General features: G+C 42.2%; 1 protein-coding gene across 1 annotated transcript; it reads right to left on the minus strand.

Moving 5' to 3' along the window:
• Positions 1 to 3,135: 3,135 nt before the first annotated feature.
• LOC126272263 (zwei Ig domain protein zig-8-like) lies at positions 3,136 to 971,556 on the minus strand. The gene is made up of 6 exons (XM_049974998.1): positions 971,084 to 971,556; positions 472,084 to 472,268; positions 276,334 to 276,544; positions 185,325 to 185,452; positions 106,388 to 106,556; positions 3,136 to 7,524 (listed from the first exon to the last, which is right to left on the minus strand). Exons 1-6 carry the CDS (start codon positions 971,154 to 971,156, stop codon positions 7,412 to 7,414), a joined length of 879 nt encoding a protein of 292 aa, XP_049830955.1. The 5' UTR covers positions 971,157 to 971,556; the 3' UTR covers positions 3,136 to 7,411.
• Positions 971,557 to 1,153,433: the final 181,877 nt, after the last annotated feature.

Consider the following 1,153,433-nt stretch of genomic DNA (forward strand, 5'->3'; position numbering starts at 1 on the left):
TAAGTCGCAGTGTATCACACTTTCTTTATATTGTTCGCGACGACAAATCGTCAAGGCCTGCCATGAGACCTATCAGCATGTAACCGGACTGTCACTCTTGCGGTTAATTTCCAATAAACAAGACAGATAAGAATTTTTCCGATTGTTTAATGCATTAGGAATCTCTGGATTGTTACAAGAGCAAGCTGTTTTATCTTTACAACAACAAAGTGTCTAATGACGAACTTAAAGGACACAGAAAAGCATACGAACCACATCTGCGTAACAGTGGTTTGAAAAAAAAAAGATGTAATCATAGGGATAACTGCTTGCTTCAAAGTAAATACAGACGCTCGCCCAGCATGCGAAATGGTTCAAATGGCTCTGAGCACTATGGGACTTATCTTCTGAGGTCATCAGTACCCTAGAACTTAGAACTGCTTAAACCTAACTAACCTAATGACATCACACACACCAATGCCCGAGGCACGATTCGAACCTGAGTCCATAGCGGTCGCGCTGTTCCAGACTGTTGCACCTAGAACCGCTCGGCCACCTAGGCCGGCTCAAGCATGCAGGTCGCACTGTTGTATCCGACTACGAATGGCTCCTGTGCAATGCACTCAGTACGTTTCGAGTGTCAGTTGTGGTCAGAAGAATGTTCAGTGTATTGAAATTGTATTATGTCGAAGAGAAAATGGACAAATTGTCACTGCTGGCATGTGCCAACCAAGCGAGCCGAAGTGTTTGATGTATCGAGACGCAGCGCATTGAGGATTTATGTCGCATCAGTGAAAGCGGTCACAACGCGGACAGAAGTGTGCGTTGAGTGGTCGTGAAGGACGGGCACTGAAGAGGATTGCGACGAAAAATAAGGGTATGATAACTGCAAAAATCACTGCAGGACTGAAAGTCGCACTCGCGAACCCTGTCAGAACTAAACCAGACTTAAGGGAGCTGCACAATAAGGAAAGGCAGGGCGAGCTAGAATTCTAGATCCACTCATCAGTAAATGTGTTGTCGAAGCAATAAAACGTGGACAGTGGGAAACGGAAGAATATCGTTTGGTCGGATGGGTTTTTCTTCACACCGTTTCCAGCATCAGGCCGAGTTTACGTCCCAAGCGTGAAAAATGGTCGATGTTCGATGATGATTTGGGTAGCCTTGAGTCCCATAGGTACTCTGCAAGGTAGCATTAATGACAAAGATTATGCGACCATTTTGGCTGACCAAATCCGTCTCAGGATACTATTTGTGTTCCCAATGGTGAAGCTGTTTTCTAAGATGCCCCTCGCGTCATCGAAAACTGGCTTTGTGATCACAATGATGAATTATAGCATCTCCCCCGATTACAAGGGTCGTCAGATCCAAGTATCATTGGCGTACTTTCTGGATACGTGATCGCAAACCCTCTACACCATTGTTACTTGAATCTTGCCACTATTTCCACAGGGGCAAATGTATACAATTCCTTGTCAAACCACACGGAGTCTATATTTATACATTTGAAGGCGACAGGAAGATGCTTTGAAAGCCATCAGTTTTCCTACACCGCATTAGGCATCCGTTGTGTTATGGTTTGGTGTTTCCAAAGTTTTGTCCTACCCCTACACGTATTTTCTTGCACTTCATCGAGTAGGCAGAACGTTCGCGCGACTTCCCTACTTTTCCAACAGTGATTCACGGTGCTGGTACCTTGCCACCAATTGATCGAGTTCCAGACATGGTTCACCAATACCACAGAAAATATATCTATTTCCACTTAAAAACAACGAAGTCTATGTCATATGATTGTAAAAATTACTTCCGTGCGTTTCAAAATCTTGTCACGGTGTCCAATATAGCTTACGAAAAACTGGACCTCGACGCATTTACTCGTTCTCTATATATTTGGGGTGGACCAGCGTAGAAGCCTCACCACGTACATGTGTAATTGAATTTATTGGTAAAATATGGCAGACGAGCAAAATGTTAAAAAAAGAATTTTCGCTTAAATCCAAGCTATGACTCTGTAATATATCGTAGGGTTTCCAATAACATCATGGCTATGAAACTCAGATATGAATACAAAAACATTTTTGAAGTCTCTTGTAGATAGTGTTCAGCCAGTTTAACTGCCATAGTGTTTCTCTCTTGACATACCTGTAACAGTCCACAGTGCTTACATTTGATGACGTAAACACCAGTTTTGTTGTAACGGATTGATATTATATGAAAAACGGATAACGCCTTCGTTGTTTGTTACCGCCATAAAGAAGAAACATTGATATTCATAGGTTTTCAGCAGCATGTGGTATCGAGCACAATTTTCTTTTGTACAGCAGATAGTGGGGTTTTGGGCATCATACACAAGTATTACAGTTCTTTTCGTAGGAAATTTTGTAATACTGTTTCAGCTATAGTCCTATTTCTGCTATCGTCTATGATTATGACTGAAAATATACGTCAGTTAATGGAATAGTCTGCGATGGGTGCATGCGGCAGCTTTATTAGTGTTAAGTGATGATTGTCTGTTAATATTGAATTACTGCATGGAGTTATGTTTCTTTTGAGACCTTTTCTTCAGTTCACCTACCCTGTGAAGTCTGTAAGTGGCAACTGCCATTGTGTTTGGGATTTTAGAAACGTAAGCTATATTTTAATATTATCTGAATCATAATTTTCGAAGTACTCCACCTGAAAATGGCTACTCGACCGTAATTCTAACAGTATACTTCATGATTAAATGGTTTTGCAGTCAAACTTGATGGTGAATTCTTTCCAATAATTGTACATGAACGTGAACCACAGGCAAGGACAGCTAATCACCAGTTACAAAATCTGAAGTAGTTTTAAACATAAACTACCCCAGAATAATGTATAAAAATATCATACTCATGATTGCTTTATCAGCCTATTACTATTCACATGAAACTTGTGAAATCTGTTCGTAAATAACAGATTAGTACTAACATAAATTGGAGTTTCCTGTTATCAGAACGGTGACATTTCGGTGATTAAGGGAATTCAGTTCACTTATCTCAAATGGTAAATAGAGATGTGGAATGCGAAAAGATTAATGCGTTACTTACCTGATACTGCTTTCTCGTCTGCATTACGTAGTTATAATGAGATTTCTGAGGAAGACAACTTGGAATAATATCAGTTAAAGGTCAATTCGTTTCTTGAAGTTTATTAAACAATTCTAATTTCAATAATAGTTATATACATTATTTGGTACTCTTATTCTTTGTTTTAAACTTTGTAAGAACTAATGTAACCATTATTACATAGTAATTAACATTTTTTTCTTTGACCGCCACGGTTTATTTCGCGTAACAGTCAGTAATGAATCGTATTAAAACAAATTTATGTACAGTCAAGAATAGTTTACGCACCGCTGTTACAAAAATATATATTGACTGTCCAGCAGCAGAACTTCATTCTGGTTATTGAAACACTCGATTTTCGCCACACAAGCGTTTGGAGAAACTCTTTGGATTTGCACAAATATATTATTTCTCCATAATATACAGTAGCACGTCTCACAAACGTTTCGGCACACAAAAGGAATACTTCAACAGGAGTGATCAGCTGATGAAGGTGCTTAATTTACATTTTCCGAACTTCTTTATTCCATTCCTTCCACAAATAACTCTTTCTGTGGTTTTATATTTAGATGAAAAGTCTGATGCAATGCTTTTGTAACAAACACGACACTTAAATGACCGGTGTTCGAAACCCGATTCCTGATGAAGCTTCTTCTTTGGAATGATTTCATATTGTGTAGTTCGTATAAAAAAGTACTTAAAAGAAAGTTCCATTAGTTCCGTGGCGTGGTACTGCGTAGCCTTGACAGGAAACGCTGACGTCCAGGACGCGGGGAAAAATGGGAGGTCGTAGCTCGTTGCCTCAATCATTATACTGTAGGGAACGTTAGTATTCTGACCAGGAGCTGTTAGAACGGTACAAATGCGTACATGCAGCATAGATTTTCTCGCAGCTGTTCTCATCATGACCGATCTGCTTTACTCATTTCTACGTTCAGATAAAAACAAAGATATCCTAAGTTAAATGACACCAAGGAGAGTTGCTTGCGAGCGGTTGTAGGACCGAAGGAGACTTATTCTAATTTTCATCCAAGTAATTTCAAAATAACATGCAGGTAACAGAAAGAGTATTACGGAAGACAGTATTTTACGGTTTCTTCATGAAAGCTTTTGCGTGTATGTCGTAGAAAGTGCAATTTCTTCCTCCACAAATTTACGTTTGTTAATATTTTCCCACTAAGGTATATGGAACATGGAAGCGATCTAAACATTCTGCCTTTCCTCTTCGTGATATTTCGGTTATCTGGTGAACATTAAAGCGTGAGTTCCTAATCTTCCCTATGCGTAATTTTTATGCATAATTCGGCCTAGATGAATTAAGAATGGTACCGTTACATGATTCCTCGGTACATTTTGGGTTTGTCCCATAATACAGTGCTGTACTTAAGAACACTGTTACCAAAATGAGAAATGTTGAGTAGATAACACGTCTAATTTTGTGGTTGATTTTGTTCTTATTTTCAGGATCCAAATGTGGTAAAAGAGGAAACAAAGTAGTGGAATAACACAATATAACATTTCTTAAGCAGTCTACACACAATTAATTATACAGGTCAATCTGATCGTCAGCTCACGTCAGAAAATAATTTCCTTGATTTTTTACCCCTGTTCGTTACGAAAATTTGCATAACTCTTTATTCCGAGAAGTTATTTCAGTATGAGCCAGTTTAAAACACATATATCTACATGTTTGTCTTGGAGAAAACATGATCAATTAATATTTGCTGTCTGCTGATGTATGATAAAACAACCAGCCTTGAAAAGAATTAAATATTTATTTTTAGATACTAAAAGGTGTTTTCGGAGTTTCAAAATGCAATTTTAAACGGTTTTACAGCCGTTGCCAGTTGACCCTACATACGACGGGCCTTTTTTGATAAAGTGAAGGAAGAATGGTCTATAATTGACGTTTTGTTGACGGAGGAGTCTATAGAGACGATATACAAACTAGATTCTGACAAGGACTGGAAAGGAAATGAGTCTTATCCCTTCCTACGGAGCACGTAAGGCAAGCCCTATGAGCAGAGTAAAGTAACAAAACGAATTTTACATACGAGATTGAGACCGCAGGTGCCATAACAAAGAAATGTAGTTGGTGAGGTCTTTTGTTCACAGCAGTCATATCGCACTACTACATATACCAGGTAATTCATTTTACTCAGCAGCCTGTCGGAAGCTAATAATGAACGTGAACAGACAAGTAAATTGGATATTACGATCCTGAAAAGCGAATCGGATAATACTCGTCAATAAAGAACGTGTAGCTGGACACACAATTGAATTGTCTCATGTGCGCTGTGTTTGCTTCATCAGGTCCTCACTGTATACGTGCGATATTGCCAGTGTATACGCGCTCCATTATCCATCCTCAAAACAGTTCTCGAATACCTTCTGCATTCTTTATTGTCGCCTCTTGAACGGACTATCTCGCACTATAAACAACATGAGGTACCCTGTAGCACATATGTAAAACTGAAGTAATTCCTCTCCTTATCCTCGAAATACTTCTATCATGACCCTCACGTCCATCATACAGTGAAGCGAATACTAACTTGCTCCCAAATGAAGCTGCCTTCTCTTTTCCTCTTTCAGGTAGATATGCCATTTTATTTTCCCTCTCGTCTTTCTCTCTTATGTACGAAGTCGTTTCCTTTTCTCTCACCCACTATGTGTTTCTCACAAGATATTGCCATTTCTGTTAGTTCTCATTTAATAAGCTTTGGCTCCATTATTGCTAACGTAAACTTTTGTGTTAGATTCTGCAGAAAATAATCGGTCTGTATCATAAACACGAAAATAAAAATTGGTTCGTTGTAAGACAGTTCTTTGGAGGCCTTACGTAGGAAGGAGAAACAAATTAATAGTAAATTAAAAAAGTAAAGGAAAAGTACGAATTCGCATAGCCATATTGCACACGCAGGTAGTGGAGGATCTGCAACATAACCACTTTCCATGCTGTGTAGTGTCAATTACTTTCCTACTCTGATAAAGGGATAAGTATTTTGGAACGGCTGAATGCGGATTCGAAACATGTCCCCCTAATATGAACGTTCAGTGACTCCTCCTGAACATGAATCCATTTCCTTGACCACCCCTTCGCGTTATTCGGTTTCTGACAGTTCTGCAGTAGCCGAAAATTGATAGACAGCATGCTTCTAAAAAGAAAAAGCCTAACAATATTAGTTTCGCATTCATATAAATAACACAGCAACAGTGCTCGCTACAAGCTTTCCGTCGAGTTTTGTCTCTCATCCAAGGTAATCAAAGCCCGTTTCAGGACATGACACAACTAGGATTCAGTTGACAAACAGATAAATCGCTCCTGATAACCGATATTTCTACTCCAAACACATCATGAACCAACGCCTCTAAATTTCAAAAAAGTATTTTCCTGGTTCCTGTTTATGAATTAATATTTTTCTACCAAATGTATCCCCTTTGGTCCACATTTCCGTTTAAAAAAATTACATTTAATTATACCTCTATTTATTCTTTATTTTTACCTATTTCCAAGAATTATTTACTGTAAACAGAAGTGTTACTGGGAACATAAATGATCCGGAACGAAAATACGTTTTCGTATCGTTTTTTAGTCATATGAAACGTAGATGCGAACCACTTCTCTTGTATTATGCAATTTATAAATTTCATAATTTGTTTAGTCTGTGTTTGATTCCCACGTTGGCACTAAGTCCACAGTTTGATATTTAGTGCTCCGGGAAGGTTTAAAGCAAAATGAAGAAATAATGTAACGAGAACGTGTCACTATCCTATTACGCTCGTCTATCTCTTTCACTGCACTCAGCTCCACGAAATCATTGCACCTACTGCCAAGAAGTACGAGTGTTCAACCTTAGGAGTAGCTGTCCGTGTATTTTGTTGTGCATTATAATGGAAAAGAATAGAATAAATTCTGTGAGGGTAGTGCGCTGGAATCATCGCTACACAGTTATTTTCATTAATTTCTTGTTTCGGAAATGCACCACAAACGCAGGTGCTATTTGTTCGCATGTGAGGAGCAGATGGCAACGAAAGATAACTTGGGCTGAATAAAGAAGAGGCACGAGCTACCTCCTCCACGTGAGACGTTAACGCAAAAGTGCTCCTGGTGTCACATGCCTGTTGCCAAACTCGTCGGTTGCACTGCCTCTGTGACGCGAGGTGCTCTGTCGGTCGAGTGCGATCCCAGGCAGGCCCGCCGGCAGTAGCAGAGCTGTAACCACGCCACAGACGCGCCCCCTGTCCGAGTTCCCCAGTCTCCCACCAGTGCAGCACGGCACCACCACCAACAGCACCAGCAGCACCAGTAGCAGCGCACCACCGCCTCAGGGCGCCGCGCCGCATCACCTGGTGCTCAGTACCGCCGCCGCAGCCGCCAGCAGGGACGCAGCCACCGCGACGAGGGACAGGCACCGCGGCGCCGAAGCGCCCGTCTGCATCGCCTCGGGACGCTCCCCTACAACAGCGGAATGGAAAATACGTGTTCACTAACGGTGCATGACACTGGCTACAACGGACCTATTCAACCCTTCATTTAGGAGGTGTGGTCTCCCAGAATATGCAAGAATTTTCGCACCCGCTCTCCAAGGCAAATTCTCTCGAAATACACTACTGGCCATTAAAATTGCTACACCACAAAGGTAACGTGCTACAGACACGAATTTTAACCGATAAGAAGAAGATGCTGTCATTCGCAAACGATTAGCTTTTCAGAGCATTCACACACGGTTGCCGCCGATGGCGACACCTACAACGTGCTGACATGAGGGAAGTTTCCAAGCGATTTCTCATAAACTAACAGCAGTTACAGGCGTTGCCTGGTAAAACAATACTGTGATGTCTCGTGTAAGGAAGAGAAATGCGTACCAACACGTATCACACTTTGATAAATGTGGGATTGTAGCCTATCGCGATTGCTGCTCGCGTTGGTCGAGATCCAATGACTGTGGGCAGAATATGGCATCGGTGGGTTCTGGAGTGTGATACGGAACTCCTTGATGGATCCCAACGGCCTCGTATCACTAGCACTCGAGAAGACAGGCATCTTATCCGCATGGCTGTAACGGACCGTGCAGACACATGTCGATCCCTGAGTCAACAGATGGGGACGTTTGCAAGACAACAACCATCTGTGGAAACAGTTCGATGACGTTTGGAGCAGCATGGACTATCAGCTCGGAGACCATAGCTGCGGCTACCCTTGACGCTGCATTACACACAGGAGCGCCTGCGACGGTGTACTCAGCGACGAACATGGGTGCACGAATTTTTTCGGATGAATACGGGTTCTGTTTACAGCATTATGATGGTCATGACAGTGTTTGGCGACACCGAGGTGAACGCACAATGGAAGCGTGTATTTGTCATCGTTATACTGGGGTATCACCTGGCATGATTGTATGGGTTGCCATTGGTTACATGTCTCGGTCACCTCTTGTTCTCATTGACGGCACTTTGAACAGTGGATATTACATTTCAGATGTGTTACGACCTGTGGCTCTACCCTTCATTAGATCCCTGCGAAAACCTAGGTTTCAGCAGGATAATGCACGACCACATGTTGCAGGTCCTATACGACCCTTTCTGGGTGCAGAAAATGTTCGACTACGGTCCTGGCCAGCACATTCTCCAGATCTCTCACCAATTGAAAACGTCTAGTCAATGGTGGCGAACAACAGACTCATCACAATAAGCCAGTCACTACTCTTGATGAACTGTGGTATCGTGTTGAAGCTGCATGGGCAGCTGTACCTGTACACGCCATCCAAGCTCTGTTTGACTCAATCCATCCAGGTTGCTATTAAGGCCAGAGATGGTTGTTCTGGGTGTTGTTTTCTCAGGATCTATACATCCAAACTGCGTAAAAATGTAATCAGATGTCAAATTTAGTACAATATATCTGACCAATGAATTACCGTCTACCAATTCTTCTAGGTGCAGAAATTTTAATGGCCACTAGTGTACTTTTATACCTCCCTAATCTAATTAATCCCCAACACTACAATGTTTCTATTTCGGTTGCGTTATAGCCTTCTTTGTTCTTGATAAGTGTTGTCCACTCATATTGGGTTCTCTTAGGCTGCGTCTCATGAAGTACATACCTGATTTCTTAAGTTAGCACAAAATGTCTCAATGGAATAGGGCAATTTCAGATATCCTAAGTCTGATGAGAAAATGTTTGAATAATCAACGAAAGGATAACGTTCTACGAGACGGGGCGTGGAATGTCAGAAGCTTGAACGTGGTAGAGAAACTAGAAAATCTGAAAAGGGAAATGCAAGGGCTCAATCTAGATATAGTAGGGGTCAGTGAAGTGAAGTGGAAGGAAGACAAGGATTTCTGGTCAGATGCGTATCGGGTAATATCAACAGCAGTAGAAAATGGTATAACAGATGCAGGATTCGTTACGAATAGGAAGGTAGGGCAGAGGGTCTGTTACTGTGAACAGTTCAGTGACGGGGTTGTTCTAATCAGAATCGACAGCAGACCAACACCGACAACGATAGTTCAGGTATACATGCCGAGGTTGCAAGCTGAAGATGAACAGACAGAGAAAGTGTATGAGGATATTGAAGGGTAATGCAGTATGTGAAGGGGGACGAAAATCTAATAGTCATGGGCGACTGGAATGCAGTTGTAGGGGAAGGAGTAGAAGAAAAGGTTACAGGAGAATATGGGCTTGGGACAAGGAATGAAAGAGGAGAAAGACTAATTGACTTCTGTAACAAGTTTCAGCTAGTAATAGCGAATACCCAGTTCAAGAATCACAAGAGGAGGAGGTATACTTGAAAAAGGCCGGGAGATATGGGAAGACATTAGTCAGGAAGAATCAATACGCTAAGAAGTGGGATACGGGAGTTCTGAGGAATGACGAGATACGTTTGAAGTTCTCTAATGCTATAGAAACAGCAATAAGTAATAGCGCAGTGGGCATCACAATTGAAGAGGAATGGACGTCTCTAAAAACGGTCATCACAGAAGTTGGGAAGAAAAACATAGGTACAAAGAAGGTAGCAACGAAGAAACCATGGCTAACAGAAGAAATACTTCATTTGATTGATGAAAGGAGGAAGTACAAACATGTTCCGGGAAAATAAGGAATACAGAAATACAAGTCGCTGAGGAATGAAATAAATAGCAAGTGCAGGGAAGCTAAGACGAAATGGCTGCAGCAAAAATGTGAAGACACGGAAAAAGAAATGATTGTCGGAAGGACAGACTCATCATACAGGAAAGTCAAAACAACCTTTGGTGACATTAAAAGCAACGGCGGTAACATTAAGAGGGCAACGGGAATTCCACTGTTAAATGCAGAGGAGAGAGGAGATAGGTGGAAAGAATATATTGAAAGTCTCTATGATGGTGAAGATTTGTCTGATGTGATAGAAGAAGAAACAGGAGTCGATTTAAAAGAGATAGGGGATCCAGTATTAGAATCGGAATTTAAAAGAGCTTTGAAGAACTTACGGTCAAATAAGGCAGAATGGATAGATAATATTCCATCAGAATTTCTAAAATCATTATGGGAAATGGCAACAAAACGACTATTAAAGTTGGTGTGTAGAATATATGAGTCTGGCGACATACCATCTGACTTTCGGAAAGGCATCATCCACACATTTCCGAAGACGGCAAGAGATGTCAAGTGCTAGAATTATCGCACAATCAGCTTAACAGCTCATGCATCGAAGCTGCTTACAAGAATAATATACAGAAGAATGGAAAAGAAAAATGAGAATGCGCTAGGTGACGATCAGTTTGGCTTTAGGAAAAGTAAAGGCACGAAAGAGGCAATTCTGACGTTACGGCTAATAATGGAAGCAAGGCTAAAGAAAAATCGAGACTCGTTCATAGGATTTGTCGAGCTGGAAAAAGTGTTCGACAATATAAAATGGTGCAAGCTGATCAAGATTCTGAAAAAAGTAGGAGTAAGCTATAGGGAGAGACGGGTCATATACAATATGTACCACAACCAAGAGGGAACAATAAGAGTGGACGTATTAAGAAGGGAGTAAGACAAGGCTTTAGCCTTTCGCCCCTACTCTTTAATCTGTACATCGAGGAAGCAGTGATGGAAATAAAAGAAAGTTTCACTAGTGGAATTAAAATACAAGGTGAAAGGATATCAATGATACGATTCGCTGATGACATTGCTATTCTGAGCTAAAGTGAAGAAGAATTAAATGATCTGCTGAACGGAATGAACAGTCTAATGAGTACACAGTATGGTTTGAGAGTAAATCGGAGAAAGACGAAGGTAATGAGAAATAGTAGAAATGAGAACAGCGAGAAACTTAACATCAGGATTGATGGTCACGAAGTCAATGAAGTTAATGAACTCGGCTACCTAGGCAGTAAAAAGACCAATGAAGGACGGAGCAAGGAGGACTTCAAAAGCAGACTCGCTATGGCAAAAAATGCATTTCTGGGCAAGAGAAGTCTACTAATATCAAATACCGGCCTTAATTTGAGGGAGAAATTTCTGAGGATGTACTTCTGCAGTACGGTTTTGTATGGTAGTGAAACATGGACTGTGGGAAAACCGGAACAGAAGTAAATCGAAGCATTTGAGATGTGGTGCTATAGAAGAATATTGAAAATTAGGTGGACTGATAAGGTAAAGAATGAGGAGGTTCTACGCAGAATCGGAGAGGAAAGGAATATGTGCAAAACACTGATAAGGAGAAGGGACAGGATGATAGGACATCTGCTAAGACATGAGGGAATGACTTCCATGGTACTAGAGGGAGCTGTAGAGGACAAAAACCGTAGAGGAAGACAGAGACTGGAATAAGTCAAGCAAATAATTGAGGACGTAGGTAGCAAGTGCTACTCTGAGATGAAGAGGTTAGCACAGGAAAGGAATTCGTGGCGGGTGGCATCAAACCAGTCAGTAGACTGATGAGTCAGTGAGTCAGAGGATCATCGAAAGGCTGAACTTGAGTACAGGGGTGATGCAGGAACAGGATGATAAGCACTTTCCCGGTTCTCTAATACAATAATTAGCGTTACTTAAAGTCAAGTATGTGGTAAAGAGAAATATATATCGCAGCATTCAATGTCAATTTCGGAAATTTCCTTGTTGTTCCTATCGAGTGTAAATTTTGTGTGCAATTTTGATCCCTGGCATTTAGTTTTGTGTGAAAGTTGACTAGCTACAGAGTCCTTATAATTTTTCAGAATTTGAAACTAAGTTCTATAGCACTTCGTTTATGTATACTATTTAAATAACCACACGAACGTACGTTATTATCTGTGACTTACGGTAAAATACTGCAGGCTTTATTTAGTGCAATGAAACAAAACGGGAGGTATTTAAACAACACGAAAATAATTGTAAAAATAAATGTTTTATAAATAAAATCAAAATTTTTCAATGATCTATGCTTTAAAACGTGGCCAAAGCAAAGTTGTCCCAGGGACCCCATTTGTAGTATATGTTACAGAAAAGCCACCCTCTGAGTTGAGGGTTAGTACAGCTACTAGTTGCTGTCTGAGTGTATTGAAGTTCACTAGGCTGTTTTGACGTTCTGCTTGACTATAGAAGCGAGACATTGGAAAAATCGAGGCACGTCCATAGGACTGTTAACTTCAGTTCCTCATCCAAGGGCGTTAACAACAGCCTAAGAGAAGGTGATTCTTTACCTCGCAAATATTACGGCCACCCCAAAATCAACATAATTAGACAGTAACAAAAGTAAGTGGTCCACAAAAAAAGTAAACGTCATGAAGCATTTTTTGAGCAGATAATTCAGCCGTTAATATTTAGATCAACAATGAATTATAGAGATGCACTTGCTCGTGCATTGCCCAAATACTTAGCTTCGTTGTTGTGAATTCTGCAGGTAAATGTATAGAAGATATCCACAATACATACGATTCTCTTAGTAGGTTGAAAACTTTAAAATTTAACTCCTCTGATTTACTGGTGATGTCTGATGTCGTCTCCTTGTTTACTACAGTACCTATTGTTGATTCTTAATCATTGATTAGCAGCAAGTCTGAGGAAAACATAACCGCACAATTAAAGCTTGGGCTACCTTCGCTTATTTTTTGTTTCATAACCAAAACTTCGATAAGATTGATGCTGTCATCGAGAGTTCTTGCATCCATGGTAGCTTACTTATTGATATTGAGTTAAGGACGAAAAACATTCTAATCTGAAGTCATAAACACCGAAATGTTCTGGGCACAATCGATGACACAGTCATAGCCAATTCACCAGTAAGGACACATACATGGTCTTCTAAGTAGTTCTAAGGGGACAGATGACCACAGATGTTCAGTCCCATAATACTCAGAGTCATTTGAATCTTACTTTTCTTGGGTATCTTAACTTCATTGATGAAAATAGCACATGGAATGTGAAAGAAATGGCTGACTAACGCTTTTCGATGTATGATTTGTAAGTCAAAAGAGTGGGTTTTCAGGGCATTGCGTTTTACGTAAGCCTATACCAGTCTATAGTTGCATGCTTCTAGCTGCCACAATCCTTCGCATCCTATGAGCCTAATTAAAATAGATGTATGTAAAACCCATGTAGCGTCAGTTACTGACAGCCTTCAGGGTGATCTGGTAGACTAGGACGAGATACTGAATAAAAACGGGGTTACAAATCCTCAAATTAAGAGCACAGTGCAGGAGAAAATACAACAGAATGAAGAGCAGGATGAAACAGATGGACAGTCATTCACCGTTTTACCATATGTGGGAACTGTTTCTTGAAAACGTGTCAGGTTAATGAAGAAGTATAAGATGGATGTGATGTTCGCACCGGCAAAGATGGCAGATATTCTGAGATCTGTGAAAGGTAATCAGCGTTTACTAAAGGCCGGTACATACGAAATTGTTTGTCAGTGTGGTTAAATTTAAATAGGATATAAAATACGCCCCCTCCAAGAACGCTGCATCGAACAATAGTGACCCATCCGCCTTTAAGAGCCCGATGAATATGCAGTGGTTGAAAATTATTTTGACTTTTTCCTGCCCTGCTCGGATACTGACAACAGCATCATCCTCTTCGGATTTAGTGGTCGACGAAGCCGTGGTAGAATAACTGGCACATGCCCTACTTAGTGGGGACAAAGATTTCTAACTTGTCAAATCACGGAAACCACTCTTTAAACGGGTGCTTTCACAGGACGTATGTTTCGATTCTTCACCACCAGGCGTTCCAACACATGTCATCTATTTTAACAACCAACCACATAATTGGTAAACACTGTGAATTTACTGACTCTTCTATTGTATGTATGTATATATGTATTAATCCGTGGATATTAAACTGGGGACCTAGAAACGACGGAGGGACTTCCTGCGGCCGTAGACCTCAGTGTTTCACAACCCCACAATTAGCCACAGTATTCCACCCACCCCACTGCCACCCCACACCGAACTCAGGGTTACTATGCAGTTCAGCCCCCAGTGGGCCCCTCTGGGAACGTCTCTTATCAGACGATTGTAAATCTAAATGTTTGCGTGGTAGAGTAACTATAGTGCACGCGTGAGTGGAAACAGTGTTTACACAGCAATCCCTGACGCAGTGTAACTGAGGTGGAATAAGAGGAACAGCCCACATTCACCGAGGTAGATGGAATACCACCTTAAAAAACCATCCACAGGCTGGCCGGCACGCAGGACCACAACTCTAATGCCCCAGGCGGTTTCGTGCTGGGGATTGGCACGCCTTCCAACTCAGGAAGCAGAGCGTTAGACCGAGTGGCTAGCTGGGTGGGTGACTCTGCTTTGTATTACTCTTAGACGCATTAAGTCTGATGTACGAATGACACTCTTGTTGCTGACAGTCTTATCTCTGATGCACGCGTGTTTCCTCCAAAGTAAAGCGGTTTAAATTCTGCCACCCATTCACATGGAAGATGACTGAAGAAGAAATTATACTATTCCGGATGGACATCCGAAAGCTTATGGAATATGGTGCAAGATTTTCGAAATGTTCAGGAAAGCAGGTAAAAGTTATAGGGAAAGACGGTTAATCTACTTGATGATGAAGAAGGACGAGGAATAACAAAAAAGGGAAAACCAAGGAACAAGCACTCAGACGACAAAGGAAAGAAGGATGGAACGCAAGCATGGCTTAGGGTTAGGTGGAGAGAGAAGAGGGGGAAGGTGGATGCCCTGGTTATAAAATCGAACTTTACCTTTTTAAAGCAACATCCCAGAACGTAGCTCAAGTCATTTAGAGAAATATGGAAAACCTAAATCTGGATTGTTAGAAGTGGATTTGAAACATTGTCCTTCACAATACGAGTTCACCACATTCGGCTGAATGAAATAGGGTATACTGCAACGATGCAGGGGCCAAGCTTGTTACTATACAACCTATGGGCTTACATCAATGGAGAAATGATGGAAATAAAAATGAAATTCTTAGGAGTGGGATAAATTTCAAAGTAAGATGATATGAATTATAGAATTCGTTGTCATATTCCTGTCTTCAGTGAAAGTGAGGAGCATCTTTTGAACAGATTCAGCTGTCTAATGAGCACACACAATGGATGGAGACAAAACCGAAATGAGACGTAAGTAATGAAGACTAGCAGAAATGGGTTTAGTACTGTTGTAAGTAAGCTGTTTAGGTTTTTTTATTGGTAACGCCGCCGCCACGTAGTGCTATGTATAAAAATCACTGGCTGTGCCATGCGCAGTCTGTGTTTAGTTTGCATTGTTGTCTGCCATTGTAGTGTTGGGCAGCGGCAGCTGGATGCTAACAGCGCGTAGCGTTGCACAGTTGGAGGTGAGCCGCCAGCAGTGGTGCACGTGGGGAGAGAGATGGCGGAGTTTTGTAATTTGTAAGACTGGATGTCATGAACTATCATATATATTTTGACTGTTAAGGTAAATACACTGTTTGTTCTCTATTAAAATCTTTCATTTGCTAACTATACCTATCAGTAGTTAGTGCCTTCCATAGTTAGAATCTTTTATTTAGCTGGCAGTAGTGGTGATCGCTGTATATCAGTAGTTCGAGTAACGAAGATTTTTTGTGAGGTAAGTGATTTGTGAAAGGTATAGGTTAATGTTAGTCAGGCCCATTCTTTTGTAGGGATTATTGAAAGTCAGATTGCGTTGCGCTAAAAATATTATGTGTCAGATTAAGCACAGTCGTGTATAAATTGTTCTAAGGGGACGTTTCATATGTCGACCCTTAGCCAAGGATACCTCACTGGAATCTTCTGATTTTTTTCTTGTAGTTTGTGTAATTAATGTAGATTTTGTTTATTGCTAGCGCGTAATTTTAGAGAGAACCTCCTTTGTAGTTGTAGTCTTTCATTGTTATACAGTACAACAGTTGTGGCATGCATGTAGAGTTGCACCAAGTATTTCGCAGCTGCGCTTGCAATTAACTAGATATTATTTTCAGTGATATGTTAATGTGTTCTCTTATTTTTGCTTTTCAAATTGTGCTTTTTTTGTGTTGTCGTGTGAAATATTGTGACAATAATGGAGTGTGAAAAACGTAATACTAGGCTCCAAAGTAAACTGAGAAATGACAGTGAAGACGAAAGCAGTGTGTTAACGTCACCATGTAATGAATTCAATAATGTTCAAAGTAGTAATTTGGTAATAGCGCATAGGGAAATGGAGCGAGTTGCAAATAATGGTGTAGGCAGTGAAACAATTAGTGAACAGGGAAGCATTATCGATCGATCGGTCGGCAACAGCTCGCCTCAGGATTCCGAAATGACAGGTCACAATCTTGCAAATACTGTAGAATCAGATTTAGCGTCCTCACCGTTTTCTCAAATAAGTCAAGACACACTTTCTGTTTTTCAAAATGCGAATATTGCCGGTTCAAATGCATTGCCGAATAGGACTAAGGAACATGTTTCAGACACCAGTGCATTGTTATTACAATTAATGCAACAAATGGGACAAAAGCTTCAAAAGTTAGACACAATGGAACATAATCTTCAAAAGTTAGACACAATGGAACAAAATCAGAGACGAACACAGCAAAAGCTTCAAAAGTTAGACACAATGGAACAAAATCTTCAAAAGTTAGACACCACGCTTGAACAAACACGTGAAGATTTAACTAATGAGTTACATAACATTGAATCGAAATGTCAAAAAATCTGTAATGACGTAAAAACACAAATTTGTGAGCATTTTCAACCTATTTTTTCGCGGCATGAAAATGCATTACAGAATCACGAAGCAGCCATAAAAGAACTGCAAACTATTGTTCATGAAAATCATGAGAACTTGCAAGCTAAAATTGACTCAGTTGCATGTACCAATTCGGTTACGCAACTTGCAAAAACTCAAGCGAACTTAAAGGACACAGTAGATACTCTGAAAATTGGTTCAGAAAGACACACAGAAGAAATAATTTCACTGAAGGATAAAGTAGCCGAACTTTCAGATCAGTTCACTAACTTATCTACGAAGGTAGATGATGATCTGAATGACACAAAACCTGTAGCCTTCACTGACACTGAAGAGTATGAACAAATTAGGAAATTCAAACAGAATCAAAATCAAATCAACACACAGTACAAAAGAGAAATGCGGGAAGTACAAGATCAGTTGGCTCAAGTAATACAAGAATTACATATTTTAGAGGACACTCGCGCCCCAATATGGGAAGAGGGACATAGCAATACAGAACAACCACAAAATAATAACACAGGGCATTTCGGAAATCATGAAAGTAATTGGCAAAGTACACCGAATTTTGAGATGGAACCGCCGAAACGACGTAACAATGACCGATATGCGACCCGCCGACACGATGATTTTGACTATAAGCTGTTCATTACTACACGTAAATTCAAAACATTTAAGAATTCTGGCAACGACATTCATCCACAAGCGTGGCTCCATCAATTCTCTCATTGTTTTCCTCCCAACTGGTCACTAGAGCACAGATTGGAATTTATGTGTGGCTATTTAGAGAATGAACCAGCTGTAAGAATGCGATCGGTCATTCACGATTGCCACAGTGAAGGAGAATTTTACCATGCCTTCCTCTCAGCATATTGGTCCCAAGCCACACAAGACCGAGTAAAACATAGCATCATAATGATGAAACATTTCGAACAATCTGAATTTTCCAGTCTTGTCAAACATTTTGAAGACATGTTACATAAAAATCAGTATCTTTCAAACCCATACAGCCCCACAGAACTCATCTACATTTGCTTAATCAAACTGCCTGAACATTTACGGCATATTATTTTGGCAGGCCGTTGCAAAGACGACATTGAAGCTTTTCAGAGACTCTTACAAGAATTAGAAATTGACACAGACAGTCGCGGGATGCGAAAACAGGAAAACAATCACTACAGGTCACATCCGTCGCAATTCCACGATGAAAGAAACAATAACTGGACACGACAAGGCCATTCTCACAACACAAATCGTGACCAAAACAGACACCACCCATATGACAACCACTCGCAGAGTAATAGTTACAGGGAAAGATCGCATTTCCGTAGTAATGAATATCACAGACACAATCAGAGAAACAGAAAATACGGGAAACAAAATAATTATTACAAAGGGAGACGGAATAACTTAAGACGCAACGGTCCAGCGCGCAGTTACGATTCAGGGAGAAATTCTTCACCACGTGACCGACAAGAAATGAATTACGGAAATTACCGACATGACGACAGACGATATGATCGTAACGACAGGCCTGAATTGCATCAGAACTGGCGGGATTCAAACAGAGCAGGGCCCTCTTGGCAAGGTGAATTTGTAGAAGTTAGGTCTCCTAATCCCAATAACGACGCGTGCCAACAAAGAAACAGACAATGACTCCCACCGGAGGCAGCCGCGTGCGCCGGTGGGCTCAGAGAAAAATAACATAAGCTAACCTTGAGCAAAATTCCAGTGTTCCTTACTGACGTAACCACATAATAATTGCTTTTCAGTTGACAGTCTGCGTACTAGGAGGAGTAAAGGTTTACACCACATTTTACATGTAAAACCGTTTATTAAGAAATAATCTGCTTTTTAAGTTTGTCTTTGCCATAAAACATTTCACTTAACATTTCTAGTATATTTTGTCACACTGAGAAACTGTTAACATGCAACAATGTTTTAAAGTTAATTATCCAGTCTAGAACCAAGAGAACTTATTTAAACAGAAATTACGAATGCATTGTTATAGTGAACAGACATCACAGTGTTATTGTGCGTGTACATTCTTGCTTGTTAGTTGCACGATTATGTAACGACTATAAGGCTCACATACTTAGAACATTTACCAGTATTGCTAATGAGATTTTAATGCAATATTTTGGTTCACTTGAAAATAAATTCTGGAGTTAAAGTACTTTCTGTGAGATACCAGATGACTCAGTGGTTAGTTTATGTGACAGCTACACGATTTTATCACGACGCTACTAATGAGTGACAATTTACAATGTTGCTTTTGCAGTTTATCTGTTTTATATCTGCACAGTTTTTCTGAATTTTTCTGGAAAGTAAAACATGTTTTAGTAGTAACGTTTGTAGTATAGCTACAATGAGACAGACTTTTCTGTAGCACAACAATACTTACAGTACAGTACTTAGTTCATCACGGCAATAAGCGTAATAACTAAGATATCTATACGCAAAGCATTTCAATTTCCTTTATCATGAGGTAAGTACATTGACTTCTGCAGAACTTAACTTTCGGAGGACAATAGCTACGACACTTCCACAGAGATTGTCTTACAGCAAGACGCACATTTAGCGCTACAGGACACGCATTAAACTATTTATTTTTCAACATATTTGAATTACAAAGAAAGTTTTCCATGATACATTTCATTCCATTGCTGTAATCTGTAACACCTGAGGATATAATTACATTAATCGGGGGTACACGCCTACTTTGTGTACCATGTGTTTGGCAAGCACAAGGAGCCCTAGCTAGTATGGTATTTGTTTATACAACTTTACACATCGGTACCATATTTCTCTAACACATAAATTACACAGCTATCTGATCATTTAACTGAGAGAGACAAACATTTACTTTACTACATCAGTGACAGATGTTTACGTAATTACACCATTGGATAACTTCACACTTACGAAGTTGTATTTTGTGAACTGTTCATATTTTTTCGGAACCATTGTGATACTATGAGAACTTTGAATGACATATTTGGTATGGGATCACGATTTTTAAAGTACGTTTGAGGCAGATGACACTTTTGACATGAGCAGAGAATTTTTTTTTAGGTTATGAAATTATTGGAGGAAGCTACGGAGATTTTGAGAATTTGACTGTGGTGTTATGACGTCATTATTACGACGACGATGTGAATTATGCTGCTGAAGTATGCTTAAGCTGATGCTATATGAGTTATTTGGTTATGCTACGTATCTGTTATGATGACATATTGAAGAAGTGTCGACGAATATACATATGTGTAATAAGGTAAGGAATAATGAGTAGTGGTTAGGGACTCTGGTTTGTGAAAAAGGATGTTGGAAACCAAGAATCATACTTTAAGAGTTATGAAATGTGTGTATACGTGTGAATGTATCACAAGGCCGCCAAAAATTTTTGGACACTGTTATATTAATAGAATTTTGTTTCTACAGATGTGTAACGCAAATTCTTGACCTGTGAAATTTTTTACATGAGACTGCCACTGCAGCGGAAACTGGTGTCGTAAATATTTCGTTAAGACAGTTAAGTGACCACCTGCACGTAATGGGTCGTGGGCACCCAGCTGCGCGACAACCACCTGACAAAAGAAAGCCACTAGTGCGTGCCTTTCAGAGGCACAGGTAAAAAAAAAGGCCATTATCCTCTCTATTGACATTCCTTTGTAGAAAGCACCGCAAATACGACACGCTCATTACTGAGAAAGATACTTACATCTGACACCTGATTATTACAAACGTCTTTCTACGAATGTTGAGAGAATTCTACTAACTTATAAAATGTCACATGACTATTGAATGATATTTTTATGCTTTGTCCATAGTTGCTTATTTCATTTGATATCTGTTTTCCAGCTGTGTTGCAGCTTTGGTTTTATAAAATTAAATGCATTTGCTAATGTGAACACTTTCTGTCGACAGATCTATTAAATAATAATTTTATGATCCACATTCTTCAAAAAAAAAAAGGAGCACTTGGACAGGAAAGAACAATAAGAAGGGACTAGTAACAGGAACTGTATACATAATTTTCTTGGTAATTTATTTAATAGAATAAGTTGTGGTGCATCACTTTAATTACATAGACATTAAGATGTGATTATAACTTTCCCTTATCTGCATTGTTGTCCTTAGTATACTATTTTTTCTGCTTGTCGGTTTTTTTCATGTTTAGATATAAGTTATTACATTTACTGCTGATTGCTTTGCATTTTTTTGGGTCATTGCTGTTTGTATTAATTGTTTTGTGCTGCTGCATTGCCTCGTCCCTTAGTTAAGCATCTGAGCTCAGTAGATTTAAGTTAGCATAAGAGGGGGTAGCCTATATAAGAGAATGAGTTGCGATGAATTTGAAGAAATGCACTGAGAGGTTATATGAGAAAAGTACAGAAAGCATGTACAGATAGGACTTTTTGGAAATAATGAAGAACGAATGGAGATCTCCAAAAAATAAAGAAAGTTTTGTTTGCAAGATATTGCAGTAAAACAAACCCTGTCCTTTCCCTTTCTATTATTCCGCTATGTGTTTGTGTACTCTTGTATATTTGTGTTCTTCCTGTCTTTATGTGTTTAGCTAATAATATTTACATTGTAGAATTTTTCTGATGGTTAGACATTATTTATTCTCTTTTATTTTAATTCTAATGTGTGAAGTTGATGTTTCAATAATTATTCTGATCTTTTATGTATGTACTTATGTCATAATTTTTGCAACACCTATGAATTTGTTATTTCGATTCTTTTGTAAAGCCTGTACTACTGCAAATGTTCTCTGTATTGTTATGTTATTTAAAGATGTATTTTGTACCTTTGCTATTGTATTTTCATGTTATAAAATTGTAATTGACACCAGGTCATCAAATTAAGTAACTTGTAAATTACATTCCACTGCACACGTTTCTGTTGGTCATAGTAAATGGATAATATGTGAGAAGTAGGGACTGATAGTGTTTGCACATGTGTTAATAATTCAGCAAGGGACTGGATAACAGCATTGCTGGTTCTAAGGACATTTCAAAAAAAAAATTTGTGAGTGCACAAGTGGTGGTTATGGACTTGCTATATTATTCGCAAGACTCTTCAATGGTGATTGTGCGCCTGCGCAGTCAAACAGATGGCTGCTGGCCATCTCTACAAGGACTACAGTGGGTCTACACCTTTGAAGACCCACCAATACGATTATTTCTACAAGGTCTACAGTGGTTCTGCATCTCTGGTGGCCCACCAATACCGTAATCTCTACCAGGACTACAGTGGGTCTGCTCTGAGATGACCTACGTACCAATATTCTTCAAAACTTTGACTGACTCTGCTGTGGGTTTGCTCTGTTGTGCCCCATTACCTGTCTGCATGTCAAGAGTCAGCACTGTCTTTCCGTTGGAAGGACAACACTACTTCTTCAAGACTGCATGGAAATCCACTACTTCCGTGTGCATTTCCTTTTACTACTCAGACTTTGAGAAAAACACTGCAATTTTACTTTGATGAATGATTAGGACTGTCTTTATGGACTGTGAGAAAATTTTAGCTTTTGACCAACACTGTATCGATAAGTGTGTGCGTTTCATTTCTTTGTCATTGTAATTATGAAAAAATTTTTCAAATCTGTACTGGCCATTGCCCAAAACAATTTGTAAATTTTTTTGTGGGGAGCATGGGGGCTATGTAAGTAAGCTGTTAAGGTTTTTTTATTGGTAACGCCGCCGCCACGTAGCGCTCTGTATAAAAATCACTGGCTGTGCCATGCGCAGTCTGTGTTTAGTTTGCATTGTTGTCTGCCATTGTAGTGTTGGGCAGCGGCAGCTGGATGCTAACAGCGCGTAGCGTTGCACAGTTGGAGGTGAGCCGCCAGCAGTGGTGCACGTGGGGAGAGAGATGGCGGAGTTTTGTAATTTGTAAGACTGGATGTCATGAACTATCATATATATTTTGACTATTAAGGTAAATACACTGTTTGTTCTCTATTAAAATCTTTCATTTGCTAACTATACCTATCAGTAGTTAGTGCCTTCCGTAGTTAGAATCTTTTATTTAGCTGGCAGTAGTGGTGCTCGCTGTATTGCAGTAGTTCGAGTAACGAAGATTTTTTGTGAGGTAAGTGATTTGTGAAAGGTATAGGTTAATGTTAGTCAGGGTCATTCTTTTGTAGGGATTATTGAAAGTCATATTGCGTTGCGATAAAAATATTGTGTGTCAGATTAAGCACAGTCGTGTATAAATTGTTCTAAGGGGACGTTTCACTGTCTATCATCAAAACTGGTGAACATGAAGTAGATGAAGAGATGGAATTCTGCCACCGTGGGAGCAAACAGAATACAGTAAGCTGTGTAGCACGGGCAAAGAGGGCATTCCTGAGGAAAAGTAGTCTACCTGTATCAAATACCGTCCTTAATTTGAGGAAAAGATTTCATGTATGTGCATAGCATGCCATTATTTGGAAATAAGGCCCGCCCGCTTAGCTGCGTGTGTGCTGTGTCAAAACGCACGGGGTACGTTTGCCCTAACTGGTGCTGAGCGTCCTGCGTGATGAATCAGTGATAACACCTGGCAGTCACGTGTATGATATGGTAAAACCAAAATCAAATTGTGTTCTAGATGATATGAGAGCGTCTACGGAACAGCAGGTGGCGAGCATGTGCAACTGCGCCATATCGCCCTCGCTGCGTCCACAGATGCCGCCTGAGCGTGGCGCAGGAGCCGGCCGCTATTGCGAAGAATCGACAGCTTCGATGATTATTACATTAATTGTTAAAAGTCGGCGTGGCCTTGCGTGTTTGTTCGTTTTAAATGGTTCCTATTGTACAACGAAAAGGGTTAGTTAGTTCCCGGATAGACCTCTCACCGAGCAAGTGGTGGTAGTGGTGAATATCAGGTCTGGTCTTATAGCGTTAAACTGCGTGGTGTAGTGAGGCTACTCAGTTGACACCTACGTTTTGGGAGAGTGCACGGAATTTTCTCGATTTTAGTTGTGGGAACAGATTCGTTCGTAAAATTTGCTGGGGTGAGACCCGCGTGAGCCTGATTTAATTGTGAGATTGATTTGTTAGGTGCTGAGTTTTGTGGAATCGGTGTGACCGATATCCCGTCTGCATTTTATGTTGAGTGGTCGCGACGCGCCCGGAGGTAATTGGGTTGCTTGTCGTTTTTCTGGAGGTGGTTTGGTTATTGTGCGTGTGTGTATCGAGAAGGGAAGCCTCGAACAAGTGTTGGTAGTTGTATTTTCAAGACCACTAGCTTGCAGCAGACAGCTTATTGGCTCATAGAACGACGAACTGTTTCACTATGTGGTGATAGTGTGCACGTATCACTGAGTAGACAAGCGATAGTGAATTGAAGGGACCATTTAACAAGCTACACGTTGCTAAACCAAAACATGATTCATCAAGGTGACTAGTGGAAGATTTAAATGTTAGGAAACTTAGAGGGTCGCGTGTGGTGAACGACTGAAGAGGTCAAGATTTGCTTTTAAATTGTAACTTAAGGTTAGTTGAAAAGTGGCGTTGACATTTAGGATTTTTGTTTGATTTTTTTATGACTTGTTTCTGTATTGTGGGGACAGATAATATATTTGCTGGCACTCGTTCACTGATAATAACCAACGTGTATTGAGATACCTAGAAGAAAAATAAATCCAATTTTTTTGGGGTTAAAGGAAACTTCCCAGTCTATTTAATTTGCATCTAGTGTGAATATAACTATGCCATTTTTGGAAGTATAAAAGAGTGTAATTCAGAGATATTGATACACTGGAGTCGATATCACGAAGAAAGTGGTGTTCTTTAAAAGTGTTTGGTAAAAGGTTCTTGAAGGAATGAAATTATAAAGTAGCTACTGAAAGTAGATATTCTCTGTATTAATGAAAAGGTTTCAATTAAGGGAAAAAGTTTTCTAAATGATTAAGTTTAATTGAAGTAATAGAATTATTTACGGAAAGGCAGAAGATTATGCTACTAACAAAGATTCGTTATTCTGTGACGCATGCAGCGTCTCATCACTTACATATTATCGCTGCGTCGTGTTGGAAGAATATTTAAGGGAGAATTAAAAACGTTTTAATTCATAACAGTAGTGATGGAAGTGTCCACAAACAGAGTAATCATTACAAGACGGTAGACGGATTGGTATTTTAGTACAAGTAGTAATATAGTTCCGAGTTTATGTCAGAGAGTATATACTGCGTTGTGAGCTCGTTGCGAAAGATAACAATTGCTAGTTGGATGTCGCATTTATCATCACGCTAGATAATCAGGTACCGAAATTAAAGTAATTTGTTGCTCTGACGAGATCAGTATCGTAAACAAAGAGAGTGGTTCATTAAATAGGCCCATTTATTCACTACTGTTTAACTTCAATAATCATTGGTGTGTGAATATTAAGTGGTTATTATATCGTGGCTTGGTACGATTTCGGCGTCGTGTCTAGGCAGGGGTGTTTTCCCATTATTTGGCAGTCAGGCCGTTTGCATGGTCAGCGGTTGAGGTGACTGCAATATTAATTGTACTAAGGCTGATTTCGTGTCCGATTAGTTCATTGGCAGTGTGATTGCGGCGCGGGCTCAATTCTTGTCGTCATCAGAGGCTCCCCTCCAACTGGAATCTTCTGCAAATAGATAGCTTTCTGCAGTCTTAACATCTATATAAAAAGAAGAAACTGTACCTAATTAAAGGTGTGGTGGTCGCTTGGTGGCCTAAGTACTTTGCTCAACAGGATACTCTGCAATAACGGCATAGAGACGTTGGTACAGTACGATCCATTGTCGTTGTCAATCGATCTTGGGTACTGTCAGTCACAGACCAGTACACTCGGTCTAACGCACTCCTTCCTGAGTGGAAAGGTGTGCCGGTATTTGGATTGAAGCAGCCCGGCGGATGGTGTCGAGATCCGGTGGGCCGGTCAGCCTGTGGATGGTTTTTAAGGCGGTTTTCCATCTACCTCGATAAATGCGGGCTGGTTCCCCTTATTACACCCCAGTTACACTGTGTGGGCGACTGCTGCTCAAATGCAGTATCCAAGTGAGCGTACGCCATAATTACTCAACCACGCACACGTTTGGGGTTCAGTACCCTTTGTTAGAAAGACCCGTGGTCCAGGGGTAGCGTCTTTGTTTCATAAGCAAAACGTCTTAGGTCCCGGGTTCGACCCCCGCCACTGCCTAAAGTTTTATAAATAACCAGCCTTGGCGGCCGAAGACTTCCGCCATAAGAAGTCAGACTCATTCTGCCATCGGCCTTGTCAAAGAGGGCGGAGGAGCGGATAGAGGTTTAGGGCACTCTCTTGCCTGAGGTTGGAAAACTGCCCCTAAAGGCGGAAGAATCAGCAATGATCAACGACATGAGGATGCAGAAGGCAATGGAAACCACTGCATTAAAGACACGTAACGTGTATCCACAGGACATGTGGCCTGTAGTTGAAGAAGTGTCATGATGATCTCTCCATTGGCAAAATATTCCGGAATAGTCCCCTATTCGGATAGCCGGGAGGGGACTGCCAAGGGGGAGGTTACCATGAGAAAAATATTGAATAATCAACGAAAGGATAATGTTCTACGAGTCGGGGCGTGGAATGTCAGAAGCTTGAACGTGGTAAGGAAACTAGAAAATCTGAAAAGGGAAATGCAAAGGCTCAGTCAAGATATGGTAGGGGTCAGTGAAGTGAAATGGAAGGAAGACAAGGATTTCTGGTCAGATGCGTATCGGGTAATATCAACAGCAGCAGAAAATGGTATAACAGGTGTAGGATTTGTTATGAATAGGAAGGTAGGGCAGAGGGTGTGTTACTGTGAACAGTTCAGTGACCAGGTTGTTCTAATCATAATCGACAGCAGACCAACACCGACAACGAAAGTTCAGGTATACATGCCGACGTCGCAAGCTGAAGATGAACAGATAGAGAAAGTTTATGAGGAAATTGAAAGGGTAATGCAGTATGTAAAGGGGGACGAAAATCTAATAGTCATGGGTGATTGAAATGCAGTTGTAGGGGAAGGGGCAGAAGAAAAGGTTACAGGAGAGTTTGGATAAGGAATGAAAGAGAAGAAAGAGTAATTGAGTTCTGTAACACGTTTCAGCTAGTAATAGCGAATACCCTATTCAAGAATCACAAGAGGAGGAGGTATACTTGGAAAAGGCCGGGAGATACGGGAAGATTTCAATTAGATTACATCATGGTCAGACACAGATTCCGAATCAGATACTGGATTGTAAGGCGTACCCAGTAGCAGATATAGACACAGATCATAATATAGTAGTGATGAAGAGTAGGTTGAAGTTCAAGACATTAGTCAGGAAGAATCAAGACGCAAAGAAGTGGGTAACAGAAGTTCTAAGGAATGACGAGGTACGTTTGAAGTTCTCTAACGCTACAGATACAGCAATAAGTAATAGCGCAGTGGGCAACACAATTGAAGAAGAATGGACGTCTCTAAAAACGGTCATCACAGAAGTTGGGAAGGAAAACATAGGTACAAAGAAGGTAGCAACGAAGAAACCATGGCTAACAGAAGAAATACTTCATTTGACTGATGAAAGGAGGAAGTAAAAACATGTTCTGCGAAAATCAGGAATACAGAAATACAAGTCGCTGAGGAATGAAATAAATAGCAAGTGCAGGGAAGCTAAGACGAAATGGCTGCAGCAAAAATGTGAAGACACCGAAAAAGAAATGATTGTCGGAAGGACAGACTCATCATACAGGAAAGTCAAAACAACCTTTGGAGACATTAAAAGCAACGGCGGTAACATTAAGAGGGCAACGGGAATTCCACTGTTAAATGCAGAGGAGAGAGGAGATAGGTGGAAAGAATATATTGAAATTCTCTATGAGGGTGAAGATTTGTCTGATGTGATAGAAGAAGAAACAGGAGTCGATTTAAAAGAGATAGCGGTCCAGTATTAGAATCGGAATTTAAAACTGCTTCTGAGGACTTACGGTCAAGTAAGGCAGAAGGGATAGATAACATTCCATCAGAATTTCTAAAATCATTAGGGAAAGTGGCAACAAAACGGCTATTCACGTTGATGTGCAGAATATATGAGTTTGGCGAATTACCACCTGACTTTCGGAAAAGCATCATCCACACAATTCCGAAGACGGCAAGAGCTGACAAGTGCGAGAATTATCGCACAATCAGTTTAACAACTCATGCATCGAAGCTGCTCACAAGAATAATATACAGAAGAGTGGAAAAGAAAAGTGAGAATGCGCTAGGTGACGATCAGTTTGGCTTTAGGAAACGTAAAGGCACGAGTGAGGCTAATGAGGCTAATGATGGAAGCAAGGCTAAAGAAAAATCAAGACTCGTTCATAGGATTTGTCGACCAGGAAAAAGTGTTCGACAATATAAAATGGTGCAAGCTGATCGAGATTCTGAAAAAAGTAGGGGTAAGCTATAGGGAGATACGGGTCATATACAATATGTACAACAACCAAGAGGGAATAATAAGAGTGGACGATTAAGAACGATGTGCTCGTATTAAGAAGGGTCTAAGACAAGGCTGTAGCCTTTCACCCCTACTCTTCAATCTGTACATCGAGGAAGCAATGCCCGCATCTTGTGGTCGTGCGGTAGTGTTCTCGCTTCCCACGCCGGGGTTCCCGGGTTCGATTCCCGGCGGAGTCAGGGATTTTCTCTGTCTTGTGATGGCTGGGTGTTGTGTGATGTCCTTAGGTTAGCTAGGTTAAAGTAGTTCTAAGTTATAGTGGACTGATGACCTAAGACGTTAAGTCCCATACTGCTCAGAGCCATAGTGCTCAGAGCCATTTGAGGAAGCAATGGTGGAAATAAAAGAAAGTTTCAGGAGTGGAATTAAAATACCAGGTGAAATTATATAAATGATATAATTCGCTGATGACATTGCTGTCCTGAGTGAAAGTGAAGAAGAATTAAATGATCTGCTGAACGGAATGAACAGTCTAATTAGTACACAGTATGGTTTGAGAATAAATCGGAGAAAGACGAAGGTAATGAGAAGAAGTAGAAATGAGAACAGCGAGAAACTTAACATCAGGATAGATGGTCACGAAGTCAATGAAGTTAAGGAATTCGGCTACCTAGGCAGTAAAATAACCAATGACAGACGTAGCAAGGAGGACATCAAAAGCAGACTCGCTATGGCAAAAAAGGCATATCTGGCCAAGAGAAGTCTACTAATATCAAATAACGGCCTTAATTTGAGGAAGAAATTTCTGTGGATGTACGTCTGGAGTACAGCATTGTATGGTAGTGAAACATGGACTGTGGGAAAACCGGAACAGAAGAGAATCGAAGCATTTGAGATGTGGTGCTATAGACGAATGTTGAAAATTAGGTGGACTGATGAGGAGGTTCTACGCAGAATCGGAGAGGAAAGGAATATGTGCAAAACACTGATAAGGAGAAGGGACAGGATGATAGGACATCTGCTAAGACATGAGGGAATGACTTCTATGGTAATAGAGGGATGTGTAGAGGGCAGGAACTGTAGAGGAAGAGAGAGATTGGAATACGTCAAGCAAATAATTGAGGACGTGGGTTGCAAGTGCTACTCTGAGATGAAGAGGTTAGCACAGGGGAGGAATTCGTGGCGGGCCGCATCAAACCAGTCAGTAGACTGATGACAAAAAAAAAACCATGGGTTCGGTGTGGGCTTTCGGTAGGTTGGGTGAACTGCTGTGACCTGTTGTGGGGTTGTGAACCACTGAGAGCTACGGCAGGACAAAGCCTCTCCGCGGTTTCTAAATCCCGGTTTAATACTCAATAATACACAATTGGAAATTAAAAATGGTTCAAATGGCTCTGAGCACTATGGGACTTAGAACTAATGAAACCTAACAAACCTAAGGACATCACACAACACCCAGTCATCACGCAACTGGAAGTACTCGTAAATAATAGACTGTGGGAAAGCCAGAAAAGAAGAAATTCGAAGCGCCTGAGATATGGTGCTATAGAATTGGACAAAAAATTTGGTGAACTTATAAAATGACACGTGAGCAGAAACTAAGCACATTCGGTGAGGAAATGGATTTGTGGAAAATACGGGCAAGTAAATGGAAGGTAGGAGATGGACCTTGCCGTTGGTGGGGAGGCTTGCGTGCCTCAGCGATACAGATGGCCGTACCGTAGGTGCAACCACAACGGAGGGGTATCTGTTGAGAGGCCAGACAAACGTGTGGTTCCTGAAGAGGGGCAGCAGCCTTTTCAGTAGTTGCAGGGGCAACAGTCTGGATGATTGACTGATCTGGCCTTGCAACATTAACCAAAACGGCCTTGCTGTGCTGGTACTGCGAACGGCTGAAAGCAAGGGGAAACTACAGCCGTAATTTTTCCCGAGGACATGCAGCTTTACTGTATGATTAAATGATGATGGCATCCTCTTGGGTAAAATATTCCGGAGGTAAAATAGTCCCCCATTCGGATCTCCGGGCGGGGACTACTCAGGAGGATGTCGTTATCAGGAGAAAGAAAACTGGCGTTCTACGGATCGGAGCGTGGAATGTCAGATCCCTTAATCGGGCAGGTAGGTTAGAAAATTTAAAAAGGGAAATGGATAGGTTAAAGTTAGATATAGTGGGAATTAGTGAAGTTCGGTGGCAGGAGGAACAAGACTTCTGGTCAGGTGACTACAGGGTTATAAACACAAAATCAAATAGGGGTAATGCAGGAGTAGGTTTAATAATGAATAGGAAAATAGGAATGCGGGTAAGCTACTACAAACAGCATAGTGAACGCATTATTGTGGCCAAGATAGATACGAAGCCCACACCTACTACAGTAGTACAAGTTTATATGCCAACTAGCTCTGCAGATGATGAAGAAATTGAAGAAATGTACGATGAAATAAAAGAAATTATTCAGATAGTGAAGGGAGACGAAAATTTAATAGTAATGGGTGACTGGAATTCGAGTGTAGGAAAAGGGAGAGAAGGAAACATAGTAGGTGAATATGGATTGGGGCTAAGAAATGAAAGAGGAAGCCGCCTAGTAGAATTTTGCACAGAGCACAACTTAATCATAGCTAACACTTGGTTTAAGAATCATGAAAGAAGGTTGTATACGTGGAAGAACCCTGGAGATACTAAAAGGTATCAGATAGATTATATAATGGTAAGACAGAGATTTAGGAACCAGGTTTTAAGTTGTAAGACATTTCCAGGGGCAGATGTGGACTCTGACCACAATCTATTGGTTATGACCTGTAGATTAAAACTGAAGAAACTGCAAAAATGTGAGAAATTAAGGAGATGGGACCTGGATAAACTGAAAGAACCAGAGGTTGTACAGAGTTTCAGAGAGAGCATAAGGGAACAATTGACAGGAATAGGGGAAAGAAATACAGTAGAAGAAGAATGGGTAGCTCTGAGGGATGTAGTAGTGAAGGCAGCAGAGGATAAAGTTGGTAAGAAGATGAGGGCTGCTAGAAATCCTTGGGTAACAGAAGAAATATTGAATTTAATTGATGAAAGGAGAAAATATAAAAATGCAGTAAATGAAGCAGGCAAAAAGAAATACAAACGTCTCAAAAATGAGATTGACAGGAAGTGCAAAATGGCTAAACAGGGATGGCTAGAGGACAAATGTAAGGATGTAGAAGCTTATCTCACTAGGGGTAAGATAGATACTGCCTACAGGAAAATTAAAGAGACCTTTGGAGAGAAGAGAACCACGTGTATGAATATCAAGAGCTCAGATGGCAGCCCAGTTCTAAGTAAAGAAGGGAAGGCAGAAAGGTGGAAGGAGTATATAGAAGGTTTATACAAGGGCGATGTACTTGAGGACAATATTATGGAAATAGAAGAGGATGTAGATGAAGACGAAATGGGAGATACGATACTGCGTGAAGAGTTTGACAGAGCACTGAAAGACCTGAGTCGAAACAAGGCCCCCGGAGTAGACAACATTCCATTAGAACTACTGACGGCCTTGGGAGAGCCAGTCCTGACAAAACTCTACCAGCTGGTGAGCAAGATGTATGAGACAGGCGAAACACCCTCAGACTTCAAGAAGAATATAATAATTCCAATCCCAAAGAAAGCAGGTGCTGAGAGATGTGAAAATTACCGAACTATCAGTTTAATAAGCCACGGCTGCAAAATACTAACGCGAATTCTTTACAGACGAATGGAAAAACTGGTAGATGCAGACCTCGGGGAGGATCAGTTTGGATTCCGTCGAAATGTTGGAACACGTGAGGCAATACTGACCTTACGACTTATCTTAGAAGAAAGATTAAGAAAAGGCAAACCTACGTTTCTAGCATTTGTAGACTTAGAGAAAGCTTTTGACAATGTTGACTGGAATACTCTTTGTCAAATTCTAAAGGTGGCAGGGGTAAAATACAGGGAGCGAAAGGCTATTTATAATTTGTACAGAAACCAGATGGCAGTAATAAGAGTTGAGGGGCATGAAAGAGAAGCAGTGGTTGGGAAAGGAGTGAGACAGGGTTGTAGCCTCTCCCCGATGTTATTCAATCTGTATATTGAGCAAGCAGTAAAGGAAACAAAAGAAAAATTTGGAGTAGGTATTAAAATTCATGGAGCCGAAGTAAAAACTTTGAGGTTCGCCGATGACATTGTAATTTTGTCAGAGACGGCAAAGGACTTGGAAGAGCAGTTGAACGGAATGGACAGTGTCTTGAAAGGAGGATATAAGATGAACATCAACAAAAGCAAAACAAGGATAATGGAATGTAGTCGAATTAAGTCGGGTGATGCTGAGGGAATTAGATTAGGAAATGAGACACTTAAAGTAGTAAAGGAGTTTTGCTATTTAGGAAGTAAAATAACTGATGATGGTCGAAGTAGAGAGGATATAAAATGTAGACTGGCAATGGCAAGGAAAGCGTTTGTGAAGAAGAGAAATTTGTTAACATCGAATATAGATTTATGTATCAGGAAGTCGTTTCTGAAAGTATTTGTTTGGAGTGTAGCCATGTATGGAAGTGAAACATGGACGATAACTAGTTTGGACAAGAAGAGAATAGAAGCTTTCGAAATGTGGTGCTATAGAAGAATACTGAAGATAAGGTGGATAGATCACGTAACTAATGAGGAGGTATTGAATAGGATTGGGGAGAAGAGAAGTTTGTGGCACAACTTGACTAGAAGAAGGGATCGGTTGGTAGGACATGTTTTGAGGCATCAAGGGATCACAAATTTAGCATTGGAGGGCAGCGTGAAGGGTAAAAATCGTAGAGGGAGACCGAGAGATGAGTACACTAAGCAGATTCAGAAGGATGTAGGTTGCAGTAGGTACTGGGAGATGAAGCAGCTTGCACAGGATAGAGTAGCATGGAGAGATGCATCAAACCAGTCTCAGGACTGAAGACAACAACAACAACAACAACAACAAATGGGACCTGGTGGTAAAACATCATAGAAGAACATACACTAGCCTTGAAGGAGTTGCAGTGGTTAAAAGCTGTAGAGAAAAACAAATATTGGTGCATACATCCAAAAAACGACTGAGGGCATTGGATGTAAATGCTGCTGTCAGAAGAAGAGGGTGACAAGGTAGACGAATTCGAGGGGAGTCGCAGCGTACAATTCAAAGGATTAATGTCGACTTTGACCGATGGAATCAGACGTATTTGATGCAACAATCTAATACATTGTTGTTTTTAGTCTACAGTCATAGTTTTATTTTGTCAAGTAACTAACTCTTTATGTACTAAGTATCATCATCACGTCACTACCTGGAACGCAGTAGTCGAGTCGATAACGAGTGTGTCGACTGAACACCAGATGTTGGCTTGAAAGTGGTACTTCATATCGAAACCGGTAGCTATATGACAAAATAAAAATGTGGGGTAATAGTAGCTTAAAATAAATGCAAATGTTATCAAAATCTGTCTACTTAGATTTTAATAACTTGGAAAACGAACGGTTTGACGGATATTTTATTAATTTCGTTTGTACCTATTGACTCAGTCTTTCATAGTCCAGGTTTACGGATCTCATATCGATACCTCTTTTCCTTGAAAGTCTGATTCATTTAATGGGCGGCGTCCTGTATTATAAATTATATGGGAAACTGGAACTTCTCCCAGCACGAGTCAATCGTAGATATCACAGAGTCCAGAATGGAAAGGAAACTTCCGGTACCGGCTGTCTATAAGATTTTCGCGTGGATCGAATGACCCAGCCTCTTGATGTGAGTCTGCTGCAGCATTGTGGAACGAAAGTCTTCCTGCATGAAGACGCAATTGTCGAATGACCAAACCAGCGGTGTCTGCAACAGGACTCATAAAGCTGTAAAGTTGTCTGTCGTTTACAAATATCATGAAAATAACAGTTCAGTTAGCCTAAATTGAGCCGCGTGGGATTAGCCGAGCGGTCTGAGGCGCTGCAGTCAAGGACTGTGCGGCTGGTCCCGGAGGAGGTTCGGTTCCTCCTTCGGGCATGGGTGTGTGTGTTTTTCCTTAGGATAATTTAGGTTAAGTGGTGTGTAAGCTTAGGGACTGATGACCTAAGCAGTTAAGTCCATAAGATTTCACACACATTTAAACATTTTTTGAACCTTAATTGAGAGTAATTGCCCTCGAAACAGCGCCTATCCTCTCTTAAGATAAAGGTATGGATTATTTTTGTTACGAAGTTCAGTCCTGTCGCCTCTCTGTTTCACCAATCCCTATGCTCGTGAATATTTTCGGTTTTTTAACAAAGCATTTTCGAAATCAGAGAACACGGCATCAACGTGCATATCCCTATTTTCTATCTACTGTTCCGGAACGCGGTCATTGCTTGTGGAATCTTTATTTACTCCTCTGAAGGCCGTTTGAAACACTAAATGACACACTACAGTGCAACGATTAAGTAAACGGTCAAAGAGAAACATTCTAAGTAGGTTCCTGAAACCACAAAAAGGCAGACTAACCAACTTGTATCACATTATTGGCCAAAAAATGACGACGTACTTCTGGAGAATATATTTAATACGACAAGAGGCCAACAGTCTTCAGTGTACTTGTCTATGAAGTATAATGGTTAAGTCGAATAAGCCCTAAAACATTTAGTGGACGTTCGATGTATCGAAATGAGATTTTGTGCAAATGATCGCAGAGGGACATATAATTATGTCATGTTTTTAATACTTTTAGATCTCTTCAAAAAGTGGTCAAATGGCTCTGAGCACTATGGGACTTAACATCTGAGGTCATCAGTCCCCTATAACTTAGAACTACTTAAATCCTAAGGACATCACACACGTCCATGCCTGAGACAGGATTCGAACCTGTGACTGTAGCGGTCGCGCGCTTCTGGACTGAAGCGCCTAGAACCGCTCGGTCACACCGGCCGGCTTTAGATCTCTCATGGAGATACTGTAGGATTTCTTAATCAACGAAGTACTTTTACTACGACGTTCGAAATCTCTTGTAAACGCTATCTCAGTGATCTAATGCGTCTTTATGTTGGCCCTGTAAATTTGTGCAAGAAGTTTTGGAGATGCGCTAAAATTGGGAGATAAGGCGTCTTTAATCTGGATGTCCGGTATGAACACCTCCAATATGGCAGATTCAGTAGTTACATTTAACCTCTCAGATTTTAGTCTGCATCACAGGGCGAGAAAACAAAGCATCCAGTATCGCGACCTGCCATTTCTCTAACACCGCTTCCTTCCTGCAGACATATAGGGCGATCGAGCGCGCGCGCGCATGTGTGTGTGTGTGTGTGTGTGTGTGTGAGAGAGAGAGAGAGAGAGAGAGAGAGAGAGAGAGAGAGAGAGTAGCGCTTCAGGGTAATACAACAGTAAATGTAAGGTATATCGACGCTGAGTAGAGTCCAAGCCCAAAAAGGTGGCCAGTAGACCCATGTCGACAGGGCACGCATTGGGAGAGCAATAGTGGTGAGGGCTATGGGCAGGCGCAGCAGGGCAATCACCGAGCGCTGGAGGGGAGGTACCGTTCTGAACTGAAGTCTACATTCGTATTTTATGTAAGTAATAAGTAGAGCACATCCATGGCCACACTTGTATGGTGACCATTTAAAAAGACCTAAAGAGAATTTCCCTGAAAAATCACCGAACGCAGCGATTTATATTCGACTGGCTAGTTAACAATTTGCAACTTTCACAAAAGCGAATTGAGTGGCAAATTTTGAGTGAAACCTACACATTTCTCTTATTGCAACACAGAAATTGGCTTCTCTTGCTAAAACACACAAAATTTTGCACAGTGTCATCTCACTAACATGTTGTGCAGAAGCACTTGCGACAGAATTCCGAAACTGTGCTTTATTAAGTTTATTAAGTAAGGAACTGAGGTAAAACAAGGGCAGTAGCTTATAAAAATCCACATAATCGGTACAGAAGTAAATGTACAAAGTTTTCACCTCTGCAGTTCCAAATCACATAGCATTTCTTGTTTCATCAGCTATCGATGGTACTTAAAAATTACATTATGTCATCGAAAATTTTGTAGTTAATGTAATAACGTGGCAGTCAATGAAGTTTTGCAAAGTAACCATTTGGCAGAATACTCTCTTCTTGGCATACTATCATTTTCCGAAGTCTCATCTTACACTGTTTATGAAATACGAAGAAAGAAATTGATATTTCACTCTGGCCTTATCGCTGCAGATCGTGATCGCAAATGAGTGTTCTATTGCAGATCATCTTTCTCGAGATTGGTGATAGATAGGGACATCCACCCAAAGTCAAAGGAAAATTCAATATGTCAGGTAAATTTTGTACGCAGCAACATATTATGTTATAGGAACTAAACGCTAAATCGTAGAGATATTATTTTTCATTGCAAATGATTTCAAATTTCGCTCAGTGTTTACTTCCATGCAAATATCACGATAACAATGACCATTAACGAAGCGATTGGCAAATCATCATAAAGATCACATGTAAAGCTATGAATAAGGCAAAAATGGAATAGTTTTATCGAATAGTTTGTGTAAATTCGTTTGAGAAATATGGCAAGCGGTGCGCCTTGATTTTGCGATCGACGACCTGCCGACATGGGGCAAACACTTTTTCGACCTCCCTTCCGAGAAAACAAATGAGCTCGCCGTGCAGTCTGGACGAAAGCTGGTCACTGCGCACCAACTCTACCTGTGAAAAAAGTACCAACACTGGGAAGAAGTGTCAGACACTTAGCGTAATGGATGGACATTATCTTACAGTAACTGCTTGATAGATCATAACCAGTGATGATCTAAACAGTAAAAGAATCATATCTAAACAGATGAAAAGGTTTGTTGCGGACATGAAAATATGTAAAGCGATGAAAAACGATATATAATTAAGAAATAACAGAATTTAGCAATCCGCATGGCACAGGATGGCCGACACGAGGAAGGTACCATAAATTGGCTCTGGCGCACAATAGGCCCAGACATCTGAGGTCATCAGCCACCTAGAACTTAGAATTACTTAAACCTAACTAACCTAATGACATCACACACATCCATGCCCGAGGCAGTATTCGAACCTGAGACCGTAGCGGTCGCGGGGTTCCAGACTGAAGCGCCTAGAACCGCTCGGCCACAACGTCCGGCTGAGGGTACCACAAATACGTATATGCATTTGACGAAATTGTACCTAAAAAGTACCCCTAGTTATAATGGACGTTTATATATCCAGTTGACAAACATGTACTGGACAAATATGTACGTGAAGTGTAAGATTGGAGCACGAAAAAACCATGTGGGAATAGGTACAGGGATCACAACTTCAGTTATAAAGCTCTTATTTTTAAATCACGACTAGTTTCGGGCTAACAAATGACCATCAGTTGCAATTACTGAAAACAAACAAGAGAAGTGCGTGAAAAATAATATTTACATACTCTTGTGTGCGTGTACACATGGGAGTAAAATGTGGAGCAGGGGAAACCTAGTAACGAGGTAAACTGAAGAACATGAAATGATACGCTGTCGAGTAGTGATAAAAATTAAGCCGACAAATCATAAAAGGAAATGAATAAGTAATAAAGGGAATACGTGGGGGAGGGACACGTAAAATAATTATACAGAGAAATACAGGCAAGAATAATGCCTGATAAAGTAGTGAAAGGATACTGTTAATGCGATGATGAAAGTACCACAGAGAGGAATAACTACAGGAAGACAAAAGAGGGAACTTGCAAAACGGATTAAGAGAGAAGTTAATTGTATTAAGAATGAATAATTCAGCAGTAGGTAGGAAAATATGGAGGATGCCCTCAAAACAGAATCATGCCTATACAATTAGTTTTTGACATTAAGAGAGTTGAACGCAGTCAGTGTTAAGCATGAATAGTAAAACAAGCAATTGAAGTACCATGCTTAAATAGTAACATAAGATGCATCGTTTTTAAGCCCATATTTTTTCGGATTTTCATCGTCTTTGATGGTACTTCATTCAGGCCAGTCGCTTTACACAATAATTCAACCGAAATTTCCATGATTCAATAAGAAAAACGGCGTTTCGGTTTCTCTTCCTATGTTTGTGAGACCTTGGCGTCGTCGTGGCACTATCCTTGCAATTACAGTAACAATAAAACTTTGTGCGGTTAACGTTGTAACACGGAAGCACCACACTAGAATTGGACCAAATTAGATACATGATTTGGGCGTATCTCCAGTCTACAGGTATAAATGAGTACAAGAATTATCCGAGGGATGGCTTTAAAAAAAATACAATAAACTCGTCAACTTGATTAAAAATAACTGACAATTCGATTTTCTAGTAGAAAGTTCGTATCAGTGTGTAAGAATGAGCGCTGGGAAATTTCCTTAATGTGTCTCCTACAGAAAGATTCAATGGGCGATCGAAAAAGTTTCCATTCGAAGGCCGTACATTCCAGAAACGGTTTGCCAACCAGGCAAAATCGCACGAAGCACTGACGCAATCGTTCCACCTACGCATCAGGTTGACGATACCAGATTGTTAAGACACCGTGTACTGGTGAGTGAAGAATTTCGTAAGTGCCCGCTGTACAACCTCGTCCGACAGCTATCGTCGGCGCTTCAAGGACTGTTTTAGGCAAGTACGTCTGTTACCACAAGCCCTTCCGAAAGACAAAAATGCCACATTAATGCCTTGCATACTTACAGCTGCTTATACAGGGTGGTCCATTGATCGTGGCCGGGCCAAATACCTCACGAAATAAGCATCCAACGAAAAACGTTCTAAGAACGAAACTTGTCTATCTTGCAGGGGGAAACCAGATGGCGCTATGCTTGGACCGCTAGATGGCGCTGCCATAGGTAAACGGATATGAACTGCGTTTTTATAAATAGAAATAACAAACTTTTATTACATATTCGTGTAGTACGTAAAGAAATATGAATGTTTTAGTTGGACCAATTTTTTCGCTTCGTGATAGATGGCACTGTAATGGTTACAAACATATGGTTCACAATTTTAGATTACAATACAGGCCGTAGGTACGTTTGAACATTTTACTTTGGTTGTTCCAGTGTGACATATGTACCTTTGCGAACTTATCATTTCTGAGAACGCATGCTGCTACAGGGTGATGACCTGTAAATGTTACATTAATGCAATAAATGCTCAAAATGATGTCCGTCAACCTCAATGCATTTGGCAATACGTACAACGATATTCCTCTCAACAGGGAGTAGTCCGCTTTCCGTAATGATTGCACATGAATTGACAATGCACTGACGCATGTTGTCAGGCGTTCTCGGCGGATCACGATAGCCAATATCCTTCAACTTTCCTCACAGAAAGAAATCCGGGGACGTCAGAACCGGTGAACGTGCGAGCCATGGTACGGTGCTTCGACGACCAATCCACCTGTCATGAAATATGCTATTCAATACCACGTCAACCGCACTCGAGCTATGTGCTGGACATCCATCATGTTGGATGTACATCGTCATTCGGTCATGCAGTGAAGCATCTTGTAGCATCATTGGTAGAACATTACGTAGTAAATCTGCTTACATTGTACCTTTTAGAATGCCATCAATAAAATGGGAGCCGATTATCCTTTTTCTCGTAATGCCGCACCATACATTGACCCGCCAAGGTCGCTGATGTTCCACTTGTCACAGCCATCGTAGGTTTTCCGTTGCCCAATAGTGCATATTATGCCGGTTTACGTTACCGCTGTTGGTGAATGACGCTTCGTCGCTAAATAGAAAGCGTGCAAAAAATCTGTCATCGTCCCGTAATTTCTCTTTTGCCCAGTGGCACAACTGTACACGACGTTCAAAGTCGTCGCCATGCAATTCCTGGTGCATAAGAATATGGCACGAATGGAACCTATGTTGATGCAGCATTCTCAGCAGCGACGTTTTTGAGATTCCCGATTCTCGCGCAATTTGTGTGCTACTGATGGGCGGATTAGACGCGACAGCAGCTAAAACACCTTCTTGGACATCATCATTTGTTGCAGTTCGTGGTTGAAATTTCACATGTGGCGGAACATTTCCTGTTTCCTTAAATAATGTAACTATCCGTCGAACGGTCTGGAAACTTACATGATGGCGTTCAGGGTACCGAACAGCATACGTATCACACGCCCGCTGGGCATTTTGATCGCAATAGCCATACATCAACATGATATCGACGTTTTCCGCAATTGGTAAACGGTTCAATTTAACACGGGTAATGTATCACGAAACAAATACCGTCCACACTGGCGGAATGTTACGTAATACCACGTACTTATACGTTTGTGACTATTACAGCGCCATCTATCACAAAGAGAAAAAAGTGGTCCAACTAAAACATTCATATTTCTTTATGTACTACAGGTATATGTAATTAAAAATGGGGGTTCCTATTTAAAAGAACAACGCAGATGATATCTGTTTGGCCCATGGCAGCGCCATCTAGCGGGCCAACAATAGCGCCATCTGGTTTGGAACCCTTCAAGCTAGACGAGTTTCTTTCTTTGTAGTTTTTTCGTTAGATGCTTATTTTGTGAGATATTTGGCCCGGTCACTATCATCGGACCACACTGTATACAAGCATCGCTGTCGTCCTACGATGCATATACGACGCAGCAACAGCCTCAAACGGAATGTATTAGATCGTCCCTTACGTAACGCCAAAGGCAACGAACGTAAACAAATATGAAAGACTATAATATTCACAGCCTTGTCTGACAGGGAAGGAGAATTTCACAAAACCGCTGAATATTTTTAGGTGACGTAGAATGATGACTGACTTATTGGAAATACCCTTACGCCTTCACAGGAAAATGTAGTGACTGAAGACAAGTTACTTCCGTCCCTTACTATAAACAGTTTTGATAAGCCCTACTGTCCAAGTATGAATGGGACAGGAAACGCGTTAAAACGTACTTTGCTTTAGGGAAAGTGTTCAATGTTACGGTGCCGTAGTGAGTACAGATGTAGAAGCTGATGATTGTAATCTTTAGAAAAGAGCGCTTTGTTCCGTAAATGCCAATAAAGCTCTCCAGGAAGCGAGTCGGCTCTCTGCCCTTTGATTCCCTGATAATCGACTGTTCGTTATGCCGTCGCTATGGCTACTGAAAGAGCGTTCGCCATCGGGACGATTCGGAGAGCCGACCTCGTCTGCGTGCCGGCTCTTTGTGATTTCCTGCCTTAATTAGAACCGGGGGCGGCGATGCTATTAAAACTGCCATTGGGATCGAGCGCGCCGGTACGTCCAACCGCTCTGTAACATTCCGGGAGAGAGACGGTTCAGCTGGCACGGTGAACTTCTGCCGTTTTCAAACAAGCGTCCTGTTTAGACTGCATCACGAGCGTGATGTTGCATTTTAAATGGAAGGTATCCTTCTAATGCGTAATCTTATTACAGTTATATCAGTTTATTCGCTCCTCGTCTCTTTACTGAATTAGCTGTTTCTTGTTCTCAGGAGACCTAAATGGGTACAACACCTAACTTGCCATTACAATTAGTACTCATCTCCATTCCTGTTCCTCTCGCAAATAGTGAGAGAATGTGCACTGTGCAGCAGTTTTATGCTTAATCCGTAGAGTAACGTTGTAATTCATGGGTTTATAAATTATTTAAATACTTCGTAATATAATGAATACAATAACTCGTTTAACATACATGTAAAATGAGATGTTTGTGCCTAGGCAGCAGTGTTATGCATGCATGGTATCTGAATGCATCGGAAGGCGTTAGCAAGCAAGAACACGATTTAATTATCGAAAACTTTAAATTAGTAGTTAACCCTTCAAGATTTTGTTTACACAAAAAGAACGAATGCATCGAGGTTAGGGAAAGCTGAAAGGCTGTTGTTTATACGACAGGAACGTTTAGCGACAGATCAACTTATTAGTTGCTGGTTTGATTCGTTGAATGTTTTGGTACATCTTAATGGAATACCAGTCAATTACTAACAATTCGTATGAAAGGTAAATAGCGTTTATATTCTATTCCCTCGAATGAACTAGCTACTTAATTCGAACACGATAATCGTTTGTTGATTATATGCAATTGTAAACAGAAAATTTCGGCGCCTTGAGATTGACTCCTTTTTTACTTATGCCTGGTAGTGTACAACGTACACCCTGCTCGGTTTATTCTTTCTGGTAAATAAAGTATTACCATAATTAGTTGGTAACTAATTTGTGCCTAATAAGTTACAGAAGACTTCTACGTAACAGCGTCTCCCTCCAACGTATTCTACACTAAAATGTTTGGGTTGCAAAAATTATCTATGCCTTTGTGCTCGGCTGTTACTAGCATACTGTAAAAGATACACCTAATCCCCGCTTTAACTTTTTCCAGAACTTCGTTACTACTGTTTGCGAGAGGAGGTGACCGATATCCGTCAGAACTGTCAAAAGACACGTGATTAGTTCGAACTGAGAGTCTACCCCCCCCCCCCCCCCCCCAACCCCAACAAATGAATGCGTAAACCAGTTTGCTTACATTTAGTGACTCTGCTACGTAAAAACCATTTGTCAGTGGCTATAATGTAATAAAGTGAGCAGTAAGGTCAACCAATACAATATCGATAAACAAGCAGAAGACAGACCGCTGTCCTAATTCCCTTCAGCCTGCCCCCCCACCCTCCCAACCTCCTCCAACAAACACATAGATAGGAAACTTTGCAAACCCAGATCGCTACTTGCTCTGCAACATAGACAAAGTCATCGCAAAATATATTTCTTTGATTAGTTTGAAGAAAGCCACTATGTAACGGATACTTGGTTTCCAGTCACCAACAACTGAATCATTGAAGATGAAAGCTTCCAGGGTATTATGCCACATTTTGTTCTACTTCTTTTACACGACTGACGCTTCGATACCTCTGCTGCATCCTTTTCTTGATGATTTTTTGACGTTCGTTGTCACTTGACTGTTTAGCTAATCATGAACACCAGAAGATCATGAATAAGATTCCAGCATAGGGGTCTAAACATCGCCCGTATGTAAGAAACAGAACACGATGCAGCTTTACCTAGAAGATTGCACCTTTTGCATCTACACTCCTGGAAATGGAAAAGAGAACACATTGACACCGGTGTGTCAGACCCGCCATACTTGCTCCGGACACTGCGAGAGGGCTGTACAAGCAATGGTCACACGCATGGCACAGCGGACACACCAGGAACCGCGGTGTTGGCCGTCGAATGGCGCTAGCTGCGCAGCATTTGTGCACCGCCGCCGTCAGTGTCAGCCAGTTTGACGTGGCATACGGAGCTCCATCGCAGTCTTTAACACTGGTAGCATGCCGCGACAGCGTGGACGTGAACCGTATGTCCAGTTGACGGACTTTGAACGAGGGCGTATAGTGGGCATGCGGGAGGCCGGGTGGACGTACCACCGAATTGCTCAACACGTGGGGCGTGAGGTCTCCACAGTACATCGATGTTGTCGCCAGTGGTCGGCGGAAGGTGCACGTGCCCGTCGACCTGGGACCGGCCCGCAGCGACGCACGGATGCACGCCAAGACCGTAGGATCCTACGCAGTGCCGTAGCGGACCGCACCGCCACTTCCCAGCAAATTAGGGACACTGTTGCTCCTGGGCTATCGGCGAGGACCATTCGCCACTGTCTCCATGAAGCTGGGCTACGGTCCCGCACACCGTTAAGCCGTCCTCCGCTCACGCCCCAACATCGTGCAGCCCGCCTCCAGTGGTGTCGCGACAGGCGTGAATGGAGGGACGAATGGAGACGTGTCGTCTTCAGCGGTGAGAGTCGCTTCTGCCTTGGTGCCAATGATGGTCGTATGCGTGTTTGGCGCCGTGCAGGTGAGCGCCACAATCAGGACTGCATACGACCGAGGCACACAGGGACAACACCCGGCATCATGGTGTGGGGAGCGATCTCCTACACTGGCCGTACACCTCTAGTGATCGTCGAGGGGACACTGAATAGTGCACGGTACATCCAAACCGTCATCGAACCCATCGTTCTACCATTCCTAGACCGGCAAGGGAACTTGCTGTTCCAACAGGACAATGCACGTCCGCATGTGTCCCGTGCCACACAACGTGCTCTAGAAGGTGTAAGTCAACTACCCTGGCCAGCAAGATCTCCGGATCTGTCCCCCATTGAGCATGTTTGGGACTGGATGAAGCGTCGTCTCACGCAGTCTGCACGTCCAGCACGAACGCTGGTCCAAATGAGGCGCCAGGTGGAAATGGCATGGCAAGCCGTTCCACAGGACTACATCCAGCATCTCTACGATCGTCTCCATGGTAGAACAGCAGCCTGTATTGCTGCGAAAGGTGGATGTACGCTGTACTAGTGCCGACATTGTGCATGCTCTGTTGCCTGTGTCTATGTGCCTGTGGTTCTGTCAGTGTGATGTATCTGACCCCTTCCTGGGACAATGAATTCACGGTGTTCTTATTTCAATTTCCAGGAGTGTATATCCAGGTACATACTTTGCAAGCAACGGTATAGTGTATGCTGGAGTTACATTGGGCCACTAGTGGTCAACTCATTTCCCTTTTCTCCCCCAAACAGAAAGAAAAGAAACGACTGTCCATCTGCCTCCGTAAGAGCCCCAGTATCTTTTGCCTTGTTGTTCATGGTCTTCATGGTCTTCGTTGGTGGCAGTAGAATTGTTCGCAGTGAGCTTCTCTAAATTTCCTCAATAGCATTTTGCGAAAAATAAAATCTTGTTCGTTTTTTGAGGGATTTCCATGTGAGTTCACAAAGCATCTGCACAGTACTCGGTTGCAGACTGGACCTACTAGTAACGGATCGGGGATACGCCTCTGAAACGCCGCGATGTCTTCCTTTAATCCGATCTGCTTCTGTAGCGGTGTTGGGGTGGGGTGAGGGGTGGAGTGGAGGGATGGGTTTGGAGGGTATCTATATCTACATCCATACTCCGCAAGCCACCTGACGGTGTGAGGCGGAGGGTACCCTGAGTACCTCTATCGGTTCTCCCTTCTATTGCAGTCTCGTATTGTTCGTGGAAAGAAGAATTGTCGGTACGCTTCTGTGTGGCCTCTAATCTGTCTGATTTTATCCTCATGGTCTCTTCGCGAGATATACGTAGGAGGGAGCAATATACTGCCTGACTCTTCGGTGAAGGTATGTTCTCGAAACTTTAACAAAAGCCCATATCGAGCTACTGAGCGTCTCTCCTGCAGAGTCTTCCTCTGGAGTTTATCTATCATCTCCGTAACGCTTTGGCGATTACTAAATGATCCTGTAACGAAGAGCGCTGGTCTCCGTTGGATCTTCTCTATCTCTTCTATCAACCCTGTCTGGTACGGATCCCACACTGCTGAGCAGTATTCAAGCAGTGGGCGAACAAGCGTACTGTAACCTACTTCCTTTGTTTTTGGATTGCATTTCCTTAGGATTCTTCCAATGAATCTCAGTCTGGCATCTGCTTTACCGACGATCAACTTTATATGATCATTCCATTTTAAATCACTCCTAACGCGTACTCCCAGATAATTTATGGAATTAACTGCTTCCAGTTGCTGACCTGCTATTTTGTAGCTAAATGATAAGGGATCTATCTCTCTATGTATTCGCAGCACATTACACTTGTCTACATTAAGATTCCATTGCCATTCCGTGCACCATGCGTCAATTCGCTGCAGATCCTACTGCATTTCAGTACAATTTTCCATTGTTGCAACCTCTCGATACACTACACCATCATCTGCAAAAAGCCTCAGTGAACTTCAGATGTCATCCACCAGGTCATTTATATATATTGTGAATAGCAACGGTCCTATGACACTCCCTTGCGGTACACCTGAAATCACTCTTACTTCGGAAGACTTCTCTCCATTGAGAATGACATGCTGCGTTCTGTTATCTAGGAACTCCTCAATCCAATCACACAATTGGTCTGATAGCCCGTATGCTCTTACTTTGTTCATTAAACGACTGTGGGGAGCTGTGTCAAACGACTTGCGGAAGTCAAGAAACACGGCATCTACCTGTGAACCCGTGTCTATGGCCCTCTGAGTCTCGTGGACGAATAGCGCTAGCTGGGTTTCACACAACCGTCTTTTTCGAAACCCATGCTGATTCCTACAGAGTAGATTTCTAGTCTCCAGAAAAGACATTATACTCGAACATAATACGTGTTCCAAAATTCTACAACTGATCGACGTTAGAGATATAGGTCTATAGTTCTGCACATTTGTTCGACGTCCCTTCTTGAAAACGGGGATGACCTGTGCCCTTTTCCAATTTTTTGGAACGCTTCGCTCTTCTAGAGACCTACGGTACACCGCAGCAAGAAGGGGGGCAAGTTCCTTCGCGTACACTGTGTAAAATCGAACTGGTATCCCATCAGGACCAGCGGCCTTTCCTCTTTTGAGCGATTTTAATTGTTTCTCTATCCCTCTGTCGTCTATTTCGATATCTACCATATGTGCGACAATCTAGAGAAGGAACTGCAGTGCAGTCTTCCTCTGTGAAACAGCTTTGGAAAGAGACATTTAGTATTTCGGCATTTAGTCTGTCATCTTCTGTTTCAGTACCATTTTGGTCACAGAGTGTCTGGACATTTTGTTTTGCTCCACTTACCGCTTTGACATAGGACCAAAATTTCTTGGGATTTTCTGCCATGTCAGTAGATAGAGCTTTACTTTCGAATTCATTGAACGCCTCTCGCATAGCCCTCCTCACACTACATTTCGCTTCTCGTAATTTTTGTTTGTCTGCAAGGCTTTGGCTATGTTTATGTTTGCTGTGAAGTTCCCTTTGCTTCCGCAGCAGTTTTCTAACTCGGTTGTTGTACCACGGTGGCTCTATTCCATCTCTTACGATCTTGCTTGGCACATATTCATCTAACGCATATTATACGATGGTTTTCAACTTTGTCCACTGATCCTCAACACTATCTGTACTTGAGAAAAAAATTTTTTGTGTTGAGCCATCAGCTACTTTGTAATCTGCTTTTTATCACTTTTGCTAGACAGAAAACTCTTCCTACCTTTTTTAATATTTCTATTTACAGCTGAAATCATTGATGCAGTAACCGCTTTATGATCGCTGATTCCCTGTTCTGTGTTAACTGTTTCAAATAGGTCGGGTCTGTTTGTCACCAGAAGGTCTAATATGTTATCGCCACGAGTCGGTTCTCTGTTTAACTGCTCAAGATAGTTTTCAGATAGAGCACTTAAAAAAATTTCACTGGATTCTTTGTCCCTGCCACCCGTCATGAACGTTTAAGTCTCCCAGTCTAAATCCGGCAAGTCAAAATCTCCACCCAGGACTATAACATGATGGGCAAATCGACACGAAATATTTTCCAAATTATTCTTTAAGTGCTCAACCACAACAGCTGCTGAGCCCAGGGGCCTATAGAGACATCCAATTACCTTGTCTGAGCCTGATTTAATCGTGACCTTCAGCCAAATCATTTCACAATTCGGATCTCCGTCAATTTCCTTCGATACTATTGCACTTCTTATCGCTATAAACACGCCTCCTTCACTGTCCAGCCTGTCTCTGCGGTATACATTCCAATCTGAGTTTAGGATTTCATTACTGCTTACGTCTGGTTTCAGCCAACTTTCATTCCATAGTACTATATGGGCGTTGTGACCGTTTATTAATGAGAGCAGTTCTGGGACCTTTCTATAGACGCTCCTGCAGTTTACTATTAGCACATTAATATTGTTATTCCCTGTTGCATTTTTCCTACTCCTGCCTTGCCGCGTCTCAGGAGGCGTCTTGTCGGGCCTAGGGAGGGAATTCTCTAACCTAAAAAAACCCCATGTGCACTCCACACGTACTCCGCTACCCTCGTAGCCGCTTCCGGCGTGTAGTGCACGCCTGACCTATTCAGGGGGACACTACATTTCTCCACCCGATAGAAATTTGCATCCCAGCTCTCCGCAGAATCGTCTGAGCCTCTGGTTTAAGCCTTCGACTCGGCTCCAAACCAGAGGACCGCGATCGGTTCTGGGAACGATACTACAAATAGTTAGCTCTGATTCCACCCCTCCAGCGAGGCTTTCCGCCTTCACCAACTCCGCCAACCGCCTGTACGAACTGAGGATGACCTCTGAACCCAGACGGCAGGAGTCATTGGTGCCGACATGAGCAACAATTTGCAGTCGTGTGCACCAAGTGCTGTCTATCTCCGCCGGTAGGGCCTCCTCCACATCTCGGATGAGACCCCCGGAAATCAGACAGAGTGAACACTGGTCTTCTTTCCCGACCTTTCCGCTATTTCCCTAATGGGCTCCATCACCCGCCTAATGTTGGAGCTCCCAATAACTAATAAACCACTCCCCCCATGTGCCTGCTCGGACCTTGCTGAAGGAGCAGCCACATGTCCACTCACAGGCAGAGCGGGCGATGCCACACGGCCAGCCTCCACAATTACCTTCCACCCGGTGCGCCGCGAACGTCGCTGAACCCTCCACTCCCCTTGGGGAGAGGGTGGCCCAACCGCACCCGGTACTCCCGAAGATGTCTCGTCAGCAGGGACAATGGGTGAAGCAAGTAACACCTGGGGTGTACCTTGCGACGCACCAGACTCCCCACTGCCGCTACACTCCGAGGCAGCAGCCTGATGACGGCTGACCGCGGCCATCAACACGCTCAGCGGTTCGCGAAGAGTGGCCAGCTCCTCCTGCGTCCGTACACAGCAGTCACACATCCTATCCATCCTAAGTAATCAATTTACTGAAGAGGCTTAAAAGACTGCTAATTCACTAAAGGTGGCTGATTATTGACTAAACTGTGATTGCTAACCACTTCTTGTAGAAAACAATGAAAATAGCACTACCTGTCTCTGGACTGTATTCAAAACAAACACTAGCACTACTGACACTATGGTTGACTGATGGGACTCTCTCTGACTGTATACAAAACAAACACGAAATCTATAGAACACTATTAGTAGCACTCGACAGTTAAAGCTTCCTAAAAGCCAAAACACACGGAAGAAGAAGTGAGAAGTAAGAAAAATACAGTTAATACTTAAATTAACGTAGCTCGCTGCACAGCAGAAGTGAAGCGGACGGCGGTTAGGGCGACACTGGGCACACGAGTAGTACTTTAGAATGGGACACACTAGTGTTGTATACGTGGTCTGGTTTATAGATCAGCTGTACTCTCCTAGAAATCTGCCAACAAACCGAAGTCAATCACTCGCCTTCTCAATTATTGCCTATATGTGCTCGTTCCGTTACAAGGCGTTTTCAATTGCTGGACCTAGATATTTAATTGATATCACCGTATCAAGCAGCACACTTAGTAATTCTGTATTAGAATAGTGTGGGATGCTTTTTTCTGACTCATCTGAAATAACTTCCGTTTTACTACATTAGAGCAAAAAGCTGCCATTTATCAAAACAAATAGAAACTTACCATACGATTCGATTTTGCAGTGCATGAGTTATTTAGAATTACGGTGCAAGGTTCCTTCGGACATTCATGTATAATTCGAAACAGCAAGGACACCGCAACATCGTGTTTATCCTCTGACTTTCAAGCAAAATGTCTGCCCTATAGAGGAACATACATAACGGATGTACAAGTACAGATTGTGGATAGCTGTAGATGACATCTAGATGTTGTTGGTTCGGGCCTTGGGTCATGCACGGGCGACCGCTTGCTAAAAGCGGGAGATACCGGTTTGAATCCTGCTCCGGGACATAGTTTCATTGTCGTTATTCCATAATACATATTATGGTTGTCCGTATTCGCAACTACGAATGTATTTCATGTATAAATAGAAACTTGGTCTAAGTCACCCTGTATCCTCCTACGTCACTCAGTGACTACTGCAGCATGCAGACTTACGCAAAGGAATTACTGATATACCTTGCAAATTTGTTATATTTATTGCGGAGTAGCTGAATATTTGTTAATAAGAAAAACGGTAAAGTTAAAGGTAAAGTTAAACGCCACTTCGAACTGAACCTCCACGACTTCAAATTTCATGATGATGGCCAAGAAACTTGTTATCTTTTGAGCAATGCCTCTAAAATAAATAAATAAAAAATGATACCTGGCGATCGTTACAAAACCAGATTAATCGGTAACGAATTTTTATGTGATTACTCAAGATGTGATGTGGCACGTTTATGTAAGGTTAGCACAATCCTGTGTAAAATAGTCGATCAAATTGTATATCATGATATGTCGGCGATATAACTAAATAATTTCTCAGCCATCCAACCACGTCAAGTGGTTAAATGATCACAAAGTTTCGACCACATCTTCGTCGGACATTGACAAGTGATAGCTGAATTCCTTGTGACTGTCTTTCATTCTCTACGTTGATGGAGTTGCTTGGGTAACGAGCCATGCTAGAGTAAGGAATTTCTCAGCCAAATACCACAAGTACTGACAGTGGGGATTTTGGACTGGTTTTCCTGTTAAGGAATTTGCCCTACAGCCGTATTAGTCCTAAACTGGGTGGTGGGCGGATGGGACGGTGGTGAGGGGGGAGGGAGGGGAAAGGGGCAACTGGGCACTTGGACATCCACTGAAATCGAATGCCTAGAGTTTTTATTCATTACTGAATTCTCATGAGCTGCTAGATTTTTGTGAGAATTCCTAAGGGACTGCACTGCTCAGCTCATCGGTACCTGGACTTACACACTACTCAAAATACCTTATGTTAAGAACAACACACATACACGTGCCCAAGGGAGGATTCGAACCTCCGGCGGGAGGGGCTGCTGGATTTCCCGTGATTCCAGTACTACAATGGATTTAGCAATTTCTGTATAACATAATTTTAGAGTCTTTCCTCTCACTCTGGTTACATTTCTGCGGACATCCATTCTCAGAATCAAGGAATGCTGAAAATTGTTGGTTAGGACCGTTTGTAATTTAATCTGAGGACAATACAGTCAAGGGAAAATGAAAGCCTGAAGTAAGTTAAGGTTTATATGCTTGCGTGTATACAATGTGATGACCTGCTCAACATGTGCAGCGAGCTGCCTTGTAGTAGCAGACCTCTCACCCTTAAGCATACTTGTTACAGGCTGTAACGTCGGCCATAGAATCTAATGTTGTCGTCCCCCGACTATCGCGAGCGACCTTTCATTTCACGATTATCGTGTTAAATGCTGTTCTCAGCTGCTAGCCGCCCTCTTTATTGAGATATCTTCAGGTGTTTTGACCTCTACAGCTTCGTTCATTTAGCTATTACAGAAAAACGCCAGTTTCCATGGCGGTAGAGGTGTTGCAGAACGCAGGTGATGGTCACTTACCGTGTTACGCAGTATTGCGTAGTTGCGCTCGGTCCTCCTGAGATAATACTGTCCATTCTGACAGGATATTTCGTGAACACCAGTATTTCCTGCGGCCTACATTAACTTTAACCAGCCATGTGGGCTGCATAGTTTTAGTTGGGGTCGTGAAAAGTGCCTTGACGCTACATCTCATCGGAAGCCGGGTATATGAAACGATTTTCGTAGATGGTTCGAATTTTCTGCCAATTTTTCGCCAAAAGCGCTCTGTAGATTCATCATGTGGAAGCCGTCGGGCAAGCGTAGAGCGGAACTGAGACTACATTACATGTTATTTTACTGGAAATAACACTCGGACGACCTCAAAATCAGCTTACTGCAACTTGTAATGCGTTTGCAATGCTCTGTGGTGTTTGGATATGGGAGGAAGAATTATATAACAGCAACTCGTATTCTTAAATAGTCTTGCGTAACAGCCATCACCACCGCAGCTCAACTCATTGTCGCCTACAGACCATGTACTACTTCATTTGATTTGTAAAAAAGCATCAATCAGTATCTCCTTTATTGTGATACAATACATTTGTAGAATTTAATATTCAAGTGTTCCGACACAGTTATTGACCTTAGGCACGTAACGTAAGCTAGCGTCATATTCCTAACTCCAAAAATTACACTAGTGGCCATTAAAATTGCTACACCAAAAATAAATGGAAACGCGTATTCATTGGACGAATAGATTATACTAGAACTGACATATGAATACATCTTCAAGCAATTTGGGTGCATAGATCCTGAGAAATCAGAAGCCAGAACAACCACCTCTGGCCGTAATAACGGCCTTGATACATCTGGACATTGAGTCAAACAGAGCTTGGATGGCGTGTACAGGTACAGCTGCACATGCAGCTTCAACACGATACCACAGTTCATCGAGAGTAGTGACTGGCGTATTGTGACGAGCCACTTATTAGGCCAACATTGAACAGACGTTTACAATTGGTGAGAGATCTGGAGAATGTGCTGGCCAGGGCAGCAGTCGAACATTTTCTGTATCCAGAAAGGCGCGTACATAACCTGCAACATGCAGTCGTGCATTATCCTGCTAATAATAATGGCGTGTCACGAGGGCCTCCCGTCTGGTAGACCGCCCGCCTGGTGCAAGTCTTTCGATTTGACGACACTTCGGCGACTTAGGCGTCGATGGGGATATTATCCTGCTGAAATGTAGGGTTTTGCAGGGATCGAATGAAGGGTAAAGCCACGGGTTGCAACAGATTTAATATGTAACGTCCACTGTTCAAAGTGCCGTCAGTGCGAACAAGAGGTGCCCGAGACGTGTAACCAATGGCACCCCATACCATCACGCCGGGTGATACGCCAGTACGGCGATGACTCATACATGTGCGTTCACCGCGATGTCGCCAAACACGGATGCGACCATGGTGATGCTGTAAACATAACCCAGATTCATCGGAAAACACGTCGTTTTCCCGTTCGTGCACTCAGGTTCGTCGTTGAGTACACAATCGCATGCCCTCCTGTCTGTGATGCAGTGTCAAGGGTAACCGCAGCCATGGTCTCCGAGCTGATAGTCCATGCTGCTGCAAACGTCGTCGAACTGTTCGTGCAGATGGTTGTTGTCTTGCAAACGTCCCGCATTTCTTAAACTGCATAATCTGAACGGAATATTTGCTTTTCAAAGAAAAGAAATACTGAGCTATTCCTTTATATATTTTAGATATTGTGAAGTAAGTGATTGAAAAAGTGGTTGAATATTATGTAATAAATTTCTGCTTTAAGAGTGTTCCATATAGGAGTTATCACATGTTAATATGTTGACAGGGACCTAATGCTATAGAAGTCGATTTTCGCATTGCATGGAGAGATAATCTTTAGGTGACAGATATTTCAGTTAGAAAATATTATTATGAGGGAGAGATATACAAATTTGTAAATATCTCATTTCAAAGAACTCGACAGAAACTGTCGAAAAAGACCGATTCTGTCAATAAGTGGGTTAATGATAGAATGTTCAATTTTATCAAACGAGTCTCATAAGTTTAAAATAATTAATCATTCTTTAACTTTCCTAGTACTTTCGTCCTGAGATACGTGCCAGTAATTGCTGTAGGTTCGTGTAATTACAACTGACTATAACGAATTTTCTGTCTCATACACACCTCTACTATATTACTTGAAAGGCATCATCATCAAGCCCAACATCCTCAAAAACATCCATAACAACATACAAAACATAAAAAAATGAAAGGTTATATCCTAGTGCTGTGCAAAACAAATTTCATATGGCTCTAACAGTGAAACAATAAAACCTGGAGGGCAGTTTCTACGATATTTCCTACTGATGAAGCCTTTCAAACAATAAACACATAACGTGTACGGCACGAAAAATTAGTATTATTCAGTTCTGAAACTAGCGTCGTAACTAACAACGTATTATGTACATATATTTCAAAATTATCTGTTTGATTTGGATTAGAGAACTTATTTTGCCTGTCAAAAACTAATTAGAACTGTTAAATGCATCCGTGTTCAGGAACTGCTCTCGAATCTGTATTCTCTCGTATAAAAAAGTTATGTTTTGGAGACAAATGGCTTAAAATTACTTAAAACAGATTAGCTACACGAACACTGTCATAAATCCATGTAGATACGTAACATTAACTTGCTATCATAGTTCTGTAGTAAAGGGATATTACAACAAATGCAGTATTGTAGCAACTATTCGTTATTTGCACATGCCAAAGACGAAGCGATTATTCTGTTTGCCCCATATATGTCGGGCACTTATAGTTGCTATGAAATTTTCGTAACCTCAAATTCTAATAATTCCACATTGTTCGTAATACGTAAAATCTTCTGAAGCTGTATGCTATTCCTACCGGCATCTTTGTTTCGCGTTAGTTGATACTGTTGATAGAGGAAGTAATGCGTTTCGTCAGTGAATTGTGTAACCTTCTTTGTGGATAATTTTGAGTTGCTAATAGTTAAGTGGTATGTTTAGAACATAATAATTCAGGAAGAGCCGGACATTTGTCTAAAACCCTAACGTAAACTACTTAAAATCACGTTATGGGTGCCGGATAACTAAACCGACGACATTTACGTGGTGGACACATCCAATCTACACTCCTGGAAATGGAAAAAAGAACACATTGACACCGGTGTGTCAGACCCACCATACTTGCTCCGGACACTGCGAGATGGTTGTACAAGCAATGATCACACGCACGGCACAGCAGACACACCAGGACCATTCGCAACCGTCTCCACGAAGCTCGGCTACGGTCCCGCACACCGTTAGGCCGTCTTCCGCTCACGCCCCAACATCGTGCAGCCCGCCTCCAGTGGTGTCGCGACAGGCGTGAATGGAGGGACGAATGGAGACGTGTCGTCTTCAGCGATGAGAGTCACTTCTGCCTTGGTGCCAATGATGGTCGTATGCGTGTTTGGCGCCGTGCAGGTGAGCGCCACAATCAGGACTGCATACGACCGAGGCACACAGGGCCAACACCCGGCATCATGGTTTGGGGAGCGATCTCCTACACTGGCCGTACACCTCTGGTGATCGTCGAGGAGACACTGAATAGTGCACGGTACATCCAAACCGTCATCGAACCCATCGTTCTACCATTCCTAGACCGGCAAGGGAACTTGCTGTTCCAACAGGACAATGCACGTCCGCATGTATCCCGTGCCACCCAACGTGCTCTAGAAGGTGTAAGTCAACTACCCTGGCCAACAAGATCACCGGATCTGTCCCCCATTGAGCATGTTTGGGACTGGATGAAGCGTCGTCTCACGCGGTCTGCAAGTCCAGCACGAACGCTGGTCCAACTGAGGCGCCAGGTGGAAATGGCATGGCAAGCCGTTCCACAGGACTACATCCAGCATCTCTACGATCGTCTCCATGGGAGAATAGCAGCCTGCATTGCTACGAAAGGTGGATATACACTGTACTAGTGCCGACATTGTGCATGCTCTGTTGCCTGTGTCTATGTGCCTGTGGTTCTGTCAGTGTGATCATGTGATGTATCTGACCCCAGGAATGTGTCAATAAAGTTTCCCCTTCCTGGGACAATGAATTCACGGTGTTCTTATTTCAATTTCCAGGAGTGTAGATATGGATCATCACCGTGCCTAACAAATCGGCGCCAAAAGCTTGAAACGTTAGTAAAAGTCAAGGAAAATTCCAAAAAAATGGTATTAAAATGGTTTCTTCAGTGCAAGCACGGTAAATGTTTACAACGAGAATAGGCAAACGAAAGCATTTGTGAAGCAATGTTTTACAATTTTTCGTAGTTAGTGTAATTTCAACCACTGGCTACAGAATTATAAGAAAAAATCACGACTCTTCGGTACCAACATTCCAACATATGGCTATGACTTATAATAATGCGAAATGTGATTTCCACTGCTATTTGTAGGGATACAATTATTTTTATTTCGTTTATTTAGTCTTCCACAATAAGCTTACAACCATCATGAATATAACATGTTATTCGTTCCTCTTGTAAGCCAGAATTAATTGTGTCTTTCTGGGCGATCAACTGACCATGTGTTACCATTTATTCGATTTTCGTCTCGGAAAGTCGAAAATCATTACAGCTGTTCTAAAAACGACACGGTTTCTCCATTTTCCTATTTTATGCTCATTTCGTCCGCATATCTTTCCGTGTGCATGACCATGTTTAGAGTCAAAGATATTGAAGATGCGTTGGGTCCCTTTCGAATCGTCAGTTATTCGTACATGACTATCAAAATGAACTCGTTTATGAATGGTGTTCGTAGTTTTATCAGTTTTAGAATTTGTTATTTCAGTACTCTAACATACATTCCAGAGTTGTTATAGGGATCTCGTTTACTGCGTAAGCTCTTTCTTCCTTTTGTTTCTAATGACCTGGTAAAACCTCTCAGCGAGACAGAGGGGGTAAGACACTAGGATTCATATAGACATCCGGTTTTATGACACTTGTAATGACAAATTTTGTAAATCATTTCTTGTTGTCAATATCTCTTGTTCACTGGAAACCTATTTCTATTTATATGTCTCTTCCTGTAATTCATCTGATCAGATATCTGAAGTTATTCAAGAGTTTCTTATTTTTTTACCGTGTCTGGTGTTAACATCGTCGTATTGTGCTTAACATTTGACATTACTTACTGCGTACATTATGTGTACAACTTTCGGGTAATACTTTGCTACAGTGTAGCTGCAACTAAGAACTTATAAATTAATTTGTTCGTTGAATTTACAATTGCTGCACCTCTGCGTCTATCTTCCGAAAGGGGTTTGTTAAAATTTACGTTATGTATGACCTAGATACGATTAAATATGTCAGCACAAGTATAATGTACATAGCTTATGCTCTTCAAATTATTAAGTGAAATTCTTTCATAATAAAAACCGTCTTGGTTGCTAAATTATTTAATATCTATGACGCTTTTGAACAGTCATCTGGTGGTAGAAACGTACTCCGAGATGTAACGCATCCGCCATAGAGCCATATAAAATGAAAAATGGACCGAACATTAAATGGATGTCTAATCCATGCGTCCGAGAAACATATAAAATGCAAAGTGGACGTTAATAACACTAACTGACTCTGTCATAGCAGTGTAAAATAGGGCCACGTGTAAGAAATAAACGCGATATGAGCCTCACACAGCACAATGTCCGTTTGAAGTGAACACAAATAGTACTGCGACCAGTACATGAAACTGTATTTTATGCGCGCAGTGTGAGGGAAAGAAATCGTATAATGCAAGCAGTATTGATTTTTCATGTATCAAATCTATTGATACCGCTTCCAAAAGGATAAACATCAGATGATTGTACACAGAAAAATATAGGTGACAAATATTTTAAACAGGCATCAATAATGAGATACAGTAAACTAATAGTGCAAGTGCCATTACAGTCATAAAAAGGAGTTCATTCCTGAACGATTTATAATGTGATTATTGTAATCTTTTTATGGGATATTTGCAGTGGAAATATTAGAGAAATAATAAAAGGAAGAATATAGGGGGTTGACTGATTTAGTTAACAGCAAATAGTTAGCAACACATTGAGTAAACAAAGGTTCTATTTGTTTATTCAGCGGTTTATTTTTCCCTGGCGCATTAGTTAAATATTTCAAAATTTGGGGCAGATGGTGGTATAGTGCATATGGTATCCAGAACATGGTATAGTGAATCAGCAATGAATTTAATTCGATAAGGAGCTTTGATCATTACCTCTAACGCTGAGAAGTAAAGGCATCTTTTTACGAAGGCAATCACTTTGCATGGTATTGATAAAAGAGACATACAGCAGACCTAGATGTTTTGGTCTGAGACTTACTTCCAGCATTTTCTGTTCGCCCCTGCCTCTAAAAGGTCAAGAGGTGTATGAAAACTAGTTTTTCAGCATCGTTGATGTATGCACCGGGCTTCTAACTTTCCCTCTCCGAACCTCTAAAAAATTATTTACGCTTCACGGAATTGCAGCTAAGCCTTTCATTACCCATTATCGTTGTGGATAGACGACGAGGTTCACTGTTCCTGCACTGTTGTTAGATCAACCTCGAACTAAGGTTTCCTAGAATCGGTTATAATTAGATTTTAAATTCAACTCAGATTTTACATCGCGACTGCTTACGCGAAAGGCACTGAACACAACAATTTTGCGGATAACAATTTTCGTACCTGTGCCTTACTTCTAATTCTCTTTTCACCAAGAAGAGAGATAGGTCATGTCGTATTCATCTGCGAAATTGTAGAACGCTGGCGTTCCGACACCTACGCTGAGACCATCCTTCGGGTAAACATTTGTATTCAAGAACCCAGGGACACCACACGAATCCTAAGAGTCATCTCTCGAAACGTCAAGTACTCTAGAATTGTGAAGAGGAAAATGGTGCGGCAAACATTTTTATCTTCTTTTAACAATCACATAGGCTGGTACCCGTGGTCTAGGGGTAGCGTCTTTGACTCATAATCAAAACGTCTTCGTTCCCGGGTTTGATCCCCGCCAATGCTTAAATTTTGATAAATAATCAGCATTGGCGGCCGAAGACTTCCGGCATGAGAAGTCAGCCTCATTCTACCAACGGCCTTGTCAAAGATGGCGGAGGAGTGGATAGAGGTTCAGGGCACTCTCTTGTCCTAGGGGTGGGAAATTGCCCCTAAAGGCGGAAGAATCAGCAATGATCAACGACATGAGGATGCAGAAGGCAATGGAAACCACTGCATTAAAGACACGTAACGTGTATCCAGAGGATTTGTCGACCTGGAAAAAGCGTTCGACAATATAAAATAGTGCAAGCTGTTCGAGATTTTGAAAAAAGTTGGGGTAAGCTATAGGGAGAGACGGGTCATATACAATATGTACAACAACCAAGAGGGAATAATAAGAGTGGACGATCAAGAACGAAGTGCTCGTATTAAGATGGGTGTAAGACAAGACTGTAGCCTTTCGCCCCTACTCTTCAATCTGTACATCGAGGAAGCAATGATGGAAATAAAAGAAAGGTTCAGGAATAGAATTAAAATACAAGGTGAAAGGATATCAATGATACGATTCGCTGATGACATTGCTATCCTGAGTGAAAGTGAAGAAGAATTAAATGATCTGCTGAACGGAATGAACAGTCTAATGAGTACACAGTATGGTTTGAGACTAAATCGGAGAAAGACGAAGGTAATGAGAAGTAGTAGAAATGAGAACAGCGAGGAACTTAACATCAGGATTGATGGTCACGAAGTCAACGAAGTTAAGGAATTCAGCTACCTAGGCAGTAAAATAGCCAATGACGGACGGAGCAAGGAGGACATCAAAAGCAGACTCGCTATGGCAAAAAAGGCATTTCTGGCCAAGAGAAGTCTACTAATATCAAATACCGGCCTTAATTTGAGGAAGATATTTCTGAAGTTGTACGTCCGGAGTACAGCATTGTATAGTAGTGAAACATGGACTGTGGGAAAACCAGAACAGAAGAGAATCGAAGCATTTGAGATGTGGTGCAATAGACGAATGTTAAAAATTAGGTGGACTGATAAGGTAAGGAATGAGGAGGCTCTACGCAGAATCGTAGAGGAAAGGAATATGTGGAAAACACTGATAAGAAGAAGGGACAGGATGATAGGACATCTACTAAGACATAAGGGAATGACTTCCATGGTACTAGAGGGAGCTGTAGAGGGCAAAAACTGTAGAGGAAGACAGAGATTGGAATACGTCAAGCAAATAATTGAGGACGTAGGTTGCAAGTGCTACTCTGAGATGAAGAGGTTAGCACAGGGGAGGAATTCGTGGCTGCCGCATCAAACCAGTCAGTAGACTGATGATAAAAAAGCACAGTAATACAATAAAACATATTCTTTTTGTAAATAGTTTCTATTTTATTAGAGGTTAGATGTTACAGCATTTACTGACAGCAGTTCACTCCAACGATTTTAACAAGTAATATTCTTCGGTCGTGGAGGGAATACTGAGAGGCAGGAACTGTTGATGACATGCCTCGCTCAGGCCTCTCAAGGGCTCCTATTGCCGTGGATGACCGCTACCTACGGATTCTGGCTCGGAGGAACACTGGCAGCAACGCTACCATGTTGAATAATGTCTCTCGTGCAGCAACAAGACGTTGTGTTACGTCTCAAACTGGGCACAATGGGCTACATGATGTACAGCTTCACTCCCGACGTCCATGGCGAGATCCACCTTTGCAACCACGACAGCGTGCAGCGCGGACACATGGGCCCAACAGTATGTGTAATGGACCGTTGGAAATAGGCATCACGTTCTCTTCATCGATGACTGTCGCATATGCGTTCAGCCAGAAAATCATCGGAGACGTGTTTGATGGCAACCTGGTCAAGCTGAAGGACTTAGACACACTGTCCAATGACTGCAGCAAGGTAGAGGTTCCCTGCAGTTTTGGATTGGGATTATGTTGGACCGATGTACGCCACTGGTGGTCATGGAAGGCACCGTAATGGCTGTACGTTACGTAAATTCCAGTCTTCAACCGATAGTGCAACCATATCGGCAGCATATTGGCTATGCATTCGTCTTCTTGGATGACAATTCGTTCCTCCATCACGCACATCTTTCGAATGACTTCTTTCAGATAACGACGTCGCTCCACTAGAGTGTCCAGCATGTTCTCCTGTCATGAACCATATCGAACATGCCTGGGATGGATTGAAAAATGATGTTTATGGACGATGTGAGCACCTACCACTCTGAGGGATCTACGCCGAATCGCCGTTCAGGAGTGGGGCAATCTGCACTAACAGCGCCTTGATGAACTTGTGGATAGTATGCCGCGACGAATACAGGCATGCATCAACGCAAGAGGACGTGCTACTGGGAATTAGAGGTAAAGGTGTGTACATTAGTCTGGGCCACTACCTCCCGATTTACAGAGGCACGACATGTGTAATGTGTGGCTTTCATGAGCAAGGAAAAGACTAGAATCATGCTGATTTGATCTCTACTCCAGTTCTCTGTACAGGTTCTGGATCTCTCGGAATCGTGGTGACGCAAAACTTTTTTTTATCTTTGTAATTGTTCTCTTTGTTCACAGTGTAATTCAAGATCATCGAGCAGACAAAAAACTTGATTCAGCTTAAAGTAAGAAGTAATTGCAGTGACTGCAATGTGTCTTACAACCGTTGGCTGATTGTTTCGTGGGAACAGACCAAACAGCGAGGTCATCGGTCTCATAGTTTAGGAATGGATGGGGAAAGACGTCCGCCGTGCCCATTCTTATATTATTTTTTTTCTTTTTTGATGGGAAACGAATCAGGTCATGGGGTGGTGGACGCAAGGCGGCCACAAAGTCTCCTTCTTCCCATGGTACAAGGGATGCAATGGTTTTATTAGTTTTAATGTTTATTTCCATTTGTTTGTAGTTAGTTACTTGGTTTTTACACTACAGGCCATTAAAATTGCTACACCAAGAACAAGTGCAGATGGTAAACGAGTATTCATTGGACAAATATATTGTACTAGAACTGACATGTGATTACATTTTCACACAATATGGGTGCTTAGATCCTGAAAAATCAGTATCCAGAACAACCACCCCTGGCCGTAATAAAGTCACCTGGGCATTGAGTCAAACAGGGCTTAGATGGCGTGTACAGTTACAGCTTCCCATGAAGCTTCAACACGATATCAAAGTTCATCAAGAGTAGTGACTGGCGTATTATGACGAGCCAGTTGTCCGGCACCCATTGACCAGACGTTTTCAACTGGTGAGAGATCTGGAGAATGTTCTGGCCAAGTCAGCAGTCGAACATTTTCTGTATCCAGAAAGGCCCGTATAGGAACTGCAACATGCCGTCGTGCTCTATCCTGCTGAAATGTAGGGTTCGGCAGAGATCGATTAAAGGGTAGAGACACTGGTCGTAACGAATCTGAAATGTAACGTCCACTTTTCAATGTGCCGTCAATGCGAACAAGAGGTTACCGAGATGTGTAACCAATGGCACCCCATACCATCACACCAGGTGGTACGCCAGTGTAGCTATGATGAATACACGCTTCCAATGTGGGTTCACCGCAATGTCGCCAACACGGATGCGGCATCATGATGCCGTAAACAGAACCTGGATTCATTCGAAAAAATGACGTTTTGCGGTTCGTGCAACCAGGTTCCTCGTTGAGTACACCATCTCAGGCGCTCCTGTCTGTGATGCATTGTAAAGGGTAACCTCAGCAATGGTCTCCGAGCTGATAGTCCATGCTGCTGCAAACGTCGTGGAACAGTTCGTGCAGATGGTTGTTGTCTTGAAACGTCCCCATCTGTTGACTCAGGGATCGAGACGTGGCTGCACGATCCGTCACAGCCATGCGGATAAGATGCCTGTCATCTCGACTGCTAGTGATACGAGGCCGTTGGGATCCAGCACGGCGCTCCGTATTACCCTCCTGAACCTAAAGATTCCATATTCTGCTAACAGTCATTGGATCTCGACGAACGCTAGCAGCAATGTCACGATACGATAAAGCGCAATCGCGACAGCCTAAAATCAGACCTTTATCAAAGTCTGAAACGTGATGGCACGCATTTCTCCTCCTTACACGAGGCATCACAACAACGTTTCACGGGCAACGCCGGTCAATTGCTGTTTGTGCATGAGAAATTGTTTGGAAACTTTCCTCATGTCAGCACGTTGTAGGTGTCGTCACCGGCGTCAACCTTGTGTGAATGCTCTGAAAAGCTAATCATTTGCAAATGACAGCATCTTCTTTCTCTTGGCAAAATTTTGCGTCTGTAGCACGTTATGTTCGTGGTGGAGATATTTTAATGTTTTAATGTTTTTTAAGCAATAAGTAACTGAAACAAATAAGGACACTCGTTGCGTGGAACTGGTGACGCACATAACTGAAAACATACGCATTATTGCAGCAAAGTGCAAAATAAAAATGAGCAAAGTGTCAGGATAAGGAAACCATTAAAAAAACCTAAGGGTGGAATCCGTACTGGCAATAACCGTTATTATATCTTGCACCTGCTGGGAAAGGGAAACTGCACAGGGGACCATAGGAGGAAATGGGATCACGCCGAAACACTCCATCGTCTTAACATCCAGGTATGACTTCTCGCATTTACCATGGTAGATCCCACTTCCTACCGCGTAGTGTTCTGTCATCGTCTTATAACTTTAGCTTGTCTTTACCGTGATCTTCGAACTGCTTGGAGCGTCGTGGAACGCACTCCACATATAATTGGAAAAATATTGTCGATAAGAAACTTCCTGGTAGATTAAAACTGTGTGCCGGACCTGGACTCGAGCTCGGGACCTTTGTCTTTTTCGGGCAAGTGCTCTACCATCTGAGCTACCCAAGCATAACTCACGCCCCGTCCCCACAGCTTTTTAATCTGCCGGTAAGTTTCATATCGGAGTACACTCCGATGCACAGTGAAAATCTTGTTCTGGAAACATCCTCCTGGGTATGGCAAAGCCATGTCCCCGCCAAGACCTTTCTTCGAGTAGTGCTAGTTCTGCACGGTTCGCAGGAGAACTTCTGTGAACTTTCTAAAGTACGGGACAAGGTACTGGTGGAAGTATAACTGTGAGGACGGAACGACACAATTTTAATCTCCCAGGAAGTTTCATATTAGCGCACACTCCGCTGCAGAGTGAATATCTCATTCTGGATATTGTCGATACTTTGGGTTACCGAGGATCTTGCAATGTCGTTCCTGCAAATAGTTCCATAAGTGTAAAGTGTTCTTACTGCCGTCTTGAAACAAATAATGCACTGCATGTTCACGAAGCCACGTCACTGTATTAGTTTTCGTACTCGGGTAACACTTCTCATCCTCGAAAAATGTAGCCTTTGGTTCGATATGATTCGGCGTCACTCGAAGGAAGTACGCTGACATTTGCTTCACGCAGTGCCACACTGCCGTAGATTCGCCACAGCTAAGACTGCGATCATCGGTGTCTTGAACAACACAGTTCGTGCACACGGGTGGGTCAGCAGTATGGATCACATGTAGCCTTAATTTGGTCATCTGCTTACCGTTGACAGTGGTATGCCCCATCGCTGTGACGGCAATGTCCAGTGTTACGTGGTGAATCGTCCTCCACACTACTCGCCAGTTGACGTTCGAGTGCTTCCTATCCACGATGTTATCGGGTCGTCCAAGCTGCAGGACACGATAAATTGTCCGTGCCGTCGCCAGTCAAGTCGCTGGTAAGGCGAGTTGAACGTAACTGAGTTCAAAGTAAAAGACACTGATGTAGAAAGGTGACGAGGGGACGTGGCGCATGGCACAGGTGGCAACAGGGGGACGGCACTACTTCTTCTAACAACAAACTCGTCAGACTGTCCCGACAGCGGTGCCATAGTTTGACTAACGTGCTCACAAATCGCTCTGTCACGAACGTGATAAAGGCCAAGCCCTCTGAGATCTGCGGAAAGGGTGAGAGTCTCACGTTTGGTCTTAAAAAGCATACCTGAACTCACGAAGGACATAACCGCCACCAGTGTACGGTGAGCACCGATATATGTATTATCTGGGTGGAATGGGTGACGCTAAATGTTTGTTGACATACTGGGTGCGTTGGGAATGTCCAGTGCTGGTACGCGGTTGTTGGTCATCCCAGTCCGAACATTTCGTAAAAGCCATCGAATGTTGTAAGCAGCGCTTCGTCGTATATCGTCTGTTAAATCAATGCCCATTCATTTCAAAATATCTCTGTTCTGTAAGGGGGTTACGTGTTCCTCAGGCTGTTTCGTTTGTGCATCGCTCAACTGCGCGGTTAGCAGATCCCGTACAAATTTTCAGCTTCTGCTCAGTCCAAACTGGCCACTTTCCAGAACCATGATGAAATGATGAGGACAACACAAACACCCAGTCATCTGGAGACAGGTGAAAATCCCTGGCCCCGCTGGGAATCGAACCCGGGGCCTAGTGCTCGGGAAGCGAAAACGTGACCGCGAGGTAAGGCAGTCCCACGCAGACGATCATTGTCACTGACTTTGCCACGATGACACGACTGCTAGTGGCCATGCTATATGTGGATATGCAATTCACTGCGCTGGCGGTGTCGTCGCTCTTGCGCATAACGACTACCAGGTCATCAGCGTATGCCAGCACACGGCCTGCTCCTCAACAGCTATGGGAAGGGAAGGTTAGCAAAGCTTATAGGTGACAGAATTGGTGGGGTTGGTGGGATCACTAATGCGAAACTACCTGCTGTAGTGGGTGTTAGAGCTGCACGTTTTTTAGATTGAAGTCAGCTGTTAGGTATTCCTGCTTAAGGGAAGTCTCTCTAACAAAGGAACCACTTTTGACAAAGCTTAGGTATCCGAGTAATGAGGGAATTAGTATATTTCATCAAAATATACAAGGTATTAGAGTTAGTGAATTGCTTATAGATGTTGACTTTGAAATTATCGGTGTATCTGAACACTTCTTAAATAAGTAGATAATTCAGAGGCTTCCTTTACCAGGATACAGGTTGGCTGGCAACTTTTCGAGGAGTTCTTTGCGGTGTGGAGGTGCAGCCATGTATGTGAAAAACGGAATCCCATTTGAGTCAATTGCTGTTTCAAAGTACTGCACTGAGAAGGTGTTTGAATGTTGTGCAGATGTGGTTAAATTTAATGGAGCTAAACTTCTAACTGTTGTTATTTATAGATTCCCAGACTCTGACTTGACAACATTTTTTCTAAAGCTAGAGGACGTTCTTGGTTCACTTTATAGGAAATACAAAATGTTAGTTATACGTGGTGACTTCAATATTAATTGTATAAGTGATTGTGCAAGGAAGAGGATGCTGGTAGAACTTCTTAATTCATATAATCTTATGCAAACCGTATTCTTTCCAACGAGAGTGCAAGGAAACAGTAGAACAACCATAGACAACATTTTTGTTCATTCCTCATTACTAGAAGGGCATTCTGTTAGCAAAAAGGTGAATGGCCTTTCAGATCATGATGCACAAATTTTAACTCTAAAGGATTTTTGTGCTGCAACACGTGTTAAATATAGTCATCAGCTGTTTAGAAAAGCTGATCCAGTTGCTGTAGAGACCTTTGTAAACCTTATCAAGAAACAATACTGGCGAGATGTTTATAGCGCTGATACAGTAAACGATAAATATAATGCTTTGCTCAAGACTTTTCTTGTGCTCTTTAAAAGATGCTTTCCCTTAGAACGTTCAAAACAGGGTACTAGCACAAACAGGCGGCCTGGGTGGCTGACTAGAGGGATAAGAATATCTTGTAGAACAAAGTTGCAATTATATCAATACGTTAGAAACAGTCAGAATCTAAATGCAGCAGCCTATTACAAACAGTATTGTAAGGTGCTTAAAAATGTTACTAGGAAGGCAAAAAGTATGTGGTATGCAGATAGAATAGCTAAGTCTCAGGATAAAATGAAAACCATATGGTCAGTCGTAAAGGAAGTGGCTGGTCTGCAGAGACAGGTCGAGGATATAGAATCAGTGCGTAGTGGGAATGTCCGTGTTACTGATAAGTCGCATATATGTACAGTATTTAATAATCACTTTCTAAATATAGCAGGTGAACTAAATAGAAACCTAGTCCCAACAGGGAATTATATAGCGCTCTTAGAAAAAGTGTTTCGAGACTGTTACCTGAAATGCTCCTCCATGGTACTTACAAGAGGGAGATTGAGTTAATAATGAAATAACTGAAGACCAACAACTCTCATGGATATAGCAGAACACTGAAGTATTGTTCTATGTATGTTAGCCCAGTGCTTAGCCATTTATGTAACTTTTACTTTAGGAGTGGTCGGTTTCCTGAGCGATTAAAGTACTCAGTAGTGAAGCCACTTTATAAAAAGTGAGACAGGGATAATATTGACAATTATAGACCTATTTCTATACCATCGGTGTTTGTTAAAGTTATCGAGAAGGTTGTATATACAAGGTTACTGGAGCATTTAAACTCACATAATTTTCTGTCAAATGTACAGTTTGGTTTTAGAAATGGTTTAACAACTGAAAAGGCTATATTCTCTTTTCTCTATAAGGTTTTGGGCGGATTAAATAAAAGGTTGCGAAAGCTAGGTGTTTTCTTTGATTTAACGAAGGCTTTTGACTGTGTTGACCACAAAATATTACTGCAGAAGTTGGGCCATTGTGGAGTAAGGGGAGTAGCTCACAATTGATTCGCCTCTTACTTTAAGAACAGAAAGCAGAAGGTAATTCTCCGCAATAATGAGAGTGGTAGTGATGTTCAGTTCCAATGGGGCACTGTTAAGTGGGGCATTCCCCAAGTTTCGGTGCTGGGGCCACTGCTGTTTCTTATTTATATAAATGATATGCCTTCTAGTATTACTGGTGATTCAAAAATATTTCTGTTGGTGATGACACCAACTTGGTAGTGAAGGATCATGTGTGTAATATTGAAACAGTATCAAATAATGTAGTTCATGAAATACGTTCATGGCTTGTGGAAAATAATTTAATATTAAATCACAGTGAGACTCAATTTTTACAGTTTCTAACTCACAATTCAACAAGGGCCGATATTTTTATCAGACAGAATAGGCATATTATAAGCGAGACGGAACAGTTCAAGTTCCTAGGCGTTCGGATAGATAGTAAGCTGTTGTGGAAAGCCCATGTCCAGGATCTTGTTCAGAAACTAAATGCTGCTTTATTTACCATTAGAACAGTATCTGAAATAAGTGACACTTCGACACGAAAAGTAGTCTACTTCGCATATTTTCATACGCTTATGTTGTATAGTATTATTTTTTGGGGAAATTCTTCTGATTCAAAAAGGGTATTTTTGGCTCAAAAACGGGCTGTTCGAGCTATATGTGGTGTAAGTTCGAGAATGTCTTGTCGACCCCTATTCAATAGTATGGTAATTTTGACATTGCCATCACAGTATATATTTTCTTTAATGTCGTTTGTTGTTAGCAATGTTAGCCTATTCCCAAGAGTTAGCAGGTTTCAATCAGTTAATACTAGGCAGAAATCCAATCTGCATGTGGAATGCACTTCCTTGACTCTTGTGCAGAAAGGAGTGCAGTATTCTGCTGCATCCATTTTCAATAAGCTACAACAAGAACTCAAAAATCTTAGCAGTAGCCCAAACTCTTTTAAGTCTAAACTGAAGAGTTTCCTCACGGCTCACTCCTTCTATTCTGTCGAGGAGCTCCTGGAAGATCTAAAAAATTAAGCAAATTCCAGTGTTACATTGTTGATTTTCTTTATTTAAACTTACTTGTCACCCGAATATGTTTTTTTTATATTTTATTTTATCTCTTTATAATATCTTTGGCACAGTCCGCATACGATTGGTTCCATAGCGTAAAGTAAAGTGGACAGAGGGCAGCCTTGACTTATCGATCGATAAATAGCGAAGGCCTACGTAGGTCTGCCGTTGACGATCCCCTTGGATGTCACGCCATGTAGTAGCCGCATCACGACATTGACAAATGGCTATGGATATCGCATATGTTGAAGGACCGCTTGAAAACTGACGTGGTTCACGCTATCGAAAGCTTAACTGAAATCGATTGCCGCCAGCGCACCCTTCGAATGACAAGCCGTCGCCGATGAGATCAAGTCACGATAATCGCTGAGTGCTGTTTGAATATTATTATCGCCTCCTAATGACGTTTGATCAGGTGAGATAACGTGTTGTAAGGTCTGGTATATCCGCGCCGTCAACAGGCGAGAAAAGTTCTTAAAGTCGCAATTCAATGGCCTCAGCGGGCGGTAGTCCTGCATCCGTGAGCCACCGGACGGTTTGTGAATAGGGATAATTATCCATTCTACGAAGGCCAGAGGGAGCGTCGCATTTGGGGATAATAGTTCACAACAGGTGTACGTCCATCGGGTGTTTAATACGTATTGAAAAGTCCTGTAAACTTCTAATGGGAGTCCATCAGGAGCCGGAGACTTGTTTACAGCTTCTTTTCTAATGGCGTCGATCACTTCTTCTTCCGTAATTTCATCCATCAAAGCCGCTTCCATTGCCAGGGTTATAGTGACGTAAATCATCTGAGAGACGTCCTCCAGTGCTGTCGAATCAGGAGCCTGAGCTCCATAGATCTGGGAATAATGATCGTAGAACGCTGTGCTTATGTCTTGTTGCGTCGTGAGGCGACGACCGTCCTCCCTGCCAATGAAGCATATCAGCGCTCTTTGGCGTCGTTTATGTTCACGAAGTACGTGGAACATTGACGGGCGTTCGCTCGCTATCCTAGCCTGCATCCTCGAGTGGATGATCACCCCCTCTAAGTCTGAGCCTTAGCACAGTAGACTGCCGTTTGTTATTCCGGAGACGGCGACATAGCATAACAGTGTCGCATTACCCTGAAATAAAAATCGAGTGTATATGTACGCCAAGCACCATGCTCGCGACCGTAGTTTAACTACGTTCGCCTCAGTGGCGGTTTGGCGCAGTCCAACCAGTAGCAGATCGTTGTGCGACATAGATGGAGGCGGTTTTCACACAAATACCAGGTATCGTCAACGGCTTGGTGGGTATGACGGGTGAGCGACGTTTAATTTCCACGGGCTGCGGCTTTTCCATACTTGTTGCGCCGTAAGCTGAGTGGCCCGAGATAGCTGCAAGCCACAGTTCAGCATCCTGTGTCCCAGCGACAAGAGAGTCTGAGACATATATCCGGTTGATGATACTGGATGAGTGGCTCGTGAAGTGTGTGAATCCCGGTCAAGGGTAGTGAAGATATTTCCAAGTGTCCACCATCTGCAGGTCTCGGATTAGCGTTTCGAATACGAGGCACGTAGAACGGTAGTTGGTCTCTGGGTGCCAGTACGCAATTGTAGTCATCTCCAAACACCAGATAGTCGTGGCGGCCTTCGAACAGCTCAGAGATTAATGAACGTTCCCGACGTTTGTTCATCCCGGATGGTGCGTAGATATTGATAAGGCGGACACCCAATACTGTGAGTGCTGTTCCTCTTTCCCCGGGCATAAAGATGATATCGTCCGCCACTGTCCCTTCCCAAACATGTGCAGCGACGCCGCTGCCTGTGGGGGAAGCTGGAGAGGTGCATGTGCCATAACCGTACATCCCTGGGAAGTCGCCGACGTACACCTCTTGAAGAACTATATCAATGGAAGCAGAATTCAGCATATCCTGAAACAAGGATAACAAAGCGCGCGTCTCTTTAGTATTGACGTTTATAGTTGCAACACGATAAGTTTGAAGTCTACACACTTGTAAGGGGTGTATTCCCCTGCGTGTCGTCCAGCTCGATGGGCTAGGAGTTTTCCTAACAGTTGTCCGCCAAGTCGCCGTGAAACACGATCGGCTGTGGGTGGCTGTTGGTGACTGGTGCGGCACTCGACGCAGATTCCTTCGGCGCTACTGGCTGGTGATCGGCAGCGGCTTTCTCCATGTGATCCTGCTGGTATGTGGGATCAGAGTGACTGAAGCCATCACCATGGAGATCGGTTGTATGCGATGTTACTGCGGCCTCTGTACCGCCGGATTGTCTACAGTCCATGTCAGACGTTCGCTGCAAGCACTTCGATGGAGCACGCCGCCGTCTCTTGTGTTTCCGCGGGGAAAGCTGTTTACGGACGTGTGTTTCAGTATCCGAATGTGGGATACTGTGGGTTTGTGATTTCAGCTGCTCCGGTGCCTGGAAAAGAAGCCGCTGTCTGCACAGCCCGTGGGTCAATGTTCATCACGCAATTCGTACTTTCTTGCAAGGTCGGTCGGTGATTGTCCTCAGGAGGGGGCGCCGTAGTCGTGGCTGCATCTGGTACTGCAGAATCCATTGTGACCTCGCTATCTGGGGCACCTATCGGACGAATGTGGTCGGCATCGGGAAGGGTGGCCGCCCGTGCAATCCCGGCATAATTGAGAAGAAGGGTCGTCACCGTAGAGGGAGTCATAGATTCACTTGTCGGTAATGAGCAAACTGTCGTCGGAGGCAATCTGACATGACGTGTCCTGCTTGGCCCTAACCGGAGCAATTGCGTGGCTTGCCGTCATACATAAAGGTCGCCCTACAGCCGCCGATGACCATATAGGATGGTATATGTTTTGACAATTCAATTTTGATCTGTCGTACCCCGTTAAGAACCCGATACGTTGTAAATGTGTAAATGTGGTCCATTTTTCGGTCATGTGGCTAGAAGGCCGCCGTGACTACGTCCGGTGGTACTTCGAACGGGAGTTCGAGGACTCGTGTTATACGGAGGGCAGGCCCCGCGTGATCGATAGAGTCTGCCCCAATATGACCACCAGAATGTTTGAATTTAAGAACGTTCGTATGTGCCCGCACGATTCTGTTGCACACCTCGTAACTTACTAACTTGTAGTACACAACACTGCTCGTGACAGAGAGATGGATACCAATTATGTCCTGCGAATCCATTTTAACGTCGTCACGCAGAAAACGCTCCACTTCAAAAGCTCGCGGACTTGTATCTTCGGGTTGAAAGCTGATCTTGATGGTGCTTTGTCTGTACGAATGCGCCATATTACGTCGGTAGTGATGGACTCTAAATAGCGGAGACGAAGTAGTAAGCAACTACGGACAATCGGGACCGCGCGGACGGGACGTAAACAGGACGTCCTCACCGCAGCACTACGGGAAACAGACTGATCCCTTTCAAAGGAACCATTTGCCTGAAGTGATTTAGAGAAACTACGGGGAACCTAAATCAGGATGGCCGGACATGGGATTGAACCGTTGTCCTCCAGAATGTGAGTCCACTGTGCTAACCACTGTGTCAAATGCAAATGGTTCAAATGGCTCTGAGCACCATGGGACTTAACATCTGTGGTCATCAGTCCCCTAGAACTTAGAACTACTTAAGCCTAAGGACATTACACACATCCATGCCCGAGGCAGGATTTGAACGTGCGACCGTAGCGGTCACGCGGTTCCTGAATGTATCGCCTAGAACCGCACAGCCGCACAGGCCGCAACCACTGTGTCACCTCGCTTAGTCCTTCCAGCTGTTCCGACATATATTGCACCAACAGATGGTAGAATCAGATTTGTTTATAATAAGGACCATGCGATAAGTGCTTCCTAAAATCAGAAACTGTACTACAATCTGACAAATTGCCAAAATCTCTATCTGTAAACGTTTTGAAGTGAAGCCTCACTAACAGTGAAACGATCACAAACTAAAGATTGTGGAAGCGACGACAGTGAAAGATATCCATATGTTGTTGCAACGAATATTATCGGATTACTCTTAATGAGAGTTTCCTTATTCAAAAGGTTCTCGTAATACGGAAGTCGTGTGACTATTAACGCTTGCAGTAAAATTCATTGTGCTGCAATGGCCACATAGAAATGAACCGTTGAAAGACAGTTCAGTGAACTCGACCAAATTATTCCCAAGCTGCTTGTACATAACATGAATTGTCGTACCTTAATCTACTTCCATCAATCTTTACTTCTTCCCTAATTTCGATTCCACAGCCTTTATGAACTGTCTGACGATTGAGTCACGTGGATTGTAAGGCAACGAGTAGTGGTGACACGTCACAGTAAAGTTCACATCGATCCGGGGAACGTTTTTATATTTATTCGAGTTACGGACGACAATATTTTACACCAAAATTTAATTTCGGTATATGTCGACCGGAGCACCAACAGTTGTTCACTCACGAAGCCTTTGTCACGCTGGTGACGTGTTCGGCAAGTTATTTCGTACTACATGAAAAAGTGCCTTTTGGAAAGATCGGAGCACGCTTAAAGTTTAAATATTCTCCAATTATTAGAGTAACAGCTGAACGACGGTTTTAACTTTTAGTTTAAAAAATTATTGAAAGGAACTGCAGTTTTAAAAATACCGTCGATGGTAAGTTATTTATTCCTCTTAGCACCTGAACATTCACCGAAGTTAATTAACTTCTACTAAAATTTATGCTTTTAGCTAACACTTGGTTTAAGTATCATGAAGGAAGGTTGTATACATGGAAGAACCCTGGAGATACTAATAAAGTATCAGATTATATAATGGTAAGAAAGGGATTTAGGAACCAGGTTCTAAATTGTAAGACATTTCCAGGGGCAGATGTGGACTCTGACCACAATCTATTGGGTATGAACTGTAGATTAAAACTGAAGAAATTGCAAAAAGGTGGGAAATAAAGGAGATGGGACCTGGATAAACTGAAAGAACCAGATGTTGTACAGAGTTTCAGGGAGAGCATAAGGGTACAATTGACAGGATTGCGGGAAAGAAATACAGTAGAAGAAGAATGGGTAGCTTTGAGGGATGAAGTAGTGAAGGCAGCAGAGGATCAAGTAGGTAAAAAGACGAGGACTAGAAGAAATCCTTCGGTAACAGAAGAAATATTGAAATTAATTGATGAAAGGAGAAAATATAAAAATGCAGTAAATGAAGCAGGCAAAAAAGAATACAAACGTCTCAAAAATGAGATCGACAGGAAGTGCAAAATGGCTAAGCAGGGATGGCTAGAGGACAAATCTAAGGATGTAGAGGTTTTATCTCACTAGCGGTAAGATAGATACTGCCTACAGGAAAATTAAAGAGACCTTTGGAGAAAAGAGAACCACTTGTATGAATATCAAGAGCTCAGATGGAAACCCAGTTACAAGCAAAGAAGGGAAAGCAGAAAAGTGGAAGGAGTATATAGAGGGTCTATACAAGGGTGATATACTTGAGGACAATATTAAGGAAATGGAAGAGGATGTAGGTGAAGATGAAATGGGAGATACGATACTGTGTGAAGAGTTTGACAGAGCACTGAAAGACCTGAGTCGAAACAAGGCCCCCGGAGTAGACAACATTCCATTGGAACTACTGACGGCCTTGGGAGAGCCAGTCCTGACAAAACTCTACCGTGTGGTGTATGAAACAGGTGAATCCCAAATCCAAAGAAGGCAGGTGTTGACAGATGTGAAAATTACCGATTTAACAGTTTAATAAGTCACAGCTGCAAAATACTAACACGAATTCTTTACAGACGAATGGAAAAACTAGTAGAAGCTGACCTCGGGGAACATCAGTTTGGATTCCGTAGAAATAATGGAACACGTGAGGCAATACTGGCCTTACGACTTATCTTAGAAGAAAGATTAAGGAAGGGCAAACCTACGTTTCTAGCATTTGTAGACTTAGAGAAAGCTTTTGAAAATGTTGACTGGAATACTCTCTTTCAAATTCTAAAGGTGGCAGGGGTAAAATGCTGGGAGCGAAGGGCTGTTTGCAATTTGTACAGAAGCCAGATGGCAGTTATAAGAGTCGAGGAACATGAAAGGGAAGCAGTGGTTCGGGAAGGAGTAAGACAGGGTTGCAGCCTATCCCCTATGTTATTCAATCTGTATATTGAGGAAGCAGTAAAGGAAACAAAAGAAAAGTTCGGAGTAGGTATTAAAATCCATGGAGAAGAAATAAAAACTTTGAGGTTCGTCGATGACATTGCAATTCTGTCAGAGACAGCAAAGGACTTGGAAGAGCAGTTGAATGGTATAGACAGTGTCTTGAAAGGAGGATACAAGATGAACATCAACAAAAGCAAAACGAAGATAATTGAATGTAGTCGAATTAAGTCGGGTGACACTGAGGGAATTAGATTAGGAAATGAGACACTTAAAGTAGTACAGGAGTTTTGCTATTTGGGGTGCAAAATAACTGATGATGGTCTAAGTAGAGAGGATATCAAATGTAGATTGGCAATGGCAAGGAAAGCGTTTCTGAAGAAGAGAAATTTGTTAACATCAAGTATAGATTTAAGCGTCAGGAAGTCATTTCTGAAAGTATTTGTATGGACTGTAGCCATGTATGGAAGTGAAACATGGACGATCAATAGTTTGGACAAGAAGAGAATAGAAGCTTTCGAAATGTGGTGCTACAGAAGAATGCTGAAAATTAGATGGGTAGATCACATAACTAATGGGAAGTATTGAATAGGATTAGGGAGAAGAGAAGTTTGTGGCACAGCTTGACCAGAAGAAGGGATCGGTTGGTAGGACATGTTCTGAGGAATCAAGGGATCACCAATTTAGTATTGGAGGGCAGCGTGGAGGGTAAAAATCGTAGAGGGAGACCAAGAGATGAACATACTAATCAGATTCAGAGGGATGTAGGTTGCAGTAGGTACTGGGAGATGAAGAAGCTTGCACAGGATAGAGTAGCATGGAGAGCTGCATCAAACCAGTCTCAGGACTGAAGACGACAACAACAACACATTAATCTATAGGCTAAATAGACAGATGTGGTAGGAAATAGACAGAATAACGTGCACGTGTACCTAACATAATGTAGACTCCACAGTTGCAAAGACAACCTAATCAACCCCTTGTTCCGAACAGAGGTCCAGTGGATTTTACACAACACCTCACACAATAGCTGTTCCACTTCTTTGAGGGATGAGAAACAGTATCGGGAATGTTATTACATTACGCTGTAGACAATAGTGGCTTCATAATTTTCAGATCCGGTTACGGTAGAGGAAATGAGAATGTTTCATTTCATTCGCAAGAATGGAAAAATTACAGTCAGGACTGTGAACTGCCGTTTGGTGCTCTTCGCACGTGAAAACGTCCTGTGTGATAAAAGTTAAACATTTTCGACAATTTGTACTCGAGGTAATTTCATCCTTGTTTTAATTTACATGATATGCACAAGATTCCTTCAGTCCTGTAGCTATTGCTGATAATGATGGTAACATGACTGCTCAGTTTTTCGGGGCAAAGAAGTTGAGAACTTGGTTCACAGATGGGTAGCAAGGTCGTGACCCCAAACGATGGTGTTAGTGACAACGTGGTCGATCCACAAGCAATAGACACCGAGAAGTGGCCATCTATCATTGGACAAATTTGTCGACGTTTTTTCTAGACGTAAATTGTCTTCTTTTAACGCATGTTGACATGAATCCATTTTTAGATATAGAAGACGAGGATTTTACATCGCAACATCGGATGATGTGTCTTCTGCTTTCCCATGTGGTAACTGTTGTAGTTAATGATAAAACTAAAATAGTTTCAATAATTTGCCATAGCACGTAGTCTCTGTTCAGCATGATAGAGGACAATACAAAACCACGATGATCGATGCATAATGACTGCTTAGGACGCCTCCAGTCGCATTGTAGCAGAATGGGATAACAAATTTTCCAGGTAAGGAAAAAACTAGATGCGAAAATGAGTTTCCGCTGCGATGTCCATATTAATCCTTTCTTTCGTACCTAAGTGTAGGCCTTTTAGGTCACTGTGAGAGTGAGTCGTGTGTGTGTTTGTGAAGCTACGGGATGAGGTCCGCTGCCTCTGGAGAAGGCGCAGCTGCGCCCGCTGCCGGTTCGCCGCTGGGATTTGATTCAGTGGCGAATTTGCGCCACCGGTGTGTTCCCAAAGTGCGTAAGTACAAGACAAATGGCGGCAATTTGATAAATGTTCCCGTATCTGGCACGGTAATTCCTGCCGGTATTCACAAGAGAGAAAGACAGAATGAAACATGCACAAACTACACCTAGAGGGCGGCCAAAGTAAAAACTGGCTCTGATAGTGCTTATATGGCTGACAAGGCAGAAGATACATCAGTTAATGCTAAGGACAGCTGCTTTTTACAAAAGCTAGAGGAAATGGCTGCCGTTAACGACGGTAGCAAACATCACTCTTAAGATCATTTTACGCATTTTTTAAGTAAAAAACCAGAGGAGATTACACGACCTCGAAGAAATACCTTCGCAGAGCACGAGGCGGCTGGTGTGAGATCTGAACGCTACATATTCCAACCTAGATAAAAATTTCGGCATTCGGACCGTGCTTTTAAACTGATAATATTCTCTAACGTAGTGATTAGGTTCAAAAAATGGCTCTGAGCACTATGGGACTCAACTGGTGTGGTCATCAGTGCCCTAGAACTTAGAACTACTTAAACCTAACTAACCTAAGGAAATCACACACATCCATGCTCGAGGCAGGATTCGAACCTGCGACCGTAGCATTTGCACGGTTCCGGACTGCGCGCCTAGAACCGCGAGACCACCGCGGCCGGCGTAGTAATTAGTGATATTTAAAAAAAAATGCTTTGACGAATATGGCTGCACTGTTAATTAAATGTCAGTTTTTGACAACAAAAACGTGGTATTAAAACGTGCACCAAACATAGAAACTAAAATATGTCGCAAATATCGAACCCACTACAGTAAAAAGAAACCCGACTCACAAGTTACAGAAAGATATAATGAACCTGCATGTATATTACATGAGCTGCAGCTCCCACCAATTTGAAACATGTCGTTTAGATGAAAAATGCGTTCAGAGCTTCGGCTTGCGTTATTTAATATCTGCTTAATAACCGATACTGTCAGCATCGTACAGCTGGCCTTTCTTTTCGTCGATGTCGCAACACGATCATTTTAACGAAATTACATCAATTAACTGACTATCAACTGGTTCTTTGCACGACCACTAGGGGGAGCCGAAGGAGGAAGAGGAGATCAGTATCTAATGTACAGTTGACCAAAAGCTCATTAGAGACAGACCACAAGGTCAGATTAGAGAAGGGCGGAAAGGAACTCGGCTGTGCCCTTCTGTAGGAACCATCCTGACGTTTTCCTGAAGCGATTTAGGTCGTTGGTATTTTTGGGGAAGGAGACCAGACAGCGAGGTCATCGGTCTCATCGGGTTATAGAAGGAACGGGGAAGGATGTCGGCCGTGCCCTTTGAAAGGAACCATCCCGGCATTTGCCTGGAGCGATTTAGGGAAATCACTGAAAACTTAAATGAGATTGTTCGGTCGCATGTTCGAATCGTCGTCCTCACGAATACGAGTCCGGTAAGCATACTACTGGGCTACTGCACTCGGTACGCACAACTGGAAATACTTTTTATTCGCATAAATACATCTGTCTGCCGTTTTCAGGCACTAACGTTTTACTTCGGATAAAAAAAAAAAACAATCGAAATGACAAGGAGACGAAGCACGTGCTTTGAGACTGTTTACCATACCCAAATCATGTTACGAAGAGATATCTTGTGCAGAATAGTAGTTTAATTGATACTATGGCCCTCTGTGATACTATCCGATACTATACGTAACTAACAGGACCTATGCACTAAGTGCGGTTTTACGTTATTTTATCATTTATGACACGCTTTACAAGAATGAATCTTAATAAAAAGTCTATGTGACGAATATTTTAAACCTTTAAAAAACTTTAAGTTCTAAAAAATTCTCCTTGGTCTAGTCCTTTAAGATAAAAAGGCGGCCGAGCGCTTCTATGCGTTACAGTCTGGAACCGCGCGACTTCTACGGTCGCAGGTTCGAATCCTGCCACGGGTATGACTGTGTGTGATGTCCTTAGGTTAGTAAGGTTTAAGTAGTTCTAAGTTCTAGGGGATTGATGACCTTAGAAGATAAGTCCCACAGTGCTCAGAGCCACTTGAACCATAACAAAAAATGCACAGTACATGGCAGACACATCGAGGCTTGGTCTCAAAGTTCTCGTTTTCTTCTTGGTCTTCAACCAGTATTTTCACGAGGTCGGCATGTTGATGATTATATTTGCCAATATTTGTGATAGTGGGTAGCCGGATAGCATTCCTGTCGCCACCCATGTCCCTCCATTCGCGGAATTTGTGTCTGCACTGAACGAAATGACGCAGTGGTTACCAAACTGGACTTTGATTCGCGAGAACGACGGTTGAAATTTTTCGCCTGGCCACCCGGACTTACGTTTACCGTGATTTCCCTAAAATGCTTAAGGCAAATTCAAGGATGGTTCCTTTGAAAGTGTGCGGCCGATTTCCTTACTCATCTTTCCATAATCTGAGTTTGTACTCCGTCTTTTATATTACCTTCGTCGAGGGAACGTTAAGCACTGTGCCTAGCGTCACTACATGTGAATAGTGTGTGAACATTGTCGATATATTTGTTAATAGTGTAACACGCGGTTTGTGGTTACAAGCCCGGTATTCAGCTACTCACATGTGGTAAACCGCCTAAGATGCACGTTAAGTGTGGCCAGCACATGGGTTCCCGTCGTTTATCGTCTGGCGGATTCCATTCACGTCCGGCGCGCCTCACCAAAGCCGGAAGCGACTTGATACCGCGCGTCAGCCATCCCGACGGGTTGAATATTTATCTGAATATCATCGCCGAAACAAGTTTGCAAGTGTTCTTTCATTTTTCGACTGACAATTAACATATCTTGCGACTGATGTAACGCTGTTAACATTTCTCCTCTTATAGACTGTTAATTTTTTTATAAGTACTACATCCATTGTCCTTAGCTGTCTTTTTGACGTGTTCTATTTTATCCTTATCTGCGAACATTTTCCTCGCTGCTTCTATCAGAGCCAATTTAATTTCTTTTTTGTGCAGTGTATTTTCCATTTGACAGGCTCTTCTCATAGCACGGCGTTCGCACAGTCACTTATTCAGCCGTGTTCTAAAGCACTTACATTTTCTTACGTCTTGTTTTCTCCTCGTTTTCCTCTTCAGCATTGTACTCGATGTGCTTATTTACAATGCACTTTTATTGATTACTGACTACGGTGAAGTCCATTGTTTTAATATTTCTTTGCCTGCACCGATATTCTTCCTTACTCCAGGCACCGCAAAAGGGCACAATTCTAACTGACACACCTACTTGTATCTGGCTTTCCCTAATCCTGATATCAGAGAGTGGGTATGATCTTCTTTTCACTTGTGTTCATTACTTCCCTCAATTGCTTTTCTTGTACGTAACCCAGAGTCAGTACTAAGTGTTCTGCCCTCTCTAGACACATGCTTTTTATCTGTCTTTAGGGGCTACGGCGTCTCTTGATCACTGATCTACATTCCTATTCATTCTCTTCTTTCTTTACTTCTTCAACATAAACGTGTGAGAACTGAACCTAACGTCCTTCTTAAGAATGACTTTAGGTCATTCTCTGGTGATGTTAACGCCATAAAATTTTTCTGGGTGTAATGCCACGTTAAATTACTAAATAACTATCACTGGATGCAACAGGAAGCGGAAACCAACCGCAGATAACATTTACATTAACTAACGGACTCTGGCCGCGGAAACTCACGCAAATATGAGACCCCCATACTCAATCTTTGTCTTTCAGATACATCGATAACGGCATCTATGTATTAATCTTATTCCTTAAGGAATTTTAGACCTATGCTTTTACATTACTTTCTCCGGAACGTTTTATACCCACAAATCCTATGAAGATGACCTCATTTGGTTGTAATAAAACAGTAAATTGTAATATGCAACGGCAAATTTCCATCTCTTATCTACGAGAATTTTAATGTTTCGTATGATATATTAGGTACTTCGGGAACGATAGCTGCCATAAAAAAAGGAGTAATAATTTATGTCTCTACAACGTTTGAATTTTAACACCAGCGCATAATGGTGCGTAGATTTATAAACGGAGAAACTAAGAGAGAGTGGAAAACAATAATCGTTCTCAATCATAGTTCTCCTCAGACGGGAACGTGAAACTCTCACGGGCGTGGCCACAAAATACCTTAGTTTGACTGGAAGAATCACATGTCGTCAACTAATGATATTTACTGACAGCAGTTCACTCCAACGATTTTAACAAGTAATATTCTTCGGTCGTGGAGGGAATACTGAGAGGCAGGAACTGTTGATGACATGCCTCGCTCAGGCCTCTCAAGGGCTCCTATTGCCGTGGATGACCGCTACCTACGGATTCTGGCTCGGAGGAACACTGGCAGCAACGCTACCATGTTGAATAATGTCTCTCGTGCAGCAACAAGACGTTGTGTTACGTCTCAAACTGGGCACAATGGGCTACATGATGTACAGCTTCACTCCCGACGTCCATGGCGAGATCCACCTTTGCAACCACGACAGCGTGCAGCGCGGACACATGGGCCCAACAGTATGTGTAATGGACCGTTGGAAATAGGCATCACGTTCTCTTCATCGATGACTGTCGCATATGCGTTCAGCCAGAAAATCATCGGAGACGTGTTTGATGGCAACCTGGTCAAGCTGAAGGACTTAGACACACTGTCCAATGACTGCAGCAAGGTAGAGGTTCCCTGCAGTTTTGGATTGGGATTATGTTGGACCGATGTACGCCACTGGTGGTCATGGAAGGCACCGTAATGGCTGTACGTTACGTAAATTCCAGTCTTCAACCGATAGTGCAACCATATCGGCAGCATATTGGCTATGCATTCGTCTTCTTGGATGACAATTCGTTCCTCCATCACGCACATCTTTCGAATGACTTCTTTCAGATAACGACGTCGCTCCACTAGAGTGTCCAGCATGTTCTCCTGTCATGAACCATATCGAACATGCCTGGGATGGATTGAAAAATGATGTTTATGGACGATGTGAGCACCTACCACTCTGAGGGATCTACGCCGAATCGCCGTTCAGGAGTGGGGCAATCTGCACTAACAGCGCCTTGATGAACTTGTGGATAGTATGCCGCGACGAATACAGGCATGCATCAACGCAAGAGGACGTGCTACTGGGAATTAGAGGTAAAGGTGTGTACATTAGTCTGGGCCACTACCTCCCGATTTACAGAGGCACGACATGTGTAATGTGTGGCTTTCATGAGCAAGGAAAAGACTAGAATCATGCTGATTTGATCTCTACTCCAGTTCTCTGTACAGGTTCTGGATCTCTCGGAATCGTGGTGACGCAAAACTTTTTTTTATCTTTGTAATTGTTCTCTTTGTTCACAGTGTAATTCAAGATCATCGAGCAGACAAAAAACTTGATTCAGCTTAAAGTAAGAAGTAATTGCAGTGACTGCAATGTGTCTTACAACCGTTGGCTGATTGTTTCGTGGGAACAGACCAAACAGCGAGGTCATCGGTCTCATAGTTTAGGAATGGATGGGGAAAGACGTCCGCCGTGCCCATTCTTATATTATTTTTTTTCTTTTTTGATGGGAAACGAATCAGGTCATGGGGTGGTGGACGCAAGGCGGCCACAAAGTCTCCTTCTTCCCATGGTACAAGGGATGCAATGGTTTTATTAGTTTTAATGTTTATTTCCATTTGTTTGTAGTTAGTTACTTGGTTTTTACACTACAGGCCATTAAAATTGCTACACCAAGAACAAGTGCAGATGGTAAACGAGTATTCATTGGACAAATATATTGTACTAGAACTGACATGTGATTACATTTTCACACAATATGGGTGCTTAGATCCTGAAAAATCAGTATCCAGAACAACCACCCCTGGCCGTAATAAAGTCACCTGGGCATTGAGTCAAACAGGGCTTAGATGGCGTGTACAGTTACAGCTTCCCATGAAGCTTCAACACGATATCAAAGTTCATCAAGAGTAGTGACTGGCGTATTATGACGAGCCAGTTGTCCGGCACCCATTGACCAGACGTTTTCAACTGGTGAGAGATCTGGAGAATGTTCTGGCCAAGTCAGCAGTCGAACATTTTCTGTATCCAGAAAGGCCCGTATAGGAACTGCAACATGCCGTCGTGCTCTATCCTGCTGAAATGTAGGGTTCGGCAGAGATCGATTAAAGGGTAGAGACACTGGTCGTAACGAATCTGAAATGTAACGTCCACTTTTCAATGTGCCGTCAATGCGAACAAGAGGTTACCGAGATGTGTAACCAATGGCACCCCATACCATCACACCAGGTGGTACGCCAGTGTAGCTATGATGAATACACGCTTCCAATGTGGGTTCACCGCAATGTCGCCAACACGGATGCGGCATCATGATGCCGTAAACAGAACCTGGATTCATTCGAAAAAATGACGTTTTGCGGTTCGTGCAACCAGGTTCCTCGTTGAGTACACCATCTCAGGCGCTCCTGTCTGTGATGCATTGTAAAGGGTAACCTCAGCAATGGTCTCCGAGCTGATAGTCCATGCTGCTGCAAACGTCGTGGAACAGTTCGTGCAGATGGTTGTTGTCTTGAAACGTCCCCATCTGTTGACTCAGGGATCGAGACGTGGCTGCACGATCCGTCACAGCCATGCGGATAAGATGCCTGTCATCTCGACTGCTAGTGATACGAGGCCGTTGGGATCCAGCACGGCGCTCCGTATTACCCTCCTGAACCTAAAGATTCCATATTCTGCTAACAGTCATTGGATCTCGACGAACGCTAGCAGCAATGTCACGATACGATAAAGCGCAATCGCGACAGCCTAAAATCAGACCTTTATCAAAGTCTGAAACGTGATGGCACGCATTTCTCCTCCTTACACGAGGCATCACAACAACGTTTCACGGGCAACGCCGGTCAATTGCTGTTTGTGCATGAGAAATTGTTTGGAAACTTTCCTCATGTCAGCACGTTGTAGGTGTCGTCACCGGCGTCAACCTTGTGTGAATGCTCTGAAAAGCTAATCATTTGCAAATGACAGCATCTTCTTTCTCTTGGCAAAATTTTGCGTCTGTAGCACGTTATGTTCGTGGTGGAGATATTTTAATGTTTTAATGTTTTTTAAGCAATAAGTAACTGAAACAAATAAGGACACTCGTTGCGTGGAACTGGTGACGCACATAACTGAAAACATACGCATTATTGCAGCAAAGTGCAAAATAAAAATGAGCAAAGTGTCAGGATAAGGAAACCATTAAAAAAACCTAAGGGTGGAATCCGTACTGGCAATAACCGTTATTATATCTTGCACCTGCTGGGAAAGGGAAACTGCACAGGGGACCATAGGAGGAAATGGGATCACGCCGAAACACTCCATCGTCTTAACATCCAGGTATGACTTCTCGCATTTACCATGGTAGATCCCACTTCCTACCGCGTAGTGTTCTGTCATCGTCTTATAACTTTAGCTTGTCTTTACCGTGATCTTCGAACTGCTTGGAGCGTCGTGGAACGCACTCCACATATAATTGGAAAAATATTGTCGATAAGAAACTTCCTGGTAGATTAAAACTGTGTGCCGGACCTGGACTCGAGCTCGGGACCTTTGTCTTTTTCGGGCAAGTGCTCTACCATCTGAGCTACCCAAGCATAACTCACGCCCCGTCCCCACAGCTTTTTAATCTGCCGGTAAGTTTCATATCGGAGTACACTCCGATGCACAGTGAAAATCTTGTTCTGGAAACATCCTCCTGGGTATGGCAAAGCCATGTCCCCGCCAAGACCTTTCTTCGAGTAGTGCTAGTTCTGCACGGTTCGCAGGAGAACTTCTGTGAACTTTCTAAAGTACGGGACAAGGTACTGGTGGAAGTATAACTGTGAGGACGGAACGACACAATTTTAATCTCCCAGGAAGTTTCATATTAGCGCACACTCCGCTGCAGAGTGAATATCTCATTCTGGATATTGTCGATACTTTGGGTTACCGAGGATCTTGCAATGTCGTTCCTGCAAATAGTTCCATAAGTGTAAAGTGTTCTTACTGCCGTCTTGAAACAAATAATGCACTGCATGTTCACGAAGCCACGTCACTGTATTAGTTTTCGTACTCGGGTAACACTTCTCATCCTCGAAAAATGTAGCCTTTGGTTCGATATGATTCGGCGTCACTCGAAGGAAGTACGCTGACATTTGCTTCACGCAGTGCCACACTGCCGTAGATTCGCCACAGCTAAGACTGCGATCATCGGTGTCTTGAACAACACAGTTCGTGCACACGGGTGGGTCAGCAGTATGGATCACATGTAGCCTTAATTTGGTCATCTGCTTACCGTTGACAGTGGTATGCCCCATCGCTGTGACGGCAATGTCCAGTGTTACGTGGTGAATCGTCCTCCACACTACTCGCCAGTTGACGTTCGAGTGCTTCCTATCCACGATGTTATCGGGTCGTCCAAGCTGCAGGACACGATAAATTGTCCGTGCCGTCGCCAGTCAAGTCGCTGGTAAGGCGAGTTGAACGTAACTGAGTTCAAAGTAAAAGACACTGATGTAGAAAGGTGACGAGGGGACGTGGCGCATGGCACAGGTGGCAACAGGGGGACGGCACTACTTCTTCTAACAACAAACTCGTCAGACTGTCCCGACAGCGGTGCCATAGTTTGACTAACGTCCTCACAAATCGCTCTGTCACGAACGTGATAAAGGCCAAGCCCTCTGAGATCTGCGGAAAGGGTGAGAGTCTCACGTTTGGTCTTAAAAAGCATACCTGAACTCACGAAGGACATAACCGCCACCAGTGTACGGTGAGCACCGATATATGTATTATCTGGGTGGAATGGGTGACGCTAAATGTTTGTTGACATACTGGGTGCGTTGGGAATGTCCAGTGCTGGTACGCGGTTGTTGGTCATCCCAGTCCGAACATTTCGTAAAAGCCATCGAATGTTGTAAGCAGCGCTTCGTCGTATATCGTCTGTTAAATCAATGCCCATTCATTTCAAAATATCTCTGTTCTGTAAGGGGGTTACGTGTTCCTCAGGCTGTTTCGTTTGTGCATCGCTCAACTGCGCGGTTAGCAGATCCCGTACAAATTTTCAGCTTCTGCTCAGTCCAAACTGGCCACTTTCCAGAACCATGATGAAATGATGAGGACAACACAAACACCCAGTCATCTGGAGACAGGTGAAAATCCCTGGCCCCGCTGGGAATCGAACCCGGGGCCTAGTGCTCGGGAAGCGAAAACGTGACCGCGAGGTAAGGCAGTCCCACGCAGACGATCATTGTCACTGACTTTGCCACGATGACACGACTGCTAGTGGCCATGCTATATGTGGATATGCAATTCACTGCGCTGGCGGTGTCGTCGCTCTTGCGCATAACGACTACCAGGTCATCAGCGTATGCCAGCACACGGCCTGCTCCTCAACAGCTATGGGAAGGGAAGGTTAGCAAAGCTTATAGGTGACAGAATTGGTGGGGTTGGTGGGATCACTAATGCGAAACTACCTGCTGTAGTGGGTGTTAGAGCTGCACGTTTTTTAGATTGAAGTCAGCTGTTAGGTATTCCTGCTTAAGGGAAGTCTCTCTAACAAAGGAACCACTTTTGACAAAGCTTAGGTATCCGAGTAATGAGGGAATTAGTATATTTCATCAAAATATACAAGGTATTAGAGTTAGTGAATTGCTTATAGATGTTGACTTTGAAATTATCGGTGTATCTGAACACTTCTTAAATAAGTAGATAATTCAGAGGCTTCCTTTACCAGGATACAGGTTGGCTGGCAACTTTTCGAGGAGTTCTTTGCGGTGTGGAGGTGCAGCCATGTATGTGAAAAACGGAATCCCATTTGAGTCAATTGCTGTTTCAAAGTACTGCACTGAGAAGGTGTTTGAATGTTGTGCAGATGTGGTTAAATTTAATGGAGCTAAACTTCTAACTGTTGTTATTTATAGATTCCCAGACTCTGACTTGACAACATTTTTTCTAAAGCTAGAGGACGTTCTTGGTTCACTTTATAGGAAATACAAAATGTTAGTTATACGTGGTGACTTCAATATTAATTGTATAAGTGATTGTGCAAGGAAGAGGATGCTGGTAGAACTTCTTAATTCATATAATCTTATGCAAACCGTATTCTTTCCAACGAGAGTGCAAGGAAACAGTAGAACAACCATAGACAACATTTTTGTTCATTCCTCATTACTAGAAGGGCATTCTGTTAGCAAAAAGGTGAATGGCCTTTCAGATCATGATGCACAAATTTTAACTCTAAAGGATTTTTGTGCTGCAACACGTGTTAAATATAGTCATCAGCTGTTTAGAAAAGCTGATCCAGTTGCTGTAGAGACCTTTGTAAACCTTATCAAGAAACAATACTGGCGAGATGTTTATAGCGCTGATACAGTAAACGATAAATATAATGCTTTGCTCAAGACTTTTCTTGTGCTCTTTAAAAGATGCTTTCCCTTAGAACGTTCAAAACAGGGTACTAGCACAAACAGGCGGCCTGGGTGGCTGACTAGAGGGATAAGAATATCTTGTAGAACAAAGTTGCAATTATATCAATACGTTAGAAACAGTCAGAATCTAAATGCAGCAGCCTATTACAAACAGTATTGTAAGGTGCTTAAAAATGTTACTAGGAAGGCAAAAAGTATGTGGTATGCAGATAGAATAGCTAAGTCTCAGGATAAAATGAAAACCATATGGTCAGTCGTAAAGGAAGTGGCTGGTCTGCAGAGACAGGTCGAGGATATAGAATCAGTGCGTAGTGGGAATGTCCGTGTTACTGATAAGTCGCATATATGTACAGTATTTAATAATCACTTTCTAAATATAGCAGGTGAACTAAATAGAAACCTAGTCCCAACAGGGAATTATATAGCGCTCTTAGAAAAAGTGTTTCGAGACTGTTACCTGAAATGCTCCTCCATGGTACTTACAAGAGGGAGATTGAGTTAATAATGAAATAACTGAAGACCAACAACTCTCATGGATATAGCAGAACACTGAAGTATTGTTCTATGTATGTTAGCCCAGTGCTTAGCCATTTATGTAACTTTTACTTTAGGAGTGGTCGGTTTCCTGAGCGATTAAAGTACTCAGTAGTGAAGCCACTTTATAAAAAGTGAGACAGGGATAATATTGACAATTATAGACCTATTTCTATACCATCGGTGTTTGTTAAAGTTATCGAGAAGGTTGTATATACAAGGTTACTGGAGCATTTAAACTCACATAATTTTCTGTCAAATGTACAGTTTGGTTTTAGAAATGGTTTAACAACTGAAAAGGCTATATTCTCTTTTCTCTATAAGGTTTTGGGCGGATTAAATAAAAGGTTGCGAAAGCTAGGTGTTTTCTTTGATTTAACGAAGGCTTTTGACTGTGTTGACCACAAAATATTACTGCAGAAGTTGGGCCATTGTGGAGTAAGGGGAGTAGCTCACAATTGATTCGCCTCTTACTTTAAGAACAGAAAGCAGAAGGTAATTCTCCGCAATAATGAGAGTGGTAGTGATGTTCAGTTCCAATGGGGCACTGTTAAGTGGGGCATTCCCCAAGTTTCGGTGCTGGGGCCACTGCTGTTTCTTATTTATATAAATGATATGCCTTCTAGTATTACTGGTGATTCAAAAATATTTCTGTTGGTGATGACACCAACTTGGTAGTGAAGGATCATGTGTGTAATATTGAAACAGTATCAAATAATGTAGTTCATGAAATACGTTCATGGCTTGTGGAAAATAATTTAATATTAAATCACAGTGAGACTCAATTTTTACAGTTTCTAACTCACAATTCAACAAGGGCCGATATTTTTATCAGACAGAATAGGCATATTATAAGCGAGACGGAACAGTTCAAGTTCCTAGGCGTTCGGATAGATAGTAAGCTGTTGTGGAAAGCCCATGTCCAGGATCTTGTTCAGAAACTAAATGCTGCTTTATTTACCATTAGAACAGTATCTGAAATAAGTGACACTTCGACACGAAAAGTAGTCTACTTCGCATATTTTCATACGCTTATGTTGTATAGTATTATTTTTTGGGGAAATTCTTCTGATTCAAAAAGGGTATTTTTGGCTCAAAAACGGGCTGTTCGAGCTATATGTGGTGTAAGTTCGAGAATGTCTTGTCGACCCCTATTCAATAGTATGGTAATTTTGACATTGCCATCACAGTATATATTTTCTTTAATGTCGTTTGTTGTTAGCAATGTTAGCCTATTCCCAAGAGTTAGCAGGTTTCAATCAGTTAATACTAGGCAGAAATCCAATCTGCATGTGGAATGCACTTCCTTGACTCTTGTGCAGAAAGGAGTGCAGTATTCTGCTGCATCCATTTTCAATAAGCTACAACAAGAACTCAAAAATCTTAGCAGTAGCCCAAACTCTTTTAAGTCTAAACTGAAGAGTTTCCTCACGGCTCACTCCTTCTATTCTGTCGAGGAGCTCCTGGAAGATCTAAAAAATTAAGCAAATTCCAGTGTTACATTGTTGATTTTCTTTATTTAAACTTACTTGTCACCCGAATATGTTTTTTTTATATTTTATTTTATCTCTTTATAATATCTTTGGCACAGTCCGCATACGATTGGTTCCATAGCGTAAAGTAAAGTGGACAGAGGGCAGCCTTGACTTATCGATCGATAAATAGCGAAGGCCTACGTAGGTCTGCCGTTGACGATCCCCTTGGATGTCACGCCATGTAGTAGCCGCATCACGACATTGACAAATGGCTATGGATATCGCATATGTTGAAGGACCGCTTGAAAACTGACGTGGTTCACGCTATCGAAAGCTTAACTGAAATCGATTGCCGCCAGCGCACCCTTCGAATGACAAGCCGTCGCCGATGAGATCAAGTCACGATAATCGCTGAGTGCTGTTTGAATATTATTATCGCCTCCTAATGACGTTTGATCAGGTGAGATAACGTGTTGTAAGGTCTGGTATATCCGCGCCGTCAACAGGCGAGAAAAGTTCTTAAAGTCGCAATTCAATGGCCTCAGCGGGCGGTAGTCCTGCATCCGTGAGCCACCGGACGGTTTGTGAATAGGGATAATTATCCATTCTACGAAGGCCAGAGGGAGCGTCGCATTTGGGGATAATAGTTCACAACAGGTGTACGTCCATCGGGTGTTTAATACGTATTGAAAAGTCCTGTAAACTTCTAATGGGAGTCCATCAGGAGCCGGAGACTTGTTTACAGCTTCTTTTCTAATGGCGTCGATCACTTCTTCTTCCGTAATTTCATCCATCAAAGCCGCTTCCATTGCCAGGGTTATAGTGACGTAAATCATCTGAGAGACGTCCTCCAGTGCTGTCGAATCAGGAGCCTGAGCTCCATAGATCTGGGAATAATGATCGTAGAACGCTGTGCTTATGTCTTGTTGCGTCGTGAGGCGACGACCGTCCTCCCTGCCAATGAAGCATATCAGCGCTCTTTGGCGTCGTTTATGTTCACGAAGTACGTGGAACATTGACGGGCGTTCGCTCGCTATCCTAGCCTGCATCCTCGAGTGGATGATCACCCCCTCTAAGTCTGAGCCTTAGCACAGTAGACTGCCGTTTGTTATTCCGGAGACGGCGACATAGCATAACAGTGTCGCATTACCCTGAAATAAAAATCGAGTGTATATGTACGCCAAGCACCATGCTCGCGACCGTAGTTTAACTACGTTCGCCTCAGTGGCGGTTTGGCGCAGTCCAACCAGTAGCAGATCGTTGTGCGACATAGATGGAGGCGGTTTTCACACAAATACCAGGTATCGTCAACGGCTTGGTGGGTATGACGGGTGAGCGACGTTTAATTTCCACGGGCTGCGGCTTTTCCATACTTGTTGCGCCGTAAGCTGAGTGGCCCGAGATAGCTGCAAGCCACAGTTCAGCATCCTGTGTCCCAGCGACAAGAGAGTCTGATACATATATCCGGTCGATGATACTGGATGAGTGGCTCGTGAAGTGTGTGAATCCCGGTCAAGGGTAGTGAAGATATTTCCAAGTGTCCACCATCTGCAGGTCTCGGATTAGCGTTTCGAATACGAGGCACGTAGAACGGTAGTTGGTCTCTGGGTGCCAGTACGCAATTGTAGTCATCTCCAAACACCAGATAGTCGTGGCGGCCTTCGAACAGCTCAGAGATTAATGAACGTTCCCGACGTTTGTTCATCCCGGATGGTGCGTAGATATTGATAAGGCGGACACCCAATACTGTGAGTGCTGTTCCTCTTTCCCCGGGCATAAAGATGATATCGTCCGCCACTGTCCCTTCCCAAACATGTGCAGCGACGCCGCTGCCTGTGGGGGAAGCTGGAGAGGTGCATGTGCCATAACCGTACATCCCTGGGAAGTCGCCGACGTACACCTCTTGAAGAACTATATCAATGGAAGCAGAATTCAGCATATCCTGAAACAAGGATAACAAAGCGCGCGTCTCTTTAGTATTGACGTTTATAGTTGCAACACGATAAGTTTGAAGTCTACACACTTGTAAGGGGTGTATTCCCCTGCGTGTCGTCCAGCTCGATGGGCTAGGAGTTTTCCTAACAGTTGTCCGCCAAGTCGCCGTGAAACACGATCGGCTGTGGGTGGCTGTTGGTGACTGGTGCGGCACTCGACGCAGATTCCTTCGGCGCTACTGGCTGGTGATCGGCAGCGGCTTTCTCCATGTGATCCTGCTGGTATGTGGGATCAGAGTGACTGAAGCCATCACCATGGAGATCGGTTGTATGCGATGTTACTGCGGCCTCTGTACCGCCGGATTGTCTACAGTCCATGTCAGACGTTCGCTGCAAGCACTTCGATGGAGCACGCCGCCGTCTCTTGTGTTTCCGCGGGGAAAGCTGTTTACGGACGTGTGTTTCAGTATCCGAATGTGGGATACTGTGGGTTTGTGATTTCAGCTGCTCCGGTGCCTGGAAAAGAAGCCGCTGTCTGCACAGCCCGTGGGTCAATGTTCATCACGCAATTCGTACTTTCTTGCAAGGTCGGTCGGTGATTGTCCTCAGGAGGGGGCGCCGTAGTCGTGGCTGCATCTGGTACTGCAGAATCCATTGTGACCTCGCTATCTGGGGCACCTATCGGACGAATGTGGTCGGCATCGGGAAGGGTGGCCGCCCGTGCAATCCCGGCATAATTGAGAAGAAGGGTCGTCACCGTAGAGGGAGTCATAGATTCACTTGTCGGTAATGAGCAAACTGTCGTCGGAGGCAATCTGACATGACGTGTCCTGCTTGGCCCTAACCGGAGCAATTGCGTGGCTTGCCGTCATACATAAAGGTCGCCCTACAGCCGCCGATGACCATATAGGATGGTATATGTTTTGACAATTCAATTTTGATCTGTCGTACCCCGTTAAGAACCCGATACGTTGTAAATGTGTAAATGTGGTCCATTTTTCGGTCATGTGGCTAGAAGGCCGCCGTGACTACGTCCGGTGGTACTTCGAACGGGAGTTCGAGGACTCGTGTTATACGGAGGGCAGGCCCCGCGTGATCGATAGAGTCTGCCCCAATATGACCACCAGAATGTTTGAATTTAAGAACGTTCGTATGTGCCCGCACGATTCTGTTGCACACCTCGTAACTTACTAACTTGTAGTACACAACACTGCTCGTGACAGAGAGATGGATACCAATTATGTCCTGCGAATCCATTTTAACGTCGTCACGCAGAAAACGCTCCACTTCAAAAGCTCGCGGACTTGTATCTTCGGGTTGAAAGCTGATCTTGATGGTGCTTTGTCTGTACGAATGCGCCATATTACGTCGGTAGTGATGGACTCTAAATAGCGGAGACGAAGTAGTAAGCAACTACGGACAATCGGGACCGCGCGGACGGGACGTAAACAGGACGTCCTCACCGCAGCACTACGGGAAACAGACTGATCCCTTTCAAAGGAACCATTTGCCTGAAGTGATTTAGAGAAACTACGGGGAACCTAAATCAGGATGGCCGGACATGGGATTGAACCGTTGTCCTCCAGAATGTGAGTCCACTGTGCTAACCACTGTGTCAAATGCAAATGGTTCAAATGGCTCTGAGCACCATGGGACTTAACATCTGTGGTCATCAGTCCCCTAGAACTTAGAACTACTTAAGCCTAAGGACATTACACACATCCATGCCCGAGGCAGGATTTGAACGTGCGACCGTAGCGGTCACGCGGTTCCTGAATGTATCGCCTAGAACCGCACAGCCGCACAGGCCGCAACCACTGTGTCACCTCGCTTAGTCCTTCCAGCTGTTCCGACATATATTGCACCAACAGATGGTAGAATCAGATTTGTTTATAATAAGGACCATGCGATAAGTGCTTCCTAAAATCAGAAACTGTACTACAATCTGACAAATTGCCAAAATCTCTATCTGTAAACGTTTTGAAGTGAAGCCTCACTAACAGTGAAACGATCACAAACTAAAGATTGTGGAAGCGACGACAGTGAAAGATATCCATATGTTGTTGCAACGAATATTATCGGATTACTCTTAATGAGAGTTTCCTTATTCAAAAGGTTCTCGTAATACGGAAGTCGTGTGACTATTAACGCTTGCAGTAAAATTCATTGTGCTGCAATGGCCACATAGAAATGAACCGTTGAAAGACAGTTCAGTGAACTCGACCAAATTATTCCCAAGCTGCTTGTACATAACATGAATTGTCGTACCTTAATCTACTTCCATCAATCTTTACTTCTTCCCTAATTTCGATTCCACAGCCTTTATGAACTGTCTGACGATTGAGTCACGTGGATTGTAAGGCAACGAGTAGTGGTGACACGTCACAGTAAAGTTCACATCGATCCGGGGAACGTTTTTATATTTATTCGAGTTACGGACGACAATATTTTACACCAAAATTTAATTTCGGTATATGTCGACCGGAGCACCAACAGTTGTTCACTCACGAAGCCTTTGTCACGCTGGTGACGTGTTCGGCAAGTTATTTCGTACTACATGAAAAAGTGCCTTTTGGAAAGATCGGAGCACGCTTAAAGTTTAAATATTCTCCAATTATTAGAGTAACAGCTGAACGACGGTTTTAACTTTTAGTTTAAAAAATTATTGAAAGGAACTGCAGTTTTAAAAATACCGTCGATGGTAAGTTATTTATTCCTCTTAGCACCTGAACATTCACCGAAGTTAATTAACTTCTACTAAAATTTATGCTTTTAGCTAACACTTGGTTTAAGTATCATGAAGGAAGGTTGTATACATGGAAGAACCCTGGAGATACTAATAAAGTATCAGATTATATAATGGTAAGAAAGGGATTTAGGAACCAGGTTCTAAATTGTAAGACATTTCCAGGGGCAGATGTGGACTCTGACCACAATCTATTGGGTATGAACTGTAGATTAAAACTGAAGAAATTGCAAAAAGGTGGGAAATAAAGGAGATGGGACCTGGATAAACTGAAAGAACCAGATGTTGTACAGAGTTTCAGGGAGAGCATAAGGGTACAATTGACAGGATTGCGGGAAAGAAATACAGTAGAAGAAGAATGGGTAGCTTTGAGGGATGAAGTAGTGAAGGCAGCAGAGGATCAAGTAGGTAAAAAGACGAGGACTAGAAGAAATCCTTCGGTAACAGAAGAAATATTGAAATTAATTGATGAAAGGAGAAAATATAAAAATGCAGTAAATGAAGCAGGCAAAAAAGAATACAAACGTCTCAAAAATGAGATCGACAGGAAGTGCAAAATGGCTAAGCAGGGATGGCTAGAGGACAAATCTAAGGATGTAGAGGTTTTATCTCACTAGCGGTAAGATAGATACTGCCTACAGGAAAATTAAAGAGACCTTTGGAGAAAAGAGAACCACTTGTATGAATATCAAGAGCTCAGATGGAAACCCAGTTACAAGCAAAGAAGGGAAAGCAGAAAAGTGGAAGGAGTATATAGAGGGTCTATACAAGGGTGATATACTTGAGGACAATATTAAGGAAATGGAAGAGGATGTAGGTGAAGATGAAATGGGAGATACGATACTGTGTGAAGAGTTTGACAGAGCACTGAAAGACCTGAGTCGAAACAAGGCCCCCGGAGTAGACAACATTCCATTGGAACTACTGACGGCCTTGGGAGAGCCAGTCCTGACAAAACTCTACCGTGTGGTGTATGAAACAGGTGAATCCCAAATCCAAAGAAGGCAGGTGTTGACAGATGTGAAAATTACCGATTTAACAGTTTAATAAGTCACAGCTGCAAAATACTAACACGAATTCTTTACAGACGAATGGAAAAACTAGTAGAAGCTGACCTCGGGGAACATCAGTTTGGATTCCGTAGAAATAATGGAACACGTGAGGCAATACTGGCCTTACGACTTATCTTAGAAGAAAGATTAAGGAAGGGCAAACCTACGTTTCTAGCATTTGTAGACTTAGAGAAAGCTTTTGAAAATGTTGACTGGAATACTCTCTTTCAAATTCTAAAGGTGGCAGGGGTAAAATGCTGGGAGCGAAGGGCTGTTTGCAATTTGTACAGAAGCCAGATGGCAGTTATAAGAGTCGAGGAACATGAAAGGGAAGCAGTGGTTCGGGAAGGAGTAAGACAGGGTTGCAGCCTATCCCCTATGTTATTCAATCTGTATATTGAGGAAGCAGTAAAGGAAACAAAAGAAAAGTTCGGAGTAGGTATTAAAATCCATGGAGAAGAAATAAAAACTTTGAGGTTCGTCGATGACATTGCAATTCTGTCAGAGACAGCAAAGGACTTGGAAGAGCAGTTGAATGGTATAGACAGTGTCTTGAAAGGAGGATACAAGATGAACATCAACAAAAGCAAAACGAAGATAATTGAATGTAGTCGAATTAAGTCGGGTGACACTGAGGGAATTAGATTAGGAAATGAGACACTTAAAGTAGTACAGGAGTTTTGCTATTTGGGGTGCAAAATAACTGATGATGGTCTAAGTAGAGAGGATATCAAATGTAGATTGGCAATGGCAAGGAAAGCGTTTCTGAAGAAGAGAAATTTGTTAACATCAAGTATAGATTTAAGCGTCAGGAAGTCATTTCTGAAAGTATTTGTATGGACTGTAGCCATGTATGGAAGTGAAACATGGACGATCAATAGTTTGGACAAGAAGAGAATAGAAGCTTTCGAAATGTGGTGCTACAGAAGAATGCTGAAAATTAGATGGGTAGATCACATAACTAATGGGAAGTATTGAATAGGATTAGGGAGAAGAGAAGTTTGTGGCACAGCTTGACCAGAAGAAGGGATCGGTTGGTAGGACATGTTCTGAGGAATCAAGGGATCACCAATTTAGTATTGGAGGGCAGCGTGGAGGGTAAAAATCGTAGAGGGAGACCAAGAGATGAACATACTAATCAGATTCAGAGGGATGTAGGTTGCAGTAGGTACTGGGAGATGAAGAAGCTTGCACAGGATAGAGTAGCATGGAGAGCTGCATCAAACCAGTCTCAGGACTGAAGACGACAACAACAACACATTAATCTATAGGCTAAATAGACAGATGTGGTAGGAAATAGACAGAATAACGTGCACGTGTACCTAACATAATGTAGACTCCACAGTTGCAAAGACAACCTAATCAACCCCTTGTTCCGAACAGAGGTCCAGTGGATTTTACACAACACCTCACACAATAGCTGTTCCACTTCTTTGAGGGATGAGAAACAGTATCGGGAATGTTATTACATTACGCTGTAGACAATAGTGGCTTCATAATTTTCAGATCCGGTTACGGTAGAGGAAATGAGAATGTTTCATTTCATTCGCAAGAATGGAAAAATTACAGTCAGGACTGTGAACTGCCGTTTGGTGCTCTTCGCACGTGAAAACGTCCTGTGTGATAAAAGTTAAACATTTTCGACAATTTGTACTCGAGGTAATTTCATCCTTGTTTTAATTTACATGATATGCACAAGATTCCTTCAGTCCTGTAGCTATTGCTGATAATGATGGTAACATGACTGCTCAGTTTTTCGGGGCAAAGAAGTTGAGAACTTGGTTCACAGATGGGTAGCAAGGTCGTGACCCCAAACGATGGTGTTAGTGACAACGTGGTCGATCCACAAGCAATAGACACCGAGAAGTGGCCATCTATCATTGGACAAATTTGTCGACGTTTTTTCTAGACGTAAATTGTCTTCTTTTAACGCATGTTGACATGAATCCATTTTTAGATATAGAAGACGAGGATTTTACATCGCAACATCGGATGATGTGTCTTCTGCTTTCCCATGTGGTAACTGTTGTAGTTAATGATAAAACTAAAATAGTTTCAATAATTTGCCATAGCACGTAGTCTCTGTTCAGCATGATAGAGGACAATACAAAACCACGATGATCGATGCATAATGACTGCTTAGGACGCCTCCAGTCGCATTGTAGCAGAATGGGATAACAAATTTTCCAGGTAAGGAAAAAACTAGATGCGAAAATGAGTTTCCGCTGCGATGTCCATATTAATCCTTTCTTTCGTACCTAAGTGTAGGCCTTTTAGGTCACTGTGAGAGTGAGTCGTGTGTGTGTTTGTGAAGCTACGGGATGAGGTCCGCTGCCTCTGGAGAAGGCGCAGCTGCGCCCGCTGCCGGTTCGCCGCTGGGATTTGATTCAGTGGCGAATTTGCGCCACCGGTGTGTTCCCAAAGTGCGTAAGTACAAGACAAATGGCGGCAATTTGATAAATGTTCCCGTATCTGGCACGGTAATTCCTGCCGGTATTCACAAGAGAGAAAGACAGAATGAAACATGCACAAACTACACCTAGAGGGCGGCCAAAGTAAAAACTGGCTCTGATAGTGCTTATATGGCTGACAAGGCAGAAGATACATCAGTTAATGCTAAGGACAGCTGCTTTTTACAAAAGCTAGAGGAAATGGCTGCCGTTAACGACGGTAGCAAACATCACTCTTAAGATCATTTTACGCATTTTTTAAGTAAAAAACCAGAGGAGATTACACGACCTCGAAGAAATACCTTCGCAGAGCACGAGGCGGCTGGTGTGAGATCTGAACGCTACATATTCCAACCTAGATAAAAATTTCGGCATTCGGACCGTGCTTTTAAACTGATAATATTCTCTAACGTAGTGATTAGGTTCAAAAAATGGCTCTGAGCACTATGGGACTCAACTGGTGTGGTCATCAGTGCCCTAGAACTTAGAACTACTTAAACCTAACTAACCTAAGGAAATCACACACATCCATGCTCGAGGCAGGATTCGAACCTGCGACCGTAGCATTTGCACGGTTCCGGACTGCGCGCCTAGAACCGCGAGACCACCGCGGCCGGCGTAGTAATTAGTGATATTTAAAAAAAAATGCTTTGACGAATATGGCTGCACTGTTAATTAAATGTCAGTTTTTGACAACAAAAACGTGGTATTAAAACGTGCACCAAACATAGAAACTAAAATATGTCGCAAATATCGAACCCACTACAGTAAAAAGAAACCCGACTCACAAGTTACAGAAAGATATAATGAACCTGCATGTATATTACATGAGCTGCAGCTCCCACCAATTTGAAACATGTCGTTTAGATGAAAAATGCGTTCAGAGCTTCGGCTTGCGTTATTTAATATCTGCTTAATAACCGATACTGTCAGCATCGTACAGCTGGCCTTTCTTTTCGTCGATGTCGCAACACGATCATTTTAACGAAATTACATCAATTAACTGACTATCAACTGGTTCTTTGCACGACCACTAGGGGGAGCCGAAGGAGGAAGAGGAGATCAGTATCTAATGTACAGTTGACCAAAAGCTCATTAGAGACAGACCACAAGGTCAGATTAGAGAAGGGCGGAAAGGAACTCGGCTGTGCCCTTCTGTAGGAACCATCCTGACGTTTTCCTGAAGCGATTTAGGTCGTTGGTATTTTTGGGGAAGGAGACCAGACAGCGAGGTCATCGGTCTCATCGGGTTATAGAAGGAACGGGGAAGGATGTCGGCCGTGCCCTTTGAAAGGAACCATCCCGGCATTTGCCTGGAGCGATTTAGGGAAATCACTGAAAACTTAAATGAGATTGTTCGGTCGCATGTTCGAATCGTCGTCCTCACGAATACGAGTCCGGTAAGCATACTACTGGGCTACTGCACTCGGTACGCACAACTGGAAATACTTTTTATTCGCATAAATACATCTGTCTGCCGTTTTCAGGCACTAACGTTTTACTTCGGATAAAAAAAAAAAACAATCGAAATGACAAGGAGACGAAGCACGTGCTTTGAGACTGTTTACCATACCCAAATCATGTTACGAAGAGATATCTTGTGCAGAATAGTAGTTTAATTGATACTATGGCCCTCTGTGATACTATCCGATACTATACGTAACTAACAGGACCTATGCACTAAGTGCGGTTTTACGTTATTTTATCATTTATGACACGCTTTACAAGAATGAATCTTAATAAAAAGTCTATGTGACGAATATTTTAAACCTTTAAAAAACTTTAAGTTCTAAAAAATTCTCCTTGGTCTAGTCCTTTAAGATAAAAAGGCGGCCGAGCGCTTCTATGCGTTACAGTCTGGAACCGCGCGACTTCTACGGTCGCAGGTTCGAATCCTGCCACGGGTATGACTGTGTGTGATGTCCTTAGGTTAGTAAGGTTTAAGTAGTTCTAAGTTCTAGGGGATTGATGACCTTAGAAGATAAGTCCCACAGTGCTCAGAGCCACTTGAACCATAACAAAAAATGCACAGTACATGGCAGACACATCGAGGCTTGGTCTCAAAGTTCTCGTTTTCTTCTTGGTCTTCAACCAGTATTTTCACGAGGTCGGCATGTTGATGATTATATTTGCCAATATTTGTGATAGTGGGTAGCCGGATAGCATTCCTGTCGCCACCCATGTCCCTCCATTCGCGGAATTTGTGTCTGCACTGAACGAAATGACGCAGTGGTTACCAAACTGGACTTTGATTCGCGAGAACGACGGTTGAAATTTTTCGCCTGGCCACCCGGACTTACGTTTACCGTGATTTCCCTAAAATGCTTAAGGCAAATTCAAGGATGGTTCCTTTGAAAGTGTGCGGCCGATTTCCTTACTCATCTTTCCATAATCTGAGTTTGTACTCCGTCTTTTATATTACCTTCGTCGAGGGAACGTTAAGCACTGTGCCTAGCGTCACTACATGTGAATAGTGTGTGAACATTGTCGATATATTTGTTAATAGTGTAACACGCGGTTTGTGGTTACAAGCCCGGTATTCAGCTACTCACATGTGGTAAACCGCCTAAGATGCACGTTAAGTGTGGCCAGCACATGGGTTCCCGTCGTTTATCGTCTGGCGGATTCCATTCACGTCCGGCGCGCCTCACCAAAGCCGGAAGCGACTTGATACCGCGCGTCAGCCATCCCGACGGGTTGAATATTTATCTGAATATCATCGCCGAAACAAGTTTGCAAGTGTTCTTTCATTTTTCGACTGACAATTAACATATCTTGCGACTGATGTAACGCTGTTAACATTTCTCCTCTTATAGACTGTTAATTTTTTTATAAGTACTACATCCATTGTCCTTAGCTGTCTTTTTGACGTGTTCTATTTTATCCTTATCTGCGAACATTTTCCTCGCTGCTTCTATCAGAGCCAATTTAATTTCTTTTTTGTGCAGTGTATTTTCCATTTGACAGGCTCTTCTCATAGCACGGCGTTCGCACAGTCACTTATTCAGCCGTGTTCTAAAGCACTTACATTTTCTTACGTCTTGTTTTCTCCTCGTTTTCCTCTTCAGCATTGTACTCGATGTGCTTATTTACAATGCACTTTTATTGATTACTGACTACGGTGAAGTCCATTGTTTTAATATTTCTTTGCCTGCACCGATATTCTTCCTTACTCCAGGCACCGCAAAAGGGCACAATTCTAACTGACACACCTACTTGTATCTGGCTTTCCCTAATCCTGATATCAGAGAGTGGGTATGATCTTCTTTTCACTTGTGTTCATTACTTCCCTCAATTGCTTTTCTTGTACGTAACCCAGAGTCAGTACTAAGTGTTCTGCCCTCTCTAGACACATGCTTTTTATCTGTCTTTAGGGGCTACGGCGTCTCTTGATCACTGATCTACATTCCTATTCATTCTCTTCTTTCTTTACTTCTTCAACATAAACGTGTGAGAACTGAACCTAACGTCCTTCTTAAGAATGACTTTAGGTCATTCTCTGGTGATGTTAACGCCATAAAATTTTTCTGGGTGTAATGCCACGTTAAATTACTAAATAACTATCACTGGATGCAACAGGAAGCGGAAACCAACCGCAGATAACATTTACATTAACTAACGGACTCTGGCCGCGGAAACTCACGCAAATATGAGACCCCCATACTCAATCTTTGTCTTTCAGATACATCGATAACGGCATCTATGTATTAATCTTATTCCTTAAGGAATTTTAGACCTATGCTTTTACATTACTTTCTCCGGAACGTTTTATACCCACAAATCCTATGAAGATGACCTCATTTGGTTGTAATAAAACAGTAAATTGTAATATGCAACGGCAAATTTCCATCTCTTATCTACGAGAATTTTAATGTTTCGTATGATATATTAGGTACTTCGGGAACGATAGCTGCCATAAAAAAAGGAGTAATAATTTATGTCTCTACAACGTTTGAATTTTAACACCAGCGCATAATGGTGCGTAGATTTATAAACGGAGAAACTAAGAGAGAGTGGAAAACAATAATCGTTCTCAATCATAGTTCTCCTCAGACGGGAACGTGAAACTCTCACGGGCGTGGCCACAAAATACCTTAGTTTGACTGGAAGAATCACATGTCGTCAACTAATGATTATTTTGGTTAAAGATTATTCTTTGGCCTCTCTTGCCAAATGTGGCAGTTTTTGAATGATGACTGGACAGATGTTTCCACGTAGTAGATGCTCCATATTATGAAAAGTACACTACAATTTTCCTATTACATACTCCTCATGTGGTACCATGAACAACTAAGTGTTTCGGAGTACAATTTATTCATAGACTGCCGTTGTAACTTATGTAATTGTTTTCGAAGGGATTCAGACAATAAGGGATTTTATTTCGGAAAAGAATAGCATCTACTGAAATTTACACGTCACATCAAGAAAAATCTGCTTTCTGTTAAAGTTGTAAACATCTGACTCTCACATTAATAGAACAGTGGGTTTTATGTTCTGTGGGTGAAAATGGTAATCTTCTCACGTGGAAAAGCGGTTTTTAAATATTAAGGTGTCATCTCTCACTTCAAACTATTCTTAAAGGCAGAATGGAAATGTTAAACGAATAATGTATTCACTGAAGAACATTATAACATCCAAATGGCATATAGCTTGGAAAGAGTTATTGAATGATTTTTACAAGTACTGTGTGGGTGCAAAGACGCAGATTCGTAAGTCATGCGTCAGAAAATTAACTCTGACTACTCAGTATATGTTCCATAATTTTCTGAGAATTGGAACTTTCTTATAAATTAAGATAGCGAAAGGAAAATGTTGAGTGTCTGAACTATATGAAGCCCCAAAATGGGACATTAATATCGAAAAACACAGAGCAAATTAAAATTTCAAGGGAATTTGCAAACGAGAAGTGAGAACCTAGCAGTCGTTGCGTGTCTATCAAGATTAAATGTAGCACCGTAAGCTGACGTTTGTTCCCAGGTTCGAGAAATTGCAGCTCAGCGAGAGAAGACGGAGACCATAGGAGAGAATCAAATGCACGACTTGTCCTTTCGGGCTTATAATCGCGGATGTTACTGCACTCCACATTTAACGTAAGATTTTATCTGTCCATAATGGCCTCGTCGTCGACTGAACCTTACCTCGTAGTAGCCAAACTTTTTTGCTGTTAATTTTGACACGGTTTTCTTTGAAAGTATGATGTACTACAATTATTCGATGCGTGGGAATGGGATAAAGGGTTAGCCTTATGTTGCTTCGCTCTTTATAATTTAATATGAAATAATAAATCTAAAAATAATCAGTAATAAAAATGTATCGATGTGGAAATCTGGAATTTGTTCTAGTTCACCATCAATTTTTTTCTTTGTGTAGAATTTTACCTTTGTAGATTATTCCCAACGTAAGCCTACCGACTACCTGCGAAACAAACAAAAAAATGAAATTGGTAAACCAAAACGAACCGAAGCATGTCACGGGAAAACGCTGCCGTTTTCATACGTGTGCCTCATTGTTCTGGGTCACTAGTCCTAGCTTTCCGTAGAGGTACGTTCAGACCACTCTTTGGCCGCCTTGTGCCTTTCCTGTGTAAAAACACATGACAGTGGGTTAAAAACCAGTAGCGACTTGTCTAACGAAGAATATGTCTACATAAAAACATCTTACATATGACAACGTCGCCTTTGTTTAATAAATTCTTGACTGTGGTGCCGACGATAACGGAGATGCATAAAAATGGTTTTCCTTTAAGTAAACATCTTATATCATCATCAGGACTGGGACATATTGTCTGTTCTATTTCTTTAAAAAATGGCCAGGCAATCTTTTCATTGTCCTTCCTAAAGACTTTTTATCTCCAGGGTTATACGATTTTATAGCTTTAATGATACTTGCATCTGCAGTGCGGTCTTGTTCTTCCCATCTTATCTGATATTCTTTTATTGCTCTAACTACGTTTTTCATTTTCGGTTTAGTTCGAGTGCCATCATTTCCCATTCTCTCCATAGAGGTTTATCAAACCACGTACCGAGGGAAATACTAGCTTTCTCCTCTCATTTCTATTCTTAATGATCCAGTTTTGACACTGATGGAGTAGATCGGGTGTAGCCATATTCCTACAGAGCTTGTGTAATCTCTGTGGAATGTTCCCCCAAAGTTTTGTGTCCTGAACCACAAAAATAGTTAATTACAGCTAACTGATTTTATGTTTTTCCTCCCTGTGAAATACTGCATCCTCAGTATTGAAGTATATTAATTTTCTCCATGATCTGCTTGTTAATTTAACTCTTAAAATGTATATGACGGAGTTTTTAAACTGCCACTGATTCTGAGTTCGTAATGGAGATATTCAGAGTGGATCCTCTGGCTACGTTTCTTAAAAATCTTCTTGTAGAACGTTTCAATCCTACTAACAATCATTCGGTCGTCCGCCAGAAGTGGATTTAGTGTCTTAAAATCCACATTATTAATATTAAAATGTTACACTGTCTCTACCTCAGCTTCAGTTATGTGTTCAATACATGTATTAAAAAGAATGGGGTGAAATGAGGCACCTTCGTCTAATTCCTTGGTTCATCTCAGTCATATCAGGTATGATTTACGCTCTCTCTACTGGTGTTTTGTTATCTATATATAACTCCGTATAGTTCTAACAAGATCAGATGGGATCCCTCTATTTTTTAAAATATTCCACATTTTGTTTGTTTCTGCTTTATCAAAAGCTGCTTGGTAGTGAGTGAAGGGAAGAAATGTTAGTAAATTGAATCCAAGGTGTTTTTCTATTAGTTGTATCAAAGTGAAAATCAGTCTACTCTTCCTTTGACTGAACCATATCGATAAGGCAGTTTCAGCGATTGGAGATGGTCTGTTTTTTAAAGTTCTGACAAACAATTTACGACATGTATTTAAAAGACTACTTCCTCTGTCAGCCTATGTATCTCCTTCCCTGCAAATTGAACATATTTTGACTTAATCCCACTTTTCAGGTGTACAATCATTGTTCCAGAACTTACTCGTAAAATCGTGTACTCTTATTTTTGCTATATTCTGCGCAGTTTTTGTCTGTTCTGTATAGATTGTATCACGCTCTGGAGTTTCTTATTGAACATTCTTCCAATGTTATGAAGCTACAACCAAAATAACGAGTGTGTCTAGCAAATCTTTCCTGATTGTTTTACGGTACTGTTTTGTAGAGTTTTCCACGTCTTGTTTTTAAGGTTTCCGTTAATTTTTCTACGTAATTTCCTGAATTTATTAAGCTTAAGTTGTATATCTTTGCTGAAGCCGCATGCCAGCTCACATCCTAAGTTATTGAAGTGGTTTAGTTGCTCTAAGATTCTATGATGTATCACTATTTTGGTTATAATGCACTCCTTCCCCAAGAAGGCCATTGTCTTGGTCTCTCCTGTTGGGATTTCCAGTAAGTAAATACCTTCCTGGTGATTACTAAATGTGGTATTGATCTAGATCTCAACGGACAAATGACTAATCAGATACCAGCTAACAAAGTAGTACGAAATGGCTGCTAAGGCTCCCCAATTCACATACATGAAATAATCGGTAGATGGAAAACAGAATTTCAGAAAGGTGTACGCTGAGATAGGAACTCTTTTAAATGACTTACTATAGCCTATGCTGAAGACGCAGTGATCAAATCGGATAATGAGGACGAAGTTCCGAAAAGACTTGTACTGATCTTACTTGTTTCATGTTGTTATGTGCATATGTGAAATTTATACTTCTCCGAAGAGTGGTTTGAAGCAGATCTCCTTTTTACTCTATCCTGGAGACTGCATCCTTCTGAATCTGCATGCTGTATTCATCCCTTGGCTTTCCTATACGATTTTTACCGCCCACACACTTCCAATACCAAATCGCTGACCCCTCGGCATCTCAGAATGTTTCCTGTCCACCGATTCCTTCTTTTGGTCAAGTTGAGCCAAAAACTTCTTGTCTCTTATTTTATTCGGTACCTCCTCACTAATTAAGTGATCTACCCAGCTAATCTTCAACATTCTTCTGAAGCACCACACTCGAATGCTTCTATTCTCTTTTTGCTTAACTGTTTATCGTCCATGTTTCACTTCAATACATGATTGCACTTCAGACAAATACTTTCAAGAAGTACTTCCTACAACTTAAATCGATATTCGATGTTCACAAATTTCTGTTCTTCCGAAATATTTTTCTTTTCACTGCCAGTTTACGTTTTATATCGTCTCTACTTCAACCATCACCAGTTATTTTGCTGCACAAATAGCAAAACTCGTCTACTTATTTAAGTATCTTGATTCCTAGTCTTATTTCCTTAGCGTCACCTGGTTTAATTCGCCTACATTCAATTATCTTTGTTGTGCTTGTACCAAATCGGTGACCCCGCGGTATCTCAGAATGTGTCCTGTCCATCGATCTCTTCTTTTTTATCCAAAAATTTCTTGTCTCTCTAATTTTATTTGGTACCTCCTCTTTAATTAACTGATCTACCCACCTAATGTTCAACATTCTTTTGTAGCACGACATTTCGAAAGCTTCTATTCTCTTTTTGCTTAACTGTTTATCTTCCTCGTTTCCCTTCCATACATGGTTATACTCCAGACAAATACTTTCAGGAAGTACTTCCTACTACTTAAGTCGATATTCTGTGTTCACAGATTTCTATTCTTCCGAAATACTTTTCTCGTCACTGTCGATCTACATTTTATTTCGTCTCTACTTCAGCCATCATCAGCTATTTTGCTGCGCAAATAACAAAACTCGTCTACTTCTTTAAGTGTCTTGATTTGTAGTCTAATTTTCTTAGCATCACCTGATTTATTCGCCGACATTCCATTATCTTTGTTGTGCTTTTGTTGATGTTCATCTTACATTCTACTTCCAAGACAGTGTCGATTCCCTTCAACTGCAGCCCCTTTCTGACTGTCGTTTACTGGCAGTTAAATGCACCAACTGAATAAGATAGGGTATAGGCTAAAACCATATCTTACACGTTTTCAACCACTGCTTATCTTTCATGCCCCTCAACTCTTATTCCTGCCATCTGGTTTCCGTATAGTCTTTAGCTCCCTTTCTATTTCCCCTGTTACTTTAAGAGAAATTCGAGCCTGGGCAGAATTATTTGTAGGGATGCAGCGTCACTGAAGAACTGCACGACGAATGTCGTTTGTGAGGCCTCGGGAGCAGAGCGCTTGCGCTGAGAGGTATGCACGTGCAGACCGGCCGCACTCACCGTCGAGCACGTGCACGGTGACGGTGGCGACGTCCGCGTTGCTGGGCCGGCACGTGTAGTGGCCCGAGTCGGAGGGCCGCGCCTTCTGCAGCAGCAGCCGCGACGTCGTCTGCTCGCCCTTGTCCGTCACCACGCTGACACCGCCGCGCTCGCTGTCGTAGCTGATCACCTGCCGACAGTCACGCACACATGTACACTAAAACGCCGAAGAAACTAGTAGAGGAATGCGTATTCAAGTACAGAGATTTGGAAACAGTCACAATACGGCGCTGCGGTCGGCAACGCCTGCGTAAGACAACAAGTGTATGGCGCAGTTTTTAGATGGGTTACTGCTGCTACAATGGCAGGCTACCAAGATTTAAGTAAGGTTGAGTTGTGTTATAGTTGGCGCATGACAGATGCGGAACAGCATCACCGAGGTAGCGATGAAGTCCGTCAGCTTTTCTGTACGACCATTTCAGGAGTGTACCGCGAATATCAGAAAGCCGGCAAAACAACAAATCTCCGACGTAACTGCGGCTCGAAAAAGATCCTGCAGGAATGGGACCAACGACGACTGAAGATAATCGTTCAACGTAACAGAAAAGCAACCCTTCCGCAAACTACTGCAGATTTCGATAATGAGACATAAACAAGTGTCAGCGTACGAACCATTCAACGAAACATTATCGATATGGGGTTTCGGAGCTGACTGTACCCTAGACGACTACACGACTCAAAGCTTTACGCCTCGCCTCGGCCATCAACACTAACGTTGGACTGTTGATGGTTGGAAACATGTTGCCTCGTCGAACGAGTCTCGTTTCAAATTGTTTCGAGCTGATGGACATGTACGGGTTGAAATGTCTCTGGTGGATTTGTTACTTACGTGACATCCAAAGATAAATCCACGTACGAAGCGACAGAGCTCAACTGACCCATTCTGCTCTTACTGCTCCTCTACAATGAACGCTATACTCCCCACTTCCTGTTATACTGCCAGTTGTGCTTCCCGCGACATGTAGTACTAGCTTTCTCACTGCAGGCGTATTTTCAACTACGTTTGATAAGATATTGCATTCTCAGTCGATATATTACTCCTTGCGAGGCCTGGGGGCCATCCTCTCAGCTAGTTTGGACTCCAGAGACAGTTACCATTATGGAAGTGACAAAGGAATTTCTCCAGCGTGGAGAGGATGTTTTAGTCCTATTACAGTCCAGAACGCGTTGTTGTCGGGGTCCACCACAATGGCCTACAAACAAATGCCTATCCCATGGCAGACTGTTTCAGATAAATGTCTGAATAGAGTGACGGAAACAGAGGAGTTACTCGGGAATGTGCCTGCTTTCTGCAGCATAATAGTTCAGCTAAAATCTGAGCAGATGAAAATTTTCAGGATCGCCAAATCAAGGCACTTGTCCGAAGCGCTGAGGTGTTAAGGAACCAGGTCGTCGCCTCTGTAAGATTGAGGCGGCATTTTAAGAATGTCGCGCGTATGAAGTAGGGAGTGAATGATCCCCAGTTATAGGTAATTTTCTTTTACCACTGCTGCGCTTGAAAGCGATCAAATGACCGCCGCCGTGAGTGGAAGGGGAATTGTTAAATATATCGGTTTTATAAGCCAGTGTTTCAGTTTAGTAATCCTTCATCTGATCGTTGGGCAGACATCATACACTCCTGGAAATTGAAATAAGAACACCGTGAATTCATTGTCCCAGGAAGCGGAAACTTTATTGACACATTCCTGGGGTCAGATACATCACATGATCACACAGACAGAACCACAGGCACATAGACACAGGCAACAGAGCATTCACAATGTCGGCAATGGTACAGTGTATATGCACCTTTCGCAGCAATGCAGGCTGCTATTCTCCCATGGAGACGATCGTAGAGATGCTGGATGTAGTCCTGTAGAACGGCTTGCCATGCCATTTCCACCTGGCGCCTCAGTTGGACGCGCATTGTCCTGTTGGAACAGCAAGTTCCCTTGCCGGTCTAGGAATGACGGTTTGGATGTACCGTGCACTGTTCAGTGTCCTCTCGACGATCACCAGAGGTGTACGGCCAGTGTAGTAGATCACTCCCCACACCATGATGCCGGGTGTTGGCCCTGTGTGCCTCGGTCGTATGCAGTCCTGATTGTGGCGCTCACCTGCACGGCGCCAAACACGCATACGACCATCATTGGCACCAAGGCAGAAGCGACTCTCATCGTTGAAGACGACACGTCTCCATTCGTCCCTCCATTCACGCCTGTCGCGACACCACTGGAGGCGGGCTGCACGATGTTGGGGCGTGAGCGGAAGACGGCCTAACGGTGTGCAGGACCGTAGCCCAGCTTCATGGAGATGGTTGCGAATGGTCCTCGCCGATACCCCAGGAGCAACAGTGTCCCTAATTTGCTGGGAAGTGGCGGTTCGGTCCCCTAGGGCACTGCGTAGGATCCTACGGTCTTGGCGTGCATCCGTGCGTCGCTGCGGTCCGGTCCCAGGTCGACGGGCACGTGCACCTTCCGCCGACCACTGGCGACAACATCGATGTACTGTGGAGACCTCACGCCCCACGTGTTGAGCAATTCGGCAGTACTTCCACCCGACCTCCCGCATGCCCACTATACGCCCTCGCTCAAAGTCCGTCAATTGCACATACGGTTCACGTCCACGCTGTCGCGGCATGCTACCAGTGTTAAAGACTGCGATGGAGCTCCGTATGCCACGGCAAACTGGCTGACACTGACGGCGGCGGTGCACAAATGCTGCACAGCTAGCGCCATTCGACGGCCAACACCGCGGTTCCTGGTGTGTCCGCTGTGTCGTGCGTGTGATCATTGCTTGTACAGCCCTCTCACAGTGTCCGGAGCAAGTAAGGTGGATCTGACACACCGGTGTCAATGTGTTCTTTTTTCCATTTCCAGGAGTGTATAACACAGTGTGCAACATTTAGCTGGTTGGAGGTGATATTAAATGAACGAATTAGAATTAGCGATGAGCACGTACCTAATTTGTAGCCACGGTTACATTAATATGGTGTTTTCGCGTGTCTTTTGTCCCAGCTTTGGCTTTAAAGTATTTTGTTTTTGAGATAATATTATCGCTGGGAGTTGGTAGAATCCTACAGGAGCTGTTCCAATGGCCGTTTGCGGTGTACGTTTTTCAGTAGAGTTGTATCTGTCTTTCTAACGTGATATGTTTCTCACAGAGGGTTTATTGTATTAGTGGTACAGAATAAGTGACAATTTTGATGCTGTCTCACGGGAAACATCAATGTTGTAGATAGTTATTTGGACAGTTGCGAAGTGTAACTTTGGTCTGCAGTTACCGTTTCCGAGTAAGTCTGCGGAAAAAAATATGCCACTTAACTCGTCTGACACGCAGCTAATCGGTAAGGGCAACAATGCATTCTTCCCATAAACCATCAAGGTTTGCGTCACACGGTTCAGCAATTCCTACGGACTTACAGAACGCTGGCCCGCCGAAATTCGCGTTGTGTGGACTAGGCCTGTTATTTCATATGCAGGTCACGTGACATTTCCTGCTCCGCCAGTCGTTCCCATCATAATACGGCGGACAAGCAGTATTTGTTTATAACGATAGTTGGAAATAATAACCCAAAATGTGTTTGCGGAAGGTTGTTGAGGCCATTTGCTCTTGGTAAGCCGTTTGCAGAAGGAAAGACGGTGGAGACCTAGAAAACACGTAAACTGGGTGCACCGTTTGCCACAGAAAAGAAATACCAATGGGGAGTTCATCAAGTTGCACAAGGACTAAAGTAAATATCAGACGAATTTTTTTTGATTACTCCAGAATGTCAGTACTCTCCATCGACGAAGCACATTCGAAATTTAGAATAACAGTAACTGGAAGGACAATAAACTTGTGCTCATGTATAGACACTGAAGGGAAGCAACTGGAGCGATCACATCAGCTTTTGAAGTATTTTAGTATCATCAAGATCGGTACCATTCTCTAGAACTAACCAACCAATCTAAAGAGTTATGGAAAGACTTTTTCCATTGAGATATAGGACAATAATTTATTATTGAGTTCCCGTTATTACCATACGTCGTCAAGTGCACGTAGCTTTTCAAGGATCTAGAAAGAAGATGTGTCCATTTTTGAGGCTGCTTCATTAAATGCCGTAATTCATTTAAATTGCAATTAGCTAATTTCGACCCCTTGGATGTCACCAAGTGACATCAAAAACTATCTGTGTTAAATGCTTACAGCACTTAATGATCTACACAGTAGAGTTTTTCTTTCAATAGTGCTGCGTGAATGATGAGCACTTCAGGATGTGACATAAGCCGTACTGTCACTGCATACTGTTCGTTGTTGGGCGGTGCCCTTTTTATAGTTCCACAAAACCATCAAGTCACCTTCAAATGTATTCATATCGTTGGTGCCCTGCTTATTTCTGTAAAGACTTTTCTCCACTGGCATATGTATTGCTATGCCATCCTCCTAAACTGGATCAACAACTCCTTGCAGTGATAAAAGCGCTGTCCTCTTTCTGGTACCGAGCGCCGTGGAATTTGAATCATGGACGTTGAAGACCCATAGAGGCCTCTACACCATCGCGCCGTAAGCTGTGGCGGCGCGCGCCCCTTGGCCCGCTTTTAGTGTGAGGTCGCCACAGTGGAACAAGTGGTTCCAGTGGCCAATAGTGGCGCCCCTATAGCGTTCTTAAGCGCCTGCCTCTCGCTCAGCCAGCCTGGAATCCATCCTAACCCGGCGCATCCACCAGCATCTCCGCCAGCACCACCTCCTTCCAGTTACCCAGTGTGGCTTTCGGCTGTCCTCTTCCGATGACCTCCTCTCCGAACAGCTTAATTCCCGTCGCTCCGCTATCTTCCTCTCCCTTGACCTTGAACGAGCCTATGACCGCGTGTTGTATCTCGGTCTCCTCTTCAAGCTCCAAACCTTCGTCCTTCCTATCAACTACGTCCGCTGGCCGCGGTGTCCGTGCGGTTCTGGCGCTGCAGTCCGGAACCGCGGGGCTGCTACGGTCGCAGGTTCGAATCCTACGTCAGGCATGGGTGTGTGTGATGTCCTTAGGTTAGTTAGGTTTAAGTAGTTCTTAGTTCTAGGGGCTTATGACCTAAGATGTTGAGTCCCATAGTGCTCAGAGCCATTTGCACCATTTTTTATCAACTACGTCCATCTGATCGGCTCCTTTCTTTCCCAACGTCCTTCCTACGTCACGATCCATAACAGGGATTCCTACATATTTTTCCCCTGCTCCGGTGTGCTCCAAGGTTCCGTCCTCTCCCCTCGTCTGTACCTTTTGTATATGGCGGACATGCCGCCGCCTTCACCCCCAATCCACCTTATTCAGTATGCCGATGACACCACCTTCCTTGCCCTTGCCCCCACCCTGCAGCGCTCCCAACACCTTCTCCAATCCCATCTTGACCGGTTCACTACTTGGTGCAACCAGTGGTTGCTTAAGGTCAATTCTTCCAAAACCCAGGTGATCATTGTAGGCGAAACCACCATTTCCTTCCACCTCCTCAATTTCTATATCACCATCTATTGCCCTCCTGTCGTCCTCATCCCCACCCTTAAGTACCTTGGCGTTACCCTCGACCGTCGCCTCTCCTGGACCCCCCATCTCCAGACAATCTAAGCCAAGGCACGCTCCCAGCTCCGTCTCCTCAAGCTCCTTTCTGGCCGTACATGGGGTCTGGACCCCTCCTCCATTCTCCACACCTATAAATCTCTCATCCGCCCTATCCTCTGCTACGCCCATCCTGCCTGGATCTCCGCCCATCCTACCTTTTACAAATCCCTTCAAATCCTTGAATGCCATGCTCTCCTCCTCACCTATCATATCCATCGCCCCTCCCCAACACGGATCCTCTACGATCTTATTCCGTTCCCCCACCTCCCCCTCTTCCTTGAACGGATAAGGATGCTATACACCTCCTGTAATACTCAATCCCCCGCACCCGCTTGTCTCTCACACCCTCTCCAACCCCCATCTACTGCCACACCTGTATTTCCATGTCCCATCTACTCTCCATCTCTCCATCCTCCTTACCCTCTGCCAAGGTGTCTTCCGCCAGCTCCCCCTCCCTGTGATGCCCTCCTCTCCTCCATCCACCCCTCCTACAAACTTTGATCCTCACTCCCTCTTCCTGTGTTTGTTCCTATGGGCACCCTCTCTCCCTTCACTCCCCCTTCCCACCCTCCTCCCTTTCTCCCCACTCCTCCCCTGGGCTTCCCCTACCCCCATACCTCCCTTCCTCCTACCGTCTCCTCTGCCATTGGCATCTTTGTTCTCACCTCTTGCCCCTCCCCCCACCCCCTTCTTCCACCTCTCGGGAGGTCCCCAGACTCGCAAATGGTAAGTGGACATTCGCACACCGGAGATCATCGCCTTCAGTTTCTCGTGTGGCTGTGGCTGAAGAGCAGCGTAGTATGCTGGTACCAGCCCACCCTATGTAAAGGTGTTTAAATAACAATAAAGGAAAAAAGAGGCTCAGCCAGCCAGTCTAATCTCGTGTACGTCGATTGACAACTCGCCTCGCGTTAGACAGTTTACTTCCTTGTTCTGTGTACGAGTGGACGTGTTTGTTTCCTTGTGATTCCTTCGTTCGATTTTGTTGCATTCGTTCTGTCCTTCGTTGGTCGTGTCCGTCCTCTCCCGTCGTGGTGTTGTTCGCGGGCCTCTCCGCGGGTCCCGCCGCGCTTTCCGTCATTGCTACCCCGTGACCGTCCCGGTCGCAGTTACAACTAACTTGTACATCTTTTTTCACATATAGGAACGAAAAAGAGTCTTTGGGCGATCAATCAAATGAATATAGTCCATTAGACAATAATTCCATGTTCCCCTTCGTCAAATAATTGTCTGACGTCCTGTGCTGGCCTTATCACGATGAGAAAAGATGCAATGTTTTCAGTCGTTTTTCTTGATTTCATCTATGTTTTGTGGCAAACGCGGTATTGGATACCGTTCAAAGATTAACTGGTGTCCTGAGCTCCAAAGCTGTGTTTACAGCAAGTCCAAGATAACTAATTCAGCAACGAACCCTTGCCTTACATGTGCTTCGTGTAGGAACGAGCTTGGTTGGTTTTAGTTCGTCTTCGAACTCTTAGACAGTTGATTGCAGCTTATTTTCTGCCTCCTACATCTGCATTAATGTTTCATCTCCTGTTATGATGTTGTGTACAATACTTGTATTTCGTTAGTCGAGTCAAATTTCTTCAACAGTTTTGGACGATCCTGTTTTCGAGCTTTCACATCCAATTTACCCATTTATTTTAAGCGGCAACAATGATAAACAAGGTTCACAGCGAAAGCGAGAAGATTGGGGGTGACAAGCGGCAAGAACGGGGGTGATGGACAGATTGACCTGGGGGGGAGGGAGGTAGTGGGGAAGAAGTGGACGTACACAAGGGGAAGGAGAAGGTGGACAGAGACGGGGCGAGGAGAAGCTGGAGTGGGAAAGTGGGAGAAAAAGATGAACAGAGAGGAGGGTGAGGAGATGACGCACAGATAGAGCGACGAGGAAACGGACAAAGATAAGTGGAAGGACGAGATAGGAGGTGGTAAGTGTGCCATCACCACAAGTATTTAGCAATTCTGAAGCACTGTCAGATTCGGTAGTTGCGAACACTGATGGAAACTTAATACTGTGCCACATCCCTGACCCTCCCGCTGCCGTTACACTATAACTCTCTGCGGAATGTCGTGTCTAAACATTTCGTTCCACGTTTTTGTAACGACTGTGTTTACGAGAAGCATAATATGCGTACATAATAATGTCTATTACGTGTTTTTTCTTTTTGCTGTGTTTGGTGCTGTACCGAAAGACATTTGGAAATGACCACAAACAATACCGGACAGTGATGTCATATACGTATATAGACTGCATGCTGCAATACAGGTCATCTTCCGTAACAGAATATCACAGCCTACGAAAGTATTTTAGTTCTTCCTTCATTCAGAAATTACGTCAAGGCTGTCGACCCACGCATGAATAAATGAACTCTTATTAAGTTAACAGATTACAAAAAGCTTAAAAATGACTCAACGAAAATTTACAAGTGAAATTTCCAGTTTTTTCGCAACACATTTTCCTTTTAACTATCACTTCAAAAAACCCTTCTCGACCAATTACAGAGGTGTTGCTTTTTTACCAATAACAAATGACAAATTATTTCAAAATAATACTAAAATCACGTCTCATCATCGCCATCTGCTGGTAGTTTGTAAAATTCGACTCTCACACAACTCGCCGCAGATTGATCAACACACTGTTGTCCAGGGCAGATAATTCTGGATGCGGCGACCGTTCTCAAATAGTGGTATTCACAGCACATCCTTGGCACGGTGACACGTGCAAGACCCTCTGCCCTCAAACCATATTAGTTGGGTACCCACTTTCTGGAAGGATCAAATGCGCTGGCGCCGCCGTCTTGCCACTCTGTGACATTATTCTGTCGACGACGTGTGCCGTCTCGCCGGCCGCGGTGGTCTCGCGGTTCTAGGCGCGCAGTCCGGTAACGTGCGACTGCTACGGTCGCAGGTTCGAACCCTGCCTCGGGCATGGATGCGTGTGATGTCCTTAGGTTAGTTAGGTTTAAGTAGTTCTAAATTCTAGGGGACTGATGACTACAGCAGTTGAGTCCCATAGTGCTCAGAGCCATTTGAACCATTTTTGTGCCGTCTCTGACACCATCTACAGCCATACTCCGCAAAGCACCAGTGCAACGCAGAGGATGCCTTTCCATATATCAGTTATTAGGGTTTCTTCTCGTTCCATTCAGGATTGGAACACGAGATGAACTATTATTTGAGTGCCTCTGTGCTGTAATTATTCTAATCTTATCCTCACGATCCCTACGTGAGCGATACGTAGGAGTTGTGGTATATTCTTAGAGTAATTGTTTTAGGACGGTTCTTGAAACTCCATTAGTAGACTTTTTCATGATACTTTTTCTTAAACAGTCTGCCATTTCAGTTTCTTCACTAGCACCGTAACGCACACCCCAGTCAAAGGGAAGACGGCTTAAAGAAAGCCCAAGTGAAGACGTTACATTAAAGGAACATCATTTCTCAGTAATAAAAAACGTTATATTTTTGTAAGAGTATTGTGTTAACATTTTTGTTGCCTTGATCGTGATCGCATCGGAGTTATATTGGATTACTAGTTCCGACAAGACTAAGATGCCTCCTTCAAACCCACAGTGCACATGTTATGAAATCATGCTGTGCGACAAACTGCACATTTCTTTTCATACCTTGGTAATGTATCAATAAACGAAAGAGTGTAGAACACTAAAAACACAGACAGATGCGGCACTTCCTGATGTGGGACAACTATGTGACTCTGTATTTCCATGATGACAGGGCAAAAATTTTTAATCTTCTGCTTCCTGCTGATTCATAGAGCGTGTTACAAAGTATGAGAGCAAAGCATATTTCGTAACCTATACCATGTGAATCTGAAATGGCCGCTTAGTGCGACCGAACTAGTAATCCCATGTATGAAAATGCGATCAAGGAAAGAAAAACAAGTTTTCTTTCGCTGAATTCATGGATATCTCCCCAGTCATGTAGACTACAGGCCATTAAAATTGCTACACCACTAAGATGACGTGCTACAGACGCAAATTTTAACCGACAGGAAGAAGGTGCTGTGATATGCAACTGATTAGCTTTTCACAGCATCCACACAAGGTTTGCGCCGGTGGCGACACCTACAACGTGCTGACATGAGGAAAGTTTCCAAACGGATTTCTCATACACAAACAGCAGTTGACAGGCGTTGCCTGGTAAAACATTGCTGTCATGCCTCGTGTAAGGAGGAGAAATGCGTACCATCACGTTTCCGATTTTGAAAAAGGTCGGAATGTAGCTTATCCCGATTGCGGTTTATTGTATCGCGACATTACTACTCGCATTGGTCGAGATCCAATAACTGTTAGCAAAATATGGAATCCGTGGGTTCAGGAGGGTAATACGGAACGCCGTGCTGGATCCCAACGGCCTCGTATCACTAGCAGTCGAGATGACAGACATCTTATCTGCATGGCCGCAATGGATCGTGCAGCCACAGTTTTTCGGATGTATACGGGTTCTGTTTACAGCATCATGATGGTCGCATCCGTGTTTGGCAGCACATTGGAAGCGTGTATTCGTCATCGCGTGATGGTATGGGGTGCCACTGGTTACACGTCTCGGTAACCTCTTGTTCGCATTGACGGCACTTTGAACAGTGGACGTTACATTTCAGATGTGTTACGACCCGTGGCTCTACCCTTCATTCTATCCCTGCGAAACCCTACATTTCATCAGGGTAATGCGCGACCGCATGTTGCATGACCTGTATGGGCCTTTTTGGATATAGAAAATGTCCGACTGCTGCCCTGGCCAGCATATTCTCCAGATCTCTCACCAATGGAAAACGTCTGTCAATGGTGGCCGAGCAACTGGCTTGTCACAATACGCCAGTCACTAGTCTTGATGAACTGTGGCATCGTGTGGAAGCTTCATGGGCAGCTGTACCTGTACACGCCATCCAAGCTCTGTTTGACTCAATGCCCATGCGTATCAAGGCCGTTATTACGGCCAGAGGTTGTTGTTCTGGGTACATATTTCTCGTATCTATGCACTCAAATAGAGTGAAAATGTAATCACATAACGGTTCTAGTATATTTGTCCAATGAATACCTGTACATCATCTGCATTTCTTCTCGGTGTAGCAATTTTCATGGCCAGTAGTGTATTTACAATAAGGCAGAGTGTATGTGTGTATTGGCCTGCTTTATCGACCGGCCTTGCGTAGTGACCTCAATGTCAGGGGCAAATAATTAATTTTTATGCCCCTGAGGTGTTGCCTGCCCTTGATAATAAGATAGTATATGGAAGTAGTATCGGACAGCTTCATTGGACTGTACTGCATGGGCTACATCTGCCAATGAGAGTGGCTAGGGACAGGTTGTGGTGGATGGTGGAATGGGAGAGGGGGTGTCGGATGGACAGAGCAAGGAGGAGGAGCAAATGGACAGATATGGGGACAGGGGAGTTAGATTCGACATGTGGAAGATATGAATGGATAGTAGGCAGCTGGAAAAGGGAGAGATTTAAGAAGAGATGAGTAAAAGTGTAATATAAGTAGAGGAAGGGGGAGGATAATATGGTCAGAGAGAAGGACTGGAAGAAGTGGACAAAACGAAGGGGAGGGGAGATGCCGGTAGAGGTAGAACGAGGAGGTGGAGGAGATGAATAGAAGTGAGAGAGTGAGGGAAGAAAAATGGAAGAGGAGATGTATCCAGCATGTGTCTAACAGTGGAAGGCTGTATTAATTGCAGATGGATCGCATCGTGTGATCAAGATGAGTAAAATGCCTTCACACAGAGGGCTTTGGTGACTACTGGGTATCTGTACACGGATGCTACCAGAAACAATACACTATGTGAAAGGGTTGGAACTGTTCGACTGGCTCCGACAGATAGCTGAAATCTGGGCAAATATTATAGGCAAACGGTCACCATGAAAACATTAGTGGAGACACAGTTGAGACCTCAAGTAGCCTTGCATCCTTCATCTCTGATATCATAACACTAACCACACAGACTTGTATGATGTAGAGCCAGAAATCAACTGGGATACTGAGTGGCATTATGTAGTGTTAAAGATTGGATCATACTTTTGGTTTCGAAGGCCACATCGACGTAAGCATTCCCATGGATACTGTAGTCACAGCGTGTGTATCTAATGCATGTAAGAACATAACAGATTTGACAGAGAATAAGTGGCACGAATGGTAAACACTGGCGTCTTGTATTTCACGATTAGCAGTCATGCAAGTCCACTGACAAATGCCTAGAGGAGTGCATGGATCCCAGACTAGCGTGATCAGTACCCCATGTATCATCCACAGACTCCAGTGAGAAGTCTTCGTGAAGATTAAAAGCATGTATTTCAGCCATGTCAGAAGATTTATGAAGATGATATTCCAATGGTGTACTTCAATGCCACAACGAGTACAACAATAGTGGTGTTGATGATGAACATTAATTCTGAATAAAATGAAGGTTTCAGTGTTTATTGTAGCAACGCTGTTTTCAAATCTTCACTAACCAATCTAAAATCGACGAAGTGCTCTTTTGAACTGTTTTCCAGTTCCTCCTTTGTGTGCTGCTTCGTTGTGGCCTCACAAATTTAGGTAATATCCTTTTGGTATACACAAGAGAAATCGTGAAGCAAACAGTGTTTCATTAGTCTTAATTAGTCTGAAGGCGGTCAGGCATGTCCGATATGAGGATGCGCCGTTTACACAGATATTTGCCTAACTTCCCTGCTGGGTTCCTACGCGTGCCGTTTATAACGCGAGTGTCGGCTGAATCAACAGGCGGCTCGTCGGTGCCTGTGTGCAGCTGATGAGCTGCGAACGGCAAAATGATCCCTTTGCGTGCGCTTACACTGACGTGAAAATGTTAAAAAAATGGAGAAGACAGAGGTGAGCTGCTGCAGCAATGAAGTGGCGTGTCATGTCGTTCCCACAACGGTGTTTCAGTATTCCCTACAAATTAATATGTGTCTGCAGTATGATAGAATGGTGTTTGCAAAAGTTCACCTACGGTTTCATTCATATTGATGAGAGATTTGCATACTCCATGAATAATTAAACAGTAGCTATAAAATAGCTCGCCGAGGAGGGCTCTAGCGCTGCCCCCGCCAGGTGCGTCCGAGAGGTGCCGTGTATCTCAGCAAATGACCATTCGCATAAATTAAAAGCCTCCCCGCAGACCAACTTTCGCGACTTACACGCTAGCTGAAAGGATCAAAAGGAATGGACTATCGTTGTTGTGGACTGTGCTGCTGTTGATTAATTCGTTTGCAATACAGTGGAACCTAAATGTTAAGGGAAATCCCAAATGCTGAAGCATTTCTGGAAAGCTGAATTATTGTAAGGATGACGGCAGTGGCCAGGGTGGCTAAAGAGGACAGTTGTTTTATTCTTTTAGAGATTACTGCAGACTAATGACGAACACTTAAAACTATTACCAGAGACTTCTTTCGCATTGTGGTGATAGTTGCTCGTGCTGCTCTGCACGTAAATATATTTGTTTTCTATACGTCTGATGTAAGTAAATGACAAATTAATTTGCATATATTAAAAATATACATACGCAGAGTGAAGCGACGGATGACGGATGAAAATTTGTACCTAGACTGCGATTCGAACCCCGATCTTCTGTTCAGTAGAAAGATGCGCTAACCACCACACCAACCTGGCACACTGGCTTTGCACAATTGCATAGGCTATTCTAGCAGCTCGCTCTTCAGTCCAAATTGACATTCATGCCTCAGGCCACTTGGCCTTCGCCCTTAAACTGAAAGAGTATTGCAGAGGCTATTCGCGAGTAGAACAGGGTTTGAGGACTCAGTTAGTGGTACAAAAGTGCGACACACCATTAGGTGGCTTGCGGAGTATGATGTAGGTGTAGATGTAGATGCAGAGACTATTCAACTGTGTTCGAATGGCATCTCACCATCAAACTGCGAATCCTGCCTGAATCCCGGGCACAGGGCTTTAATGAAATCAAACCGTTAGGTGCTAGAGACATTTATAACTCTCAACATGTATGATGAATATATGCTGACCGAAGCGGCGGATGAAGATTTATACGAAGGATGATGTTTGAGACTCGAAATGGTGTTTGGAGCCACATAATTTCAATGAAAAAATTGTAGGTTGTGACATTTAGTTGTTACAATACCGAAGAAGGGTTATATTTTCGCCTTGGAAATCACGTATAATTTTGTATTCAGACAACATTTTACCTCGCCTGAAAGGGCGAAGTGGCGCACTAACGAGTTACAAAAAAATGGCTCTGAGCTCTATGGGATTTAACATCTGTGGTCATCAGTCCCCTAGAACTTAAAACTTCTTAAACCTAACTAACCCAAGGACATCACACACATCCATGCCTGAAGCAGGATTCGAACCTGCTACCGTAGCTGGCGCGCGGTTCCGGACTGAGCGCCTAGAACTCGCGAGTTTGCCCAAACATATTTTTAAAGTATATTTACCTTCCTCCAAGACAGTTGAATTGATAATAAGACAGTAGTATTTCATAAAATAAGCATGGTAACGCAATAGCGTATTAACAGCTTGGTGGAGAGGTAAGTTCTATTATTTCGTGATGTGTTTTAAAATTCTGCCGAGTATTTAAAAATTCACTGCAATGATCATGGGATTCCAAATAGTGTATTAACAACATGAGGAGAGGTCCGTTCACTTATTTACTGATGTGTGTTAAAGTGCTATCTAATTACTTTAAAAACTCACTACAACTATCGTGAAATTTCGGATAGTACAGTAACAACATGGTGGCGAGGTGAATTCTTTTATTTACTAATGTGTCTTACAACGCCGTCAAATTATTTAAAAATCTCTACAACGGTTATGGGATTCCATAGCTATGTAACTGATATTGCATGCTGTAAGAAAAGACCCATCTTTGATTGATGTAAATGAGACAGCGACACAGCCGTCCTATTTAGCGGTAACTCCAAGACACTCTGCCTCCGCCAGAATTAAAATTAGACCAACAATAACAACAAAAATCAAAAGCGAAAGAAGTGGCAAGGAAACAATAATAACGTTGGGCCCGTACATAACTGAACTGTTGAAAGATAAATTGCAGAAAGCAATCCAGATTAACAAGAGAAGAAGCAAGCCACTAGAAACGTTCGTAAAGAATGCTTAAATGCACAACACCAAAGCACAGATGCAACAGCTAAAGGATCCAGTGAGGAGCCAGGAACAGTTTTTTGGAGAGTTCACTGAAGAAGACGAGGATACTGAATGTTTGTATTGTATTGAAACCATCTCCAACTCTAACGACAATGAGGGCTAGGGTAGATGCTCTAATTGCACGATGAATATGCTGGTTGTGGTAAGTTGACATGTTTATGCGTAAATATTGTATTAATACTTGACATTTGAATCTGCTTTGACTCTGAAAAGATGACGAGTTTCATTGCGTAACTTATAAACTGAATCTTTTGCATAATTTTGTAAATTACTATCATATTATGATTTTTTTTCTAAAACTGAAATACATTTCATTCCACTAACGTGTAGCTCCTTCATTTTACAATCTCTTGCTGTTCACACTGACCCAACATTTTCCCTGCATGTTATATTTCTTCCCTGTTTGTGGCCACTTTGTCCTACATACTGGGCAAAGTCGCCATTATGCAGACTTCCATTTAACCGCACTTTTCTACTGCAAAAAGAGAAGAGAAGAGTTAGACCCTGTATAATTTATAGAAATGTATTTCATGAGCTTATTTTCGAAATGAGGTGAGAGAAAACAACATTCCCCTTATGTTGGTCACTATAGCCAGCTTACTGCTTCATGAAATGTAGATAACATGTAGAAGCACAAGTAAAATATGGAACAGACTATCAAGAACTTAAATTCGAGTTTACGATAATTTTAAAATTTACAATAGAAATTTATAGAAATTTGTGATGTATATGTAACCTCAATACGTGGTAACGATAGAACATGTTTATATTCACCAGCAAAGCGCATTAAGCACGTATAAATTGGAAGGCACTGAAATGAAACTTCAAACATTGACCGACTGTGTAGTACTACTCATTGATAATAAAATGAATGTTTAAAAAAAACTATTTGTCGTTGTCAGTAAGACAGTGCATCATGTTCGGCCTGAAATTTTGGAATACCTTGATGGATGCAACCACTGTATCCTCTTCCAAGAGACGGAGGTCAAAAAGTAACGTAACAGGTTTTGGGTATCCTGAATGCAGCCATGGGATGGAGCTGATGACCTAGTTGGTCCTGCACAAGTTGAGGACATATGAGGGTCATATTGTGGCCAAGTGAGTTGATCACAATCAAAACAATGTTAGCAATAATACGAGCGACCCTGTCCAAGATTCTTACAGAAAATGTCCTCACCACTTGACGTCATCCTGGAGACAATGGTGAATTAGAGTGGACTCGTGATCCATTGTTCAAGATGATAGCACAACATCAACCAGTATTCCGTACTTCATCACTGCTGCAAGGGAGAGAGAGAGAGAGTGGTCCAGCATGGGTTGAACAAGAGAAGGTATCATATAGTGGAGAAGCTACTGGACTCAAGACCAACATCGAAGAAGGGATTAAAAGCAAACATTGCTAGAGAATGCCCAGAAATCTGGAACAGGGTGAAACTAGGTGAGAGTACCAATTATTTCCTAACTCAAAGGAAAAACAAGAATGCCATATATGTAGCTGTCGAAGAGAGCAATACACTCTCTGTCCAAATACTAAAAATGTGCCATACAGCCGTGAACTTAGAGTAAACGGCACCCCAAACAGCATCATCTGTGAATCTGCCAATAGACAAGGTGTTAGAGACAGATACAACAACATCTTAGGTAATAGCAAATCAATAGCACAATTAGGAATGAGGTGGTGAGGTGCAAACTGAACTTTCTTGAAGTAAACACATCATATTACGAAGTACAATGCTACATAGCCGAGAAACAGGCTAGGAGCTATACACCTTGGGAATGAGGCGCAAGAAGGCAGAGCACACGACGACATCGTCATTGCGAAAGAGTCAGGACGTGGCAGCCATATCACAGCACCTGGGACAGCAACGTGGCACAGCCTGTGTGAATTCTGAGGTACCGAATTATGCCTTAACGAATCTGGAGAAAACAATCTAACAAAATGCGCATAACAAATTCTGCTTCTGAGACCAAGTTCAGTAGTGTGGTGTCTTGATGCGTAATGTATTGTATTTTTGTTCAGTGTACTGTAGAATTGCAAAATGTATGATGTAACAATGGCTTGCAGTACTATAGTGGAGTCGCATGTAGGTTTTCTATTTGGGACTAGAATATATCTCTCTGCCATGCAGCCAAAGCGTAGAATGTGAAAATTACTACTTTAAACCTAATAACTCCTCCTCTTTCTTTTTCTCTTGCTCTCGATTTATCTTCCTTCCTATTTATTTTACTTTCGTTAAGCAGCATAATTCTGAGACATACTAACACATTATTTGCAACATTGCGCCTGATTTAGTATCTTCAAAACAGACTAAAGTAAAAAAAATGTATAAACAAATAAATAGCTCCATGCAGCAAGTATGACCCATCCCAGACATAATCGTTTGTGTTGTGATGTAAGCAGCATCCTATTCACGTGTTGGCAAGTTAATAATCAGTCTTCTATTGGTCTCCAATTAAGGGAGTTGAATTACATCGCGTGTCGTACTGAGACCGTCTCCAGTTCCCGAATTTCAAATGCGCGTATGAGGGTATTACAATTTTCTTGGTATGGAATAGACTAATAGAGCAGTCCTGAGTTAGTATGGTGATTAATTTTCTTCCAGAATTGTGATAATTTGTGTGGTGTCGCTCATGTTCTCATATAGTGCACTACTGGGCTAGTGCCACATAGAAATGCCCACACTTCTGAAAATGGCACAATTTGGCTGTTGCCCATAGGCAAACCAAAAATGACACGTTTTCGAAACGTTTTCAAACGTTCGTAACGCTATTTTCTTCCACTACGTGGATGCTATATAGGGTGCAAATTTTAAGTTGACGAACCAGAATAACTCGAAAAATAAGCTTCACACGACAAAAATGTGTAGAATCCAAAGTGTATTACTTTCTAGGGGGACATCTGCTGTTGCTAAAATTAGACCGCCACCCCAGCCCCCTTGGGGTAGGGTAAGAGGCAACATTAAAACTTCAAACTTCGCCCTAACCGCCGTCTGCTTCACGTCTGCTGTGCAGCGAGCTACCTTAATTTAAGTATTATCTGTATTATTCTTACTTGTCACTTCTTCTTCTGCGTGTTTTTGCTTTTAGGAAGCTTTAATAGTAGAGTGCTATTAAGTGTTCCATAGATCTCGTGTTTGTTTTGAATACAGTCAGAGAGAGTCCCTTTAGTCAGCCATAGTGCCAGTAGTGTCAGTGTCGCCCTAACCGCCGTCTGCTGTGCAGCGAGCTACCTTAATTTAAGTATTATCTGTATTTTTCTTACTTGTCACTTCTTCTTCCGCGTGTTTTTGCTTTTAGGAAGCTTTAATAGTAGAGTGCTATTAAGTGTTCATAGATCTCGTGTTTGTTTTGAATACAGTCAGAGAGAGTCCCTTTAGTCAGCCATAGTGCCAGTAGTGTCAGTGTCGCCCTAACCGCCGTCTGCTTCACGTCTGCTGTGCAGCGAGCTACCTTAATTTAAGTATTATCTGTATTTTTCTTACTTGTCACTTCTTCTTCTGCGTGTTTTTTGCTTTTAGGAAGCTTTAATAGTAGAGTGCTATTAAGTGTTCCATAGATCTCGTGTGTGTTTCGAATACAGTCAGAGAGTCCCTTTAGTCAGCCATAGTGCTCGTAGTGCTAGTGTTGTTTTCAATACCGTCCAGAGACAGGTAGTGCTATTTTCCTTGTTTCTACAAGAAGTGGTTAGCAATCACAGTTTAGTCAATAATCAACCGCCTTTAGTGAATTAGCAGTCTAGTTAAAAGCTGATTAACACTCTATAGTAAATTGATTTCTTAGGATGGCTAGGATGTGTGGCTGCTGTGTACGGACGCAGGAGGAGCTGGCCACTCTTCGCGAACAGCTGAGCGTGTTGATGGCCGCGGTCAGCCGTCTTCAGGCTGCTGCCTCGGAGTGTAGCGGCAGTGGGGAGTCTGGTGCGTCGCATGGTGCACCCCAGGTGTTAGATGCTTCACCCACTGTCCCTGCTGTCGAGACATCTTCGCGGGTACCGGGCGCGGTTGGGCCACCCTCTCCCCAAGGGGAGTGGCGGGTTCAGTGGCGTTCGCGGCGCACGAGGCGGAGGGTCAATGTGGAGGCTGGCCGTGTGGCATCGCCCGCTCTGCCTGTGAGTGGACATGTGGCTGCTCCTTCAGCAAGGTCCGAGCAGGCACACGGGGGGAGGGGTTTATTAGTTATTGGGAGCTCCAACGTTAGGCGGGTGATGGAGCCCCTTAGGGAAATAGCAGAAAGGTCAGGGAAGAAGGCCAGTGTTCACTCTGTCTGCTTGCCGGGGGGTCTCATCCGAGATGTGGAGGAGGCCCTACCGGCGGCGATAGAGAGCACTGGGTGCACCCGACTGCAAATTGTTGCTCATGTCGGCACCAATGACTCTTGCCGTCTGGGTTCAGAGGTCATCCTCAGTTCGTACAGGCGGTTGGCGGAGTTGGTGAAGGTGGAAAGCCTCGCTCGCGGGGTGGAATCAGAGCTAACTATTTGTAGTATCGTTCCGAGAACCGATCGCGGTCCTCTGGTTTGGAGCCGAGTGGAAGGCTTAAACCAGAGGCTCAGACGATTCTGCGGAGAGCTGGGGTGCAAATTTCTCGACCTCCGCTATCGGGTGGAGAAATGTAGGGTCCCCCTGAATAGGTCAGGCGTGCACTACACGCCGGAAGCGGCTACGAGGGTAGCGGAGTACGTGTGGAGTGCACATGGGGTTTTTTTAGGTTAGAGAATTCCCTCCCTAGGCCCGACAAGACGCCTCCTGAGACGCGGCAAGGCAGGAGTAGGCAAAATGCAACAAGGAATAACAATATTAATGTGCTAATAGTAAACTGCAGAAGCGTCTATAGAAAGGTCCCAGAACTGCTCTCATTAATAAACGGTCACAACGCCCATATAGTACTAGGAACAGAAAGTTGGCTGAAACCAGACGTAAACAGTAATGAAATCCTAAACTCTGATTGGAATGTATACCGCAGAGATAGGCTGGACAGTGAAGGGGGAGGCGTGTTTATAGCGATAAGAAGTGCAATAGTATCGAAGGAAATTGACGGAGATTCGAATTGTGAAATGATTTGGGTGAAGGTCACGGTTAAAGCAGGCTCAGACATGGTAATTGGATGTCTCTATAGGCCCCCGGGCTCAGCAGCTGTTGTGGCTCAGCACCTGAAGAATAATTTGGAAAATATTTCGAGTAGATTTCCCCACCATGTTATAGTTCTGGGTGGAGATTTTAATTTGCCGGATATAGACTGGGAGACTCAAACGTTCATAACGGGTGGCAGGGACAAAGAATCCAGTGAAATATTTTTAAGTGCTTTATCTGAAAACTACCTTGAGCAGTTAAACAGAAAACCGACTCGTGGCGATAATATATTAGACCTTCTGGTGACAAACAGACCCGAACTATTTGAATCAGTTAATGCAGAACAGGGAATCAGCGATCATAAAGCGGTTACTGCGTCGATGATTTCAGCCGTAAATAGAAATATTAAAAAAGGTAGGAAGATTTTTCTGTTTAGCAAAAGTGACAAAAAGCAGATTACAGAGTACCTGACGGCTCAACACAAAAGTTTTGTCTCAAGTGCAGATAGTGTTGAGGATCAGTGGACAAAGTTCAAAACCATGGTACAATATGCGTTAGATGAGTATGTGCCAAGCAAGATCGTAAGAGATGGAAAAGAGCCACCGTGGTACAACAACCGAGTTAGAAAACTGCTGCGGAAGCAAAGGGAACTTCACAGCAAACATAAACATAGCCAAAGCCTTGCAGACAAACAAGAATTACGCGAAGCGAAATGTAGTGTGAGGAGGGCTATGCGAGAGGCTTTCAATGAATTCTAAAGTAACGTTCTATGTACTGACTTGGCAGAAAATCCTAAAAAATTTTGGTCCTATGTCAAAGCGGTAGGTGGATCAAAACAAAATGTCCAGACACTCTGTGACCAAAATGGTACTGAAACAGAGGATGACAGACTAAAGGCCGAATTACTAAATGTCTTCTTCCAAAGCTGTTTCACAGAGGAAGACTGCACTGTGCTTCCTTCTCTAGATTGTCGCACAGTTGACAAAATGGTAGATATCGAAGTAGACGACAGAGGGATAGAGAAACAATTAAAATCGCTCAAAAGAGGAAAGGCCGCTGGTCCTGATGGGATACCAGTTCGATTTTACACAGAGTACGCGAAGGAACTTGCCCCCCTTCTTGCAGCGGTGTACCGTAGGTCTCTAGAAGAGCGAAGCGTTCCAAAGGATTGGAAAAGGGCACAGGTCATCCCCGTTCTCAAGAAGGGACGTCGAACAGATGTGCAGAACTATAGACCTATATCTCTAACGTCGATCAGTTGTAGAATTTTGGAACACGTATTATGTTCGAGTATAATGTCTTTTCTGGAGACTAGAAATCTACTCTGTAGGAATCAGCATGGGTTCCGAAAAAGACGATCGTGTGAAACCCAGCTCGCGCTATTCGTCCACGAGACTCAGAGGGCCTTAGACACGGGTTCACAGGTAGATGCCGTGTTTCTTGACTTCCGCAAGGCGTTTGACACAGTTCCCCATAGTCGTTTAATGAACAAAGTAAGAGCATACGGACTATCAGATCAATTGTGTGATTGGATTGAGGAGTTCCTAGATAACAGAACGCAGCACGTCATTCTCAATGGAGAGAAGTCTTCCGAAGTAAGAGTGATTTCAGGTGTGCCGCAGGGAAGTGTCATAGGACCGTTGCTATTCACAATATACATAAATGACCTGGTGGATGACATCGGAAGTTCACTGAGGCTTTTTGCAGATGATGCTGTGGTGTATCGAGAGGTTGCAACAATGGAAAATTGTACTGAAATGCAGGAGGATCTGCAGCGAATTGACGCATGGTGCACGGAATGGCAATTGAATCTCAATGTAGCGAAGTGTAATGTGATGCAAATACATAGAAAGATAGGTCCCTTATCATTTAGCTACAAAATAGCAGGTCAGCAACTGGAAGCAGTTAATTCCATAAATTATCTGGGAGTACGCATTAGGAGTGATTTAAAATGGAATGATCATATAAAGTTGATCGTCGGTAAAGCAGATGCCAGACTGAGATTCATTGGAAGAATCCTAAGGAAATGCAATCCGACAACAAAGGAAGTAGGTTACAGTACGCTTGTTCGCCCAATGCTTGACTACTGCGCAGCAGTGTGGGATCCGCACCAGGTAGGGTTGATAGAAGAGATAGAGAAGATCCAACGGAGAGCAGCGCGCTTCGTTACAGGATCATTTAGTAATTGCGAAAGCGTTACGGAGATGATAGATAAACTCCAGTGGAAGACTCTGCAGGAGAGACGCTCAGAAGCTCGGTACGGGCTTTTGTTGAAGTTTCGAGAACATACCTTCACCGAAGAGTCAAGCAGTATATTGCTCCCTCCTACGTATATCTCGCGAAGAGACCATGAGGATAAAATCAGAGAGATTAGAGCCCACACAGAAGCATACCGACAATCCTTCTTTCCACGTACAATACGAGACTGGAATAGAAGGGAGAACCGATAGAGGTACTCAGGGTACCCTCCGCCACACACCGTCAGGTGGCTTGCGGAGTACGGATGTAGATGTAGATGTAGATGTAGAACCCCAATTTTTATTGCAGAATCAGATTCCACATAAAAAAGTACGTACATTTTGTCTTAAACATTTGTTTTGATCCTTGGTATTTGGCGCTGTAATTCTAAAAAATTCATGTCCTCATTTTTGTGTGGAAAATGGTCATGGGTAAATAAGAAGTAGGATGTTTGGTTAGTTAGTTAACTAGTTAGATGATCTGTTTGATGATTAAAAGTTCTGTGGCCTCATGATCACGAAACAAACAAAACACATCCGAACCAGCTGAAGAAATTAATAGTGTGTTTGGATCAACTTCTGTAAAATTCTAATTCCTCTCTCTCAAACCACACCCTTTGAGGAGGCAGAGAGAGTGTTTTAGTTTTAACGAATCAAAATTTACGAACAAAGTAAGTACTTTTTTATTTACCTGTAACCATTTCCCACGCAAAAATGAGAACATGGATTTTCTTGAATTACAGCGCCAACCACCTAGAATCAAAGCAAATGTTTAAGACAAACTGTACGTAGTTTTTTATGTAGAATCCGATTCCACAATAAAAAGGAGGGTTTCAATTTGAAATTTTAAAGTTGCCTCTCGCCCCAGCCCCAGGGTGCTGGGGTGGCGGTCTAAATTTAGCACCAGTAGATGTCCCCCTATAAAATAAACCACTTTGGATTCTATTCATTTTTTTCTTGTGGAGCTAATTTTTCGGTTTATTCTGGTTTGTCAACTTAAAATTTACACTCTGTATAACTTTATCTGCCTGTAACTGACTTCATTTGCTTATCGTCTAGTAATTTTTAATGTTTTGATTGATACATACGATATGTCAGTCACTCCAAATATATATATGTCAATTTGGACGTTAAAGTCGGCGAGTTGAAACTGAATCACATCTGTCAGCTTCGGACTAGTTAACTTGTTTCTGTTGCTGTAGAAAGTATTATGATGTCGGTTTGCTAACTCAACGCAAAATCTCCTCCTTTTTCGACCGTGATTCTGCAGTCTTTGACATCCTTACACTCTGTAAGGCTGTCAAAAAGGCTTCGGATGTATTCTCCTATGTGCCTTCCGATGGCCATTTACGAATGTGACACATGTAAAATGCACATAAAATCGGAGCAGAAAATCAATATTTTGCACCAACGATGGTTGAGAATAATTCTGAAGATCAGTTTTCGGTTCGCGTTTGGAAAGGTGAAATGCTGAGGAGTCGTCCAAACAGTCTGCACAAAACCATTGAAAGAAAGCTGACGCTTGCGAAACAAACTCTGTCTGTGAAAGTGAACGATAACTACGTCTTCACATTGTCCATTGTCGTATGTATCTGTGCGGCACTACCTTCACATTGCACCATTTTTTGTAGGTGGGTAACAGTACTTCCGATAGCAGCTTTTGTGGGACCCCTAGCAAATGCATGCACTACTTGTATAAAGCCTTTTTCAGCTCAAGAAAGGAATGAGGAGGCTGTTCCAGGTAGCAAGAAATTATTCCAAGAGGCGCATCAGGTTTGAAGAATGGGGCATCAAAAAATGCTGCATCTTATATCTTGAGATTTCGAGACTACTGCTCTACACGTACAATTCTTTGTGACGCGATGTTAGTCCACTTTACGTGCCCTGTGTGGTCAAATATTGCCAGATGCATCTACTAAATCTGCCGAAGGGATATATTTGAGATTCCTAAATGCGATATTCTCAAATTCGTGCCATCACAATCCACAGGGTAAGACATGAACTTCTGAGTGCTCGCTAAAACGTATTCTACGCAGTAACACTGTTCTGCCTGAAGGCCTCTCTTCCGGAGATGTTTGATGTATCGTAACTGTTTCTGGCTGACATCATATCAAAAAACATTCGTTACGTCAGGCAAAGATTAAAACAGCCTCCAGTTGCGGTCTGTATGTAAATGGTGTCAGGACGACTTTTTGGTTATACCAAACGTCTTCTAAGTACTTTTGTGATTTTCTGTCTATCGGAAGAATCCTATAGATACAGAGATGAACGCTTTGTTTCTGTCTTTATATAAATGATAGTTGAATATTTTAAACGATCTCTAACTAATTGCTTGACTGGTTTGTGAAAACATACTTCAGAACGTATATGCCAACTCAGTTTGATAGTAAAATGTTTCAGAATTTATATTTAAACATAGTTTCTTTTGCTTTTAGCTCGCAGCTAGTTTGAAGCAACACTCCACACTAGACTATCTTGCACCAAAAGCTTCTTTTTCTGAATAACTACTGTAGTCAGCATTGAGATCACTTGAACCTGTTTACTGTTTACAAGCCTCCTTCTCACTGTATAGTTTCTCTCTCTCTCTCTCTCTCTCTCTCTCTCTCTCTCTCTCTCTCTCTCTCTCTCTTCCCACCCATACATTCCACCACTGCCAAATTAATTATACTTAGTACCCAAAAATCTAACCCCGTTTCTAATCAAACTAAGGCAATAATTCCTCTCCATACTTCGATTCAGAACCCTTACATTAATTACGCGATTTATCCATCCAATCTTCAACATTTTTCTGTAGCATCACATTTTAAAAGTTTCTGTTCTCTTCTTATTTGTACTTCTTAACTTCCTGATTCCTCTTCAATGGCTATAGCAGAGAAAGTCATTTTCAGAAAGGACTTCCTATCATTTAATTTTGTATATGATGTTAACGCATTTAGATGACAAGATACATTTCTTGATCTTGCTCGTCAACATTTTGTATCCTCTTTTTTCTGTTGTCAAAAGTTATTATGTTATTCAAATAATTTACCTCTGCTACTACTTTTAGTCACTCATTTCCAAATCTAATTCCCTCAAAATCAGTAGATTTAATTAGATAACATTCCATTATTCTTGCTTTCTCCTGTTAACGCTGATCTTATAGGCTCTTTTCAAGACACTATTTTGTATCCTCTTTTTTTCTGTTGTCAAAAGTTATTATGTTATTCAAATAATTTACCTCTGCTACTACTTTTAGTCACTCATTTCCAAATCTAATTCCCTCAAAATCAGTAGATTTAATTAGATAACATTCCATTATTCTTGCTTTCTCCTGTTAACGCTGATCTTATAGGCTCTTTTCAAGACACTATCTATTGCGTTTAATTCCTAGTTTAAGCCCTTTGGCGCCTGTGCAGAATTACATTGAGTTTCTTTCGCTCTGAATTTTAATTGCCTTTCCTAATGTTTCACTCATTTCCTTCACATCTTACCCAATCTTCTGATTGAATAACATTTGTTATAGGCTACAGCTCCGATCCACTCTCTTCTCAATTGCTATTTCCTTTCCACGTCCTTGAGCTCTTACAGCTGCGGTCTGATTTTTGTAGAAGCTGTGGACAATAATTCTCGCCCTGTGTTTTATCTGTCTGAAATCATTTCTAAAACTATAGAGACTTCAAACGCAGGTTTCTCTTTCTTAAGTCTGTCCTGTAAGAGACACCATGAAGTCAGTATAACCTCGTGCGTGTCTTCTTTTTATTAATGCAAAATCAACCCAAGAGTGTTCGGTTGTTACTGTTGTAATGTCTGTTATTTACTCTTATCTGATTATTTTCTGCAAAACGACATTACCAGAGAACTTTAAAAACATAATTAAAATCAATGTTTGTCTCGCGGAATAGAGCGAAATATCAGTTGGAACGTAATGCACAAAATTACCAGTCACCAGAAGTAATCTGTACTTTTACTACTGAAATAATAAACGGTTTTTTAAGTGCTCTGTATGTCACAATAATTTGGTTCTTATCTATGTGATGTAGCTGTTATGGTGCTTTTAATCTAGATTGGCTTATAAAAAGTAAGAGAAAGAGCAACACGTAAAAAACGTAAAGCAAGTTTCTGGCTTTCCGGGAAGGTTGCCCTGAAATATAAGAAAAATATGAGATATTTTTAAAATAATGTATTGATTTATTCTCAGACAGTCAAATGAGTTCGTGAATTATTTTTATGATGCGGGTTATGGCATAGTACAGTTCTTAATGCCAATATAGTTACAAACGCTTAATGTGACATCTATTCTAACTGTAAATAGATGAAGACAAGACGTGGTACTCTTCTCAGCATTGACAAGGAGTTTGGTTGCTATGGCGAAGAGCATTGCCAACGTGGCCCTCAGTCTTCATAGACCTGTGACGTCAAGAGCATTCTTCATAAAAAGTCTCAGACGGAAACTTCCGTAGATCATCGAGTTCTTTCACACAGAAAGGGCGTTTACGGAGCTGTTCATAGCCAAACTATAATTTATGTATATTTTCATGAGTAGGATTTGCGATACACCGAGCCTTTGCAGTGTTTGTGTTACCGTCAGTGGTTTTGTCTGTGTCACTGGTAGGATAAAATTCGTAAGCCTTTAAGGCACAAAACTAACAGTTAACTTCACGACTCCTATCTTTATAGTATACATTTATTCCTATAATGAAACCACGCTATAGATGAATCATTTTATTTATATAGCTTCATGAATCGTTAACTACACCAAAATTTATAAAGCAATATCTTGCTTGACAAATGCCTCTTGATGTGCTACATTTTCTGTGTAGGGTACGCTATTTAGATCACGCCAGTGACTGTGTCCGAAACCAAATTCTAAGTTATTTTTTTCCGTGTGACGAACTCCAAAAACCAATTTAAACAACAGGAAAGAAGCCATATCGCTGTCGAGATGCAATATCGACAGCAGAATATTCAGATCTTTCATACTAAAGAATATGCTCATTTAAAAGAGTGTTGATTAAGATCCGTGAAAGCGTCCTTCAAAAAGTCTCGAATATTCGAAAGGTATCGTCTACTTTCAATTTGCTTTGTTTACTTTTCTAGCGTTTTAGTGACATTTGGGGCGATATTTAGATCGTTCAGGGCAGTTTACCACAATTAGTTTCGCAACTATTCAGTCAGATGACTAATGGATCCTCAGATGGTGTAAATAGGAAACTGGCAAATCGTGAGGTAATCAACTTTGTTGATATGACAGTGTATGTTGGGTTTCTTACAATTCCAAAATGGAATAAAAAGAAAAAAATACAATTTTCCTGCTTATGGGGTGCAACAGTTCGGGATGGGACGTTCCGATGTATGGTATAATGGTATTAGCGCAAATCGACATTATGTACCTAAAATTCCGAAATTGAGACAAAATATTAACACTGCGATCAGTAAAAGGGTTCCGGCACAAGACCACTAGCAAGCATAAATATTAGGTAGTTGTGTCTTGTTTCATATTCTGTAAAAGAACATTTCTGAGTATTCTCTAGGAAGGGTAAAATGCCCCCGAAGAGGGATATTTAAATCTTATTTTATACTAAATTAATCGATGTCCTAAAATGGCAATTACAGTGTTTCGTAAAATGAATACAGCAAATTGCTTTGGGTATTAGCAATGTCGAGTCCTCTGATAGGACTGCTTAACGTTCGGCTGTATCGCCGCACACACAGCTCGAGCATTCGGTATTTATAGGTCCAATGGCTGTGCAGCTGCCACTGCGACACTGGGTCGATACCGGAAATTAGCGTTCCCACCGGAAATCGAGTCTGCGACGGCTGCATGTGAAACCTTGCATCTGAGCTAAAATGCTGTTGGGACCCAAGAACGCAGCAGCACGGTTCTAAGGCAGTGTCTATGGACATACAGAAGCGTGGCCCACTCTCAACTTACTTTTAATCTGCAGACTGATATGGAAAGCTATTACTACAACTCGCCAGATAAGGGACGGAGTTTGGCCTGGCCCTTTGCTAGCGGAGTATCATAATTGTACAACTATGTACGTAGCATGGAAGCGATTATACGTTAGTGAGACCTTTGAACGGACATTATCCAGTGCATGTTGTACTCCAGTAAACTGATCAAAAGCATCCGAACGCCACTATGAGATACGGGACTGACCACCACATGACATGAAAGGCGTACACGCCCGTACTGAAAAAGGCGGTTAATACTGAGTTGGTAATACTGAGTAGTCAGTATAGAAACAGTAATAGGCGAATGGATCGTTCAGAGGAGCTCAGTGACCTCTAACAAAGATTAGTCTCTGGATGTCATCTGAATAACAACTCCACCACTGATATTTCTGTGTCGTGATGGTAACGACACCGTTCCGCGTCTGCCAACTGCGCAAAGTTGAATTTCGCGACGATATCACCCTCTGCAGCAGCGAGGCATTCGAGACCGTACCTTTCTTGGTGTCGATGCTATGATCAACGCCGCATGGTCAACAGCTTTACCTCTGCTAACACTTGAAAGTCTTCCCGGATCTGGCGCGATCCTCCTGCGCGTGACTTTAATAAGAATGTCAGCAGCCCAGAAGGAACCCGGGGAAGACTACTTTTAGCTTCTCAAACAGGTGCTGAAGGAAATCTTCGTGTTTGTAATTGTATAAATTAATGTTCAGCCTGTGAAGGGTCAGGTTACCGGAGCTGTTGTACGTTGTCTGTTGTTGGCTGGTGTGCCTGCTAAGTTCAATTAATTTTTTTATAAAATGTGTTCCTGGTAAAGTGGTTGTCGCGCCTAACCACAGAATTCTATCTGTTGTGCTTGTCATAGCGCCAGTCGTATATCATTCACATTAATATTTTAAAATACTTAGCAAAAAGTTAATTGGCTGTAATCACCGAATTGAAATGTTAAGACTTCGTTAAGTTGGCCGATGGGTCTAACCACTGAATTGAAACTGCTTCTTGTTAAACTCAGTTTTAAAATTTTTTTGATAAAGTGTCCGCAGTGCCTAAATGTTACAGATCCGTTTCATTCAATTGCGACCGCTGGGGGGATTAATGTTTGTTAAAATCTTTAGGTTGTAATTAAAGTGGTTAGGAATAAGAAAGTTTATCTGCAGTTTCTCCACTCTCCTGTCACCTCTATACAGCAGCCAAAGTTGACTGTTGGCCGTGTGATTCTGAAGTCAAACGGGAAGGAACAACCACGGGTAGCCCAAACAGGACTGTTTTCTCCGGGATATTGCAGTGCCTGTGTTATTCTGATTACGATGCACTGCCATTACAAAACATATCAAATGAATTCGCAATTGCGCATAAGAACGGCCCTCAGTTGTAGAATGGAATAACGACAACGAAAATTTCTGCTGGACTGGAACACGAACGCGGATTGGTCACTTATACGAGTAACACGCCGTGACCTTACCATGTGGCTGTGCACGCACAACTTACGGCCCGACGCAAACCTTCATATGTCGTCAACCACACGTCACTTTCGGATCTCTTTCCAGTTCCTTTTATTAATGAGATTGAGCAAACAACACAGCGACGAGACGACAGTCAATGGAAAGTCCGCAGTGGGCTATAGCACGAGACGACCTTTATTATTCTGGTTATATCGCCGACGACGAACGGCATTCCTTTATCCATTTGTGTAAAAGAAAACAAAACAAAAAAAATGATGAAATGGTCAAGGTGACCATCTACGGAACTGTTGCCTCCGATTCGATTGCCACTCCTGCCAGCACTCTTCTTCATTTTATTTTATTCCTCATGTTATTAAACAGTTAACTACAAAATTAAAATATATAAAAATAAAAGGAAAAAAGAAAGACACGAAAAAGCGGTTCTAAAAATGGTATGGTGACTGCTTGCTACTCGTATAAGTGACAAATCCGGGTTTGAGTCCCATTCTGGCACAAATTTTCTTTGTCGTCATTCTATTTTATAGCTGATGGTAGTCATAATTTCCAATTGCGAATTCATTTGATGTATTTTCTCTATTTCGGCTCTTGAGGCAGAATGGTCTATCGGCATTCAGATATCTCACTGGAAGTGTCTCCCGCAGAGTTGAAGCTGTCATATAGATGAAGACCGGACACATCCTACGTTAATGTCCGATAATAGATGTCGAGATATAATGGGAAATCAAAAAATTTCACTTCTAAAGCTGTACGGTACTGAATCGGTATGATAATCAGGTAAAATTGCCGTCAGCATTGAATCAATCATTCCAACGACGCGCCACATTGAAGATAACCGTTTAGTTTAACATCGTCTCCTGCTGCATGAAGATGCTTATAACTAACTACCTGCTGCCCATCGTTGTCAGAAAAGAATCGTTGACGAAGGCATGATATGCGCGTGGGCAGAGATCAGGACTATATGGTGGGTGTTCGTGCCTCCCACTTGAGTTGACGTAGGTCCCGCTTTAGGACATTTGTGATAAGTGGACGTTACCACCATGAAGCAGCTGTTCGCAATGTTGCAATTTTCCTGGACGTTTCGCCTTTACTGCACGCCTTTAGTGCACGTCCAACGTTTGACAGCACCGTTCTCCAGTGATGAAGATACCTGGTTTCTCCAAATTAATAAGCAATGGGCCCCACTAATCAAAGAACAGCGTGATTACCACCCTTGTAGCACATGATGGCTCTTGAATTTCTTAGGCAGGTTGTTTTCGAGCGACACGTGGCCCTACACACGTTCTTCATTCTCCGATGGATATCTGCCGGTGTTTTACATTTGGTAACCAAGAGAAAAATAGCATTACGTTTGACCTTTCTTGGTAAAAATGTCACCATAGTTCATGTTCGCGCATTTATCGCACGCACTTTGGAACGACACGATTGTCACACTAATCTCTGGCGTAATTGTCGGTGCTTATACATCCGCATCGGAGTCGCGCTATATTGCACATCCGCTGCAGCAACAATGCCCTTACAGGGAAACCTTATGATCGTGTAGTGGTTTTACGTGAAGAGGGCTATCAAGCACTATTCTTTATTTCCTCCTTACATAATCAAATTGGCATATTACTACCTTTGGACTCATGGCTTTAGTAATCTAGGAAAGCTAGGTTTTATCGGTTACTAACAAGCCGATCTAGACGGTTATAAATGTTTCGTGGTTTACATGCCGGAGGTCATCTGTCTAATGGAACATAAAACGTGATAATCAAAAAATTACACTTGTAGCCACTTAAGTGGTCGTCCGTTTGCGATCTTGGTGTGCATATTCCAGCCTTCCTCGCCTTGCTTCGGTCACGGTTTTCGATAGCAACATTTTTCCAAGCACGGTATACTTTAGCCACGATGAGAAACGAACTGTTTACAAAATTAGACGTTTCGGAAATGTTTCCACACTTCCCCAGGAAGGCAATGATCGTGTCCTTTTGGACGTCAGATCAATCGCTTCGTTATCGCATATCGACAATGACTGCACTGTATTCCTCTTCCCCCCCCTCCCCCGCCACCCCCACGACATCCTTTATATCTCCTCAATTGCTAGTGCTGCCACTTGTCATCTGTGAATAGTTAGCTCGCGTTGACGTCGCGCGTCAACGGCGGTCGCATTAATGGGACTGGACCGTGTATCATAAATCACCCTCATTCATTTCCTTACCTGAGTAAACACTGCATGTATCTCCACCCCTCCCACTTTCTTTGAACCCTGTGATTTGCACTTCGCTCCCTTTCTCCGTTTGCCTATGCTCCGATAACTCCCTGGGCTGTACCTTTTGTTAGGATGTAAACTTCCCTGTTCAATGTCACCCGCAAAACTGAGCCCCAAAACTCCATTATACCCCCCATCCTTGAGATGTTTGTGTTGCTGCCGCGCCTTTGTCACCACGCCCCAGCTCCCTTACATCTGCACGCGGATCATAGACTGTGCAGCTGGTCTCGCCGGTGGTTCGAGTCCTCTCTCGGGCAAGGGTGTGTGTGTTTGTCGTTAGGAGGGGGGGGGGGGGGGGTTGTTGGGTTGTTTGGGGAAGGCGACCAGACAGCGAGGTCATCAGTCTCATCGGAGTAGGGAAGAATGGGAAAGGAAGTCGGCCGTGCCCTTTCAGAGGAACCATCCCAGCATTTGCCTGGAGTGATTTAGGAAAATCACGGAAAACCTAAATCAGGACGGCCGGACGCGGGATTGAACCGTCGTCCTCCCGAATGAGAGTCCAATGTCTAACCACTATGCCACCTCGCTCGGTGTCGTTAGAATAATTTAGATTAAGTAGTGTGTAAGCTTAGGGACTGACGACCTTAGCAGTTAAGTCCCATAAGATTTCACACACATTTGAACATTTTCCCTTACATCTCCGCACTGAGTCTTCACCGATGTTAATTCCGCGTCATCCCCTTCCCTAGCATCTACTCACTGTCTCGAGTAAAATATCTACCAACACTTTTACGAGTGAAGGCTTTACCTTACCGTTACCCGTAGGGCCAGCAATCCTGCCGCATCCTACCACCTGTAAGACATGATAGTCTCCAATTCTTCCTCATTCTACTTTCTCCAATGCCATTGGCATCGAATCTCCCGAGTTCAAAGTGTTTTCTAGGCCCAGAGCACCTTCATTCTTGCAGATAAATAGTCCGCATACATGGGTACTGCCTGACCATTGCCCCTAAGAGACTAATATCAGTTTGGGCCATATGTGGACGATTTTTAAGATTGCACTAAATTTCACACTCCCAGTAACTCCCCCTCCTGCTCAGTTAGGATCCTATGCTGTTACTCGTGTTTCCTGCACTTTTTATGTATGTCTACTATTCTTTTGTTTCTGTCCCTGTCCTTAATTTATTTCATTTACTTCGTGGTGGTCGTACATTTCTTAGTGTGCCTCCAGATTCTCCAAGGCAATGTGCTAATTCTACGGGCATATCAGGAAGACTTTAGTCGTCCTCTCCTCATTTCATTTGCTAATTCATTAGTATGAATTCGTTCCACATACCTTTTCGTTTTCCAAATGTCTTCCTCCGCTGAAGATCCCAATATGTTCCTTCTAACTTTTCATCTTATTTTCTCATCGCGTCGGTATCGGTTTTCATGATGTGGATTAGACAATGACCTGGCTGGTTCAAATGTCTCTGAGCACTATGGGACTTAACATCGGGGGTCATCAGTCCCCTAGAACTTAGAACTACTTAAACCTAACTAACCTAAGGACATCACACATATCCATGCCCAAGGCAGGATTCGAACCTGCGACCGTAGCGGTCTCGCGGTTCCAGACTGTAGCGCCTAGAACGACTTGGCCACTCCGGCCGGCAGACAATCGGCTGGATTAGTGCTTAAGGCAACATCACTGTGGTATAGGTCCTCAATCTAGTATTGATGGATATTGATTTAATTTTGTGTGTTTCTTGATCTTGAAGTGGAATTCTGATTTCCCCAACCTATTTTATTAGCTTCTTCGTCTTGTCAGTTTGGCTTTTCCACTCGCAGAGATATCTGAATTTTTCCACTTCGTTAATTATGTTCTAAATATTGAGAAAAGTAGGGGTAAGCTGTAGAGAGAGACGTGTAATATACTGTATGTACAACAGCCAAGGGGGAATAATAAGACTGGATGACCAAGAACGAAGTTCTCAGATTAGAAAAAGTGTAAGGCAGGGATGTAGTCTTTCGCTCCTACTGTTCTTTCTGTGCACCGAAGAAGCAATGACGGAAATGAAAGAAAGGTCCAGGATTGGAATTAAAATTGACGGTGAAAGGATATCAGTGATACGATTTGCTGATAACATATTGTGAATGAAACTCAAGAACAATTATGTGATCTCCTGAATGGAATGAACAATCTAATGATTACAGAATATGGACTGAGGGTACATGGAAGAAAGACGAAAGAAGTGGTACGTAACAGAAATGAGAACAGCGAGAAACCTCATGGTCGCGAAGTAGATGTAGTTAAGGAACTTTATTACCTAGACAGAAAAATAAGCGACGATGGACAGAGAAATAGGATAAAAAAGCAGACTAGCACAGGTGGAAACACAAGCGGCCAAAGACACTGGTAGCTAGGGCATAGCCACCTGTGGTAAACTAATACACGCAAACAGCGACAAACGTAGGTAAGCCCCTGCACATCAGTAATACTGACTGGCAACTACCAGCTGCTACTAGAGCCGACCAACAGGCCACAGCAGGGACACCGACCGAGCTCGCCCACAGGCGCACAAACAAACTGCCAACATTCCCTCACACTGTGTCCCCAGTATATGACCTATCGGACACAAGATCGATAACAAACCTAACTGTTGCAGGTTGCTGACGCTGAACGAGGACTCCGTACCAGCACCCAGCGCCAGCCGCCGAGCAGCACAAACGCACAACGCCAAGGTATCGACAAGCATGATACCCACTACTAACAAAGCCTATCCTTGCACAACCTATCGCAGGCAGCAAGAAAACCGCTACTGCTCTTACCACCCGACGTAACTATCGCAGAGGTTTTTTTTCCCTTGGCTCTTGCCCTGGCACTGTTTTTCCTCTGCCTTAAAACCGCTACCCTTTGTCAGATTTCGACCTATCTATCTCCAGATGAGCGCGTATTAATGGTTAATCCGAACCAGACGTACGCAAACATCGCAGTACCCACATCCTGCGACACCTCACTCTAGTGAATACTTACCCTTATGCAGAGATGGCAGTAGACCTTTTGTGTTGGCCATCATGCCGGTGTGGGCGTGGAGGGGCTCCACCTCTTAAAAAAGAAAGAAAAAAAGGAAAAGGGCCTTCCTGCTGGCCAAGATAAGTCTACTAGTATCCAACACAGGCTTTAATTTGAGGATGAAATTTCAGAGACAGTACGTATGACGCACAGCATTGTATGGTAGTGAAACGTGTACTGTGGGAAAACCGGAACAGAAGAGAAAAAAGCATTTGAGATGTGGTGCTACAGACGAATGTTGAAGAGGTGGACTGACAAGATTGAAATGGCTCTGAGCACTATGGGACTTCTGTGGTCATCAGTCCCCTTCAACTTAGAACTACTTAAACCTAAGTAACCTAAGGACATCACACTCATCCATGCCCGAGGGAGGATTCCAACCTGCGACCGTAGCGGTCACGCGGTTGCAAACTGAAAGCCTAGAAACGCACGGCCACACCGGCCGCCTGGACTGACAAGGTAAGGAATGAGGAGGTGCTGCACAGAATCGGAAAGGAAAGTAATATATGGAAAACACTTACCAGAAGGAAGGACTGGATGCTAGGACATTTGTTAAGACATCAGAAAATGACTTCCATGGTACTAGAGGGAGCTGTTGAGGGTAAAAATTGTTGAGGAAGACAGAGATTGGAATAAATCGAGCAAATAAAGTTACCAAATGCTACTCGAGATGAAGAGGTCAGCAAAGGAGAAGAATTCACGGCGGACCGCGTCAAATCAGTCATGAGATTTGACTAAAAAAAAAAGAAATCGACGATGTGGCTTTTCGTGCGGATTTCACTCTGCAGTTAATGGTATCTTTTGAATCTGCGATCATATATTTTGCAGCTCCTTCCTTGTGTAACGAACGTACAATCCATATCTCAGTCATGCGGTATTTTATCCTCTCTTCAGATGCGAATAATGATTTCTAGTAATGCTCTCTGTAATTTTTTTACCTACACATTTTTTGATTTCAGTCGATATTTGTTGTCCTATCGCCTTGTCGTTTTGGAGCTCCCTAATGGCTATTGACGCTAAATGTTAATTAGTTTTTGGTATCTCTTCTGGCCCTCCGTAGTTCAATAGCTCTACGAAGAAGTGAACTAATATTTTGCATTTAGGTTTATTATTTCCTACTACTATGCCACTTTTCTGAAATATTTCTTGTTTATTTATAGACGCAATCACATGTTTATCACACAGTATAAGGCGGAGGAGAGTGCCATCACCTGAAGTAGAGAACTACACTCGTCGTTCTGCCCGTGGCGTCATTGTCGTACCAATGGACCACGGCATAAACAGGCAATAGCCGGAAATACAGCGCTGTCGGGCGTCAGAAATACACTCCACAAGGTGCTACTACTACTACTTTCATCTATAGCAATGTTTTTTCCTTGATCTAAAATGTTATTTTACTGATTCAACGATCTGATCTGTAATCTTAAATTTTATGAACAATGGACCTAAATATTAATAGCAAATTTGTATATTTTAGGCTTTTGAAAAATTAAGACTATCTCATACAGGACACGCGCATCTAACGCAAAGAGGGTGAACAAAATCTAACACAATTTTTATATCTATATAAAACCGGAGTTTTACATTTTATAGGTAGTTTGACAACGCATGAACCAGTGTTCAGTGTATGCCGCCTTTAGGTATGAACTACATGTATTTCGCATAAATTCAGTTAGATTACTAATAGACGTTGTTAAATATTGCACTTATTTTTAGGTTGTAATATAAATTTTCTTTTCTATTGTTTTAGAATCTGGAGATGGTCACTGTACGGCCGTAACCGGTAATGACTGTGCCATAAACATATGATTGCGTCTATAGATGAACAAAAAAAATTTTTAAAACAATAACTCACGCACTCCATAGATAAAATGTCGCTTTTTCCCTACCACTTTTTTCTCTGAAATTTAGTCTCTTCTGGTAAGTCTCGCCTTTCTGCATTTTAATACTCTACATGGAGCCCTTAATCTATCCTTTCTAAAATATACTTCTAAATCACCTAGCACAGGAGGGCTTCAAATAAGGGAGATGTGAAAGTATGAACACCGTTTGCTCCTTCGGGTCACGTTACAGTCTGTCGAATGATGTTGAACAGTTCATAGTGATTTCACGCTGCGTACCAGAGCATAAAGTTTCGTCGCGCTAGACTCAAAAGGAGTCAGGTCACGTTCATTAAGGCTACAGCACCGCGTTGAGAAAGGGTGTGTGGTCCAGGTGTTGTTGGCAGTGTAAAATGTTATCAAGAGTATCGTTTTGTTGCACATCGCAGTGGAAACTGTCGTTTCCGACCGCGAAATGTGTGTGAATGAACGCCCTAAGGGAACTGGTGGGTCCACTGACGCTCCATGCGCCTCCTCTTGAGGTCTTTTCCCGTCGATTCCGAGTAGAGGTGTATCTGAAAGTTTTCCTCGCGATATTAACACCGTTCCGACCTCCATCGCAGAGCCGTTAAGAGAAAGAAGGAGATGTAGTTAAAGGTTGTTTGACGATCTTCGTTCGCAACGTTTAACACGTTCACAGTGGCTTTGGGCAGAAATATGGTGCAATTTGATACTAATGTGACCTCATTAACCTTCCTTGCACCTCAGAGGAACGTCTGAGCTCTGGTCTTTCTTTCACTGTATTGAAACCTTGCTGTATTAAGCGTCACCAAGCCCAAGAGTGACACTGCAGGGGCACCTTTGAGAAGAGAAACATACTCGATTAAAACAACAGGGGAAATGACAGGGTTTGAAAAAAAGAGTTCCTTTAATTCTTTTTCGTAGTGCGTTTATATTAACAGAAGGAAACATGAGCGGAATATTTTAGGAACTCCTGCTGCAGCGAATAGAAGCCTCACTGTAACCTGACTGGCCATATAGGCAGAAACAAAACGCAGTTAATTTCTCACGGTTCTGTTCCTCGGTATTACTTGATTAATCCGGAATGTTTGCCCTATGACTGGCACCAACGATCGATTAAACGACATGTATGTTGGTCCTAATGTGGACATTACTCGTTTTGTCAAATGTGCAAACAGGACTGTTTGAGTACCGTAAGTTATCAGAGTGCAGTTCCAGTGCTGAATGTGGTTTCTGCCCATCTGTTGATCAGGGAATTCGATAAACTTTGTTCAATCAACATTGCACACCTCTTCGCTTCATGAAGGTGCAAATCCTCTTTGCGGAAACATGTGATTTACTCTAAATACAGAATGTTAGTAAGCTCTGTTAATGAAACTGCGCTCGGAGCGTGCTATTCACTTCCGACTGCTATGCACATCACCAGGCTTGAATTGTTTGAAAACCAAATAATTACTACGTGGCACGCGCGGGAGCAACAAATCATTCTCTTTCTCGTACTGAATGTCGTGCATGTAAGTAAACCAGGAGACTAAATCTTGTCCGTGACTTCATTGTTTATATGATCAATGATTTGATTCGTCTATTGCATTTACAATAAATTCACGGTGTATGTTCAGCACCATTCTCCAAGGCGAGGGCAACTAAACCGTTGACTCGAGATGTCTCTTACCTCGAAGAGAGCCGACTTCTTTACGTAGCCCGTGAGGGCCGTGGAAGTATTGGTGGATCACATTCGTTTGCATTCATTGACATTCTAGGGCGTTTTTCCCCTAACATCTACACTCCTGGAAATTGAAATAAGAACACCGTGAATTCATTGTCCCAGGAAGGGGAAACTTTATTGACACATTCCTGGGGTCAGATACATCACATGATCACACTGACAGAACCACAGGCACATAGACACAGGCAACAGAGCATGCACAATGTCGGCACTAGTACAGTGTATATCCACCTTTCGCAGCAATGCAGGCTGCTATTCTCCCATGGAGACGATCGTAGAGATGCTGGATGTAGTCCTATGGAATGGCTTGCCATGCCATTTCCACCTGGAGCCTCAGTTGGACCAGCATTCGAGTTGGACGTGCAGACCGCGTGAGACGACGCTTCATCCAGTCCCAAACATGCTCAATGGGGGACAGATCCGGAGATCTTGCTGGCCAGGGTAGTTGACTTACACCTTCTAGAGCACGTTGGGTGGCACGGGATACATGCGGACGTGCATTGTCCTGTGGGAACATCAAGTTCCCTTGCCGGTCTAGGAATGGTAGAACGATGGGTTCGATGACTGTTTGGATGTACCGTGCACTATTCAGTGTCCCCTCGACGATCACCAGAGGTGTACGGCCAGTGTAGGAGATCGCTCCCCACACCATGATGCCGGGTGTTGGCCTTGTGTGCCTCGGTCGTATGCAGTCCTGATTGTGGCGCTCATCTGCACGGCGCCAAACACGCATACGACCATCATTGGCACCAAGGCAGAAGCGACCCTCATCGCTGAAGACGACACGTCTCCATTCGTTCCTCCATTCACGCCTGTCGTGACACCACTGGAGGCGGGCTGCACGATGTTGGGGTGTGAGCGGAAGACGGCCTAACGGTGTGCGGGACCGTAGCCCAGCTTCATGGAGACGGTTGCGAATGGTCCTCGCCGATACCCCAGGAGCAACAGTGTCCCTAATTTGCTGGGAAGTGGCGGTGTGGTCCCCTACGGCACTGCGTAGGATCCTACGGTCTTGGCGTGCCTCTGTGCGTCGCTGCGGTCCGGTCCCAGGTCGACGGGCACGTGCACCTTCCGCCGACCACTGGCGACAACATCGATGTACTGTGGAGACCTCACGCCCCACGTGTTGAGCATTTCGGCGGTACATCCACCCGGCCTCCCGCATGCCCACTATACGCCCTCGCTCAAAGTCCGTCAACTGCACATACGGTTCACGTCCACGCTGTCGCGGCATGCTACCAGTGTTAAAGACTGCGATGGAGCTCCGTATGCCACGGCAAACTGGCTGACACTGACGGCGGCGGTGCACAAATGCTGCGCAGCTAGCGCCATTCGACTGCCAACACCGCGGTTCCTGGTGTGTCTGCTGTGCCGTGCGTGTGATCATTTCTTGTACAGCCCCCTCGCAGTGTCCGGAGCAAGTATGGTAGGTCTGACACACCGGTGTCAATGTGTTCTTTTTTCCATTTCCAGGAGTGTATATTTTGTGTTGCTTTTATTATTACGTCGAATTGCTCTCTATAGCATTCAGACCGAAGGTGCCAATAGTTTCAACCTTGGATCACAGATGCCAAAGAACGGTCGTAACGTCATTACATTGAAACCATATCCATTTGCCCCTTAGCAGATTCGGTCTGCAGTCGGTTTATGTTACCAATATTATCTGTTTTGTTATAGCAGTATTTTTAGTAAAGGACTTTTTTAGAACGGTGAAGTCTTGATCAACTTCTGGTAACAACGAAACATACGGGAAGGGAAGATACTTCATTCCATAGGTAAGGTACTTTCAAAACAAAAATGTTCGAGATCATATCAATAACTACAAAATGAAGCTGAAACCCATTATAGTTATCAACCAGGAGCGAAAGGTCTTGTGTTTAATATTTACCTTTTTGTATAAATCAATTAGCTGGAGATGAGAGTCGCCATTTCTGCTTTTCAGAAAAGTGTTCAAAGATTAGTGAATTATTTACTCCATGATTTTTCTTTCTTCTGTCCGCCTCATGACCTTAAAAAATTTCTTTCTTACGTTATGGCATCACTGTTAGCCGTAACCAGTGAATTAGTTCTTGAACCCTTGCTTAGAAGATAATTTCAAGGCAAACGGACACAATAATCTATGGAGTGGACATTTTTCGCCTTTTGACACAAGGAGACTGAATCGAGATGATGTATCATCGATATTTGCTTTTCCCCATGCATTTTGTACATAAAAAAGATAAAATTTTCTAACGTATACTTTGGTTACATCTACAACAACCTTTAACTAAACTTCAGCTTGAGTGCAAGGCCCCTGTAGCAGACTGTAACGTGTATACTTGTAGATGGTAGCAGAAAAATATTAATTTATGTCCACAATCATTGTAGAAAATATGATTAGCACGATGATGCTTTATCTTTCGTGGTCACAGGAAGGGCTTGTATTATCACCACAGTCCTTTGCGCATATTTTTGTTGGTTTCATTGCTGTAAATCTAAGGATTTTTCTGAATGTCTTAGGCGCAGGCCGAGAGAAATTTTTCAAATAAAAGATATTTATTTTTCAGTGATATCTGACCAGGTAAAACAATTGTCCTTGTACTCCCACACAACTTGCATTACTTACTTTTCATTTTATCTGACATGTAACTAAATGTTTCTCAATGTTCCTCTTTTTCTAATTTATTCTTCTCTATATACTGACATTGTTTCAGTAAAAGCGCTGAATTTAGTAAACGTCACGAAACTAACAGTTATTTAGTGTGTAAACCTAGTGTGACTACCTTAATGATTGTAATTTTCTATAACGTCATGAAAAGAGAATACATATTTATTTCAAGCATTCGTCAGAGTAACAACTGATCCGTGCCAAACTGTATTATGCCGTACATTCTTGTGGAAGAGGTGGTAATGCACAAAGTGTAACATAAATGTGGATATCACCAAAGAAGTGATTCTGGTGTTGTTTGCGCAGAAACTACTGTATGTATAATGTTTCGTTGTTTGATTGTAACTATTTCACCTCACCTCTTATGAAAACTGTGTAAAACATATAATTATGTGTGGGCCTACGATATACAGAGTATCGGTCTACAATCGTAATGATTAAGTCATCCAGAAATGATAGACAGATACATTTTAATGTCATTTCATTAGTCTGATTGTCTTATGGATTGAATTTGCGTGGTGTATGTTTCTTCACCCTGGGACACAGTACAACAGGTCCATATACATTCCCTCAGAAGACTTTTGGTTTACGGAAAAGTGACTAGATTGTTTTCTCCTCAAAGTGTTCCATAAAATGGTTGATACCAAAGGGAAGAGAGGACTAAGAATGGTATCATCGTAAATTAGCTTAAATATTTACTTTTGAATAAAGTGGACGAAATTTGAGGAAACTTAATTCGAGGTAAGCACACGACACAACACTGCTGTTACAACACGTGTAAAATTACTGTTGATGAGTAACAAAGAATTCCAAGAGAAATTTTAGACGACATCTAAATTTACTAATAAGTCCGATTCACTGAGTCATAGCGACTTTAGTCTTTTAAAAAGTTGATACAATTGCGACTTGATGAGAACATTTTCCCTGAAATGGTGTCAGTAACGGAGCACGATGTGTAGTTAAGTAAGAAGATTTTTAGGTGAAGATATAACCTGTGTGGAACAGAACTGTACGATCTCTCCTTTTTCCTTCTGGAAGAAAAGAAGAATTTAACAACGTTGACGTTTTCATTTCAGCTAAATCTGTAGAGTCGTTACTAGTCTTACGGTTCGTTGGTTAATTGTAAAGGATGTTAATCTTCAGATTGTAGATACTAGGTGGCAACAGAACAGTTCTGTTATTCTTATCTGCTATGTCCGTCTCTGTGAGCCAATATTACATGTTAGTAGTTCAATATATTTATTTCTGTAGCGAAAAATATTACGGTCACAGTTGCGTGTTTACCAAAAATTTTTATAACAATTACATCTTAGCTACGTATACCACTGTACCTTTGAGTGAAATTCATAACAGTGGGTCATAATTGTCATCTTTCCTTTAATTGGGTACCTCTGTGAGTAACATGGCTAAATCAGTTTTTTTCTAAGTTGATGTTTAGATTGATAATTACAGTATTGACTATAAAGACTCTAGTTATGACGTTATCTAGCGACGAAAATTCCCATGAAACAGTTAATTTATTACAGGTACAAACTCATCCATCTCCCCTGCATGGTGACTAAAAAGGTTAACTCCAAAGCCAAGCTACTAACAGCGTCCTTTAAAGCAGCATATATACTTACACAAATCCTCTAGCTGAAGGGGCACAGCCGTAAATAACACGGTGTACCAGATACTGTACGATATCTGCAGTAATAATCACTGTATAAAACCGAACGTAAATACGCACGTACAGCACATGCAAACAGTTTTGAGACCCCACAATCATTTTTAAAATGCAGAAAAGAAAGCTTTCAAGAGCCTTACGTTGTCCCGTACTGGTACCTGGCATAAAATAAAATCCTTTAAGGTAGAAGTATGTAAAGAATACGCCTGAGAGATGTTATAGTGATAATTGCGTAAAGATACAATATCGGCTACACTAGCAGGTCTTGGAGCGCCTTCAGACAAGTTGTCTTGAAGTGGCTTGATACCTCATTAACCTGAAAGTACCTGTATAGCGCTTAATAAGTTTACATTTAAAACTTAATAAAGTGTTTTTTACCTGTTTAATAAGACCGAGAGTTTATCACAAGTGACCGTACCAGTTTTAAGCAATGTGTGCCAGATTGCATGGGCCAATTTCTAATTTCAGTTGCAGAAACGTACCACTTCATCTCTTAGTTGCAATCATGCCAATTTCAGTATTTCAATTACAGCTTTCTGCTATACAGTATAGAGTGGAAATAATAGTTCAATTATCACCTGACTCTGGCTTTTAAGATGCTACTTGTTTTCCTTCATAAAAAATTGTCTTATATTTTCTTCCTGCTCAACAATAATTCTAGAAAACGTATTCGGCCTCTAGTGCAACTAGGCTGCACATTTAATCTCCGCTTTTCCTCCTTCTGAAACTTTCTGGGACGCAGTAATTTCCCCAGCGACCTCGTTCTTTAAGCAACGTAACCTGGAAGACTGCTTTCTTTACCGCCATTTTTGGTCGATAACATTGAAGACATAGTCATAATGATTGTGGTAGCCTTGTCATTTCGGTTGAGTGACTTTAAAAGAGTCGTAGTCAGCATCATGTAAATAGTAAATTAACTCTCTCCTCTCTCTACCTCTCTTTGTATATCTCACTCTTTCTCTCTTTCTCTCTCTCTCTCTCTCTCTCTCTCTCTCTCTCTCTCTCTCACTGACACACACACACAAACACACACACACACACACACACACACACAAACACACACACACACACACACACACACACACACACACACACACCCGCTGAGGCAGGTAAACAAGCTGATTGTAGTAGCACGGTGGCTTGAATGATAGGCCAGACAGCTTATGACCAGAGTTGGTTAGTGAGTTATAAGAAATTGCTATAATTGTAAAGTAGTCGTGATCTACAACTACAAACTGTGCCTCCTTTTCCAGCATGTCGTTTAGATTTTTACACTCACGAAGGATTTATACGATGCTAAAAGCCTCTCCACAGTTAGTATGTCGCGAGAGTGAAATGATATCACTAAATAGGCATAATTTTCTAATCATTTGGAGAGTCTACTGCTAGATGTTGAGTAGAACTATTTGAGTCAATGTTAATTAATTTTAAATTATTTTCAATGTAAGAATACAGGGAGTACTAAAGAAAGTCACGATCGTTTTCATTCAGGAGGAAGAAAGAAACAGAAGGTTACCTACATTTGGAATTGGTATATAAGGCATCTTCTACTAGCCTCAATGTAACTGCTTATTTAGGATATAATTAGCTTCGAGCGCCTAACTCTATTTTCAAATATTACGCGTATTACAGGATGTGCAGCCTTAAATGAATTAAAGTAAAATTTAACATGTAACATCTCTCTCTAAGCGGTACGTGTGAACTTTTCCACTGTACTTCACCTTGTTATCAGATAACAGACCCGTAGTTGTATAATTCAGCCGCCAAACAGTCCAAAATTTATGAATCAGTGTTGGATTTTCAGCGAAAAACATTATAGATAAAATTGAGCTGCTACGGAAACGAAACCCCTGCATCGTTTCCACACACACTATACTTGACCCACAGCTACACTTCATTCTGTTAATGAACAAGCTTACTCAGCAAGTAACACAATCGCATGTACAATCTTATTTTCTTTGAGTCATCAGTCTTCTGACTGGTTTGATGAATTCCGTCACGAATTCTTCTCCTGTGCTAACTTCTTCATCTAAAAGTAGCACCTGCAACCTACATCTTCAGTTACTTGCTGAATGTACTCCAAGCTCTGCATTCCTCAACAGTTTCTGCCTTCTACAGCTCCCTCTAGTACCATGGTACCATGGAAGTCATTCCCTAACGTCTTCACAGATGCCCTGTCATCCTGTCCCTTCTCCTTGTCTAAATTCTTTCCTCACCGATTCAGCGCAGTATCTCCTCATTGATTACCATATCAGTCCATCTGTTTTCAACATTCGTCTGTAACACCACATCTCAACTGCTTCGAATCTCTTCAGTTCCGGTTTTTCCACAGTCCTTGTTTCACTGTCATACAATTCTGTGCCCCAAATATTCATTTTCAGACTATCTTTCTCAAATTAAGACCTATGTGTGATACTCTTGGCGAGGAATGCTCTTTTTGCCACTGCTTTTTTTCTTTTGATGTCCCCCTTGCTCTGTCCGTCATTATTTTGCTGCTTAGGTAGTAAGATTTCTTAACTTAATCTACTTATTGAACATTAACTCTGGTGTTAAGTTTTCGCTGTTCCCATTTCGGCTACTTCTCACTACTTTCGTCTTTGTTTGATTTACTCGGAATCCATATTAAGTACTCATTAGACTGTTCATTCCGTTAAGCAGATCATGTAATTCTTCTTCACTTTCACTCAGGATAGCAAAGTCATCAGCGAGTCGCATTATTGACATCCTATCACGTTCAGTTTTAATGCCGCTCCTGAAGCTTTCTTTTATTTCCACCGTTGCTTCTTCGACGTACATTTTGAACAGTAGGGGCGAAAGACCATATCCCTGTCTTACACCCTTTTTAATCCTGTCACTTCGTCCTTGGACGTCAACTCTTATTAGTCCTTCTTGGCTCTTGAACATATTGAACATTGCCTGTCCCTCCCTATAGCTTACCCCTATTGTTCTCAGGATTTTTACTATCGTGCGCCACTTTACTTTGTCGAAAGCCTTTCTCAAGGTCGACAACCCTATGAACGTGATTTGGTTTTTCTTTTGTCTTGTTTCAGCTATCAACCGCAGCGTCTGAATTTCCTCTTTGCTGCCTTCACTGTTCCTAAACTCAAACTTATCATCACCTATCTCATCCTAAAGATAATAAAAAATAATTAAACCTTAAACCCAAATAAGAAATAACCTTTATAACACGAAAAATTCCATAACTACCTAACTTCAACAAAACACCAGCAAGAATTATTCTACCTGATATAGATTTTCCTCTCTATTATCCTTTCAGAAGCTTGGATCCATGGTCTGTTAAGCTGATTGTGCAGTAATTCTCGCACTTGTCAGTTCTTGCAGTCGTCGGAATTGTGTGGATGACATTTTTCGGTAAGTCAGGTCGCCTGATTCACACATTTTACACAGCAACCTGAATACTCGTTTTGTTGTCACTTTTCTCAATGATTTTAGAAATTCTGATGGAATGTTATCTATCCCTTTTGCCTCATTTGATCTTAAGTCATCCAAAGCTCATTTAAATTCTGATTCTTTTACTGGTCCCCCATCTCTTCTAAATCGACCCTAGTTTCTTCTTCTGTCACATCAGACAAAGTTTCCCGCCCATAGAGGCCGTCAGTGTAAGCTTTCCACCTATCCGCTTCCTCCTCTGCGTTTAAAAATTAAATTACAGTCGCACTCTTAATGTTACGACCTCTGCTGTTAATTTATTGAATGTTGCTTTGATTTTCCTATATGGTGGGTCAGTTCTTCCGACAATCATTTCTTCTCATTTTTCACGCCGCTTTTTCGTCTCAGCTTCTCTGGACTTACTGTTTATATCAATCTTCAGCGGCTTCAGCGGCTTGTATTCCTGTATTCGTGAATATCCGTCAACATTTTTGTACTTCCTTCTTTTATCGATCGACTTAAGTACGTATTTCTTCTACTACCCATGGTTTGTTCGCTGCTGATTTCTTTGTAGCTATGTTTTCCTTTCCAACTTCTGTGATTCCTCTTTTTAGAGGTATCCTTTCCTCTTCAACTGTACTGCCTACTGAGCTATTGTTTATTGCTGCATCTATAGCGTTAGATATCTTCAAACGTATATCGTAATTTCCTATTATTTGCGTATTGATTATTCGTGACTAATTTCTTAAGCTTCATCCCACTCTTCATTAGTACTACATTGTCTATATCTGCTCCTGGCTATGTGTTAGAGTCCGGTATCTGATTTCACAACTTCTACCTGACCATGATGTAATGTCACTGAAATCTCCCCTTATGACCCGGCTTTTTCTGAGTATACACTGTCCTGCTGTGATTCTTGAACAGTGTTTCCACTGTTACTAGCTGAAATTTATTTCTGAACTCAGTTGGTTTTTCTCCTGTCTCATTCTCTGTCCCTGACCCATATTCTCCTGTAACTCTAAGAAAAAGAAACTACGCACGAAGCAGTTGGCCGATTGGGACGCAAATTGTTGAATGACATGTACATGTATAGAAAAAGAAATGTTCCCCATTTCAGAAAAATGGTTTATGTATTTCAGAGAAAATGGTTCACTCACTGAGCAAGTTAGTTACGCATTGGTCCTCCTCTGGCCCAAGAAATTAGTCGGCTTGCCATAGATTGACTGAGTTGTTGAATGCCCTCCTGAGAGGAACCGTGCCAAATTCTGTTCAATTGGTGCGTTTGATCGTCAAAATATCCAGCTGGCAGTAGGGCCCCAACCATGAAATTCTAAAGGTTCTGCACTGCGAAGAGAGTCAGCGATCTTGCTGGCCACGCTAGGGTTTTGAAATCACGAAGACAAACAGAAGAAACTCTCGCCGCTTGCGGTGGTTGGGAGGGGGGGGGGGGGTCGTATCTTTCTTAAATGTAAATCCAGGAACGACTTGTCTTGAAGGGCAACAATGAGGTGCGTATAATGTCGTCGACTTGTCGGTGTGCTGTAATGGTGACGTGGACGGAAACCACATAGGTCCTCCTAAGAACAGAAAAGGTACCATAGACCATCACTCTTGGTTGTCGGTTCGTATGGCGGGCTACAGACAGGATGGCTTTCCACTGGTGTTCGAGGCGTCTCCAGACACGTCTTCGTCTTCGAATCTCACTGAACGGAGTAGAATTGTCTTCAGCGATGCGTCCAGTTTTGAAGTGATCCCGGATGGTCAGCGAGAGAGCTGGATTTCTTCCCAATTGTGGGCAGGGCCCTAGAACCGGCTCGAGATCTTAACGGTCTTGTACGCCGACAGAATTCGAAACGATATCTCTGAGTTAGACATCCAACAACTGTATCAGTACCAGGCCGAATTATTGCTTGCAAATAGGGGCCAGAGGTCACCGAACACACTATTAAGTTGCTCAGTTTGTGAATTTCTTGAATAAATTATCAATTTTTTTTAAAATTGTAGTCAGTCGTCATGTGTTAATACACTACAGGCCATTAACATTCCTACACCAAGAAGAAATGCAGATGATATACGGGTATTCATTCGGCAAATATATATTACTAGAACTGACATGTGATTACATTTTAACGCAATTTGGGTGCAAAGATCCTAAGAAATCAGTACTCAGAACAATAACTTCTGGCTTAATAACGGCCTTGATACGCCTGGGCATTGAGTCAAACAGAGCTTCGATGGCGTTTACAGGTACAGTTGCCCATGCAGCTTCAACGCAATACCGCAGTTCATCAAGAGTAGTGACTGGCGTATTGTGACAAGCCAGTTGCTCGGCCAAGTTGACCAGACGTTTTCTGTTGGTAACAGATCTGGTGAATGTGTTAGCCAGGGCAGCAGTCGAACATTTTCTGTATCCAGGAAGGCCCGTACAAGACCTGCAACATGGGGTCGCGCATTATCCTGCTGAAATGTATGGTTTCGAACGGGTCGAATGAAATTTAACGTCCACTGTTCAAAGAGCCGTCAATGCGAACAAAAGGTGACAGAGACTTGTATCCAATGGCACCCCATACTATCACGCCGGGTAATACGGCAGTATGGCGATGACGAATGCACGCTTCCAATGTGCGTTCACCATGATGTCGCGAAACACGGATGCGACCACCATGATGCTGTAAACAGAACCTGGATTCATCCGAAAAAATGACGTTTTGCCATTCGTGCACCCTGGCTCGTCGTTGAGTACACCAACGTAGGCGCTCCTGTCTGTGATGCAGCATCAAGGGTAATCGCAGCCATGGTCTCCGAGCAGATAGTCCACGCTGCTCCAAACGTCGTCCCACTGTTCGTGCAGATGGTTGTGTTGCAAACGTCCCCATCTGTTGGCTCAGGGATCGAGACGTAGCTGCACGATCCGTTACAGCCATGAGGATAAGGTGCCTGTCAGCTCGACTGCTAGTGATACGAGGCCGTTGGGATCAAGGACGGCGTTCTGTATTACCCACAGATTCCATATTCTGCTAACAGTCATTGGATCTCGACCAAGGCGAGCAGCAATGTCGCGATACGATAGACCGCAATCGCGATAGGCTACAATTCGACCTTTATCAAAGTCGGAAACGTGATGGTACGCATTTTTCCTCCTTAAACGAGGCATCACAACAACATTTCACCAGGCAACGCCGGTCAACTGCTGTCTGTGTAGGAGAAAACGGTTGGAAACTTTCCTCATGTTAGCACGTTGTAGGTGTCTCCACCGGCGCCAACCTTGTGTGAATGCTCTGAAAAGCTACTCATTTGCATTTCACTGCATCTTCTTCCTGTCGGTAGCACGTCATCTTCGTGGTATAGCAATTTTAATAGCCAGTAGTGCATAAGCCTGTAAATTACATCTACCAACTTTCGTCCTATTCGGATAATTCCTTCGTGATGAGATGCTTTTTTTTTCTTTTTTTATCTAGAGTGTACATCAGTGCTTATCAAATTATAGTTTGGTAAGCGGTTTGGTGTTGTGGGAGTTAGAGCTGCACCTTTTTTTAGATTGAAGTCAGCTGATAGGTATTCCTGCTTAAGGGAAGTCTCTCTAACAAAGGAACCACTTTTGGAAGCTTAGGTATCCGAGTATTGAGGGAATTAGTATATTTCATTAAAATATACAAGGTATTAGAGATAAAGTTAGTGAATTGCTTATAGATGTTGACCCTGAAATTGTTGGTATATCTGAACACTTCTTAAATAAGGAGATAATTCATAGGTTTCCTTTGCCCGGATACAGGTTGGCTGGCACCTTTTCTAGGAGCTATTTGCGGTGTGGGGAGTAGCCATGTATGTGAAAAACGGCATCCCATTTGAGTCAATTGATGTTTCAAAATACTGCACTTAAAAGGTGTTTGAATGTTGTGCAGGTGTGGCTAAATTTAATGGAGCTAAACTTCTAACTGTTGTTATTTATAGATCCCCAGACTCTGGTTTCACAACATTTTTGCTAAAGCTAGAGGAGGTTCTTGCTTCACTTTATAGGGAATACAAAAAGTTAGTTATATGTGGTGACTTCAATATTAATTGTATAAGTGATTGTGCAAGGAAGAGAATGCTGGTAGACCTCCTTAATTCATATAATCTTATGCAAACCGTATTCTTTCCAACGAGAGTGCAAGGGAACGGTAGAACAACCATAGACAACATTTTTGTTTATTCCTCATTACTAGAAGGGCATTCTGTTACAAAAAGGTGAATGGCGTTTCAGATCATGATGCACAAATTTTAAGTCTAAAAGATTTTTGTGCTGCAACACGTGTTAAATATAGTCATCAGCTGTTCAGGATAGCTGACCCAGTTGCTGTAGAGACCTTTGTAAACCTTATCAAGGAACAAGAGTGGCAAAATGCTTATAGCGCTGATACAGTAAACGATAAATATAATGCTTTTCTCAAGACTTTTCTTGTGCTCTTTAAAAGTTGCTTTCCCTTAGAACTTTCAAAACAGGGTACTAGCACAAACAGGCAGCCTGGGTGGCTGACTAGAGGGACAAGAATATCTTGTAGAACAAAGTCGCAATTATATCAAAACGCTAGAAATAGTCAGAATCTAAAAGCAGCAGCCCATTACAAACAGTATTGTAAGGTGCTTAAAACTGTTATTCGGAAGGCAAAAAGTATGTGGTATGCAGATAGAATAGCTAAGTCTCAGGATAAAATTAAAACCAAATGGTCAGTCGTAAAGGAAGTGGCTGGTCTGCAGAGGCAGGTCGAGGATATAGAATCGTGCGTAGTGGGAATGTCCATGTTACTGATAACTCGCATATATGTACAGTATTTAATAATCACTTTCTGAATATACCAGGTGAACTAAATAGAAACCTAGTCCCAACACGGAATTACATAGCGCTCTTAGAAATAAATGTTCCGATACTATTACCTGAAATGCTCCTCCATAATACTGACAAGAGGGAGATTGAGTTAATAATTAAATCACTAAAGACTAAGAACTCTCATGGATATGACGGGGTATCTAGCAGAATACTGAAGTGTTGTTCTATGTATGTTAGCCCAGTGCTTAGCCATATCTGTAACTTTTCCTTTAGGAGTGGTCGGTTTCCTGAACGATTAAAGTACTCGGTAGTGAAGCCACTTTAAAAAAAGGGAGACAGGGATAACATTGACAATTATATACCTATTTCTATGCCATCGGTGTTTGCTAAAGTTACCGAGAAGGTTGTATTTACAAGGTTACTGGAGCACTGAAATTCACATAATTTGCTGCCAAATGTTCCGTTTGGTTTTAGAAATGGTTTAACAAATAGAAATGCTATATTCTCTTGTCTCTGTGAGGTTTTGGACGGATTAAATAAAAGGTTGCGAACGCTAGGTGTTTTCTTTGATTTAACGAAGGCTTTTGACTGTGTTGACCACAAAATATTACTGCACAAGTTGGACCATTATGGAGTAAGGGGAGTAGCTTATAATTGGTTCGCCTCTTACTTTAAGAACAGAAAGCAGAAGGTATTCTCCGCAATATTGAGAGTGGTACTGATGTTCAGTCCCAATGGAGCACTTTTAAGTGGGGCGTTCCCCAAGGGTCGGTGCTGGGGCCCACTGCTGTTTCTTATTTATATAAATGATATGCCTTCTAGTATTACTGGTGATTCAAAAATATTTCTGTTTGCTGATGACACCAACTTGGTAGTGAAGGATCTTGTGTGTAATATTGAAACAGTATCAAATAATGTAGTTCATGAAATACGTTCATGGCTTGTGGAAAATAATTTGATATTAAATCACAGTAAGACTCAATTTTTACAGTTTGTAACTCACATTTCAACAAGGGCCGATATTTTTATCAGACAGAATAGGCATATTATAAGCGAGACGGAACAGTTCAAGTTCCTAGGCGTTCGGATAGATAGTAAGCTGTTGTGGAAAGCCCATGTCCAGGATCTTGTTCAGAAACTAAATGCTGCTTTATTTACCATTAGAACAGTATCTGAAATAAGTGACACTTCGACACGAAAAGTAGTCTACTTCGCATATTTTCATACGCTTATGTTGTATAGTATTATTTTTTGGGGAAATTCTTCTGATTCAAAAAGGGTATTTTTGGCTCAAAAACGGACTGTTAGAGCTATATGTGGTGTAAGTTCGAGAACCTCTTGTCGACCCCTTTTCAATAGTCTGGGAATTCTGAAATTGTCCTAACAATATATATTTTTCGTTAATGTCCTTTGTTGTTACAATATAAGCCTATTCCCAAGAGTTAGCAGCTTCCACTCAGTTAATACTAGGCAGAAATCCAATCTGCATGTGGAATGCACATCCTTGACTCTTGTGCAGAAAGGAGTTCAGTATTCTGCTGCATCCATTTTCAATAAGCTACCACAAGAACTCAAAAGTCTTAGCAGTAGCCCAAACTCTTTTAAGTCTAAACTGAAGAGTTTCCTCATGGCTCACTCCTTCTATTCTGTCGAGGAGCTCCGCGAAGAGCTGAAAAATTAAGCTAATTCCAGTGTTACATTGTTGATTTTCTTTATTTAAACTTACGACTTGTCACCTGAATATGTTTTTTTATATTTCATTTTATCTGTTTCTAATAACGTGTTATAATTTCATGTATTGACTCGTTCCATGACCATGGAGACTTCTCCTTAATTTGGTCCCACGGAACAATAAATAAATAAATAAATAAATAAATAAAAACCTCTGGATAGGAACACATAAAGATAATGCTCATATTTGTCTCCTAAGCATTTCAGTCGGCTCTTTTTGCACTTATATGTATTTGATGCAATGAGTGTATCAAATTCAGACAAGATTTTACTACTGAGACGTCGTTATTTATTTACATAGAAATAGTTGCTTAGCGATAGGAGAACTGAGAGCCCTGTATCCTCATAGCAGACCCCATGCTTAACCCATTACTCCACGTCATTCGGCCAGTGAACAAGTGCAGATAAGTTCTGTTTTTCTTGTGATACTTTTTTTAGATCTATTATCGGTAATTTAAATGGTGTACAATCCGTTAGCTGTATGTATGGAACCTATTTGTGAGGTGATGAATTATTTCTTTACTCGCAATAGTAAATCTGTTTATAAGCAATACATTTATGTTTAGCGTTAGCAAACAATGAAAAGCAATACCATTATTTATACAAATGCAGGAATGTAACTAATTGTTTTCTTGGCCAAGAAATGTTTTTATTTTGGACGATGACTAAATTGATGGCAGTTATTCTTAACAAAATTATCAATCTACTCTGAAGTGTGAACTAAAACAACTAATCAAGTACTAAGATGTACTATAATTTGGGCGTCTTAACCTCATTTTCCTGATTAAGTTATTGTTCTGAACCATACAATCACACGAAAACTTCTCCTCATGAATGTCAGGGGAATGTACTGCACATTGCCTGGTTAGGTAGTTGCCGCAGTTTATCTGAGAACTGTACTGTTGCTTGTGTTTATCGATGTCAAGGTAGGAACGGACCAGGCATTTAGAAGCCATGGCGCTACTTGTTCATGACTGTTTATGCTAACTACGAAAGTGCTGAGCGACCTTATCACAGAGTAAATATCTCATTTATATAATGACAGCAACGTCCACCACGACAAGACGTTATCGAACTTTCTTCTCGACGCTGACGTTTTACTTAACTCACTTTGAGTGCATCTACCTGAAACCACATACAGACTAGTCACATTATTGAGACCACTGCCTACGTTCGACGTCAACATGCAATAACCACTCACAGACGACAAGTGGCCACATTAGCAGGGGGGATGTATGAAGCGTGTCGGAGGGCGCTGAAAACAAAATGGTTCAAATGGTTGTGACCACTATGGGACCTAACATCTGAGGTCATCAGTCCCCTAGAACTTAGAACTACTTAAACCTAGCTAACCTAAGAACATCACACACGTCCATGCCCGAGGCAGGATTCGAACCTGCGACCGTAGCGGTAGCGCGATTCCAGACTGAAGGGCACTGAAAACAGAGCAGTCGTTATCGTAATGCGGAAACGGAGCGATTTGTGTGGCCATTGTCGTTGGCTTTCGGATCAAGGGTGCGTGTATTTCCGAAACGGCTAAGTTTGTAAACCGTTCCCGTGCCGCTGTGGTTAAATATGCCTCGCACGGCAAAATGACGCTATCGAAAACTGGCGCTGTGCGCGCTCGAATAGATGTGTAACTGTTGAGTAACTGACAGCGCACACGAACCAATGAGCTACCAACAGTGTCTCCCCAACAACTATTTAGCAAACGCTGCTGCGTATGGGAGTCCGCAGAAAGTGCCTGGTTCATGCTCCCATTAGCGCTGTTCACTGACATTTGCACGTCAATGACGTACACACAGTGCAGACAGGTGGCCTTTTCTGATGACTCGCGTTTTATGCTTCATCGGACATGTGGCCGTAGGCGTGCATGACGTGAAACGCCAGAAAGCAAATAGCCTTATAAAATCGCCGGCTGGATTCAAGCCGGAGGAAGGAGGGTTACGGTCTGTGCAATACTTTTGTGGCAATCCCTGACTGATAATGTCATTGTGAAATGCACAGTAGATTAAGTACGCATTTAAACTCATGCTCATAAATTAAGGATAATGCTGATACATCGTGAAACAACGCTCTGGTGGGCGGTTCGCGGGTTTAAATCACCTCCGGGTACGACCATGCGGTGCATTTGACCTGCGGGCGTCGCACGGTGGCGATGGCAGCAGTCCACAAACGCAGAGTATGGTGCAGCGAGTAAGGATGCAGACATTTTCAGACGTGCTAATGGTACTGTGTGTTGAAAATGGCTCAAAGAACGCGTATTGATGACGTTATAAGGCGTAGAATACTAGGGTGACTGGAGGCTGGTAAAACACAGCAGGTTGTAGCACGGGCCCTCCGTGTGCCACAACGTGTGATCTCAAGATTATGTCAACGATTCCGGCAGACAGGAAATGTGCCCTTGCGCTACAGTACAGGACGTCCACAGTGTACAACACCACAAGAAGACCGATATCTCACCATCAGTGCCCTCAGATGGCCATGGAGTATTGCAGGTAGCCTAGCTCTGGACGTTATTGCAGCAGCTGGAACTGTTGTCTCCAGGAACACAGTCTACAGAGGACTGAACATGAAGCAAAGCAAGCGCTGTATCATGTATAAGATACAGAGGCGAGCGAGTGCACGGGACTTACCCTAGTTCACTGCTAGTAGCGTCACGTCATCGTAACGCGCCTGCATATAGTATTGCACCACATTTAACATAAAAGTAAAAATTAAGATTTGTGTGTAAAACTTTGTTAAAGTATAGTTCTATGTAATAATGTTTCAGGTAACAAATCTTAATGTTATAAAATTAGTAGTTTACGTAAAATTCACGTTTTGAAAGAAAAATAGGAGGCGCTAAATAATGACGCTAGGAAGCCAAAATTTGGTGAGAAGGTGCAGTAAGAAGTCATTAATGAGTGGTGCTGGTTTCCAAAACCATAAAACTAAAATTGACTCCAGAATCCGCGTTTTTCGGAAAAATCAGAGGCGCGAAATAATAGAGCTACAATATTGAAAATTGGTAGGATGCTTCAGTTCACCCTAATAATAATAATGGAAATACCACAATCAGTTACCTCTTCTAGTTTTTTTAGTAATTTAGTAAAAACTACTTTTGTGAGTAAAATGTACATAAGCATTATAGATTAAGTACTTTAAATTTTAATGATAAAACAAATTCTTTAAGACCAATGATCAGATAGGACAATTAACAAAGCTACACCAAGTTTTAGTCTTGTAGCATAATTAACAGCTGATACAAGTCTTGATAAAGCTATGGTTCAGAGGTAACAATCTACCGTTAGTTCCATTGTAAAAATTCTAGAGAGTAAAGTTTTAATTTTAGCGGGCTGAGATTTTCTACGTGCTTCTGTACTGCTCAGATGTATGTATACAAAAATTGAGAAGTTTGTAAAGCTATTATTAAATGTGATATTTAAGATTATGTGCCTGAGATAGCGATCATTTGGAGGCTGCAGGCATCTGCATAGGAACGGAAAGAACAGATGCTCTCTTGGCGGTACGGGCCGGAGCTATATAAAAAGAGCGGCAGAGGCAGTAGTAAGCTCACTCCGCATTAGACCAACGCCTAGTCCACGCGAGCTTAACGTCCGATCGCGCCTCGCCTCGGGTGACGTCATAGCGGGCTGTGACATGCGCGTACTTAGCAATGTAAACGGACATTGAAAATCGCGAGGACTGTACACCGTCCTGGATCGTTTAGACTTCGGTAACAAACTGTTATTGTGCCGTCCGTGTGAAGTATAATTCCGCGTTGCAAGTGGTGACTAACTCCACTTTTAAGGCGAGCATTAATCTTTTTTTTTAACATTATTGCGAACTATTAATAGAGCACCGTTAGTTAGAGTAATGAACTATTCGGGAGGAACTTGCTGTAGAAGTCGCCTCTGAACTATTAAACGATTGGCTGAATTAACAATATTTAATGTCTTTAGCATTTTCAGAAGTTTCGAGTAATTTGTGTGAGCCTTTAAGATAATAAAATCTTGTTTGGAACTTTAAATTTTATTGAAGCAGCCCTAATCCCGTGAAGAACTATGGATATTTTTCGTTTAGCTGGGCTGTACAGGAATGTGGCCGTGCAGACTGGGAACTAAGGTCAGTAAGTTTCCCTTCGCTTTCTGACTGGCCACCAAATTAGTTGCAAGGCTCGCGTGATTTAAGGTGGCAATGTTCAACTTTCATTCAACATTAAACAACGACTTCTTCGCCGTCCCACATATGTTGCATCGGCAATAGTCTGTTACGTGAAATGAACATTCAAACAACTCATTCGACAACTTCTTCGCCGCCCCACATATGGTGCTTATCGGCCGGGAAAACTGAATTAAAAGCAAATAAAAGTGCTCGATGTGTGAAAGCGATTGGTATAAATTAACGAACTCGGTAGGCAATAACAGGACACTGAATTGAACTAGTGTGGGAACAGTGTTACCAGTAAAGGCGGGTGTAGTGTATAAACAATAAGTGTCTACAACTGTACGTTGGTTAATGACGATGGTGAGGAAGGCGACGATGCTGGATCGCGGCTGCCGACGGCGCTGAGACTAAAGGAAGACGGTGCGTCATCGCGGAGCTGCGCTGATCTGCGAGACAGCTGCCGGCTGCGCCGAGCGGTCAACGGTGCCTTGCTGCCCCCCCCTGGAGCTATTGCAGTAGGCGATTCCTGTGGCGGTACTCGACGCTACAGCTGCTGCTGCTGCCTTCAATACGTCGCGACGCGTCGCATCACGATTGCTGGTACACCGCGACGACATCATTCGTCGAAATCAAGCATTTAAGTTAAGTCAAAGACTTTTAAAATATTTATTAACTGCTGCTAACAAACTAAAAGATATGGAAAGTAGTGTACATTTCAGAAGGGAACCGGTCTCTGACCAAGAATCCTCAGGATCAGGAATTGAGTTTAATGAGGATGGTTCCATTAATCCCTCAAATATTGAACTAGAACGTAATTTGTCACCAGTAAATTATGACTTTAATTTAAATGAGAGTGCAGGGATGCAATCAATAAGTGAAATAGAAGTCAAAAGGGAGCCAGTAGAGTTGCTAACTTTGTCAGGTAGGGAAACTGAGCTCAATATATCTCCAGCTCAGTCAAGTGAAGAGATACAAAGTATCAAGGTAGAAGCTCCGGATTGGATGCAAATACTGTTTGCCAAACTCGAATCAAACCAAAATAAAATTGAGGCTAAAATTGAGGATAGTAATAAAGAACTAAAAGAAGAACTGCAATCAAAATGGAATAGTTTGAATTATAAGATAGATGCTATTCATCATGACATTCAAGTAAAAGTAGGGCAACAGTTAACTAAAATGCATAGTACTTTCAAATGTGAAATAGATCAAATTCAAAAAAATTATCAAGAGGCAGATGAACTTTTGGAAGTGAGGTTGTCCGAAAGATTGAGCAACGAGTCCAAACTTTGCTCTGACAAAGTTAAAGAGGTACAAATTAAAGTAGATACTTGTCAGAAAAACATTGAGAAAGTAAAAGAAACCTGTACCGAAATTCGTGGTGCAGTGGAACAAAGATGTTCTGCCACGATAGAAGCAGTAGAGTCACAAGTAGAGGAATTAAATACTAACATTGCTAACCTAGAAAATAGAGTAACCTCTGTTAATTCTAGTCATTCTACTGTACAGCATGTGACTTCAGTTGACGCCGCTTTTATAGGGTGTCGACAGTTTTTGCGCTTTGATCCTGATAAGTACATTCACCCTCTTGAATTTTGGAATGACTTTGAGGATGTTCTCCCCAACACTTGGTCAGAAAAAGAAAAAAATTTCATTTATAAGAAGTCATTTGTCAGGTGATGCTTTGCGATGGTCAGCGGATGTAATGATCAAATGTAAAACTTTATCTGAATTTAAGTCTGCATTTCTCAACGAATACTGGTCACATAACAAACAAAATGATGTGTTAAGGGAATTCTGGAGTGGTAAGAAGTTTTTCCCAGGGCGTGAATCAGTAAAGGATTTCGCAAGGAAGTGGGTTTCAAGACTGTCACATTTGACAGAAAAGATGAAGCCAGATATGATCATTATGGGTTTAGAAGGTAAGCTGCCGTGGTACTGGCAGAAGAGGATCATTTCCGCCCCTAGAGATAATATAGACAAATTTATTGAATATCTGGAAAGAGTGGAAAGAGTAGCTGCTGCTGAGGAGCAGGTGCAGCAGAATAACAAATCTTCTAACAATCACGTACAAAATAATGGAAACGTGAACGTTAGAAATATGGAAGTTAGGCACACCAAAACAAACTATCGAAACCAAAGCCGTGGCAGAGGAAGAGGGGGTAGATACTCACCACGCTTTCGTAACAACTACTATGACGAAAGTGGAGAAGTAAATACTATGCCATTAAGACAAGAAGGGAGTCATGATGCTACTATATCTAGTGGTGTCACAGATGAACACAACAGGCCGCGTGTGGGAAACTAAATCCCGTCTATGAGGAAACTGGTGCTCACCAGGCGGTAACAGTAACACAGCCAGTAACGGAAACACAGACAATCAGCCAACATACACAGACAGACAACATGGATGACGAAATAAATACAGATAATACCAGTGATGTGTTAAGCCACTCTCACAAAATAGTGGATAGTATTTTGGATACACTAGAAAAATGGGTCAAGGAAGAACAGGAACTCAAGGTAGATAATGGGGAAGAAATAGATAATGGGTTTGAGTCTGATGGGAATAATGATGAAGTAAAAGCTTACATCTTCGATGAAAATGGCAATCTAAAAGCTGAAGTAGAAGTAGCAGAAGTAGAATCAGTACTGCAAAACTTTAGAGAGGAGGAAATGATGAATGAAGGGGGTAGAAATAGTAACGAGGTGAAAGAATCTAGTAGCTGTGTAAACGTGCCACAAATGGTTGAAGGTGACGACATTCTTATGAACAGCAATATTGCGCAGGGACGCAGTTGCTCAGAGGTAGAGGATAGTTTGGCTGATGTGCAGCAAACAAAAGTAGAAAAAGTCGTCAGATGCTTCGATTTAAAGTTAGTGGACAGATTAGAGAAAGCAGCTAAGATTATAGAGCATGATGAGCCCCAGGATGTAAATGTAAATGTAATTGCAACTGATCAGAATTACTTTAGCTGGAAGAACATAGAACGAGATTTATTAGACGAGGTGTGTGAGCAACCTGTTCAATGTAAAATAACTCACCCTGTTATCAAAGTAAACATATCAGGAGTCACTGTGCGTTGTCTGCTTGACAGTGGCAGTGAAGCAAGTGCTTTACCACAAACATTTTTTGATACCATACCCAATAAAGAGAAGTTAACAGTTATGAAAGTAAGTGGCTTAAAGATTATAGGTGCTACTGGAAAAGTCTCTAGACCAGTTCAACACGAAGCTTTGATACCCATTGGTATAAATGACGTAGTAATAGATCATCCTTGTTTGATTGTGCTAGGCTTAAGTGTTGATATGTTGATTGGTACTGATTTCTTATCAAAGTACCAGGGAAAGATCAATTTTGATCAGAACAACTTAATTTTAACTTTACTTGACTCTAAAGTGATAAGAGAGTCTTTTATAGGAAGTCATATAGGCGGTAGTAATGAAACTTGGGAACTGCCTATTAGAGTAATAAAGAATAAAGGATACTTGCAGGAAAATTTGGTTTTCAGTGAGAATGAGGAAAGTGCTAAGGATGAGAAGAAAGCACAGGCCAGGGCAAATATACGCAAAAGAGCTTTAGATAGGAAAAAGAGGCATGATGCAAGGGCTTCCCCCACTAGTTTTAAAATTGGTGAGCTAGTGCTGGTCAAAACAAAAGAAAAATCAAAGAAAATTTCTGCAGAAACTAAAAAGTTTATGCATGTATATCATGGACCATTTAGAATAGTAAGTAAACCTCATGCAAATGCCTATCGTTTGGAATATCCAAAGAGTAAGAAAGAACTAGGTCTAAGAAATATTGTGGATCTAAAGGAATTTAAAATTAACAGTAATTAATTACTGTAGGGAGTCTGCCACTCTTTGGCGGATACACGGTTTGGCGTACCGTGCAGTCCCAGCTGGGTGAAACTTTATTTCCTTTTCAAGTTTCATTCCCTTCTTCTGGTCTATCATAACAGGTAAGAATCACATATGTCTTCATGTTGTATATATGCTATTAGGTTTTAAGTATTCTTAGTAAGGATCTACCTAGTGAATGGCAAAACAAAGGTCTGAGTACCAATAAGAGGCAAACATGGCTAAATAAATAAATTAAAATATTTCATGTAATTGTAAAGGGTTAGAAACTACAACTAAGAGAGACACTTTGCAGTATACGAAGTACGGTATGAATATGAATAATCCATGAGATTATGCAGAAGGTAGTATGTTGCTAGAAATAAGGTTGTCTGAAGGAAAACAGCAATGGCGTTTTAGAATTAAATAAATGGAGATGTGTGGAAGTGGTGTGAGGATCGCACCAAATATATAGAAACAGGACGTCAATAGGCTGACAAAAGGAAAAGGGAGAAAGAAGTGGAGAAATGAAGAATTTTTGAATCTGGAAGAAAAGGGAGAAAATGAATAAGGTGAAGAAGTGAAGTAAGTAAATTGAAGTAAATGATGTAGGATTAAAGAATAATTCCCTCACGTCTCGTGAAATGGTGAAAAACGCTAAATCTTGCTTGAGGCAAATAAATAGTTAAACAGACAACAGAAACACACAAATATTGGAAAATGCAGAAATTTGGAATCGGTATACTGAAAATAACTAATTTCTTTAGTAATTCATACAATAAAGCAAAGTGCTGGTCAGCAAATGACTTCTTTGATGAACTAATCCATACGATAATTAAGCCAGAGTACATTAAAACTAAAAGGTTACTCAATTTTCTAAGTTGAAGCAAGATCTTAATATATTAATTTGCTAAAAGAATTTTCACTATTTAGGAACCTAAAAGATTATTTATGAAAGAAGAAAGTAGGAGCTATTGTATCAGATACGACTTAGTGCTAAATGTCTTTCTGACAACTTCACAATTAGTAAAATAGTGCCAGAATATAAACTATAAAATGTACTTTGTCCTACCTTAGATATAAGTTGAAAACAGGAACTTAGACCGTATTGTCTGTTTCTCAGGGACATGCAGGCTGCATGAATGACTGACAACAAGCGGTAGGGAGATTGGAAGTAGAGACGCAAACCACAGTGAATACAATTTCCTCCCACAATTTTGTCAATCAGTGAAATTAAATGAGTGTTACAATAGGACACCCACCACAGTGCCGAGTATTATAGTAAAAGAAAAATGTGAGTGCGTTGCAGTGATAAAAGTCGTGTGTATTTTCTTTTTCAGGAAGAGACTGATTTTAAAGAAAAAAAATAACTATTTTGTAACCATTGAAAAATTTATATTTCCATGTAAATGTATGTAAATAATTTGTGAATGTCTTCTGTACTAGGTTTTCTATGTGTATATGAGTATGGTTATTTTGTGTATGTAGTAATAAGGAATTTCCTAAGAAGAAGAAACTTAAGTTGAAAGAGGTATACTAAAGTAATCCATCGCTTGTTTGTTCTTTTACAAATTTAATTTTGTTCAAAAATAGATCTTCACGAAAATTAAAAAGGGGGTGATGAAGCAAAGCAAGCGCTGTATCATGTATAAGATACAGAGGCGAGCGAGTGCACGGGACTTACCCTAGTTCACTGCTAGTAGCGTCACGTCATCGTAACGCGCCTGCATATAGTATTGCACCACATTTAACATAAAAGTAAAAATTAAGATTTGTGTGTAAAACTTTGTTAAAGTATAGTTCTATGTAATAATGTTTCAGGTAACAAATCTTAATGTTATAAAATTAGTAGTTTACGTAAAATTCACGTTTTGAAAGAAAAATAGGAGGCGCTAAATAATGACGCTAGGAAGCCAAAATTTGGTGAGAAGGTGCAGTAAGAAGTCATTAATGAGTGGTGCTGGTTTCCAAAACCATAAAACTAAAATTGACTCCAGAATCCGCGTTTTTCGGAAAAATCAGAGGCGCGAAATAATAGAGCTACAATATTGAAAATTGGTAGGATGCTTCAGTTCACCCTAATAATAATAATGGAAATACCACAATCAGTTACCTCTTCTAGTTTTTTTAGTAATTTAGTAAAAACTACTTTTGTGAGTAAAATGTACATAAGCATTATAGATTAAGTACTTTAAATTTTAATGATAAAACAAATTCTTTAAGACCAATGATCAGATAGGACAATTAACAAAGCTACACCAAGTTTTAGTCTTGTAGCATAATTAACAGCTGATACAAGTCTTGATAAAGCTATGGTTCAGAGGTAACAATCTACCGTTAGTTCCATTGTAAAAATTCTAGAGAGTAAAGTTTTAATTTTAGCGGGCTGAGATTTTCTACGTGCTTCTGTACTGCTCAGATGTATGTATACAAAAATTGAGAAGTTTGTAAAGCTATTATTAAATGTGATATTTAAGATTATGTGCCTGAGATAGCGATCATTTGGAGGCTGCAGGCATCTGCATAGGAACGGAAAGAACAGATGCTCTCTTGGCGGTACGGGCCGGAGCTATATAAAAAGAGCGGCAGAGGCAGTAGTAAGCTCACTCCGCATTAGACCAACGCCTAGTCCACGCGAGCTTAACGTCCGATCGCGCCTCGCCTCGGGTGACGTCATAGCGGGCTGTGACATGCGCGTACTTAGCAATGTAAACGGACATTGAAAATCGCGAGGACTGTACACCGTCCTGGTTCGTTTAGACTTCGGTAACAAACTGTTATTGTGCCGTCCGTGTGAAGTATAATTCCGCGTGGCAAGTGGTGACTAACTCCATTTTTAAGGCGAGCATTAATCTTTTTTTTTAACATTATTGCGAACTATTAATAGAGCACCGTTAGTTAGAGTAATGAACTATTCGGGAGGAACTTGCTGTAGAAGTCGCCTCTGAACTATTAAACGATTGGCTGAATTAACAATATTTAATGTCTTTAGCATTTTCAGAAGTTTCGAGTAATTTGTGTGAGCCTTTAAGATAATAAAATCTTGTTTGGAACTTTAAATTTTATTGAAGCAGCCCTAATCCCGTGAAGAACTATGGATATTTTTCGTTTAGCTGGGCTGTACAGGAATGTGGCCGTGCAGACTGGGAACTAAGGTCAGTAAGTTTCCCTTCGCTTTCTGACTGGCCACCAAATTAGTTGCCAGGCTCGCATGATTTAAGGTGGCAATGTTCAACTTTCATTCAACATTAAACAAGGACTTCTTCGCCGTCCCACATATGTTGCATCGGCAATAGTCTGTTACATGAAATGAACATTCAAACAACTCATTCGACAACTTCTTCGCCGCCCCACAAACAGACATTGTTTATTTGCCTGGAGACCTGTAAGGTGCATTCCACTGACCCCTGGTCACAAGAGAGCCCTTAAGGCCTAGTGTCAAGAACAAAGTACATGGTCATTGGAACAGTGGTCCCAGGTTATATTCGCGGACGAGTCCAGGTATAGTATCAACAGTGATTCTCGCCGGGTTTTCATCTGGTGTGAACCACGAACCAGATACCAACCCCTTAATCTCCTTGAAAGGGCCAGTATGGAGGTCGTGCTTTGATGGTGTGAGGTGGGATTATGATTGGTGCACTTACACCCCTCTATGTCTTTGACAGAGGAACTGTAACAGGTCAGGTGTATCGGTACGTTAGTTTGCATCAGTATGTCCGTCTGTTCAGGGGTGTAGTGGGTCCCACCTTCCTCCTGATGGATGGTAACGCACGGCCTCACCGAGATGCCATCGTGGAGGAGTACCTTGAAACAGAAGATATCATGCGAATGGAGTGTTCTCAAGACCTAAACCCCATCGAGCACGTCTTGGATGCTCTCGGTCGTCGTATCGCTGCACGTCTTCAATCACCTACGACACTTCAGGAACTCCGACAGGCAGTGATGTAATAATGGGAGACCATACCACAGCAGTTGCTCGCCCGAGTGATCCAGACTACGCCAACCCGTTGTACGGCCTGTGTACGTGTGAATGCTAATCATATCCGACACTTATGTCGGGGTACATGCTCAGGAAACAGTGGCGTTTTGTAGTACATTTGTTTCGGGTGGTTTTCGCCACTTATTACGAAAACCTTGGATTACAGACCGGTGTCGGGTGTGTTCCCTATGTGCCTATGCTATCAGCGCCAGTTCTATGTAGTGCCACCTTGTGTGGCACCACATTCTGCAATTATCCTTAATTTATGAGCATGAGTGTATCCTTGGAGATGATGTCGATCCAGGATGCCGTTTGGTACTCCATGGCACGATATCATCTACCAGCAGGAAAGCACAACGTATCACAGAGCTCGCAGTGTACGTGCGTGGTTCGAAGCGCTACAGGATGAGTTTTGGTACTCTTCTTGCCACCTAACTCTCCGTATTCCAATAAAATCGAGAATCTATGCGACCACCTAGATCGGGCTGTTCGCGCCATGGCTCCTCAACTGAGACACCTAGTGTATGAGGTCACGGCACTGGAGTCGGAAATGTAGCACATTCCTGTCGCTACCGACCAGAACCTTTCTAACTTCTTCCTGCACGTCTCGCAACGGTCCGCGCTGCAAAGGTGGTTATACAGACTTTTGACAGGTGGTCACATTAAAGTGACTGGCCACTGTACATTTAGCACTCCGATGTCTTTCAAGGGATCAGCAAATTGCTGTATTGTGTGGAATTGAAAATTATATGACTCTGGGCACAATACATATCTCAACATTTGGTAAGAGAACTATCTTTAATAGTGTTTATGGAAGCACACAAGACACCATACGAAAATTAGTGAAACATCGTCTAGATTGCAGAACTATGTCGGTAACTGAGGTCTATTGACTCTTCTGAATCTCGTTAACTTTAGCTGATGGTTCTATGCAGGAGATGGAGTAAGACTAGACCGAAACCAGTCATTTTAAATAAAACAAGTTTTGCGATCTAGACTGTTTATCACTAATTCGATATAGGTTAGCAGATCACTGTTCTCCAGACACGGTGCCATATCTTTTGAAACAAGATACTGTCAGGTGCCTCGGAGAAGTGACAACAGTTTCTTTCAGAACGGCAATCAACAACAGATACCCCTTTTTAAAGGCATGAGGGAACAACTCGCTTGCAGGTCGGGGTGGCCGAGCGGTCATAGGCGCTCTGGAACCGCGCGACCGCTACGGTCGTAGGTTCAAATCCTGCCTCAGGCATATATGTGTGTGATTTCCTTATGTTAGTGAGGTTTAAGTAGTTCTAAGTTCTAGGGGACTGATGACCTCAGAAGTTATGTCCCACAGTGCTCAGAGCCATTTGAACCATTTGGAAACTCGTTTGGAAGCGAAGTTGGATGTCGTGACGTGAGTATCGCTTCCCGACAAAGAACTGTGCATGTCAGCCAACTGGTTTGCTGAAGCTGGACTTGGAAATGACTCGGGCTGTTGGTGTTGGCGCGAGATGGCGCGGCTGTTATGGGCTGCAGCGGGCAGCTAACGCGCCGCCAGCACGCCAGAGAGTCGCAAGTGCAGACCAGGACCCCAGAGCGAGTTCGCCGAAAAGAGGGGAAGGCAATAAGAACGTCTTCCTGGCGAGTTGCCCACCCTGCGGGCACGTGCTGCCCGTCCGCTTGCATCGCTTGCCCCACTAGTGGCCTCGACTACAGTCTGTCTTTTCTTCCAAGTAGTTCCCCGAAATGAACTCGTAACGTATCTATCGACCGCTGACGTCTCCAAGTGCAGGTATATGATGGACGGAGCGAAAGTTGCAGTCGAGTGACGCTGCACAACTTTGTATAACTCGTCATCTGATACGCTGCCAGTATCGCCATATGAAATGCACCTGTTTTTTAATTTACGTAAAAGTCTGTGAACAGAAGTTAGAATAATAACAAAAAATATCAGCGAGATCACAGAAGTATTTTGCATCTAATGCTGGTAACCTACTTAAGTCATTACAAACATTAAGAGCCAAATGTGGTTGGACACGTAGAATAGTATGTTTATCCGCCCATAGTATGAGTGCCATTACATTTTATTGTAACACTAGCTGGCAAAACCCTTGTTACTAGGGTATTCTTTTGGCCGATTTCCTATTAGAAATGAAAAGAAAAAAACACTCCATAGTGTACTACTAAAAAAAAGCTCATCTAATCATGAAGACACCTTTGAAATCATGAAACAAACAAACCAAGAAATCTGCAAAACATAAAAATGTATTAGTACAGTATCCAAATACTGAACCATGAATCCAGACACTTTCTACACCATGGGCGCAGCTGCTTTGTGTCTCTTTAACGCGATTTCGTAAATGACTCTATGGCAATGCTTCTTCAGAGTTCTATAGATGGCTATCATATTCACCTACACCGTGTGCTCTTCGCTGTAGAAAGCTGTCAAAATCTCTGCCAGGGTCTAGAATTTCGTTGAGTGCAGGGGTGTCTTACTAGTAGATTATAAATATGTATAAAGACTTCATGCAAAATACGGCATCTTCTCCTGTATCTCGGTGTTTATGACGTCGCATATCTTGTACTATGTCTCCTACAGCGATATATCTGTGTAGTTACAGTCAGCAGTATATGTGGATACTGTCAGCAAAATATGTTGCGAACAGAGCTAGTAGCAAAGAAGTAATAAATTTAAACGTCGTGCATTATATCGCAGTTCTTCTCGTATCTCCTGATCTATGTTCAGATAGTGATATAATTTCGTTTATGCATTCAGCGGCATATATGGACGCGTTATGCAAAACTTGTTGCGATTAATTATCAAAAAAGAAGTAACGAATTTAAGCGTCATGCACAGTGAGACTTCTTATATTACGACACATCTCCTAAACTAGGTGCGGTACCATCATTTTCTGTAGTAGGTGAATTTAGCGACATATGTGCACAATTCTTGCGAAATTTATTTCAATACAGTTCAGTAGAACAGAAGTAATACATTTGAAAGTCATCAATCATGCGGCTGTTTCTCATGCGTCTCATATTTTTTGACGCCATATCTCCTTCACTGTGATAGATAGATGATTTTACCTCTACAGCAGTCTTTGCTTGACGCCAAGTGTTTGATTGAAATCGGACTAGTAATTCAGGAGGAGATGTGAAACATACTCTCTCACTCTCTGTCTCTCCCTCTCTCTCTTTCTCCCTCTCTCTCTCTCTCTCTCTCTCTCTCTCTCTCTCTCTCTCTCTCTCACACACACACACACACACACACACACACACACACACACACACACTTACACATATACACACACATTTTAATAATAGAATACGTTACAGTTTTTCGCCAATAAGACAACGTCAGGAAGGTATTGTCACACCTTTTTCTGGTGTAAATGCATATTTCATCTTGTAATAGACGCATTTCACATCAATAACGTAATTTTCTCTTTCTTGTACATTTACAACGACTAGAGAGAAAAGGTGTTTTGGTTTTGTATTCCAGCATTTACCTTCATACAAACCGACGAAACTCATGTTGCGTCAACGGGCTCTTCCCTGAAGTGTGGAGGATATTTTTTGCTATGTTTTGTCATTTTCCAAGCTTTTCTTCTGACAGCGTTTACTCAGAGACCTTTTAGAGTTGGTCTGATGGGAAATCTAAAGTGAAATGACAACAAAAAATCGAAAATGTAAGAGGATATTCGGCTGAACGAGTTCACTAAAGGATTGAATGTGGTTCCTGTACACTTTGGACTACAATCAGAATGAATCGAACACCCTTGAATGACACAAGCTGGTATGTTTTATAAAAATACCTGCACCAGAAGCTAATGTTTGGGGCAACTAAAACGGTCGGCGCCGGCTTTAAGTCTGTGATCTCATGACAACACTCCTTATTATACCACTATGGTGGTGAACGTTGGTGTCCCACAAACATCCATTTCTAGACTGGCAATACAATATATAGTATAACTGAAGTCACTGAAGACAGCACTTTAGAATTGCAATATTGACAGCGAGCACAAAGGTCGTATAAACAGCTGTGTGTTTATTGATCAAACTGTTGTAGGAATTGGGTATCCACAGATATAACAACGTTAAGTTTTGAGTTTTCACATAATGGTCAATACATGCGTCAAGTTAGTTTTTCGTACAGCATACAGAATATACAAGGAATGGCCAAGTTTTAATGTAAACGTAACTAGAAACATCCTGCGTACTTTTGTTTTAGTACTGTATGTAGATCTCAGTAATTACATCACTGCTCGTCTTATCTGAAACATTGGCTGTGTTTAGATAGTTTACATATTATTATTAAGCAGTTCAATAAATGTAGTTTTGATAGACATAGCTTAATGATGTGTTTTAATTATTTTTAATCATCTTCGGCTTTTCTTTGAACAGTACTCTCTTTACGAAAGTGATCCCATAGGTAACACGTGTATTTGTCATTGATAACATATGTTTCTATTAATGTGAGTGTATGCGGCAGAGGTCTATCTTCTTGAAAAATGATGTTGGGTTGCAAGTCTGGGATCTGAGGGTACACAGACTGCTCCAACGTATCCAGGTAAACTGACCCATTCAGTGATTCAATGTTTGTTCTGCAAAGAAGAACGGTCCAACAATCCTGTAGTGCATTGGCTCGCAACAGAAGTTTACTTTAGGGCTATCACGAACATGTACAGTGACAGTGTGCGGATTTTGCGAACCCCAAATCCGAACAAAATCCTCATTAACCCTTCCCAGCCTAGATTAGATTAGATTAATACTTGTTCCATAGATCATGAATACGACACTTCGTAATGATGTTGAACGTGTCAGGTTAATGAAAGATGTCTGTAGAAGATATTACATTACACAACATATTGCATGACACTAATGTTTAAGTTAGTTTTTCTTTCGCTCCCTTAATTTATATCTCAAACTTCAGCCAATGAGTAGAAGGAGTTGTCATCTAGAAATTCTTTTAATTTATTTTTGAATGTTGGTTGACTATCTTTCAGGCTTTTGATGCTGTTTCGTAGGTGACCAAAGACTTTTGTGGCAGCATAATTTACCCCTTTCTGTGCCAAAGTCAGATTTAACCCTGCAAAGTAAAGATCATCCTTTCTTCTGGTGTTATAGCTATGCGCACTGGTATTACGTTTGAACTGGGTTTGATTATTAACAACAAATTTCATAAGTGAATATATATACTGTGAGGTTACTGTGAGGATACCTAGATCCTTAAATAGATGTCTGCAAGAAGACTGTGGGTGGGCTCCAGCAATTATTCTGATTACATGTTTTTGAGCAATGAATACTTTTCCACTCAACGATGAATTACCCTAGAATATGATGCCATACGAAAGCAGAGAATGAAAGTAGGCCTAGTAAGCTAATTTACTGAGATTCGTATCACCAAAATTTGCAATAACCCTAATAGCATACGTAGCTGAACTCAGACGTTTCAGCAGACCATCAATGGACACAACTAAAAATTTTGAAAATTTTACCTTAGCTACAGACTTCTGCTCAAAGTCTATATTTATTACTCGAGTTGTGCCATTTACTGTATGGAACTGTACATACTGTGTTTTATCAAAATTTAACTGGAGTCCGTTTGCTGAGAATGTCTTAATAATTTTGTGGAAAACATCATTTACAATTACATCACTTAGTTCTTGGTTTTTGGATGTTATTACTATACTTGTATCATCAGCAAAAGAACTAACTTTACATCTTCATCAATATGGAATGGTAAGTCGTTAATGTATATCAAGAACAGTAAAGGACCTAAGACCGAACCCTGTGGGACCCCGCACTTGATAGCACCCCAGTTTGAGGAATCAGCTGTTGTTTTAACATTACATGAACCACTTATTTCCACTTTCTGCTTTCTTCCTGTTAAGTATGAATTAAACCTTTTGTGCTCTGCCCCCCTCAAACCATAATGATTTAGCTTATCTAAAAGAATTCCATGATTTACACAATCAAAGGCCCTTCAGAGGTCACAAAAAATTCCAATGAGTGAAAAATGGGTGATGTCCAGTTATTCAGAGCATTTAATATTTGATCAGTGAAAGCGTATACAGCATTTTCTGTTGAAAAGCCTGTCTGAAAACCAAACTGACATTTTATTAGTACTTTCTTTTTACATCCGTTACAATACGCTGCAGTATATACGCAGTAAATTGTTGTAGGCGTGGTTTGTCGTTCGGCGTCAGATGTTGTAGAATTTCATCTTTGTAAGCACACATGTGAGGACACTGGTGAACTACACGATGCAATGTTAATCGATATAGATTAAGTTGCCTCGATGCTGGAGGAACTGACTTACGTGTACTTCTGAGAAACGTTTGTTTGATGTTATCCAGTGTCTCTTCTAAAATTACGTAACGTGCACCGCCAGAACGTTTCAGAACAGTTCCTGTTCCTGAAACTTCCTGTACAATTCCTTAATTGTCTTGACATCGGGTGGATCTCATCCATACACACGAAGATAATTCCTTTGCACAGTAATCGGCGATTTTGTTTCTGCAAACCACACTACTGCTTGCGCGTGCTGCTATGAAGTCGCCATTTGCACTTCATGCGACCATGCTGCAATCTAGCGACGATATTAGGCAGTTCTGTTGCGAGAATACAAATTCTTTGGGATGCTCTACAATGTGGTGCATTTTTCATTGTCTTATGTATTGTGGTTTTTCTCTCCTGGATCCTTGAAAGTTTGAATGGGACACCTGAATGGGACAACTTTTTGAGATGAAGAAAGAGTTTTGGTGGAGGGACAACATCTTTTAGGGATGGCTAGCACCAAAACAGAAATCATGTAAATGAAGCATGCAGAGCCGTCAGCTGTTCTGTCACTGTGACAGATGAGTTTAAACATACAGGTCGTCAATCACCTTCTGACAGCAGTTTGGAAACTCTTCATAATGACTCCAAACTCTTCCAGTTTCCTTATGATGTAACTGTATTTTCTTTAAAATCATCCACTGTGTGTGATGTGTTATGGTAGCTGCAGTAACAATGTGACTTATACCATGCGACATCTAGTTTTCTGTGAAAAGCAATGGATCAGAACATGTTAATGCCAGTTTAGAATCTGACACAGACCTCGAAGTCGTGGCAAAAAAAAGTATGGCAGTGTACAAAGCGTGTTACAGCAGTAAAAAGAGAGTGTATCATACAACGATACAGGGTCACAGGGAGTGTCTCTTTGACTTACCTGTATAGTATAGTTTGTGGGTTACAGTCATCCTCCTACAGTACAGGTACTGCAACCTTACACTGGTCCATGCAGTGGATCAGCAGCTGTATACTTAAAAGACTCACCACATCTTCTCGATGCCAGCATGCAGACAGTCTTTGTTTTCCATAGTTGAGGGGAAAGGGATGCAGTAAAAATCTTATCGTGATCTCTATCAAATGAAGTTAGTGGAGTTGTTGTAGTTCGTAATTTTTCTCTGTTGGATTGTACTGACTAATGAAGGTAGCATGCTTGCCTGATAATTGTGAATGGCCCTGAATGTCGCGGATCTGTTTCGGGTTGCGGTACTTATATGTAGTTTTGGGGCACACCACAATGCAGTAGCAAACTCCTGGTCCTTTCCCCAGTTCCCATTCCCTCATGTTGGAAGAGCAGGCTTCGTTTATCGCTGACTTTACATGTCATACCCTGTTGTCGGAACTACAACCACATGTTCCCATTTCCAGCAAATGGTCAAAACATGGTCTTGTCGCAATAACTCAGGCAACTCTGTTTCTATCCGGATTTCAGAAGGTGGTAAATACTTCTCTGTCAGACTTCAGCTCAGTTCCTACTTAAATTAGAACGATCTCAAGCGCAAAGCTGCAGAAATGTCAGCAGTTGCATGAGTCACAAAGACTATCTAAAATTTTACTGTAGCTAATAGGTTCGTAAGAGGTAATTCGTTCCAGAATGTGAGAGTGCGAGAAATATGATTCACTAGTGGCTGTAATCATTAAAGGAATTCTCCGTGTGGTCCGATTCAGGTATGTGGTTGAATGGAAAGACTTGATTCCAAATCCCAGACCTCATTTCTACTGGAGAGCATAACACTAGAGATCTGGTGAGCTATTGTACATAACCTCCATCAGCACACCATCTACTGTTTGTGATCCTTCTCAAACTTCGCTTATAACCCAGTGGCATTGAAACAGAATTCATTACAGTTACTGGAGAAACATCTAGCGGCAGCATGAGAGAGTTGCAAATACTGATTTCATACCATGTTCCTCATCCAAATCACCTTCGAAATTCAGCGATTTTATCACTAGATTGGATCGCCAGCTACGTGTAACCACACTGTTGGTTTCATAAAATACACTCCAGCGATCACCATCTGCATTCAGTGGGACTTAACATCTATGGTCATCAGGCCCCTAGAACTTAGAACTACTTAAACCTAACTAACCTAAGGACAGCACACAACACGCAGTCATCACGAGGCAGAGAAAATCCCTGACCCCGTGTAGTATCAAGACGCTTGTAATGGTAATATGGTCTTTGCGATCGTGTTTCTTTAACGTATCGGGGTTGGTACGACGATTATGCCTCTCTTTTAAAGACACAGTGATACCACTATCAAGAAAAACTTATGAGACGTGTACATCAATTGCTTATATTCGGTCAGTATTATTTCGTATTGCCGGCAATCTGTTATTGTACAAGTATTATACTTAGTAGTAGGGGATGCATGATAGTTTCATCTTGAGCATCAGGGTTATAAAGTATGTGTGTGTTTCGACTTCTACAAAGGAAATTACTATATCCTATTGAGACCATTATCGTATCATTTAATAGTGAGTTCATAAAATATGTATATGACTGGTTTCCTAGGATGATTCTGTCTGCGATGGTGACCTGTGGCGGGAATGATTCACGTTTCCGATTAACCGTAGGAGCTGTCCGAATGAAGAGGCCTGTTGGGATGCAGGAATGTAGCTGACCTAACCATGTCGTTCTCTAGATGGCGAATAGAGAACTAAAACTTAGTTCAGTTGTTCAAATGTGTGAGAATTTCTAAGGTACCAAACTGCTGAGGTCATCGGTCCCTAGACTTACACACTACTCAGCGTAACTCAAACTTATTTATTCTAAAAGCAACAGACACACTTATTCCCGAGGGAGGAGTCGAACCGCCAGTGGGAGGTGCCGTGCTATCCATGACATAGCACCTCAAACTGCGTGGCCGCTATGCACAGCAGTATATACTTACCAAGTGCGTGGGAATTTGAGAAGATTCTATATGGACGGGTGTTTGCGCTCGACCATTGTTCCCTCCAATGTAATTTGTCCGAGTGACTGTTTCAGCATATTTACCACTTTTATTTGGTTGAGAGAACATCGATTATAGTGTGTGCATCTAGCAGGTGAAAGACAGGGGAAAGAAACTTTTGCTGGTTCTCTAGAAATGAGACAAACATTAATCGACTATGTAAATTATGAGGATCATTTCCAATCTGCTATATCACTGACATTGGTATTTGCGAGTGGAAATATCAGTTTTCTCTATTTTCTTCGATTTCTCACATAAAGTCCTTTGCAGGCGGGAGAAGTTTCTAGATGCACACCGGTTTACAGCACGCTCCACCTCACTAAAGTTTCGGGTTCCTAGAAAAATAATTTCCAGTCTGTGTCTTCGAAATTAAACAGTGCAAACCATCGGTAGCATACTGCTATATACTTTATATCGAAAAGTAGCGCGAAATTTGTATGATATTCTGAGAAAACGTGTGAAAATAGATGTGCTCTTGTAATCCCATAGTCTGGAGATTGGTGTAGACACAAGCAAGCAAGCAGTTCAGGACCAGAAACGGTGACACCTTTTTGCGAGGTGGACCGACCCAGCCTTTGTACAACAGTTCAGAGAATGACTCTGCTCTGCTGAGGGCGCTCTGGTCACTGGTCGGAAGCTGTTGTGACATCTGATTGAAGGTTGCGGGAAAATGTCTAGTGCTGCAAGAAGTACATATGGTGCAGTCTGTATTCACAATGGATGTACGAGTGTCTGACGGTCGATAGCTATATGGAAGATGCAAAAGGGCTTCTTTTGTATGGTACAGGGTACGAGTTGTATGTTTACTACATCGACATGGTAAGTGGTAATATATTGCCGGGTTGGAGATCGGTTTCACGCTCTAATATTCAGTCTTCTGTTCTTAGTAGCAGAGCAGTGCAATTGAGTCCTACGGTGAATGTGCTGTCTGTCTTTGCAGTATATGTACGAGTGTCTGACGGTCAATATCTGTATGAAAGATGCAATTGCGGCGATTTCGTATGTTGCATGGCACGAATTATATGTTTACTACATCGACAAGGTACGTGGTGATATTTTGTCACGTTGGAGATCTTTTTCACGCTCTAATATTCAAGCTTCAGTTTTCAGAGGCAAAGCAGTGTAATTAAGATTCTTTTTGTATTTGATGAACTGTAGGCCACTTTTGCATGGTTTAACTGGTTGGTTGTTTTTGGGGAAGGAGACCAGACAGCGAGGTCATCGGTCTCATCGGATTAGGGAAGGACGGGAAAGGAAGTCAGCTGTGCCCTTTGGAAGAAACCATACTGGCATTTGCCTGGAGCGATTTAGGGAAATCACGGAAAACCTAAATCAAGATGGTCGGACGCGGGATTGAACCGTCGTCCTCCTGAATGCGAGTCCAGTGGCTAACCACTGCGCCACCTCGCTCGGTTATGGTTTAACTGTCAGTGCAATATGGCGATCTGTGCTATCTAATTTTGTCGCTGAAAGTTTCATCTGCAGAAAGAAAAAGGTGGACAGTGTTTCGACACCGGCAACATCAGTAATTTGGCTAGTAAATTCAGTAAGAGCCGATCATAATGCTCCATTCATTTATAAGACATCCATTGTACCAGGGCTTAGGAGCTTCTATATAATGGTGAAAACGTTTACATTTCAGAGATGTTTGTGGAAAGCAGCACTTAATGATATCCTGGAAGGGTAAAATATGATGGACGGAGAGTACTTGCATGTAGGTGTCAGTCACAGTAAACAAGTGTGCAGCCGGAGGCGTCTCATGTCCCATTCGGAGTGCTAGAAACAATGCACGCTGTGCTATTCTGGGAAGCACTGGAATAGTGTGACCTGTGACGTCAATGTAGCACTGAGAACCTTTTAGCTTAGTCTGCAAGGATGAGTTGCTGAGCAATTAGGTCTTCAATGGAATGCAGTTAGAGTGACATCATGCCAGCAGCGGTGAACGCATGTGCGTCCTGAGGGTGACTTGGCTCTCATTTACAGTGACATCTCATGTCAGTATAGCAACCATATACCCAAAAATAGATGCAACTTTCATCCGTTTGCTGTAGGCAGCAGTGGTGCTAGAGTGATGGCTGGAGCTACGGCGCTGGCTTAGATCCGGCTGCCAATGCGTCTGTGCGGTGTCAGCATGTATACACATTGGAACAGTTTGCTGATACGTCGTCATTGACAACAGTTCGAAAACAATTTATATGTGGACTGAGTGTTCGTGCACTACATTATTTTCGGTTGTTTAAGTGTTGTGAGCATGGTGACAGATAGTTGTATATGCATTGTTTATGTGACTGACGAGTAGTCTGCAGGTCTGTAGGCGATGTACTACGTTATCTGGACAGTTTAGGATTACTGAGCGTGTCTGCAGAGCGTTTTACATGTGTTACTTTGATGACTTACGTGTTGTTTCAGTGTCTGCACATCAGTGAACTACATTATTTCCGTAATTTACGAGTTGTTTGCATGTTTCAGCATCAGTTTACCGCATTATATAGATAAATTACGAGTAGTCTGTAAGTCTGTAGGGTACGTATTGTGACCCCAAACATGCCAGAGTGAGTGTTTTGTATCAGTGTAATAAATAAACTACATGAAACCGATACCTAAGTAAATTGTTCCAAAATAAATAAAGTACAGTCCTTCCTCTCTCCAGCAGCGCAGAACAGCCTGAGTCCTTTTCCCGCTATTTCCCCCACCCAAGACCACCATGGGACCACAGCACGCACTGTTGGCAGCACTGTGCACTACATTAGTTGGACTCCAGACCTCATGGTGAACACGCTGGATAGAGCTACAGCCTCAAATTGTTTAAATATTCACTGCATGCAAAATAAGGACTTATGCCACTCCTATTCAGTAGCCCAGCACAGGCAGAGTCCTTTTCCTACCAATTCCTAGGTAGAAGTGGCGGTCGGATGACTTATGTTCGTGGAGATAGCCCAAGTGACCTATTTTCCTGCCATTTTCTTAGGTTAGTGTTGGTAGCCGTGGTGTGTTGCATTGTCCTACAGGAATTTGTACCTACCACCACTTTCTGAGGGATGGGAGGGAGTGTTGGGAGGAGAGGGTGTTAGGTTAGTAGAGGTAGCCCAATAGACCTATCTTCTCTCCATTCTCTGAGTTTAGTGGAAGTAGCCGTGGTGTGTTTTATTTTACAGCAAGAATTTTAACTTCCTGCCATTTCCTGGGGGAGGGGATGTAGAAGAGTGGGATTGGAGGGGGTAAGGTTGCTGGAGACAGCCCAATTGACCTATCTTCAAGCCAAAATTTGAACTTTAAACCATGACGTCACTGTGATTTTGCCATACCTAGCGTTGCCATCTTCTATTCAACATCTTGAATAAATTTGGCAACAATGAATATTGGGGCCATACGAACTTTGCCCCACTATTGTCCTTAATTCTGATCTTAAATTTGTCCCTTATCTCGTATATGCTCGATTCTTAAAATGTAGGAAAAATTTTGAAATTATATTGTAATTCTCTGCACCACATAAATATTTAAAAATTAAAATGTGATCACTACACTAGTTACAGTTGTTGGTGGAACTATTCTTAGATCTGCGAACAAGCACGAGATACAGGAAGTTGCCTTGGGAAAAATTGTTTTCAGAGCAATGTTCCAACTTAAAATTTTCGAAGGAAAAACGTAAACGCAAAGGTAATTACGTGCCACTCACAATAAAAATGTCTCCATATAACGCACGAAATGAGAATTAGATATAATTAACTACGATGTGAATGAGATCTACATGCAAACACAGTGTCGAAAAATTATAAAGAAAGGGAAGAAAAACTGGATGTTCCAGTAATAAACGTATCATGCAATAACTTGCAGTAATAAAAAATCACGTTCAATGAAAAATTTGTTTGTGGCAGCACAACAGTAATGAGACTAGTTCTACAAATGTGGGGATAAACGAATCAAACAAATACATAATAAACAGTAAAACATCAAGTTTATAGTTAAAAGCTGCGACATTATCCAAAAGAAGGAAAATGACATCGCTAATAAAATAGCAGTATTATGTGAAACATAAAAAGGTAATCGTTAAATCACGTAATTTGTTCATAGCAAAATAAAATGCTTGTGGGTCCAGTAGGACTAGCTTAACTGTTATCCATTCACAGGTATAAGGTAGATTAACGCTTCATGCATTTGCGCGAGACGAGGCAAAAGTTGTTAGAATACCATGATGGGCTGTGCAAATATAACAGTTAAATATATAGACTAATAAAACGAATAAAAGCTAATATAATTACATTTGCGTGTACAAAGTACAATGCATGATAAAAATACTTGACGAAGACATCTAATTACATAAAAAACACAGAAAACAGGAATTTACATAATTACTAGTTACAAGAAAATTACATGTAGTATGTGACAGAGCAATATGGCATGTTACTGCAACATGTTAAAAGATAATTTTGCTGCCGGCATATCTTAATACAAAATAAAATTAACAACTACAGCAACAAGGCGGGTGTTACAGATGAGGTACCACCGCAAGTGATTTGAAGACAGTCCAGTTTATAGTCGAAACATGCTGACATTTTTACCATGAATGGTAAATTATTACCTTTGTATTTCTATTGTCCCTTCCAACATTTAAACATGTCATTACTGTGTAAAGAAATGTATCCTAAGCCGACTTCCTGCTTTTTGAGCTTGTTCGTAGGTCTGGTGATGACTGTATTGTCTACGAAAACTGGTCTAGTCACCATATATTAATTTTTATATTTCTACGCGATCTGGAGAATTAAATGATTTTTGAATAAAGATTTTCTAAATTTTAGTAAATACGTAGAATCTCATTCTCCTTCCCTGAAGTTTTCAGACATAACTCACTTACGATGCACCTCAGAACTTTCATCTGTTCTTAGTTTATCTCGTTCCATAGTTTGTGATCAGTAGAATATTCATTCCACTCACCAGACATAATTTCTCCTCACTTCCAGAAGAAATCGCAATGTTATCAGCGAATCTTTTCATTGACTTCCTCCAATACAGAATTTTTAGTCCACTGTTGAAACTTTCTTTTATATATGTCTATACTTATTCTATATAATATCTCATGCACTTTTTCTTGGGGCGATTTTGTCTTGGTCCTCCATTCGTAATGGTAAACTGATATACTGCACTGCAGGCTAAATATTGTAAATCATTCTCTAGTCATGAGAGTTAGGAGTCTCACCTCATCGTGGTGATACCAGAAGATGAACGCAGGCGGCTCAGGCGAGTACCTGATGGTACACGTGAGGTTGATGGTGCTGCCCTTATTCACGTACAGGTCTGGACCGCCGAGGATGGTCGCAGTGGGAACTGAAAAAGACAAATGCAACCTTCAGACTTGTGTTAGGTAAAGCTTCCGAGCTAATGAGAGAAAACTTTGGAGAGAATCACGGCGCTCAAAAGACAGAATTCCAGAATGTGATCAAAATGTATCCTTCATTATATGTGTGAAGAACTCCATGACTCTTTTCGACACATTTTTTTGTTTGTGTACGTCGCTAATTTTAGATTGCGCTAGTAATACTCCTTGGAGCTAAAATAGACTGAATAAACATAAGAAGTTCTTCGTTGCGGTAAGTGCAATATAAAAAGAATAGAAAGTGCTATAGAACTTGCCGTATGGTTATCGTTACGTGGTGTACCATAAATGACTGAGTCACTAAAACTCTTGTGGGTTCTATGATGCTGCTATTACTGAAAGAAACAAGCAAGCATTCGATAAGGGCACCACTGTATGCAAAATTACACAGTAAAATTATCGTGTAGAAACAGAAACGCAACAAAAGTATTGGTACTTTAATTTAACGAATTGAAAAGGGTTCAATAACTAATAATGATAAAATATGGTGAAGAGTATATGCGACGATAAAACAATTATTCCAATGAGCTAGCTGATAGTTCATAATGGAAAGGTGAACAACAAGAAAATACGAAGTAATTTAACGAACAGAATACAACCAATATTTTTAAATCGATTCGTTATTTGGTGATGTTCACCGTTCCGTTACAAGTTATTGTCCTGTTCATTTCAACAATAATATTATCTTCTCACATACACTCCCCGAATTTAATTAGTATTAGCTATGCAGCTCCTTCGCTTCCTGTAAGTCAAATCGTCACCATTGGTTCAGATGTTTTACCGTTTTAACACGATAATTTAGTTTTCGTAATTGTGCATAACGTGGTGCCCAGTAGCAGACGTACGTTTCTCACAATCTTCAGTAACAACATCACAGCACACACAATAGTTTTAATGATAAAGTACTTGACTGCATATCACGTGAGGAGCTGCAAGGCAACGATAGTTGTATATGTTCTATGACACTTTCCTATCTTTATAAATCGTGCTTGTCGTATGTAGGTAGGACCTTTTATGAATAATATATATTTCTTCTTTCCGTTTTAGCTCTGAACATAATTACTAGCACAACCAAACCCGGTGATAGCATTCCCTTAGTCTGTAATCCTGATACTTAAAAAATCTTGTACTGCAAATCAAAGTCGCTTTTCAACATATTTCACTATGTCAAGACTTACAATAATTACTGTTGTTTAATGACACCTAGTATAATTATCAATAACGCTGCAATATTGATTATTCAAATAAATGAGTTTTACATTATTTCGTTTGTACACAGACAGATGACTTAACATTCAAAGACAATGACTAAGTTAATACACAGGTGGGCATCAAGGTGCTTCACAGCAAGTAACACCTGACAAACTTAAAAAGGACATGAAGTATTGAGATGTCGAAGTTTAAGAACAATGGCATCGCAGCTCAATCGAAGTGTATATTTTATTTTATGCAGTTATGATATTAGTAGTCAAAGTGATTTCTATGGTTATCCCTGCCTACCACTGGGTGAATGCCCCATCCATATTTGTCCTGCAATGCTACCCGGTGTACTGTTACATGAATGCCACAACTATACTCATATTTTTCCATGCGGCGCATCTCTCAGCCACACGTATAGGTACCCACAACGTAGATGCATGTTTGCTAGTGTCATATGCCAGCTGCCTATCACGTCGATTTTTGTGTGTTCTTGAAATCCAGCAGATACCTTTCTAGAATCACCTTGACTCTAATCTATTCTAGGGAAAAAATATAAAAATTGTCAACCTCTGAAATTTCTAACTCTCGTAGTCTGACGTCACGATGTAAAGACACCATCAAATATATCATTTTACTAACGCCATTCGTTATGTAGACGATGTAGTCACAGACAAGTGGAAAGGCACGATCTTCTTCATATTACAGAAAAAAAGCGTCAGAGATAAAAAAACAGTGTGCTACCTTACATGATGTGTTCATAAGCACATTACAAAATAGCAGGAAGGAAGAGAAAGAAACCATTGTTATTTTCTTACAACGGTGACAGTATAAAATTTAGCTTTCAGGTATTTTGAATTCACGAGGTAATCGCAAGAAGGTATTTTAAATACCTCCGATAATCCCTGTTATCCGGACACAAATTTGGTGAAATTTCAGATTCTTTCATATACATTTTAATCTGCTTTAAAAACGCAACAGACATACATACAGTCACACTCACACATATACAATCACACACACATACACAGACACACACACACACACACACACAATGTTAAGGCTACGTGTTCAGTAGGTCGTTGGTCTGCCTTTGTTATTCTTCCTGCTTAGCATGCATTCGACATCACCCTGGCATGTCTCCGTAGGTATGTGGCCCCAGACGTCTACGCATGGGTCACGCATTCCCGTAAATGAGGGACTGTGGTGGTGCATGGACGCGGAATTAGCGCCCAAGAACGTCGAATGGTCTCCGATCACAAGAATTTAGTCGTCAAGTTGCATTCGCTATCAGGCTATTTCTGACAGCTCTTTAGTGTGGTGCTGTTCATCTATTATCATCTCACATTATTAAATTACTATGTGTCTCTGCTACAGATCTGAATATGGTTCAGAAATATGTTAGTAACATTCGAGCGTAATGAATTGTATACATAGGACAGAATTACCGCGTTTCAGATGTTCTGTCATAATAGTTAAATGGGAATTAGGCTTCTACATTCACATCTCTGAGAACATAATTAAAATCCCCCTGCGCTGGGAAATACAGTGTTTCTTTCTTTGCCCTTACACTATTCACATTTTCTCTGAAGAAGATGCCTAAGGAAATGAACAGTACTATCGAAGAAGATATATTCGGTACGCTATGTACAACATAAAACATAAAAAATTATTATCTTTTATCTTCACTTGCTTTCTGGGAGTCACAGTGCTTGTTCGGGAGACAGAGAACACCACTCTTGTGTATAAACTGGTCAGAAGAAATGAGTGTTTACGTTGAGCCATTCTTGATAATATTACGAGCAAAGAAGTTAAATACAGCTCCGCTGTTAACATCGATGCTCTTCTATTTTCACTCGGGGTTACACGAAAACCGAATACGTTTCGACATCATTTATTATTACTGCTTTTATTTGGCCTTTAGAAGGAAAAAGAGGGCCGCATTTGTCAAGTATCTTAGTTGGCATGCAGAGCCGGTAAAGTCAATGAATATTCATGCTAGAGCGTCGGGCTCGGAAATGGTATTTTTGCGCGGCTCAGGAAAAGTTGACCTGTTGTCAAAGCCACACAAGGTAAATAAAATGGCGAAGGAAGGCAGCTAGACCTTTTACTTTCTACAAGGTTTTAGATAAAGAACTTACGGCAGATACACTAACGGACCAAAAAATAAGATACTGTAAATTTCATGTTTCGTGCTTCAGCTATAGATGAACGATCAGTATAGCTTCGGTAAATGAGCTACCATATATTTACATAACATACACAATGTGTGCCAAACATCCTAACTTTTTTTCAGCTGGCTGCTGAGGGTGAATGACCGCCAGTTAAAAAACACAACCAGAGCGGGCAGTGTTGCTGTGGTCGGAGGTGCTACAAAATACGATAAGCTGTAGTTAAAGTAAGTATGTAAAATTGTCGTGTCTGTCCGTTCGTCTGCTTGAACAAACTTCTCCGAAATAAGTACGCAAATTTTCGTGGGATTTTCCTAGGTAACATGAGCATGGCTTCAGGTATCGGTTTAGTTCTTCAAAATTGGATCACGGAAAAATGAGATATAGTGATTCAAAGTTTTGCTAAAACCGTCTTGACTACTAGAGTAATTTTCGTGAGGTTGTAGCAGTGAACTTGCGTAAACAGAATGAGATTTTCACACTGCAGCGGAGTGTGCGCTGGTATGAAACTTCCTGGAAGATTAAAACTTTGTGCCGGATCGAAATTCGAACTCGTGACCTTTGCCTTTCGCGGGAAAGTGCTATGCTATCTGAGCTACCCAAGCACGAGTCACGCCCCGTCCTCACAGTTCTACTTCTATCAGTACCTCGTCTCCTATCTTCCAAACCTTACAGAAGCTCTCCTGTGAAACTTGCAGAACTAGCACTCCTGAAAGAAAGGATATTGTAGAGACATGGCGTAGCCACAGCCTGGGGGATGTTTTCACAATGTGATTTTCACTCTGTAGCCGAGTGTGCCCTGATGTGAAACTTCTTAGCAGATTAAAATTGTGTGCCGGATCGAGACTCGAACTCGGGACCTTTTTTGCCATTCGCGGGCAAGTGCTCTACCATCTTAGCTATCCACGCATGACTTATGCCCCGTCCTCACATTCTCATTCTGGAAACATCCCCCAGGCAGTGGCTAAGCAATGTCTCCGCAATATCCTTTCTTTCAGGAGAGCTAGTTGTGCAAGGTTCGCAGGAGAACTTCTGTAATGTTTGGAAGGTAGGAGACGAGGTGCTGGCAGAAGCAAAGCTTTGAGGAAGGGGGGTGAGTCGTGCTTGGGTAGCTCAATTGGTAGAGCACTTGCCAGCGAAAGGCAAAGGTCCCCAGTTCGAGTTTCGGTCCGGCACACAGTTTTAATCTATCAGAAAGTTTCAACTTGTGTATAGGTAGGGTCGCCATACACGCTTGTTTTCGTCAACTTCGGATTACGGGAAAAGAAGACATCGTAATTTAGATATTTATCTAAAACCTCTGTCTGAACACCCTAATCTCTTTCATAGAGTTTCAACAGGTAACTTGAGCATAGCTTGAGGCACAGTTTAAGCTTCATTTCATCAAAGTTTGGTGCACGATAGAAACAGATATCGTAATTCGAAGTCTTAAACATAACAATATTATAAATGCGAAAGTAACTCTGTCTGTTACCTTTTCACAAGTAGCCCGCTGAGACGTCACTCAGCAGCAGAATCTAAGTTGGACAGTTTCGGGTATTGCAAGTAAATCAGACTGTATATTCTGGAGTGATATGAAATGCATCCGCGGTATCATTGTGACTTGAGAGACTGACTACTTTCTCTCACTTTGTTTCGCAGCTCATACTTCTGTTCCATAATGTACGAACAAAGCTTTCATGGCAGCAAAACGTAGCCAATTGCTTCTCTGGAGTGCACGATTTTCCCACATATTGTCTTTTAAATAAACTCTTACATTTAGATGCAACAGGCTCCACGGCCGTGATAAAATTCATGAAAGATAAGAGTTTCCTGCATCGATCGACATTGATTTACAATGTATTTTTATTTAGCGAACTATGATGTTTCGGCTTTGTAGACATTTTCAAGCATTTCACACGTATCAGAAAGAAAATGTAATTAGAATGCTAATTTTTTATAGCGGTCAGACTAAAGGCAGAAAAGGAAGAGCACTTAAAGTGTTTAACCTGTTAAATGTCTTTCGTTAGGTTCATATTATTTTTCATGGGAAGTCCTTGGTTTACTTGAGAGTAGCTACGGAGCCAAGAATGTCGTTGTACCCAAAAAACCTACAAAGCAATAACAGGTAATGAATTAAAATTATATCTTTCAAGCTGTCTTCATATGGTTGTTCACAGTTGGCCCATAACTGTCGCCCAGCAAATGCTATTTATTCTTCGTAGACTCCAACCCGAAAGATTTGTTGTGGCTGCACACCGGAAACTTAATGGAACAAAGACCTACATAATTAGTTCCATCATCTCTGTTTGAATGGGGCTGCACGACTATTCTTTGATTCTTTCTTTTTTTTTTTAAATTCAGGCAGTGACATAATTTCGGACAGGCAGGGGTTAATGTCGCTTCGATTTTGTTTCCTGTGGCGTTATTCTCGTCAGATATGCACCCATATCATAGAATCAAGGTGACTGAATGACCCAGCTGCAGACCTTATTTGGATATCTAGAGTTAATATCAAGTAAAGCACTCGGGCCAATACTGAGTAACATCCTTATCATTACACGTTAGTTGATCTGGGCTGAATGTCAACCCTGTGCTCGCTCCCAGGAACTCTGAAAGAACTCTGACGTCCGAACAAGAAAAATAAGAATCAATAGATAAACAGGAAACTGAGATGCGTGCATTAATATCTCACTACATATTATTATGAATGCGAAACATCACGAACGCAAGCAAATTAATATTTGCATTGAAAGAACCATAACACAACTGAAGACTAACTGCAAGTACTACTAAACCTGTTCCTCATGCTTCTCCGCTCAGCCCCTTTAGTGATTCTATACGTGCGGCGCAAGAGGCTTGGATGCATGTCTGCTATACTTGTAACAACACACCTAATTCCCACAGAACCCACAAGTCCCGCTTGGTGAACCCGTTTGCACACCAGGCGATAGCAATCGTTTTTCAGAAGGTGCTTTTTGGTGTTATCGGTGAACAACAAGTACTACGGTAAACCTCAACCATTAATCGTGGCGCAGTTTTAAATTAGGCCGTTTGTCACTGTCTTCATTCGACAACGTGTACTGTTCTGTTTTGGGTAACCCAGAAATTCAAGCGCGAAACGAATAACATACATTGTGGATCACCGTATATATATATATATATATATATATATATATATATATATATATATATATATATATATATATAAAACCATGTATAACATACACGATGGAAATGTTTCCAGAGTACCAATTAATGTTACCATTCCGTATTCAGTATGTTCCAGATAATTATGAAGTGTTCGTAAACTATACTTCATAAACAGCAGCATAATAGTGGTTAAAAACAATCTTATAATACTTTAATAGTTAAAAACAAAAAGGAATCATATTATGAGATCATTTGTCGTATCACAAAAACACTAGTCGGATAATAGTAAGGAGTGAATAGCAAACAAAAGGGCTTTGCCGGCTACCTCTATCTTCGAACAACATTGCGCTTTCTGATGGAACAGAAACATGAGATAATATCGCCACAAGTAGCGATTTTACAAATATAAAAGAAGAAGAAGATTTTAGTAACAGATATTACATACGAATATTAACGCGAAGATTGTACGATGTAAGAAATCAAAGTGTTCTAAAGAAGACTATTTGTATAGGAGAGTTAGATAGAAAAATGCGCTCGGTTTTGGGTGTAGAGAGTTATCAGTAAGTATCTCACTTTAGTTAAGATTAGCATAAGGTTTTATTCTACGATAATTTTTCAAAGCAAACTCAGAATTTCAGCGTCGGCCTGTTCGACTACCTTCAACAGACAAAAACACAATAAAATACTCTCAAACATCCGGCAATACACGAGTGTCCACAAGCTTTCGTTTGTGTGCTCATCTGCTAGTGTCTAGTGACGACAGTCCGTAGTTGCTGCTTCCATCCCTACACAGTCGAACTACTGCCTGTGACGTCACGGATACCCATCCTAGCATCGTATATGATAATTTTTCTCATTATGTGCCTGCCGCAATCGCTTCAACTTTTCCATGAACATAAGCCACTTTCTCTTCTGGGGGTTTCATCACATATCGCATCTCATATTAGTCTCGGACACAATTTTTCCGTCTAGAAAGGTCACGTTGAATGCGAATCCAGTTTTGAAGAAAACATTCTGTTACCAGTGATTTCTCGAGATATTGTGGACGGAAACACCAATCGTGTTCTGTACGGTCATACTGTGGCATTCTGTGGCTCCATGAGTGGAAAGCTATCTCGTTCCTGAAGAGTCATGTCATCGAATCTGTTTTGAAGCCTTTATCAGAAACATGAGGACTATTAAGCATGATCTAGGCCTCAGAAATCCCAGGATATACAAAATACCGGGTCGCTGGGTCGGTGCTATGCAGGACACATTGTGTGTGCGCTTTATTGAAAAGGAAAGTATAGGACATGAGGGATGTTTCCTCCTACCTTGTCCCGAGAAATCAGCAACACTCTGCTCTGCTCTGTAAAACGGACACCGTATTGCATTCGACAACACAGCTACCACTGAGCACAGAAATGGTTTCAAGGATGGCGTAATAAAAGAAGAGATAGAGGTGAAGATACTCACTAACACCCTCAATAAAGACGGTGCGCTGCAGCTAAGCACAGCTTGGTACCCGGCCATCTGGAGATTGAAGCTGGCGAGACGTGCAAGCAACGATAACATTACCGTATATGACGCTGGAATGGGCTCCAGTGATGTAGCAGGCAGTAGGCACAGCTATTGCTTAACGTGCAGCGACCTACCTCGCGAGGCAGGAAACTAAACCAGACACGTACGTAAATGCGAGAGTTTTATTTACGACCGTTGGTTCGGTACGCTATCCAGCTTTAGGTTGGTTTTTACGAGGTTCTCCTCGCTCGACGAGGCAAACGGTGGACTGTTTCCCAATCTACGCAAAAGAATACACGACAAAAAATCACTGAAAATGTGATAGCATACAGCGCTAAGTTTAGACGATTCCAAGACAGACAGCAGCTCACGACTTCTGTCATAGTGGTCTAGAGGCAGCGTCTTTGGCTAGAAATAAAGAAATCCTTGGTTTCGTGTTCGAGCCCTGCCACTTCTCAAATGCTAAATAAAAATCATTACTAGCGTCCAGCGTACACTTCAGGCGTAAGAAGTCACCCTCATTCTCTGAAGGGCCTTATCAAAGACTACAGAAGAACGCATAGGGGTTTTGGGTACCATCTGCCGTTGGTGGGAAACTGCATCTAAGAATCAGCAGTTGTCAACTTCATGGGCATGATGAAGACAACGGAAACCACTGAATTAAACGTACTTAATGCCTTTCTCCTGAACAGATGTCGTGTGATTCAGAAATTGTTGTAACGCTGTCTTAATTGCAAAAGATTTTTGATTAGTTCTCCATTCGAATTTCTGAGAAGGGGATTGCTAAAGGAGAGGTGAACAGTGAAAAAAGACTTAATGAGCAACGGAAGCGTAAGATAGCACGAGTCGGAGATAGGAATGTCAGAAATCTGTTGTTCGTAGGAAAGCTGCAAAACCTGAATAAGATGATGTAAAAACTCAGATCAGTTAGAGTGGGATCTAGTCAAGTCAAATAAGAAGACGAAAAGATTCTTGTCAGATGAATACACGATAATATTAAAAGCGACAGAAACTGGTATAATGGGATTAGAATGGAAAGGTACATCGTAATTGAAAACAAATCAACGCCGACAACAATGGTTCTGGTATATTTGCCGATGTTACAGGCTGATGATGAGTAGGTATGGAGGGTATCTGAGGTCATTCAATGAGCAGTTCAGTATATCAGCGCTATAATAATTTAATAATCTTATAACCTAAGGATTGAAATACTTTGGACTTTTGTAGGGGAAGTAACTGAAGAAGGTATCACGGGAGACTATGGCCTCGCTAGCAGGAAAGCGAGAGGGGAAAGACTAGTATGGCATTGCAGTAAATCTCAGAGGGTTACAGCGAAAATACTTGTTTAAAAATCATAAGTGCTTTGTAGGTTTGGAAAAGGCTTTGATACATGGCACTATTCCAGCTGGATTATATCACCGTGAGGCAGAGATTTCGAAATCAGATATTGCATTGTAATGTGTACTTAGCAGTAGGTACCGACTGCAATTAAGTAATGATGCAGACTGTTCCGAGGCTTAAGAGAATTGTCAGACAGAAGTAACATGGGATAAAGCGTAGTTGAGAATTATTGAGTAATGCTGTAGGTATAGTGAATACAAAAGTAGGTCGTGCATATATAAAAAGGGCAATCACAGAAACTTGAAAGACAATTGGGTACAGGGAAGATATCAGTGAAGAACCCGTGGAAAACAGATGAAATACTTGGGTTGAGGGACGAAGGAAGTGAGTAGAAAACCGGACAGCAGAATACAAGACTAAAGTAGTTTGTCACTTAAGAGTGATATAAAAAAGAAATACTGGCGTGTTAAGGGGAAATCGTTGCAGGAAAAATGTAACCGACAGGAAGAAGGAGCTGTGATATGCAAAAGATAAGCTTTACAGAGCATTCACACAAGATTGACGCCGGTGACGACACCTACAACGTGCTGACATAAGGAAAGTTTCCAACCGATTCCTCATACACAAACAGCAGTTGACCGGCGTTGCCTGGTGATGCCTCGTGGAAGGAGGAGAAATGCGTACCATCAAGTTTCCGATTTTGATAAAGGTCGGATAGTAATTTGTCGCGATTGCGGTTTATCTTATAGCGACATTACTGCTCGCGTTGGTCGAGATCCAATGACTGTTAGCAGGATATGGAATCGGTGGGTTCAGGAGGGTAATACCGAACGCCGTGCTGGATCTCAACGGCCACGTATCAATAGCAGTCGAGATGACAGGCATCTTAACGGCATGGCTGTAACAGATCGTGCAGCCACGTCTCGATCCCTGAGTCAAAAGATGGGGACGTTTGCAAGACAACAACCATCTGAAAGAACAGTTCGACGACGTTTGCAGCAGTATGAACTACCAGCTCGGAGACCATGGCTGCGGTTACCCTTGACGCTGCATCACAGACAGGAGCGCGTGCGATGGTGTACTCAACGACTAACGTGGGTGCACAAATGGCAAAACGTCATATTTCGGATGACTCCAGGTTCTATTTACAGCATCATGATGGTCGCATATGTGTTTGGCCACATCATGGTGAACGCACATTGGAAGGGTGTATTCGTCGTCGCCATACTGACGATATCACCCAGCGTGATGGCCTTTGGTTACACGTCTCGGTCACCTCTTCTTCGCACTGACGGCACTTTGAACAGTGGATGTTACATTCCAGATGTGTTACGACCCGTGGCTCTACCCTTCATTCGATCCCTGCGAAACCCTACATTTCAGCAGGATAATGCACGACCGCATGTTGCAGGTCCTGTACGGGTCTTTCTGGTTACAGAAAATGTTCGACTGCTGCCCTATCCAGCACATTCTCCTGATCTCTCACCAATTCAAAACGTCTGGTCAATGGTGGCCGAGCAACTGGCTCGCCACAATACGCCAGTCACTACTCTTGATGAATTGAGGCATCGTGTTGAAGCTGTATGGGCAGCTGTACCTGTACACGCCATCCAAGCTCTGTTTGACTCAATGCCCAAGCGCATCAATGCCGTTATTACGGCCAGAGGTGGTTGTCCTGGGTTCTGATTTCTGAGGATCGATGCACCGAAATTGCGTGAAAATGTAATCATATGTGAGTTCTAGTATAATATATTTCTCCAATGAATACCCATTAATCATCTGCATTTCTTCTCGGTGTAGCAATTTTAATGGCTAGTAGTATATATATGTATATTACTGACTAATTTATCTCTTCCTGAGAAAATGAATTTTTGTGCCGTAAGACTGAATTACCGCATGTCAGAGTGAAGTAAAGCAAGAAAACTATATGAAACCTTCACTCTTCCTTTCCACCAGGTGCAATATCTTCACGGATTCAGTATGTTATTCCACATTTGACAGCGTTGGTGGTACAGTGTGTGTAAAAGCCCTTCCTGTCCCTCCTTTCCCCCTCGCCCATCAATTCTTGTACTTCATATGTCTGAATCTAGTGTTATGCATGTGAATGTATGAGACCATTTCCCAAATATTTGCGAATCGCGTAAGTGAGACTGGGCGGGGGTACCGTCCCGGAAATGGGAAACCGCCTGCATTCGGGCTGATCGGCACTCAGAACCTTGTCGTTAATCATCCAGGTGGATTCGATCCGGAGTCAGCACCCCTCCCTGCATCCTGATGCTGTGTGCTAATGCGCGCGGCAGTCCGGCTCGGTAAGTGGAGTAAGTTAAATAAGCGAATCAACCTTCTATTTATACATTCTGAAAGTGAAGACTACTATCGACATTATTTGTAGTCGCGGGTTCACTTGCTCTCTCACATGAGAGAAGTTGCCATATATCTTATTGTGTTTAGATTCCAAGTTGGTTAGCTTCTTACAGACAGCATACTAAAATTGTACAGACAGTTCATGTGCACTACATTTACAAGAATAGAACACAAACAAACGGTCCAAATAAAATTGTACTCAAAACAAATGAGAGTTACAACACAAACTTAGAAACACAGTGTTCGTTGAGAATGGTTTGTAAAAATTAGTATCTACACTCCTGGAAATGGAAAAAAGAACACATTGACACCGGTGTGTCAGACCCACCATACTTGCCCCGGACACTGCGAGAGGGCTGTACGCCAAGACCGTAGGATCCTACGCAGTGCCGTAGAGGACCGCACCGCCACTTCCCAGCAAATTAGGGACACTGTTGCTCCTGGGGTATCGGCGAGGACCATTCGCAACCGTCTCCATTAAGCTGGGCTACGGTCCCGCACACCGTTAGGCCGTCTTCCGCTCACGCCCCAACATCGTGCAGCCCGCCTCCAGTGGTGTCGCGACAGGCGTGAATGGAGGGACGAATGGAGACGTGTCGTCTTCAGCGATGAGAGTCGCTTCTGCCTTGGTGCCAATGATGGTCGTATGCGTGTTTGGCGCCGTGCAGATGAGCGCCAAAATCAGGACTGCATACGACCGAGGCACACAGGGCCAACACCCGGCATCATGGTGTGGAGAGCGATCTCCTACACTGGCCGTACACCTCTGGTGATCGTCGAGGGGACACTGAATAGTACACGGTACATCCAAACCGTCATCGAACCCATCGTTCTACCATTCCTAGACCGGCAAGGGAACTTGCTGTTCCAACAGGACAATGCACGTCCGCATGTATCCCGTGCCACCCAACGTGCTCTAGAAGGTGTACGTCAACTACCCTGGCCAGCAAGATCTCCGGATCTGTCCCCCATTGAGCATGTTTGGGACTGGATGAAGCGTCGTCTCACGCGGTCTGCACGTCCAGCACGAACGCTGGTCCAACTGAGGCGCCAGGTGGAAATGGCTTGGCAAGCCGTTCCACAGGACTACAAGCAGGATCTCTACGATCGTCTCCATGGGAGAATAGCAGCCTGCATTGCTGCGAAAGGTGGATATACACTGTACTAGTGCCGACATTGTGCATGCTCTGTTGCCTGTTTCTATGTGCCTGTGGTTCTGTCAGTGTGATCATGTGATGTATCTGACCCCAGGAATGTGTCAATAAAGTTTCCCCTTCCTGGGACAATGAATTCACGGTGTTCTTATTTCAATTTCCAGGAGTGTATTTTACAAACAGCTCTGAGTATTAAATTGCTACATATCCAGATTTGTTTGCTACACTAATTCCACATGAACTTGACGAGAGTGCAAACACTACATTATGTTCACATTCCTCCCCTTTAACGGTTGTGTGAGGACCGTCAGGCAGAATTTGATGGGTGTTAGCAATTCCAAACCGTCCAAATCCTGCACTCAATAGGTTAATTATTTATCGCCATCGGAAGTTGGCCGCTCATACTGCGTTTCGCACGTTAATCTCTCGCGTATCCTGTTGAGCTTAGCGCTGTCGTCGCCGTCAATTTATTGCGGGTCACTGGGCGCCAAGTATCACGCGCTAATGACTCGCGTCTCGCGTGACCCTCCCCAAACCATAATTACTGGGATAATTACCCGTCTATAAACCACTCATATCGCTCAGACTATAGCTACAAAGGACGGATTAAACACAGGGACACTTGTAAAGCTTCCACGTCTTTTCATTTCGTGGTTAATACTCTGTGCTATTGAATACTAGCACTTCCCAACACAACACGTAGGACGTATTTGTCCGAGCTCGACGGAGGATAAGCAAGGACTATGTAGTTAGAGATGAATTAGATATGTAAATTGTTACAGCTGACACAGGAGCATGCAGGATAAATGTGACGTACCTTCGTATTACTGGTGACAGATCTGGGGATGTTGCTGGCCACAGAAGTACATGAACATTACACTGATGTTTCATCGAGGTATGTACCATATGTGAAATAGTATTACACTGCTGATACTGTCACATGAGAGCTAACACAGGAGCATGCACCACATCTCTGATGTACCGTTGTGCCATCAGAGTTCACTTAATCATTACAAGCTGTGGTCCTGGCGTCATAATCATCGCTCCCCACATCATGACACAAAGAATAATATCGTTATGTCTTTCCTAGACACTGGAAGAATGGTCATCCAGTGTAGGGCAGAAACGAGATACATCACTGCATAGGGCGACATCATTTATCTGCAGTCGTTCCTTCCCTGTCACCGTCACGGCATCACTCCAAACGCTGATGTTTCTGCCGTGGTGTTAATGACAGCCTAAGCATGGGATGACAGTGCCCTAGTCCACCTGATGCTAGTCTCTAGGGTGAATGGAATGTTGCGGTGAGTCCATTACTCGTTGCCGTACGGCAGGTGTGGGTGTAAACGGATTACGGTGTGCTTGGCGCACAGCATAGCGATACAGCCCTCTGGCGGTCACACGCTGTTGGCTGGAACCTTGACGGTTAGTGTACCATCTCTCACGTTCTCATAACGTCCAACACCGGGCCACTGTCACATCCACGTGCTGTGTAACATCTGCAACCTTAATCACACCCTTGATGATGTATATGTGTACGAAGTTATCAGAGATGTGAATTGCATGAAATATATGCATTTGAAATGCAAATACAAAATGCAAAACACCTGTTTATATTTTGAATGTGAAATACTTTTTTCTCAAAAAGGGCTTTCTGTTATATTTGAATTACTTAAAATACAGATATTTTGTATTCGTAAAATGCAAAAAGCTTCTCTTGAACGTTTTATGTCATGCTTCTGAATAACGCTTCGTTTAAAGAGAAGTAGTTCCACGACTGATACAGATGGCGTAATAAGCACCACATTTGTACTTGTCAACTGAATATGATCAATATCTTAACTGTCAATAAAGTGAGTAAGACTTGGGTACAAGTTATACCTTTACGATTAACAATTATTTAATGTACAATGTTCCTAAATCTTCTGATAACGCCAAAGGAATGAATGAGGGAGCGAGCTCACAAACATTACATTTAACATACTCAGGAGATATTTTATAAGGCCGTATCTCCAAGTAATTCAAACAAAAAAGTTTAAGATGCAACTATCTCACAAGGTGTAGCAATTTGGAATCCTTGTTCAAGGTTTTTCAAAGCTTACTAAACCTGTTTAGAATCAACTAGATAATCCCCTACTTACCAATGAACAACGCTATGGAATTCATACTATAATTGCACTTAGGATCTACTCTTAGTCACGGACATTCTAAATATAACCTCAAATAACTTGGATTACTAGCTCTTACAGTATTTGAAATACAGTTTCGTAATGAATATATAAGTTGCTCAAACTCTATATCCGACGGCATCAGAATGTTGTAAGGCGACAATGATACCTGTTAGGGATGTCGTCTGGTGGAATGAGAATGCAAAGACTGCTAAGCTACTTGCAGATGGATAAACCTATGTACTGTGGTGTGCAGATAGAAGTTATTAAAGAATGTCATAATAGACGTTTCCAGTGATTTTATAAATTAGATGAACCACAAATAAAGGACAGTATACTAGCTTCCATATCTTGCCCTTTTTTTAAACTAAAATGGCTGCCGGAGGCACTGTTTATTTCAAAAACGCAGAAGATGAAAAAGAAGAAAAAAATGGTAAGAACTTGCTACATTCTGATAAACAACAGTTTTAATCTGATTATATGTTTGTTGAGGACTCGAATCTTCTGTAGCTGGTGACAGTGGCAACACTAATGTAAATCTGGAAACAATACAATAGTCAAAAGGTAATAGTTAGGTTCATTGAACAAATAAAAATTTGTAATTTTATTTTCTTAATTATAGTACTCATGCGCCAAGTTATGCTCCTATTGAACGATCGTTTGCCTTTGGGGGAATAACAATGACGCCACATAAGCGGAATATTAACAATGGAATATTTGGACAATTACTATTGTTAAGATCAGTGAAATAATAATCTTGTGTATGAAATGTAAATGGACGAGCAGCAGTGAGAAAAAAATCTACAGCTCTTTGGTAACCGACGGATCCCATAAGACGGCACATTGGGACATCTGCATCGCCTGTTACGTGAAACACGCACTTTCCGTGCAAGTATGCATGATAGAGGCTCGAATCAAAGAGTGCGAACTCACGAAATGGAAGACGATATTCTGCAATATGCTGAAGACACACCATATACCACTATTGCGTACATCCTTGCCATCAGCATAGCCTTCTCATGAAGATGTTGCATCACCAGCAGCTTCAGCGTTTCCATCTTCAGCACGTGGTAGGTTGCACTTGCACGTGAGGATTTTCCCCACCGTGCGCAGTTCACACAATGGTTCCTACAAAAGAGTGCCCATTGTTCTCTATTTCCAGCAAATGTCCTGTAACCGCCGAGGCTTTGTTTACTCATGAAGGCTGTTCCACAGATTGCATGTTTGAGAACATATGAATTCAGGAGTCACTCGACCTCGTGCTCATCAACAGCGATTCGGTGTTAACATATGAATCGGCATTCTCGGTGATGTGTTGACCATACATTCTTCCATTCCCCCTCAATGGAAGAAGACGTCACATCTTAGTGGAACATGTGTTGCCAGATATGCTAAAGGATGTGCCTCTGGAAGTTAGATAAAACATGTACTTCCAGCACAATGGTGAGCCAGCCCATTTAAGCAGTTCTGTCAGGAATCATTTGAGGGTGACCTTTAGGATGTGATGGCTCAGCCGAGGTAGAGCTGTGGCCTGGCCATCTAGGTCACCTGACCTGACTTGTCTGGATTTCTTCCTCAGGGGGCATGTGAAGCAGCTGGTCTATGCAACCGTTGCGTATACAGATATAGACCTTGTTGCTAGAATTGCCGTTGTTACTGACACCACTGTGGGCATACTGGGAATCTTAAAACAGTCAGTGGTCAGACTATACTGAGTGTGTAAAGGCCAATGATTGTGTAGTGAAGGAGTTCCTGTGAATGCAGTTCTGCAATTTTCATGATAAATTAACTTCTGTGTAAATCGCCCCTAGCATCAGAAACTGTCCAATTGTTTCAATGGCTCTATGGGACTAAACTTCTAAGGTCAGCAGTTCACTAGAACTTAGAACCACTTAAACCTATCTAACCTAAGGACTTCACACACATCCATGCCTCAGGCAGGATTCGAACCTGCGACCGTAGCTGTCGCGTGGCTCCATACTATTGCGCCTAGAACCGCCCGTCAGTATGTACCATAATTAAATATAATTATTTCAATGTTCTTGTAGTATCACGTATCGATGTTACTCCACAGGTGTCAAAGTCGACAAAAGAATTCCAGAATGAGATTTTCACTTCGCAGCGGAGTGTGCGCTGATATGAAACTTCCTGGCAGATTAAAACTGTGGGCCCGACCGAGACTCGAACTCGGGACCTTTGTCTTTCGCGGGCAAGTTATCTACCAACTGAGCTACCGAAGCACGACTCACGCCCGGTACTCACAGCTTTACTTCTGCCAGTATCCGTCTCCGACCTTCCAAACTTTACAGAAGCTCTTCTGCGAAACATGCAGAACTAGCACTCCTGAAAGAAAGGATACTGTGGAGACATGGCTTAGCCACAGCCTGGGGGATGTTTCCAGAATGAGATTTTCACTCTGCAGCGGAGTGTGCGCTGATATGAAACTTCCTGGCAGATTAAAACTGTGTGCCCGACCGAGACTCGAACTCGGGACCTTTGCCTTTCGCGGGAAAGTGCTCTACCAACTGAGCTACCGAAGCACGACTCATATCAGCGCACACTCCGCTGCAGAGTGAAAATCTCATTCTGGAAACATCCCCCAGGCTGTGGCTAAGCCATGTCTCCACAGTATCCTTTCTTTCAGGACTGCTAGTTCTGCATGTTTCGCAGAATATCTTCTGTAAAGTTTGGAAGGTAGGAGACGGATACTGGCAGAAGTAAAGCTGTGAGTACCGGGCGTGAGTCGTGCTTCGGTAGCTCAGTTGGTAGAGCACTTGCCCGCGAAAGGCAAATGTCCCGAGTTCGAGTCTCGGTCGGACACACAGTCTTAATCTGCCAGGAGGTTTCATATCAGCGCACACTCCGCTGCAGAGTGAAAATCTCATTCTGGAAACATCCCCCAGGCTGTGGCTAAGCCATGTCTCCACAGTATCCTTTCTTTCAGGACTGCTAGTTCTGCATGTTTCGCAGAAGAGCTTCTGTAAAGTTTGGAAGGTAGGAGACGGATACTGGCAGAAGTAAAGCTGTGAGTACCGGTCGTGAGTCGTGCTTCGGTAGCTCAGTTGGTAGAGCACTTGCCTGCGAAAGGCAAAGGTCCCGAGTTCGAGTCTCGGTCGGGCACACAGTTTTAATCTGCCAGGAAGTTTCAATGGAATTCCAACTGCTGGATGGAGCGGCCGTGCTGTTCTAGGCGCTACAATCTGGAGCCGAGCGACCGCTGCGGTCTGAGGTTCGAATCCTGCCTTGGGCATGGATGTGTGAGATGTCCTTAGGTAAGTTAGGTTTAATTAGTTCTAAGTTCTAGGCGACTTAGGAAGTTAAGTCACATAGTGCTCAGAGCCATGTGAACCATCTGAATTCCAATTATCCGTCAGACGCTGATAGCGGTGGTGCGGAGTCCAACAGACTCAATGGGGCACCAGCTCCATACCATGAGCGCCCTCTGGGATCGCGAAAAAGAATGGCCAGCAGGAGCCACAGAGCGCACTTGCACTCAGAGCCACTTCGGTACATGATGGCACGCAGAGGCCCAACTAATCGTGGGTCTGACACCATCATTAACGCTTTAATTGAGAGCCCTTCTTCCTTGTTGACATTGAGAGGTGCAGTATTTGTAGTGAATCTTCACATGCTTGGAGAGATACACCTTCTGTGTAGTGAATTAACTTGTTCGCCAATCATTACATCATCTGTCCAGCTTTATTACGATGGCAGATATTGCACTGCTCTCTACCCCAACTTTACTTACTGTTGTGTACTAAGTCCTACACCACAGTTCTCTACTTCCTGTGTTAATTTAAATGAAAAGTTTGGAACACCCTGTGTAAGTAGAACACCAAGCCAGCTTTCGCAGTTTCTTCAATCAATATTTTGCACTCTCTACAGACACAAACCACGTACGAATTTAATAACGAATTTAATAATGTATTCTTCCTATTGTACTGTCCACACGAAATAAGTAAATTTTTTTTAGTTGCTCTTCTTCCAGGAGTGGTTCCATTATGGTCAGACATGTGGATGTTATCCTCACCATGTTACGAGCTGCGTTCAAAAGGTTTAACAATCAGATATAGGTTCCAGGGTCAAATCAGTACCAGTAAAAATACGTACATAATTATAATCATAGAAATCAAATCCTGACAATCGGTGGCCAGGTAACATGGTTCAAATGGCGCTGATCACTATGGGACTTAAAGTCTGAGGCCATCAGTCCCGTACAACGTGGAACTACTGAAACCCAACGAACCTAAGGACATCACACACGTCCATGCCCGAGGCAGGATTCGAACCTGCGACCGTAGTGGTAGCGCGGCTCCAGACTGTAGCCCCTAGAACCACTCGGCCACTCCGGCCGGCGGCCAGGTAATATGTCATTCATCCAGCAAAAGTCAGGCCACAGTGGAAAATTATGCTAGGTTAAAGCAAAATGACAGATTTATAGCTTAAAAGACAAAATATACCTACGACGATCCGTCGTTTTCATACTGTTAGGTGGCTTATTTATTCCTGCAATACACATGTTAGGAACAGTGCGCCATTGGAGCTGCTGCCAAACACCCATACCGGCCATACCAATTGCAGTAAAACGAGGGCTGGAGGGGTGGGAGAGAGGATGGTTGCAGAACAGTCAGCTGCCTTTAAGCGCCGGGATGGAGTGGAGTCGAGTGGAGTGGAGCGTAGGCGGCGAAGGGCAGGGCGGGGAGGGGTGTTTAGGCTGCGGCCTGCGGATGAAGCGCGCCCAGACACGCCCGCCGGAATATTCATGAGGGCTGCGGCAGCGGCAGCGGCCGCCGAGCGCCAAGTGGGATAAAGAGTAGCGAGCAGCGAGCAGCGAGTGGTGTGTGGCGGGTGGCCCGCCTTCAGGTCGCCTCACGCCGTCCCATCCCGTATTGGACCAGCAGTCCTCCTGCTCTAAAGCTACTTATGAATTTTTAACAGTTTTATGAATACGAGCGCCCGCACCGCGTGCTGCGGATACGCTTTGTATATGCAAGAAGACGAGAGACGCGGCAGAGCCGCAACCCTGGCTCACACAATACTGTTCCTCGTGTTAAACGGTAAACAATCGAAAGCTTTTAAAACTCTCACGCAATGTCGCAATGTGTTATTATACTTTACGTTTCTACATGTTATGTAGCTCAGGATGGTGGGGATGGGATTCTACGGCGAGATTATGACTATGAGGGTAATTGGTGTAATGAGGACTTAATTATTTTGACATCAGTCACTTCGGTATTGTCCGTAAACAATGAACGTGCTATCAGTCTCTAGGTCAAGCGGTCAGCGGTGTATGGCTAACACGAATTTCTTTGAGTTATATGAATGCGAAATGGTAAATATGTTATTTCATCTAAAGTGAAAGAGCAGCTTTCATGGGTAAGTGAAGAGTCGGATGGACATATCTACTTCTCGAGACCTTACCTGGATTGGACAGAGTGATTGGTTCAGGATCAGCTCAGCAATATACACTGTGGACTGGAAGCAGCTTAAATGTTTTTATAAAATTGGCTTTCCCTTGTGAATGGTGGGTCCTGTTACAGGCAGTTTGAACCTCTTTGTGTGTTAGAGACAGAAAAGTGTTCAAAATCTCCTCCTCATATAACGTCTAAATTTGGTAACAGAAATATCAACCTCCTGACATAGGCGGCATATTCCCACTAAATAATCTCTTGCAGAATAATTTTCTGGGATAACGGAACGCATAGAAAGAAAGCACTGATTTCTCAAAAGCGTGCAACAAGAATAATATATGTTGTTCATCCACAGACTTCATGTAGATACCTCTTCATGGCGCTGGGCATTTTAACTGCGCTTTCACAATACATATGTTCGCTAATGAGATCAGTCATAAGTAATCCGTCACAATTTGAAAGGAACAGTGATATCCGTACACACAACACTAGAGGGAAAAATTATGTTTATAGTGCATTGTTAAAGGAGTCAGTGCCCGTAAAGGAGATTTTTTATTGGCTTTTGGAACATGCCCACACAACCACTTCAATAATGGAATGTCAATTACGACGATTATAAAGTAAGTACAACACAACACCCAGTCCCCGGGCGGAGAAAATCTCCTACCTGCCTGGAAATCGAGCCCAGGCCCCATTGGCTAACAATCTGGCTCTCTGTTCGCACACCTGCCTAGGAAGAATAAGAGGGGAAGGGAGTTCAAGTATTAAATCTGATATATAACCATATCTCCTGGACAACTCCTTTGATTCCATTGACTAATTTCTGCTAAAAATCAGGTAGCAATTAATATATAATAAGTAAAATGAGAAAAAGAATAAGCGTATTTGCATGAGTGGGACAAAAAATAATAATGTGTTCATTAATGCTTGCAGCTCACCACAGCAGAATCTGCATTCACCTGCCACATAAGCCTCTTCTCCCCTGTGGCCTTGATTCGACAGGCATATTTAATTAGTGTAAACGTTTACAGAACCCAGGGATGGCAGATTTGTCATGTGCAGAGGCTCTTGTAGGGCTTAAACTCATGTATTACTGATATCCACGTTTTCCACTACCGCGTCCGTCGTGATACGCCTGCCTTAGAGCACAAAAGCACTTCTCTTGATATTCCGAGTTCCTCAATGAGCAATGGTCTTCTACATCGTTCCTTGTCATTCAGGTTTGTAATACCACAATGGTAGCATCTACTCTCCACTTCATTACTGTGTCATATGGTGATGCATTGTTGCTGCACACTTCCACTAGTTCAGTACAAATCGTTGCAACAACATTCCGCTTAAAATTCAGAAAGTGTATTACCGCTCGATGCTCCAATTATTAAGATGCCATGTCACTTCGTTTTGGTTCCTCTCACAACATCCTACATTGCAGTCGCAAAAGGACTTAAGTGCATACCAGAACTGCAGACATGAATGCGCATGTTAATAAATAATTATGTAATTATTGTTAGCAACGGTAAATAAAACTTTAAGTTTATCCCTCGCAAGTGTGGTCAAATCATCCATGATCTTCTGAGATTTTTGGGGCATTAGAAATCGTAGGTACTATTTTGATTCAATATAACCCTTGAGATGGTTTTGTCTGCCTCTTATCCAACAGCTTCAAATGTTAAGATTCTCTGTGCTCGTCTGGTGCTCTTTGTGAGTGCCAAAACGTTGTCTTTATAGACAGCTGTTCGTGTGAGCAAAGATGAAACTCAGAGGAAACAAAATGTGGGCTATATGGTGGGTGACCAAACACCTCTCATCGAAAACGTTGCACCAGTGTCTTCATTGCGCCTGCAGTAATCGGGCCAAGAACTGAAGAAAGAAGTGCCTGGGCGTTACGTAATGTGGGCTGAATAAAATCATGCGAAATCTCTCAGCGGACACTAACACTTGGCGGAAGACTTTATTTACATCTTTATGTACTCAACTCTCAGAACTGAAAGTAGTGGGCATATTAAGAAACTGCATAGCACATCTGTACAAAGCTCCATGGGATTTTCACTGCTGTTTCTATTTCGCCACCGATAAGACCTTAATAAATGGATAGGTCTCGAGTTTACATTACTTCTTCCTCCATTGTGAAATGCGTTGAGTAGATCCTAGATACGTTGCAGTAAAATTCGTTGAATAATAATTTTCGTCCTTCGTTGATAAATCGGTAGTTATTTACTTTAACAAAGTATTTATTTATTTTTAGAAAGAATCATTTTACAGAAATTGAGCATTGTCCATCAATATAATGTTTTGTATACCAGAAAAACTTGATGTGAGGAAACTGACTGGTACTGCAAACCGATAAATCCCTTAATAAATCTGTTTTCAACGATATGAGTGTTTATTTACTGGCTGGATAGTTAAATATAAGTGTGTGTTAAGAAGGTGTAAGGCAAGAAGGAGGTGTTGAAAGCTTAAACGGTATTTTAACTTGCTCAACAAAGCAGTTGTCACTGAGTCGAAAGTGGAAGAGGTAGATTTTAGCAGTGAAATGTGCGAAAGTGTTGAAATCACGTGGCTCTCCCTGGAAAATATAAAAAAAAATTGCAGTAATAGTTTCACACAGTGGTCGGTCACTTCATATTGGCGACACTAAACACTTGGTTTGATGCTGCATTTATACAAAGACATTGATTGGAGAAATTAGAGAAAATCCTTTCCTTCTCCGTCATGAACTAATCCTAGCTTGTGATCCATCTGTAATAACCCCGCTCTCGACTGGACCCTACACTTTTAAGTTCTTCCTCCGAAATCACGTGTGCCATCATGTAAAGTGTAGGCCGTGGCCCATCGGTCGGGCAAACATTGTCTGCTCGACTTAGCAATTTCAGCTAACATGGGACAGTTGTGTGAATCAGTGCGAACTCTGAAGTAGCTATCGTATGTGGCTGCTGTTGACTGACGATCTTCAAGTCTGATACTGAACGTTTACGTAACTTACTCAATCTATTCTGCTACTATTCCTCATCAGTGAGAAACGAACACAAACAAACCTGTTCACCTTTGTAATTACTGCAATGTCTCAAAAACATTCACCTCTTCCCTGCCACCTACAATCTAATGTGAATCCATGTGGCAGAAAGTTAAGTCATTGTAAATTAAATAACTCCACACTAAATTACCGTAGCAAAGCTATTGCTGTTCTCATGAAAGGATGTACAGCAACTTGTAGTATTCTAGATAAATAAGAAGAATACTGTTTGCTGCATTTCACATTTTCAATAACTTTCATCAGCAATTATGTGTCTGATATTCACTGATTCAGTTTTCCCGGATCTACAAATAGTTTTTCTGGCTCTCGGTAACAGTTTGAAAAGCCGGGGGGAAGGAAGATCATATGAGTACATCTCATTAATATATCTGTCCATATAGATTAGCTGTTTCTCTGAAATTTTTTTCTTCCTAAAAACAGATATTCTCTCACCCTGAGGCTGTAATTTAACGGAACATTTCACAATGTTTACGTGCTCATGATAAACAGTATATTATCTTCAGTACTGGTGACATCATTTTGGTCAGAATTCATTATTACTAACCCTATTTCATTATGTTTGAACAAATATGTTATTGCTGTGTAGATTTTTTTAAGAGTCATAGCGACTTTTAATTTCTTAATCTGTTGTAGTGGTCTTCAGTCCGAATATCACTTTGATGCAGCTCTCCACGCTATTCTATGTTTTTGGTCAATTCTTGTCTCCCCACTTCTATTCACTACTTCCTCATTAGTTACATAATCGAGCCATCTAGTCTTCAGCATTCTGGTGTAGCACCACATTTCGAAACCTCCTATCCTCTTTTTATGTGAACTGTTTAACCCGTGTTTCGCTTCCATACACTACTACGCTTTAGACAAGTACCTACAGAAAAGACTTTCTAAGACTTTAACCTATATTCGATGATGACAAATTTCTCTCCTTCAGAAATATTTTCCTTGCTATCGCCAATCTACATTTTATATCCTCTCCTCTTCGGCCATCATCAGTTACTTTCCTATCCTAATAGCAAAACTACTACTTTAAGTGTCTCGTTAGTATCTGGTTCGCTACGCATCATCCGATGTAATTCGAGTATATTCCATTACCCTTGTTTTGCCTTTGTTGATGTTCATCTTATATTCCCCTTCCAAGATACTGTCATTCCGTCCAAATGCTCTTCCAAATCTATTGCTGACTCTGACAGAGTCTTCTCCCCGAAACGTTATTCCAATTCCAAAATTTTCTTACATTTCCTTCACTGCTTGTGCAATGTACACCTTGAATAACATCGGGGCAGGATAAAAACCGGTCTCACTGTCTTTTTAACCACTGCCCCCTTTTCACGCCCCTCCACTGACATAACTGCCATCTGGTTGTAAATACCCTTTCGACCCCTGTATTGTACTTCTACTAGCTTCAGAATTTCAAAGACTTTATTCCAGTGAATATTATCAAAGGCTTTCTCTAAATCTACAAATGCTGTACATGCCGGCTCGCCTTATTTTAATCATAGAGAAGTCGTAGTGTCAGTATTGTCTCGTGTGTTCCTATATTTCTTTGGAATTCAAACTCATCCACCCCGAGGTCGGCTTCTGCCAGTTTCCCCATCCTTCTGTAAAGAATTCGTGTTGGTATTTAGGAACCATGTCACATTAAACTGGTAGTTCGGTAATATTCACTCCTGTCAGTAACTACTGTCTTTGGAACTGAAATTACCGCATTCTTCTTAAAGTAAGATGGTATTCCACGTGTCTCATACACCTTGCACAATAGATAGAAGAGATCTGCGATTGCTGGCTCTAACAGCGCTATTAGTAACATTGACGGAATGTCGTCTACCTCGGGGAATTGTTTCGACTTAGATCTTTCAGAAGTTTGTCAGATTCTGCTCGCAGTATCATATCTCGCACCCATTTTGATATACGTCCACTCCCCTTTCTATAATAACACTTTCAGGTTCTCCTCCCTTGTATAGACTCTCTATACACTCCCTCCTTTCGGATTTCTGTTACCATTACTTGATTTAATTACACTACATTCCATTATTCTTGTTTTGCTTCTGTTGATGTTCGTCTCATATACTCCTTTCAAAACACTGTCCATTCCGTTCAACTGCTCTTCGAAATCCAGGTAAATCACTTTAGCTCTTGACATTCATACAACCGCTTCTCTTCTGCTCAATGCTTCTTTTATTTTCCTGCAGGTTTTTTTTGGTGAAAAGTAATTCTTGGTCCTTAAATTTTCCTATAGTCATTCCTAATTTCTAATATTGAACTTCCTGTCAGTCGCATTTTTTTCACGTTTTCATTAGTTTTCGCCTGGTTAATTTCCTGCATTTTTAAATTTTCTCGTTTCATGAATGAAATTCAGTATCTCTAGTGTCATCCAAGGATTTTTACAAGGTCTTGTCTCTCCACCTATCTGTGCCTCTGCTGCCGCCGGCCGTTGTGGCCGTGCGGTTCTAGCCGCTTCAGTCTGGAACCGCGTGACAGCTACGGTCGCAGGTTCGAATCCTGCCTCGGTCATGGATGCGTGTGGTGTCCTTAGGTTTCTTAGGTTTAAGCAGTTCTGAGTCCTTCTATGTTCTAGGGTACTGATGACCACAGATGTTAAGTCCCATAGTGCTCAGAGCCATTTGAACCATTTGAACATCTGGTACCTTCACTATTTCATCTGCCGTCTGAGGTGGCCGAGCGGTTCTAGGCGCTTCAGTCTGAAACCGTGCGACCACTACGGTCGCAGGTTCGAATCCTGCCTCGGGCATGGATGTGTGTGATGTGCGTTGGTTGGTTAGGTTTAAGTAGTTCTAAGTCCTTCTAAGTTCCAGGGGCGTGATGACCTCAGAAGTTAAGTCCCATAGTGCTGAGATTTCATCTCTTAAAGCTACCTATTCGTCTGCTATTGTATTAATTTATCCTCTTCTAGTCATCTGCTGCCTAACGCTCCATCTGAAAATCTTAGCAAATTCTGATTCTTTCAACTTATCGAGGTCCCGTCGCCTTCACTTACTATCTTTTTTTCAATTTCTTTAGCTTTATTCTACAATTCATACCCAATAATTGTGGTCAAAATCCACATCTACGTTTGCAAATGTTACATTGTCACGAATTTCTATCATGTGACAATCTCTTCATCTCAGAGTAGAAATTGCAATTTAGATCCTCAATTATTTGCTAGATGTATTCCAGTCTTTGTCTTCGTCTACAGTTTCTGCCCTCTACATATACTTCCAGTACCATGGAGGTTATTCCCTGATGTCTTAACTGGTGTCCCATCATCCTGTCCCTCCTCCTTCTCAGTGTTTTCCACATATTCCTTTACTCTTCGATTCTGGGCAGAGCCTCCTCATTCCTTACCTAATTTGTCTATCTAATTTTCAACATTTGTCTGTAGCATTACATTTCAAATGCTTAAATTCTCTTCTGCTTCAGTTTTCCCACAGTCCCTGTTTCACTACTATATAATGTTGTGCTCCAGATGTATTTACATGCTCAGAAATTTGTTCCTCAATTTAAGGCATATTTTTGATACTAGCAGACTTCTATTCGCAGGTAATTCCCTTTTTGCCAGCGTTAGTCATTTATGACGACCTTCTTGCTCCGTCCCTCATTGGTTAGTTTGCTTCCTAGGTAGTAGAAATCCTTAACTTTATCAACTTCGTGACCATCAATCCTGATATTAAGTTTTTCGCTGCTCTCATTTCTGCTACTTCTCATTACCTTCATCTTTCTTCGATTTACTCTCATCGGGTATTATGTAATCCTTAGATTGTTTATTCCATTCAGCAGATCATGTAATACTTCTTTACTTTCACTCAGGTTAGCAATGGCATCAGCGAATCATATCATTAACATCAATTCACCTTGAATTTCAGTTGGAGTCCTGAATCTTTCTTTTAGTTCCATCATTGCTTCTTCAATGTACACATTGAACACTGGGGGCGAAAGACTTCATCTCTGTCTTACACATTTTTAACTCGAGCACTACGTTATTGGTCTTCCTCTTTTATTATTCCCTCTTGGCTCTTGTACATACTGTATATTACCTTCGCTCTCTACAGCTTACCGCTATTTTTATCAGAATTTCGAGCATTTTGCACCGTTTTACATTGTCGAACGCTTTTCCAGGACGACAAATTCTATGAACGTATCTTGATTTTTCTTTTCTTCAGTCTTGGCTCCATTATCAATGGCAACGTCGTAATTGCCTCTCCGTGCCTTTACCTTCCTGAAAGCCAGGCTGATGATCATCTTACACATCTTCAGTTGTCTTTTTCCATTCTTCTGTATATTATTCTTTTAACCAACTTGCATTCATGGGCTGTTAAGCTGATTCTGCAATAATTATCACACTTTTCGGCTCTTACAGTCTTCGTTAATGTGTGGATGATATTTTTTCCGAAGTCAGATGCTATGTCGCCAGAGTCATACATTCTATACACCAAAGTGAATAGCTGTTTTGTTGAAACTTCCCCTCCCCTCCCCCCTGAACTAAGAAGTTTTGATGGAATGTTGTCTATCCCCTCTGCCTTATTTGGTCTTAAGTCTTCCAAGGTTCTGTTAAACGCATATTCTAATTCGTGGTCCCCTATCTCTTCTATATCAACTCCTGTTTCTTCGAAAACAGTAATATCAGAAAATTGAGTCCGCCTTGTTGAAAAACACCTTGTTATTCGCTTATTTCTTTATTCTCCCAAACTAGTCTCGCCGACAAATATCAACATCATCCGTGGGGTTACTTTAATGTAAAACATGCAGAAAATAGCGTGGTTATACAAACAAAGTAGCACATTATTACATTTTTAGTATTCGTTTTTTGAAATATAGTTTTCTATGGATACTTTGATACTGCCTTATTTATTGTATGTTACAGCATGTTTTAAGCAAATATTTTTTTTGTTAGCGTTTTCTACTTAGCGAACATCACGTCATCTGCAACCGCATGAGCGGCTGTTAGTGAGCAAAATACTAAAAGGTGAACTTAGTACGTCAGCAATATATACTTGGGGTTGTGGTAGTGTTGTGGAAACCAGTTATTTGGTGTGTACTGAACTGTTACTTAGCTATTCGTGTACTCAAGTTCCTTGGATGGTAAAAGCAGATACATATCATCCTAAGAACGTGAGTTCGTGGCACCTAGAATATTATTCTAGAGAAGCTGCACGGTCATCAATGGTATCTGTTCTTTCTACAACAGTTACTATCTTCATATACAGTTAAATGGGTACCCGGCCATTGACCTTCGTCTGTGCGAACGCGCACAGGTTTCCGAACTCTTACGGGAATCGTCACCTTAGTGTGCGCGGGTGATGAGTATATGGGCAAATATCTATTAGGAACATTGAGTACGTAGATTGTGGACAGTTGGGAATGTGGGTCTCACGGGAAGCGTGCAAGGGATCAGTCCCTACAGTCGCGCTATTCATCTGTGTCCCCGCTGGCTCAGCTGGCACGGTAGTTCAGCGTGTTCGGTCAGAGGGCTTAGCTACCCACTGTAATAAAATACGGAGTGAACAGATCAACGAAAAACCTGAACGAATCTCATCGGACGTCCGCCACAAACAAAATCAACCAGCAATATAGACCAAAATGAGACTGGTCAGAGAGCTGGTTGGCCTCTTCACTAAAAAACTAAGTGAAAGGATCAACGACGAACTTGAGCGGATGTCATGTGAGTTCCGCAACGACCAAACACAACGATCAACAAGAAAATGGAAAATAAGAAAGATGTATAGAGCGTCTGCCATGTAAGCAGGAGATCCCGCGTTCGAGTCCCGGCTGGGGCACACATTTTAAGCTGTCCACATTGAAGTATATCAGCAAAATCTGTCAGCAGCTGAGTGTTTCAATTAATTATCATTTATTGTAAAGAAACAGCACGGTCATCAATGGTATTTGTTTCTTCGAGAACAGTTACTATCCCCGTGAATACTTTTTACCTAGTGTGTCGATGACCGAGCAGCATACATAGCACACGCCCGTCGTTGTGCATTTTGATCGATATAGCCATACAGCAACACGATATCGACCATTTCCGCAATTAGTAGACCGTCCATTTTAACACGGGCAATGTATCACGAAACAAATACCGTCAGCATTGGCGAAATGTTACGTGATAACATGTACTTATACGTTTGTGACTAATACAGGGCCATCTATCACAAAGCGAAAAAAGTGGTCCAACTAAACCGTTCATATTTCTTTACGTACTACAGAATATGTAATAAAAATGGGGGTCCCTATTTTAAAAAAACGCAGTTGATATCCGTTTGAGAAATATACTGTTGTGTTTATATGTTATAAGGATATACTTTTTTAAGAGACTCTTTTCTTGCTTAATTTTATAGACTTTCCGAAGGCAAACTACGTATGTGAATTTATTAAATAAATAAAAGAGTACTCAGAATAAAATGAAAACGATAGCGTCTTTAAAGTCCTCTTTAACAACTCGGATCCCACTCCCCGTCCCCTTTGATAAAATCCTGATTACTTCGTTGTATGGCACCCCTTGCATCGTTACATTTTCTTCCAAACGGCAGTAAAGTAGTTCGGGGCAGGTTTCAACCCCTGCAGTTTGAAGCCCTACAAACTGCTTGCTTGTTAAACGTACTGAAGCGGATAAAGGGGACTGAACTCTCCTACATGATAAGCTTAGTTGCCTGTGCAAATTTCCCAAGGTAATCCAACAGTGTTGTAAGTCTTCTAATCATTTACAGATGTCTACTGCGTTCGCCCTCGCTCTATCGTTGGAGGTAGCACAAAGGTTGCTTCAATCCCCCATCAACACCAGCCTCAGCAGTTCAGTATATACTCGTGGTTACTGGAACGAGATGTTGTCAAGGCAGTTGCGATATCAATCATCACATCTCCTTCAATGAAACACAGCTACTGGAATTCCCTTATCTGTATCATTTCCACAGATAGACAGAACGCGGCATTTGAGTCTATATCCATGTGACCTAATGGCTTATTACTTATCTTCTGCTATCTGCGGCAAGAGGGTAAGCAGTATGTCATTTAGACTCTTTTTGTATGAGGATAAGGAAAGTCGACATGCACCCTGCACTTCATTGTATACGTTTACATTACCCGGACCTGTTCTTGATTGAAAACACCCTAATGTGACGGTTCAAATTTTCTGCATATCTTCCTTACCATAAGTTTTATGGCTGTCTCCTAGAATAAAAACAATAGATCTAAGTTTTGCATTTACTTTACTTCAAACTAATCATGTAATACTGTTACCCTTAATATTACCTAATATTATGACTCTAAGTATATATAAAATATTGTCGATGCTAGTTGTGACATAGAAATCACATGCCTTGGTGTGCAATCGCAAAGCTCACTTTTAGTATACCATACCTAGTCTGAACTTTTCCTAATGCGACCTAGGAATTGATATTAATTCGTGAATTCCTCTAATAACACAGAGTGGATCAAAATCAATTATCAATTTATGCTGTGCGTCCAGTGGGGAGAATATTTCTGAAAGGAAAGTGAAATTTTGATCCTATACTCAACGGCAGAAACTACACCGGTACATGCTTGTAAAAGGTAAACTCACCTAAAATGGCACAACCTTATAGTGTTGTAGAATATAGTGATTCTTTAGAAAACCGAAACAGCCTTATGTGTAAGTTACAATTCGTCCTAGTTTTTGGCTTCATCCATATAGAGGATACGCTATAACAGTCCAGTCCATAGAGCAAAATTATGGGAAAATATCGTATACTTACAAAATTTTGTATGGTGGCAGGGAGGAATGCCATGAACAACATGCTAAAAATCCTGATCGTTGGAGTATGAGCGTTGGTGTGAGATTAGAATGGGGTGTGCTGGAGAGCGTTTAAAAGTCACTTTTCTACTTTGTTTTTCAACATCTCGAAAATCGCCGCTCTCGGCACAAATGTTTCGCACAACAGTATTAAACTGTGAAAAGTGGCAATTGACCGTAAGTAATAAAAAGGGTGAGGCCATCCACATTTGTGCTAAAAGGAATCCGTTAAATTTCGGTTACACGATAAATCAATCAAATCTGAAGACCATAAATTCATCTAAATACCTGCGAATTACAATTACGAGCAACTTCAACTGGGAAGAACACAAAGAAAATGTTGTTGAGAAGGCGAGCGAAATACTGCATTTTAGTGGTGGACGAGTTACACGATGCAACAGATCTACGAAAGACGCTCACTACACTACGTTTGTTCATCCTCTTTTGGAGTACTGCTGCATGGTGTGGGATCCTTACCAGATAGGATTAACGAGATACGTTGAGAAGAATGAAAGAAGGGTAGCACGTTTTATATTATCTAGAAATAAGGGGAGAGATTGTCATAGAAATGATACAGAATATGGGGTGGGATATCATTAAAACAAAGCCGTTTCTTGTTGCGGGGGGAGATCGTCTATTGAAATCTCGAACTTTCGCCTCCGAATGCGAAAATATTTTGCTGACTCCGACCTACATAGGAAGAAGAGATCGTCACAATAAAATAAGGGAAATAAGAGCTCGCACGGAAAGATATAGTGTTCGTTCATTTCGCGCGCTCTTCAAGAGTGGAATAATTGAGAATTAGTATGAAAGTGGTTCAATGAACCCGGAGCCAAGGACTTAAGTGTGATTTGCAGAGTAGCTATGTAGTTCTAGATGTAGATATGTCGTACGAAAAAAGTCCCGTTCATTTTTTCTCAAGTTTTTCGGCGTTGCGTGGAATGAAAAAGGCTCTTATTACTAAAAACCGAATTTAATAGTATATAATTGATGTTTACTGTTACATGAAATAGGTAAAAATATTGAATGTGCCACTTCTAATTACATTACAGTCTTATTAGGGGGTGAAGCAACGTGGAGCGAGGTAGCGGGTGGTGTACAGAAGTTCAAGGGAATTTACGTAGCCAAATTGTGCTTCCCTCATTCATAGGTTTGCAAATTGAAGAGGGAGCAAGTGATTTCGCAATCTGTCTACCCAACAACGTAAAAAAAAGCAAATACAGTTTCGCCAAGCTATAACGAAACACTACAGCGCGCATTCGTGAGCCACTGGCGATGCACTGCGCAGACGTGCTTGGGGGATGTTTATTTTCCACAAAGTGCACTGCCACTGTTTGAAAAACAAGAAACGCTATGGACAGAACCTACGAATATACGTACATCCCTGCACGCTGTTTTACAATTCGAAATGGAAACTGATCCTTAGTCATTCGGTACGGTCTCTGTATTGTTCTTCCTGGAATGTCAACTTCCCCCACAAAGAGCGCCGCTCGCTTTTCACTTTGTAGACAGACTGTACCTCTCCAGAATTTATTATACAGTTCTCTTCAGTGAGCGCATACAATTCCACTAAGATCATATAAAAATAGTTACGTTATATTTAGTTTATTATATGTATTTCCAGTTTATATGTAAAATATGTTCCTGTGAACAAGTGTGTAGTTTGTAAGTGTTGTGTTGTCAGTGACCTTTGCTGTACTGTAGGGGGAGGTACTGGATTCGTAAATGTAACAACTTTCTGATGTCTGTCATTAAAAACACATTGTGAAAACATGTAATGGTGTTCGACCAGAGATATATTGGACTTCACCATTAAGTGTGTTACAGATAGACTGCGTAAATCTCTTTGATACAGGAACTACAGGCACGTACGTAGTTGGCTGCAATGAGTAGTGCCACCTACCATACATCCGCAGTGTACCTTACAAGCTAGGTGCGAATGTGTCTGATGGACTGGGACTGATAATATTTAAGTCATAAACAGTAATCTGATGCACTGTACTGCATGACTTACACTGAGATATCTGCAGTTCCATGACACTTACGTGACCCTTGATATGCTTGGGCTATCAGGACAGAGATGATTATGTTGTGGAGAGGAGCAAAATAAATTGCTGTCAGTAATATTGAACAAACAAACTTCATTCATAAACACGCAATATTACAACAAAGATGCCAAACACTCAAAACTTTAATCGACCTCATTTGATTCACTTTAGATCGACTAAAGGCCACACTTAAAATCCAAGACACATGGTCTAAGCAAGAAACTGAAGTACAAGGTTCTTCTGGAGGTTTCACCTAAGAATATTTTCTGAATCTGCAATCTAAACAGACTGAACACTTTAACAATTTAAGTTTAATGGAGCTTGGCTGGAGGCTGCATATTAAGCAATAAGAAGAGTTTCAATCAAAAGGCAGAAGGTCTTATCTTACAACATTTCATGCAAAATTCAGCTGAAGGCCCCATACAAAAGCATAACAATCTTATGCCTTAAGGGCGGGACAAGAACATTAATTTAAGCCTCAAATGCATGATTTTTTATTCCAAATCTGTAAAAATTACCAGGATTAATTTATAGTGCCTACATTACGAAAAAATATAGAAAAATCTCTTTAATTAAATTAACAAAGCATTATTGTCGACAATCGGTATAGCCACAGAAACAGAACTAATTTCAAATCTATCGTAAAGACACTCGAATTAACTGTCTATACCATATCTACTTACTTTTCAAAATAAAAAAGTAATTTTCAAACCCAAAAGCAGACCACAAACACCAAAAGAACGTCTCTACTTTCCTCCGAAACATACGCGCGGCATTACATCCACACAGCTGATTGGCGATCTGGTTCAGTTCATCCTGCCACTTACGATCGCTATGAAGAACTGTACCCGTGGTCTAGAGGGAGCGTCTTCGGTTCATGAACAAAACGTCTTAGGTCCCGGGTTCGATCCCGCCACTGCCTATATTTTGATAAATAATCAGCATTCGCGGACGAAGACTTCCGGCATAAGAAGTCAGCCTCATTCTGCCAACGGCCTTGTCAAAGAGGTCGGAGAAGCGGGTCCAGGTTCAGGGCACTATCTTGTCCTAGGGGTGGGAAATTGCCCCTAGAGGCGGATGAATCAGCAATGATCAACGACATGAGGATGCAGAAGGCTATGGAAACCACTGCATTAAAGACACGTAACGTGTATCCACAGGACATGTGGCCTGTACTTGAAGAAGTGTCATGATGATCTCTCCATTGGCAAAAGATTCCGGTATAGTCCCCCATTCGGATCTCCGTGAGGGGACTGCCAAGGGGGAGGTTACCATGAGAAAAAGATTGAATAATCAACGAAAGGATAATGTTCTAAGAGTCGGGGCGTGGAATTTCAGAAGCTTGAACGTAGTAGGGAAGCTAGAAAATCTGAAAAGGGAAATGCAAAGGCTCAATCTAGATATAGTAGGGGTCAGTGAAGAGAAGTGGAAGACAAGGATTTCGGGTCAGATGAGTATCGGGTAATATTAACAGCAGCAGAAAATGGTATAACAGTTGCAGGATTCGTTATGAATAGGAAGGTAGGGCAGACTGTGTGTTACTGTGAACAGTTCAGTGACCGGGTTGTTCTAATTAGAATCGACAGCAGACCAACAACGACAACGATAGTTCAGGTATACATGCCGACGTCGCAAGCTGAAGATGAACAGATAGAGAAAGTGTATGAGGATATTGAAAGGGTAATGCAGTATGTAAAGGGGGACGAAAATCTAATAGTCATGGGCGACTGGAATGCAGTTGTAGGGCAAGGAGTACAATAAAAGGTTACAGGAGAATATGGCCTTGGGACAAGGAATGAAAGAGGAGAAAAACTAATTGAGTTCTGTAACACGTTTCAGCTAGTAATAGCGAATACCCTGTTCAAGAATCACAAGAGAAGGAGGTATACTTGGAAAAGGCCGGGAGATACGGGAAGATTTCAATTAGATTACATCATGGTCAGACAGAGATTCCGAAATCAGATACTGGATTGTAAGGCGTACCCAGGAGCAGATATAGACTCAGATCACAATATAGTAGTGATGAAGAGTAGGCTGAAGTTCAAGACATCAGTCAGGAAGAATCAATACGCTAAGAAGTGGGATACTGAAGTTCTAAGGAATGACGAGATACATTTGAAGTTCTCTAACGCTATAGATACAGCAATAAGGAATAGCGCAGTAGGCAACACAATTGAAGGGGAATGGACGTCTCTAAAAAGGGGCATCACAAAAGTTGGGAAGGAAAATATAGGTACAAAGAAGGTAGCTGCGAAGAAACCATGGGTAACAGAAGAAATACTTCAGTTGATTGATGAAAGGAGGAAGTACAAACATGTTCCGGGAAAATCAGGAATACAGAAATACAAGTCGCTGAGGAATGAAATAAATAGGAAGCGCAGGGAAGCTAAGGCGAAATGGCTGCAGGAAAAATGTGAAGACATCGAAAAGGATATGATTGTCGAAAGGACAGACTCAACATACAGGAAAGTCAAAATAACCTTTGGTGACATTAAAAGCAATGGTGGTAACATTAAGAGTGCAACGGGAATTCCACTGTTACATGCAGAAGAGAGAGCAGATAGGTGGAAAGAATACATTGAAAGCATCTATGAGGCTGACGACTAGTCTGATGTGATAGAAGAAGAAACATGAGCCGATTTAGAAGAGATAGGGGCTCCAGTCTTAGAATCGGAATTTAAAGGAGCTTTGGAAGACTTACGGTCAAATAAGGCAGAAGGGATAGATAACATTCCATCAGAATTTCTAAAATCATTAGGGGCAGTGGCAACAAAACGACTATTCACATTGGTGTGTAGAATATATGAGTCTGGCGACATACCTTCTGACATTCGGAAAAGCATCATCCACACAATTCCGAAGACGGCAAGTGCTGACAAGTGCGAGAATTATCGCAGAATCAGCTTAACAGCTCATGCATCGAAGCTGCATACAAGAATAATATACAGAAGAATGGAAAAGAAAATTGAGAATGCGCTAGGTGACGATCAGTTTGGCTTTAGGCAAAGTAAAGGCACGAGAGAGGCAATTCCGACGTTACGATTAATAATGGAAGCAAGGCTGAAGAAAAATCAAGACACATTCATAGGATTTGTCGACCTGGAAAAAGCGTTCGACAATATAAAATGGTGCAAGCTGTTCGAGATTCTGAAAAAAGTAGGGGTAAGCTATAGGGAGAGACGGGTCATATACAATATGTACAACAACCAAGATTTAATAATAAGAGTGGACGATCAAGAACGAAGTGCTCGTATTAAGAAGGGGGTAAGACAAGGCTGTAGCCTATCGCCCCTACTCTTCAATCTGTACATTGAGAAAGCAATGATGGAAATAAAAGAAAGGTTCAGGAGTGGAATTAAAATACAAGGTGAAAGGATATCAATGATGCGATTCGCTGATGACATTGCTATACTGAGTGAAAGTGAAGAAGAATTAAATGATCTGCTGAACGGAATGAACAGTCTAATGAGTACACAGTATGGTTTGAGAGTAAATCGGAGAAAGACAAAGGTAACGAGAAGTAGTTGAAATGAGAACAGCGAGAAACTTAACATCTGGATTGATGGTCACGAAGTCAATGAAGTTAAGGAATTCTGCTACCTAGGTAGTAAAATAACCAATGACGGACGGAGCAAGGAGGACATCAAAAGCAGACTCGCTATGGCCAAAAAGGCATTTCTGGCCAAGAAAAGTCTACTAATATGAAATACCGGCCTTAATTTTAGGAAGAAATTTCTGAGGATGTACGCCTGGAGTACAGCATTGTATGGTAGTGAAATATGGACTGTGGGGAAACCGGAACAGAAGAGAATTGTAGCATTTGAGATGTGGTGCTATAGACGAATGTTGAAAATTAGGTGGACTGATAAGGTAAGGAATGAGGAGGTTCTCCGCAGAATCGGAGAGGAAAGGAATATGTGGTAAACAATGATAAGGAGAAGGGACAGGATGATAGGACATCTGCTAAGACATGAGGGAGTGACTTCCATGGTACTAGAGGGAGCTGTAGAGGGCAAAAACTGTAGAGGAAGACAGAGATTGGAATACGTCAAGCAAATAATTGAGGACGTAGAGTGCAAGTGCTACTCTGAGATGAAGAGGTCAGCACAGGAAAAGAATTCGTTGCGGGCCGCATCCAACCAGTCAGTAGACTGATGACAAAGAAAAATGAAGAACTACTAGCAGCTTAGCAGCAGCAGTAGAGTGTATGTACTTAACTACATAAACAATTGTGTTACAAAATGCTGCTCAGTGTAGGACACATAGAAGAAACGGTAATAGTAGAAGAGGGGTTTTCGGGCGCACGACAGCAAGGTCTTCAGCGCCCGTTCAGTAACATAGTGAGACGGGTGTCAAGAAAAATCCCAGAACAGGAATATAAAACGAAACAGTAAACAATCGTTGAAAAACATGTGCTCACCCATACCGAAGCGTGGGATGAAGTAGGGCGTCAGCAGTAAAACATGGACAACACAGGAAGAATTTGGTAGAGGGAGCTACAACATTGTAGCAGATTTAAGTGGCTGGCTGTCCGCAAGGAAAAAGGGGGAGGAGTCAGCCGCTCTGCAATACACTAAAACCTCCAGCCTAAAAGTTTAGGCCAGCGTCCAGACACATCACGAAGCTTAAGAACCCTAGATACACACGTCTCATCATTAGCTACAAAAGAAGGCAGATCCCCATCAACTTGTGCTTCTGCCCGTGCATCACGGAATAAAATGCACTGTTTTAAAACGTGCTGGACAAAGTTGTGCATACCACAAGCATCACAAAACGGAGGATCCTTCTGCCGTAATAAAAAGCTATGTGTGAGAGGACAGTGCCCGATCCGAAGACGTGTAAGGACCACCTCCTCCCGCCTGAGCAACCGGCAGGAGGAACGCCACGGCCGAGTGGTTGACTTTATCAACCGCAGTTTATTGGCCGTCACTGCCAGCCATTCGTCCTTCCACAACTCCATGCACTTCCTGTGGAGTGCAGCGATGACTGACTGCAAGGGAATAGGACACTGGACCACATCCTGCTCTCTGCACGCCTCTTTGGCAACCCGATCGATCGGTTCATTGCCTCATATGCCGACATGACCAGGCACCCAGCAGAAGGATACTTCTGCACGTCGCCGTTGGAGCAAGTACAGTTGGTCATGTATCAGCTGGACCATCTCCTCAGTCGGGTACAGGTTCTGCAGTGATTGTAAGGCACTAAGAGAATCGGATCAGAGAAGAAATCGGATCGCCCCGAAAACGATTCATCTGCTCCAGTGCCTTCAGGATCGCGTGGAGCTCCGCTGCGAAAACGGTATATTCAGCAGGGAGGCAAATCCGTGTAACTTGATCAGGGAACACTACAGAACAGCCAAGGAAATTCTCCTGTTTGGAGCCATCAGTGTAAACGACAGTGAAACCGTGATGCGCATCTAAAATGTTAAAAAACAGAGATTGGAATGTAAAATCTGTTGTGCGATCTTTCTTAAAATTAGTCAAATCTAAAATAAGTTTGGGTCTCCGGAGGAGCCAAGGTGGAGATCTGCTCCAACCGCGATTCAAAACACGAAGACCAACCACAGACATCGCAGCGAGGCAATCCTGCGCGCGAATCCCATAGGGCAGCGTCGCATGTTGCCGGTTATGAAATAACTGTGCCAGAGGAGGCTGAGCAACGGTATGGTATGTAGGGGTGTATGGTGTGGACAAAGTTTTATACGCCTGGCGCACTGTAAGTAGCCGTCGCCGCATAGGAAGTAGCGGTTCACCAGCCTCTGCACAGAGGCTTGGTATGGGGCTAGTTCGGAATGCCCCAGTGGCCAACCGAAGCCCTTCATGGTGCACAACGTCCCACATCTTTAAGTATGAAGGCCTCGCAGACCCATACACCGTGCACCCATAATCGAGTCGAGATGGCACAAACGCCCTGTAAAACTGGAGCAGACAAGTCCTGTCTGCTCCCCATGTACTGTGGCTAACACATTTTAAAATACTTAAAGCGATGAGGTAATCACGTGAGCTTCGAGTCAAAAATGAGCCAAAGAAACCTCACCGTGTCTTTCAACTAAGAATAGTGTCCCTCATCCGCAACTCAGGAAAGGTTAAAATCGAACGAGAACGTTTAAAAAGAACACATACAGACTTCTCGGTGGAAAACTTAAAACCACTCTTCCGCGAGTCAGTAGCTGTTCAGCTACAATATGCATTAAAGGGTTAAGAGAAATTAAAACTCGGCTGATGGCCACACATCAACCAAATAACTAAAACCCAAACAGGGATATTACTGTCAAACATACAAGAAATCGCGCTCAGAAGTTGCCACGGATCGGCCTGGCATTGTAACGCTAACGCCCGTGTAGATGAGACAGGCAGTCTGTCCTACGACTTCTTAATCTGAAGGCAACCTAACCGACAGGCAGGCGACCCTCCAATCAGCAAAACCTGTTTCTCTTCACGCAACCAGAAAAACGACTACAAGATATCAATACAACGACACACAGAATATTGGCGCCCACGACACCTCAGCTGTCGAACTACCCTCCTTGCTGGACAGCAAGAACACAACGAGGAAAATACACTGCCGAAAACTACGTCAACGAACAGGAAAGGCAACCGGAACGTCAACGTCCCTACGGCATAAGATACCGCTGGTCAACTTCAGTAACAGGGAAGAAATTAAGTTAAGTTAAACTCCACAGGAAGACGGTTGGAATTTTAGCCGACTTGAAAACACACAAGTTGTTGCTCGCGGGAATGCCCGAAAAGCGAGAACCAGGATCAAACGAAGAAATGTAAACAGTTGAGGCCCGATAGTAGGTTATGTGAGGACTCAACTTTCCTGTCGAAGATCGGTGGGTGGCGAACTTCATAGCACTCGCAAGCAGCACCTCTCACTCCAAACGCGAGTGCACTTCGCCAGCGGCCCCGGCCAAAGTACTCGCGTCAGAGACTTCCTTGGTGCTCCTCGTCATCCGACCGACAGCCCAGGCCCCGGAAACAGTGAAAGGACTAAATATACGTCGACCGATGAGACGACCAACCAACGGTCGTGTCGCTCCAATCACCGTCCGTCGGACAGTTGATGTGTGTCGCCAGCGGTCGGCGAGCACTGGCTGTCCGCGCCTCACCGGCACTCAGTCCCCGACTTCAATGTTGCTGTGTCCCAACTGCTCTGCTGGTCCGTCTCCAGTTGACTGACAAACACACGACGACCCGGAAATACTGTTGGTCGCTCCACAGCTGGTACGACAGTGCTGCTGCTGCCGCTCACGGGCAAGTAAGGCAGGATGTTAGTGACGCCAGTGAATGGAATGAGAAAACGAGGCGGCAGTACCGTAAGACGACAAACAGTAAATGTCATAAACACGAGACGAGCACGGCTCATCCCTATTCTGTTTCAGTAGGAGCAAATTTAAGCCACTGGGCCTCTTATGAGAGTCGGTTATGTGGTGACACACTATATACACCCCCTCTCCCCCCCCCCCCCCCCCCCCCTCAGAAGCTGTGAAAAGTATTCGATTCAACAACGGACTCACATTAACCACCAGTCTACGAGTAGAAAGCCTGCATAACCACTCTGCAGAGCGATCCGCTATGAAACGTACGGGAAGACAGTCAGTGAGGTTCTGGAAGATACCGGCTCCACAGCTGTGTCCGACTGCGCTAGGTTTGTCGATTGAGAACCCATGTCGCGAACAGCCCGATCGACGTGGAGCCATACTCGCGGTTGGGTTTTGATCTGGATAGTTTGATGACCATCCGGTTAGTTTGGTCGCCACGGTGTACAGTAAACAAATCCGAATGCTCTTCAAACCATGCAAGTACACTGCAAGCGGTGTGACACATTGCATTGACCTGCTGGTAGATGCCAGCGTCCCGAGGAAAAAGGAAACTGCATACGTACTTGCGTTGGTCCATTGTGCCTTCGGGAATGACGACGTCACCCAGGGAATGTCACGAAAGGAAAAGCCACATCACAACGCTCCGGCCTCCAGCGTTTATGTTTGCTTCCAGTCCTTACAGTCAACAACAGCGACCGATATGATGAAGTAAAGAAAGGTGATTCATCCGAAAAGGCCATCTATTGTCACTCAGTGGACATCAAGTTGTGGTAATGGCATGTAAATGCTAGCCTTCGACGCCGATTCATAGCATTCAGCATGGGTGAATGCTGCTGTGGAGGCCGATATACAGCAACGTTCACTGAACGCTCGTTGAGCAGACACTGTTGATAGCACCATGGTTCGTCTGGATGAGCAGTTGCTCAAGAGTTGCACCCATCTGCACATATTTCCGCAGCCGTCATTCACCACTAATATATGTAGCACCATAGTTGCAACATAGTATCCCCGTCACCGGCTTTAGATGGCGCCATTTTTCCATATTTACAAACTTGACCTTTTCGGAAATGCTTTCACCCTTGCCCCGAAGGCCAATGCTCAATCCCTTTAGGACGTCAGATAAATCACTCCGTTTCTGCGTTACGACAACCGCTGAACTGTTTCTGCGTCCCGGCGGACACATTTTATTTGCTCTCAACTGCTCTTGCTGTCTCCAGCCACCTTTAAGCGGTTACTGCACATGACGTCGAACATGTGCTGTGGTCACATTAATGTGACTCGACCGTATATAAACCAGTGTATACGCGGATTGAATTTTAAAGTGCCCACCGCCCCCTTTCTCCTAGGACGGTTTCTATATGTATGTTCACATTAAAATCAGGAACTACCGTAGTAATATCAAATTGCGTGCATATGGAGTATCGTCTCAGTTGTGTGACTGGATTCGTGATTTCCTCTCAGAGAGGTCACAGTTCGTAGTGATAGACGGTAAATCATAGAGTAGAACAAAAGTGATACTGGCGTTCCGCAAGGTAGTGTCAGAGACCCTCTGCTAATTCTGATTTACATAAATGATCTAGACAATAATCTGAGCAGCCCCCTTGGATTGTTTGCAGATGACACTGTAATTTACGGTCTTTTAAAATCATCGGAGGATCATTTCCAGTTATAAAATGATCTATAGAGAATTTCTATATGGTGCGAAAAGGAGCAATTGGCACTAAACGCCGGCCGGAGTGGCCGTGCGGTTCTAGGCGCTACAGTCTGGAACCAAGCGACCGCTACGGTCGCAGGTTCGAATCCTGCCTCGGGCATGGATGTGTGTGATGTCCTTAGGTTAGTTAGGTTTACGTAGTTCTAAGTTCTAGGGGACTGATGACCACAGATGTTAAGTCCCATAGTGCTCAGAGACATTTTTTTATCTATTTACGAAATTTCGGTCAACAGCTTTCTCTTCCGAATACAAAAATATTTTGTTGACACCCATCTACGTAGGGAGTAATGATCATCATAATAAAATAAGAGAAATCGGAGCTCGAACGGAAAGATTAAGGTGTTCCTTATTCCCACGCGCCTTTCGAGAGTAGAATGGTAGAGAAGTACTATGAAAATGGTTCAATTAACCCTCTGCCAGGCACTTAAGTGTGAATTGCGGAGTATCCATGTAGATGTAGATAGACTGATTCACGAGGGACGTTTGTGTGTATAATTTATTACAGAGTAGGAATGATGATTATGTAGTTCAGATTTTAATGTCTGTTTACCTTATAATTCGTGTTCTGACTGATGTTTCGTGGCAATGATGTGAGGTATGAGTTGGTCAGTTAAAAAGGCGGCTGCATCTCGGGGGAAAAGCAGTAAATTAACAGCGAGCATATAATAAATTAAAGTCTCCCACAACGTATCTCTCTTTACTTGTGAAGGCTAATCTCAGAAACTGCTTTGTAGGGATTTTAATATGGTTTTAATTAATATACAGATTCATGAGGAAGTTTTCTTTTAATTTATTACGGCTACCTCGAACAAATCACCTGGCTGTTGATAATAGTGCTACCAGCGTGAAACGTGGTGAAGTCGTTAGTTCTATACACACGGTTTGCAAAGAAACATTGACCGACTCTAGGGACAGGTTCCTCGTACAGAAATACATAAAAATAATATGCCGTAAATGTGGGCTGTTGAATGCTTACTTTAGGAGGTCACAGCGCTTGTACACTTTTCTTTAACAGGGAACTTTTTAATTGCATTCGAAATAAATTATATATTCCTTCACCCTGTATCGAATCTATACACATTACATTAGCGATGGCAATGTATAGGTAATCTTAAAAATACAAAAACGCAACACGAGTATGACAATTTTATTTTCCTTCTCTAATTGAATCACATCAAGTTCTTTCTGACACGTGGAGAAAATTCTTTTCCTTAACAGTCTCCCTTTAATGGTGCCCCTCTCTTTAGCATAAAACTAGCCAGCCATCATATTAGTATTTCACATTTCCTCGTATCTCCTTTCAACCTCCTTGATACTCTGGTGGTACGGTGTTCTACACAGGCATCACCAAAGTAATAAGGGAAAAAAAATTAATAATGGCTGTGAGCACAATGGGACTTAACATCTGAGGTCCTCAGCCCCTAGACTTAGAACTACTTAAACCTAACTAACCTAAGGACATCAAACACATCCATGTCCGAGGCAGGATCCGAACATGCAACCGTAGCATCAGCGTGGTTCCGGACTCAAGCGCCTAGAACCGCTCGGCCACATTGGTTGGTGAACAAATTAATTAGCGAATGTAGAAAATAAAGTTCCACCATCTAGGGCGGCGGGTGGAATTTTAATTAAGAGTATTCGTTGCCGTTTTTACAAGCTCCCGAAAACTATTTTTTGCAGTCAACCAGAAAAAGGTGGAGAACGTACCGACCATAATATCCAGTCTGCAAGTTTACAGTCTTCTTGTACTCAATGAAAGGAACTGTTCCTAATAGCTATTCACCCAGTAGGATTAGCAGCTGTGATTATAAAAGTTTTGAGGTCGAACTGATTAATATGCTCAGTAAAAATCTAATACGAATATTTTCTTTCAGTGAGCAGAAGACGAATGTTGACTTTCAAACTGGAAATCATGGTCGGTATGTTTTCCACTGATTTCTGGCTGACCGCAAAAATATTTTCAGGCGCTTGTAATAACTGCGACGTATATTCTTAATTAAAATTCCACCCTTCGCTTCACATATGGTGCAACTGCATGGAAACTGAATAGTGAAAGTGATCGGTACAATACAGGAAAGTCGGAAGGCGCTAACAGGACACCGAAGTTTAATATGCCGAAACTAATGCGGGAACAGTGTTAAGATTTGCTCGTGAGTGTGGAAACTAAAGTGTGAATGTTAGCCACAATAACCCTGATCGTGAAGGAAGGAGAGAAGAAGACGACACTATGTCGCGGCTGCCATTGGCGCTAAGGTTAGAAGAAGACGGTGCGACATCAAGGAGCTACATGGACCTACTATTTGCCGGCTGGAGTGGCTTAGCGGTTCTAGGCGCTACAGTCTGGAACCGCGCTACCACTACGGTCGCAGGTTCGAATCCTGCCTCGGGCATGGCTGTGTGTGATATCCTTAGGTTAGTTAGGTATGTAGTTCTACGTTCTACGGGACTGATGACCTTAGAAGTTAAGCCACATAGTGCTCAGAGCCATTTGAACCATTTTTTGACCTACCATATACCTGCGAGCTAATGTGAGAGGTCACCGATGCCCAGCCCGCCTGGAGCTACACCAGTAACTCACCGCCACAGCTCGTATTGCCTGTATTACCTCGCGACGCATCCCATCATTTTTGCAGGTTCACAGCACCGGCATTACTCATCGATGTCAAGCCATTAAGGTAAGTCCAGAAAACGTAAAGTATTTGTTAACTGTTTCTAACAGACTATTAAAAATGGAATGTGCAGATAAGAATAACATGAAAGTTAAGATGGACCCATTCTCTGATGATGAATCTACAGAATTATGAACTGAAATTAATGAGGAGGGTTCTGTCAAAGTGATAAATCCTGCATCGGAAGTAAAGTTCATTGTTACAGCAAAGTTAGACCCATTTTCTGATAACGAAGTAATTGAAGTTGAGGCCAGAAAGGAAAAAGTAGAATTAGCAAAATGGTCAGATAATGAAACTGACTTCAATATTTATGAAATTCAGTGAAGCCAAGGAGTGCTAGAAACTCATTTATAACCTGTTGAAATACAAAGTGCTTGATAGAAGCACCAAATGGAATTTCGTTGCTATTTTCTAAACTGCACTGAACAATGGGATTGAATCTAGTAGTAAAGAACTAAAGGATAGACATAATGAACTGAACAGTAAGAAGGAATCTAATAGCAAACAGTTAAACATTAAGACTGAATCTATTAGTAAAGAGCTTAAGAGTGAAATGACCTCAACTGTAATGAATTAAAGTGTATAATTTATTCTAATGACAAAGACCTGTAAGTCAAAGTAGGGCAACAGATAAATAGAAAAGTTCGAAAGACATCAAAAACGCAGATGAACTTACGGAAGACAGGTTGTCAGAAATAGTAGGCAATGAATCGAAACTTTGCTCTAACCAAATTGGAAAAGTAACTACTGAAACAAATGTTTGTCAAGAAGATATTAAGAAAGTAAAGTCTGACTGTGTGAAATTTTGTGAGAATATTGATAAAAGATTTTCTGACAGACTGGAACCAGTAACATTTCAAGTAGGAGGTCTAAATACTAGTATTACTAACATTCAAAATAGAGTAGCCTCTGGCAGCTCTTGCAATACCACCGAACAGCATTTTGCCTCAGTTGACGCCGCTCTCATTTGATGTCGTCAGTTTCGACATGTTGTTGCAGACAAACAATTTCACCCATTTAGAGTGGCAAATGCATGGTCAGAGCGAGAGAAAATTTCTTTTATTAGAACTCATTTGTCGGAAGGTGCCTCATGATGATCAGCTGACGTAATGATTACGTGCAATACTCTTCCTAAATTTAAAACTCCATTTCTTGTGGATTACTGGTGACACAACAAAGAAAAACGATGTTTTGAGAGAGTTTTGGAGTGGTAAAAAGTTTGCTCCATATCGTGAGTCAGTAAAGGGGTTGTCTAGAATGAGGGTTTCACGGTTGTCACATCTGAAAGAAAAGGTGACGCCAGAAATCATAATCATGAGACCAGAAAATAAGCTGCCATGAAATGAACCATTTCCGTACCTAGAGCTAATGTCGATAGGTTCATTGAGTACCTGGAGCGAGTATGAACAGTAGCTGTTGTTGAGGAGCAGAAGAAAAAAAATAGGTCTTCTAACATTCATGTAAACAGCTCAAATAATGACAATGGGAACGTAAATGTTAGAAGTATGGAGGTTCCGAACACACGACCAAATTATTGTGGTCAAGGCAGTAGTAGACGAAGAGCAGGTGGGCAGCCACCGCGCTTTCGCCATAGTTATTATGGTGAAAGCAGTAACGTAAATAATGTGCCGTTGAGAGAAGACGGAGCGCAGAATGCTACCCTGATTCTGTATCGAATGAACACAACAGGCAGCGTGTGATAAATTAAGTTCTGTCTTTGAGGAAACTGGCACTCACAAGGCACAAACTGTAACACAGCCAGCAACGAAAACACATACCACAGTCAGGCATCAGAGGTCAACCGATAACAGGGATGATGAAATAGGAACAGACAGTACCAGCTATGTGCTAAACCACTGGCTTTGTAGCCAGAATTTTGGACACATTAGAAAAATGTGTCAAGCGGAAGAATGAAAACGCTACAGATAATGGGGAGGAAAACAAATTAACGGGTTTCAATCTGATAAGGACGAAGATGAAATAAAGGTTAACTTCTTCGACTTTATGACAATCTTACGATAGAGGAAGTAAAGTCAGTTTTGCCAACGTTTTGAAGAGGAGGAGTTGATGGATGAAGGGGGCAGCTATATTTTTGAGGTCAAGGAATCAGTTATCAACTTGTTACAAACAGTAAAAGCAGACGATAATGTTATAGATTTGCAATGGTGCGTACAGCGCTGTTCCTCAGAGGTACAGAGTAGTTTTGCTGATGTCCAGCAATCGAAAGTAGAGGAAGTAATCAAATGCTTTGACTCAAAATTGGCGGACAGGTTGGAAAAGGCAGCTGAGAATGTACAGATTGGTAACGCTGTGAATCTGAATGTAAATGTACCTCCTAGTGAACAAAATTACTTTAACTGGAAACACATTGAAACGGATTTATTAGAAGACTTTTATGAAGAACCTGTTCAAACTAGAATAACTCATTATAAAAACTAATATCTCAGGAGTAACAGTGCTTTGTCTTCTTGATAGCGGCAGCGAAATAAGGGCTTTGTACCGATCGTTCTTTGATTCTATTCCTAATAATAGTAAATATACTGTCATGAAAGTAATTGGTTTAAGAACAATAGATGCTAGAGGAAAAGTTTCTTTACCAGTAAGGTCTAAAGCTTTGATACAAGTTGGTATAGGTGATATAACAATACACTATCCTTGTTTACTAGTACTTGGTTTAAGCGTTGAGATGTTAATTGGCACAGATCTCTTAACAAAAATCTAGAAAGCATTGTACGTGACCAAAACCACTTAGTACTAACCTTACTTGATTCTAGGATAATAGGATTCCTAGGAAATTATGGAAGCAGTAATAATGAAGCATGGGAACAGCTTATTAGAGTAAATAAAAATAAGGAATACTTGCAGGAAGATACACAATACAGCAATAATTTGCAAGATACTAATGCGGAAGAGAGCTATGTTGAGGAAGAAGCAGAGGCTCAAGAAGAGTCAACAAATCAGATTTATCATAAAAGAGCTTTCTATATATATAAAAAAAAAGACGGCACGACACAAAACCTTCCCCCCTCTAATTTTAGCATTAGTGAACTATTGTCAGTCAAAACTAAAGAATAATCTAAGAAAATTTCAACACAAACAAAGAAGTTTATCAAGGTCCATTCAAGATAACTGGTAAGCCTCATGCAAACGCACTTCGCATGGAATACCCGAAAAGTAAGAAACAACCAAATCTGGGAAACACTGTAGATCTGAAGCGTTTTAAGAGTAACAGTAACTAGGTCGGCCGGTGTGGTCCTGCAGGTCTAGGCGCTTCAGTTTGGAACCGCGTGACCGCTACAGTCGCAGGTTCGAATCCTGCCTCAGGAATGGATGTGTGTGATGTCCTTAGGTTAGATAGGTTTACGTAGTTCTAAGTTCTAGGGGACTGATGACCAGAGATGTTAAGTTCCATAGTGCTCAGAGCCATTTGAACAATTTTAACAGTAACTAGATTCTGTATGGAGTCTGCCACTCTTCGGCGGATACAGAATTTGGTGTACTGTGCGATCCCAACTGGATGAAACTTCATTTCCTTCTTTCATGTTTCATTTTCTTCTTCTGTACTATCTATACTAGATTCTGTAGGAAGTCTGCCGCTTTTGGCGGATACGCAATTGGTGTACCGTGGGGTTTCAGCTGCACGAAACTTTATTTTCCTTTCAAGTTTCATTATCTTTTTATGTCCTATCAAAATAAGTAAAGAATATATGTCTTCATGTTGTACTAGTTGCGAATGATTTTCCTTGAAAGTGAAACGTCCCAGCGAGCGCCACTACTGCCTGCTAAATAAAAGATTCAAACTACTGAAGGCACTAACTACTGATAGGCATAGTTAGCAAATGAAAGATTTTAATACAGAACCAACAATGTATTTACCTTAAGAGTCATAATATATATATAGCAGTTCATGACATCCAGTCTTACAAATTTCAAAACTCCGTCATCTCTCTTCCCACGTCCATCACTGCTGGCGGCTCACCTCCAACTGCGCAACGCTACGCACTGTTAACAGCCAACAGCCCAACACTACAATGGCAGACAACAATGCAAACCCTCCATAGACTGCACACAGCACAGCCAGTGATTTTCATACAGAGCGCTATGTGACGTTACCAATAAAAAACCTAAACAGCCTACTTACAAAAGTAAGAATGATTCCCGAACATGACTATCCCCGAATGATGACTTACAAGAGAATATGAGAGATAGTTTGCAGTAGTAAATTCTAAAATTAACAGTGGGTAACTTTTCAGTCCGAATAATGGAGAATAATGGTTATAATGAGTAAATAATAAAAGGATTATTAACAGAAAGATACAGATACTTTGTCACAGAGAAGTCACTGAAGCTCGAAATTTCTAAAATGTGAAGTAATAAACTCTGTGTCAATCAATAATTTTCAATTGGCAGTAAGGTTGTCTGAAGGTAAGGGAGAATAATAATATGGTCCACTAGAGCCAAGCCAAAGCGCTTTGATATTAGTTAAAGACTCTACTCACCCAACTATCAATCTGTCCTCGTCATTCAAACGGATAACGTTAGTGCTAGGCAGCTACTACACGTGTTCGGTAAAAGTAAAAAGTGAATTCGGGAGGACTGCACATCGTCCTTTATCGCTTAGATTTCATTGAAGTAACTTTATGTACGGCACCCGTAATGTTAACAAAACCATGTTGCAAGTGGTGAGAATAATATCCACCTTTGTAGCGAGCAATTAACTGTGATGATTAGAAGTAAGAGCAATAGAACATTTTACTTGGAACTTACCGTAGAGATCGCCTCTGAACTGCTGATGTTGCTGCTATATTGGGATATCACTGTTATTATCAGGAATACTATTATGTGTGAACGTGTGAACAATTACTGTATATATTAATCAGTTAAAACTCAAAACTTTTATTTATAGTCATAGCTCCTGATCCCACAGATTAAACAGCGAGTACGAACATTTGTCTTCAGTGAGAACTAGAAGAATGAGGACTAGCAGGCAGGAAATCATGTTTACTATGTTCTCCATCGCTTTCTGGCTGACCAGAAAACAGTTTTCAGGCTCCTGTAAAAAACGTTGAGGGTCTAAGTTATTATTTAATCCACCATCCCAAACGCTCTCATGTTACATCCAGACTTGATGAAATCCAGCAGCATTGTCGTAACTATAGCTTTATAATATGGATATTTGCTTGTTGCCCAAAAAAATTTCCATTAGTTTTTTGAACGAAACCTGAGCCCTCTATTGCACTGGCTTCATTATGCTTTCAAACAAATTGCCTGTCACTAAATGTGTTGTCAGCGGGTCCATAAGGATAGCTGTTTTACGTTCCTCACAAAATACTTTGAAAAATCTCCTAACCACCTACGGGAAGCAGCCTCCATCTTCTGGTAGTGGTTTAATGAACTGCTTCATCAATCCAAGTTTGATGTGAATGAAAGTGAATAATGTCTTTCTTGTATGATTAACTGGCTCATCTTTTACACTGACAGTGCTCAAGAGCAATAAGGGCAAACAAAATAAAAATTTCGAAGAACGAAATGCGTAAGATAAAAACTTCCTTATGGTTCTAAGTGAGGTAATAGTGAAACCTGCAGCATGTGATCAGATGAGAGGAAGCGCAGATGTCAACAAAAAACGTGAAGAACTGTAAGAATCATTTATTAGGTAAAAAAATGAGGTGAACTCTTTCTATACAAATAACGCATATTAAAACAAACCTATCATTCTAAATCCCACTAATGGTGCCTTAAAGTAAAACGGCGAAATCTTTCTGGAAGAATTACAATGCATTGCAACAAGAACCGGCGGTTTTTACAAAACGAGTGTTTTTGTTCTCGCTGAGGATGATGCCACGCAAACGAATGTGTTACGACGTAATGCATTTGGGTTATTCAAACCCACAGAAGAACTCATTACTAAGATACCGCAAAGCTACATTTAACAGCACATTTATAACCTCACAGAACAATAGTATCTCAAAACTGAACTACGTTACCCGGCTAAATAGCGCTTGAGAAGTATGGCCAACTACTGCACCTTATTAAAGGAATTTTTTTACTTACTTGGAATAAAATTTCTCTCAATGGAAATTGTGTTTAAATGAAAAATGAGTGTCTTTGATATGTGAAAATCTGTGCACCATAGAAAAAAATATATATTGGAAATCAGACCAAAAAATGTTAACTGCGAAAATTACGTACAAATCAAAATTCCCATTTCATTATGTTATTCTTACTATTAGTAAAATCCTAGTACGGTAAAACTAATGGTGGCAGCATATTGCACTACGGGGGAATAGAGAAGACAAGATAAAATGTGACATCTCAGAAATCAATTGAAAGTTGTAAACACGGTAACTGCCATCTCATGCTAGACATGTATGTGAAACACTAACTGAACAAAAATTTTGTAAAAACTTTTATTAGTTAAGTTGGTTTCCTACTTCTGCTTTAAGCAGACAAAAATACCTCTGAGTGAAATGACGATATCGTCCTGTGAGATCGGATGTATCCTTCTGAAACACCTTGTATTATTATTACGCATAGGACATGTACACTTAGGTGATAAATGTCGTGAGATACATTTCGTGTCGTACCTGCTTTTGCCCAACGTAGTGCAATACATCTGGCCCATGGCACGATGCATTTCCATCTTTGTTCAATAACATAAAATTCCATGAATGGCTGCAAATGGTCTCCAAGCGTAAGCGTTTGCAGTTAATGTACGGTTCAGTTGGACCAGAGGGTCCAGTCTATTCCGTGTAACTACAGACCACACAATTATTGACCCACCACCATACTGCACCGTGTCCTACGAGTCCGGCTCCGGCAGCTGAGTGGTCAGCGTGACGGAATGTCAATCCTCAGGTCCCGGGTTCGATTCCCGGCTGGGTCTTAGATTTTCTCCGCTCAGAGACTGGGTGTTGTGTTGTCCTAATCATCATCATTTCATCCCCATCGACGTGCAGGTCGCCTAAGTGGTGTCGCCTGCAACAGGCGAACGGGGTACCCGACGGGAGGCCCTAGACACACGACATTTCATTCCAGTGTCCTACGACCATGGCTTCGCTGGGTTCATGCCACATTCTAACCTTTCCATCAGACCTTACCAACTGAAAATGGGATTCATCTGAGAATATTATCACAAGGACAGATGCGCTGTTAGCTAAAGCACTTGCATCGGTCGTCTGCTGTCATAGCCCATTATAGCCAAGTTTAGCACTACTCTCCTAAAGGGTACGTTCGTCGTATGTCCCATTACTGATTTCTGCAGTTATTTCATGGAGTGTTGGTTATGTGTTAGCACTGGCCACTCAACGTACTCACTGCAACTCTAGCTCTCTAAGTAAAGGCAGACGGCCTCTGCGTTGCCTGCGTCTGGTAATGCTAGAAATTTGGTATTCGCAGCACACACTTCTGACTCTGAGGATCGCGGAATATTGAATTCTCTAATAATTTCAGAAATGGTATGTCGCATGTGGCAGTCCGGAGTGGCCGTGCGGTTTTAGGCGCTACATTCTGGAACGGCGAGACCGCTACGGTCGCAGGTTCGAATCCTGCCTCGGGCATGGATGTGTGTGATGTCCTTAGGTTAGTTAGGTTTAAGTAGTTCTAAGTTCTAGGGGACTGATGACCTCAGAAGTTGAGTCCCAATAGTTGCTCAGAGCCATTTGAACCACTTTTGTCCCATGTGCCTTGATCCACTTGCCGTTTCGCGTTCAGTCTATTAATTACCGTTGTGTAGCCAGAATCACGTCGTTTACCTTTTCATGTAAACCACCTGGGCACGAATGATAGCACACTGGTAGTGTACTGCACTCTTACACCTTGTACTCGTGTACACGACTCTACTGCCATTTGTGCAACTGGATATGGATGTTTCATGCCTTTTGTCACCTCATTGTACATTGCTAACGGTAACTCTTGACTTGCCAGCTGAAGTAAATGCATAAATAATGAACAGGAATCGAAGACATGACAGCGATATGTTCGACGGCATGACTTAACGAACGCGGCCACAACCGCTGTGGGGTTGCACCACGCCGCTGCCCGATTTAAAATCTCGCCGGCTGGATTGCAGCAATGGCCCTGGAGAGGGAAGAGGGGGGGGGGGGGGGGTTAGCGTTGGGATGGTGGCGGTGGTAGGGGTGGGTGCAGCGATAGCCCGACCGTCCGTCACGGCCTCCATTAACGACAGCGGCGGACGCCGGTGTCGGCGATTTATGCCCACCATGCGTCACCCGCCCAAAGCCGCGGCCCTTCGCGAAATATTGCCACTGCCGCCGGTGCCGCAGCCGCTGAAGAAGTCAATTCCGCGTTGCGCTACGAGGCGGCAGCGGGTTCGATGCCTGATTGACGTCAGAAGTGAAAAAAGTACACTCAGTAGTGAAAAGCCCAAGCGACGCAAATCAGTCGACGGTGTGGCGTCGATAGTTACGATTCCACAAAGTAGGAGCACGCTCTCGTAAGTTGGCACTACGAGATAAGACTAACTACGTCGGCCACAGCGCCGTCTTGATTTTGCCCATTTCATCAAGAGCAGACGGCCTGGAAATATCGCTTTTGCTACCGAGTGAGTTAGTTTTATATTGAGACTTTGTATTAGTAACGTTCAGTAAAGGTTTGGACAGCAACGAGTATTTTTTAGTTTAGATATTATACAGAAAAGTCATCCTAACTTAATATAACGAGACATGGACTACAGCTTCACACCTACGTGCTCATCCTAGCCAATACAATTCACATTTACTTGGGTTTTTGATTTCATTAAAAGTGTTAAAGTTACATGCAGTACCGAAGTGATCCACCTCGCCTGCTCCTACTCGCTTCCTTCACTCTCGGCCTATATTTCAGAAGCTGTTCACAGCAGCAGACTAGCGCACCGCCTATCCAGGCGGGATAGAAAAAACGGCAACTGAAGACTGTGCAGTGTATTTGTCTCTGTACAGTTCCTCACACCCCTGTTTCAAATCGACGGCGACATTAGTCACAACAAACCGCCGAACGCACCGTACGGCTCTGCGGAGGCTCGGGACGTCCATCCGTCAGTCTTGCGTCATGTGCGGCAGTTTACGCGTGTGGAAACGTTGTCTGTGCGATAAAATGTGACCAGCTGTCAGAATTCTTAATGACCACGTTTTACAGCGCAGACCGCTGCAAAAAGGGCAGACTGTGTGTCAATGAGGTTACGCAAAATGCGGACAAGGATGTGGAAACATACCGACTCCACTGCCATGATTAGCTGCGCTTGGTTTCTCGATTGTGTATTCACTGAAATTACAGGCTGATTCTCTACTGGTCTTAAATCCGGGGAATCTGTTGGCATGTGAGTACGGTAAACGCATCCTCGTGCTCTTCGAACCAAACACCTACACTCGAGCTGTGTGACAAGTTGCATAATCGTGCTAGTAGATGCCGTCGTGACATGGAAAAGCAAACTGCATATAGCGGTGGATATGGTCCTGACGGATAGATACTCGTGTTGATCCATCGTGCCAGAATGACGAGATCATCCAGGAAATGCCAGACCATAACGCTATTTTCTCCGGCCCACACTTTCCCGGCGAAAGTTGTAGGGCCTTGCACGTTAACGGCCATCGTGCGATGGAGCTTAGGACGTGCTTCATCTGCAAAGGCCATCTGTCGTTGCTCAGAGAACTTCCAGCTCCGGTGCTGGAGTGCAAATTCCAGGCTCTGTCGCCGGTGAACAGCAGTCTGCATGGAAGCAAGGACCAGGCGCCTACGGTGGAGACCCATATACAGCAACGTTCACTGAACGACCGTTTGGGAGGCACTTGGTATCTGCTTGGTTCATTTATGATGTTTGTCCAGACACATCTCCATAACCGTCGTTTTTTTTTTCACTGTTATCTTGGGTTCTGGGTAACTAAGGGTAGAACGCCGAGATCGAGCGGACTCTAACGTTTCAGCTAATGTAAACCGCCATTGGAGACGTCTGTACAACAGTAGAGTGAACTCCCCTCATGTCATGATGGAAAAAAAGCTAAAGATGGGTAGTGCATGATATTGTAAGGCACCCAGAAAAGTTACTCCACGTGTGCACCGGAGACAAAGTGATGTGGTGCGGTCATAGAATTGGTTCCAGTTGAGAGGTAGTGTTGAGCCAGTCCACATTTGACAAATGCATAATATGGTCGATATACAGGGTGTTACAAAAAGGCACGGCCACACTTTCAGCAAACATTCCTCACACACAAATAAAGAAAAGCTGTTATGTGGACATGTATCCGGAAACGATTAATTTCCATGTTAGAGCTCATTTAATTTCGTCAGTATGTACTGTACTTCCTCGATTCACCGCCAGTTGGCCCAATTGACGTAAGGTAATGTTGACTTTGGTGCTTGTGTTGACATGCGACTCATTGCTCTACAATACTAGCATCAACGTAGCATCAACAGGTTAGTGTTCATCACGAACATGGTTTTGCAGTCAGTGCAATGTTTACGAATGCGGAATTGGTAGATGAACATTTGATGTATGGATTAGCATGGGGCAATATCAGTGGCGCGGTACGTTTGTATCGAGACAGATTTCCAGAACGAAGGTGTCCCGACAGGAAGACGTTCGAAGCAATTGATAGGCGTCTTAGGGAGCACGGAACATTCCAGCCTATGACTCGCGACTGGGGAAAACCTAGGACGACGAGGACACCTGCAATGGACGAGGCAATTCTTCGTGCAGTTGACGATAACCTTAATGTCATCGTCAGAGAAGTTGCTGCTGTGCAAGGTAACGTTGACCACGTCACTGTATGGAGAGTGCTACGGGAGAACCAGTTGTTTCCGTACCATGTACAGCGTGTGCAGGCACTATCAGCAGCTGATGGGCCTCCACGGGTACACTTCTGCGAATGGTTCATCCAACAACGTGTCAGTCCTCATTTCAGTGCAAATGTTCTCTTTACGGATGAGGCTTCATTCCAACGCGATCAAATTGTAAATTTTCACAATCAACATCTGTGGGCTGACGAGAATCCGCAAGCATCAACACACATTTTCTGTGAACGTTTGGGCAGGCATTGTTGGTGATGTCTTGATTGGGAACCATGTTCTTCCACTTATGCTCAATGGGGCACGTTATCCTGACTTCATACGGGATACTCTACCTGTGGTGCTAGAACATGTGCCTTTACAAGTACGACACAACATGTGGTTCATTCACGATGGAGCTCCTGCACATTACAGTCGAAGTGTTCGTACGCTTCTCAACAACAGATTCGGTGACCGATGGATTGGTAGAGGCGGACCAATTCCATGGCCTCCACGCTCTCCAGACCTCAACCCTCTTGACTTTCATTTATGGGGGCATTTGAAAGGTCTCGTCTACGCAACCTCGGTACCAAATGTAGAGACTCTTCGTGCTCTTCTGGTGTATGGCTGTGATACAATATGTCATTCTCCAGGGCTGCATTAGCGCATCAGAGATTCCATATGACGGAGGGTGGATGCATGTATCCTCGCTAACGGAGGACATTTTGAACATTTCCCGTAACAAAGTGTTTGAAGTGACGCTGGTACGTTCTGTTGCTGCGTTTCCATTCCATGATTAATGTGATTTGAAGAGAAGTAATAAAATGAGCCCTAACATGGAAAGTAAGCGTTTCCGGACACATGTCCGCATAACATATTTTCTTTCTTTGTGTGTGAGGAATATTTCCTGAAAGTTTGTCCGTACCTTTTTGTAACAACCTGTATACGACTCTTCAGTCAAAGGAACTTCTGGCTCAGTGCTCCAAAACAGAATTCGGCATTTGAAGAAAGTACAGGAAGTCATCTATCGCAGCAGAATGTTAGAAGACGATTACATGATCCACATGTCCATTCCCGATGACCGTGAAGGCACATCGTTGCACACAACAGCATCAGCTCCACTATACTTGGCAAGAGATCATTCATAATGGACGGCTCAGATGTCGCTAACTGTAAAACTTGGATCTGTTTCACTGTGACAATCACCTAAGATATGTCATCAGACAACCCAGTAATATCAAACGGTTTCAATACAGTGCCTGACACGCGCCTCTGGAAAAATACGCTCCTGGAAATGGAAAAAAGAACACATTGACACCGGTGTGTCAGACCCACCATACTTGCTCCGGACACTGCGAGAGGGCTGTACAAGCAGTGATCACACGCACGGCACAGCGGACACACCAGGAACCGCGGTGTTGGCCGTCGAATGGCGCTAGCTGCGCAGCATTTGTGCACCGCCGCTGTCAGTGTCAGCCAGTTTGCCGTGGCATACGGAGCTCCATCGCAGTCTTTAACACTGGTAGCATGCCGCGACAGCGTGGACGTGAACCGTATGTGCAGTTGACGGATTTTGAGCGAGGGCGTATAGTGGGCATGCGGGCGGCCGGGTGGACGTACCGCCGAATTGCTCAACACGTGGGGCGTGAGGTCTCCACAGTACATCGATGTTGTCGCCAGTGGTCGGCGGAAGGTGCACGTGCCCGTTGACCTGGGACCGGACCGCAGCGACCCACGGATGCACGCCAAGACCGTAGGATCCTAGGCAGTGCCGTAGGGGACCGCACCGCCACTTCCCAGCAAATTAGGGACACTGTTGCTCCTGGGGTATGGGCGAAGACCATTCGCAACCGTATCCATGAAGCTGGGCTACGGTCCCGCACACCGTTAGGCCGTCTTCCGCTCACGCCCCAACATCGTGCAGCCCGCCTCCAGTGGTGTCGCGACAGGCGTGAATGGAGGGACGAATGGAGACGTGTCGTCTTCAGCGATGAGAGTCGCTTCTGCCTCGGTGCCAATTATGGTCGTATACGTGTTTGCGCCGTGCAGGTGAGCGCTACAATCAGGACTGCATACGACCGAGGCACACAGGGCCAACACCCGGCATCGTGGTGTGGGGAGAAATCTCCTACACTTGCCGTACACCTCTGGTGATCGTCGAGGGGACACTGAATAGTGCACGGTACATCCAAACCGTCATCGAACCCATCGTTCTACCATTCCTAGACCGGCAAGGGAACTTGCTGTTCCAACAGGACAATGCACGTCCGCATGTATCCCGTGCCACCCGTCGTGCTCTAGAAGGTGTAAGTCAACTATCCTGGCCAGCAAGATCTCCGGATCTGTCCCCCGTTGAGCATGTTTGGGACTGGATGAAGCGTCGTCTCACGCGGTCTGCACGTCCAGCACGAACGCTGGTCCAACTGGGGCGCCAGGTGGAAATGGCATGGCAAGCCGTTCCACAGGACTACATCCAGCATCTCTACGATCGTCTCCATGGGAGAATAGCAGCCTGCATTGCTGCGAAAGGTGGATATACACTGTACTAGTGCCGACATTGTGCATGCTCTGTTGCCTGTTTCTATGTGCCTGTGGTTCTGTCAGTGATCATATGATGTATCTGACCCCAGGAATGTGTCAATAAAGTTTCCCCTTCCTGGGGCAATGAATTCACGGTGTTCTTATTTCAATTTCCAGGAGTGTAGGCAGAGTATAGACGCATTCCAGTCTGCCATAAAGATCAGTATAAAGCACCCATCCGACGGAAAACCAGCAAATCACCAAAATTTCAAAAACTCTACATAACAATAAGCTGATAATATCATGCTACGACTGGGTACCAAGCATAGGACAGAACTATAGCTATTGCTTATACATCCAATTTAACATTTTATGCGATTGTTAGGAGAAAGAAGAAGGACAAGTAAAAATTAATTTCTTTTTGTCACGTTGCTTGCCCAAGTACAGCAAAATCAATCGCTTTATACAAAGCCATCTGAAACTAAAGTTGCTCCTACATACAAGTGCCCCCGCTTTATTACGTCATGCAGATACTAAAATATAGAAAGCGGTTTATGATTTGATGAGAGATGGTAAAATATATTTATGATACATGGTGCACCAACTCTGTAACTGGTTACATAAATTCACTTATCCTCATGTGTAGTCTCCCCACTATCAGATGAGTTTGTTTCCGTATTTTATGTTTCTATACAATACTTTCTATCGTGTCGATATTCTTTAGCTACGAGTAAAGGATGTATTTGGATACCGTAAAATAATTGTGACTGTACGAAGTCATTACTCTGTGATTTATCTGCAGACATGTTATTTTTAATGTTTGTCTAAAACTATGGTCCAATAAGCCCAACAAAAGCAAAAAAGAAATCGTACGGAAGCACTGGTTAACTTATAAAACTATCCATTGACATTTCACCCCCATTTACAGGAGAAACCTTCACAGATGACAACTGAGTTTGTTTTATACATAAGTCACAATTTCTCGCCAGGAAGTTTAAACTTAGACTCCATCACATTGTTTGAAATAAATACTCTGAGTGCAGTTACCTTCTGTCATGAAGTATCCGATGTTGGTCATGAAGAATGTACGGGGTTTCGCCGTTGTAAGGAAAACTTTGTGCCATCTCGTTCAGCTGAATTCGGAATGTAGGCTTGCTGGTGTATTTTATCCCCGTCCTTCGTACCAGCCGGAACACTTGGTGGGGCCTCATCGAATTTCAGATGAATTTCATCGGAATGACGGGCCACGACCCGCATCACTCAAGCCCGTTGTGTGGGCTCGCAGAGGTCTGGCTGCCAGGAGCTAATGTATAGCCTTTCTGCACGGAAACGTGTCGTGATCAAAGAAGAAGCAAAAAGTGCGCTAAGTGCACGAGAGGGGTGCCATCGCACTGTCAGAACTACAGGGCTGAAAGAACAGGCATTAAATCTGTGTTACTCCGCAACCTACACATGTGACACGTAGGTCAGACTGAAAAAAATGAAACTATCCGCTGATACAGAAAGGTCGCGCAAAAACATGGAAACACCGCAGTAAAGAAATGCTTGAGTACAAATGCTTATGCTAACCAATCCTGCACGTTGCGCAGTTCAATGTGACCATGAACGTGGCAGGCCGTTGTGGCCGAGGAGTTGTAGGCGCTTCAGTCTGCAACCGCTCGACCGCTACGGTCGCCGGTTCGAATCCTGCCTCGGGCATGGATATGTGTGATGTGCTTAGGTTATATAGGATTGAGTAGTTCTAAGTTATAGGAGACTGATGACCTCAGACGTTAAGTCCCATAGTGCTCAGAGTCATTTGAACCATCTGAACCATGAACGGCACTTGCACAATACCCAAAATAAGTTACGAGTTTCAGTCGTGTTCAGAACAGCGTACTGTGTTGTTGGAGTACATAATGCCGGGGATATGTAATTCCAATGTAGATATATTTTTAGTGCTCGTATGGTGTGCTCTTCCGTTGTCACGGGAGACAATCTCTTTAGTGTTCCAAGGGGATTTACACCATGTACCGACAAAACATAAAAATGTAATCGGCTGTCTCGACGCGGACGGGCGCGTGTGCTGAGCAATCCTGCTAGAAGGTCACATAATAGATTGTGATGAAAAAAGAAGACGACGACAGCTGCAAAACTCACGATCCCTATCACCTGTGTACGGAGGAGACCACCCAAGAGGGATTATTGCCGCCAAAGTTTACTAAATAATTTTTTTCCATTCATAATGTACGGCCGTAGCCGGCTTGGGCATACTGTAGTGGAAGGTGCTTGCCGGAAGACGGTGGTCGGCTCATTACTGCCACGTGCTCCTCGGTCAGGCTCTAGTCCCACAGGTGGGTTGCGCTGACGAGGGTACGCTACTAGCAAGGCGCGTTGGCTGAATCAACCCTCCAATCAAAGACTAGTCGTGTGATCACATGGTAACGCGGCGAGGGCGGCTTGGAAACAGCTCCGCACCCTCTTAGCTTCAGACCTCGGCCCCGAATAGTCGCTCCTCTAGCCTCTGCCTCCCTCCTCAAACTTCCTGATGAACAGACGGCAACCCTTCTTGGGGCTGCTCAACCCTACTAAGGCACCCATATACCATCTTTACAAGAATAAATAGGCTCCATTCAATCTCAGTTACTTTTAATTATTTCAAAGGCCACGATTTTCCGCGCCTGACATCTATCCTGACGAACACACCACCAAAACAACAAGAAGGGAGCTTCATAAGCTGGAATTTGTAGGGCGAGCTGGAATTATGAAAGCACTCATCGCTGATGTAAATACCCGTAATAGAAAACAGTGAGGCCGAAGCCACAAAGCCGACACTAAAGTACAATGGAAGGAAATGATTTGCCCGGATTAGTCGTGTATCCCACTTTTCCAACTTGTGGACGTGTTTGTATCCCAAGAGGGAAATATGGCCAGGAGCTTAGGGACCATTTGGGCAACCATTTCGTGATGCACCACGGGCCACATGGTTACTCTGCAACATTGCATTCCTGCCTAACGATATGTGCCCATTCTGAATGATCAGGTCCATCTCATGATACAACATTTGTTATCAAATAGGAATGCTGTGCTCCGAGACGACAAGGCCCCCGTTCACACAACCCGAATGGCCAATGACGGCTTTTGTGAACGCAAGGACGAAATGTCACTTCTACCCTGGCTACCAGTGACCAACTCTCAAAATTATTAAACCCTTGTTTTCTATACTTCGCAGAGAAGGAACAGTGGTCGATACCCACCCGCATCATCGTTACCTGAATGGTTCAAATGGCTCTGAGCACTATCGGACTTAACATCTTAGGTCATCAGTCCCCTAGAACTTAGAACTACTTAAACCTAACCAACCTAAGGACATCACACAACACCCAGCCATCACGAGGAAGAGAAAATCCCTGACCCCGCCGGGAATCGAACCCGGGAACCCGGGCGTAGGAAGCGAGAATGCTACCGCACGACCACGAGATGCGGGCATCGTTACCTGAAATTGCCACTATTTTTGTGGTGTGCGTACTGTAAGACCTTCAGTACACACACCATCAGATTATTTGACTTGTCGCTCTAACGAAATAGGCGAGTGGCAGCAATATGTCTCGTGGTCTTATCGTGGCATGTTTATCTTCTGCCGTTAATTCAGACGATAGAAACGCCACTTGCACGCTTAGAGTAGCAGATTGACGGTGACCAACTTTAAACAGAGCTTGATTAACTTTCACACACGTTTAATAATATAATAAAAATCATAGACATTACGTAACTTGATTCTGGATGCTGTTTACAATGGTCAATCTGAAGTTCCGTTGGCCTTGGTACGTTAATCTTATTCTCACATATTTCTGATACTTGACAAAGTGTCTATACATTTCTCTTCATGGCTATTTACAGGAATATGATAATCTTATTAGGCACAGACTGGAATTTGACTACAGACTAATGCAGACTGACTAATCGGAGGTCGGTACACTTGTTATAATACCGCGCGCGTTCAGGTATCACTGCGCGAGTGTGATCCGCAAGGAGAAAAGGTTCTACGTTAGCAGCAGTCTCATTGACTGCGTTACATATTAATACGCGGATCAGCGGAAGCAGAATTTGATTAGTCTCTAAGACAGCGCCATCTCGTAGTTTGGGGACGGACGAGCGCTGCGCCTGCGCTCTTTTGCTTAGCGGGGCGCGCTCTATTGGGAAAGTTGTGTACGCACTTGCTACGCAGAACTATGTACACAACAATTTTAAACGAAGAGTAGTTTAAGATTCCACTGAAAACCAAACAGGAATTGTATTTAACCATCCCGATACGAGTGGAGGCTGTTTTGAATGCCTGTGAGTTTCCTACATCATATTACGCACGGTAATGTGTTGTGTTTTTGATGTTTCCATATTTATTTCCAACCGCTTTATATCATGTCCTGTTAACAGTATCAAATAGTGGGGATATGTTCGGTGCTTAGAATCTACTTCTATGACGATAGTGGGCTGAAAGAGTCAATAGAAATCGCTTTATGCACCAAGTTTGGTATATTTCTTAGTATTCTCTAGAGGAAATAATTCTGCGGTTGTTAGACTCTTTTTTTTTCTTGGCAGTTCTCCCGCACTTCAAAGATAGCCTTTTTTTCGTTTTGTTCACGGTTCCCTCTCCTTGGACCATCCGTTAGTTATCCAAAGGGAAGGAAGTCGTGTGCACCACCAGTTTGTGATTCGTGAAAACTATGATCTGTGTCTTCTTGTAACTTAATTGTTTGTATACAGCGTATTCTAACTCAGGCACTGGCAGTCAACCCAATATTTTCTTAAATGGTCTTGGAGAACCACCTAAAAGCCATACTCAAGTTTGTTTATGTAACAGATTGACGTGTGAATTCGAACGTGTCGGATTTACTTCCATATCATGAAGGCTAGCCCGTTGCGCGATAAGCTCTACGAGCTGCTCCGTGTGGTATTTTTTCTATATCTAAAATATATTAAACTGGCGTCGAAATGTTTTACAGAAGGCACACTGGTGTATCGTCTGAAGGTACCGTGGCAAAATGTCGACACGTCACACAGGAATACGGATAAATTATATAGCGCAAGCGAAATATGCCATGAACCCTATGAGGAACTTTCCCTGAGTGTATGGCATATTCACATGACGGTATAACATGAACTGCTGGCTTGCTACAATTAATCGAGTTGGTAATATGTGGATTGGAGTCTCTGGGCCTGAAATGTTCTTATTTACATTCAATCGCGGGAAAGGAACTTTCAGGTGCTGAAGATTGATGTTCTGTATGTACGCTTCCAGCGAACGTGGTAAGATATTATCACACGGCAGAAGGAACATACGGCGAGTCTTAGCACACGTCGATGACGCACTGTTTCTTTAGTGTCATCTGTCTTTCGACTGGTTCAGTGCTGCCCTGCGACATATTTCGTGCTATTAGTTTCTTCTCTACATCCTCTATAATCCGCCACCCTCCATAATCTGCTTTGCGTGTAGTAGCCCACCCCCACTATTTTACTTCTCTATTGTTCCTCCTTCCAGCACCAACTTCACTATTCCCATCAGATACCTCAGCAGTCTCTTCTTCCGTTAAGTGTCTTTAACAGAGTTCCATAAGCTCTCATTATTTTTAGAACATCTAGTATTTAACTATTTCCTTAATTTTTCAACATTTTTAGAATGAACCATATTTGGAATGCGTTCTGCAGTTGTCATTTCAACTTTAGCTCTTTTATTGGCAGAACCTTTCTCCCATCCCAATCCGTGTGTCATTTGTTACTTCTTTCCGCTATTTTAGTTACTAGCGGCAGTGATATTTCACTTCCCTTCCACGCTCATAAACGAATATAATATTATTTAATAACTTAGGACAAGGAATATATTACTGATCACCAAGTTGAAAAGGAGGAGTAGTAAATTTCCAATTATGTGGTGCAGTCCGTACATCGAACTTATGATTTGATTTCTTTGGAATTTTGAAGCTAGTGGAGCACTAAAATTCCGGGGCGTAGGGAGTGAAACTGAACCATGTCTGCTATTGTTCCGGAATGCAATAGAAAAACTGGGGGACAGTGGAATGGGCCGAAGCTGTATCTTGTGGAGGGGCCTACGAGACATCTGGAATCTTCTAGAAAGTTTGGGTATGGATACACTTCGGCATCAAAAAATTTAAGGATCTGTTTGAGTGAAGAAATACTCCTTGGTCGCAGAAGAATGTATTTTTCGTGTCCCTGAAATGGGAGGATACACAAAATAAACAAACTGCTTCATTAATAAATGTACCTACTAAAACTCTCGTGACAGTTGATCCGAATGTTGATGCCAACAACCGTATTTTAAACGTTTGTCTGGAAAGCTTACGAAACCTATCGGACGTCACAGGTGGGGAAAAATTTGCAAATAGATATTTTGGCAAAAACGTAACGACTTCAGCCGAAAGCACGTCGAGGGCCGGTGTCGGTCGAACGTCTCTCGTGCCATAAGCTGTTGTAGTAGTCTGTCGGATGCTGCCAAGAGAAATATATACAATAGTGTGGTAGTGACTTGGACTGGTGGATGAAAGTTTTATTTCGAATGGTGACATTAATCACAGACATGAGCGTGGTTGTATCATAAAAACAGAGTTTACGTCGCTCCACTACGTCATAGCATACCACCGTAATGGGAAGTAGGGCCGTGCCAGCAATCCTGTTGCTGACTAAAAGCATAACAGAAACTGCTACCCATTGCGGCTTGTGAATCACAACCAGTTTTTATTTTTCGGTCTAGGGTTTTGCTTGAACTATTAAACTATATAAATCTCTTCAAACTGAACAACTATAACATTTACTTTATTAATATTATATTGAAGTCTTCTTCCCTCGCTCTACATTTAGTAGAACCAAACTTGGGGACGTACTTAGTTGTCATCTGTGAAAAAATGAATTCCCGTCAAAACTAAAAGCTAAATAAACTTTTATGGGGTGCCTAGCTATCCGGAAGATGGTGTTCCGATCGGCAGCGAGATATGGCCATAGTGTATCATCAAACAAGGTAAGAGAACATAAAGAGAGACATCACGGCGGTATGAAGACCTTTACATTTCACTGAAACGTGTTTCCGTAACTATTCACGGTCTAACTTAACGGAAAAACGGAAACGTACTGGCATGCTATATAACATTAAGGTGTATTAAATACTAAAATCAAGAAAATATTTACTTTTTGTCGAAATAAAGATCCAGCGAAAGCACGAGCGCCTCACTTGCGACGAACACTCGCTCTCAGCTGACCAGAAGCGCTATAAGGCGGATTGTTGGAGAGCCACAGTAAATGGCCATATCCTCCCTACGGCTATACATCCTTGTTTTATACCAGTTCCAGGAAGATTAAAATTCTGTGTAGGAGCAGGACTCGAGGCCGCAACGTTGCCATCCGTGAGCAACACTGATATCGGCTGGGTTATCCAGACACGTGTCAAGAGCACGCCTCCTACTAACAGCTTTGCTTGTGTAAGTACATCTGTCCTATGCTCTAAACCTTACAGAAGTTCTCCTGCACTGCTTTCGCGACATGCGCTCGTTACAGAAAGGATATTGCAGAGGAATTTCTTGGTCATTACCTAGGGCATTGGGGCAACAATAAATCTTTCACTCTGAAGCGGAGTGCGCGCCTTGTTTAAACATTTTTAAGGATTAAAACCGTGCCGGCTGAATGTCGGACCAGGTACCTTGCATTTCTGCCAGAGGTGCCAGTGCCGCATTGAATGCGGGATAGCTTATGTTATGTTTGGATGTGATGATGTAATGTGTGTGTGTGGGCGGGGGGTGGGGGGGGGGGGGGGGACGCGTCGGAATGTTTCAGTCGGTAAAAGAATGGTACGCAAGTTTAGAGATAGTGTCTAAGTCCGACACAAAATTGTAACTTGCCAGAATGATTCGAAACACCGCACATTCCTTTGAATACTGAAATATTTTGTATGCAATTTAAAAGTAGTTCTAATCCTCTGCTTCTGATCTAGTTTATGGAGATATTCCTGATCAATAAGGCGAAAGCTGGAATTGGATATTCCATCGCATACAATGCAAATGGGAATCTCCTTCATCAAAATCCTAGATCGCAAATATTTGTCTGAAAATAGCGCCCTCGCCACCACTATTATGAGGGGGAATTACGTCATTATGATCATAGCCGCCTACCGCTGTGACCGAATGGTTCTAGACGCGTCAGTCCGAAAGCGCGCTGCTGCTACGGTCGCAGGTTCGAAGCCTGCCTTGGGCATGGATGTGTGTGATGTCCTTTGGTTAGTTAGGTTTAAATAGCTCTAAATTCTCGGGGACTGATGCCCTCAGTTGTTAAGTACCATAGTGCTCAGAGTCATTTGAACCATTTTGTTTGCGATTGCCTGCTAGACTGTGACCGTACGGAGGCGTTCATGTCTTCAGCGGAAGCAAATCGAGGGTCACAAAGGGTATTCCTTCAGGGAATATGACAATCGCCCGTAGAGAGATTGGCACTGTATGGAGTAAGGGCTTCCCAGTGAAACTTCTGCAGCTTAGTCGAAACAACAGACATGCCAACAGCCAGAAAGTTATGATACCTCTTCCTTTATTGCAAGGGCTCGCTGACATTCTGGAACACGGCACCACAATTAACGCATAGCGGTATGCGGACACTTTCCAAAAATATAAAAGTGCTATCAATTCAAAGGAACCAGGAATGTTGAAGCGCGGGATCACTGTGTCGTAGGATAATTCATGCTCACAACCTGTCAACGATATTAAGATTACGCTGCAGAAGTTTCGCTGGGACACCCTTACACATCCTGCGTAGAGTCCCTATCCCTCCTCAAGCCGTTTCCGCATTTTTGTTGCCCTGAACAAAGCCATTCGTGGTCTAGATTAGCTTCGGACGAAGAGACGCACGGCAGGGTGCAATTGTGGTTGTGTAGACTTTTGAAATATTAAACCGCTTTCTTAAATTTTTCCAGCTGTCTCATTTTAATTAGACTGTCTCTTAAATGTAACGTTAATTTATCTGGTAGGTGATTATTCTGCATAGAAAATTGTCAAGGCTGATGGTGCACAATTTGTTGTAAGATACAGAAGCATTCATGTGCTTTCTAGCAAAGTTAGGTGCTGAAGAGATCAAAAGTCATCAGCGGCCACATGTCGAGTTAATGATGCGTCCATCCGGTTGTAGCAAGTGGTCGAATTTTCTGTGCGGTCGTTGAGTGATCCCTACCGCCTGCATACTTCTCCATCAGCATTCAAGTAGTTATTACCGTTTCTTTAACAGTTCTCGTCGATCGACTGATTAATGTTCTTTACATATACGTACTTCAACCTTACGCTCTTTACTTCTCAGCTACAGTGTTCCCATTTTCACCCCTGAGTGCGACAACTATCTTTCAGAAATCCAACGCCTTGGTCATGATGACGATAAGGAATTCGACGGCTGGGACAAGGCCGTAACGATTGAGGTAATTTTACGGACCCAGTCAAGTTACTGCTTTTTTCTACTGGAGGAGGCACTCTGGTAAGCGGCGTCTGAGGTTACAAAACTACGGACAGACGCTCTCTCAGCCCCATTTACTGCATTATTTGTCGGAGTCACATCGTCGCTAGTAGGAATACGGGATTTGACGCCATTTCGAAACATTTATGTTAGCTTCCTTCATCTCGCGAGCAATCATTGCACATTTGGCCTGCCTTAGTCAAAATGTTTCACAGTAGAGCACTCGTGGCAGCTTCGTCCATGATTAAGATGCAGATACCAGATTTGCACTACGAGTAACCATCATTACGGTTCCACTGTGTTAGAACAGTAAACGCTCTCGTCCTAGATGTGTGCTCGAATTAGGTGACTTTTCATGGGTAACTGCTTTCCTTCCCGATTCTCAGTCCGCAAGACCCATCTCTCTTTCCAGTTATCAATCACTCTAGGAACTGGAGGGGTCACCGCTGGTTTTCGTTTGATTTAGTATGTATTGTACATACACTTGACTTGACCTACAGCATGATGGCAGTTAGTATTATAGCCCAGAACTTTAGGTTGGCTAAATCCCATTTTTTGTGCCAAGTGTATTTCGCAATTATTTGTTGTTTGCAGAAAATGTACACTGGAAGGTGAAAAAACATTGGTATACGTAGGAAACATCAGAATGGGACCGAAATCGGTAGATGTGCTGTACATGTACAGATAATCAAATTATTAGAATTTGAGAAAAATATTGATATGTTTTTGAAGGGAAAGAGCTCAACAATTTGGTACGTCAATAACGCGGCCGTCGACCTCAGAAGCTTGTGCAAGCAGTTATTCGGCTTGACATTGATCAGCAGTTTTCTTGGATGCCCATCTGAGATATATCACGCCAAATTCTGTCCAATTGTCGCGCTACATCATCAGATGCGCGAGCTTGTTGGGGGGGCCCTATAATGCTCCAAACCTTCTTAACTAGGGAGAGATCCGACAACATCGCTGGCCCAGATGGACCTTGACGAGCACGAAGGCAAGAGGCAGGCACCGTCGTTGTGCACGGGTGGGCGTTATTTTGCTGAAATGTAAGCCAAGGATAGCTTGTCATGGAGAACAACAATCAACAATAGAATATCGTCGATGGACCACTGTGCTTAACCTTTTAAATATGCGAGCTTCTTTCGGCACCTTACAGTCACGCGTGGGTTCTAGAAATACTAAGACAGTGTTAAGACATGTTTATACATAATTGTTTGATATAACTAGCGTATTTGAATATTTACATAGCAAAAGATATATTTATTATTCAAAACGTTTATTGTGCTTATAACAATGGCTTAGCATATTATTCTAAACGTTTATTGTGCTTATAACAATGTCTTAACAGAAATGTTAAGTCATTTACAAAATCATGTCTATTGCGTTTTATATTTTGATAGCTGAGATAAAATGACATAAAAGTCAGCTCAATAATTAACCTCTAATTAAACTCTATGTTTTTTTAAGAGAATAGGAACATAACATGAAATTAAAATCATGTAAGAAATAACTAATAAGAAGAAAAAATAACAGCACAGTATTATATGTCTACAAAATCATCCGTTTTCTTTTGGTTCTCAAGACGAAAAATAATTCATTGTCTTTGAATGAAGCTTAAAAATAACTTTTCTGCAAGTTTTCTTATTAGAGAGCTCTTATTATCTTTCTGCCTCGGGCAAATATAACACTTCGCCTTTTTAGAAGCACTAGGATCGAACTTATCTGAATTATACACTGATAAACTTTGTTCTCTGGCCAGCAATTTGCACATTATTTTCCGTATTTCTTTAGCCATATTTGGGCTATTTTCTAATGTGTTGCAAACGTAAGGCTGTACAATACTCATTGCAATGGGAGTTATGAACTCTTCATGTCTTATTTTTTAATTTTTTTTATTTGGATTAGAACCGAATCAAAGAATATATCCGTTAGCAAGCGAAATATTCAGTATAGCAGCGGAGATAGCGTTCGACCAACTTCTTCTTCTACGTGAACAAGAGTAATTTCATCATTTCAACTCCTCCTTTAGCGCTATTGTTGAGTTATATATTTAGAAATTTCTTCGATTTTTGATTTACGGGCACCTCAAAATGCATAGAAAATAGTAAATGTACACTTTTACACTGCTTGAAGCGAATGACTCCAAGGTTTGCTAGTACAAATGCAAATAATGATGATTCAGGGTTCGTCTTTTATTAATCAAAAGCTCACGAGCAATTTCCCGTTTGCTTTTTCTTCGTACGGACCCCATGTGTGATAGTCCTCTGTTTATTAATTCATCTACTAACTCAACAGATATAAACCAACTGTCTCCAATGATGTTTCTATTCGTTGCATAAAAGGGCTCTGCAAGCTTTAGCATATCCTCCGTTGGTACTGCGAAATGGATGTTGCTTGGCGCAAGCGGTTTCCAGAGTGTAGAAACGCATTATATCAGTAATGAGTTTTCTCAGTAAAAATACATTGTATTTTCAGGCCATATTTTCCAGGTTTACTTTCGACAAACATTCTGAATGAGCATCTTCCTCGTAGTTTTACCATTTTTTCTTCAACACGTAAATATTCGGAACAAGAATAGTTCGCGCTACGCTGTTGAAGAACTTACCAAAAATATCTCGTATAAATGCAAGTTTAGCTGTAGAGTTTCTTTCTTCCTGTGTACTGATGTCGTCGAAGGTTACATAGAAATGAATGAATAAAAATATGTTTATTCCTATTACACCTCGAGAAATATCACTATCAGTGAAATCAGTTGCCCGTAGCGATCTAACATCTTCATGAATTGACTTGAATATTTAAACATGCAGAAGCAATCCAAGATAAGCTCGCAATTCACAGAAAATCAAAGTTTTTAGCGTAATACGGCCGTAATAAAGAAGGTGAATGTTTTTCCTCAAGTTTTTGTTCGTATACTGCACAATAGTCTCAATCACTCCCAACTCTCTAATGCGCTCTCATACAATAGAGTGCCCTCTTGTACGAGATGAATGTGGGACAGATTTATTCAATTTACACCTGTCTTCCTGCAAAAGTAGTTCCCTGGAAATTCTTTTTCTTCCTCTCACTGAAGAAGAGCGTTCACGTCACTCGATCTCTGCACCAGAAGTTGTTCACTGTGTATTGAATCATGATCGCTAATGCCATCAACTTCTTGTTCTTCTGTGTTATTTCTCTCTATGTCTTCACTTTCTGTTCTGAGTCAGTTGCTTCTTCTAACAGTCGTAAGATATCCTCAAAACGGAGAAATACTGAAACAAAACCAAATTACTGTGTTAGCACGTTGTAAATAAAGCAAGCGTGAAGTCTACAGAAAGCCCAACAATGTGAAATAAGTACTTACTGTTGCGAGAGCGTGGAGCACATCCACCTGTCGCAAGCCTCCGTGGCATGCTGAGAATACCTAAGAAGGCAGGCCTGTAGAGCACTAACAACAGAAATTATAAACAAAATATGTAGTTAGATGATAAGGGTGCCGCAGATGAAAAGTAAAGGGGTCCTGCTATGAAAAGAAATGGCAATAACGCCATTATTCATGGTTGTCGGACCGCATCGTGGGCGATAGTCACATTCGTGCCCCACCGCTGTCCAGGTCGTCTCCGGACATGTCGTCGGCTTTGAATCTCACTGAGCAGAAATTTCTTTAGTGATGTATCCTGCTTCTAAATGAGACCCGATAACCAGAGAAGACGTAAGACCGTTTAGACCATTATGGGGAGGGCCCTTCGAGTAGCTCCGGATTTTGACGATCTAATTCTACAGTTGGAGCGATAACTCTTAACACGAAAAATGTGAAGAAACCCAAAAAGAAATGATTGTCGGAAGGACTCACTCAGCATTCAGGAAACTCAAAGCAACCTTAGATGAAATTAAAACAAGTATGATAATGTGAAGAGGGCAACGGGGATTACAGAGGAGAGAGCGGATAAGTGGAAAGAGTTTATTGAAGGCCTCAGTGAGGGGTAAGATTTGTTTAATGCGATAGAAGAAGAAACAGGATTCGATTTAGAAGAGATAGGGGATCCAATATTAGAACCAGAATTTGAGAGAGCTTTGGAGGTCTTCAGATCAAATAAGGCAGAAGGGATGCATAACATTCCACCAGAATTCCTAAAATCATTGGGATAAATGGTAACAAAATGACTATTCACGTTCGTTTGTAGAATGTAGAAGTACTGACTAAATACCATCTGACTCCCAGAAAAATTTTGTCCACACAATACCGAAGACTAAAAGAGTTCGCAACAGCGAGAATTATCGCACATACAGCTTAACAGCTCATGCATGCTTACAAGTATAATACATGGAAGAATTGAGAAGAAAATTGAGGGTGTATTTTATGACGATCAGTTTGGCTTTATGAAAGGTAAGGCACCAGAGAAGCGATTCAGACGTAGCGGCTGATAATGGAAGCAGGATGAAAGAAAAATCAAGACACATACATAGATTTGTCGACCTGGAAAAAAGTGTTCGATGTTCGATGTTCAGTAAGACGATCGAAGAAGCAATGATAAAAAAGAAAGATTCAGGGGTCGAATCAACGAAAAAGGACATCAATGATACGATTTTCTGAAGACATTGCTATCCAGAGTGAAAGTGAAGAAGAACCACAGGATCTGCTGAATGGAATGAGCTATGTAATGAGTACAGAATACGGATTGAGGGTAAATCGAAGAAAGACGAAAGTAATGAGAGGTAGCAGAAATGAGAATAGAGAGAAACTTACCTTCAGGATTGATGGTCACGAAGTAGGTGAGGCTAAGGAATTCTGCTACCTGGGCAGCAAAATAACCAATGACGGACGGAGCAAGGAGGACATCAAAAGCAGACTAGCACATCAATAGCAACTAGCACTGGCGAAACGGCATACCTGGCCGAGAGAAGTCTACTAGTATCAAACATTGGCCTTGATTTGAGGAACACATTGCTAAAAATGTACGTTTGGAACACAGCATTGCATGGATACGAAACATCGACTGTTGAAAAAGTAGAAAAGATGAGAATCGTAGCATTGGAGATGTTGTACTACAGATGAATGTCGAAAATTAGGGGATCTGATAAGGTAAGGAACAGGGAGATTCTGTGCAGAATCAAAAAGGAACGGAATATGTGAGAGACACTGACAAGGAGAAGGGACATCAGGGAATAACTTCCATGGCACTAAAAGGAACTGTAGAGGGCAAAAACAGTAAAGAAAGACAGAGATTATATTGCGTCCAGCAAGTAACTGAGGAGGTGGGCTGCAACTCCTACTTTGAGATGAACAGGTTGGCCCAGAAGAGAAATTCGTGGCGGGCAACTTCAAACCAGTCAGAAGACTCATAGCTGAAGAAAAGTCTAGTAATCAGTGCCAAGCCGAATAGGCGCTTGCGTAAGTGCAGAGTTGTACCAACGTGTTATTGACATGCTCGATTTGTGAAGCTCTTGCTCTTGAGTAAATCATCCAATTTTTCTGAAATTGATGACTTATGTTTGTCTGCATGTACATCACATCTTCCGATTTCTGTTCCTTTAGGATAAATACTTCGCTGTTCGTCGATTGTTTTCTTTTATAGTGTATTGTATATGCTTTAATTACAATTTTCTTTCTGTTACTGGTCAGTAACTCCCCCCTATCCTCTTCATTAATCAATTCATTTATGTCGGCAGAAGTGTTTCCTTGCATATGTAATCTTGTATGAGATATCTACGGTCATGTGAATAGAAGATTAGCAGCTCGTTATTATATTCGGGTAGGAGAAACGCTGACAGGCTGATTCTCTCATTTACCTCACACCGAACAACTACCGACTTAGCAACCCCATCTATGTTCTATGTAGGGGTCTCACAACTCAGTACACTTTTTTCTGTGTGACCATTGGTATTATTAGCAATAATTGTTATTGTTGTTATTATTAATATTATTATTGTGATTTTAACTTTTGTTGGGCCAAATTGTTTCTGTCTATAGAATCAAATGCAAAAGATAAAAGGGAATTAGATCGTGAACTGATAATACGTAATTTGTTTCACTGATGTTAAATAAAATTCTTCCTTTTTGCCCTGAGCTAAACAGTGTCACTGAAAGCATCACGACGGAAAACGTTTTACTCTGTTAATAGCGAGACCACCGCAGACCAGTTTTGATCGGCCGTGTTTTGTTTAAATTAGGAGCATTATTCAGTTTTAAAATGTCGGATCGACCAAATAAATTAATGTTACCCCTCGAGGATATCGTTTTATGCGTTTCTAACGATACAATTATGGAAACATTTGTCATAATTTAATGGCCCGGTCGGAACCGCGCTTTCAGCGGCGACGCGATACGACCAGTGAGGTCCGCTGACGCAAAGCGCTCAGCTCACTCGAGGCACTGGGCTAACAGCACAGCTTCCCTGCGCCCGTTTCATAAACTGCGATTTTCTTTTTCTCCTTTCTTTCATTTCTGCTCTCTGGTTGTGCTTGATCTTGTGTTGATCATTCTCTTGCACAAAAGCATATGAAATTCGCTGAAACTAAGCCGTCTGCTTGAATAATTAAGATACATTTTAAGCTTCATTTGCCTAGAGATTCATATGGACGATGTGTTCTCATTTCATACATGTGTGGGTAAACACAACAAATTGTTCCCGTAGCTGATAATACAATTGCGGTGGATTTCGTGTACATTCAGCGGGTCGTGTAATTATTCATGAAGTTTAACTTAAACTGTAGTGTACTACAAGCTAGGAACTGGATCTACTTGACAATGTATAAAGCTATTGCGTAATGTGGATGAAATTATACTTGGAACTAGATAATATTTCACATAAGGTATGAACTTTCATCGCTATATGCATCAATAATTTTGACCAACTTTCGGTGATGGTCACGAACTACTGATAGCTGCGTGCGTTACTGATAATTTTACGTTTTTACAAAATTATATAAAAAGGTTTTTGGATAGAAATTCTGAGAAACGAAAATCCTTTTTTTTCTAACTTTTGGTACCTTCCAACAGCAGCAGCCAAAGGCATCGATATCCAGGGGCAAGGGAGGTCTGACGCCCCTCCGTAGCTCTTAGAGAAAGGAAAAAAAAACTAATTATAGTCATTTCTTCTTATTCAAGAAAATGACAGTTTTACGTAGCTGTTTAACAGGACCGTATATGAAACTACACTCCTGGAAATGGAAAAAAGAACACATTGACACCGGTGTGTCAGACCCACCATACTTGCTCCGGACACTGCGAGAGGGCTGTACAAGCAATAATCACACGCACGGCACAGCGGACACACCAGGAATCGGGGTGTTGGCCGTCGAATGGCGCTAGCTGCGCAGCATTTGTGCACCGCCGCCGTCAGTGTCAGCCAGTTTGCCGTGGCATACGGAGGTCCACCGCAGTCTTTAACACTGGCAGCCTGCCGCGACAGCGTGGACGTCAACCGTATGTGGAGTTGACGGACTTTCAGCGAGGGCGTATAGTAGGTATGCGGGAGGCCGGGTGGACGTACCGCCGAATTGCTCAACACGTGGGGCGTGAGGTCTCCACAGTACATCCATGTTGTCGCCAGCGGTCGGCGGAAGGTGCACGTGCTCGTCGACCTGGGACCGGACCGCAGCGACGCACGGATGCACGCCAAGACCGTAGGATCCTACGCAGTGCCGTAGGGGACCGCACCGCCACTTCCCAGCAAATTGGGAACACTGTTGCTCCTGGGCTATCGGCGAGGACCATTCGCCACTGTCTCCATGAAGCTGGGCTACGGTCCCGCACACCGTTAGGCCGTCTTCCGCTCACGCCCCAACATCGTGCAGCCCGCCTCCAGTGGTGTCGCGACAGGCGTGAATGGAGGGACGAATGGAGACGTGTCGTCTTCAGTGATGAGAGTCGCTTCTGCCTTGGTGCCAATGATGGTCGTATGCGTGTTTGGCGCCGTGCAGGTGAGCGCCACAATCAGGGCTGCATACGACCGAGGCACACAGGGCCAACACCCGGCATCTCCTACACTGGCCGTACACTTCTGGTGATCGTCGAGGGGCCACTGAATAGTGCACGGTACATCCAAACCGTCATCGAACCCATCGTTCTACCATTCCTAGACCGGCAAGGGAACTTGCTGTTCCAACAGGTCAATGCACGTCCGCATGTATCCCGTGCCACCCAACGTGCTCTAGAAGGTGTAAGTCAACTATCCTGGCCAGCAAGATCTCCGGATCTGTCCCCCATTGAGCATGTTTGGGACTGGATGAAGCGTCGTCTCACGCGGTCTGCACGTCCAGCACGAACGCTGGTGCAACTGAGGCGCCAGGTGGAAATGGCATGGCAAGCCGTTCCAAAGGACTACATCTAGCATCTCTACGATCGTCTCCATGGGAGAATAGCAGCCTGCATTGCTGCGAAAGGTGGATACACACTGTACTAGTGCCGGCATTGTGCATGCTCTGTTGCCTGTGTCTATGTGCCTGTGGTTCTGTCAGTGTGATCGTGTGATGTATCTGACCCCAAGAATGTGTCAATTAAGTTTCCGCTTCCTGGGACAATGAATTCACGGTGTTCTTATTTCAATTTCCAGGAGTGTATTTTATGGCTACTTATAAGCCGTGATTCCTCTTCCGAGACAAAAAATACTCCATTCTCCTAGGTTTTGCTCCCACGCCTCCCCCTTTCCAAGCCTACAAATTATCCTCTGGGTGGACTTAACCGCAACCAGTGTTAACTGCATAGAAATCCGAAACATTCTTGAAGAAGTCTGTTCGTCAGTCGAATCTGAGATGTTGGACGCACTTCGAAAACACCAAGGAGCTTTAAATAAATACCACCTACAGCCACAACTACGCCAAGGACTGTAATAAGTTGATTAGGAGAATTAATTGCTGATGATGCAGCCAAAGTCAGAGCCACAATATCTTTCATATCAGTCGTACATTGTTTTGTGTAGAAGGTTATACTGCTGATGATTTGCTGTTGCTTTTGTCCAACACAACAATCAAGTTTACGATGTGTATCTGCACCTTATGGTACATGACGTATCCGGGTGCCGTGTTGTATCAGGTGTGTGTATTGCAAAGACGAAATGTGTGTTATTGCAAACAAATAGTTAAAGAAATGTAACGCGGTGCACAGACACAAGCAGATTGCAGGTAAGTCACTGGAAACACGACTGTCCATTATGTATCTGGGAGTATGCGTACGGAGTAATTTTAGGTGGAACCATCACATAAAGCTAGTCGCAGGTGAGGCAGAACCCTTTTTTTTCTTTTCTCTTTTATTTTTATTTGATTGGTTTGACGGGTGGCGCCGCGGCTTCTGCTTCTCTTTATCTAGGAGTAGCACTTGCAACGTACATCCTCAGTTATTTGCTGGATGTATCCCAATCTCTGTATTCCTGTATAGCGTTTGCTGTCTACAGCTCCCTCTAGTATCACGGAAGTTATTCCCTGGTAGCTCCGTGGTACAGTGAAATGGGACACCCTGTCCTTTCTTCTTGTCAGTGCTTTGGATGTATTCCTTTCCATGCCGATTCTGCGGAAATCCTCCTTATCCCTTACCTTAGCAGTGCACTAATTTTCAACATTCTTGTGTAGTATTTCATCTCAAATGCTTCTGTTCTCTTATGTTTCGATTTTTCCAACGTCCATGTCTGACTACTATAACATGCTGTGCTCTGAACGTACCACCTCAGCAAATTTCTTACTCATATTGAGACCTATGTTTGATACTAGCAGATTTCTCTTGGCCATCATAAGTAAATTTTGTCCAATCATAAAGCAGGTAACTTGAAAAAACCGACCAATACCTGAGTATGACTTGTCAGTAGAGCATAGCACAATTAGAGAAACCAGAGAGAAGCCAAGGAAGAGAAGGGAATTTAACTAAAGATTGATTTAGTATGCGCGAAAGAGTCATGGACATATCTAGCCAACTCCAGCGCCAGACCCAACAAGAGATGCGTTCTGCGTGACCTTGTGGATCATTGTTAAAATTCTGGTAGTTTACGTTCGTACAAGATGCAACCAAGATGTTGCTCCCTTCCACGGAAACCCTGCGAAATGAGCGTGACAGTAAAAACAGAGATATTTGAGGTCAGGGAAGCCTAGTAATGAACTTAATTCTTTTGGACTGTTCTCGACGGGGTTAGAAAATTTGGTAAATGAAAACGGTGCTTCATTTATCCTTCACCATAAGATCACCTTTAAGATATAAATGCTGATGTAGAAGAAAGAAGCGTGCCAAGATTGATGCAATCAAAACGTCTGCTCTTCGCTTCTGATGATAACTTCCTAGTTCCTGCAGGTTGTCACATGCGTTCACTCCATATGTCACAGCGACGGAAATTTGAATCTTACCCAGAACACTGGCACAAAATATACATCTACATCCATACTCCGCAAGCCACCTTACGGTGTGTGGCGGAGTGTACCTTGAGTACCTCTATCGGTTCTCCCTTCTATTCCTGTCTCGTATTAATCTTGGAAAGAAGGATTGTCGGTAAGTCTCTGTGGGGGCTCTAATCTCTCTGATTTATCCTCATGGTTCTTCACGAGATATACGTAGGAGATGATCAGGAACCGTGTGCTATAATTTCTTCTTTCCTTGTCGGCCAGATATATTACTAAGAGGACTGTGAGCGGTTACCATTCCATCGAACGGCAAAAGAACAACTATTGCTTAATACACGCTGTGAAAGCGAAACTGTGCGATAATACACACCCGTTAATCCCTCACATTTCAGACAGACAACTGGCTATTTTCGTATCTGATAATATCAAAGTAACAGGCAGTTCAGGTCATTAGAATTACAGCCTTAGGAACTGTTATCAGAGCAATTCGTGTCTATCATCTTTGAAGCCTCAACCAACGGTCGTGCGAACCTGCTTTTCTATAAACATCCACTAGACTTAGAGGACAGTAATTACCGGAGGCCAGGTGGGTGCTAATTTCCTTGACTGACGGAACGCTTTCGATAAAACTCTGCACTGTCACCTACTGAACAAAATACGGGCATAAATCAGGCCAGCTTTATAACTGTGTTAAGGAAATCCTTGGAAGCAGAACACATCATGTCTTTCTTAACGGAGGGGAAACTTCAATCATCTAAGTAGGTTCAGGTTAACCCAGGGAAGCACTAAATTACCGTTACTTCCACTATGTATGTAAATGAAGAAATGGGAAACTTCGGAGGCTACATGCGGAAGATTCTTCTCTAGGACTGATAGTTGGTTCTCAACATAAACAAATTTACTATACGTTGCGTAAACAGCCTTAAATCTCCATCATTCTAAGACACACGATTGCTGAACTGTCATTGCAAGATGCTTCTTCAATTAAATATCTGTGATCATTTATGCAGTATTTAAAACGGTATGACCCACAAACCAAATGATAAGAAAGATAGATGTCAGAATGAGGTACATTGGTGAAATCCTCTGTAAATATAGTCCACACACAAAGGAAGCAGTTTACGAAATCCTCGTCAATTGTTACAGGAGCATTTCGCACCAATCTTCGACCCTTACCAGATGAATTAAATAAGTGAAATAAAGATCGAAAGAGACACAACATGTTCGTTTAAGAAATAGTAGAGCAGAAATACACATATACATTTTTATAGCGTGTTATGTATTGTATGTTTATATAGTATAACTGGTTAAGTTCCCAACACTATCTGGGCGCTTCATTAATTGTTGGTGGTGGGAAGCTCCAACATCCAAGATGGGGGATGGCAGAGAATTGAGAAGTTAAAAACTGCCGACAGTGGGAAATTTAAAAATCAAAATGGCAAATGGCGGAGAGTACAAAAAATGTAAGATGATAGGATATTCAAAATATGCAAAATGGTTAGAAACTTAAAAATTCTAGATGGTGGAATTGTCCGTTTTACTTTGTATGCTAACCCCCGTTAACCTTCAGATGCAGCCAATGAACGTAAGACTGAGACTCCAAGCTCAAAGATGTGAATTATTTCGGAAAGTTACATACGAAAGTGAAAGATATTTTCCTCTCAATTACACACACATACTTACATCTGCATTTCGTCACCATAGTATTAAATAACTATTCCCTTAAACAGATACTTGCATATGAATTGAAGACACACACACACACACACACACACGCACACACACACACACACACACACACACACACACACACACACACACACACACACACATTCTCACTCACACACCCATGCACGATAGCTACATAGAATAGCGCCATGTTAAGAAAAATGTAGCCAACTACGTTTTCATTCTTGACTACTCAAAAACTAATTATGGGCTTTACGTTCCTGTTGCTTATTGTCATCAACAGATGACCGTGTTTATAATTTCATCTATGCACTGCACTTGGTGTAAGGTACAATCCACCCCTAGATTAAATACATATACGGATAAATTGAACAGTAAGTGTTAGAATGGTAGTTAGACATGTAGACGTGTTGATATTTCAATCCTGTGCTGTGTTATACAACATACTGTCTTCATCATAAGGTTTTAGCAAGACTTTGAATAACGTTTCATCACTAATTCGGGTGGGGAAGCGGGGGGGGGGGGGGGGGTAAGTGAAATTAATTTATTACGAGGTAATGTAGTGCGCACTGAACTCTTTAATATTGTTTTTTAAACAGCCGTAGTAGAGGTTAAACACAAAAAAATTATAGAGAACGGCTACAATATTTACCTATGGTAACTATGGCGCCTAGACAGAGAGAGAGAGAGACTGTAATGTGTACATAATATGAATGCATAAACCGTGCAACCAGGTGAAGTAAAATTTCAGAATGGAAATCAAATTTTGCAAAGAACTGTACAACAATGAACCGTAAAATAGCCCCCATTTCCTCATTGCTAAACTATTGCCTTTGAGCATTTCGGCACTTCTAGCATAGTTAGTACCATGGAGGAGGAAGCCGCCCACCATAAAACTACAGGAAGGTGACTTAATTTACAGTCTCTGAGCACCCGCTTAGTCCACTAATGCCATAGTTAAAATCTTATTATCCTTCCATACCACCTGTAAGATAGACCATCCCTAAGTATATATCGAAAGAATAACTATATCGAGATGAGATTTTCACCAAGTTGTTGCCGGGATGGTTCCTTTGAAAGGGCACGGCCGACTTCCTTCCCCGTCCTTCCCTAATCCGATGAGACCGATGACCTCGCTGTCTGGTCCCTCCTCGAAAACAACCCAACCAAGTTGTTGCGGACAATATGGGAAATTTCCTCATGAGCGCAAGTTATTTTATTGTTTATAGTTCCCGAATTACGAAACTAATCTTCTTTTTTCTAACGGACTTCTGATGCGACATTCTAAAAAACCTTCTAACAGGACGTCAGTGACGCAACATGTGTGGGACTTGATCAAATAGTATCACGATAATAGCGCTGCTAAGCAGTATTCCGCAGTCAGGAGAAGAGGTTCCACATATGTCTGCCATGTTATACGAAAGTAAACGAAGATGTAACTCATCTGTTCCAAAAAATGGCTCTGAGCACTATGCGACTCAACTGCTGTGGTCATCAGTTCCCTAGAACTTAGAACTACTTTAACCTAACGAACCTAACGACATCACACACATCCATGCCCGAGGCAGGATTCGAACCTGCGACCGTAGCAGTCGCACGTTTCCGGACTGCGCGCCTAGAACCGCGAGACCATCGCGGCCGGCTAACTCATCTGTGGTTGCTGTGTTTATCCAATCGGTTGAAGCCCATCAGTATATGTTCTATTATTGGAGCGATCACACAACATCGTCATACAGCTAGTGAAATGTTCTCTACGTATATTACAGCAGAAGGAGTGACTGTCTATAATGACGAATGGTCGCAAAGTAATACAGCATTAGAGCGGTTGTATGCTGAAGAGTGTCACGATCGTGCCAAGGACTCACGATATGTCTTTTCAAACATTATAAAAAAGTTCTGGAAACTGGATGTGATACTGTACAATACAAATGTCATGAAGACGCATGTCGGAAGTGCGAGTGGGACAAACAGAATGAGTGTTCTGCGAACACTACATTCCATTGTATTTCTCCCTCTTCACATTTCGATGCACCTACAGCTTCATTGGAATGACTTCGAAAATTGATTAAAATTTTCCGAATGTTATCTCCGAGAGGCGCAAATTGATGCGGCGTATCTACGAATGGTCTCGTTCAAGTAAAAAGTATTATTTTCAAATCAAGGGCAAGTCAGTCTCCGCAGCAAAGAAATGGATAAATACAGAGCTGTTGGTCTACCAACGTGGTGCGTGTTTTTCGAGACCCGCATTATTGGTTCCTATTTTATTGGTGGGAATATAAATACGCTCGAGAGTCACAAGTTTCTAAGATACGCTGCTACCGTGGTTACTGGACGCCTGTCAACACTGAAGGAGTGTAGACCGGAGCTGCAGAGTGTTTGTCTCGCGGCAGTGTAGTGCCTCCTGTGTTGCCGAGTAGTACCACAAACAGGGACCGCAATCGGCTGAAAGTGCCATCAATCTCGTCCAAGAGACCACAACCCTACTGTGGGCTACCGCATCCATTTTGCAAATGAGTATATATCGTACCCTACGCCGTCCATTCCGAACCAGCAGAGAATTTCAGAAGAGCTGTGTACGCAGGACTCTTTCGTTATCTTGCTACTGTCGTGTGAATTGGACACTGGTTATTGATTAGCGAGACCAAGTAATTATGGCGCCACTGCAATAAGCCGTAAGCATGGCGGCGACGAAGATAAATGGCCGAAAGCTGCCGTTGTGCTGGTCGAAGCCGCAGCCAAGAACCCCAAACAAGAAGCTGCTACGTTGATGAATGTCGACACACGACAACAAGAGGTTTCAATTCAAGCGTTAACGTCGTGTTAGCCATTAATCTTCGGAGGTACACCTCCTGGCTGAATACTAGTAACTCAAGTCCGTGGTGGCGTTATTCAGTCTCCGCTGTCCTTAACAGTTAGTTGGTAGTCATAGCGGTAGGAAATTAAGTTCAACTACTGACTCTGGAATGTCGCTACCATCCGACACTTCGTGGATGCGAAGTTCTGTTGCGAAAATTCAAGATTGAGCAAAATGTTTCTGGGTCTGAATTTTCTTAATAGAGCGTCGATTTTCAGCTAGAGCTACGATCTACCGTAACTGGAGGAGGTTAATACTGTAGTGCAGCTTTACTACTTCATGTCTAGAATATCAGCCCAGTGCACCCACTGAAGTGAAAACTCAAGGCAGGAAACTAACTAAATTTTCGATCTTTAATACAAAGCAGAAGAGTTGCTACAGATGTAATTCAAGTTAACGTTGATGTACATTTCATCACATATTACACAATTACTTCTTTCATAACTGTTCCATGATATTCTTCCTGGTTGGTTTTTTATACGAAAGCAGTTTTGGTCTGTTTGGTAGATTTAGTAGTTTAAGCAAGTTACTAAGAACAGTCCACTGCCATTGTAAGGAAATTTCAGCTTATTACCTGATGTGTGAACATAGGTCTTTAACCATGTACACAATTTAGCAAATATTTTAACTAGCTGGTGTACGTTATTTCGTTTTAATATAAAATTTTTACTTCCACGGCTAATAGTACCCCGTCTAGCAGATTCGTTTTCTAATTATTTTCAAAGTCATATCATTCATCACCAAAACCTTTCAGTTTGTACTCACAGTGTATAATTTACTCCGAATATCATTAACATCTAATTACTACATCTTACGTTTCTCATTATTCTCTCCCACCAGTCCCTCTCACAGTATTTCATCGGACTAAACATTAGTAATCCACTTAAAAAAAAGCGCTTTAGATGATAAGGAACAGCTTCTAGGCGATCATGTGACTCTATACAGCTGACGCAAGGCATGAAGTGATTTTTTTTTCTTTTTTTTTCCAAATGGCTCTGAGCACTATGGGACTTAACTTCTGAGGCCATCAGTCCCCTGGAACATAGAACTACTGAAACGTAACTAACCTAAGGACGTCACACACATCCATTCCAGAGGCAGGATTCGAACCTGTGACCGTAGGAGTCGCGAGGTTCCAGACTGAAGCACCTGAACCGCACGGTCACACCCGGCGGCATGAAGTGGTGTATATTGCGTGTATGTGTCAGCCTCTTGTAAGGAATCAGTGTATTAAAATGGGTCACCATGAAGGCGTTTCCCAGCTGAAGGACTGAAGCTTGTCTTCGTGTTTGGACTTGAATAAGACCACACCGTAAATGAGGTTGCTCGATTAGTTGGTGCATCTCCACGAAATGTTCGACGTATCTGCGAATAATGGTACGCCACTCGCAATCACGCAACATGGCCTAAGAAAAGTAGTCGTGAGAACATCCGAACCGAAAGGACACAGAACTGTATATCGCCCTGTCAGTGACGGTTCCAGACCAATAGTATTTGCTACCGTCAGTGAACGCAGGTCCATGTCAAGAGCCTGTGAATGAACATTACGTAGGGAACTGCATGCAATATTCCCTTATTTGGAGTCGGATACCGCAAAAAAGGCCAATTCTCATTGTGTACGTCTTCAATAGCCAAAGGACTAGGAACTGAACAGTAACTACCTAGAGGCGACTGGAGTGGTCCAATGGGACACGAGTTGCCTCTTTTTCAAATGATGCAAGGATTCAAGAGCAGCGACGCCACAATTAGGTGTTTCATCCACAGAGTGTGGAAGGTGCACGTCAGGAATTTCTCGAACACCAACAGAGAGTGGTCCTGGGACTGTGGTTTGCCCAACGTTAACAATGGTCTCTGGAGCAGCACAAGGTCGCCTTTTCAACTGTCTCTGCGGCATCACGATGGACGTATTTTTGTGTGGAGGCTCCGAGGACAACGAACGTTGCCGAATTTGGTGCGTCATAGTCATACGCTACTATCATCTATTGTGATAGAATGAGTACAGCAACTTTCAAAACACTGTCACCTATGATGTCTTTGTTGGTAATTTCGTCGTCAGCCGTTACATTTATGAAGAGCTAATGCTTGTGGATGTGTCCAATCTTCGAGATCTCTATGTTGTTATCTTTTCATGAATATAACGCAAGATCTCACTCCGCCGTGATGTCCTCACCTCACCCCTTCGACTGTTTTTCTGGCCTTCACGTCCTCAAACCTCTCACCTTCCTCGAACATTAGAAGATTGAAAACGAAAAACGTTCTAACTGCAAAATACGACCCTAGTCAGAAGTATGTGAAGACCTGTTTTACATCAATGATTTGCGTCCGAAAAAATTGAGGAGCTATTCTGATGGTATAGAATTATACTCTTCAGCTCATCACCACAAAAGGTAATGAGACGAACTAGGTTTTTAATTATACAAATAGTGCCGATACTAGTTTCCAACCGAGATGTTCATCTTCAGACACCTGTTCACTTAATATAATATTAGTTGTTTCTTTTTTTTGTTTAAACAACAAGGGTAAACGAAATGAGTCTAAAACAAACGAGAATAGCCTTCCGAAGATGAAGCTGTCGGTTCGCAAACGTTAACGGCGCTATTTGGGCAAGTAAATAGAATTGTTAATTGCGGCTACTGACAGTTTTCGTCTTTGCAAAAACTAAATATTAATTTGAACACTGCCACGGTCTCAAAAATGTCTGTTTTCAACTATTTAACGTGAAGAAGATTTTTGTTGTAAGTACCACTAATAAACGGGTGCTACATTTAAAACCACTTACATTTGGAACTCTGCATGGAAGTAAACCCTGGCAGAAAGATCATGTGCCTTCAACCGAGGCGTGTTTGAAAGCTTTTCTCGATGGGTTGGCTCCTGGTTCGAGTCTAGGGACACGCAAGAGAGTACCGAGAACACGACATCACTGATAATGCAATTTGGTAATAAACGCAACTTGTAACGTTTCCCATTTGCACACTTTATTGTGAGGAACTTAAAGACATAGAACTTAAGCAGGATGGATTGACGTACCACAAATGTCACGCAAGTTCATTTCATCTCGATGAGCAACTCGATTACAGTCATTGTTGTTGCCAGAGGCGATAGCTCGGTATTCTAAATTTCACATCCTGGGTACCCCCACGTAACCTACAATTTAATTTTGTTGAAAGGTATGTTGAGCGTATATATACACAGCTATGGACATTGAGCCATGGTGCTATTGAGTTAGTAGACTATTCTGTCTGGCATCACTAGCTCAAAGGTAATATAGACTATCCCTCTTGCTGTCCCATTGCCAATATTTAAGAGCAAGAGTTGGCATCCGTGGGTTGTGTCCTTAGAAGAACTTTGGGTTCGCTGACCCTGGAGAGGGAGGCACGAAGTCACGAAGTTTGGGGATTGGCGGTAGCGTCGCGACTAAAGTTGGTCACGAGGTCCGAGCGGCCGAATCCACGTGTTGCGCAAAGGGGGCCTGCGCAGAGCAAAGATACCGGAGGACTTCACCGTGGTCATCGTCGAATACAGACAGCAAGCCGACATCTCGTCGGTTGGTTGGCAGCATTCGTGTCAGACGATTGCTGGTGGCCTGGCTGTCCTCTTCTACCTGGCTTTCATGTGCAACACTCAGTAACAGCCGCGAAGCACCGTGTATCTATAGAACTGCTAGCTGTTAAACGGGAGTAACAATCTGTAGTCCTTGTGGTGATTTGTGTCATTATATACCTGCTTTCCTAATTATATTCTGGTTTGTACCCGACCCTCAGACTTTTAATCCGTCGGCTCTTTGGTCGTAAATATAGGCCATGGTATTGTACTAAGACACTAGTTGTCGTTTGAAAATTTGTTCCGCTATTATATTGCCTATCCTTTCTGGTTTATACCAAATCATTAACGTTCTACTGAATCAGCTCCTAGTCGTAAACACAGCGGCAGAAATGTACTAAGGCACAGGTTGTCGTTAAAGAAAACAGGGATCTTGAGGTTAGATGTTAACCGGTTCAATTTTTGATTGTAATTGCATTAGTTATAACGTGTTGTACTAAGCTGTGCGTTGCTGTCTTTGAAGAATCTGGATATTATTGGTGTATTTTTAACTGGATCTTGTGGTTCCGCCGAGTGAGGTATCATGTAATAAGTGTTGAGAAGTATGTTTTTAGACGTTCTTTCAGAGCGATCTTAATAACTGACAATGAGTTTAACTTGAAATATGTTAACAGCCATCTGTCATCACGGCTTTAGTCAAAATAAGATTGTCAAAAGGGATGGGTTGGGATTCAGTCAAACCTTAGTTGACGATTAAAATCAAGAAGTTGCTTGCTTTGAAGTAAGCCTTATCATTGTCACATTGTTTCCTAACCTGTATAACCTTTAAGCAAGGTGCGCATCTGAACCCCGAACGTCTCGACAAATAGATTTCAAATTAAAAGTTACGTCATGTGGTTTGAGTAACTGAATCACTCTTGTCATCAGTGGTACTTATATAGTTTTCATTTGTTTCAGAAGGGTAATGTAATGAGAGAAACTGTGTCCAGCGCGGTAGTAAACTTCGCTCTTTCACCCGATAACGGACGGGTGGCACGTCCAGCCGTCTTGTAATCATTGTAACATTGTTTTCTGTTTTGATTTCTCTTCAAAAAGCTTATTCATTTTACAAATTTATTCATTTTGTGAAAAACAAATTATAGTTATTTATTGTTAAATAAACAGGTTGTGTGAAAAGAAATTTATATTGGTGGTTCCTTCCTTCCACGTTCCTTAATTCAGGTGAGTACCACGTATCAGAAATTAATACCAAAAATCTAAAAGAAGATCAAGACACTATTTTATATGACTATCTTAATTCACCTACTAAAGTTAAAGAATGTAGACATTAAAGTCGACCATCTTCGTTAAATTCTGTTTCTACACAGCTTCCTCGCTAGGAATTTTCTTTGCCATTGTAACTGATTCATTGATAGACTTCTGCGTATTCACAGATGATTTCTCTACACGAGTGTATACACCGATAAATGACATTATTACCATCACCCACCGCGGCGTTGGATGCCGCCTTCTGGCGTTGGGTGCACATGACGCGGTAACAAAACTAAATAATCGGATCAGACACGGACGGTGATCACCCAATTGAAGGTGTGCACTGGAAATGTGAAATCCGTAGAAATAAGCGACTTTGACACAGGGCAGATAGTTATTACGCAGAGGCTGTGAATGAGCATCTCGAAAATGGCGAAGCTATCGAATGTTCAAGAGCTACTGTCGTGAGCTTGTGCGGCAAGAGATAGGACACTACGCGCTAAACTGTTGGTCGTCCACGACTCTTCGCGGAACGTGGGGTTCGGAGACTTGTCTGCTCTGTAAAGTAGAGCAGATGATGATCTGTGGCACCTCTGCCGATAAAGCACAGTGCTCGTGCAGTAGGACGTGTTTCGGAGCACCAAGTTCATCACACATTGTTAAACATGGTGCTCCACAGCAGACCACCCCACTACGTGTTCACATGTCGTCCGTTACCACTGCAGTGATCTCCAGACCATCGGGACCCAACCGCCGACAATGGGTGCGCATCGGCTCTTTGGGTGAGTCAGAGTTTTGCTACAGTCATCGAGGTGAACGGTGGCTCGAAACATGCAACGCGCTACGGACGTAGGCTCGTGGGAGCTGTGTTAAGCTATGTGAGAGATTCTCCTGCGCTTGCGTGAGGCCTGTGGTAGTAATCAAAGATACGCTGATAGCTGCGAACCACCTGCATTTCTTCATGCCTGATGTGCTCCCCTACGGCAACGTCATCTTTGATTAGTATAATTGTCTATGTCTCGGAGGCAGAACCGTGCTACAGTGGTGCGGTTATAGTGAACTCACATTGATGTTCGGCAACAAAATTCGCCTGGTGTAAATCCTATGCAACCCACCTCAGTCGCTATCGGAGCCTTCACCGAGTACGCAAATCAGCAGTCCATTACTTACGCGAATTACATGAACTGCGGGTAGACATGTGAAGCCACATGCTCTTACAAACCTACCAACAAACATTCTGATTCCTGATACGCAGAATCAGTGCTATATTTTATTCCAAAGACATACAGCCTTGCTATTAAGGAGGTGGTCATAATGTTTGGCTCATCATTGTACGCTTATGGTCTTTAAGGCGAAGGTGGCTTAGCCAGTATCTAGCTGGACCGTCGTCGCCAAACGTGGCTTGCCTGTTCTGAAGGAATACTAGGTGCTGTACTTCAGTCTGTTCTGTATTAAATGCTCTGAACTTGAGTCGTGTTTTGCTAGAGTACGGTGAAGTGAGCTACCAATTGAGGCTGTATTGTACTACATTGAGAAAGATGGAGAGCGATAACTAAACGTCGCTTATGGTTTGTATCGAGGACATGGTACTGAGAATTATTCTCTATACGCCGACTCCAAAATACAAGTTAATATGTATGCATATTTTACGAATCGGCGAGCTGTACTGAACCACTATGCTTGCTTAACCCATGTTAGATGAGCCGCAGAGTAACACCTGCTATTACGGTCAGTGTGGGGCGGATTCCTCGTGGTTAGGTGTCTTGTCTGATTCGCAACTGGGTACAGCAAGCCCATATTTCATTCACCAAACAGGCTACGTGTGTTTACATGATTTTCAAATGTACGTTGAAGAACTGATCTTTGTATGACGGTACTGAGGGCATTACGTAGATAATGTAACATTAATTTGACTGTTCTCTGTAAAATCCTTCCGCATTTGGAATCAGATAAAAACACTGAGTGTACAAAAAAAATTCACGTCTTTATTCCCTAACTCGTTCTTTTTATCCATTTCATGAAAACTCAAGAGGCATGCACTAAAGCCTTATGCAAAATGTAATTACGGAAATTTTCTTCTGTTTCAACTCGAGCAATAGTTCAACTGATACCACCTACAGTCCGAAAAAAATATATTCAAAAATTAAACATTTATTAGCATTAGTAAGTCACTTTTTCGTCCATAGTTCCAGGGTAACAGGTGTTTCATCTTCTCTTTATATGTGTAACAACGTTACATTACTAGGTTATTACAATCAACAGTAGATGACTCCAGATGCCAGGAGAATTTCTGCTGTTTTACGTATATGTGTCTTTGATGAATCACTCCTGAAGACAGACAGATCGCATATTGGTATTTAGATTATTGGCTACGCATACCAAGGATCTTTAATTACGGCAACTTCAAGAGGAAACTAAATGTCCACTGCTACTAGGGAAGATATAACAAATTTACGCCATACAACGTACTTTTCCTAATATTATGTCGCCTATCCCCGTGTTATTTAATCTGTGTATTATGCAAGCAGTAAAGGAAACAAAAGAAAAATTCGTATTAGGAATTAAAATCCATGAATAAGAAATAAAAACTTTCAGGTTCGCCTATGACATTGTAATTCTGTCAGAGACAGCAAGGGAACTGGAAGAGCAGCAGAACGGAATGGACAGTGTCTTGAAAGGAGGATATAAGTTGAACATCAAGAGAAGGAAAACGAGGATAATGGAATGTAACCGAATTAAATCGGGTAATGCTGCGGGAATTAGATTAGGAAATGAGACACTTAAAGGAGTAAAGGAGTTTTGCTATTTTGGGAGCAAAATAACTGATGATGGTCGAAGTAGAGAGGATATAAAATGTAGACTGACAATGCAAGGAAAGCTTTTCTGAAGAAGAGAAATTTGTTAACATCGAGTATAGATTTATGTTCCAAGAAGTCGTTTCTGAAAACGGAGTGTAGCCATGTACGGAAGTGATACGTGGACGAAAAATAATTTGGACAAGAAGAGAATTGAAGCTTCCGAAATGTGGTGCTACAGAAGAACGCTGAAGATTAGATGGGTGGATCACATAACTAATGAGGAGGTATTGAATAGAACTGGGGAGAAGAGGATTTTGTGGCTCAACTTAACAAGAAGAAGGGACCGGTTGGTAGACATCTTCAGAGGCATCAAGGGATCACAAATTTAGTATATGAGGGTAAAAATCGTAGAGGCAGACCAAGAGATGAATACACTAAGCAGATTCAGAAGAATGTAGGTTGCAGTAGGTACTGGGAGATGAAGAAGCTTGCACAGGATAGAGTAGCATGGAGAGCTGCAACAAACCAGTCTCTGGACTGAAGACTAGAACAACATGTAGTTTTCTTTGACTGTTACCCTTCCAGAAGTTGACCCCCATGCCGAGCAGTGCTGATAGAAGGAGCGGGTGCAGGGTAACTTCGGCTGCGGCCGCGTGTACTCACCGACAATGTTGAGCGTGACGGCGAGGCTGCGCACGGGCTGCGTGCTGACCTGGCACTCGTAGACGCCGGCGTCGCGGCGCTGCGCCCACTTGATGTGCAGCGTCCACTCGTCCAGGTCGCGGTGGTGCGACGCCTGGAAGCGCTGGTCGCTCGTGTACGTGTACGAGCCCACCGTCAGGATGTGCAGGTCCCGGTGCCGCACCCACGATACCTGCACAGAAGGCAACCTCACTTCATTACCTCTGGCGCACACGACGCCAGATAATTTACCCCAGTTGCTGAATAACACTACACCTTTTGTCCGCCCCTGGTAGCTGAGTGGTCAGTGCGAAGGACTGTCATACCTAACGGCCTGGGTTCGATTCCCTGCTGGGTCGGAGATTTTCTCCGCTCAGGGATTGGGCGTTGTGTTGTCCTTATCATCGTCATTTCAACCCCGTCTACACGCAAGTCGCCGAGGTGGCGTCAAATAGAAAGGCTCGCACCAGGTGAACGGTCTATCCGACGGGAGGCCCTAGCCACACGACATTTCCATTACTACACCTTTTTAACATATACAGCTGTATGATACGGGAAACTAAAGCCTTTCACATTCATAGTAAATTAAACTTGTATAAAACAGCAGATAGATGTTAACTGATCATTTGTCCATAACCAGTTTTGGTACTTTGAAGCAGCATCTTCAGGTGGTTCTACATAGAAACGAAAGCATTCTTGTAACCTGTACATATTTTTAAAAAAATTATTAAGGGTGAAGTGAGTCGACGTGTCGCTTTTATAACGACTCGAACTCTGTGGAAACTGTTTCAACGAGGTGTCCGAATGTCTGTGGAAGAATGGGAATAGCATTCTTTTTCAAGAGTCGAAACCAGCGTTAGACGCTGGAGACCGGAGCGCATTCGACGATCTAACTCATCCCAAAGGTCTCCCACTGGCTTCAGGATGTTACTTTCGGCAGGCCAGTCTGTTTCTGGAATGTTATTCTTCACAAAACGTTGTCTCACAGATGATGCTTTGTGATACAGTGGAGTGTCAACCTGATATAATCATCGTCTCCGTTTCCTCTATACCACACAGCACACAATGCTCTAAAACGTGTTCATATCCTTCTACATTTAACGTCTTCTTGAGCGCAATAATGGAACTTCTGCGTGACCAAGCGGATAAGTCCTCCTACCGAACCACCACCTACTTCGTACATCACAATCTCAGCTATTCCTGCTACTGTTTGCCACACTGGAGATCTTCGCAATAGCAGTCGGCAACCATCTGGGCAGCTCATGGTACACGTGCAGCCCCCACGGCCCCTGCAAGCCTTAAGAACCACGAACTCGTCCTGCCGCAGTAACGGCACTAGCGTTAACAGAGGTCGCCACTTCCAAGGAAGTATTTGCGTCCGCCACACGCGTTACCAGTAAGCAGTGCAGTAAGTCACAGAATGAAGGCTTTCTCGACCGGATGTTTCAGCTGCTGAGAATTTTTCCGGGTTGTATGGCCGTGGTCCATGGAACTCTTCAATCCCTGAGTCTTGCCGGCACAGCACAACCAGGAGCACCTCCGAAGATGCCCAACGTAGCCTTGGACGGAACTTTAGGGATTGAAGAGTTCCATGGACCACGGCCATACAACCCTGAAATATTCTCAGCAGCAGTGCCGTGAGTATTCCGCCGCGGAAATTATAAAGGTCGGCGCCAGATCTGTACGGATCAGTTCTTTCGGCTACTAGACCCTCTACTGTCTTCTGGGATGGTGCTAACTGTCCCATCTTCTCAGGACACTCTCGAAGTCTATCATAGGGACCGACGCCACCATATTGAGAATCCGTCGTTGTTTCGCCTGGTGCAGTCAGACTGCATCCAGGATAGACTTTTCTGTTCTCATGCTGGTGCTATTAACGACAGCTTCATCAGACATTTTCATACAAGTGTGTTTGTCTATAAAGATCCTAACTGTGCTACTTTGGCAGACTCTGGAACCAACATACTGTCAAGTCTTCATACCTGTGGGACACTGTAATTGTTGTTTTTTTTTTTTTTACTCTCGTCGAAACAGACCTTTCTTTCCTTAATCAATAAACTTTTGTAAGATTGGATAAATGTTTCCCATGTGTCGGTACGATTGATGCACACTATTGGCACTTGTCAACGAATTCACCTAACCCACAGCATCTCGCCTGTTAGCCACAGTTTATGGTCTGCTTGATTACTCCAAAAAACTTGTTTACAGTCATCCAATGTCCAGATGCGTCCCTCTTTTCAGCATCTCAAGCATCATTCAGCATTGCATAGGGAAATGTGTGGCTGAAGTGGAGTTGCTAGCCCAGTGTACCCCATTCTCTTTAATTTACTACGCACAATTTGTTAGCTAGACTCCTTCTAGTACTTTGAAACTCACTAGTGATTCCTTCCACTGAGCTCATGCGATATTCTACGACTGGACTACGTAATGCTCGACGGTCTGAATCCGTCAGTGCATTAGTCTCCCTGGTATTGACCTAGGTGGGATGACTTCACAGTCACAGCACCAATAGTCGGACACATTCATAAGGATTGAAATATTCCTCTTAGATTTGTTACTCGGGTGATATGCACTGACTAGTCCATGTTCGAAGTCAGTGAGTTCAGCTGGCCGTTCCACTGTAACATTACCACCCTACTACTGATACAACTGTCCGCCTCCTTTTGTACTGGCGGGACCGCGTCTCATGACATCTATTTGTCTATTCTGAATGACATAGTGTCCAGATACGTTTGATCAAACTGTGAAAGTGCGAATACATCAAGACGTTCCTTTTAGGCCTTAGGCTGCGTACAAGCAGTATTAACCTTTCGAGGTTTGGTCGTCGTGAAGAAACGTAGGTTTTGAAAGTGGTTTTAGTTTCAAATGAATTTTATTCAAGATATGCTTCTTGCCAAGCTGAATCTATTCGATCCTTTTGGAAGAGCGAATATAGTGAAGTGTCTAAACTCCGCAGGTTGTCGTGTTTTAAATGAGTCTGGGTAAATGAACTTGAATAAAACCGTAAACTGCTGTTAATTGATAATTTATTTACGACCGGTTCGTCTTCGTTGAAGTAGCATCTTCAGATGGTTCTAAGTAGAAAGGAAAGCATCCTTATAATTGATACATTTAAAAATTTAATTAAGGACAGCCGTTAAAAGTAAAACCTAAATGATAAGTACTTACAGTAGTGTAATATAGATTACCACAACGAGACAATCCGAACGTTCTTAGTCACAAAATTCAGCCCCCTGAAAATGGAATGTAATGAACAAATAAGAACGGGAAGAGCATTGGAGCGAATAGTGCAGGGGGTGAGGAACAATGGCGAAAAGAACAGTAGTTAATGTGATAAATACGATGTAAAAGGAAACACAATAAACATAAGTAACTTAGGCGGACGCTCTCCTGAAATTCTTTTAGGGGAGCGTCTGTCTAAGATATTAACCCATTAATCAGCCCCGTTACTACAAAGATAAAAAACCCCAGGGAAAAATGTTATGCAAGATTAGAAATCGGGAAGCAAGAAGATAATTGGTGTATACTGCCTAGTTCTCAAATACAGGGTGTCTAGGAAACCTGCTTCTCGGATCGACAGACAACAATTCAAGAAAATAGTATTAAAGAGTTTTTTACGAATTGAATCAAAGGCAGTACTTAACTTTGATAATAACACAAAGGTGTTGCAAGCAAATTGCGACATGCAAATACAAAATCTCTTCAGTATAAACAATTCCTAACTCGCTGGTCTTAAAGTGACTAATTTTGATGCTGCTGTAGAAGTGGTCACGACCAGTGTGGAGCGGCACTTATGTTTTCGCCTAGAGGCCGCTGCTGTTGCATTGTCGTCCTAGAGAGGGGTCGGTCAGCATGCTGACGTCTTCATCACGACCCTCTCTGTTCTATCGTTGCCGACTGGCTTTCTGCCGTTTGACTTTACGTCGTAACTAAAATTAAACTGTTGGACCTGCGTGAGTGCTAACTGGCGTCCGGGTACTTTTCATCTAGTAGTGTAAACCGGAAAGCACACAGAACGGTTAGATTAGCTTCAATAAGTACAATCGGGCTTCTCAGAGGATTCAGAAACAGCGTTCCCCCGTGCCAAGGAGACAGCACTGTCAGTATTACCTCGAAAGGGAAAGGTAACTCGAGGAGTCAAAGGAAGGTTTTCTTGGAGAGCCGCTACGATAACATTTCACTGAAGGCAGTTAAGCTTTTTACCCAAGACTTAAGTCTTAAGCACCGTTATTGTTTTAATACTCATAGAAGTAACTCACCACAATATTATTCACATGACAACGAACGTATTGTCTACCGCCCACATCTGAACCCTGCTCTTGCACAGTGAAGCTAAAATTAGTGTCCTTTAAGCCATTCGCCAAGTATGAATCTCTGTGCGATGGATTTTCATTGTGTTGATAAGAATTTTATTACTGCAGACTGATGCGTTTTCTGTGAGGTAACATATTTGAGCAGGCTGAAACCGATCGCATCTGATGAAATGCAAGACTGTGGAACAAATTAGTAACTACCACTTGATAACAAGAACATGATCCATAGTAGAATTTCCAAAGAAACAGCGAATGCCGTACAATATGCACAAAATAAATCATAGGACTGTCGATAGCTGGGTAAAGAAACCCCTCCGACTGTCATAACAGTAATTTTGAAGACTCAAAAGACTACCTCAGCAAAATCATGTCGATCGACCCTTCACAAAAGGGCAAAGAAAAGTTTCTTGTGCTTAAAGGCTGTCAGTAAAACGAAATATAGTACCTAAGAAGTGTATAAAACAATATCGGAAATTAGTGGTAGTAAAATAATAACATAAAAGCCAAACTCCGTTATCTAATGTTACTTTAGGAAAGGGAATCTAGGAGGACTGCTCCAGTTTCTCACACAACAGAACAGTAAGTGTTACAAAAATTGACTAGCAAGGGGACGCTCTTTAGAACGGGCGTGCAAAATTATGTTTCAAGAATATGAATAATTTCGTTTGTACAAGGAAACGCTTTCCGTCTAATCTGGGCGTTGCGTGAACGATCTGATGAGCAGTATTAGTTTGGGCCTACTGCAGCTAGGAAACGCGGTTGGTGGCTATTAGGAGTGACACCCTGTATATTAGTTAGATTGGTGAGATAGAAAATGCTACTCCGTTTTGATGCGACGACCCATTAATTAACATTTACGCAACTAAAAGCCTTGTAGCTTTCGTCCAATTTTTCCATAGGCTACCTTACCCCTGAGCAACATTTTCCAGACCTCGGCTTCTTTCGGGTGGTTCTCTAAAGATATCTTATCAGTTTTACAACATTACTTTCGTTAGTAAGATATTCAGAGGGGCAATAACTGCGAAGATCATATGTTCGCATCTAGCTGGTAGTAGATGATCTGTGTCTGAATCTAAGAAGACAGAATCTGCATTTACTGTACGCAAAATAGCGCCAATGAATAAAACAGGCTATGACACACAGAGAAACATTGAAAGCTACATGGTAGACAAATTTGTGCTTTGGATGACAGCGAGGTATGGGAAGAGCTCACAATGATTGTATAACAGTATAATAACTAAACCACAAAAGCAGACTCAATAGCGAACAGAATCCCTGCCGACAAATAAAAGCTGAACAAAACCAAATCAAGACAAAAGACAGATAAATAAGAGGTATTATTCAAGTTCTTAAAAAATATACGGATATTTAGGCCCTGCTGACGAATTAAACAGGGACCACATCAAATGAAGAGCAAAAAATGTTAAATGAGAGAAGTTCGAAAAATAATTTTATACGTCATCTAAGATTGCTTCGCCGACGACGATCACAAGATGATGTAAGCATTCCACCGTCGGGCTGCCACAATCGGAACTTGTCGATCACGTAATTAAAGAGCTATACTTTTGATTAAGGAACAGATGCCTTCCGTGGTGGTTTTAACTATATATTCAGCATTGAATATGAAGACACAAGCGACATCAGAACTGCGGAAAAATAACAATCGACATAATTCCAAAGATACAAGAGCAGTTAAGTACGAGACTATCGCTCGGCCACCCCGGCCAGCCAAAATGGAGAATAAGACTGGAAGATCAAGAACGAAGTTCTCTAATAAATAAGGATGTAATACAGGGATGGAGTCTTTCGCCAGTATTATTCAATCTATTCATAAAAAAATCAACGACGGAAATAAAGAAAAGGACCAAAAGAGGAATTAAAACTCCAGGTGAAAGGTTACGAATGATAACATTCGCTGATGCCTCTGTCAAACAGAAGAAGGATTACAGGGTCTGTTGAATGGAATGAACAGCCGAATGTGTACAGAATAAAGACTGATGGTAAATAGGCGAAAGACGAAAGTAAATAGATGTAACAGAACTGAAAATGACAACACGTTTAACATCAAAATTGTCGATCAGAAAGTTAAGGGGTTCTGCAACCCAGGAAGCCAGGTAGCCGATGACGGACGAAGCAGGTCGGACATGAAAAGCATACTGGCAGAATAGAAGAGGGCATTCCCGGGTAAATCAAACATGACCTTCATTGAATGAAAAAAATTATGAGAATGTGCCTTTGGAGGGCATCATGGACTGGGGGAAAACCGGAACAGATGAGAATCGAGATGTGGTGCTACAGAAGATTGTTGAAAATTACGTGTACAGGTAAGGTAAGAGATGATGAGATTTTCCGCAGAATGGGGTAGGAGTGTACAAATTGAAAATACTGACAAGTAGGAGTGGAAATGTTCAAATGTGTGTTGATTCCTAAGGAACCAAACTGCCAAGGTCATCTGTCCCCAGGATTACACACTGAGGGAGGACTCGAACCTCCAGCAGGAGGGACCGCACAATCCATGACATCGCGCCTGAAACCGAGCGTCCACTCCACGTGGCAAGTAGGAGTAACAGAACATCTTTCAAGAAACCAGGGAATTATTTCACTATAGTAAAGGGTGCTCTAGGTTAAAGATTATACGTAAGGACAGAGGCAGAAATACGTCCTAGAAACAACAAATGTTAAAGGGCGCAAATGCTTCTCTGAGATTCAGACGTTGGTACAGGCATCGAATTCATTATGGGCCTCATCAAAATAGTCAAAAAAAAATAAGAAGGAGAAAGGAAAAGACGGAAGATTTGGCTAAAATTCTGTTAGGTGCTCCAGAGGTCGCTGAATCAGCTGAGTGGAACAGTATGTACACCTGATAAGGACGGCATGCTATTTTACAACCAATCCTGTATGTCTGCGCCGCAGCAGTCCGTTATCGAAAGCCGCAGAATGTTATTTTCCAGCTGGTATCCAAGAACAGTGGCATCCCACTATATATAAGAAGAAAACTGATGTAAACACTGCATCACGTTTTCTACCGCGTTTGGATGAGTCTCATTGTATTTCGCTTCACGCGTACTTAATGGAAGCAAAACACTCTCGGTACGGTCAAGAAGATTAATAAGGATACGTCTTATAGCGAGCTTTATACACTTATCGACTGAGGGATAATATGGAACAGCAGTTTAACAGGTTTAACTTGGAGAGGACTGGCTATCCAGCTGGTCCAACTAACCTGTACCGGTAGGAACAGCAGCAGTTACTACGTAAAACGAGACGAGACTACAAGAAAAACAACGTTGCTTCGAATGTCACTTAATTTTTGAAGATAATGAAGTAACAATCGATAAAACTCTTACAATACAGCACTCTCCTTGGGGGACCATATGGGAAGTATAAAATGCCCTCATTCTTAGCTAACACAGTGTCGTCATGAAAAGCATATTAAACATAGGGTAACTGTTTCGCACGAGATATGTGTTATGCAAAAGCTTGTTGCTGGGATTTCACCGTATAGTTAAATATTGAAGCCACTGAAGGTATTACTGACATACAGTCGTCAGGTAATCTCTGAATTCCTTCCATATCCGAATTCGAAAAATACATTTCATTGCTGGAACTGTCATCTGCTACACTGATCGACGAGTCAATCAATAGCAGAATCCATAGCTATCGAAGCGCCATATTTTTTCTCCTCATCTTTCATTACGTGCCTTTCTGTATCCCATCAGCGTTCAATACTGAAGTGTGACAAAGCTTCGTGCTTTATTTCCAGTACGTCTGCCAGTTTAAATATATTTCTGTTTCTCGTGACAAATCCCTTAACATGGTTCCAGGTCAGCTCTGTTGGGTTCATGTAGTAGTGGTACGGTGGCAACAGAAAAAATGCAACATTTCTGTGTGTGAGCTCAGTGCTGTGAAAATCACTGTTGCCCATGTTTCCATAACGCTTATCACTCTGGGTCGTGTGAGCCCACATACAGCACTGGACATAGTCCCTATAAAGCGCATTTCATTTGTCATTTTTCTCCTAAAAAGTTCCGTTGTTGTGCTTTCTTAATTTAAAAGAACCTTATAAACAATCTTTTCTGAAATATCAATAATTATGAATGTATATTAATAGTGGAAATTGACATTTTGCATGTAATGTGCAATTAGCCACAAAACATAAAATTTCCATTAAAATGATGATTAGATACTTGTTAATAAGTATATATTTGATGAATTTTAAATTTAAGAGATGTAGTTATCCCAGATTGAACGAAAGAAGTGGGATTGGAGACCATGCTCAATCGATTATACTATGTTACCATTCTACAGCGATACCAATTCAATTATAGATCCCATATTGGAAAATACCCAAGGAATTACAAATGCAACACCTCGGAAATGTTCAAGGCAGGTGTTTTTGCTGTAAATTTGTGGAAAACATTAGAACAAGCTGCTTCAAGCCACTTTTTCACCGTGTTTGACTACGGAGCACGAAGCAGTGTCAGCGATTTTCACATTACGTGTTAATGACGCGACAATCAGAGAAAAACAGTACCGGGACTGCGACAGTACACGATTTATGAAAAAAAAACTACACAGCTAAAATATGTTCAAGAAAAATGTTGATGGCTGTTAACACATTAGAATATGTTAATATTTCATTTACCGTAAGATAATAATAAGATATCTAATATACAAACAGCACGTATCTCCAAGAGCGTAACAAAACCAGCATACGTGTGCCACGGCTGCTGATCAGTCATCGCGTTTGTGTTTGTTTACATCAGATACATTCTTGTGATGAAATAAGTGTACTAGTCGTAATCTGTTGGACACAGCCCTACACGGAAAGCATTAATTTATAGACAATATTTCTAGCTAATGTTTGGGTTTTTGCCAAATGAAGCTTCTTCTACTTGTCCCTCCCAGATAGCGATACGCATTAGCAAGTCGCTTCCGGCATACGGGGAGACGCCTGCTCCAGGTGTAATCCTCATGGTGGCCAGAACGGATGTGGATCTTAGGCGATCTCCCAAACACTAGTAGATGAATACCTATCTGGTATCCACGTTCCTCCTCAGCTACACGATTCACAGAGATTTCGAAAACGTTCGCACGCTTTCACATAATTGTAAGTACGAATGAGGAGTGATACCATTTTTCATGATTTTTGAAAATGATTCCAAAAAAGCTGACATATCACCAAAGGTCGTCACTAGATGTTCCATTACCATTAAGTGACTAATTTTGGCTACCTATTAGCTTTTGTTTTCACAATGTGGTATAATTAAATTTTTATTGAGACGTATGAGTCTCATAAAGTCTGACTGACAGGGAAGGCACCGGCCAGCCACTTCCTGAAACTGGCCAAGTCCAGGTTCTTGTAAACATAAGGCCGGAGAAAAAAGAGGCAGAAAACGTTGACCTTCATTAATCTGTTTATCATAATAGTCTGTATTATTTCGTCCACAATGTGTGCTTACGTTCCACGTGAATCGGTCAAAACTGCGTATTACACGGTATCGTTTATTCAGTGACATTTGACTCAGTGATAATTACATTTCTTAACCAGCAAATGTCAATGGTAACCAAATGGAGAGTTTTACAGATAAACCATCTATATATCTGTTATAATTGTAAACATATTTTCATTTCGTTTGAGCCATTCAAAATGAGGCACTTAGTAACATCTTTTAGGTTGTCGCGTCGTTCTGTTCCTCCTCGTCTTCCATTTTTCTTTTTCTTCGTCTTCTTCTACAGTTTCTTCATCATCCTCGTCACTACGAGCCGTTTACGTAAGTGAAGAAGAAGAAGAAGAAGAAGAAGAAGAAGAAGAAGACGAGAAAGACAATAACGACGCGCACTGAACATTGACCTCGGTCTAATACCGCGCAAAAGTATACAGGATGATTTCATGATAATGTTACAGGGATGATGGAGAAGAGAAAATGTCTGATTTTAAGTTAAGAAACCATCGTTCAGTTAAGACATAGTCGAAATGTAAAGCGTAAATCTGATATCTGTGACAGTGGACATCTTCTACGGCAAGTTCTTTGCTTTCCTTGCTTTGAGAGGAAATGGTGTGCACAAAAACAAGGAAAACACGTCCAACACACATCGGCTCTAAAGTGGACATCTTTAGAAAAATGAGCACTTGTACATCTTTGCTAGTGTGAACACAGCTACGGAACAAGTGGTCATACTTCTCAGGAAAGGTGTGGCCTTAAGAATCTGCGTTTAGTGGACTTTGTTTTCTTCCTAACTAGCTTCTCCCCAAATATGATAAGTAAGCCTGTGCTGAGTACTTGTTCAGTAGACGCGTTTCAGAACAGTAATGATGAACAAGTACTCTTAGCTCATAACGTATGCATTTTAGAACCCACGTTTAAGGGACTATTTTTCTCTTGTTTTGGTCCACGTTATCTCTTGCTAAAACGCGGGAAACACAGAGATTGCAGTACAAGACGTTAACAGCAGGAGGTATCACAACAATTTCCGCTTATAACTTTCGAGCCCGTCGTTTCCTAACCAGAATCTCTTACTGAGACTCATACATTTACTTTTGTTCGAAGTAATTTCGGAATTGCAGACGGTTGTCGTAAACTTCACGATATTTCGACTCGACACCAGCCAGTCATCCTCAGATTAGCCATAAAAGACTTCAGTATTCGATGTTTTACCCGAAAATGACTGGCAGGTGTTCAGTCGAAACATTGTGGAGCGAGCTTACGACGAACGGCTGCATTCCCGTAATCTCTTCGAACATTTAATTCGTCGGGAAAATTTTAAATTTCAAACTCCTCTCCATCATCCTTCATCACTGAATTCCTCTATAGAAGTTTTTCGTGCTTTATTAATATGTACATGCCCGCCAACGAATACTCAATCTTATCATTTGCTGTGAGAATCGTTTCATGATGATGAAAGGTTTGTGTAACTGTCATCGTATTCCTGAGATGGAACTACAGTTATTGCTGATTCTTTGGTCCTCGCAAGCCGATACGCAGAACCCTGCCGCTTTCATTTGAGGACGATTATACCCGTGAATCATGATGCGGTGCACGCACCGTTTGTGTGCAGCTGCATGCAACAGTAGGAACAATTTCCGGTGCTGAGCACACGACGAGCGCTTTATTCTTACCAGCAGAACCTCAGAGGGAAACATGCTTCGACTGCAGTGCAGTGCAGTGAATGACGGTATAATGACGCTTTTTCGAAACACAAGTATAGAAAAATTGTTTCTATGTCGGTCTGCTCTGAGATGATTTGATGACGGGAAGGGAAACGCTCATCTCATACTCTGAGATCAAAGACAATCGGGAACGGGATTGGAAAGAATGGAGAGGGGAGAGGCTCTAGAAGCAGGTAATTATCGAGGTTCTTCTATAGGAACGTCATTGTTTCTTGGCTGCAGCGAAAGCGTGTACCAGACTTACAGTCTCTGCTCAAAGCAACTGCATAGCTGAAGCACCCTTTGTTCCATTTTTTTACTCCTAATGGGCGAAGGGCTGTGTTGGGACATTATCATATTTTGGTGACTGTACCACGTTTTTAAGTTTGGTTCGTAGTAGACACTAATAAGAAGTAAGCGAACCTTAGTGAAGAAATTTCCCTACTTTTTATCCCCATGGCATATGGAAAAATAATGTACTCTTTTCCATTGAACTTTCTGTTGTGTATATTATTGCTTCTGGATCTCAAATTTTCTTACGTACAGTATGGGAAAAATTTACCCACTTCTACAATCAGCACGAAAAGTGACAATCCTTCAGTTAACGATACAATTCTTAAATTTTAGAAATAAGTGTTGAGGTGCAGTACGGCATTTTATTGATATTTTTGCTACCTTAATTTGAGATAGCAAAAGAAGTAAGATTAGAGATCCATGCCGTATGAACAAAGAGGCCTTTAGAAAAATGCCAAAATCCCAAATTGTAGAAAGATAGGGAAGGAATTCAGTAGTGCCATTTTTATCTCAGTTCTACCGGTATTGGTCTTAAGCGATTTTGGGAAATCATGGAAAACTTATATCTGGTTCGCATGCCGGGGCTTTGAACCACTGACCTCAAAAACAAAAAACTCACCTGTCATTCATTACCATCGGTCTCAACACTCGGTGACGTATCTGCAGGCCGAGAAGTATCTCATTCCACAGTAGTAAGATTTACACATTCACCACAAGCATCTCTTATAGCCGAATGAATATCCAATGATTTTCACACTTGTTTCATTGAACATGTTCACGGAAACTGAGAATCTCCTTTCTACATCGGCACAGCCATCCATAACTGCAAATCCAGTCTTTACAATGTTCGTAACAGTACAGTATTTGTTTTCTATTGTGACTTCCCATAAACAAATATATAATATTTAATATATGATTTACTTATCATTTTTATTTTGTGAAATTTACGATTTATCTTGAGATTTGCCAGATGTCTTTATGTTTTCAGTGACTCCTCATCACTTAGATAACATTTCCAATTTGGACATCAAGTGCACAAGTTTGTTAACGACGTTATTCGCTCGGAGCCTTCTGAACAGCATCTTCTAAAATTTCAATGCATTTGTCTCACAAAACTATTTTATCCGCCACAAACGTTCTTTCCTCATATCACATAAATCTTTTTTTTTTTTTAAAGAAAACGTTATGGTATAAAACTGACTAGCGACAAAAGTTGAGAAATACAGGCTGAAACTAACCCATTTCGATAATACTGACGTTTGTCGCTTTTACTGGAAATTTTCCATTGCAGCGTAAGGACTATGTTATCCACAGAAAAGAGTAAAATCCCATCGCTTTTCATTTTCTACGATCTGTTGTTTATTTTATTGTCATTAATTTCTGCGCCAGTAGCTGGAATCTCGTTTCTTCGTAATCCCGACGTGCACAGAGATATTAGCGAATGTACTCAATACTGGTGTTTAAATATTAATGTCTGCCCGTAGAATGTTAATAACGGGCTAATTTCGTCGTAATAACGCTACCGCAACCCGCTGCGTTAGCTCTGTACACATAATTATTAAAGTTTAATGGATAGTGAAATTAGATTAAAATTTGTTCGTAAACATCCAAGACAAACAAAGATGCCGGAAAGCATATATTTTTGTTATGAGTAATATTTATGTGGTTTGCTTTAATATTAACGCAAAATTTTGTCGGTTTAGAATTCACTGAATTAGCCAGTGTAAAATATCCATTGAAGATGAGGATAAAACGTACATCACGAGTGTACAGTAAAAAAGGAGTAAATAAGAATAGATCTGTGTACCGGATGTCACATACAGTTTTAGAAACAGCGGAGTTTGTACCTCTCATGGATATAAGATGAAAAACTAAATCCTTGACTCCGCTGAAGCGTTACGTATTTGATTCATTAAGACTGCGGCGCAATCAAAATACAATAACCTCTTTACAAGTGCCTAAAACAGTTACCAACTGGTCAAGAGTCCTTTGCTTAATTTACAACAAACAGATAGTCAAGGTATTAGTAGCAATGAAAGCTAAATGGAAATGCCGAATGTAAAAGAACAAGCTTAGTTAATGCTGCTTTGCTCGTGTAGACTGTATGGCCTGCAAAGACTCTTTTTGTTAATCTTTAACCGAATTTTTATGTTGTTCACAAGTTTTCATTCTAATTAAGGCCGCCTTTGAAGCATGGTATTTTCCGAGAGCAATTGTTACAAAAAAGCGGTTCTGCTAGCTTGTGTCCTAGGTTTCTGTTAATCATGGCTTTCGCACTCTTATGTGGTATTGCAAAATAAAGTTTCATTCGCTATAATATATTTCTTTATATCCAGCCCAGAAGTGAATTACCAACTGTTATAAATTTAGTTTCTTTGGATATAATAAAATGTTTGCTTAAAAATTTTTATCCCTCAGGTTTGAAATTCTAAAAACAGTGGAACAAGAATTTTTTTTTCTATCAGAGAAGCCAAATACAAAATTCCATAGATTTAGCTTTCAAAAGATTTTTATAATGAAATTAATTCATAAAACTTTTCACCCCCTTATTCTCACCTTAGGAGTGGAATTTCAAACACACCCTTCTTAAACGACGGTTATAGTTTGAGATTAACACGATATCCACGATTCAAGTTTCTATATTTAGCATTCTTGACCCCTCCTTAGAACTTTAATTTCCAAAAACAATGAAACATGTATTTTTTTCATTTGTAACCAAGAACACTAATACCAATTTTCAAAGATTTAACCTTAAAAATGTTTTCACAATGAAATGTTTTCTTTAAACCTTTTACCCCTATTTCACCCCGTTAGAGAATCTGCTTACATCTACATCTACGTGATTACTCTGCTATTCACAATAAAGTTCCTGGCAGAGGGTTCAATGAACCACCTTCAAGCGGTCTCTCTACCGTTCTACTCTCGGACGGCACGCGGGAAAAATGAGCACTAAAATTTTTCTTTGTGAGACCTGATTTCTCTTATTTTATGGTGATGATCATTTCTTTCTATGTAGGTGAGAGCCAAAAGAATGTTTTCGCAATCGGAGGAGAAAACAGGTGATTGAACTTTCATGAGAAGATCCCGTCGTAACGAAAAACGCCTTTGTCTTAATGACTGCCACTCCAATTTACTTATCATATCTGTGACACTGTCTCTCCTAATTCGCGATAATACAAAACGAGCTGCCCTTCTTTATACTTTTTCGATGTCATCCGTCAGTCCCACCGGATGCGGATCCCACACCGCACAGCAATACTCCAAAATAAGACGGACAAGCGTGATGTAAGGAGTCTCCTTAGTAGACCTGTTGCACCTTCTAAGTGTTCTGCAAATGAATCGAAGTCTTTGGTCTGCTCTACCCACAATATTATCTATGTGATCGTTCCAATTTAGGTTATTTGTAATTGTAATACCTAAGTATTTAGCTGAATTTACAGCCTTCAGATTTGTGTGGCTCATAGCGTAACAGAAATTTATGTGATTTCCTTTACTTACTCATGTGAATAACTTCACACTTTTCTTTATTCAGGGTCAACTGCCACTTATGGCACCATAAAGATATCTTATCTAAATCATTTTGCAAGTCGTTTTAATCGTCTGATGACTTTGCAAGACGGTAAATGACAGCATCATCTGCAAACAATCTAAGACGGCTACTCATATGGTCTCCTTTGTCGTTAATATAGATCAGGAGCTATTGAGGGCCTATAACACTTCCTTGGGGACCGCCGGATATTACTTCTGTTTTACTCGATGCCTTTCCGTCTATTACCAGAACTGCAACCTTTCTGACGGGAAATCACGAATCCAGTCGCACAACTGAGGCGATACTCCGTAGGCACGCATTTTGGTTAGAAGATTCTTGTGAGGAACGGAGTCGAAAGCTTTCTGGAAACCTAACAAACGGAATCAATTTGACATCCCCTGTCAATAGCACTCCTTACTTTATAAGTATGAAGAGCTACTTGTGTTTCACAAGTATGATATTTTCTGAATCCGTGGTATGTGTCGATAAATCGCTTATAAGAGCAGTGAAACACAAATATTTTTTTTTATTTGTGACTAAGATGCCAAACACAGATTTTTACAGATTTAGCTTAAAAAATTTTTGCATCATGAAATAATTCCAGAACAATTTTCGTCCCACATTTCACCTCGCCCTTCCACTCAGGGCCAGAATTTCAAAATTACTTCAATACTTATTGTTTTTATTTGGAACCGAGGAGTGAAATACCAGTTATCACAGATATGGCTTTAAAAATACTTCTTAGTTCTTTAATAACCATTCATTTTGTAAAATAACTTTCACCCACTATTTCACCACTTCTTCTTTCTTTCTTTTAGTGTTCAACCGTGAGGTTGATTTGCAGCAGAGCGTCATTCCTTTCTTCTGTTTGCCTTCCTTTTCATTTCTACGTATGTGTTACATCCAACGTCATTCATTAACTGTTGCATGTATGACATCTTGTCGCCCCCGCCGATTTCTTCCCTCAATAGCTCCGTCCGCTATTGTTCCAGTGATGCTGTTTTATCGTAGGATGTACCCTATAAGTTTGTCTCTTCTTGTTTGGATGTGTCTCCGCAGAGATATGGTTTCCTATAGTCTTCTTAGCACATTTTCATTAGTTATTTTGATCTTCATCACCCTTCAATAGCACTACATCACTACATCTCCAGGGCCTCTCGCCAGTGTCTCTGTTTCACATCCGTATATGGCCACACTCCAAACGAAAGCTTTCATGATACGTTTCCTTATTTCCAGACTGATGTTGGTGACTAAGTTACTCTTTCGATTAAATCCAATTTTGGCCTTCTGTATTCTGCTTGCTATTCCTATCCAGCTTCTGCCATCCCTTGTGATATTGCTTTAAAAAACTGGCTCTGAGCACTATGGGGCTTAACTGCTGTGGTCATTAGTCCCCTAGAACTTAGAACTACTTAAACTAACTAACCTAAGGACATCACACACATTCATGCCCGAGGCAGGATTCGAACCTGTGACCGTAGCGGTCGCGCGGTTCAAGACTGTAGCGCCTAGAACCGCTCGGCCACCCAGGCCGGCGATATTGCTTCCCATGTTAGTATATTCCTCTATCATCTCCAGCTCCTCTCTTTCAATTCTCATACCCAGAGGTTCATATTCTGTTTCTGTACTGCATACCATCACTTTAGGCATATTCTTGTTTATTCTCACTCCATATTGATTGCATAGAATCCTTTCCATTGCTCTGAGGTCTTCCTCTAGACCTTCTTTTGTGTCTGTGGCTATAGCAATATCATCTGCATAACGTAGCATATCTATCTTCTGTCCGTTAATTCTGATCCGCATTTCAGTATTTTCTCAAACTTGGTCTGGATATAAGCATTGAACATAAGCGGAGAGAGAGCACATATTTGTCTTACCCCTTTTCTAATATTTGCTTCTTGTTCTTCATCACTGCCACCTCATTGTTATAGAAACTGAGTATCACTCAGCACTCTGAACATCTCTTGCCAGATAACGTTATCAAATGCCTTTTTCTGGTCTACAAAGGTAATATAAGTTGGTTTATTTTTCTGTAATTGCTTTTGGATAAGGAGCCTCAGTGTCAGAATCGCTCCTCTTGTTCACAAATTGCGACTCCTTCTAAACTTTTCATACTAATTAAGGCCGTCTGTGAAGCATTGTCTTTTCGAGTGCACTATTGTGGTTAAATTTACAAGTTACTGGAACATGTATTTCGGCATTCGTGACCAAGAAACTAAATACCACTTTTCGTAGGTCTTGCCTCTAAACTGTCTTAATAGCGACGTGTTTTCAAAACAACCGTTTATCCGATATATCACTCCCTTAGGCAATATATTTCAAAAAATCCCTTCTTAAACGACACGTACAGTGTAAGATCAACACCTATTCACCCTTCTACTCCGGTCCTCAACGGTTTCGGGGGGTGGGGGGGCGATGATGACTCAGTGAATCAGTCAGTCGATGAAGATGTCCTGCCAGTAACATGAACAGTAACATGAAACATGATAACTTATGAATTTTTGGTCCAGTAGATATCTTTCTTTCCATAGTCGTATGCTAAATACTGCCCTTTCATCACATTAAATGATTATCCAAAGAGAGGAAGCTGAGTCTGACTGCAATAAACCAGTCTGAGGACAAGAAAAGGTAGAAACGTTTCTACCAGTTGTTCCTGTCTGTGAAACACTACATTAGTTTGAAGACATAGACTTGATGTTAGATAACATCTTTTCATGCCTTAGTATCCCTATCAGAAAAAGAAACAGATGAAGCAAATATGTTCAGTACAACTGTTCTCACTTCCAATCTGTTTCTCGACTTCCCCATTGTCATGTTATGTTTCTCGTATAGATACATATTTTGCTACTTTTTTCGAGGAAAAGGAAGAACGCTGATGGGATGATATTTTCTCACGTTTAAGATGTGGAGTGGAAATGTATGATAACTGGAGTTCTAAACCTACCGTAGGCTATCGTAGATTATATTAAATTCCCATAAAAACGTGAAGCGGTGAACCGTCTGGAAACAGATTGAAGGCGTGTAAATGGCTGGTAACCGACGTTACATTTTTGTGTTGTTAGTTATCCTCATGACTGTTACTTAAAAGTAAACAGCATTTATAGTGAAATTGAAATTCTCGATGTGTAATAGTTCATTTATAAAGTGAAAAAAGGGGGACGTTGTTGTAAATATAAAGAAAACAATACACATTTGCCTTCTAGCGCTGGAAAACGCAATTTTCTGACCAAAAGATAAAAGAAATAAACGCAAAACAAAATATATATGTAAAACATGTTTCGGTTATTCACAAACAATTTTCGCATTTATTAATAATAACAGAAAATTGCTACCTGTGATCATGATGAAGAACGTTCTTTTGAGTACAATATAACAACATTAATGACTCATATTTTTGTGCTTCTGCTTGTAAATGGAACTTCCTTTGAAGTAATTGCTTTGGTTACATAAAGATGCGGAAGTTACGCTATCAACTAATTTTATTATTTATGAGATGCATTTTATATTTTATAAGCGATGAAGTATACAATGGATTGATACGTAATGAAAAAAAAAAAAAAAAAGGTAAGTCTTCGACTTCCAATTTTTCTCTTACAAATTCATTTACGTTCGTTTACCTACCAATGCTACCAGTAATCTACCATTTACTGCGTCATTTATATAGTATACCAAAACCACCGAACCGTAGCTTTGGAAGAGTGCAACTCTATTCATAAACTTTCTCTCGCAATTTCTGACAAAGCGAGGCAAAACAGGTTATAACATCCCCATTTCCAAGCAGTGAACTACCGAGTATTTTTATTCGATGCTGTACAAAAATTAATGTACAGAGAGAAGCACTGTGTTGATTTGGAATGAAAGAAATTCTCTATTTGACAATGCGGTTTCTTTTCCATGAAACGGAATCCAGCCAATCTTGTTTGGTGACAAGGTTCGTCCGCCACAGGGACGTTTATAAGACCGTCTGTCGGTTGCTCTGCCAAGTTTTTTCATTAAACTGTTGTCCGTGGAGCTTATGAGTTTAAATTCCCTATAAAACTTGAAATACCGAGAGGAAAATTAAAAAAAAATATACAAAAAAAGGGTTGAAACTCTTCGCTCAAATATTGATATTTGCTTTCCTCATTACACAGGCAAGCAGTCAGTTTAATCATCCTGCAGCGACTGAACATTGCTTCCTGGCTGCGGTATTATTATCAACGTACTTCATCAGATACTTGCAGTGGAATGTTGTAAGGAAAATCTAATTGCAACTTCCTGTTTTAGCTAGGAATACATGTAATTAATATTCTGACGAAGTTTTTAAAAGTTCTAGTTTGCTTCTTTGGGAAAATCCTCGAAAATGTGCAGGCAAATCACGACGAACATTTTCGCTAGAAATATTTAAAATTCTCAAATGTGTTGTGGGATGAATCTACTTTATCTGTTATCCTCAGAACGAATGTTTTACCTACTCTCGTAATATCCGCATCCCATTCTACAATACTTGCAAACAACTTCGACTTAAATTACATAAATTAACGGTAACGAACATCTACAGAAGTACTACATATCATCAACTCGACGAATGGCTACCAATACTGTTTTTCAGTGTTTATAATATTAGAGGTGGGGAGGGCGAATAACAGTTCCATTATCAGTGGCTTTCATACAGACATCCTTGCAGCAACTTTTCACGTTTTGTGTTCATTTCAGCACAACGGTTGCTTCATACATCGTCAAAAATCAACCTTACATATACATACCAAGATTATGCCTTTCTATTATTTACTTCCAATATCCATCAACGACGTCTGTAGCAATATGTGCTCAACCATTACATCTGTTAGCCTCGTACATTTCTTTATAGAACACTTTCTTCCATTGTCTCCCTGCAGGTCCTCAGTGTTAATTAACGAATCCATCTCATATGCAAAACTCACCCCTAGCTTCACCGAATACTCAGACTGTTGTAGCGCCGAAAATTTTTTTTCCCTGCTCTGTGCCACACTACACATACTTGCGCTGCCTAGGAGACAAGTATAGCAATATTATTAATGGTGTTAATTTCTTATTTACTATGTTGTCCGAAGTATTTGGTACAGCACTAAATATGGAACTTACTTCTTAACAACAATGTTTTCAGCCGTAACTGGTTCGCTCCTAGCGTGACGCAGATTCGGTGTTGACAGGTTCCCTTACCTTCGGGATGTCATTCCGATAATTTCCCGTATTATGTTGTTGTGTTTTTTTTTTTTTTTTTTTTTGAGTGTTGAAAGCGCCGCGAGAGAAGCTGTACTTTTGTTGCGTGCTACGGAAATGGATCAGAAGAATTCATAGCAACATTATGCGTCAAGTTTTGTGTTAAACTTGGGGAAATCCGCGAGTGTCATCTTTGAAAATTTGAAAAAGGGCAATGAGGAACATTATTTACCAAGTTTTCATTGGCACAGATAATTTTTCGAAGGCCGAAAAAGCATCGAAGATGAAAGTCGTTCAGGGAGACCTTCAACCTCAAAAACCAACGAACGTGTGCATGCTCTTGTGGGATAGGACCGACTTTTAACAGTAAGGATGATGGGTGACCTGTTAAACACTTCCGCCATACATCGAATTTTAGTTGAAGGTCTGCACGTGTGAAAAGTATGTGCCAAAACTGTGCTGAAAAACCTCACAAGTTAGCTGAAGGAGACTCGAAGAAACGTGTATGTTGATTTTCTTAAGGGGATTGTCAGTGACCCTGAATGCTCCAGTCGTGTGGTCACATTTAATGAATCCTGAAGTTTTGAGTATGAAGTTGAGACAAGCCAGCAAAGTGGGGAGTAGCACACTAAGACATATGTTTGACCGGAAAAAAGCTCGAATGGACAAATTGAACATCAAAACAATGCTCATCTGCCTTTGTGACAGTAGGGGTATCGTGCATAAAGAATTTATTTCTCCAACAGAGTCAACCAAGTGTTTTACACAGATGTCCTTGAAATACTCGGGTGAAATGAGAGAGACCAGACATTGCAGACAAGTGAATGCTGCATCATGGCAGCGTCCCATATCACAAGGCCACTGACATCACGGAAATTTTTATCTCAAAGGGCATTTCCGTCTTTCCACAGCCGCCCCAACTCACCTGCTCTGAGTCCTTGTGTCTTTTTACTTTTCCTGAAATTGAAGAAGTGTTAAAAGGATGTCATTTTGTGACTGGACATGTGGCCGACATGTTGAAGGGCCTGCCAGTTCAGCGATCTACATCTACATCCATACTCCGCAATTCACGTGACGGTGTGTGGCCGAGGGTACTTAGAGTACCTCTAACGGTTCTTCCTTCTATTCCAGTCTCGTATTGTTCGTGGAAAGAAAGATTGTCGGAATGCCTCTGTGTGAGTTCTAATCGCTCTGATTTTATCCTCATGGTCTCTTCGCGAGATATACGTAGGAGGGAGCAATATACTGCTTGACTCCTTGGTGATGGTACGTTCTCCAAACTTCAACAAAAGCCCATACCGAGCTACTGAGCGTCTCTCTTGCAGAGCCTTCCACCGGAGTTTATCTATCATCTCTGTAAAGCTTTCGTGATTACTAAATGATCCTGTAACGAAGCGCGCTGCTCTCCATTGGATCTCCTCTATCTCTTCTATCAACCCTATCTGGTAAGGATCCAACACTGGTGAGCAATATTCAAGCAATGGGCGAAGAAGCGTACTGTAACCTGCTTCCTTTGTTTTCGGATTGCATTTCCTTAGTATTCTTCCAATGAATCTCAATCTGGCATCTGCTTTACCGACGATTAATTTTATGTGGTCATTCCATTTTAAATCACTCCTAATGCCTACTCCCAGATAATTTGTGGAATTAACTGCTTCCATTTGCTGCTATATTGCAGCTAAACGATAAAAGATCGCCGGCCGATGTGGCCGAGCGGTTGTAGGCGCTTCAGTCTGAAACCGTGCGACCACTACGGTCGCAGGTTCGAATCCTGCCTCGGGCTAGGATATGTGTGATGTCCTTAGGTTAGTAAGGTTTAAGTAATTCTAAGTTCTAAGGGACTGATGACCTCAGATGTTAGGTACCATAGTGGTCAGAGCCATTTGAACCATTTGGTAACGGATCTTTCTTTCTATGTATTCGCAGCACATTACATTTGTCTACATTGAGATTCAGTTGCCATTACCTGCATCATGCGTCAATTCGTTGCAGATCGTCCTGCTTTTCAATACAATCTTCCATTGTTACAAAGTCTCGATATACTACATCATCATCCGCATAAAGCATCAGTGAACTTCCGATGTTATCCACAATGCCATTTAGATATACTGTGAATAGCAACGGTCCTAAAACACTCCCCTGCGGAACACCGGAAATCACTCTTACTACGGAAGACTTCTCTCCGTTGAGAATGACATGCTGCGTTATGTTATCTAGGAACTCTTCTATCCAATCACACAATTGGTCTGATAATCCATACGCTCTTACTTTGTTGTGCTACTGAGACTGGGAACAACGATTTCCCGGTGTGTAGCTAATGAGGAGAACTACTATGAAGGGGACAATGCTGATGTTCGAAAAAAATAAAAACTTTAGTAGATTAAAAATCAACCTCATAACCTTTCTCACACATCTAATAACTCCTGCCCTCATCGATGCTGTATTATTAGGAAAGATATAAATCCTCCAAACTTCTCCCCACTTACGAGACTCCATAAATTGGGTGTGACGGAAATCAGTTTACATATCTTATCACAGCTGTCTTCATCCAATGCAGTGGACGAAATTATGAAGTACAAGTATACCTGGCGTAGCAAAATTTGTGCCTACCTTGGGCAACTTTCTTTCTTTTATTCTGATTCGTAGCCTGTCTCTAGTTTTAAATGAAATTTAGATATCTTCGCTTGAATAAATAGAACATACAACACTGTTTTCAATAGAATGAAGACCTTAAAGGTGGCTAAACTTGTAAGTGAAGACGTCGAGTGTGTGTGGTGCTATGTGACTAGACGTTGGGTACAAGACAAGAAGGCGTGCCCGACCGCATCAAACAAATCAGACCGGTGTCTCCGCTCCGCCCTTCCCCCACCTCCCCTCAACACAAATAACTCGACATAGTAAATTTCTAACAAATCTGCGAGAATTAAAAAATTTTTGAAACAAAATAGTGGATGAACTGTAGGTGACAATATGTCCTCAATTCTCAAGGAATGAAAGAGACAAGACAACTCACAGAGGAATGATTATTGTTAAGAACGAGTGGCCATTCAAGTTACCCATTGTCCTGTGTACGTCCAGAGAAACGTAATTACTACGCACTGGAGACAAGTTCCAGAATGGCTCATGCAAGTACTTGTGAGCTCTACTTTCTCAGTACAGTCTAGTGAACAGCAGATTGCTACTTCCGATAACTACAGAAGAACTTAGGGCATTGTCCGACTTCCTAAATCCAGTGTTGCAGACAGTTCTTTATATGACATTGGAGGTTGTGGCATTAATCAGACTGTCAGTGGCTACAAGCTGGTTGTTTGTGTTGTGATCTATTTTACCAGTTAATTTTTAGTCTTCACACCAAGTTCATATGTTTTTAAGATCTGATTACGTATTACTAACCTTTCTGATAGATAACAGTCACTCTTGCAAATGGAATATCTGAAATGATTTGTCATCGATGCATCGTCTTTCGTGATCTACCTCTTGCTCTTCTACTCCTTATTGGTGCTATGGATATTTTATTTAGCAAGTTCTAGATATTTGCCCCCCCCCCTCCATGAACCTTGGACCTTGCCGTTGGTGGGGAGGTTTGCGTGCCTGAACGATACGGATAGCCGTACCGTAGGTGCAACCACAACAGAGGGGAATCTGTTGAGAGGCCAGGCAAACGTGTGGTTCCTGAAGAGGGGCAGCAACTTTTCAGTAGTTACAGGGGCAACAATCTGGATGATTGACTGATCTGGCCTTGTAACACTAACCAAAACGACCTTGCTGTCCTGGTACTGCGAACGGCTGAAAGAAAGGGGAAACAGCAGCCGTAATTTTTCCCGAGGGCATGCAGCTTTACTGTATGGTTAAATGATGATGGCGTCCTCTTGGGTGAAATATTCAGGAAGTAAAATAGTCCCCCATTCGGATCTCCGATCGGGGACTACTCAAGAGGACGTCGTTATCAGGAGAAAGAAAACTGGCGTTCTACGGATCGGAGCGTGGAATGTCAGATCCCTTAATCGGGCAGGTAGGTTAGAAAATTTAAAAAGGGAAATGGATAGGTTAAAGTTAGATATAGTGGGAATTAGTGAAGTTCGGTGGCAGGAGGAACACGACTTTTGGTCAGGAGAATACAGGGTTATAAATACAAAAGCAAATAGGGGCAATGCAGGTGTAGGTTTAATAATGAATAAAAAAAATAGGAGTGCTGGTAAGCTTCTACCAACAGCATAGTGAACGCATTATTGTGGCCACGATTGACACGAAGCCCACGCCTAGTACAGTAGTACAAGTTTATATGACAACTAGCTCTCCAGATTACGAAGAAATTGATGAAATGTATGTTGAGATAAAAGAAATTATTCAGGTAGGGAAGGGAGATGAAAATTTAATAGTCATGGGTGACTGCAATTCGTCAGTAGGAATAGGGAGAGAAGGAAACATAGTATGTGAACATGGATTGGGGCTAAGAAATGAAAGAGGAAGCCGTCTGGTAGAATTTTGCGCAGAGCATAATTTAATCATAGATAATACTTGGTTCAAGAATCATGAAAGAAAGTTGTATACATAGAAGAACCCTGGAGATACTAAAAGGTATCAGATAGATTATATAATGGTAAGACAGAAATTTAGGAACCAGGTTTTAAATTGGAAGACATTTCCAGGGCAGATATGGTCTCTGACCACAATCTATTGGTTATGAACTGTAGATTAAAACTGAAGAAACTGCAAAAAGGTGGGAATTCAAGGAGATGGGACATGGATAAACTGAAAGAACCATAGGTTGTACAGAGTTTCAGGGAGAGCATAAGGGAACAATTGACAAGATTGGGGGAAAGAAATACAGTAAAAGAAGAATGGGTAGCTTTGAGGGATGAAATAGTGAAGGCAGCAGAGGACCAAATAGGTAAAAAGACGAGGGATAGTAGAAACCCTTGGGTAAGAGAAGAAATGTTGATGAAAGGAGAAAATATAAAAACGCCGTAAATGAAGCAAGCAAAAAGGAATACAAACGTCTCGAAAATGAGATCGACAGGAAGTGCAAAACGGCTAAGCAGGGATGGCTAGAGGACAAATGTAAGGATGTAAAGGCTTATCTCACTAGGGGTTAAATAGATACAGCTTACAGGAAAATTAAAGAGACCTTTGGAGAAAAGAGAACCACTTGCATGAATATCAAGAGCTTAGATGGAAACCCAGTTCTAACCAAAGAAGGGAAAGCAGAAAGGTGGAAGGAGTATATAGAGGGTCTAAACCAGGGCGACGTACATGAGGACAATATTATGGAAATGGAAGAGCATGTAGATGAATATGAAATGAGAGATATGATACTGCGTAAAGAGTTTGACAGAGCACTGAAAGACCTGAGTCGAAACAAGGCCCGTGGAGTAGACAACATTCTATTAGAACAACTGACAGCCTAGGGAGAGCCAGTCCTGACGAAACTCTACCATCTGGTGAGCAAGATGTATGAGACAGGCGAAATATCCTCAGACTTCAAGAAGAATATAATAATTTCAATCCCAAAAAAAGCGAGTGTTGACAGATGTGGAAATTACCGAACTATCAGCTTAATAAGTCACAGCTATAGAATAGAAACGCGAATTCTTTACAGACGAATGGAAAAACTGATAGAAGGCGACCTCGGGGAAGATCAGTTTGGATTCCGTAGAAATATTGGAACACGTGAGGCAATACTGACCCTACGACTTATCTCAGAAGAAAGATTAAGGAAAGACAAACCTACGTTTCTAGCATTTGTAGACATAGAGAAAGCTTTTGACAGTGTTGATTGGAGCTTTTGACAATATTGATTAGAATACTCTCTTTCAAATTCTGAAGGTGGCAGGGGTAAAATACAGGGAGCGAAAGGCTATTTACAATTTGTACGGAAAGCAGATGGCAGTTATAATAGTCGAGGGACACGAAAGGGAAGCAGTGGCTGGGAAGGGAGTGAGACAGGTTTGTAGCCTATCCCCGACGTTTTTCAATCTGTATATTGAGCAAGCAATAAAGGAAACAAAAGAAAAGTTCGGAGTAGGTATTAAAATCCAAGGAGAAGAAATAAAAACTTTGAGGTTCGCCGATGACATTGTAATTCTGTCATAGATAGCAAAGGACTTTTAAGAGCAGTTGAACGGAATGGACAGTGTCTTGAAGGAAGGTATAAGACGAACATCAACAAAAGCAAAACGAGGATCATGGAATGTAGTCGAATTAAGTCATGTGATGCTGAGGGAATTAGATTAGGAAATGAGACACTTAAAGTAGTAAAGGAGGTTTGTTATTTGGGGAGCAAAATAAAGTAGAAAGGATATAAAACGTAGACTGGCAATGGCAAGGAAAGCGTTTCTGAAGAAGAAAAATTTGTTAACATCGAGTATGGATTTAAATATCAGGAAGTCGGTTCTGGAAGTATTTGTATGGAGTGTAGCCATGTATGGAAGTGAAGCGTGGACGATAAATAGTTTAGACAAGAAGAGAATAGAAGCTTTCGAAATGTGGTGCTACAGAAGAATGCTGAAGATTAGGGGTAGATCACATAACTAATGAGGGGGTATTGAATAGAATTGGGGAGAAGAGGAGCTTGTGGCACAACTTTACTAGAAGAAGGGATCGGTTGGTAGTACATTTTCTGAGACATCGAGGGATCACCAATTTAGTATTGGAGGGCAGCGTGGAGGGTGAAAATCGTAGAGGGAGACCAAGAGATGAATACACTAAGCAGATTCAGAAGGATGTAGGCTGCAGTAGGTACTGGGAGATTAAGAATCTGGCACAGGATAGAGTAGCATGGAGAGCTGCATCAAACCCCAGGGGGAACAGTTCGTCGCCGTTTATTTCGGGTTGGTGTCCGTGCGCATCGTTCACTTGTCTGCACACGTTTGACGAATGTGAAGAAATATGTTCTCTGACATTGGTGTATGGAACGACCGTCACTGGGGACAGAAAAGGCATCAGGTAGTGTTTTAGGATGAATTCAGATTCTGTTTGTTTGAATATGAAGACCTCATTTTGGTTCGCCGCAGTGAGAGGGAGCGGCATCAGAGTGACTGAATTCACACGAGACACAAGGCACCAACTCGAGGCGTTATGGTGCGGGCGGCTGTTGGATGCAACCACAAATCGCATCTGGTGCCTGTTCAGGCCACTGTGACTAGTGTGACATAAGTGAATGACATCCTGCGGTCCACTGCCATACCCTTCCTGCACAGGTGTCATTTTTGAGCAAGACAATGGACGACAAATGTTGCTGCTTCAACACGTGTCTTACTGGTGTCACAGGATATCAGCTTTTTGCCCTGGCCCGCCAGACCACCAGAATTGTCGCCATTCGAATGTGTGTGGGATGTGGGTGCAGCCCTGGCACCTAATGCCAACCACCACAGATCCACTTTGGCACCAGGTAAACCCTGCACGCATAGGTACAAGAGGTCATTGAAGCCTTAGTCGCGTCGATGCGATCACGAATTGCGGACCCTGTACTTGCACATACTGAACGGGGGTGGTAGAAATGCTGTCTAGAACTTCCTAATATACATGTCCTACGTCTAGTCCTACAAAGTGTTCTGTTTTTTTTTCTGAATATGAGTGTATGAATGAAATCGGATCACGTTAATTTTCATCTCTGGTTAAGATTTTGTCTAAAATGGGAGAATATTTTCAGGGAAATTTCACTGAGGTCATATTATCTATGTAATATATAATTCGTTAAGTTCAAAAGGATTGGGATGGTTTTAGGTCATCCATAAAGTACCTGTGCCGTGTGCTCCTGCGATTTGATTGTTCCGGTGTAGTGCGTTCGACCTCTTTCGATTCGCTTTGCGGTGAGTGCGTTGGTGCGGCCTCTGGGATTCCGTGCGGGAAGCCGAGAGGGAGTCTCGGGCAAAGTGAGAGGGAGACGAGCTGGCCTACGCGGAGCGACGCCGGAAGATCGCTGAAGTCGCGTCGGCAAGTGGTGTGAGTGTGGAAGTTGCATTGGCGTCGGCTGAGCAGCGGAACTGGAGGTGCTGCACTGACTCGCTGTCGTTCGTTCTGTTTACGAGTTCAACCTTCCTCACGCTGTGGCTACAGGCTGGTGTTATTCTGGCCATTACCTTATTAGCGGCATTTGGATTAATATTGTTGAGGTGAGCTGTTAGTTTGGAGCATCTTCATCTGGTGGAATTACAGCGAGACTTCTTCCAGTCGTATTCTGGCTGGCGCTGTTGAGCAGTAACTGTTTCCACGTCGCGTATCGAAATTCTGACTTGTGCCCTGGTTGATTTACGTATGAACTGGAATGCCTATTTCAGCATGTTTGCTTAAATTGTTGATGAAGTGTTTCACAATACCCTTACTTGAGTGTCTTTAAATGCATTTCAGTTTGTTACTGAACTTGTGGGGCACCCAAATTGTCACGCTAGTCAAGTGAAGTTTAAGTCTACTTGACACCAGTGTTTACTTGTTGGATTAAAATTAATTCGATCTTAACCACAGCTAGGAATAATTCAAGGCTAATTGTAAGTGTTGTTTGTGTTTATTTTTTTGCCCTTTTCTCTTGTTCACTACTGTTGAGTGTTAAACTGCTTTTGAAACCCCTTTGACGCCATTTCACGGTGTGGTTTTAGAAAGAGCTCTTTGGGTACTGTCGTTAACGGCTCCTGTTCCAACGAGGTTTCTGGCCCACACATCTGTCGCACGCCAGGGCTTTAGTGCCAACCGCCAACAGTACAGTAACTTGTATCAATCCTTTTCGAATCACCGTCTGGCCTACGACTATCGATGCCTCGTTCATGGACGTGTGTGATGTCCTTAGGTTAGTTAGGTTTAAGTAGTTCTAAGTTCTAGGGGACTAATGACCACAGCAGTCCCATAGTGCTCAGAGCCATTTGAACCATTTTAATCAGTGGTAGGGTACTCGTCATTCTGGACCAGCATGTATATGGCAGTAATTGTATTGTCTTGGTAAATCGGTGTGCTATGTAAGGTTATAGCGCAAGCGCCATTGTGGGTAATATTTACCATTTAACTATATGAGTTGGTTCTGTGAATTATTGTGGCACACAAGGTCACGTAAGACAGTGCTGTTGTGGGCAGATATTGCTATACGTCTGTGATATTATTTTCTGTAAACAATTGTGCGCATTAGGTTAAGTAGTACATAAATACAGTGATCAGTTTGGTGATTTTCATGGTTTCGTAATAACATTTTACAAGCATTATAATTTTGAGATAGGTTTAAATCTCATATTTGCAGATTGTTTGATGTTAGATAACTTGTTGATGATTCATCTTAAATCAGCTGATATACATTTAAACTGAACAAGTTACATGTCAATATGTTGTTACCAATACCTTGCATGAATTTTTATTGCGTAATAAATTAAATTTTATATTCTATCCTCACTTTGTTGCTCAGCCTTCCACTCCATCAGCCCCTGTCTCTTACTCACAACCATATCAGTACCCTTGACCACACAAAAGAAACTGGCAGTGTGTAAATGTAGATGAAGACTGTTAAGAGAAGCTGTGGTAGTAATCGCTTAGAAAAGATTTAGTGCGATTGACGGACTGTACTTTATGAATCAAGGACAAGGGAAATGATGTATTGCAAAGGCAGCGGTTTGAATTCCGTTGGGCACAGACGCGGAGAGCAAACGCAGGCGTGCGATGTAGCGTGGTAAGGCGTCCTTTCAACTGGCGGTGGCAGAGCAGTGTGTACAGCCGTTGTGTGGGCCACTGGCGGTGTGGTCAGCGCTCGCACAAAGGCGCGGCCAGAGTTTTCTGGGACGGCGGTCCTTCCTGTGGCCGGAGCACAATGCCGCCCCATGAGCAATGCAGATGAGGAGCCGCTGCTCGGGGCGGAACACACTGCAGGCGCCAGAGGTGCCCACCACGGCTGCTTCTAGGCCCCAACTTCTCAACCTGCCACACGCTGTGTGGCGAAGGATACTGGGGTACCATTTTCACTACGTGACTGGCGCGTCTATACCAGCCAGGTTCCTTTCAAAGTATGCTTATGCAATAGCTCCATATTTAGCAACCATATACAACCGCTCTCTCGGCGAAATTTTCGTAACTAAAGACCGGAAAGTGCCACACTTCACACCAACAGCCAAGAAAGGAAATACGAGGAATCTGCTGAATACCAAACTCGTACCGCCAACTTCGATTGGCAGTAGGATTTTGCAACATACCGGGTGATCAGACCCACCATACTTGCTCCGGACACTGCGAGAGGGCAGTACATGCAATGATCACACGCATGGCACAGCGGACACACCAGGAACCACGGAGTTGGCCGTCGAATGGCGCTAGCTGCGCAGCATTTGTGCACCGCCGCCGTCAGTGTCAGCCAGTTTGCCGTGGCATACGGAGCTCCATCGCAGTCTTTAACACTGGTACCATGCCGCGACAGCGTGGACGTGAACCGTATGTGCAATTGACGGACTTTGAGCGAGGGCGTATAGTGGGCATGCGGGAGGCCGGGTGGACGTACCGCCGAATTGCTCAACACGTGGGGCGTGAGGTCTCCACAGAACATCGATATTGTCGCCAGTGGTCGGCGGAAGGTGCACGTGCCCGTCGACCTGGGACCGGACCGCAGCGACGCACGGATGCACGCCAAGACCGTAGGATCCTACGCAGTGCCGTAGGGGACCGCACCGCCACTTCTCAGCAAATTAGGGACACTGTTGCTCCTGGGGTACCGGCGAGGACCATTCGCAACCGTCTCCATGAAGCTGGGCAACGGTCCCGCACACCGTTAGGCCGTCTTCCGCTCACGCCCCAACATCGTGCAGCCCGCCTCCAGTGGTGTCGCGACAGGCGTGAATGGAGGGACGAATGGAGACGTGTCGTCTTCAGCGATGAGAGTCGCTTGTGCCTTGGTGCCAATGATGGTCGTATGCGTATTTGGCGCCGTGCAGGTGAGCGCCACACTAAGGAGTGCGTACAACCGAGGCACACACAGACAACACCCGGCATCATGGTGTGGGGAGCGATCTCCTACACTGGCCGTACACCTCTGGTGATCGTCGAGGGGACACTGAATAGTGCGCGGTACATCCAAACAGTCATCGAACCCATCGTTCTACCATTCCTAGACCGGCAAGGGAACTTGCTGTTACAACAGGACAATGCACGTCCGCATGTATCCCGTGCCACCCAACGTGCTCTAGAAGGTGTAAGTCAACTACCCTGGCCAGCAAGATCTCCGGATCTGTCCCCCATTGAGCATGTTTGGGACTGGATGAAGCGTCGTCTCACGCGTTCTGCACGTCCAGCACGAACGCTGGTCCAACTGAGGCGCCAGGTGGAAATGGCATGGAAAGCCGTTCTACAGGACTACATCCAGCATCTCTACGATCGTCTCCATGGGAGAATAGCAGCCTGCATTGCTGCGAAAGGTGGATATACACTGTACTAGTTCCGACATTGTGCATGCTCTGTTGCCTGTGTCTATGTGCCTTTGGTTCTGTCAGTGTGATCATGTGATGTATCTTACCCCAGGAATGTGTCAATAAAGTTTCCCCTTCCTTTGACAATGCATTCGCGGTGTTCTTATTTCAATTTCCAGGGGTGTATTTTAAAAAAAAAATGATACAAATACTTTTGTAAAAAAAACTTTTATTTTCTGATTCTACACACTTTTACCTATTTTTCTACATAGTTGCCTTGTTTATTTAAGCACTTGTCATACCGTACAACTATTTAATTCTCTCTTCAAAGAGTTCGGCCGCTTGCTCCGACAGCCAAGAGTTCACATCCGGGTTCCCTTCATCGTCGTCAGTGAAGTGCTGCCCGCCAAGAAGGTGTTTCAGGTACCGGAAAAGGTGAAAATCGCCAAGAGCAAGGTCGGGGCTGTATGGTGTATGGTCCAAAACTTCCCAGCCAAAAGAATCAATCAAACCCCGTGGCTTTTGAGAGGTATGAGGCCTAGCGTTATCGTGCAGGAGCCAAACTCATTTTGTCAGCATGCCGCGCCTTTTGTTTTGAATTGCTCTGCGGAGCTTCTTTAGAGTTGAATGTCGTTTCTCGTGGCATAAAGTCCACTAGCAAAACACCGCGCCGGTCTCAGAACACATTTGCCGTAATCTTGCGCTTTGACAGCGTGTTTGGCTTAGACCCTTACGGGTGAGGTTGTGTGTCGCCATTCCATCGATTTGTCGCTTGCTTTCGGGAGTGATATGGGATACCCATGTTTCATCTACAGTGATAATTTACTCAACATGTCATCCCCTTCTTCCTCGTAACGAATCAAAAATCCAATGAAGTGGCAAATCTTCCCTTTGTGAGGAGTCTGGGTACCCACCGAGAACACAGTTTCTTGAAGGTTACGTTTTCAGACACAATTTTGTACAAAACCGATCATGAAACTTGTGGAAATTCCAAAGAAAGAGTGGAAATTATGAATCTTCTGTCCTCACGAATCTTTGTTTCGACTGCAGCCACCAAATCATCAGTGATCACAGAGGGCCGACCTGAGCGCTCTTCGTCATGGACGTTTTGACGGCCATTTTTAAACTCTCTAACCCATTGACGCACTTTACCTTTATTCATTGGATTCAAGCCATAAACTTCTGTTAACTGACGATGAATTTCTGCAGCTGATAGGCCTCTCGCGGTCAAAAAACGTATCACTGACCGTATCTCACACGCGGCGGGCGATTCAACAATCGTAAACATTATAAAGTAGCACAGCGATGCGTACACGTCAGCTACAGAGCTGCAACTTGCATCAGTGTGAATGGGAAGGATGCCGGCCAGTGGCGCGGTGGCTTGTTGGGACGACCGCGCGAACTACGGGACTATACGCGCGAACGGCCCTTACTTAAAAAACAACCCTCGTAGTATGGTTTCTGTGCTTAAAATTCACTTTTGTGTACATTGGCCTTCGCGCCAGTGGCCCTACTTTCTTTTAATGTCTCGTCTGCTTATTCGGCGATTCGTGCGCTGGGCGTTAAAGACCGTACAGAGCGCTGTTATGACCGACTCTTCGTGCGACAAGTATGAGTAACTTCAACACTTTTTAAAAAATACTTGCAGTTCACTTTAGCAGTTAAAATTTGGCCAGTCAGTTTATTACGGTGTACTCTTCCTGTGTTAAAAATTTCAGAGTAACTTTCCACTTGTCGGACTGGACCATTCCCGTATCAGGATGTTTTAAAAGGCGTCCGGTGTTCAGGAGGCATTAAACGACGATCCACTACCAACGATAGAGATCCAGCGTGCGGCCATCTTGCGACAGAACAAGTGGAAGTAAAAGATTTAGCAGACGCATTATTTACACGAGAAAACAGGCACTAGTTCCAAACTCCTGTGAATTCGTCCACGTATAAAGACAGCAATACCACGCACATGCGCAGTTGGGGTACCTGGAGTGTGCTTTCAGCTTCTTGTTGCTTATGGCTTGCAGTTAATGGTCACATCTGTGGTCTATAGCTTGCTTCAGGTTTTCATATTAGGGCTTTTGTGCATTTTTCATTGAGTAAGTTAACATAAATGTAGTAACTAAAGAAAAGAAATATCGCTGATAGACTTTCTCATATGCAAGCTGAATTCTTTTTACTGATTGCATTCTATTCTAGAAATCGAATCCAATAACGTCATTCTTTTGGTCTTTCTACTCTCATTCTAAAGGCTACAGACGCTTCCAGGGCAATAACCGCACAAACAAGAGCAAAGAGCTGTAGATGAACATATGCATGTACAAACAAGTATTGTCATTTATAACGAACAGTTGAGTCCATAAATACAGAATAATAATAATGCAATTGCTGTGATAGCTACATAAGGGAAGAGCAATTACTTCATAAATAGGAACCCTAAGCTCTCAGATGTTTCTAATTTAAACTAAAGGATTTCAACAAGTCACATATACCCTTAGAGTAGTGCGTATTATTGCCGTCTACATATACTTTTCAAACGTGTGTTCGGGGTAAGAAAATCCTACTTGTATCACTTTGGTCTATCGTATATCGGGCGAACGTAAATCGTCTTCAATTCCAAACACGTACACTTGGGGAACTTCTGCGGGGCTGGCGATGTGGCCCAGCGGTTCTAGACGCCTGAGCCCGGAACCGCGGTGCTGCTATCGTCATAGGTTCGAATCCTGTCTCGGGCGTGGATGCGTCTCTGGTGTCCTTAGGTTAGTTAGGTTTAAGTAGTTCTAAGTATAGGGGACTGATGACCTCAGATGTTAAGTCCCAAAGTGCTTCCGTTTCAACTTCTGCTGAATGTACAGTGTAATAAGGGATTTTACACCTCTCATGCCGTGTAATCGCGCCTGGGTGATGGGCATTTGTCTGCCTCAGAGATTAGTAGTCACTTACTCGTCTGCAATGGTAGTGCATCCTGCGGTGGAATCCGTAAGCTAAGTCACCCGAGCTCTGACGAGGCTCAACTGCTGCGGTAGTTTTACAGAAGAATCAATTTGAGGGCAGAAGACAGTGACACACTCACTTTCTGCTTGCTGCCGTGACTCTACCTCGTGGTACAATCGCATTGTCCTGTAGTAATGGACTGGGCGTATTAGACCGACTGCGTTCTTGGTTTAATATGGCTGCTGGCTCGCATAATTCCTCTGCAATTAAGTGCTTGTAAGTTACGTGGCTTTCAGATTGTACAGCATTACATCTCTTTCTACGATATTTTTTGCAGTCGAGTTTAACGTGAGAAATGTAAAGTTATGGCTGCTGGCTCGCATGCTTCCTCTGCAATTAAGTGCTTGTAAGTTACGTGGCTTTCAGATTGTACAGCATTACATCTCTTTCTACAATACCTTTTGCAGTCGAGTTTAACGTGAGAAATGTAAAGTTTTTGCTCGTACTTTCAACTAATCAGAACACTTGGGATGAATATCCTATTTTATTTCAGTCCTACAGACTCTGAAGTGGGTTTTCTCAGCGTTCTTCCACTCATCACGCTATAACTCCGGTGTTAATGTTGACATAGGGTGTTTTCTTTGTGTCTAGTTTCGTGCAGAAACAGCCGAGTTGCAAGAATCCTTTGTTATTTAACTGATAACTAATTTGGGGTAACCTGAACTCATTTTCAAATCACCCAGAACGAGAAAAAAGTATTTTCTGAAATATAATACAAATCATTTCACCGTTATAAACATGGGTACAATAAAACTAGCCATGAACAATGAAGGAACAGTCCGGAGTATAATGTAAAGGCCATGTTCTGGTCATTTTTGATGAAGCATAACGCCGCCTTATGACAGTGTGACAGTCATAATTCCTACATTTATTAACTATATTCTGTATCGATATCACTTAATACATTTAATTACCCTTTTAAAATACGCGTAGATTGTACTCCATTTTGTAGTAAACATACGTTGAGTCTGCAGAACATGTTTGCAGTTATGAGACTCAATACATCGACTGTGCTTTTCCTTACAACAGCAGCAGTGTTGTTATTTAATTGTTCCAATGCTCTCGTGTTATTGCTCTTCACCTTCTCCTTAACACGGTCCCACAGGAAAGAAAGGTGTTGAATTGAGATCTGGTGAATATGGGGTCCACGGATTTTTAAAGGGTAATGGATCATTGAAGAAATCACGAAGCATCGTCACGTCGTGGTTTCATTCGAGGTATCACACGTTGCAGCCTCTTAAACCAGTATTAACCTATTTTTCACGTCAATGATGGCCGTAAATTGATTTACGTTTGATTTAACAGCTGTGGTAAGATATACTGGTCCAAGAATTCGCTCCGTAGATAAGACACACCACACAAAATACTTTTGCGTGTGAAGTTGCGTCTCATGCAGTATGTGAACATTACTGGCAGTCAAAATGCGAGTGTTCCCGCTGTCGTCATATACATATAAGTGAACTATATGCTTCATCACTGAAACATTTTTTGTGTATCTTTTTATTCGAATCGTTGAGAATGAATTTCTTAAACCACTGACAACAGGCGACATGATTTTAGAAATCCAAAGGACTCGGTTCTTAAACTACTCGAAATCGGTTTGGCTGCAATGTCTGATGTTTACTGGCTCTCTGGTAGGTTGAATAAGATGCTCCAAGCTGTTGAGACAAACGACGAAACAGAAACTACTGATTACGCTCCGTAAAATCGAGATATTACATTAACTCTTCCTGTTTCACGAAAGCGTTTACAATTTCATAAACTGTCAAAATACGGTTTGTAAATTTTTACCTCGTTCTTAGCTTCCAACAACGCGGCTTCTGCTTTTGCTTGAGCATCATGGTGGGTTCAGTAGCCGCCAGCCAACAGCAGCGACCCTGGGGTGTGTGTGTAGAGTGGGGGAATGATGCATTACTACTCAGCATTTGCCAAAATCATCGCTATGAACTGAATCTAACATTCAATTAGACAGAGATATCATTACTCCATTTAAAGTAAACTGCATAAATATTTACATTTTTGTCTTTCTGTATCACGCTATAGAACCTGTCATTGCATGTTGTTGTCACCTTGGAAAACCTCTTTCACTTACTAAATAAGCCACTTACAAAATGCATCGCTTTCGTTAGATCTACAGTGTCTCTTCAATCAATCCATCCTGATGGTTGGACCAGACCGAAGAACAGACTCAAGAATCAGTAGAACGACTGTTCCACAAGTAATTCTTTCATGAATGAGTTCATTTCCTTGGAATAGTTAGAATGAACTTTTGCATGGCAACCGTCTTTCCTGTAAACAGATTTAGATTACCAATCCTATCTAGACTTCATGGAAGAAAATTCTGGTACCGGCTGCAATCTGGAACTGGGATAAATCTATTGACGACAAGTAAAAATTTGTGTCTGATCGAGACTGTAACCAGCATTACCCGTCTGCCGTGAGCAGGTGCCTTAACCACTTCGGCTATACGTGTCCAGCTAAACCCATACGTCGCGCACTACAAACGTAGTGTCTCCTGTTCACTACGCTCGTTATTCGCAGCCTCACCTGGTTACCGCAAGAGGTCGAACGAACAGTGCATCTGCACTGAAGATATGCGTATTCGACGCCAGGGCGCATATATTTTTATGTTCGGTTCTGTTCTTTCGGACATGCTGGAAAGATAAGTCACTACTCTTGATCCTGCAGCATGGCATGCAGGAAATCTGGCTTCCAGTCCCAGTTCGGAACAATTCTTCCCTTGTCATCGATGGATTTGTTTCAATGCCCGACTGCCGCTGGTGTCGGAATTTCTCGTCCGTCATGTATACATACAGCTGCGGTATCGTGAGTGGGTTACTTATAAAGTCCAATTTAGATCGCTCAGGAGGATTACACCTTGGTAATTTACGGTTGTTGCTATTCATGGCGATTAATACCAAAAGTACAAGAGGCGATCAAAAAATTTCCGTTTAATTGCTCTGCTGCAGCTTATGAAACACAGCACGATTCCAATTGGGGTAAACAAGCGAAGATATGGAAGCAATGGATTTGTGTGAACTTTGAACAAAAACTTCTTGATCACCCTCTATGGAATCTAAGAGTGCCGGACTTCTTCGCCTATTTATTCTTTACATTTATTTACATTCACCGCCAACTTCTTGTACCTAGGCGAATTGTCGATCCCTTGCAGTTCTTCCTACATTTCGTTACAGTCCTCTAGCATTACCAGTTTCATACATACAACGGCTTCGCCTGCGAAAAGCTTCACGATACTTGTCATCTTTTGCACATGATTCTTTAATTTACTACAAACTGTAGCCTCTTTGCTTGGGGAGTTTACCAAATTACTTTATCTTTAGCTTTTGTTTCATTACGAAAGACATATTTTATTCTGTCTGCTTCGGAGTACTGATTTCAGTTGAAGCTCTAGTCCAATAATTCCCCCGTGGGTAGTCGGCAGGCTCGTATTCTGATCGTTAATGTGTGGTGTGGAGCTCGGTTCTTTGTCTTCCGTAAGCAATAGACGACGGTGTCCATCTGACTACCGATGTGTATCGTCTTGAGGATCCTGTATAGGATAGTTGTACAATATTTCGTTCTGCAGTCTACGCTGATATCCATGCAGTGTCATTAAGCTCTCCAAATGTATCATAATGCGTAGAGGTGGAGCACAAGCGCGTCATGAATGTTCTACACCCATGCTTTGGCAGTTGAGTTCGTCGAGTTATGAGAGCCGCTCCATTCATCCCCACTGCCTACCATCACGGTATGAGGTCTGACAATGGTCAAAAAGTAACTGAAACCGGTTACCACAGCGAAACGTTTTTTGAGGTAGAAACTGTTTGTGTTCATTTTTATGGTTGCACGTGATATTGTAATGCACGATGTGGAACAAGTAAAACAATGCTGTAAGCAATGAAATTTAAATTTCGTGTAGTAGGCGTGCTAACTGGATCACAAGTTGTGTAGCTTTGCCGCTTTTCTGATCCAGTTACCATGCCCTCTGCCTTAAATTTCAACTTCAGCGTTTACATAATTATTTCACGAGTCTTATAATGCACGTGGTATGTAGAAGAGTACATGGTTTCACAGCAGGTCATGGAACTGGTCTAACAAGGCTTTATACTACTGAGTGGGTTAAAACAACCCACAATGCTCGTAAGTGACTACATGTCGAAATTTCACGAGTCTTATAATGCACGTGGTATGTAGAAGAGTACATGATTTCACAGCAGGTCATGCAACTGGTCTAACAAAGCTTTATACTACTGAGTGGGTTAAAACAACCCACAATGCTCGTAAATGACTACATGTCGAAATTGCAATAGCAGTAAATGACGTTTTAACAACCAAAAGCAGAAAGATTTCCTTTCAAAATTTCCAAAGTAAACAAATTCACCGCCTGCAGTGAAACCATAACCACAACTCCCAAGGAAGGATCTTCGGGAGGAAGAGTAAATCTGATAGAGGCCTTTCTGAAAATGGACTTTTAGTGATAGAAAAAAATTAAATCCTGCGATCGCAAGCTATGGATCAAATGCAGTGTATCAATTTGCGAAAAAACACAATAATGAGTCTGACGATAATTCATTAGTGACGACACAAACAACGTTTACCAATACTCAGGAATACTGAGTGTTGAATACACACTTGTTAGACTCTGCTGAAAGCTAAGTAGGATGTGGCCTGTGAATCGCGAGTGTTGTTCAGAGTTACGTAATTTTTTTCGCGATATCATGGTCGCATTTGAATTTAAAAATCATTTGTTCATAAATATACTATTGCAGTTAGTACATTGGTCACTTTTAAGTGGAGCACTACAAACAATTTGTGATTCAGCACACGAAAAATTTATCATACATACATGTATGTCAATGAAGAACATAAACTGAAAGCAAGTTAAAATATAACTGAAAAAAGGGGGACGCAAATGAAGGTAACGTAACAGTACCAGGACCACCACGGCGACTACGAAGATAATGAAATACAAACTGTTACCACCCAGATAAGGCGTGCATACGCGGAAACTCATTATGAAAACAATTCAGTTCAGTACGCGCAGTAATCACGATTAAGTTGGGTAGCTATTTAATGTGTCATATGTAGCGTGCTGATTAAGCAATCAACACGGACAGAGCTGCGCTCGCAGTGGCACCGTATCGGGTGGCACAGATATTTTGTTATACATTCGCATATAAATGGAGAATCGGTTGGCTACAGCATGCGCCGGTCGAATGCGAATGAGAGCCACTACACGCCCCTATACAATGTCTGTTATATTTCATTACAGATTCCTCCATTTCATCCCATTCGTTCCCGCTACAACATTTGATCCTAAAACGTCGTATTTTGCTAAAATTACGTGAAATGTTTCTAATGTTGAGAGCATTTATGTGTAGTGTTTCTGTTTAGATTGGTAATTCTCATAGATAAGCAGTATTGACCTACAGATAGCAACAGTTCGCTTGAACAATTCGTTTTTAGGACAAGAGTAAGGTAAAATTGTGAATGACCAGATACCATTCTCCTGGCCTAATTCTTTTTGTTTGTATGAAGTGCGGGAAGATTAGTTTAATAATAGTCACAATTTATTACCAGGATTCCGAGAGTTAACATCTTTGGAAAATTTTATCTTTATGGAGCGTTAATGGTTGAAAGGGCTCTAAGCACAATGAGACTTAACATCTGAGGTCATCAGTCCCCTAGACTTAGAATTACTTAAACCTAACCTAAGGACATCACACACACCCATGCCCGAGGCAGGACGCGAACCTGTGACCGTAGCAGCAGCGCGGTTTCGGACTGAAGTGCCTAGAACTGCTCGGCCACACTGGCCGGCTAGCGTTAATGGCGCTAGTTGTGTAGTCTCAACTCTTTCATAGAGCAGTATCAGATAATTTGTTTTATCACAGAACCTCTCATCAAGATAACGTTGACAAAGTCCTGGTGAAGATGTAGCGTGGCCCCTGAGACCTCCTCCCGCCTTCCGTGCAAAATCTTTTTCATAGGATTATCACATATTCAGTGGGAGCGCGGATGTCTCTGGAACGCAAAGAGCATTGCTAACGCCTCTGTTCACAAGACGCAGCCAGGCGAGAAATGAGATATCTCACGTCACTCCGCCAAGGAATTATATGTTTTATTTTCTGCTCCCGACGTCCCAACTCCTATGAATCCAATTTTAAGCAAGCAGCGCGAGCTATCTCATACGGATCACATACGGTATTCTGTCACTGTCGTGCAGTAGCTTAGCACGTCTTCAAAGACGTGAATCCTGACTGTGACGAACGCATCTGTGCCCTATGGGAATAATGCTAGTGATAATTGGATATAAGGCCCGAAATATGTGATTCAAATGGAAAATGGGGCTACTCTGTGTTTCAAGAGATCTGTATTTCCTGATAATTTCTGGTAGGCAGCTTTCAAAAAATTGCAATATACTTGTGGCAGTGATTCTCAACGGCATTTCAAATTTCCGAATATATCAACTTAAAATGCGAATACGTATAATTTTACCTCTATTAGCAATACAACTGTTGCACTTAAATATTTTCAACATGTCACTTATTACACAAAAAGCCGGCCGGTGTGGCCTTGCGGTTCTAGGAGCTTCAGTCTGGAATCGAGTTACCGCTATGGTCGCAGGTTCGAATCCTGCCTCGGGCATGGATGTGTGTGATGTCGTTAGGTTAGTTATGTTTAAGCAGTTCTAAGTTATAGGGGACTATTGACCACAGATGTTACGTCCCATAGCGCTCAGAGCCATTTGAACCATATTACATAAAAGAGTCTGAAATTTAACTTACATAAACTGCACACAAATATGATTTGTCTACCACTTGAAATACTTGAAATATTTACACTAACAAACGTATTCATCAGCTCAACGAATGACTTCTACGAAGCTTTAGGACCTGTTACGAAATAATGGTGTTGTATTTCTATAGGTCCTTTCTACTTTGAAAAAGTGTGACGGATTATATGGGATGTAGTACGACAGGAAAGTGATGCCGCGACCATTAAAGGTATTTTATTTCAGTTGTTATATTTTCATATTTACATTAGTTTCCAGTCAAAGACCTCCAAAGAGCCATGTTTTGAAATACTGTTTTGTTTCTTCACTATACAGTGCCACAAGTTAACCGAAAGTCCTAACACAAGTCACACATGTCGTATTGTTGTTGTTGCTGTTGTTGTCTTCAGTCCTGAGACTGGTTTGATGCAGCTCTCCATGCTACTCTATCCTGTGCAAGCTTCTTCATCTCCCAGTACCTACTGCAACCTACATCCTTCTGAATCTGTTTAGTGTATTCATCTCTTGGTCCCCCTCTACGATTTTTACCCTCCACGCTGCCCTCCAATACTAAATTTGTGATCCCTCGATGTCTCAGAACATGTCCTACCAACCGATCCCTTCTTCTAGTCAAGTTGTGCCACAAGCTCCTTATCTCCCCAATTCTACTCAATACCTCCCCATTAGATGTCGTATTATAAAATGTAAATTCACCTGGTGATGGAGGCTTATACCTTTGAAATGTATAGTGGACATAAATAAACAGTGGCCGATAAATCTAAACTTGTTGTCTCATTCGAGATCCTAATAAATTGCCAAAATACGTGTTTTTATTGTAGCTTCTACGAAAAATGTCGATGTAACTGCTGCTATGTTTCGTTGACTTCAATCATTACCTTATATTTCTATGGTAAATGCATATACCGTTACCACCGGAAACGTGTTAACATCGACATCAAATAAAAATAACTATATTCGGAGTAATTGACTAGATAACTCTTGTGTGCCACTGAATTAGCAGTACGATTTCTGTTCATCTTAAATTCAAGTCACTTAGTAAACTACGGATTTCTCTGTTAATCAAAAATTCTGGTTTCTATCCACTGTTGATAGTCGTATGTGGCGGCCAATGGCTTTCCATACTTTCTCCCAACAGTCGGGTATATATACTGGAACAGTTGACAGACTTTCAAAGTACGTATCTGTACTTGGTACTGGAAACAGCTATTAAAATATGGGCAATCCAGCAATTATCAACAGCATTAATGATACAAATCGCGTATCCACGAAACATAAAATTTTCTAAACTTTTCTCATGACGTATTCTTCAGTACGAAAGCATGGCTTAAAATTGAATTCCAGGCTGCAGCTTACGCTGGAAGTAATTATCTGTAGGAGGATGAAACAGGTAAAATAAAGTACAACTGAGTGTTGAGCATAAAAGAAGTGTTTTGGTAAAACAAGAGAATGCAGTTCAGAATTTTTCCTCATTTACGATGACAAAGTGAAGTATATATAGGTCAGTTATTTCAGGTCAGATTACTATAAGGTGGTAACTACAGTATTAGGAATGTCAAATAGCACTGAAATTACTATCAACAGGAAGACAGGAAACGAAAAAAGGAGTGGAACAGTCGTTCTTCAGAAGAAAGATAAGAACCCAGAACAAAACAAGAGCGGGTGGGTTTATCCAGCAGAAGCTAATTTTAAGGAACTAGGTTGTTTCAGGAAATTTAGAGATTTGTAAGGTGTGTGAAGGGTAATGTTCAAATGTGTGAATTCCTAGGGGACCAAACTGCTCAGGTCATCGGTCCCTAGATTTACACATTACTGAAACTAACTTATGCTAAGAACAACACACACAACCATGCCCAAGGGAGGACTCGAACCTCCGGCGGTAGCGGCCGCGCTGTCCGTGACATGGCGCCTCAGGCAGCATGGCCACTGCGCGCGGCTCTGAAGGGTAATTATAATTTGGCATTAGCGATTCAATTTTCTTCAGCGTTAAAGGGTCAGAGATATTTTTACACCGGAGTATTGTGAAGTTATAAATACTCTCGTTTCTAATTGAAAACTCTCCGGAATTCCAATCCCATATTAAGCATGAAACATCTATAAAGGTGTATTATACGCGTTATGAAAGACATAATACAAATATCTTTTTTTAATTGTACAGTAACTATTTAAAACAGATACTTATTCCAAATATGAATATCCGAACGTATTACACTTCCATAATTACATGCTTCCTATTATAATCGCATGTATTATCTGTGTTAAGTACTTGTTTATGCACAGCGATATTCTATAATACGAAAACATAATACGCGAAGTAGATGTTCAATGTCGTATCACTTACTCATACGATGTCGTTGTTAGAGACATAGAGTTTTGGACTATAGGAGATTAGACAGTGTAATATGGAAAACTTAATGATGACTAACATGTTAAAAGGATAGCAACTCTAGCAATTGAAAAAGAATTCATTGTTTCTGTCCCCCCATAATATCGCCCTCCATGGCAGTTAAATGGGCCACTGCATACAGCGTCTTCCTGACATCACTGCTTAACCGGTATAAATATGGGAATATGAATGGTACCTCACCCCTCTGCAATGGATACTCTTAGTTAGCGTCAGTACGTCGGCACTCATATGCCAAATAACTTGTCAACTTATGCTGTTAAGATCACGAATAAAAAATACTGAAAATTTATGGAGAGAAAATGTCAGCGTTACGTTAATGCTGAGGACATTTGTAAAACATTTGTGAACATTTCTATATGTATTAATTGACGATAGAAAGACTGCATTTTATTGGCAGAACACTTAGAAGATACTATACATCCACTAAAGAGACTGCCTACACTAGGATTACCCGTCCACCACCAAAGCGCTGCTGAGCGGTGTGGGATCGTTAACAGACAGGACTGACGATGACACAGAAAAAGTTAAAAGAAGCGCTGTTCGTTTTGTACCATCGCGATATAGGGGAAATAGTGTAACGGATACTTACGAGAGATACGGTGACGATCGTCAAAGCAAAAGCGTTAATCGTTACGGCTAGACCTTCTCAAGAAATTTCAATCACCAACTTCGTCCTTCCAATGCTAAAATATATCGTTGACACTCACCTACATAATGAGAAACTATCTCATTACTATCTCATTTATCAAGGTGAAATCTGAGTTTCAATTTTTCCCGTGTACTATTAAAAAGAGGTTCAAATGGGTCTGAGCACTATGGGACTCAACTGCTGTGGTCATTAGTCCCCTAGAACTTAGAACTACTTAAGCCTAACTAACCTAAGGACATCACACACATCCATGCCCGAGGCAGGATTCGAACCAGCGACCGTAGCTGTCGCACGGTTCCGGACAGCGCGCCTAGAACCGCGAGACCACCGTGGCCGGCATTAAAAAGAGGAACGCTAGAGAAATACTATAAAAATAGTTTGATAAACCGTCTGCCAGGTACTTCAGTGTGAATTATGGAGTATTCATGAAGATGTAGATGTAGATAATTCTGCTGCCAGACTATGAAATACAGATGTTTTAGTAATAATGCTTCGATCTTCATATAGTTGCATTACCATCTCTAGTTGCTGAGTTATTAGGTAGTAAATCTTTGCTGCACCATCAATTCTTTCCTGTGACACACAGACATTCAGATAAAAGTTAAGCAGGTGATCCTTTAACTTTACTGGAAACGAAAAGGAACTTCCGATTAAAGAGAAAAAATGTAATGCGTGGCAGCTTTTTTGGGAGTGACTGAAATGTCATATATACAAAATTAAGAAATCCAATACGTGGATATAAATCGGACAATCACAAAATCATTTAATTTCATAAATTTTACTTGTTTTCACTGAACAGATAGTGTTATAGATATCGTATTTGAAATGGCTGCTACGCCAGTTGAATGACTACAGTGAAGACTCCATAATATGGTTCATGGCCTCATTTGTACAGGGAGTGACAGTTTTTTGAACAAAGAGCTACCACACCGATGGATCGGTGGAACGTATGCTGATCAGACGCTCTTGCCCTGGCAAAAATGTTCCGCAGACCTAAGACCAGGTGATTTCTTTTTGTGGCGGTACGTTTAAGTTCAAGTCTCTCTTCCTTCTTCATCACCGAACGTAAGGGATCTAGGAACCTGAAGAAACACATGCGAGCCTCTATTGTCAACACCATCGCTGACAAGTTGGGCCGTAAGTGGAAAGACACGGACTATAGCGTGTATGTCCATCGATGGACAAATGCTGCAAATATTCCGTTTTTGTAATTTGAGTTAACTACATTAATTACTTTAGGATTACATAAAATACTTTTTGACCTAAGTCACAAAATCATACAAGGGAACTTTGTTTCTAACCATCGATCGGTCGCCAAATTAATACTAAACCGAAAATCCTAATTTCTAAGTCGGAGAGGAGACTATGTAGATAATTAGGTGCAGATAAATACTACAAATAATGAATTTTTAGTTTTCACTGTCGTTTCTCTTTCACGACCGATGGTAGGCTGAGAAAAAAGACTCCTATAAAACTCCACATTTTATTACGATTTTTTAAATACTGACATATTTTACAAGCTGTTCATTCAAACTCTAACACTAGGAAGGTTACCAAAAGCGAAACTTTATTTATTGTGCGTATAGATGGAGCAATACATGATTAAATTCGCAAGTGGTTTGCGGTATAAGGCGCAGTCAACGGAAAGCCAAAGACCCACAAATCGGGGATATCTTCACACTTGATAAGACATTTAACCCACTGGGGCAGAACGTAGTCGGATGCTGGCCAATCAGCAACAGCATCCATGCTCCATTTTCCCTTCCGACAAAAGTCGACGTCCCCGCATGTATTTCTTCGGGTCTCCAAAGATGTAAAAATGACTCAGTGAAAGATCCGAGCTTTACGGAGGATGTTGCACTGATTCCCAACCAAACAGCAGAAGCGCAGCCTTTGTCCGATTGACAGTGTGGCGGCAGGCGTTATAGTGCAACGGAATGATTCCGTCCAACAGTACTCCGGGGGAGGCAAAAGTTAGGTACATTCTGCATCGCCAAAGATATCCAACGCTGTTCGCTCAAGTTCCGATAAGGTCATGACGTCTTTCATGGGGTTTCGAATGCCGAGTGGTTTGATGCAAATGAGAGCTTAACTCTTACTTTTTTATGGTCACGCTTCATCTATGAGGATTTTAACAAATGGTAGTTTAGTTGGTAAAGTTTTCGCGGATGCACCTCTACAGGGTGTCCCAGAAATGTTATGACAATCTTCGATCGGTTGAGAAACAAATCGAGGATAGAATACCTTATCCAGAAACGCTATCCAATGACGCCTGCCATTAGCCCACCACTGCGGCAGCATAAGTGACTTTGTACGAAGACGGATCGTTTGCGGAACGTCTCGCCATGTTGCTTATTCTTGATTGATCGCGACTGATTGCCGCATTCGCCAGTGGAGAAAATGGTGTTAGCAGAAGCTCTTGTCTCCTACTAATACGATGCTCTCTTGCCTCGGTGGATGACTGTTTGTTTTCCTCCTGTGTATCGAAAAACTTCCAGCATATAGATGGTTCCAGGAGAAAACTAAACTGCAGGCGGAAACGTGTGTCCAAAACCGTCATCTGCAAAGGGAACGTAGCATCGCATTCAAGTGAGACAAGGCCTGTCCATGCATCAGATAGCTGCATATTCTCCACTGGTGATTGTGGAAATCAATCGCGATCACTGTCTACTAAACAACATTGTTAGATGACCACAACGGTCGGCCAGCGTACAGTGTCACATTGCTGACGAAAGGGTGGTCTAGTGATTTGTACCTCAAGACACACTGTAAAATACCTCGAAGTTAGTCGCAACCTTTCTGGGACAGCCTGTGTACGTGCTCTTTGAAAGGATCCGAGTTCTTCCCTCCCTCTATTGTTACAGGCTGTGTAATCTGGGAGTGCTACTGTCGCAATGGCGCCTCTGCAGCAGACAGCGGAATTTGTTTTGTGGTTTCACTGGCCGCGATCGCCTATTAATCGGCGACTGTTTAGAAGTGCGTATGTTCGAGACCCACCAGTTGTGAAGAGCATCAAAACAAGTCATAAATGTTTAAGAGACTGTCAGTGGTGGTAACAAGCCAATAAAAAGCACACCTGGAATGAAGACACCTTTAACAATATACGTACAGTAATACAAAGCAATCCACGGAAAGCGGAGACTCGTGTTTCCAGAGAAACAAGCATACCTCTGAGCGCTGTGATGAAGATTTTACAAAAAGACTGCATTTACGTGCATACTAGGTTCAACTAAGGCAATCTTTGAAGCCAGATGATAGACCCAGACATACTAAGATTCGCAGGATAGTGCTGGAACGAATCTGGACAATGGCAAGCTTAACACGAGATGGTACATCGATACAGTTGGTGGTTATTTATTCGCCAGTTGTTGAATGAAACTTTTCCGGGTAGAAATCGTCCAATATCATTACTCACGTTCACCAGACACAGCACCTCTTGATTAACTTTGTGGAATTACGATAATGGTGAAATGTTCAGAGCAATTGTTCCAAATGTGAAAACATACTGTACTAATACGAGAAGCTGTACATACGGTGACGGAAGCTATGTTAGCAAAGACACGGAGAGAATTTTGAGCGTCACCTAACGGACTACGGGCAACAAGGATATGCAGAAGTTTATGCGAGGGAAATACGAGTTAAGCTGCTGTTTCCAAAAATCCGCCTAGCAATGTCTCCCATATTTCCTTGGGAAAAATATCTTCGTCGGGTTGCGTGTGATCTGGTGACAGTGAACGTGTCATAAGTCCATGTGTATTATAAAAATGTATATGCTCTCGTACGTTTGTTTTACTTAACCTCCTAAGCCCCTGAACAGATTTCAGCCAAACGGTACACACATCGCTTACTATGTGGAAAGATGTACGGCTGGGTTAAGAACCCCCTACCTCGGAAAGGGATGGGGACCGGGGTGAGATAGAATGGTAACTGACGGCGCGCAAATAATTTCAACTATTACTTGAGAATAAGAACACTTAGTGACTTGCGACAAATTTTACACATAATTTCAAACGTTAATGAAAATTCTTCTCTCTAACATCCCTTACAAAATGCAGAAAAAATTAAAGTTTATAGCTTATTACATTTTCGCAGTTCATATTTCTTATTGCTTTACTACGAACTCTACTTGCAACACATTTTGCATATTCCCTTACACCATTATATGGAAATGCATAATTATAGTGGTACATAGTTCAGAAGATATGACGTAATAAACATTGAGATGCATTTAAAAAAGCCTTTCTTAAAACGGAGAGAAAATTTTCAAGATTATACTCATCCACTGTTTGATAATGAGAGTCCTTGGTGAATTCATACAAATTTTAATTATAATTTCAAACCTTTGCTAAAGTGTTTCTCGCTTACATGGTTAATGACATATGTTTAGCACATAAATTCATTCGGCAAGTAATCATAAGTTTAAAGAAGTTTTATACATGGGGGTTCAGTTTCTTAAGGACTCTGGGGTTTAGCGGATTACTTAAAATTTGTTACGACGCATTATGGTGCTAAGAACAACCTACATGCCGTAGGGGTGGGAATGAAAACGGGGTGACGTCGAAGCATAACTGAAGAACTTCTGAAAAATTTCAACCAAATTTGCTAGTTATATGATTTATTATTTCTATGAAAATACTAATAGAAGAATATTCCTCACTACTACCCACGTGTTTTACAACCTAAGAAGTAGTTGCATACCATATATAAATTTAATAATATTTATGTAGTCGTATGGCGAGAAATGCAGACAATGCGACATACCATATGCGTGTTCAACATACTTCACATATACGTATATTCAACGTCTTCTCCTAAAGCACTGAATATGTTTCGCTAGACATAATACTCAATTTCTAGAAAGAAGCACTGTGGAGATAAAAACCAACAATCTCCCATTAGGGTAGAGGTGGGGGTGATAGTGAAGGTAGGAAAGTGGAGATGGAGCAAGAGGAGGGAGAGGGTAAGAGGAGGCGGACCGACAGAGGGGGGGGGGGGGGGGGGGTTATACGAGTGTGAAAGGGATGGTCAGAGAAGAACGAGATGGATATAAGGGGAGCAGAAGATGGATAAAGAGAGGAAGGAGAGGAGGACATGGACAGAGAGGGTTAATGGTAGGAGAGGAGAATACGAAAAGTACAGAATAGGGGGATGGACAGACAAAGGGAGGTGGGGAGAGAGAGAGGGGGGGGGGGGAGGAGGGGAGGAATTGATATAAAACTGGAATAAATAAATACGCGAGGATGCCCGGTTTTTCAGCTAGTTTACAAACAAAGGAAGGCGCTTACCTGTTTATCGTCAGCTAACATGGGGCCGACGTGGGCAGGTTGTACGTCTACCACTATTTCCTGCGCAAACTGCGCACAGCAATCTGCGCGAAGCTGTGCCACGAGTCGTCACTCTGCGGGCGACCCTAATTAATATTTCCTGGCCTGACAGTTCCGCAGCCCTGCTCGCAGCGCAGCAGTTGCAAATTCCCCAGAACTGCTGTCAACACGCCGGCGACCGCGGAGTAACAACAGGCGCCGCGCCGGTGCTCGCAACACGATGACCGCCGAGCGCCGCTGCCACAGGATTACTCCAGCAGGCGCACTGCCGTTCTGGCCGCACTCTAGAGCTCTGGCAGTCCGTGCCGACTCGCAAGTGCTGTATTGCGTGTAGTAATTACTTTTCGCAATGTACGTACAGCGATAAACCTTTCAAATCTTTTCCCTTTTTATTGTTCTAGTCACCCACCCATTGCATTACCCATCCATAAGACGCCTCTGGAGTGAAAGGATCTGCCGGTAGCTAACACTAATGGTGTAACTGTATTTGATAATATCAACAACAACAAAATACACTCCTGGAAATTGAAATAAGAACACCGTGAATTCATTGTCCCAGGAAGGGGAAACTTTATTGACACATTCCTGGGGTCAGATACATCACATGATCACACTGACAGAACCACAGGCACATAGACACTGGCAACAGAGCATGCACAATGTCGCCACTAGTACAGTGTATATCCACCTTTCGCAGCAATGCAGGCTGCTATTCTCCCATGGAGACGATCGTAGAGATGCTGGATGTAGTCCTGTGGAACGGCATGCCATGCCATTTCCACCTGGTGCCTCAGTTGGACCACCGTTCGTGCTAGACGTGCAGACCGCGTGAGACGACGCTTCATCCAGTCCCAAACATGCTCAATGGGGGACAGATCCGGAGATCATGCTGGCCAGGGTAGTTGACTTACACCTTCTAGAGCACGTTGGGTGGCACGGGATACATGCGGACGTGCATTGTCCTGTTGGAACAGCAAGTTCCCTTGCCGGTCTAGGAATGGTAGAACGATGGGTTCGATGACGGTTTGGATGTACCGTGCACTATTCAGTGTCCTCTCGACGATCACCAGAGGTGTACGGCCAGTGTAGGAGATCGCTCCCCACACCATGATGCCGGGTGTTGTCTCTGTGTGCCTCGGTCGTACGCACTCCTTAGTGTGGCGCTCACCTGCACGGCGCCAAATACGCATACGACCATCATTGGCACCAAGGCAGAAGCGACTCTCATCGCTGAAGACGACACGTCTCCATTCGTCCCACTATTCACGGTTGTCGCGACACCACTGGAAGCGGGCTGCACGATGTTGGGGCGTGAGCGGAAGACGGCCTAACGGTGTGCGGGACCGTAGCCCAGCTTCATGGAGACGTTTGCGAATGGTCCTCGCCGATACCCCAGGAGCAACAGTGTCCCTAATTTGCTGGGAAGTGCCGGTGCGGTCCCCTACGGCACTGCGTAGGATCCTACGGTCTTGGCGTGCATCCGTGCGTCGCTGCGGTCGGTCCCAGGTCGACGGGCACGTGCAACTTCCTTCGACCACTGGCGACAACATCGATGTACTGTGCAGCCTCACGCACCACGTGTTGAGCAATTCGTACGTCCACCCGGCCTCCAGCATGCCCACTATACGCCCTCGCTCAAAGTCCGTCAACTGGACATACGGTTCACGTCCACGCTGTCGCGGCATGCTACCAGTGTTAAAGACTGCGATGGAGCTCCGTATGCCACGGCAAACTGGCAGCCACTGACGGCGGCGGTGCACAAATGCTGCGCAGCTAGCGCCATTCGACGGCCAACACCGCGGTTCCTGGTGTGTCCGCTGTGCCGTGCGTGTGATCATTGCTTCTACAGCCCTCTCGCAGTGTCCGGAGCAAGTATGGTGGGTCTGACACACCGGTGTCAATGTGTTCTTTTTTCCATTTCCAGGAGTGTATATTTACTTGTCGCACTCGATCACAACCTTGATTTACACAAGTGGCATCCCCTAATCACAAATTTGAAACTGGAAGCCAGGTGTAACATCCAAAGAAGGCTGATCGGTGCTGGTGGAGCTCTCAACCACAAACTCTTAATAACGAGAGCATTAGCAGCCTGCTACTCTGTAGAAGAAAAAGTATGGCGTATCTGTCACGGGTTCATCCAACCGACAGTAGCTTAGAATTCACTTAACGACTCGTCATGGCTTACCACTGGAAGGCTAGGCCCTATATCATTTATTGTTGTCTGCGGCTAACACCGTTCGACAAGATTTATCTTCTGTCCTCAATTTACCTCCCAGATGCCCGTCATAAGTTTACTGCTACAGTGAGAACAGCAGATGTGGTCACTAAGAGTAACCATGCACGAAATGATTATTTGCCTGCCATCCAGAGATAGAGACCAAAGGAAAGATTCATGAAAACTAGCAACATTTTGTAGAGTGACGGTATCCAAAGGAGGAAGTGAAAGTGTGGAAATGTGTAAATGATTCTGTTGTCCTCAACAATCTAAAAATCACTTTCCTACCAAGAAAAACGGGCTACATGGCATGTTCTCCATCGCTTACGCTCCAAAATTTGAAGATCAGGTATCTTAAAAATATGGCCCTACGTACTATGGGACTTGACATCTGAGGTCATCAGTCCTCTAGACATAGAACTACTTAAACCTAACTAACTTAAGGCCATCGCACATATCCATGCCCGAGGCAGGATTCGAATCTGCGACCGTAGCAGTAGCGCGATTCGGGACTGAAGCGCCTAGAACCGCTCAGCCACAACGGTCGGCAGTCAGGTTTCTCTGCGAGATTTTAGGAATACTGTAAAAGAATATTTTTTCTTTTAATTCACCGAAACGAAAATAACATAACAGTATCATTAGCTGAATGCATGTAAGTAAACAAAATGAAATGTTTGCTCTCATTAGCAGTGACCCTTCTGATGAATTCAGAGCAAACGAAATACAATATGGGTATTTATGTCACACTGGTTCGTCATTTTCCTTTCTTGCTGAATATGTGTTGTTTTTAACTTCGAAATGTACCTGTACTGTGAAAGCGTCTGTCGTTATCAGAACAGCGTTCCGCGTATTTTTGAATTGTATTTTGTCGGAGCTAAGTGACTTCGACGTTGCTAAAATTGTTGCTGCTTGGCGGCCGGGGTGACCGAGTGGTTCTAGGTGCTACAGTGTTGAACCGCGGGACCGCTACGTTGCCGTTGGTAGTGACTCAGAAGTTAAGTCTCGTGTGTTACATCCTTCCGTAATCAAAGTAGCAGAACTGCTTTGCTTTTCAACAGGCACTGTATTGAAGATTTATACCGCATATACTTAAACTATATAACACAACACGAACGAAAGTGTTCGTTATGTGATTATGGCATACCGTTATTGGAGAGAACTGTGACGAAAAATAAGGGGAAAAAGTCATTCCAGAAATTAAAGTAGCTCTCTTGAACCCTGTCAGCACCATAACAATGGGAAGGAACTCTATAATCAAGGAATTTCAAGGGGAGCTGGAATTCCAGAACCACTCGTCAGTGATCCAGACGTCCTAACAGTAAAACGTGGCGCCGAAGACAAACAATTTGGGTTTGGAGCAATGGAAGGAAGTCAGTTGGCTAGATGAGTTTGGTTTTACACTATTCTAACTTGATTTGGGCAGTCATATGTAGTATTCAGTATGCCTCCACGTTCTAATTAGTGCCAAAGTTCATGTGACCATTTTTGCACATCAGGTCAACCCCACAGAACAATGTTTATTCCCCAATGGCGATGATGTGTTCCAAGACAACAAGGATCTTGTTCAAACAGCACGCATCATCCAGAACTGACTTTGTCAGCATGAGGATGAACTTTCCCATCTGAACTTGGCCACCACAGTCACTAAATCTCAATATTGTGGTCTACGTCGGAGAGAATATGGACTTCCACCATCGTTAACTGACCCTGGAGTTACTTTAAAGGACGTGTGGTGTAAGGATGTCTTGAAAACAATTCTGTGCCTGTATTTATCTTCAGCTAAAGTGCACTTCATTTGGCCCACTTTTGGTCATCCACCTTCTAATCTTCAATGCACCACTACACATACAAGTTTACTGTAGATTACTTTTTATGTTTCTGCTATATCCTTTCAGCGTTTCTTTGTGCTGATGTTTTTGACAGCAAAAGGGGAAAGAGAAACATAATTCCTTAGGACTCTGTTTCCTTATTATAACTACTCTGACGGGTGTGAAACTTAAAACCTGTTGTTTACGGTATCGCTTCTGAATATTGGAAAGAAAAGGCACGACGCACTATAAAGAATTTATACTCGTTACAAAGAATGTCAGCTCTCTTTAGATGTAGACATTTGAAGGATAGTACCCTCAATAAAGTGAACAACAGGACAGAACCTACCTAGAAACAGAGCTATATCCATCCCAGGCAAGACATATCGTTCATTCCCTTCTTTTTTCATGTCGAGCGTTTGATTTCCTTTATGCAGTCCGGACGATTTCATGTATTTCTAGAGAACCAACCCACAATGCCCTGAATTATTTATTAAGTTTATTCTAATGTATTTAGGGTTTGCCTTTAGTACCACTGAAGCTATTCCATGATGGCATTACTCATGTCGCAAAATTTCAGCTCTTCAACTAGTATTTTTGTTGTCTTTTTTGAGTCATCAATCTTTCCGATGGTTTGATGGGGCACCCCATGAATTGCTGTCCTGTGTCATCCTCTTGATCTCAGAGCAGCACTAGCAACCTCTTTCCTCAATTATTTGCTGGATGTATTCCAATCTCTGTCTTCCTCTACAGTTTTTACCACATACAGCTGCCTGTGGTACCATAAAAGTTATTCCGTCGTGTCTTAACAGAAGTCCATTCATCCGGTCCGTCTTGTCAATATTTTCCACATATACCTCTCCTTGACGACTCTGCCGAAAACCTCAACATTTCTTTCGCTATCATTCCATCTAATTTTCAAAATTCTTCTGTAGCACAACATGTCAACTCTTTTCGTTTTTCTTCGCTCCGCTTTTCCAAAGACCATGCCTCACGCCATACAATGCTGGACGTACATTCTCAGAAATTTATTCCTTAAATTATGGCCTACGTTCGATATTAATAGACTTCTCATGGCAAGATATGCCCTTTTTGGCAGTGCTGGTCTTCTTTTTATGTCCAGTTTGCTCCGTCCGTCATTAGTTATTTCGGTACCTAGATACCTACATCATCTACATGATCACTGACTGTGATGTTAAGTTTCTCGCTGTTCTAATTTCTGCTTCTTCTCATTATTTTCCTCTTTCTTTCTATTTACTTTCAAACTATATACTGGACTCATTAGACTGTTCATTCCATTCGACTGATCCTGTAATTATTCCAGCGAATCTTGAAATTGATGTCCTTTCGTCTTGAATTTTAATTCCAATCTTGCACGTTACTTTTATTTTCGTTATTGCTTCTTCGACTTATGGATTCAACATTAGGGACCAAAGACTACATCCTTGTCTTACAAACCTTTCATCCGTGCACTTCAACCTTGCTCTTCCACTCTTATTGTTTCCTTTCGATTCTCGTACATGTTGTATATTACCAATTTTTCCTTACAGCTTACCCCAGTATTTCTCAGAATTTGGAACATCCATCCTGCACCAATTCCCTTGGTTGAAAGCTTCTTGCAGGCTAACAAATCCTATGAACGTTTCTTGAGTTTTTTTCACTCTTTCTTCCATTACCAACCCCAACGTGACAACTGTCTTTCGGGTGCTTTACCTTTACTAAAGCCAAACTGATCTTCATCCAACCGATCCTGATTTCCCTTTTCCATTCTTCTGTATATTATTCTTGTCACTAACTTGGATGCGTTAGCTGTTTTGTTGATTGTCCGATAATTGTTGCACTTGTCAGCTCTTAGAATCTTCGGAATTGTGTGAATGATGTTTTTTTTCCATAAGTCCGCTAATACCGCCAGTCTCATCCATTGTACACACCCATGTTAATATTCGATCTCTTGACACATCCTGCAAGTATTTTAGAAACTGCCATCTAATATTATCTATCCTTTCCGTCTTATTTTATTTTAGGTTTTCCAGACATCCTCTAAATTCTAGTTCTAATAGTGACTCCCCTATTTCTTCTATATCGACTCCTGTTTCTTTTTCTGTCACGTTATCAGGAACACTATATGATCAACAGTATAAGGACACCTGGCTGAAAGTTATTTACAAATTTGTAGCGCCCTCAATCGGTGATGCTGGAATTCAATATGGTGTTGGCCCACTCTTAGCCCTGATGACGGCTTCCGCTCTTGCGGGCATACGCTCAATCAGGTGCTGGAAGGTCCCATGGGGAATGGCAGACAATTCTTCACGGAGTGCTACACAGAGGAGAGGTATCGATGTCGTCGGTGAGGCCTGCCACGAAATCGGCGTTCTATAGGATCCAGTTCAAGACTCTCTGCAGGTCAGTCCATTGCAGGGTTGTTACTGTGGTGTAACCACTCCGCCACAGACTGTGAAAAGATTGATCGTGTTGAAAGATGCAATCAACACCCCCGAATTCCTCTTCAACAGTGGGAAGGAAGAAGGTGCTTCAAACATCAATGTAGGCCTGTGCCGTGATAGTGCCTCGCAGAACAACAAGGGGTGCAAGCTCACTCCATGAAAAAACCGACCACACCATAGCACCACCGCCTCGGAGTTTTACTGTTGACTCTATACTCGCTGGCAGATGAAGTTCAGCAGACATTTGACATACCCACACCCTGCCATCGTATCGCCGTATTGTGTACCATGATTCGTCACTCCACACAACGTTTTTCCACGGTTCATTAGTCCAATGTTTACGCTCCTTACACCAAGCGAAACGTCGTTTGGCATTTACCGGCGTGATGTGTGGCTTATGAGCAGTCGCTCGACCATAGAATCCCAAGTTTTCTCACCTCCCGCCTAACTATCATAGTACTTGCAATGGATCCTGATGCAGTTTGGAATTCCTATGTGTTGGTCTGGATAGATGTCTGCCTATTAAACATTACGACCCTTTTCAAATGTCGGCGGTCTCTATCAGTCAAAAGACGAGGTCGGTCGGTAAGATTTTGTACTGTATGTGTCCCATCACGTTTCATTTCACTATCACATCGGAGACAGTGGACCTAGGGGGTGTGGAAATCTCGCGTATAGACGTATGACTCAAATGGTTCAAATGGCTCCAATATGGGACTTAACTTCTGATGTCATCAGCCCCCTAGAACTTAGAACTACTTAAACCTAACTAACCTAAGGACACACCTATGCCCGAGGCAGGATTCGAACCTGCGACCGTAGCGGTAGCGCTGTTCCCGGCTGTAGCGCCTAGAACCGTTCGGCCACTCGCCCGCACGTATGACTCAAGTGACACCCAATCACCTGACTACGTTAGAAGTCCGTGAGCTCCGCGGATCACTCCATTCTGCTCTCTCACGATGCCTAATAACTACTGAGAAAGCTGATAAGGAGTACCTGGAACTAGGTGGCAGCACAATGCACCTGTTATGAAAACCGTATGTTGTTCGGAGTGTCCGGATACTTTTGATCACATAGTGTAAGTCCTCTCTTCATAGAGTCCCTCGGTGTACTCTTTCTGTCCACCTGCTCTCTCCACTGGATTTAACATTGGAATTACAATTCAACTCTTGATGTTACCGAACTCGCTTTTAATTTCACCAATTTTTCTTTTTGTTTATGCTGAGTCAGTTTTTACGACGATTATCTCCTTTCCGGTTTCTTCCTGCAACCATTTCGCCTTAGCTTTCCTACACATCCGATTTATTTCGTTCCTGAATTTGCCTGCACATTCTTGTACCTCCTTCTTTGGTCAATCGGCTGAAGAATTTCTTGTGTTATCCATGGTTTCTTCGTAGTTACCTTTCTTTTATTTATATTTCTCTTTTCAATTTCTTTCATTTATCTTTATAGAGGCATCAATTCCTCTTCAGCTGAGCAGCCCACTTTGCTATTCACTATCGCAGTATCTACAGCCTGAGAGAACATCAAGCATCTCTTCATTTCTTCTTGTTTCGGGTGTTTCGGTACACTGTTTTTTGTGCACTGATTCTTGCTGACAAATCTTTTACATTTCAGCCTACTCTTTATTATTACGAAATTGTTATATGTGTGTGACTGGGTAAGCCTTACAATCGAATACCAGGTTTCGGAATCTCTGCCCGACATGATGTCATCTAAGTCTAATCTTCGTGCACTTCCCTGCCTTTTGCAAGTATACCTCCTCCTCAGGCGATTCTTGAACAGAATACTTGCTTTAACTGCCGGATATTAACTGCAGAACTCAATTAGGCTTTCTTCGCTGTCGTTAGTACACCAAGTCCATTTAACACCTCAACCCTTTCTTCTACTCCTTCCCCTACAACCGCATTCCAATCCCAAATGACTATTACATTTTCATGTCCCTTTACGAATGAATAATTAGAGGCGCCATGTCACTGATTGCGCGGTCTCTCCCTCCGAAGGTACGAGTCCTCCCTCGCGCATGGGTGTGTGTTGTTCTTAGCAGAAGTTAGTTTAAGTAGTGTGTAAGTCTAGGGACCGTTGACCTCAGCAGTTTGGTCCCATAGGAATTAACACACATTTGAACATTTGAACATCAATATCTTCATGTACTCCTTCTATCTGTTTTTCTTCTGCCCTTCGACGTCACCATGTATACACGAACTGTCGTTGTCGGTGTTGGTTTGCTGTCAATTCTAACTAGAACAATCCCATAACTGAACTGTATGCAGTAATCAAGACTCTGCCCTGTCGTCCTGTCCATATCGAATCCTGCTACTGTTGATATTACCCTAAACTCACCTGACCAGAAATCCTTGTCTTCCATTTCGCTTCACTTACCACCACTATGTCTTGATTAAGCCGTACATTTCTCTTTTCAGATTTTCTAGCTTCATTACGACGTTCAAACTTCTATCATTCCAGGCTCCGTCTCGTAGAACGTTATCGTTTCGTTAGTTGGTCAGTCTACTTCTCACTGTCACTTCCAACTTGGAAGTTAGCTCCCGGAGATCAAAAAGAGGGACTAATTTGAATCTTCTGTCAATGTAGAGATCTTCATGACACTTTTTCAAATTGAAACCCCATTTCCTGTGGATACGAATTTCGTATCTTTAATGCAGTGGTTTCCTTTACCTTTTTCATCCTTATACCGTTGATCATTGCTGACTCATTTGCGTTTTAGGAGCAGTTTCCCACGCCAAGGGCAAGAGAGTGCCCTGAACCATTGTCCGTTCCTCCGCACTCTTTGACAAGGCCTTTCTCAGAATGAGGGTGACTTCTTATGCCGGAAGTCTTCTGCTGCCATTGTTCGTGATTTTTATTTAAAATAGAAGCAGTGTAAAAGTTACTATCGGAGACTGTAGACGTTTTGATAACTGATCAAAGATGCTAGCCCTGCCGAACCACCTAACTATTTGTGTGGTCTCACAAATGTAGGCTTCCCCACTGTGGCAAGATAGTCTGTACCCTGCAGCCCTCCAGAAAACTTAAACCAACCTTTACTGAAAGGGTAGGAGCACATGTCTTTCTAGGAAGCAGAGAGATTATTTATAGTTGTCGTAGGACTGTGCCTATTTTCGACGAAACGCATGAGAGGATCGGCCTGGAATTTAAAATCTCTTCTCTTATTGGTCGTTGGTCACGTCTCTTTCTCGTCAAACCTGTGGTGATGTGATGTGGAGTACATCCATTACTTTTGAACGCTGAATATTGGCGATCAATCCACACTGAAAGGCTGGCTCTATCAGATGGGTAGTGGCTAGACGCTTTCATATGTAAGTCCGTATTTATGGGCCTAAAGCCGTAACGACCTCTTGCCGTTTGACTAAAACATCTACAAATTATTTTCAGAAAAGTAACAAACACTTCGGTATTAAGAATGTAAAATAATCTAACAGCTCACGTAGATAAGATACTTGTGGTGTATTCAAGTTAATGTGTATGATGTTTAGACAGAAGAAATGCAATCGTACCTTAGAATGAATATCATTCCATATAATCCAAAAAAAATGCAAGGACAGATAAATGAGGAAACAAATGCACCATTATCTAGACAGCTCATGCTCATACAGAAGAAGGAAAGCGAACATCTGTTAGATTACCCTCAAGTTGATTTAAAAAAAGGTAAGACTACCAGAGAGTCAGGTCGGACGTCACGTGGGACAATGCGAGGTTGATGTAAGAAAAATTGATGAAATTTCTTAGGATCTGACGACCTATAAAAAATCCTTGACATTTCCAAGATGTACAAGATAACTGAAATGCTCGGAAAAGTATGTCTAAGCTATAAAGGAAGATGGAATATGCATTGTTCAAGAACCAAGAGAAAAAAATTATGACTGAAAACTGGAAGAGAAGGTGTAAGATTCCGTCTTTATATTGACAGGGAAATGTAGTAAACAAAATAAAGATTCGGGTACAGAGTTCAAAATCAGGATGTTGGCTATAAGATTCGATAGTGACATAGTTATCCTCGTAAATTTTAGGAAGAAATGCTGTTGAATAGAATAAACTGTTGCATAAGATAAGCGCCTGTAGAATCGACGAGTGAAGGAATATGGGGGTATTAATTCCTCGTGGAAGGTGCGTGGAACAAGATCAGAACACTCGCCTTTCCCAAGCAAGTAAGCCAGCCACAGTCAAACTTTGTTTCCCCACAGGAGATTTTATGGATTATTCCTCCACTCAACCTTGGCCAGAACGATATCCTTCTTGGATCGAATTATTAAGCAATTCGTGGAAATACATACCGTGGAAGATTTTTTTAATCGTGGTGGCTGCTTCAAGTTCAATAAGGTTTGAGATTTATTTAATGTCTTCAGAAATTGAAAAAAAATGTTAAGGCCTGACGAAAATCTCACGGCAGTTAATTTTATTATTTTGATATGTGAATTTTAACTCCTTGGAGATCCAATTTGACGGTGTGCAGAGAAACCAATAATACCTATGATCCTGCATTTAGCAGTTCTTGACAGGGAGCGTTAAATCTGACTGAGCTCATGTTTCAGTAATCTACGTAAATTCGCCTTTGCGTCAATTTTTACTGTAAGCTAAGCAACGTGTAACAGCAGTCTCTAGTATAAAACCTGAGGATTGGTGGATGGTTCCCGACTGATATAGCGCGGCAAGATGTCGATGTCATCTGGTTGTAATACGGTAACCCAGTAGAATGCTCATTGCTCCCAAAAATCTTCAAGAATTGTAAAACGAAAAAATGTCTTAATAGCATAATTGCCAGAAGCAATATTAGTGTGACATCCGGTAGGGAATCTGAGACTAAAATGGGCGCTGCAAAGATCAGTACAGTAATGATTACCACTGCTTACGAAAGGAAGTATTACAAAATCAAGCGAGATGAATGAAGATTTATTTTAAAAAAAATGAAAATTTGTTGAAAGACTTAGATTTGTTGCAACTTGGTAAGATGTCGTGTATCCCTCAATGCTATATTGTTATAATGCTTGGTTTCCGTATAAAGTGGGTGCTACGGCAGAAACTGAACAAACTTAGAGATTCTCAGATATCGTCATAGCTTGTCGGTTCTGCCGACCCGATATGTATACGAAACTGATATCTAAATTATTTTTCCTTATTTAATTTCACGTGACTATAAACATTAGGTTACAATTACTAGTGCACAAGCCCTAATTCGTGTCTAATTCCGACTTGGAACGTAGTATGCGAAATACGTCGTAACTGTTGATTTGAAGAAAGCTGTAAGTGAAGACGTAATACTATATCTTTCTTAATTACAGAGAATAAGAAATCACTCGTTTTTATATAGTAAAAATAAAACCAGTGACTACCGCCCGGAAACGTAGGAGAAGAAGTATACATCTCTTTCACTCGCCAGATTCTCCGAATCGACATTTATGTCGCCCTTCATTACGCAGGAATGTTTGAAAGAAAGGCGGAGCTATTCTCGGAACACTCGCTTGGGCAAACTAAGTGAGCCGGCATTCGAGAAAAAACATTCAAGAGTACTGCTGCCTCCCCCTTACACCTGACGCAGGAAAGAGAAGAAAGATATGAGGGATTAGAGTGCACACTGATGAATATTGAATTTCTCCATCGTTCTTCATGCGAATTGAATTGGTCGGAAAACAGCTGATATTGGTAAAACGAACTCTGCGCTATACGCTGTACAGAGCTTTCTTATTCGCTGTAGTAAAGAAAGATACAGTATTACGTCTTCACTCACAGCTTTCGCCAAATAAACAGTTATGACGCATTTCGCATACTACGTTCCAGGTAGGACTTAGACACAAGTTATGGCTTGTGCACTAGTAATTGTAACATAAACGGTGTTTATACTCCCGTGAAATCAAATAATTAGTTTCCATGCCACAAAATATATATTCTTCTTTAGCAAACACATTTCAATTAACGACTGCGGACATGGAAGCTAGTGGTGATATTGTAAATTGTTCAAAAGACAGGAGGTACACATGTGCCCTCTGGGAGACTGCACTCGTCACCTAGGGATGACATCTATGTTTAGTAATATATGTCTTAGGTCACGGGTTCGATATGTGCCACTCCTTAAACATTGCATAAAAATCTTCATTAATTGTGATCACAGATATCTAACCATCCCAGTTCTAATTATGGCCTTGTTAAAGAGGGAAGAGGAACTAACACTTTCAGGACAACCTCTTGCCTTTGGTTTTGGAAACTGATTCTAAAAGGGAAGGAATCAGCAACGGTAACGGCAAAGGATGCAGAAAGCAATGGAAACCACTTCATTAAGAACGTGCAAAATGTATCCATAGAAAATTTAAAAAGTTTCATAATGATCTCTCCATTATTAAAATGTTTCTGATTGTTCCTTCATTCGATCTAAAGTTATTTGATACTAAAGTGAAAATAGTCCATCCTCCTCTGCAGAGTGAAAATGCTGGGTGATCAAAAAGTCAGTATAAATTTGAAAACTGAATAAATCACGGGATAATGTAGATAGAGAGGTACAAATTGACACACATGCTTGGAATGACATGGGGTTTTATTAGAACAAAAAAAAATACAAAAGTACAAAAATGTCCGACAGCTGGCACTTCATCTGATCAGAATAGCAATAATTAGCATAACTAAGACAAAGCAAAGATGATGTTCTTTACAGGAAGGATCGGTTGGTAGGACATGTTCTGAGGCATCAAGGGATCACGAATTCAGTATTGGAGGGCAGCTTGGTGGGTAAAAATCGTAGAAGGACACCAAGAGGTGAATACACTAAGCAGATTGAAGAGGATGTAGGTTGCAGTAGGTACTGGGAGATGAAGAAGCTTGCACAGGATAGAGTAGCATGGAGAGCTGCATCAAACCAGTCTCAGGACTGAAGACCACAACAACAAAAGCTGTAGTCGAGGAATAATGTTGTGAACAGCACTGTTGAGTTCACTGTCATCGATCATCCTGCGTAGGGTCCCAACTTGTGCCTCCAACAACAAAATCAAACATTCTACAGTGACGATATCAGCAGACTCGGCTCTCATTACGAGTAATGTGTTCGTTGCCACGAACACTATACTGTGAAATAAATATGTAGACGTGAAGAAAAATACATAGAGTGTTGGTATAGTTTCTTTTATTTAAAAATCTATAAGAATTTTCATACCAAAAATTCTGAGGCATTACTTTTCGGTACGCTATCGTAAAATTGTGAAATCTGATCAATTGGGTCTGAAACGCCCTATATCTGTCGGGAAAAGATATGTGGCTATCAAGTTAGGTCGGTGAATTTCGAAAGCTACACAGACGGTCCCTGTGAGCGGCCCTTCCCTTGACTGGTTTCACTGTGTTAACGCACGCATTCACGCGAGTGAGTAGTCGATTTCCCGATCGATCCTGCCGCGCCACAATAGCATCGCAATCTGCCCGTCCTTCACGCCTCTATTGCTCGCGCGTCCTCTCACCGGCTCTTCGCTTTCCCATTACAACCGCATCCTTGTCGTTCCCGCCAGCACAATTTCCACTCTCCCCGATTGGTCGCACGCCAGAAGGGCGCCGAATCCTATTGGTCGTCATTATGACCACAGACCACGGCGAGCATTATCATCGATAATGGAATACTAATTATTGTTATTGTTATTGTAATGGGAGGCGGCGCATGGACAGAAAGCCATTCCGATTTTAATGAGTTTAACTGCTGATCGCTTTAACGACACACCTTTGTTTGACTCGGGCATGCTTCTCCCGGTCGTCTGTTAACAAAAGCTAGATCGTTTTGAAAGGTGCGGTAATAGCTGAAGGAAATGAAAAGAAAGGACAGTTGACGTAGTTCCTCGCACTCGTGCTTTTCTTCTGACCTTCGTCTGAGTTTCGTCCTCTACGTAAGCACCCATTCGAGTAATTCGACACTTCATTAAAACCCGCTGACGGAGCAACCTCCATCTGTTTATATCTTTCTCTTTTTTTTGACTCGCTATATTTTCTTTGCTTTTATACATCCCCAAATACTATTATTCGAAGTCATAATCCCGTACGCAAGCTAAATGTGTTTTTGTAATACAGAACTCCAACTTCGCTTTAGTTTTCTTTTCGCGCCGTCTGTTTTGTTAAATGTAGCTTGAGAGTAAAACACCACGTTTCAAAACCGCGAACAGCTGTTGCTGGTGAAATCTTTATCATCTGTCTTTTTCGATCATCTGATCACCTTCAGGTACGATAAGTTACTTACAGCAGGCGTATGGCAAAGCTGTTACTGTGGCCTCGAACCATATTCATCCTGCGCTACTATCACTAATAGTAAACAGCAGTATAAGTGAACTACAAAACCGAGTGCTGTAGTTATCATAAGAGTTGAAATGGAGAAACTTGTATGTAGCTAATATAACATTGGTTAAGAGAATTATAAAAGAACAAGCTATCTCTGTTTATAAATAATTTAACTGTACCCAAAAAGTTGACAAAATGATATAATACCATGGTACTGTGATGTTCACCGTATCACCGCAATAAATGAGACAAATTCTCAGGGAACTGATCGAATATGAGTGGCAGTAAGAAATGTTTTACAAGATGATTCTTGCAAAGAAGAAAACAACAACCGACCACTGTTAACAATAATATTTACTTACACAAGTAGCACCATTACCGGTTTCGAAACGACAACTCCAGACGCCTGTTCACGTTCACAGCATCCATATTATGTTAGTTATCATTAACGTTAGTTGTTGGCTGTTTTCTCCAATACATAATGTAAACAACACTAAATGTAACCGAGCGAGGAGGCGCAGTGGTTAACACACTGGACTCGCATTCGGGAGGACGACGGTTCAATCCCGTCTCCGGCCATCCTGATTTAGGTTTCCCGTGATTTTCCTAAATCGCTTCAGGCAAATGCCGGGATGGTTCCTTTGAAAGGGCACGGCCGATTTCCTTCCCAATCCTTCCCTAACCCGAGCTTGCGCTCCGTCTCTAATGACCTCGTTGTCGACGAGACGTTAAACACTAACCACCACCACCACCACTAAATGTAATTTAAACGTGAAAGGCTGTCTGAAGATGAACTTTCGTTTTGAATCCGGTAAGGCGCTATTTGTGTAAAGAAGTAGTATTATTAACACTGGCTTGTTGTTTCCTTTCCTTTTTTTCAGAATCAAATTTTATGTAATACCCAAACACGGTCTCAAAAGTTAGTTTCTGACAAAACAGTAGTAAGGAAGCTTTCCTTCCAAGTCTCACAAAAAAGGAGTCACGAAGTTTTTTGTGTGTCATAATACAAGTACAGGAATACAGCATTAAGTTTTTGCTAGTACAACTTAAGTACAAAATTCCTTATTCACAGTTTGGCTACTGGGTCAATCTAGCAACATGCAGCAGAGTGACGAGTTTCCGTCTTCCTGTGTACGCAGAGTGCGCTTGACACAGTGCATGCAGTATTTTACTGTTGACTTAATACTGCATTTTCCTAATGACGGATTATTTTTTGTTTCACAACACTGTAAGAACGCTACGAAACAGACCGCCGCAAACAATATTATGATGCCTGAAGATGATCAGATGATCGAAATGGGCATTTCATTAAGATTTATTAACCTGCAACTCTTTACGGTTTTCAAACGCGCGTTTCTAGAAGTTTCTAAGTACTGTGAAGACACAAACTGCAGAAAATACATTGCCTGATCAAACTTGCGCGGAATCGACTACTAGATGTCATGAGAGGAGGAGTCGCAAGTATAAAAGTACGTGAGGAGATCTGCGTATCCATTAGAGAAGCATTAACAGTAGAATCGGTCGATCAAGAGAACTCAGTGGCTTCGAACGGGGAGTAATCATGAGTAACAAATCAATCAGGGACATTTCATACCTTCCAAAGCCGTCCGAGGCATCTGCTGCTGAAGTGATTGTGAAATGGAAGTGCGAAGGAGCAGCCACAGTTGAAGCACGGCCAGTTAGACATCATGCACTGACGTAAATCACACTGGAATATTAGTGACTGGAATAAATCGCTATAAATCAGTGGAAGATATCACTAGTGGTTTCCACGACGCTGCAATCAGTTCAGCTGTGACGCTGCGTCAGAAGTAAAATATGGTGATGAGGATGATGATGCTTCATATGTAGGGCGCTCAACTGCGTAGTCATCAGCGCAAATACAAAGTACCAATTTTAAACGGCGAATTTTTTTTCGCAATCCAATACAGCCACTATCAGAAATGATGATGATGATGATGAGTATGAAATGATGAGTGCAACACCAACGCTCAGTCCCCGGGCAGAGAAAAATCCCCAAACCGACCGGCAATCGAACCCGGGACCCCGGGTAGGAACGCAGGAGTAAAAGCAGTGGGGTGCATTGCTCGAGCAGCTTCACATAAGCCACACATTTCTCTACCCAATGCTGAGTGAAACTTCAGATGCTGCTCAGAGTTGACGCATCTGGACCGTGAATAACTGGATAATAGTGAGTTGTATTCATATCGGGTCTCCGGCCGGAACGTCTTGTTATCTGGACACATTATTTCGGCGGTCCACCTGGCCGCCATCCTCAGGTGAATAGGTCATCACACTATCTCGCCGGAACTGAAATCAAACACGCTGGAGCGGTTTATTTGTACACCGATCGTGGGTCCACCGCGTGTGTGCGAGAATAACTGCCCTCTAGCAACAGTGCACCGCTGGTGAAAGCTGGCGGAAATGATAAATCGATATCAAACACTATTGACAGTTTCCAGAATGAGATTTTCACTCTACAACGGAGTGTGCGCTGATATGAAACTTCCTGGCAGATTAAAACTGTGTGCCCGACAGAGGCTCGAACTCGGGACCTTTGCCTTTCGCGGCCAAGTGCTCTACCAACTGAGCTACCGAAGCACGACTCAGGCCCAGTACTCACAGCTTTACTTCTGCCAGTATCCGTCTCCTACCTTCCAAACTTTACAGAAGCTCTTCTGCGAACCTTGCAGAACTAGCACTCCTGAAAGAAAGGATATAGCGGAGACATGGCTTAGCCACAGCCTGGGGGATGTTTCCAGAATGAGATTTTCACTCTGCAGCGGAGTGTGCGCTGATATGAAACTTCCTGGCAGATTAAAACTATGTGCCCGCCCGAGACTCGTACTCGGGACCTTTGTCTTTCACGGGCAAGTGCTCTACCATCTGAGCTACCGAAGCACGACTCACGCCCGGTACTCACAGCTTTACTTCTGCCAGTATCCGTCTCCTACCTTCCAAACTTTACAGAAGCTCTTCCGCGAACCCTGCAGAACTAGCACCCCTGAAAGAAAGGATATAGCGGAGACATGGCTTAGCCACAACCTGGAGGATGTTTCCAGAATGAGATTTTCACTCTGCAGCGGAGTGTGCGCTGATATGAAACTTCCTGGCAGATTAAAACTGTGTGCCCGACCGAGACTCGAACCGCCAGGAAGTTTCATATCAGCGCACACTCCGTTGCAGAGTGAAAATCTCATTCTGGAAACATCCTCCAGGTTGTGGCTAAGCCATGTCTCCGCTATATCCTTTCTTTCAGGGGTGCTAGTTCTGCAGGGTTCGCGGAAGAGCTTCTGTAAAGTTTGGAAGGTAGGAGACGAGGTACTGGCAGAAGTAAAGCTGTGGGTACCGGGCGTGAGTCGTGCTTCGGTAGCTCAGATGGTAGAGCACTTGCCCGCCGAAGGCAAAGGTCCCGAGTTCGAGTCTCGGTCGGGCACACAGTTTTAATCTGCCAGGAAGTTTCACTATTGACAGTTTTTGAAGACCGTTGTTTCTTAATGTCAAAAAGAACAGTTCTCCAACTCTTACTTAAGGGATACCCCTTATCTCTGTTTAAAATATTCTCAGATAACCGGATTTCAGTGGCTTCTTTCACTACACTCAGGGGCAACCACTTGTGTCTCATCGTACAACATTTTATGCCCTTCCGTAAGATAATGTTCTGCCACCGTAGATTTTTCTGGCTGACATAAACGCATTTGGCGATGAAGTTCCAAAAGACGATCCTGGACAGCACGAATTGTTTGTCCAGTATAGGTTTTCCCGCAGTAGCAGGGAATCTTGCAACCTCCGGGCTTTCTCATACCTAAATCATCCTTCGCTGAGCCCAACAGGTTTCTGGTCTTAGGTGGTGGACGGAATACACTTTTAATAATAAATTTCCTTAAAATTCTACCTATTTTTCAAGATATGTTCCCCGCAAAATGTAGGAATGCCACTGATTTGCTTGTACTTTCCGTTGGTTCCCGCTAAAGTCGAGTCTGCAGAGCACAACGGATGTGATTGTCAGTACAACCATTCTGCTAGAACACAGCTTTTAGATGGTCCATTTCTTGTGTCAAGCTCTTTGCATCTGAGATGGTATAAGCTCTTTTTATCGGTGTACGTAGGAACCTGTTGCGTTGGTACGACGGCTGAGAACTTTATGCATGAAGATATCAGTATGTAGGAGTGGGATTACGATAAACACGGTGTACTAATGCCCCATCATCCCTCCTGGAGACCAGGACATCTAAAAACGGAAGTTTTCCATCCTTTTCAACTTCCATCGTGAAGATGGCAGTTGTTTTCGCACATGTTCGATGGACCCACGGTCGGTGTATAAAGGAGCCGCCGCGGCGTGTTTGATTTCAGTGCGACGGCCTACTCACATAAGTGGCCAAGCTGTTCTAGACGCTACAGTATGAAGCCGCGCGACCGCTGCGGTATCAGGTTCGAATCCTGCCTCGGGAATGGATGTGTGTGATGTCCTTAGGTTAGTTAGGTTTCAGTAGATCTAAGATCTAGGGGACTGATGACCTCAGAAGCTAAGTCCCATAGTGCTCAGAGCCATTTGAATCTACTCACCTAAGGATGGCGGCCATGTGGACAGCTGAAATATAGTGTCCAGATGACGAGATGTTCCGGCTAGAGACCCGATATGAATACAAAGAATTATTACGCCAGGAAAGCTTGTGGAAACTTGTGAGGGGAAGATTGAATTAGGCGACAAATCATAGCAGTCTTATGGAAAGTTTCTTATTAGGTGAATGCCTAGAAACGTTACCTCTGATAATTTGCAGTGCGAGTTTCGGAGCAATTTTTGCTGATGTACGGAGGTGCATTTCATGCTTAGGATGCGGTTCCCTTCTTGTGATTACGGAAACGCTATATGTGGAGGAATATGAAAATATTTTTTAGCATTGTGTACTGCATACAGTAGAGAAACTGTTCGGAAACGATTATTGCTTCTGTCAGCATGATAATGCGCCCTGTAGTAAAGCAACATACGTCAGGCAACGGTCTGTGAACTCCTCACGGAGTTTTGGCCTGAACCCAACGTAGCACCTTTGAGATGAATTAGAACTTGGACTCCGCTCCTGAACCTGCGTCCTGCTTCAGCACCGTGTCTGGTTCTGGCGCTTGGGGGAGTAAGAGCTGCCATTCACCAACAGACATTAGAAGTGTCACCAGTAGAGTTCAAGCCGTCATATAGGCGTCTTAATGCCCACTATTAGAAGAGCGGATATTTTTTATCAGAGTGTATTGTTACGTATTTCAAGGAGTAAATTTCTTTCAAATAGTGTTAGTGTGGCATTCATTGTTCTCTCGAAACTTTCATATTCTCTCTACTAATTGATAATAGTTATGCTCTTCTTTTTCTTGTGACTTTGTCTTGCATCGGGGTACTGTACTGCCGGCATGCTTGTGGGTGGATTTGGCATGGTTACCTTAAGAGGTGGTCAGATGCCGTCTTGTCGGCATACTTTTGCCTCCGCGGGAACGGAATATGTACAGTTCAACTGCCTGTGTGTAGGGTATTCATACGGAAGAGAGTGAATTCTAGACGTTTTCGAATCGTCTAACACAGGTGAGACTTATGTACCAGCACGGTATTCACCGACTAGGAAGTGGGAAACCACCTAAAACCAACATCACGGCTGGTCGGCAAACCTACGGTGGTCGTTAATCAGCCGGGCGGAACCGGTTCAATGCCGGCGCAGCTCTCACTACCTCAAGCGGCGCTTTAACACACTTTCTGGTAATAAAACATACTATCCTTATATTAATTAAATTTTACTATAATTTCTGTGCTATTATTGTGCCGGGATGCAATTTTGTAATTAATTTCAACATGTAACGACATGAAAAACCACAATAGATCCAAACAAAACAGTAAATAAATAAGCAAATCTGATAATGTAGGTTATCCGTCTTGAGCTGACTGCAATCTAATTAAAAAGAATTACACCAGACGCATTTCGCTTTTATTTACAACGCATGTTCTGTGGTTATTCTGTAAATTGGATAGGTACGTTTGTTTCTCATTCTGCACTGCCAGAGTGTTTATGCCTATTCGTTTGTTTTCGTTCACCATGTGAGTATTGGCAACCTATGAAACGATTGTGTGTGTGTGTGTGTGTGTGTGTGTGTGTGTGTGTGAGAGAGAGAGAGAGAGAGAGAGAGAGAGAGAGAGAGAGAACGAAAACAAACAAATAGGCATAAACACCTTGGCAGTGCAGAATTAAAAAAAAAAACTGTTCAGAAAATTAATTATATATAGTGCAGCGCAGGAAATATTGCAGAATACCAAAACTAGCAAGTGCAGATGTGAAATGAGACCGGTCAACACCAACCAGTGCTAGCAAGAAGGGGAGGAGCAGATTATGTAAGGAAACACCGTGAGTAGCTTGCAAACCAACTTATAAAAAAACGCTGTTTTTAACCTTAATTAAAAAAAGGTACAAACGTACTTATCCAATTTACAGAATAACCACGGAACATGCTTTGTAAATAAAAGCAAAATGCGTCTGGTGTAATTCTTTTCAATTAGATTGCAGTCAGCTCAAGACGGATAACCTATGGTAACAGATGTTAAAAGCTGCTGCGGAAGATGGCCACGACGACCAACGTATAAATAAGAAAATACTGTGAAACATAGCTATGTGTCACAATGATTAGTCTAGACCTTTTAAAAACTGTGAAGCTCTTTCTAGTGCCAGGAATTTGTATGTCAGGACAAAAATTAACATTTCTGGAACATAAAACGAGCGATTACGTTACGCTACGGGGCAGAATTAGGAAACAAATTTTCATTTTCTTGAGGGCGGTTGCTGACATCGTAAACGTTATGAAACGTTCCTTCCTCCCGCGTGATGCCGTCGTCCACCATCAGCGCACGCAATCTCACTACGCGAAGCTATCATCCCACCATCGGCAAAGAAACATTTTTATCAGCGAGCCTAAATCTATTTCCTTGACCCATTTATTCAGAACATCGTTTTTGTAGGGGTCGTCGACCCCACTTTCATCTTCAGGTCAATTAATATAATCTCTACCACTACAACTGAGCCCTGCTACTTAAATCTATTCATAACGTTACTACATTGGCGCTTAGGGTGTGTGGCTATGTGTACTTCTGTTACAACCATCTTTTGCCTTCATCTCTTTATCCACCCGCGAGTGGTGTTTGTAGGACGGACGAGTGTCGTTCAATCCTCGTATGAGTAGATGCTTCTACGACTATCTCGTCTTCGTTATTTCGGAAACTATGAGACGGAGGTAACAGGAACTTCCTCGACTCTTCTTCCAACGTAATTCATCGGAATTTAAACAGTAATCCTCTTTGTGAAAGTAAAACCTGGTATCTTGCAGCTACTGCCGAAGGAGTTTGCTGAGTATCTTTCTAATGCTCTCGCGCTTACTATAATATGCTTTGACGAAACCGGCGTTAGTCGTTGGATCTTCCCTTTCTATTATTCTCATCAGGTAAGAGTCGAAGACTAACGAACAGTATTCAAGAATCTGTTGAAGAAGTGTTTTGTTTCCCACATTTCCCTGAGATTCTTCTGATTAATGTCAGTCTGCAATATGCTTTTCGTTCTAGTCGTCATTCCGCTTTATGTCGTTACATCAGAGTTAATAATACATGGGTATGACAAAGATATGGAAACACCGTAGGAAATGGATGTTTTAACATAAATGCAGATGCTAGCCTAGTCTGGAAGCTGTGCTTTTGTATTTGGCTCCCAACGGCAACTGAGCAATGTTCTGAATACGTTGGAGCAGTCAACCGTGGTCAGAAGAGCGTTATGGACACTGTTTTGGAGCTAAGTAATTCGAACTTCGGAAAATTGTTGGGGTTCGTATGATGGATGCACCCGTAACTAAGGGAGCCGAAGTGTTCGGTGTTTCAAGAGGTATCGCATCGACGATTTATATCGCACGGCCGGCCGTGGTGGTCTAGCGGTTCTAGGCACGCAGTCGGGCATGGGGACTCATGACCACAGATTTTAAGTTCCATGGTGCTCAGAGCCATTTCAACCATTTTATACCGCACGCAGGAACAGTTGATAAACGTCATCCGCTCAGTAACAATTTGGCCAAAACTGTGTTGATAGATTGTGACGGACGGTCACTAAAGACGATTCTGACGAAAAATAAGGACAACGGGTGTAGAAGCCACTGCAGATTTTATGTCTGACTCGTTAGGTCTCTCATATACAAAGCAACTCGAAGGTAGTTTCAGAAGCGTGGAATTGCAAACAAGCTGTATTTCCGTGCGGTCGAAGCCATTAAAGGTGGACTATTGAATAATGGAACAATGTCATTTGGACGGAAAGCCTCGTTTCACATTGTTTGCAACATCTGTTCGAGAATGAAACATGGGTGGGTAGTGGGGGAGGGGACTTTATTTAAGCAGCCACGTCGTGTTCTGCATTACTGTCAAAAGTATTTGATCATTTTGGCTGATCAGGTTCGTCCAATGGTACAATGTTTCTTCGCCAATGGCGAAGTTCGAACTGAGCACCGATGACCCTGAGAGGACATGTCTGGAGACGCTCCAGACACTGGAGTGATACTAACATGACCGTCGCCTGCCATATGACCCGACAACCAGGACTGATCGCCTGGGATTCCATTTCTTTTCACAACTGGATCCTTTGGTTGTTATCCGCTGCAACCTTAAAGCTCAACGGTACATTGACGATATTCTACGCACCGTTTCATTGCCCTTCATGGTAAACCTTCCTAGCATCATATGTCAACAAGATAACGCCCGTCTGCACACGGGGAAAGTTTCTGATATCTGACTTCGAGCATTCCAAACCTTACGTTTTCCAGCAAGGTCGCCGGATTGTTGCCGAATTGAGAAGGTTTAGGGCGTTAAGGTCAGAGGCATCCAACCAGCTGGGTATTATGATGATCTAACGCTTCATCTGGACAGAATTTAGCACGATATCCCTCAGAATGACATCCTAAAACTCTGTCAATTAATGTCAAGCGTTTCCATAAAGGTCAAAGGTGGGCTGACGCGTTGCTGACTTGCTCAATTTGTGACGCTCTTTCTCTTGAACGAATCATCCATTTCATCTGAAGTTTTAATCATTTGTTAGTCTGTACTTGTAAATGACATCCTTTCGGATAATTACATCGCGGTGCGCCGGTACCTTCTTTCCTTTTTGAGTTTATATTTTAAATAATGCCTGTCCTAAAAGACTTGGAGTACTCTGGAAATTACCATTAGATCAGTCGATTTCGTCTAGGTAACCACAGTTTGCTGAGTTCTGTTTTCTAGAAATGACAAATATGGTCAGATCGTACTTCATTCACTAAACAACAGCGAGGCAATGTACTGAATGCCTTCCGGAAGTCGAGAACTCAGCACTAACCTATGCATCATTGTCTACGGTTTTCTGGATGCATTGACTGAACAGCGCGGGTTGTAATTCGCAAGTCCTCAGGTTACAGAATCCACGTTGATTTTTATAGACGGGATTTTCGTTCTACAAAAATCGACATAATGCGTGAGCATAAAACCTCTACCACAGTTCTACAATAGATTGTAGTTAGTGATATAGGCCCGTTATCATGTGCCTGAGTGTGTCTAACTCGACTCAGGTTAGAGTTAAGAACTGTGCCGTACCTGTTAAGCAGCACCTGTGTGCAGTCAATCTCCCTGCGTATAACAAACTGACCTTGTGTATGGAAATGAGTATGGTTTTCGGGAACATCGATGATGCGAAACAACTACGAGCGTCACATAGGCTATCTACAGTGGTAAGGACTCTTGATTCAGTACCATGCCGACAGATTGAAAAAAAGTCGATATGGATTATTTCATTAGGTTGTTGACTGACAGGAAGGACGGAATACGGTGTCTGGTATGTAGGATCGTCTACAGACTCTGAGGGGAGAGGTAAGACGACTGTTAATGTCGTACGTTAATGTCCCAATGGATAGTATTACGTAGCTTCAATTTCTGGCATTTCTTAACATAAAGAAATACAAAGTTATGCCCTAAACGGACTGTAAAATAGTGATAGACTTTGATTTCCGTATTACGGAAGCACAACTAGAATCAGCCACGTCATGCAGATATTTGGGGTTCACAGTGTGTTGAGAAATGTTGTGGAACGATCGTACAGGCTCTGTTGTACCAGGATGCAATTCATTGACATCTTTACGCGAGGAATGCTCTTTCTACCTGTACTGGTCTACTTAGCACAGTGAAGAATTATTTTGCTTCTAAGGTAAGAAAATAAAACAACCTCTTTCATTTGGTCCACTTCTTTGACCCCCATCTTCATATATCTGTTGCTAATCTCATTTTAGCTCATTCACTGAGCAACGTTACCGAGAAGTAAAGAAGCAGGAAGTAGACGCTGTTATTTTATTTAGACTTAATCGCTCATGTTCGTGCAAAAATGATACACAAATCTAGATGAATTAACGAACTACTGAGAACTGACAATAAATTCAGCTTCATTGGGGCTACTATTTTTCGTAAAGGAAAGCAATATGGGTTGTATAGATGTGTGCATGTACACCAAACTTTATCTGGGACAGGAAGGTACAATCTAAAACATTACGCAACTGATAATACTTGAAAAGTAAGTCCGCAGCTCGTGGTCGTGCGGTAGGGTTCTCGCTTCCCGCGCCCGGGTTCCTAGGTTCGATTCCCGGCGTTGTCAGAGATTTTCTCTGCCTCGTGATGACTGGATGTTATGTGATGTTCTTAGGTTAGTAAAGTTTAAGTAGTTCTAAGTTCTAGGGGACTGATGACCATAGATGTTAAGTCCCACATTGCTCAGAGCCTTTGGAAAATATATGAACCATCTAGTCTGGCTAAACTTTATTATATCCAGTGACAAAAGAAGGCAGTGCAGACAAACGAAAATGAGTATTTCTGCTTTCTACTTGCTGAAGTTAACGGAATAAAAGTTAATAAACAAATCATATGCAGCGAATTTCTAGACATTATAAAATTTCTATTAAATTTAAAAGCGTACGACCGAATAGCTCGAAACATTGAAAGTTTAAATATATTTTTGTGTGTTGCGAAAATAACAAGCACACCAAATTAATCAGAGGATTCTAGTCTTACAATTTAATCTATATTTGCGACTGAGGTCCTAGCGTGGTACAAACATTCTTGTGAAGAATTAGGCATTATGGGTTAACTTAGGCGACTCTTGCCTCTCACGTCGCGGTGTTACATTGCTAGGATGGAAACGAAGTTAAGGGCACTTTATTGTTGAGAGCGAGGAATTAGTCACGTTAATCTTAGTTCGGGTTAATGAGATGGTAAAAGAGGAAACAGTGCTACTTCCTGAACTATTCAAATGATTAGGAGAGCCGGTACATTAACAAGTACATGTCCTATTTATGTGGGTAGTAACAACGTGCCGGCCGCGGTGGTCTCGCGGTTCTAGGCGCGCAGTCCGGAACCGTGCGACTGCTACGGTCGCAGGTTCGAATCCTGCCTCGGGCATGGATGTGTGTGATGTCCTTAGGTTAGTTAGGTTTAAGTAGTTCTAAGTTCTAGGGGACTGATGACCACAGCAGTTGAGTCCCATAGTGCTCAGAGCCATTTGAACCATTTTTAGTAACAACGTGTTGTGCTTACACTTTTCTTAACTCCGGGGCGGATGGAATAGATTATTACTGGAAACTAGGGCAATTAATACTGATATACTCCACAAATTTTCGATTGTTGTTATGCACCTCGATCAACGACAACAGGACACGCTATGGTCGAGGGTTCGAATCCTGCCTCGAGCATGGATGTGTGTGATGTTCTTAGGTCAGTTAGGTTTAAGTGGTTTTAAGTTATAGGGGACTGATAACCTCAGAAGTCAAGTCCCACAGTGCTCAGAGCCATTTGAACCATTTGAACAACAGGACAATAAAAATGGTTGCTTGGTTTCCTGACTGAAAGGTGATCTTTCATTCATTCTTCATAACTGTTCGTGATAACTGCAATAACTAAAACGATGTACACAATAGAAACTTAATATGTTGCATACAAACACACAAACTGTTCGGGTTAATAATGATTATAAGACCCGAAAGGATGTGTGTATGCATACAAAATATTAGGGTAAAACAATAGTTCCTTGCCTTGAGGTAAGATTTTTTGTCAGGTTTGCTGAACAACATCGGCGGCACTGTTACACCCAGTCGTCATGTTATATTCACTTTTAGATGTTCTTTGGTACTGGATGTTATGCCGCAGACAGTGACATGAAACTTTCAAATTCTCAACTATTTACTTTAAATTCTTGTCTTAATTGTAAAGATGTAGTGTGGCAGCGATCGTTGCTTAGAAAGCAAAAACCCATTGAGGAGATAAACGTCCTATCGATTATCCTGAACCTTACAGAATAATTTAGCAAGATTATTTTGTTCCTTTGTGTTAATGTGCTTGGAGTATCCTTAAGATACACAGAATCTGTGCTAATAATGAGACAGAAAAGAAGGAAATCCAAGAATTCCACAGGCAGGCGGTACAAAGTTACTATATATACGACGATCAGAATAAAAAATAACAGTATGAAAGAGAGAACATATATAAATCAGTAAGTGATTTCTTGTGGACTCAACGCATCGATTCTCTTCTTTTCGGTTTGTCTGTCAGTCCTTGATTCGTTACCATACAATCCTACGCTCCGCAAGTTTATTCACAGAAATTATTTCCTCAAGTTAAGGCCTGCGTTTGATATTAGTAAGAATGTAGGGTCCTATTTGCCTGTGTTGTTTTACTTCTTACATCCAGCATGTGTTATTATCCTTGCAAACAGATGTTAAGTTTCTCGTTAATCTCTTTGATTTACTCACAGTCCATGCACTGTACCCAATATTATGTCTTGTAATTCCTTCTCGCCTCCACTGAGGAGGATAATGTCATCAACAAGCATTATCATTGATTTCCTTTCACCCTGTGTGTTAATTCCATTCCTGTGCCTTTCCTTCCGCCACTACTTATTTGATCTAATCAGCCGAGTGTGCGATAATTTAAGTCTTAATAGTCTTTCCTCTCTTCGAGATTTGGTCCAAGACTATCTTCTGAATAACCGTTGGCATATCTCAAGTCCCATAGATTGTACCCACCACAACGTCTAGTTTGCCACCGTCCCAAACGAATTTTGAATTGTAGAAGGTATTTACAGTCAGTGTGTCGCTCTGGACGCTCAGATTTCCACGGCTGCTTATGGCACGCAACATACCAATGACGCGACTTGCATGCTACAGAACCAGAGTTAACTGGACATTCACCGGCATAGTGTGGTGTCAGCGATTTGTCTCAATTTTATTTGTACCGTTCACATTGCCCACACCGTGTCCACACACGCCTTACTGAAAGGTGGAAGCAACGAGTCTCGAGACCCATATCTCTCCAGTTATTGGGAGAATGGATTGAGGAGATGTTGGATATGAGGACTGATTTCTTAATTGATGAACGTAGGCTGAACGCTCGTCATCATATGTCGAGAATGGTATACCCCGCTGTCATGATCATAAAGACCGCGGTACCAAATACCATATTTCTGCAGAATAATGCAAGCACTCACATTGCAGTTTACACCACAAACGCCTTGGGGATTTTTCCGTCATAGAGTACGTCTAGGGTGCGATGGGAAGACGTACACTTTCACACAACCATAAACCTTCATCAATCGATACAGTGTGTATTTCAGGCACGAAAATGAATTCCTCATGGTAAGCTTTGGACGCTGGTTGCAAGTCTGGTGCAAGTAATACGAGATCGTATTATGGCCCTTTCATTTACACCTCACAGTGATGCTGAAAATCGACTTAAGTTTCGAACTGAAAAAAAAAAAAATCGTTTAACACACGTCACATGACAAAAATTTTCACGGAGTTTGATAAATACTGCACTAGCGCTTCATGACTTAACACTTTCCACTTCCTGTCACTGTACTTGATTTGTACAACTTCTTTTGTAAGGCATTTCTCTTCAACTGGACTGCGTATTGTGGCATTTATTACGGAGCAACTACAGACTTGGAAAACTATAAACCCGTATCATCATTCCTAAGTACATCATGTTCCCACTTTCTTGCACACTAATTTTTCTCCACGACTCTCTTAAGCTTGAATCTAATCTTCTATGTAGTACTGATACTGAAGTTTTTTCGAGTCTTAGCGTCAACTGTAGGGAAAGCGATGTTGGGGGCGCCGTTGATGATCGTGATGGCAACGCCATGCAGATTACCCCACTGTAGCAATTTAAGTTAGATTTCATTGCTGATCGAGAATCTTCTCCACACTACAGAATTCAGAGGTCCTTTACTTATACCAGTACGTATGCATACCACACGCAACAGAGCACGGAGATTATCATGAGTGTAGGAATAACGACACTGGACGCTAAAAGCAAGGACTGGCGAGATGACGATCATTTTGATACATGCCGATTTCATGGTGTAAATACGTCATGGAACAAATGAGGGCAAAAATGGGGCAACAGCCAAGTCGAAATAGGAGTTTATTGCGTGCTCGAGCAGTTTACATAGAACAGAAAGGGTCCCTGGATCCATCTGCCGTCATGCTTTCTGAGGAGTCCCACTCTTCAAGAAGGGTCGTCGAGCAGATGCGCAAAACTCTAGACCTATATCTCTGACGTCGATCTGTTGTAGAAATTTAGAACATGGTTTTTGCTCGCGTATCATGTCGTTTCTGGAAACCCAGAATCTACTCTGTAGGAATCAACATGGATTCCGGAAACAGCGATCGTGTGAGACCCAACTCGCTTTATTTGTTCATGAGACCCAGAAAATATTAGATACAGGCTCCCAGGTAGATGCTATTTTCCTTGACTTCCGGAAGGCGTTCGATACAGTTCCGCACTGTCGCCTGATAAACAAAGTAAGAGCCTACGGAATATCAGACCAGCTGTATGGCTGGACTGAAGAGTTTTTAGCAAACAGAACACAGCATGTTGTTCTCAATGGAGAGACGTCTACATACGTTAAGGTGACCTCTGGCGTGCCAAAGCGGAGTGTTATGGGACCATTGCATTTCACAATATACATAAATGACCTGGTGGTTAGTGTCGGAAGTTCCATGTGCTTTTCGCGGATGATGCTGTAGTATTCAGAAAAGTTGCAGCATTAGAAAATTGTTGCGAAATGCAGGAAGATCTGCAGCGGATAGGCACTTGGTGCAGGGAGTGGCAAATGACCCTTAACATATACAAATGTAATGTATTGCGAATACATAGAAAGAAGGATCCTTTATTGTTTGATTATATGATAGCGGAATAAACACTGGTAGCAGTTCTGTAAAATATCTGGGAGTATGCGTGCGGAACGATTTGAAATGGAATAAGCATGTAAAATTAAATGTTGGTAAGGCGGGTACCAGGTTGAGATTCATTGGGAGAGTCCTTAGAAAATGTAGTCCATCAACAAAGGAGGTGGCTTACAAAACACTCGTTCGACCTATAGTTGAGTATTGCTCACCAGTATGGGATCCGTACCATATCGGGTAGACGGAGGAGGTTTCGTCACAGGGTTATTTGGTACTCGTGATAGCGTTAAGGAGATGTTTAGAAAACTCAAGTGGTAGACTCTGCAAGAGAGGAGATCACGAATGTAAAATCAGAGAGATTCGAGCGCGCACGGAGGCTTTCCGGCAGTCGTTCTTCCCGCGAACCATACGAGACTGGAACAGGAAAGGGAGGTAATGACAAAAGGGTTCAAATGGCTCTGAGCCATTAACTTCTGACGTCATCAGTCGCCTACAACTTAGAACTAATTAAACCTAACTGACCTAAGGACATCACACACATCCATTCCCGAGGCAGGATTCGAACCTGCGACCGTAGCGGTCGCTCGGTTTCAGACTGTAGCACCTAGAACCGCACGGCCACTCCGGCCGGCTAGGTAATGACAGTGGCACGTAAAGTGCCCTCCGCCACACACCGTTGGGTGTCTTGCGGTGTATAAATGTAGATAAGGGAAGTCACAATCATATGCACGACCGCCCCGCATGCGACCTACAAGTTTTTCAATACCATGTACTACATAGACGCTCGGCAATCGTGACAGAATTGCCTGAGGGAAGTTCAACGGGTTGATAACGCTGTGAGATCAGAATTATCCGGACACTCCTAAAAACATACGTTTTTCATATTAGGTGCATTGTGCTACCACCTATTGCCAGGTACTCCATATCAGCGGCCTTAGTACTCATTAGACATCGTGAGAGAGCCGAATGGAGCGCTCCGCGGTTCTCACGGACTTTAAATGTGATCAGGTGCTTGGGTGTCACCTGTGTCATACGTCTGTAGGCGAGATTTCCACACTACTAAACATTCCTAAGTACACTGTTTCCGATGTGATAGTGAAGTGGAAACGTGAAGTGACACGGGCAGCACAAAAGTGTACAGGCCGACCTCGTCTGTTGACTGACACAGACCGCCGACGTTTCAAGAGGACCGTAATGTGTAATAGGAAGACGCTATCCAGACCATCATACAGGAATTCCAAACTGCATCAGATCCGCTGCAAGTGCTTTGACAGTTAGGCGGGAGGTGAGAAAACGTGGGTTTCGTGATCGGGCGGCTACTCATAAGCCACACATCACGCCGGTAAATGCCAGACGACTCCTCGCTTGGTGTAAGGAGCGTAAGCATAGGACGAATGAACAGTGGGAAAACGTTGTGTGGAGAGACGAATCACTGTACATAATTTGCCGATCCGATGGCAGGGCGTTAGTATGGTGAAAGCCCGGTGAACGTCATGTGTGAACGTGTGCAGTGCCAACAGTAAAATTCGGAGGTGGTGATGTTATGGTGTGGTCGTGTTTTTCGTAGAGGAGGCTAACACCCCTTGTTGTTTAGCGTGGCGCTATCATAGCACAAGCCCACACTGATGTTTTAAGCACCTTAGTGCTTCCACTGTTGAAGAACAGTTCAGGGATGGTGACTGCATCTGCCAACACTATCGAGCACCTGTTCATAATTCACGGTTTGTGGCGGAGAGCTTACACGACAATAATCTCCCTGTAATAGACTGACCTGTACAGAGTCCTGACATGAATCATATAGAACACCTGTGGAATGTTTTGGAATGCCGATTTCGTGCTAGGCATCACCGACCTACGTCGATACCTGTCCTTAGTGCAGCACTCCATGAAGAATGGGCTGCCATTCCCCAAAGAAGCCTCCAGCACCTGGTGGATGTATGCCTGCGAGAGTGGTAGCTGTCATCAAAGCTTAGTGTGGGCCAACACAATATAGAATTTCAGCATTACCTATGGAGGGCGCCATGAACTTGTAAGTCATTTTCAGCCAGGCTACCGGATACTTTTTTTCGCATAGTGTAGGTGTTCATGGTGTGAGTCATCCTAGGAGATCACGGCTTGACCGAGTCACAATTCGAGATTGATTTCGGCGGTTGAGCAGTCATGAGTAAACACATTCGGGGTGCTCTAGATAGCGATGTAAATATTTACTGAAACATCGTAAAACAGATATTCGACAAAATACGTTGATGCTGTAGGAGAGTCAGGTGTAAAATATCGATTTTTTCGATATACAGGGTCTCCCGTTTAACTTGACCACTCTAAATAACTTTTTGCCCAGATGCACATTCCAAAATGTTTCAATCAAATGTTCTTTAGCTGTAATGGTTGCACCAATCAGCATGATGACCTTCGTTGTAGCTTTGTTTTTTTACAAAGATATGAAAAACGGTATTGCATACTATTACTCATCAATATATCTGACATCGTCAGCGATCATAAGCAGATAATTCAGTGCAAAATTATAAAAATTTTAAAACTTTCTATGAAACGATTCAAATTTTCAAAATTATCTATGTATTGTCTCAGTCTCATTTAACGTGGTTTTAACACAGACTTGGTAGCTTAACTGTCATCTCTATGTATAAATGCACTCACAGTGTACAGTATCGTTTCATCATCCCTAACATTCTTGTTTTATGTTTAAAATGAACCTATGGCTGGCTCATTTCTTCAAACTCTTCATACTTATTCTAAATCTTTAAGTAAAGCCATGATATCTGTCATAGAAACTGACACAGAAAACCTGGGTCGTTTAAAATTCTTTTGCATTGAAACGTGCCTATAGTGAGTAACTGCAAGCAGATATTGTCACGTACACTGTACTGTAAGTCAAAAGTAAAACATAAAACTTATATACAATACCCTCACACGCAATAACCTGTCCAAAAAATAAATATATGTACATTCCATGTGTTACGCAGCATGACGATGTGGTATATAAACGCGTGTCTTTCTTTTAGCCTAAGTACAGTATACGTGACAATACTCCGCTTACAGTTACTGCCTAAAGGAAATAATAACACTGACGTTTCAGTCTATAACAATTTTACGAGGCTGTATTTCTTTGTTTCAATTGGTGTCACATATAGCGAGTTTGTACACAGCAAATTTTATCTTTAGATATGAAATATGGATGTTATGGATGATGCAACGTTCTTGTACACTGCGGCTGCATTTACAGTACTACGTGTGATCTGAAGATGGTAGTTAAGGTACTGAAATTGATTAACGCATTGTAAAAAAAATTAAAAATTAAAAGGAAGTTACTAGCCCCAAGATAGTGCATACAAAATTTTGAAGAGTTTAAAACATATTATAGGAAGTTTTTCAAGACTCTTCAAGGATACTATAATGAGTTTAGATTTAAATAATAAGCTGAAGAACATTTCTAAATTTCGGCAACATAAACTTTAAAGTTAATACATGATACAAGAATAAAAATAACACTCCCAACAGTGATCTATTTTTGTTTTACTGAAGGCAACCTGTTTCCGTTAAAGGATCCAAAGCACATGAGGAGCCAGTGGTCAAATACCCAACGGTATTAGACAGATAATGCGTTCTGAAATCTTGTTCTGATTGGCTCATTAGAAACGAAACCATAAACCCACATTACAATGAAAATAAGAAGCTATTTAGTCGGCCACTCTTTTATGCAAGAATTATTACAGAGGTTTTTAATTACTCTATAACTTAAAAAAACACATAGAGCAGGAAGAAAATGGTTTAAAAGACTTGTCTAACATGATAGGTCGATGGCATACCTCCTGAAGCATTCCGGAAGTTTCAAATAGGCACACTCTCAGTTGAAAATTGAATGTTCATTCTGGAACCATTCACCCTGGCCAAGACCAAGTAACGTACCCAGAATGTCCTTTTTTTCAAGAGTAAGAGTCCCGCCAGATATCCTAGAGAACTTTGTTGAAGTTTGAACGGCAGGAGATGAAGTACTGGTGGAATACAGCTGACATGCGGGGAGCCGGGCATCATGCTTGTATAGCTCAGTCAGTAGAGCACTTTGCCGCGAGAGCAACGGTCCCAGTTTGGAGTCACGGCTTTAATCCACCGGGACTTTTCTGTGATTTATACATTTAGTACCCAGCAAAAGAATACTCATGATAAAATTACAAAACCAAAATAAATCGCTGAAAAGAATCGATAACCTCTATCGACGGAACATACCAGATATCGATATCAGTGGGTGAATATTGATATTATTTCTACAAAAAAATTTTATATATCTGTTACATCGCTAGATTATTGTCATTACTTGTGGACTCGACGATCCGACACTTCTATCAGGATGAAAGGTTACTGCTCCACTATTCTGTGTCTGCAACTTTATGCTCATGACTGCATGTTTAGAAAGATGAATAAGACAGTCACATGGCTTAGAGGCATAAGTTAAGACCAGTAAGGTAGAAAAGGGCCCAGGGAAAGATTTAACTAATACATTGTATAAGGGGGTGAGCATTCATTTCCTAATCAGACTATCTATAATTACAGTTATTGAAGGGTAATTTTCAGCGGTACTTAGGAATGACGAATTTCTGGTAACGGCGGGGTGAAGTATACGTGAACACTCACCTCTGAAGCGATTCCATTATTTCCTCTCCTCCTGCGTAACCAGCAGGTAAACTGCAGGAGATCTGGACGAAACGGAGAACTTGCCGACCGCTAACAACCCGTGATAGTAATGGCGCAATTTAACTTGGGTCATTGTAGCCGCTTCCACGCAACCCGTGGTGGCTATGTTATTCTCCAGCGGGGGGAAGGCATTTGGTCAGAAGTCTGCTTCATTTGTCAGATTCACATCCTTTAATCTCTAAGAAGTAGCATTTGAGCGAGTTAAATTGTTATCAAGACTCGTAAGAAGCGTTAATTTAGTACGGGACCATTATTGTTAACGTTTCTATGAACTACAGTGACTGTACTTTTATAACTGCTAATAATATTTTGGAACCAGTGAAGTAAAATTCTGACTCTTGAATGTAGACGTCTACATGTTTCCAAAAAAAGATAATACGCTGAGTGTAATTACCCTAAAAACCGCAATGGAAAATCCAAGGAAAAACAGTTCGAGGCGCTGGAAACGTTCTGGAGGAATACTGATACATGCCGCTCGCGGCTACACCCAAAATAATTCTTGTCTAGTTGGTGCTCGGCTCATCGAGCATTCACGGCTGTCGACATAATCCCAGACACTCTCTAATAAGATCGGGTGTTCTACACAAATAAACCCTGGACGCCAATTGACTGGAGAAGTCAGCAAGCAACTTTTTATGATAGTATAACCAACCTATGGATAGTATCATATCCAAGCAAACGAACAAAAAATGTTGCTCCTAATAATTTAAGTACACTCCATGGACACAATTGTGACTGGGGAGAAATCACATACGAGGTTCCCAAACGCTCAAAGTCAGCCATTGTTCCACATATAAAAACGATCTTCCGTGTAATTTATAACTAGCAGAAAAAATTCATTTTGCATATGACACTACCACTGTAATCAATCCTAGAATACATACAGAAACAAAAGAAATGGTGAACAATGTTCCTAAAAGTATCATTGACTGGTTTTATGAGAGAGGCCTCTGACTAGATTTTAAAAAGGCATATCTAGGGGTATTGCACCGACGATAAGTGGATCACATGGTAAGGAAATAATAAATAGAGTGGAAAATTTAACATTCTTAGCTGTCCGTTATTAACATTTTTTGGTTAATAATACCGTGTACGACACTAAATGTATTTTACTGTTTATTTATTTACTAGTTGGTGACATTATGTCGCTTCTTCCATCATCAGATCAGGCTCGTGACGCAAATATCTGTGGTAATTTATCGTTGCAGCTGACACTAAGCATAGTTTAATTAGTTAAGAGTTTTGAATCTGATGATCACGTGTACCAAAATATATCACTAATGCAAAACATACAGATAACACATTAAACGAACTAGGCAGAATTATTTGTCGAAAAGCCTGTTAATAAAAAGGAAAAAAGTGAAAGATAGTTTGAGTTATGTCTTGTATTTCCAGCACAGAGTTTGTTGAAAATGTGCCAGATGTTTCCACAAAACTTCACGGAGTCTAGATAATGTGGTAATGTGTAGAAAGCTAGGTTTTACTGTATTGGTAGCACGTTCCAATTGTCAGTTGTTTTAAATCTATCTCCAAATACAGCTTGTTCCTTTTCTTCATTGAATTTCATTGTTTATCTGTGCAGTTTGCGATTCTTTCAGTGAATATAATTTGTCAATTCATCCACAAAAGATGTCAGATATGTTGTCTTAGTTAAAAAACGCAACAATGTTTAAAAATTAGTAATTCTTTCAAAAAGTATTGTCACTCCATGTAGGTTTCAATTGACATGTTGTGTTGTTGCTTGTAACGTGTTACGTGCAAATGCCAAAAACTTTATAAATTGTGGAGAACTGTCTTATAGGTCTAGCTATTTAAATTATTGTATGCTATTTATGGCAGAGAACAGTAGTTATTTAACAACCGACATCACTGTCCAACAGAAACACTTCTTTTTACATACATAACACATTAATAATTAGAAACAGATAATTTCATGAATTTAAGGAATGGTGGCTAATAAGGTAAGTTTGAAATTTATGTTTCTAATCTGTAAGGATTTGCCTTCTCTTGCTTATATTTTTGGGGTACCTAGACCTTTCCAACAGAATGTAGAAACCACTCTGAAAACTATGCAAAGATACTATTTGTTAATAGTATCCCATAGCATTGATAAATCATGGAAATTAAATAATGCAACACATGTAGATGATGAATTCATCATTAATTGTACCACCAGCAACAATCAGAGACGTTTCCCCCGTACAAGACCTTGTTTAATTGCAACAGTTATATAATCGTATTTGGTTAGCTTGTCAGGTCAGTGTTCCATAAATCATTTGTACGATTCTTTTGCCAAAATAATGGGGAGGGAGTCAGTTTACAGGAAATTAATGTGTGATTAGTTTTAGCATTAATGAACATTAATGAGGACACTATTCATAAGTCCTACTCATACAGCTACATATTACTTTTCCCTTTTCAAATGGTTAACTGTTTTTAATGAGGAATTCGTCAATAGGTTGGAAGGAGTTGGCCAGGAGATATGAGTTGGAGCTGAATTTAAAACTTGCTTTGCTATCTGTCAGGCAATTTACCTTACAGAGCAAATCATCAAAGATTTTGTTATTTTGCAAATCGTCAAAGATTTTTGTTTACACAAACTGAACACATGTCTAAGCCACTGAGAGCTTAAATAATAGGCAACAAAGGGCACTTCCCCCTAGTGTTGTGTGAATGCATATCATTGTTCTTCTGAAACTGTCGTATGTTATTAATGATGAACTAAAATTGAGAATATAGTGTATGGTGATAGAGCTGTTATATACCTAGTTCTTTGAAGTTACACCTACGTGATGTCTATTCGTGAACACTATATATCATTCATCCTGCTCACATCTGCACATTCAATACATTGTTTACAATCAATGAGTTACCCAAGATAATTACTCCATGAGACATTATTGAGTGGAAATACAGGAAATATATCAAAATATTGATGCCTTTGATTCCAAGATTAGTAGATACATAAGAGCAAACTTAACTGACTTTAAATGTTGAGTTAAACGCTTCTCCCAGATAACATTTTCGTTAATATACACCACAAATTTTGGAGCATTGCACCCTATTTACAGAATCGTGCTCATAGGCTGCGCCACTTGTTTGTATGTATATTGGTTGTACAAATCTGAATATAGTACGTTTTTTTAAGTTTTAGGAAGGGTCCATTTTTTGTCAACCATTTTGTAATTCTTTGAAAAATATCATTCACCACCTCCTCTGTTGCTGCCTCTAGTATCATCTGAAATTCTGCTTACTGAATGTTAATTGGAAGGTCATTCATTTGTATAAGGAATAGGATAAGTCTCAAAATAGAATTTCCTTGTGATTTCTCCCCAGCCACTTATATTTTCCACCCGTCCAAAATGGTCTGAGTTATTTAGTACCATTTTTTGCAATTTGTTTGTTAAGTATGATTCATACCAGCTGTGTGTGAAGATATCAGTTCCATAAAAGTTCAGTTTTCTAAGAGAGTAACATAATCCACACAATAAAAGGCCATGGAATGATCACATAAACAGCAGCTGACGATAATCTATTATTTAATGCCTGAAGTAGATAATAAGTTAATGTATGAACAGCATCTTCAGTCGAGCAGCATTTCTACAATCCTAACTGTGATATGCTACAAAAATGTATTAATTCCTCTGAAATGTGAGACTATTCTTTTTCGACTACTTTAGAAAAAGATATCAGCTAGGAAACTGGAAGGTAACTGTTTGTGTTATAACCTTTCTTATGAATAGATTTAAGAGTTGCATATTCTAATCTCTCCTGAAAAATTCCCTGTGTCAGTGATGCATTGTACACATCACTGAGGACATAACTTATTAAGCTGGAACCGCCTTTAAGGATTCTGTTTGAAATTCTATCAACTCCACAAGAACTCTGGTTTGATTGAATTTTTATAATTCTGTCAATTCGAGTCAAGGGTGTTGCTGTTAATTCTAGTTGCTTCATAATTTCTGGAATGACTTTCAAAATATATTCTCTTGCTTCTTCAAATGAACCATTTAATCCTGTTTCTGCTGCTACAATTAGAAACTAATTGGTGAAACTACTTCCATCTCGTGAATTATCAGTCACAAAATTGACATTTTATTTAATTGTTATGATGCCTTGTATGCTGAATGGCTGTCCTGTCTCCCACAATAATATCTGATAAAGTTTTAAACTTGTTGCTTTTATTACTTATTTCTGTCAGGACATGCACACTTCTGTACATTTCAATGGTTGTCCTTATAACTGTACATTATATTTTGTTGCACTCAACTAACTCACATTTTAACATACACTGTCCTTCATGTAAATTTCCACCTGGCTCTGTCAAGATATTTTCATTGCCTTAGTTATCCACAGCTTACTTATTCCTTTTAATGGATCTTGTAGATAATTTTTTGGAAAGCAACTTTCAAATATTGACACAAATTTACTTTGGAATTAATTGAATCCTGACACTATCTTCTCTGGCTAGCAGTTCCTTATCTGATAAAGTCCCTTTTAACCCACACTTAAAATATTATACGCTGTTTTCACTAATAAACTTTACTAGTTAGTTTGAAACTGCTACAGGATTTTAAAGTGCCACATTATTTATTTACATTAACTGTGTATCCTGGTCAGCTAGTATATTAGCAATATGTACACATTAACTTTTTCAGTCTGAGTACTGTCTCCCACCTGACAGGTAAACAAATAATTCATCACAAACATCTGAAAGTTTTCTAGGGGGCTACAGTAGACTTTTACAATTATCAAGAAATACTGTGTAACATCAATTTACAAGATAACTTCTCTAGGTTCTGATCAACAAAAAACTATTGATTTTAATATTTTTGTGTCCAATATTCGTTGCATGGTACCATTTTCCATGTTAACTCTACAAATAAGTAATTTAACTTTATAATTTTTGGTATTTTCCTCTGTCCTTGTGGTTATGTGGTGTTCAGAGAAGGAAATGACATTTAATGCTTAAGAAATTTCCACATTTTCTAGGTACATCGCGTTTTTAACTCTCTAATGTTGTTCTGAAGAAAAAAATTAATTTTATTTTTGTGGAAGGTGTTACATATTGTATGATGTTGTTTGTTTCTATAATGTCTGTCTGCAACCAGTCTATTAACTGAAATGGGTAACATGGACCTTAGCAATCACAGGTATTTTGTCTCGTTTGCTTGTAGTCCCCCTCTTACACTATCTGCAACATGGTCAGCGAGTCTCTCCTTCCCTCTCCTATTCTAGTGCAGGACATGACTAGGATACTCCCATCTCCCAATTGTAGCAACAGGCGTGATTCGGATAGGAGAATTCGGATAGGAGAATTCGGATATGAGACTTTGTTTCAGTCAAAAACATTTCGCTCAGCTCTTTGTTCACACCGTTAACAGCTGCGTATACACAGGAAAGGCCATGTCGCTGTAAAACCTCTACAAACACCCCACGAGTTCCTGCATCTATTTAATCCAAGTCATCGTTAACGATGTATTTAAATTTGCTAGCCAGTCTGTTTCCTGCTCCTCCTACTATAAGTATCTTATCCTGTGTATCACGATCTCTGCCCAAGGCCCCTATGTTCTCCGTCAACTGTCTTAGTTTGGCGGTAGGTTTCAACATCCTTGAGATTGGTATTTCAACACTTAGCTTTTGCTAAAGCAATTGAGCTACACTTCTACCATGACTGCTCCCTATCAGGAAGATTCCTCTTTTCTTTGTCTTTTTACGTGACCTTTATGCGGATCTACCATTAAAGTCGTTCCCAAGAGTCTCTTACACTATACTAAACTCACAAATTGGTCAAATCTCTTCTCCTACTTCAGCTACCAAGTGAGGCAAATTGCCAGCTGCAGCCTGCAATGTAATTTTTAAGGTTCTCCTCTTTTGTTTGCCTTTTACTTGTCACCTTCTTCCATCTCTTATTTTTCTCTTCAGACATTTTTTATTCCCAATTCGCCATTACTAATTCTGAATGGAGGTCAAAAACCTTCACCTTTGTTCCACGAGTTCCTTTTCTAGAGTACGAAATCCTAACCGCATGGAAGAACCTCATATGACTCAAATTTGGCCGACGCACTGATTCTTCCAGAGTAACATACTAACCTCAGTCCTGACATGCTTCGCCCATTCCAATTACCCCAGTGCAACATCCATATTTGTTACATATGACGCTACTCTTGCAGTAAACTGGAACGCAATACAACTAAACTATAGTAATCAGTAAAAACTTATCTTTTGTTGAACTGTGTAGGAAATTTTTAGTTGCGAGGCAGCAGCAGAATAACATGCCAGAAGTTCGATGAACATAGGTAGTACAAGATACGAACTCAACGAAAATTAAAAAGCAAGATATTTTCTAATCTTAAACCGACGCTGTCAGAAAATCACGGAGAGCACTGTTAAGATTTCATACAACACGTAAAAATTACATGGCGCGCGGATGTAATCACTAGCTTGTAAACGCACTACCGATATTCACTGGACGTAGGTTTTAAATCACGGAAGACATGAAACGAACGAAAACTCTAAAAAACACGATACTGATGAAAACAGTATTAATCACACACTATCACACCCCCCCCCCCCTCTCCATGAACCGTGTACCTTGCGTTGGTGGGGAGGCTTGCGTGCCACAGCTACACAAATGGGCGTACCGTAGGTGCAACCACAACAGAGGGGTATCTGCTGAGAGGCCAGACAAACGTCTGGTACCTGCAGAGGGCCAGCAGCCTTTCCAGTAGTTGCAGGGGCAACAGTCTGGATGGTTGACTGATCTGGACTTGCAACACTAACCAAAACTGCCTTGCTGTGCTGCTACTGCGAACGTCTGAAAGCAAAGGGAAACTACAGCCGCAATCTTTCCCGATAGCATGAAGCTTTACTGTATGGTTAAATGATGATGGCGTCCTCATGGGTAAAATATTCCGGAGGTAAAATAGTCCCCCATTCGGATCTCCGTGGGGGGCTAATCAGGAGGACGTCGTTATCAGGAGAAAGAAAACTGGTGTTCTACGAATCGGAGCGTGGAATGTCAGATCCCTTAATCGGGCAGGTAGGTTAGAAAATTTAAAAAGGGAAATCGATAGGTTAAAGTTAGATATAGTGGGGATTAGTGAAGTTCGCTGGCAGGAGGAACACCAATTTTGGTCAATTGACTACAGGGTTATAAATACAAAATCAAATTGGGGTAATGCTGGAGCTGGTTTAATAATGAATAAAAAAAACAAGAGTGATGGTAAGCTACTACAAACAGCATAGTGAACGCATTATTGTGGCCACGATAGATATGGAACCCACGCCTACTACAGTAGTACAAGTTTTTATGCCAACTAGTTCTGCAGATAATGAACAAATTGATGAAATATATGATGAGACAAATGAAATTTTTCAGGTAGTGGAGGAAGACGAAAATTTAATAGTCATGGGTGACTGAAATTCGAGAGTAGGAAAAGAGAGAGAAGGAAACATAGTAGGTGAATATGGATTGGGGGTAAGACATGAAAGAGGAAGCCGTCTGTAGAATTTATCACAGAGCATAACTTAATGGCTCGGAGCACTATGGGGCTTAATATCTGAGGTCATCAGTCCTCTAGAACTTAGAACAAATAAACCTAACTAACCTAAGTACATCACACACAGCCATGCCCGAGGCAAGATTCGAACCTGCGACAGTAGCACTCGCGAGGTTCCGGACTGAAACACCTAGAACTGCTTGGCCACCGTGGGCGGCATTAACTTAATGATAGCTAACACTTGGTTCAGGAATAATAACAGAAGGTTGTATACATGGAGGAATCCTCGAGATACTAGAAGGTATCAGATAGATTATGTTATGCTAAGACAGAGATTTAGGAACCAGGTTTTAAATTGTAAGACATTTACAGGGGCATATGTCAACTCTGACCACAATCTATTGGTTATGAACTGTAGATTAAAACTGTAGAAACTGTAAAAGGTGGGAATTTAAGGAGATGGGACCTGGATAAACTGACTAAACCAGAGGTTGAACAGAGTTTCAAGGAGAGCGTAAGGGAACAATTTACAGGAATCGGGGAAAGAAATACAGTAGAAGAAGACTGAGTAGCTCTGAGAAACGAAGTAATGAAGGCAGCAGAGGATCAAGTAGGTAAAACACGAGGGCTAGTAGAAATCCTTGGGTAACACAAGAATTATTGAATTGACGAAAGCAGAAAATGTAAAAATGTAGTAAACGAAGCAAAAAGGCAAAAAGGAATACAAACGTTTCAAAAATGAGATCGACAGGAAGTGCAAAATGGCTAAGCAGGGACCGATAGAGGACAAATGTAAGGATTTAGCGGTTTATCTCATAAGAGGTAAGATAGATACTGCCTACAGGAAAATTAAAGAGACATTTGGAGAAAAGAAAACCACTTGTATGAATATCAAAAGCTCAGATGGAAACCCAGTTCTAAGGAAAGAAGGGAAAGAAGAAAGGTGGAAGGAGTATATAGAGGGTCTATAAAAGGGCGATGTACTTGAGGACAATATTATGGAAATGGACATGTAGATGAAGATGAAATGGAAAATATAATACTGCATGAAGAGTTTGACAGAGCACTGAAAGACCTGAGTCGAAACAAGGCCCCGGAAGTAGACAACATTCCATTAGAACTACTGACGGCCTTTGGAGAGCCAGTCCGGACAAAACTCTACCATCTGGTGAGCAAGATGTATGATACAGGCGAAATACCCACAGACTTCAAGAAGAATATAATAATTCCAATCCCAAAGAAAGCAGGTGAGGGCAGATGTGAAAATTACCGAACTATCAGTTTAATAAGTCACAGCTGCAAAATACCAACCCGAAATCTTTACAGACGAATGGAAAAACTGGTAGAAGCCGACCTCGTGGAAGATCAGTTTGGTTTCCGTAGATATGTTGGAACACATGAGGCAATACTGACCTTTGACTTTTGTTAGAAAAAAACGTTTGTAGACTTATAGAAAGCTTTTGACAATGTTGACTAGAATACTTTCTTTCAATTTCTAAAGGTGGCAGGGGTAAAATACATGGAGTGAAAGGCTATTTACAATTTGTACAGAAACCAGATGGCCGTTGTAAGAGTCGAGGGGCAAGGTAGGGAAGCAGTGGTTGCAAAGGGAGTAAGACAGGGCTATAGCCTCTCCCCAATGTTACTCAATCTGCATACTGAGCAAGCAGTAAAGGAAACAAATGAGAAATTCGGAGTAGGTATTAAAATCCATGGAGAAGAAATAAAAATTTTGAGTTTCGCCGATGACATTGTAATTATGTCAGAGACAGCACAGGACTTGGAAGAGCAGTTGAACGGAATGGACAGTGTCTTGAAAGGAGGATATAAGGTGAACATCTACAAAAACGAGGGTAATGGAATGTAGTCGAATTATGTCGGCTGATGCTGAGGGAATTCGATTAGTAAATGAGACACTTAAAGTAGTAAAGGAGTTTTGCTATTTGGGGAGCGAAATAACAGATGATGGTCGAAGTAGAGAGGATATAAATGTAGACTGGCAATGGCAAGAAAAGCGTTACTGTAGAAGAGAAATTTGTTAACATCGAATATAGATTTAAGTGTCAGTAAGTCGTTTCTTAAAGTATTTGTATGGAGTGTAGCCATGTATGGAAGTGATACATGGACGATGAATAGTTTGGACGAGAAGAGAATAGAAGCTTTCGAAATGTGGTGCTACAGAAGAATGTTGAAGATTAGTTGGGTAGATCACATAACTAATGAGGAGGTATTGAAAAGAATCGGGGAGAAGACGAGCATGTGGCCCAACATGACAATAAAAAGGGACCGATTGGTAGAACATGTTCTGAGGCATCAAGGGATCACGAATTTAGCATTGGAGGGCAGCATGGAGGGTAAAAATTGTAGAGGGAGACCAAGAGATGAATTCACTAAGCAAATTCAGAAGGATCTAGGTTGCAGAATTTACTGGGAGCTGAAGAAGCTTGCACACATTAGCATGGAGAGCTGCATCAAACCAGTCTCAGGACACAAGACCACAACAACAACATCAGGAAAACTTGGACAGCACTCTAACGTGTAGAAAGCAACTCCTAACGCTCCGCGACTGCTGTTGTTTACGTCCGAGCGCTTGAGTGCAACGGCCCTTAAGACTGCCAATTACCAACCGAATGGTAACTGAGAAGAACGACTGTTCGTAAACCTCCGTAAGACCTGTAACATCTCAAATTTTCTAACCGTTCTTATGAATCGAAAAGTATACCAGAATAAGTAATGGGTTGTCAGACTCTTCTTGGAAAATATGCTATCACAACTGCCATACTAAACCTCTCCGTGATGCACAACACTTAGTACAGTGCCTTCAAATGGAGTACGTTGATAACCTCAGGTACGTCTCTCTCCAGCTAAACGATCCCGCTACTATATGCGTTGCTCTTTGATGTATGTTTTGTATCTCTTCCATTAATCTAACTTTGTAAGTCTCTCAGACTGCTGAACACTATTCAAGAATTCCCTGATTATGTCGTTTATTTTGTGGATGCAGTACACTGCTCTTAAAAACTTAAGAAAGAGTCGTATAAAGTACCATAACAAATGAAAAACAGGATGGAGGTGTGGAAGCTTGAGGTCACGAACTCGAGGTCAATCTGAATACAGCTCCACATGGGGCTTGCCCTGTGACGCCACTCAAGTAAAGAAACGTGAAAGGACTGTGTTTCAAGTTGTGGTGCACTGTGGTGCTGTTATTCATTACACCGTGTCCCGGTGACCACATATGGATGACTTCATACGGGAAAGAACTATCAGGAAACTGGAACGAAGACGAAGTGTCACAAGTGCTGTTCAGAAGTTTGGTATTGCTCGCAGCATTGAATCAGGTGCAATGGGAGCGTTTCGAAACACAGTCATTGTTGTCAGAAGGAGAGGAGAGGTGGGACATAGTGAACCACAGCAGCAGATGATAGAAATATCGTGCAACAGGAAAAAAGGTTTCTCGTTATACAGCGGATGCCACTGCAAATTCAGCAAACAGGAATGCAAGGCACTCACTTTCGCGCTCCACAGTGGCTGGGCGACTGCATGAGTTTGTTCTCTTTGCCCGACAACGAGTACGTTCTTTTCAACGTCAAGAAACTTCACCAACAGCCGTATACTGTACGTGTGATATCGATAGCTACGGTGCCGCGGCTTATGTGCCAGTTAACTTGCCACTGCGACGGACAGCGATGACAGTGACCTCTAGAAGGCGCAGTTCTGCTATACGAGCACCACGGTAGATTCTGCCCATTTTATCAGGTGCAGCCAGCCAGGAAACTTGGCTTCAACTTTTCTCTACATACGACGAATCTAAGACTTCGCATCTGTACAAAGTTATGTATTCTTTCTGGCACCAGTAAACCACCTTTACTCACTACAGTACCGACGTAATTTTCCTTCTCCTGCTCCTATGAAGGCAACGGCCTTGCAGCAGTGGTTACACCGGTTCCTGTGTTATCACCGAAGTTAAACGCTGCCGGGAATGGTCGGCACTTGGATTGGTGGCCATCCAGGCCTCCATGCGCTGTTGCCAGTTTTCGGGGTGCACTCAGCCTCGTGATGCCAATTGAGAAGCTACTCGACCGAAGAATGCCTTCATCACGATAGGGAGAGCGGTGTGCTGATCCCACGCCCCTCCTATCCGCATCCTCCCCTGAGGATGAGACGGCGGTCGGATGATCCCGGTAGGCCACTCGTGGCCTGATGACGGAATGATTTTGTGCTTCTACCCACTCGCCGCCTTCCAGGCGGGATACGAAAGTACGATATTTTATTTTATTCTGAAAGCAAACAGTTTCGGCAATTCATTTTGCCATCTTCAGACCCCATTCGCTTTATCTAAATATGGGGCCTGAAGATGGCGAAATGAATTGCCGAATCTGGTTGCTTTCAAAATAAAACAAAATAGCTTACTGTATACGGCTGTTGGTGAAGTTTATTGAAACTGAAACGTACTTACGAGCTGAGTACAACATAGAACGAGTATGTTCTGTTTCGTTGAGTGCCCCTGTATCGGTGGAACCGTCTGCGATTACCAAGAGCACGCTGACTGGACCAAGGAGCAGTGGGATCGCGTGCTCCTCTGGAATGAGGACACGCTGACTCGGAGTGGTGATTCTGGATGTACTCTCATATAGCGAGATGTGGCACACATCATGGACCTGGGTACATTGTCGAACATGATCGTTTTGGTGATCCAGCTGTTATGTTGTGGGGAGTTATAATGTTGTATGGGTGTACTAGTCTCAAATTGCTTTAACGCGGAACTCAATGGTCAATGTTATTATGGAACTGCAGTCCTTCACAATGTGCATCTTTTCAAGGGTCCATTCGACGCTGCCTTCATTTTTACGGATGACAATCCGTGACCCCATGGAGCAGCGAAAATACAGGAGCTCTTGGAACGAGAGGTTATTCGGCGAATGGTCGCAGGTTCGAATCCTGCCTCGGGCATGGATGTGTGTGATGTCCTTAGGTTAGTTAGGTTTAAGTAGTTCTACGTTCTATGGGACTGACGACTTCTAAAGTTAAGTCCCATAGTGCTCAGAGCCAATTGAATCATTTTATTCGGCGAATAACCTACTTTGCCCGCGCCCTCGTCTTCAATCCCACAAAAATGTATGGGATGCGTTGGGTCAAATACTACAGCACAGCCGATGAACGTCCAGCACTTGACGACCACAATGACGAGGAATGGAACGTCCTAACACAAGAACTCCTTACCAATCTTGTGGCCAGCATTAAAGCGCTTTAAAGATCATGCATGTTGATTACACACCCTATTAAAAAACATGTTCTACCTTTTTTATTGTCCAAGAGACCATCATGAATCAGCGTGACCTCAATGTAATTAAAGTTGAAACGAATGAGCCCTCAGTCACAATTTTTAGTGTTATTAATCAGGTTTCTTCACTTCTATGTGTGCCTTCATCAGAATTTAAATCTTTAAAGTGGTCCATAACATAATTACAAATTAATGGGAAAAGAAAATTTTTATAGAAATATGTACGTACTGACTAAAAATACAATACAGAGACATTTAGCATACAGCTTTTTTAACATCATCAGAAATCAGATATTTAATAATAGGTCTAAAGAACTGGGGACCTTTCTTACAAGTAGCGAAATTAATATAGGTTTTCGCACAAGTATTGACTAGTCCCTTTTTGTCACACTCTTATTAAACTGAATGGCCATCCTTGTACTTAATAGTTTCTTCTTCAGACATTTATGTTTAGAGGCAGCCATGTTAAAAACTTCTCAATCTTATTACTGTCTTTGAATAAAAGTGTCAGTCCTGTCGTCTTATATGCGTATTTCTTGGAGTTACTTCTGTACTATGCTGTAGCAGTTCTTTCTTTCAATGACACAAGTTTCATGGGGCTACTACTCGGCAGTCATGTGGAAGCTACTTTCGTCCTAACGTTTTACACACCTGTGTACATTTTCATAAGATCATCATAATCATTCTCACCCTAAAACCTCTTTTCCTTCTATTTATTTTATGTTGTCATTCCACTTTCGGACGCCCTGGATTCTTACTTCTAAGTAACTGATTACTGTTTTCATTTAAATGCCTGCAGGCTTGGACATACAGACATGTCAAATATTTTATTTTTACACCTCACACATGTAAACGAGTTCCGTCTCTCGTTCTGAAGACTGCATCATCGACCAAATAATAATTGAAAGTCCCACTTAATTCAGTGCAATTGGTTTTAATACAAACACCGCAGTCATCTCATACGCATGAAAGATCGTCGTAGATTACGAGAGTATGCAGGAGGTGGTCACCCTTCCTGCAAGGTGTGCAGAAACTTCGGTTAAAAAAGATTTGTTGTAAAGGCGACTGCGCCTACTCATCGTCACCGATTTCCTCCAAATACGGCCAGCGTTAGAAGAAACAAAAGTGCTGACACAGGCACGAGCAAATTCACATAGCGTTGTTTCAAGGTAGTGGTTGGCGCAGCGTAAACACTACGCAGGGTACTGAATATAGACCCTGAACGGATAACTATTTTTTTTCATATTCAGTTTCTGTGTTATTTTCAATAAAATAACCCGAAATAATTCTGAATATATCGTATTTATTCAGTTTTCATAAAAGACATGAAAAGGAAAGGTCAAAGGCGAATTTGGGATTGCAAATAAATTTCTAGGAACTTCGTATACAATATTAGATGCTATTATTGTTTTACCGTTGATGAAGTATACTTGCTACGGTCCTATTCATCGTAAATCAAAAAGGGAAGCTGTTAACGTCTCAGGATCTTGGGCACGTTATAAAAGCCACATTTTACAACTACATGGTTGTCTTAAAGTTTATACGGAAATCAAAATTGCTTTGCATTATTAAAAGGTTCTCTGTCATTGCACAGTTTGGCGGCAAACCACACATAATGCATCATTTTGCAGAATATTGGCCAAAATTGCTGGCGATATACAGTGATCTCATTCTGACGCAGTCTTCTCAGAATGTGATTTCTTTTTGTGTCTCGACGAGATAACAGCATTTTTAAGGGTTTTCGGTTATGTTTCTTACCTAAAAACAAAAAGTAGAAAATTTATTGTATACCGAAACTTTTATTTGCCTTTCTTTTCACTGCTTTTATGAAAGTGTTAATAAACTCAGTGCATGGGACATTTTTTCGGCTTATTTGCAGTGGAAGTAACGTGAAAAGTGAAAATAAAAAAGCCGTTCTCGGGTAAGGAATCCATCATACAACCCTCAGTATTAGCATTCAACACTTACTCTGCTGCGTCAACCGCTGCCTTAACCTACTCTATCTCGAATGGCTCATGCCTCACACGACCCTTGTCAAAATACTGTTTCAACTAAATTCTTGGCCATCTGCAACTCTCCCTTTCGTTACTTTTATTTCTTGACAACCTCTGCATACACCTTAAAGTTGGACAAAATCACTGATGACGAGTTGGCGCGGTCCCCTTGTTAGGAAGAATGTTATCTGACGCGGCACACTGTTAAGGGAACAAAGTGTTAACTTGTTCGAATGAAATCAGGTTCTCGGACTTTCTTACTCCTTAACATTATTATTTGGTATACGGACAAAACATGCAGTATTGCAAGCACCAACAGTCACAGCGTTTTCATCACAAAGTTACTAATTACACCAAAATCTTTCCTTCAATTACGAACGTACAACATGCGTTGTTCGCACCTAGATCACTAACTACATAATATTTCTTCAGCAAAGACTGAGTACAGGCCGTCTCTTCCAAACCAGCTCTGTTGCCAGTCTACGATTACTTGCACTACAAACCGGTTCGCGACGTTCCTTCTTGTAAGTTAGTAGAAGATGAAAATGTCGTAACGATGGTCGCTAACGAGGAAAGTTAGAGCGATGCACTCCCATATTCTCATTAGCGGAGAAAAGCCGTGCTACGTTACGTTACGTTACGTGAGCCACCAGAGACAGCTATGGACAGGCGCCGCTATGGGCGGCTACCAACACCATTTGGGGGCTTCGGGCGCAGCATTAGCTGGGGAGAGCGCGGCGCTGGCGCCATTACAGCGGAGCCTGGCGCCAGATCCGATTACAGCGGCGACTCTTTTGCTTGTCTTTGGGATTGCGCGAGTGAACTTACCCCTCCAGCAGACCAGAAACAAAACACCGCCGGCCTCGCCCCCCACATCGACCGCTGCTGGGACCTGGCTCGTCAGCTAAGCGCGCGGGGGTGGTGCACTGACTTTTCTACGAAAAATTTACGGAATTGAGGAAGAGCAGTGAGACGACACTTCTGCAAGGGTCGTTAATTGATGTCAAAGACGTGAAAAGTGCTGAAATGGCCAGAGAAGAGGGAAGTGACTTGTAAAATAACTTTGTGATTAAATATCGATCTCTCTTCCTTCATTAGCCAAAATTCCACACGTTTCGAATAACTGCCTAATTGAGTTAGAAAATATTTCTTTAACACAGTCGATGCCCATATCCTGGCACCACAAGGGATCTTCCTTCACAGATTGTATTTTTCCAATACTATTTCTCTCCTTACAAAACTTCACACCAGGCTTCCGACAAACCGCACTGAAAAGTGTTCAAAACACCAATCATAAATTGGTGCAGAGGTGGCCGCGAAGATAAACACTAGGTAAGAACTCCTATCGAGACCTGAATTGTTTCCTCGCTGCAGCCATAAACAAGTAAAAACTAAATCACCATTTCTGCCTTACGTTGTGGGGATAACAGCTATAGAAATACGCAGAGTAACTACAAATTACTAAATATTTCAGTTGATACTCGTGGCAGCAATGTCTGTTAATATTGTCATCAACATTGATAATACTGGGATACCTGTTGTGGTTTACCGGATGAAAACAATTAGTGCATTGTTTTTTTATCTTCAGTAAATGTCTGAAGATGGCCTTGTAAGCCTAAACCGGTTAGCAATAAAAGTAATATTGTAGAACAAAAGCAAACTGGTGCTTTTCATTAATTATAATGTTGTTCTACCAAGAGCCGACGGAAGATTCTGTTAATATGCAAATATAATTAAAAATTTGAATAAATAGTAAATGTAAATTATATTTTGTGTCACCACTGGTTTGAGGTCTTAGGGTATTAACAAGAGATTGTGAACTGTTTAACATAAAATGAATCCTGTTACTACTCACACCGTGTCTCGTTACACAAGATATATTTTACGTAAGTAGAGCTGGAAGTCATTCACAGCAACAATGTGAGGCACCATATCGGAGCTGCTGTAATGTACTCGTCTATTTCGTGTCTGGATATAACTGTTCAGTAGAGTACGTTTACGAAAGATAATGCTCGTGCAAACATGTTTAGGGAAGTGTGAAGCACCTATGACGAATTTCATATCGCTGGAGTAGGTTCACTGTACACGTCGAACTGGTCCCTCATATAACTATCCTCTAAACCTCAATACCAAATAGCCTGGCATTTTACGGACTTTTCTCTTTCAGTCAGTAGAGTTGTGACTGGCCTAATGGGGCCTGACACGAGTTCCTCTATTGTGCTAACTGCTTCGTTTTAGAGCAGAACTTGCACTTAACGTCTTCAATTATTTTCTGGATGTATTCCAGTCTTTGTCTTCCCCTAAACTTTTTGCCTTCTACAGCTTCCTCTAGTACCTTATAGGTTATTCCCTCACACCTTCCCACGTGTCCTATCATCCTGACCCTCCTTCGTGTCAGTGTTTTCGGTATATTCTTTTGTTCCCCTAATCTGCAGAGAACTTCCTCATTCCTTCTCAGTCCAACAGATTTGGCTGTGCATTTCCTCTTCGCCTAAGCTAGTCTGCTTTTTATGTCCTTCTTGCTTCGTCCACCAAGGGTTATTTTACTTTCAAGGTAAAGAAATTGCATAATTTCTTCTACTTCCCTATTATCAACATTGATGTTAGGTTTCTCGTTATTCTTATTTAAGCTTCTTCTCATTACTTTTTATGTTTCCTTTTTTTTTAATTTGCTCTCAATCAATATTCTATGGTCATTAAACTGGTCATTCTGTTTAACAGATCCTGTAACCATTTTTACTATTTCACTCAGTGTAACAATGTGATCAGCGAATCTTCTAATTGATATTCTTGCACCCTGAATTTTAACCCCAATCTTGCACTTTTCTTTTATTTGTGTCATCGCTTCTTCGATGTACAGATTGAACAGTAATGGCAGAGGACGGCACCCTTGTCATACACCTATTTTAACTCGAGACCTTGGTATATGATCTTTCAATCTTATTATTTCCTCTCGGTTCATGTAATTACGGCATATCGTCCCCCTTTCCCTGTAGCTTAGTCCTATTTTTCTCGGAATTTATAACATCTTGCACCATTTCCCACTGACGACAAATTCTATGAGTATATCTTGATTTTCCTTCAGTCGTGCTTCCATTATCAAGCACAAGATCAGAGCTGCCTCTCTCTATGGTGCCCATACGTTTCCTAAAGCCAAAATGATCTTCATTTAGCAGATTCTCAGTTTTCTTTTCCGTTCTTCTTTATATTACTCTCGTCAGCATCTTGGAAGCATGAGACGTTAAGCTGATTGTCACATAGTTTGTACTATCTTTGGAATTGTGTGGATGAAATTTTTCTGAAAGCCTGGTAGGTCGCCGATCTCATAGGTTCTATACAATCACTTAAATATTCGTTTGGTTGCCATTTTAGAAATCCCGATGTAATGTTATGTATCCCTTCTGCTTTATTTGTTCTCTAGTCTTAGATAGCTCTTTTAAATCCTTACTGATGCACTATATCCTCCATGACTTCCTTATCGACTTCAGTTTCTTCTTGTGTCAAGCAGTCAGACAAGTTCACCTATTCGCTCTTAGCTATGCGTTTAGCAGTGGAATCCCGGCTGCACTCGTGATGTTACCAACCTTGCTTTTAATTTCACTATACGTTTCAGATTTCTGAAATTTGCAATTGAGTTACTGGATTGATCCGGATGACGATTTCTTGTCTCTATATTTCGGCTGAGAACAATTCAGCCATATTGAGGTGAGTGTTTTTACACTGGAAATTCTTCTTTCACATCGCTAACCTTATGTAAGAAATTGGGGCGGAGACAAATGCACAAAGGCAATCACTACATCAGCGTCCCCCGTCGAGATTCGCTTCATCTTCGAATCTTGCTCAGTTTGTGGTAAGATGTCGACTTAATCTGGCTGCAAACCCGAAATTTCATAGAATATTCACTTACGGTTGTTCTGAATTTTCTATACGCTGAAACAGTCCTGCCGATAATCATTTCTGTTCCGATTTCTTCACATTTTGCAGCTGTCGTTCCGCCTAGGCAACCCTTCACTTAATATTTATTTCATTCCTAACCGATTTATGCTGCTGTACTGTCTATTCTGGACGTTTTTATATTTTTACATCCGTAAAAACAGACACCATGCATTCATATAACTGATACGCCTAGTTGGGCAATGGATTAAAATTCTCCAGTGCACATGCACAAGTACGTCCGACCTCCTGCGGTAATCTCAGAGTAGCGAGCATGGAGGTGATTGAGAGGGACTGAGGATAGATGGCGCTCAGTGGGTCAGCCGTGAGGTGTACCAAAAGGCTACGCGTATTTGAGCTGAACACTGTGGCCCGGGTGGCGCAATAGTTATCGTGGTTGCCTTGTAACAGGCGATTTCGGGTTCGAATCCCTGTCCGGCACACATTTTCACTCGTCGCCACTGACAGCGCTTAATATCGCTATGTAGATGACATACTAACCTCTTTCCTTCCCTCCTCCTCCCCCCCCCCCCCTCCTCCTTCAGGTTAATCATATTTTTCTTCTTCCTACGATCGTCAACCAATTAAAGTATTTGTTGTATTGGCGAAGATCCTGTCTCAGTTACTTTCCCTGTATCTACGACTTACTGTCGAGCATCCGTAATTGCCCATTTTAGAGACATTTACCATTCTTCTACTGCCTAGTAGTATTCCATGTGTAGTATTCACATCCTTAGCCAACTTCAAACACGGTTCATCATTTCCCTGTGCTTCAGGATCGCACATCCTTCAACGTTGATTCTTCCGAACGCTTTTATCAAATATCAGATTGCTCTTCATCGTTACTAAATTATGATTTTAGTCCATATCCCCTCTTGGGTACGCCGTATAATCCAATATCTGATTTCTGCCTGACCATAATGCAATCCAGCTGGAATCATCCCGTATCTCCGTGTCTTTAAAAGTATAACTCCTTCTTCTGTGATTCTTGAACATAGTAACCGCTATTACTAGGTGAAATTTATTGAAGAACTTAATTAGTCTTTCTCCTCTCTCCTTCATACTGGCAGACCCACATTCTCGGTAACACTTTCTTCCGTTCTTTCTGTTTTTAACCGCATTCCAGTCCCCCACCAATATTAGATTTTCATCTCCTCTACAGTCAGCCCCGGTAGCTGAGTGATAGAGGGCACGGTAACTCAGCGTGTTCGGTCAGAGGGTTAGCCGCTTTTTGTAATAAAAAAACTGAGTTAATAGATCAATAACGAACTGAAACGGGTGTCTTGCGACGTCCGCACCGAACATGCTTGCGACATCGGCATGTGCATATGAACTGTCGTTGTCGGTGATGGTTTTCCATCGATTCCGATGAGAACAACACTATCACAGAACTGTGCACAGTAACTCATTCTTTGCCCCATTTTCTTATACAGATGTAATACTAGTCCCGTTACACCATTTTATGTTGCTCTGATACTGCTGCGTATTTGTCTAACCAGATACATTTATGTCCTTTTCATTTCACGCCACTGACCCCCACGGTACCAAGACTGGGCCTTTGCATTTCTCTTTTCAGACTTTCAAGCTTTCCTACTACATTCAAACTCCTCACATTTCCTGCTGCGACAAGTAGAACGTTATAATTTCGTTGGTAATTCTTTTTCTCGTCTCACCTCCCCTTGGCAGACTCCCACCTCCTCCTCATCCTAATACCTCGATCCGAATGGGCTCTAAGCACTGTGAGACTTAACATCTGAGGACATCCGTCCCCTAGACATAGAAACTATTTACACCTAAATTACAAAGGACATCACACACATCCGTGCACGAGGCAGGATTCTAACCTGCGACCGTAGCAGCAGCAGCGTGGTTCAGGACTGAAGCCGCTAGAATCACCCGGCCACAGCGGCCGGTTAGATCCGAATGGGGGCTAGTTAATTGCCTTCCGTATCCACATGCTGTTGATCACTGCTGTTTCTAACCGCCATTTAGTAACAGTTTCCCATTTCATGAGCAAGAAAGTACACTGACCATCTGTCTGCTCCGCCCTTGGCAGATCGAGGATGACTTGTTACGCCGGATGACTTCGACCGTATCTCATGGTGATTTAATCAGTGGTTGTTTTCGAACCGAGGACAATAATTTTTAGTTAGTAGTCGAAATGGCTACTCCTACACCACGAGTCAATAATAGTGCTTACACCCCACCGCTTAAAGAACTGGTGCCTTAAGACACAGGGAATTTGTTTTAACTGGAGGCAACTAAATAACGACTTGCCGTAGCAAATAAATTCTCTAGGTGAAAAGTTGATATTAGTAACGTGTACACCTGTCTGTGGTACAACTGGCCACCCCCTAACCACCCTTCCTCCGTGGATGAGGTCAAAATTTCGTATTCGGATTACGTGTAAAAAACGATTTAGCAAACCGCTGTTAGCCATTGTGGTATGTGGTGCTGTAATCGAGAATTACCAAGCGACCAGTTCTTGCAGTTAAGAACCGACGCATTTGATTCAACAATTCCTTTACAGTTTGAAAGTAAACCTTTGTGCTCTAACGGTTGATACAAGTATGTATGTTCGAAGTGTACTTTAGTGTCGCAAATATGTTTGCACATTTCAGTACGGTTAGCCATTTCAATGCCTGGTTAGAAACTATGTTTAGCAGGTTCTCGAATAAAGACGAAAAAATAATGGTTTTCTGTTCCCATCGAGATGAGCAGGCGCTTTACCTGAGTACAGTGGTTATGGAGTGTCTTTCTCAGGTAGTCGCGTAGCGGCCAGGAAGAGTTACGGCGGCTGGACAGAAACACAGACCGAATTTAGTCACCGCAATGGCAAGATCCGTCGAGGGTCATCCAAATCAAGCATTCCGTTTGTCTTGGGACTCGTCACAATCAACCCCAACTATCGTACCGTAGAGGTTGCTTATATGCCAGAAATGTCAATGTCTAGCCATATTAATTGCACAGCACAATCATATTTGCGACCTTCAATGAACGTTGAAATATCAGTATCAACGGTTAGCACGTAAAAGTCGATTGCAGTGCTATTCATCAAGAAAGAGAAACAATGATTCTGTAAACCGTACATATTTCCTGGTGTAGAATTCGTATATTCAAAAAATGGGAGACTCCTACTTGAAAATACCAACTTGACCCTATCCACGAAGGAGGGGTGGTTAGGAGGTAGTCAGCTTTAGCACAAACAGATGTCCCCTTCAGTAATATTAAGTTTTCAGGTGGAACATGTTTTTCGTACTATGTGTCGCTTCCGAGATTTTTAGTTGTCTACAGTTAAAACAAACAACATATGTACACAGGGTGTTTCTCCTGAGAGTCCTTGGGCGCGTTTTGTGTGGTGTTTGGGCAGCTATCTTCAATGTCGTTTTTGCATTGTTTGAATGGATTCTGCACAAACAAACACAGCTCATTAAGTATTTCCTGTGACGTCCACTGCCAGCTGGAAGTATCGGTTTGTTTCCCATTACAAACAAAATCAAAATGGAGTGCACCATGTCCATTCGATAAAGATGTCGGAAATTAGTCTAGTACTAAATTCGTTTTGTCGATATATATTAACAGGAATGGTAAATTATGAAGAATAACAGGCACTCAAGCAGCGACTGAGTAGCACTGCCGCAAGGAACGTAGCGTGCTACATGAGAGGGGTAAATACGGCAACGAAAGGGTGGCGAAAAAATGCTTTCTTTTTTTCATGATGTGTTTATTAACAATTGGTCAGAACTGCTGTACGGATGTTTGGCGACTATTTTCGAACCACTTGGTTCAGTCAAGCTTGAGAATGAACTTGTTGGTTCGAATCTAGTCGCCAAAGAGCTGTTCTGCAACTGTGATGTACTGTTAATAAACACTTAAAGACTCATTAAAAAGTTTGCTTCTCCTGTAGTCAACAAAATGTCGAAGGTGAAAAAAGCAAATAAGGTAACGAAGAGGTTTCGAAAAAATGGTTTCGTTTTTTCGTGATGTGTTTATTAACAATTGGTCAGAGCTATTGTACGTATGTTTGGCAACTATTTTCGAACCAGATGGTTCAGGCAGGCTTGAGGGTGAACTTGCTGGTTCGAAACTAGTCGCCAAAGAGCTGTTCTGCAACTGTGACGTACCGTTAATAGTTAATAAACCATTTATGGCTCATTAAAGAGTTTTCTTCTTCTATAGTCAACAATATATCTAAGAACATCTGAGAAGGAAAGTGGTTTTTCCGAAGATCAGCGTTTCTTGAATGGCTGTATGACCAAGGAGCGGGTTCCTACCCTCGAGGAATTGACCGATTTATAGGGCTTTCAACCACTGGTTACAGAGACTTTACCACTATGTTGAAAATTAGGGTCGTGTATCTATCTCACTTCTAAATTTCGTGCACGATTACTTGGCCCACAGCAATAATGTGTAAGTTACTTTTTAAAATTCCTTGCAATACAAAATACGAGGAAACTCAATGAACTCTTTGCGACATCGTTCTTTCTTAATCTTCGTATTCGCTGCTACACCCATATTGAATCACAGCCACATTATCACTCTCTCATCGAGACCATCACCACTTTATGTTAACCAGGGATACACACTTTGAATACCAGGAAAGATAATTACTATGTACTTTTCTAGAGAATTAATTCCAGATTAAAATTTATTAATAGCAAATTACTGCAAATACTACGGTCTATTGGTAGCATCTTCCCTGACATTGTTCAGGATTAATGTTGGAGTAGTGGGGAAAACGCAAGCTTTTTACAACAGTCTGAAATACAGTGCGAAGCATCGCAGCTTGCCTCCACTACCTGTCTTATAATTTTGAAGATTTTGCGACGTGCAAGTGGAAAATTAAAATAGTGGAGGTCGAAACCTGGAGAAAAGACAATGTCACAAAGTACCTGCAACCTGCTTCACGTTGCTTAAATTAGGAGAGCATTCATTTGTCAACTAAATAATGAAGGAGCAACAATTAACAACAGATAGCAGCTTCACATAATTGCCTGATGATAGGTTTCAGGTAGTTATGTCCTGTCGTCAGTATAAACTGTTGCTATGCAGACATAAATGGTTCGTTTGTTTTGCAGTTTCAGTTCCATTTTTTTAAAGTTGCCAGCTGGCGTTTTGCCAGAAAATTTGCATACTCGGAACGAGAGCGCCTGAGGGTAGTAGAAGGGACTGTGTTAACGACCGGTCATTGCTCCAGCTAGGATAACGGATCTATTTCAAAGTGAAATCGATTCTTGGTGAACGAAATTTCCATAGCAACTTATAGCTGGACTTTTGATCGTTAGAGCAGATCGCAGGACGCTTCCGTGCCGCCATCTGTCCGCCTACAAATGAGATATCTACGCCGCCAAATATCCATAAAATGTAAGGTCGTTTGCCTTTTCCGTGACTGACTGTGCAGTTTCAGAAACAACATTCATATTATCCCCGCAGGGGGCAATTCAGTTTACAAGTATTCTTGAAATACGAATCTTCTGAGACTGACAGAAAAGAGTGTTGTTCAAGGATAAAATAACACTATTACGTGATAATTACAGACACAATTGACACATAAGTGGCCATTACTTTTCTTTCACCTTCAATTAATATACGCTGCATTGGCGTCAATCGAATGTTTAATTAATATTACTTGTAATAACTGTCCTGTCTTATATCACGCCAATTTTTAGCATTATTCATTGTTATTTTGTTTTGTTTTCGTATCTACATCTACATCTACATCCATACTCCGCAAGCCACCTGACGGTGTATGACGGAGGGTACCTTGAGTACCTCTATCGGTTCTCCCTTCTATTCCAGTCTCGTATTGTTCGTGGAAAGAAGGTTTGTCGGTATGCCTCTGTGTGGGCTATAATCTCTCTGATTTTATCATCATGGTCTCTTCGCGATATATACTTAGGAGGGAGCAATATACTGCTTGACACCTCGGTGAAGGTATGTTCTCAAAACTTCCACAAAAGCCCGTACCGAGATACTGAGTGTATCTCCTGCAGAGTCTTCCACTGGAGTTTATCTATCATCTCCGTAACGCTTTCGCGATTACTAAATGATCTTGTAACGAAGCGCGCTGCTCTCCGTTCGATCTTCTCTATCTCTTCCATCCACCCTATCTAGTATGGATCCCATACTGCAGAGAAGTATTCAAGCAGTGGGTGAACAAGCGTACTGTAACCTACTTCCTTTGTTTTCGGATTGCATTTCCTTAGTATTCCTCCAATGAATCTCAGTCTGGTATCTGCTCCACCGCCGATCAACCCTGTATGATCATTCCATTTTAAAATACTCCTAATGCGTACTCCCAGATAATTTATGGGATTAACTACTTCCAGTTGCTGACCTGCTATACTGTAGCTAAATGATATGGGATCTTTCTTTCTATGTATTCGCAGCACATTACACTTGTCTACATTGAGATTCAATTGCCATTCCCTGCACCATGCGTCAAATCACTGCAGATCCTCCTGCATTTCAGTACACTTTTCCATTGTTACAACCTCTCGATATACCACAGCATCATCCGCAAAAATCCTCAGTGAACTTCCGATGTCATCCACAAGGTCATTTATGTATATTGTGAATAGCAACGGTCCTACGATACTCCCCTGCGGTACACCTGAAATCACTCTTACTTCGGAAGACTTCTCTCCATTGAGAATGATATGACTAGTAGTCAACAATCTACATCTACACTTACATGGATACTTTGCAAATCACACTTAAAGACCAGGCAGAGAGTTCATCTAGTCGCCAACACAGTAATTCTCTATTATGCTAAACTCGATTAGCGCACTGATAAAACGAAGCTCTGATATCCCTTACTCTATTATGATGATCGCTTCTCCCTATGTAGATCGGCGCCAACAAAATATTTTCGCATTCGGAGGATGTAGTTCGTGTTTGAAATTTCTTAAAAAAGATATAGCCGCAACGAAAAACGTCGTTGTTTTAATCATGTTCACATAGAATCCTGTATCAAGTCAGTGACACTATCTCCCCTGTTTCGCGACAATACAAGACGTGCTGTCCTTCTTTGAACTTCTTCGATGTACTCCGTTAATCTTATCTGGTAAGGACCTAACACTGTTGCAATATGTCACACGGTTCTGCCCACTCAGGGATCGGTTGCAATGAACAAGCCAACGGATTGGGCAGGACGGGAGCAAAGACGCCAGTCATTGGACCAGGTCCTGTCCTGAAAATCACCAAGGCTTATGATAAAACTAGAACTACGTAACTGTTTCAGAGGACAGCACACAGAATACTGGACAAAGGTCTGTAAACAAAAACTTGGTAAGGTAATGATGTGAAAGCCGTGTTTTAAAAGAAACTTTGTAATCCTGGGTTCGAACACGTAAGAGATAAAACTTCATCACATCTAATCTTGAAATGCACAGCATTGGAGAGCAAGTGACACAGCATTTTCGGGGCCACTAGACCTACAGAAATGGTGTCTAACAACGAACTTGCACTATTTAAGAGCATTGGTTGGCTTTACTAATACAGGGAGCTAAACTCGGTTTCGGTGCGGTTAGTAGCGGGTTAGACCAAAGCTCTTTTAGCTTCTCTGCTAAAATCAAATCAAATGAAATCAAGGATCCCACACCGCGTACCAGTACTCTAAAAGAGGACGTGCAAGTATAGATTCAGGCGTTCTCTTTAGAAGATGTGTTACATTTTCTGAGTATCCTCCTAATAAAGCGTAGTCTTTAGTTTGCCTTACCCTCAACACTTTTTTATTTCATCTTTCCACTTTAAGTTGTTCGTAATTGTAATTCCTAGGTATTTAGCTGAATTTACGGCCTTTATATTTGATTGATTTATTTGTAATTAAAGTTTAACGGATTCTTTTCAGCGCTCATGTTGATGACATTAGACATTTCATTATTTATGGTCAATTGCCAATTTTCGCACCATACAGGTATCTTTTCTACATCGTCTTGTAATTTGTTTTTATCATCTGATGACTTTACTAGCCGACGAACAACAGCATCATCTTCAAACAACATAAGACAGCTGCTCAGATTGTCTCCTAAATCATCACATAGATAAGGAACAGCAGAGGGTCTATAACACTAGCTTTGGTATTACGTCTGCCACAGACGGCCCCTGTCAGGAGGACTACACTCAAGACACCACTGTGTACCATATAACATACACAAGCACTTGCAGGCGCAACCAAGAGGAAAACAATTCTTCAAAAATAAAGAGAACTTGCTAGAGACTAATGCGAAGCTTTTTCTGCAGAGGTCGCCTCACAGATAAAGGGAAAGTTGGAGTACTCCGCCGACCTCCGTCGGCTTTATAAGGCCAGCGCAGTAGCAGTACAGCCAGTTCCTCACCTAGCTAGGACCAGCTCCGACGGACCTCACTGACGCTCTTGATGAATAGTCGCCTATTTGTTATTTGTTTTCTTTGTGTGTATATAGTGACTGATCGAGAAGTGTAGTTCAGTGCCAATAAACGACATTATACTGAGTGTTCTATAGTACTGAGTATTCTCCATTTGGGAACGACAGTAGCCACTTACGTTTTACTCCATAAATTTCCGTCAATTACTGAGAACTGTGACCTCTGACACGAAATCGCGAATCCAGTCATAAGCACGCAATGTCATTACAGATCGCTTGTGTGGTACAGCCTTCCGAACATCTATAAATACGGAATCAACTTGAAATCCCTTATGTACAGCACTCGACACTTCGTATGTATAGTTGTGTTTCACAAGAACGATGTTTTCTAAATTCGTATTTTCTGTATGTCAACTTACCGTTCTCTTCGAGGTAATTCATAATTTTCGAATACCATATATGTTCCAATATCCTGCTGCATACCGACGTTAATGATATGGGCCTGTAATTTAGTGGATTACTCCTAGTACCTTTCTTCTTGGTGTGACTTGGGGAGATTTCCTCTCTTTGAGTACAGATCTTTCGTCGAACGAGTGGTTGAATTTGATAGTTAAGTATGGAGCTATTGCATTAGCATATTCTGAAAGGAACATAATTCGTATACAGTCTGGATTGGAAGACTTGCTTTTATTAAATGATTTAATTTGCGTCACTATCTACTTCTAAGATACTCATGTTGGCAGCTATCCTTGATTCAAATTCTGGAGAATTTGCTTCGCCTTCTTTGGTGAAGTAATTTCGAAAGGCTGTGTTCCGTAACTCAGCTTTGGTAGCACTGTCGTCCATAGTATTTCCATTACTGTCATGCAGAGAAGGCATTGATTGTGTCTTGTCCCCAGCAACCTTTGCATACGATATATACGACCAGAATCTCTTTGGATTTTCTGCGAGGATTCGAGACAAAGATTCGTTTTGGAAACCATTATTAGCATCTCGCATTGATCTCCGCGCAAAATTTCGAGCTTCTTCCATCGATCGCCAGTCTTGAAGATTTTGCTTTCGTTTAAATATGGCACTTTTTTTCCCGTTTCTGCAACAGTTTTCTGACCCGCTTTGTGCACCAAGGAGGATCAGTTCCATCGTTTGTTAATTCATTTGGTGTAAATCTGACATTTGCTGTCGATACTGTTTCTTTGAATTCTAGCCACATCTGGTTTACATTTACGTTATTCATTAGGAAGGAGTGGAGATTGTCTCTCAGGAAGGCATCAAATGAAATTTTATCTGCTTTTTTAAATAGGTATATTTTTCTTTTATTTTTGCGAGATTTAGTTTTCCAATATTCAATCTCGCTACGAGAACCGTGTGTTCAGTAAATTCTGTATCCGGTTTGATGCTCGTTACTAGCTCAGGATTATTTGTTGCTAAGAGGTCAAGGGTGTTTTCTCAACTGTTTACAATTCCCGTGGGCTCATGAACTAACATATCGAAATCATTTTCAGGGAATGCATTTAGCACAAATTCGTATGATGTTTTATACATACCTCAGGACGTGTATTTTCGCCAACGTATCGAGGCAAATTGAAGTTACCACTAACTACGATTGTCCGAGTCGAGTACGTGTTTCAAATTAAACTCAAGTTATCTTTGAACCTTTCAGCAATTGTATCATCTGGGTTTGGATATCTGTAGAAGGATACTGTTACTATTTTATTCCGGTTTCCCAGTACGGCCTCTACCCATACTAACTCATAGGAACTATAAACTTCAATTTCGAGAAAATATTAGCTACTTCTAACAGCAACAAACACGGCACCGACAACTGTATGTAGCCTATCGTTTCGGAGCACCATTAGCTTCTTAGCAAAAACTTCCGCTGAATTTATCTCTGGCTTTAGCCAGCGTTCAGTGCCTATAACGATCTTAGCTTCAGTGTTTTGCATTAGCGTTTGGAGCTCTGGTACTTCCTCAACCCGGCCACGACGATTTACAACTGCTATAGCAATGGTTGCTGTATCTACGTTCTTTCTATGTTCGCCCTGCGCTCTTCGAGACTGAAGCCCTTTTTTTTTTATTTTCCTGCGACCCTCTGACCTAAAAAACCGACCACTTCATTCCACACAGTCCTTGCTACCTGTGTACTCGCCTCCCACATGTAGTGGACTCCTGACCTATTCGACGGAACTTGAAACCAACCACGCTATGGAGCAAGTTGAGGAATGTGCAGCCTACACGGTGGCAGAGCCGCCTCAGCCTCTGTTTCAGACCCTCCACTCGATTCCATACCAAAGGTCAGCAATGGATCCTGTCGGCTGTGGTGCAAATGGTGAGCTCTGCTTTCATCTCGCAAGCAAGACTAGCAGCCTTTACCACTTCTTTAAGCCGCTCGAAACCAGAGGGAATCTCTCCTGATCCGACGTGACACACCTCATTGGTACCTAGTCACCACTTGCAGCTGACTTCACCCTGTGCTCTTCATGGCATCCAGAGCGATCCTTTCCACATATGGAATGACTGCAACCGGTATGCACCTGGAATACTCATCGGATTTCTTTCCCTCCTTGACATCCATGTCCCTAAGAGGCCCAGTAACATACCTAACATTGGAGCTCCCAACTACCAATAATCCCAACCTCTGCGATTGCCCGGATCTTGTAGGCTCAAAGGTTCCCTCTGAAACAAACTGCTACTGTCTGAGGGGACAGTGTCACTCACCTGGAACCTGTTTGTCAGACTAACCGAGCAAGCATTACATGTGGGTTCCTGGTAATCTTTCGCCGTCCAACACGCTCCGAGACGACCTTCCACTCGATTTCGGTGAGGGGTTAACTTCAGTGCGAGCAGTAACTGGGCTGGCCATTGGTGCAGACCCATCAGAGGATGAGATGGGCTGGATATTTGAAGCATCCCTTCAGATGGACCACAAGAGTGATGCACATCCACCGCAGCTTCAAGCTGTGTGGCCGAAGTCATCACAGCTGGGAGCTGAGAGCTAAGTGGCACCAACTCGCCTCACATTTGCACACAGCCATCACAGTCCCTATCCTTACCAAAAGACCATGGAGAACTATACTACACAGACAAACAAACTGTCGACATGTGCTGTGGAATTCAATGTCACAATTTAGCCAAAATAAATCATATATATAATGCACAAAAACAAAAACTTATGTTTTAACTAAATGCATCCGATATAATGATGGGGTGTAGTAATTTAAAAAAAAAATACTCTTCCCTTTGAACAATTAATCAAGTAGGCTATAAAGAAATAGCAATTCCAAGTGATGAAATACAAACAGAACACTTAACAGGAAAAATCTCAGTGCTGAAAAAACTTTACTTTTCAAATGGTAATTCTGTGCAATCTGAATACACTGTAGCTTGTTTTTAAAAATGCATCGAACTTTAAAATATTATTACTGTAAAAGACGAATTATATACAAACGACAAAAGTGAAACATTATGGAGAAAAATTACCACCAATATTAATTTGTATTATGTCGGCAAAAAAGAACGAAATGTAATGTCTATTGTTTTCTTTTACACGTTGAACATTAACGGCGACATGAATCTAAGTCAATTATCGCATTTTTCTGTTTTCATGCTGATTAATATCAATAGACTCAATTATCTTCAGAGCGACTGCAGACTAGCAATATGTCATTGGGTAAATAAATAACGGTATGCTGATGGAAGGTAGCGATCAGGAGGAACTATATTCGTTATCATAAGAATAGGGAAACAAGTAATTAACAGACTTTCTTCGAAGCTAACGTAAAAACTAACGTAATACAAAATTATTAGTACTAATTCTAAATGTGTCACCTTGCAGTACTATTAAGATATTTAAGATCAACTGTTCAGCAGTATTTTGAGCAGAGAATCCCTCAACATTTCTCATTTTACTTGCATCTTAAGAAATCTCATAACCAGATATGTTATATTGGTAAATAATATTGCAAGAAAAATATACTATTTACGATTAGACACATAACTCCATGTACTCCACTAATTTTTTTCAGTTTTAAATACTAATTAACAAATTTGTACAAATAAGTCTTTTCTGGTGTCCAGGTCGCTATAACAGTCACATACAAAGCATAACTCACAGTGGAGGATTTATGGAAATACGTAGAATAATGTATCCGAGAAATATATGGTTTGTATCACCCCCTTCACCGCTTACACACAGCGAAGCAGTACAGACGTTTCTTGAAGGGCACGTGATCGAAACGCAGCCTTATTCCTTTAATGTCGTCAGTTATTTGTGACTGACGGGTAGTGAAGTTTACATTTGTGTGTAATGTCTCCCATAGACCTGTGGGACCATTGGCATTCTTCGTTCCACATTGCTCTGTTATTTACTCTGAACGATTTTCATAAAGTACTTATAAGAAAGTGGAAGTAAAATGCTCTCCGTTTAAATATTATAATAAAAAGTTCCTTCCAAATTTAAACGCTCATTCTAAAAGAAAAGAAATCTTAAAGACGTATAAGCCTGTACTCACAGAGAGACATTCATGTTCGCACTCTCGAAAAGTAATGAAATTCTTCCTGAATTTCAAGTCCTATTAGACATGGTTTTCGTTGGGCCGCTACTCAATGGAACTTACTACCGGTAGTTATAGAATTTTCCCAATAGAGAGAGGGAAGTTCTAAAAGATGTAGATCTATCACAGTGCGGACCAGCTCTCACAATACAATCCTGTAGTTGTTGTTGTTATAAGAGAAAATGATCTCATACGTTACAACTAACAATTGGTGAGGCTATAATACAGAAGGAAGATATTTCTTTGTTCTGAAAGTTAAAAACGACAACAAAGAAAAATATACTTCAACAGTAAGTCTGATGTTGACCACTGTCGTCCGCTTGCACTAAGCCAAGTTAAGTGGTAGTTGGTAACAGTCTATACAATACCTTACTACTCAGTAGCGAAACCAATATTTATTCTCTGTGTTATGTTAATAAGGGTCTTATTTAGAGTTAGGTTCCATCTAAAAGAGAATTTCGATTGCAATAGCAGTGGCTACTGTGACATGTTAAGAATCAGAATTAAGCATGCGTTCATAAAGGAAGATGCAAAGTCAGTTTACTGAAGTGGTTAAAACATAATGAATGTGGTGAAACCAGAACAGGTGAAAGTAAAATTGCAAAAATTTCGGATATAGGCAGTGCTATTCCCGAAAATGAAGTGAAAAGACCGGCAGCGGTGAAAGGTACAGTAAGTTGCTCTGAAAGCACTGGAATGAATTGTTAACGAGTCCATTCAATAACACCAATGTGTTGCCTCCATCTTAGACGTCAGATCAGACGCATGATTTTTGTAATGAGAATTCATCGCTAATTATTAATAAAGATGACTCAGGATGCCAGATATAATCAGAATAAAATGTTATTCCTAACAAGCCTCAAAGATAGCAGATTTCACAGGTGTGGGGAAAAAATAAACTGATACGGATGTGATAAATAAGGTCAACTACAGAATTTGATGAAAAGGATTTGTGATCACAAATGTAGTAGATCACACACATATTCATCAGAAGTACTAGACTTAATCAAAAAGCAATACTTATAACAAGGAGCTGCAACAATTCAGCAAGAAGAAGTTGAAGCCGTTGCTTGAGTTTCTAAAACGGATTACAAAACTTTCAAACATCAAGTACGTTATACTGATAAGACAGTTGATAAATTCCTCCTACCTCTTAATGGTCGCGTCATGGGAACAATCCTTCACACTAATTTCTCTTCCAGTACTGTCACCTCTCACAACGCTAAAACTATATGTGAAAGGATCATAGAACATATATCATAAAACAAAGAGCAAACACTAGTTGTGTGTATGAAATTTTTCTCCAAAGAAGACTCTGATGGTTGTCAAACTGTTTTTAGATCTGACTGAACTACAGAGTGGAACAGCTTCCAGTATTACTACTGTCCTTTTTTAAATAAAAAATTTTGAAATGAGTGAAGAATATTTTTCATGTAATTGGTACCTCAATAATGATAATCAGAAACAGAAGAGTAGGGTACAACTTAAAAATCTATTTCCCTTTATCACAAACTGGCATTGCAGCAACCATAAACTAGGGCTAGATCTTGTTGATGACGTCATTGAAGTTCGTGGAATAATTTACTTTCATATATTTGTAGGAAAACTGTGTGCTCTATATAATCAGTGTCCCAAGAGCCAATGTGCAAAGGCTTTGGAGCAATGCATGTTGAATGTTAATAAACTTTTCACAATTCGGTCGACTTCATCAACTGAAAGAATTCTACAAACTGTATGGCAAACTTTGAGAGTTTATATTCCCATTCTGAAATGGCCGAGAGTGATGTTACAAGAGATGAGAAAGAAAAAAAATCCAAATATTCTGCTGTGCGTAAATATATAGGATGTGCAGATTTTGTAGAAAGTTCAGGAATAGCGAAGGATGCACTGATAGAATTTGCTGATCTTTAATGTGATCGTCAAAAGAGGGAAATGACACAGCCAGCAGCAGGTAGACTAACAAAGAGAACTGTTAGAGTATTTCAGTCATTCCAGTAAAATCCTGGTCATCATGGAGAACTAGCTAAGGATCTTTAGTAAATTCAGATATTTAGCTGCTTTCAAGCCACTGTACAACAAAATACAAACCATTCACACAGGTCAGTTTTACAAGGGTCTTACTTCCAATTTAGGATCAAAGTTGTTAACTACACAGTCTTCTTCCAAAGGAATGAATCAGGAACATCAAAATAGTAGAAGATATAAATTTCTACCCTGTTATCTAACAGTGTTACATCCATCTGAATGGCCCGAGATGTTAGATAGAATGTATGGACAAGAAAGCATAGTTCATCTCTGCAAACAGGTTAGAATCTTTGATTACAAGAAAATTATAACAGATTTCAGGGGGTACAAATACAGTGGAAACATTGAAAGGAAGCCTCGTTATCTACTGCCAGTGCTTTGTGCTTCAGGCACTTTTGCTGCATCAAGAGCTGAACGTGAACACTCATTTAGCTCCACAAATGAGACTGTAACTCTTTCAAGAAATGCGCGTTTGATGGATCGTGTGCCTGACTTGATATTTATGATTTTAACTGGACATCTTCTTTCTGAATTCGAGCCACTGGCATACGTGAAATTCTGGCTGGCAACTGGGAGGCGATCACCAAAGGAAGCCTGCCGTCCAAGAGGAAAAATAACTGCAGAGCAACATCCCTTCGAGCGAGCCTGGAAAATTTTGAAGCATCAGGTGAGTACCGGAAGTTATTGTATTGCAACTAAAGTCCCGCAGTTGAAGCTAATTTGACATAATGACTAAAGCTGATATCTAAAGCTAAATTTCACAAGGAGATTTCATCAAACGTTATTTGACAGATTTCACGACATTCTGTTCCAACAACGCTTGTTTCTTATTTCACTTGTTATGGTTAGTAACATAATATTCCATCAGTACAGGTTCTTAATGTTTTGAAAAGACAGCTCATTCAAAAATTCACAGTGCCCATAAATTTTTATTGTAATTCGTCATGTGTTTCGGCTTGTGGTCATATTCAGATGTGTCATGTACAGCAGTGGAGTTTTAACAACGTGTATGTATCCACCTCTAACACTTGGAAAAGGGCATGGTTTGAAACATGTCACAAAATAAACTAAAAATAGGCAATAAATGTTATAGTCTAGTCCGTCCGAAACTTTATAGCATTTTCTAGGTTTGAGGTCCAGAAAGCTGTCAGTGCCCACTGCCTTCTAAGACTTTACACAATTTTGTTTTAATTCCGCTTTGAGGTATTTTCTTACTCATCTGGAACTGCTTCCTGGTGGTCAATCATTTCATTATTTCAAAGCCTCTTCATATCATAAGAGTGTAAAGTATAATATACCCTATTTAAGATGAGATTTACTATTATTTGGTTCAAAAAATTGATTTTTTTAAAATTGCAGTTTTGGATCCATAAAAGTGTTTAGAATCCACTCCTAAAACGGTTTTTCCTAATACGGAACGGAAATGTTTGTTATTCGCGGCTGAACAAAAAAATGCACCTGCTTGAAATCGGCCTTTTGCTCGCACCAGTTATTTTCTTTTGAAGGACGAGTTATTGTACCAGTGCTTGGGAGGAAACATACAAAATTGAAAAGAACGTTTGAACGCGTGTGTTTGGAAGTTAGCCCCCAAGCATTTGAATCCTGGTGCAAACACTGTAGAGATAGCGACTTCCCTGGCACTGAGTAGCTTCAACGGAGGGTTTTCAGCAATTATAATACCATGACAACGATGGGCGTCACCCTGGAACTCTATTCGACGCAGTTCGCCAAGCATTCGAACGACCACCGGATTCAAGCGGCCGAAACCTCTTGTCACCGGCCTTACGAGCGGCTCTGGAGCAGCACAGGATGGCCCAGATCGAGCTGAACGCCCACCGTGAGGAAGAGGAAGGACTAGTTTATGGACCTGGAATAGCAAACTTAACTTAAGTTGCATAATATTGCATTTATATATAGTCAAAACTTAAGATGCATCTTTCTCGAAATGACCTTTTTTATCGCGCGGTATTGTAACATCAAATCTATTGCACCGATTGGCATGATTCTTTGTTTCTGAGGAAGCTAATTAAATTGTCTAGGAGTTATTCCACTTTTATTCCTATCCATCAATTATAAATGTTTATACTTGGTCGGCGAAGTCAAAAACCGATGGAAAACCCCTATTTTTCTTCTAATAGCCGCCATTTTGTTTCCTATGGTCCAAATAACTTACGCGAGGTACAATTCCTCAAGAATCCTATATACTTCGCTAACGTCAACTCAGTATTGATTTCAGACGAGCCGGCTGACCTGTGACATATCGCGTGTGGAGGTCTACATCGAAATTTGGTTTCGTTACGACGGCAATTCCGCCTTTGCTCTTCGACATTTCCAGTCGAAAAACTTCCTGTTTTTAGAGGAAATATCAATAAACATATTGACAAAATTTTACAATGATATCTATAGCACATCCCGATAAAAAATTCTCAAAGAACATGCTTTTTTCTGGCCAAGGTAGTAAACCTCCCTTTAACACAAGAAAGTTACCTTTCATATTCGGAAGCAAGGAATGAGTGCGTCAGGTTTGCTATGTGCTATAAGTGAATGGTTCATTTGAAAGATTTTATGCATATTCACACTTAATTAAAAAAAATATATTTATAGAAATTAACTAAATGACAGTCTAGATCACAAAAGCTCTTATATTAAAACATGACCAGTTTCTATCATCACATGAAAATTTTCAGACCTTTAACAGTTATAGAATACAGGATATAAATTAGAGGGATACATAAAAGCAATAAAATTACAGAACACTGTTATAACCATATTGATGGACAATGGCTGTGCATGGACCAGGAACTGCTGAATGACGATAGTCAACTGCTGAAAAGAGCAGTATCGCCGATTCGTAAATACTGCAGGCTTTGTCGACAGCTAACAGCTTGATGTCAACGTTAGCCAATCAGATATAAGTCGTAAGAATTTTATAAAAAAAAATTTACTTACTAGCAAATAGAACTTCAAAATAAAGTAGAATAATTTTATATTAAATAAAAAATGCTTGTTAATATAGTTATTGGCAAATAATTGTACTAAGTTCTTTAAAAAGGAAACAAATCAACATCCCATTCATTGTGTTTGGATTGCCCTCTAGGAGCATGCTGGAAAAATAATTACGACGTTGTTGCTCCATGGAGATGGTTAACGGCGTTCCAAAGTGCAGCAGAGGAGCAGTTTTCAAAGAGTTGGCTACGAGTATCGGTAGTTGATGCCCAGCAGACGACCTTCGAAAGGTACAGGAAATTTCGTGCTAACCAACTACTTCGTACGTCTATGAAGGGCGTCTGCTAAACATCACATGTCGATACTCGCAGCCATCCCTTCGGAGATCGCCCTACATTTTTGGAACGTCGTTCAGCATCTCCATAGACACCATAAACGTAGTAATTGTTTTCCTAACCTGCTGTTAGAGGGCAACATGTACACAACCAATATGATGATCATTTGTTTCCTTTCTAAAGATCTTAGAATATTTATTTGTCAATATCTGTATTAACAAGCTGTTAATTCTCTATTACATAATTATTCTACGTAATTTTGAATTTCTATTTACTAGGAATTACATATTGTCCTATGTATTATTTTAAGTAATTTTGAATTTCTATTTGACGGTAAGTACATTTTTTTTACGTAATTCCTTTGACATATACGTCACTGTCTAACGCTGACATCATGCTGTCAGCTGTAAGTGGAGCCTGCAGTCCTTAAGCAATAGCTGTACTGCTCGCTCCAGCAGTTGACTGTTGTCATTCAGCGGTTCCTGTTCCATGCACAACTATTGTTCATCAATATTAGTATATCTATGTTTTTCATTTTAATGCTCATTATAAGGTTTTTATGTATCTATTTTACTCACATGCTGTATTATTTCACAGCCGATGGTCTGAAGACGGTCGTGTGATAATCGGAAGTGGTCCCCTTTTAACAACGTGCCTTTGTGAACTAGACTCATTCATAATGAAATTCTAATATTACGTTGTGATCGCTGACTTCCTCCAACAATGTTTTAAAAAAATAATGCTTTAAGTAAAGTAAACGTTGTATGTTATGTTAATAGGTCGGTTTTCTTTTCTTGTCTGTGGGTAGTGTAATGATTGGAGAATATACATTACAATTCCGAACTTTCAGAATTGCGGAAATGCTGTAGCTAGTTCGTATGCTACTTAAAATTGAGATCGCCGCTAGCTTTGCTGCGTTTTTACAGCTGTACAGGCATTCCCTCCTGACTGCTTAATCGTGTACCTAGAGGCGATGTAGCTGTTGTTGCAGTGCGCTGTATCAGCACGTAGTAAGCGAGGAATTGATGGGGGCGGTATAACACATCAGCACGTACTCTAGCGATCGTTTGCTACGGCGCCCTCGTGGGCCACAAACTGCACAGCCGGCTGCGCTGTAACTTATGTGCAGCAGCGTCACACTGCGGAGGATGCGTTTCCTTCCACGTTACAGTGGAAGACACACGGTACAAAATATCAGTGTATCGTATAACGATGCAGCCTTCCTCAAACTTCATAAGAAATGTCTGATCCCACCTTTTTTTGTATGCATCCGGTTAGTTATCGGACAACTCAGTGCTTCCTAAGGCGTTGTATGTTTGTCTTTATATATATATCATTCTGTTCTATTTGATAAAAACTTGATATTCATTGCGAAGGCGTGTACAATATTCTGGAAGCACGTGCGTTGTCGTAATTATCGGTGGATTGTTGTCATTGATAAATTTATGTACATATACTAAATTAAGTAAGTAATCAAGAAGTTGAAGTAATAAGTCTTTAGCAATAAATAAGTACATACTGCAGAGATGTTAGCATGAAAAATCAATGCTTCTAATTAACACAATGGTAGTCTAAAAATCAAGTAACAGAAGACCCCACTATCTTGAGAAACAGCTTAAAAGTTATTACCAAGTAATGTATTTTCATTTATTATTTATTTTTATGTCTTCTTCTGTAATTAATACTCTTTGAAATTACATTTCTAATTGACTCTCCAATTGTTTACATGTCACAGGATTCCAATTTCCAGAATTTGAGGCCTTGTTTATGCATTTTATCTATGTAAATGGATAGAGCACGAGCTCTGTACCACCACTGAATATTAGTAACCAAATCCAAACCGTAATTAATTACGTAACTAAAATAATATGGGAGACATTATTGTAATTAAAGTTCAAAGTGATTTTCTTATGGAAAACTAAACATATTATAATAAAAGATTGTCATTCAATATTGTATTTTATACCTTATTCGGCTGTAACATCAGTTTCTTTATGTTTTGTAAATTTTAATTGTAACATCAAAACTGTACAAAATTAGTAATGCTTTATTTGGGAAGCTATTGTTAAAATTCTATAAAAGAAATGCAGCGATACTGCCAGGAGTCAAATAGATCAGTGAAGTCTGTGTTTTGTTTACATGACGAGTGTGCAGTTCGGATGTCAACTGCCATTAATAAATTTTGTGAAGCATGAAAATTTCGTATTCATTCATCAGAGGACCAGGCAGAAGAAACTTAAGTAACATTCAACATAACTCGTTACAATCGGTGCGTAGCAAATGGCGATCAGACACGGTGGCAAATGGTAAATCGTTACCATCTTAGTATCCTTACGTGTTATTCAACTAATGTCTTGTATGCTGGGGTGCTGAAACATCAATAAATGCACAGCAGATCAACATCCGTTACTGAAACGACAAATCTCGACAAGGTAGTACTCATCAGTAGGTTAATTTGAAATTCTGTATTTTTTTAGATGTGTAATGGTCACAATTAACTTTGAAAAGGCAACTGACATGAAACAGCTTAGCACACAATTACTATATGTACTGTTTAACTTAAACTGAATCTGAGTGTATCAAGCTATCTAATGCGTCGAACACGTTAGATTAGAAAATTAGAAAGTGGATGAATGCGGAATAAAGGTTAAACTTTCAAAATGGTGGAGCACTGTAATCAGTAGTCCTTTTCTTTCATGTTGTATTGAAGCCAATCTAGATTTTGACCAGTGTCTTGCCATTATCAGCGAACTAGCAGAAATCTAGATTTTCTTTAACAAAACTTGAAAGAAAAGGACGACTGATTACGGTGCTCTATCATTTTGAAAGTCATATCATAGTTGTTGAGTGCTTCCACATTCCTAATGGAAGGTAACTTGAATCAAGATTTCAATCACGTTTTATGAAGGTTTGACGAATTAGTCTCCAACTGGATTACTGTTTCTATTTTCAGTTATGGGTCGTTTTGATGAAATCATACGTCACACGTACTCTAGATTACAAGAGTAAAGAGGAACCCGATTTAATCAACGCAATGAATGGTCCTTTCACGATGAGAAATCTGACTGACTGGTAGTGCGAAACGTGGAAATAGCTGCCTACCAAATTTTTGGCATCGCATAGTTTCCACTTTTTCTCAGCATTTAAATGAATCTGCCACTGGAAATGTTTTGGCATCCTGTGCTGATTACGCTAACGGCCTTGCCGCAGCTCTAACACCGGTCTCGTCAGCTCACCGTAGTTAAGCGCTCTCGGCCTTGTCTAGCATCTGTACGGGTGACCGTTCGGGCCTGCCGAGCGCTGTTGGCAAGAGGGGTGCACTCCATCCTTGTGAGGCTGACTGACGAGCCACTTGTCTGAGAAGTTGCTGCTTCGGCAAGGAGAATGGTGTGCTGAGCATATCCGCATCCAGTGGTGTCTATCGACTGACGATAACACGGCGGTCGGTCGGCCCCATTTGGCCTTCCGAAACGTGCTCGGACGGAGTGTATAGGTTACCGTAGCCATGGGGGAATATTTTGTAGACCTTACAGATTCACTCTTCATCAATGTTCCTTACCTACTGCAGAAATATCGAGGTCTAAGGATCAGAAAGAGGATTACATGGAAAATTGCATATTTTTATCTTAAAAATGCAGCCGTACCCTCGTAGGTATGGATGCCGAGATGAAACTAGTCAAAAGAAAATGTGGGATATGTTGTTCGTTTCACTATATACATACTGTTTTGTTTAAAAAAATAGTTTCTGCGGTAGGTTCTTCATGGCCAGCAGACTTTTTCTTCCCATTACGTGTATTCCTTCATACTATGGTTCGTTGAACATAATGTCATGTGATATTCTCGAATTATGTGGACAGTTCTCTGTAAATTTCTTTCGCTGCGATCGTGGTGCTTGGATAGTACTGGCAATTGATGACGTAAACTGTTTAATAATTTATTATGGTGAATAAAGGCATCAACTCAAATCTATGATTTTGTGTCTGTTTCCTATCAAGTTCAAAGCTCTTGTAACACTGGGGCAAGGTGGTTGTAGCAGAAACCTTGGAGCTCCAAAACCAACAGAAAACACATAAAAAGCATTTAACATAAAAAACTATAAACAAAGCTTAGTTGAGACAAAATAATAAGAAAGTAGTCTTTATTTTGTCTAACAAATTATTTCCTGTGAACGCCACGGGCACACAAAAATCTGCTGGCAGTCAACGAGGCTCCTTCACTCTGGACCCGTAGATCACACATCAGCGTAAGTGGAGGAATCAATGACAGAGCTAAAACGAACAATGACAGTAGAAAGATGTTTAGCATATTGCCATGTCACTAACCAAAACTGATGTTCCACATTCTGTTTTCGACCCATCCAGAAGGCGGAGGATATGACTTTGTAGATATAATCTGGCTGAATATAGAGCTTAATTGTAACAATGGCACAGGTCATCGAGAACTTGAGTCCACTTCTATTCCACTTTTCTTCTGCCGAACGGTAGTCCTTACGCATCTTGGCGGTGGCAAATGACACAGCTACCAGCCAAGGCATTAGGTAGTAAATGTCTCAACTGGAACCTGCTTCGTCGCGTGACACGCACGGGCGGCAAGAAACACACAAGCGGTGAAATACAGGACATGCGAAAAACTCGTTTTATTTTTTTATTTTCCTTCTTTTATAACACCCACAGCTTGCATGCCCTTAAGATCTGTGCATGTTAGTAATTCGATCATTTTTTTTTCAATTATGCTACAACACTGTAGTGACAAGTCAGTTTAATTTCGACACTGTAAACGTGCCGAATCCCGTGACGACGAGCACATGACATGCGAAAAGAAGTACTAAAGATCGAGAGAGGTATGGCATTAATTCGGAATATTTAAGTAGTGACGAAATAAGTTAGTAATTTTCAGAGTATGGTGTCTACAGTCTGGTACATAAACTAAAGATTAGTACTCAGGTCTATATTAGTAGTCACAACGGATGAAAATTGTTGGTATCTTATAAGACTGGACCCTCACAATTAGTAACATTGCTCGAACACGAATACTGTTAGTTGATACGCTGTAGGAAGGAAGAGAAATGTAAGCTTTTACTTGATTCCGGTGCCTGCCGGCAAATTGCTTCTGATAATATCGGACGGATATATAGATTTACGCGACTTCATTAATGTTCGTTGCTGGATCGTCATTGTAAGTCGTACTTAATCCTCAATACAGAGTTTTTATAAAAATTATGACTCATTTGTAATAGCCGTGAAATTCCACTATATTGTTATCCCGTAAATTCAAGGAGGCTGCGTAATTTCCAACAATTCCCAAATTACTTAGGCTTTTCCAAGCTTCATTTTTGCTACAACCAAAGAGGAAAACGCAGAAGCAAAACACGTGGAATACGTTTCTCTATATTTGCGTTAAGTAATCAATCTACATTTCCGACAGTGACTTCGTTGAACAGTTTGTCTGTTCACTACAAATGGACACCATAGCGACGCAATACTAATCAAATCAGAAATAACATTAAAAAAAAAAAGCAAGGTGCCCACCGGAGTGACGTGATATGTAATCTGTCGCGTAGCGTAGCACAGGCAGGACCGCATCGTGAACACTTTTACAGATAAGCCTATACCTTGTACTCTCGGTAAGACTTTTGAAAATAAATCTAAATCTAATGACCCGGGAATGTTTATCTCTCTTTTAATATAAGTACTATATAGGCATCGTCTGTAAAAGAAATAAATTTATGAATCAACTGTCAAAGGTAAATATTAGAAGAACAAACAATTCGGTTCGGTTTAAGGTAATTACTGAGGTATTTAAAAGGCTTTGTGGAAGCGTAATTACTAGAAATTTTGCGTCTTCCTAGCTTTAGTGGCTCATGGGAGAATGTCACAGAGATGCTGAGGAAACTGAACTGGTAGACTCTTGCAGTTAGATGTAAACTATCCCGAGAAAGCCTACCTACAAACTTTGAAGAACAGGCTTTAAATGATCATTCTAGGAATATACCACAACCCCTACGTATCACTCATGTGGAGACCATGAAGAGAAGACTAGATCAATTATAGCACGCACAGTGGCATTTAAACAATCATTCTTACAGTGCTGCATGCATGAATAGAACGAGAAGAAACTATAATAACTAGTGCAGTGGGATGTGCCCACTGTCATGCACATCGCAGTGGTTTACAGAGTACTGATTCACATGAAAAATATAAAATTCGTTTTATTATTTTTAGTTTAATGGTTGAATTACTTAATTCTATAATTCATAAGTTTTCTCGCTTTCCATCGGCAAAGGTGGGACAGAAATAGAAAGTGTATGATCAAAATTTAAAATAACCTGTCGATCAGAGCTGCTTAAGTTGATGTGAAGAAAACACATCAGTCAGCAAACTAAAACAAGTAACGTACCAAAATAGCGTAGGATTTCTTATCAAGGTATTCATTCGGTAACATTTGAGCCCAGTGGGCTGTGAAATTAATCGCAATGTTTCCATTTCTACTAGTTTTTTACTGGATAGGGCAGCATTTGATAAATCTTCCAGTGGCAGCTCGTAATTACTCGGTTACCTCGAGTCCCTTTCGCTGTTAATGATGATATGCCCTGCAGAGTCTGGTCCTCATATCCTCATTTCTTCGTCGGTCATATGTTATTTGGCTACCAAGGTCTCAGAATCCCCTGTATGTCTCACGGGTAGTAAAGCAAGTCTTTAACCTCCCTCCACAATCATTTATTATGGGCAACTCCTTCTGTTCCATAGACAAATGTATTTTAGTCGGTCGTATAATGAAAACTGGTTTTAAGCGTGAAGCTTCCTGGAAGATTAGAACTGTCTGTTGAAACGGGCTTCGCGCCTGAGGATTCAGCCTTCTGCATGCTAGGTCCTCCGAAGTAACCTATCCGTGCACGATGCACGACCAGCCTCTCTCTTCCTGCCTTAAACATATCACAGAAACTTACATTATTTATGGAAAATTATAGTCAACCCAAGTCTAGTATGTAGCAATCTCTACTCTTGGAGTAGCTTTAATAACGAGATGGAAGCGTCATTGTCGTTGGTTACGGAGTCATAACGCAATTGGAGACACCATAGTCAGTTCCTATTGGCTGAGAGAAGTAGACCCTTATTTGGTAGCAAGCCACCTTCTGGCTTCTGATTTGACACAGAAATTCCTGTGTTGTTGCCGAGTGGATTAGAGTGGGGACAGAGACCGTGAGTAGTCGTGTCATTATAGAGAAGCGCGTTCAATGCGTTAAAGCACCTACTTCAAGTGTTAAATACGCAATGACGGTGCATTATGTTTGTGTATGGCCGCGAGGGTTATGACTGTAGCAAATTATCACGAAATACTGCATCAATAGACTCAGGGTGCAAGCCGGAGTTGAATGATGTCGTGTATGATTAGGAAGACAGTGAAATAGCATCGGTTACTATTAATATTCAAGAATGTCACGTACTTCATAATGTGTAATACTCCGTGTGTAAGGCTAACGGTAGTGTCTTAAGAAGTATAGGTCTAAATAAATGGTGTCCCTCAAAACAACCACTAATTGCTGCCTACTGAAAGGAATTATCAGAATTTCCTACGATTTTCATCATCAAAAAGACGTCATAGAGAGTCATTGTTTGCAGCGAGAGGGACATTCTTCGAAGACGCCAGACCATATATAGCTGGGACCTCGTCGAAACAGTCTTGAGATGAGGGCGTAGAAATTTAGTAAAATCTTTATGTAATATAATTAGTTTGTATTTAGAACACAATCACATGGAACATGTCGCGGGAGAAGTAGTTGGTACACCATATTTTTCGGAAGACTTCAACCTTCTCAGGACTTTTTTTTCGTTTTACGTATTTCTAAAGCCCCATGCAAGTAAGCTTGTAGTTAAACTGGCACTGTAAGCTTGATTTCCCAGTCACTGGCAGCACTCAATTTCTTTTGTAAGTCAACTGGGCCAAAAAGCATCTATAATACTCCTTCCACAGTGGCGTAATGTGCTGTAGTAGAAAACAAATGGTCGCATTATTTTAGCAGCTGGCATTTGTGTTCAGCGAATTTCGGTTTTATTAAGAAAGCGACTCCACTTCCTTTTACGTGGAGTTTAGACTTCCATTCTTCTTCGTCACGCTTAGTTTCTGCAAAGCGATTCACATACATATATTCCGGAAAAATTTTGTCGCCTGAAATCTTCACTATTTTTTATCAGGTATATAATAGTGTTCTCAGTCATTATACAATCCGGGCTTTCAGGTACCTTCATCCAATCAAATACTAGATATTTAATAAAAGAAACAGTCCGTTTCCATGAGTAATCAAATGCTGTGGCATAGAAATCCGTTTTCTATTCCTCAAATTTCGAAATCAAAGTAATCATTACCTGGTTAGGGTTTTCGTTCTTTAATTTGTTTAAATTTATTTTAGTTTGCATGGTAATAAAATTGGCAGTCTTCCTTTCATTCAGACATATTTGAGTATTGATTAGTACATCTTTTATTTCAGTTTCAAGACTATTTTCCTTCACGCTCCCTATTTTTTTTTCAAACAGAGACCACTTTACCTGCAGAAAGATGAAGTACATTTCACTAATATCACTACTGAAAAAAAATTGAGATTATTTTAGGTGGTCTGTCTTTGAATTCCAGCCACTATTATAATGGAATGCAAAGCTTAAGAATTCTGCCAACCGCGGGCATTAACGAAAGCCGTCTTGTTTTTGAGGGAGATATAATAGTCTGATGACTGTCATCAACGTATAAGCAGAACTCTCTCAGATTCTCTGTCCTTGCCGTGTATATTGAAAAGTAATTAGATATTTTGATGAGTATTTCAATGTCCACAGTTAAGACGCCAGCAGCACTTGATACAATGTTGTAAAAAATATGGGCAACAGATGAAATTCCGTCTACATTCTTTCCTTGCTTTGTAATGTGATGAAACACATTTCGTTAGGCGCGTCGATGAAGCCCTGCGGAGTTTGTATTGATATTGTCACAAGAAAGAGGGACTATTTTATATAATGGAATCTGCAGTTGTCTTATATTTTCCAGACAAAGCTTTCCAATTGTCTCCGATGTTTCGTTATTCAGCGAATCAAACTTCGACAGCTTCTGTTGTATCTCGTCAGTTTCAGTAAAGTATTGAACAACCAAATGGAACATTTTCAGCCTAGTGGTTGCTTGTACCGTGAAATGAAACCTCTTGCGATTGTTATATGCATTCGGATACAGACTGTGGTGAGAGAATATTTTTCAAAATGGCTATAGCTTTCGTCGTGGCTGCAGGCTGCTTTGCGCTGACTTTGGAGTCAGGATACATTGCGTTATTCACTTTTAAGGTATAGTCAAGAAAATTGAAGGACTGATGATCTTGACAACTTTAGAAACTGTTGTTGGGTCTGCAGCAGCAACCGGTAATTCTTCCTTGGTAACTTCTTTAATCATGAATGTACAAATAGGCTTTCATGTTGATGCTACTGCGAATTTGTTGGTATGATTCTTCGTAGAGGTGTAATGCCTGACATCTGTCTCACCTTCGTAGGTTTGTGAGATCAAACAGCTGCAAATCTCACACAAGGATTCCTGATCCGTACATCCTTTCTTGACAGAAGACCACTCTTGTGTAACAGTCCTAAAAGTGACACTTTCTCTTGCCATACTTAGGCGTTTTATGAAACTGCGGAAAGTTTATTGGATGGTAAATAGTCGACAATCACACTTTAGTCTTCGAAGTGCACGTCCTTATAAATTTCACTCTCTACATATCGGCATTAAACTCTTATTAACTTACACTCGTTATTCTTTCTACATTTAGAAGGAATGGTCTTATCAGGCCGGTATTCAGATAGGAACTGCCCGATTCTTAAAGCATGGCGCTGCTTAAATAGTTCCAGCCCCGTACTATTAGCAATGTCTGGTATTTTCTTGAATGATGGCGGTAGATGTAAGAGGTGCTTGCTGCACCGATACAGTACATGCTACATGCGACACTATCTGTGAGATGACGTTTTCAACATAAACTTGTTGACATGAATGAAACTGAGGCTCCATTTATATTTTCCACTACCAGATGACTTTACTTCAGAACTTGAGCCAAGATCTTAACAGTATTTTTGCTACATCAGGACAAAATTGTTGCGATGTTGGGAACAGAATATCAGTAATGTTGACGGTACCGATACATCGAGACATCGAGACGGGTGGCAACCCTAGCTACAGAAGAACTACGAGACGTACCTGTCATGGTACTTGTACAAATACCGAGCGAGGTGGCGCAGTGGTTAGCACACTGTACTCGCGTTCGGGATGACGACGGTTCAAAGCCCCGTCCGGCTATCGTGATTTAGGTTTTCCATGATTTCCCTAATTCGTTTCGGGAAAATGTACGGATGGTTTCTTTGAAAAGGCACGGCCGACGTTCCTTACCCATCCTTCCCTAATCCGATGGGACCAATGACCTCGCTGTCTGGTCACCTCCCCACAGTCAACCAGGCAACTAACCAACTTCTAAGAAAACTATAATCGCAATTTGTTACAATCAGATAGTGTGACACGTCACTCTAAAGAGGTTTTAACTTCTTCAACATACACTTCAGTACAGCTCTGTGATTTCTGAAATAATTCTTGGCGTCGTTGATTGGTTGCTGTATACTGGTAAAATTTTTGTTCTAAAGGTAAATATATAATCTGTTAATTATTTCATTGTAAACGTGCGCAACAAACGAACTGAATGGCACGTAAGAATGAAGCACTGGTGGCAGCATGCATTACAATAATTGGAAGGTGGACAAAGGATTCATTCCCACGGTCTCATGAACAAACGGCACTAATGGTATAGATTCATCTCATCATATGACTTAGGCCACATGTCACCTTGGTTGGATCTCTCATTCGTGGAAATAGTGATAATCACGTAAATAAAAAGAAATATAACATTAAACGAACTATTGTCAGGACTGCTCTATAACAGATTGCTGGGTAGAGTGAGGAAGAGTCACGGGTATAACATTAGTTTGTTTTAATATGCTGCGGAATATTTTACCGACAGTTCTCACGTTTCGCTTGATAATGGAAGCAAGGTTGGAGGACAATCAAGACACATACATAGCATTCGCCAACACAGAAAAAGCTTTCCGCATTGTAAAATGTTGCAAAGTTTTCGAAACTCTGAGAAAAATACAATTAAGCTATAAGGAAAGACGGGTAATATACAATACGTACAAGAACCAGGAGAGAACAATAAGAATGGAGGAGAAAGAACGAAGTGCGCGGATTAAGATGGGTATAGGAGAGGGATGCAGTCTTTCGCCCCTCTTGTTGAATCTATACATCGACGACGCAATCACGGAAGTAAAAGAAAGATACAAGATTGGGATTAAAATTCCGGGTGATAGGATTTCAATTATAAGATTCGCTCATGACATAGCTATCGTCAGTAAATGTGAAGAGCAACTGTAACGTGTGTTAATGGATTGAGCAGTCTAATTAGTACAGAATATGGGTTGTATGTAAACCGGAAGAAGACCAAAGTAATATGAAGTAGCAAAAATGAGAACAGTGAGAAAAATTGGGGATTGTAATGTAGAAGAGATTGAGGAATTCTGCTACTTTGGAATCAAGGTTAACCACGAAGGACGAAGCAAGAAGGAAATAACAAGCAAAAAAGCGCAGGCAAAGAGGGCATCCCTGGCCGTGAGAAGTATACTGATATCTAACATGGAACAGAAAATGTTACACAAGAATGCTTAAAATCAGGTGGAATGATAAAATGAGGAATGAGGAGGTTCTCAGCAGAATCGGCGAAGCAAGGAACATATGGAAAGCACTGACAAGAAGAAGGTACAGGGTGACAGGACATGTGTTAAAGCATCAAGGAATAGACTCCGTGGTACTGCAGATAGCTGCGCCCGCCGGAGTGGCCACGAGGTTCTAGGCGCTACAGTCTGCAAACGAGCGACCGCTACGGTCGCAGGTTCGAATCCTGCCTCGGGCATGGATGTGTGTGTGATATCCTTAAGTTTGTCAGGTTTAATTATTTCTAAGTTATAGGCGACTGATGACCTCAGAAGTTAAGTTAATGGCTCAGAGCCATTTGTACCATTTTTGAAGACAGAGATTGGGATACATCCAAAAAGTAATTGATGACGTAGGTTGCAAGCGCTAGTCTGATATGAAGAAGTTAGCGCAAGAGAGGAACCCGAGGCTGGCTTTTATTTTCTATCAGTCTGTGACTGATTTGATACGGCCAGCCACGAAGACAGATAGAAAAAAACTAAGGATACATTATATCAGTGGCATCATGTTTCAAAATGATGTCCTTGAATCTACATTACATACCACCAGAAGGTATGAAGATCTTCAGAACAACATCTCCTTGACAAAAACAATGACTCCTCTTCTGTCCCTGGCTCGTGGTCGTGCGGTAGCGTTCTCGCTTCCCGCGCCCGGGTTCCCGGCGGGGTCAGGGATTTTCTCTCCCTCGTGATGACTGGGTGTTGTGTGATATCCTTAGGTTAGTTAGGTTTAAGTTGTTCTAAGTTCTAGGGGACTGATGACCATAGACGTTAAGTCCCATAGTGCTCAGAGCCATTTGAACCACATTTTTTGACACCTCATCTATTAAAATAAATGTATTTAATGTTCTTTCACCTACATACAACCTGAATCACAGCTTACCTTTTCCACACACTATAATCACAGCAGAGTCTACGAATTCCAGTAACAGAGCCGTAGATTCTCAATTAGCCGAAACACGAATCATATTAAACTATATTTCAAAAGGGAACTTACTGTTAATGGAACAGGATTTTAACTTTATTTACTACGTACTTAAATGAAAACATCACAATTTAGGTTGGCACCGAAAATGACGTTCGAAGAAAGCAAATTCAGCACCAAATCTGATGTTTGTTACACCAAGTGATCAAAAAGTCAGTATAAATTTGAAAACTTAATAAACCACGGAATATTGTAGATAGAGAGGTAAAAATTGACACACGTGCTTGGAGTGACATGTGGTTTTATTAGAACAAAAAAAGTTCACAAAATATCAGACAGATGGCGCTGGACAGCAAAACTGCTACCGTGATGGGTGAGAGGTACGCTGATATGTTACAAAATCGCATCATCCCCAGCCTGGCTGATAAACACTTGCTGGAACGTACGATGTTTGTGCAGGATGGCGCATACCCCATATTGCTAGACGCGTGAAAGATATCTTGCGCGCGTCGTTTGGTGATGCTCGTGTGCTCAGCCGCCACTTTAGTCATGCTTGGCCTCCCAGGTCCCGAGACCTCAGTCGGTGCGATTATTGGCTTTGGGGCTACCTGAAGTCGCAAGTGTATCGTGATCGACCGACATCTCTAGGGATGCTGAAAGACAACATCCGACGCCAATGTCTCACCATAGCTCCGGACATGCTTTGCAGAGCTGTTCACAACATTATTTGTGGACTAGAGCTATTGTTGAGGAATTGAGGAATGATGGAGGACATATTGAACATTTCCTTTAAAGAACCTCATCTTTGCTTTGCCTTACTTTGTTATGCTAGCTATTGCTATTCTGATGAGATGAAGCGCCATCTGTCGGACATTTTTTGAAGTTTTGTATTTTTTGGGTTCTAATAAAACCCCATATCATTCCTAGCTTGTGTCTCAATTTGTACCTCTCTGTCTTTATTGTTCCGTGATTTATTCAGTTTTCAATTTCATACTGATTTTTGATCACCCGGTACATTGAACAAAGTATCAACAGATAGTGTCATCAACTTTAAAATTCGTAACAGCATTGTTAGACTGGTTCATTACCAGCCCAGGCAAACAAAACTTCTAAAGACGTTGCCAGTAGTCTTGCAAGTCGATGGCAACTAACTTTTTTCTAGTTTCTGGTCTCGTCACCGCACTGTTTCTGTGCCCCTCCCCCCTTTTTACGGTACTTTTATACTTTCATTGTTTCAGATATTCATGTGAACAGCAGCTTGCTGGCGGCAGCAGCGTGACCTGGGGCTGGGACCGCCCCCGGCGCTACGCCAGCCGCTGCTACCTCTGGCGTGGTGCGGCAGCCGGCGGCGGCATCGTAATCGGTCCGGAAGCATTGCCTAATGTGATTGCCGCTGACGTCACAGCTGCAGCGCTGCGCGCCGTCAGCATGTCTCCGTGCGCTACATTGGCCCGCGGCCCATCCTGCTCCCGGAGCGTCCCACACGAGGGCGACGCATGTCTCCGCTTATCTCATCTGCTCCTTCTCTTCATTCCCGAGACTTAGCGGCTTGCGTAGAGTTCACCACAGAAAAGTTTTTGTAACGTGCCCGCGTTCAGAACACGTTTTTTGCTCGCGTATCATGTCATTTCTGGAAACACAGAACGTACTCTGTAGGAATCAAGATGGATTCCGGAAACAGCGATCGTGTGAGACCCAACTCGCTTTATTTCTTCATGAGGCCCAAAAAATACTACATACAGGCTCCCAGGTAGATGCCACTTTCCTTGACTTCCGGAAGGCGTTCGATACAATCCCGCAATGTCGCCTGATTAACAAAGTAAGAGCCTACGGAATATCAGACCAGCTGTGTGGCTGGATTGAAGAATTTTTAGCAAACAGAACACAGCATGTAGTTATCAATGGAGAGACGTCTACAGACATTAAAGCAACTTCTGGCGTGCCACAGGGGAGTGTTATGGGACCATTGCTTTTCACAGTATATATAAATGACCTAGTAGATAGTGTCGGAAGTTCCATGGGGGCTTTTCGCGGATGATGCTGTAGTATACAGAAAAGTTGCAGCATTAGAAAATTGTAGCGAAATGCAGGAAGATCTGTAGCGGATAGGCACTTGTTGCAGGGAGTGGGAACTGAACCTTAACATAGACAAATGTAATGTATTGCGAATACATAGAAAGAATGATCCTTTATTGTATGATTATATGATAGCGGAACAAACACTGGTAGCAATTACTTCTGTAAAATATCTGGGAGTATGCGTGCGAAATGATTTGAAGTGGAATGATCATATAAAATTAATTGTTGGTAAGGCGGGTACCAGGTTGAGATTCATTGGGAGAGTCCTTAGAAAATGTAGTCCATCAACAAAGGAAGTGGCTTACAAAACACTCGTTCGACCTATACTTGAGTATTGCTCATCAGTGTGGGATGCGTACCAGGTCTGGTTGACGGAGGAGATAGAGGAGATCCATAGAAGAGCGGCGCGTTTCGTCACAGGGTTATTTGGTAAGCGTCATAGCGTTACGGAGATGTTTAGTAAACTCAAGTGGCAGACTCTGCATGAGAGACGCTCTGCAACGCGTTGTAGCTTGCTCGCCAGGTTTCGAGAGGGTGCGTTTCTGGATGAGGCATCGAATACATTGCTTCCCCCTGCTTATACCTCCCGAGGAGATCACGAATGTAAAATTAGAAAGATTCGAGCGCGCACGGTGGCTTTCAGACAGTCGTTCTTCCCGCGAACCATACGCAACTGGAACAGAAAAGGGAGGTAATGACATTGGCACGTAAAGTGCCCTCCGCCACACACCGTTGGGTGGCTTGCGGGGTATAAATGTAGATTTAGATTATTTTCCATCAAGACAATTCTCCCAGTATCTCCTATAGAAAACCCTAATTGAATTGGCAGATGAACGCACTTCATGTCACTCGTACACGACTTCGTTGGTGTAGTAGTTGAAAGTGGACAACTAATAAACCAATCAGCGGACAGTCCTTTAAGTCTGGGGTCTAGACTTTCAAACCAGTACAGAATTCTCATGCACATCTAGTAATGACTGTCTATAAATCCAGTAACCGGCAGGTTTAGGCAATCATAGCGCAATGTGGATAACTACATTGAGAAATATAATGGCTTTAGTTACTACCACATTTCTTTAACACAGTGTTCGCAGCAAACTACACCGTTTCCTTGTTATTGTTGTTGTGGTCTTCAGTCCAGAGACTGGTTTGATGCAGCTCTCTAAGCTAATCTATCCTGTGCAAGCTTCTTCTTCTAAAAAATGGTTCAAAGGGCTCTGAGCACTATGGGACTCAACTACTGTGATCATTAGTGCCCTAGAACTTAGAAATACTTAAACCTAACTAACCTAGGGACATCACACACATCCCAGTACCTACTGCAACCTACATCTTTCTGAATCTGCTTAGTGTATTCATATCTTGGTCTCCCTCTATGGTTTTTTCCTTCCATGGTGCCCTCCAATATTAAATTGGTGATCCCTTGATGCCTCAGAATATGCCCTACCAACCGATCACTTCTTCTGGTCAAGTAGTGCCACAAACTCCTCCCCAATTGTCGGCCGGAGTGGTCGTGCGGTTCCAGGCGCTACAGTCAGCAGCCGAGCTATCGCTACAGTCGCACGTTCGAAATCCTGCCTCGGGCATGGATGTGTGTGATGCCCTTAGGTTAGTTACGTTCAATTAGTTCTAAGTTCTAGGCGACTGATGACCTCAGAAGTTAAGTCGCATAGTGCTCAGAGCTATTTCACCCCAATTCTATTCAATACCTCGTCATTAGTTACGTGACCAGGTACATCTAATCTTCAGCATTCTTCTGTAACACCACATTTCGGAAACTTATATTCTCTTTTTGTCCAAACTAATTATCGTCCATGTTTCACTACCACACATGGTTACACTCTATACGAATACTTTCAGAAACGACTTAAATCTATATTCGATGTTAACAAAATTCACTTCAAATGCGAACGTTTTTAGGTTAGGCTTTACCGTGACTGTTACTGACAGCGAAAGGAACGTGTGACCACTGGAGGCAGTGCCACCAGTTGCTCCAAAAATCGTAACGCAACACACACACAAATGTAATACTAATGTAAATCCTCCAGATGGTCGAGGTTTAAACCTTTGAAACGTGTGGTGGAAATAAATAAAACGGGGGCTGGTAACAGTGAAATTGGTGTTTCATTTAAAATTCTCTTCTTCAGAACCGCTTTCCTTGCCATTGCCAGTCTACATTTTATATCCTCTACTTCTACCATCATCAGTTATTTTGCTCCCCAAATAACAAAACTCATTTACTACTTTAAGCGTCTCATTTCCTAGTCTAATTCGAGCAGCATCACCCGATTCATTCGACTACATTCCATTATCCTCGTTTTGCTTTTGTTGATGTTCATCTTATATCCTCCATTCAAGACACTGTCCATTCCGTTCAGCTGCTCTTCCAGCTCCTTTTTTGTCTCATTTCTGTCAGATACAACAATCGTTTCCTTAGGTGACCGAAATTCAAGGTAGATGTGAAATTTGCGCAACAATGCAGAAACAGAATCCTGAGTTGTGTTTCTGTTACTTTCCTTTACCCGCTCTTGCAGGGCTAATTGCAAGACACGGCGCGTGGGGTTTTTCATTCAGTAGCTACGCTTCTTACAGTCGGTGCAAGGCCTACGTGCAATGTTTTCAGTGTCTGTATGGTACTAGATGTTTCCGTTTTGTCTACTCGTAGTCCATGCTGCTCCCGTCTATTTCATGGGAAACCTTTAATTTTTCTAGATTTTCATAAAAATCTGTCGTTTGAGGGGAGGTTTACTATTGGTTCTAAAAATTGATTTTATTTTAAATTTCTTTTTTGGAGCCACAAAAGTGTTTAGAATCCAACCCTGAAAAGTTTTTTCATACTGAAAGGAAATGTTTCTTATTCGCGGTTGAACAAAAAACTGCGCCTGCCTGAAATCGGCGTCTTTCACGCAGCAGTTTTTTTTTCTATTGGCGGACGAGTTATTGTACCGGTGCTTGGGAGGAAACACACGAAATTTAAATAAAAGTTTGAATGCGTGTGGTTGGAAGTTAGCCCCCAAGCATTTACATTGTGGTGCGAGGACTGTGGAGATTGCGACTTTCCTGGCAGTGAGCAGCTTCGACGAAGACCATGACAACTATGGACATCAGCCTGGGACTCTATTTGGCGCAGTTCGCCAAGCATTCGGACGACCACCTGATTCAAGCGGCTGGAAACCACTTGTCACCGCCCGTATGAGCGGCCCTGGAGCAGCGCAGGATGGCTCAGATCGAGCAGAACGCCCTCTGTGAGGAAGAGGAAGGATTAGTTTATGGACCCGGAATAGCATAATGAACGTAAGTTGCACAATATTGCATTTATATGTAGTCCAAATTTTAAACGCGTTTGTCTCGAATTACGTTTTTTTTTTCTTTTTTTTTCATCGCGTGGTATGGTAACTCCAAACCTATTGAACAGATTAGCAAGATTCCTTGTTTCCGACCAAGCTAACTACATTTTCTAGGAATTGTACCACTTTTATTCCGACCCATCAATTACAAATATTTTTACTTGGCCGACGAAGTCGAAAAATCGATGAAGACACCATTTTTTTTTCAAATGGCCGCCATTTCGTTTCCTATGGTCGAAATAACTTAAGCGAGGTACAACTCCTAGAGAATCCTATATACTTTGCTAACGTCAACTCAATTTTGATTTCAGACTAGCCGGCTGGCCTGTGACATACTGTACGTGGAGGTCTACATCGAAATTCTGTTTCGTTTCGACGGCACTTCCGCCTTTACTCTTCGGCATTTCAGGTCGAAAAAATTTCAGTTTGTATAGAAAATATCAATAAACATTTTGACCAAATTTGACTATAATACCTGTAACAAATCCTGAGAAACAAATTATCAAACATGGTTTTATCGGGCCAAGATAGTAAACCTTCCCTTAAGAGTAGCTGTAAGTTGTTTATTTTAATTTTCTACAAGGTTTTCGTTTCCTTTAAACAGCATAAGCAGCAGCGTTTATGGATTGTCTTGTTAATTGTACACATCGATGGGAGACAGGACAGTTTCATCGTGTTGTTGACTACAAATAGCACACCCTACCTTCGTTGACCTTTTTTGAAGGCCTCTAACTAGCCTTGGAATAATAATTTCCAAGAATGCCTTCTTTTTACGTTGCATATCATTTTTGTGTAATATTATTAAGCAAGATAGTTCTCGCTACCTTGGTGGATCTTTTATGAGTACCTGTAAGTGGACTTGGAACAATAACTGCGCCGAATTTGTATTTTAGTATGTAGTTTATCATTTGAGTACATCACTATAAACGTGGTCAGAATAAATCCGGAAAGCTTGCAGGAGTTCTACCATAGCAAATTTTTACGAGTTGTCACCTTTTATGGAAAACAGTTTGTCGTGGACGGGGAGGAGAGATATAGTTGGTTCTTACGTTCGTACAGCTGACGCTGGCTACTACGCCGGGCGAATGACGCCGCGTGCAATAGGTTATGCATACTCTCTAAAGATATGAAGAAGTACTATTAAATAATAATCAGTCTTTTCCATTTTTCGTTTACCAAATTCTTGGGATAACACAATCATACTGTTAAGATTTCAAATCAATAACTTAAATATCCCCCCCCCCCCCCCCCCCATGAACCATGGACCTTGCCGTTGGTGGAGAGGCTTGCGTGCCTCAGCGATACAGATGGCCGTACCGTAGGTGCAACCACAACGGAGGGGTATCTGTTGAGAGGCCAGACAAACGTGTGGTTCCTGAAGAGGGGCAGCAGCCTTTTCAGTAGTTGCAGGAGCAACAGTCTGGATGATTGACTGATCTGGCCTTGCAACATTAACCAAAACGGCGTTGCTGTGCTGGTACTGCGAACGGCTGAAAGCAAGGGGAAACTACAGCCGTAATTTTTCCCGAGGGCATGCAGCTTTACTGTATGATTAAATGATGATGGCATCCTCTTGGGTAAAATATTTCGGAGGTAAAATAGTCCCCCATTCGGATCTCCGGGCGGGGACTACTCAGGAGGATGTCGTTATCAGGAGAAAGAAAACTGGCGTTCTACGGATCGGAGCGTGGAATGTCAGATCCCTTAATCGGGCAGGTAGGTTAGAAAATTTAAAAAGGGAAATGGATAGGATAAAGTTAGATATAGTGGGAATTAGTGAAGTTCGGTGGCAGGAGGAACAAGACTTCTGGTCAGGTGATTACAGGGTTATAAACACAAAATCAAATAGGGGTAATGCAGGAGTAGGTTTAATAATGAATAGGAAAATAGGAATGCGGGTAAGCTACTACAAACAGCATAGTGAACGCATTATTGTGGCCAAGATAGATACGAAGCCCACACCTACTACAGTAGTACAAGTTTATATGCCAACTAGCTCTGCAGATGACGAAGAAATTGAAGAAATGTACGATGAAATAAAAGAAATTATTCAGATAGTGAAGGGAGACGAAAATTTAATAGTAATGGATGACTGGAATTCGAGTGTAGGAAAAGGTAGAGAAGGAAACATAGTAGGTGAATATGGATTGGGGCTAAGAAATGAAAGAGGAAGCCGCCTAGTAGAATTTCGTACAGAGCACAACTTAGTCATAGGTAACACTTGGTTTGAGAAACATGAAAGAAGGTTGTATACGTGGAAGAACCCTGGAGATACTAAAACGTATCAGATAGATTATATAATGGTAAGACAGAGATTTAGGAACCAGGTTTTAAGTTGTAAGACATTTCCAGGGGCAGATGTGGACTCTGACCAAAATCTATTGGTTATGACCTGTAGATTAAAACTGAAGAAATTGCAAAAATGTGGGAAATTAAGGAGATGGGACCTGGATAAACTGAAAGAACCAGAGGTTGTACAGAGTTTCAGGGAGAGCATAAGGGAACCATTGACAGGAATAGGGGAAAGAAATACAGTAGAAGAAGAATGGGTAGCTCTGAGGGATGAAGTAGTGAAGGCAGCAGAGGATAAAGTAGGTAAAAAGACGAGGGCTGCTAGAAATCCTTGGGTAACAGAAGAAATATTGAATTTAATTGATGAAAGGAGAAAATATAAAAATGCAGTAAATCAAGCAGGCACAAAGGAATAGAAACGTCTCAAAAATGAGATCGACAGGAAGTGCAAAATGGCTAAACAGGGATGGCTAGAGGACAAATGTAAGGATGTAGAGGCTTATCTCACTAGGGGTAAGATAGATACTGCCTACAGGAAAATTAAAGAGACCTTTGGAGAGAAGAGAACCACGTGTACGAATATCAAGAGCTCAGATGACAACCCAGTTCTAAGCAAAGAAGGGAAGGCAGAAAGGTGGAAGGAGTATATAGAAGGTTTATACAAGGGTGATGTACTTGAGGAAAATATTATGGAAATGGAAGAGGATGTTGATGAAGACGAAATGGGTGATACGATACTGCGTGAAGAGTTTGACAGAGCACTGAAAGACCTGAGTCGAAACAAGGCCCCCGGAGTAGACAACATTCCATTAGAACTACTGACGGCCTTGGGAGAGCCAGTCATGACAAAACTCTACCAGCTGGTGAGCAAGATGTATGAGACAGGCGAAATACCCTCAGACTTCAAGAAGAATATAATAATTCCAATCCCAAAGAAAGCAGGTGCTGACAGACGGGAAAATTACCGAACCATCAGTTTAATAAGTCACAGCTGCAAAATACTAACGCGAATTCTTTACAGACGAATGGAAAAACTGGTAGATGCGGACCTCGGGGAGGATCAGTTTGGATTCCGTCGAAATGTTGGAACACGTGAGGCAATACTGACCTTACGACTTATCTTAGAAGAAAGATTAAGAAAAGGCAAACCTACATTTCTAGCATTTGTAGACTTAGAGAAAGCTTTTGACAATGTTGACTGGAATACTCTTTTTCAAATTCTAAAGATGGCAGGGGTAAAATACAGGGAGCGAAAGGCTATTTACAATTTTTACAGAAACCAGATGGCAGTCATAAGAGTCGAGGGGCATGAAAGGGAAGCAGTGGTTGGGAAAGGAGTTAGACAGGGTTGTAGCCTCTCCCCGATGTTATTCAATCTGTATATTGAGCAAGCAGTAAAGGAAACAAAAGAAAAATTTGGAGTAGGTATTAAAATTCATGGAGACGAAGTAAAAACTTTGAGTTTCGCCGATGACATTGTAATTCTGTCAGAGACGGCAAAGGACTTGGAAGAGCAGTTGAACGGAATGGACAGTGTCTTGAAAGGAGGATATAAGATGAACATCAACAAAAGCAAATAGGGGTAATGCAGGAGTAGGTTTAATAATGAATAGGAAAATACTAATGCGGGTAAGCTACTACAAACAGCATAGTGAACGCATTATTGTGGCCAAGATAGATACGAAGCCCACACCTACTACAGTAGTACAAGTTTATATGCCAACTAGCTCTGCAGATGACGAAGAAATTGAAGAAATGTACGATGAAATAAAAGAAATTATTCAGATAGTGAAGGGAGACGAAAATTTAATAGTAATGGATGACTGGAATTCGAGTGTAGGAAAAGGTAGAGAAGGAAACATAGTAGGTGAATATGGATTGGGGCTAAGAAATGAAAGAGGAAGCCGCCTGGTAGAATTTTGTACAGAGCACAACTTAGTCATAGGTAACACTTGGTTTAAGAATCATGAAAGGAGGTTGTATACGTGGAAGAACCCTGGAGATACTAAAACGTATCAGATAGATTATATAATGGTAAGACAGAGATTTAGGAACCAGGTTTTAAGTTGTAAGACATTTCCAGGGGCAGATGTGGACTCTGACCACAATCTATTGGTTATGACCTGTAGATTAAAACTGAAGAAATTGCAAAAATGTGGGAAATTAAGGAGATGGGACCTGGATAAACTGAAAGAACCAGAGGTTGTACAGAGTTTCAGGGAGAGCATAAGGGAACAATTGACAGGAATAGGGGAAAGAAATGCAGTAGAAGAAGAATGGGTAGCTCTGAGGGATGAAGTAGTGAAGGCAGCAGAGGATAAAGTAGGTAAAAAGACGAGGGATGCTAGAAATCCTTGGGTAACAGAAGAAATATTGAATTTAATTGATGAAAGGAGAAAATATAAAAATGCAGTAAATCAAGCAGTCACAAAGGAATAGAAACGTCTCAAAAATGAGATCGACAGGAAGTGCAAAATGGCTAAACAGGGATGGCTAGAGGACAAATGTAAGGATGTAGAGGCTTATCTCACTAGGGGTAAGATAGATACTGCCTACAGGAAAATTAAAGAGACCTTTGGAGAGAAGAGAACCACGTGTACGAATATCAAGAGCTCAGATGACAACCCAGTTCTAAGCAAAGAAGGGAAGGCAGAAAGGTGGAAGGAGTATATAGAAGGTTTATACAAGGGTGATGTACTTGAGGACAATATTATGGAAATGGAAGAGGATGTTGATGAAGACGAAATGGGTGATACGATACTGCGTGAAGAGTTTGACAGAGCACTGAAAGACCTGAGTCGAAACAAGGCCCCCGGAGTAGACAACATTCCATTGGAACTTCTGACGGCCTTGGGAGAGCCAGTCATGACAAAACTCTACCAGCTGGTGAGCAAGATGTATGAGACAGGCGAAATACCCTCAGACTTCAAGAAGAATATAATAATTCCAATCCCAAAGAAAGCAGGTGCTGACAGACGGGAAAATTACCGAACCATCAGTTTAATAAGTCACAGCTGCAAAATACTAACGCGAATTCTTTACAGACGAATGGAAAAACTGGTAGATGCGGACCTCGGGGAGGATCAGTTTGGATTCCGTCGAAATGTTGGAACACGTGAGGCAATACTGACCTTACGACTTATCTTAGAAGAAAGATTAAGAAAAGGCAAACCTACATTTCTAGCATTTGTAGACTTAGAGAAAGCTTTTGACAATGTTGACTGGAATACTCTTTTTCAAATTCTAAAGGTGGCAGGGGTAAAATACAGGGAGCGAAAGGCTATTTACAATTTTTACAGAAACCAGATGGCAGTCATAAGAGTCGAGGGGCATGAAAGGGAAGCAGTGGTTGGGAAAGGAGTGAGACAGGGTTGTAGCCTCTCCCCGATGTTATTCAATCTGTATATTGAGCAAGCAGTAAAGGAAACAAAAGAAAAATTTGGAGTAGGTATTAAAATTCATGGAGACGAAGTAAAAACTTTGAGTTTCGCCGATGACATTGTAATTCTGTCAGAGACGGCAAAGGACTTGGAAGAGCAGTTGAACGGAATGGACAGTGTCTTGAAAGGAGGATATAAGATGAACATCAACAAAAGCAAAACGAGGATAATGGAATGTAGTCGAATTAAGTCGGGTGATGCTGAGGGAATTAGATTAGGAAATGAGACACTTAAAGTAGTAAAGGAGTTTTGCTATTTAGGAAGTAAAATAACTGATGATGGTCGAAGTAGAGAGGTTATAAAATGTAGACTGGCGATGGCAAGGAAAGCGTTTCTGAAGAAGAGAAATTTGTTAACATCAAATATAGATTTAAGTGTCAGGAAGTCCTTTCCTGAAAATATTTGTTTGGAGTGTAGCCATGTATGGAAGTGAAACATGGACGATAACTAGTTTGGACAAGAAGAGAATAGAAGCTTTCGAAATGTGGTGCTACAGAAGAATACTGAAGATAAGGTGGATAGATCACGTAACTAATGAGGAGGTATTGAATAGGATTGGGGAGAAGAGAAGTTTGTGGCACAACTTGACTATAAGAAGGGATCGGTTGGTAGGACATGTTTTGAGGCATCAAGGGATCACAAATTTAGCATTGGAGGGCAGTGTGGAGGGTAAAAATCGTAGAGGGAGACCGAGAGATGAGTACACTAAGCAGATTCAGATGGATGTAGGTTGCAGTAGGTACTGGGAGATGAAGAAGCTTGCACAGGATAGAGTAGCATGGAGAGCTGCATCAAACCAGTCGCAGGACTGAAGACCACAACAACAACAACAACTTAAATATTTTCTTACACTTTTTTTTACCTTAACACATTGGCATTTTTCTGTAATCAATTGAAACTACAATCAGGAGGATAGTTTCATACAATCTAATTTTCTAAAATTTTCTTTAGTATCAGTGCCACAGATGCCTGACGTACTTAAGAGTACATTGGAAAATTGTTACCTCATTGTGTTTCGATTGTGTGAGTGTTTTGGAGAGACAGAGAGTGAATGGAGGACATACATAAAGTGACAATGTGATATTTTATTAAAACTATGTAAATGAAAGTGTGAGACCGTTGTCGCGTAGTAGGTAAATTTGTGTTTACAATGAATTCTATTTGCCTATTCTTCCTGGCAAATTGGTTAATTACATCATCAATAGGACAATATATTTCAACGTGTGTGTTCAACAGAGCTAAGCCATTAAGTCGATCCTCATTCATTGTCGACCTCAGTCATGTCTTTTGACGCCAAAGTGTTGAAAAACTTCTTTCTACTCTAGCAATAGATGCATGTAGATAAGTAAATATTTTGTACAGCGTGTGAAAAGTAGGATAGTCAGATCTGGGACAAACGGACAACGCTTCCATAACAGAATCACGATCATCAATGGCGTTTTTGTTCGTTTGATTGTATTGGAGAATCCCTCCCATTAGCGTCTTTTTAAAACAAAGTGTGATTCTTCTTCAAAGAACGGTAGTTCAGTTAGGCACTGATTCAATTTATCTCCCAGATCATTACCGTCATGTTTCAGTAGTTGTGAAGGCAAAAGTACGTGAATTTTAAATGATAAATATTTTCATCAGCAGAATGTCCTCTCATGTGAATCGAAATATGGTCCAGTGTTTCCAGTATGTCATAGACTGACGAAAGAAGCGAACGAATAGCTTGTGGGCTGACTGGCGGGTGTGGTGCGGGTGGAAACTTGAGCGTTCCTACAAAAGGTGGGGGGGCGCTCTCCATATGTATCCTCCGTGGATGCAGATACAAGTAGTGTTCACAATGGACGCCATTGACGCTTTTCTCCTTCTGGATCAATTGCCCATGCTGCACTGGGAATTATAGAGAACACATTACAACGTTCTTTGACTATCTACGTTCACCGAGTATTTCCTTGTGTTCAAGGAATACGTACCTAGTACTAATTACATATTTTTAATCGCCTACAGTGTCGTTACCGCAACTGCCCGTCTAGAAGACACGCACAGCGTTATTTGTCGTCTGTCCTAGTACACTGTGAATACTGATCGGTGTCATGCAGAAGACTGAGAAATGTCATTAGGCTGTGACAGATTGTTTTTAGTTTTAGAGTCAAGCACATAGGGTACAGTGAAAAGTTACCTTTTATTTTGTGGATTATTAAGATATATATTCTCCAATTAAAAGGAGGTTATTATTTTAAATTTTGTGGATTAAATTCATGTTTCGTTTCAAATTTTCTCATACTGATCCCACATATGTGCAGTTAATATGGGGAAACATTGATTTCTTCTGAAATGTTGACGTTATTTCTTCCACATGTTTTGTATCACTTGAGGCATTCACATTTTATATGTGTCTGAATGGTTGTAATGTAATGGACTTCACTCGATTCCAGCGGGAAGATATTGCTAAAGAGATGGGATTAATGCTGAGATTCATAATGTTAGAGAGTAGTCTGAAGTATAATTCTTTTTGGAAACTGAAACGTTGAAACAGTAGACTTCGAAAAACTACAACACTCTCCTACCACGCCCCCTCTGCCTTCCCACGCCTCAATCCCGTGATTTACGGTGAAGGAAAGGTCATACAGAAATGGCTGAGTAGGCAATTTCACATATTTATAGCAAATGAACATTTTGAGCAACTTACAATTTATCTAGTTTAGTTATACCTTTAACTGCTGATTTTGGAAAAAGGTATCTAGGAAATGGGAAGGGCGCATATGAGACAGGGTCTGAGAGCATAATGAGTAAGTCGAGATATTGTTAATACTGTTTAGCTTCTTGTGAATAGTCAGGCAGTGCTTTTGATTCAAATCTCTTGGATGAACTTAGCCCATTCAACTCTACATTGATTTTGTAGCCATTTTACAATAGACATACTTTCGTATTTCTGGTTTTGATGTTCATTGATGTTGTTGAGAGGGTTTTTTGAACTATAGTCTTCCTTATGTTCACAGTTAAGTAATTCAAGGGATTTATTGGAGAGTTTTGTAGATAATTTTTCATTTTTTAGGAAATTCTAGGCTTGTGAAAATTCGGTTAACCTAATGTCTTGAGAGAGCATTTAGAAATTTTTGTTTGGTTGTTAATGGTGTATCCTTCAGTGCCTAATCGAGAATTCTACGAGGGGTGCAAGAGAAAGGTTGAAACACGAAGATGGAACGAGCCTAGTGCAGGAAAACGAAAATTAAGTGAGAGTGTATTTGTGTGGGTTTATGTGCTTGTTTGTCTGTGAACGTGCTCGTATATGTATTTTTGTGTGTGTTTGTGTGTGTGTGTGTGTGTGTGTGTGTGTGCACGCGCGCGCATGTGTGTTTGGTTTGTGAGGTTTGTTTGAACTTATTTCTTTGTAAGTATTTATTGTTTTAGTGGTTTTAACCACAGAGTCTCATAAAAGAGTGATGTACGGGCGCTAAAACCCGGATTGTCAACCTTAGAAAAAATTATTCACTGTTAATATCTACTGCTCTAATTGGAGGATTATAGCTGAAAGTTATGGATTTTATTACACTAAGTTGAAAGGCCAATTTTTAATTCAGCTTCACAGTATTCATTATTGTTTTTGGCAGGCAGTGAATTACCGATATAGTCATCCGAGGGAACTTCGTCGCCATTCGAATACTCAATGTTTCTGTATGTTCTTTATATGGATTAACAAACGTTGAAACAATGTACTCGGTTAGCACAACTCGTTGTGGAGTATCTGCTACAGTTCTGTGGGATACGAATTCGATTAGCTGCTTGGGAAGAAGCGAAACATGGCACAAATGCTCAATACAGTATATATGCCGCTAGAGAGTAATTCCGGTTACGGTGTTCATTACTGTTTTAGTGTTATCTGACGTCAATTAAATTGTATTCACAGATGAAATAACGGCAATTTATTCATTGCTGCACATCGACATTTCTACTTGTGAGCAACAAAATTAGCGACGTATACGAGGGAATCTAGTTCTGATGGTGGGAGCTATTTGTGATGCCATAAGATTTCATGAAGTACGGGAATTGTTGGGCATCCCAATTAATCATTGATACATATTCTCAATAACTGGTAAATGTATATTCAGCTAATGAAATTTCTTCTCTTAATGTAGCAGTTGTATGTAAGGATTTGTCACTTTTAATAAGAAACTAATTCACTGTGACAAATTGCCTGTTGGCTATTGTCTCGTGTTCTTCGGCCGACGTTGGTTTACGTCTTCTCAACAACGGGTACCTGTGTATTCAACTTCTGGAATTTTTCTCTTAATATAACAGTTTTATGTAAGGATTTATCTTTTTTAATAAGAAACTGATTTCACTGTGACCAATTGCATGTTGGCTTCTGTCTCCGGTTCTTCGGCCGACGCTTGTGTGATAATTTTTCTGAGTTTCGTCACCACGAGTCGCTGGTATTGTCAAAGCTTCACCTTCGATTGCTGATGGCGAGATGGTGTCGAGCTCACGGCCGCAGATTATATGAACCTGGCACGCCAACGTCGAAGGGTTTTTTCGTGGTCATTTCCGCTCTGGTTCTGCACTTGCTATCCGCAGCTGTCGTTGTCTGCTGCGCGGGAATCCATAACCTGTTCACACTGAGATTCTCTTCTGTCTTGTAGAAGCTGTTGTCAGGTTGGTGTATTTCTATAGCTTCCCTGAACAAGCGGAAGTAAATAGCTCTCCTAAACAGCAAGAACATCAGATGGTCAGTCTCACACAGCGCGTACTCCGTATTCCACCATGGCCAATTTCTCTACCTACAATGGCACGCGCTTAGAGCTGTTGCACCCGCTTGTTCAGGGAAGCTATAGAAATACTCCAAGATGGCAATAGCTTCAACAAGAAATAAAAAAGGCATCAAGGTGAAGGGATCCTAATCGACTATGTCGAACTGTAGTTAATAACTTCGAAATTCATGATACACAGCATCAACCAGGACGCCATTATATAAGGTCCTTTCATTCTTGCTGATGAATCAGATTTGCTAGGTTTGCGGTATTTATGTTGATATTCTACAGAACATTCCTGTTAGTAAACGAGAGCTCCACTGCAAAGAGTTTCTAGGGAACAGAACCTAACATGACATTCTCAAAGGAGGGAAGTGTTAAGACCTAAAACTAACTTCAGGCGTGTCGTAATGGAATGTTAAGGGACCATTACTTTTCACTATTACATAAATGACCTAGTCGATAACGTCCGAAGTTACGCGAGGCTTTTCGTGGAAGCTGCTGTTGTTTACGGAGAAATTGCAATGCTAGAAAATTGTAGCGAAATGCATGCAGGCCTCCTGAGGATCAACGCTTCGTGTGGGGAGCGGCAATCGACCGTAAACACAAAAATATGTAACACATTATGAACACATCCAGAGAAAGATCCAGTATTGTACGATTAAACTATTGCAGGAAAATCACTGGAAGCAGTTACTCCCATGAAGTATGTAGGAGTAAGCCTACGGAGCGATTTAAAGTGGAAGCCCGTACAAGTCAGGTACCAGACCGAGATTCATTGGAAGCGTACTTAGGAAATGTAGTCCATCGACAACGGCAGCAGGTTACAAAACAGCCGTTCTACCAATAACTGAACATTGCTCTTTAGTCTGGGATGCTTGCCTCATAGTTTTGTTAGAGGATATAGAGAAGATACAAAGAATAGCAGCGCGTTTTGTTACAGGCCTATTTAACAAGCGTGAAAGCATCGTGGAGATTCCCAGCCGACTCCAGTGGCATACGCTACAAAAGAGGCGTTCTGCATCACGGTATGATCTATTGTTAAATTTCCGAGAGTTTACGTTCCTAAAACAGTCATCAAATATATATTACTTCCTCCAACGTATTACTATCGGAAAGGTCATGAGTATAAAATTAGATAGATTCGCTTCAGCACAGAAGCCTACGAGAAATCGTTTTTCTCGGGAACCATTCACGCCTTGAAGAGGATAATGGTATAGTCACACTGGTACACAAAGCACCCTCAGTTAAACACCGTAGAATGGTTTGCAGAGCGTGAATATACAGGACATTTTTGTTCTCAAAAGGGTCGTAATTTCGCTGATTATGTACACGCACAATACTACGTCGACACTAGATTATTCTACAAGACTGTTCCTTCCCACTGTTCAGCTCTTTTTCGCAGTGTCCTTTCATTCCTGCTTCTGCTCGCAGATTGACTTCCGTTGCGTTTTGGCCAGGAAAAACAGGAAATGAGATGTTGTAGGCTGTTTCAGGAGATACTGTCATGAATAGAAATTACTCTTTCGAGATTGTATCCTCAGATAAGGCGAAGCGTGGGGTAGGACTGGCCTGGCAAGCTTGACTCTTAAATTTTCGGCAGAACGACGTCCGTGGCAGCGAGGCAGAATAAAGAAAATGTCGTCTTACTGACCTTTAAATGCAGAGCACTCCACATTCCGACATTCGGGTAAGTGTTCCCCTTCCAAGTTGAAAGACCTCTCCCGTTTCATATGAAAGGAAAAATGCGGACGCAATATTCGGCGAACTTTTTAAATGCAAATTCTCACGGACGCAGTTTGACGTGCTCTGCCCTCACAAAGACGGCGCTTTGTCGTCCTGCGAACAAACCCATAGTAGCGGCGGCGTCTAAATGTCCTTTGTGAGCTCCGTAATTGCCAAGATGTACTTAAAAGGGATCTCTGGAAGACCTCGCCCCGCTAGAAGGAGCGCCCCTCTGTGGCACGCCAGCTGTCTTCCCGGTCGCCGTCTGAGGAGTTTGTAAACTAATTTCTTGCTGAGCAGTGGATCGCGGCTACTTCAGCAGCAGAAGAATGATACCAAATATTTTAGAATGTATTGCCGCTGCTTTGTTAGCTACACTCCTGGAAATTGAAATAAGAACACCGTGAATTCATTGTCCCAGGAAGGAGAAACTTTATTGACACATTCCCTAATTTGCTGGGAAGTGGCGGTGCGGTCCCCTACGGCACTGTGTAGGATCCTACGGTCAAGGCGTGAATCCGTGCGTCGCTGCGGTGCGGTCCCAGGTCGACGGGCACGTGCACCTTCCGCCGACCACTGGCGACAACATCGATGTACTGTGGAGACCTCACGCCCCACGTGTTGAGCAATTCGGCGGTACGTACACCCGGCCTCCCGCATGCCCACTATACGCCCTCGCTCAAAGTCCGTCAACTGCACATACGGTTCACGTCCACGCTGTCGCGGCATGCTACCAGTGTTAAAGACTGCAATGGAGCTCCGTATGCCACGGCAAACTGGCTGACACTGACGGTGGCGGTGCACAAATGCTGCGCAGCTAGCGCCATCCGACGGCCAACACCGCGGTTCCTGGTGTGTCCGCTGTGCCGTGCGTGTGATCATTGCTTGTACAGCCCTCTCGCAGTGTCCGGAGCAAGTATGGTGGGTCTGACACACCGGTGTCAATGTGTTCTTTTTTCCATTTCCAGGAGTGTAGTTATTTATTTACCCACAGTTAAGCTCGCTGCTGATTATGAAACCTGCAACAGCATGAAGACGATGTGAAAGAAACATCATACAGGAATGAAGTGCGCTGCATGTTTTTACAAACAAATGATTAGCATTTCAGCGCAATCGAACGCAGTAGGTACGATTAACACCTGTTAAATTCCAGAAATAAGGTAAACACGTGCAGGAGACGCACCTCAATGTTGTTTGTTTGTGAAAAGACCCTCTTATGCCTCGTGTAAGAGAGAGACCTGTCCACAGTCACGTGTCGGAATTCGATAGCTGGCCGGCCGCGGTGGTCTAGCTGTTCTAGGCGCACAGTCTGGAACCGCGCTACGGTCGCAGTTTCGAATCCTGCCTCGGCCATGGATGTGTCTGATGTCCTTAGGTTGGTTAGGTTTAAGCAGTTCTAAGTTCTAGGGGACTCATGACCACAGATGTTAAGTCCCATAGCGCTCAGGGCCATTTGAACCATCAATTCGATAGCTGCAGGATCGTGGCGTGTTGCAACAGCAGTACTCCGTTCTACGACAGTGTTGTTCGCTTTGGTTGGGTTCAAAATGGCTCTGAGCACTATGGGACTTAACATCTGAGGTCGCCAGTCACCTTGAACCTAGAACTACTTAAACGTAACTAACCTAAGAATATCACAGACACCCATGCCCGAGACAGATTCAAAATGGCTCTGAGCACTATGCGACTTAACTTCTGAGGTCACCAGTCCCCTAGAACTTAGAACTACTTAAACCTAAGTAACCTAAAGATATCACAGACATCCATGCCCGAGGCAGAATTCGAACCTGCGACCGTAGCGGTAGCGTGGTGCCAGCCTGCTGCCCCTAGAACCGCTCAGCCACACGGGCCGGCTGGTTGGGATCCTACGACTCTCATGCGAATACTGAACCGATGGACTTAGGAGAGCCATAATCTTCGCCATCCAGGATAATACTTCTAACGCTCTACTAGCAACAGAGGAGGCAGGACTAATTTCGCTTCCCTGTCCAGGATTACATTACTACAGGCTTTAGACAGAAATAAGGAAGCACAGCAAGAAATCCATTCTTGAACCTAAATGCACATGCTAGACAAGCCTGTAGGATACCCAAGACGGTATCAGTACAATGTGCTCAATACGTTTCAAGTGTCAGTACAGTGTCCTGTGTAGTTGGGAGGTCATTATGTCGGAGCTAAGTGAATCCAGACGTGGGCTCGTACGGTGGTGGTTCATAATCAGTGTTTGGTGTTTCACGTGACATCATATCGAAAATTTATACCGCATAGAGATTAAGCCGAAATAACCTCATCTGCGATGTCATAACGCGGATGTAAATGTGTACTAAGTGATCGTGACGGACGTCTCTGAACTTTGACCAAAAATAAGATGGCCGTAGGTGTGTAACTGAATGTAGTTGTCGCGAATCGTGTCATCACCAGAACAAGGCGAGGAAATGAAGCATTCCGTTGACAGATTCAAGTAATTTAATGTAAATTTAACGTCGCAAAACCAACAGATAAAACAAAAATGTGCATTTACCTATTTATTTACTGTAAACAACTTCAAATAAAATAACTTACGTCAATAAATATTGTGAAAAGTAACTATTAGTTACTAAATAATATAACGGCAGCTAGCCGCTGGCTGACGGCGACTGACTGTAAAAGTTTTTTCTTTGGTGTAGAAAGCAGGTGAACAGCCTTCCTGCTCTCCAGCCTTCCAGCAGTAGCTGCATTTCTTGTGTATCATTAATTAATCTTTCTTTTGTGTAGACAAATGTGATGCGAGTGTCAAATATTAGTTTTTGAAACAGTTTCAATTAAATTAATGTAAATTAGTTAAATCTCATGCGTTCTCATTTTAACAGTTCTCCTAATAGAAATGTGACACATGTAATGTTCTAATGCTTTACTCTTACCGCCAACGACATATATGAAATTAACAGATCGTGGCGTGGAGCCGCAATGGCCGAATACAATTAGTATTCTGCCACTTATTCATTTGCAGCTTATTACAGGATTCCTGAAATTAAATGCTGACCATCGTGAAGCGTTTTTCAAACTTCAGCTCAAGCGCGGAACCTGAAATGATCTGTCCACAGTCCCCCAGCTATGTTTCCGCTAAATAACACATACCGGCCCAGCAAAACTAACGGTGGCATTAAAAGAGGTACGTAATCTTTTATAAATTTTATATCATTTTTCTAGAAGTCAGTTTGGCCACTAGTAAAGATGAATCCACTATCAACAATGGCCTACTGCTCCATTAAATTTCAACAGTTTTCTTCAAAAATGTTCAAATGTGTGTGAACTCCTAAGGGACCAAACTGCTGAGGTGTTCGGTCCCTAGACTTACACACTACTTAAACAAACTTATGCTAAGAACAACACACACACCCATGACCGAGGGGGGTCTCGAAGCTCCGGCAGGAGGGGCCTTGCAATCCGTGATACGGCGCCTCAAACCTCGCGGCCACAATGCGTGGCAAAGTCTTCTTCCCAGTGGTTAATTTCAATTTCTATTTGAAGTCAAAATATCATTCATTTTAGTAATCTTGCCTGAGCAGACGTTTCAGGAGCTCCTTAAGCAGGGAGGAGTAGGAATTCCTTAATTACTCATGCCCATAACAGAAGAACGCGATGCCGAAGCCGTATAATCAGGACTATAGGGCAATAGAAAAATGTCATTTGGTCGAATGGGTCTTGTTTCGCACTGTTTTGAAGATTTTACCAGGTTACTGCCCAAGACTGAAAGGTGGCTGAGATTCGGTGATGATGTGAGCAGCCAATTCTTGGATTCCCGTGGGCCTCATGGTTTCTCTGCATCGACGCATTACTGCCAACGATTATGTGACCATTTTGGCTCGTCAGGTGGATCCCATGGCACTACGTTTGTTCGCCAATAACTAAGGTATCTTCTAAGATGACAAGGCCTTTATTCAGACAAGACAGTTTATGTGAGCAGGAATGTGAACTGTCGCACCTCTCCTGGTTTCACTTAAGAATCTAACAAAGAGCAATCTGACTTTGATGACTAACCAGCACTAATCTCAATTGGGGTCCCATTGCGAGCCATGTGCTCAACGACCGCACTGTTAGTATTATAACGGAGAAAAATGGCAGCCTCGCTCGTAGCGTGTTTGAAATCATTTATTACAACTAGTCGATTTCAGTCACTGTGTGGCCATCTTCAGTGCAAACATTGAAGTCCTGAAAACTCGTGTAATACCAGCATATATTACAGCTTCAGCATGGCGTCAGTACTCAAGAACATAGCAGCTAACCAACTAATAATGAATTTCATTTAACATTTGTTTATTAGTTGCTACGTTCTTTGTATTGACGCCTTGTTGATGTCGTAATATTTGCTTGTATTTCACCAGTATTGAATACTTAAATATTCCCACTGAAGATGGCCTCGTAGTAATGAAATCGATTTGCTATAAGGATATCAAACCTATTAGGACCGGGGCCGCCATTTCTCGTGTTAGCAAAATTTCAGTATTATAGAGCCTTTTTGGTCCACTATGGCCAGAGGGGTACGTGGTTTCTATCCATTTCTATCATGCTTCCATGAAGTCTATTTTGCAGGAGGAATAATATAAGATTTTCTTAACAGCCAGCGGATTTCCAACATCATATTAGACATGGCAAAGTGTTGTGTTTTTGGTGTATAGATATTTTTTTCCTCCTCTTTTATATTGTGGACGTTGAGTACACAGGTGTAAGTACGTAACCTTACTTTCATCTCGGTCCTGCAACAGTATCACTACGGACACATCTGAGTGTGGAGGCTACGAGAGAACAAGTTTGAAATATTGTATTCGTCATCGCCCCACCGTCCCAGCACTGTCATAATGGTTGAGGAGGCATTGGCTTCACTGTACTACCAACTTTGTTTACATAACTGATAACTCTGAGAGCAGTGGTGACATTTCTGGTGTTAAAGCAGTCGGCTGTGCCATATCTGTGAGGTCTTCCTCGATAACTTTAATGCAAGAAGGCGTATTTTCCGTACTGTAGTGATGTGTGTCAATAGAGAGATTATTCAAGTGTTGCCCTGCCCAGCACGTCTTCCTATTTCCGTAATGTCTCATCCACTGCACATTTCTGGTACGTGGGTTGTCTAGAAAGGACAGTGGCACGCCACCACTCGCGAGACACTACAAATGATAAATTTTGGCATAATGCAGTATGCAAAGAGGCATCTTTCACTTTTATCCCAGCCCAGTGCTTCTAAATCCGTATCGTCCTATGGACATAGGTGTCCATATGTCCAGTCCATCAGTCGAACAATAATAGCAATGAAGCATTTTCTGCGAATGGTAAGAAGACATTTCGGCTGCAATACTGAATATTATTGTCTCCCACTTTTCCATATTATCTTAAGTAGATTAAATACTTTTTTCAAATAAACAGTCTTTTTTAAATATTTGTTCCAATTTTCATTGATGTCCCCGTAAATGTGAACAAACAGAAATCCACAGATTCTTACCACTGGCACTGTTGTATACGAATGTATCATAGCATCCATCGACTGCACAAGCGACTCTGTTTTTCGCTCGATATGATAAAGTGCTGTTTGCACGCAGTTCTTGCACGAAAGCTGACAAACTGGCTTTATACACAGCACCGTTGGAGAAAACAGGAAGGTGGTATTCATGTCAGCTACGAGTTTCGCTGTGGTGTTACCTATTTACTGACATATTCTCTACTCATTTACTTGAGGTAAACTTCGTTAATTTTGTAACTTCCTTTTCGTACCATTTCCCGAAAATTTTACCAGAAGCCTGGAAATCAGTAATACTCGTCTCACTTGTAATTCAGAGTGCCAATTCTCGCAGACCTTCCTCAGTAACTGTGCACTGACTCCCACGGATGTAAATCTCTCAAATAATTTTTCTCACACTTCTGCTAATTTCATTTTGAAGCTAATTTCGTACTTTGTGCAAATCTTTCTTCCATGTACACAATTCATGTTCAGATTTTGCAAATCGAAACCGGCTCTGCACACAGCTTAAGTTTAAGCGCTCCTCCTCCCCCCCCCCCCCTCCCGCTAGTTTACAACCAAAATATTTAACCCTTACCTTTGTCTCTGCAAGCTATTACTGCGCACGGCCGGCCGCGGTGGTCTAGCGGTTCTAGGCGCGCAGTCCGGAACCGCGCGACTGCTACGGTCGCAGGTTCGAATCCTGCCTCGGGCATGGATGTGTGTGACGTCCTTAGGTTAGTTAGGTTTAAGTAGTTCTAAGTTCTAGGGGACTGATGACCAGAGTAGTAAAGTCCCATAGTGCTCCGAGCCATTTGAACCATTTTTGAACTGCGCATGTTTTCTTGTGGGCTTGGAAGGTAGTCACGTTCTCTTCTGGACTTTAATAAGCTCAACAATAATCTTTTGAACCACATTTTAAGGAACTGTCCGAGTTACGTCCTGTTTCTTCTAATACCGTACGCATATTTACATAATTTCTAACGAAAAGTCGACATCATTCGAATAAATATGAATGAAATTAATGAATAAATAGCACATATGTAAGTCTTCCGGAGAAGCAAGTGATTTCAGCTGCACACCACGTTTTTCGTGTTTTATTTTTTTATCACTGAAGATTTTATTTCGATTCCATATTACTGTGGAACTCTGGTATCTGCTCAGGGACACAGGCTATTAGCAACAACTGCCAACTGTTGTGAATATCAAATGAGTTGCATATTCGTGTGGAGAACAGTGTCAGAGAAACTACGAAAGGACCGAATTAGGCAATATTCAACATTTTTTTTAAGAAATAGTTTCAATGTGTCTTGTAGCTAAAATTTTGACATTGTATTTCTTGCAGTGTATCCTTTCCATACAAGAAAATTCAAGGCTGGTTTCGATGTATCGGACTGGACCATTCCCTTGTGAGTTAGAGCTAGGCGTGCGGTAATGTGCACTAAATTCCACATATCGTTTACTTCCAAATCAACTAGAGATTTAATCCTTCCTTTATACACTCCTGGAAATGGAAAAAAGAACACATTGACACCGGTGTGAAGGACCCACCATACTTGCTCCGGACACTGCGAGAGGGCTGTACAAGCAATGATCACACGCACGGCACAGCGGACACACCAGGAACCGCGGTGTTGGCCGTCGAATGGCGCTAGCTGCGCAGCATTTGTGCACCGCCGCCGTCAGTGTCAGCCAGTTTGCCGTGGCATACGGAGCTCCATCGCAGTCTTTAACACTGGTAGCATGCCGCGGCAGCGTGGACGTGAACCGTATGTGCAGTTGACGGACTTTGAGCGAGGGCGTATAGTGGGCATGCGGGAGGCCGGGTGGACGTACCACCGAATTGCTCAACACGTGGGGCGTGAGGTCTCCACAGTACATCGATGTTGTCGCCAGTGGTCGGCGGAAGGTGCACGTGCCCGTCGACCTGGGACCGGACCGCAGCGATGCACGGATGCACGCCAAGACCGTAGGATCCTACGCAATGCCGTAGGTGACCGCACCGCCACTTCCCAGCAAATTAGGGACACTGTTGATCCTGGGGTATCGGCGAGGACCATTCGCAACCGTCTCCATGAAGCTGGGCTACGGTCCCGCACACCGTTAGGCCGTCTTCCACTCACGCCCCAACATTGTGCAGCCCGCCTCCAGTGGTGTCGCGACAGGCGTGAATGGAGAGACGAATGGAGACGTGTCGTCTTCAGCGATGAGAGTCGCTTCTGCCTTGGTGCCAATGATGGTCGTATGCGTGTTTGGCGCCGTGCAGGTGAGCGCCACAATCCGGACTGCATACGACCGAGGCACACAGGGCCAACACCCGGCATCATGGTGTGGGGAGCGATCTCCTACACTGGCCGTACACCACTGGTGATCGTTGAAGGGACACTGAATAGTGCACGGTACATCCAAACCGTCATCAAACCCATCGTTCTACCATTCCTAGACCGGCAAGGGAACTTTCTGTTCCAACAGGACAATGCACGTCCGCATGTATCCCGTGCCACCCAACGTGCTCTAGAAGGTGTAAGTCAACTACCCTGGCCAGCAAGATCTCCGGATCTGTCCCCCATTGAGCATGTTTGGGCCTGGATAAAGCGTCGTCTCACGCGATCTGCACGTCCAGCACGAACGCTGGTCCAACTGAGGCGCCAGGTGGAAATGGCATGGCAAGCCGTTCCACAGGTCTACATCCAGCATATCTACGATCGTCTCCATGGGAGAATAGCAGCCTGAATTGCTGCGAAAGGTGGATATACACTGTACTAGTGCCGACATTGTGCATGCTCTGTTGCCTGTGTCTATGTGCCTGTGGTTCTATCAGTGTGATCATGTGATGTATCTGACCCCAGGAATGTGTCAATAAAGTTTCCCCTTCCTGGGACAATGAATTCACGGTGTTCTTATTTCAATTTCCAGGAGTGTATAATGTATACACACAGTAAATTAAATTCATTTATATAAAGTCATTGCTAGTGTTGAAATTTTAACTGTGATACTTTATTTTGGATGAGTCTCTTGTTTTGTCCTTTTGTCCTATCATCTAGGACTTACTGGAAAGGGTAACAGAAGATGGTCCTGTTAAATGTGCTTCAATCTTCGCAGAAAAGTGCCATTGCTTCTATATTTCCTGCGGAAGAAGCAGATATATTGCTTTTCAGCCATTGTTTATTGCAGTTTATTGCATGCGTCGGGTAAGTCAGCGGACTTTCTGCCTCGCCCGGCACATCCACTTTTAATCTTATGTAATCGATTCATTACGTGAGCAATGCCTCTCGTAAACGGTGTGGTAGCTCACCATGTGTTCGCTGCGAATAACACTGCGCTTGCAAGGTTAGAGTCAAAGAAAAAAGGACTTCATTAATGAAAAGTGAGGTGACTGCAGCCAGACCACAGTGCATCTACACCGCCCTATTAAATAAAGGGGACAATAGCACCGTTATTTTCGAAGACCTCTGTATTTTCGGCGCATTTCAACTACTAGCCTAATAATCTATTGACTATATCATAATATATTGAAGACTAAATCAGAAGAAACACTGAAGTATCTAAACAGCGAGCCATCATACGCAGAAAGAAATTACACGAGAGACAAGTTCAGTATTCTCAAAAAGTCGCAGAATCGCTTACTGATCCACGGTAATCCTTCAGCTTGGGTGACCTTCAGCTGAAAGCTATAGTGGGAGACAACTCAGAAGGAGGAACTTCCCTCCATCATGGGAACCGGCCCTATTCACCACTAATATCCTAGTTTGCCAGAAATGAAACTGACAGAAGCAGGAACGCCAGATGGCCAGACGTTTAGAAAAAAATATTGTGTTGGGACGGATCGGGTGAGACAAGGGTCACTTGAGCTAGCGCACTTCCAAGGCAGACAGTTGACGCAGCACAAAGGCTACAGAGCGGTAAGCCGAACTTTGTGCTGACGAGTCCCTACGATAACAGTTTTTTTTTATAGTTTCTTGTATTCAGTTGTTACTTTATTTGTACCACAAATAAATCAAAACAGTGCGGAATGTATTGTATATATTAATACTTTCATAGAAGGAGGAAAGGCAAAGAAAAATTTAGGATTGCTAATAAATTTTCAAAAAATGAATATTTGACCATATCCTCATTTCTAAAATACCTAATGGGCTTCCTTGCGACAGAAAGGCTTCTGTCCCCGAAAGCATCGATCGTGTGGAACTCAACTTGCCCTTTCCTCTCATGATATATAGCGAACTATGGATCAAGAGCAACAGGCAGTTCATATTTATTGATTTCCGAAAAGCAGTTGGCACGATATCTCACTGCAAACCGTTAACGGAGGTACGAGCATATGGACTAGGTTCGCAGATAAGTGAGTAGCTCGAAGACTTCTTAAGTATTAGGATCCAGTGCGTTGCCCATGACGGCAAGTCTTTTTAGAGACAAGAGTATCGTAAAGAGCGCCGCAAGGAAGTATGAAAGGACCGCAACTTTTTTCTGTGTACATAAATGATCTGGTGGACAGCAGTCTGACATTGTTTGCTGTTGATGCTGTGGTGTACAAGAAGGTATGGCAGTTAAGTGAGTGTAGGAGGATCAATATAACTCTGATAAAACTTCCAGCTGGTGTGCTGATGAATGAGAGAAACAGACCCATAAAGTTCGAATGCAGCATTAGCAGTGTACTGCTTAGCACCATTCTTTTTTCTTTTCCTTGTGCCCTTATCCCTCAATGACGCATCTTCGGCATGGTTAGTCGGATTTGGCAAGGTTAATTGAAGGGGTGGCCGATGCCCTTCCTGCCGCCACCCTGTACCCCTCGGGACGGAATTAGTGTACCCCAACCATCTGCGTCTAGTGTAACCCATTGAATAATGCGAATGTGTTCAGACGTTTGCGAGCCCTGTAACTGAGGCGGGACGTAGGGGCCAGCCCGGTAGTCACCTAGTGGGATGTGGAAAACCGCCTAAAAACCAAATCCAGGCTAGCCGTGCACACCGGCCTGCGTCGTTAAGCCGCCGGGCGGATTCCATCTGTGGAAGGGCTCGCCTACCCGAGTCCAGGAAGCAGAGCATTGGCATTCTCGGCTATCCTGGCGGATTTACTGCTTGAGACAATCTCGTTGTTTAAATAGCAGGGCGTAACGCTGCGAAACGATATGAAGTCGAACTAGCATGTGTCGACTGTGATAGGGAAGGCGAATGGTCGACTTCGGTTTATTGGGAGAATGTTGCGAAAGTGTGGTTTATCTGTGAAGGAGATCGCATATAGGACTAGTGCGAACTGCTCTTGATTTCTGCTCTAGTTTTTGGGGTTCCACACCAGATCCGAGTGAAGGAAAACATCGAAATAATTCAAAGGCGAGTTTATGTCAGTTGACGATAGTTTCGAACAACACGCGAGTATTACGGAGATGCTTCGTGATCTCAATTGGCAATCCCTGGAAGAAAGGCGACCTTCTTTTCGGGGAACGCTACTGAGGTAATTCAGAGAACCGATATTTGAAGCTGGCTGCACGAGCAGTCTACTGCCGCTGGCATATATTTCGCGGGGGAACCATGAAAGTAGGATAAGAGAAATATGGCTCGTAGTGAGGCACAAAGCCAGTCATTTTTGTCTCACTCTGTATATGAATGAAACCGGAAAGGAAATGACCAGTAGTGGTTCAACGTACCCTCCGCCACACAGCGTATGGTAGCTGGTGGAGTATAAATGTAGATGTTGTCGTAGAACTTTTTTACAGGAGAAGCAGTAAATTTCTCAGCATGTTGCACACATTACAAGCGCTGCATTTTTACTTGTTTGATTTAAAATTTCTATCGAAAACGAACTTCGTTTGCATTCATAAAGGAAAAGGTTCACTCTCCTCGCACAGTTTGGCAGTCAGCTATGTGCAAGGCATCATTTCATTAATATTGTCGAGGATTTGTGATGATGTACAACGTATTGTGTTTTTGTAATTAAATGTGTCCTTTGAGACTCCCGTCTCGTTATTATCTCATTATTATCATATTTGATCAGTATTGTGTTTTGATGCAGGAGTCTCTCTCGATGAGATTAGAGATACTTGACGACCAATACAGTATCTTCAGCAGTTTTTTCGGTTTATTTTTTGAGCAGTAACGCGGAAATTGAAATTAAAAGAATAGTTTCTGCGTAGGGAGGCGTGGAGGCGACATCAAAGCCGCCCGATTAGCATTCTACACTTTTCCCACTGTGGCAATGGCTGTTTTGAACCTACGCTAACTCATATGGCTCGTGCCTCGCTCAACCCACGCCAAAGATGCTACTTTTTCTTAACGCCTTGTCATCTGCAGCTCCCATTTCAGTGCTCCACTAGAACATTTGAATGTGCTAGAAATGGGAAGGAGGCAAATTACAGGTGTCCCGCCTACACTGTGCAGAGAGAAGACGTGCCGAAAGATTCGTCAAAGTCTGTCAGCAGTGAAACAAACGCAAAAATCAAGCAAGAGAGCTGACATAGACCAGAAGATATGAACCGTTGTTATCAAGAGGACAAAACGATAGCAAAGTCCATAAACATCAGCCCTGGCACGGGGAAACACAAGACGTAGCAGACATACATCCGGGGTGGTTTCAGTTAGCTGCTAAGCTGTACTAGTTTCTCACTTACTGCTGAATTGTAATGGACTGTTAGTTGACCCAGCCTCCAAGGTGATTTATTTGCCAATAGCGCTAAGAATGAAAAACGACGACGTAAATCTGTCAGCAATTCTACAGTCACTGACAATACATCACTGCTGCGCTGTTTATATTTGCCATGTTATTAGGAAAGAGATTCATTGTTGGTACTGTAGAATTTAATATTACGAGGCGAAACACATATTTTTTCGTTTTATTGTACTAAAAAATTAAATTAGACACTAGTGGATTAATAATTCTGAACTAATGCTTTGCGAGTATAGAACGATTTTTAGGGTAGTACATCCGCCGTTATTTTTTGCGAATGAAAATATTGTTCTTTAAAATAATTTAAATTACTTTGTCGAGACATATGCTACCTAACACATAGGTGTTTGCCTGCTTCATGGCACTGGTACCGGAAAATATGTCCGCTAGGAGCATCGCCTCCACGAAAAGCTTACTTTGCCTTCGGGAAACCTACAGCCGCTGATCGGTGACAAACTTTGGAAGTTACATTAGGGTAGCAACTAGAGTTCAAGTTAAGTCGCTTCGTAGTCCGCGCACGGTTCGCTGACGCGAGCTGAGAAATTGCTTCTGGGGAACTTATGACGAGGGTGACAGAAACTTTTACTTCTGAAACTCGAATATAGCTCACTTGTCAGTTCCCTTCACTCGAAAACGTGGTGTGCTTGGTCGTGAGCTAGGAAGTTGCGTCACAGCTGTTCGAGGCTCTAATCTGAGAACCAGTGATCTAACTGCTACGTGAACTTGGCTGGGCATAACATTGATGAAATCGGAATAATGCAAATGAACATCCAATAATGTTTTTGTTCCAACTAAACCCTGGTACTACTCAAGTCTTTAGAAAATCAAAAATTACAAACCCCATCGCAGTTATTTGAAGGAAGTAGAAAGCCCGGGCTCACTGGTGATGGACAAGCTTGTGATTGTTTCACTATTTTAATTTGACTCAAAACAGACTTTATTAATAAACTTCAATTCAGACATTTGCCCTCTTCCTGATGCAATATACAAACCTTCACATTACTTGAATTACTTAAACACGAATAAGACTCATATATTCCGTCCGCAACCAATATCATAGATAGTAGGCACGGTGAGTAATCTACCATAAACAATCGTTCTAGTTTAACCATATCTCAAAAGACTACTAACAATGTACACTTCCAACCCAAAGTTACACAACCACATAATATCACAACTTCATTAAGAAAGCTTAATAAAACTGAAATGCCCACATAAATGTCCACAGTGAAAGAAGCTTATACTAAAACTGCCAAGTCGGCCAACCAAGGTCGCAAAACTTGCACACAGGAAAAATAACAAGGTGCATATTCATTAAAGATACACAAATGATTAACATAAGCGTTAAATAAGAAGGGCTAGTAATAACTCAACCACTAAAATAACTTACAGAAACGCTAATATTAACAAAGTGGCCTCACTTAACTTGAGAGGACAGCGTTAAGCCCCACAGCAGGATTTGGAAGCAATGACGCTACCGCCGGCAGGCAATACGAGCGTTCACTCCCCACGGCTTGTGCACAGGCTCACTAGCAAGCGGTATATATTTATATATAATTCGACCAGCCTCACAATGAGCAGTCCTGACAAGAATCCATAACCGCGCCGATGCCAGGAAACGAACAGTCTTAACAAATGGCCTCCAGCACAAATAGATTGCAATGAAAACAAAGTCAAATCACAGCCACACTGGAATATACAGGGTGAGTCACCTAACGTTACCGCTGGATATATTTCGTAAACCACATCAAATACTGACGAATTGATTCCACAGACCAAACGTGAGGAGAGGAGCTAATGTAATTGGTTAATACAAACCATAAAAAAATGCACGGAAGTAGTTTTTTAACACAAACCTACGTTTTTTGATATGGAACCCCGTCAGTTTTGTAAGTACATCTGAACATATACACAAATACGTAATCTGTGCCGTTTGTTGCATTGCAAAATGTTAATTACATCCGGAGATATTGTAACCTAAAGTTGACGCTTGAGTACTACTCCTCCGCTGTTCGATCGTGTGTATCGGAGAGCACCGAATTGCGTACGGATCCAAAGGGAACGGTGATGGACCTTAGGTACAGAAGAGACTGGAACAGCACATTACGTCCACATGCTAACACCATTTTATTGATCTTTTATCACTGACGCACATGTACATTGGCATGAGGGGTGAGGTATACGTACACACATGGTTTCCGTTTTCAATTACGGAGTGGAACAGAGTGTGTCCCGACATGTCAGGCCAATAGATGTTCAATGTGGTGGCCATCATTTGCTGTACACAATTGCAATCTCTGGCGCAATGAATGCCGTACACGCCGCAGTACATCTGGTGTAATGTCGTCGCAGGCTGCCACAATACGTTGTTTCATACCCTCTGGGGTTGTAGGCACATCGCGGTACACATTCTCCTTTAACGTACCCCACAGAAAGAAGTCCAGAAGTGTAAGATCAGGAGAACGGGCTGGACAATTTATTTGTCCTCCACGTCCTATGAAACACCCGTCGAACGTGTACCTCACCCCTCATGGTAATGTACATGTGCGTCAGTGAAAAAGACCAATAAAAAGGTGTTAGCATGTGGACGTAATGTGCTGTTCCAGTCTCTTCTGTTTTATGAAACGCATGACACAGAACTGTCTATACGGGCATATTTTTCACTACTGTTTACAGTCAGTAGCTATTATTACACTATGACAGGTAATATAGTGTTCGTGGTCTAGTGTCTAGCATTGCTGCCTCTGGGTCACGGGGTCTCGGTTTCGACTCCCTGCTGGATTGGGGATTTTTATCCACCTGGGGACTGCCCTCATCATTTAATCATTGATGAAAGTGGCGAGATTTGACTGAGCAAAGATTAGGAATTTGAACGGGTGGTGATAACCGCGCAGTTGACGCCCCACAAACCAAACATGTTCATATAGTGTTTACATATCAAATCGCATCATATCGATATGCTAGTGTTATTAACTGTCTACTATCGATATGTTAGTGTTATTAACTGTCTACACTTATTTCAAGGTCATTTACTTGTGTTTCACATCTGGCACACTACATTGAGACTAGAGATATACGTTTGTGTTTACATGTTAAGCATTTATTATGGGACTATATTAATAATATCGTCACACAGATGTCAACGACAAGATTTTTTTATATCACTTACGAACGTTTGTACTGTAATAATGCTTATCAGGAAAACCCGGTAGTGATAAAGACATACAGAGGGCTATGTGTAATTTTAATTCTTATACTACTTAACAGCTATTGAGTCACCTTAATTGAACGTTTACCTTCTGGTGTAGAAATTCTGTATAGCTTTAACATGTACAGGTGTACATGGAAACACAGCAAGACAAGCACGATTGAACATAAATGCTGATGCTGGCGGAACCTGCTGGTTTCACTGCTATATTTGACCACGGACGACACCCATGTAGTCTCCTCAATACACTGCTACAGTCACCCGTGGTCAGAACAGTGTTCTGTGTAGTTGTGAGTGCATTGTGTCGGAGCTAAGTGAATTGAAACGCGAGCAAATTGTTGGTGCTGTCATGGTACCTGCTTCCTTAACCGAGGGAGCAGGAGTGTTTCATCGGTTTCCGGTGCAGGATTCTGTTCACTAAATAACCTCTTCATTATGTTCCATAAATGTTCCATTGGATTTATGTCGGTCGATCTGGGTGGCTAAGCCATTCGCTCTAATAGTTGTAAGTAGGCTGTTTAGGTTTTTTCATTGGTAACGCTACGTAGCGCTCTGTATGAAGATCACTGGCTTTGCTGTGTGCAGTCTGTGGCTGGTTGGCATTGTTGTAATACTCGTCATTGTAGCGTTGGGCAGTTGGCTGTTAACAGCGCTTAGCGTTGCGCAGTTGGAGGTGAGCCGCCAGCAGTGGTGGATCTGGGCAGAGAGATGGCGGAGTTTTGAAATTTGTAAGACTGGATGTCATGAACTGCTATATATATTATGACTATTAAGGTAAATACATTGTTTGCTCTCTATTAAAATCTTTCATTTGCTAACTATACCTATCAGTAGTTAGTGCCTTCCGTAGTTCGAATCTTTTATTTAGCTGGCAGTAGTGGCACTCGCTGTATTGCAGTATCTTGAGTAACGGAGATTTTTGTGAGGTAAGTGATTTGTGAAAAGTATAGGTTAGTGTTAATCAGGGCCATTCTTTTGTATGGATTATTGAAAGTCAGATTGCGTTGCGCTAAAAAAAATATTGTGTGTCAGTTTAAGCACAATCTGGTACAATTTTACCAAGAGGACGTTTCATATGTCGACACTTAGCCCAGGATACCTCACTGGAATCTTCTGATTTTTTTTCTTGTAGTTTGTGTAATTAGTGTAGCATTTGTTTATTGCTAGCGCGTAATTATAGAGAGAATTTCCTTTGTAGTAGTTTTTCCTTGTACAGTAAAACAGTTGTGGCATGCATGTAGATTTGCACCAAGTATTTCGCAGCTGCGCTTGCAGTTAAGTAGATATTATTTTCAGTGCTATGTTAATGTGTTCTCTTATTTTTTTTCTCTTCAAATTTTGTTTTTCCGTGTTGTTGTGTGAAATATTGTGACAATAATGGCGTGTGAAAAACGTAATACTAGGCTCCAAAGTAAATTGGGACATGACAGTGAAGACGAAAGCAGTATGTTAGCGGCACCATGTAATAAATTAATTAATGTTCAAAGTAGTAATTTGGTAATAGTGCATAGGGAAATGGAGCTGGCTGCAAATAATGGTGTAGGCAGTGAAACAATTAGTGAATAGGGAAGCATTATCGATCGAGCGGTCGGCAACAGCTAGCGTCAGGAATCCGAAACGACAGGACACAGTCTAGGAAATACTGTACATTCAGGATTTGCGTCCTCACCGTTTTCTCAAATATTTCAAGACACAGTTTCTGCTTGTCAAAATGTGAATGTTATCGGTGGAAGGCACTGCCGAAAAGCATAGAGGAACAGATTCCAGACACTAATACATTATTATTGCAATTAGTGCAACAAATGAAACAAAAGCAGAGACAAACACAGCAACAGTTAGACACAATGGAACAAAATCTTCAAAAGTTAGACACAATGGACCAAAATCTTCAAAGGTTAGCTACAATGGAACAAAATCTTCAAAAGTTAGACACAATGGAACAATGCCAGAGACAAACACAGCAACAGTTAGACACAATGGAACAAAATCTTCAAAAGTTAGACTCAGTGGAACATAAGCTTGAACAAACACATGAAGATTTAACTACTGAGTTACATAAAATCGAATTGAAATGTCAAAAAGTCTGTAATGACGTAAAAACACAAATTTGTGAGCATTTTCAACCTATTTTTTCGCTGCATGAAAATGCATTACAGAATCACGAATCAGCCATAAAAGAACTGCAAACTAATGTTCATGGAAATCATGAGATCTTGCAAGCCAAAATTGACTCAGTTGCATCTACCGATTCGGTTATTCAACTTGCAAAAACTCAGAAAAATTTAAAGACACAGTAGATACGATTTCAACACAAATGGACACTCTGAAATTAGGTTCAGAAAAACACACTGAGGAAATAAGTACACTATCGGAGAAAGTAGCCAAACTTTCGGATCAGTTCATTAACTTACATGCAAAGGTAGATGATGATCTGAATGACACAGAAGAGTGCGAACAAATCAGGAAATTCTAACAAAATCAGAATCAAATTAATACGCAACACCAAAGAGAAATCCGGGAAGTATAAGATCAGCTGACACAGGTAATACAAGAATTACGTATTTCAGAGGACACTTGCGCTCCAATACGGGAAGAGGGACATAGAAATACGGAACAGCCACAAAATAATAACACAAGGCACTTCGAAAATTATGAAAGAAATAGGCAAGGTACACCGAATTTTGAGATGGAACCGCCGAAACGATGTACCAATGACCGACATGCGACTCGCCGACATGATGATTTTGACTATAAACTGTTCACTCCTACACGTCAATTCAAAACATTTAAGAATTCTGGCAACGACATTCATCCACAAGCGTGGCTTCATCAATTCTCTTATTGTTTTCCTCCCAACTGGTCACTAGAGCACAGATTAGAATTTATGTGTGGCTACTTGGAGAATGAACCAGCCGTAAGAATGCGATCGGTCATTCACGATTGTCACAGTGAAGGAGAATTTTATCATGCCTTCTTCTCAGCGTATTGGTCTCAAGCTACACAAGACCGAGTAAAACGTAGCATCATCATGATGAAACATTTCGAACAATCTGAATTCTTCAGTCTTGTGCAATATTTTGAAGACATGTTGCACAAGAATCAGTACCTGTCAAACCCATAAAGCCCCTCAGAACTCATCCGCATTTGCTTACTCAAATTACCTGAACATTTACGACATATTATTTTGGCAGGACGTTGAAAAGACGACATTGAAGCTTTTCAGGGACTGTTACAAGAACTGGAAATTGACACTGACAATCGCGGAACGCGAAAACAGAAACACAACAATTACAGGTCACATCCGTTGCAATTCCGCGATGAACGAAATAATAACTGGACACGACAAGGCTATTCTCATAACACAAATCGTGAGCAAAACAGACACCACCCGTATGACAACTATTGGCAGAGTAGTAATAATTATAGGGAAAGATCATCTCTCCGTGGTAGTGTCTATCACAGAGACAATCAGAGAAACAGACAATATGGGAACCAAAATAATTATTATTAAGGGAGACAGAATAACTTCAGACGCAACGGTCCACTACGCAGTTACGATTCCGGGAGAAATTCTCCACCACATGACCGACAAACAAGAAACTATGTAAACTACCGACAAAACGACAGACCTGAATTGCATCAGAACTGGCGAGTTTCAAACAGAGCAGGGCACTCTCGACAAGGTGAATTTGTAGAAGTTAGGTCTCCTAATCCCAATAACGGCGCGCGCCAACACAGAGACACACAATAACTCGCACCGCAGGCAGCCGACTGCGCCGGCTGGTTCAGAGAAAAATAACATAGGCGCTAACCTTGAGAATAATTCCAGTATTCTTTACCGACGTATACCGCATGATAATTGCGTTCAAGTTAACTCTGAGCACTAGGAAGTGTAAAAGATCGTACTACATTTCACATGTAAAACCGTTTATTGAAAGATAATCTGCTTTTTAATTTGGTCTTTGCCATATAACTTTTCACTTTACATTACTAGTATGCTTTGTCAGACTTAAGAAATTGTTAACATGCAACAATGTTTGAAATTAAATATCCAGTCTAGAACCTAGGGAACATTTTTAAACAGAAATTACGAATGCATTGTTATAGTGAACAGGCGACACAGTGTTGTATTTGTTCATTCTTGCTTGTTAGTTGCACGATTACGTAACGACTATAAGGCTTACATACTTAGAACATATACTGTTAATGAGATTTTAGTGCCACATTTGGTTTACTTGAAAATACATTCTGGATTTAAAGTACTTTCTGAGAGATATCAGATGACACAGTGGATAGTTTATGTGTCAGCTACACGATTTTACCACGACGCTACTAATTAGTGACAATTTACAATGTTGCTTTTGCGGTGTTTCTGTTTCATATCTGCACAGTTTTTCTGAATTCTTCTGGAAAGGAAAACATGTTTTAGTAGTAACTTTGTGGTATAGCTACAATGAGACAGCCTTTTCTGTAGCACAACAATACGTTACAGTACAGTACTTATCACGGCAAAAAGCGTAGTAACTACGATATCTATAAGCAAAGCATTTCACTTTTGTTTATCATGAGGTAAGTACATTGACTTCAGAAGAACTTTGCTTACAGAGGACGATTACTACGACACTTTCACAGAATTATCTTACAACAAGACGCACAGTTTAGCGCTACAGGACACGCATTTGAGAGATTAATTTTGTACCTAAGCCATTTATTTTTCAAGATATTTCGATTACAAAGAAAGTTTTCCATGATACATTTCATTCCAATGCTGTAATCTGTAACAACTGAGAATATAAGTACATTAATCCTCAGGGGAGTACACGCTTACTTTGTGTACCATGTGATTGGCAAGCACAAGGAGCCCTAGCTAATATGGTATTTGCTTATACAACATTACACCTCGGTACCATATTTCTCTAACACATAAATTACACAGCTATCTGATCATTTAACTGAGAGATAAACATTTTTTTACTATGTCAGTGACCCAAGTTTACGCAATTACACAGTTGGATAACTTCACACTTATGAAACTGTATTTGTTCTGTACTTTGTGAACTGTTCATATATTTTCGGAACGATTGTGATACTATGAGAGCTTTGAATGATATATTTGGTATGGGATCATGATTTTTAAAGTACGATTGAGGTATATGACAGTATTGAAATAAGCAGAGAATTTTTTTTAGGTTTTGAAATCATTGCAGAAAGCTACGACGTTTTTGAGATTTGGCTGAGTTTTTATGATGTTATTATTATTATGACAATAGGTATTATGCTGTTGAGGTATGTTTATGATCAATAAGCTGATGCTGTATGAGGAATTTGATTATGTTATGTATTTATTATGATGAAATATTTAAGTGTCGCCACAAGATTAACGTGTCGACAAATATATGTATGTGTAATAAGGTAAGGAGTAATGAATAGTGGTTAGGGACTCTGATATGTGAAAAAGGATGTTGGAAACCAAGAATCGTACTTTAAGGGTTATGAAATGTGTGTAATGATGCATGAATGTATCACAATGCCGCATTAAAATCTTTTGGACACTGTTATATTTATAGGATTTTGTTTCTACAGATTTGTCATGCAAATATTTCGACCTGTGAAATTCTTCATATGTGACTGTCACTGTAGTGCAAACTGCTGTCGTAAATATTTCGGTAAAAAAGTTGAGTGACCTGCATGTAATGCGTCGTGGGGGCCCAGCTGTGCCACCTGCCTCGAGAAAAAACCAGTAGTGTGTGCCTTTCAGAGCCACAGGGGGAGAAAAAAAAAGAGGCCATTATCCTCGCTAATGACATTTCTTTGTAGAAAGCATCGCAAATATGTCACGCTCAAAGTTGTAAACATGATTATACTGTGGAGCTCTTAATTTATGATATTTAATAAAATGCCTAATGAAACGATAAGAAACATTTCATGGCCATTGTCTTGCTAGTTGAAAGATTGTTTACTGCACTATGAAACGCCATATGGCTAGTGAATGACGTTTCACGCCTTGCTTTGTCTATTTGTTTAATATCTAGTTTCTAGCTGCACTGCAGCATTGGTTAACATAAAATTTAATAGATGTACTAATATCACTATTTTCCGAATACAGACCCAGTAAAGGATAATTTCATGATGTACTTTCTTAGAAAAGAGAGCACAAGTAGACATTTCCCTTCACAGGAAGTGCATACATATTTTTCTTTTCAAATACTTGGTAATTTATTTTGTAGAATAACCTGTGGTGCACCACTTTAGTTATATAGACATTAAGATGTGAATATACATTTCCCTTATCTGCATTGTTGTCTTTAATGTACTATTTTTTCTGCTCGAGCTTTGTCGTGTTTAGATATAAAATATTGCATTTGCTGCTGCTGTTTGCCAGGCATAGTGCTACTAAATTTCACTTTGTATTACTCCATTAGTCTACTTTTACTACTAATTTATTTTTATTGTTGCTGCATAATTGCTCAGATTAGTTGTAATGTAGCTTTGCTTGGTAATTTAGATTTACTGTAGCTTGCTTTGACAATTTCCAGTTTTTCCATTGCTGTTTGTATTAATTGTTTTGTGCTGCTGCATTGCCTCGTCCCTTAGTTTAACATCTGAGCTCAGTAGATTTAAGTTAGCTTAAGAGGGGGTAGACTATATGAGGGAACGAGTTGTGATGAATTGGAAGTAATGCATTGAGAAGTTATAAGAAAACTGTACAGAAAGCAGGTATAGGTATGATTTTCTTGGAAATAAATGATGGGGTAAGATACTGGAAAATAAATAACGAGGTATGAAATATTTGAACATGTAAATACAGAGAGCATGCTTGGATAGGATTTTTTTGGTGGAAACAAATGTTGAAATAAGACGAAAGATCTATGGAATGAAGTTTTGGGTTGGACTGCAGTACCAAGTGTTACACTGAAAACAAACCCTGCCCTTTCCTCTTGTGTTATCCCACTATGTGTTTGTGTACCCTTGGGTATCTGTGTTCTTCCTGTCTTTATGTGTTTATCTGATGAGAGTTACGTTGTACAATTTTTCTGATAATATGTTATTTACTTTGTAAAGATGTTTAGACATTATTTACCTATTCTGTTTTGTTGTTCGTATGTTTCAAAAGTTATTTTGATCTTTATGTATGTACTTATGTCATAATTTTTGTAACACTTATGTGCATGTTTATTTCTATTCTTTTGTAAAGCCTGTATTACTACAAATGTTATCTGTATTATTATGTTCTTTAATAATGTATTTTGTACCTTTGTTATTGTATTCTCATGTTATAAAATTGTAATTGACACCAGTTTATCAAATTAAGTAACTTGTAAGTTACATTTCACTGCACACGTTTCTGTTGGTCATAGATTATGGACAATATGTGAGAAATTAGGACTGTTAGTGTATGCACGTGTGTTAATAATTCAGCAAGGGACTGGACAACAACATTGCTGGTTCTAAGGATAATTGCAAAAACCTTGTGAGTGCACAGTTGGTGGTTTATGGACTTGATGTGTAGTACAAGGCTCTTTGTTGGTGATTGTGCACTTGCACAGTCACAACAGATGGCTGCTAGCCATCTCTACAACGACTACAGTGGGTCTACACCTTTGATGACTCACCAATATCATTATTTCTACAAGGACTGAAGTGGGTCTGCACCTTCGATGGCCCACCAATAAAAATTATTTCTACAAGGACTGCAGCGGGTCTGCACCTCTGGTGGCCCACCAATACCGTAATCTCTACCAGGACTACAGTGGGTCTGTTCTGTGATGACCTACCTACCAATAGTCTTCAACTTAGACTGACTCTGCTGTGGGTTTGCTCTGTTGTGGTCCATTACTAGTCTGCATGTCAAGAGTCAGCACTGTCTTTCCGTTGGAAGGACAACACTACTTCTTCAAGACTGCTTAGAAATCCACTACCTCCGAGTGCATTTTCTTTGATTGCCCAGTCCTTGAGAAAAACACTGCTATTTTACTGTGATGAATGATCAGAACTGTCTTTATGGACTGTGAGAAAATTTTAGCTTTGATCAACATTGTATCAGTAAGAGTGTGCATTTGGTTTCTTTGTTATTGTAATTATGAAAAAAATTTTCAAATCTGTATTGGCCACTGCCCAAAACAATTTGTAATATTTTTTGTGGGGAGCATGGGGGCTATGTGAGTATACTGTATGAAGATCACTGTCTGTGCTATATGCAGTCTGTGGCTGGTTGGCATTGTTGTAATACCCGCCATTGTGGCGTTGGGCAGTTGGCTGTTAACAGCGCTTAGCGTTGCGTAGTTGGAGGTGGGCCGCCAGCAGTGGTGGATGTGGGAGAGAGATGGCGGAGTTTTGAAATTTGTAAGACTGGATGTCATGAACTGTTATATATATTATGACTATTAAGGTAAATACATTGTTTGCTCTCTATTAAAATCTTTCATTTGCTAACTATGCCTATCATCAGTTAGTGCCTTCTGTAGTTTGAATCTTTTATTTAGCTGGCAGTAGTGGCGCTCGCTGTATTGCAGTATCTTGAGTAACGAAGATTTTTGTGAGGTAAGTGATTTGTGAAAGGTATAGGTTAATGTTAGTCAGGGCCATTCTTTTGTAGGGATTGTTGAAAGTCAGATTGCGTTGCGCTAAAGAAAAAAAATATTGTGTGTCAGTTTAAGCACAACCTTGTACAATTTTACCAAGAAGACGTTTCATAGTCTATAATATTCTTCAAAACAATCGCGAAAATCAGTGTCTCATAGTAATCCGTGAAAGTTCCATCGCCAATGGCTGCAAATCGTCTCCAAGTAGCCGAACATAATCATTTCAGTGATATGTTGAGTTGGGCCATTTATGTAAACACAGCCCATAAGACTATGGACGGACCACGAGCTTGCACAATGGCTTGTTGACATCTTGGATCGAAAGATTGGTGGGATCTGCGACACGCTCGAACATCACCATCAGCTGGTATCAACTCAAATCCGGACTTATCTGCCCAGGCCTCGGTATCCAATCGTGTAGAGTCCAACCAATATGGTCACGAACCCATGAGAGCAGCTGCAGGCGATGTCGCCGCTGTTAGCAAAGACATTCGCATCGGTCGTCTGCTGCCATAGCCCATCAACGCCAGGTTTCGCCGTACGGTACTAATGCATAGGTTCGTCGTACGTCCCACATTGATTTCTACTGATATTTCACGCAGTGGAGCTTGTATGTAGTCGTTTACAACTCCGGAGAAACGGCGCTGCTCGCGGTTGTTAAGCGAAGGTCATCGGCCGCTGTATTGTCCATGGCGTGATGTAATGCCTGAAATTGGGACTCTCGGCCTAATCTTGACGGTGTGGGACAAAAAATGGTTCGAAAGGCTCTGAGCACTATGGGACTTAACATATGAGGTCATAAGTCCTCTAGAACGTAAAGCTAGTTAAACCTAACTAACCTAAGGACATCACACACATCCATGCCCCAGGCAAGATTCGAAATTGCGACCGTAGCGGTCGCGCGGATCCAGACTGAAACGTCTAGAACCGCTCGGCCACACCGGCCGGCTGCTGGGGGTCAGGGAATATTGCATTTCTTAACGATTTCCGATGGGGGATGTCCAGTGCGTCTGTCTCCAACTTCCATTCCTTGTTCAACGTCTGTTAATTACCGTCATGTGGCCATAATTACATCGGAAACCTTTTCACATGAATCACTTAAGTACAGGGTGCGGCAGCGTTCATTGTGTAATTTCACTTGCGTAGTACCATGACGTATTACAGGTATGCGTGCCAGCTCGTGCCGCATTCGTGTAGTAATTAGCTGCTATTTCGAGCGTGACAGTGACATGGAGCGCTGGAGTGCACAGCATCGTCCCTTTGCTGTTGTAAGTTATTTTAAGATTAACAACTCTGTTATTGCTACCCAGCGTCTAGTTCGGCAACATTTCAACTTGGGACGTCATGGGAAAGTTCCAGATGGGTTGACCGTTGTGAGGTGGGTACGTGCTTTTCGAACAACAGGTTCTTTTGGCAATGGCAAGCCGTAAAGAAGTGAAAGCATTGTGCGGACACCAGAAGCCGTGGAAAATGTTCCTGCTGCACTATTACGTAGCCCAAAAAGATCTGCTCGTCGACCTGCCCAAACTGTGCATATGTCCGACCGCTCATTCAGGAGAATATTGCACGAAGATCTCCATTTGCACCCATATAAGCTGCAGATTGTTAAGGAAATTAGGCCTCACGATTGGGATTCACGCGAAACTTTCTGCTTAACCATGAGTGATCTACTTCGTCAAAATCCACAAATGTTGCATACCATCCTGATGTCAGATGAAGCTCAATTCAAGATATGTGGTTCAGTGAATAAACAGATTACGCCGTATTGGAATGATGTAAACCAGCATGAACTGCACATAAAGGCCTTGCACAGTTCTCTTGTCACAGTGTGGTGTGGAGTCGCCTCCTTTGGGATTAATTGGCCCTTACTTCTTTGATGATGACAGAGGTGTGGGTGTAACTGTCATCAGTGAACGCCACCTAAAGATGCTGTAAGACTTCGTTCTTCGCCAATTAGGCATGGTCGATGTGGATGTGGAACAATTATGGTTTCAACAAGATGGAGCGACCTCGCATACGGCCAGAATTTGCATGGATTTCATGCGACAGACATTTCGCGGTAGAGTGATTTCCCGTTTTGGTGACATTTCCTGGCCGCCTCGCTCACTTGACCTATCATGTGCAGACATTTTCCTTTCGGACTACCTGAAACAAGAAGTGTTCCGACACGTTTTGCCACGTTTGCTGAGTTGAAGGATCGCATCAGAACTGGCGTCGGCGATGTCCCAGGGAACACATTACGCCGAGTTATTGAAAGCTTCCAACGCCGCCTAGGTGAATGTGTGGCCCAGAGAGGGCATCATTTGACAGGAATCATATTCAAAAAGTAATCCACGGAATGGACCATGACTTACACATTAGTAAATGAAATACCTTTAACTATTGATTGATATAAGAGGTAAATTACAGTTAATGCTTGTTGGGGTGTTTTTAATATCCTACTATGAACGCTGCCGCATCATTTACATATGACTGCTCCACCATTGCACTGCCCTTTTATGCCATGTGTACGAGATGCTACCGCCATCTGTATATGTGTGTATCTGTATCCGATGGCTTTTGCGGTCTAATTTATCTTACGAAATAACACTTGCAATGATTAAATGTATCCTGACACCCCAATGTAATCAGGAATTGACCACTAGGTATCGCTGGAGACCAATCATGCAAAGCATTGTTGGGCTACAGGGTTATCAGTAGATAATCACTAACAACAGAAAGGCTGCCTCAGGAGAGCTCAGTTGCTTCTGATCTATCTAACCCATCATTGACATTTCAAAACTTATAAAACTGACCAAGCCGATTGTTTGTGATGTATTTTGTGAAGTGGAAACCCAAAGAACAACAACAGCTAAACGGACAAGAACTATAAGAAATAACAATGGAATTAGCGCAAGGAATCATTCTTCCCAAACGTTGTCAGCAGTCCTACTGTCTGATTGTCGGGAGGGATTAAAAAAGAATAGGGTTCAATGGTCGAGCATCTCTTCATAAAGCCGCACACTTCTGAAGTCAACGCTAAGCGACGCTTGGCACGCGATGACTGGAAGCAATTGTTTTGGAGCGAGGAATCACTCTATATTTCGTGGCTGTGGTGTCTACCCCTTATAGTTCTTGGGAAAACGCAGTTTCTGGAAGCATATCAGCAGGTTTTACAGCTATGTCTACTGTGCCCATTCGAGAAAAATTCGGAGATGATGATTGTTTGTATTAGCATTACAATACATCCAGTCATAAAGCAGCATTTATGCGGCAATGCTTTTAGGACAATATAATGCCTGTAATGACCCGGGCCGCAAGGACTCCTGACTTGAACCAATGGAGCATGATTGGATTAAGTTAGAACGTCGATTGCACTATAAACCGCAGCGTCCAACAACAGTATCTTGTGTTGTTTCCGCTCTTGAGGAAGGATTGGCTGCCATTCTGCCACAGATATTCAGGCAGCTTCTTGAAAGTGTCCTCAGCAGATTTAAAACCGTCATGCAACCGTAGAGTGAAGAAGATCCACATTAATGCATACTAATAGGTATCTTTTTATTATATAGTGAATAATGGTCGTGGGCCTCCTGAGTAACTTTATGACGCAATGCAAACCAGTATTAGTGAGTTTAATTACTTACATTACTTGTTTGTACACTACAAAATATTAAATCTGACACGTACCGCTATAGATGCACTATGTGGTCAAAAGTATCAAGACACCTGGCTCAAAAAGACTTACAAGTTCTAGGCGCTATCCATCGGTAATAAGGGAATTCAATATGGCGTTCGCTCACCTTTAACATTGATGACAGCTTCCAGTCTCGCAGGCTTATGCTCTGCCAGGTGCTGGAAGGTTTTTTGGGAATGGCAGCCCAATCTTCACGGAGTGCTGCACTGAGGAGAGGTATCGATGTGACTCAGTGAGGCCTGGCACTAACTCGGCGTACCAAAACATCCCAAAGGTGTTCTATAGGATTCAGGTCAGAACTCTGTGCAAGCCAGTCCATTACAGGGATCTTATTGTCGTGTAACCACTCCGCCACAGGCCGTGCATTATGAACAGGTGCTCGATTGTGTTGAAAGATGCAATCGGCGTCCCTACTTGCTCTTCACAGTGGGAAGCAAGAAGGTGCTTAAAACAGCAATGTAGGCCTGCACTGCGATAGTGTCAGGAAAATAACAAGATCTACAACCCCTTACATCATAAACAAGACCACACCATAACACCACCGCCTCCGAATTTTACTGTTGACACTAGACATGCTGGCAGAAGTCCACCGGGCATTCGCCATACCCACACCCTACCTTGGGATCGCCACATTGTGTACCGCAATTCGTCACTCCATACAACGTATTTCCACTGTTCAATCGTCTAATGCCTACGCTCCTTACACAAAGCGAGGCGTCTTTTGGCATTTTCTGGCGTGATGTGTGGCTTATGAGCAGCCACTCGACTATGAAATCCAAGTTTTCTCACCTCCCACCTAAACTGTCATAGTACTTGCAGTGGATCCTGATGCAGTCTGGAATTCCTGTGTGAAAGTCTGAGTAGATGTCTGCCTATTAAACATTACGACCTTCTTCATCTGTCGGTGGTCTCTGTCAGTCAAGACACGAGGTCGGCCTGTACATTTTTGTGCTGTACGTGTCCCATTATGTTTCAACTTCACTATCAAATCGGAAACAGTGGACTTATGGATGTTGAGGAGTGCGGAATCTCGCGTACAGACGCATGACACAAAAAAAAATAAAAAAATGGTTGAAATGGCTCTGAGCAATATGGGACTTAACTGCTGAGGTCGTCTGTCCCCTGGAACTTAGAAGTACTCAAACTTAACTAACCTAAGGACATCAAATACATACATGCCCGAGGCAGGATTCGAACCTGTGACCGCAGCGGTCGCGCGGTTCCAGACTGTAGCGCCTAGAAACGCTCGGCCACCCCGGCCGACCGTATGATACAAGTGACACCCAGTTGCTTGACCATGTTCGAAGTTCGTGAGTTCCGCGGACCGCCCCTTTCTGCTCTCTCACGATGTCTAATTACTACTGAGATAGTAGCAGTGGTCTAGGGGTAGCGTCTTTGATTCATAATCAAAACGTCTTCGATTCCGGATTCTATCCCCGCCACCGCATAGATTTTGATAAATAATCAGCATTGGCGGCCGAAGACTTCCGGCATAAGAAGTCAGCCTCATTCTGCCAACGGCCTTGTCAAAGAGAGCGGAGGAGCGGATAGAGGTTCAGGGCACTCTCTTGTACTAGGGGTGGGAAACTGCCCTTAAAGTCGGAACAATCAGCAATGATCAACGACATGAGGATGCAGAAGGCAATAGAAACCACAGCATTAAGGACACGTAACGTGTATCCACAGGACATGTGGCCTGTAGTTGAAGAAGTGTCATGATGATCTCTCCATTGGTAAAAGATTCCGGAATAGTCCCCCATTCGGATCTCCGGGAGGGGATTACCAAGGGGGAGGTTACCATGAGAAAAAGACTGAATAATCAACGAAAGGATAACGTTCTACGAGACGGGGCGTGGAATGTCAGAAGCTTAAATGTGGTAGGGAAACCAGAAAATCTGAAAAGGGAAATGCAAAGGCTCAATCTAGACAATGTAGGGGTCAGTGAAGTGGAAGGAAGACAAGGATATCTGGTCAGATGAGTATCGGGTAACATCAACAGGAGCAGAAAATGGTATAACGGGTGTAGGATTCGTTATGAATAGGAAAGTAGGGCAGAGGGTGTGTTACTGTGAACAGTTCAGTGACCGGGTTGTTCTAATCAGAATCGACAGCAGACCAACACCGACGACGATAGTTCAGGTATACATGCCGACGTCGCAAGCTGAAGATGAACAGATAGAGACAGTATATGAGGATATTAAAAGGGTAATGCAGTATGTAAAGGGGGACGAAAATCTAATAGTCATGGGCGACTGGAATGCAGTTGCAAGGGAAGGAGTAGAAGAAATGGTTACAGGAGAATTTGGGCTTGGGGCAAGGAATGAAAGAGGAGAAAGACTAATTGAGTTCTGTAACAAGTTTCAGTTAGTAATAGCGAATACCCTGTTCAAGAATCACAAGAGGAGGAGGTATACTTGGAAAAGGCCGGGAGATACTGGAAGATTTCAATTAGATTACATCATGGTCAGACAGAGATTCCGAAATCAGATACTGGATTGTAAGGCGTACCCAGGAGCAGATATATACTCAAATCACAATATACACTCCTGGAAATTGAAATAAGTACGACAGTCAATTCATTGTCTCAGGAAGGGGACACTTTATTGACACATTCCTGGGGTCAGATACATCACATGATCACACTGACAGAACCACAGGCACATAGAAACAGGCAACAGAGCATGCACAATGTCGGCACTAGTAAAGTGTATATCCACCTTTCGCAGCAATGCAGGCTGCTATTCTCCCATGGAGACGATCGTAGAGATGCTGGATGTAGTCCTGTGGAACGGCTTGCCATGCCATTTCCACCTGGCGCATCAGTTGGACCAGCGTTCAAGCTGGACGTGCAGACCGCATGAGACGACGCTTCATCCAGTCCCAAACATGCTCAATGGGGGACAGATCCGGAGATCTTGCTGGCCAGGGTAGTTGACTTACACCTTCTAGAGCACGTTGGGTGGCACGGGATACATGCGGACGTGCATTGTCCTGTTGGAACAGCAAGTTCCCTTGCCAGTCTAGGAATGGTAGAACGATAGGTTCGATGACGGTTTGGATGTACCGTGCACTATTCAGTGTCCCCTCGACGATCACCAGAGGTGTACGGCCAGTGTAGGAGATCGCTCCCCACACCATGATGCCGGGTGTTGGCCCTGTGTGCCTCGGTCGTATGCAGTCCTGATTGTGGCGCTCACCTGCACGGCGCCAAACACGCATACGACCATCATTGGCACCAAGGCAGAAGCGTCTCTCATCGCTGAAGACGACAGGTCACCATTCGTCCCTCCATTCACGCCTGTCGCGACATCACTGGAGGCGGGCTGCACGATGTTGGGGCTTGAGCGGAAGACGGCCTAACGGTGTGCGGGACCGTAGCCCAGCTTCATGGAGACGGTTGCGAATAGTCCTCGCCGATAGCCCAGGAGCAACAGTGTCCCTAATTTGCTGGGAAGTGGCGGTGGGGTCGCCTACGGCACTGCGTAGGATCCTACGGTCTTAGCGTGCATCCGTGCGTCGCTGCGGTCCGGTCCCAGGTCGACGGGCACGTGCACCTTCCGCCGACCACTGGCGACAACATCGATGTACGGTGGAGACCTAACGTCCCACGTGTTGAGCAATTCGGCGGTACGTCCACCCGGCCTCCCAAATGCCCACTATACGCCCTCGCTCAAAGTCTGTCAACTGCACATATGGTTCACGTCCACGCTGTCGCGGCATGCTACCAGTGTTAAAGACTGCGATGGAGCTCCGTATGCCACGGCAAACTGGCTGACACTGACGGCGGCGGTGCACAAATGCTGCGCAGCTAGCGCCATTCGACGGCCAACACCGCGGTTCCTGGTGTGTCCGCTGTGCCGTGCGTGTGATCATTGTTTGTACAGCCCTCTCGCAATGTCCGGAGCAAGTATGGTGGGTCTGACACACCGGTGTCAATGTGTTCTTTTTTCCATTTCCAGGAGTGTAGTAGTGATGAAGAGTAGGCTGAGGTTCAAGACGTTAGACAGGAAGATGCAATACGCAAAGAAGTGGGATACGGAAGTTCTAAGAAATGACGAGATACATTTAAGGTTCTCTAACGATATAGATACAGCAATAAGGAATAGCGCAGTAGGCAGTACAGTTGAAGAGGAATGGACATCTGCCGGCCGCGGTGGCCGTGCGGTTCTGGCGCTGCAGTCCGGAACCGCGGGGCTGCTACGGTCACAGGTTCGAATCCTGCCTCGGGCATGGGTGTGTGTGATGTCCTTAAGTTAGTTAGGTTTAATTAGTTCTAAGTTCTAGGGGACTTATGACCTCAGATGTTGAGTCCCATAGTACTCAGAGCCATTTGAACCATTTTTGAATGGACATATCTAAAAAGGGCCATCACAGAATTTGGGAAGGAAAACATAGGTACAAAGATGGTAGCTTTGAAGAAACCATGGGTAACAGAAGAATTACTTCAGTTGATTGATGAAAGGAGGAAGTACAAACATGTTCCGGAAAATCAGGAATACAGAAATACAAGTCGCTGAGAAATGAAATAAATAGGAAGTGCAGGGAAGCTAAGACGAAATGGATGCAGAAAAAATGTGAATACATCGAGAAAGATATAATTGTCGGATGGACAGACTCAGCATACAGGAAAGTCAAAACAACCTTTGGTGACATTAAAAGCAACTGTGGTAACATTAAGAGTGCAACGGGAATTCCACTGTTGAATGCAGAGGAGAGAGCAGATAGGTGGAAAGAATACATTGAAAGCCTCTGTGAGGGTGAAGATTTGTCTGATGTGATGGAAGAAGAAACAGGAGTCGATTTAGAAGAGATAGGGGATCCAGTATTAGAATCGGAATTTAAAAGAGTTTTGGAGGACTTACGGTTAAATAAGGCAGAAGGGATGGATAACATTCCATCAGAATTTCTAAAATCATTAGAGAAGTTGCAACAAAACGACTATTCACGTTGGTGTGTAGAATATATGAGTCTGGCGACATACCATCTGACTTTCGGAAAAGCATCATCCACACAGTTCCGAAGACGGCAAGAGCTGACAAGTGCGAGAATTATCGCACAATCAGCTTGACAGCTCATGCATCGAAGCTGCTTACGAGAATAATATACAGGAGAATGGAAAAGAAAATTGAGAATGCTCTAGGTGACGATCAGTTTGGCTATAGGAAAAGTAAAGGCACGAGAGAGGCAATTCTGACGTTACTGAAAAAAGTAGGGGTAAGCTATAGGTAGAGGCAGGTCATATACAATATGTATAACAACCAAGAGGGGATAATAAGAGTGGATGATCAAGAACGAAGTGCTTGTATTAAGAAGGTTGTAGACAAGGCTGTATCCTTTCGCCCCTACTCTTCAATCTTTACATCGAGGAAGCAATGATGGAAATAAAAGAAAGGTTCAGGAGTGGAATTAAAATACAAGGTGAAAGGATATCAATGATACGATTCGCTGATGACATTGCTATCCTGAGTGAAAGTGAAGAAGAATTAAATGATCTGCTGAACGGAATGAGCAGTCTAATGAGTACGCAGTATGGTTTGAGAGTAAATCGGAGAAAGACGAAGGTAATGAGAAGTAGTAGAAATGAGAACAGCGAGAAACTTACCATCACGATTGATGGTCACGAAGTCAATGAAGTTAAGGAATTCTGCTACCTAGGCAGTAAAATAACCAATGACGGACGGAGCAAGGAAGACATCAAAAGCTGACTCGCTATGGCAAAAAAGGCATTTCTGGCCAAGAGAAGTCTACAAACATCAAATACCGGCCTTAATTTGAGGAAGAAATTTCTGAGGATGTACGTCTGGAGTACAGCATTGTATGGTAGTGAAACATGGACGGTGGGAAAACCGGAACAGAAGAGAATCGAAGCATTTGAGAAGTGGTGCTATAGACGAATGTTGAAAAGTAGGTGGACTAATAAGGTAAGGAATGAGGAGGTTCTACGCAGAATCGGAGATGAAAGGAATATGTGGAAAACACTGATAAGTAGAAGGCACAAGATGATAGGACATCTGCTAAGACATGAGGGAATGACTTCCACGGTACTAGAGGGAACTGTAGAGGGCAAAAACTGTAGAGGAAGACAAATATTGGAATACGTCAAGCAAATAATTGAGGACGTAGGTTGCAAGTGCTACTCTGAGATGATGAGGTTAGCACAGGAAAGGAATTCTTGGCGGCCCTCATCAAACCAGTCAGTAGACTGATGACAAAAAAAAAATGAGTTCGCTGATATTCGGTACCTATCAGTAGGTGGCAGCACTATGCACATAAAATAAGCCCGATTACTTTTGATCACATAGCGTATACTAGCCCACTATAACGGAACCCCAATACAGTGCCTCCTGGCTGTCGAGTTCGTAGTTTACTTGTATCAACATCTTTTGCTTCTGTCATATTTCTCTAATAATTAATCAAATCTATGACGTCTGTAGTCTGTACTTTCGTTTGATGTTATGAACTTTTCACTTTGCATTAGTCTGTGTAAAATTATGGCATGACCAATGCAGAGATTGTTTCTTACTCTTTTCTATGAAATTGCTGAACGTTTCCGCATAGGAGTCATTGTGTTTCGTGCTAGTGTGCATAAAACAGTCGTATGATGATCTCAAAGTCTATTTATATTTCACTCAAAACGAAGCCTAAATATTCACCTTTTAGCATCTGTATTGTTTTTCTCGTTAAATAAACCATAATCTTGAGGCGTAGTGGCCACGTTCACTGTAATTTGTTTACATGAAGTAATGGTTCCCCTTTACATCGAAGTGTATTGAGTGATGATGAATCGTTCCATTATAAACATTCCCCAATATGTCTCTTTTCACTTTTAACAAAATTGATGATACTACTGGTTTTAGGAGGGCCTGTGATCTCATTAGTTGCAGTTGCTTCGGGTGGTTTCAGTGAAGTCATGAATTTTTAAATGAGCGGAAGTTTCTAAAGTTTTAGCTCATAGTAGATATGGAATCATCATAAATATGGAGCACATACAGGCCACATAGTATGCTTGCACAGAATGCATAGCACAAGGGGAATGATAATGCGTTACAGAAAAATCAGGAACAAATTACTGATAATCTGGAGTACAAAAACGGGTAATCGTATTGTATTTCGTAACTCTTTTTCTCTCTTATGTACCTTGTACCTTAAAAGATTTTGACGATCTTCATTTAAAGAATCTTTGAAATTTTTAAGATAATAGCTATAAAATACATGGAACGAAATTTTATCTACAAAGTCAACGGTAAGTGCATTTATAAGAGTCGTACGACATGGAACAGAGTTGATATTTCTGAAAATACTGAGACAGCATATGTCTGTCATTAGTGACAGTCTACATTTAGCAAGCAATCAACCGATCCAAAAACTGGTTTGGAATAGGCTTTAGTTAGAAAGAAAATCTTAGTGATTTGCCGATCAAGTTCCAGTATTGTTAGAGACATCAAGGGATTTGAAACATCAGTTGAATTGAATGCATGGTGTCTAGGAAAGAGGTTTTTGTATGAATATAGCAAATGTAAACAAAGGTTAATGATGTGTAGTTGCGCAACAAGAAACTGAGGACGGCCGGAATAGGAATGACATAAAGAACAAGCTGGTAATAAGAACTTTGTGTAGAAATTTAAGAAAGAGAAACGTATCTGAAGAACGATAAAGTAGTCGATATGGTTATAGAGGGACGTGTGAGTGATAAAGCTACAGCAATTATGCAGAGATGAAGAGGCTTACACACAACAGACAAGCGCGAGAATATTCATGAAACCGGTCTTTCGATTGAAGACCACAATAACAACATTAATGTGGACTTAATTAACTAGAAGCTGGTGCATTTCGACCGCAAATTTCAAGTGTGACGATACTGTCCTTTTCTAATTCCACATAGCGACGACCTTCGACACAATTTTCGTCATCAAACGTATCGTATTAATTCGGAATTGGCTTTCCATGTGATTAATCAATTCTGCTTGAGGGCACAAAACACATTTTTGTATGAAAATCAGTTGCGCAGAAAGGCATTGTTTGGTCTTCTATTCTGGCCATGTTTCTATCTCCACTGCCGACGTTACGTACGTAATGACAGATTAACAAACACGTTGTGTGAAACTTAATCCCATTTGCTGTTGACACGTATCAAATTCGAAACGATGGCTTCTGATTATCGGGTAATTTGTGGTATGCAACAGAATACGTCCGAATTTAAAATTTGTAATGTGATCGACTAAGTAATTTTATTTTGCTTTGGACCAGTACCACATTTATTGGGTTGAACTACATGGTACGCGAATTGTTAGTTTCTTTTTTAAAAAGCAGACATCAGAGGCAATTGTAGGGCTTTATAAAGGACTGAACATTGTGAGATCTTGGACAAATAATACTAGCAATCGCTGTTTTATCAGAAGGTGTAAGACCAAGAATTTAACAAAGCAAAGAAGAGAAGATTCATTCACACCATATTAAGGATACTCTGTAAATATGTTTAAGAACTGAAGACTGACACAGCCCAAAGGAAAATCCAGTCACAGGATAGGTCCTGTACGCAGCCTGTATAGGGCAGAGCGCGTATCTACTCCAGTTCTAGCGGTAAAATAAGGAAAATTGCACTCTGCTAATAATCAGGGATGTATGATACGATAGCAAAATACTATAACTTACTCGACTAAGTACTAAATGCTTAATATAGATGTTTGTGGTGTTGTGACGTAATCACTTGGGTTTCTCTCATCTACTCTTGGTTCGGAACAGTGAAGATTGTTCTTCGTCTCATTTCCAGAAGGGCTAAATAAGCCTGAACTAAAAGTTTCAACGAAATTATTTTATTGCATAATTATACCTGGAGACGTACAATGCATGTCTCTTTCTCTCTCTGTCTCTCTCTGTCCCCCACCGCATTACGCGGTGTCTGTGCAATAGTTTACAGTTTTTGACATTAAATCTAACAGAAGCACACTATATCCTCCTGATGCTCTACATTTAATATAGGCCGTACATAACCATCATTGCCATTTAAACTTTGAAAACTTCCAGGTAATGTAATTTGTTTGATATATCTTGAGAGATACCGTGATTTAGGAAGATAGGTAACATGTAATACTTCAAGCGTTAATGTTAATCAGGTTGGTTTTGCGCTGTAACATATAATCTATATACTAAGGACTCAGAAGTTTATTGTGTTGACCGCTCGTTCTGGGCTTTACACGTGATCCTGCTGTAAATCGTTTGGGCGTATTGTATCGGGTGTCCCTACTTAGAGTCTTCTAAGCGTTTTTTCTGATATTTCAAGAGATACTTGCAAATTCGTTTTACCTCGACTCAGCACAAATAAATGTGGCTCATTACGTCTTTTATGCAACTGTCAGTATAGACGGACAGCGTCAGTTTGTTACAAACAAAATGATTTTCAAAGCCGAATTTCAAATACAGTTCACGAAAGTAATCCCAAATTATTCTAGTGCGATATTTGTTTTATCGATATCCACTGACAAGGACAGTTAAACTCTAGGAATAACCAGTACTCAAGCAACGACTGTGTAGCACTGAGGCCGAGTCAGCATGAGTGATCAATTCTGGTTGTTCGTATTTTACTGTCTCTGTTAATAAATGTCACAAAACGAATATCGTACCAGATCAATTAGTAATAAATCTATCGAATGGGCACATAAAATTTGGTTTAAGAATCACAGTGTTTGTTATGAGAAGCAAACCACCGCTTTATGTCGACACTGAGGGTCGCATAGAGGATGTTGTGACCAGGTTTTGTTTGGAGCTAATCAACAGCAGAAAAAATAAGCCTGGTGATCGTTGGTAGGGAGGGGGTTGGAGGGGGGTGGGGGGTGGGGGGGGACTACCTATGACACACTGATCAGACACGATCACCTACCTAATAAACTGGATGTCCACCTTTGACACTGATAACAGTTGCGACGCGTCATGGTATGGAATCAATGAGGCCTTACGAGATCGCTGGAGGGAGTTCAACCACTTCTTCACACGTGCACACAAATGTCACCTAATTTCTAAAACTTTTGGGGAGGGGATGTATCAGATCTGGCGAGTTCCGGGGTCAATGCATCAGCTGGACCTTCCCACTGTGTTCCTCGAACCACTCCATCACACTCCTGGCCTTGTAACATTCCGCATTATCTTGCTGAAAAATCTCACTCCCATCGGGAAACATGATCGTCATGAAAGGGAATGTGTGCCCTAAAACCACTGTGCGATACTCATTGGCCGTCATGGTGCCTTGTATGAGTAGCGCTGGACAAATGGATTCTCACGTGAAGCTTCCCAAAGTATAATAGAGTCGCCGCCAGCTTATCTCTGTCCCACAGTAAATGTGTCAGGGATGGAAAGGTATCGGGATCATCAGACCGTGCAACGCTCTGTCACTGTGAAAACGCCCAGTGCCGGTGGTCACGTGCCCATTTCAGTCGTAGTTGGCGATGTCGTGGTTTTAACATTGACACATGCATGGTTCGTCCTCTGTGGAGGGCCACATTTAGCAGTGTTTGGTGCACTGTGTATTCAGACACTGTGCCCCGCATTGACGTCTGATGTTAGTTCCACGACGGTTCGCTGCCTGTCCTGTTTCACCAGCCTGTTCAGCCTACGACGTCCGAGATTTGTAAGGAGGGGAGGCCGCCCCACCCCACGACGACCACACGTGGTTGCACCTCGGTTTGGCCACATGTTGAAGACACTGACCAAAGCTCTCTTCGAACACCCGCGGAGTCGTGCAGTTTCCGAAATGCTAGTGCCTCGCCTCGGGCCGCCACAATCTGCCCTCGGTCAAACTCGGATAGATCGCTCGCCTTCCCCATTCTACACACGGACAGCACGCTCACTCGTACTGCATACGCCGTGCTTGTGTATGATCAGCAGTACCTGGCGAGGAGAAGATGCTGTCGCCTGGAAGGGTTTATATCGATAGTAGGTCGGCAGTCACAATGTTTTGGCTGGTCACTGTGTACTCATATTTCTGATATATTAAATTCACATCGAATAGGTACTTCGAAAGGAACCTTATCGTGTACACTAAAATGGTCTCCCACACCTATTATTAAATATGCGAGTTTACTTGAAAACCTCCGACACTCGCCCTGCTGAACTAGCAGACCATTCTCTCATGAATAGTAATGTGATTCCCGTTTGTATTTACTGACGCTTGGAACTACTATCGGTATTAAAATACTTCTGAGTAAGTATTGGGACAGTTAGTAGTGACAATATAGTCAACCTAGTAGGAAAGATAAGAAAACAAGCACTTTACTATTTCAGATTCGTTTATCTAGTCCAACCAGCTTCATTCTATACGATCATCTGCAGGAGACAAAAATTCCGAAATGTACTGGTGACAAGGTTTAAAATGCTTAAGTCATGACAACGGCTCATTCCTGCTATAGTGTCAGTTGAAGAAGTTTGTATAAATTTAAACTGGTTGTGCTTGAAACTGTGAACGTAAAATAAAACCTGCTGTGATTTACTTAAAAATCGTATTAATCAGCTGCCTCAACACAGCATGCTCAAGATTAGTAGGATTGTTACGTGGTGTGCAATAATGTTATTGACAGGGGAGAAAGAGAGTTTCAATCGATTCGCCACTGCACAATCCCACTGACATGTCTACTCCCTAATTTCTTATTTTGTGTTAGTCATGCTCTTTTTTCTTTGTTAACTAGCGCCTCCATTTTCCTGTAGATGCTGGAATTTTGGCACGTCAACCCAAGCGCCATCCAAAGTTTGGGATTTGCTTAACGAAGAATAGTGTACCCTTATTTCTCATTTATATGCTCGAGATATTCGCTGTTACTTTACAAATCCATCATTAACATAGGTATTACTTATGCAAAAACTAATATGCATTCCTCCCTCGACACATGCATAATGGATTACATCTGGACAAAGTCAGTGGTTTAGCGCTCCTCTTAAGTTTCTTACTCATATTCCGAAAAAAAAGAACGCAGACTGGAAATTACATATATGCTGATTTCGCGATGTACGAGAGAAGCAGGAGTGCAAAACAGACGCTGGCGGCATTTTACTTAATAAATCCAGACGAATGAGTGCATGGTCCAGCGTCGACATCATTGAATAAAAGCGGTTGTACGTTCACGAGTTTCCATAAAGCAGAGTTGATTTTATTGCCAAGGCGACGAAAAATTCGTTGTCTAACTACATGAGCATTGAGAAACGGGTATGCTCTTAGTACACGGTTTTCCTTTGACCTCTTCACTTCGGTTCATCTATCGAAAGTTGCCACTAGCTTACCACAAAAAGTGATCAACCAATACATGTCATACGTTTGAACGGCTAAGACGGCGAATATGTATCACAAAGAATTCCACGACGTATCCGAAAGCAGACCAACGCTTCTATCAATTTATAGTTTACTGACAGGGAATTTTAACCGTCTCCTGAAGAGACATAACAAGCCAGGTCTAGTGCTGAAACTGAGATGTGAGATGTATAGTAGGTCTGTAAACTCTCTATGTTTACAAAATTACACCTAAATTCCGACAGTATTATGTCGGACAGACCGTAAGCACGATGTAAACACTCAAATGGTGAGACTAAGTATTTTTATTTTGTTTTGGTGTCATTATTTTTCTGACTGGTTTGATGTGGCCCCCCATCTGTTCCTCTCCTATGCCTATCTCTACATATCAGAGCAGCATTTGGTCTCAACTTCCTGAACTGCTTGTCAGGTGTCTACTTTCTCCCGCAGTTTTTACCCTCTAAATTTCACTTACGTGCCGTGGAAATTATTCCTTGATGTCGTAACGCTTGGACTATCATCCTATTTCTTCTTTTTTTGTAATGTTTTCCAAAATTACCTCTATTTTCCGATTCTGCCGAGAAACTCATTTCTTATCTTACTTGCCCACCTGAATTTCAGCATGCTGCTATGACAAGAAATTTCTAACACTAGGATTTTTTGCTCTGTTTTCTCACAGTCTTCAGCAAATGCTGTCATCAATATCATTTCATCATTAATTTTAATCCCACTTCTGTCCCTTTCTTTGATATCCGTCATCGCTTCTTAGATGTATAGATAGAATGGTGGGGACTAAATACTACGCTTCTGTCTTAACCCTTTCTTATCCGTTTACTTTTTTCTCAGTCGTTCTCTTGGTTCCTGTACCTATTGGAAATAAACAGCTTTTCTCATCGATTACTCGTATTAGCCTGAGAATTTTCAGTATCTTGCACCATTTTGCATTGTACGATAGATAGACAAGTCCTCAAGAAGTGTATAGACTTTTCTTAAGTCTTGCTTCCATTATCAAATTCAGGATCGTAACTGCCTCATTGGTACCTATATTTTATTCAAACTGATCTAACATTAACATTTTTCGTTCTTTTGCTCATTAGTCTAGTCAAGAAGTTTCTTGTATCCTGCCCTTGCTGTATACGGGATGTGCGAATGATATTTTTCCTATGGTCTGATGGTTAGTCTCCAGAGGCATAGAGTCTACAGACCAACTTCATAAGTCACGTGATTCCCATTTTTCAAAATAATTTTAGAATTTCCGAAGGAAGTTATCTATGCCTTCCGTGACTAGGCTATACAGAAGTAATGGTGGCAGCTGAACATGCTTTGAAAACCGGACAGAAAATCGTAAGACTGCTCTATTACTATAAGGGCTAAACGTTACTGGAAAAAAGCCCTCCGAGAAGCTATAGTGATCATAATATCTAATAACACCTCAGCAAAGACGGTGGCTTGCAACAGAGTAGAGATAACATTGCCGTATACTGCAAGGCAATGAGGTGCAGCTACGTCACAACTACTCACATATACAAGGTCAGCAACGAAACAAAGCGGTCAGTTACCACCTGACAATGACCGAAGAGTATACGAATGAAAGCTCATGTACGTATTAATGCCGAGACTGGAAGCTCGAGATTATTTTATTCAAAACTAAACACGTGCTGTAAGATAATCAAATTCGTTTTTCGTTTCGATTCAAACAACTGTTGGCACTGGGCTAAACGTCACAATTATCTCACACGGAAAATATGTTATTACACACGACCTAAGTTACGGAAACTGCGCCAGACTACTAGTTTTTGATTTGATGTAAAACAAGGCAAAGAGTAAACAACCGCCACTGAAACTAAACGGTGAACAACTAATATTGCACTGTGTACCATCGTTTGTTGTGGTGTGAACTCACTGTTACATCCAAATCACGTGCCCTGCCTCTTGCACACTCTGCTGTCTGGTAGCCCCTGTATTCTTGATTGTAAGCTGAGAGAGAGCTAGTTAATGCCGTCTCGATAGCTCAGTGGAAATTTTTGTCGAAAGACGAGGTCCCTGCTGGGAGTCTCGTCCAGTCATTACAAAGTTTCCCATAAAGTTCAAATTAAGCATATTTCTAAATGTATTAGGACCTATAGAACACAAAAAATATATAAATTGCTCTATAGCTGAGCCGGCATTAGTTGAATCCTTACAGACTTCGCACAGCAACTTCGCGAACCTGCCTCAGCCAATAAAGTAAAGCAGTTTTGTAAACGTCTCTATGGCAATGCCAAACCGTTGTCGCATCTGTTTAGATGACTACCATTTTTGCTTGCAGAGGTTAGCACTTCGCAGTCGAAAGCTGACAAAAGCGCGGCTCCTTGTTAGCGACCTTCTTATGCCATCTTGGATATAGTAGGAGCGTTGAGCGGATGTACACTCCAACCATTCTTTGACGCGACCGTCCGCCAAGAGGTGTAACTGCCTATTGAGAAAGGCTAAAACACTGCAAATGCTACAGCCAGAAAACAACAGTTGTGTGACCATTGACTGTTAAATTTACAGTCAAATTATGGTACGGGACAGATAACGAAGAGTGCCACTACACTATAGAGCACATACTAATTTTATACTGTGTGGATTCATACTCATTCTGGTCTTTAATAACGGCTTAGGGATGCCCTTTTGTGATATGTTTGATTTATGGCATTTTATGCTGCATAAGCACCCTTCCCGGCTTTAAACATCAGGATGTTAATCTACGGTATCCTTGTGGCTGTTCTCCTGAGAATAGTCCGAGAAGTTGACATTAGTTTCCTACAACTAAAGCTCTTACGGGTTTTTATTTCCGTATTAGACCTGCAGAGCTCCAGTTGTCGTGCAGAGAGCAGCTGCAGCAGCAGAGATTTCACACAGTTTGTGTTCATTGTTTAGTTCTGTAGGTTTCTCACATGCTTCTGAAAAATGACTGCACCTTTTTTTTAAAAAGCTTTCGCAAATTTTGTGAACTTCAGCGCAGCGTTAAGTGGGGATGTAGTGCAAATGTTCTCGTATGTTCTATTTTGTAGTTTATATTATGTGCATGTTGTATTTTAAACTTTAGATATACGCCTCCTACAGTGCCACACTTTGTACTTTGTTGGCTTGTAGTTTCGTAGTCCATACTGTGTTAGTTCATGTGTTTTTGCATACTTTTATATGGTATTACACAGTGGGAGATAAATAACGGCTAATCTTTGCAGATGCTGTAAGCTGGCCCTTCTCAGTAAACTGCTGGTAGCCGCGTAGGCCTTGGTTGACAGAGTAAAAGCTGCTGCCCTGAGCTTCAGTAACGAAGCTTCAGTGACGCGAAGCATGTAAGGCCTTTGGTGCTGCAAATGAGTGGCAGACAAGGGTGATTTCACATAAGTGGGTAGAATGAAAACGAGGTAATTGGCCCCACAGTGGTCCCACTGACGTAGGAGTATGTACAATGTGCATTAACAACCAGTTCTTGCCAGGACGTGCTGCTTCGTCTGTTGGGCTAGTGTCAGATTTCAGTGCTCAGTCCGCAAAAGCACACAGGTTGGGTAACAAAGATTGCCGTCCGTAAGATTATATTCCGCCTTCGCTGATTTCTAAGGATTACAGTACTCGATGTACCGTACATTTCAGTGTTCACACGACTATGGTCGGATTGCGTGCCTTACGTTGTTTTAGCCACATACACATTACACATTGTAGACACCGGGTATTCAGAAATCTAGTTTCACTGGCCACAGCAGATAATTAGTTTTACGCGGAGTTTGGAAATCAGGTCTCATGCTACATTTACGTAATATGAGCCCAGTTTTTCTCCATCTAACGATCCTTCTTTGTTTTACTCCTTACTGATATTCAATTTAACCTCGAAGGTACAACTACATTTATGGCAGAGGTTATTGTGGAGTTTCCAGTCTCGACAACACATTAATAATAGAAACAGCGCTTGCCTAGTCGTTGTTGGGCGTCACGTACCGTGCGGTTTCCGAGCTGCCGCACGCGGCAGGTGAGGTAAGCCGACTTGCCGGCCAGCGCGGTGACATTGCGCGGCGTCTGGGGGTCGAAGTAGGGACCCCCGCGTCCGGGCAGCGCGTGAGCAGGCGGCGACCCCGTGGCGGACGCGGGCAGAGAGTTCGGCGCGCCGCTCGGGTACGACGAGCCTGGACAACACAACAAACAACATGTTCTGTACTTACTTGTTCCGTAAATTTCTTATATGCTACGATGGTGTCTAGTTACGTAGTTTACACCGTACAGGCCAGTTTGCACAGCAATTACAGTGATATGTGTATATATTTCACCGTTTAACACGCGCCGTGTAAAAAATTAGTGGTTTCTTCCTTTACATTTAATTTGCCTTTCATAGACATGAACCATCGATCTAAGTAGACAAAAAGTTGCTTAACGTACGGTACACATATTTTTTTTTCACCGGAAACCTCTTTCACGATGCTCTTTGTAACTCAGGAAACTGATAGGAGAGGCACCACTGTAATATATTCGGACTCCCTCTCAAATTGTGAATGGGACGATACGTCATACACTGAGGTGACAAAACTCACGAGATAGCGATATCCACATGTATGCAGATGGTACACAAGGGGACTGTAATGTCGCAAGTCATTTGTATTCAAGTGATTCATCTGAAAAGCTTTCCGACGTGACATGACTACACGACGGGAATTGCACGTTAATGTGGAATGGTGGTTGGAGCTAGACGTATTCGACATGCTATTTCGGAAACCCTCAGGGAATTATTCCGGAAATCCCTAAGGAACTCAATATTCCGACGAAATCCAATGTCAAGAGTGTCCGAGAATACCAATTTCAGGCATGAAATGATAATTAAACCAAGACCCTAAGCTGTCGACAGGTGTTGTACACCAATGGGGACAGTTGAAAATGTTTGCCCCAACCACGACTCGAACCCGGAATCTGCTCACATAGCAGACGCTCTATCCACCTGAGCCACCGAGGGCATAGAGGATAGCGTGACTGCAGTGGTGTATCCCTTGTACGCTCTCCGTGAGACCAACATTCCCAACTTAATGTACACACACTACATTCGTAGTGCCCCTTCCTACTTCACTCATTACTCACGGCAGACAATCTTACCGAGTTCTTTAAGAGTTCGGGCAAGTCGTGTGCATCCAGCATAGGAGAAGAAGGTCAATGTCGGGTAGCCTAAACTATATGAAGGGCAGGCCGCGGTGGCAATGCGGTTCTAGGTGTTTCATTCCGGAACCGCGCGACTGCTACGGTCTCAGGTTCGAATCCTGCCTCGGGCATGGATGTATGTGACGTCCTTAGTTAGGTTTAAGTAGTTCTAAGTTCTAGGGGACTGATGACCTGAGATGTTAATTCCCATAGTGCTCAACCTCTCTTTTATCTCTGTCGTCGCTCTCTGATGGCAAAGACTGAACGACAGTGGATGTGTCGATCAGTGTATTACACACTTTGAAATGCGATCAATTCTTTCTTGGTCCTCCATTCTTAACGTTCCCTCTTTGCTCTTGTACATATTGTTCCTTACTCGTCTCCCGCCATATCTTATTCCTATGTTTCACAGAATTTCGAACATCTTGCACCATTTTACACCAGCGAGGGCTTTTTCCAGGTCGACAAATCCTACGAAACGAACTTCATTTTTCTTATCGTGCTTCCATTACCAAGCGCAAAGTAAGGATGCTGCCCCGCTGCTTTTACCTTTCCTAAATGCAAACTGGTCGTCACCTCACAGCTCCTCAATTTTCTCTTTCGTCCTTCTTTATGTTACCCTGAGAGCAGCTTGGAAGCATGAGCTGTTTAGCTGGGTGTGCGATGATCCTCGCACTTGTCGGCTCTTGCTGTCTCCGAAACTGTATGCATGACTTTTTCCAGAAAGTGTTATGGTCTGTCACCAGTCTCATATAGGTTCTACACCTCAACGTGAAAAGTTTTGTTACCACTTCCCCCAGTGACTCTAGAAATTTCTGTGAAATGTTACCTATACCTCATGTCTTATTTAATTTCAAATATTCTGGAGCTCCTTTAAATTCTGACTCCAATACTTGATGCACTATCTCTTCCATATCTACTCCAATTTGTTCTTCTATCACGACTTCAGGTAATTCCTCCCCCACAGAGAGGCCTTCAGTGGTTTTTTGTCCTCATATCGTTTCTGCTTTTAACAATGTAATTCTGCTTTCACTGTTTATGTTGACGCCCTTTCTTTTAACTTTAACCTTTTCTTTTAACCTTTGCCTTTTCTATATGCTAGTCAGTCCTTCCGAGGACCAGTTCTTTTCCATTTTCCACATTTTTCCTTCAGCCATTTCGATTTGCCTTCTCTACACTTCCTGTTCGTTCCACTGCTAAGTGATTTATATAGCTGTATTCCCAATCTTTCCCTCAACGTTTTTATACTTCTTTCTTTCATCGATTAGTTGAAGTATTTCATCTGTTACCCAGTCTGCCTTCATAGCAGAGCAGTCAATACAACAGACTCTAGTGTGGGGGATCCGGTTTCTGTATGCGGTACAGCCAGAGGTTTTTTCCTTGGTGGGAGTACTGGACTGTAGAGCACTCAGCCTCGTTAGGCCAACTGAGGAGTCACCTCAATGGAGAGGTATCGGCTCCAAAGTCGAAACGTCGACAACGGCTGGGAGTGTGGTGCCCTGACTACATGCCCCTCTATGCCGATCCGATGACGAATGCCGAAAATTAAACCGTGGCTAGTCGACAACTGTATGGTCTTCAAAACCTGCCGGCGGCGTTTCAAGGTTTTTCCATTTACACCTGTTCCCCATGGTTTCTGTCTTACCAATATGTATTACGGGTCTTTTCAAAAGTGTCTACTCTTCTTCAACAGAACTGACTACTGTGGCACTTGTATTTTTACGAACTTCAAAGTCGTATCATTATTTCTCCATACTTCATTTTCCCACTTCCTTCGACAGTGATTCTTCCGTTCGATTCTCTTACACTTCATTCTTTTATTTATTATTATAAAATATTGATATGACTCTTTATCTGCTCCTGGGTATGCCCTATAATCCTGTATCTGATACTGCAGTATCTGTCTGATAATGACGTCATAACCTGAAATTTTTCTTTACATTCGGGCCTTTGCTAAGTATTTCCTCCAATGTTGTTTTTGAACTGTGTTTTCTAGTTCAATAACCTTATCGCTATATCCCCTGCGACCCTAGATTTTAGCCCACTGACGTCCGGCGATATGCAGGTGTAACACTTTATAAAAACAATAGACGTAAAGGAAATTCATTAGAACGACAGAAAGAGTAAAACAGCCCTAGTTACATCAAGCTAAAAACTAGTGTACATAATAGGGGAGTTCCAGGATTAATGGTCAATATTCAGGATTTCAACAGGAGCGATCATCTGAACCATAAATGTTCTTTCCGGTATTTTACGAGATAGAACACGTTTCGTGTACGTTGTTAAATATTTTATCTATTATTCCATACACTGTCAGCTTTTCAGAAGACAACAGATGGTAAACAATGCAACATGCGTTTACAAAGTATCAATTGAAAAATATAAATGAAGATACATTCCACGGACGATCCCTCTCACAACACACCACGGCCAAATGCGACGTCAACGAGCAAGTTTAATGGCACAAGAAATCCCGAACTAACAGGTTGAACTCAACGAAATAGATTGGGCTAGAGTAAAAGTCAAAGAGATTGGGTGGGTGAGACACAAACTTTCTAGCCGTTAGCCAAGAAACAGAAGTACGTCACCAACTATGACGTGGTTGCGTCTACAAACAGTGATCCAATACTGTCTAATATTTCTTATTTCAGTCTTTGATCACAATATGAATTCTTTAGACGATGTTCGGTTTCATTCTTTAATGACCAACCTCAGATCGTTTTTATACCATGTCCTAAAGATCTGAGGATGGTCATTACGGACTGAAACAGGTCATCGTCTAAAGAATTCATATTGTGATCAAAGACTGAAATAAAAACATTTGAGAATTACGTCAAATGTATTCCATCTCGGAAAACATTCAGAATAGAGTATCTGTCCATATGAAGTTCTTTGGTTCAAATGAGCCATCGTGTCATATTCCTAGATATTAGCAGTTCCATTTGATCCATTTGGGGCACCCTGTGTAAGAAATCTGACTAAAATCTAATTCTAACCATAAAGTCATTCCTTTCTATTGGGCGAACCTATGCCACTTACTGAGGGTTGGACTGATAAATTTTTGTTATTTCCTAATCCGAACAGCGAAGAATATAATCAGGAGCTGATGCTGCAGATGACTGATGTTAATAACTTTGATAACTGTCGTTCCTTTATATGCAGCTATAATGGGAACTTCAAGCACAGCCTATGATATTGCTGAAAAAATAAATAACAGCAACGGAGGAACATTTATAGATATAATACCAAGAAATCCATTGTTTAAAAAGACAATATATTTATTTTTATTCTTATGTACTTGGTTTGTTACGGCAATGATTGCTGCATTTTAAAACTATCTAGATAGTGCAGAATAGTTATTTCTTGATGAACACGGCGTGTCATAGAAGGAGCCATTAATGAACTCTTGACAGCTACAGCGTTCAGTCTTGGTAGTTTGACAAACCACAGTAAACTCTTAGTACCTCCAAAGTCTGTCCAGTGTAATCAAACAACAGGACACTTCTTCTATTTTAGTGATACATTTCATTTCAATTCCTTAAATTAATTAATATAATGTACGATTCCATGCGGATAAATTTCTCTGATAAAAAGTTATTTTTTCCAATAAAGAAAAAGTAGAATTGACTCGCAAACCGATAGTAAACAGTAATAAAAATTATAAAATTGGAAGTATTTTCTTCGTATAACAGTACAGTTGATTTCGATGACTGGGTCTCGTGGTTCTTTTAATTAAAAGAAAATTCGATTTGTATGCTAATGCGAGCGACTAAGCTTCTTTTCTTTTATGTCTAATTTTAATTTCAGATCCCTTAAGGATTCTGCACAGTCAGCAGTATTTTATTTAGTTGCAAAATTCGAAACCTGTTTTTAGCTCAGCCCTCAGGTTGCCTACAACGACTCTTTTTCTTCCACAAATGTTCTACATGATGCTAATAAATCTAGCCAAAGAGATTACATTTACATGTACGGCCTAGGTTGTTGTAGATTTTCCAATACCAGCAGCCACATTAATAACAAAATAATTTAAAATATGTGTGTTTCGTTAACAAAAGGCAACTTTTAATTCATGACCATGTTCACCACCACGCCAACTGGGATCACGCATGTAATGTTGTAAATGGTTTACAACAATGTTCTAAGAAAATCTTGGGTTAATAATTGCATTGAATTAATTGGGATGAGCATCTCTTTTTGCACGAATCGTGCAGTGTGTTTCTTATACATTTTTAATCACTGTGGTGGCTGGTTATGCTGACGATGATCATATTTAATAACGTTCACAATACCCATAACTGTTATCAATTGCTAAAGGATTTGTCAGAACAACCAGCTCCATGAGTTCACTCTGATTTCGTTGCTAGCGACATAGATGCAGGACACCCAGATTTCCACTGAAATAACTTAATTCTGTAACAAGGATTGCAACAAGATACGTTACATAAGTACTACATCTAATACAGACATCTCACGAACTGCTGAGGATTTTGGTGTTTTCCTACTACATGCTTCTTTGTGTTTCCGTAAGCGTATGAGTATGTGTGTGTGTGTGTGTGTGTGTGTGTGTGAGAGAGAGAGAGAGAGAGAGAGAGAGAGAGAGAGAGAGAGAGAGAGAAATTCTTTGCTTTGTACGCTTGTGTTCGATGCTATTACCATTGTACAGATGTCCATTTTGTTTCATTTTCTTACCATGCAATTATTATCGACTCCAAAATTATGAAAGGTTTAAGATGGAATAGTCCTTACTATGATCTCTCTTCAATTCAGTGGCATCCTTCAATTAGAAATTTACAACTCTCGTCAGTTACTACTGACGTTACTGAAAGAACAATCAATTTTTCTATTGGATATTTCGATCAAAATGTTAACAATACTCATTTTGTGTGTGTGTGTGTGTGTGTGTGTGTGTGTGTGTGTGTGTGTGTGAAAGAATTTTTATTAAAGAAAATTACATGTTATAATTATTCTGGCTGTGTTTTATGGGAGAAACGTACAGGTGTCATGATTAAATTATAAAATATTTTCCTACAGTCATGTAAGTTTGTCTAAGTGGTAATTCTTTCGACATTTCACATTTATTTCATTCTGGATTCACTGTCTCAATTTTGGCTATATAGATATTTGTAAGACTGTTGACAAGCTACAATTTCGCTTCGTGCTGTAACGTAAAATGTTAGTGGCATATGCTGACGATTCCTGTGTGGTCAGATAGTGTCTATGACGTTCCCAAAATGTACTAAAACATACAATGTAACTAACTTCGAAAGAACAACATTGAATCACTTAACAACAGCTACGAAGCCGAAACTAAAATAATGCAGCCGTGAAGAATTAGACAGCAACCGAATGACGAATGCGTTATCATTGAGGTAACTTGTAAAATACTACAGAGGCAATATGCGTTCAAATATTCGAAACATTAAGGACATGGTGAAAGAAATGAAGTGACTTGTGGCTATTATGTTCCCAAGTTTGAGCAAACAGAATGTTAATAGCATTAATTGTACTTTTACGTTTCACGTTACTAGAAAATAAATATTGGATCAATGAATGAAAAAAGTCAAAATGCGTCCATCAAAGGAGTTAACCATTCTTATTTTTGTTCTTTAATGCTTAGCTAGATCCTTCGAGGCAACAAATTTTGTCACTGGAACTTTTGTATTATACCGTCGTATGATGCTGTGAACCGTATGTTTTGTGATTCATGACATTCTAACGAAAACAAAAGTGCAGCACCGATAAAATAGCAAAAGAAAGGATAGTTATCTCAAAAGTATCATTATTCTCTTTGATAACAGATTTGAGTGCTGTTCCAATCTCTCCGTCTCTAACTGTGAGGTAGGAAGACAGAAAGAATCAGAGTCAATTTCCACACGTCTTAAGTCGAATAATGCATGCGATCAGTCAAGCAAAGCCTATATTTGCATTACAGATGAAAAATTGTAATCATTTGAACCTTGAAATTTGAAAGTATAAATAGATTATTAGATACCCAAAAAGGTAGTCGAAGCGTGAAAAGAAGTGAACGAGCTGCGAACGGAACGTAGCTACGTTTTCCAAAGCGTTACAAATACACGGGCTTCCTAAAATTTGAAGCACCTAGAAGGAGAGGAGGAAAAGAAATGAAACCTCATGGTTTGAGAGGATATGTGACGTTATTTGAGCGATTACTTAATGTAGTCAAATTTACAAATAACTATGCAATATGAGCCAACTTACCAATACGACGTTGCATACCCACTGGCCTGGATGAATGCTCTTATTCGGCTGGGGAGAGTAACCCCTACTCAGGCAAGCTGCTCCACAACTGTCATGGCATACTATCAAAAAGTTGATCAAAGTACTGTTGGTCCAGATTATCCCACTCCTCAGAGAAGTGGGTGAGTCACGTCGTCCATAAACAGTCCTTTTCAATCCATCCCAGGAATGTTCGACAGGGTTTATGTCTGGAGAACATGCTGGCCGCTACAATCGAGCGATGTGATTATCCTGAAGGAACTCATTCACATGATGTGCACAATTGGGGTGCGAATTGTCGTCCATGAAGAGGGCTGCATCACCAATACACTGCCGATATGGTAACACTATCGGTCGGAGTATGGCACTCACGTATCGTATAGCTGTTACGGCGCCCTCCGAGACCAACTGCGGCATACGTCGGTTCCACATAATGCCGCCCCAAAAGAGCAGGCGTCTTCCACCTTGACGCAGTTGCTGGACAGTGGTTCTAAGACGTTCAACCTGACCGGGTTGCCTCCAGACACGTCTCCGACGATTGTCTGGTTGAAGGCATATGCGACACTCATTGGTGAAGAGAACTTGGTGCCGCTCCTGAGCGGTCCATTCGGCCCTTTGTTGGGCCCATCTCTACCACGCTGCATGGCGTCGTGTTTGCAAAGATGGACCTCACCATGGGCGTCGGGAGTGTAGTTGCGCATCATGCAGCCTATTGCGCGCAGTTTCAGCCATAACACGTCCCGTGGTGACACGAAAAGCATAATTCAGTATGGTGGCCTTGTTGTCAGGGTTCCTCCGAGCCATAATCCGTAAGTAGCCGTACTAGCCCTTGGGCGGCCTGAGCGAGGCATGTCATCGACAGTTCCTGTCTCCCTGTATCTCCTCCATGTCCGGACAACATCGTTTTGGTTCACTCTGAGACGCCTGGATACTTCCCTCGTTGAGAGCCCTTCCTGGCACAAAGTAACAATACGGACGCTATCGAACCGCGATATTGACCATTTAGTCATGGATGAACTACAGACAACACGAGCCGTCTACCTCCTTTCTGGTGGATTGACTGGAACTGATCAGCTGTCCCTCTAAAAGGCACTGCTCAAGCATAGGTATTTACATCTTTGGGCGGGTTTAATGATATCTCTGAACAGTCAAAGGGACTGTGTCTGTCATACAGTATCCACAGTCAACGTCTATCTTCAGGAGTTCTGGGAACTGGGGTGATGCAAAACTGTTTTTGATGTGTGTAAATACCGCGCTACAAGTGGTAGTCCACAGTTACGTACAACCATACTGCGCTTAGGAAGGTCATCTTGATCTGTAATTCTCTGTTAATCATTTTTACTGCAACTGCTAAATACTTTAAACATTTTTTTAGGCTTCGACATCGAACTCTTCGCTTCGCCTTAAGCCATTTGCACAGTGGTTAAGTACAGTAATATTTTTGATCAACTAACGTTCTTCGGTTGTCTATTAACGAGCAATGCAGTATGGCAATTAGTAATTTGGTGGCAGCTGATTAGTACTTCAATTACTTAAATAATAGCATTGTGGTCCGCCAACGTGGGGTGATTTTTTTGTTGTTTTTTTAATCATCATCATCTTACTCCGAAGCATTTCTAGGATTGTACTTAACTGTGTGATTTTTCATTGTAAAGAGTTTAATTTCTTTCTGTTAATAAGTGGTTGTTCAGGTATGTCTTTCCACTCCCTAAGCAACTTCCTGCCTCATCTCATCGAAATTACCCAGACACTTATTAGTGGACAAAATTTTGTGGTATGCCCGTTCTTCGCCTATATGACGGTCTGATTTCTGCTGGGGATAATTTCAATTAGTTTTCTGAATGTCTGCGCACCATCGCTGCCCATTCTTTCTCCACAGCTGAGATCAGGGGAAGTAGATGTGCTGAACACTGGAGTACTGAGCGAAGTCGACATTGTAATTCATGTGCAAGGTCCTAGATCGGTTTTAGGTCGGCGCTCTATGCGGGTTAGTCTATTTGGTTTGTGTCTTGATAATTTGTGGAGGGACCAAACAGTGACGTCATCAGCCCCATCTGATTAGGGAATGATTGGGAAGTAAACCGGCTGTGCCCTTTCAAGAGAATCATTTCGGTATTTTACTGAAGCGATTTAAGGAAATCACGGAATTCCTAAATCACGAAGGCTGGAAGCTGGTTTGAGACGTCGTCTTCCAAAATAAGGCTCCACTGTCAGTCCATTAGATTATTATTCTTGCTCACTAAGTATTACTAAGACATGGTGTTTTAATCACAAGGCGCGTTTACATGAACACACAACTACCAGCTTCTGTTTTATTGTGCGTAGTACACAGAAATGTTAAATGTGTTCGTGTCCTTCGGCATTTAGTGCTTTCTGAAGCACAGTAAGGGGACCATATCCTAACCACGACAAACACTATTATAATATCTCCTGAACCCTCCGAAATTCACTTGTCGATCTACAGATGACAGCAGGTACTTTTTCCAGGCATTCACCAAACCGAAATCCACTGTCGGATTGGCACGGGATATCACTTCAAAACGCTTCCAACTGAAGCATCGCTTAGCACTGACTACAGACATGTGTCGCTTATGAGGAGAAGCTCGGCCATTGTGCTACATTCCTTTTAACTCCACATGCACAGTCATTCTGCTTGCTGAAGTGGTTGTTTGGCTTTGGAACTGACAAGTGATTCCTTCTGCTCACTGCGCGTGAATTTTTACAAACACCTACACAGTACCCAATGGGCTCTCTCAGTACATACAGCCTAGTTGTGGTTGTTCCCTTGAGTTTCCACAGCCATCTCATTAATAGTGGGCTTGGACACCTTTAGAAAAATGTGAAATGAATCAGGTAGTATCTAATGACTACATCTACATCTACATACATACCCCGCAAGCAACGGGACGGTGTGTGGAGGAGGGTACCTTGAGTACCTCTATCGTTTCTCCCTTCTATTACAGTCTCGTATTGTTCGTGGAAAGAAAATTTGTCAGTATGTCTCTGTGTGGGCTCTAATCTCTCTGATTTTATCCTCATGGTATATTCGCGAAATATATGTAGGAGGGAGCAATATACTCTTGCAGAGTCTTTCACTGAAGTTTATCTATCATCTCCGTAACGCATTCGCAATTACTAAATGATCCTGTAACGAAGCGCGCTGCGCTCCGTTGGATCTTCTCTATCTCTTCCATCAACTTTATCTGGTGCGGATCCCACACCGGTGAGCAGTATTCAAGCAGTGGGCCAACAAGTGTATTGTACCTACCTCCTTTGTTTTTGGACCGCGTTTCCTTAGGATTCTTCCAATGAATCTCAATCGGGCATCTGCTTTACGGACGATTAATTTTATGTGGTTATTCCATTTTAAATCGCTCCTAATGCCTACTCCCACATAATTTATGGAATTAAATGCTTCCAGTTGTTGACCTGTTTTTGTAGCTAAATGATATGGGCTCTATCTTTCTATGTATTTGCAGCACATTACACTTGTCTACATTGAAATTCTATTGCCATTCCCAGCACCGTGTGTCAATTCATTGCAAATCCTCCTGCATTTCAGCACAATTTTCCATTGTTACAACCTCTCGATATAGTACAGCATCATCCACAAAAAGCCTCTGTGAACTTTCGACGCTATCCACAAGGTCATTTATATATATTGTGAATAGCAACGGTCCTACGACAATTCCCTGGGGCACACCTGAAGTCACTCTTACTTCGGAAGACTTCTCTCCATTGAGAATGACATGCTGCGTTCTGTTATCTAGGAACTCTTCAATGCAAACACAAAATTTTTCTGATACTCCACATGCTCTTACTTTGTTCATTAAACAACTGTGGGGAACTGTATCAGATGCCTTTCGGAAGTCAAGGAACACGGAATTTACCTGGGAAACCGTGTCTGTGGCCCTCTGAGTCTCGTGGACGAATAAGGCGAGCTGGATTTTACACGATCATCTTTTTCGAAACCCATGCTGATTTCTACAGAGTAGATTTTTTGTCTCCAGAAAAGTAATTATACTCGAACATAATACGTGTTCCAGAACTCTACAACTGATCGACGTTAGAGATATAGGTCTATAGTTCTGCACATCTGTTCGACGTCCCTTCTTGAAAATGGGGACGACCTGTGCCCTTTCCAAACTTTTGGAACGGTACGCTCTTCTAGAGATCTACGGTACACCGCTGCAAGAAGGGGTTCAAGTTCGTTCGCATACTCTGTGTAAAACTGAACAGGTATCCTATTGGGCTCAGCGGCCTTTCCCCTTTTGATCGATTTCAATTGTTTTCCTGTCCCTTCGATATCTACCATTTTGTCATCTGTGCGATAATCTAGAGAAGGAACTACAGTGCAATCTTCTGTGATACAACTTTGGAAAAACACATTTGGTATTTCGGCCTTTAGTCTGTCATTCTCTGTTTCAGTACCATTTTGGTCACAGAGTGTTTAGACATTTTGTTTTGATCCACCTACCGCTTTGACATAAGAGCAAAATTTCTTAGGATTCGCTGCCAAGTCAGTACATAAAACTTTACTTTCAAATTCATTGAACACCTCTCGCATAGCCCTCCCCACGCTACATTTCGCTTCGACTAGTCCATGCTCGGAATCACTGCGCTCTTGTGACGGACCCATTGTGATGTACTTCCTCTTACTGACAGAAAAGTACGTCTACTCATCGACTACTTTAATGCTGACGGGTCCATCTCTCGTCATGTCTAGTGGACATTCCACATTATAAAAGAGTGTACATTTATTTTGATAAGAATTTGTATGTGAGTAAATTGAGCTTCAGGCCGGTTATTTAGCGCTTTAGCTCCTTACACACCATCCAATGGGGCACCAACGCGAGGCTTCATCATTGTACGTAGCACGAACATGGGGCAAGGTTACTAAATTGAAAACGGCATATAACGTTGCTGTCTCGCATGAGAACCCAGCCTGATAAGAGTTTACACCACACAAGCTGATTCCTGTCGCTTCCTCTTACATTTCTGTACCTTTATGAAGCACTTATGCTAAAGGTTTCCGTGTCAAAAATAATAAGCGTTTCGCCATTCTGTTCTTCATTTCAAGAACTATGGAGTGCTGTTAGTACAAGTATACCGTTTCATTAGGAAAAAAAAACGTATTCTCTTGCAATAAATTGGTGTACATAAGAATTAAGAGTATTTAACGAATCACAAAGTAAATGAATCCTTGCTTATTGTCGTTTGTTGAAAAGCACTTTTCCATGTCAGAGGTGCACCGTCCACGAAATTAAAGGCACGTTGTATGTTCCACTCCTCATGCTGTGAGTAAATACAGGACTTCCGGCATATTGTCAACCATACAATTCCGAAGTTAGCAGACGCACATTAATGCGAGAACTATCGAATAACCAGTATAGCAACTCGAGCATCCAAGTTGCTGACTAAAGTAATATACAGCAAAATAGATTCTGAACGTCATTATAGTATTGTCTTGTGTTTGAATTATGAATTTGCTCTTCTAGGCTTGTAGTTTACGATAAGTAAGTATGAAGTTTTTCTTCGTCTTGCTATTGTCCTTCCCCGAAGTTTCAAAGGGTAATTTACTAATCTACCGTGACCATGCAGTGAGACATCGTGGCATGCGATCCGGTTCGAGGAAAACGATCGTTGAGCTGTCTGCGTGGCGGAATACATTAGGGATCAAATAACATTACGTGGTCGTTGTCCAGAAACTTTATATCGATTTTCCAGATTGCAGAGACGATTCGCAGTCATCAAGGCTGAAACATTGACAGAATCCTAAACGAGCTTTAAGGGACTCAGGATGACGCAACCCAAAGTTCTGATTACAGGGTTAACGGGAAGTGCTTGTGGGAAATTTATGTCCACGAAATCGCAGACTGAACGTGTAGTGTAAGCGAATGCTTCCACGTACGGCACTTAAAAGCTTACCTCTGAACAGTAACATTACTAGCCCCTAATCAGTGATTCTCTGCACCCTGACAAGCTATTTCCTATGGTAAAATATGAAAACAAGTTTTTTTTTCGATTTCATGTACACGAACAGAAAAAGGACTGTACCTACTCCACTGATAACTTCAGGAATTATCTGTGGAGAACAATATTTTTCGAGGGAAATAAATCCTCAATGAGAATAAAATTTCTTCACAGCAGTAGAATATTTGTTCACCAATGTATAAAGCCCTAGCTAAATGCAGTTTTCGAAAAGATTCGTCGATTTCAATGATTGCAGGGTGTCCCAGGAGAAATGGTCGATAGTTATGGATATCACTGGGCCAATTTTGGAAGCAAGAGCTCTAGTAGAAGGGGCATTAAAAAAGAAACGACCCATAGTCTGTAATGCGCAAAAAGGTGATAGGAGGGAATATCGTGTCGTGTGTAACGAGGTGCAGTTCCGACCAGAGAGTGGAAGTTCACAGAACGTCGCTAGAGGGCACGTGTGCACGTCACGTGACTATACAGAGCTGGCAGCAGCCTGCATCAATCGTCAAACGCTGCTAGTCGCATTGGGAACAGTGACATGGAGGAGTCAACAGAACAGCAAAGAGGTGTTGTTCATTTTCTGGCAGCAGAAGAAGTAGAAGGAACGAACATTCATCGACGAATGTCATAAGTGTACGGCGAACACTGCATGTGCCTTGCAAGGGTCAAGGCGTGGCACAAGCGCTTCAGGCAAGGTCGTTAGCCGATGATGCACGGTCTGGAGCAAAACTAGCATTACCGATGACATCGTCCAGCTGGTGGATGCACTCGTTACCCAGGATTGCCGAGTGACAATGACAGCCATAGCCGCCGTGATCGGACAGAGCGTCAGAATTGTTCACGCCATCATGAAGGAACGACTGCACATGCACAAAGTGTGTATGTACCCCGTGGATGCCCCACAGTCTTCACCTACACCAGGAAGCATGTCGAATGGCCCACTAGCTTGATCATCTGCAGCGCTATGCTCAGGAAGGGAATGCGTTGTTGGCACGAGTGGTGGCTGGAGGTGAGTCATGGTGTCATCACTTCGAAGCAGAATCAAAACGACGAAGTCTCCAGTGGAAGCATCCAGGGTCACCACCACCAAAAAAAGCCAAGGCCATCCTCAAGAGTGCAGGAAACCTTATGCTGACGTTCTTCTTTGACCAATATGGCCCCATTCTGATTCACTTCCTGCAGCACAGGACAACAGTGAATACCCAGTGTTACTAGCAAAGCCTGACCACCCTTCGCCGAACGATCAAATCAGTCTCATCATACAATGAAGGCTTTTACGACCGGATGTTTCAGCTGCCGAGAAACTTTCCGGGTTGCACGGCCGTGGTCCATGGAACTCTTCTATCCCTGATATTTCGTCCAAAGCTACACTGGACATCTTCGTGCACTGTCCTGCAAAATGATGGTCATGTCCTGCAGAAAGTGTCATCACTTCTGTCTCTAAGCGAGTCGTAGGTTGTGTTCCAAAAATTAACAGCATAGAGATAGAAGTGATGACACTTTCTGCAGGACCTGACCATCATTTTGCAGGACAATGGTCAAGCACGTAAATTGCAAGGTATTACTGAATTGTTTGACTGATTGGGATGCTAACAGCTATACCTCCTACTGCACTCCCCTGACTTGAGCACTCGTTAGTTCCACTCGATTTCGAAACTGAAGGAAACACTAAACGCCATTCGCTTCAGAGATCCTACAAATTCGTCGGGCAATAGAGCGCGCCGCTCGAACTGTCAACACAACTGGCACTGCTAAGAGTATGCTACGACTTCCACAGCACTGGCAACAGGTTTTACATAATGATGGTGACAACCTTGAAGGTCAGTAAAACTTTGAAACTGTATCTATTTTGTAAGAGCTGTAAAAAAATAGGTGCCACTTTTGAAGTTCCAAGCTTTTTACAATGACAGCAATAAATAAAACCGTTACAGGTATAGCTTAAAACACCGTAGCGTTTCCTGAGCTACTTAACTTATTCTTATTAGAAAACAAAGACTTAATTATTTGTTGTGTATGTACAAGTCTCTGTCTTCCTCTACGGTTTTTACCCTTTACAGCTCCCTCCAGTACCAAAGATGTTATTTCCTGAAGTCTTGACACATGTCCTATCACCTGTGCCTTCTTGGAAATATCTTCCTTCAATTTATTTCAATAATTAATATTAGCGTATCTCATCTGGAATACCATCTTTGCTGCCTATCATGGCCACTTTTAATGTCCCCCTTGTTCCACGTGCCGTGTCCAAAATTACTTCCAAGGTAGCAGAAATCTTACACTTCGTCTAATTCGTGGTCTCCAATTTTAATGTCTATCACCTGTCTCGTTTCCGCTAATCTGCATTCCACAGGACTTGATTACCATTTGTAGAACGCGTTTCCCATTCGATTACGGCCACCGGAAAGATAGCGCCGCGGCCACTTTGTGCGCCAATGGAAAGGAACACCAGCTCTTGAGGAGGGGTGGGCGATGACTGATTACCTCTCAGGAGCAGAGCCACCGCAAACATTGCACTGCGGCCGTAATTAGTCGAATGTGGGTGAGCATTAAGCAGAGCGCGGCACGGCAGTGGCGGCTGCAGCTGCCGCAGTCGCAGTCGCGCCCCGGGGGACCCCCAGCGCGCCGTATCGACTGCAGCGGGTCACGTGACACTGGCTGCTCCGCTCTGCCCTGCTCTGCTTGCCCTGGCCTGGCCTAGCCTGGTACCGGCCGCTGCGCCCGCAGCCGCCGGCGTCCGCGCTGCGACGCGGAGCTGCCTACCTGACAGGCGTGACGGATTTCCTCAGTCTCGAATGGCATGAGCTGTTAACTTTATTACGGACCCAGTCCTGTCCCTCGACATTGTGGTCTGCTGCTTTTGATGGCTCGTGTGTCGTGTTCCAGGTGAACTGTTATTGGTAAAAGTAATAATAAAATTCGCTTACTACCTTTCTTAACCCTTTCAAACCTAAATGTTTCTGGAACACAAAATTTTTCTCAATGTAGTAACGCTTTTAGGTCAGTTTTAAATGATTTTAGGTGGAAGATTTATAAAAAAATATGTACACGTTTTCAAAATATATTTTGTAGACTTGGCTTCATTTGACGGTCTAAAATAACTATTGTAATATACAGGAAAACAATCATTTAATAATTCCTATGTAAAAAATAATAATAATATTCAGTTATGTCGTGGAATATAACGAACCAAATAGATCCTTTGTATTGCCACACTGACTTGCTGATACTTTTATAGTGATGCCCAACAGTTGGCCGCACTTGCGGATAACGGAAAGGTTGGACATACACAAATATGTAACTTAGGTTTCCATTGGAAGAAAAATGCTTCTGTTACAGCTAATACGCAGTAAAAGCCAATACACATATTTGTAACCAGAGGGTCTGAAAGGGAGAATTGAAAAAAAAGCGCAGATGTCTCTAAGCACTATGCGACTTAACATCTGAGGTCATCAGTCCCCTACACTTACAACTACTTAAACCAAACTAACCTAAGGTCACCACACACATCCATTCCAGAGGCAGAATTCGAACCTGCGACCGCAGCATCAGCGCGGTTCCGGACCGAAGATCCTAGAACCGCTCAGCCACACCGTCTGGCACGAAGAAGTGAACAGGCTTTATAAATTTCATAACAGCTGTAATGGCTGTTCTAGGGAAAACTGTCAAGCTTCCATTTTACTTCACTGCTTCGGTATTGCTAAGAACAATCACTGCAGCTCTCCTGGTAGACCTACTTTTGTTATCGGCCTCAATCCGAAGACAGGTTTACTGAAAATCTCGACGCCCATCTATCCTGTGCAAGCCTCTTCTTCTCCGCTTAACTGTTGCAGCCGACACCCCTATGAACTTTCAAGTGGCAACATAAATTCGGAAGCCTGGAACCATTACCTAAATACTTAGTATCCTTCTCTTTTACTGCGTCATATGATCGCTAATGACAATAGCCAAGTTATTCTTGCAGTTTTATCTCTTTACGTGTTTAGGGTACCCCGTCATTAGCATTTCATTTAAATGTACTTAATACAGAATTCCGTGTCTCCTGACTTCAGTGAGACTGAATTCACATAGGATAAATGTATTACTTTTGTATGAAGTGCATCGCCTTCAATTAAGAGCGATGAGCAGAAAGATTTACGAGAATGACACTCTACATGTCAAAATAAAGGAACACTGGAAGGATCCCATGAAAAGAGGCGTCAGAGCAGGAGACACATAAATCATTTACCTTGGAGGGTGTGTTCGTGTATTTACCGTGGGGACTGAAAGTTATCAACGTAGATGGGAAATGTCTCTAGCATCGTCGCCTTGCACATGATATACTCTTCAGCAGAGACACAAACGAGCAGTCAACAACTATCCGAGAGCTCAAAGATGCTTCCAAAGCTGTAGTCTTTCTAAATAAACCTGAAAAAGTTATTAACCCGGTCACCATCACGGTCTCCATCGAAAAGTAAGCTCTAGATGTAGCAAATGAATACATTTATGTTATGTACAAAATTCATCTTCGGAAAGACAACGAGAGAGCGGAAATCACCTGTCGAATTGGGCTCAACTGAACTGGACTTCGCAAGCTTGGTAAGAATCTTCGTAAACCAACTATCCCTTTTTATTTAAAAAAAGGAAGATTTATGATACATGCATCGTATCAGTAACAATACAGGATCTATCAAATGGTAATGGAGAGAGAGAAATGCTAGGAGTTAGTGGGACGGACAGGATTAGAAATAAGGAGATAAGATGAAGAACTAGGGTCTGTGACGCTGTCGAGCGGCAAGCGAGACTGGAGTTGAACGGCACTCGTGGCCAGGAACAACTTCAAATCGACCAAACAACTGATGCCGTGGTGTCAGAAGGAGTCAAAGAGAAATGACAATAGATGGCATCGAAAGCCATGCGGGGAAAAACTGGATCCGGACCTCACAGCACTAATCGACATGGAAATCTTTAGGAGATATTTACGTCCAGAAGTGAATACCTATAGGCTTCAGAAGAAGATGATGAAAAGAAAAAAGATATGAAGTTCTGATGATGAGCTATGTCTGAAATACGCAAACAAATTTTAATAACAAGTGGACATTAATTGTAATAGCCAAATTACGTCGTAAAAAAAAAGAAAAAGAAAACATGTTTGGTATCCGTTTGGGACTGCACTTACTGTAGTCATATACCGTCACTTTTACTCGCAAGACATTACCGAACTGACGACTCCGTGATGCTTCAGAATGTATCCAGCCAATAAATGTATCCTTTCAGTCAAGTCGTATCATAAATTAATTTTCTCACCATTTCCAGTTATTACCACTACAATAAACTCTGGAAGTCGAAAACACTGATATCGGTGAAACTGTAGTGATGTATTACTAAGAAGATAACTAATATAAAATTTCATTATCCATAAATCGATAAAAAAGGAATACGAAGGTCAAGCTGCTAGTAAATAAACGCGACAAAGGAAAGGAACCGTAATCATATCGCATAGAAGTGACAGTGTTCTTATGTTGGTAGGAGCAGGAGTCAACGACCTTGCTTTCTTACTTTACGCCGTTTATGAAGAATACGGGCATGACTCACCTGAAATTCCTATTCTTGTTCAATGTGAACTTTTTTCCATCCATGATGAGCTCGACACTAACCGTAAACTGATGCGAAACCTTCCCTTCCCTGCAAAATTTAGAAGGTGTATATTCAAATATACGGTTATGGAATGTTTTGTTTATTTTCTGGTACATGTATGCTGTTCCGGTCCAAGCTGAACTCCACGTCTCACAAGAAAGCAACAAGCATCAGTTAAACTGTTTTCAGTAGCAGTGGTATGTTTCGTCTGTATCAGAACAATTCAGATGACTTTTCAATCGTATAGATTGGCCTGTCAATTTTTCATCTGATACCGAAAATGAATTACGGCACAATAGTCCACTCTATCAATGGGCGGCGCCATTTTGATTTTGAATCCTCTGTGAGCGGGATACTGAAATGTGTCGTGGGGATTTCAGGCTCTGCAAATATACAGATAATTAAGCAAATAACTTTCTCTCTTTGACGTCATCGTTAAAATTTCATAACTGCCATAGGAACGATCGGCATTACGATGTGAAATCATTACTGCGTTATGAATAGTCGTTCTGCATACGACAATAATTCACTACGTTATTCACAATATCTCTCCAGGGAAATTTCACCCAAAAGCTGGCTTCGTTGGAAAGGGTTGATCAACATGTGATAATACACACTTACAATCACGTTTTGACATTAATATATCACAAATCACTCTCATTGCAGAACAGTACAGAAAAGGTGCACAAACGTAGGTCAAAAATGGATATTGTCTTGCTTTCCGTTCAAGAATTTAATATGCCCGTCGGTGCATATTAACTGTATAATCCAGTGAAAGTGCTTGGATGATTCTCTCCTGCCTGCATGCCGTTTACCTATCATAAACAACATGCAACGTAGCCTCAGAACCGAAACACAATATTGTAGAAGGCTCCTTTGAAGGGGACACGACCGACTCCCCATCCACCCCATCCTTCCCTAAACTAAACTTGTATTCCATCGACCTCATTTTCAACATGTTTGTAAACACTAATCTTCCAGCAATCGATACTAACAATATTTCCTTTTTATGAACCAATTTCGTTACTGTGGCTAGTCTGCATACTGCTACTTTCAGCTACTTTGATCGTCAAGTCTCATTTACTGTATTTGTTGTGTAATTTCCTAATCTATTTGCTTCAGTATCACCTGATTTAGTTGGACTTCTTTTTTATACTTGTTGCTGTTCTACTTATAAGCTCTTTCTATGACACTGTCGGTTCCGTTCAATTGCTCTTCCAATTCCTTTTCCGTCGCCGACAGAATTGTCTAATTCTAAATGTTTTTATCTCTTTTTCTTGAACTGTAGGTACACTCCCAAAGTATTCGTTTACTTTTTTTTAAAGCTTGATTAACTTAGGCTATCCTCTTTCTAAGTCGGTAGTCCCTGCAAAATAAAGACAAAAACTGCTGAATGCGATCAATTATCATAACCGTCCGATGTATCTACAAACCCAGAAATGTAACCCTCTCTTGATATAATGACTGGAAGGGGGGGAGGGGAGGGGGGAATTCGTGGCGGCCCACAAAAAAGTAGTCAGAAGACTGATAACTTACAAAAGAAAAGAAATGGACTGAAGTCTTCTATGATACTTTCTAACGTACGGTTACAGTATGAGAACACGGTGTTTCGCGGCGACATTCTGGGTAAATGTTCCTCGCTTTCTTCTCTTGTCCGATTTGTTTTTCTGCAAAACCACTTTCTCATGAACGTCAGAAATTAACTCTTGTACTAACAGACCGCGAGCTGTTGGTGTTGTTGCTGATGTTCTTGTTTTTATGATCTTAAACCTGAAGACTGGTTTGATGCAGCCCTCCATACTGGACCGTTCTCTTCAGGCCTCTTCATCTCTCCGTAACAACCGCAGCCTACATCCATCCAGTCACTGTGTTAAAGCCTTGCTTTCCGTTCTCAATTGTCACTCATAGTACTTATTTTCATTACCTAATTGATAATTCTTTGACGCCTCAGCATGTGTCTTAGTAACCGACCGCTTCCTTTAGGCATGCCTTAAATTTCCACTTTCCCCAGTTAGATTCAGTACCTCCTCATTTGTTACTCGATGTGCCATCTTCTACTTGTCTCAACATTCCATTTCCATAGAAGGCTACATTTCAGACAAACACCTTTCGACAAGACGTCCTGACACGAATTTATAGTCAATGCTAAAAAATTACTCTTCGTCAGAATTGGTTATCTGCGTTTTGTATCATTCCTACTGCGACTACATGGGATAAGATTTTCATCTCAGCCAACTTAAATGTTTGTGAGGCTGCGATGCGTTTTACTGGATAAAACATCACGTAAATGTGTCTTACGTTTAACGGAAAGAAAGAAGTTCCAAAACCGTTGCCATCTGCCAGGGATTACCACTCCACGTTCTTCATTCCACCAAAGACACATAGGAAACAAAAGCAACCAAGTCTCCACAGGAAATAGAGATTCTTGGGCAGATGGACGTTTTGCATGACCAAGACTTTTTAAAAAGCGCCAAGATATCAGAGAGGATATTTCTTTTATTGTATTCTAGTGTCATCTGCTCTAAATTCTGGTTTGTTTCAGTCAGACTTGTCTCTGTTATAAGTTACTATTTACCTGTTCCAAAGGTTGGAGTAAACTATTGGTGTATTGTTGTAAATATACCTGTCCTAAGATTTTGCTGAGTCAGTATTTGTTGCAAAGCCTTTGCCAGCCACCCCAATAAACTGTTCCTACTGCTCTTGAATACTCTACTCCACCAGTGTTCTAGATTTCTGGATGTTCACTTCCAAGATCTTGCAGTGTCTCTGTATGCTCGTGGCACCAATAGACCCTCGCGGCACGTGTCTTTCCGAGAACAGAAAACCAACTGTACAGACACCCAGTACCTAACTTCATTAATATATTTTAATATCTGGACGGAAGGATTGTGTCGCTAGAATCTGCTATTACACTGGAAGTAAAGTCTGATTAGTTGCGACGTGACAGACTTCTTCTTCGCTACTCCACGCTTCGATCATTCTGATGGATCTTCTTCAGGTTTACATTGGTGTCCCTGGATGGCTGAGCTCTGTCGGAAGACAGAGGCTTTTCCGTGGAAGTGAGGTTGGTGGGTAGAATCTTCTGGAATACTGTTCATGAATGGCAGCATAGTAGGTCGAATCAATAGAGTGACATACAGATTTGTAGTGAGAGTGCGTGGGATAACCACGAGAGTGTTCCTGCAATCATACGACATCGCACGGCTGTACTCCAGACGACACTCCAAGTGTAGGTCCAGTGGGTCTAGCACGTAGGCAATTTAGTTGCAGACCCTCAATTGACCTCCTTCTATCCAGCACACGACCATCAATGGCACCGAGGCATAACCAAATTTCATAAAAAAAACACAATAGACTTCCAGCCTGCACTCATTTTACACCAGAAGTCACTAATGGCATTGGTTTGGGGTCAACAGAATGCACGGTAGAGGGTGTCGGGGTCGAAGCTGTCATTGAGGTAACCGATCTGTAAGAGTTAGTTGTGTCACTGTGGTGCCAACATGTACTCAGATTGAAATGCGCAAAAGCCATACGCTAATCACGTTGACCTTCGCTTTCGGCAATGCCGCGTGATCGTCCAGAGACCGGTTTTCTTGCTACAGTACATTCTCGTAACCACAACTGCCAGCAATCACGTACAGTGGCTACATTCATGCCAAGTCTTTCTTAAGTAATGCAGAAGGAACATCCAGATTCTCGTAGCCATAGTACATGGCTTCGTTCAAACACAGTGAGATGGTGATAATGATTCTCTGTCGACTTAAAGGCATCCGTGACCAGCATCAGATCAGCATGTTCAATCTCAAAGCCAGCTAACACCCACGACCGTTACAGACACTATTTAAAGTAAACCTGACTTACATCCTGACAGAAGCGCTGTCGTGAAATTTCAAATGGTTCAAATGGTGGGACTTACCATCTGAGGTCATCAGTCCACTATAACTTAGAACTACGTAAGCCTAACTAACCTAAGGGCATCACACACAGCCATGCCCGAGGCAGGATTCGAACCTGCGATCGTAGCGGTCGCGCGGTTTCAAAATCATTTTTCATATGTATAAACGCGCCTGCCAACTTTTATTTATGTCGCACAACCCCTTCCCGTGTTGCGATTTTTCTTTCCGTCAGCGTGCGTAGTATCTGTTCTTTCGGACATGTCCGTAAGAACAGACTCCGCACATCGATAATAATTGGCCTGCATCATCAACATGCTAGTAGAATATGGAATCTCTGTGTCTTGTTTACATCTTCCCGATGTAATTCGGCTAAGAACATACGAACATACCAAATGGCTATTAGTATGACATGTAACTCCCGACAATGAAGACAGAATGTCTTGGAGAGCTTCAGTAGAAAAACAAAAACGACGCGTCGAGAAGTTCGAGAAACATTCACATAATACTGATATGGCCCAGGCCTACAGTAGACAAGCGAAAACATAATATTGTTCGCTGAAACCTTTCGTCTTCGTTCTTCCCTCTGCCATTTCTCGTTGTTTTCTCACTTCTTGTTTACAAAGCGTCACTGCAGGGACCTCGGAGCTGGCAGGCAGCGGACTGAGTACCTGCCTGAGTGATCATCAATGCGGGCCAGTGTCTGCGGGGTCGGCGGCCGTGTCGAAGAGCTTTGTCCGCCCGCCTTCTCTTCCGGCGCGCACCCCTCCTCCACAGCCCCTTCCCCGACCGGCGCCGTATATTACAGTGCCGACTGCCGACTCGCCGTAATTGCTTCCTCGGTCCGGGCTGGCACAAACACAAATTATTTACTACGCGTCTTGCGCACCCCGGCTTGTCGGAGCGAAATGTATCCGGCGGCGCGCATTGTCTGCGTGGGAGGTAGGGTGGGTGAGGTGGGGTGGAGAGGGGGTGCAGAGCGAGCTGAGATATTGCAGAAAGCTCGCCGGCATATTCCTGCGCCCCTCAGCGTCTCGACGCCGACGCCCGGGAATCCGTCCTCATCCATTTTTCCGGCCGCCGCCTGCGGCTCGGAGGGGGAATCCCCCATCCCGGAACTCCATCTCACGGAGAGAAGGGCTGCGCCATCCTGACCCACTGGGCTCCCTGCCGGCCCGTGTATTATGTAGCGCCGCGCGGCCGGGACACCTGAGGCCCGCTCCCACACTGCCTTGTTTCCGATAAAGTCTGCGGGTTGTCAGGAGCCAATAAGACGCTGCAATCGACATCATACCAGCCCTTTTCCACGTGACGTACTCTGGGTGACGAAGGTCATGGAGTAGGGATATGTACATATACAGATGGTGGTTGTATCGTGTATACGAGGTACAGAGCTGTCATTTGTACTCAAGTAATTCATATTCAGACCTTGACTTTCAACGCAAAATCGTAGTTGCAGCTAGTGGTACGGGACAGTCTATTTCGGAAATAGTTAGGGAATTCAATATTCCGAGATCAACGGTGTCAATAGTGCGCCGATAATACCAAATTTCAGTCACTCCTTCTCACCACGAACAACGTAGTGGCCGACGGTCTTCACTTAATGGGCGACAACAACAGCGTTTGCGTTGAGCTTTACTAAGAAATTTATCAGTAGTGCAAGGAGTTGGCCACCAATAAATCTTTAGGCTTCTTTTAAACTGAATTTCATTGGTTGTTAAAGCTTTCTACGGTTGCTGGCAAGTTATTGAAAATGTGTATTCCTGAATAATGAACACCTTTTTGTACAAGAGTAAGTAATTTTAAATCTTTGTGAAGATTATTCTTATTTCTAGTTTGATTCCATAACAGCTGTTGGTTTGAAAAAGTAATATACTTTTAATGACAAACTTGATTAAGGAATAAATATATTTGGAAGCAATAGTTTGTATCCCTAGTTCAATAAACAACCCTCTGCAGGATGTTCTTGAGTTCACACCACATGTAACTGTTATTGCACGTGTTTGTGCTTCGAAAAAAATAGCTTGGCTTGATTAATTGCCCCAAAAATAATCCCATATGTTATTATGGAGTGAAAGTGAGGATAGTACGCCAGATTTTTCGTTTTTATATCCCCTGTGTCTGACAGAATTCACAATGCAAATAGGGATTTTTTAGACGATTTAGCAGTTCTTGTGATGTGCTCCTCCCAGCTGAATTTATTATCAAGCTGCGATCCCAAGAATTTAACTCTGTCCACTTCTTCTATCTGTTCGTCATCGTATCTTAGGCATATATCGTGGGACACCCCTTACAAGTTCTGAACTGCATGTAGTGTGTTTTTTCAAAGTTTAGTGACAAAGAATTGGCTAGGAACCAGTGATTAATGTTCACAATTAGTTTACTAGCCGATCTTTCTAGGACTACACTTGATTTGCTGTTTATTGCAACGTTTGTATCACCGGCAAACAAAACAAACTTGGCAACTGGTAATGTTACTGATGAAAGGTCATTGGTATACACAAGAAGAAGTGTGGGCCCTAAGATCGAACATTGTGGGACCCCCACATGTAATTAGTTCCCACTTGATGATGTCTCATAGCTTAATACATGCCTCTTTCCGAATAACACCTTTTGTTTCCTGCCAGAGATATAGGATTTGAACCATTTTGCAGCATTCTCCGTTACACCATAATATGCTAATTTACTTAAAAGCGTTTTGTGATTTACACAGTCAAATGCCTTTGACAGATCACAAAATGTACCAGTTGCCACCAATTTTTTGTCTTAGAATTAAGTACATTTTTCTCAATATCAGGACACTTTACAAATCCGAACTGCGATTTTTGCAGCATGTTATTTGTGATAAGATGGTTATAAAGCCGATTGTACATTACCCTTTCTAAAAATTTTGAGAATGCAGGAAAAATTTAAATTGATGCTGTTTCTTTATCTCCCTTATTAAGCAGGGGCCTAACTTCAGCATATTTCAACCATTCAGGAAATATTCCACTGGTAAACGACTGGTTGCACAGATAGCTTTATATTTTACTTAACTCAGAATCACATTCTTTAATTAACTTTGTTGATATTTCATCGTACCCAATAAATGTTTTTGCCTTTTTAAGATTTGTTGATGGACATTACGTCTGCTGGGGTAGTGAGGGTCAAATTCACATTATGGAAACGTTTGGTCTGATGTATCCCATGGCAGCATCTACAGAACCTGACAACCTCATCTTTTCAGTAACTGTGATAAAATGTTTCTTAAAATGTCCTGTAACACTATATATATATATATCTGTCACCAATGTATAATTTACTCTTAATGCTGTTTGCCCCTCTTCATGTCTGGTACTACTGGTCTCCTTCTTCACTATATCCCATCTGTTATGATTATCGTTTCCTTGTAATATATTTGCTTTGATGTCCGTATTACAGTCTTTAATATTTTGCAGTATTTCTTGTAATGCGCTATAGCATTAACATCAGAACTGTTTTACACGTGACCATATCAGTTGGACCTTTTTTTTTCTTTCGAGTCATCACCCTTCTGACTGATTTGATGCGGCTCGCCACGAATTCCCCTGCTGTACAAACCTCCTCGTCTCAGAGTAGAACTTTCAACTTACAGCTCAATTGCTTTGTGGTTGTATTCTAATCTCTGTCTTCCTCTATAGCTCCCTCTAGTAGCGTGGAAGTCATTCCCTGATGTCTTAAGGGACGCCCTGACATCCTGTCGCTTCTCCTTGCAAGTGATTTCCACATTTTTTTTTTCGCTCCTGATTTGCGGAGAACTGCCTTATTCTTTACCTTATCAGCTCACCTACTTTTCAACACTCCCCTATAGCAGCACATCTCAAATGCTTCGATTCCTTTCTCTTCCGGTTTTACCACAGTCCATACTTCACTACTATATAATTCTGTGCTCCAAACGTACATTCTTAAAAAAAATTGGACTCTTAACGACTGGTAAACTGTGGTCTGGTTAGATGAGCCGATTTCAGTTTGTAAGAGCCGATGGTAGGGTTCGAATAGCGTGCAGACCCCACGAAGCCATGGACTCGAGTTTTCAGCAAGGCGCTGTGCAAGCTGTTGGGGGCTTCTTAATGATGCGGGCTCTGTTTACATGGAATGGACTGGGTCCTATTATGCAAGTGAACCGTTCTTTTTACTGGAAATGTTTATGTTTGGCATTTTGGAGACCATTTTCAGCAAAAATATTTTGAATATAGGAATTGCATCGAACATTTATGTGACGTAATCGAGAGATCAGTCCGCACAAAATCCTGTACTTCTGCGGTTACTTCGACTGACTTGTTGAATCTACAGCATGATACGTCCATTTGCTGCAGTATGTCAGGTAAAAGTAGGACACGACATTAAGAATTATCCCATGACTTTCGCCTCATCAATGTATTGTGTCAGTACACAGTGCATCACAAAAAATTAAAGGAATCGAAGGGGAAGGAGGTAACGAATTAAAACTTAAGGGTCGAGAGCGTACGCCGATTGGCATAAACTTGGCAGAATGAACCTATATCTCTGCGTAAGGTTGACCCTGGCCTGGATTCATGCATTTATTCGGTTGGGAAGGGTGTGAAATGGTTCAACTGGCTCTGAGCACTATGGGACTCACATCTGACGTCATAAGTCCCCTACAACTTAGAACTACTTAAACCTAACTAACCTAAGGACATCACACATATCCATGTCCGTGGCAGGATTCGAACCTGCGACCGTAGCAGTCACGTGGTTCCGGACTGAAGCGCCTAAAACCGCACGTCCACAGTGGCCGGCGGAAGGGTGTCAAAAATCCGTTATTTCCTCCCCTGAGGAAAGATGGCTACGCCTGTTGAGGCTTGTCCGTGAGATATCGTGGATACTGGGACGGAATTCACGTCTGAGCTGGTCCCACATACGCTCTAGCGGGGACACATCTGGATAGTTTCTGGTCGCGTGATTACCTCATTATAACAGAGACAGCCCGTAGACCAGTCTTCGGGTTGAAGAACACATCAACGGCAGCAAAAACAACAACAAGAACAGCAGCTAATGGTCTATCACTACGATAACTAACTTCGTATGGTGAGAGGAGGTGGTTAAAAAAAATTGTATATAAATCAGTTGATGCCTCAAGAAACCGAAAAATGTGTACTCATGAACTTCACCACGAAACACTATGTTCTAGTACCATAACAGTACGTCAGACTGTATCATAGCACACCTCAATCTTAATAGCAAGAGAATACTGCATTTGCCATTTCCTCATAATCCTTAGGCTTACGACAATTAATCGAACTTCAGTGTTTTTTAGGAATAAACTGAGAGGTGACTACCCTTCTTATTCCGATGGAAAGATACCGTAGCACATTTTGAATTACTGGCGAGAGGTCAGTTAATTCGCTGGTATCACTTAGTACAGAAGCATGAATTCCCCCCCCCCCCCCCCCCCTCTTAATGCACATAGTAGCATATCCGCCAGACGGAAGAGGTGGACAATGAATACAGTTAAACTCCGCTCAGTAATGCGCTCCTATCAACATACTGACCTTTATGCGGAAAAAACATCGGCCCTCTCTGATTACACATTAATTTATCTATGCAACGAATAACGCTAACAAGCGAAACAAATTAATGATGGTAACGCTCGGTGAGGTGCTCAATAAGTATGACCTACCCGTCACGTATGTATTCAAAAGTCAAAAATCTTACGTACTGCCAGATGAAATCTGGAACTGTGAGGAATATCGGAATGACGTGACAAAATGGCGGGAAATTATCTATTGTGACCAGGAGAGAGACAATGTGGACAAAGATTTTTTCTGGAGAACACACGGATTTATTCAGTTTGAAAACTATCTACATTTTGCGCAGAATAACAATTCAGTCTCGGAGAGGACATGGAACTATCGCTACAAGTAAACATAACCATTTCATTATCATCATCATCAGTGTTCTGCTGAAAGGCAGGTCTTTACATGGTAGTTCTTCAGGCTGTCCGGTCTTCTGCCATCCTCTTCAGGTCTGCATAATTTCTTCTTCCCTTTATGTCGTCTATAAACTTATATCTCCTTCTTCCTCTTAGTATTCTCCCACAAATCAATCCTTCCAAAGCATCTGCTAGCAAGCACTCCCTTCTCAATGAATGTCCCAACCAGTTAACTATTTTTACACTTACAACCTTCAGCAGACGTCTTCTCTCATCAACCCTTTGCAATACTCTTTCAATACTCACTCATTCCATACAGCTTATTCTCTCCATTCTTTTCCACGTCCACATCTCAAATCATTCTAACCATTTTCATCCTTTCGTCTCAGAGTCCATGTTTCTGCCCCATATAGTGCTACAATCCAGACAAAAAATTTGCCAAGCCTTTTCCTTAGACATTTATCTAAATTGTCACATAAGAGTCTCCTCTTTCTGTTGAATGCCTTCTTCGCTATGGCAATTTGAGTTTTCACCTTCTGGTGACATCTCAAGTCTTCATTTATTGTGCTTCGAAGATATTTAAATGCAATTACTTGGCTAATGGTACATTGTTGTATTTTAAGTATCGTATAGAGAGACCAACAAATGAATACAGTAAGCAGACTGAGAAGGATGTCTGTTACCGTAATTATCCGAAGATGCTCGCACAGGATAGAGTAGCATGGAGAGCTGCATCAAACCAGTCTTCGGACTGAAGATTACAACAACAACCAAAGAAATCAAGGAAAATTAGGAAATGGACAGTTTTACAGTTCAGGGACAACGTAATTCTATTATAGACGGCAAAGGATTTTGAAGAGCTTTTGAACAGAATGGGTAGTGTCATAGGGCGAGCTTATAAAATGAACTACAACGTAAGTAAAAGAACGGTAATCGAACTAAGAGACGCGGTGCTCAAGTTATGACACAATAAACGCAGTAGATGTGACGTGAGAATTGTTGGTTGGTTGATTTGAGGGAAGAGGACCAAACAGCGAGGTCTACGTCCCATCGGATTAGGGAAGGATGGGTAAGGAAACAGGCCGTATTCGTTCAAAGGAAGCATCCCGGAATTATCCTGGAGCGATTTAGGGCAATGACGAAAAACCTAATCTGTATGGCCGGACGAGGTACATAAGTGTATGTAGATGAGTACTGACCTGTTGGGAAATAGCGCGAAGACAGTGTCGCATTAGAGACAAAACACGAGGACACCGTATATAAGTGACGTACCGTTACACCATCAGAGTTCCCTCAGACATTACCATCCCTAACACGAAATCACAACTGGTGGGTCCCCATACGAAGACGTCAGGAGTATCACCTCCTTACGCCTCTCAAAAAATTGTAAATAGATGCTCAATTGATATTACCATGCAGCAACCCAGCCATATCTCTAAGGTCCACGAACACACTACCATAGTAAATGCGTAACTTGTGTGAGTACACTAGTGTTTCACAATCACTACCACACCGTAGTTTAGGTGTGCAGAATTTAATAAATAAATTAAGCGTTTGGTCTAATATTAATTCACGTATTTTGCGGATGGGCATGAGAGGGATGTGACCATCTTTTTCTAGGTTAGTGAGCATGAAAAGATGTGCTGGGCATTCGGCGCGTTTTTGTATGTTAATGTTATTGGCTGAGTTCCCCTTTTAATGGACTCTTTATTGTCTTGCTCTTGTATGTTAATACGTATATGTCTCCAGGTTTCATCATGTAGGATTTTCGAACTGACTTTTTAAGTCCATGGTCCTGTATGTATTTTTGTATACAAATGTGGCGACTAGTTTTCGTGATTTACTTCTGCGAGGTTACTCCAAAGGCTATTTTTAAATGCCCCATGAGATGTGCTTCGGTAACTGTTAGTCGATATGTGTCGTGTATGTTAGTTTTAAAACCGTCATATGGATGTTATTAAAATTAGCACTGTTGTTTTATGACCATTACATTTCCTAGAATTAATGGAAAGATTGGCTATTTGTTCCATTGTTACTACGGAGATATTGAATACTTCTGGCCTTTTACTTAACTGCTATGCCGGTGTTTCGGTGGACCTTAGGGATATGACTGGATTGGCGTATAGTATTATCACTGGAACATGTCTTTACAGTTTTTTGTGAATTTTTTGTGTTTTCTAGGGCTTAGACCGTGATTTACATTATTATAAATTGTCGATGGTTAGAGTGTATGTGACATTATTTTGGTGAGTTCACTATGTTTGTGTTGCATTCGTTTACACCAGCCGCTTGGTTATATGTTATTAGGGACTTTCGTTACATTATTGGTGCATCCTTTATTCGCAAGTGTTCCGGTCAGGGATATAAATGACTTCAGTTGCTTTGCTGGTGTAATTCGTTTTACGTATGGGCTCACGTTGGATACATTATGTAGTTACGGTATATAAAAGAAAGCAATACATATTAGATGCTGAAATTTCTTTTGAATGAGGAGCGACAGTACATTTTCATAACGTAATTTGATTATTTGATTTATTCTGGTTTTAGTCACAAAATGTGATCTTGAACTCTCATTATACTTTATTACCGTGCTATGTATTTTTCCATATTAAGGCACCTGTTAGTCTCCCACCCTACCGTCCATCATCTCCCTCACTCCCAAACCAAGTTTCCCACAGTAGGCGCCGCACTCGCCCACCGCTGGCGGAACATTGCTTCTAATGCGGCCTTCACAAGGCGCTGCTGACCGGCCAAGCCGCCAGTCGCTGTGTTGCAACAATCAGCACACTTCTGTCGGCTTGGCACTGGCGGTTGAAGTAGCGGCAGTGTCAAAGATGTTCACAGCAACAGCTGCACCAACTTAGAGGCGTGACGCTCCGCGTAGTTTGAAGAATTTCGCCCCCCCCCCCCCCCCAAGAAGAGCTTCTCACGGTGCAAACAGTCACCTTCTGTTCTCTGTTACGACCACTTGCGTGCTGCTGCGTGAGGAAGTGAACATGACGATGCAAAATGCTTAAACGTAAACGTGTCGTCCTTTCTATGAGGTTATTAAAAGGTTAGAAGAAGGTGAATCTGCAAACACTCTATCCAATTTTAATTTTGTGTACTGTGTGTATTGTTCATGCAAAATGCGTATGTAGTATTGAAACGTCCCCTTAGAAAAATTATACGTGACTGTGCTTAAACTGACACACAATATTTTTTAGCACAACGCAATCTGACTTTCAAAAATCCATACGAAAGAATGGCCCTGACTAACATTAATCTACATGTTTCACAAATCACTTACCTCACAAAAATCTTCGTTACTCGAACTACTGCAATACAGCGAGCACCACTACTGCCAGCTAACTAAAAGATTGAAACTACGGAAGTCACTAACTACTGATAGGCACAGTTAGCAAATGAAAGATTTTAATAGAGAACAAACAATGTATTTACCTTAATAGTCAAAATATATATACAGTTCATGACACCAATTCTTACAAATTTTAAAACTCCGCCATCTCTCTCCCCACATCCACCACTGCTGGTGGCTCACCTCCAACTGCGCAACGCTACACGCTGTTAGCATCCAGCTGCCGCTGCCCAACACTACAATGGCGAGTATTACAACAATGCCAACCAGCCACAGACTGCACACGGCAGAGCCAGTGATTCTCATACAGAGCGCTACGTGGCGGCGGCGTTACCAATAAAAAAACCTAAACAGCCTACTTACAGTATGTTTATATTTTTGTTTAATAAACTGTGCCACGTACTATATTTTCCTACTGAAGTTGCCTTTTGTATGTCACTTTGTAGTACTAAAAGTGATGCCTGTTTTCATGAATAAATTTACTTTACAGTACTTCTTTTTGGCAAATAAACAAGTACAGTTCAGTTATCCGAACAAACCAGTTTTCCGAACACCCATGTCCCCCAATTACTTCGGATAATCGGCGCTCTACTGTACTTCATTTTCGACTGCTGCTCTACCTCTTCGATGGACTACAACAGACACCAGCAATCTGCCAAGCCGTCTGGTCGAGGTCCATTGTCACCATTGGTGCTATCTAAGCCACTTTGTCCGCTACGGATCCGACATTAAAATTCCCCTCCAGAAATTATGGATAAAATGGTAGTCAGTTTTGAAGCTCTCTTCCGTTCCGCGACGTGAAGTGCGAATCGACCTGGCGAGGTCCTCGCAACGCCGCCAGCGTCCCTACAACCCGGGCGGCACTCTCGGCGCTTCGTACGTAACGAGGCAGCGGCGCAAATGGCCAGCGGGGAGCGTGGGCGCAGCGGTATGCGGCGGCAGTGGGCGCGGCTGCCATTGTGCGGCGGCATTCTGCGAACGACACGGCGCGCCGGCATTCGGCGCACACCGACGCAGCGCAGCGCGGCGCGGCGCCCCGAGAGCGGGACACGCATTGTGTGCGCCGGCACGCCACTAATGCGCGACGCTCAATGTCCGGTTCGGCGGCGCGTCTGTCGCGGCCAGCGGCCAGCTGCCGGCAGGCGGTGCTCGTGGCCAACAGGCGGCCGGCAGAGTGGGCCACAAACGCGTCTGCAGCCGGACAGCGTACTCACAATGAGCCCCACACCAAGTACTGTGTGTTATGAACGGCATCTTTTACGTTATACTGGCTCTGTACCCACTGTGGTATTTATATCCACCTTCTAGTACTCCATCACGTCCTTTCCCCTCACTTTGTCCAACTCCTCTTCCTCCCTCTCTCTCTCTCTCTCTCTCTCTCTCTCTCTCTCTCTCTCTCTCTCTCTCTCTCTCTCTCCCCTTCTTTCTCCTTCTCTCTCTCTCTCTCTCTCTCTGTCCTCCTCCTTCCCTCTCTCTCTCACTGTCCATTTGACACCCTAACTTATCTCACCATTACCTCTCTTTATCCATTTCCCTCTACCCTATTTCTGTCAGTCTCTTCGTCCTAGACCCTTCTCTACCCATTACCTCCATCTCAACAGGAGATTGACATTTCTTGCGTAATGAGTAAAAGAAACTGCAGTCGACTGGCCATGTTGTTGTTGTGGTCTTCAGCCCTGAGACTGGTTTGATGCAACTCTACATTCTGTGCAAGCTGCTTCATCTCCCAATACCTAATGCAACCTACATCCTTTTGAATCTGTTTAGTGTATTCATCTCTTGGTCTCCCTCTACGATTTTTACGCTTCATGCTGCCCTCCAATACTAAATTGGTGATCCCTTGATGCCTCAGAAGATGTCCTACCAACCAGTCCCTTCTTCTTGTCAAGTTGTGCCACAAACTCCTCTTCTCCCCAATTCTGTTCAATACCTCCTCATTAGTTGTGTGATATACCCACCTAATCTTCGGCATTCTTCTGTAGCACCACATTTCGAAAGCTTCTATTCTCTTGTTGTCCACACTACTTATCGTCCATGTTTAACTTCCATACATGGTTACACTCCATACAAATACTTTCAGAAACGACGTCCTGACACACAAATTTCTCTTCTTCAGAATCGCATTCCTTGCCATTGCCAGTCTACATTTTATATCTTCTCTACTTCGACCATCATCAGTTACTTTGCTCCCTAAATAGCAATACTCCTTTACTACTTTAAGTGTCTCATTTCCTAATCTAATTCCCTCAGCATCACCCAACTTAATTCGACTACATTCCATTATCCTTGTTTTGCCTTTGTTGACGTTCATCTTATATCCTCCTTTCAAGGCACTGTCCACTCCGTTCAAATCTTCCAAGTCCCTTGCTGTCTCTGACAGAATTACAATCTCATCGGCGATTCTTGCAGTTTTTATTTCTCCTCCATGGATTTCAATACCTACCTCAAGTTTTTCTTTTGTTACCTTTATTGCTTGTTCAATATACAGATTGAATAACATCGGGAAGAGGCTACAACCCTGTCTCACTCACTTCCCAACCACTGCTTCCCTTTCATGCCCCTCAACTCTATACAGTTCTCATCTGTTTTCTGTACAAATTGTAATTAGCCTTTCGCTCCCTGTATTTTATCCCTGCCACCCTTACAATTTGAAAGAGGCTATTCCTGTCAACATTCTCAAAAGCTTTCTCTAAGTCTACAAATGCTACAAACGTAGGTTTGCCTTTCCTTAATATTTCTTATAAGATGAGTCGTAGGGTCAGTATTGCCTCACGTGTTTCTACGGAATCCAAACTGATCTTCCCCGGAATCGGCTTCTGCCAGTTTTTCCATTCGCCTGTAAAGAATTAGTGTTACTATATTGCAACTGTGACTTATTAAACTAATAGTTCGGTAGTTTTCACATTTGTCAACACATGCTTTCTTTGGGATTGGAATTATTATATTCTCCTTGAAGTCTGAGGGTATTTTGCCTGTCTCTTACATCTTGCTCACCAGATGGTAGAGTTCTGTAGTACTGGTTCTCCCACGGCCGTCAGTAGTTCTAACGGAATGTTATCTACTACCAGGGCTTTGTTTGGACTCAGGTCTTCTAGTGCTCTGTCAAACTCTTCACGCAGTATCAAATCTCCCATTTCATCTCCATCTACATGCTCTTCCATTTCCATAATATTGTCCTCAAGAACATCGCACTTGTATAGACTCTCTATACACAACTTCCACCTTTCTGCTTTCCCTTCTTTGCTTAGAACTGGGTTTCCATCAGAGCTCTTGATATTCACACAAGTGGTTCACTTCTCTTCAAAGGTCTCTTTAATTTTCCTGTAGGCAGTATCTATTTAACCTCTATTGAGATAAGCCTCTACGTCCTTGTAGTTGTCCTGTAGCCATCCCTGCTTAGCCAGTTTGCACTTCCTATCGATCTCATTTCTGAGACGTTTGCGTTCCTTTTTGCCTGATTCATTTACTGCAGTTTTATATTTTTTCATTTCATCAATTAAATTCAATATTTCTTCTGTTGTGCAAGGATTTCTACAAGCCCTTTTTTACCTACTTGATCCTCTGCTGCTTTCACTACTTCATCCCTCACAGCTACCCATTCTTCTTTTACTGTACTTCTTTCCCCCAGTCCGCAGCTTGTGGTCGTGCGGTAGCGTACTCGCTTCCGACGCCCGAGTTCCTGGGTTCTATTCCCGGCGGGGTCAGGGGTTTTCTCTGCCTCGTGATGACTGGGTGTTGTGTGATGTCCTTAGATTAGTTAGGTTTAAGTAGTTCTAAGTTCTAGGGGACTGATGACCGTAGATGTTAAGTCCAATTGTGCTCAGAGCCTTTTTGAACAATCTTCCCCCATTTCTGTCAATTGCTCCCTTATGTTCTCCCGGAAACTTTGTACAACCTCTTGTTTAGTCAGTATATCCAGGTCCCATCTCCTTAAATTCCCACCGTTTTGCAGTGGCCATAGCTGAGGGTTATTTTCTCTGCGCGATATCTGAAGAACAGCATAATCAATATTACCTCACTATATTACACAAATGAATAAATGTTTTGACACAGTTTGTGCTTGTTGCAGCCACTATTAAAGTATCACTTGACGTACTAATTAACAAAATCTTCTCTTTAAGTACAATTTAATTTCCAACTGAAGGCTAGATAACTCTTTAGTCCTACTTGATGATGTTGACTGCTTAAGCTGAGTTCTCAGGCTGGGGCAGACTGCTGTCCGGTTCTATATTAGCCTCCGTGATAGTCTACTAATGTGCTGAGAGAGAAGGCGTGTCTTTCGCAGCCTCTCCCACTCGTCATTGCATATTCCTGCGACATATTACTGCTGCCTGTGATACCAATGAGCATTGCCGACTTCGGCTTGCCATTGTGATCTTTGGACTATACCGCTATTACCTCAACAGTATTTCTTTTCAAACAGTAATTAACACGTGTACCGAGTGTGGGTAAAGTCGATCCATGGATTTAGCAGGGGAGTATCACTGACGGCTTCAGGTATGTGCATACATGAGACATTTATTTAACTTATGTCACACATAGCAGTTTCATTTTCTGCAGCTCAGTGTTCATGTCTTATTCTCTGGAATACATGTGGTACTATGACATAATTTTATTGGAATATTCAGCGGCATATGCGCCGCAAAATGTGCTGCGAGAATTGTTAACCGTAAAGAAGTAAGAAATAAAATTCCCTACCTGATGCGGCAGTTTTTCTGCTAGAACAGGAATAACAAAGTAAGCAATAAACTTTTTCCTTTCATCATTTTGTGGAAATTGTCAGCGATAGAAAAATTCGTAAACATGTGAAATCACGTGAAAAGTTTGTTGGAAGTGGCTAGGTGCCCACATTATGAAATACTGGATGAATAAAGTGAGAGTATTTGCGCGTCGTCAGCCATACTTCCATACTTCCTTTTCCCCCCAACACCACATCTTTGATTTGAAACATCAAATTAGGCAAAAAATCTCAAGGTTTAGATGTCTAATAATCATCGTCAGGTGCTACGTGGTAAAACACGAGTGGAACGCTCTGGAAGGTTTACGTGACGTCGGGTGCTGCCTTGGTGTCCAAGAGTCTCTCCATTACTGTTCCTGGAGAGCACAACTTCCTGGGCGCAGACGTTTTTAAGTCTTCCCGCTATATGGCCGAGGTTTTATCTACGTGAAAAATTTGACTTTATTACTTTGTATATTACGCCTGCTTCTGAATGTCGGACTGTTCAGTCACTAGTACTTAGTACGCCAAATTGAATGTGCGATTAGTGATGCTTGTACATCTCGGTAATAAAATCGTTATGAGGTAAATTAGGCCTGGTGACATGTCTGATTTCTCATCATTGTGGCCGCTATTAATTAAGAGCAATTTCCATGTGTATTTTTTGTGTCTTGTATAGTGTGATTTTTTTTGCCCTCTGGTTCCACTGGCTCTATGCTTATAATAACTCTTGTATATTTTTTCTGAATTGTTTTAGTTCTGTGGTCTTACACTGAGCAAATTAATGTCTAGTTTTTAATGTTATGCTTAGTATCCCTTTGATCTTTTGGCGCTTGTTCTGTCACGTTGGATTTTCACTATCCTTTGCATCCCTTGATTCAGCCTGTTACTAATTATTTGTTTTTGTTTGCCACTCTGGTAGATAATTTATAGCATTTTCAATGATGGTTTTGAATTTACTGAGATCTGATAATTCACACATGGCGTTACATAAAAGGTTAAAATTTATCTTGGTTATTAATAAACTGCTTCAACTTTATTTCGTCTTTATTTTTATATCACCACCAGTTTCATAGGACTAAGAGCCACATCTCCAAGTGAACATATGCACTACAATAAATCAAAAAGGAGTAACAACTCTGAGACACCAACTGATATCATACTTTTCTAAAATTATTTTCAATAATTTTTTTAAGATTTTAAAAAAATTAGAAATTGTTTGTAAACTTTTACGTCAGAACATTACAACATTTATACGCAGAGAACTAAAACATTAGTACCAGAAAGCTCAAAACTTGATACTCGACATCCGTCGTGCATCAGAATAAAACATATTATTGAATAGAACAGAGGGTATATGGATACGGTGGACGGGGTTTAAGCAAATGATATCACAGTGATCCAATAGTAAGATGAAAAGTTTGTTCACTCACAGTTCAACCTAGCCTAATTACTTCCCTGTACACACTGTATCTTCATCTCTGTATCAGAGCTGCAACCTACATCCATTTGAACCCACTTGGTGTTCCTCTAGAGTCTTCTCACATAACGTTCTATTTTCAAGTTACTTAATTTTTTGACCTCTCAGGATATGTGCTATCCCCCATTCCTTTTATCAGTCAATGTCTGCCGAAAACTTGTTTTCGCTCGATTAGATTCAGCATTTCTTCATTGGTTATCCGATCTACTCACCAATATTGAGCATTCTTCTTAACACCATATTTGAAGAGCGACTTTTGTCCTCTTGTCTGCACAGTATCGTCACTGTTTCACGAGGCTACACTACAATCAAATACTTAAGAAAAAATTCTAAACTATAGTCGAAGTAAGTCCTCTTTCTTAGGACAGCTATTCTTGTTATTGTCAATCTGTATTTTATATGTTCTTTATTCCTCTTGTATTCTTATTTTTCTACCTAAGTAACATCTAGTTCTTTAGTGACTAATTTCTTAATCTAATTCCTTTAGTAGCGGTTAGTTTCACTGTAGCTGTACCCATCCTATACCCTCTCTGTATGTAGCTACCCACTGCATGCAACTGATATTCGAATTGTTTTCCCGTTTCTGACAAAATTACGATGTCAGTCGCAAACCATCAAAGAAGTTATTTCAATTTCGTGAACTGTAACTCCCGTTCCAGACATCTCCTTAGATCTCGTGACTGGTTACTGTACCTGCAGAAAGGCACTCAGTTTCCAATTAAAGTTGTTCAAATGGCTCTGAGCACTATGGGACTTAACATCTGCGGTCATCAGTCTCCTACAGCTTAGAACTACTTAAACCTGACTAACCTAAGAACATCAAACACATCCATGCCCGAGGCAAAATTCGAACCTGCGACCGTAGCGTTCGCGTGATTTCAGACTTAAGCATTGACTGAACGTCCGAAAATCATATCAGCACTTAAATAATGAAACTTTTCTGTAATTGTACAATTTAATTGCTTATTTACTAGCAATAACGTCCTCATACGTAGATACACGCTAGTGAGAGACAACACTGATCACTCAAATAATAATCGTGGAACTGCATCAAGGTTACAAAGTGTCATAACTGCATAGTTTCCTGTGGTCTGATTATGCGTAAGTCAGGTACTTGCTTGTACAATTTTTCTGTCCACAGTCGTGGTCTAGTAAGGCTTAAGACACCTGGGAAACCGGGGAAGGGGTGGGCGTTGGGAAGAGTGCCTCTAAGACGCGTATCAGGGTGTGGAGTGGGTATGGAGCGGGTGTGTAGCGGAGCGGAGAGTCAGTCTGGGGCCTCGCGTGACCGCGTCGATGCCGGCACCGTTAGCGCCCAGATTTATCTCTTCCGGCCGTTCGAGCTTTCTGTCGGGGCGCTTTGTCCAGATAAAGAAGGCTGCTCAACTGCCTCAAAGACCACTTCACGTAATTACCATTACAACACCGAGGATCGTTTCCAAGATATGGGCTGCGAATAATTCCGCGATTTTATCTGTGCGCTTCGTATTTCATTGGCGCAAGGAGAAGGAGAAGAAGGCCGTTGAGGTTGCATGATGCAGACGGTAAACGCCATTCTCTCTGCTGGATTCTCATTACCCTGTCCGGAAACCTAACTCTGGCTCTCGTCTTGCGTTCCAACCAACTCCCATTCTTCCGTTTGCTAAAATAACACGCCACTTCTTGGAAAGTGAAAGCTAATGCAAAGATGATCAACAGCGCCCGAATGGCCGATGGAAAACATTGTACACTATGTACTACTGGGACCTTTCTGGGAAGCTTGGGCGGGTTACGTCAAATTGGCCAAAAAACCTATACTCTACTGCAAAGTCACAAAGAGCCACGTGGTCTTGCTTCCGTAAACTGATTACGAGTGATTCATAATTATAAGTGACCAACAAACTTGACATTATTAACTTCAGTTCCCGAAAAATATTTAAAATGGAAAGTAAAATTTTACAAAACTAATTTCTTAAGTAATATTAAAAAATATATTCCTGATTTCCGCAAAAATTACTTATCTGATTTCTAATCTGCTTTCCGCTTCTTATCAGGCGATAATTGAAAGACAAAACTACAAATATCACTGATACAGATGATACAAGAAATGATGAGCTATAGAGCGTTTACAGTATAAAATATCGCCTTTTTATTTTAGGCATTGTTGTAAGTAACAAAAATGAACAGAAACCAATTCTGATACGTGGAAACCGTTACAGTCGACTAAAATGTAAAATAAAGTGGAATTCACCTCTGTAATATAGCACCTACATTATTGAAACTTAATTTGACGAAGGACAGAATAAAATCAAATACAGGTGATACAGAATCTCGCTTAAGTTTTAAATGCCAAAATGAAGTTTCCTTTTTTTTCCTTTCAGTATTATTTTTAACAGAATACATTTGGTTAGCGAAATCAGTAAGACCACACTACTCGACTATTCCAGTACCTCTTGTTTCACATATTCCCACTTACGATTTATTTACAAACACAAGACCAAGATAACTGTCCTTTTATTCTCTTATTAATCTCTCAATTCTAATTTGCCATTTGGAATTATTTGCTACGATTTTATATTGTGCGCTAATCTTCTGATATTCCAACATATCTACTGCAATAAATGTCCTCAGTATTAATCAGTAGGCTAATCTTAACAGTGTTCTCCTCCGTATTCAAATGATCAGCGTGGGAGACACTTGTGCGGGGACACGGGTTCGATTTGCGGTACTGCCAGGGAATTTTCCTTGGTGGGAGCACTGGAATAAGTGCTCTCAGTATTGTTTAAAAATGGTTCAAATGGCTCTGAGCACTATGGGACTTAACAAATGAGGTCATTAGTCCCCTAGACTTAGAACTACTTAAACCTAGCTAACCTAAGGACATCACACATATCCATGCCCGAGGCAGGATTCGAACCTGCGTCCGTAGCAGTTGCGTGGTTCCTGACTGAAGTGGCCGGCTTCAGTATCGTGATGACACCTGAGGAGCCGCCTGACTGAGATTTAGCAGCTCCAAGTTCGGAGTGTCGGCAACGGCCGAGAGTGCGGTTCGCTGATGCAATGCCCCTCCATACCACTTCCGATGTTGAATGGTGAGGCTGACACCGAAGTCGGGAGACTATCACGTATCGTGAGTGCCTGATCGAGGGATTTACTTTTCCTCCATACTCTTACCGCGTTTCAACGACAAACTGCTGTTCATACAAGTCTTGATTTGAACAGATAAGCCGAAACATTAAGACTATCTGTTTAACAATTTATTTGTATGTCTTTGGAACAAAATACATCACTGACTCTACGTATCAGGGATCCGACGGTTTTATTAGGTTTGTGGAGATATGTGGCATTATACACTCCTGGAAATGGAAAAAAGAACACATTGACACCGGTATGTCAGACCCACCATACTTGCTCCGGACACTGCGAGAGGGCTGTACAAGCAATGATCACACGCACGGCACAGCGGACACACCAGGAACCGCGGTGTTGGCCGTCGAATGGCGCTAGCTGCGCAGCATTTGTGTACCGCCGCCGTCAGTGTCAGGCAGTTTGCCGTGGCATACGGAGCTCCATCGCAGTCTTTAACACTGGTAGCATGCCGCGACAGCGTGGACGTGAACCGTATGTGCAGTTGACGGACTTTGAGCGAGGGCGTATAGTGGGCATGCGGGAGGCCTGGTGGACATACCGCCGAATTGCTCAAAACGTGGGGCGTAAAGTCTCCACAGTACATCGATGTTGTCGCCAGTAGTCGGCGGAAGGTGCACGTCCCCGTCGACCTGGGACCGGACCGCAGCGACGCACGGATGCACGCCAAGACCGTAGGATCCTACACAGTGCCGTTGGGGACCGCAGCGCCACTTCCCAGCAAATTAAGGACTCTGTTGCTCCTGGGGTATCGGCGGGGACCATTAGCAACCGTCGCCATGAAGCTGGGCTATGGTCCCGCACACCGGTAGGCCGTCTTCCGCTCACGCCCCAACATCGTGCAGCCCACCTCCAGTGGTGTCGCGACAGGCGTGAATGGAGGGACGAATGGAGACGTCTTCAGCGATGAGAGTCGCTTCTGCCTTGGTGCCAATGATGGTCGTATGCGCGTTTGGCGCCGTGCAGGTGAGCGCCACAATCAGGACTGCATACGACCGAGGCACACAGGGCCAACACCCGGCATCATGGTGGGGGCAGCGATCTCCTACACTGGCCGAGCACCTCTGGTGATCGTCGAGGGGACACTGAATAGTGCACGTTACATCCAAACCGTCATCGAACACATCCTTCTACCATTCCTAGACCGGCTAGGGAACTTGCTGTTCCAACAGGACAATGCACGTCCGCATTTATCCCGTGCCACCCAACGTGCTCTAGAAGGTGTAAGTCAACTACCCTGGCCAGCAAGATCTCCGGATCTGTGCCCCATTGAGCATGTTTGGGACTGGATGAAGCGTCGTCTCACGCGGTCTGCACGTCCAGCACGAACGCTGGTCCAACTGAGGCGCCAGGTGGAAATGGCATGGCAAGCCGTTCCACAGGACTACATCCAGCATCTCTACGATCGTCTCCATGGGAGAATAGCAGCCTGCATTGCTGCGAAAGGTGGATATACACTGTACTAGTGCCAACATTGTGCATGCTCTGTTGCCTGTGTCTATGTGCCTGTGGTTCAGTCAGTGTGATCATGTGATGTATCTGACCCCAGGAATGTGTCAATAAAGTTTCCCCTTCCTGGGACAATGAATTCACGGTGTTCTTATTTCAATTTCCAGGAGTGTATGTCTAAGCAGAGGTCATGTAATTCGGGTAAATAAAGAGCCACTGGTTTGCGTACGCGAAGATGCCGCCCGATAGTGACCCAGATGGATTTCCTGGGATTTACATCAGGCGAATGTGGTCACAGAGACATCTACATGAGTTCACTTTAATGCCCCACAAATCACTTTAGATCAGTTCTGGTTCCAAGAAAAATGACATCGTCGTCGGGGAAGACATCAATCATGAAGGAATATAGCTGGGTCGCAGCTGTCAGAGTATCTTCGGTTACTACCACAGGTTCCATGCAAACGCAGGAGAATGTCTCCCATAGTATAATATCGCCCCACCAGCCTGCACCCGTCGCATGCTGCAAGTTTATAGCCGCCGTTCACCTCGATGACTGCGTTTGTGGAGGCGGCCATCGACCTAATGCAGCAAAAATGCAATTCACCTGAAGAACCAACAGGTTTCCATTGATCATCAGTCGAATTCCGATGATTCCGTGCCCATTGCAGTGGTAACTGACCATGTTGCTGGGTCAAGATGACTGCACTAAGACGAGCGCAAATAACGGCCATGAATGTCTTTTTCAGAGCTCCAAAAATGCGGAAGTCACATGATGAGATATGGCGACTGTATGGAACAACAAAACGTTTGGATCGAGAGCGAGTCTGGTGCGGAGCTCCACGTTCAACAGTGTACGATGTACGGTGTGCTCAGAAACAAGTGTGTGTGCGGAAGCATAGCGCTTTTTTTTGCGATCTTCTTTTTCATTTCATCCAACTGAGGTACGGTTTCAGCTATACGCTTCTCAGCTCTGGCGAAGTTTAGTCCGCAAAACAAATCATGATAGGTAAGGAGTTTACAATGTTGATGCAGCATTGGGCCAATGAAGTGAACGAATCACGAATCCAGAGCTTAGGTAAGTTTCTTTGCTTTTCCCCTACTGAGTATTAGTACAGCGTGAAACTCTGCAGTCAATGTCAATGTCTGACTTAAATAATAAAGTAGTGCTAGCTAGATAAAAAAAAATAGATGCAGACTTATAAGGTTGAGTTAAATGAAAGTAAGACATATGGAAAAATGAATTAAATGAAAACGAGACATATGGGGAAAAAGGCTGAGTCCGACTAGGACTTGCGTGTTGAGGGTCCCACACAAACTTCATTAAATATATCCCGGGACTTGAGAATATCGACGATATCTGACTGTTGTCGATATCGATACTGGCAAGATATACGATATCGAAATTTCTACGTTAGTTCCTGACAATAGCCGGAGCAGTGGACTTTATTTATATGTTTGCAAGCAGTAAAGTTGTTTTTATTATGCTTTACTCGGATGACGTAAGTAATAACGGCTAAAAGATATTGTTTTGTGATTTAACTACAATGTAGCAGTTTTCGAATTTTTTTCTTTACGTGTACTGTGAAGCTTCGCTTCTTGCCAGGTTTCATGATTCTAGGTCAGCGGGACGTATCCTGTAGGTTTCAAAGAGTGAGTTTGCTAGTGTCAAAATATGTTTTCTTATGGCCGTATCTTTTGGTACATTTGTCTTAGATGCACAAATATTTTACACCGCCAAGCGACCTTAGACCTTCGTATGCGACATAAATCTAATCTTGATTCGCATAGACGTTCCTGAGTAAAAGGGGTCTTACCAGATCGACAGACAGAAAAAAATACGAAGCGATCCCATAATGCTTCCTTTTTTATCGATTGAGGTATAGAATCTTAAAAAGTAAGTAAACTGTTTACTATCTCTACTGTTGACTGTTAATACATTTATCCCACTGTGAGACAAGATGGTGAACGCCTTCATGAAAATGGTTGCTGTTATCTACGGGACCATGACTGTACTAAGAAGTGCGCAAATTACGGCCTTGAATGTCTATTTTCAGGGCTCCCAAAATGCGGAAGTCACATGATGAAATATTGCGACTGTATGGAGCAGCAAAACGTTTGGATCGAGCGCGAAAAAGTATTGGCAGCTGAAGAAAGGCACTACTGGCCGACGATTTGCTTCGGACGAAGAAGTGCACACCAGGATGCAATCATCGCTCCAGAGGGAACAGAAAAAAATTTTCCATGAAGGCATTCACCGCCTAGTCTCACAATGGGATGAATGTGTAATAAACAGGCTACTTACATTTTCCATGTGTCTCGTTTTCATTTGACTGCCCCTTGCAGATGCGGAAGTACGTTTGTTTCTGGATGTTTCAGCAGGGCAGTCGGAAAAAGTACTCTATTTTTTTGAAATTTTTCCACATTTAAACGCGAATTCACACAGCAGAATTCCATACGGAAAGTATAAATACATAAACGCGAGTAAAATGTACCTCGCTCCGTAAATACGAGAAATAAAGCCACTGCCGGTAGACAATGACCTTTTGGTATTGGAAATTTAACAGAAGTCCACAGTTCTTATATTTAACAAATACTGTGAGTTTTTCCATGTGAGTCAAAGCAGTCATTACTGGATTACGGTTTACTTTAGAAATGAATTTCGCTCATTGTCTCAGACTGCAAACAATGGGGCCGACCCCTACATGCACCGGAATACGAGCTCTACAGCGATAACGAACACTCGATTTTTACCGGGTTCATCAAAAGGGTTATGTGAAGCGTTCACTCCAGTCACTGTAACAAAAAATTTGTAAGCATCGAGCAGCGTATAGCAGCTTACTTCTCGTGTTAGCTCCATGTATGTATTATATATGTGGTTGAATGACACTGATTAGCTGATATGTCCCATTGTTCTAGTTTTAGTTACGACTACTATTGATGAAGCTTCACTTACCACTGTTGGTGACGCTGTAGAGGTTTTTGTGCAGTTTACACTTGAAGAATAATCCTTACATCCATGCCATTTCAAGTAGTACCTAAAGGAGGCTATAAGTTTAGCGTCAAATTTGCGTCAGTGAGGCATGAAAGACGTTCCGATAAACATGTATTGCCTTAGGCACTTCATAATTACTCAGCAGAAGTGTCGAATATGTGGTTCTCCGGTATTTCTCAGGATCACATTGTCTAAAAACCACAATGTTATATCAAGGTTGTTGAGACTGGTGAGCGTCGGCACGTTGCTACATACAGAGCCGAGAACAGTGCATCATTTGCAAGTAAAAGTGACAGCGCAGTTCCTTGGAAATCGGCATTATCGAATTTTGATAAAAAATAATTGTCACATTTTGTGTTGACACAACTATCAGTTTTTCGTAACTAATTACTGAAATGGAAACGGGACGTTTATCCCAGAAAAAGAGCAAACAAACCATCATTTATAGACTACAGGCTAACTGTCCCAGACTATTTCAGGCTTAAAATTCGACAGCCACTGAGACAGTGATGTAAGAAAAGGCGAATAAGCTATCTTTTATAATCTTCTTCATTCGCCTGCCTGGATGAGACGTCAGCTTGTGTGGGTGTTACTCACATAACGCGGCATGAAGATAAATGTCGACTGGGGTTTAATGATGGGAGAGTGGCGTAAAGTTTCACTAAAAGCAATTTTCAAGACGTCTGAAGAACTGTGAAGGCCGGCAGAAAATTCCTCTACCTAGAAGTGAAAGGGTGTTACTTTATGTCCCAGTTATACTTATTATACACACTGTTATTCTAACACCCTTTTTTTAAGCGTCCCACTGTACTTATCAATGATTTTCGACTTACTTATCTGAAAAAAACCATAACGTTTATAATTCTTTTTGTTGTTAGCACATTGGACTCGCATTCGGCAGGATGACGTTTCAGTCCCTTATCAGACCATCCTGATTTAGGTTTTCTGTGATTTCTGTAAATCGCGGGATGGTTCCTTTGACAGGGCACGGCCGACTTCCTTCTCCATTCTTCTCTAATCCGATGAGACCGATGATCTCGCTGTTTCGTCTTTTGCCCCAAATCAACTCAATCCAACTCTTGTTGCTTCTAAAACAAGTGTGAATCAGCCTGTGCTAAAGCAGGTAAATAGGATGGAAGGTAAAACATTTCATACATCGTATGATTGCTCATATTTTTCGTGTGGTTGATATAAGAGAGTTGCATAGCATTCGTCATTTATTCTTTTACGCAACGGAAGATAGTTAGTAAAAGGAATCTCTTTTTCACCTAGTAAAAAGTATTCATCACACTTTTTGGTACTTAGTACTTCAGTATTCCACTTTTTCATATGATTCTTCCAGAAAATTACCTTAAATTTCAGTCAACTACTCTTCATTATTACTAAATTGAATCTCTGATAATGATGCCTTGCAAGCAGCATTCTCCAATCTCCCTATGTTATTTCAACAACATCTCGTCTTGTTATGATTTTCGGACATCGAATTTGGTATTACAACTTAAGCCTAATGGAGAACTCTTTCTGCCCCTCTCATTTATGTCACCGAGCCTCTTTTCTCGGGTAACACTATATTCGGTTCTTCCAATATTACAGCGTTCCAGTGTCCCATGAGTATAAAATTATCATCTCCCTTCATACACAGAGTTTTCCATTCTACATCTTCATATGTTCTTTGATTCATCTTCTGCTTGTGAAGTCGACATGAAAATCTGAATTACTGTTGTTGACGTTGCTTTTCTGTTGATTCTATTAAGAATCCCCTTTGGCTGGCTCAAAGAATTGCATACACTGACCTAGCTGTCCATTCAAAATGAGTTCTAACCCATTTATACCCTTTTAGGTGCTATTGATATTACCCTATGTTCATCTGACTAGAAATCTTTATTTTCTTTCCCTGACGCCCACTAATTTCCATTGTCAGACTTGTCATATGTCACGTTGTGACTCGTAGAATGTTACCTACCAGCTGGTTATTCAATCTTTTTCTCGTGGTCACGTCCCACATTGCAATCCCCTCTCGGAGGACAGATGTTGGCTAATATAAGATCTTCAAGCTACGGCGAGATTACTATGAAAGCTTTTCCACTTACCGTCCACATATCATTTAGATGCACGTTGTGTATCTTTAATGTCAGTGGCCTTCTCCATGCTCATACCGCTGATTATCGATGATCCTTCAGCTGTTTAGGTTCACTTTCTGACTTTCCGACCAGAAGACAAGATGGTGCCCTTAGGCACTTTCCCCCCTCTTTGACAACACAAGTGGCTCAGCGAGCGACTATTTATGACGGAAATCTTTGGCCGCCACTACTGAAGATTCCTCTTGAAAATTTAATCAGTGGCTACGATTGAACCAGGAAAAAAGGGACGTTTGATGACTGGCCAAAGTCGCTACCCCTAGGCCCAGTCCATGCTTGTACCAGATCGTTAATGACTTCGTCGTTGACTGAACTGTTAACTTTGAATTTTCTACCTTATTGCTATCACATCTTATGTCAGCTTATTTCTAATGTGGTTAAATTCCCAGTCTCTGCACAAAGCATCGATCATCAACAATAGCTGCTGTGTCTTGGAATTGCATCTTTCCCACGTACATCAGCATCATTCGCGAAAAGCGTCATGACGTACCACGCAAAAGTTCTAATATGATTATTTCCTTTAATTCTAAATGATTGCCTACGAACGATGCTAATACAAGGCTTTACATGACGTATTTCGGAATAGTTTGATCATCTCAGGCATGTTCAGGTACAAAATATTCGCTTTCCATGAGTTTGTTTTACGGTTGCAGTGATTGTGACCGACATCAGAAATCGTGAAAGAATATGATCTCTAGAAAACAATCACCGTCCAAAATTGCCAATATCGCTACCGACTGACAGTTTCTTTCATAAAGCAGGACTATACATCAGCAATGTCTCGTGGGGTCCAGCGGTAGGTTCGACTTGCAACAAACAAAAATTAGTAGTCGCGAAAAAAATAACACAAACGGTGCACTCACGTACGCCGTCATTAACGAGACCTAGCGTCCTACAGTTCTCATTTGAAGTTCGAAAATATTCTACTCAGCTGCCTTCCGCAAATGATGTGACTGCAGAAAGAAATTTACGTACGTAGGCGGGGATTTCACGTGAGCAGCTCTCAACGTGTTGCTGACAGGATTGGTATGCATCTCAAGGTTTCTCTGATAGAAGGCGTCCTGTCTCCCTCATTGTGCCTCCTCATGAAAGAAATTTGGAAAATCCAGAAATTTCTGCTATATTTAATTTTTAATTGCGACTTATTTAAAACCGTAGCCACTTTGTACCGCTTTACGGAGAACTCTTGTGTTCCACTTGCATATGGTTCGTGGAAATAAATGTATGTATGCTTCTGTACGTGACATAATCTCTCATAATCTCATTCCTTCTGGCAAAGTCTTCCTTGAATACCTATTCCAAAAATTCTGCCGAAAGACCATCGTAGCACCTTAACTGTTAGTGTGGCTCTGTGGAATTGTCCAGTGCGCTTCAGTTACCTGCTATGACTCTAGAACTCATCTATGATTTAATTCAGGCTCTACTGTCAAGCTTACTTGATAAGATGCCCAAACAATATATCATTTGCCAAAACGGATACTATCGGTATCCTATCTTGGACAATATCCGAAACCATACGCTGTTTCTACCCGACAATGATTTACAGTTTTCTCCAAGCCAGGATTAAGTTTTATTCAGCGAGTGTAGAGATGAAAATGCGGCCATAAGAAAACAACATGCGTTTATACTTCAACTTCTGGTCTTACGACTGTAAGTAAAGACATGATTTTAATAGAACGGTAGATTAATAATAAAAAAGAGCAATTTAGGTTTCCTGTGGTTCAGCTGGAAGACTACTGTAATTTTGTAACATATCAAGACAGCTTCCTTGATGTGAAGTTTGCTAAATGACTCATTTCTTCGTCCTTAGTGACCTCAATATTGACAAGCCACTGGGATTTGGATTCAAACATTTGATGTTCGTGGATTATTAAAACCAAAACTTTTTCTAATGATCGTTTTATGCGAGTGTGTTTCTCCTCCTTTGCAGAAACAAAGAGAATCGAAATGCACTGTTCTCCTCATTCACTTTGAGTAGAATAGTCAGTTTCACAAGTTTCTACGCGCTAGTCATGAAATAACATAGGTATGCAAAACATTAAGGAACGATAATTTCTGAAAAGTGTGCTTATGAATCCCCTGGCATATCTTTAGGCGTTTTTGACTGCTTTCAACACGCTGCTAATATAAATCAAAGCACTCTGCGGAATGTGGACTAATGCTCGGCACCTGGCATGTCTGGTGCACTGTGGCTCAGGAAACTTGTAAAAGGTAGAAATCTAACCGAGTCCTACAGGAGATTAACATGTGCCTAGGCATCTTTACATCACTAACACACAAAAAGCGGCAAACGTAATCTTCTGCTCCAGATATTACAGAAACACGCCAAGGAATTCCACGACTAGTTTCGGAACTCGCACAATCGTACATCTACGGCAGTGCAACGGAATATAGACGTTAAAATGCCAACAGTGACTTTACTTAGCAGAAAGTAGATTAATAACAAAATAACAAATCTGTCAGGTCAACCCACTGACAGTAAGAAGACCATACAATCGCCAGAAAACCACCAGCAGGCAAGACCCTGTAGGTACCAGGCGAATCAGAGCAACCAAGCGTAGTAGCCAGCAGCGTATATATATTTGTACATGTCCCCTCAGACGCTTCCAAGTTTTACATGGAATACTTTGGTCTAAATGGCAAAAAGCGGCCAAGCCCCTCGAGTGAGTGCGTGCATCGACATAGATATTAGTTTTACAAGAACACTGAAGTAATGTCAAACTGCACGAATTTCATAAAGCTCTCAGACAGACAGAACTTGGTCGAATAACTGCTGTGTCTTACTGAATCCCACGATTTCACCCAATGTGGAGAACTAGTGATTCGCTCAACACATTCAGTATCCTGGGTGTAACAATTTGTACAGTGACAGAAAAATTAGTACTCCCATTTACAAGTTTTCAATTCAGTCAATAGTTGTAGCAACAATTCATGTCGAATACATAAAATTATTATATTTATACAGATGGATAGTACGACTGATTCAGAGGTATCAGTATTTACGCACGCTGGAACACCCGTATTAATACGTGGTGTAGCCTCCATAAGTGGCAAAGCAGACAGTCGATCATACAGATGGGATAAGTTATGACACGCCGCTCGGCCTATCCACGATCTCCTGTAAGAGTTGCTGGCTGAAGAGCCGCACGAGTCAATTCTCGTCCCAACATATACGATTCGTTGTCGACTGGAGATAAGACCGGTGATCGTGCTGGCTTGGGAAGTTGCTGCACGTCTTACAGAGCATGTTGAGTTTCACGGGCATCGAGTGGGCTAGCATTACCCTGTTGAATGAAAACACCACCTTCCAGTTGCAAGAATGGAAAAATAATGGTTCTAACAAAATTATACATGCACTGAGAGGTAGCGTCTCCTACAGAAACACCAAAGGTGAACGAGAGTTGTAGCTTATTGCACCAGAGACCAAAATGCTTCGAGTGGGGCCATTGTGTCTAGGACGTATGCACTCTACAAGAAAGTGCTCATCAGATGTACATCGTACGCGCAGATCACCATCAGTTACGTGCAGGCACGATCTGCTTTCAAGCTGAAGACCACGGCGCGCCATTCCAAGTGATGCTCTGCAGGTAACATTCGAGCCGTGCACGTAGATGCTCAAGCTAGAGGTGTGCGTTACCATAGTCCCACTGCTAATAACGAGTTCGCAACAGTTCGTCTTGCCACGTAATTGCTCACAAGTCTTCTTATCTGATCTGTACAATCTACCATCTCTGCCATTACAATACGCGTATTCTGGCGGGCATCTGTTTTACGTGGACGTCTAGAACGTCGACAACATGAGTGAGACTGTTCACGTGATTAATGACGCCAGCATCAGTGTACAACTGACGTAGAACGTCCAACTTGTATGGAAAGTTTCGGAGACTACCATCCCGCCTCTATGAAGGCGACAATTTGACACCTTTCAAACTTGTTCTGTTGGCTGTAGGAAACTCGAGTGCGTTTCTGTGGTATGGTTGCCGTCTTGCTTCACACATTTGCACAAAACTCAATCCTCTGACTGTGAGCATTCCCTCTGAAAGGGTGAACGGAGATGATGCTCTGGTAGCTGTGCCACTACGCTACCTATTGGTGGGATCTTTATCAGTGCATAGACTATCCCCCACGTGGCGTATGCTGACATCGGATCAAAACCCGACTATTTAGTTGTATGAGATGTAACGGTCACATAAGCTACGTACAGTAAGCGGCTGACTGTGGTTCATTAGTAGAATATTAGGAAAATGCAATTGATCTATAAAAGAGATTGTAATGGTGCGAACCAACATAGTGCTCAAATGTATGGGACCCATACCAAATAGAACTGAAAGTGGTATTGAATGAATACGAACAAGGACAACATAAATTGTCATAGCTTTGTTTGACCAATGGGAGAGTGTCAGTGAGATGTTGAAGGAACTGAACTGGAAACATCAGGTGAAGATTTTATTCCACCCCCTAGCTAAAATACAAGCAATGGTTGGCGGCACCAAGGACGTTCTCGGACTGGGGAACTAAGGTGTCTGTCAGATTCCGCCTCAAACGGTGTGTACTGTCAAAGATCGTTGCCGTTAACGCCAACGGCACACCAGACTAAACAACGCAACATATCAGCAGTCGCACAACACTGCCTTTCGGAATTAAACGTAACGGATTACGACCATACTAAGGTTGTGACACTAGTGTATAACTTCTCGGACTGTGCCACTGACAAATGTATGGAAAATCGAGTAATGGAATCGCTCTCCAATCGTGACTGAGGAATTACATCCTTAGTAAGGTCTTGGAACTAGTATTGAATCTGATTAAGAATAGGAAAGAGGGATCCCACAATGCAACAGTGGAAACGCCACCAGCACGCGTCCGTGCGCACGAACCTGGGACCAAAAACTTTACGGCGCGAGCAGCAGGAGGTGGACGGGTGAAGTGGGATGTAAACAACCGACGTCCTGCGCGTGCAGCTTTCAGAACGCCAGGTCGGTTGGTCGGTTTGTGAGAGGCGTGGTGGTGGGGGAGGGGAGATATATGTCGTCCGGAAGCACTCAGGTGATCAGTTCATCAGCACAACTGATGATTTCACGTGAACGCCTGAGGAAATAATGTCCCTGCTAGTCAATGACATCAGGCTGTTCTTCCGTGAACTATTTCGCCATGAACTTCACCGGTAGAAGCTGAAAAATCACTCGACTGTTCTGGATAATTAGTGTTTTCGAATGTTGCACACAGTTCTAAAGAACGGGAGTGTGGCTAAACACTTTGCAGCTTAACATTTTATTGTATGATTGTCTCCCTTTAGGTATACTTTCCATGTTCAACTTTTTATTTTTTCATTTTATGTTACAGTACGTAAAGCACGTTCTGGTTCTAAGATTGTGTGACACAGGCAGGCACACTGACTAAAACATGTAAAATAATTTTAAGAGTTAGGAAGTCTTCTGTGAAGGTATTTGTCTGGAGTGTAGCCTTGTATGAAAGTGAGACACGACGATAAACACATCAGACGAGAACGGAATAGAAATATGCTGCTACATAATAATGCTGAAGATTAACTATGGGGAGTGAAAGCTTTGGAGGGAGATCAAGAGATGAAAACAATAAGCACGTTGAAAGAGACGTCGCTTATAGTGGTCATAGTAGTTATTTGCGTATGAAGAGGCATGCCACAAGATAGAGTGACGGTGAAGGTTGCATCAAACGTTTCTTAGGGCTGAAAACTACTAATACTTTTTTCCAATATGTAAAGTATTCAGCGAACCGGTTGGTTAAGTTTAATGTAAAGACCATGAGCAAGTTGCGATTCGACTAAGGGTGTCTCCTTGAGAAGTCACACAAATTATACGACGTGAAAATTGTAACAGTTCATGGTGAGCTAAGGAGCTAAAGTACAACGGCGGAAAATATGCAATGAAGTCCTCCATGGAAAAAGTAAAAAATGTTGCAACACGTATTCCTTGTTAAAAGAGCAGTTCAGTGTCTGTTCTTCCAACAAGCACATATAACTTAACCAACCTGCTAGCTCTATAGTTCATATAACAAAAATTTATCTGTAGTTGCTACTGTCGACCATGGGTGCTTTATGTTTTGTATTTTAATATTGTTATATCTGATACGCACTGGAGACACTTTAAGATAGCTACACAACCGAAACTACGTACTGGTGGAAAATACGAAATAAAACGATGTGTTCATGCCAACAGTAACTGCTTGTGTGGAAAACTAATATGATTCAAGGAATTTTTTGTGGCTGCTAAGAAGATTCGTAGCATTAAAACATTAATTTTATCGACACACACACACACACACACACACACACACATATATATATATATATATATATATCGTCAGCCTTCAGACAGAGATATGATTCTTATCAAATGGTTCAAATGGCTCTGAGCACTATGGGACTTAACAGCTATGGTCATCAGTCCCCCATAACTTAAAACTACTAACCTAAGGATATCACACAACACCCAGTCATCACGAGGCAGAGAAAATCTCTGACCCCTCCGGGAATCGAACCCGGAAACCCGGGCGTGGGAAGCGAGAACGCTACCGCACGACCACGATCTGCGGACTCTTAACAATATCTTCCGGCTACTCTGCCACGAAAACTTATTAAATGTTTAAAATGTGAGAGTTTTTAGAAAATGATGCAGTAGCACACCCACAAAGATTTCAGTTATATTGGCAGTGGTCACGTATTTAGAAAGTTATATCCGAAAGCTGAAGGTAATTTCCTGGTAATAATTAGGTCATTATTGCTACATCTCAGTTCCAAGACGTCGTCTTAAATAAATAGATTTCAGTCTGATGACGAAATGCATGTGGCTGAAACAAAATAACTGACGAAAAAGACTTATTTCGCTTTTTCAATAATGAGCTGACTAGTAGCAAAGTAATGTATGGTGTAAAAACACAGATTTACGTTTTACAGTGGAATTTCATTATGCAAGGCAGCATTTTCGGTTCTGTTTTCCTTGCAAATATTAGATTTCTACTTATAGATTACTGTCATCTATCGGCATTATATATTTACTGCTTTCTGCATACCAGCGCTCCGGTGTGTCTACAGCAGTTCCCGCAATACATTCGCAACATTCAAATTTCTATGAATTATGTTAATTTTATTATTTCTCAGCTCTAATAATTTAACAATACACATAATAATAAGTACAGTATAAACTGACAACAACTGTATACACTAGTATGCAAAAGTGCGCCGTGTAGATAAAGGAAAATGCCGTAGCATGTTGCCGGAGAACTCTCAGTAGTGTACAGACTGCTGGTCGTCATATGGCGCGAGATTCACAGTGCCAAAAGGGGCTGGCTACCCAAAACGAAGCACCTGAACAATCGGGAAATGGCATTATGTGTTAATAAGAGAGCAATTACTGTTTTTCATTACAACCGGCCTCAAGACATTTGAATGGATACATACGCGTAAGAATCATTATGAAGAAGGGCGAAGCGTCACATGCTAAGCCCTGAAGTTTGATATTGCTCACAACATTGTTTGGCGTACACGTGGAGCGTTCACAACCGTAGAAATTACTACCAGAACGAGAGGAGCTGGCGGACTTCGAGGACATACAGCGGCAAATGACAGCGGCATTGTGCAGCAGACAGGAAGAGACACTCGTCAAACAGGGATTGCCAATGCCACTATATTTAACCGTACTGCAAGGCACGCAATCTTACCCTACACAGTAGCACTACGACTTCATGTGGAGCTCTCTTTGCCCGACGACGCTTACGTCGATCCCCACGTATCGGCCGAGCAACTGTCTCGTCACAATACGCCAGTCACTACTCTTGATGAACTGTGGTATCGTTTTGAAGCTGCATGAGCAGCTGTACCTCTACACACCAACCAAGCTCTGTTTGACTCAATGCCCAGGCGTATCATGGCCGTTATTGCGGTCAGAGCTGGTTGTTCTGGGTACTGATTTCTCAGGATCTGTGCATCCAAATTGCATGAAAATGTAATCACATGTCAGTCTTAGTATAATATATTGGTGCAATGAACACCCGTTTATCATCTGCATTTCTTCTTAGTGTATCAATTTTAATGGCCGGTAGTGTACTATAACATCCACGATATATACATAACTCAATAATATTCTTTCAATAATGTAATTATTTCTTAAAAAGATGACAATTATGTAAAACAGAGACAATTTTTGTCTCACATTCTTTGTTAATCTATGTATTCCTTTCTTTTGTTTTGTACCCTTTTGTCGTCTTCTTCTGATGTACGTCGCCGACACAAGGCGCGAATCGATTTGAGGTCTGTTCAATGAAAAACATTTAACGCAAAATTATTGTAGTTTTATGTTCATTTACTGGTAAAAACAAATAGAGCCAAATGCATTAAAACTATTTGTGATTAATTATTGAAAAATCATTTGCTCTTTTAATTATAATTTTGTATTAATTGTTTTATCATAGCTGCAAAAAGCGCAGCCATTGTCAGTTGCGATTATATAGCAACTTCGTCTGTACTTTTGCTCGAAATATCAAGGGTTTGCGTTACACTAATTTGCAAAATAGTATCCTCTATCTTTTGTTGGCCGCCATCTTAACATTTATCTCAGTGGCAAATTTAAATTACTTGAAACTGCAAACAATATTCCGATGTCTAAGAAATAAATGTGCACCGGTGGTACTGAACACTATTTACAAAAGAAATAATTAATGTAATCAGACTGCATCTTCTAAGAACAGTGCTGATGGCATTTATTGTTGAACAATATTTCATTGCTGATGTATGAGACCAAAATTAAACTACGCACGAATCACGGAGAAAAATATTTCTGGTAGCATATGTCAGTGTTGTGCACGGATGGTATTCTGTGGTTCCTTTTTATGAATAATTAAATCCATCGAAGACAAAAATTATAAAAGAACTGATGTATAATTTGTAGTTTTAGTGATGATATGAACACAACCTACAGTCAACGTTATTGCACTACGTCAGGTGGAATTCTTGTGCAATTTCTACAAAATAATTATCTGGGACAAGTTATAGTATGAATATTGCATTATTCATGTGTATAATATTGTCAGTATCATTTACAAAATCAAATCAATGCAACTGCTAAATTTCAGAGTGAATTCAAACCGCAGTATTCCATGGAGTATCATATCATCCATATTCATTGCATTTGTCCATGTTGATGATACGCAAAACCCCCACAATACGTCAATTTGGCGACAGATCATATGAAAGTTACTTTCACAGCTGTGTATGTATGTAAGAGAATCGTAATTGATTAGAAAGAATATGAAATGACAATAAGTAATGGGGCTAAAAACGTAAATGAATGTCATAATTTGTTTTCAATCTTTCCAACTGCAGAAATTTTGAAGTTAAAATCCTTTAGACAGGCCGCGTTATGCATTTTCAAATACTAGACTTTTCGATCAAGCTACTGGGATCTTCTTCAGGATCTTGTGATGTCCTCTGTATACTGGGTACTGTCAGAGACCAGTGTCGCCATCTCCGTTTTCCCGTGCTTGTACTGGAGAAGTGGGCTACCTGAAGTTTTTCCACGCTAATTCCGAAGAAAGGGCTTATTGGCTGAAACTCTTCTGGCTGAAATTGGTGGACCAACTTCACCGATTAAAATGGGACTTTTCCTGCTTTTTTGATGGAGAAGAGCTATTGTTTAAAAGTCCCCCTCCTGCAATTCATGCACCCTTATCATTGGCTAGAAGCGAATCACACAAAGCTTGAGAGGCGGAATGTTTATCCAAAATATTATTGTCACGCAGACGAGTCTTCCGTGGCATTATTTGTATTGCTCCCATGGCGCAACTTCTGAGATTTTTTTTTACTTCGTTTTATTTTATTTTATTTTTTGTAGACCTTCAGATTCCGGGTCGTCGGTATATCTTCGACTTTCTCCTACAGCTTACGGGATAAAATGTATACTTACGACGACATGTATACTATCCGCAAATATTATCCTTAATAAATTTGTATTTTTCTGCCTGCAAAACTCTGCTGTCAGACTGTCTTTCATTAATTCTCAGGGCTGCACAATTGTGTACGGATTTCATACATAATCTATCTAACACTGCTGAACTAGCATTCACTATCATCTATATGTTCACCGGGTTGGTCTCGTGTGCTAGATGGCCTTCAGTATTGGTATGTTAGGTTTTTCGTTATGGATTCATACAGCACAGTCAGATTGTTCAGCCAGGCAACCTCCACAGTTTCGGTGTGACTCTGAAGCGCTCGGAAGAGCTGAATGAAGAGCGACTATGGTACGCTTCGCAGAGAGGAAAGCGCCCCGTCCAGCTTTCTCGTCGCAGATTAAAAACCAGCGCACATGCGTGCGACGGACTGAAAATTGAACTGAAATGGAGTCCGTCGGCGGACGCTAGGAATATGAGAGTATAATGAACTTTGTGATGCGAAGGCGATGGAAACGCGTAGTCGGGCCGGCCGCTCGTCCCAGAAAGGTAACCGGCACAATTTTCCGGTGTTTAGGGGCCACGCGGGTTGCTGATGGCGGCTTTAATTATTGATAAGCCCATTTCCGGCACAGCGCTAGTTCGCCGAGTAGCCAGCGCGCCAGTTGACTCATGCGTGTTTCCATTAACCGAACGACGCCCTTCCTAGTGCTCGCTGCCACTCGAGCACTTGACAAACAACGGTTCTGCGTCCATTACCGACAGCCGGCGCCAGTTCAGTTCAAAGGTACTGTGCCCTCTGAGAGCTCGAACCTTCGCTGGAAAAATGAACATCTCTCGAACCGCTCCCTAAGGTCAACGGTGGCGCAAGAGGCGTGCTGCCACAAGACATTAGGGTGCTGTTTGCGGCAAACTGTGTGTTGTTTGGGATCCACTCCGTCCTCTACCGTAAGGAGCTTGCTCATTGTAAATGTTAGTATTGGCAACCGATCCTTGGCTGTAATGGGAGCCATTGCATATGGTTCGTATTCGGTACTGATCCATCCAACTCGAAGTACGATTTCGTTTCTGTTTGAAAAACTTCGTTACTCGCATGTTTTGTTTCCCGCAACAGTTAGTTTCCTATTCAAGCTATGTCGGTAGTTTATATAGTTCTCCAGACCTGACTGGCAATAATAGAAACGATTAGTTACTCGATTGTGTTCTTTACCGCACTTTCGTGCTAACTCTTCGTATTTCTCCAAAACCGTAGTCTCAGCGGAGAAAGACGTTAATACACATATATGAGCGGCAGTCCAACGCAAGCCGAACACCAGATACAATTGGGCCATGGGTTAGTTCCATTTAAAAACTATCACTACAGCAGTTAAAAAACACTTATCCTGCTGGGAGACTAGTCGATCAATTCCCTTTTCGTAGAACGCTCCGGACAGCTCCACAGCCGCACCCACACTTGCACTACATGTTCGATGAGAACTGATGTCCAGACATGTCCTTCATCAGGTCACCAGAGAGCTGCAAATCACGCGGTGAGGGAACCGGGCTGTACGGAATATGTTGCTGTGTTTCTTGCAGTGTTTCCCAACCAAATCAATGAATGACAAAAGTCACTGGATAGCTCCTATTATCGTGTCGGACCTGGTTTTGCCCAGCGAAACGTAGCACCTGGACGTGGCATGGACTCAACAAGTCGATGGAACTCCAAGGCAAGAAAGGTTGTGCAATGCTGCTTCTAAAACCGTCTATAATTGCGAAAGTGTTTCCGGTGCAGGACTGTGCTCACGATCTGACTTTTTGAATGTTCCACGGGATGCATGTCGGGCGGTCTGTGGGAGCAAATCATTCTCTTCAGTTCTTTAGAATAATCTTCAAACCAAACACAAACAGTTGTGCCTCGTTGACACGGCACATTGCGTCCATAAAAATCACGAATGGCTGTAAATGGCCTCCATATAGCACATAATCATCTCCCTTCAATGATAGATTTAGTTGGACAGAGGACGAAGTATTTTCCATGCAAACATGGCCCACACCGTTATGGAGCCACTACCATCTTGCACAGTGCCTTGTTGACAACCAGACCATGGCTCCGGTTGCATCAAACTCGAAATCTACCATTAGCTCTTACCTATTGAAATCAGGACCCATTTGACCACACTACGATTTTCCAGCCTTCTAGCTTCCAACCGGTATAGTCGCAAGCCCGGGATAGAGGCTGCACTCGCGTCGATTGTTAACTGTCATTGTTCCTTTTAAGGCCAAATTTCGCCGCACTTTGGTCGTTTCACGTAGTGTCGCATGTATGCTGGTACTGACAACTCTGCTCATACGCCACTACGTTATCCACGGTGAGAAGTTATGCCCGGTATTTGGTACACAGTTGCCACTGTGGACCTCGGGAACATTGAATTCCTAACGATTTCCAAAGTATAAATTCTCCTACCTCCAACTACCATTCCGCGTTCTATGTCTGTTAATTCCCGTTGTGCGGCCGTAATCACGTCGGATACCTTTCCGCTTGAACCACATGACTACAAATGACCATTCTTCCAATGCAATGCCGTTTTAAATCTTATATACGCGATACTAGCGCCATCTGTTTTGATGGATATCGCTATACAATCACTTTTGTGGCCTCAGTGAAGTGCAATAAGATGATTCCGTCGAACACCAGTACAAGGCGTTTTTACTTTCTGGAGTGTCATATTTTGTGCATTGATTATGGTTCCACTCTCGAGGAGCTCGACGACCAGAAGGCCCGAGAAGGAGATGTAGAAGGTCACCATGACCTTCCGGGAACTTGTGAGGGCAACTTCTGTGGCGGGGAAAGTGTGGAATGTCTCCACTGTTTGCCCTCGGTACGTCTGAACGCTGTCGGACGGAATCATCTTGTTGCAAGATAACGCCCATCCCTGTACTGGAATTTGAAGGCTACCGTTCATCGATTTGCTTGGAAATTCAGCAACATCCTTCGCAGTGCCCGTATTTTTCACCGTGTGCTTTCAACATCTTGGCGACCGCCAGAAAGACATTCGTGGACGTCGGTTTCAATAGGGGTAGGAAGTGCAGGAGTGGATGTCGTTCCGGATCTGTCACCGGCTGGCTACGTTCTACGGAACAAGAATAGAATGTCTCGTCCCCCAGTGGGATAAATATCTTAACGCATACGGCGATTATTTGTGAGCGGAATCGCAGAATATTCCCGCTGTGGTAGGTGTTCGCTTTTCGCTTGACTGCCGCACATACATATCATGAACCGCCAGTTTTCTGTCCCTGCATGTCATTCGTGTGTTACTCGATGGAGTGGGCTGTATTCGTAAAACGAATTGTACTCTTCACACACCATTGTTTCCTTCGTGTGGTGAATCGTGGATTAGTTCACAGTATAGCTCGGGTTTTGACCCTAGCAATATGAACGGGGAGGGGGATACTTAGTGCTCATCTTTTGCAAATATTGTAATCTACTGTAGCACCTTCAGTTTTAACGTCTTGATGGACATATTTATTGTTTTTAAAGAATTTGTCTTTCAGCGACTATGAATTATTAACATTGTACTTAAACTTAATCCCAAAAAACAAAGTTTTTAGAGGTAGTCATGAAGTCTCCCTAATCCCTGAATTGTAGGATTCGGTGGGAAACTATACATTCAGAACTGCCTTTAAACGACTCAGACGAATTTACAGCCATTCAGTCATATCAGAATGTATTGCTTACTTGCGGAAAAGGGCCCGCCCTACTTAGTGTTTTCTTCGAAAAATATAAAGTGCATTTAATTATCTCATGTAAGTAACATCTAACTGATTCAGAATATACGTAGTGGAAGTATAACACGTGAACACGCTATGAAAATTTGTCCGTGAGAGAAACGTGTTTCATTTAAATTCACTACACTACATTCGAATTTTCTTCATCAATAGTTGTGATGACGATGTTGTTGTAGTGATCTTCAGTGCGAAGACTGATTTGATGTAGCTTTCCTCATACAACTACCGAAACCAACACGCATTTGAACCTGCTCACTGGGTTCGTCTCTTGGTCTCCCTCTGTAGTTTTACTCGCCCATACTTCCCTATAATACTAAACTGACGATTCATAGATGTCTAGATGTCTCACAATTTGTCCTTTTAGTCAAGTTACTCCACAAATTTCTTTTCTCCCCTGTTCTGTTCAGTAGCTCCTCATCGTGATGTACCCATCTAATATTTAGCATTCGCCTATAGCCACACATTTAAAAGCATCAATTCTCTTCTTGTCCGAACTGTTTGTCATCCAAGTGTTTCTTGCACACAAGACTACACTCCAGATATACGCCCTCAGAAAAGTCTTCCTGACACAAATTTGTATCCGAGGTTAACAAATTTCTCTTACTCAGAAACATTTTTCTTGCTATTGCCAGTCTACATTTTATATCTTCTCACATATTTTACGAATTTTATAGGAAATTTGAGAGTTATAAAGCGTAATCATAAGTTAGCTGAAGGCAGCAGAAATCATGTGATGAATCCTGAGGGGACTATTTTTCCGCTCAATCTTTCTGCTGCTATGGTTTTGTTTAGAAACTTTTTACAGCGAGGACATTCCGGGGACATTGAGTGAATTAAAGAATTCTTCTGTGAACTTCATGCTTCTGTTTCGTTTCCTTGTTGCATCAATGCATATAATAATTCTTCCTTCTACTGGTGTCACATTCCATATTCACTTCTTTGTCTGTTCAATTACATAATCTTTGTTGCTATAAATTATTCATTCCTCTTTAAAAGCGGATACTTGTTTTACATTAGTGGTTCCTGTTTCTTTACTCCGTTCCAAAACTTATCAGTAGACTACTGTTACGGATGCGGACCAATGCTATATGTGTCAGTTCTAAATTTTATTCTAGAATATTAGAAAATATTGCATAAAATCCGGATACTTTCGTCAAATTTCGATAAAAATCCTAAAATCTACGGACTGAGTAGAAAAATCTCTAATTTTTTACCTCGAAAAATAAATAATGCGAAAGAAACAGAAGATGTCCAGGCGACTACAACAGGGTAATGGTGACAACGTTACTTATATCTCCACAGATTAGAGATTATATTAGATTAGTACTTGTTCCATAGATCATGAATACGACACTTCGTAATGATGTGGAACATGTCAGGTTAATAAAAGGTGTCTACACAAGATATTACATTACACAAAATATTACATGACACTTAATATTTTTAATTTCTTTTTGTTTCGTTTTTGGTGGGGGTTTGGGAAATTACCCACTTACAACCAACACAGCTACTGCCGCATCGCTTTAATCAACGACGAGTAACCCCATAATTAGCGTGTATGTTGGGCATATCAAAATTATCAGAACATACTATCAGCGAAACATACAAACACATTTTTCGGCATTCCGCGAGCCACATAAAAGAGTCCAAAAACAGGTTACCTTCTGCAACAGTTAAAAGAATGAGAGTTATCTGTTGAGCAAGACAACCTTCTGTTTCTTTGCGTATATTTATTTACTTTGTGTAAAAGCCTTAAATTGTAACTGAGTGCTCACGTATGCCACCATCGTAATAAGAGCAAGAGTGCCTTATGGAGACCTCTTCTTTCGTGTGGTGGCTGCCTGTGTGTGACAGTATTCAGAAATTAAGTTTCCCAACTGCTTTCAAGTCTCCTCCGCCCTTTTAAGGGGGAGTTCACGTCTTGCTTGCAAACTTCTCGCCACGAGGCTTCGGAAACTCAGTAATATTCTAATGTACCGAGGCAGTTGAAAGTGGAAAATAAACCCTCGCTGAAATCTCTGTACGGTTATATCCAGCACTGCAAATATTCTTGAAGGCCAACAGGAAACTGTCGGTGCCTCGTTCTTTCCGACAAGTGTCGGAGTCGTTTTACTAGAACACTCAGTGAATATCCGCAGTGCAGCTTAACAAACTGGGGGAAAGTATCTGTGTTATACTGTCTCGCTAGCTTTCAACTGACACATTATTAGAATGGCTAATTCGTTATCCGCCAAAAGCGCGAAATTTAGATTGAGTTACAGGGTGTGATAATATGCAGTTGAAGTGATCGTATTAATAAACATTATTTACTAACATTCAAAACAAATTACACGATGTATTCCGATGTGTTTTATTTTGTGCCACATTCAAGTTGAGCGGTGGTCTAATCGTTCTATTGCTCCAACCAATGATGTGCTTTTCATATTTCTAACTGTTGCTTTTATGTACTACCATCATTCACTAGCTTTTTCACAGATTTGAAAAATATACATTATACGACGAAACATACAATTACATACTGTACATCCTCTCTCACACGTTTGTAAAGTAACATCCTGAGATCAGGGTATATGATCTTTTCTCCACAGCTACAATTTAAAATCTGGCTGATAGCATCATTGCAGCAAATATTGTAAGAGTTTTGTTGGTATACGACTTGCACAATCAGCCGCCTAACGAATGGTATGTAAGGAAATTAAAGCACGCTTACGTGACACGTCTGATATTAGCCTCCAACACACTTATTGATTTGCTTTATTAACCAATATACACAGAGCATCTGCAAAAGTATATTCATCAATACGGTATTTTGTTTGATATGTGGCCCGAATTATTGTTTTAATATTGGCTTCCCGGTTGCTGTGCTTCCGATAACCTTTCTTGTTAAAACACCACCCGCTACGAACTGTATATTTCGTCCAAGTAGCTACGTTTACCCATCACTACAGAGAAACCTTTCCCCAGATACCATTTCAGCGGATAGAAGACAAAAAGGTGATAATGTTAATGAGAATGTCAGTAATAATATCTAAACAAAAAAACAGCGTAACCAGTCACTAAATATTCATTGTTTTATTCACGACGCGTTTGGAGGATTGTCTTTTGAAATCTGGTAAATATGAGATAACTTAGAAATGCATCATTCTTCCATGAACATGAAAAGAAAAATTAACGTCTCATCCCTCTGGCGTTTCAGTACTGACAAAAAATATCCAATAAACAACAAGGAGTATATAGAGGTTCTTGTTAAGAGGGAGCATTTTGGTAACAACCAGTACCAAATCGACTAACGGTGTGCTATTAGGGAAAATACTAAGAGGACGTAATTTGTGTTTGTGAGAAAGAATTACAGTACTGCGGGCGCTCCGGAGTCTGAGAAATGCCAACTTTCAAAGCTGCGGACTACCCTTACTTCAGATCTGAAACTCAGTATACCCGATTCAGTATCAGAAAAGTACCATTTGAAAAATCTGGCAAGACAGTGTTTAAAATGATAGTTCTTTTCGGAGTCCAAGAGTGGACACCGCATAAGCTCACCTTACAGAAAATGAATGCATTTTAAATATGAGATCGGAGACACACATTCAGAATTACTTCGGTTAACGGTATTTAAAACTATGAAATAGTGACACACATCCAGAATCGCTTTGACTGAAGACATTTCAAACAGCTAAATAGTGAGGAAAGGAAACTTCAATGTACTGACCATGTTGTGAAGCACTGTAAGAGGAAAAAGCACTTCACTTACAAAAATGCGTCATCACAGACTTACTAAACTGCTTCACAAATCTAGTAAGTGGTTTTTTAGCTTAATCAAATGACCATTTCCCATCAGCAATAAGCAAAGAGGAACTTATCGTGTGGACCGCCAACTTCCAATGAGTCTCTGTCATTTAAAAATGCCCTACAGCTAACGCGATATCTAATAACTAGGGTTTAGTTATGCTATAGTGTGTTACTTTATTTTAAAATAATTTTAAGTTGTACGATAGTTGCCCAGAAAGTAATGCACCGCATATTTTTCCTACAACAGTTCATTATTGAACATAGTGAGAATTGCACACACGAAAGAATGGTGTTTTATCTACACAACCTATTTTTCCACGTAGTCTCCATCACGTTCTATGCCCTTCCTCGAGCGTTTAACAAGATCGTGTATGAGCTGTCGGTACCAATCCCTGTCCTCGTGGCGGAGACGACGCTTCACTGTGTGAATCACTTCCTCATCGTCCTCAAAACGTCTTCCAAGAATGGCATCCTTCAATGGCCCAAACAGTGGAAATCCGAGGGGGGGGGGGGGGAGGGGGGGGTAGGTCAAGTGTGTCAGGTGTGACAGCCATGGATGGTCTCCCATACCATTGCAAATGGTTGACCTCCGCCCAATCATCTTCTGACGACCTCACCCTCCGTACCCAGCGACTAACTGTACTTCTGTCGACAGCAGATGTTCCACAGATTTTTCACAAGCGTTTGTGAGCACTCTCCACAGTATCTTTCTCTGTAGTGGGAAATTCAATGACGGCACGGTGCTTGTAACCTACATCATCTACAGACGCCATGCTGTAACTGCCCTGCAGCTACGTTATCTGCTGGAAGTGACGGAAACTGGACGCGCTTACTCAGGAGATCTCAAATAATACATACGTAACGTTTCGCTAAAGGTAGCTGCGAAGAAACAATGTGTAACAGAAGAAATACTTCAGTTGATTGATGAAAGGAGGAAGTACAAACATGTTCCGGGAAAATCAGGAATACAGAAATACAAGGCGCTGAGGAATGGAATAAATAGGAAGTGCATAGAAGCTAAGACGATATGGCTGCAGGAAAAATGTGAAGACATCGAAAAAGATATGATTGTCGGAAGGACAGACTCAGCATACAGGAAAGTCAAAACAACCTTTGGTGACATTAAAAGCAACGGTGGTAACATTAAGAGTGCAACGGGAATTCCACTGTTACATGCAGAGGAGAGAGCAGAGATGTGGAAAGAATACATTGAAAGCCTCTATGAGGCTGAAGATCTGTCTGATGTGATAGAAGAAGAAACAGGAGTTGATTTAGAAGAGATAGGGGATCCAGTATTAGAATCGGAATTTAAAGAGCTTTGGAGGTGAAATAAGGCAGAAGGGATAGATAAAATCCCATCAGAATTTCTAAAATCATTAGGGGAAGTGGCAACAAAACGACTATTCACGTTGGTGTGTAGAATATATGAATCTGGCGACATACCATCTGACTTTCGGAAAAGCATCATCCACACAATTCCGATGACGGCAAGAGCTGACAAGTGCGAGAATTATCGCACAATCAGCTTAACAGTTCATGCATCGAAGCTGCTTACAAGAATAATCTACAGAAGGATGGAAAAGAAAATTGAGAATGCGCTAGGTGACGATTAGTTTGGATTTAGGAAAAGTAAAGGCACGAGAGAGGCAATTCTGACGTTACGGCTAATAATGGAAGCAAGGCTAAAGAAAAATCAAGACACCTTCACAGGATTTGTCGACCTGGAAACAGCATTCGACAGTATAAAATGGTGCAAGCTGTTCGAGGTACTGAAAAAAGTAGGGGAAACCTATAGGGAGAGACAGGTCATTTACATTATGTACAACAACCAAGAGGGGATAATAAGAGTGGACGATCAAGAACGAAGTGCTCGTATTAAGAAGGGTGTAAGACAAGGCTGCAGCCTTTCGCCCCTACTCTTCAATCTGTACATCGAGGAAGCAATGATGGAAATAAAAGAAAGGTTCAGGAGTGGAATTAAAATACAAGGTGAATGGATATCAACGATACGATTCGCTGATGACATTGGTATCCTGAGTGAAAGTGAAGAAGAATTAAATGATCTGCTGAACGGAATGAACAGTGTAATGCGTACACAGTATGGTTTGAGAGTAAATCGGAGAAAGATGAAGGTAATGAGAAGTAGTAGAAATGAGAACCGCGAGAAACTTAACAGCAGGATTGATGGTCACGAAGTCAATGAAGTTAAGGAATTCTGCTACCTAGGCAGTAAAATAACCAATGACGGACGGAGCAAGGAAGACTCGCTATGGCAAAAAAAGGCATTTCTGGCCAAGAGAAGTCTACTAATATCAAATACCGGCCTCAATTTCTGTGGATGTACATCTAGAGTACAGCATTGTATGGTAGTGAAACATGGAGTGTGGGAAAACCGAAACAGAAGAGAATCGAAGCATTTGAGATGTGGTGCTATAGGCGAATGTTGAAAATTAGGTGGACTGATAAGATATGGATGGAGGAGGTTCTACCCAGAATCGGAGAGGAAAGGAATATGTGGAAAACACTGATAGGGAGAAGGGACAGGATGATAGGACATCTGCTAAGATATCAGGGAATGACTTCCTTGGTACTAGAGGGAGCTGCAGACGGAAAAATCTGTAGAGGAAGACAGAGATTGGAATACTTCAAGCAAATAATTGAGGACGTTGGTTGCAAGTGATACTCTGAGATGAAGAGGTTAGCACAGGAAAGGAATTCGTGGCGAGCGGGCCGCATCAAACCAGTTAGTAGACTGATGACAAAAAAAAAATCTTTGTCAGTTGTAGTGGGCCTTGTTAAATCACATGATGGTAGATCAGGTTAAATGAAACCGAACAACTCTGCGCTGCATTACTTTCTGGGCAACCCTCGTAGTTTAAAGTCAGCAATAAGTCTGATAACCATCATTATATTCGTGGTGTCAGTGCTTTACTCAATAGTGGCAAAGATGTAACTTCTTAAACTAAATTCAAGTAGTGTATTCGGCCTCGGCAATTATTATAAGGTTAGTCCTCACGGTTTCATCACGTTCCTTGATTAAATTTTCTTCAGTTACACATTTTCTAATACATTGTCTTCTTTAATGAAGTAACCATTTTTCCGCAACTTGTAGTAGTGGTGTCATTTCATTTGGCAAAGCTCTCATAGTTAGTTTCAAAAGCCTCTTATTAATATAGCTTTCAGAGGCTGCCACAAAAATAAGGCAAGAATATTTCACAGACCCAAACGGAATGCCTGTTAACAAATAACGGAGCAACACTACAAGTTAAATAGCTTTCAGTCGGAGCGAAGGGAGAGAAAATATTGGCTGCACTTAGCTGTAGTAAGATGTTGGTAGTACTTAATTAAATTCAGTGAATTATCTAAATGCGGATTTCAGTCTTTTAAAATGCAGCACAGGAGAGCAACGGAGAGTTACATTAGCCTAATTGGTCCAGCGTGATAGGATTCAGGGATACAGAAGTGCTAGTGATTACAAACTCGTGGAGCAGCGCATGCGACAAGGGAATACACTTGGGTTCTAAGACGCAGCGTAACGTTATCGCCCTTACAATTAATTTAATGGAAGGAAATATTTATGGATGGATCTCTTAGTTAACGCAGCCTGCTGCTACAGCGTTAACGGTGACTGCACATCTGGCAGAAAAAGGGGCAAATTCAGTTGACGCTACCAAAACAGAATTTGTTTAGTGCTCTCCCACATTCTCCTGTATTTTCAACATACGCGATCTGTAATACAGAGAAGTAGGTTGAAACAGGTGGTTAACTTCAGGCGTGTTCCTGACGACAGACATTCAGTAAGTAATTGCAAATAAAGAGTGGCGTCCATTAATATAAGTGGATACGTTATTGACTGTCGAGGACATAAAGTCTGTCTACATCTACATCTACATCTACATGGTTACTCTGCAATTCACATTTAAGTGCTTGGCAGAGGGTTCATCGAACCACAATCATACTATCTCTCTACCATTCCACTTCCTAACAGCGCGCGGGAAAAACGAACACCTAAACCTTTCTGTTAGAGCTCTGATTTCTCGTATTTTATTTTGATGATCATTCCTACCTATGTAGGTTGGGCTCAATAAAATATTTTCGCGTTCGGAAGAGAAAGTTGGTGACTGAAATTTCGTAAATAGATCTCGCAGCGGCGAAAAAGGTCTTTGCTTTAATGACTTCCATCCCAACTCGCGTAACATATCTGCCACACTCTCTCCCCTATTATGCAAAACGAGCTGCCCTTTTCTGCACTCATCGATGTCCTCCGTCAATCCCACCTGGCAAGGATACCACACCGCGCAGCAGTATTCTAACAGAGAACGAACGAGTGTAGTGTAAGCTGTCTCTTTAGTGGACTTTTTGGATCTTCTAAGTGTCCTGCCAATGAAACGCAACCTTTGCCTCGCGTTCCCCACAGTATTATCTATGTGTTCTTTCCAACTGAAGTTGTTCGTAATTTTAACACTCAGGAACTTAGTTGAATTGACAGCCTTGAGAATTGTACTATTTATCGAGTAATCGAATTCCAACGGATTTCTTTTGGAACTCATGTGGATCACTTCACACTTTTCGTTATTTAGCGTCAACTGCCACCTGCCACACCATACAGCAATCTTTTCTAAATCGCTTTGCAACTGATACTGGTCTTCGGATGACCTCACTAGATGGTAAATTACAGCATCATCTGCGATTACCCTAAGAGAACTGCTCAGATTGTCACCCAGGTCATTTATATAGATCAGGAACAGCAGAGGTCCCAGGACGCTTCCCTAGGGAACACCTGATATCACTCTATGATTTGCCGTCTGTTACTACTAAATGCGACCTTCCCGACAGGAAATCACGAATCCAGTCGCACAACTGAGACGATGCCCCATAGGCCCGCAACTTGATTAGAAGTCGCTTGTGAGGAACGGTGTCAAAAGCTTTCCGGAAATCTAGAAATACGGAGTCAATTTGAGATCCCCTGCCGATAGCGGCCATTACTTCATGCGAATACAGAGCTAGCTGCGTTGCACAAGAGCGATGTTTCTGAAATGAGTCCGCGACCGTGTTGTGACACTTTATGTGCAAAGGTCCATCTCTATAGCATAAATTGTACGTTTTACAATTACTGGTTTCCACCATTGCTGACTTCCGAACTATTACAAATATAAAACCAGTGGGTAACTCACTAAGTTGAATTAGCTGAAGCAAACTCTACAACAGGCCTAGAAATACATAATACAATAACATACCGTAATGATGTATTAATGAAGGTATCAATGTCAAAACCAGTACAGTTACGTTAATAGTAAAGTGTTGGTGATGGTCTGGATACGTCGGTATTCACACAAATAACTGAGGTCCATCGAGCATACTAATGCTCCAGTACATGGGTAACCAGTGTCGTAAATTCAACAGTCACTGTCTTCTTAATTACCGTACACTTACGCTTATGTTTAGTAGCCAGCCATGCTGGAGTCTTCGATTTATAGATGTGATGGTACTTTGTATCTTTTTACTCCGGTTTTTACACAACAATGTGCTGTTTACTTTGCCAAGCTAGTAGCTCTAAATTATCGCTCTTTAGACGTTTTATGTCGATTTTAATTATGGATTTCATTTCCACATATTTTATGTCAGTTTATGTTTTATTTCCAGGCACTCATTTTTCCATATACAGTAATTTTAATTAGTGTCTACCACTATTGCAATATAACTGTTGAATTTAAGCTACTAGTTATCCACGTATCCGAGAATTAGTGCACTCTATTGGTCTCAGTTATTTGTATGAATACTAACGTACCGAGGCCATCACCATCACTTACGTACATAGAGGTATAGATTTTGTTGTTGATACTTACATCAGAATATTTGTATGGTATTTGTGGCTGATATGCTCCGCTGTTTCTATCTTTCTCTTATACTATTACGTCGTCGTAGATTTTGCTTCAGTTAATTCAACTTACTTGTCAGCCATGCTCATATTTGTGAGTCATCCATAGTTACAATTCAGCTCAAAAGTTGTCGTAAATTCAGAAGACAAACAGCATATCAAATAATATAGGTGAATGAAAACTGCTAATTCTGATTGTTATGTAACTGCATGCTGATATAGTCTATATCTATACGGCTTAAGGCAACTTTGGGAGGGGGGGGGGGGCGGAGGATACTTCGTTTGAAACTGTCATTTTATCCCACTGCTCATGCAGTCACGAATGGTCCGCAGAAAGTACGATTGCTGGTATGACTTTTATCGTCATGGTCTTTTTGTGAAATATACATAGGAGGAAACAGTATACTCGTACTGGTTGACTCTACTCGGAACGTAAGCTCTCGAAACCTTAGCAGTAGCCGGCCTTAGTGGCTGTGTGGTTCTAGGCGCTATAGTCTGGAGTCGAGCGACCACTACGGTCCTTAGGTTAGTTAGGTTTAATTTGTTCTAAGTGACTGATGACCTCAGAAGTTAAGTCGCATAGTGCTCAGAGCCATTAGAACCTTAGCAGTAAAACTGATTGCGCTGTACGTTGCCTCTGTTGTACAGTCTGCTACTGGGGTTCGCTGTGCATCTCCGTGACCGATTCGCGCATACTAAATGGACGTATGACGAGAAGCACTGCTCTTATTTGGACCATCTCCCTGTCCCCTGTCAATAGTATGTGCCACGGACTCCAGGCAAACGAGCATTGTTCAATTATATCGTCTGAGGGTTTTGTAAGTTATTTCCATTTTACGTGGACTATATTGCTTCAGGATTCTTACAGTGAATGTACTTGAAACCTGCCAGCCCACTTTAAACCGTTCTGTAGTCCATCACAGTGGTCTGTGGAATATTGTACACCAGGTTCTGGACGTCCGCGCAATACACATGCACGTCAAGATCAATGTATTGTGCGAACACCAGTGGCAAACTGAGCATCGTCCAGGGAAGAAATCCTGGCACATGTAGCACCTCTTGTGCCACCAAAAATGGCTGGAAATAGCTAGCTTGCAGCCTATTCTGGAATGCATTCGCCCACAACACACGGATATCATCCCAGGTTTCTTGTTATGGAGAGGGTGGCGAGTAGGGGAGACATCCGTTACAACTCGCGGTTACATTTGGTGTCTGTGTAGGGTAAAGTAAGCAGTACCCGCTGCATTGCACAGGTTATTATCCGCATGCTCCAGCCATTTCTACGACAGGAAGATGATCTGCTTTTTCAGCAGGACAATGCATGTCGAAATACGAACGCTGCAACCTAACGTACTCTTCGAGTTTTACACACCTGCTGTGTGCAGCAAGATCACCAGGTGTCGAGCCGTTTTGAACATGTATGGAACGACATGAAGTTGGACCTTACTCATACTCCAGATCCAGCTGGAACCACTTGCCGACTTGAACAAAATGTGCAAGTTCCCTGGAATACTTCTCCTCAGAATGCTATTCAGCAACTTTGTGGTCGTTTCAGTGTGAAAATACACGCCTGCGTTGCCGCCAGTTGTGAGTACACTGTGTATTGATGCGACTATGTGGGCATCATTTACTGCCACATTTGTGATTCAATTGGTGTGGATTTTTTGTCATGTACTCCTACACTAATCAACTACCCGGCAATTCACTTGCCAAGGAATGATCTTCTTCTAGATGGAGTTCAATATTTTTCCCACAATGTGTTAAGTGAAAATCACTGAAACGAAGAAATAAAAAGATTAAATACTTGGAGGAGAAAAACTAAATACATTTAAGCGTCTCATCGGTGACTTGACCTTCAGAGATTGAAAGAACTGATTGCAGAAGCAAGTGGTAGAAAACTTACTACGACATTTTGAAACAAATCATACCGGCTGTCACTTGAAAGTCATTTGGGGAAACCATAGATAATAAAAATCTGAATAAAAAGGAAACTGATCCCCACAGGCGTTGAATCTGAAGTGGATACTCCATTTCAAACCTTTCCCGAGTCGGCGCCTACTGGCTGCGTACCTCAAGTGCGATTTCTTCAGGCGGTTCTTGAAATACACCGACCTCTCGTTTAGGACCTTACAAACTTGCGTTTCGTTGTTAGATAAGAGATACTGCGAAATGCATCCAAGTTCATTACTTTATAATTCCAAGATAGGATGAAATATTGCTAATAACTAGCATATACTTCCAGAATGCATTTACAGTCGCATTGAAGCAAATTGTGCCTTGTGTGTCTTTGTATTCATAAACAAACACATGGCACAATGTCCTCACCACAACGTAAATGAATAAATTCAATTTAACATTCCTCGTTTCTCTGACTCATCTAATTCAATAAACCATTTTATGATATTTTTGTTGTCGTCTGTCATATTATAGAGCCTTTGATATACCAACTTATCTGAAAGTACTATGTAATCCTCAATTTTAAAACATGTACACCTCCTCCCTAGTTAGGTGCCATTAGTCACTTTCCATAGATGTTGTCAGACTTACTAGTTTCAAAACTGATCATTCGCTACCTGCAAAGTTCAGTACTCTTTCAACTAGATACTGTATTCCTATGCGTTCACACTTCGATTCTCAGTTGTAAAATGTTTCTGCTCCGTCGCGATCCCAACATTAAACATTACCGTCGCTTTAAGATGTTTAGTATCATACACTAGTTTGTCAAACTTACTCCGAGAGTGTCATCTTTTTTTAACGAGGAGGTCCGTCATCTTTTAATGATAGATTTGTAAGCTAAATGAGAGGTAAAATATATGAAATACTGCTGAAAGTCCACATTATGGATTATGTGTCTGTAGAAGTAGAAGGTATACACTTGCGCTGATCATTTTCGGCTGTGCTTTGGTCGATGTGTTTATAAGACCGCCAAGGAAGCGTCATTGTCTACTCTTTATAGGACATTTTCTGTGTCTCCATGAGTAATCTGTATGCGTAGAGTCTCGCCTTAGTTCTTCCGAGACTTGTTCTTCCACATTATATGCATTCTTTGCTGGCTTTGATATCCTTTCGACATAGTCTTTCCTTTTAGCTCTATATTTATGTATTAATTTGTTTATTCGTTCCACCATTAATTTGGAATCAAATCAAATATTTATACGACGAACCAACTCTCAATGCTGCTTAGAAAACTAATTAGGAGAAGAAACTTGGTGAGACACTTCACGTCTAAAGAAGAATTTGCGTGGGTGAGCCCGAAGTCTTTAAAGACCAACGTAAGACCGAGTAATGCGTCAAGGTAATTGGTAACAATGTAAAATAGAACAACAACAATAATTAATGATTATCACAAAACGAATGGGCTGATACTTCTTCTTCAGTCTTCAGTCGTCTGACTGATCCACCACGAATTCCTCTCCTGTGCCGATCTCTTCATCTCAGAATAGCAATTACAACCGAAGTCCTCAATTCTCTGTTGGATAGTTTCCAGTTTCTGTTTTTCTCTGTAGTTTTTGCCAACTACAGCTCCATCTAGTACCATGGAAGTGATTAATACCTATCATACTGTCCTTTCTCCTTGTCAGTGTTTTCCACATGTACCTTTCCCCCCCCCCCCCCCCCCCCGACTCTCCAATAACGTCCTCATTCCTTACCTTATCAATTCACAGATTGAATAGAGAAGGCGAGAGGCTACATACTTGCCTTATGCCCTTTTTAATCCGAGCACTTCGTTCTTGGTCGTTCTCTCTTATTATTCCGTCTTGGCTCTTTTACATATTGTATATTACTCGTCTCTCCCTGTAGTTTACCCCTATTTTTCTCAGAATTTCGAACGTTTTGCTTCATTTCTGATTGTCGAATTCTTTTTCCACGTCAACAAAATCCTAGGAAGGTGACTTGATTTTTCTTTAGTGTTCTTTCCAAAATCAACTGCAACGTCAGAATATCCTCTTCTCGTTGATACTAAGAAAATATTATTTCAATGACATGAAAATGACTATTAGCGCCAAAAATTTATGAACTCATTCAGCAGATGGCTTGGTGTATGGGGATACTATGGTCTCTAAATACTATGAAATCATTTGATAGAAAGTTAATATTCTGATATCCTCGAGCAGCTCATTATGATTCTAGTGGCTCCCACTATCAAAACGAATTCAGCAGTGTGAGGCTGTTCGATTAAAGGATATATGTTGTTATTAGTGGCGTCATGTCTACGGTGCTTCTAATCGATTAAAGAAGTTTAATATGATGTTCATCAGGAGAAGGAGAGCCGCCCTAATTTTATCAAGACGATGAACAGACATCCTCTTCGTCGAGGGAAACATCTAACCAGCTGGTTGAGAATGAACAAAGAAATAGTAAAAACTTTCAGAGTGGATAGCAGGACGCAGATTTGAAATTCACTTCTGCCGAGAACGGGTGTAAAAGCTTTATGTACTATACCCCCTCACTAAATATTTGCAAAGAGTTTATTGTCGCCACCGTTCTAGAATTAATTCCTCTGAATCCATAATGAATTATTCCTTTAAATAAAATAGGACATTACGTCAGATGCAAATGTCAATGCTTATGTACTAGCTACGTATTTCATTTGAGTATGTATCGTATAGTCAGCTGCTGTGTTATAACTTTTCGTTAGTTATTACTATCAGAAATTAAGAGACCTGTTTAACGAAGTTTCTGAAAATATGAATTCCATATGAAATTTTATTTGTTGGGGAATGAAAACAGTCTTTCTGCTAAACAACTGGACTCTTTAACATAGGCTAGGTTTTAAGACAAACGTGGGAAAACGTTACTGAATAATGTAGGTATGAACAAGTATCAAAACAATGAATTTACTGAGACCAAAAAGGAACAAATATAAACTACCGATCAATGCAACTTATTTACAAAGGGAAAGATGTTGGAGACAATCTCGTCTGTTAGGGGAAAGAAATGGACTCTAGGAGACGATGTTCGGATTGTATCATATAATCTATATAATGGACCAGGCATTGACAACTGAATTAATATTAAAAGATTGAAAATGGAAGCACATGTACTGAGAGCTCATAAATCTCTGCAGACGATTAATATTTTCAGAAAACAGATGTTGATTTTCTTAAAAAAATAAAGTCTCAAAACATGTTGATTTTCGTGAAAAATTAAGTCCCATTTACTACGAATAGCATTATTTGTTTAAGAATTAATGACTGTGGAAGTTCGTTGCTCATTAATGGCAGGAAAGTATCTCTCAACGGTAACAAATTTTTCTCCGATAATTTCTTTCAACAAACGCTTGTGGAAGTAGGAGGCGCACAACTTTTCATTAACCCATTTCGCTCTCGCCCGCGAGATGTTGGAAAAGTTTCTCTCCGGCCCAGCAAAGAGGGCACTTCCTGCCGACTTTTGCCCCGTTACTATCGCGATCACACTTCGTGACTCACAACGTCAAATATCTGCTATCTTCTCTTTCAAAGCGTTAGTCACTCCATTAATGGAGCGATTACTCTCGCGAAGTTCTGCCGTATAACTTGGCTGGCGATTGTTACCGTTCGCGTTATCTCCTACCGCTTCCCGGCGTACATGATTGTCGAGTTCGCTGCCGAAAGTAACAAATTGATTTATTAGAATTTGTTTCAGCAGATGTCCGGGTAAGTTTTCTGTTCGGGTAAGTTTTCTTGAAACGTGTGGTGTAATTTGTAAATGATGACAACAAGAAATTCCACGAAGTTAATAAATTTTGAGAAGAAATTTGGCCATATTTGAGTGGAAATAAATGTCTGAGTAGGTTTGTTCAATATATTTGTTGGTTCAAGAATCAGCGATGCCAATGAACAGTACAGTTTTTGTGTCTTTCCAATAACTATCGCAATAAGATGATAACTACTTCCGGATGTCATAGTTTTCGTATAGATACCTTCCTTATTTGTGAGCGGTATACAGGACGGAGATTTTATTACAACGGTAGATGTTATGCGGAAGCATACATTAAGGGGTTCAGAGTAAATTAGTCTATTACTTGAGAATTCAGGAGACATGGAGAACAATTATATTAAGAACAAAAGGTAATACTGGTCTCAAGATCATAGAATAACAGGATCAAAGAGATTTACAAACCCTTACAGCGTAATTGGTAATTCCAAAAAAACGGAGACTGTACAGTCACGTTTTGCAAGTTGTATAAAGATATTTCTTTCCTGGATCAGTAGCGTCTTGCGTTATTCCAGTTGTAGGCACTGTGCATTCCTTTGTCAGTCGAAGAACCTGAATGTACGAGTATTAGATGAATAATGAGTCAGTATGCAGCAACAGTGTAGTCATTATGTTACACAATATAAAATCTCCCTGAAATCACACACATACTAAACTGCACGACCAAGTGCTGAACTTTGGAAAGTTTCTCCTGCCATAAATTTACGGGCAATGGGCTGAAGAGGGATATACATCACAAGAAACCTGTTGGCAGCGTAGAGTGTTTTGCAGCAGTAACTGTCAGAGAAAATAAATTTGAAAAATAAGAAATTCTAATTTTTTATGATAAATTGGTTTTATTTTGATGTAATTAGTTTTTAGTTGGGCAAAAGAAACCGACATTGTTATTATGATAAAATATTTAAGAGAAATATCGTATGGTTTTCTACATCTAGGAACGTGAAATACTTTTGAGGAGAAGAAAATAATTATTCCAGAATGAGATTTTCACTCTGCAGCGGAGTGTGCGCTGTTATGAAACTTCCTGGCAGATTAAAGCCGTGTGCCCGACAGAGACTCGAACTAGGGACGTTTGCCTTTCGCGGACAAGTGCTCTACCATCTGATCTACCGAAGCACGACTCACGCCCAGTACTCACAGCTGTAAAGTTTGGAAGGTAGGAGACGGATACTGGCAGAAGTAAAGCTGTGAGTACGGGGCGTGAGTCGTGCTTCGGTGGCTCAGGTGGTAGAGCACTTGCCCGCGAAAGGCAAAGGTCCCGAATTCGAGTCTCGGTCGGGCACACAGTTTTAATCTGCCAGGAAGTTTCAAAATAATTATTGTTTACCTGCCATATTACAGTTCAATTTCGGTTTCAAACTTTTTGAATGTCTCTTTCCTAAAACAACATTCTAAAGGAGTGATATTATTCTGTATTGCTATTTCCATAAGTGAGCCATGGTATTGCTGTTTCCTATGCACGCCATATGCCTTGATGTACACTAATTGCTCCGTATTCATTTAGCGTATTTTTTGTGCCTTTAAAGGTGGGGAACATATTTACGAGGACTAGAGAAATGCATCTCATTCTTACGAAGGTAAGCATGCATATTAGTGGGAAAAGATATAATGTGCCACACCTTCTCCTGCTAATTAGTGGTACTGCCAGTAATGATTCGATTTTTTCAAGATTTACCTTAAACTGCATCAGGTGAACACTTTCAATTTACTCGTAAATTATTTAATTTCAAAAAATTCGAGTCTGTTAATATATAATTTTTTTTAATAGTTTCACCATCAGTTTAGTTCTAGCATTCCCCAGTTCTTAATGGGCTATACAATGGCGTCACTGACACAGGCACTCGACTGATCAAAAGGTATTTATGTATAGGAATAATAAAATGTTATTTGAATCACAAAAAAGCACCACATACGAATAAGTCCGGGAATTTTTGGTTGAACTTTAATAGAATATTTCTTGAGGTGACGATTTCTCTAGATTAATCAATACTTTTATAACTTCAGAAATACAGCAGCGTTTAGTACATGTTTCAAACAATTTTACTTATTCCTACCTGACATTACTAATTTTTAATCGACATTCATCATCATCATCATCAATGGTACGAAGTCTATTTGTGAGCTGTGGTATTGTGTGGGAGATTATTCGGTTCTTCCTGTTTCCAACCAAAATCGTTCAGTTGTCAATTTCAACTTTCCTTGTGTCTTCTGCTACCTGCAGACAGTAGGTTGAATGTCTTCTCACTCAGTCTGTCATAAGTTCTCAGTGCATGTGTTTTCATTTTCAATCTTTTAATATTAATTCAATTGACAGTGTCTATTTCACAACATAGGTTGTATGCTACAATCATTACATCGTCCCCCCATACTTCATATCTTCCCCTGACCCAAGAGATGGTCTCCAAGATCTTTCTCGAATAGGCCAAGATGCTTTTCATTGAATTTCTTTAGTGCTCCGTTTCAGCATATTTTGTTAGGACCAGCCTCACTAAAACTTACACGTCATAACTTTAGTTTTCGTGAACAGCAATTTAGATTTCAAATATTTTCTGAAGCCGTGGTAGCATTACTTGGCGGTCCATATTCGTTTTTGGTTCTGAGATCAGACATCGTCTCTGACTACTTTCTGGTCTATTTTAAGTTACACGAACCGATTTCTATGAATGGAGTTTGTCAGAATAATCTTTCTGAATTACGAAGATATGCTTAGTTTTCCCTTACTTTACCTGTAGATTAATATTTTCATCTGCTGTTTCAAGATTTGTAGATCTTTCATTACTCTCGACACTCCTGCAGTTGCATTTACATCGCACGCATATGCCAGTACCTATACTGGTTTGCAAAATATAGTCTCAGAAGCCCTCATCTGTTATAATGAACAGAAGACAGGATGATAAATATCGCTTTCGCTGCACTTGATAATCTGTAGCTCACTTTGACAATGAATCTCATTCATAGAAGCTTTCACTACGACTGTTATTTCTCCACGAATCTCGGACTTGATCCACTGAGATATCATTTCCTACGGTATGACTATTATCAGCATATCTATTTTTCATAACTTCAAATAAAAAGGTACATATTTATTTTAAAACTGACGCCTTTCGCGCTAGTAGCGTGTCTTCAGAATTTTTCTTCTGTTAGCAGTTGTACAGATCAGTCACATAGGTAACTTATATTACAAAACACAAATTTGCACATTACTTTGTTTTTGCCTTCTCTTATTGTGCACAGGTATTGAACACTGGTGCAGATGTATGGATCATAGGTATCGAAAACGTGAACACGTGAAAGAAAGTCCAAAGTAATGAGTAAATTTGTATTTTGTAATGTAAATTACCTAAGCAGCATATATGTACAACTCCTAAAGGCAGAAAAATTCTGAAAATGTGCCACTAACGTGAAACACCCAAACTGTAAAATAAATACCTGCAGCAGAAGTCGCCTTTTTATTTGAGAACTGGATTACTGTTGGTGAACCATACCGGAGTGGAGAAACATGCATTTCATATAGTCAGTTTTCAAGCTATAGCTTTTGTCATCCTACTAACGAGACGATTAATCGTTTTCTGGCTTTGAACTGTCTCCATATGATTTTATCACTCCATTAAAGCTGCCGTTTAATTTAGAACGAGCTCTGTGCATGGCTTCATATACAAATTCATTGAACACAAGCTGTGTGTTCAAGAGTCAGAAATTCATTATATCTTTGTTTGCACACAGAATTATAGAACTTCTCCATCTTAAAAGTTTGACAGAAAGGCTGTCGAATGGGTAGGTATGTCAAACGTAGCTACAATTTACAGATTACTGGTTACAGAGTTTCACGGTTCTAAAAGTTTGTTTTTATTCTACTTATTACACAACACAAACTGAAGTGTTTGCATTGTGAGACGAAGGGCAAGTACAAACTTCGCGCCAAAATAAATAAGGTAGAAGCTTGGTGCAATGACATACAAAGTAGCGGTCCAAAAGCCTATTGTTATTTCCCAGAATGAATTTTCATCCTGTTGGGGAAAACGTTATGATTTGATACTCCCTGGAAGAGTAAAACAGTGTGTCGTTTGCGGAAATATGCTCATAGTGCAAACTATCCCCTAAGCTGCAGCTAGGTCACTTCTCCCCACTCTACTTTCTAGCAGTTGCGGCCCCTTTATTTCTCCACAGTTTCCTTTCTTCCAGCATTGGTGAAACCGTAAGGTCCCCAAGAAAACTGTTAAGTTTGTTATGCAGGAAAGAGAGACAGGCGGAGGTAAGGCTGTAAATGTGTGTCGTGGGCTGATCTTGGACAGATCATTCGCCCGTGAAATGGAACGGTTCCCATCTCCGGCCACAACTTTAATCTACCAGGATATTTCAAAATGGGGCTACAGGTTACAGCGTGCTAAAACACCAATCAATTTATTTTTCGCAATAAATTTTCTGTTTATTACACTGTACGTGGATTGTGTGATCGATGAATGGGCACTACTTAAGCAAAACCGTGGATGTAAGGTTAATGTTAGGTCGTGTCAATTTACCCTCCCTCAGGGGTATGCCTTATCTTAGTTTTTAGTCTCTTTGGAACTTTCAACCTTGTCAAATGTATTCCTTCCGTAAATAATTCCGTACACTCGATAGCAGGGACTCGTTCGTAAATTTGATCTGTAAAGTGTTTTCATGGAAATGCGTTACTGCGGTGACGTACGTTAAGATAATGACTCCTTCATAGATATAAAATCAGCCCCATTTACGTGCCTAGATGCATGAGGTAGCAACGTTGTCCATTTATAATATTTACAAATTTTTATTGCAACAATTTCATTCTGAATACACGAAAACTCATAACATTGCACATTTAAATGGGCTTCCTGACGCACTTACATTATAGGTTGTATGCCATGTTTGCATGGACCAACTCTTTGTAATTATGCTGTAAAGATGGAGGTGATATCTTAATTTTAACTACTGACGACGCCTTTGGCAGGACTGTTTGATAAACTGCACTGCAAGATGTGATTTTAGCGTATTTTTGCTTCTGATGAAGGTATACTTAGATATATCGAAACCGTTGTCAAGGACTTCAATAAGTCTTTATTCTGTTACTGTTCGGCTTTTATCAATTACCGTGAATCTGGAAAAGGTTATTACGCCTCCCGCTCTTAGTGGGTAAAATCAACGCTTACTAGGCACACAGGAAAAATGTTCGTACCTTTACACAAACACTTGCAAAAGAAGTTGTTTTAGGAGACTCGGAGACCTTGTCTTGTGACAGTACTAGACTTTGGATTTACAGACTTTGTACGAGTTGCGCTGTTTTACAGTATGTCTCTTCCAAGGAAATAAGTTTGGTAGTCCGCGAGCTAGAAGCAATGTTTTATTCATACACTTCAGTTGAGAACAAGGATGTTACATCTTGATTTTATTTCTGTGGTACTGCAGCACCTACACGCATTCATTCCACATATAGGCCTTTAGCTCCTGTTACAAGGCTTATGGCATATTAAAAATCGGTAATTTTTGTATTGTCGTGAGGCAGTGGGCCAAGTTTGAAACACCTCGGGAAAATAAATAGCAAGGTCCAGCTGCGACGTGGTAATATTCAGCATGTCTGTGAAAAATCATATTATGACTTCGAATTAGATGATGCAGTATTTAATTCAAAATGCAATAGACTTGTAGCAGAAGTGGAGGATCGAGGGACGACATGTTATTCCGGAAGTAAAGGTACAAACGAAAACGGACTATTCGCTAGCGGTTACTTAGGAAATCTCCAGTTTGTGAAAATATCTCTTCCTTGTTCTACACCGCTTCTAAACTAATTTCTAATCGTCGATTTTCATTGCCAAATTTTCTAGGAAATTGTGTACGTGAGTTTAGTTATATACTGTCGTTTCCCAGAGCACCCTGTCTGTTAGTGCTGTAAAGAAAGCATCCATTTCCAACTACACTTTGACTTCTGTATCCCGGAGTAGCATACAGTAATTTCTATAGGAGAATGGTACACTTGCTCAGGTCTGAACATTTCCAACCGTCCTTCGCTGTTCACACGAACTGATTTCATTGTGCAGTCAAAGTGGGGCAACCGAGATGGAAATACGCGAAACGAACCAGAAGGAGTAAATACGGGCAGCCTAGCGGCCATCGTGCAGCGCTAACTTCCCTAATGAAAACGAGTAAATGGAACATTTCGTTAACGACTCTGCACCAGACATGAAATGCACGAAATTTACAAATGTATCAGGCGGCATTCATTTAGTTCTTGCTTCATCCCCTCAATTTACGGACGAGTAGATGTGCGTTAATACGCGATTTAATAGTTATCGAAACATTTGAAACTCAACTTCGTAGTGCAGTGCTAACACGGGCCATTTGAGCGGTGTGCTACTCATTTATTATTACAGCAACGATAGAAAGCCCGAAAACGATACTGATTTGCATTCAGGCCAGAGTAACAACTAAACGTTCTAACGTAATGTGCAAATGCATTCACTTCCAAAGTGCTCTGTTTATCTATTTGTTTTCTTCTTAAATAGCTCAAAGTACTATGGGACTAAACTGCTGCGATCATCAGTCCCCTGGGACTTAGAACTACTTGAACCTAACTAACCTAAGGACATCACACATATCCATGCCCGAGGCAGAATTCGAACCTGCGACCGTAGCGGTCGTGCGGTTCCAGACTGTAGCGCCTAGAACCGCTCGGCCACTCCGACCGGCGGTTTTCTTCTTGTTGCGCTGTGTTAGAGCGAAAACACATTCGGCTACTATACATTTCTATTATTGTGTCTGCGTTTATTGATGGTGAGTAAAGAGATTTTAAGGGGACCAAACATCTAAGGTCATCAGTTTCCTATTCATTACCCATGATAGATCAGAATACGTAATCTGTTGGCGCATAGAGTAAATTCTGTGTCAGACTTATGTAAATGTTTGTGTAGTGTGTATTCAATGCGAAACAGAGCGTGGGAAACCGCCTAAAAGCCACGTTCAGGCTGGCCGTCCAACGTCCTTAATCCGTCGGCGCTCAACGTCGAGGTCATCAGCGACAATTCTTTTACTTAGTAGCAGTCAGTTGTGTAGCGGGTGTTATGAACATTTAGGCTCAAATAATACAGATCGCAGAGGATCTAATGCTGTATGCTTTGTGTTTAGAAACTAAGAAACTATCGGTTGAAAATAAATACTTTTTATGTTTGTCTTATTGTAGTAAAAACTTAGACATCATAGGAGCTTCAAATTGCTAGATCAACTATACGAATTGATGCCCGCCAGCGTAGATCCGTTACAACGGAACAGAAAATGTATCTACGTTCTCTTTTTGCAGTTGTACATGGTCCAGTCACATTAATGTGATCACCTGTCAGAAGCCTAAAAACCATCGTTTGCAGTGTAGACGTGCAGGAAGAAAGTCATTGAAGTTCTGCGAGGCACCGTGAGAGATGTGAAACCATGCCGCCTCCAGCACCGTGCTCATCAGTTCTAGGTGTCTCGACTGAGGAACCATGGCACAAATACCACGATCGGGATGGTTCCTAAGATTGTCGGCTTGGCTTAAATCCTATAGTCTGGGGGCCAGTGGAGTATCGTAGACTCATCCTGGTGCTCTTCAAACCACACACGAACACTGCAAGCTGACCGAGCGGAGTAATGAACAGTGGTTGGCACAGCGGACTCTCATACGTGAGGACGCCGGTTCTAACCAGCGTCCGGCCATCCTGATTTAGGCTTCTCACGATCCCTATATCGCTGATGGTAAATGCTGGGGTAGTTCCTTAGAAAGGGCACGGTAACTTTCCTTCTCCATCCTTCCCAAATCCGAAATTGAGCTCCATCTCATGACATTCAACACTAATCTCCTCCACCTCTTCCATAGCCAGCTGTGTGGCACATTGCGTTGTCCTGCTGGTGTATACCATCGTACTGAGGAAAACCAAGTAGGGGTGGACATAGTCCCCAGAGGCAGAAGCATACTTCTACTGATCCAGTTTGCTTTCCAGAATGACGAGACCACCCAGCGGATGCTACGATGGCATTTCCCAGAACGTAACGCTCCAATCTTCGTCCTAGACCATTTAGACGGTTGTTGTAGGACCACATACGCCAACGGACATCTGTCCAACGGAGCATAAAACGTGATTCATCAGCAAAGGCGACCTCACGCAAATCAGTGGACGTCCAGTTGCGATACTGGCTCGCAAATTCCCGCCTTCATTGCCGATGAAGGATGGTCATCATTGGCGCCTGCTGCGAAGGCCTATGTGCAGCAACGTTCCCTGAACAGTTGTTGAGGGAGACGCTGTTGGTAGCCCCTTGATTCATCTGGGTGCACAGTTGCTCAAAACTTACACGTTTATTCGCCCGAACACATTTCCGCAGCCGTCTTTCACCCCTGACTTCTATGGCCCGTTGTGCACAACCGTTGTCTGGAGGGGACGGTCGTGGGTAGCGCCATATTGCCGTGCACGGTGGCACACGAACAGTTTACAACCATGGCTGTTTCCGAATTGCTTCTACGCTTGGTTCAAAAGCCAATGATCGTGCCGTTGACTGTGGTGAAGCAGTTCTAGGCGCTTCAGTCCGGAACCGCACGCCTGTTACGCTCGCATGTTCTAATCCTGCCTCGGGCATGGATGTATGTGATGTCCTTACGTTAGTTAGGTTTAAGTAGTTTCTAGGTCAAGGGGACTGATGACCTCAGATGTTAAGTCCCATAGTGCTTAGAGCCATTTGAACCATCTGACCGTTCCCTTTCGGACATCAGTTTTCGCATGACGACAATGACAGCACGGTTTTCCGCGTCCCCACGTCATCCAATACTTTCCACTGGCTGTGCTATCAACTGCCGCTTAAGAGTGGTTATTGTACGTTGTCGTCGAACAGAGGCGGTGGCCACATTAATGTGACTGGAACGGGTAGAATGAGACAAACTTGGATCGTACCAACCAGTTCCTCTTCGTTTTCTGCAGATGTTTCACACACCAACGATTCCGAGTTGCCCAATCAGAATAAATCCACCCTCCTCAGATCACACATTATTGTTTTTCAAAGATGGTTCAAATGGCTCTGAGCACTATGGGACTTAACATCTGAGGTCATTAGTCCCCTACATCTTAGAACTACTTAAGGATAACTAACGTAAGAATATCACACACATCCATGCCCGAGGCAGGATTCGAACCTGCGACAGTAGCGGTCGCGCGGCTCCAGACTGAAGCGCCTGGAACCGCTCGTCCACTAGGGCCGGCTGATTGGTTTTTAAACCACCTCAACGTCATAAATATAAACACTGCATGAGTCCACACGTCACATGGGTGTCAACCTCAATCCTGAAATCTTCATATGTGGGCTATAATTAATTACTTTAAATTACTCACTTTTTTTTAGAACCTAAAAGATGGCGACGCTCTGCATGTCAACTGGAATCTGAAGTCTAAGACTCTTTTAAACTATAAGTCTCCATTTACCTGGTTGGGTAATCCAGTACAAGGAGGAGAGCGAGGGCAAATTTGAAATAGTAAGAACAAGTGTGAAGAATTGTGATGCTGAAACCAACATTAAGGCTGACAGCTTTATTCCGTATTTACGGAAGATTAGAGACAATGCATGTGAAAGAAGCCCTCTTGCTTCGTGATTAGTGGTGTATCACATCGGAAATAAAATTGATAATTACTGGATGACACATACCTTGATGGACGATGAAAATTGGATGACACATACCTTGATGGAGGAAAACAAAGGACACAGTCACGCAGTCGATTGCGCCAAGTTCCATGAGCAAATATGGGGAAAATAGTGTTACTTTACGATATTATCTCCGAGCAAACAAAGAAGTTTTGGCCCTGTATGTGTTGTGGTCGCAACAGAACAGAAACAGCAGTGACCCTGAGTGTTGTAGAGCAAGACAGCGCTCCACTAGTAATGATACATGACTCTCCTGTATGTAATTAGTTCATGTAAAATATTGCCTGGCGGGAAAAATGAGTTTATAGTTGTACGTATTTATTTGGTAACGGTTTCCCACTTACGGTCATTACCTCTGAAACGGTTAGTTTCTCCCTCAATCGATTACTTTCGTTGACCGGTCCTTACTTGCTCAGACCAGTATAGCCCTTTAGGTCGTTAAATTCTTTGCGTATGCTGATGACTGTGCTTCTGTCTGACTTTTTTTTAGTGCAATCATCGTGTTCAAAGATGTTACATGCAGGGTAACGTATGGCGATCAGACATTTTTGGGTCATGACAGCGACACGTGTCAGCTACTTAGTGAGAAATTTGCGAATACTGTTGATGAATTTTCAGTGTTAGCAGCATTTCATATATTCTGTGCGTATTTTAGTGCCCATTAGCCTATCTTTGTGTTGTTGAATTGTAGGTTATTTGAAGATTTCATTTAGAACCAAACCGATAGTTTCGTAATAAACTTACCTGAAATATAGCTGTGACAGTTTATATTAACATTTACAGTTATATAATATGAAAATATATTTCCAGCTCGATTGTCGTCAGTAAGTTCAGTGATAATGGTGAAAGTTCACTGAAACATGTTCGGTATTGAGCAAGAAGAATTGGTGCTTATACAAGGCGGAACATATTTCCATGATTATGTATTTGGAAACTAAGGCAGAGGGAAAGAGCTTCAACCACATTGTGATCATTTACATTGTTCAGCTTTGGAGGAACAAAATGATCAGAATTACCAATTACTTTTCATCTAGGTGCCTGTGTTCTTCGGATCTAAATACAGTGGTGCCACCAGTCTGATATGGTCCACGTCTGAATGGGTTAAACAATACATTGGTCGAAGGTGTAAGCCTGCGTTTGTGTTATCACACTGCGATGATATATTGTCGGAAGTTGCTTAAGAATGTATATGTCGATCTTCCGTGAAGGTCAACCTGTAAAGAAATTTTTTTTTTCCATGGAACCTCTGTAGTACCGTATCCCCACGTCTCATAATATTACGGGTCCCTGCTTTCTATCAATTGTTTGCAAATATTCCACTCGTTACATTCATTGCACGTATTTCCAGTAAACAATTGTCAGAGGAATTACATTATTACCACATTCTGTGCCAACTGTTTTTCTGTGAGAGTGACTTCAGATTTATACCAACGGTTATGGAAGAGAAACGATTATATGAAGAAGACTGTTTCCAGACTTTATAAGACGCGCCATTACACTGAAGCGATTGCAAAGTTCATTTGAGAATACAAACAAAAAAACCATTTTTTTATGTCACTCGAGATCATATTATCTAGAAAACTACGGGGGACAAACATAGCCCGCATCTCGTGGTCGTGCGGTAGCGTTCTCGCTTCCCGCGCCCGGGTTCCTGGGTTCGATTCCCGGCGGGGTCGGGGGTTTTCTCTGTCTCGTGATGGTTGGGTGTTGTCTGATGTCCTTAGGTTAGTTAGGTTTGAGTAGTTCTAAGATCTAGGGGACTGATGACCATAGATGTTAAGCACCATAGTGCTCAGAGCCATTTGAACCAATTTGAACAAACATATTACCGTAGAACTTCATGCTCATTCAATCACTTACAAGGATGATAATTCTTTGGGTAAATGCTAATACTTCCATACCACCGTGTATTCTGTTCATTTCCTGATTAATGAACCGTGACCTATTAACCATGATGTGCATGTGAAAAATATTCTGTGACCCATTTCTGGTCTTATATCGTAACACTAACGTTATATTAGAATTCTAAAATAAAATGCAGTTTATTGCAAATTTCCCTTCAGGTAAACGTCGGGTGTTCAAAAACATTTTTCTTGCAATAATTTCGAAACTGACTATTAAAGAGAGCAATTATTTTCCTTAAGTAATATGATAAGTATTAATTCCCTACATCTACGTCTTAAGATACGTAATTTTTTGGGCATGCAGGACTTCCATAATTTAATTACGTAGAAGTCGGGCGTTTAGTACCTTACAGATGGTGTGGATCGGTATCAATTGCTCTATAGTCAATTAGGAAGTCTAGATGATTTGTTTATAACCCTTTCTCTCTATTTATGAGTCTCTAGCTTCTTTTCACTGTACAGCAACTGAACATGCATAAAGGGCGTAGCTGTCGGACCAAGGCTGGCACTGTTATTGACGCATCCATTAGTGTTCTATATAGGATAAAATCTATTGCCCTGATAACCGCGCCGTTGGGCACCCATGAATTACTATCAACTTTATTATTCTATATCCCTAATTGCCATACTACTGATCTCCAGTAAGCCGACTAAACTAACAAGAAAACCGCAGCAGCAGTTTGAGTAGAAAATTTGTGCAACAGCGTTTCATGCTTTTACTCTGAGATACCAATGTACACAATATTGTATGTATTTTATATTACATACATATTTTATCAAAACGCAAATATTACTTCCGGTCTTCAGGGGTGGAAGTCCTCTTTTTGTTCCTGTGGTTCCCAGGGAACGTGTGACACTTGAACGACAGAGACATGTGATATATCAAATACATAATTTTTTCAAAGCGAAAACAGTTTCCGTGTTTAGGGGCCTGTTCCTGTGCTTCCCAGCGAATGTGTGGAACTTTGGTGTAGAAGTCTAGGAAACAATATCTGAAATGGTTGGCCAACCATCATGGTATGAACCGTCTGAAGACGGTCACATTCTGATCGAAACTGGTAACCATTGTAAATAAACGTTTAATTCATTTTTAAGTATTTTAGACAGTTCACAATTTTTCACCACGAGAACTGTCGTCAAAAATTACTCTTCACATCTGGCTCCCTAACACGGTCTGTTATATAAAATAACATGTCGACCAAATAATATATTAATGACTACATTTTCTTGCGTCTGACATAATAACGTCTATTGATGTGATCGGAATTTCTGTATTATAGGCGTACTCTCCTGCTACGCCGAATAAATGTGCTAGGGTTCCCTTCGTCTACGTCCGACTGAAAGGGGGAGAAAAAATTCGAAAACTTTTTGTTCCTCGTTTGCTTATTTGTAACGGTAATTACCGTTGTCCTAATAATTGCTAAGGAGTTTTGTTTTTCCTTTTACTCACGCAGCAAAAAGGAAATACCATTTTTTACATGCCGCGAGTGACAAGAGCGGGTTTTACGGAAAATAATTTGACTGTTCAGTTGGTGGAGTAAACACTCGTGGGCTAAACACAGCACAGGCTTTTGTCATTTCACTGAACTCTGCATGGCGCGGAAAATGATGTCAGTTCCAGCTGTGTGAGTGTGCCTTTTTTTTACGCGGCCGCTGCAGGCGCAGTTATTAATTTGTTTACTCTCACCGCACGGTGACAATTACGTGACCGCGTGCGTGGCCGCAGTGAGCATCAGATTTGCACAGACATGGTCGTGCGGGAATAAATAATTTACGTCCAGTTGTTGCCCCCCCCCCCCACCATGTCTACCTGCTTCCGAAAGTACTTATTATGTTCAAAGTGCATATGACTGCTGTATTTTGAATTACCATATGTTATGATAGAAATCTGCCTTCGTAATTTCACTAGTTGTAGCTACACACGGCGTGTCTTTGATAAACGGGGAAAAAGTGTGGGAAACGATGAGATGTTAAGGAGCTAAATAGGTAATTAGGGTGTTGTTGTTGTGTTCTTCTGTACTGAGACTGGTTTGATGCACCTCTCCAGGCTATTCTATCCTCTGCAAGCTTCTTCCTCTCCCAGTACCTATTGCAACCTACATCCTTCTAAATCTGTTTATTGTATTCATCTCTTGGTCTCCGTCTACGATTTTTACACTCCATGCTGCCCTCCAATACTAAATTGGTGTTCCCTCGATGCCTCAGAACATGTCCTACCAACGTATCCCTTCTTCTAGTCAAGTTGTGCCACAAATTTCTCCCCAATCCTATTCAATACCTCCTCATTAGTTATGTGATTTACCCATCTAATCTTCAGCATTCTTCTGTAGCACTACATTTCTAAAGCTTCTATTCTCTTCTTGTCTAAGCTAGTTAACGTCCACGTTTCACTTCCATACATGGCTACACTCCATACAAATACTTTCAGGAACGACTTCCTGACACTTAAATCAATACTCGATGTTAACAAATTTCAGAAACGCTTTCCTTCCCATTGCCAGTCTACATTTTATATCCACTCTACTTCGACCATCATCAGTTATTTAGCTCCCCATATACCAAAACTCCTTTACTACTTTAAGTGTCTCATTTCCTAATCTAATACCCTCTGCATCACCAGACTTAATTCGACTACATTCCATTAACCTCGTTTTGCTTTTGTTGATTTTCATCTTATATCCTCCTTTCCAGACACTAACCGTTCCGTTCAACTGCTCTTCTAGGTCCTTTGCTGTTTCCGACATAATTACAATGTCATCGGCGAACCTCAAAGTTTTTATTTCTTCTCCATGGATTTTAATACCTACTCCGAATTTTCACTAGGATATACGACCGGAAAAGCACTCGTAGGGAGCCGTATCCTCTTGAAAGTGACGATAGAATATCTTTGAAACTGGCCACAGCAGTCGCACAAGACAAGTGGCCTGCCAACATGGGGAAAGTCAGATAAACTTATGGAACATTCTCCGTTGAACTACAACCGTAAATTATCACTTACAAGGCATGAAGAACTCGTATTACCGACGGAGGTTCCTCCGCAGCGACGGTTTATTCGCTGGCATGTCGCAAAGGCTACTGCGCTGCTGGGATTTTGTCATCCACCCTAGTCACAGAAGAGGCTACCTTTAAAACTGGCGGAAACGTCGAACTTCACATCATCCACTTCTAGGCTACAGAGAAACCCCATGGCAATGAACCTTTAACGCCAGTTGAGCCTCAACGTCTGGGCGGGATTTATTGGCGACCGTCTGATAAGACCAGTCATCCATCCACAACGCCCCACACGCAAATTTGCTGTGAATGACCCTGTGCTCTAAGACGTGCCTCTTGTGTTGAGAAGGAATTTTGCTACTGCATAATGGGCTACCAGTTCACTGCGCTCTTGGCTGCGGATACGTTCCTTCAATCATTGAAACCTACGCTGTACTATCAAAATGCCTTTCCCTCCACTTTCAAATCATGTGCCTCTATTTGAACTCATGGCCGTCCATTTCTCCGTATGACCATTTTTGCACCCAGTATTCTCAGAGATATTTTGCAGCAGTACATTCCCCTTTGGCAATATCAATCTGTATAGCGATGGTACAAAAAAAAAAATCTGGAAGTTTGTGATAAGTTCCTGTGGGACCGAACTGCTAAGATCATCGGTCCCTAGGCTTACAAACTACTTAATCTAACTTAAACTAGCTTACGCTAAGGACATAACACACACCCATGCCCGAGGGAGAACTTGAACCTCCGACGGGGAGAGTCGTCGGAACTGTGGAAAGGCGCCTCAGTCCTTGCGGCTACACCACGCGGTGGTGGTGCATACTGGAGAAGTGGCAAAAGCATTGGCGGTATAGAAACTGTCGATGTGTCTATATAAAAGTAAAAGTAAACCCTTATATCAGGATCATAATTGATCCAAATATCTTTCATAATGGGTTACAAGAGGCCATACCTACTATTTCACCCATAACAACATCTCAATACAATTTTTGGGGTGTGTACTGTTCGCTATTGTGGCATTGCCCAGAGCATCAGCTTCAAGAGTCTACGTCATCTAGCAGGACAGTGTCAGTCAAAGCGTCACTTTAATATTCACTTGTATTAATATTGAATGTTGTACTTATGACAAAATTTTGTGATTGTATGAATCATCCGACGCTTTCACAGTCAATGGGAGTTGTAAATATTCTCCCATGGCAAAGAACAGTTCCAGGTTAGTTCAATCTTTTTATTCATTCATATATTAAAGTGAACTAAAATTTAATCTGTTGTAATTGCTCGGATTAACATTTCAGAGCATGTTGGCTGGGCGGCTGTAGTGTCGTCTGAACACAAAACCTATGATATGAACTATGAATTAGATACGAACGTGATAGTTTACATGCAAACGACTGCTCTTGGGTGTTTCTCGTAGTTATTAGGTGATTAATGGAACTAGAAAGCCTCCGCCCACCCCCCTTCCCCCCCCCCCCCCCATTAAACGAAATACATATCTAACTTAAGAGAGAGAATACAAGATTTAATTTGTATCTGATTCTGGGATGGACAGGGTGAGGAAATTAGTGCACAGATATGTCACCTCTCACAACAACAATGGCTGCAACCCCAAGAGTTTCGAAGATACAGAAGTGGACATCATTCAGTACTCCTACCAATCACTACTGTTGTGACCAGACGAAACTGCTTACGTACTTGTGTTTTCTGTGGTTTCTGTGGATACGCACCAAACTAGAACCCACGAAATATTAGTTGACTTTATTACATAAATGAATAAAAGATTTACTTAACTTTGGTACACTACTTTGCCACAGAAGTGTTGAATAATTTACAGCTGCTATTGACTATGAGAGCTTGAATTAATGCAAAGATTAGCAAAGTGTTCTCTTGCAGTACTATGTTCGCCATTTGCAGCAGCGCAACTTCATCCGAAACGTTAACAACTTGTTGGTTCTACGCTATGATACTGACTTCTGTAGATATGGTGTCTAACTGGCTGAAATCTAACATGCTTGAGACTGTACTCCGGAATCATTGTGTAGCATGTAAGATGCATCCAATTTCTTTTTTTTTTCTTTTCTTTTCTTGTAAAGGTTTGCTGAACCTGACAATGGCATGCACTTTACCCAATGTGGTTTCAGTGTACCAGTGTCAGAACACCTGCTTGTTCCCAGCAGCTGACAATATCTGATTAAAATAACTGTTAACCGCAGTGTCTGCAAGACTTTTCAAGTTATGAGGGTAATTTCTGTTTTAGTTATTAACTATGAACTACAGTATGTTTAGAACATGTTATAATATTTTAACATATCCTGCACTGGCGCCGGCCGGAGTGGCCGAGCGGTTCTAGGCTCTACAGTCGGGAACCGAGCGACCGCTACGGGCGCAGGTTCGAATCCTGCTTCGGGCTGGATGTGTGTGATGTCTTTAGGTTAGTTAGTTTTAAATAGTTCTAAGTTCTATGGGACTGACAACCACACGAGTTAATTCGCATAGCGCTCAGAGGCATTTGAACCTGCACTAGCGATGAAGTGGTTGAAAATTTCGTGACAACTTTATAGCGATATGTTTTTTCAATGTAGCATTAGCACAAAATTTCTTCAACGACCTGTATGTGCATTGTTTTGGGTGTTTAAAACTGAGTTTTCAAAGCACTGAACATCTTTCACTTATTTAGTAACATAAATGTCCTAAAATTTGGTGAATTTTAATCTTATTTTGGAAAAAGACCTGTGATCTAGGGGTAGCGTCGTTGTTTAGTAATCAAAACGTCCTCGGTCCCGCGTTAAAAAACCGCCACCGCTTAAATTTTGATTAATAATAAGCACTGGCGGCTGAAGACTGCTGGCATAAGAAGTCACCCTCATATTGCCAACGGCCTTAACAAAGATGGCGGAGGGGCGGACAGAGGTTCACGGCAATCTTCTCCTTGGGGTAGGAAAGTGCCCATAAAGCGGAAGAATGAACAATGGTCAACGGCATAAGGATGCAGAAGGCAATGGAAACCACTGCATTAAAGACACATATGTTGTGTCCGCAGGACATGTGGCCCGGAATTGAATATACTGTCATGCTGATCTCTCCTTTGGCAAAAGCTTCCGGAATAATCACCCATTCGGATCTCCGAGAGGAACTGCAAATCGGGATGTGACCGTGAGGAAAGGTTGAATAACCAAAGGATGGATAACGTTTTAAGGGTTCGGGTGTGGAATGTCAGGAGCTTGAATTTGGTACGGAAGCTAGAGAACCTGAAAAGGTAAATGCAAATGCTCAGTCTGGGTATAGTAGGAGTCAGTGAAATGAAATGGAGAGAAGACAAGGGTTCCTGGTCAGGTGAGTGTCGGGTAATATCAACAGCAGCAGAAAAGGATACAACGGGAGTAGGATTCTTTATGAATAGAGAGGTACGGCAAAGAGTGAGTTGCAATGAAAGCTCAGTGATAAGGTTGTTCGTGTTAGAATCGACAGCTAACAAGCATCGACAACGGTAGTTCACGTATTCATACCGACGCTGTAAGCTGAAGATGAAGAGACAGAGAAATTATATGAGGGTATTAAAAAAGTAATGCAGTTTATAGAGGCGATGAAAATCTAATAGTCATTGGGAACTGCAATGCAGTTTCAGGGGAAGGAGTAGAAGAAAAGTTTAGAGAAGGATATAGGCTTGCTACCAGGAATGAGAGAGTAGAAAGACTAATTGAGTTCTGTAATAAATTTTAACTAGTACCAGCTAATACTCTGATCAAGTATCACAGGAGGAGGAGGAATACTTGGAAAAGACCAGGCGATACAGAAAGATTTCAGTTAAATTATATCACCGTCATACAATCATTCCGTAACCAGTTACTGGATTGTAAGGCGTACCCAGGAGAAGATACAGACTCAGATCATAATGTAGTAGTGATGAAGAGTAGGCGGATGTTCAAGAGGTTAATCACAAAAAATCAATATGCCAACAAGTGGGATACATAGTACTAAGGAATAACGAGATACACTTAAAATTCTCTATGGATATAGATACAGCAAGAAGGAATAGCTCAGAAGGCAGTACAGTTGAAGAGGAATGGAAATTTCTAAAAAAGGCATCAGACGTGGCCGGCTCACGTTGATGCTTTGTATTTTGGCGTTTGTCACAATCAAATGGTATCTTATTTCTCCCTGAGTTATTGCCATAACAAGTTGCTGACTTGCTTCCGTCAGTAGCAGCAGCAGAGCTTATCGATACCATTACTGCTGTAACATCTTTGGTGTGACCACTATATTTCCATGAGTGGTGTGCGTGGCAATCGGTCGGTTGGGACAGAGCAGTGAGGATGTCTCCGTGGCGTGTGGTCTACAACCGTAGAAGATCATATGAGACTTCTACAACTCGTTGGTCTTAAACTATGATGTTGACTGTCGTAGCTGAGTTCTCGAATTAGGGTGAGCTCTTTCACATATGGGCCTCAGCGTGAGGGTGTTGCTATGGTTAGGGAGAGACGTGGTCTGGAATGCTTCCCATTGTTTGTTATGGATTGCACCTAGCCTCCACTAATATCTATGGTATCGTTTGGCAGAGCCGACTTTGGTGTGGCACGAGGATCTCTGAACGATATCACATAAAGCATGAGGAAAAAATGGTAAAGCATCATCCGCTAAGTCACAACATGGACGAAACTGTGTGTTGAGTGATCGTGACAGATGGTCATTAAAGTGGACTTGAAGAAAAATTAAAAGATTACAGAAGCACCAGTCACTGCAGAACGAGATGTCGCAATGGCGAACCCTTTGAGCACCAAGCCCAGCAACGCGAAAGCGGCTCATACGCAGACAATCTCGGGGCGTGTTGGGATTCCATTCAAATGGCTCTGAGCACTATGCGACTTAACTTCGGAGTCATCAGTCGCCTATAACTTAGAACTAATTAAACCTAACTAACCTAAGGACATCATACACATCCATGCCCGAGGCAGGATTCGAACCTGCGACCGATGCGGTCGCTCGGCTCCAGACTGTAACGCCTAGAACCGCACGGCCACTCCATTACAAAACAATTCATCAGTAATGTAAACGCCTGGAACAGGAAGACGTGGTGACGAAGAAATAAAACCTGGACCGTAGAGCAATAGAACAAATCCATTTGGTCGGACGAGCCTTGCTTCACAATGTTTCTAACCTCAGGCCAAGTTTACTTCCCGAGAGTGAAACATGGCGAGTGATCGGTGATGATATTGTGTTATAATAAGATAGTTAGTCCGGCATGTTACGCAGGGTAATTGGTGTGAAGTCTGGAAGGTAGGTGGTGAGGTACTGGCGGAAGTAAAGCGAAGAGGACGGGTCATGATTCGTGTTTGGGTTGCTCGCGAAAGGCAAACGTCCGATGTTTAAGTCTTTCTCTGTTACAAGTCTTTCATCCGCCAGGAAGTTTCATACCTAACCGCCGTCTGCTTAACGTCTGCTGTGCAGCGAGCTATCTTAATTTAAGTATTAACAGTATTTTTCTAACTTGTCACTTCTTCTTCCATGTGTTTTTGCTTTTAGGAAGCTTTAACTGTCGAGTGCTACTAGTAGTGTTCCATAGAATTCGTGTTTGTTTTGAATACAGTCAGAGAGAGTCCCTTTAGTCAACCATAGTGCCAGCAGTGCTAGTGTTTGTTTTCAATACAGGTCAGAGACAGGTAGTGCCATTTTCATTGTTTTCTACAAGAAGTGGCTAGCAATCAGAGTTTAGTCAATAATCAGCCGCCTTTAGTGAATTAGCCGTCTAGTTAAAAGTTGATTAAGTCTCTTAAGTAAATTGATTCCTTAGGATGGATAGGATGTGTGACTGCTGTGTACGGACGCAGGAGGAGCTGGCCGCTCTTCGCAAACAGCTGAGCGTGTTGATGGCCGCGGTCAGCCGTCTTCAGGCTGCTGCCTCGGAGTGTAGCGGCAGTGGGGAGTCTGGTGCGTCGTAAGGTACACCCCAGGTGTTACATGCTTCACCCACAGTCCCTGCTGTCGAGTCATCTAGGGGGGAACCGGGCGCGGTTGGGCCACCCTCTCCCCAAGGGGAGTGGCGGGTTCAGCGGCGTTCGCTGCGCACGAGGCGGAGGGTCAATGTGGAGGCTGGCCGTGTGGCATCGCCCGCTGTGGACATGTGACTGCTCTTTCAGCAAGGACCGAGCAGGCACACGGGGGAGGGGTTTATTAGTTATTGGGAGCTCCAACGAGATGTGGAGGAGGCCCTACCGGCGGCGATAGAGAGCACTGGGTGCATCCGACTGCAAATTGTTGCTCATGTCTGCACTAATGACTCCTGCCGTCTGGGTTCAGAGGTCATCCTCAGTTCATACAGACGGTTGGCGGAATTGGTGAAGGCGGAAAGCCTCTCTTGTGGGGTGGAACCAGAGCTAACTATATGTGGTATCGTTCCCAGAACCGATTGCGGTCCTCTAGTTTGGAAGTGGAAGTGGAAGTGGAAGGCTTAAACCAGAGGCTCAGACGATTCTGCGGAGAGCTGGGATGCAAATTTCTCGACCTCCGCTATCGGGTGGAGAAATTTAGGGTCTCCCGGAAGAGGCTACAAGGGTAGCGGAGTACGTGTGGAGTGCACATGGGTTGTTTTTAGGTTAGAGAGTTCCCTCCCTAAGTCCGACAAGACCGCTTCTGAGACGCGGCAAGGTAGGAGTACGCAAAATGCAACAGGGAATAACCATATTAATGTGCTAATAGTAAACTGCAGGAGCGTCTATAGAAAGGTCCCAGAACTGCTCTCATTAATAAACGGTCACAACGCCCATATAGTACTAGGGACAGAGAGTTGGCTGAAACCAGACGTAAACAATAATTAAATCTTAAACTCAGATTGGAATGTATACCGCAGAGGCAGGCTGGACAGTGAAGGAGGCGTGTTTATAGCGATGAGAAGTGCAATAGTATCGAAGGAAACTGACGGAGATCCGAAATGTGAAATGATTTGGGTGAAGGTCACGGTTAAAGCAGGCTCAGACATGGTAATTGGATGTCTCTATAGGCCCCCGGGCTCAGCAGCTGTTGTGGCTGAGCACCTGAAGAATAATTTGGAAAATATTTCTAGTAGATTTCCCCACTATGTTATAGTTCCGGCTGGAAATATTAATTTGCCGGATATAACTGGGAGACTCAAAAGTTCATAACGGGTGGCAGGGACAAAGAATCCAGTGAATTTTTTTTAAGTGCTTTATCTGAAAAGTACCTTGAGCTGTTAAACAGAGAACTGACTCGTGGCGATAACACATTAGACCTTCTGGTGACAAACAGACCCGAACTATTTGAAACAGTTAATGCAGAACAGGGAATCAGCGATCATAAAGCGGTTACTCCATCGATGATTTCAGCAGTAAATAGAAATATTAAAAAAGGTAGGAAAATTTTTCTGTTTAGCAAAAATGACAAAAAACAGATTACAGAGTACCTGACGGCTCAACACAAAAGTTTTGTCTCAAGTACAAATAGCGTTAGATGAGTATGTGCCAAGCAAGATCGTAAGAGATGGAAAAGAGCCACTGTGATACAACAACAGCGTTAGAAAACTGCTGCGGAAGCAAAGAGAACTTCACAGCAAACATAAACATAGCCAAAGCCTTGCAGACAAACAAAAATTACGCGAAGTGAAATGTAGTGTGAGGAGGACTATGGGAGAGGCGTTCAATGAATTCAAAAGTAAAGTTCTATGAACTGACTTGACAGAAAATTCTAAGAAATTTTGGTCTTATGTCAAAGCGGTTGGTGGATCAAAGCAAAATGTCCAGACACTCTGTGACCAAAATGATACTGAAACTGAGGATGGCAGACTAAAGGCCGAAATACTAAATGTCTTCTTCCAAAGCTGTTTCACAGAGGAAGACTGCACTGCAGATCCTTCTCTAGATTGTCGCACAGATGACAAAATGGCAGATATCGAAATAGACGTTAGAGGGATAGAGAAACAATAAAACCGCTCAAAAGAGGAAAGGCCGCTGGACCTGAACGGATAACAGTTCGATTTTACACAGAGTACGCGAAGGAACTTGCCCCCCTTCTTGCAGCGGTGTTCCGTAGGTCTCCAGAAGAGCGAAGCGTTCCAAAGGATTGGAAAAGGGCACAGGTCATCCCCGTTTTCAAGAAGGGACGTCGAACAGATGTGCAGAACTATAGACCTATATCTCTAACGTCGATCAGTTGTAGAATTTTGGAACACGTATTACGTTCGAGTATAATGACTTTTCTGGAGACTATAAATCTGTAGGAATCAGCATGGGTTTCGAAAAAGACGGTCGTGTGAAACCCAGCTATTCGTCCACGAGACTCAGAGGGCCGTAGACACGGGTTCACAGGTAGATGCCGTGTTTCTTTCCTTCCGCAAGGCGTTCGATACAGTTCCCCACAGTCGTTTAATGAATCAGACAAATTGTGTGATTGGATTGAGGAGTTCCTAGATAACAGAACACAGCATGTCATTCTCAATGGAGAGAAGTCTTCCGAAGTAAGAGAGATTTCAGGTGTGCCGCAGGGGAGTGTCATAGGACCGTTGCTATTCACAATATACATAAATGTCCTAGTGGATGACATCGGTAGTTCACTGAGGCTTTTTGTAGATGATGCTGTGGTGTATCGAGAGGTTGTAACAATGGGAAATTGCACTGAAATGCAGGAGGATCTGCAGCGAATTGCCGCCTGGTGCAGGGGATGCCAATTGAATCTCAATGTAGACAAGTGTAATGTGCTGCGAATACATAGAAAGATAGGTCCCTTATCATATAGCTACAAAATAGCAGGTCAGCAACTGGAAGCAGTTAATTCCATAAATTATCTGGGAGTACTCATTAAAATGGAATGATCATATAAAGTTGATCGTCGGTAAAGCAGATGCCAGACTGATATTCATTGGAAGAATCCTAAGGAAATGCAATCCGAAAACAAAGGAAGTAGGTTACAGTACGCTTGTTCGCTCACTTCTCGAATACTGCTCAGCAGTGCGGGATCCGTACCAGATAGGTTTGATAGAAGGGATAGAGAGGATCCAACGGAGAGCAGCGCGCTTCATTACAGGATCATTTAGTAATCGCGAAAGAGTTACGGAGATGATAGATAAACTCCAGTGGAAGACTCTGCAGGAGAGACGCTCAGTAGCTCGGTACGGGTTTTTGTTAAAGTATCGAGAACATACCTTCACCGAAGAGTCAAGCAGTATATTGCTTCCTCCTACGTATATCTCGCGAAGAGACCATGAGGATAAAGTCAGAGAGATTAGAGCCCACACAGAAGCATACCGACTGTCCTTTCCACGAGCAATACGAGACTGGAATAGAGGGAAGAACCGATAGAGGTACTCAGCGTACCCTCCGCCACACACCGTCAGGTAGCTTGCGGAGTATGGATGTAGATGTAGATACTCTGCTGCAGAATGAAAATTCCTTTTGGAAATTCTTGATGTTCAGTGTATGTCCTATCACCTTCGTAAAGTAAAGGGATCTAATTTAATCTTAAACTGGCAAGTAACTTTGTCTCTATTGCAACAACTATTAAAGGTTCACCGTTTGTTGACGGACAGTACGGTCCGAATTCTTATGAGCGTCGTCTTCTCATCGTTTTATAATCACAAATTGACCAAAAGCTGCTAAGAACACGAAACACATCGATTATGTCACTTATGAGCGCTCATTGATAATTCATGTAACGGTCGCTACAAAAGCCGGAAAATGTAACAAAATTCGATGGGTTATTTATAACAGAAGCGCATGTGCAGCCACACACACACACACGCGGTAAACATTGCAAATGTGATAAATGTTTCGAACCCGCGCACCATCCTTCAAACAAGTACGCAACGAAATTGAACGTCCATTAAAAACAAAAACAATGAGGTGACGCCTGAAACGTCGTGTTTCTTGATTAAAAACATAAGATGTGTATATATTGGTTAAAAACAGTTACTGAAATAGGTAAGCGTTTCAACGCGTCCAGATCCTACAGGAGACAATACTATTGATTCAGAAACCGTAAGTAACATGCCAAAAACGTGATATCACAAGCGGAAAAGGGCGTCGAATTGAAGGTGAACAGAAAAATGAGAGACGGAAGGTTCTATAATTTATCGTACATACAAAATAACGAATATAAAATAAATAATTGTTGCTTCTGTATATCTGACCAAAAAGCGTTCAAATTTTCTATTAATCTCGTCTTCTGAGACGTTGTGGAGATATTTCCATTGAAACTTTCATCACCAAACAAATATTTCTTTATACCCAACCGAGAAGTGAAATACAAATTTTCATAAATTAACCTTAAAAGAACCTTTAAGGCAACGAAATATTTCCTTAAAAATATTTATCAGCACCTTATGGGCTGGTATTCCAGGAACACGGAAACATGTCCTTTTTTTATTTCTACCCAAGAAGTCAAATACCAGTTATCATAGGTTTCGAGTCAAAAATCCTGTAGCAGTTCTCTAGTAATTCTTCATTTTCAAACAACCTTTCAACCTCTACTTTACCCCGTTATTGGTTGAAATTCCAAAAATGCAGAAACCTGTATTTTTTATTTTCTGTCTGTGAACCCAAATACCAGCTTTCATAGGTCTGGCTTCAACATTCCCTTCGTGGCGACTACTTTCACAAAGCCTTTCATCCTCTATTTCATCCCCTTAGGAGTGGAATTTCGAACGACCCTTCTTAACCGATGCCTACAATGTAACATTCACACCGTCTCCAAACTTCAAGTCTCTATTCTTAGTGTTTTGATGTCGGCGACGATGAGTCAGTGAAACAGTGTGACCATGTTTCACGCCCTTATGGTTTTCGTTTCCAAAAATAGTCGAAAACGTGGTTTTTAATCTCTAAACGAGACCCAAAATATCAATTTTAAAAAGACTTTGCTTTAAAATGCTTTCGAAATGAAGAATTTTTATTAAACGTTTCAGGTGCTTAATTTCTAACAACTGTGACACGCTATGTTTTATTTCTAACAGAGAAGACAAATACAGATATTAATAGATTTGGCTTCGAAAATGCTTACACACTGACGTATATCCATAAAATCTTTCATGTCCCGCTTCACCCCGATAAGGACTGAACTTCTAAAAGCAGAAATACATTTTTTTGTTTCTAACTGAGAATCCAAATTCGAATTTACGTAGATCTAGTTTTAAAAATACTTTCATAATAAAACACTTCCATAATAAAATACTTTCATTAAAAAAATCTCATCCCGTACTTCACGCCGTTAGGGGTTCAATTTCTAAAATAACTGGAACACGTATATTTTTTTTATCTGTAACCGAGAAGTCAAATACCAGTGTTCGTAGATGTAGTTCTTTTTCCAGAAAAAGATTTCACCCACTACTTTACCTCCATTTCCAAAAATGCTGAAACGCGTATTTCTTTATTTCCGACCTAGAAACCAAATGCCAATTTGCGTAGGTCTAGCTTCAAAACTGCCTTAATGGCGACATTTTTTCTTAAAAAAGACTTAATCCCCTGTTTCACCACCTTAGTTTTGAAATTTCGAAAAATCCCTCCTTAAAAGAGGACTACAGCATAAGATCCGTACAGCTCCAAATTTCAAATCAAATGATTCAAATTGCTCTGAGCACTATGGGACTTAACTTATGAGGTCATCAGTCACCTAGAACTTAGAACTACTTAAACGTAACTAACCTAAGGACAACACACACATCAATGCCCGAGGCAGGATTCGAACCTGCGACCGTAGCGGTCGCGCGGTTCCAGACTGTAGCGCCTAGAACCAGCCACCCAAATTTCAAGTTTGTATCCTTACCTGTTTAGGCCGAGCGCCGCTGAGTCATTCAGTCAGTAATTTGGGACATTTCCTTTTAGGTATAGAAATTGCGTTTGCAGTGAAAATGTAATGTTTTGTTTAAACTATATAAATATTCGCCATTTTTGCAGCTACCAAATTGGTTTTACCGCTGTGCCTGTCCTGAACAATGGAAGGATTCTTCCTCTCCTGAGGTCGCTGTCGTATTCGCCGACGGTGGCCATTCGCTACAGTGAAGAACTGCGATTCCTTGCTGAACGTAACACGGAGACATTCATCAGCAATCCACGTCTCCCGGTCACGGTAGCACTCACAATGCAGCCGTTTGTGTAGTGTTGTTAACGACAGCCTACATATCGTACGGTAACTTCCTGCTCGTGCCGTTGGTAGCTTCCGAACAACGGTTGGGGATGACTCATATGTTGCAGGGAGTCCATTATCGGATTGCAGAAGCAGATATGAAGGGGATACGATTAGGCTTCATGCAAATTACGGTCATCCTGGCTTGTGCTGGCTGGACATGCTCGACCGGACCACTGAAAGCAATTTTGGCTGCCCTTAAGTTCCCATGCAATCCAACATCGTGCCACTGTCACATCCGAATGCTCCAAAAATCTGGAAAATGCACGGTTCAAAGAGCCAGCCAGATGGAAACTCTCAATAAGGCTCTCTCACTGCCAGATACTGATACGGCTGTCTCTCGCGAGTAAGTGTAATTTTTTGCCGTTCACAGCGATCACTCATTTTTCACGTACATTATGTGCCCTTACATGCCAGATAACAATATTAAACATGAGAAACGCTGATGCCGTCAGGTGGCCTTTCTACCTGTCGCAGAGAATTGAAAAGTACAATCATTTACATACACGCCTATGGTATCTCTACAAAATTTCCGGCCGGTGTGGCCGAGCAGTTCTAGACGCTTCAGTCTGGAACCGCGCTACCTCTACGGTCGCAGGTTCGAATCCTGCCTCGGACACGGATGTGTGTGGCTTCCTTTGGTTAGTTAGGTTTAAGGAGTTCTAAGTTCTAGGGGACTGATGACCTCAGTTGTTAAGTCCCATAACGTTCAGAGCCATTTGAGCCATTTGTAAAATGTTACAGAGACATCTGACCACAGTTTCTGGATACTTCATTTTTTTCGCATGGTCTGTGTTGGTTAGAGCAAAGAAAAAAAAAGCACTGTCTCATAAACTCTGTTCTCAACTCGTGGCCTTGCGGTAGCGTTCTCGCTTCCCGCCCACGGAGTCCCGGGTTCGATTCCCGCCGGGGTCAGGGATTTTCCCTGCCTCGAGATGACTGGGTGTTGTTGTGTCGTCCTCATCTCCATCAATCATCCCCATTACGGTCGGAGGAAGGCAACGGAAAACCACCTCCGCTAGGACCTTGCCTAGTACGGCGGTGCGGGTCTCCCGCATCGTCCCCTTTGCTCCTCGGAGTGTGGGATCTCATCATCATCATGATCATTACGTAATAGCTGATATATTATGAAGCAGTCATTAACCTTCATAACTCTGGCAGCTGTTAGGTGAATTTTACATGGGGTATTCTTACGATTGTTAACAACATTGTGACATCCGTTGCCGAATCAAGCCAATGTTGAAAGTGAACGAATTTTCCGTTTGTCTGTCTCTTCATCTCAGCGTAATACTATCACAGTCCTATTATTTGTTTTTCTAATATCTGTATTCCTCACAGATTTTCGTTTTTAAAGTTCCCTGTGGTACGAAGAGAATTTTCCGTCGCGTCCTATAATGTTGCCCCTTCTTCTGCTCAATGTTTCCAAATTACCCATTCGTCGCGAATTCTGCGGGGAAATCAACTAATTCCAGATGCTTCCTTCAATTTTTAGCACACCTTCCTTTCACAGTGTCCCTTTTTTTTCTTCCGCATAATGTTCTGTTCCATATGTACATTTTCAGAAATATCTTTCTCATACATAGTTTTATGTTTGGCATTAGCAATCTGCTTTTGGAGAATTAGATACCGTCAATAAACAATCTCTTTCCCCTTGCTCAGCAGAAAAATCGTAACCCACTGCTTTTGGCGTTTAACATCACAAAATGTCGAAGGTTTTGACGATCACCTTAAACCAGTGCACTTTCCTGCTAGCCTACATTTTGAATAACTGTGTGATACTGACGTTTCAGATGTCGTTAATCATAATTTCCCATCTCATCGGCCGTCCCCAAAACGCATTAATCACGGAAACACTTTTTTTTCCGTAGCAGTACCAGCAGCAAAGGAGGTAAGAGCTCTTTTATATTGGCAGTTACTCTCCCCTTCTTCCTTTGACGTAACAAAGTGCCTCTCGTTCGATCACTTCCATCTCGCGCAGCACGGGATACGCGGAAACCTTTTCGGATAAATGGTACTGCAACAAATCCGGCAAGATGAACTATCGGTTAACGCAGATGAGGCTACCGGGCCCAAGCACGCACCGAAACTGGTGAGCAGAGTTCCTCAGACGCAAGTTTCCCGGAAACCGGCCCAGTCTTCTTTGTTTGGCAAAGTTTCATCCCGGTGGATGGTATCGGCGCCGCCTCGCGTTTTGCCGATAATGGATTCCCGGAGTTACTCGCACTTTGCATGTAAATGCATTTCGTTTCGTTTCACCCGCACCGCGCGGGCACGGACCTGGCACGGCCCTCACACCCCCGCCGCGAGGCAGCGTGCCGTGGTGACCTCCAGATTTGCATTGCAATTCTGCGCGTGCGCGGCAAACAGGCCGCCGACCCCCACCCCTCATGCTCTCAGAGCGCGGTGCAATTATCCAATTACACGCGGCGTCTTCATTAAACTGTTATGAGAACGATCCCCGCGTGGGGCACTGAGAGGGTCTAAGAGCACTAATCGCCAAAGGCGAGGTCCTATTGGAGGTCACCGTTAATGGTTTCCGAGACCACGAACGCACGAGGCGCACATTAGCAGTAGTAGAATATTCTTTGAGTTTGGAATATAGCTGCGGCTCCGGTCTCCACATGGGACAATTTTAAATCTGTATATACTTGTTGTATGGCAAGTAATAGGAAATACCAACAACAATCAAGTTATACGATAAGAGGAGCCAAGGGTTTCCAGTAAACACTGGTCCTCAAATGAACCCTATGACAGATGAATATGAATATTTGCTGCCATTTTTCTCAGTTGCTACTTCAGTTATGTTTATGATGTACGTAAGAGAAAATAGGAGTAAATAGGAAATTCCACTATTATATGCAGAGGAGAGGCAAACAAGTGGAAAAAATATATTAAAGGAGCAGAACGAGTCTGATGACAGAAGAAACATGAGTTGACTCATAATAGTGATGCTACTACTAGACCAAAAATTTAATAAATAAATAAATAAAGCCTAGGAAGAACTAAGAACAAATAGGTAAGAAGTGATAGATAACATTTGATCGGAATTTCTAAAATCTTGTGGGGAAGTGACAACAAAACGATTATTCACTTTGGTCGGTAGAATGTTTGAGAGTGGCGATATACCATCCATTGGCCACTCCGAAAAACATCAAATGTTCAAATGTTTGTGAAATATTATGGGACTTAACTGCTAAGGTCATCAAAAAAAATGGTTAAAATGGATCTGAGCACTATGGGGCTTAACATCTGTGGTCATCAGTCCCCTAGAACTTAGAACTACTTAAACCTATCTAACCTAAGGACATCACATACATCCATGCCCGAGGCAGGATTCGAACCTGCGACCGTAGCAGCCGCGCGGTTCCGGACTGAGCGCCTAGAACCGCGAGACCACCTCGGCCGGCTAAGGTCATCAGTCCCTAAGCTTACACACTACTTAACCTAAATTATCCTAACGTCAAACACACACACCCATGCCCGAGGGAGGACTCGAACCTCTCCGGGACCGAAAAACATCATCCACATTATTCCGAAGATGGCGAGAGCCGACAAGTTGGAGGATTATCGCGCAATAGGCTTAACAGCGCATGCATCCAGGAGAATTGAAAAGAAAATTGAGAGTGTGTTTGGTACCAGTGAGTTTTGCTTTAGGAAGGCAAAAGGCACCGGACAGCCAGTTCTGACGTTGCGGTTTATAAAGAAAGCGAACAAAAATAGAAACACGTTCGTATGATTTGTAAACCTGGAAAAAGGTTCTACAATGTAAAATGATGCTAGATGTTCGAAATCCTTGGATAAAGTGGTATGCTATGAAGAAAGATGGGCAATGTACAGAAGAACCGAGAGGGAACAATAAGAGCGGAAGACCAAGAACGAAGTGCACGGATAAAAATGGGTGTAGAACAGGGATGTAGTCTTTCTCCATTAATGTTCAGTCTATTCGTCGAAGAAGCAATGACGGATATAAAGGAAAGGTTCAAGAGTGGCATTAAAATTTCAATTAAAGGCTATCAGTGTTAAGAATCACTCATGACATTGCTATCCTCATTGAAAGTGAAGAAGAGCTACGGGTTCTGTTGACTGAAAACAATTTGATGTGTACATAATATTGATTGAGAGTAAATGATAGAAAGATGAAAGTAACAAGGACAAATTTAACGTCAAAATTGATGATCACGAAGTAGACGAAGGAAATCTCCTAACAACGTAACGAAATAATCCTTAACAGACGGAGTAAGGAGGACACAAAATGCAGACTAGCATTGACAAAAAGGTTAGTCCTGGCCGAGAGAGGTCTGCTAGTATAAAAAATAGGCCTGAATTTGAGAAAGAAATTCCTAAGAATATGCCTTTGGAACATGGCATTGTAGAATAGTTACAGTGCTTCATTCTAAGACTTGATTGCAATCAACATGAAGCACTTGGAATACGGTTTCAAATTCACAACATGTGGCACTGTATGAAAATATGGATTACTTTTAAGAGATGTATGTGTGACCTGAAGAAGGCAAAGCTGCGTGCCAGATTTACTCAGGAAAGGATACAGTGGCTTTGTAACACCCCTCTAAACTTAATCTGTGCAGGCATGTACGCCATATGGGGCGCAACCTCATGGTGGCACATGGGCTATCACTGCACACTCCTTTGTAAATTTGACTCGATTTCATTATTACTGAATTAATTTCACAAACCATATCAAGTAGTGAAGTTTCTTCTCGTTTCCTCTTCGCCTTGCACATTTGAAGCCAACAGCCTTCCCGTCAGGTCACCGCAACCTAAAGCTGTCGGGCTTGGCTAGCACGTGGATGAGTCCCTGTCCGGTCTGCCGAGCGCTGTTGGCAAGTGGGGTACACTCAGCCCCTCTGAAAACAATTGAGGTGCGAGAGAGCGGTGTGCTGACCACGTGCCCCTCCATATCCGCCACGATTGACGCCTGTGATCTGAGGAGGATGACACGATAGTCGGACGCAGTTTAGTTTTTGTTTTAGTGCACATCTGATACATTTATTCTCTTACTTAACATACTTTTTTGTGGGAAACACGTAAATAACAAAAGCCGTGGTGACATTCTGCTGTCTGCTTGAAATCACGTGAGATTATGAATTGGTCAAGAAAGCGAGCAGTTCGTAAAGTAGTGCAGACATTGCAGTCTACTATTTCAACTGTTGTACAAGGCGACCCGGTTTCCTTAGGACGTTACATGCTCTCCAACCACGGCGTTCTGCGCTGATGGCTCACGCAACTACCTGGCCCATCGGGTTTAGATCTCTTCCTGACATTGCTGCCCCGGTTTCCTGGGCAATATCTTATCGCTGGCGCATTCAACAAGCGACCTATCTGGACGCAATAATTTACGCGCTAGCGATATGCTCCGCTTTAGATCTTAACTTGAATCTCCCACACAAACATTGGTCTAATTTCTGTGCGGGTTACGTTTCACAGTCCCGTATCACATTAGCCATCGCTGCTCCATTTGAGAAACACGTTGAAATTCTGATTTGTTGCCGCACCTAAGAGAGAAATATAAAGTTAATGAGAGCTAGGAATGTTGGAGTTGGTAATGAGTAAGCTCTCTGATGAAGTAGGCAGCCATTTATACACTAGTGCGCACCTCCAGCATCTATGAAAGAGTTGTAAGTCTGTGCTTTTATTTCTCTTGCTTCTATATGCTTTAGCTTAACAGTTCGCACTCGCGCTTGTAATCGTACGATTACCCTTACGGTAGAAGTCTGCTGCTGCTGATGATAACGACAATGATGATGTGTTAGGCGTATTGTGCACGTTCATTATTGGAAGTTCTGCGCTCCCAAGTCTCTCCGGTTCTCAGCCATATTTTTCGTATCTGCATATGATGCATTTATCTTCAGGGCAACGCACCGTATCTTCTTCATCCTCTGCTCTTTTTCCCAGTGAGAATGACAACAGCATTCTTTATTACGCAGTTTATTCTCATCCAGTACTGCAGCTAGGTACTGTCTTCCTTTTAATTGTTTCAAGTAGTCTTCTCTTGCACTTGCCCAGTGGAACACAATCTCTTACTTTATATTTCCATACCACACCTTCGATACTTCTACAGATCCACTTCTCAAAATCCTTTAAGCATTTGTTCTTTGTTGAGTGCAATGTTCATGTTTCGGCACCGTATGGAGTAACATTTGTGAAGTCTCGTTTCTCAGAGAAGTGTGTGGCATGGAGGATGAATGGAAATGAACACCTGTGCAGAGTTAATTGAAGATCAGATGAAGGGATTCCCATTTTAAAATATTCGCCTTTAATAATTCATGTAAATCGATGGGATAATTTCGCAGAACTAAAATTCAACTAGCCATGTTGATATGCTTGTAAGAAACTGGAGTAGGGACTTTTTATGATTGCAGACAGTTCATCTCAAAATCCCTGACTTGTTTGGTCACTCCAGAACAAACCGAAAGGACTGTTGGCAGGAGAAATCTCCTGGCAGATTTCCATTAAACAAAGGGTCGCCTTAACAAATACGCCACCACAACCGCTCAGTTTATTATTTTACGTATGGCAACTACAGAAAGCAAACTCATTCTCGCAGCACTTATGGAATAACTCAAGCGTGCTATTTGTTGCTATTCACGATTTTTCTTGGCATCGGAACACAATGGAGGAAGAACTGCTTAAAAAACGTCTCCAGGACCGATGTAATACAATGCCTAATGAGACATGATTCGCGCTCTTACAGCTCAGCTTATTAGCGTGTGTCATCTGGTACCGATGACGTAGGATCTGCGCACAAGTTAATGTTACCACAGGGACAGTTGATCCGAAACTTCATGAAGTGGTATGATCACAGTTTATCAGCTCCTTTTCCCTGGCAATTCGTCAAGTGAGTTACAGAGTTCTACGGAGGCAGTCATCAGTTACAGAGATAGCTTCATCTCTTCGCACAAGATACTACTGACCACCATAAAAAGTTCACTCGTCGCTGTGGAACGCTGTAGATAGCATAGAAGTAGTAATCATGACTGTGTATAAGTGCAGCAACGCTGAATTGAATCACTGCTATAAGGTAGGTCGAAGAGGAGACGTGACTTAATGGTAAAGAAGGGACTGCATCGTTTGGATACGCCCATAACCAGGTACTGAAAGAAAGTGCTCAACTTGTAAGAAGAATTTGAGTAATTACAACCATATAACATGACGTTAGAACAGTGATATTAACGTTTATCAATGAAAAAGGTTAACAACCACACAATACTTGCTGCTATCATTGAGAACAGGTCAGTCTCACTAAGTTTCGGAGTGAATATTGTAAAGGACACTTGGACTCAGATAACTAGTGAAAGGTCATTGCCTAGAGTGCATCGTTTGATTATAATTAAAGTCCAGCTACACACAGAGGTCTAATATGGATTGCAACAATCATATAGCAGTGAAGCTTTGTAGACATTCTAATGCGTCAATACGGAACCGATGACGTTGGAAAAGAAATTCTAATTCTAGCCACAAGTTGCAAATCTTGCGCTCAAAATGCAAAAAATACGAATGGAACCTTTTCCTGCCGGCCGCGGTGGTCTCGCGGTTCTAGGCGCGCAGTCCGGAACCGTGCGACTACTACGGTCGCAGGTTCGAATCCTGCCTCGGGCATGGATGTGTGTGATGTCCTTAGGTTAGTTAGGTTTAAGTAGTTCTAAGTTCTAGGGGACTGATGACCACAGCAGTTGAGTCCCATAGTGCTCAGAGCCATTTGAACCATTTTGAACCTTTTCTTTGTGTGATGGGTTAGGACCGGGAGATGAGCTGGAAAGGTTAAAAAAGTGAGAAAGACTTATGTGGAATAGACATATGTGGAATACTGGCTTTCAAATCAAGTAGAGACCGAACATCTCCCTGGTAAATGCGATCTTTAACGTTTGTCCAGAGCCAAAATTCATGTGGATTCAGATTAGATGATTTTCCTGGCCATACATATGGTACACCTCTGGAGATAACACGTTCATGGAAGGTTTCATTGAGCAGGTATTTCACTGGCGGAGCGACTTGAGATGTAGCCCATCTCGCTTGAAAAGGGTGGTTTCCACACATCTGTGCTCTTCCAAATCAGGAAGCTCATTCTGTACATGGAGATCTCGATAAAGTGTAGAGATCATCTAACATGTCCTCCGGAAGTATTCTCTTCTGAAAAACACGGACCGAGAATAAAATTGCTGCCTCTGGACCACGGGGTTCCGGGTTCGATTCCGGGCAGGGGCGGGAATTTTCTCTGCCCGGAGACTGGGTGTTTGTGTTGTCTTCCTCAATTCATCCGCATCCTATCAGTGGCTGGATTAGTTGGTGAAAAAATTGCAGTGCTTAAAAATTGGGACTTTTTATGGGCGCTGACGACCACACAGTTGAGCGCTCCACAAACCAAACATCATCATCATCGTCATCATCATCGAGAGTAAAGCTGCTTCTGAATACACACCACACACTCGCATATGAGGAGTGCAATAGCTTTTCGTGGACAATACGCAGGATAATCGAACCCCAAAATCAGCAGTTATGTTTATCCACTAAACCATGTAGTGTAAAACGTGGCCGTCACCTGATGGAATATGGCTCATCCGTATGTCATTAATATCGATCCGAGCCAGAAGCCGAAAAGAAAATGAAGAACGTTATTGCGGAACATTAAGTTTCAGATGCTGTTCCGTCTGGCTCTTGTACAGGTATTAACGTAAAACAGACCCCGAAACCTTCTTTACTGTTGAGCATGGGATAGACATTTCTCGTGAAACAGCAGAAGCACAAGCACTAGCTGGGAAACATGCCGCATGGTAGGTTACAGCAAAAAGAACCTCGATAATAACATCCACCGTGATAGGACGCCTCAGTCTTCCGAGCTCACCCGTGTTTTAGAATTTCATTATGACCTCCTTCAAACAATTCAATGACATCGGATCTACATCTACATCTACATCTATACTCCGCAAGCCACCCAACGGTGTGTGGAGGAGGGCACTTTACGTGCCACTCTCATTACCTTTCTTTTCTGTTGCAGTCGCGTATGGTTCGAGGGAAGAACGACTGTCTGAAAGCGTCCGTGCTCGCTCGAATCTCTCTAATTTTACATTCGTGATCTCCTCGGGAGGTATAAGTAGGGGAAAGCAAAATATTCGGTACCTCATCCAGAAACGCACCCTCTTGCAACCTGGCGAGCTTATCAGACCTTTCAGTCGCAGATACTCTCTCGGTGCAACAGAGTAATTGCTGCAGTTCTCGTTAAACAGTTTCACTAACAGTTCACCAGCTCCCTTGTCTTATACAGCCACGGTGTTCACTCACGTTACGGCTGATCACATGAAAGCATGGGTCGTGGTACAGATCCTGGAAACAATTCATCGTCCTTGAAATTTTCAGTTGTTGTAATTTTCACGATAATTTAAATGCTTATTGATTGCTGAGTGTTTGTTATTGTTGTCGTTGCTATCGTTTCGTGGTATTATTCTCAGAGAGCGTACGTTACTAGTGTCGACTGTTCTCTAGTCTACTATTCTCTACTTGGATTCGTACAAAATTTCTAAAGTTATTGAACAAAATGACGATATCTGAACGCCGTTGAGTCTGATAGACATAATAAATTTCTGACGACGGTGTTCGCCCACACGTTTCACGTCCGCAGTGTGAAACCCGCACAAAGGAAGTTAGTCTTTTTCGGCAGGCGGCGGGTGTCTGGTTTGCGTTGCAGAGAAGTCAGCCGTGTAAATACTGAATGACGGCGACAGTGGCGCCGGCGTGATGGAGCGGAGCCCGCGGGAGACGGCCGGCCATGGAAATGAGCGCCGCGGCGGGCGGAATAAATAAACCGGCGGCGTTCATGAATAATAAGAGCACGGGCGAGTGCGGGCGCCGGCGCGGAGGCATAGCCGGCGATTCGCAGAAACTCCCACCACTCGCGCCGGCCGTCACCTAGCTTTCACATCCTGCTAGCTCCCTCCTTTCAGCTCTCGTCAGAAGACCCAAAATCGACATTATAAGGCAGAAACACACGAAGTCCATAAAATTCTGACCGTCCCACGTCCATAGAATCCTAGATCTTATACGGCCAGAAAAGGGAACTGGTACACTTTTTGAAACAAAACTTCGAACTGATCCATTGGTGATCTATGCCACGGGCGAGATAGTACCGGTACTGATAATTATCAATGAAATTCGCCAACAACCCAGTAAATAAGATGTTATTTTAATTAATTTTGAATTTCAGTTTTGGCATGCTATCTCTTGAAGAAATCTGGCACGCAGCTTTTTTAACTGGGCGTTTATATCCAGAAATCAAGGATACTTCCACTGGAAAGGAGCTGAGGTCTGAGATGGTCCCACACATGGGACACGGGACGGATCTGGGGATCGTGCTTGCTGCTGAAATACCTCAACATCACACACTTCGTACAGTCATGTGCCATTGGTAGGCATGAACTATCCTATTGAAAAATGTTGCTATTCTGTTGCTTAAGAAGTAACACCTGAAGATGGGGATGTCCGACACGTGTACATGCCAACACGGTTCCGTCAACAACAACCAGCTGTGATCTGAATTCATACGCGATTGCTCTCCACGTCATGCGTCAGGAGAAAAACTGTACCTCTAAAAAACATTCAAAGAATGGGACCTCTCCCTAGGGTGCCCATATACTCGCCGCGATCATCATCCGGGGTGGTTTACAACAACAATTCATCGCTATACATAGCTACACAGAATATAGCAGGGAGTTCATTACTTTTTAGCGGAGGGCTGGCGAGTATATTGTCGCAGTAACGCTGTCGCCATAATGCAATGGTTATGATAGTAGACTGTTGCATAGAGTGTCGTGAGTTAAAAACTCTCCTGAACTGAGAAAATTTTAATTTCTATTTTCGGTTCGAGTACATTCTAGAAGTATCCACAAATGACAAGAATCATTGTACTGGAGTGTTCTGTAACTGTATATATACCGTATGTGTTCTGGCCAGAGGCAGTTCGCTCCTCGCTCTTGTATGTACAAGTGCTGAATAAACTTTCGTTAAGTGAAGTTAGGGTTCGTCGTTCATCTACTTACACCTTCTTCTACGGTGGAGCCGCTGGGTGTGGGAACTTGTGATGTCGCACATTATCGACGACACAGTGGCTCCAATCACGCCACGACAGAGCCGCCGTTTACGTGGCGAGAAACCCGAGTTCGAGCCATTTTCAACAGATCGCAATCTATCGGAGACAGAAGAAGAACAGGACGTCACGATGAGAGCAGCTGTGTGCCCCCACATTAGGTATCTTTCCGGGTCCGCTGGTGAAGATGACTAAGATCCAAACAAGTAGCTGAAGGTATATGAGCGCACAGACAAATTTAATAAATGGGATGACACCGTGTGTTTGGCTAGCGTATTTTTCTACTTGGAGGGCACTGCTAAGAAATGGTATGAGAACAACGAGCAGAAGTTCACAAGTTGGGAAGTATTCCAGGCGGAACTGCGCAAGTATTTCGGCGACACAAAACGACAGAAATACAAGGCTGAAGACAAATTGAAGTTCAGGATACAGCGTCCAGAAGAAACGACAGCATCCTACATTCAAGACGTCTTGGAGCTGTGTAAAGTAGTGAATCCTCGAATGAATAATGAAAATAAGATTTCATATCTCATGAAGGGCATTGCTGAGACATTCAAACCCTACTCCAGAAGGAGGTTTCGACAGCAGACAACTTCATAAATTGGTGCCAGCATATCCAGACTATGCATCGTAAAACAATTACACGCAAGAAGTTTGAACGGCTTCCAAACGTCGTATCGATGTCTGTGATGGAGGAAGAAACTTCGTCAGATCGTGAGAGTGGAAGTCCCGAAGGCACTTGGATTGCACGGTGAGCAGAAAACCGAGACGCTTCAAGAGGTCATAAAGGAGGTAGTAGAAAATACATTGAGCCCAATCTCTCGTCCTTCATTTCCCTTTAAAACGGTAAAAAATTCGAGACCACGCGAAGTTAGGCTTCTAGAATGCCGTATAAGGAACCTGTTTGGGCAACAAGGAAAACTGATGTCTCTAGGACACAGGATAACTATCAGTTTGTTTCCACTGCTGACGACCGGGACATGCAGTCCGATATTGTCAAGAAAGGCGGTGGATATATGATGGCGCCAGCGCCAGAATACAGCAAACCGATCGTATCATGGACGACGAAAACGAATATGAATATTTGGTTGCAGGACGACGTAGGTCACCATCGCCGCAAGCTAGCCGCTGGAGAGGACGCTCCCCAACACGCCGATGAAGGTCTCCATTGCCGTTTAGAAGCTCCAGCCAATCACCTAGCCGCTGCAACCTGGATAACTAAAGGGGTGTAACCTACCTTGCACGTGAGGCGGCAAAAGAGAAAAATCTTCTGCCGTCGATCACTACAAAAATGACAGGAAACTTCATCGATATCCTGATGGTTGGTTGACCAGCACACGCTCTTGTGGACTCTGGAGCATCGTATTCAGTCATTTCGGAGATGTACCGATGCCAGTTGCAGAAAATCGTATTCTTTGACAGCAAAACATTTCTTCAAAAGGTGTCTCAAGGAAAATATGTAAAACCTGCAGGAAGATGTGTCATTCGTGTGGGTGTAAGTGGCCATACACAGCCCTTTAGAATTCATAGTCTTACGAGAGTATAGTCATGACGTCATTCTCTGGACGGGACTTTTTTAAAGCTTCTCAGGCATTTATAGATTGTGGTGGCTCAAAGATTGTAATAGGCGAGATGAGATACTGTGGACAGGAAGATGTGCATCCGTGTGTGTGGAGACTATGTGTGCTGGATGAAGTGATCATTCCTGCAGTCAGCGCTAGAAATGTAGCTGTCAGGTGTCAAGCCATGCATCAAACCATGGGTCTTCTAGTGGAATGTAAGAGAATGTAATTTATCACCCTTGAGGGCCTGTATCAGTTTAAGGTAATGCCGTTTGGTTTGTGTAATGCACTAGCAACTTTTGAACGAATGATGGATAATCTTCTAAGGCACCTGAAGTGGACTATGTGTCTTTGTTATTTAGATGACACTATAGTGTTCTCAGAGACATTTGATGAAGACATGAAATGACTTACGGCAGTTCTTAAATGTCTCCAACAAGCCGGACTGAAACTAAATCCAAGAAAGTGCCTATTTGGAGCAAAAGAAATCAGAATACCTGAGCATCTTGTGTCAAACGAAGGTATACGGCCAGACTCAGAAAAGGAGAGAGCTATAAAGGAATTTCCTACTCCTGAAAGTATTAGAGACGTGAGAAGCTTTCTCGGATTGTGTTCTTATTTCGGTCGTTTTCTCAGACTTTTGTATGAAAGTCTAGCCACTCCAAGAGTGGTTAACTCTGATGCAAAATTTATCAGAGGTGGTGCTCAACAAGATTCTTTCGATGTGCTGCGAAAAGCTCTGACGACTGACCATGTACTTGGTCTGTATGATGAGAGAGCACCTACCGAATTACACACAGATGCCAGTGGGTAAGGGATCGGTGCTGTTCTGGTGCAGATTTTGGATGGAAAAGGTTATAGCCTATGCTTCTAGGACACTTACAAAAACCTAGAGAAAATGCACTACTACAGGAAGAGAATGTCTTGCTGTGATCTGGGGCATGTGCAAGTTTTGACAGTATCTCTATGGAAGGCCATTCACAGTTGTTACAGACCATTACTTACTTTGCTGGTTGACAGGTCCTAAGGATCCAACAGGACGACTTGCCAGGTGGGCACTACTTCTTCAAGAGTATGACATTACCATAGCGTACAAAAGTGGAAGAAAACACCAAAACCCTCAAGAAACCCTGTACAAGACCATCAAGTCTCTGATAAAGATAGTGAATGTCTCGCTGCACTCCAGGATCTCTCTGCTGACAGAAGAAGAATGCCAAAATATCTCAAATTATGCTTGCTTTAAATCGTTCAGAGGATGTGAAAGGACAATTTAAGGTAGTTAATGGAGTACTTTGCAAGAAAAACTTTGATCCGTTGGATTGACCACCTCGGATGATTTCCAACGTCTACTAGTGGCAATAAATGGATTATTGTTTGCACTGATTATCTGACATGGTATGCTATTATAAAAGCCGCGAAAACAGCCGAAGAATTCGAGGTAGCCCAATTCATCGTAGAAGACATTGTACCAAAACACGGTGCCCCAAGGTCGTTAATTACGGATTGAGGGAAAGTTTTTCAATCGAATCTTGTGACAGAGATCAACTGTCGGTGCAACATAACTCATCACATGACGACAGTCTACCATCCGCAAACTAAATGGATTAATGAATGCGTTAATAATACCTTGGTCGACATGCTATCAATGTTCGTCAATGTTGAGCAGAGCAACTGGAATGAGGTGCTACCTTTCGTGACGTTTGCTTACAACACCGCCAAACAAGACACCACAGGATTCACGCCATTTTATCTGGTGCATGGGCGTGAGGCGACTACGATGATGGACACAGTGTTTCCGTTACATCCTGATGACGTGAGCGACGACTACATCGGGCAGATGTTAACCAGAGCTGAGGAATCTCGGCAGTTAGCTCCACTCCTCAAGCTGCAGGCTCAAGAAAACGATCACCGAATGTTTGTCGCGGGCCACCGATATGTTGTCTACCAGCCTGGTAACCTCATCTGGATCTTCACTCCCGTTCTCTCTGAGAAGCTCTTCAGGCGCTACTTTGAGCCTTATAAGGTTGTAAGACAGTTTTCTAATGTTGCTTATGAAGTTGAAGATTTAGACCCCGACACAAGGCGACAAAAGGTCAGAGATACGGTCCACGTCCTTCGTATGAAGCCCTATAAAGATCCTGCAACCCAGGGTAAAGTCGAATCTACAGCGACAGGCAACAAGCAGAAAGGCAACAAAGAACGTAGCGGCAAGGGAAGTTCTAAGAAGATCAATCAGTCATCGGGGTCGGTGAATGCAGGACCAGTGACTCGTTCCCGGACTAGGAGGACAAACACCGAGACACTGTTCTCTTAAGGAGGGAGCAATGTCGCAGAAGAGGCCGAGTAGCACCGTCGACCTAGTGTCGCCGGCACGGTAGCTCAGCGTGTTCGGTCAGAGGGTTAGCTGCCCTATGTAATAAAAAAAAAACTGAGTTAATCGATCAACAACGAATTTAAACGGATGTCTTACGACGTCCGCCCCGAGCAGATGCAACAAACATTTTAGAACTATCCACAAATGGCAACAATAATTGTACTGGACTGTTCTGTAGCTGAATACATACCGTATGGTATGGCCAGAGGCAGTTCAATCTGCACTCTTATATGTACAAGTGCCAAATAAACCTTCATTAAGTGAAGTTAGTCATTCTTCTACTTACACCTTCCTCTACGTGACAATATAAAGAGGTCACGATATACTTGGTGCTCAATACGGCGGTCCTCCCTTGTGGCGGCCCGACATGGTCTACCGGATACTTGTGTGTGTGTGTTTACCTTCCAGCACGTTGCTGTGCAATCCAACGTCAAGTCAGTGTCACATCCTCCAAACCTCGATATTGCGTTCATTCAGCCAGTCCAATGGAGATTCACAATGAGATCCCTTTGAAACTCTGTAAGTTCCTGATAACGCTGACTGATTTGCGTACTGTGTGTCCTACACAATTATCACTCAACACCTGACTCTGTTCACGTCCCTTGTACAGCCTGCCAGGCCTGGTGACAGTGGTAAACACGAACAACACTTGCGCAATTTTGTGGCCGCTATGCCGCTAACGTGTACGTGTATGTATTTCCATAGATATGCTGTTCACGATAATATGAGACTGAACAATTTGATGAAATAAGCTGCTTCGCATTAAATTAGATGGTAAGTCCGAATATTGGCGGCTGAAGGTGGTAGCATAATATTACAGGATTGTAAAGGGCGTTATGATCAGGGAAGATGAAAGTAATATAACCTCGATTTTCGCATGGATAAGAAACTGACTCCGTGTAACAGGGACATATTTCCACCCAAAATCTTTGCTCGGTGAGCGAAAATTTAGAGTTTTGGTGTCTAGATGGGGAGGGGCGAGTGCAAGCACGGTGGCGTGCTAGATGCACAAGTCATCTGAATAGTTTCTACCGACTTCATATAGGTAAGTACTTCGTCGAGAGAGAGAGAGAGAGAGAGAGAGAGAATATCACTCAAAAGCTTGCAAGGGGTGATAAAATTTGTGTGATGATTGGAAATCTCAGCAAGACCGTCAAAACTAATTTTAGTTAACGGTATAGACGAAAGTAGAAACTCTTTTAACGTAATTTTGAATTGGTTTAAAATGTTCTTTAGAGAGTCTATGTTTACGCTTCATTAATATAAAGCGTGTCACAAATTTAAATATGTTAAATCTGCGATTTACTGCATGGACGTCTGGCACATCCAAGCACTCGAATGCCACCGACGTAATAATGTAAGAGTTATCGACGGAACACGGCTCCTGTTAATGTCGAATATGTCACAGAGGGTATTACAATTGACGAAATTCTCAACAAGATTTCTCTTCGTAACATGTTTCGTTCATAGTGCGAAAGAAAGTGCTCGTCTCGCGTCTGCTTAACTTGTTATTTCAGTTATGTTTTTATACGAAGTAAAACGTCTGAAAATGACAAACAACGTACTTATACTGATATAAAAGGTTCGTAAAGAAATCCCAATCGTGCAAAAAACGCTTCGATCTGTAAGCGGAAGGCAGTAAATCCATAATATAGTCAAAATGAGAGTGTTACGATATCGGTCAAAAGACATTTAAATGTATGGCAGTGGCACTGCAGATTAAAAGTTTGTTCAGCTTCAGAATAAAAATCACAAGTTGAATCTTTAAAGGCTTGTTTTTCAAAACAATCGTTTCAAGTTAGCAGGGATCATAACTCACGAAAAATGCATGCAGTTACTTCATCCGTGTCATCTCGACTGCTAGTGATACGAGGCCGTTGGGATTCAGCACGGCGTTCCGTACTACCCTCCTGAACCCACCGATTCCGTATTCTGCTAACAGTAATTGGATCTTGACCTACGCGAGCAGCAATGTCGCGATACGATAAACCGCAATCGCGAGGGGCTACATTCCGACCTTTATCAAAGTTGGAAACGTGGTTTTTCCTGCTTACACGAGGCATCACAACAACGTTTCACCACGCAACGTCGGTCAGCTGCTGTTTGAGTACGAGAAATCGGTTAGAAACTTTCCTCATCTCAGCACGTTTTAAATGTCGCCACTGGCGGCAACTTTGTGTGAATGCTCTGAAAAGCTAATCATTTGCATGTCACAGCACCTTCTTCCTGTCGGTCTGTAGTACGTCATCTTCGTGGTGTAGCAATTTTTATGGCCAGTAGTATACGTCGCTAGACTTTTGTCACTTCAATGTATATTGATACTAGTCGCTAGCGGATCTTCCCATTACGATCATTTACCCACCTTATAATGTTTCAACAGGTCGAAAACCACCTCACTGAATGCTGTATATCGTTCGCAAGCGTTGTCTGCTTTCATTAATTTACAAACACTTGAGCTGCACGCACGCCGATAACCTGTGGATTCCGACGGCAAACGGCAGCCGGTGGCCTAGCGGGACCGCGACAAAAGAAGCAGCGTGTGGCGTCGCGGACAGCTAGGCTGCCTGTGGGCGGAGGGGGCGGCGGGCAGCCGGCGGTGGCCCGCAGTGTGCATTGTGGTCGCGCCGCGTCCCGCACGCATCTCTCTCGCCGCTAATCGATGCGCCGTCGCACGGCGCGGCGGCGAGTATTTTTAGGGCCGGCCTCCTGCCTTTGTTTTTCGAAAAAGCCACACCGCCGCGCCGCACTGGGTTGCGATGCGATGCGTATCTGCACGCGACGGCACGCACGGCCAGGCGGGAACCCTGCTGGGAGCGGGCCCAGTACTCAGCGGGAGATCCGATTGGCTTACTGCCGCCATGGGAATGACGTAGCCGGGTAATAACAAACACATGGCTGAATTTTTGTCTAAGGAAGCACGTGTTAATGATGCAGTTAACAGGCATGTTTCACAGAAAATTTTCAGAAGCTTGCCGGCCTAGGTGGACAAGCGGTTCTAGGCGCTACAGTCAGGAATCGCACGACCGCTACGGTCGAAGAGTCGAATCCTGCCTCGGGCATGGGTGTGTGTGATGTCCTTAGGTTAGTTAGGTTTAAGTAGTTCTAAGTTCTAGGGGACTGATGACCTCAGAAGTTAAGTCCCATAGTGCTCAGAGCCATTTGAACCATTTTCAGAAGATTCAGAGAAGAGCACTGTGTTTCGTTACTCTTAGCAAGCTACAAGGCGTGGCGGAGATGGTTCAAATGGCTCTGATCCCTATGGGACTTAACATCTGAGGTCATCAGTCCCCTAGAAGTAGAACTACTTAAACCTAACAAACCTAAGGACAGCACACACATCCATGCCCGAGGCAGGATTCGAACCTGCGACCGTAGCAGCAGCGCGGTTCAACACTGCCGCGCCTAGAAGCGCTCGGCCAGTGGCGGAGATGATTTTTGAACTTCAGTGGCTAAAGCTATAATATTGATGAATATAATCAGGGGGAGGTTTGGTGTTAATTCTCCGTGAGAGTAGCACAATTACGCTGTCGGACTTTATTGGAGCAGTCTTCTTACAAAATATCTACTCACCACATCATAAAGTAACTGAATAATTGATAAGGGAGGGACTTAACCATTGTGGCCTGTATTTGAGGTTAACTCTACAAAGATAAAAAATGTAAGATGAAGGAGTTTAACGTGACGTGGACAACACGGTTATTAGCACTGGGGCACAAGCTCCGAGTAAGGATGGATGGTTCAAATAGCTCTAAGCACTATGGGACTTAGAGAACTTCTGAGGTCATCAGTCCCCTAGACTTTGAACTACTAACTAACCTAAAGACATCACACACATCCATACCCGAGGCCGGATTCGTACCTGCGACCGTTCCGGACTGAAACGCCTAAAACCGCTCGGTCACAGCGGCCGGGAGTAAGCATGGATGGGGAAGGAAATCGGACGTACACTTTTATAGGAACCATCCCGGCGTTTGCCTTAAACGAATTCGGGAAATCACATAAAAGCTAATTCAGGATGGGTGGGCTTCAATTTGAACGATTGTCCTTCCGAATACGAGTCCCATAATGCTAACAACAGAGCAGCCTCACTCAGTGTAGACTGAGCAAGCAATAAAGGAAACCAGAAGATATTTGGAAAGGGAATTAAATTTCTCAGAGAAGAAATAAAGCAACGAAAATTTCCTAATTATGATTTAATTCCTTAAAAAATGGCTTAAAACACTCTTCACCTCAACAAAATATTTATTTACAAAGATTGTCGGCTTCTGTCAGTATGTGATCGTCTTCAAACCATTACTACTCAAATATAAATACAGAATCGATTTAGAGTGACATCTGATAATAGCAGTAACACAAAATACAAAATTAAAGGAAGCAATTATACCTATGAAGGTAGGTGGAGACGGTGGTTAGAGCAGATGTTGCGACTACAAGAACGCTAAGTACTAAGGAGAGAAACGGAGTTGTTTTTTCTTAGTTGCATGATGCTCCGCCCGTCCCTTGGTAAATTACGTCAGCGATAGCGAATCTCGCATACGAGACGTAAAAAAAAAAGTTCTTATAATAAGGTATGTACAGAACAGTTACGCAACAGTGAATAACAAATGAAGATGGTTCAAATGGCTCTGAGCACTATGGGACTCAACTGCTGTGGTCATTAGTCCCCTAGAACTTAGAACTACTTAAACCTAACTAACCTAAGGACGTCACACACATCCATGCCCGAGGCAGGATTCGAACCTGCGACCGTAGCAGTCCCACGGTTCCGGACTGCGCGCCTTTTTTTTTTTTTTTTTTTTTTTTTTTTTTTTTTTTTTAAATCTGATTTTAATCGCTTTTGTTCGTTCCATCTGCTCAGGGCGGACGTCATAAGACATCCGTTGAAGTTCGGTGTTGATCGATTAGCTCAGTTTTTTTATTACAGAGGGCTGCTAGGCCTCTGACCGAACACGCTGAGCTACCGTGCCGGCGACGCCTAGAACCGCGAGACCACCGCGGCCGGCAACAAATGAAGAAATAGATATATTACATTATTTCAAGGACAGCGTTTCGTCATTATGATAAAAATATATAAAGAAGAGATAACCAGTAACAATTGTCTGTGAGATCAGCGATAGCCATCTGTGGCGATTTAACGAAAACTCATTGATCGTATGCCAGCAAAGATAGTGGTTAAGAGACGTCAATGGTTCCCATGGGTGGCGTTGACGTATCGATATGCGCCACCCAATGGAAGATGGTTTCAGATCTGTGACAGCGAGTGGGCCTTTAAATACGTACTGGCATGCAGGCAGGCATCTATAATTGCAAATCAGGTATTGTAGACTGATCTTGAATCCTAGATCCAGTGAAAATACTCTGCGATAAATGTTCTCAAAAGTTACGGTACTTCTATTAGAGAGAGGAAACAATTTGGTAGAGCACTTGAACGGAATGTTGTTGAGAAATTATTTCCTGTCGTCTTAGGTACTTTATTCTTAACTTAACTTCTAGTTAATATTTCCACGTTTTATTTTCTTCGTCAGTTCTACGAAGAATTTATATCTGCATTATTTTCGGCATATATGTGTAGCATCCTTCCCTTACTATCCGGTTTCTCAAGGTCTGCGATTCAAATCCAAGCAATTTATGTGTTTCCGACACACGTCTCAGAATTTTTATCTTCAAATTAAGGACTATTATAAATTTGAATAACTATTTTCACAAAGAATGTTCACAGTTTGTCTGCTATATCGTCAGTACTCAGGACTACTCTTAAGGAAATCTGCAAAACACTCTGTCTCTCCTCCCACATAGAATAAAAAAATGTTCACACCTGAGATCAGTCAAACCTTCTGTCATAAGCTAAACTCTCACAACCGACATAGGTGTTTTGAAAGATCAGATTTCCGATACTGCTTACAGGTACAACGTGTGTCAGTATTGGCTCTTGATCATTTCTGTTACGGTTTTGAAACGGTCTCACAATCGCTAAATGTATCATATGAAATTCGAAACTATGATATACTTAAAGGGGAAGTTAAATCTACTCTTGCTGTTGGAATTTAGGCTATTTGCCATCAAATAATCTCGAAAATCTTTCCCTAAATGGTAACATGGCGGAAGCTTTCACACAAGATGAAAAGAATCCATATAGGCGTATATGATGTGTACAGTAAGTTAGCAATAACCAACAATTTCTTTATAAGGAGCTAAAATACAAGGATGATAAACTAATAACTCTTCGAAAGACGCGAAGGAATGGACTTTGAATGTCTCGAAAGAACTGAAATATGCTTATTACTAAAACTGTCCGAAGGGCTGTTTCGTCAAAATAACTGATGTCAATAGCCAAAACATTCAGTAGCATCCTTATTGAATCATATTTGAGCAAAAGGAAACGTTTGTCATTTTGATAAAAGCTTCACGTAAAAATATTTGAAGCGTTGGAAGTTGTGTATACGTCATCATACGGTCACACATCAAATGAATTTCGCTAAAATTGACTCCACCCACGACAGTCTATGTTGACGTTCAACCTAACATATCTGGGTAACAACTTGCCGATAGAATGATTTGTCACCTCTGGAATTGACGTAACACAGTTTTATTATAATATGCATCTTTGACATGTTTTCAGTGTAAGTTATTCGTTAACAGAACAAAGAGAAAGACCAATATATAATGTAAATAACTATTTAAGTGTAGCGCTGGTAACAGGGCACAAGAGTTGTAATATAATCGGACGTAAGCATAGATAGACATATACTGACATACGTTTAATGTATTTTGAGAAGTTTCTAACACATACGTAAGAGGCATTCAATGTTAAAAATAAGTTTTAAAAGATTTGAAATATAACTTTAGAATGAATGTAAAGAGACTTAACTTGTAGGATATGAAATATAACAAAAGTTGTTTGACGCAGGGTACGCCATTCATTCGTCACTATTTTTCCGGCAAGATCACAGTGATGATCATTTTCACTACGGGGAAAATGAAATACTACACACATGTCTTAGAAAAAACTGGCTCATCAAGTTCCTCTCTGTTCTAGTGAGGTTTCAGTACAATGTTCAAACACCAGTCAACTTGTGTGATTTAATGAGCGTGAGCGTCCTGTGCTATCAGCGACTACACTAATGGCGATGTCTACTCAAACGCATTAGAGTATAACAGTGGCGATAATACGCCAATAGTATTTAGAACAGGTATTGAAGCCGTGTGGTGAGAAAAACACATCGTCTAAATTTCTCAAGGAAGGGAGTTTAGCCGCAATTCTTACGTCACTCCGTGCTTCGATTTAGTGCTTCTATGAAAGAACAAAAAGCGGCTGTTGTAGTGTTATACCAGCGCCTTTTCTTTGTGTGTATGTCTGTGTATAGGTGAGTGGATACTGCGTACGCCTGCGTGTCGCAGATCTGAACATTGCGTGCGTCAACACTCGATCGTGCCACGCAAATGGAGTGGGCTTTCCAGGCAAGTCCTAAGTAGGAGGCATAAACAGCTTTTAAAACGACAACGGCCGGAGGTCATGCACCCGTATATTTGTAGCAACAGGACTGTTTTACGTATGATTCAGACGCGATCAAAATACTGTGTAGTATGTAGATAACGTAATAAATGTGCTGAACTCTCCTTTGACTTTTACCTTGGGTGACTTTTTACTCATCAACTGAGTGCTCGTATTTCTTGCGTACCTCATTTAGACGAACTGGATAATTTGGTAGACTGCCTAATATAATCTATGATTTATTTATTCCCTTTTGCCCTATCAAAAATAAAATCACACTTTCTGTTTCTTCCTTTTTTTCTTTTCTGTTCCTGCTAGTATTCCTTGCAAGGTTTATTTTCTTGTTTTATCTGTGCTGAGTCACGAACATTGCGAAAGCGACATGGTTTCTTATGTGTTCTGTGTTGGTTATCACCATCAACCTCCCTTAGTTTCCACTAGGCACGATAGTTTTGACACACTACCAAGCTGTTCCATGTTGTAGTCTATTCGGTAGCACTACCTAACAAACTGAGGTAGCTTTGCGTGCGATTTCAGTGAACATATCTCTCTTATCGTTTAGCGCAGGCCCGTGCTCCTCTTGATCTAAATTCAATTCCATATTCCAACAACATTTTTCTTTTATGGCTGTCCTGTTTCTAAAACATTAGAAAGACTAATGTAATTTTTTAATGATTCATTAAGGTCTCCGAGTAAAACAGAGATTTTAAAACTTAACAATTTCTCGATGTGGCACATTAAATTGTTTATTCTGTTATTACACGTTAAACTGTTCGTTTTGTAGATTTTATATTGGTTTGAATGGTAACATTTGACTGCATTAACTGCATTTTGTATCTATTACTGTGCAGATTTGACAGTGGTGTCATTCTTAAATGCTTGTATGGACTTCAGTCTAGCAGAGTAAAAATATAAAAGAAAGACAGGCCGTGCGTGGGGGTTTAGCTACGAAATGAGTAAGAGCTAGACATAACCCTACGATAGACACTGGGATGGGGGCCCTCAACCCCGACACTGCGCGTCCCAGTGGCTGATAGGAGAATCTGCTGTAGATATGCACGACAGATGTGAATAAGGTCTAGCCAAATAACCACCTGCGGATCGACTGAGGTGAACAGAAAATGTTCAACCACTTCAGTAGTAGAATAGGACACATGTCTCAATGGCAGAGCGGTTGGAAGAACCGAATTTCAAATCCACTCTCCGTCCGACTTGGACTGGGCGGCAAAGTGGTCACGTGTGTTTACCTAGTAGGTTCGGTTGTACACCTTACGTTCCAGGAACTAGCAATCCCTAGTTCTAAACTCCCAGTGGGAACATTGGACAAATATTCGATTACAAGCGATTATGATTCGTGAGACTAACAACAGAATTAGCCCAGGCGGTAACCAGCTCACCCTTCAACGGACAGCAACTAGGTGTTCGGATTCTGGGGGCCTGGGCTACCACGATCACAGAGAAAGTCGGAGTTCTCTACCAAAATACCATCAAAGAGACCCACTTACATCGAGACCTTCAACATTAACACCTTACGACAACCAGGTAAACTACAGATATTAACGTCAGAATTAGATCGACAGAAGGTACATGTACTACCTCTTCAGGAAACACGCTTTACATATGAAAACTCACTATCATTAAAAGTATAATAGACAAACGAATAGGAAAAGATGTCACCCCATTCCTGGGTATGGCATTTGTCATTCACATGATCATAGTTGAATTGATTAAAGAAGTAACCCCCATAAACAATAGATCACTGACAATGCGCATACAATGTGCAAACACAAATACGCACTAATTAACGTACATTCGCACACGAACATTGAAAATAATAGAGATATGAAGAAGGTAGAGCAGTTCTGGTCCAGACTCGAGAAGATTATGGCATTAGTCCTCAAAGAAGAAATAAGATATAACTAGGCGAATTCATTGTCCAGATTGGCAGGAAAATGAATACTAAAAGACCGTAGGCAAATTCCCAGCCCATATATTCACCAACAAGAATGGCGTGAGACTCACTGAACTGTGCCAACAGAACAAATTTAAAATAATGTCCACCTCTCTGAGGAAACATCCTCGAAAACAGAAGACTTGGACATATCCTATACAGTCTCTCGGAAAATATCAGATCGACCACGTGGCCATCACACACCCTTCACAGAAGGAAATTTGTGAGGTGTAAGTCCGAAGAGGAGCCAATATTGACTCTGACCACTATCTAGTGCTGATCAAAGTGAAATTTACTCCTATAAGAATCCACCATAAGAAAACTCATCCTCAAAAGATCAAAGAAAACACTATAAAAGAAGAATGGGGAAAGGAAAAGGCAGGCACCTGGCATCAATTCCGTAACAAGATAATCAAGAGAGCCAAAGAGGCAGTACCATTGAAGAAGAATACGGAACACCCGTGGTGGGACTCTGCATGTGAAGAAGAACTGGAGGAACGAAAGAGTGCTTTCCAGAAATATAACTCTAAGAAATCGCTGGAGACTCAACAAGATTATCTTCAGACCAGAAAGGAAGCCTCAAAAAGTATCAGACAAACTAAGAGGAGGCAGCTGGACTCGATAGGAAAAGACTTCCGACACCACAATACTCGAGACTATTACAGGACTTTCGCAGGGAGAATTCGAGGGTACACCCCACAGCACTTACGTTCCCGAAAACCAGACGTCAACCTCGCGCTGTCCAACCGAGATAATTATAGAGAATTGACTCGATATTTCCAGAGCTACTCAATTGAAAGGAGCCCTCATGAAAATGGCCCAAAGAGACTACTGCACAAATAAACCCAGAATATCCATTACTTACTAAAGAAGAAACCCACAGACATAGCTTCAGCCTCAAGAATAACTGATCATCTGGAGAATATAGTATAGTTGCAGAATTATTGAAGAACGTAGGCCCAAACGCACTTGAGGAGCTCACACAAACCATCATAGACTCTGGAAAACGGAAAAGGTACATGAAGAATGGAAATTAGCACTCATCCATCCGTTACACAAGATAGGTGACAGACGGGACGTCAATAAAATGTTCAAATGTGTGTGTAATTTTATGGGACTTAACTGCTAAGGTCATCAGTCCCTAAGCTTACACAATACTTAACCTAAATTATCCTAAGGACAAACACACACACCCATGCCCGAGGGAGGACTCGAACCTCCGCCGGGACCAGCCGCATTGTCCAGGACTGTAGCTCCCCTAGACCGCTTGGCTAATCCCGCGCGGCAGGACGTCAATAACTACAAAGAGATATCTCTCCTTGCAGTCGCCTACAAAATTCCATCTGCGTGCCTTCTTCAAAGAACACAAGAACAGCTTGAAAACCAAATTGGTGACCGACCGATTCGTTCTTGTGTTGAACAAATTTTCAATATGAAGATGCTATTGAAATATAGAGCAACCTTAAGCTCTCCGATCGTGTGTATGTTCGTCGACTTCAAGGAGGCATATGATTCGGTCTACTGACAGTCTCTCTTTAACATCTTAGATCAACAGGGACTTGATCGAAAGACATTATGACTCATCAAGGAAACACTCAAGGGCACCACGTGGAAAGTAAACTTCATGGGCTAATTGACAGACCCATTTGAGATAAAGACAGGTGTGCAACAAGGTGATGGACTGTCACCACCACTCTTCAGCCCTGTTCTGGATAAAGTCATCCGAGAATGGGAGAAAGATTTGAAAACCCAAGACCACTAGAGACCCATTCAACTCGGGCGAAAGAATGATGACATCAGGGTCAGTTGTTTAGCTTTCGCAGATCACCTAGCGATACTAGCGGCCTGTGAAAATACAGCCGTCAAACAGGCTGAAGTTCTCAAGGAATGCACCGAGAAAACTGGACTACAAATTTCATTCGACAAGACAAGCTCATTTGCACCAAATTCGGCATTCAGGAACAGAACACTAAATACGGGCACATAACACGAGTTCCACACTTCAAATATGTCGGTGAGATCATAGAACCAACAGGGCTGGAAAAGGAAACAAAGAAATTTCGGTTACAAAAGCTCAAACGAGCATATGGGAGAACGCGTGATATCTATAACAAGACGTCAAACATTATAATACAGTTCGCGAGCATAACCTTGGTACTTAATAGAAAAGGCGATCTAGAGAAAATATTCAAGGACGAAAGAAATGTCATGAGGAAAATACTGGAATCAGATAAAACAGAATGTATAGAAGAAATCAAATATGACTTGACAAAGTCACAGATAGGAACATCGGTTATATAAGTCCCTTAAAGATCAGTCCCCTAGTGGTCAGCAGAAAGGAAGAATGCGCAGACCGAAAGAACGAAAGCTGTATCGGCTATTAGAAAGGAGAAACATAAATGTGTGACCGGTCGTTGAGGCCGAGCGGTTCTAGGCGCATCAGTCCGGGACCGCGCAGTTGCTACTGTCGCAGATTCTAATCCAGCTTCGGGCATGGATGTGTGTGCTGTCCTTATGTTTGAGTAGTTCTAAGGCTACTGGACTGATGACTTCAGATGTTAAGTGCCAAAGCGCTTAGAGCCAGTTGAACCAGCTGTAATGCGTGATGCGACAGGTCTCATAAGCACGTAATAAATAAAAGAGAGAGACTGGTTGTACCGACGAAGTAATCTACATAGGAACATTTACATAAGTACAATACATGAGAACAGCCGTACAAGAACTCTTCAAAACACACAAACACCAAAATGGCAAATAATATGGAGTGCCTCCTAATATCGTGTCGGGCCTCCTTTTGCGCAGTGTAGTGCACCAACTCGACGTAGCATGAACTTAACAAGTAGCTGAGGGCGATATACACAATTATTCAGCTATGCTGCCTCTACCGCCGTTCATAATTGCGAAAGTTTTGCAGGTGCACGAACTGACCTCATCATTACGTCCATTAAATGACTGGTGGGTTTCATGTCGGGCGATCTGGGTGGAAAAATCATTCCCTCCAACTCTCTAGAATGTTCTTCAAACGAATCGCGATCAGTTGTGGTCCGATGACATGTCATTGTTATTTTGGTGCTTGAAGTCCATGAATGGCTACAAATGGTTCCCAAGTAGCCAAACATAACGATTTCTAGTCAATAATCGGTTCACTTGAACCAGACGATCCAGTCCATTACATAGAAACACATTGCATATTATTATGGTACCAAATGGTTCAAATGGCTCTGAGCACTATGGGATTTATCTTCTGAGGTCATCACTCTCCTAGAACTTAGAACTACTTAAACCTAACTAACCTATAGACATCTCACACATCCATGCCCGAGGCGGGATTCGAACCTGCGACCGTAGCGGTCTCGCGGTTCCAGACTTTAGCGCCTAGAACAGCTTGGCCACCCCGGCCGGCACCACCAGCTTGAACAGTGTCTAGTTGACGTGGCTTTGTGGGGTCTGAGTCACACTCGAATCCTTCCTTCAGCCTTCACCAACAAATCGAGAATAATCTGATCTGGACCCGTTTTTCGAGTCGTGTAGCGCCGAACCGATATGGTCACGAGCCCAGGAGACGGACAGCAGGCGATGTCTCGCTGTTAAGGACATTTCGCGTCGACCCTTTGCTGCCATAACCCGTTAACGCCACATTTCACAGCACTGTCCTAACGGATACGTTCATCGTACGTTGCATATTGATTTCTGCAGTTATTTCACACAGTGCTGCCTGTCTGCTAGCACTGACAACACTTCGCAAACTTTTTCACATGAATCACCGCACTACAAATGACAGCTCGACCGATGCACTGCCCTTGTATACCTGGTGTACGCGATATTATCGCCATATGTATATCCCCTGACTTTTTCCACTTCAGTGTATAACAATGTGATCGTAGAAGCGCACACGTGTATACATTAAAGGTGAAATCTAACCATCTGAGTTTAAAATTGGTGGACATACAATGTAAGACTGCATAACACAATACTGTATACAACCTTAACGCGTTATCGGAATTTACAAAGCCCTGACAGCAAACAAAACTTAAGCGGTGGTAATCTAACTTGCAGGAAACTGTATTGAAACCCTTACACCTCAAAGCTAATTGACAAAATTAATCTAAATCACAAGTTATTATGAGATGCGTCCGTAGGTTTTCATTCTTGTATGACGATTTTGTGGTACCTGTAAAACACTGGTGAAGATACGGTTATTTCTGTATGCTCCCCACTGGAAAACCTATCGGGAGAATGGTCGTACTAACTTCTTACAGCGTACATGTTAAATTCCTTAATTTTCAGTGACATTGTTACTTATGCGTCACATTCCTTACTTGCTCGTAAATAGCATGACGTCATAGTGTTCAGTACCAAAATTTTGTGCGGATGGAAACTTCATCTCTGATAACCATTTGCTCTCAATTTGGATTCAGACATTACACTACACAGCGAGTATTTACAAAGAACGATATATTATATGCAGTAAAGGAAATCGGAAGCTGTGAAACTATGTTTTAGGTTTGATTTTGATGTAAGAGAGTCCCGTTATAGTCATCCAAAGATACTAAAAGCTGTAAATTTCATGCCGCATATTAGCATGTAGTGTTTCTCTAATACATGGAAGCAGTTTCCAATTCCTTCTTCCACACCATAACATCACAATTTCTTGAAATATACTTTTTGTGAAGTGACGGTGACGTGCAGAACATACGTGTGCTACATTGTAAACAACTGATAGTAACAGCGCAACTTTTGACTAAAGATCTAGTTAATTATGGTTGACGGTAGTCTCAAAACTAGCATTTTCGCTGCCGATGGAAAAGATAATTGACAATCCTGTTAGATTCAGTTCAGTGGCAGTCAAGTTACCAAATATCTACAGGCTAGGTACCTTGAACTGGCGTTTCAAGTGGAGTAAGATAGGCTCACCGACAATTCCTGGTATCAATTTAGTTATCCTGATAGCCATAAATTCAAAGTAAATGGTCTATAGCGCTTATACTTAAACTGTCCGAAAGCGTCAAGGTATAGTGAATACTATTGGAGGGTCTGCACACCATGAACTGGACTGCATACAAAATGCTTATCAGATGCCCCCAGAGGTAAAAATCCAGGGGATTTCAGCCGGTGATCTAGCAGGCCTTGCTCCATAGCCTCCACGTCCAATCCGGGGAAGGTGTTGTTGAGGTGATGGCGAACTGTGATGATGAAGAATGTTGGTTCTCGGTCACGGAGAAACCACATAACCTTTCGTATTGCCAAAGCCACAAGTAGTCAAGGCAGAGTATTCCGCAGAAATTTCAGGTAAGTTCCTCCGTTGAGCCGTTGTGGAATAATAAACAGTCCAAGAATGTGATCGGCAAGAATACCAGCTCACACACTGGTGTTGAGTCGACGCTGATGAGACACCTCAGCCATTCTCCGTAGACTGTTTCTAGCCCGCAGATAACAATTATGCAGATTTATGATGTCAGTTCTGCCTAAAGGTGGTTTCGTCGATGAAGAGGACTGAAACGACAAAGACTGAGGGCAGAAATCCCATAATTGTGATAGTCTGCTGCAAAAAGTCCTTCCAGAGGAGGGAATTTCGCTGTTGGTCATCTTTGCACTCGTTTCAGATTACACGGACAGTAGCTGTTGTCATTCAGGGTAACACAATTGTGCTTTGGCCTACACCACTTCGGCGAGCCACCTCCCTGGAACTTGTACTATGGTACATCTCAATATGCTGCAGAACCCGGTTCTCCAAATCTGGTGTACGCACAGTCCGTCGCCACCTACACGTTCGTGTGTCTGAAAGGTCCAACGGTCTCACAAACGCCGAAAGAAGGCTTGAAATGTGTGATGTGCTTGTTGTCTGTAAGCATATTTGTCTTGCTATTGCCGTGCTGCCTCTCGACCGTTTACATCTACCTGGCCGTACAAACACACCATATCAACTTGTTACCGACGTTAATACATGATCATTCTGCTTCTTACAGTGCGCTGCATCAGTCACACACCCCGCGACACACAGGGAACACACGCCATGCGGTCAGAAGAACTTTCTTTCCTCAGCGCCATCTAGAGTGTCGGTGCATTTCCGGACCCATGTTCATAGGACCTTTTTCCTCCATATCCAGTTAGAAATTCGTTCCTGCAGTTTGATGGTTTTATTAATGTCCATTCTGTATAGACACAGTTAAATAAGAAGTAAGACGTTTCAGTTTCGTAGTTATCATCTTCGAACGTGTATACTGTTAATCGACTACATAACGGAGTAATGGTAACAATGACGATGATCAGCCAGAAGGTACAGCGCTCAGATTAATGTATACCTCTGGATTCTCTAAATGTCTAGAGCAGAGAGCTGGGATGGTACTGAAAACGCTCAAGTCTGCTTTCAGATCCGCGTTTCACGAAACTACTCGTACTTATTTGTCTTTCTCACGACCGCATTCTATACGACGCAGAAACATAATAAAGGTTACTATTTCTTCCTGAGCACGCTATTTGAATTGCACACCGGCCTACCGCGCTATCGTATACTATTAGCTAGATTTGTTCCCACAGGTACTTCGAAGTAGCGTCCTGTGACAACAAGTAATTGAAAAATATCCTTCGCTACGTTTGTAAGGTGACTCCCGAGTAATCAATGCGACACGTGCACCCTTAAAAGTGTGCGTGACGCCGGGCGGCAGCACGTGAGAACAGTGAAAACACGGCACGTGTTTATTGCCGAGAAATGGAAAACGTGTTAGCATGCTGATCAACGCTATCTGATCGGAGCGCACGCACAGCACAGGCGTCATCACCCTGACCTTGTTCGTTGCACTCACCGAAGCGTCCTGTTGGCGTCTCTACATTGTACTTTCAAAGGCAACAACCGATTTCCTGCCCCAATTTGACCTCCAACACTGATGCCCACGTCCTCAACGGGGCGTAAAACCATTAATTTTTCTTCCTTCGTCATAATAATCGAATTTATCCGCAAACTCATTTCGGAATCCCGAACAATTAAATAAATAAATGCTGCAACGGACTGTACGATTTAATGAAACATCTTGTCGTACCACATAGTTCACAACCGGATCAGCAGTTTAGAATCATGAAATCTATTGCAAGGTAAAGATCTAGGAATGACCCTAAAGCCATCACTACGCCACTCTTCTCCACTTCCAGCCTCCCCCCCCCCCTCCCCCCCACCATTCTCTCTCTCTCTCTCTCTCTCTCTCTCTCTCTCTCTCTCTCTCTCTCTCTTCTCTGTCTCTCTCTCTCTCCATGAAAGTTGTCGGAGAAACTCTTTAGTGCTTGCTGTACCCGTGGTCTCGAGGAACGTCGTTGATTAGTAATCAAGTGTCCTCAGTCCCGGGTTCGAACACCGCCACTGCTTAAATTCTAATAGAAATCATTAGTAATAGCGGCCGAAGATTTCCTGTATAAAAAATCATCGTAGTTCTGCCAACGCCATGCGAAAGAGGGCGGAGGAGCGGGCAAACGTTCAAAGTATTCTCTTGCCTTGGAGTGGAAAAATACCAATAAAGCTGGGAGAATCAGTAATGATTAACAGTATAAGGATTCATAGGGCAATGGGTACCACTGCATTAAAGACACATAATGTGGCTGTACAGAACATGTCACCTTTAGCTGAAAAGTGGTGTCACCATTTTTCCATTGGCAAAAGATTATGAAATATCGACCATTCTGATCTCCTTGAGTAGCCATCCAAGGGGAAGAAAACATTTGAAAACGATTGAAAAACCAATGAAAGGATAACGTTCTATGATTCGGGCCGCGGAATGTTAGAAGTCTGATCATTATAAGGAACATAGAAAATCTGAAAAGGGAAATGATAAGGTTCAATCTAGATGTAGTACTTCTTTTTTTTATTATTCGTCAGTCCTCTGACAACTTTGTTACTGGCCACCCCAAATTTCTCTCCTGCACCAACCTCTTCATCTCTGAGTAGCACTTGCAAACTACGTCCTCAATTATTAGCTGCATGTATGTCTGTCTTCCTCTAAAGCTTTTGCCCTTTACAGCATGCTCTAGTATTATGGAATACATTACCTTATGCCCTAACAAACGTCCTAAAATCGTGTTCCATTTCCTTGTTACTTTTTATCATATGTTGGTTTCCTCTCCCATTCTGCACAGAACCTTCTCATTTCTCGCCTAATCAGTCCACCTATTTCTCCACATTCGTGTGTAGCACCAAGTCTCAAATGCCTCGATTCTCTTCCGTTGCGGTTTTTACACAGTCCATGTTTCATTGCCATGCTGTGCTCCAACAGTACATTCTCCGAAATTTCTCCTTTCTATCCTGATGTTAAGTTTCTCACTGTTCTTATTTCTGCTACTCCTCATTACGTTCGTCTTTCTTCGACTGACTCACAATCCATATTATGCAGTCATTAGACTATTCCTATCATTCAAAAGACCTTGTAATTCTTCTCTACTTTCACTCAGGACAGCAAAGTCATCAGTTAATCGTATCATTGATACCATTTCACGTTAAATTTTAAGCCCACTCCAGAACATTTTTTTATTTCCATCATTGCTTCTTCGAAGTAAAGTTTGCACAATAGGGGTGAAAGACTACATTTTGTCTTAAAGCCATTTTAATCCGAGCACTTCCTTCCTGGTCGTCCACCCTTATTATTCTCTCTTGGTTCTAGTGCACAGTATCTACTACCCATCTCTCCCTGTAGCGTACCCCCTTTTTCCTCAGAATTTCTAAAAACTTACACCATTTTACAATGTTGAACGTTTTTTCCAACTATAAATCCTATGCGCGAGTTAATTAACAGTATCCGCTTGGTACTAGAAATGAGAAGAGAGAGCTCTGCAATAAATTTCAGTTAGTAATAACGAATACAAGAGTCATAAGCGCAGCTATACTAGGGAAAGTCCGGGAGATAAGAGAACATTTCAGTTAGATTGCATCATGGTGAGTAAAAATTCCTAATTCAAATACTGGGCTGTAAGGCAAACCCAGGCGCAGATATAGACTCAGATCCCCCTTTGGTAGTGATGAAGAACCAGCAAAAACCAATGCGCAAAGAAGTGGTATACGGACGTACTAAAAAATGAAGAGATACGCATGAAGTTCTTCGGGGCTATAGATACAGTCATAAGGAGTGCCTCAGTAAGCATTTCAGAAGCTGGAAAGAAAAACAAAGGCACAAAGAAGGGAGTTTCGAAGAAACGGTGGATAACAGAACAAATAATTCAGCTGATCGATGAAAAAAGGAAGTACAAAAATATTCAGTGGAACTCAGGGATTCAGAGACAATAGTAACTTGAAATAAATAGGATGTGCAGGGAAGCTAAGGTCAAATACCGGCTTGAAAAATGTGAAGTAATCGAAAAAGAAATTATTGTCGGAAGCACTGACTGAGCATATATCAAAGTCAAAACAACCTTCAGTGAAATTAAAAGGAATTCCTCGCTTAAGCACAGGGAAAGAGCTAATAGAAGAAAAGAACACACAGAAGGAATCTATGAAGGGGAAGACTTGTGAGATGACGTGATAGAGGAAGAATCATTATGAAATGATAATTAAATCAAGACCCTAGGCTGTCGACAGGCGTTAATCCACATCAACGTGGACAGTTGGAAATGTGTGCTTCGACTGGGATTCGAACGCGGGATCTCCTGATTACATAGTAGACTCTCTATCCATCTGAGCCACCGAGGACACAGACAATAGTGCGACTGTAAGAATTTATCCCTTGCACGCTCCCCGTGAGGTCCATATTCCCACCTTAACCTCCAAACACTACATTCGTCGTGCCCTGCCAATTAAACACATTACTCGCGGCAGACAATCTTACCGAGTTGCGTAGCAGTTCAGGCAATGGGTGTGGATCCAGAACAGAAGAAGTAAGTCAATGGTTGGTTAGCCTTAACTATTTGAAGAATCGTTAGACGATGTAGAAGGGATAGAGGATCCAGTATTAAATTCAGAATGTAGAACACTTTTGTAAGATGTAAGATCAAATAAGGCAGAAGGGATGGATAACATTGCATCAGAATTTCTAAAATCTTTGTTGGAAGTGGCAAGAAAGCGACCATTCACGTTGGTGTACAGAATTTATGAATCTGGTGATATACCATCTGACTTTCGGGAAAACATTATCCGCACAATTATGAAGATTGCAAGAGCTGACAACTACGAAATTTATCCCACAATCAGTTAACAGGTCATGCATCCAAGCTGCTGACAAAAATAATATACGGAAGTGCGTAAAAGAAAGCTGATAATATTTAAGACGACGACCAGTTTTGCCTTAGGAAAGATAAAGGCACCAGAGAGGAAGTTCTGGAGTTGCAGTGGATTTTGGAAGCAGGGCTAAAGAACAATCTAGACACCTTCATAGGACTTGTCGACATAAACAATGCGTTCGACAATATCAAATGATTCAAGAACTGCGAAATTCTGAGAAATATAGGAATACGCTGTATGGAAAGACGGGTTATAAATAATATATAAGAAAACCAAGAGGGAACAATAATATTGGGAGACCAAGAACGAAGTGCTCGTATTTAAAAGTGTATAAGACAGGAATGTAGACTTTCGCTCCTATTGTGCAATCTGTACATAGAAGAAGCAATTATAAAATTATAAGAAAGATTCAGAAGTGGGATTATAATTCAAGGTTAAAGGATATCAGTGATACGATTCGCTGATGACATTGCTTTTCTGAATGAAAGTGAAGAAGAATTACATGTTCTAATGAATGGAATAAACAGTCTAATGAATTAAACAGTCTAATGAATAAAGAATATGAACTGAACGTGAACTGCGGAACACCAAAAGTAATTGGAAGTAGGATAAATGAAAACTGTGAGAAACTTAACATCAGGTTTGATGGTCACAAACTAGATGAAGTTAAAGAATTCTAATACCTAGGAAGCAATATAAACCACAATGGACAGAGCAAGGAGGACATCAAAAGATGACTAGCACTGGCAAAAAGCGTATTCCTGGCTAAGATAAGTCCACTAGTATCAAATATAAGCTTTAATTTGAGGAAGATATTTCTGATAACGTACGTTTGGAGCAAAGCGTTGTATGGCAATGGAACATGAATTGTAGAAACGCCGGAACAGAATAGAATTGAAGCATTTGAGATGTGCTGCTACAGAAGAACGTGTAAAATTATGTGGAGTGTCAAGGTAAGGAACGAAGATGTTCTGCGCACAGTCGACGAGGAACGGAATATTTGCACATTATTAACTAGTTAGAAGACTGACGATTAAAAAAAAATAGTATACTATTAATGGATGTTGAAATTGCGATCCTTGCTATATTGCTGTCCACAGAAACGTCGCCCACGAAAAGAAAACTGTTTATTTCATTGGTCACATTTTTCTAATGGAATGGGCTTTTGTGGCTTTATTAACCTTTTGCCCGAGGTCTCTGAATTTTTTTCAGTATTTGCCAAAGTTACGGTATCGGGGAATGTTTTAGCTTGAGGATAGTGTATCGAAGATCATACAATGTTTCTTTGTGGGGTAGAATTTGTGTTAGAGGCCGCCATAAAAAGTACCCTGCATTCTGTATTGTTTTCGTTGTTATAAGTTATTATGTCATATTTTGTGCAGCATTCGTATATAATCTGCCTAGTACAAATTTTAAGGGCTATTGTGGAACACATCTCTTCCACTGACCATTGGCCCTTGGTTCTTCCAGTATACATCATAAAGCCAATATTTTCTGGAGACGTTTTTCGTATTTCAGATGATACAGCTTTTCCCAAACCATGAGCTAGTAGTAGAAGTGATGTAATAGAGGAGTTGGAGAGAGAAAGAAATGAGGAGATGGGCTGAAGGACGGGGTAGAGGAGATAGGCAGGTAGAGGATGGGGAAGAGTTGGACAGAAGGAAGGAAGTGACAGAGTTAGTGGGGAGAAAAATAGTGAGTGGGGGGGGGGGGGAGAACAGGTGGACAGATGGGAAGAAATAGATGGACATAGGGCAAAGGAGTACATGGAGAGCGGAAAGAGTATTAGATGTACTGAGAGAGTGTGAGGCGCAGTTGGTGAGGGGAGAGTAACAGATGGACAGAGATGGAGAGAGAATGGGGTATGGAGGAGGTGAATGGGGGAGGTAGATGCAGACAGGGGATAAGAGGAGATGGACGGGGTGAGTGGGAGGAAGCTATGGATAGACATAGCGTGTGTAAAGATGGGGTTGAAGAAGATGAACAGAGAGAGTGGAGAGGATTAGGAGGACCGAGAGAGGGGCAGAAGGAGATGAACGGGGAATGAGGGTTGGAAAAGTGGGCAGAGAAGAAAAGAGGAGAAGAACGTACGAGAATGGAATACATACATACCCTGGAAAGCCGCGTTCTCCGCTAGTATCGCAGCAAAAAATTTTAATGTGACGGACAACTAAAAAGCCAAATTTCTGTCCATTATAAATAGCTCATTGCTGACATTGTTCTTTCCGGCTCTATTTATGCGCTGGTAACACTTCCACTTTCACTTTAACACAAATGATGAATCATCATACTCATTAACTCATGTACTTCAAGGCTCATACATGAAAGGATGTTCGAAATACCTGCTACGAGTCAGGACTACCACTTTCGATTAACGTGAAAGTGCAGTGCGCGTGCCGTACTGTGCACCAAAACTATCGTAACCCCCACACATCGGCGCCTGGCATCCCAGAACAAGTAATTAACATCCTGCAACGTTCTGTGTCATGCGGCACCAGTGGGCAGAGACCAGTAGCAGCCCTGTAAGAAATTGCCATTAAACGGTTAGCGCTACAACATAAACGGTAGCTCATACGAATCGTGGTACTATTTTTCGATGTGACAATGCCTGCCGACACATGGCACATGTCTCTGTGGAGTGTCTCAGCGATGTTGAGGCACTTCCGTAGCCAGGAAGATAGCAGGATCTGTCCCTGACAAACCACTAGTGTATATTTCCAAGTGCCAGTATGCAAGATTTCAAGGATCAGTTACATCAGGTCTAATAAATTCATGTTCGGAAATGCATGTTTCCGTACTAGATACAATTTATTCAATCATACATTATTAAGGATACTGAGGTCTAATGCGCGCTGCAACACGCAGACACAGTTACAGTACGTGCTGAAAATGATTTCCATGTGCCTCAATTCATGTGTGTAGGCGCCGTAGCGTTTTCCGTCTCACACGTTCACATCTGCCAGGCTTCATCCTAACAGCATCAAAGGTAGCATGAATATGCTGCTCCAGTGTCTCCACATCTGGAATTGGACCCGTGTACACGATACTTTTGAGTTGTCCCGAAAAGCAGACATGACATGGGTTGAAATTTAGTCATCGAGCAGGCCATCGCCGAGGGAAGACATGATTGAGATGCGTCCGGAACTTGACAGCGATGTAAGCTGGAGAAATACCATGTAGCAACCACATAACCGTCCAAGTCCAGCAGGGGAGGCAAAGACACTAGCAAGAAACGCAGATAGTTACGGCGTGCTAGGCGACGTAGAAGGAAGTCTGGTCCCAAAATACCAGTTATCCCGGCCCACACATCGCGGCTACATCAATGATGAAGATTCTCTGGGTGTTCTGCATATTGTCCCACAGATGACCGTTATGAAAGTTACCACTGGACGTAAAGGTGGCTTCATCTGTGAATAGGGTGGATAACACAAATCCCGGAATAGTGGTTGCCTGGTAAGGAAACCGGTGACAAAACTTTTTCCGATGCGGGAAGTGTGACGCTAGTAAGCCCTGCATAAGCTGTAAGTGATAACTATCATGGCTATTGTTCCACACTACCGTCTGGCTTACCCTGAACTGGCGGGCAATAGTGACAAGGCAGTCACCTTCACAATTTCTTCTAAATCTAGTGTCCGAACATTTCGCGTTCGTCATTCGTGATTTCCTGCTTTCTGAAACTACCCTGTCTCAGAAAAACGGGGAAATCTGTTGGAAACATTGAATGCTGTGGTTTTTGTCGCCAGGTATAGGTCTTCTATTACAACCTTAGAGCCCGCCATGAAAATGGTTCAAATGACTCTGAGCACTATGGGACTAAACTTCTAAGGTTATCAGTCCCCTAGAACTTAAAATTACTTAAACCTAACTAACCTAAGGACATCACACACATCAATGCCCGAGGCAGGATTCGAACCTGCGATCGTAGCGATCACGCGGTTCCAGACTGCAGCGCCTAGAACCACTTGGCCACACCGGCCAGCTGGATCCCGCGACCCATTGCCGTTTGCCTTTCCACAAACACCATGTGGGCAAGCTCTCAATCCGAATGTGGAACCATTGTGTATAATGCTGTATCGCATCTACTACAGGGAGGGTCAGAAAGAGAAGTGAATGGGACGCAACATTATCAATTACTAGAGTACTATGGCATGACCTACAAGAAACAGTACCACTCTACAGCAGGAGACCATGCACATTGTAATTGTGGCTGCATGATATAGCGCGTTTTAGACCACAGTCTCTGCAACATAATATGATGGAATATATGGTCTCTAGCACTAAAACAATGCCTTTTCGTACATACGTTCATCAGACATTTTTTGCTCCGTATCCTCTCATCGATCAATCCCTACAGCTTGTACACTGTAGAAAAAATGAAACTGTATAAAAGCAGTCAACAATGTAAGTCAGGAATTAGCTTAATTGTTGAAGTAACACCTCGACAGAATATTAGTAATGATCCATGAGGAAACTCTTCCATTTGGATTTGAAAGCGCGTGGAATTACTAGAGTACTATGGCATGACCTATAAGAAACAGTACCACTCTACAGCAGGAGACCATGCACATTGTAATTGTGGCTGCATGATATAGCGCGTTTTAGACCACAGTCTCTGCAACATAATATGATGGAATATATGGTCTCTAGCACTAAAACAATGCCTTTTCGTGCATACGTTCATCAGACATTTTTTGCTCCGTATCCTCTCATCGATCAATCCCTACAGCTTGTACACTGTAGAAAAAATGAAACTGTATAAAAGCAGTCAACAATGTAAGACAGGAATTAGCTTAATTGTTGAAGTAACACCTCGACAGAATATTAGTAATGATCCATGAGGAAACTCTTCCATTTGGATTTGAAAGCGCGTGGATCCCTGCTAAGAATTTTGGATTGTTGTGGTAGCTTACTGGAAATGGAAGCACCAGAACAGTGCACGCCTTTCTGCACAAGAGAGAAGGAGGTGCGATGCTAATACAGGCTGGATATCCGCCAAGTATTAACTGAGTAAAGGCTGCTAATTCTTTAAAGATTATTTTAACTAGTCACACAAAGATAGACTAGAACGACGTAGCTTGTTACCATGTAGTGGTAAACTATTGCTAGATCCGCACGCGATTTCGCTATTTTGCTCGGTGTTTTGCGAAACTCGGACACAACAGAAACACGGACCGCACACGGAAGACAAACGGTGACGCAAAACTTTCTGGCCGGGCCTCCACCGCGGCATCCAGCAGGGTGATGCATCATCGCTGGCAGCGCCCCTTAAAATACGTGCTGCACTATTCATCACGCGGCCCGCGCATCCGTCACGTGACGTTTCCCACATTCCGGCACGCGATAGACGCCGGCCGCCTACTTCGACCGACCGCTTTTCGCAGCCGGTGTTCGCCCAAGGCCGAAGGCGACAGACACGCCGGAGATCGAAGAACGAAATATTCATGACTAGAGCCGGACAATTTCGTCCAAGTGTAGCAAGGAGGCATTATGAGGCAACCACCGTGACTGTGTGTTCCCTCGTCCCCCCACTTGTATCTAAGGCTCCCGTAGTATTTACAGGTCTAATTTATCTAATGTGATGAAGCGGATACAGAAATATCTCTCTTCTGCTGGTACTGATGCCCTAAACATCTGTAAACTGCATGTTAGCGTTACGTCGCTTCTTTTACGGTTTCATAACAACAATCCTGATCTGTTAGTTGACGCCTATAACTCCTACATGATATTGTCTTTAAAGGCTGGTTTCATGCAGCACACGCTACACTACTGTGTGCAATACGCTTCATCTCTGCATGACTGTAGAAACGGTATGAACGTGAACCTACTTGCTATCATCAAGCCTTGCTTTCCCTCAGAAGTCGGTCGAGGTGGCCTAGCGGTTCTAGGCGCCTCAGTCCGGAACCGCGCGACTGCTACGGTCGCAGGTTCGAATCCTGCCTCGGGCATGGATGTGTATGATGTCATTAGGTTAGTTAGGTTTAAGAGCTCTAAGTTCCTAAGTTCTAGGGGACTGATGACCTCAGCCGTTAAGTCCCATAGTGCTCAGGGCCATTTGAACCTTTTTTTCCCCCTCAAACATTTGTACCTGCTGCGGTCGCCTTCATTATCGAACTGAGTATACCTTGCCCCAATAAGTTTCATATCAACAGATCCGTCCTTTTAGTGAAGTTGAGGAATAACCTTTCTTTTCGCCCAGTTCGATTTAGTATCTCATGTTCAGTAATCTGATCTATTCATCAGATCTTCAATGTACTTCTGTAGAACCACATTTCAAAAGCTTCTATTGGTTTCTAGGCTTCTATTCGTTTCTTGTATGAATTTTTATCATCTGCTTTCAATACTGTACAACGTTAAGTTCCAGGCAAATATCTTTGTAAAAGCCTTCTTAACAAACAAGGGCCACAAGAAAACACACCTAAATTTAATTTGAATAATATTTCGTTTTCATGGTGACATTATTTACATATGTACCATCTCACACAAACGATCTTCGTAAATTGGATGAGATCAGGCGAATAAATTAATTTGTCATGTTTCGTGATATCGAAAATTATAATTGCAAATAATTAAGTTACCAGTATGCAACTCAATTGGGGTATTGCACACATGTAAGTGGTCGTGTAAGAACAAAGTTACGTAGAAATTTTGCCATTTATGTGTCACTTTCACGATAAGCGGTCCCGTCATGTTAAAGTGACCTCCGACAATGTGTGACGTCATCGTGAAATCACCACTCATAGGCGGTAGGTGCCAACACTGGCAGTACAGACTACATAAAGAGTGTCGGAGGGCACGGTAAACAGTGCCATCGTCATCGTAATGCGGAAACTGAGCAATGCATCGGAAGCTCAAAAGGACGTGATCATTACCTTCCGGGACCAGAGTGGCAGCGTTTTCGAAACGCAAAAGTTTGTAAATTGTTCGTGTGGCGCCGTGGTTAAACTACACCACGCATGGAAAAACAGAGCTATACGAAATTGGCGCTGAGTTAACTGTGGTGGATTTGGATTTGTTCAACATCAGAGTTTTATGAAGTTGCTACGTGAATCCAGATAGAAATTACTGGAAGGAATTTTCGGAAAACGCTGTAGAAACAATTTAAGAAACCGTTATTTGCAATTGATGGCAGATTGATTCAACTGCCGCTAATATGTATCTCCAATCAAGAAAACGACGACAGGATTAGAGATATTATGGCTTGTACGGAAGCACATAGGCAACAGATTCACCCTTGCTACCAATCCTGGTGTAAAGTATCCTCCGCCGTGCACCATCTTGCGGAGTATGTATGTAAACGAAAAGTGAAAAGAATTAGTCGCCTTCGGTTGCTAAGAAACGCCACTCTCTCAACACTGACGTAGTCCGTAAGCACACAAATTCCCAGACCGTCAGAGTTCAAGGCTGTAGTTACTGCACGCAATTCCGCTCGCACCATTGTTCTAGTGTCCTCTCGAGTGGGGGAGACCATTCACGACGGTTGCGGGATGCCTCAGCCATCAGAGCTCCCTTAATGAACGTCCCCCGCCAGATAACAGACGTCATGGAATGGCCGTGTCTCCGAACGCTGCCCTAAGGCACAACACGGATTGCGGTGCTCACCCGACCACCAGATCAAAGTACCTACGCCATACCACGCGTCGCAAAACTAAGCGAGCGACTTCTAGCCATTGTGATTTGATAAGGTCTGTTTACTGGAAAGAATCGGCGACTGGTACAAGACGGAAAAGATACAGAGGAAATTCTTCGTCAGTAAATTAACCAATTTTTGGTATACTTTGAAAGGGTGAACTCACGGATCAGTTCCAGTAATATTTTAACGCCAACAGCCTTGCCACGTTGAATATACCGTTTCTAGCCGGAAGGCAAGGGTTTATGGTCGGATGAGTATCGGGTAATATCAACAGCAGCAGAAAATGGTATAACAGGTGTAGGATTCGTTATGAATAGGAAGGTAAGGCAGAGGGTCTGATACTGTGAACAGTTCAGTGACCGGGTTGTTCTAATCAGAATCGACAGCAGACCAACACCGACAACGATAGTTCAGGTATACATGCCGACGTCGCAAGCTGAAGTTGAACAGATAGAGAAAGTGTATGAGGATATTGAAAGGGTAATGCAGTATGTAAAGGGCGACGAAAATCTAATAGTCATGGGCGACTGGAATGCAGTTGTAGCGGAAGGAGTAGAAGAAAAGGTTACAGGAGAATATGGGCTTGGGGCAAGGAATGAAAGAGGAGAAAGACTAATTGAGTTCTGTAACAAGTTTCCACTAGTAATAGCAAATACCCTGTTCAAGAATCACAAGAGGAGGAGGTATACTTGGAAAAGGCCGGGAGATACGGGAAGATTTCAATTAGATTACATCATGGTCAGACAGAGATTCCGAAATCAGATGCTGGACTGTAAGGCGTACCCAGGAGCAGATATAGACTCAGATCACAATATAGTAGTGATGAAGAGTAGGCAGCAGTTCAAGACATTAGTCAGGAAGAATCAATTAGCAAAGACGTGGGACACGGAAGTTCTAGGAATGAAGAGATACATTTGTAGTTCTCTAACGCTATAGTTACAGCAGTAAGGAATAGCGCAGTAGGCAGTACAGTTGAAGAGGAATGGACATCTCTAAAAGGGGCCATCACAGAAGTTGGGAAGGAAAACATAGGTACAAAGAAGGTAGCTGCGAAGAAACCATGGGTAACAGAAGAGATACTTCAGTTGATTGATGAAAGGAGGAAGTACAAACATGTTCCGGGAAAATCAGGAATACAGAAATACAAGTCGCTGAGGAATGAAATAAATAGGAAGTGCAGGGAAGCTAAGACGAAATGGCTGCAGGAAAAATGTGAAGACATCGAAAAAGATATGACTGTCGGAAGGACAGAATCAGCATACAGGAAAGTCAAAACAACCTTTGATGACATTAAAAGCAACGGTGGTAACATTAAGAGTGCAACGGGAATTCAACTGTTAAATGCATAGGAGAGAGCAGATAGGTGGAAAGAATACATTGAAAGCCTCTATGAGGGTGAAGATTTGTCTGATGTGATAGAAGAATAAACAGGAGTCGATTTAGAAGAGATAGGGTATCCAGTATTAGAATCGGTATTTGAAAGTGCTTTGGAGGCAGAAGGGATAGATAACACTCCATCAGAATTTCTAAAATCATTAGGGGAAGTGGCAACAAAACGACTATTCACATTGGTGTGTAGAGTATATGAGTCCGGCGACATACCATCTGACTTTCGGAAAAGCATCATCCCCACAATTCCGTAGACGGCAGGAGCTGACAAGTGAGAGAATTATCGCACAATCAGCTTAAAAGCTCATGCATCGAAACTGCTTACAAGAATAATATACAGAAGAATGGAAAAGAAAATTGAGAACGCGCTAGGTGACGATCAGTTCGGCTTCAGGAGAAGTAAAGCCACGAGAGAGGCAATTCTGACGTTACGGCTAATAATGGAAGCAAGGCTAAAGAAAAATCAAGACACGTTCATAGGATTTGTCTACCTGGAAAAAGCGTTCGACAATATGAAATGGTGCAAGCTTTTCAAAATTCTGAAAAAATTAGTGGTAAGCTATAGGGAGAGAGGGGTCATATACAATATGTACAACAACCAAGAGGGAATAATGAGAGTGGACGATCAAGAACGAAGTGCTCGTATTAAGAAGGTTGTAAGACAAGGCTGTAGCCTTTCACCCCTACTCTCCAATCTGTACATCGAGGAAGCAATGATGGAAATAAAGAAAGGTTCAGGAGTGGAATTAAAATACAAGGTGAAAGGATATCAATGATACTATTCGCTGATGACGTTGCTATCCTGAGTGAAAGTGAAGAAGAATTAAATGAACTGCTGAACGGAATGAAGAGTCTAATGAGTACACAGTATGGTTTGAGAGTAAATCGGAGAAAGACGAAGGTAATGAGAAGTAGTAGAAATGAGAACAGCGAGAAACTTAACATCAGGATTGATGGTCACGAAGTCAATGAAGTTAAGGAATTCTGCTACCTAGGCAGTAAAATAACCAATGACTGACGGAGCAAGGAGGACATCAAAAGCAGACTCGCTATGGCAAAAAAGGCATTTCTGGCCAAGAGAAGTCTACTAATATCAAATACCGGCCTTAATTTGAGGAAGACATTTCTGAGGATGTACGTATGGAGTATAGCATTGTATGGTAGTGAAACATGGACTGTGGGAAAACCGGAAGAGAAGAGAATCGAAGCATTTGAGATGTGGTGCTATAGACGAATGTTGAAAATTAGGTGGACTGATAAGGTAAGGAATGAGGAGGTTCTACGCAGAATCGGAGAGGAAAGGAATATGTGGAAAACACTGATAAGGAGAAGGGACAGGATGATAGGACATCTGCTAAGACATGAGGGAATGACTTCCATGGTACTAGAGAGAGCTGTAGAGGGCAAAAACTGTAGAGGAAGACTGAGATTGGAATACGTCAAGCAAATAATTGAGGACGTAGGGTGCAAGTGCTACTCTGAGATGAAGAGGTTAGCACAGGAAAGGAATTCGTGGCGGGCCGCATCAAACCTGTCAGTACACTGATGACCAAAAAAAAAATCCGGGTCGAAGAAGTTGAGTAACATGAGGCCCGGTTAGTTCAAATGGTTCTGAGCACATAACATTTGAGATCAGCAGTCCCCTCGAACTTAAAACTACATGAACCTAACCAAGCTTAGGACATCACACACACATCCGTGCCCGAGGCAGGATTCGAACCTGTGACCGTAGCGGTCACGCGGTTCCAGACGGATATGCCTAGGGCCGCTCGGCCACAGCGGAACCGCTTAGTATTTGGGTGGATGACCGCCTGGAAACGCGCAAGTCGGTGAAATTGCTTCCAATGGAATGACTTGCACCAGGCCGTTGCGTTACTTTCACATAACCGATGTTAAAATTGAGTCATCCGTTTCAAATATATTTTTATAACGCTTTACCACTTTCGAAAAATTAATTTATCATCTTGAGGAGCTTAGTATTTGGTTACCAGATATCATTATCTTTTTCATAGAAGCATAATGCCACGATATGTCCAGTAATTTACGTACTGTATGTGATTATTGTAGGCACAGACTGACAATTTGCAGTAAATGTGTCGCAGCTCTGTGATCCACAGATGTGATTCAGTTACTCTGAAACGTCCCCTTAGAAAAATTATGCACGACTGTGCTTAAACTGGCACACAATGTTTTTAGCGCAACGCAATCTGACTTTCAATAATCCCTACAAAAGAATGGCCCTGACTAACATTAACCTATACCTTTCACAAATCATTTACCTCACCAAAAATCTTCGTTACTCGAACTACTGCAGTACAGCGAGCGCCACTACTGCCAACTAACTAAAAGATTCAAACTACGGAAGTCACTAACTACTGATATTGATAGTTAGCAAATGAAAGATTTTAATAGGGAACAAAAAATGTATTTACCTTAATAGTCATTATATATATATATATATATATATATATATATATATATATATATATATATATATATATATATATATCAGTTCATGACATCAATTGTTACAAATTTCAAAACGCCGTCATCTCTCTCCCCACGTCCACCACTGCTGGCGGCTCACCTCCAACTGCGCAACCCTAGTCGCTGTTAGCATCCAGCTGCCGCTGCCCGACACTACAATGGCAGACAACAATGCAAACCAGCCACAGACTGCACACGGCACAGCCAGTGATTTTCATACAGAGCGCTTCGTGGCGGCGGCGTTACCAATAAAAAAACCTAAACAGCCTACTTACAACTCCAAACTACAATAATCACATGCATTACGTACATTTGTGGACTTGCCATGGTGTGGTATGGTAAACCAGTACTAAGCTTCTCAAGATGATAAAATAATCTGTTGAAATCGGTAAACCATATTCTAAATATATATTGAACTGAAGTCTGAATTTTATTCTCAAAAATATATACAAACGTTGCCGAAGAGTAAGCCAAGAAATAAAATAATATGGATATTTCAGTAGGTATCAAATATTTATGAACTGATAAAGCATCATCATCATCGGTCCCGGGTTCGATTCCCGGCAGGGTTGGGAAATACAACTATCCAGGGTCTAGGTGTTTGCGTTGTCCTCCTCATTTCATCATCATCATTTGTGAGAGTGACTAGATTGACTGTGGGAAGAAACTGGACTGTGTAAACACTGGGACTTTTTACGGGCGCTGATGACCGCGCAGTTGAGCGCCACAAAAAACAATCATCACCATCATCATCATCATCATCATCATCATCATCATCATCATCATCATCACATTACCAAACCAGTCCCATGACGATAAGTGTAGAAAATATGCACAGTTTATTTAACAAGTCATCTTAGAAACCTGCAGTCGAATATACAGCAGGATAGGAAGAGTAACTGAAGATATACTACACGGAGATCTGTTTGGTATCAGTAAGGCGAAATGTATCAGAGAAGTAATTCTAACACGAGCCTTGTTATGAAGTACTGACAGATGAAAAATTTGGATATTTTTGTAGCAGCTGTAGGCCTAGAGAAAGCCTTAAGCAACGTAAAATGGAGTAATGCTCTCGTGAATCAAAATATTTTTATCTGGAGATCGAAAGTCGCTTGAAGGTGTTGGGAACATGTGATGCAACAAGGGAAGTCTATAAGCGGAACAAAGACAAGTCAGGTATATTGACAGTGACAGTACAGAGAGCCCATCGGAATATCCACTGACATAAGCAAATCGCTGGCCGGTGTAGCCGAGCGGTTCTAAGCGCTACAGTCTGGAACCGCGCGACCGCTACGGTCGCAGGTTCGAATCCTGCCTCGGGCATGGATGTGTGTGATGTCCTTAGGTTAGTTAGGTTTAAGTAGTTCTAAGTTCTAGGGGACTGATGACCTCAGCAGTTGAGTCCCATAGTGCTCAGAGCCATTTGTTTGAGGAGCATGACGGTGAAGTCACGCCGACGTCTCATTCACAATATTCACCTGAACCTAGGAGACTATCTGAAGCCAGTTCCACGCACACAAATCATACAGTAACTCATAAGAATCAGACTGCGCATAGACTTTTGCTGGGGCAAACCTCCGGAAACGTGCCAAGGACTTGTCGGGTCCCAGGCACATTAGTCAAAGCCGTTGTTGCTTTTGATATGTGGACCAATACAAATTCTTAGAATAGTAGGGCTCAGTATAAATACATTTAATTTCCGGTAATTAGTGAACCCATGGGGGAACAATAAAAGTTGAAAGTAAGGAAAGAATTTGCGAATTAAGAAAGGTGTAATACAGGGCTGCAACTTATGGCCTCAGTGCTCAGCTTGAAAGGTGAAGAACTAAGAAAGAGAGCAAGAGAGGTTGTCTGAATAGGAATGAAACATTTATCAATACGTGTGGTCGGACGTGAAGATGACCTCTCTTGAAAGAAACGGACAATACTCACGGCACGGGATATGATTTAAATTTAAAAAAATTGTGTGAATTTTTAAGGAAGTCACCAATCGTGAAACCAACATCAACAAGATGAAGCAAACGATGACATATGTTACATTAACAAGTATCCTTTATTGTGATGACTAGTTTTTGACACTGTGTCCATTCTCAAACTATCCATCTTCATAAGTAACAGTTGAACAATAAATACACACAGTAACTGAAACCAGTCACCACGACTAAATGATACTTCTTAAAGCAAATTCCGACGGAATTCTAACTATTAATTTCAGTAAATAAAATGTTGCTTCACTATTTCACCTTCTGAATACTGGAAGCCCTTAAATAATCAAGACGTCTCAAGGAAGGAGATAAGAAGAGCAGACTGGAGAAGAAAACATTCCTCTGAGAAAGAGCTCTACTGACAGCAGATACTGATATGCAACAGAGAAAGACATTCCGAAAGCGTATGACTAAAGCAGAACTTGGTACTCAAATGAAACGTGAATGTTCGGAAACCCGTAGAAGAAGAAACTAGAAGTAATATAAATGTGGTTCTATACAAAAACGATAAACATAAATGTGATAGATCAAGTATGAAATGAAGAAGTATTAAAATAAGATAGAAGTCTGTGGGATAAACTTACCGGAAGAAGGACTGCTTATTATGTTATCAGCTGCAGCAACCAGAAGTAGCTATCTTGGTGCTGGAAGTAGCAGTAGAGGGGAAAATAGCAGGAACAGGTCAAGAGTAGAATGTGCAAAACAGACTGTATGTAGTGCTGGGTAGAAGAGTTGCATAGAAATCAAAAAACTGCACATGATATGAAAGGTTGGAAGACATCATGAAACCAGTACGAAAATCGATGACTTTAACCAAAATTTTCCAATGTAGAGGACCCTATAGCGGGGTAACTACCTGCGTTGAGGGCCATGTCTTAAAAGGAGGGAAATTCCACACACAGCATAGAATTAGGTCATCCCGACTGTAAACCGGTTATGAAAAATTCTTGGCCACTGCGAGTGGTGTTCATGTCTATTGACAGTTCACACATAAAAAGGTTATATAACTGAGAATATCCTCATAAACAAGCTGTACGTGACTGAACTTTCGTACATTGGTACACAACTAGAAGAAGGAACAGTAGGGCAGAAAGGAAATATCAATCTATAAATACCTTTTAGAAGTAATCATTAATATTTCTAGAATACAAAGTAAGAATAAGAAAGATAATTTATATTAGTACAAAGACTGTAAACCGTTAAACTCACATAGTGAGGGTATTTTAACTAGAAGCACAAAATAAAATGAAAAGACACAAATAATTTCAGTACAGAAAATTCACGTTGTTACACTTATCAATTATGTAAATATACGTGGGAATCCAACTCGGTTGAAAAAAATTTTGTTTCCTTGGAACTTACGGAAAACCAAATATTAACAGTAGCACTGCTGTTGCTCCTTGCTTCCGTGATTTGCTACAATGTGTCACACGTAATGAGTAGTGCTGTAATATTCGAAAAGTCACATGAAAATCCATTCATCTAATTCAGATTCATTCATTGGGGAGATTAATTCCGTGAGGGTCCAGGAATGTTTTTCAGGACTGCATTATTTGTACCGTATTCGTGAAATAAAGCCGTTAATATTTGACATACAACTGAGAACAAGCATAACCAAATAAAAAAGTGGCATGTAAATTTATAATCTATGATAATAATCCATAGGATTAAATAAGAAGGTGTAGTGAAAAGCAATGGCTCCTCTCATTTTACCTGATAACTTAAACAAAAAGTAACTTTAAAAATAAAACAAACGTCATTAACATTCTATATCTCTGTTTATCCTGTCTACATATTTACTTCTCAGCTTAATGGCTCTGAGCACTATGGGACTTAACATCTGAGGTCATCAGTCCCCTAGAACTTAGAACTACTTAAAACTAACTACCCTAAGGACATCAGATGCATCCATGTCCGAGGAAGGATCGAAACTGCCACCATAGTGGTCGCGCGGTTCCAGACTGAAGTGCCTTCTTAACTTAGTCACCCTGGCTAGGAATATATTTGTCCCAACAAGAGTCTAGACCATTGATACAGTCACCGTAGAATTTTTGACTTTGTTGACGGTGTCACAACCTCTCCTCTGCTTTCATCGCTTCATCACTACCACAGTGAAGTCAACGGAGGTATTCCTTAAGTTTTGTACACAGATGGAGCCAAGTCGGGAGGATTATCTACGATAGTGAACCAAACACATCGGATTGTTGCTGATGTCGCAATGTTACGGTGAAGGACAGTGTGCCTCATGTGTGGACGAGCTCTTCGAATTAGAAACTCGATTACAGCACGCTGTTTCCCACGCACCGACATGGTTACGTTACATACCGCCATGTTACACACTACAGTTCAAAGCCCTCTAGCGACAGAGTGCTGAAAACGTGTAGATAAGAAGGATAAAGTTATAGAGTGTTAATAACGTTGACTTTATTTAAAAAGCTTTAACAGTTTGCACATAAAAATTCGGATGCATTTTTTTTCAGCAAGCCATCATATGTTACGAATCATTAAAACCAACTCTTGTTACAGAACTGACTAGTAATTGTCGAATTATTGTGTCAAACAGCACTGTGACGTCAACTATGAGACATACCATAATTACTTCCACGTAACGTAAACAGTGGCGAATTGCAGATCAACGATTGTGTTTAATATACTGAACTGCATGTCTGCTGTCAGCAGAATGACATACTCTACGTAACCGTTGCAGTCCTTCAGGCGAGGCTTTTCCCCCACATCTTTCGCGTAATTCACGACTGGTACCTCACCTGTATTCCATTCTTTGTGATTTGAATAGAATAATTTTTTTCAGATTTACACAAAAATAAAAAAGGAGGAAAGAATACTTCGGAAATAAGAAAATTTCAACCTCTGCTTTCTGTTACGTACGGAAACAAGTAATCGTATGTTCTGACCGTACTTCAAAGGGCATGACAACATAGTATTTCATACATATTGTGTAGTACTTTTCTCCGACTACCCATCACATCCGTCGAATCGAGTAATCATTGAAAAAGATAAAGAATAGAATCAGCAAGTTCGATAACATAAGCTGAAATATAATGAATAATTGGCAACGGATAAATGAATCCTTCACCTTTTGTCGAAGTAGCTGAAGACAAACATCAAAGACTGTCCTTACAAGGAACCTTAAGAGCACATGTCTCAAAACGTTGCTACCAAAGAACTATATTTGATAAAGCTGAACCTATAAAAATATTTTGTTCCTGCGAAGATGGATCCAGAACGGCACAATTACGAGAGACGTGAGATATAAGAGAGGCGGCTGAAACATTTTCGACTGAACAGTTTGTGCCTGTAATACTACTCTGTAGGTTGCTTTAATAATTCAGCACTAGGATTCATTTATTATGAAGTTGTTGCTTCACCATTAAAACATAGCTGTAATACGACGTGAGAGTTTTTTCAGGCACATCAACGGATCATTTTTTGCCCCGTCGTAATTATTATTAACGTTGAGTTTTATACAGTGCTGTATGAGTATGAGAACGAACAAGTATGACCTACTTCTGACAGAGGCAGTTAGGCTGCTAGATAACTGTCAGCTATCACTAGCTTTTTCATACAACCAGTGCTCCTCAATAAACGCTTAAGATTTTATGTGACTACGACGTTGAATCGAACCGAAAGCATTCCTGGGCGCCCATTTCTGTCATTACAAGTTACGTTGTGACCAGTAGCGGCTAGCCGACCTCTTTCTACCTAAATCGCAACTTCAATTCACACACCTACAGCGCATTTCTGAAGGATTTCGACCTGTATTGTAAGCTGTATTCCCTTGGTACTGAAGCTGAAGATAAGACATTGGCAGAAGACTGTCAAGGCGTAGAGATTGTTGAGTTTGTACTAAGGCGATAAAAAGCTTAGGATGAACTTATTAGAGCTTCAGAACCGAAACTATGACTACCAGATAGAGACAGTGGTACGTTGAAATTTAGAACTCATTACAAATTATATAAGCACATCTTTATGTAGGAGTAGAATGCCAATATTATGAACCAAAGTATTTTACTCTTCATCCATTATTCTAATTTCAAACTGAGTAGTAAGAAGTAGACGATGTTATACACTATCCGATCAAAAGACTGCAGCTCATGTAGTTGCACATCACACTTCAAAAAAGCTACTCCTTTCAGAGCGTACTCTTCAACTTACAGACTGAATGTTGAAGAGTTACTCTTTCGATGTGCGACGTGCAATTAAAGTGACTTTAATCTATAAATTTTTGCTCTTTACAATAGTTTGCAGAACACATTCCAACTGTCTCCGATCCCTCTGTGCCTGGATACTAGATCAAGTGAAAACGACCTGATCAACGGAACTTCGTAGTCTAAATGTACAGAATGGAATGTTAAGACATATCACTCGATGTAGATGTTCGAGACATTTGAAATGTTCTGTTCATAAATGCGCTGTACCTAAACTAGGTCAATGTCACGCTTTCTGAGCCTGTTCTTCACAATGCTTGGGAATATGTTGTGTAGCCTCCTTACACTGCTGCTAGTTGGCCAGTAAGGCTGCCATTCTCCTAACACCGGGATTTTGTCTTTTGTTAGAAATATGAGCTCCTGTGATCTCGTATTCTAGATTATATTGATCACAACGAAACCAGCAAAATGCTGCCCTGTATCGTACTACATAATCGAACGGACGTATCCCCAGAACCATCAGTAAACCTTGACAGCAGTTTGGAGCAGAGAGATGTAGAATATGAATGCTTGAGTTTTGGAATCCCCGCTGACAGTCCATGCCAAAATGGCAGGTCGGTGCCGCCACGATTCTCGGCCAGTCACTGCCACGAGCAGTAGCGTAACAGAAGGGACGCTGGGCGCTTTTAATAACCGTGGACGTTGCCTGCCCGCAGAGAAGCTCTGCCCTATCTCCGTTGGGGCGACGTCAGCACTAATGGACGCCAGACGTGGCGCTTTTTATCTACGGTTTTCACACGGTTTAACCCGACGCCCCCACCTCTCTGGCGTCCGCAAACGCGCTGACCTTCCTCGGCGCACACGATCGCTGGCCAGTCGTGCTTCGCAGTGCAGTATGACTCAAAGGGGCAAGCTCAAGCGTCACCCACAGTATCGGCAGGTCTTTTTTTCTCCAGCTACACTCCATCAACCATTGATATTACTTCAAACTGCTATCTCTGTTTTACGAGTTACTGGGAGTGAGATGGGGGGTTAACCCCACATCTTCCGCATTGGCTGTATTATCTTCACAGCGATTTATTTCAGGCGATCAGCTGACTTCGGCGATGTGTCACTTTCAATTGCTTATTCAACTGCTAGCTACGTCCCGTTCTAATAACCTTTTCTTGGGAGGGGAAAGTAAATGCACTATCGGATTTAGCCAATTTTGGCCCTTCACACGTATTCTAGAGAGTGTTAGTTAACAGCTGGAAACAGTTTGAAGAAATTTACAGGTTTATATTTGCAGGCGGGTTATCTACAATATAACTAAGAGAACGTAGTTGGAGTTGTCTGTAACAACTAAGCTACGCCACAACTAATATCTTTGAAACCCAACCGTTTATTCTTCGAAACACAACTGTGAAACTGGCACTAGTTATACCGTAGCAAGCAGTCACAGTGACAAGGCAGACTCAAAGTATAGCCTGCAATTCAAGATTAATTCCGGGAAGCTGGTAATATGTATTTACACCTGTCCCATAAAACTAGATTGTTTCTCTTGGATCACACTTTTGGAAACATTCTACGTCGCGACGAACTCGTGAAATAATTAAATCCTCAACTTAACTATGTAGTAAAATGTAGCCCAAAATTCAATCATTATCGTTTCTGAATCATGTTCTGGAGACAGAGCTCCACATGTGCTTAAACACAATGCCTTGCTCCCACTACATAGTCTGCCACTGTCATATCCTCCCCGGTATGCGATTCTTCAGAAATGATCGTATGGCGTTGATGGCTTGGATTCCCAACGTGGGGAATTTCAGCCTCCGAGATACAAGCCTTTTTAATTGACTTCACATTCGGAGACTTTTGTGACGATGATGAAGAAATGATGATGAGCCCAACACAACATCCAGTCTCGGAGCGGAGAGAATCTGCAACCCGACCGGGAATGCAACCCGGTTCCGCTACATGGCAGTCAGATGTACTGAGCACTCAGCTAATGGGGCTGACACCGTCCTACTCAACTTTGAACCAACTGACCAACATTGTTATATAATGGCTCATACTCACATGCTGCTTGAACTTACATGGAAACACTACAAATTTAAAATGAATAACATAGCTTTTACCGTACGCTATTATAAACTATTTTGTTATTAACTCGATACAAAAGTACTATAGACACTTTTATTATTAAGAATTGTTACTGATATTTCGAAAGTAATTGATTTAGTTCTGTGTATTAAACGTCGATAAGTGCGAATCGGTGGGAATCCCACATCAATTGAAACATTGTAACTATCATTTCATCAAAAACAAAAGCAGATGTCAATCCCTTGTAATACCAAATTAGGTCAACAGACATTAATAAAAAACGATATACCACTTTTTCTGAGCTCATACTCTTTCTTGAGCCGAAATTAGAAAAATAATTACAACGTTGACAAAAAAATAGACCGAATTAAGAGCTTGATATGCCCTGTACCTTTCAAGATTATTTATTTCTTGAGGAACATCAACTGCAAGCGTTGCGCACATAATAGAAATTATCAAACACCTTACATTTTTCAACGAACCCATGTGCAAAATAACACTGGTAGTATTACCTTTTTTCGCTAAAGAATGAAATCCTCGCTCAATTGGGAAATTTAATTACTCTATGTTTAAGGCTATTTAAAGTGCCTTACACAATAACATTTTGAGAATGTAAGCATTGAAATCTCTTAAGTGAAAAAGGACACAAGTATTTTGCTTTAATTGTAAGGCATAACATATACTGGAGAGGTCGTCATCATCCTACGGGGGCCCAAATACAAACACTACGGAACATCTGTGTATCACTCAAGCACCGATCTGGCATTTTTACATCCTTTCTGGATCCGAAACATGCCATCAGACGTGAAGAAAGTGTTGCCACAACGTTCTGTGTAAGTGAGCTACATTTCCTGCAACTCTTCAAATTAAACGTACTCAAACATTCACATTTTTGCATTCGACGTAATGTGCACTTTCCATCTCAACCTGTTGCGCAAAGTTAGGCCTAGATAGTTTATCGACTCTCATCATGTGGCATAAGTTTACGCCTAGGCAATTAATCAACGAAATTGTTTCTAGTATCTTTCATTAACACAGTATTCGGAGAACAGAGGAATATTTCTCTATCCAAATACATTAACTTATAGAGGGTGGCGGAGGGAAATGAGAGCTTTCCAACTTTAATACTGTCAGAACTGCAGTGCCAGCAGCACTAATGCATAGTTAGTTTGAACGCGCTGTCGTTTATCTATAACGCAGCATTGGAACGTGCTGTCGCAGTGAGAGCGTTTCACAAATAGGATGATACTGTGACGCCTGACCAGAAGGTACTTCAACAGCGTTACCAGATAAGACGTCATGGAAGTGTCCCATCTGTTCACGCGATTACTACGGGGATGCATAATTTTGAAAAAAACTGGTTAAGTCTTGAAAATTAGCCACCAGACGGCGTTCCAACTGTAAGTTCCTCAGAGAACACTGCAACTCTTCGAGTTTTCACCGAGAGGGGCCTTCGCCGCTACCTTAGACAACATGCATCAGCGTTAGATATTGGGCGGCGAAGAATACAAAGAATATTGCAGGAATAAAAGTTCCACTCTTGTGTTTTGCACAAATCACGATACCCTCTGTCACGAATGGAGTTGGCAGAAATTCAACGGGGATGCAAATTCCCTGGTCTACTTGTGGATGTCAGACGAAACCCACATCCATCTTAACGGAAGCGTTAAGTGTTTCCCTTACTAGACACAGAGAGGTCCACATGAGTTTCACGAGCGTCTATTACATAGCACCAAGGTTACAATACGGTGTGACGTACCATGTCATGGTATCAGTGGCCCTTGCCTTTTGTCGCAAGCTTGGCATTGCAAGAGAATCTGTTTGGTTTCATGATATGATTGAAACATTCGTCACACTATTTTAACATCGAAAACATGTGGTCTCAGCAGGATAGAGCCGAGTCACATACTGTTTGACGATGGAAGCCATTCACCAGTTACTTCGTAGGCTCGTCAATTTACGTAATGGTGACATACCACGGCCTGTGAGATCCCCTGGCTTTGGCGCGTATGATTCCACCCTGTGGGACATCTTAAAAGCAATGTGTCCCCACACGTTCGTGAATTTAAACAGAAGATCGAAGACAAAGTCACTGCCATTCCCCGAAACATGTTACACGGAGTTTTCTTAAGAAGTTATTAGGATGCAAACGTCAAAAGCGTCACATCTTTTCGACGTCCTCTTTAAGAAGGTAAAGGACGGCTTGTGTCAGTTTTAACGGAAACATAAATGGGCATAGTGCATGCGTGCACTTACGGAAGTAAAAGAAGTTTTCCTGTGTTTATTCGTGAAAATAACATTGCTTCAAATTAGGGATCGTAGAGTTTATCTCTGTAATGTAATTGGAATTTCAGCAAGGCCTGAAGTCGTATTCGCTTTCAAAATTCAGCTGATTTTCAACAGCAGCTATGCTTAATTCTCTATGACCCATCTGGCAGTTTGTGCTGCCGTCGAACGATACTCACTCTCTATGTCCTCCCTTGTGAATAACTTTTAAAACTCTAGTTTTAAGACATAGGTTTACCCTTTGTTGTCTTCGATTTTGCATTACACTATAAATAAGCTTTCGGCCTACTTACCGGTTTCCTAGGATTGTTTCTAGGTTACTCGAAAAAAATTCACTAATTCCTATTTCTATTTATGTGCAATTCTACCACCGAAATTTGTCCTGTCATTTCGATTTTGCACTATTGATGCATTAATGAATCGCTCCCCCTAAAAACAAATTGTTGCTTCGTGAGATTGCCTATGCACACGTGTTTGACACACGTTGAAAATCCGATCTTCGATGTGGCCCATTATGACTTCCTATCGTGGTCCTAGGTCATCATAGTAGCAAGTACATCCAACATCCTAAATTAATTGTTATATTTATTTCAAGTTGTCCATATGCGGATCCCTCTGCCACAATGGAAGCTATTTTCTATTTAATACACGTAACACATGTCGTACCACACTGTCCTTCTACTCTTTGGGGCTTTATACATTTTTTCCCTCGCCAATTCTACGGAGAACCTTGTTTTTAATTTTCCGTATCTTTCTGTAATTTTTATATCAGGCATTTCTGTATAATGCTGTGCTCTAGGCATACAGTCTGAGAATGTCTTCATTGAACTACGGGGGCTATACACAATGTACATTACGTTTTGGAATTAAAAATAAATAAGGAATTGGATTTTTTTATTATATACAGATGAGAGCCACACTTCAATACTACTTTTCTACATAGTTGCCATTTGAATTAAGACACTTATCGTAGCGATGGACGAGCTTGGAAATTCCTTCGTCGTAAAATTTTTGTGGATAGTCCTCGAAAAACAGGTGAACCTGTGGACCTTTCAAGCCAGGAATACTCCTTTTTTGGCTTGTTCTTTCTGTCCTCCTTGCTTGTGTCCTTCAAGGGTAAAATTGCTTGTAAGTCTATATCCTTACACGTCATTTTATTTACTATTTTTTGGCAATTCTAAATTCATTCTTTAACTTGACTGTATATTGAATATCGATGGTCATGAATTAACAGCTAGATCAACTGTACCCTGCATAAAAAATAATTTTATTTTTCTCGCAGTGTTTTATGAATTGTATTTCGTTATGTGTGAGCGCTGGGTGCAATGCTTAAATCATAACCAGCTGATGGGCAGCGCTCGTGTGACGCAGGCGCCCTGAAGTGTGATTTTGTATACATGAAGGACAAAATTCTACGCACCTTGCGATTAATCATTCGCGCTACGTTTACAATGCACCTGAAGTTGCAGTGTGAAGAAATTCGTTATAGTTCGTGGCACACGGAATTTGCCGGAATGGCTTGTAACTGGAGAAAAAGGAACTGCGACAGTAAAACAGTTTGTGATTCGCCATTAACAGTTGTCAGTGACTGTTTGTGTCGTCATCTGGTGCTTATCCATCAAGTAAATTATACTTTGAATAAATGAATACACCTGATACGACGGATCAGTCTGAGACACAGGTTTGAAGGAATAATATGGAACTCTACTAATATTACAGAGGAAGTCTTGCTCAAGGTAGGAGATGCGATTATTGTCAACTCTTACGTGGTCCTCAATTTTAATGTTAAGTTTTTCTGAAGTTCCGTTCTATTACTAATCACTGCTTTCTTCTTTCTGTGGTTTACTCTGTCTTCATTCCATTCAACAGTTCCTGTAATTCCTCCTCACTTTCACAGAGGGTAGTGATGCCAACACTAAATTATTTTATTGATAGCCTTCCACTCTGAATTTTAGTCCTGCCCTAACATTTGTTTCATTTCTGTAACTTTCACTGAGGATAGCATGGCTCCGCCGAATCCTTTACTTCATATTCTTTTGTCTAGCTATGTAGTATCACTCCTCAACATTTGACTCATTTACCTCAGAGCTTCTTCAATTCAAAAGTTAAGAAGAATGGCTGCATCTCTCTCTTACACACTTTTTAACCTGAACGCTTCGCTCTTGGCCATCTGTTCTGATTACTGCATGCTTACTACTGAAAGGATTTAGGGGTTATACGTGTATCAACATGTGGTATATTGTATCTGTTCGGTACAGGCAGTAAACAGACGATTTCAGAAAGACCACTGGACCCGTTGTGTTCGTAAAGACGGTAAGAAACGTTAGACTGTAACGAACGGGTTACAAGGAAAGACATTATGATCGAGATGTCCTGTTCGACAACTCCGCTTTACACAACATCTAGCAGCTCGCTTTCAGTTAGGATATACTCATGTCATCTGTCAACTTCGTCACTGGCGAACCGCGTTATTCACAGATGAGTCCGGATTTCCTATGACGCAAGATGATGACTGAATTCGAGGGTGAAGACACCGTGGTTAGCTGTACCTGACAAATATTGTCCTATAAATCGAATAATTCAGCAAAGATTCCATGACAGTGTGGGAGGGCATCTTTGTTGACAGCCATACAAATCTTGTCTTGGTTCATGCTCGCCTTACCGCCAGGCAGAAAACCTAAGAGATCGGTATGGTGGCAGCTATCTAGTGTTGTGGTGCTGAATTCCTTCTCATGCACACAGGGTTCATCTGACGGACGCGAATAGGAAGCCTGGACATTGAAGTAATGCGATGGTCAGCGGTGAGTCCCGAACGTTGAGCGTCTGTGAGACGTGCTTCACAGACCTGTTCTTGGTCATCCTGTTCCACAACAGACTTTCCGAGACCTTTAAAGGGCTGTCACTGAAGAATAGGAAATGATACCATCGGGTGACCTCTGTAGACGTATACGGAGCGTGACACGTAGGTGTCAGTCGATGCTAAACCCTCTCCCATTATAGCTCTCAAAGTCCAACGAAAGGCACCCAGGATGCCTCGTCGGACATTTCAGTTCTTGTTATATAAACGAACGAAGATGTAATAAGTTCTGTCGTGTCCTTAATTTGTGGAAGGAAAGGGTGTAACTAAGTAAGTTACCTAGTGCTCGATTATTTCTCAACTGAGTATGGCAGACGTCCAAAGTGATGTTCCCCTATTTATGTTCAGCATTACGTATACCCATTTCTCGATACATCTTGGTAGGTTTACTCACCGAAACGTTTGGACATAACTTTTAGGGGAGAGTGTTGCAGCGCGGGATTAGCCGAGCGGTCTAGGGCGCTGCAGTCATGGACTGTGCGGCTGGTCTCTGCGGAGGTTCGAGTCCTCCCGGGGGCATGGCTGTATGTGTTTGTCCTTAGGATAATTCAGGTTAAGTAGTGTATAAGCTTGGGGACTGATGACCTTACCAGTTAAGTCCTATAAGATTTCGCACACATTTGAACATTGTTGAGTGTTGCATCCCGTGGATAGTGTACGTAGATACACACAATGTTCTTTCGTCGATCACCGATTTTTAAGTCACACGAAGGAATGGGATCTGGAGACCGCCATAAGCAGTTTCCACCATTGTTTTCAATTATTGTTATTTGAGTCATGGGGTTGTGTTTTGTGTCGCATCTGTAAATATAATGAGTTCTGCAAGTTAAAGTGCTGTATAATACATTAATGCTATTTGGAATACCGGTTTATTCTTAATTTTTCAGTAGCGACTTTAAATGGCAAGTAAAATTATATTCTGTTTTAAAACTAGTTACTGAACTTATAGATGTTTAAGACATAATTCGTCAGTGGTATACCATCCTGTACCTTGAAACAGAAGATAGTAACATGTGATATTTGGAAACAACTGTGATTCACTGTTTTAACAATTTTAATCGCTTTGAAAATGAAAATTGTTTTAATTTCCAGTAGCTTCCGTTTCAAAATATAATTCACTTGTAACTGGGTTTTGATAGTATTTTTAGTTAATTTGATTTCAGTTAGTGATTGTTGATGTATAGCAGAGTTATAATATAGCAGATAGACGACTCAATACAGTACTGGCAATATTTACTCGATTGCAATGCTTTTAAATTTCAACTGAATATCTGTCCCTAGGAACACGGTTACACATTTGGGAAAGTCTTTACTAATTTGAGAAAGAATCTGTAGCAGATCTGAAAGCCAACATTTAAATATTGTGTAAGACAATATATTAAACTTCTATTAAAGGGTTGGCTGAAGACGAGTCTGAAAATTGTTCTCAGGCACAACACTCATCCTGTTTAACCATTCGTCTACTTACCTGCATCGTTCTATGCGCAAGGCTCTGCAGAAAGCAATGATTCTGAGAGTTACGGTAACAAATCCATAACCCCTAACAGCCTCAGACAACGAGCTGGCGCCATATTGGCCACGCTGAGAGCCTTAATAACAAAGTAGTTACCGCTTTCTACCATATAGTACAGTCCTCAAAGGGAACGCAGACACGTTAATTAAGGCCATTCCGCGTTTTTAATTAGAACTGCTTGCCCTGCCAGACAGTAACAACACTGCGCTTTCCATTTCTCGGTCCAGCCAGAAGTCGTAATACTTTAAGCACAGCGAAAGTATTAAAACACTGCAATCTTTTTCGATTTCTACATCGCTGCATAAGACAACAGAACCTAAAAAATTAACAGTGATGGAAATCAGCTCCACAAAATACACAATCGCATTTTCCGAGAAAAAGTAACATCCGTTAACGCATAACATACGCTTGATATAACAGAACTCGGGACCCGACTTCACCGTATATACACGCAAAAATCACAGCAAAAGACATGGTTTCTGTAGTCAGAGCTTTTTTAGCTTAACGTAATGATATTAAATTTTCCAGAAATACCTAGAGCGAGTAACGAAGGCAGAAGACTAAGAGCACAAATCGGTTAAGGTAAACCGAATTTCGTTTGATATACATACTACTCCATCTTCAGAGAGCACTCAGTATCATACACTTAAATTTTCATGTCTTAGTACGTCAGAACGGGATTAGACTTTCTACGACATAACGGTGCATTTTTTTTATTGATAAACCTTATACATCTTTTCATAATAACCTATTTATTAATAATGTTTGTCAATACTATATAAAAATTAAGGTTTTAGAAGCGTGCAAATTTATTAACATATTCTGACGATTATTGCCGCCTCAGTTCTCTGTGAGTTCACAACGTTACAGATGACATACACTCTCCTTTAATCTTCTGGAAAAGTGCGGTAATCTCGCTGTCCATCTCCTTATGCGAGGGGCGTCATAATGTTTCTATCACCGCACTGAGAAAGGCTCGATGCACTGCAGCAGCTGGTTTTAATTCATCAAGTGTCGTGCTACGGTATTTTGGCATAGGCATTTCACTGTGTGCCAGACCTTCAGATATGTGTCCGCTAAACAAACAAAACAAAAATTACATCACTTTTTCGAGATATTTCTTGAAACTTTATGAGTAACAGCATATCGTCATCGGTGGCGGTTGACTTTTACAATAAATCCCCTCAACGGCTGCTCCACTTCTATTTCACTCACATAAAACTTATTGCCTTGATGTAGGAGGTGAAGTGTAAAGTAAAAATGATTAGAAATTATAAAAAAAAATCCTTGAAGATGGAATAAAATTAGGAATCGTGGCTGAGTAAATTCTTTGAGTTTATGATGAATTTAATTTCTGAAACAACTACTTTTTGCAAGGAAAATATACTTATTATACAGTATTATTAGCAAATTTGTTAAACCAGCAATTCTACATTACAAAGCCTTTTGATTATATTTCTATATTTTCACTCAATGACGTGAAAACTGTGTTTAAGAATGGATGAATCCTTGGAAATGTTGTAATGGGGCATTCGATTCATGAAATTCTAAGTGTTGTGCGACAAAATTTCCTAAATAGGACCTGATATTTTCAGTGAGTATTATAACATGTCTAAAAACTAGAAGGGTATACCGTAATAGCCTGTTAAAATCTGTAGCGACAATTACAGGCGCGTCTCTGAAGAAAACATCAGACATGCTGTGGAAGCATCATTCTTGAGAAAGGAACGTGAGTCTTTTTTATTGTGCTAACATATGATTGGCATTCAATAAAGGTTTTCTGTGTTTGTGACCCCACTGTCAATATGTTGTCACAAACCCAGAAAAATTTTATTGAATGTGCCAATAGCCTCAGAAGCATACGTTTATATATGACTGGCTGTTTGTAATAGACGGGACATACGTCACCGACCTTAACGTCTCCAACGGACACACTGATTGGCCGGCGTACAAAATCTTACGAAGAGGTACTGGTGAAATTAAGCGCCCCTTGGAATTTCTGGGCTATTACGTGGTCACAGTATGACCTCAGAAGACGTTACCAGAATCTAACAACCATAGCTAACAAATGATCGGATTGATAAATTACAAAATGTGACTTAATGGGATACCTCGCCAGCCACAGTGGCCGAGCGATTCTAGGCGCTTCAGTCTGGAGCCGCGCGACCGCTACAGTCGCAGGTTTAAATGCTGCCTCGGGTGTGGATGTGTGTGATATCTTTAGGTTAGTTAGGTTTAAGTGGTTCTAGGTTCTAGGGGACTGATGACCTCAGATGTTAAGTGTGCTCAGAGCCATTTGAACCATTTGGGATATATCACTCCTACTGTTGATGTATATGGCTCCTAGTTTTGCTGGGACCAATTCACGGCCGTCCATCCAGATTTCGGGTTCCCTTGATTACTCGAAAGAGCTCCAGGGAAATGCCTTCCTACCCTACCCTTGAAAGAATTCGAACTTGGTCTCTGTCTGTAATGTCCTCGTTGACGAAGGGATGATAAAACATAATATTCCGTTCTTTCTTCTTCTGCTGAGATGAGTGGCCTGGTGAGTGACCTGCAGAAGGTCGCTGACGTCTCAGTCAGCCTCACTGTCAACTACCAACCTCCACCACTGCCCGTACAGTTTCGTTCAGTTCGCTCTTGGCCAGCCACACTCACCAACTCCCTAAAACCTCCCTGCAGCTGCTTTTCTCGCTGTGGATGCACAAGTCGCTCGAAGACTTCAGTTCATTGAAAACCGTCTGGTCAAGAGATCTACAAAATTCGAGTATGCTTGTTTGAAAGTAATTAACTGGGTTCGAAGAAGCGACACTGAGGTTGCATTGGTATTAGTATTTTATCTTTATATCCTTTCTTTAGGCGTGGATAAACGTCATATCTTTGGTACAATCTATTTGAAGGAAAGTATTAAAAGATTTTCCCTAACGTAGCCATCATCATTTCAGTTGTTATCTGAAAATAGATGAATCCTGTGAATGATAGAGCGATAACAGCCTACCTTCGCTATATTTCTGCATCTGTCAGGGAATCACATCTTCCTATTAGTGTTGATTTCCTATGCCAAACTCAGATCCCTTACTTAATTAGGACTTACGTTCAATCGATTATATTATTTAAATCTAAAATTTTATTAGACCCAATAATAAGTTATCGAACCTGTACAAGGCTTAAAGAATCCGTAACTACACACACGGGAAAAAAAATTGCAAGAAGAAGTGGTGAGACAGAAACGAAAGTTGATAGTCCTGATTCTGTATCTGGAAGATGATGTCTCTTACAATTTTGAGCCATTCGCGTAAGAATGGCGCTAGTAGGTCCCGAGTTCGAGTCTCGGTCGGGAACACAGTTTTAATCTGCCAGGAAATTTCATAATTTAAACTAACTTAAACTGTGAACACACACACCCATGACTGAGGGAGGACTCAAACGTGTGACGGGGGGGGGGGGGGGGGGGGGCTCACGACCGCGACAAGGCGCCTCAAACCACTCGGCTACCCCTCGCGGCGCGCATAGGATTTGCTTTAAATGGACGCTGTAACGGTCTCAAGCGTTAGTTACCTTTCATATAGAAAGAGGTGAGTTGATATTAGTGAAGGATGCCCTTAAGACGACATAGACGCCATTCAACACCTCACTCAGTTTGAACGAAGTGTAATATGACTACAAGAAGCTGAATGTTTCTCCAGCGATACTGCAGAAGGACTTGCAGGAGTTTAGCCACTGTACATGACTGCTAGCAGCGGTGGTCGCGAGAATGTACGGTCGCAAAGAGGACCGGGCTCTGGACGGCCACATGGCTCTACCGAGGAGGAAGTCCATCATGTTAGGTGTATGGCTCTAGCGCATCGTACTACATCTGCAGCAGCAATTTGAGCAGCAGTTGACGCAACAGTGAGAATCGCGTTGTTCTTAGTGGTTACTTCAATGGCAGCTCCAACCCATACACCTTGTAGCGTGCATTCCAGTGACGGCAAACCATTGCTATTCATGTGTTCAGTGAAGTCGAGAGAGAGCTCACTGGAGGGTGGGGTAGAAGTTTGTCGCCTTTCCTGGTGAAATCTCGTTCTGCCTCGGTACCACAGACGGACACGTGTTTGTTAGAAGGACGTCAGTTGAGGGTCCTGCCTGCCGGTGTGGCCGTGCGGTTCTAGGCGCTACAATCTGGAACCGCGTTACCGCTACGGTCGCAGGTTCGAATCCTGCCTCGGACATGGATGTGTGTGATGTCCTTAGGTTAGTTAGGTTTAAGTAGTTCTAAGTTCTAGGGAACTGATGACCACAGATGTTAAGTCTCATAGTGCTCAGAGTCATTTGAACCATTTGAGGGTCCTGCTTCCAACCTCACTGGACCTACACCTGGAGCTACCGTCCGTAGTGCGATTTCATATGACGGCAGGGGCACTATAACAGTTATTCTACACACCCTGACTGCAAATTTCTTCGTCAATACAGTGATTCGACCTGTTGTGCTGTTTCCGTGAACAGCATTCCAGAGGGCGTTTTTCGAAAGAGTAACACTCGCCCACATCCCGCATTTGTAACCCAACATGTTCTACAGAGAGTCGACATGTTGCATTGACCTGCTCGATAAACAAATCTGTCTCCAATGGCTTACATTTGGGAAATCATCGGACGACAATCCAGCTTCATCCAGGACGACTGTTAACCGTCCTTGAAATAACCGACCAAGTGCAAAAGCAGTTGAACTGTATCCCACAAACTTACGTCTTACACTTATAGGACACAATACTTGCGCGTTTGCTCGCTTGCATTCAACATTCAGTCTGTTGCACCAGTTATTAATGTACCACCATCTCACATTTGAAATGGCTTATCTAGCACTTACATTAACTTGTGATCTTGCAATGTTAATCACTTACATACGTTACCTAGATAAATTTAATGCGAAATTTCATTTCTCCACAGTAAATATTTATTTCAGTAGAAAAGCTTCGCCCGCATGTCGTGGTCGTGCGGTAGCGTTCTCGCTTCCCATGCCCGGGTTCCCGGGTTCGATTTCCGGCGGGGTCAGGGATTTTCTCTGCCTCGAGATGGCTGGGTGTTGTGTGATGTCCTTAGGTTAGTTAGGTTTAAGTAGTTCTAAGTTCTAGGGATGATGACCATAGATGTTAAGTCCCATAGTGCTCAGAGCCATTTGAACCATTTGTTTTTTCGAGAGTAGCTTCCATTACAGAAGTTTCATGACCCAGAATGCAGTTGACACATAACCGCATTGCTAGCCCTGATCACTAGTTTCAGCCGTTTTCAGAATACCGGATACGTGAATTATCTATGCCGGTTATCAACATACACACATGTCACAACATGTGCTCTGTGTGATGGATTTTACACCTCGATGCCTGGCTGATACAGGTGTGGCTTTAATTCTCGTGTACTTAGTAGTGGATGGGAGTGTCTTTTCTGCGAGTTGACCTCCTTATTTTGAATGGCCAGATGGCAATGCACCACATGTAGTGGCTTTGTAATTCACGTATTCGATTATCTGAAGATGGCAATATAATTTTGCCGAAACTGGTGATCTGGATATGTATCATCTGCGATCTGGAATATCAAACTTCTATTTTGGAAGAAATGAAATTTCGGTATTAAACTTAACCAGGTAACGTATTTTATACATATAGTGATCGCTACCATTCTGAAAACGTCAGATAATTACAGTTCCTTTTTCGTGATCAATTGTTCAATATTTTTCCGTCAGTGCATGTAAATTACCTTCTGACATTAAGCCACAACGAGAATTATGATGCTCTTTGACGAATGAGGCTTTTTCGTTAATGACAAGGCCACGACGCTCTGTATAGTTACGTACACCAAAGAAATCAGTTGGAATTATCTTTACCTAGAATGAAATGTGAGATCGGTTTGGTGTCAGTCAAACAGAAAAAATGCTTAATTAATTGTATTGAATAAATGAATTACTATCTCACATGTTAATTTGTGCTGTTCAGCTGAACATCAGTTCTGTCGGTCTATTTGCGAAAACATTACCACATCGTCCGTAAACAAAAACTGTAAATATACCATCTTTCTTCAATGAAAAGTAAATATCTTACTATGAGGCGGCATCTAAAAGGAAGTACACGTTATTATGGCAGAGATGGTAACTTTCATTAAATGCTGCACTGAATTTCAGAGTGACACAGATACATAGTACTATTTTTCAACACAGTCACCAAATCGTCGTAGACAACGTCGGAACATAGTACCTCAACGACAGACATCCGATGCATCGTCACGGAGTCATTCGAGAACCGCTGCGTGTAGAACCTCCTTGTTGGAAAATCTCTTTGCCCCAAGTCTTTCATTCAGCTTCCTGAATAAATGGAAACTGCAAAGTGGAAGATCTGGACGGCATGGTGTTAATTCAAAATCTGCCATCAGAAACGATGAACCAAAGATTGTGTTGTACGCGTCGTGTGGAGTGTGGCATTGACTTGTAGAAGAACAGTGCATTTGCTTAATTTTCTACGTATCTTGTTCTTTACGGCCATAAACATTGCGTCTCTGTGTGCAGCTAACAGCGATCGTGGAACACGGCTTGAGCACAATTTCCGATACAGCACACGATCTGCGACGATGGAATGTGCACTGCCTGTTGGGATGCAAATCGGCTGAACGGTATCCGCAATAGTCATCCGGCGGTTGCAGCGAATCAGTTCCTCGACTGCCTGGACACTTTTGGTTGACGTCGATCGCCTTGCTTCCCGATCAGCATGACCTACGCCTGTCCGACTTAGATCAAATTGTAGGCACCATTTCACTACCGCTGAAAGTATCGTAGCAGGCGGAGAGGTGATACTCCGACGTGGCGCGTCCCCGGGTGGCAGATAGGGGTGTCCTCACCGGCTTGTCGGCGGATATGAGTGAAATAAAATAGCTCTCGCGGACCAAACACTCAACCTCTATGGTTCACAGCCATAGTTGTAATTCGGAGCTTGCTCCATCCAAGGCTCAGTGCCTTCGATAGTCAAATATGGACGGAAATCTTTTAAGAAAATCTACACCGCTTGGCACTACCCAAGGAAGACTGCACTCGGATACGGTGGGCAGTCACTTAAAAGGTAAGTTGGATGAATCGGAGCATCTAGAAACACCCAAGACAGACCAAAGACCGAAACAGAAATTAAAAATGAAACAAATAAATTATTTAGCAACAGTTAACGTTAACTCCCTGGCACAAGTAGGAAAATTGAAAATTCTAACTAATGAACTAGACAAACAAGGGATACTAATAGCAGGACTACAAGAGATGAGGAATTCGGACCAGGTGCCCATGGAATCTAAAGGTTATAGAATATACAAAGGCATCCCGGGAGAAAGAGTGATGAAAAATTGTCCACAATTTGGTACGGGATTCATAGTCAACTTAAAAATAATTGATTCGATAACAGATTTCCAGGCCCAATCTCCTAGGCTCTCGACGCTGACAGTAAAAGCATCAAATAAAATCTATACAATAATTAACGTCCATGCTCCCACAAATGATAAAAACAATAGGAGAAAAACCAGAGAAGAGACGGATGAATTCTGGGACCTACTAGATCAAACAGTGAAAAATATAAACAAAAATCATAGTAAAATTTTAATAGGTGATTTCAATGCACAACTGGGCAATGAAAAGAGATACAGAGACATAATAGCAAAATGGCTGGCTCAAAAACGAACCAATAAAAATGGTATAAGATTAGTAGAATTCTGTAGAAACCATAACATGATATCAATATCGACCTATTTTATGAGAAAACCCAATAAACTAAAGACATGGAAACACCCAGATTGGAAAAAGGGGGAATGGCAATTAGATCACGTCTGTATGGACAAAAATTACCATAAAGAAATCCAAAATGTTAAAGTACTTAGAGGAATTGACATGAAGTCAGACCATTACATGGTGAAAATCAAATGTAAATTCACACCTGCAAAGAAACCAAAATCTAAATTTAAAATGAGAAAAATATATGACCCTCGTAAACTAATAAACAATGATCAATATAAAGAACTAACTCAAAAAATTGAGAAAACTGATAAATTAGAAGAGATAGTCCCGAAACTAAAAGAAATAGCCGAAAAAATTGCCTCACCAAACCCAAGGAAAAAGCATCAATGGTGGAATGAGGAATGCGATAAAGCATTTGAAAATAGACACCAAGCATGGTTAAATCATCAAAGCCAGAAAACAGAGAAATCACATGAAGAATAGACTAAACAAAGAAAACTAACTCAAAAAACAATCAGAAGTACTAAAAGACAATATCAGAAGGGCGTTATTCAACAAATAGAAATAGATCATAAAAAGACAAATTCAAGAGATTATTACAAAATATTTAGTAAACAACTTCAAAAATATGAACCACCAACACTCATGCTAAAAGATACAACCGGAAAAATAGCACACAACAATAAAGATAATGCCCAAATTCTAGCAGATGCATTCGATCAACTACTGAATGGTGAAGAACCAAAAGAACGGCTTCATATAAACACAGAAACGCCCATTAAAACTTCAACAGAATACGTTGGTCCACCAAACATTAATGAAGTAAATCAAGCATTTAAGAATTGAAAAATTATACAGCTAGTGGAGAAGACCAAACATTTGCAGAGCTGTGGAAAAATGCATCAGAATCAAGTAAAGAATCATTTCACCAGAGTTTAATTAAAATGTGTAATGATGAAACATGGCCAGAACATTGGGCAACAGCAGTATTACACCCTCTACACAAGAAAGGGGATAGAACTAAACCGGACAACTATAGAGGAATCTCTCTCTTGGATTGTACATATAAAATATTTTCTAGAATAATTTATAATCGATGCAAAGGTGATCTGGAAAAAGAATTAGGGGATTACCAAGGAGGATTTCAACCATGACACAGCTGTTCGGAACAAATCATAACACTAAAATTGGTAATGGATATTTACAAAAGAAGACAGAAACAAATGATTATAATTTTCGTAGACTTTAAAAAAGCATATGATAGTATTCACAGACCTTCAATGTTGAAAATACTACGAAATCTTGGATTACATCCTAAACTAGTGAAGATGATAAGCTTAACTTTAACAAATACTAAATCAAAGGTGAAGTTCAGAAGTGTAATGTCTGAACCCTTCACAATTAAAACCGGACTAAGACAAGGTGATGTATTATCACTCCTTCTGTTCAACTGTTCTCTGGAATATTTAATGAGAGAATGGTATAAAAAAAATAAAAAAATATATAAAAATTGGTTACAATAAAGACAAAATTAGCCTAAATGGTTTGCGATTTGCAGATGATCTGGCACTACTAGCCAACAACATTGAAGAGGCTAGGGATCAACTCATAAATCTCCAAAATATTACAGGAAAAGTAGGATTAACAATTTCATTTGAAAAAAACAAAAATGGCAACAGACCCTCCTTGTAACAAATAGTGTACAGATGTGTGGGACTGATATAGAAATTGTAAAACAATTTAAGTACCTTGGAGAAAATATAACCTATAACTTAAATGAAAAAATGTCCTGGACAGAGAGAACTAATAAATTATCAAGAACCCAAAAAGTATCCAGAAACACATACAACAAAAAATGTTTGTCAATAAATACAAAATTAAAACATTACAAGACTGTTGTCCAACCAGAAATAACCTATGGAAGTGAAACCCTGTTTAAGCTAAATCAAAAGAACAACACAGACAAAATTCTAAAAATAGAAAGAAGAATAATAAGGACATGCATTAATAAAAAGTACCAAAAAGCAGGAGAATGGCGTATTGTCCCAAATTCAGTAGTATATCCGGAGATAGAACCAGTAACGGATACCCTGAGAAAAAAGAGAATATCATTTTTTGGCCATCTATTGAGAACACCTGAAGACAGATTAATTTTGGAGAAACTCTGGAAACAAAAACCAAAACCTGTCTGGATAAAGGAAATAAAAGAAGACATGAAAGAACTAGACATAACGCTGGAGGACTTGAAAACCAAATAAAAACAAGTAAATAAAATAAAAAATAGACATATTAGATTCTTGAAAAAAATTGATAAAAGAGAAACAACTAAAAGGGTATTTTCAGAAGAGGAACGAAAACAAAGATCGGATAGAATGAAGAAATACTGGAAAGCCAAGAAGGAAAAAAACAATGAGAAATCTTAGGAAGACCGGAAAGAAATTGACTGAAGTGGTCCAATGAGGCCGTAAAAAAAATATATATATATACGCTATTTATTGTAAAGATACGTGTGTAATATATTTTCTTCGCAATTTCTGGAGGCTTCATTCTGTGGCACAAGGCTTACAATTATTTTTCTTATTATAATTGATATAAACTTGAAGTTTCGTTTACTGATGCTTCCATCGACCCTATGATTTTTGAGTATTTTTATGTTACATGGGGACTTCAGAACATAGGCTACACATGTCGTCTCACGCTAAGTCTATTGCTCGGCAAGAGGGTCACAATATCAGAAGAGAGTACATACTTCCGGTTTGCTGCTTACAGAGTTCTCCTGCGGCAACGAAATCAGAAACATCACAGTGCGCGAATGAAATGGTGTGGCAACGAGACACATACTCCAGAGATAAAGCATGATTATTGATAATGCGTATATAGTCAGTATTTCACGGTGAATTTGTGTGTAATCTACACATTATCCATAATCGTGCTTCCTCTCTAGAGTACGTGTATAGATTCACCGTGAAGTCCAGCCTATAGCCAGAACTTCAACGGGAATCTGTGGGTATTCTACATATTATCAGTAGTTGTCTAGTTGCCATACCATTTCATCCGTGCACTGTCATGTTTCTATTATCGTAACCGCAGGAGAACTCTGTCAGCAGCAAACCGGGAGCACGTACTCTCTTCTGGTATTGTGACCCTATTGTCGGGCAATAGTCTTAGCGTGAGACGACATGTGTAACTTATGTTCTGAAGTCCATGTACAGCATAAAAATACTCAAAAAACGTAGGACCGATGGACGCAGCAGTAAACAAAATAATTGTAAGCCTTGTGCCACAGGATAAAGGCTCCGGAATTTGCAAAGAAAACATAAAATGCATGTATCTTTACAAACAAATAGCGTTTACTGAAGGAAATAAACGTATAACATTGTAGAGGAATTAGAATTTGTCGATGCCACCGTGCTTAACGTACTAGAAACATCGTAAAGAACAATTCTGATTTACTTTTAAAGTTAAATAAGAACCACGAGGAAACTGATTATGGGAGAACAAGAATTTGAAGACTATAAGACTGATACAGAAGCAAATATAATGGATCATTAAGCAGCACGAGAGACAAATGTCTTATGAAAGTAAATGATGAAGCTTGCTTGATACCGAAGTCGAAGGAATAGGAAAGGAACAGTAGTTAGTAAAAAGAATTAGTGAATAATGAATACGGGATAAGACGTACTTGAAAACTTAGGACTGGCAGTCAGACCTTGGATAACGAAGAGAAAGAAAAATAGCATAAATTTCGAGTATTATTAATTTCAAATTTGTAATTGTTTCTGAAATAACATGTTCTCGGTAAACAAGCGCCATTACTTCAATAAAACAATGAAGCATTTGGTATCTGTCTCTGCCATGGTCGTCAGGGACTGGAACGCTGTTCTCTTTATATAAGCTCATATAAGAAGAACAACGTGCCAGCCCCGGCAGTACTGATTTTATTTCCTAATAACGACGGCGGAGGCAGCTATCGAAATCTGGAGTATTTTTGTCTGAGTAACGCTCTTGTACCCTGACAAGATTTTACTGAAGCTTGTCACAGCGAAAGATCTCGAGAATACGTCACACTTCATAGTTGTCAGAGATTTAGAGATTTAGTGGCTCCCACAAGATTGAGAATCACATGTCGGTATTAACAATCTGGAAGTAATTTTACAGTTTCATCGTGTGGCATCAGTCAGTAGGAAAAAAGGAAGATTTAGGTGAGTTACTCTCAGTTGCATCTTCCGTGAACAGTGATGAGTATCTGTATCAACTACGACTTCACGACTATTGTGTCGATCAACGATCTGATTACAGTAGCATATGATAAGGAGTTTTGTGTTAAAATATTTGCCTGCAGGAAATGCGGCTCTCTCGAGCGTTGTCTGTCGTTCTACAGAGTGCCTACAGGAGGCCATTACTTACGCGCCGAATGAAGTCGGAAATCCTGCCAAGCGGAAGCAGGAAACGAGTCTTAGCCGCGTTGTGTCAACAACAGGTAGGGAGGTAGGTAGCTGCCTACCCTCGCGAAACGCGCCCCTGCTGTCTGCCTGGTTTATTCATGCCCCACAGTCGGCACTCTGGCTGCGACAAATCCAAACAGAGAATCTCTTATTAAAGGCCGACGTCTCCTGCTCTTCCTCTCAGGGGAAATCTAGGAAAATGTAAGTGCTGCTGTCTCCTTACTCATAGCTGTATTCACATCTTTGAGACGAGAGAGAGGAAGTACGATACCTTCTGAACAAGATCTCAGTAAACGATTGGATAAAACATTATGTCACTCTCAGGAGGTATGAGGCTAATACCGTGTAACAGCACTACTTCTGATAATAGCTTCTATTTGGCAAAGATGAGTGTCCAGTAGTTTCAAGTTTGTTCAGGTGATTAGATTCCATAGCTCTACCAAATTACAGAGATGTTGACTGGTATGTTCTACCTACTGTCCCAAATACACCAAGCCATTTATATGGGGTTAAGGTCGAGTGATTTACCAGAGAAGTAGAGATGACATATGGTGCCTGAGCTTTCTTAAAACTAGAAATGTTAGCTTCAAGCACTGCGAAGACAGCTGTTCGTCTTGGAATTCGGGAATTCCCACAGCATACCTACCATTTGATTTAGAGGAAATTGGAAACACTTGGTCACCGAGAATGCTGTATGAAATATCTTGGATCACGCCCACGATAATCTGAATCACTTTGCTCAAGTGATGCTATTAAATACACTCCCGAAACATAACAGAAAATGCCGTCCTGAACTACATACTTCACTGTCTTGTACCCAGGCACATCCGAACTACACGATGTCTCAAACCAGTAGAGGAAACGAATGGACTCCTGTGGGACATAGAAAAGTAAAATAACTGATTAATGATCTTTTTTTTCAGAAGTACATGTTTTCAGAGCAATGGGACATAAAACTTGTAGAAGGATTTACAAAGAAACCTAGTAGTAGTTGTTGTGGTTGGCAGGAGAGCCAACCGTGTTAGTAAAGGAGGCCGAAATGTACGCGTTTTAGCTCACGCAGGCTGCCGTGAGGTCTGGAACATGGCAAGGGAACTAGAATTGAGAAAAACGGACGTAGCTGGTGGAATACTAAACTTTAATCCATTAATGACGAACGTCGCTCTTGATGGTACATGATTTACAATATCAATAGAAACTGATCATGGCGCCTCGCTAGGTCGCAGCAAATAACGTAGCTGAAGGCTATACTAACTATCGTGTCGGCAAATGAGAGCGTAATTTGTCAGTGAACCATCGCCAGCAAAGTCGGCTGTACAACTGGGGCGAGTGCTAAGAAGTCTCTCTAGACCTGCCGTGTGGCGGCGCTCGGTCTGCAATCACTGATAGTGGCGACAAGCGGGTCCGACGTATACTACCGGACCGCGGCCGATTTAAAGGCTACCACCTAGCAAGTGTGGTGTCTGGCGGTGACACCACAGTAGTATCAAACTGTACTTTGAATAACTCATAAAATCCTAAGATATCTCCTTGTGCATGTAAGGTGGCTCTTACGTGAGGAAGACATTTTTACCAGTTTTAACAAATTATTGTCTCTTAATGACGTATTCATGATAGTTAGGACGTGCTGTAGTCCGTAGCCGGCCAGGAGTCAGAGAGCATTTCCCACACTGGCTGGCTAGATGACGAAGTGACCATATGTCGCGCGTAGTGGGGTGGGGCTCGGCGCTGGACCGTAGAAACAATCGTCACCCAGGGAAATATACATGACGGGAAGTACCACCATCTTGGGCCAAAGTCACCGATTTTGTTTATTTACATTTAATAATTAAAGTCACTTATGACAACATGAATACTACGAGGAGCCTCTGGATGTTTAAAACTATTTATCATAGTTCTGCCTCGTTAAAATTCAGACCTGTTCATTAACAAATGCATATCTTAGTGAGTACGAACTTGATCGGAAATCCACGAACTGAGACGAAACTAGTAAGAGATACGGACTGCGCGCCAAAGTCGGCAGTCGGCGTTAAGAGCTCTTCCTGTCTTGTTCGATAGTAGCCATGCTCTCGGTTACGAGTAGTTTCTGACATGAGTGTTTCATTAATGATCTAATAGGAATAAAAGTGATATTACGGTATTCTAAATGTTGATTTCGAGTAAATAGATACCGCAAACTTGGTCTACAGCAATTTCAGATGGTTAGCTTCTACCGACAGAGGCATCCAAGGCGCCAATGAAGAATCTGCACGGGACGACATTTACGAGAGCTGCACCGCGCACAGGTAGGAGGAAATCCGACGACACGACCCACCAAGTCGGATCAAGGAAGGTCCGACTTACATTCGCAAATTACGGGTGGGATTGCTGACCAGCTATACTGTACGTCACATATACCACTCTCTACGGACTCGCGGCTCAGCTGAGTAATAACAGTATCAGTTTAGAAGCGAGGGGATCTTGCATGCATGCGAGCTTCCATGTAATCGAAAACCTATCTGGGTTAGAGAGGAGAGTAAGGCTTTAACTGAATAATTTTAATGATTGGTGAGGTGCAACACAGCTCTATCATTATTGCGCTACGACTGGTTTAGTTCTCAGAAATCGTCAAGTCGTAGTACAATAAACGTGTTATAGTAAAGCTGAGGTGGTTGTCATCAATAATTAAAAGAAGAACATCACCTGTCATGGTCCTTGTCACCTCCCCCTCGGTATATCTCAGCCGTTTTCTTTCTGTCGAACAGCAAACCAGTCGTTCTGTCACTTTGCCGAGTCTGCCCTTTGTATCACAATGTGCTTCTGTTGTTTTCTTCCTGTTAATCGGTGAAGCATCATTATCTTACGTTCTTCTGCAAACATGTGAACTTATTCCCCCGACTGCATTGCTACTATCATACATTTCTGGTAGGTCTCACTATTTGCAATCAACAAAAACACAATGAGGTAATTACTAAATACACTCGTTAGTCAGACAAATATTGCTGAAATACCTTACATTCATTGCTAACAATAATTATTTTCTCTCTCCACCCGGACAGGCCTCGGAATGCGCAACACCACCGAATGACCGCCGTGTTTTCCTCACTCGAGAGGCGTTACTGGATGCAGATATGGACGGATCAGTGTTTGTGACCGGAGTCGCTACTTCTCAGTCGAGCAAATTCCCAATTCGCCTCATGAGGGCTGAGTGCACCACGCTTGCCAACAGCGCTCGGCAAACCTGGAAGGTCACCCATCGAGTGCTAGCCAAGCCAGGCAGCGCTTAAGTTCGGTGATCTGACGAGAAACCCTGTTACCACTGCGGGAAGACCGTTGGCAACAATAATTACGACGCATTACTAACAGTTGATATTATTATTATTTTTATTGCTGTTACTTATTATTGGTTCTGTACTGTAGTACTGTGGATGATAGAATGATTATTATATACTGCTGATATAGTATGTGTATTGCGGTGTTAATGTAATGTTGCCATATGAAACAAACTCGTAGATGGGATTGTATACAGCTAACAGGACGTAGTCAAAGATTCTGAAGAAGATCCCAGCCGAGTGATCGAAACACTTATTGCTAGTGGAAATTGAAGAGGAATACGACGCATTCAAACAACGTTTTACCCTTACAGTCAGGTGTAAGTTCTACATCTCTATATGAACCAAATTCCGTACACATGCCACATATTCACTGCAAATAGATAGTGTGGGGATAATGCTCGGCCACCTCGGCCGGATAGCATTAAGAGATCCTACGATCTGCTTCAGGGGGTAGTCAGACAGGGCTAAATCATGATTTTAGCGTTCATTATTTTCCGTTGCGTGCATTAATTTTTACACCCGCCTGGAGTAGCATCTTGGATCGTAATCCATTTTTTATATGTTAGCAGATAGTTGTCCGCTGCAAATAAGATACTAACTGAAATCAGCTCTCCACAGTGCGTAGCACGCCGGTACAAGATGAAAAACAAAATTTGGTAGGCTACTTATAAGATCTAGACGCAGTTCGCCATTTTGGTTTGTCACAAGCTACCGTGTACGTAGTGTGGTGTGGGGTCTTCAGTATGTGCTAAGATTACAGATATTTCCCTGGAAACAAACTACAATTAATTACTTAACTTTACTTATTGCAGAGACATTACAGATTGATGCCTACCCCGCATTCGTGGTATTCAGAAGTTCTCGTTTGGGAAAAAAGGTAATTTTACCACTGGTTCATAACACAGTGAGAATTGTAGATATTCTTTAGTTAAACGTTGTCTGTAATGTCGGCACTTCCCATAAATCGTTCATTATGCGGTCTTGCGTCAGTAACAAGAGTGCAGAAAATTGAACGGGACAGTAAAGTAAAATAAAAAATAATCTAGAACTGATTTATTTCTTTTTCAAAATAGTTCACTGAAAAAATCTGCTGTCATTTCCATATTTGCAATAAGTTGGATAATAATCTCATTTCAAGGGCTTCCATGTTGCAGGAATCTCTTGAAAGTTGCGTGTATTTGTCATTTAATAGGTACATTGCTCTCTTTAGAGCTCCTATTTCAACGGTTGGGGTGTCATTCGTCCAATTCAGTTTCTGAATAAAGACACAAGCTATCACTTGTGTACTCAATGTCTTCAAGGTATACCCCACGTCTCCCCCCTTAACGTCTCACCCCTACCAACGCCGCCAGCCACTCACAGTGTTAATAAGCTGCCGGCTTGAGCAGGGGGACCAAACTTTGCTCGTTTGCATATTGGCCGTCCCTGGGCCGTCGCCTCATCGGTTACGGAATTCGCGATGAATTTGGCCAGCGGGAGGCGGTACCGTTAAAATTTGATTGTCCGCCGGCGGTGCTTAACAGGCGGCCAGACGCGGGGTAACCGGCCGGCCGCTGATAGCATCTGCACACAGCGCCGCGCCGCCGGCCCTTGATGGACCGCCGTGCCACTTAACACGAGCCGCCGCACAACAGCTGCTTTATGCCCTAACTCCGGCACCGCGGCGCCAATACCTCCTCCATTAACGACTTCATTCACCCGGAAGGCCAACTCCAGCACACTGTCGCGTGTCTGATCGGCTGCAGTAAGCTCGCACACATCCATAGGAGGCGAGGGTTCGTGTATAACGATCACAATGGTGAAGACCCTGATCCTTCGTCTGTCATAAGACTCTGTCACTCCGTAGTTGAGCACGCTTAGTACTAAAATTGGCCAGGTCGTGAGGGGCGCTCTGGCGGTTCGTAACGAACGTAATTACGTGTGTGAACACTTCATGCACTCAAGAATGAAGAATCTCGATGACTTTTGCCTTTTATAGATATTCATTATTACCCGTGGAATTGCAAGAACTTCAGGGATTTTCTACAGCAGAACAAAAAAAAGTCCAAATCGCTAAGTATTACCTTTTATTCATTTCGTAACTGCTTTCGGGCCGAGACCCACTTTCAAATCGTAGTAAAAAATAGAAAACGACATTTACGAAGATGTCGAAACTGTGCAGTAAACATTTACAATGCATACAGACAACTCCAGCATACTGGAAGTTCTTTTAATTTCAAGTTTGGAGTCGGGCAACAAATGACAAACGAAATATTTTCTTCTTGTGGTACAGTTAAAATTAACAATTTTTGTTGTGCGAGCTGGCTTCTTGCTAATTTAATGATTGCAGGTCAAGGGGAAAGGCAAGCGGCGTAGCCTCGCGGTCTAGGGCACCTAGCCACGGTTCGAGCGGCTCCACCTCCACCCCCGCCCTCGGAGGTTCGCATCCTCCCTTGGCCATGGGTGCTGTCCTTAGCTTAAATTGGTTAGATTAAGCAGTGTGTAAGCTTAGGCACCGATGACCTCAACAGTTCGCTCCCGTAGCAGCTTACCACAAATTTCCAACATTTCATCGGGAAGTACATCAACGGGAAGTACCCTGTGGGTTTTTGATGAGTTATTATGAGAGTACCAAATTATGCCTGGAAAACGGCCGTATCTTTTGACTGCATTGCCTTATCTTACATTTCTTACACCACCAGGGGAGCCTAGGCCTTAGTATATGACGAACTTTAAGTTCTGCGGAGGAAAAAGGGTCTTAACAAATGGATGGACAGATAGTCCGATAACAAATAACAAAAACTATTTTCTATTATCGTTGATATTATTACAAATCCATGGTTTTCGGATTTTTTATTTAGTTGTACTATGGAACAATTCTTGATGCCAAATTTCGTGATTCTAGCCAACGTGAAGTAGGTTTTGATGAATGACTCCGCGAATACCAAAACATGTGCCACAAACGGCCGTACTTTTGACTGCTTTGCCTTAAAAACTTACATTTATTACAATCCAAAGGGACCATATACTTTAGCATGTGACATAAATTTCAACTTCATAAGTCTATTTGTCCCTGAGAAAACATGTTTTTACCAGTCGCACAGAGAGGACAGCTGTGTGCAACACTGTAACGGGTCGTAATAATCAAGGAAAGCTTTCGTAGACAGTGAGGTTGCAAAACGGATTTTACACTTTCCAGCATTCAGAAAGTTGTGCAATACGACGATATTTCATTCTTTCAATGTCCATCCATAGCTATTTATTCGTTTCTTTTTTTAGGATACGCACACTCATATTTTCCGTGGTAGGTATACTACAAAAACTGCAAGAGAACGATGCAAATCCTATCGAGAACATTCTGGACGGACAAGGAAATAAGTGAACAGAGTTCACGATTTTTTTTTCTGTGGCCTGAGAACTTTGACCATTGCTACATCTTTTGAACATCAGGATTATGCAATCTTGTTTTCTTTACGTATGGCACATGCATTTGCATGCAGGAAAACCATAATAGTATCGTTGGCTTTTCAGAAGCAAGAGCGTTATATTTGCTAAAAGTGTCATCACGGTGTCATCGACGAATCCTATCACTCCATACAGCTATGTTGGACTAAACCTGCTCAACACATTATTTAACTACAAATTTTCTTTTCGATCCGTGTCGGCATTAGTTTCTGCTGCGCTTAAAATGATGTAGAGGTTGATGATTAGGTGCACTTAAACGTTCTTCTCATTGCGAACTAATTTGATACAGGTAACCGAGAAGCCGAGGTAATAATGTTATAAAATGTCCCCATTGATTAACAGTTTCAACTACGCATAGAGATGAAGCAGTCTTTCAAAAGTATTTGAAAAGGTATTCTACGAGGATATCAAAACTTTCACACAACAACTATCATGGTGGAAGGTGACAAGGCCGTAAACTACCCGTCTGTAAACACTAATTCCACAGTCAAAAACCATTGATTGGCAGATGATCCCGTCAGGTCAGAGAACTTTATTACGATTTGTTAATGAACAATATTAAGAATCATAATGTAAGAATGAAAATTCCTGTATGTAATTAAATATCGAAGAAACAGTTCCTTACAGAAGTTCAAACATACGGTAGCAAAAGATAGTGTCATTTGCTCTAATTTTGCTGCAATGAAGTCTAAAGAGGAGCTAGCCTGACGACATCAACTATGACTTCCTATAATTCGATGAATGCAATGAACACGAAGTAGTGGCGCAGTGGTTATGTATCTGGGGCTGAAGGACCTACCTCACCACTGTAATAAAGTGTCGCAAGATTTCCAGTCCGAAAATGAAACTGTGTGTGTGAGACATCGACTCGCGGAGTCTCGCATTTCGCAGGCAATCGTTTTACCCTGAGCTTCACAGACACGGCCCCTCTCTCAAAGCTTCACACCTATCAGTGCGTCTATCCAATTTGTCAAACTCCACCCCAACTGCTGGCACAACTTGCTACTTTCTGAAAACGGCGAAGAAGTGTGCAGGGGAGCTTCTGTAAGATTTGGAAAGTTGTGTTGAATAGTGAGAGATGTAAACATACGAGGATGGGTTGTCAATCGTATCTGATTTTTCAAAACGGAAAGAAAATTCCTCGCGAAGTACCGGGCTAACGGTTCGACCTCTGACAGACGAAGTTTTAATCTGCCAAGAAGTTTCATAACAGTATTTCGTTTTGAAATGATACCATTAATTTCCTTCCTCGTCCTTGTCCAATTCGTGATTGTGTTTCTTTGGTAATAATCAGCTAAATGTTAACCACCAATATACGACCTCTCTTACTTCTTGAGCTAAACCAGAACGATGTGGTTCAAAGCCAGTTTTGATGTAGAACCTCTCTCTTCAGGAAAGTTGCACGAGAGATTTCAAATATATAATAAATTGGCTTCAGTTCAGCCTTGTTTGCCTGCCGCAGTGGCCGTGCGGTTCTAGGCACTACAGTCTGGAACCGCGCTACTGCTACGGTCGCAGGGTCGAATCCTGCCTCGGGCATAGATGTGTGTGATGTCCTTAGGTTAGTTAGGTTTAAGTAGTTCTAAGTTCTAGGGGACTGATGACCGCAGCAGTTAAGTTCCATAGTGCTCAGAGCCATTTGAACCATTTTTTAGACTTGTTTGAGAAACACACTAGGATACTGTGAAATGGTTCAACTAACTGTTTTCTTCACACGATAAAAAGTTCTGCATAGAAGAATGATTTATTTAAGGAATAATAGGAGCAAAAGACGAGATACTTATTAAATTCAAATTTAATAAACCACTGATAGGTAAGAGTTGCTGGCAGGCTTGGGTACTCTCCGTCCATCTGACCCACTGGACTGGCAAAGAACTGATGTAATGAGAATAAGAGGAAGAATGACAGAGAAAAAGAAAGATTGAAATTTGAGAGGCATCAGGAACGAAACGTGAGATATTTCAAGGCTGTGCTCGAGATCTGCTAAAGAGACTGTCAGTCAACAACCACTTGTAAAAGAACATGACATTCACTCCAGAGAAACTCATGAAGAGGCGCATCAATTGGCAACATTATGTATCTGGAGGATATGGCACAATATTTACAGCTCTGATGTTCATAACAATGCCATATCACTGTTTCATTTTATTAGTTGCAAAAGTACGAGGAGCTACATTTCATCAGGCAATATATATATATATATATATATATATATATATATATATATATATATATATATATATAATATTTTATTAGTTGCAAAAGTACGAGGAGCTACATTTCATCAGGCAATGTTGATGTTCATAACAATGCCATATCACTGTTTCATTTTATTAGTTGCAAAAGTACGAGGAGCTACATTTCATCAGGCAATATATATATATATATATATATATATATATATATATATATATATATATATATATATATTATATTTTATTAGTTGCAAAAGTACGAGGAGCTACATTTCATCAGGCAATTTATATATATATATATATATATATATATATATATATATATATATATATATATAGCATTTATCTATCAAATTCAGGAACAATGTTATGCATGATAAACTGCCGCGTCACGCATGATGTTTTAATGCAGTACTTCTTTGATGTTAGCTTTATTCATAATATATGTGGCAGGATCCAGTTATACCATTAAATTTAAGTACACAAATACACCACAGTAAGACACATAGTTTAGAAAATAAGGCGTCATACACACGGAGATTTGAAAAAGTTGCCGCATGGTGAATGAAGCTTAAATAAACTTATTCGCTGCTGCTAAGTCAATCCTACAGCCGAGACGACTTAAAGAAATCCATAACACCTGACAGCTTTCAACTGCGGAACGCAAACGCCTGTAGGCGAGAACAATAGCTGTCCATTGAGTTATGAAGAGGCGTTGCCACAGAGACGCTTACACAAAGCGTGCACGTGTAAGCTGCAGACACACTAAGCAATTGTATTTCTACATTTGTACAATATTCATGTTACTTTCTAAGACTGTGTCATAGTTTCAGAGGTGATTTCACAGATACATGGAAATGAAATTTTTTGATATTATCCTACAAATATCGTTCATCTTTTCTTTCGGTATCCAAAAGAAAACTGGCAAAATAAATACCCAGGCAATGCCGGTTTTGTCAGCTAGTAAGTATATATTCTTTCAGACCATTAATAACAGACTGTATTAGAACAACAAATTATGTAGAAATTGGTTGCACCAGATGTAGCATTACTTTTCTTTTCTCTTCTTTTTTGTTTTTGTCCTCTTTTTGCATGTTTAATGTTCTTATTTGAGTTTACATATTGTCAGTTTGTCATTTGGTGATCGTGAGTGGTGCTGTGGACGCTAGAAAATGGAGTGCCAACTATTCTTTTGTTTGTGCTCAATCGAGGGTTGACAGCAGCAGCGCAGCAACAAATGTTTTCGCTGAATCCGGAGAAAATGCTATTGGACAGAGCACGACAAAAAAAGGTTTTCTGGTTTTACGAAAGATCGCTTGGACATTAATGACTGTTTCACTTGAAGAAGACTTTCGTGGTTTGACGAAGATCGTTTAAACGCATTACTCCACAATGATCCACTTCAGCGTGCGTACTCAGGACCTGCACGTGTACTGCACTGTGATCATTCCACCATCGTAAAACATTTGCATACAGTGGGAAAGGTTCAAAAATCAAATGTATCTGTACCGCATGCTCTAACAACGGAATTACAAAAATGTACGTGCGACCACATGTGGATTTCTGCATGCTTGTCATCAATTGGCTCGTGAACAATGTCGTCCATTCCCATCCTGCGTCGTTGCTGATGACGAGAAGAGGTATATTTATGCTAACACAAGAAAAAGAAAGGAGTGATTGAGCCAGAAAAAAGCACCATCTCCCCGCACAAAGACCTGCGCACATCCACGAAAGATAATGTAATGCATCTAGTGGAACAGAGACGGTGTGGTGTACTAAGAATTGCTTCCTCGAGATGTAACCATCACCGCTGACATTGATTGTCAACAACTGAGACGTCTTCAGACGCAGGCCCTGGTAACCCATCAAAGAAAGTGGGACTACAATCGGGCACCTATTATTTGAATAATGATAACATAATGATAGCAAAGCCAGCGGCTGTATTTGAATTTAAGGTTTTTTTTTATTCTTTTAAACACATGCTACTAGTATCGACTCCAAATGGTGTCATCTTCAGACCCCGAACATAACGTGCCCTCCATAACTGTTTTCATGTGTAATGAACAAAGTCGTATGCAGCGTTCCAAAGTTAACTGGATTGCGTGCCTTTAGTGGCAATAACAAGCCAGCGTGGTCAGACGACTGTGGTAGGGTTGTTATTGCCACTAAAGGTACGCAATCGATGTTCACCGGGCAATGCTGGACTTGTTATTCCTACGGAAGGACCGTAATGAGGTTAACTTTGGTACGCAGCATATTATTCTGTTCATTACACATGAAACGGTTGTGGATTGCAGGCTACAATCGCGACCTGTAAAAGACACACGTTAAAAAGAATAAACGACGTTAGCCTGAAATTTAGCCGCTGGTATTGTTATCATTATTCGAGTCTTCAGGGACAGTCCAAAATAGACTACCAGGAATACTGGGTTAAGTGATGCTACCCTACGCCCGCCCACATTCCGCTAGCCTCACAAAAAGACTACACATGAGTCGGGTTGGGACATCATTCCAGAAGCACCTTAATCACCCGTTCTTGCGCTCTCAGATTTTCACCTTCCCCGCTCTCTGTCGAATTACCATTAAGGAACTTCCTTACCGTATGAAAATGCGGGCCGAACATGGCTGTTAGCTTCAAAACCACATGATTCCTACAGTTACTGATTCGAAAAGTCGCCCCAACTGTAAATCGTGAAGGAGAATATATTATTGATAAGTCTCTGTGTGTGGGTGTGTTGTGTGTTCCTTAAACTTATGGAAAAAGGCTGGAAACTTACGCACCAACCCAAAGTAAAGATACATCATTTTTTTCTCCCCTCGTCAACGTGATTTAATAAATTCCCGCTTCATCTCTCTCAGGATTCAACCCAACTCCGTAATTCTTCAAAGCCGCTGCTCTGCTTCTGACAAATGCAGCATGTCCACTTACAAAGATCCATGTATCGGGCCCATTTTGCTTCAATTGCCAGAAGTCACGAGATTATACAGATACCGAACGTTCCTCTACAAAACGCTTTGACAATACAGACACATACCTGTAACAGTTTTCTGAACGATAACACCTGCCGTTATAACGCCCGCACATATACTTAACTGTTCACGTTAGTCGTGAAGAATAGCGCCAATAGCCCAGGAGTTTTGAATGAAGCATTTTTTTTCTTTCTACCTCAACGACTACGTATGTCTCGCACATCTGTCGCACATCCCAATTCTCATTTGGTTTTGTTTTAATTTGCTAAGATTTTTCCATGCTATCGTGTAAAACTACCGAGGTCTGGAGTTCGGCGTACCCTGCGGCAAGTGAAAGCAGTAGCGTTTTATTACATTTCGCCTGATGCGACTCTCGGTTGGCAATGTCTCCCTCGGCTACGCGGTACGTACTCTCGGAACCGACTAGCAAACTCAATTTGTACCGGAAAATCGTTCAGTACACAAGCAATCAGAGGAACTGGCCGTATGTAAACCTACTCGCAATGGTGCTCTCAGTCTCGATCCACCGACTGTATTATTTACTTAGGGTCGACGGTTCCCCCACGGAACAGTTGCACACACATAGCCGCCAAGGTCTGTTTTCAGGCTACGATGGCAGCACGATGAGGATTACTTCACTTGTGCGTGTTAGGTCATGCGCCAAGTAGATTCAGTTGTTTTACGCATGGTATTATTTTTCTTATGTTACACTTTTTGTTTGAAGTGTTGTTACACTTCGAAGCGTTGTATCTTTCAGCACACGCATGTGAAGCCTATCTTCTGTCATCTGGACTTCAATCAGATACATAAATACAACACACACACGGCCAAACAGAAAAACTAATGCATACACTCATAAAATTATAATTTTTGTGTGAAAAAAGGAGAAAAAAAGCGCAATACACTCGCACGTAGTTCACGAATATTACTAAATTATAAAAACTCACACTCTGACACAAACTGGACGATTATTTACTATCTGGGACAAGGCCTAGAAACACGAGAATATTCGAACTGTACTTCTTCATGGTCATAAGGGAGGTGCCAAAGTCAGATATTGGGCTGTAAGACGTATCCAGGATCAAATATAGACTCAGCTCACAATTTAGTAATGATGAAGAGCAGACTGAAGTTCAAGAGAACCTCCCGAAATATTCGTGTGGAAGGAAGTGTGATACTGAAGTACTGATACATGACGAGCCGCGTTGTAAAATCGCTAAGGGTGTGGATACTGCGTTAAGAAATACCACAGAAGGTAGTTCAGATGAATCAGAATGGACTTCTCCGAAAAGTACAGTCACAGATTTTACACAATGAAACGTAGGTACCAGGAAGGTAACTCCAAAGAAAACTTTGATAACAGAAGAAATACTTCAATTGATTGACAAATGAAGGAAGTACTAAAATGTTGAGGGAAAAAGAGGAATGCAGCAATATGAGTGCAAGGAGGTCAGGACGAGATGGCTGCAGTAAAAATAAAGAAGAAATCTAAAATGGAATGGTCGTGGGAAAGAAAGTGAAAACTACATTCGGTGCAATCAAAAGCAAGGGCAACAACATTGAAAGTGAAACGTGAATTCTACTTTAAAACGTAGAAGAGAGAGCGGACAGATGGACAGAGTACACTGAAGCGTCTACGGGAGAGAGGATTGTCTGATAAAGTAAGAGAAGAAGAAGTGGACACAAAAGAGAGTGGAGATACAGTATTAGAGTCTGAATTTAATAGAGATTTTCAAGACTCACGCTTCAATACAGCAGAAGGGAATGACAACATTCTTACGGAATTTCTAAAACCGTAGGGGTGTGAGACAACCAATCAACTGTTCTTGTTGTTGTGTAGAATCTTTGAGACTGGAGATATAGCAATAGAGCTTTGGAACTGAACTCCGACAATAACTGGAGAGAGTCAGTGTCAACATTATTACACTCAGCTGAACAGTTTATACCTCAACGCTGCTGTCAAAAGGAAAATTCAGAGAGGAAAAGAAAACTGAAGATCTGTTAGATAACGATCAGCTTGGTTTTAGGAAAGATGAAAGTGACGGAGTGGCAGTTCTGACATTGTAATTGATGCAGGAAGCAAAAGAAAAATCGAGGCACGTTCACAGGCTTTGTCAATGTAGAAAAATTCGTCGCCGATGTAAAGTGAGTCAGGTGTTCGAAATTCCAAGCAAAATAAGAGTAGCTATTACAGTATGTGGGTACTGGAGTGATGTAACTTGACAAATTAATGTTAAGCTGATCTGGACGGAAAATGCAAAATAGTAAACTTTGGCGGCCGTTGGATGAATTTCACCCCTCGGCTGGCAAATATAGTAATCACCGGACTTGTCGACACAAAGACATAAAATCTTTGACAGAACGATAGAACAGAGCAATCGTCAGAGACGCATTCAGAACCGCGAATCCATCATTACTGTTGATCCAACGCGCAAGACGCACCTTAGTTACCATAAGGATCGTTAGTAGGCGTCTCACAGAATGAGGGCTGAGTTCAAGGCACACGTTGCGCTGACTACCTCTGTAGAACAGAAAGGCCATTTGCAGTGCTGTCGGGCACATTCAGCCCGGAAGCTCGTTGACTGGAGTAGAATTGTGTCACTTCGAAAAGAGACAACTTCGATGACCAGCGAAGACGTGTCCGGAGATGCCCCAGACATGAGTGGATCCACGGCACCCATACTTCACAGCGTTACTTCGCCAATACCGTACGCCTTGTTTTGTTATGGTTTATGGCCAGCCGTCCTAAGCTTACATTTCGGCAAGATAATGCCCAACGGCACACGGCGAGAGTTTTTGCTGCTTGTATTCGTATTTGACAAATCTTGCCATGGCCAACAAGGTAAACGAGTCTCTCCCCAGCTGAGAACGTTTGGAGCATTATGGGCAGACCCCTTCAAGCTTCTCGGTATTTTGACGACCTAACGCGACAAATGGACATAATCTGGTATTATATCCCTGAGGCAGATATCCAACAAAACTATCAGTCTGTACCAGGGCGAGTAAATGCTTGCTTAAGGGGTCAAAGGTGGACCAACATGTTACTGACATCATAAAATTGTCAAACTGATTTTTTCCGAAAATGTAATCATTTATTTGTACGTAAAGTTTCATCACATCTGCTGATTTCTGCCCCATTCGCTTAATTCCTTCATGGCGCTTCGTTTACTTTCATTTTCCTCCCCCTTCTTCTTCTTCTTCTTCTTCTTAGAGTGTACATTACGTTCAGGGACAAAGAGGGAAGAATAACAGCGAAAGATCAAGAACGAAGTGCTGAAATTAAAAAGTGTGTAAGACGAGAATGCTGTGTTTTGCCCTGATGTTCAATATATACATGGAAGAAGCAGTACGAAAACAAATGGAGGATTCTAGAGTTTCAACCGGGAATCGTCATATTGTACCGTCATGTTCTATCGAAACCATACTTTTTGTTCCACGACGTATAATATTATGAGATGAAGTACGTCACAGCGTTGGGATTCCCACTGTCTCCGACAGCCGCGAATTTCTTTATGGAGTGCTTTGAGGAGCAGGACCTGAAATCTGCGAAGTTGCGTCTGTCTTGCTTCCTACGGACGTTGATGAAGCCTCCATGGTAAAGCACGACGGTGAAAATGCACAGCAACAATTCGTCTATCACACGAACGGTGTCCATCCCCTCATTAAATTTCCTACGAGATAGAAAAGACGGCATTGTAACGTTCCTGGATGTTTTAGTCGAACAGAAGACAGGAGGCCGTCTTGGTCATTCGGTGTACAGGAAGCCAATGCCCACTGGTCGATGTTGATAAACAATAGTTTTACAGTACTGTACACCATAATGAACACATTAGTACACAGAGCAAAGATTATTTCTGCCGACCATCACCTACATTCTAGACTGCAGTATTTGAAACGTGTGTTTAGAGAGAATGGTTATAGTGAGGAAGGCAGACGTTGCAGACACGTTCAGATGCCTCCGACAGTGGACGGGTTGTGAATGGGCAGAAGAGGTCAAGCCGGCTGCATCCTTTCACACTAGTGGGAAACGAGCAACAGGTTAGGACGTCTGCTGCAGAAATATTGGCAGACCAGCGTTAGGTCTTACCCAAAAGATACCAGATGTGCTACGCCCTGTTGAAGATGACATAGCTCTTCGTGTGTGCGCCCACGCAAATGCGGCAGTAGCTACGTATTAAGGTCAAACATTTCACATAGTTGTTGAGCGTTGTCCTGAGTACAAGCGACATAATACGATCAGGGAGCTTGAGAAGTCTGAAAAAACGGACACAAAATACGATTGGAAACGTCAAGAGCCTTGGTTGCGGTGTCATCATATTCAGATTCCATTACAAAGGAGGCGGCCGAGATAGAATAAAATGCCACAATTTTAACAAAACCAGTGGAACGCAGTTAATATGGCTTGCGGGAAGGCTTTGGACATAGAAAGAAAACAAAGACCGTTACATGACGTACATAGGGAGGCGGGAACGGCATTTTCAGTGGAGCCGGCCCCTCGCTCCAGCTGACGTCACTTGGTCCCGCGCGGCGATAACATATTAGACCTTCTGGTGACAAACAGACACGAACTATTTGAAACAGTTAACGCAGAACAGGGAATCAGCGATCATAAAGTGGTTACTGCAACGATGATTTCAGCCGTAAGTAGAAATATTAATAAAGATAGAGAGATATTTCTGTTTAGCAAAAGTGACAAAAAGCAGATTTCAGAGTACTTGACGGCTCAACACAAAAGTTTTGTCTCACGTACAGATAACGTTGAGGATCAGTGGACAAACTTCAAAATCATCGTACAATACGCAGTAGATGAGTATGTGCCAAGCAAGATCGTAAGAGATGGAAAAGAGCCACCGTGGTACAACAACAGAGTTAGAAAACTGCTGCGGAAGCAAAGGGAACTTCACAGCAAACATAAATATAGCCAAAGCCTTGCAGACAAACAAAAATTACGCGAATCGAAATGTAGTGAGAGGAGGGCTATGCGAGAGGCGTTCAATTAATTCGAAAGTAAAGTTCTATGTTCTGACATGGCAGAAAATCCTGAGAAGTTATGGTCTTCTGTCAAAAGCGGTAGGTGGATCAAAACAAAATGTCCAGACACTCTGTGACCAAAATGGTACTGAAACAGAGGATGACAGACTAAAGGCCGAAATACTAAATGTATTTTCCAACGCTGTTTCACATAGGAAGACTGCACTGTAGTTCCCTCTCTAGATTGTCGCACAGATGACAAAATGGTATACATCGAAATAGACGACAGAGGGATAGAAAACAATTAAAATCACTAAAAAGAGGTAAGGCCGCTGGACCTGATGGGATACCAGTTCAACTTTACACAGAGTACGCGAAGGAACTTGCACCCTTCTTGCAGTGGTGTACCGTACGTAGCGTAGCGTTCCAAAGGATTGGAAAAGGGCGCAGGTCATCCCTGTTTTCAAGAAGGGACGTCGAACTATAGACCTATATCTGAACATCTATATCTGTAACGTCAAAGAGCTGTAGAATTTTGGAACACGTATTATGATCGAGTATAATGACTTTTCTAGAGACTAGAAATCTACTCTGTAGGAATCAGCATGGGTTTCGAAAAAGACGATACTGTGAAACCCAGCTCGCGCTATTCGTTCACGAGACTCAGAGGGCCATAGACAAGAGTTCCCAGGTACATACCGTGTTTCTTGTCTTCCGCAAGGCGTTCGATACAGTTTCCCACAGTCGTTTAATGAACAAAGTAAGAGCATATGGAATATCAGACCAAGTGTGTGATTGGATTTAAGAGTTCCTAGATAACAGAACGCAGGATGTCATTCTCAATGGAGAGAAGTCTTTCGAAGTAAGAGTGTTTTCAGATGTGCCGCAGGGGAATGTCGTAGGACCGTTGCTATTCACAATATACATAAATGACCTTGTGTATAACATCGGAAGTTCACTGAGGCTTTTTGCGGATGATGCTGGGTATATCGAGAGGTTGTAACAATGGGAAATTGTACTGAAATGCAGGAGGATCTGCAACGAATTGACGCATTGTGCAGGGAATGGCAATTGAGTCTAAATGTAGACAAGTGTAATGTGCTGTGAATACATAGAAAGTAAGATCGTTTATCATTTAGCTACAATATATCAGATCAGCACCTGGAAACAGTTAATTCCATAAATTATCTGGAAGTAGGCATTAGGAGTGGTTTGAAATAGAATGATCTTATAAAGATGATCGTCGGTAAAGCAGATGCCAGACTGAGATTCATTGGAAGAATCCTACGGAAATGCAATCCGAAAACAAAAGAAGTAGGTTACAGTACACTTGTTCGCAAACTGAATATTGCTCGCCAGTGTGGGATCCGTAACAGATAGGATTGACAGAAGAGATAGAGAAGATCCAACAGAGAGCAGCGCGCTTTGTTACGGGATCATTTAGTAATCGCGAAAGCGTTACGGAGATGATAGATAAACTCCCGTGGAAGACTTTGCAGGAGAGACGCTCAGTAGCTCGGTACGGGATTTTGTTTAAGTTTCGAGAACATACCTTCATCGAGGGGTTAAGCAGTATCTTGCTCCTTCCTACGTATATTTCGCGAAGAGACCATGTGAATAAAATTAGAGAGATTAGAGTCCACACAGAGGAATGCCGACAATCTTTCCTTCCACGAACAATTAGAGACTGGAATGGAAGGGAGGGCCGAAAGACGTACTGAAAGTACCCTCCGCCACACAGCGTCAGGGGACTTGCGGGGTATGGATGTAGATGTAGATGTAGATATACGGGCTCTGCAATGAAAGTGTGACGTCACACTAGTAGGCTTGTCCGCCACACTTTGTGAATGCTCGGCTCCTTTCACGGCCCACGGCAAATCAATATTTAATCGAAAAGTTATCCACTAATGGTCTTAATTTTGCGCTGTTCTATCGAGAACTTGCATAATTTAAATTCTCAGACAAGAACTATTAAAGTTGACTGAAGTAGTTACTCGTTCCCCACCAGAGACGGCTGCTGGTACACGTGAGACCTGCAGTACCATTTTCTGTGACGTATTCGTTACGACCTGCCTTTCTCGTGCCTCGGTACCGCCGCAGGTCGAAGCTGGTATAAACTGTCCAGCTCACCCTCCGTGCACGCGTCGCTTCGGTCCTCTCTGATTGGTACCAGATGGTGCAGTCGTGATTATGTAAGGGGGAAACCGTACTAGTCCCAGCAGTCAGCGGCTTTCGCTTCTGACGATGAGGATGGAGATAGCCTTCGAAAGCTCGAGTCTTTTATTCGAAATGACGTGGCTTGGAAAGCGAGATTTTTTTGAGTCAGAAGTGTGATGACTTAAAAACTATGATAATAGACTATATTTTAGGGCCCCTTTTAAAAAATTACCAGTAGAATGTGGTCTATTATCACGCCACAGTATTCCTAGTGCTTGCTGTGCTCTTAATATTCTAGTTTACTTACAAGAAACTGGCTACGGCGTATTGTGTAGCCTCTGCGGTCATGCCTTCATCGTTCATCTGTTTGTAAAACGTTTTGATTGGTCTTTCTATCCGCCATTTTTAATTGTAACTTGAATCTCCTACACTAAACGTCTAATATCATATGTTCCTGAGATTTCTTTATTTACCTCTCTTTTTCTTTAATTTTTGGTCCGTCGCCCATTATTCACTGCTATGGAATACAGATAATTTTTTTGGATAGCATAAATCGTTTTGCATATTAGTAAATACTCTTTGTTCAATATAATTTTCGGCCTCCTTAATAGGTATGTATTTAAATAAAATAAGTATATTTTTTTTCCTTACTTCCAACTTCAATGTTGCCCTTCTCCAGTGTCTAGGATTATTATTTTCTATTCGTCTATATTAAAGTTCCATCCATACTTCTAAGATGGTTCTGAAGTTTCTTTCTACCAAGGCTCTAGGGGCTACGTTATCTGTAAGCTTAAGCAGTTTTAGTCTGTTCCCATTTCTTCGTGTCTTTAGTAGATTCTTGGCGTTGTGAGCCTTACCGCTGAATTTGTTCTGAAAGATCAGGGTTCAATATACTTCGCCCGAAAATTAAACTAACGTGATCACGTACAGGATGCGAAGATGTAACCTCACAGTGCTCGAAAGTTGAGACTATGAGAAATGAATGGACCACGGATGATGCTGCGACTGCTTCATGATCGACAAGTCATTAGACTTGCGGTGACAGTGATTCAACAAAGAACGAAGTAGCCCGTCACTTTGTGACCACCAGTCGAAGACAAAGCGCAGCTGTGGAATGGCCTGCACCAGTGTTCCCTGCCGAAACGCCCATTTGCAGCGGCCATTCGTGTCTGCTAATGAAGTAATAACTGTTCGCGTGACCGGAGCCACTCCGCCACAGACGGCAGCTTTACCGGGAGAGGTTCCGCATCCGTGACTGCCTTCTTCCTTAATATTTGTAGTCACAGCAGAGCGTCTGCTCGCGCTTCGTGCATAACTCCCTTCCCGCAATCTCCGCTGCATAAACTTCATTACGGTGACGCCTACTGTGGGGATTGATGGAAGATAACCAAAGATGATCTTCTTCTTCACGAATAAATGAAATATTCTTGCTTAATGTTTGTTGCCTCCTTATTTAATAGAGGACGTCACAGTAACAAATATGGAGAATAAAATGTATCAAGAAAGCATTTTATTTCACGGAAATTAAACCACCAGATTGCAGAAGTCTCTGGGATGACATAATTGTACGTATTTACGCGCTTCTCTGTAATATTCTGTTTGGAAAATCATTACGCATTTTCACCTCTCAGTATTTCGAATATTGCCGAGAGCACCAAAAGTCGATTTCTGTTTCTAGGATTTCAATTAAAGTAGTACGTTATTTGCAGGATTAATGTTAAATCCGTCAAAGGTTTTTTTAATATTTTCCAGCGATGTCTACGAGTTACGGCGGTAAGTAATGAGAGAAAGACTTTAAACGGTTTTAACCCCTTCGGAAACTTACAATGCTTTTTGATCCGAAAACGTCTCCATGAGTTCATTATAAAAGGCAGTATGAAATATCATAATATTTTTTGTATGAAGGAAACACAGAACAGTTCAAGTCGACTAATTTTTACCAAACACAGATGTTCCTCAATTGGAGACATGATGTCTTTCGGAAACAGTGATAGTGGTACGGTACTCGGCTGGTGTTTGGAACTTTCAGTTAACTGTACAGTCAGTCTTGACTTCCTGTGGAACTATATGCTCCAGCAGGACATAAATTACTGTAGGAAACGAAAATAGAAAAAAATTAGGAACAGATAATGTTACAGACAGTATGTACATCAGCACCTACGTCTATACTCTTCAAATCACCATGTGGTGCATGGCGGAGGATACATCCCACTGTTCCATTTAATAGGATTTCTTCATGTTCCATGCATGTATGGAGTGCGGGAAGAGTTATTGTTTGAATGTCTCTGTACGTGCAGTAATTATGCTGATCTTATCCTCACAATCCCTATGTGAGTGACATATATGTTCGTAGAGTAATTATCTAAGCCGGTTCTTCAAACGTTGTTAACAGATTTTCTAGGGATGCTTAAGGTCTGTCTTCAAGAGACTTCCAGTTCAGTTCGTTCAGTATCTTTATTACACTCTGACAAGGATCAAACAAACTTTCTCTTTATGCGTTCAATATTCCCTGTCGTTACTATCTGATACGGGTCGCACACACTTGAGCAATAATCTAGAATCGGTTGCACGAGTGATTTCTAAGCAATCCCCTTTGTAGACTGATTGCATTTCTCCAGTATTCTACCAATAAACCCAAGGCTACCACCTGCTTTACCCACGACTGAAACTATGTGATCATTCCATTTCATACTATACAAATTTTTACACCCAGGTACTTGTATGAGTTGGCCGATTTCAGTAGTGGTCATTGATATTATTGTCAAAGTATACTAGGTTTTTTTCGTTTTTTGAAATTCAATATTCCGAGATGCACAGTGTCAAGAGCGTGCGGAGAACACTAATTTTCTGGCGTTACCTCTCACCACGGACAACGCAACGGCAAACATAACGATTGAGAGCAGGGGCCTTTGTGTAGAGTTGTCAGGGCTAACAAACAAGCAACACTGTATGAAGTAACCGCAGAAATCAGTATGTGACGTACGACGAACGTATCTGTTGGGAAAGTGTGCCGGTATCTGGCGTTAACGGGCTTTGGCAGCAGACGAAAGACGCGAGTGCCTTTGCTAACAGCACGACACCAACTGCAGCGACTTTTCTGACGCGTGACCTCATCTGTTGGACAACAGACAATTAGAAAACAGTGGCCTGGTGAGATGAGTCTCCCTTTAAGTTTTTAAGAGCTGATGGTAGGGCTCGAGTCAACAAGGTAATGCGCAACCTGGTGGTGATTCCATAGTAGTGTGGGCTGTGTTTACGTGGAATTGATCGGATACTTTGAAGCCATTTGCATCCATCCATGGGCGTCATGTTCCCAAACAGCTATGGAATTTGTCATGGATGACAGTGCATCGTGTCACCGGGCTACTAACATTCGCGATTGATTCGAAAAACATTCTAAACAGTTCGACCAAATTGCTTGGCCACCCAGATCGCCCGACCCGAATCCCATCGAACCTCTGTGGTACATGATGGAGATGTCATTTCGTGCAGAAAAACTTGCACCGGAAACGCTTTCACAATTTTGTAAGCTTATAGAGGTAGCATGGCTCTGTATTTCTACGGTGGTGTTCTAGTTACTTGTTGGGTCCGGGCCACGTTCAGTTGCTGCACTACGCGGAGATAAAGGAGGTCAGACAGGATATAAGGAGGTATCACGTGACTTTTGTCACCTCAGTATACGTCGATAATACGGAGCCGCCTAAGCATCCACATGAAAATGTGCAATCGACGCAGTAGAGAAAAACGATACTTTTTATATTGTATTGCTATGATGTAACGGTTAAGTTTAGAACGAGGACAAGAGGTTTTAGCTGCCCTACTTCAGAGACACGGCAGACGCCCAGGAAGTGAGGCCAGATTTGTGGCCAGCTGGAGGCGACTTGAGCCTCGAGGCGTGTCGTGTGCCTGGCGGCAGGAGGTGGGGGTGGCGGCGGAGGCGGCGGCGGAGGCGGCAGGGGCGGTGGCCCCCCGCGGTGCTGACGGACACGGGCCCGCCCCCATCCGCCCCCTGACACTCCCGCCTGTCTGCCGCTGCTGCAGGGACCAGCTCAGCCCCAGCGAGTAGTCCTGGCTCTTATTACCATTTGTCACGCGATTCCTTCGGTCTCTTGCATCATATATAGGGAAAATTCGCTCTTTACGATTCTTATTTGGAATGGACTAAAATACAAGGCATTACTACGAGGGATGATGAAAATATTTCATTGATGCAAAAGAATAAAGTTACGTAATTAATTTTTTTGTGTCTTCACACGTAAAAGCCCACACTCGGGGTGCATATCCAAAGCCTCATGCCACTGCATCGTAGCACACCGCTAGAGGAAACGAAAAGGAACAACCGAGACCACTCATAAAGTGTAGATGGGCTGTGCTTATTTTCTCTAGAGTAATTGATATTTTTTTAACGGGATACTATTATTTATGACTGTCCATCGTATGTTTTTATCTTCATATTTATAAACTGGCATTATACAAGCACCTTCGGTCCAGAATGAATTTTCACTCTGTAGTGGAGTGTGCGCTGATATGAAACTTCCTTGCAGATTAGAACTGTGTTCCTGACCGAGTCTCAAACTCGGGACCTTTGCGGGAAAGTTGTGAGGACGGGGAGTGAGTCGTGCTTGGGTAGCTCAGATGGTAGAGCACTTGCCCGCGAAAGGTAAAAGTCTCGAGTTCGAGTCTCGGTCCGCCACAATTTTAATCTGTCAGGAAGTTTCATATCAGCGCTCACACCACTGCAGAGTGAAAATCTGACTCTGGAAACATCGCCCAGGCTGTGGCTAAGCCATGTCTCCGCAATGCCCTTTCTTTCAGAGGTGCTAGTTCTGCAAGTTTCGCGGGAGAGTCGCTGTAAATCTGGAAGGTAGAAGACAAGGTATTGGCAGAAGTAGGGCTGTGAGGATGGGGCGTGAGGCGTGCTTGGGTAGCTCAGATGGTAGTCAGCCTTCGGCGGCGCAGCGGCTCTGAAGGTGTTTACGTCCCTGCCGCACGTCTGCGCGAGAGGTGCTTACGTTAAGTGTGTAGCGGTGTGTCGCGGTATCGAATCATGGCCTTGTCGTCGGGCAAATCGACACTGAAATTTAGTTTTGATAACGAATATGCTCGACCGAAGGCTTACGAGATCGAACGTTATTTACGGGACGAGGTGAAAATCGAACCTGACGTTCTACTTGGAATACACTTATCTATAGTCAGCAGCGTGGTCTACGTCAAGCTCATTAATGAACCGGCATGTGACGAACTACTACTTCGACACCGACAAGGACTTTGTTTCTGTCATTCGGACGGGAATGTTGGAGCGGCAACAGTTGAACAAGCCGGCATGGGCCTCCGAACGATCCGCGTCTTTGAGCTTCCATTCGAAGTGCCAGAAGAATTGGTGACAGACGCTGTGCGTCCTTACGGAACCGTCCTATCCCAGGTGGCTGAAAAGTGGGCTAGTTTCGAGACGTATCCTGTCCTCAATGGCGTCAGACAAATACGGATCGAACTCCGATAACACGTCCCGTCATACTCGTACATCGCCGGATGTAAGGCGATTGTCATTTACGACGGACAACCAAGGACGTGCTCTGGATGTGGGAAGGAGGGACACATACGTTCTGAGTGTGCTCAACGAAGGTTATTACAGCTGCCACGGGATGATCCACCCCTCACGCCGCATCCGACTGTGCTCCCCATGACTTACGTCGCCGCGTTACGTGATGACGTGGGCCGCGAGACAGACGCGTACCAGAAAATACAGACAGCGGCGGATCGTGGCGAGCCACAGAATGATGACGTTGCGCTGGACCGCCTGCAGCAGTCAAAGGACGCCCTCTCTTCGGTTCAGCTTGCGGCCCCTTCATATAAGGCACTTGGAGACGTCGACAATACGACGGCGCACGATTCCGACGCCCCCCACGAACAACTAGAGACCATGCTGACCTCTGATTCCGAGGCCAAGCAACGTACACAGCGATCACCAAAACGCCGGAAGAAGCGCCGCCTCACGGTGGAAACCGACCACTCTGATCTAGCAGACAATTCTGAGCAGTTTACGGGTACAGAACAGACGACCATGGATACAGAAGAACTGCCTAGCGAGGATGCAACGGTGGCCAGCGGGACGGCGGTACGACCTACCGCTGACGATACTCTAGACACAGCGAAGGAGTTTGATAGACGGCAACAGGCTACCGAGGAGGCTACGGCGCCTGCACCGAACGACAACGATGGGTCACTAGGAGACTGGTCAGATGAACCACCCCCGTGGGGACCAGATGATGCCGGAGGAACTGCTCCCACGCACTCTCCCGGTGTAAGACCGGCAGAGTGCACGGAATAACGGCAGACCATATGAGGGGTCGGCGGGGGACGTTAGTCTGACAGTAGCCTATGTACGGCAAAATTAGCTACTGTACGGTACCCTATCATCCAACAAGCTTATCAGATAGCGTCTGTTAACGTAAATAGCGTTGGGACGCCGGTAAAAATCAAGATGCTCAGTGACATGATAAAGGCTGCGGATTTAGACATAGCACTATTACAAGACGTTCGGGTACTTCCCCCCTCGGACTTTTACGGTTACGACATTTACTGTTCCCCGTGTGGCACAGCTATACTATTAAAGGAAGGGATATGTGCAGACGGCGTCGAGTATTTGCCTTCTGCCCGTGGTACGGCCGTGACCATAGGTGGAATACGTTTGATCAACATATACGTACCGTCAGGCTCGGATAAGATAAGGGACAGAGCAGATTTTTACGCCCATGAGGTTACACCGTTGTTCCAGGGACGATACGATGGTTGCATACTCGGCGGAGATTTTAATTGTGTGCTCGACAGAAAGGACCAACAACCTAACTATACTACTAGCCAAGAACTTAGGGAGCTGGTCACTGGGATGGAATTAGTCGATACATGGGACCTGAAGCATCGCAACCAACCAGGATATACATTTTTTACTAGCCACTCCGCAGGCCGTTTGGACCGGATCTACGTTTCAAGGCCGTTAGCAATGTCGACGGTGGACGCAGAAATATGGCCGACAGCGTTTACAGACCACGAGGCATATATTTGTACCGTTAACCTTGATAGACAGCAGGTATGGAGACGGAGGGGTAACTGGAAGATGAACGTCTCCCACCTGGGAGATGCAGAATGCCGACGCATGGTGGAGGACGCGTGGCATGGTTGCCTCCGTCGACGAAATTCTTTCCGTTCTGTCCTGCAGTGGTGGATCGAGTGCGCGAAGCCAGCTTTACGGAAGACGTTAATAGGTTAAGGGAAGGAGGTTTCTCAATGGCTGCGCACGACCACTGACTTTTACTTTACGGCTCCCCGGGAACTGTTAGCCCAACCACCTACACCAGAACGCCAGACGGCCGTCCACCTAGTTCAGGCGAAGCTGGTTCAACTTGCGACGCAGAGGATGGCAGGTACGATGATACGCGCGAGGTCGCAGGATTTCCTGCCCAACGAGGTTCCCTCGATGCATTATGTGATAAAGGAAACACGAAGAAGACGCAGGAATTTAATACATGAGATCGGTCGCGGCGATGGCCGTCGTTTTACAACACAAAGGGGCATAGAACAGGTGTTCACGGATCATTTGGTTAGCAGATTCTATGCGAGCGACGGGGAGGGTCAGAGGGAGCTGGGGAAAGTCCAGGAAGAGATCCCAGACGCGACAAGTGTGAACGGGGAAGCGAACGGGTTATCTAAAATTACGTGTGAAGAGCTGGAGGAAGCGATTACACGAGGTGCTTGCAACAAGTCCCCAGGTCCAGACGGATTCCCGTTGGAATTTTATCGTGCCTTAGTGACCATTATGACACCGATGTGGCTATGTATGTTTAACGAGCTTCTGCGGCAAGAAGTACCGGTTCACATTCAATTCACGGAAGAGCTCATGATACCGATACTGAAACCCCGTGGTGGCAAACGGCCTTGTGATTATCGCCCCTTGACCCTCCTTAATAGTGACTACAAGATCTTCATGCACATCCTGGGAAGTCGTATCAAAAAGTCACTGGAGAATCGAATACATGCCGATCAGACTTGTCTTGGCGGCATCAGTAATATCCACACAGCCTTGAGAGACTGACGTCGTCGCCCTCGCGGCTGCATGCCGCCTCCGGGGGGCGATGGTTGCAGTAGATTTCGATCACGCTTTTGATCGCGGCGGTGATGAACAGGATGGGTGTCTCGCCATTATTGGCCAATGCTGTGATGAGGCTGTTGCACAGCGCCAGATCAGCCATGGTGGTCAACGGAGGGAGAACTGAGTATTTTAAGATCTTAAGATCAGTGAGACAGGGTTGCCCCTAGTCTATCCTCCTTTATGCGATCGCCTTAGAACCGTCCCTCGCAGGCCATCGCCGCCGTCTTACCAGGATCTCCCTACGGCATTTGTCATTCAAATGCAGAGCATACGCGGATGATATTGTGTTCCTCGTACGGAATGAGCGGGAGACTCAAACAACACTGGATTGGCTACAGACGTATGGGATGGCAGCTGGAAGTGTGGTCAACTACCGAAAATAACAATTCATGCATGTGGGGCGTGGACTAGAACCAGGAACGGAAGGACCCATACCTGCGGTGGAAACCCTCCGCTGTTTGGGTATCACCTTTCATAAAGAAACAGCGAGAACGGCTGCGGACAATTACCGAAGACTGTTACTCAGAGTCCGCACGTCAGTACGACTAAACGCCCTACGGTCGATGGATATGCTACAGCGAGTGTTACAACTTTATCTCGCGCCCATGATGTGCCACCTGACACACCTTCTCCCCTTGACGCGCACGATGGCTATGAGGATTCAGGCGGCTTTTGGGTACTATGTGTGCCTGGGACAACTCTTTAAGGTGCAGTACAACACGCTTACCCTCCCAGCGCGAGAGGGGGGCGTTGGTTTAGTGAACGTGCACGAGAAGGCGCGTGCCATGTATGTTAATACCATGCTCAAACGGTGGCGCAACAGGAATCACTCGTTTACGGGGACGATCATCGAGGAACTAGTACCAACATCGCATCTTCCTCCAGTCAGTGTGGGCCATATTTCGCCCCCTTTAACGTATGTGCACTAGTTCATCGTGGAACAGAGTTACGTTCGAGAGCGTTTACCGACGACCCGACAGTCGACATCGAAGGACGTGTACCATCTGCTTCTTCGACAGATCGTCCGGAATAGGGTGGAACGCAAACATCCAGCTGTTAATTGGCACGTGGTGTGGCGCACGGTCCACCACCCGCACCTACCTACATCAGTCAGATCAACATGGTACATTTCGTGAACCTAAAATACCCTACAAATGATAAAAAGTACGCTATACATTTGGCGGATTCGCCCTTGTGTCAGCAATGCGGCGTGCTGGATACGGACGACCATCGGCTGGTCTGCGGCGAGGCAGTGGCTGTCTGGACTCTCGCAAGAAAGGTAATGGCGTTCATGCGGCGCACTATCTATACAGCAGTCTGTTCTGACAAAGTATTTTTCCCAGAGGAAACGTATTTTCCGCGTCATAAGACGAACGCAGTGGCGTGGATCACAGGTATGACGGTCCATTACATCTATAGAGGCACACGTCCTGGATTACTGGCAATACTTGCAAGACGGACACACAAAACTATTACGGCTACAAAAGTACAAGGATTGGTATGCCAATTTCCTCATAACGGTTTTTGCGGACCCGCCATATACTTGGGGTGTGCCGGGTGCGCAAAGATGAGCGGCGGTGCTTTCGTTGTGAAACCGACCAAGTAATGTGATCGACTAAGAACACTATGCGAGTATGCGACCTACGAAAAACTCACGCTTGAACAGTTATCAAATGGATGTACTTCTAATTTTGTTTTCATATTCATAAATACTTTTCTTTTGGATGCCGGAGGTGGCCCCACTTTGATTTTATTGTTACTTCATGCTTCATGTCCTTTTAGGACAGTTATCATGTCTCAGGACGTACTATGTTTATTTTGTGAATAATAAAGGTTTCTATTTTTCCTACCTTACTTATCTATATTAATTTTTTTTTAAAGTTGGTAGAAAAAGAACGGTCCGGTAAAAAAAATGGTAGAGCACTTGCCCGCCAAAGCCAAAGGTCTCGAGTTCGAGTCTCGGTCCGGCACAAAGTTTTAACCCCCAGGAAGTTTCACCTTCAGACAATTTTCATTCGTTGTTGATTCCTACTTTTCCAGTACCCATTCATGTTTCCCCGTGTTCTCTTATCCCTTTTTCCGTTCAATCTGCTCCCGATGTCTTACCCCTCCTGTCTTGAAATTCCTTTATTTTAAAAAGGCCATCTGCTACTTTGTGTTGTATCTTGCTTTTCTTCCAGGTCACATTAATGTGACCAACTGTGGAAAGCCAAAATAACCATCTTCTGCAGCGCGGACCAGTGAGAGACGTGCAGGCAGACTCAATGTAGTTCTCATGGATACAGAAAGGAATGAGGAGCTGTGACGACTCCGGTGTCGTGGCCAGCTGTGCCAGTACTCTCGGTTGAGGATCTATGGTGCATACAGCCCGATCGAGATGGTCCCACAGATCCTCAATTCGGTTTAGTCCGGTGAGATTTGTGACAAGACGGGCACAGTAAATTTATTCTTGTGCTCTTCGAAACACTGCGATCTTTGTAACATGTCGCATTTTTTTGATAGTGGATACCTTCGTGCCGAGGAAAAACAAACTGCATGTGGAGATAGATGGACGTACAGTTGGGTTCATATAGTTTGCCCTCCAAAACATCGAGATCGCCCAGTGTATGCCACGAAACAGTCCTCGGGCCTTCACGCTCCCTCTCCTCCCCTGAAACTTTATCAGAATTGTTCGAGGGTGTTTACCTTTAGGTATTTTAAGCCGTACACGCTGAAAATGTGGTTTATTTAAAAAGGCCACCTGTCACCATTCAGTGGACGTCCTGCTGTGGTAATGGCGTGTGAAGTCCAGCCTTCGTTGCCAGCAGTCACCGTGGGTGCATGAAGTGTGCTGCGGAGGCCCGTACGCAGCAGCGCTCACTAAACGCAGGTTGAGGAAACACTTTTGGTGGATGGGTGACCATTTGCTCAACAGTTGAACGTCTATTCGCCCATACTTGTATATCGAGTCGTCGTGCATCCGTGTCATCTACAGCCCGTGGTGGACCACAGTCGCCTCGGTGACAGGTTTGGATAGCGCCATTTTGCCGTGCATGGTATATTTTAACCACGGCTGCAAGCGAATAGTTTACAAAGTTAGTCGTTCCAGAGGTACTTCCACCCTTGGCCCGAAAACCAATAACCATGTTCTTTTGGACTTCAGATAAATCGCTCCGTTTCTTTACGACAAGAACTACAGTGTTCTTCACGTCCACCAAACATGCTTCATGTACCTTCCACTGCTGGTGCTGCACCTGTCATCTATAAGTAGTTATTGTACTTTGACGTCGAAAATAAACGGTAGTCTTATTAGTGTCACTGGAGAATTTTTTGTATATCCACGTTGTTGTCAATTCTTTTTTCCAGCATTGTTTTTTAACATGTTCTCATTTATTTGGTATAAGTGTCCAAAAGAGATTAATCTTCGCTTGGCCATTATTTATGATACTTTCCCTATATTCTTATGGACTTCCTCGTTACTTTTCGTTTTCCAGGCATCTGTAGTTCGGTGGTGGTGGTTAGTGTTTAACGCCCCGTCGACAACGAGGTCATCAGAGACGGAGCGCAAGCTCGGGTTAGGGAAGGATTGGGAAGGAAATCGGCCGTGCCCTTTCAAAGGAACCATCACGGCATTTGCCTGAAACGATTTAGGGAAATCACGGAAAACCTAAATCAGGATGGCCGGAGACGGGATTGAACCGTCGTCCTCCCGAATGCGAGTCCAGTGTGCTAACCACTGCGCCACCTCGCTCGGTCTGTAGTTCGCATTACGCCCACTATTCTTCTAACAATCCGTCTTTCAATTACATCTACTGTGTCCAGCTTTCAGTTCATGGATTCACATTTAGAACCATATCAACATTCTGGACTTACTACTGTGGTGCAGGGTTTTAATTTTGTTTCCCTAGATATGTACTTCATGTTGTAGATATGCATATTCTATACCTTTATTGTGCGTTCTACTGTACATTTTCTCCCAGGTACTCGCTCTTAGAAACTTTACGAATACGTAGTGCGAGATGCTGTTCTTTGCTCCAATCCACAACATCTCCTTGACAGTACAACTCTACGACCGAGTTTTGCATATGAGAATAACGTTACCACTATGATCATGTTCTCTATTATTTTACCCAGCGGGATCCCGCCGTAATCGTGGCCCAAACATAGTTTCTTCAATTTAATTGTTTACCTCCTTATGCGGTTCCCCACTCACGAAACCTTTATGTTGAATATGTAACACAGTTATTCAGGCAACTAAAATGGTGATCTCTAAAACAAAAGCGACGTTGCTCGCATGATCACTTGCGGACGTATTAGACAATTTTCTTCATATCCTTATCCATTTCAGAGGTATAGAGGTTCGAAATTATCCTACTTCCACACGTAAAATCCAGTATGAGGCGAAATCTCAATAATAAATAATCGCAGGAGATTGCTCAAATTTTGACTAGGTATTGTCAAGGCATCTAGAAGAACCATCTTTCCATTTATAAAAATCTTTAGTCATTATCGAGGAACGCAAAAAAAACTTGAATTTTTTGGGTACCAAAACCCAGCCACGGATTCGTAGTTGCCTATAAATTTTTGTGATTTTTACGATGTATTCCTAAGATCCCAGTCTCGAAATAATCTGAAAATATTCTTCATATCTTTATCCTTTTCCGAGATACAGAAGTTCAAGAATACACTACTACTAGAAGTAATACACGCACATAAAAATAGGTGTGGTGCGCAAACGTTGATTATAAAGTGACGATGCGAGGAGAAATATACTGTAAAGTGTTTCCGTTACCATACTGGAACACCAAGCTGTAGTACTGAAGCACATGCTAAATACTTTTGTGCCTAAAATTCGATCTTAGCTGTAAGACTAGTCTAACTTATTCAAATTTTACACTAGTAAACTACCTAAACTGAACTGACCAGTAGAATTCATTTTAACAAGAGCTACATACCCCGCTGCAGCAGGGAAAAGAAGGGAACCACGGGAAGAATATTCCCTTCAGAGCATAAGAAAATCGAATATGTTCCTGTTTATTTAAAAGGCTCTGACTGAAAATTGGTTCAAATGGCTCTGCGCACTATGGGACTTAACATCTGAGGTCATCAGTCCCCTAGACTAAGAACTACTTAAACCTAACTAACCTAAGGACATCACACACATCCATGCCCAAGACAGGATTCGAACCTGCGACCGTAGCGGTCTTGCGGTTCCAGACTGAAGCGCCTAGAACCGCTCAGCCACAACGGCCGGCAAAATTGTGCCTGAAAACCGGTGTACCAGCTGCCTCATCCTACCTTCCTCAGCACCTTGGCATGCGAACGTAATCTCGCTTTTACACGCGAGACAGAAGAAAGTGGTGGCAAGATGGAAAAGTGATAATTATTCGAAGACAGTAGGCAGTAATTGTGTTATAAAATGAGTGAGGGGCCTCAGCAGTGTAAGACAAAGAGAGTCACACAGTGTCATTGGAATACTTGATAGTGACAGAACAGTGCTAGGAAAAGTGTGAAGGAGACATTGCCAGGGGAAGGAATAAAAGGAAAGAGAAAGTGATAGTGGTTGATGGCCCGTGATAGTGAGAAACAGAGTATGTGACAATGACAGCGATGAAGGTAGAAATGGTGACAAAAGAGACACCTGGGTAGGACGGAAGGAATGTGGCATAAGCAGTGATGGAGAGAAAGAGGGAGACAGTGGCTGTGAGAGGGACTCTAATAGTAGGATAGAACGAAGGGAGGTGTGATTGTGACACAAAGAGACAGTGACTGTGATAGGGACTGTAATAGTAGGATAGAACGAAGGGAGGTGTGATTGTGACGCAAAGATACATTGACAATGGGTAGGGCTGAATGAGTGAATGAGAAAGGACAACGTGGAGTGCGTGGGAGTTTGAGGTGAGTTACTTGTTAAAGAAAAGCGAGAATATGTTCTCATGCCAAAAACTGTAGGAGAATTTTTAAAGGTGTTGAAGAAGGTAGAATGAGGTAGTTCATACTCCACTTTTCAGTCAAAGTCTTTTAAATAACAGGAATATTTTCGTATTTTTTTGTACTCTGATAGGAGCATTTTTTCACTGGTTGGAAAAGTGGGCAAGATACACCTTCACAAAAATAACCTACACACCACAAAGAGTGCCAGTTAATGTAGAAGCGGGACAAACCACTATTTTACAGTAAAGCTAAATTTTGTTGTTCCCATTTCAACGCTAGTAGCGTTAAGTTCCAGCAAACGCAGCTATTCGTTGTCCCTACAGACGCAAAGTTACACGTAGATAGTATTCTCTTCGTGTAATTATTATAGACGTTGATTCATAAATCCAGAAACTAAGTTTAGAATCTTGTTAAAGACATTTTCCACGTATTTTGTTTAAGGTAATCGTGGTTTCTGGACGTTCTTTAAAAATAACGTAAACAATGTATACTCGCTTTGTTACCCACATAACCTTAATTTGTAGCTTCAAAACACTGAAAAGGGTTGTAATATGCAATAAACGAAACCTATAACAGGAGACAGAGCAGAGTGTAACAATATTACAGGGATATCGTTACTATCGCTGCGGGAGCAATTCGGCGTTGCGTCGTTATGCAGCCTTTCGTTTGCAATTGGTGAAACCACACACGAAACCACAGCGAACAATTCTTCATGAGTAAACTTGTCCGTACCGTTGTGTATCACTTTTAACATGAACTAACACTGTCGGAAAAATAAAACTGACACTGGACAGAGTTGTAATTGAAGCTTGAGGGTGAAGAGAAAAGTGGCAGTTACTGCTTGTTAACAGTTAGAATGTCAGATGCGTGGAACAGTTCAATCCCTAAATTATACACACATCTCATTCCGTTACGCAAGTATTGAGTTAGTGTAAAAATTCGTTGCATTTTTCTGTTTGTTTATTAAGCACGGCATATACACATAACAGAAGCTTTAGGAACCCATAATATATTTCCTTCACTTTTTACGAGTCTGCGAATGCTGGGAGAACTTTCCGATTCCCCGACTGAAGAAATCGCGTGGTTTTAAGGCGAAGAACTTGTCGAACCATTTTCGGAGCGCACTTTCATCCGGAAAGGAAGTTCCTTTAAGACTGTTCGATAGCAAAGGCGAAAAGCTGAGGGCGCTAGTTCAGGTGAGTAAGGTAGGTGCGTAACGATTTCCGAACACGACTCCTGTTTAATGTTTTTTGGCCAGTCTAGCACAATGCAGGAGAGAGTTACCGTGGAGTAGCATCAGTTCACTCAATCATTCTGGCCGTGGTTCTTGGATTGCGCCTCCAAGACGATTCAGTTGTTGACAATAAATGCAAGCATTGGTGGTTATAACACCGGGAAGCAGTTCGTAGTACAACATGCCGTCTCTGTTCGACCAGATGCATCTTTTGTGGATGCGGGCAGGTCTTTATACGGGGAATTGCTGCTTTGTTTGAGCTCAACCATTTCCTCCTTTTCCCTACGTTAGAACACTATGTCTGGTCACAACTAACGATACGGGATAGGAAAGGTCGGGGTTGTTCTCGAGCCAATTGATGACGAGCAAGTATGAAGCACATACGGCCACCGGCTGATATTTGTGATTTTGGCCTAGAGCATGTAGTACACATACAACCGAAATTAAACATTCCGCATTCCATGCAATTGTCGCGCGATGGTGAAATTCTCACAGTTCATTACATTTGCTGGTTCTCGAGTATATTGATGGAGATCTTCGTAGATTAATCCGTTTAGACTATCTTCAGAAAGTGTCACTAATGTCAAAACGATCCTCCTCAACGATTTCCTTGCCGTGCTCTCTTCAACAGAATTACGCCCAGACGCTGCGCGAATGTTTCTGGCTGCTTCCGCTACTGTCACGCTCTATTGAATTCAAACAGCGCTCCATTTTGTAGAGTTCATAGCTACACTCACTAGGTAGAAGCAACGAAATGACTGTACGAAAAGCTAAACAGTAACAGTGAGATACGAGTAAGAAAATGACAATCGATAAATATGCACCCAACAACCAGAGCAACAACATTCAGATCAAAAACGCTATGAACGTGTCCATCAATCTAATATATTCATTACGATACAAATGCGAACACAAATGGGATAAGAAAATAAGCGAAATCCTCTTACTCTGTAAAGAGCTTTCGGAAACCAGATGTCCCTTGAACCAGTACACAGAGTATAACTTCTCACCACCCCACGCCCCTCTCCCCACTTCAGCCCTTCACTCGTGATCTGCTGTTCATGAATGTGACAGACTCCATTTCAACAGTTCCATACACCTACTGAGGCCGTGAACTTGCTGAAAACTCAGTAGGAGGAAATGAAAAGTGTGGGAAAGGAAAGTAGCAATGCGAGGAACGAGATCTATTCTACCCTGAATGCGGGCGGCGGTAAACTTCGTCCGGAGTGCATCGGATCAGAAGTTTGATCGAACTGGCAAAGTCGAGCTCAAGAAGTAAGAACTGCAAACTGCTGTAAGGAGGTGGCAGGCTAGAACGGAGAGAAGACGTTGAAAGGTTGCAAGGCAGTTCTCATTCGTCTCTCCTTCCATATTATTCATTATGAGGTGTTTCTTCACTTGCTAGAAATCGTAGATCAAACAGTATTAGGCAAATAAATCTGTGCTGATAGAATACCGATCGTGTAGCAATATTTGCTAGCAGCATGATGGCGGAATTTGTTTCCCGTGATGAAACAGGGGGAAATGATTTCAGAAATCACATACGTACACTAGAATTTGATGACTTTCATGAATTTTGATATTACATGAATATTCCCAGTTGTGAACATGCATCATAATGAGTCAGTGGGGGGATATAGATATCATCACTTGCTTTTTAATACAATAGCAAATCCTATGAACGTGTATTTATTTTTCTTCAGTCTTGATTCCATTATCATTCACGTCTTCCGCTCTTGCACCTTTACTTTTCCTAAAGCCAAAGTGATCGTCATCTAAAAGATTCTTTTTGTATTTTATTCTTGTCAGTACCTAGGATGTATGATCTGTGACGCAGATTAGGCTATTAACTCTCGCATTTGACTGCTCTAGTTATGTTCGGAATTGTGTGGATGATGTTTTCCCGATGGTCTGATGGCATATCGTCAGTCTCATACATTCTACACCCAAACGTGAATAGTCGTTAATATGCCATTTCCCCCAGTGATTTTAGGACTTGCAGTGGAATGTTATTTACCCCTTCGATCATATGTGACTTTAAGTCACCCAAATCTCTTTTAAATCCCGATTCCAATACTCGATCCCCTATCTCTTCACGGTCGACACCGGGTTCTTCTTTCACCCCATCACCAGCCAAGTCCTTTAATATACTCATTCTACTTATCCGATCTCTCCTCTGCATTTAACAGTGAAGCACCTAGAGCACTCTTAATGTTACCACCCTTCCTTTTAATTTCACCAAAGGTTGCTTTGACTTTTCTGCACGGTGAGTCAGTCCTTCCGACAATCATTTCTTTTTCTATTTCTTCACATTTTCTTGTAGCCATTTTACTTTAGCCTGTCTGAACTAGGAAGGTATTTCTGTACTCCTGAATTTCGATGAACATAATGGTACTTTCTTCTTTCATCGATCAGTTGGAGTATTTCTTCTGATACCAACCGTTTTTTGGCATTTACCTACTTTATACCTAAGTCTTTCTTTCCAGCTTCTGTGATTACCCTTTTTAGAGATGTCCATTCCTCCTCAAATGAAATGTCTATTCAGCCATTTCTTATGACAGTACCTATGGCCTTGGAGAACTTCCAGCGTATCTCTTGATTCCTTAGTACTTCCGCATCCCACTACATATTGCCCTGATTTTTGCTGACTAGACCCGTAAACTTCAGCCCACTCCTCATCATTATCAAATAGTGATCGGATTACATCGGCGCCCTAGGTATGCCTTACAGCCCAGTATCTACAATGAGATTTTCACTCTGCAGTGGAGTGTGCGCTGTTATGAAACTTCCTGGCAGATTAAAACTGTGTGCCGGACCGAGACTGGAACTCGGGACCTTTCCCTTTCGCTGGCAAGTGCTCTACCAACTGAGTTACCCAAGCACGACTCACGCCACGTCCTCACAGCCAGTACCTCGTCTCCTACTTTCCTAACTTCACAGAAGCCCTCCAGAAAACCGAGTCCGAGTCTCGGTCAGGCACACAGTTTTAATGTGCCACGAAGCTTCAGCCCAGTATCTAATTTAGAAATCTTTGCCTGCCCATAATGTTATCTAACTGAAAACTTAGCGTATCTTTCAGCCTTTTCGAAGTAAACCTCCTACTTTTGTAATTCTTCAACAAGTATTTGCCATTAATCGGTGGAATTTATCGCATAACTTAATGTTTCTCTCATCTCATAGCTTGTCCCAAGCTCATATTATTCTGTAACCTTTCCTTCCACTCCTTCCGCTACAGCTGCATTCCAGTCCCCAATGAGTATTAGACTTCGATCTCCCTTTACGCACGGTATTGCCTTATCAATATCTTAGCATACTTTCTCTACGTCTTCGTCTTCCGACGTTGGGAAATATACCTCAACTATCGTTGTTGGTGCTGTTTTGCTGATAGCCTTATCACTGAGCTCTTCACACTAACCCATTGTCTGGCCTACCTTCCTATTCATAATGAATCCTACTCCCGTTATAACATTTTCGCTATAATCAAGCCACCAGAAATTCTCGCCTTCTTTCCATTTCACTTCACTAACCCAATTGCATCTTGATTGGGCCTTATCATTTCCATTTTATGATTTCTAGCTTCATTATTACTATCTGATATTTGACATTCCACGCCCCGACTCGTTGAACGTTATCCTGTCGTTGTTTGTTCAGTCTTTTTCTCATGATCACCTCCCCCTTGGCAGTCCCCTTCCGGATATCATAATGGCGGCTATTCCGGTATCTTTAACCAAACGAGAGATCAACTTGACACTTTTTAGTTACACATTATGGGTCTTTAATGAAGTGTTACCCAACGGCCTCTGCGTCCTCATACAATTGATTACTGCGGACACTTTAGGAACTGTTTTCTGCCCCAAGAGCAAGAGAGTGTTCTGAACCTCTGTCCGCTCCTCCGCCCTCTGTGCCATGGGCTTTCGCAGAACCACGGTGGCTTCATATTCCATAAATCTTCGTCTGCCGTCGCTGACGATTTCTATTTAGAATTTAAGGAGCAAGACGGTACCCCGAGAGCACGGGTGCAGTAAGCGCTAAAGGTGTTCTCCTGCAAACATTGAAGAAGCAGTGTCCGTCAATATATATATATATATATATATATATATATATATATATATATATATATATATATATATATACTGGGTGATCAAAAAGTCGGTATAAATTTGAAAACTGAATAAACCACGGAATAATGTAGATAGAGAGGTAAAAGTTGACACACATGCTTGGAATGACATGGGGTTTTATTACAACCAAAATAAAAAACAAAGTATTGGTAGCCGCGTGAAAGATCTCATGCGCGCGTCGTTTGGTGGTCATCGTGTGCTCAGCCACCACTTTCGTCATGTTTGGCCTCCCAGGTTCCCCGACCTCAGTCCGCGCGATATTGGCTTTCGGGTAACTTGAAGTCGCAAGTGTATCGTGATCGACCGATATCTCTAGGGATGCTGAAAGACAGATCCCGGCGGAGGTTCGAGTCCTCCTTCGGGCATGGGAGTGTGTTTTCGTCCTTACGATAATTTAGGTTAAGTAATGTGTAAGCTTAGGGACTGATGACCATAGCAGTTAAGTCCCATAAGATTTCACACACATTTTTTGCTGAAAGACAACATCCGACGCCAATGCCTCACCATAACTCCGGACATGCTTTACAGTGCTGTTCACAACTTTATTCCTCGACTACAGCTATTTTTGAGGAATGATGGTGGACATATTGAGCATTTCCTGTAAAGAACCTCATCTTTGCTTTGTCTTACTTTGTTATGCTAATTATTGCTTTTCTGATCAGATGAAGCGCCATGTGTAGGCTATTTTTTGAGCGTTTGTATTTTTTTGGTTCTAATAAAATACCATATCATTCAAAGCATATGTGTCAATTTGTACCTCTCTGTCTACATTATTCCGTGATTTATTCAGTTTTCATATTTATACTGCCTTTTTGATCACCCGGTATGTGTGTGTGTGTGTGTGTGTGTGTGTGTGTGTGTGTGTGTGTGAGAGAGAGAGAGAGAGAGAGAGAGAGAGAGAGAGAGATAGAGAGAGAGAGAGAGAGGAAGAGTGAGAGAGAGGATGTGGATAAGAGTGGCGTAGTGATGGCTTTAGCGACTTTTACACTGAATAGGTCCGCCTCTTCCGCTCAGTTCCGCCTTACGTACGGGTGTCCAGATAATTTTGGGCAGAGAGTTTAGAGCTTAAGATGCCATACGTAGTGACATAAGGGCATCTGCGGTGGTAAGGTAGTGAGCTCTGAGGGCTCAGGCTCGGGACGCGAGCTTACTCAGCGGCGCGGCTCCAATGGCGGCCTTTGTGCCCAGCAGGCCGGCTGACCCCGGCGTGCAGAGGGGACAGGCGCTGTGTTTGGCCGCGCCGGGGCGGTGCGGTCGCTAATCGCATTAGCCGCGGCGCGCTCAGCTCGCCAGGATTCACAGGCCTGGCTGGCGCGCGCGGGCGCCGGCCGCAGAGGTCACCGCCTCCACCACCTGCCGCCGACGAGACGCCCGTATATATCGCGGTCAGCCGCAACGCGCTCTTCTCACCGGCCACACTCAATCAAGAGCTTACTGCTGCCCTCAAGTGTACCTCGCGACCGCTCCCTGTACAATCGATAGCGATCCACCTAGTCTGTACATGTCGAACATGTGTTCGCTTTGGTTCCGAATAGTCAGAAGCAAATGCTATTCGAGTTATACAAAGGGGAAGCCACATTATCAGCGTGCGGAAAAAATGCAACGAATGCTCCACAGGATTCGCTCATTGGCTCATTACTGTTCTTGCCTGACGTTAATATTCCATTTTATTTTAATTACGAGGAGTATTTAGTCATGTCTGCAGATGATACGAGTATTGTATCGAAATACACCAAAGAAGGAAAAGGAGAAAAAATTGCAAACGATATATATGTGAAAGTTACTGGAAAGAAAACCACTCTGCTCACCCAATTTCGTACTGTCACAAGTATCTCATCTCTTACTAAAATGGCGTACTAACACGGAGGAATAAAGAGGGCAATAAATTCTAGGTTCTTAGTTGTCGATATTGATAAAAACTTAAACTACATACTAGATGTGCTAAAACATACAGGTTTGCCATAAGAATAACTGTCAACTTTGAGGATTTATATATCGGTAAGTTAACATATTTTGGATACATTCATTCACTCACATCTTATGGAATAACGCGCTGGAGTAGCTCCTCACCTAGCGAAAAAACGTTGTACAAAACAAAGTAACTAGAATTATATTGTCATACATGTCTATATTACAGGTGGCTCGTTGCACCTTGTGGATATTAAGCACAGCCCCATAGTACATTTATTTCTTAATGAAACTTGTTGTAAACACCTCGTTTACGTTCGATAGTAATAGAGATAATTAGTAGTATAAAACCAGAAGAAGAAGAAATGAACATAAAGCTATACTTCTTGACAATATAGCCATCGAATTAAAATGTCTGACACAAATCAGAAATGTCTTTAAATTTAAAGATGTTTCCTCTGCACAATTTCTTCCTTGCCGTGAAGAAAGTTAAATTAATTTCTTATTGTACATAAAAGAAGAAATTGTACAGGGCTATCTTCTTTATTCATGGGTTCTCTATTATTTTATATGGAACGTTCCACGTCATACAGTTTATTATGTATATGTTCTATGGAATACGCAGCTAAGGAACTCACCAACTAAACGCAGTTTCAGGTACTACAAAGAGCTTTCTCTTTTTGTCTGGAACGTATTTTCCCATTCATGGGTTCCGACTTAGTCGAGGTTTTCCTTGGTTGTAAGGCAAATCCCAGGACTCGAAATTCCACCATCCCGACATCCTGCATCACTCCAGCACTGCCTTGAGAAGCCGTTGCCTTATTTATTTTCACATTTTGCTTCATTTTACATTTCTCGCAACTGGTGTTTAGTTGTTTTAACATATTGATAATTATTAGTTTCTCCATGTGTCGATAATGTTGCAGATTCCGCAACTAACTTTCAGTTTTCTAAGTTCACACGACCAGTTTCGGCTTTCATATTGGGCCATTCTCAAGTCAGTCAGAAACTATAAATATATAAGCAGTGTCTCTTATCTCCTATTACGTAAAACAACAATACCTATATACCCATTTCGTTATCTACTAAAATGCGACAGTTTCAAATGCACTTGATATTGACCTTATATAAACTCAGGAACCGGTTATGTGAGCTTAATACAGTTAAAAAAAAGAGCAACTGGACTGGCTTTTTATTAATTAGATAATTCTAATTGTCATAGGAGAAAGGTGACGTATTTCTGTGTTGAGTGCATGAATATATATAAAAGGTAAAACGTGTGTTAAACGTAATTAGTGGTTTTATATGTAAGCTTCAGCGGAGATACGGGTAAATGAGCAGCCATTAGTCCTTAAACGAGTAATACGAGCTGTGACGTGACTGCGTTTGGTGTGATCGCCATGGACTTAGGGCGTCGGATGTTGTAATTTGGTCAGCCCAACGCTCGTATGGCTAAAAGGTAGTTGCACTACGTTGCCTAAATTGAAAGTAAACACGGTGCCGATGGCGGGCTTTGCTGGCGGAACACACTAGTCTGGTGACGTACGCGCCGTCCTGCACACAGCCTTTGGATCTGCCGGAAACTTAGTGGTGTGCTACTGTGCTTACGGAAATATGAACATGATATTACAATTAAATTCGAGAATTGCTCCAAATGAAGAGGGACTAATAAATTAAGATAAACATTCTCTTCAACTTTACCTATAATATTAATCACCTTAACATTGCTACCAAGACTGAGGCATTTTGGAAGCAAAAGCTTCCGTCTTCACACTCCATCTCAAGATCTAGAAATTTTGGCGAATAACATCACAGTGTGATCTCACATTAAAAATGACGCATTTGGAACGTACGGGTGCCAACACAAGGGTATCAGCGCCCACTTCAAAAAGAATAAGTTTTCAGATTTATTTGCCTACATTTACTTTCACTACAAATCACCACCTTAACAGTTATCAACTTTGTGACGTATCATCTGCTAGAATGCTGAACTGTACCATGTCCTGGTTCAGTATCACTTGTCATCACTGCCTCCATCATCCTGTCCTGCTCATCAAGTACATGCCGTAATACGTGTACCTCATGCTAACACCTGAAGTTCTACTGATCCCTTTCAGCTGATGCCTCTCATGTTTACATATAACTTCAAAGTAGTTACCTCCCAAAGAGAAGGAAAGCTATTAACACTACTGCTATAAACTGCTCTTTTTGAATGTCCATATATTTCGTGCTGTGCGCTACAGTTACGACATGCGAAAGTTCCAGTTCCTTACGTTTACTTTGTGTATATAGAGATCTTCATCCATTCCCACACATCTTGTGTGAATGAGCTTACATCGAGCTGTGGATAAAGTCGAAAGTAATCTTCAGAATGACTGGACATCAATATGAGAGTTCATCACGTAAAAGAGAAATCTTTAGTTAATTTCTGTTCTTCGGCAGTTAACTCACAAAAACAATTTGTGAAATTGCAGCTAGCAAGGTGTAAAGGTTCGTGTCGAGCGGCTCCGAAAGCGCATATCCATAATGTTTCGGTGAATAATTCACACGCTGATACTAGTTGATGGTCCAGCATTGAAATCTTGAACAGTCTGCGGAAGGGTTACACTTCTGTCGCGTTGAACGATTCTCTTCACCCGTCCTTGGTCCCGTTCTTGCAGGATCTCTTTCCGGCCGCAAAGATGTCGGAGATTTGATGTTTAACAGGATTCCTGATATGCACGGTACACTCGTGAAACGGTGATTCGGGCAAATCCCCACTTCATTGCTACCTAGAATATGCTGTGTCCCATCGTTCGTCCGCCGACTATAACGCCACGTTCAAACTCACTGAAATCTTGGTAATCTGCCATTGTAGCAACAGTAACATGTCTAACAACTGCGCCAGACAGTTATCTTATATAGGCGTTGCCGACCACAACGCCGTATTCTGGGTGTTTACCTATTTCTGTATTTGAGTACGCACGCCTGTACTAGTTTCTTTGGAGCTGCAGCATAGATTGACGACGTTCGTCACAATCGGTTTTCACTTTTCCGACTGTCTCAGTAGCTTTATCTGACTTCTACAACAGCAGAACACACCCTGATGCGCTTCAGGCGCACGGAACTGTACCTGAATGACGCGTTTGCCTATATTTGGTATACTATATTTGGTATACTAGGGCAGACTTTTGAGGAACCTCTTCTCTTGACGGCAGCAGTGGTTTGCAGAGGTGTTACCTAGATACCGTTTCATCAATACATCTTACGTTCTTGAAGATTTATGACAAGATTCTTTCAAATGTCACACAAAAGAGTACATAGTACCATAAGCGAATATCTAACTTGTTGTCGTAAATCGGCAGCTGCACTGTCCAGTCACATTAATATAACCACCTGTCAGATATCTGAATAACCATGTTTTCCACCGCGGGCCGTTCCAAGACGTGCAAGAAAAGAGTGAATGAGGTTCTGGAAGGTATCCACAGGGATATAGAACCATTCCTACCTCAGTGATTGGCCAGCAGCGCTAGATTTCTAGGTTAACCTTGAAACCTGGTCGAGTGGTCGCATATATTCCTGACGGAGTTTAAATCTGGGGAGTTTGTTGGCCAGGAGATTACAGTATACTCATCATGGTGTTCATCGAACCTCGCACGTACCCTAGGAGCTGTGTCATACTCTGCATTGTCCTACTGGTAGGTGCCATTCTGCCGAGGAGAAACGAATTTCGAGTAGCGGTATACTGGGTCCCTATGAATAGTTGCATGCGTGTGTTGTTCCACTGTCCCCTCCAGAATGACGAGAGCACGCAGGGAACGCCACGATAACATTCGTTGGACCACAACGCTCCCTCTTCTGGCCTGGTACCTTCCGAAGGTTGTGGCAGTGTGTTTGCTTTCAAATGTTACATGCCGTGCACCATAACAGCCTTCTGTCCTGTTGAGCATAAAAAGTGATTCATATGCAAAGGCCAGCGGTGGCCGCTCGGTGGACATCTAGTTACGGTAATGGTGTGCAAACTCCAACCTTTTTTCATGATGAAAGGCTGGCATTATTGGTGCGTAATCAGACGCCTGTTACGGAGGCCAATACGCAGCAACATTTGCTGAACGGTCGTTGCGGCGACCCCGTTGGCAACCCTTCTTCTGCTTAACAGTTGCCTGTATGTTCACCCGTGCACATCTCTGCAGTCGTCTTTCACCCCTGTCATATATGGCACATGGTGTACTACAGATGCGTCGGCTCCAGTTTTGGATAGCGCCTTATTGCCAAGCACGGTGTATTTTAAACTCGGTGGCACGCGAACCGCTTACAAACTTGACTGTTTCTGAAATGCTTCCAACTTTGACCTCAAAGCCAATGGTCATTTCCTCCCACCAGTCAGATAAATCGTGCGGTTTTCACATTGCGGTAACGACTGTCCTGTTACCCTCCACCCATCATAGACGCACTTTTTGTACTCTCATCAGCTAGGACTTCCACCTGTCGTTATTGCTCAGTGACGTCGAAGATAGGTGACGGTCACATTAATGTGACTGTGTACAAAAGGCAAGAGTTATTTGCGAACGTCAGGAAATTTGCTATATTGTTCCGCTAACTTGTCTAAAATCGCATCTCGATATATTTATTCATTATGGGTGTATTCAGAGTGGCACATATTGGCTGCACCACCCCTGTATACGTACCATTAAAATATAAAAAATGAACTATGGATCAGGAAGGAATTATGCGAATGGGATAGAAATCAGTGGACGAGATGTCCAAATTCAGGCAAACAAACGATTACAATTTCAGAAAATCTGGGTGATTCATTCAAGAGAAAGAGCATCACAAACTGAGCAAGTCAGTAACGCTTTTCGCCGTATCTGCCTCTTATGCAAGTGGCTATTCGGCTTAGAACTGGTTGATAGGGCTGTCTGATATCCATCTAAGATCTAACCAGCTAAATTCTGTAAAAACCAGAGTAAGTTGGAGAGATCAGCACATAAAGCTCAAAGCGTTCTCAACTGGGGATAAATCGGGCGATCTTCCTTGCCAAGTGTTAGCATTTGGCAATTACGAAGACAAGAAGTAGGAACTCTCGCCTACTGTGAGAGGGCGGCGGGTGGGTGGGGGGGGAGGGGGGTTCAGTTTGTTGTTGAAATGTAAGGCAAGGACCGTTTGCCACGAAGGGCAAAAAAACTTGGCTGTGAGAGTGCCACGCGTGACAACCGCAGGTATCCTGCTGTGAAAAGAAATGGCATAATGCTCCAAACGTTCTGAAATTGAGGGCAGATACAGCGACCTTGCGAGCGAGTTAGGGTTTGTCATTTACAAAGACAAACAGTAGGGACTCTTAGTGTGTGTGGGATGGGCGGAGTGGGGTGTAGGGGGAACTGTTTCTTTTTGAAATGTAAGTCCCAGATGGCTTATCAGCACGGGCCGTAGAACATCGTCGACGTACCATTGTGCTGTAAGGATACCGGGGGTGACAAGAACAGACGTCTTGTTATGAAAAGATACGGCATAATGCTGCAAATGTGCTCATTTGCAGGGAGATCCGGTAATCTTGTGACCAAGTTATGGTTTGTAGATTATAAAGGCAAGCAACAGAAACTCCCTCCGTGTGCTGGGGAAGGGGTGCGGATGCAGTTCCTTGTCAGCATCGCTTGCCATGGAGAGCAACAGAACGGCGCGCAGAACAGCTTCTACTTCCCATTGTGCAGTACGGGTGCAGCGGGTGCCAGCCAGAGGCGTCCTACTACGAAATAAACTGCAGACATCACAATCACTCCTGGTTGTCGGGTCGTTTGGTGGATGACACTGATTCTCGTACGCCACTGCTGTCTGCACGCCTCCACAAACGTCTTCGCTGGTCATTGGAGCTCGATTGGAAACAGGATTCATCACTGAAAACCATTCTTCTCAATAAGATTGGAGGTATAAATGAAATATTTCCTTGTATCATTATCAGGTTCTTGTCAATTGGTCTCTCACTCGCTATTTCCTCTTTAAGTCCACTTCATCGGTAGATTAATAGAAATGTAGTTAATAATATGTGGATGCGTTATGTTTATTAAATTTTATTGTTAATTTAGATTAAGATAAAAAATGCAGCTATATAGATGGCAACATGTAGCAATGTACAACAAAAAAGTATCTTAAAAATGCATCTTATTTGAAAACCTATCACATCACATCTATAAGTTGTGGGTATGATCCACAGAGTACGCAGAAGAACTACAAATACACTACCACACTCAGATCTGCGCGTAGATAAAAATATTAACTGGGCAAATAGAATTTTATACAAAATTTTACTACAATATGGTCGCCTAATTATTACAGTTTTCCCAGCTTCGACTATTTATTGTCAATGGCATTATGTTATATTTAATTTAAAAAATCCTTTCCATTGTCTTATATATATATATATATATATATGTTTACAAAAAGAAAAGTTTTTCGGTACATCTGTACATGTTGCCATTCATATGACTGTATTTTTTATCTTAATCTAAATTAAGAATAAAAATTAAGAATAAAGTTATACATATATAAATATACTCATAATATTTAGAAAATGTACAACATTTAATAAACAGTATATATATATATAAATGATATACATTTTCTAAATATTTTCAAAAATCTGTAAATTTTATTCTTAATTTAAATTAAGATAAAAATTTTACACATTTTCTAATTATCTTAGACAAAGGAACGATCTTTTTGAATTAACTATAACATAATGCAATTGACAATAAATAGTCGCAGCTGGGAATACTGTAAAAACTACAGTTTATTAAATTTATACATTTTCTAAATTACATTTTCTAAATATCTTGAAATGATAAAACGTAAGTCAATGAATGATACACATTTCCGTCATGCATTAAAGAAGCGCCTCAGTGACATATTTTATACAATTTAACGACTTTCAGAACGCATTTAACATTAGTTTTTCTGTAGCTTGTCGAAGCTATTTGTGATTCAATTGATATACCAAAAGATAGCAATGGAATACTGAATTATGTAATGTGAAATTGTAGTAATAATGCGATCTTGAAGTGAAAAATTATTTTGTAAATTTTTATACGAGTTCATGACCTTATCAGCTCAAAGGTCAATTCTTGAAACAAGAGCTTACAGAAAACTAAATAAATAAGAGTACAGTAGTAGATGGGAAAACATAACGATAACACAAAAGCAAACTAGTATTTGTTGTTGGGGTTATTCACCATTTAGCTCGTGCTTCTGAAATGCGTATTTGACTCCTATGAAGAGAAGTTTTACATAAATGGACTGCTGACTGGGAGAGAACACACCATCCGGTATACTGTGTGGAGAGCAGTGCTGTCGGCGCTCGTACTAGCGAGAGGCAGATATAAGACAGAACGGCGCTGTTTTCTGAGAATTGCAGGCCTCGGGGATGCGCGGCGGAAGTGATGGATCATTCCTGCGTGGGCGGTGAGTCTCGCTAGGGGGGGGGGGGGGGGATAAAAAAGAGAATGCAGAAAGAGCAGTGGCGGCAGTTCTGCCCAGCCTCCAGTGGCGCCGCAGTTTGTTTGCGGGCCGTCTCCACCTACATTACACTGCTCGAAATGTCAGGAGTTTATTTCTTTCATAGGTTGTAAATTACAAGTTCATAAGATAGTAGGCTTCGCTTGAGGCACTAAGAGCGAACAGAAAATTCCAGAAGTGAACTGCACCGTGGTAGCGGTTATGTACAATAACAGCTACAATCTATTTCAAGTTACTTCTCAGTCATCAGTCTTCGAATTTGTTTGATGTGGCTCGCACGAGTTCCTCTCCTGCGCTCTTGTCCCAGAGTAGAACTCTGACCATATATCCTCAATTATTAACATTCTTCTGTAGCAGGACATCTCAGATACTTTCATTATCTTGTGTTCCTGTTTCTCTACAGTTCATGAATCACTACCGTACAATTCTGTGACGCAAATGAACATTCTCAGAAATTTCTTCCTCATATACACGTCTACGTTTGACATCAGTGTACACAAGAATATCCTTTGGCCTGTGCTGGTTTACTTTTTCTCTCCTTTTTGATTCTCCAGTCATGAGTTTCTTTAGTTCGAAAGCAGCATAATTCTGTAACTCCGTTTACTTCGTAATCAGTCTTGCGACGTATTCTGAAGGTAGCCGGAGATACGAGCCGAAAAATCAGTGGAAGAAATTTTATTAGCATGGCTGCATGAACGTAGTATAATGGACTATTCATTATGCCTCGAAAAATTGAAAGTACTTGGTGAATACCAATTTTAATGTTACGTTCCTTGCTATTCTCATTTTCTATACTTCTCATTACTTTTAGCTCTTTCCAGTTTGTCCTGTAGCCATTAGACCGTATTAGAGTGTTCATTCAATTCAACATCCTGTAATCATTTCCACTTAGGATAGCAATGTCATCAGCGAATCCTATCATTGATATAATTTCATCCCGATTAATAATCTCACTCTAGAAACCTTTCTTTCATTTCCGTCATTAAATCCTCGGCGTCTAGATCGAAAAGCAGAGGCCAAAGACTGCATCCCTGCCTCACATCCTATCAATCCGAGCACTTCTTGATTGGTCTTCCAGTTTTATTATTTTGTCCGTCTTGTATCGATCCTTCCCTATGGATTACTCTTCTTGTTAACAGACTTTCCAACACCTTGCATCGTATTACACGAATACTTTTACTAGGTCGTTAAATCCTAAGAATATATCTAGGATTATCTTCACTCTTGCTTCTGTTATCAAGCGCAGCGTCAGAATGCCTGTTTGGTATCCTTTGATTTCCTAAAGACAAACTGATCGTCAAGTAACAGATACTCAGTTTTCTTTGTATTCTTAGGTACATTATTCGTCTCAACAAATTTAGTGTGAGGATTGTTATGATGACCGTCCGATGTTTCTCGCACTTGTCTCACCTTGTTATCTTATGTTATTTCAGACAAATTCTGATGATGTGTCAGAGAATCTGCAAACCAACTGCAATAGTCGTTTGGTTGATAGTTGCGCCAATGACTTCAGAAATTTCGATGGAATATTAATCATCCCTTTTTGCCCTATATGATCTCCTAAGTCTTTTAAAGATTTTCAAATTCTTTTAATGGATCCCCTACGTCGTCCATACGGATTCCAATTCCTTTTTCTATCGTGGTACCAAGTGATTCCTACCACTCACGGAGGTCTTCACTGAAGTCTCTCCACCTTTCCTCACAGTCCTCTGCGTTTAAGAGTGGATTTCCAGTTAACTATTATATGACGCTTGAAGTCTAAAACTTCGTCGTTGTTCTGACAAGTGCTGTATGCAGAGAGTCAATGCTACAACAGAACAACCTCTCTGAAGTCTCTGCTACAAAATTCACGTAAGAATTCTGAATTTCAAGTGTGATGTAGCTCTGTATATTGGCTTTAATGTGACGAAACCCTTTAATTAGAAATTTTTTGTTGAAATGGGCACAAATTTATGAACTGGGACGGTTTCATAACTGAGAAATTTTAGGAACACCGCATTGTGAAGCGTACTTGGACACAGCGTGGGAGATTACTAGGTTTTTAATGTACAGGGTCAGTTTCGTTACACAGAAATAACTAAAAATATCTAGTAATAGTAGGCTCTAAAACGCCTACTTTAAGAGCTATGAGCGCTTGCATCTTCGCTAGTGTGGAACACATTTCTCCTGCTGAACAAGTGCTCTCAGCTCTTAAGGTATACATTTTATAGGTCATGTTTACTAAATTATTTTTCTTGCCACGCTCCATGCTACCTCTTCAAATGTTCCAATGTGTGTGAATTCCTAACGGACCAAACTGCTGCGGTCATCGGTCCCTAGACTTATACACTAATTAAACTAAGTTAAACTAACTTATGCTAAGAACAACACACACACCCATGCCCGAGGGAGGACTCAAATCTCCGGCTTGAGAAGCCGCCCAATCCGTGACGTGGCACCTTACACCACGCTGCCACTGAGCACGGCACTACCCCTTCCCAAAATATGCAAAGCAAAGAGCTTTCAATGGAAGAAATGTGATTTATAGTATCGAAGATGAAAAAGTGCTCATACCTGTTAACATGTTTGTTTTAGATCCATTGTTTACTAGAATTTTTTTTTCTTCTTTTGGTGTAAGAATCCTCCCCGTAAGGTCTCCCGTGTTTTTCTTTTTTTTTTGCGCGGGGGGGGGGGGGGGACGTACCATATATTTACAGGGAGATTAATCTTGCCATACGTAGGTGTTTTATGCAACCAGCAACGGCTTCAAATACCACGCACCAGATTTTCATAGTCTCCCGCTCGCTACGTGCAAACTGTTAGGAGCCTCACACACTGGAGATTTGGTCGCGGGACTTGCCCGTGCGGTAGTGTTGCGTTCTTCATTTAAAACACAGTCCCGATAAAGCTTCGCACACTGGCGGTTTGACCACACTACCCACTTAGCACACACCGGTCCCCACGTCTGGTCGCAGCGATTCAATGGCGTTTGACCCGATGAGATGTGGCAACTTGGCAGAACAGTAGAAGAGGAAGGGGTATACTGTTGCCACTTCGCTTCGTTGTGATGCATTTGCCGTTTGTTAGATGTTGTCGAATCACGCAGATTTTATCAATAGATTTCAATAATTTTGCGTCATTTTATGCTGAAAAAAATACGTCCAATGTGGAGCGATTGATGTAGAACATCGTCCTGTAATTTCGGACTCAGGAAATAAGGATTATGATAGAAAATCGTGATTTCTGGAGGAGATGCTGGAAGATGTTGTTGTTCTTTTTGATGACACGTATAATCTCATATTCAGGAATCAGTTGCCTCCAATTTTCGTAAGAGACAAAGGAGGACAGAAGAGGAGAAATTGTTTGAGGCACTTGAAGTAAACATGAAGAAAAAAATTCCTGAAAACTTGTAGCAGATAATCCTGGCAAAGCATTTTCTAATGTCGTTTTTACATTATTAAAAATGTGAGCGACACCTTCTGGAGATGGACGCCAAATTTAAAATAATATGTTTTCAAGAAGTGCAGCAGGTCTAGCAATTCGCTATAAAACTGTAACAGCACAGCAACTAATCCACTAAATTCTCAAGAAGTTAGGGAATTCTGCAGGATGTCCTCACAGTTCCTGTTAAATTGTAAAAAATGTCGTTTGTCTCTAGAGTATTTAACATACCACTTTCGTTGACGTTTGTGGCGTCTGTAATTTTTTTCCATAATAAAGCGAAATGTAACACTTTCTCACCAGAATGCATGTCAGTATGGGCTCCTACAAGCACACAGACAGTTCTTGTTACAGAGCTTGAGCTGCGCAGTTCCGTCACGGGCTGAGCTATTCAACTGCGCAACTCAGAAGGGCGATAATCGCTCATTGAAGTGATTCAACCACGCAGCTGAATCGTTAGGATTAAGTCGCCTGTGTGAAAGCAGATTTATCCCTACAGGAAAAAATGAACATGACTTTTTTGTGGGAAATTTAATGTAGTTAAATAGTGTAAATTTATTGTTTTTGAATTTTGTGATAGTATACATTTTCCCTAGAAGCTGTAATTTTTTAATGTTTCAAGAAAAACGTACAAAAGTGACTTTGAATTGCATTATTCTTGAATATCTCAAAAATCGTGGCCGCTAGCAAAAACGTACCCCAGTATAAATTTCAACCACATCAAATTTCTTACATTTTTTTCCAGTAGTTTGCATATAATGAGCAAAATGATCGATTATCTCATATGCAGGTTTTGAAGGTGTTGGGGATGGCATAAAATCCATGCGTAGGGGCAGCTCAATCGCACTGTATACCTACATATGTAAAACTATCACTTGCGTTTCTCATATTTCCAGCAGTTCTGTACTCATTTCAAAAATAAAATCCTGTAGGGTAGAATAGCAGACACCCTGTTAGAAAGCTTCAGTGAGGGAGGAACATTAAAGATGGAGGAGACAATACCGGAGTACCTGCCACACACTCCTTTGCACAAACGGCGGCCAGATGTGTATCTTACGTGACTTCACAGTCTTGAGGCAGTCACGCTAGCTGTTTGGTCAAATTGTCCTCAATCCATCAACATCGATAGTTGCGACGCTGTTTGCCGCCCCTGTTACGTCCCTACACACCACATTACTCAAACGGACGACTTGAATAGCAAATGAACATAATATCAGACGATTTCTGAGCGCCCACGGTGCTACAGTGATTGAGGTGCGCAGAAAATTTTCGAGAACATTATGGAAAAGATTTGCATGAATGTTCGCGTACGTTGATTACAGTGATTTAGTTATTTCCTAATATAAACAGAACTGAAGGTACCATTCCACGTGTGACGATGTCGTTATATGTAACGGAATGGATAAGTTAATGTATTGTAGGAAACGTTGTCGACTTAATTTTTCATGGTCTTGTCTCAGAACAAATTTGAAACGCAATGTGGCAGTCAGAGATAGAGAAAGAGTTGACAGCTTCCATACTGCGTCATGTTAAATATTATTAAAGTAAAGGCCTGCCTTCCATAAATTAGTATTCCATAAAATTATTGTTAATATCATCAGATTTCGTGTATTACTTCTTATCTATTTAATATAATATGCCTATGATTTATATTTTGGCTTCGAGTATCATTCCGGTGTTCTGATTTCAGTCACAACATGAAAATGGAAATAATTCATTTTTCTTTGTGTTTTGCCGGAATCGTACTACTTTGGTTCCCTTTGGAAAGTTAAAGAAACGATCAGATGGTAACTAACTGGAATTACTGATATGAAGCTTCCGTTAATTATATAACTAATGCAATCACAGTTTGCCTCAAACTACATGGATTATGTAGTGGAAGAAAAAAAAGCGGCTTAACTATAAGGAATTGTCCGAATGGGGCGGAAAACGGTAGATCTGAGTACAGTCCAACAAATTATTATGATTTCAGAAAAATGGAATGGCTTATTCAAGAGAAACAGCTTTTCAGATTGAACAAGTCATTCACCCATAGGTCGTCTTATAGTGCTCGTGCGAGAAGCTGTGTGGGTTGCTATTAATTTACAATGTTGTTGAATGTCCTCCTCAAGGGATATCGTGCTCACGTTCTGTCCATAGCAGTCCAAGCATTTTCAATTCGGGAGAGCTCCGGCAACTTCCCTGGCATAAGTAGGATTTGTAAGCACAACGAGAAGTGACAGACGCTCGCACCTTGTGAGATAGTGCATTATCTTTCCGATAGCAGAAAGGATGGGATAGTAGAATATAGTTGACGTCCCACGGTAGTTTAAGGGTGCCGTGGATGACATCCTAAGGGATCCTGCTATGAAAAGAAATGTCATCCCAGACCATCACTTCTGGTTGTGTGGCTGTATGGCTGGCGGCTATCCCTTTGGGAGCCCACTGTCCTCCGGCCCGTAATCCCATTGACTGGAGAGGAATTGTCTTCAGTGATGAGGCCCGGTTAGAAATGAGACCGGTGACCAGAAACCTTTGTGACAGATTAAAATGCAGGAGAAAGTCTGTGAAATTACATGGAAGTTTTCTCTATATTCAGACTGCGTCAGATCAGAGTTCAAAATTGACCTTTCACGAAAGATGACTTATTTCTTTGAGGGCACAAATGATACTGATGGGTAATTTCCGGTGTTCTTCCACTCCTCATCGGCGATCATGTGTGAGAAGGTTGACTTACTGCCTCATTGCCAGTTTTTGCCTTATTTGTTCAAGTGGAATCCACCCTCCAGATGACGTCACTCTCCCAACAGATTACAGCGCTGTCACCTGAAAAATGACGGGCTTGAACGTCTCCGTAAAGAAGACATAATTTGCTGGGGAAGGAGACGGTAGTACTCGATAGCTCGAGTTAAAACTCGCATTTCTAGCTACCTGAATATAGAGAAACTTTTATACAGCTTCTGCAACTTTTGGAATGTGGGTAAGAGAAAAGCTGTTGAGGGATGGTACAGAGTCGGGCCTGGATAGGATTTGCTGCTGCATGATAATAGATTCCGAGTATGTGTCCCAGTCTGCGAACAATTTTAACCTGACCTTGGTATTAGCAAATCGGATCGCAAGCTTGTAGTTGTTAAATCCTCGAAATGCAAAAAGTGCTAGAGATTAGTTGCCTTCCTACTTCCACAGGAAATTCATAACACCCGCTCAGACTGTTACTTTTGCGAAGGAGTCGCAGCCCCCTGAATGAGCTGCGCGCGCTCTCCCCTGGAGCCACTCAGTATCGAATGCGAGTCCTCCTGGGCGCTGTGGGTCCGTGCATCTAAAGACGCCGGCTGCACGGTAGTACGGTCCGACGAAGCGCAGCTTGTTAGTGAAGTGGCCACCTGTGGCGCCTCCGCTGAGACTGACGCCAGTCATTTGTTTGAGGACGGAACGACGCGCGAGTCCTGGGAGGCGCCTGACTTATCGGCAACCCAGTGCGCTCCGCCGTAGCGCCTCCTGCACTCCGACAGGCGCCAGAGCAGTGGAGGCTGAAATCACGTTGAGTGTGTACGTCTTCTTCCATCGAGCAACAGACCACGCCAGATACTACCTTCGAGTCAATATCTGCTTTGTCCACCAGCGTTCCTCTTTCTCTTGGGTGTCATCTGAGGAATATTAAGTGAAGACACTCTGCCCTTCCAAAATAAATCTTCTAGTATTCTTGACGACTATGCGCTATTTTGAAACTTCTTGGCAGGCTAAAGCAGTGTGACTTGACTCCAGTCCGAAATGTTACTTACTGCGCTGTCCATGTGTTGACTCATGATCATTTCATGACAGTTCTGCCAACTCTTTCCTCCAGTTTTCAGTACTTCACAGGGACTCTCTTTGCTCGATTAGTACTCGTGGAAAACAGTCAATTGCCGAGCAATGTCTTTCTCAAAGCATATGGCTTGTTTCGAGATTTTGTGAGAGTGTATCGTACTGTTCAGACGGTGAGAATATTCTTTGCGAAAGTGAACGATCTAGGTTCGATTTTCTGATATATACATAGTTTTAATTAGATAGAAAGTTTTACTTTATGTACCCGTCCACATATGGAGTGTTGGCCTTTAGTAGCACAGATACAGGCATACACCGAATGAAATGCTTTTCTATCTCTTCTCCTGGAGAAAAAAACATTTCTTTTGTTTTGCAAGTTTCTCTCTGCCTTGTGGACAGCTTGCTTAGATATGTAATTTCTGTTTTAATAGCATCATTTTATAATTCCTTTCGCTTTCTGTTAACGTTAAGCTAAGGGTCAAATGTATACAGTTTAATGTTCCCAGCTTAGAAACACTATTAGGATAAATTAAGTTAAAAAACCCAGACACTTTAACCATTTACTTTAGTTGGAGGAACTACTTCTGAAAGATGGTGTGTACTGGACTGGTGACGCAGCTTCAAGGACAAAATGTATATTAGCTCTGAGGCTACTTTTGTAAAATCTCTTTTTCTTCATCGGGAAAGTAAAGACTGGCTATAACAGCAACGAAAAGGAAGTACACAACTCTGAGTTGAAACAAAAATGGTTTATAATTTTTTAATATACATTTCGTAAAAGCGTTCAACAAATCACGGAGATTAAATCTCTTCGACACATTGCAAATAATAATATCTCCATATTACTAAAAAAACTGGCTACAAATATGTAGCTGTGACACTACAGATGGTAATCCTGGAAATATATGTGAACCAATGCTAAATTATTACGCAAATACTGTTTTAGCACGCAAGATCAAAGCACATATACAATAAACCAATGTCAATGCCAACTTTCTTGCATCAGTGTGAGACATTCATAACACCAAAATCAAATGGATCGTTGATAAGAATGTTAGAATGTGTCTTAATGAAATATTGGTGAATACATACAGAAAGGCCAGATAAGAAACGCTAGCAAAAGACAAGAATTTAGACAGCTGGGAGCAGATGAAAGAATTTATCAAATTTTTATGTAAATGTAAGGACAATGTAATAATGATGAAGAATTACAATTGTCTAGGGTTGTAATGCATGATATATTATCATGAGAGATGCCGAAAGTATATATTTAAAAATTTATTTAATCGTATCAGGAGCTGTTGTCACGGTTTAGATCTCTAAATCATCAACAACAGCTCTCTAAACAAAAATAAACGTTTAATAAGTATTTATTAAAGTGAATAATTTTATTATCCATTGAGATTCAGTGATTTACATGTATGGTTCACTTAAAATGGTCAAAATTAATTTTGATTTATCAGCTTTTATTTCAAATGAAGCATTGAAACTCCGTGGATAACAGAACTTTATCCTATTTCATACACAACATTCATCTTTAGAGTGTGAAACCCAAATTTTTGGGTTAATTCGAACTGCGCCAAGAAAGTGACTTGCTAGTGGCTCATGTCAATCCGTTCGCTACACGCTCTGCTCTTGCATCACATCAGTTACATCGCTTTTAATTTTCTGCCTTGAAACATACATACTTTATCTTTCATCTCCTCTCCGCTAAGGACAGAATCGGAAAATCGCGTTAACTCTTGTCCATAAATCGGTAAACATGAACTTGTGACACGAAGAAGCTTACATCGCACTGGAGATACTTTCTCTCCTTGGACCTATCTCAGAACTTTGGAGATACGTAACTGCCGACTTTAGTAGTTCTCAGACTTTTGGCGACAGTGAGACGGTTCTTGTTGACAAACAAAAACAGGGAGCGGAGGCTTCCGAACAATAGAAAACTTGTGACGGCGAACTGAAGAGATAATGTTGTCAATGTATAGCAAGTTCGTTATAAATTATTTGTTAACTAATATTAGTACGGTTCTTATGTTTGGCGACTGCATCCGCCTGTTGTAAAATACAATTTTACTCTCTGTCTTTCTATTATGTTTCGCCATTCTTAAATTAATTCAAATATTCATTAGATAGTACTCCAATAGTACTCCAACACGATAAGGTTTAATGTTTATACGTTATCCAAATTGTTCTCCTCTGTTAAATAGTAATATATTTCTTCAAATGAAACTTTATTGATTTATAAAAATTGTGTGTCTCATTTAGGAAATATTCTCTGCCATTAATCACGGTAGCCATAGCCTTTGGATAGCTCATTTGTATGTAAATTTTATACGCCAAACATAAACCAGATTATGGAAAATTAGTCCATGGGACCATCTCCAAAGGGAAAACGGAAACTGCACACTTGCTATAAGCCATCGTCTGATGGGTATGCTTCATATTCTTTCTCACCATAAATTAGTTCAAATATTATTTGCCGAGAACATAGTTGTATAGGAAATGGCCACCTTCAATACCCATTGTCTTGCTTGTTTTTTAATGAATACATAATTTATGATTATGTAGGGGGGAGTACTATACTGGGAGGACAGTGAACCTAGGAACATGTGGTGGGTGCTCGTTAGTGTTTCAGTCTAGTGACAGATTTTAGAATAACATGATGGAATACGTAGTAGACACCGCGATAAGCAGTTTCCTGTATTTTTCACTGTTTTTATTGTTATGAGGCATGAGGTTTTGTTTTGCGATATTGTTCAATATCCAGTTGCACAGTTTTTATTTCTTAAAATTCTGTATATTTCTAAAACTAGGTATGTAGCGTATGTACAGTTAAGCCATATTTCGTTGGTCGGGCTCCATCTTGTGCCTCAAACAGAAGAATGTCTTCTATTGTGCAACATGTGGTGCCCCTTATTGGAAAATGATAGATTTGAGTGAGTAGCCAATATCTTCTATTACAAGACGTTATTAACTTGCTGATGCTTTTTGATATTATTTCGCATTAATTTGACTTCTCATACTGATTGATGGAGTGTAGCAGAGGAATAAAGTAACAGTTAGGTTCCTAATATTTCTAGTACCACTGTGGTGAAATTAACTCCATAGCATATTTTAAAGATAAATATGCCCAATTTTTTTAAATTCAAAATGCGTCACATTTTTGCTCCAAGTCAACTGTATCCAATATATGTTGTTCGGTTTTATATTGATCACAAGACATTAAGTTTAATTAATTGTTTCTTCACTGTGTACCAATCTGAATTTTTTATTTGTTTTTCTTGAAAATAACATTATGAAAACAGAGTGATTACTCTTATTTTGATCAGCTCTTATATGAAATACTAGAAAAAATTAAAATAGGACTTCCAACTTTTTTATTACCCAACGTTAGATTTCATTGTCTTCCCTGTTTTTTGTGTGTTGCTTCAGCTGTTGTTTGTGTACTGCCTAAGCGGGTGTTAGAATTACATTATTAGCAGAAAATATTAGAGTAGTCCTTAAATCCCAGCAATTTCGAATGAAAAACAGGAATTACGTACATGTAATTGATGCTATTATATTATTTCTGAACGCAGTTGAAGGCTTTGATGATGATAGAGATCTGGAAACTATTGTTCCTGAAGCTGAGGACATCTCATACTTGAATGTTTTCGAATAAGTATTTTAATCAACCATTTTTACACAAGAGAAATAAAAATAACACTGTGTAAGTAAATATGTAAAATAGCAACCCTGTTGCTTTCAAGGCCAGAAAAGAAGAAGGAACATGTGGAAGAAATTTTGTTAGGTGGTTTACAAGGCAACCAGAATTAAACATGTTGAAGATGGCGCCAGGCATAATACTGCATAGTATACAGAATATGAGTACAGGGAAAACTGAAACTGAATTATTTGTGAAGCCTAGCATTTTCGAAAATATATTAAAGTGGACCAACATTGAGAATAAAGCTACTTTCCGTAACAAATGAATACATCTTGATAGAGAAGAATTTGAGTGCCTTCTTGGCCTGTGTATACTTTCTTGAGTGTACAAAGGTCGCAATTAGGGCATAGTGAATATATGGAAGAAAGAGGATAGCCAGTTTGTTTTAATAGTTCTATGATTAGGAACTACATTACAGATATATCGCGCTGTATTCGGTTCGATAATGCACAGCACCGCTGACAGAATTGGAGCACTTAAAAGCGAAGATCGGCCTAGAGGAGTGGCAGTAATACAACAACGGATAACAAAATTTTACTGGGGGAATTACAACTAAAACTGATGACTCTGCTCGGAATAATAATAAATCGTCCTAAGATACCACCAGAATTTGTCTTAGCGAGGGGAAGAAATGCACGTTTAAGTCTCTTCGGATTCCGGGAATCAGATACAATAGTCTCTTACTGACAAGAAAAGGTTAAGATGGTGACACTGAAGAGCACTATGTATCTCTAGGAGAAAATAGGTGAAAGTGTAGCAGGAAAACCTATTATTATCATAGACTATAGTGCAACTAAGGTGTAGACAGAATGAAAAAAATGGTCAGAATCTACAATAAAGCCGATGTCCGACGACGACAGCGAGAAAAAATTTGGAAATAGTGGTAAGTTCTATGGGATCGAACTGCTGAGGTCATCGGGCCCTAAGCTAACACACTACTTAATCTAACTTAAACTAACTTACACTAAGGACACACAGACCCATGCCCAAGGGACGACAGCGAGAAACTATGATACTGACGAAGTGTGGCAACTCTTGCACACTGCACGCTCACGCGTATCGTGTGACAGGCCACGCCTCACGCCACAAGTGTTTCTTTTATCTGTAAACAGTGTTCATACTTACCTTGTTTATAGAGTAAGAATACTTAAGGTGAATGAGCTTAAACAAACAGTTCTCTTATTTTCCTTCTTGTAATGTGTGTTCGCATGTGAGTTCATTAAAATAAAAGAAATAGTGACTATCTATCACCTCTAAATTACCTTACGAATGTCAAAGGAGGTCAGAAAAACAAAATGAAAAAAAAAACCTGGTATATCGACTGTTAAATGCTGTATTGACACACTTTTAAATATTAAAAGAATATTTGTTCCGAGGTAGATGACCTTGATGTACATGGATCGCTATTCACATATGGAAAAGTTTTACTTTTCCAAAGCAATTTGTGTAATATCAGAAAAAGACAGCAATGGACATAAAGTGAATGCTACTATTTCAAAATGAAACAACAAGATACATTAAACTTCTGAATTCCAATGTACAACATTTTCATTCTCTGGTCTGTCGACCGAGAATGTTTGCTTTAATTGAAGACCTCTTTCGGAAATTTTATATCTCAACCCACACTCATTGAGTATTTTGTAATGAGATCAACCATCGTTGCTAAAACAGCTAATAACTTTGTCGTTGCCATTATGGTACAGATTCAAACCGGAAACACTATGTCTTACGTTCATTCTTGCAAAGTTGAACTAAGAGCATTGCCTTAATTTCCAGAAATTTTTCACAACTAACATGTCAAGTCGTTTCCTCTGCAACAGAGTGGAATGTATGAAGGGTAGTCTCAAGTAACTAATTATTAGAGGTTTGTAGGCTCTCATTTGCAGTTCTAGAACACACTGAAATCTCCGTCACAGAACCGGGAGCCATAGCGGCCAAAACAGAATAGCACAGCCCATTCTCTTTCGACATCAACGGAAATGTTGTACCTGTGTCGGACCAATCCAGATGATCGATGTAACGACTTGGCACACCGTTCCCTCCACTGTGGCGTCTTTCGCCTCAACATTACTGGGTAAAATGATAACACTTAACGTTATGCGTCATTTGAGCTTGAAAACGAAGGATATTTTGTCCAAATAACATACGGCCGTGAGTGTAGGATGAGGTTGCACAACTTCCTTCTGAATGATTATCAGTCTATTTGACACATTAATTAAGCCTGGAAAGGGTAGGCGAACATTAAAGTTATCTGCTTTTCTAGGCTTTGAAAGTTATTTAAACAATTCGGAAAGGGCAGGGGGGGAAGAGCGTATTCCTTGCCTATTTATCTCCTTAATTTATCATATTAAAGACGATTTGATACATCCCACAGAAAACACTAATACAGTAACAGAGAATATAGACAATGGGATGGGGACAACTGTAGCCCGAAGTATGCCATACAGTACCTTTCACTTATGTTTTGTAATTGCGGCTGACAAGTAGATAGTAGTTGTGATAGCAAATGATGCAAAAAATAGTCATGGGAAGCACATTGTGGGAATGGAACTTAACCACAGGAAACACGCGTAAAGCCTTCTGTATGCAGAATCATAAAAGGACGTCCTACGAGAAATACCTACACAAACTATCACCCAATACGGGGAGAGATAATTTTATAATGTAGAGACATGCACGCAAACACACACACAAACACACACACACACACACACACACACACACACACACACATATATATATATATATATATATATATATATATATATATATATATATATATATATATATATTAGGAAAAAATTGGCTGAAGGCTGAATATGTCAATATTTAGCTATTCATTAAAATATTCAGGTTGTGAGCTACTGGAAAGAGACATTGGTTCATGCTTTACATTCAGGATAGAAGCAGAAGCACGTGCCTAGTTCGGTGACCTAGTCGCAGATAGCACGTTATGTTCAATACTTCCCAGATAAAGAGATGCCATTGGCACATCTGGTCACTCAACAGAATGATAAGATCGCACAGTGTTCGAACATTACATACACAATAGCAGCAAATGATTGGTCTGGTGGACTAAAGCTAGACCGTGTGGGTGAAACTAAGGCTCTCGTGATATTCGGTCACGGAACAAAAGCAAACAGTTACGGAATAAATATAAACGACACTACAACAGAATCTTGATTGTGAAAGGGAATGTACTGAACAAACCACGAGTTCAACAAGCATCGCAATTGACAAATATAAAATGAACAGAAATAACTCCGGGTGGACTCCGAATGTTAAACTGCCAATTGAAAAGTAACGCTCACATTGAGTTACATTGAATAGTGACTCGGAAAGACAGAGCCCGTTTAAGTTACAGGATCGTGGGGTAGCAGATCGTCAAGAAACAAAGCATCTCCCGTACGCAACGCGATAGTTCCTAAGAGGGATGATTTACTGCAAAGATTACAGAAAAATACGTATTCCGAAGTACACAAAGCTCGAACAAAAATGTTAGAACATCATTATGGCAAGCTTAAGCACAATATCAGTATCTGATGTCAGCTGCGTACAGAGTGTCTTAAAGACATGTCTGCTCTTACCAATACCCCACCAAGTTCTGGCAAGGGTACTCTGAACCGCGGTGTCAGATGACGAAGGAGGACGGAGGTGATCAGAGGCAGCAACCCCCAAAAGCTAACGGTACCAATGTCGCTGCAAGCATATCCACATTCGGCATGGAACTCGTTACACTAAATTGTTACCCCAAGTGCGAGAGCAGCGAATTCAAATCACCCAGACAATCGTCCATTCTAACACTCATTCGCAGAGAAGGGAACGAGAGGGGAAAAAATTTACACATACTGAAACGTAAGTACATAGCATGTACACAACAGTTTGTTACTCTTACATAGGATTGTTACCATCGTTCCAAGGGCAGTAGGGCCTACGATTGTGGGTAAACGTGATAAATGATAAGGTACCTTAATGAAACGGATCATAAGGAACTGTTTCACTCATGAAGAGGAAATTATCTTTTACTTGTCAGTAGGGCAATGATGAAGTAAACATTCGTATTGCAAAGTGAGTCATTTATGGTTTGTGGTCAGTGGAAACCGCCTGTACAGAAAGCGTCCTGGCAAGCCAGACAGCAGCACACGCCGTCGAAGCGCTGACGCAGCCAGACCTGTGCGTTTAGTGGTCCGCTACGGAGTCAGCGACGCGTACGGAGTTGCGCAGCCTCTACTGTGGACGTGCTGTTTTGCCAGGCTGCGGTCGCAACGCATGGCTCGACACCGCTCGTCGCATCGTGCAGTCTTCATATCGTTATAGTAAGCCATACGCTGTAGTAGCATACCGTGTAGCAGCCCAAATATGACGGCATAACACAGGCGTAACACGTACAACTGCCATCGAACCTTGTTCCATTAATATTCTGACACAGCATTTATTGGCGAATGCAGCTTATAATGAAACCTCCATTTTACGTGTTCATTGAAAGATTTATTCCTTGCTTCTATTGATGTAACACTGACATTCACCCAACTTGAGCGTCCTGCCTCATGTCGCTGCCACCTCTCTGCAGCTTTATCTGTATCCTTCCTTCTCTGCCGATGAACAGCTCCTATGCCTCACTCATCTCCTCCCCCTCCAGCCTAACTCCCGTCGCTCTGCCATTTTTCTCTCCCTCGACCTCGAAAAGGCCTACGACCGTGTCTGGAATCTCAGACCTACGCCCTTCCTGTCAACTACGTCCGTCTGATTGCCTCCCTGCTCTCCCGCCGTCCCTCCTATGCTCCCGTCCATAGCGCCGATTCCCACACCTTCTATCCCTCTGCAGCTGTGCCCCTCTCCTCTACCTCCTGTACACAGCAGATATGCCCCAACCGCTCCCCCCCCCCACCCCACCCCTCCCAGTACACCTCTTGCAGTATACCGATGACACCGCATTCCTTGCCCTCGTTCCTATCCTCCAATGGTCCCAACGCCTTCTCAGAAGCACCTTGACCTTTTTGCCGCATGGGGTAACCAGTGGCTCCTGAAAATCAATCCTCCCAAGATCCAGGCAATGATTATGGGTCGTACCCCTCGCTCCTTCCGGCTCCTTGATTTCTCCCTTACCCTCCTCACCCATCCTATCCATCTTTCCACTACCCTCACCTACCTTGACCTCACACTTGACAGTCACCTCAACCTGATCCGTCATCTCCGCTCTATCCAATCCAAAGCCCACACCCGCCTCCTACTCCTCAAACTCCTCTCTGGCCGGACATAGGGGTTGAACCCCACTACCATCCTCCAGACCTACAAATCCTTAATCCGCCCCATACTCTGTTATGCCAGTCCCACCTGGATATCGCCCCCTCCCCTCGCCCAATTCTATAAGTCCCTCCAGATCCTCGAATGCCATGCACTCCGCCTCACCTTCTGTATACGCCTCCCGCCCCCAATGTGGATCCTCTACAACCTGATTCCTTTCCCCCATCTGCTACTATTCGTCGAACATATCCAAATACTCTACAACTCCTGCCTTCTTCATTCCTCGTAACCCTTGGTTCTCATCTCTTCTCCAACCCCTTTGCCACGCCTTCTCCGTTATGTCACCCCTATACTCCATCTCTACACCCTTCATCTCCTTTTCCAAGGCGGCTTCCATTGACTCTCCTCTCTCCCTCCATTTATGGCTCCTACCAACTTTGATCTTCACCTCCCTCTCCCTTCCTCTTCCCTTTTCCTGGGTTCCGTTTCCTCGCCCTTCCATCCTCCTTTTTTCCGGCCCATCCTCTTTCTTCCCCTGTTCTGTCCCCCTAGTCCTTTTGCATTTCCCTCCTCCGGCTTTCTTAATTCCCTCTATGCCGTGCCCCCACTTATGAGTTCTCTCCCTCTGTCAGGTCCCCACCCTTCGCTTTTCCTCTCCTCCCCCCCTATTTTCCCCTCATCTGTCCAGGTCCCCCACCCCCATCTTCCCTTGGCTGTGGTGTGTCACCTTTTTAGTGCCGTGTTTCAAGTGAGTGTTAAGTGTTGTGCGCCTTTTGCAAAATGTTTGCTAAGGAAAGCATACTATCGCTGGGTGTGATTTTTCTATCTCTTTCAAGCAGAAACCAGACTGTCACCGTGTGTTTTAATTTTCTGTCTACTATTTTACCTGTCTGCTTCCTGTGCATTTTAGTTCCATCGCCAACCCTGTGTTTTATGTTTTAACTTTCCACAATTTTCCGCCGTTTTACGATTTAAGTCACCGTTTTATCACCTGCCTTTATTGTTTCTTCTTCTTATGTTTTAAAAATCCTGGAGGCTGAAGAGCAGCGTACTAAGCTGCTGCCAGCCCACCCCCTTTGTGGAGAATCGAAATTCAATAAAGGAAAAAAAAGTGGAATGTATTGGAGTTATGTGTAACTCCCGCTATGACATCCTTTACGCGCATGTAAGAGCTATATTTGAGTGTGATGACATGAGCATAACTGTCCACACTTAACTTATCCTAAATACAAAATACATGGCTTGTGAAAATGAGAAAAGAACGAAAGTAGTCAGTAGCTATAGTGTTAAATAAAAAAAAATGTTTCCCTTAATATCTAAGAGCTGCAAGACGCGACGTATCTGGAAACCATTATAAGTTTTAAATGTGTCGCTACGATCATGTACAATTAAAATTAAAACATTGACGTGAGTAGTGTGAAAAGTTAAACAGAGGTGATTCCACTTCTGCTTACTCTTAGGGCCTTAATTATCTAAAGAAATTTGTACTTTTTATAATACCAAACCTGATTATAACAAGTTTTTTGGTTTTTAGTTGCAAGCCAACATTTGAAATAGCATTTCCTACCTCGTTTTGGAATAAAAGCATCTCAGTATTTGCGCCTGTTTTCAAGAAATTTTATTGGGTTTACCCAAAAATCAAAAACATGTGAAGTAGTAAAAATAAAATTCGACAACCCATCACTGAAAGCTTCCACAAGCATTAGGATGCAGAAACAAATTATAGCACGGTATTCCTACAATATAAAGAAGCAGTTGACTATTCTGTCGCTGACTTACCAACAAAACTTTCAAGAATGTCTTTCCAGAAATTTTACCTTCTACTATACACAGTTGTAATCGTCATTGTTCCTCCACTATCGGTAAGTAACAATGCGCGGCAGCGAAAGGCACTGAATTCATAATCCAGATGAAACGAGAAGAAATTTTTCCAGTATGATTTCCACAGACTCGCAAAACCACAGGAGTCAAAATATTGCCTACCATGTACTGTCGGTCTTTCCGAAGGCTCAGTGAAAATTAGATTACTTTCAATTTTTAATGCCTCCTCTGTTACCGAAATCAAAATTAGCTACGCTAGGTATCTGAGATTCGTAATTACGCTTAGCGTTCTGCAGCAGGAAAGCGATAAGTCATCACGAGTCTGCGTGTACTGCAAAGTAAATCCGGCTGATGGTGAGGCTTGCATTACGGTGGCTAAGTACGTTTAAATTTTTAATTAAGTACTCAGGCTCCTAACTCTTTAACTCGCCTCCCCAGCCAACACCCTCGAAATACCGCAGCAGGTGCTTCAACCTAAACTGAGCTCTATTAAATTTTTTATGATTCGCTCACGTTAAATACTTCGTTCGGCACGTTTCTGTTTATATGGCATTACTGCGCAGAAACTGCTAACTGAGACTAGCTGTTTCCCACTCTACACATTCACATAAACCTTACGGTAACAACGTCTACTTTCACTTATATCAGCATGTACCGTGTTTCAAAGTCTTTTCATCAAACGTCTAGGGGTGCTAGATAACGTCGTGAGGAACCACTTTTCTTAGAGAAAAAACTTTTCGCTAGTGTTTTCGGTGACGCTTGGTGTCCTATAGCAGTCGCCGTCCCTGTGGCAACGAGATCTCACCGAACCAACAGTGCGTAAAAACCAGAGGCGCTGCGTACTACCTACTGCAGTAATCTGAAAGTGGTATTCAACAATAAAACCTAGGGAATGTGTCTCTAAGTGGAGGAAGGTATATTTGAAGCGAATCAGAACCTTTAAAGCGAAGCAAATATCTGGATTATTGCCAACACACCAACCATACACACAATACAGAGTGCCTACGCCCTTCCACCTCTCAGGAGTACAACCATACAAACGTACACCAGTTTGGCCAGTAAAAGACAGTGAACATTAAAAAAAAAACTGTAACACGGACGAGACCTTAACTGTTACAGCTGGTCGAATGCTGTCTACGAGGCAGTACAAGGAGCGATCTGTGTTCATGGGACAATTGATCAGAAGCTGATAATCACTACTGCCTTTATTGCTAGTAGATGAATACTGAAAATGCTGCCGTCTCTTTACGCATGCAACTCCTCATTTGGCTTCACAAGGGCTGAGCGGAACACATACCAGACGCCCCTACTACAGAAGGTACCGGGAATCGAACTTGGGTTTTCCTGCACTGAACGCAGTGTTGCTAATCACTTATTTTCGGTTTGTTTGCTCGTTGTTATATTGGCAGTGGTACTATGTGTATATGTGACTGTTGCATGACTTTTTCACTTTTTTTGTGTGTGTGTGTTAGAAGCTCGGCCAATCCTCTGTCTGAACACGCTGAGCTACTGTACTGGTCCATTCGGAAATGGAATCCGTCACGAACAATTTTTCACTAAGAAACGTTTTCCCTAAGGAGTGATCGATCACACCTAGACGTTTGTGCAAAGAAAGTTTGTATGAGACAATGATGTTAAATTTCTTAGTCACTTTATGCACGCCACGTTTGAAGCAAACTGAATACCCATCCGCCATTTTACCTGTAATCAAAGGCAGAATCTTCTGTGTCACACTCTTGTAATTGACAAACTTAAATTATTATTTTACGTGTATAGAAGGAAGCACCAAAAGAAAATTTGTAGTAAAAGCGGGAATCTAACCCGGGTCTTCGGCTTGCAAGGCAGATGCGTTGACCATGAAGCCACCATGCCCATCACACGAAGTATATATACATAAAATCACATTTGTATGGGAGTTAGGTCTCTGAAATTTTGTCATTTCGTTTGTATAAGCCCCTTCACCTGGATTTCAGTCTGGATCTCGCATTTACGTTCGATGCTGTGATGCTGTTCCAGAACATGGAGAGTCTCAGCAATTCTGTTCATGTGCAAGGAGAAATTTAAACTAGACTCGGGTGGCAGCGAGAATTTTGAGAGAGGAGGGAGGGGTGCCAGGGTAATCCGTGCAGTTGCCAAGGTGGCTCAGTGGCTAACTTACGCACCTGCCTAGTTAGAAGGACCGGCGGAGGTTCGAGTCCTCCCTCGGGTATGGGTGTGTGTTTGTCCTTAGGATAATTTAGGTTAAGTAGTGTGTAAGCTTAGAGACTGATGGCCTTATCAGTTAAGTCCCATAATATTTCAAACACATTTGAACTTTTTGAACAAGAAGGAGACCGCTTTCGGTACCAGACCTTGGTACAAATTTTCATTCGCCGCCTCAGTCCACATACATAAAATCTTATCTGATGACGCCAGTAAAGTCTCTGGAGTAGTGACATTTCTTTTGGGTAACTAGTGGTATTTTCTGTGTGCATTGGCAGCAACTGTAAAAGATTTAATCGAAATATTGTTGATATTTTCGGTATAGATAAAACTGCAAGATGACTCAAAACATTTTATGCGGATTCTTGTCGCTCGCAGACTGAAAATAAACCAATGCAAAAGGTGCAAAACGAGCGGATGCCTCCTAACGATTTTAGAGGCTGCTTCGAAATACGTTGTGGTTCGATAATAGAAACGGTATTTTTGTTTGCATGGAATTATGGTTCAAATGACTCTGAGCACTATGGGACTTAACATCTGAGGTCATCAGTCCCGTAGAACTTAGAACCACTTAAACCTAACTAACCTAAGGACATAACACACATCGATTCCCGAGGCAGGATTCGAACCTACGACCGTAGCGGTCGCGCGGTTCCGGACTGACGCTCCTAGAACCGCTTGGCCACAACGGCCGGCAGTGGAATTATGTAAAGACAGTGTAATTATTAAGTTGCAGACATACTGTGTGCTACTGATGACTAATTAGATGAACATAATGTTGAAAATACACTTTCCGGTCGCTGGTTGAGGGATTTAAACCCTTTTTAGTTTTTTAATTTTGTGTAAATATAAAGACAGTAGGAAAAAAGGCGACTCTGATCATCTGTGTTCACGCCAACTGATAAGCCAAAACATTACGTCCACTGCCCACCGCTTTACGGGCACGTGACGTGGTTACAAAAGTATGTAAGCGGAGCAGACACTGACCTATCCAAGATATGGACTGCAAATGTGGAATACTATTGGGATAAGTGACTTGGACAAAGAGCGCCCTATTATTACGCAGAGCCTGTGAACGAGTATCTCGAAAACGGCGAAGCTGGTCGAATGTTTACATACTGCTGTTGTGAGCAGCTACGGAATGAGATAGAAGGACCGTGAAACTATCACTAGGCGCTCAATAGTCGGACGTACACGACTCTTCACAGAACGTGGGGTTCAGAGGCTTTTCTGCTCTTTAATGTAGGATAGATGATGGGCTCAATGTTGGTGCACGCACAAATGTTTCGGAGCACACCGTTCGTCGTACGTAGTTGAACATGAAGCTCTGCAGCAGACCACCCCTACGTGTTCACATGATGATCCTAAGACAAGTCAATAACGATTTCAAGTGGGCACGAGACCATCGGGATTCGACCGTCGATCAATGGAAACCTGTCGGTGGTTCGGGTGAATCACATTTTGGCTATGCTAAGTCGAAGGTCGTCTCCACAAACGGCGTCAGTGAGGTGAAGGGCGGCTGGAAACATGCAGTGCGCCGCCGACACAGGCTGGTGGAAGCAATAGTATGCAATGGAAGACATTCTCCTGAATTGAATGTTACCTGTGTTAGTAATCGACGCACACCAGGACAGCTGCGAACCACCAGAATCCCTCCATGCTTGGTGTCTTCCCCAACGGAGACGTCCTCTTTCAGTAATATTATTGTCCGTGTCTCGGAAGCACAACGGTGCTACAGCAGTTTGAAAAGCGATTTGTGAACTCGCCAACAACGCGCACTCAAATCAGCTGCCCGTCATTTACGTGAATTACATGACCTGTGCCTAGACCTCTAATGCCACATACCGCTACAAACCTATCAACAAACAGACGGATCGCATATATACAGAATCACTGATTTATTTCGTTCCAGAGGCGGGCAAAGGTGCTATTAAGCAGGTGGTCATAATGTCTTGGCTCATCAGTGTATACTTCCCATATGCTGACTCCTCTCGGGATGTTGACCACGAACAGAGCGGCAGTCGAGTTAACATAGATTTCCACAAGAAATGTTGGAACTCGTAGATGTCAAAAAGTTCGTACCGCCATATTGAGTATGTGATTAAACTGACATGTTAAACTCACAACGTAAATTTGTTTTAATTTTAATTAATATTGTGTTTATACTGGTTGCTGGTGAGGAGGAAAGTTAGTTATTAGTATTTTAAAAATGATATCATTTATAATCAGCCATATCAGTCGCTCAAGAAAGTTATAATTAAGCTTTACTTGTTTAATCAGAATAGGACGATGACTCTCCTGGTCCGCAGTCTCGATGATTCGAAGCGATTTACAATCCTATGTAAATGAAATGTCTTGGTTTTCTTGCGTTGCGTAGTCAGTCGGGAAACCTCAGATCAAGCGGAAAGTTTGCTTTGATAGAGTTTAATTATCCAATGAAATAATGGAGCTCTTGGATCTAATAATTGCAGGTTAGTTTCCAATTCATCGAAAGTTCCCTTCTGATTACCAACGAAACGACACCCCCGTGCAAATTTCCAATTAGAAAATACATATATAATGAAATTCATTACACACCTGTGATGTAAATGCTCAGTATATATTCTCTTGATTAGCATTGAATATATTTCCAATCTCTTTCTTCCAGTAATTTCTATAGCAAAATTACAATTATTCAATGCGGCTATTCGGCAAAGAGTAAATCCTAGAATTCCTCTCAACACACACCAGAGAGAATATTACAAAGAGTAATTATGCGCCCATGGAATAGTAATAGTACTATTTACTTTGCGCATCGATTCTGCGAGTATATAGATGGACAAGTACGAAACATAATTCACTCATAGCATTGGGCAGGGATAATTAGTAGAATATAAAGAAATTTTACATTCTTATGATCCAAAGAGTCACTCACCCATTAATATTGTGTAGAAATATAAAATTCGTAACTGCTCCTCCTTCGTAGTTATGACTCAACATTCGATTCATCCTCCCTTCTCTTCCTGCTGTTTCCCGTTTTGTATTAGCGGACTACTCCAATAGAGGTACACAGAAAATTGAATTCTAGAGCTTCATTCGTCCTCTCAGCTGAGCTAGTACAAGGTTATTAAACCTTGAAACGTCCCGTTACAAAAATTAATGATGACTGTGCTTAAACTGACAATAAAATTATATATATATATATATATATATATATATATATATATATATATATATATATATATATATATATATTAGCGCAACGCAATCTGATTTTCAGTAAACCCTACAAAAGGATTGGCCCTGACTAACACTAACCTATACTTTTCATGAATCACTTACCTCACAAAAATCTTCATTACTCGAACTACTGCAATACAGCGAGCGCCACTACTGCCAGATAAATAAAAGATTCCAACTACTGAAGGCACTAACTACTGATAGGCATAGTTAGCAAATGAAAGATTTTGATAGAGAACAAAGAATGTATTTACCTTAATAGTGTTCCAAAGTCATAATATATATAGCAGTTCATGACATCCTTTCTTACAAATGTACTGTTTCTGATGGACAAACGTCCAGATCATCCGCTCTCAAAATTCCTCCATTTCTCTCCCCACATCCACAACAGCTGTCGGCTCACCTCCAACTGCGCAACGCTACGCGCTGTTAACACCCAGCACAGCCAGTAATTTTCATACATAGCGCTACGTGGCGTTACTAATATGAAAACCTAAACAGCCTACTTACAACCTATAGGAGGTGAACGATGTGTGGCCACACTTTATGTTTCGAAGGGAACAAAGATTGAAAATTAAGGCAACGTAAGTACACAAGCAATTACATGAAGAGCTCCAGACGTAAAGGTCCCAGTGAAATATAATCGATATACAGTAGAGACTTCGGAACCAAGACAGAGCAGTATGAAGCTCTAATCCCGATGCCACTGTCCTCTATCAGTCTGAGATTTTTTCAGGAAATTGATCAATAAACAAGTAAAGAATGCTTGTGACAGCGGTTAGCGAGAACAATGGCTTTTGTTATCTGGCGGAAGTGGGGCCGACGTACTTGTGGGGAAGAAAGGCTGCCCCCGCTGGCCTCGTGGAGAGGCCCCTGCTCCCCCCTCCCCCCCCCCCCCCCCCTCCCGGATGGCAGTTCGCTATCGGGGACAGACGCGGCGCGTGCTTCTGGCGCCCGAGAGAAAAGCGAGCTGACCCGCGGCTGTTATCAGGCTGGAGGCAGCGCGAGTTACGGCCGGGGACCGGCGTTAATACGGCGGTCGCTGGCTGCCACTTTGTTTTTACGACTGGCCCGGCTGCCCGGCCGGCCCTCACGTGACCGACTGCCTGACGGCGCGGCGGGCAGCGGCGCCGTTGTGGCGGGGTGCCGCCTCGGGGAGTGCTAGCCCGGGCGGGGTTGGCTGCGACGGTCGCTCCGCCCACCCGGCAAACGGCAGGCAGCCGCCATGCCACCACGCTACACTTTGATCTCGGCCAAAAGGCCCCACCAAAAACCAGGGAAAACTCATTCCGTGCCACAGTAGTCTTGGGACACAGTTCATCTACAAGAACTTGTTTCCGTACATGATAACCAACATTTTAAATGAGTTCGGACGCGAAAACAAAATAAGCAGCTTGAAGAAACGCAACAACAAATGAAAATATATGTTTAAACTGTCAAATCCTTTTGTATAAAATCAGGACTAAGGCAGTGAGATAGTTTATCACCCCTATTTTTTAACTTCTGTTTACAGAACGTAGTGAGAGAATGGAGAAAATACGTCAATACGAACCACCATAAATTGTCTAGCTTTTGCAGATGACTTGGCTTTAATTTATGACTTACAGGACAGCGCCAGATAACTCAATCACAGATTACAGAAACAAAATAAGACTAAAAGTATCATTTAGAAAAACACATTGCAGGAGAAAAAGCTATGATGCCCATCAGAACCTTAAAATTCATAACAATAGAGCATCTAAAACGTACAGTCTTAAATACTTAGGACAACTTAGACAACAGGAGAGGATATAGCCATAGGAAATAGTGTACATAAAATGGAAAGATCGTTCCAAATGACAGAAAACATACACAGTCAAGAAACTTTGTCCAAGAACATAAAATTAAGACGGTATGAAAGAGTGCTAAGGCCTGAAACACTGTATACAGTAGAAGCACTTAAAACGAACGATATTTGTCTACCTTGAAAAACTGGATAAAATTGAACTAAGGAAACTACTGGGACCTAGAAATACACGACTGGCCATTAAAATTGCTACACCAAAAAGAAATGCAGATGATAAAGGGGTATTCATTGGACAAATCTATTATACAAGAACTGACACGTGAATACATTTTGAAGCAATTTGGGTGCATAGATCCTGAGAAATCAGTACACAGAACAACCACCTTGATACGCCTGGGCATTGAGCCGGACAGAGCTTGGATGGTGTGTACAGGTACAGCTGCCCATGCAGCTTCAACACGATACCACGGTTTACCAAGAGTAGTGACTGGCGTATTGTGACGAGCCCGTTGCTTGGCCACCATTGACGAGACGTTTTCAATTGTGACGGTACGCTTTTCTCCTCTTTACACGAGGCATCACAACAACGTTTCACCAGGCAACGCCGGTCAACTGCTGTTTGTGTATGAGAAATCGGTTGCCAACTTTTCTCATGTCAGCACGTTGTAGGTGTCGCCACCGGCGCCAGCCTTGTGTGAATACTCTGAAAAGCTAATCATTTGCATATCACAGCATCTTCTTCCAGTCGGTTAAATTTCGCCTTTGTAGCACGTAATCTTCGTGGTGTAGCAATTTTAATTGTCAATAGTGTAATAGTAATGTTTAGTAATGTTGAATACAAATTGTGATCAGACTGAGAGCTCTATTTGAGAATGGAAAAGATAACTAATGTAATGAGGAGAAAAGGACTACAGCTGTATGGCGACATATATAGAATGGATAGTATCAAACTATGCAGATCTTCAACTTAACAGCCACAAATCTAGAACAATGTGATTCACCGAAATTGATAATGATATGAAAAACACAGGAATTAGAATAGATAGCTTACAGAACACGTGTTACAGAAGCAACTCAAAAGGAAGGATTCCAGGAAAGAGAGAGGTCAGCAAAAGGAAGAAAGTGGGTCCAGGAGGAAAAGGAACGGCAGTGTCAGAGGAAGAAGGCTGTCTGGGAGCAACGAAAGCTAAACAGAAGAAAGCAAAACCAAAGTTCATTTATCGAACCGTTCATACGGGTTATTATTGGAATAAATAAATAATGATTGCCTTTTACGATCGGCGGAAAATTGCTCCATCGCAGCATAAAAAATGCGAGTATGTTATTGTTTGCTACAAGATTCTTACAAAAGTAGGGGACCAGGTGACTCATTCTGCTTTCCTCAGTACCTTTAAAAATTTTCACAAACATTTAAACATGAGAACACATTCGCACTTTTTCTAAGATGCAACACAACTCAGCCTCCCAGAAGCTCTTTAAGTATAACTCTGTAGATCGCTGTAAGTCGCTCATACCCATCTACTCCCAGTTGCTTTTTCTCACCCACTCATTCAGCCTAACTCATTGTCATTATCTCTGTTTTCCCTTTGTCATTGTCTCCTGTGCCAGAGCCAAACCCCTTCGTTCTTCCCTACTAGTGTGTCTCTCCTACTCTCTCTTACTGGTAACGATTCATTCCTACCTTCCTAGTGCTACCGTCGCTTCTTACTGCCACTATCTCTCTCTTCGTCGTGGTCACTCTCACATTCTCTGTGTCTCACTGTCAATGGCTCTCACCTACTTCCATAATCTTTTTATTGCTCCCTCATGGCACTGTCTCTTTGTCTCTTTTCCTAGCCCTGTTGTGTCATTGTCAACTATGTTCCATAGCCACTGTGTCCTCTTTCTCTCAAACTGCCATTACCTACCTCGCTCTTTCTATGACACGACCATTGTCTGTTGTTTTCAGAATTTATTACTTTTCCTTCTCTTTGCCACTGACATTGACTTCTTATGACTCAGCAGAAAAAGCGCTAATATGTTCGCACGCCAAAATTTTTGAGAAAACTTTCCGGTGGTGCAGAAGATAGAATAAGGCTGTTGGTACCCGACTTTTCAGTCAGTACTTTAAATAAACAGAAAAATATTCGCATTTTCTTGTGCTCCGATAGGAGTAATTTTCCGCTGATTCCCTTCTTCTCCCTGCTGTAGCAGGGCATGTAACTTATAACAATAGAAATTTATGGTCAGTAAACTGTAGATAATTTACATAAGTAAAACTGAAATAATTGAAACCTTATTTTACGCTTGAGAGCGGATTTTACGTGTAAAATAATTCTGCATGTGCTTCAGTACTACAACATGGGTTTCCCAGATGATAAAGGAGACACTTTGCAGCATATTTCTGCGAGGAACGTCAGTTTGTAAACTACGTTTTCGCCTCAGACCGAATTTTTTGTGGATATTTTATATGTAGTGTGCAAATATGGTAACTTTGAGCCTCCGTATCTTGGAAATGGATAAAAATATGAAGAACATTTTCAAGACTTTTCGAGATCGGGATATTAGAAACACACCGCAAAACTTTCAGCTGTTTGTTGTGCATAGCCGAATGGAATCCTTGACTGGCCATTGGTTCCCTGGTTATGGCGAAATACAGTAAATATTTCCTTTTTGGGATTTTCCGAGGAACCATCCATGAAATAATCGTGCTTTCATAAGTCCCATCAAGTCCAAAGAAGACCGCATCAAATGTGAAATAAATCAGCCGATTTGCTCCATTTGTCCAAACAAGAGGAAGTGTGTAATATTCATAATTTGATAGTGTACTGTAGGATAATGACACCAAGAAGATCCTTGTGTAACAAGATTTTGTTTCTCAACTAGGAACAAAAAAATAACAATCTATTGTAATACAGAAACATATGTGTAATTATTGAATAATACAGGTGTTATATACAAAAGCAAACTGCATTACGTGCCGCTGAAGATGTAAATAAAAAAAAGGAAAAGTGTAGGTACAATGAAAACAGCCCTTCATTTAGTTTAGTCTTCGGGCGTAAAAGAATCTCCTGGCGTACACCAAGGGTGTACCATTTCCGTTTTCTTTTCTTTTGAGACGAACATCCCTTCGAGACTGCCATTAATAAGAGATGTCAGAAGCCTTTTATCTGCTAGTGCTGAAGAGAGATGAATTTTGTTTATCCAAAACTATAGCTGCTCGTGGGTATTATTTTCTCAGTGTTAATATGAGAGAGATATTTCTCATCGTTTTTTAAATTTGTGCCTAGCTGATACGAACCTACAAAAAATCCAGTGTGATTCCGAATACGAATCCGCATTTATTACTCAATGTACCTACAATGTTATCACGTGGTACGAAAAGTAGTTCAGGACATATAACGTCTAATGCTGTTGACATATTTGTGTTCCAGACTTATATTTTTAGTGATCAGTCTTCTGACTGGTTCGGTGCGGGCTGCCACTAAATCCTCTCCAGTGCTACTTAACAGATCTCCTATCATCGTGTACCTTCTTCTTGTCAGTGGTGCCCATATATTCCTTTCCTGGTCGATTTTGCGGAAAACCTTCTCATTTCTCACCTAAGCAGTCCCACTAATTTTCATCATTATCCCTTAAGATCACATTACCAATGATTCGATTTTCTTTTTTCCCGGTTTCCCATGTCCATGTTTCACTGACATACAATGCTGTGCTCCAGAAATTTTTTCCTCAGATTAAGGTGTATGTTTTGTATCAGTAAATATCTCTTGGTCAGGAATGTTCTTTTTGCCAATGCCACTATGTTTCTTATGTCCTCCTTCTCCGTCCTTCACGAGTTATTTTGCTGCGTAAGCAGTAGAGTTTTTTAACTCTGTATCACCAACCACGTTTCTCACTGTTCTCTTCGTTCCTACTTCCAATTACTTTCGTCTTTCTTCGCATTACTCTCCATGCATATTCTTTACTCGTTGGACTGTTCATTCGAGTCAAAAGATCCTGTAATTATTTTTCACTTTTACTGAGGATAGCACTGTCGTCAATGAATTTCATCATCGATACCCTTTCATCCTGTATTTTAATCCTACTCTTGAGCCTTCCTTTTTTACCATCATTGGCTGTTTGATGTACAGATTTAACGGTAGGAGCGAAATACTACATTCCTGGCTTATACTGTGTCTTGAATTACTTTCCAGGTCGACGAATCCTATAAACTTATTATGATTTTTCTTCAGTCCTGCTGCCATTATCAACCACAATGTCAAAACTACCTCTCTGATTCCTTTACCTTCCTTGAAGCCAAACGTATGTGAGGCGTTGTTGTTTTGTTGGTTTGCTGTCGGTTCGAATGATAAACACATATATCACTGAGCAATTCACACTATCTCACGCTCAGCCCTATCAACCTACTCATAAATAATCTCACTCCTATTACACCATCTTCTGCTGCGGTAGATATCACACTACTCTAATCTGACTGGAAACCGTTGTCGTCCTACCATTTCATTTCATTGACCCCACTATATCCAGACCGAAACTTAGCTTTGACCTTTTCCGATCCTGTAGCTTCCCTACCACGTCCAAACTTCTGACATTCCAGGTCCCAACTCAGAATGTTATCCTTTGGTTGGTTACTGGACATATTTCTCATGGTCACCTCCCAATTTGTAAATGCCTACGAGACATCCGAATTGGGGAATCGTAGCTATTGGAAAAGCCATGATTAAACTTTTTCTATTAGAGGCCATATGTCCTGTACATTCATATTATGGATCTTTAATGCAGTGGTTTCCATTGCTTTCTGCATCCTTGTGCCATTTATCTCATTCTTTCACCATTTAGGCTAAGTTTCCCACCACAATAGCGAGAGACTCTCGTGAACTTCTGTCTCCTCCTCTGTCCTCTTTGACAAAGCCTTTGGCAGTACGAGGTTGACTTCTATATGGAAAGTCTTCAGCCGCCATTGCTGATGGGCTTTATTCCAAATTTAAGGAGCAGCCTAGTTCAAACTGAAAATCCATGACGTTTCGATTAACAGTCAAAGACGCCACCCCTGGACACAGCCATCAAATATTCAGTCGGCATGCCCTAAACTTGTGATGATTCATAAAGGCGAGCGAGATGCTATAATAGTATATTTGTGTTTCTCGTGTGCTTCAACATAGTGTTTTGTCTGCAATACAAACTCAGCCATTGTGTTACCATAGAGAGCCTGAAGATGGATTGCCGAAACTGGTTGCCTCTGGAGTAAATCAGTGATGAAAATACAGCCGTTGGTTTATTTATTGTTGGTTATATCCATGTCAGATGTCATTCCATCGTCCCTCATTATAAGAACGGTTGAAGTGAAATTACCATGTCAGGCTCTTGATTGCGTACGATAACTGGCCACTCGATGATTTCAGTTGCAGAGACGCAAGTCTCAAGAATCATTTCTTCCTGTGATAACCCACCTAGTCGTCTGCTGCTGCTATGGCGTCCATCGCCAGAAACGGAAGCAAGACTTAACATCGAAAAGCACGAATACAGCTCAGAGTTCCACTTGACTGTGGATCTACACATTGAAAATCCCTGTTATCTGAAATGTAGAAGTGGAAGTAAAGATTTGGTTTTACCAATAGGTACAAGTCAATTTATCAAGGGTTCAGGTGAGCCTTGGCGAGCTGGCACCAGTCTTATTTTCTTCATGTATCGTTGAGATCGATTGCGGTTGAAGTAAGCTATCTCTGCTTTTCGCGTATCTTATATTGCGGTTTCTCAGGCGAAGCGAGTTGGTTGTGAGCTTTTGACGGGTAACTCTAGAAATCTCATGATATTCGCGGGGAGAATAGTGTCAACGGCTGCCGAACAAGCGCGATGACCAATACACGTTGTGGTGTGAAATTGGTTGGGCGTTTTGCTGAATGGGCAGCTTGGAGATACAAGTTCTGTGACTTCACTTGGAACAAAATTTGAAAGTAAGCGGTGAAGCAGTTGAGCAGTCCCTCGTATTGTGTACCTGATATGGAGTAAGGCTTCGTAATTATTCGATCACCGACGCACTCAGAGATTTTAAACTTTATTATTATGGTGAGACTTTCATAGTCGAACCTTAAGACTGTCTGGAAGTGTTCAGTTGGTCTAGTTAAATAGAGGCCATTATTTAAAAAGTTTCTCAGGAATGTTAATAGTGCCTTGTCTCTCTTGCAATCAAATGATTTTATGTTGCCGCTTTTAAAGCCTTCACTCTATTAATACAATTGTCCATGTGTAAGTGGGTCAGAGGTTATGCCCAGTGTTTCTATGTTTAAGAGTTATTGGAATGTCTTGGTGATTCGGGGAGAAACTTTTAACTGTGTCAGCGCCTAGGCGGGGAGTGAAATGTCATCCGAGGTCTAGGCCTGGCAGTGTTTAAGAACCTGGCCACTACCGGAGTTATTCACATATCGCCTTCCCAAGTTTAGTATTTATCTTCCTTCCGCCAAGGCGGATTAAGCTGGTATATATCGTATGTAAGCTGTTTGTATATGAACTTGTTTTCTTAATTATTAGGGACTGGCAACTCGCTAAACCTTAAACTGCACAGCATCTGCTGGTTCCTTCTGCAGGTTTTTCTAGTAACTTTTTTTATTAACACGTTTGAGCATGTAAACATTAATTTTTTTATGATCTGTGTCTCTGTTGAATTTTTTTTTATTTAACTGATTCTATTATGTTATGTAATGGCATCTTAGCTCCGCACTAGTGGTCAAGTGTTATTAAGTTACCCTTCACCTGTAATTGTTTCATTATATCTACTTTGAGGGAAATCCTATATAAGAGTTTGAAGTTCTCTAGTTTCCTTAATTTTGAATTGTTTGTTAGATTATTGAGTTCGTTGGTTTTCTAACTGTATTTGCATAGTTTTACCTAGTGATGCGTCCACAATTTGCAACTGTAAATTATTTTTAAACGGATAGTGTCAATAAACTGTCTTAATTTTAAATTGTGACTACCACCCATGATTCCATCCCGCTTCCCCTTTTATGGTATTTAAGTTATAGTGTGTAAGTGTGGTACGATTAAGGAATCACGTATTAGCAGTATGTAGCAGTTATGCAGAAATTAAGAGGATTTCCAAGCAACACGAATGGTGAAATGAACCGTAATAACTTTATGGTATGATTATTGAACCTATGAGGAGCTTTCAGTAATTAATGCGACACATTTCTTTCTGAAAGCACGTTCGTTTCATTCGCTATTCCAATACGCTATACAACTCCCCACTCTTTTGGCTGAAACCTCCTTATATTCCAGAGTAATCTCCACTCAGTTCCTCTATGCCCCATCCTACCTCTCTACTGGTTGACGTCAGAACTAACGTGTTGCTTCTTCAATGAACTCCCGATCATCCCCTTACTGCTTCCCGTGGAGTGGATCCCTTATTGGGTGAAACAGATGGAAGTCAGTAGGTGCGAGATCCCGGGGAGAAACCCAGTGGGAGCACAGCCTTGAGAACTGCAGCTGGTGAACGAGTGTGTCAGCCCTATCAACAAGCGTCCAATTGACCAGCGAGGCGTCTGATTGTGATCAGTCGATCACCCCGAAAGTCTGTGTCCGCACGTTCCAATATTGCAAGAGCCACAACTGTGTGCGGCCGGGCGGCACGCTGGTGATCTGGAAGGTTTGCGCGACCTTGTTACGATGACGGACGCCTCTCCCGACGACTGAACTTGCATTTGTTCACTGCAATGCCAGGTCTCCGTAGACATTCTGCAGGAATTCTGCAAAGCGCTTATGAATATCTTCGATGCTCTTACTTTTCACCAAAAGAAACTCAATGAGAGCTCTCTGCTTGGAACGCATCTCCGTTACAGACGCCATTTTGATGGTTATGTGTAGCACCGCCACATTTCGGAACTTCACGAAACTATAGGGGCTGAAGCTGGAATATTCCTCGATGTTCCACAACAATTTCTACGTATTTTAAACGAAACTGACCGAGAAAAAACATTGTTACGTTGCTTACTGAACGCCCCTCGCGGAATAACAACCCTCAGCGTTCGCCTGGAATATAAAATTTTTGTGTTATCTTCATGTACTGTGTTCTTCTCTGGCCTCCGAGTTTCTACAGCCTGCTATTTTTCATCCTTTCATCTCAAATTGACGGCGGCGCGAGGGAAGCGTCGGATTATGTTGAATTAATTGCAATCCCTAATTACCGTTAAATTACACTCATTAATTTGTAATTTGATGAAATTTAAGGACAAGCGTAATTCTGGCAAGAGTCAGCGATCCCCATGGTGTTGTATGAAAAAGCATTTAAGTACTAATGATACGGTAGTTACTTCAAGTTTGAGCAACCCAGATACTCGAGTGAAAACTGTTAGTTAGCTGCATTCTCCGTAACAAAGTCGTACCCTGATTACAACAGAGAAATCATGTCACGAAGAAGTGTAAATATTCTTACTTTTGTAAGCTTATGTATAGTTTCGGTCATGTCATAGAAAGAAACCATAATTAGTCCTATTTCCTTATAGTACATCGATAGCAAAGGCGGAAATCTGAGGCAAACGTTTTGTTAAGCAAACCTGTTTTTGGTTTGATTTATCGTACGCTAATAGACTCCATTGGTTTTTCTCTTGTACCTCTTAAGTAAATTGTGTAACTTTTTTAAAAATATCTGTAACTATCTCTCACTCCAACATTCAAACAGCTGCATTTTTTCAGTGTGGAGATCTTTGCTTCCGTCAATGATTTGAGGCAGATATTTGTTAATAGATATATCAGTGTATACGAATTGAGCAAGCCACTATACGGTATGTGATAGAAGTTCCGTGGTGTACCTGAACCATTTTCTTCCTTCCTTCTCTTTTTGCGGATGGTGTGACGGGACAGTTATTACGAGACATACTCCTCATGCCATTCAATCCAATTTGACCTTGGCCGTGGAACTGCAGTTGCCTGAGCCAACAGATACTGGAGAAATATATTTTCCGAGATGCACAGCGTCTTCATTCTAGCGTCTCCGATTGGTGTTGCTCCTGAATTGCTGTAACTCTCTCGCGCCACCAAATAAACGCGGTACTGTTTGACGAAACTAAAATCCTGTCATGCATCTGTGTACCGGGATTCTGTTATTAATGTGACAGTTTGTACCGAGAAAGCGCCAATAACTTTATTGTTGCGTGGAAGCGGTCTCTCAACGCTGAGAAGATACAACGATATTCGGCGGATTGTTTACGCTCGTAATGAAGCGGTGGCGCCACCAAAGTTGTTGTTCACAAAATCTATGCCACCATGATGTTGTGAAGACGTACACAGAGCATTCATTAGACGTCTATGGGCTATAAAGCGTAGCCACAGCAGCAGTGCAATGTACTGAACATTTCGTTAAGTTAAGCTGTTATCGCATACTCAGTTTAACACCTAATGCATCTACCGAGCGAGTTGGCGCGCTGGTTAGCACACTGAACTCGTAGTTTGCAGGACGATGGTTCAAACCCGCATCCGGCCATCCTAATTTAGGTTTACCGTGACTTCCCTAAACCGCCATAGGCAATGCCGGGATGGTTCCTTTGAAAGGAAGGTTCCTTCCCCATCCTTCCCTCATGCGATGGGACCGATGATCTCGCTGTTTGGTCCCCTCCCCCAAATCAACCAACCAACCAAATTAATTCAAGGTTCTGACGAGAATAATATACGGAAGAATGGTATGGAAAATTGAAGATATCTATGACGAAAATCTGTTTGGCTTTAGAAAAGGTACAGGCACCACAGATGCAATTCCAACGTTGCAGTTGACAACGCATGAAAGATTAAAGAAAAATCAAGTTCATAGAACTCGTCTACCGGGAACAAGCGTTCGATAATGTAAAATGGTGCAAGGTGCTCGAAAGTCAGAGAAAATTTGCCTACGCTACAAGGTGAGACTGGTAATATACAATATGTACATGAGCCAAGAGGGAATAATAAGAGTGCTCGGATTGAAAAGGGTGTAAAACAAGGACGCAGTCTACCGCTCCTACTGTTCAGTCTGTACATCGAAGAACGAATGACTGAAATAAAATAAAGTTTCAGGGGTGGATGTAAACTTCAAGGTGAAATGTTATCAATGATACGTTTCGCTGATGATATTGCTATTCTGAGTAAACGTGAAGAAGAATTATATGACCTTCTGAATAGTATGAACATTCTAACAAACACAGAATGTGGACAGAGAGTAACTTGAAGAAAGACAAAAGTAATAAGAATATCAAAAATGAGAACAGTGAGAAACTTAACATCAGAATTGGTGATCGCGAACCCGTGACGAACGGAGAAAGGATGACATAAAAACCAGAGTAGCACTGGGAAAAATGGCATTTCGGGCCAAGAGGAGTCTACAAGTATCAAACATAGGCCTTAATTTGAGGAAGAAATTTCTGAGAATGTACGTTTGAAGCACAACACTGTATGATAGTGAGAGACTGACTGCGGGAAAAGCGGAACACAAGAGAATCGAAGCATTTAAGTTGTGGTGCTACAGACGAATGCTGAAAATTTGATGAACTGATAAAGTAAGGAAAGAGGAGGTTCTGCCCAGAACAGGTGAGGAAAGAATACATGGAAAACAATGAAAATAAAAATGGGCAGGTTGATAGGTTTGTTACAACATCAGAATATGACTTCCATGGTACTAGAGGGAGCTGTAGAGGGCAGAAACTGTAGAGGAAAACATAGAATGGAATGCATCTAGCAATTAATTGAGGACATAGGTTGCAAGGGCTACACTGAGATGAAGAGGGTGATACAGGAGAGGAAATCGTGGCGGACCGCATCAAACGATTCAGAAGACTGATCGAAAAAAAAGCAATTTCAAAAGAAGAAAGTTTAAATTTGTTTGTGCATGTAGCTATATATACAGGGTTATTACAAATGATTGAAGCGATTTCACAGCTCTACAATAACTTTATTATTTGACATATTTTCACAATGCTTTGCACACACACACAAAAACTTAAAAAGATTTTTAGGCATTCACAAATGTTCGATATGTGCCCCTTTAGTGATTCGGCAGACATCAAGCCGATAATCAAGTTCCTCCCACATTCGGCGCAGCGTGTCCCCATCAATGAGTTCGAAATCATCGTTGATGCGAGTCCGCAGTTCTGGCACGTTTCTTGGTAGAGGAGGTTTAAGCACCGAATCTTTCACATAACCCCACAGAAAGAAATCGCATGGGGTTAAGTTGGGAGAGTGTGGAGGCCATGACATCAATTGCTGATCATGATCTCCGCCACGACCGATCCATCGGTTTTCCAATCTCCTGTTTAAGAAATGCCGAACATCATGATGGAAGTGTGGTGGAGCACCATCCTGTTGACAGATGAAGTCGGCGCTGTCGGTCTCCAGTTGTGGCATGAGCCAATTTTCCAGCATGTCCGGATACACGTGTCCTGTAACGTTTCTTTCGCAAAAGAAAAAGGGGCCGTAAACTTTAAACCGTGAGATTGCACAAAACACGTTAACTTTTGGTGAATTGCGAATTTGCTGCATGAATGCGTAAGGATTCTCTACTGCCCAGATTCGCACATTGTGCCTGTTCACTTCACCATTAAGAAAAAAATGTTGCTTCATCACTGAAAACAAGTTTCGCACTGAACGCATCCTCTTCCATGAGCTGTTGCAACCGCGCCGAAAATTCAAAGCGTTTGACTTTGTCATCCGGTGTCAGGGCTTGTAGCAATTGTAAACGGTAAGGCTTCTGCTGTAGCCTTTTCCGTAATATTTTCCAAACCGTCGGCTGTAGCACGTTTAGCTCCCTGCTTGCTTTATTCGTCGACTTCCGCGGGCTACGCGTGAAACTTGCCCGCACGCGTTTAACCGTTTCCTCGCTGACTGCAGGCCGACCCGTTGATTTCCCCTTACAGAGGCATCCAGAAACTTTAAACTGCGCATACCATCGCCGAATGGAATTAGCAGTTGGTGGATCTTTGTTGAACTTCGTCCTGAAGTGTCGTTGCAGTGTTATGACTGACTGATGTGAGTGCATTTCAAGCACCACATACGCTTTCTCGGCTCCTGTCGCCATTTTGTCTCACTGGGCTCTCGAGCGCTCTGGCGGCAGAAACCTGAAGTGCGGCTTCAGCCGAACAAAACTTGATGAGTTTTTCTACGTATCTGTAGTGTGTCCTGACCATATGTCAATGAATGGAGCTACAGTGAATTTATGAAATCGCTTCAATCAAGCCCTGTATATATATATGGTCCTTTATCGTTCTTAAGACCGAAGGAAATTCTCTCAACTATGTCACTGAGTGCAGAAATAACGGTGTGTATGTTACACAACGTATTTTGTAGGCTTAATAACCTTCAACAAATGTTCAACACTACTGCGCCGCATTTCTCCTTAAATATACAGGGTGTTTCAAAAATGACCGGTATATTTGAAACGGGAATACAAACTAAACGAGCAGCGATAGAAATACACCGTTTATTGCAATATGCTTGGGACAACAGAACATTTTCAGGCAGACAAACTTTCGAAATTATAGTAGTTAACAATTGTCAATAACAGATGGCGCTGCGGTCTGGGAAACTCTATACTACGATATTTTCCACATATCCACCATGCGTAGCAATAATATGGCGTAGTCTCTGAATGAAATTACCCGAAACCTTTGACAACGTGTCTGGCGGAATGGCTTCACATGCAGATGAGATGTACTGCTTCAGCTGTTCAATTGTTTCTGGATTCTGGCGGTACACCTGGTCTTTCAAGTGTCCCCACAGAAAGAAGTCACAGGGGTTCATGTCTGGCGAATAGGGAGGCCAATCCACGCCGCCTCCTGTACGTTTCGGATAGCCCAAAGCAATCACACGATCATCGAAATATTCATTCAGGAAATTAAAGGCGTCGGCCATGCGATGTGGCCGGGCACCATCTTGCATAAACCACGAGGTGTTTGCAGTGTCGTCTAAGGCAGTTTGTACCGCCACAAATTCACGAAGAATGTCCAGATAGCGTGATGCAGTAATCGTTTCGGATCTGAAAAATGGGCCAATGATTCCTTTGGAAGAAATGGCGGCCCAGACCAGTACTTTTTGAGGATGCAGGGACGATGGGACTGCAACATGGGGCTTTTGGGTTTCCCGTATGCGCCAGTTCTGTTTACTGACGAAGCCGTCCAGGTAAAAATAAGCTTCGTCAGTAAACCAAATGCTGCCCACAAGCATATTGCCGTCATCAATCCTGTGCACTATATCGTTAGCGAATGTCTCTCGTGCAGCAATGGTAGCGGCGCTGAGGGGTTGCTGCGTTTATATTTTGTATGGATAAAGGTGTAAACTCTGGTGCATGAGACGATACGTGGACGTTGGCCTCATTTGGACCGCAGCTGCAACATGGCGAACGGAAACCCGAGGCCGCTGTTGGATCACTTGCTGCACTAGCTCCGCGTTGCTGTATGCGGTCGCCCTACCTTTCCAGCACGTTCATCCGTCACGTTCCCAGTCCGTTGAAATTTTTCAAACAGATCCTTTATTGTACCGCTTTTCGGTCCTTTGGTTACATTAAACCTCCGTTGAAAACTTCGTCTTGTTGCAACAACACTGTGTTCTAGGCGGTGGAATTCCAACACCAGAAAAATCCTCTGTTCTAAGGAATAACCCATGTTGTCCACAGCACACTTGCACGTTGTGAACAGCACATGCTTACAGCAGAAAGACGACGTACACAATGGCGCACCCACAGACTGCGTTGTCTTCTATATCTTTCACATCACTTGCAGCGCCATATGTTGTTGAAAATTGTAACTACTGTAATTTCGAAAGTTTGTCCGCCTGAAAATGTACTGTTGTCCCAAGCATATTGCACCAAACGGTGTAATTCTATCGCTGGTCGTTTAGTTTTTATTGCCGTTTCAAATATACCGGTCATTTTTTAAACACCCTGTAAGTAGCCACTAGCTGTACCCACAAGCATGAAAAATCGCAAAATGTTCAGCAGACGTTTTTTAGCGATTGGAATACAAATTCAGGAAACACTGTTTGCACTGATTAAAATTGTGTACAGTAAAAAATTACAAAAGTAACAGAGTTGCTAAACCTATCTTTTCACTACCCAAACATAATCTTAAATTTTGCTGTACATTATTCTGAAATTTAATTCCAAATGATTGCAGCTTAATATCTATGACCTCTAATTGCTAGTTGATCCATGTGTTGACCATGTGCCGGCCAGTGTGGCTGAGCGGTTCTAGGCGCTTCAGTCTGCGCGACCGCTACGGCGCAGTCTCGAATCCTGCCTCGGGTATGGATGTGTGCGATGTCATTAGGTTAGTTAGGTTTAAGTAGTTCTAAGTTCTAGGGGACTGATGACCTCAGATGTTAAGTCCCAAAATGATCAGAGTCATTTGCATTTTTTTTTTTTTGACCATGGATGACTCTTTCCTATATTCTTTCAGATCTGTCATGTAGGGTTTTCGCAAGCTCTGGGTTCCAGTGTATCAAATGATACAACAGTAAGAGAGCAAATTTCTGCAAAAATATATAGAAGAATTGTATAATAATTTATTCCGTCAAGATCGCTTCATATTAGTGGTGTCAGCAATTAATTGGCTCTTCAAAAGTGGCTAATCCACTAACAACTTCGTTATGACGTAGTTATACCTCAGCGTCGTCACGTATTAAACCGTAAATATGTTACACAAGAATGTCGTCATCAAAAAGATCAGTCTCTCAGTATGCAGCAGTTTCCAGGAAAATTCAGTGTATTTAGGATTATTCCTGCTTTTCTATTAGTATCCGCTCACTGAGTGAGCCGGCAACTTCGCTATTGAAGTGAGTTTGTAGGATCTATGAGTTTAGAAACGTACCTCCATACTTTCGGAACATCAGCACACAGGAAATCTCGAAGGTTGCAAGAGCCGACAAATAAATGGACTGTAAGAGTGAAAGCCAAAGAACAAAAGCCTTGCATTAGAAAGGGATAAAACAGGGAGAACTCTTTTATCATTACTGCTCAGACTACTCGTAAAGAGGCCATAACGGACATAAAATAAAGGTTCAGGAGTGTAGTTTTAGGAAGAAAAGGTATCAACGATACGTCCCGCTGTAATAAATGTACGTTCCTGGAAATTGAAATAAGAACACCGTGAATTCATTGTCCCAGGAAGGGGAAACTTTATTGACACATTCCTGGGGTCAGATACATCACATGATCACACTGACAGAACCACAGGCACATAGACACAGGCAACAGAGCATGCACAATGTCGGCACTAGTACAGTGTATATCCACCTTTCGCAGCAATGCAGGCTGCTATTCTCCCATGGAGACGATCGTAGAGATGCTGGATGTAGTCCTGTGGAACGGCTTGCCATGCCATTTCCACCTGGCGCCTCAGTTGGACCAGCGTTCGTGCTGTGCAGACCGCGTGAGACGACGCTTCATCCAGTCCCATACATGCTCAATGGTGGACAGATCCGGAGATCTTGCTGGCCAAGGTAGTTGACTTACACCTTCTAGAGCACGTTGGGTGGCACGGGATACATGCGGACGTGCATTGTCCTATTGGAACAGCAAGTTCCCTTGCCGGTCTAGGAATGGTAGAAAGATGGGTTCGATGACGGTTTGATTATACCGTGCACTATTCAGTGTCCCCTCGACGATCACCAGAGGTGTACGGCCAGTGTAGGAGATCGCTCCCCACACCTTGATGCCGGGTGTTGGCCCTGTGTGCCTCGGTCGTATGCAGTCCTGATTGTGGCGCTCACCTGCACGGCGCCAAACACGCATACGACCTTCATTGGCACCAAGGCAGAAGCGACTCTCATCGCTGAAGACGACACGTCTCCATTCGTCCCTCCATTCACGCCTGTCGCGACACCACTGGAGGCGGGCTGCACGATGTTGGGGCGTGAGCGGAAGACGGCCTAACGGTGTGCGGGACCGTAGCCCAGCTTCATGGAGACGGTTGCGAATTGTCCTCGCCGATATCCCAGGAGCAACAGTGTCCCTAATTTGCTGCGAAGTGGCGGTGCGGTCCCCTACGGCACTGCGTAGGATCCTACGGTCTTGGCGTGCATCCGTGCGTCGCTGCGGTCCGGTCCCAGGTCGACGGGCACGTGCACCTTCCGCCGACCACTGGCGACAACATCGATGTACTGTGGAGACCTCACGCCCCACGTGTTGAGCAATTCGGCGGTACGTCCACCCAGCCTCCCGCATGCCCACTATACGCCCTCGCTCAAAGTCCGTCAACTGCACATACGGTTCACGTCCACGCTGTCGCGGCATGCTACCAGTGTTAAAGACTGCGATGGAGCTCCGTATGCCACGGCAAACTGGCTGACACTGACGGCGGCGGTGCACAAATGCTGCGCAACTAGCGCCATTCGACGGCCAACACCGCGGTTCCTGGTGTGTCCGCTGTGCCGTGCGTGTGATCATTGCTTGTAGAGCCCTCTCGCAGTGTCCGGAGCAAGTATGGTGGGTGTGACACACCGGTGTCAATGTGTTATTTTTTCCATTTCCAGGAGTGTAGAAGCGCACTGATGAATGGAACGCTGTAATTAATCACGCACGATGTACTTAGAGTAAATCGAATAAAAGCGAAGGTAATGAAGAACAGCAGAAATGTATTTAGGCATAAACTTCAGATCAAAAATGAGGATCACGAAGTCGGCGAAATGAAGGAATTCTCTTACACTGGAAGAAAAATTAATCGCCTTGGACTCAGTAATGACAAGACAAGCTGAATAACACAGACAAATGGTAAGTTTCTGTACTTAAACCACAGTTAGAGGCATAAATTTCTCAGAATGTACGTTTACCGAACAGAATTGTAAAGAAATTACGCACGGATTGAGGCAAAACAGGAAGAGAATCGAAGCGTTTTAGATGTGATGCTACAGAAGATTGTTGAAAATTAGGTGTCTTCAGGAGTGAGTTTGTTCTCCTGAGAATGGGAAGAGAAGGGAATATACGGAATTCACTGAGCATAGAAAGGAAGAGGAAGATGGAGCATGTTTCGAGAATTGGATAATTAGTTCAATAGTGCTAGAGGGAACTGTAGGAGGAGACTGAGTTTGGAATACATGCAAAAGATTACAAAGGACTTAGGATGCAACTGCGACTCTGTGATGAGGTTGGCACAGTAGAGCACGGCTTAACAACTGGCCGGTTTTGAGAGCGAGTACTCGCGTCTACTGAGGCACGTGCTCGCGAGTGGGTGCAAGGTCGTGGAGTAGTGAGGGAGGGGAGGGAGGGGAAATGCGCGCGCACGTTTGAATAGGGCCGCAGCGTGCCTATTGAATTCGCTCCCGACTGTGTAACGTTTAAAGTACTACGATCAGCTCTAACAGTCACTTCGCCGTTGTGTAACCCCAACCATGTTTTCGCAGTTCAACCCCCATTGGGAGGAATTGTATCTGTTTACAGAAAAAGATGGTGTTGCAAAATGTTTAGTATGTCATAAAACGCTGAATTCTTTTAGGAAATTTAATTTGCAGCGACATTATATGTCGTACAACGCGAAAGGTTACGGAAGTGGAAAATGTGATGGACCAGATCGTGCACAGGAAGTTATTAAATTTAAAAGGAAGCTATCCGAAGATGATCTGGACGACGAAGAAAAATCAACTGAGGCAGCTCTCAGAGTGAGTTACAAAATTGCTTTGCTTTTAGCAAAATCCCTGCGCCCCTTCACTGATGGCGATTTAATAAAAGAATGTTTGGTAGTTGCAGCGGAACATTTGTGTCCATCTCAAGTTGAACAGTTTGGGATTGTGCCATTATCTAACATGATCATTACGTGTAGCATACAGGACATGGCAGACGACGTCCAGAGCCAGCTTGCAAATATCTGTAAAGATTTTATGGCGAATTCTCTAGCTCTGAACGAAAGTGTTGATATCACTGGAACAGCGCAGCTTGCCATATTTATTAGAGGTGTTAACATAGATCTTCAGGCGAGGGAGGAGCTCCTCGATGTATTAGCCATGAAGAACACTACAACCGGAGGTGATATTTTAAGTAGTGCTGAATAAAGTGTTGAAAATATAGAATTGTCGTGGAATTCTTTAGTTTCAGTGTCTACAGACGGTGCACCAGCGATGACAGGGAAAAGCTTAGGTTTCGTTGCGCTGTTGAAGGAGAAACTGCAAAAACTGACCGTGCCGAATGAAATAAGGTGCTTTCGCTGTGTGATCCACCAGGAAAACTTATGTGCAAAGAGTATCACTCAAAAAAATGTGATGAGTGTTGTTGTTCGTACAACCAATTATATAAGGAAGCTTGGGCTGCAACACAGGCAATTTAAAAGCTTTCTTCAGGATGTAGAAAGCCAGTATGGTAGCCTGCCTTATTACAGCGAGGTCCGCTGGCTTAGTCGTGGCGAATTATTAAATCGATTTTTTTTGCCTATTACATGAGATAAATATGTTCATGGAAATAAATGACATGTGTGTTCCTGAATTGAAAGAGCCCTCATGGAAATGTAATCTCGCGTTCTTAGCAGATTCAACTAGCCATCTGAATGCTTTGAATATTTCACTACAAGGTAAATTTATCTAATTACTCATTTCATAGATCGAATACGAGCTTTTAAAATGAAATTGACACTTCGTGTGAGTCAGCTGGAAAAAGGAAATCTAGCTCATTTCTCTAAATTATCATCTATGCAAGATGTTCACAAAGACTGAACGTTATTCGCATAGTTTAGTTGTCCTTAAGGAAGAATTTGAACAACGCTTTCAAGATCTGACAGCACTAGACAGTGATTTTGATCTGTTCTCCTCCCCATATTTAGCGAATACTGACGAGATTCGTCCTGAGCTGCAACAAGAAATTATTGACCTGCAATGTGATTGAGAATACAAAGATAAATTTCAGAACAAAAAAAAGATTTTGGAATTCTACAGACACTTCTCTCAGGATAGATTTCCTCTTTTGCACAAACTGGTGGCTACAATAATATCAATGTTCGGTTCCACGTGTGTTTGTGAACAACTGTTCTCTGCAATAAAATGTAACAAGACGCCCCTGAGAAACGCATTGTCTGATCGAAATTTAAACTGCACGCTGCGCCTAAAATGCACAAGAACAATTACTCAGAACATAGACGCAATTGTAAAGGGCAAGAAGTACAAGATAACCTAGAATCCCACACTTCAGTGACACCTTTTATTGTGCAACAGTTCACAAATTAATACGAATATAGAGACATACACTAAGCTAATAAAATTATGTGGCATGTGTACATTCTCCTTTATTTGTTTCATTTGACGCACTAATAATTCGTAGTGATATCCTTGCAGGTGGTCACGGATTTTACATTGACTGGGGTAGCTGTTGTGTGCCCCACGTGACTCTTCCCACTCCGAGCTCTGCTCCGGTAGTGGGGGTAGCGTGCTCGCGCTGCTCCGTGCTCGCGCCTTGCTACTCACAGCTTGCTCCGCGAGCACTTATGTTGTGAAGCCCTGCAGTAGAGGAATTCATGGCGGGCCATATCGGACCAGTCAGGAGACTGAAGATAACCCTCCCAACTGCTCTCGGAAAAGTAAGGTCTGTGCACTCTCGTAACCCTATTGACCCATATAAAAGATATCTTACTGTTAATAAAAAGTAGGTGGTAGATGTAGCTGTGGATCTCCTATTTGCAAGGAAATACTGTCTCTGAATAAGTTGATCACATTGACGATATAGTGCTAAAACGTGAAAGTAATTGTGTCACCATTATTACTGTAATTTTTCCTTTTTGACTCACACGAAATCACTCAGGTGTATCTGTAACTTGGTTGTTTACCGAAAAGACTTTTTTAAGGCCTGCTGACAGTTATATTTCTTCATTTTGTTATAAAACTTTGGGCTCTGTTATTACTTGAGTACATTGTCGTTACTTTGGATGTAATCAGAGCTCACACGGTTCTTTTACTGAGATTTTAGAAGCTCAGATTAAAATTTGTACAAATTAGTTTTAGATTTGTAAAATATTTAATATTAAAAATTTTAGTGTCTTTGTACATGTATTTATAGTTTTTGTACCTTGTGAAAGTCTGTGATAAGTATTGTATTGAATATCTGTTTGCATAAGAATAACTTTTTAGGTTCTTCGTACTATAATTATTGCCAATAATTTTGTAAACACGTGTTTATATTTATTTTTATCTACATTTTGATTAGCACATTCTAATGTAATCACATAAATTGCATTAATATGGAATATACATGTCAAACTAGTCACCCCTGTCTGTTCAGCTGTCAACGTCTATCCTTTACTGGTCACGACTGCCAGACATGGGGCACCCTGGTTGTAGTTATGTGCTCTGTTGTGAGTGGCAGAAGAGATATATTTGTGGTGAATAACGGTGTATGTAGGGGTAGCATCTTTGATTAATAATAAAAACGTCTTCGGTCCGAGTTCGAAACCCACCATCGATTAAATTTTGATTAATAATCAGCGTTAGAGGCCGAAAATTTCCGTTATAAAATTCCACCCTCATTCTGCCAATTACCTAATCAAAGAGGGTAGAGGAGCGGAGAGAGTTTCAGGGCAGTCTCCTGTCCTTCGGTTTGGGAACTGCTCCTAAAGGATGAAGAATCAGAAAAGATCAACGGCATGAGGATGTATAAGGCAATGAAAACCACTGCATTAAAGACACATAAAGAGTAACCACAGGACATGTGGCCTGTAATTGAGAAAGTGTCAAGAAGATCTCTCCATTGACTGTGAGAAAACGATTGAGAAACCTAGGAAACGATAACGTTCTACGAGTCAGGGCGAGAAATGATAGAAGCATGAACGTGGTTGGAAAGCTGTAAAATCTGAAAAAGGAAATTCAAAGGCTCAATCTAAATATTGTAGGGGGTCAGCGATGTGAAGTGGAAAGAAGACAATGATTTCTGGTCAGATGAGTACGGGGTAGGGTAATATCAACAGCAGCAGAAAGTGATATAACGGGAGTAGGATTCGTTATGAAAAGGAAGGTAGGGCAGAAGCTGTGTTACTGTGAGCAGTTCACTGATAGGGTTCTTCTTATCAGAATCGACAGCAAACCAACACTGACAACGATAGTTCAGGTATACATGCCGACGTTGGAAGCTGAAGAAGAAGAGATATAGAAAGTGTATGAGGATACTAACGGGGTAATACAGTACTTTACGGGAGATTTAAGTATAATAGTCATGGGCGACTGGAATGCAGTTGTAGGGGAAGAAAGAGAGGGAAAGGTTACAAGTGAATATGGGTTTGGGACAAGAAATGAGAGAGGTGAGAGACTAAATGAGTTCTATAATAAATTTCAGCCAGTAACAAAGAATACTCTCTTCAAGAATCTCAACAGGAGGAGGTATACTTGGCAAGAGCCAGGTGATACGGGAAGATTTCAGTTACATTACATCATGGTCACAGAGAGATTACGAAATCAGATACTAGATTGTAAGGCATACCCAGGAGCATTTACATACTCAGATAACAATGTAGTAGTAATGAAGAGTACGTTGAAGTTCAAGAGATTAATCAGGAAGAATGCAGAAGCGAAGAAGTGGGATACATAAGTACTTAAAAAAACTTTGTGTTTTGTCTTACGGCAGTGTTGTCATGGGGGAAGTTTCGTCAGAGAGGGCCACCGCATAAGCGTCGAGGGAAGTGATTGCAGTAGTGGTTTCCTGCTGTAGAAGTACTAAGCAATAACGCGATACCCTTGAAGTTCTCTAAGGCTATAATTACGCCCATAAGAAATAGCTCAGTAGGTAAAGAGGAATGAACGTGTCTACAAAGGGCAATCACAGAAGTTGGAAAGAAAAACATAGTTTGAAAAAAGGTAACTAAGAAGAAACCATTGGTAACACAAGAAGTACTTCAGTTGATTGATGAAGCAAGGAAGAACAAATATTTTCAGCTAAATTCAGCAATACAAGTAACTGAGGAATGAAATAAATAAGATGTGCAGGCAAGCTAAAACGAAATGGCTAGACGAGAACTGTAAAGGAATTGAAAAAGAAATAATAGTCGGAAGGACTGACTCATCATATAGGAAAGTCAAAATAACCTTCGGTGGAATTAAAAGCAAGGGTGATAACATTAAGAGTGCAACGGGAATTCCACTGTTAATTTTAGTGCAGAGAGAGGATAGGTGGAAAGAGTATACCGAAAGCCTGTAGGAGAGGGATGATTTGACTGATGTGATAGAAGAAGAAACAGAAGTCGATTTAGAAGAGAAGAGGAGGTAACATTAGAATCAGAATTGAAGAGACCTTCTGCGAACTTCAGATGAAATACGTCAGAAGGGATGGAAAACTTCCATTAGAATCTCTAAAATCAAGCGGCTACCAAACGACTATTCATATCGGTGTGTAGAGCTTATCAGTCTGGTGGCATAGCATCTGGCTTTCAGAAAAACATCATAAAGCAATTCCGAAGAGTGCAAGAGCTGACATGTGCAATAATTATCGCACAATCAGCTTAACAACTCACGTATCCAAGTTCCTGAGAAGGAAAATGGACAGAAGAATGAAAAAGAGAATAGAGGGTGTGTTGGATGACGATTAGTTTGCTTTAGGAAAGGTAAAGGCACCAGAGAGGGAATTCTGACGATTTGGTTGATAATGGATGTAAGACGAAAGAAAAATCTAGACACGTTCAAATTATATGTTGACCTGTAAAAACCGTTCGACAGTATAAAATGGTGCCAGGTTATCGAAATCGTGGGAAAAATAGGGATAATCTATAGGGAGAGACGGGTATTTTAAAATATGCACAAGAGCCATGAGGAAATAATTAGAGTAAACCACCAAGAACGAAGTGCTGGGATTAAAAAGGATGTAGGACAAGGATGTAGTCTTTAGCTCCTTCTGTTCAATTTGTGCTTCGAAGAATCAGTGACTAGAATAAAAGAATGGTTCTAAATTGGAATTAAAGTACAAGGTGAAAGAATATCGCTGATGAAATTGCTCTCCTGAGTGGGTGTGTAGAGGAGTTACAAGACCTGCTGAATTGAATGTAGATTCTAATGAGAATTGAATTTAGATTGAGAGTTAATTGAAGAACACTGTAGCGCTGCGTGATACATGGACTATGGAGAAACCGCAACAGAAGAGAATCGTAGCATTTGAGATGTGGTGCTACAGACGAATGTTGACAATTGGGTGGTCTGATTAGATAAGAAATGAGCAGGTTCTGCACAGAATTGAAGAGGAAAGGAATTTGTATAAAAGATTGATAAGAAAAAGGGAGAGGGTGGGAGGAAATCTGTTAAGACAACTGGGAATGACTTCCATGGTACTAGATGGAGTTGTAGAGGGGAAAAACTGCAGAAGAAGACAGCGATTGGAATTCATCCAACAATTACTTGAATCGTAGATTGCAAGTTCTACGCTGAGCACAGGAGAGGAATTTGTGGTGGGCCATGTCATACAAATCAGAAGACTGATGACTCAGAAAAGAAGTTGTTTTATTTCGGACGTAATGATGCATTAGTCATGTAGTCAGTTGCGTATCTGCCGGTTCATGAGAGAGAGAGCTCTTGCTGCTCTTTCAAGAAATACACAATAGACTGTCTGTCGAGGTATGTAGTATTTCTGGTTTCTCTTACATACTGTAGCTGATACTGTGTATTACAATTGCTTTGTACACAGTTAGGCTGTACACGCGCTTTCCAGATATGAAGACGGCAACATTGATTACCGAAACCGGTTATCGACAATAAATGTTATTATTTGCGATCATGACAAAGAAGTTTATCCTCTCTGTTATCACCGATCAACCCTTGGGGCTGAAAATGAATAAACTGAAAGAAAAGTAACTCTCTTCTTTTGAAAGGTTGCCGTTCATTCACGACGCCGGAAGACAACACGTTCTGCTGGCTAACCCTCACACCCTGCTACAGTTTGAAGACGCGAACGGCAAGTGGCAAAGCGCCCTGCGTCAGGCAACCCGCAGAGCTAATTAAGCAGCTCAGAGCCCGCTCCCTTTCGCTAGTCTAGGGGTCGCGCTGCGTCTAGGGTCGGCGGTAGGCATCGCACTCTCGATCGCTGCCCTCATCTGGGGCGTGACCGGCATGCGTCCCGGCCCTATTTTGTCGGCGGCCACCGCGTAGCCCGATACCGGCGCACTTTGTCCCTCGCCGAGCGAAATGGAAGAGAGAGAGTGAGTGAGAGAGAGAGAGAGAGAGAGAGAGAGAGAGAGAGAGAGAGAGAGATGGAGACCGAGAACGGGAAAGAGAGTTGATCCTCGAGACGGATGGAGCGACGCGTCAGGAATTTTAAGGGCAAGCTCTCTAAGATATCGCGTGCCTGTTGGAAACCTGAAGGTTGCCGAGACCGGCGTGCTTCGAGGTGCTGAAGCGAGACCTGTATGCCACGGGGCCATAACGCTGACTGCACTGTTATTTGTAAAATTCCTGAGTTCTCGTATTCTGAATTATAAGTTATTGAGAGTAGTGCTATAGGGTCGCTGAACTCAAGGAAGTCCTTATAAAGGCGATTTGGGCTCGTAGGTATGAATCATTAACGGAAGGACGACGGCAAAACGGACTGGCAGATTTAAGTTCGGTGCAGCACTGTCAATTGATCGTAAAACGCGTTTTCCAGAGAATGCTCCTGCTGAGCTACACAGGAACACCTCGCGATATTCAATTAACAGAATTCAGTTTGGCAGAAGACACGTTCCAACAACATGACCTCCTGTACTTCTTGCTAGACTACATAACTCAGCAGAGCACGCATGGCGAAGACATGGTTTCGTCATAGCCTACTGTTGCATGGGCGAGTGTCTCTTTCTGGTGTCTAACTGTTGCACCCAACGTTCTCAGTTATTTGTTGTGTGTATTCTGTCTTACTCTCCAACACCCTCCATTTATTTTCGTTATTCGTTATTCAATATGTAGACTGAACAGTAACAGTCTGTCTAATTTCCATTTTTTTTTCATATTACGTACTGACTTTTACCTCTTGTTACTTGTTAAAATTGTGTATTAACTATCTTACACCTATTTGCTTAAATATTTGGAACATTTCACATTATTTTACGTTTTCGCTTGCTTTTCATAGGTCAATAAACATATTAACGTGTATTTATCTTGTGTCATCAACCTTAACGTCAATTCACTCTGGCTTTCCTAAGCCAAGCTGATCGTCACGTAACAGACCCTCATTTTTCTTTTCTATTCTTTTATGTATTATGTTTAAAGCTCTAAAATGTGATCAAACGTGCTCCGCTTGTAAAATTTTGTGTCGCAGCAAGTAAGGTAGGGTCTCAGGAACTGTAGGACGTTAAGAATTTTTCTGATTTTACTGATATCTAACTAACATTCTGTAAGTCTAAGATTAATAATTTGTAACCAGTTCTCTCAGACAAATTGCTAAAATTTCGAAACTAATTTACCTATAGTTTAAAAGATATAACTCAATGCGTGGAGAGGTGCGAAGTGGTACAGCTTATAAGCAAGTGCTCTAAGTTTCACCACTAACATTATGAATTGTACGTCCAACGATTGTCTCAGATATAGCTAGGCATAGAGAAATTTGATGAGTATGACCCATATTTATTTTAATACTTAACACCTTAGCACACGAAATTCAACTCTTAATGCGTAGTTGTTGTCTGTCTAATATTGTCGTCAGTGTTTGTGCAAAGCTAATTGTCAGCTACTTGGTTGTAATAAGCTGCAAGTGGCTTCAAAATGCAACGTTTAGTGGGTCTGGCTTGTGTGATTTGTGTGGAAACTGGCAAAGCTAGGTTACACAACTATCTCTTAGTTAAGTTACAACTTAGTGATTTTTTGGAGGGAGTTCTATTTCTGGCTGATTTTAGTAAAATATTTTTTGTTACAATAAGATTTTACAATTTCGATGAAGTGCTCTGCATATTAAACAAACGGATCTCTAGTCACCGTGTGAATTAGCAGACTAGGTACCTGTAGCACTTAAAATATTTTCCCTTAAATGCTATAATTCGAATCACGTACATGCCAAAAGCACTGGAACAACAATCACGATTTGTGTTTGCCCCCTTATCTGCATTAGTTAAGTCCTCGCTTGGTGCTTTATATCTTCAACGATCTTTTGGGGTTTCTGTCTTGTCGATGTAGGATATCCGGATAGCCTTAAAACCACGTTTGTCCACTAAATCAGGAATAAAAGATTCAAGACACCTTCGTTGTTGAAGTCAAATGCACTAGTTGCCGAAATAGCTTCTGGTGGTGCAGAAATAAATCAGTATTTCGACATACGAAGCAGTATACCATTTTTTCACCTACCTTCCTATTTTTAAATCCCATTTGCTTCTGCCAAATAAAAGGCTGGCCTTTGGAAGTCAGATCATCCAACCATGTGCGACTGAACTACCAGAAAGTGACCTACCAGATCGACATTGAGTGTCAAGGAAGTAAGGGACCAAGTTTTCTTTCAGACTAAAAACAAAATAAATGTCAAACTTCCTGGAAGATTAAAAGTGTGAGCCGGACAGAGACTCGAACTAAGGACCTTTGCCTGTCGCGGGCAAGTGCTCTACCAACTGAGCTACCCAAGCACGACTCACGTCCCGTCCTCACAACTTTACTTCTGCCGGTACCTCGTCTCCTACCTTCCAAACTTTACAGAAACTCTCCTGCGAACCATGCAGAACTAGCACTCCTGAAAGAAAGGATATTGCGGAGACATGGCTTAGCCACAGCCTTGGGGATGTTTCCAGAATGAGATTTTCACTCTGCAGCGGTGTGTGCGCCGATATGAAACTTCCTGGCAGACTCTGAAAATAAATGTCGTTTTCAGACTTTTACTAATTACTTGTCCTTCAATTACGTGTTTCAGCAGTATGGTGCAGTTTCGTAAGTGTATTAAAAATATTGGAAGACTGTAATTATTGTTAGTATAATACAACCTGTTTCGTTACGTGGTTACGTAAAATGAAAGAATAAAATATGGGAAATTCGATGTGAAAAGAAACCGTAAATACACCTCCTATATTTATATAGGCAAAACATGTAGCAGTATAATTATTAGAAAAAAATAAGCTGTTACAACATTTATAATCAACGTTGCTATCCAGTTAGCCTGTAAAATTCATAAGAAAGGTGATGGTACAATTTATAACACGACACCGTTCTTCCTAAACATTCTCCCTACTGCACAGAAGCTAGGGCGATTTTACCTGTTTCTGTATTAGCGTATCCCTTGAGTGTAGATACAAGCTACGTAAATTATAAATAAACTTCACATACATGTAAGAGTAGAGATGCTTAATTTCACAATTTAATATTTACCTTATGAGACCACAAAATGATCTTGTACCGGCCCACTCCAGATTTCTCAATGTTTTGCCGAATTGCTGACGTAAAACGCCAAGGTAGAACCTAATACACTTTCTAGGTAACGGGAAGCATCATAAGGTAAATAGTTTACTGGATATGTTTATGGTACAATTTAAAATTCGGTACAGTTTGCAAGACTCCGTCCTAGATTATCTGCATCCCACTGTACACTGGAGAACAAATGGTTCAAATGGCTCTGAGCACTATAGGACTTAACTTCTGGGGTCATCAGTCCCTTAGAACTTAGAACTACTTAAACCTAACTATCCTAAGGACATCACACACATCCATGCCCGATTCAGTATTCGAACCTGCGACCGTAGTGGTCCCGCGGTTCTCTACTCGGCATACATAGTAGTGAGCAATGTAGAATGAAAGGACCGATTAATACAATCACAATAACAGCCAATGAGGAAAACTGGCATCACTTGTCAGACCTTTAGGAATACGTCGCTTTGGAGATAAGCTCTTCATCTCTCTTGGAACACGCTGTATACTCGACATAATGAAGCTGAAGTAAGAGAGAGAGAGAGGTGGGGAGGGTGGGAGTGCACAGTTTCCATTTAATCAAGTCCCGGCCAAATTAGCCGTGGTAAGTAGGCGCGTGGCGTGGCCGCGCCTCTCACAGCGGGGCCTATCTGGGGCGGCGCTAAGCCAGCAGGCTGTAGCAGCCCCAGTCAGGGCCGCAGCGGGGGGATTAGCCTGCCCCGCCTGGCAGCTGGCGGCCGTGTTGACATGCGAGGGCCGCGTCTTACCGCCGGCAAATCCGATTCCCTGCCTAAGTGAGTGCCAGCCTTTGTTTGTGGGGGTAGAGTGGGGGAGGGCGTGGGGGGGGAGGGGGAGGGGAAGAGGAGATAGTGAAAGGGGAGGAGCGCAGAGTGGTAGGTCGATACCCGGTCCACCTGCGAGGTCGCATTTGCAGGGCCGTTAGGCTGAAACCTTGGAACCATTGGATACCGCACACTCATTTAAAATACTTGTACTCCACTGTAAACCTGCATACCATAAAGCTGGACCGCAATAAACGTCAATGTGTCATGAGGTGTACTACAGATTTGGATCTACATTTACGTCTACACCTACTTGCACTTCACATCCAAGTGTCCGGCAGATGGTTCTCAGAGGCATTTTCGGGCTATTGTACGACATTCCGTTAGCAGTCTACCAACTCCTTCCTACTTCCATCTATAGCCCGCATTTGTGAAGATTTTACAGGAGCGAAGATTACAACAAACTTTAAAGTTTACTTTGTTTGTCATGTTGAGTTGTCTCCAGCTCTTTTTGTCTAGGGGTCTGATTCTTGAAGCTGAAAAATGCCACATTAGGTACTCACGATTGGTTTGAACTAACTAAATCTGAAAATTATTGTAGCACTATTTTTTGTTTCATTAACATATTCCCTAATATTTTATTATATCATATAGTATTTCGACTTTTGACATTAACAAATCCGAAATTACATTGTTCGCAATAAAATAGAAAAATACGTCTGATCACATCAGAGACATGCTTACGACTCTCCCATTATTCGGAAATAACAATATTCCAAAGGTTTTACGATTTTTCTTAACAATTCAATTTCTACAAGTTAGTGTTACGTTACTATTTCGAATATTATTCCATAAATGCATCCAGAAATAAACAGTGCAGGATTGTGTAGTTAATAATAGAAAATTTAAGTCGCGAATGTTTCGTAATTTCAAAAGTTTCCAAAAAGAATAACTCTAATTGCATATTCAGTACAAGCACTTATCCATTGTAACATCGAGAGTAAATTTTTTATAAAGTAATTCCTTCTCATAGATTTTAGCTTGAAATGTAGCACATGGTGTATAAAATTGCATGAAATTTCAGAAAAGCAACTGAGATAATATTGACCTGTCGAAAATTCGAAAAATCATACTGATATCGACAACTACTGTTCAGGAAAAGTAATGCAAGGGGAGTATGTCTCGTTACACGTTTTCGAGCAGCAAATAGGAAAATGAACACCTAAACCTTTCTGTGCGAGCTCTGATATCTTTAATTTTATTACGATGGTCTTTTCTCACTAAGCATGTGGGAGTCAACAAAATATTTTGGCGCTCGAAGGAGAAGGTGGATGACAGAAATTTCGCATCCTTTGTTTTAATGATTACAACCCCATCTCGCTTATCATATACGTGACAGCCTCTCTACAATACAAAATGACTGTTGTTCTATGGATTTTCTCAGCATCCTCCCTTAATGCTGTCTCGTAAAGATCCCATATTGTGCTGCTGTACACCGGAAAAGATGTCCTAGCTTAGTGTACACAGTCGCTTAGAGGGCTTAAAGTATAACAAATCTCAAATTTAACGGTGACTGGAAATGCTTCAGATTGGAGTCTGAATTATCCACTAACATTTATCTACTCTAGAAACAGCTGAAATTTTTTGAGAAGTGTTGTGATTACCGCCTTGAACAGTTGATAAAATATTTTTTAATCAACCACTTTCGGTTGAAAGACAATTATTACGTTCCTGTACACCAAATTCATAATATAATAAAATGTCACACGCTCACTTAAAACCATTTATATCGTTATATCAGGTGAATATAAAATTAGATAAGAAAACCATGTTTTTGTCACTGAAAATAAAATATGTCGTACGCAGTGATGTAATTCATTATGATCTAGCCTTACCATTAAACCATAAAATGTTCAAGCTTATACAGAGCTGCCTGTTTTCAAATCCTATAAAAGTTACACCGTCAATACACGGGAAAGACAATCGCAACACCAAGAAGCTGTTGTGTGCCATGAACGAAAGTTGGTAGGCGAGTTTCTATACCTGAATGATAATGTCTGTTCAAATTTCGATCCCGTCTGACCAGAGTGATGCCAGTAGCACCATTATGTGGGTGAAAATCAGGTCTTCTCTAAATAAGCGTTAATTACCTCTGACACAGGACGTAGTGAGTTAATGTTAGGCAAGAATCCCCTAAGGGTAATAAAGACGCGGTTGTCAACACTTCGCTGAGTTTGAACTCGTTCATGCAGTAGGACTACAAGAAGCTGGATGTTCCTTCTACGATACTGCTGAAAGACTTCGCAGGAATGCAGCGACTGTACGTGATTGCTGGCAGCTGTGATAATTTGAACATACGGTCCCAAAAACACCAGGCTCTGGACGGTTACGTAGCACTACGGAGATGGAAGACCATCGTGCGCGGCGTATGGCCCTGGTGCATCGCACGCATCTCCTTCACCAGTCTGAGCGGAATCTGGCACCACAGTGACCAAACGAATTGTTACAAATCGATTCCTTCACAGACTGCCCCGAGCCAGCCTCTGAAGTGTGCATTCTACGGACCCCAAGCCACGACCATTTCTAACTTCATTAGCATCAAGCGAGAGCTGACTGGAGAGCAGGGTGGAGGTCCGGTGTGTTCCTTGATGAAAGCTGAATCTGCATCATTGCCAGTGACGACCGTCTCTTGGTCTGAAGAGGGCCGGTTGGGGGCTTGCAACTCTTATGTCTGCATACTACACCCTCTGGACCTATACCTGGAACTACGTTCCGGGGTGCGATTTCGAATGACAACAGGAGCACTCTCGTGGTCATCCCACCCATCCTGACTGGAAGTCTGTAGGTCCGTCTGTTGTTGAACATGTTGTGCTACCATTCATGAAGAACATTTCAGGGTCTACTTTCCACAACGATAACACTCCCCCAATATCCACTGCAGAGTGTGGATATGTTGCCTGGCTTTCGCACTCGCCAGATCTGTCTCCAGTCAAGCACGTACGGGACATCATCGAACTTCAGCGTCATCCACAAACAGCGTTAAACGTCCCATTACTGACCGACCAAGTGCAACAAGCATGGAACGCCATCCAATAAACTGACATCCGGCAACTGTAAAATCCTATGCATCCACATTTGCGTGCTTGCATTCAACATTCTGGCAGTTGTACTGTTATTAATGTACCAGCACTTCACATTTTGTGTGCCGTACCTCGTGCTTACATTCACCCTTTACCTTGTAATGTTAATCACTTGTATGTTATCTAGACAAATGTAGTCCTAAAGTTTCATTATCCTATAGTAACAATTTTTTGGGGTTCCGATTCTTTTTCCGTCATTGAACACATTGTACACGGCAGTGTGGTCTTTCATGTTACATCAGCAGTAGGCATTAATGCTGTGAACAGATGCATAACATATTGAGCCTAATACGCAGCTAATCGCTGTTTCCTGGTAGAGCGAGAGGCGGTCACTGAGGTTGTAAGTAGGCTGTTTAGGTGTTCTGATTGGTAACGCCACGTAGCGCTCTGTATGAAAATCATTGGCTGTGCTGTGTGCAGTCTGTGGCTAGTTTGCGTTGTTGTCTGCCATTGTAGTGTTGGGCAGCTGGATGTTAACAGCAGGTAGCGTTACGCAGCTGGAGGTTATCCGCCAGCAGTGGTTGATGTGGGGAAGTGAGGAGGCGCGTTTTTGAGCGCGGATGATCTGGACGTGTGTCCATCAGAAAAGTACATTTGTAAGAATCGATGTCATGAACTGCTATATATATTATTATTTTTGATTACTATTAAGGTAAATACATTATTTGTTCTCTATCAAAATCTTTCATTTGCTTACTATGCCTATCAGTAGTTAGTGCCTTCAGTAGTTTGAATCTTTTATTTAGCTGGCGGTAGTGGCGCTCACTGTATTGCAGTGGTTCGAATAACGAAGATTTTTGTTAGGTAAGTAATTTGTGAAAGGTATAGGTTAATGTTAGTCAGGGACATTCCTTCGTAGGGGCTATTGAAAGTCAGATTGCGTTGCGCTACAAAATATTGTGTGTCATTTTAAACACAGTCATGTATAATTTTTCTAAGAGGACGTTTCAAGTTCATCATACATCCACAGTGACTAGTATCGTAGGATAATACAAGCTGTGTATGGTATGCTACGATAAGTACACGTTATAGGTATAACATACAGTTTGTATGTTGCATTTTATAACGTATCACAATCATAATTGCGACGACAGAAGTAAATGAATGAAAATAACGACTTATATGGACGGTAGAGTGCAACAAGGCACAGCCACATTCCATAAGAGCACTGCTTGTGTCGTATAGTAACATCCTAGGGACAGGCCGTAGATACACATAAATACATGCCTAATGGATTTGTCAGAATATATAACAATACAACATATGTAACACGTGCAATTTCATTGACATGTTCTTCGACCAACAGGTCACATAACTACCTAAAGTGGCAGCTGAATCTAATGTCTGACTGATTACAAGTTGACATAATAGCAGAAGCATGTACTTAATTGACACAATGCCGTAGAAGTGTACAGCTAATGTGAGTTCACTAAATGTTCCGTGCTGTAACATATGTAATTTAAACTCATACATAGACAGACTTGTCACCAGAATGAAGCATATCAGATACAATGACCATCTAAGCCTATAGGTGCCCGCCCGGTTGGCCGTGCGGTCTAACGCACGGCTTTCCGGGCGGGAAGGAGCGCCTCGTCCCCGTCACGAAGCCGCCCGAAGGGTTTGAGTCGAGGTCCGGTGACCCGGCAAGTCTGTGGATGGTTTTTAGGCGGTTCTCCATCTGCCTCGGCGAATGCGGGCTGGTTCCCCTTATTCCGCCTCAGTTACACTATTTCGGCGATTGGTGCGCGAACAAGTTCTCCACGTACGCGTACACCACCATTACTCTACCACACAAACATAGGGGTTACACTCGTCTGGTGTGAGACGTTCCCTGGGGCGTCCACTGGGGGCCGAACCGCACAATAACCCTGGGTTCGGTGTGGGGTGGCGGAGGGGTGAAGTGGACTGCAGTAGTTGTCGTAGGGTTGTGGACCACTGCGGCTGCGGCGGGGACGGAGCCTCTCTGTCATTTCTAGGTCCCCGGTCCACATACAATACAATACAAAGCCTATAGGTGTTCAACAAGTGTACAGTGAGCTAATGCGACAATACAGATACTGCTGCTATTGTTACAGGTGTGTGAAAATGAATCAAAACAATACTGCAACTATTTTACAGAGCTTTCAAAATAAATAAAGATACAGCTTATTATGATTGAAAACAATAGCTCAATAAAATGAACTAAAGATATGCCATGCTCTAGTTAAATCAGTCATTAAGGAAATATGAGGATCGAAGGAGGTACTTAGTTTAGCCCTATTACCCTTTAATTTTGTCTTAATGGTTAAGTCGTACATTTGCATGAAGAGTTGTACTGACGTATGTTTTACTACAGATGATATTTAACAGTTCCGAAAATTTATTTCTAAAAGATGCCGTTATGAATATAATAAAACAGATGGGAACTACTCACCGTTATGGCGGTAATAAGGATACTGGAATTGCTCGACAGCGTTCTGATGAATGTCACCTGAAGTTGCGATCTGGTGATATTTCAGAATTTTAAAATGTCGTTATCCTGATCGTTGTCCAATAAAGCACTTGCTCGTCTCAACTAGGATGTCCAGCAGAGTACCACTGCATTTCGACGGAATCGTTTAACAAAATCTGATTAAGAGCAACAAACAGTAGAGAGCGTATATTCTGTCTGGTCTGCCACTAGTTTAACCGTTACGACAAGCGCGGAATGCCCGTAGTCTGCAACGGGTCACAGCTGCACCGGTGAAGTTGAATTCTCTCCGTCTGTCGTAACAGTCAGAAAAAGCTCGTTAACTTGCATGGTCGGAACTTTTTTACGCCCAGACAGACAGCGCGCGTTACGCCGCTGTTAAAGTTGTGGGGCATCTGCCGGAAGGCCCAGCAGTTAAAGTATAATGGGAAGTGGTGCAGGAACAGAGCCTGCTCGCTGCGAATTATAATTGTTAGGATGGCCGTACTAACAGTGCCTTTTCACGCATCCTCTCAAAACACTGTTGTTTTTTTTCCTCAGTTACAAACAGCATAGAGAAGAACGAAAAAAGTCGATGTTTTTTATGACAATCATTTTGGTTTTACGATAGATTTAAACACAAGAGAGGCAGTTCTGACGTTACGAAAAACAATGGAAACAAGTTTTTTAGAAATTTTAATAGATTTTTCGTTTTAAAGAAACGTTCGAGAATGTAAACTGAAAAATGAAAAACAGGTGTTCGCTGTAAGGAAGGGATGGATAAGAGGGGACTTAAAGAATGTTAGAACAAGAGAGAAGTCCGATGTAATAGGGCGAGAACTTTCGTGTTACCGCCTCGTACTTTTAATATATTCACTGCTTTTTATATAAACGTACTCTTTACTTGAGAATGTATTTCAAAAACCACACTCACACGTCCTAGTGCAACACATACGGCCTTATTGTCTGAAAATTGTTTTACAAGTTAATTGCCAATGTCTTTTGTATCTCCTTACCAACCCTTCCATAAGCTTCGCGATAGTTTTTCGGACTTTTGATTTTTTATCTTTTAAGGCGATGTGCAGAACTATATGGAAAGGTGCATTTCAAAACTAAAAATATTCTTGAAGCTCATAATCATCTAAACATTTTTAGTTAATTGTAACAAACTTTCTCAGTATTTCGGCGTCACTCATTCTGAATTTTCATTTCGTTCCCATGTATATCACTTACTCATTTCTAATTACATGTTTCTAATTGTATCAAGAGCTTTTATGCGAATCTGTCGCTCCATAACGCCAACCTCACTCCTGTTTTAATATGTGTTTCATGAGCCATTAATACCGTGACACTTTTAATATCCTACACATGATGTAATAGGAACATCTGGGCTCCCCAATCGAGATATTTCTATAATTCATAGATAACTTGAGCGATGTTACCCTACGGTTTCAGGTGACATTTCTACAGTTAGAGAAAAAATTGTGCGAAAGTTGGATTCACTTTGGTAAAGTATGGCACATTGCTTCTAGCAGTTCGTTCTGTTTCCTGTACAGAAGCCAACATAAGTAATTTTGGTATAAGTAGGAGAGACTACTTGCGGTTCAATTAAAGGTAATCAGGCCTTGATGCCACTACTCTTTATTAGAGATTTCCTTAGACTGTCACTCTCATACAGGCTTGTACACTAAATGAAGAATTGGTTTCATGAACTACGTCTTCAAATTCATCATTGACACTCAATAACTTTATAAAATATTGATGTCTCGGTTCAACAAGCCACTTTCGTAAGCTACTGGTGATAACAATTTGTACTATTTGGAACAGAAGAGAATAAAAAACAGAAGGTGCACTTCTTACAGACAGTGTAATCTTAGAAGAGAAGCAATTCCATGGCTTCATAGCATTTACGGACGTACATAAATCCATCCACAATGCGAGGCAAAATAAGCCTTTCAGATTCGGACAATGAGGACTCTGAGTACTTACGCGGCATGGATAGTAAAACAGAGGAACGAAGTAAATAATATTTTACCTTATAATTCGTACACAAAATGTTTTAACGCAAAGAAGTATCTTTGTGTCGGTTTTGTGTACTAATGAAAAAGGAATTTTCAGGGAAAAGGTAAACGGAGCCAAGAAAGAGCTTTAGAAATTGACGTGGAATGAAGAAGCGCATCTTAGAGCTGGAACATTGTGGTGTACTGTTCCGACTTGTTTCAGCAAGAGAGCCATCAAGTGAGTCTTTATCTATAAGTGTATATGCTGTGACAGGCTCCAGCCAAAGGACAGATGCATCATATTCCAAATTCCTCGTACCCTTATAACTCCTTTTAGTGCAAGAATATGTTCGTTGGGATGTAACTAAAGCTTAGCTTGACCGTTGGTCGAGCATGTAACTGCTGTGGTGTCGTGTTCCTCAAAGGTCACTTAACACAGCACGTAATCACTTTGCAAGACGAAGTATAAGTGACGGGGTATGTTGGAAACGTTGCAGGGTGGATTTTTAAGCGCCCTGTTTATATCCAACACATTGCGCAGCGTGGAAGAGAATAACTAATAGGCTGGTAGAAGTAAGAAGATGACACGTTGAGTAATAGCTTGCATCACTGGTTGCATTTCTGTTATCTCCAACCAACGGTACAAAAATACATAAAAACTTGAGTCACAGAAGGTAAAGAAGGAAGGTAGCTGATAGTTAAAGAGGGTTGCACATCCGGCAAAGGGGATTTTGATTTTCCTCATGTTGCTCAGAGTCATTCTTCCATCTCCTAATCGTTCAAGTTATCTGCATTCATCTTTAACAACTGATGGTTCTTGTGAGAACATTGGAACCCTAAGGAAGTGGTGGAAATCGGCCTAACACATTCATGATCTCAGGTAATGACACAATGTGGTTAGAGAGACATGAAATTGCATGAAATTACTGATTCAGACTTAATCTGAGATATAACGCACATTAGTTAGAGATGGGTTTCCTTGAAAATGGAAATTAATAATTTATTTGTGTATTTAATTATATGAAGGTCCTTTATGTAATTGAGTCGTAGATGGTTTTCCTTTAGCAGTCACGCTCATGTCCTTTAAACTCGATACTGTCAAAAAGTCCTGATTGTCCACATTTACCGAATAATTTCAGGTACATTAATCAGGAAGGTGAAAATGTAAACGATTTTCGATGTCATGATCACTGTCAATGGCTTCCTTCAGCTGTGCACCAAAAGGCCCTTAAGAGGATGTTCAGTTTTTAGCCAGCATATTAGAGGAAACTTTGGTCAATAGACGCAGTCTACTTTTCTCCTTGACTATGAAGTACAAGGGGCGATCGAAAAGTTCTCTTCGAAGGCCATACAATCCAGAGTCAGTAAGCCTGTCAGACAAAACCGGCATGGCACTGAGGGAATCATCCCCCCGATGCACCAGCTGTAGATAACCGTTCGGTAAAATGCTGTGTCCTGCAGTGTCAGGACGCTCGTAACTGCCTGCTGCACATCGTCGCCCATTTGGAATCGTCAAAGCTTTAAGGCTCTTTTTTGAAAGACTAAAGATATGACAACTACATGGGGATATGCCAGGACTATAGGGAGGGTGCTCGAGTGGTTCCCACTTGTCCGTAATACATGAGGCTGCCCTTCCATGTCGACCAGGTTCTTGTGATGAACCGCAACTAGCACGGAACTTGGAGCACATTTCCACAACGGTGGTTCTTGACTGACTTGCTGCCTCATACATTCTCCACTCTACAGTATATGTCAACCGGTATTTGTCTTCTGCTAGTCAATAAACGAATTTCAGCACTCTGGTTCTGTTAGGTCGTATTTACCGCATAAAAGGTACACAAGCCGGACAGACACGAATGCCACACTAATCCTTGCTTGCATATAGGTGTTTGTATACCCACATCGGAGCCGCGATATATTGCATATGCCAGGTTAATCCCAAAAGTATGGTCTCCTATTGTTTATAAGTACAGAACTATTTTGGTGTGGCAGTTGGTTACACTGTTATGAAGAGTGTTTCACGAGCTGTGTGTAAACATGCGCACGCGGCGGTGAGGCGCTCAGTCTTGGCTTCACAGCCGTTGAGAATGGAGCTCCCGTTGGATGTTACCGCCAAGTGCGAACTGCACGCAGTTATTCAGCTTATGAACGCAAAGGGCACTGCGCCGATTGAAATCCATCGCCAATTGATGGAAGTGTATGGTGAGTCGTGCATGGCTGTCAAAAATGTTCGTAAGTGGTGTAGATAGTTTGCTGCTGGTCGGACCGAAATTCACGACGAACAAATGAGCGTGTTACCGTCAATTTCTGAGGAGACAGTGTTGAAGGTTGAGCAAAGAATGCGTGGAGGTCGGCGGATCACCGTGGATTATCTCTGCATGTTGGTTCCTGAGGTTTCCCGAAGCGGAACTCACCGAATTTTTACCGAAACATTGAACTACCGGAAGGAGTGCGCAAGATGAGTGACACGCATGATGAATGAGGACAACAAGAGGCAACGAGTTGATCCTTCCCGCCCATTTCTTCACCACCTTGCAGCCGAACAGGAAAATTTTCTCGACTCAATTGTCACGAGTGACGAAACCTGGACATACCGCATTATACCTGAGACCAAGCAACATCACGCCAGTGGCGGCATCCTTTGCCATAGCCGCGAAAATTGAAACAAACAAAGTCTGCAGGTAAAGTCATGAAAACCGTTTTTTGGGATCGGAAAGGGGTATTAATGGTCGATTTTGTGCCCACTGTGGCCATAATTAACGCTGACAGGTACTGTGAAACTCAGGAAAAACTCAAACGGGCAATTAAGAGCCGGAGAAGAGTAATATTTAGCAAGGGCGTACACGTTCTCCATGACAGGGCTCGCCCACACATCGCTCGGCAAACCGTTGCTCTCCTGCAACACTTTCGGTGGAACACAATCACGCACCCTCTCTATAGTCCTGACTTGGCGTCTAGTGACTATCACTTGCTCCCTAGGTTAAAAGGGGACATTTGGCCGGAAAGCGATTAAGCTCCGATGACGAAGTGAAAGAAGAGGTTCATAACTTCCTGAACAGCATGGCGGCGAGCTGGTATGACATTTTCATACAAAAACTGCCACAGCGTCTACAAAAATGCATCGACACAAATGGTGATTATGTCAAAAAATAGCTAAATGTTCAAGCTGTAAACTGATGTAAATCATTGTAGAAATTAACAGGTCTATGAACTAATAAAAACTAGGTGCCTTACTTTTGGGATTACCCTCGTACGTTTCAGCAACGCCCTCAAACCAAAGCTGTTTGTTCGCCCCTTATATAGCGACTGAAACATAATCCATTATCATGATAAGTCGTACACTACTAGGTCGTCATCTCTCGAGTGTTCCTATATGATTTCACTACCTGTAACGGGTAACGAACTGCTTGCTACATCCCGTGCTCATAGAAATATGTTGGAGACGTTTTAGCAATGGAGAGTAAACTTAAACGATTTATTAACTTATGCTCTGCGCATGTGAGTGGCAATGCTAATTTAGCAACAACGGGAGCCCCATAAAATCAAAGGACTGCTGAATTTAAAAAAGCTAAATAGACTATCATGAAAGCCTCGCTTTTTATTTAGAGTTACCAATTGTAGTGAGTATGTCACTAACAGTGTGCTTTATTTCTACTCCAACCGAATGAATTCTGGAAACATAACGGTGCCGTTTGTTGAATACTTACAACAGAGAACACAACAGCTTCTTTCAAGTAGGAACTATTGACTGGCTTTCTGAATGATCTAATGTTTAGCGTTTTATTCTGCTGAGGTGGAGGTCTCGGGCTCGGTTCGTGTTTTTGCAACGAGACGCACTCAATTATGTGAGATCAAATGTGAACCTGATTGTACTGGAAACAGCGAAATTTAAAGAAGTGGGTTGACATCATTCAACAGTTTTTAGCGACTGATTTCCAGGAATAAAAATCATCAGGAAAATACACTACAGCGTGGAGAAGATAATGCAATTTGGAACTCAGAGATTTGGAGGAGGTAACGTTCGCAGTGAAAACATGGAAACGCGAGAGGTCTCGAACAAAGTGGCAAGGCCAGGACAGAGTAAACAAGAGAGCTAACCCGGGGCCAGAAGGGGACGAGAGACGGCGCTCGCGCTGAGAAAACAATCTTCCCGCGGAACAAAGAGGTGGGGAGGGGAAGGGGGCAGAAGGAGGTCACAGCGGTCACTAAACAGCAGGAGAGAGCCTTTCCACTCTTTAGGGTTCACTTTCTCCAGAGAGCGACGCTCGAGTGCGGCTCAACGGAAACGTAGGCGTGTTTAGCGCCTCTCTGGGAAAAAGAGTGCCCTCTCTCAAGACCGCCAGGACGAGTGGAACTCAACTCACTGGCAACAGTTCATCGCAGGAAATGCTCATTGTGTATGTGAGCTCCTCTTCATCGAGGATTTGCAAGGTAATTAGCGTATACTGGCACCTGTCGCGTTCGTGCGACACATGAAAAATTTGCAGGCTGCCTGGAAGAGGAGCAGTCTGCCCCACACGTAATTCTTACAGTATTGGTGGCTATGCTAGTACATTTCATAACATTCGCAACGGGATGAATATTCTACTGAGTGAATATTGTACACTACCTGAACAAAAAGGTATATAGGCATCTGTTATCACGACTTGATACTGTGGATACTTTCAGTAAGATGTGAGTTTCCGTGGACGAGTAACAGCCTGTTATTCCTTAAGGGAAAAAAAATCAGCCACGGTAGTGATACTGGACCCTGTGGACTGCAGCGAAGTGTTCCATTGGTTTCAGGTCGGGGATCTCGGCAAGCCACTCCAGTTCAGAAATGTTATTGTCCACAAACCATAACCTCACAGATGCTGCTTTATGAGAGGGTTCATAGTCATTCTGACGCAATCATCGTCTCCGAACTATTTCCCTACTGTGCGCCAGCCGTTTAGAGATTTCTTAAGCGCACTAAAGAGACCACACCGAAACCACGAAATACACCCTCATATGTAATACCACCTCCTCCATACATCACTGTTGGCACTACATATCATGGCATATAACGTTCTCCATGTATTCGCCAAACCCAAGCACTCTTATCGAATTGCTGCAAGGTGTTACCTTATTCATAGCCCAAAATCACTCATTCCCTGTCCCCCACTGCCCTGCCTATCTTAGCATTACCTACAGAAATGTGCGGCTTATGAGGGGATGCTGGACTTCGTACTTCATTCCGACGCCTATTGCTCTATATGGTCTTCTGGTAGCACTTTTGAACTGATGAATGATCATTCCAGTGATTGTAAGCGATCCCATCCGACAGTACACGAGGTCTTGCTTTAGCTGTAGCTGTGGCTTCGTTCTTCTACTTTACACTCACTTCATCAACAGTCGACTAGGACAGCATTTGTTTACTCGGCTGGCATCCTGTGACCACTCCACTTCGTAGTCACTGAGCTGCTGTCGTGCCCATTCTGCTGTTATATTCGCTACTGACAAGACAATCCTCCGCACCTGCTTTGACATCAGTGAGTCCGCCTCTCGTGACATAATTGTTCAATTATGCATAATATAGTGATGTCCGGACGGAGCAAGGAGGACATCAACAACAGAATAGCACTGGAAAAAACGATATTTCTCGCCAAGAGTACTCTACTAGTATCAGACATAAGCCTTAATTTGAGGAAGAAATTACTGAGGATGTACGCTTGGAGCACGGCATTGTATGTTAGGTGGGAAAACCAGGAAGAAGAGAATCGAAGGGTTTGAGATGTGCTGCTACAGACGAACGTCGAAAATTAGGTGGGCATAAGGAGAGGAATGAAGCGGTTCTGCGCAGAATCGGAGAGAAAATGAATGTGTGGAAAACAATGGCAAGGAGAAGGGGCAGGATGAGAGGACGTCTGTTCAGACATCAGGGAATATCTTCCATGTTGCTAGAGGGAGTTCTAGAGGGCAAAAAATGTAGAGGAAGACAGAGAGTGAAATACATTCACCAAATAATTTAGGAAATAAGTTAGAAGTTCTACTCTGAGACGAAGAGGCTGTCACGGGAGAGGAACTGGCGGGCCTCACCAATCCAGTCAGAAGACTAATGACTGAAAAAAATAAACTGGCCTTTCTAGTTATGGAAGAGAGAAAGGAAGCAACTCCCTTGTTTTCGTGAATATTCTTTTGCGTTTTCTGTTATCGTCCAGAAAATTTTCAAGAAATATTTCTTCTGTTAATTGTACTAGTAAAAATTGATACGAAGCTGAGGTACCAGTTTCTGAAGCGCGATTGATCCTCTGTGCTATTCTCTCGCTACATGTGGTGCGGGAGAGCTTTCTGCGCGGCGGCAGGAGCAGCTCTTGTGCTGGCGGCAGGTGGCACGTTTGGTTCCGCGAGCGTTATTAATGGCAGGATTAGCGGACCCCGGCGCCGCCGCCGCCGCCGCCGACACCGCCGCCGCGACCTGCCCGCGTAATGGCGGCCCACACCCCGGTGGCAATTTAATTAAATCTCTTACATTGCTAGCGCCCGCCGCTGCAAATCCGCGCCACCGCTGTTATAATTTCGTGATAAGCTCGCGGCTGATTAAACGCGCCAGCCGGATGCCGGCTCGTCACGCTGCGTCCCCTCTTGTCGCTGTTTCATTTCCGGCTTTGTTATTCCGAAGATTTCCACCATCGTCGAAACGCCACGTGCCTGCGTTCGGCGGAACGTCGAATTAACGTGGTTCCCCTCACCACATTTCTACCTCCAGGGGGGGGGGGGGGGGGGTGACATTCGGTCGTTTTGTACGGTGCGATGAATGTCCTGGTGTTGTGGAACCCATCTCGTCATTTCAACGCTACCACGATCCGTCACTATACTGTGCTGAATTAATATACGTGCTTCATTTCTCACTATATACCCTTAGCATCACACATTGCTCTATAAAACTGAAGTCGAGAGAGATTAAGTGACATAACATACAATTTACTCGTTGGAATTTAATGAAAGCGCCTGCACATCATAACTTGGTGGGTGGCACAGCAACACAGGTCAGTTCAATAAACGGGAAAGACACTGTGTGCCAATCAGTGAGAAGTGACGGTGCTCTGTGGCGTTGTTTTCCTTTACAACTTGGAGCACAGACAACATTTGGAGGGGCGCATGGGAAAGTATCATCCGGAAACTGGAAGAAGGACGTACTGTGACGAGTGATTCGTGCGTGGCTCGTGTTCCTACCGTCATGTATTTTACATCCTCTTTTAACATACTTCCACCTCACTACGTTAATTTAAACTACTACTGTCAACGATTTGCTGGTTTTCCTGACCGTGAGTGGAGGTAGCAGCGGATATCGATATACCAAATGGTTCAAATGGCTCTGTGCACTATGGGACTCAACATCTGAGGTCATCAGTCCCCTAGAACGTAGAACTACTTAAACCTAAGTAACCTAAGGACACCACTCACATCCATGCCCGATGCACGATTCGAATCTGCGACCGTAGCAGACACGCGGTTCCGGACCGAAGGGCCTAGAACCGCACGGCCACCGCGGCCGGCCCGATATATCAACTCTCGTAGTATCTTAGCTTGACTGCTATTACTTCCCGGTCGTTGTCTATCGGCTGGAGGAATGGGATAGCGAGTTCGGGTCTGCAGTGAATTGGAATGCGTCTGGAGCGCAGTCCGGATCTGTCCGTCGGGGAGTTGCAACGCGGCACTAGTGCAGTCGAGTGAGGTCTGCGTCGACATGGCTCGCACGACCATTGCCGCCACGCAGCACTTGAGCCGGGCCGCGGCCTTGGTGGCTCGTTGGGCGGTCGTCCTACTAATTGTCGGCTCTCAGTCTCCCAAACTTATCCTTAAAATTATCTTTCAAGCTTAAACATTCCTGCCTTCTGCCCTTAAAAGATTATGGTAATATATTTTAAAATTCTGAAACTGAGTTGTGGCCTTCAGCCATTTGTGTTGCACCTTGCATATGTTTGTTCTATCTGTTTTGCTGTGGGGCTTTCCACCTAGCTGTGAAAGATGTTCTATTTTTAATTACTTTATTGTTATTTTAATTGGATTTTAATCTTGTTGGTTTGTTAAGATTTGGAGTACTTTAGCCGTGAAAGAGTTGCGTTTGGTAGAGGTTCGGCCATGAGACTGTTTGGTTGTAAATGTTTTATTAAATTACAATAAGTTACAATTATAACGTGAAACTGACCCCAGACTTACACTCCTGGAAATGTAAAAAAGAACACATTGACACCGGTGTGTCAGACCCACCATACTTGCTCCGGACACTGCGAGAGGGCTGTACAAGCAATGATCACACGCACGGCACAGCGGACACACCAGGAACCGCGGTGTTGGCCGTCGAATGGCGCTAGCTGCGCAGCGTTTGTGCACCGCCGCCGTCAGTGTCAGCCAGTTTGCCGTGGCATACGGAGCTCCATCGCAGTCTTTAACACTAGTAGCATGCCGCGACAGCGTGGACGTGAACCGTATGTGCAGTTGACGGACTTTGAGCGAGGGCGTATAGTGGGCATGCGGGAGGCCGGGTGGACGTACCGCCGAATTGCTCAACACGTGGGGCGTGAGGTCTCCACAGCACATCGATGTTGTCGCCAGTGGTCGGCGGAAGGTGCACGTGCCCGTCGACCTGAGACCGGACCGCAGCGACGCACGGATGCACGCCAAGACCGTAGGATCCTACGCAGTGCCGCAGGGGACCGCACCGCCACTTCCCAGCAAATTAGGGACACAGTTGCTCCTGGGGTATCGGCGAGGACCATTCGCAACCGTCTCCATGAAGCTGGGCTACGGTCCCGCAAACCGTTAGGCCGTCTTCCGCTCACGCCCCAACATCGTGCAGCCCGCCTCCAGTGGTGTCGCGACAGGCGTGAATGGAGGGACGAATGGAGACGTGTCGTCTTCGGCGATGAGAGTCGCTTCTGCCTTGGTGCCAATGATGGTCGTATGCGTGTTTGGCGCCGTGCAGGTGAGCGCCACAATCAGGACTGCATACGACCGAGGCACACAGGGCCAACACCCGGCATCATGGTGTGGGGAGCGATCCCCTACACTGGCCGTACACCTCTGGTGATCGTCGAGGGGACACTGAATAGTGCACGGTACATCCAAACCGTTATCGAACCCATCGTTCTACCATTCCTAGACCGGCAAGGGATCTTGCTGTTCCAACAGGACAATGCACGTCCGCATGTATCCCGTGCCACCCAACGTGCTCTAGAAGGTGTAAGTCAACTACCCTGGCCAGCAAGATCTCCGGATCTGTCCCCCATTGAGCATGTTTGGGACTGGATGAAGCGTCGTCTCACGCGGTCTGCACGTCCAGCACGAACGCTGGTCCAACTGAGGCGCCAGGTGGAAATGGCATGGCAAGCCGTTCCACAGGACTACATCCAGCATCTCTACGATCGTCTCCATGGGAGAATAGCAGCCTGGATTGCTGCGAAAGGTGGATATACACTGTACTAGTGCCGACATTGTGCATGCTCTGTTGCCTGTGTCTATGTGCCTGTGGTTCTGTCAGTGTGATCATGTGATGTATCTGACCCCAGGAATGTGTCAATAAAGTTTCCCCTTCCTGGGACAATGAATTCACGGTGTTCTTATTTCAATTTCCAGGAGCGTTTTTGGCCCTTTCCACAATCCTAATTACCTGTTCTGACCAGAGGGTTTAGCGGGCGCTCCAATGAGTGTAATCCATGAGTTTAATATTGCTATCAGAATAGTTTCGCGGTCTTTAAGAGCGTTCCGCACCTTAGACATTGGTGCTAGAAGGAATGGACGTGATCGCTCGTGGTCAGCTTCAGCAGCAGATCACCCTTTATCGGGCAACAGTCAAGAACGACACACGTCAAAAGCGGGTGCAATTACAACTAGACTTAACAGGACAGCAAAGCACACAATCTCACCTTGCGTACTGGCATTGAGATTCCGTGGGGATGGTCCCTTTGGCCGACAACATTGTTTCCCGTCACATCTCCAGAAACGACTCCGGTGGTACCATGTGCATAACGACTGGACCTACGAGGAATGGGCTCATACCATTTCTAGGATGAGAGGAGGTTCAGTGTCAGTAGTGATTTTGGACGGATCATCCTACGTGGAGATGTGGGAACACGTAAAGCATCAGGAACACAATCGAACATGATCCTTGTGGAGGTCCAGTTGGAGAAGCATGAAGTCGTCGTAGCTTAGTGATATTTAAAACTTTGAAATCGGTACACTCACTGGTCAATGTTATTCTGTCACTCCTGCTCGATCTGCGTCTTTTCTGGCGTGCATCCGAAGCTGACTTCATTTTCACGGATGGCAATGCAAGACCGCGACGAACAGAGTTGCTGGACTGTGTCTTGGAACGAGAAGATATTCAGCAAACATTAACATGTGTTAAATGTGGTGAGGAGTAGTACTGCAGCACACTCACATGCGCCTACGACCACCCAGCAGTTGTGAACCGCACTTTTGGAGGGCTGGAACTGCCTACCTTGCAGCCGGCATGAGAAGACGTTCCAGAGCACGTGGATCCGTCCAGTGGTGATCACATAACCTGTTAAAAACAATGTATTCCGTTTCGTAGACCACGAGGTGGTTTAATGCCATTATTTTCTTTCTATAAAACTGTCATTTCTGTTAGTCTCACTGCGAATTTCTTTCATTTAACTTCTGTACTACAGTCGAGCAGTTCTTTTCTTGTATGGTCCACGTTTCATCTAGCTACGATGGTTGTTCAGGAAGTAAGTCCCGAATGTTCGTGAAATGGAAACCACAGTGAAAACCAGGAAAGCTCTATTGGCAACGGTTAGGTACTCCCTCCACCTACTTCTCTACTTAGTGGCCGATCCCACTTCGAGATTTGGCAGTGATGTATGAACTTTTTAATATACTCGTCACAGAAAGGACCCACCCGTGCTTTTGGCCAGTTATCTGCACTGGTCTGTAGCTCGTTGTCTATGGAAAAATTTTGTCTTCATAGCCAGCGGTTCTTGCGAGCAGAGATGAGACCTGGGGGGAGCTAAATATGAATGTATTGTGGGTGATCAAATACTTCTCATCAGAAACACTGCAGGAGTGCCTTCACTGCTCCTGCAGTGTGCGGCCGAGAACTGGCATGAAAAAGGAACTGCTCGACCGTTGTATTATGTGGGCTGCATGACACAGGTGAAATCTCTAACCACGCCCTCATACTTGGCGGGAGACGCTACTCGCTACCCATCCTTATGTGCTCACTGTTCACTCAAAACTGAAAAGAGCGACGCGACACGATCGTCTGGCATACTAGAGACACTGCCCAACTCATCTGTGCCAAGCTGTACTGGATATTCCCAGATTCCGCGACAGACCGGAACTTACTTTCTGGACAACCCTCGTATGTTACTTGTAACTGACACATCAGTGAAAGTTACTTTTCTCCTTAAGTTCTGTAAACTAGTGTTCGTTCATTCTTCTTTTTTCCGTCTACTAATAACATTTTGAAGTCTTCCGTAGGAATTTCACCACTTCATGAGGAACACAGAAAAATGTGTAAGTTTACGTGCCGTCAGTTTGTGTGTTAAACTACTACTGCTACATTAAAACATGAAATCCTTTCAATGAAGTGTTGGGTTAACCTATGAGTCTGTCTAGCAGCACAAGATAAAAGCAAAATGTTATTTTAGTAAATATATAATAGATTTATGGAGACTTTTGATTGCCAAAATATATTTGGAAAAGAATTAACACATCCAGTGGTCTCAGGCTCCCTTTCTGTTGTGTTGCACCACGTAAAACATCATGTGTACTTTGGAAGCCCTGAAGCAAGCAAATTGGTAGTGCAGAATCCACAAGTCCCCATAATGCGTAAAATAATAATGTTGCCGAAAGAAGTTATTATTTAGGAATACGTCGCAAAACACACTAGAGTTCTTTCATTGCAAAGACGTACCGAAATATCTGTTTATATAACGCACTATTTCTATACATTTAAGTAAACAAGGTAGCAACTGTAGTTTATTTTATTATTTTTTTAGAAATATGTTCTAGTGGCTGCAATTTGACGCATATCTCAATTCTGTACTCCGTCTGGTTGCAGTCCATATTAGTTCACTGGTGCAATGAAACGCTTTAAGCGATTGGAAAAACGTCACGTTCTACTCGTATCGTACAGACAGACGCAGTCAGGGCCTATATCGATAACTTCAATCTATTGTTAATATTATATACGTTTTTAGGCACATATACTATCACTTTCTCCGTCAAACTAGATCTTCTAGATTTCATATATCTCTTCTTTGCAATACGCAAGGCTGCAGGTAACGGAGCACTGAGTGATGCCGAAAGGTCTTCGACACACTCACCTAGTACTGTCTAGTGAACATAATAAGAGCTTACGGATTATGGGATCAGCTTTCAGACTGGATTGCCTCACGGTCTTCACAATGGGGTTTACTTAGCCGTTAAGATGCACCTGGTGGATAAAGCCGGAACCTCTTTGCCTATACTGACGGAATTGATGTGCACAAGAAATCTGCGACCTCAGAAAACTGTAGTAAAATTCAGAAAGATCTCAGGGGGTAGAGTTTTGGTGTGCAGACTGGCAGTTGGACTTCAACACTATTAAACACACTTTGTGGCACGTAAGTAGGCGGAAAGGTACGTTAATTTTCGATTAAACTACTGCCGATTAAGGTATGGAAAGAGTAACTAGCTTATAATGTCGAACGGTATATTTCTGGAAAGACCTATATAAGAAGGTCGCATAGAAATGGGAGTGGAAAGTGCAGATGCCAAACGGTTCACTAAAAGCCGTCCCAGAAAATAAAAATCACACCCGAAAGAAGTAGTTTTAGAAACTTCTTTCCATGGATTCTTCAGCATTCCCGCCTACTCTGTGTACCACGTCTATCGGACCTCTTGTCCTGACGACGGGACAGTGGTTTTCTGCGCTGTTATCTTGTTACTATTGGTCCTACACATGTTAGTGTGAACCATCTCAGCTCTCTCACCGTGTAGTTTAGTATTCGCAGACGTAGGAGGATATTTTGCCTAATCCGATACTGTTGTCAGAATAATGTACTTACCCCTCTTACTGTTCAGATTGAGGTCAGTAAAAATAACGTGCATCAACTTGTGGTAACCGACTGGTAAGCGTCTACCTACAGATGTTACGGATTTAGCGGTCGCGATAAAGTTGGCGAGAAGTGACCTTCCAGTGGGTATGTCGCAAGCTGGTGACGTGCTCTCCGGACGAAAGGTCATCGTGGCGCGATAGCTGACTTTCTGCCTCACAGACGCGTCACAGCACCCGCGTTCGCCAAGGGCGATTGGCCGCAAGCAAACAGTTCCCAACGGATGTTCCTCGAACGGAATAGCAGGACTTTCACCCGGTTCCTGTCCCGAAACATCAACTGTCAGTTCACTGTTAAATACCTCAGATTTGCACTGCAATATATTCTGTACCCCTCCTTGAGACGCATTATTGCTGTTTCTGAATATCAGGAACCAAAATCGGTCTATGATGGAAAATTTGTTTTAGTCGGTGAACGGTTTCGATGGTTATGATCGTCACTAGATTGATTTCTTCCTTTAAACTTAATGAAATTAATCCATCTGAAAATGATCCTAACGATCTAAGCCGGCCACTGAATCAAGTTTGCAATCTTAGACTATTTTTTATTTCCACCAAAGATTATGCGTTAATAACTCTGATAAATGTCCTATCAATTGATCACTTGTTTTAGCCAAATTGTGCTACAAAATACCTTTCCTCCTGATACAACTGAGTACCTCTCGAATAGTTGCTGACCCATCTAACATTCTGTATTTTGCTGCACAGCCACATTTCAAACCTTCTTTTCTCTTCTTTCCCCAACTTTAAAACACATTGAAATATAGCTTTGTTCCGTTAATGTTCGCTAGATATGCAGATTGAATAACATCGGAGTAGGCTATAAATCTTTCTCACTAACTCCTCAAGCACTGCCTCCCTTTCATGTCCCTCAAATCTATTAATTGCTGTCTTGTTTCCGTAGAAGTTATAGTTGATCTTTCTTTTTCATCACTTTATGACTCTTAAGAGTAATCTACAGGGAATGACAAGTAATATGAAACAGCTTCAAACAAGAGGGTACATTAAGAGTGGAAGGCCAAAAACAAAGTGATCAGATTAAAACAGGATGCAGTTTTCCCTCCTACTGTTCACTCTCTAGATCGAAAAGACAATCAGACAAATTAGAGTAACGTTCAAAGAGGGCGAATGAATATCAGTGATAAGATTCCCTGATGACGTTACTATTCACGGGGAAACTGAAGAAGAATTACCGGCTTCCCTTAATGAAATGAATAGTATAATGAGTACAGAATGTGAAGAAGTGAGAGTAAACAGAAGAGAGACAAAAGTAATGAGTAGAAGAAACGGGAACAGAAAGAAGCTTAACATCGAAATTGGTTATCACGAAATAGAAGTTAAGGAATTGTTCTACTTTGTAAGCAAATTAACAAATGGACGAAGGAAGCAGGACACAAAAAAAAAAAACAGGACAAGATATGGCCGAAAGAATTCTACCAATAACAAACAGACTCCTTAACTTGAAGAAGACATTTTTGGGAAAGTACTTTTAGAGCACCGAATCATGGACTGTACGAAATCAGTAACACAAGAGAATCGAAATGCTCGAGACGTTGTGCATGTTGAAAATCGGATGGAATGATACGGTAAGGAACGAGGAGGTTTTCAGTAGACTCTGGAAAACATTGACGAGCAAAAGAGACAGGATGACTTGGTTAAGGCATCACAGAATAACTTCCTTGGCAGGAGAGGAAGCTCTGGAGGTGAAAAACAATATACGAAGTCAGAAATGGAAATAAATCTCACAAACAATTGAGGACATATGGTGCAAGGGCTGCTCCGGGATGAATGCCCAGTACTCTGCATGATTAATGATAAAGTAACATTTGAAAGAAGCGTGAGTAACAGATACAACTCATATCAAGACTTTCTGAATTGTCTGGTAACTTTATAAATATCTAAAATATTCATTTTGAAACCATTTATTAAATATATTGTTATTTTGTTAATCTATGAATCCTGTAGTCAAATCCTAGCTCACCTTTTTGCCTTTGATTTCAATGTAAAATACCATATTTCATTAAATTCACATGCAAATCCTTAATGGTCACTACATTTCACATTAAATTTGGCCTCTGCCCGTTGCTATGATTCTCAAATGGTATTTCGTCCTGTTTAATGTCGATTAAAGAACTAAACAACTGATATTTTGATTGACGGTTGTGAGTAGAGTCACGTAAGATGCTTTTGATGCTGCAGGAAACGAGAGATCTGAAAAGTATTTTACCAGAGGGAAGAAAAAGGACTGTACAAGGGCTGTGGCGTGGAAGGGGAAAGCGAGAGTACACAACAGCAACAACATTCACAGTAAAAATGTTTTAACAAAAAATTTATTTAACAATTGTCAAGCTTAATTTGTTGTAAAATGGTTCAAATGGCTGTGAGCACTATTGGACTTAACATATATGGTCATCAATTCCCTAGAACGTAGAACTACTTAATCCTAACTAACCTAAGAACATCACACACGACCCAGTCATCACGAGGCAGAGAAAAATTTGTTGTAGCAACCTTAACAAGTTACACGTATTTACGATATTGGCATCTTAGAAATTTTATTTTGAAATATCTCACTCAGCTTGAACAATCTAAAATATATTTAAAATAATGATATAAATAAAGTTAAAAATATGGGTCTCCTTAAATAAGATAAAAATTTTCTGAAAAACGGTATCATAATTAGCTTTAACATATCCCGAGAAAATCCGAATACTAGTATTTTAAGTATGAGGTTTGCTCTTCATGTTTGGGAATTAATAAAGCAACCAACATTTTGAACTACTAGCAACTCCATGAACTCGCTCCAAATCTTAAGGCTAACACATTCTGACATTAAGAAAATGACTGATTAAATTTGTAACATCAAGTATACCAGCACAAATAAGGTCGTTAGTCACTTCATTTCAGGAACAATTATTTCTCAACAGACACAACAGGCTAAAATCTTAAAAGAAACATTCAATTTCTGTCGACATATAAGTTTTCTGGGACTCAGAAGATGGCCGCTGCAATCGTGGCCGAAACGTTGGTTTTTCTCCAGCAGCAGTAGTTTTTACATTATGACGCGGTACTAAACCCAGAAAACATTTATGTCGATTGACTCTGGCCGTGGAAGCCTATGCAATTATATTCTATAACTGGCTAGTAATAATTTACAGAAATTAAATGGTGATGAAACGAATTTCGTGCACTTACACCAAATGTAAGAAACTACTGTTAACCCTATATTTTGTCAAGTGGCAAATATATTAAGCGAGACGTTTTAACAGAAATCTTCAAACACATAACTTTAACTCAACTGCTATGTACGTAGCTTATCCATAAAGCAAGACCAAGGCGCTAACCCGCTATCCTTTGTCACATCAATATTAGGAATACGGATACTGCATTGGGCAATTTCTATCCTCCATCAACGGATCGGCCCAGTCCATTTGGACAGCCATAACAACTTCTACTCACCCAAGAAGATGGAGAGAAAGGCGACCAGTTATAGGACTCGATGGGCAGTGCACTAAAACGTTACTAAGGAGCAACAAGCGGCCACACCGAAAGCTTATTGACACAAGGTTAAACCCCGTTGTCTGACAAGAATGAAACTTGAATCCAGAATGAGATTTTCACTCTGCAGCGGAGTGTGCGCTGATATGAAACTTCCTGGCAGATGAAAACTGTGTGCCCGACCGAGACTCGAACTCGGGACCTTTGCCTTTCACGGGAAAGTGCTCTACCAACTGAGCTACCGAAGCACGACTCACGCCCGGTACTCACAGCTTTACTTCTGCCAGTACCTCGTCTCCTACCTTCCAAACTTTACAGAAGCTCTTCTGCGAACCTTGCAGAAACGGGTGTGAGTCGTGCTTCGGTAGCTCAGTTGGTAGAGCACTTTCCCGCGAAAGGCAAAGGTCCCGAGTTCGAGTCTCTGTCGGGCACACAGTTTTAATCTGCCAGGAAGTTTCATGAAACTTGAATGTAGAGTTTGTCCGAAGAGCAGCAAAGCTCACTGATTTCAATCGCCAGAATTGTTTCCATCAGGAAGTGTGTACAGTGGTATCAATAGACTGGAGTCCACCACTTCAGAGCTCGATGGACCACCTGAGTGAAAGACAATCGTATCCGACCAAGGCAACAGCAGGCGACTCACTACCGGCCGGAGTCCACGCCCCGTCGGGGCCCACAGCACTGTTGCAGACATCCTATCCTGGCCGCCGTTCGCACTCGTCTCTGCGTTCGCACCGGAACCCCGTGCTATTGCGGCTAATTTTTCTACTAGGCTCCTCGGAATTCTTTCAAAGACTTTCTTGCAGAATGGAAGTGTCCACTCGATTTGAACGCCATGGCTGAATATCTTTATGGGTTTCCTTGTTCTTACGGGAAATTCTTGGAAAAAGCTGTACCGCCATAAAATCTTCTTGTTTCATATGCATTCAGGCGACATGTCTGCTTTCAGAAGAGACTCCTGATTCTTAAAGAGAATATCTTTTGCTGCTGTAATTTAAATTTTATTCAGAAACCTGTGAAACCACTGTACATCCACGATCATGTAAAAATTCATCGATTCTGCAATATGGCTTTGCTTGTGGATACAGAAGTCATGTACGAGTACTTCAACACAGGTTGCGATTAGGCCGAACAGACGTTTCATCTCAGCACGGTACTCGTCTTCATCCGTTTTTCAGACAATTTAGTACAACCACGCGTTGCATCTGAGATAAACCAATGTTTGAACGGGAGTATAAATAGCACCATCACTCCAAAGAAAAAAGCACCAACATGTTTCCAGAATGAGATTTTCACTCTGCAGCGGAGTGTGCGCTGATATGAAACTTCCTGGCAGATTAAAACTGTGTGCTGGACCGAGACTCGGAATCGGGACCTTTGCCTTTCGCGGGCATGTGCTCTACCAGCTGAGATACCCAAGCACGACTCACGCCCCGTCCTCACAGCTTTACTTCCGCCAGTACCTCGTCTCCTACCTTCCAAACTTTACAGAAGCTCTCCTGCGAACCATACAAGACTATCACTCCTGGTTCGTAGGAGAGCTACTGTAAAGTTTAGAAGGTAGGAGACGAGGTACTGGCGGAAGTAAAGCTGTGAGGACGGGGCGTGAGTCGTGCGTGGATAGCTCTGTTGGTAGAGCACTTGCCCGTGAAAGGCAAAGGTCCCGAGTTCGAGTCTCGGTCCGATACACAGTTTTAGTCTGCCAGGGAGTTTCACACCAAAATATTACTTACCAAACATTTTTTTTTACTACTCGAGACCGGGACCTTTGTCTTTCGTGGGCAAGTGTTCCAACGACTGAGCTACCCAACCACAACTCACAACCCGTCCCCACACCTTCAATTCTATCAGTACCTCGTCTCCTAATTTCCAAACTTCACAGAAGCTCTCCTGCGAACATTGCAGAACCAGCACTTCTGAAAGAAAGGATAATGCGGAGACGTGGCTTAGCCACAGTCACGCAGTTGTTTCCAAAATAAATTTTCTGTCTGCATCGGAGTGTGCGCTCGTATGCAACTTTCTGGCACATTAAAACTGTATACCAGACTGAGACTCGAATTCGAAACCTATTCCCAAGAGAGTTTCTGTGAAGTCTGGAAGGTAGGAGACGAGATACTGTCACAATAAAAGCTGTGGTACTTGTCGTGAGTCATGCTTGGGCAATTCAGTCGGTGCAGCACTTGCCCGCGAATGGCAAAGGTCCCGAGTTGGAGTCCCGATGCGGCACACAGTTTTAATCTGCCAGGAGGCCTCATATCAGCGTACTCTCCGCTACAGAGTGAAAATTTTATTCTGGAGAGAGAGACGATTTACCTCTCTCAAAAAATTCCAAGAACAAATCTTCGCTGGTAATGTAACCTATTTAAATACATAAAGTAGGCCTCGTGTAGAGGAAAAATAGGTCCAATTTAATCAGCAAGGACTTAGCGCCTTGCTCCTTACGGAATACTATACCGAAGAAGACTGTCTTCGGCAAAACCTTTCTTTCGCAATTTCATCTCCTTCTACCACCCTTCCTGCGTGGAAGCTGATACTCATCCTAAATTCTGATCTGCTGCGTCCCTCGATCCTGGCGTCAGCGGCCTCTCGGATATTAACGCTTCGCTTCTAAGCGGATTTTACATGAACGAGGAAATGAGACTGGCAGGTTTAGAAGCCGAGACTGAGCGGACTGGCTACTTGTTCTTTGCGAAGGAAAGAAAGTGCGGCTTACTTGAACCGTCACTTCGTCCCCGCAGTTTCGGTGTTAGTCGTAGCCATCTGGTACTACCTTTCACTACCCCTTTCACGGCTGAAAATTGTTATCATAATAATCGTTGATACTTTTTAAAATTATTTGCGTTGGGAAAGAGGGATGTTTCCTTTCCTATTTCTTCGCACGCTGCATGAAGAAGCTCGTATTTCTGCGTTCCCCATTTCTGGAAGGCATAACAACATAATGTCAACTCTCATCGCCACACACTACCGACGTTCGTTACTAGACCTTATTCTTCCATTTGATCCTGCATGGAGGAAACGTTAAATCTATATCGTCCTCCCAAAGCCACATTATAGTGTGTGGTAGTTTGCTTACTACAATCGCGGATGGTCCGCGGGAAGAATGAATTTGGGAAATCGTCCGAGTTGCCTGGTATTTCTGTGAGTTTACCTTCGTTGCATTTCGGCGAGATATACGTAGGAGAAAGCTATATACAGCTTGACAGTTCCGGTAAAATACGCTCTGGACATGTTAACAGTTAACCGCTCCGTGGTGCACACACAACGCCTTTCTTGTAGCCTCTGCCTCTTGAATTCACTGAACATCCCTGTGCTGCTTTCCCGCTCGCTAAATGATCTTGTAGGGAAACATGCTGTTCTTCTCTTAACCTTCCGTATTAGACCTTTCAATCCAATCTGCTACAAATCTTACACTGACGAGCAGTATTAATGAATTTGTCGAAAGAGAGTTTTATACGCCTCTTCCTTTATGCATGAATTAAACGTCATGAGGATTCTTCTGATGAGTCTCAGTGTGGCATTTGCGTTACCTGAGATTAGTTTTATGTGGTTTTACACTTTAAACGGCTTCATACACATAGCCTCAGATATTTAGTAGATTTGACAGTTTACAATTATTGAGTTATAAATTATTGAATTAATTATTAAATTACTGCATTATTAATCACACAATAATGGGACTTTATGCCGATTTATGCAGAATACATTTGATTTATTTATACTGAGAGTCAACTGCCAATCGCTGTAACAAGTGGACAAGTGTGATTGTGACTTAAAGAGTAGATGTGTGTATACTTGCAATATATGTAGCCTACTTACTAAAACAGCTCATGATGGGAATGACCGCTCGTGGTATATGGTCGCTGAAAAGAAACCTCTGAAGAAACAGAGAGTGCTGTTTTATATCAGCAACACAAATCATTAGGCTATAAATACAGTGGCGATGAATGAAACGCAGCGCAACGCTTGAAGCCTTCGACGGCTACCGTAGTATAATATTATCGAAAGATGCGTCACAAAATTTAAAGAAATTGTGATGATACGTAAAGGCTGTCTGTGGCACCAACGTTAGTGTCCAGATAGTAGTGAACGATAAAGGAAATGCAACTGATCGTAAAAAGAAAAAAAAAAAAAACAGACGAGTTGAAGTATATTTTAAAATGTTCCTTTACAAATGAAATTCCAGGAATATTTCCACAATTTAATTCTCACTCCACTGCATAAAAAATGATAGAGATATTAGTAACTGTAGCCTTGAGTCACAGCTGAAATCGTTGAAATTTAACAAATGTCCTGGCCTCGATGGATATCCTACATGATTCTACATCGAATTTGCACAAGAGTCAGGCCCTTTTTTCACCACACACTTCCTCGAACAAAAATTTCTACTCCGCAGAAGGCAGGTAGCACGGGTCACACCAATCTACAAGCAGTGATATCCCTGATATCCATTGTTTGTAGAATATTAGAACATATGATGATCTGAAGTGTAATGTGATATGTAGAGCAGAATGTTCACCTCCATCCCTTTCAGCATGGACTCCGAAAATACCGTGATGTGAAAGACAGCCCGCTCTTTTCCACAAGACATACTGGAAGCTACAGATCAGGGTAGTGAGACAGATTCAGTAATTCTTGATTTCTGGAGAGAATTTGACTAATTACTTAATCTATGAATATTATTGAAAGTAAAATCTTGTGTAGTATTTACATAAATATGTCACTCAGTACCACCACCTACGATTAATACTGAAAGAAATTTTGGACTGTGTGGAGGATTTTTTGGTAAGGTGGAGGCAGCATGTTATCAGGGATAGAAATTCATCGACACTTGTAATAGTAACTTCAGGTTGCCGCGAGAGAATCTTGTTGGCGCCACCGCCGTTCATGTTGTACGTTAATGACCTTGCTCTCGATGTTGAAGATAACTGAGGTCTCCCGCCAGTCATGCAATTATCTGCACAATGAAGTACTGTTTGAAACGATCTGCAGAAATATTAATATAGATATTAATAAGATTTCAAAGTAGTAGAAATATGGACAAGAATCCTAAAAGCTGACAACTTCAAAACTTCACTTCACAAAACGAAAAACATTGTATCCTATGACTACAATATGAACGAATATCGACTTGGTATAACAAGTTGTAGGGATGTGAGGCTCAATCGTGGATAACGCTTGTGGCAGACGTAGGTTCATTGGTAGAACATAGGGAAAAGCAATCAATCTACAAAACATTAGGGCGACACATCTAGGAACATTGTTAGGAAAGACACCAGTCACTCATGGACATTGCCGCAGTACCCTGTAGTCTGTTTCCTAACAAGAGCAGAATAAAAGATCACTGACAATCATGAGTCTTCAGACTTTTGCCGATTGAGGAATAGGCAGCCACAACCTGAATAGTGAGTATACACATGCTTCCGAGGTTACAATTATACGAAACTATTTTGTTACATAAACAAGTTGCCAAATGTATTGTACCAATAATCTGAAATACGTGTAGACAGCTATGTGAAGCTCTTGTAGAAGAGTGTCAGTGGTAAATTCCGTTGCACGGATGAAGGTAACGCAATCTCAACCATTCATGAAAGTAATAGTAGCACCCCTTGTTTCACCGTTTCTCTTGCAGTATAAATGAGAAAGTAGCAGTACGAAATGCAGGAATATTTTATTTGCAGCCAATATTTTTGGTAACGAAAGTGAAAACACTGTATTTGCATCTCAACGTACCGTAGTAACCCATTATGGACGTATGAATATTGCCATACATGTCATTCCTTGTCTCTGTCATTAGGAATAAGTAAAGAGCTAGAACAGTGCTTGACAATCATCCGCACTTAACTGTCTGGATAACGCATCTCTCGTCGGCAGCAGTTTATCCTCAAAGCGATCACCCCACCACTTCACAGAGATCCGCACAGTCTGGAAATCTCTAATTGGCAACTGACAACACAATAGCATCGAGCAGAGCTGAATTTCCCAGAAAGTGGACAATACCGGTACTGCCAGCTCTTTATTGCTTAAACTGGCCATCCGAACGCTAACAGGAACAAAATGTGTAACCTGTAGCACTGAATAAAATGCGGATTGTCATAAATATGCTTTCATTTATTGTTAATGGGTTCTATTCATACATCTCAAAAACGCTCATTGTGGATGGGACGCCAACCTCCAGTAACTAACAAAATTGTTAATTTTGGTCTGTCTATTTCAATCATGCCACATAAATCACAATGCCGGCAATACCTTTTGTTCTTTACGAAAAACATAAATATAATGTTACATACGTATCGCATTTCATCATTGGTAACGTTGACTTTTTCATTCGGGTGAATATTTCACTCATCGCTTTTAATTTCACGAACAAGTTTTCATAATGTAAGCCTCAGAAAACAGTATCATTCCAGATATTATTCTTTACATTGGTATCATACAAGTTTGACACTAAATGCTGCACGACTTGATGTGTACCACTCCTACTCCCATAAAATTTCTTAATAATAATTACTGAAATCGGGAATTACCCGTATCAGGGAAATGACCTGGAAGGTCTAAGCCCCTTTAAGTAGCGTCATTTATCCTTGGAGAACAATATTTATTTTTATATATTTTTTTGATGACAACAGAATCCCTTTGAAAAACAGGTAAGAAAATTGAAGTTAATTTGTCATTACAAACATGAAGACGTTCAAATAGTGATTGAGACACCCATTGAATTACAATAATAATAAAAATACCAATAAAAATAACAATAATAATAACCTCAAACAAATTCAAGAAACAACACCTTAACAATATCGGTCTTCTTAAGAATTTTAAATTATATTTTTTAAATAAACCAGCCTAATAAAATAATTAAATCAATTCTGGACAAAGTTCTTCAAGCGAATTCAAATCCAAGATTTTAGGAAGACTTCACAAAGGTAAATATTAAAAAAGATTACGACAATGTTTACATCAAAAAATTTACAATATAGCTTAGAACAAGGATTCAGTATATATTAAACATTAAAACTTTCTTCTGCGAAGCCAGTTAATCAAAGGCCTCTTGGCCGACAGCAAACCTTAGTTTAGAGTGCAAGATCTTCAACTTGAGCACAGACAGCCAGGACATGCGACTACAGACAAACAGCAAGCCGAGCTAGGAAATGCTCGAGAGGCATGCACGTGGCTACAAGTAAGCCAGGCCCACCTGGCTAGAAGCCGACAACACGGAACACTCTCATAGAAATCTAGCTGTTAACAGACAAGAAAAATATGTGTTTTGCTGGATTATATTACAAGCAAAGTCATCGTTCAACCACGATTGCACACAGGGAGTCTCTCCAATAAGTCAGTACACCCTAGGAAATAAGCTTCGCAAACAGAGAACTACTGAAAGGGAGCTGTAATTTCTTCCAGGAAGGAATATAAATACTAACACGGTAATGTCTTACCATTTACTGGAGCTCATAATATGCTTAACGGGGTGGATACTGGTGATTATAGAGAGAAAACGGATATTAAAATTTAGAGACAGCTGTTGTCTTGCATAAAAATTTTAAAACAAACTTTTCTTTAACTGGATCTAACGTGGGGCCCAGGTATAGCTATGCGTGACAATTGGGCATGTTAAATAGTAATTTTTGAGGGAGAGCTCTGGTTAGCAAATTAACTCAAGTTATTTCAAAATCACACAGAACCGGCAGGGCAACGCATTAGTCTAGAATCATATAGCCAAATAATAAGGCGTACATTAGCAGCTTGCCGAGCAGGAAATCGGTGCACAGAGCTGAACAACTAGTTGCTCACAACGTAAACGAACCGAACCTTTGCCTTCTGCTCATTGCTGGCGAAGAAGAGTGAACGACGACCCGGGAAAGACATCGCGCCGATCCTCACCCCGAGTACGTCGCTCCATATTGTACGAACACTACCCGTCCATTGTCAGCGCCGCGCTCTTCAGTGGCTTCCTCCTAACGCGACTCTAGTGGCAGCGTTTGAAGCCTAGCGTGGTAGCGATAACAGCACAAGGGAGTAACCCACGCCCCATGAAGAGACGCCAGCTAAAAGTTGTTGATAGCGGGAAAGTTAAAATCAGTCGCCACAACTCAGTAATTTATTATGTACTCGTGTCAGAGGCATTTACGATGTGTAAAATAATGTACAATTTTTACATGTCGTGTGTGTGTATATATATTTACAAGACAATTATTTACACTTCTGTCGTCCAGAAGTTAACGACCTCTATTGCATATGGCGCTGCATGTAGCAGGTCATCTGTTGTGCATGTTGCTGGACATTGGATGCACTGGAGCAGGTGTGTAGGTCGTCTGCGTTGCTCCACACTCACAGAGTGGTAGCTCTTCTAGGAAACCCCATTTAGTGAAAATGCTCTTACATTTCGTCACACCTGAGCGTAGTCTGTCGAGGGGTCTCCATGTACTCAAGTTCTCTCTGTAGCCGGCTGGTGGACTTCCGCTTGGTGATAGCACAGTGCTGGTAAGCCTTGCACGCCATATTTCGATTTGGCATTGCTGTGGCGCCCCAACAAGAGCCTCGGTAGATTTGAGGAAGCTTTTTCTGAATTTTAGTCGTGGGTTTGCTGGTTGATAGCTGTATAGGGGGTGAACTTCAGAAGTTTCTGATTTTTTCTTCTCACGTTTTGCTGCTACCTCTCTGCGGGTGTCGGGGGTTGCAATTCCCGCGATGCTGTACAGTTTATCCAGAGGAGTAGGCTACAGGCACCCGGTGATGATACGACAAGTATAATTAAGAGCGACACCTACTGTTTTGGCTTGACAAGAATTGAACAACATTGGGCTTGCGTATTCTCCGGCAGAGTAACACAATGCAAGGGGAGAGGTTGTCACAGTGTTGGCGTGTGCTCCCTACGTTGTGCCTGTTAGCTTTCTCATGATATTGTTCCTGGCTCCCACTTTGGTATTTAGGCAGTGCCTCTTACGTGCTAATGCACGGTCAAGGGTGACCCCTAGGTATTTGGGATACGTACAGTCCTATAGTGATGTTTCTTTCCACTCGGTTTTTAAGATGGAAACCACTTATGAGTTCAAACTCAGTAACAATAATAATAATAATAATAATAATAATAATAATAATGTATACTATTCTTCAAGGTTTATATGATTAGCATCCATATCATCACAGCATTTGGTACTCAGGATCTTTAAAAGACGAACTAAGGGGAAGAAAGTTTTCTTTTTGTTTGATCACAACTGGACAATCTGTGCGATGTAGATGTTGAGACTCTACAGCTGCAGTGAAAGACAATTTTGTATTGATGGCCTGCACAATCTCAAAGAAAAAACGGGAGGGCAATGAAAATGGCAGCAAATCCTTAATCACTGTAGCGAGAACAGATCCACATCCGGACTATTGAATGTTACTTTTGAGTAAAGACGGCAATGTCGCTCGTCGCTGGTTTTGATCCGTGTTATTATAAATTCAATACAGGCTCTTGAAATTATTTTCGCCACAGGATGTACATGTACACTATATGATCAAAACTGTAAGCACATCCCCAAAAACATACGTTTCTCATATTTGGTGCATTGTGCTGCCACCTATTGTCAAGTACTCCATATCAGCGACCTCAGTAGTTCAAATGGTTCAAATGGCTCTGAGCACTATGGGACTCAACTGCTGTGGTCATTAGTCCCCTAGAACTTAGAACTACTTAAACCTAACTAACCTAAGGACATCACACACATCCATGCCCGAGGCAGGATTCGAACCTGCGACCGTAGCAATCGCACGGTTCCGGACTGCGCGCCTAGAACCGCGAGACCACCGCGGCCGGCCTCAGTAGTCATTAATGAGAGAGCAGAATGAGGTTCTCCGCAGAACTCACGGACTTCGAACGTGATAAGGTGATTGGGTGTCACTTGTGTCATACGTCTGTACGCGAGATTTCCACACTCTTAAACATTCCTACGTCCACCGTTTCTGATGTGATAATGAAGGGGCAACGTGAAGGATCACGTGATACTGCAGAGGCCGATTTATGCATTGTGGCAGTGGATTGACGTAACTATGAGCTAACCGCTCCAAATTATTGCGCCCCGTTATTGACTCCACATTTAAACATTTTTTTTTTACTAACAAGTAGGACTTTGTATTTATGTTGTGGAACTTTTCTTAAGGTTAACGTTACTGGTTGCGATATTCAGTGCCTGTCTTGTTAAGAAGAAGGATGCCATGTTTCTTCGGACATGCATCAATGTCCGAAAGAACGCTGCATCGTTCTTATTAACAACACAGGCACTGAAATGTGGTGCTTACATGCCGATACCAGGCAGTAACTTTCAATTAAAATGCCCTGTCCTGTACAGCCGTTACATAAAGTGTGTACGAGGACAGGCTGTAACGCAAGAACGACGACATAAGAAAGTTTGGGACTGGCTGTGCATCGAGCCCAGATAGCCAAAGTGATTTAGTGACCGCTCGCGTAAAGAGGGAAATTCGACCCCGATTCGAGGTCCGGAAAAATTTTATCTGCCGTCATTTGAGTGTACAACTGATGGTTGTCCACATTCGCAGCTACAAATACATTTCCTGTGTTATTGATCACGTCACAGAAACGTTACAGCTAAGGAAAGACACTTTTGTGTATACAAAGAAGGCGATTATATTTCCAGGTAAATCAAGAGAGTGTGGGTGACTGGTACACTTATCCGGGTCACTATTTCCCGGGGAACGCGACACAAGATGGCCAAGAGAGAAAGCACTGGAGGATGTCTATGACACCACCTTCCGCCTGTAGTGTGTAGGGAAGGGTGACTTATTCTGCTGGAGCATGTGGGAATTCGTGTCAGTGAACTGGCGGATGTAATAGCAAAGAAGGGCAGCGTGATATCCACAGTGGCTACACGTAATGCCTTCTTTAATCAGTGACCACGCTGTTGAGGAAACGTTTCATGCGTCATTAAGGAGAAGAGTAGCTGAGAGGGGCAGATAACACTCCTGCGGGTCGCGACTCCAACCACTCGACCAGTGGCTCAATTATTTCCGACTCAAGAGTGAAATTAAGTTCTGTTAACACACAATACACACACGTAACGCTTGATTTTTTCCTGCAGTCTTTGAAGTATCACTGAAAGAATGGCACGTTGTAGCTGACTGTATTTTACTAATAATTGCAACTGGGCTAGTCGACAACAATATATTTTGTACATTTCTCACTTCTCATGGTACGTTTCGGTTCCACCGTCATCAGATATCCCCTGGATACAGTGTATCTTGTGCCCCCGAAGTCTTTCATTCGAAGTGACGTGGCTTGTAAGACGAGAAGAATTTATTGTGACATGGTATCTCTTCTTTTTGTAAATATTTTTTCATAACGTCACTGCGTCTATAAAGACGCCAGGTGACCCTCAGAGAACCTCGACGGAAGAACTCCCAGGGCTGGAAGGCCGACGACGGCAAACAAGGGAAGTCAACAAATGTATCTCTGTACGGAAAAAGTATGTTTACGCAACATAAAGCCACAACTACTGTGCCTGGTCTGTTGTTTACAATACGAGACGCACACACTGTGTAACGATAGGCCAGGGCGTAGATCCATTTAAGTTGCAGAATATCGAACACAATCTGAAGAGCTCTTACAAAAACGATATTGTTCAACTTCTTCTGTTTCTTATGGTTTTGTTTCTCATTTTAGTGCATTATGGGTAGAAATTTCTATTTCTTCCAGGATATCCATATAGGTATCCTTTTCCACTTTCTGCTACATCGTAAGATTATTTTCACTATTAATAACATTTTGTCTTTTCGTCATTGGATATGAATGAAAGGTGGTTTTGTCTTACGCATTTTTATCTGTCTCCGTGTTGCTGTAAGTGCTTTGTAATTTTGATGTGAGTGCCAGTTTAACTATCAAAAAATCTTGAATTCAATCCATTGGATTCTATGTAAAATTTTGTAAATATGTGGTAAGGTCTTGTGGGTCCAAACTGCTAAGGTCCTCGGTCCCTAATCCTACACACTACTTAATCTAACTTAAAGTAACTTACGCTATGGACAACTCACACACACACACACACACACACACACACACACACACACACACACACACACACACACACACACACACACACAACACACACACATCCGTGCCCGAGGGAAGACTCGAACCACGGGGGAGGCCGCACGGACCGTGACAGGGCGGCTTTGACCTCGCGGCTACCACAAGCTGCGGATTTTATGGGTATCAGCGGTTGCAGACTTGTTACTTTTAATACTATATACCCTGAGGTGACAAAAGTCTTGGGGTATTGATATGTACATTTAGAGAAGGCGGTAGTATCAGGTACACAAGGAACAAAAAGGCGGAATATTGGCAGAGCTTCCATCTCTACTTAGCTGATTCATGTGAAAAGGTTTCTGACGTGAATACGGCCATACGGAGGGAATTAACACTTAGAACACGGAATTGTAGTTGGACCTAGACTCGTGGAACATTCCATTTCGCAAATCGTTGGGGAATTCATGTTACGAAATCCACAGTGCCAAGAGTGTGCCGAGAATGCCAAGTTACAGGCATGACCTTTCACCACAGATAACGCAGAGGCCAAAGGCTATCAGTTAACAGCTGAGTGGAGCGCTTTTTTGGCATAGTTGTCAGCGCTAACAGGCAAGCAACATAGCGTAAATAACCAGAGAAATCAGTGTGGAAATTTGGCAATTTTTGGTAAGTTCCTATGGGACAAAACTGCTGAGGTCATCGGTCAATAGGCTTAGATACTACTTAATCTAACTTAAACAAACTTGCGCTAAGGAAAACACACACATCCACAACCGTGGCAGGACGCCTCATTACACCGAACGTATCCGTTGGAAAAGAGCTGCGAAATCCGTCGTTAACGGGCTACCTAAATCAGCAGAATCGCTTCCCGTCAGATCACCGAAGTTAAGCGCTGTCGGACGTGGCCGGCACTTGGATGGGTGACCATCCGGGCCGCCATGTGCTGTTGCCATTTTCCGGGGTGCACTCAGCCTCGTGATGCCAATTGAGGAGCTACTCGACCGAATAGTAGCGGCTCCAGTCAAAGAAAACCATCGTAACGACGGGGAGAGCAGCGTGCTGACCACACGCCCCTCCTTTCCGCAGCATCAGTGAGGATGATACGGCGGTCGGATGGTCCCGATGGACCACTTGTGGCCTGATGACGGAGTGCTTTTTGTTTTTTTACCGCAGCAGATTACCAACGCGAATGCCGTTGCTAAAAGCACGCCATAGCCTGTAGCGCCACTCGTAGGCTAGTGACCATATTTGTTGGGTCCTAGATGACTAGAAAAATGTGGCTGTTGATATGAGGCCCGACTTCAGTTGATAACAGCATATGGCAGGATTCGACTGAGGCGCACACCTAATGAAGGGATGGACTCAAGTTGTCAAAAAGGCACTGTGCAAGTTGGTGGTGGCTCCATAACTATGTCGGTCGTGTTTCCATGAAACGGATTGGCTCCTCTGTTCCAACTGAACCAATCATTGGCTGAAAATGATAATGTTTGGCTACTTGCAGACCATTTGCTGCAATTAATGGCCTTCATGTTTCCAAGCAACTGTGGAATTCTCATGGATGATGGCTCAAATGGTTCAAATGGCTCTGAGCACTGTGGGACTTAACAGCTGCGTTCACCAGTCCCCTAGAACTTAGAACTACTTAAACCTTACTGACCTAACGACATCACACACATCCATGTCCGAGGCAGGATTCTAACCTGCGACTGTATCGGTCGCGCGGTTTCAGACTGGAGCGCCTAGAACCGCTCGGCCACTCTTGTCGGCTGTCATGGATGACAGTACGCCATGTCAGTGGGCGACATTTGTTGGCGATCGGTAAGAAGAACAATCAGGTCAGTCCGAGCGAATGATCTGGCCACCAAGATCGCCCTACATGAATGCCATCGAATATTTATGGGACATCAACTAAAGGCCAGATCGCGCATAAAATCCTCTATCGGCAACACTTCCGTAATTTTGGACTGCTGTAGATCCAACATAACTCAATATGTCTGCAGGAGACTTCTGACGACTTGTTGAGTCCATGCCACGTCCAGCTGCAGCACTACGCCGGGGAAAATGAGTCTCGGCATGATCTGAGGTGGTATCCCATGACTTTCCGTCACCTCTATGTAGAAATAACCTGTGTAGTGAGTTAGCAGCATTGAGAGCAAGTCTGAATTTAAACTTGTCTAACAATAGACTGAGATTTTACGAAGCAATTACCATGAAAGAGAAACAAGAGAAGTTTTAAATTTTCTGCAGGACTACCACTATATGTTTTCTATTTCTTGAAAAAGTTGAGTTATTATTACTATTTTGGCGTAGTTTGAGCATTCTTCTACGAGGTTCCTATGAAATGGAGCTTCATTAAAGAATCATATTTTCCATTAAATGCAACATCTTGCACCGAACTGTTAAAGCTATTTTCAAGACCTTTCTCATGACTTTTTGTTGCTGCAGAAGATCCAAAATCTACAGGGTGTCTCTCGTGAGAGTCGTCAGGCGCCTTTCCTATGGTGTTTCAGCAGATATCTGTAATTTCGAGCCGGCCGGTGTGGCGGAGCGGTTCTAGGCGCTTCAGTCTGGAACCGCGCGACCACTACGGTCGCAGTTTCGAATCCTGCCTCGGACACGGATGTGTGTGATGTCTTTAGGTTAGTTGAGTTTAAGTATTTCTTAGTTCTAGGAGACTGATGACCTCAGATGTTAAGTCCGATAGTGCTCAGAGCCATTTGAACCATTTTTTTGTAATTTCGATTTCGCTTGAAGTATCCAGAGTCAGCCCAGACAAATACTGCTCATTACGACTTTCATTCGATGCCCAGTGTCGATGAGAAGCGACGGTTTCTTTGACGCTAAAGAGAAAAAAAAATTTTAAACGGTTTCTTACGTGCCGATTCGAAACAGCCCTCCCGTATTAATCTATGCTAGTAATTTTTTTTATCGATTCGTGGGAACAGGGATGAAAAAACTAGAAAAAAATATCAGCACTCCAGCACCGACAGTACTAACGGGCCCGTGCTGACTGATTCAGCCTAGCATCCAACGCTACCGCGTCGCTATTGGATCGATGTGTGTTCTTCGAGTTCTGCTTCTGTTACGGCATACCGGTGTAACGAATAGAATTGTAGCAAACATTTGCTATTTAAAAATAGTTTAGTCTGTAATGAGAAACAATACCGCTTGAATGATGTGGCCAGCAGTAGCTGCTTTGGCTGGTTCTAGCTATACAATGTAAAAACTAAATTGCAAACATCTGCTGAAACACTAGAGAAAATGCGGGTGACGACACCCTGTATATAATCAAGGCGTTGTATCTTGATTCTTTGTCATTAAACTATGATCTCGTATTTTCCCTATGCAACACAGACTACAGAGAGCACAGACTCAAAATGGTGACAGATCGCTGTCTTGTCAGTCAGGAAAAAGTTTGCACTGAGTCAGGAGTAACAAAAAGAGAGGAAGAATGAAAGTGATTGAAAAAGTAATGGAAGAGTGAACGTGTGACAGAGGCGATAGAGAGAGAAGTAGACTGCGAGCAATCGATCGAGCGCAGCGGCAACAGTGCAAAGGCAAACAGCCGGGGCTGGGGCGCGGGTGGCTCAGAGCCGAGAGCGCGGCGATTAGGGAAGCCCGCACGTGGCGGCTAAGCGCGTTACCCGGCTGATTGTTCAGCTGCCAGCCGTGTATTGCTTTGCTGTATTCCATCCCCCCAAGCCCCCCCCCCCCTTTCCCTTCAAACTCCACACGCTTTTCCACCTCTCTGGGCAGGCCGAAAGCACCGAAACGTGACAAAGTCAGCAACCAATCGCTCATGAGACAACAGAGCTTGGATGAAAACTAAGTTCACTAAGTATAAGGCGACTGATAAGATGATCACAACTAGGAATTTAGGTGCTGAGTTAGTAGACACCTTCACTAGTTAAGGCAGATTGGTCGTGATATTATGGAGATGGTGTTGTACAAAGTAGTAGTATGGGAATCCAGGCTTTCTCGGAGAAATTCATTGGTGAAATCTTGTAGGGGTACGGTCCGAATCCAACGTTTCGATCAGTTTCTTGCTCATCATCTTTAGGCTAAGTGTCAGATTCCTGTACAGCTACTGTTCCTTTACAGCCGTCGAACCGCAGAACCCTTTACTGAGGACCCAATGGGTGGGCAGTCGCGAGTTTACTGTAATATCAAATGGTTCAAATGGCTCTAAGCACTATGAGACTTAACATCTGAGGTCATTACTCCCCTAGACTTAGAACTACTTAAATCAAACCAAGGATGTCACACACATCCATGGCCAAGGCAGGATTCGAACCTGCGACCGTATCAGCAGCGCGGTACCGGACTGAAGCGTCTAGAACCGCTCCGCCACAGATGCTGGCTTACTGTAAGATATTTCGAGGTTGGTAGTGCAGTGAGGAGGGTAGTGCGAAAGGAGGGGGGGGGGGGGTGAATCACGGGAATCGAGTCTTAATGCTGTCTGTTCCGTTCAAAGCCTCCGATCCTTGCCTTCGGAACGATCCTGAACTATTTTTGCTAGCGACACATATCTTAGGGAGCTCACTTGGAAACCGCTAGCCCAGTTGAGAATTTTGCCATGTGGTCATATTTCCACTTACTCTTGGATCACCTGCTACCACTACCCTTTGTCTTCGAAAGGCGAAGAAAATTGACAAACAAACGACCATCGGAAGCGACATTCAGAAGTGCTCACTACGTCATTGTATTTTTAGTCGTCCTGTGTGGACGTATACAATACATGAGTGTCGTTTAAATATATAACTGCGGAGCAGTAGTCTTAAATATATAACTAATTGAGCAGTATTCTGTAATGAGAAGAACGTTCCATACCTTTCAAAGATTTAAATACTACAACCACTACGCTAGGATTTACACAGATTTGTTCCTCGAAGAATGGTCAACATTCAGGCTTATGACAAGTACGGACATTGTAAGCAAAAGAAATGTAGCAAATTCATCTTTTAAGGGCGATGAGCTCTTCTTCATCTTCACAAGGAGAAACAATCTATTCTGCTGCAAGCTCTTTGCTTTCTGTATTTTGTGGGAATGCACTACGGGCCAAAACAAGAGAAAAGTGTCGAGTTAACATGCGCTCCAAAACACAGACCTTAAGAGCCATGAGCAATTGTTCAATAGCAGCAATGTGTTCCACAGTAGCGAAGATGAACAAGTGCTCATAGCTCTTAAGGTCTCTATTTTATTAAATTTTATTAACTCATGTTTAGTAGACATTTTTGCTCTGCCACACTTTTCTCTTGACGGGACATCAACAACTGTCATTCATTGTCAATCATAAAATCCGCTACATCTACATCTACATTCGTACTCCGCAAGCCACCTGACGGTGTGTGGCGGAGGGTACCCTGAGTACCTCTATCGGTTCTCCCTTCTATTCCAGTCTCGTATTGTACGTGGAAAGAAGGATTGTCGGTATGCTTCTGTGTGGGCTCTAATCTCTCTGATTTTATCCTCATGGTCTCTTCGCGAGATATACGTAGGAGAGATCAATATACTGCTTGACTCTTCGGTGAAGGTATATTCTCGAAACTTTAACAAAAGCCCGTACCGAGCTACTGAGCGTCTCTCCTGCAGAGTCTTCCACTGGAGTTTATCTATCATCTCCGTAACGCTTTCGCAATTACTAAATGATCCTGTAACGAAGCGCGCTGCTCTCCGTTGGATCTTCTCTATCTCTTCTATCAACCCTACCTGGTGCGGATCCCACACTGCTGAGCAGTATTCAAGCATTGGGCGAACAAGTGTACTGTAACCTACTTCCTTTGTTGTCGGATTGCATTTCCTTAGGATTCTTCCAATGAATCTCAGTCTGGCATCTGCTTTACCGACGATCAACTTTATATGATCATTCCATTTTAAATCACTCCTAATGCGTACTACCGTGTAAAACCTACTTATTCCTAAACAGGAAAGCACTAGCTGGTTTCAGCACATACTTCCTGTCTTCAGGTGCATATTAAAGTCTGAGTCCATGAAGGATTCATAACTAAGATTAAGGTAGGTTAAAATATGAGCACCGGCCCCGCACGTACGCTCGGACTACTCGTGCGATACCCCCGACACAAGACAGCCAGCACGTTTTTCTAACTACCACCCTGCTGTCGCTCCTTTTTACGTGACGTGGAAACACCGGTCCACGCGCACAAACATTTTTGCTTCGAATGATTGTTCCTGTCATATCCCTGAATGCTGACTATTCCTCCTCGAACACTGTGCATATTTGTGTGAAATTTTGAGGTTATAGGTAAACACTTGAATATGACACAGTGCCGAAAACCCCTGATCGTGCGATCATAATACAGCGAAGACAGGAAAAGGAATTGCTTTCAATAAATTTGTGCCTGTCGCTTTCAGTATGAGAAACACTTATTCCTTGTTATGTGTAAACATTAGTGAATACTGATAAGGATAATGTACGAGCGCTGTGAACACGTAGTATTCGGTCCCTTTTGCTGCAATTTGCGACGTTCGTCAGTTCATTGCTCCAGCCGTAACGACATTCGTAAACAGCAGTGACAGGGGAAAAAAATACGACACTAAGAAGGAGTTCCGCGACGTAAAGAAAAGTTGGTAAGCGTGTTTCTACATCTACGAGGGGGAGTTGGAAAATACGTTTCCCCTGTCGACTGTGGGTAGAGTTGTGTGATATGCGCGAAAGACGACACGGCAGGTGAACGCGCAAGACAAGGCAAGACAACGATACACGATTGGGTAGAGGTCGACCGCGATCAAGCGATGGCGCTGTCTCAGGGCCTGCGCAAAGAAGAGGCCAGCCGCTCGGTCTTTTCCCGGAGCTATGGACAGAAGGTGCGTTTTGGAATCGTGGTCAAAGACGGAAGTGAGAGCTGTTATCTGCTCGACTGGGAAGGTGGAGTATCAGGCAGATAAATTCATAACCGCCCTGTTGAGGTGTATGGGTCAGGTGTGATGTCGAGGCAAATGGTGCGGAGATGTTGCAGGCAATTCAGTGATGGACGTCAGCAAGAGCAGAGACGTGGACGGACGTGCACGGCCATTACAGATGCAAATGTCAGGAAGGTGGATGACATAATTAAAGCGAACCGGCGTATCACCATCGACGGTGTAGCGGCAGAACTTGGAATCGGACATGAGCGAGCTCACAAGATCATCCACGACATTCTTCGATACAGGAAGGGGTCAGCACGATGGGTGTCCCGTCAACTGATCCCGACACACAAGGTACAACGCATAGCGTTCAGCCTGGGACAGTTAGTGCGTTACGACTAATCTGGCATTGACCTTCTGTTTCGGATTGTGACGGGGGATGAAACGTGGGTCCACGATTACACGCCTGAATTGAAGGCCGCATCCATGGAGTGGAAACATCCGTCATCACCTGTAGGAAAAAAGTTCAAAAGCACTCCGTCTGCAGATAAAGTGCTACCCACTGTTTTGTGGGACATCAAAGTAGTTTTCTGCTGAACATTCTGGAGGATGCAACCATCAATGCAGTGCGGTACTGTGCTACTCTGTCGAAATTGAAAGAGGTGATTCCGAAAAAGCTGTCTGGCTTTCTCAGATCTGGAGTTCTGCTGTTGGATAACAATGCGAGACCACACACGGCGACGGCAGCGCAAAACCGTATTGCAACTCTTGGTTGGGAGCGCCTTACACTCCGGATCTCGCACAAAGTGATTTTCATCTGTTTCCTGCTTTGAAGAAGACTCTCGGCGGAAGGCGCTTTTTCAGCAATGCTGACATCAAACAAGCCGTTCAAAGCCCCTTCCGTATGCAACGCCCAGATTTTTTTTCCGGAAGGCTTTTTGAAGCTTATAAAGCGGAATGACAAATATCTCAATGTACTTGGAAATTACGTAGAAAAATAAAGACATGTCTTAACTTTAATGTCTCATTATCTTTCTTTCTCTTTTCACACACATCTCTGACCAAAGTCGACATAGGAAACTTATTTACCAACTCCCCCACTTAAAAGATGATGTTTATTCAGTTTTTCTCGTTCTCAGCACCGCACAGAGTCTGCACGAGGTCATGTAAAAGGGCTACGAGAAACTGGAAGGCCGGCCGGAGTGGCCGAGCGGTTCTAGGCGCTACAGTCTGGAACCGCGCGACCGATACGGTCGCAGCTTCGAATCCTGCCTTGGGCATGGAAGTATGTGATGTCTTTAGGTTAGTTAGGCTTAAGTATTTCTAAGTTCAATGGAACTGATGACCTCAGCAGTTAAGTCGCATAGTGCTCAGAGCCATTTTTTGAAGCTGGAAGTTCCTTCTGCGATACTACAGTGATTACTGGCAGTGGTGGTGGCGAGAAAGTACATGTGCACAAAGGTTCTGGACGGCCAATGAGAAGGAACACCATCGTGTTTGGTGTGTGACTCTAGCGTATCGTATATGTAGCAGCAATTTGACCAGCAATTGCCAACTCGGACTCAGACGCCATATAGCTTGCTTACCACTTAACTCCAAACCATTGCCGTTTGTGACTTCCGATGCTCTCTAATGAGAGCAGAATGGAGGAGGTCTGTTGAGTTTTGGGATGAAGGTTTGTTCTGGCTCGGTGCCAGTGATGGCCGTGTGTCGATTAGAAGCAGTCCAGTTGAGGGCCGGCAACCAACCTGTCTGCGTGCTAGACACACTGGATCTACATCCGGGGTTCGATTTCGTATTATAGCAGGACCAATCATCCTGACTGCAAATTTATACGTCAGCCTGGAGATTCGACCTGTCGTGCTTCCATCATTCCGGTAGGTATCTGGCTAACGCTCACCCGCATACATCTATTGTAGCCCAACTCACTCTAAGGAGTGTCGACATGTTCCTTAGCCTGCTCCATCACTTTATCAGTCTCCAATAGAACACATGTATGACTTCATCAGATGACAACTCCAGCGTCGTCTGCATTAGCCGTTCCCTGTACTTACCAACCAAGTGCAAAAGGTATGGAACTTCACCACAGATAGGGACATCCGGTACATGTACAACACAATGCGTGAAGGTATGCATGCTTGCTTTCAACAGTCCGGCGATTACACCGCATTTGCAATGGCTTACCTCCTGCTTATTTTAAACTGCTCTTACAATCTTAATCACTTAGCCGGCCGGAGTGGCCGAGCGAATCTAGACGCTACAGTCCGAAACCGCGCGACCGCTGCGGTCGCAGGTTCGAATTCTGCCTCGGGCATGGGTGTTTGTGGTGTCCTTAGGTTAGTTAGGTTTAAGTAGTTCTATGTTCTAGGGGACTGATCAGCACAGCAGTTACGTCCCATAGTGCTCAGAGACATTTAACCACTTAAATATGTTACCTAGAATAATATATTCCAGAAATTTCAATACTCTACATCAATTATATTTTGGTGCTGCAGTTTTCTTTCCTTTAGTATTTTAAACCCTTCATACGAAACGTTATCAAACGAAAAATACATTTACTGTAGTATGCGGCACTGCACTATTCATTAAATGCTTTTCAGTATCCTCCCGTGATTCAGGCGGGTACGAGGATAAAGTACTAAACCCTACTATTCCCGGTGGCAATTTCCGAGGACGTTACAGAGGTTGGCACATGCATGTGTGTGTGTATGTGTGTGTGGGCGGTAATAAAGACGCACGCCGACCGCGGCCACACCTTTGCATGTAAATGGCCCCAGAGCCGAGGCCGCTAAGCGGGAAGCTTCACCTAGAAGTCCCGCCTGCTGACGTCATAATGGAGGAGGGCGGCCTGGTCCTTAGGTCGCGACTGGGCATGCCGCGGGCCGCTGGTGATAACGAGCGACGACCCAGCGCGTGCGCTGCGACGACTTGTGCGCTAATGCCGACAGGGGGCTGCCAATTCGTGTTCCGAATTGCCACACTGCATTCTCCCCTTGTGTACGTGTAACGGAAAAGCCGTAGCCCGTACATAAGGTACTACGATACAGACTGTGTATTTTCCTCTGCAGTACAGCACAACACTGCAAACGTCTTTTGGCTCCATACGAGAACTAACTGGCGCAGCACGATCTGCCGTGCAAATAGCACAGTTTAACTGTGCCGTGTTTTAGGATGTCTCCTGCTTCGTTAGTGGGTGTATATATTGTTTCTGTCAAGACATTTTATTTTGATTCCCTGCAAATATAAAACACTGCCGTCAACAACTGACAGAATTATGCTAGGAATTTTTTTCCCAAGCTTGCATTTCTTCCTGGGCGATGTTTTTGAACGTAAGATGGTCTATGTCAGTTATAGCCCAAAAGTCGGTCCACGAGCCTTGTCGTCGCATGAATGCTATACCGCTAAGCCTGACTGGCACATTTATCCTACACTCACACCAAACTATCTGAGCGTTAGGAAGAAAAAAAGGCTGGGAGTAGGGCTGAAATGTGAACGTAAAGTACACTACTGGCCATTACAATTGCCACACCAAGAAGAAATGCATATGATAAACGAATATTCATTGGACAAATATACTACAAGTGACATATGATTACATTTTCACGCAATTTGGGTGCACAGATCCTGATAAACCAATAGCCAGAACAACCACATCTGGCGTAATAACGGACTTGATACGCCTGGGCGTTGAGTCAAACAGAGCTTCAGGTGTGTGTACAGGTACAGCTGCCCATGCAGCTTCAACACGACACCACAGTCCGTCAGGAATAGTGACTGGCGTACTGAGACGAACCAGATGCCCGGCCACCATTGACCAGACGTTTGCTATTGGTGAGAGATCTGGAGAATGTGCTGGTCAGGGCAGCAGCGAACATTTTCTGTATCCAGAAATGTCCCTATAGAACCCGCAAGATTCGGTCGTACAATATCCTCCTGAAATGTAGGGTTTATCATGGATCGAGTGAAGGGTAGAACCACGGGTCGTTACACATCTACAATGTAACGTCCACTTTTCAAAGTGCCGTCAATGCGAACAAGACGTGACCGAGACTTGTAATCAAATGAACATCATACCATCACGCCGGGTGATACGCCAGTATGGTGATGACGAATACACCCTTCCAATGTGCGTTCACCGCGAAGTCGCCAAACACGGATGCGACCACCATGATGCTGTAAACAGAAACTGGATTCATCCGAAAAAATGTTTTGCCATTCGTGCACCCAGGTTCGTCGCCTGAGTACACCATCGCCGGCGCTCCTGTCTGTAATGCAGCGTCAAGGGTAATTACAGCCACGGTCTCCGAGCTGATAGTTCACGCTGCTGCAAACGTCGTCGACCAATGTGAGCAGCAATGTCGCGATACGATAAACCGCAATCGCGATAGGCTACAATCCGACCTTTATAAAAGTCGGAAACGTGACGGTACCCACTTCCCCTCCTTACACGAGGCATCACAACAGCGTTTCACCTGGCAACGCCGGTCAACTGCTGTTTGTGTATGAGAAATCGGTTGGAAACTACCATCGTGTGAGCACGATGTAGGTGTCCACCGTCGCCAACCTTGTGTGAATGCTCTGAAAAGCTAATCGTTTGCATATCACATCATCTTTCAGTCGGTTAAGTTTTGCGTCTGTAGCATGTCATCTTCGTGGTGTAGCAATTTTAATGGCCAGTAGTGTATTATTTTATAATACCGAAGACGCTGTTGTATTTTTTATTTATTACTGACGTGTGGGCCGAAGATGATCACCCGATGTATAATCAGTCAATCTCCCTTTTGATGGTTGGCCTTTCTTTGCGTCCAAATTTTTTTCATCCTTTCGGAATGAAGTCTCTTTTATCAGACCACGGTGTTTCAGTCCGTTTTCTAATTTCCCTCTGAACATATTTCCAATCAAAAATATTTTGCTGAAGGCTTTTCTACCTGTAACGTGTTCCTGGGCTATACCGACTATTTGAAGATTCTCCTTAATCTCAACGATCCATTAAATTGGTTCAGTTTTGGTCTTATTTCTATTTTCTAAGAATTCTACTATTTGTTTTGTCAACCTAGTGACTGCGAGTCTTTTAATGTAGCCACAAAATTTAAGTCTTCGTTTTCTCAAGTCACCATGTATGATTCTCTATTCTTTTATTTCCTCATTGCTTCTCAACCTATAAGTTTGTCCATCAGTAATTTTGTGGTTAATATTTTCCTAATTATCTTTCTATCTTTCTTTTGAATTTATTCAAAACCCATCTTTTTATTTAAAATTAAAACTTCTGTTCCATAAAGATATTAAGGTTTGATTACAGCGCTGTAGTGCGTAAGTTTACTCAATTTAGAAAGTGATTTCTACTATAAATATTTTGTTGTAATCTGAACGTAGTTACCAAAATCTTTAGTGATTGTTTGTCGCATGCCATATATCCCGTTTTTTTCGAATATTTGTATTCCTACTTGTTTTGGAACCTCTTTAAAGGTTTGCGTTTGAGCAGTGCTAATATCCACAGTTAAAATTGCTTGATCATCTGCAAAGGCGAAGCAATCAACTTTAATATTACTTCTAACTAAGGTGATTGATTGATCCATACTTTCACTCGAGTTCTGTTCTCGCCATTCTGTAATTAACTTTCCAAAACACAGTTAGACAGTAATGGAGAGTGCCCATCTCCCTGTCTAACACCAGTCTTTATATCAAATGTTTTAGAAATTTCCCTTTAGATTAGTTTCTGTTAACGTTTCCTTAATCAGCGTTCGAACATTATTATCTAGCCCTGACTCGTATAGAATTTGGAATGATTTTCACGATCAACGGAGTTGTGCATTTTTAAAATCCACAAATGTACATATAATAATTGTACTAGAAATGCTTTGGTGCCTAAGAATTAGTTTTAAATTAAAAATTTGTTCCGAAGAGGATCGATTTCATCTAAAGCTCGCGTGGTATTCACCAATTTTAGGTTCTAACTGTTCTCGTGCGCGATCAAATAAACATTGTGAGAGAATTTTACATGTGACTGGGAGAAGAGAGATTCCTTGGTAACTACTAACATCGGTTCTATCCCTTTATGCAATGGATGAACTACGGCAGTTTCACAGTCCTCAGGTATTTTCTCAGTTTGCCAGATATGTCCTGTTACTTGAGTGATCTCTTTTATAGTGTTAGGGCCATCTGATATTAATAGTTCTGCTATTACACTGCCTTTTCCAGAGGCTTTATTAAGTCTCTTAATTCGTTTAGTTGTTTCAATTTCGTCACATTCTTTAGAGTTAAGTTTGGTGCTCTTAGTTTGCTGTGGTTGGAATTTATTCGCTGGTTCTGGAATGTTTAATAATTTTTCAAAAAAATTAGCAAGTACCTTACAACTTCTTTGGTTGTTAAGAGCCAAACCACCAAGTCAATGTTTGAATAAAAGGCTTCGAGGTTAGCGAGGATTTAGTTTCTATTTGAATGTTTCACTAAAGTTTCTTGTATTGTTTTTTTTGAGAGTCTTCTTAGATTTCTAAGAGTTGGGCATTTTCTAAGTTTCCTGTAGTTTGTCTGATTAATTTAGAAGTTTACGTTCTTATACTTGAAAGGTGGTGTAGTATTTGCAGCTTTGTTACTATTTCAGTTTTTGAATGCCTCATGCCTAAATTTAATAGCTGTTTCAGAATCCGTGTTCCACCAAGAATGTTTTTGTTTCTTTCGAAGCGGAATTAAATAGTTTGCTGTTTTGATGAACTTCCCTTTCAGCATTTGCTAGTTGTTGGATTGTTTTTGCTAAGTTCCACTGGTAGAGTTGGGGTTCTTTCAGCCGTGGCAAATTTATTGATAACATTTTTGTTTTGAACATTATTTAAGGTTACACGTTATATCAGTGAAATCTAAAGACCGTAAATTCAAATAAATACCTGAGAATTACAAGTACGAATAACTTAAATTCGAAGAAACACACAGCAAATGTTCTGGGGGAGGTTAACCAAAGACTGCGTTTCATTGGGGGGACATTTAGAAAATGTAACAGATTTACTAAAGAGACTGCCTACACTACTCTTGTCCGTCCTCTTTTAGAACACTAATGCGCTGTGTCGGATCCTTAGCAGAGAGGATTGACGGAATAGATCGAAAAAGTTCAGAGAAGGACAGCACGTTTTATATCATCGTGAAATAGGGGAGCGAGTGTCACTGAAATTATAGAGGATTTGGGATAGACGTTTTTCGTTGCGGATCTTCTCACGAAATTCCAATCACCAACCTTCTCTCCCGAATGCAAAAAATATTTTGTTGACGCCGACCTACATAGGCAGAAACGATCACCATAATAAAATAAGTGAATTTAAAGCGCGAACGGTAAGATATAGACATTCGTTCTTTCCGCGCTCTATACAAGATTGGAATAATTGAGAGTTGTGAAGGTGGTTCGATGAACCCTCTGCCTGGCACTTAAATGTGATTTGCAGAGTATCCTTGCAAGTAGGTGTAGGATGTTGACGTTTTACTTCTATTCGCGTTTAATAATGGTCAGAATCAATATTATCCCTTTTCATAGCTTGAGCATTTAAAAATTTCTTTGTAGTTAGGGTATGAAAGTGCTACAGCACCGATTTTAAATTCCCCAATAAATGTGTTGCGTGCCTGCCAATTTTTTCGTTTAGAAGATTTGTTATTAAATCTGTAGAAATGATTTTAAAATTAAAAGATTTCTACGTTTCAACAAGTCTTTGGCCATTTTGGCTTGTCCATTTATGCGCAGGAATTATAAGGGTATTATTATATAATTCTGTGTGGCCCAAGACGCTGCTGTGATTGATTATATTTTTTATAGCCATAGGCTCATTTCCACGCGGTGGCCATCTTCACGTTAAAGTACATGGTTCGGTACAAAATATCAAATTTCTTAAGTAGATAAATTGTATTATAGAACTATGGTTTACTTCGTACATCAGGTAGGTCTTGATATCTATATGGCATAGATGTCTCAGCTGCTGTCACACAATTGTATAAGTCTGCTTCATTGATGCTATCGGAGGTATAGCAGATGTAAAAATTTTTACTGTAGCAGTTTTTTTATTTAGATTTCGAATTATGGAAATTTATTACAAAACGACTTGTCGTGACAGCTGTAGTGACATATGAGTCAGTGATGTTATATGGATACAGGCTGTTTGCTTGTTTGTAATTCTCTGGATCATATTTTCGTTCTTATGAGCTATATGCTATTATTCGTATGATTGGTGTTCATGTGGTGATACGCTCATTTCGTTGACGATGAAAAATAAGACATTAAATTATCAACTTAAAAGATTTGAAATATTATATCGAACTATGTACTCTTCACAGATAACCTGAAGATAGCAATCACCTCGAAATTGACCTATGGTAGTGAACAATGTAACGAAACACAGCCAGAATCTTTGGCCTAAATACAGAATGCAATAGTGAAATTGATTGTTTGATGAGACCACCACTTCGCTTTGTCCCAGGGGGACGAAGGGATTCTTAGCCTTTGAGGCCGGCAGCACGGCGTCTTTCGATGTGTATCATACGCACAGGCAGCCTTAGTTGGTTACCGCACAGTGCATAAAGCGGCGCGTGGTAACACTGGCACAGCCGACTGTGACGTCTCGTCACGTCACGGGGAGCTCCCAATTTGACGATAACGAGTTCCCGGGTGCCGTGGCGCCGTACCGCGCTGCCTAACGTGATTAAGCTGCCGCTGGCACAGACCGTGACGTTCCAGTGGTGTGGCACGCGACAGAATCACAGAGGCCTAGAGCCGTGCCTTTCGGTAAAAATACTGCGTTCTCTTTGAAAACATAATTCTGGAGCTGCAATCTGTATTTATTGTAAAATTAAGAGTGTTTAGTGTCTGTACGATTGTCATAGGTAATGTCCGATTTTTACAGCGAAAGCACTGCTTTATTGCGGAATAAAAGTAGAACAAACTTTTCACTTTCTCATACAGGAATTTCAAATAAACTCATTTATGAAATAAATTGAACTTCTGTCGTTAATGCGACTTGTTATTTTTGTCGCACGACATACCAGTGTTGTTGTTGTTGTTGTTGTTGTTGTGGTCTTCAGTCCTGAGACTGGTTAGATGCAGTTCTCCATGCTACTCTATCCTGTGCAAGCTTCTTCATCTCCCAGTACCTACTGCAACAAACATTCTTCAGTATCTGTTTAGTGTATTCCCCTACTGGTCTTCCTCTGCTATTTTTACGCTCCACATTGCCCTCTAATACCAAATTGGTGATCCCTTGATGTCTCAGAACATGTCCTACCAACCGATCCCTACTTCTTGTCAAGTTGTGCCACAAACTTCCCTTCTCCCCAATCCTATTCAATACCTTCTCATTAGTTACATGATCTACCTATCTAATCTTCAGCATTCTTCTGTAGCACCACATTTCGAAACCTTCTATTCTCTTCTTGTCCGAACTAGTTATCGTCCATGTTTCACTTCCATACATGGCTACACTCCATACAAATACTTTCAGAAACGACTTCCTGACAAATCTATACTCGATGTCTACGTTCTATATCCTCTCTGCTTCGACCATCATCAGTTATTTTGCTCCCCAAATAGCAGAACTCCTTTACTACTTTCAATGTCTCATTTCCTAATCTAATTCCCTCAGCATCACCCGGCTTCATTCGACTACATTCCATTATCCTCGTTTTGCTTTTGTTGATGTTCATCTTATACGCTCCTCTCAAGACACTGCTCATTCCGTTCAACTGCTCTTCCAAATGCTTTGCTGTCTCTGACAGAATTACAATGTCATCGGTGAACCTCAAAGTTTTTATTTCTTCTCCATGGATTTTAATACCTACTCCGAATTTTCCTTTCGTTTCCTTCACTGCTTGCTCAATATACCAATATTCTCAGGTAATCTGCTCAAGAACGCACGTGGATATTCGCTGCTTCCTGAAAAAATTGTGCAGAAAAAGTACCAAATTTTGGAGTAGCTAGGGAAGTGGAGAGACAAGGTGTACCATATAAACCATGGTCTCAGCAGCAATACCTTATTCATATTATGTAAAACATTTATGCACTTTAATTTCATATTTCGATTGCGGACAAGGGACAGCAGTACACTGAGGTTGACAGCGTGGTCAGGTGCAGAACATTGTCAATCGCGCCCTTTCTTTATAACTGCTCATGCTGTTCCTGTCTGTTACAGTCTTTGAGTGGTCAGCCAATTATGTGAGTTCTCTTGTACTTTTAGCGTTATTGAAATTTTAAGTGTTGATTTTTAAATTTTTATTTGCGTAATGGATTTTATATCTGTTCATATGATATCTTCTGATTCCAGTGACATGTTAGTGACTGAATCTTCTACATGCAGACTAGAATCTTCACTATACAAATTTTCGATTCCTTATCTTGAATAGTGTTACGACGTATCTTGTATTCTGAAGAAGTATTATGCAACAAATATGTATAGTGTGCTTTGTTGCAGCTCTGTCTTAGTGCGTCTGTCTTTCCTTGAAGTCGATTCGTAGCTAAATGTTTAGATGAAAAGATAGGCCTACAAATATTCTACGTCTGGAGCCGCTCGATCGCTGCGGTCGCAGGTTCGAATCCTGCCTCGGGCATGGATGTGTGTGATGTCCTTAGGTTAGTTAGGTGTAAAGAGTTCTAAGTTTTAGGGGACCCGTGGTCTAGGGATAGCGTCTTTGATTCACAATCAAAACGTCTTGGGTCCCCGGTTCAATCCCCGCCACTGCCTAAATTTTCATAAATAATCAGCATTGGCGGCCGAAGACTTCCGGCATAAGAAGTCGGCCTTGTCAAAGAGGGCGGAGGAGCGGGTAGAGGTTCAGGGCGCTCCCTTGTCCTAGAGGTGGGAAATTGACCCTAAAGGCGGAAGAATGAGCAATGATCAACGACATGAGGATGACCACTGCATTAAAGACATCTAACGTGTATCCACAGGACATGTGGCCTGTATTTGAAGAAGTGTCATGATGATCTCTCCATTGGCAAAAGATATCGGAATAGTCCCCCATTCGGATCTCCGGAAGGGGACTACCAAGGGGGAGGTTACCATGAGAAAAAGATTGAATAATCAACGAAAGGATAACGATCTACGAGTCGGGGCGTGGAATGTCAGAAGCTTGAACGTGGTAGGGAAACTAGAAAATCAGAAAAGGGAAATGCAAAGGCTCAATCTAGATATAGTAGGGGTCAGTGTAGTGAAGTGTAAGGAAGAGAAGGATTTCTGGTCAGATGAGTATCGGGTAATATCAACAGCAGCAGAAAATGGTATAACAGGTGTAGGATTCGTTATGAATAGGAAAGTAGGGCAGAGGGTGTGTTACTGTGAACAGTTCAGTGACCGTGTTGTTCTAATCAGAATTGACAACAGACCAACACCGACAACGATAGTTCAGGTATACATGCCGACGTCGCAAGCTGAGGATGAACAGATAGAGAAAGTGTATGAGGATATTGAAAGGGTAATGCAATATGAAAAGGGGAACGAAAATCTAATAGTCATGGGCGACTGGAATACAGTTGTAGGGGAAGGAGTAGAAGAAAAGGTTACAGGAGAATATGGGCTTGGGACAAGGAATCAAAGAGGAGAAAGACTAATTGAATTCTGTAACAAGTTTCAGCTAGTAACAGCGAATATCCTGTTCAAGAATCACAAAGGGAGGAGATATACGTGGAAAAGGCCGGGAGATACGGAAAGATTTCAATTGGATTACATCATGGTCAGACAGAGATTCCGAAATCAGATACTGGATTGTAAGGCGTACCCAGGAGCAGATATAGACTCAGATCACAATATAGTAGTGATGAAGAGTAGGCTGAAGGTAAAGACATTAGTCAGGAAGAATCAAGACTCTAAGAAGTGGGATACGGAAGTTCAAAGGAATGACGAGATACGTTTGAAGTTCTCTAACGTTATAGATACAGCAATAAGTAATAGCGCAGTAGGCAACATAGTTGAAGAGGAATGGACGTCTCTAAAAACGGCCATCACAGAAGTTGGGAAGGAAACCATAGGTACAGAGAATGTAGCTGCAAAGAAACCATGGGTAACACAAGAAATACTTCAGTTGATTGATGAAAGGAGGAAGTACAAACATGTTCCGGGAATCAGGAATCAGGAATACAGAAATTCAAGTCGCTGAGGAATGAAATAAATCGGGAGTGCAGGGAAGCTAAGACGAAACGGCTGCAGCAAAAATGTGAAGACATTGAAAAAGATATGATTTTCGGAAGGACAGACTCAGCATACAGGAAAGTCAAAACAACCTTTGGTGACATTAAAAGCAACGGCGGCAACATTAAGAGTGCAACGGGAATTCCACTGTTAAATGCAGAGGAGAGAGCAGATAGGTGGAAAGAATACATTGAAAGCCTCTATGAGTGTGAAGATTTGTCTGATGTGATAGAAGAATAAACAGGAGTCGATTTAGAAGAGATAGGGAATCCAGTATTAGAATCGGTATTTGAAAGTGCTTTGGAGGACTTACGGTCAAATAAGACAGAAGGGATAGATAACATTCCACCAGAATTTCTAAAATCATTAGGGGAAGTGGCAACAAAACGACTATTCACGTTGGTGTGTAGAATATATGAGTCTGGCGACATACCATCTGACTTTCGGAAAAGCATCATCCACATAATTCCGAAGACGGCAAGAGCTGACAAGTGCGACAATTATCGCACAATCAGCTTAACAGCTCATGCATCGAAGCTGCTTACAAGAATAATATACGGAAGAATGGAAAAGAAAATTGAGAATTCGTTACGTGACGATCAGTTTGGCTTTAGGAAAAGTAAGGCACGAGAGAGGCAATTCTGACGTTACGGCTAATAATGGAAGCAAGGCTAAAGAAAAATCAAGACACGTTCATATGATTTGTCGACCTTGAAAAAGCGTTCGACAATATAAAATGGTGCAAGCTGTTCAAGATTCTGAAAAAGAGTAGGGGTAAGCTATAGGGAGAGACGGGTCATATACAATATGTACAACAACCAAGAGGGAAAAATAAAAGCATATGATCAAGAACGAAGTGCTCGTATTAAGAAGGGAGTAAGACAAGGCGGTAGCCTTTCGCCCCTACCCTTCAATCTGTACATCGAGGAAGCAATGAAGGAAATAAAAGAAAGGTTCAGGAATGGAATTAAAATACAAGGTGAAAGGATATCAATGATACGATTCGCTGATGACATTGCTATACTGAGTGAAAGTGAAGAAGAATTAAATGATCTGCTGAACGGAATGAACAGTCTAATGAGTACACGGTATGGTTGACAGTAAATCTGAAAAGACGAAGGTAATGAGAAGTAGTAGAAATGAGAACAGCGAGGAACTTAACATCAGGATTGAAGGTCACGAAGTCAATGAAGTTAATGAAGTTAAGGAATTCTGCTACCTAGGCAGTAAAATAACCAATGACGGACGGAGCAAGGAGGACATCAAAAGCAGACTCGCTATGGCAAAAAAGGCATTTCTGGCCAAGAGAAGTCTACTAATATCAAATACCGGCCTTAATTTGAGGAAGAAATTTCTGTGGATGTACGTCTGGAGTACAGCATTCTATGGTAGTGAAACATGGACTGTGGGAAAACTGGAACAGAAGAGAATAGAAGCATTTGAGATGTGGTGCTATAGACGAATGTTGAAAATTTGGTGGACTTATAAGGTAAGGAATGAGGAGGTTCTACGCAATATTGAAGTGGAAAGGAATATGTGGAAAACGCTGATAAGGAGAAGGGACAGGATGACAGGACATCTGCTAAGACATGAGGGAATGACTTCCATGGTACTAGAGGGAGCTGTAGAGGACAAAATCTATAGAGGAAGACAGAGATTGGAATACGTCAAGCAAATAATTGAGGACGTAGGTTGCAAGTGCTACTCTGAGATGAAGTGGTTAGCACAGGAAAGGAATTCGTGGCGGGCCGCATCAAATCAGTGAGTAGACTGATGACTAAAAAACAAAGGGGACTGATGGCCTCAGCAGTTAAGTCTCATGGTGTTCAGAGCCATTTGAACCATTTGAATTATTCTACTTGAGCAACAGAATGTAATTTGCTATTTGTGTTGTTGCCAGCTATTGTTGTAATATAACCTTACCACTACTTACTTCAGTATATTCACCTTTCTCTTAAAATATAACTCATAAGATAATTTTTTTCTTCCTCTCTCATGCCCTCTTTGCTCTAAAAACAGTTAATTGTCTCAGTATTTCTGTAACACGCCCACATCTTTTGCTGTCATTCACTCTTAATTCTTTCACTCTTGACGCCCTCGTCCGATTTCCTGCCTTGGTGTCCTCACTCGCTGTTTAGCGTTTGCGTGTCGCGCGCAATGCCTTTCACAGATTGCACCGCATGGCTTCACGTGATTTGCCGATGAGTAGGATATTCTTATAAATTGTTTCTTTTTCTTGTTTGAAATACTGCTTATCAAATTTCTACATACACTTTGGGCTCAGATCCATGTGAATTTTACTATTCATTTACTTGTAAAAAAGTTTTAATTATTTTGCAATTAATGAAATGTGAGGTGACATCGAAGTTTTCTAAAATGTGGCCAACATGCAGTACCAATCAGCGCGTATGTAGACGTGTGCGTAAGTATTCATCGTGTGTGTGTCTAAAATGAGATATTTAGAATTCAGTTATTTTTGTAAGTTTCTTATAGTTCGTAAAGTTACTCTTCTGTATTGCTTGCAGCAGTATCTTCACTTATTGGCCCAAGCTTCATCTTCGTGCTGTTGTTTGTATGTTGTTGCGACTCGAAATATATGATCAATAACCGTAAAACTTTTTCCTATTAAGAATACTCGGAGTTTTTGGACGACTCTGACGAATACCATGAATCTCACATTGTCGTAATGTTTATAAAAATCTTTAACGTATTCATATATTCATGTAGTCCGCCATGATAGTTAAGCCACGAAAATAACACACTGTTTAATTTTCACTTCTAATAAAAGTCCTTACGAATTCTAGACGTGCATTCCAGAGGAGACAAGTTGAAACTAATGTCCCTAAATTACTGTTCTATTTGGCTGTGCTTTACGAACTTTTTCTAAATGCTCAGGGCTGCATCCAATTTTGGTGGAAATGTAGTGCCTTGGAAAACCTAAGGCATTGCTAGAACGAAATTTCGAAATAGTATAGTCTGTAGAAGCCCCAGAACTAAGTTTTTCTCACTGAAAAATAAGAGAATATAAAAAGGGTTCTAAAATGGACGGGGCCAATTAGACATTTGCAACAGGAAAAATCTGCGGGTGTGACAGGAAATAGTGCGACCTAATGTTAAAAACTTATTTGGTTAGTAAAAGGGATATTTATAATAGTGAAGGAGGAAATGATAGAAAAGAAGGCTAGTGCGGTACCAACGTCGTACTATGTGCAGTTACTCGCTAGACAAAAAGAAAAATAATAAAAAAATTACGAAAATGATAAAGGCGAAAATTGGATGACTATTTTACAAGAATAACAATGATCTTAGAAAAGAAGAATCAGTCCAGCGGAAACAATGGCAATTACTTCAGTACTTATTAGGGGACCGAACACACCACATGCGGATGGCGAAATTTTGAAAAGAGATGAATTATTGCTTTTAGTTGTTTAGAATGTTTTAGATTTTGATTAAAAGGAGAAAGAATCCTTCGATGTACCACGATTCCTCCCTTCTTTTCCCTGTGAAAGTGATCTATGTTTCGTAGGCCCCGGCTCGAATGCTTTGACGAACTGACCAGTTGATTCTCTTTTATGACCCAACTTCAGCCGATAGATGCCGGCGCCGTCGTTAAACCACCGAGACGAAACCAATTAGCAGGCACTGCAAAACGTTCTGCCAAAGGTATCTGTTTACTTGTTCCAATTAATGCTACGCCGAAGTTATTTCCCTCTCAGTTGCGTATAAACCACAAATTGCGCTCCCCGCAATTACGTACAATTTGCATAATTTCGTGTTCGTCTGTAGAGCCTCGCCGCTCCTATTGAAGATAGCTGCTCTCGATGAAGCCGTATGCCAAAGATCTCTCTCGCAACAACATATAATTCACAGCAGAAAGTACACATCAGCGGAAAATAAAATAAACAAAAGAATTATTCGCGATTATGTGGAGTTAGAAAAATTCTGCTCTGTCGAAACAGTACTTTTAGTCATCACCTAAACTGTTCACGCTATCTTCCCTTCTGACGTCCGACCATGGTAGCTGAATGGTCAGCGCAACGGAATGTCATACCTAACGGTATGGGTTCGATTCCCGGCTGGGTCGGAGATTTTATCCGCTCTGGGACTGGGTGTTGTGTCGTCCTTGATATTATCATTTCATCCCCATCAATACGGAAGTCGCCGAAATGGTGTCAACTCGAAGGACTGGCAGCAGGCGAACGGTCTACCCGACGTGAGGCCCTGTCCATTTCCTCCTGACGCTTAACGCCTGAAAGTGTACTCCGTGGAAGTCATGTCAACATACTGGCTGCCTCAAAATTAGTCAACCGGTTTCACAATACTATACAGGGGCTGGGTAAAAATACGAGAAACAGTGCGGGAAATGCGTGCTTGAACATAGATGCAGATGGTAGCTTTGTCCGCTGGTTGCCCTATTGTATTTCACCATGAATTGTCTAAAGTCCTCAATAAGTTGCAAGTGTCGGTTGTCTTCAGAACAGTGTTCTGTGTAGCTGTGACTGCCTTCTGTCGGAGCTAAGTGAATTCGAACGCGGACAACTTGTTCGTGTTCGTATAGTGGGTGCTTCCGTTCCCCAGATAGCTACACAGATTTGTGTTTCGATTGACAACTTATCGAAGATTGATGGCACATACACCGAAAGCGGAAAACCGTCATCCGATAAGTCACAAAACGGACGAAAGAGCGTGTTGTTTGATCTTTACAGACGGTCATTGAAGAGGGCTCTGACGATAAATGGACGCCAGCCGCAGAAGTCACAGCAGAACTGAATGTCACACTCGCGAATCCTGTCAGTACCAAAACTATAGGAAGGGAGACCCATAAGTAGGGGATTTCAGAGGCAAGCTGGAACTGGAAAACTACTCATCAGCGATGGAAATGCCAGTAACACGAAAACGTGGTGCTGAAACAATGAAACATGGACTGTGTATCAACGGAAGGAAGTCATATGGTCGGACTAGTCTTATTCCACACTAACTACCAAGGATTATGTGACTATTTTGGCTGATCATGTCCACACCATGATACAGTGTTTGTTCCCTAATCGTTAGGCTGTGTTGCAAGACAATAGGGCCTCTGTTGAGACGACTCACATAGTTCAGGACTGGCTTTGTGGGCACGGGGATGAAGTGTCACAAATTCCCTGAAAATCATAGGTAAATGTATATGGTCGAATCGCTACCAAGAATTATGTGACCATTTTGACTGGTCGTGTCATCATTTTGGCTTATCAAATCCACACCATTGCAGAATGTTTGTTCCCTAATAGTTATGCAGTGTTTCAAGACAACAGGGCCTCTATTCACAAAACTCGCATACATCAGGACTGGCTTCGTTAGCACGAGCATGTGTCTTCGCTGATCATCATAGTAACGTGATCTCAATATTATTGAGCCTTTGTAACCCACTTTGGAAAGAAGGGCACGTAATCGCCATCCATCTTCATCATCGTTACGTGAACTTACCTCTATTTTTCGGGGACAAGGGTATAACATTTACTTAAACACCACACAGGACCTGTGTTTATCCTTTACGGGGTGAAATAAGATCTTCTGAAAGATAACGGGTTTCCTTCATTGGATCAGGCATGGTAATATATTAAGTTTCGGTGTTTCCATATTTATGTCCACCCCATGCATCTTCCACATGAAAGAACATATGGTTCTCATATATAAGCTCACCTTGGCGCCAACTGTAAGTTGCTGCTTAATGTGGCTCCTGGTGGAAATCTCTCGGGCAGCTAGTTCGCTCGCTCATTACGCAAATGCGAGAATATGCCCGCAATTTCAAGTTTCAACATGACTGAGTAACATCACAATGCCACATACGAGATCATTTCTTACATATGAACTGCCGCGTCGAGACCAACTGGAAAATGCCTACTGGTTTCACACTCTACCATTACATAAAAAAGTCAGAAGATCTCATAGTACATGATTTTGGCTTGTGGAATATTATGTAAATTTCTGACCATATCTCTCCCTTTTACTACATTTTATTTGTGAACCGATTCAACGTATTGCAACAGCGGTATGCACTCTGTGAATAAAACAACCGGAACATATGCTCATGTAAAGGCACAGCTGGAAGCGTCTACAAAGATGGTTGGTAGGCGTGGAACCTTGTTGGAGGCTGACAATTTTTCATCATCAGGAAGTAGGTCTGCCGTCAATGTTCTGAAAAAGAGAGGAGGTTCCAGTGCTTAGGCCTGCCAACAAGTATGCAACTTCGTCACCAGTGCCTTCCGTCTTACTTTTGACGAAGCGGTGCAGTCTCGTGAATTAAATGCTCGAAAGCACCAAAAAACACCGACTAGATTGCATCACTTGAGGACTAGAGGTACCAGTAGCAATCATGTGCGCTCGTGTTGTCATTTGTACAAAGGTTATTGTGTAAATGGTGTCTGGTCACTCTCTTTTATCAAGAACTTTGTGCCAAGGCACAGATTTCAGGAGCGTCTCAGATTTCTCCATATCGATGAATAATCAATCCGAGGTTAACGCCTAGTAGCCAACAATTTCGCTCTTGCATCTAAAATTTTTTGAAAGTTCATTCAGAACGGTATTCGTTCTTACCGTCCTGGAGAAAGTATAACCATTCGCGAACACCTATTACCAAACATAACAAGATACATATTCACTCAATTCATGTCCAACAAACGAGACAAATACTCTCTCAAAATTTGTTTGGCAGTCGATGTAACGACGAGGTATGTAATTAATTCTTTCCCATACCTTGGCAAAGAGGACGCACCTAGAGGAAGAAATATGAAAACAGACAACTTCTTTACATACCTGTAATTTCCTAAGAAACTCAAAGACAAGAAAACTTCGTAGTTCGTACATTGAACAAGATCAGTCGAGAAATCCCCGATGAATTAAGGAAGCCCAGTACTGAAATACACTCCACCGCCATCCTGCACCATAGTAGCAACACAAACTGCACCATGACACGATACCAAAGGCAGAAGAATAAAAATGTCATTCTTCTGAGTACGTTGCATGCTGACGTAGCAGTAACAAAGGAAGGGAAGAACAAACTGAAACCATAACATTCCACAATGTAACGAAGTACAGGGTAGACGCGGTTGATCAAATGACCAGCAAATATACTAAAAAGACTACATGTAGTAGATGGCCAATGCATGTCTCCTATAACATCTTGGAAATGGCGACAATAAATGCATCGTCGTCAACAACATGGCACCGAAGAAGAAAATGGAAAGGAAGAAATTTATACTCCAGCTGGTGAATGAAGTCAAAGAAGCGAGAGAGCAAGAACATCAGGCAAAGGAATATGACACGGGTCTAAAAACACGTAGAAAGCGGAGGAAGTGCCATACCAGCGCAAACTGTGCAAAGCAATGTACGAAAAATGTGCGCGTAAAATTAAAGATAATCAGTGGTAAGAGTGTCCAGCATATTCCAGTGACTCTAGCGAAAAGCTATAGAAAGCCACGAGTAAAACATATGAGAGAGTAATATGGACTAAACATATTAACGTGTCTCCAAGGTTGAACATATAGTTAATAAAAGAAAATCTGCATTTCAGGAAACTTGGTAGCGTTAGCAAAAAAAATTGTAAGGTATTTTGTTGTTAAAACAAATAAGTAAATATTAATGTAGGTTGATTCTTTGTAAGAATCAGCCTACATTAATTTTACACAGCCACGGTCTCACTATGTCAGTTTTAGACAAAATAGCAGAAGAAGTAAACAATAATTATCGTGTTAAATAATTATTATAATTACTAAAGGAAAGGTATGAATTAGCAAACATTGAAACTAAGTAAATGTTTAAGTTAAATATGATAATCTTTCATGGGGTTGAAAATGACCCATTCCCTCGTTTTAGGATTTTCAGAAACTCCACCATTATAGTGTTAAGAAGACATTGCTGCAAAGAGGTCGGCCACGTTATTTTGTTGTCCTTATTTATATTATATCTTTGTCACTTTTAGAGATTCGTGTGCTGTAGCTCTCATGCTGAAGACGTGATCGGCGAAAGGAGTATATTTTAGTATTTTCACTGTATATTGGTGGCTGAGATGACATTTCAAAGACTGATGTCTTTCCTTATCTTAATTTACCTCAGAACTTTTTTTTTCCTTTAGTTGCCATTAGCTTTAAAACTACAAGACCGGGGACGATGGATTTTTATCGTGTGTTGTAACTATAGAATGTTGCATAAAACTTATTACATGTTCTATATCTACCGATAACTGTGGAAAGCGTACCTGTAGGAGCAATGTAAGACGTGTCTGGCGTACGTTATGTGCTGCTTTTCACAAAATTTATCATAGGCAGCTGCTGTGACCGGGTTACATCACTTCCAGCTTGTGGTCCAACGTATATGTGTTGCTAAGCGAAGCGTGAATGATGTATGCTGAAGCGTAACCCGTCTGTCACAGGTGGCAACTCAATGTGGTGTCAAATTCGATGCAGCGATTGTTCCGCGCAGTGGTTACATCCGAGGAATATGTAATGTGGGGGGACATTCAGAGCTAATACATGCTGGTCTGAATCCATCTCCAGGCTTTATTCCTTTGAGCCTTCGGTAGCTCTCTCTACACGAGAATATCAACTTGTGCTGTAACCGTTCTTGGTGTTACTTCTCCTTACATCTGTCTAGTTTGATTAGGAATGTTCTGTTTTAAAGACTTGTTTCCTGGAGAGACCTCCGACGTGGTGATAACTCACAACCATCTGCTTGCCCTGCAAATTTCAGTTTCATGTGCTTTCGGAATTTATTTAACAACCGGGTTACTTACAATATTTAGTTGAACATTGTGGATCTCTGCGAAAGACAGTTTTTCTGCTGTAATGGCCACCACGTATGATCACGAGTTCATCACAACTGCTTTTCCTCTGAGGCGGAATCAGTAAATGTGTTCCGTCTCCTTGTACTACATCAAAACAAATCGAATGAATCTTGTTGTGCATCTGATACCGGATTTTCCCTTTCACATGTGAAATCTTGGTGGAGAAAGGAATACACGTATCTGTTTTCTTAGTAAACAACTGAAACTGTTTCTTCGGCAGATCATAATAGGAATTCTGTATCCTGCCAATATCAGTATGTCTACATTAATTGCTGTCGTTTATACAAAATTCGATTTAAAACACTTGACGTTGTTGGAAACTCGTGACTACCCGTGGGATGAAGAGAGTCTCTGGTGGACTTCCTGTGAACGTCTGGTTATGGTTTCTGGTGTAACATGACTTCTTACCTTTATAGATGCGTGGATAGGGTTTTCTTCTCCATTTTCTCGTATATTCTTCCTCCTTTACTGCGCCTCATGGACCGTACAGCTCCGAGTCATCATGGACACACTACTAAAATCAGTGTGTTTTTTCTCGTTTCTTGTGTCATTGGGCCACGTGTATTGCAAGCAGCATCTCATATCTTAGATACCTCATCATAATTACAACAGAGTCTGCAAGTGATATGAATCTACGAACTGTTAATCGATTACATACTACGCTTCATCTTCATTATGCGCCCAATTGGCGTAATAATATTCAGGTTCAAATCTTATTACGTTTCCTTAAATTACAATTGTTTGTACCCGTGGTCTAGGGGTAGCGTCTTAAATTCATAATCAAAACGACTTCGGTCCCGGATTCGATCCCCGCCACTGCCTAAATTTTCATAAATAACCAGCATTGGTGGCCGAAGACTTCCGGCATAAGAAGTCGGCCTCATTCTGCCAACGGCCATGTCAAAGAGGGCAGAGGAGCGGATAGAGGTTCAGGGCACTCTATTGGCCTTGGGATGGGAAATTGCCTCTAAAGGCGGAAGAATCAGCAATGATCAACGACATGAGGATGCAGAGGGCAATGGAAACCACTGCGTTAAAGACACGTAACGTGTATCCACAGGACATGTGGCCTCTAGTTGAAGAAGTGTCATGATGACCTCTCCATTGGCAAATGATTCCGGAATAGTCCCCCATTCGGATCTCCGGGAGGGGACTGCCAAGGGGGAGGTTGCCATGAGAAAAAGATTGAATAATCAACGAAAGGATAACGTTCTACGAGTCGGGGCGTGGAATTTCAGAAGCTTGAACGTGGTAGGGAAACTAGAAAATCTGAAAAGGAAATGCAAAGGCTCAATCTAACTAATTGAGTTCTGTAACAAGTTTCAGCTAGTAATAGCGAATACCCTGTTCAAGAATCACAAGAGAAGGAGGTATACTTGGAAAAGGCCGGGAGATACGGAAAGATTTCAATTAGAAAACATCATGGTCAGACAGAGATTCCGAAATCAGATATTAGATTGCAAGGCGTACCCAGGAGCAGATATAGACTCAGATCACAATTTAGCAGTGATGAAGAGTAGGCTGAAGTTCAAGACATTGGTAAGGAAGAATCAATACTCAAAGAAGTGGGATACGGAAGTTCTAATGAATGACGAGATACGTTTGAAGTTCTCTAACTCTATGGATACAGCAATAAGGAATAGCGCAGTAGGCAGCACAGTTGAAGAGGAATGGACATCTCTAAAAAGGGCCATCACAGAAGTTGGGACGGAAAACATAGGTACAAAGAAGGTAGCTGCAAAGAAACCATGGGTAACACAAGAAATACTTCAGTTGACTGATGAAAGGAAGAGGTACAAACATGTTCCGGGAAAATCAGGAATACAGAAATACAAGTCGCTGAGGAATGAAATAAATAGGAAGTGCAGGAAAGCTAAGACGAAATGGCTGCAGGAAAAATGTGAAGACATCGTAAAAGATATGAGTGTCGGAAGGACAGACTCAGCATACAGGAAAGTCAAAACAACCTTTGGTGACATTAAAAGTAACGGTGGTAACATTAAGAGTGCAACGGGAATTCCACTGTTAAATGCAGAGGAGAGGGCAGATAGGTGGAAAGAATACATTGAAAGCCTCTATGAGGGAGAAGATTTGTCTAATGTGGTAGAAGAAGAAACAGGAGTCTATTTAGAAGAGATTGAGGATCCAGTATTAGAATCGGAGTTTAAAGAGCTTTGGAGGACTTACGGTCAAATAAGACAGAAGGGATAGATAACATTCCATCAGAATTTCTAAAATCATTAGGGGAAGTGGCAACAAAACGACTATTGACGTAGGTGTGTAGAATATATGAGTCTGGCGACATACCATCTGACTTTCGGAAAAGCATCATCCACACAATTCCGAAGACGGCAAGAGCTGACAAGTGCGAGAATTATCGCACAATCAGCTTAACAGCTCATGCATTGAAGCTGCTTACAAGAATAATATACAGAAGAATGGAAAAGAAAATTGAGAATTCGTTACGTGACGATCAGTTGGGCTTTAGGAAAAGTAAGGCACGAGAGAGGTAATCCTGACGTTACGGCCAATAATGGAAGCAAGGCTAAAGAAAAATCAAGACACGTTCATAGGATTTGTCGACCTGGAAAAAGCGTTCGACAATATAAAATGGTGCAAGCTGTTGGAGATTCTGAAAAAAGTAGGGGTAAGCTATAGGGAGAGACGGGTCATATACAATATGTACAACAACCAAGAGGGAATAATAAGAGTGGACGATCAAGAACTCTCGTATTAAGAAGGGTGTAAGACAAGGCTGTAACCTTTCGCCCCTACTCTTCAATCTGTACATCGAGGAAGCAATGATGAAAATAAAAGAAAGGTTCAGGAGTGGATTTAAAATACAAGGTGAAAGGATATCAATGATACGATTCGCTGATGACATTGCTATACTGAGTGAAAGTGAAGAAGAATTAAATGATCTGCTGAACGGAATGAACAGTCTAATGAGTACACAGTATGGTTTGAGAGTAAATCATCGGAGAAAGACGAAGGTAATGAGAAGTAGTAGAAATGAGAACAGCGAGAAACTTAACAGCAGGATTGATGGTCACGAAGTCAATGAAGTTAAGGAATTCTGCTACCTAGGCAGTAAAATAACCAATGACGGACGGAGCAAGGAGGACATCAAAAGCAGACTCGCTATGGCAAAAAAGGCATTTCTGGCCAAGAGAAGTCTACTAATATCAAATACCGGCCTTAATTTGAGGAAGAAATTTCTGAGGATGTACGTCTGGAGTACAGCATTCTATGGTAGTGAAACATGGACTGTGGGAAAAACGGAACAGAAGAGAATCGAAGCATTTGAGATGTGGTGCTATAGACTAATGTTGAAAATTTGGTGGACTGATAAGGTAAGGAATGAGGAGGTTCTACGCATAATTGAAGAAGAAAGGAATATGTGGAAAACACTGATAAGGAGAAGGGACAGGATGACAGGACATCTGCTAAGACATGAGGGAATGACTTCCATGGTACTAGAGGGACCTGTCGAGGGCAAAAACTGTAGAGGAATACAGAGATTGGAATACGTCAAGCAAATAATTGAGGACGTAGGTTGCAAGTGCTACTCTGAGATGAAGATGTTAGCACAGGAAAGGAATTTGTGGCGGTCCGCATCAAACCAGTCAGTCGACTGATGACCCAAAAAAAAATAAAAAATTACAATTTCTAACAAAGTCCAACCCTATCCGTGGAGATTGATGCCCTCTTATTAATAACGCCCATTGAAGGGAAGAGAATTATTGTAAGTAAATGATAGTAACGAAAAGAAACTCCTATATTTAAGCAATGTATCTCTGTCTGGAACGCCATGATTTTTATTCAGGTTTACGTACCTGTTTTGTCCTTTGCTCATCCTAGTAGTAGAAAGACGTGTTACCGGCCTAGTACAAATATGATTAGGCTACATTTCAACGGGTGATTTACATGGAAGATTTCTTCAGAAATGGGCCATTATTGTTCCCAAACCTTTTTTGCATCATCGGTCTTCCGACTACTTGTTGCGGCATCCCACGAATTCCTAACCTGTGCCATCCGCTTCATCTCAGAGAAGTACTAGCAACCTATGTCCTCAATTGTTTGCTGTATGTATTCCAGTCTCTGTCTGTCTCTACAGTTTTTGCCCTCTAGAGCTGCCTCTATTACCATGGAAACTACTTCCTGATGATTTAACAGATGTCCAATCATCATGTTCCTTCTTCTTCCCAGAATTTCACAAATATTTCCTTGCCTTTCCGAATCTGCACAGAATCTCCTCATTCCTTACCTTGTCAGTCCATCTAATTTTCAACATTCATCTGTAGAGTCACATCTCAAATGCTTCTGTTTCCTTCTGTTCTGGTTTTCCCACAGTCCTTGCTTCATTACCATACAGTGCTGTACTCCAGACGTATGTTCTCAGAAATTTCGTCTTCAAAATAAGGCCTTTTCTTGATATAGTAGACTTCTTTTGACCAAGAATGCCCTTTTGGCTATTGCAAGTAAGTTTTCATGTCGTCCTTGCTCCTTGCTAGGTAGCAAAACTCCTTATCTTCATCTGCTACGTGGCCATCAATCCTGATGTTAAGTTCATCATTGTTCTCATTTCTCATCCTTATTACATTGCTCTTTCTTTGATTTATTCTGAAAACAGCAATGTCATCAGCACATATTATCATTGATATCCATTCATGTTGAATGTCACTTCCACTCCTGAACCATTCTTTTATTTACATTGTTGCTACTCCCATGTACAGATTGACACTAGGGGTGAAGGACTCCGTACCTATCTTAGAACCTTTTTAATCTTTCTCTAGCTTACCCGTTTTCTTCTTAGAAATGCGGACATCCAGCACCATTTGAGGTTCTCGAACACTTTCTCCAGCTGGACAAATCCTATGAATGTGTATTGATTTTTCATTACTCTTGCTTACATTTTCAACGACAACGTCAGAACTGCCTCTCTGGTGCCTTTACCTTTCCTAAAACCACCTTCATTTTTTTTCCATTCTTCTGTATGTTATTCTTGTCAACTACTTGGATGCAAGAGCTCTTAAGCTGATTTGCAATAATTCACGCACTTGTCAGCTCTTGCAGTCTTCTAAATTGTGTGGATGATGTTTTTTCCGAAAGTCAGGTGATACATTGCTAGACACATACTTCCAGAAAACCAACGTTAGTAGTCTTTTTGTTGCCACGTTCCCCAATGATTTTAGAAATTCTGATGGTATGTTATCTATCCCTTCCACGTTACTTGATCTTAAGTCTTGTAAAGCTTTTTTTAATTCTGATTCTAATATTGGCTCCCCTGCCTCTTCTATATTGACTTATACATCACACAAGTCTTTCTCCACATAGAGAATTTATCTTCTTTCTCCTCTGCATTGAACAGTGGAATTACCATTGCACTCTTTATGTTACCAACAACGCTATAATTTTGAAGGTTGTATTGTCTTTTCTAAGTGCCGAGTAAGTCCTTCCACAATGATTTCTTTTTCTTCTTCTTTAAATTTTTCATGCAGCCATTTTGCTGTAGTTTCCCAGAATTTCCGATTTATTTCATTTTGTACTTCCTTGTTTTATCGATCAGCTGAAGTCTTTCTCCTGTTACCCGAGGATTCTTCGCAGTTACGCTTTCTGTACCTATAATTTCCTTCCAACATCTGTGATGGCCTTATTTAGAGACGTACATTCGTCTTCAACTGAACTGCATTACTGAACTACTGCTCATAGCAGTGTGTGTAGCCTTAGAGAACATCAAATGTATCACGTCACTCCTTTGTACTTACGTATGCCACTTCTTTGAAATTTTTTTCTTCCTGCATAATGTGTTAAACTTCAACCTACTCTTCATCACTACTAAATAATCTGCTCCTGTGTACCCCTTACTATCCAGTAACTGATTTAGGAATCTCAGCCTCACCATGATGGTACTTAAGTGGAATCTTTCCCCGTCTTCCGGCCTTTTCCAAGAACACCTCCTCTCCATGTGACTCTTGAACGGAGTATTCGCTATTGCTGCCTGAAATTTATTACAGAACTCAGTTAGCCTTTCTCCTCTCTCACTCCTAGTACCAAGCCTATGCCTACCTTAATCTTTTATTCTACTCCTTCCCTACAACTTCATTCCAATCCCTCTGGGCTACTAGACATTCATTTCCGTTTAAGTATTGTATTATCCTTTCAGTATCGCCAAATGTTTTATCTCTTAATGCTCAGCTTGCGACATCGGCAGATAAACCTGAACTATGGTTGTCGGCTTCGGTTTTCTGTCGATTCTGATGAGAGCAATCCTATCACTGAAATGTTCACAGTAATTCACTCCCCGACATACCTCCCTATTGATGACGAATCCTGCTACCGTTCTACTGACGATAAATACTTCTTACCTTTTCATTTCACCTCACTGACCCTCACTGTACCTAGACTGAGCTTTTTCATTTCCCTTTTCTGGTTTTCTAGCTGCCTTACAACTTTCAAACTTCCACCTTTTCACGACGCGGCTAGTGGGACAGAATCCTTTCCTTGGTTATTGAATTTTTTCTTGTGGTCACCTCCCCTTTGACAATCCTGGAAATTCGAATTCCGGAATCTCTTGCGAATGGAGAGTTCGTCGTAGCGCTATTTCAACTACAGCCTAGATGTCTTCAGTGAAGTCGTTTCCATTGCATTCTTCGTCCAATGCCGTTGGTCATTGCTGAATCTTCAGCCTTTAGGGACAGTTTCTCAGCCCAGGGCCAAGAGATTGTCCTCAACCTCCTGTCCTCCGTCCCCTTTGACAAGGGCGTTGGCAGTGGCAGAATGAGGGCGACTTCTTACCCCGGAAATCTTCGGCCGCTTATGCTGATGATTTTTATTCAGAATTCAAGCTGTAGCCTGGTTCGAATCGGGGACTGACAACGTTCTGATTTCTAGTCAAAGATGCGACCCCCAGACCACGGGAGTTAGGTAAACAATGCAAATGAGTAGCACTAGTGAAGCTGCCAGGTCCAAAACAAACTGAAAACAAATAATTAGTGAGGGAATACGAGACGCAATTCTGAAATGGAGCATACTGCATGATCGCATCTGCTTTTGACTATAAGTGCAATGGTGTATGAATGCTATTGCAGTTCAGGAAACGGTAAGAAATTGCGACAATGATTTCAGTTATACGATCACAAATAATGATATCAATGTTTACCAAGAATTTTATAAGAAGTATGGAGCAGATTTTTCCATATTTCTTGAACAGATTGTTTACACTTGCGCATTATACCCAAAAGTGTACCTTTCCATATGCGAAAACCTTATCAAAACAAACTGCAGCCATCTGACGCCCAGTATACGACAATAGCTACATGAAATTTCTTCCGTTTATAACCAGAAACTGTTAATTTATCTGAACACCTGATGTCTCTAAAAGTCTTTTGAAAACATTTATAAGTTAACCTATCAGACATTCCGCATGTATGTCGATTTCAATAACGAAACCAAGATGTACTGTGGAAAAAAAACACAACTGCAAGTTATTTTTATATCTGCTGTGGGATGTGAGCTTAAAAAGTTGGACATACCAGCGAATGATTTGAAGAATTCGCTAGCTTAGATTATTTTGGAACTGTCCAAGACAAATATGAGTAATTCGTTTCCTCACTGGGTACTGGAGAATGAGTCCATTTCAGGCGGCTCTTCAGCGTATTGCGCATTCATCCTTCGGCAATAACAGCGCCTTAAATTTCGGTTATTCTGTCGCTCTGAAGTTACTGACACTTACATCCTCCGGGAGTTAAAACAGAAGAGGGAACTCTCGATGATGGCGGCGAAGAGAGAGGGGGGGTGGGGTGTGATATAGGTGGGACGCCGTGAATCACACAGCCAGGAATGGATCCGCGTGGGGAAAGGGGGCTGCCGATGGATTAAGGGTCGGTTAAGTCAGTGCTCAATTTTTCACTGGAGGACGCCGAAAGCAGTCTTCCAGTTTTCTGTTTTGCTTACATTATTATTACTACTGCTAATATTTCTAAGACATCCGGTTTAGCTATGACTATTACTTGATATTTACCATTTCCAATTGTGTTCTGTCGACGCTTCGATGTTGTTAGAGCTTCTAGCGAACTTGTTGCCTTGTGTGATTTACGGTAGCAATTTATACTGATGACCTACATTAATTTGATCCTTTCAGTATTCACTGAAACTCAGTACCTATTGAGGCTCCAATTTCCTTCCCGCCCCCTCCCCCCTTCCCTAATCTATAGGAAAGACAGTGATTTGCAGAGTGTAAACTATGCTTGTTTCAGCAGCCGGGATGTGGAAAAAGTTTAGCATTCACCTAAAATATATGTAAATCACCTAAACGCCATATGATAGGCCTGGCGGTCAAGTGTGTTGCTCTCTGTGAGCAGATTTCGTTTGCAGATGTCAAAAGAGCGATCAGCAAGTCGCAGTCATGTTATCTGCAACGAAAAGGAAAGAAGAATCTCTGACTTTCTGTGAAGATTCATAAGAAAAGCGAACAACAAAAGACTACCCGATTAAGAATGGTGATCTAAGGATCGAATAGATAAGTTACCAATGGCAGATGTAAATCGAAAATTTGTCGAAAACCATGAACAGTGACGCGTAAAAGTTAAGATTATCCACAACTTGCTATAGTCTACAGATAACAGCTTCTTCAGAAATACATTTACAAAACATCCACCGGCTGCCAAGAGGTAGTAGGTCGACAGCAAATTACTTTACGGTTTTTAGAAAGCTAATCTCATTTCTGCAAGAGGTTCGCGTCTATGGAGAAAGCGATATCAGCACTTAACGTAAACCACTGAGGATGATTATTACACTACAGAAGCATAAAACCAAGTATGAAACATATCCATCAGAGATGAGTAAATCATTATGTAAAACACCGCGCGGCGTCGGCATCTCGTGGTCGTGCGGTAGCGTTCTCGCTTCCCACGACCCGATTCCCGGATTCGATTCGTGGCGGGGTCAGGGATTTTCTCTACCTAGTGATGACTGGGTATTGTGTGATGTCCTTAGGTTAGTTAGGTTTAAGTGGTTCTAGGTTCTAGGGGATTGATGCCCATAGATGTTAAGTCTCATAGTGCTCAGAGCCATTTGAACCATTTTACACCGCGTGGCAACTGACGAAATCAACAAGTAATGGATTGAAAACCTATCCGAAAACCAGCAATGGAGGCCTAAGTAAAGAAATCGGAGGGATCTGAAAATACAGAACGATGAGTACGAATTGCTAGTAAAGAAAAAACGAAAAGTAGACTCCAAAGGCTTACAAAGTAAGACAGATAAAACTAGATACAAGATAAAGCTCAACAACTCAAAGGAGCCTATGAGTAGTCTTGGGAGAAATCAACAAATGACATGGAACGCGAGATTCGCGAAATGGAGGAATCAGCATGAAAATCAAGAAACACGTGACTGTAACAGAAAAAGGTAATGCTCAGCTGCATGTAATTGCCAAAGCAGCTTGGATGGACTCACCAGTACTAGAGTTATGTAGGGGATACAAGCAATACTTCCAAATGACACAGCTACAGGGGGTCTTAAAGAAAACCCAAAACTAGAAAATCCACAGGATCGGACAGAACTGACACCGAATTGCTAAAGTATGGAGGGGCTATTGGCAGTACACTTATTGAAAGTTTTTAATTTTCGAGGAAAAAGTGAAGGTAATTTTGGTATCATCTGAAGAGTGAGATTCCAAGTTAAAGTTGGCTGCTCTCTAGTAAGGCGTGTCTCTCGTGACGTATCAAAGTGCAGTGCTTGCGACGCTGCTGTTCCATCGCAGGTGACGCGTGAAATAGGGTGCCGTGAAATCAATCGAGATTCCTTCTTTATTTTCCCGTAAATCCATTGCCTTGATAGCTACGTGAGTCAACTCGTTCAGAGAGCTCTACACGTCAAATCAATATCCTCACAGTACATTTAGCTGAGAAAATGGCCTTCTTTTCTTTGAAGTAATGATACCGCTCATCTGTACGTCATTCCGTTCCGTTTGCATCGTTTCTGCTCCCCGCAGGAAACAGTATGCATTTGTTTTGACGTATCGTATGTTGGAGTGTCATATTAACTGATGTGTTATATAGCACAAAAATAGTTTGCAAATAAAGAGGCGGCCGTTGTGGCCGCGCGGTTCTAGACATTTCATTTTGCAACCGCGCTGCTGCTGCTGTTGCAGGTTCGAATCCTGCCTCGGGCATGGACGTGTGTGATGTCCTTAGGTTAGTTAGGTTTAAGTAGTTAAAGGATAATGGACTGATGCCCTCAAATGGTAAGTCCCTTAGTGCTTAGAACCATTGTAGCCATTTGCAAATACAGATATGGGCGTCAGAATTACTGGGCTATACATTCATTTCATGTCTGGAATGAACTGCCCCTTTTCATACGTATTTGCTGCATTGCGTGACTCATTTTGCTTATGAACTGCCGTGAGCACTAAGGAAAACTCTCGCGTCAACACCACTCAGATACAGAAATTATACTGGTGTCCAAAATAAAAGCAACAACCAGGTTTTTCCCCCTGTTGTGTCTAATTCACGGCAGACTCATACAAAACGTTATCAGACGTTCAAACGGTTCAAATGGCTCTGAGCACTATGGGGCTTAACTAGCGCCCCTAGAACTTAGAACTACTTAAACCTAACTAACCTAAAGACATCACACACATACATGACTGAGACAGGATTTGAACTTGCGAACGTAGAGGTCGCGCGGTTCCAGACTGTAGCACCTAGAACCGCTCGGCCACTCCGGCCGGCTCATCAGACACCTGCACAGTCGTGTTCTGCACAGAAGATGGCGTTCTGGTCAATGGACAAAAACGTCAACGATGACGTCAGGGCACCTATCAAACTAGTAGTGTGCGTTGGGTAGTCCCGCATCCACAATCGCTGTGTATACAGTCGTAGATGATGCAGTATTGCGCAAGGAATAGGACTACCAGACTTCCTGCTGTGGAGGGCCATAGGGACAATGGAAGCAGGGCAGTCACAGTCTGACGAGGCCCGAAGGGATAATGTGAATCGTTCTGTTGTTTCTCCTATTTTGGAGCCAATTTATAGAGACCGAAACAGTATCCCGAAGTGAAGAGCAGGGACGACTAAGAGTGATATCAAGAAGAGTGGACCGCTATTTGGCCGTAAGGGTACGACGTGACCGCCTCAGTACTGCACGGCAACTGGCATCTGACCTCCCAGCTTGCACTGGACGTGTTGTATGAAGGTAAACGGTGTACAGAAGACCTCGGCACAGTTGCCTTTATTGTAGGAGACGTTCTGCATGCGTCTTCACAGAAGGAAACGACTAGAGTCGTCAACATGGCACCTACTGTGAACGGTGGGCCAATGTTCTTTCCGCGTATGAGTGTTTGAGTTTCGATATGGTCTGGAGAGTTATTCTAGACACATCCGCATCACGTGGGTGGTGGTGAGGGGGGGGGGGGGGGGGGGTGGTACACGATTTCGGAGCTCAAACACTGTGGGAAGAGACCGATGTCAAGGAGGATTCTTAATGTGGTGGGCAGGGATTAGGTTGACCAGCGGAACTCCTTTTCATGAAATTGTGAATCGGCAATGCTTAACTGCTGTCAGATATCCCGACAAGATCTTGAACCTCATGTGTAATGTGGTGTAGGTCCAGACTTTTTGCTGATGGGGGATAATGCTCGATATCATAGGGCATGGATGGTTGATGTTTTCTTGAGAACGGCAGATATTGCAGGCGTGGCGTGTTCTGCTCGCTCTATCGATTTGAACCCCATAGGTCATGTCTGGGAAGCATTAGGCAGTCAGGTTGCATCACTTCAGCATCCATATACTAGTGTTCAAGACTTGCGAGCAGCTCTGCAGGAAGAGAAGGCGTTATTGCCTCAACATGAGAATGGCGATATTCACAGCATGAGCCGTCGTTCTCAGGGCTGTATTGCTGCTAGAGGAGGTTATACACCATACTGAGCACTATAACCAACTATCGGAATTCGTGTGAAAGTCAGCTTAGTTGGAAAAAAGAAGAAAATTGGCAGTTGTTGGCGTTCTGTATTCTTTACATTGTTTCTACTCTAATTTCACCTGTTTATACGGCTTTCTGGTAAAACAATTAAGCAGATTCAGAAGGATGTAGGTTGCAATAGGTACTGGGCGATGAAGAAGCTTGCACAGGACAGAGTAGCAAGGACAGCTGCATAAAACCAGTCTCAGGGCTGAAGACAACAACAACAACAACTGGTAAAACAAACGCAACCTTGCAAAATTTCCATTTGTTGCTTTAATTGTGGACACCAGTGTACATTTAGATCAAGAGAAAAGTATAGCTAACGACAAAACTACGCTACCAGGAAAGGAAATGCAACACCTTTATGGGCTGTGTTTAGTAGCTCCAGGGTAGAACTCCTACTGACGCGTTGTAATGTTAGTGTCTCAATTTTCTGTCTCTTCGGCAACCCCACGGCGCTCAGCAGACCTGTCGGTGCATCCTCTTTCTTACGCTGCAGATAGCTTTTGCTGAGTTTAGTGGTGAAAAGTGTTTGTAATTTCATTATAGGGTACAACGATACCTAATAGTAGAGTCCAGGTGAATAGATTCAGTCATTTGAACTATGTGGATTGGAGGCCCGCAGGATGCTGATTGGAGGTATCGACTGATTGCTGCATATATCGAGCACACCGTATCCCTGGTGTCTAACTGCTTTCAGCAGTTGTCTGTGGGAAGTTCGTAGAGCAATTTCTCGACGTATGTGGAGTACAAACGCACGTGTACGGCGGCACATTACGCGAGCAGCGGTGGCCGACCGAACGAAATTCGTGCACATGTTTCACATGCTGTGTGACCAGCGGCGACTGGGAACCACCTACTCTTCGTGGCGTAAAACAACTGTCATGGCTAACAAGATCACCAGATCTTCCGCCATTTAAATACCTGTAAAACATGAATAAGAGGAAATAAGCATCCTCCAAAGCCTGTAAGAAACATTACAAAATAGAAACGAAAGGCGCAAGATCCAAAGATTCATGGAGCCATCTAATGAACCTCTTTGATCATTTCGAAGTGAGAACGGGTGCCATCGTTGCTACGAGAGATGGTTACATATGCAGCTGTTAGGATACAGTAAAATGTAACATGGTCTGAATCTTGTCAGTAAAATGATCTTATTCTCAAGGGTATTAATTTTTTTCCGGCAATGTAAAAACCAGCAGTCGAAACAGAGAAATGAGAAAATTGAAGAATGAAAGTTTCACTCTGCAGCGGAGTGTGGGCTGATACGAAACTCCCTGCCAGATTAATCCTGTGTGCTGGACTGAGACTCGAACTCGGGACCTTTGATTCTCGGGGGCAAGTGTTCCACCAACTGAGCTACCCAAGCACGACTCACAGTCCGCCCTGACAGCCTTATTTCCGACCGTACCTCTTTTCCTACCTACCAACCTTCACAGAAGCTCTCCTGCGAACCTCCCAGAAGTAGCACTCCTGGAAGAAAGGATACTGCGAAGACATGGCTTAGCTACAGCCTAGATGGTGTTTCCAGAATGAAATGAGTGAGGTTTGACCTTCTAGGAAGTTTGGAAGGTAGGAGACGAAGTACCGCCGGAAGTACGGTTGTGAAGATTGATCGTGTGTCGTGTTCCGGTAGTTTAGTTGTTACAAGGCTTGCCCAGGAAACGCAAAGGTCCCGAGATCGAGTCTCAGTCCAGCCAACACTTTTAATCAGCCAGGAAGCTTCAAAATTTCTATTGTTCCCGATATTAAACCGCCACAAAAGAGGAAATAAATGTGAAGTCAGAGCATAGCAGAGTACCAGCTGCCGCTACACCGATACATTCGAAGGATTGATTATGGATAGAAATTATTCAGGCCCTGGTGAACTAATGTACAAAAACTAAATAGTTGTATGTACAAAAAGGAGGGAAAATTATTACACTGTCTCAGCAGAGTAACAGTGACTAATGAAAAATTAGCTACGCCAGACTCTGACGACCACCTATAAATCAGCATAATCTGTCCCAGTGCATAAATCACAATCCCCAGCCAAGAACACGAATGGATGCACCCATATCAAGACTTTTCTGGAGAAAGGCAACTGAGTAAAAACGTGCACACAGACGGAAAACCGAATTCACAGTGAAGACGAAAAGAAGTGATGGAAATTTTGTGACTTCCTTAAAGGTACAAACAAACAAACAAAAAAGACGCAAGATCTCTTGCCCAATAGTACTATAGCGTTTACAGAAGCATATCAGGAACCACATGCTCTAGATGGGAAAAACATTGAAGCTACTGATAAAATACAGTAGGAAATTTAAACTGAATCTCAGATCAGAAGCCAAGAAATGACTTACTAGCTGCCAGATGCAGGGTGTCGTAGCACAAAAGCTACAAATAATTTTGAACCCTAAATTAAACAATCTTCCCAGTCTGGGAAATGTAGAAGTGACAATTCGCCAACTGATAATAAAATCACAACAGCTGATGAAATACATTCCCTGTTCCAGAACTGTTGAAACGAAGGTAAATTACTTGAAAATCGACACAAGTCAACTGCAAAACTTGTACGACAAAGTGTTCAGGCCATGGAAGGCCGCAGAGGCGTTAGAAAGAAAGTAGGCAATTGGGAGCCCTTGGATAACATTCTAGAAGTGAAATTTATTAAAGGATGAAATACAAAGATGTAGCAAATGAAGAAACAAAAATAGAATACAGATACCCAAAATGTGAGACCGAAAGCAAGTACAAAATTCCTTAATTTAGAGTTACCAGAGAAAAAACACTGCGAAGCATGCGTGATTGTGAAAATGTGGATATCACACGCAGGAAAATGTAAAAAGCATTTGAAAAAATACATAGCTGCATCATCTTCAAAAGCTCATATGGATAGGCAGCACTAAGGATACAACGAAAGGCAAAAAGGCGGAAGGAATATGGAAGGGCTTTATAAAGGGAAGACAGTAGTAGTAAGTACTATGGAAAGAAGTTGGTGAAACTGAGGTTAAGGTTAACCAAGAAGTAATATTAAAAAAAAGAAATAAAGAAAGAAAGTTGAAGTTCAAGGAAAAGAAATTAAAATTTTAATGATTGCAATTATGTCAGGCATGACTTAGTAGGTGAGTTGAAAGGAATACATAATTCTTAAAATTAGGTTATCAGCTAAACATTAACAAATCTCAAAGGATAACTGAATATGTAAAAGGGTAACTGAAGTAGACCATACGATGTTGAGGAATTAGGGAATGAGACAATAAAAACAGTAGAAGAGTTTCATTGATAGGGAACGGAACAAAAGAACTGATTAGGGCTAAAGTAAATAGGATGTAATATGCAGACTCGCTACACGAAGAAAATAATTTATGAAAAATTGAATTTTGTAATCACAGAATATAAATTTAAGAGTTATTGTTCCTTCTGAAGGTACATGGAGCATAGTCTTCACGGATGTGAAAATGGTCGATAAAAATTACAAAGAAGGTAGAAGTCTTTGGAATGTGGTTTAAGGATGGCTGTAGGGTTGGAGTTGAACGTCCAATCGACGACGAGGTCATTAGAGACGGAGCAGAATCTCGGATTAGTGAAGGGATGGGGAACGAAATCGGCCGTGCCCTTATCAAAGAAACCATTCTGCCTTTAGCCTTAAGCGATATTGCGATATCACGTAGAAGCTAAACGTGGATGGCTGGACTGGTATTTGAGCGTCATCTTCTCGAATATGGGTCCAATGCGCTAATCAATGCGCCGCCAACACTCGTTGGCTATTATGGAATAATTCTAATTAGATGGATAGATCTAGGAACCATTGAGGACGCACGTCACCAAATTTGGGAGTAAGAAGGTTAAGTACACGATTTAGCTAAAAGCAAGGATATGTGTTTCGACATAGTTAGTTGTGTAAAGGAGGGAAGTGTTTGTGTAATAAACTAAAATATCACTCATTAAGGTTGTTCAACAGGATGTAGTTTGCAATAGTTATGAAAAGCTAGTGCCTGGTAAACTAGCATGGAGTGCAGCATCAAACCAGTCTTCGCAGAGAACGCACAGGATTTTATTTGCTTATTTATTTATTTTGCGTCATCAGTCTTCTGACTGCTTTGATACGCCCAGCCACGAATTCCTCTCCCAGAGTAGCGCTTGCAACCTACGTCCTCAATTATTTGCTGGGTGTCTTCCTCTACAGTTTTTGCCCTCTACAGCTCCCTCTCGTACCATGGAAGTCATTCCCTGGTGTCTCAACAGATCTCCTATCATCCTGTTCCTTCTCCTTATCAGTGTTTTCCCAATATTCCTGTCCACTCCAATTCTGGGCAGAACCTCCTCATTCCTTACCTTATCTGTCCACCCAATTTTCAACATTCATCTATTCCATCCCATCTCAAATGCTTCGATTCTATTCTGTTCCGGTTTTCTCACACTCCATGTTTAACTACCTTACAATGGTGTCCTCTAAACGTACATTCTCAGAAATTTCTTCCTCAAATCAAGGATGTTGTTTGATACTAGCAGATTTCACTTGGCCAGTAATTCCCTATCAGGTAGTGCTAGTCTGCTTTTGATGTCCTCTTTGTTTCTTCCGGTATTGGTTATTTTCCTGCCTAGACAGTACAATTTATTACCTTCATTTACTTCGTGATCACCAATCGTTATGTTAAATTTCTGCTACTTCTCAGTACTTTCGTCTTTCTCTGATTTATTCTCGGTTCATTTTCTGTATTCATTAGGTGGCTTCGGAATGTCTTAAACGCACTCTCATTCCGGAAAGATTAGTTTCCTTTAAGCTGGTAAGGTGCAGTTACTGGCGGAATTGTTAGCTCTCAATGCTTTTGCATCATTTGGGAGGAGTAAAACTTTACTTCCGTCTCTGAGGAGACTGTCATGGGTTCCAAAGGAAAACGGATTACTTCCAATATAAGTGGCAAACAACGCACAAATACGTGTTAGTAGCCTCACAAAACGCCCCTATTTTAATCAGAAAACAGGACAGAAACTCCGGGTGCGTGTAACTCGTGCTACAAGTAATTACACACTGCACTGTGTCCGAAATTCCACGCAACTCGCGCTACGCGCATATTTGTTGAATTAAATATGCCACAGCTGGCTATGGGATAATGCATTCGGACAGTGGAATGTGCGTGGTAATTAAACGGAGTGTATGAAATATGTCAGCAGATGCACGCCCTTGTACGGCCGGGTTTATTCGAAAGAAATGTGGCAATTGACCTCTTTTCTCTCTCCGGCTAGACAGCGAGTGGAAAAATTCCTAAAAACTACCACCGGAAAATGGTCCCCCAAGCCATAAAATATTTTTAATGCGGGTGCTTATTAGCCCATTTGGAGCGCAAGTGGCCTTATGCGGAAAAGGGGCTAAAGGAACGAGGGAGATTGTTTACAGGATGCTTCAGTGCTTTTGGAGGGCAATCGCGATCAGGTATTCTCTTAAACAATTAAACACACTCTCTACAAATTATTTTTTATGTGGATTCCCTTGCAATTATATCACTAGTATTAAAAATTCGCTCTGTTCTGTTCTAACAAGTACTGAGGAGAATATTTCAAGTGTACAGGCCCTTCCTATCGGTGCAAGACATTTATGCAAAACGCAAACTGACCGAACATGAGCGATCTTTGTTCAGTATTGCGAGAAACTTCACAAGTTCCTTTAATACATATGATTTCATACAGCTCAAAGTCTTTATACCATTTGCAATCGACGCATTCGGTACCTCCGTGTGTAATTACACACGACAACTACTTCTAAAATGTAATAGAAGGATGTAATGTAACCTTTCGTTGTAAGTAAAATTTGCTGTCGCCACTAACGCTAAATGTAAATGATTATACGTCATTAAATATTTCACTTCGTTGTTACCGCATAATATTATCTGTTGTGAAGCTAGAATTTATTTTACACGATGTGTTTCGGGCGGATATAAATCCGCTGCCAAGTTCTATTAAACAAGGAAAACACAAATCATGAATTCGCTATATTAAATATAGTAATATACACGCAATGAAAATCTGTCAGCTATACTATCCACTACAACGTACCTCAAAGTTAATATGTCAAGAGGTATACTAATTAGTAACAAGCAAGCAGTAAACATTCATTGTTGAACATATAAGTTTCTGCATTACACATATGGTGGTATTAGGTTCGTAAATATTGATGGCGCTTAACATTCACTGAGAGATATGTTTACTAATGAAAGTCAATTCCCAATCACGTACCAAATATTGTACTATCGTTTTACTTATACGTCAATGTCACTAACAGTACTGCAATCTAAAGAAAAAGTTTTGAGTGTATGTCACGTTAAAACTATGCTATGCTATGATAGGATATGCAGATGTAATAATATAGTTCAATTTTTGGTATATGTTTGGCAGTTCGTTAGGAAAGAGAGCTCTGTGAGATCATTTAGCACCACATACGATTACGAACGCTATACGATGATGTGTATAATGAGAAAACATACTTGTCTGCTGGTTTTCACGTTTTCTGCTTGCTTATAATTTTTAACTGTGACCAGTAGCATATAAGTTTTAATGTAAGTAATACTACATAGGAATAAAGGCACCTTCGCATTAGATGTTTGTTGGTATGTGCAAAAATGTGAAAAATGATGTTTGTTTTACTTGTTTTTGTTTTAGAAGTTACTTTAAAATTATGACGTCCCAACACATATGGTGCCACATAAAATCACGTACTTCGACGACTGGTACGTCAAATTCTATGTTCTAATGCTACATAATGATTCACTCTACTGACTAACTTTGCAGCGACACTGTCCTTTAACTACTTTTCAGAGAAATAATAGGTGAAGGGTTATAACCTACAAAACTTATTTTAAAACCGAGAGAGAGTTCTGCTGGCACATGTAGCGGTATACAAACTAACTAATGCTGTACCGGAATCGGAAACAAAAGATAAAACCTGTTGATGACACACAAGTAGATTATTGAAACTTACTGGCAGATTAAAACTGTGTGCCCGACCGAGACTCGAACTCGGGACCTTTGCCTTTCACGGGCAAGTGCTCTACCATCTGAGCCACCGAAGCAGATTATTTAGTGCGCATAATGTAGAGAATGTTACGTGTAACACATATATACCACGATAGTTCAACAAATGGAGAGTCGGATCTGGAGTGAACAGTCTGCAAAAATAAAATGAGAGCAGTAGATTCATAAGGTTTATATCTCATAAGGAGAATGGGAGCCACATTTAGGTAGGAAGTCTGCGGCCAGCCAATGTATGTACTTACCAACCGCCAAGTAACCCAGCTCTCCATGTTAGAAATCAAGTAGCTGACATTTCTTTTTAATCAGGACACAAAATATCTCTTACGTAGAGTCATAGCTGTGACGATTCACAGCACGAGGACATTCGCAAACTCCTTTCCTGATGCTGCTGTCCGCTGTCCTGCACGCAGTAGATTGCTCTGCTGCATTTAAGAAATACCTGAAGCACTTCTCTGAGACACTTTACAACATTTTGTCTAGAAATTAGCGTACATCACAAGTTAGCTTCTCTTAGCAAATCGAATGGTCCCATCCTCTCCCAATTACACACCTCTATGTTTCCGTTCCTCTGTCAGCCACGACACTTTAACCCCTCTCTTTATTACTTGTACTTAATCAAGGTCTTCTTCCTTTACCCCTCCTCTCTCTTAAGGTCCAATGTTGCCACTGCCATAAGTTTGAAATTGCCTATCTTTAATTAGTCTTTCTTGTTCTGTTTTTCGTGAACGAGTATAAGCTGTTTGTTTTTCTTCTGGTGAAATTGCTGGAGTTTCCACTACTTATGTCATAGGTACTACTTATTGTTAGTGTTTTATCACGTATTGAATTTAAGATTTCTTAAATGTTTGTCGTATAGAACAATGTATAAAATATGAAGACTGATCAGAAGTAAGTGAGAGCCAGATGTCTACTACGTTTCTGGGATGAAGAAATGAAAATATATTGAGAAAGGTGGTAAAATGTTTCACACACCTGTCGTATCCGGAAGCACAAATATTCGATGTACATTTAATACATTTTCTTTTTCCCTTGGTTAATGTGAATATTTCGAAAACGTTACAGTGTCTTCCCACCGTCAACCTGCATCCTTAATGGCCTCGACGTCAACCAGACAGAAAATAGACGTCTCATGGCAGCAATATATCGGACTGGCTCCAGTATATTAGGACATGTTTTTGTAAAACAGATCTGAAGATGGTCATTATAGGCCGAAAACGGTAGTCTGATGACAAAACCATTATGACTAAACTAAAGGGAATTTATTTCGCAATAATGTCGGAATTTTCACACGTACATTATGAACATAGCAGGCGAGTGATTGCTTGAATGTCATGGAGGCAGTAGAAGGAACAGTAGCACCAACAACTCCGATAAAATATCTCTCCATCCATTTCTAATTCACTTGTATGTTTACCTTCCAGATAATCCTCTTAGATTTATAGCGGAGTGAAACACATTTAGAAAATGAGCAGAGCGCGAGCGGGCCAGGGTAGCGGAAAGGCGAGTTCATAGCGTGACAAATTACACGCCCTGTCAGAGCGGTGGGCTTCGGGAAATGTGCAGTGATATAGTCGCTCTCTGTGTGGATGCCATCTACGCGGGACATGACGCTGTCACAAAATCGATGCTCCGATGGGGACTAATGGAATGAAACGGCACGTCACGGACACCGTTTCGTTCGCGCAGCACTTAGCTGTTGGCCACAGTTATATCATCGTGTGACTGTTATAGTGCGCCGGAACTGATTATCTGACCTCCCGTTTAATGAAAGCGAACGTGGCGTGCATAAACCACGACTGACTGCACGAAATCCGACGCGACGTCAAACTGCAGCACACCACCCCGTTCGAACAATGTTGATATCTATTGTGTCGTTATGGGCGGTGATATGGGAATTCAACATTAAAAGCCCTATGAATGCGAATGTTACTTGGGCCAAATAATTAGAAGTTAGCTAACTAGTGTCTCTAATGCGATACCGTTGATGCTATTGTAGAAAAAGACGGATTACGTCTGATTAGCTGTGTCACCACCACAAATGCAACGCAGATTAAGTTGAACGAGGAGCAAAGACCACACGAATCGCAGGCAACTGACTGATATGACATTCATCAATTTGGTTAAAGTAACATTTTAATGTTAGAGCCACATTTGGTCACAACCAGAGACAGGATGAAGAAACCGTACGCCACAATAAATTCGTCACCAAATATTCTGAACTGTTTTCGTACACTGCGGTAGACGTGTGAATTTCCATCGTTGACTACAACAGGACTGCAGCAACGCACTTAACTTTTCAAGTAGCCAGCCCATGATGAACTGTGTTTTGGGAACTGCGAATGGTTATGTTCGAAAAGAGAAATTAAAATAGTTAACAGCGTCTCTCAGATTCAAGGTGAATCGTTGCATTACTTTAGCCTTCTAAACCTTCTTAACCTTCAATCCGCTATATATAAGTTGTTATGGACCTGTCGTGGCAGTTAGGACATGCGAAAATAATGGCAACATTTTAAAATTGTAACAAAGCTGTTTACAAGACATTCCTGCAAAAAATAACGCCGAGGTCAATCGAAATACAGCGATTTTCTCTATGCTTCTGACAAAATTAGTTGCAAATTGTTTATTTCTTGTTGATTACTTAAGTCCACAACAAACTTGTTTCGGCCACTATTACGATCCTAATCAGGTTTGCTTTAAATTTGCACCCCAACGGTGGTGAGCGTTAGTTATCTTAGAGATTGAACTTGGTGAGTTGATGTCACTCAAGAATGCCTTAAGCGCGACGAACACGCCATTATCAGCTTCTCACTGAGTTTGAACAAGGTATTGTAATAGGGCTACGAGAAGCTGCATGTTCCTTCTGCGATGCTACAAAAAGCATTGACAGGATCATAGCGACTACGCGTGATTGCTGGCAGCGGTGGTCGCGAGAATTTACTGTAGCAGGAAGATCGGGTTTCGGAATGCCAGGAGCACTACCGCGAGGTAAGATTAGCGTGCTGGTGTATGGCTGTGGTGCATCGCACTGCATCTGCAGCAAAAATTTGAGCGTCGGATGGCGCCACAGTGACACAATGAGCTGTTACAAATCTGTTACCTCAAGGACAGCTCCGAAGCAGACTCCCTGTAGCGAGCGTACCACTAACAGCAAGCCACCGCCATGTGCGACTTCAGTGGTGTCAAGCGAGACCTTTTTGGAGGGCAGGGTGGACGTTTATTGTCTTTCCTGATGAATGCTAATACTGCTTCGGCGCCAGTGACGGCCGTGTTTTGGTTACAAGGAGTCTAGTTGAGGTCTGCTTCCATTCTGTTTGCGTGCTGTGCAAATTGAACCTACACCTGGAGGTATGGTGTGGGTGTAACTTCGTACGACAGCAGGAGGACTCTATTGGTTATCCCACGCACCCAGACTGCAAATTTGTAAGCCAATAAGTATGCTTCCATTCATAAACTACATTCCAAGGTTGTTTCCCAACAGATTACCTCTCGAGCACATACTGCTCTTTTAAGCCAAGATGAGCATGCCTTACACAGTATCGACACGTTTTCTTCGCCTGCACAAATGTGATATCTTCGGGAGATAATACCAGTGTCATCCACAAACAGATTAAGCATCCCTGTTTGACCGACCTGGTACAAAAAAATTCAAATGGCTCTGAGCACTATGGAACTTAACAACTGAGGTCATCAGCCCCTAGGACTTAGAACTACTTCAACCTAACTAACCCAAGGAGATCACACACATCCATGCCCAAGGTGGGATTCGAACCTGCGACCGGAGCGATCGCGCGGTTCCAGACTGAAGGACCTAGAACCGCTTGGCCACACCGGCCGGCTCCTGGTACAACAGGCATGAAACTCCATCATACAAACTGACATACGGCACAAGTACAATTCATCCATGGTCGTTTGCGTGCTTCCACTCAACATTGTAGCGGTTACACCGGTTATTAATGTATTAGTATTTCAGATATGCAATGGCTTGTCTCTCGCTTACATGAACCGCCGATGTTGCAATATTATCCACTTGAATGTGTAACCTAGACAAATGTATTCCCGAAATTTCGCTACTCTACACTAATAAATTTTTGGTTTTGTAAATTCTTTTCAGTCAGTATATTAGGAATCTTTGGTCCATCGACGCTAAACACACGAAACTGCAAATCAGAGAATAGTCAAAATTAATTCATGTAAGAGTTTTCATAACTTATTTTTATTGACAAAAATATTACCTCAGGCAATTACCTGAGTGCAGAGAAGAAATTTTAAACGTAAGGCACTGATACACATGAAGATAATGGTAAAAGCCCTCGAAAAGCACCATGGAAGAAAAAAAGACTGAAACAGATAACCGTTTTAACTTACGGACTGAGAGAAACTCGGCTTACGTAGCTATTCGTTCAATGTAGATCTGTTAATTTTATGACTGCTTCAGAGAGACATGATTAATTGTACAAGGCGTTTACTGTACGAACTTTCTTCTACTTCCAATGGTTAATGTTTAAGTTCACTGTCGAAAGAACGTTGCCCACATTGTCAAGAAACTAAATAAGTAAATCTGTGGTTCGCTTCCAGAAAAGCGGAAATAAACTTAAAGGATGATTAGTGAACGATAGAAACATTATTCCCAGTTTAAAGGGAAATATCAGATGCGCTTATGTGTCTCTGTGGAGGCCTATTCATGTAAATAGCACCATGAATGCGACGTTAACAGCCAACATTTTCTGCGTGGACGTAATAATCAGACGCGAATCTAATTTATGCCATAGATTACTTTGTGCTGACTCGAGAAACGGCACTCATTAACTGAACTCTTTTTTCACGGGTAGTAAAATAGCATAGTGCTTGGAAATAATGTTTGAAAATTTATAAGTGTTGGACATGTGGAACGAGAATTTATCAATAAAAATCGGAAATCATAGCAAGTTGATGAGCAATGAGATATGTTCGAATAAAGTAAACTTAACACTCGTTCAGATTCATACGACTCAGCTTTCACATCAACAATACAACACTAAAATGGAATGACAAGTATGTTTCTTAGTTATCATTAAATTTGTTAACATTGGATATAACGTTCTTGAATGGTATTGAGGTGCCCTCTGTAATAATATTACATTGTAAAGAACTTAAACCAGTTAAATTTTTCTAGTGATAATATGTAGGAGAAATAGTGTACTGACTATATCATTAATATTTTAGTGTACTTTAGAAATTTCGTTGTATATTTACACAGCTAGGCATTTCCTTTATTAATCAACAGATTTTTTGCACTTTATATACATTCAGATTTTCTGTATCACAAGAAAATATCATTGCAAGAAGTGAAAAAATGTGTCCTGATACACAAAATCTCTGGGGGAAGTTTTTGTGATATTTAACTAACTGAATATTATATTTAAGGTTCTTTTAAAAAGTTGTACCGTTTCGTGATATAATTAATAGATAACCTATCGAATGCTAGATGCGATATAGCAAATACAAATATAAGTGCCGAACAACACATTCGAGTAATTTTCCTGTATTCTAACACAGTCTGTCTGATAGAGTCACGCATATATTACGTAGCGTGCTGTCTTCCATTTCTGCATGCAGTGACGAAAGAACAAACACATGTGACCTGCCTGAAGATCTTATGCCGTGTAAAGATCATCAGTAACAGATTAAAGATTGTTTCTATAATTTCGTCTTTGACATTGTATAATACAGGACATTACAAATTAAGGGCGTCACCTGGACAAATAGACTGCAATGAGAACAAATCATTGTTGCATAAATGTAGGCCAAGAGTGCCCAACCTATTGCCCAAATGCGACCCAAAGAATTTATGACCGGAAAAAAATTGCATAAAATTACGCTTTCATAAATTGAATACTTTCGATCTGGAGCTCCAACCACAAGATGCTATTTTGTCACTGGTATACTCCGTTGTTTTTTTTAATTCTTTTTTGGGAGGTTAAAAGTCTGTGCAGTATATCCGCTAAGAGGATTGACTAGGAAGCACGTGCAAGCTGATGATGGCAAGTCTAAGGTGCATACCACCATCGTCCTCGAGAATGGGGTTTGTGGCCTCTATACCGTCGAGGTGATTCTGCTTCTTTTGACTGCATGTCCCCCCTCCCCTTTCACCGCCCCCACCCTTAAGGATTTAGGTACCATTCAATTGTACTCAACCACCAGTTACTCTTTAGTCAAATTGTGTTGCTTTAGTCTGGGGAAACTAGGTTTGAGTCGTCCAAGGTCTGGTACTGGGAGATCAGAGCAGCTGCCAGAAATGCTAGCACCTCTAGAGACACGTCCCGTTGCCGGCGTCCAGACGCCAGGAATACTGGCGTGGGCGCTGACAGTTTTAGAAGCCGCCTCGGGGACACCCCCGTTGTTTTGACAGCAGTGGGCCGCCCACATTTACGATCTGGAAGGAGGTAGGGGACACCGTCCCGGGAATGCCAACGTCTCATGAACAACTCGCCCTCTGAGGCCACAGCGTACGTGCCAGCTCACAAGCATTCGTACTCGAGAGCTTACTTTACCAGCTGCAAATCTGTTCGACTGACATTTATGACAGATATACACGAGCTGAATGTTTTTAAACTAGATTAAAATTATCTTCCAGTGTTAACATTTTCCCTAATTTAAATCTACAGGCCCACTTTTCTGTTGGTAAATGGAAGAAAAGATAAATTTTTAGTGCGTCAAGAGTATCCTTACATGAAAACACACTACGATTGTGTATTCAACTATATTCATGAAGTTAAAACCGAGGATGTTTACTTTGAAAAGGATGTGAGCTCTGTATACTAGCCTTAAACTCGCCAGCCGGCCCTATGACATCATCTCCGATATGTCGGCCCCCGGTAGCTGAGTGGTCAGCGCGACTGAATATCAATCCTAAGGGCCCGGGTTCGATTCCAGGCTGGGTAGGAGATTTTCTTCGCTGAGGAACTGGGTGTTGTGTCGTCCTAATCACCATAATTTCATCCCCATCGACGCGCAAGTCACCGAAGTCGCGTCAGATCGAAAGACTTGCACCTGGCGAACGGTCTTTCCGAGGATAGGCCCTAGTCAGACGACATCTATCCAGCGATCACACCGTCTCAGTATTCTCGGATACTCGTGAGTCTCTCCCACTGCCAGTTGAACTGGAAACTCGTCATTGCCACTGTTCATACGTGTAGCTAAACCGAATTTGCATTAAACTAATTTGAGTCCTATTCACAGACTGGATATATAAATTTCCGCTTTAAAAATCATTTTCCTTTTAACGCTTTCCGTTGACACTCGTAGTCGCATAGATGACATGATGAGTAACATATATAAAGGCTCACTCCAGGTACACATTGCAAAACGAAATTCCATATATATATATATATATATATATATACCATGGTGAATATATACAATGGTGAAGTATTCTATCTGAATAGCGGTTAATTATTAAAATAAATTTACAGCAGTGGTTTTACAAGTTACAGTAATGAATGATAAACTATATAATTCACTATTACCTCGTAAATTCAAGTTACTGAGACCAGAAGAATACACATACAGCTCACGTTTTAAGTGACAGAGACGTAACAGTGACTTTTCTCCGTACCCCTCTCTCGTTTGACGGAGTAAGTATGTTTCTTTATGGCGGGTGTGGAATAAACAAGAATTCAACGATTTTTGTTTGATTGGACGAACGTTTTATGCTTTTCGTGTGAAGCATCGACTACAGCTTCGAATTTTTTCCAGACGTCACTGTTCAGCAGGTGGAGCACATCTGCCGTCATTTACACAGCGTCACTCCATCTTTGTCTTAGCGCTCCTCAGTTCTCACAAAAGACAACACCGTTAGAGGTGGTCTGACCCCGACAATTGGCCGTTTTCGCTTTCTAAGTGCTGGCTGATAAGTGCACTCAAATACCATTCTCATTGTATGTCACGATTAGCCTCACAACTGTGAACGCCGAATAGAGGGAATGAGTTAGCGAACACGTGGCAACAACAGCGCAATCGTTCTCAGATTCGATAGTATTGCGGAATTACAGCGGGAACAAAGGAAGCCAGTATAGCACTGACGTATAAGCCGGACTTTGTTTTCTAATGTATGAAACCTTCACCATTACACTCGTACTCCCACCGTTTGTGATCTCTACTTTACCACCGGTCGTCTGCCTTTTCTTATGGACAATGTGTCTGGATGGCTAGCAGGAGATTTTAGCTTAATCGAGGCATGCTGTTACTGGATGGTCGGTCCTCAGCTGCTCAGTACTGAGGAAATTTGATAATTTGTTTTTCATTTTGTTCGTCGCAGTTGCACTGATATAGCATTCAGCTGTAGTGGTTACCGGTTTTGGGCTGGCACACCCGCTTTCAAAGCACATACCCTACTATTAACCGTAATGTGGAAATTATTTCGATCACTTAGTTCACGAGCCCACGCGAAGAGTAAATGGTTGTGAAAACGTACTTGACATCTTAGCAAAAAATAATCCTGAGTTAATAACGAGATACAGGGACTAATGAACACAGTGTTGTCGTAGCGAGACTAAATATCATAACCCCCAAATCCACCCAAAATAAACGAAAAAGATATGTACTCAAAAAAGCAGATAAAAATCCACTTGACGCCTTCCTGAGGGACAATCTCCACTCCTTCCAAATTAACAACGCAAGCGTAGACCAGATGTGGCTTGAGTTGAAAGAAATAGTATCGACAGAAATTGAGAGACGTGTACCAAATAAACTAACAAACGACGGAGATGGTCCTCATTGGTACACAAAACGAGTCAGAACACTGTTGCAGATACGACGAAGAAAACATGCCAAATTTAAACAGTCGCGCCCGCCGGTGTGCTCCAGCGGTTCTAGGCGCTAGAATCTTGAACAGCGCGACCTCTACGGTCGCAGGTTCGAATCCTGCCTCGGGCATGGGTGTGTGTGATGTCCTTAGGTTAGTTAGGTTTAAGTATTTCTAAGTTCTAGGGGACTGATGACCTCAGAAGTTAGTCCCTTAGTTCTCAGAGCCATTTAAATAGTCGCAAAATCACCAAGATAGGAGATTTTTTACAAAAGCTCGAAATTTAGCGCGGACTTCAATGCGAGATGCTTATAACAGTATCCACAACCAACCTTTGTCTCGAAATCTGGCAGAAAATCCCAAGATATTCTCGTTGTATGTAATGTATGCTAGCGACAACACAAATCATTGCCTTCTTTGCGGGATAGCAATGGCTATACTATCGAAGACAGTGCTGGCAAAGCAAAGTTATTAAACACAGCCTTCACAAATGCCTTCACAAAAGAAGACGAAGTAAATATTCCAGAATTCGAATCAAGAACAACTGCCAACATTAGTAACCTAGAAGGAGATATCCTCGGACTAGTGAAGCAACTTAAATCACTTAATAAAAGCAAGTCTTCCGATTCAGACTGTATACCAATTCGGTTCCTATTAGAGTATGCTGATGCAATAGCTCTATACTTAACAATCAGACACAATCGTTCGCCTTACGACCGATCCGCACCCAAAGACTGGGAAGTTGCACAGATAACACCAATATTCAAGAAAGTTAGTAGAAGAAATCCGCTAGATTACAGGTCCATATCATAAATGTCGATAGGCGGCAGGATTCTGGAACTTACACTGTGTTCTAAAATTATGAATTACCTCGAAGAATACGGTCTATTGACACATATTGATCAAGGATTTAAAAAACTTCGTTCTTGTAAAACACAACTAGCTCTTTACGCACATGAATTTTTGAGTGCTATTGACAAGGAATTTCAAATCGATTCCTTATTTCTGGATTTCCGGAAGGCTTTTGACACTGTACCAAACAACCGACTTGTATTGAAATTACGTGCGTATGGAGTATCGTCTCACTTATATGACTGAATTCATGATTTCCTGTGAGAGAGGTCACAGTTCTTAGTAACTGACGGAAAGTGATCGAGTAAAACAGAAGCGAATCATGGCGTTCCCCAAGCTAGTGTTATAGCCCTTTTGCTGTTTCCTATCTATATAAACGATTTGGGAGACAATTTGAGCAGCCATCTAAGGTTGTTTGCAGATGACGGTATCGTTTATCGACGTAAAGTCTTTAGTAGACCAAAAAAATTGCAAAACGATTTAGTAAAGGTATCTGTAGGGTGCGAAAATTGGCAATCGACTCTACATAACTAAACGTATGAGGTCATCCACGTGACTGCTACAAGGAATCCATTGTACTTCGATTAGACGATAAATCAGTCAAATCTAATGGGCGTAAATTCCACTAAATTCCTAGAAATTACAATTACGAACAAGTTAAATTGAAAGGAGCATATAGAAAATGTTGTGGAGAAGGCTAAGCAAAGACTGCGTTTTATTGGCAGGACACTTAGAAAATGCAACAGTTATGGTTAGGAGACTGCCTACACTAAGCTTGTCCATCCTCTTTTAGAATACTGCTTAGTGTTGTGGGATTCTTACCATACAGAAGGGTAGCATGTTTTGTATTATCGTGAAATAGGGGAGACAGTATCACTGAAATGATACAGGGTTTGGGATGGGCATCATTAAAACAAAGGAATTTTTCGTTGCGGCAAAATCTTCTCACGAAATTCCAACCACGTACGTAGGGGGAAATGATCACCGTGATGAAATAAAGGAAATCAGAGCTCATACGGGAAGATATAGGAGCTCGTTCTTTCCGTGTACTATACGAGATTGGGATAATAGAGAACTGTGAAGGTGGTTCGATGAACCCTCTGATGCCACTTAAATGTGATTTTCATAGTATCCATGTAGACGTGGATTTAGATGTAATTATTCATACAATATGTTCCCGAAAAGCACAGCATAGTATACAGTGGGCAACGGTTACCCTCACAGATCTTAACCTAAGCGTCCGTTGCTACTGATACAACCAAACTGGTTTTGTCAGTCAGTGCATATCCGTATCCGGACACCGCGAAATCCAGCACCCAGCTACGAAGTAACAAGGTCTCTGGCTGCACTCGCTACTCACCGATACGAGCTTTAGTAATTCAGAAACGAGACATCTTACAGTCCTCTGAAGTCTTCCAACTCCTTCTCACACAACATCTACAGTGCTGTGAACCGTAAATGAACCCTGTATTTCCAAGCCCGGCGCTAGCCGCAACGTGCCACTTGGAGTCTCAGCAACAGATATTAATCAATTCAGACGCGGCGCTACCACTTACTCGCTGTCGCTAATGAAACTGGAGAAGGCAAGCGAGGTCGGCGGCTCGTAACCACCGAGACGGGTGAGACGCGGGGAACGGGATGCGACAATCGCAACGAAAATCATAGCAGAGCTGGATGCTGAACGGAACAGTCGGAGTGCAAGCAAGCCGAGCTGTCCCGCTGCGCCGCTGCGCCGCGCCTGTTTGCGCAAGTAGTTAGGCCCACCAGGTCGGTCTCCAGAGTACAAATCAGCACGTGGGTGGAGGCAGGGAGGGAGGTGGGGAGGAGGAGGAGGGGAGAGGTCGAGAGCGGAGGGGTGGGCCCCGTGTGACATTGTGATGAGAGAGAAGCCAGGGCCGGGTCGCCTTAATTAAGTAAACTGAGTCGACTTCATTAAACAGAGCTCGCCCTATCGCTCTTGCCGACGGTAATTGAATGTGCTCGAGCAGGCGGCTCGGCACATAATCGCCGCACATACATCAAACTAGAGACCCTAGCGTTCACAGCCTTTGCACCTTGCGGGGTCAGTTAGGACCGAAGCTAGTCTCGCAGATTAGTGGCCGACCTTTGCTTTTCACTTGCCGTACGCAAATACAAGGTTCGAGAAGTCTCTGACTACAAGCTCTGTCTCAGTATACATAACGTGCAGCTGATGCTAAACCGCTCGTAGGCTTTATAAAATGTAGTATCCCAGCCACGCCAAGAGCGCCTGATGAAGTAATTCACCATTAAGTAACGATTCCGATAAACAATCGTATCACCGTGTACCATAACAGTATTTACAGCACGCTGTGTGGCACAAATAAAAAGAAAAACCTTTCACTGTTACTACAATCAATATTAAAATGCAATGCACAGTCTACAGTAACCTTTGTCAAAGTATTTTACTTTACAGAGAATGCTAATATATATCTTGTATCTCACTGTACGTAGTTTTTTTCTATTCAAGGCAGCAGCATAACATGGTGATCATTTTATCTAACGTCACAGTAATATTTTTGTACAGGCTGTAGTAAATACTTATATTATACCAGAGACTGATGAGATGATCAAAACCACTTGTGAGTGACTATTTATTTCATCAGAGGCACTTGGTGATTCTGGTAAATTATATATATATATCTTTAAAAAGTCGTTGTGTTCTTTTGTACCACATCTCAGATGTTATTCGTGTGCATTTCGTTTGGGGCGGAGTCTCCTAAAGATGAGCTGCTATGTTACAAATAGCTTGTAATACCTACATGTCAGTTTTTACTTTCGGTTCTTTGTAACTAATGTTCTACCATCATTTTGTCTGTACTTCGTCCTATTTATTTTCATTTTATTAATTTTTACTGAATGTGGATAGTTACTTAAATTATAATGTAAACTGAAAGTCGTTATATTGTCTATTGATCCGTATATAGCATAGAAAGAACAGTAACGGTTTTTTACAGAGTGTGGACAATTACTTAGTTTATACCGTTAGATAAACTGAAAATCGTTTTATAGTTTATTGAACCATATGTAGCGTAGAAAGAATATGTAGGTTAGGAAAATCTAGAGGGAAGTCTCCCTCTGTCAAGGAGGCAGATAGAGTGCCGCAGGGAAGTACGAAGTGCGCATGGATAGAGCGGCAACTGTACCCAAACAACTCGTAAGTGGTCGTATCACGGCCTGGAAGAAATGCTAAAATCTGCACCCTTTATAATCTCGCATGGATGCTGGTTTTCCTGATAAATGTGTGGAATTGATATTGTGACCTCCATAGCCTACAAAATTGATACAGAGCCCTTTTGTGAGAAATATAAGTTATTACGATTTCTTTGACATTAGCTGTATTATGCATCCTGGCGAGATGAAAATTTTTGCCGGACCGGGACTCGAATTCAGATTTCCCTCCCCCATCCCCCCCCCCCCCCCCCCCCTCTATCACAGAGAGGTCGTGTTAACCAATTCCGATCTCCGTGCATGATTCCGGGACTGATACGAAACTCAATGTGATGTTGCTGATGTCAAAAATAATCATGATTTCGACAAAAATTCTTAATGTTATTACAGTTGTGAATCAACACCCAATCTCCATTCCTTCAACCATGCACGTATGTTTGAAGGAACAGAGATTGTAATAATAAGCTACGTAAATGCTGACGCTATTATATTGCAATAATTGCCGACTTCAACTAATTGTTTTGCATCGTCACTTTCATTCATAACAATGTTATTATTTTTGTATGGGCCAGAAGTTATCTTGCGTGTTTCTTTGTCAACGTACCAGATAATTTAAATCATATATGCCTCCGGGAAGATACTGACACAAGTCATGGTAGCTGTGATAGGTTCCTGGCTCAAATCCCAAAATACTCTTAGCGTCATAATTATTATTCTAAAGTTATCGTTTGAGTGTGGTTAAGAAGTTCCAAATTTAACTGTTGCGCAGTGCTGGAATATTTGAATTTATGAAAAGTTAACTATTAGTCTGAAAGTAATTTTATTCTGACAGTATTGTTAAAAAAAAATTATAGACAAAACTTCAAATTTTGGTTAGTGTTTCATTGTTTGCAAACTATAGCACTTTATTTTCATTTATGTGTATTTATGTTTGTGGGACATCTGCCTAAACAAAGTGAAGCTGCTGATTAATTTCAATAATTAACTGAGATGTTCAGTAATTTAGAAACATACAGATTATTTTCGTAACCATTGGTCTGAGGCATGGATTCTCTTGCTAACTAGAGTCTCAAGTGAAACTACTTAAATACCACTATAATGAAAAACTGATGCTATAGTTTTCTCATGAAACAGTTATGAAGAGATTTACTATTCGTTGAAATTTTGGGTTTGAATATTACACTCATCTTGCTTGCTAAAACGTATGACGTATTTAGAATGGCGACTGTATTTTTATCTTGCTACAATTCGTAACAACAGCTTTGTGTCACCTAAGAAAAATGCTCAATATTCTGCATTATTTTTGACACAGATTATGATATGTTTTAGCGGGGAAAAATTGCTTTGAGTTCGATCGCTTTCATAATCCGTCTGTAGATCGATAACGGTCAGCACAACTCTCTACAAGTCAGTCATTATACCCTGTATAGGTATAGCTCAGCTGGGCTTTTTCATAATTACTTTAAAGTATGTTGACATGTTGGCTGATGTGATAAAACATAGAAAGTTGAAACTGAAGCTCCAATGTATTTTCTTTCAACGGAGTACTTAGTAATAAGTGATCAATAAGTGTTGTTATTTAGACAGTAACAACACTTTCATCATTTGTCTTTTGGACACTTTTGCCATTTCTATTCCATAGTTAATTTCAATATTCTCGCTACTTTCCAACTGCAAATGAATGTAGAGCGGAACTGCAATATTGTCTGAAAGGAAATACAATCAAATCACGTAAGTGTTATGATTATACATGAATGAGCCCACAAAATGTTGGAAAGTCAGTGAGAGAGGACAAGTCACTCTCTCACTTATTTTCACATACAAGGCTACTCTTTAACATTGTTATTACGCCCTAGACGTCATTTCTCTGAGACAACAGGAAGTTGTCAACATGAGGAGCCACTGATGAGAAAATGTACATTGTTAATGCACGTGGGATCTCTACGTCATCTCTCCTTTGAATAATATTTTCTGGTGTTGAGAACAAACAGGCAGTTTGGTTATTTAACAGAAGATCTTGTAGTGCAGATTTTGGACTTGGAAGCCACGTACAGCTAATAGGTAGAAAGACATCTCGAAGAACTTTTCAGGGACAGAACGCTGGTCCCAAGAAGTTAACGCAGCAGTGTGCAGACAATGCTTTCCGCTCAAGAGGCAGAAAACTGCCTACATGAATCTACCTGTCAGGCATCTCTTCACATGACAGAGACAGGGATGCAGAAGTAGGGCACCCAGCCAAGGCTTTCCGACAGTGTTGCAAATGGATGGTGGCCATAGAAATCCGCGAGTTTCCATGTTCACCTTGTAACTGACGCTATCAGAGGAGCTATCAGGTGGTGTTATCCCTCTACCTGCTGAGATTTTTGGGAAGCATCAGGCCCTCAGAAGAATTTTAGGATGGAATCAAACATTTATGGTGGCTCTGAAATGGTTCAATTTGGGACACAAGAGCTCTTCTGTTAGTTTAGCTGAAGCCTCTGGTCAGATAAGCTGTAAAATCTCTCTGATAAATGTTTTGTTCGCTTAAGGCCAAACGGAAACTCAAACAGGCTGATTAAAGTGACCGTGGGCAAAACAATTCAGGAGCGTAACGTCTTTTCCTCCGTTTGTGGTAATTTATGAGACAGGGATTGTCTGCTTCTCCAGCAGGGAATAGAACGTCATTAACTTCGGTTATGATTAATCAGAGATAAGTGAGAGGGAAGTCATGGTGATGATGAAGTCTTGTGATTGGCACAAAACCTTTGTGAGGACATGTGCACACGATAGTGAATTAAAGGCACTGCACATCGTTATTCTGCAGGCAGTTGCACCAAGACCCTCACCTGAGACAGCACTAAGCATCAAGAAAGATGTGTAGTGAATGTCCCGAGTTCGAGTCTCGGTACGGCACACAGTTTTATTCTGCCAAGAAGTTTCATATCACGAATGAGATTTTCACTCTGCAGCGGAATGTGCGCTGATATGAAACTTCCTGGCAGATTAAAACTGTGTGCCCGACCGAGACTCGAACTCGGGACCTTTGCCTTTCGCGGGCAATTGCTCTACCATCTGAGCTACCGAAGCACGACTCACGGCCGGTCCTCACAGCTTTACTTCTGCCAGTATCTCGTCTCCTACCTTCCAAACTTTGGAAGGTAGGAGAATGAAAAATTCGCCACAAATCAACGTCTTCACTCCATTGGACTAACTGATTCCCCACTTTGTTCCAATTGCAACCTCATGGATGACGATGTCCGTCAAATGACTTGTGCTGCCACCAGTGACGTCTGGAAACTTTCCCGACAGTTCGTTGCCTGTTACCTCCGCGCTCAGCAGCACTCGATTGACCCATGGACTTTTATCCATCCTGAGGATACTTATTTTCCCGCTACCAAAACTCATGTGATTGTATGGGTCAAGGGATGGACGATCGCCTTCGTGTATAATGATGGCGACAAATCACTCCTTGATTTCTGGCAGTACTTACAAATCGCCCACAGTGAAGTCGAACTCCGACCGCGCTACCGTGCCTTCTTCGCCAATTACCTACATGCGATCTCTACGCCACCCCCGCTCAGCTGGATGGTGCGACACGCCGACAGCACTCCCGCCCCCCTTGCTGACATCTGAGGCTCCACGCGCTACTTTCTATATTGTAACACACAGTGGAGTAGGCGCATGGAATCGCGCCTCCTTTCTTTTATGCACTATACCAGAACGCACTGGTTTTCCCCCCACTCCACTGTATATTGCTTCACACCTCTTAACTTACATCAGTGTTATTTTTCCTCTTTTCCTTCACGTTGTTCATTAAAAAAAAATTGCTCTCCTTGTACGAGTGTAATGTCTTGTGTTATTTTCGCCGTAACGATGGCATTTCTGTTGTATTTGAGTTTGTACCAATAAATATCTCTTGTCCATTTTCGCTGTTCCTGATAAAATAAATAAATAAATAAACTACTTTGAGGCAGTGATTCAGGGACGGGAGGGTGAGACATCTCGGCCTGGTCTACTCATAACTGAACACTTATAATCAGGGCACACAGACTATTTGTCCCGCCATTTGTTCTCAGTTGCTCCAGTGTAATATCATTTCTGAGTAAAATTAATCCAACAGTCTATTCAGTGTTAGATAATTTCAGATTTTGGTATCTATGGTTTGAGCAAGAGTAAACAAATTAAACGGGTAAACCTTCGCCAACCAGTCGCCACTCAGTGAAGTCCTAATTACTTGTTGTGTGTATTTGCCAACAGATCATTGTTTATTTGTCATTTCGCTTAACTTATGTTAAAGGTCAACAAAGCTTTTCCATAATTTTTATAAAATATTAACCGCTAGTTGATATATTAACCACCCATCAGTAATTGGTTGCAGTAATGACAGGGTCACCATTTCATGAAATTATTTCAGTATTCAGCTTCAATTAGGATTACAATAAAAGTGATAACCTCAAAGTCAGGCTCGCAACCACAACCACTGTCAGAGTGCAGAATCAATTTAGCAGACACATGGCCAGGTAGACAAGTGGAAGTCTCAGAAGTTAAAACGATTGCTGTCAAGGTGTACACTTACAGTCGCCTGTAGCCTTTCAAATCAAACCAGAAGACCAGTGTAGTCTTGCGTCATCGGCGGACATTACTAGTTCGCAAATATAGTTTTCCAAAACAAATCACAAGTGACTGCTTTCGTGCACTCTCAGTACCCACGAACATGTCTTGCAGGTGTTTCAGGTGGAGAAATTCAAATTCAAGCTTGGGTCATTCGCGTCTTGGAGATAATAAGTGACGTGTAAATATAATGAACATCAGTAGGTAACACTAAAAAGACCTGCTAAGGTGTTACAATCTTCAACAATAGTTAAGTTACTGGAAGTGACAGCATTCACGTAATAACAGAGTCTTCATAACCTCGTTGAAGCTTCTGTTAAGAATTATATCAATGCTCACGTGCGGTTAATGCAGTAGCAGGTTGCTTCAGTGGCATTATTCCGACACTGCACTAGACCTGCAATTTGAACAGACTGGCAGAGCTTGCATCTACACTGGTGTACCAAACACTGACTTTCTCCACATCTTCTTCTAAAGATTAACACTTGCAGAACATTTACTTGCAACTTTCAAAGTGTCCCAAAGGCTGTTGAGAAACCTCCAGATCCACCAATTATTACCCGCCTTCGTGTAGCAGATGTAACTACCTGTTTGGCTTGTCATACTTTGTGTCAATGGAATCCTCCTTCAGAGCTCCTTCCAGTTTCGCATATAAAAGTATATAGCGCCTTAAATATAAAAAGATTTTGTCCTAATCAGGCAGCTGCTAACATTAACGACAGCCAGAAAATCGCCACATTGTCCGCTATAACACAAAGAAAACTGCCCTCCCAGATGTGTTTCCTCGTTGTGGATACCTTCCCAGTGGCCTTCTCTCGTTCAACCTCTATGGCAGAAATCGATAGCTCCATCTGTGAGGAACACTGAGGCGGCTGTCAGTCCTCTCCACAGGGAAGTCACGCGAATAGTGGCTTAGCACAGACAGCCAGACAGATCAACTCGGCAGAGTGGATCTACTCAGGTGCGTCTCCGCTCATGTACAGCGGATCACTACGTGCTCTAACAGCATCTGAGGTACTTGTACACCATTTAGGATTATCTGAAATTCTCTGGCCAATAACCGACACCTGGTACACATGCACTAAATTTATTGTACTATGTTCTTAGGTCTACATTTGTCTGATTATCGACACATTAATGCTAGAGAAAACTAACAGCTTAGCAAAAACTGTACAAAAATCGATTACAAGAGGGAAAGTAAGTTCAGTTTTTAAGTCCTAAGTATTAAAAACATAGTTTCATAGTTCTCAATATGAATAAGTTTGTATACATAGTTTTAATTTACGCAATATTTAACAGAATGGATGACACTATTATATTTAATTAGTAATGAAGCGTTTACAAGAACTACTTAGAGAGGGGAAAGGTTGGAAATTATTTCTACGATTGAGGGTTACCTATTTAACAAACGCATAAGTACCAGTATAATAAAATTCATCCCAGCACTCGTGGAGAAAGTTTCCATTTCATTAAAGTGGGAAAACAAAAAAGCAATGTGTGTTCACTGAACCTATATGGACCAGTTTACCCTCTACTTTCCACCTCTCTTGTACACATACGTCAATAACGAATGGAATTGAAGTGAAAGTTTGGAAAGGTGCCAAATCACAGTACAAAGAAACTATAGTAACAATATTTTTAAAAGAAATAGTAGAAATCAACATTCAGTCATAGATCCAGATGACTAGTTTTCGTGTGGAGGGCAATTAATGGATAGGCAGACAAACCAATAAATGAACAAAAATGGCGTGGATTAAGTAAATCGGAGAAAATCAAAACTATGTCTCGTATCCATCTCGATGAAAAAGTTTATATCAGTTTCGACGTTTGACAGTGAGTCACTAGCTCTTGGTATGTACACTATTCCAAAACGAGATTTCCCCAGCAAGCAGTTGAGGGTTGTATGTAGGAAATTGCATGGACGGTAAGGAAATAAATAGTATGAATCAGGGAAGATGTATGGTGGATCTTATCATGACTGCCACGAAAGTTAAGTGAACTGGATGGAGCATGTAGTCAATCGAATAGATAGTACGTCGAAAAAGCAAGTATTTTGATGTGTTCTAAGAAATAGGAAAAGCTCGAGCTACCGAAGGTGGATAGATAACCTGTACATGAAAAAATTTCGGGAGTGTTTTAAGTAGTAGTCAACGTCAGATTTCTAACGATGATATTGAGGACCATACTACATCCTAAGAGTACAATAGAAAGGATGCTACTGTCTGCAATAATATTAAACGAGATAGCTATAGCCCGAATGAGGTAAGGAGATAATTATTTCTTCAGTATTTCCATTGATATTCTGCGTTGACCCCTAAGTATACGCACACACACACACACACACACACACACACACACACACACACACACACACACACAAACATACGAAAGATTTAAACCATGATGAAAACTAAACTGAGACGATCAAGTATATTTATACGATAATTTCTACGTAAATCGCTTTCTAGGAGATAGAGTGATGGAAAGGCGTACCAGGCTGTATACGATAAGAGTGAAGAAGTCGACTCTTGGGCAGAAGAAATGTAATATCCAAGAATAATTATTTTTCATTAAATTTGTAGTACCCAGAAATTCACATCAGCATCAGCTTACGTGTTGTCTGCAAATAACCGTGAATGAAAATGGGTGTTAATAACGATTAGTGGCAAACTCGCTACCACTCACACATATTAAATAACGCAATGGATTTTTTATTATTTTTTCGATAGGTACATCATTTCAGGTGATATATAGCACTTACGAACTTTCTCCTTCTACATTCTGCCTATTAATGTAAAAAACCGATTAATATTACCAGAAGGATAGATTACGAACATCTTAGAAATTCATGTGAGTTTTATAATTATTTATTCTAAACGGGATCACATTATCTCCTACGTTCTATGGCAAATCGCTTAACCCGCTTAACAGCTCTAACTAACTGTTAATTTCCCTTTCTTCCTAGTATTTTATACTCGCTTAGCAGAACGGCTTACGTGTTGCATCTTTACAAATTAGTTCTTCTTCCGAGACACACTGGGGTGCCGGGCGCGGAAGAGCTTGTCAAACAAGCCCTAACGAGCAGTTTTTTGTTTTCCTGCAGCAGTAATCTCATAAGTGTAGCTCTTTTGATTATCGAAAATGGGTATCATAGGTCGTTAGCAGCTCCTGTTTCATCTGCCGTGGTTCAGTGAACCCTGTGGTGTGTCGACGTCTGTTACGTGTCCTCTCAAAGAGTTCGGCCGCAGGTCACGCGGTTTACTTTGTGCTATAGGCAGCTCCTCTCGCGGAACAATACGTAGTAGGTTTTTTACCATGCAGCATGAGTAATCTTACACACAATTGATAAGCACCTTCACACTTTCTGTTCATGTTCCAGTTTGATTGCAATGTTTGCATCACCACCAGGAAGATCTATTCTTGCATTCTAAATACAAGGCTTCAGAATATACTATAACTACTGGGCCTAGTGTTGAGTCCAGTGGTACTCTACAAGATGCAATAGATAGCTTAGAGCTCTATGTGGACCCGGAACTCGATCACACAATCTTACTTTTAGCGATAAAAACTTCAAGTGCCCAATTTAAAAGAACGCAAACTCCCCCAAGACTGGCAAAGTTTAGCAGAAGTTCGAAAAATAGCGCGTACTTCCATGCGAGATGATTTCAGTAATTTCCACAACTAAACTCTGTCTCGAAATCTGGCAGAAAACTCAAAGAGAGTCTGGTCATACATAAAGCACACCAGTTGGAAAACGTAATCAGTACCTTCACTGCACGACAACAATGGTGAAGGCACTGATGGCAGTGCCACTAAAACAATGTTATTAAACGCGGTTTTCCGATACTCCTTCACCAATGAAGACGAAGTATAAATTCCTGAATTCCAATCAAGAACAACTGCCAAGATGAGAAATCTAGAAATACATATCCTCGGTGTCGCAAAGCACCTTAAATCACTTAATAAAGGCAGGAATTCCGGTACAGATTGTATACCAGTCAGGTTCCTCTCCGCTTATGGTGATACAATAGCTCCATATTTAGCATTTATATACAACCGCTGTCTCACAGAAAAATCCGTACCTAGAGACTGTACAATTATTCAACTCAAACTAATATCCAAAAAGGAAAGTAGGAGTAATCCGTTGAATTACAGACCCTTATCACTGGCGTCGATTTGCGGTACGGTTTTGGAACATATACTGTATTCGAACATTATGAAGTACTTCGAAGTAAACGATTTATTGACACGTAGTCAGCACGGATTCAGATAATATCGTTTTTGCGAAACACAAGTAGCCCTTTATACCCATGTAGTAATGAGTCCTATCGACGGGGGATGTTAAACTGATTCCATATTTTTAGATTTCCAGAAGGCTTTCGACACCGTGCCTCACAAGCGTCTTCTAACCAAACTGCGTGCCTATGGAATATCACCCCAGTTGTGCGACTGGATTAGTGATTTCCTGTCAGAATGGACATAGTTCGTAGTAACAGAGGGAAGGTCATCGAGTAAAACAGAAATAATGTCCGGCGTCCGTCACGGAAGTGTTCAAATGGTTCTAAGCGCTATTGGACTTAACATCAGAGGTCATCAGTCCCCTAGATGTAGATATACTTAATCCTAACTAACCTAAGACATCAAACACATACATGTCCGAGGCAGCATTCGAACCACCGACCATAGCAGCAGCGCGGTTCCCGGCTGAAGGGCCTAGAACCGCTCAGCCATGCGGTCGGCACTGAAGTGTTATAGACCCTCTATTGTCCCTGATCTATATTAACGACATAGGAGAGAATATCAATAGCCTTCTTAGCGTGTTTCCAGATGATTCTGTCGTTTACCGTCTTGTAAAGTCATCATATGACGAAAACGAGTTGTAGAATGTGATAAGCTATCTGTAAGGTGCGAAAAGTGGCAGTTTAACCCCGAATAAACAAAAGTATTAAGTAATTCACATGAGCACTAAAACATATCCACTAAATTTCGATTACGCGATAAGTCACACAAACTGAAGGCTGTAAATTCAACTGAATACTTACGGATTACAATTACAAATACCCTAAATTGGAACGATAATGTTGTGGGTAGAGCCACTAAAAGACTTCGATTCATTGTAAGAACACTCAGAAGGTGCAACAGGTCTACTAAAGAAACTTCTTACACCATGCTTGTCCGCCATATTCTGGAGTACTGCTGTGCGGTGTGGGATCCGCATCAGATGGGACTGGCGGATGACATCGAAAAAGTACAAAGAAGGGCAGCTCGTTTCGTATTATCGCGAAGTAGGGGAGATAGCGCCACCACTGACATGATAATCGTACGTGGATTGGAGTGGCTGTCATTAAAACAAAGGCGTTTTCTGTTGCGACGGGTTCTTCTTACGAAATTACAATCCCACGTTTTCTCTTCCGATTCCGAAAACATTCTGTTGGCACCCACCTACACAGGGAGGCATGATCGTCCCTATAAAATAAGGGAAATAAGGGCTCGCACAGAAAAATTTAAGTGCTTGTTTTTGCAGGTCGCCGTTCGAGAGTAGAACGGTAGAGAGACAGCTTGAAGGTGGTTCATTGAACCCTCTGCCAATCACTGTATTGCGAATAGCAGAGTTATCAAAATAAATTTTAGACGCCAAATGAGAAAACTTTAAATCGAGTGCAGAAAAAGAAATTTATGGCACAAATGAACTAAAGAAAGGGTCAATGAACAAGACACATCTTGAGGCACTAAGCAATAGTCAGTTTGGCAATGGAAGGAACTGTGGGGGTAGACCTAGGGATGAATATAGTAAAAAAGCAAAAATGGATGTATGGCTACTGTAGCTATTCTGAGATGACGAGGCTCGCACGTGATGCACTAGCGTGGAGAGTTGCATCAAACCAGTCTTCGGTCTGAAACCACAACAACGGAAGAAACTGAAACACAATTTCATAACTTATATTTCAAAACAAAAGTCGTAGTTGATTAATGAATTCACATCTACAAAAGTACAACCTGCGAAATAAAACGTCGTCTCTGTAGCTTACTGTTCTCTGTACACCTCAAAAATGGACACAAGTAATGCTGAACGATTGTTAGCTTTATTACGTTATACCACCAATTTTAAAATATTGCTATTTCTCCTTAAACACCCTCTATAACCTGTGTTAATTTTAAACTTCATTTCAAGACAATATCCATACCACTTGCCTGATATTCGCAGTCTATACGGAATTGACCAATAGATGTCACAAGAGGCGGCCCCCCGATACAAAGTGAGACTAAGGGTATTATGATATCGGTAGATATCAGTAACAGCTAAATGAGTAGGGCATGAGAGCTCAGTTATTTCGCTCGTGGACACTTCAGCCATTGTAATAAATGACAACTTACAGAACTGTGAACAGCGAGAAACTCAACGCCATAATTGGTGATTTTGAAGTTAAACAATTCTGCTACCTAAGCATCAAAGTAACCCATGACAGACGAAGAAACGCGGACATAAAACCAAACTATCACTGGGATAAATGACAGTCCAGGCCAAGAGAAGTCTACTAGTAGAAGACCGAGATTGGGATACCTCCAGCAGGACAGGGTTGCAGTGCTACTCTGACATGAAAAGATTGGACCAGGAGAGGAACTGGTGGCGGGCCGCTTCAAACCAGTCAGAATACGACTCAAAAAGGAAAAAAATGAAAACTACCCAAAATAACTTTACTGATTTGACTGTACAGCGGAAATGCAAAGGAATAATAACATCTATACCGAGATCAGGTGGACCTCACGTACTGTTAGACAGTGATCTTCGGGCACTGCGAGGCGTGGTTGCACAAAATCACACGAAATCAGCGGAAGAAATCACTCGTGAGTGCCAAAGTTCCAGCTGGCGCAATACTCTGCGTACTAACTTAAAAACATAGGGGTTAAATAGAACAAGTCCACATATGCAACACATTTCGGTTGTTAGTACAAAGCTACACTTCATATCGGGTAAGGAACGACGCAAATTGATGACTGGTAATGAGCGATTAGGATGATGAATCCCATTATAGCTTGTGGGGATGCGATAGAAGTTTCCTTCCGTCTTGTGTTGAGCCAACAGTGAAGTGTGGAACAGTACGGAAGTTAGAGTGTAAGTCCCTTATTGAGCGTCAAAAAAATCTTATGTACAAAAATATATGAACACTTTTTACAGCATTTTATACTATGTTCTGTAGGAGACTAATTGGACTAAATGCACCAGCATAACAATGCCTCTCGTTACAGAGCAGCTACGGTGAGGCATTACTGAAATGGACTGCCGTGCGGAGCATCCAAATCTGTACTGAATGGAAAATCTCTGGGATGGGTCGTAACATCGACTTGTCTCGTATATCTATTCAAATTTAGCCCCAGTCGCATAAGAGTGGCTGTAGCAACGCCATTGTGACGATGCAAGTACGATTTACGTTAAATACACGGTGTAATGGCCGTGAGCATTAGTTTTAGAATGGACGTGATGTCGTTATATTAGCCAAAAATGACTTTAAGGCGACCATGACTCCATTATCAAAACCTCATTGAGTTTCAACGAGGTGCTGTACTAGGGCTGCGTGAAGCTGAACGTTCCTTCTGCGATACTGCAAAATGACTTGGCAGGAATGTAGCAACTGCATATGATTGCTGGCCGCCGCGGTCACTGATGTGTACAGTCGTAAGGAGACTGGATTCTGGACGCCAACCTGGCGCTACCGAGAGGAAAGACCATCGCGTTCGGCGTATGGCTCTGGTGCGTTGTACTGCATTTGAACCATCATTTTGAGAAGCAGTTGGTGCCACAGTGATACTAATTGTTATAAATCACTTTCTTCAAGGACAGCTGCGAGCCAGAAGACTTGTAACGTGCGTTCCGCTGGCCCCAGGCCACCGTCATTTGCAGCTTCGGTGGTGTCAGGCTAGTGCTCACTGGAATGCAGGTTGGAAGTCTGTTGTATTTTCAAATGGAAGCCGTGTCTGCCTCGTTGCCAGTGACAGTCGTGTGTTGGTTAGAAGGAGGTCGGTTATGGGTCTGAAACCAGTCTGTCTGCGTGCTAGACACACTGGACCTACACCTGGAGTCAGATTTCGTATGACAGCAGGAGCACCCTCGTGGTTATCCCACTGAAAGCAAATCAGTTTGTCATTATGGGCAGCCGAATTGTTGTGCTGCCATATATAAACAGCATTTCAGGCGGTGTTTTCCAACAGGATAACGTTCGCCCACATACCGCTGTTGTAGCACAACATGCTTTAAATGGTGTTAACCTGTCTTGCTCGATCGCCAGATCTGTCTCCAATCGACCACATATGGGACATCATTCGACGACGACTGCAGCATAGCCACAAAAGCACTAACCATCCCTGTACTGGCCGACCAAGTGCAAGAGGCATGCAACTACATCCCACAAACTACATCCGGAACGTGTACTACACAATGCATGCACATTTTCATGTATGCTTTCAACATTTATGTGGCTACACCGATTATTAATGTCCAGCATTCACAGTTGTATTGTCTTACTTCGCTGTTACATACTTGCAATTCTATCGCTTAAACATGTCACCTTGACAAATCTATTCCCGAAATGTCACTACTCTACATTTATTATTTGTTGGTGTTGCGTTTTTCCCCCTCAGATTATTATACATTCAGATTTCGACTTTTGAAGTTTCCAGTGAAGCAAACAGTGTAGGGAAACCAGTGTTGACTCGTGCTGCAGCCTTGCCGGGAATCTGTGCAGGCAGAGTGCTCTGTGTAGGCGAGGCCAGCCGGGCCGGTCTTTCGGCGCTGCGGTCTCTCAGGAGACCCAACCTGCCTGCGGCTGGGTCGGAGTAACCTCGTTAAGGCAGCGGCCGCAACCGCCCCAGTCCCCGTGTAACGACCCGCGCCGCTTACGTAGGCAACCCGCTACACTCGCGCACAGATTCCTGCGGGGCCCCCCGGTAGTGCAGTATTCGCCGGCCCAAACTTTCCCAACTACCGTCGCACCTTCTCCTCAGTCTCCGGAGGCCATTCCCTTTCTGAGGAAAGCTGACAATGTCTCGTTTAAGCAGTTTCATCAAACGAAACCTGCCCTCTCATAGATCACGGGCTTTGCTTCTCATGCTACCGTCAACAATGTGACAATGGTATCCTCTGGCAATAATAAAGCATGAACTCGTTTGGTATTAGGGGTATAGTCTCGCAGTAATAAAGTACGAATTCTTTATGCAGTAGAGCAGATACCTTCAGGTGTTTGTATAGGACCTACGTTCCTTGCTGTTGATCCTGGTATCAGATGTCACCCTGCCTTATGGCGCATAGCGTGAAATCATAATTGTCTTAGATTGATGCGTAACATCGTAGCGTTTTCGTTTTGCATGTTGTTATTCAGATTGCTATGGGTTTGTTTATCGATAGTAAAAAAAAAAGTTTCAAATGGCTCTGAGCACTATGGGACTTAACATCTGAGGTCATCAGTCCCCTGTAACTTAGAGCTACTTAAACGTAACTAACCTAAGGACATCACACACATCGACGCCATAGGCAGGATTCGAACCTGCGACTGTATCGATAGTCATTTTATATTTGTAGTTCACTGATTCTAAACAGTCAGTACACCTGTGGGAGCTAGAAAATGGAGTGTCAAGTGGAGAAATCGGAACAATTGCGACGTATTCTTCTGAGATCCATAGAGGAGTGACAGCCACGAAGTCAGTCAGAGACATTTGCGCCGTGTATGAGGATAAACAGATTGGACAAAACACGGCAAGAAAATTGTGGTCTCGTTTTAAGGAGGAATGTTTTGGCAGTAGTGACTCAGCGTTGAAACAACCTTCAGGGTTTCGTGAAGATCGTTGAAATGCGTTAATCCATAATGATTCACGTCATTGTACTTGAGAACTAGCAAATGTGATGAACTGGGATCATTCCACGATCATGCGACATATACATGCAATGGGGAAGGTTCAAAAATCGGAGGTATGGGTACCGCACTCCATAAACCAAAATTACAAAGATCGGCTTGGGGGCCTTATGTGCATCTGATTGCTCGTCATAAGTTGGCTTGTGAACAACTCTGACCATCCTGTATCGTTACTGCTGACGCGAAATGGTGTCTTTATGATAAAGTAAGGAGAAGAAAAGAATGGTTGAGCGCGAACAAAGCAGCTACTCCATCATAAAGATGTGAGCGCATCGACGAAAGACAGTGTTATGAATGTGTTAGAACAAGGGCGATTGCCTGTCCCAGGTGTAACTGCTACGTCAAACATTTATTGTCAACAACTGAGACGTCTTGTAGAAGCGATACAAAAATAACGACGGGGAAGACTTCATGAAGTGATGGTACTCCACAATAACGCCCGCGTCATTTTGCTAGTTTGACAAAACACGCTGCGGCGCGGCGTAGCCGCCCGGTCTTGGGCGTCTCGTCACAGTCAGGGTGGCTCTCCCCGTCGGAGGTTCGAGTCCTCCCTCGGGACTGGGTGAATGTTGTCGTCCTTAGCGTAAATTAGTTTAAGTTAGATTAAATAGTGTTTAAGCTTAGGGACCAATGATCGCAGCAGTTTGGTCCCACAAGACCTTATCACAAATCTCCATTTTTCCAAAATACGCTGCGTTAGGAAATCATTTTACAGCCATCTCATTTACTTGACATTGTGCCGTCAGGTTTTCGCATTGTCCGCTCTCTATCGAACAAGATTCAAGGAACTCCCTTTCCAAATGAAAATGCGGTCAAAACTGTGTGGTTTATACAGTCGCGGAACCGAAAGATCCTATAGCGTCGGCAGACTGTTGCAAATAACGAAGGGGACTGTATTATTAAAAACAAAAGTCTCCACTATGTGCATATGTGGCGTTTATTAAAATATAGATGAAAACGCAACGAGCTTATGCACCAACTCAATATTTACATCTCCTGGAGGATGTAAAAAATCGATTGCTGCTATGCTGAACGTTCTTTCCCGCTTATGGTGTGAAATGCGGCAGCAAAAAAACTGAGTTTGTCTGCTGTGCAATCAAGTACTTCACATTTCCGTTCTCAGAAATTAGTTTGTCATACTAAGGCCTTTATTTGATACTGGTAGCTTTCGTTTTCCCCGAAATACCCTTTTTGTCTATTCTAGTTTGCTTTCTTGCTTCGTCCGTCATAGCTAGAGAGCGTATTTTTGTGTAATATCGGTATCAAAAATGTTTGAATACCTTTATAATGATAAAGGGTAAAATATATAAGGAAGAAATGTAGTATCAATGAAATAATTTGATAAATATTTAATACGTATATGACGATATTAATTTTGTCATGGGCGATTTCAACTGCCATGGTGAAGCATGGGGATATAATGAGACTGATGAGAATGGTGTGCAGCTTGAATCCTGGGCTGACACTTATGACCTAGAAGTCATTCATGAACCAAAACAGCCAGTATCGTTCAACAGCAGAAGATGGAGAAGGGGATATAATCCTGACAACATCTTTGTGAGTAGGAAGTTGGCAGCACAGTGCATGAAGCTTGTTGAAGAATCTATCCCAAGTACACAACACAGATCCGTCATTTGTGTTGTGAATGCCATGGTTAAACCAGAGGAAGTGCCTTTCCGAAGACGGTTTAATTTCAAAAAGGCAGACTGGCACAAATTTAAAGAGCAATTGGACGAAGAGATTGAGAAAATCCCTTCTCGACCAGATGACTATGGTAGATTTATCGATCTTGTAAAAGGGATCTCAAGGAAAAACATCCCAAGGGGTTGCCGCATCCAGTACATCCAGGGTCTGACCGGCAGCAGCAAGGTCTTACTTGAAAGGTACCAAAAGCTGTTCACTCAGGACCCCTTCAGCGAGGATACTATAGAGGCTGCGGAGGAACTAATGCAGGCTATTGCTGAGGATAAGAGATCACGGTGGTGCAAGCTAGTCGAAAATCTTGACATGAAACAAAACATGACGTGCATGGAAATTATTGAAAAACTTAAGTGGGGACCCAACTGACCACCAGTAGAAGAACTACGGGGTAACAGTAAATCAGATTGCTAGCCAACTTCTGAAGAATGGGAAAATCAAAGGGAAAACAGAAAGGGAAAGAGTTATACCCCAAGAACAAAAAGATTACGGACTCCTGAATGCTTCATTCACAGCAACCGAACTGGAAGACGCCATTCAGAGTATGAAACTGAATAAGGCCGCTGGAACTGATGACCTTAGAACGGAGCAGATAAAACAGTTTGCGCCCACTGATCGAAACTGGTTACTACAAATGATGAACACCTGTATTAAAGAGCCGAATATTCCAAAACTATGGCGGCAGGCGAGAATGGTGGCTTTACAAAAACCTGGCAAGGAGATGAAGGAAACCAAAAGTTACAGACCACTGTTACTTCTGTGCCATCTCTATAAGATATTGGAGCGGATGATTCTTAACCGGGTGGCAGAAAATATAGATGGAAAGTTCATAATGGAACATACCTGTTTCAGACCAGGAAGATCTTGTTGTGGGCAAATACTTAATCTGACGCAACATATAGAGGATAGGTTAAAAAAAATTAATAACTGGAGCAGCTTTCATAGATCTTGAATGAGATTTTCACTCTGCAGCGGAGTGTGCGCTGATATGAAACGTCCTGGCAGATTAAAACTGTGTGCCCGATAGAGATTTGAACTCGGGACCTTTGCCTATCGCGGGCAAGTGCTCTACCAACTGAGCTACCGAAGCCCGACTCACGCCCGGTACTCACAGCTTTGCTTCTGCCAGTACCTGTGATTACCAGGGCTGAGTCGTGCTTCGGTAGCTCAGTTGGTAGAGCACTTGCCCGCGAAAGGCAAACGTCCTGAGTTCGAGTCTCGGTCGGGCACACAGTTTTAATCAGCCAGGAAGTTTCATAGATCTTACTGCTGCATACGACACGGTAAACCACAGAAAGCTATTGAGCAAATTAAATCACCTCACAGGAGACTGTAAGTTGACGATGGTTATTGGTAGTCTTCTGCAACCGAAGGTTTTATGTCTCCGTAAATGGTAAGAACAGTAGATGGCGACTTCAGAAGAATGGATTACCACAAGGAAGTGTTCTTTCTCCTATCCTTTATAATGCGTACACTAACGACCAACCTATACCTCAAGATGCAAGTATATGCTGATGACACAGCTGTGGTGGTCCAGGGGTCCAATTTTGATGCAACATCTGGAAATCTCTCTACAGCGCTTGAAGAACTGGCTCAATACTACGACCCCAATCACCTCAAGCCAAACCCTGACAAAACCCAAGTATGTGCTTTCAATCTGCGCAATAGAGATTCTGGAGTTGAGCTCGACGTTACATGACAAGGTAAAAAGCTAGCTCACTGCCCAACACCTAAATACCTTGGGGTTGTACTTGACACAACGCTTTCCTTCAAGCACCATTGCCAAAACATCAAGGCTAACGTCGGCTCCAGGAATAACATCATCCGCAGGCTTACAAACTATGAATGGGGAGCTCAACCATCAGTACATCAGCACTTGCTCTGTGTGTTTCTACAGCAGACTAAGCAGTGCCAGTATGGGAAGCATCTGTACATGCTAAACAGGTTGATGTAAGTGTAAATGAGGCAATGCGAACTGTTACAGGCTGTCTCAGACCCACACCAACGGGTAATTTGTACCTACGTGCTGGAATTGCCCCATCCAAGATCAGAAGGCAGGTGGCAGCAGACGCTGAGAGAACAAAGAAAGAAACAGATTCGCGACACCCACTGAATGGGCAAGTCACTCAGGCTCGGAGGCTTAAGTCTACAAATAGCTTTATTGCAAGAACCAAGATCCTTGACGATTCACAGGAAGATAATAGGCTGAGGGCTGGTGTACCCAGATGTAAAACTAATCTGTGCAAGTGGGGACTGCTGACTAACGATGACGACGTTCTTTGCGGATGCGGAGAGGATCAAAACGAGCCACATCTGCTCATGCGCCGACTACTGCCGGAGCCCTGCAGTTTTAGTGACCTGCTACAAGTCAACGACAAAGCCGTAGCGGTGGCTAACTATTGGTAAAATAAAATTTGATCTGAACACGGAAAAGTAAATTAATTTAATATATGGTAGTAATTTCAACTGCAGTTACCTTCTGAATAACAAGGCAGCTTTAATACACGTTTTATAATATCATAAACAACGTATCTACAATTGACTAGTAAAATAAAATTATTATCTAGCACATCTGATTACTAAAATGTCCACATTCACCGAAATTAGAGAGGTATTCTACCTACCCTTTCACTTCGAAGCGCTTTGAGCAACCAGGTATTATTCCAAATTCTCTGCCGTGATATAACGTCGCCATAAAAAATAATATTTTCTACGAGTACAATTATCTATCCACATCACATAATGTTGATGGTGCAAATTGTAGTTCTGTCTCGTTGTTCAGTTTCATAACTCAGTTGTCCATTTTCCACTCCTAATTTGGCTATGATAATTCGGACTAATATCTACAAACATCTATTGGATAGTTACTAGGAAGTATTGTTCTGACTCCTCTCACACGTTTCACCAAAGATATGAAGAAGTGCTGTATATAATACTGACTGGGAACTGCAGGAAATGAGTTTGTGTAGTAGAATAATTACATGTAAATCAAACGTGAACCAAAAACGTAACACACGAGAACAGAGTACAGTCTCTTCAAACGTTGTGTTACCAATGAATGCTAATGATTAGGTGGATAGGTCGAGTAACTAATGAGATGGTACCGAATCGAATAGGGGAACAAAGAGTTTTATCGCACGTCTTGAATTGAAGAAAATGTAGAATCATAGAGTGCATTCTGCAGAATGAAGGAGAGGTTTATTTTGTTGTAGAGGTGTGGTTGGAGAGGAGAAGTAAAACATTGGCAGACTGAGGCTTGACTACACTAAGTAGCTTTACGTGGTAGGTTCCCGCAATTAAGCAGAAATGACGAGATTTTTACGCTATATTGTAGAGTGGAGAGCTGGATCAGACCAGACTTCTGACTGTACAGCAAATAAACGACGACGACGAAAAAAACAATGGTGGATGTGCAGTTGTGCTTAAGTGAAAACAGAGTAAAGTCGATGACTTGAGCCACAGGGGCAGTCTACCTATGTGACGGCCAATCATTGACATCAATGTCATCGAACGTTGTCAGAGCATTACAAACTATCCATCGTATGTATAAAAATAGAAAAGAGAGAGAAAAGAGCAACAGAAAGGAGAAATGGAAGAAAGAGGTAGAGAGAGAGAGAGAGAGAGAGAGAGAGAGAGAGAGAGAGAGAGAGATGGAAAGGTTGAGAGAGAGAGACAAAGATGAAGAGGTTGAGGTAGTGAGAGAGAAAAGTTAAATTAGAAATAAATCTCATAAATGTCGTCGCTTGTAGCTGGATCATAACCACTGCGTGGGTATGGTCCAGCAATATTCAATAACATTTATAAACAAGTGAAAAAGGGAAAAGATAGGAACATAATGGCATATAAGATAAAGAAAGAAAGAAAAAAACCTACAGCGGCCCACTCTCTGGTAAAACTGGGCAACAATTTCGTAATTCTCATACAGCCCTTGCCTTCAATACAACTAACATCTTACGATCCAAACTCAGGTTACAGTAGAAGATCAGGATGAGAAGTTTAGAGATGCAGGAGTGTACAAATCGTGCTGTGGCGAATGTGAAAATTTTTTTATATATAGCTTTTCCTCATTACAGAGGCTTAATATAATGGAAAACTTACAAATTTACGGAAATACAAAGAGATACCCATATTACCTCCTGAATGGCCAATTAGAGTCACCTGACCATAATTTTCTTAGCATTTTTCATGGTGTATTATAAGTGTAGGTAATCCACAGGACGAGCTTGCAAGTTACTAAGTTGCTTGGTTTATAAATAAAGTGTATGTATGTTGACGTGCAGGCGCTTACAGGAGAACAGTTTGTAGGTACCATGCCGTTACCCCCAAACCTTTTACGTAATATAGATCCCGTGTAATTGTCACACCGCAAGACGAATGCGCACTTCGCATCCCACATTTACCACGTACCTCATACGGCAGTCATTTAGTATTTTATCGCCTACTGCTTTAATCTGAAGCATGGTTATCATATACCCTTAGGGGCTGCAGATAGATTCTGTTTCATTCCTTAACCATATTGCTAACTATGGACCTAGGGCTCAGCCCAGGTTCTTCACCTTCATTATTGGTTTTACTTAAAAGACCCCATTTACTCTAGTTCTTGACATACTACATGGATTGCAGATATCCTCTGCGTACTGTATGAAACATTGACGTACGCACTACTACGACCCATTCATGCCTTTAATTTTATTGTAGTCATGTACATTACTTTTTATGGCATATATAATTTACTTGATAATGTAGTAGATACCTCGCACCCAAGTAAGCTTGCATCTGCCTGAGGATTAGATGATTCTTCAAAAATGGTTCAAATGGATCTGAGCACTATGGTCGCACGGTTCCAGACTGTTGTGCCTAGAACCGCTGGGCCCCTCTGGCCGGCTTGATGATTCTGGTAGTTATTTCAGCACCACATGGTTTCTGCGCAAGTCCCTTCCCCTTTCCCCCTTTTTTTCCATGAACTAGTTCGCGGTACACCTACAGGTCTGACGGGTTTAGCATTTGTGCTCTCACCATTGCGGTTCTCTTTTTGGGCCACGTTAGTTTGTAAATTACAGGTAGTGGTATTTTAAATTTTTTGTTTATTTCTGTAAATTACTCACTGCCAACAAGCACACAGCATGTAATTACTGTTATTATTATTATATTATATGGAGCACAAGACCAGGGTAGTTTTATATGTATGCCCACGTGGCAAGCCTAATTGTTATATGGGGCACTTTGAAAAATTTGCCAATTCATTGCTTGTAACCATAGTATGTGATTATTCGGCGTATACTACATACGCCAGCCAACGGCGTACAGTAGGGCTGTGCTTTAAGTTTGTGAGAGTAATGTTCACCACGAGTGTGCATGGACGATACGATAATTTAAATGTGCTTTTTACCATCTGTGAGCATTTTACCAACTGAATGTATTTTATCAATTGGGTTTTTGTACGACATGTATACGTGGGGAATGCCTTTAATGGTTTGACTTCGTGTAATTTAATAGCAAATTCCATAACGTAGGTGTATTTTGTATATATTATGTAATACGTCATATGAATTGCAGTCTATATTTTCGTCTTAGATCAGATGCTGACATCGTAAGACTTTTGAAACCGGTCATTTTGGAACAATGAAAGTATCTACACTGTGATCACGGTGTACGAAGCCAATTCGTTTCCAATTAGATGGCGGGGTCAGTGGACTTGGGGCGGTGCAGGACGGATTGCAGTGAGTAAAAGTCTCCGCTACTATCCAGGACTGAACCCAGGACATCATTGGTCAGTGTGCAGTGCAGTATCCTCTACACTTCCACGATCACAAGCAAACACAATAATGAAAGTAAAAAATGTGTTCTGCTGCTGGCCACTTCAGTGTTTCGTAACGCAGTACGACGGTCTTAGTACAACTTGGAATTAATAAAACAGTTTGAACTGTAAATGGAGATATAACACTTCGAAACACGCATGCAAGTAAGTAAGATTTTAAGCAAATCGGTGTTCTTCAAATTGTAGACCCACTATTATTTACGAAATCCTATAGTCATAATCTAAACATTTGTCAGTTTAATATGCGATTCGTAATTGCAAGAAACATGTGACGAAAAACCTGGAAACCGAAATGAAAATAGAAAAATGTGTAGCTCTGTGAGTGAAGGAGAAAAAAGTTGGAGAGTAGAGGGGTGCTTTCTGACGTGTCAGCTGCTTTGACATGCGATCGTTAACTTCAAGTATTTGCTTCTCGGAACATGGGGTATAGTGAACTCCACGGAGCAGTCTACTCCTAAATCACCGATAATGACCCACATGTAATTGATTTACATGTCTAACATTCCCTCGCACAGTAGCAACGCTAAGAGAATACATGGGAGACAACTAATTCATGGGTCTAATACACTCCTGGAAATGGAAAAAAGAACACATTGACACCGATGTGTCAGACCCACCATACTTGCTCCGGACACTGCGAGAGGGCTGTACAAGCAATGATCACACGCACGGCACAGCGGACACACCAGGAACCGCGGTGTTGGCCGTCGAATGGCGCTACCTGCGCAGCATTTGTGCACCGCCGCCGTCAGTGTCAGCCAGTTTGCCGTGGCATACGGAGCTCCAGCGCAGTCTTTAACACTGGTAGCATGCCGTGACAGCGTGGACGTGAACCGTATGTGCAGTTGAAGGACTTTGAGCGAGGGCGTATAGTGGGCATGCGGGAGGCCGGGTGGACGTACCGCCGAATTGCTCAACACGTGGGGCGTGAGGTCTCCACAGCACATCGATGTTGTCGCCAGTGGTCGGCGGAAGGTGCCCGTCGACTTGGGACCGGACCGCAGCGACGCACGGATGCACGCCAAGACCGTAGGATCCTACGCAGTGCCGTAGGGGACCGCACCGCCACTTCCCAGCAAATTAGGGACACTGTTGCTCCTGGGGTATCGGCGAGGACCATTCGCAACCGTCTCCATGAAGCTGGGCTACGGTCCCGCACACCGTTAGGCCGTCTTCCGCTCACGCCCCAACATCGTGCAGCCCGCCTCCAGTGGTGTCGCGACAGGCGTGAATGGAGGGACGAATGGAGACGTGTCGTCTTCAGCGATGAGAGTCGCTTCTGCCTTTGTGCCAATGATGGTCGTATGCGTGTTTGTCGCCGTGCACGTGAGAGCCACAATCAGGACTACATACGACCGAGGCACACAGGGCCAACACCCGGCATCATGGTGTGGGGAGCGATCTCCTACACTGGCCGTACACCTCTGGTGATCGTCGAGAGTACACTGAATAGTGCACGGTACATCCAAACCGTCATCGAACCCATCGTTCTACCATTCCTAGACCGGCAAGGGAACTTGCTGTTCCAACAGGACAATGCACGTCCGCATTTATCCCGTGCCACCCAACGTGCTCTAGAAGGTGTAAGTCAACTACCCTGGCCAGCAAGATCTCCGGATCTGTCCCCCATTGAGCATGTTTGGGACTGGATGATGCGTCGTCTCACGCGGTCTGCACGTCCAGCACGAACGCTGGTCCAACTGAGGCGCCAGGTGGAAATGGTATGGCGAGCCGTTCCACAGGACTACATCCAGCATCTCTACGATCGTCTCCATGGGAGAATAGCAGGCTGCATTGCTGCGAAAGGTGGATATACACTGTACTAGTGCCGACATTGTGCATGCTCTGTTGCCTGTGTCTATGTGCCTGTGGTTCTGTCAGTGTGATCATGTGATGTATCTGACCCCAGGAATGTGTCAATAAAGTTTCCCCTTCCTGGGACAATGAATTCACGGTGTTCTTATTTCAATTTCCAGGAGTGTATTTCCTGTACCAACGAGTGGGTCGAATCTGTCAGGCTGAGACTTCAAATACACAAGAAGAAGTAAGTGAATAAAACAGCGTGGAACTAGGGAAGGGAATTCACAAAAACCTACGTTATACAATATAGTCGTACCTCATTTTAATATCCAACCGATGTTTGCAATGAAAATTCAGGAAATAACAAATTTATTTTTCTAAAAGAATAACAAAAGTTTGCAGAGAGACGACCCGACACCATTATTATGCGCACAGTTATCATTTATTTCCGAATTAATTCCTTAAGAGTTACACGAAGCAAACGTGAAACGATTTGACTCACTAGACATGGCAGAGACTTTCGAACATTGCTACATCTTTGACTACTAATCTACGTATGGTTATATGGAACATCTTCACATTTTTGTGACTGGCTCGATGAATTTTTGCCACGTCGTCCGACGCTAAGACGATTGTGCAACAAGAGAGAGACCTGTCGTAAAACTATATATATTGCCGGTCTCCTGCAAAGAGATTTCTTCTGCGATACGGAAAACAGACTGGAAACATTATCCAAGTCATCAGCGACGTGATACTAGCGTTAGGGTTGTGGCTTGTCCAAGAATACATCCCAGCTTAGAAATGGAAACCTAAATCGAGTTAATTGGATGGAGGTTTAGGTCCAAAAGTTTATAAATTGAGCCCAGCGTCTTCACCATGGAACTCTTCGCACGGCACCATGGAATGTAACAAAATGGATGTGTCTCCCCTTGATAAAGAGCCAACTTATCTGTAGCAATTATTGCGATTGGTAAAGCACGCAATTAAACAGAGGACGGCGAACGAGTACGCGGTAGAGTACAATATCGCTAAGTGTTGACAAAATCACTAAGTGAAATTCTGGAGGTATATGGACTAAATGCAAACCCGCCAGGGTACCCGACAGCGCATTCGCGCTGCTTTCTGCCCTCGGGTGGGAGCGCCGGCCGCTGATCGAATCCGTCCGGCGGATTAACGACGAGGGCCGGTGTGCTGGCCAGCTTGGAAGTGGTTTTTAGGCCGTTTTCCACATCCTGCTAGGTGAATACCGGACTGGTCCCCACTTCCCACCTCAGTTACACGGCTCGCAGACATCTGAATACACTGGGGTACACTAATTCTTCCTCGGTTACTGGGTACAGGGTGGCGACAGGAACGGCATCTGCGCACCCCTTAACATTAAAACGGCACATCCGATTAACCAACAGAACCCGCAAGTCGGGATAAATGCTTAGAAAGAGAGAGAGAGATACACTAAATTCAAAGTTTCTCAGCCACACATAATGAAACAAGGCCGCTGAGACTTCATTGATAATGACTGGAAAATCGAGATCTTGCATCATGGCATCAAGATGTGATTTCCATCTTTTAGGCAACCTGTAAAGGAGGGGGGGGGGGCGAGAGAGGAAGATATTTTCGAACGATGAGTACGATCACACACTTCTTCTCCAACGGTCAATGAAATGAACAGGTGATAGAGCTTTCGGACCATGGAGTGAAAAACATGTGTACAATAGTGGCATATATCAGTGTCACTTCGAAGAGTAGAGAAGCATCCAGTAAAAGTAACGTGTCCTGCTAGAAAATTGTGTAAATTACTCACATGAAGTTTAGCCTTAATTACAGTATATCGCTGGGAAGAATGGACCTCTAACGTTATCATTATACAGGATGAAAAAAATGACGTAGTAAATAGTTTTTAGAGGATGTAAAAAGAAACTCTTTTTACGGGATGAAAATGTAAGAGGTGCACAGTTTGCTGTCAAGATGCCGATTAAGATATTAATGCTAGACATCGTAGTCAGACTGCTGTGTGATGAATGCTGTTTTAGAGATGTTAATAAAAATTCCTGTTTTTTTTCGGGGGTTGTGGGGGAGGCGCTTTGTGGGGTGGGGGAGGGCATGAAGCGTTTCGTATACTAAACATCGATAACCACTTTAGCTGACTGCCGTGTGGTTTAATCTAAGCGGACGACATTTTCAGCAATATCTCCAAAACATGATTTATCACACGACAGTTTGAGCACCGTCTGCGAAATTTACACACGTAAATACATTGGCTGACACTTAGCAGTGGAACGGAGTACCTGTAACATATTTGCGCATAAAAAGTGTTTCTTTTTATCTGTTCCGAGCGCTGTAACATTTTGTATTCGTAGATTTGTATACTCTGTATATGAACAACATATGAAGGGCTTATTTCAGTAGTGGTACAAGTCCAATTTTGTTCATTCTGAGATACAGAGTCATAAGGTTAAATGAGCGCTGAAAAATCTGCAGTTGAGTAGACCAACAACATGTTGACTGATGATGCTTTTGACTAAATATGCAATATAATTTCCATTCGAAAGTGGAAGAATCCAACAGTACCTGTCTACAAGATTACTAGCAAACACTTGGATATTATTACCGCACATAACACGTTAGAGGTAATAGCTAAACCGTCATCAAGCATGAAGGATATGTGAATGAGAGACTCAGATTTGTTAGGCGGATGGTATAAATATGTGGAGGAATTTGCAACTAATGCACTACTGCAAATTACTATAGAGTACGGCTCCAGGGTCAGCAAAGACTAAAAGTTTCGTATCCATGTGTCGACGCTTCAACACTTGACCTGCTGCCCAGGGAAAAAAAAGTATTAATGGCTCGCTCTTGTCGCATGTATCTGGAGGTACTAACCAGTAGAAAATCATAGAACTTATAATGAATGTAATTGTTAATCTGCAAATGTAAGTACTGCTGTAATACTGTACAGTACACCGTTCTAAATCGCCTACACAAATATCTGCAACTTATGGTAGACTCTGTATATACACCCATCTTCTTCAGTGTCAGATCAGGAATTCCTGTGCCCTACTTTCCACATCTGCTCTCAAAATAAATCTCAGTTTTAACACTATGCCGTCACTTACTTTTTAACATTCCCCTACAACATAACATTTAAAATTCTTGTAATCTCCCTTCACCAAGCTTATCGCTGACTATCCTTTATTGTCACCCTTTTCTTCCAGATGTAGAGATTCAGTAACGTAGATCTCAGTTTGTGCTACGTTTTGGAAATCAATGTTTCTTTTTCTTGCCGAAAACACGTACTGCTTCTGGCCATGTAGTGCCAGTATTATACACTATTGGACACTCATCAGGCGTCGATCGTTGCACGAATCTGGAGACATGCACTTCAGATACGTTTCACAATACATGTCATTATAACTGGAAGAGATATATTGCCGTCGTAAGATATGCACCATAATTTTGTACATCAAACAACGGAAAATGACCCCTTTGAGGTTAGCAAGCAAGAATCGTCTTGCGACGTAATGGCCTGTCGTGAGTGCCAGAGGTGGCACACTCACCTGAAGACAGACGAAAGACAATCCCGTGGAATGATGGCAGCGGCTATCAGCACCGGTTCGGCATCTGCATGTGGGCTGGGATTATTGGCGACCGCCTCGTGGGACCAATCATTTCTTCCCAACCCCCCACAGCTGGGGCATATCTGCACTTCCTGTGGTTGATCAAGTCTCGTCTGGTCGAGGACGTACCTTTAGTGGTACAAAGGGAATGTGCTTACCACATCATTGTACTCTGTCTCATTGTCTTCTTGAGTGTGATGAATCACTACTACAGACAGAACATTACAACTTGCTTCGTGTGTTCTGGTTCCCATTTTTAATCATTGAAACTTAAAATGTCAGAGATCTCTTATCTATGAAACTTCCTGGCAGGTTAAAACTGTGTGCCCGACCGAGACTCGAACTCGGGACCTTTGCCTTTCGCGGGCAAGTGCTCTACCAACTGAGCTACCGAAGCACGACTCACATCCGTTACTCACAGCTTTACTTCTGCCAGTATCCGTCTCCTACCTTCCAAACTGTACAGAAGCTCCCCTGCGAAACTTGCAGAACTAGCACTCCTGAAAGAAAGGATATTGCGGAGACATGGCTTAGCCACAGCCTGGGGGATGTTTCCAGAATGAGCCGTGAGTACCGGGTGTGAGTCGTGCTTCGGTAGCTCAGTTGGTAGAGCACTTGCCCGCGAAAGGCAAAGGTCCTGAGTTCGAGTCTCGGTCGGGCACACAGTTTTAATCTGCCAGGAAGTTTCATATCAGCGCACACTCCGCTGCAGAGTGAAAATATCATTCTGGAAACATCCCCCAGGCTGTGGCTAAGCCATGTCTCCGCAATATCCTTTCTTTCAGGAGTGCTAGTTCTGCAAGTTTCGCAGGAGAGCTTCTGTAAAGTTTGGAAGGTAGGAGACGGATACTGGCAGAAGTAAAGCTGTGAGTACCGGGCGTGAGTCGTGCTTCGGTAGCTCAGTTGGTAGAGCACTTGCCCGCGAAAGGCAAAGGTCCCGAGTTCGAGTCTCGGTCGGGCACACAGTTTTAATCTGCCAGGAAGTTTCATAGCAGCGCACACTCCGCTGCAGAGTGCAAATATCATTCTGATCTCTTATCCATGTCTTCAAATGCGTGCACCTCCGTTATAACGCATTTCCGGCCACAGGTCTCCCTCACTTTTTTTGCTCCTTGTCCTCTCACGCCTGGTTTCCTGTAATTTGTCCCCATTCTGCACTGTCATTCTGTATATCTCAGAACGGCAATACATATCTTCCGCTCAAAATGACACCTATGGTGACGTAACGCATTTCTGCAAATTCTTGCCAAGAATTTTTATCCTTTCTCAAGTTAGTCCACCAAGCGTCTATGCGATAGGTAGTTGTTTTTCATGAAACTTGAGCAATTAACAAACACGTCACCAGCGCGCTTCAGTCATTTAAGAGCTCGTACCATTTCATTAGCGACCAATGGTTTATCTCAAAGTACTACTGTCAGCATAATTTTGAGGATAAAGTTGTGAGATTCTGTAAGAAGGAACTGCCTGACTTAAGCGGTCACTTCGTTGTGCAAAATAAGTAAAAAATGGGAAAGATAGCAAAATAAACCTATTTCCAAATATACCCGTCGTTGTAACACTTGCTAATAATGAAGCGTGACCCTTCCAGTCTGATGTGTAGCTGTACGAGAGTTGAAACATCCGCCACTCTGACCTTTCACCATATAATGAAACAGAGGACCCGTGGGAATGGTGCGCTGAGCTGCCTTTTCCCACCGTGGTGTGGTGTACGTGCGGTGTGCTGTTTATCTGTTCACTGCAGGAAGACGTCAAACAGCGGTGAAGAGTTTGAAAGAGCCGCGGAAGAACAATCAAACGGCAGCTCTCATAAATAACCTGTGGCGTGACGGGGCGCGTCTCTGTTGACGCCTCCACTTCCGCGCTTTCCGTCTCGTTTATTTTCCTTCCCTCATAGAAATTTTGCAAAGCGTCGCGTATCGCTCTGACGAATATGTTTGTTCCTTACTTCCAACACCAATAAACATCTCTTTTTGTGTAATAATAAAGCTAAATTCCTGAAAACAGTGCGTGATCGATAATCATCAAAGAACTCACTGTTCTCTTACACCTTCACATTAATAATTTTTCTTTTCTGTTTGGTGATTTTAACCTGTACTTTTCTGGCCGCGGTGAGTGTATGGTATAACTGAGTACCGGAAATCTGAATTGATAAGTCGACACCTGCTCTTTCAATTTATTTGCTCAGTGCCTCTTTGGCTTATCACTGCTTGCCATCTTGAACTGTAATATTTGGTTCCTGCTTTTTCTTTCCCGCTAATACTGTATGCAGCTGTCACTCAAGCGTGATGAGCAGTACTGAGACACAGTGTTTAAATCATCGGCCCTAAGCTATGTTAGTCACAAACTGAAATGTTTCTGTATATTACTACCAGGTGTCGATGGTGAATGTTTGTTGTGTGGTTTGTAGGAAGAAGAAGAGAATTCGATTGTCATTCCTTACTCAATATCGAAATAAACACTTAAATGTTCTGTTTATTAGCCTACGAACAAAGTACTGTGAGCAAATAACATCTCTGCCAGCTTAGAGCTCCGCACGAAAAGCGTATCTGTTGTAGGAAATTAGTATAGTATTTGTAGTTGCTGCAGGAACTACACTTTATTGTTATAAAGGGAATTAGTACAATTTCATTTTGTTTTTATGAGGGCATTGCCGTTGCTGAAAAGACGTATACACGGAAACTGAAGAGACGAACGAAAATTTGTGTTAAGGCTGGGAACTGAATCTGGGTCTGTTGCTCAGCAGACAGACGCGCTAAAAACTACGCCACTAGGGCACAGTGGCTCTAAGGCAACTGCATTGACCACCCTTCAATCCCAACTCCCATTCAATCTTCAACCCATCTGCAGTTGTGGAAAGCCACTGTGCCTCAGTGGCGCTGCAGTTAGCTCGACTGCCTAAGTGAGCAGGAGATCTGGGTACGAATCCCAACTTTGGCACAAATTTTTATTCGCCGCTTCTGTCTTCACATATACTTAGGTCTTTTAGAGCTGAAAAGGTCTCTGGAATCATACAGTTTAATCTGATTAACGCACCTATACCTGGGTTTCGGGTAGATTCTCCCATTTCATTTGATGCTAAGTTGCTATTTCAAAGCAGATAGAGAGCCTTGGCAGTGATGCTCGTGTTTAGCGGAAATACCAAGTGGACTGAGGCGTGAATGGAATTTGAATTGAGGAGAGAGGCGTGCTAGTGTAGTCCTTGAAGTTATGCAAAAGGCCTGTGCCAGGGTGGCTTAGTGGTTCCTGACATATGCCCAGTGAGCAGGGGATCTGAGTTCCTTTCCTTAGTACAGATTTTCATTCGTTGCTTCAATCTGAATATGTACGTAACAGATGATACAGAATTCTAAAGGTTTCTGGAACCACGTATTCAATTTCACTACTCTAAGGCCAAACACAAGTTTATTTCTTAAAAAGTAAAAGCTCTTCACTACGTACTCAATAATTTCTTGAGGAATGGCCTCTATATTTTCTCGGATTGCTGCTTTCATATCAGAGTAAAGGAGGTCCTGGAAATTCAGGTAGTCTCGTCGTGATAACCGAGTCGCTAGAGTAATAGATCAAGGAAGAGGAGCCTCAATGTAGTCACTGAATTACCCTCGGCATAGACTGTAGCCTCACCTTGGTGAAACCTAGTTGCTTTTAGACATAAAGTGCCCAGGAGTTGTGGAAGACTGTATCCAGTTCGGAATTCTCTCTCACTGATCGGCCATTGTTCTGTTGAAAAAAATATGAGCCAATTACTCCAGTGTTCAATAGCACACCGATCGAGGACCTCTGCGCTATCCTGAGCCTTTTGAAAATGATCTGCTGGTTTTTGTCCGTGTAGTGTCGGTTGTATTGTTTATTAACAAACTCATTCAGATGAAAGTTTGATTTATCAGATATCACAAGATTTGTTAGAAATGCTTCAACCTGACCAGTTCTGCCCAGTAATGTTGTGCAGAAAGGGCACCTACTGGCTTTCTCTCCCTGCCGTAATTGTTGAGCCATTTACTGTTTTTCAAACCCGGTCGTCTGCAAAGATAACGAGGGACTCTCAAATGTTCTGTAATGGTGACGGGCAGCCCGCTCTGAGGTTTCTTGTAGTGATGCATAAACTAATCGTGTACCTTATGGGTTTCAAAATGTTATTTCAGACCCCTTACGCTTCACATTGGTTACACAACCCGTTTCACGCTATTAATAGAGCTGGATATTTTCCTTCTGTGTCGAACACGGAAATGATTATCTCTTCCAAGGCGCGTTGCCTGTTGACCAGCCACAACGCTCTTTACACTACAGAACTGCTCTGGTGTCTTAGTACACACGTGCATTGACCAAAATTCCGCACTAGGTTAAATGACATACTACCTGTATGTGCGTCTGATGAAATGCCGCAGATGGTGTGGGCAAGATGGCAAATCTGGCCGTGCACACAGCGGAGTCCATGCCAAAAAAACCCGCCAGGACGCCAAACGGAGAAAAAAGGCAACTGACAATAGAGTAAACCAGGAACGTACCACACAAGAATTCGATGTCGACTAGAAGAATAGCACTTTCCAAATCCAAGACCGCAAGCAGATGTGGGTCGATGTTGCGTGGATTGCGAGCAACGACTGCTATTCAGAGGGGCTCCCGGTAAAAACTAATCTAGCGTTGGCAGCGGCGCCACTTATATGGACTGCTGCTTATACACTGAAGAGCCGAAGAAACAGATATACCTGCATAATATCGTTTAGGGCCTCCGCGAGCACGGAGAAGTGCCGCAATACGACGTGGCACGGACTCGAAAACTGTTTGATGTCGTGCTGGAGGGCATTGGCACCATGAATTCTGCAGGAGTGTCCATAATTCCGTAAGAGTGGAGATCTCTTCTGAGCATTCATGGCTGGGGAGTTTAGTGGCAAGTGGAAGTGTTTAAACTCAGACGGGAGTTCCTGGAGCCACTCTGTAGCAATTCTGGACATGTGGGGTGTCTCATTTTCCTGATCGAATTTCCCAAGTCTGTCGCATCTCGACGTGTCAGGGATTCTGTATCACTCCAACTGCACACGCCCCAAATCATTATAGAGCCTCCATGAGATAGAACAGGCCCTGCTGAGTTCAGGGATTAATGAGGTTGTCTCCATACCTGTACATATCCATCCGCTCGATAAAACCTGAAACGAGGCTCGCCTGACCAGGCAACATGCCTCCAGTCATCAACAGTCCAATATCGGTGTTGACGGGCCCACGCGAGGTTTTAATCTTTGTGTCGTGCAGTCATCAAGAGCACGCCAGTAGGCCTTTGGCTCCGAAAGCCCACTTTCATGATGTTTCGTTGAATGGTTCGCATATGACACTTACTTGTTGATAGTCCAGCATTTAAATCTGCAGCAATTTGCGGGAGGGTTGCACTTCTGTCACACTGAACGAGTCTGGTTCTGGTCTTTGAGGATCTTCTTTTCAGCCACTGCGATGTCGGAGATTTGAGGTTTTAACAGATTCCTCATATTCACGAAACACTCGTCAAATGGTCATATGGGAACAACCTCACTTCATCGGTATGTCGGAGATGTGTAACCACTCACTTGTATGCCTAATATAACACTACATTGAAACTCACTTAAATCTTAATAAACTGCTATTATAGAAGCAGTAATCTATCTAACAACGCGACACACACTTGTTGTCTTATAAAGTCGTTCCCGACCACAGTACCATAGTCTGCATTTACATATCTCTGTATTTGATGTAGCGGTACCACCGTTTAAGACAGAAAAAAGTCAGATTCGGTGCAATATTTCTGAGTGCGCAAGTTACATCTGGGCGCGGACCTTTTGAAAGTAAGTTATGCTTACCAGTGGTTGCGAAGTAAAATAGAGGCTACAGGGCTGTACAACCACTGAAACGAGTAAACACAGCGGTTTCCATGGTGAAAGTTACAGGCAGAAGGGGCTCACTGGCCCAACCTTGGTGTTATGCGTACATGACTCAGAGCGGCATGTTAGCAAAACAGAGGTGCACAGCCTTCTGTAAATAGGTGCTGCTTTTTCTGAGGAGGGAGCTTCAAGTGTGGAAGCTCTCGTGGATGGCAGGGTATGTCACACCACCGGCTACACCCAGCAGCAGATGGGGCGCCAACGTTCTAGTCCATGGTGGGTCGCTGGTTCTGGGGCCAATGCAGGGTCCGTAGTCAGCCAGCTGTGGGCCAGTCGACGACTCGCTACCGTGGGCCGACTTGTTGGCTCCCAACAGATGCCAGAGGCATCCCAAGGCGAAGCACGGCTGTACAAGGCCAGCACGCCGCAGTACATTGCACAGGTTGCTGAGGTAGCCCTTCTGCTACACCTTCTGCGACAAGCTGATTTGCAGGCAGCGAAGTGGCGTCCTCAGTATCGCGGCATCCTGTGACGTAGCCAGAGAGTAATGTGGCACTATAGCTGGGAATAATAAAACACTTTAAGATCATGGCCGAGCTTTAACACGTCGCATCCTGGCAGTTTCCATCCACGTCCAACATTCCTCCACTGCACGACAACATTTTCATTGGCAATGACAGCTACATTGAATGCGCATACATGCACCAATTTCTTAGGCACTTCATTGTAGTTTACTGACGAATGTGGTGCCTCCATTCATCCTAATCTCTTTCCCTTGTAACCCCTGTCCTATCGACAGACCTTGCTACTCCTCATCCTCTGTCTTTCCTACCACCTGTATTCCCAATATCCACTTTAGCTCCTGCTTATCAACACGTGTTTTCCTATCTAACGGATCCCAAACCTTTTAAATAAACCTCTCAACCCTATGGAACATATTCTCTCCCCCCGACAATAATTCTCACCCAGTGCAGGCCTTCATGATTTTAAGTGGAAGTGGGGTGCTCCAATTCTTTTTCATAGAAAAATATCACCATGTTGTACTTGCGTTTTTAAATTGTTTATATTTTCCGTCCTTTCCGCTTTCCATCTTTAATATTTTTAATTTAAAAATGAAATATAATCCTCATACTTTTCCAGTATTTGTTATATTTTTAAGACTGCTCTTGGCTAAAGAGTGGTGTATTCTACCACTGACAACCCATCCCCCACATATATGGGTGGTTAGGATGAAATAACAACAAATAACAGTGCCACACCGCTCAGCCATTCTTATCGAGAAGCTACTAGGTCACTTATCACTGGATCTGTCGGATACTGCAGAATTGAACATATTTACACTCTAGTGCGTATCACCATTCTCAATTAAAAGCATATTGCAGGAGCACCAAGTTAAATACACATGTTTCAAAAAATATTACCCCTGGAATGTAAGCTTCACTTATGTAAACCCAAACAGTGGAAAATCCAGGATGGAATAATGACAGTATTATGAGAAGGATAGATTGCAACCCACCATAGAGTGGAGATATTGATTCTCATGCAGGGGCAACGAAAAGGCTGCTAAACAAATTATCTTTAGGCCCAAAGGTCTTCATCTGAAATAGAAAACACACAAAGACATTCAAGTAAAAACAACTAACCACACACACACACACACACACACACACACACACACACACACACACACACACACACACATGACCACTGTCTCTGGCTTCCTAGGCCAGTCTGGCTTTACGATAAACTTGCAATAACGAGACAAAATGTTTGTCAATACAGGCGAGTTTTCTTGTTGCTGGTTTAAAAAAAAACGAGGCTATGAAACGCTAAATGCAGTGTCGAAGAAATTGTAATGTGCACGTGATGTAAATTACAAGTTCTGAGCATTGTCTGGATTAAGAAACTTAGCCACAAAACAAAGGGCAGGAGACGTGATTCACTCAGAAACTTGTATTTACTCAAGTATTTCATTAATTTGTCTTTCATAACTAAGTCTAATATTTAGATTATGATGGTCGCAGAGAAAAAGAAACACTATCAGTGACTGGTTGCTCGGTGGTTGATAGTAACAAATTGTAGCTAGTGGATAATCTTACAGGTTCCATATCTGTTTAAGGAGATTTTTGTAGTAATTTCTCTGCTATATTTCAAAATGCTTGTTAACACAGTTTACTATGGTGTGGATCATTTATTACTGTATCCCCTCCATGATAAGTGCGTTATTATGTGATTCTTCTGTTTCTCGCGGCGTATTTCTTGCCCGAATACTCCAGGGGTGTGCTGCAGGTCCATAGTGTCCAACGTTGGACGCCACAGACCGACAGTGCACCTGTGGACTGTTAGATCACTACGTTATTATTTTTTAGCCTCTTAATCTTTCCTTTTTAATGTCACCGAAGACTAATTTGCTTTTATTTTGTGTTTTGTGTATTATTTTGTCATTAAATGACTTTCTTTGGAGCAATGTGCACCTTCCAATAAATCTTTTTGTAGCTGTGCTAGAATTTTGATCACTGTGGTTCATAACGACTCTTTTTCACTGAACTGTGATACATAAGGGCTTAGGAGGACTCCGTAGTAGCTGTTGTTATCCGCTGGTTTTCTTTAGACGTTGATATTGATGTGGGTACATTTGGAATAATGCCTTACGGATTTCAGTATAAATCATGTAGGGAATCAGAGAATTCCGAATTACATTTACTTCTCTATGTACTTCGTTCCAAAACTGATGTGCGAGTTTTCTTGAAAAATCTTGTACTTCCTTTTGTGTTAGCGGAAGAGCCAACACCGTGTTAAGAGTGGAGGCCGAAATGCACGCGTTTTAGCTCACGCAGGCTGGCGTGAGGTAAGAATTATACAGACGTGAGGTCTGGAACATGGTAAGGAATTACAATTCAGAAAGCGGGCGTAATTAGTTTGATACTTAACTTTAATCCACTAATGATGAACGTCGCTCTTGACGGTACATGATTCACAATATTACCGGTTCTGAATACATTCTTGAAGATAGTACTTATAGTAACTGAATATGGCGCCTTGCTAGGTCGTAGCAAATGACGTAGCTGAAGGCTATGCTAAAATGTCGTCTCTGCAAATGAGAGCATAAGTGGACAGTGAATCACCGCTAGCAAAGTCGGCTGTACAACTGGGGCGAGTATTAGGGAGTCTCTCTAGACTAGACCTGCCTTGTGGCGGCGCTCGGTCTGCAATCACTTATAGCGGTGACACGCGGGTCCGACGTATACTAACGGACCGCGGCCGATTTAAAGGCTACCACCTAGCAAGTGTGGTGTCTGGCGGTGACACCACACTTACGTGTCTGATGAATGTCTATTGTAGAACTAAAATTTTGCGAATTTTTCCGTAGCTGATTTTACTGCTATTGTCTGACACGCAGTGTCATTTTTTGAAATCCCTGAGAAACTTATCAGCAGCCTTCAGGTGACATATAACACTTCCCCCTCACTACAGATGTGTGACTTAAAGGAAATGTGCATGTGTCGCAGATGGAGCCCCTGGGGAAACCCACTCCGTAAGTAAAGTATTTTGTAAAAGGGATTCCAAGTGCATGTAGTGGTTTATGAAGTAGCAGACGTTAAGTGCCTGGCAGCAAGGTTTCAGTGCTTTCGTTAGCCGGTACCAACACGTGTACAGAAATAGTCGGCCGCAAATCATGGCTCTGTGGCGCCAGTAAACAAGGGCCACACCGCGGCCGCAGCTCACGCGACCTGACGTAACAACTGGCGGGCGACACGCGACCTGCACGGCCGCGCCGCCACGTCCGGCTCTCCTTTTAACGACTGTGGGCGCCCTCAGGGTAAACACACGCGCCGCAAATAGACGCGCTCCTGTGTACCTTCCTCAGACACGCCTCTCCGGATTGCATGCCTCGTACAAGGAAGCACTGTTACGACAGTTGCTGACCACGTGTTTCATTACCACTGATGAGCTGTCATGTGTCCTGTTCCATTCATTATACTGTAATGAATAGCGAAACGCGTCAGCCGAATACTGGGCTGACCAGTTTCATAATACGAGACACACTAGACATATCCCTTTATTTCAAAGAGTAAAATACGAGAAATAATCAGATGGTTGACTGACACTTGTAGGTTGATGCCAGGTTTATCTTGACAAGATTTTAATCATAGCTGAAACAGCAACTGCTGAAATTCTTCACGATAAAGGATGACAGCCAAAACAGTTGCAGGATAAAGATTTGTTAAAACTCTTGACCAAGGTTTCGGTATACAGCGTGTTACGAAAAGGTACGGCCAAACTTTCAGGAAACATTCTTCACACACAAAGAAAGAAAATATGTTATGTGGACATGTGTCCGGAGACGCTTACTTTCCATGTTAGAGCTCATTCAATTACTTCTCTTCAAATCACATTAATCGTGGAATGGAAACACATAGCAACAGAACGTACCAGCGTGACTTCAAACACTTTGTCACAGGAAATGTTCAAAATATCCTCCGTTAGCGAGGATACATGCATCTACCCTACGTCGCATGGAACCCCTGATGTGCTGATGCAGCCCTGGAGAATGGCGTATTGTATCACAGCCGTCCACAATACGAGCACGAAGAGTCTCTACATTTGGTACCGGGGTTGCGTAGACAAGAGCTTTCAAATACCCCCATAAATGAAAGTCAAGAGGGTTGAGGTCAGGAGAGCGTAGTGGCCATGGATTTGGTCCGCCTCTACCAATCCACCGGTCACCGAATCTGTTGTTGAGAAGCGTACGAACACTCCGACTGAAATGTGCAGGAGCTCCATCGTGCATGAACCACATGTTGTGTCGTACTTGTAAAGGCACATGTTCTAGCAGCACAGATAGAGTATCCCGTATGAAATCATGATAACGTTCTCCATTGAGCGTAGGTGGAAGAACTTGGGGCCCACTAAAGACATCACCAACAATGCCTGCCCAAACGTTCACAGAAAATCTGTGACGATGACGTGATTGCATAAATGCGTGCGGATTCTCGTCAGCTCACACATGTTGATTGTGAAAATTTACAATTTGATCACGTTGGTATGAAGCCTCATCCGTAAAGAGAACATTTGCACTGAAATGAGAATTGACACATTGTTGGATGAACCATTCGCAGAAGTGTACAGGTGGAGGCCAGTCAGCTGCTGATAATGCTTGTACACGCTGTACACGGTACGGAAACAACTGGTTCTCCCGTAGCACTATCCATACAGTGACGTGGTCAAAGTTACCTTGTACTTCTCTGACGGTGACATTAGGGTTTCCGTCAACTGCACGAAGAATGGCCTCGTCCATTGCAGGTGTCCTCGTCGTTCTGGGTCTTTTCCAGTCGCGAGTCATACGCTGGAGTGTTTCGTGCTCCCTAAGACGCCGATCAATTGCTTCGAACGTCTTCCTGTCGGAACACCTTCGTTCTGGAAATCTGTCTCGATAAAAACGTACCGCGCCACGGCTATTGCCCCGTGCTAATCCATACATCAAATGAGCATCTGCCAACTCCGCATATGTAAACATTGCACTGACTGCAAAACCACGTTTGTGATGAACACTAACCTGTTGATGCTACGTGCTGATGTGCTTGATGCTAGTACAGTAGATCAAAGAGTTGCATGTCAGCACAAGCACCGAAGTCAACATTACCTTCCTTCAATTCGGCCAACTGGCGGCGAATCGAGGAAGTACAGTACATACTGACGAAACTAAAATGAGCTCTAACATGGAAATTAAGCGTTTCCGGACACATGTCCACATAACATCTTTTCTTTATTTGTGTGTGAGGAATGTTTCCTGAAAGTTTGGCCGTACCTATTTGTAACACCCTGTATATACCTTCATCAGAAGCGAAAAATCTAAAATTACATCATGCAATGGAGATTAATAAAACAATTGTGCCAAGGTGTCGTTAATAATTAAGACAACGACAGATGGTTTCGTTTTACTGTAACATTTTGGTTGTTTTCGCTAGTATGTATTTCACCACATACGTTAAGCGAGATTCTCGCACATTACACTAGTGCCCTCTCTCGTTAGATGTGTTCCATAGCGCAAGATTCATCTGTTTGACACTAGGAAACAGGTAAATTGGTTTCATATTTTCTATTTTAGATAAATGTTTTTAAATGGTCTGATATGTTTTATTTATTAAGACAGAAGGTTCGAATTAGCACAACTTTTAATAATTTTGATGCGCTTATGTAGGTATCCATGGATTTTAATATGCGCGAGTGTCTGGCACATACCAGAAGTGCCCTCTCTAGGCGAAACCATTTTCCCTAGTACTTTCACACTCTCGTCTTGACAGTTCATAGGCGAAGTACTGGTGCTAAACTGTTGCATTGACCCTGTGCCCATAATCATATTGTACAAATGGAGAAGATGTCTTAATTATTGACGACGCCTTTGGCACAATTGTTTTATTAATCTGCATTGCATGATGTAATTTTAGCATGTAACTAAAAGATTTTGTGCCTGTATTACTCTGGTAATTTCACTGTTACTTAAGTTTTAGTGTTTTTCATTTCCGATGCTAAAGTTTGGCTAATGAAACTGTTTTCCTGTTTAGGATTTTTTACTTCTCATGAAGGTGTAATTATATATACGGGAACCTTGGTCAAGAATTTTAGTAAGTCTTTATCTTGCAACTGTTTTGGCTGTCATCCTCTATCGTGAAGGTTTATCTTTTTTATTTTTTGGTAGTAATACTAACATATGCTACAGCAATCGGTATTCAACTTTTGTACTACTGTCGGCTTGTTAAGCCACGCAAACGGGACATTTTTCGCTCGAAAGAAAAAAAAAAAAAAAAAAAAAAGACTCGCTGTCCAGAGAGGTGAAGCGGTTTTAGTAGCAAGAGTTTGCATTGGGTCAAGTGTTTTGTGGTATCTGTCTCGTTTTGGTGGATGCTCTTGAGGGTATTATGTTCTTTGGACTGGTGAAAGGAAGAGCAGGTGGGTGAGATTTGGCTGCTGTGCTGAGAGTCACCACTGGGATTCACCGCTCTTTGAATCTTGATGCTAGTTACCGAGCAACTGATGATTTTCAGTATTTCATGACTTATGTTCTTTTTTTTTAGGGATTTACGATTTCTAGCTCCTTAAAGTACTCAGCCTCTTTGTGATTCCGACCACGTTACCTAGGCCGGTCTTTGCTACACTCCTGGAAATGGAAAAAAGAACACATTGACACCGGTGTGTCAGACCCACCATACTTGCTCCGGACACTGCGAGAGGGCTGTACAAGCAATGATCACACGCACGGCACAGCGGACACACCAGGAACCGCGGTGTTGGCCGTCGAATGGCGCTAGCTGCGCAGCATTTGTGCACCGCCGCCGTCAGTGTCAGCCAGTTTGCCGTGGCATACAGAGCTCCATTGCAGTCTTTAACACTGGTAGCATGCCGCGACAGCGTGGACGTGAACCGTATGTGCAGTTGACGGACTTTGAGCGAGGGCGTATAGTGGGCATGCGGGAGGCCGGGTGGACGTACCGCCGAATTGCTCAACACGTGGGGCGTGAGGTCTCCACAGTACATCGATGTTGTCGCCAGTGGTTGGCGGAAGGTGCACGTGCCCGTCGACCTAGGACCGGACCGCAGCGACGCACGGATGCACGCCAACACCGAAGGATCCTACGCAGTGCCGTAGGGGACCGCACCGCCACTTCCCACCGCCGTCTTCCGCTCACGCCCCAACATTGTGCAGCCCGCCTCCAGTGGTGTCGCGACAGGCGTGAATGGAGGGACGAATGGAGACGTGTCGTCTTCAGCGATGAGAGTCGCTTCTGCCTTGGTGCCAATGATGGTCGTATGCGTGTTTGGCGCCGTGCAGGTGAGCGCCACAATCAGGACTGCATACGACCGAGGCACACAGGGCCAACACCCAGCATCATGGTGTGGGGAGCGATCTCCTACACTGGCCGTACACCTCTGGTGATCGTCGAGGGGACACTGAATAGTGCACGGTACATCCAAACCGTCATCGAACCCATCGTTCTACCATTCCTAGACCGGCAAGGGAACTTGCTGTTCCAACAGGACAATGCACGTCCGCATGTATCCCGTGCCACCCAACGTGCTCTAGAAGGTGTAAGTCAACTACCCTGGCCAGCAAGATCTCCGTATCTGTCCCCCATTGAGCATGTTTGGGACTGGATGAAGTGTCGTCTCACGCGGTCTGCACGTCCAGCACGAACGCTGGTCCAACTGAGGCGCCAGGTGGAAATGGCATGGCAAGCCGTTCCACAGGACTACATCCAGCATCTCTACGATCGTCTCCATGGGAGAATAGCAGCCTGCATTGCTGCGAAAGGTGGATATACACTGTACTAGTGCCGACATTGTGCATGCTCTGTTGCCTGTGTCTATGTGCCTGTGGTTCTGTCAGTGTGATCATGTGATGTATCTGACCCCAGGAATGTGTCAATAAAGTTTCCCCTTCCTGGGACAATGAATTCACGGTGTTCTTATTTCAATTTCCAGGAGTGTATATATCGCGGTCTCAAACATGTCATTACACCTCTTCCGTTTAGTTATATTTGTTTAAAAATATTTCTTCAGCCTTTCCAATAATTTCCAAGCGTCCTTTTCATAACTTCCACCTGCTATCAGACAGTGTATCATGTAGCTCATGTTGCTCACTGTATCCGCAAGGTTTCGTCTCCCTAACCGTAGTTAATGAATTACTGATCTAATTTTACTTTTGTTATTTTGCGTGTCTAATTCTTCAGTCTGTGTTAAGGATTCTTTGCCAACTAGCGCACGTTGCATTAGATAGAACTTTGAATATCGCGTGGATTTTCTTGTTGTAATGTCGCTCTTGAGTGTTCGCGAGTGGAAATGTCGAGTTTTTAACTGATGTTCCTTTGTATGTTCAGCTATGTGGGGCATGCATGCTCCTGATTAGCCAAACTGATACTCCTAGGACACTCTCCTTTCTCCTGTACTTTTTAGTTATCAACTTAGTACAATAAAATCAGTCATTTCTCCGCAAATACGCTACGCGTTTGGACATCCAACGATTCTTTCAGTATCCGGCTACTCCTTTCCCATATACAGGTGCTTAGTTGTAGTAATTGAAAAAATTATACATTTTTTCCTTCTCTTGGGTGAGTATAGGGATAGAAAATTATAGCTCTGTGAGTAATATTAGAGTGTCTGTTACTGACACGAATAAATAGTGAGTTGGTATCACATGCACACTTTCATTGAAAGTCCGCTTCCGTCGGTCAGTAATAAGAGACCCTCACTGCTATGGTAGGACCCGAGTTTGATTCCTGTTACTGCGAAGCTTTTGTCTTTAGTGGAAGCACTATAACAGTGTGCATTCAGCCTCGTGATGTCAACTAAGGATCTACGTGTCTCCAAGGTCAAGAAATCAGACGCCGCCGGCAGGGCGCATTCAGAGACGCCATTGGCAGAGGATGACATGGCGCTCAGTCGGCTCCTATTGGCTCATCAAACCCAGAACGTGGAACGTGGCTTTGATTTCACTGAAAGCTAAATGTGAATATACCCCTTCTCTTAACTGATTTCAATGAATAAACTGAATGTGTAAGAGGCCGCTCGGCTATTTTTGTATGTCAGCAGCCACACTTAAAAATATATACCATATTTCGGTTAACAGTCAAGCGAAAATGTTTTTCTTGGATTCCTGCACGAAATGGAGGTCCATTCACCCTTTTTAAATTTGCCTTGCAACAGGCAAGGGGTACCAATAATATGCAAGAAAAGGTGTCAGTTTTTGGAAAACATTGTAGAATAATATATTGTAGTCACAAATGATATAACATCCAGGATGTGCCTACAGAGAAGACAAGCTCGAAGATATTACATTATCAGAATATACAGTGGTGAGTCACATAACAACGAGAGAGGATCAACCCTAATTAGAATGTAATTTGTTATCAGCAAAGCTACAGTTACAGTATTTTGATTGATTTATACTATGTGATCAAAAGTATCCGGACACCAACAAATACATATGTTTTTCATGTTAGGTGCATTGTGCTGCCACCTACCTCCAGGTACTCCATATCAACGACCTCAGTAATCATGAGACATCGTGAGAGACCAAAATAGGGCGCTCCGCGGAATTCACGGACTTCTAACGCGGTCAGGTGACAAGGTGTCACTTGTGTCATACGTATGTACGCGTGATTTCCACACTCCTAAACATCCCCAGGTCCACTGTTTCTGATGTCATAGTGAAGTGAAAACGTTAAGGGACACGTACAACACAAACGCCTACAGGCCGACCTCGTCTGTTGACTGACAGAGACCGCTGACAGTTGAAGAGGTCGTAATGTGTAGTAGCCAGACATCTATCCAGACCATCACACAGGAATTCCAAACTGCATCAGGGTCCACTGCAAGTACTATGATAGCTAGGAAGGGGGTAAGTAAGATTTCACGGTCGAGTGTTTGCTCATAAGCCACACATCACGCTGGTAAATGCCAGACGACGCCTCACTTGATGTAAGGAGAGTAAACATTGAACGATTGAACAGTGGAAAAACGCTGTGTGGAGTGAGGAATCACGGTACACAATTTGGCGATCCGATGTCAGGGTGTGGTTATGGCGAATGCCCGGTGAACTTCATCTGCCAGCGTGTGTAGTGCCAACAGCAAAATTCGGAGGTGTTAGTGTTAGGGTATGGTCGTGTTTTTGATGGAAGGGCTTGTACCCCTTGTTGTTCTTCGTGGCACTATGACAGCACAGGCCTGCATTGATGTTTTAAGCACCTTCATGCGACACAGTGGCCAGTTGCAAGTCTTACAACGGGACGTCCCTTCTGCGATTAGTGTGACCGTAACACCACTGCTTGTCCAACCTCCTGCTTAACGTGGCATACGAATCACCGTTTCTGGTGATTCTTCACATATCTGAGAGTGAAGGCTAGGTGTTTAGACAATATGTACAACAACCAAGAGGGAACAACAAAAATGAACAACCAAGAACGAAATGCTCCCATTAAAAAGATTAATAAGGATGTAAGACATAGCTGTAATCGTTCGTCCCTCGTCCCTACTGTTCAGATACATCGAAGCAGCAGTAACGGAAATGAACTAAAGATTCAGGAGCAGAAAGGTGGACTGAGAGTGAACAGAAGAAAGATGAAAGTAATGAAGAGTATCAGAAATGAGAAGAGGGATGAGCTTTTCAAAATTTGGTACACGAAGTAGACGAAGTGAAGGTATTGTGCAAAATGACATGACGATCAATGCACTGACGTATAAAGCAGATTATCATAGACAGAGGGGGCGTTCCTGACCTACAGGTGTGTTCTACTATCAGACATCAGCATTAACCTGAGTAAGAAATAACTGAACGTTCGTTTAGAGCACAGCATTTCGTGGCAGTCAATTGGAAAACCACCAAAAAGATAACCGAAGCATTTGAGGTGTAGTTCTGTTAAGGGATGTTAAAAATTAGTTGGACATAAATAAGGAGTGTGACGATTCTCTACCGAATCAGGAAAGGAATGGACAGACGGAAAACAGCTATGCGGAGATGGCAGATGATGATAGGACGCATGTTGATGCCAGGAAGACAAAGACTGGAATGCATCCAAAGGACGTAGTTAAATGAAGAAATTGGCATAAGAAAGGCATTTACAATAACACGAATGTCGTCTGTATGCCCTGTGTATCACGTGTGGAACAAAATTTGTTCTCTTCAGATGGTTCAAATGGATTTGAGCACTATGGGACTTAACATCTGAGGTCATCAGTTCCCTAGAACTTAGAACTACTTAAACCTAACTAACCTAAGGACATCACACACATCCATGCCCGAGGCAGGATTCGAACCAGCGACCGTAGCGGTCGCGCGGTTCCAGACTGAAGCGTCTAGAACCACTCGGACACAGCGGTCGGCCGTTCTCCTCCCTCACGCACTTGCTGGTATTACTCGACAAAGACAGCACCTCTGTGATTATGCACAATTAACAGGGAGGCGAGGTAGTAACTGCCAACACTCCAGTGTTTTTACGTGTGGAGTGTTTACACGCTAAACACCTGTATGCTAATGCCCAGCATGGTACCGAATCCAAACGTAGGCCGGCTCTGCTGCTTGACATTACTACTAACACTTAATCATTCTGACATCATTGCCGGCCGGAGTGGCCGAGCGGTGCTAGGCGCTACAGTCTGGAACCGCGAGACCGCTACGGTCGCAGGTTCGAATCCTGCCTCGGGCTTGGATATGCGTGATGTCCTTAGATTAGTTAGGTTTAAGTAGTTCTACGGTCTAGGGGACTGATGACCTCAGAAGTTGAGTCCTATAGTACTCAGAGCCATTTCAACGATTTCTGACATCATTTGTTTCCAATTTACTATGTATGAAGCCTTATTTCGCCCAAAAAAGTTCCGAAATGTAAATCTGACGATTCATTTCTTCATAAAAATCTGCAGCATTACTCCCTTTCTGAAATTAGGAAATCTGATTTGCATACGACTACTTTATTGTGAACAGTCTGCTCCGTAGGCAAAACAATATTCTTCTCGGAACATACTTTCTAGCTATGTTCCGTTAGATAAAAGCTGTGAAGTTTTCTTAAATATTGTACTTTGCTCTGTCTCAGAATGAGATGCTTCCTGAAATACTTATTCGCGTCCTTATTGTAGGTTTACTGTGCACGATTCTCTTCTTCTTCTTTGGTGCAGATTTTAAAACCGCAATGGACTCATCATCGTATTCCGTGCCTTAATTAGAACAACGTTTTGCTAGCTTGGTCCGTCAACTTTTCTAAAACTGTCACTAGTTCCTTCTCATTATCAATAACAGATAGCCATCGCGACTGTCCACGAAGGAATTTCCTGTGATCACGTTCCGTTCTACCATTACGAGAAGAAAAGGGGCTCATCTTTGGTATGGACTGTGACCGAACATACTCACGCGAAAAAGTTAGTTGACTACACAAGGCTCTACCTATGGCTTCGGCGAGTAATAATTGCTATTATCAACTGTAGCGCCAATATTACTGTTTGCTCTCAACCTTGCTTTCAGTAATGCTCGGATCTGTCAGTCATGTAAAGCAATATGGAAAGCTGTATTGATGTAGAGTTGGCAAAATTCTATCTTGTATATGGGTTCCCTGAATTCGATGGAGGAGCATCAGAACGACGCTGTGGTAAGTTGTAGCTGCAGCTGTGAGAGCCACATCACACGGTACCTTGTATCTCAGGTTTGCTGCATTTCTCTGTGTTTTGTATTCCACGTTATGGCGATAGTGTGTTACAGGCTTTTTATTTTACAATTAACAAGATATTTTTGTGGAAGAAATTAATTGTGTTAAAATCCAAACAAAACATAATTCAGTTACTACATGCAACGAGCAGACGGACACCATGAGTCCCACATGCCAAAATGAATTGCACTGATTTTCAGTAGTTTGAAACTGGGCCCTCCAGATAAGCATTTTTATACATTAGCTGACTCTTTGGCATATTAGTGGACACTAGTATGGGACGAGGCCACCTACCACCTCTAAGAATTCTTGAACTTTCCTGGGAATACTTTCAGAGAAGTGAAGGAATACCCGCAGAGGAATGGCAAACAATTCTTTTACAACAGAAGACACCAAAGAAGGCAGTGATGATTAATTATGGGTCCAGAGTAAAGTCTAAGTTCTAACTCATCCCAAACGTGTTCCATTTGGCTCAAGATTGGACGCTAGGCAGAGCAGTTGGTTTCAGAATTTTTTTTCCCACAAACCACAGCCTCACAGATCCTGTTTTATGACAGGCTGCATTATCGTACTGATGAAATCATTGCCTCCCAAATCTTTCTCCTATGAAAACAAAACACGATGCTGTAAAATATGTTCATACCCTACCACATTTAACGTTTTCTTAAGCGCGATGAGGAAACCACTCTCCAAACACGAAAACGCTCCCATACCGGAACACAACATTTTCCATACCTATTGTTGGCACTACACATGATAGCATGTAACGTTACCTACGCACTCACGAAACCCAAATTCTTCTATTGGATTACCACTAGGTAAAGAGAGATTCATCGCTCCATGTCACTCTTTCTGTGTCATCCACAATTCATTGCAGTTGCTCTCTAAGCAACCTCAAGCGTGTCTTAGCATTCAACATAGAAAAGTATGGCCTATGAAAGCCTGCTCGATCTTTCTGCACAAATTTTTAACTACCTGTCATTGTACTAGCTAGACTGCTGGTGCACCTTGGAACTGACGAGCGAGTAGTTCTGTTGATCACATGAGATTCCTTTTACAGCCACTATCCCCAACGCTTGAATGTCCCCGTCCGTCAGTAGATGAGGTCTGAGTGATCTTCGTTTAGCTGTCGTTGTTGCTTCCCGTTTTTACTTCACAGTCACAACGACAATGATCAACGGCATAAAGAAGCAGAATGCTGTGAAACCACTGCATTAATGACACATGATGTATGTCCACATTTCGAGTGGTGTGCAGTTGAAAAATATCATGATGATCTTTCCCTTGGCAACGGATTACAGACTAGGCCCCCATTCGTATCTCTGCAGAAAAATGCTATAATAAGAGTAGGATTCGTTATGAGTAGAAACGTAGAGCTGCAGCGAATCATTGTGAACAGTTCAGTGATATAGTTGTTCTTATCAGAATCGGCAGCAAACCAGCACTGAAAACAGTAGAAGGACTGACTGAACTGAAAGACTGACCTCTCAATAAATTTCAGCTAACGTAGTGAATATTTTGTTCAAGAATTACAGGTAGAGAAGATATGCTAAGAAAAGATCGGGATATACTGGCAGACTCCAGTTAGATTACACCATGGTCAGGCAGAAATTCCAAAATCAAATATTCGAACGTAAGGTGTACACAGGAGCAGATATAGGCTCAGATCGCAAGTTAGAAATGATCATAAATAGGCTGAAGTTCAAAAGACTAGTCAGAAAGAATCAAGAGGAAATAGGTGGGATATGGAGTTACTAAGGAATGATGAGGTACGTTTGAATTTCTCTGAGGCTATAGACATTGATATAATGAATAGCCCATTAAAAACGTCAGTCTTCAAGGACGGACATCTTTAGAAAGGGCCATCACATAGGTTGGAAAGTCGATGTACATACATGGAAATTAGTAGAGAGGAAACCATGAGTAACAGAAGTAATTTCAAATTGGTTGACGAAAGAAGAAATTACAAAATGTTCATTTAAAGTCATGAATGCGGAACTACAAGTCACTTGGGAATGAAGTAAACAGAAAGTGAAATAACGCTGTGGTGAATTGCCTACATAAAAATTTGAAAGAAATCGAGAAAGAAACGATTGTCGGAAGGACTATCTCAGTACATAGAAACGTCAAAAGAAACTTCGGTGAAAATAAAAAAAAGGACGGCAAGAGTGCAATGGGAATTGAACTGTCACATGCAGAGGAAATAGTTGACAGGTGGGAAGAGTACATTGATGACCTCTGTTTGAGGGAGGACTTGTCTAATGACATGACAGGAGAAGTAACAGGAGACGATACTGAGGAGGTAGGGGATCATAGTAGTCAGAAGTGAAAAGAGCTCTAACGGTGAGATTGATAGTGGAAGTAAGCCTGCACAAAACTCAAATGTGTTCACAAGATTTGTCAACTTGAAAAAGCGTTCGATAATGTAAAATAGTGCAAGATATTCGAAATTATGAGAAAAAATGGGATAATTGTAGCTAAAGACGGGTAATACACAGCATGTTAAAGAACCAGGAGGTAACAATCAGGTTGGAAGACTAAGAACGAAGTGCAGGAATGAAAAAGGGTGTAAGGCAGCGATGTAGTCTTTCTTTCCTAATCTTTAGTCTATACATCGCCGAAGCAATGACGAAAATAAAAGAAAGTTTGAAGGGTAGGATTGAAATTCTTGTTGAAGGGATATCAGTGACAGTGAAGAATAATTACGATATGTGTTGAATTGAATGAATAATCTAATTAGTAGTAATGAATAATCTAATTAGTAGTAATTGGAAGAAAAATAAAAGTAATGAGACCTCGTAGAAATGAGAACTGCGACAACATTAAAATCAAAACTGAAGATCACCAAGTAATTGAACTAAAGAAATTCTGCTACCTAGGCAGCAAGATAACACATAATGATCCGAGCAAGAAGAATTTAAAAAGCAGACTACCACTGGCAAAGTGGCAGTTCCTGGCCAAGATAAGTCTCAAGCACGGATCTTAATACGAGGAAGAAGTTTCTGAGGATATTCGTTCGGGTCACAGCATTTTGTGGTAGTGAAACGTGAATTGTGAGAAAACCGGAAGAGAAGAGAATCGAAGCATCTGGAAAGTGGTGCTGCAGAAGAATAATGAAATTTAGGTGTACTGATAAGGTAAAGGATGCGGAGGTACTCCGCAGAATCGGCGAGGAAAGGTTTATATGAGAAACACTGATAAGAAGAAGAGACAGCATGGTAGGACTCTGTTAAGACACAAGGCAATAACTTCCATGATACCAGAGGGACTGTGCCAGAAATTGGAATAAATCGAGCAGTTTATTCAGTACATAGGTTACAGGTACTAATTTGAAATGAAAAAGTTAGCACTGGAGAGGAATTCGTGGTGGGACTCATCAAACACGTCAGAAAAGTTATATCTGAAAAAGAATAGTAACAACAATAATAATAACAATAATAATATTAGCAACATTACGCTTGGCCAACTTCAGATGGGCAGGGAGTTCAATGATGGACTTCTTAGGTGACATCCAGTGACTAGCCGAGTTTCGAATTCACTGAGCTCTCCTGATCGATCGGTTTTGCTGTTACTGCTTCTTTTCACATATAGCGATCAATTACGTATTACAGATTGCTATCCTGTTACTTTTTATCTATTAGAGCAGTGATTGTAAATACTTCAATATAGTTTTGAGTTATGTATTACGACGTATCTCGAAATAATGAAGCAACGTAAAGCACATGCTAGAAATTGGATATTACATCCTGCCGAGGTGAAGAACGAATTCGAAGGCTTGGACAGAGTAAACCAGACCCGTGACTGTGTAATATGAAATGAATGCTAAACTGACACTGTAATGTGCTAAAATTTTGGGGGCTTCACTATGAGCTATGCCAATATACCACTCTTTTCCATTATAGTAAATCAGTACCTGGGAGATCAGACACTGGACGTGGTAAATATTGCGTTTTATGCTTTAAGATGTAAGTATGCCATATACGTGGAAGAGCATTGAAGCATATTCTGAAATATATGCAGCGAATAAGATTCGATCTATTGTATTGAGAGGAGCTCCACTGAGAGTTGATGCTTTCCAGTGGTAGATGCAGAAAGGTGAGTCTGGTAACCTGTAGCCTGCGAAGTGGCCACGTCTAGTTAGCGTGCGGCCCGGCCAGCCAAACCGAAATAGCCGCGTCAGCTGTTGTCAGCCGGCGCTGACGGCTACTTCCGACATGAAGTCTGACCCCATTTACACCTCTACCCTCACGGTGCGCTTTTGCTTCTACCCCTTGTTCGCTGTACGCCGTAATGTGTCTTACGCGATGGTAAATATCACACTCTTTCTTAACACGTTAATGAGAAGCAAATCCAACACAGTTGTAAAATACTTTTATTGACCGTCTTGCACGACAAAAGTTGTTATACACTAGCACATCAGGATTTCCGCAAACTAGCAGTATTACGACGTCATGTCCATGCCCAAAAGACTGCTACTCAAACATCTATCGTAGGTGGGGCGTCAAATAACATCCCAAATTGTGCCTGCGTTGGTCGAGCGGTTCCAGGCGCTGCATTCTGGAACCGCTCGACTGCTACGGTCGCAAATTCGAATCCTGCCTCGGACATGGATGTGTGTGATGTCCTTAGGTTAGTTAGGTTTAAGTAGTTCTACGTTCTAGGGGACTGATGACCTCAGATGTTAACTCTCATAGTGCTCAGAGCCATTTGAACCATTTGTGCCTGCGTTTGTGTTGTTTAGCAGTCGTCCTACGTTAGGTATATGACTTGCAGATGTTTGGGCACGACGTAATACTACTGCTAAATTTGTTAAACACCTAATGATTGGGCTAAGAAGCCGAAACCGCGATAGACTATAGCGACTTCTGTCGTGCAAGACTTCGTGAAATAAAAGTATTTTACAAGAATGTCGAATTTATTTACCATGAATTTGTTACAGAATAGTTGAGGATCTCCCACAAATAATAATTTTGTAATCTTTCTCTAAACTACGCTGTCATTTCATCTATCATCCATATTGGATGTCTATAGGATTTCTATCTATTACTCTTAAGCTCCTAATAAATTTCTTTAAACGCGTAAAAAGAAATCTTACAGGTTTAAAGGAAATTATTTGTACCACGTTTATTAACATCAGCTAGTTAAATATCTGTTGTTTACTTACAACAGTTTTTCAGAATCACGAGATCAGTAAAGAACCAACTTAACATTTTCGACTAGATTATTTTTTCTGTGAAGTCATGATGTCGAATCGCAAATACGCAAGCGTGGAGGGATGCTGAACATTAGCAAAAAGTAGCTGGTGATGTTCACAGTCGCACCCTTGCTTAATCATCTTGGTGTCCCACATTATGTGGAGAGAGTAGGTTTCTTCATAATCCACCTTTGATTATAGCCGTCTCCCAGACTTCTCCATCCGAGCTTCAGCTTCTCGCATCCATGTTGGTAATCAGCCCATCTTCAGTTACATGTCCCTCCATGTATTATATTACAACGAGAACTGTAATACAGAATCTGATAACTCCGTCTGTTCGTCTCATTGTGTGTCACATGAGGTGTTCTGTAACAGTTAAAAAAAATTGTTCAGATGGCTCTGAGCACTATGGAACTTGACATCTGAGGTCAGCAGTCCCCTAGACTTAGAACTACTTATACCTAACCATTCTAACTACACCATACAAATCCATGCCCGTGGCAGGATTCGAACCTGCGGTCGTATCAGCAGCGCGGTTCCAGACTAAAGCACCTAGAGCTGCTCGGCCACAGGTGTCGGCCTGTATCAGTCAAAAATGGCTCTGAGCACTATGGGACTTAACATCTGTGGTTATCTGTCCCCTAGAACTTAGAACTACTTAAACCTAACTAACCTAAGGCCATACACACATACATGCCCGAGGCAGGATTCGAACCTGCGACCGTAGCAGTCGTACGGTTCCGGACTATGCGCCTAGAACCGCTAGACCACCGCGGCCGGCTGTATCAGTCACCACCATGGTCTCATCTGCAGAACATTCTCCATATCTTATTCTTTCCGTTACTTCTAATTATATCCAACATGCATCGTTCCATTGTTCGTTTTACAAACCTTTCCGTTTTGGTACGTTTATACATTTGACATCCATATTTGACTTCCATAAGTTAGTATTGGCAATATACCCTATACCTAACAGTAACCCAAATGACCTAATGACCTCCTCAGACTAATGGTTCACATTTACATACACTGCATATTCAAAAGTATCCGGACACCTATTAGTGAGCATTCATACGTGCAGTGCATATCCTTCGCCTTTATGACGGCTCGAACTCTGGTGGGGACGGTTTCAACGTTCTGTCTGAATGTGCATGTAGGGGTAAATGGACAACTTCGTCACGAGTAGAAACCAAAAAGGTAGTGTTGCTGAACGCTTGGTTCTGGAACAACATTCTAATTAAAAGCAAAAGTGTTCCCTTGGGTCCATACTGTGACATTTTGCAAGCTAGTCCATTTCATAAATGTTGTTGTTCACAAAATACTGAATAACATATGTCACTATATCACAAGATGCTTATCATTATGTTAAAAACCATCATCGTCTCCTAATTGTTGGTGTAAAATGTGTTTGAATCCTTCCACATTTCATGTTTTGGTAAGGGCAACAAGGAGAAAACAAACTAACCACGTAAAACACCACCGTACCATAACAGCATCTCTCTCTACTTAAGGCGCTGCAGTCATGGTCTGTGCAGCTGGTCCCGGCGGAGGTTCAAGTCCTCCCTCGGGCATGGGTGTGTGCGTTTGTCCTTAGGATAGTTTAGGTTAAGTAGTGCGTAAGCTTAGGGAGTGATGACCTTAGCAGTTAAGTCCTATAAGATTTCACATACATTTTTTTCTCTACTTATGGGGCAACTAACCACGAAAAACACCACCATAGCGTAACACCGTCTCCTCTCTACTTCACTGTTGGCATTACTGACTGTGGTAGGTCACATTCTCCAGCCGTTCGCCAACCCCAAACCTCCCACCGGATGGCCACAACGTATAGTGCGTTTCATCTCTCTACACCACTGGCTTTGATTCATCCACTGCCTACTGAGGTTGGTATTTACACCATCGCAAACGTTGCTTACTAGTGACTACAGAAATGTGTATCTTATGAGGAACTCCTCGGCCATTGCAGCCCATAATTTTTTCCTCCCTACGCACAGTCACTGTGGAAGCTCGACCCCTGGTAGCACTTGGGGTGAGACGAATGATTCCTCTGCGATATTTTACAACAGCCCCCTGCAGTGCTCGATGACCCATCAGAACATGAGGTCTACTTGGTACTGATTTAGCCGTGGATGCTGGTTCACGTTTCCACTTTACAACGACATCACCCACCGCCGACTTGAGCAGCTGCAGAAGCGGCGAAATGTGCCCGATGTCAGGCATGACTATTCCATGTTCGACGTCAGTGGGTTCTCCCGAACGATCCAGTCTGCCTTTACCGTTTCTCTACTGACAACGCTGTGGTTCCTACCTCCTTTTATACCACCGGGTAAACCATTCATGTCATTTATTGGTTAATTCCACATTACATGGGGAAATCCGGATATCTCTAATCATAAGATACACTATCAAAATGCTAAAGCCATCGTACCATACGAAAATATTTGAATTCCAGTTTGCTTGTGTATAGATCCTCTCTTTTAAGTTTTTGTATTTACTTCTCGTTGTCAAACATAATCTATATGACAATTGCAGTTATTAATGAATATGAAATATGGCTTTAAACTCTGCAGTTCGACTGCAGGTGTCCAGTTTAACAGCACTTACATTTATTTTTTCTCATTCAAAATCTGGGTTCTTGGAAGTATATCAATAAACAGTAAAATCTTATATTCGAGAATAACATTCCTTGGAAGGAAGTAATGTAAAGCAAGAGGACAGTAAATATTGCACATAGTGATAGAACAAAAATATGATTCTTAACATATAAATGATAACCTTTACAAGGCAGCGTTATGTTCCGTTGCAGCTTTTAATAACGAGGCAATTCCATCACTTAATTCTGATACCCTCAACACAGGATAATCTTTGATTTTCATTCAAGCATTGTGAATAGTTGTTGACAGATTTGGGCTAATTGCTCTTAGACGCTGCGTCACCCTAATTATTTGTGAAGGTGTATGACAAAACTATACTCCTGCCACTTAACAGATTAGCATAGCTGATCTATTTCGAACCGGGATGGCGATGTTCTTGATCGTGGAGCACAAGATTAGTCGTGGTGATACAGGAAAGTAGCGCAGTAGGAAGAACCTATGATATATAAAATCGACGCTCGCGTCTTCCTGTGTTCACCTGGGAAAAAAATCCAAACTCCACCAGGAGGAAAGTTACGATGGTGCGAGAAAAAACTGACAGACTAAAACATCTAACAATAATAATTCTAATTCCAAATTTCACATGTACGAATTGTGACGAACTATCAATTTCATAAGTCATTGATGTAGAATACTGACATTAATTCTGTACAGAAGAATGGGAAAAAAGGTAGAGGCCGACCTTGCCAAAGTTCATTTTCGCTTCTGTATAAATAAATGGATACACCGAGGCAGTACTGACATTACGACTTATCTTAGAACATATGTTAACGATAGGCGAACATATGTTTATAGCATCTCCAGATGTAGAGAAGGCTTTTAGCAACGCTGAGTGGAATACTTAGTTGAAATTTGAAGGTTATGGGGATAATATACAGGGAGCGAAACGATATTCATAATGTGTACTGAAACCAGACGGCAGTTATAAGAATCGAAGGACATGAAAGGGTCATAGTGATTGAGAAGGTAGGTGCTTTGCTGCAGTGTAGCTTCGTGGGCGATTAACAGTTCAGACAAACAGAGAATATAACTTTTTTGAAATCTAGCGATGCAGATAAATGAAGATTAGATGGGTAGCTCGAAATACAGATGAAAAGATTCTGAATGCAACTGGCAAATAAAGAAATTTGTCACACTTCTAGTTTAAAAGAAGGCATCGGTTGAGAAGACAAATATGGGGTACTGAGAATCATCAATTTAATAATGGATGCAATTCCGGGGGAAGAAATCTTAGATGGGGCCAACCATGTTCAAATCAGTTAGCTACAGTAGCCATGCAGAGATTGAAAGACCGTTTTCAGGATACACTAGCGTGGAGAACTGCATAAAATCAATCTTCGGACTGAAGACCACTACAAAAATATGGGGGAGACTAGTAAATAATAATATAGACTGTTTTAAAAGCTAATAAAAACGTTACAGAAGTAAATAGGTGAAGCTAGATACAATTAGATGTTAGAAATGATATGGGATACATGTGTTCCATGGAAAAACCAGAAAAAAATCAGAAATCGGGGTTATCTATAGTTATCTATCGGGATATGTGCCAACGAACCCACGAAATGTAAACGTCTCCCAGAAAAAAATAGTACCGTGAAAAACTATTGGTAGTAAACTAAGAGCAGTATGTAAAAAAAAGAGAAAGGTTATTGCTAACTATGGGTTAAGTAGGTCTCAAAGTGAAAGATGACATGAAAAATTATTCCATATGTTGCTCATATGCTATAAAACTGGGGCTATTTTCTCGAGATGCCATTACTTAACTGCAGTCCATATCTTTAAGAGTTGTTTCTTCTTGATAGCTTTGTTTTGTAATATTTTACGAAAGTGCGCAAGATTTCCTGCGTTCAGGACTGAAAGCGTGTACTTAGTCAAATAGCAGAATGGTTCAGACACTGGAATCTTATTTCGTTGGAGCAGAGGTTACAGCCTGGCTCCAGCCATTTATTGTATTAGCTACTGAGTGCAATTACAAACTCACAAGAGTTCGGAGAACTGTGCAGAAAGTAAAAAAAAATCCTTCATGCACTGAAAACTACTTCTGTGTACCAACAGTAAAATAGGAATGGCTCTGCGAACTATGCGACTGAGGTCATAAGTCCCCTAGAACTTAGAACTAATTAAACCTAACTAAGCTAAGGACATCACACACATCAATGCCCGAGGCAGGAATCGAGCCTGAGAACGTAGCGATCGAGCGGTTCCGGACTAAAGCGCCTAGAACCGCTCGGCCACAACACAGAAAGCTAAAAACGTCATGAGACACCAATACTGTTTAAATAAAAGGAAGAACTATGTCACCAACATCATGGTCAAATTAGGTAACATGAAAATTGCCGTCCTATTCCGGAGTATCCTGTTGAAGAACTCTCCCATTATATGACACAACTCCTCTTGAGGTACTCCATTTGTAGGTGTTACCCCTGGATTAAATGCATAACCTTCAGATATCTAAATGATCGTTCCACATTTAAAACTTAATTTTCCTATCTCGTTAAACAAAAGAAAGGCTTTTTCTGAAGAAATAAAGGGCAGAAAGGAAGAATTAAACCACTTTAGGGGGGTAGCAGACCATAAATACCGCTAGCTGGTTTTATTAATACGGGCATTACGGCAGAGCTTCCGGGCGCGCTGTCCAAATTTACAGAGCCGCCCAGGATTAAGCCGTATCGCGACGTCAGCTCCACCCTCTGTCCCCTCTGCGCCAACACATGCCCTGCAGCTACCTGCCGCGACCACACCCTGCCCTGTTTAGCGGCACTATTGCGCTGCCCCATGTGCGAACACTGCAATTACTCATCGGAATCCTATACCAGAAATGTGTCTCGTCTAAATGCATTCTAACCTCTGCACATACTCCTTATTTTAGGCAAACACCAAACAAACTTCATTGGTTCTTTTTTTTTTTTTTTAAATACAAGTACTTACCGACAGTGTATCTATTTTCCTTGTTTTCTTTCCATTTTCTCCAACTAAGAGTCAAGTGACAAAAACCGTTCCATCGAATTAGCGCTTTCCTTTTCCTCATACACCTCCTTTTAAGGGATAGCGTGTTGATTTCTGTACAACTGGCTTGTTAGATTGTCAAAACGTCGAGCTGGTTAAAGGGCCCTGCCGATAATGCTCCAAACGTTCTCCATTGGGGAGAGATCCGGAGAACCTGCTGGCCAAGGTACGATTTGGAAGCACGAAGACGAGCATTAGAAACTCTCGCCCTGTGCGGGCTGACATTATCTAAATGAAATATAAGCCCAGGGTGGCTGAATACAAAGGGCAACTTAAAGGGGCGTACCACTGACTTAGCATATATTTTTTCATCATGTCTCTTTTTTCCTTCTTTAGACCACTGCAGATGAGTCAAATGTAGCTTTCTTCACATGTTCGATTACTACACAACACAGTCCTGAAGGTCAATTCTTGAATAAACTCATACACATACACAAAACAAAGCTATGAAATAGATATGGTGGTTACGCTGTGTATCTATTTACCGCGGAGATGTAATAAACGTACTCAACAATATGGGTATTGGAGCACGCAACTGCGTAGTCAGCCGCCTTTCTGCTAACTCATATTTAAATCGTATCGTAAGCGTCGAGAACAGGTATTCCGTAGCACGAGAGGGGCTGAATCTCAGAAATATTTTGAACTATTATTAGAAGAGCTCGTGTCACTACTGCTTCCCTCAGACTAGTGAAGAGCATCTAGACACTCAATGATCTTAGCTGTCCTTATATCTGTGTTTGTGTGACCGTGTGAAACCTAACCAGAATGTTAGAGAGGAATTCATAAAATCTTTTTTACCTGAAACAGATTATCCATCTTACTGACTTTATACAGCTCTCTAGAATTGCCATTGCATCGAATATGGTTTTCATTCTGACCTACTAAATTGGTGTTTCAAAACACAGCTTTAGGCATGTCTGATAAAGAAAGTTTACAATAAGCTTGTATTACTAGTTATGTGGCATACGAATCATTAATGCGTATACTATCGAAAATATGAGAGTTTCTTCAGCGATCGACGCAGAAGACAGATGCATTCAGAGCATTTATAGAAGAGCGAACGAGTAAACAAATGGAACAAGTAATATAAGAAGTGCGAGATGAATGTATAGACAATGAAGTGTTGGAGATTATTCTATTTTATCGTGAGAGTGGATGGGTGACTTACGCAGGAACCTACTGGAGGCAGAATAATAAGAAAGGCCACAGAATCAGCACAGAAGCGAAATGCGTAAGACGGAAATGCATGAAACAGAATACAGGGGGTAGTTATCCACCACTTGGTAATTCCTGCTGCTGCAAAGCCGCTTAAATCATTTAATAAAGGCAAGTCTTCGCTTCCAGATGACATGTCAGTCGGGTTCCTTTCAGAGAGTTCTGATATAATAGTTCCATACTTAGCAATTGTACACGATCTATACTCTGGAAAGCAGCAAAGTTCACACCAATATGCAAGAAAAGAAATTGGAGTAGTCCACCGAATTACAAAACCCTAGATTTGCGGTAGGATCTTGGAACAAACAATTTGTTCCAACGTTGTGAGGAGGCACAACTAGCTCTTTATTAACAAGAGGTAAGATGTGCTGTGGATAGGAAATTTCCAACTAATTCCATATTTTCTGATTCCCGGAAGGCTTTTAACATCGTTCTTCTCAAGTGATAACAAATAGCTGCCTATGGAGTTCAGCTCAACTGTGTGTAGAATTCGTGATTTCTTGTCAGAAACGTCACAGAGTGTAGTAAATAACGCAGTCATCGAGATGAACAGAAGTAATATGTGGCGTTCCCCAAGGAGATGTTGCAGGCCCCCTGTTGCCCCTGTTGTTCTGTAATCGTTTTAGGAGATAATCTGAGCAGCACGTTTAGATTTTTCGCAGGTGATGCTGTCATTTACTGTTTACTAAAGTCACTACAAGATCAATTTCAAAATTATTGATACAAGATATCTGTATGATGCGAAAAGTGTGAACTGACTCTAAAAAATGAAATACCATAAGGAACTCGCTAAATTTCGGTTACACGATAAATCACACAAATCTGAATGCTGTAAATTCAACTATTTGCCTAGAGAGTACAGTAACGAAGAAACTTAAACTGGAACTATCACATAATATAGTGGTGAAAGCGAAACAAAAACTTCATTTATTAGAAGGGCAGATGATACGACAGGACTAACACACTGGCTATACTATGCTTGTCCTCCTTCTGGAGAACTGCTTCGCAGATTGGGATTCTTACCCGACAGGACTGACGAAGGACATCGAAAAAGATCAGAGGAAGGCAGCTCATTTAATGTTATCGCGAAATAGGGGATAGAGTGTGACGGATCATAAAAAAATTGGAGAAATTAGAGCTTGCGATGAAAGATTTTGGTGCTACTTTTAACCGTGCGCTGTTCGTTAGTGGAAAGGTAGAGAAATAATCCAAATGTGGTTCTGTGAACCCATTCCCGAGTTCTTAAGTCTGAATAGCAGAGTAGTTTTGTAGATGTAGGTGAATGTGAAATCGTTGCTGCTGCTGATGTCTACATAAATATGTAAATAAATTCAGTTTTAAGCTATATTCTATTGAAAGAATTCCCGAAGAGTATGAAATGAGTGTGATATTTCACACAAGAGTGGGACAGTTCCTAAAATTTATTGCCTTTACATTTGCGCGAAAGGCAAAAAGTACATATTTACAAATGAAAACTATCTAGATTAAAGGAAGTTGTGTTGATGATTTAGTTTTAATATAGAGAATATACACTGCACCCGTGGTGTAAAGGTAGCGTCACAGGTTAGTTATGAGAACGTCCTCCGTTCCGGGTTCGAATCCCGCCTCCGCTTACAGCGTAGTAGAGCAACTCGACGAGGCATCAACACAAGTCTTTGGAAGCCCCCAGCATAATTACTGAACCATGCTGCCTCTATAGTTGTCCATAATTGCAAAGTGTTGCCGAAGTGGAATTTTGTGCATGAATTGACTTCTCGATTGTGTCCTATAAATATTCAATGGGATTCTCGTTGGGTGATTTGGGTTGCCAAATCCTTTGCTAGAATTGCCCAGAATGCACTGATAGGTCGCATTGTAATCCATAGAAAACAATCATTGTCTAAGAATATGAAGTCCATGAACGGCTGAAAATGGTCTTCAGGTAGCCGATCACACATATTTCCATTCAACGACATATTCTGTTGGACCAGAGGATACTCTTCATTCCATGTAAATACATTATGGAGCGACCGATAGTTTGTACGGTGCCTTGTTGTCAACCTGGATCCGTGGCTTCGTGGGGTCTGTGCCACACTCGAACCTTACCATCAGCTCACACCAACCGAAATCGCGACTCATGTGACCAGGCCATGGATTTCCTTTCGTCTAGGGTTCAATCAGCAATGGTGTCCGAAGACTGCAATTCTACCAACGGTCATGTAAACGATACTGGAGGAGCGGACAGAGTTTTGTGGCACCTTGTTGTCCTAGTGGTGGGGAGAATAAGGAATGATCAACAGCATCAGGATACACAAGGCAACGGGAACCACTGCATTAAAGAAACATGATGTGTATCCACATGTCGTGCTGCCTGTAACTGAAGAAAGTGACACGATGATCTCTCCATTGGCGAAAGATTACCGACTAGTCGCCCATCTCTGGGGGAGAATTGCCGAGGGTAGGTGACCACGAGAAAAAGATTGAAAAACCAACGAAAGGACAACGCTCTACGAATTGGGGAGTGGAATGTCAGAAGTTTGAACTTGGTAGGGAAGCTAGAAAACCTTAAAAGGGAAATACAGATTCTCAATCTAGATATAGTGGAGTCAGTTAAGTAAAGTGTAAATAAGTCAAGGATTTCTGGGCAGATGAGTATAGCGAAATATCAACAGCAGCAAAAATGTTATAACGGTAGTAGGATTCGATATGAATAGGAAGACAGGACAGAGAGTGAGTTACTGTGAACAATATCAGGATACTGAATGGCTAATTCAGTACGTAAAGGGAGATGAATATATCCCATAGTCAGGGTGACTGGAATGTGGTTTTGGGGGAAGGGAAATACTCCGATCAGGCATCACAAGAGGAGCTTGTATACAAGGAAGAGGCCGGGAGGTACGCGAAGATATCTTTTAGATTTCGTCATGGTGAGGCAGAGATCCTGAAATCAGATACTGTTTTGTAAGGCTGATATAGGCTCAGATCATAATTTAGGTGTGATGAAATGTAGGCCCAAGCTTAAGAGACTAAACAGGAAGAATCAACGAGCAAAAAGGTGGTATACGGATGTACTAAGAAATGATGAGATATGCTGGAAGTTTTCTGAGGCTATAGATATTGCTATAGCGAATAGCTCAGTAGGCAGTTTATTCAAAGAGGAATCTCTGAAAAGGGCAGTCACAGAAGATGGAAAGGTAAACGTAGATACAAGGAAGGTAACAAGGTACACAAGAAATACTTCAGTTAAGGGATGAGAGGACGAAGTACAAAAACGTCCAGAGAAATTAGGAATACACAACGTAGAAAATAGGACTGAAGTAAATAGGAAGTGGTAGGACGCTAAGGCGAAATGGGTTCATCAAAATTGTGGAAAAATTTAAAATGATACGATTGACGGAAGGGCTGTCTCAGCATATAGAAGAGTAAGAATAGCCTTCGGCGAAATTAAAAGCAAGGGTGATTACATTAAAAGTGCAATATGAATTCCACCTTTAAATGCAGAAGAGACAGCAGATAGTTGGTAAAAGTACATTGAAGGCCTCTATGAAGGTTCAAATGACTAGGAGCACTATGGGACTTAACATCTGTGGTCATCACTCCCCTAGGACTTAGAACTACTTAAACCTAACTAACCTAAGGACATCACAAACATCCATGCCCGAGGCAGGATTCGAACCTGCGACCGTAGCAATCGCGCGGTTCCGGACTGAGCGCCTAGAACCGCGAGACCACCGCGGCCGGCCTCTATGAAGTGGGAAATTTTATCTGAAGACGTGACAGAAGACTAAGCAGGAGTCTATTCAGAAGGAATAAGGGAATACAGTATTAGAATCAGAATCTCAAAAAGGTCTGTACCTCTTAAGGTTGAATGAGGCAGAAGGGATAGGAAATATTCTATCGGAATTGCTAAAAGTATTGGCGCCAAGCGGCAACGAAACCATTATTCACACGGTGTGCAGAACGTATCAGTCTGGCGATATACGTGTACACTTTCGGAAAAGAACATCATCCACACAATTCCAAAGACTGCAAGAGCAAAGCCAACTTATGCGAGAATTAACGCACAATCACTTGAACAGCTCATAGATCCAAGTTTCCGAAAAGGTTAATACACAGAAGAATGGAAAAATAAATTGAGGAAGTGTTAGAGGACGATCGGTTTGGCCTTAGGAAAGGCAAAAACACCAGAGAGGCAATTGTGACATTTTGGTTGATAACGGACGCAGGACTAAAAGTCTGTCGACCCCGAAAAAGCACCGACAGTGTCAGAGTGTGCAACATGTTCCAAATCCTGAGAAAAATAGGAGTAGTTACAGAGAAATTCGGCTAATATACCATATATACATAATCCAACAGGGAACAATAAAAGCAGAACACGAAGAACGAAGTGAGAGTATAAGGCAGGGATCTAGGTTTTCGTCCCTACCGTTCAATCTATACATCGAAGGAGCAATGAAGATTCGCTGAAGACATTGAAGAAGATGAATTACAGGATCTGCTGATAATTTCAACAGTCAAATGAGTACAAAACAAGACGGAAATAATGAGAAGTAGCAGAAGTAAGAACAGCTAGGAACTAACATCAGAATAGTTGACCTTGTAATATATGAAGTTCAGGAATTACCTCCCTGTTACTGTAGGGTGCTGTAGACCGTAAAAGCTGTAGAGGAAGACACAGATACATCCGTCAGATACTTGACAGGTTGTAAGCGCTACTCTGACACAGGAGAGAGATTCGTGGCGAGCCTCATTTACTATAAAAGTTTTCGTTTCGTTATCAGTGTGTTATATTCTACGAAACCTGAAACCACAACAACTGAGATTTCTGCAGAAATTGTTCTCGATCAATACATAAGTGTCTCATCGCCCAACATCTTAATTTAGTATGGTAATCCACTGACTTAGTAACTTTCAACCACTTTGCTGGTGGTGTATTTCTGCCATAAAACTAGATCTCTGAATGCGCAGTTATCCATTGTGTATTGCGAGGCGAGTAGTGAGAGAGTTTCAGAGTCTATCGGAAGAGAAGCACCGGTTAATTGTACACGCCGTGGCTAAAATGGCGCACATTTACATTAATGTAGAATACGCATATATAGTGTATATTTACGGATGCTGCGCAGTTAGTCCTACGACTATCGGCAAATACCACTGGCCCTCTCCGGCACGTCAGATTGTTGATCGTAAAAAGCTTACCAAAGTTTTTAGCACAGTGTCTCTCGAATACGTGAATGGAGAAGATCATGTGCGAAAAACTTGTACCCATTTCACAAACAGCATGACCAGAATCTTCGCGTTGGTGACACCTTCACACTATTTGAGTCTTGACTTTGATTAAATGACATTTGTCATTTGCTTCCTGTTTGCTGATGAAACTGCGTTTACATGGAACAGAAACAGACCACTTAATAATCGTCGATGGTCACAGGACAATTCACTCGCCTTAACGTAAACAAATTTCCAAGTTAGTTTTTCGATCAAAATTTGGTGCGGCATGTTCGGTGACAATTTGATATGTCCACTCGTTTTAGAATAGTGAATGACGAGACATGGTCACTAGTATTTTCTTCAATATTCGTTTGTTGAACACCTTAAGGACGTTCTTTTGGCAACGCGGGGATGCAATACTTCCAGCATGATGGAGACTCACCGCATTGTACCAGATGTGTGAGGGCTCATCTCAACCGCAATTACCCTCATCGCTAGATTGGTCATAGCAGTAAATAATTGGCCACTAAGTTAGCCAGACGTTACGCCATTGGATATTTGTTCATGAAGCTGGACGAATTCTGAAGTTCAAATTAAAAGTGAGTACCTAAATGAACTGATCGTCCGTATCATGCACGCCGCTGCCATCATTAGTGAACTTGCAGAGGCACTTACACAAGCTACGAAATCTGATCGTACTTAGATTTATGTGATAGTACTGCCTCGCTGCGATATACACACTTGGAACTTGATATGGTCAGTTGAGCAACTTTGTTTACTGTAACGGATGGAATAATGCTTGTCATTGCCGTCATTCCTCGCAAAACAACTAGGGGCGGTTTGAAGCATCATCAGTAAAATTATCTACTCTTATGAAAACATAGTTGAGAATTGAATTGATCAAGAGACGTACTCTGTAAATCGGACAAGGAATCACGAAATAAGGCACCACTCTGCAACACAGCTCGTGCTTCGCATTGACGTCTACCGTCGATTCCTGAACGCTGCGTTCTTCTAAGCACTTAAATATCACAGAGTTCGTTTGTGATTTTTTAACCTCAGCTTGATTAAGATCTCCTCTATAGCTTCCCAGAGATTTCACCTTTAATTGTTGTATCCTGTGTGTACACTCTTTATTTAATTCATTTTCGTTAACTTATCTGCGTATGACGTGTATTTCAGAATGATTGTTCCCGTAGTGTTCCGATAACTCATTCGTGATTAGCATTACCAAAAGGTTTCTAGCAAGTGAAGAGTCATTGTTCTATAACTTCAGACAGAACATCTATCGAAATTAGACCTACTGCTTATAACAGTCCAAATCGCAAGTCCTTGGGTATTTTAACCGGATACAGTTTGATGAAAATATTTTCAGACTTACCCAGGGCAGAAATATAGCGCATCTCCAAGTGCGCCATAAAACGGATTTCTCTTCAGGTGGATATTCTTCCAACAGTGCACATATGCACTGAAGTTGATAGTGGGATATCTGAAAATTTATTGTTCTGGCTCTGAGCACTATGGGACTAAACATCTTAGGTCATCAGTCCCCTAAAACTTAGAACTACTTAAACCTAACTAACCTAAGGACATCACACACATCCATGCCCCCGGCAGGATTCGAACCTGCGACCGTGGTAGTCCCGCGGTTCCGGACTGTAGCGCATAGAACCGCAAGACCACCGCGACCAGCGAAAATTTATTGCGAACAGCACAAAAACCGTAATGTGAAGTATACGATAAGCTTACAGATGAATGTCTTAAAACACGGGTTTTTCAATTAATTACTTTGTAAACAGCTGTTGTAATATTTACTGTTGTACATGTGTACACGAATGAATCCAACAAAGTATCGAATATAACAGAAAATAAATAAAACTGTACATGAAATGTGTTCTGCCTCGGAAAGCGTTCGGAATAGGGAATACGTTCATATGATGTTTTCCATATGGAATAACAGTTCCTCACCTCCCCTAATAATGACGAGTCCTCCTGGAACAATCTGTATCAGGAAAGTTTCCCGGGGCCACATCATGCACAGCAACAACGTTGGATACAACGTTGTGCAAGATGACATGAGTATCCTCTGAGAAACATGAAGGATCCTGACGCCGAAGCCGAAGCCGATAGTCCTCTCGTGGGTCAAGTTTGCTTGCGACAAAATTTGGTCCAGTGAGACGATCACCTGGTTGCCTAACCACTCATTCAAAGAGAGACGTTGCTGAGTCTGTGTGTCATGCGGATTTACGTCAGATGTAAGTCCCATTGAATGCGAATATAATCGAAAGTTTGCTTCCAAATACGCTTATACCAAAAATGATGATATATCCTGTGATCCAAAAGTTACCATTTGAGGGTGTTGATGCTGCGTGTATGTAACGTAGCTCGATTCCGATGCGAGTACATAAACACCAACATGTAGCCACGGGTTCAATGTGGCAATCGTGCCTTCCAGCCGTCCGTGCGGTAAATGCAAAAACGTAAGCTATGGCGTCATTATTACCAAAGGCGTCCAAACAGGAAACGTGTTCGTATTCTTTTCATCTTTTCATGACTGCCGAAAGATAAACATCGACAGACATCCATCGGAGAGTGAATAACGTGTATTGGGCAGCATGTCTATAGCAAAAACCACCGCTGTGGAATGGTGCGGGACCAGACATGCTGCTGATTCTCAATAACGCACGTCCAAATATCGCAAATTTTTCTTAACGCAGAAGTATGAGACAGTCGAGCACCCGCCCTCTTATCCTGATCTCTTCCCATGCGATTATCACGCCTTTGGTCCCTTAAAAAAGGCCTTCTAGGATTTACGATTTCTTTCTGAAGAGGATATAAAGCCAGAAGTTAAGCCTTTTCGCAGCAGGCCACAGTGTTTTACCAAACAAATATCTTCAACCTGGTTCCTCGGTGGGATGAGTGCCTCAGTACTCACGGTGATTTTTCTCGATTGACATAAAGATTCCGTACAGTACAGCCTTCTAAAGACAGCTTTTTTTTTATCACCCCCTATACATTGCAAACTCGTTTACTGGAACGTTTTTGCTTCTGTTATATTATGCTTTCATCAGTGCCAGCTCTCGAAATTAATTATGATAGATCTCTATATGTGGTTATCAGTACTTGTGATACATGGAAAAGAATACCATACGTAGATCCTACACGTACTTCTTCTTTTGTATCTCATACCATCGAGATGATGTATCACACGCAAATCAAAGTGCTTCGGGGCGCCATACTGAGCTACACAATAACGAGATGCTTGGCAAAGACACATGTCAGCTCGCCATAACTACAGGTACTATAGTGTGTTGTAACCGTCAAATTTGTCGCGTCTGAGCATTAGTACCGGCTCCGGAATTTGATTATGCATGGCTGGCTTCCATTAGTACTGAGTGGCTATAGGATTACCCGAGGCAATGTTCGCCACCTCATCAATGACGGTCGATCCTGGAGTACTACACAGCTGCGAATCCAGGACGTACTACCTGAAACGCCAACTCCAGCCTTCTGGTCGCTTCCTTTCGTTTCTTGTACCATACTAAACCGGTAATTCGACACGTGGTAGTATTTATGAATATAAACGACACTGAACATCCGGAACCAACCAGATATTGTGGAATCACCACGCAACAATGGGCCTGTTACTCTACGAAGCCTAAGTGCAGTGAAACTGTTGTTGAGCACGTCTTGTATACTGACACACACTCACGCGCACACACACACAAACACGCGCGCGTGGACGAGAGCACTCACATTTCACGATAGCAACTCTGCAGCTGATGAAAAATCCGCTTTATGACGCACGTGATGATGCGATGTATTTTTGCCTTGGATATCTCGGAAAATACTTTAATCAAACTGTATGCTGTTAAAACACCCAAGTACTTCCGGTTAGGATTGTGTAAAGTATTTGTTATAAGCAGTAGCTCTAAGTACGATAGATGTTCTGTCTGAAGTTATATAACAATGACTCCTCAGTTGCTTGTAACTTCTTTGAAACGCTGCTCTGGAATGAGTTATCGGAACGCAACGGGAACAATCATTCTGAAACACATGTCATAGGTAGATAAATTAACGAAAACGAACTAAAGAAAATGTGTACATACAGGAAACGTCAATTAAACACGTGTTCTCTGGGAAACTATAGAGATCTTTATCGAGCTGAGGTTGTAACACCACAAATGAACGCTGTGTTACGTAAGTGCTTAGAAGAACGCAGGGTTAAGAAACCGACGATAGACGACAATGCGGAGCACCAACTTTGCTGAAGAGTAATTCCATATTTCGCGATATCCTTGTGAGATTTGGAGAGTACGTCTACTGATCAATCCAACTGTCAACTTTGTTTTCAAAAGAGTAGAGATTTTTATTGGGGATGTTTCAAAACACTCCTCAGTCGTTTTGCGAGGAATGACGGCAATGACAAGTATTATTCCAACCGCTACAGTAACCAAAGTTTCTCAAGTGACCATATTACATTCGAAGTGTTGTATATTGCTGACAGGCAGTACTAGCACAGAAATCAGACACAGGAAACACCTTCTCCTTAGGTTACTATCAACTGAAGTACACCGGAAGACAAGACTTGTTAAACCCAATATGCTACGGATAATTGCTGGTAAACTGGCACTGTCAACAACTGATGATTGTTACTTTTGTCGTTGTTTCCATATCGGAATATGATTTCGAAAGAAAACATTTTTGGACTCTCTGGGCTAGGTGTTATAACCAGCCAAGACTTTGCACTTTTTAAAATAGTTAAATTAGTAATAGCAGTGTATCGGATAGTTCTCTTTCAAGTATTAGGTATTGAGAATATAACTTTACTGAAGTTCAATAAATGTCACTCGCTACTTGGTTACTTTTTCTTAAAAAGCATGGCCGGTTATGTTTGTTGCACCATCAGGTGAGGTTCTCAATAGACAAAAAAGTGAAATAATACTAGGAAGTGAAAGCCACAGATAAAAGCACAATTACAACATGATACTGGAGTTCAACTGATAGTAAACTTAGTCTTCGATTCCAACAATTTCACTCCATTCTGAACATCATGTCGCAGCTGACGATGAACTAATGTAGAAGGGAATCCAATAGCCAGAACCTAGAAATGAATGTACATAAATGATTAAAATTGTATTCTAGTATCACTTTGTAATTGTAAATATGGGTATTTTTGTAACTTGCAGTCAGGCATTTTCTCCAATGGTCTGTTGAAATTTTTTATCTATGGATGTCACTTTCTGGTATGATTTCACGTTTCATTTCTATCCAGCACTTCATCTGATGTTGTAACTAAAGTTACGAAAGCGGTCGTACTTTTTAAATAAAGTAACCATACAACTGCAGCCATATTTGTTAATCAACATGAAGTTTGGTTCCAGACATCCTTTAAATAAAATTTTGTGTTCATTTTATTGACGTTTTATTAGCTGCCTATGGTAACCTGAAACACCATTAAATTGCTACTGAAGCAGTGAAACAAAAGTAGACAAAAATGAAAACCCTTGTGTCTGATCCAGATGATGCTTTTACAATCCGTCTTTGTACAGGCACAGGTTATTTGTTAGTTCACAGTTGCTGAAGATTATGAAACTGCCAACGAAGATAATTTACTGATATTGCTATATAAAGAAGCAGGTCAATGCTCATGAAAATTAGCATCCTGATTTTAGTAATATGACCTGCTTTCCAAATTGAGCACCGTTTATGTAGATGACTTCACGTTCAAAACGGTTGCAACTAGCGTGGAAGATACACTCCTGGAAATGGAAAAAAGAACACATTGACACCGGTGTGTCAGACCCACCATACTTGCTCCGGACACTGCGAGAGGGTTGTACAAGCAATGATCACACACACGGCACAGCGGACACGCCAGGAACCGCGATGTTGGCCGTCGAATGGCGCTAGCTGCGCAGCATTTGTGCACCGCCGCCGTCAGTGTCAGCCAGTTTGCCGTGGCATACGGAGCTCCAGCGCAGTCTTTAACACTGGTAGCATGCCGCGACAGCGTGGACGTGAACCGTATGTGCAGTTGACGGACTTTGAGCGAGGGCGTATAGTGGGCATGCCGGAGGCCGGGTGGACGTACCGCTGAATTGCTCAACACGTGGGGCGTGAGGTCTCCACAGTACATCGATGTTGTCGCCAGCGGTAGGCGGAAGGTGCACGTGCCCGTCGACCTGGGACCGGACCCCAGCGACGCACGGATGCACGCCAAGACCGTAGGATCCTACGCAGTGCCGTAGGGGACTGCACCGCCACTTCCCAGCAAATTAGGGACACTGTTGCTCCTGGGGTATCGGCGAGGACCATTCGCAATCGTCTCCATGAAGCTGGGCTACGGTCCCGCACACCGTTAGGCCGTCTTCCACTCACGAACCAACATCGTGCAGCCCACCTCCAGTGGTGTCGCGACAAGCGTGAATGGAGAGACGAATGGAGACGTGTCGTCTTCAGCGATGAGAGTCGCTTCTGCCTTGGTGCCAATGATGGTCGTATGCGTGTTTGGCGCCGTGCAGGTGAGCGCCACAATCAGGACTGCATACGACCGAGGCACACAGGGTCAACACCCGGCATCAAGGTGTGGGGAGCGATCTCCTACACTGGCCGTACACGTCTGGTGATCATCGAGGGGACACTGAATAGTGCACAGTACATCCAAACCGTCATCGAACCCATCGTTCTACCATTCCTAGACCGGCAAGGGAACTTGCTGTTCCAACAGGACAATGCACGTCCGCATGTATCCCGTGCCACCCAACGTGCTCTAGAAGGTGTAAGTCAACTACCCTGGCCAGCAAGATCTCCGGATCTGTCCCCCATTGAGCATGTTTGGGACTGGATGAAGCGTCGTCTCACGCGGTCTGTACGTCCAGCACGAACGCTGGTCCAGGTGGAAATGGTATGGCAAGCCGTTCCACAGGACTACATCCAGCATCTCTACGATCGTCTCCATGGGAGAATAGCAGCCTGCATTGCTGCGAAAGGTGGATATACACTGTACTAGTGCCGACATTGTGCATGCTCTGTTGCCTGTGTCTATGTGCCTGTGATCCTGCCAGTGTGATCATGTGATGTATCTGACCTCAGGAATGTGTCAATAAAGTTTCCCCTTCCTGGGACAATGAATTCACAGTGTTCTTATTTCAATTTCCAGGAGTGTATATTAGGTAGGCGAAATGCACAGAAACATCATGAAGAATGTAATAATGGTAACTCTGAAGAAGGCTGGTGGTTACAAATGTAGTACAGAACATATAAAGTTCCTGAAACCTGCAGAATTAAAGTAATGCAAATGATAAAATGCCCTGACAAGAAGAAGGGACTGGATGATAGAAGAAGTGTTAAGACATCAGGAAAAACTTCAGTGGTGTTATATGGAGCTATACAGGGTAGAGCAGTTGTAGTAGAAGGCAGAGATTGGAATACCTCCAACAAATTATTGAGGACGTAGGCTGCAACTGCTACTGTGAGAGGAAAGAGGATGACACAGGAGAGGAAATCGTGAGAGGCCGCATCAAACGTATCAGAAGGCAAAGGCCAACGCAAAAAAACTCTTATTATTTTGAGGATAGGAGCCAATGGTCGCAAATTATTGCTCATTGACATTCACAATTTTTGCTTTGTAGCAACGCTTTAAAATAATGGACTTCCCACATTATGCATTATAAAGTGACCTACTGATAGGGTTGAAATACAGGTTCTATATCATTTTACCTTACCACTGGCACGCATTTTAATGATGGACAGAGAAAGGGTAGTCATCACTCCAGTATTACTCAGCACACTGCATTCATCGACAAGTTCTTTTCATGGTAATGTGGCACGTGATTACTGCTGAATATCTTAAGACATATTCCCCTCATATAGGGAAAGTTCTCTGTAGATAACCCCGTACAGATCTAAGTGTGTTGAGTTAGCTAGTTTAAAACAACGGCGATAATTTTTCCCCATTTAGGATGATGCCTATTACAAACTTATCTAGTTTGTAACAAAGGCGATAATTTTTCCCGATTTAGTATTATGCCTATTGGAAAACTCTGTACATTCGTTTACAATTCTGCGCTCTATATCCTGCCGTGTCTTACATTGGTACGTCTTCCTCTTTACTTTTGTTTATTCCCTCTTGCTATCATTTAGGTAGATTACTTACGATTTTTTGGAGCAAGCTGGAATATTGTGTCTGAAGTGATTGTGTAAGGTAGTAACAAATAATCTCGACCCATTCTTCCGCAGACGTCGTTGCATGGTACGGGACAGTAGCAGTAGTGGGAGCGTTGTTGTTTGTGGCCACTTCATCGTTGAGGAAGTGTTCAGCAATTGAATCATATTCACAAGTATAACTTCCAACCAACTGCTAGTAATCATAACAATAGGCAATTCCAGCACGACCAACAATTCAGTAAGTTAATAGTCTGTGACTAGAGTTTTTTGTTTTGGTCCTCAGTCTGCTGACTGGTTTGATGCGGCCCACTATGAACTCATGTGCTAACCTTTTCATGTCAGAGAAGCATTTGCAATCTACGCCCTCAATTATTTTCTGGAAGTATTCCTATCTCTGTCTTTCTTTACTGTTTTTGCCCTCTACCTCTAGTACCATGGAAGTCATTCCCTCATGTCTTAACATATGTCCCATCATCCTGTCTCATCTCCTTATCAGTGTTTTCCAAATGTTTCTTTCTTCTGCAATTCTGCGCAGAACCTCCTCATTCCTTACCTTATCAGTACACCTAATTTCCAACATTCGTCTATAGCACCAAATCTCCATGTTTCACTACCATACAATGCTGTACTCCAGACGTATATTTTCAGAAATTTCTTTATTAAATTAGGTCCGATATTTGATGTTAGTAAACTTCTCTTGGCCAGTAATGCCCTTTTTTCCATTGCTAGTCTGCTTTTGGTGTCCTCCTTGCTCCGATCGGAAAGTGTGGTTTATGAGGAAATACCCCATAGAATTGTACCCCATTCTCGTTAGCTCCACAGATATAGTTGTGGTGCTATCTGAACTGCTGGTACCAGTTTGGAACTCACGAGTGACTCCTTCTCCTGCCTGTATGCGATTTTTTACATCCACCCTCCCTTATGCTCGGTGGTCCCTGTCCATCAGAACATGAGGTCAGGCTGGTCTTTTTCTGTTGTGGTTGCTGCTTCGCTTTTGCACTTCTCATTCGCATCGCCAACAGTTGATCTGTGTCGCTTTAGGTGGACTGAGATATGGCTGATGGAGAGGATACTCAGGTGACATCTAACATCTGCTTTACGTTGAAAGTCACGAAAGGTCTCTACTGAAAACGCAATAATCCCATTTTCTTTTATATCTGTGACACCTTATGGTCAACTGCGCATTACATAGAGTTGTCGCATGATATGATAATCTACATTGTGGTATGCATTGCACAGTGGCTTGTAGAATATGTATGTCGATATGTAAACTGAAGAAGCGAAAGGAACTGTCAAGTCAGTAGTACAAGGACTTTATACATAATCAGTGGCGATGATCGAAAATACATGTTGGACTGTTAGTCGAACTGCATTAACCGCTGCGCAGTCCGGACCCAGTTTATTGCAGCAGCGTGGACTAGAGATGGGCAAAACTGTTCTTTTCAGAGATCGGATCAGAGCTGTTCACTCCCTGAAATGAACTAGCTCTTTTTCATGACTCACAATTCATTCACAATAGAAAATAAATGAAGGCACATTGCCCTTTAAACTTAGTTTATTCCAGTACTATACCTGTATTTTGATCTTATTTAATCCAGCTTTGAAGTAACACAGATAATGAGTAAGAATTTTTTATTGTTTATTGAAATTTCCACGATATGACAAAGTTTTTGATTATTGATTTACTCTGCACTATCGTGGTTTTGGCTTTGTAGCCATTATGTAATATATGTACCGGTATTACTACAAAGAACCATATCCTGTACAGACTAACTCTGATGCAGAGGCGCTGGTCAAGCAGGTCCAGCCGCAAGCTGTATTACTCTGTGAGCTAACACCGAAGAAACCAGAGTGATACCTGAGTTGCTTTGCTTAACGCTCTAGCTAGAGTCGAGAACGATGGGGTGAGCGTTGAGCGAGCGAGTTCTGAGGATGTGGGGAGCGGTGAACGGCCACCAGTCACCCGCTCCTAGACAAATCGTCTGTTCTCTTGCGAGCAGGTTGTTGCAAGTAATTCTTACGTTCTCCGCTAGCAGACTCTCTGTCCTGCTGCACGCATCAACTGCCCAGAGGGCAGGACTTGTGACTGAAAAGATCGCCGACGGAGTGCGATGCTAAGTAAAGGTGCGCCAGGCACTGCACGCCGCACAGGAAGCACAGAGACGGCACGGCATATGTGAAACCCAAAATCCAATGGGGCACTGCACAATGCAGGCAGCCAATGCAGAAGCAGGGCAGAGGCCTGCGCTGGCTGTGTTGTGTGGCGTGCAGTGTGCTCTGACCAGCAGAGGCCCCGCTGATCTGTTCCGGCTCTCTTTCTCTCTCCATCTCTCTCTCTCTCTCTCTCTCTCTCTCTCTCTCTCTCTCTCTCTCTCTCTCTCTCTCTCTGCTGTGGGAAACGTTTGGAGCTACCGTTCTTCTTTTCTGAATCACTGATTGTTCACTCCTTTGAAAGATTCAACTTTATGAATCAGTTCAGGATCGGATCCCCCATCCCCGTTCCGTCTCTCTCTCTCTCTCTCTCTCTCTCTCTCTCTCTCTCTCTCTCTCTGCTGTGGGAAACGTTTGGAGCTACCGTTCTTCTTTTCTGAATCACTGATTGTTCACTCCTTTGAAAGATTCAACTCTATGAATCAGTTCAGGAGTGGATCCCCCATCTCTATGCGCCACCTCTGAGAAGTCTCTCTCTTTGCCCTTATAACACCTCAAGGGCCCCCTTAAAGTCAATTAAGACATAATATCATAATATGAAGTAGGGAAGAGTTATCTTGGCAAATACGACATCTTTGCCGATAAGCTAACACAAAGAAGTTTTGATAACAACAACATTATACATCACTGAGAGTTTTTCTTATGAAAAGAGTAGGAAGACACCTCAGATTTAATTAATGGACAAATATCCAAGTGATAATTGCAATTAATATCTTGAGAGCTAAGTCCTAGGTGATGTTAGTCAGAGATAATTTTTATGTGGAAGAGAGTTGTAAGCGCAACGAAGAAATTCAATGCGCCTACAATACTCTTTCACAGAAGTCGCTTGCTGGCTCTCGTCCTGTAAAGACGTGCGAGAACAATTCTTGTCTTAGTTATTGAGAGTACGGAACACGACGAGTTTGTGTTGCGTTCAGAAGTGTTTCTTGCGTGAAGTGATTCACGAACTTCGGAAACTGATTTTCTAAGCAGAGACAAGAACTGATAGAAGCATTTCAACGTGCATAACGGGTTAATTGAACTTTATTGACGAAACTAGTGAATATTGGACTTGACTTTCAAATAGTAGGAACTAAAAGAACAGTGGATAGTATATCAAAGAACTACACTCAATTAGTCTCTATTAGGACACAATTACACGACTTCACGAAGATAAAACAATTATGCTGAAGAGTGAAGTTGTCGTAATTGTCAAGAAACTTAATGTTAATAGAACTGACTTTACCAACCAACTGCATGTGAGTGTGGTGCGAAAGTTATAAAGCATTTGGTGGCCAAGGGACAATAAGCTGTTCGTTCCAATTGAAATATCAAGGGTGGACTACATTATAAAGTGATTTAATCAATGATAGTTAACCAAAGACTGTTAAGCAGGGACAATTTAATCTGATTATCAAAATACCTATTTCATTAATTGAAAAGAGAACTTTAAACATTTTTTTAACATTACGGCGTTGGTTCACTCTGACGTGATCAAAGAGTATCTGTGGATATCGCTTCATACAGGTTCAACAACTCCATAGCAACGAGCCAACAATGTACGAGAAGACTGATAATTACAATGTTTCCTTGGAATTGGTGGTGTGTACGATGCGGATGAGATAAGATTTAACAATTACTGCATATCCGGGAAATGAATCATTCAATCTTAAATCAGAAGAAGCATCCACCATACGAGTTGCATTCCTGTCTCCCATTCGCCAACGGGAACCTACGTCATCGCGCATCGTGTCTCAACTCCACTGCGAGAGCTGTAGCAGTAGCAGCTCTACATGGTCGACAATATCAGTTCGCGGTTGGAGTGCGGGGACGCAACACCCTCCATCCTCACTACTTTTGAGATTCGCGCTCGAGGTCGAACGTTATTTGTGCATCCGAACTGAAGGCGGTGAATTCATTGCCCATCGAGACGAACTGTTGTGTACATAGTTCCACGTAGTCAGCACGTACACAACTTTGGCACTAGAAGGTGCCCTTCTATGCACAACAGCGCAGGCGCAGCGCTCGTTCGTCTCCGCACTATGAGATGGCACTGCCTTAGAGACGGACCAAATTCTGCTTCCGCCGATCCGCGTATTAATATGTAACGCAGTCAATGAGATTGCTGCTAACGTAGAACATTTTCTCCTCGTGGATCACACTCGCGCAGTGATACGTGAATGCGCGAGGTATTAAAACGAGTGTACAGACCTCCGGTTAGTCAGTCTGCATTAGTCTGTACCAGTCTGCATTTGTCTGCATTAGTCTGTACGAGTCTATAGTCAAGTTTCAGTCTGCACCAAGAAGATTATAATATTCCTGTACATAGCCATGAAGATGAATGTATAGACACTTTGTGAAGTATCAGAGATATGTGAGAATAAGATTAACGTACCAAGGCCAAAGGAACTTCAGATTTTCATTTTTAGATAGCATCCAGAATCAAGTTACGTAATGAAACTTCATGGCAGATTAAAACTGTGTGCCGGACCGATACTCGAACTCGGGACCTTTGTCTTTCGCGGGCAAGAGCTCTACCGACTGAGCTCTCCAAGCACGACTCACGCCCCGTCCTCACAGCTTTAATTCCGCCAGTTCCTCGTCTCATTTGCCCGCGAAAGGGAAAGGACCCGAGTTCGAGTCTCGGTCAAGCACACAGTTTTAATCTGCCAGGAAGTTTCATATCAGTGCACACTCTGCTGTAGAGTGAAAATTTCATTCTAGAAGTTACGAAAATGTTTATTCTTGTTATTATTTTAATAAATGTGTGTGAAAATCAATTAAGTTCTGTTTAAAGTTGGTCACCGTCAATTTGCTACTGTAAGCGTGCAAGTGGCATTTCTATCGTCTGGCCTAACGGCAGAAGATAAACACGCCACGATAAGACCACGAGACATATTGCTGACACTCGCCTACTTCGTTAGAGCGACAAGTCAAATAATCTGATGGTGTGCGTACCGAAGGTCATACAGTATGCACACCACACGAACCAATTATATGAATGTAGATGTTGATGTGAAGCTTTTCGCCTCTGTGTAGGTTACAGTTTTCCTTCCCGTGAATAAAATTTGTATACAATATCGAAACATCTTGCTCGGTAACCATTAAATCCGGCAGGAAGCACACCTGAATCAGCAGACAGCTGTGCAGACGAGATCAGGCGGACAGCACTTCTGAGGAGCTCGGTGAAGTTCTTCGGCCGGTGGCAGCTGAGTGTAACCACAGCTGGTCTACTTTAGGGGAGTTGGGCACTCGGGCGCAGCTGGCGCCTACTGCGGCCGGTAGCGAGCCGGTAACGCGACAAATCAGAGCCCGCGACGCAGGCGGGTCGGCGGGCTGGTGGCGGCAGTAAAGAGCGCGCTTTACGGCGCCCGTTTAGCCGCGGTCGCCAGTCGATACACGCCGCAGCCGCGGCCACACGCGGCGCCACCGTACAGCACCAGAGGCCGGCACGGCGCGCGCCAGTCACTGTGTCCTGCCCGCGAGGGGCACCGGACGTGTCCTTAAGGGACGCGGGTCGTGTCCTGCCCGCGAGGGGCACCGGACGTGTCCTTAAGGGACGCGGGCCGACCCTGCGCACGCGGAGTAGACGTAAAGTTTTCATTATCACTTCGACACACTGATGCTATGTATTACCTTTGGAGGTAGCAGCCGCACTCCTGGTAGACAGTGAAACCTATACTAGAAGAGAACAAAACAAACTGGTGATACCCAGTCATGAAGTGGAATAATGTGCGGTAAATCTTTTCCTGTATATGAATGGGAGAAATGCTGCAATAGTGCATATTTACTTGGGGCAACTATACTTGCACACAATACAATATTATATGAAATGGGTACTAATGCTAACAAGTAAAAAGATGCCAATATGTGAAGAAATGGTTCAAATAGCTCTGCGCATTGTGGGACTTGACATCTGTGGTCATCAGTCCCCTATAACTTAGAACTACTTATACCTAACTTACATAAGGACATCACAAACATCCATGCCCGAGGCAGGATTCGAACCTGTGACCTTAGCGGTCACTCGGTTCCAAACTGAAGCGCCTAGAACCGCACGGCCACACCGGCCGGCAATATCTGAAGATGTTTTGAATTAAATATCTTTGAATCTCCCCGATGAGTCGAAAAACTCTCCCGAGGACATATTCATCTTTTTGTGTGCTACGATAGGAACATGTCTGATTGTGACCTTATTTACTTCCTGATATACTTATATATTTGTTGCAACCTTTAGTAAATCATAGCGTTATTATCTAAAATCGGGTTGTGATGTACACCATGTTTCTGAAAAATCTGTGCTACAGAGATGTACTCTCTGCAATAAATTAGTAACGGATTAAGCCCTTCCTGTCGGAAAATGCGATGAATATCGTCTTAATCTTCAATTCTGAGAGCTGATATTTTTTGGTAGGCGACGAAGATGAATTACTTTGGGGCTAAATTCACCCTTGGAAAATACGCCCGGGGGGGGGGGGGGGGGGGAGGGGGACAGTCATGTTAGTAGGACCAAGAAACTTTGTGCCACCCCACACGTTTATCACCACTAGAATCACGTCGCCCCCCCCCCCATATATTACTGGGTGCAGTACATGTTCCTTAGCATTCGCTGCACAACGCTAAGTCTAGAATCACTAAAAGTGATCGGAGAAGAGAACGTCACGCCCCCTACTCGCAAATCTACTCCTCTTGGCACCATATCAAACAAGCCGCCGTTGGGCGAGTGTCAATGGAACCCAACGTACTGGTCGTCAAGAAAGGAAACCACCCCAATGCAATCGATGTGCCGCTGTGCAACGTGAGACTCCATGACTTACAGTCCTGTTAACGCATCCACAGATTGACGTGTGTCACTTCTTTCCTGCTGGACAATGCAGCGGTCGTCTGCCACTGCGATTGACCGAGAGTGAATCAAAGTGAAACCGGCAGCAAGAAAGAAAAGAATCCGCTCATTTTCACAGCACAGCATAGAACTTTATTTGTCCTAGCCGGTTTTAACAGAAAATCTGTATACTGTCATTAAAAAAAAAGTAGATTATGTCCGTCTGAACGTTCGTTAGAGTATCGTGTGAAAGTTTGAAGTAAATCAGTCAGCAACGTTTAGAGACTTTTGCTAGCAACTTTTCCCATTTCAATATCAAATGTATAGCTACATATTACATACATCAAAAAATATACTTCCCAAGTCCGTCCGAATATTGACTACGAGTATCGTCTGAAAACCTGTAGTAAACCGGTGAAGAACTTTTCTACATTTTTGGGTAGAGCGTTTCCCAATTATATATTATTTATACATTTTTGTATTATACATATTAAAAATATATAGTCCATGTCCCTCCGTATTTTCATTAGAGAATGATGTAAAAAATTGAAGTAAATGGTTGAGCAGCTTTTGAGACTTAACAAGGACTCTCTGATATATTCATCAAGGAAAGTACGATTACAGCCATAAAGTACTTGAAAAATGATAATAAAATCAGCGGCTGTATTTCAGTCTAACGTCGTTTATTCTTTCTAACACATGCTACCAGTTTCACCACTACGTTGTGTAATCTCCAGGCCCCGAACGTGACTTGCCATCCCCAACCGTTTTCATGTACAATGAACAGAATGGTATGCAGTGGGCCAAAGTTGACTAGACTCCGTACCTTCCGTGGCACGAAAAAGTCCAGCATGGTTGGACCACGGTAGTATGTGTTAAAAAGGATAAACTACGTTAAATTCAAATACATCGTCTGGCTTTGTTATCATTATTCAAGCTAACAAGGACTTGTTTTTATATAACAGTACAGACTTATTTGTGAAAAGAATGAGGTGTATATAACTGCAACGGTTTGTCGGAGAATTACGGTAAGATCTACATTATACTGCTTGATCCGGATGAATATATTCCTTAATTTGGGACATATTTAATAGAAAAAGATTACTTATACCGTGACCAGAAAGTGATGTTAGCATACTAAACCAGCATTTGTGAGTAACAGGGTTCTGATCAAAGTTCGGTCATCCAGATTAATGTTTCCCGCGATTTTGCCCGATTATTTGCATGATACATTCAAAAACTAAATTCCAATTTCGTTCCCCAACTTCAAAAATTTGAACTTGTTTCCTTTCCTTGCTAAATGGACGTTTGGCATTTTCTACCTTTTCCATTTTCAATTTGAATGGTATGTAACTAATGACGCTGGGTTTACTTCACGAAGAATATCACAAGCCGTAAAGTAACTTCAAGCGGCGAAAGTATTCCGTCGCACAAGAATGCAAGCTAATAAAAGTAAAAAACAATTACGCCCGAAACTGACTCTGTCTCATTTAATTACATTTCCCAGTCGATGCCTAGTTATGAATTTTCCGAGATTGGAAACACCTGACAAAAGTGGTACTACAGAAGAATGCACAATATAAGATGTGTAATGAAGATTATGGGAAAAATATGGAAAACAGCAAATACGACAGGATTGTTTTGTGGGGCTACAGCTTCGAGATTTAAATAAGAGCTGGAAGCAGAAAGGTAAGGAAGAATAATTGTCGGGCCATATCAATACTGAAATACGTGACACATTTTATCAGGAATACAGGTTGTCATAAATAGCAAAGAACGTGAGTCGTGTCAGCACAGCTACTGGTATCGATTTCAGAGATCCTTGCAGCGAATGCGCTGTTGGGCTTGTTTTCTGTAGCCGAGGAGAGAGCGTTGGAGTGTTGGGTGATGGAGGCCCTCAGTCTGGAGTCGGCCTACGAGCGAGGAAGAGATCATATGGTCCGCTGGAGTGCCTTGGGTAGCAGCCAGCTTTTGTACTGAGTTGCGGCCGCGACCATGAGCGATGAAGGGAGCTCTGAGTCATACCCACCAAGTGCAGACTATTGGCTTGCCTTGCATTTCGCAATTGTGTGCACGAACCTTATGGATGCTGTAGCGTAACCGGTATTGAAAGCATGTTGTCTGCTTGTCATAATTGTGGTGCTGTGTACCAAATACAATGCTTAGATGGACGTGCGGTCTCATTGGCAATGAGTGGAATCTGTTAGCGTCACACTTCGTCGATGCTGTGTGGGGTACGGCGCCCAGGTACATGCTAAACTGACAGCGTCATATTAAAGTGATGCTCAGCCGCGGCTAGAAGAAGTCGACCATTTGAGATAGCACTGTTGTTTTGTCCCCCATTGTTGTTCATACGGCGTTGTGGTCTTTTTTTGATGTCTATGACGTCACCTTTTCTAGTTCATTGAGTTATGTTACAGTTTTTGCGGCTCCCAGTTTAATGTTGTCGGTAAATTGTGTATCTAGGTGAGAGTAGGCTCTAGTGTGAGTGAGTGACGTGTTTTCGAATGTGAAACATCCTTTCCGTGTGCCCTCTTGATTCAGTTTAGTGTTTAGTTTGGTTTGTCGTTTGTACACCTCTGTTTGTACCCATGTGTGTTACGTGCTGCAGATTACAGATTTCTTTTGTGGAGAGGTTAAATTGTGAAGCTTACCGGCGTTCCGATGCCGTGAAATATTTACTGCGCTAGTTCTGAAAATATGTAAAGCTATCATTCGGTTGTGTAAGGTTTCGTGGGCTAGTTGCGCCATTGCTCTGTGAAGAATTCGATGTGTGACAAGTTAAATAATGTGCATGTCGTGTATGCTCTTTTCTGCGGGGATTATTGTTGTATGTTTATTTTAAAGAATTTTTAGTATGCTTGTACACGTGTCACCACTTGAGTCGTAAAGTTTAGTGCGATAGTTGCGCTATGATTAATCGAAGTGATGTACATGAGTTCTGTGTGCTTTTATTCTGTAAAGCTTTTACGTGAACATTTATTTTAAAGAATTTGGCGAGTGATTTTCAATGACTTTCACGTGTCACAAGCAAAAAGAATCACTGTTTCTGAAGATGCACAAGCTGTAAATTTAATTATTTGTCACGGCATTCTTAGTTTTTTTTTCTTGACGATTTTCGTTCAGATTTGACATCACATTTTCTGAATCAAGGTGTGTTAATACTACGCATGTCGGCGTTCCGTTGGTTTTCCATATAATTTGCAGCAGAAATTACAGCCACACATAGTTGTGTAAGGTCAAATATTCAACTTTTTGTGGTTAAGCGCTATTACGGGTGTTTCGTCTTGAAGCTGAGTTAGTATCTCTCGTCTTGTGACAAAATGTGGTAAAGTTTACTTTGTGATTAAACTGTTGTGATCAGACAGAGTGCAATCGCTTTTATAATTATGTGTTTCTTTAAATGTTGTCTTATCGTAATACAAGAAGAAATGAAATTTGTCTAGTAAAACCACATCATTCCCACCCTCCTTGCTGTTTCAGATTGCACATAGTGAACACTCGCAGAAGATGTGAAAACATAATGGGTTTCATCAGACCAACCAGAACAAACTGAACATTAAACGATTAAAATAACACATTTGTCGAGCAAGTGTTCAAAATGGCTGCCACAGTTAGAGATCTGCTTTGAAGTCATAACATACTAGACGGCATTAATCCTTCTTACACTTCTATGATATCATTTGGCTAACTCTCTATGGCTTATACGGCTCACCAGTTGTACTTCTTGACAACATGTCCACTCTCTGGGAAAGGAAAACTATATGAATAATTTTCTCGTTAGTTGTTAAATATCACTTCAGTTCCGCTCCTTAAGAGAGCCGGCGACTGATTGAAATACAAGTAGCATATCAGTGAATGACAATAAATGCCAATTTCTATGCTCGTCGTTAACATAAAACTGAATGATCGTTATGGTAATATAATGTACGGGCGAAAGCAATAATATAAAACAAAAACGAAAGGAAGCAAGTAATAAAATATGACATTTATAACGATAGCGACAAAATGAAGTTTTACGACTTTCCGCTAATACACGCAAATGAATGTATCAAAGTACGGCACAGTCTGCTTAATAAGGCCATATAGTACTGTATTGCTGTTGGCGCCTGTTACTTTCGGAGGTGCATGTAAATTCTGTCATGGGTTCGTAGGACAGATGGAGCGAGAAGAGGTAGAGATCTACTGGCAGGCAGAAAGTTGTGAGGCCATCCTGTCCACTAACGAGATCTTCTAAGTGGTAGAATGTGATCCGAACAGCTTCATCACACTCAAGCATTTTCTTTTGTTCGGTTGATAGTCATACACAAATTGGTAGATACGGAATTCCAGGACTGAAGTCTGTAATATCCCCCTCCCCCTTCCTTCCTATATGCATCTGTGATCCAGATTAAAGAATGCCCAGTCCAAGTTTTTTATGATGATTTGTAAGGAGCGAAGATTACAATAAACTTTCTACACTAGTGGCCATTAAAATTGCTACACCACTAAGATGACGTGCTACAGACGCGAAATTTAACCGACAAGAAGAAGATTCTGAGATATGCAAATGATTAGCTTTTCAGAGCATTCACACAAGGTTGGCGCCGGTGGTGACACCTACAACAACGTGCTGACATGAGGAAAGTTTCCAACCGATTTCCCGATTTCTCATTCACAAGCAGCAGTTGACCGGCGTTGCCTGGTGAAACTTTGTTGTGATGCCTCGCGTAAGGAGGAGAAATGCGGACCATCACGTTTCCGACTTTGATTAAGGTCGGATTTTAGCCTATCGCGATTGCGGTTTATCATATCGCGACATTGCTGCTCGCGTTGGTCGAGATCCAATGACTGTTAGCAGAATATGGCATCGGTGGGTTCAGGAGGGTAATACGGAACGCCGTGCTGGATCCCAACGGCCTCGTATCACTAGCAGCAGAGATGACAGGCATCTTATCCGCATTGCTGTAACGTCTCGATCCCTGAGTCAACAGATGGGGACGTTTGCCAGACACAACCATCTGGACGAAGAGTTCGACGATCTTTGCAGCAGCACGGACTATCAGCTCGGAGACCATGGCGGCGGTAAACCTTGCCGCTGCATCACAGACAGGACCGCCTGCGATGGTGTACTCAACGACGAACTTCGGTGCACGAATGGCAAAACGTCGTATTTTCGGATGATTCCAGGTTCTGTTTACAGCTTCATGATGGTCGCATCCGTGTTTGGTGACATCGCGGTGAACGCACATTGGAAGCGTGTATTCGTCATCGCCATACTGGCATATCACCCAGCGTGATGCTACGGGGTGCAATTGGTTACACGTCTCGCTCACCTCTTATTCGCATTTACGGCACTTTGAACAGTGGACGTAACATTTCTGATGTGTTACGACCCGTGACTCTAACCTTAATCCGATCCCTGCGAAGCCCTACATTTCTGCTGGATAGTGCACGACCGCATGTTGCAGGTCCTGTACAGGCCTTTCTGGAAAACGTTCGACTGCTGCCCTGGCCAGCACATTCTCCAGATCTCTCACCAATTGAAAACCTCTGGTCAATGGTGGCCGAGCAACTGGCTGATCGCAATACGCCAGTCACTACTTTTGATGAACTGTGGTATCGTGTTGAAGCTGCATTGGCAGCTGTATCTGTACACGCTATCCGAGCTCTGTTTGACTCCATGCCCAGGCGTAACAAGGTAGTTATTACGGTCAGAGATGGATGTTCTGGGTATTGATTTCTCAGGATCTATGCACCCAAATTGCGTGAAAATGTAATCACGTGTCATCTCTAGTATAAAATATTTGTCCAATGAATACCCGTTTATCACCTGCATTTCTTCTTGGTGTAGCAATTTTAATTGCCAGTAGTGAAGTTTACTTAGCTTGTCACATTGAGATTGCTTCAGTTATTTTCTAGAGGTCTGATTCTTAAAGATTAAAATGTCATATCAGGTTCTCATGGCTGGTTTGAAATAAATGCATCTGAAGACTGTTGGTACAGCAATTTTTTTTTTACATAAATATATTTCCTCACATTTTAGTATATAATACAGTATTTTCATTTTTCACGTTAACAATGCCGAAATTACATTGTTCACATAAAAATACAGAAATACGCCCGATAACATCAGAGGCATACTTACGACTCTCCAACACTGTGGAAATAACAATATTCCAAAGATTTTACCATTTTTTAACAAATGAAGCTCTACAAATTTCTTTTACACTATTAATTTTGTTTATTATTTCGTAAATGAATGCAGAAATAAACATAGCACGTAGTACAGGATTGCTTAAGTAATAACAAAAATTCTAAGTGTGCCAAAATTCGTAATTTCAAATGTTTCTAAGAAAATTAGTTTTAACTGGTCATTCAGAACTAGTACTTATCGGTTATAACATCGAAGTTAAAATATTTTGTAAGGTAATTCCTTTTCATAAATTTTAGCTTAAAATATAATACACGGTGTATGAAATTACAAGAAAGTTTTCAGAAAATCAACTGGGATGATACTGACCAGTCCAGAATTCGAAAAATAATACTGGTACCGACAATTACTGCTGAGGAAATGCAGTGCTAGAGCAGGATGTCCTGTTACACGTCTCTGGGTCGTAAAGGTTAATACAGACGGACAAGTGGCAGGGAAGCTGTGACTTCCATGCGTTGTGGTAGTCATCAATGACCATTCTTATTATTGGGAGAAATCCACTACTTCCACGGGTAGTTTAGTTTTAAAGGGAAGCTGATGGCAGAACCCTGTTACGAATGCTTCGAGCAAATTCCAATGCAGAGTGAAACAACCCACAAACAAATTTTGTTACAAATAGCAAGGGGGAGTGGCGTATCTATCTGCGTTTTTGGTACAGGGATACGGAACTAATGCGGCGTGGAGAAACTCTTTTTACCATATGTTGAAACATGTTGGAGTTGGAGTGCAAACTATTGATGATGCTCCGCTCTTCGTCCGGGTGTTAACAATAAGGATAGACAGAGCAAGTGCAACAAATACTGGCAAAAATAGGGCTAATATAATTGACTGTGGTGCCATTGGCGATTGGCAAAAATATTTGTACGCAAAAAATACGTTTCTTATTCTGCCTGCCCAAACTAACTGACAGACAGAGGGAAGACAAATACTGGACATGTAAGTGACGCGTTTAATCGAGATTCAATTTTATACGATGATAGTCCCTGGAGATCTTGTGTCAGCCATGTGATACAGAAGGGGTAATAATGTCGTTCATACTACAAAACTGGTCGCACTCTTTTCTATGAACACCGTAATGTTGCACTGTAAATGAAACCACGATACGCTGCAGAAACAGTCGCCCATAGGGCTATTTTCCCCTAAAATATGGTAAAAAAATCCCCTTTTCATGTTAGTGATTCCTGGAATTCATAACTTCCTGCGACAGTCTGACGGATGGCGTACAGCTGAGAAATTGTGTTAGTTGAGTATTGTTTAATGCACCGTAGAGCTAGTTTGTACTCGCGTCTCTCTCGCAGTGCATCTGTAGCTTCTCTACAGGTAGATGAATACCGCACTTTGATTTTGTACCATTGTTTTAAATTAATGAGTTGTGAGCTATAAATAATGTCATCGCCAAAATGAATTCTGAGAGTATTTTATTTTTGTTCTAGGTCCTTGGAAAGTAAAAATTATGACAAGAAAAGTGCTCTATGACGTCTGAAGAGATGTTCTTGAAAAGTGTTTGTAAGAAGATTGAACGTTATTCAAAATTACTTGTTATTAGGTCTTACCATCCCTGATGAAGAAAAAGAAAGGTTTTACACATAAACTGTCTGATTTAAAGTCAGAATTAAAGAAACAATGGCCTGACTTTCACAAATTTGAATATACCTTCTTTGAAAATGACCATAATTTACTGTGAAATGTCTTTAAAATACTCTGTTGCGAAACTCGAGTTGATAGGTCATCACTGTCGTTCGTAGAGTTAAGCGAACGCAGTAAAATGCGTGAGACATGGTTATTGAGAAACAGTTTTGTAGCCACAGAACTAACGTCTGGCAGTCACATGAAGCTCGTAGAGTCTGGAAATGTTCAATGTTGCAACTGGTTAAGGATATTACTTCACCCCCTAAACGAGGAGCTGAAAACCGACAAGCACTAGTTCGTTGTCGTAGAGACTTCCCAACGCAAAAGCCCTGTCTGTCTTTGCGAAAGCTTTTCTGACAATCAGACCATACGGAATGATCCGAACACCTGATAAGAAGGTTTCTGCCTGTTAGAGTATCCTTCGAGAGGCTAAAATGCAGTGCAACCCTATAACTGAAACCTGTCAGGTGACTGCAAAATGTGCGGAGATTCAACGTCAAGTCTTTGGGAGAGGTTTTAAATAATCTTCCAAATGATGACATAAATGCACTGTAACTTATGTGTAAATGGGGTTGTGATGGTTCACAGCGAATTCTGTCTGAACCTAGTTCTGAAAACAACTATTATTCTGATGCGAATATATATTAACTTTTTAGTGCCTCACCAAACTATTAGTCGCATGAACAGATACCTAATTGTTTGGAAAATTATTGCACCATCGTCTCCTCGCTTTTCAAGACCAGTAAAAATTAGATTTATTCATGAAACATCTGATGTTACTAAAGAAGAGTTTAGTTATATCAATAGGCACATCGAAGCCTTACGTGAAACCAAGATTGTTAGAACGCAGAGTGATTTATCCTAAAACACCACTGCTGATGACCATAATAGTTGCAAAGGTCTGCAAAGCAAAAATAGACACAGCATCGACAGTGAGATGCTATATTTGCAAGGCTACCTCAAAGACCTCAATGACTTGTCAAAAATCAAGGTAGTAACTACAGAAGCTCTTCAGTTCGGTCTGTCTACAATCCATACCTAAATTAGATGTTTCGAATTTTTGTTGCCCATTTTTTGTACACAATAAACATTATGAAGTATCAAATCCTTTCAGTAGAGGAAAAGGAACTTGTTCGAGACAGGAAAAAAGTCATACAAGAAAAGTTTAGAAATCGGTTGAAATTAGTTGTTGGTATTGCAAAATAAAACTATGGAAATGAAATGATAGAAACACCACTGGAAGATGTCTTGCAGACGCTGAACCATCAGCAGAAATAACAGGAGTAGACCTGAGGCTCATGTATTTCCAGTGAACGTAAGATATACATAGCCCAATATGCTGCTAATACTTCTGAAACACCAAGACTGTATGTTTATTTATATTAGCGGTATCGTGTGTCCCCTACAGTACACAAGATTTTCGTGCATGGCCCAGTTGTCGTTGAACATGACCTGTTACCCATATCCAGTGTACGTGAAGCAGCCGAGGCTCGGAATAAGTACTTTCATCTGTACAGACAAACGTTTTCCAGGAAATTTCCATGCGAGGAATACAATCTGGACATAATAAATAGGCTGCTGCTGACCTCTCATCCAAACACGACAGGTATGAGATCGAAGCCAAAGAAAAACAGCAAAATTCTCATAAAAAGAGACATTACATATACTGCTCACAGCGAATGAAGAATGAAGCAGGTTCCTCAAGCTGAAAATGATGATTAAGAGGAGTCTCCAACAAAATGAGACTGCTCAGATGAGAGAGACTGGAACGCATCATCGGAATAACTTGTGCATCACTCCGGTTCCCAGAACTCCTGAAGATTAACGTTCACTGTGGATTTTGTATCATAGGCTGTTCACAGATGCAGCTAAACCCGCCCAAAGATGTAAACAACCATGAACGAGCAGCGCCTATTAGACGGAGGGGGTTCGACAGCCGATCAGTTCCACTCCAGGAAGGAGGTACATGGCTTGTGTTGTCTGAAGTTCAACCATGCCTGGACGGTCAATACCACGGTTCGATCGCGTCCGCATTATTATTATGTACCAGGAAGGGCTCTCAAGAAGGTCCAGGCGTCTCGGAGTGAACCAAAGCGATGTTGTTCGTACGTGGAAGAGATACAGAGAGACAGAAACTGTCGATAACGTGCCTCGCTCAGGTCACCCAAGGGTTACTACTGCAGTGGAAGTGCAACCACATGGAATCGTATTGACGAGGCATTCGTCTTCATGGACGACAATTCGCGCCCCCATCGTGCAGATCTGGTGAATGACTTCCTTCAGGATAACGACGTCGCTCGATCAGAGTGGCTATCATTTTCTTCAGTCACGAACTCAATCGAACATGACTAGGATAGATTGAAAAGGACAGTTTATGGACGACGTGACCCACCAAGCACTCTGAGAGATCTACGCCGAATCGCGGTTGAGGAGTGGGACAATCTGGACCAACAGTGCCTTGATGAACTTGTGCTTAGTATGCTACGACGAATACAGGTGTGCATCAGTACAAGAGGACGTGGTAAGGACGTGCTACTGGGTATCAGAATTACGGCTGTGTACAGCAATCTGGACCATTATATCTGAAGGTCTCGCTGTATGATGGTACAACATGCAATGTGTGGTTTTCATGAGCACTGAGAAGGGCGGAAATGATGTTTATGTTGATATTTATTCCAATTTTATGTACAGGTTCCGGAACCGAGGTGACGCAAAAAGTTTTTGATGTGTTCACATATTATTGTAGTTAAGATATGAAAAATCTAACAAAAGTACCATAATTTTGTTTTATTTCGTGCTGTAAAGTGCGTACGCACATTACTATCTTAAAAATACAGTGCAGAAAATAGCAAACAATAATTTTGGCCCACATTTTGGATGAAATACCAATATGTGCGTCGGAATCAAACCGGAGTTTGAGTGTGGTAGCTACCAAGCATAGATAGGCGATTTACATTAGTTGCGTCATAACGTGTTCTGATGAGTCAATGATGTACAATGGAAGGAAAGATTAGTACACCGTATAAAACATGGTAGAAAAAATGTCAGCATCAGTCGAAATATCATCAGTATTTTATTGCAGATCTAGATTTCAGCCAAGAGTGCCTTACAGGTACTCACGTAAACTCACCAATGATTTAACGACACATATTACAGTGTAACAGTGGTCGTACAAGCATTATCGGAAGTTCCATGATTCTTTTCATGGATGATGTTGTTGTATACAGACAAACCGCAGCTCTAGAAAATAATACCGAAATGGAGGAAGACCTGCAAAGGGTCAACGCTTGATGCTAGGCTTGGCAGTTGACTGTCAACTCATGTAACGCATTGCGAAGACATAGATAGAAAGTCAAATTAATTATGATTACACAATCTCAGGTCAACTACTGGAATAACCCACATCCATAAAATCTCTGTATGTGTGCGGAACTACCACGTAAAACTAACATCAGGCAGAGAGATAAGAGCCTGATATTCACTGAAAAAGAGCATGGTCTGCTTACATAGGAGGTGAGTAACAGAACACTTGTAGCACCAGTAATTGAGCATCGCTCTTCAATTTAGGATTCATGTCAGATGGGACTGGTAGAGAAAATGAGGAAGGTCCGAAGAAGAACAAGGTGCTACGGCAAGCACGAGAACATCACGGAGATGTTCAGCCAGTTACAATGGCAGATGCTTCAGGAAAAGCGGTCATCGCGATGCGGTCGATATTTTTATCTAGAGCGTATATCCGTCGAAGTATCAACCAATACATAGCCCCCTCCTACGTCTAATCAAAAGTATAAGTTCACCTGATAATGATTATGTATATGGAATGCGTCTATCCTTCTCCTTCATCACGTCTTAAACTATTGGCGACCCAATGAAAGAGGTGTCTGAATGTCTGTGGAGAAATCGCAGCCCATTCTTTATCAAGAGTAGCTACTAGTATTTAATGATGGGGTCTGCAGCAAATTCGATCTTCTAATGTATCCCAAATGTTGGAATATTGGTTCAGGTGGGAATTCTGGTCAAGCCCAACGACGTGAAGAACTCAGTTGTCTACAAACCATTTTACCACAGAAGCTGTGGTATCATCTCCGTTTTCAACAACTGCCTACGTCATTAAAAATTGCTAAGCGCACACACACACACACACACACACACACACACACACACACACACACACACACACACAGACCCTAAGATTTACCACTAATATTTATTTATGTTACCATAACAGCCCTGAGTGTACAGGAGATTGACATCATTTACAGATATACAATCACACCAACAGTTTGTACCCCTTGTCAGCTTGAAACTATGTATACAACTGCTGATACAAATACACATCCATGTGCACTTTTTAAGCATTTACCAATGTATTACCACAACCTTTAGACAGTTAATACATGCAACAGATATAATCTTAAGATCCTTTGCCTTGTAAAGTTTGCTGTCATACAATCTCTCTCTCCACCCTCTCCCTCCCTCTCATGTTCTCTTTATATTCCTTCCCCTCTGCCTCCAGCCTTTCATATCTACCTATGAACCCCTATAAGAATGGTCAATTGTGTATTATTTTATTTTATTTTATCACTGTAGCCAATATGATTATTGTACTTAAAGTTTCTAACACCTCACCTGATTGTATAAATGAGTATGAACTTTATGCTATTTTAAGCTGTCAAAATCGTATTTACTTACTGCCTGAAGTATTTACTCCAACAAATGTATTCAACACCTCCAAATCATTCAAAAAAGTTTTCTGTAATAATGTTGTTAGGACGCATATTCTCTGGATTTTGTGAGAACGTTTTCTCTTTTGCTGTACGATCCATGCACCTAATAGATTACGACGCCATATTTGTTTATACAATATGATAGTGTTCATGTGATGTGTTACGACTGTGAAAGGATCCTGTGACCACTGGAGGTACTTTATCTTACTTAATTTATGTTTACTGCTAGATACAAGTTCAATTTTTGTCAAAACAGACCAAGTTCTGAAATACTGTTTTGTTTTCTCCACTAGACAGTGTCACAACTTCCTCCAAAGAAATCGTAACACAACACAAACACACAAATGCCATATTAACTGATGTATATCCACCTGATGATGGAGGTTTAAACCTTTGAAACGCGTTGTGGAAACAAATAAACAGTGACTGGTAACAGTAAACTTATTGTTTCATTTAATGTCAATAACAGTCACGGTAAAGCCTAACCTAAAAATGTTCGCATTTAAAAAATGTTCGCATTTACAGAAGCTGTTTATGAGAGGATGCACTGTCGTGGTGTACAAACTGTCGACGTCTCTGAACTGTTTCTCTACTGTACAAGGTATACAGAGCTGTAAAATGTTTTCATATCGTTTCGCAATTAGCCTTTCCTTAAGCGCAATAAGGGGCCATACGCTAACTGAGAGTGACTCATCATTGCAAGTCACCCACTTCCAATCACTCAGTGCCGAGTGGCAACACGCTATTTAGCATCTCAGACGCCCCTTGGCAATGACTACCGCTATGTGTGGCTATCGAGGAGCTGCTCGAATATTTACCCCATTTTTCTTACATTGCTTAACTGCTGGTAGCTCTTTGGAACTCACTCTTTGGAAATCACGATGATTCTTTCCACTGATCTGATGCGGTTTCTACAGCCATCATCCATAATGCTCGACCGTTCCGAGGTCTGTTTGGCTTTAGAATGGGTGAAATGTTCTTGATGGCTTTGTCACTCAGCTCACGATGACTGGTCCATGTTCGATGCTCTTCTGACTCACGCATTCTTCTGCTTTTTCCGCTTCTACTTCTCTACTGACAAAGATATGCACCGCGCCTCCCCTTATAATAGCGCGTTCGCCCCTTGCGACATCTCGTGGTGAGTTCCACATTAGATCGGAAAGTCGGGATACTTCTGATCACATATTGTATACTTCGTGAAGATATCATGAATGTAACATTAGACAGATTCTAGCTGAAACTGAGGTAACTAACAAATGTTCTTCTACTCATATGTTTTCGACATTAACCCCATGTGGGCATTAAAATGACTAACTGGCACCAGGTGAAAATTTGTACCAGAAAGGGCCTCGAACCCGAATCTCCAGCTTAAGCAAGCAGTTGCCTTAACCGCCTCAACCATTCTAACACACCTCCCACCCGAAGTAAATTACTAACCATATTACTAGCATAGTATCACCTAACCACGAACCCCTCGCTGCTATTCCGGATCCCTGTAAGAGACCGGGCTCCGTGTACACCCACACCTTATTAGTACACATGCAGGTATAAGTACAGGTATTGTTTTTGCTTGGATCTCCTCTGTGTCGAGCAGTTTTCCCAGAAACGTATCTCAAATTTTGTGACCTGATGTTTCCTGCATTGCCGTACACGGGCGGTGAAATGAACAATGCGTGGCAGTACTGACTGTTCATCTTACATCTACACTTCCCCACCCAACCTGCTGCCCAGGGGAAAATAAGCATTAATGACTTGCTCTTACCACAAGTACTTGCGTGTACTACCGAACATAACATATGACTTGTACTTACTGCAGTTATAAGTCAGCGAATTGCGTAAATATTGATGTAAAGTGGCTCAGTACACTGTCCACAGCTACTGATAGAAATATCTGCACTTATAACTATTAAAGCTCCCTATATAAAAGTTATTTCTCCCACATACACTATGTGACCAAAAGTATCCGCAATTCTGGCTGAAAAGTATTTACAAGTTAGTGGCGCCCTCCATCGGTATTGCTGGAATTCAGTATGGTGTTGGCCCACCCGCAGCCTTGATGGCAGCTACACTCTCGCAGCATACGTTCAATCAAATGCTGGAAGGTTTCTTGAAGAATGGCAGCTCTTTCTTCACGGAGTGCTGCGCTGAGGAGAGATATCGATGTCGGTCGTTGAAGCCTAACACGAGTTTGGCGTTCCAAAACACTCAGAGGTGTACTATAGATTCAGGTCAGGATTTTGTGCAGGCCATTCTACTACAGGGATGTTATGGTTATATGACCTCTTCGCCACAATCCGTGCATAATTAACAGGTGCTCGATCGTGTTGAAAGATGCAGTCGCCATCCAAGAATTGCTCTTCAACAGAGGGTAGCAAGAAGGTGCTTAAAACGTCAATGTAGGTCTGTGCTGTGATAGAGCCACGCAAAGCAACAAGGGGTGCAAGCCCCCTCAATGGAGCACACACCACAACACCATCGCCTTAGAATGTTGCTGTTGGCACTAAATACTGTGGCATATGACTTTCACCGGGCATTCGCCAGACCCAAACACTGCCATCGGATCGCCACACTGTGTACCGTGATTCGTCGATCCACACAAAATTTTTCCACTTTTCAGTCGTCAATATTTTCGCTCCTTACACCAAGCGAGGCGTCGTTTGGCGTTTGCCAGCGTGATGTGTGGCTTATGAGCTGCCGCACTACCATGAAATCCTAGTTTTTCCACCTCCCGCTTAACTGTCATAGTACTTGCAGTGAACCCTGACGCAGTCTGGAATTCCTGTGTGATGGTCTGGATAGATGTCTGTCTACTACACATTACGACTCTCTTCAACTGTCGGCGGTTTCTGTCAGTCAACAGACGAGGTTGGCCTGTGGGCTTTTGTGCTGTAAGTGTCCCTTCAGGTTTCCACTTCATTATCAAGTCGGAAACAGTGGACCTAGGGATGTTTAGGAGTGTGGAAATCTCGCGTACAGACGTTGGCCACAAGTGACACCCAATCACCTGACCACGTTTGAAGTCCGTGAGTTCCGCGGAGAGCCCTATTCTGCTCTCGCACGATATTTAATGACTACTGAGGTCTACTACTGCGTCTTAAAACTCTACTCGTACATCCGTTATATATATTCCTGTACAGGTCAGACTTTCTACTTGAAAGTCGTGTGCCCGGTAGCGGCAGATAAACACGATGTTGCAGCGGTTGTATAATGCTGATTCCGATGCATAGTTTCTTTGGTGATGCATGAAGTCCAAAAAAACGTTGCCTCGTTATTGAAAGTCATAGGCTTTGCAATATCGTCTTGTACCAGAAGCATTCGGCCGCCAGTGCCGATTATTAATCAAAATTTAAATGGTGGTGGGTTTCGAACCCGGTTCCTCACGACGTTTGCACTACTATGAACAACGCTACCCCTCTTTTTTTCTATTTTTTATCTCATTTTGTTCATTTTATTGTTTTGGGCGGACGTCCCATGCACTTGTTCGAATTCATCATTGATCCATTAACTCAGATTTTTTTTATTTTTATTTTTTTTTTTTTTTACTACAGAGGGTACCTATCCCTCTTACTGAACACTCCGAGCTACCATGCCGGCCACACTGTCCAACCCAGCCGGGAATCGAACCAGGGCCCTCCGGCATGACAAGCCGTCGCGTTGTCCACTCAGCTACGGTGGCAGACGAATTTAATTGATGGCTGGTTTCGAACCCTTGACCCCACGAAGGTTGCACTACTAATCAACGACGCTAGCCCTAGAGCACGCATAAGTAACGGCTGTGCACCAAATAACGTACGCCACTCGTCGTATTGCGGCTTCCAGTGGGTGGATTCAGCTGTAGAATTCAATGCCACCGGTGAAAAATATTTTTTAGGTACTTGAGCTGTGAGCCGACCGCGTCTCGAGTTCCTTTCCCAGCCGACGCACGAATTGCCGGCGAGGACTGCCGGTCTGCGGCGCCTCTGGAGTTACTTGCGGCGGCGGCTGAGGGATGGCGCGGCCCAGAGAGCTGACAGCGCGTCCCAGGGCGCGATAATCTCGTCAGCCGACGCACACGCCGCCCTCTCACATATCTGCCGTCTCGCCGCGCCTTCCCCACTAATCCCCAAAAGCATTCGTCCCGCGCGCGGTTTGCTCACGTCCCCTGTAACATGGTTAGCGCTCGGCAAATAAAGGCGCAGTACCAGGCAGGAATGGGAGGCGCTTATACGGTGTCACAGAGCACTGTACGTTGAAGGCGACGCTGTAAATGGGAAAAAGCAAGATTGGAGTGTACGAGACACAACTGACTGGACAAGTGAAATATGTCCCTAGCCACTTAGCTCAAGTTGTTACTCGTTACAGATTGAGAGAGAGAGCTACTTCGTTGCCCCCGAGTATATGAGAAATACTGAGCCAAATAGGTTTCATTATGATCACTTATCGAGAAGGAATGGATACAGATAAGAATCACAAAGTCCATAGGATGTCGGAAAATGATTCTAAACTACTTCAAAACCCTGTAGAAGAAACTGAGAATGGAATCTATGTCTGGAGAATTCACTTAAGAGCGCTACAGTGCGTCAAAATTACAGGGATTCACATGTGCTGCTACGTCACCACTTTCAAAATTACGCGGTGTATTCCCAGCGGAGAGGACCCTAAAACTGTTTTGGGAAAGTATTAGAACAATCCAGACATTCATAGTCGCTTGCAAAATGTCTACGGAAACCTTGTAGTGAACAAAACCACGGCGAGTCTTTGGGCGAGGCTTCTGTCTTCAGCGCAACCAAATAGTGCAAACCTTCCCGATCTGCACCCTACTGCCCAGATCTCGCACCTTCCGTCTTGCTCAATGAAGGATGCACTCCACAGTAAACAGAATGTGGATGATATGGAGGCTATTGACACAGTATACAGTAGAGTGGAACCATACAGGCATACAGGCCCTTCACGTAAGGGGACGTAAGGCCATCACATTGAACGAAGATTACAGGGTGTTACAGAAAGGTACGGCCAAACTTTCAGGAAACATTCCTCACACACAAAGAAAGGAAATATGTTATGTGGACATGTGTTCGGAAACGCTTACTTTCCATGTTAGAGCTCATTTTATTACTTCTCTTCAAATCACATTAATCATGGAATTGAAACACACAGCAAAGAACGTACCAGCGTGACTTCAAACACTTTGTTACAGGAAATGTTCAAAATATCCTCCGTTAGCGAGGATCCACCCTCCGTCGCATGGAATCCCTGATGCGCTGATGCACTCCCGGAGAATGGCGTATTGTATCACAGCCGTCCACAATATGACCTCGAAGAGTCTCTACATTTGGTACCGGGGTTGCGTAGACAAGAGCTTTGAAATGCCCCCATAAATGAAAGTCAGGAGGTTTGAGGTCAGGAGAGCGTGGAGGCCATGGAATTGGTCCGCCTCTACCAATCCATCGGTCACCGAATCTGTTGTTGAGAAGCGTACGAACACTTCGACTGAAATGTGCAGGAGCTCCATCGTGCATGAACCACATGTTGTGTCGTACTTGTAAAGGCTCACGTTCTAGCACCACAGTTAGAGTATCCCGTATGAAATCATGATAACGTGCTCCATTGAGCGTAGTTGGAAGAAATAAAATGAGCTCTAACATGGAAATTAAGCGTTTCCGGACAACATGACCACATAATATCTTTTCTTTATTTGTGTGTTAGAAATGTTTCCTGAAAGTTTGGCAGTACCTTTTTGCAACACTCTGTATACTGACAAATATGGTTTTGTTGCAAAAGTAATCGGGAATAATTTTGTGTACTGGAATTCTGAATAAAACTAACCTTCCTTCAGAAAAAAATGTGCTTCATTATTTATTGAACACCACACCACACCCAGATTTGGTTAATAAATTGTATTTAGCTATTTCACCTTGTGCTGCCCACATTACTTGTTTGGAAATATTGCCGTGTGAAAACATCAGTTCATAGTTTGTAAGCAACAGCTTTGTACAGTCACTATGTTTCTCCAGTAGCTTGATGACTTATTGGTGCCTTAGACATTGTTCACTACACTTATTTTAAGGAGTAAAGCTCATTACGCACCGACAATGAGCTAGTACTGACTTAAAAAAATTATTTTTACATTGGTTGTAAAATTTTGTCCAAACTTGAAATTCATCGATTCATTACGACTTGTCATCTTCAGTCTTATAGAACAGTTTCAGACGGTACCGAGGCGCCGCCAGTTACAGTGTGTCTCAAAGTGGTTAATCAAGAGCCACAAGAACATGAACAGTTGAACTTCGTGTCAATCTTTACACACAGAAAGTAAAGCATCCCAATGGCGGCATTTGCAAATTGCCAGTTTATCAGGTTGCAGGAAGGAGTGTTAGTAGCAGAGCTAGTTCGCTCGCCCGGATAGGAGAACATGTACCCGGAGCTATGAGTGAGCTGAGCGTGGCTCATGTTCGTGCCGTCTTTATTTAAAAACTTGCTTTTACTATACGGCCGCCTCGTCATTTTAATTTTAATTACTGGTGTCACTGAATTCCTGTCTTTCTTCCTGTGAGTGGCAGCAGCAGCGCATATCGTTAAGTGCACCGTCGTACTACCTCTGGGCGACCGATAGTACATCCGGGTCGTCTTGTGTCTGGAAGTCAGTCGGAGAAGAACCAGCAGGGCGATCACAACGCAGCACCAATGCAGTCGGGCGCGGAGCCCCAGTGAGGTCCGCACAGCCAGTACCTGTGAGGACAACCGTTGGTTGGTCGTTCGGTCGGTCGTCTCATAGACGACGTGCATCTGGGTCGGTTCCTTCTTGTGTAGAGGTATCCGTTGTGTTCCCTCGGCATGGTTGGGTCCGAGCCAGTGTCTCCGGGATGTCGTCCGTCCGATGGTGGTCATTGAGTGGGAGACGCAACAGTAGTGCAGTCGCGACGGAGCAGCAAGCAAGATCCCGTCGCGCGGAGTCGGCCTGGAGCCGCTGGCGGCGTGCAGGGGCGGTTAACGTGTGAGGTGCCGCTTGCGAGTACTACGAAGTTCGTCGCCCACCGATCTTGGACATGAAGGTTGAGTCTTAACTTAGTATCGAGCCTCAACTGTTTACATTCCTTTGTTTGATCCTGGTTGTCGCATTTGGGACATTCCGGCGAGCAACAACGTGTGTCGGCTAAGATACCGACTATCTTCCTGTGGAAATTAATTTATTCCCTGCTATCGAAGTTTACCAGCGGTATCTTCTGCCTTGTGGCCATCGATGTTTCGGTTACCTGCCCTGGTAATTGACTTCATTTTAGGCAGTGTATTTTCCCTATCGAGTTATCCAGCACGGCATGTAGATCGACAGCTGAGGTGTTGTTAGTCGTTGTGGGCGCCAATATTCTGTGTGTCGTTGTATTGAAATCTTGTAGTCGTTTTTCTGGTTGCGTTGAGTGGAACTGATTTGGTTGATTGGTGGGACTGCTGTCTGTCTGTCGGTTGGGCTACCTGTCTCACCTAAATGGGCGTTAGTGTCACAATCCCAGGTCGACCCTTGTAAATTTCTGAGCGACGTTCCATGTCTGTTACATAGTTTGAGTTTTAGTTATTTTGTTGATGTGTGGCCTTCAGCCGAGTTTTAATATGTATTAAATTAAAGTTATTGTCTTGCCCTTAAGTCATGAGATAGTGATGCTTTTGTATGGGCCTTCAGCCTAATTATGCACTCAATGCTTTAAGATAATGCCTTCTGCCTTTTAATGCTTAATATGTGACCTCCAGCCAAGTTCCATTAAAATTAAATTGGCTGAGGCCTTCAGCTGATAAGACTGAATATTTAGAAAATATTCTTGGGTTAAACCTCCAGAAGAACCTTTCATTTCAATTTTTGCTTAGGCTTTGTGTCTTCCATTTTAAATGTGGCATTCAACCGATCTAAGGTTCATCAAGGACGTAGATTAAAGTTTTGAGTGTTTTGCATTCTTGATGTAATTTTGTGTGTTGACAATAAAGTTTTGTTTGTTGAGTGCAACTGACAGGAACTCATTTTGGCCCCTTTTACACAAACTAATCTGCTCTGTCCCGCTAGCCTAGGCAGTTCAATGGGTTTTTCCCATATTGCGAGAACGGGTCGAAAATTTCATCTGTCAGCATCATGGAGCACCACTTCAATGGCGTCTGAATACATGAAAATTTGCATCAATGGTATATCGGTCGTACGGGTCTCTCATTAGACTGTTTGCCTCCAAGGACGTTTTCTTTCATGAAACGTTATTCTCTTTGTGGGGTGGAGCTTTTACAAGAGTTCCTGCAAGTATTTCCTCTTTCAACAGCTTTGTGTAAACTCTGGCGCCGCAGATCAACAGCAGTAACTCTAGCCACACCCCAGAATGTATAAAGAGCGAGTCTGACTATCGTCTGGACGTTCATTGTGCCTCCGATGGAAACAGTTTGTGAAAGGTAAAAGGAAACTCTGGTCTTACACATAGTTGTAAACGTCGCTCGAAGGTTTTATGTAGATGGAGGGGATAGCCAAGAATATAGAAATACCAAAAACACAACATATCACCGTGTGTAGTACTGCGTAGAAAACCCGCTAGTACTCAGAACAACTCCCAGCTGTCTCAAGAATGGATAAAAACAGTTCCTATTGTAACACCAATGAAATTTGTATTATAAGTATTGTAATAAGAAACTAAAGGATATTTAAAAATAATGGAATTTTATCTGTCTGCTCATAAAAGAGAAATTGTGCTTTGATTCCTGGTTCACGCTTAGGGCATTTGTATTGTGTGGAATAAAAGATGAAGATTACCCTCTCCGCTACGGAAGTGGATTGGCTCGAGGTAAAAGGTGATTTTGGCGGTCGATCTGGGTAGCTACGGGGTGAGCATGCTACGCACTTAGTGGCTAGTCGTTGTACAGTTAACATCGAGAGGCCAAGTGAGGCCTTTCAAAGCCAGTTTATATTGAAATTGCCTCAGACGTGGTTTCGGCTGTCATATGGTTCTCTTGTTATTATGGAGTAGCTTTAAAACGAGGATAAAACGTCGCCAAGAAGACTTTATAAAGAGCATTCAACATCAAGAGTGTGAGACCAGATTGTCGACAAGTGCTTGCGACCACTATTTTGCCACTGCCCCGCAAAATTCAGGAACTCAAATATGTATCATAGTATGGAACAGTATTTTTGTGTGAATGTTTTTCAGTAATAATCCTAGTGGTATAAACATGTGTTTGAACCTTAAAATTATCCTGATCACGAAACCTATGCAGGATCCCCTCCTAAATGTGCAGAAACGGAGTATCCTGTTTCTAACTAATTAATGATTTGCTTCTGTACTAAATGCGCTAAAGTTCAGTGCCAAAGTATGTAGTGTTATCGTAAAAATACCTGCTTCTCAGGTAATGGATAAGGCACAAAAATTGAACCTACATGAAATGTGATTTTGCTTTGATTACTACTATGAACAATTTTCTGTAGTTAATTGAACTTAATATTTGAATTACTTGCTTGAAAGGATGTAAATATAAACTATTTCAAGAGGGTTTAGAAAGCAATATTGGCAAACTGCATTTTGTTTCTGAAATAATCACAGAATTTGCCTGTGAAGACAGTTTGTGGGCCCCCACTGTATTCTTTTCTTTTATGAGAAAGACAAACTGAATATTGTTTTTGCTAAAGAAATCTGACGCACTTCCATAGTAGTAAGAGTATAAAAAGTGGTTGGACCTCTTTTCATGCCCAAATGTAGTCTTGTGATGTCTTTAGTAACAACTTAATGCTAAGTTGGCTAATGACTGCAACAGTAACTATTATTATTGTGAGTGATGTGCTTTTTAACCCTCTATATTTTGATGGGTTCGTCAATAAGCAAAACAGGCACATTTGGGGAACTGATAATCCGCATTTCGCAAAGTCTCTTCACCCTCAACTGGTGACTGTGTGGAGCGCAATGTCGAGTCACGGAATAATCGGTGTGATATTATCCCACTGTCTAAGTGGTTCATCCAAGACGGAGCTCGATCAGATCAATAATTGTAACCCTGTATGTTTTTACCGTAACATACTACGTCAGGAAATCATGGACTGTGGGAAAATAGCAAAACCCTAGACTCTCAGGTGTGGTTCTCTAGAAGTATGTTGAAAATTAGGTTGACTGATAAAGAAGGAGATAGTTCTCTTCAGAATCTTCGAAGAACGGAATATATGGAAAACACTGACAAGAAGGACGACAGATTCATATCACATATGTTAAGGCATCTTGGAATATCTTCCATAGTGTTAGAGGGAGCTGTATAAGGTAAAACTTTAGGGAAACAGTAGATTGAAATACATCCAGCAAATAATTGAGCACGTAGGTTGCAAGTGTTACTTGAGGTTGAGGCGTTGCCACAAGATCGAATTCAAAGAATTCGTAGCGGGCCGCATCAAACTAATCAGAAGACAGATGACATATACTCAAATGCCGCTTTTCCGTATTAACTTCCGCATTTCATAACATTCTTTATGTTTCGTCTAATGATACAGTTGTCCATGTCATTAACTTATGGATCATTGTATTAACACTTCTTAAATAAACAGTCTCTTCTGTAACTCCTAAGTGCCCATTGGCAGTTTTGTAAGACGTATTCCTGTGTCGTCACACGCTCACTGAAGAATGTTTTGTTGCCTTTCACAATGGAATTTGACGACAGTCGTTTTGGTTTTACAGACCTTAAATGAAAGTCGAGCTTTTCGAGTGCCTATGTAGTGACCTGTTCGGATCGATTTAAAGACGTCGTCACTGTTAGCCATGAGAGATACGTTCTACCGTTGCGCGAGCATTGTTTTAGGTACTGATTGCACTGGCAGATTGAAGTGTTGTAGCAGTTATCTTTATCTCTTTTTAAATGCTACAACGTCTCAAGCGACCAGTGAAATCAGTCGTGCTGAGTATCTCGAATAGTGCGCACGCAACGGAAGAACGTACCTTTCACGGCTAATTCTCAAAACGTTTCTTAGATCGACATGGGAAAAAAAACTATGGAGTGGCTGCAAACACTTACTTCGTCTCCCTGTAAACGGACTGTTCTAGAAATATCTGTGATTAGTGCCATTGGCACATGGCCTGCATGGCATATATGTGCTGTGTGTTAAATGTCATTGATCAAAGTAAGGTAACTGTGAATATAGGAAATAAGGGATGTTATGGTTCAGTGGCTCGTAAAGTTCATTATGTAAGGAGCTCCAAAACCGGGTATAAAAATTAGGAAAAGAATTCGATCGTTGTTTACGTTAGGAAAAATCTCGGAATTTGTTTACAATATTTCTGTGAAAGACGCAATGACAGAAAGGAAATTTAAACATGAACTACTTTTGATTAGTGTTCCATTTCATGATTGGCACCTGAAGTGTCTTGTAGCTTTATTTGGGTTGTAGTTACTTAATATCTAGAAAGACTAGATTTCCACTTATTTTAATGAAAGTCGCTTCTCCCTAAATCTTCATATATGCAATTCAAAGAAGCTGAAAAGGGAAACCCTCATATAATATATCATTTTAGCGTTGTTGTTCATCGAATGTAACCTAGCATATGTCATAAATGGGATCATTAAAATTAATACCTCGACCTACGTGAGAAATATTTGCAGTATATCTGTTAGAAAACTTCCGTGCCATCTGTTCTATGATATTGATTACATTTTCGGGATTTTTATAAAGACGGCTGTAGGGAAAGCGTCAAAGAAATTCATGCATATTGGTAGGGTTCTACTTACACTGTAAGGAAAATGATCATGGAACTTAAATGGAAAACGTTGGGAGACAGACGTTTTCGCCAGAGATCCGCTTGAGGAAATGTGGAGAACGGATGTTCGAGGGGGAAATGTAAAAATTCATCTGCTTACACTGCATACGTACCACATGCATGCAAGAAAGATTAGGGTACGTGCAAGCAATCATTTCCATCTCACCCCGTATGCGAATGGAAAAGGAGATTTGAAGGGCAAGGTGGGACGTACTCTCTGTCATGCACTACATAATGTCTAACAGGTCGATATTTAGTGAATGAAAGTGTCTAGATGGCGTGACATATGTCCCTATTTATCACGTTATTTCAGCAACTGTCAACATCTGATCATGTCTTACAACCTGTGTCAGTATAAACAGAAGCTGTGCCTAATCGGGGAATCATCGATAACTGACACCCTGATTAAGCATAGGTTTATTGATACTGACACTGAACCATGTTTTACGAGTCCTAAGATATGGTCTGATAGTGACAGAAGCGGAAACAACGTTATGAAAGAGACGTTAATTGAGCGATGTAATCTGTTTTATTTACAAAATAAACACAGAGATCGGGCATTGACTCAGAAAATTAATTTCTTTTGTTAGTAACTGGTAGAAAGGCGACTTCTGAAGCCGATATGACATAACAATGTTAGCAATTTGTAGTGACTTACAGACTATTGATAATTTGTGTTGTGAAAAGGAGACGCGATAAGTTCATTAGCATTAGTAAATAAAAATACAGATGCTACAACATATCATTTACGAAACTTATGGTGGTCAACCATACAACAAATTAATCGTCATCCCGACGAGAAAAACATTCAGAGATATTTTAAAATCACAGAAGGAACAAAAGAAAAAATTAGTGGTGCTTTGCACACCACGACCCTAAATTACCTTTGCGTAAAGGAAAGAAAGAAAAATGTTATTTGGTCCCTTTTATATCAATAAAAGCATAATGTCAATTCACAAATTCCATTTGAAAACAAAATTAGTCGCAAAATTAGCTTATAGCTTCTTACATTCCACTGCACATTATGCTCCCATCCAACAACATGGCAGGCAGATACACTCTCACACGCGCCAGGCATTAAATACATTTTTACTAGTGTAATTTACATTTCCTTCCGTATTATGAATAAAATAAAGATCTACTTTGCTTGCTTCACTGTAGAAACGTCCGCAAAATCTGCTGTTTTAACATGCAGTTAGATTCACATTTGTTTATTGACAATTTTATTTGACTGTGATTCTCCAATTAATGCACACAGCGTGCATCAGATCAATTCCATAACTGACTATTAAAAGTGATATGATGGCACAGACATAGTACATTTCGTTTTCTTTTGTGTGTTAAGTTGACAATATGTTAAGTAACTACTATAAAGAACTACCAATCTGCTATCTAGATTTGTTCAACAGAATAATTCATCTCAACATTTGAGACAACGGCAATGAATACGTTCCAAGAAACTTTGCCGTTTATTTGAAGACATTTACCGTTAGAACACATTTAGCTTATAAAGATTTAACAGGTGCTAAATCACAGTTATTTACATATTTAGTAAATGTAGTTTCCCATACGTCTTTTTAAACAACGAACTTTAATGATAAGAGCAAATATTCAGAAACTCACGAGTAAGCTGCTAGTCATGTAATCAGTATACTATTCTAAAGAAAAGTAAACTGTTTGCCGAATATTGCAGGGTGAAAAAATTTACCACTGACAGAATCATAACATAATTTTGTACAAATGCGGCATAATTTTAGAATTTACGTTTTACATTACCATATTCTCGAAAGTAGTTCCTTCCCTCCAAAGCACGTCTGTTTCTGAACATACTTCTCTTATCTTCTGCACCATTCCCTGCCCTCATTCGAAGGAAACGTCTAGGGTAGCAATCACACCGACATTGCAGTTAGAAGAACAGAGATGAAGCTACAGCTGCGTGACGGAAAGTTTTGTGGGTCAGTTGACGTCACCTTGAATACTGCCAAGTACTAATGCATTCTGAATGCATATTGCTGCCGTCTCTGATATATACCATCAAACCCCTTCAAAGCTACCTACGGCAAGACTCTTTTGCTGTGTTTTTGTATAACTTGCTGTTCACTTAGCGTATGAAATGAATAATCTGTTACAAGATTAGATGAGGAAGGGGAGATCCCAGAGAAAGAGGCAAGTTAGTGGTACATCTGTCACACACAGCAAGGAATAGGTAACTCCATGTTGGAACGGTTCTAGGAGAGTACAATACACAAAACATTGCAGAGTGCATCTGACGTAGAAGCTATGTAGGGATGAGAAGACTAAGATAAACGAAGAACAGAAGATAAGGTGTCTAGTACGACGTTAAAACACTCGTAAGAGTGGGAAATCAAACACAGTGATTAAGAATGCCTCGGCATCAGAAATTCTTCTGCGGATGGCTGAAACTACGTGTTGGCCACCTGACCAATTAAGTGAGATTAACTATCAGACATTCAATCAGAGGATGAAAGTAGCGTAGCGCATATTTTCGAACAGTAAGTGCTGTAACGCAGCAAATTATTACAAGTTGTCATCTTGCATTGAAAGCGTTGCTTACCGTGAAACCGGAAGGAGTTGCGGATTTTGATTCTCACGCTGGCACAGCTGACTCTGGCTAGTAAGCAGAGCGAGTGGTTTAATTGACTGATGCCGCGTGTAGTACGTTACACATACTCTATGAATCTGTGTAAGTACTATTAAATATTAATCGATCTATTTCATACTTTGTACACTGAATTCTATTGATAGCACAGCCATACTGTTAAAATTTCAAATCTGTAACTTCAGTACTTCCTGAGGTAAATTTTTACCCAAAATACATAATAACCGTGCTGGTTGTGAAACTGAGGAAATGTAATTTATTCATGTACAGTATCAATTGAAGGTACAACCAACAGGATAGGTTCATAAAATATATTTTTTTTCGAATTTTCTTTAGTTTCATTACCACAGATTTATGACGGTGTTAAAAGTTTTTTGGAAAATTATTATTTCATCGTATTTTGGATTTGTGTACGTTTTGGTGTGAGTGAGAGAATGAATGGAAGACATATGTGAAGTGGTAATGTGATATTTTATTAAAACTACATAAACTTACAAGTGAGAAAGTTGTTGTGCTATAGGGGAATCTGTGACTTATGTCCGAGGGAGCTTGATTTTGTAACAGACACCCAGAAGACGCGTGGAGTACTAAATTTATTAGTAATTTATTTTGTGGAAGGGAATATTATTTTGTTATCATTTAATTTTATTTATTTACAGAATTACGACATTTCTAATGTAAATCACTTGTGGTATTGTAATTGGCTGACATCAGTATAGAGGTGCTTGAGATAATCCGATAGGCTGCTTAACATACTAGTCAATAGGAATTCAGCATTTACCGCGCGTTGGAGTAGGGCTTTGTGCCTCAGCATTATGAATCGATGTAGTCGCTCGAGGGGCGTCTTCTGGTAAACACCTATGTTAAACCGAGCTGATCAAATTTCAACAAAAATGAAGAAACTCACGCGTTTGATCAGTTCTCGTGTCGTTGAGCGACTACAGTACTGAGTATTTTGTGAAAGTTTGAGCTTTGTGAGTTGTTTATTTTAGGAGATATTCGCATGTGAACATTTCATGTAGTACATAAACTACACTTGGCGTGTTTCGGGCCAATTACGAGACATCATGGCGAGAACTTCGCTACAAGGAGCCTACTCAACGACTGAATGTGTTAACGCGTATGTAATCGTGGGTCAGTGACCGTTTGGGACGTTAAATTATAGGGACGGACTAAATACCTTCTGGCTGCTTTTGGGTGTCAACTTGTAACAGAGACAGTCAGTAACAGTGCATAATTGATGTCTGGATGTTAAATTCGGACTTTATAGTCATTTTGCTTGTTTTGAAGACAGTAACCAACTAAAGGAAATTTTGACATATTTTTCAAACGACTCATGCAAGAATTCCGAATGCTCCATAGTTTAGCTAACTTACAGCTACTGGCCAAAGACTGGAGTTTTGTGGCCTTTGCGTTGTAGGTATTTAGTCGAATTTTCGTCATCTTTGCTTTTATCGGCTAAACCAATATCTGCCACAGCTGAGTGAAGAGGCAGACAACATGAAACCAATCCACGTCCATGGACTGATTGTTTAAGGTATAGTGAGAGAACACCCGCCCCGCCGCAAGGGAAACTGTAAAAAAGGGAAATTTCGATAGCTGTCACTTGATATACCCCACAACTCTTAACGAATATTCACAGACAACTTGTTTTCGCGCATGGCTGCATTTTAACCAGTGTGAATCATCTTGGACAAACCATAGACTGGATGTACTTGTCGTGTGACAAGTATTTCAGCGCATGGTGATTAAATTACTGGTTTCAATGCTACCAAAAAATTTATTGGCTCCTGAAAATATTAATGCGTAATTGCTAAAAATACAGTAATTATCTAGTATATATTACTATGAACAATTCATAGAAACAAATATTTGTATGTATACATGTACATAAAATAAGCAGTCGGAACTATTTCATTTTGGAAATAGCAACAACTTAATGAATAAAATTCAGATATATGTATCTATATTTGGCGATTTTAGTTAGAAATGAAAATGAAAATTAAAGCAAAGTGTGCATAGACCTAAGGGTTTGTTTAAATACACTATTGCTTTAAGAGCCTCGGTTCGGGTAAAGGTACTACCTTTCATTCGTATGATCTAGGAACTCTCTGAACAGCTTTATACGCCCTACATGGCAGCTTGCAACTTAAATGCTAGTCGAATCATTGTGGCTCTTAATTATTTCCAATCGCGAAACATTCCCGAAGCGTGAAGACACTTTGAAAGATTGGAAAAGAGTTCTGCAACGGAGCGGACATCAGTTTCCTCAGTTATGAAATAGTACTTTGCCAGCCACTATTGTTTCCTCTGAAACCCCGAAAAGAAGTGCATGTTTCTAACTCGAATTTAAATACATAGCACTGTTCGATGATGAAGCACCTTTCACTCAAAATGACATCAGCACCATACGCAGCTAACTTCAGTGAAATATTCATTATGCGTTTTGTTTCAGAGAGCAATGGCGACAGCAAACAGTATGGCTCGTTTTGTGGAGACATAACTTACAAAGATCGCTCTCTGGAACGTCTGATTAAGAATCTGTTTCACGTATTGAAGAAAATTTCTGCGAATATTACCGAGGTCGTACTAAGTACATGACCGACGGTACGCGCTCTTTAGTGCAACTGAGTGAATGTAAAATTATTTATGCGTCTCATTCTCCTATTAGCACACCGATAGTTACTTTCATGAGGAAATAAACGAAATACGGAGGCTACAGGATAAACAAAATTGCTGAATACTGTTCAAAGTACGTATTTCAAACCTAGAAGAGCTTAAGTAGGCTGTAAATTGTTTTATACCGTCTGCGACCAAATTAAAAATATTTTGGTATGACACAGCGAACGATCATCCTGGTACAGTATATTCTAGTGTGTGTAGGCATATCTGTTGAAGTCCTGATCTTGTTTTTTTAAGAGATATACAAACTGACTCTATACAAAGAGCAAAATCTGGTTGGCTACATTTGTATTACTGAGACTGCAAAATAATATGCGAGAAAAATAAGCGGTAAATCCGAAAAAAGTTGAAACCAACCCCAGAGAAACAGAAGACACTATCGGCATGTCTATGTAAAGTTTGCCTAACGTTTCATTGTGTGGTATTGAAAGTATTTTATTCCACTACTTTCATTTCAAACTAAACATATTTCTTATACATTTACCCAGAAGTTTAAATTTCAAGAAATTCTAAATGCGTTCAACAAAAGACATCAAACTATACAAGTCTCTAAATGAAGCTGACTCTCACAATATTTACAAGTAATGTCTAAACATGTACGACGTATGTGGGAAAAACACTTTTCCGTATATTGACTGATCAGATTATTGAGAGATCTATGAAATATTTTAGGAGTGCAGCCTATCCTGGGAACAGTGCCCAACAATAAACTGTTAGTGTCATTTACGAGAGGCAGACATACACACAAGATCTGGTTTCCTGACACTGTTTATTGTCTTTTTCATTTGTTGCAGAAGAAGGAGTTGCAACATGAATCGTCAACCACACAAATGGACGCATGTATTGCTTACTGACTAGCTCAAATTTTACTTACTTCTACTTTCGGGGCTATGGATATCACTAAACTTCCGTTAAAGGCAATGTGAACCTCATCTGGTACTGGCATGTAGCAAACAATGTTTAACATGAACTACTGTCGTCGACAGTTTTACGTACTTATCTTACTTTGGTTTCAACTACAGCTACACACACTCACCCAAAAACACGCACACGTCACACAGAGTGATAGAAAGGTGGTGGTGTGGCGGTGGAAGGGGGTATACAAGAACAAAGAAGAAAGAGAGAGGGAGAAAACATGAGAAAGACAATCGCATCAGTCACAAACTGAAAAGGCGCTAAACGCGTAGTCACTCTGAAGGACGCGAAATCATTTGATATGTTCACTTTCAAATGTTACGTACCTTGAAAATTCTAATTTTCAGTTCGATCCAGCCTTTAAAAGGAACTATGAATGCCAATTCAAAGTGTTAACGAAGGCTGTTACAGAATGAACTAAATAAAATTATTGGTTTGCATTTCTTGTCTTTCCACTGCACTTCTACTACAAACGTATCTTTCCATTAAGGCAATCAGAATAACATTTTCTCCATCCCGAGGCCTTTACACTGTCACCGACAATGGGAGAGGGTTTATCGATGGGCAGCTCTGCGTCGTAGAAACGTCACTTATAACAGCGACAGTTCTAGAAATTTGAATGTAGTTCAGAGAAAACCTTTAAACGCAATGACGAGCTGTCCGAAATGACATAGGTTTCCCTTGTCCGGATTTCACAGTCGACAGGCGCTGTCTGCACACCACCCCCCTGCTTTGTTAAGCCATCTAATTGCCTCGTTAAGGTTGTTGCCCGCAACGTACTATGCCCGAGTTCCGCACCAGACTATGAATACTCGCTCCGTTCTTCCTGTTGGTAGCTCGTATCTCCTAAAGTCTCATTATCAGCACGAATGAGTCACACGCACACAGGGAATGAGTGCTGTGTGAGAGTTCACATTCTTCATTCACGTGGTGCAGTGTATATGGACACAACAATCTATATATCCTATTATCCAATTTTTCTGATTCTTATTCGTACACACTTTACACTTATGTATATCATCAGTTCTTGAAAATTTCCTTTCTTTTATTATTAATGGCATAATTCTACAGAATAACTTGTAACTTATTCAATAAGGCATTAATAACTATAGCTCAGACATCTTTGTAAATGCATCATTATCCCCCTGATCTTTGGTAATTATAAATGTAATGAAATTCCAAATGACCGATTAGTGAGAACGAAAGAAATAAATATGTTCAAAGTAAATTTTAAATTGGATGTCTGCCGTTATAAATATGCCAATTTTCCATAACAGTTCCAGGCACTATTAGCCATGAAATATAAGACACTATTGTTTTATTTAAAAGCTAAATAAATAAAAATGGCCAATTAATTACATTTTTTAATCACTGTCAGCATCTGAATTGATATACATGTTTCCGTAAGGTGTGGCACAGTTAATCGCTCAAAAGAAAAGTGGACGTGTACAGCGTATACTAGTTCCCTCTTTCAGGAGCCGAAAAATCTGTTCAAATTACGGTCAAAAGCAACTTACTTAGTACTTAAAGCAACAACTGCAAGATATCACTAGCCGGATAATAAAATTAAAATAAGAGGAAATTGACTTTGATGACGACTGCTTCAACTATTGTTGTTACTTTCAGAACACACTGTGTAGCAATGGGATGTACACTCTCGTGGTAGCAGTCCCGCGGTTCCGGACTGAAGTGCCTAGAACCAAACGGCCACCGCGGCCGGGTGTTATCGTAGATTTATTGTTAATGAAAGCCTATTCATATGGAGCAGAGTGAGACTTCTTCTGTGTAGTTACATCACTCTTTACCATCGCAGATGATAAATGAATCAGTCATTCTAGTCAAGATTTACTGAGGTAAGGTTACGTGGATGACAAGTCAGAAAGTAAGTGCTGATCACAGGCTAACTTTTACACAACATTTTCTTTCAGTAGGTAATAATATCTAGGCACGCAATTCTCTTAATAAGAAGTTTCAGTCATAGACGATATTTATTACTGCCTTGAGCCAGACATGAATTGGTGGCCTGGATTTTGATTTACCAATGCACACATTACACTTTAAAGAAAAGGATCAAAAAGATTTAAACGGGGAGTTTAGTAATGGCCTGCACTGGACAAAGTCGTCATCGAGTCCTGTGACGTCACATCCCAACTCGAGGACTCCGCGTGCCCTTACATGACTCGTGAGTCACCACCTCAAACGACCCGTTACCTGTATCTGCTGTCGGGTGCTAATGGACTCGACTCGCTTAGTAAAGAGGGCGAGTACACGAATTCACAAGTATAGCCACATATTCTAGGCATTCCCGCTGCATACATAATCGTTTTTAAAGAAATTTTCGCTTTTGGGCTGCAAATTACTGTTCATTTGTTTCACACAATCGTTATTTTGGCTTTATAGCCGTTCTCAAGCGCGAGGGAAACGTCAGAAAATGTCCGAAATGCCTAAATGACAGAAGCAATATAACGATTGTTGAATTTTCAGTGAATTTTCTTCTGTTTACACATACATTTATGTAGATAAAGCTATTTCGAAGACTGCTGTTTGCTTATTTTAATGTTTAAAAATTATTCAGAGAAAGTCTAACAGCTACACTGACATACACAAAATTTCAAGGCGTCACGGGGTGTCTAACAGCAGTACCAGAAAACTTGAAATGGGTATCTCTAAATGAAGACATATTAGTGAAACAAATTATAGAAATGAATGATATGCTACGAAGATCGCTGTTAGCCCATAAGCGCAAATTTCAATGACCAAATCAACAGAGAAAAAGGATACTTTCTTGTCGCAGAGATAGAGTAGTGACGTTGGTCTGTGCCCAATATTAGTCTGATGCAGAACATATGCCTGGTCACGGCGGAGATGGAACAAACAAGAACACAACAATTTTGAATTTATTAGACTAAATTTGTATGTTTTTTATTTGGAGTTTGGGATATAGCATGGAACGGCTCCCAGATATCGTTCCTAATTTAATGGAACACTTAGGAGATGGGTACTTCGCATCAAATTAATTTTCGTATTACAGAAGGGGACCTAATTCCGACAAACGTTCATTTCACCTTGCCAGTGATACTTTGCAACAGCAAGATGGTGTAGACATCTTGCGTACTACCGTCGCAAGTAGCCTGCTCTTCTGCTTGCTATAATAAAGCACCATATCCCACATCACGAGAGGTAGCGCCACTGGCACTCAGCACGAGCTGGCTGACGTGATTTTGCGCTCTCAGCGCTCTCCAGTGACGGTTGTCGCATTCATTTGGCCACAAATCATACAGTTTGTTCACAAAAATTGACGCACGTAGAATTCCTACGTCAGATCTATTAAAACGAACATTCACTTTCTTGACCGTTAGCTAGTAAACTCTTCTCTCTGTCGTATACATAAATATAAACTTTAATTTCCGCGAAAGTGTAATAAGACAAAAATAGAAGAGCCCTGTCCACGCAGGAAAGACGTCAGCTTATATAAGTTCACCAAATCAAAGAGACTAACTCCTGACAGAGAACACACTTCTATTTACGTCACATCAAATATTGCAGGAATTAGCTCTATTAATTTTGTGTGATACTCTCATAATCTTTTAGCAAACACAAAGATAAAAAAAAATTAAAATGGAAAATAGCAGAACACGAACTCTCAGTCATTCATATGCTTTCTTAACACGGCAGTACATCAACAAACTACGCTATGCTGTGATTTGTCTATTTTTCTTTACTGTTGTTTCCGAAATGTTATTCGCAGTTATAAATCATGATAAGAAATACGCGTTTCCATGAGCCTTAAATTGATTGTTAGCCTAAAACGGCTTATTCTCATTACGAGCGGGTCATAAGGTGAAGATAAATAAATATAATTTTTTTTAATAACCTATATGAAGTTTCCCATCATTTTAGTACAACAAAATGCACCAGTAACGATTCGTCCCCGATACATTCAACGTACTGGCGCTTGGTAAACGCATATATTCATATGGTGGAAAGTATAAAATAAAAACCATGGAATATGGGGTTCTGCTCTACACGACAGATACAGTACAGCATTCTTCTTTCTGCTTAGGACCCTTCCTTGCTTCCTACTGGTTCGACTTAACGAGGTATGTCGCCGAAATATCGCAGAGCTTATTTTGTGTTTCATGTGACGAAATGCCTCCTCAGCCGGTCGCGGTGAGCGGTTCTACGTGCTCAGTTCGGAACCGCGCGACTGCTACGGTCGCAGGTTCGAATCCTGCGTCGGGCATGGACGTGTGTGATATCCTTAAGTAAGTAGTACTAAGTTCTAGGGGACTGATGACCACAGCTGTTATGTCCCATAGTGCTCAGAGCCATTTGGTTTGAATGCCTTCTCAACGGAAAATAGCAGGAAGTGACATAAAAATCGTAGAGCGCCACGTCAGCATTAGCTTGTGTTCTATGGAACTGGGGACCTAGAAACGACAAGAGGCGTCGTCCCCGCCATAAGCATCAGTGGTTCACAACCCCACAAGAGGCTAAAGCAGTCCACTCACCCCACCGCCGCCCCACACCAAACCCAGAGTTATTGTTCGGCTCGGCCCCCAGTGCACCCCCGCGGGAACGTCTCACACCAGGCGAGTGTAGAGTAATTACGGTGTACGCGTACATGGAGAAAGTGTTTGAGCAGCAATTGCCGACGTAGTGCAACTGAGGCGGAATAAGGGGAACCTGGACGCATTCGCCGAGGCAGATGGAAAACGAATTTCAAAACCATCCACAGACTGGCCGGTACACAGGACTCTGACACAAATCCACCGGGCGCATTCGTGCCAGGGACCGGCACCTCTTCCCGCCCGGAAAGCAGTGCGTTAGACCTCGCGGATAACCGTGCGGGCCAACATTAGCTTACTCGTACCGTTTGCCAACAGCATTACAGAAAACGAATCGGCGAGAATGAAGCTACCAAAGCGCCACAGTTCTTAGACTCGTCATACTTGCGGAACTACAGCAGGAACGAAGGAAGACGGTTAGCTCTGACGTAACAGCGGCGTCTTTATTTGTGAAGTACGCAACCCGCAATATTTCACTCGTACTCGCTCCGTTTCTATATCCACAGTCTGCCACTGCAGCTGATTGTTCAGCGTAGCTGAATACTATGCGAAGAACACGGGTTCAATTCCCGGTACTTCGAGCGATTTTTTTTTCCTTGCTGCGAGGACTGGGGAGCACTCAGCCTCGTGACGCCGATTGAGGAGGTACTTGAACGAGAAATAGCAGTTACTAGGTCTGCACTGACGACAACGTCCGGGAAAGCGCTATGCTGACCTATTCCCCTCTTCGTGCCGCTTAGAAATGAGCCCATTTGCTGAGGACGACAAACGTTTGCTCAGACCCGATTGGCCAGACTGAGAGCAGAATGGCGTTGCTTTCCTCCTTGTTTATAGCTCTGGCTACCGTATTTTACGTCCATATCCTCCATATACACTGCCGTCAGAACGACTTCCCAGAGAGACATAGAGCAGAATAATTCTCAGCTGAGAAAATGGAGAACCGTCGTTGAAATGCGGTACTCTATACTTGACTTGCCATTAAATAAACATTCAAATGAAACATTCGTCTTTAAATGCTTCATACATATGGAGAAAAACTGACTTTCCAGGTATCTTCTGCATGAGATATAGGCCCGTAGACACTTAGTGTTGGTTAGGCCATCTAAATACGAAGTAATAATGTAAGATATCGGCGTTCAACATTCAGTCCTCAAAAGTTTATTGTTGTAGCATAAATATGAACTAATTACGCAGTACACATCCTTCATTTCCATGACATTTTCGTCAGTCATTGTTTCGTCCTAGGGTTAGCTTTTCATTGCCTCTGTGTCTGCTAATTTCATCATAGGATTCTTTAAGTCTCCCTTTTGTGTCTCCGTTGCTGGGATGGAAGTAAATTATGCATCGAGTTTTGATTCCGTTTTACCAAAACCGTTTCTTCCTCAGCTCTCATAACATGAATGCAGAATTAGAAATTTAAACCAATCTCTCACAAAATAAAAGTGTACTTTTTGTGAATAGTATTACAAGAATTATACGAGTTTTTATTATGAAGATTTCTATACCCAGGCTGTCTTTCGTACAGCATTATTATCGTTTCCAGTTTTGGGACACTGAGTTGTTTCTCCAAAGCGGAGTTATAATTAATTCATGAATTAATATATTTTTTACAGCAAACTTCTATAACATATCTGGAAGCGTTTTGCAACATAGGTACGTATATAATTCTCATCTGGAAAAAGAACAAAATAATAGTCGCAGGTCATCAAGCAATGTGATAACACCTTGTAAAACAAAATACGAGTTATAATTCTATGAAACGAAAAATATCGTTAATCCCATAGGTCGAAGTGTTAGGTCCCTCAAATGACGATAATGTACTCCAGATAAGCTTCTACTGCATTCGATAAAATATTAAAAATGCGATGTTATAAGCTACAAAAATTATTTCTGTGTGAAATAGAATGTTAACATAGCAGAAATTCATTGAAAGATAGATCGTTTATAGACGTTTTAGATTTGTAAATGTGCCCAGGTATGATCGTAAATGAGATAAATATTGCCAACTCATCACTTCAAATGTGAATTTTTTCATTTATCTGTTATGTTCAGAACGCTGATACTGCGATAGCGATATCTTTTACGTGTAAGATTCTATTTAGTAATACATAAGTACACTTTTCGTATTCACCAGCTACTTTCTTTGATACAACGGGCGTTCAGAAAGTTTTTCAGGGTCATCTCTAATTATATAATTTTTTGCAGGAGGAGAACGACATTTTTGTGGCAGACTTGGAACATTTAGCTATAAGTTGGTATATAAAAGTATTTTCTTTCATTTGCAGATTAGCCACAATGGACCGTGAAGTAGATGTCAGGTTGCGACAATGGTCGGTGATGGAGTTCCTCTTCAAGACCGGCGATGACTCTGGCACATCGATTCACAGGACGTTGCTCCCTAATTATGGGGAGGGCACAGCAGGTCGCAGAAGTATCTAGCGGTGGTTGCAGAGTTTTAAAAAAGGTGATTTCTCTCTACTGGACAATCCACGATGGGGTAGACCGTCGATGGCTGTGGGTGATGTGAATAAGGAGACCATTGATCAAATCATCCAAAATGACAGAAGTGTGACGACACGACAGCTTGCTGAAATGACTCGTTTGTCATTGGGAAATGTGGTATCACTGATACCGTCACTAAGGTACAGAACAATCTGTGCACGTTGTGTGCCTAGATTATTGACAATAGAAATGAAAATGATGATGAATGTCTGCGAGGGTCTCATGAAGACATTTACTGAAGAGTGGTAATAGTGTTTTGACGTCATTACCCATGATGAAACATGGTTGTTTTTGTCTGAACCTTAGAGAAAAACCCAATTCAAGGAGTGGCAGCATACGGGTTCCCTTCGGAAGGAAAAACCAAGATTTACACGAGGCAGGCCGAAGGTAATGGGCTCCTTCTTCTGGGATCAGTGTGGTGTCATTTTCATTGGCTTTTTGGAAACTGGATTACAATTGATCTGAACAGTTACTGTTTCTCGTTGGACAAGCTTCGGCGTGCCATCAAGCCCCTCAGGTCACAGTTTCAGGGTCAGCTCATCAGACTACACCATGACAATGCCAAACGCCATACAGCATGTATGACGCAGGAGAAAATCAGGAAAATGGGTTGGAAAATTATTCCTCATCCTAACTACAGTCCGAAGTTCTCTCCGTCAGATTTTTACCTCTTCGGTCGTCTGAAGGCCCACCTGCGCGGTAAATAATTTGATAGTGAGAAAGACCTTATTTCCTGTGTCAAGAGATAGTGTAAAAATCAGTCCCCAAGGAATTTTGCCAAAGTGCATTTACATCATGGGAAGAACGTTGGCCCAGATGCGTCGCAGCTGATGGTGGCTACATTGAGTGGGATCAATGTATAGATAAATGTTCCAAGGATTAGGAGGAGGAGATTAATGTTTAACGTCCCGTCGACAACGAGGTTATTAGAGACGGAGCGCAAGCTCAGGTGAGGGAAGGATGGGGAAGGAAATCGGCCGTGCCCTTTCAAAGGAACCATACCGGCATTTGCCTGAAGCGATTTAGGGAAATCACGGAAAAACTAAATCAGGATGGCCGGAGACGGGATTGAACCGTCGTCCTCCAGTATGCGAGTCCAGTGTGCTAACCACTGCGCCACCTCGCTCGGTCCTAAATGCTCCAAGTATGTTCACAAAAAATTACATTCTCCTCCTGCAGAAAATCAAAAAGTAGAGACGACTGTGGAAAACTTTTTGAACGTCATTGTATTATCAAATTAGGTCTAGCTATGATTATAAATCAAGTGTGTCTCATTTATTTTAGTTATAAACACTTAATCCATAGTAGTTCGATATAGCTGGTCACTTTACCGTAAGTTACTCGTACAACTGAATTTCAAACTCTTTATGTCTCGTATCCTCGGAAAAACTGTAAGCTTCACCATCTAATTGATGCCCATTTTAATATAAGAACCAGTTGGTGCCAAAACAGCTGTTGTAAGTTTTCAAAATACAGACACGTAAATACTTCCAAATTTATTTTCGTTAAACGAAACATTATGAAAATGTCGCTTCATATTAATACAAAAAAAATGGACGTGACACTTAAGAAACACGTGTGGAACAGAGTTCGAAATGTGGCTCTACAGATGCATACATCCATTGTAAGTAATATGACAGTGTGAATTTTTTGTCAACATTATCGTCGAAATCCTGAAACATTATTAGTATGTTTGTTTTCCCTTGAAGTGCCGGAGCTAGGAATTAATAAATGACCAGTAGATGAACACCGCTAAACTCTCCACCCTAATGAGGAAGCAGCTATTCCGCTTGTAAGTGACATTCTTTCTCACAAAGTAATTCACTGCTTGAAACCTGAGTGTATCATCCACAGAGTATGAAGCGATTGACGCATTATTTTCTACATCATATATAACGACAGCATTGGATACGCTTTCCGAATACAATAGAAGTGACTATCAAAGATAATTTTCTTAGTGAATAACATCTGATAACATTACAGCATGTGTTGAAACTTGGGGTGTTTTTTAACAACCTCAGATCAACAGAAACAGTAGTTAGTTTTACAAAGATTTGTAATTTTCGGTATCATATTAAATAAACACCCACACTTTATCTGTCGCTCTAAAAACGAACGCCTCTAACTATGATGGGCCTTTAACATATACTTCTTTCCCCTTACAGAACGAAAAAAGTTTCTTTCAGTAGGCTTACTAGTTTACTAGGTACAAGGAAAAAGTTTCCTAGAGTAGAAGACAATAGTTTACTAGAAAACAAGGCATCACTTCACTAGAGAATAAGAAAACCTTAGCAAGATGAATATATTTATTTTATCGGCTCACTGTTGTGTGGGGAAACTAAACAAAAAAAATTGCGTGGTTAGGATACTGACGACTTTGTATATGCAAGCAACAATTCGCATAGCTCAGACTCCGAATTCCAGTGCACTGAAACCGACTGTAGCAGATGTCCGAACCTCAGAACTATTTCTCAACGACAGTTTTGCACGGTAAATTGAGATAGAAACGAAAGAAAAGTTTGTGTTCTACAATGTTCAAATGCTGTTATTGAAGGATAACGTGACAAAGGAAGTCACCACTGCAACACTCGGGATTTTCTTATCTAAGTATACAAGTGAAGTTTCGTTTTCCGTTCCGTAATGCCCTTGATTCTTCTCCACTTTTCAATTCCTACTATTCATCCCAATTGCCAAGGGGTTGTACATATTCCGTCCCAGTATGGTACATCAGATATTATATTTGCTAAAGTAAACATCAGTGGATTGATGTACATTTTGTATGATTTCACAGATCCGATATTAGTCACAAACAATGGCTTTCGGGGACCAACTTTATCGCAGGAACTGTGGCGTGTAGTCCAGAATCGCTAATCTGATGACCACAACAGCGTGCCTGTCATCGTAGAGTCCTAATTACTTGTATCGCGTAAATTACTTTGCCGCCAGACAAGTAGCGGTGGTGCGCAGAAGCTTCACAACGAGTATCTCGTAATAATATCAAGGTATACATTGCACACAAAAAAAACTCTTGAACGGTCCAGCCGTCCAGAGGTAAGTTTTCTGTGGTTTCCGTAAACCGCTTAATGCAAATTACAAGCTGCTTTCCTTCCCATCCTGGTTTTCCACCCTTCTCGAATTCAAGTGTGCGCTTCGTCTACTAACGACCCAGAACGGTTAATACTAATCTTCCCCCTTTCCTTCAATACATTTGACAGCTGTTACACAACCCGCCATTTAAGTGACACCGAATTCCGTGTCAACACTTGAACCCAGAGCTTACTATTGTATTCGAGTAGCACAAACATGACTGTCATTGGAGTCATTGTAGAGCGTCACTTATTCAGTGGAAATCAGCCACACTTATTCGAATAACAAATGGGAATCAGTCAAACTGCGTCAAATGACCAATGCAAAATAACAGAAATCCCAATCTGTCAGTAGTTTGTATACGAATAACCACCGAACTACTGCAGAGGAACAAACAAATTTAGCCACTGGGTTCCTGTATGAACTAATAAAAAAATTATTAAATTACATGAGATAAGCTTACTAGTAAGAAAGATTGTAAACAAAGACCTTCGGTGATTCCTGTGCAAATTTTCTGGTAAAGCAAGAACTAGAATCACAAATACCAGTGAAATTAAAGAGTAATCAAATGAAAAAGTAATACATCTTCTGTGTACCATTGGAATGGAAATGATCGTTTGGCGTCATTGGCCAGGAGGCCCCTTACGGGGCAGGTTCGGCCGCCTTGGTGCAGGTCTCATCACATTCGACACCACACTGCGCGATCTGCGGGCCGCATGGGGATGAAATGATGATGAAGACAACACAATACCTAGTCCTTGAACGGAGAAAATTCCCGACTCAGCCGGGAATCAAACCCGGGCCCTTAGGACGGCAATCCATCACGCTGACCACTCAGCTGTCGGGATAGACTGTGTACAATTGATGTACTAATAAAAAAGAGCGCATTTTAATGCCTTATTGAGCCATATATGTTAAGTGAGAACTTACGGTTTTCTATTTAGAAATGAAACTCATAGACTGTGGGGATAACATTCCACATCACAAAAGAAAAAGCGATGTGTTTCTGAGAAATTTATTATTTGGAGGTAAATTTTGTTGCGCTTCTGAAGAACTTAGCCATTTGGAATTCTTTATGCTAGGGCTGCGATAAGCACGGCACTTCCGAGGTATGTACGACTTCAGATATTACCTCAATTTCATCAGTATGCACTACGTAATCTTCAACCAAAGTAAAAATTAATGTTTGGTGGAGATCACTATTATTGTGAAAGTTGTCATTTCTTTTTTAAATGACGTACCAGGTTGCATCTTTTGTACAACTGTACGTTTTTAACTGAAGCAAAACTCTCCTTGTCTGCTTACAAAGAACTGTGTCTCTGTTATATGGTATATGAATTCTGTGAAGCTCTCTGTAGATGACTACGGACCATTGAGTTTGGTGAGGATAACATTAGGGTCTCTCACTAATGACCGAGTGATAATATTATAATGATAATATTACACCTGCTGATATTACGCATCTTTTCTTATGTTTTTAACATAAATATTTTTATGAGGTTTGGTGATATACTCCTCACATCGAAATAAACGTCAAATCAGCATACATATATATTAGAGAGTATTTTTTATTTGAACTTTAAATAAAACTTTTTGTTCGAAGCCGTTCGTGGTAAAATCCAATAACTGAAAATTGCAACAAGGAATTGAAGAATAGTTTCTTCGAAACAGGGCGCAAAAACATTTATGGGTGCTTGAATATTCTCTAACTGATTCCAGCTGTACCGTGGCAGCAGTTTAAACGTGGTGTGTGCTGAAAACTGTAGCCGACAGTCTAGTTCGTCCATACAGCCTCTCAGTTAGGTATGCTTTTTACCACGTCTTTATGCAAAACGCCCTTTCGGACAAGCGATAGGACAATTGCAGGAAACATGCCACCCCATTTGAAATTTGTTTCCGGCACATTAGTCACAGGATGATATCTACCATGATAGATCAATAGGAGGGAAGAAAAGGTTAGTAATGAAATTTCGTGACCCGTAGATATCAACGATCGCAGTCCACACGGAGCAATTTGCTAAAGGCAGCTGACATTACTACCGAAAGAACGCTTTATTCATCCGTCACGCAAGTATGTAACACCTTTCGACGTCACCCCGTGGGAGTTGGTGCAATAATCATTGATCGGAAGAGTGTTTGCGGGTGTAGAAGTAAATGAAATTCATTTGGAGTGTTTCCTTCTTTACGAATCGAACGATTTTCTGACATATTTTTCTAAGCACTTGCTTCCTTGTTTCGATACGTAGAATTGGTTATAAAAATAAGCAAAGTGTATATCGTTCACCATGTGCTAGAGTGTTCGAACAATTTATGCTCCTTGGAATTAGTAACGGTTTCATAATTCACTTGTTTGGATCTAAGGAGTGAATGAGAAGTATTTGAGGGTATACAGATTCAGCACTAGCGACACTCACTTAATTTTTAACATTCTTTCTGAGAGCAGAAAGGACATTGATTTTCTGATAGTAAAGCATTTACAGCTCTCATTTTGTCAAATCACGGGTAATTCTCTGAAGAAGCCATATTCATTTTTACACATGTTTTCCCCAAATGTTTATTTCTCTGTTACTGCTTCGTACGCAAGACTACCAGGCGAACAAGTGATAAATGAATAAAAATTATGATTATTTTTTGTACTTGGATAGATTTCTTTTCTACGACGCCAGTTGTATTTCCATGTAAGGAAGACACAGAAGCATGTACTGCACAAAGGTCGGTTTCACCATAGGAGTTGACAATTCTGTTTAAATGGGTATACTTTACCCTGAATAATATCAAGCATGTATGTTTCTGTAAGAATTATTTAAATCCTGGTCACAAAGCTACTCATTGCTAATAATGTTCGTAGTTTGTCGCAGGGGCTTCCATTCACAACAGCACGGTTACACGAACCTTCTCAGTATTGTCGGCAAGATAAGGATAAACTGCAATACCTGTTTTTATAATAATTAATGTTTAGAATGCCGTCACATTTACCTCACATCCTGTGTTGTTACTGTCTCGCATTAAAATTTAATTTACTGTTCGGCCAGTGATTTTCATCTGCAACTAATGGTACCCCGGGACTATAAAAATGTAGAAGAAGGAACTAAGTTATATTTCGAAATGTTTCAGTTATATTAGAAAATCATATCATGCCCCACCAAACCTCGGTTATACTTCCAAGTTACATTATAATATGCGTTACAAAGGACTATGGTATTAAAATTGTGTTCGTCGTCGCAAGGGAAAGTCTAAAACGTACATCCAAATGTTTTGTGATAATTGTCGGTTGAATTGTAGGACATTACTAATAGGAATTTTTATATCATTCTTTCAATTTAGGGATAGAATAGATTTGTGTTGCCAAACGTTAGTGCCATATTCGCCTTGATACAAGAAGCTAATTTCAACCGTAATAATTTTGCTACCTAGCTAATATTTCTCAGTTTAATCTTCGACGTAAGAAAACACACTAAAAAAAAAGACTCATTTCTCGATATTATGACATAGATGAAAGTAATGGTTTAATTACAGTAATAAAATTCGTTAAATATTTATACTATACTGTGAGGAATATTACGTTCAATGAAATCGACATGCAATACAAAATCTCTGGCCAGGAAGTTTCTTCTCAGCGTCTTTAAAAGATTATTCGTAACGTAGGAGGTACCTCTGTCCTCTTTTATATTAAACCACACTGTAAGTCCATCTGTTCTTTTGTAATATCAAACGAAAGCCGCGTGTGTGCTGTTGAATTTTGGTGTATAGTTCTTAGACACGTTCAGTAAGTATTTCACATCGTGTCTGTTTTCACCTGACATCCAAAGTTCACATGTTGCGTGAATTCAGATGAGATGCTCTCAGATTCTTCTAAAGCCTTTGTGTTCTTTGTCGATCATTAGCAGAAATCGAACGAGAAGTCTCCTATTCCTATTCTGCAACTCAACAGTTGTGTGAAGGTAGCGCACAAACAGGACAACGCCACAAAGCGAATCACGGTTGTTTTTAACGTACATTCGTCTAACGAATAAAATTTTCAGGATTTCGTTAGATAGAACATCCTTCAGTTTGTTACCGCAAATACCTTTGCATTGCTCGCAGAATGCCTGCACACCAGGGCACATCCTTTAATACGAAATGTGAGTCGTGCTTGTAAAGTCAACGTTCCCCGTGACAAAACAGTTAAATACCCTTCGCCCCTTCCGGTACGGGTGCGTGGGCACTTCAACAGCAGTACAGTCACTAATTTAAATGTAGCAAATACAACAAATGAGCCTTCATTAAGATAGCGAGTACGGAAACAGACCCTGTTCGGTATCTAACGCTTTTTGCGATAGAATTCGATTCATCTGTGTCAGGTAATTTCTATGCCATGCCATTAACATCATTATCTACCCTAAATTCGTTCGTTTTCGATCTATTTACAAGGCCATGATTCATATATGTTGCTGAGAAACACAGATATAGAGCAGTGTGTCACTATGCATTTTTGGCAGGTATGCTGCAGTTGTTTTTCATTTGCTACATCCACATAACAAAAATTTACTGCTTGGATCGTTGCACCTAATAAATACTGGGAACATCTTCAAACATGTTAAATTGTATTTATCCGTCACTACATTGAATCTAAGGTGCTTACAAGCGTTACGCTATGGTCTATTAATTTCCTTTTTCCCGCATTTTTTCGTGTTTGGGAACAATTTCGATTTTAAGTTTATCATCTTAAAATCATCAACAGGCACCTGTTTGTCGAAAATAGGACACATCTTTTGTGTAATAGTAATTGAAGATGTTTTTTATAGAAAGCCGTTTAAAATATAGGAAAAAACACCAAGCATGAAAACTAATAACTATGGAATTACTGAAAATAGCAAACCAGAACACAACAAATTAAGTAGACATACTTATGAGAGTGAAACCTACAGCGTAGGGAATCCAGTCACTATCTGCTGAAATTGGTGTCGTCGGAAAACAAAGTTCGCCCATAAACCCGTAGCTCAGTATGTGACTTTCTTCAATTAATTTCACTAAGTGTAAACTGTTACCACAGACCCACGTCACGGTAATCAATAAACGCTCAAGTAGCTAGCCGTAGTGTCAGTACATATTTTGTTGTGTGTTGATTCCAGCATCAATCACATGATCGAATTAGCGCTGTTGATTACAAGGGCTAGGTGGCTTTCATGCCAAATGGATAAGCACATTTAGAATATTCGTCGAATGTGTGGAGATCGATCCTTCGTGATACAGATTTGAAGCACACCTGGAGGATTTTGTTACACTGTGCAACAAGAGTTCCGCTATTTACAGTGACGTCTATGTCGTTAGCAGCACGTGGCATTAATGTTAGTCTGCGTCATTGTGTTCAGCGCTTGTTTTCCACCTTCTTAATTGGGTACGCACATGACCCATGTAAAGGTGTAGAACCTGCCCCAATTCGCGTGATTTTAAACTTTAGCATCAGTAGAGGCTAGGCACGGTATGGGCCCATTCGTGACAGGTAGCACGGAGTACTCGCAGCGACGTTACGGCGAGTGTCGTGCGCCGATCGGTCGACAGAAAACCAAAGTGACGGTCGCAGGTACTCACCGACTTCCCTAGCGGCGGCTAACAGCAGCAGAGCCGCCGTGGCGGTCAGCGCGGGGTGGGCTCGGCCCGTCATGGCGAGGCGCCGGCTGGACACTACTGGCCGGCCATGGGCGCGGCCGCCGGGGTTCGAACCCCGCACCTGCACCTCGTGGCCGCGCGCCCGGCAGTGGCGGAGGCCGCCGGGGTGGTCAGCGCTTCGGGGCGGCGCCGGACGACGCGAGGGGGTCGTTTGCGAGCGCAGTCCGCAGAGGCTGTGGCCGGTGACAGGTGACAGATGACGGGTGGGAGGCGCACGGAGCGCGGCCGGACACGTGGCGACCACCGGGGCTGAGTCTCCGGCTCGTGGCGCGGCGCTCACTCGACTGGGCGGCGGCGGCGGCGGCGGCGGCGGCGGGCAGCGCCGCGACGTCCGGCGCCGGTATCGACGGACGCCAGCGCCGCCACCGGACCCGCCGCCAACTAGCAGTGTCGCTAAACACGGCTGTCCTCCAGCGCGCGTCTCGAGTGCTCCCATTACGGCCAGATAAGGCGCACCGGCCCACGGCAGGCGGAAGTGGATGATGCGTTAGTTTGTCCCGCTTGCCTGTGGAGCTACACGGCGAGGGGATGGGACCAGCAGCACGACCAAATGCAAGACTAGTGCTCTTACTATTTTTGGTGAGATGAGTTCTTGCCTTCAGTAAGAGTGAAAGTGAAACCCATGTTGCCTAAAGACTGACATGTAGACAAATGGAAGCACAAGACACTATAAATGTTCGTAGTGTAATGCCGCTACCTTGTACTACTGTAAAAGTAATGTCTGTAGCAAAAGTTATGAAAAGCATCGAGGACGCAGCCCTGAAGTAATGCGTTAGCAGTCTTGGATCACAATAACTAACACATAAGACGATACGAGACGAGGCCAGCCGCTCTCATTGGAAAACTACACCGCACAGTGATTATGACCGTAGCGGGCCAATCACTTATACCATATCAGAGCAGACCTCTTCTGGTGATGTGACGAGGCGTCGGCTTTTTGTAAAACAAATACCGGCCTGTTGTTTGTTGTTGTTGTGGTCTTCAGTCCTGAGACTGGTTTGTTGCACCTCTCCGTGCTACTCTGTCCTGTGCCAGCTTCTTCATCTCCCAGTACCTACTGCAACCTACATCCTACTGAATCTGCTTAGTGTATTCATCTCTTGGTCTCCCTCTACGATTTTTACCCTCCACGCTGCCCTCCAATACTGAATTGGTGATCCCTTGATGCCTCAGAACATGTCCTACCAACCGATCCCTTCTTCTGGTCAAGTTGTGCCACAAACGTCTCTTGTCCCCAATCCTATTCAATATTTCCTCATTAGTTATGTGATCTACCCATCTAATCTTCAGCATTCTTCTGTAGCACCACATTTCGAAAGCTTCTATTCTCTTCTTGTCCAAACTATTTATCGTCCATGTTTCACTTCCATACATGGGTACACTCCATACAAATACTTTCAGAAATGACTTCCTGACACTTAAATCTATACCCGTTATTAACAAATTTCTCTTCTTCAGAAACGCTTTCCTTGTCATTGCCAGTCTAAATTTTATATGCTCTCTACTTTGACCATCATCAGTTATTTTGCTCCCCAAATAGCAAAACTCATTTACCACTTTAAGTCTCTCATTTCCTAATCTAATTCTCTCAGCATCAACCGATTTAATTCGACTACATTCCATTATCCTCGTTTTGCTTTTGTTGATGTTCATCTTATATCCTCCTTTCAAGGAGCTATCCATTTCATTCAACTTCTCTACCAAGTCCTTTGCTGTCTCTGACAAAATTACAATGTCATCGTCGAACCTCAAAAATGTTATTTCTTCTCCATAATACCGGCCTATCGCATTTAAGTAAGTTTGCCTTTTAAGAAAGAGGGCACCTAACGTCACCAGAGACCAGTATATAATGCCAAGGATCGGCCGAAATGGCCGAGCAGTTCTAGGCGCTACAGTCCGGAACCGCGCGACTGCTGCGGTCGCAGGTTCGAATCCTGCCTCGGGCATGGATGTGTGTGATGTCCTTAGGTTAGTTAGGTTTAAGTAGTTCTAAGTTCTACGGGACTGATGACCTCAGAAGTTAAGCCCCATAGTGCTCTGAGCCATTTGAACTATTTTTAATGCCTATGTTGACAACGAGGCGATTGGACATCAGCAGATGCAGCCATGAGCTCAAGACTCTGCTGTGTCAGCTGCCATCGAAACATAGTTCTCCACACCACTTGGTGCTAGAGCACCGCCGACCTGCCTTCCGTGCATGCTGCTGCCAATGCTCAGAACCTAATGGGCCTTGGTGTCTCAAGCGCCAACCACCGTCGATTCCTACCAGAGGGCAGTGAGCCGAATCCCGTGCACAGTCGTCTCCACTCGCTGCCTTGGTGACGCGTGAGCCGGCGAGGGTCTGCCACGGCTCCAAGTCGACGAGAGAAGTAGAACGCCGACGCTGGCATCAACGAACGCGGCCTGAAGAGGCTGCAAGCATACCACGGGTCCGCCATCAGCACCAGAGGCCGCTAGCTCAGCGAGCAAGGCGGAAGCCACCGCTCATACTCAAACGCCGGCCATAGACCACAAGCGGCATGTTTGCCTCTCTGAGGCACGACACGTTACGAATTGTACAAAAAGTTATTCTTTATGGTCAGCATTGTTTCCACTGTGCCCTCCGGCCCATCACCATCACCACCACCAACTTTCCCTCTGAGGACAATTGCACTCTTCAACACAATTGTGAAGTATTATGTGTGTCTGCAGGTGGGGGTATTCATGGTGAATCTGCAGCTGTTCTTTATTCTTCACAATGCGCTTCGCTGCTAGTTTCGGTCAAATGAACATTTTAAAGCATAAGCTGGCATGAACTGCTGGAAAGTTATACCCTAATAAAACTGTGACTTGCTGTCGCTGTAAACTTTACTGCTATTATTGTAAAAAAATTCCTACTGCTGTGGTGGACTTACTCTTATTATGATAAAACTTTCCAACTGTTGATGTCAGCCTATGCTTGATAATGTTCAATTGACCGGAACTAGTAGCGAAACGTATTGCGCAACATAGAAGATAGCTGAGGTTTTACCATGAATTTTAACAATTATGTAGAGCTGTTGGTAAGGCTTGGACTATGGATTCTCTGCCACAGATCGATCAAGGTGCAACAGAAGAACGTAGCTGTCCATTTTTTATTGTTTCCAATCGTTACTTTTTGCCCACTGTTGTAGATCCTTGGTACTTCAGCGAGGGTGGCAATTCTCTGCAACAGAGTCTCCTAGTGCACTATCCTCGCAGTGCCGTCCTAGCCGGAAACAACTCGTTTAAACGAGACCTTAGCACACCTGGCCAACTAATGGCAGGTTGACACAATGCCCTGAGCGTACTGGACGACTGACGGCTCCAGCTAGCAGCGTCAGACCCCTGTAATGCTTGGTAGCTAACACCTTGATTCAAAGCTGTTGGATACAGCCAGATCCTGCGATGGGGGCAGAGCGCAGGGCACCCAAGAGCTTAGACCCTCAGGCAGCAGCTGAGGAGGGTTCTGGTAACTATGGTGATAGCTGTTACTGATTAACTAAGTACAGCAAGCGAAAATTCTTTATTGAGAACCGGTTGTAAACAAGTTAAATCTGTGATGATATGTCACCAGGAACCAGCCGGAGTGGTTCAAATGGTTCAAATGGCTCTGAGCACTATGGGACTCAACTGCTGTGGTCATTAGTCCCCTAGAACGTAGAGCTACTTAAACCTAAATAACCTAAGGACATCACACACATCCATGCCCGAGGCAGGATTCGAACCTGCGACAGTAGCAGTCGCACGGTTCTGGACTGCGCGCCTAGAACCGCGAGATCACGGCGGCCGGCCCAGCCGGATTTGCCGAGTGGTTCTAGGCACTACAGTCTGGAACCGGGCAACCGCTACGGTAGCAGGTTCTAATCCTGCCTCGGGCATGGATACGTGTGATGTCCTTAGGTTATTTAGGTTTAAGTAGTTCTAAGTTCTAGGGGACTGATGACCTCAGATGTTACGTCCCATAGTGCCCAGAGCCATTTGAACCATTTTGTCACCAGGAATTTTGCTTAAAACTAGAAAAATCAACGAACTTCCGGCAAGCTGGAATACTTACAAGTCAGCAATTTGTCTTAATCAGTACAATGAAAAACCAAGAAAAGTTGCCAATTTGACTTATTAATTTGACGACTAGTTTTGGCTGGGAACCCATTTTCACATCTTCCTCAATAGTCAAAATGCTATTTCCAAACATACAAGAACAATGTCAAGAATATATAGGTACCATGAAGTGCAAATGAGCAGTTACAGCGGATAAAGGCCACTCAAATGAAGTTTGCATTTCTGGCACTGTGAGGCATCCCAGATGGGCGCTTTCCTTTGGCTCCAGGCTCATTTCGTAATCATCTGTGTGAGGACCGTGAGGCGTCCTGTGTAATCAATACATTACAGTACCCATGGCAAATTTCATCTCACCCACCAATGAAAACACATCGTTTCATTAACACCCTCGAAGTTATGTCTTGAAATGGCTCTAAGCATTATGGGACTTAACATCTGAAGTCATCAGTCCCCTAGACTTAGAACTACTTAAACCTAACTAACCTAAGGACATCACACATATCCATGCCCTAGGCACGATTCGAACCTGAGACCATATCAGCAGCGCGGTTCCGAACTGAAGCGCCTAGAACCTCTCGTCCACAGCGGCCGGCTCTAATTTATGAACAGGTAGATTTCTATCCTATATACTTCCTCCTAAACGCGGTAATGTCACAGCTTCATGTAAAATCGTCTGAGGAAACTTGGAAGTTATGGAGAGAAATAGATGACAAGTTGACGCTATGACGTTTGTTATTGATGACCTCATAGTGTAGTTGGCAACACATATCCTACACAGGATTTCGGATCATTTATGAGATGTCACACAGTTTCAGCTTGTTACAAATGTGTAACGTCCCATTGATGCTAAAGCTGAAAGGAAAATTTGGTATCTAACTGGAACAATTTTCCTTCTACACGTTTACGCCTTTCACACGTCAGGTATGTTTATTGTGTCTTAAAATGGATTACAGGAAACAAAGAGAGTAGTATACTATTTATATTTTTCATAGACAAGTGAGAACAAGTATTCTTTCACGTACAAATTGTTTATCCCCTCTCGAATATCTCCACGGTGAGCTCGTGCTCTACTCCGATAGAGAAATAACTTTTAACTGTGTCCGAAGCAGTCATACCGTATAGCATTGGGACGATCTTTTAGTTACGAAATAGGACGTAGGGAGAAGCTACAATTGCTTACTGCCTCATCCATCCGTTCCAGTAATTACAACCTGTTTCAGCACTGAGGCACAAAGGGTTCGTATGCCACTTCCTTGCATGTACTAATAACTTCGACACGTGGAGAGTCCTATCAAATCATGATTCGCATACGTTTTCAATTATCGTAATTATGAATTACTTCGAATCTTACTATGTCTTTTGAAACTACGATGGTCACTTCAAGAGAAATGCACACTATTTTTGTAAAAATACAGTTTTTATTCTGCTCGTGTAAAGTTTTACAGTGTGTAGCTACATCCTTCCCGCTTGTTTCAAACTTAGTTCAACCTGTTTCCGTGAGTGGCTCGCTCGCTCGCTGTAAAAAGCTGGCTACATATGCCAGGTGTAGGGGCAGGTTAAGCAGCGCTGCTGCTGTTCCTGCAGTGACATCTTCAGGGTGCGGTTTGTCCTAACGGAGTGAGCTGTCCTCACTAGGCGTCAGTCATTGCGACGCCATATTGTTTTCCGACATCGGGCTGCGAGTGAAATTACTCTCACAGTAGGTCTGGCCATCGAGTCGTTCGCCTGTGGTGGACCTGGCGGCCCAGACCACGAATCAGGCGACTGGCAGAGCGTTCTGCATTGCTGTAGAACACTCTTGCGATTTGCCGGAAGCGATCCCGTAGGAAAGGAATGCCCGCTTCCTCATGGAGCAGCCTTGCTGGGTAGCGAGGCGGCTTGCGGAGCGCAAGTCGTAGCGCCCTATTTTGCACGCGTTGGAGCGTCGCAATGTGCGTCGCTGCCACGTTACCCCACACCACGGCCGCATATTCCAGTACCGGTCGGACGAGGGACAGATACATTGTGAGGCCGTGGCGTGGAGGAAGCGTCGATGAAGGATTGAGGAGTGGGTAAAGCGCACGAAAGCGCCCCACTGCCCGCCCTCTGACTTCGCGGACGTGTGGCAGCCACGTCAGGTGTCTGTCCAATGTCACCCCGAGATATTTGCCGGTCCGCAACCATGGGATGGGGCCCCCCATGATCGTGACCGGCGGTAGGTACGGTGGCTGCCTCCTTCTGCTAAAGATGACAGCCTGGCTCTTCGCAGCGTTGAACTTAAGGCGCCATTTCGTGGACCAGGCACCCACGACGTCACATCCGAGCTGGAGGCGGCGGCGCATCTCGGTCGCGTTCATGCGGCGGGTGAACAACGCCGTGTCGTCAGCATAGAGTGCCAACTCTACGCGTGCCACCCGCGGGGCGTGTCGGCGGTGTAAAGGGAGTACAGCAGGAGACCGAGGACCGACCCCTGCGGCACTCCCGCCCGAATCTGCCGGTCGGTTGAAGTGCCCCCATCAGCTCGGACGTGGAACGCAGCAGGACCACGTGCGACGTCGGTAGCCCGTGCACAAAAAGTTTGTACACGAGGCCGTCGTGCCACACGCAGTCGAAGGCTTTGGAGACGTCGAGAAGTACCGCCCCTAGGTACTCCCGCGTCTCCAGCGCTCGCATCGCCTGCTCCACGAGGCGCAACAGCTGCTGCGTGGTAGAGTGGCCCCGCCGGAAACCAAACTGCTCCTCGGGAAGGACTTGCTGCTCTGTCACGATGCACAGCAGCCGCTCCACGTACAACCTCTCAAACACTTTTGAGAGGGACGGGAGCACACTGATCGGCCTATAGTGCGCTGCCTGACGCGGATCCTTGCCGCTCTTGGGGATGGCAACCACTTCCGCATGTTTCCATGCGGAAGGGAAGGTCCCAGTGCGGAGGATGCTGTTAAAGATTTCCGCCAGAGATAGCTGTACCTCCGGCGGTATCATCCTTAACAGGTAGTTGGTGACACCATCCGTGCCACCCGCCTTCCTCGGGTTGAGGCGACGGAGCTGCAGTTCCACTTCCTCGGGTGTGATCTCCTCGATCGAATCTTCGTCCTCCCTTGCAGCGAGGAAGACCGGCAGGGGATCCTCCACCAGACGAACATGATCGGGATCGAGCACACCATCAACGGGACGAAAATGTTCCGCGAACGTGTCCGCGAGGATGCTGGCTTTAGTATCTGGCTCGCACACAACGTCCGCGCCCGTATGGAGAGGCGGGACTCGCTGGCGACGACGAAGGAAACGCTTGGCGGTCCGCCAGGCACTACCATCCGTCGTAGTTAGGGTGGCCACCAAGCCCGCCCAGTCCCGATTCCGATGTTCATCGATGGCTGCCCGAATCTCGCGTCGCGCCCTGTTGAGGCAGCGCTTCGTTTCTGGCTGCCGTGTGAGCTGCCACTCCCGGAAGAGGCGATTCTTGTTTGTTATCGCCTCCAGGATATGCGGCGGGAGTTGGCGCGACACCTCTCGCGGCCGTTTCGGCCGCTATGGGGGTGGCCGCCTCCGCCGCAGCTAGTGTGTGCCGCGTGAAGAAGGCTAACGCTTCTTCAGCCCCAAGCACAGCGGGATCTGGCGCGCCCTCGAGGCGAGCAAGGACCTCGTCACGGAAGCGCGTCTCGTCGATGCCACGGAAGTTGCGGCGGTCGGACGGCCGAGATGCACCGATGACGTCCATGTCGAAGACCACCGGGAGGTGATCGGACGACACCGTGAGTGGCGCGATCACATCATGCCTTCAAGATGGCTGCTAAACTTGACGTTCGTCAGAAGCAACGAGCTGTCAGAATTCCTGCGCTGTGAAGACGAGACAGTGGAAAAAATCCACAGGAGGTTGTAAAAGGTGTATGGAGATGCTGCTGTCGAGTCGGTGGGCAAGCAGGTTACGTGATGAAAGCGGGCACGGCAGTATTGAGGACTTGCCTCGCAGCGGCAGACCTCGTACTGCACACACGCAAAACAGTGTGCAGAGAGTTAACGAACTGGTGACTGCTGACAGACGCATATGTGACGACACTGAAGAAACTTCAAGCTCGACTGAGTTGTGTTCGATCACATCGGCAATAGTAGGATGCTTTGCTGTTGCACGACAATGCACGGCCACATGTCAGTCAAAAGACGTGGAAGCGATCACAAAACTCGGATGGACAACACTGCAACCCCCGTCTTACAGTCCTGAGCTGGCTCCAAGTGACTATCACCTCTTTGGGAAACTAAAAGACTCTCTTCGTAGAACAAGGTTTGAAGATGAAGACTCCCTTGTGCACGCTCCCGAACAGTAGCTCCAACCGGTTGGTCCAGAATTTTACCTTTCGAGTATGCAGGCGCTGGTTTCAAGACGGCGTAAGGCAGTTGAGCGGGATGGAAATTATGTGGAAAATTGGAAGTATTGTTCCTAATGGATGTATCTACACACTGTAAAACTTTCAAACATGTAGAATAAAATATGGATTTTAAGAGAAATAGTGTGCATTTCTTTTGGAATGACCCTCGTACATCAATAATCTGTCGTGACTCAGACATTTCTTATTCCCAAATACTCACTAACCCCCGCTTCAGTTTAGAGGTACGTCATCATTCCTGTCAACACTGACCAGCCTCAGATATGGAGGCTTAGAGACACAGTACTAGATAAACGCTTTGATATTTATAGTATCATTTTAATTTAATCTGGTGTTTATTTAGGTTTCATTGGCCTAGTATAAATAAAACAAGTTATTAACGGAAATGGAGAATAATCCGTCAAATAGATTACTGGCGCTGGCCAGGAGCAGCTTATCGATGGTGAAAAATATCTGCCGATATTTCGAGGTTGTTTTGTTCGAGCAGAGTTTTGCTGCAGATAACCGACTGAACCGCTAAAGCGATTTCAGTTAATTGGAGTTGCACGTCACATTGAACAGATCAAACTCGTCCGTGTGTTAACTTCCTCTTAGTTTCTACGCGTCGCCAATGTCAAATTATCTCACAAATTTACTCCCTCGTTCATGAAGAAAATCAGCATTCTCGTCATCCTTCTCATCATCAAAGGAATTACGATTCATGAAAGACACAGTCACACCGTTTCTTGCGAGACGTAGCCACGTCACTAATTTCTGAATACACGGAAGTCTGCAAAATAAAAAAAGGGCCCCTGGATGAGTTAAGCACTGGTTTAGACTGTACGCTCGCATTCGGTTAACATAGCTTTCCTTAAATGACACGAGGCCATTTACAAAAAGACCTTACGTTTCTATTCCTTGATAAACTTTGAAATGAATTATTTGGAAATTCATACCCCTGATACCGTGTAAGACACCGGGCGCTAATAGTGTTCTACAGACTGTATTCTATGGTATTATTATCAAACGTTTATCATGAAACTCCGGCATAGAATGCAGCCCAGTGACTGAAATTTTTCTCAGTTTACTCAGGTTCAAAATGGTGCAAATGGCTTTGAGAACTATGGTACTTAACATCTTAGGTCATCAGTCCCCTAGAACTTAGAACTACTTAAACCTAACTAACCGAAAAACATCACACACATCCATGCCCGAGGCAGGATTCGAACCTGCGACCATGGCGGTCACGCGGTTCCAGACTGAAGCGCCTAGAACAGCTCGGCCACAACAGCCGGCGGTTACTCAGTATTAAAGCACTGGCATAAGACAAATGTACATAATTATAGACCAGTGATCCAAGCACCGGACTATTGCAGAATTCTTGAACCTATTCTGATCTCGAATATAATTACTCCCTCGAAATAGAAAAGCTGCTGTCCATAAACTATCATGGATACTGTTTACCCGAATATGTGGGACCATTTATAATCAAGAATTCTACCTTGGAATTAGGGATGTAAATAAATGTTACTGATAGTGAACGAATAATGTCCTGGCTGTTCATGCAAGCCTGCATCTCGTGGTCGTGCGGTAGCGTTCTCGCTTCCCACGCCCGGGTTCCTGGGTTTGATTCCCGGCGGGGTCAGGGATTTTCTCTGCCCCGTGATGGCTGGGTGTTGTGTGATGTCTTTAGGTTAGTTAGGTTTAAGTATTTCTAAGTTCTAGGGGACTGATGACCATAGATGTTAAGTCCCATAGTGCTCAGAGCCATTAGAACCATTTTGTACATGTGAGTTCTGTGAGGACGGGATCTACTTCCTTTCACTCATCAAGAGTCTCCTTACAATATGTATTTCTAGCGTGTACATTTACATCTACATCCATGATTCTAAAAACTTCTTCGAAACGCGTGGCAGAGGACACTTCCCACTGCATCAGTTATTAGACGTTTCTACAATTCCATTCACGTATGGAGTTTGAGTCGAATGAGTTTAAGTGCCACCTTGCCTAATTTAAGTCTTCCATGGAAGCGTTGTCCTCTAACTTCATGGAATTAATGAAGTATTAAAACGAAAATATCGTGAAATACATTGCATGGGCATTAATTCAGTATAATTAGAGATCGTTCTCTCCTTCTAGTCTGGATGGACAAGTAGTAAAATAATATTTCATTACGTAATCAAAACTTATTGAAATCTGATTTCGAAAGACAGAGTGGATTAGTTGTGGAAAGGGGCCATAACAGTTACTTTATTTTCCTAAAACACTTAATCACACATGCCGTTAAAAGCATTCAAAAACAATACGGCTGAGAACCCGAACACTAGTTATTAAAATTGCCTTACGGAATACACACGGCTGAAGGCGTTAGTTACAAAATTTTACATAAAATCTCGGCTGTGGGCCACACACTAGAGATAGAAGAACTGAGTACGTAAGACCTGGATAACAAGAATGTCGGTTAGAGATGAAAATTTTAAAAGTTTTAAAACAAGTGACTTTTCATATTTTAATTTAAGACGGCTGAAGGCCTTATCTTAAAAAATTTCTCATAACGTTCGGCTGAAGGTCACTTGCTGAACATAGAAAAACTCAAAGCTTAAGGCCTGGATAATAATGATTTCCAATGGGCAAAATCCCCTTTTATTAAAAAAATAGTTTAAGCAAGAATTTTCCAAGTTTTAATTTAAGATGGCTGAAGGCAATATCTTACTATTAAAAGAAACTACATTAATAGATGGCTGAAGTCCTCGCACAGTACTTGAGACTAAAAGAAAATTGCAATCTAAACAATCTAAAACAACAGGACGGTGGTACTCAGAATTGCTTCAAGGGTCAGACTGCGGAGGAAACTCTAACACAAGTTCAGGTGAGACAGGCAGCCAAGCGTAACACTAAATACTGGGATGGCAACCCGACGCAGGGATGGCTGAAGGACTGACCAACAACGTAGTCATTCCCTTCCACCCGACCAACAGCACGACACCGATAAATCAACGAAGACGAAGATACCAGCAGCATTACGTCTAAATACAGTCAAGGCACAATAACCACTCAAAAATATGAACAACACCAAAGGCTGCCGAACTACGTGCCGTGACAGACAGCATCAACACGGCGAGGAAAACACACTGCCAGGAAACTACGCTTACGATCAGAACAGGTAATTGCAACATTAACGGCCGCAAGGCAGTACATACCGCTGGTGCACCTCACTAATATCAACCAATTTAATAGTTAAACATCATACAGGAAGATGGCTGCCAAATTTCGCCGACTCCAACACACCATACGTTGCTGCCTGCGGCAAAGACCCACAATGCAACAACCGGCAATGAACAGAGAGATGTCACAGGAGTTGTGGTTTCATAGCACGTTTAACTGATCACCAAACTTCAGTGTCCAGGTTCGGTGGGCGATGTACTTTGTTGCTCTCGCAGCTAGCGCCTCACAAATCCGACCCCGCGTGCACGCCGGCAGCGGCCCCAGCGATCTAGTCGCTGCTCTGTCCCAACCGACCGACTGCCCCACACACCACTTACGGAAATATAGCGGTCACACCAAAGATGGTAGTATCGATATGTGCTGCTGCTGCCATTGACGGAGTCCAGTCAACAACTCGTTATGGCAGTAACTCTGGGAGAAATAAGACGCAACTCGATTGTGACAAATGCCTAAGAACAAGGCATATAAACGCGAGCCTGCCATGGCTTGCTTATCTAATTATATTTTAAACTTAAACTAATCAATTAACTGAACTTAGATATGTCTTCACGCAGATTAGTTGTATAATTACGAAATTTATCACGCTAATGTCTGTCACATTGTAAATCTATAAATTATGTGTGTAGCTAGCAGCCTATACTGACGTTTTGTACACTGATGTTTTGTAAATAATCTTGACGGGTTAGCCAAGGGATCACGTTTTGCAAATTCCACAATATTTCCACGGAGCAACTGTCCGACATCTTCAGGTGGTTCAACCTCACTGGTGGCTAGGTACGACTGACGGTATCCGCAAGTCGACGCCCAGCGCATGTATAAAAGATTTGCAGATAGATGGTACCATATCCAAACGCTCTCTGCCAAAAATTGCAGAGCGGTTCTCCTGCTTGTGAGCTGTACGCTGCGTTTACTAACAGCGCGGTCAACCAAAGACCGTACTAGACCCATGTTACGACGGGTCTGTTATCAACAAATCTTGATTTTCGCTTCGTGATTTAATAGCACCCAATGTAGGATTCCAGGCTGTGCTCAGTTGAAATCTCCCATCCCTGTTGGTATGATTATCGTGTGTACGGATATGTATTGCTTCCGTAATAACGCAGTCCCAGAAACATGATGATGGGGATAAGACTTCCGTCTTTTCACAAATCGTGCTATGTTCTATATTCAGACAGTGTTCCGTAATTGCCGACTTTTCCGGACGACGGAGGAGTGTATGACTCTGACGTTCATCGCAGCGCTCTTGAACTGCGAAACGTGTCTGGCCTATATATATATATCTATACCGCTGGTGCACCTCACTAATATCAACCAATTTAATAGTTAAACATCATACAGGAAGATGGCTGCCAAATTTCGCCGACTCCAACACACCATACGTTGCGGTTCTTCATTATATATATGCTGCCCCACATTCACCAGGAATCTTGTACACAGCGCATTTTCTCAGGCCAATATCATCCTTAACCGAACCCAACAGGTTTCTTAGTTTTGCACATGGTTGAAAAACACACTTAATGCCATATCTTCCGAGGACTCTTCCGATTCTTGACGACATGGCCCCAAAATATGTCAAAAAGGACAAAGTGGTGCGTGTCCTCATATCTTCGTTCTGCTCCATAGACTTACCTTGCCTGGGCCTGAATGCATTACTTAGCTGTCTCTCAGAATAACAGTTTTGTCGGGACGCTGCCTTCAAATGTTGTATTCCACTCGACAGCCTTTCAGGATCAGATACCACATGTGCTCTGTTAAGTAACGTTCGTAATGCACTACCGCTTTGTGCAGGATGGTGGCAGCTTATGGCCTGCATATAAAGATCTATATACATTAGCTTGCAGGTTCCATCTGCTTTCCTTCGTACCAAAACATCAAGAAGAAGTTAAGTACCATCTTTTTCCACTTTCGTAGTGTTCGGATGGAGTGAATCCTGATGCTGAAGAAACGTAGGTAGATTATCAAAATGGTTCAAATGGCTCTGAGCGCTATGGCACTCAACTTCTGAGGTCATTAGTCCCCTAGAACTTAGAACTTCCCGGCGGGCTCAGGGATTTTCTCTGCCTCTTGGTGGCTGGGTGTTGTGTGATGTCCTTAGGTTAGTTAGGTTTAAGTAGTTCTAAGTTCTAGGGGACTGATGACCATGGATGTTAAGTCCCATAGAGGTCAGAGCCATTTGAACAATTTGAACTTAGAACTAGTTAAACCTAACTAACCTAAGGATATCACACACATGCATGCCCGAGGCAGGATTCGAAACTGCGATCGTAGCGGTAGCGCGGTTCCAGATTGTAGCGCGTAGAACCGCTCGGCCACTCCGGCGGGCGGTAGACTGTCATGTCCCTGTGGCCACTCCACAAATGTATCACCCACACACCGCAGAAAACAAGAGGGTTTGAGAGAGGCTGACTGTAGTGCTTTTTCTTGAAAGTCCTCTTTGGTCAGTAACGTCTGGCCACACTATTAGTAAATGCAGCGCACAGCTGACGCGCAGGATAACCGCTTTGCGATTTTCGGCAGAGGCCGTTTGGATATGGCACCATCTGTCTGCAGATCAGTTGCCCGCGTGTTCTACAAACGGGGAGTCGGGGTGCGGAAACCCGTCAGTCGTACCTAGCCATCAGCAAGGTTGAACCCCTCAATATGTCGGACAGTTGCTCCAAGGAAATATTGTGGAATTGGCACAATGTGATCTGGTGCACCTGCTGGTTGATTGTTATTGATACATACAGCAACTTCCCTTTTGTTGTGCCGATGTTTCTACTACATCTGCCAGTACTATTCGGACTTTGACATCTATTTCTTGGATTGAGGGCCGTCCTGAAGTTATTGTCTCACACGATCACCCCCGATTTGTGCCCTCCGAGTTTGAAACGTTCTGTGCTCCTGATGACATTCACCATCTGACCTCAGCTCTGTTCCCCAGCGTGGCGCGCGTTCCCCAGCGGAATCCCTCCTGCAGCTCTTTCAGCCGCCGCTGCGATCTCCCGCTACTTCTTGTTCTAGCTCGGCACTGCATGCTTTGGTGTTCTATCGCTTTTTCTCTGGCAGGCAGCACTGAGAGCAGGGGCGTATTCTTCGCAAGCTTGGCCGCGCCTTATTTGTAATTTCTGGTCCCTTCGCCACTGTCAATCGCCACTGGAACCATATGCGATTGTGCCGCCGCCAGTTTGCTGCCACTGGTTGTTTTCTGGAAGAATTGGAGGCTTTGTGGCTTCTGCCGCCTCAGCCCACGACTTCACCAACTCTACCGATTTCGCCTCTGCTGCTCTCGCCTAAACCACGGTCGCTCCTGCCGGCGCTGCCTCTGCCGCCGGTCTGATCTCCTGCGCCGGGCGGTCGCTTCTCGCCACAGCCAATGCCCCACCTCCGGCCGCTGCCGTCGCTGCCGCCGCCGTGGTCCTCCACGGTGACAGAACTGATGGATGCAAAGGCTTCCGTCACACCACCGCCGCTTTCGCCGTCGCCCATGGAGTTTGCTGCTCCGTCTCCTCATCCGAGCATACCCAGCGGTGATGCGCGCCCCAGGCAGGTCTTCAGCGAGGCGTTTTCCTAGCCCCCACGCGAGCAATTCGGGGACGTGGGTGGGAAGCATGCCCCAGCAATTCCGCTGTCCGCACGCTCAGTTGGCCGCGATTGGGTCCCTCCACCTACCACCGGAAGCTATATTACACGATGGTAAGCCGTTGGAGAGGGGAAGGATGTGGTATTGATAGTTCCACTGCCACAGCATAGGTGCACGCTCGCAGGTTGGCACTACGAGAGCAAATGAGCTACACTGAACACTGTGCCCTCCAGCCGGCGCTGTGGAGCTCAACGAGAGCCGCTCTACTATCAGCCCATTTCATCAAGTGCAGACGGCTGATAACCATCGCTTTGGCTTAACGTGCTACTGAGACTTTCTATCCAAACCACCTGTATCATTTTATGTATTCAAGTGTATATTTCTGGTCGGACTGTAGTAAAACCACTTTTACTTTACTTGCAGTACCGAAAGCTTTACCTCACCTGCTCGTACTTGATTCCTTCATTTGGCTTATGCTACAGATTTCAGGAGCAGACCCACACCCCACCTTCCAGGTGGGATACAAAATTTGGCATTACTGACATGATGTATGGCTCATGAGCAGCAGCTTGATCCGAAATCCATGTTTTCTCACCTCCCACCCAACTTTCTTAGTGCTTGCAGTGTTTCCTGATGTAGTTTGTAATTGCTGTGTGATGGTCTGGATAGATGTCTCCCTATTACACATTATAACACTCTTCTTTTTTTAAAAAAAATATCTTTATTACAAAATCTTAACAGTTATACAATTTTAACCCAATTTTGGGTCAAAATATTTATACAATGATAACAATTGCAGCTAAATCCTAGGTAATATTTAAGTAACTAATTATTGAACTAAGCTGTAGGATGATACCAATGGGCAAACTAGTTGATTTTAATTTTATAGACATTACTTAATGAACCTGTCTATAACTAGTTACTTCTACCAGCAGCGTTACAGGTGTGTCAGTAAAACATAAACCTACTTGTGAAGCCTTTCTCATTGAGCTAACCCCAATGAGAGTGCCCCTGACACATGGTAGGCCAAGATGTTAGCCGCTGCCGGTTTCTGAAAACTAAGATCCTAAAACCAAGTCCTATAACTAATTCTATCCTAAAGTCAAGTTCGGTGCTTGTCCTTGACCGGTGGTGTTGCACCCGACTCCCCCTAGCCCTGATCGCGGCGGATTACAGACTGTGGAAGTCGGCCTGTCCACGCTCAGGCGGTATGGGAATAAGGTACCAGACTCAGTAGGTGTTAGGTATTTCTCAAGTTCTTGTTAATATAAGTCTCTCAGGTATCCCCTTAAAACTTTCTGCGATACCACGTTTGCCACTTTGTTGATAGTTGAGAAGAGGGCACTCGTAAACAACGTGGTGAGGAGTACCCTCCAGAACGCCACAGTCACACACAGGTATAGCCTTCTTCCCAAATCGATATAAATATGTCGTGTATGGTCCATGACTACTGAGAAAGTGGAATAGTCCCCAGGTTGGTTCGAAGTACTTCATTCCCAGCCATTCCCTAATGTCCGGAGGACGACGGTTCAATCCTGTCTCCGGCCATCCTGATTTAGGTTTTCCGTGATTTCCCTAAATCGTTTCAGGCAAATGCCGGGATGGTTCCTTTGAAACGGCACGGCCGCTTTCCTTCCCAATCCTTCCATAACCCGAGCTTGCGCTCCGTCTCTAATGACCTCCTTGTCGACGGGACGTTAAACACTAACCATCACCACCACCACCTAATGTCCGGAAGAAGATCAAAAGTTCTACATCCGGTTTCTTCAGCTTCCCAGGATTCTTGCCATAACTGGTCTCCTCTTAGTCTAATCTCAACCCTGTTCCCAGGTCTGATGCCTAATATCTCTTCTGTTTTCTCTGTGTTTCCTTTCTTGGCCGAGTACCATGCGTTCTGTTCACGAATTTTGATTTCCAGAGGGCAAAGCCGTATTATGACTAACAAGACCCCTGGCGTTGTCCTGTACGCCCCCACTGATCTCACTGTCATATTCCTCTGGACTCTTCTCACTATCATGGCAGGCACCATCCTCGTAAGTCTGTGTGCCCAGACTCCCGAGCTGTAGCCCACTATTGATGTGAGTATGAAATTATAGTATAATTTAATGAGATGTGGTGGGAGATGAAATCTTTTATGACCAATGCAAATGAGATTGTTGAGTACATGAAAGGCTCTCTGGGTTACGATGCCAATGTGCTTCCCAAAGGACTACCTTCCATCAATGATGATTATAAAGTAGCAAGTCTCTCGTCACTGGATAACTGGTGAGCCCTCAGTTCCTACTGCCAGGTTTCGAATTGACTGACCTTTCCACAGAAGGTAGGTAGACTTGCCTGCTGAAATTTTCACCTTTGTACTTTGGCACCAGAGTTGCAACATCTCTATAGCTATTTCTACTTTGGGCTCTATATCCTCTCGGCTACAGCTGCCGACCAGTAGGAGGAGGTCATCTGCTTAGGCTATCACCTCCAACACTACATAGCTTTGCTGTAGTTTGCCCAGTAATGGCTCGATATGGATGTCCCAAAAATCCTTTAAATAGCTCCTCAGACACCCATATAGCGGCACTGGACACTCTTTCTCCCGTATACAGGAGAAAATCGAAGGCCACCAAAGGTTGTCAAAGGCCCCACTTATATCTACCATGATGCTGACAACGTACTTATACAGGGTAGAGCCACAGACCTCAGCCACCAGGGTTATTGCATCAGATACCGACCGCCCAGGCCTGAAGCCGAACTGCCTGCTGCTCTTCCCGCACAGCACTCGGTGTGCAGCCAGTCTATCAGCCAGTAGTCTCTCTAGGATATTCCCAAGAAGTTCGAGCAAGCAGATTGATCTGTAAGATTTAGTGTCTGCTGGGTCTTTACCGGGTCCCTTTGTGATAATTATGACATTTGCAGTTTTCCAATTCCGTGGTAACTTTCTCTGCCTCAGGCATTCATTAAAAAGGCGAGTTAGTGGCGCAGCTATCTGGAGGGCCAGGAATTGCACCACCTTCACCACAATGCTGTCTGCCCCGGGAGGTTTACCTCTCTTTAGAGATCTTATATGAGAAGGGGTAGACTGCCGTTGCATTGTCATATTCGTTGTGGTCTTCATTGCACAGTTGTTGTTGTTCTACAGTTTCCCTGTCCACAGTGTCATCATGCAACAGGGACCGGAGAAGGCCTCAGAAATCTCCTACCAAGACTCCGTCATCCCGCCCCCATGCCTGATGGTCGACAGTTTCATGGAAGAGCGGATTTTCTCTCGGATGAATTTATAGAGTACACCCCATGGGTCCAAGGTTAACTGATTTTAAAAAAAGTGTTCCCAACTCCTTGATCTCACTTCATGTATTTCTTTTTGAAATCTGTCTTTTGCTTCCTGGTAAAGCTGCAACCACATTTGTCTTTCCAGCCAGATGACACTGCACAGGTAGTGCCTCCTGAGCCTTCTGACAGACCGGCACATATCCTCTAGTTCGGCTGACCATGGTGACGAAGAGGCCACTATGGCCTTCCTACTAGTAGGTATGGCATCTTTCACCACTTGAGTTATCACACTCACCAGTTCCTCAGCACTTTTGTCCACATCAATGTCCTGGTGTCTGTCACCCTCTGGCAAATGCAGGAATGACGCACTCCGTTGCTAGTCGTTCCCAGTCGGCTCTTTTGTAATTGTATTGCACTTCCCATCCCATGGCCCAGTGGCTCTCTCTGTCTCACTCTCTGGTCGCTAGTGGTGGCGTTCTCTTCTACCTCCCATTGTTGAATAAAGTTGACTGCATTGGGCATGACCAGGGTCACCTCAATGTTTGTTCCTTGACCTCCATCGGCCACATAGGTCGGAGGGTTTCCTGGCTTGTTGGCCACAACTAGTTGCAAACTCATGATGACCTCTTCTGCCTTCTCTCCGTTTGGATCCCTAGTGCCACTGTACCATATGGGGGATTTTGCATTAATATCGGCAGTTATTATTACTCTTCGCCCCTGCAACGCAGTGATCACTGTAGTTAGATGTCCCAAATGTCTCTAGATACGCAGGCAGAACACATCCAGTCTCCTCTAGTCCACGTCCTTACAAAGCTTCTGCATCACCAGTCTGCTGTTGTGAGTCTTAAGTAGGCCAATGGCAATTTAAGTCATTTATGGAACATACGTATGAATTCTGTCATTTGGCCAGGTCTTGCTGCAGTCCAAAGAAATATGTCCATTAGCCAACACTGGTTGTTCATAGATATCGTCAAGGTCAAATTTTTCTCCTCGTCTTTGAAAGATATTCTTAAGTAGGTTTCGTAGGGCTCTGAAGTCAGTGGGGAGATCCACTGACTTAAGCTGTATCCTGTCTACAGCCTCCTTTACCAAGAAAGTGACTTTCCTCTTTCCTGCCATTTTCGTGTAACACCTGGACGACGTGTCGTAAGTTAGTGGTCAAAGCAGTCGGCTGCTCCAACCTCGCCAGTTGCATCGTGAATTCAATATTAGGATATACTCTAACTTGGAAAACTGGTGGCAATCTAACAACAGGAGTATCTAGTGTGGTGAGTTTTTCGCTCGAGCTACGCTCCTGGAAATTGAAATAAGAACACCGTGAATTCATTGTCCCAGGAAGGGGAAACTTTATTGACACATTCCTGGGGTCAGATACATCACATGATCACACTGACAGAACCACAGGCACATAGACACAGGCAACAGAGCATGCACAATGTCGGCACTAGTACAGTGTATATCCACCTTTCGCAGCAATGCAGGCTGCTATTCTTCCATGGAGACGATCGTAGACCTGGCGCCTCAGTTGGACCAGCGTTCGTGCTGGACGTGCACACCGCGTGAGACGACGCTTCATCCAGTCCCAAACATGCTCAATGGGGAACAGATCCGGAGATCGTGCTGGCCAGGGTAGTTGACTTACACCTTCTAGAGCACGTTGGGTGGCACGGGATACATGCGAACGTGCATTGACCTGTTGGAACAGCAAGTTCCCTTGCCGGTCTAGGAATGGTAGAACGAGGGGTTCGATGACGGTTTGGATGTACCGTGCACTATTCAGTTTCCCCTCGACGATCAGCAGAGGTGTACGGCCAGTGTAGCAGATCGCTCCCCACACCATGATGCCGGGTGTTGGCCCTGTGTGCCTCGGTCGTATGCAGTCCTGATTGTGGCGCTCACCTGCACGGCGCCAAACACGCATACGACCATCATGGGCACCAAGGCAGAAGTGACTCTCATCGCTGAAGACGACACGTCTCCATTCGTCCCTCCATTCACGCCTGTCGCGACACCACTGGAGGCGGGCTGCACGATGTTGGGGCGTGAGCGGAAGACGGCCTAACGGTGTGCGGGACCGTAGCCCAGCTTCATGGAGACGGTTGCGAATGGTCCTCGCCGATACCCCAGGAGCAACAGTGTCCCTAATTTGTTGGGAAGTGGTGGTGCGGTCCCCTACGGCACTACGTAGGATCCTACGGTCTTGGCGTGCATCCGTGCGTCGCTGAGGTCCGGTCCCAGGTCGACGGGCATGTGCACCTTCCGCCGACCACTGGCGACAACATCGATGTACTGTGGAGACCTCACGCCCCACGTGTTGAGCAATTCGGCGGTACGTCCACCCGGCCACCCGCATGCCCACTATACGCCCTCGCTCAATGTCCGTCAACTGCACATACGGTTCACGTCCACGCTGTCGCGGCATGATACCAGTGTTAAAGACTGCGATGGAGCTCCGTATGCCACGGCAAACTGGCTGACACTGATGGCGGCGGTGCACAAATGCTGCGCAGCTAGCGGCATTCGATGGCCAACACCTCGGTTCCTAGTGTGTTCGCTGTGCCGTGCGTGTGATCATTGCTTGTACAGCCCTCTCGCAGTGTCCGGAGCAAGTATGGTGGGTCTGACACACCGGTGTCAATGTGTTCTTTTTTCCATTTCCAGGAGTGTAGTTGCTATATTTTCCTGGACTTGTTGCTGCTAGACTTTGTTCTTTCCTGTCTTCAGGATTGCCACTGGCTTGGCCACTACTACAGGGTGCCATTGCCGCAGATATTTAGTCGGCCTCGTCTCCCGGCTTTGGGAGGAGGGAGTTGCAACCGTGAAAGGGAGCTCAGTTAAAGTCCCCCTATCAATCAGTCTGAGTGCTCATATATGTTGTTTCAATTTTGGTAGCGCCCGAAAGCGACCTCAGGAATTCTTTGAAAGCATTTGCCCTCCTCCTTTTCCTCAGAGATTTCCTCTTAGGCATTCTGGTAACCTTAGCACTTTTTACCATAATCCGTTCTTGAGATAAGTCTTTGTTCTAACAACCTGTAAGTAGGGCAGTGGCATCTGGTGGCTCCACAAGGTCTCTTGCCCCATCTTTTGCATGGGATGCAGACTACTGCAGTCTTACAATCTTTTGTAATATGACCCTCCTCACCATATTTCGAGCAGGCCGACCCCCTGGTACAGTGCCTCAGAACGTGGTGAAGGTCTCCACTATCGTGGCAACGTTGTACCTCAAGATAATCTCTGGTGTTGACCACATGGAATCCAGTGTACAGTTTGCCCATTGCAGTGATCTTCTTCCACATGTGTGCAGAGATCTCTCCAACATGATCGACCACATCATGGTCCCGAGGCCCCATTTTAAGTCTAAGCTTGAAGCTGCCTTTGAAGTTTTCATCTCTCAAGTCCTCAAAGTTCTGAGCCCTTATAGTTTCATATAATTCTTAATTTGTCATAATAGCTGGCACATCATATAAGATAACGAAAGGATTTCTTTTTCTGGGAGGCTAGCATTTGACCACCGAGTTCAACTTAGTATTATTCAGAAGTTTTTCTTTGCCCTCTTCAGAGGCAACCTCAACGATTACTGAGTTTTTACTGGGTTTCACTCTGTTTATTTTCATTTTGTCTTTAACTAGGTTTATTGTAGCTGTTAGCAGTTCCTTAATTTTTCTTACACTTGTATCTTGGCCAGGCGGAGTCCTGAGAAAAACCGTTGTGTCTGACCGTTTTGTTATGTGTGCAATGGTATCTCTGGTGGTTTGCGGTTTGGGTGGCACTTGTACAACCACTCCCGACCAGGTCTTACTAGATTGCTTTTTCAGCATCTCATTCTCTTTCTCCAACTCTTCCACGCAGCCCTTGAGCTTGGCATTGGCGATGGCCCATGCCACCAACTCGTTCTTAATAACTGTCGGTGCCGCTTGACTAATTTTACCATTCTTTATATTCTGCTCCAAGAGCAGCGTAGCACTGGCATGTCTCTGTAAGACAGACTCATCAGCTGCCTGACCCAACTTGTTCTGTGGAGTTGTTTCAGGCATCAGAGAAGCCTGTGAAGGCGCACTCATATTACTCGCTTCGATTGAGGCCATTTTTAGTACGTGTGCTATAAAGGTGGGAGCCCGTCTCTTGTCCCAGACTGACTCTGGCATGGGGGAAGGGGGGGGGGAGGCGCTGCAGCTCGCCCACCGCCCTCGCCCCTAAGTCAAGGGCACTCCTGAGCTGCCAGGTTAACGCGCCGTTGCCAGTGCACTGGTCCCCCTCAGTGCCCCCGTCATCGATGATTTCACCCGATGCTCGTAGGCAACTGCACCCCGCACTCTGGAGAGGAGGATGCACCTCTCGCCCTTCGCCGCGAGTTTTCACCTGTCGGCCAAGGACCCACTCCTACTCAGGTGGTGGGCCAGTCCCTCAACTTTCGGTGGTCTGGACCCATCTAACCTGGCCCAGGCGATGTCACCACCTCCTGGGTTTGACAGCACAAGCCCCGGTTACCCAGGGGTGTGGCAAAGCGCCCTTGCCGACTCGCGCCGCGATCCCACGCCAACAAACGAGGTCGCCGGCATGAAGAGCACCCACTGATCTGTGCCCTGCGGACAGAAAGGGACTGATGTTCGGTCCCTCGACACAGCTCCCCTTGTGCCACGCAACCTTCGCTTCCGAATCGGATTGGGTCGCACCTCTCCCTTTTATCGCAATGCAGCGTGCGGGCGAACCCGAGAATTGCCGAGCTTAACGTCTGGTACCACGGGAAAGGCGGAAAGAGCCACTTGGGAAGGAGAGGCTAAGAGAGACGTGTCACTCCTCCCTGTGAGGACTGCCGCGGCACGCCCGACTAGAAGCGATACGTCCTAGTACGATCCTCCGTGCCTTACGGCGCGCTGGCAAAGGACAGTGCCGCACCGAACTGGCTGTCAAGCGACCGACCTCACACCAGACCCTGTATTCCTTTGTGCTGTATGTGTCCTATCACGTTTCCACTTCACTATCACATCGGAAACAGTGGACCTAGAGATGTTTAGGAGTTGGAAATCTCGCGAACAGAGGTATGGTATAAGTGACGCCCAATTCCGCTACGGTCGAAGGTTCGAGTCCTGCCTCGGGCATGGATGTGTGTGATGTACTTAGGTTACACTGTGTGTGATGCACTTAGGTTACACTGGCCACTCACATTAATGTGAGCACTTGTGAAAAGTCTACCTGAGTGGTGCAAGAAAAAGTGCATGGCGTTCTGAAAGGTAGGGCTGTATAGCTAGTGCCGCAGCTAGCTGCGCTAGGTTTCTCGGTTGACGATCAATTGCGCGAACAGCTCCATCGAATTGGTCTCATACCTTTCGACTGGTTTAAAGACGACAGGTTCGTTCCAAGGGGAGTGCATAAACTCACCCTAGTCCACTTCGAACTTCGCACGTACACTGTGAACTATGTGTCACGTATCGTAGTCTTGCTAGTATATGCTGTGCCGAGGAAAATAAACTTATTGTAGGGGTACACATGGTTCTCGTGGAGAGACAGATATTGACCTATTGCGCCTTTCGGAATAACGAAATCACTCTGGATGTGCCACGAAAACAATTCCCAGACCATAAAGCATTCTCGTCGTTGCAGGATACTTGATTTCATACGTTTATGTCGTAGATGCCAGCAGCCGTGTGTCGGATTGGGCATAAAATGCGATCAGTCTGAAAAGACCACTTGCTGCCACTCAGGGGAGTTTGAGTTGCGGCATTGGCGAGCAACTTCCAGCCTTCATCGCCGATGATGAGTAGTCAGCATTGTTACATGACTGCGTCACTGGAGTGCGTAGCAGGATCCCTACATTTTGTATCCCGTGGTGCCCCACAGTTGCTTCGGTGTCAATTTTCAATAGCACCATTTTGACATGTACGGTTTACTTTACCACGGCTTCATGCGAACCCTTTACAAGCTAGCCCTTTGGAAAATGCTACCACTTTAGCCCATGATCATGCTCTTTTGGACGTCAGATATATCGCTCCATTTCCACATTACGACAACGACTGCACTGTTGTGAAACTTCCTGGCAGATTAAAACTGTGTAGCGGACCGAGACTAGAGCTCGGGATCTTTGCTCTCGCGGGCAAGTGCTCTACCATCTGAGCTACTCAAGCACAGCTTTACTTCCGTCAAACTTCACAGAAGCTCTCCTGCGAACCTTGCACAACTAGCACTCCTGGAAGAAAGGATATTGCGGAGCCATGGCTTAGCCACGGCCTGGGGGATGTTTCCAGAATGAGATTTTCACTCTGCAGTGGAGTGTGCGCTGATAAGAAACTTCCTGGCAGTTTAAAACCTTGTGCCGGACAGAGACTCAAACACGACATCTTTGCCTGCAAGGTTCGCCGGAGAGCTTCTGTGAAGTTTGGAGTGTAGGAGACGAGGTACTGGCGGTAGTAAAGCTGTGAGGAGGGGGTATGAGTCGTGTTTGGCTAGCTCAAATTGTAGAGCTCCCGAGTTCGAGTCTCGGTCCGGCACACACTTTTAATCTGCCAGGAAGTTTCATAACAGCACACACTCCGCTGCAGAGTGAAGATTTCATCCTAGCAGTGTCATGTTTTCCAGCGCTCATGCTCGACAAGTGGGATTACTGGGTAAAAATCTTGTGACTACCATTCTTCGGCACTGGATAGGAGCAGAAAGGCGTCATTGGCTAAAACTGTAGCAACTACCACTGGTGGGCCAACGTCATTGGGTACCAAGGGCTTATCCCACACTTATACTCGAGAAGAGTTATTGATTAAAATTCCTCCTTCTGCTATTATTGTGCCAACATCACTGGCGACAATCGAAACTGGGAGAGCTGAAGAGAGGGAAATGTTTACCAAAAATACCACCTCTGTGGACAATAATATATCTGTGCCGCTAACCACTACACTGCGATTACGTTGTGTTACAAGCAACCACGTCTTTGAGGTTAGGGTCTCCTGAAGGCTTTAACTGACATTTAATTATAAAAATTCACAACCAAGAACAATATCTTACTAATGAATCTTCAATGTACATTGCCTTAAAACCACATACATTCGTAACATACAATTTGCAGTACGAAAGTTACCGATCACGAAAATTATTTAACGACCAATGTGACGTCCCCCATCATTTTATTAGAATAAATCACAGCAATAACAACGCATTTTCGAATGATCTAAAACAATCTGGTGCTTTTAAATGGTATGTATTCTCAGAGCAGAAGTTGATATCAGGCTCATCAAATATGGCCTTCAACTACAACGGACGAATTCCAGGATGGCGTCACCTATTTTCTGCTTATGATGTACAAAGTCTACTTGTTTCTTATTGGTTAAATGTTTCGTTGCATGTTGCAACTCTATTGATGTCCGTATCCCCAGCCTCTCACCCTCCCCCCACCTCCCTCCCTACAAGATTTATGTACTTCCACGGCCAGTGTTGCCACCTGCCGACTGTGAATGTTTTTGCACATTGACATAGGAGACAGGCGGTGGTGATTTTAATGTAATTGGACAATGTACCTGTTTATTGTGTCAAAGGGCCGTAAAAGCATTGTCTATCCTCTACACAGGTATGTAGCTCATTATGCTTCCTCAGAAACGCGGTAACAATAAGAATGTTGTGCTTCAGTAGTCGAGACAACGAAGCATCCTTGTAAATGCGTCAAAAAACTGGGGAGGTGACAGATCTAGTTGACAGTAGAGAAGCAGGGGAGAGGCAGAAGTGCTCATCAGGAAGCGACGCTGGCTTCGCGTCGAGCAGCGAGCAGGGGTCCGCCTGCCGCCTGCTCTCAGGGTGCTGCAGTAATGAGGCGCGTCTCGTCCGACAGGTCCCTCGCGGCTGCCGGGAACAGAGCAGCCCGGCTGGCGCTGAGCCGCGAGAGAGGAGGAGGAGGGGGAGGAGGTGGAGAGGTGGAGGAGGGGGAGGACTCAATAGGTGTCCGCGTCTCCGCCGCTGTCCTCCGCACGGACGGGCCAGCGACCCCGCACGCTCTGGCAACATCGTAATAGGATATGACTGCTAATTAGCAAAACGTAACGACGGTGCAGCAAACATTCGCGCAGGTAACATTCACCAGAAAGGAACGAATGTAAAGACGCAGGTGTGTCAGATAGATACACTCGTGATCCTAATGCAGTTTGACAAGTAAAGATAAACGAAAATAAATACACGTCTACCGCTGCGCTCGAGGGTCACAACAACACGTCTATGTGTCCTGATATTCTTTGTACACTTCTCTACCTAGGCAGACGTGCTGTCTGGTGTCACTTTTGCATTGACATTAGTTTCGCAGCACCTACTGCGACCAGCGGTTTTGAAATGTTTTTTTAAATTTTTTTATGATTTTTTTTCATGTGTATTGCTGCGTGTAGCTTCAGAGATCTCATTTGCAGAGACGCTAGTTAGCATAGACCTCATCTAAGTCAGTAGCTACGACCTAGCCAGGCGCCACATACAATTAATGCATTTACAGTTGATCTATATGTGTGAAGCAATCAGAATTGTAAAGAAGTATCCGCAGATCAGTCTATAACTACACTTGTAAATATTATTGCACAAAGTAAAGATCGACGTTCAACACTGATGCTGAATAAAAGATAAATATTTAATTGTATCCCTGTCTACTGATTTTCTAATCACCTATGATGTTCCAGATACATCACGTCAAGTATAGTTCATTGATACTCACGTCAGCCTACGTGATCAACGCGTGCAATGGCCACACCTCGTGATCAGACTAAGAGTTACATTGCGTGACTCAACCGGGTAACACTTTTTCCATGACTTCCACAGTTCCGCCTCATACATAAAATAATGAATACCGTTTACGATAAAAGTACCACCAACAGGCAGAGCGAAAATTTCATTCTAAAAGATATCATATCATTTTCACTATATGATTATATTGTGACTGATTATTCATATGTTATGCACAGTTTTAAGGATCATTTTCTGAATGTAGCAGCAAAAATAGGACAAAATGATTCACGAAAAGGGAGAAGAGACCATATTAAAATGTCATTCCACAAAACATTAAGCAGCTACAACTAGCACAAACATTCATGGTGCTAATGCAGTTTCAAGGACATTTCTGGGAGGTAGTGAAAACTTAACAAGTAATGTCCTTAGTGATGTACGTAATGCACAATGAAATACGTAATTTTTAATATGTATTAAAACATGAAAATGTTCAAGAAAAGGAAGACTTAAATAATTATCATCCAATCTCTTTATTGACATTATTTCCAAAATATTTGAAGAAGTGTAATCCAAACTAGTCACGCTTTTACGTAGAAGCAATTTTCTTGGCATATCACACTTCCGATTCCGAAAGAATCGCTCGACTGAAAATACTACTCATACATTCGCCAGCCAAAGATTACAAGCTTCATGTTATAAATTATGGTCTGTTGGTACATACCATAACTTTTTCGAGGCATTTAACTGTGTAGGTCTTGTTATACTCTTGGAGAAACTTACGTTTTATGGAACTGATGGCCTTACACACATTTTGTTTGAATCACACTTAAAAAGCAGAATGCAAAAAGTTGTGCAGAGCTATTGAAACATTGTTGGAAAGTTAGAGAAATTTAGTGACAATGGATAGATCACAAGTCGTACAAGTATCCACATTGGGTGCACTCTTATTTCTTACAAATGTGAATTTAACATTCAACAAGATGAATTGGTAGAATTCTGCCAAAAATAATAGTTTTAGAATGAATCCCATTAAAGGTAAAACTGCGGAAGATATTCTAATGACTTTTTCAAAGCATCATTAACCGATTCGCTGAAAATGGACTCTCCCTTGAGTTTGAGAAAACATACGATAATCAGTTTTGTCCAACAAGTAGTGTCACACCAACAACTGATGTAGCATATGAATAGTGTTCAGTAAACGGGTATAATGCTCCTAAATTTTTGAGTGTACAGAGTGATGCAAATTGGAACTTGAAGAAGCATATTATCGAGTTTTTCAAGCGAGCAGTAAGGATAATGTGTGGTGTTCACCTGCAGTCACCATTTAGTTAAGGTAAGTTCGTTGAGTTGGACCACTAGGTCAGACGGACCAGTAGAGTATTTCACAAACGCTTCTCTACAGAGCAGCTCCAAGATACTTGTGAATAGACATAGTGCAAAAGTGTTACCGTCAGTTTTGTGTTAGTTCTGGAGAAAAATCGATTATCCTTTCTGGTAAGCCGAGAAGTTTTATCGTGTAGTTATATAATTTTAGTATTAAGGCTTGGTTTTGACAATATTGATGCAGTTTGTGTACTGAGATCATGACAAAGGTGTGGGAATGAGATTAGCCTAAAATGGCCGACGAGTTCGCTACCTGCAAATAGAAGTCAAGGTGATTCACCTCTCCCAGAGGATCTTGAGGGATGGCCCAGTGCTTTTTTAGGGAGATGTACCATTTGTTTTAATGAGAAAGAGATGTAGCGATATTAGACTTAGCTTCAAGGCTTGTGGAATAGTGGCACTGAAGATGGCCACCGTCTCCAATTGCGCTTTTTTATTGTATATTTCTGTATTAATTACAAATATTCCAAATAAAAGTGTGCACTTTGATCCCATGTATAGCCACATTTATGTGGTGGTTCTCTCCCAGTACACTGGTCCATCTCACCCATACATCTACGTCTTCATATTATCATATCTCTTGTATTTTAAGTGTCAGGGCCTCAGTAATATATTGCACTAAAGTTTATGTGACACTATACACGAACATGGTGATATTAGTAAATAAGTTTAAACAACACATATTTTATGCTGAAAAAGAAAAGTAGTCCAACTCACCCGCACTTACCCTACCTGTTAGTGCATACATGGGTGAAATTCGTCATACATCACTCATAACAGTTTGTCAAGAATAGTGATATCTGCAGCTACAGCACAATTTGTCAAGAATAGTGATATCTGCAGCTACAGCACTAAAGGAGAAACTGACATTTTTTACCCATTATTAATGTTGTCAGTGACTCAGGAATGAATTCGAATACAGCAACGTTTACTTTTGATCATTTTCCCAATATCATAAAATATCTGGCAGGTAGCAAGGGAGTTTTGGATTGAAAGCTTCAATTGCTATTGCTACAGTATATCTAATCCAATAGCACGTGCTACTCTTCTTCTGAGGAAAGCCCAAAGGAATGAAACAAAGAATAAAATTTCATAAGCAGTAAATAGAATAACCTCATTGTAATCAAACTGGAACAAATCCTGTGAGTAATCCATGATACGTAACTTTTCGAACATCTTCCTGCAATCACTGAATTATTCAAAGTAATGCTATTCCAATTCAGATGTTGTAAGGAATACGTAACTAACTAACTAACTCACTCACTGGTGATGTTACTGGTAAAGAGCAACATTGCCTCGTACATTGACACTGCCCCAGTGACGTCGTAGCTGGGACCCTGGCCAGCCAGCTACCACTTGATATTGCCCCCAGGTGGACTTGGACGAAAGCTCTTGGACGTTGTAATCATAAGAAGATATCTGTTCATTGATTAGGTCCACCTAAGTAGAAGGCTCCTAGTTCAGTAGAACTATTGAAGCTAAATTTTTCTCAAAAAATTATCTGAGAAAATTGTACGGTTAAATGAAGAGGAAATGAGGGGTATAAATTGAATTTTAAGAGGTCTAGCAAAAGTATACGAATTTCTTCACGTAATCTGACTCTCTGAAACGTGACGCTATCACCTTTGGTAACCCACAGTTTCTGAAGCCTTGCCAGTGTACTCGTGAGTGCGCCTCTTAAAGCCAGGGTTTTGTTTAGTAACCAATTAGTACCCGGAGAGCGTAGCGGAATGTCTTCTGTAGTTGTTGCCACTGCAGCACTAAAAACCTTCGGAACGAAGACAATGTGAGTACGGGACACTCTTCTCGCTAGCAGGAGTGGCTTGATGTAATTTAAAGAAGAAACTCGCAGGGGAAATTACCGGCCCAGACCGACTCTGAAGCAAATGTTAGCAAAGGAAAGGAATGAGAGGAGAGCGTATTAGAAGCTAAATACAAACAAAGCGTTCCAGGAATTTTTTTAAAGTACTGAGGTCCCCTTGTGAAGTCTCACAGTTCTGCAAGTTATGTCTGAGTGTCGGTGGGATATGTGGGTATCGCCATTGCCTTTATGAGCCTACTCTTCCCTTTGTCTTGTATCCGGAAAGGTGAAATTAGAAGCCGTAATTTACCGTATGTAGATATATGGCATATTTGGTATTGTAGCTATTGTATTGGAACGAGATCGTAGAATGTTCTAAGCCTGTCACCATGTAGGTACAGAATTTTTAATATTTCCTATAAAGGAAACCATTGAGTATGTCTGATGCGCTAGAACAGATTGTAGCATCATAAAAATGTAGCTGACATTTTAATACAAGAATTATTCATTAAAGTTGGCAGACGGGTTAATGACAGGAGCTACACAAAGAAAAAGCGTGTTGCCAAGATAAACAAATGTATTCAATGAAAATATATGTCACCTTCACTCGGACAGCACATAGACATGCTACTTGCTTCATCACTAATTTTCCGCTACAGTTTTCTCGTGAATTTTTTTGCGCTATCTCGTAGATTTCGTCAAATTAACTAATCTTGGATACTTGCGCACTTTTAATAAACTGACCCATTGAAGTTTGTCCTTCCTCGTTCGAACAATTTGTTAACGCGCATCGTTAATCTGTTAATTCCTCTCCATTATTATGTTTTGTTCATTACATCTTACATATTTTATGTTTTAAAGCTCTGTGGAATCTCATTTATTGTATGCATGCTGTTTAAATTACCAATCTGTTGACCAACGCTGAGCGCTTCTCCCGACCCACGTATTTTAAATGCATTTCACTGGATTTACGGACTAGAATACTTTGTAACAGTGCTGCAATACAGATCCTTTGTTACCTTCACTTATTGAGCTAAATTATTATCAATTGCTATAATCGAGGAATCGAGGCTTTGCTATCTGATCAGTGACTGTTTTCTTTTTCTTTTTTCTTTTTTTTTTTTTTCAACTGAAAATTTCCAGGCTAAGAACAGGTAGGTAGAAAAGCAAATCAATTCCAGTTTCAGCATTTATCCATACGTTTCTTCTTTACTTTGGCGTAATTTATGTGTAACGAAACAAAATTTTATTTGAGTATGTATAATCTCTTCACTTATCTTAGAACTCAACTACCCCAACAACAGAGGTGTAAGGAATGTAATAAAGTTGTTAAAAATTACTGGAAAGAGCGGTTTAGAAGGTAGTCTAGACATCTTTTTGGACAGACGCTAACGGATTCTACGTACAGTGCTCTAAAGTTGCTAAAGTTAACTGTATTCACCAAATGAGAATTTCGGTCGACAATACCGTCGACAAGCTGCTAATTTGGTTTAAGACCGTCCTTAATTGGGAATCACATTTAGTCAAAGTAATCTGGCATCATACTTCATTATTGTGTTTATTATAGTTAGGAGCAGATTTTATTCTTCCATCTTACATTGGATAACAAATGGGTTTATTTCTTGCCAAAGTAGCTGCAAGACCGTTAGTGGATGTAATCAACCATATTCCGCTCTACCAGATCTGTGCATCCCTTGTGTAATAGTGCTAAAGTAACCGTTCATTTTTGAGCTGTATGAACTATAGAAATTGATATCGAATTACTACAGTTAAAAAGTAATTGCAATGTTTATATTAAAAATACTGAATCTATTTTTTTAATTGAAAAATTAAGGTATAAAAAGGTTTTCTTCTTTCAAGTATTTATTTTTCTTCCCATAATTTCCACAAATGACTGACGATTGAAATTCGTTCAGTTACAAAATATTTTAGCCTACGATCATGCAGAGGTTGCCAATTTGATATCCACATTGACAAATGCAAGCAGAAAATCGTCCATTTATGAATTTGTGTACTGGTATTTGTTGTACTGTAAACTGAAATAACCTACGGGTTTGCTGCCGGATGACGTCGTCGAACACCACCGATATTTCGACAGGAGCACACCCAGCCATTCTCAAGGCACAAATACAAGGAAGAAAATTGTGCAAGTATATTTAATACCTGTGTTCACAGAGGAGAAACAAGGGAGACACCACACGTAGAATAAGTGTCAACACAACCAAAGCAACCAACATCAGAAATATCGATAGTTACTATTAATCAACAAGTGAGGTAGCACTAATTCTGTCCCTCTGTTTTTGATCAGAGACAGAGCCGGATTCCAAGCCGCAATTAAACAAAATCCACCATCTCTGTTAATAAGGTTGCGTTTGAATGACTCTGATATTTAGCCAGTTTTGATGTGGTTTCTCTTTTCACTCGCGTCCCTATCTCTGATTCGTTGCAGCTAATTGAGGTTAAGTTCGGTGTCGATTTAACATATTTTTTCGACATGTGCTGATTTCCACTTACTTTTTATTCAGTGGTCAGTACTACGAACAGACTGATGGAGTTGCAATGGGAAGCCCGTTGTCACCCATTGTGGCCAGTTTGTTTGTGGAGGACTTTGAGGAACGTGCATTGGAGTCAGCGACCTTGAAACCTACGTGTTTTTACAGATATGTAGACGATACTTTTGTTGTTTGGCCTCATGGTAGTGAGAATTTAAGCCGGTTTTTGGAGCATCTGAATTCAATCCACCCGAATATTCAGTTCACTATGTAGGAGGAAAAGAATGGATGCCTTCCCTCCTTGATGTCTTGGTCAAAAGGAAGACTGGTGGTACGTTGGGACATTCTGCTTATAGGAAGCCCACCCACACTGACTTGTATCTGCGAGCTGGTAGTTCCAGACTGAAGCGCCTAGAAACGCTCCGCCACAAGGGCCGCCAATAACGAAACAGAAAGAATTACGAAGTTCTGCGTTACAATCACCTAGTAATTGCGAAAAGGAAGAGGAATACGTGGAAAAGATCCGAGAGTGCATCATATCGTGGTTAGACAGAGACTCTGATACCAGACGTTTTTATTTTAAGGCATACTCAGGAGCAGGTACAGATTCAAAGCACAGTTTAGTGCAGATGAAGTGTACTCAGAAGTTTAACAGTGTCCTCAGGAAGAATCACTGTGGACTGAAATAGAAAATAGATCTTCTGAGGAATTACGTGTGTTTAATGTTCTCTGAGACTTAATACTGCGACAGTGAACATCACAGCATTCAGTCCGTTTGAAGAGGAATGGGCATCTCTGAAGAGGGCAGTCACAGAATTTGAAGAAACATGGGTACAAGAGACATAACCTTTGGTTAGTGAAGACAGCCTCCATCTAATTGACGAAAGAGGATGTTCAGTTAATGAAAGAATAGCAGAAATGGCTCAGTATAACTCACTTAGGAAACAAATAAAGGAAAATTGAAAGGGGCATTATCGAAATAGCTGCAATAAAAAGCAAGAACATCAACATCGTGCGAGTGGCGCATAGGGGGGGGGGGGGGGGGGAGAGGAGGGGGCAAGTGCGGTAGAGGAGGCTGGACATTCCAGTCGCTTTCGTAATTCAAAAACTGACCAATTTAAGTGACGTCCAAAAGGCCATGATCATTGGATTTCGACCCAAGGGTGGAAGCAGTTCTGAAACAGCTAAGTTTGTAAACTGTTCGCGTGGCGCTGTGGTTAAATTGTAGCGAATGGTAAAGTGGCACCGAGGATACTGTTTTGAGCGTTATGGCCTTGGGAATGTTTTCGTAGCATTCCCCTGGTGTTCTCGTCATTCTGGAAGGCACGAAGAAGCAGTACAGGTATGCATCTATCCTTGACGATCCTGTACACCACAACAGACACTTTCTTTTCTTCTGCATTATGGCATCTACCAGCAGGACAGTGCAACATGTCACACAGATCGCAGTGTACGTGCGTGGTTCGAAGAGCACCAGGACCCACCTATTCGAAAATATATGGCACTATGATAAACTATGCCGTTAACCTGCACCACACAGATACTCTTGCTGAATGAAACGGTAACGGATGATGTGCGACTGCATTTTCCGTTGCCCATATTCTGCAACTTTGTGTAGTGAAATGTCGTTTGAGAAGGAAATGAGCTTCGTCTGTCCGTACATGGTTTTATGGACATTCATTGTCCACATTCACGAGAGCATGAAATTCCAGAGCAGACGTTTGTCTTACTGGCGGGTCAGCATGAAACAACTTCTGAACATGTTTACCTTTGTAAATAGTCTTCACGGGTTTGCCGTGATGACTATTTAGAACATATCCGCAGGGAAAGATTGAAGAGTCACGTGGGTACTTTTGTATGGATATAAGTGCAGGACGTTTCGTAGAACTTTACGCATCGTGTTCAGGGGCATATCCTAAGGTCGATCAATTTACCATGCACCGCATATGTGCATACTACCGCTCGAATAGTACTACAGTGTTATGGACACATCTTACTTTGACGTCAATGGTTCTCCTCCCTCTCAACATCGCAAATGAAAAGAATATGTCATTACGAATTTCGTGATTTTTTTTCGACAGACCCTTGGCAGAAATCGGACCCTTGAGTGTCTGAAAGTTCTATAGGGTTCCTGACGCACTGTCACCGTTGTTGTAAAAGAGTTTTACCAGCAGCTCGCGATCCTGCATTGAGATAGTCACGTCGAGCGTCTCCGACGCAAACCGAGAAACATCCGTGTACCCCGTGGCTTTAACTTTGTATGTTTCACTTTTATAGGGCGGTATAGTGGAAAGATTTTCGTTGACCCGCCAGGTTAGCGGAGAGCGCTAATGCGTTGCTATCTGGACTCGAGCAGGCGCGCCAGAGCCAGATCGACTCCGCCCGGCAGGCTTAACGACGGAGGCCGGTGTGCTGGCCAGCCTGGATGTAGCTTTTAGGAGGTTTTCCACATCCCACTAGGTGACTACCGGTCTGGACCCCACGTTCGGCCTCAGTTCCACGGCTCCCAGACATCTGAACACAATCGCACTATTCCATGGATTATACTAGACACAGACATTTGGGGCACATTAATTCCATCCCGGGGGTACGGGGTGGCGATAGGAAGGGCATCCGGCCACCCCTTAAATTAACCTTCCCAATTGCAATTAACCATACCGAACCTGTGTCATTGCGGGACAAAATTGGAAAGATTTTCGTTAAACGTGTTTTTGTTCCCATAACTTTTCTTCTTCTTAGATAACATTCCGTTCAATTTGACGTCGATCTGAGCAGTGGTTCCTTTTTTTCCTTTTATTGCAGTGTTTTGGAACTGGAACTTCAATTACAATCACCCTGAACACTCATAGCTTACTATTATATGCTAGTGAATCATTGATTGAGGGGAAACAGGAGAAGTAGAGACTGGAAGTGTTGGAATGTGATATCGTTTAAGGATGCTGAATGTTAGACACAAGGAATGGATAACCTCAATCCAAAATCAAAAGCAAAGTAGGGACTAATCTAGCCGCAAAAAAATATAAAAAGAAAGAAGGCTCAATCTAGCAAATGAACAATAAAGCACAATTATTAAAATTAAAACCATAAAAACAAAAAATTAGAATGATAAGAACTCAAATAAACTGAACCTCTAGCAGTAATTATTAAAGAACAAATTCTAAAACTCAACAAAATTAAACTAAAAGAGAAATAATCAATACCAAAATAATGTCTAATTATATTTATGTCAACATATGAATAATTGTGCTCATAAATGGCGACGGAAGAAGCATGTAGTAAATATTAACAAGAAGAACAGCCGTGTACCTCGTTTCATTTATCTTACATCTAATGGTATGCTAAAATTATCGTTAAACTTTTTTTCGTGATGCTCCTCATTTATCGATAATATTCTGTTCAAATGAGGGGTGATTCTTTTTTCTTTGCAGTGTTTTGAAACTGGAACTTTCATTATGGAATGAAATTCTTTTATTTCCATCAATGATCACAAAACTTTTGAATCACTCTTCAAATCGGCGACCCTGCCGCAAATTGTGAAACTGTAAGAATATTCACCCTGAATATAAGTGACAAAATATTGTATTCTAGTGGATCATGGACTGCGTTTAAACCGGAAAAGTAGGAAATTGAGGCTTTGAGATGTGCTGGTATTTAAGGATGTTGAATGTTGTCATGGGGAATGTAAAGATTCTGCGCAGTATTGGCGAAGAAAGAATCGTGTGGTAAACATCGACAAGGTAAAGGAACAGTATGGTGGAACACGTAGTAATACAACAGGAAGTAACCTCCATAGTACTAGAGTGAGCTCTTGTGGGTAAAAACCGTAGGGTAAAACGGAGACAATGAAGCATTCAAGAAATAAATGAGTTTGTATCATATGAGGGCCACTCTGAGTTCGACACACTAGAAGAATTCTTGGCGGACTGCAGTCAGTAACAGATGGTTAACAAAATAATTCCTTCGTCTATGTCCAAAAAATTGTGCCACCACACGTATTTCTTCCAATGCGTCATTGTTTTACATATGGCAAAACTTCTACGAGTCGGCAGTGATTAATGGCACACTGAGAAGGAATGATAAAACGGCATTATTACCCCGGATACCCCAATTTGGCTGGTCATTCTGTTTGACGACGATTTGCACGTGTATGTGATTCAAATAAGATGGAGGCAAGACGGACACATCCTCTTACCCGATCTGGCCAAGAATCGACCCCGACACCATGCAATTTAGAGCAGTGGTGCTAATCACTACATTACAAAGTGGTTCCAGAACTTTGCTCGAGAGGAGTTTATTCATTGTATATCGACGATCTGAGGGAAATATTGTTAATTTAATAGCGTCTTCGAGCAGCCAGAAAAACTATTACTCCTAAAATTGGAATTTGAATTTACTTTTAAAGAGTTTTTCTTATGGGAGATTTACCTATGTCGTCACGTCAGCGTGTTCTGACGATACTTACCTTTTTGTGTGTATGTGTATTTTTTTTTTTTTTTGAGTCATCAGTCACTTGACTTATCTGATGCAGCCCCGGCCACGAATTCGTATCCTGTGCCACCCTCTTCAAATCAGAGTACCACTTGCAACCTACGTATTCAGTTATTTGCTGGATGTATTCCAATATCTGCCTATAGCTTTTACCCTCTTCAGTTCACTCCAGCAAATAGAAGTTGCTCCCTGATGTCGTAACAAACGTCGTGTCATCCTGTTCAACTTGCCAGTGTTTTCCTTGTTTTCCATTAGTAGCTGATTGTATGAAAAACTTCCTCATTCCTAACCTTATCAATCAACTTAGTTTTCTCTTCCCTTCTGTACCAATTTTCTCACAGTCCACCTCTCACTACCATACATTCTGTGCTCCAAACATAAATATACGAAATTCCGTATATTAGGACCTATGTTTAATACAAGTAGACTTTTATTGGCAGGACCGCCCTTTTGTCAGAGCTAGTCTGCTTTTTATGTCCTCTTTGCTCCGTCAGTCATGGGTTATTTTGGTGCCTAGGTAGAAGAATTCCTTACCTTTGTCTACTCCCCGATCATCAGCTCTGATGTTAAGCTTCTCGCTGTTCTCATTTCTGCTATTTCTCAGTACCTTCGTCTTTCTTCGATTTACTCAGGATCCATATTCTGTGGTCGTTAACTATTCATTCCAGTCAGCACACCCAGTAACTTTCCTTCACATTCACAGAGGATGGAAATGTCATCAGAGAATCTTATCATTGACATCTTTTTACAATGAATTTTAATTCCATCTTTTAAATATCAACAAACATTCAACTTCTGTGGCGAGACCACGAGGACTTCATAAAACCAGAGGTGCGCGGCGTACCAGCGTGGGCTGAGGCGTCTTGCCACGATTCGCGCGGCTCCCCCCATCGGAGGTTCGATTCTTCCCTCGGACATGGGTGTGTTTGTTGTCGTTAGCGTAAGTCAATTTTTAAGTTACATTAAGTATTGTGTAAGACTAGGGACCCATGACCTCAGCAGTTTGGTCCAATAGGAACTTATCACCACCACCACCACGAAATCTGTTAAAACGGCTCCTCAATAACATGAGAAAGGTCATTATACTTTGAAAATGATCTTCGGCGCAAAGACAGACGACTGAAGCTGTAGGTGGTACCGTCGTTGAGGTTAGTATACCTCACAGGAACTTCAGGAACTTCACAGAAATAATTCGCAAAACTAATTTAGGAAAAAATCAAATGTAGGTTTGGTGAACCAAATCAAGTGAAATAAAGTTGTGAAAATACATGATAATATTAGAAAAAAATGGAAATATTGCGAAATATTTGCAAATCTATATTTAGGAGTCGCCGCCGACCTGAAATTTGAGCGGAGTAAATTCGTCACGGGGCATGTTTTGTTAAGTTAGCCGAGCCCGCCCGGATAGCTGTGCAGTCAGACGCACTACTTTCCGAGCGAGAAGGCGTGCCGGTCCCCGCTACGAATCCGCCCGGCGGACTGTTATCGAGGTCCGGTGTGCCAGACAGTCTGTGGATGGCTTTTAAGGCGTTTTCCATCTGCCTCGGCGAATGCGGGCTGGTTCTCCTTATTCTGCCTCAGTTACACTATGTTGGTGATTGCTGAGCAAACACTGTCTTCACGTATCCACGTGCTCGTACACCATAATTACTCTACCTCGCCCAGAATTGGGGCTTAAACTCGTCTGGAGTGAGACGCAAAGGGTGGCGGGGGTGGGGGGGGTGGGGGGGGGGGTTGGGGAGGAGGTCCACTTCGGACCGAACCGCACAATAAAACTGTGTTCGGTGTGGGACGTTGGTGGGGTGAGTGGACTGCTGTAGCCTATTGTGGGGCTGTGGACCACTGAGGGATAGGGTGAGGACGACCCCTCTCCGTCGTTTCTAGGTCTCCAGTTCCATACAATGTAATACAACACAGTCCATTGCAAATAATGGATAGCTATTCCCTTTCAGTCCATTGGGCAATTTCAGTTTTATATCTTTACTACTTTCACAATTCCCGTCAGCAAAAACTGAAGTACAAAGCAGACTGTATAGCACTTGCCACCTATGCTTTGAGTGTTCTTTGTCTGTACACGGCCTTCCTGTGCAGAGGAAAGCATTTCATTGAGGATTCATCTCAGAGATATAACTTGAATCATTCTGTCAAGAGGTTACTCTCACTTTAACAGCAGTTATATCACTGGTGAATGGTTGACTCTGAAAAGACCAACACAGTATTTCATTTCTTTTTTTACTTTTTCGCTCCATAACCCTTCATGTAGAATGGACTCTTCCGGTAATGACCCACTGTAACGTCATTGACTTTTCATCCAAATACGCCGGCCGCGGTGGTCGAGCGGTACTAGGCGCGTCAGTCCGGAACCGGTCGACTGCTACGGTCACAGGTTCGAGTCCTGCCTCGGGCATAGATGTGTGTAATGTCCTTAGGTTAGTTACGTTTAAGTAGTTCTACAGTTCTAGGGGATTTATGACCTCAGATGTTAAGTCCCAAAGTGATCAGAGCCATTTTCTACACATCAAATTCTGGCATCGAAATAGCGCTCATAGTCATGAAATTCTAATATTTTTTAGAATTCATTTATGATACTTGTTCGAAATTAAAATTCATAAGATACCAACTTAGCGAAAGGAAATCATTGAAATCCCTTATTTCTTTATCTATTGATTAATCTAGGAATCAAAATGATGGTCTTTCCGTCATAAAGCGATGAAATTAAATAGCTCAAAATACACAAACATACCCAATATGTAGGCACGTTCGGAAAATTTGAATCCTGGTTACCTAACAGAACAAACTTCATCATCCGTAAATAAGAGGTCAGTGTGTTAAGGAATGGACTGCATCATTCGGTTTTAACTTACTGTACAAAGTTGTTCGATTTACACACATTCTGCTCGAGATAACTTATAATATTTAACGTAGTTTTCTACTTCATACCTGTGTACAGAAAGGGCTAACGCCGATGACTCCGACGCCACGTACATGCTGCTGTATCCCTTGCAGCAACTGTAGTTTATCCTGACAACTGGCTACAAAGCTGTAATACAACTATGACCGATTCACGTCTTCGTGTGCTCCACTCATTTCGTGTGAAAACAGTCAGCATTCCTCCATGACGAGTGACATATTGTTCTCAGGAGAATGACCGGGCATCGGTATTGCGCACTGTAGATCGTGAGACACGATTTTCTTCTGAAAGACTTTTATTGCGGTGATGCACTGTAATGTGGCCAACGGCCTTGCCGCAGTGATAGCACCGGTTCCTGTCAGATCACCGACATTAAGCGCTGTCAGGCTGGGCTAGCAGTTGGACGAGCGGCCATCCGGTCTGCTGTTGGCAACTGGGGTGCATTCAGCGCTTGTGAGGCAAACTGAGGATCTCTCCATGTCCGCATACAGTGATCCCTGTGGGCTGAGGATGACGCTGTGATCGGTCGAAACTGTTGGGCCTCCCAATGCCTGTTCTGACTGATTTTACTTTTTAGTTCATTCAACAAACAGATCGAGGCTACTCGCCATGACCGATTTCGTCAAATTTTGTGGTGTAAGCATAGTCGGTCGGACGAGGCATGAACCATTTAAGGTAGCCTAGTTTACAGGCAGTGGTTAGCGAGTATAGAACTGTAATCCGATGGGCATGGGGTCGACTAACCATGCAGAATTATTTTTCTTCTCTTCTTGTTATTTCAGTTTTAATTTTCTTTGCTTGCGCCGCAAATTAACCGAAGTAATTGTAAATTTATTAATATTTTGGTGCAAGGCATTGTAAAGGTAAGGCATATAAAAATTAGGCGTTGCAAATAAATTCCCAGGGAGCGTATGTATGGCATACACGAGAATTACGTATATACAATTGGATACTTGTGTTATTTTATTTATTGTTGATGATTTACACGTACTAGGACGATCTTCATCACAACCTTTTAACGTACATGGTTGTTGTAAAGATGTTCTCGGTGTGTTCTCACAACATTCACCAAAGATTCATGGTACTTGATCGACAGCTAACATATATATGACTTCCGTAGCTGTAGCTAGAACTGTCAGAAACGGTGAATACGACGAGTCTACATTCACTGGGAGTCAACAGTCCAAGTGCAGCTGCCGAGGGCGGCTCGGAAGTCAGAATGAAACTAACGGAATACCAGCTACTGCACACTTTAATTACCGTCCGTTCTTGGAACGGTATTTGCAGATTTCTTGAGGACGCTTTAAGTACAATGCTTCCTTTGAAATTTGTTTGCAATCTCAAATTTTCCTGTGCCGTTCGTTATCATAAATACATGTAGTCAATAGGTTAAGCTATATTTTGGTTTACTTGCAGTGTGAGCAACGCAAAAACTTAAAAAAAGATAAGGAAAAGTTACCGCATAGTGTATCGGCCCCGGCCCGTTGATTTACCATTTTGTTGTATTTCCGCTGCGACAGCTGCTCATGCCAGGAAACTAGGCTAACTGAAATGCATTTTGCTTCGCATCAAATATGTTATTTTTCTTTTTTTTCTAGATGTTTGACCATCTGCTGCTCCCATTTATGTCACTCTCATTTTTGACCAAGCCCTACATATACCATAAATCTGGATGATATCGATGATGACGCTTAGGCACAATAATTATATTCATGATCTTTGTGTAGTAAACAGAGAGATGTTGCTAACGTTTCTCACCTTTTGGAGTAATTTATGTTAAAACATCATTCTCTGATAGTCTTTTGAATTATATTATTGTTTTTTCTTGGTAAATGTAAGCCAAAACTAACTTTTGTTCTATGGTTAGTGAAGTACTGACTAACGTTTTCACAGCTGTGCGCAGAAAATGTAGCCGTCTGTGCTGATGGCTAACCAGCATTTTAAATAGTAGTTTAGAACGAGCCCAATCACTACTTACTGTTCTCCAGGTCTTTTTCTGCTGTTTAAAAGTGGGGTCCATGATCTGAGGCCGTAGCAGACAATTCACTGCACGACAGAACGGTGTGTCACCACAACACAGTGGCTTTTAAAAACTAGTAATGGAACCCTTGTAACTTATCATTTTGATGATATTCTTTGTGCTTGCATGTTTGTATGGCCATTCCGTGTTTATTGACGATCAATATTCATCCTTCAGACTTAGTATGTTTTAACAATCTGCATCTAGATTTACCATTTATACACTCCTGGAAATGGAAAAAAGAACACATTGACACCGGTGTGTCAGACCCACCATACTTGCTCCGGACACTGCGAGAGGACTGTACAAGCAATGATCACACGCACGGCACAGCGGACACACCAGGAACTGCGGTGTTGGCCGTCGAATGGCGCTAGCTGCGCTGCATTTGCGCACCGCCGCCGTCAGTGTCAGCCAGTTTGCCGTGACATACGGAGCTCCATCGCAGTCTTTAACACTGGTAGCATGCCGCGACAGCGTGGACGTGAACCGTATGTGCAGTTGACGGACTTTGAGCAAGGGCGTATAGTGGGCATGCGGGAGGCCGGGTGGACGTATCGCCGAATTGCTCAACACGTGGGGCGTGAGGTCTCCACAGTACATCGATGTTGTCGCCAGTGGTCGGCGGAAGGTGCACGTGCCCGTCGACCTGGGACCGGACGCAGCGACGCACGGATGCACGCCAAGACCGTAGGATCCTACGCAGTGCCGCAGGGGACCGCACCGACACTTCCTAGCAAATTAGGGACACTGTTGCTCCTGGGGTATCGGCGAGGACCATTCGCAACCGTCTCCATGAAGCTGGGCTACGGTCCGGCACACCGTTAGGTCGTCTTCCACTCACGCCCCAACATCGTGCAGCCCGCCTCCAGTGGTGTCGCGACAGGCGTGAATGGAGGGACGAATGGAGACGTGTCGTCTTCAGCGATGAGAGTCGCTTCTGCCTTGGTGCCAATGATGGTCGTATGCGTGTTTGGCGCCGTGCAGGTGAGCGCCACAATCAGGACTGCCAACACCCGGCATCATGGTGTGGGGAGCGATCTCCTACACTGGCCGTACACCTCTGGTGATCGTCGAGGGGACACTGAATAGTGCACGGTACATCCAAACCGTCAAAGAACCCATCGTTCTACCATTCCTAGACCGGCAAGGGAACTTGCTGTTCCAACAGGACAATGCACGTCCCCATGTATCCCGTGCCACCCAACGTGCTCTAGAAGGTGTAAGTCAACTACCCTGGCCAGCAAGATCTCCGGATCTGTCCCCCATTGAGCATGTTTGGGACTGAATGAAGCGTAGTCTCACGCGGTCTGTACGTCCAGCACGAACGCTGGTCCAACTGAGGCGCCAGGTGGAAATGGCATGGCAAGCCGTTCCACAGGACTACATCCAGCGTCTCTACGATCGTCTCCATGGGAGAATAGCAGCCTGCATTGCTGCGAAAGGTGGATTTACACTGTACTAGTGCCGACATTGTGCATGCTCTGTTGCCTGTGTCTATGTGCCTGTGGTTCTGTCAGTGTTATCATGTGATGTATCTGATCCCAGGAATGTGTCAATAAAGTTTCCCCTTCCTGGGACAATGAATTCACGGTGTTCTTATTTCAATTTCCAGGAGTGTACAACGGAGCTACTCCTCTCCTTATGCGGAACTCCATCCTGTTTGTTTTCTGATGTTCGGTGTTAATGTAATACACACTGCGCAGTTCTGTTTCCTCATAAACATGCTTGAGAATTTTACTTGGTCTTTTTCTAATAAGAGTTCTGGTATTTCATCAGCGACTATGATGTTGCTGTCGTCAGTAAAGAGAACTTCTTCTCAATGCCTGACACTGTCTGGTAATCGTCTGATACACAGGGTGTCCCATTTATATTGACCACCATAAATAACTGTTTGTCCAGTTGAAAATTACAAAACGTTTCAAGCAAATGTTTTTTAGCCGACAGGGGCACTTCAATTACAGTGATCGCCTTCGTTGTAGCTTTGGTTTTTTACAAAGATATGAACAGCGATAACACTTTTTTAAATGAGACCCTGTATTTTTTCCCATGAACCATGGACCTAGCCGTTGGTGGGGAGGCTTGAGTGCCTCAGTGATACAGATGGTCGTACCGTAGGTACTACCACAACGGAGGGGTATCTGTTGAGAGGCCAGACAAACGTGTGGTTCCTGAATAGGGGCAGCAGCCTTTTCAGTAGTTGCAGGGGCAACAGTCTGGATGATTGACTGATCTGACCTTGCAACACCAAACAAAACGGCCTAGCTGCGCTGGTAGTGCGAACGGCTGAAAGCAAGGGGAAACTACGGCCGTAATTTTTCCCGAGGGCATGCAGCTTTACTGTATGGTTAAATGCTGATGGTGTCCTCTTGGGTAAAATATTCCGGAGGTGAAATAGTCCCCCATTCAGATCTCCGTTCGGGGACTACTCAAGAGGATATCGTTATCAGGAGAAAGAAAACTGGCGTCCTACGGATCGGAGAGTGGAATGTCAGATCCCTTAATCGGGCAGGTAGGTTAGCAAATTTAAAAAGGGAAATGCATAGGTTATAGTTAGATATGGTGGGAATTAGTGAAGTTCGGTGGCAGGAGGAACAAGACTCGTGGTCAGGTGACTACAGGTTTATAAACACAAAATCAAATAGGGGTAAATCAGGAACAGGTTTAATAATGAGTAGGAAAATAGGAATGCGGTTAAGCTACTACCAACAGCAAAGTGAACGCATTATTGTGGCAAAGATAGATACGAAGCCTACGCCTACTACAGTAGTACAAGTTTATATGCCTACTAGCTCTGCAGATGACGAAGAAATTGAAGAAATGTATGAAGAAATAAAAGACATTATTCAGATTGTGAAGGGAGACGAAAATTTAATAGTCATGGGTGACTGGAATTCGGCAGTAGGAAAAGAGAGAGAAGGAAACGCAGTAGGTGAATATGGATTGGAGCTAAGAAATGAAAGAGGAAGCCGCCTGGTAGAATTTTGCACAGATTACAACTAATCATAGCTAACACTTGGTTCAAAAATCATGAAAGGAGGTTGTATACATGGAAGAATCCTGCAGATACTAGCAGGTATCAGATAGATTAAATAATGGTAAGACAGAGATTTAGGAACCAGGTTTAAATTGTAAGACATTTCCAGGGGCAGATGTGGACTCTGACCACAATCTATTGGTTATGAATTGTAGATTAAAACTGTAGACACTGCAAAAAGTTGGGGATTGCAGGAGATGGGACCTGGATAAACTCAGTAAACCAGAGGTTGTACAGAGTTTCAGGGAGAGCATAAGGGAACAATTGACAGGAATGGGGGAACGAAATACAGTAGAAGAGAATGGGTAGCTCTGAGGGATGAAGTAGTGAAGGCAGCAGAGGATCAAGTAGGTAAAAAGACGAAGGCTAGTAGAAATCCTTGGGTAACAGAAGAAATATTGAATTTAATTGATGAAATGAGAAAATATAAAAATGCAGTAAATGAAGCAGGAAAAAAGAAATACAAATGTCTCAAAAATGAGATCGACAGGATGTGCAAAATGGCTAAGCATGGATGGCTAGAGGATAAATGTAAGGATATAGAGGCTTATCTCACTAGTGGTAAGATAGATACAGCCTACAGGAAAATTAGAGAGATCTTCAGAGCAAAGAGAACCACTTCTATCAATATCAAAAGCTCAGATGGAAACCCAGTTCTAAGCAAAGAAGGGAAAGCAGAAAGGTGGAAGGAGTATATAGAGGGTCTATACAAGGGCGATGTACTTGAGGACAATATTATGGAAATGGAAGAGGCTGTTGATGAAGATGAAATGGGAGATACAATAATGCATGAAGAGTTTGACAGAGCACTGAAAGTCCTGAGTCGAAACAAGGACCCAGGAGTAGACAACATTCCATTAGGACTGCTGTCAGCCTTGGGAGAGCCAGTCCTGACGAAACTCTACCATGTGGTGAGCAAGGTGTATGAAACTGGCGTAATACCCACAGACTTCAAGAAGAATATAATAAAATCCAATCCCAAAGAAAGCAGATGTTGACAAAAGTGGAAACTACTGAACTATCAGTTTAATAAGTCACGGCTGCAAAACACTAACGCGGATTCCGTACAGACGAATGGAAAAATTGTAGAAGCCGACATCGGGGAAGACCTGTTTGGATTCAGTAGAAATGTTGGAACACGTGAGGCAATACTGACCCTACGACGTATCTTGCAAGCTAGACTAAGGAAAAGAAACCCTACGTTTCTAGCATTTTTAGACTTAGAGAAAGCTTTTGACAATGTTGACTGAAATACTCTCTTTCAAATTGTGTAGGTAGCAGGGGTAAAATACAGGGATCAAAGGGCTATTTGCAGTTCGTACAGAAAGCTGATGGCAAATATAAGAGTCGAGGAACATGAAAGAGAAGCAGTGGTTGGAAAGAGAGTGAGGCAGGGTTTGAGCCTCTCCCTGATGTTATTCGATCTGTATATCGAGCAAGCAGTAAAGGAAACAAAAGAAAAGTTCTGAGTAGGTATTAATAAATAAAAACTTTGAGGTTCGCCGATGACATTGTAATTCTGTCAGAGGCAGCAAAGGACTTGGAAGAGCAGGTGAATGGAATGGATAGTGTCTTGAAAGGAGGGAATAAGATGAACATGAACAAAAGCAAAACGAGGATAATGGAATGTAGTCTAATTAAGTCGGGTGATGCTGAGGGAATTAGATTAGGAAATGAGACACTTAAAGTGAAAACGAATTTTGCTATTTGGTGAACAAAATAACTGATGATGGTCGAAGTAGAGAGGATATAAAATGTAGACTGGCAATGGCAACGAAAGCGTTTCTGAAGAATAGAAATTTTTTGACATCGAATATAGATTTAAGTATCGGGAAGTCTTTGCGAAAAGTAGTTGTATGGAGTGTAGCCATGTATGGAAGTGAAACATGGACGATAAATAGTTTGGACAGAAGAGAATAGAAGCTTTTGAAATGTGGTGCTACAGAATAATGCTGAAGATTAGATGGGTATATCACATAACTAATGAGGAAGTATTGAATAGGACTGGGGAGAAGAGTAGTTTGTATCACAACTTGACCAGAAGAAGGGATCGGTTGGTGGGACATGTGTTGAGGCATCAAGGGATCACCAATTTAGTATTGGAGGGCAGCGTGGAGGGTAAAAATCGTAGAGGGAGACCTAGAGATAAATACACTAAGCAGAGTCAGAAGGATGTAGGTGGCAGTACGTACTGGGAGATGAGGAAGCTTGCACAGGATAGAGTAGTATGGAGAGCTGCATCAAAACAGGCTCAGGACTAAAGACCACAACAACAACAACAAAACCTGTATTTTTATTCGTTAATTCATTTCCTCTCCTAGAGACCTATTCTGAAACATATCACAGTGTACCATTCACTGAAACACAACGTTATTAATTACATAACACAACATTAACGTTGACGCTCCCAGCGCTTAGTGCAGGTACCGGGCTACAGGAAAACTTCCGCGTGCTGTCGTTGACAGAGGACAAATGTAAACGTAAGTAGAATGCAAACCCGTCATTCAGTCAACAACTCTCAGTTGAAGAGTTGTTTGAGTAGAATGTGCACAAACGAAGAGAAGTTAGAAATTTTACTCTTCCATGGGGAATGTAAATTAGCTGAACAGTAGTGGCAATACCGTTTTCTAAAGTTCAGGTACATTTAGTACAGTAGTTCAGTGTCTTTAAATACTGTTATGTAGAATAGGCATACAGTAAAGGCTGTCCTTGCTGCAAACTGCATCGACATAACGTATCTTTTATTGTTGTTGTTGTTGTTGAAGGCAGGCGAAATCCTACGCAGGTGGCGGAACTGTACAGAGGGAGATATCCTGGCAAGAACCCCCCTCCCCGACGGATTTTTTATCGCCTTGTTTCGACGCTTCAGGAAAAGGGGACGTTTCAACCCACGACAACGCAATCATCGTAGCACGCGCCCAGACGTAGGTGCCGAAGTTCCTGTTCTCGCTATGAATCCACATGAGAGCACACGACAGCTCGAACACGAGAGTGGCATTCCTAAAACCAGTGTACATAGTATTCTTACATGTGACCGGTTCCATCCTTATCATGTACACCCACATCAAGAATTGCATGGGAAAGATTCCCAGACTCCTGCACAGTTCTTTCAGTGGGCACAGTAGCAAATCCTCCTCAATCCGAACTTCTTCTTCAATGTTCTATGTACCGATGGATGTCCCTTCTTAAACAAAGGACAGGTAAATACGAGGAACCTGTGTTATTGGTCTAGCGACAACCCACGATGACCATGGACAGGTGGAACATCAGTGTCAACGGAGAGTTGACGTCTGGTGTGGGATGCTTGGTACTACGATTAGTGTCCCTTCTTACATCAATCGTGGTCTAAACGGCACAGCGTATGCCAACTTCCTCAGACGAATTCGTCCTCCTCTTCTGGATGAAGTGCTGCTAGGAACCAGAATGCTTATGTGGTATCAACACGATGGGTGTCCAGCACATAATGCCTTACGTGCACATCGTGTTGTGAACCGAAGCTATCCTGCCAGATGGACTGGTCGAGAATGAACAGTTACTTGGCCTACTAGGTCTCCTGATTTAAATCATCTCGACTTTTTGTGATCCCGAGCTCAAGGTCAGTGTTATGTTATGCAATTAATAACGTTGTATTTCAGTGAATAGTACACTGTGATACACTTTTGCATAGGTCTTTAGGAGAGGAAATGAAATATCACATAAAAAATATAAGGTGCCATTTAAAAATGTCATTCCGCTGTTCATATCTTTGTAAAAACCAAAGCTACAACGAAGGCAATCATGCTGGTTGATGTGCCCCTAACGGCTAAAGAACATTTGCTTGAAACATTTTGTAATTTGCATGTTTACATACAGGCACATAAGAAACTATGTACATTTTGTCTTAAACATTTGTTTGAATTCTTGGTAGTTGGCGCTGTAATTCAAGAAAATCCATGTTCACATTTTTGGATGGAATATGGTTACGGATAAATGAAAAATACTTTTTTAATTCGTAAACTTTGATTCGCTAAAACTAAAACCCTCCCTCTCTCCCCATAGGGAGCTGTCTGAGAGAGAGGAACTAGAGTTTACAAATACTGACCCAAATAATGTATACATTTTTTCCTGTAATTCGAATAAGTTTTGTTCGTTTCGTGGTCATGAGGCAACACAACTTTTAATTATCAAACAAATCATCTGACTAGCTAATTAACTAACCAAATATTCTACTTTCTATCGAATGAACTCATTTTTTATTTATCCATAACTATTTTCCACGCCAAAATAAATACATGGATTTTCTTGAATTACAGCGCCAACTACCAAGAATCAGAACAAATGCTGAACACAAAATGTACGTAGTTTTTTATGTAGAACCTGATTCTGCATAAAATGGGAGTTCCCATTTGAAATTTTAAAGTTGCCTCCCACCCCACTTATAAGGGGCTGGGGTGGTGGGCTAATTTTAGCACCAGCATATGTACCCCTCGAAAATAATCAACTTTGGATTCTACACATTTTTTCGTGTGAAGTTTATTTTACGAGTTATTCTGTTATGTCAACTTAAAGTTTACACCGTGTTTATTAAGAATTAACATTTCTGTGCGTCTTGTCTGACGATTGTTTTATTAAAAATTTATTATCATCAGGCGTGTGAAATTGATTACCCTTTTGCACCCTGCTTTCGAGGTACAACTGGAACCTCTAGTTTGCTATTCTTCTCACACTTAGTTTCGTAAATATTGGAAAATGCTTCCCTATAAAATTACCATCTTCTTACGATAGAAATAAGAAGGGAGAAACATGATTCCAAACAGCAGTGTTTGCCGCTCTCACTCCTGTGGGCTAACTTCGCAAGCAGACAGCAAATTAATTCGTAATCCCTTGCTCTGAAAACCACTCATCTTCAGCAGCAGAGTTGGGAATATTCATCACAAAGCCAAAGGTAACAGTGCTCGTGAGGGCAGGGCCCGATAAAACGGGTGCTCCAGACCTGCTCGCTATTAATTTTCTCCTTCAAAACTTTATCCTCATAATCTCGTTCCACAACTTCTAAAGAGAGAGTTGTCTTTCGTAAGCGATTCCCCTTTTACCTTCAGTCGCTCCCACTTCATTTGCGCAGCTACCTACCACGGCAAACTCGCCCGACTACGTTCTGACAATCATTTGCAAATAGAAAGTCGTAGAAGCGATATTTCTTTTTCAAGCTTAGGAAATGAAAGGGTCACACAAATGCTCTTTGTAGTAAGATATTAAAATATTTTTGTGTATGTACCGCAATACCATACATGTACAGTAGTACTTAAGTGAATTAAGTACGTTTCTGATTGATATTTAAAGTCAAGTGTGGAGCATAACCGATACAATTGCATTGTTTATCACGTATTTATTCGGATGCTTCAGTACCTCTTTGTTCGACACAGATCTTTTAGCGGATTTCAGACTATGTAAGGACTTGAAACTTTCAGCATAGGCCAGAACTGGACAACAGTTCAATATTAACTTGCTTCTTTGTGTGTATGTATGGTTGTAATTCGATAAAAATTGCAATTACAGCAACATTTTATCAGCACAGTATTCGACATTAAACGTTATGCGTCGTGAAAAGTCATTGTCAGACATAAACGGTGAGACTATGTACAGAAATTAATAAATAAATAACACGTACCAGTATTATGCATGATCGTGACAAACACTAAATGAGCAGTTATTGGAGTACTTATATGTAGATCTAATCCAACAAACTGAGCGTGTGGAATGTAAATAATAATACAATTGTCATTTCATAAAGACTGCATATGTAAGTATAGCTGTAAAGTAAATAAACGCAATTGTCGATTTGGCTATAAAGTATTAAACGGTTAAATAAGTAAACTACACATTAGATGACGTTAGGTTAAACAAAGACAATTCATATCGACGAGTAAGTATACTCAGATTATTTTTTCTGCAAATGACGTAGAACTTACGTGAATTACAGTTACAACATCAGGTTATAGCGTCAGTTATACCATGAGAAGTAATTTTTTTAGACGTCAGCACATGGAAAGAAAAGTTAAATACAAGTAAGAAAGATCATGAATGTTGTGTCTGTATGTCTGGACAGTAGTAAGTAAATGTAAAATAGCACAGTATATTGTCTAAAATTTCATAGTGTGAGTAGGATAATATAGGGAACAGTAACGGCAGGCTTTTTAATAATTTGTAACGTGAAGGTTAGTATAGGCCGTAGTAAAAATACTTCAGCATCTGGGTTTTACATAAAGAAAGACCATAAAGTATAAGTGTTTGTGTAGTGTACATTAAAATATGACTGAAGGGTGAATATCATTAGCGTACGTAACATAGTAAAGAGATTTAGGTTACGAAAAGGTTACAATAACTAAGCTAAAATAAAGTGTCAAGCTCAAGCCTTGGCATAAGTAAAACGGTGAATAGTGAACACGTTACTATGAATGTCAAGAAATAAACCATAATCGTGTTCCACAGATCATGGTTGAATGTACAAAAATTAGGAAAGATTGAAATGACCGCACTTGTGAGTGTCAATTGAATATCACTTGATGGCATAGCGCGAACATGTGTGTTTACCTTTGGTTGGCGGTGACAGTGGCTGCTGTCAGCGTGAGCTTTGAATCTGAGCATCTATTCTGAATTAAACACAATTCGCATACATTTCTAACGTCTTTAGTGAAGCCGAGACTCCTAGTTATTCCCTAGCGAAGTTAATTGCGATGGTACATGCTGTTTGGCTGGAATAGCGCGTACATCATTGCCCTCAAATAACTCGTAAACGTTGCCTATCTGTGCTCGGTGCGAATCTCTGAAATAGGAGACTCCTTATGAGTTAAGCCGAGCCTGTGAACAAGGTTTTCAGAAGGTTCATCGTTAAACGTAAGGACAAGTGGCGTCCATTTTTAATGGCCTACGCAGAGTCTCCGGTGTCTCATTGTGTCCGCTAGGTATCTTGCTGTGAGGTTTCAGCGTAACACGGGATTGTGTGGTGTGCCGTCGTAAATTCTCCTTCCGTCAGAACTGCATCTCTTATCTCAGGTTGTGGAAATTACTTGCATGCAATTACTAGTGTGTATGTTAGTGGTTTATATTCATGAAATGCTGGCTTATTTATTAGATCTGCGTATAAATACAATTCGTGAAATTTGGTGTAACTATATCAGGTGACGTATCGATTTAGCCGGAATTGTTTCAGGAATTCAGTTTATGGTGCGTTATTTGTTTGACATTTTATAGTGGTCATAACTAACCTCCCACTACTTGTGAGCCATCCCTACTCCCACCACGAAATTAGGGTGAACCTAGGACAACGAATCTTTATTAAAACTTTTTAAGGACATGTGGAAGAGAAATAACGTATAATCCATTCAAAGAAAGAAATATTAGTTTCCACAAGAGACGGTTACACTTTTAACTGCGCACTATGACTAGGTTCCTGGCTACAATCGAACCTCATTGCGACAGCCATCTGCATCTCGGGACTGCACTAGTGATTGCTCTAATGCTACTCCAAATATCTAACGTGGTGTGTTGGCTACCTCCCTTTGCTACGCTCATCTTCACCCTCCACTGTGTGATAGTATCCCTCTGATAAATCCTGTCCTTCAGTTAACCACATAGCCTTAAATCATGTGGCTTAGAATCTGGTGATGTTGGTAAGCATACAGTGTAGAACGATAGGTAATTCAAGCTTCCAAATCATGTTTTCGGACCTCAGTGCGGAATGAGAATTTCACCGTACTCCTTTGAGGCGTTGATACTGGCGAAGTGCACACTGTTGCAGTTGTGTTGAAAAATCAGCTTCACGAGCATAATCCTGCTCACCTTGTCCAGACCCCAGTTTACTGCAACTATAATGCAAAGTGATGCTTGTCTTACAACCCTACATCCCTGTAGTACCAGAGCCTAACGGCAAGCTGACCTAACACTACTAACATCGCAACCCCTGAAGCAAAGAGCCTGAACACCATTCCTATAAAAATTTTACCCATATGATAAACAGTTCTCCATCAACATTGACTAAAGTAGCGAAAATTTAATTATAAACACCCTGTGTTTCTCTCCCCTGTTTCCGCAAATGGTAGCTTAATGTCTCCTTTGAAACTCACAACAACCTATGGTAAATCAGTCTATGTCCTACTCTAATTTTCTGTAACTTTCTCAGTTTTAGTCTGGACTTCATAACCAGCAAAAATCTGGTCAGCATTCACATCAGAATCTGGATATGTATCACCGTTTAAAATCTAGTGGCAGTCTTGCCTTAATATAAACTACCCACAATCTGGAAGCAACTCCAGGTATTTTGCACGTGTTTAACCTTCTTAGATGGTTCTTAAACCAAGTATTTTCAGTGATTAAATAGTGCATTGTGCAGTCTTATACCAAGGTGATCCTCGTCTCATTTCCTATCCCGAGTCTGTGTTGTCTTGCCGTTTGTCCCTCTCTTCCTGACCTTACTATCGAATAGCAGTCTCTCACTGCAACTAAATTTTCGTCCCCCTTAATTGTTTGAATAATTTTAGGTCATCATGTATTGATCTTGTTTCTTCGCCAAGAACGGAGATAGAAGGAACATAAACACGTACTACTGTGGTATGTGCAGGCTTCGTGTCGAAACTGGATACTATTGTGCATTCACAATGTTGTTCGTAGCACCATAACGAAATTTTAATTCCTTATTCACTATCCTACCACCATGAACCATGGACCTAGCCGTTGGTGGGGAGGCTTGAGTGCCTCAGTGATACAGATGGCCGTACCGTAGGTACAACCACAATGGAGGGGTATCTGTTGAGAGGGCAGACAAACGTGTGGTTCCTGAAGAGGGGCAGCAGCCTTTTCAGTAGTTGCAGGGGCAACAGTCTGGATGATTGACTGATCTGGCCTTGTAACAATAACCAAAACGGCCTTGCTGTGCTGGTAGTGCGAACGGCTGAAAGCAAGGGGAAACTACGGCCGTAATTTTTCCCGAGGGCACGCAGCTTTACTGTATGATTAAATGATGATGGCGTCCTCTTGGGTAAAATATACCGGAGGTAAAGTAGTCCCCCATTCAGATCTCCGGGCGGGGACTACTCAAGAGGATATCGTTATCAGGAGAAAGAAAACTGGCGTCCTACGGATCCGAGAGTGGAATGTCAGATCTCTTAATCGGGCAGGTAGGTTAGAAAATTTAAAAAGGGAAATGCATAGGTTAAAGATAGATGAAGTGGGAATTAGTGAAGTTCGGTTGCAGAGGGACAAAACATTTGGTCAGGTGAATACAGGGTTATAAATACAAAATCAGATAGGGCTAATGCACGAGTAAGTACAATAATGAAAAAAAATGGGAGTGCGGTTAAGCTACTACCAACAGCATAGTGAACGCATTATTGTGGCCAAGATAGACACGAAGCCCACGCCTATTACAGTAGTACAAGTTTATAGACCAACTAGCTCTGCAGATGATGAAGAAATTGATGAAGTGTATGATGAGATAAAAGAAATTATTCAGGTAGTGAAGGGAGACGAAAATTAAATAGTCATGTGTGACTGGAATTCGAGTGTAGGAAAAGAGAGAGAAGCAAACGTAGTAGGTGGATATGGATTGGGGCTAAGAAATGAAAGAAGAAGCCGTCTGGTAGAATTTTGCACAGAGCACAATTAATCATAGCTAACACTTGGTTCAAGAATCATAAAAGAAGTTTGTATACATGGAAGAATCCTGCAGATACTATCAGGTATCAGATAGATTAAATAATGGTAAGAGAGAGAATTAGAAACCAGGTTTTAAATTGTACGACATTTCCAGGGGCAGATGTGGCCTCTAACCACAATCTATTGGTTATGAACTGTAGATTAAAACTGAAGAAACTGCAAAAAGGTGGGAGTTTAAGGAGATGGGACCTGGATAAACTAACTGAACCAGAGATTGTATAGAGTTTCAGGGAGAGCATAAGGGAACAATTGACAGGAATGGGGAAAGAAATACAGTAGAAGAAGAATGAGTAGCTCTGAGGGATGAAGTAGTGAAGGCAGCAGAGGATCATGTAGGTAAAAAGACGAAGGCTAGTAGAAATCCTTGGGTAACAGAAGAAATATTGAATTTAATTGATGAAAGGAGAAAACATAAAAACGCAGTAACTGAAGCACTAAAAAGGGAATACGAACGTCTCAAAAATGAGATCGACAGGAAGTGCAAAATGACTAAGCAGGCATGGCTAGAGGTCAAATGTAAGGATGTAGAGGCTTATCTCACTAGGGGTAAGATAGATACGCCTACAGGAAAATTAATGAGACATTTGGAGAAAAGAGAACCTCTAGCATGAATATCAAGAGCCCAGATGGAAACCCAGTTCTAAGCAAAGAAGGGAAAACAGAAAGGTGGAAGGAGTATAGAGAGGGTCTATAAAAGGGCGATGTACTTGAGGACAGTATTATGGAAATGGAAGAGGCTTTTGATGAAGATGAAATGGGAGATATAATAATGCATGAAGAGTTCCACAGAGCACTGAAAGACCTGAGTCGAAACAAGGCCCCAGGAGTAGACAACATTCCATTAGGACTGCTGACAGCCTTGGGAGAGCCAGTCATGACAAAACTCTACCATCTGGTGAGCAAGATGTATGAAACAGGCGTAATACCCTCAGGCTTCAAGAAGAATATAATAATTCCAATCCCAAAGAAAGCAGTTGTTGACAAATGTGGAAATTACCGAACTTTCAGTTTAATAAGTCTTGGCTGCAAAACACTAACGCGGATTCCTTACAGACGAATGGAAAGCTAGTAGAAGCCGACCTCGGGGAAGATCAGATTGGATTCAGTAGAAGTGTTGGAACACGTGAGGCAATAATGACCCTACGACTTATCTTAGAAGCTAGGTTAAGGAAAGGCACATCTACGTTTATAGCATTTTTAGACTTAGAGAAAGCTTTAGGCAATGTTGACTGGAATACTGTCTTTCAAATTCTGAAGGTGGCAGGGGTAAAGTACAGGGAGCGAAAGGCTATTTACAATTTGTACAGAAGCCAGAGGGCAGTTATAAGAGTCGAGGGATATGGAAGGGAAGCAGTGGTTGGGAAGGGAGTGAGACAGGATTGTAGCCTGTCCCCGATGTTATTCAATCTGTATATTGAGCAAGGAGTAAAGGAAACAAAAGAAAAATTTGCAGTAGTAATTAAAGTCCATGGAGAAGAAATAAAAACGTTAAGGTTCGCCGATGACATTGTAATTCTGTCAGAGACAGCAAAGGACTTTGAAGAGCAGTTGAAAGGAATGGACAGTGTCTTGAAAGGAGGATATAAGATGAACATCAACAAAAGCAAAACGAGGATAATGGAGTGTAGTCGCATTAAGTCTGGTGATGCTGAGGGAATTAGATAAGGAAATGAGACAAAGTAGTAAAGGTGTTTTGCTATTTGGGGAGCAGAATAACTGATGATGGTCGAAGTAGAGAGGACATAAAATGCAGACTGGAAATGGCAAGGAAAGCGTTTCTAAAGAAAAAGGAAAATTTGTTAACATCGAGTATAGATTTAAATTTCAGGAAGTCTTTTCTGAAAGTATTTGTATGGAGTGTAACCATGTGTGGAAGTGAAACGTGCACGATAAGTAGTTGAGACAAGAAGAGAATAGAAGCTTTCGAAATATGGTGCTACAGAAGATGCTGAAGATTAGATGGGTAGATCACATAACTAATGAGGAGGTATTGAATAGAATTGGAGAGAAGAGGAGTTTGTGGCACAACTTGACAAGAAGAAGGGAGTGGTTGGTGGGACATGTTCTGAGGCATCAAGGGATCACAAATGTAGCATTGGTGGGCAGTGTGGAGGGTAAAAATCGTAGAGGGAGACCAAGAGATGAATACATTAAGCAGATTCAGAAGGATGTAGGTTGTCGTAAGTACTGGGAGATGAAGAAGCTTGCACAAGATAGAGTAGCATGGAGAGCTGCATCAAACCAGTCTCAGGGCTGACGACAACAACGACAACATATTCACTATCAGACGTACACAGGTTTCGACAATATTTTATTTTGTGAAAAACTGTATAAAGCCCGAATAACCACCTTTTACCCCGCAGACAGCTGCGAGACGTGCAATGAGAGGGACAGTGAGGTTATAGAAGACATTGTCAGGGTTGTGGAGTCACGTGTACCCAGTACCGTGGGCAAATGTGCTATGTTTTTCTCGGTTCAGGATGCATGGTGGGAATAGCCCGATCACTTTAGTCCCACAAATCCTCGTTACAGTAACTTATTGGTCAGAGGAGTATAGTAAACATCCTGTTACTCATCGAATCACGAAAAGAACACGAACGTGTGACATGTTGTCCTGACCTGCTGCCATTTTTCTGAAGGAAAAGAAACTGCATGTAGGAATCCTGCTAGGACAGAGGCGTACTTGTGTTGATCCACTGTGCCACGATAACTTTCCGTGACCTTAACTCCCCTTCTTTGGGCCTGGACTCCTCGGACGATTGTTGCAGGACGTTTGCTCTCTGACGTTTCAAGCTGAACACACCAATGGCCATTTGTCCGATGGAGCATGAAACGTGATCCATCTGAGAAGGCCATCTGTAGCCACTCAGTCGATGTCCAGTTGCGGTATCGTCGTGTAAAGTAGATCATGTGTCGCTGATGAACAGCTTTCAGCATGGGTACATGAACAAGGCGCCTGTTGCGAATACCACTGCTGAAGTTGTGCTAAAGAGCACCAATAATGTTGGAAGGCTGGTAAATTCAAGTTAATGGGGAGTTATCACAAAGGGAGTCCTTCAGGGTTCAATTTTGGGTTCTCTGCTGTTCCTTATTCATGTGAATGGCCTATCACTTAAAGTTCAGCAAGCACAGCTATTACTTTTTGCAGATGACACGAGTGTTATAGTGAATCCCATTCCTGAAACAGCAGTTGGAGATATCGTTAGGGATGTGTTTCAAAAAATTATTAAGTGGTTCTCAGAAAAGACTCTCCCTTAGTTTTGAAAAAAAAATCATTATATTCAGTTCTGTACACTGAATAGAGTCATACCAACAAATGATGTAGCACATGAACAGAGCACAGTTAACAGGAAAGAAGATTTCTCCAAATATTTGGGTGTTCGCATTGACAACAACTTGAACTGGAAGAATGATATTAATGAGCTTCTCAAACAATTAAGTTGAGCTTCTTTCACTCTTGGTATAATCGCTAGTCTTGGCAATAAACAGATCAGCCTCCTAAGGTACTTTGCAAGTTTTCAGTCAATAATGTCTTATGTATAAGTTTTATGGGGTACCTCACCATTTGGACATACAGTATTGATTGCAAAAAAGAGAGCAGTGAAAATAATTAGTTGTGTTCGCCCAAGGACGACATATGGGAACCTATTCAAGGTGTTAGGTATTTTAACTGCACCATCAGAGTACATATATTCGCTAGTGAAATTCGCTATAAATAATCCGTCTCAATTTGCGAAGAACAGTGATGTTCATACGTACAGCACTAGAGGATAAAATTAACTTTCCTATTCGTTTTTGAAGTTTTGAGTTCCTCAGAAAAAAGTTCATTATTCGGCAGCAAAAATCTTTCGTCGTCTGTCCAACAACATCAAGTTTCTAGCAGGTAGCAGATAAAGTTTTAAATCTAGCTCCAAACCATCTCTTTTGGACAATTCCTTCTATTCCATGGACGAGTTCCTGTTTCAGAACCGGTAAAATGAAAGTTGTACCTCGAAATGCAGCTGCATGTGTAGAACTAAAAAGTTCAGTAACATTAATATTAGCACTATTCATGTGTGTATATATGTCTCGTAGTCTGACTTGTCCCACATCATATCGATGAAATAATCGTGAAAATGATCAACAGACATGACTTAACTAAACGAAACTAAGCAATCAGAAGCAACGTTCGCCGTGCGCTCATTGAAGAGACATTGTTGACAGGCGCCTGGTTCGTGTGGACTGCTAGCCGCTCAGCAGCTGCACATTTATTCGCCCGTGCACATCTCCACAGCTCTCGTTCACCACCATCATCTAGGGCGCGTGTTGCATCAAAGGTGCCACGGCGCTAGGTTTGGACAGTGCCGTTTAACGAAAATGGCTCTGAGCACTATGGGACTTGACATCTGTGGTCATCAGTCCCCTAGAACTTAGAATTACTTAAACCTAACTAATCGAAGAACATCACACACATCCATGCCCGAGGCAGCATTCGAACCTGAGACCGTAGCAGTCTCGCGGTTCCCGACTGTGCGCCTAGAACCGCTAGACCACCGCGGCAGGCGTGTTAACGTACATGGTATACATTTAACCACGGCGGCACGCGGCACGCGGCACGCAGCACAGTTCACAGACTTAGCTGTTTCTAAAATGCTTCCACACTTGGACCGAAAACCACTGATCAAGCCCATATGAACATCCGTTAAATCGTTCCATTTCCGCATTACGACAAACACTGCAATGTGTTCCGCGTCCCTTCGGCAGGCTATATACACGCTCCACTGCTAGAGCTGCCATCTACCTTCTGTGTTGTTGCACGTCGAAAGCAGACGGTGGTCACTTTAAGGTGACAGGGCAGTGTGTAAACCTGTATACAGCTGGCCTAAAGTTATTTTACTATCGATCGCTTCAGGCCTTAAGTACTCCACAGTTACACGAAAAAACGGTAGCAGCATGCTTGTAAATATATTTATACATATATGTCTTTGTTTGTATCCGATATATACTAGTCATGAAGAAATTGGTTAAATATTTACTGTGTTTTATAAGGCACACAGATATTAGGCTACTGGCCTATCGTTTGTTCTATTCATTTGATATGCGTTTCTTTAATTTGTTTATGTATTTAATACATCTACATTTATACTCCGCAAGCCTCCCAACGGTGTGTGGTGGAGGGCACTTTACGTGCTACTGTCATTACCTCCCTTTTCTGTTCCAGTCGCGTATGTTTCGCGGGAAGAACGACTGTCTGAAACCCTCCTTGCGCGATCGAATCTCTCTAATTTGGCATTCGTGATGTCCTCGAGAGGTATAAGTAGGGGGAAGCAATATATTTGATATCTCATCCAGAAACGAACCCTCTCGAAACCTGGCGAAACCCAGCAAGCTACACTGCGATGCAGAGCGCCTCTCTTGCAGAGTCTGCCACTTGTGTTTGCTAAGCATCTCCATAACGCTATCACGGTTACCAAAAACCCTGTGACGAATCGCGCCGCTGTTCTTCGGATCTTCTCTATCTCCTCCGTCTACCCGATCTGGTAGGATCCCACACTGATTAGCAACACTCAAGTATAGGTCGAACGAGTGTTTTGTAAGCCACCTCCTTTGTTGATGGACTACATTTTCTAAGGACTCTCCCAATGGATCTCAACCTGGTACCCGCCTTACCAACAATTAATTTTATATGATCATTCCACTTTAAATCGTTCCGCACGCATACTCCCAGATATTTTACAGAAGTAACTGCTACCAGTGTTTCTTCCTCTATCATATACTCATACAATAAAGGATCCTTCTTTCTATGTATTCGCAATACATTACATTTGTCTGTGTTAAGGGTCAGTTGCCACTCCCTGCACCAAGTGCCCATCCGCTGCAGATCTTCCTGCATTTCGCTACAATTTTCTAAAGCTGCAACTTCTCTGTATACTACAGCATCGTCTGCGAAAAGCCGCATGGAACTTCCGACACTATCCACTAGGTGTGTGTTAGAGCGTGTTTATGGTCCAGCCGTAGGAATATTTATTTAATTTTAAGTTATTTAATTGTAAATCCAGTATTTACAAAGTGTTTCATTATGTTTGTGTGGGTGCGTTAGCTTGAAGACATGGCGGAACGCTGAAGCCAATCGCAGCGCTCGTGAATGGGGAGACTGGATGGAAGCAGGAGAAGAGAATCGTTTGGGGAGAGAGTATAGTAGATATGGGAGAGTGCGGCACGAGGGAGAGTCGCACAATACACGGGGAGTACGGGACAGGACACGGGAGTGCGGCACGGGGTGCGACGGTCGCGCAGTCGGGAGAGGGACTTACATAGTGTGAAGCGGTTTACGCGTGGTTGCAGCCGATAGAAATATTTTGTAGTGCTGACTCGTGCACTTGTGAGATTTACTTGGCTTCTACAGTGAAGACGTGGTGTGCGTCTTGAAGTGAATATTCGGCGAGCTTTGTTGTTGTTCATAACTACACTCCTGGAAATTGAAATAAGAACACCGTGAATTCATTGTCCCAGGAAGGGGAAACTTTATTGACACATTCCTGTGGTCAGATACATCACATGATCACACTGACAGAACCACAGGCACATAGACACAGGCAACAGAGCATGCACAATGTCGGCACTAGTACAGTGTATATTCACCTTTCGCAGCAATTCAGGCTGCTATTCTCCCATTGGGACGATCGTAGAGATGCTGGATGTAGTCCTGTGGAGCGGCTTGCCATGCCATTTCCACCTGGCGCCTCAGTTGGACCAGCGTTCGTGCTGGACGTGCAGACCGCGTGAGACTACGCTTCATCCAGTCCCAAACATGCTCAATGGGGGACAGATCCGGAGATCTTGCTGGCCAGGGTAGTTGACTTACACCATCTAGAGCTCGTTGGGTGGCACGGGATACATGCGGACGTGCATTGTCCTGTTGGAACAGCAAGTTCCCTTGCCGGTCTAGGAATGGTAGAACGATAGGTTCGATGACGGTTTGGATGTACCGTGCACTATTCAGTGTCCTCTCGACGATCACCAGAGGTGTACGGCCAGTGTAGGAGATCGCTCCCCACACCATGATGCCGGGTGTTGGCCCTGTGTGCCTCGGTCGTATGCAGTCCTGATTGTGGCGCTCACCTGCACGGCGCCAAACACGCATACGACCATCAAGGCAGAAGCGACTCTCATCGCTGAAGACGACACGTCTCCATTCGTCCCTCCATTCACGCCTGTCGCGACACCACTGGAGGCGGGCTGCACGATGTTGGGGCGTGAGCGGAAGACGGCCTAATGGTGTGCGGGACCGTAGCCCAGCTTCATGGAGACGGTTGCGAATGGTCCTCGCCGATAACCCAGGAGCAACAGTGTCCCTAATTTGCTGGGAATTGGTGGTGCGGCCCCTACGGCACTGCGTAGGATCCTACGGTCTTGGCGTGCATCCGTGCGTCGCTGCGTCCGGTCCCAGGTCGACGGGCACGTGCACCTTCCGCCGACCACTGGCGACAACATCGATGTACTGTGGAGACCTAACGTCCCACGTGTTGAGCAATTCGGCGGTACGTCCACCCGGCCTCCCGCATGCCAACTATACGCCCTCGCTCAAAGTCCGTCAACTGCACATACGGTTCACGTCCACGCTGTCGCGGCATACTACCAGTGTTAAAGACTGCGATGGAGCTCCGTATGCCACGGCAAACTGGCTGACACTGACGGCGGCGGTGCACAAATGCTGCGCAGCTAGCGCCATTCGACGGCCAACACCGCGGTTCCTGGTGTGTCCGCTGTGCCGTGTGTGTGATCATTGCTTGTACTGCCCTCTCGCAGTGTCCGGAGCAAGTATCGTGGGTCTGACACACCGGTGTCAATGTGTTCTTTTTTCCATTTCCAGGAGTGTAATTACGTGCAGTAGGCATCTATTGTTTCCCTGTTATTCAACTTATATTTTATTTAATTGCTGGACCATCGACACAAATAATTGTTTTGCAGAAATAGACCGCATTCTCAAAAGTTCTTTTGCTAATGTACTCATCATTTAAAATATTTAAGATAGTAGCCGGCAAGGGAGACCGAGCGGTTCTAGGCGCTACAGTCTGGAATCGCGCTACCGCTACGGTCGCTGGTTCGAATCCTGCCTCGGGCATGGGGGTGTGTTATGTCCCTAGGTTAGTTAGGTTTAAGTAGTTCTAAGTTCTAGAGGACTGATGACCTTAGAAGTCCCATAGTGCTCGGAGCCATTTTTGATCTTAAAGATTGTACCTGCAGATTTTATTTAATTGCAAACTTTCATTTATAATTTTATATGTTACATTCATAATTCGCAATTGCCGAGTGACAGAAACCTTCGACCATGCTATTCAAGTGTGTATTCTTATCGTATATTGTAGACTCAGCGGTATTTGTACTCTAATGCGGCAACTACGTATCTCAGCCACTAGACATCTGAACCAGCTAAAACTCTTAAAACTGCAACGCTGAGTTGGAGGGTGCGAAGTTGTTTGAAACCCCACAGCATACAGTTGATACGTATGTTAGCTAGTGCGATATCCGTTAGCATGATAACCACCACAATTACTTACATGTCACAAATGTTTCTTTTTAGAAAGACAGTGTCCTCGAGTTTAGTCATGTTTACAATGTCCATGTGAACAAGAAAAGAGGAGTTTTCGTTATTAGTATATAAGAACGTAGCGGTCCTCTAAAACGATAACACTACATACAGCTGGTTAGCTAAGCAGGCATTAACTCAACGTCATATAAAAACGTCGTACACCATTTACTCTTAAAGGAGAATCGGTCTTTAGTTCATTAATGTAGTTTCACCTAAAACGCAAAAATGGTTTTTACTTTTTCTTATTAGTTGCTGTTTAAAAATATAGAGATAGGCGAGAGAAGAGGTGCTGCGGAATGTTACATACGGGTGTCCACAACAAAGCAGCTTCCTGGGCGGTTCAGTTATTACACAGAGCTGCCGCTGACCGCTGGAAGCGTGATTAAGACAATGTGTTAATTGTTAAAAATTGTAATAGCGCCGTTCATTTATTCATTGTAATGGTTCCAATATTGTTTCGCATGGTTCTACTAAGCAGTACAAATTGGGTCAGAGTGTGGACACAATCGGGCTTGAGTGGACGAAGTGTGTAAGTCAACATGATAGATTTACACCGAGGTGACAAAAATTACGTGATATAACTCTTAATATTGTGTCGGACCTCCTTCGTCAGGCATGGTGCAGGAACTCAACGTTGTATGGACACAAAAGTCTTTGAACGTCCGCTGCGGAAATACTGATCCATGCTGCCTCTATAATTGTGAAACTATTTGCCAGTGCAGGATTTTGTCTACGAACTGACCCCTCTGTTACGTCCCATAAATAATGGGATTCATGTGGGCGATATGGATGATCAGATCATTCGCTCGAATAGTCCAGAACGTTCTTCAAACGAATCGCGAACAATTGTGGCCTTGTGACAGGGCGCTTTGTCATCGATAAAAACTCCATCTTTGTTTGGGAACATTAAGTACATGGTGAGCTGGTCTCCAAGTAGCCGAACAATTTCCAGTGTGTATGTGCGTGTGTGTGAGCGAGTGTTGGTATTTAGTGCTTATTGGCGCTCAACGCCGAGGTTACCAGCACCCTTACACAAATTAGAAGAAAAATGTAGATAAAATTATTAAAACTAGTCACACAACGAAGAGGCAACCTATAAAATGACACCCAGTAACTCACTCCACCTCACTCGCGTTGACACAGACAATCACTCTATTTCACACAAACCATTTACAGTCAATGATCTGCTCAGTCGGACCAGAAGATTCAGTCTTTTCCATGGTGGTAAGCTGCTGGCTCTATAGAATGTTGCACCCAGATAACTGAAAGCAATACAGAATTCATGGACGTGTATTAACTGGGAATTCACTGGACCAAACAAATAGGAGGATCAAGACTGCGCGGCCGCAGACAGTAGAATACCCGAACGTGTGTGGAATGGGCGAAATGCAGTCAACACGGTGCGCCTAAAAAATAATACGGACGCTTTAAATACAGCAAAGTTCAAAGCCCCAGAAGGGACGCGCACCCGCAAATTTCTATTTGAAAAATGTAATTCTTCCATAAACGACTAGACAGCTGTTTCAGTTTCCTATCCATCATCGTGGGAAGGGGAAAGATCTGAGCGACAAAGTTTGTTTTGCACCAGACGTAGGAAACCAGGATTCGAATTTACTGAAGCAGGTTACGTCCACTTAATATCTTCCTCATAACTTACTTGCAATTAAGTGCAGCCATTTTAACTGCAGAACAAGCAGTTATGATTCCATAAGACTTATGTCGATCGACCACCGTCACCCACTAAATGGCCGCCTTGTCAAAACCCCATAAATTTATCAACCGATATTTGCCTTCGTTGACGCATGGACCAGATACAAGGCAAAAGGCATCCACGTTGGACTTGAGAAACGAAATCTCAGCATAATTGAATCACATCATCACATCATCCATCCATGCGTGGTTTGCAATTGTCTCGTGTACCTAGACTCGCTGATCAAATGCAGATGGTTATTGTCGAACTAATAATAATGGTTCCATCTGGACCTATGGCCTTGTGCAACCCTTCTAATTGGATGGTACATTGGCGACCTATGTCTCTCATACGTACGATATCGTGACATTTACAAATGAGAAATGAGACCTGCAGTTTAATGTAATATGTGAACCACATCTTCGAGACTCGATTCGGAAAATCGACAGGGAAAGGTAAAGGTATGTAATTAATAATCTACAGTACTTTGTCATTCGAATGAGGCGCCTTTTAGTTTCCAGGAGCGCACTTTGTAACACCAGCCCCTACGTAGTCGTGATGAAACTGGAGATGTGATTGAGGTGAATAATTCACTTGGTCCACAGCGGATTTTTCGCAGAAACCAAAGTAGCTTGTCTTTATAGGTATCAATGCACTGAACTCGAATATCACGATGAAAATTACAAGTAGACACGGACTTCACATTTCACATACACTTCTGTCATAATTAATAGAATATATATATTAATTGAACTTATATACACTATTCGTGCCGTTTCTTTGGATTTCTCTTGGGTGTTCTCTGTAGACTCTCTCTGTAACTTCCACCAGACATCAGCCAACATAGCAGTAGTCCAACGTCTCGAGAACCGCTGCTCCATGAGGGATATCCTGGTGGACGTACTCTCCACTGAATGCACCACAGTGTACTGGGAACACATCGGTGTAGAAATAAAGGAAGTGCCTGTGCAGGGACATTTAGCAGCCAGTGACCTAATAAGATTGAATGGGTTCGTCCACAAGATCTCTGTGACTCGGCTGTAGTGTTTCCCAAGAACAACGTCACGTTACGAAAACAGTGCCAGGCATTTTGCTGGTAAACAGCCGGGATGTCTGTGGTTCAATCAATATCGCCTTTGTGATCTTCTCTGTGCTGAGTCATGAAAACTTCTTATATAAATACTGAAATTCTGCGTCCTTCTGTGCACAAACTTAATAAATGCAATCATGAGTCCTAACCTCATGTGATATGGTAGGCGAACAATTTTGTTCGGATTCAGTAGAGTTTCTTCGGAAACGTTTTCTTAACTCAGGCACCAGAACTATTCATGAAGGCCATTTCCACTTTGAGTAATATTTTTCTCTTCAGTGACTCAGTCATACAACCAGTAGCAATACTTTGTCTAAATCCCTAGAAAAACCAACGCAATGACCTTCAAAACTCCACATACCAGCGATTAACATACACACTTCAAAAAAGTTGTGCGTCACATCGGTTCCGAGACCTCCGGAACCTGTACAGAAAATTGGAATAGAGATCAACATGAACATCATTTCCCCCCTTTTTATTGCTCATGAGAACCACACATTTCATGTTGTACCACCATTCAGCGAGACCTTCATAGGTGGTGGTCCAGATTTTTGTACACACCGGTACCTCTAAAACCCAGTAGCACGTCCTCTTGCATTGAAGCATGCCTGTATTCGTCACGTTATACTGTCCACAAGTTCAGCAAGGCACTGTTGGTCCAGATTGTCCCACTCCTCAACGGCTACCGGGCGTAGATCAATCAGAGTGGTTGGGGGTCACGTCGTACATAAACAGCCCTTTTGAATCTATCCCAGGCATGATAGATAGGGTTAATGTCTGGAGAACATGCTGGCCACTCTAGTCGAGCGATGTCGTTATCCTGAAGGAAGTCATTCACATAATGTGCACGATGGTGGAGCGAATTGTCGTCCATGAAGACGAATACCTCGCCAATATGCTGCAGATGTGGTTGCACTATCGGTCGGAGGATGGCACTCATGTATCATACTGCCGTTACGGCGCCTTCAATGACTACCAGCGGCGTACCTCGACCCAACATAATGCCACCCCAAAACAGCAGGGAACCTCCAGCTTCCTGCACTCACTGGACAGTAGCCTCCAAACACCTCTGATTGAAGGCATATGCAGCACTCGTCGGTGAAGCCAACGTGATGCCAATCCTGAGAGATCCATTCGGCATGTTCTTCGGCCCACCTGTACCACACTGCATGATGTCGTAGTGGCAAAGATGGACCTCGCCGTGGACGTCGAGAGTGAAGTTGCGCAACATGCAGCCTATTGCGCAAAATTTGAGTCGTAAAACGACGTCCTGTGGCTGCACGAAAAGCATTATTCAACATGGTGGGTTGCTACAGGGTTCCTCCGTGCCATAATCCGCAGGTAGCAGTCATCCACTGCAGTAGAAGCCATTGGGTGGCCTGAGCGAGGCTTGGCATCGACAGTTTCTGTCTCCCTGTATCTCCTCCATGTCCGAAAAACATCGCTTCAGATCACTCCGAGACGCCTGGGCATTTCATTTCTTGAGAGCCCTTCCTGGCTCGAACCGCGGTATTGACCGTCTAGGAATGGTTGAACTACAGACAACACGAGCCGTGTACCTCCTCCCTGGTGGAATGACTGGAACTGATCGGCTATCGGACCCTTGTCCGTCTAATAGGCGCTGCTCATGCATGGTTATATTGAAATGACGCTCAATTTTTTTCTAACGCTCCCAATACATTCAAACAAGCTTTGAAAGATCTAAATCACTAATGAGATCACTGAGTAAACACTTGCGATCTTATATGGTTTTACAGAGACATATGTGTCGTGAATGTACTGTCAGGGTCACTGGCGAGTGACAGCATTTTTTTGCCTGTATATGTCGTTTCAGCACCTTCGTCATCACTGCTTGATGGTAGTACATTGGGGGAAACAGGGGCTTTCAATCCTTAGCCATGAACCACAGGGCGATGACTGATGGAACGTCAGGGTATTGAATATTCCTCTTCCCCTTGGTACTGACTGCTTCCTCAACGGAGGTACCATACAAAAAAGCAATCGATGAATGATTTGTTTGTTTATACTAAATAGCAGGCACACCAAACTTAATGGAGGAGTTTCTACCATGCATCCAAGCGTTCAGTGTAGACGAAGACTAGGTGCATCACACACGTGAAGCCCACAATAAGTCTTCAACTCGACACTCGATATACGAGGCTTTAGTCAATGGTCGTCGTCTTAAACCTCAATGACATCTGCCCAGGTGTAACAGTTATCAGGATTTGTAACTGCAGGTGTAGGGCATTTTTGTGAAAGAACACGCACGCAATATAACAGAGTTATTCAATTTCAGTACTTCCCCTCACACACATTCAGTGACAGCCGCCTCGACACCCGTTCCAGTAAGTGAACTGACTCAGCACAAGAGTGAGCAGATGTGAGAAACATCAGTTAAAATCTCATCTGACTTGTACATTTCACAATGCTCAGGTGACTGGATGGTGCGCTCATTAGTCATAGTGTAAAACAATGTTGCCAACTTGTACTGGAAGCGTCCATCTCGTTCACTCGTGGCAGAAGGACGCTTCTCACAATGCCTTTATATGTAGTTCTTATAATGTATTGTAAGTGTGACTCTGAAACGACAACGTCTCGTATGCTAGTAACCCTGAGCCAGAACACAATTTTAACCTTGATAGTCGTGTTCAGTTCTTATAAAAAAAGACGGCTACTCCCGTTTCTGTAAAAATAATAATAATAATAATAGTGAGAATTTGTAGACCAATGTTTACAGTGTGTCGGATGGGCTTCTAGCAAGACTACATCGTCAGAATATTGTAGCAGGAACACAGGTGGTAGGAGAAGTAGGTTTCTCTGGCCCCAGACAGTGGACCAGTCATATTCGTGGTATTAGCGGCAGTCTTAAATTGATTGTTGATATATGTTTTAGTTTGAAATGCGTATGTATGTTTATGTATGTTTCACTATAGTCTATTTCCTTGTGATATTCCGGGCTGTGGCCACCAGAAGCTTGAAGCTAGAAGCTCGCCTTGATGCAGCTTGACACACGTGAAGTAGCATATGGTAAAAAGTGGAGTGAGGTAGAAGCGACAGATGGTACAGTATGTACCAGTCTAGTGGGAGGGTCCGCCAATGGTACTGAACTTGCTTCTGATTGGTCGGTATGTTCAGATGCTAGGCGTAAATTTTCTTCTTAATTATTTATATACTTTTTGTTTTATTTATCCCAGTTTTTAGTATGACTATCTCTCATAATTGTCCTACGAGTCTACCGTTTTAGTTTATTAAATTTTACTTGTTTTGAGAAACATAAGAGCAACGATGTTGTAACCGAAGTGCCTCGGACGACTTCGGGTCGCTTCGACGCACCTGGGAGACGAAGTACTTCGGCTGCGCTAGTGACTATGTTTCGGGTGTTCTGGATTGCCGGATATGTATCTCAGTTTCGGACGTTCTCGTGTGTCGTACAAGTACCTCACTGTCCTGCGTTATTTAGATGTGATTGTGTAACACTCAGTCTGTTTAGAGTGTTCTTCAGAGCCGGACATGTTGTACTCTATATTGGGCGTAACTCAGTTGTCTAGTTCCTACCAGAGAGCCTGACATGTGTATCATATGTCGGAAGTTGATGGAAAAGTTACCATAAATTACGAAAGCTATGTTGGGTGTTGGAAAAGATAGTGTAAATGTGTGATTATTTTAATAACAACCTAACAGGATACATTAATGAGAAGTGTCACCTACCATCATTGTTAGTACTAAAGACCTTGCCCTCTGTAGATACAGATACTGACCTGGGCAAGTGACATTCCGCAAAACGCGCAATCACAGGTTGGAACTGACAGAGCAGCAGCCTGCGTCGAAGAGAATCCCACGATCGACGACTGTCTTCTGCTTTGGGACACAGCTTTAGAAGACGACAAGTTGGTGGAAAGAACTGTGGGAGACTATTATTAAATCTCCCCAAATCTCTCCAGCTTCCAGATCTGACTTCGAAATAGACACATAATTTATAACCTCATACACTGGCCTCTCACTAATGGAACTGTCGGTATAGTCTCCATCATCATTCTGTTGTTATACATACACTATTTGTACAGACGTATCCGGAAATTTTGCTGAAAATGACTTACAAATTCGCAGTCCTCTCCATCAGCAATGCTGGAATTCAATATGGTGTTGGCCCACCCTTAGTCTTGATGACAGCTTCCACCCTCGCAGGCAGACATTAAAACAGGTGCTGGAAGGTGGCTTAGGGAATGGCAGCCCATTCTTCAAGGAGTGCTGCACTGAGGAGAGTTGTCGATGTCTGTCGGTGACGCCTGCCATGGTGTTGCAAAAGATCCCAAAGATGTTCTATAGAATTCAGGTCAGGGCCCTGTGCAGGCCAGTCCATTACAGGGATGTTATTGTCGTGTAAACACTCCGCCACAGGCCGTGCATTAAGAACGGGTGTTGGATCGTGTTGAAAGATGCAATCGCCATCTCCGAATTGCTCTTCAACAGTGGGAAGCAAGAAGGTGCTTAAAACATCGGCGTACGCGTGTGCTGTGAGAGTGCAACGCAAAACAACAAGGGGTGCAAGCCCCTTCCATGAAAAACAAAACCACACCATAACATCTTGGAATTTTACTGTTGGCACTACACACGCTGGGAGATGATGTTCACCGGACATTCGCCATACTCACACCCTGCCATCGGATCGCCACATTGTGTACCGTGATGTGTCACTCCAAACAACGTTTTGCACTGGTTAGTCGGGCAACGTTTACGCTCCTTACAACAAGTGAGGCGTCGTTTGGCATTTACCGGCGTGATGTGTGGCTTATGAGCAGCCGCTCTGCCATGAAATCCAAGTTTTCTCACCTCCCACCTAACTGTCATAGTACTTGCAGTGGATTTTGATGCCATTTGGAATTCCTGTGCGATGGTCTGGATAGATGTCTGCCTATTATCCTCTTCAGCTGTCGGTGGTCTCTGTGAGTCAACAAACGAGGTCGGCCTGTACGATTTTCTGCTGGACGTATCCCTTCACGTTTCAACTTCACCATCAGATCGGAAACAGAGAACCTAGGGATGATCAGGAGTGTAGAAATCTCTGGTACAGATTTATGACAGACGGGACATCCAGTCACCTGATCACCTTCGAAGTCCGTGGGTTCCGCAGAACGCCTTATTCTGCTCTCTCACGATGTCTAATGACTACTGAGGTCGTTGATATGGCGTACCTGGCAGTAGGGAGCAGCACAATGCATGTAATATGAAAAACGTATATTTTTGGGAATGTCCGTATAGTTTTCATCACATAGTTTATATGTATCGGACAACAATGTTTGTGGTTTTCGCTTCGTGTTACACTGCGAATTACGTTTTCCGACAGTGGACCTAATATTAGGTGTCCCATTTCCAAGATGATATCACCAGACTACGTACGAAGGCCAAGCATTTGGCCAGTTATGAATGAGTAGAAACACATTTTTGAGAAAATTCAGAATTTTTTATTTCAATAATCTTTGAAGCTTCCCCGCCACGCTGAAACGGATCTAGCGTGCAGGTCGGCTTACCAGGGCTCACCGCGGCTCCGTGTGCCCTGTCCGTCAGCTCTGGTGTGGTACGGGCGGAGCCGCGTGAGGTTGAGTGGAGGCCCGGCACACCGCACCACAACGGCGCGCGTCGAGCCGTCCCCCAGCCGCGTCTCCGTTTCATCTGCAGAATGCGAGTTCCATTGTGCGCGTGGCGAACAATATGCGAGATAAAGAGCCGGGCTGTGCCGGGCCGGGCCGCGCCGGAGCCGCTGCGCGAGCGCAGCCGAGCCTCGCGAAAGAAATGCTGCTGGTCTGCTTGGGAGCCGGCCGAGGCAGAGAACGGGTGCACCCTGCCGAGTCCCAGCAAGTTGTAAGAAAGTGGTTAGACAGCGCCGCGCGATATGAAAGGCTCCAGTCGATACGTCGGCTGCCATATCGACTCGAGTCGGAAAATCGACAGGGCTCATAACGGGGCGGAGAACGGCAGAGAAAGCTGGCGGCTTTGTGGCCCCGGGCAGGGCACCTGTCAGCGTAGCGGGTGTGGGAAGAGGGGCACGCAACGTTTAACACCTTTTGCGCAGAACACATAGCGGGATTTAGTGAATACGCATGTAGGAATCTCACCTTACAGCGTGTATCCTAGGCTTCCTCTTCCTCCCTTGCCTGGTCCATTATCGTATGGCGTTTGGGAACAATGATACATTTACTCACTTAGTGCATTCATCATATGTAGTACAAGCCTGAAGATGCTACTGATCTAAATCCGGCTTTTGGAAAGTAAATAATAACAAACGTGTACCCTTCACACGTTTCATTAACAATAAGTTTTTCAAATGTTTTTTGCGCGTACTATACATTTAAAAACACGTGGCACTTTCTGAAGAGCCGTTTTCTTAATGAGTATTTACCTTTTCAAAACAATCAAATATAAAGTGGGGAACATGAAATCGGCATGGAAAATATTTCCTGCAACCTAAGACAGGAAACCCAACTGCGCAGGCATGAGTTTTTTGCCTGTTTTAAATTGTGGGAAATATTTTTTATCCCATTTTCATATTAACCACCATGAGCTATCTGGGATTACCTTTATGCTTCCTTGTAGCCTTGTTTTGTAATTGTATTTGTCACAGTTTATCTTCTACTACTATAGTAGCCAAATAATATATATATATATATACGAGGGTCAGTCAAAAAGTAATGCCTCCTATTTTTTTTCTACGTTTAATTGTCAGGAAATTGAAATGCAATTACATAGGTTGAAAACCACAACATTGAGGATCATTTAGTCATTTTTCAATGTAATCTCCGCCCATCTCTACAGTTTTGGTCCATGTTTGAACAAGGGCATGTATCCCAGCACGGTAAAAATCACAGCTCTGCTTCCTAAGCCATTGACGCACGGATGTTTTGACGGCCTCCTCATCTTCAAAATGAATCCCACGATGAGCTTCTTTTAGTGGCCCGAACAGATGGAAGTCTGATGGTGCCATGTCAGGGCTGTATGGGGGATGAGGCAAAACTTCCCATCCAATTTTGACAATCTCGTCAGAGGTGTGACGACTGGTGTGTGGTCTTGCATTGTCATGCAAAAGAAGAACATCTGCCATTGATTTTGTTGGGCGAACTCGCTGAAGACGTGCTTTAAGTTTTTTGAGGGTTGTGACGTATTGAACAGAATTTATTGTGCATCCCTGCTCCAAAAAATCAACCAGAATCACACCCTCTGTATCCCAGAAAACTGTTGCCATAACTTTCCCTGCCGATCGCACAGTTTTGAATTTTTTCTTCCTCGGCGAGCTTGTGTGACGCCACTCCATTGACTGCCTCTTTGATTCGGGTTCAAAAAAATGCACCCATGTTTCGTCCCCGGTCACAATTTTTTTCAGAAACTCATCTCCCTCCAAAAGGAAGCGCTGCAAGTGTTGGGAGGCTATTGTTTTCCTTGCCTCTTTATTCTGATCGGTTAACATTCTTGGAACCCACCGTGCACAAACTTTTGAGTACCCCAATTATTTAATAATCGTGATCACACTGCCTTTACTAAGAGAAATAATGCGACACACTTCATCTGCAGCCACCCGACGGTCACCACGAATGATGTCATCAACTTGCTGAATGTTGTGTGGAGTCACTGCACTCACCGGCCTGCCGTTCCGCTTTTCGTCAGTCAACGGTGTTTGCCCTTTAGCTTCCTTACAACGACGAACCCATCGTCTAACAGTGCTGACATCCACTGTCACAACACCATACACCTTCTTCAGTCTTTCATGAATGCGTATGGGCGTTTCACCTTCTGCATTTAAGAATTCAATCACACAACGCTGTCTCAAACGAACGTCGATGTCGGCCATCTTACAAACTTATGCTGTGCTGCCACCTGTTGACACAGAAAGTTACTACTGCAGTGGATTGCAGAAGAAGGTTTGAGGAATGGCACCAAATTCAAATTTTTCACTTAACTTAATTTTTTTAAGTAGAAAAAAAATGGGAGGCATTACTTTTTGACCGACCCTCTTGTATGTGTGTGTGTGTGTGTGTGTGTGTGTGTGTGTGTGTGTGTGTGTGTGTGTGTTGAAGACGTTGCTAAACACTTCAGAATTAACACAGCTGTTCGGCAGGGTGATGGGTTCTCACCGATTCCCTTCAATCAAGGTCATGAGAGAGTGGGATAAAAGACTACAAGCAAAGGAATCCACCTGGGACGAGGAAGAGAAGATTTGGGGTGAAATGTCTCGCTTTCTCCGACGATACTGCAATAACTTCTAAGAACAAAACACATGCAAAGGGCGGTGATAGAAACACTTCACGAAATTGTAACTACAAATGAGCTGCAAATATAGAAACAGAAAATGGAATACGTTGGACAGCGAAAGATACAAACACGACACCGAAACATCAAAAGAGTTCATATCACTAAGTATGTGGGGGAATCGATACACTCAAATGTTTTAGATAACACCACAAGTAAAGAAAGATCGAAGAAAATTGAATTAGAATACAAAGTCACTCAAAACCAATATAATAACAGATGACTACCATTCCAGGCATAAATTAAACAGAACACAACAGTAATTACGTCGGAAGCACTATACGGAACTGAATGCCTAGCACGGAATTAAAAACAGGTTAAAAAGAAGATCTGGAGAAGAAAGAAAGGAAAATACTCAGAAAAAAATCAAGCCAACAAAAGAATGAAGATGACAATTGTACGAAAGGGATAAATGAAGATCAATACAGAAACAATAAGCAAAAGTAGATTAATGTTTTACAGTCATATTTGCAGAATCAATTAAAACAGACTAAGGAGAGTGATAATTTATTTTACAGACTAAAAAACACTAAGGGGTTGGCTGGAAGAGACAAGAAAACTTAGCGTTATGGAAGACACCATACAGGACAGGGAACATTTCCGGGCACTAATTAACTCCGCAAAATTCCTGTCCAATAATAGAAACCACATCCTAGGAGGGTGATGTCGAAAGAAACAAAGGCAGAACATCAGCCAACGAGTGAAAAAGTTCTGGGAAGTTGAGAAGTAAAAGACTGTATGTTAGTCTCTAGCTTCTAAGCGGTGTATATTTGACCGAATTCCTTAATATATATAGTTTACATATCTAGATCTGCTCCCTGAAAAACCTTAATGATTGTCTTTTGATTTCTGACAGTTGGTTTCTGAAAGTACTCAGAGCTGTGGGGAAATTTCCCCAGAATATACGCGCAAGGCAATACTTTTGATGCACAGTAAGCTATTCATAGTACGGACTCATTATCGACGGTGAATTTATGAATCTTGTTAGGCTCTTAACTTAGTCAGATTTTAAGTAATCTATTTAACAAGATTGTTTCTTATTAGGTCAATTTGTATCTAAATGGCAATGGCTACTTCTTTGTTTACTATTAGCTTCACACTATATATATCATCGAGAAATGCGATTTATTATTTTAGCAGCTTTGGAAACCCCCGTACGAGCTCTGATCTAAAAACTTTTCTCTCTGTGATTACTTAAACGGCCGTATGTACGAGGAAGTAGTACGTTTTCCAAATATTCAGAAAAACACTTCTCCGAAATTCAACAGTAAATTACTCTGTGACACACAATGCTTGACTGTCTTGTAGCATCAGCCCACTGAAGTTTGTTGAGCATCCTTGAAACGCTGGGGTCGTTATGCTTCATGATAACGCACGTCCCCATATCCCCAGTGACGGAACGCTGAAGTTACGCCAACACAAGTGGGAGGCACTCGAGAAGTCGCCCTTTAGTCCTGACCTCTTACATGTGATTATCACGCCTTCGGTCCCTTAGGAAGGCCTCCGAGGGTCGACAATTTCTGTCGGACGAGGATGTGCATCAGGACACGGTGTTTCACCAAACGAGTATCTTGAACCTGGTGCGTCGGTGAAATGGTTGCCTCAGTGCTTACGACGACTTTGCCTGATTGACGTACCGACTCTGGATTGGCCTTCCAACGAAATTTTTTTGATCGCCGCTTGTACTTCAGAATCGGTCATCTAGAGTTTCGTAAGTCTTAACAGTCCAATGAACCTCAGTTTAACATCTCCTTGTCATGCAACTTGGGTTGTCACCCGATTTTTGGTCGCTTCTGATGTTTATTCGTAAGTATTTTAAGGTACTTATGGTTTCCAGTCATTTCTCGCTGATAGTACCGTCGAAGAGTAATGTATTCCTTCGCTTATTTGTGCACAATGTAGAAGGGTTGCCCAGAAAGTAGTGCACCGAGTTTTTTTCTTCAACCATTGATTATTGAACATAAGGAAAATTACACACGCGAAAGAATCTTGTTTTATCTGAACACCCTATTTTTCCACGTAATCTCAGTCCCGTTCTATGGCGTTCCTCCAGCGCGAAACAAGGGCGTGTAGCCCTTGTAGGTACTAATCCTTGTCCTGGTGGCTGAGGCATTCCTCAGAATGGTTCCACAAATGTCATCCTTGAATGGCCCAAACATGTGGAAGTCCGAGGGGGCTGGGACAGGTGTGTCAGGTGTGGCAGCCGTGGATGGTCTCCCTTACCGCTGCAAGTCGTCGAGCTCCCCCGAAACGCCTTCTGATGACCTCACCCTCCGTGCCCAGGGACTGACTGTACTTCTGTCGACAGCAGATGCTTCACAGACTTTGGAGAAGCATTTGTTGGTATCACAAAGAATATCTTTCTCTTCAGTCAGAAATTCAATGAGGGCACCTTACTAGTAACGTACATCACCTACAGGCTGTAGCTACGCTTCCTGTCGGAAGTGACGGAAACTTGGACGATCTCACTCGGGAGACTTCAAAGAATACGTATGTAACGTTTCGCATTCGTAGCATTGCTTTCGGCTGAGAAACAAAATAGAGCGTTTATACACATAACCAAAAAAAGTTTTGCATCACCCCGGTTCCCAGAACTCCCGAACATAGACGTTGACTGCAGATATTGTGTCACAGACACAGTCCCTTTGACTGTTCGGAGATGTCACTAAACCCACCCAGAGATGTAAACAACCATGCATGACCAGTCCCTGTTAGACGGAGGGGGGTCCGACAGCCGATCGGTTCCAGTTATTTCACCACGGCTCGGGTTGTCTGTAGTTCAACCATGCCTAGACGGTCAATTCCGCGATTCCATAGCGTCCGCATTGGTACTTTGTGTCAGGAAGGGTTCTCAACGAGGGAAGTGTCCAGGAGTCTCGGAGTGAACCAAAGTGATGTTGTTCGGACATGGAGGAGATATGGAGAGACAGGAGCTGTCGATGTCATGCCTCGCGAAGGCCGTCCAAGGCCTACTACTATTGCAGGGGATAACTGCTACCTACGGAGCAACCCTTACAGCAACGCCACCATGTTGAATAATGCTTTTCTTGCCGCCAAAGGACGTCGTTCTACGACTCAAGCTGTGCGCAATAGGCTGCATGTTGCGCACCTTCACTCCAGACATCCATGGCGACAACCATCTTTGCAACCACGACATCACGCAGGGCGGTATAGATCGGCCCGGCAACATGCCGAATGGACCGCGCAAGATTGGCATCAAGTTGTCTTCACCGATGGGTGTCGCATATCCCTTCAACGAGACAATCGTCGGAGACGTGTTTGGAGGGAACCATCTCAGTCTGAACACCTTAGATACGCTGTCCAGTGAGTGCAGCAAGGTGGAGATTACCTGCTGTTTTGGGGTCGCATTATGGTTCAAAATGCCTCTGAGCACTATGGGACTTAATTGTTGTGGTCATCAGTCCCCTAGAACTTAGAAATACTTAAACCTAACTAACCTAAGGACATCACACACTTCCATGCAGGATTCTAATCTGCGACCGCAGCGGTCACGCGGTTCCAGACTGTAGAGCCTAGAACCGCATTATGTGGGGCGACATACTTCGCTGGTGGTCGTGGAAGGCGCCGTAACGGCCGTACGATACGTGAATGCCGTCCTCCAACCCATAGTGCTATGAGTGGTTTTCATGAGCAAAGAAAGGGCGGAAATGATGTTTATGTTAATCTCTATTCCAAACCTCTGTACAGGTTCCGGAACTCTCGGAACTGAGGTGATGCAAAACTTATTTTGAAGTGTATATATGCTGTAAGAGAACGTTGCACTTGCACTTCTGTCTGTTTCACTTTTGAAGTCAGATTTACATTAATTTGACTTTCCACGCTAATTACCTCTTCACGCCAATACTCCCTCAAAAAGTATTGGCTAAACTGGCCTTTTGATACAAGAGAAGACCGGCATATGTTTGTATAATCCATGTCAGATACACCTTTCATTCGCTATTGCAAATACATTTAATATATATTTGATTGCAGCCTTTCTCGGCGTATTTCACTGATGAATCCTTCTTGGGTTATCATCCGAGTGGTGGCGTCGTCCTGTCGCCACAAGACGACGCCACCACTCGGCTGATAACGCGAGAGGCATTCATCACATTTTATGTACGTATTTCATAACGGCTGTAGTCGCCGCAACGTAGCTCAGAATAACAAAGGCAGGGCTTTATCGCGAGATAGTTAACGCCTAAGAATTTTTTAGATCGAGGTGGAATTACATAAAAAACTATATCTGAATTGAGGGAGTTATCTAGCGTGTATTTCTTAAGGCTAGGTGGAAATTGCGACGCGCGTAGCGCTCGCATCACGGCACAAGACAGCGTGCATTTTTGTGCGTGAATAGCTTCAAGCGGAACCGCGCAGATTGGGAGACGGTGCGATGGCGACGCGACATGGTCCGGCGCCAGCTCGCGTGACGTTGTGTTTGTGGCACATTTTTTCGCGCCTCACGTCCGTTAGTACTGTGGGAGAGCCACCTTCCCGTATGCTCACTTCAGCACTGCACAAATGGGCAGTGATAGTGTTGACCACCTGAATACTTTTGTCTTACTACTGAACTTCGTTGGGATTGAGTAATATTTTGTTTGTCGCCATTGTAGCTCTCCATCTTTTCTCATTACTGCACTATATTTTTCAGTTATTTATATCTGTGTAGTTTGCTGTTTTCTTTCTTTATTGTTTTTACTTTGTCATTGCAATGCACAGTACAATGACCGGTGAGCCGTTAGCCACTGGGATTATATCATCTGCCTCCTTAATGTCTTTAGATCGCAAGAAGGGACTAACGGTTTATTGTGAGACTAGTGAAGTAGTAACGAATAATATAAAATAACGTGAACAAGAAGCAAGGTTTAACAAGTGAAGAACGTGTTCAGTATTATTTGGCATATATATCATTACCGTGAAGGAGTGTGGTGGTTTGATAAATTTAGTTTCTTGAATTGTATTGCTGACAAAAGAGTGGCCTACATTCATGACAGTGAATTTGGGAGATATGAACTCTTTCCATCACAAGGCACACCTGGCTAGGCTCTCCATTCCTGTCATTTGAACGTTTTTTTTTGTTGGCCATGGATGACTCTTTCCTATTGTTGTTGTTGCTGTTGTTGTTGTGGCCTTCAGTCCTGAGACTGGTTTGATGCAGCTATCCGTGCTACTCTATCCTGTGCAAGCTTCTTCATCTCCCAGTACCTACTGCAACTTACATCCTTCTGAATCTGCTTAGTATATAAATCTCTTGGTCTCCCTCTACGATTTTTATCCTCCTCGCTGGCCTCGAATACTAAACTGGTGATCTCTTGATACCTCAGAACATGTCCTACCAACCGATCCCTTCTTCTGGTCAAGTTGTGCCACAAACTCCTCTTCTCATTAGTTATGTGATCTACACATCTCATCTTCAGCATTCTTCTGTAGCACCACAAATACTTTCAGAAACGACTTCCTCACACTTAAATCTATACTTGATGCTAACAGATTTCTCTTCTTCAGAAACGCTTCCCTTGCCATTGTCAGTCTACCTTTTGTATCCAGTCTACTTCGACCATCATCAGTTATTTTGCTCCCTAAATAGCAAAACTCCTTTACTACTTTAAGTGACTAATTTCCTAATGTAATTCCCTCCATTATCCTTGTTTTGCTTTTATTCATGTTCATCTTATACCCTCCTTTCAAGACACTGTACATTCCGTTCAACTGCTCTTCCAAGTACTTTGGTGTCTCTGACAGAATTACAATGTCATCGGCGAACCTCAAAGTTTTTATTTCTTAATACCTACTCCGAACTTTTCTTTTGTTTCATTTGCTGCTTGCTCAATATACGGATCGAATAATATCGGGGAGACCCTACAATCCTGCTTCACTCTCTTCCTAACCACTGCTTCCCTTTCATGTTCCACGACTCTTATATTTGCCATCTGCTTTCTGCACAAATTGTAAATAGCCCTTTGATCCCTGTATTTTACCCCTGCCTCCTACACAACTTGAAAGAGAGTATTCCAGTCAACATTGTCAAAAGCTTTCTCTACGTCTACAAATGCTAGAAAGGTAGGCTTGCCTTTCCTTAATCTTTCTTCTAAGACAAGTCGTAGGGTCAGTATTGCCTCACGTGTTCCAACATTTCTACGGAATCCAAACTGACCTTCCACGAGGTCGCTTCTACCAGTTTTTCCATTTGTCTGTAAAAAATTCGCTTTAGTATTTAGTATTATTCTTAAGATATAGTATTTGCTTCTCCTCCAAAATTAGATAAAATGGAACTCGAGGATTTCATTGCCTATATCTATATGAGGGATATTATATACATTTCATTCTCGCGCGCTTCTCATCGGGAGTGAACGCGCTACATACGTTCGATTTTCTCGCGATCCCAAGTCATATATTAGCTAAATTTCACACGCAGCAAAGTATACTACAATAAACACCAAATTCAGAATCATAGATATTCGTATTTTTCATTGCAAAATTTTCGAATTTTGTGTAGTGTTTCAGTTAAACATGAATATAAGTATGAGCGTTAGGTAGATTCTGAGCCCTTCAGCACAAAGATGAGATAGAATCAAAGCTACAAGCAATGTAACTTATCAGTTTCTTATCGAAGAGTTATGTAAAATCGTTTGAGAAAGATTACAGGGCGCTGCGCAGACAGAATCGAGACGCGCGCCCTGTAATCTTTCTCAAACAATTTTACATAAACTCTTCGATAAAAATGTAAATGACAAGAATGTTTATGCGTCTCAATACGCGCAGAACCAACGCAGCACCTGCCGAACATGCGCTTCGCTCTGTTTTCTCGTGTCACTTCATACGTTCTATACGCGTATCAATTTGCACTACGCCTGAAGGAAGCATCTACATCTGTGCCTATAGAAGTCTGTAAGCCACTTTACAGTGTATGTGAAAGAGTACATAGTGCCAGTACTCTCGATTTTCTTTTCCATACCATTTACGTAGTGAGCGAGGGAAAAGAGACTTCGCAAATTTCACAGTAAGTGCTCTAAACTCTTTTATCTTTATCTCACCATCCTTACGCAAGACCTGATGGCAGCATCGTGTTGTTGGCAGCATACTGGTGGCACAGTTATCTACAAATACAGATTCTCTAAACAGGGACCGAGCGAGGTGGCGCAGTGGTTAGCACACTGGACACGCATTCGGGAGGACGACGGTTCAATCCCGTCTCCGGCCATCCTGATTTAGGTTTTCCGTGATTTCCCTGAATCGTTTCAGGCAAATGCCGGGATGGTTCCTTTGAAAGGGCACGGCCGATTTCCTTCCCAATCCTTCCCTAACCCGAGCTTGTGCTCCGTCTCTAATGTCCTCGTTGTCGATGGGACGTTAAACCCTAACCACCACCACCGCCATGTAAACAGGATTTCGCTACAACGGCATCGGTCTTCCAAGGACCCCCATTTGAATTCCCCGAGCGGTTCTGTTACTCTTTTTGATCGGCTGTCCATGCTCCTTCTTCCGGTTGATTATCTTCAACGTGAGAGTACCCTTTGTCGTTACTAACGTGTGATGTGAGTCTATTTTTGCTCATGGATACACTTCAGGACCTCTTTCTGTACTTGGTCGGAGGTAAAATATTTAATGTCACTTATCTTTGCCTCCAGCGATGTGGAAAGATAAAGCGGCCAAATCAGGGGAATAAAGTTGTAACTTCCCGAAGATAATTATATAATAACCTCCCAACATCAAAAAAATATAATTCTATAATTCACATTCAGTGTAACTGCCCAACAGATAAGTTCCGAAACCTATCAATAATACAATGTGACTAATCTCTCAATAAAATTATGGCTCACTTATAACCTTTCAATAATTGATTGTGAATTTAAACTGGTAAATGTAGGACGTCAGCAGTGCTGCGTCATGGCCCTGAAAATTCATTCTGAATAAATTGAAAAATCTTACCTCAATTAGGTCGCCGGGTAACGCATATATGTATCTGCTTCTATGAGAAACTTTTCTGGCGCAGCACTGTTCAATGCTTGCAGATAGATTTGTCATGTATAAAAAGAAACAACAGATTTTTTTTGAGTAATCGGGATGACCAAGGATTGGAGAAATTAGTAAATTCTTCCAATTAAAATGAATGATTGTCAAAAGTTACTTTTTATGAGAAAGATTCTTTTAAAACATTTACATGGGACTTGATATAACAATACTACATATGCGAGAAGCTGCTTTTACCTTAACTGAAACGCTCAGGCTCCGCCATCGCTCCACCACAACCAGCCCAGCCAACACGATATAACAGACTGCTAGATACTACTTACTGCTACTAACACACAGTTCCTACTGCAGTCAACACAGCTCTTTGGTCTGAGATTCTCTTACAGCTTACATATCGCAGGCAGCACGTGAGCAATCCATCGAAATTACATCAACGCGAGTGCGCTAGCAACAAATTCTTTAATCATGGACCTCTTACAAAGTTTACAAAACACTGAGACATGCCTTTTTTGCCTGAAATTGTGGTTCTGATTTCTTTGGCAGACGGGAAATTGGTGTGATATCATGTGACGAATGGCTCTGTCTCAGGCGTGAATTGAGTAACTCAAGTGTCTTCTTCAGACACAACAGAGCTCAGAAAATCCTCACCTTCCAATCAAATTCGCTGAAGAAAGTAGCGGGCGGTACTGACCCTTTTTTTCTTGTGCTGCTCTGTTTTGGGACCCATCTTTCGGATTTTCCCGTGTCCCAGCGTTTCTGTGAATGTCGTCTATGAGAGAGTGTTGGAAGTTTGTGGAAACATAGCAGAAATTTCATCCACTGTCACACATCAGTCTTCATGATTATTTCCTCGACTTTTGCATCAACTCATCAGTCAAAATGGAAAGTCTTCCACTTTTTCGTCTTCAGCACTTCTTATGCCTCCACTAAACGCCGTACAGCACTTACACATACGCTTTCTCTTCGTAATCCTTTTGCCGTAAACCGTTTCGATTCTGGAAAAAATTTCGGTCGCTGTTATTCCTTCCGCGAGGAGCATGCAGGTCACAGCATGCGGCTCGTACTTGGAAGGAGTTCTTCCCGACATCTTCCATTCAACTGGTCGTTACAACGTGAGTTTACGTACTTCCGACTTCCTATGGCACTCGCTCTAGTCGGGGAGCCCCCTACCCCTCTACCACTCAGTGATACCAACTCTCAAGGAACAAAAAAAAAAGAAAAACAAAATCCATTATGGTCACAGTACTCTTACTTTTTCAATTTGATTCATAACTTCCTAAAAGTACACAGCACAAGCGCGTATGTAACACGACTCTAGTTGCGTTTCTCTGTGACATATACGAGTACAATGATCAACAGAAGGCAATGGTTTATAATGTTGGCTCGAGCCTGCACACGCCCTTTTAATCTGCCGGTACATTCCACCGCAGGGTAAAAGATTCTTTCTGCAAATTCGCTACGTATGTTTTATTAGACACTAGCTGCAAATGCATAACGTTAACCTCAAAATTAGTCCTCTTCGTGAGCGGTGCCCCAAACTTTCGTTCATGACGTACATGTTATTTTTTTCCGTCACCTGGTAACGGTTCATATGTGGTAGATTCTTGCCGTAACTTCACATTATTGTGGTGGTAGCTAACATGTGAGTACAATGCCACTATTTCCCTGACAAAGGATATCGCGGAACGGGGCCACGTTTTAATATCACGGTGACTGAACTCCCATCATCAGCCGTGTCGCTGCGCTTCCAGACAGCACTGTAATTATCGTCTACGCTGGGGTAGGCCATCAAGCGAACAGGCAGCTTTGAGTTCAGCCATTACGGTGACGCAGGGAAGAGGCTGGTGGTGGGAGGGCAGTCTGTAATGTGTGGCGCGGGGCGGTAGTGCACTTGTGGGACTTGATGGCAGCGTTGCCCCGAGCCGTAAAATCCATCCACCGTGTCAGATAACCACTGCAGCAAACAAACAGGGTATAACGTGGACACTCGTATTATTTCGTAAGCATCTCCAGGCATTACTAAGGAACTTTTTTCGACAATTTGTAGTTAGGATTACTATTTCTTGGTCTAGCAATGTTTTCAAACCCATATTTGGATTATTCAATCATTCCAGGTAGATTTCTATTTTTCGTCCGCAGCTTGTGGTTGTGCGGTAGCGTTCTCGCTTCCCGCGCCCGGGTTCCCGGGTTCGATTCCCGACGGAGACAGGGACTTTCTCTGCCTCGTGATGACTGGGCTTTCTGTGATGTCCATAGGTTAGTTAGGTTTGAGTAGTTCTAAGTTCTAGGGGACTGATGACCATAAATGTTAAGCCCCATAGAGCTCAGAGCCGTTTGAACCATTTTTTCCTATTTTTCTTCAGAGGAATAACGCATTGATAGTGAGTATTTGTTCTGAAATGTTACACATCATGAAAGATATTGAAAATGTGTGAGCCCAGATTGCTTGGATAGGGGAATTTCAAATCCATTTACCAGGATACAAGACCGGAGGCTGCTATGGACTGCCAACATTTGACATATGATTTAGCTTATTTCCTTATTATTTGATTAAAACGAGTGTTAAATCGTATATCATAATAAAACTCTCTAATTGGGTTAAAAAAGTTACATTATTCTATTTGAATAAAACTCATTGTTTCCATAGTCTGAAGTTGGGAAAATGTTTCGTTTCCGGCAGCTTATCCTGCCAAATTTCGAGGTAATGGAATGTTTTTAAACCTTTGAACCAAATTTGCAGTGTCAGGGGTTGCACGCTAACTATTATATACTTTCGCGTAGCCTATCCTGTCATATTTCGAGGGAGTGGAACTTCCTTGAGACCTGTGAACCAAATTTGTGGTGCTTTAAGTTCAATACCAACTATTATACACTCACAGAAAGTATCACAAGCAAATGATTTGTAAAATTATCACATGAAATAGTTTTTATGGAGAATGATGGGAAGCCATAATCACAGCTTGTGAAATAAAACAGTTCTTTACACCACTGACACATTTTAATGGCAAACCTACGGATATCATTTCCAGTAGAGTGGTCGTGTCAAGGATTAATCAGGTACGTTGCAGGCAATATTACACAACAAAATCAATATACTGGACGTACAGAATCTATATAACAAATTGTAGAATTATTAGAGGATATAAAGACAATAACTTTGTTGCTTGAAACAAATGCCACAGGTACACCATTTCCACTTTAGCGGTCTATGATGTGGTTGACGCTGATCTTCCCGTAGGCCACCGTTTAGAGTTGTTTTGACTGATTTGTATGCAACTTGTTGACATTGGAAACTGATTCTTACTGCTAGGGAGGGTAAGTTTCAATCAGTTGTTACTGCTTTTCCGACTTTTTTAACAAAGAGATATGGCTCTGAGCATTATGGGACTTAACTTCTGAGGTCATCAGTCCCCTAGAACTTAGAACTACTTAAACCTAACTAACCTAAGGACAACACACACATCCATGCCCAAGGCAGGATTAGAACCTGCGACCGTAGTGGTCACGCGGTTCCAGACTGCAGCGCCTAGAAACGCTCGGACACTTCGGCGAGCCTTTTTTAACAGCTGTTGAGAAAGATGACCATGTAGAAACATGCAATAGGGTGAAATAAAGACATTCCAGAGATTGGCTGCGAGTAAGCATTCTTTGAAATCACTGCCGAAAGTGGAAAACTGGTGCCCTACTGCGTTTCGATCCCTGGTCCCCTGCTTACTATACAGATGCTGTAATCACTTTTTTTAATGGGATTCGAATCAGGGTTCTCCTTAATTTTTTGCTCTTTAATAATTTATTTATTTATTTTGTTTTAACTGCCGCACCGAGAGTCGAGCTCTGCACCTTCGCGTTTTGCGGACAAGTGTTTACCCACATTTTTAATTATTTTAAATTTTGTTTTTAAGAAAGGCAAGAGAAAAAGAAACCTTTATTATTCACAAAACCATGCTACGTTCTTATGCAATACAACTGTCCTGGAAGTAACTTCGCTGGCGTACAGTATGAAAAAATAATGAATAATAGGGCCACCTCCCGCACGCTTAAAAAAGTATTTATGGATATTAAAACAAAATTCGAGGAAACATTCCACTGATAACTGTGCAAGTGTTAGCTCTACCTGGGTCGCATACTTGCGTAGTTTTACATAGCTAACCACTACACTTGGTCGGTCCCACAACGACAACACCGCCGCTCATCTTTGCTCACCCGGCACACCCCAAGTATATGGCGGGTCCGAAAAAAACGTTCCTAGGAAATTTGTATACCAGTTCTTGTACTTTCGTAGCCTTAAGAGTCTTGTGTGGCCATCTTGCAAGTTTTGCCAGTAATCCAGACATTCAGTTACTTCATACGTGTTATGTATTGGACCGTCACACCTGTGATCCACGCCACTGCGTTCGTCTTATGGCACGGAAAATACTATGTCGGAAGATACTGCTGTATGTATAGTGCACCGCATGAACGCTAGTATCTTCCTTGCTAGAGACCTGACAGCCAACGCCTCGCCGCCGACCAGCCGGTGATCGTTCGTATCCAGCATGCCGCATTGCTGTCACATGGGCGAATCCGCTAAATGTATTGCGTACTTCTTGTCGTTCAGGGGGTATGTCCGGTTCACTACAGTGTACCATGTTGACCTGAATGTTGTATGTAGGTGGCGATGGTGTTCCGTACGCTGCACCATGTGCCAATTAAAGGCAGAATATTTCCGTTCCACTGAGTTCCGGACGATTTGTCGAATAATCAGATGGTACACGTCCTTCGACATCGACTGTCGGGACGTCGGTAAACGCTCTCAAACGTAACCGCTTTCAACGATGAACGTGCTTACATACATTAACGGCGACGATATACGGCCGACACTGAGCGGGGAGAGATGCGATGTTGGTACCGCCTCTTCGAGGATCGTCCCCATAAGCGAGTGATTCCTGTTGCACCACCGTTTTAGCAAAGTATTAATACACATGTCACGCGCCTTATCGTGAACGTTCACTAAACCAACGCCCCCTAAGCGCGCTGGGAGGGTAAGCGTGTTGTACTTCACCTTAAAGAGCTGTACCCAAACGCCGCCTGATTCTTCATAGCCATCGTGCGCGTCAAAGGGAGAAAGTGCGTCAGGTGGCTCATCATGGGAGCGAAATAAAGATTGACGAGTGATACTCGCTGCAGCACATCCATCGACGGTAGGGCGTTTAGACGTACTGACGTGCGGACTCCGAGCAACAGCCGTCGGTAGTTATCTGCAGCCGTTCCCGCCGTCTCCTTATGAAAGGTGGTACTCGAACATCGGAGGGTTTGCGCCACTGGTAACGATCTTTCCATTCGTGGATCTAGGCCACGCACCACATGCATGAATTTTGATTTTCGGAATTTGACTTCACTGCAGCTGTCATCCCGTACAATTGTAGTCAGTCCAGTGCTGATCGAGTATCCTTCCCATTACGTGCGAGGAACACAATGTCATCCGAGCGAGCTCTACATATGAATGATAGATGCTGCAGGGAGATTCCGGTAAGACAATGGCGAAGGCCTGCGAGGCACTGCTGTAAGGCGATCGCATAGACGAGGATCGACAAGGGGCAACTCTGCCTGATTGATCTTAAGATCTTAAAATACTCTGTTCTCCCTCCGTTGATGACCATCGCTGAAATGGCGCCGTGCAACAGTCGCATTAAGCCATCCGGACACAGTGGTCAGTGGCTACTGCAATTCAATAATTCAAAAACCGTATTAATCGCTATTATTATTATTATTATTATTATTATTATTATTATTATACCGTCAACCGGTTTCAACACGATGTAGGCGTCATCTTCTTGGCGTTTACACTGTGAAACTATGGATATCCGTCAGATAGACTCTGTTATACAAGAGCGAAATTAAAAATATGCTACCCATTGGTCGACTGCTGGTGGTGTGACTCCTGCCTACATAACGGCAGAAAACTATGCGAAACTAACCCTTCGTATGGGCTTAAATAGCGTACTGAGATCATGTGAATAGACGGAAACATCCCCCAGCGGCGAACAACGGCATTTGATAAGTATATTATACCTATTTACAAGTCATCTTCGTTTAACATAAATTTAGGGTGTTACGGGTATAAGCGCAAATATTTCTGTAGTGAGTGAGGACTATGTACTGAACAACATAAGAACATTATATAGCTACGTTATTTATAATATAATAATTATAGCTGTAGCAAGTCGTATGATTTCAGGTTAATGCATGTGGGAAGAACAAGCCATTAATGCTGCTTATTTTGTCTTGGGCAGCAAGTCACGTGTTCAAGTGTAGACGTGTGGACGCAAAATGATGAGTCTACACCGAAATGGGTAGCACACTTAGTGGTGCTGTTACGACAGTGTAGAATACGTCAGGTAGAAAATTACGTGACATGTCTGCGGGAAGACTGTTATCCTTATATAAGGATATGTTTACATTATTTCTAACAGCTTCTTATACTGGGTGTAAGGGGTACAAATGAAAATATTTAAAATACTTTTATATATGGTTGTTTAATATGTACCCACATTAGTAGTTTTTTTTCGTCCTAACTGTCTTCCTGCAAACATGTCACGCAATTTACTACCTAACGTATTCTGCACGGTCGTAACAGCACTACTAAATGTGCTAGCCATGTCGGTGTAGACTAACCGTTTTGCGTCCACACGTCTACAGTTGAACACGTAACATGCTGCCCCAGAGAAAATAAGCGTTAATGGCTTGTTCTTTCCACATGCATTAACCTGAAATCATACGACTTGCAACAGCTTTAATTATTATGCTATAAATAACCTACCTATATACTGTTCTTATATTGTTTAGTACACAGTCCTCATCACTACAGAAATATTTGCACGAATACCCGTAACACCCTATGTAAACAACGACATTAATATTGCTTATGTTGAGATGTTTATACATTCTAAAAGGCTTATTACACTATGACCTAGGGATGGCCAAGAACGGTATTCGTGAGCGGTGCTCGTTCACGCATGCGACTCGTTCTGCACTAAACACTGCACTTAACACTTCCTCCTATACTGCACCACGCTTTAGTTGGTAAGGAGAAGGGTGATGGAGGTAAGTAAAAGCACCGCACACGGAGTGCGGCTTTGTTTCATGTTTCATATTTCTCATCAACATAGATCACAGGGAAAGCACATGTTTAGTGTTACAAAAGTTGTTTCTGGCGCACTGAAAACAAAATTATCTGGCACAAACAGTCAGCATACGGACAGACGCAGACAGTTTCGCAGATTTTCGTCACTCAGGTTGCCACGTAATTGTGTCTTATTTAGTTTCAGAATAGTAACGATGTAGGTATCATGTAAAGGAAATGAGTTTGTCTTTTAAGTGGGAATTACATTGAAGATTGGCCATTTCCAACTGTAGATAAACAGTGGCACTTTCGACTGGAAAGGCAAACAGTTTCGAGAACTGCTCATTGTGTAGGCTGAAACACTATGATGGCGTGACAGCATAACAGTGGCAAGCGACGTCTCGAACGTTTAGAAACATATTCCTGGAATTATTTCCAAGCCACAATGGCGTTTTGTTTAGCGCCAATGAGCTTAGGGAAACGGACGGTGTTCATCGTCGGAGGCTGTCCTCGAACAATGTGATTTTCTTTCTACCTGCTCCCGTATGTGGCTTCTTACCTTGCAGAGTCTCACTGATGACAATCTTGTAGCAAAGTCTATTTAAAATGCAAGATCTGCAAACCACTCCGGATTTGTTAATTTTCATTCTCGTATTTGTTTCACAGTTTCAACAATAGAATTTTACATCGAAAACTTGTTCTAGCCGTGTCCTTTGACTTAAACAACGAACTATTCAGTGATATATAACGTCCCCAACCATTCGTTCAATTCCATCACTAGCACAAAGTGCTTCTTGATGTATAAAAGAATCAGTGTTGCACAAATTTTCTGTCCATCGTTATGCATTTTAGCTCTTTAAGCGGCAGCTAGGTCTCTGAATTCTTTATGCGCGGTGCTGTAATGCTGTTTCATAGCCCATAGATATCGAGAGTTCTTACCATTCTCCTTTTTTAATTATCACTCGTTTTTAAAGTACTGACAATAGATCGCCAGACTATCTCTTTTTGCGCTGCCTCTGGAATTCTGAACTTCATTTACACTACGAACATACCGTGTAGGGAAGAATAAATAGCGCTTTCTGCACGATTCTGCGCAACTGAAGAAAGTGGTGTCACCCATAGCAAGCCTCACCAATTACTGGAAAGAAGTGTCGAGTCACACCGCCATACCAAGAAGATCCGACCAAAGCCGAGATGTACTGAGTAATGCCGAGGCCGGGTTATACACAGACTGCACGCACGTAGAACATGAAATTTTGCCCGTCGTGGCCAATCCTGCTCTAACCAATTTAGCTTACATGCATCTCCTCTACGGTGAGGCTATGAAGAAATAGTTTCCGAGGCACTGGAGGGAGCTCACCAGAACAAAAAATGTAGGGAAAAATAAAGATTGTTATACATCAGTTAAAGGCAGCCGTAGCCAGAGTTGCAGTAAGACCACTCCAGGCAGCAAAGTTGAGTATGCGGGAAGCTGTGGGGTGGTACCTGCTGTACCATGGTGAGGGCTGTGTCAAGAATGCCTGTCAAGGATATTCTTCATTATTCGATTTTTCCATGCAGCACACCGATGACTGCAGAGCAGGAGCCGATTTTAGCTAGAGGGTGGTGGCTTTGCAGTGGCAGTGTAATTGCCTCAGAGCGTAACAGTGGCTGATAACCATGGTGTCCTTGCTCTCGGAATCTGGTATCTGCAGTGAATTTCATGGTTTGGCTGGCGTACCTGAAGGCATCAATCATACAGTCTCCCTGAATTGAGCTCGGCACTCTTGGAGACAGACTAGAGTGTCAGGGGATGACACCCATTAGGTGTACAAGTCTCAGGACATCCAATTCGTAGCCGAGAACCATTAGGGCTAACTGAATGATAACAAAACATCAGCTTCACCTATATGTTGATGCTGCTTGATGAGACTGCAGCAGCTTGGTCACAAAGTCGACTGATGACTGGCTTGGAGATATCGTCTGCTGGGATGTTACTGCAGGAGCTATTTCTCCGTCACGTAATCGGCTGTGGAAATACTGATTGCCTTCGCAACATGTAACAACATCCTCCATCACTAATGGTAGAACGCCACCTTGCAAAATACTACGCCAGAATTATCACTGCGCACAACTGAAGAATCAGGTCGGTAGCTGGCCCACAGGTTAGTTTGCTTATTACTTATGTGTACCAGTAGCTGAGGCCACAACTAATCCAACATATAATTGATGATCATGTTTACAAGTAACGCTCTGAGATGAAGAGGTAGGCACATCTACATCTACATCTACATGACTACTCTGCAATTCACATTTAAGTGCTTGGCAGAGGGTTCATCGAACCACAATCATACTATCTCTCTACTATTCCACTCCCGAATAGCGAGCGGGAAAAACGAACACCTAAACCTTTCTGTTCGAGCTCTGATTTCTCTTATTTTATTTTGATGATCATTCCTACCAATGTAGGTTGGGCTCAACAAAATATTTTCGCATTCGGAAGAGAAAGTTGGTGACTGAAATTTCGTAAAAAGGTCTCGCCGCGACGAAAAACGTCTATGCTGTAATGACTTCCATCTCAACTCGTGTATCATATCTGCCACACTCTCTCCCCTATAACGTGATAATACAAAACGAGCTGCCCTTCTTTGCACCCTTTCGATGTCCTCCGTCAATCCCACCTGATAAGGATCCCACACCGCGCAGCAATATTCTAACAGAGGACGAACGAGTGTGGTGTAAGCTGTCTCTTTAGTGGACTTGTTGCATCTTCTAAGTGTCCTGCCAATGAAACGCAACCTTTGGCTCGCCTTCCCGACAATATTATCTATGTGGTCCTTCCAACTGAAGTTGTTCGTAATTTTAACACCCAGGTACTTAGTTGAATTGACAGCCTTGAGAATTGTACTATTTATCGAGTAATCGAATTCCAACGGATTTCTTTTGGAACTCATGTGGATCATCTCACACTTTTCGTTATTTAGCGTCAACTGCCACCTGACACACCATACAGCAATCTTTTCTAAATCGCTTTGCAACTGATACTGGTCTTCGGATGACCTTCCTAGACGGTAAATTACAGCATCATCTGCGAACAGTCTAAGAGAACTGCTCAGATTGTCACCCAGGTCATTTATATAGATCAGGAACAGTAGAGGTCCCAGGACGCTTCCCTGGGGAACACCTGATATCACTTCAGTTTTACTCGATGATTTGCCGTCTATTACTACGAACTGCGACCTTCCTGGCAGGAAATCACGAATCCAGTCGCACAACTGAGGCGATACCCCATAGCTCCGCAGCTTGATTAGAAGTCGCTTATGAGGAACGGCGTCAAAAGCTTTCCGGAAATCTAGAAATACGGAATCAACTTGAGATCCCCTGTCGATAGGGGAGGTAATCGTCAGGACTATCATACAAGTCATAATACTGAAGAACCCAAAAGGAAAAAAAAGGCTAGCAGCAGACCAACGTGTTGCCACGACGAGCACATTGAAACGGAAGTCAAACTCTGTTTTAAGCTCTGATCCGAACAGAAAGTATTATATGAAAGTTGCACACTGCATTAGGCAATTTGATAATTATATCGCAGTGAAAGCCTACCACTGAAAATAAGGCTAAAGTACGAGTAATAGCCGGGTTTCATCTGTTCTCTGGTGGATGATTACAGTACATTTTATCATTAGCAGTCATTACGGTGTGGGCCTCACGTACAGAGTCAGAGCTATTGATAGAGCCATTACGTGGACAGTGAACTTCGTAAACAGCTTGCCCTATTATGTTTTCACGAGACAAACAGTCGCTCTTCTCAGCTGAATGGCTACTGCGGTATTCATTATAGCAGTATCAACAGTCTAACAAACTTTCAAAGGGCATCATCATTAATACTTGACTATCCATATCATTGGGCACTGACAATCCTCCGTAGCAGCGTCCCACTTTTGGTCGTTACTAAATTGAGGTCTGTGTCTATGTCAGCTCTTGTGTTCACCTTACCTCCAATATCTGACTACAGGGCGCGTATCTCCCCATGATGTAATTCCATTGTCTCTTCCGTATTCCTAGATATCCGGAAAGCTTTTGGCACCTTGACCTACTGCCGATTGTTGACGAAGGTCTGAACATGTGGTTTATGTTGCCAGAGATGAGAGTGGCCCGACGACTTATTAAAGTAAGACGGCAAGTGTCCATCAGACACAAGGGTGTACTCACGAGTGTTCCAGGGAAGTGTGATAGGACAGCTTTTACTCTCTGTAAACGTAAATCACCTGAGAGGCAGGGTGAGCAGCAGTTTACGGTTCTTTGCTGATGATGCTGTGGTGTATGGGAAGATATCGTCGTTGTGCGGTTGTAGGAATATACAAGACGACTTACACAATATTTCTGATTGGTGTGATGAATGGCAGCTATGTAGAAGTAGGTGAGGTAACGCAGAGGAACAAAGCAGACCAGTAACTTTCGAAGTCGACGAAGTCGGCTTTCGGCCGTGGTCGCGTGCGGACCGGCTCCGCGCGCCGGACAGCGCACCGTAGTTTGTTTACTTCCGCGTCGCGGTATTTCGTGTTGTGTAGCGTCCATTTCTATTGCACCTCATGGCGCACTGTTACCGCCGAGCGACAGTTAAAGTAACATTCCAAGCCGAACATGCTAGACCACGCGCTTTTGAAATTGAGCAATTCATTCGCGAAGAGCTACGTCTGGACCCTCAGGAAGTGATAGGTATTCATTTCTCTATCACTAGCAGCATCGTCTATATTAAGATGACGACGGAGGAAGCGTGTGCTAACGTAGTTCGACAACACGCACGCGGACTCAAGTTCAAACATTCTGACGGGCATATTGGAGAGGTGACGGTCGATCACGCTGGTTTCGGACTTCGAACAATCCGGGTTTTTGAGCTCCCTTTCGAAGTGCCGCAAGATGTGGTCGTCGAAGCTTTCCGACCCTATGGCAATGTTGTGGGGCACATCGCGGAGAAATGGCAGACATTCACGACATACAACGTGTTGAATGGTGTCCGCCAAATCAAAATCGAACTCTCCAAACATGTACCATCCTATCTGCTGATAGGTGGCGTGCGAGCCATCGTTATGTATGATGGCCAGCCGCGGACGTGTGCCGGTTGCGGACAGGAGGGCCATGTTCGGTCAGAATGTCTCCGCCGACGTTTGCTCCAGGTCCCGACCAGTGACTCAGCTCCCAAAGTGACGGCCGCTTCTTTACCAGATAGCTACGCCACAGCCGTACGCAGCCCCGATGCGTCACTTCAGGAAGCACCTCTTCTCCACCCGGCACTCCCCACTGGAAATGACGGTACTGCCATGGCCTCACCGGCACCATCTCCTCTGACGGCTACGACACCACCAACTCTCCAGAGCTCGATGGACATCGACGCGAATGCGGCGGTGCCTACCTCTGCCTTTCTTCAGACTGGCGCGACCTCGGACATCGAACATCCACATTCTGATTCAGAACAGCACCTCCGAAAGCAACGGTCGCCCAGAAAACGGAAGAAGAGGAGTCAAACGCCATCTGACGACACACTTCTTCATGTGGCATCACAGGCAGTGGAGCTGATACACGACAGTGATCTCCCTTCGAGCGTTCTGACGACAGGAGAGGCTGCTCCTGATGTCCCATCTGAAGAACGATCTCACACGAATATGACGGATTCCAAGGAGGGTGCCTCCCTGGGCCCCACTACAGCAGCGTCGCTACAACTCGCCCCCGAGGAGTGTGACAGTCGCTCACCGTCTGTTCCAGTCTCCTGGGCTGATGATATCGACGAAGGAGCAGTTCGAGATGGTGGTCCTCCCATCAGGCAGTGCCCCATGGAGGTGCCTGACCCACCTTCCAGCCAGTGATTACGACAACGGTGACTACGTCAGATGTTCCACGCCAGCCAGACATCTCTGCCGGAACATCTGTGCCAATGGTGGGAGCACGCCCCCAACATTACCGCATAGCGACGATGAATCTGGCCACCATTCGGGCCCCCCATAAACTGGCAATGTTCCGTGAGACCATTTATGCTGCTGATGTCGACATTGCCCTCCTCCAAGAAGTGTTTGTCGCCGATTTCCATGCCCCCACTGGCTACGTGGCACACATCTCCCATGCTTCTGACAACGGTAGTGGAGTTGCCATCCTCCTCCGTTCTGGACTCCCTGCTGAAGATGTAGTGTACCTTGCTAATGCTAGGGGTATGGCTCTCACGCTGTTCGGCGTCCGTATCCTCAATGTATATGCGCCGTCCGGCTCCAGTCGACGTCGTGATCGACACACTTTCTTTGCTGACGAGGTAACGCCGCTGTTTGAGGGTCCCCTAGATGATATGGTCCTCGGTGGCGATTTCAACTCCACGCAGAGGCCTGAAGATCAATTACCGCATCATTCCCCTTGTGCGGCCCTCTCCGTCATCATCGACAGACTCCAGCTTGTTGACACATGGACAAAGGTGCATGGCACCCGTGCAGGTTTCACATATTATACGGCGCATTCATCTAGTCGTCTCGATCGTATATACCTCACACGTTCCCTTGTTGCCGACACTCGACATGCCGAAGTTTGGCCTCTGGCTTTCTCTGACCATGACGCCTACATCTGCGATGTCGTCCTCGCCCGCCAACAAGTGTGGCACAGCCGCGGCTTGTGGAAATTCAACGTTTCCCACCTGACTGTCCCTGACTGCCGACGAATCGTTGAGGATGCGTGGGCCCTCTGTCATCGTCGTCGCCCCGCCTACGCATCCACCTTATCGTGGTGGGTATCATGCGCGAAACCAGCTCTGCGCAGGGCGCTGATAGGATATGGCAAAGACTTCAAAGCCTGGCAAGCGAGCACCATGGACTTTTATTATGCAGTCCTTCGTGACTGCACTTCGATGGCCTTCTCTCCTGATCGTCAGATGATGGTGCATCGTGCTAAAGCGCAGATCACTTCCCTCACGCGACGGCGCTTAGAAGGGACTCTTGTCAGATCCTGCACCCGTGACCATATGCCTCATGAAACGCCATCGATGTACCACCTTCTCAGGGAACGCCGACGTCGTCGTCGAACCCTCATCCACGATCTCACAGATGCGGAAGGACGACGACACACTACGCAATGCGACATTGGTCACGCTTTCTATTCTCATTTCCGTCAACTGTTCGCTGCCGTCCCTCATCCCCCGACCTTAATTGAGGAGGTGGCAGCAATGACTGTCAACACCATGCCAGAGGATGTGGCTCAAGAACTTCAGGAACAAGTGACCTCTGATGAAGTCCTAGATGCAATCAAGGTGGGGGCTGCCAACAAGTCCCCTGGACCTGACGGCCTCCCCCTCGACTTTTACAAGTATTTTAGCTACCTTTTGTTACCTGCTTGGACGTCTATCTGTCGTGAATTGATGTCACCCACAACGATGATCCCAGCCACCTTCCTTGATGGGGTCATCATCCTGGTCCCTAAGCCACATGGGCGATCACGGATCTGTGATTACCGGCCCATCACTCTACTCAACAGTGACATGAAAATTTTCACCCGTTTGTTGGCCTCACGCCTCAAGAAGGCAGCAAGATCCGTCACCTCCCTTGATCAGACTTCGTTGGGCGGTGACAACAACATCCATACGGCCCTTTGCCGTTATAGGGACATGATTGCGCTCGCGCGCTCGCGACATTTACCTGGCGCATTGGCATCGCTTGACTTCCGTCAAGCTTTCGACCGTGTCGACCATACTTTTCTGAAATCGGTCCTCCAACACATGGGTTTTCCGGTTCGTACAATCACCGTGGTAATGCGGCTCTTGAGCGGCGCAACTTCAAGAATACTCTGTAATGGTCGCCTCACCGCGCCTCTAGCGATCGAGCGCTCTGTCCGACAGGGATGCCCACTTTCCACGATACTGTATGCTTTGGCATTAGAGCCCCTCCTACAGGGGCTTCGCCAACGCCTGGTGGGCCTGACATTGCATGGGCACCGCTTCTGTTGTACAGCCTATGCTGACGATCTAGTCCTCTACCTCCGCAATGAAGACGATGTTCGCGCTGCTCTGACTTGGGTGACGACTTATGGGGAGGCATCGGGCAGTTCTCTTAACATTTCCAAATCGAAGGTTCTGCTCATTGGTGAGGGTCTACCAGAAAGATCTGTCGCTCCTCTAAGTGTGGCCACCAGTGTCCGCTGTTTGGGCATTGATTTTATGAATGACCTCCGTCGCTCAGCGGCAACCAACGGTCGACGTCTCCTACAAACGATCAGGGCTGGCCTTGTGGACCACCGGCTTCGATCCCTCGACATTATACAGCGCGCGCAATACGTGAATGTTTATCACGCCTCACGCATCCCCCATGTGGCACAAGTGTTCCCGGTTCCGATTACCCTCGCACGTCGTATGTTGATGGCGATGGGATCCTTTGTCTGTGCCGGGATGTTATTTAAAGTTCAATATTCCTCCCTTGCCCTCCCGCGGGAGCGTGGTGGAGTGGGCTTATTCCATGTGCCAGACAGAGTTACCGCACTTTTTGTTAGCTCCCAACTGAAAGTCTGGCGTCGCTGCCCGACGAGCCTGACCGGACTGCTTTTGCGTGAATACGCACCAGTCTCCATGTCAGCCCCGGTCATGTTATCCGACATTCCACCCCCCTTTTATCACTTTCGGCACTTCTTCTTTGAAATCAGTTACATTCTGCGCTCCTTACCCCTTCTCCGTATACTCCAGACAAAGACTGTATACGACACCTTACAAATGTGTCAAACTCCCAACCCCATTGAACACAAGTTTCCCCAGATCATATGGCGCCGTGTGTGGAAAGCAGTGCATGCTGGTTACCTCGACACCAGCGTTCAGTCCACCTGGTATATCACCGTCAATGGCAAACACAACAAACAGGTCAACCAGTCTCGTTTGCACCGCATCCGCCTTGCTGACACACCACTCTGTGTTCACTGTGGTGTAGAGGACACGGACGCTCATCGGTTCTCATGTGGTCCGTCTGCTGACGTCTGGAGGCTCGCGCAGCGTATCCTGGCTTTCCTCACCCGACAGCCGCCTGCTCAGATTATTTTCCTGACGCTTCTATTCCCGGATGTGATTCATTACCCCACAACAAAAACTAATGCCGTGAATTGGATACGCGGTCATACAGTCCGCTACCTTTTTGGGCCCGATGAGAAATCAGAACTAGGTTATTGGACGTACCTTAACGATCGACATTGTGCACTTGTTCGCAACCCCAGATACAAGCAGTACTTTTCCAATTTTCTACGGAGCGCCTTTCATGACCCGCCTTCCAGCTGGAACGTCCAAGCCATGAGATGCTGATGCTTTTTTTTTTTTTGCCGATATGATGTTCTGAACGTACTACACACGGAATCCCCACTAAAATTTCGAGAAGACACGTTTGGATGTTCCGCCAAGCAGACGGCGCAAGCGACTCCTGGAATTCTGGTGCAACGACTGCCATAATACAAAAAAAAAAAGTGAATAAATAAAAACATACATACAAAAAAAACAAAGAAAAATAAAGAAAACAAAAATGCAATACAATAAACTAAAAAAAACAAAAAAGTTCCTGTTCACAACAAATTTCATTTTTTTTATCGCTACTCTCTATTAAAAAAAAAAAATAAAAAAAAAGTAAGCTAGAAGACCCGGGTTCGAGTCCCGGCCGCGGCACAAAATTTTAATTGATTTAGTCTGCTTCGATCGTATTTGATCATTAAGACGGCAAGTGTTCATCAGACACAAGGGTATACTCACGAGTGTTCCAGGGAAGTGTGATAGGACAGCTTTTACTCTCTGTAAACGTAAATCACCTGAGAGGCAGGGTGAGCAGCAGTTTACGGTTCTTTGCTGATGATGCTGTGGTGTATGGGAAGATATCGTCGTTGTGCGGTTGTAGGAATATACAAGACGACTTACACAATATTTCTGATTGGTGTGATGAATGGCAGCTATGTAGAAGTAGGTGAGGTAACGCAGAGGAACAAAGCAGACCAGTAACTTTCGAAGTCAGCACTAGTATGCACCTTGACGTTGCATTTCGATTAAATGTCAAGGCGCAACCACGCAAAGCGATATGACATGGAATGAGCACATCATGCTGTTGGCAGGGACGGCGAATGCAGGACTTCGTTTTACTGGAAGAATTCTGGAATAGTGTACCTCATCCGAGATAAAGAATGCTATTCCGACCCATTCTTGAATACTGTTCGATCGCTTGGGATACCCCCACCCCCTCCCCCGATTCATAGTAATATAAGACACCGACGCAGTTTAGAGGCGGGCTGCTATATTTGTTACCGGTAGGTTCGATCAGTACGCAAGTATTCCGGAGATCCATGATTCAGATGGGAATCCACAAGGCACTACTGCACTAATTTAGATAACCGGTAGTTGAGGCTGACTGCAGAACGATTCTACTGTCACCAAAGTACAATTCGATTAAGGACTATACCGAGACTTTTACGCAGTCGTCTTTCTGTCGCTCTGTTTGGAAGGGGAGAGGAAGTACCCTCCGCCACACATAGCTACGATAGTTTGCGGAACATGTATGTAGATGTAGGTCCTAACAAAGCACTTCATTTTTCATTTGCTCATAGTCTTTCTGTAGCCCTTTCGCGTGTATTTCTGCAGTCTTTTCTTTCCTAAGATTTTGAATGTTCTTTCGGTGATGAAATACGCATAAGCAAAAGACAAAATAACCAAAGAAAGAGAGACATTCTGACAATGTGAGGGGGACAGAGGAGACGGGAATGTAATTCCTGGTGTCTGAACTCGGCATAAAAGCTAGAAATAAGAAAGTAGATTCAACAGGGGCAGAAGGAGGTCACCGAATAGGAACCGAATAGAAGTGAAGATATTTGGTCAGATGGATGTACATCGATATCAAAAGCTTCAGGAAGGAGGTGATGCGAGTAGGAGTGGTCACGAAAAAGAAGGTAAGGTAAACAGTGAGTTACTGTGAACAGTTCAGCCGTCATCAATATCATAATCATACAAATGTCAGAAACTGTAATTCAGGTGCACGTATCGCATCAAGAATGCAAGCTGACACAGTGGAGGGACTGCACTGCTGAACTGAACAGGTAAAACAGCAGCTAAAGGGAGGCGATTATCCAATCGCCGTTGGGGGATTGGCCTTTTGTATTAACAGATGGCATAGGAACCTAATTGCGGGAAGATATATGCATGGTGACAGAAATTAGACAAATTCTGAAATAGCAACCAATAACAGCACATATACTTTTCAAAAATCTTATAACACGAGGGAAATCTGTTCGTTGCTCTCCATCCATGGTTTGTAGGCTATGTGAGAAAAGGCAGTCTGAGATTCTCAAGAGCGATGCGTTTTAAATACATGCAGATTTGTGGACAGAAGCTTTTCTGTATCTAGGAACTTTATTATACGATCTCAGCATACACAAAAGTCAGCGTTCGGGGAAAATAAAGTATTAATAGTGAAAAAGCAATTTCCGGAGACAGCGGATAGGTGTAAAAAGTATATTAAAGTCGACTAGGGGGAAGGGGGGGGGGAGGAGGTAGGACGTTGCGAAAGAAGAATTGAATTTTGATTTTGAGGAGACAAGAGCTCCTGTATTACGCAGTATTTTACTGAGATATGGAAGATCTGCCAATATACAGAAAATAAGAGACAGATTACATTTCCAAAGAATTTCTAGAACCATTGTGTGAAACAGCAACCAAAGAATTAGTGAAGCTAGTGTATAGAATCAATGAGAGATAGCCATACCATTAGACTTGCAGAAGACTCTGTCACACAGTCCTGAAGATAGTAAGGAGCGATAAGTACGACAAAAGTCTCGCTGTTATGTCACTGGAATAGAACACTAAACTGTTGGGAAGACAAGTGAGACACTGTTACCTGACTATTACATTGGCGTTAGGAAAGGTAATGGCACCAGGTAGGCATACGAGACGTTACACTTGAGACTGGAAATAAGACTAAAGAAATTAAATCAAACTGATTTCATAGGATTTGTTCAGCATGAAATAATGTAATATTTTTAGAAACAAGAAAATAGAAATACACTACAGAGAAATACGGGAAGCGCACAGTTTGTACGAGGGAACCAATAGAGTACTAAGAAAGAATTAAAAAGTCACACAAAAGGAATGTAGTTTCTTTCCTCTACTTTTTACGTTACTATCGAAAAATGCAAAAAAAATGTTTCGAAAGGGTCAACAACATTGTACGTGAAAAGATAACAACAATAAGTTTCGGTAATCAAATCCATTGTGAAGTTATGAATGCACTGCAGGACCCGTTCAATGGAAAGATTGAGCTTCAAGAACAGCAGAAATGACATTAGCAACAAACTTAATATCAAAATTAGAGCACAGAAAAGAACTTCCGGTGGCAGCAAAATAACGCACGAAGCAAGGAGATAAGAAGGGGACTAGAAAATGTCGCCAAAAGACGCCAAACCGAAGAATCAAAGCGCCTGGGATGTGGTGTTACAGAAAAGTCTGAGTGTGCTGATAAGTTCAGAAACCAGAAGGGTCTCCGCAGAAAATGTGGGAAGCACGGAGTAAGAGAGTGAATTATTGTACACTCATGTTCAGAAAAAAACACCTTGACTGACTAGGAATAGGACGTCAATATTCACAGGACGTATACGTTCGTATGTTCTGAAGAAATGAATAGCATTTGAACCATGTCGGCCGCGGGTTCAAGGTCAACATCGATATTGCGGCGCAACACCACCTACCGGTAAAATATGAATGCAGCTCTCGTCACCGTAATTTGAAGGTAATGGATCAGTGTGGCTGGGGCAGACGTACAAGGTGCCTCGCAGACGTTTGCACGAACTGAGCCGTCAAATCAGTGAATTTGAAAGAGGGTGCATTTCTGTTATGTGATGCATCTATCCCGGAAATTGTTGCTTGTGTTTTTAAGTGTTTCGGGAGTGAGCAAGACTGTTGCAGAACGCCGGAGACACGATTTATCAGCACACTAAGCATCTGCATCGCGACGCTAGGACGCCTGGTTTATTTCATGTCCTAAACAAGCAGGCACCTGATATATCACGCAGTATGTTGTCAATGAGTCAGAGAAATTAAACCATGGGCAGTTCTTCCGTCGTCAGCAGTGATCTTGAGATATCACTGTGGGCTGAGTGGTCGAGGGCACGAACAGTTAAGGCCATCAGGGTGAAAAAGACTTGCTAAAGAATAAGAGTGAAGCTACAGTATCCGTAACTAAAGAATAAGAGGGAAGTTACAGTATCCGTAACTCGAGCGGCTCTAACCACGGGGACATTGTGTTTCGCTGCACAATAGGGCATCCTGCGCCTCACGAAAGCCCTCAGAATATCAGAGGGAGAGGACTGGGGAGTTACTTTTGTAGTGGATTTTCAAGCTGAGGACAATAACTCGTAGCGCACGGACTGGTAGACTAAAATCCCCAACTGTAAAATTCATAGTCACCGGACGAAATGTCAAAATTCATTCAAACGTTTTGTGAAATTGAATGTCACTGTTGATACTTGTACGGAAGCTGTTTACTCACCAGAGCAGAGGTGAGAGGAATATTCCTGTCCCGAAAAAGACATGTTTTTCTATCCAACCATTCGATTGGGAAGACAAGAAATACGCGTATAGGCTTGCCAATCGAACGCAAGTTTTCAGAATGGTATCATTTTTACTAATATTTCATTGTAAATTACGTTTAATTGAGTTATAGCAAATAGTTTATTTGCCCACATAGCCTCTCTCCCTGCTTCGTAACTTATTGACAATAAACAGGGACAGTATTGTAGGAAATCTCTTAAGATAAGAGGGAAAGAGTTCCATAGTAGTAGATGTAGAGGGTGGATACTAGAAGAAGACAGACATTGGAATACATTCTCTCTCTAATGTCTGTCTTCTTCTAGTATCCACCCTCTACATCTACTACTATGGAACTCATTCCCTCTTATCTTAATAGATTGCCTACAATACTGTCCCTGTTTATTGTCAATGTTTTCCGTATTTTCTTTCCCTACCGATTTCAAAGAGAATCTCTTCATTGCACACCTTTCCAGCCCACATCATTATCAATATTCTTCTTTAAGACCACATCTCAGATGCCTTGATGCTCTTCTGTTCCGGTTTTCCCACAGTCCATGTTTCATTACCATACAATGCTGTGCTCCAAATGTACAGTCTCAGGAATTTATTCGCCAAATTAAGTCCTATGTTTCATGCTAGGGCTGGCCACGGTGGCCGAGCGGTTCTAGGCACTACAGTCTGGAACCACGCGACAGCTACGGTCGCAGGTTCGAACCCTGCCTCGGGCATGGATATGTGTGGTGTCCTTAGGTTAGTTAGGTTTAAGTAGTTCTCAGTTCTAGGGGACTGATGACCTCACAAGTAACGTCCCATAGTGCTCAGACCCACTTGCACCATTTATTTTTTCATGCTAGGAAGACTTCTGTTGGCCTGGAATGCCCTTTTTGCCAGTGCTATTCTGCTTCCTATGCCTTCCTTGCTTTGTCGGTCATGTATTATTTTGCTGCCTAGCAGCAGAATTCCTTAAATTCATCAATTTCGCCATCACCAGTTCTGATGTTTACTCTCTCGCTGTTCTTTCTTCTGCTACTTCTCATTATTTTCGTCATCCTCTTAGAATGTTATAAACAGTTAATTTCGTTTAGGATAGTGGATCTATCTATGATGGCGGCGGGGAATGAAGGCATATTTAAGAAGCTACAACAGAAATCTGGTGCACTACTACCGTAGGCCTCTTACTGTGTTACTGTTCACTTAACCTTCTCACAAGTTTCTGTAAAATGCGAAACCCGAAGAGAGACATTCCATTCCTCAACCCACCTGTCCTACACGTGCAGGGCTAGAACAGGCAGTCGGCTGTTACAGTATACGTTGTAAGTAGGACACCTCGTTTACATCTAACATAATTCGCAAGACAGGGATGGTACCATGATTCTTATGTTTGATTTACTTCATATCTTTCTTTCTCGCACCAGTTCACTGATACGAAACCGTAGACAATAATATCTACGTCACATTTACATTATTACTGCATACACCGTCTTATCTGTAGAATTCCGGAATGTAGCATACATACAGCACATTAAAATGAATGGCAGACCGAATACGAATGCGTCTGATTAACTCCAGTAACGCACTAGAGCTGAACTCTGTGTTCGTCGTCACCTCCTCCAGAAAGTAACAGACAAAGGAAAAAACTTAAAGTCAAATTGTAATTATCATCCGTAGCCTACACAGTCTTACATTGAACTTATCCATTAATATCCTCTTTAATATTTGTTGCAAATTACCGATCCATTTCACAGTTGCGATGACGGAGGAAAATTAAAGGTTGTTAAATAAGTTATAATGGAAGACAGATACTAAATTGGTTTAGGCTTCTTTCTTTACAGCCATTCATCTAATTCGCACCAGCTTCTAAAAAAAATGGAAAACGAAGAAAGAGATAACGTTTCGTACAGCCTCGAGTCTACATACACACGTGAACCAAGCAGTCAATTGTTACATTATACGTTGTAGACAGAAATAAGCTGTGAAGTTGCCAGTATGTTCATATGTTCAGTGTTCTAATATGAAAAGGAGAAAGAGTAATTCAATACCTGAGAAAGATGTGAAGCACCCAGAAATGGAGGATCAACCGAACTGAAACTAAGTGGGTTGAGATGGTATGTCATGTTACTGCAGTGACTGCATTATAGAATCATATTTGCAAAACACCTAACCGCACGAGTCACTTATCTGTATGACATCAATATGACCCCCTACACCCCTCTCAGGCCACTGGTTGTGCTCTGGACGCAGAGACTGACTCAGTTGGGAAGACCACCATAAATCCCGAGTATCCTCGCCCGAGGCAAACTGAACCACAACCACTGTAACTGGTCCCGGGTATTGAAGTGGGACAGATTTGGCGTCCGAGTTGGTAACCTAGCGAGGTAGCACTGTGGTTAGCACAGTGGATTCGCGTTCTGGAGAACGACGGTTCAAATCCGTGCCCGGCCATCTGTGATTTCCCTTACTCACTTAAGGCAAATGCCGGGAGGGTTCCTTCGAAAGGGTACTGCCAATTTCGTTCTTTATCGTTTCTTAACCAGCTTGTGCTCCGCCTCTAATGACCTCGTTGTCGTCGGGACTTTAAACATTAATCTCCTCCTCCTCCATTCTCCTCCGAAGTGGTCGCACACATTGAATGCTTCCTTTATAAATTCTTTTCGTTTGATTTTAAATTTTGAACTCTTCTCCTACGAGGTGGTCATGCAGATTAAAATTTTACTTTATAAATTCTTTTCGTTTCATTTGAAATTTTGACCTAGTATTGGCTTGCTTGGTTGGTTGTAACGTTCATGTTTCTTAGACTTGCGTAGCTTTCTGCACTTCCAACTGCGAGAGAAACCAAATATATCTGCCGGAAAGAAGGCAAAACGTATTTGGCCTTGTTTTATAATCTTCATAAACAAATGTGCAAGTTGATTAATTCCTAAACTTTACTGTTAATCTCACTAATTAAACTAAGTGGTCCCTGTGCGTTAATGATCTGCCTAATAATGCTGCTCGTGAAATGATCCCTGTGCTTTGATACTTTTACTAGCAAACTGATCCTGAAACGAAAATATCTTACACCGTAGTGCAGTTGCTTGGAAAAGTAGTGATTGCTTCCCTTTGTGCGGCAGCTGCAAATTTGTAACTACAGTGGCTGAGAGCTTAGTGCAATGCTCCAGACAACTGCAGGCAGTAAACTACTACACATCATTGAAATAGGCAAGCGTTAAATAAAAATGACTTGGCTCGAGAATGTGGACAATGCACTTAGGTGAAACATTTCTTCAACAAACAGTTTTTAAATTTGCCACTTTATATATTTTTAATTGTATGAAATTCATGTTTCAACACTCATTAACACTGACAAAGTACAAGAGGTGTACCAGACTCTTACTTTCATAAATCCTAGGCAAATCATTAATAAACGTGAACAATACCTTACAGTGCAAATTACTCAATCTTTAATGAAAGATCTAAAGAATCTTCAACTCGATGTCTCATTCTATAATGATTCTAACTACTCGCGACTGCAGTGCTAATAAATAAAAATATTACCTCCCCATAAATCTAAGTGAAACAGGTCTACTGAGAGTTTGTTATTTCACATCACCGGAATTTGTACATACTTTGGATGTGTGAGACACTAAGCACAATTTTGAAGCGCTTATTATTCGCGTGCAGCCTTCGGTCAGAGTAGCTCTGTCTCTGGAAGATAAGGTATGCTTGTTTTGCGATTGCTGCTTGGCAGCCAGGAGCACCGGACTTCTATTGTTTGAGTAGGATTGACACAGACGCCGAGCAGAGGACTCGGGCAATGTAGACTTATAGTTAACTACATCTGTGCTGAAGTAAAATGACTAGTGTTTGAATATTGTGAAAGAAAGGGGAATGATTTGATTAGTGATTAAGAATGAATGAGATGTAATCAGATTAGATAAGAGTGTGAAGAGGAATGAAGTTAACACTTTTATTTATTGGCTCTGCAGTCGCGAGTAGTTAGAATCACCGTTGAAAGAGACATCGATATTAGGGAGCTCTGGATTTTTCATTAAAGACTGAATAATTTTAACTATAAAGTATTTTCCGTGATTATTAATGATTTGTCTAACATTTGCAAGAGTAAGAGTTTGGTATCAATGTTCCACTTTGTGAGTATTAATGAGTATTGTAACATGAATTTCATACAAGTAATAACTTAAAAACAGTTCGTGAAATAAATATTTCATCAAATAGAAGTGTCCACATTCTCGATCCAAGTCATTTTATTTAAAGCAAGTTCGCAGCAACTGTACAAATGGTTCAAATAGCTCTGAGCACTATGTGACTTAATATCTGAGGTCATCAGTCCCCTAGAACTAGAACTACTTAAACCTAACTAACCTAGGGACATCACATACATCCATGCCCGAGGCAGGATTCGAACCTGCGACCGTAGCGTTCGCGCGTTTCCAGACTGAGCGCCTAGAACCGCTCAGCCACCCCGGCCGGCCGCAGCAACTGTAGTCAGAAATTTTGTAGCTAGCACACAGAGAGAAGGAAGCACCAAGTTTCCAAGCACTTACCTTACGAGGTAAGATATTTTCGCAAAGAAGGAGCCTTCTAGAAGATTGAGAATCTAAAGACTGAAGACAGACACAATCGGGCGTACCCTGGAAACGGTGAAAGATTTCACCGGCTAATCCTTCTAACACCAGATCAAGTTAAAGTCCAAAACCAAATTAACATCAAGATGCAACGGCCTTTATCAAGAACACCCCTTGTGGCGATCTCGATAAATATTGAGGGATTCTCTAGTTATAAGAGTTGTTTTATTAGCAGACATGTGCTATAAGCATAAATGCGACGTATTGTTGGTGCAGGAAACACATCGGAGAGCCACCAGACACAGATCTAAAATAGCAGAAATGGATTTGGCCATTGAAAGACCTCACCACAAGTATGGGAGTGCGTTTTTCATCAGGCCCGGGCTCAACGTAACATCAGCCGCAATGACAGAAGTAAATAACATTGACGTACTTACCATTCGCGCCCAGAAGTTCTCTGTGACGTCTGTGCACAAACCACCAGATGTGGACTTTGTTTTCCATGAACCAAACGATTTTACATATGACCATATTAATTTTGTCATGGGCGATTTCCACTGCCATGGTGAAGCATAGGGGTATAATGAGAATGATGTACAGCTTGAATCCTGGTCTGACACTAATGACCCACAACTCATTCATGACCCAAAACCGCCAGCATCGTTCAACAGCAGAAGATGGAGAAGGGGATATAATCTTGACAACATCTTTATCAGTAGGAAGTTTGTAGCACAGTGCATGAAGCTTGTTGAAGAACCTATCCCAAGTACACAACACAGATCCGTCATTTGTGTTGTGAATGCCATGGTTAAACCAGAGGAGGTGCCTTTTCGAAGACAGTTTAATTTCAAAAAGGCAGACTGGCACAAATTTAAAGAGCAATTGGACGAAGAGATTGAGAAAATCCCGTCTCGACCAGATGAGTATGATAGATTTATCGATCTTGTGAAAGGGATCTCAAGGAAAAACATCTCAAGGGGTTGCCGTACGCACTACATCCAGGGTCTGACCGGCAGCAGCAAGGTCTTACTTGACAGGTACCTAAAGCTGTTCACTCAGGACCCCTTCAGCGAAGATAGGATGGAGCCTGGGGAGGAACTAATGCAGGCTATTGCTGAGGATAAGAGATCGCGGTGGTGCAAACTAGTCGAGAATCTTGACATGAAAGAAAACAGCAGACGTGCATGGAAATTACTGAAAAACTTAAGTGGGGACCCAACTGACCACCAGCAGAAGAACAACGGGGTAACAGCAAATCAGATTGCTAGCCAACTTCTGAAGAATGGGAAAACCAAAGGGAAAAGAGAAAGGGAAAGAGTTATACCGCAAAAACGAAAAGATTACAGACTCCTGAATGCTTCATTCACAGCAACCGAACTGGAAAACGCCATTCAGAGTATTAAACTAAATAAGGCCGCTGGAACTGATGACCTTAGAACGGAGCAGATAAAACAGTTTCGACCCACAGATCGCAACTGGTTACTACAAATGATGAACACCTGTATTGAAGAGCTAAATATTCCAAAACTATGGCGGCAGGCGAGAGTGGTGGTTTTACTAAAACCTGGCAAGAAGATAAAGGACCCCAAAAGTTACAGACCAGTGTCACTTCTATGCCAACTCTACAAGATACTGGAGGGGATGATTCTAAACCGGGTGGCAGAAACTATAGATGGAAAGCTCATAAAGGAACAAGTCGGTTTCAGACCAGGAAGATCTTGTTGTGGGCAAATACTTAATCTGACGCAACATATAGAAGATGGGTTTGGAAAAAAAATTAATAATTGGAGCAGCTTTCATAGCTCTTACTGCTGGATACGACACGGTAAACCACAGAAAGCTATTGCGCAAATTATATCACCTCACAGGGGACTTTCGGTTGACGATGGTTATTGGTAGTCTTCTGCAAAATCGGAGATTTTATGTCTCCCTAAATTGTAAGAACAGTAGATGGCGACTGTAGAAGAATGGCTTACCATAAGGAAGTATACTTTCTCCCATCCTTTATAATGTGTACACTAATGACCAACCTATACCTCAAGATGCAAGACTATTCGTATATGTTGATGACACAGCTGTGGTTGTCCAGGGGCCCAATTTTGATGCAACTTCTGTAAATCTCTCTAGAGCGCTTGAAGAACTGGCTCAATACTACGACGCCAATCACCTCGAGCCAAATCCTGACAAAACCCAAGTATGTGCTTTCCATCTGCGCAATAGAGATGCTGGAGTTGAGCTCGACGTTACATGGCAAGGTAAGAAGCCAAAGCACTGTCCAACACCTGAATACCTTGGGGTTGTACTTGACAGAACGCTTTCCTTCAAGCAGCATTGCCAAAACACCAAGACTGAAGTCTGCTCCAGCAATAACATCATCCGTACGCTGACAGACTATGAATGGGGAGCTCAATCATAAGTACTGAGAACATCAGCACTTGCTCTGCAGCAGACTATACAGCGACAGTATGGGAAGCATCTGCACATGCTAAACAGATTGATGTAAGTGTAAACGAGACAATGCGAATTGTTACAGGCTGTCTCAGACCCACACCAATGGGTAATTTGTACCTACTTGCTGGACTTGCCCCATCCAAGATCAGAAGGCAGGTGGCAGCAGACGCTGAGAGAACAAAGAAAGAAACAGATTCTCGACACCCACTGCACGGGCACGTCACTCAGGCTCGGAGGCTTAAGCCTAGAAATAGCTTTATTGCAAGAACCAAGATCTTTGACGGTTCACAGTAAGATAATAGATCAGCAAATGGGAGAATGAACAAACCGCACTGTAGATAATGTCAAAAGAGCAAATGGCACCTGGAAACAAACTTCCTTATACAGTGTGGAGAACACTAAATAGGCTGAGGGCTGGTGTACCCAGATGCAAAACTAATCTGTGCAAATGGAGACTGCTGACTAACGATGATCATGTTCTTTGCGGATGTGGAGAGGTACAAGACGAGGGACATCTGCTCATGTGCCGACTACTGTCGGAGCCCTGCAGTTCTAGTGACCTGCTACAAGCCAACAACAAAGCCATAGCGGTGGCTAATTATTGGAATAATAAAATTTGATCTGGACATGGAAAAGTAAAGTAAATTTTAGTATGAGTTTGCTAGTAAAATTATCAGTGCATAGGGATCATTTCATGAGCAGCATTATTAGGCAGATCATTAACGCATAGGGACCACTTTGTTTAATTAGTGAGATTAACAGTAAAGTTCCGGAATTCATCAGCTTGCACATTTTTTAGGAAGATTATAAAACAAGGCCAAATTCATGTTGCGTTCTAGCCGGCAGATATATTTGTTTTCTCTGGCAGTTGGAATTGCAGAAAGCTACCCAACGCTACGAAATACGAACGTTACAACCAACCAACCAAGCCAATACGAGTTCAAAATTTCAAATCAAACGAAAAGAATTTATAAAGGAAACTTTTAATCTGCGTGACCACCTCGTAGGAGAAGAGTTCAAAATTTCAAATCAAACGAAAAGATTTTATAAAGGAAACTTTCAACAATTCGTATCGGGGACTGATCTGGGGATGACGCTAACGGTTTATAGAGACACGTGACATGTATGGACGAGCATTGTCCTGTTGAAAAGCGGTTCTTCGATACCATCGCGTGAGATGTGGAGTCTGAGGGCGCAGGGTTTCAATGACGTAGAACTGTGTCATCAGAGTTCCTTCTTCCACTACCACCCATGACCTAGCTCATCACACCATGGTGCAAGAAGTGACATCGAACCTTTCAAAGACATTGGAATCGCAGTAGCGCAAAATCATAATTTATTACTTAACCCAATACGACGCTATTCGTCGCGTCATTCAGTCATCTAAACGGAGCCGTTTCTGTGGTGCTGTTAACGGTAGCCTTGGCGTGAGACTAATTCCCTGCTGTGGCTGCTTTTAGTCTACGAACGATGACACGGGATGACACGAAGTGTTGCAGAGAGTCCATTACTTGTTCTCATATGACAGACGCAGATGTGATTGGGTTATGATGTGCTTGGTGTGCATCAAGGTGATCCAGCCTTGCGGTGGTCAGACGTGGTCAAATTAAAACTTACATTGTGTTTCTTTAGCTCTTTGTCAGGTGCTGATAATGCTGTTTCACACCAGCATGTGGCATCTCTGTGTCCTTTACAGTGACTTCTCATCATGTGACTCTGTTCGTGCCCCTGGTATGCCCTACCAGGCGTAGTAGCAACACTACCCACAAACAAGCCTTACTCTGATGGCCGTGTTACCCGTCACTGAAAATTGCAACTCTAATAATAAACACACCAACCTATTTTTTCTGCGTGTACGAAGTTATATTCACATCATAACATGTCTTCTGGGTGCTTCTCTTTTCTAGTCAAACAGTTGACACTTACTTTCTTTACTTCATTACTTTCCGCGTCAGGGGAACAAGATCTAAACACTTCTACCCGAATCTGCAGGTGTAATGGCTTTGTCATTACACAAAATTAGACATTCTGCAGTGCAACCAAAGTCCATCCGTGGGTTCATGAACAAATGTTCAGTCGCGAATGTTTATCCACATTCAAACTGGTCATCTTAAGAGCAGCCCAATTTAAACTTGATTATCTTGCATTTTGCGACGACTATTCTTAACCTATTCAGTCCTCTGGATGTACTATACGACGGTTGCTGCTCTTACGTGATTTTCTTTTTGGGACGCTCGAAAGCATTTTGGAGAGTCCAAACATAAGGAGTCTTAGGTCGCCTAATAGCAGTGCTGCACATTTGACATAGCTCGTCTTTGAGTCGAGACGAGTTGAACTGTTATACCGTGATTTGTATTTGGTGCGTTTTCCTCTCTGTATCACTGGTTGTTTTGCGTCTGAAGTTTGGTGGTGCTATGTCCGCAAGTGTGTAAGTATTGTGAACAGGTGTAGGTCTCAGGCATCTTGTGACGACAATCTCATTTAATGCGACCTCTACTTGTTTGGATATGGGTAGACGCCTTCCACACTAGTGCCACACATTCTCTGGTTTCAACACATAGTCCCAATGCTGATGATCCAAGAACTACAGGTTGCTCTCCTCATGTTGAACCAGTCAGTTTACACATCATATTGTTTCTCACACATCTTTTTTTCCTTTCAGGTCAGTACAGTTCTTTTGTAAATGACAGTGAACCGTCTAGGATCCGAAGGACAAACACACACACCCATACCCGAGGGAGGACTCGAACATCGGCCAGGACCAGCCGCACAGGACATGAGTGCAGCGCCTGAGACCGCTCGGCTAGTCCCGTGCGGCGGTGATTCTCAAGGATTTTGGTTTGGTGCAGTGTTGTATTCTAACCTATCTCCATTCTATTTCCAAGTGTTTCTAGGCTTCTCTAATACACAGGTTGAATGTACATGCTTGCGTTATTTTTCTGGTTCAGATCGCACGTGATTTTCTTGATAGTAGTTCCCCTAGGAACGCAAACCCTTCGTCAGTTTTCTTTCGACCTCCTCGTACTTTCTTCTTTGAGGAGTAACGGCAGGGTCGTCTGCAGATATACATTATTTCCAGCAAGTGTGGCTCGTCATTTGTGTACACAGACTACAAAATTGGGGAAAGAATACTGCCTTTGGGTAAACAATTCATTTGAACTCTCCAACTGTTTTTCTTCCCTTGGAGGGTTATGCAGAATTTTCGATTCTGCAACATGAGTCGGTCGAATAGCCTTGCGTATCATGTAAACATTGAATTAGTGTCTACGGCTATTCCTTCTGCCAACGGAAACATTGGAGACACTAAATGCAAACAAGGCGTAACAGTTGATATACGATGGTTTTTCTGTTACTTCGGACCACTACTTTAATACAGTCATGTAAATTACTATTCAGCGGCAGATATATAACGTTTTCAAATTATAAATCAATTAAAACTATTAGAACACAGATTTACAACAGGAAATTTCAAATTTTACTCTGTAACAGGACTTATTGTTCATTTAAGCTTACAAGTACTTAAGGAATTAAATATTTTGAACTGAACTCGAAGCAAGCACCGCATTAAAAGAAAATGCCATAAAATGATTACCTCCTGTTATATAGAAAGACGCTGCGTGGTTGAGGCGAGAGCGTGGAAGAAGTGTGAGCAGTGAGGAGCATTACAGGAACATGACGGCCTATTATCCACACTGTATGCGATAGCATCACCACGTATAACTCCAAGCTACGGGCCGGCGATTCATCTTCCGATCGCGTAAATCACTGATGTAATTTATGCCCCGTGAACGGGAACAGCTACGATCTCTATTACAGAGTCTGCCCTACTGCACTGTTGTCGTATATTGCAGTTACGACATGCGAACTCTCCACAGCATTTTACAATGACAAATGACATTTTTGCTTGAAAATGAGTAAAAAAACAGTGGCTCCAAGTGTCTTCATGTTTGTAAGCTCCTTAAGGTGTTTTCAATAAAAGGGAGATCCTCCAACGAAGTTATGTAACTGAAATGCAGGGTGGTGACATAACAACTCCTTGATTTCCAAAAGCAATTAAAAAGAAAACCTATAAGACATATTTGCAGCTTGTGGCAACATGTAAAGTAACTCAAAAACTTTTGTACCAAAAATTAATACATTTCCGCATGGTCTCCATTCATAGCCCGTCTAATTTCTATACGACTTTCTTTTTAAATCAACCGTGAACGTACAGGCAAGTCTGAGTTGATGAAGGCTAATGGATCTACAGAGACCGCTCACGGTCACGTACAGGTGAGGCATACACATCCCCAGCATACCCAAGACCACAGGTAGAAATATAGGCTGGTCATCAACGGAGATAGAGCTAGCCTCTTGCTTGGTCCATCAGGTCCTGTGAAACAATTCGGGTTAGGAGGTCACGAACATGTGAACTCCAAAGCGGTGATGTACCGTCTTGCTGGCAGATCACATTTGGCTGGAGGAGACGAAGCTGAGAGATGGCAAATTAGTAAATCATGTCCAGACAAACGGAGCCTTTTTCTGTTTGCCGGGTGAAAAAAATGGTCTAGCTGAGCCGCCTTTCAACAGTGCGTTCTGTGCCTGACAGTTTCTGAAAACTGTATCGGTTTTGCTAGCGCCAAATTCGAATGTTGTGCCAAATGGGAATGCTCCACTTATGTGGAAGGTTGCTTCGTCAGAGAAAACGACATTTTCTAGATAGTTTGAGGTATTTTGCGACCCGGTATAGTATCTCAAAGTCGTTTGTGCAGCATGCCGGAATGTCATACCTAATGGCCCGGGTTCGATTCCCGGATGGGTCGGAGATTTTCGCCTCTCAGGGACTGGTGTTGTGTTGTCCTTATCATCATCCTTTCATCCCCATCGACACGCAAATAGAAAGACTTGCACCAGACGAACGGTCTACCCGACGGGAGGCTCTAGTCATACGTCTTTGATGCACCTGTAAGGGATGTCTCTCTGAGCTCCTCTGCCATTAAGTCAGATGTGACTTTACTGCCAGAACCTATGTTATGCCAAGTCTTCATCGTTTTGTCTCGTCACTTCCCTTGAAATTCACATCCGATGTTTCTTTGGATAGTTATTTCTCATTTGGTTCCTGCATACCATAATGCACATTGAGAACTCTTTTGAACCTGAAAGAAAAGGAGATGAATCGTTTGGGAAAAAAATCTGCACAAATCAATTGGAGTTGCTTTTATAGGATGCCACAAATCTCAAGTATCTAGGTCTTATTTTTTTCTTTTTTTATAGAGCAGTGGGTAATCAGGTTCTTTGTCGACAGCCTGTGCTTTTATTTGCGTAACAACTTCCTATTTAGAATGAAACATTGACTGTAGATCGTTTGGTACACTCTGAAAGACGCTTCTGTTAGATTTCATATACTGTAAATAAGCTATGTATGAAGTTATAAATCCTGTTCCTCTCCTCACTGTTCACCTGCCGAGGAAGGTCACTTACAGCTCTGCCGGCAAAAGTATTTTAACAAACATCCTAAAAAGGACATATTCAAATGAAATTCCTGAATAGGAAAGTAACCCACTCGCAACACGATAGTATTCGTCGGCATTACAGGATAAACTGTACTGCCAAGCTCCGAGACATAGGGAAACAATATCAAGGATATAACAAGTTACTGAATAAAACATTTGTTTCTATGCTGTGAAGATAAAAGCCAAGGATACAATAACATGAGTGACACAGTAGTAACGGAAGCTCGCATACTAAACAGAAATAACCGGGGGATCACAATAAGATCATACTGACACTAAGCACCGACGTGACTTTCCGGAGACATGTTCGAAGAGGAAACAGTGGTGGAAGCTTCACATCGGAGCTAAATACTGCCTGTAGCCAATCTGGGAATGAGTATAAGCTGGACTCTAAGTTCGGCAGTCATCACTTCCGGGACGCTAGGTTCGTGACCTGTAGGTATGAGACCGAGAATGACAACTGTTCTGGATGAGGATCAATAAGATAGCACCTAGAGTTTGGGCATACAAATCTGGTACGTCCAGCTCAGGGTAACGTCATGAGTGGCGAACACACTGGACTGCTGTAGAAGCTAACCTTCAGCTGCCGTGACATTCTGGAAGAAAGAAATGACGATGGCTTCTGAAAACGACGTTTGTCCCTAACGATAGACTTCGAGGACAGTTTCGTTTGATCAGGTGAGTAGCTCCTGTCGCTTCGACCAGGAGAGGCTCTCGAAGCCTGATTGACTTTTGATGACTAGGCGCCGGCGTATACAGCTGCCTGGGGCGGAATACTGTTGGAACTGTTTCCTTGTCACGAGGCGTGCGGAGGAGAGTACGTTCCGCGTTAGCAGCGCACTCTGCAGGCGTCTGCTTCGCCTCCTGGTGACCAGTCTTGACGGCGTCTGTCGTACTTGCGGTTTTGAAACTTGCTGCCACAATTGTGGGTGCATGCGATGGAGCTGCCCTAAGGGTTGTCGATTTATTAGGCAAGAGCCTAGAACTTGGCGTATACGGTTGAAAATAATCATTCTCCGTCCGAACAGCTCTCAGAAGATCCAGTGGTACTGACCGACCGCCGTTTCATCATTAACCTATAGGCGTCACTGAATGTGGATAAGTAGAGGCGTGAGGTCACCATATCGCACTTCAAGCCATCGTCAGTTTGCGTGACCAGAGCTCCTACTTCTCAATCAAGCAACTCCACAATTTGCCTTCAAGGGCTGAGTGCACACCGTTTGCAAATAGCGTTCGGCAGACCGTGAAACGCCCCCTTTGGAAAATTATGAATTACTGTGCTGTTAAACTTCTACAGCTGAGACAGCTGAGTAAAACTGAAACGTACTCAGACAGTTCTCTCTTTACTTATTCTGATCATCACTAAACTGACACACAATTTTTTTTTTAGCGCAACGCAATCTGACATTCATTAATCCCTACAAAAGAATGGCCCTGACTAGCAATAACCTAAACCTTTCATGAATCACTTACATAACAAAAATCTTTACTCCATCTACTGCAATACAACGAGCGCCAATACTGCCAGCTAAATAAAAGATTCTAACTACTGAAGGCACTAACTACTGATAGGCATTGTTAACAAATGAAAAAGTTTGCTAGAGAACAAAGAATGTATTTACCTTAATAATGTCCAAAAGTCATGACATCCATCTTTACAAACTTCTTTTTTCTGGCGGACACACGTCCAGACAGTCCGCTTATAGTGACCTCTCAAAACTCTGTCATCTCTCTCCACATCCACCACTCCTTGCGGCCCAACGCTACGTTCACATCCACATGCCCAACATTACACTAGCGAATATTCCAACAATGAGTCCAACCAGCCACGGACTGCACACAACACCGTCAGTGATTTTCATACAGAGTGCTATGTGGCGTTACCAACATAAAGAACTAAATAGCCCACTTACAACCGGACCGTCATCCTTCCTAGTGCTAGCCATGACCGACAGAGCTTAAATTAGATGATCCGACGTGAACCGGTGTAATAACTGCGGCAAGGCCGTTGGCAGTTTATAATGTACTGGACCAAAATTAGTCCTGGCTTGATCAGATGTTGGTACGTTCGCCCTGTAGTATGTACAGACATAACACTTGGTTTCCGAGGCACAGCACAGAGAAACACATACGTCCTTATTCTGCCACGACTCTCTTCTAACCGTGAAGCGGTTAATGTTTCATGTGACGGTGTGGACGGCGGACGGATTGCCCGCCTCCAGCCGAGTAGTGGCTACTTTCATTCCGAGCAAATGTGGCCCTTCCGACAAACTAAATAGCGAATAGCGTTGTCATTTGGTTCTCTCCACTGACATGGCTATTTCTTCTAATTCTGGAATTATTTCCTGAGTGAAGAGCAGTAAAAAGTATTTTCCTGGACTGAATAAGGAAATAACAAATTTTTAAAGACCTGACATGGTTCCCTGAGGAATCTGGAAGAAATCACAAAAACGTCACTTGGTTCAACAATTACATTTACACATACCGAATCCGCACTTCCCCACGAATTTGTACAGAGAGCCACATACTGAAAGATCGGAACTGGGGTTTAAAATTAAGGGAAGGCTATTTAAATAGCTTTTTACAATACTTGAAAGGTATCAGTAATTTTAACCAACTTCCTCAAATTGTATAGAAAGCCAAATTCTAAGTAGCTACGAAGGAAGCTTATTGTATATGAAACACAAGTTACTGCTGAATTGTAGCTCTCTAGCGTCGTTCTATGCCCCATAAACACTGCAAATAAAATCACCAGTAACTCCAAATGTAAATGTCTAATTTTCTTAAACTTTGCATAACATGCTTTCTGTGTACTCTCTATGCTGTGAGAGTGTTGTACGTAATGTACTATCTTCCTCTATAAGCGCTAAAATGGTTGCAAAACAGCTGTGACGTCAACGGTAAGCCCTAGACGAGGGCGACGGATTGAGTGGTTCCCTATGCTTCTAAAGCCCGGTGCCGGCTGACAGAAAGCCTTTCTTGCTCACGTACCCATTGTGTTCGACGCTGGCTTCTCTGTCAGTATGTTAGGTGTTGGCTACTTCAGGAAGGTGACAGAAATGCAGTTGATAACTTCTGCTGCATAAAATTTAAGTAGTCGCTCCCAGCAACCAAACAGCGAACTCTCATGGCTGTCATAATTCAGTATTATCAGCCTACTGGCCCTTACTACAAAGTAACTAACTCATTTTTGCAAGCGAGTACATACAGAGCACTACAAGTGCTTCTGTCTCGTTCTACTGATAGATACCATCTGTGACGTATTTTCTGCGTTAATTACATCATCATTCATTCACGGGAAGCTGTGGAATACCTTAATTAATTTAATTTCCTAAACAAAATAATACCACTCGAATTAATTGAATGTCCATAAATATGTAACATAAAATTTTATCGAATTGTGTTTATTTTCCAAATTAAATTAAATTACTTTGTGCCCTCCGGATGCCACACTTCTGTTTCTTTATCTTTCTGTGATGGAATTTCTGTTTTACTGGTTTAGCACTCCTGTTTACATCTATCTCTACATTTCTAGGGGAGCGTTAGCCGATAGTCGTTCGGTAATGCCTAAATTTTGAAGTCATCTGCGGTCACACAAGTTCCTTGCGGTATATTCATGAACACACGCCGGTAGGCACTTGTCCATTTCAAATAATCTATGGTCACTTCTCGGTCTGCTAGAGTGTCTTATCTCCGCTGAAGACTTTAAGTTTATGCCTCACGCAGTCACCTGAATTTTAACGTGAACCAGTCAAGGATAAAACTTGATGGCAGAATCGGTTAGCTTCGCCGCTTGGTCGGTCGACAATTCCTGCTAAAGCCGTCACAAATTATTTCGTTGAATTATGAGGAAATTGTCAGTACTAAATTACAAGCGAAGTTACAGTAGTCAGATGGCGTTAATTCACTTGTGGATTAAATTCTGTATGAAACGATAATGTTTTAGAGCACTGTAGCCTGGGGTGATGTCCTTTTACGAGCTCGCAGGTTAAGGCCTAAAGTACCACAACGCTTCCACCATTTTCTTGAAGAAACTCGATAGAAATCTCTACGCGTTACAAGAAGCTGTTTTGATTCGACAGTGGATTCTAGTGTAATTTCGTGTTCGTATAACAGTTCTTCAGCTGGATAAGACAGCATAAAAAAACACTGCAGATGCGGAAAGTTAGAAACCAGAAGTGGATCTAAATACAAGATTCCTTATGCATGCAAATCTCTGAAACCAGGAAAAGTCTATGTACACCAGAGTTACGTATTGTGACAGTTGAATGAAAAATTTCAGTCTAGTGGGTGTCGGTGTCTCACTACGTGATTGTTAAACAGAAGCAGAAATAGTCCGTAACAATGATTACACGTTAAACAAGAAGAATCGTTATGTTGCATCGTTGCTATTGATGAAACTTGAAAATGAAATTTTAAATAGGCCGGTCGCTGTGGCCGAGCGGTTCTAGGGACTTCAGTCCGGAACCGCGCTGCTGCTACGGTCGCCGGTTCGAGTCCTGCCTCTGGCATGGATGTGTGTGGTGACCTTAGGTAAGTTAGGGTTAAATATTTCTAAGTATAGGGGACAGATGACCACAGATTTTAAGTCCCTTAGTGCTTAGAGCCATTTGAACCGTTTTTTTGAAATGTTAATACAAAATTCAGGTTAAAGTCTAACGAATGAAAAACGTCAGGCTCCTCAAGTCTGGCCAAAATTTCGACAAATTCAATCAATATTGCTGGAGAAACTTCAAAACATCCCGAACTTTCGAGGTTTGAGCTTTAAAAGTATCAACTACAGTGACGTAAAAAAATAATCTCGATACCGAGGAGGAGTTGTGCGACATGATTGAAAGCTGGCAGGCATGTTTATGCATCCGTTACATTGAGTCTATTCAAATTTCGTGCCAGTGGCGTCGAGTGGCGCTTGTAGCGTCGTAATGAGTATGCAAATCAGATTTACTTTAAATGCACGCAGTAGTGACCGTGATATTTAGCTACCTTTGAGATTACCCGTGGTGAGTTCTTGTTAGTAAAAAATGCACTTAACGATACGAATACGACACTGTCAGATCCGCACTGAGTTTGAAAGAGCGTTACAAGAAGCTGGATGTCCTTTGCGCGATGCCTTGTAGCGTGCATTTCACTGACTCACGACCTTAGCCATTTGCGACTTCAGTGGTATCAAGGAGGGCTCATTGGAGAGCGGGATGGGGGTCTGCAGTGTTTTCTGATGGAACCTGGTTCTGCCTCGGTGTCTGTATTGACCGTTTTGGCTAAAAGGAGGCCAGCTGAGTGCGTGCGACCAGCCTGTCTGCGTGCTAGACACTCCGCACCTTAGCCTGGAGTTTGGGGTGCGATTTTGTATGACGGCAGGAGCACTGAAGTGGTTACCCCACGCACCCTAACTGCAAATTTGTACATGAATCTGCCATTCGTGAACAGCATTCCAGGCGTTCTATTCCAACAAAAACCCTCGCACACATACTGCTGTTATAACTCAACATGTTCTTCAGAGTTCGACATGTTTCCTTGGCCTGCTCAATCATCAGATCTGTCTCCAATCGCGCGCATGTGGGACATCGCCCGACGATAACTCCAGCGTCATCCTAAAATAGCATTAACTGTCCCTGTGCAACAGACATGAAACTCCATTCCTCAAGCTGACATCCGGCACGTGCATAAAACAATGCATGCACATTCTCATACTTAAGTTCAATACCTATCAGCATTTCAGATTTTCGTTGGCTTATCTCGTGCTTACAGTAAACTGTGAACTTCCAATGTTAATCACGTAAATATGTTACCTAGATAAATACATTCACAACTGTTACATCTGCCACAGACGGCCCCTGCCAAGCAGACTACGCTCAAGACACCCCTGTGGACCATATAACATACACAACCACTTGCAGGTGCAACAGAGAGGAAAACAATTCTTCGAAATAAACAGAACTTGCTAGAGACTAATGCGAATCTTTTTCCGCAGAGGTCACCTCACAGACACAGGGAAAGTTGGAGTACTTCGCCGGCCTCCGCCGGCCTTATAAGGCCAGCGCAGCAGCAGTATAGCCAGTTCCTCGCCGAGCTAGGACTAGCTCCGACGGATGTCACCGACGCTCCTGATGAATAGTCTTCTACATGTTATTTTTTTTTTTGTGTGTGTGTATATAGTGATTGTTCCAGAAGTGTAGTTCAGTTTCAAGAAACGACATTGTACTGAGTGTCCTACAATTCTTCAACAACATTTCATTGATATTTAGATTTTTTTCCGTCAACGTATTTATTTAAAAGTTTATATAAAATAGATACTTGGTTCAAAGTTTTACTGTCCACCAAAATAGTGACCAATGTTGTGTATAACCCGTTGCCATCAGTTTGAAACTCGTTGGATGTCCTAAGCAGCGCTCGCTATTTTGGTACTCCGAGTGGAGCGGTCTTTTCCCCGATGAATCCCTGTAACAGTTCTGAAATGATCGATATGAAGTGCATCCGTCGCTGTAGGAAACTATTTGAAGTCACAAGGGCTTTGTCTCTGGGATGGTTGGTACGTCACCTTCCAGCCCCAATGATCGAACAAATCGGTCACAACTTAAGCCGTATGCGCCCGAGCAGTGTCCATCAAAACGATGAACGGATTCTGCAGGAAGTGTCGCAGCTTATTTCTCTAGCCTGTCCATTTGTGGAACATAGTCTGTGACCACCTCAGAGAAAGGCGCCGAACAGATCGTCATCTGACGGATCCTCAATTGTCTTTTCTATTCTTCTGTGTATTACTCTTGTCTGCATCTTTTATGCATATGCTGTTAAGCTGATTGTGCTATAACACTCGCATATGTAGCTCTTGCATTCTTCGGAATTGTGTGAACGATGTTTCACCTAAAATCAGATTCTGTATCGCCATTCCGATACATTCTACACGCCAACATGCATAGTCGTATTGTTAGCACTTCTCCCAATAACCGTAGAAATTATGTGTTAAGTACTCGTTCTGCCTTATTTGATACTAGCTGAGGTAACCGGTTTCGCTCAGTGAGTCGATACGAGATTGTGTGGCAGTTAGCATAAAAGGATGCATGAGATCTTACTATGTTTTGAATTTTGTGGGTGATGTAATTCGGAACTCTGATTGTATATCTCCCGTCTCATAGATTCTGCACACCAAATTTAATAGTCGTTTGGTTGACGTTTCCCCCAATTATTTTAGAAATTCCCGTAGATTGTTGTATCCGTTTTGTTTAATTTTATCTTATGTGTTCCAGAGCTCTTTTAAACTCTGACTTTAGTTTTGGATCCCTTGTCCCTTCCATATCAACTCCAATTTCTTCCTCTATCACGCATCAATCAGTTCTTCCCCCTCAAACAGGTACAGTGATAACTTAAGAAGCCAATAATTCATCATAGCGTTCGCTATAGTACTTGCCTTCTGATCCGGTATTGCTACCGTACCCAGATACCTCGAGAAATGGTCAATCATTGTCAACACATATTTGTTACCTGATTGACTTTTGCGAAACAGTCCTATGACATCATCTCCTTTCATTTGAAATGGTTAATCAGACTCCAGTAACCTGTGCAACTGCACCTTCTGGTGACTCAAATGAGTATATAGTGCACACAGAATACAGTTCTTTACGTACTGTTCCACATGAGCCCGTCTTGTTCTCCGCCAGAATCTCTCTGCTACCCTTCTGTCTGTTGTTCTTTTAGTCCTGTGACCTGGCAGTATATGATCATTAGGTTGCTGTAATACCTCTGTTTTTAAAGCTGTGGAACTACCACACTTAGTTGATGTGAACAATATGCCATCTTGCATGTCAAACTGTGGCTGTTAACAATACACTTGACATTCTTTATCCTTCACTTGGTCTCTCGTTAGATTTCTTAAATCAAACCCCGAAACATGTGTTGCTCCTATCTTCCTGCTAAGCGCATCAGCATTTGCATGTGTAACCCCTAGGTTGTGTTTTACGTAATACTCAAATTGGCTTTACTTCAGAGCTTATCTCATAATATGATTTGCAGGATCTTTCAGCCCAAGTATCCATTATATTGCTACATGATCGATGAGACAGAATACCTGTCCCTAAGTAAGAAAACCACAAAAGCTGCGCCGGATTAGCCGACCGGTCTGGGCGCTTCAGTCATGGAATGTGCGCTGGTCCCGGCGGAGGTTCGAGTCCTCCCTTGGACATGGGTGTGTGTGTTTGTCCTAAGGATAATTTAGCTTAAGTAGTGTGTCAGCTTAGGTACTGATGATCTTAGCAGTTAGGTCCCATAAGATTTCACACACATTTGAACATTTTTAAAATCAGAAAAGAGGCACCTCTGACTGTAGATGGATTCAATTTCAAGACAGTTGATCACTTCAGGTACCTAGGAAGTCTTTTTAGTAATAACAACAGAACAGATATAGAAATAGATGCCCGTTTATCAACAGCAAACAAGACACTTTTTAGTCTCATCAAAATTTTTAAAAAAGCACTTAGAAGTAACGCAAAATCCGCTTATATCAATCGACCATTATACCTGTCATGTTGTATGGATGTGAAACATTAATTTTTAGAGAGAAAGATGAGGAAAAACTGTTAACATTTGAAAGAAAAGTACTAAGGAAAATTTTTGGACCTGTGTACGACGAAAATAACATGGAATGGAGAATAAGAAGAAATGAAGAATTAAGAGGGCTTTACAAACACCATAACATCACCGAAGTACTCTAGAGGAGAAGGTTTAATTGGGCAGGCTATATAGCAAGAATGACAGAGAATAGACTATCTAGAATGGCTTTCAGCAGAACAATAGATGGAACGAGAGGAAGAGGGAGACCCAGAATCAGATAGCGGGATAACATTCAGGAGGACACAGCTAGGATGAGCAGCAACAGCAACTGGACAAACAACGCATTGGACAGGCAGAAGTGAAAGAGGCTCATAGAGCAGGCGTATGTTCGATAAGTAATGTAAGTATGATCAGTAACAACAGTGAATTTACGCCCATATAGGTAACGTCTGGAATAAGAAACACCATAGATCAAAGCTAACATCTCCTTTTGGGTAGCATAATTTTTTTTTTAGACTTATTAAGCTGATCGAGAAGCATATGCGACTGGATGCTTTGTTCCCTCAATCACCTGTTCTAAAATAACACCCAATCCGTAGAACTAACGTCGCCAGACAATATAAATTTTTTTTTGTGAAATTTGGGAACACCAAAATCGGATCTGAAGTTAATACTTACTTTAAATTTTGAAATGCTATCTGACACTCGGGCATCCTGCTAAATATAATCCATTTTCTTAACAATGTCGTGAATTGTTGTGCTATTTCAGCAAATACCTTTACGAATGGACGATAATAACTTCAAAATCCCATAAATGATAGTGCCAACAGCCTTGCCGCAGTGCTAACACTGGTTCCCGTCAGATCACCGAAGTTAAGCGCTGTCGGACTGAGCTAGCACTTGGGTGGGTAACCATCCAGTCTGCCGAGTGCTGCTAGAAGCGGGAGGCACTCAACCTTTGTGAGGCATACTGAGGATCTGCTTGATTTAGCAGTAGCGGCTCCAGTCTTGTAAACTGACATACGGTTTGGAGAGCACATGGCCCACAATATCGGCCCCCAGTGACGCCTGTGGGCTGAGGATGACACGGCGGCCGTTCGGTACCGTTGGGCCTTCCAAGGCCTGTTCAGACGGAGTTCAGTTTTCATAAATTATTGTAACTGCTTAACAGTCTGAGGGATTGGAAAGTCACTTACTGCCGATGTAAGGCAGGGATTTGATCTTAATCCATCCTGAATAATTACAGTATATGCTCCAGATAGTTTACTTGCATCTGTGCAAAGTGACATTGTTCAATACTAAGGGTCTGTCGAGTTTTCTCTAACCTGTCAAATACTGATTCCCAACGGTGCACATGCTTCTCTAGATTTTTCGCAAAGACAAATATGTCATCCAAGCAGACCATACCCCTTACTAGAATATAAGCCTCTGAGGACTCCATCCAACAACCATTGAAATGTGGCCAGTGCTTTCTTCAACACAAAAGTGCGACCAATGATATTCGTAATGGCCAGATGTTGTGGTAAATGCTGTTTTATGTCTATCATCAGGATGAACTTCAATTTGGAGTTGCCGACTCCTCAAATCCGGAGTCGAAAAGAACTTGCATTGAGACAAATAATCCAACGAGTCCGTAATATTAGGAATTGGATACGCATCTAACTCTGTTTTCTCATTAAAAAGTCTATAATTACAGCAAAACTATATTTCTTGGTCCCAGCTGTTGATTTTTTACGCACAAGGACCACGCTTCTGGAGCACGAACCGTCACTAAGTTGTATGATTCCATCTGACAATTGTCGATCTACACACTGTTCTATCAAAGGCTGTAAACGCTTTCGCCCCGATACTGTTTCCTAAGCATTGGTGGATGATTCCCCGTTGGTATCCTGTGCTGTGTGCCCGGCGTGTCTGGTAACACTCCATGTGTATTGAACAAGTCCCCTACCTTCTTTGATACTTGCTGAGGTAGCCAGAATCGCTCAGAGTTGGTATGAGATTGTGTGGTAACTAGAAAAATTGATAAACATCAAAGTATGAGAGATAAAAAAATTATTGAATGCATGTTTTATATATAATCCTTGTCAAATTTTAAGAGGTAAAAATTAATATTGAAAACGTATTCTAACTATTTTTGCGCATTATGTAAAATGTATATCAAATCAACATATTATCAACAGATACACTTAGTACACTTAATGCACTTTTCACACTTTTTTCGATTTGAATTCAGTCACTGTACCACTTTGAATACTCAGACGTCACTGTGTTGTTTACAATCACTCACTGCAGTACTTTCTCTGTTTCACCCCTCGTCACTGATAAGAAACTGTTGTCCGAACCTTCGACGGGTCTTGCTTTAAAAAACCCTACCAACGGGTATGCAAACCAGTGGCGAATTCCAGAAGATAGCAATAAGGCTTCAAATGGTCCGCGATGTTCCAGAAAATTCCATTACAGTAGAAGGTTTCGAATGGTCCACAATATTTCAGAACGTTCCGCTACATTATAGAGTGTTCTGGAATGTTCCACAATGGTCTGGGATGCTACCGAACATTCTGGAATCTTCCCGAATTCTCCAGACTATTCCCGAACACTCCATAACATCTCGCGTTAATGTAGGACATTGTGGAACATTCTGGAATTTTTTTGGAAGCTCGTTTAAATTATGATTTTAATACTGGTTCCCTTATCTCTTATTACGACCCCTGTATCATCTTCTATCGCGTCATCAGACAAGTCTTCCACCTCACAGAGGGCTTTAGTGTACTCTTTCCTACTATCTGCTTTCACCTCTACATTTAACAGTTAATTCCCATTGTAGTATGTTACCGTACTTGCACTTAATTTTGAAGGTTATTTTGACCATTCTGTACATTGAGTCAGTCCTTCCGATAGTGACTTCTTTTTATCTTCTTCATATTTTTCATGCAGCCATTTAGTCTTCCCTTCACTGCACTTCCGATTTATTTCATTTCTTAGTGACTTGTATCTCTGAATACGTGAAATTCCCCAACATTTTTGTGTTTCCTTATTTCGCAAGATCAACTGAAGTACTTCTTCTGTTACCCAAGATTTCGTCGTAGCTACCTTCTTTGTACGTACGTTTTTCTTTCCAACATCTTAATTTCTTTCCAATTGAAACGCTTGCCGAGCTATTCCTTATAGCAGTATTTATAGCTTTAGAGAGCTTCAAGTGAATCTCGTTATTTCTTACTACTTCCGTATCCTGATTAGTCTCCTGGTATTCATCCTACTCTTCATCACTACTAAATTGCGATCTGAGCCAATATCTCCTTCTGAGCATTCCTTACAGTCCAGTATTCTATTTCGAAATCTCTTCCTGACTATGGTATAATATAACTGAAATTTTCCCGTAGCTGGCGGTCTTTACCAAATATTGTATGTCTACTCCTCTTGTGATTCTTGAAGAGAGTAGTTGCTGTTACTAGCTAAAGTGTACTGCAGAAGTCAATTAGTTTTTCTCCTCTCTCATTCCTAGTACCACACCTGTATACTTTTGCAACCCTTTCTTGTACTCATTTCCTACAACCGCATTCCAGTCCACCATTACTATTAGCTTTTCATCTCCTTTTACTTACTGAATCACCCACTCAACACCCTTCTATGCTTGCTCTATCTCTTCATCTTCAGCTTTCGACGTCAGCGAATATGATGAACTGTAGTTTTGGGTGTCGGTTTGCTGCCGATTTAGATGAGAACAACCCCTTTACTGAACTGGTCACAGTAACTCGCTCTGTCTCCTACCTTCATATTCATATCGAAACCTACTCTAGATATACAATTTTCTGCTGCTTCAGATATTACCCGACAGTCATAGAGAAAGTTATATTATTTGATACCATAGGTTTTGTTTCATTTAAAGAGATTAAATTATTTATCTGATCGATAAGAGTACATAAAAGTACTTGTTTATGCTAAATTTTAAACACATGATAACGCCTCCGATCACATATCACATATCGCTACACTTGGTAGGAAATCTGTATAGTTTTCTTTCACATTTACAAGTGCATTGTTGACTAGGATAACAAGAGGTGCACTGCTGTTCAGTTACACTATTGGCAGCTGTTATCGTAAAATACCCGGGAGTAAGCATTTGGAAGGAACTACAGCTCAAACACCACGTAAAATAAATAGTAAGAAAAGCAGATTCCAGAAAGGGATCACTGAGAGAATCATATGGGAATGTAATTCATCCACGAAAAAATTACTCCCAAAGTACTAGTTCACCTAATCCTGAACTAGGCATACTGTTCACCGGACTGGGACCGTTAGGCAGTGGGATTGAAAGCAGAGATAAGATCGAAGAGTGGCCTGTTTTGTCACAGGTTAGTTTACTCGACGAGACGGCGTTACGGAAATCCTCAACGAACTGCAGTGGCAGACGCTACAAAAGAGGTATTGTGCAGCACAGATGAGGATATTATTGAAATTTCGAGAGCATACGTTCCGGGTATAGTTGGGTTACATATTACTTCCCCTCAGATGCCTCTCCTGAAATGTAAATCAGTTAAAAGAGATGTCATGCTGAGCTTTACCAGCAGCCCTTCTTCCCAAGTGCGATTCGAGAAAGGATCGGGGATGGCAAGGGGGGGGGGGGGTTGTTGGGGAGGGAAAGGATAGTGTGTGAGATGTGCCCTCAATCGCACGTTGTAAGATGGCTCGAGGCTTATGGCTCTGATATAGTCACTATAAAACCACAGGCCAGTCTTTTCATGGAAAGATGCAGTTCAAGCATCTTTCTTTTTTTTTTTAGTCATCAGTCTACTGACTGGTTTGATGCTGCCCGCCACGAATTCCTTTCCTGTGCTAATCTCTTCATCTCAGAGTAGCACTTGCAATTTCCTCTACAGTTTTTGCCCTCTACAGCTCCCTCTAGTACCATGGAACTCATTCCCTCATGTCTTAGAAGATGTCCTATAATCCTGTCCCTTCTCCTTATCAGCGTTTTCCACATATTCCTTTCCTCTCCGAATCTGCGTAGAACCTCCTCATTCCTTACCTTATCAGTCCATCTAATTTTCAACATTCGTCTATAGCACCACATCTGAAACGCTTCGATTTCTTCTGTTCCGGTTTTCCCACAGTGCATGTTTCACTACCATAGAATGCTGTACTCCAGACGTACAACCTCAGAAATTTCTTCCTCAAATTAAGGCTGGTATTTGATATTAGTAGACTTCTCTTGGCCAGAAATGCCTTTTTTGCCATAACGAGTCTGCTTTTGATGTCCTCCTTGCTCAGTCCGTTATTGGTTATTTTACTGCCTAGGTAGCAGAATTCCTTAACTTCATTGACTTCGGACCATCAATTATGATGTTAAGATTATCGCTGTTCTCATTTCTACTACTTCTCACTACCTTCGTCTTCCTCCGATTTACTCTCAAACCATACTGTGTATTCATTAGAATGTTCATTCCGTTCAGCAGATCATTTAATTCTTCTTCACTTTCACTTAGGATAGCAATGTCATCAGCGAATCGTATAATTGATATCCTTTAACCTTGTATTTTAATTCCACTCCTGAACCTTTGTTTTATTTCCATCATTGCTTCCTCGATGTACAGATTCAAGAGTAGGGGCGAAAGGCTACAGCCTTGTCTTACACCCTTCTTAATACGAGCACTTCGTTCTCGATCGTCCACTCTCATTATTCCCTCTTGGTTGTTGTACATATTGTACATGACCCGTATCTCCCTATAGCTTACCACTGCTTTTTTCAGTATCTCGAACAGCTTGCACCATTTTATATTGTCGAATGCTTTTTCCAGGTCGACAAATCCTATGAACGTGTCTTGATTTTTCTTTAGCCTTTCTTCCATTATTAGCCGTAACGTCAGAATTGCCTCTCTCGTGCCTTTACTTTTCCTAAAGCCAAACTGATCGTCACCTAGCGCATTCTCAATTTTATTTTCCATTCTTCTGTATATTATTCTTGTAAGCAGCTTCAATGCATGAGCTGTTAAGCTGATTGTGCGATAATTCTCGCACTTGTCAGCTCTTGCCGTCTTCGGAATTGTGTGGATGATGCTTTTCCGAAAGTCAGATGGTATGTCGCCAGACTCATACATTCTACACATCAAAGTGAATAATCATATTGTTGCCACTTCCCCTAATGATTTTAGAAATTCTGATGGAATATTATCTATCCCTTCTGCCTTATTTGACCGTAAGTCCTCCAAAGCTCTTTTAAATTCCGATTCTAATACTGGATCCCCAATCTCTTCTAAATCGACTCCTGTTTCTTCTTCTATCACATCAGACAAATCTTCACCCTCATAGAGGCTTTCAATCTATTATTTCCAGCTATCTGCTCTCTCCTCTGCATTTAACAGTGGAATTCCCGTTGCACTCTTAATGTTCCCACCGTCGCTTTTAATGTCACCAAAGGTTGTTTTGACTTTCCTGTATGCTGAGTCTGTCCTTCCGACAATCATATCTTTTTCGATGCCTTCACATTTTTCCTTCAGCCATTTCGTCTTAGCTTCCCTGCACTTCCTATTTATTTCATTCCTCAGCGACTTGTATTTCTGTATTCCTGATTTTCCCTGAACATGTTAGTACTTCCTCCTTTCATCAATCAACTGAAGTATTTCTTCTGTTACCCATGGTTTCTTCGCAGCTACCTTCTTTGTACCTATGTTTTCCTTCCCAACTTCTGTGATGGACCTTTTTAGAGATGTCCATTACTTTTCAACTGTGCTGCCTACTGCGCTATTCCTTATTGCTGTATCTATAGAGTTAGAGAACTTCAAACGTATCTCGTCATTCCTTAGAACTTCCGTATCCCATTTCTTTGCGTATTGATTCTTCCTGACTAATATCTTGAACTTCAGCCAACTCTTTATCACTACTATATTGTGATCTGAGTCTATATCTGCTCCTGGGTACGCCTTACAATCCAGTATCTGATTTCGGAATCTCTGTCTGACCATGATGTAATCTAATTGAAATCTTCCCGTATCTCCCGGCCTTTTCCAAGTATACCTCCTCCTATTGTGATTCTTGAACAGGGTATTCGCTATTACTAGCTGAAACTTGTTACAGAACTCAATTAGTCTTTCTCCTCTTTCATTCCTTGTCCCAAGCCCATATTCTCCTGTAACGTTTTCTCCTACTCCTTCCCCTACAACTGCATTCCAGTCGCCCATGACTATTATATTTTCGTCCCTCTTTACATACTGCATTATCCTTTCAATATCCTCATATACATTCTCTATCTGTTCATCTTCAGCTTGCGACGTCGGCATGTATACCTGAACTACCGTTGTCGGTGTTGGTCTGCTGTCGATTCTGTTCACAGTAACACACCCTCTGACCTACTTTCCTATTCATAACGAATCCTACACCTGTTATACCATTTTCTGCTGCTGTTGATATTACCCGATACTCATCTGACCAGAAATCCTTGTCTTCCTTCCACTTCACTTCACTGACCCCTACTATATCTAGATTGAGCCTCTGCATTTCCCTTTTCAGATTTTCTAGCTTCCCTACCACGTTCAAGCTTCTGACATTCCACGCCCCGACTCGTAGAACATTATCCTTTCGTTGATTATTCAATATTTTTCTCATGGTAACCTCCCCCTTGGCAGTCCCTTTCCGGAGATCCGAATGGGGGACTATTCCGGAATCTTTTGCCAATGGAGAGATCATCATGACACTTCTTCAAATACAGGCCACATGTCCTGTGGATACACGTTATGTGTCTTTAATGCAGTGGTTTCCATTGCCTTCTGCATCCTCATGTCGTTGATCATTGCTGATTCTTCCGCCTTTAGGGGCAATTTCCCACCCCTAGGACAAGAGAGTGCCCTGAACCTTTATCCGCTCCTCCGCCATCTTTGAAATGGCTGTTGGCAGAATGAGGCTGACTTCTTATGCCAGAAGTCTTCGGCCGCCAATGCTGATTATTTATCAAAATTTAGGCAATGGCGTTGATCGAACCCGGGACTGAAGACGTTTTGATTATGAACCAAAGACGCTACCCCTAGAACACGGGTACAAGACTATATAATTACTCTGCAACTCTGCCTGGCCGACTGTTCATCAAACGACCTTCAGGCTACTAATCTACCGGTCCACTCTCGAAAGGCGCGCGGGGAAAACGAAAGTTCAAACTTTCTGCGAACTCCGATTTCTCTTATTTCATCATGATGATCATTTCTCCTGATCTAGATGGCTGCCAACAGGATATTTTCGCAATCGGAGGAGAAAGTTGGCGATAGATATTTCATGCAAACATACTGATGCAAAAAAAGCCCATGTTTTAATGACTGCCACTCAGTTCACGAATCATTTCTGCGGAACTCTCTCACCTGTTTTGTGGTAATCCAAAACGAACCATCCTTCTTTTAAGTTTTGCAATGTCATTAGTCAGGTCCATCTGATGGGGAAGCCACGCTGTACAGCAGTACTCCATAGGGGGCAAGCATATGTTTAGTAGTCCTATTGCATTTTCTAAGTGTTCTGCCAATAAATCGAAGTCTGCGGTTTGCGCTACCCACAACATATCTGTTATCTTCCCGATTTAAGTTATTCGTAATTGTAGCCTTTAAGCATTTTGCTGAATTTGCTGCCTTTAGATTTCTGTGATTTGTCAAGTAACCGAAATTTGGCGGATTTCCTTTAGTACTGATGTAAACGACTTCAAACTTATGATTATGTAGCTCAATTGCTGCTTTTCGCACTAAGCCGATATCTTGTCTACATCGTTTTGCTATTGGTTTCAAGACCGTATATGACAGCATCATCTCCAAATAATATAAGAGGGCTGCTCAGATTATCTCCTATGTGATTTATGTAAGTTGGGAGCAGTAGAGAACCTACAATACCTCCTTGGAGAACGCCAGATGTTGCTTTTGTTTTGGTTGATTACTTTCCCACAGTTACTTGAACCATGAGCTCTCCCACAGAAATTCACGAATCAAGTCACGCAACTAAGGCGATAACTCAATAGACACTTGTGAGGAACGATCTCAAAGGTGTTTTGGAAATCTAGAAATATGGAATCAATTTGACACCCCCTATCAATAGCACTCATTACTTCGGGAGAGTAAAGAGTTAGTTGTGCCACACAAGAACAATATTTTCTGAATCCGTTCTATCTTTCAATAAATAGTTTCTCTAGAGGTCATTCATGGTGTTCGAAGGCAGTACAAACTGATCTAAGCACTATGGGCCTTAACATCTGAAGTCATCAGTTCCCTAGACATAGAACTATGTAAACCTAACCAACCTAAGGACGTCACACACATTCTCATCCGAGGCAGGATTCGAACCTGCGACCATAGTGGCCGCGTGTTTCCGGACTGAAGAGTCTAGAACGGCTCGACCACAGCGGCCAGCTGAAGGCAGTAGAAAACCATACTTCAAACCGTCGTTAGTGATATGGATCTGTAATGCAGACGATTGCACCTATTTCCTTTCTCTGTATCTGATTGTCAGGTATGGAGGTATTGCAGCAGCATACTCTGAAAGGAACCTGACTGGTAATATATATTTCGTCTTCTTTGTTGAAGGAGTTTCAGAAAACCATGTTTTCTAATTCTGCATTAGTGGCGCTCCCATCAGTGACATCACCTTTCATATCGGGCAGTGAAGGTATTGACTGCGTCTTTCCACTAGCGTACATTTGAAAAGACTCTCTTTGTGTTTTCTGCCATATTCCCAGACAGAATGTAATTGTGAAAACTATAAACGGCAACTCGTTGAAGTTATTCCTAAATTTCGAGAGTCTGTAAAACTTCGCCAATGTTGGAGGTTCTGCGTTCTTATATATTTTGCTTGCTTATTTCGTTAGAATTTTACTATTTCCGAGAATTAATGCCATTTGAGGTCAGTAATTGTGCTGTGGCTGTGCAGATAGTTGCTGCATAGTGCCTGGCTTCCTCTGCTCCAAGCAGACAGGAAAGCAGGAATGCCAGTCTGCCTCCAGCACCATCAAAACGTCATTGTTCGCTGGCCCCTTTGTCGCCGCGGCTTCCTGGAAGCTGCTAGGAGCTGCCGCTGCCGAGGAACCGACTGGAGGTGAGCAGCGCCTTGTGCTCCACTGGTAGAAGCAATATTGTCGTTTCTGTGGAATCCACGCAAACCAGGCTAACACAAACCAAATGTTCTTCGTCATGTCACTGTGCACTCTAACTCAAAAACCAGCGGTCACATCTTTGGTAGGGTTCTGACGTAAAGGGGAAAAATGTAAGATATGCATTCGAAAACTCTCGTCTTATAAAGTCTTTTCCGAACGAAAGTTTTATCCGATGCGTCCAAGAGAAATCGACCTGCTTACGACCTCAGCAAGCCTCTCGACGCAATACCCTCTCAGCAACAGGAGCATGTGAGTTATGCATCTTGGCGTTGTAGCACACTTTAGTCGCCTAGATATCGGTGCACAGAGTCAAGACTACGATGGAGGATGGTCAGTGCAATATCCCGTATGTGTTCCGCCTAATACAGTGAGTAGCAATTGTATAGGTTTTTATATAATATGAAGTAGAAATTTTGTGATTAATCTCGACCTGCGATCACGTAGAGCCACGGAAAACGAAATGTACATCTCCCATTACCGTCTTGCGTTTTGCCTTTGGTAGAGGTAGACGATTTGTATCAATTGATTCAACTATTGGAGAGAAGCACACGTTGAAGGTCTGTAGTTGTACTGTATAGAACTGCACAATTATGCTGATCAACATGAAATTCAATAAGACTTAGCAAATTAATTTTGGAAGTATCTGAGGTTGTTAAATGTTAAATACGTTATTTAATACTTCGAAATCACATAATGGAAAGTTGTTGCATGAATCTTGGAAAAGAAAAGGAAGAAAAATATTGTTATTATTATTTAAGAAATGGTAGTAGTCCAATTTAAAGTTGTATTCATAGATACTGATTATTTTTATAATATGTGCTCCACATTGCTTTGCTTTTGTTGGGCGTACAGGTTGTAAATTGTAAGAATTCATGTTAGAGGGGTGCTTCTTATAATATGTAGGTGCTGACATTCTCTGTATTCTACACGCTTACTCAATTGTAGATAGTTAGGATTTTTACTAGCCGGCGACTGTGGCCGAGCGGTTCTAGGCGCGTCAGTCCGGAACCGTACGATAGCTACGGTCGCAGGTTCGAAACCTGCCTCGGGTATGTATGTGTATGATGTCCTTAGGTTAGTTAGGTTCAAATAGTCCTAAGTTCTAGCGGACTGATGACGTCAGATGTTAAGTGTCATAGTGCTCAGATCCAGTTGAACTATTTGATTTTTACTAGTGGTCACTTTAAGATGACCTGATACATGTAACTGAGAGTCCATATTTTTCTCGTAGTGTACCATGAAGACTAAGAAGACTTATTTTTGCCCTGCGGGGTAGCCACATAGTCTAGGGCGTCTTGCTACAAATCGCGCGGCTCACCCCGTCGGGGGTTCGAGTCCTCCCTCGTGCATCAATGTGTGTTGTCCTTAGCGTAAGTTAGTTTCAGTCAGATTCAGTTGAGTGAAAGCCTAGGGTACGATGACCTCAGCAGTTTGGTCTTATAGGACCTTACAACCACCACCACCATCGCCGTCACCAGAACTATTTATGACGTGTTCGGAAACATGGGAGTTAATAATACACCAATGCAAAAATCAGAACAACAGGAAATAATTAGTGCAGAGTAATATTTGAAGTATACAGGTCAACGTAATCGCCAGATAAGCCACTGCTCTGTGCGGCTGATCCTGGCGGAGGTTCTAGTCCTCCCTCGGGCATGAGTGTGTGTGTTTGTCCTAAGGATAACTTAGGTTAAGTAGTGTGTAAGCTTAGGGACTGATGACCTTAGCACACATTTGAACAAGCCATTGCTAACGTGAAACACTCATACATTAATAACGGGTGTAACTACTAAAATTTGAATCCAAGCATGCAAACATCCATGCGTTTTGTTGTACAGGTGTCGGATTTCAGTTAGTGGATTGGTGTTTCATGCCTGTTGCACTTGGTCGGCCAATACAGGGACGGTTAACGGAGTTTGTGGATGAAGTTGGAGTTATCGTGCGACGATGTCCCATATGTGTTTGATTCTACACAGATGTACTGATCGATCAGTCCAAGGCAAAACGTCGAACTCCGACGAGTATGTTGGTCACAACAGCGTTATACTGTTGGAAAACATTCCCCAGAGTGATGTTTTTGTACGGCAACACAACAAGCCGAAGTACCAGATAGTTTCAGTCATGGTGCTTGGAGTAACCAAGGCGGGTGCTCTTGCTGTCGTACAAATCGCGCCCAGCACCATAACTAAATGTGCAGGTCCAGCACACAGACACGTTAGCTGCAGGTCCTCAACAGGCCTCCTTCCAACCAACACACGGCCATCATTGGCATCGAGGCACAGCCAGATTCTATCAGAAAACAGAAAGAACTCCAATCTGCTCTCCATTGAACTCTCGCTTTGCATCACTGAAGTCACAAATGCCAGTGGTCGGAGTCAGTGGACTGAACGCTACAGGGCGTCAGGCTCGGAGCTGCCCTGGAGTTAACCGATTGTGTCACAGTGGCACCAAATGCTGCACGAATTCAGAAGCTTGTGCAAAGCACGATGGTATTCCCTCTCGACATGCTAAGTGACCGTCCGGAGACCGTTTTTATTGCGACTGTAAATTCTCATTACCATCGCTGCCAGCTGTCATGCAGAGTGGCTACATTCCTGCTAAGCCTTTCTGCAGTATCATTGAAAGAACACTCGAAGTCTCGTGGCCCCATTACACGACCTCAATCAAACTCAATGACGTGTGGATTATGGGGCTTTGTCACATTAAAGGCATTATTCACAAACTCACCATGTCCAGTCTGAAATGTAACTAACGCTCACGCCTGGTACAGCGCGAGTTTAAAACAAACCTGTTTGTAACACTCTTATGCGACTGGCGTGGAATTTGAATAGACGTCCTTCTTCAGATGTAGAAATTCGTCTTTCGCTCATGTCGCATAACATTCTTGGTGTTGTGATTTTTTCCGTGAGCAAGGGCGGTAACATTAAGAATGCAACGGGAATTCCACTGTTAAATGCGGAGGGCAAAGCAAGTAGGTAGATGGTGTATATTGAAGGCCGCTATGAGAGACATTGCTTGTCACGTGATGGAAGAAAAGCCAGGATTCTACAGGAAACAGACTGTGGATCCAGTATTAGAATCGCAATTTTAAAGAGCTTTGTATGACTTAAAGTCGAATAAGGCACATGGGATGGATAACATCACTTCTGAAATCACTGGGGGAAATGGCAACAGAGCAACTATTCACGTTAGAATGTAGAAGTGTGAGACTGGCAACATACCGTCAAACTTTCGGAAAAATATCATCCACATAATTCCGAAGACAGAAAGAGCCGATAAGTGTGAGAATTGCCGTACAATCATCTTAACTGGTCATGCATCCAAGTTGCTCACAATAATTATATACAGAAGAATAGAGAGTAAAATTTCAGATGTGTTAGATGACGACTAGTTTGGATTTGCGAAAGGTAAAGGCACAAGAGCGGCAGTTCTGACGTTCCGGTTGATAATGAAAGGAAGACCGAAAAAAAAATCAAGACACGCTCACTGAATTAGTCGACCTGAAAAAAAGGGTTCGACAGTGTCACATGGTGTAGGCTGTTCGAAATTATGTGAAAAATACGGAAAAGCTCTAGGGACAGGCGTGTAGTATGTAATTTGAGCAACAGCTAAGCGGGAACAATAAGACTGGAACACCAAGAACGAAGCGCTCGAATGAAAAAGAGTGTAAGGTAGCAGTGAAGTATTTCGTCCCTATTGTTGCAACAGTATATCGAAGAAGAGGTCACGGACATAGAAGAAAGGTTCAAGAGTGTGATTAAAATACAGGGGGTAGGTGAGGTGATGATCTGGATAACCATATCGTGGTATGCCATGAGCCACTGCCGAGAAATATGTGACTATTTTGGTTGTCAGGTTCATCCCAAGGTACAATTTCTGTTCCCAAGTGGTGAAGCTATGTACCAAGAGGACAGGAAGCCTGTTCCCCAAACATGGTTGTTTGAGAACGAGGAGGAACTGTCGCATCTCACCTGATCAGCACCGTGACCAGTTCTCAGTATTATTGAGCTGATGAATTGGTCCTGTGACTACAATGTTGTGGCTCAGCGTTGGGAGGGATAAACTTTGCATTACTTTCAGTTCATGCTGCGTAAGCAGTCCACTAAAATAATATCATGACATGACAAACATTTCGAAAGCACCGGCATGTAGCAACGTGCTGTTGAGAGCGCAGCGTGAACATTATGTGAGTATCTGGTTGCTAGTTAGAGCCTATAGTACTTGTGGCGTTAGTTGCCTTGTGTTGAAGTTACTCCTCGAAGAAAATATACACTGGCTTACAAAATGAATAGGTAATGTGAATACCGCGTGCGGCAATGAATGCTCTGCAACGAGCTCCAATGCTGGCTACAAAGTTATTAAAGGGTTCTTGAGGCAGGGCGTTCCATTCCTCTACCAGCGCGGTTGACAGCTGCTGGTTGGTGCACGTGACTGTGCTGCAATACTTCGCCATAACGCTATCCACACTTCGTCGATGGTATTTATGTCGGGGGAAGGACATGGCACGCCAATCAACTCGTGAAGATACTCTCTTTGCAAGAGCTCCTCCACCTTGTATTTCGATTAGGGGACGCATTCTGATCCACTGAAGTCAAGATAGAGTGCAACCCTGAAGAGACAGGGGGTACTGTGTCACAATGGTCTTGACTGCTGAGTGTACCGTGTTCTAAGATGTGGAGATCGGTACACTGACGTAAAACTATGCGTCCCCACATCATGACACTTGGACCACCGGAGTGCACTATGTACGCTTATATTACGAGAGGTAGGAACACGTAGTGCACTCTTGAACAATGTCTAATATGAAAGGAATTAGCACTATGCTGCCGGGTGTGCACCGATATGAGACTTCCTGCCCGATTAAAAATTTGTGCCAGAAAGCCAATAGTCCCGAGTTCGAGTCTCGGTCCAGCACACAGTTTTTATCTGCCAGGAGGATTACTGTCATACATGGACGTTATTGTTGCCCTTGTGTTATGTGAGTCATTATGTTGTATCGGCGTAATGACCTCCAAATCTTTGATATGGTACACTCACTGGTCACAGTAAATGTGAAACTTTACTCCTTCAGCAAACGCGTCTTTTCAGGGGTACATTTGGAGTGTCTTAATTATTATGAACGGCAATGCGCGACCGTATCTTACTGTGCAAGTGGAGGAGCTATTGGAACGAGAACATATTCGGTGAACAGAATGGTCCTCCATTTCCTCCGACATAAATTTCACATGTGGGTTGCGGTGTGGAGATTTACTGCACCACGGCCACATGCACAAGCCAACCAACCATCATCCAATAGTTGTCGACCAAGGTGGAGGAATGAAACGCCCTACCACAACGATTCCTTACCTACCTTGTGACCAACATGAGAACGTGCTCCAAAGCAAGCACTGCCGTCCATGGTGATCACATGAGCTATTAAGAAACATGCGTCGCATTTTCTAATGTGTATGGGATCTGGAGTCTTGCTCACTCGCCTGGTATAGGGTGCCTAAAGGATGCTGCGTTGTCGGAATGCTATACAACAATTCAAGAAAATCAGATTAATAGCTTGACAATACTCAACTTTGAATTTACAAATGTGTCACAAGCGATAGGCTACATCCAAACAATCAAAGTCGTTTGCTGTACCCAAAGTCCATGTAAGGAATTGGTATGGACCACATGTCACTGCTATCGTAGTGCTGTCCCAGTACTGTGCCGTTTAGTATTGTGCGCTGGACTGTTAGTCTCCGTCTAGTAGTGTGCGGCTGAGACTGGCAGGAGCAGCACTTACATTCTCTTCGGCCAGAGAGCGCTCCTGTCGTGGTACGGTCCTTGTTAGCGGGCTATTGGCTGACGTGGTCTCACAGCCTTCTCTGCTCTTCCGTTCTTCATCTTCATGCCGTCGCTTATCATCAAAAACCACAATGACTTTCCTGTAAGTGTTGTCTTCCAATATGTCACAACTGTTCGTCTCATTGCCAATTTCTTTCAGTTACCTTCTGTACTACACTGTAGCAGTTATTTCTATGTACGTTCCTAGCACTGAGATATGTGAGAAATCATGTGAAAGATACTTCCATCCTTAATGATTGCACAGCAGTGTATATATAATAGAGTATAATCTTATAAGATGAAATCGTGAACTATTTTGAGAAACAGATGTTTAGAAAAAGCAAGAAGGCCATCTATGTACAATGAAATGCTCAAGTTCTAGGAGGAAGGAACTCAGTCTATACCTGGTGACATCCGTCTTTGGCGATTTCAGATCCCGACTTCTCGACCTACCGTAGTTCTTTCGGAATACTTGAAGAAAGATTTAGTGTAAGAAACACGCCAGGCTCGCGGAGCTTCTAAACTACACCACTCTTCCTAGGTGGTAGCCTTTAAATCGGTCACGGTCCGGTAGTTTACGTCGGACCCGCGTGTCGCCTCTATCAGTGATTTCAGACCGAGTGCCGCCACACGGCAGGTCTAGAGAGACTTCCTAGCACTCGCCCCAGTTGTACAGCCGACTTTGCTAGCGATGCTTCACTGACTACAGACGCTCTCATTTGCCGAGACGATAGTTAGCATAGCCTTCAGCTACGTTATCTGCTACGACCTAGCAAGGCGCCATTATCAGTTACTATTTATATTGTGAATCATGTACCGTCAATAGCGACGTTCATCATTAATGGATTAAAGTTCAGTATTCCACCAGCTACGTCCGTTGTTTCTAAATTCTAACTCCCTTGTCCTGTTCCAGACCTCACGCCAGCCTGCGTGAGCTAAAACGGGTGCCTTTCGGTCTCCTCTAGTAACACGGTGTTGGCTCTCCTGCCAACCACAACAATTTTCATGGACAGTTCCGTGCTAAACGTCTCACTGCTTCCTGTTATTTGGAAGTCAGCTCCTGACTGTAGGGCGATTATATGCCGACGGTAGTAGCAAACAGCGACAGCCACCACTTGACAATAGCGGAACTACAATCTTACAAAAGCTCGCTCATATTCAACCATCTGACGCTTTTAGATTATAGAAACATTTTTATAAGTGCATAGGGCTGTATACCACGCATTCGTATATTGTCTTTTTTTGTTCTTTCAGTAGGGTCATCGTTCCTGTGCAACTAATACTTCTAAACTACTGAAGGTTGTTTCCGCTAAGATACCTGTCGTGAAAAAAACCCGGCCGACGGCTGTTGTCTGCTGCACCTTGGGTGAAGGGCAGAACTTCGCCATTGTGTTCACTTTTGGCAGTCGAATCCATGAAACGATATAAACCCACATGTCCGTTTACAGTGGCATTACTGCGATGGAGAATTTTGAAGGTCAATTTCTTCAGTGTTCAGCAGCATTTTCTCCATCTGTATAGACTGTGAACTTGCTTACAAGCAACCTATATTTCAGAATGGACATACAAGAAATTTGCAGACGAAAAGTAACATCAAATGATGAAAACAAGTTTACTGCTGATGGTTATCACAAAAAAGTACAATCCGAGAAAATCGAGAATGTGAAGTGAAAGTAAAACGCGCTTTTGCATGAGCAAGCAGAGAAGGGAGTACGGTAGGTGAGGAGCGGGCATCACTACAATGAAGAAAAAGCTTCCAGCCGAAAAGCAGTCTTGGGAAGAAAAATCGGCAAACGAAGCTGTTGGCGGTCAAGGGATTTCGAGAAATTAACTTTTCGGGAATTTCTGGAAGACAAAGGAAGATTTTTCGAATATTTTGCATGCATTTGCAAGTGAACAAAAAATTAAAAGGAGATGGCATTTTCCACTTTTGATGTATTAATTTTATTTGGCCACAATTAGTTTCGACCTGTAGGTCATTTTCCAATGCTTTTGTGGTTCTGAACAAAGTACGAGGGCAATCCCAAAAGTAAGGTACCTTACTTTTTTTTTTAAAGTGCCGAGCTCTGTTTTTGTGGCAATTGATCACATTGTTATGATGAGTGCTTCAAGCGCTGTGTATAAACATGCGCACGCCGCGCTGACGCGCTCAGTCTTGGCTTGGCAGCCGTTGAGAATGGTGCTTGCGTTAGATTTTACCGCCAAGTGCGAATTGCGCGCAGTTATACGGTTTCTGAACGCGAAGGGTACTGCTTCGATTGAAATCCATCGCCAATTGACGTAAGCGCATGGCGAGTCGTGCATGGATGTCAAAAATGTTCTAAGTGGTGTAGGGAGTTTACAGTTGGTCGCACTGAAATTCGCCACGCACAGAGGGGCGGGAGACCGTCAGTTTCTGAGGAGACAGTGTTGCGCACTGCATGTGTGAAGATCGGCGGATCACCCTGGATGATCTCTGGACGTTGATTTCGGAGGTTTCCCGAAGCACCGTTCACATAATTTTAACGGAAACATTGAACTACCGGAAGGTGTGCACAAGATGGGTGCCACACATGCTGACTGAGGACCACATGCGGCAACAAGTTGATGCGTACCGCGCATTTCTTCACCGCCTTGCAGCCGAACAGGACAACTTTCTGCACTCAGTTGTCACGGGTGACGAAACCTGGGCATACCTCTTTACACCTGAGAACAAGCAACAATCACGCCAGTGGCAGCATCCTTATTCGCCAAAGCCGCGGAAATTCCAACAAACAGAGTTTGCCGGTAAAGTCATGACAACCGTTTTTTGGGATCACAAAGGGGTATTGTTGGTCGACGTTATGCCCACTGGGATCACAATTATCGCTTACAGGTACTGTGAGACTCTGAAATAACTCAAACTGGCAATTCAGAACCGGAGAAGTGCTCTCAGCACTATGCGACTTAACTGCTGAGGTCATCAGTCGCCTAGAACTTAGAACTAATTAAACCTAACTGGCCTAAGGACATCACACACAACCATGTCCGAGGCAGGATTAGAACCTGCGACCGTAGTGGTCGCTCGGCTCCAGACTGTAGCGCCCAGAACCGCACAGCCACTCCGGCCGGCCTGGAGATGAGGAATGTTGAGCAAGGGCGTACACATTCTCCATGAGAGAGCTCGTCCACACATCGCTCGGAAAACCGCTGCTCTCCCGAAACTGTTTCAGTGGAACAAAATCACTCACCTCACACCTGTTCCCTAGGTTAAAAGAACGTTTGGCCGGAAAGCGATTCAGCTCCGACGACGAGGTGAAGAAGAGGTTCATAACTTTCTCAACAGCATGGCCGCGAGCTTGTATGACATGGGCATATAAAAACTGCCACAGCGTCCACAAAAATGCATCGACAGAAATTGTGATTATATCAAAAAATAGACAAATGTTCAAGCTGTAAACTGACGTAAACTATTGTAGAAATAAACAGGTCTATGTACTTATAAAAAATAGAAGACCCTACTTTTGGGACTACCCTAGTGGAATATTTTAAATTACCTTCGCAAATAGGTATATAATGATGCGAATGTGAATGTAGAGTATTTAAACTAGATTTAAGTGCGGCGGAGGTAATACAATATATTCTGTTCTGTACGAAACCACAAAATCACTTGCGAATTCCGTAGTACGCATAACTAGTTGTGAAGAAATAAAATTAATTCAGCAGAAGTGGAAAATACAACCTTCGCATGATAAATTCATTGCTGTAGTATCCGCTATGAAGAAAATGAACTACAAATTATTGGCGATGTGCTGCTTCGAAGCTGGTGCCATGTGAAATACACATTGTCTATACGCATGTGTGTTACTGCGTTACGTCAGAGTAGGAAATGATTACTTTGCATATGTAGGTACTTTGACTGGTCGACGAGTCAGACTCCGTGGTCACAGTGCCAACGGCGACTTTTTAGGGGGCTACAACTGGGTAAACTGACTGGAGGGGGGCCAGGGAGAGTCGCCTTCTTATTCCGAGATTCTCGTCGACTCAGTAGTCTTGCAGAGAGGTGAACACTACAGCGTTCTTACACGGCTCGATGACAAGCCTCGCAAGGGTCTACAGTACAGATGTACAGTGCTGACGGGGCTGTGCAAACCGCAATGTTATGCGATCCTTCTCCGAATAATGTCTCTGTATAATGCGTTAATTTCATCAATAGGTCTAAGTTTTGCTCCTAAACATTTATCCTTGTGTTTTGTCGTTTGGGAACCACAGTGAAAAATATGTCCCCTAATGACACGATTATTATGAATATCGGGCGGCTACACTTCTCTTTAAATTGTTTTTATTTTATAAATCACTCACGATGAGCGAATTTCAGCATACTGCCATCATCAGGTTCTCTGAAAATATATACGTAAGTAATGGCCTTAATATAACGGTCTGTAACTACGACCAGAAAAGTTATAATACATTCATTTGGTGTTTTTACTTTACATGTAATATCGGTCCTGCCTTGTCCTTTCTTCTTTTAGAATTATTAGTTTCTCTTTATATATACGGTGGAGACGCATGTCTGACTTTCGTCGGTTTTTATGTGTGCTATTTTTCTTTTGTTAGCTTGGTGGCAGTGGATCAGCGATATTACATGTTTACGTGGTTACCATTATAATTAAGTGAGGTACGGAAACGTGTTTGTCTTCTATTATTTTTATAGGTTTAGCTCTGATTATATTTTATCCTGGGATTTTTTTTTCTTTTTAGTTAAGATTCCTATATTACATTAATATATTTTCGTAATAATTTTGTTATAGTGTATCATTTGTGATGTTTTCTTGGTGTTATGTCTTAATTGTTTGCTCTTAATGTTGTTAAACCTGTTGCTATGGATATGCATTATTTGCTGTTTCTGATTTATTACATTACCTATTTCTTGCTTTACAAAGTTAATAAAATTTTCTGTGTACTTTTTGTCTATTAGGTCGGTTTGTTCATTTAGTACAGGAGCAGTGTAGCTGGCTGATATTCATAATAACCGTGTTTCATCCATGTGTCTGTAATGTAATGATAATATAAGATGAATTCTTAATGACATCATATCAACTCTAATTTTGAATTCCGCGGACATGTCTGGCAAAATAACGTATCATGTGGGGTTAAATAACACTTTGTACGATGTTTAAGTTTACCGGGTATTTTACAGTAATTGCTTCGAAGATCTTTGCGTAATAGATCACGTCACGGACAACCAATTCTCATAAAGGTCAAATGTTGACTTATGTTTGTTGATGACGTTATGCGTCCTTTTGTGTTTGGCGGCCAATAGACGACGAGGTTCTAATCGAACAGTCTGCTGACAAAGTCTGCTGCATGCTACCTACCCCAGTGAATTGATACATGATTTTCAAACAGACAACTTAAAAAAAGAGTATCTTTACATGGAGAAAGAGAATTTAGAAAGGAATTAGGAACTATTTTTCTTGTTGGGATTATCTCATTTACATGAAGCAACTGGCATGATCGCTGGCAAGACAGCAGACATACGTACTCTGCATAGTGTCTACGCCCTGTCGCCTGTTAGGGGCATTACCAATATAAGAGGACGCCTAGTGTCGCCGAGAAGCATCAGCCAACATTTTTTTTTTCTAACAAAACTGTTGCTCCATGACGTGAGGTATCACCCCTAGGCGTTTCATGTAACTTCGAAACACCGCATGTAGTTTGTTCATTCAAAAATTTTGTTTTAGTGTCCAAAATGAATTAGGCCTAATCTGAGATACAGCATGTCAATATCAACTAGAGAAATAAAGCATTAAATTCAGTGTTGAAGAAATTCTGTCATAATTTGAGATATTCATTGTTTAAGTAAACGCGTATCACATAAATAATCATGTGGGCTGTCCCACTCACTGCATTCTGGCTCCAACATGACAAGGACAAGGAACTACACCCAAGTTCCCATTCTTCTCCATATTCGTCATATTCTAAACAAACATCTTTTTCGGATGAGCATCTGCATCAACTAGATCATTTTAGGCCCACTATTTTGACAAGTCTACTTCTTAATCCGATTCAGGTGACGAAAATCCAATTATGTCCTATAACTGACTCGTTTTGTTTAAATATAACCTGCTCCCTTCTTCGTAATTTTTTATGGTTTTCCGGCCTTCCCAACTACTTCGTTCTTCAGTTTTCCTTTTTTAAAAGGAGTAGAAGGACGTGAAGGGAAATGAGTTGAGGCCTCAAAAGGAATGGGTTTCTGTATGAGACAGTTGAAACCCACGTCTGGCCTTCCTGATATAGATTTTTCTTGGTTCTCATAAACGTCTTAAGGCAAATGCCGGAATGAATCCTTCGAAATGGCACGGCAACTTTCCATCTCCATCCTTCCCTAATCAGAGATTGTGCTAATGATCTCGTTGTCGGTGGGACGTAACACCAATCTCCTCCTCCTCCCCTTTTTGTGAGCCACAGATCTTACAAAATGTTCAGTGTTATTTTCGATGTATTAGAAGATTTTTACCTACAGTTAAACTGAAAGGTGGCTTAATGCACATAGGTGTCCACAATATCGACGGTTGTCGACGACGTCACCCTGCTCCATTTTTTTTAACATTGTATATGCCCGGGAGAAACTAAGGTCTCTCACTGAGCGCTGTTATAGGGGCCTCTGGCGATGATCCGCCATTAACGGTATAGGCTTAGCGCGACAGCCATCTGGCCGTAGAAAGGGTGGTACTAACGCAATTGGCAGGCACATCATCCGCACTCGGAAACACAAAGCAGTTCTACACTCCCACGAGTCTGCTCGTACGCACTAGACGAACATACCTTGCGCGTGTCACTTTATGTGTGTGATTCTCGATTTCTGTACGAAGTTCCGTAGTTAACTGAAGGTCACGTTTGATTTGACTGCGTGCTAGGAAGAGTAAACTGACAATAATTGGTGAAAGAGTCACAAAACAAGGGCCTAAAAACTTACTTCCGACGAAGTGAAACTGCCTCCTACATTGTCCTGTCACTTCAAAGAATTTATTCTTTCGTCACCGGCAGTAGTTTGTCGAAATGAGCCACGTACATTCAAACAAAAATCCAAAATTCCTGGAGTTCTCGGGATTCAAGTCGTTCATTAACAGGGAATATATGTCAGTTCCTTTGTCCCTTCTTACAAGCCCGTGTTGAACCCAGGACCGTATGACTTTTCATTGTGTTTATCATGCCCTAATTATAAAGGCTACAGACACTGCCATGGCAACAGCACCAAAATCAGCTACATCCTCCATGGCGAAAGCGCTGTGTAAATGGAAATTTCTTGTGCTATCAAGTGTTGTAATATAAAACGAGCAGTTCATCTAATAAGACAGATGAATGATAATTCCGTGATAGTTACACAGGAGAAAAGTAATTACTTAATAAAAAATAAAAACAATTACTCTATAAATAGAAACGTTGAGCTCTCGGAAATTGTTAATCTGAATAAGTAATCTTACAACAAATTCGCACAGTGTCCTTGGAGATTTGCGAGGTACTGCCGTCTAGAGCATATTGGTGGATTGGGACCAGAAGTATGCCTCGTGTATCGTGTAATTTTGGCACATGAATCAGTCTACTTCACCTGTTGCTTCAACTCCAGAATAGCACTACAGATCGCAAAACCGTACCAGACACAATTGTGCTTCTGAAAGTCTGTCCATGCTGGAAAAAAATTAATAAAGATTTAGTTCTGACCTCACCAGGACCTTCTTCTGCTGCACATGTGCATCCAATCCCGGAACAGATCCAGCATTCACACAAACCCACTCCTGTCATTTGTCATAAAGAACAAGTACTAACTGAGGACTCTAGGTTACATATTTTGTAGATTCGATTGATCAGCCATCTTCCACACGCTATGGCTGGCCGATTGTACGAGGGACCTTCAAGAATGTAACACACCGCGTTTCTCTCGCGTACAGTTTCGTCTTAAAAAATGTGAAATTTTTAGTGGATCGTGGAATATCCCCGCGTCAGTGTCTATAGTTACATGCAGTTCCGATACGGGGAAACGCTTTACGTAGCCTCGGAAATGGTGTCTGTAGCGGTAGTGCATTCCAAGCAAAGTACTGTCACTGAGTGCTTTTTGGCAGAAAACCAGAGCAACGCAGATATTCGTAGATGCTTTCAGAATGTCTAAGGAATCCTGGAAGTAAGCAAAAGAGCGATGAGTCGTTGGAGTTGTGTCTTTCATCATCGCAACAATGTCGCGAAACCTGTCCGTCCTCCCGCGTGCAGGCCGGCCTTACACAGTTGTCACTCCTGCGATGTTCTCCTCAGAAGAAACAGTTCAATATCGCACCATACGGCGGTGAAATACTGAGGGTGTTGTGAGACTCTGAAGGTATCTGTCTGTTTGATACCTTCCCTCATGGTGCAACGATCAATTTATTCTTAAGTGTATTGTGATACCCTCAGCGTGTTCGTCACCACAAAAATGCAAACGGACTTCTCCTTTTCCATGACAACCCAACGCCTCGCACAAGTCTGCGCTCTCAAAAAGAGCTCACATAATTTCTTTGGACTGTTCTTCTTCATTCACCCTACAGCCCGGGTCTCGCACCTTCCGACATCCATCTGTCTGGCCTAAGGAAGGGTACATTCCGCGGGAAGCAGTACGTGGGTGACGGAAAAGTTACTGATGCAGTAAGACGTCGGCTCCGACGTTGACCATGAGAGTGGTGCCATGGGGGCAAACAGGCCCTCCCAATAGGGTGACGTAAGTCGTCACGTTGAACGGAGATTATGTTGAATAACAGAGTTTTGTACCCATAGTAATTTACGTCTCAGATACTTTGACTATGACTAGAAGAGAGGAGAGTAGGAAACAATCCAGTGAAATGAAGTTTCTGAGAAGCATGCTAGGGAAGATGTGGAGACACAGAGTGAGAAATGAAGATGTTAGGATTTATGGACAGCCCTGCAGGATTCATGGTTTCAATTCACAGCAGCACTTTTTTGGACATTATTCGATTCCATGCCATGACGTGTTGTGGCAGTTCTGTGTGCTCACGGGGCCCTACACGATATTAGGCAAGTGTATCAGTTTCTCTCGCTCTACAGTATATAAATGAGTGGGAAAAAGTGTACAAAAGCTACAATCCGGCTGGTCCGTGTTAAATCGGCCACTGCACACGATCCAAGTCTTTCTGTTTTCCCTCTCTCGTAAACTATCAACCGCGTTGTTACAAAAGCAATTAGTGCAGAACATTTAACAAAATACTGTGTATAAAATACGCATGATTCACTTTTTAATTTGATTTACTGAGAGTATTTGTAGGTTGAGAAAATCTGGAAATCTAGGGTAAACTGTATAACTGCCCAAAAATAAAATTTTAGAAAAAATATATTCTTCTGTTGGGAAAAGTTTTACTTAGCCTGAATTTCATGAAATATGTATGAGAAAGACTAGTTTCGTCAAACTTTAATTGCCATATTCACAACTGAAACCATTTTTATATTTACAATAGTATATTCAACGGTTGTTTTCATTCTATTGGTCAATGTACATTTATTACAACATTTTTCAAAATACGTGCGTTACATATTCTTAACACTCATCTGCTTAGCGCCACGTTATTGGTGCACTGTCATGTAGTCCTGAATAATAGGAACTTAACTGTAATATAAATACAGATATTTACCAAACATCCAATCTCTAGATTACAATAAAACTTATCAGAGGTGGCTCACGGAGCAGAAGCATTAGAGTCGCATCACATATCAAATGATAAAACCATACATTAGGTACGCATTAAGAAGAACTGATGTTAAAATACATTTTTATCCGAAATTGGTATTAAAATAAATGTAGTATACAAAATGCTACTTGCTCTGTCTGTACTGACAGTTGACGGCGCAATGCCAAGCGATAGTCAAACGCACTGCATCGTGTTACGAAGTACCACTACTTCTGCCAACTAGTGCAGGCTCAGACTTAGTCACTTGGGAAATAAATCGTGTTTTCTCAATTTGTATAACATATCAATGATCACAGTATTCTATACCTTTAATAATTTTTGTTATATATAATATTTAAAACACTCTTAAAACAGATTCGTATTAACGGACAAGAAATGGCTGTAAGTAGGCGCACCAGTTATTAGCGTCTTTCCGAAACACTATAAGACAATTTCACAAGATTGCACGATGAAAACCACAAGTGGAATTGATTACGCATGTTACAGCAAGATCTTTTTAAGGAGACAAATAGTTTCAGTTCCTTTAATTTACATCTGCACATGCTTTATGTTTTTACTCACATTAACAGTGTGGCAGTAAATTGCAGCCAGGGTTCGTGCTTATGTTGGCAGTGTGCCGTCAGCTGTCAGCACGGACAGAGCAAGTAACATTTTGTATACAAAATCTGTTTTAACATCAAGTTTCACGAATGGGTACCACATGTATGGTTTCATCACTTCTTAATGATAATGCATCTGATGTGACAATGTATGTGCACCTCTGATACGTTTTACTGTTCTCATGACGTTGAGACGTTCCATAATTATTTTCATTTCTGTTACAGTTAAGTTCCTATGCATTCAGGAATAGATGGCACTGCATCATATGCAGTGAGACGAAATTTACATATTTTAAGGGTATGTGACGCACGTGTTTTTAAAATGTTCTTCTGGATGTACGTTGACCATTACAGGTGTAAAGACCATTGCAAATAATATTGTAAATATTTACAAAATATGTCCTCTCAGATCTGAAGATGGCAATTGCTCTTCACCGAAATTAGTCGTCCACATACGTATTTCGTACAATCTGGGGTAAATAAAACTTTTCGAACCAGAAGATTGTATTTTTCATAATAAGTGATTACTCTCCTGATGTTAATGTCAGGCAATCGTAAAAAACAATTATCGCTTCCCTTCTGTGACGAGGTCTCATAAAAGGTCTTCAATCATTTTCAAAACATAATGTGCACTTCACATATAAACCGTAACCTGCACTAGCGCATCTTTTATCACACGACCTCAACCCATTGCATGATTTATACCAAAAGGTGGGATACTAAAAATTCCTCCTATTGCTGTCACTCTATAGCAAGCTACATGAGACAGATGGGAAAGAATTTTAAAACGCGATATAAAATACACATGGAATTAATAAGGAAAAAAGTTCACGTCATCCAAGAAAGTCATTCAAGGCAGACTATCGAAATAACCTCTTAATTCTTCATATAAGTTAATTTACGACATAGACGTAAAAATAGGAATTTATGCCCATCTGCAGAAATCGATAAGAAAGACTCTCATCGGCAGTTCACACTAAGATACACCTGTTTCTCTGATAAGTCACGCCCTGGTTTGATGGTTTCCTTTAAAGACACTTACGCACCGTCCACTGTAAATCTTCCAGAATTTCCTCTAAGCTAAACAACTGTCTTTAGCCTTTCGTTAAAAGAGCAAGTAATTTGAAAATTTCGAACATGTAAAAATACGATTCGTTTGAATGCTGAAGAATGCCTATGTTTAATGTATGAAAATGTGCTGTTCAGATATCAGTAACTGGCAAATCGGCATTGCCATGGTATCTATTTCGCCAATTTTCTATCGGAAATGGAAACAAAAAATGAACCTCATATACTCTAAACGGTATTTGGTGCCTTGATATACTTGTGCAGGTGTTTTAGTGGTGTATGTGGATATTGTCTGCGAAAATTTTTGCTTGTGGAGAATTTACTGCTAATAGAGTTAGTAGTATAAATATGACAAATTTAACCGTCATGCATGATGTGGCATTTTCTTACGGATCCCACTGTTTATGACGTCATATCTCCTGAACTATGAAATGTAATTGGTTCTTATCCAGACAGCCGATGTTGCCTCACAGTAAGAGATTACGTGTTCATAGTTTGGTCGAAATCGGTCAAGTAGTTTAGGAAAAGGGTAGGACACACACACACACACACACACACACACACACTCACACAGGTACATCCATGTTTGTAATTTGTATGGATGACAGATCCATTTTTCTGTGATACTGTTGCGCACTACACTTTCTAAATCTGTCTGACTTTTACTAGCGCAATCATTTGGCGTGAATTCAGCCCAGAAGAATGTAACGTGTATTTTCTTTTTTCTGTACATATGTTGTGCATGTGCAGTTTTTCAAGTTCAAATTCATGCATACCTTTATGTAAAGTATTCAAATCTCGGTTATGTTATTATTTATTACATTTGGTTGTATTTATAATGTGTTCCCCGCGTCACTACAAAGCCTTAAATATAAAAGCTGAAACTTGATGAGGCTTAAAATAAGAACTTTCTAGCAACTGGAGAGGTTAGTCATGAAGTTCCGAGTAATTCTCTGCCCAGCAGCGTACATTAGTGGATCGCAATGGACATTCCATATAGTAAAACTGCAGAACACGGTACGAACGGATGCGGCATTGTTCTATTCAGTTAAGTGAACTTTGAAACGGCGCACGTATTTGCCAGCCATAAAACTCGAAGCGAGCGGAAACGGGGATTAATAGTAGGTCATCTTGCGCTGAGGGCAACGTAGGTGGCGCCGACTGCAATGGACGATGCGTGGAATGGGCAGGGAAAAGCGCATTACCGGACCAACGCTGTGGGGCGCGGGAATATGAAGCAGCGCGCCGGGCCGCTCTACGTCACCAGGAGTGGGCGAACCGACCGGGATATCGCGTTACGCGCTGCCCGCCTGCGACCGCACCACGCCACGCAAATCAACAGTGGCAGAGGAAGGGGAGGGGGGGGGGGGGAGGGGCGCAATCCCAGGGCTGCCAGTTGCAGGGCGGGCAGGAGTGCTGACCGCCGGACCGCCCCGCTTCCTATGTACGGGCCACACCTGCGCCGCCGATGGACGGGCCCATCTCGAGATAGCACCACCAGACAGGCGCTCAGTGCACAGCCTGCTGCATTACGCATGTGCAGTTTGTCCCCGTTCCCTGACGCCTGTCTATCTCAACGGAGTACTAAAACGCTGAAAAAAAGATGATGAATGAAGAACTCTCTTTCTACTAGAGTCTTATCAAATGTTTATAAACGCACTTTAACAAAATAAAATAATATAATAATAATTTGAAATAATAATAATTGTTTGGATAAGTAATTGAGAGATTAAAGTTTGTTTCGCCTTTAAGACTGGAATTGAATTTCTTAATGTTTCATAAAATCTCACATAGCATTGTTCATTGAGGTCACACAATAAGGTAAATGCAATTTACGCCGTGAATTTATCGAGCTTCGCACGCCCGATGATGTACGTAACGTAGCCAGGGCTCATTATATATTTTTTGGAGACAAAGTCTGATATCTGACCTCAGCTTCAGTCATGACAATGGGGTGACTCAAACTACTAAAACAGAGAAAAGCATACGATTAAATAAAATGTATTCATTTCAACATGTACATTACGATATAAATGACACGTAAAATTCTAGATAAATAATTGCAGATAATTCACAAATGAGAGAGACTGCGCCTCTTTTTTGCAAAAAAGTAGCATACGTGTTAATGGTGATTAGCCATGTTGCTTGAATCTTGTACAACGTCAGCCATATTGTGCAATGGAACTTGCGTATTGTTGGATCGGAATTTAATCGTCTGAATAATGAGATTTCACGTAATTTGAAAAAAATTACTGAATGGAAACTGAATATTCAATTTAATGCTGAGAAAAATAATTTTGAATGAAAAATGTGCCTGGAATCAATTGTGGATGCGCGAGTGCTGCGTCTTACCGTACATGTCGTCTTGAGGTGAAGATTGCATTTCCAATCCAAATTGTCTCCATATTTTATTCGTTTGCTTCAATATTGTCGTCACGTAGGTTGTTGCCGGTCAGGATGTACATGAAAATGAACAATTAGTTGTAGTACAGATACCATAATGAGTTCTGGCACACAGTCACCAGTTTAACAAATAAAAATAAAATAAAATACTAATATAATACTAATAATTAAATGTAATAATAATAATTGTTTGGATAAGTAAGTGAGAGATTAAAGTTTGTCTTGCCTTTAAGATTGGAATTGAATTTCTTATGTTTCATAAAATCTTATGTAGCATTGTTCATTGAGGTCACACAATAAAGTAAATGCAATTTACGCCGTGAATTTATCGAGCTTCATGCGTCCGAAGATGTGCGGAACGTAGCCAGGTCTCATTATGTAGACAAAGCCTGATATCTGACCTCAGCTTCACTCATGACAATGGGGTGACTCAAAATACTAAAACAGAGAAAAGCAAACGACTAAATAAAACATGTATTCATTTCAACATATACATTACGATATGACTGACACTTACGTAAAATTCTAGGTATATAACGTCAGATAATTCACAAATGGGAGCGACTTATTAATTCTGCCCTTCTTTTCTGCAAGTAAGTATAAATATGGCTAACTGTGGAGCCACACAGAATATTACGTCTTTCTAGGACAACGAATGACATAAGAGTGTTGATGCCTACTGGCTGCGACAAGAGAGCCGTGTTAATTCCTTTGTTTTGCTTTCTCTAGTCTTAAAAAGTCGATACATTTAATGTAAGTTCAGTAAATTAAATATCGTCTGTGATCGAGTGCAAAAGGTTCCTGAAAGTACAATAAATCTCTGTGTATACAAAGACGCAGAAAATAAAAGCTCAGTACCACGAAGGAGTTGTGTGACATAAGCGACAGTTGCTCCGAATGTTTGCACATCTGAAAGGTGATATCTGTTCAAATTTCGCGCCAGTCGTATAAGAATGGTTCTAATAGCTTATTTATGAGGGTACAAATAATGTTTAAGTACACGCTGTGAAGGTTATGGACGTGGTGAGTTAGAAGATAGTCATGAATGCCTTTAGAGAGATAAAAACTCCACCAACATCCCACTGAGTTTGAACGAGGTCGTGCCGAGCGGAGTGGCCGCGCGGTTTGAGGCGCCATGTCACGGATTTCGCGGCCCCTCCCTCCAGTCGTCCCTTGGACATGGATGTGTGTGTTGTTCTTAGCATTCGTTAGTTTAAGTTAGTTTCTGTGTAGTTCTGGGGACAGTTTGCTCCCACAGAAATTCAAACACATTTTAACATTTTTGAACGAGATCGTCCAATAGGGCTACATGAATCTGTATGTTCTTTATGCAATATTGCAAAATTGGCAGGAATGTATCCACAGTACACGATTTCTGACAGCGGTGGTCACGAGAACGCGTTGTCGCAAGAAGGCCTACGTGGCATTGCATAGGGGGAAAACCATTGTGTTCGTTGTATGTATTTGGGACATTGTACTGCATCTCAGGCAGCAGATGACACCACAATGACACGACTTATGGTTTCAAATCGGTTACATCAAGGACAGGTCCAGCGTGCATTCCACTGACCCCAAAGCAGTGTTATTTGCGACTTTAGTAGTGCCCAGCCAAAACTCATTCGATGGTTCGGTAGAGGTCCGTTGTGTATGCTGATGAAAGCCGGTATTGCTCAAAAAAATGTTCAAATGCGTGTGAAATCTTATGGGGCTCAACTGCTAACGTCATCTATCCCTAAGCTTACACACTACTTATTTACTTAACCTTAATTACCCTAAGGACAAACACACACACCCATGCCCGAGGGAGGACTCGAACCTCCGCCGGGACCAGCAGCACAATCTACGACTGTAGCGCCTGAGACCGTTCGGCTAAGAAAGCCGGTACTGCTTCGCTGCCAGTGGTGGCCGTGTGTTGGTTACAAGGTCTGCGAAAGACCTTTCTGCGTGCTAGGCACAATGGACCTACGCTTGGAGTTAAGCTCTGGGCAGCGATTTCGTATAACAGCAGGAACACTCTCGTAGTTAATCCATGCACCCTGACTGCAAACTCGTACGTCAGTCTAGTGATAGTTAATCCACGCAACCTCTCATCAAACTTGTACGTCAAACTAGTCGTTTAGGCACCATTCATGAACAGCGTTCAAGGGGATGTTTTCAAGCAGGATAACGCTCGCCCACATACCGCTATTGTAACCCATCATGTTCCTCAGAGTGTCGACATGTTGTCTCGGCCTTTCCGATTACCACATCTGTCTCCAACCGAGCACGTAGCGGACATTATCGGACGATACTTCCGGCGGCATCCACAACCAGCATTAACTAGTTCTGTATTGAGTGACCAGGTGCAACAGGCGTGGAACTCCATCCCACAAACTGACATCTGTACAACACTATGTGTGCACGCTCACTAGTGTAGCAGCATTTCACATTTACCATGGCTTACATAGCGCTTACTTTAACCTGTGATCTTGCAATGTCAATCGCTTAAGGATGTATGTAATGGATTTTGGTCCAAAAAAATCGAGTTTTCAAAACTATTATTTTCCTGGTATACGCAGTTTAATCTCTGTTGTGTGTGAATTTTATCGTGATAGCAGCTTTAGAAACGCCTTTAAATTTTAAACTGATTATCTCAGTACTATAGGACACTCTCACCTTTTCCGACATTTGGGAAACTGCTTACTTCCGCGGAATTTTTGTCAGTGTGAATGCTATTTCCTTTCGATATCTTTGGCTGACATCTATGTCTCTGGCTAACTTTTATATCTCTGAGTGGAAACCTTATTGCATGTGGTTTATTTACCTTTTGACAATACTTACACATAATAGTAGGTGGGAGATTGAATTCACAAACCTTTAGGTGGAATTCAAGATATATACATAATGGGTGATGAAAAAACTGTGTCTAGGAAACGGAGGTTGCATGGAAACAGGTTTTCCTACAAAAAAGAGGAAGCAGCTCAAAATGAAGAACATAAGCTCTTAGCTTATGAAACATGGGACAAGAGAATTGTACAGGTGCGTGAATGATGTTAATATGGATTCCACCAGATTCAGACTTATTGATTTAGAGACTCTCTCCCAGGGTATAAGGTTTTCATTTTCATGGTCTAGCTGTAAAAATATGGGATGGATGACTGCTGCTGAAGAAAGAAGAGTGGGAATAGCTTGTGATTTTAAATTGATTTATTGGTGTTCGCTCAGGTGAAGTGTTAGATGTAGAATTTATATCTAGATGCTGCCACCAGCGTGCAAGTAGCATGCTCTAAAAATTTTAGTGGCTCAAGTCGGGGCATGGAGGTTGCTGTAGTTCTGAGGATGTTCTCCAGATCTGAGTACCAGTATGGTATTAGATATACTAAATACCTTGGTGCTGGGGACTCCTCCTCGTTCAAAGCTATAACTGATAAAACAATAGAACAAAAGAAGAGTTGGAATGTGTTGGCCACATCAAAAAGAGGCTTGATGGTAGGATTTGTCGTTTGCTGAAAGGGAAGAAAGGTGAAGTACTTGAGGATGGAAAACCACTAGGAGGAAAAGGCAGACTTGCTCTGAAAGAAATTGATTCTCTTCCATGATTTTATTGGAGAGCCAGTAAGAAAAACACATAATTTAGCAGCAATGAGGTGTGCTCTGTGAGCAATTTTTGTCCACAAACTATCCACTGACCAAACACCAACGCACAGTCTGTGTCCGAAAGATGATTGGTCTAAATTCAACAACAGAATTGAGACGCTTTCACATGAAAACCTTTTGTGAATGCAATTAAGCCTACATTCAAGTGTCTTGGTAACCCTGATTTACTGGGGAAGTGTCTTCACGGAAAGATACAAAATGCAAATGAAAGCTTCAATAATTTAATTTGGATTAGATGCCGAAAAAGGACATTCTGTGGAATTGACGTACTTAAAATAGGTATCTACGGTGCAACGGAAATATTGGCACAATTGAAGTGCTGAAAAGAGATTCTATATTTTACACCATCAACGAGGGTAGGGTCAATAAAGCCAACAGATCAGTGTCTTACCTGCGAATATAGGCCATGCAGATCCGAAGAGGAGAGAAGAGAAACCTGAAGGATGAGGAGTATCAGTATGGGGGATTTTGAAACTGAGGTAAAGTTATTACATGTAAAAGTATGAGACGAAAATCTTTGAACCTCATTTATTCTAATTACAGTTTGTACGTTATTAGAAGCCTTTTCTTAAAAGTTATATGCGCTAATGCTATGAAATTTTCAGTAATGGTTCACAATATTTTGCTGTCTCCCTGGAACTAAAAAATACGAGAACCTGCAATTACATTCTAATTTTTAGATGTTTGTATGTAAAAAAGTTAATTTTGGATGTGTAAAATTAACAGCTGTGTTAATAATACAATTTGTACCATAAATTAATAACTCTAGTTCAGTTGTCATACAACCTTCTCAGGAGATTCCAATAAAATTTTCAGATTATTTGCATAATTAGAATTTGAGTTATGGCTTTTTTTTAAAACGACAATAAAAAATAAAAAATTCACCTTTCTGTCAAAATATTAATCTTGCATATTTTACTATATTTTTCCACTAAATCACAGCTCTTTTCGTTTTCACATGTAAAATTTTAGATTTGTATATTGATAAATGTGGCTGTAATGATTTTTTTAAATAACTGTTTACATTTTCCGTTACATCCCCCGTAAATATTTTACCTAGACAGATGTATTCCAGAAATTTCATTACTGTACATTAATTATTTTTTGGTATTGCAATCTAATGTCATTGAACTGTGACAGAAATTTCAGTGGCCACATAATTCACTTTGACCTGTCTAATATATTTGCTTATATTTAGGCAATTTTGCACAAGTTTGATTTAACTTATAATTTTCATTAATACGGGCTAAACGAAACTGGTTTTAGTCTATGTTCTCTTCCAGAAAATACTGAGAATATATACATCTTCTGTTTCCAATGTTTCCTTCTCACAGTGTTCACCAAGAGAGCTTTTCGGGTTGGTCAAACGAGAGAAATAAAACTGCTGCAGTAAAAATAAAATTCTTATATGTAAAGGAAAATACTGCGTAAGCAAGTCCCCTTACGAATTAAATTTGACTGTTTCACGCTTTAGAAAATAATGAAAATATATCCATAAATGATGAAATACGGCATTTTTGATAAAACACTTTCACCAGAAACTAATGTTTCTGGCATCTAACATGGCGTTCATCGGTTCATAATTATGATGTAGTGACTACGCCCTTCATTAGGGTTCCAAGGCACATAGCTTGCTGTTGTGGCATATTGCTAAACGGCTTTATTGCTGCTACGATAACATGACTGCAATTGTCGATTTGAAAACTACTCAAAAAGTTATGTTCACCAACAACTCGTTCTCAAGAATTATTATTTCTGCTGTTATTAGTGCCGGCCGGTGTGGCCTAGAGGTTCTAGGCGATTCAGTCTGGAACCGCGCGACCGTTACGATCGCAGGTTCGAATCTTGCCTCAGGCATGGATGTGTGTGATGTCCTTAGGTTAGTTAGGTTTAAGTAGTTCTAAGTTCTAGGGGACTGATGACCTCAGATGTTAAGTCCCGTAGTGCTCAGAGCCATTTGAACCATTTTTGTTCTTAGTATTGTTATTATCACCATCACACCTGTGAAAGCTTATGGACTGGTTTCAGAAAATGCATTTATGCGAAATTCAAACGTTTATGGTAACAGTGCACACACGCAGTATAGTGGGTAATTGACTGGGCAGAGCGTACTTTAATTCCAAACTTATGCGCATTCGTTCTAAGCCCTCACAGTTAATTGAAGAGTTCTAAATTATAACGAATACGAGAATCTGCGTGGTATTTGTCTTTTCATAAAACATACTTCGCACGTTTGTCACAGCTCATCTGTTTCACACAGTCCGAACCTGCTTTCCACATCACTGACCAATAATGTTTTTTTTTTATAATTTTACACTCTATAAATACAGTTCATTCACCTCTCATCCCAGCAAAATTAAAGCAGAACCAATTTCTCTACTTTATTCTTCCAACATGATGTATCTGCTGTCTACCATGAAACCACTGACATCTTCTGTTCTTTCCTTCTACCCTGCGATTGCTTCACCAGAAACTTACATCCACTCCTTCTTCCATCCTCTGAGTAGCTTCTTCTCTTGATGTCCATAGTTCCTCCACAGTCTTCAAATCCATAAAAGATAACACCATAACCATACTTAATATCATTCCTTAGAAATCTGTAAATTCTCCAAAACAGGTCCACTTCACCTTCTTCTCAGTACAGCGCTCTTTCTTCAGTTTTCTACAAACATACCAGTCAAAATCTTGCCTCAAACCACAATATTTTCCCCTATACATTTATCAATTCTAACGAGCCTCCAACAAATTCTCACCATCTATCCACTCTCAGCTATTCCTTTTCATTTATCAACACTGAGAATTATTAAATCCTGCTGGACATAGAACTACACGAGGCCAACCACAATATGTACAGTACACGGACAGATTATGTTAACATTACAACAGAATTAATGCATTTACAAATAAGGCTTCATACATTCAAACAGATGCAGTTTGCATTTGATAATCTCCCATTAATCCTCGAATTTACTTTTTACCTACTTTTTTATCTAAATTACTTTTACCTTTCTTATTACATTGAAAATGAACCATTTCAAGCGAAAAATCAGTTTTTCTTATGTAGATTTAATATTAGGTGTTGCACTGTATATGTAACGCTAATCACTACTGAATTCAAAACATAAATTTATATGAAGAATCTATACAGTTTTGTACTGAATGTAACAAATTAAACATGAGCACAAATTACAAATCAAAAACAAGAATAACAGGAGTTGGTATGATACAGAGCAAAATATTCATGACACATCAGTTGGTATGTTGGACAATGATAGCTATAGTAATGCATTTAAGTTGATAAAACTGCAACAGATGCAAGAAACTGATTTAAAATCACTCACTCACAACTAGTTTCGTGACCATAAAGTCACATCTCCAGGTGAAAACAGGATGACCCTAAAGAAGATAGTAAGTTTACTGTTCGAACTAACCTTAGCTTGACTACATCAAAATGCATCAATGTTGGATACAAAGGGAAGACTGGGGACCTTATATTGTGATTAGGTACCTATAGAGTAACTAACAGACGGCCCCTGTCTAGCTACTTGAAATTACTACACAAAATACACAACCGTCATAGGCAAAACGAGTGCAGACATGAGGCAAGTACCGAATCAAAAAAAAAAAAAAAAAATGTTCTGAGCACTATGGGACTTAACTTCTGAGGTCATCAGTCCCCTAGAACTTAGAACTGCTTAAACCTAACTACTTAAAAACATCACACACATCCATGCCCGAGGCACCATTCGAATCTGCGACTGTAGTGGTCGCCGGTTCCAGAAGTAGACCCTACAATCGCTCGACCACCCCGGCCGACCCGAATACAAAGACAAGTACAACAATCTTCCAGTAAATCCAGATTACCAGCAAGTGGAGTGGGCAAACTACAGGCGAAGCAGCCAGTAAATCGGCACAACTCGTGCTGAGTGAACGTATTATTTCGACGGAAGGCCACCCAGTTACGCATGCACGGAACAGGAGGATTAACATTACTGTCCAGTGGTCACAAACATGCATAAGCAACGGTAGGACCAAACCCAACCGAGAAATTATCAAAATGATTACACAAGAAGATAGAGGAACATCTGAACAGGACCAAAGAAAAGAGCGAACTGATGCCAAAATATCGATAAAGGGCCTATCGCTTTACAAAGGCACGTATGTTTTCAGCTTGAAAACACTTCTTGAAATCCTACAAAAACGGGAATGGTCAGTTTAAACAGCGATAAAACTGGCGAAAATAGTGAGAAACCATAGACTGTCTTTGCATCATGCATATTCTATTACAATGTGTAATCGTAGACATCAGTTGTGCAATGAGTTAAAGACAACTTGTGAACCAAAAACAAAAAATAAAGTAACTAGTGTATCAAGGACAAAAAAATCTAGGCTGGAGTACAGCCATATTAAAAAAATCAAATGAGACCTACATCGCAAACTTAATACAGTCATCCAAGATGGAATATATTGATACAAGGTTGTTATACTGGCATACTGGTTATTTCATTATTCGTTATTGGTTCGCAACTTAACTATTTGCACAACTGATGTGTATTTCACACTGCAAAATAATATTCGAAGTGCACTGAATCCATTAGTTTTATTGCTCTTTAAACAGCTCACTCCTACTTTTGTTAGTTCTTAAAAGAATGTCCCATGTTGTAATCGTATCTGCCTTTATGATGAATTTGATCTTTAACTGGTATTTTACAGTAACTTCGTTCTTGTATTTTACTTTTTACTTTCTTGCACTAATGTGGTGTGTTCGTTCACATTTCAACATAATTTCATACGATGCTATCAATATGTCACGATTATTTACACTGTTTTAATCAACTATACAGTTTCTCGTACCTGTGATCCCTGATTGTGGCTCTGTATAGATGTTCCCTTCCTTCTTATGCTGCCATGTAGTTAATTCCTTGGTTAGGTTTGGTCCTACCTTTCCTTACGTGCGTTTGGGACCACCGAACTGCAATGTTGGTCCTCGGTTCCACGCATGCGCGTCTGGGTGTATCTTCCTTGGACATGATCCGCGGACTCTGTATGTTTTGTGATAGTGTCCTGGCCGTTTCACCTGTTGTATACTCACTCCACGTGCTGGTAAACTGGTTCTACAGGTGGATTCTTATCCATTTCATTGGATTTGGTTCTTTTCTTCATTTTCGTTGTATGGTTCCGTCTTGCCTCTGTCTATTAACTATCTTCATGGAGAACCAGTCACAATATAAGGTCCGTAGTATTCACTTGGTAGCTCATATTTCTGAATTTTTTAATAGTCAGGTTCAGATTAGTTCTAATTACGACCTTTGTATCTTCTCTAGGTTCATTGCTTTTTCACTGGGAGATGTGACTTCATGATCACGAGTCTAACTGTGTGTATGTGACTAATAAATCAGTTTCTGTCAGCTGTTGTGGTTTTATTTCAGGACATCACACACATCCATGCCCGAGGCAGGATTTGAACCTACGACCGTAGCGGTAGCGCGGTGCCAGACTGTAGCGCATAGAACCGCTCGGCCGCCACGGCCGGCAATAAATAGCACGTAACTGTTTGTTTATTAAGAAACTATCTACAGTTTCTGCATCTGAATGACAATATTTTCTTATACTTACTCTTAATGCATAGTGTGAAGAGATTCTGACTACAGACAAAATGTTTAAATTTAGTTGTCAACTGTTCCCAGCTGTGGAATGCTTCTTACACATACTAACACCAAACTGAAAGAAAAGATTTTCTAAAATAAATAAGCATGAGGAAACTATAAAATCCATATTATTCAAAAAATCAATGAAAGACCATTTCTGTCACATTTACCATACCTGTACCGTTGCCCGCTAATGTTTTAATATAATCAGTGATGAAATACAAATAACTTGACACTGAATGCAAAAAAATGGTAAAACTTAGTATATTCGTCCACTCAATCCACATAAATTACTTAGGAGAAATATTTCCGTCGCAGTTGTATAGAGTAATTCGAATAAAGCATTTGGTCTTTTTTTTTTTTTTTTGCTTACAGGGATACAGTTGTTAGAATGTAATCCAAACAAATTATTACTCGAAACAACTTTTTCGTCTCTTGTGAGTGTTGCACATTTGTGGACTTCGCTTTTCAACCATCCTCACACGTAAAAATGTAGAGTGGTTGTCCAGGGACTTTGTTGTCAAGAAACATGATCACTTTGTCCTGTTGTGGCCTTCTCCACCAGACATCACGGTGCCTACAGTATTAGCGACCAAACTGACAGCGTGCAGCCGCGGGTTGCCCGCCTCGCAGGCACACCGAAGCAGTGCACAATCGACAGGCAATATTGATGAACGGTCACAACGACAACCACAAAATCAACACCACAGCAAAGACGCCAGCGGCCACCAGGGGCCACTACCGGCCAACGTAAACATAAGGAAGAGCTCGCGGCAGATCCCGAAACTATTTTCACACGTCAAACCACGTGATGGAAAATAGCCCGGCTTGGATCTCCTCGCAGATATCTGGATTGGTGTATCGGAGAAGTCTCTGGCGGAGACTAGTAGGAAATTATTTTAGTTGTTTTCTATATTATTCTTGTATGTGGTTGTGATTCGAAGACGGATCACTGTTTTGTGTTGGTGTTATACTTGGAGAATTTGTTTTGGTTAATTGAACAGTACAATAAATTATTTTCGGTCTTTGATCGTTAGTTTCTTCTGCTTACGCAGACATATCACGGCCGGTCCATCTTCATGGAAGTGTTTGATTTAGATGATGTGTTCCCTGATCACTGTAACAGTGCCATTGACGTAGCCAAAGGAATTTCTTCCAATAACACTGGAAGCTTGTTTTCAGAAACTAATGACTCCGGGGTCGCGTAACACGAGGCAGTGTCCTTTTCATCTATCGTACTACACCACAGAATTCTTGAAAATGTATGTCCACAAAAGCATTTGTATTTTCTTCGGACTAACAGTCTGAGTTACGAGTATTTTTGATACCATCACGAATGCAAGGAAAATGTTACAGGAATTACATTACGTTCTATAAGTGTGCAACGACAAAATATCAATCGCCTAGCTTTATATCCTTCTCGAAGAAGTTGAGTCCGCCGTAAAGCAGAGTCATCGGATACTTTACAGCTGCTATGTTCTTGCTGGTGGAACACCGATACATGTAAAAGTTGTGGAGGACTGCGTTATACCAACTGAACAAAGTTTTCTCCTTCACCAACGTAATGTTGATTTGCACATTGCAACGAAGTATCACTGCTGGGCGTTGTAGTATTTACGCAGTTCTATGAAAACACTAGCAAACGCTATTGACTCTCGTACTCCGCGGCTAGGAAGTCGTCTACTGCAGGAGGGTTTCCATCGCAAAACACAAATACGAGTACCATTAAGCATATACTCAGCATTTGCAACTGCTTACGGCATGTTTGCTGGCCGCTGTGGCCAAGTGGTTCTAGGCGCTTCAGTCCGGAACCGCGCTACGGCTACGGTCGTAGGTTCGAATCCTGCTACGGGCATGGATGTGTGTGATGTCCTTAGGTTAGATAGGTTTAGGTAGTTCTAAGTCTAGGGGACTGATGACCACATATGTTAAGTCCCATAGTGCTTAGAGCCGTTTGAACCTTCTTTTTTTTCAGCATGCAGAATCGATACAGGATGATCCGCAAATAAATCACAGTCACGTATACACTCAAAAAGTTCAATTACAGACGGTACAGTGACATTAATGTGACCACTGTTTCTGTTAACCACTCATAGACGGCAGGTGGCAACATTAGCAGTGGAGGGTATGAAAAGATTGTTCGGGGGACGTGGAAACGGAGAAATTTATCTGAAGTCCAAATGGGCACGATCATTGGCTTTCAGGCCAAGGGTTGCAGCATTTCTGAAACGGCTAACTTATTTAACGGTTCGCGTGCCGCAGTGTTTACGTCACACCATGCATGGCAACGTGACGCTGTCCAAAACCGGCATGGAGGCATCTGTGGTGCTCCACGGGCCATAGGTGATATTAGTGAGCAACTGCTGCCGGCAAATAAATGTGCAACTGTTGAACAACTGACCACCAAATGAACCACGAGGCTACCCACAGTGTCTCTTTACGACTGTTGAGTGAACGTCGCTGCGAAATGGTGCCCACAGCCATCGCCATGTTTAAGCACTCATGCTGATTGCTGTTCAGGGGTGACTAAATCTGGAAATTGCACACCAGTGCCGCAACTGGACGTCCGCGGAGTGGCGACAGATGGTCTTTTCACATCAATTATGTTTATGTTTTATGCTCCATCCGACATATAGGCCGTTAATGAAACCTGGCGGTAATCAAGGGAAAGCAAGATTCGGTTACGATTGCGGACGGGGCCGTAATCAGTTACTATTGGTTGCCTTTTACAATTACACACATTTTTTTTGAAATCAGTAATGCCAGCTTCAACAATAATTAAAAAATACCACACTTTATGCAAAAATGGTTTAAATGGCTCCGAGCACTATGGGACTTAACATCAGAGGTCATGTCCCCTAGAAATTAGAACTACTTAAACCTAACTAACCTAAGGACAACACACACATCTATACCCGAGGCAGGATTCGAACCTGCAGCCGTAGCAGTCTCGCGGTTCCGGATTGAAGCACCTAGAACTGCTCGGCCACCGCGGCCGGCCCACACGTTATTAATGAAGAAATGAACAACAGTGTAAATAATAGTGTATTCAGTGAGTTAGAATGTAGCAAATCAGCACTAAATACAGATACAACAGATAATGTTTTAAAAACAAGCAACTGTGATTTGAGCAGAAGGCCTTACATGACAGGAATGGCAATAAACTAAGAATGGTTTAAAACTCGCAGCAACTGACAAATTACAGGTATTGAAATAATCAAAATATCCACTGGTGTACTGCCGGTCTATAGTGTCCAACAGGCACAATATTTCGGTGATCAAATATGTCGCCATCATCAGGTGAACTGACGGACTGAGCTCCTGTGAACGTGCCGGCACGGAGATCCGTACGCTATGGATGCTCAGGGGGAACTGGCGGCCGATTTAAATACCCTCCGCCCGCGGCGCGCTCCCTCCGCCGTCCGCGCCCCGCGCCACGGTCGCGCGGTGGAACAGACTGCGACGACGTCTGAGATGACGTCGGTGTGATGGCTCTGTCCGCCGTGGTCGTCATAACTATACGTTTGCTCGATTTACTCTTGATTAACCCAATCGCTCGTTCCCAAGCCTTGCTAAGATTATAGCCACAGTCACGGTTTATGAGGTCGTCATTGGTGCGAATTTCGATGGCCTCTCTAACAACTCTGTCCCAGTATCTCGACGTCTGTACCAGAATCCTCGTGCGGTCATACTCCTACAATCAAGAAAGGTGTAAAAACTACGCTTCTTACCAGACAGCAGCGGCAAGGCGAGGAAACGTACACTGCCGCTACATGCACTAATTCCCAGGGCAGGTAACCGGGGCGTTAGCGGCCACCGGGCAAGGAAAATTACCGCTGGGTGAACTTAATAAATTGTAACAAGTTGAACGCCATACATAATAATAAGTCGAGAAAAGCTAATCAGATCCCCCTCCCAAGGCACTCCACTCGCTGCTCTTCGCCGAAGTCACACTACGAGCAGCAACACGAACCCAAGTCACGGAAAATCGCGGGATATCACAGTGGTGGAGGTTTCTCTACTCGGATTAAAGCTAACTCATCTTAAGGCTTGCTGGATTCGGTGTACGACGAAGTCGGGCACCCTCATGACCACAGCCCTTTCATCCGGCAATCCATGCAGGCTGCCAGCAGTCCCGGCGTGTTCTCACACTGCACGGACCTGGCTTCTCCTCCTCAGTCCCCAACCGAACTCGCCGCTCACACGACCTGGCAAAACATCTACGTTGCCCCAAAGATAGGGCAACACTTACTACATATCGATAACCGCTGTTGCTGCCACTAAAGGGCAGGCAACGCTTGCGAAACCGAGTGGCGCCAGTCAAAACGAGAGAAAGACAAACAACAGCAACCATGTTAACTAAGCGAAACTGTCTGGCCTCCAACAGAGGGCGGAAACCTACAAACAGCACCAACTCCAGCCGCGACGTATCTCAGCTAACTTTTACGGTGTGAAACTTCCGAAAGCAAATAACCTGCAAACAGGAGGGAGCCGTGTGGTCTGGGGAATATTTGCGTGGCAGTCGCTGGCTGATCTCGTCATTTTGGAAGGCAAAATGTATCAAAAGAAGAGTTACGCATCCCTGAGGACCATGTCCACCCCTACATGCAGTGTATTTTTCCTCGACATAATGGCTTCTGCCAACAGGACAGTGCAGTGTGTCACTCAACTAAAAATTTACATGCCTGTAACAAAGAGCACCATGATTAGTTTACTGTACTCTCTGACCACAACACTCCCTCTATTTAATCCCAATCAACAATCTGTGAGACCACCGCGATCGAGCTGTTCGGGATATGGATCCTCAAGCTGGCTCACCTGACCACGGCACTAGAGTCTGATTGATTCCACATTACTCTAGTTACCTTCCAGAATCTCACTGACTCTCTTCCTGCATGTCTTGCAGCTGTTTGCGCTGAAGAGAGTATTTGTGAGGGCTTTTGACAGGTGGTCACGTTAAAGTGACTGGACAATGTATAAACTTAATTGATTGGCGACTCCATGGAGTGCTGTGTGCACAACGACCATATATGTTAAATTAAGAGGAAGGTCAGCGTTGGCCGTAATATTGATGTTCTATTGAAAGCAGAATCGATTTTCGATCACATGGTGATCATCTTCAGTGCTGTACAAATTAAACTCAGACACTGGTATCAAGTTATCAATAACCAAAACTGAGAAGCGATCACAATAAAACTTCAATGTTATGACCAACCCTGACTTTCCTTTTAATTTAGTAATACATAAGTTCAACTTTGCTGCTAGGACTACAAAACCGAAAGGGTAATCCATTCATAAGCCCAACTGGTATAACAACATGTGAAATGAAATCTTATCTGTGTAACCAACCATATCTCAGTACCCAATGAATATTGGACAGTTGTTATATGGATCGTTTTAATCGAATTAGTCTATACTACCATCTCCGAAAATATTTACTATTCTTCCTTGAACTTACTGTGTAGATTTGTTTATACAAATATGCTTTGGCGCAGCACCACTTTTAGAGTCATCACTAAATATTCTCTTTTAACTGCTGCCATTATGAGCACAAACTCTATAATGTCCGCGTGGAGTCTCCCATCAAACAACTGAACTGAAACTGAAAATTCGAGAGAACTGACAACTGTTCTAACTTGAAAGAGTCAGTTATAACATTTCGTTTCTAAACATGACATTATTTGAAAGCAAACGTAAAAGTTGTACCTTATGCGCCCTTTAACGTGGGTTTTCAGTGTCAAGGAGATGTCTATCTTATATAAACAGATGTGCTACTGAGTATTGTGTTTTTCAGACTAATAAGCATCTGTGAGCGATATGTATATATATGGACTTGGCCATTTGCACAAGGTGCTTTTAAATATTTTAGTTACGATAAACCTTTTATAATGTGTTGATTTTCATCCACATGACAACCCAGTGTAAGGTCCAACGTAGAATGAACAACTTTCATAGAAAAATTATTTATTAAGACCTGAAGGTGACAGCAAATTCTGTGGAAACCTGTTTTTAATAAACATGTATTTCTGCGGTCTTCTCTGTTGAATGCTTTTAGCAAGTAAAATAAATCGCTTCTTCAGTCTTCTCAAGACGAACAAATTCAATTGAAAGTTGAACGCACACATTTCCCATCAGTCATGAAATTATGAAGACGGTATGAAAATCAACTGCCCTCCAAGATACAAAGCGGTAAATAACACTGAAGAGCCAAAGAAACTGGTACACCTGTCTGATATCGTGTAGGGCGCCGGCGAGCACACACAAGTGGCGCAACTCGACGTAGCATGCACTCGACTAATGTCTGAAGTAGTGCTGGAGGGAACTGACACCAAGAATCTTGCAGGGCGGTCCATAAATCTGTAAGAGTAGGAGGGAGTGGAGATCCCTTCTGAACAGCACATTGCAAGGCATCCCAGATTTACTCTACAATGTTCATGTCTGGAAAGTGTGTTGGCTAGCGGGAGCCTTTAAACTCAAGGGAGTGTTGCTGGAGCCATTCTATAGCAAATCTGTACGTGTGGTGTGTCGCATAGTCTTGCTGGAACTACCGGAATGCACAATGAACACGAACTGGTTTAAATCGCTCTGAGCACTATGGGATTTAACATCTGTGGTCATCAGTCCCCTAGAACATAAACCTAACTAACCTCAGGACATCACACACATCTATGCCCGAGGCAGGATTCGAACCTGCGATCGTAGCAGTCGCGCGGTTCCGGACTGCGCGCCTAGAACATGAACTGATACGGGTTATCAGATTAGATTCTTATGTACATTCACCTGTGAGAGTCGTGTCTAGACATATCAGGGGTCTCACATCACTCCAAAAGCACGCACCCCACACCATTACAGAGCCTCCACCTGAAGTTATCTCCATAGCAGTACACGACCATCCGCTCGATACAGTTTGAAACGAGACTCGTCTGACCACGCAACATGTTTCCAGTCGTCAAGAGTCCACTATTGGTGTTGACGGGCATAGATGAGGTGTAAAGCTTTGTGTTGTGCAACCATCAAGGGTACACGAGTGGGCCTTGGGCTCCGAAAGCCCATATCGATGATGTTTCGTTGAATTTTTCGTACGCTGACGCGTGTTGATGGCCCAGCATTGAAATCTGTTGCAATCTGCGGAATGGTTGCACATCTGTCACGCTGAACGATTCTTTTCAGTTGTCGTTGGTACCGTTCTTGCAGGATCTTTTTTCCGGCCGCAGTGATGTCGGAGATTTCACATTTTACTGAACTCCTGATAATCACGGTAGCTCATGAAATGGTCGTACGGGAAAATCTCCACTTCATCACTACCTTGGAGATGCTCTGTCTCATCGCACGTGCGTCGACTGCAACACCACGTTCAAACTCACTGAGATCTTGACAACATGCTATTGCAGCAGCAATCAACCATCTAACGACTGCGCCAGACACTCGTTTTCTTATATAGGCTTTGCTAACCGCAGCACCGTATTCTGCGTGTTTGCATAACACTGTATTTGAATACTCATGCCTATACCAGTTTCTTTGACGCTTCAGTGAAGTAACGTATAGCCTGGCGCAACGAAAATTGTCCGCTTCATTTCAAATATAAAGCGATGACTTTATTACTAAGCAGTTTTAATTTTCGCTTTTCAAAAGCAGCTTCTGGCTGTGGAGATTTCTTGAGAGTACGAGTGTTCTGTGGTTATCCTTCATCGCCTCTGCCTCAGTCAGTTCAGCTTTTTGGGTACTCAGTACCCCACTAGCCGATGCTGTCTGGTGGGTCAGACACACTTTGCAAGCCAGTGACATGAAACATGTTTTTTAGACACAGATTGGTAAATCGAATTATTCCTCTTGTTTCTATTTTCCTGCCGCCCAATGGGTTAATTTTTGACACCTTCTTTCACTTAAATTGAAGTTTAGGGAAGAAAAGATGTGGTCCTAGTCTGAACAAGTTCCGTCATCCAGTCGATCTCCTTCCTAAATTGTCAATGTCTTTGAGGATAAATGGACGAGAACATGACGGAAATAATGTGCTTTTTTTCTAACTGCACTTTTACAGTAGTTCAAAAATGTACGAATGGTAGTCTTAACTACACCTTGAGAAAGAAAATCAAGTTGCGCCCGTGGGACTTGGTGATCCATCTTCTCTAAGTTTTCACCCACTAGTGCAACACAGACAACCGCTGTGGCCGAGCGGTTCTAGGAGCTTCAGTTCGAAACGGCGCTGCTCCTACGGTTACAGGTTCGAATCCTGCCTCGGGCATGGATGTGTGTGCTCTCCTTAGGTTAGTTAGGTTTAAGTAGTTCTAAGTCTAGGGGACTGATGACCTCAGAGCTTAGAGCCATTTGAACCATTTGCAATACATTTGTCGTATGCAAGGGCCACAATTGCAAAAGTCTGCAGTCTCGATATTCAGGACAAGTTTCACTTCGAAAGTATTCTCGTCTTCATTCATCAAAATCCTGTAACGCAATGGTTTTGTAACTTAGTCGCTATATTTTGGGCGTAACTGTGTAGTAAAAATGGTTCAAATGGCTCTGAGCACTATGGGACTCAACATCTTACGTCATGAGTCCCCTAGAACTTGGAACTACTTAAACTCAACTAACCTAAGTACATCACACACACCCATGCTCGAGGTAGGATTCGAATCTGTGACCGTAGCAGCCCCGCGGTTCCGGACTGCAGCGCCAGAACCTCACGGCCACCGCGGCCGGCTACTGTGTAGTAGTAGCTTCATTTCCGCTCTCTGTGAGGCAAGCTAACAGAACAGTAGCGCTGACATGCAATTTCTCAAGCAAGCCTATTTGTACACCGCACAGCGGCTGCGTAAACCACGCAATAGTGGTGGGACAAAGGAGTGTTGATCTGTGCGTTTCTGGATGCAGCGTAAGGGCATAACGAGGCAGCTACTAATCACCGTAAATGCCCTCTGTTTCTAGCACAGATATGCTGAAATTGGCAGCACCATCCACAGTATCATAGCATCTGGTCCGTGACAGCCTCCAGTAGCTATGGACAAATCAGCAGCAGCCGCCGGTCAGGGCAGCGAGCTCCACCAGACCAAATAACGAATCTAAGACTGCCCTACGGACACAGGCGACACAACGCGACGCCATCCCCAAACGCCACAGCGGTACCGAACTTCTTCATTGAAGAAAAGCGTTTCGCGGCCAGGGTGGTACTCCCTCCATCTCTCTTATTAGTTGTGACCGCCTACAGGGATTCAGCGGACGTTCGCATTGTTGGCAGTGCTCACTCAGGGCCGCACAGTGCTAGCTCAGACACACGCCGCTAAGTGAGGTAAACAGCACTCCGCATTGTACGCAAAGACGAATAAAATTTGTGTTATACTGCAGCGAAGTTTTCCCATCCAACCCTCGCCAGTATCATGGACTCCACAGCCCACTACTCCGCTGTCTCTGCACCGTAACGGCCCCATTCATCCGCAGTTTCTCCATCCGAAGAAGGAGGCAGACAGTGGGTGCCACGTCAGGATAACCCCTGGGAAAGCGTAATGGTCGGACTGGTTGTGTCATCGTAGTCCAATACAACTCCTCTGCCCACTTTTCCTTAAGGCTTCTCATACCGTTCGCCTTTTTTGAGGATGGTGAATCAACATACTGTCACTGCTTGCTCTGCTCCTTTGTTACATGATACGGTAACCTATGGTGGGAGAGGCAGGGGGAGAGGCGGGGTGGGGCAGCGTTTGTCATTTTCAAAACGTACAAGGTATAGAAAACTGATCCATGACTCATTCACACTTATTCCACTAACCTCTTGATTGAGATATTTCGACTTTCAAGCACCAGGAGATTCTCTTGCGAACCCATGATTTACACTGGGAGACGATGCGTCATTTCGTGCTGCCTGTATAAGGCGGATAAAGAACAATACAGTCAGTGCAAGTACTGAGAAAAAGGTAGGCAAATGTCTGTAACACTTCTACTCCCAAGTGTTCACCAAATACAGGATTCATGTGATGTCGCTGCCCGGAAAATGTGCCACACATTATCTCCTGTGAGAAATTCACCCCGAACAACCAGTGACGTCCATACTACCGGGACGTAGAACTCTGACATTTGAGTGCGCAATCCTGATACTTCTTGCTGTCTACATCTTTCGCCACACTGTAGGTAATTAAGTATTTTTAATCACTATATACGTGATTTAGGATCTCTGGTTATAACTTTTATGTCATTGACAGTACTAGAATCTGAATAATTCTTTTCTTCACCCAGGTTTAGAATGCAATACTCGCTTTTGTGAGTGTTTTGTTGCAAAGTGTAAGGAAGCATTATGAATAATTATTGTGAACCGTGAAGGAGCTCTTACCGTATGTCTCATATAGGAAACTGAAATGCACTCTCAAATTTATTATGCTGCCATAACGAACACATTTAGTACGTAGAAGAGGGACAATTCTTCCTGGAAACGTGACACTTCTCATCCTTTTCATAAAAATGTACCATCAGATTATACGAAAATTTCTCTGTGGCGATGGGTTTCAACATAAGTTTTAGAAGTCAGTGCATCGCCGTGGATACTATGTATGTAAAAAGGGATTTCGCTTTCTGTTGAGAAGTTACTAATCTAGATTAATCTAATATCAGCCTATACGTAATGAATAATTGCTTAATTATTTACTAGTTTTCATTATCAATAGACTCATATATAAATAACTTAATTTCTTTTCAAGAAGCATCTCCATTGTTTGGGACACTTCAGTTTACGATTTACACACTGATACAGGAAACAAGTGCTTTTATTTGAGGAGAACACCAGGTGCTAGAGGCAGGACTGGGGGGAAACTATTCAACGCCATTTGTTACGAAGTACTCCTTAAAACAATTTATTAACGAACAGTGGTTTCTGTTCCTCAAGAGCAATGAGGTGCCAGCGTCAACTTAAACACATTAAAAACTACACTTGAGCTTTAATCCTTAAGGAATGGCGTCAAATGTGGAATACCAGAAGCGAAAGAGTGTAGATACTCTTTAAAGCGTTTTTTCTTAAACTGGAAATTAACAAAACATTAAATATTAATAATTAACATTGAAAGTCATGTCGAGGCACACTAAAATCTGAAAATTATAATAGAGTAACACAGCAGTCGCACGTCACACCATGGCACAAACATGCAGATGACGCAACAGACCCCAGAAGCTGTGTACTGTACTCTTAAGTAGTGAGCACGTTCAATAAAACAAAAGCCTTCGCAACGGCTCTCAAGAAATTCAGTAACTAGTATTAAGTTACTATTAAAGTGGTACTGGAAGTTAAATCGCCTCACGATGCTTGTAACAGTTCATAGGTTCGAGCGAGGAACACACTCAAACACTAAACTGCTACTGGCTGAGGATTAAAAAAATCTGATATGTAAAATAAATATCATCAAAATTTTCATAACCGCAGAAGCAGCCTTTAAGCCAGTATCCTCAACCAAGACAAATAAATGTGCTTTCATTAGCTTAATGATCGTATCAGAGGTTCTCAAGAACTTCAGTTGTCCTCTTCACGGAACGTTTTTCCCCACGATTTCACGCCAATTTGAACGGGGGCAATCATCATTTTATCATCATATCAAATTTTCCACTTATTTGTTTTAAAAGTTATTGGGGTATCTTAAGGGAGGAAGACCCTTGATGGCTGGAAAAGATGTCAGTGCCACTAAATAAAGCGGATCTCTTTTGTTAAGACCAATGTGGTGACTGAATATTACGTAGAAATGGACACAGGCCTCTAGGCCTTAAAATTAAATTAGCAAAACAGCAGTCTGCAGTATACTTAAAATTGGGTGGCCAAAAATTTTTTTCAATTACTTTTACTCTAGACGTAAGCCAAATCTCCAGGGGAGAGAGTTGTACACGTGCTACAAACACTCTCAAAATCACATTGAAAGTAAAACGAGTGAGCGCAGCACAGCTGAATAAATTTGAAATATCACGTGGAATGCCAGTGACAAACTGCTTCAGCTATCGCCAAGCAATTGAGACGAGTCTCTGCAGGACATGCAAATGACGCTCACCATGAAGTCATGAAGAAGCGGAAGCGAGCTCTTTCCTCTGGCGAGACACCCGAAGAAGCCGTTGACTCCGTGCCCGGTAAATACCTATGGTCGTCTAGTGAAGACGGGAATACGACTGATGAACTTCGCAAAATCGCGCCAAATTGTCCCGGAGGAAACCGACTACAGCACGAACAAGCACAGTCAGGACAGGACTAGGCTGGTCTAGCACGTCACGTCAACAATCGTGGAGGACGCCGCCCGCCAATACTCCACCGACAATGCTCACCAATAGATATTAGCAGGTTTATCCTTACTTTCATGTACCCTTTGCACATGACCGAATTCCTCGTTCCTCGCGCGCTCCGTGACCGGAATAGGGATCTCCAGCATGCACCACGGATCCACAAACATAGACGATGCCAGTGGCCATGGTTATGTCGTGTCACTTTCTCCTGATAGAACCTAGAACTGTTTGCGCTCGCCGTCCGCCATCTATTCCTAAGAACGTCGGGAGTGTCCTGATCAGGCTATTACTTACAAACCAGACAGTGGAAAATTTACAGGATGTACGAACAATAAGGATGCCTCCACAGATTGAAGAACTTCGTGTTTTGTCGTGTTAAAGGCAGAATTCCACCATGGGTCCATTTCGATGGCGCCTCCAAAAGGTAAGTAATAAGAGAAATCCTGAAGCTCCTGTTAACCCTTTCCGCGAAAGTTGGTTAGAGGTTATAGGGGTTGGCAGTTGTGTGATGAATGCCACTCCAAAAAACGAAATCTGCAGAAGTCGCGGGTCACAAGGGCTGGGGCGTTAGCGCTGACGAGAGTGGCAAGAGGACAAAAGACAGAACCCTGCTCACCACCAACCACACAAAATGCGAGAAGGCGTCCACTTTTAGAAAACATAGTGCTAATTCGCTTGAGTATGAGGAACGGGACCGACATAATCAATGAAAAATCGTTGCGTAGGACGTTCAGCATGGGTGCAATTCAATAATCTGATGTTACAGCCGTAATTTGGTTTTGCCAACTTACATTCTCTGCACTGTTTAAATATCCTCATTACATTTGTGTAGAGCGGTTATAAATGCTTAAGTGTCCATCTAACGGAGACTAATCGGAATTTTTAAAGATGGCGGGAATGAGATGCCGAGGCAAACAAATTTTCCACTTGCTATCGCCCTTGGATTGAGAATACCATAGTTCCTTTTGAAACCGGCACCCTGACAGGAGCTGTTTAATACGTAACAATACCGGTAGAAATCTTGTTGTTGCTCAAGATCACCAAACAACTCATGCACCTCAGCCAAACCGCTCCTTGGTCTAACACTCACGGAACCGAAGTTCTCTCGTTGTCAGATTCAAAGGTAGGGCTCAGCGCGACAGCAACGACGTTTACATTGTCCCATATAAGCTTTAATGAGAAATATCACGCCGAAATTCGTACCGCCCACCTCTGTAAATGTCCTGTCTTATGGTATCCTGCCAGGACCAGTGAAAGAGCCTGCTTGTCATTTTCTAAACTAAACTCACGCTGCCATAGTTAGAATTTAGGTTTTTTGGTGCTGAATAGGACAGCGAGGACCCAAGGTCATACGTTGAATACTTGGTGTCTACGATTCTTAACGCGCGTGACGCATAAGCGATAGCGCGGCACTACTTGTACTGTTCCTGCAGCAACCCGGCTGCTATTTCCGAATTTAAAGCATCAGTCCGTAAACAAAGGGTAAATCAAACTTCGGGCTGGCCATTACCGCAACGTTACTGAGAGCGCTCTTCAGGGCGTCAAAGGCAGCTTGTGATATCCGGTCTATTTGAATTCTTTCAACGACGCAGCAAATTCAATGGAGCCGCCAAGTCGGCGAACTTACGAATGAACTTAAGAAAAAAAAATTTCAGTCTATTATATTGGTTCTAGGAGGACGAAAAGTGTGAATAATAAGAGTCCACGAATGGTTAGCATGAATGCCATCAGCCGAAACTAAATCACCCAAAAAATAGATCTCGAACCACCCTAAATTAGATCTTGAGAGTGTCACAGTCAGGCTCGGCTCCTTCAACCTTGGCAACATTTGGCAGAGATGATCCAGATGTTCGGGGGAAGTCTTGCTGCAGATGACATCATCCAATTATTATAAACAAACTGAAAAATTATTTTTGAAGAATCAAGTTGGCCTAAGCACAAGTAACTCTTTTTATTCTTGTTACCGGTTTCGACTAATCTACGCTATCACGATCACTATTGGACTTTCTGTGTGAAAAGAATGTACATATAACAATGTTACAAGACGACAACATTGTAGGTCTGTCGAAAATAGTAATAGTAATAAGAAGAATTGATGGCGATGTTAACAAACTTGATTCTTCAAGAGTAATATAATTTTCAGATCGGCCCCAACGACTGACGGAATGTGAAATATATGAAACGAATGACAACTTGATATCACCTAAAACAGAATCGAGCAAACGTGAAAGGACCGCGGCTGCAATGGACAGTCCGAAAGGGCCATTGTTAAATTCATACATGTTCCAGTCCGTAATACATACCGTCACGGCTTTTGATTCCTCGGCCAGGGTAATTTGATGATAAGCTTGGTTGAGGTCGAGGACGGTGAAATACCTTTTCCTGGCCAACCATTTGAAACAGTGGTGTAGGTCAGGCAGCGAGAATGATTCAAGTACCACCTACCTATTCAATAGACGATAATCAAAAATGGGTCCAACTGCTCCTACTTTAGGCAATTTCATTATAAAAATAGGGAAGCGAAGATAAAATCAATGGTCAGATAACGCTTTCGGCCAATTTGTTCTTTATTTCATGGTGCAACGTCTTCGTTTTCGGTGGTACCAGGCGCTGAGGAAAATGCCTAACGGAAACCAGATCCGTCAGTTCGATCCGATACCCGATTATCTTAACCATTCATAATTTATCAGTGAGTATGTGAGTAAATTGCCGCAATATCGTTCATTGTTTCTGAGCCTCCTCAACCAAAATATGGTCCTAATCGAACTTCACATAACAGGCCGCCTTGAATGAACTGACTTGTGGGCAGGACGGGGAAAGTCTTACGGAGGGTGCGAACAGGAAATAAAAGTACCCTTGACTACAATCCAAGACGATTCCTGCCGTGCTAATAAAATTGCAACCCAGCAGTGAATCAAGATTCAGATCTTTAATGAATGTATAAGTTTAAGTTGAATAACTCACACAATCTCGGAAAGGAAGGAAATTTTAGTGACTGGTGTGAAATAACAAAGGGAGTCCCACAGGTTTCAATTTTGGGACGACTCCTGTTTCTTGTTTATGTGAATGACCTTTCACTTAACATTCAATAAACAAAACTGGCACTTTTCGCAGAGGATAGTGTTATAATAAATTATTATAACAAATCCCATTAGAAAGACAGCAATAGAGGAATTAGTAAATGATGTTTTCCAAGGAATTAGTATGTGGTTTTCTGAAAATGGACAATACCAACATTTTCAAAAGAAAAACACACTACATTGCTCTGCTCAACAAATAGACCCATATTAACCATTGATGCAGCATATGAGCAGGAATCAGAATGTGCGTTGTGACGCTCCAAATTTTTGGGTGGTACATACTGATGAAGACTTGAACTGGAAGAAGCATACTATTGAGATTCTCAAACAACTAAGTTCAGCTACTTTTCCTCTTCGTATAATTGCTAATCTTGGAAACAAACTATCAACCTCCTGACATATTCTTCATATCTCCACTCAGTAACGTCGTAGGGAGTAATTTTCTTAGAGAGAAAATACTGATTGCACAAAAGCGAGCAATAACAATATGTAATGTTTATCCACGGACATAATGCAGGCAGCTCCTCAAGGAGACAGGTATTTTAACTGTGTCATCACAGCACATATTTTCGCTAATGAAATTCATCATAAATAATCAGCACGATTTGAGAAGAACAGTGATGTACATACCTAGAACACTAGAGAGAAAAATGACCTTTATTTCCCATTGTTAAAGCTGTCAGTGGCTCAGAGAGGAGTTCAACATCGAGCATTAAAAATTTTTGATCATTTGCCAAATAAGATAAAATAGACAACTCCAATCCCATTGGGGACTATGTACTAAAAAACTGATAGCCAGTAAAAAAAGTGTAGTCTCATGAACAGGACTAAAAACAGTAATGTGTTCGTTAATGCTAACGCTAATCATGTGTACGTATCCTGTGAACTAACTCGTCCCAAACCATGTAGATGACAATCGTTGAGATAGTCTATGGAACACATAACTAACTAACTAACAAATGACCATTTCTTGAAGGGGGCAGGAAAAATTGCCCACCACGCAATAAATGCTCAACGAGCCAAGTTTGATGCGCTGTTACCCGCTAACCCTACGACAATCGGTAAACAAGGGTCGTAACTGCGTCAATTTACAAGCAGGCTGATGTATGCGGTACCAGTCGCAGACCAATAAAGACACAGAGCTACCAGATTCTAGAAGACCACACACAAATTCCTGATTAATATGCGTGTAAGCATAATGGGGGTGAGGATGGGTGTGCAAGCTAGCTGCGCTTAGGTGATTACAGGCCCGAAAAATTACAGGTCCTGCGACGTCGGCTGTTTGTTTCCGATTTAGATTTTCGGTTACAAGAGCGGCACAATGGAAATATTGTCCCTAACTGCGAGTGACATTATTACTGACGTTCTATTCCTCAGAGGACACCCGGGTTCCTTAAACGTATCCACCCCTAAGCGTGTTCACGTTTTTTAGCATCGGCTTGAGCAATCGCAATGACGTCAGAAACCAGACGTGTGACCGCTGCACGTAAGCTTGGGCGTAATCACTGACGTCGCCACTTTCGCTTTGGTGCCGTAATCGCAATTCGTACTTCAGCTGCTCCTTCTTGAGGGTCCCACTCAGATCACGGTACCAGCTTCCATGTTGCACAGAGTGTCTGAAGCAATAATCAGGAGCGAACAGTTTACAATCTATCGCAAATGTTACACAATAAACAAGAAAATAACAAAAATACAAGAAAAACAAACGATGTTTAACGAAATGTGGGTAAGGCTTCAATGTAACCACGTCGGGGAAAACAATTCAGTATCATTTGTTACCAAGTACGACTTTGAACAATTTTTTAACCAACAACTATTTCTTTTCTGCAACAGCGGCGAGGTACAGTGCTAAACTTAAAAAAAATACACATTAGAAACTATACTTGAGACTTCACCCTTTTAAATGGCATTAAACCCGAAATACCAGAAACCAGACAGTATTTTTAACAATGCAATTCATCAAAACATTAAATATTAATAATTTACGTCGAAAGTCATGCCAAGACACACTATAAACAGAAAACTACTGTAGAATGATAGAGCGGCCGCAGTTCTGGTCGAGGTACAAATACGCAGACGACACAACAGACACCAGATGTAGATCTCGTCACTCAGGCTCCCGTGGAGAACATGTCGGGTACTGAACTACAAGATATACACCAAAGATTTCTTAAGCTTAAGCTCAAGTTTAAGCTTAAGAAGTGAACTGGTTAAATAAAACCAAAGTCTTAAACCAGGCTCTAAACTAAATCCATTAAGTAATATTAAGTTAAGATTAATACTCCATTAAGAGTTGGATCGCTTCGCGATACTCGTTACAGTTAACCTGCTCAAACGAGGGACACACATAAAGCCGAAATATCGTCACAAACTTAATAAATGCAGAAACAGCCTTCAAACCAGTATCCATAACTGTAGATGTACAAATGGCCTTTTGTTAGCGTAATAATCATTTCAGAGGTTCTCAAGAAGCTCAGTTGTCGTCCTCATGGAATGTTTTCACCACAGTCTCATATCTAATTTAACAGAGGCAATCATCATTATCATATAAAATCACTTGTTTCTCATAAAGTTGGTTGTGGCATATTAGGGGGAAAAGCTTACTGGCTGCAAGAAACCGAGTCATTAAAAAAAGCATATCTCTTTTCTTAAGACTAACATAGTGAAAAGATGTGTCTTGGTGTCGGGCACAGACTTCTAGGTTTTAAAATTAAATCCCTAAACTTGCATCCTGCACTTTACTTAAAAAATATGTGGGAGCACAGCATAACTAAGAAAAGAAATTTAAAACACAGCGGAATGCCAGCGCCAAACTGGTTCTAACACAGCTAACAGCAGGCCTTGGAGATAAGTCTCTGTGTATCATATAAATGATGCTCAGTAAAAACATAAGGAAGAGAAAATGGGATCTTTTGTAGATCAGAAAACAGGAAGAAGCCGTTGAATCGGTGTCCGGCAGAATTCTGTGGTGAAGGCGTCCCGGTCGTTTATTTCAAGAGGTTACACAACCCATGGGCTTCGCCGAATCACACCAAATTGTCCGGGAGTAACCAAAGCATTCCTCGACCAGGGGTATTCAATATAGGACTAGGCTGATCTACTGCGGCTCGTCAACAGCCCTGCACGGAGATAACTGGCTGCCAACGCTCACACTAGCAAAAATGTGTTCTTGCAATGCTGACCAATTCTTCTCCAGGACACTCCGTCCACCATATCCACCAAATCCCGACTGCAACCATAGCTTTTCACACAACCACCTACCTCACTTCAACCAGACAGAATACCAAAGTCCTCCGACAGCAACGAACGTGCTCAATTGGCCGGACACAAAAGTCGAATTTGGCATAATAAAAGCTTTAGCTAACACTCTATTAAGTTTGTAGCATTTTTTGCACTAGTTACAAGAGAGTCCATTTTATGCCCACCCCTGGTAGCTGAGTGGTCTCCGGCACGGTAGCTCAGCGTGTTCGGTCAGAGGGTGAGCTGCTCTCTGTAATTAAAAAAAAATGAGTTAATCGATCAACAACGAACTTAAACGGATATCTTACGACGTCCTCCCCGAGCAGATGCAACGAACAAAAGCTAACAAAATGTGTGCGACCGACTGTCATACCTAACGACCCGGGTTCGATTCCCGGCTGGGTCGGAAATTTTCTTCATTCAGGGGCTGCTTGTTGTAGTGTCCTTATCATCATCACTTCCTCCCCATCGACACTAAAGTCACCGAAATGGCGTC

This window comes from Schistocerca gregaria, chromosome 5, assembly GCF_023897955.1.
Source record: "Schistocerca gregaria isolate iqSchGreg1 chromosome 5, iqSchGreg1.2, whole genome shotgun sequence".
NCBI classification, from domain to species: Eukaryota; Metazoa; Arthropoda; class Insecta; order Orthoptera; family Acrididae; genus Schistocerca; species Schistocerca gregaria.

What these genes read in the sequence shown, in the direction of transcription:
- LOC126272263 (XM_049974998.1), bottom strand. Translation starts at nt 971,156, where the DNA reads ATGACGGGCCGAGCCCACCCCGCGCTGACCGCCACGGCGGCTCTGCTG. An exon ending in AGCCGCCGCTAGGGAAGTCG is followed by an intron (nt 472,269 to 971,083) that starts GTGAGTACCTGC and finishes TGTGTTGTCCAG; the next exon opens with GCTCGTCGTACCCGAGCGGC. An exon ending in TCTGGTATCACCACGATGAG is followed by an intron (nt 106,557 to 185,324) that starts GTGAGACTCCTA and finishes GACTGTCGGCAG; the next exon opens with GTGATCAGCTACGACAGCGA.